General features: G+C 41.8%; 3 protein-coding genes, 2 long non-coding RNA genes, 1 other non-coding gene and 3 pseudogenes across 12 annotated transcripts, besides 30 other annotated features; 4 read left to right on the top strand and 5 right to left on the bottom strand.

Moving 5' to 3' along the window:
• Window positions 1–12,535: 12,535 nt before the first annotated feature.
• On the top strand, window positions 12,536–41,109 carry CTB-1I21.1 (uncharacterized). 4 transcript variants are annotated; one of them, NR_188339.1, is made up of 4 exons: window positions 12,536–12,610; window positions 31,420–31,581; window positions 31,965–33,041; window positions 40,547–41,109. It is a non-coding gene; the product is annotated as an uncharacterized CTB-1I21.1 (long non-coding RNA). The 4 variants fall into 4 exon arrangements; NR_188338.1 differs by lacking the exon at window positions 40,547–41,109 and having other exon boundaries at window positions 31,965–33,762; NR_188336.1 differs by lacking the exon at window positions 40,547–41,109 and having other exon boundaries at window positions 31,420–31,577; window positions 31,965–33,762.
• Window positions 47,815–47,904: an enhancer, noted in NCBI's record as "active region_23181". NCBI's record gives its function as "activates an Ori minimal core promoter by ATAC-STARR-seq in GM12878 lymphoblastoid cells {active_cell/tissue: GM12878}" and the evidence as "EXISTENCE:reporter gene assay evidence [ECO:0000049][PMID:35858748]".
• On the top strand, window positions 135,100–136,146 carry ANKRD49P3 (ANKRD49 pseudogene 3; annotated as a pseudogene).
• Window positions 230,609–231,525: an enhancer, noted in NCBI's record as "H3K27ac-H3K4me1 hESC enhancer chr5:136288693-136289609 (GRCh37/hg19 assembly coordinates)". NCBI's record gives its function as "activates a minimal SCP1, AML or CMV promoter by ChIP-STARR-seq in naive H9 embryonic stem cells {active_cell/tissue: H9 hESC(naive)}" and the evidence as "EXISTENCE:reporter gene assay evidence [ECO:0000049][PMID:30033119]".
• On the bottom strand, window positions 246,805–246,911 carry RNA5SP193 (RNA, 5S ribosomal pseudogene 193; annotated as a pseudogene).
• SPOCK1 (SPARC (osteonectin), cwcv and kazal like domains proteoglycan 1) lies at window positions 252,903–776,931 on the bottom strand. The gene is made up of 11 exons (NM_004598.4): window positions 776,784–776,931; window positions 775,978–776,163; window positions 544,615–544,660; window positions 418,185–418,299; window positions 390,040–390,166; window positions 345,320–345,434; window positions 270,089–270,205; window positions 266,027–266,248; window positions 262,745–262,807; window positions 256,937–257,074; window positions 252,903–256,449 (listed from the first exon to the last, which is right to left on the bottom strand). Exons 2-11 carry the CDS (start codon window positions 776,161–776,163, stop codon window positions 256,259–256,261), a joined length of 1,320 nt encoding a protein of 439 aa, NP_004589.1. The 5' UTR covers window positions 776,784–776,931; the 3' UTR covers window positions 252,903–256,258.
• Window positions 314,016–314,878: an enhancer, noted in NCBI's record as "OCT4-NANOG hESC enhancer chr5:136372100-136372962 (GRCh37/hg19 assembly coordinates)". NCBI's record gives its function as "activates a minimal SCP1, AML or CMV promoter by ChIP-STARR-seq in naive and primed H9 embryonic stem cells {active_cell/tissue: H9 hESC(naive and primed)}" and the evidence as "EXISTENCE:reporter gene assay evidence [ECO:0000049][PMID:30033119]".
• Window positions 327,409–328,037: an enhancer, noted in NCBI's record as "OCT4-NANOG-H3K27ac-H3K4me1 hESC enhancer chr5:136385493-136386121 (GRCh37/hg19 assembly coordinates)". NCBI's record gives its function as "activates a minimal SCP1, AML or CMV promoter by ChIP-STARR-seq in primed H9 embryonic stem cells {active_cell/tissue: H9 hESC(primed)}" and the evidence as "EXISTENCE:reporter gene assay evidence [ECO:0000049][PMID:30033119]".
• On the top strand, window positions 405,802–408,574 carry LOC105379192 (uncharacterized). Its single transcript, NR_134246.1, has 2 exons — window positions 405,802–405,865; window positions 408,295–408,574. It is a non-coding gene; the product is annotated as an uncharacterized LOC105379192 (long non-coding RNA).
• Window positions 423,069–424,268: an enhancer, noted in NCBI's record as "BRD4-independent group 4 enhancer chr5:136481153-136482352 (GRCh37/hg19 assembly coordinates)". NCBI's record gives its function as "activates an origin of replication core promoter dependent on BRD2, P300/CBP, MED14 and CDK7 cofactors, and independent of BRD4, by STARR-seq in HCT116 cells {active_cell/tissue: HCT116}" and the evidence as "EXISTENCE:reporter gene assay evidence [ECO:0000049][PMID:35650434]".
• Window positions 478,390–479,041: an enhancer, noted in NCBI's record as "OCT4-NANOG hESC enhancer chr5:136536474-136537125 (GRCh37/hg19 assembly coordinates)". NCBI's record gives its function as "activates a minimal SCP1, AML or CMV promoter by ChIP-STARR-seq in naive and primed H9 embryonic stem cells {active_cell/tissue: H9 hESC(naive and primed)}" and the evidence as "EXISTENCE:reporter gene assay evidence [ECO:0000049][PMID:30033119]".
• Window positions 498,203–498,352: a silencer, noted in NCBI's record as "silent region_16381". NCBI's record gives its function as "represses an Ori minimal core promoter by ATAC-STARR-seq in GM12878 lymphoblastoid cells {active_cell/tissue: GM12878}" and the evidence as "EXISTENCE:reporter gene assay evidence [ECO:0000049][PMID:35858748]".
• Window positions 512,221–513,420: an enhancer, noted in NCBI's record as "P300/CBP strongly-dependent group 1 enhancer chr5:136570305-136571504 (GRCh37/hg19 assembly coordinates)". NCBI's record gives its function as "activates an origin of replication core promoter dependent on BRD2, BRD4, P300/CBP, MED14 and CDK7 cofactors, with strong dependence on P300/CBP, by STARR-seq in HCT116 cells {active_cell/tissue: HCT116}" and the evidence as "EXISTENCE:reporter gene assay evidence [ECO:0000049][PMID:35650434]".
• Window positions 597,359–597,858: an enhancer, noted in NCBI's record as "H3K4me1 hESC enhancer chr5:136655443-136655942 (GRCh37/hg19 assembly coordinates)". NCBI's record gives its function as "activates a minimal SCP1, AML or CMV promoter by ChIP-STARR-seq in naive H9 embryonic stem cells {active_cell/tissue: H9 hESC(naive)}" and the evidence as "EXISTENCE:reporter gene assay evidence [ECO:0000049][PMID:30033119]".
• Window positions 731,212–731,412: a silencer, noted in NCBI's record as "peak5485 fragment used in MPRA reporter construct". NCBI's record gives its function as "represses an SCP1 promoter by STARR-seq MPRAs in K562 erythroleukemia cells {active_cell/tissue: K562}" and the evidence as "EXISTENCE:reporter gene assay evidence [ECO:0000049][PMID:32103011]".
• Window positions 776,882–777,101: a silencer, noted in NCBI's record as "silent region_16382". NCBI's record gives its function as "represses an Ori minimal core promoter by ATAC-STARR-seq in GM12878 lymphoblastoid cells {active_cell/tissue: GM12878}" and the evidence as "EXISTENCE:reporter gene assay evidence [ECO:0000049][PMID:35858748]".
• Window positions 891,435–891,504: an enhancer, noted in NCBI's record as "active region_23182". NCBI's record gives its function as "activates an Ori minimal core promoter by ATAC-STARR-seq in GM12878 lymphoblastoid cells {active_cell/tissue: GM12878}" and the evidence as "EXISTENCE:reporter gene assay evidence [ECO:0000049][PMID:35858748]".
• KLHL3 (kelch like family member 3) lies at window positions 895,105–1,013,694 on the bottom strand. Of its 3 annotated transcripts, none has more exons than NM_017415.3 (15): window positions 1,013,238–1,013,694; window positions 998,070–998,189; window positions 987,355–987,461; window positions 975,892–976,013; window positions 969,890–970,052; window positions 955,150–955,259; window positions 939,520–939,636; window positions 935,736–935,885; window positions 917,465–917,582; window positions 916,558–916,755; window positions 914,899–915,000; window positions 911,642–911,770; window positions 905,902–906,042; window positions 903,358–903,501; window positions 895,105–899,731 (listed from the first exon to the last, which is right to left on the bottom strand). In NM_017415.3, the coding sequence occupies exons 1-15, from the start codon at window positions 1,013,249–1,013,251 to the stop codon at window positions 899,703–899,705; spliced, it is 1,764 nt and encodes a 587-aa protein (NP_059111.2). In that variant the 5' UTR covers window positions 1,013,252–1,013,694; the 3' UTR covers window positions 895,105–899,702. The 3 variants fall into 3 exon arrangements, with proteins under 3 accessions (NP_059111.2, NP_001244123.1, NP_001244124.1); NM_001257194.1 differs by lacking the exon at window positions 1,013,238–1,013,694 and adding an exon at window positions 998,283–998,915; NM_001257195.2 differs by lacking the exons at window positions 987,355–987,461; window positions 998,070–998,189; window positions 1,013,238–1,013,694 and adding an exon at window positions 983,597–984,041.
• Window positions 900,524–900,573: an enhancer, noted in NCBI's record as "active region_23183". NCBI's record gives its function as "activates an Ori minimal core promoter by ATAC-STARR-seq in GM12878 lymphoblastoid cells {active_cell/tissue: GM12878}" and the evidence as "EXISTENCE:reporter gene assay evidence [ECO:0000049][PMID:35858748]".
• Window positions 907,257–907,426: a silencer, noted in NCBI's record as "silent region_16383". NCBI's record gives its function as "represses an Ori minimal core promoter by ATAC-STARR-seq in GM12878 lymphoblastoid cells {active_cell/tissue: GM12878}" and the evidence as "EXISTENCE:reporter gene assay evidence [ECO:0000049][PMID:35858748]".
• Window positions 907,813–908,563: an enhancer, noted in NCBI's record as "H3K27ac-H3K4me1 hESC enhancer chr5:136965897-136966647 (GRCh37/hg19 assembly coordinates)". NCBI's record gives its function as "activates a minimal SCP1, AML or CMV promoter by ChIP-STARR-seq in primed H9 embryonic stem cells {active_cell/tissue: H9 hESC(primed)}" and the evidence as "EXISTENCE:reporter gene assay evidence [ECO:0000049][PMID:30033119]".
• Window positions 913,205–913,499: a silencer, noted in NCBI's record as "tiled region #15161; K562 Repressive non-DNase unmatched - State 22:ReprW". NCBI's record gives its function as "represses a minimal TATA promoter and a strong SV40 promoter by Sharpr-MPRA in K562 cells {active_cell/tissue: K562}" and the evidence as "EXISTENCE:reporter gene assay evidence [ECO:0000049][PMID:27701403]".
• On the bottom strand, window positions 925,177–925,254 carry MIR874 (microRNA 874). Its single transcript, NR_030588.1, has one exon. It is a non-coding gene; the product is annotated as a microRNA 874 (primary transcript).
• Window positions 956,852–957,052: a silencer, noted in NCBI's record as "peak5486 fragment used in MPRA reporter construct". NCBI's record gives its function as "represses an SCP1 promoter by STARR-seq MPRAs in K562 erythroleukemia cells {active_cell/tissue: K562}" and the evidence as "EXISTENCE:reporter gene assay evidence [ECO:0000049][PMID:32103011]".
• Window positions 962,045–962,290: a silencer, noted in NCBI's record as "fragment chr5:137020129-137020374 (GRCh37/hg19 assembly coordinates)". NCBI's record gives its function as "represses an EF-1alpha promoter that drives an FKBP-Casp9 reporter gene in an ReSE screen in phorbol 12-myristate 13-acetate-treated (for megakaryocytic differentiation) K562 erythroleukemia cells {active_cell/tissue: K562(+PMA)}" and the evidence as "EXISTENCE:reporter gene assay evidence [ECO:0000049][PMID:32094911]".
• Window positions 962,265–962,559: a silencer, noted in NCBI's record as "tiled region #14679; K562 Repressive non-DNase unmatched - State 22:ReprW". NCBI's record gives its function as "represses a minimal TATA promoter and a strong SV40 promoter by Sharpr-MPRA in K562 cells {active_cell/tissue: K562}" and the evidence as "EXISTENCE:reporter gene assay evidence [ECO:0000049][PMID:27701403]".
• Window positions 965,143–965,877: an enhancer, noted in NCBI's record as "NANOG-H3K27ac-H3K4me1 hESC enhancer chr5:137023227-137023961 (GRCh37/hg19 assembly coordinates)". NCBI's record gives its function as "activates a minimal SCP1, AML or CMV promoter by ChIP-STARR-seq in naive H9 embryonic stem cells {active_cell/tissue: H9 hESC(naive)}" and the evidence as "EXISTENCE:reporter gene assay evidence [ECO:0000049][PMID:30033119]".
• Window positions 971,883–974,843: an enhancer, noted in NCBI's record as "VISTA enhancer hs2181". NCBI's record gives its function as "enhancer in: blood vessels[9/9]" and the evidence as "EXISTENCE:transgenic organism evidence [ECO:0001131][PMID:17130149]".
• Window positions 973,071–973,271: a silencer, noted in NCBI's record as "peak5487 fragment used in MPRA reporter construct". NCBI's record gives its function as "represses an SCP1 promoter by STARR-seq MPRAs in K562 erythroleukemia cells {active_cell/tissue: K562}" and the evidence as "EXISTENCE:reporter gene assay evidence [ECO:0000049][PMID:32103011]".
• Window positions 1,011,892–1,011,961: an enhancer, noted in NCBI's record as "active region_23184". NCBI's record gives its function as "activates an Ori minimal core promoter by ATAC-STARR-seq in GM12878 lymphoblastoid cells {active_cell/tissue: GM12878}" and the evidence as "EXISTENCE:reporter gene assay evidence [ECO:0000049][PMID:35858748]".
• Window positions 1,013,293–1,013,961: an enhancer, noted in NCBI's record as "OCT4-NANOG-H3K27ac hESC enhancer chr5:137071377-137072045 (GRCh37/hg19 assembly coordinates)". NCBI's record gives its function as "activates a minimal SCP1, AML or CMV promoter by ChIP-STARR-seq in naive H9 embryonic stem cells {active_cell/tissue: H9 hESC(naive)}" and the evidence as "EXISTENCE:reporter gene assay evidence [ECO:0000049][PMID:30033119]".
• On the bottom strand, window positions 1,023,256–1,031,968 carry HNRNPA0 (heterogeneous nuclear ribonucleoprotein A0). The gene has a single exon (NM_006805.4). It carries the CDS (start codon window positions 1,031,669–1,031,671, stop codon window positions 1,030,754–1,030,756), a length of 918 nt encoding a protein of 305 aa, NP_006796.1. The 5' UTR covers window positions 1,031,672–1,031,968; the 3' UTR covers window positions 1,023,256–1,030,753.
• Window positions 1,030,627–1,031,318: an enhancer, noted in NCBI's record as "NANOG-H3K27ac-H3K4me1 hESC enhancer chr5:137088711-137089402 (GRCh37/hg19 assembly coordinates)". NCBI's record gives its function as "activates a minimal SCP1, AML or CMV promoter by ChIP-STARR-seq in primed H9 embryonic stem cells {active_cell/tissue: H9 hESC(primed)}" and the evidence as "EXISTENCE:reporter gene assay evidence [ECO:0000049][PMID:30033119]".
• Window positions 1,030,728–1,030,887: an enhancer, noted in NCBI's record as "active region_23185". NCBI's record gives its function as "activates an Ori minimal core promoter by ATAC-STARR-seq in GM12878 lymphoblastoid cells {active_cell/tissue: GM12878}" and the evidence as "EXISTENCE:reporter gene assay evidence [ECO:0000049][PMID:35858748]".
• Window positions 1,031,398–1,031,747: an enhancer, noted in NCBI's record as "active region_23186". NCBI's record gives its function as "activates an Ori minimal core promoter by ATAC-STARR-seq in GM12878 lymphoblastoid cells {active_cell/tissue: GM12878}" and the evidence as "EXISTENCE:reporter gene assay evidence [ECO:0000049][PMID:35858748]".
• Window positions 1,032,009–1,032,700: an enhancer, noted in NCBI's record as "H3K27ac hESC enhancer chr5:137090093-137090784 (GRCh37/hg19 assembly coordinates)". NCBI's record gives its function as "activates a minimal SCP1, AML or CMV promoter by ChIP-STARR-seq in naive H9 embryonic stem cells {active_cell/tissue: H9 hESC(naive)}" and the evidence as "EXISTENCE:reporter gene assay evidence [ECO:0000049][PMID:30033119]".
• Window positions 1,032,328–1,032,687: a silencer, noted in NCBI's record as "silent region_16384". NCBI's record gives its function as "represses an Ori minimal core promoter by ATAC-STARR-seq in GM12878 lymphoblastoid cells {active_cell/tissue: GM12878}" and the evidence as "EXISTENCE:reporter gene assay evidence [ECO:0000049][PMID:35858748]".
• Window positions 1,036,165–1,036,284: an enhancer, noted in NCBI's record as "active region_23187". NCBI's record gives its function as "activates an Ori minimal core promoter by ATAC-STARR-seq in GM12878 lymphoblastoid cells {active_cell/tissue: GM12878}" and the evidence as "EXISTENCE:reporter gene assay evidence [ECO:0000049][PMID:35858748]".
• Window positions 1,078,798–1,088,356, top strand: NPY6R (neuropeptide Y receptor Y6 (pseudogene); annotated as a pseudogene). The gene is made up of 2 exons (NR_002713.3): window positions 1,078,798–1,079,057; window positions 1,085,629–1,088,356. The product of NR_002713.3 is annotated as a neuropeptide Y receptor Y6 (pseudogene) (transcript).
• Window positions 1,088,357–1,112,623: the final 24,267 nt, after the last annotated feature.

Below are 1,112,623 nucleotides of genomic sequence, written 5' to 3' on the forward strand. Positions count from 1 at the left end.
CTAATCCTATCATATCAGGGCAAACTCTTAGGACCTCATTTAACCTTAATTTCTTCCTTGTAGCCCTGTCTCCAAATACAGTCACACTAGGGATTAGAGCATCAGCACCTGGATTTTGGGTGGACACAATTCAATCTATAGCAACGGGCATATAAATCTATCAAAACTCATGAATTTGTATGCTTCAAATGAGTGCAGTTTATTATAGATAAAACAGACCTTCATAAAGTTGTTTTAAAAAATAGAACAGGCCAGAAACAGCCAGATCTTGGCCCAGTAGATTTAATAGAGTCTTTTAAAAAAGTCAGGTTAGTCCTTACTCCGGAATTGAGTGACTATGTCACTTGCTACTCAAGAGAAAATTGCAAAAGAAACCACTCCCTTCCTGAAACCTCTCACCCCACTGGGCTTACACTTGTCCCTCTATGACCAGGCTCCAGATGACAAAACTGGACACTGCCTCTGTACCTGCTGAGGCCAAGTGGGTTCACCCTCTTCCCCAGGCAGCTTTGGCCACTGGTACTCCCCTTGGCTTTGGGTGCTCTCAATACCCAAATAGATGACTGGCCTGCCCCTGCTTTTAAGAAGTTAGGTCCATTTTACCACCTACTTTCCAAAGGGCTCTGGGAGCACTGTGTTGTGGATGGAAGGTCTCAGGTGCCCACCTGTTCAATCAGTGCCCCTGCAAGGTGTGCCCTGCTGTACCAGGACTCCTACCAAGTCTGATCCCTTCCCAGGGGGCTTCATGCTCCAACATTTCCTACTCCTACCCCTTTCTTTTTTTTTCTCTTTTTCTTTTCTTTTTTTTTTTTTTTTTTTTTTTTTTTTTTTGAGACAGAGTCTCACTGTGTTGCCAGGCTGGAGTGCAGTGGTGCAATCTTGGCTCACTGCAACCTCTACCTCCTGGGTTCAAGCAATTCTCCTGCCTCAGCCTCCCAAGTAGCTGGGACTACAGGTGCTTGCCACCATGCCCAGCTAATTTTTTGTATTTTTAGTAGAGACACGATTTCACCGTGTTAGCCAGGATGGTCTCGATCTCCTGACCTCACAATCTGCCTGCCTCGGCCTCCCAAAGTGCTGGGATTTATAGGCGTGAGCCACCATGCCTGGCCCCTACCGCTTTCTTGATACCTCATGAAATGTGCTTATGTCTTAGGCTCTACAGACTCTGTTTTCAGATAACGTACTGGTGACTGATAATGACTTGCAACCCAGGGTTGCCTTTTAATTTAACAGAAGCATTTTGGAGACAGCATCTGAATCTCAGGGAATCTTGATGCTTTCAGTCTAACCCCTGCTGAACTATAAGTTTGTCTGGCCTACTATGCCATGGGGATTTTTCTAAAGCTCCAAATGGATCACATCACTTGGCTGATTCTAGTCCTTCATTATTCATTCATTTATTTATTCAAAATGATATATCAAGTTTCTGCTGTTCTTGGCTCTGGGCATAGAGAAATGAATAAGACATAGTTCTTACCCTCTAGGAAAATACTGTCTGGCAGAGGCAGCTAGACCTGCATTTTATGTAAGTAGACAAATGTCACAAAGAGCTGTAGGTACCTTGATGGAAATGATGGGATTTAGGAGAGCCTAAAGGAGAATGATGTCATTTCTTCCTAGAAGGCAAGAGGACATTGTTTAGGCTCAAAAAACAATATCCCAAAATGAAGGCCACAGAAGCAGCCTCAGAAGCCTGTTTTTCTCTGACCTTCTCCTGCCCTCTTGAGTCTTAGTACCATTCTCCCTCAAAACTAGTCCTGTAAACTAGAATCCCGCTTCCCCAAAGCAGATCATAGAAACAAGAACTGCTTTTCTAAAAATCCATCCATAAAACTTAAAATATTCCATGCAAAAACTGGCCATAAAGAAATTATATGACCTACCTTGTTTGACTGCAGGTCATTAGAATCCCATTCCAGAGAGAGGCCTGCCCCATACCCAGAAGGGAGGAATGTGTGCTTAGCAAGGCCAAGAAGAATCTAGACAGACAGGCCTTGCTGGGTTTACTCAGTCTGTTAGATCAGATCATACCTTCCTGTCTATGTTTCTACATGGCTGTCCATACTTGGTTGAACCTAAGTATAAAAATGGATAATTTCCCCTGTATCTTGGGTCTTCATTCTGAAGGCTCCTACGTATACACATTAAATAAATTTGTATGCCTTATCTCCTATTACTCAGTCTGCCTCATGTCCATCATTTTCAGCAAATCTCCAAAGGGCCAAAGGCCTTGGCCCTTACAACATCAAGAAAAGCTTCAAAGAAAAACTGACCCCTGAGCAAGGTCTTGAAAAGAGAGGGTTAAGACATTTCTGGAAGAGGAAGCTACGCTGAATAAAGGCATGAAACAACGTGGACATGTTTATCCACATTTTACTCATAAGAAGTCTGAGGCTCCAACAGGTTAAAAGCTTGCCCGTGACCATATTATTTGTGTTGCTAGTAAGAGCTTCTCCTGTGTGCCAGGTATTATTCTAGGGGTTGGGAATATGACAGGAAACAAATTCAAATTTAAGTACAGGGATATTTTTATTACTCAACACTGCAATCCCATCTTTTCAGTTTAGTAATGCTACAGAGCACACCTACTCTGCTCAAACATTTTGGGGAATACAGAAATGAGTTATACAAAGCTGTCCTCAAACAATATATGTAATATAGTAATATCCCGTAGTTAAATTTAAATTTGTTTCCTGCCATATTCCCAAATAATTGTGTGGTCCTTTCAATTTTGTAATGTTATCTTAAAAATAATCACTGTTTTGTTTTGTTTTGTTCATTTTATTTACCTGATGACAAAGTGCGAACATTACAAGAAAACCAAAGTCTTATTGACCTGGTACTTAGCACTTGACCAGTGTTTTGATTTATATATTTTTGTTTTTTGTTTTGTTTTGCTTTTTGAGACAGAGTCTCACTTTGTCACTAAGCTGGAGTGCAATGGCGCGATCTTGGCTCACTGCAACCTCCGCCTCCCGAATTCAAGCTATCCTCCTGCCTCAGCCTCCCAAGTAGCTGGGACTACAGGCACAAGTCACCACACCCAGCTAAATTTTTATATTTTTAGTAGAGGTGGGGTTTCACCATGTTGGCCAGCATGGTCTTGATCTCTTGATCTCATGATCTGCCTGCCTTGGCCTCCCAAAGTGCTGGGATTACAGGCATGAGCCACCATGCCTGGCCTGATTTATATATTCTTATGAACAAAATTATGTGAATTCTGGCCCAAAGGCAATTGGGGGCTGTTTTATTTGAACTCAGACTGTGTAACATGAATTGTCATCATGAGAGAGGGAAGTCTTTGCAGTTAAGCTGTTGGGGCTGCCATGTAGGTTTCTTGTGCTAAATCCTTGAGGGGGTTCCCAAACCCATAAATGAGAATCCATACTCAATCTACTTTTATGCCTAGAATCTTTTCATATGGGTACCTGAACATCTACCTCTGGCTGTTAGAGGAAACAGCAGTGATGAGATCCAGGTAGATAATGTCAACCTCCCCCTCATGATACTTCTGTGTTAAACAAAGGTGAACTGTGTCATCTTAACTCAAGTCTTTACATCCCCTTAGGTCCTCCTGGCCTGAGCTGGGAGGTATTCAGTGATGTCCTGGATGATGGGACCAGAGACATGAGCATCACTTCCTTTGGGCAGGAAGGAAGGCAGGAAACTGGGAATGACTCTTGAAGCCCACCAAGAGATTCCATTCCTACCCCATCCCCCAAGTAACCAAAGCAACCTCTAGAATCCCCACCTGGAATTTTAGGTCCCAAATTCCAAAGGTAGTCTGTGTGTAAAATTTGGGGCATTAATAACAGGTCCTTTTGGATTTGTTTCATGGCCAAGGAATCTAGAAATACATTCTACTCATGATCCATCCACTTTCCCTACGAGTCCCCAAGAGAAATAAGATGCAGGACAAGTATAAAAGACAGACACACTTCAGTGTTAGTTGAGCCTTTGAACCTAAACCCCAGTATAGAGAGTATCAGTGGGATACACTGTGCCACAAGTAGCACTCCTTTTTCCCACATTAGTTGAGCCCACTCTCCAACCCTGGACCCATGGCAGATACCACTAATCAATTGCAGTACTCTACTGTTGATCCCAGACAGAGCCTCAGACACTTTTTCAATACAGAGCTTTAAGAAGCTACTCCTTATTAATAGGATTAGTACTGTACAAATATAAAGCCTATAAACTATTTTTTTGACCCACGAGATGAGTGAACACTTGCTTGGTTCTGTCCTTGTCTTGCTGCTTCCCGCAGGATTCTTCTGCTATTCTAGGCTTGGCTGCATACCCATAGATTTCAAGCTATTAAGAAAGATGTCACATACTTGGATTTGAGTCACTAAAGCTCTGCCATATAGTTCCTCTCCTTCCTTCCTCTTTTCTTAATCCTTATCATCCAAGTGATGGGAAGGCATTGTGTTTGCTTGATCTTTGTCCATGTGCTTTTTTTCTACCTCTGATTAGAGTCATGCCCTTCTACCTGGGTTATCATTTGTTGGTCTTCTCCCCACCAGCTCATACTCTCTAACAATTTTCAAAAAAGTCAAATTTTCAAAAGTTTAAACAAAGACTAACTGAAACCTTCTCTTTCATTAACAGAGAATCTAATGTGCCAAGTATGCTGACAACTTTGAATTCAATGTCTTTTAATTCATAACTGAAAATGCACCTACTGTCTGAGGGATATTTTATGTTCCACCATCTCATGATGTCTCTGGGATGCTTCTTAAATGATATTCCTGTCACTGAAGCCTCAAACCTTTCTACCTCCTTTAGAAAACTACCTTTCTCTACTTCACCCATATTGCTCCTTGGCTTCCCAGGTTGGGCCCAAATATCCCTCTACTTTCCTTTTATTATGTATTATTACTATTTTTAGAGAAAGAAAGAATCTTACTCTGTTACTCAGCCTGGAGTGCAGTGGCACACTCATAGCACACTGTAACCTTGAACTCCTGGCTCAATCAATCCTTCTACCTGAGTTCCCTGAGTAGCTGGGACTACAGGTGTGCACCACCATGCCCAGCTAATCCTCTTCTGTCCTTGAAGGAAGTCAAAGAAGATGCCAGTGAAGAGGCATAAGTGGCCAATTACTCTTAAGCCCAAAGGCTCTTAGGAATTGACTTCTGCTTCACCAGAGGTGTCCAATATTTTGGCTTCCCTGGGTCACATTGGAAGAAGAAGAATTGTCTTTAGCCCTACATAAAGTACACTAACACTAACAAAAGCTGATGAGCTTAAAAAAAAAAAAAGTTCTGTGTTGGGCCACATTCAAAGCTGTCCTGGGTCTTATCCATGGGCCACAGATTGGACAAGCTTGCTTAGAGGAAGGAATTCAAATCACGATTTCACTCTAACTCTGTTGCTTTCACTCTGATGGAGGTATTAATCTGATGGGTTGGATTTCAGGGCCTCATTTTCCAGTGATTGGGAAGCCCTCAGGACATAAATGGCCTGTGGATAGGCAGACTATGATTTTGATTCCATCCCTCCTGCAGCTGGTGGATGTCTTTCTTACATAATGATAAGGTTCAAAACTTAAATTGGGTGCTGGGAAAGTGGGAGGTAGGGAACAGGCAGACTGTTCTGAGAGCCTCTTTTGTATAAAGCCACTTAGGCTCAACTAAGTCATCACAAATGGTCATGGACAATAGATGTCCTCAATGCCCCTTATCAAGACCCTTAAAATGACTCTTAAAGCTCTAATTATCTAGTCTTGCCTCTGATCTCTCCTATATCCCGAACCATAGTGACTTTATGAAATGTGAAAATCTGATGATATCTCTACTCTTGGAAAGGCAAAACACATTCAGAGCTCTGGGACAAGGATCAGAGAAGTGATCTTGCTTAGGAAAGACAGGCCCCTGCATCCCCATAAGCCATGACTTATTAGAGAATTCATGTTCTTATATAGAGCCACACACACCTCAGCCTGTCCAGTGGGAGCTATCATGATAAGCAGAAAAAGGAGAAGGAACTAGAAAACAATTAAATAAGAAATTGAAAATCTAAGAGTTTGGTCAAATAGGTAGCCTTGTAAGATGCCGTCTTCTGAACCATCAGTAAGTGTCTATGTGGTCTCCCCACAAGCTGAGGATTCTGGGTCTATTTTTGGACAGGATAGCAGGGGTGTGGGCCCCAGGGTGGCAGGCTTGTCTGTTCCCATTTTTAAGCAAGGCCCAAAGCACACTTGGAGGGTTCATCCTGCCCCATCTCTCCTTCCAGGATCCTGGGCCTGATTAAGAAGCAACTCAGATGTAACGCGGTGGGAAGGAGTCTCTCTTCCTTAGCAGTTCAATTGGAAGCAGCCACGGCCAGCTGTCAGCACTGAGGCAGGAAAAGCCAAAAGCAGTTGGAGGCCAGGGCAGGTGTGGTGGGAGTGGGACCGAAGGTCAGATGCAGGAGTGTGAAATGAGGCCAAGCAGGGGCCGGGAGGATGGAGGGGCCTGGAGTCTGAGGCTAGGTCAGCTCTGCAGGAAACATCTAATCTGAGCAGTGTGTGAAAATTGGAGTTTGGGGTCAGAACCAAGGGCAAGCAGAGCTTGTTTGGAAGATGGGGCCAGGTTTCAGGACAGAGCCTTGGTTGGGAGAAAAAAATCACTTCTAGGGGATAGAAGGCCAGAGCATCACCAGAGAGGCCAAGCTTATCTTGGTTCTCCCCTTTCTTCTAAAAATTTTTACCTCCTCTGGTCTTAAAAGTGCAGTCGTCCAAAACTAGTATCTGTTGTAGAGGGAGGTGCTGTTTAGCATTAAATAATCAAAAGACATCAGCAATGTGTGGGAAGCCCAGGAGGGGACAACATCTCAGCTGAGGAGCCCCCTGCATTCATTACCTTCTGGTGCAGCGCTGAGCGGCATAAGCGGGCTGCTTCAACCCTTCTTTGGGTGTAAGGCATATGCATTAACAAGTATCCTTCATTTCAAGAACATTCTATATTTTCTGTGATGAATTTTGAAATAAGTGTTCATCCTGAGGCATCATAAAACCAAATTTGAAAACCACCAGCATGACCAGTATCCAGGTAGCTTTGAGGATAAAAAGAGCAGGAGTGGTTCCTGTACAGCCTCTGTCCTTCCTTCTGTCCTCTGCAAGGACTTATGAGCTCCTTTTCTGGACCAGGATGGCCTTCCCCAATAGATCATACACTTGGAGATGAGCTTCTCAAAACTCTCCAGCATTTTCTTTCCAGTCTCCCGGCTCTCCAAAAGATCTGTAGGGCTGACCAACATTTTATACTCATTTTGTAGGTTAAAACCAAAAGCCACAAAGTTAGCCAGGTGCGGTGGCTCACACCTGCAATCCCAGCCCTTTGGGAGGCTGAGGCAGGAGGATTGCTCGAGGCCAGGAGTTCGAGACCAGCCTGGCCAACATGGTGAAACCCCATCTCTACTAAAAATACAAAAAATTAGCCAAGTGTGAGGCTGGGCGTTTGTAATCCCACCTACTCAGGAGGCTGAGGCAGGAGAATCACTTGAACCTGGGAGGCAGAGGTAGCAGTGAGCCAAGATTACGCCACTGCACCCCAGCCTGGGTGACAGAGCGAGACTCTGTCTCAAAATAAATAAAAGCCACAAAATGGGCTTGTTTAGGGTCAAAACAGTCTTCAAAAAAACAAGATACTCATCATTTGCATGACTCAAGGATGCCAGATAGTTAAGCCAATTGTTTACTTTATGATTATTCTGCTCCATGATGCTGCTTTGCCTAGCGTTCCTTTCATACAATTCTCCAGCTTTAAAATGTTATGTGATTAATAGGAAAAAGAGGTAGGCAGTCTGGCTTCCCACTGAGAGATGTGACTCACCCTCATAACTTTAATGGCCTTAATGTGTAATGCCCTGTGACTGAACTTGAATATCTGTGGAAGGGATTCTCTTATCACTGTGTTTGCAGCCTATTCTCGGAACCATCAGAGGATCATATCAGAAATCTCCCAGTCTCTGATGTGAGTCTGGTGAGGGTATTCATACACAAATACCCTTTCTTCGTTTCATACAAACATTTTTCCTCTCTGAAATATCCTTTCTTAGCCATGTGATAATTATCACCTGCAAGGGACACCATGAAGAGAGGCCCAGGTGCCACCCAGCCTTGCTTTGCTTCTAGTTCTCTGCAAGGGCCCTCAAATGCTTGTTGAGTGTAACCTCTCTTCAGGGCAGCACTAACCTCCTCTGAGTGGCCACCTGCAACCCCATACCACTCATTCATTGCTGGGAGGTAACAGCTACACCGTGGTGAGCAGTCTTTGGTAACAGAATGACTCAGAATCAAATCCACCCCTCACAGGTGAAAGATGTGTGACTTTAGGTACAACATCCGTGTCACTGAATCTGTTGATCTGTTAGAAAGATAAAATGACTAACAGAAAGAATGTCCCAATTGTAAAAATTAATTTGAAAATCGTAAATGTGCTTAAGGATAGCTTCAAGGATAAAATAGGTAGGGCCAGTGTCAGGTGCAACCTCTGAACTTCCTCCTGTCCTGTGACTTACTGAGGACTGCAATGTGCCAGAAGCTGCATTCACTGCTAAGGATAGAGCAATCAACAAGAACAACTGGTCTTTTATCCCAAAGAGCACATATTGGGAGACAAGCATCTCAAAAATTATTCTGCCCTGGCACATGGTAGGCCCTCAGACACAGGTGGTTATTGTTCACTGAATTATTCTACATCCGGAAAACATATTATGTTTTTGCTACACTTCTCTAACCCTGGCTTGGTGTCCTACAGCTAAGGAGAGAGCAAGAACGGTTTTTCTTTTCTCTGCCATTAATACAATGTTCCCAGTAAGAGTTCGATAAAATTTTTGTTATGTAACTAACCACTGTTAGCAAAATTCAACTTCCAGGAGAGATTTTTCAGAACAGCACACAGTGTCAAGAGTGGCATGTGGAAAATCACCTCTTACACTTTAAGCTCTGGTTAGAGACAGAAAAGGAAAATGAACAATGATCCCTGCCCTTCCATAGTCAGCTGGGTAAGGCAGGGTGGAATCAAACAGAATAATCTTAGCAAACTCATGTAAGAAGCCCATCCCCAGTGGTGAGTGAACAGAGGGGAATGCACATGCTAAGAGAAGTCTAGCTTTGCCGGATCTCACTAAGATTTTATGTGTACTTTTCCCATTTTACTACTATGAGAAACAACCCAATGAGGGTGTGTAAGGAAAAAAGGAAAGAAACCCACAAAATGTAATTGTTATGTGCGTGACATAATGTAGGTGATTTTAACAGCAGGTAGAAATAAGCTCCTTCAGTAAATTAATTCAACTGTAGTGGCAAAGCATCCTGAAACCACAGAGGCTGCTCCTGGCAAACCCTCAGTTCCTTGGCAGCAGTGCTTAAACACAACTTTATGTATTAAAATAGGAGAACCTCCTTTCCAGGAGAATGAGCCAGGAAAATCAAATAAAACAGCAACTTCTCAAGTCATTTCAAGTTGAAGAAAATGCTGATCAAGTGGGCCGAATAAAATGAGTTGTGTTTCTAAAATAAGAAAGGTGGGTGTCTCTAAGAGTGGAAGTTGGTTTCATGACCTTTCCTGGTAATAGAAATCTCTTATATCTCTTAGGTCACATATTTCCACCAAGCCCCTCCTCACCACCAAACAAATACAACAAAACCACCTCAGAATCATCCCTCTGTTTGACTGTCAGCAATGTGATCTTCAGTAAAATCTGCAGACCCATCTTGGAAAAACTTCACATGGTTTCTAGCCTAAAGGTGATTTTGTTTTTTGGTGAATCTCACCAATGTGGACATACACATCACAGGATTTATTTCAGATTGAAGCTGGATCTTCTACTCTGATTCAAGTTCTGAAATGTAAAGGTTGTTGAGGAGAAAAAATACCCAGAAACAGTTTCTCACAGTTCATTCAGTTCATTAAAATCGAGTTTTAGGTTATTGAAAATTATTTTCTTCCACATTTTGGAATAATAATTGTCCCTACGAACATTAGGGCAACATTGCTCGTGCAGTTTGGAACACTGATTACTAAGGCAAGAAAACCAGCTGGGGCCGGGCGCAGTGGCTCACGCCTGTAATCCCAGCACTTTGGGAGGACGAGACGGGCAGATCACGAGATCAGGAGATCGAGACCATCCTGGCTAACATGGTGAAACCCCGTCTCTACTAAAAAATACAAAAAATTAGCCGGGCATGGTGGCAGGCGCCTGTAGTCCCAGTTACTCGGGAGGCTGAGGCAGGAGAATGGTGTGAACCTAGGCGGCCGAGTTTGCAGTGAGCCAAGATCGTGCCACTGCACTCAAGCCTGGGTGACAGAGAAACTCCATCTCAAAAAAAAAAAACAACAACAAGAAAACCAGTTGGTATGTCTTAGAAATATTTTCAACCCCGTAAGTTAAAATTAAAAAGGCTCTATGGCTAAAACAGAGTTAAGCAGAAAGTTCAGTTTGGAAAAACATTATATTCACTGATATTTTTGGTTACTCAACATTTTGTTTCATTCTGCATTAGAATGAAAGGTTAATCATTCACTACTTGATGAGATGCTGCCTGGCATAATAGTGTGGGCTGGACAAAAAGCAACTTGGCTTTGTTTGTGTTTTGCTGTAAAGTAGCCTGGTGGCTCAGGGAAATTACTTAACCTCTTGGAGGTTCAGAATGCTCAAATGGATTAAGATATCAAATTGGAGACTTTATAAGACCCTGTAGTTCTAAGTGACTTCCATGTGCTTCCAAGTCATTTACCAGGTACTACAGGTGAAGCCAGAGACACTGGCCATGAGTTATCTTCAAGGTCAACTGTGATCATCTCAATCTCTTCCTAAAAACTGTCAATCATTTCCAAACACCTACTGAACAAAATTCTATGGATACCGTTGAAAGCTTCCTACCAATGAAGATAAAGGAAAAGAAAAAAAGGAATTTTCTCTGCCCCCAGGTGAGAAATGAAATCTCTTTCACCATTGTACTTTCTACCACAGTAATTGTTGCTAAGCAAGTAGCTCGACAGAGTGATGTGAGGTTTTTTTTTTTTTTTTTTTTGAGACGGAGTCTCGCTCTTTCACCCAGGCTGGAGTGCGGTGGGCGCAATCTCAGCTCACTGCAGGCTCTGCCCCCTGGGGTTCAGGCCATTCTCCTGCCTCAGCCTCCCGCGTAGCTGGGACTACAGGCGCCCGCCACCTCGCCTGGCTAACTTTTTGTATTTTTAGTAGAAACGGGGTTTCACGGTGTTAGCCAGGATGGTTCGATCTCCTGACCTCGTGATCCGCCCACCTAGGCCTCCGAGGTTTTAAACAGACATGACAGCCCCTTTCTAGCAACCTCCAGATTCAAGGTTAGTGAGGGTTACATGGACTCTGGGATTCTAGGTATTAGAGGCTGCGGTTACTCAGCAGCTGTTTACCAAGTTAATTGCCCTCTCTTTCTAGAAAAGCAACTAGACTAAGTTTCCTGGCCTCCCTTGCAGGTAATTGTTACTTTGTCGTGGCATTCTGTCCTACAGAATATGGGTGGATGATACCTTTTCCAGGCCTAGCCCATGAAAACCTCTCACCTGGCCTGGAGCGGTGGCTCACGCCTGTAATCCCAGCACTTTGGGAGGCTGAGGTGGGCGGATCACAAGGTCAGGAGATCGAGACCGTGGTGAAACCCCGTCTCTACTAAAAATACAAAAAATTAGCCGGGTGCGGTGGCGGGCGCCTGTAGTCCCAGCTACTCAGGAGGCTGAGGCAGGAGAATGGTGTGAACCCGGGAGGCGGAGCTTGCAGTAAGCCGAGATCGCGCCACTGCACTCCAGGCTGGGTGACAGAGCGAGACTCTGTCTCAAAAAAAAAAAAAATGAAAAAGAAAACCTCTCACCTAATTCTCAATTTCCTGTTGCCACCCATCTGCCAGCTGAATTGAAGATGGCAGCCTGGGTTCCTGAATGACTGTCTTCCACCACAGACTACACTCTGCAAGAGTAAAGAATCAACTTATTTTGTGTTCAACTGCAGAAAATCTGGGTGTTGTTTTTTTTTTTGTTTGTTTGTTTTTGTTTTTGTCACAGCAACTAAATTAGCTGCATATAGAAATGTCTGCCTATATACAAAAAAAAGGTATTTGCACTATTGATTTCTTCAATGGGAGCTTTTAAGCTTTCACCTAATTAAGTCAATAAACCATCCACTATAGTTCTGATACCAGTTCCTGGGGTCTTAATGAAGGAATGAATACTGAATAAATCACTGGATAAAGAAAAAGTAGATAATTAAGTAAATCATTGAATAAATAAATAAACAGGCTTGTCAGTGGTAGGTGCTCCAGAGTGGGGTAAGATGACAAAAACATCTTCTTCCCTGGGCCTTTTTATGTCTGGAACAGCTGAGCACAACCACTGATTTATTCCTCGAGAAGTGTGACATGAATTGTGATGCAGGCCTAGGACTCTGAGACAGTTAACAAGAGGCTCAGAGAGAGATTGGCTGACCCACAGCTACTGCCCTGAGACTGAGTAGTGTAGTGGGGAGGCCAATAGAGGGAGATAAATGAAGTGCCATCTAATTAAGAAACAGGGCAATGGCTCATCCTAGGGCTGAGAAGGAAAGAGAGGCTGCTTCTACCAGGTTCTCCATCCTGCAACACAAGGTATGTCCAATTATAATTTCCAAACAATTAAGAGCGTGACTATGTGTTAAAGATTATTAATTTAATAATGAGGGAGTTGGTAAAATGGTAAAGCTGGTTCAAAGAGCATTTTAAAAAATAAGGGACTCTTACATAATCCAGGAGAGAAGGCATTCTGAAATAAATTTGCCGTTAGACAGAAAATTGGAATATCATACAGGACAATAAAATATAACTTTTAGGATTATCTATTTTAACAGAGAGAAATCTATGTTACATGTAACTTTATTGTATCTAATCCCTTAAAAGCAGATATATCCCCACATATAATTAATCTTTGAATAAGCCTATGAAATAATATTCTAGTATGACATTGAAAGGACATGGTGCTCACTTTTCTGCCTCATTTCTAAGTTTTAAAAGATTTTTTCCTAGCAGTCCCCCTAGTTTGATCATAAATAATCTGCAAAGATTATTCTCTATCACAAAAAAACTGATGGTCTTGAAAGGAGGTGTCAGCTGGGCTTCCTGGGTCAAGTAGGGGCCCAGAAAGCTGTGAAACTCACTCATTTTTTGCATCAGGACTTACTTCGGTCTTGGATGAATAATATTGAAGATATATGCTTAAAATATTCCTAACATCAGAATTTGTGCATGTGTTTTCTTCCCCAAGAAAGCTATAAACAGCAAAAATTTTGTTGTAAGCTTCCCTGTGTCCTCTCTCCCTCTCTCCCTTCCCCCTCCTCTGAAACTAAAAGGAATGTTAAAAGCCCATTTTTCTGTGACCAGCAGACCTTATCTATGCTCCCAGTTACAATTCCTTATAAACACATTTGTAAAATCCTGTGAGATCCTGTCTCCTTTGCCATGCAGCTGCAAGGTTAGAAAGTAGATAAAACTTAAGTTGCAATTCCGGTTTTCCTCAAGATCTGAGACATGTTAATTGTCTTTGTTTCTCGCTCTGGTAACATCTTCCCACTGCACGTATTTCCCGCCTTAAAGAGTTTAAAAGGTGATCAAAAAATCTAATACTGGCTACCCACTCGGGACCCCTTCCACACTGTGGAAGCTTTGTACTGTCACTCTGTTCAATAAAGCCTACAGCTTTTTTTCTCTTGGTCCAATCCGTGTCTGTCTCTCACCACGGGCTGCCGTCACACTAAATCTTTGGCGTAGCTAAGGTAAGAACCTTTGGCGTTACAGTCTCATGGTGTTTTAGCTTGATTATTTACAAAAGTGAAACAAGAGGTATTAATTAACCATAAAAGCCTCCATGAGCATATAGTACTAAGCAACTACTAAGGCCAGATAATTTAACTTCTGTTTGGAAATTTTATTAAGGAATCTCAGGTAGAGCTTTTTAAAAGACTCAATTGTTCTGTCTTCTAGCCTGTGGCTAAAAGCAGGCCCAAGAAACTCCACCACATTTCACATGCAGAACCTCTACATTTTGGTCATTCAGCTTTTAAAACTGTGTTGAGCTAATTAAGAAGTATGCATAAAAGAACTAGCTATTGCTAGCATCCCATTAAATCTTAGAAGATCTCAAAGGATGTCAGGTGTAAAATTTACAAGAGATAAACAACCCCATTAAAAAGTGGGCAAGGGACGTGAACACTTTTCAAAAGAAGACAGACATGTGGCCAACAAGCATATGACAAAAAGCTTAATATTAGTGATCATTAGAGAAATGCACATTAAAACCACAATGAGATATTACCTCATACCAGCCATAATGGCTATTATTAAAAAGCCAAAAAATAATGGATGCTGGCGAGGCTGTGGAGAAAAGGGAATGCTTATAGACTGTTGGTGAGAGTGTAAATTTGTTCAACCATTGTGGAAAGCAGCATGGTGATTTCTCAAAGAGCTAAAAGCAGAACTACCATTCAACCCAGCAATCCCATTACTGGGTATATACCCAGAGGAATGTAATGCATTTTACCATAAAGACGCATGCATGTGAATGTTCATTGCAACACTATTCACAATAGCAAAGATATGGAATCATCCTAAAATCATCAAAATCCATTTTTATGGCTATAAAAATAAGATCATTGTCAGGCTTATGAGCCCAGGCTAAGCCATCATATCCCCTGTAACCTGCACGTATACATCCAGATGGCCTGAAGTAACTGAAGAATCGCAAAAGAAATGAAAACGGCCTGTTCCTGCCTTAGCTGATGACATTACCTTGTGAAATTCCTTCTCCCAGCTCAGAAGCTCTCCCACTGAGCACCTTGTGACCCCCACCCCTGCCCACCAGAGAACAAACCCCCTTTGACTGTAATTTTCCATTACCTACCCAAATCTTATAAAACAGCCCCACCCCTATCTCCCTTTGCCGACTTTCTTTTCGGACTCAGCCCGCCTGCACCCAGGTGAAATAAACAGCCTTGTTGCTCACACAAAGCCTGTTTGGTGGTCTCTTCACATGGGCACAAGTGAAATTTGGTGCTGTGACTCGGATTGGGGGACCTCCCTTGGGAGATCAATCCCCTGTCCTCCTGCTCTTTGCTCTGTGAGAAAAATCCACCTATGACCTCGGGTCCTCAGACCAACCAGCCCAAGGAACATCTCACCAATTTTAAATTGGGTAAGCGGCCTCTTTTTACTCTCTTCTCTAACCTCTCTCACTATCCCTCAACCTCTTTCTCCTTTCAATCTTGGGGCCATCTTTCAATCTCTCCCTTCTCTGAATTTCACTTCCTTTCCTTTTCTGGTAGAGACAGGAGACGCATTTTATCCGTGAACCCAAAACTCCAGCGCCAGTCACAGACTTGGGAAGACAGTCTTCCCTTGGTGTTTAACCATGCGGGGACATCTGCTTGATTATTCACCCACGTTTCAGAGGTGTCTGACCATGCGGGGATGCCTGCCATGGTCCTTCACTCTTAGTGGCAAGTACCGCTTTTCTGGGGGGCAAGAACCCCCCGACCCCTTCTCTCCATGTCTCTACCTCTTTTCCACTTTCCTGGGGAGCAAGTACCGCCCACCCATTCTCTCCGTGTCTCTACCCCTTTTCCACTTTTCTGTGGGGCAAGCACCCCCCACCCCTTCTGTCCGTGTCTCTACCCCTTTTCCGCTTTTCTTGGGAGCAAGCACCCCCCACTCCTTCTCTCCATATCTCTACTCTCTCTTTTCTCTGGGCTTGCCTCCTTCACCATAGGCAACTTTCCACCCTCCATTCCTCCTTCTTCTCCCTTAGCCTGTGTTCTCAAAAACTTAAAACCTCTTCAACTCATACCTGACCTAAAACCTAAATGCTTTATTTTCTTCTGCAACACCACTTGGCTCCAATACAAACTTGACAATGGCTCTTAATGGCCAGAAAATGACACTTTCGATTTCTCCATCCTATAAGACCTAGATAATTTTTGTCAAAAAATGAGCAAATGGTCTGAGGTGCCTTACATCCAGGCATTTTTCACACTTCCTTCCCTCCCTAGTCTCTGTTCCCAATGCAATTCCTCCCAAATCCTCCTCAGTCCCAACCCTAAGCATCACTGAGTCTTTCCAATCTTCCTTTTCTACAGACCCATCTGACCTCTCCCCTCCTCCCCAGGCTGCTCGTCACCAGAGTGAGCCAGGTCTCAATTCTTTCTCAGCCTCCACTCCTCCACCCTATAATCCTTCGGTCACCTCCCCTCCTCACACCTGGTCCAGCTTACAGCTTAGTTCCATGACTAGCTCTCCTCCACCTGCCCAACAATTTCCTCTTAGAGAGGTGGCTGGAGCTGAAGGCATAGTCAGGGTACATGTGCCTTTTTCTCTATCAGACCTCTCTCAGATCAGTCAGCGTTTAGGCTCTTTCTCATCAGACCCCACTAAATATATACAGGAATTCAGATATCTAACTGTGTCCTACAATTTAACCTGGAGTGACTTAAATGTCATCTTAACTTCTACCCTCTCCCCAGATGCACGGGAAAGAGTTTTTTCTCTGGCCCAATCTCATGCTGACAACTGCTGGCTCCATGAGCCAGACCTCCAGGAAGGCATTAGAGCAGTTCCCTGAAAGGATCCCCAATGGAACTATCAGGCAGATTCCCCAGCTATAGCTAGGTGAGATTACATGATTTCCTGCCTAGTTAAAGGGCTTAGTCATCTAGGTTCCCATGTCACCCCTAATCCTGCTTGAAGCAGCCCTGAGAAACATCGCCCATTACCTTTCCACACCACCCCCCAAAATTTTCACCACCCCAACAGTTTACCACTATTTTGCTTTATTTTTCTTATTAATATAAGAAGACAGGAATGTCAGGCCTCTGAGCCCAAGCTAAGCCATCATAGCCCCTGTGACCTGCATGTCCAGATGGCCTGAAGTAACTGAAGAATCACAAAAGAAGTGAAAATGGCCTGTTCCTGCCTTAACTGATGACATTACCTTGTGAAATTCCTTCTCCTGGTTCAGAAGCTCCCCCACTGAGCACCTTGTGACCCCCGCCCCTGCCCACCAGAAAACTACCAGCTTTGACTGTAATTTTCCACTACCTAACCAAATCTTATAAAACAGCCCCACCCCATCTCCCTTCACTGACTCTCTTTTCGGACTCAGCCCGCCTGCAGCCGGGTGAAATAAACAGCCTTGTTGCTCACACAAAGTCTGTTTGGTGGTCTTTTCACACAGACACAAGTGAAAATCATGTCTTATGTGGGAATGTGGATGGAGCTGGAGGCTATTATCCTTAGCAAACTAATGCAGGAACAGAAAACCGAATACCACATGTTCTTACTTACAGGTAGGAGCTAAACGATGACAATTTATGAACACAAAGAAGAAAACAACAGACACTGAGGTGTACTTGAGAGTGGAGGGTGGGAAGAGGGAGAGGAGCAGAGAAGATAACTATTTGGTACTGCACTTAATACCTGGGTGATGAAATAATCTGTACAAGAAACCTCCATGACTTGAGTTTATCTATATAATAAACCTTCACATGTACCACCAAACCTAAACTAAAAGTTAAAAAAAAAGAATATTAGGTGTAAAAAGACATGTTGATTATTTTTCTAAATTATGCTCTGATTTTGGAATGACAAAATCAAGAGTTATGAGAAGATATTTAGGCACTTGATTAAAATAGAAACAATAGCTTGGTTACCTATTAATCAAAGAGACCATATGATATTTTAAATAAACATTGAAAAAGATGACACAAGAATATGGAATCTTGGCTCTTTAGAATCAAAGGCATAATAAAGTCACACAAAGAACAGAAAATTATTCTGGTGAGACTTTGAATTCTTGCTATCCAGACAGATAACACAGGGTGTAGAAAATAACCTTTTTCTTTCCCTCATAAGAGCAGAAATAAATACTCTAAGACAAATCTATCACTTTAAAAGAGAGAAATCATATTCTAGGTTTTCATTAATGTCAGACTTAGCAGTGAAGATTCTCAGGTTCCTCTCACCCCCCTTGTTTAAACTTATGGATGAGCTCATCAACACTATGCAAACTTTTCCAGAATTTGAGGACATTCCTTGGCTTCTTTCAGACTCATCATTTGTAAGTATTATAAATCAATTTCTAAAAACCCTCTACAACTTTCTATATTCAAGTTTTGTCTCCCATTATTCTTTTTCACATGTGGAACAACCAGATACTTTACTTAGGTCAAAACTACCTCTTTGATCCTTGCCATTTTCCTTTCCCATGATCTTGCAAATAGTTGAATTTATTTGCCATAATGCCTGGTATAGTTTTTTGTTTGTTTGTTTGTTTGTTTTGTTGTTGTTGTTTTTAGGTGGAGTCTCACTTTATTGCCCAGGCTGGAGTGCAGTGGTGCAATCTCGGCTCACTGCAACCTCTGCCTCCCAGGTTCAAGAGATTCTCCTGCTTCAGCCTCCGGAGTAACTGGGATTACAGGCTCGCACCACCACACCCAGTTAATTTTTGTATTTTTAGTAGATACAGGGTTTCATCATGTTGTCCAGGATGATCTTGAATTCCGGGGCTCAAGTGATCTGCCTGCCTCAGTCTCCCAAAGTGCTGGGATTACAGGCATGAGCCACCATGCCCAGACCCTGGTATAGTCTTAACCATTTATATTCATTAAAACTTATAAACAAATTCTATTTTAAAAAGAGAACTTGTAAGTAAGTATGTAATTAAGAATTATCTGTCATACACAAGCATTTAGGCAGACCCAAAAGCATAGAGGAACATATAATACAACCTCCTACTGCCATCCACATGCCTTTTACACCTTCTCCAAGTGGCAAAAAGAAACACTTCCACTAACAAGATCCAAAGATACAGTCACTCTATAATATATGCAAATAGGAAGCAAAAGTATACCCATTTAGATGTTAAGATGACACTCAGTAACCGAGATTTCTGTATTCTATTTTACTTAGAAATTACCCAGGTAGTCAAAGATTCTTCATTAATCATTATCCTTTATCAATTTAATATTAGTTTATAGATTCAAAGTTTACTGAGGGTGTTAGAAATTATGTTCAAACAGATATGCTACACATATAATTGCTGTTAATAGAAAAGGTTTGTAAAAACTCTAATTCAATTTATTTGAAAATTTTGTTTTCCCACAATCCTAAATATTATGTAGGGCTAATATTAGCTAATCTAATAAATGAATTAGTGTAAAAAGTTTAGGAAGTTCAGATTAACTAGTATCTTCACATAAAAGAAAATATACCAAACCTTACTTTCAAAAAATCTTATATTTATACCCCACACTGATAAAACCATAGGAAATTACATGTAACTGTTGCTAATCCTAATTATTAAATCAACCTGATTTGGACATGGATTCATCTTGATTACTTGAATTTTGATTCTTATGAAAATGCCTCCTAGCTAGCATTTTCTGTAAGAGAGAATTTTTGTAGGTTAGCCCATTTAAAGTATTAGTTTAGCTTCTTTATTTTGGGGGATGACATGGTTTGGCTCTGTATCGCCACCGAAATCTTATGTTTAATTGTAATTCCCTATGTTGGGGTGGAACTTAGTGGTAGATGATTGAATTATGGGGGTGGATTTCCCCCTGCTGTTCTCATGATAGTTAGTGAATTCTCACAAGATCTGGTTGTTTAAAATTGTGTAGCACTTCCCCTTTTGCTCTCTGTCTCCTGTCACCATGTGAAGATATGCTTGCTTTCCCTTTACTTCCACCATGATTGCAAGTTTCCTGAAGCCTCCCCAGCCATGCCTCTGGTACAGCCTGTGGAACTGTGAGTCAATTAAACCTCTTTTCTTTAAAAACTATCCAGTCTCAGATAGTTCTTTATAGAAATGTGAGAACAAACTAATACAGAAAATTGGTACCAAAGAAGTGGGGCATTGCTATAAAGATACATGAAAATGTAAAAGCAACTTTGGAACTGTGTAATGGGAAGAAGTTGAAACAGTTTGGAGTGTTCAGAAGAAGACAGGAAGATGAGGGAAATTTGGAACTTCCTAGAAACTTGTTGAATGATTTGACCAAAATGCTGATAGTGTTATGAACAGTGATGTCCAAGCTGAGGTGGTCTCATAGGGAGATGAGGAACTTACTGGGAACTGGAATAAAAGATCCCTCTTGCTACACTTTAGCAAAGAGACTGGCAGCATCGTGCCCCTGCTCTAGAGATCTGTGGAACTTTGAACTTGAGAGACATGATTTAGGGTATCTGGTGGAAGAAATTTCTAAGCAGAAAAGTGTTCAAGATATGGCCTGGCTGCATCTAAAAGCTTATGCTCATTTGCATGACCAAAGAAATGACCTAAAACTAGACCTTATATTTAAAAGGGAAGCAGAGCATAAAAGTTTGGAAAACATGCAGTCAGATCATCCAATAAAGAAGAAAAACCCATTTTCTGGGAAAAAAAAATTCAAGGTTACAGAAATTTGCATAAGTAAAGAAGAGCTGAATGTTAATAGCCAAGACAATGGAGAGAATGCCTTCAGGGCATTTCAGAGACCTTAGCAGGAGCCCCTCCCATCACAGGCCTGCAGGCCTAAAAGGGAAAAATTGTTTTGTGGGTCAGACTCAGGGCCCTGCTGCTCTGTGCATCCTTGGGACAAGGCACCCTGCATCCCAATTGCCCCAGCTCCAGCTGTGACTAAAATGGGTCAAAGTACTGCTGGGGTCATTGCTTCAGAGGATGCAAACCCCAAGCCTTGCTGACTTCCAAGTGGTGTTGGGCCTGTGCATGTACAGAAGGCAAGAGTTGAGGTTTGGGGGAATCTGCCTAGATTTCAGAGGATGTTTGGAAATGCCTGAATGTCCAGGCAGAAGCCTGCTGAAAGGATGGAGCCCTCATGGAGACCTTCCACTAGGGCAGTGTGGAGGGGAAATGTGGGGCTGGAGCCCCCACACAGAGTCCCCATTTGGGCACTGCCTAGTGGAGCTGTGAGAAGAGGGCCGCCACTATCCTCCACCTCCCAGAATGGTAGGTCTTTTGACAGCTTGCACTGTGCATATGGAAAAGCCAAAGGCACTCAGTGCCAGCCATGAGGGCTGTACCCTGCAGAGCCACAGAGGCAGAGCTGCCCAAGGCCTTGGGAGCCTACCCCTTGCATCAATGTGGCCTGGATGTGAGACATGGAGTCAAAGGAGATTATTTTGGAGCTTTAAGATTTAAGAACTGCCCTGCTGGGTTTGGGACTTGCATGGGGCCTGTAGATCCCTTTGTTTTGGCCAATTTCTCCCTTTTGGAATGAGAGAATTTACTCAATGCCTATACCCCCATTATATCATAGAAAAACAAACTTGTTTTTGATTTACAGGCTCACAGAGGGAAACAACTTGCCTTGTCTCAGATGAGACTTTGGACTTGAACTTTAGGGTTAATGCTGGAATGAATTAAGACTTTGGAGGGCTGTTGGGAGGGTATGATTGTGTTTTGAAATGTGAGAAGAACATGAGATTTGGGGGGGTCCAGGGGCAGAATGATATGGTTTGACTCTGTGTCCCCACCCAAATCTCATGTCAAATTGTAATTCCCAATGTTAGGGGAGGAACCTGGTGTAAGTTGATTGGATCATGGGGGTGTATTTCTCCCCTGCTGTTCTCCTGATAGTGAGTGAGTTGTCACAAAATCTAATTGTTGTTTGAAAGTGTGTAGTGCTTCCCTTTCACCATCTCTCCCCTGTCACTATATGAAGATGTGTTTGGTTCCCCTTTGCCTTCTGCCATGATTGTAAGTTTTCTGAGGGCTCCCAAGTCATGCTTCCTGTACAGCCTGTGGAATTGTGAATCAATTAAACCTCTTTTCTTTATAAACTACCCAGTCTCAGGTAGTTTTTTTATAGCAATGTGAGAATAAACTAATACTGGGAATTCTGAGAATATTATATCTATGTAATTCCTTAAAGTCCTATGAAGCATTTAATTAATTTAAGAGACATTGTAATCTAATTTATTAATATCCTTCAGGAGAAGGAAAATGTTTCACACTCACAGTGAGAAGTAAAGCTTTTCTTAATTACATACAAACCTACAGAGAGCTTGCAGTTTCAGTTCTGTAAACTAAGTCACAGGTCAAGAACAGATAGAAATACAAACATTCACTTATCCAGATCTCAAAGGATGTGCTTAGTTCCAGGAAGCACAAAATATTTTCTTAGTTACTTGAGCTCACAAATGGTCAAACAAACTGAAAAGACTAACAGAATTATCTCTCATTTCTCACCCAAGAGAGTATATCCCATCGTTCTAGTAAAGATCACCAAATGATCACACTATGCAGCCAGAGTCCCATCATTGCAGTCACCAGTGGCAAATGACTATTGGTCATGCTTAAATCAGAACTATGGCTAAATCTGTCCAAGGGCCAGAAATAAAAAAGAGAAACATGATTAGAAGAGTAAGCAAGTGAAAGTGTGAGAGAGAGAGAGGAAAGACGAAGGTTTATTACCACTTGAGATCCATTGTAGGTGCCAAAATCACTTGCCGGAGCTGCAGCAGCCCAGGTTTGTTTCCCATGCCTCAGAGTTTAATGAAAACTAGCAGGTTAGTCCACTTGACAATCTCAGCAAATCTTCAAAAACCAACAATTATTTCAATTCCCCAAAATTTAAAAACATGCAAATATAGAAACAACATGTATCCAAAATTACTGATTCATCAATAAGGAAATAACTAAGATGGTAAAGTTATTTAAAAGAGCATTTTGATCAAATAAACAATCTAATGCAACTTAAAGAACTAGAAAAGCAAGAGAAAACCAAACCAAAAATCAGTAGAAGAAAAAAAATAATAAAGGTCAGAGCAGAAATAAATGAAATAGAAATGGAAAAACAATACAAACCTCAATGAAACAAAAAAGTTTTTCGGAGTTTAACAAAATTGACAAACCTTTAGCCAGACTAAGAGAAAAAGAGAAAATATTCAAATAAATAAAATCAGAAATTAAAAAGGACATACTACAACTGATACTGCAGAAATTCAAAGGATCACTAGTGACTACTATGAGCAACTATATGCCAGTAAATTGGAAAATTTAGAAAAAATGGACAAATTCCTAGATTCATACAACCTACCAAGATTGAACCAGAAAGAAATTCAAAACCTGAACAGACTGATAACAAGTAACAAGATTGAAATCATAATAATAACAATAATAAAAATCTCCCAGTAAAGAAAAGCCTGGGACCTGATGGCTTTGACTGAGTTCTACTAAACCGAATTCTACTAAATATTTAAATAAGAACAAATACCAATTAGTTCTTCTAATTCTACTATTTAAGGAAGAACTAATATCAATCCTACTCAAACTATTCCCAAAAATAAAGGAGGTTGGAAGACCTCCAAACTCATTCTATGAGGCCAGTATTACCCTGATATCAAAACCAGTCAAAGACACATCAAAAAAAGAAAACTACAGGCCAATATCTCTGATGAATATTGATGCACAAATCCTCAACAAAATACTAGGAAGCTGAATCCAACAACACATTAGAAAGATTATTCATCATGACCAAGTAGGATTTATCCCTGAGATGCAAGGATGATTCAACATATACAAATCAATCAATGTGATATATCATATAAACAGAATGAAGGAGAAAAATCATATGATCATTTCATTGACACTGAAAAAGCATTTGATAAAATTCAACATCCCTTCATGATAAAAACTCTCAAAACCTGGGGATAGAAGGAACATACTTCAACATAATAAAAACAACAGACCCACGCTAATATACTGAATGGGAAAAAACTGAAAGCTTTTCCTCTAAGATAAGGAACACAACAAGGGCGCCTGTTGTCACCACTGTTATTCAACATAGTGCTAGAAGTCTTAGCTAATCAGACTAGAGACATGCAAAGGAATGAAACTAGACCCCCAGCTCTCACCATATAAACAAATAGAGTCAAAATGGATTAAAGACTTAAATCTAAGACCTCAAATTATGAAACTACTATAAGAAAACATTGGGGAAAATCTCCAGGACATTGGTATGGGCAAAAATTTCTTATTACCCCACAAGTACAGGCAACCAAAGCAAAAACGGACAAATAGGATCACATCAACTTAAAAAGTTTCTGCCCAGAAAAGGATGCAATCAACAAAGAGAAGAGACAACCCACAGAATGTGAGAAAATATTTGCAAACTACTCAACTGACAAGTAATTAATAACCAGAATATATAAGAAGCTATAGGAAAAAAAATCAAATAATCTGATCAAAGATGGGCAAAAGATTTGAATAGACATTTCTCAAAAGAAGATATACAAATGGCAAACAGGCCTAGAAAAAGGGGCTCAACATTATCAATCATCAGAGAAATGCAAATCAAAACTATGATGAGATATCATCTCACCCCAGTTAAAATGGCTTATATCCAAAAGACAGGCAATAACAAATGCTGGAAAGGATGTGGGGAAAAGGGGACCCTTGTATACTCTTGGTAGGATGTAAATTAGTACAACTACTATGGGGAACAATTTGGAGATGCCTCAACAAACTAAAAATTGAGCTACCATATAATCCAGCAACTCCACTGCTGGATATATACCCAAAACAAAAGAAATCAGTATATCGACAAGATACGTGGACTCCTAGGTTTGCTGCAGCACTGTTTTCAATAGCTAAGATTTGGAAGCAACCTGAGTGTCCACCAACAGATGAATGGATAAAGAAAATGTGGTACACATATACAATGAAGTACTATTCACCCATAAAAAATAATGAGATTCAGTCATTTGCAACAATATGAACAACATAGATGGAACTGGAGATCAGTACGTTAAGTGAAATAAGCCAAGCACAGAAAGACAAATATTGCATGTTCTCGCTTATTTGTGGGATCTAAAAATCAAAACAATTGAACTCATGGACATAGAGAGCAGGAGGATGTTTACCAGAGGCTGGAAAGGGTAGTAGGAAGGGGCGGGTAAGGTGAGGATCGTTAATGGGTACAAAAAAAATAGAAAAAATAAAAAAGATCTACTATTTGATAGCACAAATAGCAACTATTATTAATAATAACTGCACATTTTTAAATAACTTAAAGAGAGTAATTAGGTTGTTTGCAACTCAATGAATAAATGCTTGAGTGGATGGATACCCCATTCTCCTTGATGTGCTTATTTTACATTGCATGCTTGTATCAAAACATTTCATGTACCCCATAAATATATATACCTACTATGTACCCACAAAAATGAATAAAAATAGATTTTTAAAAAAGACTTACTATGAAACTAAGAAAACTATCTCTTTAAAATATGGTAAGGATGAAAAATAAAACTTATTTTTTACACAAAAAATAAGTAAATAAAAGAGCATTTTGAGGAACATGGACTGTATTTACTATATTGTGGTAGGCTGAAAAAAGATCCCCCAACACTTGTATCCCCAGAACCTGTGAGTATAATATCTTACATGGCAAAAAAGATTTTAAAAATTAATTTAGTCTAAGGATATTTATATGGGAAATAATCCTGGATTATCTGAGTGTGCTCAGTTTAACCACAGAATAAAAATAGAAGAGGAAGGCAGATGGTAGGTCAGAATGATGCTATGTGAGAAGGATCTGCTGTTGCTGGCTTTGAAGTTAGAGGAAGGGGACCATGAGCCAAGAACGTGATGACCTCCACAAGCTGGGAATATCCCTCAACTTATACTTAGCAAGAATATGGATGGGGACCTCAGTCACAAACCTGTAAGGAACTGAATTCTTCCAATAACTCACATGAGCAGGAAACAGATTCTCTCCTGAGAGACTCCAAAAAGGAGCAAAGCATGCACAGACCTTGACTTTAGTCTGGTAAGACTTGTACCAAACTTCTGACATTCAGAAGTATGGAATAATAAATCTGAGTTGTTTTAAGCCACAACATTTGTGGGAATTTGCTATAGCAACAATAGAAAACTAACATACTAGAATGGAGATTTAATTTGTTAAATTCCTACAGGACAATAAAACTGTGACCTTGAAACTTATCTTTTCTGCCACACAGATACCTACATTATGCATTTGATATGTTTAGGTTTTGTGTCACCACCCAAATCTCATCTTGAATTGTAACCCACAGGTGTGGAGAGAGAGACCTGATGGGAAGTGGTTGGATCATGGGGGCAGTTTCCCTGTTGTCATGATAGTGAGTGAATTCTCACGAGATCTGATGGTTTTATAAATGGTAGTTTTTCCTGCACTCTCACATGATCTCTTTCACCTGCTTCCCCTTCTACCATGATTGTAAGTTTCCCAAGGCCTCCCAGCTACGTGGAACTGTGAGTCAATTAAACTTCTTTCCTTTGTAAATTACCCAGTCTTGGGTACTACGTTTACAGCAGTGTGAGAACAGACTAATAAAACATTTAACATCAGAGTATGACTTCATAGTTAATAGTGAATATCAAAATAAAAAACAGGTACATTATTCTAGATATTTAAATTATTGTTTAGTGAATCCATTAAACAATGTCCCAGTATGACATTGAAAGAACATTCTATTCACCTTTTTGCCTTCTTTCCAAGTTTAATTATTTTTTTTTTCTGCCAGGTGAGACTAGATGTCATTTCATTTTATAGACTATAAGTCCCATGATGGCAAACACCGTATCTTTTTCAACTGATATCTTACTTGAGTCTAACACATTGTCTGACATATTGTGGGTGCTAAATAAATGTTGAATGGATAAACAAACCTTTGCAATCTCATGTCTGAATATTTCCTGCTGTGAAATTTATGATTCAACCTCACTGAATTCCTTCCATTCCTTAAATATCAATAAACCATGCTCTCTCTCACTGTGAGACTTTTGCACTTTCTTTTTCTCTGCCTGAAACCCACATCCCCATTTTGCCTGGCTAGTGAGCAATCAATGTTAGAGCTCAGCTCAGATGTCACTTCCTCTGGGAAGCAGTGTCTGGTCACTCTCCCCTTCCCATACATCATTCTCTTTGCTCTCACAGTCTGTGTACTTACCCCTCCATAGCACTTGACGCATTATATTTTTCTGTATGTTCTCTTCTTGATAGACTAATGCAGCAAACAATAATAGTGTTTTTGCTTGTTTGTTTTTAAGGCAGGGTCTCACTCTGTTGCCCAGGCTGGAGTTCAGTGTGCGCCATCGTGGCTCACCACAGCTTCAACCTCCCTGGGCTCAGGTGATCCTCCCATCTCAGCCTCCTGAGTAGCTGGGACCACAGACCTGCACCACCACACCCAGCTATTTATTTATTTTTTTGTATTTTTAGTAAAGACAGCATTTCACCATTTTTCTCAGGCTGGTCTTCAAACTGCTGAGCAACCATAATAGTTTAATCATCAACCCTAGAGTCACACTGCCTGGCTCTACAATTGACTAGCTGTATTAATTTAGGTCATTTAATCCATGACTCCATTTTTCATATCTAAAGTAACAACAATATTAATGCAACTACTGCATAGGGCTGTTGCGAGGACTAAATGTTAAAGACTTAGGACAGAGCCTGGTATACTGCTAGCTCACAGGAAGCTTTTGCTGTTTTGTAAGTTTCCTGAACTCAGAACCACCATCTTATTCACTCTTTTCCTTAGTTTCTGATACAGAACGCCTGCCATAGAGTGAGTGTTCAGTATCCTTTGGTGACTTGAAGAGATTTGTGATCCAGTAAAGAACATCCTTCTGTGGGACCATAATTGGATATAAAAAAGCAATGTCTTTATAGTGAGATAAGCTACCCAGAGAGGCTCAACTTCAAAGGCAAGAGGGATCCTCCAACTCACCCCCACCCCAAATATCTGGAAACCAAAGTACCAGTCCTGGTGCTCCCTGGAGGGGCCTGTTGACTCAAGCCTTCTGGGACATATACCTCATTACATCACAGATGCAAGAAGCCTATTCCCCAAAAGACTGTGGATTCTCAGTAACAGCAGACCCTTTCCATCCCTACCTCCCTAAAACACATAAACGCATGTGCACACACATACACACCACTCCCTCCATCCCACCCCAAGCTTCCTGGATCAGGAAATTCTCCTGTGGTCTTTAGACGCATTATGCTGACCTGAGGAATCAGGCTTTATAATTCCAAGAGCTTGTTCAGGCCCAGGATGACTCGAAGGAGAATAAGAGTTGCCTTTTACTGAAGGAATGCAGTGCCATGTTTTCCCTCTTTGGTTATTGGGGTTCCTAGCTGAGTCATTACACCCTTTTTGGTGCACAGATTGAGAGCTTTCCTCAGCCTTTCCGCCCAGCAGGGTCCGGAAGCACCAGCCCATCCAGGAACAGCACAGAGCTGGCTGATGACTTCATCAAATTCACACTCCTGCAGGCAACTGCCTACAGCCCCCACAGAGTGAAAAGAGAACATAAATTATGTGAAAGGCACAGTCACTTTGCAGAAATTACCCTGAGCCAGCATGGAATTTGTGCATGGATAGAAACTGTGAGATTTGGTATGAATTTTTAAAGGCCCAGTCTTATCACATACTGGACCTGTGTGGGCTGCATTCAAAAGAGCTGTGCAGGAGCCTCACTGGTGATTGTCCACATCCTCCTAGTTTCCATCTGTTATTGAATAAGGTTTTACATTGTTTGCCAATGTATGCTTTTATTTTCCCTATCACTAAAGAGCAGAAAACACCAAACAAACATAAAAAAAAACTAGACAGTACATGCCTGAATTATTATTATTATTTTGCCATTGAGAAAAGCGAGCCAGAAGAGGTTACACAAAATGTGAAAGGCTATATAGCACAATAGGCACAGAGACCAAACTCTTGAGTTCCGGATTTCTAGGGACATTACAGCATATAATCCATACAACAATCTACCAGTTGGATGCTATTAACCCACTAGCAAGGAAGCACTTTTTTTTTTGCCAATTAAACATTTATTTTTTACCTGAAAACTCCACAGCTAATAAAAGAGGTGGGTGAATATTAGAATTTTTGCTTTTTTTTTTTTGGTTTGTCTGTCTTATTTATTATACCTTAAGTTCTAGGGTACATGTGCACAACGTGCAGGTTTGTTACATAGGTATACATGTGCCATGTTGGTTTGCTGCACCCATTAACTCATCATTTACACTAGGTATTTCTTCTAATGCTATCCCTCCCTCTGCCCCCTACCCCAGGACAGGCCCCAGGGTATGATGTTCCCTGCCCTGTGTCCAAGTGTTCTCATTGTTCAATTCCCACCTATGAATGAGAACATGTGGTGTTTGGTTTTCTGTTCTTGTGATGGTTTGCTCAGAATTATGGTTTCCAGCTGCATCCGTGCCCCTGCAAAGGACATGAACTCATCCTTGTTCATGCAATACTGCATAGTATTCCATGGTGTATATGTGCCACATTTCCTTAATCCAGTCTATCATTGATGGACATTTGGGTTGGTTCCAAGTCTTTGCTATTGTGAATAGTGCTGCAATAAACATACGTGTGCATGTATCTTTATAGTAGCATGATTTATAATCCTTTGGGTATATACTCAGTAATGGGGTGGCTGGGTCAAATGGTATTTCTAGTTCTAGATCCTTGAGGAATTGCCACACTGTCTTCCACAGTGGTTGAACCAGTTTACACTCCCACCAATGGTGTAAAAGTGTTCCTATTTCTCCATATCCTCTCCAGCATTCGTTGTTTCCTGACTTTTTAGCGATCACCATTCTAACTGGTGTGAGATGGCATTTCATTGTCGTTTTGATTTGCATTTCTCTGATGACCAGTGACGATGAGCATTTTTTCATGTGTCTTTTGGCTGCATAAATGTCTTCTTTTGAGAAGTGTCTGTTCATAACCTTTGCCCACTTTTTGATGGGTTTTTTTTTCTTGGAAATTTGTTTAAGTTCTTTGTAGATTCCAGATATTAGCCCTTTGTCAGATGGGTAAATTGCAAAAATTTTCTCCCATTCTGTAGGTTGCCTGTTCACTCTGATGGTAGTTTCTTTTGCTGTGCAGAAGCTCCTTAATTTAATTAGATCCCATTTGTCAATTTTGGCTTTTGTTGCCACTGCTTTTTGTGTTTTAGTCATGAAGTCTTTGCCTGAATGGTATTGCCTAGGTTTTCTTCTAGGGTTTTTATGGCTTTAGGTCTAACATTTAAGTCACTAATCCATCTTGAATTAATTTTTGTATAAGGTGTAAGGAAGGGATCCAGTTTCAGCTTTCTACATATGGCTAGCCAGTTTTCCCAGCACCATTTATTAAATAGGGAATCCTTTCCCCATTTCTTGTTTTTGTCAGGTTTGTCAAAGATCAGATGGTTGTAGATGTGTGGTGTTATTTCTGAGGCCTCTGTTCTGTTCCATTGGTCTATATATCTGTTTTTGGTACCAGTTCCATGCTGTTTTGGTTACTGTAGCCTTGTAGTATTGTTTGAAGTCAGGTAGTGTGATGCCTCCAGCTTTGTTCTTTTTGCTTAGGATTGTCTTGGCAATGCAGGCTCTTTTTTGGTTCCATATGAACTTTAAAGTAGTTTTTTCCAATTCTGTGAAGAAAGTCATTGGTAGCTTGATGGGGATGGCATTGAATCTATAAATTGCCTTGGACAGTATGGCCATTTTCATGATGTTGATTCTTCCTATCCATGAACATGGAATGTTCTTCCATTTGTTTGTGTCCTCTTTTATTTTGTTGAGCAGTGGTTTGTAGTTCTCCTTGAAGAGATCCTTCACATCCCTTGTAAGTTGGATTCGTAGGTATTTTATTCTCTTCATCTTGTGAATGGGAATTCACTCACGATTTGGCTCTCTGTTTGTCTATTATTGGTGTATAGGAATGCTTGTGATTTTTGCACATTGATTTTGTGTCCTGAGACTTTGCTGAAGTTGTTTATCAGCTTAAGGAGATTTTGAGCTGAGATGATGGGGTTTTCTAAATATACAACCATGTCATCTGCAAACAGGTACAACTTGACTTCCTCTTTTCCTAATTGAATAGCCTTTATTTATTTCTCTTGCCTGATTGCCCTGGCCAAACTTCCAACACTATGTTGAATAGGAGTGGTGAGAGAGGGCATCCCTGTCTTGTGCCAGTTTTCAAAGGGAATGCCTCCAGTTTTTGCCCATTCAGTGTGTTATTGGCTGTTGGTTTGTCATAAATAGCTCTTATTATTTTGAGATACGTTCCATCAATACCTAGTTTATTGACAGTTTTTAGCATGAAGTGCTGTTGAATTTTGTCAAAGGCCTTTTCTGCATCTATTGAGATAATCATGTGGTTTTTGTCATTGGTTCTGTTTATGTGATGGATTATGTTTATTGATTTGCATATGTTGAAACAGCCTTGCATCCCAGGGATGAAGCCGACTTGATGGTGGTGGATAAGCTTTTCAATGTGCTACTGGATTCGGTTTGCCAGTATTTTATTAAGGATTTTTGCATTGATGTTCATCAGGGATATTGGTCTAAAATTCTCTTTTTTTGTTGTGTCTCTTCCAGGCTTTGGTATCAGGATGCTGCTGGCCTCATCAAATGAGTTAGGGAGGATTCCCTCTTTTTCTATTGATTGGAATAGTTTCAGAAGGAATGGTACCTGCTCCTCTTTATACCTCTGGTAGAATTCGGCTGTGAATCCGTCTGGTCCTGGACTTTTTTTGGTTGGTAGGCTATTAATTATTGTCTCAATTTTAGAGGCTGTTATTGGTCTATTCAGAGATTCAACTTCTTCCTTGTTTAGTCTTGAGAGGGTGTATGTGTCCAGGAATTTATCCATTTTTTCTAGATTTTCTAGTTTATTTGCATAGAGTTGTTTACAGTATTCTCTGATGGTAGTTTGTATTTCTGTGGGAAGCACTCTCTTGAAAGGAATAAGACTGAATTCTGAGAGTAAACATTTGATGAAAAAATATAGTTCAAATCCTGCACACCTGGGTGACTTAGAAAATTTTAACTATAAATAAGGGCATTCAAAATACATAGCAGTATTGGCAAAGGGAGTCCCAAATGCCATGCCCAGACTAATTGTTTTTCTCTCTTCTTTCTAGGACAGCAGTTGGTTGACATTTAAAGGGCTACTGTCCCAGAAGGCTGCTTGCCTGGGCCCATGGCACTGCCAGAAATCACAAGACTAAGCTGAAAAAGCACAAAGAAGTTTCCTTTCATTCCAGGAACCTCTTGGCTTGAATATGAAATAGCCTCTTAGTGACACTACACTGCAATTTCAAATAATAGGTTTTTTATCACCTCTTTGAGAAATATCACCTTGGGTTCATCCCAGAAAAATAATACAAAGTAGAATTTTTTCAAACGTAATCCCCTTGGGTTCCTCTCAGAAAAAAATAGAAAGTAGAATTCTTTCAAACTTAATCCCCTCTTTGTATTTGTCTCCTCTGCATCTCTCCAAAGTAGATGGGTAGGAGAGGGAAACAGTGCTGTAGAAAATGGGACAAGAACACACCCTAATAAAACAAGAAAACATGGTTTGCCAGAGGTCTCCTTTCCCAGGCTCAAGCCTCAAGTTTCTAATTGTCCCTACATTACTCCCACAAATGCCTTTCTGGGAGAGTCTTGTATGCTAGACCTCTGCCATCTTCCCATCCTTTCTCCCTTCCTCCTAACCTTCACTCTTGAGAAAGACTCATCCTGGCTTCTGTGTCCATAGAACCTTGAAGCAGCTTTCTGGTGAGGAGGTGAGCTACTTCCTGCAAAACTACTAGTAGCTGCTATTGATTAATGTATTCTTCCAACCAGGTAATGTATTCCTGTTCCAACAGAAGTCTTCTTGAGACATATCTGAAAGTGACATAGTAACCAGAAGGAAGATTTTTGGAGGGTTCTTGAACTAGCTCTACATAGGAAACTGCCAACAATAACTTCCTGTGGCATTTGTTAAGTTGTGATTCTGCCCCTCACTGCTTGACTTAGTCCTCTTGACAAGGGCCAGGAGGAGAAAACAGGTCTCAAAGAACAGTGTACATCAAAGCCTGGCTTTCCAGCAATGCCTGACCCTGCCAAAGAAGGCAGGGAAGCCCCCACAGAGCCTCTTAGAAACCTCAACTCCCTCAGCCTCTTGTCCCAGAGCATCACTGGCAGGTATAGACCAAGCATATCCACATCCACACGTACGTCTTTTTTGCTTTTATTCATTTTAGTTTATAACAACTATTTATTTAGGACGTGGTTCTGTGAGCTGTTAAATTGTTCTATTGTCAGATCATAGCTGTATACATTTGTGGGGTGTCAAAACGATGTTTTAACATATACATACAATCAGTGTGATTAAATCAAGCTAATTAACACATCCATCACCTTGCTTACCTATCTTTTTTATGGTGAGACATTTGAAATTTACTCTCTTAGTTGTTTTGAAATATACAATGCAGTATTATTGACTATAGTCACCCTGGTATACAATATATCTCAAAATCTATCCCTACTGTCTCTCTGAAACTTTGTACCCTTTGATTAACAACTCCCATTCCCCTTTCAATCTGAAACATTGTACCCTTTCATCAGCAACTCCTCATTCCCTCCCTCCCAGCCCACTCTTAGCCTCTTTCTACTCTCTATTTCTATGAGTTCAACTTTGTTAGATTTTTACATGTAAGTGAGATCATGCAGCATTTGTCTTTCTGTGCCTGGTTTATTTTACTTAGCATAATGTCCTTCAGATTCATCCGTGTTGATGCAAGTGACAGGATTTCTCCCTTTTTAAGGCTGAATAATTTTCTATTGTGTATGTTTCACATTTCCTTTATACACTCATCCATTGATGGATACCTAAGTTGTTTCATGTTTTAGCTATTGTGAATAATGCTGCAATAAACATGCAGAGTACAGATATTCTGTTGACATATTGATTTCAGTTTCTTTATATATTCAGAAGTGCGATTACTAGGTCATACGGTAGTTCTATTTTTAATTTTTTGAGGAACCTCCATGTTAGTTTCCATAATTGATGTATAAATCACATTCTCACCAACAGGGTATGAGTTTTCTTTTTCTGCATCCACTCCAAGATTTGTTATCTTTCTTCTTCTTGATAAAAGCCACATTAACAGATGTGAGGTGATATCTCATTGTGGTTTTAACTTGAATTTCCCTAATGATTAGTGATGCTGGGCATTCTTTAATGTACCTGTTGGCCATTTGCGTGTCTTCCTTTGAGAAACGTCTGCTCAAGTCCTTTGCCCATTATGTTAGATCATTCTTTTGTTGTGAGAAATTAATATCTGAGATTGGGTAAGTTATAAAGAAAATAGGTTTAATTGGCTCACAGTTTGAAGGCTATACAGAAAGCATAGCCCCGGCATCTCCTCAGCTTCTGGAGTGGCCTCAGGGAGCTTTTACTCATGGCAGAAGGCTACTTGGGAGCAGGCACAAAGCATGGTGAAAGCAGGAGCAAGAGAGAGAGGGGAGGTGCCACACTTTACATCAACCGGATCTTGTGAGAACTCACGGTTGTGATGACAGCACTAAGCACGAGTGATTTGCCCCCATGACCCAAACATCTCCCACCAGGCCTCACATCCACAATTGGGGATTAGATTTCAACATGAGATTTGGGTGGGGACAAATATCCAAACTATAACACCCATTTTTAAATCAGGTTTTTGTTTCTTTGCTATTGAGTTGTTAGAGTTGCTTCTATGTTTTGGATATTAACTCCTTGTCAGATGTATGGTTTGCAAATAATTTCTCCCTTTCTATGAGTTGTCTCTTCACTTTGTTAGTAGTGTCCTTTGTTGTGCAGAGGCTTTTTAGTTTAATATAACCCCATTTGTCTATTTTTGCTTTTGTTTCCTGTGCTTTCAGGGTTACGTCCAAAAATATCATTGCTTAGACCACTGTTAGGGAGATTTTCCACTGTTTTCTTCTAGCATTTTTACAGTTTTGGGTCTTATTTTTAAGTCTTTAATCCATTTTGAGTTGATTTTTTAATTGTGTAAGATAAGGATTCAATTAAGCCCTGAATTCTCTAATTCTGAAAGGGTGGTGTGAAGTAACTTTATTCCTACTAGGAAGGTTGTAAGACAAACTTATTTAAAATAACTGTGGATCCAATAAATTCTTACAAATATAAATACAAGAACAAATGTAAATTTCGACATTAAAAACAAAAGGTGGGAGAAAGGCAGTGAAAGTGTAGAGTTTTGTATGCAATTAAAAGCAATTATTGTCAGCTTAAAGTAATCCGTTTTAAGGATAACATGTTTTATGTAAGCCTGATGGTAACCACAAAACAAAAACCTATAGTAGTTGCACAAAATATAAAATAAAAGCTTTCAAACTGTACCCCCACAGAAAATCATCAAACTACAAAGGAAAACAGTAAAAGATGAAGAAAGAAACAAGGGACCTACCAAACTGTCAATAATTACATTGAATGTAGATGAATTAAGTCGTCCAATAAAAAGAGTGGCTCAATAGATGAAAAAAAACAAGAAAAAACTTGCTTTACTGGTAAGGACCCACATAGGCTGAAAGTAAAGGAATGCAAAAAGATATTCCATGCAAATGGAAACTAAAAGGAGCAAGTGTAACTATGCTTATCTCAGACAAAATACACTTTAAGTCAAAAACTATAAAAAGAGACAAACATGATTACATAATAATAAAGAATATACAAATATATATTTGTAACATTGCAAATATATATGCCCCCAATATTGGAGCACCTAAATTTGTAAAGCAATTATTAAATAATCTGAAGGGAGAGATAGAATGAGTTACTATTATAGTATGGTGCCTCAATACCCCACTTTGGACAATGGGCATATTATCTAGACAGAAAATTAATAAACATTGGTCTTGAATTATACTTTAGACCAAATGGACCTGACAGACATATACAGCACATTCCATCCAACAACAAAATACACACTCTTCTGAAGTACACAGGGAACATCTTCCAAGGTAGATCATATTTTAGGCCACAAAACAAATCTCAACACATGTAAGAGGAATGAGGTCATATCACGTATCATTTCAGATCTCAATGGCATAAAACTATAAATCAATAACAGGAGAAATCTTGGAAAATACAGAAATATGTGGCACATATTTCTGTTACAGTTTCAGTACACAGATCTTTTACCTCCTTGATTAAATTTAGACCTAAGTATTTAATTTTTTTGGTTGCTATTGTAAGTGGGATTACTTACTTAATTTGCTATTCAGATAGCTTGTTATTAGTATAAGGAAATGTTCCTAATTTTTGTATGTTGATTTTGTAACCTGAAACTTTACAGAATTTATCAGTTTTAACAGTTTTTTGGTGATGCATTTATGGTTTTCTATACATAAGATCATGTCATCAGCAAATAGACTTGCATTTCCCTAATGATTAGTGATGTGGAGCACACTAATAGGTCACAGAAGAAATAAAAAAGGAAATAAAAAATACCTTGAGACAAACACAAATGAAAACACAACATACCAAAACTTAGGAAAAGCAGCCCTAAGAGGAAAATTTATAGCAACAAATACCTATATATAAAAAAAATTCACAATCTACTGTTATAACTCAATAAATTGGTAAAAGAACAAACTAAGCCCAAAGTGAGCAGAAGAGAGGACATAGCAAAGATCAGAGTAGAAATAACTGAAATAGAGACTAGAAAAACAATAGAAACATTGATAAAACTGAAAGTTAGTTTTTTGAAAAGGTTAAAAAAGAAAAGACAAACCCTTAGCTAGACCAACTAGGAAAAAAAGAATAACTGCTCAAATAAATAACATCACAAATGAAAGAGGAGACATTACAACTGATACCACCAAAATACAATAGATAATAAGAAACTAATATGAACAAGTATATGCCAACAAATTGTAAAACCAAGAACAAATGGATAAATTCCTAGATACATACAACCTACCAAGAATGAAGAATGAAGAAATAGAAAATCTGATTTGACCAGATTTTCTGGTCAAATCATGAGTAAGGGATTGAATCAGTAGTTAAAAAAAAAAAAATCTCTCACCAAAGAAAAGCCCAGAATCAGACAGCTTCACTACTGATTCTTTCCAACACTTAAAGAAGAACTAATACAAATTCTTCACGAATCCTTCCCAAAAAATCATGGTAGAAAGAATACTTCTGAACTTGTTTTACAAGGCTAGCATTACCTTTTTACCAAGGCCAGACAAGGACACTACAAGAAAAGAAAATTACAAGCCAATATCCCTGGTGAACACAGATGTAAAATCCTCAATAAAATATCAGCAAACTAAATTAAAGAGCACATTGAAAGAATAATTTACCATGAACAAGTAGGATTTATCCCTGGGATGCAATGATGCTTCAATATATGCAAATCAATAAATGAAATATACCACATTAATGAAATGAAGGATAAACGTTATATGATCATCTCAACAGATACATAAAAACTATTTGACAAAATTCAACGTTCCTTCATGATTAAGAAAAAACTCTCAACAGATTAGGTATACAGGGAATTATCTGAACAAAACAAAGCCCATACATGACAAACCCGTAGCTAACATCATTCTCGATGAAAATTTGAAAGCTGTTCATCTGCGATCAGGGACAAGACAAGGATGCCACTCTCACCACTTCTTTTCAACATAGTATTGGATGTTCTAGCCAGAGCAATTAAGCATGAGAAAGAAACAAGAGACATTCTAATAGAAAGGGAAGAAGTAAAATTATCTCTATTTGCTGATGACATGATCTTATGTATGGAAAACATAAATGCTTCACTAAAAATCTGTTAAAACTGATAAATTCAGTAAAGTTTCAGATTACAAAATCAACATACAAAAATGAGGAACATTTCCTTATACTAATAACAAGCTATCTGAATATCAAATTAAGTAAGTAATCCCACTTACAATAGCAACCAAAAAAATTAATACTTAGGTCTAAATTTAATCAAGGAGGTAAAAGATCTGTGTACTGAACCTGTAAAACACTGATGAAAGAAATTGAAGAGAACAGAAATAAATGGGAAGATATCGCATGTACATGAATTGGAAGAATTAATGTGAAAATGCCCATACTACCCAAAACAATCTACAGATTCAATGTAATTCCTGTCAAAATTCCAATGTCATTTTTTAAGGAATGGCCAAAACAATCCTTAAATTCATGTGGAGCCACAGAAGACCCCAACAAGTGTCTAATATCCAGAATCTATAAGGAACTTAAATAAATCAACAAGCAATAAACAAACAGCCTCATTTAAAGATGGGCAAATGACATGAGCAGACACTTCTCAAAAGAGACATACACATGGCCAAAAAGTATATTAAAAAATGCTCAGTATCACTAATCATTAGGGAAATGCAAATCTAAACTACAATGAGATGCCACCTCACACTAGTCAGAATAACTATTATTAATAAAATCAATAAACAGCACGTGCTGGCAAGGTTGTGGAGAAAAGGGAATGCTTATATACTACTGGTGGGAATGTAAATTAGTTCAGTCATTAGTTTCAGTCATTAGTAAATTAATTCAGTGGAAAGCAGTCTAGAGATTTCTGAGAGAACTTAGAATTATAATTTGACACAGCAATCCCATTAGTGGGTACATACCCAAAGGAATATAAGTCATTCTATCATAAAGAGACACACACACACATGTTCATCACAGCACTAGTCACAATACCGAAGACATGGAATCAATCTAAATGCCCATCAATAATGGATTGGATAAAGAAAATGTGGTGCATATACACCACAGAATACTATGCAGCCATAAAAATGAAATCATGCTCTTGGCAGCAACATGGATGAAGCTGGAGGTGATTATCTTAAGTGAATTAATACGGGAACATAAAACCAAATACTACATGTTCTCACTTATAAGTGGGAGCTAAACATTGAGTATACGTGGACACAAAGAGGCCTACTTGAGGGTGGAGGGTAGGAGGGGGGTGAGGATTGAAAAACTACCAATTGGGTATTATGCTGATTACCTGAGTGACAAAATCATCTGTCTACAAAGCCCCCACTATACACAATTTACCCATGTAACAAACCTGCACATTCCTTGAACCTAAAATAAAAGTTGGAAAGAAAACTAACTAAACGAACAAAAGTTACTTCCCAAGCTTATGCCATATTCTTTTTATATCTCCTTAATGAGGTCAAATTGTTGTCTTGGGAGGAGGGTTTTAAATGTTGGAAAATAGCCCAAGGTCATTACGAGTTTAGCCTGATGGCTGAGTACCTTGAACTCTACTGTCTCGCCACTCTGCTTGCTCTTCTGCACAATGATGGGATGATAACAAGAATAAATTTCTTGTATAATTTGTAAAATGACCCTGAAGGCCATCTTAAAAGAAGAGTGAGAGTTACTGAATGGCTTGTTTAGAGCAACCAAAGCACCTGTGGAACAGGTGCACAGTCTTCCAGCATGACTACTTAGAAATCAGTAACTCTCACTAGGCCATATAGGTCTGGACAAGATTCATTTATGAGATACAATCAATGTCTCCCTATCAGAGCCACACTGAAAACCAAGTAGTATTTTGCATTGTTACCACCTCTAAAAGCCTGAAAAATGGAAACAATTTCCATAAGCTCCAGAACATTCCAGAAAACCCTTTTCTTTTGCCTCCTACCACATGTATGAGAGACAGCAAGAGAATATGAGAGAACACGGGTTCACATGCATATGAAGGAGAGAAACATAGTGGATTTTTGTTAGGAGGATATAATTTCCAATCAGCCAGACCCTTTTCACTCAATAATTTCCTACACTGCAGAGAAGTTAGGTGTTGGATCACTTCCCTCTATGCTTTTTAGACCAGAAGTGTAAATTCTAGCAATGTGTTAATTTATTATCAAATGTGGTTATAAACCCCCCAATAATTTGTAGCACACACACACACACACACACACACACACACACACACACACAGAGATCAAATTTGTAGGAAAAAATCATGTTTTGGAGAAGCATAGGCCATAGCAGTGAATTTTAGAAGCCAAATGCCAAGAGAATAGAGATGTTGAACACTATAGCCCCTTTGCTCCTAATTAAGCACAAATAAATGTATTTGAATGACTTGATTAGATCTATTAGATTTTATTTTGCATGTAACTAGCATACAGCCAGACCTGGAAGTACTCACTCACCACTAAATTGTCTCCTGATTAGAAGGTTGAGTGTTGTTGGTTGGCATTTGGTTCAGTTAGAAACCTTCCCTTCTGAGTGCCAATCTGAACTGGCCACCTTGCAACAAAAAGAAACAGTGGTGTGTTGGCCATGGGCTGGTTCATACCACGTTGAGGCTGAGGATGTGTGGTTTGATGGAAATCTGAATGCTGGAGCTCCCCATCAGTCTTCCCACATGTGAATGTCTGCAGTGTCTCCTATCTACTATGAGGACAGAACTCATAATCAAGAGCCTTTGGGAAAGCCTGGATTGATAGGCATGTGTCCCATGCCCTGAACAAAGTGTGCTTCCCAAAGCCAGCACTAGTGACCTCTAGCACCCTCCACGAAAACTTAGGTCCACACCAGAGCTGAACTCCCTCTTCACTTCTCTCAAGTATGCTAAGACTAATTTCTGTCTTAGTTCATTTTGTGCAGGTATAACAAAATAACTGAGACTGGGTAATTTATAAAGAACAACCATTTATTTTCTCACAGTTCTGGAGGCTGAGAAGTTCAAGATCAAGGATTCAGGAGGTTTGGTTGTCTGGTGAGGGCTGGTCTCTGCTTCCAAGATGGCACTTTGATGCTGTGTCCTCCAGAGGAGAGAAATGCTGTGATCTCACCTGGTGGATGGCACAAGGCCCAACTGTCACTGAGGAGGGGAAGACCCAGGAAGAAAGGTCAAAAGTCAAGCAAATTGCCTCACTATCCTCTCAAGTCCTTCAGAGCCTCAGGATCCCCTGTGGACCCTGGAAGTTTTCCCCCATCTTACTCAGGTCACTCCTTTCTCCGAGACCTTCTAAACTTTGAGGAAACTAAGAGACCTGGCCCTAAGCATAGATGGGACAGGATGGTGTAAATGTGCAACACAAACCAGCAAGACACAGGTACTCTCCTCTACCTTCCCTGCAGAGCAAACAGTGTTGACAGCAGTGAAGATGATGATAATGATGACAACTGCAGTGTTTTGGAGAGCAAATACCTAGGGCCAGCTATTTTACAGATATCCTTATGTTACTATCCAAAGAAACTTTATAAAGAGACGATGGAAAATCACAGCTTTGAACTAGATGACCTGTGTCTTTATTTGATTTGCCTGCCCTTCCTTCAGAATTTTTTTTTTTGTCTTTCTCTACCTCCCACAAGTTGAATGCCTACCTCATGCTCCTAGGGCTCCTCTCTATCAGAAAATTTGGTCCCCACTGGTACTATGGGTTACCCATGGCTGTCTCCCTTGCTTAGGCTGTGAGCTGTAAGAGGCTGACTTTGTCTCTATAAACCCAACCAATCCAGTACCAAGGACAGAGTATGCCCTTAGCAAATGGGTGTCAGATGGATGGATGGATGGATGGATGGATGGAAAAAAATCTATGTACAACTTGGCTTGGATTAAACAGATATTGAATGTCTCCTGTGTGTCAGGCTCAGTGCTAAGAATTCAATAGTGACCATACAGACATAGTTCCTACCTTTAAGGAGCTTCCAGTCTGGTTTATAAGTTTACAAGCCCCAACCCTTTTCCTTCTCCCTCCCTGGAAAAGTCTACCTAACAGCCTACTTCTCAGTGTTTAGGATACAGCCAGGCTCTCTTGAAGGCAGAGGACAGAGCAGGGGTCTCAGTCATATTCTCAGTTCTATCTGCCACAAGAGTAATGTAAGTGCTGATGGTACTGATGGGAGAGAAGCTCAATCTTCTGTCTTTTGGCTCACAATTCAGAGGCTCCTACTTTCTGTGACAGTCCCTCTCAGGGCCATACTATGGCTTTTCACTTCTTCAGGTGCCTGTACTCCTGCTGACCTCCTCAGTCCTGAGTCAATGCAGCAGATGCCAGAACTTTCCATGTCCCCACATTGAGTGTAAATCACACGGCATTAAATAAAACAGACATCAGCATTGCCTACCCTCTATCTCCTTCCCTTGGCAAAAGGAAATGATAAGTGCATGCTGTCGAGCAGGTGTAGTGTATCAGGCAATTACTTTTCTAAACTCTCAACCAACCTGCAAGATAAGCATCACAGATATGGGAATCAAAGCTCTCAGAAGTTGGGCAGACTTGTTCAAGACCTCACAGGACTTGAATTCAGGTCTTTCTAGGTCCATAGCAGGTGCTTATCCTACTACACAAGACTTTATGGAGCAAAGTGAAGGACTGTGCTTTGAACAACCAAGGGGCAATTTGCTGAATTGGCCAAACATAAATTATTTGGAGTCCTATCAAAGGCTATGTTTTCCTCTGTGGATATGCAATCTTTTATCTCACAACCTAGAGAAAAAAAAATATTTCTAAGTGAAAGAGAGCTGACAGGAAGAAATTTAGACAGGCTTACCAGGGTGACATTAAAATGCCTCTGAACCAGTGAGCTATGGCAAATGCTCCACTCTTGATCAACTTTATAATCCAGCTGGGGCAGCGTATAGCCTGCCATGAAAATGAGATTCCAGAAAGATGGGCTGAGGTCAGGGTAAAATTGGGACTTGTTCTCAAAGGATGTCATGAGTTGACTGTTGGGTTGATGTTGAATCCCCAGGATGTTACGGCTAGTGTCAACCATTCCAACTAATGTGTTTTGGGGGCCAACTCTGGGCCAGGCTCTGGACCAGGCCCTACATTTTCAGTCATGAAAATGGCAATGCACACAGGCTGGAGAAGTGGCAATTAGACAAAGAAATCTCATGCACTGAGAAGTGCTAAAATAGGGGTGGCTCCTGTTCACATCTCTGTGAGTGTGAATAGAAGCCCCTGCCCTCCAGGAACTTATGACTGCTGTGACCTGCGTGAGACAAGGGTGCAAGTATCTGACAACAAATGGTACTCATTCATTCAACAAAACCTGCAGGCCAATGAGAAGACAAGATTAGTGAGACAGCCCTATCTTCTGAATATCATTACACACATTCTACAGAAGAGGGAAAATACCTCCAGACAGCTTGTCAACTTGCCTGGGCTCATGAGCTAGTGTTTGGCAGAACCATATTGGAACACTAGACTGTCTGGGATCACAAGGCCTATATCTTTCCACAACATAACAGAGGCTGAAATGACTCTGAATTGCCCTCTCAATGAATCTCATCTGTAAGTATTCTTTGGAGTCTGAAGAGATTCTTTGATACAAGACTAGCGTCTAGTTCATGTGCTCAATTCAGGCCAGTTGGCTCAGAGGCCTAGAAAGAGCCCAAGCTGTTGCTAACTCTTCTTGGGGACCAGTTTATATCATAGGGGGAGGAACAGTGGGCTTCACTCAAGTAGCCCTCAGCAATTGTATATCGTCCATAGTACACTCAGAGACAAGCCACCCAAATCCCCTTCAAGGAAGGACTTGCTCCCCAGCTGCTGGGGGAATACAGCAGGCACCTCCAGCTGTCAGCTCCTCTTGGATCTGCCTCAGCTGCCAAGAGCCTGGGTCTCACCTTCCTGGGCAGCCTGTATTCAGTGGTATAGGGCCAGCCATTTCAGCTCAGCCCAACACTGATGGGTGATCTTTGCTCCCATGCTCCTTATCAAGTGGGCCAAGGCTTTGTCAGGTATACATTGTATTTTGATTTTTCCCTCTGACCCATCCTCCTGCTTCCTCCCCTTCCTTCCACAGGTGTTCATTCCTAATAGACATCTTGTTTTTTGTTTGTTTGTTTGTTTGTTTGAGAGGGAGTTTCGCTCTTGTTGCCCAGGCTGGAGTGCAATGGCATGATCTCAGATCACCGCAACCTCCACCTCCCGGGTTCAAGTGATTCTCCTGCCTCAGCCTCCTGAGGAACTGGGATTATAGACATCCGCCACCACATCCAGCTAATTTTGTGTTTTTAGTAGAAATGGGGTTTCTCCATGTTGGTCAGGCTGGTCTTGAACACCCGACCTCAGGTGATCCACCCGCCTTGGCCTCCCAAAGTGCTGGGATTACAGGCATGACCTAATAGACAACTTGCATTCCAGTTTGTCTCTGCATTTACTGTCAGAGACTCCAACCTCCAGCAGTGTTGAATGTCTTCAGCAGTGTGTATGTGTGAGGAGTGGAATGAAGAGTGTTGCAAACAGACAGAGCCTTGCTCTTAAGATGTTCATCGTTGGGCATGAAGGGAGAAGTGTGGATGGTTCAGTTCAGACTCCCATCTGCAGAAGAATTCAGAGTCTAAACTCCCTGCATCTGCCTGAGCGCCAGCACAGCAGGCCCTCCTCAGTGCCCAGCCTGGCTGACGGTGAGTCACAGAGGCCTGGGGCCATATGAGGAGTCTGTGACCCTGGGCACCAGCTTCTTTCCAGCTCATCTGCCAATTACTTTGCTCACATTCTTCTCTTCACATCCACTGACCATCCTGATGCAAGCCACCAGCACATTCCCTGAGTTCCATCTCTGGACCCCTGCTTCCAGTCATTCTCCATAATATATCCACAGTAAACTCAAAATGCAAAGCAGATCACATTCTCTACTGCTTAAAACTTCCCAGTGGGGCCAGGCATGATGGCTCACATTTGTAATCTCAGCACTTTGGGAGGCCAAGGCAGGTGTATTGCTTGAGCCTAGGTGTTCAAGGCCAGCCTGGGCAACATGTCAAAACCCTGTCTCTATAAAAAATACAAAAATTAGCCAGGTTTGATGGCACATGCCTGTAGTCCCAGCTACTCAGGAGGCTAAGGTGGGAGGATCGCTTGAGCCCAGGAGGTGGAGGTTGCAGTTGGCCGAGATTGCACCATTGCACTCAGCCTTGGTGACAGAGCAAGACTCTGTCTCAAAAAAACAAAAATAAAAACAAACTTCCCAATGGCTTCTTACTGCTTTTAGAATAAAACCTACAGTGCTTAATACTGTCTATTACATTCTCCATGTTCCACCCCTGTGTATGTTTCTGACCTCCAAAATATTTTGGGGGATCTGCCACATGCCAGGCAGGTGTTGGAGATACAGCAATGAACAGAATGAAGTCCCTACATCCAATGAGCTTCCATCCTAAGGGGAACAGACAACAAACAAACAACTAATGCATCAAAGGGTGATAAATGTCAGGGAGAAAAATAGAAAGTGCTGGCCGGGCGCGGTGGCTCATGCCTGTAATCCCAGGGCTTTGGAAGGCCAAGGCAGGCGGATCACGAGGTCAGGAGATGGAAACCATCCTGGCCAACATGGTGAAACCCCATCTCTACTAAAAATACAAAAATTAGCTGGATGTCATGGTGCGCACCTGTAGTTCCAGCTGCTTGGGAGGCTGAGGCAGGAGAATCGCTTGAACCTTGGAGGCAGAGGTTGCTACTGGGGAGGCTGAGGCAGGAAAATTGCTTGCACCTGGGAGTTGGAGGTTGCAGTGCGCCGAGATCATGCCACTGCACTCCAGCCCGGTGACAGAGAAAGACTCCATCTCAAAAAAAAAAAAAAAGAAAGAAAAAACAAAGAAAGTGCACAGGGTGGGTGATGGAGACATTGAGGAGGAGTAGACAGGTTGGTAAGAAGCCTCCATAATAAGTTGATATTCAAGCAGAGACATAAAAAGCCATGTGGATAAGTGTGTATAAGGGGATGCAACAGGGAGTCCTCCAGCTGAGAGAAGAGTAGGTGCAAAGGCCCTGAGGTAGGGTGTGTGCTTTGCATGTATGAAGAAATCAAGGCTGCTGCTGGAGCAGAGTGGATAGGAGAGGCAGAGTGCATGCCGGGCCTTGTGGGTCACCGTATGCACTTGCGGGTTATGCTCTGAATGAGATGTGAGCTACAGAAGAATTTGAGCAGCACAGTGCTGTCATCTAACTTACATTTTCAAAGGTTCCTTCTGGCTGCTTAGGGGTAGAAATCAGGTACGAGACTCCTGCTCACTCCAGGTGGAGTTGAACTAGGATGGCCATCATGCACAATGAAGCTGACTGGACTTGCTGAGAGAGCGGCTACAGAGTGAGAGAGAGGGTCAAGGATAGCTGCGAAGTTTGGCCCCTGAGCAGTGGAAGAATGGAGATGGGAAAGATAAGAGGAGGGACAGGTTTTGTGGGGAAATGAGTTCAGCTTGGACATGTGAAATTTGGCAGTATTTCATCTCCTATCAACCACTGAATTCACACTGCTCATTCATCAGTTTCTAGAAATGTAAGCTAGTTTTACCTCCTGGCCTTTGCACTTGCTGTACCCTCAGCTAGATGCTCTTCCTGTCTACATGGGCAGTGGGGTGCAGCCGTCTGAGAGACAGACAGGACTCTCACCCTTGGGCACCTTCTTTTTTCAGGTTTCAATATGACTGCCACTTACCTCTGATGTGTTGAAAGTAGATCTCAATCGCATGCACTGTTTGCTTTTTTGTAGCATTTGTCACTACCCGTGACCTTTGTGTTGTGTGTTTCTCTGCTAGTCTAGCTCCATGAGCATTGCTGGCACCTAGCTAGCGCCTGGCACATGGAGGATGCTCAGTTAACATTTATTAAATTGATTTAACAGAGACTAGCAACCACGGTTTTATACTCCAGGGGCTCACGGCCAGAATGAGAAGGATATGTCACTAAAGATTAGTCACAGGTGAGAAAGAGCAAGTGCAGAGAGGACCAAAGGAACACCTAGCAGCCAAGGGACAGGGCAGGGGCAGGGATAGGATCTGTCAGGGAGGGCGTCAGCAAGGCCAGTCAAGGGAAGATGAGCTGGGCAGGAGGGAGAGGGCATAGCCAGCCAGACCTGGGTTAAGTGGGCCAAGCCAGGCAGGGCCAGGATGAGCTGGCCTTCTCTCCACAGAGCTAGCAGACAGAGGGTGCACAGGCCACACCAGGACCAGGGCAGGGAGCACCAGTATAAAAATACCAGCAACGTCTGCCACAAAGCCATTTTGACAGCTCCTTCTCCAGGTGGTGGTGGGAGGCTCAGAGGCCATAAATCAGAATTAACTGCAGCTGTCATGCAAAGGGTGCTTCCCCAGGACGTTCATCCAGACACCAGGGGAAAGAAATCCCACTGGGCCACCCAGGCCAGCGCACCACATGTTCTCACCCCACCAACCACTGCTTTACCTCTGCAACTGCGGCCAAAGCTTCCCTCCAACAAACCATGACCTCAACAACCTTCACCTTGAACACAGGGCAGAGGTAAACCCTCCCACAAGTCCCACGAAGGCCAAGGCCTAAAGGAAATATGGCTGCTGAAAAATAATGAAACCCCTATGCACCCTAGAGCTACTCCTGCCTGAACCTGGGAGGTGTCCCTGAGGCTGTGTGGGTGAGACCAAGGAGGGTGACAATCGCACATCACCAAGGGAAGGAGGTAGTTCTTGTCAGCTCAGAGCAAGGAGCGGGGGCCCATGGTGGGGCAGCAGAGCTAGGCTGGGAGCACCAGCCAGGATAAAGCCCATCTGGCAAATTTCCCCAAATTGATTGGCACTGGCTGCTAAGAAGCTAAGGCTTGTTAGCAGCAGCTTTCAGAGCACAGTGTGGTGGGATCTGTGGATTTCTCCGCTCTGGGGTATTTTTCTTGGCTTCTTGAGGCCACAGAAAGTATGATCTCCCCCCATCCTCCAACCATGATCCTGGTCTGTGCCAGGGTTAATCCGGCTGCCCTGAAGGTCAGGAACCCCCTACATCAGCACTGTGTCTGGTACAGAGGGGACATGCTCCCTTGGAAGAACTCCTCGGCTCTCAGATTTCTGGGCACTCCAGAGGCAGCCCCGGGCCCTTCTGGGATGACTGGAGGCATATTAACAAGCGTGGGACGTTTGAGGGGGCCTGGCTCTGGGCCATTTCCTCTGCTGGGTTTTCGGCCCTCTGACCCTCCTCGGAGAACCTTTCTCTGACTGTGATGCAACAGCCCCTGCTCCCTAAGTCTCTGGCCTGGGCTCCTCATTCAGATGCTCCAGCCCACTCACAGTCTGGTCCTTCATCGCCCCCAAGTGGCTGTCTAGGCTCACTGCTCGCTGAGCTGACATATTTCGTTTTCCTTCAACATGGTAAATAGACACTGCTTTCCTACTATTCACCTGGCACCCTCACTAGACCTGCAAGGGACACAGTGCCTGTCCTAAAAAAAGTATAATCTCCTCAGGAGATGAGGGCACACCCTCAATGGAACACTGAAATCAAATAAGATAATATATGCTTTCAGGGAGAGATAAAGTCGCAGCAGAGAAGGAAAGGCTCAAAAAGACTGAAGCCATAGCATGCCTTTAAGCATGGAGTACATTGTGGTATGTGGAGAGGTTGGGGAAGGACTCCAGGAAGGAGGGATGACATGGGTAAAGACTGGATGAGGAAAGACCTGCAAGGAGTCAGAGAGGAAGGAAATGAAGCAGTATGCATGGCTGGAGCCAAGATCCCAGAAGAGAAGTCGCTTCTCTTCCAATGAAGAGAGCAAGAGAGACCCCAGCCAACTCCTCCCAAGTTATGGAGCACCTTGAAAGGGGCTTTTTCCTTTAAATACCAAAGCTCTCAAAAAAGATGAATCTGACACCCAAGCATGGGGTTGAGTGGACACAACAGGCTCCAGAAGTAACAAGCACAGCGGAGCCACCTAGGGAGCCAGCGGGCCCACCCCAGCCCTTTGAAGGATCCCGTCTATCTGTGGAGAAGAGGAGGCTCTGGCACTCACTAAGCCCCTGCCGTATATCTGATCCATGCAGGTGTCGAATCACCTGCTATCTTATTTAAGCACCACGCGGGCTCCTGTGGGAGGCCTGTTCCCTTTTTCACAAATGGAAAGGCCAGGGCTCAAAGAGGTTAAGCATAAGGTCACATAGGTAGGAAGAAGCCAAGCAGAACTTCAAGCCCATCTGTGATTCCACATCTGTGTTCTTCCCAAAAATCACAGTTTACATTAGTGTGGGGGTATAATCTGTAGACGTGCTTTCATATGCTTTATTTAATTTAATCATCATATTAACCCCAGGAAGCTGGAGGTATTATTTCTATTTTATGGAAGAGAAAATAAAATCTCCAAGAAATAATATGCCCCATGACTCATTATCTAGTAGGTGGCTAGGCTAAGATTTAAAATTCAAACACCAGTGTGTTTGGTAACCTAGACCCTTTCACGACTCCACAGTGATACTGTTTTGTGTCACCTCCTTCCATTAAAGTGTGGAGACTGAGAGTTTTCCCACAAAAACTGTCCTGCTGTCTCCCAGCCCAAGTTCATTCTCACCTAAGTGCCCTACCCATGCCTTGTCACAGGAAGTCAGAAGCACACACACTCCAAGGACCCCGACCACCAGGCACAGTTCCCGCCCCTCATTAGCAGATGTGGTTGATTTGTTAGTTTTGTCACTGCTGCCCTTGAATATCTCCATGCTCAGGTTCTGGGATGGGGCACAGCTAGGAACAAATATCCTTGAGATTGCATGAGTGCCCCTAAATCTAAAGCCATGGTCTGGGGAGCCAGAATGGGTGAAGGGGTGATACAGACATGTTTTGTTAAAGGACTTCCCTGCCATTTCTCCTGAGAACCCTTTTCCTTAGCGATGAAAATGTGTGGGGGACAACCTCTCTCCAACTAGAGGGATTGTCTGGGTGGAAGAAACAGCTCCCAGCAACAGGAATGATGTAGGAAGGCAAGACACACATCCCAAGGTGGGATGGCAATGATTCTCACTACCTGAGTATAGATTATAGGATAAAAAGTAACAGAAGCGCAAGAGAAGCACAAAGGCAGATTCCACAAAGGATCAGAACAAGGGCTCATGTTTATTGGGATTTAGGTGCTAAGGACTTCACTGCTCCATTCCAAATGAGCACCATAACCACCCAGCGAGGCCACAATTCTCATGCTTCCATTTGACAGATGAGAAAATGGAGGCTCTGGAAGCTTAGGTAACTTGCCCAAGGGTTTGTAATCCAGTGAGGCTGATTCCCTCCCCTCTGCCCATAATCACTGTTTGATATAATACTCCCCTGAAGTATTCTATCAAAGGCCTCACCTTCAAGAATTTCTGATTTAAAAGGTCTGGGGTATGGCCTGAAAATCTGTATTTTTAACAAGTTACCAGATGACTCGGAAGCTTTGAAAATGATTATTCTAGAAGTTGGATGGCTAATCAATAATTTACTCAAAATCAACCCAAGTTCAATGGCAACAGGGATGTGTATCATCTTGCATTTGGGGGTGAACTGGGCTGGTGATGCTGATGCATCTTAGCTTTAGCAGTAACCAGCTCTGAGCCAGATCCTCTCCCTCATGTCTGGCTCTTGTGGAGCAGGGCACAGAGGTGGGCACTGCACTGTTAAGCCTTGAAAGAGGCCCCAGGGGGCTAATCCATCACACAAGGACAGCACCACTGTGGGAGGCTCTAGGGACTCTGACAGCCCACAAGTGCTGGAGTCTGAGCCACCAGCCATGAGCCCAGCTGTGCAGCCCAATCCTACTCTCTATTTTGCCCGAACCACAAGCATCTGAAATGTGCATCCCTGGAGGTTTGATTTTAGCATTTCAAGATCAAGAAGCAGACACACTTGCCTTGTCTGCTGCTCCAAGGGCACACAGTCCCCTCCCACCTCTACTCCACACATAGCCCAACCATAGAAGATGGCAACTGGAGGAGAAAAGGGAGGAGGGAAAGACAGTAGCCAGGAGGTGGTGAATAGAGGAGCTCAGAAGACCCTACCCCCTCGTGTCCCGGGACGTGCTGCCCCTGTCAGGGGAGTCCTAGACAAGGTCCAGTTGCAGTTCGTGGCAAGAGATTTAAATTCATAGTAAAAGCATGGTTCTCATGTTTGCCTGTGTGGCTGCATCTCTGCTCTGCTTCAGGTCAGGCTGACCCTAGACTCCTAACATGGACAGACAGTCCAAATGCAGATATACTGTATGTACGATGAGTTGTCCAGCTGGAAAATGCACTTTCTAATGATGCCACACTTTGGATCTTTAGATCTTTGGATCATTAATAGAGCATTTAAAAAGAAGCAGGTAATTTGTAGAAGCTCTAAAAGCCTTTGTTGAAAATTCATTGCTCTGCAGCAATCAGATATTATAGTTCTAGGGCCGCCAGCGTCCTTTGACGAAGAATGTCAAATATAAGCAGAGCAATTATGAGCCGCTGGTGAGTCCCAGGGCAATATTCAAAAGAAAATAATAAATAATTTTTTAAAACATGTTTTAATATTTGATGAACGTAAAAATTAAAAAAGTAAAACATGCCCTTATATGAAACCAGCTATGTAGTTTAGGAAGCAAAAGTGACAGTTCCATTTGTTTTATGTTGGTGTAAAATTCACAAAAATTTAAAAACCAGGTAAATACAAAGCACAAACAAAACAAAACAAAACAAAGAATGCAAAGGAAAAGAAAGAACAGATTCTATAAATCCGGGGTTGCACCACCAGCTGCTCTGATGCTAAGCATAGGGTTTGATTGCCCAGATGAAGGGGAAACACTGGTGTGAACAAGAACAAAGACACAGTTTTAAACCCTGCACGAAGGGTTCGGGTGCAGAGAGGAGAGACATCACCTTACTCAGTAGTCTTCCCTGTCTGGCTTAACTAGTGTCCAAAAGGAAAGTGCATTCTAGATTCCCTAGGCTTGCAAGAGATAGTGAAGAGACAAAAAGATACCACTAATTCATTGCCCTGGCCAGCCTTTTAGATCCGTGGTTCTCAACATAGTCTGAACATCAGAGTTATCTGGGGAACATTTAACATCTTAATGTCAGGTCACTCCTCAGACTAATTAAGTAAGAATTGGTAAGAACCAGGCATCAAAGTTTAAAGTTTTTAAAAAATATTTCAATGGGTCAATGGTCAGGCTGAGAGACACTGCTCTAGAATACTCTGACTTAATGTTGAATTTCCTGGATTTTTTGGCAGATTTTGATAATCTGCTTTATGCCATCATCCACGTGGTCAGTTAAGATCTGGCCACAAATCCACCTCACTGCCCATTCCTGACACTCTGCATCCTTATATCCTTATCTTGCACTGATTACCTCACAATGGGCATGAACCAAAGTCGAGCAATTAATTGATACTTTAAAAAACAACAGAATAAAATTGTGAAAGTGTATCCCAGTCCTCTCCGCATAAAATGTCTTCTAAGAACACAATAACATCCTATCCAATTTCATTAGCCACAAATGCCTTTGCAAAGTAAACTCAATTCTTAAAAAAACGTTAGCAAGCCAAAGGTTTCTTCTCCCATTGTCAATCAGTTCCTTGATTTTATCCTTTGCCTCACAAAACATTTTGTGGAAGATCTGCCACCTACCTCTTCAAATAACTTGTTTTTTTCCTTCAGGTTGTGTGATAATATGGTCATTCTGATTTTTGTCCTAAGAGAAACTTATACCAGACAGACAGGTCTTAGATCATTTTTTCTCCCACTTTACCATCATGCTGTTGTTCAATTTTTTTTTAAAAAAAGTTCTTTTAGAAGTGCCTCTTCCAATCAAAGGAAGGCCATTTATTTCAAGATATATAAATAGCTGTGGATTTTTAAGATTCTTAAGATTTCTAAGATTTTTAAGATTCTTAAGATTTTTAAGAGCTCTGACTCTCTATAGCGTTCATTTTCCTCCCAATTTTCTTATTCCTACACAGCCTGAAAAATATTCCCTGTGGAGAAAGCTATAACAAATGCTTCAAAAAAGGGGGACTGTGCCAATTTATATGTGAAGTTCACATATAAACTTCAACACTACCAATAGCTACACATTCCTAGATGAGTATACATGTCACAATTCTGAGAAAGCATCTGGAGAAGACTATGCTATTAGAAGTTCTAACAGGGGTCATTATCATAAACCAGTAGATAGAAGAATCTAATCTCTACTTTCATCTCTGCTCAGACTCTCTCATGCATCTGGGTGAACACTGCTTGGATTCAAAAACAAAGGGAAAGGATTGAGATTATTTGATGACTTTGGACTTTGTTTATCGATACTTGAGATAATCAGATTATTTTTTATTTTTTAATCTCAATTTGTCTTATACCTATATTAATGTTTTTGTCTGTATTCTATGTTTTAAACCATGCATATTTCATTATGACACAGCCATGGTTTACAAGTTATCAATCACCTAATCTTCAGGAGTAGATAATGACTGTGTAAAAAAATGTTTTTTTCCAGGATTTGAATCAAGGAATAATTTGGTAAGGTGCCTAAAAGAGAATCAACCTCCAGGAATCATGTTCAAATCTCTAGTTGACCCATCTTGTCCCCATACCAAGTCCAGAGTATCTGATCCCATGAGAAGAGGCCTAGATTTTAGAAAGACTTGTGTTTCAGCCTGCTCTCTGCTCTTCCAATGGGTATATTACTTGTTTTAATGTACGAGGATATTCATTGCAGTGGAATTGATTATGAAGAAAAGTTTAAAAGCAACAGAAATGGCCAACAATTTATACTTAGTTGAATTCAGTAAATTTTGATATTGAACATCAATATAATGAAAAATACGCAGTCATTCAAACTGTATTGTAGAGGGATATATGGAGACATGTATTAGGATATAGATTTAGCTACTATTAAGAAGACTCAATTTATAATGAAGCAAAGAAAATGGGAGTTTCTTCCTTATTCACAGTTTGGAGATGGTCAGTCCAGGGCTTGCAGTAGCTCTGCTCCATGAAGTCACTCAGGGCCCCAGTCTTTTTATATTTTGTTCCTCTGTCTTCTATCTTGTTAACAGTCTATTTTGTCATATCAGCCTTCTGTCTCATTATCATTCTATTTTGTTGTCAGTCTATGTATCTTGTTATCAGTCTTCTTCTATCCTATTATCTTGTAGAGCATGATCCAAGACAGTACACACTTTGTCTTCATTCCCTTTAGCTGAAAGTAGCAAGAGTGGGCAACGGAGGGCATATCCCTTTCCTTCAGTGCAGTACTCCCATCCCTTCCACTGGCTAGAACTTGGTCACATGGCCACATCTAGATGGAAAGGAGGCTGGGAAGTAGGGTTTTTAAAAGAATTGTGGACAATCATAAAACATTTTGATGGATTCTGTTACTAAAGAGCAAGTGAGCACAAATAGCAGTCTCTGATTCAGCACAGAAACATTTTTACAACATACTTAGTAGAAAAAAACAGGAAACAAAACAGGACCAGTTTTACATGTCTGTGTGTACTCATACATAGAATTCCTTTTCTATATAAACAGTGGTTATCTTTGCGAGTTGGAATTATGGATGATTCCAATTTCTTCTTCTTGCTTTTATTGTGGAAAAAAGTCCCAATTGTTTTACAAATTAACATTTTTCCCCCAGTAATAAGAAAAACCTCACAATTTGTACATTAAAAAGAAGTAATTTAGGAGAGAAAGCAGTGCCTCTTGTGTGCTTGTAGCTGTCTGCCTTTCTTCTCAGTTGTTCCTCTGCTGGGCCTCTTTTGTTGGTGGATCTCTTGGTTCTCATGCAAAGTAATAACATTGTCCAGGCTGAATGGGTGTATTACTTTTTAAAAGAGGAGTAAGAGAGCTCCGTTTGGAAATTTCATTTTCATTGTGGATAATGGAGTGGTGTGTTAGTTGTTGATGTTCAAATGTCTATTTTGTGTGTTAGTTGACCTGCCTCAGCTTTCCCATGATGACCAATCTCAGGGAAACTAATCGATTTGGAGAGAACACATAAAAGCAGGCACAAGATTCATCTGCCCCCTTTCAGCCAGACTGTTTCACCATGCCAATCTACCAGGAGCACTGTGTTTCCATGCTGAAATTCCTTTCCAGTATTTCTTGGAAAACTTACATCTTTCTGAACACCTCAATTTTGAGAAAAATCAGTCAAGAAATCAGGAAAATGAAAAACAAATAATATAAATCTCCTTTGAGAGTTAAAACTTAACGAGTAACACAAAGACACTCCTGGCTTGAAGTTCAAACAAGAACAGGAAAATTTGGCAAGAAAAATCAAAGGTTAAGGTGGACATTTCTAGGAACCAGACATTAGCCCAAAGACAGTCATAATCTAATTAATGTTTCCTTTGTAGCTATGGACATGTTTATGAGTGTGTGTCCTTGGCCTTCTCTGCTGCTAATAGTGAGTCATTCTTTCAAGTAAAATGAATATTAATAAGCTTATAAATATAGTATGCTTTATACAAATCTTATGAGTGGTGCTTCAAGAAATAGTAAGTTTTGCAAATAAATTACATCCTAAAATGGGCAATTTTGACATGCGATTCTGTGAAGTATCATTTATCTCCCTGGGAGATCTGAATACTACATTATCGCAGTACCATCCAAAAATGTGCCAGCATTTTCCAGTGTTTAAATCTGTAGGCTACAATTCTTCATAAAGTCTCTAAACCTTCCTTTTACTTCTTATTTATTGAAACAACTTTTTCTGCTATCCATAATAATAATTAAGAAATATGAGAAATGTTCAAAGTTTTTTTTTTAAAAGGTATGATTTTGGAAATTCCTGAAAATCCCCAGGATTCCAATTTCCAGTTTCCAAATTCTAAAGACCCTCAGAAGTTTGGAAACACTGCTGTCAACTACAACTCCTAAATTTCTTAGTTTGGTGCCCTTATGTCTGCCTCCAACCTGGGCTGTCATCTGCCTTGGACTGGATTGCTGAACCAGCCTCCTGACAGGATCCTCGCAGTCCACTCTCTATACCAGAGCCAGACAGACCTTATGGAAACACAAATCTATTGGTTTCATCCCTTCACATGAGACATTTTAATGGCTGCCAATATGACAACAAGGTGCTCAACTTCATTAATAACCTGGGAAATTAAAATTAAAATCACAATTAAGGATCAGGGCATACCGATCATATTGGCAAAAATGTAAAGTCCCAGATTCATGAGGGTAGGGACAATATCCATTTTTGCTCACCATTTTATTTGTAAGCTTAGCACAATGCCAGACAACTAGTAGATGCTTAATGTCCATTTGTAGATGAATGAATGGGCAAATGAATGAGATTGATACATGCAAGGGCTCCCATTTTATATTACACAGTGTCACCCCACACATGGAAAAATTGAGTCCCCTAGGCATTGTTCAACCTTATTTTTCTTCTCTTAGGCTGAGATCCAAAGATCCCTTGATTTGTCAAATGCCTTCTCCCATCACAGTGGTGAAATAGATTCTTATGAGCCCAAATTTTCCCATCTTAAACAAAGAGAGACTGTACAACAGGCTTGGTGTTTCCTTTGTTCCGAGAAATTATCAAACGATATTAAATTCTATAAAAATCTATCAAACATAGCCACCGTTATCAACACTATTTCTTCCTGTTTTATGGGATTGCAGTGAGAAAACAAATGAGATAATATACATAAAAGTGCTCCATAAAGCACAAAACGTCATGCAACATTAGAATCCAACATTAGTAAATCGGCATGCCTCCACTTTACAAGCAAACCCCATCTACATACATTTATATCACAGAGCCTGGGCACAGCCTTAAGCCAACCTGGAGAGATCCTCTCTTTATCTGGGAGCACTTTCTTTTCTGATTCTCTTGCCCTGCTTTGGGTGTATTATAATTCAGTACCTGACTTCCACAATCAAGATTTTCCTTCTATCTGGAGAAAAATGCATTTTAGAATCAAACACACCTGGTTTTGAATTTTGACTTTGTGGCTTATAGCTTCTTTGAACACTTAACTAGTCCCTTTCATTTCTGAGACTCATTTTATGCACCTGTTAAATGGGAATAATCATCTCTCCCTAATGAGGGTGTTTTGGGAGATCAAATAAAGCCATATGCTCAAAGTAGCTTCCTCATTATCCGATTCATAATGAATATGAGCTCTATCAATTCCCTTCTATTTCCCTGAGTAATCTCAACGAATTGAAAAGCTTATTTTCACTAATAGGAGAGAGCAAAAAGCAGTTTCTCTTTAGTAAGACAAAAAAGTGGGAATATCAGGCTGGGTAAGATAGTATTTAGCCCCTTAACAAAGCAAAGGGTTAGGACTTGGTCACATAGAAGCCTAACAGCTGCTCTCAATGACCACCAAATTTTCTGGGGTGTTGGAAGAATTCGAATACACAAGAAAAGAAGCTGACCTACTAAGCAAAGACCCTTGTCTGACAATATGTTCTAGGAGTATGATGATTTCCCAGGTCTCAAAATCATAGTCAACCAGAATTGTACTATCCTAGGTTTGACTGTACCATTTTAACACATTCTGGGAACAACACCAACAACAATCTGGATACCAATTGAGGGCCCCAAATTACTTATTCCTTAAACCTAAACTTTCATTCTAAGGAATTATCATCTTAGACCAAGACTTGCAATAGGAATGGCCTTGTCATAGGTTTGCTGTGAGACTTTATGCGAGACCACCCCTCTCTGGGCTCCATATAAACCGATCTACAAACTGAGTAGTCTGGGCTTGGAAAGTCTCAGGGCCCTCCCCAAAGTTGCATCCTGTTGATTAATGATACAAGCCTTTGACTGGCAATTCATGCCTCAGGATCAGGGACTGTTTCCCTTGTTTTGAAATCAAAATCGTGTCAGTTGTATTTGAAGTCTGTTCCTGCACTCCCTGTTCTTTCAACAGAGAGAAAAAGAACTACTCATTGTTCCAAACTCTCAGGACTTCCTCTGTTTTCTGATTTCTTGTTTCATACTTGCACTGAGGTCCCCAGCCTCAGCTCTGTAACCACCAGGGTGATGGCTGACAGCACAATGCAGCACATCAGGTCATCCTGATATCAGCAAAGGATGTTTTTATTCTGTGCCCTCTCCCCATCACCTCGACACAAACAAATATCTGGTGCACAATATGAAAGTTTGCTTATTTCCAATCTGACTCGGTTGGTACATTAGTTGAATCAGAAGGGGTTTTGATCAAATACAAAAAGTTCCTAGCTATAACAATCTCACGACAAGAATTTTGCAGGATAGTCACAATTTCAAATATTACAGGCCTCCTTTCGTATCCATGAGGTATTGGTTCTTAGAACCTTCATGAGCAAATACCAAAATCTGGGGATGCTACATATAACCCATGCACATTCTCTCATATCTTTTAAATCAGTCCTAGATTACTTATGATACCTAATACAATGTAAATGATAGAAATAGTTGTTATACTGTATTGTTTTTATTTATATTACTTTTATTGTTTTTTTATTGTTTTTTTCCCCAAATATTTTAGATCCTTCACTGGTAGAATCTGCAGATGCAGAACCATGGACATAGAGGACTGACTGTACATTGTATTTTCAGATCAAGAGTTCTAAATTTTAACTATGAAAACACTCACTGCAATGAGGATTAAGAGCAGTAAGATGGTTGCAAAATTGACCTATGTCAGAGATGTAAGTGATGAAGAAAATCCATGCCTGGTATTCACAGCAGAATCAACCTGAACAGCAAGAAAGCATGCAACTTAGCAAAAGCCTTTTCACCATGATAAGCCCCAAAGCGTGCATTGTTTCATGTGTGTGGTTTTACTGCCGTCTAGTGTCTCAGAGTGTTAAGGATGTGTTGAACCTGGAAATGCCTTCTTACCACTAATTATAGAGTCACAGTTTCCAAAATATTATCACTTAATGAAAAAAAGAGATAATCTAGTGAACATCAACAACTTTTGTATAGGTGTCTAATTGAAGATGAGAGAGTAAAAGACTTGCTCAGTCAGCCAAAATTAGAAACAGTACAGTAATGATTAATCACCTCATTCATTTCATTGCAAAATATTGGAGAAAACAATTTACATTATTTGTTCCCTAAGTTAGATCCTTTTCTCTGAGGTCCCTCAGGGCAGAAAATTGCACCTCTGACTTCAGAGCCAGGGTTCTTAATTCAAACTTTGTGCCTAAGCTCCTTTATATCCTCCAGGAGAGAGGAAAAACAAGGTCCCTCTTGCTTACAACCGTATTCCAAGTGCTTTGGATAGAGTTTGACACATGTTAGGTGTTAAGTCACTACTTATTGAATAAACCAATCAATGAATAAATAGCAGGGTAATTTGTTGAAATACTAATCATGGGTTTTTTGTTATTGTATATTTATCTCATTGCTATAGGTATGTACACAAGCTGTTGAAAGAGCAGAATTTAGTAGGATGTAGTCACAAAGCAATTCTGTCCCAATTACTGCCCTTTCATACCTGCTTAGTGGGCTAGTTGCTTTTATCCCTCTCCCACACAAGTTTCTCAGAAATTTTGTGGGCATGCGACCATGCCCACAGCAAGAAGCATGTTTTGCAGGGCCCAGGGCACACACTCACATGTGTTCATGAAACAAAAGTTTCTGGAAATAGTGATCTTTACTATGTACCACATGCCCTGATATTTCCAATTCCATTCATTCTCTGTGTTTTTTAAAGCTGGTCATGACATACGAAATGGGTTTTATGACTCACTAAGAAACTATGAACTTCAGTTTGTAAAACCATATACTGAACTGATTTCTGCAGTCCCTCTGAATCTTTTCCTCTTGCCCCTCTGAGATTTCACACATGCCACTCTTTCTGGTAGGATTCACTTTCTCTTCTCCACTCCTCCTTTGGCTACTTCAATTGTGTATTAGGGTTCTCTCGAGGGACAGAACTAATAGGATATACATATATATATGAAGTTTATCAAGTAGTATTCACTCACATGATCAGATGGTCCCACAATAGGCTGTCTGCATGCTGAGGAGCAAGGAAGCCAGTCCGAGTCCCAAAGCTAAGAACTTGGAGTCCAGTGTTCAAGGGGAGGAAGCATCCAGTATGGGAGAAAGATGTAGGCTGGAAGGCTAAGCCAGTCTAGCCTTTTCATGGTTTTCTGCCTGCTTAATATCCTGGCTGCGCTGGCAGCTGATTAGAAGGTGCCCACCCAGATTCAGGGTGGGTCTGTCTTTTCCAGCCCTCTGACTCAAATGTTAATCTTCTTTGGCAACACCCTCACAGACACACCTAGGATCAATATTTTGCATCTTTCAATCCAACCAAGTTGACATTCAGTATTATCCATCACAAGTTGTTTCCTACCTTTCCTGCACATTAGAATCACACAGGATGCCTTAAAAATATACTAGTGCCTGGTCTCCTTCCAACCCATCCCTCAACCCCTACTCTGTGATTCTGATTTAATTGGTCAGGGTGGAGCCCTGACTCCCAGGTGGTTCCTCATGGGCAGCCAGAATTGAGAAGCACTTGGCCTCACTCCTACTCAATCTTCAAAGTTTATCTGCAACATCCCCTCCAGGAAACTTCCTCTCCCACCCCCGACACACACACACACACACGTGCATGCACACATGCACACACACACACAAACACAAACACACGAGTCCACAAGCTCCTAGCTCTCTCTGGTCCAGTCTCTATAACATTCACCACGTTTTATTATATTTGCTCTTCTATCTGTCTTTCCTCTAGGTGGTGAATGGCTTGAAGGCAGGGATGTATCACATCTTATGCCTGTAAACTTAACCTACTTAGCACACAAAATGTGCTCAGTAAATATCTGTTGCATGACCTCTGAGGCAGTTCCTATCATTATCCTATTTTACAAGTGTGAGTTCTTTTTTTTTTATTATACTTTAAGTTTTAGGGTACATGTGCACATTGTGCAGGTTAGTTACATATGTATACATGTGCCATGCTGGTGCGCTGCACCCACTAACTCGTCATCTAGCATTAGGTATATCTCCCAATGCTATCCCTACCCCCCTCCCCCCACCCCACCACAGTCCCCAGAGTGTGATATTCCCCTTCCTGTGTCCATGTGATCTCATTGTTCAATTCCCACCTATGAGTGAGAATATGTGGTGTTTGGTTTTTTGTTCTTGCGATAGTTTACTGAGAATGATGATTTCCAATTTCATCCATGTCCCTACAAAGGACATGAACTCATCATTTTTTATGGCTGCATAGTATTCCATGGTGTATATGTGCCACATTTTCTTAATCCAGTCTATCATTGTTGGACATTTGGGTTGGTTCCAAGTCTTTGCTATTGTGAATAATGCCGCAATAAACGTACGTGTGCATGTGTCTTTATAGCAGCATGATTTATAATCCTTTGGGTATATCCCCAGTAATGGGATGGCTGGGTCAAATGGTATTTCTAGTTCTAGATCCCTGAGGAATCGCCACACTGACTTCCACAATGGTTGAACTAGTATACAGTCCCACCAACAGTGTAAAAGTGTTCCTATTTCTCCACATCCTCTCCAGCACCTGTTGTTTCCTGACTTTTTAATGATTGCCATTCTAACTGGTGTGAGATGGTATCTCACTGTGGTTTTGATTTGCATTTCTCTGATGGCCAGTGATGATGAGCATTTTTTCATGTGTCTTTTGGCTGCATAAATGTCTTCTTTTGAGAAGTGTCTGTTCATGTCCTTCGCCCACTTTTTGATGGGGTTGTTTGTTTTTTTCTTGTAAATTTGTTTGAGTTCATTGTAGATTCTGGATATTAGCCCTTTGTCAGATGAGTAGGTTGCGAAAATTTTCTCCCATTTTGTAGGTTGCCTGTTCACTCTGATGGTAGTTTCTTTTGCTGTGCAGAAGCTCTTTAGTTTAATTAGATCCCATTTGTCAATTTTGTCTTTTGTTGCCATTGCTTTTGCTGTTTCGGACATGAAGTCCTTGCCCATGCCTATGTCCTGAATGGTAATGCCTAGGTTTTCTTCTAGGGTTTTTATGGTTTTAGGTCTAATGTTTAAATCTTTAATCCATCTTGAATTGATTTTTGTATAAGGCGTAAGGAAGGGATCCAGTTTCAGCTTTCTACATATGGCTAGCCAGTTTTCCCAGCACCATTTATTAAATAGGGAATCCTTTCCCCATTGCTTGTTTTTCTCAGGTTTGTCAAAGATCAGATAGTTGTAGATATGTGGCGTTATTTCTGAGAGCTCTGTTCTGTTCCATTGATCTATCTCTGTTTTGGTACCAGTACCATGCTGTTTTGGTTACTGTAGCCTTGTAGTATAGTTTGAAGTCAGGTAGTGTGATGCCTCCAGCTTTGTTCTTTTGGCTTAGGATTGACTTGGTGATGCGGGCTCTTTTTTGGTTCCATATGAACTTTAAAGTAGTTTTTTCCAATTCTGTGAAGAAAGTCATTGGTAGCTTTATGGGGATGGCATTGAATCTGTAAATTACCTTGGGCAGTATGGCCATTTTCACGATATTGATTCTTCCTACCCATGAGCATGGAATGTTCTTCCATTTGTTTGTATCCTCTTTTATTTCCTTGAGCAGTGGTTTGTAGTTCTCCTTGAAGAGGTCCTTCACATCCCTTGTAAGTTGGATTCCTAGGTATTTTATTCTCTTTGAAGCAATTGTGAATGGGAGTTCACTCATGATTTGGCTCTCTGTTTGTCTGTTGTTGGTGTATAAGAATGCTTGTGATTTTTGTACATTGATTTTGTGTCCTGAGACTTTGCTGAAGTTGCTTATCAGCTTAAGGAGATTTTGGGCTGAGACAATGGCGTTTTCTAGATATACAATCATGTCGTCTGCAAACAGGGACAATTTGACTTCCTCTTTTCCTAATTGAATACCCTTTATTTCCTTCTCCTGCCTAATTGCCCTGGCCAGAACTTCCAACACTATGTTGAATAGGAGTGGTGAGAGAGGGCATACCTGTCTTGTGCCAGTTTTCAAAAGGAATGCTTCCAGTTTTTGCCCATTCAGTATGATATTGGCTGTGGGTTTGTCATAGATAGCTCTTATTATTTTGAAATACGTCCCATCAATACCTAATTTATTGAGAGTTTTTAGCATGAAGGGCTGCGGAATTTTGTCAAAGGCCTTTTCTGCATCTATTGAGATAATCATGTGGTTTTTGTCTTTTGTTCTGTTTATATGCTGGATTACATATATTGATTTGTGTATATTGAACCAGCCTTGCATCCCAGGGATGAAGCCCACTTGATCATGCTGGATAAGCTTTTTGATGTGCTGCTGGATTCGTTTTGCCGGTATTTTATTGAGGATTTTTGCATCAATGTTCCTCAAGGATATTGGTCTAAAATTGTCTTTTTTGGTTGTGTCTCTGCCCGGCTTTGGTATCAGAATGATGCTGGCCTCATAAAATGAGTTAGGGAGGATTCCCTCTTTTTCTATTGATTAGAATAGTTTCAGAAGGAATGGTACCAGTTCCTCCTTGTACCTCTGGTAGAATTCAGCTGTGAATCCATCTGGTCCTGGACTCTTTTTGGTTGGTAAACTATTGATTATTGCCACAATTTCAGCTCCTGTTATTGGTCTATTCAGAGATTCAACTTCTTCCTGGTTTAGTCTTGGGAGAGTGTATGTGTCGAGAAATTTATCCATTTCTTCTAGATTTTCTAGTTTATTTGCGTAGAGGTGTTTGTAGTATTCTCTGATGGTAGTTTGTATTTCTGTGGGATCAGTGGTGATATCCCCTTTATCATTTTTTATTGTGTCTATTTGATTCTTCTCTCTTTTTTTCTTTATTAGTCTTGCTAGCGGTCTATCAGTTTTGTTGATCCTTTCAAGAAACCAGCTCCTGGATTCACTGATTTTTTGAAGCGTTTTTTGTGTCTCTATTTCCTTCAGTTCTGCTCTGATTTTAGTTATTTCTTGCCTTCTGCTAGCTTTTGAATGTGTTTGCTCTTGCTTTTCTAGTTCTTTTAATTGTGATGTTAGGGTGTCAATTTTGGATCTTTCCTGCTTTCTCCTGTGGGCATTTAGTGCTATAAATTTCCCTCTACACACTGCTTTGAATGCCTCCCAGAGATTCTGATATGTTGTGTCTTTGTTCTCATTGGTTTCAAAGAACATCTTTATTTCTGCCTTCATTTCGTTATGTACCCAGTAGTCATTCAGGAGCAGGTTGTTCAGTTTCCATGTAGTTGAGCGGCTTTGAGTGAGATTCTTAATCCTGAGTTCTAGTTTGATTGCACTGTGGTCTGAGAGATAGTTTGTTATAATTTCTGTTCTTTTACATTTGCGGAGGAGAGCTTTACTTCCAACTATGTGGTCAATTTTGGAATAGGTGTGGTGTGGTGCTGAAAAAAATGTATATTCTCTTGATTTGGGGTGGAGAGTTCTGTAGATGTCTATTAGGTCCACTTGGTGCAGAGCTGAGTTCAATTCCTGGGTATCCTTGTTGACTTTCTGTCTCGTTGATCTGTCTAATGTTGACAGTGGAGTGTTAAAGTCTCCCATTATTAATGTGTGGGAGTCTAAGTCTCTTTGTAGTTCACTCAGGACTTGCTTTTTGAATCTGGGTGCTCCTGTATTGGGTGCATATATATTTAGGATAGTTAGCTCTTCTTGTTGAATTGATCCCTTTACCATTATGTAGTGGCCTTCTTTGTCTCTTTTGATCTTTGTTGGTTTAAAGTCTGTTTTATCAGAGACTAGGATTGCAACCCCTGCCTTTTTTTGTTTTCCATTTGCTTGGTAGATCTTCCTCCATCCTTTTATTTTGAGCCTATGTGTGTCTCTGCACGTGAGATGGGTTTCCTGAATACAGCACAGTGATGGGTCTTGACTCTTTATCCAATTTGCCAGTCTGTGTCTTTTAATTGGAGAATTTAGTCCATTTACATTTAAAGTTAATATTGTTATGTGTGAATTTGATCCTGTCATTATGATGTTAGCTGGTGATTTTGCTCGTTAGTTGATGCAGTTTCTTCCTAGTCTCAATGATCTTTACATTTTGGCATGATTTTGCAGCGGCTGGTACCGGTTGTTCCTTTCCATGTTTAGCGCTTCCTTCAGGAGCTCTTTTAGGGCAGGCCTGGTGGTGACAAAATCTCTCAGCATTTGCTTGTCTGTGAAGTATTTTATTTCTCCTTCACTTATGAAGCTTAGTTTGGCTGTATATGAAATTCTGGGTTGAAAATTCTTTTCTTTAAGAATGTTGAATATTGGCCCCCACTCTCTTCTGGCTTGTAGGGTTTCTGCCGAGAGATCCGCTGTTAGTCTGATGGGCTTCCCTTTGTGGGTAACCCGACCTTTCTCTCTGGCTGCCTTTAACATCTTTTCCTTCATTTCAACTTTGGTGAATCTGACAATTATGTGTCTTGGAGTTGCTCTTCTCGAGGAGTATCTTTGTGGCATTCTCTGTATTTCCTGAATCTGAACGTTGGCCTGCCTTGCTAGATTGGGGAAGTTCTCCTGGATAATATCCTGCAGAGTGTTTTCCAACTTGGTTCCATTCTCCCCATCACTTTCAGGTACACCAATCAGACGTAGATTTGGTCTTTTCACATAGTCCCATATTTCTTGGAGGCTTTGCTCATTTCTTTTTATTCTTTTTTCTCTAAACTTCCCTTCTCGCTTCATTTCATTCATTTCATCTTCCATTGCTGATACCCTTTCTTCCAGTTGATCGCATCGGCTCCTGAGGCTTCTGCATTCTTCACGTAGTTCTCGAGCTTAGTTTTCAGCTCCATCAGCTCCTTTAAGCACTTCTCTGTATTGGTTATTCTAGTTATACATTCTTCTAAATTTTTTTCAAAGTTTTCAACTTCTTTGCCTTTGGTTTGAATGTCCTCCCGTAGCTCAGAGTAATTTGATCGTCTGAAGCCTTCTTCTCTCAGCTCGTCAAAGTCATTCTCCATCCAGCTTTGTTCCGTTGCTGGTGAGGAACTGCGTTCCTTTGGAGGAGGAGAGGCACTCTGCGTTTTAGAGTTTCCAGTTTTTCTGTTCTGTTTTTCCCCCATCTTTGTGGTTTTATCTACTTTTGGTCTTTGATGATGGTGATGTACAGATGGGTTTTTGGTGTGGATGTCCTTTCTGTTTGTTAGTTTTCCTTCTAACAGACAGGACCCTCAGCTGCAGGTCTGTTGGAATACCCTGCCGTGTGAGGTGTCAGTGTGCCCCTGCTGGGGGGTACCTCCCAGTTAGGCTGCTCAGGGGTCAGGGGTCAGGGACCCACTTGAGGAGGCAGTCTGCCGGTTCTCAGATCTCCAGCTGCGTGCTGGGAGAACCACTGCTCTCTTCAAAGCTGTCAGACAGGGACATTTAAGTCTGCAGAGGTTACTGCTGTCTTTTTGTTTGTCTGTGCCCTGCCCCCAGAGGTGGAGCCTACAGAGGCAGGCAGGCCTCCTTGAGCTGTGGTGGGCTCCACCCACTTAGAGCTTCCCGGCTGCTTTGTTTACCTAAGCAAGCCTGGGCAATGGCAGGCGCCCCTCCCCCAGCCTCACTGCCACCTTGCAGTTTGATCTCAGACTGCTGTGCTAGCAATCAGTGAGATTCCGTGGGCGTAGGACCCTCCGAGCCAGGTGTGGGATATAATCTCATGGTGAGCCGTTTTTTAAGCCGGTCTGAAAAGCGCAATATTTGGGTGGGAGTGACCCGATTTTCCAGGTGCGACCGTCACCCTTTTCTTTGACTCGGAAAGGGAACTCCCTGACCCCTTGTGCTTCCCAAGTGAGGCAATGCCTCGCCCTGCTTCGGCTCGCGCACGGTGTGTGCACCCACTGTCCTGCGCCCACTGTCTGGCACTCCCTAGTGAGATGAACCCGGTACCTCAGATGGAAATGCAGAAATCACCCGTCTTCTGCGTCACTCACGCTGGGAGCTGTAGACTGGAGCTGTTCCTATTCGGCCATCTTGGCTCCTCCCCCCTACAAGTGTGAGTTCTAATCCCATTGTACACTTCCAGCTATATGACACTGGCTAGTTTATTTAACCTTCCAGATATGTTTTCTTTTTAATAGCCAAAAGTTACAAAAAGTACTTGAAAATTAATCTGTCTGAAGGTATCAGAGAGTTATAGAGGTAATGAAAACTTGAGAAACCTAAGATTTCCAGGAGACCAGAAGCCCAGAGATGTAATCACAACATTTGCCAAGGCACCCTCCCTGAAACATTTGGAGACTGGAAAGTAGTGGCAAAGATGAAGAGATGAGCAGAGAGCCAGAGATGAGAAGCTGAGAACCTGAGCAGAGATCTTCATCAGTGTCATGAGATGGGGGGAAAATGTTATTTCAGAGCCTGGCAAGGAGGAGCGACCCTGACAAATACTCCAGAGTTTCAACTGAGATCCCTACCCTCAAGGCCTTACACTAGATTAGTCTAGCTTTTGCCAAGAATGAAGCTCAATCCATAATTGCCCTAGGGTGATGTGCATCTAGGCTATCGGCCTGTCAGAAGTAATAGTAAATCCTCTCTGGAGAAGAACATCATACAGATCTTCGCGTGATATCCAAAGTTTTTGAACACAAGCCTCATACTCAATCAAGATTAACCAGACAAAACAGAATATGAGATATGCCCCAAAAGTTAACCAAACAATAGAAATAGTTCCATGGGAGATTCAGATATTGGAGTTATGAGATAGGGATTTTAACAGAGTCATTATTAATGTATTCAAAGAGTTAAAAGACCAAATGAAGACTTAGAGTACATAACTATAAAACATAAAAAAGAATACAACAGAAATTTTAAAAGTGAAAAATACCCCTCAAAATGTGATATAGTTACAGAGATAGTTAATAAACTGGAGTATAGGTCAAAACATATCCAGACTGAAGCACAGAGAAATAAAATAATGCAAAATAAAGAGCAGAGAAAATATACATACTTTTTGAGTCTGAGAAGTTGAGATGAAAAGGATGGATCAAAAGTAGTATTTGAAGAGTCAATGTCTGCGAATTTTCCAAAATTCATGAAAGGAATTAAGCCACATACACCAGAAGCTCTATAAACCCAAGGTAAGTACAAGGAAAACCACACCTAAGCACATCATCATAAACTTATAAAAATCAATAAAAATGAATGGTATTACATTAACACTATGGAATATTATGCAGCTGTGGGAAAATATTTGCAAACTCTCCATTTGTCAAGGGATTAATAATCAGAATATATAAGGAACTCAAACAACTCAACAGAAAAACCCAAATAATCCAATTTTTAAAATGGGCAAAGAATCGAAATAGGCATTTCTTAAAGGAAGACATATGAATGGCCAACAGGTGTATTAAAAAATATTCAACATTACTAATCATCCAGAAAATGCAAATCAAAACCACAGTGAAGTATTATCTCACCTCAATTAAATTGGCTGTTATCAAAAAGACACACACAGACACAACACCAGATGTCTGTGAAGATTCAGAGAAAGGGGAATTCACACACTGTGGGGATGTAAATTAATACAACCATTATGGAAAACAGTATGGAGGTTCCTCAGAAAACTAAAAATAGAACTAATATATGATCCAACAATCCTACTGCTGGGTATATAGCCAAAAGAAAAGAAACTGGTATATTGAAGAGATATCTATTTGCACTCCCATATTTATTGTAGCACTATTCACAATATCACAGCACCGTTCACAATAGCCAAGATATGGAACCAACCTAAAGTATCCATCAACAGATGAATGCATAAAGAAAATGTGGTATGTACACACAATGAAATACTATTCAACCACAAAAAGAATAAAATCCTGTCATTTACAGCAACATGACAAATGGCCAATATATTTATTTAAAGATTATTAACCTCATTACTTATCAGGGAAATGCAAATTAAAATTACAATGTGGTTTTACTACATACCTACCAGAATGCTTGAAATAAAAATGACTGATTATATCAAATCTTAGCAAGAGCAGGGACCACTGAACTCTCACATGCTGATGGTGGAAGTCTAGATTGGAATGACTCTTTAGAAAAACTCTTCAACATTATCTATAAATTTTTTTTTTGTATATGCAGAAAAAAGGGCAATATCTTCACAAAAAAACATGCAAGAATGTGCATACAGCCACATTATTCTTAAGAGCCAAAAAGCATAAATAACCCACCAACAATGTCTACTAATAATACAATGGATAATATATGGCATTTTGGCATTTTCACACAATGGAATCCAGGCAACTATGAAAATTCATATCAACAATTGTATGCAACACAAGGATGAATCTCAAAAACAAAATACTGAGCAAAAGAAGCCAGGCCTAAAAAAATGCATACTATGTGATTCCAAGTCTATAAAGCAGAAAAACAGGAAAACTTACCTATCACTTTTTTTTTTTTTTTTTTTGAGATAGAATCTTGCTCTGTTGCCCAGGCTAGAGTGCAGTGGCATGATCTCGGCTCACTGCAACCTCCACCTCCCGGGTTCAAGTGATTCTCCTGCCTCAGCCTCCTGAGTAGCTGGGATTACAGGTGCTGGCCACCACGCCAGGCAAATTTTTGTATTTTTAGTAGAGACAGAGTTTCACCATCTTGGCCGGACTGGTGTTGAACTCCTTACCTCGTGATCCACCTGTCTCGGCCTCCCAAAGTGCTGGGATTACAGGCATAACCACCGTGCTCAGCCAAACTTACCTATGTTACCTATGATCTTAGAAGGCAGAATAGTGGTTTTATGCTGGTAGAAGAAGAGGGTAGTGACAGAGGAACATGAGGGGGCTTCTGAGTTGCTGGTGATGTGCTGTCTCCTAATCTGTGTACCTGTTTCGCAGTTGAGTTCACTTTTTGACAAAATGTACATTTAAGATTTGCTCACTTTTTTGCACATATGTTGTACTACAACAAAGCTTTTATTGAAACAATGAGGATGGAGACGATTGGGCATACACTCATGCAATCAGTTTCTGAAGGACATAGTGCTAATCTGCATTAAAACTCATCAACATTTTCATATCGTTTGGCCCAGGAATTCTACTTCCAGCAACTTATCCTAACAAAATACTTAAGAATGTGTAAAAAAGTAGAAAGATTTAGCTACAAAAAAAGTGTTCAAGATAGCATTGTATACAATAGTGAAAACCTGGAAATTGCCTTACTGTCAAACAAAAAACGGTTTGCTAAACTGTGAAATATTAGAAAACAGTATTATAAAATTAAAAAGTAAATATATAGACTTGGAAAGCTATAAACAATTTATTAGGTCAAAAAGTTCAAGTTATTGGCTGAGCACAGTGGCTCATGCCTGTAGTCCCAGCACTTTAGGAGGCTGAGGTGGGCAGGTCACCTGAGGTCAGGAATTCAAGACCAGCCTGGCCAACATGGTGAAACCCCCTGTCTACTAAAAATACAAAAATTAGCCAGTGTGGTGGTGCATGCCTGTAATCCCAGCTACTCGGGAAGTGAAGGAAGGAGAATCGCCTGAACCCGGGAGGCAGAGGCCGCAGTGAGTCAAGATCACACCCCTGCACTCCAGCCTGGGTAACAGAGGGGGATTTAATTAAAAAAAAATTTTTTTAAGTTATCAACAGCATTTCTTTTCAGATTCTAATTATATTAAATAAATTGTTGGATTATATTCAGCAAAATTCTTTTTTTTCTGAGTGGAAAAAATAAGTGATTTTAATTTTTAAGTTTATTATTATCTTAATTTATAACTTTTCTCTAGTAACAACACACTATCTAAGCATATTTGCTGACTCCTAGGCTGGTGGTCTTTTAAGAGCAGGGGCCTGAGGGTCCTTGTAAGTGGCACAGATATGGGGAAAGGGGAGCAGGGATAGGGTGCTACTGTATAGTATCTCCTCTGTTATTTCACATTTAGGTGGCTTGGACAATCTGGTAAGTTATGTAATTCTTCTTCTCTGGCCACTCTAATCTTGTGATTCAAGAGATCTATTGCATCTGGGGACAGGTTGCTGGTATATAGGTATGCAAAGACAGCTTTTCCAAGAAAAATGATTTTCTGGAACAGATTCCCATGAAAAGCAGCAATGAGTGGGAGTATTTGGGGTATCTCAGAGGTGACCAGGTGTAAATCCAATGATGCTTCTGTGGCTCATGTCAAAGTAGCCACTGACTATTTTTAATCACATGAATTCTGAATTTGTAGGTTCACTAATGTGCAAAATATGATAACTACAGCTCTGTCAGAGCTTCTATTTGTTTTTCATTTTCAGAAATATATACCTACCAAATGGAGTAATAGTGTGAAGCGGATTGTGTTTGTACAGGCAGGATGGGAACTTGGAAGATAGGACTCTGTTATGAAGTAATTTGGGAGCCCTTCCTCTGCTGTGGACAATTCTCTCACTAAACATATGCTTATCTGTTCGTTTAATAAAGCTTTACGCTGTTGATATCTAGTCATCAACTTAAATTTTGGAATTTGGACATAATAAAGCTGAATATCTTTTAAGAAATAACTTCTTTGGAGTTGGGGATATGTTGATTCGAGGACACAAAATTTCTGTTAGATAGGAGGAATAAGTTCAAGAGATATATTGTACAACATGGTGACTAGTTAATAACAACATACTGCATTCTTGAAAATTGCTAAGAGAGTAGGTTTTAAGTGTTCTCGTCACAAAAGAATGATAAGTATGTGAGGTAACGCATATGTAAATTAGCTTGATTTAATCTTCCCACAATGTATGCATATTTCAAAACATCACTTTGTACATAATATATACAATTTTTTGTGAATTAAAAGTGAAGGAAAAAAGAAAAAAGTACTTCTGATTGAGTATGTACCTTGATCAAGTACTGGGCTATCTTTTTGCAATCCTTTGAGATCTGTTGTTGCTGATAATCCCATTTACAGGCATCCAAAATTTCTAAATGGTTACATAATTTGCTCAAGTACACGTATGCTAATTACAAGGGTCAGATCAGAATCTACATCTTTCTACACTAAACTAATTTTTCTTTTTCCATTGGCCCATCTCCTCCTTTAGATAATCTTGTTAATTTAGACTGTACTACCTTTCCTTCAGAAAGTGAAGTTCTGTAGCTAGAGTGGATAGACTTGATTTTCATAGCCTGGTAGCCTGAAAGCACTGTTCTCTCTTGGAGTCCAGTAGGACAGGGCCCTGCCCTTCTACACCAGGCCACACTTCCACTGCCTGACCCCTGCTTGCCTCTCAGCCCTCTCTGCAAAGTGCAAGGCTGGTGCTTCCAGGGCACTCTCGCTCTCCAAGTGACTGAAGTAGAAAAGCCCAAAGAAATCAAACTGAGCAGATCTTAGTACTCCTGGTTGTCACCCATTATATTGTTACTTTTTCTGTAGAATTAGAATATTTTTTATGAAAAGGCAGGGAAAGTTCAGCTGCCTTGCAGCACATCCCAAACTTCTCTATTGGGGTGGTCGGTTCTGGAAATTGCCAGCTGTGACTTTGGTGTGATGTTCATTATCTTTCCTGGTGGCAGTCTGCAGAGAGGATGTTGAGGTTGTACACAGTAATCACAGTAATCACCTGACACATAGTAGGTGATCATTAAATGCTTATCACATACATTAATATGCCTTCATCATTCCTTTTTCGAGCACTTTTGAATCTTCCACCTTCACATCTATGGAGTGCCCTGCAAGCCTGTAAACATTATTTGGAATGATAAAGTAGAAATTGTATTATACATCCTCCAGGTGAGGAGCCTGAGGCACTTTGATGCTAAAGCAAAGAGTTATGCAGCAGAAACACGGTAGAGGCAAAGATAGGTCAGTAATTATCAAAAAGAATCCTCCTCTGTGTCCTCTCACTTGGACTCCTTTCCTGTCTCTCTGGCTGGTTCATTTTCTTTCTCTTCTTTCTGATCTTAATATTTCAGAAGTTCCTCTTCTCTTAAACCAGTGCTGAAGTTAATGGCAGCACAGGATCAATAATATAAAAGCCCCTTCATCAACAGAGCAGAGGCAATATTCAAGCATTGTGAACTCCTCTCCCACCTAAACTCTGAGATTGTATCTTAGAAGCCCATGGGCTGAAAGAGAGTGGCTAGTGACATATTTTGTTGCTATAGTTTGTTGGATCATCTATCTCCCCATGGGGTCACTTGGGGACTCCCAGAGAGACAGTGTGGAATCACAAAAACTTCAGACCCTGGAGTCACAGCCCAGCTCATGGGCCTTGGCTTTGCACTCATTCAGTAAATACTGACCACCAGGCACCATGCTGAGACTGGGGACTATCATGGTAACAAAACAAGCATGGTCCCTGCCTTCATGGTGCCACAGGGTCACCTCTGGAAGATGGGCACTTGATGAAGGAGCAGAAGCATGGCTCATATTTATGAGTGCTTGCCATGTGCCAGACACTGTGTTTAACAGGTTGCAAGCATTGTTTGAAGATAAAACATTGGGTGGCAGAGCTAGAGATTCATACCACACCTATATCTGTCTCACTCTAAAGTCCAAACAGGCAAAAAGAGAATGTATAGAAAATACCAAGTCAAACGTATGGCACTTGGTACATGGCATGGTTGAGGGAAATGGGTCTGGATTTGGACTCAAAAGGAGAGGGGTTGAGGCCTGCATCTGCTGCCTCTGACTGTCTGTGATGAGGAAGCACAGGGGTGAGGCCACATCAAGAAAGAGCGAGCTCCAGGTAGCAGGGCCAAGCCAGGCAGGTTCACTGCTTTACCCTTAGCATCTGGCACAAAGAAGGAGCTGGAATTCAATTACATTGACTTGACTTAGAACATCCTGGCAAACCTGCTTTGTTACAAAAACTAAGAAATAGTCTGAAGAGGACATACCTATAGGAGTCAAGTGGCCGATTAACTGATGATATCACTCTCACCACTAATAATAATAGCATACTCCCATGTATGGAGACACTACTCTGTGTACTCTACTACTACCCAATACAGAAGCTATTATTTCTATTTTATAAAAAAGAAAACCATATCTCAGAGAGTGTATTGCTCTTGGCTACACAGCCAGTAAGAGGGAGAGTCTAGACTTGAACCCACGTCCCTAATGTAACTATCCCAGCAGACCCTGCTTCCAGAGACTCCTCCTCAGAAATCATCCTCAGTCCAGGCCATATCCTCATTTGGGTGGACTAAAAGCTGTCATTCGAAGATGAGCTTTGGTGAGATTCAAAGGTCTCCCATATCTGAAGTCTGTGTTTAGTTTGGAAGCAGTTACAATTAAGATAACAGAAAAGTTCTAATCAAATCGAACATTATCTGGGTCAATCAGATCTTCTGCTAATAAGAGTTCCATTCAAATAATAATGCATGCAAAATTGTCTTTCTTGAGTTAAGGAGGAAGACTAGCTTTTATCAAAATATCTAGCCCTAAGCTGTACCAACACTCATCCCAGAAAAGTAGGTGAGTGCATGAGGCTGAGCCTTGTCCTGGGTAGCTCCAATTTCTTCTGAAAACTTGAGTGCTCTTAGGAGACTAACCAGTGGTGTCTGCCCATTGCCCTAAGGCAGGGTTTCTCAACCTGGGTACTACTGACATTTGGGCTAGAAAGTTTCTTGTGGGGGCTGTCCTGTGCATTGCAAGATGGTTAACAGCAGACGGGTGTGGTGGCTCACACCTATAATCTCAGCACTTTGAGAGGCCAAGGCAGGTGGATCACCTGAGGTCAGGAGTTCGAGACCAGCCTGGCCAACATGGCAAAACCCCGTCTATACTAAAAATACAAAAATTAGCCAGGCATGGTGGCACATGCCTGTAATCCCAACTACTAGCAGGGCTGAGGCAGGAGGATCACTCGAACCTGGGAGGTGGAGGTTGCAGTGAGTGGAGATCATGCTACAGCACTCCAGCCTGGGCAACAGAGTGAGACTCCATCTCAAAAAAAAAAAAAAAAAAAAAAGATGGTTAACAACATCTCTGACCTCTATGCACTAGATGCCAGCTGAAGCCCCTCCCCTAGTTGAGACAACAAATAATGTCTCCAGACATTGCCATATACCCTCTTGAGGGGAAAAATTGCCACTGGTAGAGAACCACTACGATAAGAGAACATTTATTTGGGGATGGATTAATTAATTCAGTCACTTTGCCCTCCTTGGTATGCTGGCTTTCTTCTCCTGGCCCCTGCCAGCCTTATGTACTACGGATGCTATAATTAAGGAATGGAACACACAGAATTAAAGAAAGGAGCAATGCCTATCCCTGGCTTGCCTTACTTCTTTGTCTTATTGCATGTGGAAATCACCATGTGCGCTCTGGCAGACATTTGCCGTGCATGACTCAGTAAGGTAAGTGAATGAAGAAATTAAACAAATGTTACTAGCGGGTGGGAAGAACCCTTGCCTCACATAGGCCAATAAAGGTAATTTTTGTGGTTCTAGTTCTTGAAAAATCTAATCTACCTGCAAACTATCTCAGCGGAGGGACTTGGCAGGTGTATTTTGGCTCAGTGTGCCTTGGGAAGTAGTCCCTGACATCTCTCATACTGGGACTCCTCAGCCTGTCCTTGTGGGATGGTGTATCAGAGTCCACTCACAAGTCAGGTAGCTGCCCTGCCACAATGAGAGCAAAGCAGTGGTGCTGTTAGCAGTGGGTTGTAAGGTCACAAGCAGAGGGTAGAGTCAGGCAGTACAGGTGCAGCTTTGTTACATGGATGCATTGTATGACACTGGAGTTTGGGCTTCTACTGAACCAGTCACCTAAATAGTGAACACAGTACCCAATAGGTAGCTTTTCTGCCCTTGCTCCTGTCCTCCCCTGTCTCTCCCCATAGTTCCCAGTGTCAATTATTTCCGTGTTTATGTCCATATGTGCCCATTTTTTAGCTCCCACTTATAAGTTAAAACATGCAGTATTTGATTTTCTGTTTCTGAGTTATTTCACTTAGGATAATGGCTTCTAGCTGCATCCATTGTTTATGCAAGGGACATGATTTCATTCTTTTTTATGGCTGCATAGTATTCCATGGTGTATATGTACCACATTTTCTTTATCCATTCCACCATTGATAGTCACCTATGTTGATTCTATGACTATGCTACTATGAATAGTGCTGTGATAAACATTTGAGTGCAGACGTCTTTTTTGGTAGAATGGTTTCTTTTCCTTTGGGCACATAACCAGTGGTGGGATTGCTGAGTTAAATGTCATTTTCAGTTATTTGATAAATCTCCATACTGCTTTCCACAGGGGCTAAACTACAAACAGTATATAAGCATTCCCTTTTCTCCACATACTTGCTAATGTCTGTTTTTGTTTTTTTACTTTTTAATAATATCCATTCTGGCTGGTGTAAGATGGTACCTCATCGTGTTTTAATTTGTATCTCTCTGATAATTTAGTGATGCTGAGCATTTTTTCATATTTTTTGGCCACATATATGTCTTCATGTGTCTGCTCATGTGTTTTGTCCACTTTTTAATGGGGTTATTTGTTTTTTTCTTGTTGATTTAAGTTTCTTATAGATTCTGTAAATTAGTCCTTTCTTGGATGCATAATTTCCAAATATTTTCTTCCATTCTGTAGACTGTCTGCTTACTCTGTTGATAGTTTCTTTTGCCGTGCAGAAGTCCTTTAGTTTAATTAGTCCCAATTGTCAATTTTTGTTTCTGTTGTGTTTGCTTTTGAGGCCTCAAAATAATGAGAGCCATCTATGACAAATACACAGCCAACGTCATACCAAATGGGCAAAAACTGGAAGCATTCTCCCAAAGAACGGGAACAAGACAAGGATGTCCACTCTCACCACTTCTATTCAACATAGCAGTGGAAGTCCTAACCAGGGCAATCAGGAAAAGGAAACAAATAGAAGACCTCCAAATAGGAAAAAAATGAAGTCAAATAATCTGTTTGCTGATGATATGATACTTTACCTAGAAAACCCTAAAGATTCCTCCAAAAGACTCCTAGACCAGATAAATGACTTGAATAAAGTTTCAGGATATAAAATCAATGTACAAAATTAGTAGCATTTCTATACACCAGTAATGTTCAAGCTGAGAACCAAATCAAGAACTCAATTCCATTTACAAAAGCCACAAAAAAAAACAACCTAGGAATACATCTACTAAGGAGGTGAAAGATCTTTACAAGGAGAACTACAAAACACTCCTTAAAGAAGTCGGAGATCAAACAAACAAATGGAAAAAATATTCCATGCTCATGGATTACAAGAATCAATATCATTAAGATGTCTATATTGCCCAAAACAATATACAGATTCAATGCAATTCCTATCAAATTACCAAGGTCAACCTTCACAGAATTATAAAAAATGAATTCTAAAATTCATATGGAACCATGAGTAGCCAAAGAAATCCTCAGCAAAAAGAAAAAAAGCCAGAGACATCACATTACCCAACTTCAAACTATACTACAAGGCCATAGTAACCCAAACTGCTGGTACAGAAATAGACACTGAGATTAATGGAACAGAATAGAGAACCATAAATAAAGCTACACACCTACAACTAACTGATCTTTGACAAAGTCGACCAAAATAAGCATTGAAAAGGACTCCCTATTCAATGAATGATGTTGAAAAAACCGGCTAGCCATATGCAGATGACTATTTAATCCATCTGCCATATGGATCTATAAGAAACTTAAATCAACAAGAAAAAAACAGATAACCCCATTAAACAGTGGACAAAACACATGAGCAGACACTTGAAGACATACATGTGGCCAAAACACATGAAAAAATGCTCAGCATCACTAAATTATCAGAGAAATACAAACTAAAACATGGTGAGGTACCATCTGCCATATGCAGATGGATTAAAGACTTAAACTTAAAACCTCAAACTATAAATTCCTAGAAGAAAACCCAGGAAAAACTATTCTGGACACTGGCTTAAGCAAATAATTTATTATTAGGACCTCAAATTCAATTTTAGGGTAACTTCATTTACTTGGTTTTTTTTCCTTTTAGACTTCCTTTTTAAATGAACTGTAAAGGTAATATTTATTATAGAGATAGTTAGTAATGACAAAGAAGTACAACAGCACAGAAAATACGGATAATCCTAATGCCAGAAATGGTGAGGCAAAGAATTTTGTCATTTTTGGTCATAATTTGGTCAAGGTTTTTTTTTCTTCTATGATTTTTTTCTTCATTTTGAAATGTATTACTCACAGTCCCAGCAAAAGTACAGGATATACTTAAGTTGAGTAACTTGAAGAGAATTTAGTAAACTTACTATTTATAAGAGAGTGGATGGAATATAAGGAAACCACAAGAGATAGTGCAGCACCTAGGGTTTGGTATTAGTGGGGATGACATTGCCACCTGGAGCTTGAGTGGGAGAAGACAATGGTCAGAACCCAAAACAGAGAGAACTGTGTAGGGACCACCTCCTGACAGCAAGAGGAGGTAGTGCAACATCACTGGGAGGAGAATACATGCCTCAGCCTCACTCTTCCCCTTCCCTACCAGTGGCTTCCTCTGGCCAAATACATCAGAAACCAGCAATCAAGGCTGCAGCCCATTTATGCAGCCTACACCCCTGGGCATAGGACAGGGTCAGGGAGTGTAAAGAGTCCAACTAGAGGGGCAAACAGAAGATATCCAGCCCAAACTGCCCAAACACACTTTGCTTTCATTGTATGATATTCGAACATTAAAGATAAAGCAACCTCTCCCCTACAAAGAGGTAAGCATTGTTTTACGTTTAGTGTATGTCTTCCAGACATTTTCCTAGTTTGTTACCTGTATAATATATGTCCTCATAATAGGTGCAATTTTGTTCTGCCTGTGTGGGCATGTGTTTTGTAAACAGTGTGATACAATACGTATTGTTAAAGAACTTGCTTTTTTACTCAACAATTTGTCTTGGACTCTTTTCACATCAGCATGTAGAGACCTGACATTATTTTAATCCCCTGTGTGGCATTCCACAGTGTGGTTGATAGGAGGGCTGTTCTCCAATGTCCTAGTTCTCTCTCTCTCTCTCTCTCTCTCTCTCTCTCTCTCTCTCTCTGGGCACATAGTAGGATGGGAGCATCCCACTCTACTAAACTCAGGTTGCCAGTATGATTGCCTTTGGTCAAGGAGATATAAACCCATGTCCCATATGTCACTCCCAGGCAAAAGCTTTAAGAGCTGACACATGCTTCATCTTTCTCTTTTCACTTGCTGTTGAGACTAGTGGTGTTCTCGACCAGCACTGCCTAGTAAAAAATATAATCTAAGCTGTTATCTAATTTTAAATATTCCGTAAGTCACATTTAAAAAAAGTTAAACACAGGCAAAATTAATTTTAATAATGTATTTCATTTACCCAGTATACCCAAACTATTATCATTTCAACATGCAATCAACACGAAAAACTATTAAATAAATATTTTACACTTTTATACTCAGCCTTTAAAATCCGGTATATAACTTACACTTACAGTGTTTATCAATTCAGACTAGACACATTTCAAGGGCTCAATAGCTCCATGTGGCTAGTAGCTACCATGTGGGACAGTGCAGTTCTGTCTGCATCTTAAGGATGATGGAGCTGAGCCCCAGCTGAAATGTGTTGAGTTACTTTTACTCACACTACAGTGTGAGAAATTTTTTATTGCTTTTTTTAAGGCATCGTGACTTGGATGTTGTTTGCTCCCACAGAATCACCTGATCTGTCCAAACACACATATCGTAATTCATTTAATCATTTCAATATGGGTGGACAAGCAAGTTGTTTCCAATTTTTCACTGTTATAACAAGATGTTGGTGAATATCTTTATGCACATTTTTGTGCTCAGATGGAACTTTTTATATCATAGGCATTTATATATTTTTTTACTTTAACAAATTTAAAAGGCTGTCCAACGTGTTTCAAATTTTCACTTCTATTAGAAATATGTGAAAGTACCCATTTTCCCCATATCCTTACCATTACCTGATATCATCTAATTTTTTATTTCAAATACTTTTTCTATTTGTTTTTATTTACATCTCTTATAGTTGATATAATATACAGCCCATTCTTCTAACATCGTATTTTTATATAATTAAAATTTTCTTGAAACTTTGTTTTTAAATGGCAGCATCAACATGTGGCATAGATATAGCAAGTCAATTTAACCATTTCCCTAGTTTCTTGGATATTCACATTGAGATTACTTCCAAACTTTATTATACATATCACCATAATGAACATCTTTTGTGCAAACAACATTTTATACATTTCACTTAATTTTCCTATGATAAGTTCTAAAAGTGTAGTTACTGGCTTGAAAGGCCCATACACATTTATAGTTCTTGGTATTTGCTAGCAGATTCTTTTTTCTTGCTAGAAAATTTGTATCGATTACAGTCCTTTAGGGAAATTTCAGGTTTTTATATGACATAAATTGAACATTTGCCATTTACAGATGCTTTTAGATACATTCTTGCATCTAATGCTTACAAGGGTTCCATAAGGTGAGCAAAAGGAAAATGACCTGCCAGGGTCACAGCGTAGGTGAGAAGCAATGCTGACATTTGAACTCAGCTTCAGACAACAAATTCAGGTTTGTTTGTTTGTTTTGCTGAATACTTCAATTGCTTCCTTAACATTGACCATGGAAAAATAGGCTTCTTCTTGATCCCCATTTCAGCCACAACTTGTGGCCCCAAGTAACTCATTAGTTTGGGTCTTCAAGGAGAGAGAACTAATATTACCAATGGCTTATTTCTGTAAAAATCCTCCTCCGTGCTTGAAAATAGGAATGTCACTCTATAATTTCAAGATGCCAGGTGAGGGCACTGCTGGCCCATAATTTGTTTCAGAAACAAAACAGAAATGGTCTCAAGAGGAGGCTAACAATTTTTTATATGGTTTCCCTCAGAGAGACACCTTCCACTGAAGGAATATTAAACTGGTGTCTGGCATAGAGAACTGTTTTCCAGTGGGACTCACTGGGGTTCTCTATTTGGCGGATTTATCCACACAGACCAACTTGTTTCAAAATGAAAAGGGAGCCATAATAAAGTAAGATGTTAAGCTGTTTTAGGTGGAAACCACTGCAGATATTTTCTAGTATAGTTCTCACTACTGCAGACAACAATAAAATGCAAATGGGGAAATAGAGCGAAATGCAAAATTTCCTTTTAGAGTTTAATAGAGTTGAGCCTATCAGAAAAGATTAGAAACAACTTCTCAACATTTTTACATTTTGTTCTTTGGATGATGTTGATATATTATAGTTTTAGCTGAAAGGAGAATGTTTGTGTTCTCTGAAGTCATCTATCCCTTGTTGTGATCTGAGCTTCTTTCTTGTCTGGACCATGGCCATAGTGTTCTGATCAGGGTTCCTTCCCCCATTGTCACATCTCCATACCCAACTCACCCTCACTCTGCATACTACATTCTGTATGAACTTTCTAAGGTAAAAGTTGGATCCTTTCACATCCCTTCTCAAAGCTCACCAGTGGTTCACCACCCTCTAGAAGATAAAAGCCTTCACATACCTTATACTACCTTCAAAATGAAGCTTCTACCCACTTTCCAGCTTCATATTATGCCATGCTTCCTGCATCCCCTCGTAATACTGTGCTCCAGTCACACTGAACTTCTTGCCTTCTGCTGTGGTCTGAATATGTCCCCACAAATTCACATGTAGGAAAATTAATCCCCAATGCAACAGTGTTGGGAGGTGGGACCTAATTGGTGGTGTTTAGATATGAGGGCAGAGCCCTCATGAATAATTAATGCCACCATAAGAAGCTCTTAAAGAAGTAAATTCACTCTCTTTTGATCTTCTGCTATGTGAGAACGCAATGTTCCTCCCCTTCAGCAGACACGGCAACAAGGTATGAGTTTGGTGCAAAAGTAATTGTGGTTTTTGTCCTTTCTTCCAATGGCAAAAACTGCAATCACTTTTGCAGCAACCTAATACCATCTTGGAACCAGAGACTGAACCTGCCAATGGCATGATCTTGGACTTCCTAGTCTCTAGAATTGTAAGAAATATACTTCTGTCATTTATAAAATATCCAGTCTCAAATATTCTGCTATAGCAGCACAAAATGAACTAAGATGCCTTCCCCCAAATGTGCTCTGCTCTTTAATATCACCAAAGTTTTATACCTACTCTTTTTTCTGCATAAGAGTTTATTCATTATTTTACTCAACCTACCAATCCCTCTCACTCTTTAAAACCCAGCTAGCAGGTCACCTTTCTAGGATATTTTTTCCCAAATCTCCAGATATAATCACTTGTATCAGTCAAGGTTCTCCAAAGAAACAGAACCAATAGGACACACACACACACACACACACGCACACACACATGCACACACACAGATACAGATAATAGATATCAATATGTGAGAGGGGGCCAGATGCCATGGCTCACTCTGTAATTCCAGCAGTTTAGGAGGCCGAGGTGGGTTGGATCACTTGAGCTCAGGAGTTTGAGACCAGCATGGGCAACATGGCAAAACCCCATATTTACAAAAACATGCAAAAATTAGGCAGGCATGGTGGCATGTGCCCATAGTCCCAGCTACTTGGGAGGCTGAGGTGGGAGGATCACTTGAACCTGATCCTGTGGAGGTTACAGTAAGCCAAGATGGCACCACTGCACTCCAGCCTAGGCAACAGAGCCAGACCATGTCTCAAAAATTTATATCTATCTATCTATCTATCTATCTATCTATCTATCTATCTATCTATGGGTATTTATTATGGGAATTGGCTTACATAATTTTGGAGGCTAAGCAGTCCCACAGTTTTTGATCTGCAAGCTGGAAAATCAGGGAAGCCAGCAGCCTGGCTCAGTCCAAGTCTGAAGGCCGAAGAACTGGGAGAGCTGAATGTGTAACTCTCAGTTCAAGGCCAAAGGCCTTGGTTGGGGGAGGGATTTGTGCAAGTTGCAGAGTTCAAAGGTGAGATAATCTTGAGTTCTGATATCCAAGGGCAGAAGATGAGTGTCCCAGCTCAAGAAGAGAGAACAAATTCAGTTTTCCTCTGCCTTTTTGTTCTATCTGGTCCCTTAATGGATTGGATGGTGCCTGCTCACACTTGGTGAGGGCAGATCTTTCTTACTCAGTCTACTGATTCAAATGTCAACCTCTCTCAGAAACACCCTCACAGACATACACAGAAATAATGCTTTACCAGCTATCTGAGTATCCCTTAATTCAGTCAAGTTGACACCTAAAATTAACCATCACATGACTCCTCTATTGGTACTCCCATGAGTGATCTTAGGACTACATTATGTTGCTATTTCTTATTTTGAGTGCCTATCAGTACCTCTGTACAGAGAGCTCCTACACGAAAGAGATCATATCTAATTCATCATCGAATTCCAAACCTAAGCTTACACTTGGCACATAATAGACCCTCAATAAACTATTATTATTTACATTTTGGTAGATAAAGAGGTTTTTCATGTCAGTAATCTGGCAGCATGCCATATACACCATTCTAAAATTTTATGGAGGTTCTGAGATATCATTATTCATAACTTTACAATTCATACTTACAAAGATGTTTGTGCTTACTTTTACTTCTATCTTCTTCTGGATTATTTGGTTTGGGCAGAAGGGGAGAGGATATCTGAGGTTAGAATTTGGTCCAATGCCAGCACAGGTTTTTTTTTAAAAAGAGATGGAATTTAAGTAAAGGGAGGAAGATTTCCCAAAGGGTAAGAAGGGAAACCTGCTCTGAGTATTTAACAGAAGAAAGCAGAAAGATTAAAGTGGAGAAGGAAGCAAGAATCCTTGAGAACAGTTTTGCCACATTGTAGGGAAGAGAGATGGGAGAGAACAGGAGTGAATTAGGGAGGAGAGAGAGAAGTGAGTTTAGGCATTTATTCCTCTTCCTACAACTTCTATTTCTGCCCCCAGTGGCAGATATTAGCAGTGGTGAAAGACAATTGCAAAGTTCTACCAACTCGCCATATTCGTTTAGATGGTAATAAACTCTGCATGATCATTACATCTCAAAATGTAGAAAGTCACTAAAGGGAACATTATACATTCAGAGATCTATAAAGCTTGTCACTACAGAGTGTATACTATTTTAATGAGTCTTAAACTCTTTACACAGGCCCTATATCCACACAGAGTCATAACCAATAGCCTATAAAAACACATGCCTGCACGTGTGTGCACACACACAAATATGGCATCTCACACATCTATTATCCCACCTGGGGCATGACTGTATTTTCCTACTGATGGATTGAGCTCTTGGGTTGAGATGAACCATCTGTCTCCCAAATGGATTTCTAGTACTTCAATCACATCTCCAGTAATCACTTTCCCTAAACACATTAGTGGGAAATGATGTAAAAAATAATTAAGCATAACTATCCAGTGCATTAGAAATTGATGGTATCTATGTTGTGTAAATTAGAGACATGTATCTGGTTGATACATGTCTATCTATCTGGTTGAGAAACATATCCAAGAAAATGGAGCAATGGCTCTCAACTACATGGATGTCACTCTTTTTGGCAGAAAAAATATTGCTTCTTACTCCTTTAGTGCACTCTCAATACACACTTTTTTTCAGTAAATTTTACCTTACCCATAGACATAACCCCTGAGAAAACAACTAAACAAGACATATAGGGGAGGGGGGGAGGGGGGCATGTTCTATGAGTATGTCTGTGGGGATGAGGTGGGGGTGGGGGCTACATGCACATAGCACTCAGCATTTTTTTCCACACAGGTTGAGTCCCCAGTGGAAACAAGAAATTGGGCTAGGAACTGTGTGTACCATTTTGCTCTTTGGCTATAAAATACGAGAAAAGTGTTTACCAGAATTCAAAGGCCTCAGTGATTAATAACACATAGCAAACTTTGACTCTGCATAAAGCACATTTATTCAAGCACATGAGAGAAAAAACATTATGGGATCCATTAGAATATTCTACAGGATTGGTGAAAGGCTATTTTATTGCGAAGATGCAGAGGAATAGCAAATCTTTGAAGACAATTTACTACAGAGATCAGAAAAAGAGTTTAGAAAATTGTTTTTATATTTAAGAAGATGCTATGAGGTGTGACCTCTCTGGAACAGAAAGAGAACTCCACAAGGTTAAAATGCAGTTAAAATACTTTAATGCGGTTTCAAAAGTTTCTAGGAAAACCTAAACTGAACAGATAACATAATAAGATGGAAGAAAAAATAAAATGTAGATTTTCTGTAAACCAAAAGTACAGAATTAAATCTATATTGGAGGCATTAAAGATCAGAAGTGGCAGAAAAATTCAATTTAGTGATAGAAACAGCAAACTTTAAAGTATGTTTAATAATTAGAGGAATGGGATAAATATTAAGATGGGAGTGATTATATATAGAGAGAAAACAGAGGCTAAACATTCCACCTAATAATTATATGAATTTCTAAGGAAAAATCCGGAATCATTAATATTGAATCAATACTGGAGAACATAGTTGAAGAACGTTCTGCATAGTTTTTTAAGGAGAATTTTAATAGGAAGATATTAGGGTGAGAAATCTTACTACATTCTCAGATAGAATCAAAGAAAATGACCCAAATTCAGATGTAAGTCTAAAATGGAATATTTTAATTATAAGTAAAAATAAAATTCTATAAGCATCCTTTCAGATGATCCACAAATGACCTGCAAAGAAATATATATCTGTATGATGATACACTTTTCCTCTGTGATACTAAGTTATAGAGAAAAAGAGAGAAATGGTTTTGAGGGGATAACAATAGAATACAATAATTCATATGTGAAAGCAACAGGAAAATACTCTCAGGTACACATGTTAAATAAATGTACCATCCACACGTCTATCTTTAAAATAATACTTGAAGAAATAGCTTCAATTGGCAAAATGACTCATAAGTCAAGAACCAGGATAACTTGTATAAAAGCATGGCAATTTCTTCTTCAATTCAAAGTCTCTGCCTTTAGGAAATAATTTTATATGCTATGATTTGTTATACAAAGATATTAATTGAAGCATTATTTCTTTTAGTTAAATGTTATAAACAAGCAAACTGACCAATATTTTCAAAATGTCCAAATGACAGATTATTCTTCAGTCATTGAAAGTAATATTGAGGAAAAAATTTAAGTATGTGAAAAAACACAAGAAAAAGTTAAATGAAGAAAACATGATAGAAGTTTGTTATGCAAAATAATATTTATTATGTAAAAACACAAAAGAAAATAGATCAGAAGAAAATATATTTGATGTCAACTATGGTGCCTCTAAATAGGAGGATTAGGATTGAGCTTTATGCTTTAATGCAGGTTCAAAAGTTTCTAGGAAAACCTTGAAGATAGGGATGGAGAAAGCAGAAAGAATCAAACTTTTAGAACTAGAAAAGACTTTAGAGATTGTCTAGTATTGTGGCTCCCAACCATGAAGCCATTTCTGGAAGTCTTTAAGCAATGTTTAGTGTTTCAAATAATAACAAGAAGGTACATTTATTACACATTCACTGCAAGCTAGTCACTATGATAACTCCTTTACATATACTCCCTCCAAGTTTAAGAAGAGTCATTCAGGTATTCATCAAAAGGTCTAGAAACCATATTTCAGGTCTTCTAATAACTGGTCCAATAGCCTTTCTAACACCCCACAATTCGCATGACTCTAGGTCTAGAGTGTTCTCATAGTGTTAATTGTTGGGACATTTGGTTTTCACTGGAGTAGATCATACTTTATTCTCAGGAGGAGAATATTTGGAATATTTTTGCAGAAGCACTTATAATGCAAATCTCTTGGAGCCTGATGGAATTGGCTTTCAAATATGACTCAACAACTTAAAAGCTGGATGGTTTTAGGCAAGTCAATTAACCTTTCTGAATCTCTATATCCTCACAGAAGTGTTGTAAGAATTTAATTAGATGACACATATGGAGTGCCTGGCACATTGCCTAGCATGTAAGCCTCCATTGTAACTATTGATTATCACCACCCTTTCACAGAGTCTTCAATATCTGCACTGATGATCCCATTTGACACTCTGACCTTGTAATCTGAAATGGGGAACACTCTATGTCCCATTTTCAAACATAATGGAGCAGCTTTCAATTGCCCTATAACTTGCTCCGAGTGCCCTCTTCTATTACGCTGTTTAATTGAACACTAAGTACTGCAGTTCCTCTTGGCAAGGGTTCTAAGGAGCTTCCTGCTTACTTGCAAATCTGCCTCTGACGCGGCCTATTTTCTTTGCCTCTCACAATGCCAATGGTAGCCTCTGTGGAGACCTCAAGCAAGGCTGGCTAAGCCACAGGTAGCAGGCAGCAGGCAACTTTCTCACATGAAGTAACTCCAGTGCCAGCCTGGCATGAATGTGGGCATTTCTGCTTTACTTACTCCTTTGGTCTAAGTCATGCAACAGACCCAGACCTACTGATGAAAGAAGTAAGTTACAAGACTGACATCTTCTTTCATCTGAATGGACAAGTTCCAGGAAAAAGGCAATGGAGGAAGGTTGGTTCAGAGACACATTTGGCTGCAAACTACCCCTCCAGTCCCCTCCTTTTCTCATCTTCTCACAGCCTGGCACAGACTATCACAATCCCAACAAGATTTCGCCCACTCTGCCCTCCCTTCTGGAACATTTTCCCATCCCCTTTGCAGTTCTTTACATTCTAACTACCCTGTAGACTTCAGTTTCGATCCCATTTTGCCCAAGAAGCATTCTCTTACTGCCCCAGCCTACTCCATTCCCTACCTCCCCTCAATGCCTGTGGCACTAGGTTATCTCCCTTACTCAACTGTGTTTCATAATTAGGACTCTGGAGTCAGAAAAAATGATCCTGAACCTAGCCTCTTCCTCTCATTAATCTTGAGAAAGTGAATTAAGAAAGTGAAAGTGATCTTGTGAGAAAAGTAATCTTGAGAAAGTGACTAATCTTTTTAAAGTAAGACTTCTCATTTGTAAATAGACAAGCTAATAATATATTTCTCATAGGAATGTTATGAAGATCAAATAAAATAATCCATAAAGAAGACTTAGAAAAGTTTCTTGTACATAGTTAACTATTTAATGAACATTTTCTAAGTTACTTAATTTTTTTTACTCTAAGTCCTATAGGGCAAGATTAATCATCTCTCAATCCATCCATTCTTTCATCCATGCACCCATCCAAGCATTTAACACCTGGAATCCCATAGATATATTAAACCCAGTCTTTGCCCTCAAAGAGCTGGCAGTCTTGCCAGAGAGACAGAAATGCAAACAGGTTTATTATGACATGATATATTTGAAAGGCTTAGGGCCCACCAATTGGAACTTGTCAATCTTCCCCAATAATGGGACAGCTAAGACAGACCACTCTCATTTGCCTGCAGTGTCCAACATCCTCATTGCTCTTGGGTCCTCACTGAAGCCTTTTGGTTCCAGAGAAAAAGCTGAAGGCTATGGCTACACAGGGGTCTAGAGGGACTTGTGCTATGTCCTGATTTCAATACCAGAGCAAGCTCCCTTTTGCTATATAGGAAATGGAAAACAACTTTTTAGCACAAGCTGCTGAAGCTTCTAGGACTCTTGCCAGGATTTTAGTTCATCCAAATCAATTATTCTAAGATCAAGGTCAGTGGACCAGCCCTGGACGTGATTCGGGAGTCAGACAGCAAAAGTTGCAGGTCATCTGATGCCTTGTCAACACCTTCCACCCAGCAAGTCAGTCTGAACCATCACCAACAATGAGAAAGTCTTGTCATTGGAAGATTTTCAGAGAAGTGGTTCCACAGGTGCCCTTTCCAATATGAGATTAATCATAAAATCTCTGAATCATCCTACAAAGCTGCAGGAGCACACGAATATAGAAATAGTGTCCAATTAGCTCAGGGGATTATAATAGCCTGTGAGCACAGCCTTAGTCAGGGCTGTGATTCCCATGTAAGCCAGCTGGCCTTTCTCTGATGCCAGCAGACTTAATGCTGATAGGATAACATGTGGCCTTCAAAAACCAAGGCAGAGTGTAGGCAGCTCTGCACCGTCCCCACGACCAAAAGTTATACCCTGAATTGTTGACATGCCTTTGCATATAACGTTCTTTCCAATTGGCATCATTTGCCTACCTGGCAGATCTCAGCTGTTCCACACAGACATTGCCTGTGTCTTCTCGGTTCTGTGAAATTCTCCTAATAGGCAATCAGTTATCTGATGCTTCCAAGGGTTCTATTCAATAGATATTTACGCGGTTCTCTTTTTAATTAGATGTGTACATGTCACTATATTTCTTTACTTTTATGCATGTCTGTATTTTCTGTTAGACTTGAACGACCCAAGGACAAGGGCATGTCTTCTCTATTCCAATGCTCAGCACACAGTTGGTAGCAGAAGATAAGCATAGATAGGATCAGATAAATAAATAAGAAAGTCAGAATTCCATCCACACTAGTGGAGAAGGCATAGCGTTGCCATCAGCAAAGAGCTAAAAGAAATGGAATAGGTTCCAGTGGTCTCTTGGCTCAGGAAAACGGGAAGCTTCTGAGCTGGGATGGGAAAGATATCAACTCAGCCCCTTGTTGGCTGTTTTCCCAGAGTTTAGCAACTCTTTTATCTTCCAAACACTTGGCTTTGCTTTTTTTCTAATTATTTGACTACCTTTTCTATTATCTATTTTCTTAAGGTTATTAACATCTTTTGTATCTGTGTGGTGCACCATCACATACCGTTTTCATTACACAGATACAATAGATGTCAATAATCCTAAGAATATTAGCTAAAATGCAGTCAAATAATTAGGAAGTGATAAGCTTTGAGTTCACATTACCTTTAAAAATATAATTTGTTTCATATTTAATTATATATTTATTTAATTATATACTTATATGATCTAGTTAATTGTAACTTTATATAATTTAATTTGTAACATCACTGTGTTTAACACTCAGCTTGGTGAATTCCTAAAAATAGAACAGTGAGCACTGTGAGCAGGCATGAGTCAGCTCCAGCAGCCCATTGTCAGGATGACTAACCCAGATCATTTTCCCTAACCATCTTTCCAGGACTCTGCACACCAGTGGGGATGCTTTACAGGAGAAGCCACACGCTCAGTACTGGAGACTTGAGCTTCAAACTTGTCCAGACATAAGCAAAAGCAAAGCAGTCTGGCCGGCAGGAGAACTGCCACTCTGCCCATCAGAAAGACTGGGGACTATCACCATCATTCTTCACAGAATTGAAAGAACAATTCTAAAATTCATATAGAACCAAAAAAGAGCCTGCATAGCCAAAGCAAGACTAAGCAGAAAGAACAAATCTGGAGGCATCACACTACCTGATTTCAAACCATACTATAAGGCCATCATCACCAAAACAGCATGATAGTGGTGTAAAAATAGGCACATAGACCAATAGAACAGAATAGAGAACCCAGAAATAAACTCAAGTACTGACAGCCAACTGATCTTCAACAAAGCAAACAAAAACATAAAGTGTGGAAAGGACACTCTTTTCAACAAATAGTGCTGGGATAATTGGCAAGTCACATGTACGAGAATGAAACTGGACCCTCATCTCTTGCCTTAAACAAAAATCAACTCAAGATGAATTAAAGACTTAAATCTAATACCTGAAACTATAAAAATTCTAGAAGATAACATTGGAAAAACCCTTCTAGACATTGGCTTAGGCAAGGGTTTCATGACCAAGAACCCAAAGCAAATGCAATAAAAACAAAGATAAATAGCTGAGACATAATTAAACTAAAGAGCTTTTTTATGGCAAAAGGAACAGTCAGCAGAGTAAACAGACAACCCAAAGACTGGGAAAAAATCTTCACAGTCTATACATCTGACAAAGGACTACTATCCAGAAGCCACAACGAACTCAAATCAGTAAGAAAAAAATAAATAACCCCATGAAAAAGCGGCCTACAGACATGAATAGACAATTCTTAAAAGAAGGCATACAAATGGCCAACAAACATGAAAAAATGTTCAATATCACTAATGATCAGGGAATGCAAATCAAAACCACAATGTGATACCACCTTATTCCTGCAAGAATGGGCCTAATCAAAAAATTTAAAAAAAAAACAGTAGATGTTGGTGTGGATGCAGTGAACAGGGAACACTTCTACACTGTTGGTGGGAGTGTAAACTAGTATAGCCACTATGGAAAACAGTGTGGAGATTCCTTAAAGAACTAAAAGTAGAACTACCATTTGGTCCAGCAATCCCACTACTGGGTATCTACCCATAGGAAAAGAAGTCATTATTCAAAAAATATACTTGCACACACATGTTTATAGCGGCACAATTCACAATAGCAAAATAGTGGAACCAACGCAAATGCCCATCAATCAACAAGTGAATAAAGAAACTATGGTATATATTTACGATAGAATACTACACAGCCATAAAAAGGAATGAATTAACAGCATTTTCAGTGACCTGGATGAGACTGGAGACTATTATTCTAAGAGAAGTAACTCAGAAATGGAAAACCAAACATTGTATGTTCTCACTGATATGTGGGAGCTAAGCTCTGAGGAAGTAAAGACACAAGAATGACACAATGGACTTTGGGGACTTGGGAGGAAGAGTGGGAGGGGAGTGAGGAATAAAAGACTACAAATATGGTGCAGTGTATACTGCTCGGGTGAAGGGTACACCAAAATCTCACAAATCCCCACTAAAGAACTTCCTCATGTGACCAAATATCACCTGTACCCCAATAACTTATGGAAAAATTTAAAAAAATAAAATAAAAAGAAAGACTGGGGACTATGAAGTCTACAAAGCAGGCCCATGCTCTCACCATTTGTTACAGATTAAGTCCTCTGACAAAGTAGTCCTTTGTCAGATGTGGGGGACTCTGTCATGGAGATATGTGTTTATTAGAGAATGTTATTGGGAACAACTGTGAGGGAGTGAAGGCAGCAGGACTGAGCAGGGGGAGATGTTAAACTGAGATGTACCTGAAAAGAGGACCCCAGCTGATCCCAGGGGAGCTCCAAAGCTGAAAGATTTTCCAGAATCATCACACATGGAGGCAAAGAGGCTGGGCCTTTGTGTGCCCACATCACTCAGTCGCTGAGTGTGATGTAGCATCGATCCCTGAGGAGATGTAACACTGGACAAGGAAACCCCTTCTTCCCAGGGCAATGCCTAAGGACAGACTCAGCTGTGAGCCACCTAGAAGTTGAGGCAGCTGGGAAATAAATGCCTTGGTGCTGCAAGGGGGTTGGGGGTGTCTGTCCTACACACACAACATCTCTTACACCTGAGAGGGTCCTGGATCAGCATCAGCTGGGAACTTGTTAGAAATGAATATGTTTAAGTCTTACCCAGGCCTCCTCCATCAGAAACTCTGGAGATGGGACCCAGCAATCTGTTTTGACAGGCTGCCCAGGTGACTCTGATGTATGTTGAAGTTTGAGAATAACTGCCTCATACCAGCAGTTCTCAGATTCTGTGGTCCCAGAACCACTTATCCTCTTCAAACTTACCGGGGATCTCTAAGAATTTTTGTTTATGTGGGTAATAGTTATATTTACCACATTATAAATGAAAGTTTAGAAATTTAAAAAATATTTTATTAATTTATTTAAGATAAGCTCATCTTTTTTATGAAAAATAACTAGATTTTCCAAATTAGGAAAAAAGTTAGTAAGAAAAATAGCATTGTTTCACAGTTTTGCAAACCTCTTCAATATCTAGCTTAATAGAAGTGAGCTGGATTCTCATAACTACTTTTATATTCAATCTGTTTTAACATATGTCATATATATAGCTCATGGAAAACTCCACTGTACACTTGCAAGAAAATGAAAAAGAAAAAGGCAGATAACAACTTAGCATTATTATAAAAATAGTTTGACCTCATGGACCCTGAAAGGGTCCCAGGGACCCCCACTTTGAGAAAAGCTGGCCCTAGCTTCGATAATGAAGCAAGAGGCCCAGGCTTTTAGGTCAGATATTGCTAGTTACTCATTTGTGGTTTGGGATTATGTCTTGGAACTTGTGAACGTTACATTTGGGAGATTGATTATGTTTTATCCGGTCATATCCTGAAGAGTACTTCCTCCCTATCCCCAGAAGATAATGCAATTGATTAAACTCAGACTACAAGCTTTGTCTGTTTGGCAGCGGCCCTAAGCTTTCCTGGAGTCTCTTCTGGGAGCACATGCTGCAGGGCTCATGCAGACTTGGCAGAGCTTATACGCAAAATCTGGGGCCCTCTTTCTCTGGTTCTCTCCATTCAGGGATTGCTCCCTTACTTTTGGGTATGTGTGGTGACCTTAAACTCAGACATCTAGTTTTTTGAATTGGAAAGAATATGGAGTTTGTAGCAGACTTTTAGCCACCCTACAGAATGCAGATTTCAGTTTGCTCTAGAGTCAAAAACCCCATACAAACCGCAGTCTCACACCACACCATTCCTTTGTTCTGAGTGTCATCCCCGCTCCAGAATCTGCCTGATGGTGTTCACTCTCCAGTCTCCTGTGCCTGCAGATCGTCGGTTTTGGATGCTTTGTCCAGTTTAGTTATCTGCAGGAGGATCAGACGGTCATGAGCTCCTCAGCCATAGAGCAAAGGAAGGGCCACAGGTCCTTAGGAAGCCCCATGCTTCCCTCCTGCTCACTCCTCCCGAGAAGGAAGAATGCTAACATGGATTCTAGGCCTCTGTGAGTAGAATCACTATGAGTTAAAGGGTTGGCACACAGCGCAATTCTTTTTTTTCTTTCAGCTTTTATTTTAGGTTCACGGGGCACACGCGCAGGTTTGTTACATGGGTAAATAGTGTGTCGCTGGAGTTTGGAGTACAAATGATCCCGTCACCCAGGGAGTGACCATAGTACCTGAGAGTCAGCTTTTCCGCTTTCTTTTTTTTTTTTTTTTTTTTTTTTTTTTTGAGACGGAGTCTCCCTCTGTCGGCGCGATCTCGGCTCACTGCAAGCTCCGCCTCCCGGGTTCACGCCATTCTCCTGCCTCAGCCTCCCGAGTAGCTGGGACTACAGGCGCCCGCCACCACGCCCGGCTAATTTTTGTATTTTTAGTAGAGGCGGGGTTTCACTGTGTTAGCCAGGATGGTCTCGATCTCCTGATCTCATGATCTGCCCACCTCTGCCTCCCAAAGTGCTGGGATTACAGGCGTGAGCCACCGCGCCCGGCCAGCTTTTCCGCTTTCACCCCTTTCCCCGTCCCCGATTTAGTAGTCTCCAGTGTCTATTGTTCTCATCTTTGTGTCTGCATGTTCCCAATGCTTAGCTCCCACTTATAAATGAGAACATGTGGAATTTGGTTTTCTATTCCTGCATCGATTTTACATCTTCCCTTTTGGTGGCAGAGAGGGAAGCAGACCTATCCAGACAACATCTTTTTCTCTCTGGGTGTCCTCTATTTCTCCTGCTAGATGGGCTAGCCCAGGACATCTGCCTCCCCTGAGGTCCAGGACAGCTCTGAGCTAAGTACTGGAACCCAAGCCCTTTCTTCTGCTACCACTTCTCTCTGGTTACATTCCTCCTGCAGCGGATGGGTTTGCATTGGATCAATCCTCGGTCTGAAGTTCATTAGGCCTAACTAGCTTAAGAAAAACGTGTTTACCAGTTTACTAGAGTTCTCTGCTTTGGGGATGGAGGGAAACACCACAGCTGATAACATATTGTTTTATTTGTTATATTTTATTTTTTCCAGGCATTTTCCCATATTCCTCGCTCCCTCTGGGGCCTCAAAGAAAGGGAGGGTAGAAAGGGCAGGATTAAGGACTTCCAAGTGCTTAGCAAAAATAGTATCTAAGAGTACAGCGAACACACTATTAGTGCCAGCTGGGGACACCATTAAAACTTGTCAGGCATGTGCCTTCTCTCAGGCCAGACCCCAGAATCACAGGATCTATTTGAATGACTGAGGCACAGACTCCAGAGTTTTTTCCCACACACTCTAGAGAAACCTAGATATGGGAGACCTATGTATTAAAGAGAAAGCATGCAGAATCTGAAGCCCACCCCAGCCACATGCCTTCCAGGTTATCTGCCAGGTCGTGGGCAGAGTTCTGGTCTAATGCCTGACATACTATGGTGTGGTCAACCCCTTCCACATCTGCCTCCCCTGCTAGACTAGAGACCCTTAGGCATCTCTGAGCTCATCTCTGTTTCCTTCTACCCTTGCAGGCTCTTGGTACACATTGTCTATTCCTGTTCTCAGGTTAACACGTCCAGAAGCCAGATCAATTTGTTCTACTTTAAATCTTTGGCCATGTAACCCAAAGGGGTCTACAACATCATTCAGCATGAGTACTGCACACTTTTTTAACAAAGGCATGGATTGGGCTTAAAGAAGAAACTAGGGATGGTGCAGTACTCCAGTACTACAAATGGATGTGATGTTAGTGGAACCCAGAGAAAGAGCTCTATGGAGAGTGCCACCTGATGGAAACTGTAGCCTGGGTTCAAGGCACACAGCCAACCCGGAGAACTCAGTAGAGAGGGAGGCAAGGACATAAACACCAGCATAACTCTCCTTTTGTCATCTGGTCTCCTGCAGGTGACTTCCATTGGCTGACCTCAAACAGAAGCCAGCAGGCAAGGGGGCCCATTGAAGCAACACACAGAGATCAAGTTCCTAGGCACAGAACAGAGTGGAAGGTAGGCAGGGAACAATCTACACCAGCAGAGAGAAGCTGATCAAGGGAAAAATCACCTAGCCCTACTTCCATTCCTACTAATTCAGGGAAAAGGAACAGAGGGAAAGGAAAGTAGCCCTAATAGAATGAACTGATGTTTTTGGTTTACTCATACTTACCTGCTGTATGATCTTGAGCATACTATTGAATCTGTATGCATCTCAGTTTTCACCTCTGAAAAATGATGGCAATAATACATAGTTTATGGGGATTTTATGAGACCGTTGTGGTAGACATAAAGCAGTAGGATGTGGTCTGGCACCCAGGAGGCTTCAATAAATGGCAAATATCCTTGCCAGGCCAATCTTTCCTTATATACCCTTAATCATATCAGTAATCCCTCTCTCTTTTGCAGTTTCATTCTCTCCAAGGAATTCTTCCCTACTGTCAGCAAACATGTCTGGACATCCCTTTTCCTAATTCAACTTTAATTTAGTTCACAAAATTAAATGCAGTGGTTGGCATGTTTAGAGCACTGGAAACTCCTGGAGGGCCAAGCCCCTGGTGAGGAGGTAGCCTTGGACTGGCAGCAAGCCTTTCATGTTTGGTCAACCCAGGACTAGGACCAGCTACTAAGTCAGCCTTTACAGCTTAGCCTACAGAAACTCAAGTGAGTATATTAGCAAAGGCAGTGCCAAAACTGGGCAGCCAGTCCACCCAGGTCTGGTTGTGTTGAGTCTTCTGTCAGAGACTGGTTAAAATACAAATCTGGAGAAGACTGCCCATGTTTGGATTTCATTGCATGCTCAGGGTTTATTGGCCTTTTCCAGTTGTGTCTTGAGTGTGAACAATCCTCAGGTCCTAGGAGCCAGGAGATGCCCCTTATTGGTGATGTTATAAGAAAGTCACAACATTTAAGCAGAAGTCAGACTACCATTAGGATTGGCAGCAGGTATAAAACACAAACTACCAATACCCAGATGCCCTTTGTATCAGTTTGCTAGGGCTACTGTAAGAGGATCACAGGCTGGGAGGCTTAAACACAAAAATTTATTATCTCGTAGTTCTAGAGCTAGAAGTCCAAAATCAAGACTTCAGCAGGGTTGGTTCTCCTTGTGGAGCTGTGAGGGAGAATCTGTTCCAGCCCAATCTCCTTGGCTTGTAGATAGCCATCTCTCCCTGTGTCTCTTCACATCATCTTCCCTCTATGCATGTCTCTGTATCCAGGTTTCCCTTTCTTATGATGACACCAATCATATTGGCTTAAATCCTAGCCTAGTTGACCTCGTTTAACTTGATTACCTCTGTAAAGACCCCATCTTCAAGTAAGGTCACATCCTCAGATGCCAGAGATTAGGACTTCAACATTTGAACTTTAGGGGGATAAAATTCAACCCACAACACCTTCTTGATGGCTCTTATGTCAATAAAGTGTCATATAAGTAAATATATATAGAAGAGTCTCAAGTTGGCTATATTCCCATAATTATTTTTCTAATTACTTTTCTGCTAAAGCAAACTTTTTTCCCATTCTCTCTTGTAATTTTTTGGATAGTACCTGGGTATGCCAAATGGATTAAAGAATTCACAGACAGTACTAGGCTATTGACCACACTGGCCTCTTCCCTTTGCACAAATTAGGGCAGGTCCCTGGATAGCCCTGAATGAACTAACTGGCAGAGAACTCAGAGTTTCACACTGAGCCTGTCTGTTTACTTGCATGTGCCTCTGCCTCTGTTACATCTTTTGATAATTCTGCCTGAGAGCCACTATTTGTCGTGTCAACGCAGACCATGAAAAGATGAAAACTGAGCTCTACTAATCCTGACTTTTGTGCATCTTGTCCTATACCTTATGTCCAGAATCCCAGGGTATGCCTGGCACCTACCCTCAGGGCAACATAAAAAAAGGCTTTTCTCTCCAGGGCTTGAAATGTTCAGATTGATTCCACTGGCTCCAGGTTGCTGAGTCTACAGATGTTTTGCTGCAGAAAGCTAATGTTTTCCAGGGCTCAGAGACAAAACCATATCAGAGGCAGGATAGAGACAATGGGCATTTGGCTTGCCACAACCAGCCTTTGAAGAGAACGATGTGCTAGGTGCTGGGCTAGGCACAGGGAAGATGGGTGAATAAGTCACAGCTCTCAAGGGACTTGCAGCCACTGTGAGACATTTATGGACAATGAGGCATTAAGGCTGAGGGGAGTCTGGAAAAGAGTTGGCCTGGGCTCATATGGTCCTGCTGGATTGGACTGTTTGTGTCCCACCTGAAGGATGGATATCACATATTCTTCTTGAAACTCAGTAACCCCAACTCTGGGATCTATTGTTGTTGGTTTCTTATATGATTTTCAGCTTAGTCCCTTAGGGTCAGACTGGTGATGTCATTCCTCCTGGAAGGATTGAAAACATATGCTGTCCATTATCCTGGGCAATAAATGATTTAGAAGGCAGGCTCTAGATCAGGGTAAGGCAAAAATATCCTCCTCTTCCAGGGTCCATCTGGCCTGATTCTGAGACAAGGAGGTATCCTGGTATAAGAGTACCCTGCCACAAGGAAGCCACTCAGTAATGAATAAACAACATAGTGGGATGAACCTTGCCTGACTTTAATCCTATTCCTCTGTATTACACTGTATTATACTTCTTTGTCATAAGTCTTGAAACTTTCAAAGTTAGAGCCTGACCCATGCCCTACTGCAGGTGGTGATGGGAAGGGTGGGTCTCTTTCTCAGGGGAAGTGGACAAGGCTAGAACAGTGTCCTCTGTGACCACATGGTGGCATCAACTGGGGAACCCATAGATGGGGCCATGTCCTGACAGGAGAGCAGGTGAAGCATATGTCCCTGTGATTCAAGTTACACAAATAAACAGCCAATTGGAATTCAGCCTGATCAATCCTGTGTACTAGGTCAGCGCAGGTGCAGAGTAGAACACAAATGCAGCATAGCTGAAGGGTCAGGAGTGTAGGTGTGTGCCTGGGTAGTTAGCGGCTCAGAGTAGGGTTCTGGAACCCGATAGCTGTGATTTGAGGGCTGTCAACACCACTTGCTGACTGTATGATTGTGGGTAGATTAGTTTTGCTAAGCCTCAGTTTCCTCATTTATAAAATGGAGATGATTATAATACTTTGTAAAATTCTTGTAGGATTCAGTGTGATAATCTGTGTAAAGTCCTTAATCTGTGTAAATCACTCATTAATTAATTCATTCATAATTCAGCAGCATGCATAGATCACCTGTATTGCGCCAGGTCCTGTTCTAAGCACCAGGATACATCAGTGGGTAAAAGCAGACAAAAATCCTGCTTCCTACTCCATTACCCCATTCCACCACCACCACCAAATTTATATCCAACAGGTGTTTAGTGCAAGGCCTCAAAAAAATTAACAAGGCTTATTATCCCTCAGGTGGCATTTGGGAAAGGAATCAAAGGGTGAATGAGGAAATGATAATGCAGAAAAAGGTGAGAGAAAGGCTTTCAAGTCAGAACCTTGCACAAGTAAACATGCAGGCTGACATGAAAGCACACACAAATTGTGATTCAAGTGGCCATTTGGGAGGCTCTCCATGCCTCACTATGACCAGCCAAGCCAAGCCACCCCCTGGAGGTGCACAGCACTGGGGTAACTTTGTAGCTCAGAAGTTCTATGTTGGAGCCCAGGGAATGCTGCTATGGGCCTGACTGTGCTCACATGGCCCCTAGGGAAAACACAGTTGCATCAGGGCTGAACTGGAGTGCATTCTACAACTGAGCGAGTCTGCCTTACTTTTGTAATTCTGGTAGCACAATAGAAACCTTCCTGTTATTTTACAGAATCAAATAGGAAAAGCAATTAAAGAATGAGAAAATTATGCAGGATTTCAGCTTGAGAGAGCAAAGAAATTAGCAACTGCATTATTGAAATGGAAACGTGACCAGGAGATTTTGAAAGCAGTGATATCCATACTGAGACAGCCAGTCTGTAGAAGATTCTGGCATCACTGTAATTCAGCTAAAATAAAGGCTCCCACTGCCTTGGAAAATGTGTGGCATTCTATCCCTCTCATCTCAGAGCCTCCTGCCATCTGAGCGACTGGTGTGGATGTGGTATTTGCAGGGCTCATCTGCACAGAATCTCTATTTGTTTCTGGCTTAATAAGTTCTCCATGTGTCCTAAACCAACCACCACCTGTGGTCTGCGAGTGAGCCATTTGCAGTGTTTGCTGTGCAGGAACATTTAATGGGATCCTAACACCTGCCTGGACCTCCGATAGAAAAGGCAAGTGACGGGACGTCAGCACTGCATCATTGCATTCTGGGAGCCAAACGCTGGCACTGTATATTATAGAGAGAAATTCACGGGGCGAGTCCTGTGACCTGTCCAGAGTGATAATTATGGAAGGATAGCTAACATTAATTTACCATTAACCTAAATTTTTACTATGAATAAGGTACTCTCCTAAGCATTCTACACATAGCAAGTTAACTTGGTCTTCACAAAACCTCGGTAAGATAGGTGCAATTATTAATTCTCTTTTGCAGATGAGGACACTGAGACCCTGAGAGCTTAACTAACTTGCCCAAAGTGACTCAGTTGATAAAGGGGGGAGCCAGAGTTTGAATCCGGGCAGTCTCACACTGGGGTCCTTGTTCCTGCACTTCATCTAAAGTTTCTCATCATGGTGGGATGAAGGATTAGGCATATGAGATTGCAGCCTGCTTCACACCAAGGTCTGTGCAGAATCAAACTCCCACCCAATTTTAGGGAGCTTCAATCTAAAGTCATGTCCCCATCTGTGAGGTCTGATTCCTTGCCCTCATTTATGGGATTTATTACTCACTACCTAAAATACAGTTTGGGTGGTCTGGAGATCACTCAAATTCAGCGTTCAACTATTTAAACTCAATTGACTTTTTAAATTTATTTTTTATTTCAATAGTTTTTTGGAGAACAAGCAGCATTTGGTTACATGAATAAGTTCTTTAGTGGTTATTTCTGAGATTTTGGTGCACCCATCACCCAAGCAGTGTACACAGCACCCAATGTGTAGTCTTATCCCTTACATCCCTCCCACCCTTTCCCCAGCATCCCCAAAGTCCAAAGTATCATTCTTATGCCTTTGTGTCCTTATAGCTCAGCTCCCACATGTGAGCAAGAACATACAATGTTTGGTTTTCCATTCCTGAGTTACTTAGCTTAAAATAATCGTCTCCAATTTCATCCAGATAGCTGAAAATGTTATTATTTCATTCCTTTTTATGGCTGAGTCATATTCCACGGTACATGGAATATATATATATTATATATATATATAAGTTATATATAATATCTAATATATAGATATTTTATTTACATATATATAAACGTGAGACATCACATTTTCTTTATCCTCTCATTGATTGATGGGCATTTGGGCTGGTTTTATATTTTTGCAATTGTAAATTGTGCTGCTATAAACTTTCATGTATAAGTATACAAGTATCTTTTTCCTATAATGACTTCTTTTCTTCTGGGTAGATACCTAGTAGTGGGATTTCTGGATCAAATGGTAGATCGAATTTTAGTTCTTTAAGGAATCTCCACACTGTTTTCCATAGGGGTTGTACCAGTATACATTCCCACCAATGGTGTAAAAGTGTTCCCTTTTCATCGCATCCCTGCCAACATCTTTTATTTTTTGATTTTTTTAGGTGAAATAACTATTATTATTATTATTATACTTTAAGTCCTAGGGTACGTGTGCACAACATGCAGGTTTGTTACATATGTATACATGTGCCATGTTGGTTTGCTGCACCCATTAACTCATCATTTACATTAGGCACATCTCCTAGTGCTATCCCTCCCCACTACCCCCACCCCATGATAGGCCCCGGTGTGTGATGTTCCCTTTCCTATGTCCAAGTGTTCTCATAGTTCAATTCCCACCTATGAGTAAGAACATGTGGTGTTTGTTTTTTGTCCTTGAGATAGTTTATTGAGAATGATGGTTTCCAGCTTCATCCATGTTCCTACAAAGGACATGAACTCATCCTTTTTTGTGGCTGCATAGTATTCCATGGTGTATATGTGCCACATTTTCTTAATCCAGTCTATCATTGATGGACATTTGGGTTGGTTCCAAGTTTTTGCTATTGCGAATAGTGCCTCAATAAACATATGTGTGCATGTGTCTTTATAGCAGCATGATTTATAATCCTTTGGGTATATACCCAGTAATGCTATGGCTGGGTCAAATGGTATTTCTAGTTCTAGATCCTTGAGGAATCACCACACTGTCTTCCACAAAGGTTGAACTAGTTTACAGTCCCACCAACAGTGTAAAAGTGTTCCTATTTCTCCACATCCTCTCCAGCACCTGTTGTTTCCTGACTTTTCAATGATCGTCATTCTAACTGGTGTGAGATGGTATCTCATTGTGGTTTTGATTTGCATTTCTCTGATGGCCAGGGATGATGAGCATTTTTTCATGTGTCTTTTGGCTGCATAAATGTATTCTTTTGAGAAGTGTCTGTTCATATCCTTCACCCACTTTTTGATGGGGTTGTTGTTTTCTTCTAAATTTGTTTGGGTTCTTTGTAGATTCTGGATATTAGCCCTTTGTCAGATGAGTAGATTGAAAAAATTTTCTCCCTGTAGGTTGCCTGTTCACTCTGATGGTAGTTTCTCTTGCTGTGCAGAAGCTCTTTAGTTTAATTAGATCCCAATTGTCGATTTTGCCTTTTGTTGCCGTTGCTTTTGGTGTTTTAGACATGAAGTCCTTGCCCATGCCTATGTCCTGAACAGTATTGCCTAGGTTTTCTTCTAGGGTTTTTATGGTTTTAGGTCTAACATTTAAGTCTTTAATCCATCTTGAATTAATTTTTGTATAAGGTGTAAGGAAGGGATCCAGTTTCAGCTTTCTACATATGGCTAGCCAGTTTTCCCAGCACCATTTATTAAATAGGGAATCCTTTCCCCATTTCTTGTTTTTGTCAAGTTTGTCAAAGATCAGATGGTTGTAGATGTGTGGTATTATTTCTGAGGGCTCTGTTCTGTTCCATTGGTCTATATCTCTGTTTTGGTACCAGTATCATGCTGTTTTGGTTACGATAGCCTTGTAGTATAGTTTGAAGTCAGGTAGCATGATGCCTCCAGCTTTGTTCTTTTGGCTTAGGATTGTCTTGGCAATGCAGGCCCTTTTTTGGTTCCATATGAACTTTAAAGTAGTTTTTTCCAATTCTGTGAAGAAAGACATTGGTAGCTTGATGGGGATGGCATTGAATCTATAAATTACCTTGGGCAGTATGGCCATTTTCACAATATTGATTCTTCATATCCATGAGCATGGAATGTTCTTCCATTTGTTTGTGTCCTCTTTTATTTCGTTGAGCAGTGTTTTGTAGTTCTCCTTGAAGAGGTCCTTCACATCCCTTGTAAGTTGGATTCCTAGGTATTTTATTCTCTTTGAAGCAATTGCAAATGGGAGTTCACTCATGATTTGGCTCTCTGTTTGTCCGTTATTGGTGTATAAGAATGCTTGTGATTTTTGCACATTGATTTTGTATCCTGAGACTTTGCTGAAGCTGCTTATCAGCTTAAGGAGATCTTGGGCTGAGACGATGGGGTTTTCTAAATATACAATCATGTCATCTGCAAACAGGGACAATTTGACTTCCTCTTTTCCTAATTGAATACCCTTTATTTCTTTCTCCTGCCTGGTTGCCCTGACCAGAACTTCCAACACTATGTTGAATAGGAGTGATGAGAGAGGGCATCCCTGTCTTGTGCCAGTTTTCAAAGGGAATGCTTCCAGTTTTTGCCCATTCAGTATGATACTGGCTGTGGGTTTGTCATAAATAGCTCTTATTATTTTGAGATACATCCCATCAATACCTAATTTATTGAGAGTTTTTAGCATGAAGGGCTGCGGAATTTTGTCAAAGGCCTTTTCTGCATCTATTGAGATAATCATGTGGTTTTTGTCTTTTGTTCTGTTTATATGCTGGATTATGTTTATTGATTTGTGTATGTTGAACCAGCTTTGCATTCCAGGGATGAAGCCCACTTCATCATTGTGGATAAGCTTTTTGATGTACTGCTGGATTCGGTTTGCCAGTATTTTATTGAGGATTTTTGCATCAATGTTCATCAGGGATATTGGTCTAAAATTCTCTTTTTTTTTTGTTGTGTCTCTGCCCAGCTTTGGTATCAGGATGATGCTGGCCTCATCAAATGAGTTAGGGAGGAGTCCCTCTTTTTCTATTGGTTGGAATAGTTTCAGAAGGAATGTACCAGCTCCTCCTTGTACCTCTGGTAGAATTTGGCTGTGAATCCGTCTGGTCCTGGCCTTTTTTTTTGGTAGGTAGGCTATTAATTATTGCCTCAATTTCAGAGCCTGTTATTGGTCTATTCAGGGATTCACCTTCTTCCTGGTTTAGGCTTGGGAGGGTGTATGTGTCCAGGAATTTATCCATTTCTTCTACATTTTTTAGTTTATTTGCATAGAGGTGTTTATAGTATTCTCTCTCTGAGGGTAGTTTGTATTTCTGTGGGATCGGTGGTGATATCCCCTTTATCATTTTTTATTGTGTCTATTTGATTCTTCTCTCTTTTCTTCTTTATTAGTCTTGCTAGCAGTCTATCAATTTTGTTGATCTTTTCAAAAACCAGCTCCTGGATTCATTGATTTTTTGAAGGGTTTTTGTGTCTCTATTTGCTTCAGTTCTGTTCTGATCTTAGTTATTTCTTGCCTTCTGCTAGCTTTTGAATGTGTTTGCTCTTGTTTCTCTAGTTCTTTTAATTGTGATGTTAGGGTGTCAATTTTAGATCTTACCTGCTTTGTCTTGTGGGCATTTAGTGCTATAAATTTCCCTCTACACACTGCTTTAAATGTGTCCCAGAGATTCTCATATGTTGTGTCTTTGTTCTCATTGGTTTCAAAGAACATCTTTATTTCTGCCTTCATTTTGTTATGTACCCAGTAGTCATTCAAGAGCAGGTTTTTCAGTTTCCATGTAGTTGAGCAGTTTTGAGTGAGTTTCTTAATCCTGAGTTCTAGTTTGATTGCACTGTGGTCTGAGAGATAGTTTGTTATAATTTCTGTTCTTTTACATTTGCTGAGGAGTGTTTTACTTCCAACTATGTGGTCAATTTTGGAATAGGTGCGATGTGGTGCTGAGAAGAATGTATATTCTGTTGATTTGGGGTAGAGAGTTCTGTAGCTGTCTATTAGGTCCACTTGTTGCAGAGCTGAGTTCAATTCCTGGATATCCTTGTTAACTCTCTGTCTCGTTGATCTGTCTAATGTTGACAGTGGAGTGTTAAAATCTCCCATTATTATTGTGTGGGAGGTTAAGTCTCTTTGTAGGTCACTAAGGACTTGCTTTATGAATCTGGGTGCTCCTGTATTGGGTGCATATATATTTAGGATAGTTAGCTCTTCTTGTTGAATTGATCCCTTTACCATTATGTAATGGGCTTCTTTGTCTCTTTTGATCTTTGTTCATTTAAAGTCTGTTTTATCAGAGACTAGGATTTCAACCTCTGCCTTTTTTTTGTTTTCCATTTGCTTGGTAGGTCTTCTTCCATCCCTTTATTTTGAGCCTATGTGTGTCTCTGCATATGAGATGGGTCTCCTGAATACAGCACACTGATGGGTCTTGACTCTTTATCCAATTTACCAGTCTGTGTCTTTAATTGGAGCATTTAGCCCATTTACATTTAAGGTTAATATTGTTATGTGTGAATTTGATCCTGTCATTATGATGTTAGCTGGTTATTTTGCTTGCTAGTTGATGCAGTTTCTTCCTAGCCTGGATGGTCTTTACGATTTGGCCTGTTTTTGCAGTGGCTGGTACGGGTTGTTCCTTTCCGTGTTTAGTGCTTCCTTCAGGAGCTCTTTTAGGGCAGGCCTGGTGGTGACAAAATCTCTCAGCATTTGCTTGTCTGTAAAGGATTTTATTTCTCCTTCACTTATGAGGCTTAGTTTGGCTGGATATGAAATTCTGGGTTGAAAACTCTTTTCTTTCAGAATGTTGAATATTGGTCCCCACTCTCTTCTGACTTGTAGAGTTTCTGCTGAGAGATCCGCTGTTAGTCTGATGGGCTTCCCTTTGTGGGTAACCCGACCTTTCTCTCTGGCTGCCCTTAAAATTTTTTCCTTCATTTCAACTTGGTGAATCTGACAATTATGTGTCTTGGAGTTGCTCTTCTCGAGGAGTATCTTTGTGGCATTCTGTGTATTTCCTGAATTTGAATGCTGGCCTGTCTTGCTAGGTTGGGGAAGTTCTCCTGGATAATATCCTGCAGAGTGTTTTCCAACTTGGTTCCATTCTCCCCATCACTTTCAGGTACACCAATCAGGTGTAGATTTGGTCTTTTCACATAGTCCCATATTTCTTGTAGGCTTTCTTTTTACTCTTTTTTCTCTAAGCTTCTCTTCTCACTTTATTTCATTCATTTGATCTTCAATCACTGATACACTTTCTTCCAGTTGATTGAATCGGCTACTGAAGCTTGTGCATTTGTCACGTAGTTCTCATGCCGTGGTTTTCAACTCCATCAGGTCATTTAAGGACTTCTCTGGATTGGTTATTCTAGTTAGCCATTTATCTAATCTTTTTTCAAGGTTTTTAGCTTCTTTGCAATGGGTTTGAACTTCCTTCTTTAGCTCGGAGAAGTTTGATCATCTGAAGCCTTCTTCTCTCAACTCATCAAAGTCATTCTCCATTCAGCTTTGTTCCGTTGCTGGTAAGGAGCTGCATTCCTTTGGAGGGGGAGAGGTGCTGTGATTTTTAGAATTTTCAGCTTTTCTGCTCTGTTTTTTCTCCATCTTTGTGCTTTTATCTACCTTTGGTCTTTGATGATGGTGACGTACAGATGGGGTTTTGCTGTGGATGTCCTTTCTGTTTGTTAGTTTTCCTTCTAACAGTCAGGACCCTCAGCTGCAGGTCTGTTGGAGCTTGCTGGAGGTCCACTCCAGACCCTGTTTGCCTGGGTATCAGCAGCAGAGGCTGCAGAACAGCGAATATTGCTGATCAGCAAATGTTGCTGCCTGATCATTCCTCTGGAAGCTTCGTCTCAGAGGGGTACCGGGCTGTGTGAGGTATCAGTCTGCCCCTACTGGAGGATGCCTCCCAGTTAGGCCACTCGGGGGTCTGGGACCCACTTCAGGGGCAGTCTGTCCATTTTCAGATCTCAAACTCCATGCTGGGAGAACCACTACTCACTTCAAAGCTGTCAGACAGGGACATTTAAGTCTGCAGAGGTTTCTGCTGCCTTTTGTTTGGATATGCCCTGCCCCCAGAGGTAGAGTGTACAGAGGCAGGCAGGCCTGCTTGAGCTGCGGTGGGCTCCACCCAGTTCAAGCTTCCTGGCCACTTTGTTTACCTACTGAAGCCTCAGCAATGGCAGGTGCCCCTCCACCAGCCTCGCTGCTGCCTTGCAGATAGATCTCTGACTGCTGTGCTAGCAATGAGTGAGGCTCCATGGGTGTGGGACCCTCTGAGCCAGGCACGGGATATAATCTCCTGGTGTGCTGTTTGCTAAGACTGTTGGAAAAGTGCAGTATTAGGGTGGGAGTGACTCCATTTTCCAGGTGCCGTCTGTCACCACTTCCCTTGGCTAGGAAAGGGAATTCCCTGACCCCTTGTGCTTCCCGGGTGAGGCGATGCCTCTCCCTGCTTCGGCTCACACTCGGTGGGCTGCACCCACTGTCCTGCCCCCACTGTCTGACAAGCCCCAGTGAGATGAACCTGGTACCTCTGTTGGAAATGCAGAAATCACCCATCTTCTGCATCGCTCATGCTGGGAGCTGTAGACTGGAGCTGTTCCCATTCGGCCATCTTGGAACTGCCACCCGTATTTTTTGATTTTTTTATAGTGGCCTTTCTTGCTGGAGTGAGGTGTTATTACATTGTGATTTTGATTTGCATTTCCCTGATAGTTAATGATATTGATGATTTTTCCATATGCTTCTTATCCATTTGTATATCTTCTTTTGAGAATTTTCTATTCATATTCTTAGCCCATTTTTTGATGGGATTGTTTATTTTTATCTTGCTGATTTGTTTGAGTTCTTTGTAGGTTCTGGATATTAGCCTTTTGTCAGATGTATAGATTGTGAAGATTCTCTCCCACTCTGTGGGTTGTCTGTTTGGTGATTACTTCTTTTGCTGTGCAGAAGCTTTTTAGTTCAATTATGTTCCAGCTATTTATCTCTATTTTTGCTGCATTTGCTTTTGAGTTCTTGGTCAGGAAGTCTTTGCCTAAGTCAATGTCTAGAAGGGTTTTCTGATATTATCTTCTACACTATTTATGGTTTCAGGTCTTAGATTTAAGTCTTTAATCCATCTTGAGTCGATTTTTGTGTAAGCTGAGAGATGAGAATCCAGTTTCATTCTTTTATATGTGGCTTGACAATTATCCCAGCACCATTTGTTGAAAAGGATGTCCTTTCCCCACTTTAGGTTTCTGTTTGCTTTGTCAAAGATCAGTTGGCTGTAAGTATTTGGCTTTATTTCTGGGTTCTCTATTCTGTTCCATTGGTCTTTGTGCCCATTTTTATGCCAGTACCATGCTGTCTTGGTGACTATGGCCTTATAGTATAGTTTGAAGTCGGTTAATGTGATGCCTCCACATTTATTCTTTTTACTTAGTCTTGTTTTTGTTGTGTGGGCTCTTTCTTGGTTCTATATGAGGAACTGTTCTTCATTCTGTGAAGAATGATGGTGGTATTTTGATAGGAATTGCACTGAATTTGTATATTGCTTTTGGCAGTATGGTCATTTTCATGATATTGATTCTACCCATTCATGAGCATTAGATGTGTTTCCATTTGTTCGTGTCATCTATGATATCTTTCAGCAGTGTTTTACAGTTTTCCTTGTAGAGGTCTTTTACCTCCTTTTTGGGTATTTTCATAAGTATTTTATTTTATTTTATTGCAGCTATTATAAAGGGGTTGAGTTCTTGATTTGATTCTCAGCATGTTTACTGTTGATGTATAGCAGAACTACTTATTTGTGTATATTAATTTTGTATCTGGAAACTTTGCTAGTTAATTTACCAGTTCTAGGAGTTTTTTGGATGAGTCTTTAGGGTTTTCTAGGTATACGGTCATATCTTCAGCAAAAAGCAACAGTTTGACTTCCTCTTTACCCATTTGGATGCCCTTGATTTCTTTCTCTTGTTTGATTGCTCTCGCTAGAACTTCTGATAATGTGTTGAATAGAAATGGTGAAAATGGGCATCCTTGTGTTGTTCCAGTTCTCAGGAGGAATGCTTTCAACTTTTCCCCATTCAGTATAATGTTGGCTGTGGGTTTGTCATAGATGGCTTTTATTACCTTAAGGTATGTCCCTTCTATGCCTATTTTGCTGAGGGTTTTGATCATAAAGGGATGCTAGATTTTGTCAAATGCTTTTCTGCAGCTATTGAGATGATCATATGATTTTTGTTTTTAATTCTGTTTATGTGGTGTATCACATTTATTGACTTGCAGATATTAAACCTTCATTGCATGCCTGGTATGAAACCCACTTGATCATGGTGGATTATCTTTTTGATATGCTGTTGGGTTCAGTTAGCTAGTATTTTGTTGAGGATTTTTGCTTCTAAGTTCATCGGGGTATTGGTCTGCAGTAATATCTCCTTTTTTTTTTTAATTGAACTTATTTGGATCTCCTCTCTTCTTTTCTTGGTTACTCTCACTAATGGTCTATCAGTTTTATTTATCTTTTCAAAGAACCAGCTTTTTGTTTCATTTATCTTTTTTTATTTTCTTGTTTCAATTTCATTTAATTCTGCTCTGATCTTTGTTATTTCTTTTCTTTTGCTGGGTTTGGGTTTGGATTGGTCTTGTTTCTTCAGTTCCAAGAGGTGTGACCTTTGATTGTCTGTTTGTGCTCTTTCACACTTTTTGATGTAGGCATTTAATGCTATGAACTTTGCTCTTAGCACCACTTTTGCTGTATCTCAGAGGTTTGATAGGTTGTGTCACTATTATAGTTCGGTTCAAATAATTTTTAAATTTCCATCTTGATTTCATTGTTGACCCGAAGATCATTCAGGAGCAAGTTATTTAATTTCCATGGTTTTGAGGGTTCCTTTGGGAGTTAATTTCCAATTTTATTCCACTGCACTCTAAGAGAGTACTTGATATAATTTCAATTTTCTTAAATTTACTGAGACTTGTTTTGTGCCTCATTATATGGTCTATCTTGGAGAATGTTCCACGTACTAATGAATAGAATGTATATTCTGCAGTTGTTGGGTAGAATGTTCTGTAAAAATCTGTTAAGTCCATTTGTTCTAGGGTATAGTTTTTTGTTTGTTTGTTTTTGTTTTTGTTTTTTGAGACAGAGTCTCACTGTGTCACCCAGGCTGGAGTTCAGTGGTGCAATCTCGGCTCACTGCAACCTCTGACTCCCAAGCTCAAGCAATTCTCTGCCTCAGCCTCCTGAGTGGCTGGGACTACAGGCGCTCACCACCATGACTGGCTAATTTTTTGTATTTTTAGTAGAGACAGGGTTTCACTATCTTGGCCAGGCTGATCTTGGACTCCTGACCTCGTGATCCACCTGCCTTGGCCTCCTGAAGTGCTGGGATTACAGGTGCAAGCCACCACACCTGGCCTAGTGTATAGTTGAAGTCCATTGTTTCTTTGTTGACTCTCTGTCTTGAAGACCTATCTAGTGCTGTCAATGGAGTATTAAAGTCCTCCACTGTTATTGTGTTGCTGTCTATTTCATTTCTTAGTTAGGTCTAGTAGTAATTGTTTTATAAATTTGGGAGCTCCAGTGTTAGGTGTATATATATTTAAGATTGTGATATTTTCCTGTTGTAATAGTCCTTTTATCATCATATAATATCCCTCTTTGTCTTTTTTAACTGCTATTGATTTAAAGTTTGTTTTTCTGATGTAAGCATAGCTACTCCTGCTCACTTTTGGTGTCCATTTGCATGGAATATCTTTTTCCACCCCTTTACCTTAAGTTTATGTGAGTCCTTATGTGTTAGGTGAGTCTGCTGAAGACAGCAGAAACTTGGTTGATAAGTTCTTATCCAATCTTCCATTATTTGCATTCAATATTAGTATTGAGATGTGAGGCACTATTCTATTGTGCTATTTGTTGCCTGAATACCTCGTTTATTTTTCATTGTTCTATTGCTATATATGTCCTGTGAGATTCATGCTTTAAGGAGGTTCAATTTTAATGTATTTTGAGGATTTGTTTCAACATTTAGAGATCATTTTAGCAGTTCTTGTAGTGCTGGCTTGGTAGTGGCGAATTCTCTTAGCATTTGTTTGTCTGGAAAAGACTGTATCCTTCCTTTGTTTATAAAACTTAGTTTTGCTGTATGCAAAATTCTTGGCCAATAATTGTTTTGTTTAAAGAGGCTAAAAATAGGACCCCAATCCCTTCTAGCTTGTAGGGTTTCTAATGAGAAATCTGCTATTACTCTGATAGGTTTTCCTTTATAGGTCACCTGGTGCTTTTGCCTCACAGCTCCTAAGATTATTTCCTTCATCTTAACTTTAGATAACCTTCTGACTATTTGCCTAGAGAATGATCTTTTTGACATGAATTTCCCTGGTGTTCTTTGAGCTTCTTGTATTTGGAAATCTAGATCTCTAGCAAGGCTGGGGAAGTTTTCCTCAATTATTTCCTCAAGTATGTTTTCCAAGCTTTTAGATTTTTCTTCTTCCTCTGGAACACCAGTTACTCTTAGGTTTGGATGCTTAACATAGTCCTAAACTTCTTGAATCCTTTGTTCACTTTTAAAAATTATTTTTTCTTTGTCTTTGATGGATTGGGTTAATCTGAAAGCCTTGTCTTTGAGCTCTGAAGTTCTTTCTTCTGCTAGTTTGATTCTATTGCTGAGACTTTCCAGTGCAAATTGCATTTTTCTAAATGTGTCCTTGATTTCCAGAAGTTGTGATTGTTTTTTATTTATGCTACTTATTTCACTGGAGAATTTTCCTTTCATACCTTGTATCACGTTTTTAATTTCTTTAAGATGGGGTTCACATTTCTCTGGTGCCTCCTTGATTAGCTTAATAATCAACACTCTGAATTATTTTTCTGGCAATTCAGAGGTTTCATTTTGGTTTGGATCCATTGCTGGTGATCTGGTGTAATCTTCTCGTGGTGTTGAAGAACCTTGTTTTGTCATATTACCAGAATTATTTTTCTGGTTCCTTCTCATTTTGGTAGACTATGTCAGAGGGAAAATCTGGGACTCAAGGGCTGTTGTTCAGATTCTTTTGTCCCATGGGATGCTCCTTTAATGTGGAATTCTCCCCTTTCCCCTTGGGATGAGATTTCTTAAGAGCTGAACTGCAGTGATTGTTTTTGCTCTTCTGGGTCTAGCCACCCAGTGGATCTACTGGGCTCTGGGCTGGTACTGGGGAGTGTGTGCAAAGAGTACTGTGGTGTGATTTGTCTTCAGGTCTTTCAGCTATGGTTACCAGCACCTGCTCCAGTGGAGGTAGCAGGGGAGTAAAGTTGACCCTGTGAGGGTCCTTGGTTGTAATTTTTGTTGAGTGTACTGGTTTTGTGTTGATTGGCCTCCAGCCAGAAGGTGGTGCTTTCAAGAGCGCATCAGCTGTGGTACTATAGGAAGGAAGTAAACTTGCTCTAGGGTTACCTGGTTATGTATTTAGGTTTCTCAGGCAGTGGGCAGGGCCATAGAGCTCCCAAGAGATTATGTCCTTTGTCTTTGGCAACCAGGGCAGGTAGAGAAATACCACCAGGTTGGGGCAGGGATAGGCATGTCTGAGCTCAGCCTCTCTTTGGGGGCTTGCTGCAGATGCTGTGGGGGATGGAGGTGTGGTTCCAGGCCAATGGAGTTATGTTTCCAGGGGGATTACGGCTGTCTCTGCTGAGTCACACAGGTCACCAGGGAAGTGGGGAAAGCTGGCAGTCACAGGCTTCAACCCACTTTCGTGCATCCTGCAGTCCTAAAGGCATGTCTCATTCCCATTATGCACCCCCACCAACAGCACCGAGTCTATTTCCAAGCAGCCAGTGACCAGAGTTGAGAACTTGCTCCATACCCCGAGGCTTCCTGCTGGGAAAACAAGCAGACTCACAGTTTTTGGCATTTGGGGAGCCTGCAGTGGCAATACAGTTCCCTCAAAGGGTCTGCGGATTCTCCTGAAATTATCTTTTATCTCATTAGATTCAGTCATTCCAATCACTTGAAGAATCTGGGTGGGGATATAGTCCAAAAGGCCAAGAGTTATATCCCTCTGACTGTGATGACTTTGTCTTCTCTGTTGTTCACTAGGTGAGCAGTTATGGCTTGTATTGTGGAAGTTGTTCAAGTAGGCAGCACTGTCCTATTACAGAAAAATTATAAATCCCTATTTCCTAGTTATAATATTCTCCATCTTGTTCTGATGGTTAAAGATTTACATATATACATACAGTTTTGTTACAGCATTAGGTTAATATGGGCGAGGGGAGAGTATTATATGTGCATCCCAAAGCTGAACATTGTATAAGATCTGGGAAGGGAATAAATGATGGAAACAAAATCAGATAGGCAACTGTATTAATCCATTTTCATGCTGCTGATAAAGACATACCCGAGAGTGGGTAATTTATATAGAAAAAGAGGTTTAATGGACTCACAGTTCCACATGGCTGGTGATGCCTCACAATCATGGCAGAAGAGCAAAGGACGTCTTACATGGTGGTAGACAAGAGAGAATGAGACCCAAGTGAAAGGGGTTTTCCCTTATAAAAACTATCAGATCTCATGAGACATATATTTCCACAAGAACAGTGTAGGGGAAACTGCCCCCATGATTCAATTATCTTCTACCAGGACCCTCCCACAGTACATGAGAATTATGGGAGCTACAATTCAAGATGAGATTTGGGTGGGGACACAGCTAAACCATATCAGCAACTTAGAAGGAGCCAAAGGCAGATCATGGGAGAGGGCAAGTTCTTACAAATTCCTCTATACCACTTACTCAAAACTAAGTGTTCAAAGGAACTAGATTCAGAGCAAGTTAGCAAATGGGGATAGGAGTACAAGATTTTTATTACCAATTAAGTGTCCATATTTGTGACCCTCATTTGTGACCCTGTGAAGCAGCAGAGATCCTCACAAAGTATTGGGCATGGAAAGATGAAACTGCAAGACTCCAGCAGCAGCTCTTTTTTTCTTGAACAAGTCCCAGAGGCTGTGCGGAAGATGTCATGGTGCCAAGGCTCAACCTAATAGGGTAGCTCTCTCTAGTCTCCACCAGAGGGGAAGCGATTATTTCTATCAGACTCTAAGATGTTACCCTTTCTTTGCGGTAGAGAGCAGAAGGATGCTGAACCCTCAGGCATGATATAATCACTGGAGAGTGCAGACCCAACACATTCCCTTTGGTGAGCCAGGGCTACCCCCTTCTGGTTATAAATTTTATAAGACAGAGAAACTTAAAAAAGAAAGAAAAAAAGAACCATTGACAGAGAAGTGACTAATGTAATTGATCTAACAAAAATCTATGATAAAAATAATTAAAACAGTGTGTTTATTGGTGGAGAAATTAATAAATAGATCATTAGAATAAAACAGAGGATATAGAAACGGTTCCAAGTAGATACAGAAATTTAGCTTAGGGAACAGATTGAATTTCACAGGGAAAGAAAAAGAATGGCCTATTTTCCCTTCAAATGGATAACTAGTAGTCTCAATGTCATTGATTTAATAAAGCTAGATGTGCCCCAACTCTCTGTTCCCAGCATCAAAATATAACTGAGATGGGCTGAAGAATGCTGTATTAAATACAATGATAATATTAGATGAAAATGAACAAGAATATTTTGATGGCTTTGGAGTGAGTTAAGTCTTCCTACGTAGAATACAAAATGTCAGAAGTTTGAAAAAGCTGTTCACAGATGTGTAAAATAAATTTAAACTCTCTGTATACAAAAGGCATAAGAGAAGTTAAAAAAAAATAAGCAACATTTTAAAAAATTGCTGAGTATTTGAAATTTTTCTTAATGAAATTTGGGGAAAAATAAGCAACATACTAAGAGAAAATGTTTATCACAAAAATTATAGGCAGGATTAATATTCAGAATATAAAAAAGCTATAAATGCCAGAAAAATTGAGAAAGAATAGAGATAGGCAATTAACATGAAAAGAAATGCCAACAGACTATAAACATATGAAAAGTTGTTCAACTTGACTAGTAATCAGGGAAATGAAAATTAAATCAACAATTAGCTCACATTTTTTATTCATTAGATTGGAAATAATTAAACATATTGATCATATTCAGTGTTGTTGTTAAGGAAACAGACACTCTCATATACTCTTGTTTGGTGTATTCATTGCAAAGTCATTTTGAGGGTAACTTGGAAGTATTATCAGTGCTTTAAATATGTACATTCCTTAATCCAGAAAATCTGTATCTCATAATTTATTCTCAAGGAAGATGTATTTTCTTCAAGATTCATGGAAAAGCATTGGGAAAAATGTCCATCACTAGAAGAATAGTTCAAAAAAACTGTTGATACACATAACCACTGCCTTCAGAAAGAATATCATAAATCTTTATGTACTGACACAAAAACATTTGCATGGCATTTTTCTTTTATTTAACTTTTATTTTAGGTTTAGGGGTACATGTGCAGGATTGTTAGGCATTTTTCTTTGTCAGTGAGAAAGGCCAGTCAGAAAACAATTCATAGAACATGATTTTCATTATAAGTAGAGAAAGAAAAAATATTTGTTTTACATAGAAAACATGACTGGAAGGATGACAATCACAATGTCTCACCTCTCTCTCACCCAGCAATTCTGGCTTTCTAATATTTTGAACATGCCAGCCTCTCTCTCAACTCACAGAACCTTTTTCTTTTTTAAAACACTTTTCCTTTGACTCTTCAGGAGGCTGCCTCGTTCTCATCCATGAAGCGTCGTTATTCGTATAGTGATCATTAGCCATCCACCTCCACCACATAGTAACAATTTTCTTGCTTCTCTTCCTAAATGGACCACAATTTTCCTTTTCAAGTGGCTTTGATAGGACTAATCCCATGTTCAGTTCCCGGAATGGGTCATAACTAGCTTAAGCCAATCAATGTATTCCATCTTCCTGGCTAAAACTATTGATTTAGGAATGGGCCAGGTCAGTTCAAGTAGAACAATGAAATTTCATTCTATGGTTTGTAGGGTTGATGAGGTAACAGCTAGGAATGAGAAAAGTTACAGTACTAGCTGTTGCTGTAGGATATCTCATGTCAGGGAGAATGGAGCCCAACTGAGAACAGTACCAATGCTGAGGTAGCTAAGCCAATAATTGGAGCAAGCACCCAGTTCTTTGATAATGTCATTTGAATGGCTGAGTCAAACTGTGCCTCTGGATGTTTGGTTAGAGTCCCTAGGCTTTCTGTGACTTGCAAAAGCATTACCACCACCCATACCTGAAGGAACCCTCTCTAGCTCATCTTTTTTCCCTCTCATAAGTGGTCTTTGTACCACTCTAGAAGGTAAGCACTGTAAGGACAGGTATGCATCTGTCATAATTACTGTTATAACTCTATAATTAAAACTCAGTATTTTTGAATGATTAGATAAATGAATGAGTCAAAGTAAAGGATGCTATGGTATGACCTTCATGTTTTGCCGTGTATACTTACGTATCACTTGAATCTTTTACCTAAATGATATACTATGCATTATTTTTAAAATGTTTAGTAAAAGGTTAAAAAAAAGGTTTGAAGAAATATACTTCCAAATGTTTATATTATGTAATTATATTAATAGAAAGTATCTGTGATAGTGAGATTATGGTTGGATTCCTTTCTTCTTCATATTTTTCTGAATTTTCTAAAATTTCTACAATAAACATACATTGCCTTACAATATTTTTAAAAGGAACATTTTAAAAACACTCTGAGGTCAGTAACAGCGGTCCTAAGTTGAGAATTAGACATCCCATTGTGGGCAAACAAGAACAATGTTGGTCAAAGAGAGACAAATTCAGAGTCTACAGGAATTAATCCCTCAGCTACCCAGGGGAAGGGTATTAATGAGTCCCTTAATGAGGAGGAACATAGTAGAGCTATAAAGGGTCATTATAATTTGTTGGTATTGTCTCTATGCAGCAAACCTTCTGTAGTCTTCAGCACAGAATGTGGCAGAGTGCTGTTTTCAATCTCTGTTCTCCTCTTCTTTTTTAGCAATAAAATCCCACATTTTTAACTGCACACATGGTCCTCTAGGGTAAAGACTGGATTTCCCAGCTTCCTTTGCAGTCATGTGGCATGTCACTAAGTTTCAGCCAATGGGATGAGAGCAGAAGTGTAAAGCAAGGTGTTCCTAAAGGGATGGGGCTTCAGCCCATCCTTCTCTTCTTCCTTCCAGCTGCCTGGAGTGTGTGGCCAGGAAGGCTGGAGCTCAAGCATTTGGGGCCATGACCAGGAGTCCACATGCTAAGGATGACGAGGCAAGATGATTAGGAGTCTGGCTGTCTGATGCCATGAAGTGCCATGCTGGCTCTGGACTGCTCACCCCACCCCACCCCACTCTGTACTTTTATATTAGGAATACTCTTCCATCTTGTTCAAGCTGCCAGTATTGGTTCCCCACCCTGCTTTTTTTTTAACCGTAATGCAGGTGAACCTAATCTAATTGATCCACAGTGTGGTCGTTCTCAGTAAATTGTTATGTGTCACTCTCAAGCAACCCTATTATAGTTTTCAGACAATCCCAAGTTGATTAAACCCACTGTACACTATGCTATTTAGATGACTGAACTGAGTAGACACCCCTGAATACATTGAAAAAAATTCTTATGTCCAAAGTAGACAAAATCAAGGAAGTACCTTCCTCCATTTCTCCCTAACCACACACACACTTACACACCACTTAGAGAATTAGGTCCTAATTAGTTTATAAGCTCCTTTCCCTATGGTGTGTTTTCTTAATACCTTGTGCTTCTACTTCTCTCATCTTTATCATAATTATTCTTTCAAACTCTTTTCTCTACTAGCTTCTGGAAGGCAGTGACTATGCATTACATACCAGTGCACCCCTGAGGCCGAACACTGAGCTAGGCCCACAGAGGGCACCCAACAAATATTTGTTGGATAAATAAATAACTCCTTTTTCAAAGGCAACACCAAAAGAAATTAACACATTATTAATTAATAAAATACAAATAAATTAGCATTTTCTATATTAAATGGCTAATTGGAGAATAAGAAGTTTACATGTGACAAAGTGTGGGACTGTTTCACATACGTCCCTTCCCCAAAGGTATTAAATGTATCATTCTATTTTCTCTAAGTTGCAATAAGAAGAGATCAGTGCTTGTTCATATTCTTCATGGATATGAGCACAGACTTCAGCAGGTGCTCTTTCTATACCACTGATAATGGGAAATCTCAATAGAGAAAAGAAAGGGAAGGGAGTGAGAGAAGATTTCTTTTTTAGTTTGTCAAGGTGAACACTGGCACTTCAATTTTATTTTTTTTTTTAAGGAAAAAAATAATCTAGTGAAGATAACTTAGAAGTTGGGTTCCTCAAAAATAGATAAACGATGGAGGAAATGCAGCTCTCCTGTAAACACAGATAATGACCAGAGAAACCCAGTATCTCAGGGGTGGAATGGATCTGAGAGGTTATCCATTCCAGTGAAATTATTTTTGTTGTAACATCTAAGTCTGCAGAAGATATGTTATCACTATGGGTGAGTTTTCAGGGAGGGATAAGACTGCACGTGGGTGTTGGGAGGAAGAATACCATGTGTTGAGGACAGATGGAGCTTGTGGGGAAAACTGGGTAAAATGAACTCTCTTGTCTTTGTCTTCATCTTCAAGCCTGCCTCTGGTCGTGTTTGGCTCTATTTTGAGCAGACACTGCCTCCGTGGGCTCTGTGTAAGCTCTGCGAGAGGAGCAATGTGACATCACCCCACAAATGTATCATATCATGATCACTGCTTGAGTTGGAATTCTCTGTGCACCTGTCTGCTTCACCAGGTCCATGGAAATCTGTTAATTGCCTGGTTCTCCATTACCAGTAAGTAGTAGGCAAATCATAAAAGTTTATTGAATTGATAACATTTTGTGCCTTTTTCTTAACATGGAAATAAGGAGGTGGTTCTTTGTTTGAAAATGATGTATGGCTTCAGGAGATGGCAAAAAAGACAAGAAGTTTGTACGTCTCTTTGGTCTCTGAATTGTTCCTAGAGATTGGGTGTGTGGGTTTTACCTGATTTGATAAATAAGATCAGAGACCTAGAAGTGCAATAGAAAGTCCTAGGCTCATTATTACTCTACTCTTAGATTATTGTAGACCAGAGTTTTTCACTCTGTGTCTCTTGAAAGGAGTTGGGGAGACCAGAAATTTGGAAAACAAACAAGTAGGTCCAAGTGTTTCTGTGGGACATGGTGTATTTTTCTTGATGAGCATGACTGAGTTTTGTGGTAACTGTTCTGCCCATAGCCCTGTTCTCTGGGAATTCTCTCCATTCACCCATAGCCTGTGCAACCATGGGAGGGTGGCACTGCAGCAACCAGCTTGCAATTCAAGTCACTGCTCCACCAGGAAGGAACTGAATTCTCTCTCCTGAGAATTTCAATGCCACAGAGGCCAAATCAGTCTTTTTAGGGCTCTGGAATTGAAAGTCCACATGGAGAGTCAGGGTTAGGCCCAGTGCCCCAAAAACCAAAGCCACACAGCAACCAAAGTGAGAGGAGGAGGCAGGGTCGGCAGAGGTGGCCAGACGGTGGGGAGAGTAGAGCTCATATCAGAGAGGAGCTGGGGAGCTCCATGTGGGAGATGAGGACAAGGACAAAAGGTCCAGACATTCAGAGACAGGGACTCCATGGCTGTATATAGTGCTTCACCAATGGGTGTCTTTGAGATTTGTGTCCTTTCAATAAGTGCCCTTAAATGGGCACTGATGTAGGTGGATATATATCTCTTACTAATAATCTCTGACTAAGACACTTGTTTGATGAAAGTAATCCATCTTTTCATGAATACTCTGGATTTGTGCATGAGTGCTATGAACCTCGGTGTTCTGCTACTAAGTCTATTCAGGCTTCTGTATATTCTCCACCAGAAAAGGCATGTGCCCATTACCAGGTGCCTCTACTTAAGAAACAATTTTGAAATTAAAAACTAGTTCTTTTTTTGAGATGGGGTCTCACTCTGTCACCCAAGCTGGAGGGCAGTGTGATCATGGCTCACTATAACCTTGAATTCCTGTGCTTAAGCAATACTCCCACCTCAGCCTCCTGAGTAGATGGAACTATAGGCACATGCCACCACACCTGGCTAATTTTTGAATTATTATTATTATTATTATTTGTAGAGACAGAGTCTTGCTAGGTTGCCCAGGCTGGTTTTGAACTCCTGACCTCAAGTGATTCTCCCACCTCATCCTCCCAAAGTGCTGGAATTACAGATATGAGTCACCATGCCCAGCCAAGGACTAGTTCTTTAAAAACTGAGTTTCCTAAGTTTGCTGTTAAATATGGCTTACAAATACACAAATTTTTAGGAATGTTATATCTAAAACAAGGTCACTGAACACAAATCTCATTCTCATCTGTGTTTCTCTGGCCAGCTGCATCATTGCTTCTGCCTTTCAGTGTATGTACATGATAAGGGACTTGGATGGTCAGGTACATTCTTCTCCTTTATATATGAAGAAACTGAGGCCCAAGGAAGTCAAGCAACCTACTTACCCAAGGTCGAAAAGTGATCCTGGACAAAGCTATGGATGAACTCAGTGGTCCTCAGTGCCAAGTCCCGCGGCACTCCCCTTTCATTGAGCGATCTTCTTGTCTTGTCAATATTTAATTTATCCGCTGGCTACAATAGGCCCCTCTTGGCCAGCTGAGTATAAGCTTAGGCATACTTTATTTCTTTTCCAGTGAAGTTTTTCCATGTGGTCCTTTATATAATTCGTCCTCAGCTAGGAAAGAAAATGTATGCTGGTGTCAGGGGGTAAGCCCTCCAACAGTTCCAAAGTTAGCTTTCTGCCTGCTGCATTTTTCAGCTGCAGAGCTGAGTAAATCTAGAACAAATGCTCTCACGAATCACTGATGGGGTCTGTAAAGAAGAATGTTTCCAGTCCCTCTGAGGCCTGACTTAAAAAATGCAAGTAGTTTTAGAAAAAGAGAAAGGTGGCTACTTTTCAAACCAATACTTTGTCCACCCTCTGAGTCTCTGACCTGCATGCACATTGGCTCAAACAAACGTGATCCACTTAGCTTCACCTGGCTTGTCATCTCAAATCCCAAATCAGCAGCGCCTCATATTCAAGAAGCAAGGCTGTGTAGAAGCAGCAGGCAAGACTACAAAAGGCCTAGAATAAACAAGCCCAGGAGAAGCCGACGAGTTGAGGGGAGGCAATGCTGCCATGGCCTGGAGCACTGGAGCTACTGGAGAAGTTTAAGAATGTTAGAGAATCTACCTGCCCAGTCCGGTCCCTGCCCATTGCACAGACAGCCCTGTTAGGCATTCCCCATCATGAATGTATGTGGAAGAAGGAACTGAAAGCACTGAAGGAAACTTGTAAATCCTTGGGACAATAGAAGCAAAGCATCAGAGACAGAAGCCAACCAGCCATGTGAGGAACACAGGACTAGCCCTTAAGCCTGTGCTTTGAACCTGTGCTGGGCCCTTATAAGGGAAGCAAGTGCTGCCTGTGGGGGTCATCCCAAACTGCTTCCAGCTCTGCTGCACACTGCTTTGTACAAATAGTAAAAGGCAACACGGATGTGGCATTTATCCTGGCACTGTGCTGGCCACTCTTTACATTCATTAGGCATTCACTGAATCTTCTCCAAAAGCCTGTTAGGTGGGTTTTCAGTATCCTTACTTTCCAAGTGAAGAAGCAGAACTCTGCAAAGTCAAATGACTTTCCAAATTTACACATTTATAAAGGAAAAAGGCCTAGATTTAAACCAAGGTTTTTCTAACCTTAGAATCCAAAGTCTTATCTCTAATTATCTCTTGCAATGTGTTTTTTCTACAAGAAATTGCCAACCTTCTTGGTAATCATGCTTAGATGCTGCCAAAGTTATTCAGAAGACCCAGGCTTTTTAATTCCTCCCTTCTCCTTCTCCCCGTCCCTCTTTTTCTCTTTCCCTTTTCTCTTTCTTGCTTTTATTCTTTTTTTTTCCTTTGTACTTCTTGAGAAACTCTCCCTAACCCCTAACAATATTGTTGAAACCAGTATTTGGCTCCCTGCGTCAAAAGGCTTCCTGTTTAGCAGCAAAGGTCACATTCTTTCCACTTTCCTATAAATGTGAGATCCTTGAAAGAAATTTCTGATAAGAAAAGTGTTGGACCCTTTTCTTATCAGAAATTTCTTTCAAGGGTCTCACATTTACAGGAAAGTATAAATGGTTGATAAGCCTCATAGAAGAGGGTGCCAAGCCTTAGCAATAATAAAATATCCTCAAAGGTGAAGAATCACAGAAGAAATCAGGCACAATGGAGATTAAGTCACCAAGGAAAGGAATCAGTCACCATGAAGAATTGAGGTCACCAACAGGGCCAAGAAGAGGGAGGCTTTTCCATTGGGAATGGAGTTCAAGAGGAGAGATGGCTGGTAGACTGAGCAGGTTAACCTTCTTAGTTGACCTTCAAAGCATCAGTGGGCAATGCTCTTCCTTCTCCCAAGGCTGCCTCCCTGCCGTCTAGCTCAGGAAATGGCCAGGTGGTCTTCTCTCCTTCCCCCTTGCCTTCCTTCTTAACTGGATCCAGGTTCCTGTCACATGTCCCATCCAGCAGCCTGCCTCTTGAGGAAGCCTGGTTCCTCTTGTCCTCTAACATGGCTAATTTATCTAGGCCCTGGGTAGAGTCTTATGGACAACCTACCTTCCCCCTACCCCACAATATTTGCCACCACAATAAAGTACATGGGGAAATCACATCTAGAAAAGAACATGCCCAGAAGTAGTCTCAGAATTGCAATTTCTCATGGCTGGGCTGAACAAGGCAGCTAAAGGAACTGCTGTTCTAAGCCATAGAGTTATAAAGATATCCGGTATCTCTGAGGACCATCTCATGCTATTCCTGTATTTCATTAGCTCAGCACTAATTGACTTAACTAGAACAGACAAAGGCTCATTAAAATATCATGCTGAATGAGATGTAATTTTCAGAATAATGTTAATATCAAAAAGTGATTGGGAAACAGCTTTGCCCACCCCTGCAAGTGAGGAGATATTTTGTAAGGTAAGCACTTTTCTCAACAACGGGGTTTGGAAGCTGGGAAAAGGGAAAATAATATGGATGAAGAGGCTGTTGCTGTGAGGATAGAAATTCCATGTCAACTAAACCCAGCTCTGTCTAGTCAACCCAATATCTGAACATTTGGCTTCTCAAAACGTAATTCTACTTTAACCCTAATCCACTAATTACATCTTCTCTAAATTGACCATTCAGCAATTCTTCCATACAAATTAACCACCAGTCCACTTTTAAGAGAAACTGCCAAATTAAATTTAAAATCAGCCAGTGCTGCTTTTCCCATAGGGATCAGTCAGTTGTGAAGCATCGTGGCAACGATAACGTAGGCAGACGTAGTTAGTTTTGTGTAGTATAAAGAACATGGCCTTGAGTTAGTCCTAACTTACAGTCTTAGCTCAGTCACTGTGGTGGGTTAAATAGTGTACCCCCAAAATTAATGTCCACTCAAAACCTCAAACTGTGAACTTATTTGGATTTAGGATTTATATTTGGAGATAGTAATTAGTTGAGATGAGGTCATAGTGAATTAGGGTGGGTTATACCAGTGACTGATATTCTTATAAGAAGAGGAGAGGCTCACAGAGACACACACAGGGTAGAAGACCATGTGAAGACAAAGGCAGAGATGAGAAAGATGCAGCCATAAGCCATGAGAAGTTAGGAAGAGGCGAGAAAGGAGTCTTCCCCAGAGGCTTCAGAGGGAGCATGGCCCCACCAACACCAACACCTGTTTTGGACTTCCAGCCCCCAGAACTGTGAAAGAATAAGTTTCTGTGGTTTTAATACACCAAGTTTGTGGTCATAATTTGTTATAGCAGCCCTAGAAGAATAAGACAGTCAGTAATCAGCTGAGTAAACTTGAACGAGTTATTTATCCTCTCTGAGCGTCAGTTTCTTTGTCTAGACCAGAGTTTCGGCCTACAACTTAGGATAAATTATATAGGCATTCTATTTGCTTATCTTAAAATGGACAGTAATATTACCTAGCTTTTTAAGTAGAGAGAATTGGAATTAAAATGTGTTGAGCTCCTAATACATCATGAGCATTAATAGGAATCTCATTAAATATTTGCAATAAATTTCTCTACACTGACTTGATCTGAAAAGAAGTTGAGATGGCTTAACAAATTTTTGTCTTAAAGCATGATACACTTGGACAGAACTTGATGCTAGACTTTCCAACATCCAATGCAAAAAGGGAAACATGACATTTTATGTGACTCACATATCCACAGGGTAAATTATCACTATGTTATCCTGGCAATCCTAGGGAAGATACTAATGGGCCAAACTCCGCTCTCCCATGAACCCATTTTCCTATCAATGTTTCCAGATTTGATTTAACCTCATATGTTATTAAATTTCTCTGTGAACAAGGCTTACCATAGCAAAAATAAGGGAAGACCTAATTTCTGTTGAGAAAGAACTTCTTGTCCAGTAGTGAGGTAGGGTTTGGAGGGAAGTTATATAAGCCTACAGGAAACTGATGTAAAGCAGAATAGAATCATGTCATCAATCCTTTGAAGCTCGAAAGGATGGATAAAGGACGGCAATAGGATTCTGAAATAACACAAACCCAAGTTCTATCTCACAGCCATTTTCTCACAAAGCAATGGACACCCCAAATGTTATCTCACCTCCTACCCACAGCCCAGTGCCCAAACGGGACAGTTTAGACGGTTGGGGCTTCTTCTTTTCTGAAAAACTTACCTAAGGATTGGCGTTTCCAAGAAAAGCAAAGTCTAGGAATTGATGCAAGAAATGGTATGTTAAGTTCTAGGAATGTAATAGTGAATAAAAACAGGCAAGATCCCTGCCCTAATAGAAATTACACCAATCATAACCAAATTTGAAGGTAAAAATGTTCTCTGCTATGAGAATAGATAATAAAGATGAGTGTTCTAGTTACAGCAGTCAGGGAGTTGTCCCGTAGAAGTGGTGTTAGAGCTGAGATTCAAAGCATGAGTAAAATGTATCTAGGAGAAAAGATGGTGACACAGCTTTCCAGACAGGATGAACAGCATCTGCAAAGGCACTGAAATGAGCAGAGCTTGACTAGTAGAAAGGACTTAACAAAGGCCAAATTCAGTGCTCTGGGAAGAGCACAGAAAGTCATGGAGGGAAGAAAAAAAGCTGTCGTGTTAGATGGCAATGAAATCATGCAAAGACCTTGTAAGCCATGTTAAGCTGTGTCTGTATCTCAAGAGAAATGTGAAGCCATTTGAGAGTTTAGAAGTTTGTTCTGCAGTGTGGGTCATGGATCAGCAGCATGGGCATCATCAGGGAACATGTTAGAAAAGCCTAACCCCAGGCACAAGCCCATGCCAACCAAAACAGAATCTGTTCCCCAGGTGATTTGTATGCATATTCATGTTTGAGAAGCACTGGAAACTAGAGCATTTTTTGATGGTAGAGGAACCGCCAAATGCAGAATTCAACGCAAAACGTTTATGGTTTTTCTCGAAATCCTACTATCTGTAACAAAATGGATGAACCTGGAGGACATTTGCCAAGTGAAATAAGCCTGTCACTAAAGGGCAAATATGGCATGATTTCATTCATATGAGGTGTCTAAAAGAGTCAAATTCATAGAATCAAAACATATAATAGTGGTTTCCAGTCCCTAGAAGGAGAGAGAAATAGAGAGTTGCTAATTAGCAGTCAGAAAGTTTCAGTCAAGCAAGATGAATAAACACGAGAGATATAATGTGTAACATTGCACCTATAGTCCATAATAATGTAGTGTACATTTTAAAATTTGTTAAGAGGATAGTTAAGTATTAACTCATGTTAAGTGTTCTTACCACAATAAAAAAAATATGAAGTTCTACATGTACTACTTGTACATTTTTCTGTATCTTTCATATACCTCAATATATTTTTTCCTTTTTATTATACTTTAAGTTCTCGGATACATATGCAGAACGTGCAGGTTTGTTACATAACTATACATGTGCCATGGTTGTTTGCTGCAGCTATCAACCCTTCATCTACATTAGGTATTTCTCCTAATGTTATCCCTCTACTTGCCCCCTACCCCCTGACAGGCCCTAGTATGTGATGTTCCCCTCCCTGTGCCCACATGTTCTCATTGTTCAACTCTCACTTATGAGCAAGAACATGCAGTGTTTGGTTTTCTGTTCCTGTGTTAGTTTGCTGAGAATGATGGTTTCCAGCTTCATCCATGTCCCTGCAAAGGACATGAACTCATTATGGCTGCAAAGTATTCCATGGTGTATATGTGCCACATTTTCTTTATCCAGTCTATCATTGATGGGCATTGGGTTAGTTCCAAGTCTTTGCTATTGTGAATAGTGCTGCAATAAACATACATATGCATGTGTCTTTATAGTAGAATGATTTATAATGCTTTGGGTATATACCCAGTAATGGGATTGCTGGGTCAAATGGTATTTCTAGTTCTAGATCCTTAAGGAATCTCCGCACTGTCTTCTACAACAGTTGAACTAATTTACACTCCCACCAACAGTGTAAAAGCCTTCCTATTCTCCACATCCTCTTCAGCATCTGTTGTTTCCCGACTTTTTTTTTTTTTTTTTTTGAGATGGAGCCTCGCGCTATTGCCAGGCTGTAGTGCAGTGGCATGATCTTGGCTCACTGCAACCTCTGCTTCCCAGGTTCAAGCGATTCTCTGGCCTCAGCCTCCTGAGTAGCTGGGACTACAGGCATGTGCCACCACACCCAGCTAATTTTTGTATTTTTTGTAAACACGGGGTTTCACCATGTTGGCCAGGATGGTCTCGATCTCTTGACCTCATGATCCGCCCACCTCACCTTCCCAAAGTGCTGGGATTACAAGCATGAGCCACTGCGCCTGGCCTTTCCTGACTTTCTAATGATTGCCATTCTAACTGGTGTGAGATAGTATCTCATTGTGGTTTTGGTTTGCATTTCTCTAATGACCAGTGATGATTAGCATTTTTTCATGTTTTTTGGTTGCATAAATGTCTTCTTTTGAGAAGTGTCTGTTCATATCCTTCACCCACTTTTTGATGGGGTCATTTTTTTTTTCTTGTAAATTTGTTTAAGTTCCTTGTAGATTCTGGATATTAGCCATTTGTCAGATGGATGGATTGCAAAAATTTTCTCCCATTCTGTAGGTTGCCTGTTCACTCTGATGATAGTTTCTTTTGCTGAGCAGAAGCTCTTTAGTTGAATTAGATCCCATTTTTGAATTTTGGCTTTTATTGCAGTTGCTTTTGGTGTTTTAGTCATGAAGTCTTTGTCCATGCCTATGTCCTGAATGGCACTGCCTAGGTTTTCTTCTAGGGTTTTTATGGTTTTAGGTCTTATGTTTAAATCTTTAACCCATCTTGAGTTAATTTTTGTATAAGGTGTAAAGAAGGGGTCCAGTTTCTGTTTTCTACATATGGCTAGCCAGTTTTCCCAACACCATTTATTAAATAGGGAATCCTTTCCCCATTGCTTGTTGTTGTCAGGTTTGTCAAAGATCAGATGGCTGTAAATGTGTGGTGTTATTTCCGAGGCCTCTATTCTTTTCCATTGGTTTATATATCTGTTTTGGTACCAGTACCATGCTGTTTTTTTTACTGTATCTTTGAAGTATAATTTGAAGTCAGGCAGTGTGAGGCCTCCAGCTTTGTCCTTTTTGCGTAGGATCGTCTTGGCTATATGGACCCTTTTTTGGTTCCATATGAAATTTGAAGTAGTTTTTTTCTAATTCTGTGAAGAATGTCAATGGTAGCTTGATGGGGATAGCATTGAATCTATAAATTATTTTGGGCAGTATGGCCATTTTCACGTTATTGATTCTTCCTATCCATGAGCATGGTATGTTTTTCCATTTGTTTGTGTCCTCTCTTATTTCCTTGAGCAGTGGTTTGTAGTTCTCCTTGAAGAGGTCCCTCATATCCCTAGTAAGTTTTATTCCAAGGTATTTTATTGTCTTTGTAGCAACCTGTGAATGGGAATTCACTCATGATTTGGCTCTCTGTTTGTCTATTATTAGTGTGTAGGAATGCTTGTGATTTTTGCACATTGATTTTGTATCCGGAGACTTTGCTGAAGTTGCTTATCAGCTTAAGGAGATTTTGGGCTGAGACGATGGGATTTTCTAAATATACAATCGTGTCATCTGCAAACAGATAATTGGACTTCCTCTCTTCCTATTTAAATACCCTTTATTTCTTTCTCTTGCCTGATTGCTCTGGCCAGGACTTCCAATACTATGTTGAATAGGAGTGGTGAGAAAGGGCATCCTTTTCTTGTGCCAGTTTTCAAAGGGAATGCTTCCGTTTTTGTCCATTCAGTATGATATTGGCTGTGGGTTTGTCATAAATAGCTCTTATTATTTTGAGATACGTTCCATCAATACCTAGTTAATTGAGAGTTTTTAGCATGAAGTTTTGTTGAATTTTGTCGAAGGCCTTTTCTGCATTTATTGAGATAATCATGTGGTTTTTGTCATTGTTCCTGTTTATGTGATGGTTTACTTTTTTTGATTCACATATGTTGAACCAGCCTTGCATCTCAGGGATGAAGCCAACTTGATAGTGGTGGATAAGCTTTCTTATGTGCTGCTGGATTCAGTTTGCCAGCATTTTACTGAGGATTTTTGCATCAGTGTTCATCAGGGATATTGGCCTGAAATTTTCTTTTTTTGTTGTGTCTCTGCCAGGCTTTGGTATCAGGATGATGCCGGCCTCATAAAATGAGTTAGGGAGGATTTCCTCTTTTTCTATTGTTTGGAATAGTTTTAGAAGGAATGGTGCCAACTCCTCTTTGTACCTCTGGCAGAATTTGGCTGTGAATCTGTCTGGTCCTGGGGTTTTTTTGGTTGGTAGACTATTAATTACTACCTCAGTTTCAGCACTTGTTATTGGTGTATTCAGGGATTCAACTTCTTTCTGGTTTAGTTTTGGGAGAGTGTATGTGTCCAGGAATTATCCATTTCTTCTAGATTTTCTAGTTTATTTGTTTAGAGGTATTTATAGTATTCTCTGATGGTAGTTTGTATTTCTGTGGGATCAGTGGTGCTATCCCCTTTATCATTCTTTATTGAATCTATTTGATTCTTCTCTCTTATCTTCTTTATTAGTCTGGCTAGTGGTCTATCTGTTCTGTTAATTTTTTCAAAAAACCAGTTCCTGGATTCATTGATTTTTTGAAGGGTTTTTCATGTCTCTATCTCTTTCAGTTCAGCTCTAATTCTAGTTATTCCTTGTCTTCTGCTAGCTTTTGAATTTGCTCTTGCTTATCTAGTTCTTTCAATTGTGATGTTAGGGTGTCAATTTTAGATCTTTCCCACTTTCTCCTGTGGGCACTTAGTGCTATAAATTTCCCTCTACACACTGCTTTAGCTGTGTCTCAGAGATTCTGGTATGTTGTGTCTTTGTTCTCATTGGTTTCAAAGAACTTATTTATTTCTGCCTTAGTTTCATTATTTACCCAGTAGTCATTCAGGAGCAGGTTATTCAGTTTCTATGCAGTTGCACGTTTTGAGTGAGTTTCTTAATCCTAAGCTCTAATTTGATTGCACTGTGGTCTGAGAGACTGTTTGTTATGATATCCATTCCTTTACATTTGCTTAGGAGTGTTTAACTTCCAATTATGTGGTAAATTTTAGAATAAGTGCAATGTGGTGCTGAGAAGGATGTATGTTCTGTTGATTTGGGGTGGAGAGTTCTGTTCATGTCTATTAGTTCTGTTTTGTCCAGAACTGAGTTAAAGTCCTGAATATCATTGTTAATTTTCTGTCCCATTCATCTGTCTAATATTGACAGTGGAGTGTTAAAGTCTCCCACTATTATTGTGTGGGAGTCTAAGTCTCTTTGTAGGTCTCTAAGAACTTGCTTTATAAAACTGGGTGCTCCTGTATTGGGTGCATATATATTTAGGATAGTTAGCTCTTCTTGTTGCATTGATCCCTTTACCATTATGTAATGCCCTTCTTTGTCTTTTTTGATCTTTGTTCATTTAAAATCTATTTTGTCAGAGACTAGGATTGCAACCCCTGCTTTTTTTGTTGTTTTTGTTTTTTGTTGTTTTTTGTTGTTTTTTTGTTTTGTTTTGCTTTCCATTTGCTTCGTAAATCTTCCTCCATCCCTTTATTTTGAGCCTATGTGTGTCTTTATATGGGAGATGGGTCTCCTGAATACAGCACACCAATGAGTCTTGACTCTTTATCCAATTTGCCAGTCTGTGTCTTTATATTAGGGCATTTAGTCCATTTACATTTAAGGTTAAATATTGTTATGTGTGAATTTGATCCTGTCGTTATGATATTAGCTGGTTATTTTGCCCACTAGTTGATGCTGTTTCTTCATAGTGTCAATTATCTTTACATTTTGGTGTGTTTTTGCAATGGCTGGTACTGGCTTTTTCTTTCTATATTTAGTGCTTCCTTCAGGAGCTCTTGTAAGGCAGGCCTCATGGTAACAAAATCACTCAGCATTTGCTTGTCTGTAAAGGATTTTATTTCTCCTTCACTTACGAAGCTTAGTTTGGCTGGATATGAAATTCTGGGTTGAAAATTCTTTTCTTTAAGAACGTTGAATATTGACCCCCATCTCTTCTGGCTTGTAGGGTTTCTGCAGAGAGAGTTGCTGTTAGTCTAATGGGCTTCCCTTTGTGGGTAACCTGACCTTTCTCTCAGGCTGCCCTTAACATTTTTCCTTCATTTCAACCTTGGTGAACCTGACAATTTTGTGTCTTGGGGTTGCTCTTCTTGAGAAGTATGTTTGTGGTTTTCTCTGTATTTCCCAAATTTGAATGTTGGCCTGCCTTGCTAGATTGGGGAAGTTCTCCTGGATAATATACTGAAGTGTGTTTTTCAATTTAGTTCCATTCTCCCCTTCACTTTCAGGTGTACCAATCAAACATAGGTTTGGTCTTTTCACATAGTCCCATATTTCTTGGAGGCTTTTTTCATTCATTTTTGTTCTTTTTTCTCTAATGTTGTCTTTACACTTTATTTCATTAAGTTGATCTTCAATCTCTGATATCCTTTCTTCCACTTGATCAATTCGGCTATTGATACTTGTCTATGCTTCACGAAGCTCTTGTGGTATGTTTTTCAGCTCCCTCAGGTCATTTATATTCTTCTCTAAAGTGGTTATTCTAGTTAGCAGCTCCTGTAACCTTTTATCAAGGTTCTTAGCTGCCTTGCATTGGCTTAGAACATGCCCTGTTAGCTCAGAGGAGTTTGTTATTACCCACCTTCTGAAGCCTACTTCTGTTAATTTGTCAAACTCATTCTCCATCCAGTTTTGTTCCCTTGCTGCCAAGGAGTTGTCATCCTTTGGAGGAGAAGAGACGTTCTGGTTTTGGGAATTTTCAGCCTTCTTGTGCTGGTTTTTCCTCATCTTCATGGATTTTTCTATCTTTGGTCTTTAATGTTGGTGACCTTCAGATAGGGTTTTTGCGTGGTCGTACTTTTTGTTGATGTTGATGCTATTGCTTTCTGTTTGTTAGTTCTCCTTCTAACAGGCCCCTCTTCTGCAGGTCTGCTGGAGTTTGCTGGAGGTCCACTCCATACCCTGTTTGCCTGGGTATCACCAGCAGAGGCGGCAGAACAGCAAAGATTGCTGCCCACTCTTTCCTCTGGAAGGTTTATCCCAGAGGGGCACCCACCAGATGCTCGTCGGAGCTCTCCCGTATGAGGGGTCTGTTGACTCCTGCTGGGAGGTGTTTCTCCATCGGGAGGCATGGGGGTCAGGGACACACTTGAGGAGACAGTCTGTCCCTTAATGGTGCTCCAACACTATGCTGGGAGATCCGCTGCTCTCTTCAGAGCTGGCAGGCAGGAACGTTTAAGTCTGCTGAAGTTGCACCCACAGCTACCCCTTCCCCTAGGTGCTCTGTCCCAGGGAGATGGGAGTTTTATCTATAAGCCCCTAACTGGGACTGCTGCCTTTCTTTCAAAGATGCCCTGCCCAGAGAGGAGGAATCTACAGTGGCAGTCTGGCTACAGCAACTTTGTGGCACTGCAGATGGGCTCCGCCCAGTCCAAACTTCCCACCAGCTTTGTTTACACTGTGACCAGAAAACCACCTACTTAAGCCTCAGTAATGGTGGATGCCCCTTCATTTATGTTTTTAAGTATGTGAGTATGCATTCATGTGTTAAGAAGGGACGATGATAAATTTCAACACAGAGCCATGCCCAATAATACTACATACCACCCTATTCCATGTACACTCTTTTTGAGAGCAATAACTACATTTTCTACTATGTCAGAGCTCCTCCATGCACTTGGAACAGTATTAGGTATGTATAGAATGCTCCATATTTGTTGCATGCCCTTTGTTGACAACTCTGAGGCACTCAAACCTGGTACCTCTGTGGGGTGGCTCCCACTCTGGAGAGATATCTCTTAACAATCAGGCTCTCTTTTTACTCAACACCAGAGATAAGACATGACCTGAGAGTCTCTCCACACAGTTCTCCTGTGCATACTAATTGATCTGAATTGACACACAAATGAAATCAATTTGCCACCCCCAATTTCTTTGAACAAGACATGGAAACAAATCTCAGCAACAATCAAAACTTCTGAACCTTCTGCATTTGCTCAGGGGCCTTCTGGCTTGCAAGCCTAATTTCTGGGAAAACCTTTCCAAGAGGGAAGCAAAATCACACCGTGTTGGAGGTTGGCCAGGGGAAACAGTGATGGTTACACAGCAGGCTCCCCACCCAGAAGGGGAGGAATGGATACTAGCTCTGAGAGCTTGCTTCTTGCAGAAACACCAATATTTGAAGAAGGAATAGCAGAGACATCATTGGGCCACACAATGATTAGGATGCATGCTAAATATGGTCAGCAGTATCCCAAGTATACAGATTAGCTCTGGTGGGTTAGAAAATGCAGTTATTGCTCTCAAGCAGTGCTTCCTCCTGGGGGAAGAAATTGTTTGTTCTTTTTGAACCACCAGAGCTGCCTCTGGGTCTGCAAAGAAGGATGACTGGAAGCTGTTCAAAAAGACAACTTAACCTTCCTCCCACTGGGCAACTTCAGTTACCACAAGCTTAGACAGAGATGTATAAGCTGTCAAACACCACAAAACTAATTCTAAATCTCTGAACCAAGCAAGATTCCAAGCATAAATAGCCAGCCTCATTTTGCTTTCAAACTCTTTATAAAAGGACAGACAAATCTTTCTTTCCCCCTATTCACGCATAGAGGAGAAAGATAAAACTGGATTTGCCACCAACTGTGCCAAATCCAACATTTGGTCAATTCTTTCAAGCACAAGCATTTTTCTGGACACTCAGCTCTGGGAGTGTAATCAAATGAAATTGATTTTGCTTCTGAATGAATCAACTTTATTTTGTGGGGGTTAAGTGGACTTGGCCTAGGTCAGCTTTTAGGTTGTATCCATTGGTAGATTTAAAGGGACCACCAAGTACATCCATATGTCAGTGTCCTTGGAGTCCTAATGTAAGAGGAAAAGGCAAGAAATGCAGGACATGGCTCCATCCTCAAAACCATTGCCACATAATTAAGTGATATTTTAACATTTTATTTATCCATATACTATCAGGAGAGGCAAATATATGGCAGACTCTAATAAACAGACATAGTGAATAACATCAAACAACCAAACAGAAGGTTTTGTGTCATGAGGAAAAGCCAACAATATCAATGAGGGCTACAGGCTCAGAGGAAAGGGGAAACTTGGGATCCATGTGGAATTGAAAGAGAAAAAACAGGAAGTTGGGCTTTTGAACAAGTCACCCAACAGATATATGTGTGCCTTCATTGAGCACATTTGGAATGTCTTAGCTGATGCTGTACCCTTTACATTTACACCTACCATACTCTTCCCAAGGAGAGAGTCAGGGATAGGACAGATTGCCAAATCCTGAAAGAAACATCATCCAAATGGGTAAATACATCTTTCCAAACGTAGAAAGTCCCAAATCACTTCTCTGCAATGTTCAGAAAGATTTACTCCGGAACACAAAAAGGTAGCAACTAATTCCAGCTTTCATATCTGAGTACTATAATTTCTGTATTCCCCTGGGAGTTATTCTATCACCATTTTATTTTATTGCTATGTTTGTTTTTACGCTGGGCATGAAAACCTAAGACTTCATGACACCAGATTCCATGGTGCTGATTCACTATTTTATACCTCAGCTAGCCCCTCTGAGAAAAGTACTATTGAGATATATTCCTGTTTGAGAGAGCTATCATTTTACTAATCAACACAAAGCCCATTGCTGAAAAAAAGACATGTATTTGACTGTGTTTATTATGCATCCTTGGCATAAGTGTAAGGCTTTGTATACAATGAGGACTAAGAAAAGTGTTAGTTCATTCAGAAAGTCAGTCAAAAGCAGCTGTTGATTTCAAACAGTGAGAACAACTGAATGAGGTAGGGAATTTAAATGCATTGTTTGAAATTTCATTAATGAGGTGCATTTAATGACAGTGGGAACATGCATAAAGGAGACTTAATTATATTTAGCTCACCTTCTTGAAATGGAGGTCTAAAACCAGAATGATATGATATATATTTTAAGCAGTAGGTAAAAGGAAATATAATTTTAAAAATGATATTATGCTTAATTCTGATTGGAATACAACGGGGAAAACATATTTAGATCTAGGTTCCTCATTTTAACAAACATAAATATTCATAGGAAAGTGTCTAGGGTAGTGAAGTATTCAGAAACTGCACCACATGAAGAATGGGGAGGGCATTTACCGAATTTTAACCCTGGGAGGACGGCTTCACAAAAGTAGTATCCTTGAATGACTGAAGAACTGCTTCGTGGCTGCAAACTCCTTCTATGTTGTTCTACAATGGCAGAAACCATGAAGAAGTGAGCACGATGATAGGGTTTCCAAGCTGCTAGAACTGCCCAGTGATGGAATCAGTGTGGCAGAAGCAGAACAAGATGGGACAAGAAAGGGAAATAGTTCAAAGAGTAAGAAACTGAATGAGGAATCATATTGTAGACAAGACCCAAATCTCTACATAAAAGGAATCAAAACCAGGGGAACTTTTTTTCCCAATAGAGTTTATTTTTTCAGAACAGTTATAGGTGTACAGAAAAATTAAGACCATATACAGAGTTCTGGTATACCCCACACCCAGTTTCCCTTATTATTAACCACTTACATTTGTTACAGTTAATGAACCAACATTCATACCGTATTTTTAATAACTGAAAGTTCATAGTTACTCAGATTTGCTTAGTTTTTCCTTATGTCCTTTTGCTGTCCCAGGATCCTATCCAGGATACTACCATACACGCACATCATGTATCCTTTAGGATCCTCTTAGCTGTGAAAACTTCTCTTGATTTTCTCATTTTTGATGACTTTGACAGTTTTGAGTACTGGTCAGATATTTTGTAGGATGCCTCTCACATAGGATTTGTCTGTTATCTTTCCTCACAATTAGACTGAGACTGTGGGCTTTGGGGGGAAAACCACAGAGATAAACTGCCATTTTCATCACATTATATCAACATGGTTTCTCACTGCTGATGTTGGCCCTGATCGCCTGGCCATGGGTGTTTTCTGGGTTTCTTCACTGTAAAGTTACTGTTTCCCTCCTTCCTTTCCATGCTGTACTCTTTGAAAGGAAGTCACTATGAGAAGCCTGCAATTAAAGAGTAGAGATTTATGCTCTCTTTCTTAAGAATGGAGTAAGGAAACCATCATTCTCAGCAAACTAACACAAGAACAGAAAACCAAACACTTCATGTTTGGTTTTCACTCATAAGTGGAAGTTGAACAATGAGAACACATGGGCACAGGGAGGGGAACATCACACACTGGGGCCTGTTGCGGGGTGGGAGGCAAGGGGAGGGAGAGCATTAGGAGAAATACCTAATGTGGATCACGGGTTGATGGGTACAGCAAACCACCATGGCACATGTATGCCTATGTAACAAACCTGCACGTTCTGCACATGTACCCCAGAACTTAAAGTATAATAATAAAAAAATTGTAAAAAATGTTACCGGAAGTGAGATGCATGTTGGCTATTTTCCCTTCTGTCAGATCTTGATGAATAAAGCAATCATAATTCATCTCTAGAAAGATTATTTATACCCTGGCATTTGAAATGCTTTTTATTTAGAATAGTAGTAAAAATGGAAAAAGAAAAAGGAAATGATGATGGAATACCAGACCAAGGGAATTTCTTGGATTTTTCCGAACACTTTAACCAACTTGAATTTTTGGAAACACATGGACACCTTATTCCTACTGGTGCTCAAAGTCTTTGGGTAGGCAATTCTGAAGAAGACGAAGAGCAAGATGAAAAAAATGAAGAGTGGTATCAATTGCAAGAAAAAACAATGGAAAAAGACCCAAGCAAATTGCTTCTTTGGGCTGCTGAAAAAAATCGGCTTACTACAGTACAGAGACTACTTTCTGAAAAGGCTGCTCATGTGAACACTAGGGATGAAGATGAGTATACCCCTCTTCATCGTGCAGCCTACAGTGGACACGTAGATATTGTCTAGGAGATCATTTCACAGGGGGCAGATGCTCATGCAGTGACTGTGGATGGCTGGACGCCCCTGCACAGTGCTTGCAAGTAGAATAATATGAGTGGTTTCTTTCTTACTGCAGCATGATGCAGATATCAATGCCCAAACAAAAGGCCTCTTGGCCCCCTTGCATCTTGCTGCTGGGAACAGAGACAGCAAGGATACCCTAGAACTCCTCCTGGTGAACTGTTACATCAAGCCAGGGCTGAAAAACAACTTGGAAGAAACTGCATTTGATATTGCCAGGAGGACAAGTGTCTATCACTACCTCTTTGAAATTGTGGAAGGCTGTGCAAATTCTTCACCTCAGTCTTAACAGTTCTGGAAATTTTCTTAAGTTTCTAAGTACCAGTGCCTCCTTTGTGTGAGATGTAAAGTATTCCCATAATCAAAGTTGACATTGAACATCTTACTACAAAAATTCAGTGGTATTCATTATAATGTTCTTCCAAGTGAATTGACTGACTTTGATGTCAAAATGTATTTGAAAGTTGTTTGCATACATATTTAATGATTAAAAAAAGAAGGGAGTATCTACATGATTTACTTGGAATTCTTTTGAAAGGGTCATTTGTTTCTTCTCCATCATTTATTTAGTCATTTTCAGTATAGACTTACAGATATTTATGTTACACTTTGGGTTATAATCCAATACTGCTATATTTTGTTGTTCAAATTGTTCCAGCTTTGTCCATTGGAAATTCTTTCAGTTGGGCTCTGTGTCCCTCTGTTCCTCTGACATAATCCCATCATTGTAAGTTTCTTTTAATTTTTAAGCACTTCCTTACTTTCTGATATTACAAGATGCTTGAGGCTTGTCTTGTTTGTTTCCTGCCCCAAAACTATAATCAGCCATTTCTCCAAGGAATCCTGGTTCTTTGTAATGGTTCCTATACTTGTATTATAGACCAAGATCTGGATTCTAGGTGTGTTCATTGCTGCTGGGGTGCTGTTCTTTCTAGCCCCCCTCAGCTAACAGAACGAGGAAATACGTATGTATATACTAAATTATGAATATACATTTATCCATAAGTATTTCTGTATCTGTATTAAACTAAATATAAATTCACACTGATGTCTCCAACTGTAATGAATTACTACATGGACCATTCCATGCTTATCTATAGCTCCTTGCTTATCTGTAACCTCCCACTTTAATAGTGAGGAAACTGGCTCCCACACTTCTACTGCACATTTACTTAATTGTTCAGTTGCAGCATACATGTGTAGCAGTATCTGGATTATTAATCTGTTCCCCATAAGAAACAACTTTATCAAATAGCGTACAGTGCTTATTTGAGTCTCTTTTGACTTTAGTCTTATAGACTTTACTTCTAGACTAAAGTTACATAGGTCAGCACCTATCCTACCCCCTTCAGTGGTGTAGTTTTGTATATTTGCAATATAATCAGAATCTCTTATCACAGTCTGAATTCCTTCCTGGGATTCTTGGAGCTCCTAATTTTTTGTTTGTTTGTTTGTCTACATTAAGGTTCTCTCTTTGTGCTATAAAATTCTATAAACTTTGAAAATAATGTCATGTATCTAACATTATAGTATCGTGAAGAATAGTTGTATTATCCTAAAGATCGATTGTGCTTCACCTGTTTAACCCTCTACGCCTCCCCCAAGCCACGAATCTGTTTACTACCTTTACAGTTTGTCTTTTCAGAATGTCATATAATTTGAATCATATGGTATGTGGTCTTTTCAGACTGAATTCTTTCACTTAGCAATATGCATTTAAAGTCTATCGGTAGCCTTTTGTGGCTTGATAGCTCATCTCTTTTTAATCAGTGAATAAATATCTATTCACCTGTTGAATGACCTCTTTGTGGCTTCCAGTTTTTGTCAATTATGAATAAAGCTGCAGTAAACACTTGCTTGCAAGATTTTCTGTGGAAATAAGTCTTTAAATAGGAAGATGATGGCTGAATTATATGGTAAGACTATATTTAGCTTTGTAAAACATTGACAAACTGTTTTCCAAGATGACATTTTTTATCCCCATCAGCAATGAATGAGAACTCTCCCTGCTTTCCCAGGATTTCTTTTTGGGTTTGTTTGTTTGTTTGCCATTTAAGTAGGTATGTGTTAGTATCTCATTGGTTTAACATAAAGTTCCTTGATGACAAATAATTTTGAAATTTTTTTCGCATGGTTATTTTTTATCTGAATATCTTCTTTGATGATGTGTCTATTCAGATCTTTTGCCCATTTTTAAATTGTTTGTTTGTTTTCCCATTGTTGAGCTTCAAGTGTATTTGCATTTTGGATATAAGTCCTTTATCACATATGTGTTTTGTAAATGTTTTCTCCCAGTCTGTTGCTATATTTTCATTGGTTTTTTCTGTTGTTGTTGGTTTTTTTTGTCTTTTTTTTTGACATGGAGTCTCACTCTGTCACCCAGGCTGGAGTGCAGTGGCACGATCTCAGCTCACTTCAACCTCTGCCTCCCAGGTTCAAGCAATTCTCCTGCCTCAGCCTCTGGAGTAGCTGGGACTACAGGTGCACCACCATGCCCAGTTAATTTTTTTTTTTTTTTTTTTCAGTAGAGACAGGGTTTTACCATGTTGGCCAGGTTGGTCTTAATCTCCTGACCTTGTGATCCGCCCACCTTGGCCTCCCAAACTGCTGGGATTACAGGTGTGAGCCACCATGCCCAGCCTTCAGTCTTTTAATAGTGTGTTTCACAGAGTAAAAGATTTTAACTTTAATGAAGTACAACTTATCACATTTTTTTCTTTCATGGGTCATGCTTTTTTATTACCTCTAATCACCAAACCCAAGGTCACCTAGATTTTCTTCTGTATTTTCCTCTAGAAGCTGTATAATTTTGCAATTTATATTTAGGTCTACAGTTCATTTATTTAAGTGATCATTTCTAGATATTTTTTTGAATTTTGACATTCAATTGTTCCAGTACCATTTGTTGAAACGGCTATTTTTTCTCCATTGAATTTCTGCATTTTATATTTGCATATTCCTTCTTGTACAATGAGAATGAATAGTCTATAAATAGGCATAATGAGAACTGTGGTTCTCAGTATCAATGTAGTTACTCATTGCTCAAATCTACAATACAATGATTAGTGGTTTCAAAGTTACTACACCAATACCACTACCAAAACAAATCTCCTAAATAGAGTTCAAGGTTTCTTTGTTGTTCCTTTTGGTCTTTAAAATAAATCTCAACAATTGTATCTAGTGATATATTCAAAAGTTACTTGAACAAATCCTGGTTTTCTTTTGTATGATTTTGATAGCTATTTGATATTAACATAGGATCAATAGTCTGTGTTTAAATTTCATTTTAGCTTTCCTCCATCTTTATTAATTTATTTTGATTATTTAGCATATGTAAAACATTAATATGGAATCAAAGGAAAACTATAAAAAGATATACTCAGAAAGACTCCAATTTCTTCCATCACTCCTATACTGTATTCCTACCCATTCTTGTACATTACTAATTACTTGTTATAGTAAGGTTTATTTGACCCCTCCAAATCTCATGTTGAAATTTGATTCTCAATGTTGGTGGTGGGCTTAATGGGAAGTGTTTGGGTCATGGGAATAGATCGCTCATGAATAGATTAATGCCCTCCCTGGGTGGTGGGAGTGAGGGAGTTCTCACCCTATTAGTTTCCTCAAGAGCTGATTGTTGAAAAGAGACTGGTATCTTTCCCTGCTCTTTCTTGCTTCCTCTTTCACCATGTGATCCCTACACGTTCTGGCTCCCATTCACCTTCCACCATGGGTAGAGGGAGTCTGAGGACCTCAACAGAAGCAGATGCTGGCACCATGCTTCTTATATAGCCTGGAGAACCATGAGCCAAACAAATGTCTTTTCTTTATAAATTTCCCAGCCTAGGTATTCCTTCACAGCAGCACAAATGGACTAAGACATTAAGTAACTAATTTTATTGGTTTCTGGTTTATTCTTCCTATGTTTCTTTTTGCAAAATAACACACACACACACACACACATGTGTGCGCGCACACACATTATTTTTTTAAATTCTCTGTTTGGATTATTTAAAAGTCTTTAATTGTTTAGAGCAGTTTTGGGTTCACAGCAAAATTGAGGGAATGATACAATGATACAGAGATTTCCCACATATCCACTGCCCCTACACATGCAGCATCCCTCAGTATCAACATCCTCATCAGAGTGGTTTATTTCTTAAAATTGGTGAACACATTATAATCACTCAAGGTCTATAGTTTGCATTAGGGTCTGCTCTTGGTGTTTTACTTTCTATGGTTTTGGACAAGTGTATAATATGTACCCACCATTATAGTATCTTATGGAGTATTTTCACTGCTCTAACACTTTTACATGCTCTGCCTATTCATCCCCTCCACCTCCAACTCCTGGAAAACACTAATCTTTCTACCGTCTTCATAGTTTTGTCTTTTCCAGAATACCATGTAGTTGGAATCATAAAATATGTAACCTTTTCAGATTGGTTTCTTTAATTAATATTACACAATTAAGTTTCCTCTGTGTCTTTTCATGGCTTGATGCTTGTTTTTTTTTTTTAACACTTAATAATATTCCATTGTCTGAATGTACCATAGTTGACTTACCCATTAGCCAACTGAAGGACATCTAGGTTCTTTCTAAATTTTGGCAATTATAAATAAACCTGCTTTAAACATCCATTTGCAAGTTCTTGTATGGATGTAAGTTTTCAACTCCTTTGGGCAAACACCAAGGAAATTTATTTTAATATAAACGGTAAAATACTATATATAATTTTGTGCATTGTGCTTCTTTTCACTTAAAGATACATATTCTGGAAACTATGCCAGATCATTTCACAAATATCATCCTTATTTATTTCTACAGATGCATACCATTTCACCGTATGAAAATACCACCAGTATTTTATGACTAGACATTTTGTTCATTCTAATATTTTGCTACAATAAATAACTCTTCAGCGAATAATATTGCTCATCTGAGTGGTTTTGATATTATTGAGAATCAATCTTCAGGGTAAATCCTTACAAGTGAGATTGCTAAATCAAAGTGTTTCTCAGCCATTTTCCTCCCTTGACTTGAATGCTTAGATTCAATTTTGAAAGCAGGGCTTTTTGTTTGTTTGTTTGTTTTGCTTTGCCTTTGTATTGTGGAGGGGTGGGGAAGAATATAAGAATATTTTGTCTATGCAAAATTGTCAAGGCTGAAGCAATGGAGAACTAAACTCTTAAGTGTATTAACTTATCTCCGTATATAACAGCATCAACAGGCAGGCCCCAAACTGGAAGTAAGAGGAAATTTGACTTATTCTTATTCTGGATCTAAGGAAAAACACAAACAAAAACGAAGATATAAATACCAGCAGGGCTGCCACACTGGCAACTCCATAAGGTGCTATTCATATGTTATAAAATGTTAATCGTGTCCCCCAGGAGTTACAGAACATGACAGCTCTGGGAACTTGGACTCTAGAAGGGAAAGGCCTGTTCAGACCTTTGATATTTGGGCACTAAAGGGAAGGTGAACCTGCAGATATCAGGACCATCTGGACAACAACAACAGCAAAAGTTTGTTTGTGAGCAATTGGATGGATTTAACACAATTTAACTTTCATTTGGTGCATACTTTACACAGGGTTTTTCAGGATACAAGCAAGCACTCAGTACTTGCTACATGCCATAGTCTGTAATGTTAATTACTTCGGCTAGTATTAACAAGTTTGTAAGTTAGGTGATATTCATATCCCCATTATCAAGATGGGGAAACTGAGATTCAAGGTGTTTCGTGTATGGCAGAACAACCAAAGTGCAGTTCAGCTACTTCTGCGCTATATAGCCTCGGGTAATTTAGTTAACCTGAGACTCAGTCTCCTCAGTTGTAATAAAGGAGATTATTAGAACATTAGAACACAGTCTAGAGCAGTCTCAAAAAGCAGCATCAACATCACCTAGGAACTTTTTAGAAATGCATATTCTCAGGCCCAGCTACAGAATCAGAACTGGGCATGGTGGAGGAGGGGGTGGTTAGGACCCAGTAATTTATGTTTCCATGAGCCTTCCAGGTGGTTCCAAAGCATGCTCAATTTGGAAGACTGGTGGTGTAGAGTAAGGATGTGGATTCTGGAGTCTGAGTCCATGGTTTTGAACCCCGGCATTGTTTCATTGTTATACTTATTGGTGGTGTTACTTTGCTTACTAAATCTCTAGTTACTTAATCCATCTGAATCCAAATTCACTCATCTATAAAATGGAAATAATAGCTATATCTGCTTTGTTGAGATTGTTATACGGATTAAGTTGTGAATGTACATAAAACACGTGTCTGGCACATACTGAGTGTTGTAGTGAGTACTTTATAGCTGTTTGTTAAACAGAATAAATAAAAATGAGGTTTGTTGGGGGAATTTGGGTAATGTATGTAAATTGTGCTTGGCACATAGTAAGTGCTCAACAAATGTTAACAATTATTGTCATTAGTAGCCATAATGTTCTAATAACTTGTTCTAAAGTCCCACAGCCTCTAAGGGACAGGAGTGAGCTTGGTGCGTTTTATACCCTCAACATACATACAGTGTAATCCACATGAACACAGTCTCTGTTTTCAAGGGGAGGTGAAAATAAAAAGTCCAAACTAAGCAGATAGGCATCAGAGTAGAACTAAACCCAGGAGCCCTGGGCAGTTGCAGATATTGCTGCAAGAAACTCGATGTTGGTCTCAGAGGGATGACATCAGTATGGGGGAAACAGTGGAGGGAGGAGGCTGATGGCTGCTGGGTCAAAATTGAAAGGAACACACCATTTCAGCTGGAAACACTCAAAACATCATTATTTCAAAATTGCGGAGCAAATTTAATGGCTGGTATTGCTGTGCTAATGCGTTAATAATAATTCTGCAGTTAGAGACAAGCCTGGGCTGTTAGCGTTCAAGGCCACTTAAATTTTAAAGAGTCATTTTATGGAAAGTTTTAATTAGCTCTGGATTGTAACTAACATTCTCTTTAAAACTGTTGTGGGTGTTTGATGAGGTCTGAGTTCCAGTGGATGGAAATGAGAGCTGGATTTTACTCATTGCTCTCACAGTCTGTCCAAGGCAGTTCATGTTTTCGGGGCCTTGGCATGAGTGCTGTGTAGCCAGGCATTACGCCCACCAGAGATTTCAGGCCTGCATGTCCTGTCATTCTCTGCGCAAAAGGAAAAGGGAGCTGGGCCCTTCAAGGGGGAAGGTATTTCTGATCCTAGACTGCAACCCCTGCTTCCCTCCTGCTGCAGCTTACATCTCTTCTTCCGAAGCCCAAATGCCCTGCCTATCCCTCAGGACAGTCTCCTGAGCACAGCTACACACTTCAGCTTCATGCTGTCCCCTCCTGTCTCCCTTCTAAACTCCTACCCAGCAGGCCCAGCCGTTCATCTTTCTTCTTTGCAGCATAGTGCAGTGGGACTAACAGCAGGATTCTGGTGGACTTAGGTTTGAAAACTGGCTTTGCCACACATAAGCTATATACCTTAGGCTTATTAATTCTCGGACTCAGTTTTTTCATCTATAAAATGGGGAAAAACACCTAACAATGTTACTGTGATGATACTCAGTAGCAAGTATTCAAGGAGAATTTTATCATCATCTAATCACTTCCAACCATTCTAACATTTACTTCGGTTCTGCCTGTGTCCTTCTTAAATTATTCCATCATGTCCTCCCTTTAACCCCTGAGAAGAAGGATCTGGATGACTTCTTTGAATACTCTCCTACTGCTCCCCCCACCTAGTTCCCTGCACACGAATCCAATTTCCCTGGTGACTGGCAGACATGTGCACAGGACATGAGCACCCTTGCTCATGGTGGAATTGGAGGATTATAAAATGACTCCAATGGTGTAGCACTTAAGCAGAAAGAGATCTAGAACTCTTTCAAATTTGAGATCTAGAACTTCACGATCCATGCTGATTCTGGTGATGGAGGAAGCCCAGGTGTGAGAAATGATTTGTGCCACTTCTGCTGCTGTTTATGTTACTTGAGGGTCAGAGAGTCTCACAGGAAGTCAAGGGATTTGGAGGAAGTAAAATGGATCTCACCCACACCTACGATTGAGCAGGGGGAAGCAGAGAGCCTAATAAAGAAGTGAGTAAATGGAAATCAACCAGTAGGGAATGTTGTGGCCTCTGACAGCTGTCCTGAATGAGATCCTGAGGCTTTGGCTGGCAGAGCAGAAAGAAGGGAAAACCTGGATGAGGACAGAAAAAGACAGGCAGCATTAAAACTCACTCCTGGTTGGTATCTTTGAAGGAACTCGCTGGGCTGTGTGTGTGCAGTGACTATCCTTGAGCTTCTTCCCTGCAGTGGACCACCTCCCACCTTGTGACTGGCTGCCCATTTCTGGCCATTTCCTGTTTTAAATGCAGTCTTTTTTCCTACTGGGCTGTGAGTTCCTTGGGACCAAGAGCTCTGATTTTTTTTAGGTTTTGAATTCTGGGTGTCTACTCTGTGGCTGGGCCATAATGAGGAAACTCTAAATGGAAATATAAAAACAATATTATCTTTGGAATTAACCAGACCTCAGTTTCAATTCAGCTCCAGCATCTATCTGCTTGTCTAGTTATATTGGACAAGTCACTTTGCCTCTTTGCTCTTTCTTATCTGTAAAATGGCCAAAATGAGGCTTATCTTTCAGCTGTGAGATTTCCCTCTTGAGGCACGTGTAACATATTACCTGCTCATGAATGGCAGTTATTTGGTGCTCAATCACATTGGTGGCTCAGGTAAGGTCTTGGCCTAGAACATCCAGTGATTTCAAGGGATGACAACTAAACCCAAATGACAAAAGCTCTTCAATTTGACAGCTAATTTAGTCCAACCATATTTAGCTAATTCAATCAGTTCTCATTCACCAATGGATAAATTGTGCTCATCATAGGCTTAACCACACAACTAATATGGTTTTGAGATAGATTGATTAACAAAGCCCTAATTGAGGCTAAATAAATGAGATAAATCTGTAAGTCTGTAATATCAACCAGCAATTCAGAAACAACCAGTGGCAATATTCAGTCACCTGCTTTATTTAGCAATATTTCAACAAATACTTATCGTGTGTCTACTCTGTGCATGCCAGGGATAAGACTATATCCTGTGTCAAAGCTGGATATTAAGAGAATATTAACTCAGCTGTGGTCAGTCTGAGTAGAATATAACTAAGAAGGATGATCACTGTGGGATCAGAGTTAGAGCAGAAAGTGTAAGGCCAGAGACAGAACCAAGCTGAGAGAGGGACCAAAAGCCAAGGCCAAGAAGCCAATATTGCTGCAAGAAACTCGATGTTGGTCTCAGAGGGATGATATCAGTATGTGGGAAGCCATGTGCGGAGGAGGCTGATGGCTGCTGGGTCAGAATTTTCCCAGACACACTGGGAGTCAAGAGGATCTCAAACAGCTAACAGAAGTGAGGATAGAGCAGGAAGGGACAAACAGAGATCTAAGAGTGATCAGTCTGAGACCAGCATCTGTGTGTGGTGGGGAGGAAGGACAGGAATCAGAAGGGGAAGACTGAACACACAGGCTTCTTTTATAGGCTGGCTGCATTCTTGTATGTCTGAGTGAACTAACATAATTTATGAGGACCAAATAGATGTAGGTTTGTTAGAATCACCACAAAATGCTACATTCTTGAGCCAAATATGACCTGTTGACTTTACAGCTCTGAGCCTATCTGTCCTTCCTGCAGAGAGTGGGAAACTGCACAGACAAGCAAATATGTGCCTATTTTCTTTCATTTTAACTGTGGCCTCAGCACTACGCCCATGTTGTCTAAATTTACTGCACATACTATTTTCTGAGCAGGGCCATCTCGCATACTTGCTTTGTTCCTCAAATTGGATTTCCTGACATTGGCCCTGTTTCTTTTCCAACTTGCACAAAAATTCAATGTCCACTTTATTGTCCAATTCAAATTGGGCTTATCATCTTTTCCCTAATAAAAGTTTTTATCAGTCTTCACCCAAAACATGACACCTCTGTCCCCTCTGGCAACTATGGCTAAAAACAGAGATGCGGCATGTGATGGCTAATTTTATGTGTCAACTTGTCTGGGCTAACAGGTGCCCAGATGGCTGGCAAACATTATTTCTGGATATGTCTATGTGGGTGTTTCCAGAAAAGATGAGTGTTTGAATCAATAGACTGAGTAAAGAAGATCTGCTTTCACTGTGGGTGTGAGCATCATCCAATCCACTGAGGGCCAGCATAGAACAAAAAGGCAGAGGACGGGCATATCTGTCTTTCTGCCTGAGCTGAGCCATCCTTCTTCTTCTGCCCTTGGACATTAGCACTCCTCATTCTCAGGCCTCCAGACTCAGACCAAGCTTTACATCTTTGGCTCCTGGTTCTCAGGCCTTTGGGTTGGGCTTGGGCTGGAGCTACATCACTGGCTTTTCTGGGTCATCAGCTTGCAGATAGTAGATCATGAGACTTCTTGGCCTCTTTAATTGCATGAGCCAAAACCTTCATAATAAATCTCTTTGTATTAATATATAAATCATATAACTTTTTATTAATATACTTATATTAATATATAAATCTTATTGATTCTGTTTTTCTGGAGAAGCCTGACTAATACAGAGCAGAAGACTCTGCATCTTCCCCCGATGGTTTTAAATGAGTTTTAATCATCCCTCTCCACCCTCATGCAAACATAGCTCAGGCAAGGAGTTTGAACCTGCAATGCATTTTTTTCTCCCTTTATGTAATCCATTGATATTTTCCTATTTCAGCCCTTGGGTAGATTTGCTTCACTCATTAGCTAACAGAGCTTATTTTACCTACCTAGGATCTGTACATCTCAGGTTCTTAGTCTTGCCCAGAAGGATGTCTGCTATTTAAAGGAAATAGTGTGTTGTATGATCCCAAATTGCTGTCTTCAGTTCTGGAAACTAAGATTTGGGAAGGGCTGTCAGTTTAGGATGGTTCCAATAAAAGTTCCATGAGAAAATAAAAGTATGCTCCAATGATATGTCTTGGAATTCAGTTGGCTTCTGAATACATCCTAAATTTCTTTTGATGTGTGACTTGGTTATACTTAGTTGAGAATGTTGTTGACCGGAAATTATATTCCACTATTGAAATGCTGATGGCACTCAGGGAACTGGTGAGATCCTAGGAAAAGGTTGAGAGAAGGCCTAGAACTCTCTAATTCTTCACACTTTTTTTGAGCTTTTGTTTTCTTCTATAAAAAAGGAGTAACTTCCCTTCTTGAGTCCCATTTTAGAAATGCCACCTATAAAAGAAAGTTTTTCTAATAGCAGATCGGTTTCCCAATTAATTGTGTTTACATCAGAATCAAAGTGAAAGTAAGGGCAGAAAGAGATCATTAGTTTGCAAGGAAGTCAGTGTCTTCCTCATCCGGCTTCAGCTCTGAAGGCTATACCAGCCCCAGAAGCAGCTGACTCATAGAGGGACACTTGTATAGCATCATAGATGTTAGGTATCAGCCATTAATGCCACCTATTTAACAAGAATGAACTTGCTCTTCTAAGTCATCTGTCATGGAGAGTTTGAAGAATAGAAAAACTCACAGCAAAACATTTTCTTAGTGTGTCTACCTAGTGGATGGGCATTTGGAATCCTCTCACATTCACCTTAACCCCTTTGCTTTGAGTTATAAGGCAACTCCTTGAACAAAAGATTTGTCGGTATCTTTTTTTAAGCTAATTATTGAAGTTGTCCCCATACTGTTCCCTCTCAACTGCTGAAAACCATTCTAACAATACTGTCTCTCAGCTCATATACTTCTAATCTAAACTCAGAATAAATTTTTAGAACAATATGTTTAGAAGCAGGTTTTTGACATTTTCAATTAGAATTTGGAACATTTTTTCTGTATCAAATGCACAATGGCAGAATGTACCCCTAATCTCAAGAAGACTCATTAAAAACTTCCATCTTGATACATAATTATCAAGAGTCAAAATGGTCATGATTAGTCAAGCTTCAAAATTAAAATCCTCTCTTTGATGAACTTTTGAAATAAAATGCCATTATCATCTAAAACCTCTATCATCTATGATAATGAAGCTCTCAATTAATTCTTTTGTTATTCACAAAAAGATTAATAATGCTAGTTCATAGTTTTTTTAAGTATCCACATCTGCAAGAGGCATACCATATAAACCATATGTAACTAATCTCTTCCAAGGGAAACAAGAAACAGATCTGAGCATGTTTTATGGACAGCTAGTATTCCCCTACAATAATGGCTCATGCTAATTATTTTTCTTAAATTGATTATGCTTGCAATAAATTATTAACTTTATGACTATTTCTAGTTTTAGGAAAGTGTTCATGAAATAAATGGTGATTAGTCTAAATGACCTTGCACAGACTTAGTGTTTCAGATAAATGCCACATTAAGTGGATAATTGTTGTGAGCTGATCCTAACTCTTCTAACAGCTTCTTCTGGTCCAGCTGTTGCTTTAGAAATCTTCAGCACCAAACTGAATCCTACAAGTATTAAGACTCTATTGGAACCTATTGATTGGAAAAGTCCTTACATTTGTGTGGAATATTGTCCTGGGCATTGTAATAACAACTTTGACTTAGGTGGCCAAGTGTGATCACATTGATGGCTTTTACCTATTTCAAGGTGGCAATCCACCATGGAAGCCAAAAAATGACTTACACCTCACTTGCCTGTTAGATCCCTAGCTAAAAACAATATTTGGTCATCTTCCTATGAAAATTCTCTTAAAGTTCATAAGACACTTGGTCAAGAAAATCTGCCTTTATAATTTAAACTTATTTTGTATCATGTTTTATCCTAGTTGCAAAAATAACTAGGAACTAGGTGCTCAAACTCTATTAATCGTTGCTAGACACATCATTGAGAGAGAAACTATTTATAGAGAAGTAAGATTACATAGCTAACAGTAGATATGTATTATCTATTGCATACAGGAGGCTTCTGAAGGGTCAGCTCAGCAGTCTCTTTTGTTGTGGTTGGGGAAACATCTCATGAAGTATTCAAGTTCAAATGAAATATAAGCTAAATATCTGAATCTAGCCTCAGTGAAATGAGCTTAGGATCCTAATATTTATTATGTCTTCCTTTTTATCTCTGATATACCACAGTGTTCAAAAAATATACGAGGCTTTCATTATGCTGGACCCTACAGGAGAGTTGTGAATTAGACAGCCATCTCACCTGAGCAGTCTACTGAGGGATATCAAGTAGAGAATGACTATACAAGGCTATGGTGTTGTTATGGTGTTGAAGGTATATGGGGCTGCATAATCAGAGAGGTGCCCCTAAACCAGGTGGGAGTTATGGAAGGCTGCCTGGTAGGAGTGACATCCAGGTAGAATTCTGAGAGGTGAACAGAAGTCAAGAGAATGCAAGGCAACCTGGGTGAGGTCTGAGAAGGCATATAGAGACTTTCTTCTAGGTTCTAGGCAATAGGTACACATATATAACCTTCCAACGGCCAAGAAGACTACAGTACACTTTGAGAAGAGTAGTAGCTAAGCCTGGGGAGGGAAAAAGATTGCATTTTATACAGAAAGTAGAGAAGAGCCATAATAGGGTATTAGGAGGGGAACAATGTTATCAGATGTGCTTTTGAGAAAACACTCTGACAGCAATATGGACTATGGATTGAAGGAGGGTAGGGGAGACCCATAAATATGCTGGAAATAGAGCCTAGCACTAAGAATGGGGCTCACTTCAATCAGTCTCATTTTTCCATGTTCTCTGCAAGTAAAATCCACTTTGGGAACCAACTCAACAATTCAAGGGTGTTTTCAATTATTCTTTGTAATAACATAATCTACTTCATATGAGAAAAATCCTGTTTGCCATAGTTGAAAAATGCTCAGTTGGTAGTTCTCTGGGAGAAACTACTCAGTTTCCTAAAATTTAAATACCCACAGAGTAAAAACAAAGGCTGCTAATAAGAAATGTGTCATTGAAATTGAACAGAAGCTAGAGAAGTCCCATTTCTTGTTCTTTTTATCTTTGCAAAAGCATAGTTCCACAGCAATTTGCCCATGATATCATTCATCCTTTGTATCATTAGCATTTGGGAAAATGCCTGAAACTGTCACCATGAGACAAGCAACATGTAGAAACTAGAAATGCAGTTTGGGGAAATTAGAAAATAAAACTCCTAAAGAGGAGGATTGAATGTTTCATTAAGCATAAACATGATGCAAAAAAAAATCCTTTCTGACTTCAACTGTTGTTGGCTACTAAAATGTCATCACCAATTAGGCCTTTTTGCATGCTCTGTGGTGCAAAACCAATTATCCTGACTGTCCCTGTCCTCAAAACACCAAGATCACTGATGTGGGCAGACAGAAAAAGAGCCAACTTTGATACAAACACATATTAAAGCAGGTACCAATTTTTAAAAGAAAGTCATAGGTAATCATTCATTCATTCATGTATTCATGCCAGTATACACCATGCAAGGCAAGGGATAGGGGAAGAGGGATAGGTGCTGAAACTGGATTAGGGTCATGCCCATAGTAGGCTTAGTTATAGTCTGGTAGGTATGTCACATCATATAATTAAGTGACAGAAAGAAATGAAAGTGGAAAGTAGTAAGTATCAATACAGACTGTGTTTCAGTAAAAATAGATGAGGAAAATGTTGGAGAGTGGTAGAAAGTAAAAAGTAGAGGGAGGAGGAAAATTACAATAGTTCACATTTTACTGAACCAAGCACTGTATTTGTGTATTTATATCTTAGATTTCATGTGATAGGGACTATAATTACTCATATTTTAACATCAGGGAACTAAGACTTAGAAAGATTAAATAGTTTACTGATTCTTGGATATGGGTAGCACTGGGGATCACCATTGTGCCTGGTGTTGGACTTCAAAGCAAGCGCATCAATTTATTTCTAGCCTACTCTGGAGTTGAGGTTTCAGAGGGAAGAAGACATTATGAGTTTGGTTCAGGATTTTGCAGACTTTACTAGATCAAGGAGCCATGATCACATGCATTTTTGAGAATTCCATATATACGATTCAAACAGTAAGACAGAGGGCAGGAAGCATGGAACTTATGAGGTACAGAGTCTCTTCTACTGTGGTACCAAGATAAGCAATTTGGATGATGAGGACTCTGGAATTTCAGGATTGAGATCTCATCCTGCCAAGGAAGGTTTCCTAGAAGAGGTGGGGCATAAGCTGGGCCTTTGAAAGTAGGACATGAGCAAAAGGAAGTACAAGGAAACCCTCCGAGATTTCAGTGAGCTGTGATCACACCACTACACTGCAGCCTGGGCAAAAGAATGAGACCCTGTCTCGGCCAGGCGTGGTAGCTCACGCCTGTAATCCCAGCACTTTGGGAGGCCAAGGTAAGCAGATCACAAGGTCAGGAGTGGGCCTGAGAAAATGAAATCGATTCTGCATTCACTGAAAGGTAATTTGATTCCAGTTAAGGTGTCTGACCAGTGTCCGACCAAGAAGTGATACTCTGACGATTGCACACCAGAGTGTTCTGCACTGTGCGGGTTGGGGAGATATGATTTCAGAAGCAGCCAGTGGTATAAAATGAAAGGCTGAGCTGCTCCTTTAGTCTCCACTTGCCTCTCTCCATCCTTGGATGTGCACAGGGAACATTTTCTTAGTTTTGACAAATGTAGCTTTAGACCTCCCTCTTACCCCTCCCCACCTTCCAATCAGATTATATAGATATGGCCCCCTGGGAGCCATCCCCTCAGAAAAGGGTAAGTTAAAAGAAGAGGGTTGGAGATACTAGAGTATATCATTTATTCTCTGGCTGTCACCATCTCCTCCTACATTTTAAATTTATATACCTGGTTTGTAATTTTCCTCCCATCACTGATGGAACATACCAATAAATACATTCAATGCCAGAGAACTCAAGCCTGTATGCACATGGCATTCTCCAGTGAAGGTTATAGCAGTGGGATGGAGGGTTGAAGGTAGATCATAGGATTCAGGAATCTTGGATATATTCTGGACATAGCTTTGATATAAGAACTAACTTGTTTTTATGAGAACTGAGGTAGTAAGCAGTTCCTCTTGTTCTTCACCTTATTTAAAGGAAAAGAGGTTGGGGGCAGAGTTGCAGGGGAATGTCTTACACAAATCAGAGAAGTGTTATTAGGAGGACAGAGTTAGATTTTCTAAATAGCTCTCTACTCCTCCACCTGAAGTTTGAGTGTATGATACATGGCTTGGATGTCATTGGCAGATGACTGATAAATACAGTGACTTCTAGCAGGCTTAGCTCTGTCTGTAATAGTGGTTGCTCAGTTGAAATCGCCCCAGTGTTCACAGATGAAGTTACCTGTTGAGGTAGAAGACCCAACGACATATACAGTTTAGAGATGTAAAATGAAGTCAATGTAAAATGAAGGAAAATGCATAGCTTTAAATTTGCCTTTGAAAAGACCTTGGGGAAGCAAGACATTTCTCTGGTTGTTCCTCTCAAATCTGGATTGGTGAGGAGACTAACTTGGTTTTGAGTGAGTTTCTACAGAGAAGGTAGGAACCCATACTTTCTTTTACTATCACCTTTTGACATCTCAGATGTCTTCTTGGTCAATACAGCGCCTTTTTGAGATACCTTTTCTGTCTAAGTAGCTTTCCTTCAGCCTTGCTGTCATTCAGCCCACCATGCCAATTTTATATCTCCTATATAAGAGGAGTCTGATTCCATTTGTGACAAGAGGAGCTGCTATCTGGGCAATCTTCTTCAAGCACTCTCTCGATTAAGCTGGTACTCTATATATTGTAAGGATACAAAGTTCCAGTTGAATTAAACAGAATATTGCCACAGGAAACAGGGACAAAGAAAGTAAAAATAAATTCTCTCATGTTAAACACTTGGGTGGATTCATGCTTTCCATATTCCAACATCATAAAATATTTACCTATAACCAAGACATCGTGCAAAATAAATCAATGGTACCATTCTGTTTTTGAAGAACCAATCATCTCTACAAAGTCAGTGTTTTTACATAGGGCTATATATTGATGTGTTAGAAAAAAAATCAACACTACTAGCAAAAGTGCCCAGCTTCGTCTTGCTATTTTAGCCATTATGCTATTCCTGTTTCATTCTCCTTGATTAAATCAGTGGAGGCTTAAGACAAAGCTAGAAATATAAAGGTGATTAGGAGAGAAATGAAGGAAAAGAAAATAAAGTACCCATAAAGGTTGGGTGGTAATTACTACTTAGGGAGTAGGAAGGATTAATTAACATTATTCTGTCTAGTGTAAACCCTCCTCCCTACCACTGTGAACTAGGAAGTCCAATAAAATGTAAGTGAATAAAGTATAATCAAATCTACTTCTTTGAAATGTACTTTAAACAGAATTTTTACAAATTCTTAAACATTTCTTTGTTGCAAGGAATCTACCTATGTAGTAATACTTTAGTTCAAGTGGCTATTAATTTTTAAGCTAATTTTATGCCTAATGCTATACATCAAAATAATTTCCAGATGAGCTAAAAGTTTATATATAAACATCTATATGATAAAATTACTTAAAGAAATTATAATGCATTATAAAATTGAAACAAAGCTGATATTTCCAAGTGTGACTCCAAAAAATGAACCTATCAAAAAGGTGGGGAGGGAATAGGTGAAACTATCAGCATTAAATTATTTCTAAAGTTTCTCCATAAAAATATATTGTAGATAAAGCTAAAAGGGAAGTTTGTAAAACTGAAAAAAAAATTACAACATATGACAAAGGACAAATAGGGGGATAAATAATTTTTAAAAGAAATTAAAATAGCCTATAAGTGTACACAAAGTATTCAACTCCCCTAGTGATGATGTCAAAGACATAGCAAAATGGCAAAGATTTTAAAATCAACAATGATAAGGGAAATAGATATTTACATTCAGTCATGGGTGTTTGGAAACAATATTTCTAGGTCAAACTTTGGCATCACATTTCAAATTTGACTATACCTTTTGATCCAGAAATTTCATACTTAGGAATCTACCCTATGAAATACAGGTTGAACACCCTTAACACAAAAATCTGAAATTCAAAGTGTTCCAAAATTTGAAACTTTTTGAGTACCGACATGATACTCATGGGAAATGCTCATTGGATTATTTCAGATTTTGGATTTTTTAGATAAGGAATGTTTAGCTGGTATATAGTCTTCAAATATTCCAAAATCCAAAAAAATCAAATCTAATATTTCTCTGGTCCAAAGCATTTCAGATAAGAGGTATTATAATAACAAAAATTAAATTATAAAATAGCTAATTTCCACTCCATATTTATTACGTGAAAGGATCTGTGTCAAGTAATTTAAGTACTTCATCTCATTTAATATTTCCAATAATTTTATGAGATGGGGGCTGTTATGTTCTTTTATGAAAAAAATGAAATAACTTAAAAGTCTAAGAAAGGAATTTGTTAAGTTATGCCACAGTTATACAATGGAATTCAGCCGTCCTGACATTAAAAAATGGTATCAAATATTTTTTGACATACAGAGATGCCTATGATGTATTAAGTGCAAAAAAGCAGATTACAGGAGAGTATGTACAGTATCATCTCATTTTATTTTAAAAGTATCTACATATTTTTCCTGTGTACATACCAGATACATTTTTATTTGTCTCAAAGTGTATGCATCAAAATATTAATGGTATTTATGTCTATAGTGCATTAATTTTCTTTTTTGTTGATTGCTTCTTTTATCTCTCTACATTGAATGTATTTTATTTGTTTAATATAAAAGGTGACAAAGAAAAAGAAGCAAACAATTTATAACCCAACTAGGAAACAATTAACAATATGACAGAAACAAAACCTCACATATCAATATTAACCTTGAACATTAATGGTCTGTGTGTGCTCCACTTAAAAGATATAGACTGGTGGAATCAATAACAAAACACATTCCAACTGTATGGTTCTTACAAGAAACTAATCTTAGCTGTAAAGACATATAGACTGAAAGTAAAGGGGTGAAAAAAGATATTCCATGCAAATGGAACCCATAAGTGATCAAGAGTAGCTATGCTTATATCTTTATGCTTTAAACTTTAAATCAAAAATAGCCAAAAAAATGAAGAAAGTAATCAAATAATAATGGGATAAATTCAACAAGGAGATATAACAATTCTAAATATATATATGCATCCACCACTGGAGCACTCACACTCATAAAAACAAATATTACTAGACCTAAAGAAAGAGACCAACAGTAATATAGTAATAGTGGGGGTTTCAAAACCGCAGTCACAGCATTAGATTTTCAAGATAAAAACAAAATCAACAAAGAAATATTGGACTTCAATTAGACTTAAAGCCAAATGGATCTTAAAGACATTTACAGAAAATTTTATGTAAACAACTGCAGGATATACATTCTTTGCATCAGCACGAAGTACATTCTCCAAGACAGACTATATGTTACACCAAAAAACAAGTCTCAACAAACTTTTAAAAAATAGAAATCATATCAGGTATATTCTCAGACCACAGTAGAATAAAACCATATATCAATACCACAACAATGTCAGAAACTATACAAATACATGGAAATTGAACATGCTCCTGATCATGAATGATCACTGAGTCAATGAAGAAATTAAGATGGAAATTTTAAAAAAATTGAAATAAATGAAAATGGAAACACAACATACCAAAACCTGTGGGATACAGCAAAAGCAGTGTGAAGAGAGACTTTTATAACAATAAATTAAAAAGTGGAAAGAATGCAAATTAACAACCTAACATCAAACCTAAATAAACTAGAAAAGCAAGAATAAGCCAAATCCAAAATTAGCAGAAGGAAGAAATAACAAAAATCAAAGCAGAACTAATGAAATAGAGGGCAAAAACACAATACAAAGGACTGACAAAACAAAAATCTGCTTCTTCAAAAAGATTTTAAAAATTCATTAACTTCTGGCTAGGCTAACCAAGGAAGAGTGAAGATCCAAATAAAACAAGAATGAAAAAGGAGACATTACAATTGATACCACAGAAACACAAAACATCATCACAGACTATTATGAACAACTGTATACTCGCAAACTAGAAAACCTAGAGGAAATAATAAATTCCTGGAAATATACAACCTCCCAAGATTGAACCAGGAAGAAATGGAAAACCTGAACAAACCAATAATGAGTAGCAATATCGAGTCAGTAATAATAGAAAAATCTCCCAAAAAAGAAAAGCCCAGGATCAGATGGATTCACAGCCAAATTCTATCAAACATACAAAAAACTAATACCAATCTTCCTGAAACTGTTCCAAAAAATTCAGGAGTAAAGAATTCACCCCAACTCATTCTATGAGGTTAGTATTATCTTGATACCAAAACCAGACAAGGACAAAACAAGAAAACTACAGACCAATATCCTTGATGAACATCGACCAAAAATCCTCAAAAACAAAAAAGGAAAAGAAAAAGAAAAAAGAAAAGAAAAGAAGAAACTAGCAAATCAAATCCAACAGCACATCAAAGTGATAATACACCATGATCAAGTATGTTTTATACCAGGGATGCAAGGACGGTTCAACATATGCAAATAAAAAAATGTGATACATCACATAAACAGATTTAAGGACGAAAATCATATAATCATCTCAGTAGACGCAGAAAAAGCATTTGATAAAATTCAGCATCCCTTCATAATAAAAGAGCTTAAAAAACTAGGCACAGAAGGAACATACCTCAAAATAATAACAGCCATATATGACAAAACCACTGCCAACATCCTGCCAAATGGGGAAAAGTTGAAAGTATACCCTCTAAGAATTGGAAGAGGACAAGAATGCCCACCCTCACCACTCCTATTCAACATAGAGCTAGAAGTTCCAGCCAGAGGAATCAAGCAAGAGAAAGAAATAAAAGGCATCAAAATTGGAAAAAAGGAAGTCAGATTATCCCTGTTCACTGAAGATATGATCTTATAGCCAGAAAAAGCTAAAGACTCCACCCCCAAAAATCTCTTAGACTTGATAAATCAATCTGGTAAAGGTTTAAGATACAAAAAACAATGTACACGAATCAGTAGCTTTTTTTTTGAGACAGAGTCTCTTTCAGTCGCCCAGGCTGGTGTGCAGTGGTGCAGTCTCTGCTCACTGCAACCTCTGCTTAGTCCAAGCAATTCTCCTACCTCAGCCTCCCAAGCAGCTGGGACTACAGGCACAGACCACTGCACCCAGCTAATTTTTGTATTTTTTTTTTAGAGACAGGGTTTCACCATGTTGGTCAGGCTTGTCTCGAACTCCTGACCTCGTGATCCACCCCACCCCCCTCAGCCTCCCAAAGTGTTGGGATTATAGGAGTGAGCCACCGCACTCGGCCCAAGAATCAGTAGCATTTCTATACACCAATAATGACCTAGCTGAGAATTAAATCTAGAAGCCAATCCCAGTTACAATAGCTACAAAAAATAAAAAATAAAATAAAATACTTTGGAATATATTTAACCAAGGCAGTGAAAGATCTCTACAAATAAAACTACAAAACACTGATGAAAGAAATAATAGATGACACAAGCAAATAGAAAAACATCCCATGAATATGAATCAGAAGAATTGACATCATTAACATGCACATACTGCCCAAAGTAATCTACAGATACAATGCAACTCCTATCAAAATACCAAAGTCATTTTCCACAGAATTAGAAAAACAATCCTAAAATTAGTAGGGAACCAAAAAAGAGCCTAAATTGACAAAGCAATCTTAAGCAAAAGGAACAAAGCTGGAGGCATCACATTGTCTGACTTCAAATTGCATACTACGAGGCTATAATAACCCAAACAGCACGGTGCTGGTTTAAAAATAGACACATAGATCAATGAAACAAAAGAGAGAATCCAGGAATAAAGCCACATATTTACAGCCAGCTAATCTTTGATAAAGTTGACAAGAACATACATGGGGGAAAGGGCACTTTTCTATAAATGGTGCTGGGAAAAATAGATTTCCATATGCAAAAGAGTGAAACTGGATCCCTGTCTCCCACTATATGCAAAAATCAACTCAAGATGGTTAAAAGACTTCAATGTAAGACTTAAAACTATAAAAATAAAAGAAAAAAATGGAGAAAAACTCTTCTGTACATTGGTCTAGGCAAAGAATTTATGATTAAAACCTTTAAGGCAACAAAAACAAAAATAGACAAATGGGACGTAATTATACTAAAATGCTTCTGCACAGCAAAAGAAATAATCAACAGAGTGAACAGGCAGCCTTCAGAATGAGAGAATATATTTGTAAACTATGAATCCAACAGGGGACTAATATTCAGAATTCACAAGGAACTCAACTCAATGAAAAACCACAAATAATCCCATTTTTTAAGTGGGCAAATGACATGAATAGACATTTTTCAAAAGAAGACATATAAATGACCAACAGGCATATAAAAATGTTCAACATCACTAATCCTCAGAGAAGTACAAATTAAAACTACAATGAGATATCATCTTACACCAGTCATAATGACTATTACTAAAAAGACAAAAACCACTAGATGTTGATGAAGATGTGGAGAAGAGAGAACTCATACACTGGTAGAAGTATAAATTTGTACAACCTCAATGGAAAACAGTAAGGAGATTTCTCAAAGAGCTAAAATAGAACTACCATTGGATCCAGCAATCTCACTACTGTGTATCTACCAAAAGGAAAATAAATCAATATATCAAAAAGATACATATACTCATATGTTTATTGCAGTAGTATTCTCAATAGCAAAGATATGAAATCAACCTTAACATATGTTGATGTTAAGTGTCCATCAACATATGGCTGAATAAAGTGGTATATATACATATATAATATACATATATATACACAATGGAATACTATTTAGCCATAAAAATAATGATATAATGTCTTTTGCAGCAAAATGAATGGAACTGGGGGTCATTATCTTAAGTGAAATGAATCAGATACAAGAAGACAAATATTGCATGTTCTTGCTTATAAGTGGGAACTAAATGTGTACATATGAACATAGAGTATGGAATAATAAACAGTAGAGACTTGGAAGGGTGAGGGGGTGAGAAGAGGGTGGATGATGAGAAATTATTTAATGCCTGTAACATACATTATTCAGGTGTTGGGTACCCTGAAAGCCCTGACTTCATCACTATGCAATCTATGCATGTAACAAAATTGCACTTGTACCCCATAAATTTATAGAAATAAAAATACCAATTAAATTAAAAAATAAAAAATGACAAAAATAAAAGCAAAACAAAGTCGGTTAATTGTTGTTAATTTTTTATATCAAGTAGAAAGTAGATCTTTGTTTAATTGTACTTAGTAGACAATTAAACAAAGCAGCCTCAAAAGAAACTGGTTTCAATGGGACTTTCTAAAGATTTTCTTAAATACCAGTGAGTAAAAATTAAAGTGCACAGCAGAGATAGACTGGAGGGTTATGTGTCTTTATAAAAAAACAAAAAGGAGTCTCTCTGAAGTTGAATTGCTGGGTCACTTATCCAAGTACCTTTATCTAGAACTGATTCTAAACTTGGGGACCAGAAACAACAGGACACCAGTTGGTTTTGCTTGGTTCAGGAGCTGCAAATTGGTGGCCCTTGGATGAGTTTCATTCAGCCTCCCCCGTGTTTTTAAAAATGTGTGTTTGAATGCCTTCAGTTAGACTTGCATGCTCAAACTTTCCACAATTGCCATGGTCCCTTCTTGCTGCTCAGTACTCCTTTTTAGTTTACTTGCCTGGCATCCTAGAAGATCCATGGACAGAATTAAGGCTGCCCATGATCTTGGGTGGAGGGAAATTACATCTTTATTTTCACTAAGATCTAGCTACAAATTAAATTTTCCTTCAGTTATAAATGTAGGTAGTAAACCATCATTTGCAGCACATGTGACTTTGCCACCAATAGAAAGCCCATATGGTTTCATATTATAAGATATTACTACTTATGTTTATTATTTCTTTAAAATTATGGTAGTTATTAGCTCTGCAAATATGCTTTTGTCCTAATTATTTAATGCAATAATAAAGAAGCACCTATACTCTCATATACTCTTTAAGTTTCTTTTTTAATATTTTGCAAAAAAAATCTCAATATCATTGGTTTCCTTTGGACTTTTATGTATCTTAATTTTATGTGTTTAAAAATAATGACTCAAAAAAAAAACCTGAGTTTAGGATAAAATATCTTCAGCCTCGCTCCCTTGAAGAACACAGACTTAACATTGCAGCATCTGAATACCGAATAACGAAGGTTTGGTTTCTTCACCCGAAAATATTTTTATCAGTTAAATCCAGGCCCATGTGTTTTTCTGGCTAACTCAGTTCACTCAAGTCCATTTGTTCCCTCTTCTAGAGCTGTGCTGTCCAACATAGTAACCACATGCTATACATGGCTATTGAGCCCCTGAAATGTGGCTAGTATGAATTGTGATGTGCTATAAGAATAAAATACACTTTGGCTTTTGAATATTTAGCAGAAAAAATATAAAGTATTTCATTAATGATTTTGTTGCATTAACTAGTGTCACAGTGCTGGTGACAGAAGTGTGAGCAAAATGGCTGCTGCACAGCGAGCATTTTTATGTATGTCTATCTTTTCTCTTCTCCTTTCCTTACCTGCCTCTGAGTGGCTAGTGGCTATCCCTGACTACAAGCCTACTAAACAATAAGAAGTTATTAACTAGCTATTTTTTACATGCCCATATATCTAACTCTACTGAATGGGGGCTATTTTCCAACTGAAGTATGTGTAAACAAAGTCACCATTCAAACCTCTGCTGAGTACACATCAGGTACAATGCCCACAGTGTGATCTTTGGAGACACACAAACTGCTAGCTTCTTGTCCTCAAGGAGAGTTCTAGCTGATGGGACACAAAGGAGGTGCATGCAAACCATTTTCACAGAAGGTGGATGGTAGAAGGAGCATTTGAGCTTGATTTCGGGGTTTAGTTGCACACTTGTTTCTGGGATCTTGGCACTTGCCTATTTGTTTTCTTTGTAGAAGTTTGGCTTCTTTTTGTGATGTTCTTATGAAAAAACAGCATTAACAAAAACATACTAATCATCCTTTCTCATCTCTTTTTTGAGTTTGCTTTTCTGTCCCTTTAGCTGTTACATCCATTGCTTACCATTGAGCAATACATAGTAGGTGCTCAATTGCTATTTTTCTGGTGGATGAATGTAGCTAGCTTACAAAACACTTTGACATCTGTTGACTTACCAGTGCTTCTTAAAGTGTGATCCAAGAAACATCTCACGATATTGTTGAAAGTAGGACTAGGACTGATTTTAATCTGCTGAGTCAGAATCTCTGAAATGAGGCCTCAGAAATCTGAATTTCTAAGTTATTTCTCTTCCCTTTCTGGCCCATTTCCCCAGTGATTTTTGTTCACATGAAAATTTGAGAATTACTATTTTACATGATCTTCACAAAAATCCTATAAATTAGGTAGGCTGAAAACCATCAGTTCATTCTAGAAATTAGGAAAATGAACGTAAGTGATTTTGTTTAAAATGATACATTTATAACATGGCAGCTGATAAGAGTATTATTCATAGAGATAGAGCTAGGCAGAGAGGGAGAAATGTAAGAAGAATTCCTGTCGGCCAGAACCTTGAATTCAGTCACAGACAATGGGGAGTATAAGATGGGCATGGAAAGTGGGAGGCTGGGGGAGAAAGATAGTTCAGGAGAGTTGCTGCAGTAAATTTAGGCAAAGGGAAGCCAAGGCTTCAGTGAGGACAAGTGTATCAGGTAAGAGAAGGAAAATGCATAGTTGATTCTCATTATTCACAGATTCCATATTTGCCAATTCACCTACTGGTTACAATTTATTTATAACCTCAAAATCAATACTCAGGGTGTTTTCACTGCTGTTTACAGGCGTGTGCAGAGGATCAGAAAATTTGAGTTGCCCAATACTCACACTTCCAGCTGAGCTGGAGCAAAATGACACTCTGTGATACAGTTTGGCTGTGACCCCACCCAAAATCTCATGTTGGATTATAATTCTCATAATCCCCATAATCCCCACGTGTCAAGGGAGAGACCAGGTAGAGGTAATTCAATCATAGGGGCAATTTCCCCTATGCTGTTCTCATGATAGTGAGTGAATTCTCACGAGATCTGATGATTTTACAAGTGTTTTGTAGCTCCTCCTGCATTCATTCTTCCTCCAGTTACCTTGTATAGAAGGTACCTGCTTCCCCTTTGCCTTCCATCAGGATTGTAGGTTTCCTGAGGCCTCCCCAGCCATGCACAACTGTGAGTCAATTAAACCTCTTTCCTTTCTAAATTACCCAGTCTCAGGCAGTTTTTTATAGCAGTGTGAAAATGGACTAATACACTCTGCCTTACTGTTTCAGCTCTCATGCCGTAAACAAGCGTCCTTTTTGTGGTCTAATAGTGCCATTTTTTTGCATTTTTGTGCATTTTATTGGTGATTTAACTGTTTAAAATGACCCCAAGCATAATACTCAAATGATGTCTAGTTTTCTTAAGTGCAAAAAGGCTCTGATGTGCCTTATGGAGAAAATATGTGTGTTAGATAAGCTTCATTCAAGCACAAATTATAATGTTCTTGGATACAAGTCCAATGTCCATGAATTAGTGAAGTATATTAAGTGTCTTTAAATAGAAACACACATAAAACAAAGTTACATAATGATTGTTCAATGATAATGTTGTGATCATATGTTTATAGGAACCTAGCCCTGTATTTCCCTAGAACCAATGGTTCAATATTCACTAATTTAGTGTCTGTGGCAACTTTATAGAACATAACCACTGTGAATAACAAGAATCAACTGTAATGATTATAGCAAGAACAACTAAAAGTAGCTGGGTGTGGTGGCTCACACCTGTAATCCCAGCACTCTAGGAGGCTGAGGCGAGAGGATTGCTTGAGCCCAGGAGTTAGAGACCACCCTGGGCAACATAGGGAGACCCCACCTCTACAGAACAAAACAAAATGAACAACTCAAAGTATCTACTCAAAGTAATAAAGTACCAGTCTCTCGGTGCTTTAATAGCAGGGCTATCAACCCTTAACAACACCTGCCCTGCATCTGTCATGATCTACACTGCAAGGGTTAGGAAACTGAGGCTCAGGATGGTTGAGTTTATCCTAAGTCACTTCTGAAAGAACTGCCAAGTGCTGGTTTGTGATAGATATTTCACAGTCAGAACCAACAGGGCTCACTTACTGTTAGGATGGAAGGGAAGGGAAGAAGGGAGTGGCTTAAAAATAATCCCAAGATATCAAGCCCTGTCACTCAGGAAGGTAGTAATGCCACTAGAAAAAAGAACAGACTGAGAATCAAATGTGTGCACTTGGCATGGTGGAATTTAATTAGAAAGGCAGGACTTGATTTTACTATAGATTTGGAACTCGTCCACAAAGATGCATTTATAGTCAGAAAAGAGGATGAGACACAATCCCCACCACCACCACCACCACCAGAAGAAAGTAGAACTTGAAAATGCTTGTATTTAAGGGAGTGAGGGTGCAAGGGAAAGCAAAGAAAGGGAACAAAAACCACATCCAAAACCAAGGAGAGAAGAAAGAAATTGCAGGATAACGGAAGCAAAAATGAATTTTCCATAAAAGACAGAAGAGACGGTCCATAGTATGAGACACTCAGAAAGGGCAAGCAGCATGAAGACTCAGAAAAGGTCACCACATTTGCTGATAGAATGTCATTAGTGACCTTTGGGAAAGCAGTTTCTGTCAATGATAGGGACTGAAGACAGAGAAAGAAATAGTGACTAGGAAATGGAGGCTGCAGATGTGGACTGCTCTTCGCTCTTCTCCCATCTGCAAATTCCAGAGGGACGAAATGGAATGATCACCTTAAAAGGAGAGTGGAACAGTCTTGGAGACCAGAAAACGGAGACCACAAAAACTGGAACAGCAAGAAATGTGGTTTCAAAACACAGGAGAGACTGAAAAAGGAGGAACAAGCAAATCTCTCCCATGGAAAGAGAAGTCATTTCTTCTTTTTGAGACAGTGTGCAGCTTACATCTGCTGATCTGTAGAAACAGAAATCTAAAGTTCTCAGCTAAGTTCTAAACTGATAAACATGGTCATCTGAAAAATGAATAAACTGCAAGAAAGATTTGGACACTTGGTGTTTTCAGTCTCAGAGATAATATGTCAGGACATCCTCAATGCTGATGGGAGCATATCTAGTCATTTAAGGAAATAACATTGTTGGAGAAATAGACTACAGTTTTAAAGCAGGAATAGTTACTTGGCTACTTCTAAAAAGTTATGACCTAGAAATCTTGCTGAATCTGCTTTTGCCATTAATAATAACTAGGAGCCGGCATTTTCAGGCAGACACCATGCTAAAGTTCTTTACAAATAAAACAACAACAACAAAAAAAAACACTTAAATCCCTCAAGTAGGTTAAATGTTTCCTATCCTTACTTGTCTGTTTTCCTTGTTTATCAAGAAATGTGGCAAATTTTTTATATACAGATGTTGCAGAAGCAAACTTCAGCCAAGCTTATGCTTAATTGTCACAAAACTCCAAATGAATAAGACCTGACTGCCTAACTCCACACCCTGGCTATACCTGAATACCCTTAATTTCCCTGCCCATGGGCATGGGAAAGTGGGCTAGGCAATTTGAATGCATCTTGGTTAAGTCTCCTCAATGATAAAATGCTTCCAGACATAAGATGTTCCAAACAACCTGTTCCAGGGAAATACCGTGTAGAAGCTGATGAGTAATAGCAGCTTGCTCAGCTAAGCCCAGCCATGAGAATTGAGTTATTAAAATTTGATATGCTAGGGAAGCTATTCTAACCCTGGGTCCAGCTCACAGCTGTCACTGAGTACAGCGGAAATTGCTCACCACCACCTGATACTCCTGTATAGAGGCCTCGTGCTGGACCTCTTGGTAACTGGAAGCCCTCTAGCTGTATCCCTACCCCCAGGGATTATGTAGTTGGCCTGACCTGGGTTCAGACCCCAACTATGTCAGGAAAGTGTGGTGCAAATTCAGGCAACTTAGCATTTCTGAGCCTGTAAAATGGGAGCATAAGGCTTTTGTAAGATGCAAGCAAGAATGTATATGAAGCACTTAGCAGTGGATATGATACATAATAGGCTACAAAGACGATGCTTTCTATTACCCCTTAGTACTATTTGCTACTTTATATGCTAAGCAATTTAATGTTTCTATGGTTTTATTCTTTTTAAGTGAGATTCCAGTAATCTGTGTGCATCGTGGCAACTCAAATGACACAGAGGGGTGCAAAGAAAACCTTAATTTTCTCTTCCTCCTTTCCAGTACATCCTCCACTCTCCCTGAGGTATCCAATGGTCAGTTTCATAGGGATCCCTCACACCTTTCTCTTTCCTCACAGGAATACATACGTAATCATCAGAGATTGTTTTCCCTAAGTTCATATGTATTGTTTTTGTTGTTGTTTTATCAAAATGAAATCATAATGTCCTTAAAGTTACTCTTTCTACTTTCACAAATATCTCTCTTGGGTCAATATTATAAATCAACTTATTCTTTTGAAGAGCCACATGTTATCCAAAACAGCCTGTTAATATAATGAGTACATAGTATAATGCTACTGTAATTGACTCAACCAACCTCCTACTGATGGAAAGTTAGGCTACTTATAGCTTTGTTTATCTAGCAGAAATATTGTCATTAGTAATAGTAGTAATGTTCCATTATGGTCATAAGATTGGGCCACCAGAAATATCCCTGTTTTGGTGAGAAAACCAGAATTTATAGTTAAATCCTATATTCTGCATTGTTTTTTCTTCCTCAACTCCCCTTTCTCTCTCACATACCCCTCTATCTTCCCCTCCATCACCCTCCCTCTTTCTTCCTCTTTCCCTTCCCCACTTCCCTCCCTTTCTCTTTCCTCTGCAGAAAAACCTGGAAACAAGGGGACATTGAAGGTTTGTTTTCATTTCTGTAGTTTATTGGATCTGGCCATCGGGGATCCTATAGTTATTTTTGTGACAAAGTATTAGTTGTAAGAGGACTTTGCAATCCCTAAGCAAGAGGTCTTACAGAAATGAATTACCAGGTTGTACTCTCCCTGCTCAGTGGACACGCTGTCCCATCCCTGATCAGCTCATTCTATTCTATTAGTACCCTCAGGAAAACCAGAAATACAAGCATTCTCTTAAGCAGAGGAGAGTTCTTATTTCACTCTGGAGAAGAAACGTTGGAATTTTTTTTTACAATTTATGTTGTAAACTGCATCTTTGAGTCTGCAGGCTCAGAGGCATAAACTGTTTCCTAGAGTGTTGTTTGCTCTCTTCTTTCCATAGCTTCTGCTTCTGGCACATGCCAGGATTAAGTTGATTGTAAGGACAGAGACCCAAAGTCTTACTCTCCCGTGGTGGTTCCCACAGTTGGCTAGTGCTGGACCCATGGTGGCAGTGACAAGGGCTGGAGAAGGAGGATAGGGCTGGGCTCAGTGGGATAAGTGCTGGCTTCCAGGGCAGGGAAGAGCTGGCTCAGACAAGCCCTCATCCCTCTGCCTGGCAAGGAGAAAATTAAATTTAGTCTAACACACTATATTCAGTTCAATTTACAGTGTTTTGGTCACTTTTAGTTTAAAAGTCTCTCCCAGGTATTAAGTCCAATTTACATCCTGTCAGTATTTGGGAACTACCCACCATTCAGAGTTTTCTCTCCAGGGCTCCCACAGATGCACACACACTTACTGATTCCAGGTATCTTGAGGTCTCACTCCAAGCAGAAAGGGTAGGTAGGTGGAGGGAGACTGTCTTTTTATTGGTGCCTCTCCAAATACCCCTTCTCTATCCTCCTGGAACTGGAGGCATGGAAGATTCCACCTGCCTTCATTAGCCTCTCTGCCTTGGCCTTTGTTCTGCAAGGTGTACTCAGTGTGTACCTTGTCATAGGACAGCGAGCTTCTCCCTGGTCCAGGCCCACAGGAGTCTGCCATGCTAGCTCAAGTTTGCAGGGATTCAGTAAGCTTTGCCATCTGCTTTCTCCCTCTGCCACCCTACCACCTCTGCTGCTCTGTCCAGCTCCCTAAGGGTTTCTGCTTAGGAAACTCCCATCAAAAAGTGGGTACTGGACCTTGTATTAATAGTCACTCCAAAACTGTCGAGAACATTCTCTGGAGATCACTTCTTGACTTTCTCCAAAGTTCCTCTCCTCTCTTTCCCAGTCCTTTTATTCCTTCTGTCTTGGTGGCAAATAACCACCGCCCCCCATCCCCCCCACCCCCACTAAACCAGTTATGCTTTATTTTCTACTTGGTATTGACTGGGAGAATCTGCCCCCAGGAAATACATTTCTTATCATTTAGAAGATGAAGGACACAAACTCTCTGGCTGTCAACTGTGAGCTTGCCTTCTATAATTGGGCACTGATGGGGGTAGGGACAGGCAAACAACCAGTTGGAGCAGGGAAGGCATCTTTTTGTGACATTTTACATCACCTTGTGCCATAATTATATAATTAATTTTGTGACCAGTTGCTTTACATCAGCTTCTCATTTGCTGGAGGAGGCAGCCCGTCTCATGGTGACAACATCCATGTTTTTGTTCACTGTTATAGCTCTAACACTGCATGTGACCTGCCATGTAATAGGTGCTCAGTTAATGTTCGCTGGGTGAATAAAGGAGCCATCAAACCAGTGCCCAGGGTCAGAACCTGACCACCTACAAAGGCGAGTTCTGTCAACTTCACAAGGGCTGACTGATGCTCCTTTAAGTCCTCATCCAAAGACCAGAGTTAATAATACCTGTGGCCAGGATAGCCAGATTGAGCAATTGGTAGAAGAGAGGCAAGGATTTGGGGAACCAGGTAGGACCTAACAAAAGCAGATGGCTATCTGCTAACTACAAGTCTCCTAGTCTGAAATGCAAGTGTTTATGTCTAAATATGAAGAACAAGACTCTTTGTCTGCCAGTGCAAGGTTCCAGCTGTCATCCACAGTCATTTTCTATACCTTACTTGGGTTGAATTCCAAAGGAAAGAGAGAAAAGAATCTAAATCCCATCCACTTTGCTCTTTTATTTGAAAGGGTTTTGTCTGTGTGCCTGGGTGCACGTGATTAAAATCCACAAGTGTGGAGCTCTCTCTTCATTTTTATAGACATTTGTTATTCCCAATTTTATGTGGGAGGCAGTGTAATATAATGTAAAAGGTTGAAATCCAAATTCAGCTACTTGTTAGTTGTATGGCCTGTTACTAAATTTTCGAAGCATCAGTTTCCTTATCAGCAAAACAAGGGAATGGGCTTGTAATAAATACTAAATAAATGTTAGCATATGTAACAGGCAGAAAGAAAACACACCTCACACTCTTGCCACTCCTTGTCAATTAGTCTCATGAATGCCATGTAAACCCAATTGCATTCATTTCTTTATAAACTCACTCATTTGACAAACCCTTCTTGAGCCACCACAATACAGTTGCTAAGACCACAAGCTCTGGAGCTCTACTATCTAGATTTGAATTCTTAATATTTATGTACTGGCTGGGTCACCTTGGGCAAGTTATTTAACCTCTCCATTCCTCCAAACCCCCATCTGCAAAGCAAGTATACCAATAGCATTTATTTCATGGATGATTATGAGGATTAATTAGGTTCATGCATGAAGAAGTTGGCAAGTACCCAAACAAATGTTAGCCACTTTTATGACTATGAGCCAGGCACCATGCTAGGGGTGGGATACAGTGTTAAGTAAAAATAGATGCAAACTCTGACCTAACAAAGCTTACAACCCAGCAGGAAATGTGGCTTACAAATAATTACACAATATTCTTATAATTATAATCATGCTAAGTGCTAGGAAAGCAATGTAAAGAGGTCAATGGGCAGATGGACCAGAAACTTGATCTGGAATATGTGGAAAAGGGGCCTCCCAGTGAAGTGACAGTAAAGCTGTGCTTTGAGAATTAGAGAGATTTGGTCAGGCAAAAGGCAGAGGAAATGGCAGGTGCAAAGGTCCTGTGGTGGACAGAACCACAGCAAGCTAGAAAAACTGAGACTTATCTGGTGTTGTTGGGGGGAAACAAAGGGTGACCAGGCTGGAGGCACGGGCAGGCACCAGATGGTGCGGGCCTTTGGAAGCAAAGTGAAGATTTCAGACTTGCTCCAAAGAGTATCAGAAACCATCAAGGGGTTTTAAGCAGGGAAGTGATATGGCAACTTTCTCACTGTCTTTTTCTATCTTTAGAGCTACAAGATGAGATTAGGACATGGCCCTTTGGCTACTGAGGCATCCTAATGCTTTCTTTCTTCACAGCTTCGTTAGGTAATTCATCTCAGCAGTCTAAAAGCTAGGGACAAATCTGGGAAAACTCTAGGGCCTGAAAAACTTGATTCTTCAACCATTGCTGTCTAGCATTCCCCACTAGAGGATGCAATTCTAGAGGAAAATGGTAACACATATTTTTCTTTTCCAATTACACCCTCAGTGCTTACCATACCATAAGGTGTGATATAAATTGATCCATGCATAAATGGTGGCTGTTCAGAACCATCACCAATACTGACATCATTAGGAGCTCAAGAACACCAACCCCAGGTTCCTTTTCACTCTGGTCTTTATGATTTTGGTGGGTGGGACAGGGGCCTCAACAACGGCTTCCTCCTTTGAAGCCCTGGTGCGGCGTGAGTCAGTTATTTCTGATTTTAGGCAGCTCTGAGGTTCACAGGGACAAGATGTTGTGACACTGCTTTGCTTTATTTCTATAGTTTTCTTTGAGCAGCCATTTGTTCCCTCCTCTTGTACCTCTTTGAAAAGCTCCCGATTCCCCATGAAGGATTGAATTCATTTGCATTACAATACATTGTGTTCTGAGCCAGAGTGTCTGTGCTGGTGAAACCTTCCCTTGATCAAACTCCACGACTTCTGTAGAGTGTTTGGAGAGGCACAATGCTTTTTTTGCTATGCCTGAGGAGTATGTTTTGAGAAGAAAACATTGCATTCTCTGTGTAACAAATCATACCTGTCAGGTAGGCTGTCCATCTTAGAGACAATTAAGCACAAGCCCAAACTCTCTGCAGTTTTCCCTGGACCATAGCTGATTTCTCAAGGACTGATTAAACAGCAAATGCAAAGTCTCTACAGACAAATATAGGTCATCTTCCCCTTCAATGGCTGAATTCTATCTGCAGCCAGAGCTCCTGCATGTCAGACCCCAACAAGGTTTTGTTTTACATTGCAAACACAAGCAGGCTCATAGAACCCTCTGCCCCGCCGACAGACTCCAGACCTCAGCTCCCCCTGCACAAACGCAAGGCTGTCCCTCCTGCCAAAATCCCAGGACTTGAACCAAATGTAAAAACAGTAGAATTCAATTCAGGTTCAGTTTAGGGAATATTTTTATTTTCTGGTTGAATAATTCTAGAAAAGATATAGGTTTAGTCCTGAGTCCAGCTGGCTTATTGGATTTATGTATTTAAAAACAACTTTGATTTGCTTCCTAGCTTGCTTTAAAATAACCTGGGCTCAATCTGATTCTGGGAATGAGAATGACCCATTCCCGCTTCTGCTTAGTGCTCAGTTCAAGACCCTGTGCCCTACATAGAAAGCTAAATGAAGCTCAGTTCTGAAAAATAAATCTTCCTAGTCTGACTGTGCTTGGGACCCAAGGACAATTGAAAAAGCCCCAAAGTTCCTTTTAAACAAAGAGTTGGTCTATAGATAATTTTAATAAAAACATTTTTACTTTTTGGCAATGACCATAGATCAGCCTTCCGTAGGGCAAGGGAAGCCTGGGGGGTGGTGGTTGTTGCTAGCAACTATCCTGGAAACTTGGCAGCTGATCTAAGTTATTCTAAGAAATAAAAAATTGACTTTTGTCCAATTCTAATCATGGGATTTGAGGGATCAGAGAGAAGCATTTAGCCCATCAGGGGAACTAAGGTGTCTCCCCTTTTCTCAATCCTTCATTGTCTACATGTTCGTGATTCCTCTTGCTATACCTGGAACCAAGCATTGGGCCAAATATATAATAGGTGTTTTCTAGGTGTAAGTTGCATTAATTCCAACTCTTACCTTGTAGAAGTTAGGATTAGATTGGCTGCAAGAAACATAAATTCCCAAGAGTGACTTAAATGAGATTGAAACTGGTTTCTCTGTAGTGTAGAAGCAGTTCAGAGGTACATGGTCCAGGGCTGACTTGGCATCACCGTGATGGTCTAGAACCCAGTTTTCCCTCTGCCATTCATACTGAGTAAACCTGTTTCTCCACCAAGGAAGTAAGAAAGAAGGATGTTCCCCTCACTCTTTTTAAGTTACTCATTGTGAAATGTAACAGACATATAGAAAAACATAAAAATACATTATCATAAAACAAACACATAACCAATACCCAGGTCAGAAAATAGAATATTGGCAGCAGCCCAGAAGTTCCCCTCTAGGTTTTTGCCTAACCTTTCCCCTTACCACCATCACTCCCAAAAAGAAAACTACTAGGCTGACTTTAATAGTTGACAGTCCTTACTTTTCTTTATAGTTTTATCAGTTAAGTTTTATCCCCATAGGCTACAGCTTAGAATTGCCTGTACTTAAGATCTTTATAAGTGGAATCATGCAGTGTGTATAATTGTTTGTCTGATTTCTTTTGCTCAATATTATGTTCATGAGATTCATCCATATTGTTGTGTGTAGAAATGGTTTTCACTGTTGTGTGCAATTCTAGTAAATGAACAGTAGTATCTCATTGTGCTTTTTATTTGTGCTTTCCTGATTACTAATGTAGTTGAGCACTTTTTTTGTGGCTTTTAGTCATTTGGATAACTTCTTTTGTGAATTACCTGCTTAAATCTCTCATCTATATTTTAATTAGCATTTTCTGTTTTATTTATTTATAAGAACTCTGCATATTCTGGATACAGTTTGTCAGTTATTGGGATATAAATATCTTCTCACACTTTGTGGCTTTGCCTTTTCATTCCCATAAGAGTGTATTCTGATGGTAAAAGTCCCTACTTTTAATGTAGTCAAAATTATCCATTTTTTTCTTTGTGGTTAGCAGTTTTGGTTTCTGGTTAAGAAATCTTTCTATGCCCTGAGGCCATAAGAAAATTTTCCTATGTTATTTTCTACAAGCTTTACTATTTTGCCTTTCGCATTTTCGGTCTACCATCCTCCCAAGATTGACTTTTATATATGTGTGAGACGAGGTCAAATATTCCCCCAACTAGATAGCCAGTAGTTCTAGTACCATTTGTTAAAAAAGTCATTCATTTCCTACTCCTCTGCAGTGTCACCTTTTCCATTAGTCACATCACATGTTCATATACGCACGGTTCTGTTTCTGAGCTTTCTATTCTAGTCCATTGATTTATTTGTCTCTCCTAGGTTTCAATCCTGCATTGTAAAAATTACAATGTAGCTTTATAGTAGATCTTAATATCCAGTAGAGCCTGTTTTTTTCATTTTCTTCTCCAAAGATATCTTGACTTTTCTTGGCCCCTTGTATTTCTCTCTGTTTCAGGATCAGTTTGTCGAATTACCCATGCACACAGATACGACGTAAATCTGGTGGACTCTTGATTGGAATTTCTTTAAATTTATAGATCAAATCTAGGGAGAGATGACATCTATATAGTCCATAGTTTTCAAACCTGTGAATGTGGCACATTCCTCTTTTTAATTAGATCTTCTTTAATTTCTGTAAATAATATTTTACAATTTTCTGTGTGAAGTTCTTTCACATAGGTTATTCCAAGGTATTTGATTATTTTAAGGTTATTGTAACCATACCTTTAAATTTCATTTTCTAACGGGCATATAGAAATGTAATAAATGCTCATATTCTGATCTTGTACTGACAATTTTTTCGAAGCTTAGTTGTTAATTCTAATGATTCTTCTATAGATTACTGTGAGTCTTTTACAAATATAATTATCTCTATAATTAATGGCAGTTTTATTAATGAAAGTTTTCTACCTTTTCAATCCTTATACCTTTGTGTTTATTTTAAATTTCTTTCACTGTATTTGCTAAGACTTCCACTGCAAGGTTGATTAGAAGTGACAATAGTGAGCATCCATTCTAGTTTGTGATCTCACAGGGAAATTTTTTAATATTTCACCACTAAGTTGATTGTTTGCTCTAAGTTATCTGTAAATATCACATTTCAGGTTAATAGACTTCTTCTATTCTAAATTTCCTAAGATATTTTAAAAATCATAAATGGATATTGAATTTAATTAACTGCTTTCACTGTATCTACTGAGACGATCATATAATGATCTTTTTTGTTGTTGTTAATGTAGGAAATCACATTGATTTTTTTTTTTTCTAATGTAAAACCCAGCCGACATTCCAGGAATCAACCCAACTGGTTCATGAAATATAGAAAGTAGATTGGTAGTTACAAAAGGCTGGGAAGATACAGAGGAGGGAAAATTAAAAGAGGTATATAAATGGGTATAAATATACAGTTTGATGGAGGAAATAAGACCTACTGTTTGATAGATCAGTAGGATGACAATAATTTACAATAATCTCTTTTGTGTTTCAAAATAGCTGCGAGATAATAATTTGAATTTTTGTAGCATATAGAAAAGCCACAAATTTAAGGTGATGGATATCCCAATTTTACTGATTTGATTTTTTCAAATTATGTAAATGTATTATCACATGTATCCTGAAAATATGTACATCTTTTTTTGTTTGTTTGCTTGTTTTTGAGACAGAGTCTCACTCTGTTGCCCAGGCTGGAGTCCAGTGGTGCAATCTGAGCTCACTGCAATCTCCACCTCCTAGGTTCAAATGATTCTCCTGTCTCAGCCTCCTTGGTAGCTGGGATTGCAGGTGCCTGCCACCACGTCTGGCTAATTTTTTTTTTTTTTTTTTTTTTGTATTTTTGTATTTTTAGTAGAGATGGGGTTTCACTGTGTTGGCAAGGCTGATCTCGAACTCCTGACCTCAGGTGATCCACCCACCTCAGCCTCCCAAAAGTGCTGGGATTACAGGCTGTGTACATCTATTTGGTATCACTTTAAAAAAATTTAAAAGAGAAATAGCCTTTCAAACATATTACTGAAGTTGGTTTGCTAATATTTCACTTATAACTTTTGTGTCTATGTTCATGAATGATATTGGCTTCAATTAAATAATATTCTATTCTTAAGGTTCTTTCATGTTTTGATTGTATAGTTATCCTGGGCTCATAAAAATATTTGGAAAGTTATTTTTTTTTCCAGTGGCTGAAGCAATTTCTGTAAGATTAATGATATTTCTTCCTTAAATATTTGGTAGAATTCTCAAAGAGGCTTCTTTGTAGTAAGGTCTTATAGATTCAATTTCTTTAATGAATATAAGCTATTCAAATTTCCCACTTCTCATGTTAGTTTTAGGGTGTATTTTCTAATAATTTCTCATTTCATCTAAATTTTAGCTTACTAAAAATTAAAAAATAATTCATAATAATATAACTTATCTTTTTAACATCTGCAGGACGTATACTGATATGTATCTCCTTTAGCCCTGCCCTTTATTAGGCAATTTTAAAACATGATCTCACAAGAAACTTGTCAATTTTATTAATTTTGTTAAAAAGCCAACATTCAACTTTGAGCCTATTTTGTCATGTAACATTTCAGGTTTTCTATTATTTTTATGTACTTCCTTTTTTTTTTCTTTTAAAAAATCTTTTGGGTTTTAATACCTAAGTTTTTTCCTAACATTTTTAGATGGGTTTTAACTTATTGATTTTTCCCAGACTTTTAAATTTTCCAATAAACACACAAAGCTCTAAATTTTCTTTTCAGCATGGCTTTCATTCCATGGGTTTTTGTATATAATATTTCTATATGTAATATTTTCTTATAATCCCATTAAAATATTTTCTAATATCAATTGCAGATTGACTCATGGAGTTTTTTAGAGATGTATTTATTAATTTCCAAATAATTAGGGACTTTGGAGTTTTCATTTTGTTATCAATTTCTAACTTAATTTCATTATGGACAGAGAATGTATTTTATATGATTTCAATATTTGGAATTTTTTGTTTTGTTTTTTGTTGTTGTTTTTATATAGTTACAGGGTCTTGCTCTGTCACCGAGGCTGTTGTGCTGTGGCCCAATCATAGCTCACTGCAGCCTTGAACTCCTGAGCTTAAGTAATCCTCTCACCTCAACCTCCCCAATAGCTAGGGCTAAGGCTGATACCACCATGCCCAGTTAATTTGTTGTCATTGTTGTTGAGATGGGGTCTCACTATGTTGCCCAGGTTCACTATGTTTCCTGGTCTCGAGCTATGCTTCTGCCTCAGTCTCCCAAAATGCTGGGATTACAGGTATGAGCCACTGTGCCAGGCCCAATCTTTGGAATTTGTTGAGACTACTTCTTGGCCCAGGATATGGTCAACTTCTGTCAATCCATATATGCAATGCTTTTATATGTCCAATAAGTCAGGTTGAATAACCTGTTATTCAAATATTTATCACATATTAAAATTATGACTTTATATAATTGTGAATTTGACTATTTCTCCAGATTATTTTTTGCTTATTTTAAAAAATGAAACTATAATACTAGATATAGTCAGATTTAAAACTGTCACATATTCTTAGTAAATTGAACTATAATTATATTTAAATTAAAATCACTTCTTTATCTCCAATAAGACTTTTTGCCTTAAAGTCTACTTTGATGTTAGTATAATTATATTAACTTGTCTTGGTTAGTGTTTTCATGGGATATCATATCCCATCACTTTATTTTTCAACCTGTCTATGTCTTTATGTTTTATGTGGATCTTTTGTAAATAGGGTATAGTTTGATTTTTTTCCTTCCTAATCCACTATGTCAATCTTTCTCTGTTAATTGAATATTTAAATCCATTTGTAATTAAGAAAATTCCTATTACATTTGTGTTTTAATATTTTCTGTTTATCCTGACAGTTCTACATTTTTTCTTTTTTCTCTTTTCTTGATTTCTTTTGGGTTATGTATTTTTGTTATTTCCTATTTTATTTTGTACAATTTTTCAATTAAGCTACCTTTCATTATTTATTCATGTTTTAGTTATTCACCTAGAGATTATAACATGCATCCAGATCTAACATTACAACTTCTTTAACTATTCAAGGGCCATATAAACTCTAATTCTCTTATCTTGCATTTTTATTTATATATATTTTAACACGTAAAATCTATTTTTTTTTATTTTACTTTACGTTCCGGGACACATGTGCAGCACGTGTCAGTTTGTTAGATAGGTATATGTGTGCCATGGTGGTTTGCTGCACCTATTGACCTGTCCTCTAGGTTCCCTCCCCTCACTCCCACCCCGCAACAGGCCTGGTGTGTGTTGTTCCCCTCCCTGTGTCGATGTGCTCTCATTTTTCAACTCCCACTTATGAGTGAGAACGTGAAGTGTTTTGTTTTCTCTTCCTGTGTTAGTTTGCTGATGATAATGGCTTCCAGCTTCATCCATGTCCCTGCAAAGGACATGATCTTATTCCTTTTTATGGCTGCATAGTATTCCATGGTGTATGCATACCACATTTTCTTTATCCAGTCTATCATTGATGGGGATTTGGGTTGGTTCCATGTCTTTGTATGGTAAATAGTGCTGTAATATACATACATGTGTATATGTCTTTATAGTAGAAAGATTTATAATCATTTGGGTATATACCTAGTAACAGGATTATTGGGTCAAATGGTATTTCTGGTTCTAGACTCTTGAGGAATTGTCATACTGTCTTCCACAATGGTTGAACTAATTTACATTCCCACCAACAGTGTAAAAGCATTTCTTCACAGCCTCACCAGCATCTATTGTTTCTTGACTTTTTAATATCACCATTCTGACTTGTGTGAGATGGTATCTCATTCTGGTTTTGATTTGCATTTCTCTAATGATCAGTGATGTTGAGCTTTTTTTCATATGTTTGTTGGCCACGTAAATGTCTTCTTTTGAGAAGTGTCCGTTCATATCCTTTGCCCACTTTTTGATGGGGTTGTTTGATTTTTTCTTGTAAATTTGTTTTGGTTCCTAGAAAATTCTAGATATTAGACCTTTGTTCAAATGGGTAGATTGCAAAACTTTTTTCCCATTCTGTAGGTTGCCTGTTCACTCTTATGATAGTTTCTTTTGCTGTGCAGAGGCTCTTTAGTTTAGTTAGATTTCATTTGTCAATTTTGGCTTTTGTTGAAATTGCTTTTGGTGTTTTAGTCATGAAATCTTGTCCCATGCCTATGTCTTGAATGGTATTGCCTTGGTTTTCTTCTAGGGTTTTCATGGTTTTGGGTTTCACATTTAAGTCTTTAATCCATCTTGAGTTAATTTTTGTATAAGGTGTAAAGAAGGGGTCCAGTTTCAGTTTTCTGCATATGGCTAGGCAGTTTTCCCAGCACCATTTATTGAATAGGAGATTCTTTCCCCATTGCTTGTTTTTGTCAGGTTTGTCGAAGACCAGATGATTGTAGATGCGTGGTATTATTTCTGAGGTCTCTGTTCTGTTCCATTGGTCTATATGTCTGTTTTGGTACAGGCACCATGCTGTTTTGGTTACTGTAGCCTTGTAGTATAGTTTGAAGTCAGGTAGCATGATGCCTCCAACTTTGCTCTTTTTGCTTAGGATCGTCTTGGCTATACGGGGTCTTCTTTGATTCCATGTGAAATTTAAAGTAGTTTTTTTCTAATTCTGTGAAGAATGTCAATGCAGTTTGATAGGAATAGCATTGAAACTATAAATTACTTGGGCAGTATGGCCATTTTCATGATATTAATTCTTTCTATCCATAAGGATAGAATGTTTTTCCATTTGTTTGTGTCATCTCTTATTTCCTTTAGCAGTGGTTTGTAGTTCTTGAAGAGGTCCTTCACGTCCCTTGTTAGATGTATTCCTAGGTATTTTATTCTCTTTGTAGCAATTGTGAATGAGAGTTCATTCATGATTTGGCTCTTTGCTTGTCTATGGTTGGTGTAAAGGAATGCTTGTGATTGTTGTACATTGATTTTGTATCCTGAGACTTTGCTGAAATTGCTTATCAGCTTAAGGAGTTTTTGGGCTGAGATGACAGGGTTTTCTAAATATATAATTATGTCATCTGTAAACAGAGATAATTTGACTTCCTGTCTTCCTATTTGAATACCATTTATTTCTTTCTTTTGTCTGATTGCCCTGGCCAGAACTTCCAATACTATGTTGAATAGGAGTGGTGAGAGAGGGCATCCTTGTCTTGTACTGGTTTTCAAAGGGAATGCTTCCAGCTTTTGCCCATTCAATATTATATTGGCTATGGATTTGTCATAAATAGCTCTTATTATTTTGAGATATGTTCCATCAATCCCTAGTTTATTGAGACTTTTTTAACAGAAAGGGATGTTGGATTTTATCAAAGGCCTTTTCTGCATCTATTGAGATAACCATGTGGTTTTTGGTTCTGTTTCTGTGATGGATTATATTTATTGATTTGCATGTGTTGAACCAGCCTTGCAACCCAGGGATGAAGCAGAATTCATTACGGCGGATAAGCTTTTTGATGTGCTGCTGGATTTGGTTTGTCAGTATTTTATTGAGGATTTTCGCATCGATGTTGATTGGAATATTGGCCTGAGTTTTCTTTTTTTGTTGTGTCTCTGCCAGGTTTTGGTATCAGGATAATGCTGTCTTCATAAAATGAGCTCGGGAGGAGTCCCTCCTTTTCAACTGTTTGGAATCGTTGCAGAAGGAATGGTACCAGCTCCTCTTTGTACCTCTGGTAGAATTCGTCTGTGAATCCATCTGGTCCTGGGCTTTTCTTTGGTTGGTAAGCTATTAATTACTGCCTCAATTTCAGAACTTGTCATTGGTCTATTCAGGGATTTGGCTTTTTCCTGGTTTAGTGTTGGGAGCGTGTATGTATCCAGAAATTTATCCATTTCTTCTAGATTTTCTAGTTTATTCACTTAAAGGTGTTTATAGTATTCTCTGATAGTAGTTTGTATTTCTGTGGGGTCAGTGGTGATATTCTCTATCATTTTTTATTGTGTCTATTTGATTCTTCTCTCTTTTCTTCTTTATTAGTCTAGCTAGCAGTCTATCTATTTTGTTAATTTTTTCAAAAAAATGGCTCCTAGATTCGTTGATTTTTTGGAGGGTTTTTTGGGTCTCTATTTCAATTCTGCTCTGATCTTAGTTATTTCTTGTCTTCTAGTTTTTTGATTAGTTTGCTCTTGCTTCTCTACCTCTTTTGATTGTGATGTTAGGGTGTTGATTTAAGATCTTTATAGCTTTCTGATGTGGGCACTTAGTGCTATAAATTTCCCTCTTAACGCTGCTTTAACTGTGTCCCAGAGATTCTGGTACATTGTCTCTTTGTTCTCCCTGGTTTCAAAGAACTTCTTTACTTCTGCCTTAGTTTCATTATTTACCCAGAAGTCATTCAGGAGCAGGTTGTTCAATTTCTGTGTAATTGTGTGGTTTTGAGTGAGTTTCTTAATCATGAGTTCTAATTTGATTGCACTATGGTCCAAAAGACTGTTCATTATGATTTCGGTTCTTTTGCATTTGCTGACGAGTGGTTTACTTCTAATTCTGCGGTTGATTTTAGAGTAAGTGCCTTGTGCTACTGAGAAGAATGTATATTCTATTGATTTAGGGTGGAGAGTGCTGTAGATGTCTATTAGGTCTGCTTGGTTCAGAGCTGAGTTCAAGTTCTGGATATCCTTGTTCAATTTCTGTCTCATTAATCTCTCTAATATTGACAGTGGGGTGTTAAAATCTCCCAATATTATTGAGTGGGAGCATAAGTCTCTTTGTAAGTCTCCAAGAACTTGTTTTATGTATCTGAGAGCTCCCGTATTGGGTGCACATATATTTAGGCTAGTTAGCTCTAGCTCTTCTTGTTGAATTGATCCCTTTACCATTATGTAATGCTGTTCTTTTTCTTTTTTGATCTTTGTTGTTTTAAAGTCTGTTTTGTCAGAGACTAGGATTGTAACCTCTACTCTTTTTTTGCTGTAAAAGCTATTTTTATTGCACTTAATATTTATTATGTTTATACATATGTTTATCATTTTCATTTGCTCTGTATTCCTTTTGGTGTCTGGAAACTACTGCTTCAGTTATTTTCTTCTTTCTTTTTTTTGTTGTTAAAGTCAGCTCTCAGTCTAATTGTTGCTCCTATAAAGGTTAATGTTTTTTTTTGTTTTTAATTCTGGCTGCTTTTTAGACTTTTCTCTTTTTTCTCAGAAGTTTTACTAGTGTGCGTGTATGTATGGATTTCAGTTTATCATGATTGAGGCTCATAGTGCCTTTTGAATCTAAGTTTCAATGTCTCATTGGCTTTGGAAAAAGAATTCTCAGTCATTTTCTCTTCAAATATTGCTTCTGTTCCACTTGTCTCTCCTTTTATTTAGGAACTTCAATTGCATGTATGTTAGACCATCTAACTGTCTTTTTTTGTCTCTTTCTCTCTTTTCTGTGTCTTCCACCTTTATGTCTCTTAGGGTTTTATTACTGATATATTATTTTATCCTAAATCCTAGCACACTAATTCTCTCTTTAAATATGTCTAATTTTTTAAACACATCCATTTGAATTCTTAAATTCAGCTTCTTCAGTTCTATAATTTTTACATGATTCTTTTGAAAATATATTATGTTACTTTTTTTAGTTTCTAATTCTCTGTAAGAATTCACATACTTTTTTTTAAATCCTCAAGTGTAGTAAGCATAATCATTTTAAAATTTGCTATGTGGAGCTTCTCTGGATGTCTCTGTATTGTCTGTTATTTCTATATGCTCTTATTCATTTTCTCATGAGCCTGGTAATTTTTTTACTGGATGTCAGTAATTGCATACACAAAAAGTGTAGAGATAATGTGAAAGCTAAGATGATATCTTCCTACAGAAAGAATTGATTTTTGTCTCTGCCAGCTTTCTAGTGATGCTGGTAATGCAGAGCCTTTTAAACCAATTTTTGGGACTGAAATATTTGAAGCTGAGCTGAAGTTCTGTGACAGCTTGTCTAGGTCTCATTTATCACTATTCCTAGGGTAGAACCCTTTAGAAGTCTAACCTTAAGCACAGAAGATTTATCAAGGAGGATCCACTTCCTTGGCAGACCTTGGACAAAACTTTTGTCTCCCAGTTCCAATGAGGCTATCAAAAGTACTGCTCGGCCTCTTAGCAGTCTGTAAAGTTTTCTTCATACCTAATCATGTCTGCAAATAAGAGTTTTACTTCTTCCTCTTCAATCTGCCATTTACCTAATTATCTTGCTGTATTGCACTGGCTTGGACCTTCAGTACAGTATTAAATAGAATTGGTGACACAATATCTTTGCCTTGTTTATTATTTTAAGAAGGTATTATTGAGCCCTGCATTATTGTCTATAGGTTTACATAGATGCCCTTGATTAGCTTTAGACAATTCTCTTTTGCTCCCTGTTTTTGGAAAACTTTTACCATAAAAGAATATTAAATTAAGGGGTGGGAGCTATCTGCGTCTATTGAAATAATTTTGGGGTTTTTTTTCTCTTTTGTACTAATATAATAAATTGCACTAATTGATTTTTTAATCAATTAACTTGATTGGTATTCCTCCTCCTCTGATTTTCCAGAGAGATTAATATTCTTTCTTCCTTAAATATTGGATAGAATTCACCAACAAAACAATTAGGGCCAGGAGTTTTTTGTCTTCAGAAAAATTTTACATTACAAAATTCAATTTTCTTAAGTGAGCTAAATCTGTTAAAGTTTTCTATTTCTTCTTGGGTCAGTTTTGGAAATTTGTGTCTTTCAGGAAATTTTTCCATTGTTGTCTAGATTGCAAAATTTGTTGTCATAAAGTTACTCATAATATTATCTTATTATCTGCTTAATATTTGAAGGCTCTGTAGTGATATCTCCCTTTTTACTCTTCTACTTTATTTCTTGATAATTCTGGCTAGAAATTTTATCAGTTTTATTGATATCAAAAAACAAGCTTTGATTTCTTTTTTTCTTTATGGTTATTTTATTTTCTATTTTATTAACTGTTCTTGTCTTTATCTCATTTTGTCTGATTGCTTTATATTTAATTTGCTTTTCTTTTTCTAGATTTTTAAGATAGAAGTTAAATCATCAATTTAAGTTCTTTCTTTTTTAATGTAGCCTTATGAACTTACAACATTCCCTCTAAGCATTGCCTTCAACTCAAAATTTTTGATATCATATTTTTATTATCACTCAGTCCAAATATTTTCCAATTTCTCATGTGATTTCTTTTTTCAGAAGATTATTTAGAACTGTATTGTTTAATATCTATATACCAGAGATTTTATTTGTAATTTTATCATTGTTATTATTGACTTTAAATATTTTCTCTGCATTCTTACTCTCTCTTCTCCTATGGCATTTCAAATACATGTATGTTTACTGTTTGATATAATATTATCTAACAGATCCATAGATTTTGTTTATTTTGTTTTTAATATTTCTTCTTTCTCTTTCACCTTGTATAATTTCTGTTCCTTTATCTTTGAGTTTACTTTTTTCTCCATTATGTCGATTTGGCTATTAAGTCCATCCTATGAATTTTTATTTTAATTTTTGAGATTATATATTTCAGTTCTCTAATCTTCATTGCTTTATTATCTCTATTTCTCTGCTGAGATTTTCCTTTATTGAAAATATGTTTGGGTTTACTTTTTAAGAATAGTTAAAATGTTTGTATGTTACTTTAAAATCCTTTTATGTTACTTACAACATTTGGTTCATTTCAGGCTAGGACTCAATTACTATTTTCTCTTGAGAATGTGCTCCATCCTCTTTGTTTGTTTGTTTGTTTGTTTTTGTTTTTGTTTTTTGAAACAGGGTCTCACGCTGTCTTCCAGGCTGGAGTGCAATGGTACAATCATAGCTCACAGTAGCCTCAAACTCCTAGACTCAAGCCATCCTCCTGCTTCAGCTAAGCATGGCTTCCTGAGTAGCTGGGAATATAAATTGGTACCATCACACCTGACTGATTTGACCTAATTCCTTCCTTCCTTCCTTCCTTCCTTCCTTCCTTCCTTCCTTCCTTCCTTCCTTCCTTCCTTCTTCCTTCTTCCTCCTTTCTCCTTTCTCCTTCCTTCTCTTCTTTCTTCTTCCTCTTCCTCCTCCTCCTCTTCTTCTCCTTCTTTTTCCCTTTCCCCTTCATCTTTCTCTTCCTCCTCCTCCTCCTCCTCCTTCTTCTTCTTCCTCTTTTTTTTTTAAGTAGACACAATGTCTCTCAATATGTTGCCCAGTCTGATCTCAAACTCCTAGCCTCAAGTGATCCTCCTGCCTCCACCTCCCTGAGTGCTGCAATTACAGGCATGAGCCACCAAACCCAGCCAATCTTTTTAATTCTTTGAATGTCAGATAATTTCAGATTATATCCTGAACATTATGAATGTTAAGTTAGTAGGATTTGGGAATCTTGGGTTTTGGGGGTTTGTCTGCTTGTTTTTAACCCAATGGTTGTTGCTTCCTTGGTCCTTTGTTTCAGCAGATAATTTTTCTTGGCTGGGCTTGAATTTGCAAATTCTATTTCTCAGGCAGCAGCTTTGGTCTTAAAGAAGACATTTTGTCTTCAGCTTAGCTGCTCTAAATCTGTTCCATGCCTGAATAGTTTAGGGATTATACAGAGATGTGGGTAGGCAGAGTTTGGGGATCTCCTATCTGGCTTTTCTTCTCTTTTGAGGGTCTCTCACTCTTCTCTTCAGCACCCAGCTCAATTGCCCAGCTTCACTTCTCTGGTTCCCCAGGCTGGAAAGATTTCAGGTTTTTTTCATGCAACCCTGTCTGCCTCTGTGTATTCAGCTTAGCCTTAGGCTAAAAGCCTCAGAGGTGGAAACTTATTTATACAGCTCCCTGGCTCCCTCATCTAAACTATGCACTCACCACCAGTCTGTCTGCTTTTGTTTACTTTCCAGGATCTTTAGGCACTTGGGTTTTGTATCATATCCAGGATTAGTACTGGTTTTCTCTAGGTGAGGGAGGTTGTCTTGTCTTATTCCATCATGCCTAGAAGTGGAAGTTCTCTTTTAGGATTCCATCAGGGAGATAAGGAGAGGTGGAATCCAATGGCAGTGGGTCAGGATCCAGACTGCTCTACTGCTCCACTTGATATAAATATTTCATCAATAAATTTTCTTATTTCTGACATTAGGATACAGGCAACACGATCAAACTGCCTCTCATTCTAACCAGAGTTCCCAGATACATTGGCCTTCTGAGCTGGTGCCACAAAGTGGGCCCAAGATGTATACCTACACTGACTATTTGGAAAGTTATTGAGTTTCAGGTATACTCAATAGGGCATGAGTCAAGCCTAGTAATTAGAACCTCCTGTCCCATAAGGGGGAACCCTTCCAGACCCTTGTCACCAATGTTCCCCAGTAAGAACAGTATATATGGTCTTATAGAAATCAGACATAGGAGAATTAATCAGGAAGGTATAGAATTTAGAGGAAGATAGGAAGAACCCACCGTGAAATTCACACTGAGAAATAAAAACATAAAAAGCACTGGAGTTTATTAAGAAGTGACTTACTGAGCCATCTGGGAAATAGTCAGGAGCAAAATGTGGGCAGACAAGGGGCTGCTCAGTGGGTCCAACTGGGCATGATTACCACAGGGCAGGAACAACTAAATATTGAGTGCCCACCATCTTCTGCCAGGGCTGCCTGAGGGCCTCTGTTGGACAGAGAAGGAGGTAAACCTCAGACAGCTTTTACTACTTGCTCAAGGTTTCACAGCTAGTAAGGATGTGAATCATGGTCTGCTTGGCCTCAGAACAGGTAGATAATCAAGCTACGAGGTGCTGTGGTTTGGACATTTGTCTTCTCCAAACCTCATGTTGAAATTTGATCCCCAGTGTTGGAGGTAGAACCTGACAGAAGGTGTTTGGGTCATGGGGGCAGATCACTCATGAATCACTTAATGCCCTCCCTATTAGTTCCTAGAAGAGCTGGTTTTTAAAAAGAGCCTGGCCCCTCCCCCACTCTCTCTTGCCTCCTCTCTGGCCATGTGATCTCTGCACACACCAGCTCCCCTTCACCTTCCATCATGTGGCAGCAGCCTGAGGCCCTCCCCAGATACAGATGCCCAATTCTGAACTTTTCGAGCCATCAAAATCATGAGCCAAATAAACCTTGTTTTCTTTATAAATGACCCAGCCCAGGTATTCCTTTATAGCAACACAAAATGGACTAAGACAGGAGAGAACTTCACATTGTTCTCTGCATCAGAAGTTCTCAGCCTTTTCCAGGCCTCAAGTATACAGTATAGATAAGACAGATAGTGGAACTTTATCACCTACTCAAGAAAGCAAATTAAAAGATAGATGAGCAAGACATTGTTAAAACTTAACCAGGAATTTCAATTTATTTCAGAAAAAATTATTCGCACAGTTCAGTGCCTTGATTATTATACACAACAAATTACATGAGCCACCATGTCATAATTTATCCTGACCTATCAGGGTGAAAGCACTCAAGGCCTGGGGAATGTTATTCTGGAGAAAGGGAAATATTTGGATGCAGGGACTCAGCAGGAAAGAAGCTGAATCTGTTTCCTCAGGGGCTTTGCAGCACAGCAGCAAGAAGCAACCAACCAGAAACCCAGCTTCTCCCTATCTACTCCCATCCCCTCTCCACCTCCTTGCTCACTCCTTGCCTGCGATCAATCTGGCCTCTTAGAGCTATTGACCGGGCTGCCTGAAAGTCATTGCCCAAATTCCATCTCCTCTCAAATCCATTTTCCCTGCCTCAGAGAGAGCCAGTTGGATTTCTCAATTATCAAATTGTACAGTCGTGAGCTTATATACTTCTAAGAGGTAATACAGTGTAAGTTTCTTTTCTGTGGAAATGTCATATTAGCTCCTTTGGGAAGTGAATGGAATATTTAAAATACTCTTTCAGTCTCTATGGCCCATTAAGAGGAATGCCAAGATGGAATGTGACTTTGCTAAGGCTGCAGTAGAAACGTATGTTCTTTAAGAAGCTTGGAGGCAGTTTGCTTTACTGATAACACCACTGCCTAATCTTATATTATCTTTCTCTCTCTTCTCTTCTACCTGGATTTAAAAGTACATAAATGGGCAAATAAAATTTATCCCTTAATACATACCTGTAACACACATAAGCCAGTTTTGGCAATGTATTTAGCACCTTTAAGGCTAATTAAATCAACACTGCTTGTTTATTTTTTAAAATAATAAAAGCAACTACCATTTGTTTGATCTGTATTTTGTGCTAGATAATATTAAGGCATTTAAAAATGCTATTTAATTGTAAAAATTAATGTTTGTTTATACATATAATATATGCATACATTCTCCTTAAAAATTTCAAATAATTTAAATAATACTAACTCAGTTTGATCTCAATCCTTGTTCTCACTCAAGGCTCTGCTATTCTACTCAAAAGTAGCACATTTTCAATTTGGTGTGTCCTTCCAGAATTTGCTATGCACTTACATACATATGTTTCTGTAAAAGAGATATAGTACCATGAATCTCTGTGTGTGTGTTTGTTTTATAAATACAACCATCAATATGTTTTATGCTGCAATTTGCTTTTCACACTCAACAATATGCCCTGGGTATTTCCCCATGTTGGTAAGAGAGTTCTGGCTCATTCTTTCAAATTCCTGTTTCATTTTCCATAACAGTATAGCAGTAAACTTTATTTAGCTATTTCCCTTTTAAAGCACAATTAGGTTTTCTTTTTGCTTTTCTTTTTCCTTTTGTGGTTACACACAGGGTGAATTTCCACAGTCTCCATCTTATTTGATGATTGTTAGCTTTCTTATTGCCAGTGAGAGGGTGCTGCAAATGCAAAGTCGGCCACAGCCTAGTGTGTAGGGTTACACAGACAAGATTCCAGAGCCTCAATTCCAGTATCCAATCATAGACAGGATTATCTGCATTTTATTTTGAGGGTGGTGATAAGGAGAAAGAAAAAAGCTAAAAATGTAAACAATAGCTGTTGAGATATCACCTCTGGGATATTACATATTTTTCAGACAACATGAAGGACTACCAAACAATAGGAGACAGTCATTGTTTTCATCTTGATTTCTTGGTGTTTTTAACTGGAAACTATCAGAAATCTCCTGCAGATATGAGAAAAACAAACTCTTAATTAAGAAGAGTGTACGAGGCATGTGAAGAACCCTTTCTTTCCAGACATTACATGTAAATGCGACTTCCTGTACATCCCCATAGGCTTGCACACACCATCTTGTGGCTAAAGCTCTGATCAGTGCTGCTACCCTCTCATGGTCCTGGATCTCAGACAGCTGCACTTCTATCCTGCAGCCTTCAGAAGAACAAAACACAAATGTTCACATTTGTTTATCTTTTCTGAAGTAGTAGGTTTGTTTAGTGACAGAGTTATTATAAACATGATTTATACTCATACTAGATATTCAAGCATTATGGAAATGTATAAAGAAGAAAGTAAAAATAAAATCTCCCCCAGTTTCCCTATCCTGATGTGAATTAACATTTTGATAAACATGCTTTCTCTCTCTCTAAAAATTGAAATTTCTATACTTGGCTATAACTAGTTTTTTTTTAAGAACTAGCTTTTTTCACTCAACAGATGTTCTATAATATATTTCCTTAACAATGCTAATAGATATGATTTATCCTAGACACTGACTAAATCATAATCAGGCACATAGTGGTATGGTACACTTGTTCATTCATTTATTCATCTATCTATTCATCCATTTGTCCTCCAATCTTCGTTTTGTGGCTTGCTACATGTCAGGCAGTGTACTAAGCACTGGGCACACAATGGGGAGCAAGACAGGCACAGCATGAGGCCCATAGATTATAGTTCTAGCAGAGGAAACAGATAAGCGATAACAATATGCGGCAAATCTTACTATACCCAGTTTAGGGATGTGATTAGGAGAGGCTTCGTGGAAGAACAAATGACTATGCTCAGAAGTCGCAGATGATGAGGGGGGAGTTTGCCAGGCAACAGGGAAGGGGCAGGGGAGGTGTTTAAGTCAGGGGGAATAGCCCTTGCAAAGACCTGGAAATGAGAGAGATATTCACCATTCTGCTGAATATATTGTATCTAGCTGGAGTACATTGTTTTCGGGGGTATGGAAACAGATGAAGCTGGAGATTAGGCAATAGCATTAGCCTTGCTCAGTGACCCTCTAAACTGAATCAGCAGTTATTTTCCAAGCATGAACATATTACATCCCTAAGTCACCTAGTTAAATTCAGACCTGGGCATGACTCAAATAAAAAGGAAAATCAAAAGTTAGTTTCCTCTATTTTGATATATTGTAAAAAATTGTAAATATGACCAGGGACTTTCATAAAGACATTTAAAAGGAGGCTGAAGACTTTGGCCGTGAGAGACCATGGATTGGCTCTTTTGCTGCTACATAATATTGTTGAGTGGGACGTAAAAAGAAGAAATTGAATAGGCACAGGAATAATTGCCCAAATACCTGTTTTGCTATTGTCCAGGTCTGGCTGATTTTATGAAGGGTGGGTGGGTAGTAAGACAAATATCATGAAGAATATTATAGTATTAATATTCTAGAAACACTTGAGCACAGAACAAACTTTTATCATTCTGGGGCCCAATGAAGCGAACAAAAGCAGGCAGCCAGGCCCTGCTGGCTTAAGCACAATGAGACCCCCAAGACAGTTGTAAGCCAGATGTCTGTCCCATGTGCTTCAGGAGCATATGCAGGTTAGGAATTATGAGTAAGGTAAGTGGCCAACATGGAAGATTTGGGACATCAGAAGCAAGAACACTGATCTCTGCCAGAGGACAGGACTCCTCTCCCATCAAATCACCTGCAGCAGAGAGAGGGAAAGTAGCCACAGAGAAGGCGCTGACCCTGCACCTCCAGTGCTCTGCCTGGGCAGAGCGCCAAGAGGCTCCCACCAGCCCAGGTCTGCTCAGGGGCAGAGCAAACCTCCTGGGGAGTGAGGAGCCCCTAAGTATGCATCAGTGCCAGAAGTACTGGCCAAGGGTTAATTAACAAGGTTATGATCTCAAAGATGGGGATACAAGGGCCAATATAGGGAACTGAAAACTAAACAGTAACTTACAATTTTGACATTTAAAGGTAGCCTCCGCTGGGCATGGAGGCTCACACCTGTAATCCCAGCACTTTGGGAGGCCGAGGCGGGTGGATCACCTGAGGTCAGGAGTTCGAGACTAGCCTGGCCAACATGGTGAAACCCTGTCTCTACTAAAAATAAAAAATTAGCAGGGTGTGGTGGCAGGCACCTGTAATCCCAGCTACTTGGGAAGCTGAGGCAGGAGAATCGCTTGAACCCGGGAGGTGGAGGTTGCAGTGATCTGAGATCGCACCACTGCACTCCAGTCTGAGTGACAAGAGCGAAACTCCGTCTCAAAAGAAAAAAAGAAAGTAGCCTCATTTCCTAAGAGTGGTTTTAAATGGACATTTTTATATTCTCCACTAAGGGAAATTCTGGAAAATGAAGATAGAGCCATGGTTCTGCTTGCTTTTTAAATTCTGTGGTTCTCTGAGCTTTCTGGTGAAACTATTTGGTTTTTTTTTTTCCTCTATGTTGAGTAAGTGTTTTGAGTACCTGGCAGGACACTGAGGTACACTGGGCACTGTCCGAAGTATAAAAGGAGAAAATATATTTTATCACATTTGGACCCCAATTGTCAGGTTAGAAGCAAATAATTACAAGACAGTGGGAAAGGATTCGCAAATGAAGTAAATTCCAACGAGTGATACCACAGGTGGCTTGTACATTAGAGGAAAATGTTTATTGACTATATATTACACTGAGAAATAGAAAAGATAAATATTTGTGCTTCCATTGAGACACATTTAAAATTCCCAAACACCCATTGCATAATCTGCTAAGCAATTTGCCCAACTGTTTTGCATTTTTTTCCTGAACAGGTGATTACACTGATATTTATTCTAGTCTGTGTGGATTTGTTTTTGGTGATTATTTGTAGTTGTTATTTATCTGTTGTTGAATTTTTTTTGAGGGGAAGGTAGCAACTTAATATAAATTTTATATAAGGTATTATAACAAATCTCTGATTTTTAAAATCACAATCAATTTTGTTTTTCCATTGGCAAAATATACAAATCTACAATCTTAAGCATTGTTTATGGAACAAAAATATTAATTAAGTAGGATAAACTCAGTTTTTAAAGTCATGGAATGGGGTTTCCAGGTTAATCAAATATACTAGTTAATAAAGAGCTACCACACATGTGATACACCTAGAATATAATAAAATGTATATCACTAAATTAAGATGAAACAGATATCTTTTTTGGATGTTAAGGAGGTGTCTCATGGCTGGGTACAATGGCTCACACCTGTAATCCCGACGTTTTGGGAGGCTGAGGTAGGCAGATCACTTGAGGCCAGGAGTTTGAGACCAGCCTAGCCAACATGGCGAAACCCCATTTCTACTAAAAACACAAAAATTAGCCGGGCATGGTGTTAGGCATCTATAATTCCAGCTACTCGGGAGGCTGAGGCAAGAGAATCGCTTGAACCCAGTAAGTGAAGCTTGCAGTGAGCCGAGATTGCGCCACTGCACTCCAGCCTGGTCAATGAAGCAAGCAAGACCCTGTCTATTTTTTTCTTTTTTTTACTTTTTTTTTATTATTATTATACTTTAAGTTTTAGGGTACATGTGCACAATGTGCCGATTAGTTACATATGTATACATGTGCCATGCTGGTGTGCTGCACCCATTAACTCGTCGTTTAGCATTAGGTATATCTCCTAATGCTATCCCTCCCCCCTCCCCCTACCCCACAACTGTCCCCATAGTGTGATGTTCCCCTTCCTGTGTCCATGTGTTCTCATTGTTCAATTCCCATCTATGAGTGAGAACATGTGGTGTTTGGTTTTTTGTCCTTGTGATAGTTTACTGAGAATGATGATTTCCAATTTCATCCATGTCCCTACAAAGGACATGAACTCATCATTTTTTATGGCTGCATAGTATTCCATGGTGTATATGTGCCACATTTTCTTAATCCAGTCTATCATTGTTGGACATTTGGGTTGGTTCCAAGTCTTTGCTATTGTGAATCGTGCTGCAATAAACATACGTGTGCATGTGTCTTTATAGCAGCATGATTTATAATCCTTTGGGTATATCCCCAGTAATGGGATGGCTGGGTCAAATGGTATTTCTAGTTCTAGATCCCTGAGGAATCGCCACACTGACTTCCACAATGGTTGAACTAGTATACAGTCCCACCAACAGTGTAAAAGTGTTCCTATTTCTCCACATCCTCTCCAGCACCTGTTGTTTCCTGACTTTTTAATGATTGCCATTCTAACTGGTGTGAGATGGTATCTCATTGTGGTTTTGATTTGCATTTCTCTGATGGCCAGTGATGAGGACCATTTTTTCATGTGTCTTTTGGCTGCATAAATGTCTTCTTTTGAGAAGTGTCTGTTCATATCCTTTGGCCACTTTTTAATGGGGTTGTTTTTTTTTTTTTTTTTTTTTTTTTTTGAGACGGAGTCTCGCTCTGTCACCCAGGCTGGAGTGCAGTGGCGGGATCTCGGCTCACTGCAAGCTTTGCCTCCCGGGTTCACACCATTCTCCTGCCTCAGCCTCCCAAGTAGCTAGGACTACAGGCGCCCGCCACTACACCCGGCTATTTTTTGTATTTTTAGTAGAGACGGGGTTTCACCGTTTTAACCGGGATGGCCTCGATCTCCTGACCTCATGATCCACCCGCCTCGGCCTCCCAAAGTGCTGGGATTACAGGCGTGAGCCACCACGCCTGGCCTGTTTGTTTTTTTTCTTGTAAATTTCTTTAAGTTCTTTGTAGCTTCTGGATATTAGCCCTTTGTCAGATGAGTACGTTGTGAAAATTTTCTCCCATTTTGTAGGTTGCCTGTTCACTCTGATGGTAGTTTCTTTTGCTGTGCAGAAGCTCTTTAGTTTAATTAGATCCCATTTGTCGATTTGGGCTTCTGTTTCCATTGCTTTTGGTGTTTTAGACATGAAGTCCTTGCCCATGCCTATGTCCTGAATGATAATGCCTAGGTTTTCTTCTAGGGTTTTTATGGTTTTAGGACTAACGTTTAAGTCTTTAATCCATCTTGAATTAATTTTTGTATAAGGTGTAAGGAAGGGATCCAGTTTCAGCTTTCTACATATGGCTAGCCAGTTTTCCCAGCAACATTTATTAAATAGGGAATCCTTTCCCCATTGCCTGTTTTTCTCAGGGTTGTCAAAGATCAGATAGTTGTAGATATGCGGCGTTATTTCTGAGAGCTCTGTTCTGTTCCATTGATCTATATCTCTGTTTTGGTACCACTACCATGCTGTTTTGGTTACTGTAGCCTTGTAGTATAGTTTGAAGTCAGGTAGCGTGATGCCTCCAGATTTGTTCTTTTGGCTTAGGATTGACTTGGCAATGAGGGCTCTTTTTTGGTTCCATACGAACTTTAAAGTAGTTTTTTCCAATTCTGTGAAGAAAGTCGTTGGTAGCTTGATGGGGATGGCATTGAATCTATAAATTACCTTGGGCAGTATGGCCATTTTCATGATATTGATTCTTCCTACCCATCAGCATGGAATGTTCTTCCATTTGTTTGTATCCTCTTTTATTTCATTGAGCAGTGGTTTGTAGTTCTCCTTGAAGAGGTCCTTCACGTCCCTTGTAAGTTGGATTCCTAAGTATTTTATTCTCTTTGAAGCAATTGTGAATGGGAGTTCACTCATGATTTGGCTCTCCTGTTATTGGTGTATAAGAATGCTTGTGATTTTTGTACATTGGTTTTGTATCCTGAGACTTTGCTGAAGTTGCTTATCAGCTTAAGGAGATTTTGGGCTGAGACAATGGCGTTTTCTAGATATACAATCATGTCGTCTGCAAACAGGGACAATTTGACTTCCTCTTTTCCTAATTGAATACCCTTTATTTCTTTCTCCTGCCTCATTGCCCTGGCCAAACTTCCAACACTATGTTGAATAGGAGTGGTGAGAGAGGGCATACCTGTCTTGTGCCAGTTTTCAAAGGGAATGCTTCCAGTTTTTGTCCATTCAGTATGATATTGGCTGTGGGTTTGTCATAGATAGCTCTTATTATTTTGAGATACGTCCTATCAATACCTAATTTATTGAGAGTTTTTAGCATGAAGGGTTGTTGAATTTTGTCAAAGGCCTTTTCTGCATCTATTGAGATAATCATGTGGTTTTTGTCTTTGGTTCTGTTTATATGCTGGATTACATTTATTGATTTGCATATATTGAACCAGCCTTGCATCCCAGGGATGAAGCCCACTTGATCATGGTGGATAAGCTTTTTGATGTGCTGCTGGATTCGGTTTGCCAGTATTTTATTGAGGATTTTTGCATCAATGTTCATCAAGGATATTGGTCTAAAATTCTCTTTTTTTGTTGTGTCTCTGCCAGACTTTGGTATTAGGATGATGCTGGCCTCATAAAATGAGTTAGGGAGGATTCCCTCTTTTTCTATTGATTGGAATAGTTTCAGAATGAGTGGTACCGGTTTCTCCTTGTATCTCTAGTAGAATTCGGCTGTGAATCCATCTGATCCTGGACTCTTTTTGGTTGGTAAGCTATTGATTATTGCCACAATTTCAGATCCTGTTATTGGTCTATTCAGAGATTCAACTTCTTCCTAGTTTAGTCTTGGGAGAGTGTATGTATCGAGGAATTTATCCATTTCTTCTCGATTTTCTAGTTTATTTGCATAGAGGTGTTTGTAGTATTCTCTGATGGTAGTTTGTATTTCTGTGGGATCGGTAGTGATAGCCCCTTTATCATTTTTTATTGTGTCTATTTGTTTCTTCTTTCTTTTTTTTCTTTATTAGTCTTGCTAGCAGTCTATCAATTTTGTTGATCCTTTCAAAAAACCAGCTCCTGGATTCATTAATTTTTTGAAGGGTTTTTTTTTGTCTCTATTTCCTTCAGTTCTGCTCTGATTTTAGTTATTTCTTGCCTTCTGCTAGCTTTTGAATGTGTTTGCTCTTGCTTTTCTAGTTCTTTTAATTGTGATGTTAGGGTGTCAATTTTTGATCTTTTCTGCTTTCTCTTGTGGGCATTTAGTGCTATAAATTTCCCTCTACACACTGCTTTGAATGTGTCCCAGAGATTCTGGTATGTTGTGTCTTTGTTCTCGTTGGTTTCAAAGAGCATCTTTATTTCTGCCTTCATTTCGTTATGTACCCAGTAGTCATTCAGGAGCAGGTTGTTCAGTTTCCATGTAGTTGATCGGTTTTGAGTGAATTTCTTAATCCCGAGTTCTAGTTTGATTTCACTGTGGTCTGAGAGACAGGTTGTTATAATTTCTGTTCTTTTACATTTGCTGAGGAGAGCTTTACTTCCAAGTATGTGGTCAATTTTAGAATAGGTCTGGTGTGGTGCTGGAAAAAATGTATATTCTGTTGATTTGGGGTGGAGAGTTCTGTAGATGTGTATTAGGTCCTCTTGGTGCAGAGCTGAGTTCAATTCCTGGGTATCCTTGTTAACTTTCTGTCTTGTTGATCTGTCTAATGTTGACAGTGGGGTGTTAAAGTCTCCCATTATTATTGTGTGAGAGTCTAAGTCTCTTTGTAGGTCACTTAGGACTTGCTTTATGAATGTGGCTGCTCCTGTATTGGGTGCATATATATTTAGGATAGTTAGCTCTTCTTGTTGAATTGATCTCTTTACCATTATGTAATGGCCTTCTTTGTCTCTTTTGATCTTTGTTGGTTTAAAGTCTGTTTTATCCTAGACTAGGATTGCAACCCCTGCCTTTTTTTGTTTTCACTCTGCAGGATATTATCCAGGAGAACTTCCCCAATCTAGCAAGGCAGGCCAACATTCAGATTCAGGAAATACAGAGAACGCAACAAAGATACTCCTCAAGAAGAGCAACTCCGAGACACGTAATTGTCAGATTCACCAAAGTTGAAATGAAGGAAAAAATGTTAAGGGCAGCCAGAGAGAAAGGTCGGGTTACCCACAAAGGGAAGCCCATCAGACTAACAGCTGATCTCTCAGCAGAAACTCTACAAGCCAGAAGAGAGTGGGGGCCAATATTTAACATTCTTAAAGAAAAGAATTTTCAACCCAGAATTTCATATCCAGCCAAACTAAGCTTCATAAGTGAAGGAGAAATAAAATCCTTTACAGACAAGCAAATGCTGAGAGATTTTGTCACCACCAGGCCTGCCCTAAAAGAGCTCCTGAAGGAAGCACTAAACATGTAAAGGTACAACCGGTACCAGCCGCTGCAAAATCATGCCAGAATATAAAGACCATCGAGATTAGGAAGAAACTGCATCAACTAACAAGCAAAATAACCAGCTAACATCATAATGACAGGATCAAATTCACACATAACAATATTAACTTTAAATGTAAATGGACTAAATGCTCCAATTAAAAGACACAGACTGGCAAATTGGATAAAGAGTCAAGACCCATCAGTGTGCTGTATTCAGGAAACCCATCTCATGTGCAGAGACACACATAGGCTCAAAATAAAAGGATGGAGGAAGATATTTTTTTTTTTAAAAAAAGAAGTGTCTCCGGGTCTTAGAATGTCCGGGGGTGGGGCCACCATTCATCATGTGTCATTGTGTAGAAGATCTGTGGAAATGTCACAGGGAGGAGGGCTCTGATTAGCCAGATACCAGATAGCACAGCTTGCCATGCATTTTCTTCATTTGCCATCTTCATATTCAGAGACTGATCATTCAGGAGACTAAATGGAATAAAGTATGTTAGGCGTATTTGCCTAGCAAGTGCATGTATGATAGACTGGATTAAGAAGAAATGGTAGATGTAAAGACCAGTTATGGGGTTCTAGGATAAATCCAGAGAGGAAGTAAAAGGAAAGGATAAATTTCCCCAAGAAAGAGCCAAACAGTAAGGACAATGAGCCAAGAATGCCTAAGGCAGCAGGAACACTTGGGTTGTGGGGGAAATAAGTAAATATATTACTTATATAGCAAGTGTGACATCCAAGGGACTCCATGCTTTTCTGGGTCATATTGGCACTCTTCATTTCTGAGAGCCTTGTGGGTAGAATGTGGTTGATCATGGAACTTTCCCTCTGTATTATAATTGTCTTTTGCCTTCCTCCTTCCCTAGACCATGAGCTCTTTGATAGCAGGGACTTGGTCTTTCATCTTTGAATTCCAAAGCACCTAGCACCATGCCAGGCACATAATAGATACTTATTAAATGTTTGAAAAAGGAAGAACGTGGTCAGGAAACTGAAGGAAGTGAGAGGTTAAGTTGAGAAGGGCACTGGCATGTGTCATTGATATTCATGTTAAAATTGAATAACTGAAAGGAAAAAATTCTTGAGTAATATCTTTAGTTTATGGAATGGTAAACTGAGGCACATAGGTAAAGATGGCAACTTGTCCAATCCAGCTCAAAATCAAGGAGCTACAGGCAGAGACAGGGCCAGAAAGTAGGTTTATTCTGTTCACTGTTCTATCCCCATCTGATGAGCAATCCTGCCTCCTTCCAGGGAGAGCAGTACTTTTTTTACTTCTCTCAAAGTAAACAAGGTTTGGGACACAAGAAAGCATAAAAAAATATGAAAAATGTCTTTTAATAAACAGAGAGTGGGGCATGATAACTCTATCAAGACTAGGTTTAATCCCACAAGGCTGACCACAGAACACATTGATTGACTCTAGAAAATTAAATTTTAAAATTATTACTTGACTAACTTTTGATAAGAGTTCAATTGCATGATTTGAAACTTTAAAAAGGCATAAAATATTTAAAAAGGTATAAATATTTTATTTTTGATACAGTGTCTTACTCTGTCACCCAGGCTGTAGTGCAATGGTAAAATCATGACTCACTACAGTCTTGACCTCCTGGGTTCAAGCAATCCTCCCACCTCAGCCTCCTGAGTAGCTAGAACTACACATGCACACCACCATGCCCAGCTAGTTTATATTTTCTTTAATTTTTTGTAGAGATGAGATTTCACTATGTTGCCCCTGGTCTCAAACTCTTGAGCTCAAGCAATCCCACCTGGGCCTCCTAAAGTGTGGGGATTACAGGTTTGAACCACTGCACCCAGTCTTAAAATTTCTTTATGGTTATTCAAGAAAAATATGAATAGATATTCATGTTTACTTCCTTTTTATTACACAAAATGTAGCATACGGAAAAAAACACATATTGATCTGCATCTTTATTTTATAATTTAAAATATATCTTGGAGAACTCTCATATGAACACAAAAAGAACTATCTTTATTCAGATACAAAGTATTTTATTAGAGGGATGAAACATAATTTAATTAAATGGCCTCATTGATAGACATGGGAGTTATTTCTAGTCTTTTGATTTTAGAAAAATTTTCTTTAGTGACTAACATTGTCCGTAGTCCAAGGGTTTGTGCATTTGTAATTTTGACATATTGCCAATTACCCCTGTAGTGGTTATACCAATTTACATTCAAGTCAGCAGTCTGAGAGGACCTGATTCTTCACAGCCTGTACATCCGAGTGTGTTATCCAACTTTAGGATGTTAGCCAATATGGTGGGTGAAAAATGGTATTTAAGGGTAGTTTATTTTGCATTTATCTTAGGAATGAGGTTGAGCATCTTCAAAATACTAGAAAATGGAAGTATAGAATGAAACTAAAACAGCATTTTCTTCTCTTATCAAGACCAAAAACCTGCACACAGCGGGCCCCAGAGAAGGAAATCTCAGCTTCCTCTGAGAGGCATTTGGGAACAGACCACCTCTCAGTACAAGTACTTCACATGAATTAACCCATTCAAATTCACACGTCCTTGAATTATAGGCACTTTTATATCATTTTACAGATGAGAAAACTGAGGTTGAGAGAGCATAACCTTCCCAAGATCTGTTAAATGACAGAGCAGGGGCTTAATCCTAGGTCTGGAGGACTTCAGGACCCTGGTTATCAACCACTAGCCTGTACCATTTAGGAGGCTGTATTTATGCATGGAGTTTGAATTAGGCCATTTGTATGCTGTTCTTCTCCCATCGGATTTATGCTCTTCTCACTGGCCTAGCCATCTTCCAACTCTGCGCCTGGTTTGGAAGGATATATTTTTTCTTTAATGTAGCTCTGGTTCATTGCTTTTCCGGGTAGAGTTTTGAGATGCAGCAAGTTCATTCTCAGGCAGTCTCTACCTCTCTGTACTTTACCCTTTTCTGCCTGTGTCTTGATAGAAGCCACTGTGTTTGTAGCAAATTATAAATATTGATCTGTTTTCTCTCTCACCTTCATATAAATATGGGAGTTGGAGCATTGGGCTGTGTAGTGATCATTTTTTAAAAAGCAATTGGGGAAAATTCATTTCTTGATTATATATGAGGGATTAACTCAACGTAATCATGTGAGCACAAAATAATGTAAGACTAGTTGATTTATAATTCCTTATTAAACACAACTGAACTTTCCAAAATTACTTAGGAAAGGCAAATTCCTCCCAAGTAGAGCTATTACATTGAAAATAATGGGCCGGGTGCGGTGGCTCACGCCTGTAATCCCAGCACTTTGGGAGGCCGAGGCGGGCGGATCATGAGGTCAGGAGATCGAGATCATCCCGGCTAACACGGTGAAACCCCATCTCTACTAAAAATACAAAAAAATTAGCCGGGCGTGGTGGCAGGCACCTGTAGTCCCAGCTACTCGGGAGGCTGAGGCAGAAGAATGGCGTGAACCCACGAGGCGGAGCTTGCAGTGTGCCCAGATCACGCCACTGCACTCCAGCCTGGGCGACAGAGCAAGACTCCATCTCAAAAAAAAAAAAAAAAAAAAAAGAAAGAAAAAGAAAAAGAATGGAGAATTTAAAAGTTAGTTCTCTAGCTATATAGCAGTTGTGTCTATACCATCATAGCCAGAGTGAATTATTAGTCTTCCACTGAAGTGGTGTGTACTTCATTAGAATGGATTGGGAGCCCTATCAGCAACAGCTGTCCATCAAGGAAGCCTTCAGTAGGTTATAAAATAACTAACCTGTATTCACGACTGCTTGCAAACCCTTCCAGGTTCCTTTGATTTCATGGTTGCATCTAGGCATTCTCATTCCCAGCAACCACCTTCAGAAACTTCTCTCTGGTAACCCAGGACAGCACTTCTACAGCTGCTTCTGCCTTGCCTGTCTAGCTCTCTTTCCTCCTCCTAGCCTGAAACCTCAGCACGGCTGCTGTAGGAAAGCAAGTTTTTTAAAGCTGGGTCCCCTTCCCATGAAACCTGCACCAGCAACATCTAGTTTCACAATCTTGGGTCATAGATGTCCTGGAAACCAAGGACCAGGTTAAGGCTGTTTAGAATAAAAAATCACCTAGGCAAATCAAATCACTTGAAAATTGCTATTACTATTATTAAAAAGTCAAAAAATAACAGATGCTGGCAAGACTGCAAAGAGAAGGGAATGTTTATTCACTGTTGATGGGAATGTAAATTAGTTCGGCCACTGTGGAAAGCAGTTTGGAGATTTCTCACAGAACTTAAAACAGAGCTACCATCTGACCCAGCAATACCATTACTGGGTATATACATAAAGGAGAACAAATTGTTCTACCAAAAAGGCACATATATTCATCGCCATGCTATTTACAATAGCGAAGACATGGAATCAACCTAGGTGCACATCAACAGTGGATTGGATAAAGAACATGTGGTACATATACAACGTGGAATATTATGCAGCCATAAAAACGATGAAATCATGTCCTTTGCAGCAACATGGATGCAGCTGGAGGCCATTATCCTAAGAAAATTAAAACAGAAACAGAAAACCAAATACCACGCATTCTTACATATAGGTGATAACTAAGCATTGGGAAACACATGGATGTAAAGATGGGAACAATAGATGCTGGGGACTACTACGAGAGGGAGAGAGGGAAAGGAGGAAGGGCTAAAAAACTACCTATTGGGTACTGTATTTACTACCTAGGTGACAGAATTACTTGTACTCCAAGCCTCAGTATCTCACCTTATACCCATGTAACAAACCTGCACATGCATTCCCTGAATCTAAAATAAAAGTTGAAATTAGAAAAGAAAAAAAAAAAGAAAAGACAATTGCCCTTAACGTGTATCTCATGTCCCTGCCATACAATTCAGTTGAACAATGAGGGAATTTAAGGAATTGCCACCCCATGCGCTGCCTTTTACCCCATCCCAAGGGCTCATCTCAAAGGTGTCTTTTTCTGTCCTGGGTAGAGGTAGGTCTGGAAGAAGACTTTGGCAGGAAAAGAAGGAAGGGGAAACAAGATGCAGGTGCCTCTATTTTTCTTCTCTCTGCTTCCATTGTGAACAACTTCCTTTTACATGGTGGTTCCCCGCCCCCTTGGCTACATATTGGAACTACCTGGAAAGTTTTAAAAATACTGATGCCTGGGTCTCATTGTATTTGGATGGTCTAGGGTGCAACCTGAGTTGTTTAAAGACCCCCACATGTACACACATGTTTATAGCAGTATCATTAACAATAGCCAAGAGGTGGAAGCAACCTCAGTGTCCACTGATGGATGAGTAGAAAAACAAAATGTGGTGTATGTATATAATAGAATACTATTCATTCCTAAAAAGGAAGGGAATTCTGATATATATTACAACATGGATGAACCTGGAGAAAACTCATGCTTGAGTCTGATAAGTGGACTAAAAGACAAATACTGCATGATTCCACTTGGTAGAGGTAGACTGCTAGAGTAGTCACGGACTTTTGGCTCCTATCATACATATGAGCAGTTCTCACATGGCAGTTTCCAGATTTGCTCTGCAAGAACCTCCTGGGGTCTCTAATTTTCATCCTACAATTATAGAATCTGAATTTCAATGGTTGGAGCCTGGGAATATAAACTTCAATCATCCCCCCAAGTCATTCTGATGAGCTGTAAGTGCTGGAAGTCACTAGATGTCCTAAAATCCAAACTCTCTGATCTCACCTGAGGTCTTAGGCACTCTGGCTCTAGCACATTTTTCCAGCCTTACTTCCTATCTTCCCTGTGCCCTTTAGAGAGGGCATTGTGTCCTTCGTCTCCTCTGCACTTACACCATGCCCTGGTTCAGAATTTTCTTCCTGCCTAGAGTGCCTTCTACTCCTTTGCACTTTGCCCTTCTCCTCAACCTTTGAGGCTTGGACCAACTTCTGCCTCTTCCATGGAACTTCCCTGGATTCCTTTCCCCATACTCATTTTTTCTCTCTCCTCTCCCCACCACTGGTCACAATTTGTTGTGAGCTGTAGGGCCCTTTCCATTGTAGTGTGTGCATATCTCACTTTTGACATATTCAGGATATGGTCTCATGCTTGGTTCTAATTCTCTCTGGGCAAGATGAGGAAGTTCCCTGGTACCAGCATGATGCTTGGCTGAGAGTAAATATTCAATATTTGTTGCACTAAAATGAATTTAACTTTCCAGCTCAGACCTTCTTTACTTCTAAAGTCCAGATAAATATATCCAGAGGTCTACAAGATGTCTCAAGCTATTCAAACAAAACACAGTCAAAATGAAGTCTTGATATTTCCATACAGTTCTCCCTTTCCTAGTGTCCCTGTCTCAACAATGGCATCTCTAGCACGCAATTACTTGCTCAAGTGAGAATGCTGGACATCACCTTTTATACCTCCGTGTTTCTCTCCTCCCATATCCAATCAGACACCAGGAACTGGCAATTTCATTCCCAAAATTAATTACAAACCCTCCCTTTTCTCTCCATCTTTATTTCTCACCACCTGGTATTGTCATCTCTCTCTAAAGTGAAATATGACCTTGTCTCAAACACCCACCTTGCCCCTTCCAGCTTATTCTCCTTACTGCAGAGAATGTGGTTCTGGCCTCATTCTGGCCATGTCACTCCATTGCTCAAACCCTGTCATTGGGTGCCCATGACATCTGGCCATGTCACTCCATTGCTCAAACCCTGTCATTGGGTGCCCATGACATCTGGCCATGTCACTCCATTGCTCAAACCCTGTCATTGGATGCCCACTGCTGTTGATAGTTACGGTCGTCTGTAGGATCTGGAAGGCTCTGAGTGATCCAGCCTTTGCCAGTGCCTCCTGCCTCGCACCCTGCTTTTACTCCTGCTACAGCAACACCATCTCCACCACTGTGCTTTATTTTGGCCTCACTTCTTTCCTTCTCCAGAGAATTTGCCCATAATGATCTCTCTGCACAGAGTTCTGGTACTATCTACCCTGTGAGTAACAACTACCCATTACTCTTTTTTCAAGCTTTAGTGTATATGTCACTAATTTAAAGTGAGATCTGTCCTCAGCCCAAGTGTAGAAGGCGGCCAGATTCCCTCCACAGAGCACTCTTGATTTTTCCATCTTAGCCCCTGTTATAAGTGTACTTATTAAAAATAATAATTTCTTGGATATTCCCACTCTACTGAGTTTCATCCCTGATTGCATCCCCATCTTTAAGCATATAGTAATTGCTCAATAAATAATTGCTGCATGAATCAACTCCATCCAACCTGCCTGCACAGACCATCCTCATTTTGCAAGCCCCTCTCCTTTTCAACCCCAAGGTAGAAAAAAAATCGTTAATGTATCTGCCACAGAATTGCTCTTTTCTTGAGCTGGCCCAAGCTAATCACTGATATGCAAGATGGGGAGGGCTGTCTTAGGAGGGAGAAATGCAGGAGTGGGCTTCTGGTCACCATTGTGCTAAAAACCCAAGTCCTCCACCCCTTCTCCACTGAGCACCCACCATGACTGGAACACAGTTCTGTAGCCTCTGGCCCCTACCTGCCAGGCTCTGGACCTGGGACTGGAAGTTGGGAGGGAGGGAGGGAAGCCCCAGCCTTTTCTCTTTGCCTTTCAGGGCACATTGTCATGAACAAAGGCAGGAGAAGGCGGATTCTTTTCTTGTGATGAATGCTGCATTTTAAATGAAGTTCCTTAGGCATTTAAACAATCATATTTATTCTACATGCAACAGTAGTTTCATTATATATAGTGAAAATCCTTCTAAATGTTAATGTAACATTGGACCAAGGAACCTCACATTTGGAATGAATAAACCAAGACGTGGCCTCACATTAGTGAAAATATACTGAGCTTAGTTCTCTGCTGCAACTTGTTTTAGGAAGAAAACAATTTCTCATAGTTGTAAAGAACACAGGCTTTGAAGCCTCTGAAAGACCTGGGTTTAAATCCTAGCTTACTAACCTGGTGGCTTCAGGTAAATTATTTGAGGTTAGTGAACCTTCTTTATAGGGCTTTTTGAAGGGATTACACTGAAGAACATATATCAACTTATTAGTATACAGTGCTTTCAGTATATAGTATGCAAATGGCCCTCCATACCCATGGGTTCTGCATCTGTGGATTCAACCAAGCACAGATCAAAAATACTTGGGAAAAGAAATTCATAAAGTCCCAAAAAGAAAAAACTTGAATTTGTTGCACATCAACTGCTGTGTCAAACCCGAGTGAGGTGATGTGTAGGCATTGTATTAGGTATTATAAGTATTAAAATTGTTAGTAGTATTATAAATTCCTTATATTCTATTAATAGCACAGTGATAGAGCTTATCTTGAGTCAAGTTGAATCTTACCTAACATCCACCATTCATTCCATAATTATTTCTTGAGCTCCTACTTTGGTTCAGGCAGTATGCTAGGTACTGGGTAATATTTTGGTGAGTGAAATGAACAAGGGTTTGCCCTTATGAAACATAAAGTCAATGAGGGACAGAAAAACAGGTAAACAAACCAATTAGTATATAGCTATTAAAACAAAATGTGACTTGTGCTGCAGGGGAATGAGCTGTGTGCTGTGAGAGGAGATGATAGGGAGGAACTGCACAGATGAGGTCATCAGAGACGTGCAAACCCACGAGTGCAACTGAGAAGATCAGGCCCTTGGCTGACTCCTGTTCCCACCCGCACAACACAGGACCATCAGAGACTGTCAAAAACTGTGTTCATTCATCGTGGTACTCTTCAAATTTCCTGACATTTTACAAAGCTAGCCTCACTCTGATGCTTTCCCTAATCTGACCAAAAACTGGTGATTGTACAACACACACCCAACCTTCAGATCGGTAAATTAAAAAGAAAAACTCTTAAATAAAATGTTAGCAAACGTAATCCAGCAGCATTTAGAAAGAATAATTCACCACAACCAACTGGATTTATTCCCAGAATATACAGGTACATTGATATAAATTAATCTGCTAATATAATTTATCCTATCAGTCCCTCAAAGAAGTAAAACTGTATCCTCATCTCCTACAGATGGAAAAATTCTTTCATTGTATTCAACATTCAGAATAAAGTTTTTCCTTACTACTCATTGCTGTGGTTATTTTACCTGAAGTTCTAAGGCTTTTGATTACCAAGCATGATGACTAACGTAAGCAAACATCAAGGTTAGAACAAAAATATTGTGTGTATCTGTGTGTGTGTGTGTGGAGTAGGGGTAAACTGGCCATTTCTACCAGGTTCGTTTAGATTATATCAATATCCATAAGACTTCAAAACCAATATAAGCACCATTTCAGCACAGTTCATGACTTGTACTTAGCCTAGGAACTGAAACAGAAGTAACAGGAAAAAATCCCCAAAGGCTATGGCCACTCAAAAGTGGGATGGTTTATGCTAAGGTATAACTGACTGACAGCCTCTGCTTCTGAAATTAATTACGTTTCTTCTGGAGTTAAATTTGCTGATGATGCTTCTCACAAAAATATGAGATCTTTACATAGCAAATGCTCTAATTAAATAAGAATAAAGGCAGAAAACTTCAAGACCTAAATGAGATACATTTATTCCGTGCATGTGGTTGAATCTTTAATAATTTGAAATGTAACAGCCTCTTCCCTCCTGGGATAGCGATGATATCTTGCTCTTTCCTGAATTTGCATCTATCTCCCGTCTGATGTTTATTTATGACTGTGGTAAAGAGGAGAGATGCATTCACTTTGTTCTTTCCCTGCCACCCCCTGCCCAAGCTCTCAATCTGCCGTGCTGTGTACGGAATGGTGTCTTCCCCAAATTCATATGTTGAAGCCCTAACCCCCAATATGACTGTATTTGGAGATAGGGCTCTTAGGAAATAATTAAGGTTAAATATGGTCATAAGGGCATAGGATCCTATCAGATCCTAATCTGATAGGATTGGTGGCCTTATAAAATCTCTCTCTCTTTCTTTTCTCTGCACCTACAACAGAAAGGCTCCATGTGAGCACACAGCAAGAAGGTGGCCACTTGCAAGCTGGGAAAAGAGCCCTCACTAGAACCTGACCACACTGGCTCCCTGATCATGAACTTCCAACCTCCAGAACTGTGAGAAAATCAATTTCTGTTCTTTATGCCACCCAGTATATGTTATTTTGTTATGACAGCCCAAACAGATTGTGATACCCAGAGGGGAGAAAAAGGAATAGCTATGAGTATAGGGAAAACAAAGAGATCCAGCTTTTTCTTCATTCTTCTGTTTAAACATTCTTTCCTGCTTTCAACACTTGGCCCACTCAGGGAAAAATGCTGGGTTACTTGTGCCTTTGAACTAGTTTCCAAGAGACTAAGAATTGGTATACACTTCCCTGCCGAGGGACTACAGACATCATTGTTGTCTCAGAATCAACCTCTCTTTTCAGCATCCCTCCTCCACTGTAGGTCAGAACACAGTAAAGATGTATGGCAGGGGCAGTGGCACCACTATGTGCCAGATGCTGGGCTGGGCACTGCAGCCAGAGACCAGTCATTTTAATCCTCATATGGGCTGCATCAGAAATACAACAAAGGAGCCTCAGGCTATAAGTCATAGAACTTAGGCATATCTGGCTTTGAGACTAGTCCTCTTGGCACAGTTCTCTGCTCAGATCATGATGCTTCCAAGAGCTAATTATCCCAGGAGCCACAGCTGGCCAAGAACATGTGTAATGCAGACATCAGGTGGATTTCCAAACTAGTGAGTATTCTCAAAAGGATGCTCAACTTCTACTCTCCCACTTCTCCCCCATTCCCCTTCACCCTAGAATTGGATCCATTAGGCAAAGAAGATAGACAAGTCCCAGGTGCTCCATGCCCTCAAAGTTCCCAAAGGTTGCTCTTTTAAGTATTTGGGGGGAGGAGAAAGGAGCAAAAGAAAGAGAATATGTTAAATGAGAATCTTTCAGTGGCAAGCTAGCTTGGGTAGGGATGAGGAGAGATTTAATGAATGACAAGGGGCAGTTCACAGAACCCAAGAGCAGAAAAGTGCTGGGCCCTAGGAAGAGTTACTAGAGTTAGGAACTGGAAACTGGACAGGATGCCCTGCAACTCTTGTTCTCTGTCCATCCTGCTTAACTGGTTTATCCTCCTCTCTGTTCATGTAACAACAGCTTATTATTATTATTATTATACTTTAAGTTTGGGTACATGTAAAGAATGTGCAGGTTTGTTACATAGGTATACATGTGCCATGGTGGTTTGCTGCATCCATCAACTTACATCATCTACATTAGGTATTTCTCCTAATGCTATCCCTCCCCTAGCCCCCCATCTCCCAACAGGCTCTGGTGTGTGATGTTTCCCTCCCCATGTGCATGTGTTCTCATTGTTAAATTCCCACTTATGAGTGAGAACATGTGGTGTTTGGTTTTCAGTTTCTGTGTTAGTATGCTGAGAATGATAGTTTCCAGCTTCATCTATGTCTCTGCAAAGGACATGAACTCATCCTTTTTTATGGCTACATAGTATTCCATGGTGTATATGAGCCACATTTTCTTTATCCAGTCTATCATTGATGGGCATTTGGGTTGGTTCCAAGTCTTTGCTATTGTGAATAGTGCCACAATAAACATATGTGTGCCTGTGTGTTTATAGTAGAATGATTTATAATCCTTTGGGTATATACCCAATAATGGGATTGCTGGTCAAATGGCATTTCTAGTTCTAGTTCCTTGAGGAATCACCACACTGTCTTCCACGATGATTGAACTAATTTACACTCCCACCAACATTGTAAAAGTGTTCCTATTTTTCCACATCCTCTACAGCATCTGCTGTTTCCTGACTTTTTAATGATCGCTATTCTAACTGGCATGAGATGGTATCTCATTGTGGTTTGGATTTGCATTTTTCTAATGACCAGTGATTATGGGCTTTTTTTCATATGTTCATTGGCTGCATAAATGTCTTCTTTTGAGAAGTGTCTGTTCATATCCTTCACCCACTCTTTGATGGGGTTTTTTCTTGTAAATTTGTTTATTTGTAGATTCTCAATATTAGCCCTTTGTCAGATGAATAGATTGCAAAAATTTTCTCCCATTCTGTAGGTTGCCTCTTCACACTGATGATAGTTTCTTTTTCTGTGCAGAAGCTCTTTAGTTTAGTTAGATCCCATTTGTCAATATTGGCTTTTGTTGCCATTGTTTTTGGTGTTTTAGTCATGAAGTCTTTGCCTATACCTATGTCCTGAATGGTATTGCCTAAGTTTTCTTCTAGGATTTGTATGGTTTTAGGTGTTACATTTAAATCTTTAATCCATCTTGAGTTAATTTTTGTATAACTTTTTTTGTATAATTTTTTGTAAATTTTTGTATAATTTTTTGTAAGGAAGGGGTCCAGTTTCAGTGTTCCACATATGGCTAGCCAGTTTTCCCAGCACCATTTATTAAATAGGGAATCATTTCCCCATTGCTTGTTTTTGTCAGGTTTGTCAAAGACCAGTTGGTTGTAGATGTGTAGTGTTATTTCTGAGGCCTCTGTTCTGTTCCATTGGTCTCTAAATCTGTTTTGGTACCAGTACCATGCTGTTTCGGTTACTGTTGCCTTGTAGTGTAGTTTGAAGTCAGGTAGCATGATGCCTCCAGCTTTGTTCTTTTTGCTAAGAATTGTCTTGACTATGTGGGCTCTTTTTTGGTTCCATATGCAATTTAAAGTAGTTTTTTCCAATTCTGTGAGGAAAGTCAATGGTAGCTTGATGAGAATAGCATTGAAACTATAAATTACTTTGGGCAGTATGGCTATTTTCACTATATTGATTCTTTCTATCAATGAGCATGGAATGTTTTTCCATTTGTTTATATCCTCTCTTATTTTCTTGAGCAGTGGTTTGTAGTTCTCCTTGAAGAGGCCCTTCATATCCCTTGTAAGTTGTATTCCAAGGTATTTTATTCTCTTTTTAGCAACTGGGAATGGGAGTTCACTCATGATTCAGCTCTCTGTTTGTTTGATATTGGTGTATAGAAATGCCTGTGATTTTTGCACGTTGATTTTCTATCCTCAGACTTTGCTGAAGTTGCTTATCAGCTTAAGGAGATTTTGGGCTGAGATGATGGGGTTTTTTAATATACAATCTTGTCATCTGCAAACAGAGACAGTTTGACTTCTTCTTTTCCTAGCTGAATACACTTTATTTCTTTCTCTTGCCTGATTGCTCTGACCAGAACTTCCAATACTATGTTGAATAGGAGTGGTGAGAAAGGGCATCCTTGTCTTGTGCTGGTTTTCAAAGGGAATGCTTCCTGTTTTTGCCCATTCAGTATGATATTGGCTGTGGGTTTGTCATAAATAGCTTTTATTATTTTGAGGTACATTCCATCAATACCTAGTTTATTGAGAGTTTTTAGCATGAAGCGCGTTGAATTTTGTCAAGGGCCTTTTCGGCATCTATTGAGATAATCATGTGGTTTTTGTCATTGCTCCTGTTTATGTGATGGATTATGTTTATTGATTTGTGTATGTTGAACCAGCCTTGCATCCCAGGGATGAAGCCAACTTGATCGTCGTGGATAAGCTTTTTGATGTGCTGCTGGATTCGGTTTGCCAGTATTTTCTTGAGGATTTTCACATGGAGGTTCATCAGGGATATTGGTCTGAAATTTTCTTTCTTTGTTGTTGTTGTTGTTGTTGTTGTTGTTGTTGTTGTGTCTCTGCCAGGTTTTGGTATCAGAATTATGCTGGCCTCATAAAATGGGTTAGGGAGGGTTCCCTCTTTTTCTATTGTTTGGAATAGTTTCAAAAGGAATGATACCAGCTCCCCTTCGTACCTCTGGTAGAATTAGGCCATGAATTGTCTGGTCCTGGACTTTTTTTAGTTGGTAGGCTATTAATTATTGCCTCAGTTTCAGAACTCGTTATTGGTCTATTCAGGCATTTGACTTCTTCCTGGTTTAGTCTTGGGAGGGTTTATGTGTCTAGGAATTTATTTCTTCCATATTTTCCAGTTTATTTGCATAGAGGTACTTATAGAATTCTCTGATAGTAGTTTGTGTTTCTGTGGGATCAGCGGTGATATCCCCTTTATCATTTTTTATTGTATCTATTCGATTCTTCTCTCTTTTCTTCTTTATTAGTCTGGCTAGTGGTCTATCTATTTTGTTGATCTTTTAAAAAAACCAGCTCCTGGATTCATTGATTTTTTTGAAGGGTTTTTCATGTCTCTAACTCTTTCGGTTCCGCTCTGATCTTAGTTATTTCTTGTCTTCTGCTAGCTTTTGAATTTGTTTGCTCTTGCTTCTCTAGCTCTTTTAATTGTGATGTTAGGGTGTCGATTTTAGATCTTTTCTGCTTTCTTTTGTGGGAATTTAGTGCTACCAATTGCCCTCTAAACACTGCTTTAGCTGTTTCCCAGATATTCTGGTACATTGTGTCTTTGTTCTCATTGGTTTCAAAGAACATCTTTATTTCTACCTAATTACGTTATTTACCCAGTAGTCATTCAGGAGCAGGTTGTTCAGTCTCCAAGTAGTTCTGCAGTTTTGAGTGACTTTCTTAATCCTGAGTTCTAATTTGATTGCACTGTGGTCTGAGAGACTGTTATGATTTCCATTCTTTTGCATTTGCTGAGGAGTGTTTTGACTTCCAATTATGTGGTCAATTTTAGAATAAGTGTGACATGGTGCTGAGAAGAATGTATATTCTGTTGATTTGAGATGGAGAGTTCTGTAGATGTCTATTAGGTCTGCTTGTTCCAGAGCTGAGTTCAAGTCCTAGATATGCTTGTTAATTTTCTGTCTCATTGATCTGTCTAATATTGACAGTGGGGTGTTAAAGTCTCCCACTATTATTGTGTGGGAGTCTAAGTCTCTTTCTAGGTCTCTAAAGACTTGCTTTATGAATCTGGGTGCTCCTTTATTGGGTGCATATATATTTAGGATAGTTAGTTCTTCTTGTTGCATTGATCCCTTTACCATTATGTAATGCCCTTCTTTGTCTCTTTTGATCCTTGTTGATTTAATGTCTGTTTTATCAGGGACTAGGATTGCAACCACTTCTTTTTTTTTTTTTTTTTTTTTTTTTGGTTTCCATTTTCTTGGTAAATCTTCCTCCATCTCTTTATTTTGAGCCTATGTGTGTCTTTGCAGGTGACATCGGTCTCCTGAATACAGCACACTGATGGGTCTTGACATCCACTCAGAGACCCCATCAGAAGGTCACCAACATCAAAGACCAAAAGTAGATAAATTCACAAAGATGGGGAGAAACCAGTGCACAAAAGCTGAAAATTTCAAAAACGAGAATGCCTCTTCTCCTCCAAAGGATTACAACTCCTCCCCAGCAAGAAAATAAAACTGGATGGAGAACGAGTTTGACGAATTGACAGAAGTAGGCTTCAGAACATGAGTAATAACAACCTCTTTCAAGCTAACAGAACTTTTTCTAACCCAATGCAAGGAAGCTAAGAACTTTGAAAAAAGGTTAGAGGAATTGCTAACTAGAATAACCAGTTTAGAGAAGAACATAAATGACCTGACGGAGCTGAAAAACACAGCATGAGAACTTCATGAAGCATACACAAGTATCAATAGCTGAATCTATCAAGTGGAAGAAAGGATATCAGAGATTGCAGATCAACTTAATGAAATAAAGCAAGAAGACAAGGTTAGGGAAAAATAGTGAAAAGAAATGAACAAAGCCTCCAAGAAATATGGGACTATGTGAAAAGACCAAAACATTTGATTGGTTTACCTGAAAGTGATGGAGAAAATGGAACCAAGTTGGAAAACACACTTCAGGATATTATCCAGGAAAACTTCCCCAATCTATCAAGGCAGGCCAACATTCAAATTCAGGAAATACAGACAACACCACAAAGATACTTCTCGAGAAGAGCAACCCCAAGACATAATCGTCAGATTCACCAAGGTTGAAATGAAGGAAAAAATGTTAAGGGCAGCCAGAGAGAAAGGTCGGGTTACCCACAAAGGGAAGTGCATCAGACTAACAGCAGATCTCTTGGCAGAAACCCTACATGACAGAAGAGAGTGGGGGCCAATCTTCAACATTCTTAAAGAAAAAAAATTTTCAACGCAGAATTTCATATCCAGCCAAGCTAAGCTTCATAAGTGAAGGAGAAATAAAATCCTTTACAGACAAGCAAATGCTGAGAGATTTTGTCACCAGCAGGCCTGCCTTACAAGAGCTCCTGAAGGAAGCACTAAACATAGAGAGGAACAACTGGTACCAGGCACTGCAAAAACATACCAAATTGTAAAGACCATTGACACTATGAAGAAACTGCTCAACTAACAGGCAAAATAATCAGCTAGCATCATAATGAGAGGATCAAATCACACATAACAATATTAACCTTAAATGTAAATGGGCTAAATACCCCAATTAAAAGACACAGACTGGCAAATTGGGTAACAGCAGCTTTGACTCTCCAGTCTGCAGGGTGAAATGTGGGTGCCCCACTTGGGCAAGCTTCCATGTTTTTGCATCAGCTATCTAGAGACTTCTGGGTTATCTCTTATTTATACATCCCTAGGAGACGTATAATGAACATGGGTGAATGTTCTACCCTTGGTCCAGTTTGCTGTGGCCAAGACAGACAGAGTCATGAAGTAAGAAAGGCAATGAGGTGAGAACAAAAATACATCCCTCACAAAAGCAATGCACCACAAAAAAAAAAAAAAGGAGAGAAGAAAGCCCAAAGGAGGAGAAAGCTGGCTGGATAACTTTTATTGACTATCTCCCAGGTGTCTTACTATGTTCTAGATGTTAGAATGAACGCAAGGTGTGATGCTTAGTATTAGGTGTCAACTTGACTGAACTGAGAAATGGCCAGATGGCTAGTAAAGTATTGTTTCTGGATGTGTCTGGGTATATACCCAGAAAAGTTGTTGCTAGAGGAGATTGACGTTTGAGTCAGTGGACTGGGAGAGGAAGACTCACACTCATTGTTAGTGGGCACCATCCAATCACCTGCCAGTACAAGAACAAAGCAGACAGAAAAAGGGCGATAGGGTTGCTTTTAGAGTCTCCGGGCTTTCTCTCCTCCTGCCCTTGGACATCAGATTCAAGGTTAGTTGGCCTTTCAACTCTGGGTCTTACACCAGCAGCCTCCTGGGGGTTCTTGTGCTTTAGGCCTCAGACTGATGGCTGCACTGTCAGCTTCCATGGTTTTGAGGCTTTTGGACTTTGAGCCATGCTACTGGCTTCTTGCTTTTCCCAGCTTGCAGATGGCCTATCCTGGGGCTTCATCTTGTAATCATGTCAACCAATTCTCCCGATAAACTCCCTTTTATATGTACATATATCTTATTAGCTCTGTCCCTCTGGAGAATGCTGGCTAATGCATAAGGGACAAATAAAGCATGACCTTCTAAGGACCTAGTTGGGGAGACCAGAGAGACATGGAAGAGACAATTCCTGGTCAATATGCAGCAGCATTTACCCATGAGCTGAACTGTGAGGCCAAGATGCTGTGCCTCAGGTTGCAGAAGGAGTAGGGTCTGTGGCAGTGAGAAGGAAATTCGAGTTTACTGTGCCAAGCATCTGCTAGCATGTTCTTATCTGACTCCAGCCTCTCAACAATTTATCTATAAGATAAATGCTACCTGAGAAAACTTCCTGGAAGATAGAGGGAAAGGGCATGTTAGTGGAGATAATAGCATGGTCAAAGTCTTGGTGGTCAAGAAGACCATGGTTTGTGCAGGGGAGATTCAGGTAACCAGTCTAAATGCTTTAAACTCTCCAGTCTGCAGGGTGAAATGTGGATGCCCCTCCTGGGCAAGCTTCCATGTTTTTGCCTCACCTATCCAGAGACTCTGGTGTAAGACCCAGAGTTCAAATCCTTTGAAGTAGGAAATGCTTTGAAAGGGTGGAATTTGTAGGAAGGAAGTTTAATAAGAGCTCAAATGAATGAAACCAATATTCGTTTATTCAACTTACTTCTTGATCCCTACTATGTTGTATGCCAGGCTCTGGGTGTGTCCCTGCTATGGTGCGCCAGTCAGGTATTAGGGACAAAGAGATAAATAAGATACAGCACAAACTTTGAGAAGTCCACACTCTAGTGGGCAGAAGAATACATGTTGGAAACAACAGGCACATGCTTCACACATTTCAGAGACTGAAATGTCACCCATAGATTCTGGTTTCTCGGTATATCAGCCATGTTTTTCCATGGCAAATAAGTAAGGCAGAGTATTAAACCCAGAACATCAGTAGTGCAGGCTTTATGTGTCTCTACCATTTAAAAAAGCATCTAAGGAGATTTTTAAAAGAGATTTAACAATCTAATAGTCAAGTCTTTGGGGATTTTAGGGTGACCTGGTACCCAAAGCAACAGCATGCTGAAGACACTAATCTACAGTACCAACTCTGAATAATACTCTAAAAAAGTTGATGCCATACCATTGGGCAGTCACTTTGTAATGCTGTTCATATAGAATAAATCTCATTTTTAACAAAAATGTATCTTTAAGATATATACAACGATTACCCTAGAAATAGATTGGGCTGTCTATTATATTGATAAATACGCAATCTTGGAAATTTGTCTCTAGTGCCTGGTTTACTATACACCAACAGAATTTAGAGCTGCATTAAAATACTTTATAGCATTCAGGCAGCCATGTTCCTATTTCTTATGCGGATACATTGGAAACATGGTTGGGGCTGTCATTCATCCCTGGCACCTAAATGTTTTTCACAAATAGTTGTTGCCTTAAGAAAGTATCACCAAATAAAATGTTTTTATTTGGTTCTTTGGTGATATGTCAATAGACATTAAAATAAAAACTTCCTGTACTTAGGTGCAATAGTCCCCTTCAAAGTGTTTTCAAGAGGAGCTGGAGGGTCTCTAAGGACCCATCAGTGGGAATGAGGAGGCAGAGCTGAGGGATTATTACCTCTTAAAAGGATAGATCTTTCTATTGGCCACTTCACCTTTATTGGGAAGGAGGGAGCATAATAGAATTTTATATGTACTATCACACATCCAGAGGAGGATCATTGATATACTGTGTGCCTCGTGCATCTGCCAGCATGGGAGCAGGGCACACATGGGCCTTGTCTCTAGACACCAACAAAATGCAGTTGTCCATTTCTTCAATGAACTCAGTTCGTGGTAATATCTTTGGATATTAATAATAATGTCTTTGGATATTACCATGAACTGAGTTCATTGGAGAAACGAGATATTACCATGAACCGAGTTCATTGAAGAAATGGACACCTGGATGTGGTTCAGGAGGAGGATAATATGCAGGCCTTACACAATGATTTATTTATAATCTATTTAAATAAGGAGGCCTCATAAAACAATGAAAATAGATTTTTTTTCTTCCATAAATTAGACTTACCTTCCCAACTGTATTGCCTGGGGTTTTATATATATATGTATATATGTGTATATATACACATATATACATATATAAATATATATGTATATATGTGTATATATACACATATATATAAAATATATATGTATATCATATATATGGAAATTTGATTCATTCCAGTCATATAAAAATAGTATTACTAAAAATAGCAACAGCACTCCCTTAGCCCCTTCATTGCTTTAGTTTTCTCCATAGCACATATTGCCTGATATACTATTTATTTTATTATTTCTGTATGATTTTCCTCCCTCCACTAGAATGTAAATGCCATATGGGCAAAGATTTTGACTTCTTTCTCCTCCCCCACCCTCTGCATCTATCCCCAGAGCCTAGAACATGTCTAGCTCAAAGCATGTGCTCAAAAAATATTTTGTAAACAAATGAAAAAGCTATCCCTTAGTAAGTCTTGATTGCATACTTTACCTCATTTAATTAATACAATACTATGAGTAATATTATTTCCATATTTTTAAGAAAATACATGAATTATTTTTCATATAAAGAGCTAAAATGTGGCCGGCATGGTGGCTCATACCTGTAATCCCAGCATTTTGGGAGGCCGAGGCAAGTGGAGCACTTGAGGTCAGGAGTTCGAGACCAGCCTGACCAACATGGTGAAACCCCATCTCTACTAACAATACAAAAATTTGCTGGCCATCATGGCTGTAATCCCAGTTACTTGGGAGGCTGAGGCAGGAGAATCGCTTGAACCTGGGAGGCAGAGGTTGTAGTGAGCTGAGATTGCGCCACTACACTCCAGCCTTGGTGACAGAGCTAGACTCTATCTCAAACAAACAAAAAGTTAAAATACTACTAGAGGCAGATTATAGTCTTTAAATACCATTTTCTAGTAAAATGAACAAAGGCTTCCTAGAGAAATGACTGATTCTAGATCTAGTGTGGGAAATACATAGAATGAGACTAGAACATCCTGTTATGCAGAAAGCAAAGAAGCTATCAAAGACTACTTGAGTTGTGGCAAAGATTTAAAAGACCAGTTTAAAGGGACTCCCACTGTCCAAAGCTGGGGCAATAATGATTTTAAAAAGAATAACTGCAACAGATTGAAAACCTTAAAATGTTAAAATCCATTAGTTCATAATAGTACTGCCAAAAAAACAAACAAAAAAAACCACCTGATTGGTCACCTTTGCAAGATACTAGGGAACACCCTCTTCATTCTGGAAGTGGTAAATAAGAGAATCAAGACTCAGTTTCATCTCAGAGATACAAAGAGTAGAAAGCAGTATTGTTCCCACACTTACAGCATGAAAAAAGCTTAAAAAATGCAAATAAGCAACTTTTCTTGAACTTTCAGAGAACTGAGGTCACAGGGCAAATAACTAACCTGAAATCTAGTGTTGAAGACAGAATGCACAAGACAATTAAGGAGATGATTATATTTAGACTATTGTAATAGAAGAACACCTTGGATTCAAAGATCAGAGTATCTCAGCAATGTGGTTTCATCCCGGACTTTTTAAGGAGAAGTAGATAAGTTACAGCTGGGGTGATTTACAGATGGTATCATTTTGCAATTAGGGGAAGTCTCAGTCATGTTGCTGAACTAGAGATGTTTATTTCTACCTCTGCCTGGTTTCGGGGAAACAAACAGTTCTAGCTTTAGCTACTCATTCCTAATGCTAGGGGTGAAAGGGAAAGGATCTATATCTGGCTTATCAACAGGTTCAAGCAAAAGGGGAAAAAAAAGATCTGTGTTTGACCTTGTCTCAGGTAAACACAAAAGTCTTATGCCAGTCATGACAAAGAGTGGACAGCAAGTTTTAGCTGAGTCATATTGGGAAGGGTGGTTCTTTGTGATGTCCTTTCCTGAAACACCAAATAATCGGAGAACTTCTTAACTATTGCTGTCTGCTGGGAGCACAAGACTCAGTAAATTTCAGCATTGTTCCTGGAGAGAGACAGGTGCCTACAGAGAGAAACAGGACCAGGACAGCTGCCTATCTGATGCAGAATACCAAACACCATGTAAGTGCATAAGAAGGTTCATATATAAACTTTTAAGGAATTCCTAAAGTCTGGATATGGGCTATAAGAGTGTTAATTTCTTGGGAGCCACAGAAACAGAGGTTTGCAAACTCTTACAGGTGTAATGTCTCTCAGGTGTTCAGCTTACTTTAGCTTTAGCCCCTGCTGAAACTTCAAGGAGACCCATCACCCCTTTCAAATAAAAGCGTTCATCTTCAGAAGGAAGCACAATAAAAACTGTAGCCTTAAGAAGCTGGAAGCAATTCATTGCAGCTGGGCCCGGAGAAAAGGAAAACATTTTCTATCCCTGAGAGAAAGGCAGGAACAGTACCAAGCCCAGCACGAGTCTGCAGGAGGGTAAGACCACACCCCCTTGAGACAGGTGCTCAGGGATTGTCCACGACTGAGGCTCAACCAGAAGATCAGAGAACATCGCCCTGCTTTGCACCAAGTGTTAAGAAAAAATAACAGTGGAATAAGATACGAGAAGCACAGGAAGTGGATTTTCTTTGGGGAGCAGGGCAAAGGGAAGACCCAGTGCCAAGCCAATATATCCAAAGCCAACGGGGGAGCAGACATTGAGAAAAACACTACAGCAGATTATCCTACATCCTGAAACAAGGTAGGCCTCTCCATGAGTAAAGTCATTTTTTCTTTAATCCTTATAAAATCTATTTTATTTATTTTTTGCCTTCTATTCTGCTTCATCATATAGCAATTAGCTTTCTTGTTATTACTTGCCTCATGTGTGCATTTCCATCCCTTTACTTCCAACTTTCCTATGTCACTTTATTTCAGATGTGCTTCTTGTAAAAGTACATCACTGTTTTTGATGTTTGTTGTGTTGCAATTTTATAATGGCCATTTTGAATCCCTTGATCAGAAATGTATCCTTGGAAGGTTTAGAGAGGATCATAACCTTGGCTAAAGCCACTTGCCCAGCGGCATGATGACCTGCTGCTACATTGCCTTTAACTTCCATACTGTCTTTTTACCTGGACTTCAATTTGATAAAAGCCACCTCTCTAGGAAGTAGGAATGCAACTAAATGTCTCTTAACTTGCTGTCCACTTTTGATGGAAGTTACAGGGAGGTGAGAGACGCTTTTTCTTTCCAAAGCATCCGAAAGTCACGTACTACTCTAGAGTAACCCTGCTATCTGTATATAAGTCTATTCTCTGGTCTTTGGCTAGTTGAAAAACTCTAGAAGGTGCAATAAATTCTGCCACCTGGGATGCCTTTTCCTCAGACAGAGGACTGTATTCTAAAGGAGAGCTGGGATTAGTGATGGAATATCTTGCTCGATAACCTCCAGATTCAGTTTTTGTTACAGTAAGTAGCTAGTCAGGTATAAGCAGGGCATAAAAGAGCTCCCCACCACCCAACACATACTCCAGTAGTGTCAGGTGACCATCCAGTGATGGTCAGGCAGTGTTAACTGTCTCTCTAAGGAAATAATTGATCCCAGCTGGCACTAGGGAAAGACAGTCTCATATTAGATAGAAAATACCTGAAACTGGTGATTTGCAGCTTCCCAATAAGATCTGAGGAGTTGAGAGAAGTGACACAAGACCCGGAAGTATGCCAACATATGAAACCCCAAGTCAAAAAGGTCAAACTGTGCACTTGTCTTTCAAGTTGGCCACTTGGCTCTCTTCCAAGTGTACTTTCCTTCCTTTCATTCCTGTTCTAAGGTTTTTAAATAAATGTTCTCTCCTGCTCTAAAACTTTCCCCAGTCTCTCCTTCTGCCTTAAGCCCCGAAGTCAAATACTTTCTTCTGAGGAGGCAAGAACTGAGGTTGCTGCAGACCAGTACCTATTTGCCACTATTAACATATTTTGGTGCCTTGTGACTCGGATACCTTCCACTACTAACATTTTGAGGTATGATCCATAACAAAGATTATGAGGTCGTGGTTCTCAATATGAGTCTCAGATAAATCTGATTGTGGTACCGAGGGTTCCCTAATTAAGAAAAGATAATTCTGAGGTTCAGCTCCCCATCTTCTTGCAGGGCAGGAGAGTGACAGTGTTTAGGTTTTGTTGTGGTGAATAACCCATGTGAGAGGCAGGGAGTAATAGCATCTCATAGGAGGTTAATCAGATGGCTGAGAAGTGCTGTGTGTCCTCAGTAATGTCTGCACTGTGTGAGGAACCTGAGGTCAAGTAGGGAGCCAAAACCAGTTCAGCAGAAACATCACCAAGTTTGCAGTAGCGGCTGTGGTTCTCAGACAAGGAGATGAACCTTTGCCCCTGGGTCTGCTGATGATGCACTTAAAACCCAAAGGGCTTGTCCCAATCACTCATATGCAAACAGATGAAATGTTTTTTGGTTTTTGTTGTTGGTGGTGGTGGTGTTTTAGTTAGAGATACCTAGATAAGGAGGCAATTGAAAAACCTTCAGGTTCCAGAAGTCCTGCTCCCATTTGGACTTTCAGAGCAGAAGTCTGTTCCTGAGGATTTATTCGTAAAAAGGTTTTGCAATCTCAGAAAAACTTAGAACCCATTGTCTGCAATATCCTCTTAAACCTACAGATCCTTTCTATTGTAGTTTGTAAGAGTTCTAGGGCATGTTTGAATAGCCTTCAGTCTAACAGTTTTTTCCCTCTTGTGCCCTATTCGATAAACTATTCAGGAAAAATTGTAATTTGTCTTTGGAACTTTAAGTCCATTTTCTAAGACTGAGAGCAAGTAAATGGAATCTTTTTAATAGTCTTGTTCTCAAAAAAGAGTAGGAGATCAACTACATAGCATATTAGAACTGAATCACAAGATAAATTTAGATCTTTTTTATTTTTTAATTTTTAAAATTATACTTGAAATTCTGGGATATATGTTTCAGAATGTACAGGTTTGTTACATAGATATACACGTGCCATGGTGCTTTGCGGCACCCATCAACCCATCATCTACATTAGGTATCTCTCCTAATGCTGTACCTCCCCCACCCCATGACAGGCCCTGGTGTGTGATGTTCTCCTCCGTGGATCCGTGTGTTCTCATTGTTTAACTCCCACTTATGAGTGAGAACATGTGGTGTTTGATTTTCTGTTCCTGTGTCAGTTTGCTGAGACTGATGATTTCCAGCTATATCCATGTCCCCGCAAAGGACATAAACTTGTCCTTTTTTATGGCTGCATAGTATTCCATTGTGTATATGTGCCACATTTTTCTTTTTTTTTAAATTACACTTTAAGTTTTAGCGTACAGGTGCACAACGTGCAGGTTTGTTACATATGTATACATGTGCCATGTTGGTGTGCTGCATCCATTAACTCATCATTTAGCATTAGGTATATCTCCTAATGCTATCCCTCCCCTCTCCCCCTACCCCACAACAGGCCCCGGTGTGTGATGTTCCCCTTCCTGTGTCCATGTGTTCCCATTGTTCAATTCCCACCTGTGAGTGAGAACATGTGGTGTTTGGTTTTTTGTCCTTGCGATAGTTTGCTGAGAATGATGGTTTCCAGCTTCATCCATGTCCCTACAGAGGACATGAACTCATCATTTTTTATGGCTGCATAGTATTCCATGGTGTATATGTGCCACATTTTCTTAATCCAGTCTATCATTGTTGGACATTTGGGTTGGTTCCAAGTCTTTGCTATTGTGAATAGTGCCGCAATAAACATATGTGTGCATGTGTCTTTATAGCAGCATGATTTATAATCCTTTGGGTATATACCCAGTAAAGGGATGGCTGGGTCAAATGGTATTACTAGTTCTAGATCCCTGAGGAATCGCCACACTGACTTCCACAATGGTCGAACTAGTTTACAGTCCCACCAACAGTGTAAAAGTGTTCCTATTTCTCCACATCCTCTCCAGCACCTGTTGTTTCCTGACTTTTTAATGATTGCCATTCTAACTGGTGTGAGATGGTATCTCATTGTGGTTTTGATTTGCATTTCTCTGATGGCCAGTGATGAGGAGCATTTTTTCATGTGTCTGTTGGCTGCATAAATGTATTCTTTTGAGAAGTGTCTGTTCATATCTTTCACGTTTTAGACATGAAGTCCTTGCCCATGCCTATGTCCTGAATGGTATTGCCTAGGTTTTCTTCTAGGGTTTTTATGGTTTTAGGTCTAACATTTAAGTCTTTAATCCATCTTGAATTAATTTTTGTATAAAGTGTAAGGAAGGGATCCAGTTTCAGCTTTCTACATATGGCTAGCCAGTTCTCCCAGCACCATTTATTAAATAGGGAATCCTTTCCCCATTGCTTGTTTTTGTCAAGTTTGTCAAAGATCAGATGGTTGTAGATGTGTGGTATTATTTCTGAGGGCTCTGTTCTGTTCCATTGATCTATATCTCTGTTTAGGTACCAGTACCATTCTGTTTTGGTTACTGTAGCCTTGTAGTATAGTTTGAAGTCAGGTAGCATGATGCCTCCAGCTTTGTTCTTTTGAGTTAGGATTGACTTGGCAATGCAGGCTCTTTTTTGGTTCCATATGAATTTTAAAGTAGTTTTTTCCAATTCTGTGAAGAAAGTCATTGGTAACTTGATGGGGATGGCATTGAATCTATAAATTACCTTGGGCAATATGGCCATTTTCATGATATTGATTCTTCCTACCTATGAGCATGGAATGCTCTTCCATTTGTTTGAATCCTCTTTTATTTCAATGAGAAGTGGTATGTAGTTCTCCTTGAAGAGGTCCTTCACGTCCCTTGTAAGTTGGATTCCTAGGTATTTTATTCTCTTTGAAGCAATTGTGAATGGGAGTTCACTCATGATTTGGCTCTCTGTTTGTCTATTATTGGTGTATAAGAATGCTTGTGATTTTTGTACGTTGATTTTGTATCCTGAGACTGCTGAAGTTGACTAGCAGCTTAAGGAGATTTTGGGCTGAGACAATGGGGTTTTCTAGATAGACAATCATGTCATCTGCAAACAGGGACAATTTGACTTCCTCTTTTCCTAATCGAATGCCCTTTATTTCCTTCTCCTGCCTGATTGCCCTGGCCAGAACTTCCAACACTATGTTGAATAGGAGTGGTGAGAGAGGGCATCCCTGTCTTGTGCCAGTTTTCAAAGGGAATGCTTCCAGTTTTTGCCCATTCAGTATGATATTGGCTGTGGGTTTGTCATAGATAGCTCTTATTATTTTGAGATACGTCCCATCAATACCTAATTTATTGAGAGTTTTTAGCATGAAGGGTTGTTGAATTTTGTCAAAGGCCTTTTCTGCATTATTGAGATAATCATGTGGTTTTTGTCGTTGGTTCTGTTTATATGCTGGATTATGTGTATTGATTTGTGTATATTGAACCAGCCTTGCATCCCAGGGATGAAGCCCACTTGATCATCGTGGATAAGCTTTTTGATGTGCTGCTGGATTCAGTGTGCCAGTATTCTATTGAGGATTTTTGCATTGATGTTCATCAGGGATATTGGTCTAAAATTCTCTTTTTTTGTTGTGTCTCTGCCAGGCTTTGGTATCAGGATGATGCTGGCTTCATCAAATGAGTTAGGAAGGATTCCCTCTTTTTCTATTGATTGGAATAGTTTCAGAAGGAATGGTACCAGCTCCTCCTTGTACCTCTGGTAGAATTTGGCTGTAAATCCATCTGGTCCTGGACTTTTTTTGGTTGGTAAGCTATTAATTATTGCCTCAATTTCAGATCCTGTTATTGGTCTATTCAGAGATTCAACTTCTTCCTGGTTTAGTCTTGGGAGGAGGGTGTGAGTGTCGAGGAATTTATCCGTTTCTTCTAGATTTTCTAGTTTATTTGTGTAGAGGTGTTTATAGTATTTTCTGATGGTAGTTTGTATTTCTGTGGGATCAGTGGTGATATCCTCTTTATCATTTTTTATTGCATCTATTTGATTCTTCTCTCTTTTCATCTCTTTTCTTCTTTATTGGTCTTGCTAGCGGTCTATCGATTTTGTTGATCATTTCAAAAAACCAGCTCCTGGATTCATTGATTTTTTGAAGGTTTTTTGTGTCTCTATCTCTTTCAGTTCTGCTCTGATCTTAGTTATTTCTTGCCTTCTGCTAGCTTTTGAATGTGTTTGCTCTTGCTTCTCTAGTTCTTTTAATTGTGATGTTAGGGTGTCAATTTTAGATCTTTCCTGCTTTCTTTTGTGGGCATTTAGTGCTATAAATTTCCCTCTACACACTGCTTTGAATGCGTCCCAGAGATTCTGGTATGTTGTGTCTTTGTTCTCATTGGTTTCAAAGAACCTCTTTATTTCTGCCTTCATTTTGTTATGTACCCAGTAGGCACTCAGGAGCAGGTTGTTCCTTTTCCACGTAGTTGAGCGGTTTTGAGTGAGTTTCTTAATCCGGAGTTCTAGTTTGATTTCACTGTGGTCTGAGAGACAGGTTGTTATAATTTCTGTTCTTTTACATTTCCTGAGGAGTGCTTTACTTCCAACTATGTGGTCAATTTTGGAATAGGTGTGGTGTGGTGCTGAAAAGAATGTATATTCTGTTGATTTGGGGTGGAGAGTTCTGTAGATGTGTATTAGGTCCTCTTGGTGCAGAGCTGAGTTCAATTCCTGGATATCCTTGTTAACTTTCTGTCTCGTTGATCTGTCTAATGTTGACAGTGGGGTGTTAAAGTCTCCCATTATTATTGTGTAGGAGCCTAAGTCTCTTTGTAAGTCTCTAAGGACTTGCTTTATGAATGTGGCTGCTCCTGTATTGGGTGCATATATATTTAGGATAGTTAGCTCTTCTTGTTGAATTGATCCCTTTACCATTATGTAATGGCCTTCTTTGTCTCTTTTGATCTTTGTTGGTTTAAAGTCTGTTTTATCAGAGACTAGGATTGCAACCTCTGCTTTTTTTTGTTTTCCATTTGTTTGGTAGATCTTCCTCCATCCCTTTATTTTGAGCCTATGTGTGTCTCTGCTCATGAGATGGATTTCCTAAATAGAGCACACTGATGGGTCTTGACTCTTTATCCAATTTGCCAGTCTGTGTCTTTTAATTGGAGCATTTAGCCCATTTACATTTAAGGTTAATATTGTTATGTGTGAATTTGATCCTGTTATTATGATGTTAGCTGGTTATTTTCCTCATTAGTTGATGCAGTTTCTTCCTAGCCTTGATGGTCTTTACAATTTGGCATGTTTTTGCAGTGTCTGGTATGGGTCGTTCCTTTCCATGTTTAGTGCTTCCTTCAGGAGCTCTTTTAGGGCAGGCCTGGTGGTGACAAAATCTCTCAGCATTTGCTTGTCTGTAAAGGATTTTATTTTTCCTTCACTTATGAAGCTTAGTTTGGCTGGATATGAAATTCTGGGTTGAAAATTCTTTTCTTTAAAAATGTTGAATATTGGCCCCCATTCTCTTCTGGCTTGTAGAGTTTCTGCCAAGAGATCCGCTGTTAGTCTGATGGGCTTCCCTTTGTCGGTAACCCGACCTTTCTCTCTGGCTGCCCTTAACATTTTTTCCTTCATTTCAACCTTGGTGAATCTGACAATTGTGTCTTAGAGTTGCTCTTCTCAGGGAGTATTTTTGTGGTGTTCTCTGTATTTCCTGAATTTGAATGTTGGCCTGCCTTGCTAGATTGGGGAAGTTCTCCTGGATAATATCCTGCAGAGTGTTTTCCAACTTGGTTCCATTCTCCATGTCACTTTCAGGTACACCAGTCAGACGTAGATTTGGTCTTTTCACATAGTCCCATATTTCTTGGAGGCTTTGTTCATTACTTTTTATTCTTTTTTCTCTGAACTTCTCTTCTCGCTTCATTTCATTCATTTGATCTTCCATCATTGATACCCTTTCTTCCAGTTGATCGTATCGGTTACTGAGGCTTGTGCATTTGTCACGTAGTTCTCGTGCCATGGTTTTCAGCTCCATCATGTCCTTTAAGGACTTCTCTGCATTGGTTATTCTAGTTAGCCATTCATCTAATTTTTTTTTCAAGGTTTTTAACTTCTTTGCCATGGGTTGGAACTTCCTCCTTTAGCTTGGAGTCATTTGATCGTCTGAAGCCTTCTTCTCTCAACTGGTCAAAGTCATTCTCCATCCAGCTTTGCTCCGTTGCTGGTGAGGAGCTGTGTTCCTTTGGAGGAGGAGAGGTGCTCTGCTTTTTAGAGTTTCCAGTTTTTGTTTTTTCCCCAGCTTTGTGGTTTTATCTACCTTTGGTCTTTGATTATGGTGATGAACAGATGGGTTTTTGGTGTGGATGTCCTTTCTGTTTGTTAGTTTTCCTTCTAACAGTCAGGACCCTCAGCTGCAGGTCTGTTGGAGTTTGCTGGAGGTCCACTCCAGACCCTGTTTGCCTGGGTATCAGTAGAGGAGGCTGCAGAACAGCGGATATTGGTGAACAGCACGTTACTGCCTGATCGTTCCTCTGGAAGTTTTGTCTCAGAGGAGTACATAGCCATGTGAGGTGTCAGTCTGCCCCTACTGGGGGGTGCCTCCCAGTTAGGCTACTTGGGTGTCAGGGACCCACTTGAGGAGGCAGTCTGTCCGTTCTCAGATCTCTCGTTGCATGCTGGGAGAACCACTACTCTCTTCAAAGCTGTCAGACAGGGACAGACAGGGACAGAGGTTTCTGCTGCTTTAGTTTGGCTATGCCCTGCCCCCAGAAGTGGAGTCTACAGGGGCAGGCAGGCCTCCTTGAGCTGCGGTGGGTTCCACCCAGTTCGAGCTTCCCAGCCGCTTTGTTTACCTACTGAAACCTAGGCAATGGCGGGCGCCCCTCCCCCAGCCTCACTGCCGCCTTGCAGTTTGATCTCAGACTGCTGTGCTACCAATGAGTGAGGCTCTGTGGGCATAGGACCCTCTGAGCAAGGCACGGGATATAATCTCCTGGTGTGCTGTTTGCTAAGACCGTTGGAAGAGTGCAGTATTAGGGTGGGAGTGACCTGATTTTCCAGGTGCTGTGTGTCACCCCTTTCTTTGACTAGGAAAGGGAATTCCCTGATCCCTTGCACTTCCCAGGTGAGGCGATGCCTCGCCATGCTTCAGCTCACACTGGGTGCACTGCACCCACTCTCCTACACCCACTGTCCCGCACTCCCCTGTGAGATGAACCTGGTACCTCATTTGGAAATGCAGAAATCACCCGTCTTCTGCATTGCTGACACTGGAAGCTGTAGACTGGAGCTGTTCCTATTTGGCCATCTTGGCTCCACCCCCCACATTTTCTTTATCCTATCTATCATTGATTGGCATTTGGATTGGTTCCAAGTCTTTGATATTGTGAATAGTGTGGGAATAAACATACATGTGCATGTATCTTTATAGTAGAATGATTTATAATGCTTTGGGTATATACCCAGTAATGGGATTGCTGGGTCAAATGGCATTTCTGGTTCTGGATCCTTGAGGAATCGCCACACTGTCTTCCACAATGGTTGAACTAATTTACACTCCCACCAATTATGTAAAAGCATTCCTATTACTCCACATCCTCTCCAGCATCTGTTGTTTCCTGACTTTTTAATGTTCACCATTTTAACTGGCATGAGAGGCTATCTCATTATGGTTTTGATTTGCATTTCTCTAGTGACCAGTGATGATGAGCTGTTTTTCATGTTTGTTGTTCACATAAATGTTGTCTTCTGAGAAGTTGTCTCTTCACATCCTTCACACACTTTTTGATGGGGTTGTTTTTTTCTTGTAAATTTGCTTAAGTTTTTTGTAGGTTCTGGATGTTAGCTGTTTGTCAAATGGATAGATTGCAAAAATTTTCTCCCATTCTGTAGGTTGCCTCTTCATGATGATGATAGTTTATTTTGCTGTGCAGAAGCTCTTTAGTTTAATTAGATCCCATTTGTCAATTTTGGCTTTTGTTGCAATTGCTTTTGGTGTTTTAGTCATGAAGTCTTTGCCCATGCCTATGTCTTGAATGGTATTGCCTAGGTTTTCTTCTAGGGTTTTTATGGTTTTAGGTCTTACATTTAAGTCTTTAATCCATCTTGAGTTAATTTTTGTATAAGGTGTAAGGAAGGGGTCCAGTTTTAGTGTTCTGCGTATGGCTAGCCAGTTTTCCCAACACTATTTATTAAATAGGGCATCCTTCCCTAATGTTTGTTTTTATTAGATTTGTCAAAGATCAGATGGTTGTAGATGTGTGGTGTTATCTCTGAGGCCTCTGTTCTGTGGTCTGTATATCTGTTTTGGTACCAGTAACATGCTGTTTTGATTACTGTAGGCTTGTAATATAGTTTGAAGTCAGGTAGCTTGATGCTTCCAGCTTTGTTCTTTTTGCTTAGGATTTTCTTGGCTATGTGGGCTCTTTTTTGGTTCCATGTGAAATTTAAAGTAGTTTTTTCTAATTCTGTGAAGAAAGTCAATGGTAGATGGATGGGAATAGCATTGAATCTATAAATTACTTCGGGCAGTATGGCCATTTTCATGATATTGATTCTTCCCATTCATGAGGATGGAATGTTTTTCCATTTGTTTGTGTCCTCTCTTATTTCGTTGAGCAGTGGTTTGTAGTTCTCCTTGAAGAGGTCCTTCACATCCCTTGTAAGTTGTATTCCTAGGTATTTTATTCTCTTTGTAGCAATTGTGAATGGGAGTTCACTCATGATTCGGCTGTTTGTCTATTACTGGTGTATAGAAATGCTTGTGATTTTTGCACATTGATTTTGTATCCTGAGACTTTGCTGAAGTTGCTTATCACCTTAAGGAGATCTGGGGCTGAGACAATGGGGTTTTCTAAATATACAATCACGTCATCTGCAAACAGACAATTTGACTTCCTCTCTTCCTATCTGAATACATTTTATTTCTTTCTCTTCCCTGATTGCCTGGCCAGAGCTTCCAATACTATATTGAATAGGAGTGGTGAGAGAGGGCATCCCTGTCTTGTGCCAGTGTTCAAAAGGAATGTTTCCAGTTTTTGCCCATTCTGTATGATATTGGCTGTGGGTTTGTCATAAATAGCTCTTATTATTTTGAGATCTGTTCTATCAATACCTAGTTTATTGAGAGGTTTTAGCATGAAGGGTGTTAAATTTTATCAAAGGTCTTTTCTGCATCTATTAAGATAATCATGTGGTTTTTGTCACTGGGTCTGTTTATGTGATGGATTACATTTATTAATTTGCATATGTTGAACCAGCCTTGCATCCCATGGATGAAGCCAACTTGATCATGGTGGATAAGCTCTTTGATGTGCTGCTGGATTCGGTTTGCCATTATTTTATTGAGGATTTTCACATCAATGTTCATTAAGGATATTGGCCTGAAATTTTCTTTTTTGGTTTGTCTCTGCCAGGTTTTGGTATCAGGATGATGCTGTCCTCATAAAATGAGTTAGGAAGGAGTCCCTCTTTTTCTATTGTTTGGAATAGTTTTAGAAGAAATGATACAAGCTCCTCTTTGTGCCTCTGGTAGAATTCAACTGTGAATCATCTGGTTCTGGACTTTTTTTGGTTGGTAGGCTATTAATTACTGCCTCAATTTCAGAACTTCTTTTTGTTATTCATGGATTCGACTTCCTCTTGGTTTAGACTTGGGAGGATGTATGTTTCCAGGAATTTATCATTTCTTCTAGATTTTCTAGTTTATTTGCATAGACGTGCTTATAGTATTCCCTGATGGTAGTTTGTATTTCTGTGGGATCAGTGGTAATATCCCCTTTATTATTTTTTGTTGCATCTATTTGATTCTTCTCTTTCTTCTTCTTTATTAGTCTGGCTAGCAGTCTATCTATTTTGTTGATCCTTCCAAAAAACCAGCTCCTGGATTCATTGTTTTTTTTTTTTTTTTTGAAGGGTTTTTGGTGTATTTATTTCCTTCAGTTCTGCTCTGGTCTTAGTTATTTCTTGTCTTCTGCTAGCTTTTGAATTTGTTTGCTCTTGCTTCTCTAATTCTTTGAATTGTGATGCTAGCATATCGATTTTAGAACTTTCTTGATTTGTCTTGTGGGAATTTAATGCTATAAATTTCCCTCTACATACTGCTTTAGCTATGTCCCAGAGATTCTGGTATATTGTGTCTTTGTTCTCATTGGTTTCAAACAACTTATTTATTTCTGCCTTAATTTCGTTATTTACCCAGTAGTTATTCAGAAGCAGGTTGTTCAGTTTCCATGTATTTGTGCAGTTTCTTAATCTTGAATTTTAATTTGATTGCACTGTGGTCTAAGAGACTGTTATGATTTCCGTTCTTTTGCATTTGCTGAGGAGTGTTTTACTTCCAATTATCTGGTCAATTTTAGAGTAAATGTGATGTAGTGCTGAGAAGAATGTATATTCTTTTGATTTGGGGTGGAGAGTTCTGTAGATGTCTAGTAGGTCTGCTTGTTCCAGAGCTGAGTTCAAGTCCTGGATATCCTTGTTAATTTTCTCATTGATCTGTCTAATATTGACAGTGGGGTATTAAAGTCTCCCACTATTATTGTGTGGGAGTCTAAGTCTCTTTGTAGGTCTCTAAGAACTTGCTTTATGAATCTGGTTCCTTCTGTATTGGGTGCATATATATTTAGGATAGTTAGTTCTTCTTGTTGCATTGATCCCTTTACCATTATGTAATGCCCTTCTTTGTCTCTTTTGATGTTTGTTGATTTAAAGTCTGTTTTATCAGAGACTAGGATAGCAACCTCTGCTTTTTTTTTTTTCTTTCCGTTTGCTCGGTAAATCTTCCTCTTTATTTTGACCCTATGTGTGTCTTTGCATGTGAAATGGGTCTCCTGAATACAGCACACCAATGGGTCTTGATTCTTTATCCAATTTGCCTGTCTGTGTCTTTTAGTTGGGGCATTAGCCCATTTACATTTAAGCCTAATATTGTTATGTGTGAATTTGATCCTATCATTATATGCTAGCTGGTTATTTTGCCCATTATTTCATGCAGTTTCTTCATAGTGTCAATGGTCTTTACAATTTTATATGTTTTTGCAGTTGCTGGTACCAATTGTTTCTTTCCATGTTTATTGCTTCTTGTAAGACAGGCCTGGTGGTGACAAAATCTCTCAGCATTTGCTTGTCTGTAAAGGATTTTATTTTTTCTTCACTTATGAAGCTTAGTTTGGCTGGATATGAAATTCTGGGTTGATTTGCATTTCTCTGATGGCCAGTGATGATAACCATTTTTTCATGTGTTTTTTGGCTGCATAAATGTCTTCTTTTGAGAAGTGTCTGTTCATATCCTTTGCCCACTTTTTGATTGGGTTGTTTGTTTTCTTCTTGTAATGCAAATCAAAACCACAATGAGACACCATCTCACACCAGTTAGAATGGCAATCATTAAAAAGTTAGGAAACAACAGGTGCTGGAGAGGATGTGGAGAAATAGGAACACTTTTACACTGTTGGTGGGACTGTAAACTAGTTCAACCATTGTGGAAGTCGGTGTGGCGATTCCTCAGGGATCTAGAACTAGTAATACCATTTGACCCAGCCATCCCTTTACTGGGTATATACCCAAAGGATTATAAATCATGCTGCTATAAAGACACATGCACACATATGTTTATTGCGGCACTATTCACAATAGCAAAGACTTGGAACCAACCCAAATGTCCAACAATGATAGACTGGATTAAGAAAATATGGCACATATGCACCATGGAATACTATGCAGCCATAAAAATGATGAGTTCATGTCCTCTGTAGGGACATGGATGAAGCTGGAAACCATCGTTCTCAGCAAACTATCACAAGGACAAAAAACCAAACACCGCATATTCTCACTCATACGTGGGAATTGAACAATGAGAACACATGGACACAGGAAGGGGAACATCACACCCTGGGGCCTGTTGTGGGGTGGGGGGAGGGGGGAGGGATAGCATTAAGAGATATACGTAATGCTAAATGATGAGTTAATGGGTGCAGCACACCAACATGGCACATGTATACATATGTAACAAACCTGCACGTTGTGCACATGTACCCTAAAACTTAAAATATAATAATAATAAAATTTAAAAAAAATTCTGGGTTGGAAATTCTTCTCTTTAAGAATGTTGAAGATTGGCCCCCACTCTCTTCTGGCATGTAGGGTTTCTGCAGAGAGATCCACCATTAGTCTGGTGGGCTTCCCTTTGTGGTTAACCTGACCTTTCTCTCTGGCTTCCCTTAACATTGTTTCCTTCATTTCATCCTCGGTGAATCTGACAATTATGTGTCTCTGGGTTGCTCTTCTTGAGGAGGATCTTTGTGGTGTTCTCTGTATTTCCTGAGTTTGAATGTTGGCCTGTCTTGATAGGTTGGGGAAGTTCTCCTGAATAATATCCTGAAGAGTGTTTTCCTCCTTGGTTCCATTCTTCTTGTCACTTTCAGGTACAACAATCAAATATAGGTTTGGTCTTTTCACATAGTCCCATATTTCTTGGAGGCTTTGTTCCTTCCTTTTCACTATTTTTTCTCTAATCTTGTCGTTATGCTTTATTTCATTAAGTTGATCTGCAATCTCTGATATTCTTTCTTCTGCTTGATTAATTCAGCTATTGATACTTGTGTATGCTTCGTGAGGTTCTTCTGCTGTGTTTTTCAGCTCCATCGGGTCATTAATGTTCTTCTCTAAACTGGTTATTCTAGTTAGCAATTCCTCTAACCTTTTTTCAAGGTTCTTAGCTTCCTTGCATTGGGTTAGAAGATGCTCCTTTAGCTGGGAGGAGTTTGTTATTATCCACCTTCTGAAGCCTACTTCTGTCAATTCATCAAACTCATTCTCTGTCCAGTTTTTTCCCTTGCTGGTGAGGAGTTGTGATCCTTTGGAGGAGAAGAGGTGTTCTGTGTTTTGCAATTTTCAGTCTTTTTGCACTGGTTTCTCCCCATCTTCGTGGATTTATGTACCTTTGGTGTTTGATGTTGGTGACCTTCAGATGGGGTTTTGGTGTGGACATCGTTTTTGTTGATGTTGATACTATTCCTTTCTGTTTGTTAGTTTTCCTTCTAATAGGCCCCTCTGCTGCAGGTCTGCTGCAGTTTGCCAGATGTCCACTCCAGACCCTGTTTGCCTAGGTATCACCAGTGGAGGCTGCAGAACAGCAAAGATTGCTGCCTGTTCCTTCCCCTGGAAGGTTCATTCCTGGGGAGCACCCGCTAGATGCCAGCTGGAGCACTCCTGCATGAGGTGTCTGTCAACCCCTGCTGTGTCTCCCAGTTGGGAGGCACGGGGGTCAGGGACCCACTTGAGGAGGCAGTCTGTCCGTGAGCAGAACTCCAGCACTGTGCCGGGAGATCTGCCACTCTCCTCAGAGCTGGCAGACAGGAGTATTTAATTCTGCTGAAGCTGCACCTATAGCCGCCCCTGCCCCCAGGTGCTCTGTCCCAGGGAGATGGGAGTTTTATCTATAAGCCCCTGACTGGGGCTGCTGCCTTTCTTTCAGCGATTCCCTGCCCCAAGAAGAGGAATCTAGAGAGGCAGTCTGGCTATAGCAGCTTTGCCAAGCTGCAGTGGGCTCCGCCCAGTTGGAACTTCCTTAAAGCTTTGTTTACACTGAGGGGAAAACCCCCTACTCAAGCCTCAGTAATGCCAGATGCCCCTCCCCTCACCAAGGTGGAGCATTCCAGGTCGACTTCAGACTGCTGTGCTAGCAGCAAGAATTACAAGCCAGTGGATCTTAGCTTGCTGGGCTCTGTGGGGGTGGGATCCACTGAGCTAGACCACTTGGCTCTCTGGCTTCAGCTCCCTTTCCAGGGGAGTGAATGGTTCTGTCTCACTGGCTTTCCAGTCACCACTGGGGTGTGAAAAGAAAATCCTGCACCTAGCTCAGTGTCTGCCCAAACGGCTGCCCAGTTCTGTGCTTTAAAACCAGTGCCCTTGTGGTGTAGGCACCGGAGGGAATCTCCTGGTCTGTGGGTTGCAAAGACCATAGGAAAAGCGTAGTATCTAGGCCAGAGTGCACTGTTCCTCATAGCACAGTCCCTCACAGCTTCCCTTGGCTAGGGGAGGGAGTTCTTCAACTGTTTGTGCTTCCTGGGTGAGGCAATGCCCCACCCTGCTTCTGCTCACCCTCCGTGGGCTGCACCCACTGTCTAACCAGTCCCAATGAGATGTGCCAGGTACTCCAGTTGGAAGTGCAGAAATCACCCGCCTTCTGCGTTGATCTTGCTGGGAGCTGCAGAGCAGAGCTTTTCCTATTTGGCCATCTTGCCAGCCACTCCCAGATCTTTTAAGTCTTGTTTGAGGACTTGGGAAAAGTAGGAAAGGGCTTCAGTAACCCTCTGAGGCATGACTTTCTAGATAGAATGTTGTCCTTCTCAGGAAAAAGCAAAAAGGTATTGACTCTTCTAGTCTAGAGGCACACTGAAAAAGGTAGAGCAAAGGCTCACTGCAGGTAAGCAAGTGGCTTCTGGAGGAGTTGTGTGGGTTGAGGTATTTCTGGAAAGTGAGGAATAACAATTTTGCCAATGGCCTTGAAGTCTTAAGCAAATTGACACTGTCATCTGTTTGGGTTCTTTACTCACAGGACAGAAGTGTTACAGGGCTAATGCAGGGTATGAGAAGACCTTGGGATACAAGGCTTGCAACTATAGGTTTGATCCCTTACCTGTGTCTGAGTTCAAGGAATATTAGGGAAGTTTATGTAATGGTTTGATAGACTCTATCTGTATTTTTTATAGGTTCTGCTCTGATTATTTTGCCTACATCAGTAAAATTTTTGCCCATATAGTGTCACTTTTCTGTGGTATGCATTAAATGTAATGGGAGAAGCAATGGCATATCTAGAGCAGACACATCTTGACCATGAACAGAGGAGTTCTCTGGAACCTCAAGAAATAGTCCTCCTGGCATGCTTTTAATCATTGCAGTTCCATTTGCAAAGTAACCATTCTATTAAATTTGCAGGGGTGGTATCACAGAGCAGGAAGGAATGTTTTTCAGTCAAAGACACAAGGGTTAGGTTAAGAATTGGGAGATGGGGAAAACCTGAGGGTTATGAAATACCTTCCACATATGTTGTAAGTTTACTCTGAGGAAGAAGTTAAGAAAGATAACAAGGTATAATGCACAAAAAGTGGCACACATGTCTTTTTTCGTATGAGTTGAACTAGGAATTGATTAGCATGACTGTATTCATAGTTAATTTACTGTGAGTGTTTGAGGGTATGGCAAGATATTGAATGCTTTTTCATTCCTTGGAATGCCTTCATTGATCCAAATTGAGGGATGTTTCTTTGTCTTGGTTTTTCTTTTATAAGATGGGTTCATCTATTTCCAGTGTTCCTTCTGTTAACAATTTCTACAAGTGTCCTTGTCAGCAGGTGGTTGGTTGGGGAATGGACTACCTAGCTGTTTAATCTATAGTCCCATCAATTTACTTTAGAGCTTTCTCACTTTTGTCCTAAAGCCCTGGCAAAATGTTCTGTCAGGTATTAGAGTTTAGCTAGTGGGGCTGTTTCCCATTCTAATGTCTACTTTCACATTAGGACTTTAACGTCAGGTTTAACTCCATCGACAAAGTGAGATGAAAGGGCTGCTATCACAACAGCACCTTCTTTATTCCCAAGAGATGTCAGAAAGTATTTCCTACTCTATCTTGAGCAATCTATAGTTTCATCTTTTGTGCCTATTTGCATGATTGAATTGTGGTCCTATCAATTTTTACTGTGAATGTTTCAGGAATGGCTTTTTATGAGACGTTGACCTAATTTTCTGGCCTGTTTTTGACCCTCAGGTTTGTTATGGAAAGAAGGATCCTATAGATTGCTTTCTGGGTCAGCCCAATTATCTTTTGCCATTTAGGATTTAGTATCTGAGGTTTGGACCAATGTGTGTACAGGCTGATATAGGTCAGGTAACCCTAGGTCATATGTACCCAAAATAATTCTAAATTCTTCTATGAATATTTGCTGGTCTTGTTTGAGTTTAGGGAAATCTTTAGTTGCAGCTCTTGAATGAGCTCAGGTCCAAGGCTTCAGTTCGACAGTTGCCTGCAGGACAGGCTCATGAGAGGAATGGGTCCTTATAGGCAACTGGCATTGGGGGGTTTTAGGAAAGTTGTTGGGAAAGGTAGGGAGGCTGGACAAAGGGAAGAAGAGGTAGGAGGTGCAGAGGGAGAAAGATCAGCAGCATAAGAGGAAGACTTTGAGGTCCCTTGAACTGTCTAACCCCCCTGACCTGAGGTTCTTATTGATTATCCTGGACCTAATTATTGTGCTGTCCCTAGCACCCAGTAGGTGCTTTGGAGAATTCATTTGGTCATAAGCTTGGGCGATGGGAAGGGAGGCAGTTTCTAGAAGAGCTAGCAATGGAGGATAAGGACTGGGGGGAGGATTTACTAGGGGAATAAGTCTAGTTCTTGCTTTAACTTTGTCAGGTTGCCCTTTAGCTTTAGCTGGAGGCTTTTTTAGTGATGCAATTTTTAATTCAGTTTTGTTTGGAGGTCCCTGAATACCAATCAAGAAATGCTACCCTTGCAGTAAGCCGAGATCGTGCCACTGCACTCCAGCCTGGGTGACAGAGCGAGACTGTCTCCAAAAAAAAAAGAAAGAAAGAAATGCTAACCATGGAGCTTGTAGAATCTTATTCCCTTTCTTTTCTTAGGTGCCTCTCCAACTATTTTATTCAAATTCAGTGTTCCCCAGAGTGGCACTGAAGACCTAAGTCATCTTCTGAAGTTATGCCATTTAGAGAGTGAGGCACAAGAATTAGGACTGTAATCAGATTACATATAAGAAGCAGGGATTTTTCCAGATACAGGAGAGAATTTAGACTTAGAGGACCCCATACGAGCTGGTGATAGTTGGTAGGAATGTAATGCTGTGCACTTCGTGTCTCAGGTCCACAACCTGACAGTTGGCGGCCTCCGAACATAGACCCAATAGTCTGTGCCCCTGGCAGGTGGAAAACCAGAAATAACATTGCCTCTGGGTCAAAGCCAAGCTCTCAGGAGCCAAATTCAGGATGGAAGAAGAACCTCATCTGGTTTCATTGGTGACCCACAGCAAAGTTTGTCCAATGGACACCAGTCCAACAAGATCTGAAAACTTCCCCGCCTGTGAGGCCAGCTTGAACAACAGGCCAATAAGGCCTTTGCCCATGTTCTGCCCTAGGATTCTCCTTCTTTTGACAAGTAACACTTTTAGACAGCACAACACAAAACAGTAGCACAAAAAATAGAAAAAAAAATAATGTGGGGAGGGATGAAAAGAGATGGCCTGATTCAAACAAGGGCGCCAAACAAATAGGAACCAATAACAAAGCCAGTGACTCACCTGAGAATAAATAGCCAAGAAACTCAACACAAAGAGAGTAGAGTTCATGCCCAGGGTGTGGCATCATAGGATTCATAAGCTATGAGTAGCAAGGCAAGAGGGGCCTTCGTGAATAGTGCACCTGTGTGAAGGCTGGAGTCTGTGCAGTGCACAGTGCAGATAGGGGCTCTGTGGAGCCTCCACAATAACTATGGAAATGAATGAAGACCAACCAGATGAGAATAACCAGGCATGGTTTATTCAGAGCCTGCCATAGCAAGGGAGTCAGCCACCATTATTTGTGCTTGGCAGAAGCTCAATGGCAGGCAGAGGAATGGTAAAGCTTTGTAGTGAAAAAAGGGAAGTCTTCAGGTATGCCCTATTGGAGGCTATTGGCATGGAGAAGCTGCAGGCAGGCTAACGAGAAACAGAGCATTCTATGTCGTTGGTTAGTGGTAAGTATTTGACTTTACCTAATTGGTCCTCTGTTGTACAAAAGTAGGTACAAAATTAGGAAAGCTGTCAGTTATTAATAAAGTCCTGCTTGGGGGTAATTATCACAGGTATTATTGTTTAGCTTCCTGGATTTTTGTTAGAAGTAGAGATCTGACACCCTACAAGTCTGACTTAGAAATAGCAGACTGGTTTCCTGGGCTGTTTACCACAGATTATGGGTTGACTTCCTGAGCTGGTTGCTGCAGATTGTGGGTCAGAGTTCTATTTTTATATATGGCCTGGCCATTCTCTGTTTGTATATCTAGTCTCTTGCATCAATCTGATTTATTCATGTGTAACTATTATGAGTTTCCAGCATATTTTAGAGTTTTACATGTATCGTTGACATTATCTTGCTTGACACTTAATGGTCTCTTAAACTGAAGACTTGTGCCCATCTTTAGTTCTTGGCTATTCTTTCTTCTCTCATTGCTATTCCTTCATTATCAATTCTCACTCACTCCAGAACTTCCGTTACAAACTTGTTAGTTTTTAGATCTCTCCTTTACATTTATTAACTTACTTTCTTTCTTTTCACCTGATTACTCCTTTGGCTGTATTTTGGAAAAATTCTTTACTCAATTTTCCAGCTAATTAATTTTTTCCTTTTAAGTGTTTATTTGATGTTTCAGTACATCTATTGAGAATTTTTCCCCTCTAAGTTATATTTTTCATTCTACGAAGGTAATATATTTTAAAGATTTTCTAAGTATGTAAATTATCTTTTTTAAAAATCATATTCTTATTTCTATTGCTAATTCTTTGTCTTTGGATATAAATTCTGCCATTGGTTGAGTTTGCTTCTTCCATGGTGTCAAATTTCCCCCTATATTTGATGATTTTTATATTGTGTGTTCACCTTGGTGCTTGAAATTTCCTGTTAAATTTTCCACTATCCAGTATTTCTACACTATGAGACCTTAGCAGTGTTACTATTTTGGATGAAATGTGTCTGGTGAGAATGGGCAAGGGTGGATTGAATGAGTTGAGTAGTAGCTGGCATTTGGTGCTTGAGCTCCCTATGTTTCTGCTGGCCCTGGAAGCAATGTCCTGCCTCTTTGATTTCAGCTCCCACCTGCAGAAACCAACCCTCCATCCCTACCCCCACCCCTATGGCTGCAGCCTGGGCCCTGAGGAGTGATACACAAGATTTTATCTCTCTAGAGTATCTCAACTTAGCACCCTATTTGTTGCTTCTGGATCACCTTCAGGTTCTGACATCCACCACCTCAATGCATGGGACTTTTAAAAATGAGATTTTTTCAATTGTTTATGATAGAATTCTCCTTCAAGGAATTTCCCTGTCCCCTGATGCACACATACCTAGTTTTCTTTTCTTTATGGGGGGTGGGGGAGGCAGGGTCTTACTCTGTTGCCTAAGTTGGAGTGTAGTGGCATGATCATGACTGACTGCAGCCTCAACCTCCTGGCCTCAAGTCGTCTTCTGCCTCATTCCTCCTAAAGTGCTGGGATTACAGGTATAAGCTACTGCATTCAGCCTATACTGAATTTTTTTTTGGTACAGCCATACATTTTTATTTTAATGTATTTTCTGTAACTTGTCTCAGTTTGGCGTAGGATGTAGAAGATTGGTACACATGTTTAGTTTGCAGTCTTGTAACTGGAAACTTTTTAGTGTAGTAATTGTTAAAGTGTGATCCAAGGACCCCTGGAGGCCGCAAAGACTCTTTTAGAGAGTCTAAAAGATTCTTCCTTCTTCAGCCTCACATCTATGTGAAGTTGAATTCTCTTTATATACTTCAACCAACACAACATATTGCAGCAGATTGAATGTACACATATGACAATCCAGCTGTCTTCTATTAAGTCGGACATAAAAGAGATTTGCACAAGTATAGAACATTGCTATTCTTCTCATTGTTTATTGTTTTGAAATATATACTTATTTTTATAAAGTATTACTGATATTAACATGTAATAGATATCTTATTTAATGAATTAAATATTAAAAGAAAAAATAAAGGTTCATATTTATTAAAATAAGTAAAGATTTTCTATTATCTTATTTTTTTATTTTCACAAATTCCTTTGGACTATTCTTTTCCTCTCATTCCATACATTCCCCTTAACTAATTTGGTGTTATACATTGTTACCATTGTTATAGTGAATGAAGTGAAATTTTTAATATTTACAATTTCATGAGTCTAAATGTAATAAATGTATTGTTTTTTCTCACACAAAATAAGAATCTGTTTTAAATCTGATCATTCCAATATTGATGTGTATGCTTTTGTATGCTACAGTGTTCATTCTAAATTAATTTTTACAGCCCTCCAGATTAGAAAGTAATGTTTTTGTTTTCCATAATTAATATTGGTTTAAATTTACCATTTTGCTTCCCTATTTCTTTTTCCATCTTGAATCTTCCTTCTGAAATAATTTTTCTTCCTCCTGAAGGACATATTCTTGAAGTTATTTCAGTGAAAGTCTTTTTTAAACTCTCAATTTTTGTCCAACAATATCTTTATTTTGCACATGTTCTTGAAAGATAGTTTGTTTTCCCATGTATCAATTCTAGATTGGCAGTGACATTTTTCACTTGGTACTTTACAGATAATGTCTTTTGTCATTCTAATGTCTTTCGTTTTCCAATATTGCTCTTTATAATGCAAATATCACTCTAATTCAGTGATTTTCAAAAGTGGTTCTTAGACCAGCAGCCTCAGTATCACTTTGGAGCTTTTTCAAAATGCAACTTTTAAAAATCTTATTCCAGATTTACTGAACCCAAACTTTGTAGTTGGGGTTCAGAAATGTGTTTTTAAAAGTCCTCCAAGTGATTCTACTGCCCACTTAAGTTTGAGAGCCAGCTATCTAATTGTTATTTCTGTAAAGGGTAAAGGTAATTCATCTTCTATTTCTGGCTGCTTTTAAGGATTTTTGTCTTTAATGTTCTACAGACTCTGATAGGTCTATAAATAAATTTACTTTTATTTATTTTAGTTGGAATTTATTGGGCTTCCTGGGTCTAAGGATTGGTGGCTTTCATTAATTCTGGAAAACTGTAACCCATTAGCTCTTTAAATATTGATTTTACCCTACTTCCTATATTCTTCGGAAACTTCAATTATACTTATATTGGAGCTTCTCACTTTACATTTCATATTTTAAAATTATTTCCTCATGTTTTCTATATCTTATGTTTACTATATTTGGGATCAGGTTTTCAGCTATTCCCCAGAGAAGATTTGTGTTTACTTCTGCTAGGGACACATTAAATTCAATTTTCTTCTTGGGTTTTTGGACCACATAGGTAATATAAATTCTTCCCTCAAACCCATATGAATGCAGATTGTGTTAAAAATTCTCATGGGTAATGTTTTTTCTTTATTTTTATTCTATTTTATATGGCACCAAGGCCAAGATCAGCATATCTACTCCTCTACCCCAATTTTCCTGTTTTTAAAAAAATTCATTCACTGAGGTCATTGCCTTTTGAAGGTCCTGGCTTTCCTGAAGTTTCTGAGCTTACCTGTATACTTACTTCCATGGCCTAGGCTTTGTCTACTATCTCCTGAACCCACAAACTATTAAAACAAAGACAGAAACCACCAAAAGATTAGCAGATACTCTGGGGCAAAAGCTAGCTCTAGAATTAGCTTAACCTTGTGGATTTTTGCTTGCTTGTTGTTTTTTTCCCTCTACTAATTGGGACATTTATATCTATATCTTGGTGGTTGAGCTATCAGTGAAGTGCATTAATTTTATTCAATATTTTGAAACATACTGAGCTTCTTGTCAGTTCTGTTACCAAACATTGAGGTCACTTGAATTATCTAACCCCCATGACCTCAGGTTCTTATCACTACCCATACTCCTCATTGAATATCCTGGACCTAGTGATTGTGCTGGCCCTAGCACCCAGTAGGTGCTTTGGAGAACTCACTTGGTCATAAGCTTGGGTGATGAGAAGGGAGGCAGGTTCAAATTCCCTGGGGAACCCACGGGAGTTTTGTCCATAAGAGTTTAGGCCTTATTCTGGCTCACTGGGAGTTTTCTGGCCTGAGATAACCTGAGAGCAACTTGGAGAGGGTGGGGTTTTGGAAGTCATGCCCCCCTTTTCCTTCAGTCTCAGCTCAGAAGGGGCAGGCCCAAGAGCCATCAGAGAACCTCAAAGGAGACAGGCTGCAGATCAGAACAATGAAGTAAAAGCAGCAATCCTGGTTTCCTGGATCTAGCAACTGCAGTACCCTCAGATGTGGACCCAGAATTGGGAAATTCTCTCTATTATGAATGTCACAGGTTGTAGGATGGGGGGAAACCCCATCAATGGATACAGTAAAGATAGGGGCAAAACAAATATTTGTTGAGTGGATGAGTTCACAGGAATTTTTCTGAGGCTTGGAATATTATTGGAGGTTCTAGTCCATGATTGATCCTGGGCTATTTCAGTTCTTTTCATTAAAAAAGAATTTTTATTGAGCATCCAAACCAGCCAAAAGGCCCAGGCTATGCTTTTGTGGGGTGTAGAGAAGTGGCCTTTTTCGATGATTGAGGGGGCCATATGGGATAGCTAACATATCACCTGGGAGATATCAGTGCTGATGCAAATGCTTCCACCAAGCACATGGCTTGAGATGGGGAAATAGAGGAGACATTCCAGAAACAGAGAAACGAATGTAGGATAAAAGTGAAGCAGATTGAGAAAAAATATTAACATGGAAAAGGAGGTCAAGGGTGATGGAGGTAGGCTTTGCATACACAGAGAAATTGTAGAGGGAGTTTATGTGTTATTTATGTGGCAAAAAGCCATGGGCTTTTGACCAAAAATGGGCCAGGATATTTCATGCTAACAAAGGCAGTCGACTGAATCCATAGACAGGCTGAGATTTTATGTTGGGGCAAGAGACTACAGGATATCCTTAGAGTTCTCTAGGAGTGATTGTTGTGGTTGGTTTCTAGGGCAGGTGGTGCTGTCTGGTGTCAATAATGACTGTCTCCTGTGGCCAGCTGGGTGTGACATTATGTATCCTTACATTAAATGTGATTCTGGAAAGTGGCTTCATTTCTATTGGTTAACGTTAGCCAGCTCCTAAATCCTAGTTTAATGCTCATCCAAAGTGCTAAGTTCCTTTGTTCATGAACTATTTGTTAAAGTATAAAATAACTTGGGAATTATTCTGCACGAAATGTCAAGCGGCAGAACAAATAACTATTCCCCTCATTAATCCCTATGGGCAGCATCTGTTTGAGAGCTTTGCTTTTCCATAATGAAAATATGTCAGCCCTGAATATATGTTTGTGCTATTGAGACTGAACAGTGAAATGAAATGAATTCTCCACTCAGCCACAGGTGAAATATGGCAGTTTGTGGTGAATGAGGCACTGAGCGCTGTAGGAAGTTGAGACTCGAACTTTGAGAAACCTTAGGGAGGCTAAAATCAGCGAGAGAGGGGAGGGCAGTGTGTGATTAAAGTGTAAAGCAATTCCCCAAACTAAATTCATCTTAATTCATTCTCATTTATAAGAGAAAGCTACTCCACATAGTACAGCTGGGTGTTTAAGAAATATGTGGGGCTTCGTTGTCCTCGAAGTCATGGAAATCAGGGGAAGCCCAGGGGTGAGGGTTTGATGTGCAGAAACGGTGTCATACAGAAAGGAAAGAGCACAGACTGTCAGTGAGCACAGAATCATAGGACCTCAGGGACAGCCCATCCATCTCACAGGTGAGGAATGTGAGGCCCAGAAAGGGAAGGAAATTGTCTAAGGAATCAGAGCCAGTGAAATTCTTACCCAACAGGGCCTATAATCAGACTAGCCTATTCACTCAACACTGTGTGCAGGATGCCTAGCTCTCTGTCCTCTGCTCTCTCCAGTGCAGAAATCAGTAATTCTTTAAGGGCAGGGTCTGATTTCTTCCTCAAATAGTGCTGGGTACCTGGTAAATGATAAATGTTGTGAATTGATATATTACTGGATTTTTCCTCGAGGTCCAGAGTGGTATGCTTTGTGTACAGATGGGTGGAGGGATGTGTATACGTAGTTAGCTTCTTTTTATTTATCTATATTTTATTTTTTTAATTATACTTTAAGTTCTTGGATACATGTGCGGAACGTGCAGGTTTGTTACATAGTTATACACATGCCATTGTGGTTTGCTTTTATTTTTTAAGTCAGATCACATAGCCCCACAACATAGCAGTTAAGAATGTCAGCTTTGGTGATTGCCCATGCAAGGTTCAAATCCTCACTCTGCCATTTATTAGCTGTGTGACTTTAGACAAGTTGCATAACTTATCTGTAAAGTGGAATGAGACATTGTATCTACCTATAGAACTGTGGTGAGACTTCTACAAGATAATGTAGTTGTAGGTAAGTAGTCCTGGCCTCTAATGATGGTTATAATGTTATTTCCCTTTCATCCTAACTCACTCCTGCACCAGTTCCCCCATGACAAACTCTATGCAGAGGCTGAACTACATCCACTTGTGACACAGTATTCTCATAGCATAGCTCTACATTAAGGCGTTGTTGCTTTTCCTAGCTTGCAAAGCTGCCTCCAATCAGTGTTCTTCTCCTTGGGAGAATAGTGTGAACCGCTAAATAGACTGTTAATGTTGATGTCTTCATTTGTTTTTGAAAATGGTCACAGATGATCAGGAGGTGAGTGAAAGCTGCCTTGAGCCTCCAATCTACAAGACATGGAAACAGCATTACCAAGGTCCCTATTTTAAGAACTGGCCAGAATTTTCATAAAAATTAGACTTGGTTTTAATGAGTCTCATTGTTTTGCCAGAATGTGATTAGCTTTTTAAAATTAAGCTTCGATTTATAGGAATAGAGGTCAAATTTGAGAAAAATAAGTAGGAAGAAAATATTCTTGTTATGTATAATCAAATGGTCTCTAAGTCCTTTAAAAAAAAACAAAAACAAAAAGGAGCCCGGGTGCAGTGCCTCATGCCTGTAATCCCAGCACTTTGGGAGGCCGAGGCAGGAAGATCACGAGGTCAGGAGATCGAGACCATCCTGGCTAACATGGTAAAACCCTGTCTCTACTAAAAACACAAAAAATTAGCTGGGCGTGGTGGTGGGCGCCTGTAGTCCCAGCTACTTCGGAGGCTGACGCAGGAGAATGGCATGAGCCCGGGAGGCGGAGCTTGCAGTGAGCTGAGATAGCACCACTGCACTCCAGCCTGGGCAACAGAGCAAGACTCCGTCTCAAAACAAACAAACAAACAAAAACAAAAAAAAGAAACATTGAATAGTAAAACTAAGAATAGTGGAATAAAATAGTAAAAACAACTGGAATGTCAGGAAAAGAGAACCGCCCTCTGATTTGGAGAGCATGTGCTGTCAGTCGTTTAGAGTCTCAAGACCCATTGCTGAAAACCTTTGCAAATCATTATATGGCACCAGGATTACCATTCAAATTTGTGATATTTGAACTTTTGGACAGTAGAAGCTTGACATTGTAGATTTGTCATCGTGGATCTACATGAAGCCCACATGTAGTATGATTCTATTTTATGAAATGTTCAAAAAAGGGAAATCCATAGAGACAGAAAATAGTTTGACGGTTACCTGGGGCTCAGCATGGGAAAGGGAAAGGACTGGATAGCTGGGCATGAGGTTTCATTCTGGAGTAATGGAAATATTCTAACATTAGATGTGCTGTGGTTAACAACTCAGTAAATTTCAAAAAGGTCACACCTCAAATGGGTGGGCTTTATAGTAAATAAATTATTCCTCAGTAAAACTATTTATAAATTCAACTTGTGTGAACGATGAACAATTCAATCTGTGTAAAAGTATTGATCAAATGTCATTGTTTCTATGAAGTTTCTTTTTAAAAATATATCCAGGCAGAACTAATTGGTCAGTTTTCCTTGTTCCTGTTGCTATTTGCTATGTTCATTATTCACTCAACAGACAGTAATTGCTCATCTACCATGTGTTGAACACTGAGGAATAAGAGCAGGATTTTTTTTTTTTTTTTTTACTGTGGTAAAATATATTTAACAAAATTTTCTATTTTTATCATTTTAAATGTATGGTTCAGTGGGATTAAGTACATTCACATTTTTGTGCAACCATCACTGCTATCTTTCCCCTTATTATTCCAGATGGAATCTCTGTATCCATTAAATACTAACTCCCCATCTTCTGTTTTCCCCAACCCCTGGCAACTACTATTCTACTTTCTATCTCTGTGAATTTGACTACTCCAGTTACCTCATATAAGTGGAATCATACAGTATTTGTCCTTTGATGTTGGCTGATTTCATTTAGCATAATGTGTTCAAGCTTCATCTATGTTGTAGCCTATAACAGAATTTTCTTTTGAAGGCTGAAAAATATTTCATTGTACATACTGACCACATTTTCTTTATCCATTCACCCATTGATGAACATTTGGGTTACTATTTCTTGGCTACTGTGCATAATATTGCTAGGAATATTGGTGTACAAAATATTGCTATGAATATTGGTGCACAAGTATCTGTTCAAGTCTGTTTCCAGTTTCTCTGGATGAATAAGTAGGAGTGAAATTACTCAATCATGTGGAGATTTTACATTTACTTTTTTGAGGAACTGCTGTTCAGTCTTCTGCAATGGCTGTCCTGTTTTACATTCCTACCAGCAATCCACAAGATTTCCAGTTTCTCCACATCCTTGTTATTTATTTATTTGGAAATAGCCATCCTAAATGGTGTAAAGTGGTATCCCATCGTCGTTTGGATTTGTATTTCCCTAATGATTAGTGATGTTGAGGGTTTTTTGTGTGTGCTTAATGATCATTCATATATATTCTTTGGAAAAATGTCTATTCAAGCAAGTCTTTTGCCCATTTTAAAAATCAGGTTGCTTTTTTGTTGAGTTATAAGAGTTTTTAAAATATATTATTGATATTAATTCCTTACTAGATACAGTATTTGCATATATTTTTCCTCTTCTATGATTTGCATTTTCATTCTGTTCATAGTTTCTTTTGCACAAAAGTGTTTAATTTTCATTAAGTTCAATTTATCAATTTTTTTCTGTTGCCTGTGCTTTTTGATGTCAAATAGAAATCATTGCCAAATCCAATGTCTTGAAGTTTTTTTTTTTTCTCTTAAGAGTTTTATAGTTTTAGCTCTTACATTTAGGTCTTTGATCCTTTTTGGAGTTAATTTGTATATAGTATAAGGTAAGGGTCCAATTTCATTATTTTGCAAAGGATATCCAGTTTTTCCAAAACAATTAGTTTAAAAGACTATTCTTTCCTCATTGCATGGTCTTGGAACCCTCACTGAAAATCATCTGACCATATATATGAGAGTTCATTTCTTGGCTCTTTATTCCATTTATCTATATGTCTGTCTTTATGCCGTTACCACCCTTTTGATTACCATAGTTTTGTAGTAGGTTTTGAAATCAGGAAGTGTAAGGTCTTCAACTTTGTTCTTCTTTTCCAAGATAGTTTTGGCTATTCAGGGCCTCTTTAGATTCCATATGAATTTTGGGATGGTTTTTCTATTTCTGCAAATAATAAAAAATCATTGGAATATTTATAGGGATTTGTTTTGAAACTGTAAATCACTTTCAGAAACATCTTAATACTATGAAGTCTTCTATGAACACTGGATGTTTTTCCATTTATCTATGTCTTTAATTACTTTCAGCAATACTTCATAGTTTTCACTGTAAAAGTCTTTTGCTGCCTTTATTAAGTTTCTTCCTAAATATTTTGCTCTTTTTGTTGCTATAGTAAATGGAATTGTTTTCTTAATTCCATTTTTGGAGTTTCATCGTTCTTTAGAAATACAGCTGACTTTTGTCTGTCAATTTTGTATCCTGAAACTTTGCTGAATTCGTTTATTCTAAGTTTTTGTGTGTGTGAAATATTTAGGCTTTTATATATGTGAGATTATGCCATCTGCAAACAGAGTTAATTTTACTTTTTCCTTTCTAATATGGATGCTTTTATTTTTCTTGCCTAATTGCTCTGTCTAGAACTTCAAATACTATATTGAATAAGAGTAGTAAGAGCAGAATGCTTGTCTTGTTTTTATGATCATAAAAGAGAAGATTTCAGTCTTTTGAGTACGATGTTAGCTAAACGCTTTTCACACATAGCCTTTATTAAATAGTTTTCTTCTATTTCTAGAGTATTTTTGTCATGAAAAGGTGTCGAATTTGTCTAATCAGTTGAGATAATCATGTGTTATTGTTTATTCTTCACTGTAATTCCAGGTATGTTATACTATTGAGCTTTGTATGTTGAACAACCTGACATTCTGGGAATACATTCCACTTTGGCATGGTTTATAATTTTTTTAATATACTGCTGAATTTAGCTTGGTAGTATTGAAGATTTTTACAAGAATATTATTGATACTGGTCTGTAGTTTTCTTGTAGCATCTTTGGCTTTGGTTTCAGGGTAATATTGGCCTTATAAAATTACGTAGGAAGTATTCTGTGAAGAATTTGAGAAGGACTGGTGTTATTTCTTCTTTAATTGTTTGTTTGAATTCACTAGTGAAGCTTTCTGGTCTATAGAGTTTGTTTCTTGGAAAGTTTTTAACTACTGATTGCGTCTCCTTATTAGTTAGGAGTCTATTTTGATTTTCTGTTTCTTCATGATTCAGTCTTGGTAGGTTGTGTGTTTCTAGAAATTTTTTTCATTTTGTCTATTTACCTAGACTATCCAACTTGTTGGCATACAACTTTTCATAGCATTCTCTTATAATCCTTCTTATTTATATATAATCAGTAGCAATACCTCCCACTTTCTGTTTTGAGTAATGTAAGTCATCTCTTTTTTCTTAGTCAATTAATTAAAGCTTTGTCAATTTTGTGCATTTTTTCAAAAAATAAACTTTTGGTTTTGCTTATTTTTCTGTATTATTTCTCTATTCTCTATTTTATTTGTCTCTACATTAATCTATGTAATTTTCTTCCTTATGTTAGCTTTGGCTTTATTTTGTCCTTCTTTTTCTAGTTCCTTATGGTTTAAAGTTAGGTTGTTGATTTGAGATTGTTCTTCTTTTTCAATGTAAACATTCAGAGCTATAAGTTCCTCTCTCCTAGTACTGGTATTGCTGCACCCCACAAGTTTTGGTTTATTTATTTTCATTTTATTTATGTCAAGACATTCCCTAGTTTCCTTTGTGATTTCTTTTTTCACCTACCGGTTGTTTAGGAGTGTATTGTTTAATTTTCCCACACTTGTAAGTTTCCTCATCCAAGTACTAACTAGGCTCAACCCTGTTCAGCTTTGGAGATCAGATGAGATTTGGTGTGTTCAGGGTGGTATGGCTATAGGTTCACACATTTGTACATTTTCTAGTTTCCCTTTTGTTATTGATTTCTAATTTCATTCAACTGTGTTTAGAAAAAAATACTTTGTGTGATTTCTGTCTTTTTAAATATATACAATTTAACATCTTAATAAGACTTGTTTCATGACATAACATGTGGTCTATCTTAGAAAATGTTTCATAAACACTTGAGAAAAATGTATCTTCTACTATTGTTGAGAGAAGTGTTCTGTATATGTCTATTAGGTCCAATTGGTTTATAGTGTTGTTCAAGTCCTCTATTTCCTCACTGATCTTCTGTCTGGAAGTGGGGTTGAAGTCTCCAACTATTATTGTAGAGCTGTCTATTTCTCCATTCAAGTCTGTTTGTTTTGTGTGTTTTGGAGCTATGATTTTGGGTGCATGTATGTCTATAATTGTTATGTCTTCTTGGTGAATTGACCCTTTTAACATTATACAATGTCCTTCCTTGTCTCTTGTAATCATTTTTAATGTAAACTTCATTTTGTATAATAGTATATCCATCCCTGTTCTCTTTTGGTTAATAATAATATTTACATGGAATATCTTTTTCCATTCTTTCATCTTCAACCATTTGTGTCCTTAGATATAAAGCAGAGCTTCTTGTTGAGGGCATAGAGTTAGATCATATTTTATTTATCCATTCTACCAATCTATACCTTTTGACTAAAAAGTTTAGTCTATTTAAACTAATTATTAATAGGAAAAAATTTACTCTTGCCATCTTGTTATTTCTGTGTGCCTTACAGTTTTTTCCCCCCTCATTTCCTCCATTACTGCCTTCCTTTGGATGTGTGTGTGTGTGTGTGTGTGTGTGTGTGTGTGTGTGTGTGTGTGTGTTTGTGTTTTGGTCAGAGTCTTGCTATTGCCCAGGCTGGAGTGCAGTGGCAAGATCCCAGTTCACTGCAATATCCACCCCCTGGGTTCAAGCGATTCTCCTGCCTCAGCCTCCTGAGTAGCTGGGATTACAGGCATACACCACCATGCCCAGCTAATTTTTGTAATTTTAGTAGAGACTGGTTTCACCATGTTGGCCCTCCTGACCTCAGGGGATCCACCCATCTCAGCTTCCCAAAGTGCTGGGATTACAGGTGTGAGCCACCATGCCTGGCCAGATTTAGTTGATTTTTTTTGTAGTCACATGTCTTGATTCTCTTCTCATTTCCATTTGTGTATATTCTATAGATATTTTATTTGTGGTTACTATGAAAATTACTTCTTAAAGTTATAACAATCTATTTTAAATTGGTAATAACTTCAATTGCATACAAAAACTCTACTCCTTTACAGCTCCACCCCCTTCAAGTTTGTTATTGTTACAAATTACATATTTATATATTGTGTACACATTAACCTACATTTATAATTATTTTTTATTTATTTGTCTTTTAAATCTCACAGAAGCTGAAAACTGTTATGAACCAAAATTACAATAATATTGGTTTTTATATTTGACTATGTATTTACCTTTACCTTTAAGGAACTTATATCTTTGTATGGCTCTGAGTTCAGCATCCTTTCATTTCAACTCGAAGGACTCCATTTAGCATTTTTTATAGGGCAGGTCTAGTGGTACAGAAATCCATTAGCTTTTGTTTACCTAGGAATGTATTAATTTCTCCCTCATTTTTGAAGTACATTTGTACTGGGTAGAGTATTCTTGGCAGACAGATTTTTTTTTTTCTTTCAGCACTTCAAATATCATTTCATTCCTTTCTGGTCTCCAAGGTTTCTACTGAGAAATCAGCCTATAATTTATTGAGGATTCTTTGTATTTGATGAGTCACTTCTCCCTTGCTGCTTTCAAGATTCTCTCTTTGGCTTTGACTTTCAACAGTTTAATTATAATATGTTTTGGTGTGGCTCTCTTTGGGTTTATCTCACTTAAAGTTCACTGAGCTGTTTGGATTTGTAATGTTAGGTCTCTCCTCAAACTCGAGACATTTCCAGCTTTAATTTTTCACAAGTAATCCCTCTACACCCTTATCTCTTCTTCTTCTGGAATCTTCTTTTAATGTGCATATTGGTCCATCTTATGGTGTACCAGAAGTTCCTTAAGTTCTACTTGCTTTTCTTCTTTTTTCTTTCTGTTTCTTAGACCTGTTAATTTCTAGTGTCCTATCTACAAGTTTTCTGATTCTTTCCTCTACCTGCTCAAATATACTGTTAAACTCTTTTTGTGAATTCATAATTTCCGTTATTGTATTTTTCAGCTCCAGAATGTCTAATACTTCCTCTTTTTTTTTTTTTTTTTTTTTTTTGAGATGGAGTCTTGCACTTGTCACCCAGGCTGGAGTGCAGTGGTTCAATCTTGGCTCAGTGCAAACTCTGCCTCCCGGATTCAAGCAATTCTCCTGCCTCAGCCTCCTGAGTAGCTGGGATTACAAGAGTGCACCACCACACTCGGCTAATTTTATATTTTTAGTAGAGTTGGGGCTTCACCATGTTGGCCAGGCTGGTCTCGAACTCCTGACCTCAGGTAATCCACCCACCTTGGCCTCCCAAAGTGCTGGGATTACAGGCGTGAGCCACCGCACCTGGCCTACTTCCTTTTTGTAATTTACATCTCTTTGTTCATATTTTTATTTTATTCATATATCATTTTTCTTATTTCCTTGAGTTTTTGGTCCATGTTTTCCTCTAGCTTTTTTTTTTTTTTTTTTTTTTTTTGAGAAAAGGTCTCATTTTCACCCAGGCTGGAGAGCAGTGGTGATCAGGGCTCACTGCAGTTTCAAACTCCTGAGCTCAAGCAGTCCTCCCACCTCAGCCTCCCAAGTAGCTGAGAGTATAGGCATGTGCCTTCGTGCCTGGCTCCTTTAGCTCTTTGAGTGTGTATATATATACATGTACATATACATACATACATACATACGCACACATATATTAGACCCTAATCCTCTATCTCTTTTATGTCACCTATATATTTTTTAGTCTCTTGTTTATGTTATTAATTTTGATGGAGGCAAATTTTTTCATCTTCTCCATTTGGCTCATGTGTGCTAAGACTTAAGAAAAGCCTTGCTGACTCCTACTGTCATAAGTATATTTCTTATATACTTCATTCTGTCATTTGGATTTTTTAAAATTTGCAGTTGAGGTGTCAGTGAAAAATTCAAGTAGAATTATCTAAATGGCAGGGATTGTTTCAGAATGGAGCAGAAATCAAAACCTACACTTGACATACAGATTGAGGGCATCTCAAAATGGAGACTTTAAAACCGTAGACATAGATAAGACTGTCCAGAGAAAACATGTAAAGTTAGAAGTGGGACAGGGATGCAGATCTGAGGTACACTCATACTAACAGAACTGGTTGAACAAAACAATATACAGGAAACCTAAAAGGAATGTCCAGAGAGGCAGGAGGAAAGCCAGGGAATGATGGATAAAAAGAACCAAGTAAGGCAAGCTTTAACAAGGGTTGAGTAGCTACTGCCCTTGACATCAACCCGTTATGATTATGACAACTTCAACCCTTTTTTTTTTTTTTAGACAGGATCTCACTCTGTCACCCAGGCGGGAGTGCAGTGGTGCGATCATGGCTCAGTGCAGCCTTGACCTCCCAGGCTGAAGTGGTCCTTCCACCCCAGCTTCTGAGGTAGCTGGGACTACAGGCACGTGCCACTGCGCTCAGCTAGTTTTGTTTGGTTTTTGTTTTTTGTTTGTTTTGAGACAGAGTTTCACTCTGTTGCCCAGGCTGGAGTTCAGTGGCGTGATCCTGGCTCACTGCAACCTATGCCCCCTGGGTTTGAGCAATTTTTCTGCCTTGGCCTCCCAAGTAGCTGGGATTACAGGCGCCCACCACCACACCCAGCTAATTTTCATGTTTTTAGTGGAGATGGGGTTTCACCATGTTGCCCAGGCTGGTCTCAAACTCCTGAGCTTAAGAGATCTGCCCTCCCCAGCCTCCCAAAGTGCTGGGGTTACAGGTGTGAGCCACCACATCCAGCCTCAACCTATTTTTTAAAAAGAGGTATTGGCCAGGTGTGGTGGCTCACACCTGTAATCCCAGCACTTTGGGAGGCCGAGGCAGGCGGATCACAAGGTCAGGAGATCAAGACCATCCTGGCCAACATGGTGAAACCCCGTCTCTATTAAAAGTACAAAAATTAGCTAGGCGTAGTGGCACACGCAGGAGAATTGCTTGAACCCAGGAGGCAAAGGTTGCAGTGAGCCAGGATTGTGCCACTGCACTACAGTGTGGCGACAGAGCAAGACTCCATCTAAAAAAAAATGAATTATTTACGTTTGTCTTGTTCAAGGTGGTAATAACTTTTTCAAGCAGGTACCAGATCTTACTCACTTTCATATTCCTAGAACTGAATATGTTTCCTGCCCATGGTGCCATCCATCCATCCAACAGAGTGAAATCTATAAATCTACTAATTAACCTATAAAGGTTTGTTGAATGAATATTTTTTAAATCTTTCTTTCTTTAAGTCAATATATCAAAGCAAATCTTACCACTAAGAACTTTGAGAAAGTACTGTGACCTTTATGGCCAGCTCTATAACTAAAGCTGGAGAATTGGCTTCCAGTTCTTCCATTAGTCTTGGCCTTTAACATACTAACATGGCATCCATGAAGGTGCAACTTTAGGAGAAACGTGGGGTTTTACCTGCTGATTTGAGAAGAATTGGAAGTATGTTCGCAAACACCAACAACTCTTTAATGTACCCTTTAACTACCTTGGAGACTTTACATTGGTCCTTGTTCTCCTGACATTACTTATTTTGTGGATTTATTAAGCACCTTTTCTTGAACTGTCAATCTGTAAATTGTCTGTAAAATTTAGTCCAGAGGGTAAAGGAATGGAATTATTCATAAGATAGTTTCTACCTCAGCTCATGGCGAAATTACTCACTCAGGGTATAATTAAGTCGTAGACACACTGGCCCAAAAGTGGATAGAAGGGAAACGGAAATAATTCCTGTTCCAATTTGGGTGCTTTCTGATGTTTGACAAGTATCTAGTGTATTCTCAAAGATAGGGGACCCTAGGGTCCCCATAAAGGGAAGAGAGGTGAGTTGTGTTTTTTTGTTTTGTTTTGTTTTTTCAGAGAATTGGAGAATAACTGGCTGGGGAGGGGAGGGAAGGGATAAGCAGAGTTTAAAAACCTTAGGGTTGTAAACAGGATGACAAGAGTGAAATCTGATAGGTAAGGTGTAAAGTTGGAGCCTGAGCGAGGCAAAGGCAGCCAAAAGAAGGGCTCAGGTGAGTGGTTCTAGAGCAGTGGTCCCCAACCTTTTTGGCACCAGGGACGGGTTTCGTGGAAGACAATTTTTCCATGGATATAGGGGTGAGGGAGATGGTTTCAGGATGATTCAAGTGCATTACACTTATTGTGCACTTCATTTCTATTGTTATTACATTGTAATATATAATGAAATCATTATATAACTCACCATATTGTAGAATCAGTGGAAGCCCTGAGCTTGTTTTCCTGCAACTAGATAGTCCCATCTGGGGGTGATGGAAGACAGTGACACGTCATCAGGCATTAGATTCTCATAAGGAGCATGCAACCTATATATCTAGCATGTGCAGTTCACAATAGGGTTCTTACTCCTATGAGAATCTAATGCCACTGCTGATCTGACAGGAGGTAGAGCTCAGACGGTAATGCAAGTGATGGAGAGTGGCTGTAAATACAGGTGAAGCTTCACTCACTCACCCACTGCTCACCTCCTGCTATGCAGCCAGGTTCCTAAGAGGCCACAGACTGGTATTGGTCTGTGGCCCAGGGTTTGGGGACCCCTGTTCTAGACTGAGCAGGCACAGGGCATGCATGTGCCAGGGGTGCTGCAGGTGCCAGGCCAGACCACCGGCAGGCAGACCTCCCCACCACAATCAGAAGTCCTGACAGAGCTTTATTGGCTATCCCCTTTGTCTGCTCATACTATTCTGTAGTGATTGTGTGCGGGACATGGCCTGCTGAATGTACATTCCACCCAATGAAATACAAACACTCAGATATTGCAGACAAAGTAAAATTTATTGAGACAGACAGAAATGCACCTACTCAGGACTACAGTTAAGCATTTACTATTAACCAAAGAGTTGTGTTCACATTCCAGATAAGTCTACGTGGAAAAGCATTCAGAATTTACTAGGTTTTTGCTACATCACTATTTCATCTACAATAGGGACAACAAACTGACACTCAGGATTTGATGGGCTCTCATTACAATGCTATACATTTAACAGGAACAAACATCAGTGACTTTGAGAAAAAGTTATAAAAAGACCAAAACCACCCACTGTAGAATGGGCTCTTGGATGTTACTGTACAGCGTGGTCAAGGTAACAAGAAGAAAAAAATGTGAGTGGCATCCTGGGATGAGCAGGGGGACAGACCTGGACAGACACGTTGTCATTTGCTGCTGTGGGTAGGAAAATGGGCGTAAAGGAGGAGAAACAGATACAAAATCTCCAACTCAGTATTAAGGTATTCTCATGCCTAGAATATTGGTAGAAACAAGAATACATTCATATGGCAAATAACTAACCATGGTGGAACAAAATTCTGGGATTTAAGTTGGATACCAAGGAAATTGTATTAAAAGAGCTGTTCATGGAATAAGAATAAAACTGTTCATTAAGAACTTTTCAAAAGTGAATTAGTGAGGATTCAGCTTAATACCTGTATCAAATGAGGAAGTGGTTTATTACAATATTTTTATAATCAGTATTTTATGTGTACTTGGTCACTATACAAGTGACTTCTTGTCACTGGTACAAGTGGACTTTTTGGAGGACTATTTCCAAGAAGAAGAAAGCAAACATTCTACTTCTAAGGATAAGGTAACTCATTACAATCTTTAGTACTCATGGAAAGTATTAAAGATCTTTAAAAAAATCGAATGCTGTCATGTCAAAGTGAGGCATGAAAAGTATTATTAATGTGGCTCCATCGATTTGGGGGTTCCAATCTGAGGAGGGCTTTTTATTTAATGTTTTAATGAATCAAAATATCTTCTTAGAATGTCTCTGAAAATGGCATCTCATTACCTTACTGGGAACTGTCTATTGAGCACTCTTCTCCATCATTAAGTTAATGCTAAGGATCTTTAAGTGTCATCTTAATTTGATACTTGTCATAAGATAATTAGGCAAATTAAAATCAGTGGTTCACCCTGTTCCTAGAAGTTTTTCTAAGTGAAATCAATTTTTCAATTTTAATTTGTTCTCTTGTACATTTTCCTAAGCTCAAAGGAGATAGTAACAATGGTTTTCTTTGATGATCTAAAGTGAGATTTTACAATGTCGTGATTTTTAATATACTTCATAGTAATTTTATTGCAATTAAGCACCTGTTTTCTAAATTATCTCAGTTTTGTTCAAGAGAGAAAAAAAATATTGAAACAAAGGTGATGGAGTTGAGATCCCAAAACAGAGTTTGCCTATGGTCTGTCTTCCTATGGGGAAAGTAAGTACAAAACCTCAGGGTTATTTACGAAGCCAAAGGACTTTGCTATATCAAGTAGTTCATTTCTTATCTAAGACCAACTATAGGTATGATGCTACTGTATTCAGGCAATGCCGACTGGATTGGAACATGCTAATTTAAGGTGAGTTGGTACATCTAAATGGTCAATTTGGGATGGGGGATTGGTCAGCTGCCACTATAATCATGTTTTGGCTGAACATATTTCTTGCTTGAGTTTATGTGGCTTTTGTGTGGACAGGCTGAAGTTCATGGGGGAAGGCAAGAGATAGATATGTGGGCCAGAGAGGCTTGCTTGGGTGGCTGATTCTGATTAGGACACCCTGATAAATGAAAATCAGTGGCGGACAGTAGCTTATAGACTGGTACTGAAGGAAATGGGGGAACTTCAGAGACTACTGTTTGGTACTTGTATCTGGGCCAGCTTGATAGGGAGAGAAATCCTAAGGAATGTAGAGATGATGACCCTACCAAATTTGGAACTAGACTCCAATGAGTTTAGTTAAAACAAACACTATGGTGAAGAACTTTCTTCATTAGTATCTTGTCACTTGGGGGAGTGAGGGGGGGACAGAATTTGCTCTTAAAAACCCAGGGTTTGCTTCCATGTGTTATTACGATGTTCTTTGTAGGCCTCCATTTGGGATTGAGTGGTTAAAAAAAAAAATCTGTACAGCTTTTGTGCCCTTATCATGATTTGTCAGTAGAAAGGGAGTAAAAGCAAAACATTGAGTTCAGAATTAGAAATTTTCTTCTTTTAAGGAACACCATGGTACTCTCAGAGAACAGGAGATATGTGTGCATGCCTTAGAAAAAGCCCTTGAGTAGGTAAGGAAGGAAGAAACCTATGGCAGACAGGATTGCTGCAGCCAAGGGGCTTCAAGCAGAAATGAAAGAGATGGCTTGTGAAGCTGCCCGTGTCGTGTGGGAGTCGCATGGCTTCTGCGAGAAAAGTGATTTAGGCAGACGGAGGTTTTTTCTCAATCAGAGGCTTTCAGTAACTCTGCTGATGCACAGAGAAGAGACTTCCTCAGCCTGCAGGCTACAAGAGCCAACTGTTAGTGCAAAAAAGGACTTTAATACAAATTTCTTATTCCAGAAATTTTGTTCCAGGTCTGGACAAGCTGAGAAATTTATCATTGTTTTTCGAGTTTTTAAGATACCCAAACACTTTTTCTGAGAGGTATGGGTGTGTGTGCAAGGCACACACATACAGTCTTTCTGTACATGCATGCATATTTATGCATGTACAGGGAAGTATCCAGACACCAATTTTTAATAAAATGAATTCCCCAAAGGGAGTCTTGACTGAATTAAGGCTGTTGTTTATAGGAAGCCAGATATAATGATGTGAAAAAAACTAATTTTTAATAATAATCACCGGCAGTAACGGGGGCAGGGGGAAAAAGTACAGTGTGGTGTATTTTTTGTTTTTTTCTTTTTCACAACATCTACAGGACACAAGAGAAGCACTTAGACACTGTAAGGCTGGGAACCATGCTGTAATAACCACCAGTGTGGGTAATCAAAAAGGGTCTTTGACATTTAAGAGGGTTGGGGCTCCCTGCACTGTCAGAATTCCACGTAAATCACATGCTTGTTGGAAAAATCTCACAGAAAGGAAGGAGGCTCTAATTAAGCCAATGACTTCCCTATCCAAAAAATAAACAACAACAAAAAAAAAACACAACACCCTTTCTCCCATACAAACATATGCAAAATCAGAATCCTCTGGGAACAAGCAGTTGTCTTCCAAACCTTAGGTCGGGTATAGAGAGCAACAATGGAGAAGAGACCTTGGTGCCTTGGAGTCTTAGATACAAATGCAGGAATAGGAAGTGACTTGCAATTTTGTGCAAAACTTGTGTCCTCTTTCTTGTGGGCACTACCATATGTACCCGACCTCATCCTCTTTGTCATCATCCTCATCCTCATCATCCTCTGTCACGGCTCGGGTGTGCACCCTCAGCTTCCCCTCTTTGTCCTTTGGTCCCAGCTCCCGTTCATATTCTAGGTCATCCAGCAGGACCACGGACCCACCACTGCCAAAATCCCCTGAGGTTTCCTGCTCCTCTTCTGAAAGATTAAAAAAAGCATTGAGGTTAGTTTCCACTTATACCTCATGACCCACGTCAGGGGTTCCTTTGCCTGAATTGTAGGGTAAAACCAAGCAGTTTACTTTCTGAAAACAGAAACATCCCTGCCCCACTGAGGTGAGTCTTCAGGGCATACATTACAAACTTTGTTCTCGTAAGAGCCCTAGAATTCTTGAGATGCTCCTACCTTCCCAGGAGGTTTACAACCCTAAATGAGAAGTGAAGGCAGCCTAAGTCACCCTTTGTCTGCAGCAGTTCTGTCTCTCTTCTCTGGTCATAGTGAGTTCCTGCCACTTGCCAAGCTAGCTACACGGGAGCTCATGTGATTTCAGGGTTACTATGCCTCTATTATAAACTTAATGTATACTGGAGTTACCTCTCAACATTCTTCTGCAGAGATCCTTATGCAGTGAGGAACCACAGGCCACCCAGGTCATTGTGGGGCTCATGCAGGAGGCCTTACTCACCACAGCTCACAGCACCCTGTTTCCTGGAGCCAGCCAACTCATTCCCATATTTGTCCACACACCAGCACTGCCCCGTGCTGCCGTGGCACTGTGTGGCTTTGTAATAGCCCTCCTCATTACACCGAGGTATGAAGGCCCCTGGGGGAACAAAAGGTGCAACTTTAATCAGAGACATGCAGATGATACTCGGGGTTAATGCCCGTCAACACAGGGAAGAGGGCTCACATGTCAGAATATCTGCTGCAGGGTCAGCAGCAGAGGATGGGGATGGTTGGCTATTAGTCAAAATTACAGGGCCCTTAACCTTTAGAGGCCCAAACGCGATGAGCTCTAAGGATGTCAGTGTTTAAACGGGAATGATAATAGCTATCATGTATTGAATACTTCTATTCTGGGCACTGACCTAAATCGTGCTTACATATGTATGTGTATATATACATACATTTGCAGAATCTCTTATTCCCACAACTCTAAGAGATACATACCATCATTACCTTTTAATATGAAACTGATGTCTAGGAAAATTAAGTAATCTTCCCAAGGCATCTGCTAGTAAATATCAAGTCCAGCATTACCAATACTTTGCCCAACCACATAAAGTGACTCCGTGAAATTGTTATAAAACTTTCTATACGCATTAACTACTGCACTTGGTTCTGACTAGTAACAAATGTTCTATGAACAACACCAGTCTGTGGATCATATGGTTCCAAGCTATTCCTTGTCACTGTCTTCCAGCCTCTAAGAAAGAGGTAATTAATAATAGCTAAGTGCTTTACTTGCATTATTTCATCAAGCCATGCCAATATCACCATAAGGTGTTGCTATTACTATCTCCCTGTTTGCAGGCAAAAAAAAAAAAAAAAAGTGATAAACTGGAGTTAATTTGCCCAATGTTAAGCAAAATTCCTTCTTTGATTAGTTCTAATTTTTCACTTTAAATCTTGAATGGGTACTACTGATATTACATTTTTAATGTGAGAAAATCATATGGTTTTTATGCTTTATATACTTTTAACAAGATGGATTACTAGTGGCACAAATTTACAAGTATGTTACTAAGTGATTGATATGGTTTGGCTGTGTCCCCACCCAAATCTCATCTTGAATTGTAGCTCTCATAATTCCCACGTGTTGTGGGAGGGACCCTGTGGGAGGTAATTGAACAGGAGGTAATTGAATCATGGGGGCGAGTTTTTCCCATGCTGTTCTTATGATAGTGAATAAGTCTCACAAGATCTGATAGTTTTGTAAAGGGCAGTTCCTCTGCACACGCTCTCTTGCCTTCCGCCATGATTGTGAGGCCTCCCCAGCCATGTGGAACTGTGAGTCCATTAAACCTCTTTTTCTTTACCCAGTCTCAGGTCTATTTCTTCATAGCAGTGTGAAAATGGACTAATACAGTGATTGAGGCATATAATTTTGTTTTGGTGTTTTCTGCATTGTTTCTTTTGAAGTTCCTAATTCATAAAATGATTCAGATATGCTCTAGAGATTTTTTTATAAAATGAGAATCTCTTTTTTGAAGAATTTGCCCATAAAAATATCTTGAGCCTGGTGCTCATTTTGAGGGATGAAAGTAGCATTTTGATTAATTTCCTGGTTTTGATTTTGGTTTTGATTTACCTGGGTCTTCTGTTATCAAAATTTGGTAACTGATAGTATCCATTTCAACTAGGTTTTCATAATTGTTATAAATTGACTTATAGCAGTGGTTCTCAAAGTGAGGTTCCAGGACAAGCAGCAGTGGCACCACATGGAAAACCCTTAGAAATGCAAGTTCTTGGGCCCCACCTGAGACTTAGAGAGTGGGGCTGAGCAGTCTGTTCATTTATTTAATCCTCCAGCTAATTCTGGTATATACTAAAGTTTGAGAACCACAAGTTTACAGTATTCTTCTATAACTGAGCTTATATCCCACTTTTAAATTCATGACACTATTTGAGCCTTTTTACTTCTTCATATTGTCAAAGGTTTGTCTATTTCATTTGTTCAGAAAACTATCTCTGATATGGTATTTTAATATTTTTACTTCACTGTTGTCTGCTTTCATCTTATTCACTTTGTGTTGTTCCTATAGTTTAAGTTACATCTAGTTAATTTTATTTTGATCCTTTTTTATAAATGCATTTGACGCTATGAAGTTTCACTTAGTTGCTTCCCATGTATTTGGTACACCATGCTTTCATTTTCTTTCATTTCTAGATATTTTGTAGATTTTTCTTTCTTCATCTTTGATCAATTTTTATTCATGAAACCAAATGTATGGGGGTTTAGTAATCTCATATTTTACTTCTATTGGTATTGTGTTGTGGCCGGTAAGTTTGATCTGTGATCATTTATTTGAAATTTGTTTTCTTCTGTGGTACGGTCTGTGGCAGATGTTTGAAAGACTACATTCAATGCCTAGATTCAGGAATACATATATAAGCATGAATGCTAACAAATCTTAGTCTACTTGAACTGTAGGTTTCAGGAAGTGGTATGTCAAAGTTTCTGAAAACCACTGTGGCTATAATTCGCCCTTACAGTTCTATTCCATTTTAAGTTATGAGTATAGTCATGTGCCACATAATGATGTTTTAGTCAACAATAGACTGTATATGTGACAATGGTTCCATAACATTATAACACCATATTTTCACTAGCCTTTTCTATGTTTAGATATAAAAATAATTCCCATTGTGTTACAATTGCCTGTAGTATTCAGTACGATAAAATGGTGTACAGGTTTATACCTAGGAGCAATAGGCTATACCATCTAGGTCTGTGTGAGTATACTCTATGATGTTTACACAATGACAAAGTCACCTAATGACACATTTCTCAGAACCTATCCCTGTCATTAAGCAAGGCATGTCTATAGAGCAACTGATGGCATAATATGGTAAAAGGGATATTTCAGCGAGATGATTGCATTATAAAAAACAGATTTGCTTTGTCAGATATTAATGTTGTTTAAAAAAGAGTATTTACCCTCATTTAATTTCAACTTTCTGTGGAATTATTTTTGTATAACTCTCCTTTAAAATACTAATCAATAATAATAAATGTGTTTGACCTGTTCACATTTATTGTGATTACAGATATTGTGATTACAGAAATGCTTACTCTTATTTCTGCCACCATATCTGTTTCCTACTTACTAAGTTTTCTTTATACCTTGTCTTTTTTCCATAGGTTTAAAACATATATTCTAATATTCTTGTGGTTACTCATATTTTCCACAGGGGAACATAGTTTTTCCTAGTAAAATCTACAGTTAATCTATACAGATTTTTTTTTTCATGAACAAACTAGAAGCTTAACACATTCTTACCACCTTTTTCTCACTTCCCCCAATTGTCTGGAATTTTAATTCCAGGTTGCCATATAACTATTTTTATTGGTCTTAGCAGAATTGTCATTTCTTTTTCATTATTGCATCTGAATAGTTCTTTCTGGGATCATTTGTTTGGTAGAATAAATCCTTTAGTGATATTTAAGTGAGTCTGGGGTTAGTAAGCTGACTGAATCTTAGATGGTTTCAGAGTACCAGAGTACCTCTGTCATCACACTTGAATGATCACTGGGATAAATTTTAAATTGTAGGTTCATAATTATTTCCCCTTGGCACTTTGAAGATACTGATTCTCATTGTACTGTGGGTAATCTTTATTTATAATAGTTTTTAGTTTTGGTTTTCCTTACAGGGTAGGTGTGTTTCTTGATAGTGTGCATCTTCTATGGAAGAATTCTTCCTCTTTGTGTAACCTGGGTGGTAACACCATCTACATCAGCCTCCTGAAAACAGAGGTTCCTGCCTTCCACTGTAGCTTTCTATGCCCTAATTTAATTTCTGATTTTGTGAGCGTGCTTACATTTTCAAATTTGCCTTTTATTTAGTGGAACAATCCCAGAATAAAAGTGTGGCATGGGAGGGACAGATTTCTCCTATTTTGAACCAAGACTTCAACCCAGACCCAGGTGACTCTAGGGTCTAGTCTAGAACATGCTACTCACCAGGCTATACCAAGATGATCATATTCTCAGAGATTAAATGAGACCATGGAACACCATGTCTATCACTTAGGAAAGGCTGCTGATGCCACAGTTAGAAGCTTAGTGGTATCCACCCTCTCATTAAGGAGTGTACGCCATTGCATGCTATCAGTTTTCAAAGAACAGTAGATAGAAAAGAAGGAAAATGTAGATGCGGTCAGTAGCCCAAAAAGAGATTTGTGAACAGATTCTCAATCAAGGACTGCAGAGAAAGTGAACATGTAGAGAGCTGGCTCCTCCTTGGACCAAAAAAAAAAAAAAAATGGGCTGAGGCCCTGGGTTGGTAAGAAGCAGGTGCTGCTCTAAAACTACAATGCAATAATTATAGCTGATAATAATTTGTTGATTGTTTTATTTATTTGACTCTGTATACCCCTGACTACATAAAGAATTTGTAAGCAAATGGCATTTTTTCTGAGTCAGCTGGAGTAATCTCCATATGTGGGAAATGTGATAAAGCAAGCTTTAAAACAAAATGGGATTTATTTTAACAGAAAGGTAGGCATTTCATTCATGTGCACTGGGGTAAATGAGACATCTTATCACAGGTGACCCTTACCAATGAGGCAATGTATGTTTTAATAAACAGCAATGTACTAATTCTACAACTACCTGCAGATCATAGGTACGTCACTCAAAATAATATCCCACATGGAGAAATGAGATCAATAAACAAACACAAGTCTTTGCACTAGAAAATCCTATGGAGGAGGGATCCAGCCACTTTGCCTTCAGACCAGAAATATATCTTTATGTCCTTTTACTCAGCAGAAGAATGTAGGCCTAAAGAGTTCGAAATCCTGACAACTTTGGGGAAGTCTACATGCATTTTGAAATAACTCAAAAAATCCTAAGAGAAGAAAATCACCGGAATTCATAGACTGCCTACATTTGACAATCTGCAAGAAAACTTGCCCATTTCCTTCTCTATTCATTTCCTTCAAATGAATAGAGAAACTTCTGAAATGGCAGGCTGCTTGGGGAATGCATCTGCCTCTGAATGCTTCACGGGAATAATTCTGTATTACTGTGTTGCAGCTGACACCTCTTTTTTTAAAAGCAAGGAAAGCAAAGCAGGCTCCTCCTTTCTTCAGCAAACCAATGAGAATGGCCAGTGTTTCTATGACAAATGCCAGGACTTCCTCCACGTGCTGGAGAAAGGCAGGCTTGGAGCTAAAGGGGACACTTTGAGAGGACTGCAAGTTGTGCATGTTAGGGGAACACACATTCACTCAACCCACTTGCTTCCGTGGTGTCCAAACAGCCTGCATACTTTCCTGGAGGGATTAGGTGAAGGTAGAAATAGGCTTAAGCACATACATGTCGTTCAACCCTGTTTGATAAATTCTGAAGAGAGTACAGCCCATCTGCCTCCTTCAACAGACAATCCTATCCGGGGAATGGAGGAAATGCTATAATTTTTAGACCTTATAGTTTGAGCACTTGAGAGCACCATTCAATGATCTTACTTAGAAAAAGCCAAGATTTGTTTTAGCCTAAGATCAGGGAGGAGTTAGCAGTGGGGAAGGTGCTGGACTTCGGCCCTGGCTGACCTCTCTTCCTGCCGAAGGAACACACAGCAGTTTTCAACCAGCCAGTCCTCTGTTTATGTCCAGCTGCCTGGAAGAGCTCTGCCTGGGGTTAAAACAAGGCATTTCTTTCATGAAACACTAGCCCTAATTGAATAACCATTGCCATGCTGATCATTACAAGGGACATGGCTGGCTTAATTAGTTGTTTAAATGAGTGGCAAGAAATTGTACTTACCCAACAGGCTTTTCCCCTTACTCAGCTTCTGAATTCTGTTCATTTCATTCTGGCAAGGGAGACCTAAAAAATAATTTCTGAAAGTCAGCTTCCAGATGGTATGGAGTATAATCGCTAATGATTGACTTCACTCTTGATGTGAAATGTAGACAATGACACACCTGGGAGTGGAATTGTTCCATATGCTGTTACTATGCAAGAAAACAAATTCGGGCCATTAGTGTTACTAGTTAAAAAACAAACCTCATACCACAATGCACTTAAAATAGTATTTGGGGGCCACTTGCATTGCATAGAAATTTTTCTTTCTAGTACCAACTCAAGCAAATACCAAGTATCTAATAGGTGGTGTAATGGACTTTTTCCTTTCTATCAGGAAGCAAGTAATCAGCCAAGGCTTATTAGTGGGGAAGTGTTCTGAATCCACAGACGAACTAACCAGAGGTGACAAATACTTATATAGCCTAGGTTTTCCTGTAGGAAAGGATGGATAGGAATGGTTACTTCAGACCTCACCACCCCCAGGAAAGTAAAATAGGCTTTGAGGGACAACTATGAAGATACAGAAGAGATCTGGAGAAGCACTGATGAGACTTTGTATCTAGGCTCTGCCACCTCCTAGCTGAATTCACCTGTCCCAGCCTCTGGGTCCTCAGCGGCAAAATGCATGTCATAGAAAAGAAGTTAGTTTCATTCTAAGCAAAATGAAAAGTGACCTCATTCATTCTTCAGAGTTTTACCATGATTTGCCTTTGCAGACCTTGTGGCTCTGGGAGTTCTGCTATTTGTTCATGGTTCATCCTGTCCTTGGCAGAGGAGTTCTGGTTCTCTGAGTTCTTATCTTTGGCTGATACTGCCTCTTTCTGCAGGCCCCACACTTGCATATAAAGTATCTAAGCAACCATTTACAACTCTTACCCTGTAGACTGCACAATGCTACCTGGTCTTGCTGCTTGTTCCATGAGAGAAACTGCTTGTAAAATACATTTTGTTGACTTCTTGTTTTAAGATGCTTTCAGAGTAAAGGAGAAACAAATTTCATCTGGATTATAAAAGGTAGCATTTCCTGGATGCTGTGCCACAGGAAGGGGTTCTGGCTTTCAGCAACTGCAAGAGTAAGGGCAGTCTATCCAGAGATGTCCCATGTGGCCAGGTGACCAGCTCTGGCACTGTTACCTCCAGGCAAGCATTAACACATAGGCTCTGTGTTGTAAGGAAACCATGCTAAAAATCACATGTTACAATACGAACTCAAACCTAAAACTATCACTAGTCTTAATGCTGAGAATCACTACAAGTATTTACACTACTAAAATTTTTAAATGGCTATTATCTTAACATTGATTTTAGGTACTAACAGATGTAATTAGAAAAGAAAAATGAGGTATAAAAATTGAAAATGAAGAGAAAAATTATCACTATTTGCAGATGATATGATTGCACACCCGAAAAATCTAAGCAAACCAACCAGAATAACTTAGAAACAAAGCAAGATTTTAGTAAGGTGGTTGAGAACAAAATTAATGTTGAAACCACCAGGGAGGGAATATAGTGCAAAAAAACACCTATTTCAGTTACAATGGTAGCAATAATAAATACAAGGGAAGTATAATAATTGTTAGAACAAAATTTCAAAATTAACACCATGGGTTGATAGATCCTGTTCTAAAACAAAATGATTCCATATTATACAGCTATTGATTTTTATTTGATTAATTTTTCCTGATACTTAAAAATTACCAATAGGAATTGTTTTTAATTGGATAAACTGATGCTAAAGTTCACACAGGGAAAGAAACATACTAATATCCAGGAAAATTCTAGAAAAACAGTAATGGCAGCAAAGGACAGTTCTACCAGGTAGTAAAACATATTGTAAAACAACTGTGATTTAAAAGTCTAAAACTGATTTATTTTATATATATATATATAGCAACTGGATGACCATCTCCAGGGAGGCTGGGAGCCTACTTGACTGTGTAATACACAATCTAGACTGATACAGAATTTAAGTGAACAGCAAAAAAGATAAAGTGAGAAATACCTTTCTAAGCTTTATGGCTTCTTAGAAGCCATAAAATACAGAGAAGCTTGGCTATCTTAAAATTTCTCCCTAACAAAAATGCATGAACTGTAATTTGGGAAAAAATATTTACAATACCTATGACCAGAAAAGTTCCAATTTCCTTAAAAAACAAACACACAAGAACCTGATAGAAAAAATATACAAAGAACATATAGACATTTCCAGAATGTTTCATTTGTACAGATGTTCAACCTAACTCATAAATCAAGAAGCTTGGTAACGCCATAGAGAATAGGTATTCTCATATATCTTTGGTGAAAGTAAAAATTGTTACCACCTCTTTGGAGGTGAGGTCAATTGCTCAAATTTTAAAAGGCACATGCCTTTTGACTAGTAATTTTAAGAACATATCTTGAAATCCCATACACACATACTTACCTTTCACTGAATACCCACGTTTTTTGTTGTGTGTGTATTGTCTATGCATACATAACTTAAATACTTTCATATTAGCAGCCATCCTCCTTTCCTGGCGGTGGGATATACCAGCTATGCCTGTAGTTGTATGTTCTCCCGATGTGGGCCTGTCTCTTCTGGTCCCATTAACTGTGACTGCCATACTCAGGTGCACCCCCCAGACAGAGGGAGGTAAAGTCAGGGCACCTGCCACTGGCTTCCTGTCCTTAATCTGAATCCCCCAGCAGGCCAACCTGTCTGACTTTGGGTTATATGAAATATCCTGGTATCTTTTCTTCTATTCCCCAAATCTTGCCTCTTTTTTTCATTAGCTGGAGTTTATTTATAACCAAAATATTCTTGTCTAGGACACTTAGTATAAATCTGAACTTATCCTAGAGAAACTGACAAGTGACTTTCTCAATGAGAATGATTTTCATTGTCTCTTACATTTTTAAGGTATTTTTTACATTGAGAGCTCACAGTGACCTTTGGATTATGTCATGAAGGTTTCTATACCCATTGTATAGATGAAAATACGGACAGTTGAGAGACTTCCCCAAAGGGAGGAACAGACAGAAGTAACTGACTACTTGATTTATACTCTTGGTTTTTCTAGTATACCACATTAAAAGCAGAAATAAACTGGAAGAAATGAGACTTTGGGCCTGGCATTAAATGGAATGAATTATTTATTCTCTGGCTGTGGCTCTCTGCCCAATTCATAGTCATACGCAGTCCTCCTCTGCTCCAGCAAGGCTGCCCTGGGCTAGGGACCCCAACCCTCCATCCCACCTTACCTCCAGGCTTCTGGAAGCAGTAGCACCACTCATTGTTAGAAAGCTTGCCATCCTTGAAGGAGTCACACGAGTTGAAAAGAGGCTTGATACAGGGCTCGTACTTATCCAGGTAGATGGCATTGATCTCTGAAGGGTCAAGCAGGAGGTCATAGTTCATGTCCAACTTGTTGAACATCCAGCCCAGGGAGTCCTTGCAGATGGGCAGGATGCTAGTGTCAAACCCTGCCAAACAAAAGGCATATCTCAGCTGCCACCAAGCCTGATGCTTTCCTCCCTGCTCACTCCCCAGCTTTCTGCCCCAAGAAGATGCCAAGGCCCACCTGACTCCCTTCCTGAGGCTGTTTCCTTCCCAGCATACAGATTTAGTGGTTCTCTAGAATATTTTGTGTTTTTTTGTTTTGTTTTTAAGTGAAATGGTTTAAAAGTCATCATTTGAGGAAAATATGTTCTAAAGGGGAAAAATCCCCAATGTTAACATATCTGTGATATAAATATGTGTTTTCATTTGCTTAAAATGGGGTGTGCCTGAAAGAAATAATAGAAACATGGTGAGTGAGAGGTATAGCTTATGGTACCAAAAACTATGCTTTCGTATTTCAAAAAATACTGGAAAACCAAAATAAAATATTTTTAAAAGGATAGCAGTGAAATGAAACAACATAGCATAATCCAGAAGCACCGCTTGCATCCCAGAGGACCTTTAAATCCAAGCAGTCTGAATGTTAATGGCAAAACAAGCCAGGTGCCTGCCTCTGTTCCCCACTCTTCTCTTCTGCAATCCCCTAAGGAGATCCATGAGATGGAATCCAAATCAACTCAGACAATAATTTCTTTCTTATTTCCCTGGGGGAGAAGAAGTTGTTTTCTTAAAGAATTATTTGTTTCCACAATGGAAAGTGTATGCACTAAAATAATAACACTTAGCTCAACACTCGGGATATTGAGTCTACTGTAGACATGTCCCAGATTTAAAACTCAACTTTTTTCAGAATCAAAGGTCCCGTGCAATCTCAGGTTATTCCATAAACTGGATTTCTAGGGCTAGTTGTATTTTTCTGGAATACCCCAATGATAAAAGTGAACGTCTGTTGCTATATAGAAAGCATGCTTCTAAGCACTTTGTACTTAATTTTCTCACTGAATCCTTGTAACAGTCCTATGAAATGGTGCTATATCATTCCCACTGTACAGATGAAAAAATAAGGCTCAAGGTCATACAATTGTAGAATGGAGATTCAGACCCCGGCAAGCTTAATCCAGAATCTACATATTCTCAATGACACCTCTGCTAGCCTTCTGCCTGACTTGATCTTCCTGTCCTGAGGCCATCCAGTTGGCCTAGAGTGTCACGTTTAGGGATGGGCAGTGCAAGGGGGGGCCTGATGGGGTCAGTTGCCCATCATTAAGCATTAATGACAGCCTGGTCATTAAGTTTCTATGTGAATCACTAGGAACCCTTTCTTAGTGAAATGTAGAATACAGCAAAATGTACCCACTCTTTTTTTTTGAGACAGAGTCTCACCCTGTTGCCCAAGCTGGAGTGCAGTGGCACCATCTCGGCTCACTGCAAGCTCTGCCTCCCGGGTTCGCACCATTCTCCTGCCTAGCCTCCTGAGTGGCTGGGACTACAGGTGCCCGCCACCATGCCCAGCTAATTTTTTTGTATTTTTAGTAGAGACAGGGTTTCACCGTGTTAGCCAGGATGGTCTCGATCTCCTGACCTCGTGATCCACCTGTCTTGGCCTCCCAAAGTACTGGGATTACAAGCTTGAGCCACCGCCCTCGGCCCTGTACCCACTCTTTAAAGCAGCATCTTTGCAGAAAAGTCTTCACTGTCTAGAAGCCAGTAAAATAAGTACAGCATCTCCTCCTCTGAGCTCTCTTATAACCCTATGCTTCCCCTCATTGTCCATGCTTGTTAATCAAACTATAGGCTCCCTGAGGGAAAAGACTGTCTTGTCCCCTTCAGCAGCCTCAGGCATGACAGGAATATAGTGCTCAATTAAAAAAAAAAAAAAATGTTGGGAGACGTTTTCTAGCTATTGTAAACTCTATTGCTTTAAAACATAAAATCTTTCCATTTTTAAATTTATTCAATATCTTAGAACACATTTTAAAATACCCACCCCCCTCTTTTTTTTTTTCCAGAAGAGAGGCTACGGGACATAACGTGGCCCCTTCTTTGATCGAATGTCATGATTGTCAATAGTCTTTGATGATGCTGTCCCTCAGGGGCTGCTGAATGAGAGATAATTTACTTTGGCACTACACAGCTCTATGCTTTTGTAAACAATATTTTACATACATCAATTTTATAGGATATCGATATTTTAATGCATAAGGCAAGAGGAGTTTACTGCTGACTGGTCGGCAAAAAGAAGTGCCAATCTGGTTGGGCAGTAGTCAAAAAGTCAAGCGCAGCCCACCCTACCACTACTAGAAAAGGAGTGCCTGCATCTTGACATCTGTGGTTGCCTGTCATGCAGGAGAAAGGAGAGCAGCCCTTCTAGTTGGCCCCAAGAGTGCAGGGACCAAGCAGGGTTCCAGGGCTTCCCCTTCAGAACTCCTAGACTCAAATGCCGCTCACTCCTCTGGCCTTCTGGGCTAACCAACATCATGCTTTAACATTCCCTTCACTCCAGTTGCTTCAGGATATCAAACCTAAAAGCCTCTTAGGGGACTCAATTTGCTTTTGGGCAAAGGCAGGTCTTCTGGAGAAATCTCCAGAGACTGGAGGCTGCAAGCAGCTGCTCTCCTCACATCAATCTGCTTTTGTTGATAGGTTGTTCAGAAAACCCAAGGGTCAGGCTGCTCCTAGAGGATCCAGGGGAAAAAAAATCTTATTTTGCTTTTCCAACAGACCCAACCACCAAGAACCCCACCAAGAACCACTTTGGAGACACTTAAATGCTATTTTTTTCTTAAGGTAAAAGATCCCAACTACTAAAATAATTGTCCCCTGGATTGATGTTCTCCACTGATATCTCTAGAAGGCTATGAGCAGCCAAAAATAACTAAAAATTAAGAAGATCATTTTTGTTTTGGCTGAAAACCAGATGCTAGTCAAACTCGGGATCTCAACAGTTGCTACTCTAACTAACTTCTTACCTACTGCATTCAATCCAGGAGCATTACTTTCAGAAATTCCAAACAAGCAGGGGATCAGGTGAAATGCTGTTTTAAATGATGTGTTTTTATATTTTGACCAAATAATATCAGAATGGCTACATAGAGAAGGCTGTGGCCAAACTACATATATCAAATAATTGTGTTTAGTAATCTATTCTGTGCTCATTGGCCACAGTGTGGAGAAGCCTATACCTAACTGCCTTTGAATTAAAGGCATCAAAGAGACTCCATTGATGTGCAAATGTGAGGACCCACTCTGAGTGTTCTCTGCAGCTTATGACAAAACTGAGTATGGTCTCTGCCAACTCAGCACCTGATGCTGGCGGGAGGCTCCTTGAGCAATCTGCATGTTATGGATGGGGAGAGGGGACACCTGTCTGGGAGTTTCTGTGGAAGACAATATGCAGTCTGACTATTGTACAAAAAGACATAGCACCAAAGATGTTTGCTACAGTGTTACTTCTATTAGCCTAACATTGGCAACAACCTCAATGTCCCAAAATAAAGATCAAATTAAGTAAACTGTTATCTCCATAAACTGGGATTCTGTGTAGCTATCAGAAAGCAGAATACTATTCACAACATGAAAAGATAGTCACATTTCTACATGGTAAAAGATCATAAAACAGTCTGGAAAGTATGATCCAAACTTTGTAATTATACACACACACGCTGTTTCATATATGACACCAGAAAAAACCTTAAAGTATGTACCACAGCATGCTTACGGTCATTAAAATGGTGAGATCATATATTTTTTTCAAAATGCCTATACTAAACATTTTTTAATCCAACTTTTTTTTGAGATTGGGACATATTTAAAGTCAAAGTATATATTTAATGTAATGGGTGTTTTTCACCCCCAAATGATATTGCTAACCCTAAATCAATGTCTAATAAATTGAGGAAATGTGATATTTAAAATGGTCTTACTGCCTTGGGCTGTGTTGGAGCTGGTGGGCTTGATGACTCTGTTCGCATCCTCGTGGAGAGCTCCAAACCAATCCTTCAGCCGGGAGGCAAGGTTCCGCAACTCCTTGTCTGTGCAGGCTAGAGAAAAGCAAACAGAACAGACAATGGGGCTGGGGGCTTTCTGCCTTCTGTGTGCAGGGCTACTGGCAAAGCCACGTTCAAAGCAAACCTTTCTATCCAACCACGATATAACTGTTACCTCACGTGGAAAACACCCCAAAGATGCTGTTAGTACAAACAAAGAGTGGGACAAAAAGAGAGCCTAGACCCCCAGGGCAAGCAGCCTTTGTTCAGAACTTGAATTTGGATGGCCTCTGTGCTGTGAAAGCAAGCTGCAGTGGTCTCACCGTTGTGTAGCATCCTCAGAAGACAGACAATCACAGATCACTTTTGCTAACCGCATAAAGCTTGCTCTTGCAGTTTTGCCAGAGGAGATTACATTTTCCACTAAACTCATGCCAAGAGATTAACACCCAGGCACAGCTAATGCTCTTAGAGAGAGGCTGCCTAGGACACCAAAAGATCCTATTAATAGCAGACTCCTAATTTTGTCTTAGCCCAAGGTTTGGATTTGGGGATTGGGCCTATTTTGCTAGCCTTCCAGTGGTCTCATTCTTGACTTTCCACTGTAAACAGATGGATGCCTTCTCCATGAAACAGTCCTTTCAGCCCATCTATAACTATTTAGTCATTTCTTAGGGTAAGACAGAATCACTGGGGCAGACAGATACTCCTGAGAACAAGAAAATCCAGACAGATGGATGGGTGGGCAGGTGAGTAGGTAGGTGCAAGCTATTTGAAGGTCTTGTAGAGTGCTAAAACTTGAGGAAAGAAATCCCAAAGGAATAAAAATGGTGCAGAGAAGGGAGTTGACTTTCCCTAGCCCCTCCCTCTTCCCTCAGGGCATACGCTAATTCTTGGTACTGAGAAAACCTGCAAAGGGTCCAAGCAGTAGGCTGCTACCAAGACCTAGAGAACCCAGCAATGCATTTGGGGTCTTTAGTATCTGGAGAGACAGAAATGAAAGATCTGAGGAGTCAAAATTCCAATGAGTAAAAGGGGGCAAAGAACAGAGCCCCACATCTGTAACTTCTCCCATATTCTAAAGCTACAGGAGCACACTGCTAAGGAGTTAAGCAGAAATGCTGTTACAAGGCACAGCCAAGTTCTGAATATCTCATGGTGCTGAAGAGACACAGATTAGGGCTCAGAACCTACCAGTGCAGAGGGAGCCTGGGGGAATCCCTGGGGTCTTCACTGGAAGCCATAGGGACAGTGATGAAAAAGGAGTAGACACAGCCTCACCAAAACTCCAAGCTAGCCTTCAACCAACGCAGGACCTGATTGAATTAAGGTGATCAGCCCCCATCGGCCTGCCTTGCAAAAGACTAGGTGAAACTTCTCCAGAAGAAAATACCATGCAGATCCTCTCCTCATTTTTATCATCCACATATGCTTATCAGGCAAGCCCATTTCTCACCCTAAGGCTTGATGGAGAACCGAGCTTCCCAGAGCTCAGGCAGAAAAGGTCTTTCCCCACCCTCCATATTAGAGGAGAGGTGACCAGGCCCTGACTGGGTCTCTGCAACCTGGGGACTCTCATTTACGACGCTGCCTTCTGTCCAGGTAGGATCCAGACTCTACACTCTGCAAAGCATGGAATGAATGCATGTCCAGTGTTTATACCCCAGTTTTTAATGACCTTAAAACACTGCCTTGCTTTTAATAATCAGGGTTTGGCTGTATTTTAAAACACCAGCCAGGAAACAACACTGAGAAATGTCTCGACAGGGAGCAAAGAATAACTTCTCAGGAGTCGCGCTGGCTGGAATGAATCCCAGCTTTGCCACTCACTGGCTGGGTGACCTGAGACAAGTCAGCCTCCAGCACCTCGGCTTCCTTATCTGTAAAACTTCGGATAATATGGTTATATAAGTATAAATCAGACAATGTATATAAAGTTCTTAGCAAAGTACATGATATATGGTAATTACTTAGTATGTGCCACCTATGATTTTGATTATTATTACTATTGCTATTTTTAAACTGAACATTTATAGGTAACATTAGGGCTAGCATCACAGCATTCAGAAAGCCAACAACAAATCCACCTACACACAACTGGCTTTAGCCACATAAAATAGTTGCTTGTGTTATCTAGTAAGCTGCAATTAGCCATATATGGCTATTTACATTAATTAAAATTTAGGCCAGGTGCGGTGGTTCACGCCTGTAATCCCAGCACTTTGAGAGGCAGTGGATCACCTGAGGTCAGAAGGTTGAGACCAGCCTGGCCAACATGGTGAAAACTTGTCTCTGCTCAAAATACAAAATTAGCCAGTCATGGTGGTGCATGCCTGTGATCCCAACTACTTGGAAGGCTGACACAGGAGAATCGCTTGAACCTGGGAGGCGGAGGTTGCGGTGAGCTGAGATTGTGCCAGTACACTCCAGCCTGGGCAAAAAGAGCAGAAACTCAGTCTCAAAAATCAAAATTTAAAAAATCTAATAGATAGTTCCTCAGTTGCACCACTGCATTCAACAGCCCCACACAGCTAGTGACCTCCACACTGGACAGCACAGACGCAGAATCTTCCCACCGCAGCAGGGTGTCGTGCTGGGCAGCACTGAATCAGGTTAGCGATCATTTTGGGCTAACTTTCTGGAGCATCATCATGATATTCTGCCATCCAAGTTTGTTCCCGTACTTCTCCCCTTCAACTGTTTAAGATGAGCTGAGAAAGAAGATAAGCCCCCACAAGCCAGGAACCAGCATCTCTTGCTAAGCCATGCTCCCAAATAGCAGGGAAGGTAGTTGTTTAGTTGTTATGAAGGTGGAGAATCCTGGCTTAGCCCAGGTGCCAAGGCAGATCCTCAGGAGCAGGCCCTCCCAACACACTTATTGGATCCAACTCAGAACCTCGGGGCCCTAGGTTTTCACTTTTCTGACACTGCCCTGCTCTAAGCAGGAGAGAATGTGGCCTGTTTTTCTGAGGAAAATAGGTTGTGCATTCCGTAGTCAATTTCACATTTGAAAATGGGAAACTAATAGCCTCTATTTTTTCTCTATTGCCATGCGCACCATCTATTCTAAATGTTCTCTGAACAGAGAAAATTGCCAAGTCAACATGCAGAGGAAATCTCATGCTTCAAGATGAATTAGTCAGTCGTGTTTAACTAAACCCTGACAGATGTGCAGGTAATCTGTATCTTTACAAGACTGCTAGATTTTCCACAGGCTCCCCAAAGTACACAAGTCTTGGATGTCTGATCGGATCAGGCACTGAAATCCTGAAAGAATGAATCTGTCACTCAGGGACAAGTCCACTAGCAGGGAGCCACTGGTGTGGGTCGAGAGAGATCAGAAACCCGAAATGGAAAGAGGAGGCTCTCAGTTACTGGGCCCTGTTCACTCACAAGGTCTTCAACCGAATGGTCTGTATGAGAAGAAAGTCAGGCACAGGTTGCCTGGAGCTTGATACATCCCAAAGAAGGAAATAATCAAAGGCAACAGCCTGCAGAGGGCTATTTGTTCAAATTTGGTATTCTAGCCACAACACACAGGCTGGTGATGGGAGAAAAGTGCCTGCCTTTTAAGGTGCTCATCATCGCCCCCAATAAAGGTGTGAACAGGGGACTGAAGCTTTCAGAAGTGGGGACCCAGAGGATACATCCCACACACTTAGTACATTCCTAGGGAAAAGTAATGTTCGTGGGGTGAAAAATATAGTCATATATCCCCCTACTATTCTGGTGCCATTCTGGCATTCTACCCTGTGGCAATCCCGGCAATTTCTGGAGAGGGGTCCTGGCGAGAGGAGCAGGGCACTTGGGCTACCAGCATCAGACTCTTCAGAGGAAAAGACGGTGCTTTCTTGGGAGAGGATTTGGATTAATCACGAAGACCAAGACCTGCTTTCTTGTGCTCTCCTCACCCTCCTGGATGGACACGTGCCAGCTAGCCCTCTAATTCTCCCATTTTCAATTACATTCCCTCCCGCCCTCCATCCTGGTTTCAGCTTGCTTTTCATTGCTCTTGTGCTCCCAGTTTTCTTCTCAGCATCCTACTGAGAGGTGAAGCCAGCTAGACTTCCTGGGTCGAGTGGGGACTCAGAGAACTTTTCTGTCTTACAAGAGGATTATAAAATGCACCAATCAGTGCTCTGTAAAAATGTACCAATCAGCACTCTGTAGCTAGCAAGAGGACTGTAAAATTACCAATTGGCAGGATCCTAAAAGTAGCCAATCACAGGGAGGATTGAAAAAAGGACACTCTGATAGGACAGAAATGGAACATGGGAGGGGACAAATAAAGGAATAAAAGCTGGCCACCCCAGCCAGCAGCGGCAACCCTCTCGGTTCCCCTTCCACACTGTGGAAACTTCGTTCTTTTGCTCTTAACAATAAATCTTGCTACCTCTTACTCTTTGGGTCTGTGCCATCTTTAAGAGCAGTAACACTCACTGCAAAGGTCCACGGCTTCATTCTTGAAGTCAGTGAGACCATGAGCCCACTGGAAAGAACCAACTCCAGACACACTACTTCTCAATGATGTTTCCCCATTTACCCTACTGTTTCTACACGTTATGACGTATCATTTTTACACAATCTCCATCTGCTCCAATGGGCTGGTGTGTGAGCCACGTCTCTGGGATCCACTCCCCAGCCTCATATCTGCTTCTTCCCATAGTCAGAAAATGGTACCAGCAAATACTCATATATTCTCAGGGCAAACACTTGGGAATTGTCCTGGTTCACAGTGAAAAAGTTCACTGCTTCTTATCTCCACTGCCTCTATTCTAGTCTCCAATGCCACCACTACCTCCCACCAGGACAACTGGAACAGGCTCCTAATTGGTCTCCCATCTTGCCCCCTCCCTCCCCCGCCATGTTCCCTTCTCCATCCAGCAGCCAAAGTGATATTTCCAAAACGGACATTTGATCAAGTCACTCTCCTGTTTGAGACACTTCAGAGGCTCCCAGTTATTCTGTAGGTTAAGTCTAAACTCCATAATGTGAGCTAAATGGCCTGCAGGACACACTCACTGAAAAACCAAATCTCTCTTCTGTATCTGCTCCTCCTCAACCTTCACGCTCTGGCCTTACTGCCCCTCCGACATGCTCTTCTATTGGGAAACAAACACCTCTTCCCACTGCCTTGCTAATGCCAATTCCTCCATCAGATCTTGGCTTTAAAGTGACATTTTCTTAGAGGACTTCCCTAATCCTCAAACTTGAGATTTCTCTTTTCTATGCTCCCAATGCCTTGTTTCTCTGATAGCATTCATAACACCCATCTCGTTCAGTGCCCATTTCTCCCCTAGATCATAGCAACATAAAACATGCCCTGACTCTGCCCAGCACTGGGGACCCAGCATCTAACCCAGTCAGTTCCTGGCATGAAGAAAGTTCTCAATACACACCTACTGACTGAATAGAATCACCCTTTTACTGCCTTTTGTAAACTTCAATTTTTCCATCTGCAAAATGGTGTAATAAAGCTTAGCTCATAGCATCACTACATGGAATAAGATGAGACAATATTAGTAAAACATAGCTCACAGCTACTGGCATATAGCAGGAACTCAATAAATTTATGTTCCCCTTCTCATATCCCAACTGTCTGCATAATATGTTAGAATTGTATTGTTGTGCGTTTTTTAAGCCTGAGGAGATGCTTGTGATATAAAGAATAACATCTCTCCTTATTTTATACATGGGTCAGTAGAAGTCCAAGAAATACAGGTTGCAATATCTGTCTGCTGTGGATAAGTTCCAGGATTGGGAGATTGGTCTGACTTCCCCACACCCGTATTCTTAGCACTTGCTCTAAGGTACTATGTAGTAGTTGTTCAAAAATATATTTATCACTAAGTATATTTTAAATGAATGAACAATAGATCACAGACTCCCAATGTCAAACAGCTATTAAGTGGAAGAGACAGGATTTGAATCAGGCTGTCATCCTGCTGGGCCATCCCCACGTGCAGGACTTACTTCCTGGATATATTGGTCTTGTGGGCAGCCAATACTAACCTAACAATTAATATACTTGGTCCATACTCTGGGTTGAAAAAAATCAAAATATCAGGCCTTGCCTTGCGTAGGAAACTCTGCCAATGATGCAGGTGAGGTAGCTAGCTGAGCAATATAGGATGGAGGGAGAGCAAGTAGGCTCTCACCTTTGTTAGCTTTGGTGTGAGAACAATGGTCTTTTGGAAGAACTGCGAACAGCCTGCTGCCTGTGTCACATGTGTGGCCACTGGGGCTTCATTAGAGAAAGGTATAGTGCCATTGCACATTACTCCAAAATGTGGAAAAAGACAGCTCTCTCCCCCAGGAAAGCACAGCACTCAGGCAGAGAAGGGCCCAGGTAATTTGGTGCTCTCCCAGTGGACTTTTCCTTTCTGTTTGGAAAATATGAACAAAATGCAAAGAGCAAGTGTAAATAAGGCACGTTCAGTCTCCATGGAAAGTACATAGCCCTGGGAAGAAAACGTGATCGCTCTCCACCTGGCCACCTTTGCCCCCTCCACCCAAGGCATGGAGCTTTATAGGGCTTTAAGCTAGACTGGATTTGAATGCAGACAGTGTTCAAACATAGCTTGGAGTGCAGCATGAGGAACGCAGCTGATGGGAGGGAGAAGGAGGCATTGTTGTCAATACTGTAGGACAGAGAAGCTGCTCCAGGGTTACCGCAGCCTTGGTGGGGTTGTAAGGGGGAAGGGGAGCTCTAAGTTATTAGTATTTGCTTATGTGGCAGTTAGACTCCCCGGGCAGTAGTCTTTGGAGGAAAGAAGGGTTGCTTCTTACCTAGATGAGTGTCAGTAGTCTGGCTCTGCCTGTACCCCGGGACCCCATTGTCCCCTTCTCCCTGGCCCCTGTGTCCTCCCTCAGACAAAACCAGGGGCTAGTGAAGAGCTGGTGAGGAAGTTTCAAAACAGGTAATGGTTTTGAAAGTGGAGAGGTAGGAGCTAGGAAATCCAAGCGTCTTTGAAAAATGCTCCCAAAGGCTATAACTGGTGTTCCACGCTGGTCTCAGCTCATTGATGACTTCAAGGGCTGAATGACAGTCTGAAAAGCCCTTTCTGAGGATTTGACAAAAACGGGGAAGAAAAGGAAACAATCAGTGGGATAAAAAACATTTGGGAGATGAGATAAAAAATGGAAAGGGAGACAGAGGATAGAAATCCTTTATTCAAAGCTATAGTGTTACTATCTAATAGAGTAAGAAGTGGCGAGCAAGTGTGAGTGAGCGTGTCTCTGTTAGAAATCCTAACTGAAGCCACATTTGAACACCCAATTGGGGATGTCCGAAAATGGCAAATCTGACACACAGGCATCACAGGATAGCTGTAAACCTCTGTTGGGGAACCAATTACTGGTATATTCTTGTAATGCATGAAATCTTTCAGCTAAAGAACCAAAGGATAAAAATAACCCTACCCTACTCCTCCCCTTCTGTCACAGGACCAGCCCCCCTCTCTCAGGCAAACCTCACCAATGCGATCTCAGGGCTCTAGCAGAAGCAAATATGAAAACAATCAGAATTTAGTTTAAACTTTAGTGCCTCCGAAGGTGATTAAGGAGTTGGGCGAGACTCAAGTTCTCTTTGGGAGCAAGCTCGGAGGCCTCTCAGAAATGGAGACCTGATGCTGATTCTTTCAAACTAATCTCCTTCAGCCCTCCTAGGTGCTGTTGTGAATAATTACTTAATCAGAGCAGCCCTGGATCAACGTGCTCAGAGTGTTTGCAATTAGTAGCTCCTGTAGAAGGTCCAGCTGAGCCTTCCTTAGAGCAGTGATGAGTTGAGATGAAATAACACTTTCCAGAGTCTGGGTTCAAGCAAACACAAGGGTGCCTTCCTGAACTGCCTTGCCTGGGTTGGGTCTCTTCCCTCCATCATGGCATTCTCAGGCTGCTGGAAGCCTTCAGCAGCAAGTGTCTGTCTCCCAGTACAGCATGGTAGGCTCCTCCTCACCAACAGGGACCATGTCCCTCCTGTCATTCAATATCTAAGCAAACAGAAGGTGCCCCAGTGCTGGAAAAATGTGTAGGAACACCAAGGAGAGGATGCTACATGCCATGGGAGCATGAATGTGGAGAAGGAGTGAGTCTACAATTCCCTTAGGAATGTGGAACCCAATAAACTTGAATGCAAACAGGTGAAGATTGATTCTGCTTAGCACAGTCATTCTGCCTTAAAAGCTTAAAAACAGGAGAGAGAAAGTAGGCTCTGGGCTGGGCATGGTGGCTCATGCCTGTAATCCCAGCATTTTGGGAGGCCAACTCACCTGAGGTCAGGAGTTTGAGACTAACCTGGCCAACATGGTGAAACCCCATCTCTACTAAAAATACAAAAATTATCTGGGCTTGGTGGCATGTGCCTGTAATCCCAGCTACTCTGGAGGCTGAGGTTCCAGTGAGCCGAGATCACGCCACTGCACTCTAGCCTAGAAGACAGAGTGAAACTCCGTCTCAAAAAATAAATAAATAAAAAATAAAAACAAAAAATAGGCTCTGGAGTCAGGGCTGAACGCAGATCCCAGTGGTGCCATCCTCGCTGAGACTACGGACAGGTTACTTTTTAATCTTCAGTTTCCTCATCTCTAGAATGAAGGTGATAACAGAACTAGTATTAGGACCACGAGGAGAATGAAACTATAATAGAATGCACTTAAGCACTCAGCTCCAGGCTTGCCATGTGGTAGCACCAGGCCACACTCAGTAGCTGTCGGCTGTGATCTGATTTGTGTTTGTGGACACAGAGCAGCATGGTGATCCACCAAATAGAAAAGTATAGGAATCAAGGTCATGCATGTGATGTTTTCACAGGAAATGACCACAGGAAGCCATCCAGCAAGATAGGAATCTCTTCTATTGCTTTTCAGAGAAGGTGGATGATATCTCCCAGGTCCTACGGATGGTAAACGGCAAAACTGAATTCAAGCCCAGCTCTCTCAACTAGAGTTTCACTCATCTGCTCATCTATGACAACCCCATTCTCCCCAAGAAAATACCTCCTCCACAAGATACAGACCATGCACTTGAGTGCAAGGTTGGGACCCACACTCCCTCAGACTTCCAGCTCTCACAACCCTCAGTGTACAAGTTGTTGCTCTTCACGCAAGCCCTTGCTCTTCTCTGATCCCCTGCTTTTTCATCTGTAAAATGGGAATAATGTTTGTGGTGAGGATTTTGCTTTCAAATACTGACAGGCAGCCACTATTTCTTCTCTTCCAAGGAGCTTCAGGGGCTGGGAGCACTTACCCTTGAGAGGCTAATAGATAATAAGCTCCTTGCCATAAGCAGTTTTGTAATAGAAAACACAATAGGAGCTTACTGAAGGGATTTAAAAAACATATACAAGGTGAATTGCCTTTCTAATTGGAGATCATCTAACAGAGATCTTTGAGCCAGGTTATGCCTGCTCAAATTAAATTGCATTATATGTAATTCCAGCTTTTACTTTTCACTGCCTAAAACATCAATATATATGCGTGTTCTCTTATCCTTAGAGAATGCGTCATTTTATGTAAAAACAGGCATGAGCAAAGGAATTAGGTGCCATTATTCAGGAACTTGCTAATAAAGTCTTTAAAAAGCAATCTTTGGAAGAGTTTAAAATACTGACATTAAACTTGGAATAAGATGAGTTATACTAATTAATGGTACAATCTACAAGCAAAGATGGATAAATTTCCCTATTAAACCCATTAAGACTATTCTAGGTAAGCTGATTTGAGGAGACTTTAATGTTTCCCTTGATTCTAATGATAATCTTTCATCTGGAAAAAGAAACATTTAGAACTTGCATAATAACATCTGTAAATGTGCATTAGTGGAGTAACGCTTATTTTTTTTTTCTCCCTGAATAATCTAGATCAGGGAAGTTAGCTAGATGAAATAAGCTTTTAAAGCTTCTGATAAAATCCACAGCCACTTTCACACTCTGGGGCCAAAAAAAAAAAAAATTATTGGATATGCAAAATATTGGTTTAAAATGCCAAGTCTGGCTTTAGCTGTGCTCCCTAGCCAGTGGGTCAGCATTTCCCTACATGGGAGACTTGAAATCGATTAGCAGCATCATACCCAGCAGTTTTACTGAAGGATTTCATGGCCAACCAGACTTTTTAGGCCCTCAACTAATAAAGACTAAGCTGCAGAAATGACAACTGCTGTTCTCACCTAAAATCAGCAATGGCAAATGCTCTGAGATGAGGGTGTAAAACAGGCTCAACCTGGACTACTGAGAGAGCCATGGGGGAAGGGGAAGGACAGAGTCCTGGGAAAGGGGCTAGGTGATAATGCCTAATTCCTTCATGGGCCATCCCACTGTGGAGAGCCAGACTGAGTGTCTGAGAGTCATTTTGCCTTTTGTTAATGTATGAGCTCAACTGGCCAACAGCAGTCAGTGAAGGCTTCCTGGAGGAGGCAAGAATTGAACTGAGGCTCATACGCAGGGAGGACTTAGAGACATTCTAGGCAGGCCTTAGAAATAATGAGGAGCCCACTTTGAATAAAGTGATTTATTTTTAATGCTCTGCTCAAATTATATATACCATTTCTAAATCATAAATGTATATAAAATCATAAGTTGGGGCCAGGTGCAGTGGCTCATGCCTGTAGTCCCAGCACTTTAGAAGGCCCAGGAGGGTGGATCACCTGAGGCCAGGAGTTCATATTAGCCTGGTCAACACGGTGAAACTGTCTCAAAATACAAAAAATTAGCCGGGCATGGTGGCACACGCCTGTAATCCCAGCTACTCAGGAGGCTGAGGCAGGAGAATCACTTGAACCTGGGAGGTGAAGGTTGCAGTGAGCCAAGGAGGCACCACTGCACTCCAGCCTGGGTGACAGAATGAGACTCTGTCTCATAAATAAATAAATCATAAGTTGTATAAATATGTATATTTGTTCTGCATATCTGTTTAATCTATTCCACTATATTACATAATATATATGCATATATACATCTCAAGGGATGACTTCTGACAAAGGTAGCACCGCTTGTTCCAGGGCCAATATATGAACTTTTATATCTGTAAGAGGTTGTTGACAGAAGATGTCTTTTTAGGGTATGTACAAGTCTCTATTTCTAATGAGCAATTTGTGTCCAGTTTGACCTGCTCAGATTCAACATCCAAATCTAGGTATTATTGAACAATTTTAATTTCTATATTTTTTCCATCCCAGAAGCATCAAAATATGCATGTATGTTTTTACACTTAAACATGAGGTAAACTTAAATTGTTATTTAATGGAGCAGAAAGCCACAAAGAATTGGTGGAGGACCAAGCCTGGGATTTGAGATCAGATCCTGAAGGTGATAGGAAGCTTAGGAGGTGTCCAGAACCTGGGAATGGCTCTTTTATTTGGGAGTGGGAGGAGAACACTGGTACACTTTCATTCACAGATTACATGGGGAGGATCAGGCATAGACTTAAAATGAATGCAGAGAACCATGAGCTCCTTTTAATTCCCCCCACTACTCCACCATTGCCCTGGTTTAGAGTGGATGGTGCCATGGGGATATGGGTTGATGGAAGGGTGGTAGCATTGACTCTTTCTTGCAACAAAGGTCCAGCAGCATCTCCAGGGGTGCCAGAGTCTAAGGTAAGATGGTGGACATCGAGCTGGAGTTGAAAATTCCCACTTGGAATTGAGGCCAGAACAGAATAATCCTGGAGATGCCTGGACCAGATGCAGCAGGACACCTGCATTATCATGCTTCCAGTGAACAAGCTGATGAAGGAGGAAGATAGATAAATGAGGGTCTAGAGACAAACTGCCTCCTGAAACCATAAAGGTGTTTTAGGCTATTCCAAATCCTGCTTGCTTGGGTGTACGACTTACTACTCTTCTCACTCTTCAGGTCATGCAAGTCTCTCAATCATCTCCCCTTCTCCTGAGGGCATGATTAGGTATAGTGACTTGGCATGAAAAGTAGCTGGCATTCAAGCCTCAAGTGACCTCCTCTGGGCTCAGAGAGGATCGTGTGACTGGCACAGTGATAAAATGTTTGCTATTATTATTATCTCTATTTCTAGTAAAACTGCTATATTTGATCTACATTTCCTATTTAGAGATCCAGTATCTAACAACACAGCATGACATAGCTAGTAATTTCTCTCTTCCCCTCCTGAATGTCATATATAAACAACAATGTACCCAGGAAAAAAAACCTAAATTTTATTTTCAGTAAAACTAGGAGATATATCCCCAGGCTTGAACAGTACAACAGAAGCCACCCAGATGGAAGTTAAAAGGTCCAGGTGGACCAATAAAAACACAATGACCCAGCAAAAATAGACTTCCTACAGGCAAAGAGCTCCTTCTGAAGTGATAGACTTCTTGTTCAGCAAGAACTAAGGGATCTGGAAGAAGGGAGAGTGCACAGATTAAACAGAAGCTGCACAGGAAAGTAAAATAAGGGAAGGAAGAAAAGAGCAAAATGGCCTAGAGGCAGCAGATCTCAGAGAGCATCTACAAAATTATTCTTCTTGTAGGCAAGAGGCTTGCCATAAAGTACCACTTGGGTCTGGCAAGAAAATTAGAGACAGAGTGAGCACAGCTGATAAGAGAAACCCTCTTAGACCTGATCTGTTTCATAGAAACAGAAAAGATAGGACCATACAGAGGAGCCATTTTTATAGGAGGCCATCTGTCACTGGTAAATCCCTGAAGCAAGTGCCTTTGGAGTGTGAATCTATAAAGATAGCCTGGTTCTTCCCCTTCCATCCACAAGGCTTCCTTTTGAATAGGTAGGCCAGTAACATCTAACTTATTCCAATAATAGCTTTTTTTTTTAAAGGGGCTGGCAAGTTGATTTTTAAAGTGAGTTACAAAAGAGCAGCATTGCATCTATGTTCTAGGTTTTGAAAAAAAAAGGAAAAGAGCAAAACTTACCACAGAACACTTAGCAGAAAGATGGAAAAGACGAACATGTAGACCAAGTATAAAACCATGGATTAAAATGAAACAATCACCTTTGTAAAGAAAGACAACAAAGCAGTATTCAAGAACTCAGGGGAGAGATAAGGAGTCAATGAGGAAATGGTATGGAAGCATTTAGAACCCAGGGGAAAATGAAGCCAAAGTGGAGAAGCACAAGGGAGAACAGCACAAGGGGAAAAATACAAGAGAGAAGGATGCCAGAAATGAGAAGAGTGAACAACATGAAGAGGAAATAAAGAAGGAATTACAGAAGGTTACAGAGTAACATATAGCTATAGAGAAGAGACAAAGGAAACCCTATATATGGATAACTGAAGCCTCTGAAGAAACAAAAGACAACAATGGAACATGACATAATTTAAAATACAATTCATTAAACCACTCCAGAAATAAGGGTGGAATTTACATGTTTAAAAGGCACAGCATAAGCTAGGAAAAAGGGACCGAGAACGGTCAATACTAAGATCTACCTAAATAAAGTTACTGGGTTTTAAAAGTAAAGAAATATCTGGTTTGTCAAAGATCAGATGGTTGTAGATGTGTGGTGTTATTTCTGAAGCCTCTGTTCTGTTCCATTGGTCTACATGTCTGTTCTGGTACCAGTAACATGCTGTTTTGGTTACTGAAGCCTTGTAGTATAGTTTGAAGTCAGGTAGCATGATGCTCCCAGCTTCGTTCTTTTTGCTTAGGATTGTCTTGGCTATACGGGCTCTTTTTTGGTACCATATGAAATTTAAAGTAGTTTTTTCTAATTCTGTGAAGAAAGTCAATGATAGCTTGATGGGAATAGCATTGAATCTATAAATTACTTTGGGCGGTATGGCCATTTTCACCATACTGATTCTTCCTATCCATGAGCATGGAATGTTTTCCCATTTGTTTGTGTCCTCTCTTATTTCCTTGAGCAGTGGTTTATAGTTCTCCTTGAAGAGATCCTTCACATCCCTTATAAGTTGTATTCCTAGGTATTTTATTCTCTTTGTAGCAATTGTGAATGGGAGTTTGCTCATGATTTGGTTCTCTATTATTGGTGTATATGAATGCTTGTGATTTTTGCACATTGATTTTGTATCCTGAGACTTTGCTGAAGTTGCTTATCAGCTTAAGGAGTTTTGGGGCTGAGATGATGGGGTTTTCTAAATATGCAGTCATGTCATCTACAAACAGAGATAATTTGACTTCTTCTCTTCCTATTTGAATACCTTTTATTTCTTTCTCTTGCCTAATTGCCCTGGCCAGAATTTCCAATACTATGTTGAATAGTAGTGGTGAGATAGGGCATCCTTGTCTTGTGCCAGTTTTCAAAGGGAATGCTTCCAGCTTTGCCCATTCAGTATGATATTTGCTGTGGGATTGTCATAAATACCTCTTATTATTTTGAGATATGTTCCATCAATACCTAGTTTATTGAGTGCTTTTAGCATGAAGCATTGTTGAATTTTGCCGAAGGCCTTTTTGGCGTCTATTGAGAAATCGTGGTTTTTGTCACTGGTTCTGTTTATGTGATGGATTATGTTTATTGATTTGCATATGTTGAACCACCAAAAACAAGCAGTGGGGAAAGGATTCCCTATTTAATAAATGGTGTTGGGAAAACTGGCTAGCCATATGCAGAAAACTGAAACTGGACCCCTTCCTTACACCTCATACAAAAATTAACTCGAAATGAATTAAAGATTTAAACATAAGACCTAAAACCATAAAAACCCTAGAATAAAACCTAGGCAATACCATTCAGGACATAGGCATAGGCAAAGACTTCATGACTAAAACACCAAAAGCAATTGCAACAAAAGCCAAAATTGACAAATGGGATGTAATTAAACTAAAGAGCTTCTGCTCAGCAAAGAAAAAAAAAACCTATCATCAGAGTGAACAGGAAATCTACAGAATGGGAGAAAATTTTTGCAATCATCAATCTGACAAAGGGCTAATATCCAGCAACTACAAGAAACTTAAATTTATGAGAAAAAAACAACCCCATTAAAAAGTTGGCAAAGGATATGAACAGACAGTTTTCAAAGGAAGACATTTATGTCGCCAAGCAACATATGAAAAAAGCTCATCATCACTGGTCATTAGAGAAATGCAAATCAAAACCACAATGAGATACCATCTCAGGCCAGTTAGAATGGCGCTCATTAAAAAGTCAGGAAACAAAAGATGCTGGAGAGGATGTGGAGAAATAGGAACACTTTTACACTGTGGGTGGGAGTGTAAATTAATTCAATGATTGTAGAAGACAATGTGGCGATTCCTCAAGGATTTAGAACTAGAAATACCATTTGACCCAGCAATCTCATTACTGAGTATATACCCAAAGGATTATAAATCATTCTACTATAAAGACACAGGCACACGTATGCTTATTGTGGCACTATTCACAATAGCAAAGACTTGGAACCAACCCAAATGCCCATCAATGATAGACTGGAAAAGAAAATGTGGCTCATATACACCACAGAATACTATGCAGCCATAAAAAAAGGATGAGTTCACGTCCTTTGCAGGGACATGGATGAAGCTGGAAACCATCATTCTCAGCAAACTAACACAGGAACAGAAAACCAAACACCGTATGTTCTCACTCATAAGTGGGAGTTGAAAAACGAGAACGTATGGGCACAGGGAGGGCAAAATCACACACTGGGGCCTGTCGGGGGGTGGGGGGCAAGGGGAAGAATAGCATTAGGAGAAATACCTAATGTAGACGACAGGTTGATGGGTGCAGCAAACCACCATGGCACATGTATACCTGTGTGACAAAACTGCATGTTCTGCATATGTATCCCAGAACTTAAAGTATAATAATAAATACACACACACACACACACACACACACACACACACAATCAACACAGTAGCAGAAAAGATACCCAAGTAACTTAGGAGAGGTAAAAGGAATAAGTCTGCCCTCAGATTTCAGCACGGCAATATTCAAAAGAGGAAGTCAATACAACAATATCCTTAAAACAGCCAAGAAAAGAAAGTTGAACCAAGGATTTTACATCAAACTGTGCTATCAATAATAAATACTTCAGGAAACCAGTTCTATACAGTTAACCAGGAACTACTGTTCTCATGAGCCCTTCCAAAGGAAATACTAGAGAATTGTAGACAACTGTGGTGACTGGAGTGACAGATAAGAAGGCAAATGCTACATACCCTGTCAATGAAGAAATGATACAAACAACAACAAAGAGGGGAAGGGAGGAAGAAGATGCAAAGTACAACAAGTTTACTGATGGCCTTAAACATAATAGTTGGAGTCAGATGACAGAATTAAAAGCTGAGTAATATAATATTGAACATATTTCACTGAACAAAGATTAAACCCTAAGAGGATAATTGTATCAACTATGATCAAGTGTCAGGAGAAATGAAGGGGAGGCTAAACTGGGGGAGAAGGGAAGAGAGAGAAGAATCATATTAATTTTATCACTGTTTTAAGTGAGAACATTCCTGAATATCAGAAGAATGATACACACACATGCCCTGCCACACAATATTAAAAAACGTAAAGGAAAATATGGAAAAATAACAGAGATGATAGTACTAAACATAACTTTTTACTTCGATAAGTCTAAATGAGTTAAAATTCACCTCTCAAAAGAATAAGATTTTATTTTCAGACCAGGTCACAAAGAGAAGCCTAACTCCATATTGATTTTTACAAGAAATATAACAATGGCAAAGTGATTCAGAGAGGTTGCTAGATATTTTGACCCCAAAATTTCACTTTGGGACTAACACCTACAGATAAGCATATAAATACATTTGAAGTAGCATGTATAAGGCTATCTATAACAGCATTATTTGAAATAGCAAAAGGCTGGAAACATTCAAATGTCCATGGTTAAATCAATTATAGTATATCCACCAATGGAAAAACTATAAAGCTACTCATATGAGATGCAAAGATCTCCAAGAGAGGTCAAATGAAAGTGCAGAATAGTGTATATTCTATACTATATATGTGTTAAAAGGTAGAGAGATAATCTGTATTTGCATTTGTTTCTATGTGCATCAAGAGCCTCTTCAAGCATACACAATATAAATACATATAAATGAGTGAGCAAAGGCAGTGCAGGGTAGTAGCCCTGAGGTGGGAGAAAGCTTGAGTGATATGAACATAAGAGACTTGTTAGCTATAACCCAAGACAGTTTGCACCAATCCATCTGTTCTCATGCTACACACTAACATTTTTCTTTTAAACCAAAAGGGAGAAAATAATTCCTAAATGCAGGATTTTTTAATCAACACAATCTGTGTGCTGTTCTCCATTCTGCCCTGTGACCTTGGGCAGGTCTAAATTCAATTCCAGCACTCCCTAAATCAGACACTCTGGGGGATACAAAGATGATTAAGACATAGCCCTTGCCTGGTGCTTGGTCTCCCCTCTCCTAATTTGTAAAAGGAGAATGCTTTCCCTCCACTGAGTTGGTGGAATTTTAACAAGGAAGACACAGACCCTCTCTCTCTCAGAATCCTCCTTCCTGAAGAATCAAGGTTTGCTTCAAATATGTGTTCACCTGGGGAATCTTCTCCCAACACCCATCCAAGAAGAGTCTACCTCCCCCTCCTTGGGGTGTCCCCAGGGCCCTATTCATGCAGTTCTACTTTTCCATGCCATATCACAACCTGCTGTCTCTTTTGGACTCTGAGGTCAGATGCAGTAAGAATTCTGCAGTAGTCACATCTATACTCGCCCGAGTTCCCTGCAGAGTGCCTGGCCAAAAGTCGGCATCAATATATGTTTACAGGAGGTGCAAAGGGAAGAATGTGAATACTTAAGTGAAAACGCTGCTCCAATTACCATAACAGCACCAAGAATAAACATGCCAAACAGGTCATGGCCAGCATGTACGTTTGAGGATGTTGTGGAGAGATAGAGCCACCATGGAGAGGGATAACTTCCAGCCAAACAGAAAATGGACTTGCGAGGAAGGGAGGGGCAGGGAGAAATGCATGTGTGTGGGACACTATGATGTAGCACAGATAAAAAGACACATATTGTCTCAGTGAAGCCTCAGGATGTCCTGGGAGGGTGACACTATCATCTCTACTACATACCTGAGAATACCAAGGTCCCTAAACAGGCTAGGGGGCTTGCTCACTCCAGCCTCCAGTTCCCTCACCAGCACACACATAAAGGCCAAAGTGAACATTTGACACCAGGACAAAATAACTCAAATCTGTGCTCTTAACTTCACCCATGCTGACTAATTTATGAAAAATATGGCCTAATTCTTCTACCACAGATATCACGCCAACATCCCTTGCCTGAGAACAGGAATTACCAGGTACCTACCACATGCCGAAATTGGGTCTCTGGGTTTATAGATTGTTGCTATCCCACCCTGATAACACCTCAGACCTTAGCTTAGCCTGGTAGCAGCCTGAGGTCCCTGGAATGTCATTTTCATGTTTCTTCGCATATTGTATTGAGGGATGCTAGAACGATTGTACACCTAGCTTGTTTTGCACTGGCTTCTCATTCCTGTCTGGATAGTTACCACTAAGTAATTTAGTTTATCTGTGTCTCCACAAGCTTATTTGAAAACCATGGAACGCTGCTTACAGAAAATTAAGCTTCATTTTCTTTAAGCATCCAGCCAATAGCGCAGGCAGGAGATGGTGATTTGGAGGTAACTGGCTTATGCATATGTAAACATGATGCATTTAGCAAATTATATAGACTTCGCACTTCAGAGCATTGAAGAAAACAAAGGTACCTTCCAAAGAAACTTTAGTGCAATTGAGTCATTCTGAAAGGAATACAGAATTACTGGTTTGTGAGAATAGTTGAGCTCAGATATGAATGGAAAATAATGGTGTGGAGCACAGGCATAGACAAGAATTTGAACAGGGTTAATTTTAGGTGGTATTACGGCATCTCTAAGGACTCCCAGGAATTATACCCCATAACGTGCCTTGAGATTGAATTCATGGTGTAATGAGGTTGTATGTTTCAGACTCAATTCCACTGTGACTCTTCATGCTTTCCACAATTTCCCAGCATGTTTTTCTCCCTAAGCCCAGAGACAGAATTCTAGACATGCCTTGTGTTCACAAAGGATTGCAATGGTTAAAACATCCCTGAAATTTATTACATACCTTTTCCATTCTCCACCAGGTCCTTTTGCCTCAGTCCCATCTACCACATCAGCAATAAATTGCACTGATAATGTAATTAAAAATATCACCCCAGAAGAGCAACCTTATAAGCCACTGTTATGGACTTTAGAACTCCTGGACAAGTCAAATTAGAGTACTTGGGTGTAAGTAGTTTCCAATTTGTAGCCCAAAGTCAAGATGGTTCATTTGTCTGCAGGTGCTGCACCTAAGGGGTCCACTAGCTTGCAGTGCTCAAACTGCCAACAGTTGACTGCAAGGGTCCAAGTGGCACCAGTGCAGTTCAACTTGTCATGTTCATCAACATCAACACCAGGAGTCCCGAGAGTTGCCATATATTAAACACCTACTCTTGCCAATACCCATGTTAGCACTTTGCCTTCATTTATTTCTTTTTTCATTTAATCCTGGAGAAAATCCACTGAAATTATTATTTCAAGTGACTTTTATCCAGCTGCCACTGACTGCTTGTTGTAGGACAGGCACTCTACACCCAAATGTGATCTCATTGACTCAGCACACGAACGTTCTGTGAGGCGAGGATTTTAATTCATATCCTTTTTCCAGACTGTGAACCTGAAGAAGTTACAAAACATGTCTAAGTCAAGGAGCTAATAAGTGGCAGAACTGGGAGTCACATTCAGGTCATGGCCACAGTCATGTCTGTCCTGTTGTATCCTGCATTCTCACCATTTAAAAAGAGGTTCTAATTGCCAGAAAATGAGGACGAGCTGGAGAAAGAAGCACTTTGGGCATGCAGAGGTTATGTTGGTCTCTGGTACATAATTCTTCCCTTTCTTCTCCCTGCCATCCTCCCACACACACACACATGCAATTCCAAGTGATAGATTCATTAATTCTCACAACTCTTTGAGGCAGGCACTATTTATCATTCCCATTTTACAGCTGTGGAGACTGAGGCTTGGGGAAGTGACATAACCAGTGAAATATATAATAGGGTCAAAGTTTGCCCCAAGGCTGTCTGATTCCAGGTCCCAAACTCTCAGCCAGAAGGTTCTATAATAGTTAATCTAATAATTAGAGGCATGTTTCTGATGGTCCAAGAGCTAATTCTAATTAGGGTTCTGCCTCAAGATGAGGGGCAAACACTGAAAATTATGACCTGTTAGATTTTCTGTAATACTTAAGTCGAAAAAGCACAGGTGGGTGCAAAGATGATGTTGTACTCTTACAACTATAAGGCTTATCATAGAAAAAATAACCTAGAAATAATGTCTAATATTAGGGGTTAAGTTGTGGTTCACAAATACGTTGGAAAACTGCGAAGGCATTAAAAATTTGCCAAAGAAGAATATTATGACATGGAAAATGTTTATGATACATTAAGTGAAAAAAAGCAGCTTACAAAAGCATCTATGATTTGACCCCACTTTTGTAACATGAAATGAATAATGTGGATGTGTGGAGTGAGTTGGAGGGAGAAAGAGAGACACAGAGAGAGAGACAGGGGAAGGTATATAATAAAAGGTTAACAGTGGTCTCTGACATGAGAAGAGCATGGTTCTTTTTCTCCTATTGCCTATAGATGTTTTCTAATTTTCTACAATTAACATTGTATCCATCATTTTGTGATTTCTTTTTAGGTTTTGTTTTGTTTTGTTTTGTTTTTTGGCCTAAGAACTTGAATGTATGTGGTATAAGACAAAAACACTCCGATGAGACTCAGAAAAGATTGCTGGAGATCAGAACAGACTATCTCAGAGTCTTGAGTTTGTGGATATTTCCTGAAAAGTCTTTCATGATAACATTCACTTGGCAAACTTTCTTTGTTGACTTGGACTGCAGCCTCGTGTTAAAGAGAGTTTATTTAAATTTGCTTAACCTGGAGGTTCCCCAATTTATATGACCACACAACATTTTTTATGTGCAGTATATAATTGGTATCTTGCAGCTCTGAGGAACCCAGTCTGGGAATCATTTGCCTAGAGAACATTTTTTATTCATATCTATGATCTATGTGTAGTCCGAATGCCAACCTCTCCCTCCAGAAATTCTCATTCTCTAACACCTGTAAAACTAATGAATTTTTCCTCTCTGCATCCCCCATAAATACTTTCAGAATTTAACTAAATGAAGCAGAAATATTTGTACTCCCTCTAGACATGGGATACCTGGATCTGTAGACATAAATTCCAGTCAAAATACTTTGTGAAATATGAGACACTTCTCTTTTTCACTGCATCTACTGCTAATATTGCTAAGAGTGTTATAAACAGGAGTTACAGTTTTTTTTAAGAGCTTGCCTTGGGAGCCGGGTCAGCAGAGATCTGCAGGTAGTGGAGACAGTGGGGGCGCATCGGGGTAGTAAAGATGGCTCTGACTATCTCCTTCCTTGTTGATATAGTTTGGATATTTGTCCTTGCCCAAATCTATGTTGAATTGCAATCCCCAGTGCTGACAATGGGGTCTGCTGGGAGGTGTTTGGATCATGGAGGTGGATCCCTCATGGCTTGGTGCTGTCTTCATGATATTGACTTCTTGCAAGATCTGGTCATTTAAAAGTGTGTGGCACCTCTCTTCTTCCTCCCCCTATGCCCCCACTTCTCTTGCTTTGTTCTGTTTTTGCCATGGGATATGCTTGATCCCACTTCACCTTCCTTCATGAGTAAAATGCTTTCTGAGGTCTCCCCAGAAGCACTTGCCAGCACTATGCTTCCTGTTCAGCCTGCAGAATCGTGAGCCAACTCAACCTCTTTCCTTATAAATTACCCAGTCTCAGAGGTATTTCTTTACAGCAATGCAAAAATGGCCTAAGACACTCACTGAGTCCATTTTCCTTGGCCATGTGGTCCCAAGTAGGGGTGTGGTCTAAAGACATTCAGGTTCACACATATATCCTTGCTAGTCCAAGAGTGGAAATCTTTCGGCATCAAGATTTGGAGTTTTATTCAAAAAGTGCCCTTAGACATAATTTACAAGCTAGTTAAGCCTGCTATGCCCAGATTGTAAGTATCCAGGATAGAGGAAGAAGAGAGAGACCCTCTTGGGTCTCTCAGATCTATCCACAAGAGGGACTTTCTGTGTCAATATACCTGAGCTTATCACCCATAATGGAATATGTACATAGCTAAGACTCATTAATCCAATTTTCTATCTCAAGGGATATTAGAATCCTGACAAGAACAAATTCCTGAGAGGGTCAGAATATCTTTTATTTAGTTTGTTTTGCTTTTTTAATCTTGTGTAATGATGTGAAAACCGCCAAGGACTCCAGCAGAAACCACCCATTTATCTGACAGTTATTCTGTACACGGTGGGGGTCTTGCTGAGAAAACTTGGCAGGGTGAACAGACAAAGGTCAAGCCCATTTGGAGGTGACTTCTCCAGAACAGATAGATTCTCTCCTGTGAAATTAAGCTGGAGCTAATTCAAAAAGTGTCTTTGGGTAAAAGCGAATTCTGAAACCTCATTTTTCTACTTTTGCCAAGAGGTGGCTTAAGTAGCTGTGGAGAAGAATTTGTAGCATGGTTATCACAGTAGTCTTGGGAAAGTAAAATTGGTCTGCTTTTTAAAGAACAGAGCAGGCCAGGCACGGTGGCCCATGCCTGTAATCCCAGGACTTTGGGAGGCCGAGGTGGGCAGATCACGAGGTCAGGAGATCGAGACCATCCTGGCTAACACAGTGAAACCCCATCTCTACTAAAAATACAAAAAAAAAAAAAAATTAGCCAGGCATGGTAGTGGGCACCTGTAGTCCCAGCTACTTGGGAGGCTGAGGCAGGAGAATGGCATGAACCTGGGAGGCAGAGCTTGCAGTGAGAAGAGATTGCGCCACTGCACTCTAGCCTGGACGACAGAGCAAGACTCTGTCTCAGAGAGATAGATAGCAAAGCAGAGATTCAGACACTAGTGCTGGTACCATTCACATTCACACTCACATTCAGGGCACATTTTCCCACAAGGTTCTCCTTCCCCAAATAGGAGCCTGAAGGAATCTGGGAAGCACAGTCAGAGCCCTAAAAGGTCCTGCTTTGGATGTTGTCACCCTTTGACAGTTCTCAGCATGGGAGAAAATGGGGTCTGTTTGTGTGCACACATGCATATGTAATAGACTGTAATAGACTACAGAGGGGGAAATCCCATCCTGCCCTTCTGCATGCAAATCCTCTCAAGGTGACAGATTTGTTCTGAGACATGTCTGTGGCCTGCCCCTCTGGAGGCATGGAGCAGATCCCAGGAAGTGGCCACAGAATGGGACTGCTTTTAACATCCCCCAAGTCAGGATACCATTTTAAAAGGCTCTAGCACCTAAGCACGTGACAATGAGCCCAGTGACAGATGGCTTTTAAGGGAACCTAGCCAGCGTAGAGAAGTGTGGAGGAAAGGAGGAGAGAAATCATTCCATATTGTGGTTCCAAGATTTGGAGTCTGAAGGATACTCCTACTGAAATGGCTAGAGTTAGGCAGGTCAACTTCACTGCAGAAGAAGGAGAAGGCCTAGGGGAGATAAGGGTGATGGAATCAGGGTGTCAATACCCCACTGGAAAAAAGGCCGCTTTTCATCGCAAAATCAGACCACTAACAAACCCCCGCACGTTCCTACCTCTGGACCTTTACAAACATGAACATCCCTCCCAAACTGCTATGCTCTCCTTGTGAGCTCTGAGATTTCACTCATGTGAATACTGGTAAAAATAATATTCCCACCTCACACATTGTCAGGCAGAATAAATGAAGGTCATGCAATACCGCAAGCACGAGCACAGCAGAAAGTGGGTATTTAACAAGCCGGACATCCATAGAACACTCATTCTCTGTCTTACGTACTTAGAACTCTTTGCAAGTGAGGAGCTGAATAGATAATACGTTCATAAGTTGAAATTCAAATGGCATTTCCCAAATAAGAAGACCTAGAAAATAAATCCTATACCAAACAATAAATTTTCTGTGGGAAACAGGCTTGTACTAAAAAACCCAGATTATAAGAACTTGGAAAAATCAAACAGGTCATCTTAACACCAACTGGTGTCTAACAGTGAAAACATGAAGAAGTCATCTAGTTCTTGCACAATTTTTATCACAGGGACGGGGTATATTTTTCTAGACTTCCGGAAGGAAACAAACAACCCAACTTAGAGTTTGAGTTAGGGTAGAGAAAGGCTGCCCAGGCATCAAATGAGGCTGTCTAGGACCAAAACTATTTGCTGTATTTTAAGAGAGCAAAACAATCAAAAACAGCAGCCTACTATGGCCTCACGTTCACAATGCTGTGAGATGGCCCTGCAGGTGGTCCAAGAAGTGGAACCTAGTGGGGAGTAAAGGAGAAACCAGGAACAATGGGGCTTTGTTTTGGGTACAGGTGTTGGGCCACTCCTATGTGCTCAAGCACATGTGGAGGCTGGAGCGCTGAGGCTCCTCCTTCTGACTGGGAAGTACTCGAGGCCCTGCAGCATGCTGTGGCCCCCACAGTTCTCCTCCCCTGTTCTTCTAGCTGGCCTCACACGACCTGCTGAGGCAGGAGCTCTCAAGGCTGCCTGCTGCTTATGTGAAGGGAGGACCTCAGCTACCACAGAGCGAGGAATTAAATAGTCAACTCAGCCACAGGAGGCAGCACATGTGGCTTCTGGATTTGAGTCTGCCTCCCTACAAGGCTTTGGCAACTACAGACAGCATTACATTTCTGTCTCTCTTATGGCAGTACCTTGATGTGGTAGGAGCTTCATACACAGTTGCTATTGGCTACCAATTAAGAAGCTGAGGCTGGTGTTCTTGCTTCTTTTCTGAGCCAAATTCCAAGGGGAAATTTAAATGACTTAAAAAGTCATAAAAGAAAACAAGAATAATAATTTTGGAATTACATTATTCTCAACACCTAGCTATGTATATATGTAAACAAATAATATGTAAGTAGGGTCTTTGCTCTAATAATTAAAAACTATAATATTGCAAGATTCTTTAGACAGAACCACAAAACAATATATGACGCTGAAAAGGTAATAACACAATGAATGTCTTAAAGGACATCATAATAGAATTATCCAACCAGTGGCATCATTATATTTGTTATTTTAAAAGAAAAAAGTTGCAAAAAGTTAAAACTCCACCTCACAAAACACATCATTGTAAGTTTTACAGGGATTAAAGGATTAGGCTAAAAACAATTAACAGTACCAATTATTAAAAGATGAATAAAGAGGGGGTCTGTATATATCAAAGCCATAAAGGAAAAATTTTAAAAAATTCTAAAATCGAGTATAAAAATGAAAGGTTTATGTTCATTAAAAGACTCACTATAGCCCCACACCGTGGAAGACAGCCTATGGGCAACCAGCCACAATTACATCCAAGCAAATCAAGCCAGAAAATTCTCCAAATTACAATTCAATCTAAAAGTCCCCAAAGCTTAGAAGGAAACATCTAGCATTAATTGCCCTGTGTCAGCTTCAGCCTGGAACAGTGGTTCTCAACCAGGGCTAGTTTTGCCCCCGAGGGGACATTTGGTAATGTGTGGAGACACTTTTGTCCTTCATAACTGGAACAGTGCTACCAGCATCTTGTGGGTAGAGGCCAGGGATGTTGTTAACATCTTATAATGCACAGATCAGCCCCCAGCACAGAAAAATCATCCCACCCAAAACGGCAACAGTGCCCAGGTTGAAAAACCCTAGTGTAGAAGAGAAAAGGGGTTTATTCTGTGGAAGATATGACTAAGTGGGGACCAGTCAGGTGACCTGGAGGAAGAAGTGGACACAGGTCTAAACCTCAGGACTCTGGTCAACGTGGAACCATCACTGGGTTAATTCCTACTATAATACGTATAAATCATTACCCTGCATATATTAATAGTTGTAATTTGCTGAAGCCTTCCTTTCCCCTCACCTTGTCCCCTCCCTCAGGTATCTCATATAGTGACAATGAAGTGTTATAACCCTCAGGAGGTACATGATAACCATTGAAGATACTGATACGAAAGTATGGATATGTACATCCACAGAGGAATGACTGATGAGGCAAATCACCCCTTCCCCCCATTAGTTAAAAACTCTAGAAGAATGCTCTGCCCCTCTCCTTCTTAGAGGCGTATTTTATTTGCTTTTTCTCTCCTTATTATACAAATGCATATTAGGATTTTTTTTGAGTATATATTTTACCTTGCCTGTAATTATTCCTCTCTCTTTTTTCAAAATGTATACCTGAATCATTTTTAAAATTTTAAAAAAAGAAATAACTAAGTTACTATAAATGATGTTACAAGACAAGCTGGAAAACAGTTTGGAAAAAGGCAGAGTCAATATTCTTCATATATAAAAAGTTCTTTCAAATCAATAGCAAGACCATTAAGAATGTAATTGAAAAATCAACAAAGGCAACGAGCAAATGCTCTAGAGTGAGAAGAAATACAAATAGCCAATAAATACACACACATACACAAAAGTGTTTCACTTCAATAGTAATAAAAAAGTAAATGGAAATAATAAAATACTATAGTATGCTTACAAAATTGGCAGACATTAAAAATATAACTGCTACTTATACACTGCTGGGGTCAGATGTGAATGTAAATAATCCAATCTTCCTTAAAATCATTTTGATTATGGGAAATTTACAAAATAAATTACTGGTTTCTAATTATAAATGCTATACTTGCTTGTGCAGAAAGTTTATAAAATATCAAAAAGTATAAAAATGAAAATCAAATCACCTATCACTTCAACACCTGAGAAATAATTTTAACGTTTTGCTATACTTTTCCTAGTTTTATCTCAAGGTGTTTATGGGTATGTGTGTATCATGTTATACATACAGTTTAGTGCCTTGCTCTTTTTCACTTAGGATTGTATTGTGAGTGTATTCCTATACTATCACATTACCTTTTAAAACATAATTTATGGTTGTAAAATATGATGTCATATTTGTATAGCTAACCACTCCCCTATTGTCAAATATGTAGGTTTTTCACTGTGCTTTTGTTTTTGTCTTTCATAAACAATGCGGTAAACATCATCGTTGTGCCTCAATCTTTTCTGAATTTTCAATGATTGCTATTTGCCAAGATTTTACTTAGAATGACAGGAAAATGAAGACAGTGTGAGACAAACAAAAAATAGATATTTTGCAACAAACAGACCCTCATTACAGGAATTTCCATTAAAATATACTGTACTTCAGACAGAAGAAAAGTGCCCACAGACAGGACTTCTGAAGTGCAAAAAGGAATGATAGACAAAGGAAAAGGAAAATATGTAGGTAAAACCAAGCAAAACATAAACTATATAAAATAATAATATCTTGGAAGTTAGAAAATGTAACACACAAACCCATATCAATAATGCCATATAAGTTAGAGCTAAAGTATCCTAAACTTCTTCCTTGTATTGTCTGGGAGGAACACAGAGATACTGATTAAGTTTAGGCTCTGACAAGTAAAGTATGCATGCCAAAATCTCTGGATTACAAACTAAGAGAATAGAATAGGGTGGTTATCTTTAAGACTAATGAGCATAAAAAAATAGGAAAAAGAATCCAAAATTAGAAAAAAAGGAGAGATAAAAAGCAGAAAATATTAATAAGAGAGTAGAATTTCCATAACTCTATGTAGGTTAAATTATAACAGAATGAAAAAAAAACCCCATCTGATTGCTGTTACCAGACAACCAAGACAAAAAGGATAAAGAAATATTTAATATAAAAGGATAAAATTTTAAAAAGATATTCTAGGTACATACTAAGAGAGTGGCAGTAGCTATATTATCAGACTTTTAATATCAGAATTCTTAATTATCAAAATTCAAAAAAGACTACTGAAAACAGAATCAAAACACAATAAGAGGTTCACATCACCAGAAATGCAGTCTCCCTAAAATGTATGCACTTAATAATATAAAAGATATTCAGAAGAAAATAGAATATGTTTATGACTTCAAGGTCGGGAAGGATTTTCAAGTAAGGTAGGAAAGGATTTTTAAAGAAGGACCCAAAAGACTGCAAAATTGGATGGTATAAAATTAACAATTTCTTTGTATTAAAAGACACTACAAAGAGTAAAAAGAAGCAGCCCACAAACTGGGAGAGGATATTTGGAACACACAACTGAAAAAAGGTTAGTATCCAGAATAGAAGAATAATTCTATAAATAAATTTTTTAAAAGACAACCCAATACAAAAATCAAGAAGAGACATGAACAGGAACTTAATAAATGAGAAAGCCAGAATGACCAATAAATATAAGAAAAGATGCCCATAAATGCCAAAGAAAACCACGAAGATCCTATTTCATACACACCAGGTTGGCAAAAGTTAAAAACAACCTAAAAAAATAGAAAAGAAGTGTTGGTGAGGATGTGAAATAACCAGAACTTTCATGCACTCATGGTAGAAGCATCAGTGGAACAATGACTGTGGAATACTATTTGCCATTTCTTATAAAGTTGAAAATAAGCATTTATTATTCCTCAATAATTTCATTCCTAGGTATATGCCCTGCATAAAATCATTTGTACACATACACCCAGAGAAGTGTAAGAATGTTAATATCAGCATTGTTTATGATAGGGAAAACTGGAAAAAAGAAATGCCCATCAAAAGTATATGTTCTTGTTTACAATGTTGAATGCTACATAACAGCAAATGTGATTGAAATTTAGCTACATGCAGCAGCATAGATAAATTTTGGGAATGCAGCATTGAGTGAAGAATACGATATGATTCCATCTACAAAAATATTCTAAAGCAAGCAAAACTGAACAAAATATCATTAAGGGATGCAAATATGTGCCAAACTATAAAGAAAATTAATGTAGCAATAAACACAGAAGTCAATATGATAGTTAGCACGAAATAAGGAGGAGAGAGGATGGGGTTAGGAGGTGACACAAGGTAACTTGGAAATTAATGGCAATAATAAAGTTACTGGTGTTCTTTCTTTGTATTGTTACCGTTTATCCCTTACACACATTTCATAGATTTAAAAAATTACCTATTTTATATTAAATAAAATTCTAACAAATTAAAAATGAATATACTAGCTGTGTTTCATTAAGGTAGTTCTGAGCCTAACTGTATTCACAATAATCTGGCAGCCATGAGAGAACATCTTTCTGCGAACTAGAAAACTCCAAAATGGAATGCAGTTATTCTACAAATTATTCTGGTTGTTCAACATCCTTGGAACTACTCTAAATTATGCTTTGCTTGGGAAGAAGATGACAATATTTTCCATTGATTGGTACTGCTCAAGATGCAGTTGATTTTTTTAATACCCATATGTTTCACTGAGAAAAGAGATGATATCAATAATGAGTTTAAAGAGAAAGATCTATGCTGACAAAAATGTTTGCTTGATGCAGAAGTTTTAGCTCTAAAAGAAAACAAATTTTTGGAAAAAAACTGTGGCAGTTTATATTTTCAAAATATGCTCTTCTTTATAATGCGACCTTGGCACACTTGCTTAGAGAGATGGCATCTCTCTGTCCCCTCCTTTTACTTGGACAGAGCTTTGTGACCGACCTACAGAGTATGGAAGGACTGATGCATGATGACTTGCCAGCCTAGGTCATTAAAGGTGACAGAGCTTCCCCTCAACCCCACCTTCTCCCTTCCATACCACATTGCTAGCTCTGCCTGTCTCTGGACACTTGCCCTGGGAATCTAGCTGCCAAGTTCTGAGGAAGCCCAAGAGACCACAAGTGGGTGTTCCAGCCAACAGCCCCAATTCATGTACTAGCTGACAGCCAGTTTCAATGCCAAACATGGAAGAATGCTTTTAATACGACTCCAGTCCCAGGCACTATCTGCCTGCAACCACATAAGAGACCCCAAGTGCAAACCACCCCAGTTGACCTGAAGAACCACCATAGATACTGACGATCAGTAATTTGTTATTATCTTGTCACCAAGATCGGGGCAGTTTGTTACAGGGCAAGAAATAACTGAAACAAACTATGATTTTAAGCTCCTTTAAGGCAAGTAGAGGAAAGAGGATATAGAATATTACACTCATGCAAGACGCCCAGGATGTACAATGAAGCCCTGCTACTAAGTAGCTGCGTGCCTGGTTAAGCTCTGTGAGCTTCAATTTCCCTAAGCGAAAAAAAGTGTCGATTTATATCAATTTACATGTCTCAAGGTTTTTTAAGCATAGGATATATTGCATGAAAGTCAGATCATATACAGTAAACAACAAAGGGCAGCTATTGACATTAGTATTACTGTTGTTAGGGCTGGTATTTGGGTGGCCAGCGTTCTCTTCCAGACCTCTTCCATTCCTATATGGGCCATAGATAGAATTCTCCACTGCTCATTGGCTGAGAACACATCAATTGTGTCTGCAGCTCACACGAGGGACCAGTTAGTTTCACTTTTCTCTGAGTTTGCTCTTTCTTTCCTATTCCTTAATCTTGGTTCTGATTCCCAGGCAGCAAAGCCTAGCAAATAAGAGAGGCAGCACAGTGTAGTGGATACAGGCATAAATGCTGGAGCTGACTGCCTGAGTTTGGATCCTGGCTCTGCTTCTTGCTGTCTTTGTTACCTGGGACAACTTGTATGCTTTCTTTGCCTCAATGTCTTCATCTTAAGAATGGGACTAAGAATACTATCTATCTTACAGGGCTTTTAAGAGGATTCAAATAAATGAATTAACATATATAGTTCTTAGAACTTTGATATATAGTAAATTTCTTAGTAAGCATTGAGAGCACTTGTTCACTAAGTTGGATAAAGTGACTTATTTTGGTAATGTGAAAAATAGACCTCAATAGAAACAGAAGGGCTGGCTTCACTTCCAACCAGCTCCCCAGTAGAGAGTAGGGACTGGGTTTTGACTAGGGGATTGGGTACCCCTACAGTGACATCTTGAAGACACATTCTGGTAGCCATTGCTTGACAGGCACTAGGGACAGATTTGAAGGCAGGGTGTGATAGGCTAACTATTGCTGTACTTCTAAAATCTGAAACACATAAAACATGCTCCGAGAAAAGTGACATGAAAAGTGTGACTTATATACCAGACTGGGGCTAGAAGAATAGATGAGGAAATGAGAATCAAATTGTGCTACCGATGGACAGAAGGTGCCATGAGGAAGGCATCATTTCATCTGCAATGCGATGCCCAGACATGTTCGATACCCTAATTATCACGAGAGGAAATGCCAATTCTTTGTCAGCCTAAGTGATTTTCTTCCTCTGTCCCTTCCTTTATGCTCTCACAGAAATGAAGGAGAACCAAGCTGATTTGTCTCTTTCAAAAGACTGCTCCCACCAAAGACATTGAGTATCATTAGCAAGAACTGCTTCTATAGCACAATGCAAATAAAGGTAGTAAAATTCACATAACCATAGCAGACTACATGGTGAAATTGGATCTAATTAGCAAGTGTCAATATAGTATTTTTTTTTTTTTTTTTTGCTAACTTTAACACTTGCATCCTTTGCTATTTCAGGAAGTCTGCAGAAGATCTTCTTAGGCATGCAACCTAGAAGCTTGTACTTCCTGTTAAGTTACTTTATATTAATAAGGTAGCTTCTCTCTGAAATTCTAGTGCTAGGCAGTTCCTTAAATGACACAGAAGAAAACTTTGGCTTTTGAACAGCAAACCCAGCAGCACAGGTACTGCTACTCTGATAAGGTTAGCACAGAATGAGAGAGTGCGGCCGAGGGTGACGGGTGTAATTAAAATTATGTTCGGCTGCTGATCTGCCAGACAGATAAATTCCATAAGCACTAAATTGCACCAGTTTGAAGGGGGGGGGGTAGTTACAACTGACTGCTCATGTTTTGTTAAATACAACACTGATGTAAAGCTGGGATCCTTAAACTTTGCTGTGATTAATTAACATCTCACCAGGTTTTCAGAATAAAAGGAGCACCAACCTTTGACCTATTGAAATATTTAAAGTAATAATGCAGAACATGGGAGAAAATGACCTGCTTACTGCTATCTACCCCTCTGTGGCTCTAACATTTGAACATCTCAATCATTAAAAATAATTTCCTGCTGTATAGAGCAATTACTAGGAAGGGAGCCATCTGACATGTAAAAAAAAAAAAAAAGTAGAAGAACCACAAAGCTAGAAGGGGAAAATAAAAAAAATTGAATATCCACTGATCTCATGATATGTCAGTCATCTCTACCATGTAGTTAAGACTGGAGGCATCCACTATATGCTCCAGCAATTCCACTTCTGGGTATTTATCCAAAGGAACAGAAATCAGGATCTCAAAGAGACAACACTCCCATGTTCACTGCAGCACTGTTCACAAGATCCAAGATGTGGAAATAACCTAAATGCCCATGAAGAGATGAATGGAAAAATAAAATGTGGTATGTACATATAATGGATTATTATTCAGCCTTAAAAAGAAGGAAAACTCATAATGCAGCAATGTGGATGAATCTTGAGGACATTATGCGAAGGGATGTAAACCAGTCACAGAAGGATACATACTGCATGATTCCACTTATATGAGGTATCAAAAACTGTCAGTCAAATGGATATCATCAAAGAGTGGAACAGCAGTTGCCAGGGGGAAGAGAAAATGGGGCATTACTAATCAAAGGGCATGAAGTTTCAATTAAGTTAAGATGAATAAGCACTGGAGATCCATTGTACAACATTGTAATTATAGTCAACGATAATGTATTGAATACTTAAAAAGAAGGTAGACCTCATGTTAAGGTAGATCCCTTTTCCAGGCCTTATCTCACCTGTGATGCTGCCAGAGCACAATGAAATTTTTTCAAAAAAGACTGGCAGCATCACAGGTGAGATAAGTCCTGGAAATGGGACATTAACAGCAAGCCAGCAACAGTGGGAAATAATCCTACACTTGAAGCACCTGCTACATACATTACCTCTGCCCATATCACTCCCTTCTAATAAATTCATTTAACATTTAATAGACAGATATTTCATGAGCATCCACTGTATTCTAGCTATTCTATTTACACAATGGTAAATAAAACATAATTCCTGTCCTCAAAAACAAAGAAGCAGCTGGGTGTAGTGGCTCATGCCTGTAGTCCTAGGTACCGGGGAGCTGAAGTGGTTGAGGTGGGAGGATCACTTGATCTAGCTAACACAGCAGAACCTGTTTCTAAAAGCAAAACAAAACAAGGAAGGACAAAGAGATCAGGAGAAAAATCTAAAACTGAATGAAAAGTGATACAAAGGGTACCATGAAATAAACTAGCATACCATTTTACAGATGAGATAGGTGAGATTCTGAGAGGTCAGCCAGCAATAAAACCGAGGTTAAAATCTAAATCTGAGTCCAAACCTGTGATATTTCCAGTCCATCATGAGCCTCCTTCTAGCTGCAGGAAGGAGAAGAAACTAGTCAAGGCAGCTAGGGAGGTATTAACCCCACTCAGGAATACATTGCGAAGGAAAATTGGGCTTAAGGACTCATACAAACAAGTGAGGAGGCTGGCTTTGAGGAATGATGAAAACTATCATTAAATAGAAGGAAGGCATACAGAGAAACATGCCTGCAAGAGGCGAGATTCTATATACCTGAGGTCATCTAGCTCTCCATAGGGATGGAGGAGGACCAGGCTAGAGAAAGAACCAGACAAATAAAAACATTGGCTCAGTGTGGTCAGGAAATGGGTCTCCTTCAGTTGCAACTCATCACCACCAAGGGTAGGTAAAACAAGAATACCAGAGCAGTTAATTTTATGTGTCAATGTGGCTAGGCCACAGTATCCAGATGGTAAGTCAAACATTATTCTAGATGTTTCTCTGAAGGTATTTTTGTAGATGAGATTAACATTTAAGTCAGTAGACTGAGTAAAGCAGATGACTCTCCATAATGTCACTGGGCCTCATCCAATTACTCGAAGGCTTTAAAAGACTGACCTCCCCTGAAAAAGAGGGGGAATTCTGCCAGCAGATTGTCTTTGGGCTTGAAGTGCAGCATCAATTCTTCCCTGGGTCTCCAGCCTGCCAGCTCACCCTGCAGATGTTGGACTTTCCAGCTGCTATAACTGCATCAGCCAATTCCTTCAATACAATTTCCCTCTCCCTCTCCCTCTCCCTTTTTCTGTCCACACACACACCCTCTATTGGTTCTGTTTCTCTGGAGAACACTAACACAACCACATTAAAATACAGAACCGGCTTCAATATCCAGAAGAATCCAACCAAGCCTGGAGCACAGTCAATCCAAAGCTGCCTCCCAGGTGCTGGTCTGAGTTGCTGGGCCAAGGACCTCCACAACATTCACAGGAAACAAAAAGGAACAGCAGGCTGGATGGCTTGGTGGACTTGTTCTAGGGTGAGTAATTTATTCATTCGTTTGATAAATATTTATTGAATATCTATTATGTTCCAGGCCCTGTGTCAGGTGCTGGTGAATCTAGGCTCTGATTCACCTGAATCCTGGCACAGAGTAGTCATTCAGTAAATATCCTTTAAATGAATGAATAAAATCTTCATTCTAAAATAATTAAACTCATGTATTTTTATGATTGTTTTATTTTCTGAAAAACTCCACTGCTGATGACTAAATCAGGAACTTGGGTCAAAATACCTAGAGGACAAACATCACCTAAAGGACCAGGTGACAGTGGCAAGAATTCCTGTGAGAGACTGAGAGTTCTGGGACCCTGCTTCACAGGCCTGAGACTTTCTCAAGCTCTTTCCATGTTTTGAACTTGATTTTTTGTTAGGGGGAAGGAGAGATGACACACAGATAGTGCCTTCAGAGAAAAGTAGGCCCCAATTTATACAAATAATATAGCCATCATAAGCTGTTAGGTCAGTTTTATATGAATTCAATGCTTATAAAAATCTAGTGTTAATGGAATCCCAAAGTGGCTTCTTTTGTAGAGCCAGTAATCCCCTGCCCTGTCCCAGAGCAGTGCTATCCAATATAACTTTGGTGATGATAGAAATGCCCTATATCATAGTGTCTGATGTGGCAGCCATTAATCATGTGTGGGCTATTGAGTACTTGAAATGCGGCTAGTGTGACCAAGGAATTGAGCTTTTAGTTTTATTTAATTTTAATTCATTTTAATAGCCATAAACACTCAATATCCATATGTAGCTAGTAGCAGATACAGACTAACTGAAGGGTGTGGTAAAAGGGTGTTTTAACAGAGTAGGTCTCTCCAGGCATGGGGAGGCTTCTTCCATCAACCCCCTTGCAGAGCTTATCAGCAGTCAGTATGGCTGTAGTCCATCCTCCTGCCCCCATACACACCACCCCTTTTGCACCCCTCATTCTCTCTTGCACAAAAGCAGGCAGGAAGCCAAATCTCAGTAGAGACCTTGTAGCTGCACTGCTGAAAAGCCTGCTGGGCAAGGAACTGATGAGAACCACGGGGTGAACCATAAGGTGGGCAGCAGGGAGAGTGAGTGTCTATGAGGCTCTGTGGTCAGAATAAACTTACCACCCCCAAACTGCTGTGCCCTTCAGATTTCAGGAAGCCAACCTCTCCCATCCCCCCTCCAAACTGGTATAACTAAGAGGGAGGGCATTTTCCACCTTGGGGTACCCACACCTCTTGTGCTCCACTCTTTAAGTCAGGTGACTCTGACACACCAAAGCATCCAGCTGTCAGAGTGGTGAATCTCCTCTGTGGGAGGCAAGCTGCTTCCCCAGGGACACAGGTGAAGGGCTGAAGGAGTAGAAATTACAGTATGAGGACACATGCTCTCTGGCCACATGAAACAGAGTAGAAAAGTCACCTCAGCCAGGCTCTTACTGGGCAAAATGCTGTGTCCCAGAGGAAATGTAATTCATAGGACTACCACTTGCAGACTCTAAATGACAGAATACAGGATCTGGCAGAGAAGGTTCACTGGAAAAAGGTATTATCCAGCACAGCAACACAGGGCCAGTGGCTTTGAGCATGTTTACCAATATGTTCAGTGGCCTCTTGGAGCAGCAGGAGTTCCTTGAGCTTGCTGCCAGCATCCCAGAGACACTGAGAGAGAATGTATGTGTTGTTGGGGATGTTATCCCTGGGGGTGGGCTTCATATTCCAGATCACTGCTTAAGGTAGGAAGTTTACAGATGGGTCCTGGGGTAGAGAGATCAGTGAGGTCCAAACCTCCTACCTACCTACTCTAGGACTCTCTGGAAATGAGACTGCCTCAGAGAAGTGAATGACAGAACCAATGGGCAAGTGAACACATGTGAAATCTCTCCCCGAGACTCGACCCCAGAATGAGAGTGAGGCTTGGTGGGAACTAAGCCAGTTTCAAGACATTGACACATCCAGACAATGTGTCAAATAGGAAAAAAGAAAAAAGTGGTCATTATAGAACCAAGAAGAAAATGAGAGCTTGAGAGGCAAGCACTGGAAGCACCCTTTGAAGACCTCTCCCAAGGGGCTGGGACCTCAGTCCATGGATGGTCATGTGAGCAAGACTAAACCTAAAAGCAGCCAAGGTCATCAAGCTATTTTAGCCAGGGTGGTGGTGGGGGGCTGCCTGCTTATGGTCAACTGAGTCCCCTTGCTCTAATTCCCAGCTCACCTAACAAGCACGAATTATAATCTGGCTCTCAGAGAGCCATACCCAGAGAGTAAAACTGGCCCAGGATGTGAGTATTTTGGTCTCCATCTATTTAACAACTGTCCAGACTTGATAAGCTATCTTGGTTTTGGTTTATAGAACAGTCTTTTGAGAACTTGCTTCATGTGACCTCATCCCTGAGAGACTGAGCCACTCTCAATGTAAAACTAAAATCAAGTTTCAGATCTGTAAAACTAAGATCCAGACAGATCCAGGCTATAATAAATATGTCAAAGAAAAGGCCACCTTCTACAATCTTTTGTCATAACCAGCTAGACTTCCTTAATGATAAACTTATATGACTTGGTTAATAACAATAATTTAAATAATCATCTTGACTGATCCTTACAAAAACCCTTGTGCGGCAATTTATTTATCCATTTTAAATAATAGGGAACTGAGACCTAGAGAAGTTAAGTAAGGCACCCAAGACTTTTTAGTGGAAGAGCTGGGATTAGGCCCTGGGTCGGCTTGGCCTTAAAGTCCTCACACGTGCAACTCCAACAGTGATTATCAAACTTGGTTTGGCAAGGAAGCCAGAGATCATGCTAGGGTCATGGCAAAAGCCAAGAGGAAACCAAATTTATTAGCTTCTACAGAAAGGGTACTAGAGGGCTAGGTATGGTGGCTCATGCCTATAATCCCAGCCCTTTGTGGGGCTGAGGCAGAAGGATAGTTTAAGGCCAAGAGTTCATGACCAGCCTGGGTAACATAGTGAGATCCCTTCTGTATTTAACAATAATATGAAGAAGAAAGGGTACTAGAGGAGGTTCCGTTTTGTTTACTACAAACTGGATTTGATCATCTGTTTGTTGCTCAAATTTGCCTCCCCAAGGAAGCATGCAAGGAGAAAAGAGACACATGCCTTAGAAATCATGTGGGCTGGGAGGCTTCTGCTATTTCATGAAAGCATGAGCACTTTCTGTGGGTCAAAAATGTCCCCTCTTGGACTACTGTTCAAAAGGATTTCCTTTCATGAGTTCACACACTGTATTATAAACTCTTCTTTAGACCAGCATTCTTGAGAGCAGGAACTAAAGCCTAATACACAGCCTGGCACACTTAAAAATATATACCGGGTAGAGTGATGGATGAAGTAATGTCCTGCCACTCCTGGGGATAACAGCCATTAGCTCTTGGCCCTACGGCCATCCAAGTTACTGCTTTATGATTCATTTAGCATTTATCCAACAAACATTTATTTTTGGACAAATGAGCGGTTTAAAGGTCTGATCCAGGAGGACATAACACAGCTTAATGAACCATTAGTGACTACGCCATGGCAATTCGATGCAAGAGCAGAGGTATTAAACAAGGCCTCTAAGTACAAAGGACGCAAATGGCAATTTACAAAGGAAGGACTGCAGCTTGCCAAACAAAAAAGAAAAAATGTTCAACCTCACAAGTAATCAAAGCAATACAAATTAAAATAGGAATCAATTCTGGGGGGAGGTCTAGCAACTAAGAAACACTTAAAAAATTCTGTGTCTTTTTAACTAACAACTCAGGATTAGAAAAGATGTTGGCAAATGACCAGACCATGGGAGTATGAGTTGGTAGGGCACTTTTGGGCAGATATGTTGGTAGCATGGATGGATTAAAACACCTAAAGTTATCTATACTTTTGATGTGTAATTTCATTTTAGCCATTTATCCTATCAAAGATGTGGACAAACGCCTATCTGTAATAATGCTAACAAAATATTTTGAATAGCAAAAAAAAGTCAACTTAAACCTGGCAACTAGTTAAACACATCCTATGACAGAATGCTATGCAGCCCTTTAAAATCAATTCCTCAAAAAACTGATTCGAGGGGAGTTTGTGATATATCTTAAAGTCAGAAAAGTAGGTTCCAAGGCACTACCTATAAAATCATTCCTGTTTTGTTTTAAAAAGCCATAGTTTCTGTATTTTTCTTTTCTCTACATTAAAATAATTAATATTTCCCACATGTTCAATAATACATATTTTGTAATTTTTTTAAATAGCATTTAAGTCTCACAAATAAAACTAACAATAACCACTCAAATTTGCGTGGGACTCTGTACCATTTCCTAACTCTTTTTATTCCCCACATTATCCCTGACTTGGAAAGAGAAGAAACAATACATCCGATGCTTTCTACTTATTAAATACCACCTCACACCCAGGTCCCTCATTTCATTTCAAAGGCAGAATTCTTTCCATTAAACTAAAGTTAGGTCTGCCCTGAACCAGTGTCAATTTCCAAAATTCACCGGCTCTCATGTTGAATTTCTCTGAGTTAACATAATCCAGTGGACTTCAAAAACAGCAAATGTAATTATGCCATTTCTCTAGATGTAAATATCCCCCAATGGGAAAACCTAGCAGCTACTATATGTTTGTAATTCTAATTCTTCCCAAAGAGTTTTAAAAATTATAATATGTACAGTAAGGATGAGTTTTGTAAGTGTTTTCCCCCAGAATTATGAAAGCACATTCTTCCTTGTAAATTATACGTGGCATAACTACAGCAAGATGGGCCATGTTTTGGGTCTTGTTTCAAAGATATTCCATTTTAACACATTCCTTCTAACAAATACAAAACACTCACAGCCTGCACTGTGCAACTAACAGGAATTATCAGACCCTGTTTTTTAACGGTAGACACCATCCAGGGAATTAATACCAAGTCCTCAAAGCCTAAGCTTTATCTCAGAAAAACTCTTTTTATCATAATCAAGAATTAAGTGGGTGGCGAAAATGACAGTGGCAAGAATGATTAACAAATGTATGGTGTACATACAGTTCTAGCTTGTGGGTGAACTATCAAAGAGGAGTTTACAATATAGATACATACACACACATACATACATATGTGTGTGTATATTATATATATGCATGTGTGTGTATATATACACACACGCATATACATAATATATAATAAAAAGAAATATATATATATTCCCCATATATATATAATATATAATAAAAATAAATATATAATATATACATATTCCCCAGCCAGGAATGCCATTTCTTTTTTGGCATTCTCTACATCTGTCCATCTCCTCAAACTCACTAGAAACTTCTGAACAGCAAGCTACATGTCAGGAGCTCAGTACACGTTTGCTGACTCACTGGGAGTACCAATGAGAAAGATCCTCCCCACAAACAAACAGATAAACATGTCTCATCCCAGAGGAGGAATCCCAGTAGGTTAGCGTGGCTTCATGAGTTGACAAAGAAAAGAGGATTCTCAGGTTTGGGAACAGCATAGGCAAAAGTCTAATCATTTTCACAGGACAATGAGAATGAGCCTGGTTATACCAAAAGGGAAGAATGACTATTCCATTAATCTTTTAAAAGATTAATTTGGGGCTGGGGAACAGGGGAGTGGGAAGGAGAAAAGAACAGGCAAGAAAGCTTGTGAGCAGGCAGTGCAGCGGGGAAGCTGAGAGATGATGGTGCCAGAAAAAGGCACGAGGTAGCGTAAGTGAATAGAAGTGTGGGCTCCTGCAATGTGGAAAATGACGGTACTCACGAGAAAACCAAGGGTGAGGAAGCCCAGCAATCAGCTAAGGCAAAAGGAGAAGAGTTTGCGGAAGGAAGGAGGTGGTCAACATCCCCAAAATCTATGGAGAGAAAGTAGCTGAGGATTTAGCCATCAGGGTTGCTGTGGTGGGGGCAGGTGATGAGAAAAGGGAGGCAGTCGGTATGTTCTTCACGATGAACTCAGAAGCATGGTGGTAACGAGGTGTTCAAGACAGGAGAGACCCTAATGGACTTGAAGGCTGAGGATGGAACAGGCAGAGAAGGAGGGGGCAACAGGAAAAAGGAAGGTGGTTCACCAGGTGTAAAGGGATTCTTCTGTTCCTGTTCCTGAGAAGAAGAGATGCACAAGAACTCGGCCCTCACAGCCTCAGTGCAGCTAAATCAGGAAGAAGTGGGCCCGCTAAATGGCTGGGGATGGGCAGAGAGGCAGGTCTAGGTCTGGACTTGGCAGGGCTGCTTCAGGGTCAGGAAGTGAGCTCAGCTCGGCTATGATGCAGCTGAATGAGAGCCCAGTGGGGGTCAGGGGAGATGAACTCCCTCGTGGCGGCCGAAGGCCTGGGTGAGGGTGGAGCAGCTGGCGATCTGCAAGAGGAGACTGGAGTCCCGGTGTGCTGCAGCCTGCAGTGTGGGAAGCATGGAAGCCTGGATGCTATGGAGCCACAATGTCAGTAAGGGCTGAACTCCACAGGAGAGGACAATGGTCTCTGAACATGCTACGTGCCTTCGAATTTGCATGCCTTTGCATTTGCTGACAAGCCTGCCTCCCTACCAAACCCCTATTCCTTTTTTCCTTTCTATTGAAATGCCCCACGTCTGTGAAGCCCAGCCCCCAAGGAAATGCAGGGCTGTTTCCTCACTGCTCTTCCTGCATGTTCATGCCATCCTTCCCTTGTCCCCGGGACTCACCTTGCACGCTATCTGAAAGCCACTCAAATGCATGAAGGGGTCTCCCCACTGGTAGCTCTGTCTACCCCTCTCCCTCACCTCATTCACACTTACAAATCCTTCCAGCCTCAGATCAGGTGTCATTTCCTAATGGAAGCCCTTCTTCCCTGCTCCCACCCAAATGAGGTCAACTTCAACCACTCTTCTCTTTCATGGTACCTTGTACTTGTTCTTCAGGGCTTCTCTATGTTGTTATTAATTTTCATTTATTTTTTATTTTTTGTAGAGATGAGGGTCTCACTTTGTTGCCCAGGCTGGTCTTGAACTCCTGGCTTCAAGTGATCCTCTTGCTTGGCCTCCCAAAGTGCTGAGATTACAGGCATGAGCCACTGCTCCCCACCAGGGCTACTCCTAACACACTTAGCATATTCCTAATCACACACTGTGTTTTATAATAGTATCATCACAGTCCATGTCTCCCACTAAACTGTAAGCTCCATGAGAGCAGAACCCTTTTCTTTTTTACCATTACACTCTACCTTGTAGCACAGTGGCTGACCTCGAGTAGGCACTCAGGAAGTCCCTGTCAAATAACCAGCAGGTGAATGACTTGGACTCCAATAGCCATGTGCTGCATTCTCTCCTGCCCTGGAGGACAGGCTGCTCAGGGTCTACCATGCAGTAAGTCCCTGCCCTCAAGGAGCCCTTGACCTAGGGAGAGAGACAAATGAAACCAAGCTTTTCAACAGAGAGTGAAGAATGCTGTGCGAGTACCATGTACAGTGCCGAGGGGAAATCTCCACCCACTTATTGGTGGGGTCCTACCAGGTGCCAAAGTTGCTGGAGACACTTCACCAAGATGACCTCATGCAGCTCCTCATAATACCCCTACAGTGAGCCAAGGGATGGCATTCTCCGAGGCAGAGCTGTAAATCCCTACAGGCAGCTGTTGGTGGTGAGAACCCCTTGCACCCATTGCTGTGATGATGGCAGATGGCATGACGGTGCACTCACTGTATTCCAAGCCCTATATAAAATATTTCACAGACATCATCTCCTGGCTTTGTCACACTCCATGGGCTCAGCATTATCAATAAGCCTGTTTTATAGCACAGAAAACTCGGGTTGTCTCAGAGAGGTTAAATGATTTGTCCATCCTGAGGCTAGGAGGTAGCAGAACTAGGAATGAAACCTAGGTGTGCGGAGTTCCAGAGTGAACTATGAGGCTGTGGTTAAGGAAATATTCAGTCCAAACAGGAGCCATGTGGTGATGACAGATCCACAGTTGAGAAAGGGCACTAGGATGTGGCACTGGGGCCAGGCTGGTGTGGACAGTGGCACGGATTACAGCAGCTGCATTTTCCAACTGACAAAGCGTGTCTAGGAGGAAAATTGGAGAACACAAAAGGGCACATGCGGGCGGCCCAGAGGGGTCCAGGTGTAGGCCTGCCCAGCCTTGGTGGGGGTGGGAGGGGGCATTGGCTACCTCCAGAGTGGGTTCTACTGCTGGGGTTGGCTGTGGCTGAGTTCTTCCATCAGATGCATGCCTTCCCTGTGAGTGAGGCCACAAGCAACTCCTCAGGCCCTGAGCCTGACATTCACAGGACTGCCACAAGTTAGCACCTGAATTTAAATCAGGCCAAATTAGTGCTATTTCTACAGGTGTCTGTGCTGCTTCTTTTTTCTCTCCCTCTGCCTGAAGGAGGAGAGGGAGAAAGCAGGCAGCCAAGGAGCACAGCCAGCCGTATCAGGACCGGAGTGGTGGCTGTCAGCCCCTGCGGCTCCCCCAGCGGATGGCAGCTGTCAGTCTGAATCACAGAACCCCTGGGGAAGATACAGGGTCTTCACTGCTTTCAGGAAGCCATTTCTGGGCAGAGACTCCGATTTGCAAGGCAAAGGCACAGACACTGTACCTCTCTGCAAGGTGGCTATTTTTCCAAAGGAAGGGTAGATGGAAAGAAGGACGGCAAAGCTGGAAGAGGGTGAATTAGGAAGGGAGAGGAGGAGATGCAAGCTATAACCAGGGGGAATGCTCACCTGGGGCTGCTGGCTGCTGCCCTTCAAGGATGGCCTGTCTGCCAGACCATCCCTCAGGGTGGGGCTTCCAGTCTGAGACTCCTTGGAGAAGAAGCATGATCCTGAGGTCACTGTGTGCTCATGCCCTCCCCCTTGTCACAAGAATGAATCATAGCCAGCCTTTGCTGGGACTGTGCCTAACCCAAGCTGGAGCTGTGGTGGGGAGCATGTGTCTGCTAGCAAGTCCTCACCCCACGGTGCCCAGGAGACTACTCAACTTGCCTTCTCTCTTAGCTAAGCTGAACAAAGGCAGTGGGGAAAGGAGAGACCAATGCCAAGATAGGAGCAGGGTTGCATTGTCTCTCTGTTCAGACTCCTTCTATGTGTCAGCCCAGTGCTCCATGCTGGGGATTAACCAGGGATTGAGGCAGAGATGGAGCTGCCCTCATGGAGCTCCCCACAAGGATGAGAGTGAGGAGAGGGAGACTAGCAGAAAAGGGGAGGTGTCCTCAGAACAACTGCAGGGGAGGCAGGAGAGAGCTGGGCTTGCATAGGAAATCATATGTCCCTGACAGCAAAAAAGGACTAAGCAACACTCAAGGATGGTGGGTTAAAGGGTAGTGCATCTGTTTTCTTGAAGAGGAAAGAAGCTAATACCTGCTGGGTACCAGCTCTGGCAAATATTAATTATTTTTCTAATTAACCCTTATCCATCTAGTAACTCTGAGCAGGGAGGTTGATCACATAGTTCTGGATTTCTCTGCCTTGCCCATTTTTTTTTTTCTTTAACAATCAGCAGCTCTTGGAGAAGGTTTGCAGGTAAGGAATAGTCAATGGCAAGACATATGAAGACTTCTCTTCCATCCAGGAAGCCCTCTCTGATGATCCCATCTGCTCCTGTGTCCTCCTCCCTAAGCTCTCTCTACTTTCCTTCCTTCTTGTTGTACAATATAAAACTATCAACCTGTTTGTTTATCTGCCCTGCAAACAGGAAGCTGAGGGCAGGGATGGCATGTCCAGCACTGAACACAGGGCTCAGAATTTGTGTCATGGAATAAATGAGTAAATCAATGAATGAATGAGTGATTGCCATTCTCTCAGACCCTCACAAGCATGCCGACTAATTTCCAGTTCAAAGAGCCCAGGCACTGAGGCAGTCATTTTACAGGACGGTAAGGCCGGAATGTGATGGGAGGGAGGCCCCTCCACCTCTGAGGCTTTTCCTGCTCCAGGCAGTTCCTGCTGCCCTGAGCACTGCCCCCAGGCTAAGCCCTTGGGAACCTGCTTCATAAACACTTACTTAGCAAGACATTTAAAGTGCTATTGATTTCTCTCCTCAGAAGGAAAGGTGAGACAGTGATAGACACGGTGAGCAGTTAGCAACAATGAGTCCCATTCACCCCCCAACCAGAAGTCATTTCCCTCTCAGATTACCAGCCCGGCAGCCCTGGGAGAGAGAGAGAGTGGCTGCACGCTAATGTAGGCAGTGCTAGAACCAGCAGGTGCTCTCGCTCCGATAGTGGCAATTAGAGCTTAAGCTCCTTTTTCTATGAGACAATGAAAAATAAAGCTAATTTCAGATGGCATATTCTGTATACCTGAATCCAAGGCACCCTTCTCCCCTACTTAGGAAGAAAGACAGGAGCCCATGCCTCCCCAAGAACCAGAAGGAGATGCCTCTGATCCAAGTCATGGTATCGTCAACAATATTTTCAAGCACTTACTAGATGCTAGACAGAGATCTTACTAGACGGGAATAGGTACTGGGAAATGGAGGCACATAACAATGTAGCCCTCATCCCCTGTGCCTAGCCTATGATGGACAGAACACATGTGTACCACACATACTAGATAGATGGATTAAGTGCTGCCCTGCAATTCTAGCTCCATGAGAGCAAACCTTCCTCTGTAGTCCACCTTGTTAGGCTCCCAAATTTCCAGAACACTTGTCTCATAGCAGGTGCTCAACAAACACTGTTTGAATTCATTTTGTATTTTGTTAAGGTAACAGCAGCTGCTATAATAAATGCCTAACATCTAAGTGGTTTAGGATAAGAAAGTGTATAATCACCACTGTCCTCTCCAACTAAGATCAGGGAGGAGCAAGATCAGCATACATATACTCCCTTAGCCTCACTTGCAGATTTCTCTGGGGTGAGCTGTATTCCTTGAACTCATGGGAGTCGCTAACCTAAAAAAAAGTTTCCTGATACATAAATACGCGTTGGGAATAACAGACCTAGAAATGAAGTTTCAGAAACTCCAGTTGCTTACCCCTGATGTTTGAGGCTGTGGCACAGCTGAGCAGGGAGAGGTGACCCAGGGGTGCTGGTCTCATTCACGTGGGTGGAATGCAGCCAGTAGCTGCATTTACATACTTTAATGATCACATAAATGGGAGTTGGTGGCAGAGGCCATATCAGATTTGTCATAGAATAGAAAAATCCCTTTGGGAAACTAGGTATTAGGGAACAACAACAGACCTTTCTACCTAACTGCAAGAGGGGTTGAGATGTATGCCCTTGCCTGAGGGTGGAGCTGTCTCTCCCGTAAGTCTGTTGTGGGGGAACATGAAGCAAAAGCCTCATGGATTGAAGAAAGAAATGCCACTGAATGATTCCTCTCCTCTGCTGACATAGAGGGCAAGACAGTTTAAGAAGCTATGTAGATCCATGCTTTTGTCACCAAAGTCTGAGACTCATGAAAGACCTTACTGGATGTCAAATTACTCTGTCTTAGGGGAAACCAGACCTCTGAGCACTCCCTCTACCCCTTCACCCCAGTGAAGCTTCCCTGCATACAGGATGCTGGTATCTGGCAGGTAAGGAGCAGGTACCTGACAATGCCCAGAACCAGGCCTGGGAAGGGATGAAGATCCCAGTAGACATCTTCTGCCCCTTTCCTCTTCCTCCTGTAGAAATATTTTAAGTGCCAAGGTTTCAACTGACTGAGTGGTTTGAAAGTGAAGAAGAGAGGTATGGAATGGAGGGATTTAAGAGAGAAAAGGAAGAAGGCAGGGAAGGGCAAAGGGAATAACTACTTAATGCCAGAACAACAACAAAAAATTGGTGAGGAGCTTTGCAGTGGCTTTAATTTACTTTCCTGTCCTCTCTGGCTCTCATTACTTTTTATAGAAATATATTTTTTGTGTCACAGATTGACAATGACATGAGCCAAGGAAAGAACTTATGGGTCAGGGCTGTTTGAAATCAGATGGATGCCATTACTTGGTTTTCTAAGCAATTAATAATCACAAATTGCATTGCTTATTTTTATATTTATTAATGAAATTTAATAAATTTATCAAGTTTCACCCCTAGAAGGTATAAGCTCTATGAGAGCAGAAACTGCGTATGCATGTCTGTATTCATCAGTATGTCCTACTATATGTCCGGCATATAGTAGGAAACAAAAACGGTTCTCTGACTTTTATTTAATGCAGAGAGCTGATGACAGAGGGTGGAAAGAATGTTGTTACACAGACCTTCCTATTGCTAATAACAGTGTAGATGATGATGATCGTGGTGGTGGTAATAATGTCACTTATTATAAGCTGGATCCCATTCCAAGTGCTTTATTTTGATCATTTCATTAAAACCTCAAAACAACTCCACGAGGAGGTATTGTTATTCTTATTTCCATTCTTCCAATGAAGGCATGAATTCAACAGGTAAAGGATTTGTTAAAAGTGATTTAACTAGTAGATGCTGAATCTAGAAAGACTTTATCACTCTGCCTTTCTGCCTGCCACACTTTTTTTTTTTTTTTTTTTTTTTTTTTTGTTGTTGCAACGGGGACATTCTGCCTATACCCGGAGCCCTAGGAGAACAGAGGTGAACTTGAGACGTGTAGACAAAATAAATTATGGATCTTGATCCTTGAGGACCTCAATGCCCATGTTCATGCTAATGATCCATTGAGTACTTGAATTTCAGTTACTACTTTTCCTCAGTATTATTCCACCCTGTATGCTGACCTTTGCAGAAGACTCAAGTTGGAAGATGCAAATTCAGATTACAAGCTACCTCACCTGCTACCTGCCACCTCTCTGGCTCTCCTACAAACCAGATCATCCATGCAACAGGTCCCACGCCCCCATGGGCAGGGCCCACACCATCAGTAGGAAAGGCTTTGCTAATGATGGCCTAGAGGGAGGAGTAGCCCTGGCATCAGAGCCCTGTGTATGATTTAGCCTATAAACCCAAAGCTGTTATTAGCTTCTACTAAGCCACCACATTGGGCAGGTCCTGAAAGAGAAGAACAGAGCAGCCCCATCAAAGGGAACCTTCTATGCACCCAGAGCAATGCTGGGTATTCACAGGTATACAGGTGCCTGGCTCTTCACCTGAACAACAGCTTCCCTCCATGGTAGCTTTCCTAAGGTTAGGTTATGACCAAATATCCCTGCAGGCAACCCATTCATTGCTCCTATACTTTGAATAATAACAGAACCGGCTGCTGGCTGGAGTCTGCCAAGGTTACCTCCCAGGAGAGCTTCTCTGAAGGTTAATGCGGAGCTGTCATGCACAGCCAGATTTTCACTTAGGCCTTTGTTGTTCCTCCTGCACTTGCTTCCCTGCTCTGGCTGTGTCCAGCAGCTTCCCAGTGCCCACTAGGTGGTGATGCCCGCAGAGACTGGGCTCTGAGCCTGGAGCAAAAGGACCATCAGTATGAATTAGTTTCCAGCTGAAGTGGGCCCACCCAGCAATCCGAAGAGGTGGGAAGGATGGTGTTAACAGCAAGCTAGCACTTCATGAGGGCTTGGATTACTGTTCAATGCATTCTGATGAGCACCATCTGCTGCCAATCCACACTGGGCATATGTCTTTTCGCCCAAGCACTGCACTGTGGCTACAAATTCATCACAAAGCATGCATAGGCCTTGCAGAGAAGAGATAAGTGCTGGAGACAATCTCCAAACATATCTGGGAGCAAGGGAAGACAGGTGGAAAAACACTGTAAATACAGGCCCACAAAATACATAAGGGACAAATACTGCCTGAGACGTTTAGCAATACCCAATTTGCCATATGACAGACCATAGAAGTGACCAGAGAAGTTTCTGCACCAGCTGAAGCCTTAGCTAAATCTGTTGCTTAAACTGCTTCTTTTGTTTCTGTATGGTATGTTTGATGTTCTAATTCCCATTCAACTATGAGATCCAGTTCATCCTAAAACTTTTTTGTTGTTGTTGTTAAAAACAATCAATTTCACATCTCTCTGTATTAATCATCAGCACTAGGAATCAGTTTTCTTTTGGGAACCATAAGTGTCTGTCACCCCATGAGAGATGATGAGGCATAATGGCTCATCAAGATGGTCATGCCCAACCATCTGCTGAACTCACTGGCCAAGGAAATTGTTCCTACTGTCCTTCTAAGCAGTCAGCAAGTGATAAAGGAGGGCCTACTGTGTACTTGGCCAGCACTAGATTGCCCAGACAATGTACATGTATCAGGCAAAAAGGCTAGGAACCATACATATTTCTTTAAAAAAATTTTTAATTACATTTTTTTAAAAAGAGCATTGTAATACTGAAGAAGAGAAACAAAGTATGAAGTCTCATATTACTAGATTTCACGACTTACTATAAGGTTACAATAATAAAGGCAGCATGGTTGTGGTGGAAAAAAAATAAACAGATTAATGGAACAGAAGAGAGGAATGAGATATAGCCAACTGATTTTTTTTAAAGGCACAAAAGCAAGGAAAGGATAGTCATTTCAATAAACTGTGCTGGAATAATTAGATATTCAAATGCAAAAGAATGAACCTAGTCAGAGACCTTCTACCTTACAGAAAAATTAACTCAAAATGGATGATAGGTCTAACTGTAAATTACTAAACTATAAAACATCTAGAAGAAAACATGGGGAAAAAAATCTATGTGATCTTGAGTTTGGTGCTGAACCAAAATCACAACCTATAAAAGAAAAAATAGATAAGTTGGACTTTATTAAAATTAAAAACTTATACTCTGTGAATGACACTGTTAAGAGAACCAAAAAGCAAGCCACAACCTCAATAAAAATATTTGCAAAACACATAGCTGATAAAAGACTTGTATCCAAAATACAAACGCTCTTAAAATTCAACAAGAACATAAACAACCCAACTTTAAAAGTGTACAAAACATGGGAACAAACACTTTGCCATATGTGATAGAAAATAACCATATGAAAAGCTTATGAACATCATTTTTCATAGGGAAATACAAATTCAAACAATAATACCATATCACCATGTACCTATTATAGTGTCTAAAATCCAAAACAACTCACAATACCAATTGCTGGCAATCATGCAAAGCAACAGAAACTTTCATTTATTGCTGCTGGAAATGCAAAATGCTGCAGTCACTTTGCAAGACAGTTTTTCCATTTCTTATAAAACTAAATATCTTATAAACAAGTTAGTAACAGCACTCCTAAGTATTTACCCAACTGATTTGAAAAATTATGGTAACACAAAAAGTTGAACTCAAATGTTTATATCACCTTTATTCATAAACACCAAAACTGGAAGCAACCAAGATGCCCTTCAATATGTGAATGGATAAACAAACTATGAAACATCCATACAATGGACTACTATTCAGTGATAAAAAAATAAATGAGCTATCAAACTACAAAAAGACCTAGATGAATCTTAAATGAATATTGTCAAGTGAAAGAAGCCAGCATAAAAAGGCTATGTAATGCACAGTTCCATTTATATGACATTCTGGAAAAGGCAAAACTGTAGAGCAGGTAAACAGATCAGTGGTTCCCAGGGTTTTGAGGTAGGGAAAAAGGAGTAGTTGAAAAGATGAAGCACAGAGAATATTTTTAGAGTAATAAAACTATTTGTTATGATACAATAAGGGCAGATACATGACATTAGGAATTAGTGAGAACCTACAGAACTTTACAGCGTAGAGTGAACCTTAATGTATGCAAATTTTTAAAAAATCATTTAGGAGGCCAGGGGATCCTAGGATGTAATGCAGAATGTGACACAGTAATCTGAATGTATTATAAAGGTGCTGACCTGTGTAGTTTTGGAAATGAGTGGAGATTATAAGCAAACAGCCTATACATAAGCACTCTACTCTAGTTGATAAAGTTGTTTCCCATGGAAATAGAGGCTAATAATTTTGATACTGGGATTAAAGAATTAAGTAAATGGATAGTGGATGGTGGGAGCCAAGTTTCCTACTGTTGGAGTGGAGAATTACAGATAAGCAAGGGGAGGAAGCTATAACGACATGGTAATGAGTTGGATACATTAGCATAAACTTGTATTTAGCTTAATATAGATACATATAGAATAATTTATAAATGTATGTACATACATTTATATACACACACATGCACACACACATATGGATTAGTATACACATATATATTCCCTTGCTGTCAAATGAGAGTGCAGAACAACAACATTCCCGAAGTAGTGAGCACAATGAGTGCTAGGATCTTGGTTTCTAATTCCATTCTACAATAAAAAGAACCAGGTCTGTTTGTGGAAGTTGCTGATTCTATGGCTGGGATACTAAATACACAAGATGAGCCTGGATATTTTATTTCTGCCAGAAATTACAGAAGTGTTCAAGAGTAGGTAAATAAAATACACCACAGTGGGGGTATGTCAAAGGGACACAAGACCAACAGAAGGAGTGCCAAATGACCAAAGCTGGAACAATTTGAAATGTAAAATCTTAGTATTGGATTAATAGTTAGTATTGGATTATAACCTCAAGCACAAAATATATATCCATGAGTCCACATTATATAAATATTAATACATGCTTTAAGAAACAAATAAATGGGGTAAAAGAGATAAATCTCTCATGTAAAATATTTCAAATAATTTATGTAGACACTCTACCCTGAAGCATCTACATAAGGAGATGGAACATTAAATACCTACTCTTTAAGTGTAGGCTATGCGTAGTAACTTCTTCCAAAGAGTATGGTGTAGAAATGGGGTAAAATGAGTACCTTTGCAGTAGAGAAGCCTGACAAACACTACCTCAGCCAGGTGATCAAGGTTTGCATCAATGGTGATAAGTCATATAGATAAGCATGTAATTATGACTTCATAGGATGACAATGACACTTGTGCTGATTCCTCTGTGGATCTTGGGGGTTCTTCCCCAAAACTCATAACCCTACTCTAATCATTAGACCAACATGGAACAAATCCTAATTGAGGGACATTTTAGAAAATACCTGACCAGTACTCAGAACTTTCAAGGTCATCCAAAATGAGGAAAATGTTAGCAAAGCCTAAGAAGACCTGATGACTAAATGCAATGTGGTATCCTGGATGAGATCCTGGAACAGAAAAACGAAATTAGGTAAAAGCTAAGGAAATATGAATTAAAACATGGACTTTAGCTGATTATAATGTATTGATATTTGTTAATTGTGACAAATGTACCATGCCAATGTAAGACAATAATAGAGAAACATGGGTGCAGGGTATCTGGGAACTCTCTACTATCTTTGCAATATTTCTATAAATCTAAAAATTTTCTAAAATAAAGAGTTTATGTGAAAAAATTAACATTAAATTAATGACTTTGGGATATAGTAGAGCTTTATTGGACACCAGTTGCTGAACAGAAGGGGAACACAGTGTTCTAAGCATAAAGAATGACCAAGAATTGATCAAGCCAAGAAAGTGAGGAGAGTTGTCTCTAAGTGACGCATCAGGAGTTCACCAGACCAATCTTAGAAGGATGGTGTGTGCAAAGGCCTTCACAGCCTTGATTCCCATTTATGCCCCAGCAACATCGGAAATTACCATAGCAGGGACTTCTTAGCAAAGTATTATTCACTTTATCGTGAAAGTTTTAACCAAAGCATTAAGACACACACACAAAAGAAATGTAACATACATATAGAAAATAGAATGAAGTACTTAAACGCCCAGGTGGAAGAGTAAGAATAATCTGAGTTCAAATCTTGGCTCTGCCATTTGCCAGATGGAAGAATTTGAATTTTAAAAGGCGTATTTTTTTGTATTTAAGATGGAGATCATAGTCCCTCCCAACACTGGGCTTTCAGGACTATTACATGGAAACATACATAAGGTACAGAGTGTTTAGCAACAGTGAGACATAAATAAATGACTATTTCTTTTTTTTTTATTATTATACTTTAAGTTTTAGGGTACATGTGCACATTGTGCAGGTTAGTTACATATGTATACATGTGCCATGCTGGTGCGCTGCGCCCACTAACTCGTCATCTAGCATTAGGTATATCTCCCAATGCTATCCCTCCCCCCTCCCCCGACCCCACCACAGTCCCCAGAGTGTGATATTCCCCTTCCTGTGTCCATGTGATCTCATTGTTCAATTCCCGCCTATGAGTGAGAATATGCGGTGTTTGGTTTTTTGTTCTTGCGATAGTTTACTGAGAATGATGGTTTCCAATTTCATCCATGTCCCTACAAAGGACATGAACTCATCATTTTTTATGGCTGCATAGTATTCCATGGTGTATATGTGCCACATTTTCTTAATCCAGTCTATCATTGTTGGACATTTGGGTTGGTTCCAAGTCTTTGCTATTGTGAATAATGCCGCAATAAACATACGTGTGCATGTGTCTTTATAGCAGCATGATTTATAATCTTTTAGGTATATACCCAGTAATGGGATGGCTGGGTCAAATGGTATTTCTAGTTCTAGATCCCTGAGGAATCGCCACACTGACTTCCACAATGGTTGAACTAGTTTACAGTCCCACCAACAGTGTAAAAGTGTTCCTATTTCTCCACATCCTCTCCAGCACCTGTTGTTTCCTGACTTTTTAATGATTGCCATTCTAACTGGTGTGAGATGATATCTCATAGTGGTTTTGATTTGCATTTCTCTGATGGCCAGTGATGATGAGCATTTTTTCATGTGTTTTTTGGCTGCATAAATGTCTTCTTTTGAGAAGTGTCTGTTCATGTCCTTCGCCCACTTTTTGATGGGGTTGTTTGTTTTTTTCTTGTAAATTTGTTTGAGTTCATTGTAGATTCTGGATATTAGCCCTTTGTCAGATGAGTAGGTTGCGAAAATTTTCTCCCATGTTGTAGGTTGCCTGTTCACTCTGATGGTAGTTTCTTTTGCTGTGCAGAAGCTCTTTAGTTTAATTAGATCCCATTTGTCAATTTTGGCTTTCGTTGCCATTGCTTTTGGTGTTTTGGACATGAAGTCCTTGCCCACGCCTATGTCCTGAATGGTAATGCCTAGGTTTTCTTCTAGGGTTTTTATGGTTTTAGGTCTAACGTTTAAATCTTTAATCCATCTTGAATTGATTTTTGTATAAGGTGTAAGGAAGGGATCCAGTTTCAGCTTTCTACATATGGCTAGCCAGTTTTCCCAGCACCATTTATTAAATAGGGAATCCTTTCCCCATTGCTTGTTTTTCTCAGGTTTGTCAAAGATCAGATAGTTGTAGATATGCGGCATTATTTCTGAGGGCTCTGTTCTGTTCCATTGATCTATATCTCTGTTTTGGTACCAGTACCATGCTGTTTTGGTTACTGTAGCCTTGTAGTATAGTTTGAAGTCAGGTAGTGTGATGCCTCCAGCTTTGTTCTTTTGGCTTAGGATTGACTTGGCGATGCGGGCTCTTTTTTGGTTCCATATGAACTTTAAAGTAGTTTTTTCCAATTCTGTGAAGAAAGTCATTGGTAGCTTGATGGGGATGGCATTGAATCTGTAAATTACGTTGGGCAGTATGGCCATTTTCACGATATTGATTCTTCCTACCCATGAGCATGGAATGTTCTTCCATTTGTTTGTGTCCTCTTTTATTTCCTTGAGCAGTGGTTTGTAGTTCTCCTTGAAGAGGTCCTTCACATCCCTTGTAAGTTGGATTCCTAAGTATTTTATTCTCTTTGAAGCAATTGTGAATGGGAGTTCACTCATGATTTGGCTCTCCTGTTATTGGTGTATAAGAATGCTTGTGATTTTTGTACATTGGTTTTGTATCCTGAGACTTTGCTGAAGTTGCTTATCAGCTTAAGGAGATTTTGGGCTGAGACAATGGGGTTTTCTAGATAAACAATCATGTCGTCTGCAAACAGGGACAATTTGACTTCCTCTTTTCCTAATTGAATACCCTTTATTTCCTTCTCCTGCCTGATTGCCCTGGCCAGAACTTCCAACACTATGTTGAATAGGAGTGGTGAGAGAGGGCATCCCTGTCTTGTGCCAGTTTTCAAAGGGAATGCTTCCAGTTTTTGCCCATTCAGTATGATATTGGCTGTGGGTTTGTCATAGATAGCTCTTATTATTTTGAAATACGTCCCATCAATACCTAATTTATTGACAGTTTTTAGCATGAAGCGTTGTTGAATTTTGTCAAAGGCTTTTTCTGCATCTATTGAGATAATCATGTGGTTTTTGTCTTTGGCTCTGTTTATATGCTGGATTACATTTATTGATTTGCATATATTGAACCAGCCTTGCATCCCAGGGATGAAGCCCACTTGATCATGGTGGATAAGCTTTTTGATGTGCTGCTGGATTCGGTTTGCCAGTATTTTATTGAGGATTTTTGCATCAATGTTCATCAAGGATATTGGTCTAAAATTCCCTTTTTTGGTTGTGTCTCTGCCTGGCTTTGGTATCAGAATGATGCTGGCCTCATAAAATGAGTTAGGGAGGATTCCCTCTTTTTCTATTGATTGGAATAGTTTCAGAAGGAATGGTACCAGTTCCTCCTTGTACCTCTGGTAGAATTCGGCTGTGAATCCATCTGGTCCTGGACTCTTTTTGGTTGGTAAACTATTGATTATTGCCACAATTTCAGAGCCTGTTATTGGTCTATTCAGAGATTCAACTTCTTCCTGGTTTAGTCTTGGGAGAGTGTATGTGTTGAGGAATTTATCCATTTCTTCTAGATTTTCTAGTTTATTTGCGTAGAGGTGTTTGTAGTATTCTCTGATGGTAGTTTGTATTTCTGTGGGATCGGTGGTGATATCCCCTTTATCATTTTTTATTGTGTCTATTTGATTCTTCTCTCTTTTTTTCTTTATTAGTCTTGCTAGCGGTCTATCAATTTTGTTGATCCTTTCAAAAAACCAGCTCCTGGATTCATTGATTTTTTGAAGGGTTTTTTGTGTCTCTATTTCCTTCAGTTCTGCTCTGATTTTAGTTATTTCTTGCCTTCTGCTAGCTTTTGAATGTGTTTGCTCTTGCTTTTCTAGTTCTTTTAATTGTGATGTTAGGGTGTCAATTTTGGATCTTTCCTGCTTTCTCTTGTAGGCATTTAGTGCTATAAATTTCCCTCTACACACTGCTTTGAATGCGTCCCAGAGATTCTGGTATGTGGTGTCTTTGTTCTCGTTGGTTTCAAAGAACATCTTTATTTCTGCCTTCATTTTGTTATGTACCCAGTAGTCATTCAGGAGCAGGTTGTTCAGTTTCCATGTAGTTGAGCAGCTTTGAGTGAGATTCTTAATCCTGAGTTCTAGTTTGATTGCACTGTGGTCTGAGAGATAGTTTGTTATAATTTCTGTTCTTTTACATTTGCTGAGGAGAGCTTTACTTCCAACTATGTGGTCAATTTTGGAATAGGTGTGGTGTGGTGCTGAAAAAAATGTATATTCTGTTGATTTGGGGTGGAGAGTTCTGTAGATGTCTATTAGGTCCGCTTGGTGCAGAGCTGAGTTCAATTCCTGGGTATCCTTGTTGACTTTCTGTCTCATGGATCTGTCTAATGTTGACAGTGGGGTGTTAAAGTCTCCCATTATTAATGTGTGGGAGTCTAAGTCTCTTTGTAGGTCACTCAGGACTTGCTTTATGAATCTGGCTGCTCCTGTATTGGGTGCATAAATATTTAGGATAGTTAGCTCCTCTTGTTGAATTGATCCCTTTACCATTATGTAATGGCCTTCTTTGTCTCTTTTGATCTTTGTTGGTTTAAAGTCTGTTTTATCAGAGACTAGGATTGCAACCCCTGCCTTTTTTTGTTTTCCATTTGCTTGGTAGATCTTCCTCCATCCTTTTATTTTGAGCCTATGTGTGTCTCTGCACGTGAGATGGGTTTCCTGAATACAGCACACTGATGGGTCTTGACTCTTTATCCAACTTGCCAGTCTGTGTCTTTTAATTGCAGAATTTAGTCCATTTATATTTAAAGTTAATATTGTTATGTGTGAATTTGATCCTGTCATTATGATGTTAGCTGGTGATTTTGCTCGTTAGTTGATGCAGTTTCTTCCTAGTCTCGATGGTCTTTACATTTTGGCATGATTTTGCAGCGGCTGGTATCGGTTGTTCCTTTCCATGTTTAGCGCTTCCTTCAGGAGCTCTTTTAGGGCAGGCCTGGTGGTGACAAAATCTCTCAGCATTTGCTTGTCTATAAAGTATTTTATTTCTCCTTCACTTATGAAGCTTAGTTTGGCTGGATATGAAATTCTGGGTTGAAAATTCTTTTCTTTAAGAATGTTGAATATTGGCCCCCATTCTCTTCTGGCTTGTAGGGTTTCTGCCGAGAGATCCGCTGTTAGTCTGATGGGCTTTCCTTTGAGGGTAACCCGACCTTTCTCTCTGGCTGCCCTTAACATTTTTTCCTTCGTTTCAACTTTGGTGAATCTGACAATTATGTGTCTTGGAGTTGCTCTTCTCGAGGAGTATCTTTGTGGCGTTCTCTGTATTTCCTGAATCTGAACGTTGGCCTGCCTTGCTAGATTGGGAAAGTTCTCCTGGATAATATCCTGCAGAGTGTTTTCCAACTTGGTTCCATTCTCCACATCACTTTCAGGTACACCAGTCAGACGTAGATTTGGTCTTTTCACATAGTCCCATATTTCTTGGAGGCTTTGCTCATTTCTTTTTATTCTGTTTTCTCTAAACTTCCCTTCTCGCTTCATTTCATTCATTTCATCTTCCATTGCTGATACCCTTTCTTCCAGTTGATCGCATCGGCTCCTGAGGCTTCTGCATTCTTCACGTAGTTCTCAAGCCTTGGTTTTCAGCTCCATCAGCTCCTTTAAGCACTTCTCTGTATTGGTTATTCTAGTTATACATTCTTCTAAATTTTTTTCAAAGTTTTCAACTTCTTTGCCTTTGGTTTGAATGTCCTCCCGTAGCTCAGAGTAATTTGATCGTCTGAAGCCTTCTTCTCTCAGCTCGTCAAAATCATTCTCTATCCAGCTTTGTTCCGTTGCTGGTGAGGAACTGCGTTCCTTTGGAGGAGGAGAGGCGCTCTGCGTTTTAGAGTTTCCAGTTTTTCTGTTCTGTTTTTTCCCCATCTTTGTGGTTTTATCTACTTTTGGTCTTTGATGATGGTGATGTACAGATGGGTTTTCGGTGTAGATGTCCTTTCTGGTTGTTAGTTTTCCTTCTAACAGACAGGACCCTCAGCTGCAGGTCTGTTGGAATACCCTGCCGTGTGAGGTGTCAGTGTGCCCCTGCTGGGGGGTGCCTCCCAGTTAGGCTGCTCGGGGGTCAGGGGTCAGGGACCCACTTGAGGAGGCAGTCTGCCCGTTCTCAGATCTCCAGCTGCGTGCTGGGAGAACCACTGCTCTCTTCAAAGCTGTCAGACAGGGACACTTAAGTCTGCAGAGGTTACTGCTGTCTTTTTGTTTGTCTGTGCCCTGCCCCCAGAGGTGGAGCCTACAGAGGCAGGCAGGCCTCCTTGAGCTGTGGTGGGCTCCACCCAGTTCGAGCTTCCCGGCTGCTTTGTTTACCTAAGCAAGCCTGGGCAATGGCGGGCGCCCCTCCCCCAGCCTCGTTGCTGCCTTGCAGTTTGATCTCAGACTGCTGTGCTAGCAATCAGCGAGATTCCGTGGGCGTAGGACCCTCTGAGCCAGGTGTGGGATATAGTCTCGTGGTGCGCCGTTTTTTAAGCCGGTCTGAAAAGCGCAATATTCGGGTGGGAGTGACCCGATTTTCCAGGTGCGTCCGTCACCCCTTTCTTTGACTCGGAAAGGGAACTCCCTGACCCCTTGGGCTTCCCAGGTGAGGCAATGCCTCGCCCTGCTTCGGCTCGCGCACGGTGCGCGCACCCACTGGCCTGCGCCCACTGTCTGGCACTCCCTAGTGAGATGAACCCGGTACCTCAGATGGAAATGCAGAAATCACCCGTCTTCTGCGTCGCTCACGCTGGGAGCTGTAGACCGGAGCTGTTCCTATTCGGCCATCTTGATAAATGACTATTTCTTAAAATTTACTTTAGAGAGGAAGATAAAAATGCCCATTATCTGCAGATGATATCATTTTCTAAAGAAAATCCAAAATGATAAACTAAAAACTGTCAGAATCAAGATTTCCTATTTGAAAGAAATAGTCATTTTAACAAAAATGGAAAACAGATTTCATTCACAAAAAGCAATCTCAAACATTGACTCTCTAGTCATAAATGTAATGAGAAATACTCCCGTATTCTGAAAGAAAACTGCAGACGTTTTCCAAGGAGGCTTGGAGAGATGTGTGCCACATTTCCAGATGGAACAACAACTTAACTCTAAAGTTATCAATTCTTCTCCAATTACTTTGTAAATCCAATCTAAATATCATTTCTTTAAAGTTTTCAAAATGATTTTGAATATCGTCGGAGAGAATAGATAAGAATACCCATGAAAAAATATGAAAAAGCGGATAACTTGTTAGGTGAAAAATGAATTATTGAGTAAAAGTCATTTTTTGAACTGGCTATTTAAAACACACACACAAAATACAGTTTCAGTTTTCCTATTATACCCCAAAAAGTATGAGACTGATTATTAGTAGTACTTTTCCAACTACGAGTTGCAATCTACGAATGGGTCCTCAAAAAATCTTTCCCAAACATGAGGTATGATAGCAGAGAAAAGAAAACAGGGCATGTCTTACAGAGTAAGGGCGCTGCCTGGTGAAAGCTTTGGGTATTGGCTTACTGTAGAAATGATTTCTTCCTGTTTGAATGCCACTGGCCTTATGCATCAAACATGAAAAATTCAAGCCATGACAGAACAAAATAGAAACATAGGTGAAATTTTATCTGGTCTCAGAGTAAGACAGAGATTTATAAACACATATCAATGCCAGAAATTCTAAACAAAAAGAATGATGGACCTGACTGGATAAAAACCTCAAAATCTTAGTTCATCAGAAACCACTGTTAAAAACAAATGACATATTGGGGGAAAAGTGAACTACATATGAAGAATTCATATCAAATTAAGGATATAAAAGAATAACCTGAGAAACTATTGAGAAAAAAAATCAGCATCCTAAAAGGGAAATCATAAAGGATATAGGGCATTTTAAAAATAATTACAAATAGCATACACGCACACATACACACCTTTAACCTCCAGTATGATCAAAGAAGTAAGAAATCAAAATGTGTAGGAGTCAGATAATTGTCTCCCAAGACCCATTCTTCTGCCTAGTAATGAGAACCTTGATTTTCTGCTGGCTTACTGCTTTTGACCTGAAAACTCTGTACTCCCCAGCATCTAGGTAGGACCATGCGTGACTGTACTCAGACTAAATTCAGACTGAGATGGCCATTGAGATGTAAGCAGAACTGTATCCAAATTCACAGAGGTCTGCTCAAAAGAAAGGGGTGCCCTTCTTTGCTCTTCAATTTTTCCCACTGACTGGACTAAAGCTGGAATGGCTGGAGCTCTAGCAGACATCTTGGACCATGAGGCAGACTTGTTTGAGCAACAAGAGTGGAGCCTGGTTCCCTTATGATTGAGGTTGCCTCATACAAGCCCTGGACTTCCTACCACTTGACTCATTTTATGTGAAAATGAAATACACCCTCTTTTGTTTAAACCACTGTTATTTAGGTTCAGGAGTGTCAGTCACCTACCGTTAAACTAAATCCCTGCTAAGAAAGCTACCTTTTTCTTAACCCACAAAGTGGAAAAATTCTTTTAAAAATTATAGTATCCAAAAATGACAGTGGTCCTCTGACTAGGCATTCCTACACATCACTTGTGGCACATCTTTTCTGAAAGAATTTCTGCTAGTATGTAACAGAAGACTTACAGTATACAAGCCATTTTACCCAGAAATTCTACTTCTAAAAATGCATCCTATGAAAATAATTAAGGTGTGTGCAAAATTAATATACATTGTTGTTCATAAAATCAGTATTTATAACTATAAATTAGAGAAGCTAAATGTTCAATAATAAAGGACTAGTTACAATAATTATAGTACTTTTATAGAATTGAACACCATGCAGCCATTAAAAATCAGTTTTTAAAAGAATAATTGATGATATGGGAATATAATTAAGTATTATTAAGCTAATAGTAAAGATTTTTAAATAGTATTTTATTATATTCAGTTTGGGAGGCTGGGTAATTTTAAAAATTTATTCTTTGTATTTTGCAGTATTTTTAAGTGTTCTATAATAAATATGTATAACTCCTATTTTTTTTTAATGCTCATTTTAAATGAGCCTATGTCTCCTGTCTTCCATCACATAACTGTCTTCTCCAGTTAGGTGGTTTCTTCTGTCCAACTGCAGGCACAGGGTGTTCTGGTCCAGCATGCCTTGTTGGCTGGTACCATGGGACAATTTTTCTGCTCCCTTTTCTGTCTTTCCAAGGCATGAGGAACACATGATTTATAACCATAGGTCAAATATTCCCTCTCCAGGACATTCTAAGCCCTTTAGCTAATTCTAGGAACTACATGCTCCTGAGACAAGAAGCATGACCTCTGAGCCACACTGTGATGTCCCTTAGCTGCTGCTCAGGGACAAGGAGGCAACAAACCAAGGTGCACAGGGCGCCAGAGGGCAAAGTAGTCAGTTGTGGTTATCACAGAAAGCCAATAAGGAAAGCCACCCAGAGAGTGTAGAGGCCAACTTGCATCAGAAGTCTTGGAGTAAACCAGAGATGGCTCCTGAGGCCATCTCTGGTCTCCTCCTCCCCTAGATACCAAGTTGCCATTGTTCCTGGCACCTTGACAACTTCTGACCTTGCACCAATATTGCCTGTAAAAAGGATGTGCTCTATCTCCATTAGAAAATGTGTTTAGCTGCAAATAAGAAAGCTTAGTTAACAGTGGCATAAATTCATGGGGATTTACTTTGTGACACAAGAAATCAGAAGAAAGGCAGTCACAATGTTGCTTCAGCTACTCCATAGTGCCACTGGGGACCCAGGTTCTTTCTGGGCTTCGGCTCAGTCATCCTTAATGGGTGGGGGGTGGGTCTGAAGCTTTAGGCTTGGCATCTTGTGGCTACAAAAGGGCTGCTGCAGCTCCACTCACACCTCTGCAAGGATAAAACACAGCACAAGCTCTGCCTGTCCCTGTTTGTTATAAAAGCAAAAGCTTTCTTAGAAATCTCTAGAAGACTTTACTTGCATTTCACGGGCCAGAACTGAATCACAGGGCCACATCCTCAGCTGGAAGAGACTGGGAAAATAAGAATGCAGGTGAGCTTATTCTTCCTCAAAGAAAACCAGAATCAAATGGCTATGGGCTAGACAACTAACAGTGTCTCTGCTACATGTCTACAAGACTAATTCTAGAATTCCAAGGTCTTTTGGAAGGCTGGTATTGTCAAATTGTACAAAGAGCAGATCCATGTCTGTGTGTATGTGTGTGTGCATGCGCATGCACACACATTAAAAAAGGAAGGAAAATGGTATACATTGAGCACCTTTTAGAACCAGCCACTTTCATAATTATCTCAATTAATTTGTTTCATTCTAATAACCTCACAAGATAGGCCTATCTATCTGTTTTTACAGATGAGAAAACTGAGACTCAGAGAAGTTAAGTAGCTTGCCCAAAGCCACATAGCTAGCAAGTTCTGGGGCTAGAATTCAACTTTACAATTGCCTGGTTCCACAGGCAATGCATTTTCTAGTGTATAAGACTCCCTCTCAACAAGTCTTATCATATATAATTGAAGGCAAATAATAGACAAGTGCAAACAAGTTTGCCTAAACCTTGAAGATACAGAGTTAGGCTCATGGAAGGTCAGGGGGACAGGAGTCTTCCTGTACAAGACAGAAAGCAAAGGCAGCACATGTGGCAGAGGCCACACTGTGATGTCCCTTAGCTGCTGCTCATGGGACAAGGAGGCAACAAACCAGGTGCACAGGGCCCCAGAGGACAAAGGAGTCAGTGTGGTTATCACAGAACGCCAACAAGGAAAGCCACCCAGAGAATTTAGAGGCCAACTTGAATCAGAAGTCTTGGAGTAAACCAAGAAGGAGGTCAGTCTCTGCCATATGGAGAATAAACAACTCATAATAGGAAGCAGAAATGCACTAATTTAATCTAGATATTTATTAAGTATTGCTCTAATTAAATTTGTAACAGACATATTACAAATTAATATTTACACTTAGTGGTGACCATACATTCGACAGATCCTATGCTGGGGATATAAAGATAAATTAGACATAATCCCTGCTTTCTAGAAGGTCACAATCTAATGAGTTTACAGTGCCAGTACATAAGGTCCAAAATGTAATAGAATCACTTGTATTTTTAAATAGGTTTCCTTGTTTCAACCACATGAAATGAAACCTAGTTCTTCTGACCACAGAGACCACAATGGTAGTATGTCAAAATTATAGAAACGTACTCAGCAATAAAAATTATTGGAGTCCTGGACTTATAAACTCTGCTCTATAAAGACATGGAAAACAGCTCAGCTCGACACAATTATTACCCTGAGACATAAGTGAGCTCCATATGCAGACCCATGAGCAACACACTGTGGTTGTATCTGGTCCTAAGAGTTCTTGTTATCCCACTTAAGGGAGAAAGAGCATAGGACCTGGGCACAGAACAGGCACTTAATAAATGCCAGCTGGCTGGATGGACAGCTGAATGGATGAAGATACATTACTCATTACCAACAGACCCAGTCACTGTCCTCAATTTTAGGGCAAAAAAAACCCTCTGGGGGTATTGTTTTAAGCTTTAAATTTTAAATATAGCTCAGAGGCCTTGAGAAGCAAGGTACACGAAGTAACAGATCTGTGTTATTTTAACTCACTATGCTTTCCCCAAGTAGGCAAGTTTCCTCTTGGGCACAATGGTAATCAGATATTAAGCCAACTATTTCACAACACAGAACTATGTATAATTCTTATAACAGGAGCTCTTCACTCAAAAGAGAACAAATGCTTGTAATCTCCAGATACTCCCTCCTCTGGCTATAAATGTTCTGTGTTCTCACAAGGGCACAAGGAAACACTAAACAGAATGTTCTATACCACAGGATGCTACACCTCTGTCATCAAGGCAAAAATACTTGCTTCTTGAGACACCTTGAGCCCTTCTCTCTAGTCAGGGAGGTGGGCTGTAGGGAAAGAACAGACTGCCTGAGCTTGCTTCTGATGATGGCATCTTCCCAGTGCAGAGGAGCCAGAAACGCACAGCAGTTACCTGTTAGCCTGAGGTCGTGCCCCAGAATGACCCATGTAGGGAAGTACATAGACAAGTACCTTCAGGTGGAGGAACCTGCCTCTTTGACTTCGGGACCTAAGTCACCTACAAAACCCAACTTTTCCAAGGGCTGGGACCACCAAAATCTCAAGTACATAAATGTGCCTGGAAAACAGTAAGACCCTATACATTTCCTCAGTTACTTCATTCCACAAATGATTGAAGTCAGTCTAATCTGTGCCATGCACTGTCCTGGGCATGGTACACACAGCAGCCAACAGGCTGTAGGAAAAGCTGGAGCTGAAGACCCTGGTGGACAAGACAGGCTGGCAGGTGTGAATCACAGACAGAAGTCTGGCAGGTGAGGGGACGCTGTTGCAGCTACACAACCATGTGGGGGTGGGGGACAGGGGGTCTATGGGAAGTACAGATGCCAGATCCTGGAGGCTGGGGAGAACCAGCAGTATCCTACCCTAAAGGAACCAGGTCATAGACTGAGATCTGGATTTAGATGAGGTCAAGGGAGTAAGGGGACATGATGCCGTCCACTCCAAGCTACTGTCCTGGAGTGCAAAAACTCCCTGGTGACTGGCCTGGCTTAGGATATAATATCCTAAATTCTAAGATTTTGGGAGATACAGGGAGAGAGATTTAGGCCTCTTCAGCCTCTGTAATACTTCTCAGGGGTAGTTCCATAGGATTAGTAGCCCTCATAAAAAAGGACTTTTATTTTTTTTTTTAACTTAGTTTTTTTGCAAGTCATTTTCCGGAGTATTTCTTGGCTGCGGCTATGATCACATCTGTTTTTGAGTGAAGCCCAGGAGATCTACTTGGTTGACAGCCTCACTCCACTTCCACACATGACTTGGTGGCAACAGCCATTTAGCAGACTCAAGCTTGGACCAAACATAGTAAGGCCAAGGAGTCCAGAGTAAATTGGTGCTCTCTTGGCTAGGATGAGAGGAGACAGGCACATGTAACTACCTTCTTGAGACCCTCCCCCCACCACCGACTGCTATGCAACAGGTGGGCTAGGTTTGTTCATTCAAGATCCTTCTACATGGTAAAATTTACGCAAGTATGAAGGACCTGCCTCCAGGAAGACCTGCTACTACATCACTGGGAAACTTGAAAGCAGGGCTTCCCACATTATGCAGACCCTATGGTCTCCTCTCTACTAATATCACTGTTCCTCACCCTCCCAGTACTTCCCCTAAATTGTTCTGAAGTTATTGCTGCTTTAAGCTCATTCTAAGCCTTGAAATAATAAGATTCATAACCAGATCTCCTACTGTGTCAGCAGGTCTTTTCTCTTGCCATAGAGCGCTGCTCACTCTTTTCAAGCAGGAGGGCCTTAGAGGTGACCTTTCTGGGACTAGGAGAGGAACACAGGGTTTTACTCTAATTACTTCTTTGTGATTTGAACACATCTCAGTTCCCTCTTTTACTTCAGTCTCTTCAGAATAAGGAGAGAGCTGGATGGTTGTTTGTGTTTTGGTTGCAGCTCTAACCAACCTGAACATCTATCACTATACATTCAACCAACTATTGATTCTGAGCTTTATCTGGCATCATTATATATTCCTCAAGTTAAATTATCAAAGTGACATTCCTGCTTTATATGTAATTGCCACTTTGGGTTTTCAAACAGAGAATCATCATCATTGATATGACAATGATGATAAAAGTTATATTTTGTGAACTGTAACTCTACTTTTATAGCTAAAATTGAGCTCATTTGATTCTTACTACACCTGTTGGACTGGGGCCACACCTTTCTTTGCTCTCTGCCCTGTCAAAGGCCTAGCTCCCAATACACCACTTGGATCTAGGAAAGAGGCCTACCAACATTTCACTAAGCAGTCTGCTTTGTGGGGTGGAAGCCACTTACTTTCGTCTGGTGATAATTTCAATTTATTTTTTATTGTAATGCTGTCTTTTCTTTTCACAGTAATGGATAGCAGGGCAATGGAAGAACAGTCAACCTCAGGACAGATTACAAATGAATTTTTATCTTTAAGAGCTAGGTTGGAAACTTGTAGCTATCAGAAAAGCATAATATGGTGATGAACAATGAGCCCATGCCAGTGTTTTGATAAACTTCAGAGAGCTAAGCCTGCTTGAGAAAAAGACAGGAGAAAATGTGTGAGGACATTAATTCTTTCACTTTGGAAAAATCCCATCAGTGAAGGCTGTGATCTCGTAAAGGGCTATATTCTCTGAGTACCGAAAGCATGGGAAAATTTAGCTTAAAGTGTGCGGATGGACACGTGTGGAAGAGTGGGGTGTGCACTTTTTCTTTTTTCAAAGGAAGCCCGACCTTTCAGTGGACATTGAATTTAGGTTAAGAACACAGTATAATGTAAGGGTAAGAGCACAAGTTCCAGAAAAGGTTTCAGATCCCTGTTCTGTCATCTATTATCTGTGTGGCCTTAGGCAAGGTACTGAACAGATCCAAATCTCAAATTTTCTCACCAGCAAAGGAGATAACATTATTTGGCTGTTAGGGGGATTAAACATATGTATAAAGTGCTTAGCACAATTCACAAATTAAGCACTTTATACAGACTATCTTGTGCCATAAATCATCTGTTTACTATTTTAAACATTGTATATTATGGTACATATGTACAATGGACAACATTTTAAAAAGAATGAAGTAGATTCATTTGACATTTGTCAGTCATTGAAAATCTAGACAAAAAGACTTCCTGTAACTTCCATTCTACTTGGGCAAGATAGACAATAAAGAAAAAAGGTAAGCAAACGAATATATTAGAAGGTGATAAATGATACAGAGAAAAATAAATAGGAGAAGGTAGGTAGGAAGTTCAGGGGAAGGTTTCCTGAGAAGGTGACATTTGTGCAAAGATTTAAAGAGGTGGTTGACGGAGTGGCCCCATGGATGTCTGGGGAAGAGGGTCCTGGCCTAGGAGATGGTCAGTGCCAAGCCCTGAGGCAGTGGTGAGAAGGGCACATTTGAGGAGCTCCAGGGAGACCTGTGTGCCTGGAGCTGAGCACACAAGGATCAGAGCAGCAAAAGATGGGGACAGACACGTAACAGAGGACCAGAGCATGTTGCCTTGCAGGTCACTGAAAGGACTTTAACTTTTCCTCTTAATCTTAACAAGATGGAGTGTCTTGAACAGGGGACTACATAATCTGATTTACATTTTACAGAATCAGCTGGACTACCATGTGCAAAAAAAAGAAGGTAAGGACCAGGAGATCAATTAGGAAGCTATTATAATACAAGACAAGGATGTCTTAAAGTTTGATTTTAGACATTAAGCTTGATATGCCTAGGGGCATCCAAGTGGAAATGCTAAGTAGTCATTACATATTTAAGTCTGGAGTTCAAGGAAGCAGGCAGGTTAGCTGGTGACAGACAGGCAAATACACACATATCTAGATAGGTCTACATGTACTTACGTGAAAATATATGTATGATATATAAAAGGCAGGGTGCAAAACATTATGTAGAATATAATCCCAATTATGGATGAGTAAAGTTAAAAAATTATTATATGCATATAGAAATAATTGAAGGTAAATGCAAAATAAATAAATAACCAAACTGGGATGATGGATTAAAGACTTAAATGCGAAACCTAAAACTATAAAACCTCTTCAAGAAAACCTAGGAAATGCCATTCTAGACATAGACCTTGGCAAAGATTTTATGACAAAGATGCCAAAAGCAATTGCAACAAAAACAAAAATTGACAAATGGGACCTCATTAAACTAAAGAGCTTCTGCATAGCAAAAGAGAGTAAATAGACATCAACAGAGTAAATACACAACCCACAGAATGGGAGAAAATATTTGCAAATTATGCATCTGACAAAGGTCTGATAGCCAGAATCTATAAGGAACTTAAATTAACAAGTAAAAAACAAACAACTCCCTTAAAAAGTGGGCAAGGGACATGAACATTTTTCAAAAGAAAACATATACATGGCCAACAAGCATATGAAAAAATGCTCAACATCACTAATCATTAGAGAAACATATCAAAACGACAATGAAATAGCATCTCACATGATTCAGAATGGCTATTATTAAAAAGTCAAAAAATAACAGATGCTGGCAAGGCTGCAGAGAAAAGGGAACACTTATATACTGCTGATGGGACTGTAAATTAGTTCAGCCACTGTGGAAAGCTATTTGGCAATTTCTCAAAGGATTTAAAAGAGAACTACCATTTGACCCAACAATCCCATTATTGGGTATTTACCCAAAGGAATATAAATTGTTCTACCATAAAGACACCTGCATACGTCTGTTCATCACAGCACTATTCACAATAGCAAAGACATGCAATCAACCTAAAAGCCCATCAGTGGTAAACTGCATAAATAAAATGTGGTACACATGTACCATAGAATACTACATAGCCATAAAAAAGAGTGAGATCATATCCTTTGCAGCAACATGGATGGAGCTGGAGGCCATTATCCTAAGCAAACTCATGCAAGAACAGAAAACCAAACACTGCATCATCCTACTTATAAATGGGAGCTAAACACTGAGTATACATGGACACAAAGAAGGGAACACTAGATACCAGGGCCTACCTGAGGGTTGAGTGTGGGAGGAGGGTGAGGATCAAAAAATTACCGATTGGGTATGCTTATTATCTGGGAAATGAAATAATCTGTACACCAAACCCTCATGACATGCAATTTATCTATAGAACCAACCTGCACTTATACCCCTAAAACTAAAAGTTAAAATAAAAAGAATGTATGTTAATTTTGTACATAAAAAAAAAAACAGTAAGTGCAGGATAAGAGTGCTGTCTGGGCAAACTATCAAAGCCATTAATTTCTAGCACAAACCTCTATCCCGTTCACTGAACTCTGGTTCCGACCGCAGCTACCCTTTGCCTCAGCTTATCCTTCTTTCTCTGTTCACCTTTAGCTTTCCCCAATCACTTGCTATCAAATAGACTTCAGAGGACCAGGAAAACCTGTGGTGCACTTTCCCAGAGTTGAACTCACAGAAGAGGAAGAATCTGAGATCAAAGTCAAAGTCAGCAGTTACCTCAGAGTCCTGACAAATGAATTTTTCTTCTTTGATGCAGTTGCCAATTTAATTCTCAAGCATTTTTTTAAGGTCATGACATTTAGAATAACAAGGCCCTAAAAAATATTCCTTTATGTGCTTAATTTCTGACCCAAATGTAGTACTGAATGACAAGTGAATGAAGCTGAATATGTATCGAAAGGTTAGTATAAACTGCTTTTAAATTCCAAGTTTGCAAGCCCAAGGCTTTCACTCTCTTACACAACGGGCATTAAACAAAAATGTTCTTTCCTGGATGCAAAGATAAATCTCTATTTTTCTAGGAGCCTCTGCAGCAGGATTCTTTCAGGAATTTTCCATTGAGACATTACAGCTAGGAGGAACTCCTTACCCCATTCCCTTTTTCACCGCCTCCTGTTCCCTTTTATCCACGTTTCCAGCTCCACTTGTGATAAGTAATGGAATTGGACAACCGTCTGTCAACCCAAGACAGTTTCCCCCAGAATCTAGCCCTCGGGTTGAAAACACCGTTTGAGAAAAGAAAATCACTGTAGACTATTTTTCTACTGTTCTAAATAGCTCAGCTGGAGGGAAGTTGTTATTTCCTCTTTAGCATGCCCTGTTGGAAAAACTTGCAGTTCTCTTTCCTCCCCTCCTGCACCAAACCTGCCCCCATCCTGCTCCTACCTCCCAGCTCATGTCAGGCCAGGAAGTGGGTAACAGTTCCACAGCCTTCTCCATAATTTCTTAGGCTGGAGCCACATCCCTTCTGATCTAATCTGTGCCAACAGAAGAAAAGAAGGAGCTGTCCTTGGAGAATGTTCTGTTTCCTCTTCTAGAGATAGAGTGGAGGGGGCGGGTGGGAGGGCGTCTGTAGGATGCCATTCTAAACCTTGCTGGTTTGGGAGTGTGGTGACATTCTCTGCCTGATGGTTAATACTGTAAGATGTGGGCAAGTGACTTCAGACCCAGGAGAAATTAAATTTAACTCCCATCATACAGACCTGCCACCATCTTCAGGCTAAAGATGCTGCTGACTGTGACTGAGGATGTACCCACACGTGATAGGAACAAACTCACTAGACCCAGGGTCAGGTGAGCTGTCAGCTGATGGCACGCAAGGATCTTTTCTCAGTGAGCCTCCAGGGTTCTCTTCTGGTGAATGTGGACTGAATAAAGACCAGTGGTGGTCAAACTCTTCCCACAGGTGTAATCTAAGTGGTAACGTGTAAGAATGGAGTCACTCTGGAGGAGATCTGAGGCCCCACCCATTTGGCCTTCCCCTGGTCCGTATGGGGAAAGCTGTGGCACCTTGGAGGAACAGAGAAGACTCCTCAACATGGTGTGGATAAGTGAGACTCTTCTTGATCCAAAATCCTACAACCCTGCCAAGTCCTCACCTCGGGGAAGGGGAAGCTCCAAATCCCTTCTCAGATGAGGTGCAGGGAATGGGGCTGCTATGCTCAGGCCAGAAGGGAGTGGTTTATGTCCCTGAAACAGGGGAAGTAGGGCAGAGCAGGCAGATGCTCAGGTTCAGAAGGGGTGGAGTATGGGCTAGCTGAAAAATCTACCTTAAAGCCTCCACTTTTGAGAGACCTCTATTTCCTCTTGAGATTTTCAAGCATTATAAATAATAATAATAATAATAATAATAATAATAATAAAGACAGCACCTCAGACTTTCCTCATGGTTTTCACCGAGTACTGAAGAAAAAGCATCAGCAATGCCCTGGAGCTGAAGAATTCAGGTCAGAGCTAAAAAGTGACTTTGCTGACGGGGCTGACTGTTGGGTCCTAAAAAATACCAAGAGAAACTGGGAGAGACCTTTCCTGAAAAAAACAAAAAAATGCACAGAACCCCAGCCCAACGCAGAGATTTCAATTTCATCTCCCTCTTTTTAACTGTGTTTTCCTTTATTTGTTTTTTGTTTTTGTGGATAACCATTGCTTCATACTCTTGAGGCTGGACTGGCTTTATGGAGATGAGAGAGATAAGGCAATGAAGTCACCTGCCCTTGTCAGGAGGTAATTTAGAGATGTAGTAAGAAATATTCAGGGCCGGGCGCGGTGGCTCACGCCTGTAATCCCAGCACTTTGGGAGGCCGAGGCGGGTGGATCATGAGGTCAGGAGATCGAGACCATCCTGGCTAACAAGGTGAAACCCGTCTCTACTAAAAATACAAAAAATTAGCCGGGCGCGGTGGCGGGCGCCTGTAGTCCCAGCTACTCGGGAGGCTGAGGCAGGAGAATGGCGTGAACCCGGGAAGCGGAGCTTGCAGTGAGCCGAGATTGCGCCACTGCAGTCCGCAGTCCGGCCTGGGCGACAGAGCGAGACTCCATCTCAAAAAAAAAAAAAAAAAAGAAAGAAATATTCGGAAATTTTAAAAGATGGTCCCACCTTCCACCATCTCTTCAGGTTCCACCATCTCTTCAGGGGACATGCCAAAGGAGAGATGCCAGATAAACAAAGAGAACAACAACAACAAAAAAATCTTGGCTTTGACTTCTGAAAAAAAAAAAAAACAGATGAAACTTAAAGGTGAGACAAGAGAGTTCTGATTTGCCAGAGCTGAAGATGTTATAACTCAAAAGACCAAAGGCTGGAAGAGGCAGAGAAGCAGAGCACACTAGGAGATTGGAAGAGAGTGAGTTAGACCTGCCTCATACATCCTCCACACTGACATCCAGTGTTGACCAAAGTGGGGCTATAAGAAGTAAACCTCTGAAAAGGAGAAGACCATGCAGGTGAGTGTTGGATTCTCCTCTCCATAATTCTCCCCATCTCTCACCCAGTTCTGGACCCTAGGTTGGGAAGAGGTGATTCTGAAACCTGAGACAGGTGGGGAGCCCTGGCAGTAAAGAGGACCTGTGTTTGGCTACCAGCTTGAAAGCCAATTTGAGGCAAGCCTCATAAAACTGTACTCTGCATTGAATAGAAACGGTTGCCAGGCACCTCTAAAAGAACCTAATGCATATCTTGGTCTAACAGAACAGATCCATGAAGAGAAGGCTTGGGATAGCAACCTCACTACAGTCTTTTTTGATGCCAGAAAACCACGGAAGGGCCTCCTCAAGTTTTCTGTGCCCCTGAACAGGGCCAAGAAGAAGCTGAGAGGGCTAGTAAACCCAGAGAAATCTAACAGAGAAGAAAGAGGATTCACCGTGACCTTAGTGGACAAGGTGAGTACAGGTCTCTCGGTAGATGCAGTGAGAATGAACACCACTGGCCTAACTGAAGATGTTAAGAACTCCATCCAAGGGGATGGATCCCAAAGAAAAAGAAAACACCAGGAAAAGCCTCCCACCAATACTGTAGCTCATAAGCCCTCAGCCCACTTCTACTTCCTGGAATTCAGGTACAGCCCTGCATTAACAGAATTGACCTGGGAGTGACTTTATGTTTCACCTCAGAAATGAGGTTCAGAATAGAGGTAAGGTTGAAAATAAAATATCACCACAACAGTTTGTGTGTGTGTATGTGTGCGTGTGTGTGCGTGTGTGTATTGCCACAGTTTTTACAGACCTGCATTTATAAGACTGTAAACTCTCATTTCTGCAATAGGCACAGAAATAAGACAGCTCCTCCTACGGTCCAGAGCCACAATGTGTCTCAGAGGCCAGGACTGCCTGTGGACACCATGCCCACTGCCTGCAGCTTCTGGAAGGGGCTGCTGACAGGTAAGGGGAGGTGGACTGCATGCTCAGCTCTTCTTCCTCCCTCTGTCCACGGCTAAGTTGCCAACTCAAAGTTTCCTTTTATTTCACCTCTGACCTCTCCCTTGTACCCATGCCCTCCTCTTCATTTGAACTGCCACCACCTCAGGTCAGCCCTGTTGCCTGTCATAAATTATTGTGAGAGCTGCATGGAAAGAGGTGTCAAATCAAAGGAAAAGGTCAGCCTTCTCTTGCTCAATTTTGTCCAGGTAAAGCATTATTACTTAAATGTTTCATTTCAAAGAATGACTCTGGGGATTTATCAATGCCCTCACTCCCCCAAATGTGTTCTTATCCTGTAGGAAAACACTGATCAAATCCATATTAGATAGTTTGGCCAGGCCTAGTAGCTCACATCTGTAATCCCAGCACTTTGGGAGGCCGAGGCAGGAGGACTGCTTGAGGCCAGGAGTTCAAGACCAGCCTGAGCAACATGGCGAAACCTTGTCTCTACTAAAAATACAAAAATCAGCTAGGCGTGGTGGTGCACGCCTCTACTCCCAGCTACTAGGGAGGATGAGGCAGGGGAATTGCTTGAACCCAGGAGGCAGAGGTTGCAGTGAGCTGAGATCGCACCACTGCACTCCAGCACGGGTGACAGAGCGAGATTTCATCTCAAAAAAAAAAAAAAAAAGAATCCATATTAGATAGTTAAACATGTACCCTAATAGGTGATTATTTTCTCCTGCATTAGGATACTGTTGGTACTGTCATAAATTAACTACCACCAACAGGTAGCTTCTGCTTCCCCTCATGCTTACGTGAAAACTTTGCTGTAAGTCAGAGCCTAGAAATGAGGTCTTTAACAATGAAGGACAGTCTTAGAACCTCATGGAAAGAATCGTACCAAGTTTGAACTACTGACACTTCAATTAACAGACTCATTGGTGCAGGCTTCCAAGGTGGTATTTCTTAGATAATTTCCAAAGGGTGTTCATAAAAGCAAACTGTTGACCCAAGATCTGGTGGAGCAAAAATAATTATATTGGACTAAAGGAACTGATGAGGAAATAGAATTTTAGTTGTTTTATAATATTGTTGGTATTATTTTTAATGTTCTATTTTCTGATATCACAGAGTGTTTTCTGTTTTTTCCTGATCTCTCACCATTAACTTAGTAGTCTGTGCTTTTGTAAACATTTTGAAATGAAAGATTTTTAAATGGTAATCTTGTTCTCACTGGCCTTTCAGAATTCAGGAACAACACTTTGTCTGAGTCTCTTTACTTTTAATGGCAATGGGGTTACTTGTATAGATTCAGTAAGAATCTGTTCTCATTTTTACTCGTAAATAATTGAACAAATAGATGGCACAGTCAAGGCCACACCTGGAGTGTCAGTCTCATCTGCTTAAATATGAAGCCCATCATTAAGAAACAAGGGTTGTTTTTTATTTGCAAAATCATGAGGCCCTCCCAGAAACCTGGACTGTTACCTTATAATGGCAGACTTGGAGGCCATCTCTCTTAAGGAGAGATGCATTCACCCTCATTTGTAGATGCTACAGGCAAAATAGTGGCAATGACTTTATTTTATTTTTTATTTTTGAGATGGAGTCTCACTCTATTGCTCAGGTTGAAGTACAGTGGCGCAATCTTGACTCACTGCAACCTCCACCTCCCGAGTTCAAGCAATTCTCCTGCCTCAGCCCCCTGAGTAGCTGGGATTACAGGCACCAGCCACCACACCTGACTGATTTTTGTATTTTTGGTAGAGATGGGTTTTCGTCATGTTGGCCAGGCTGGCCTTGAACTCCTGACCTCCAGCTATCCACTCACCTTGGTCTCCCAAAGTGCTGGGATTACAGGTGTGAGCCACCACACCCGGCTGGCAACATGGCAATGTCTAGCCTCAGAATAAAAGCAATAAACAATATACCTAGAATAAGAGAGGCTTCTGAAATTTCCTAAGATTTTTAAGAAATCTCCAGACAGAAGTTAATTTTCTGGGCTACGTAGTTGCTTAACACCACATGGCTTTAGATTTTCTGACCAGACTACAAAGAGGCTTATGTATATTAGTTAACTTTTCTTACTGCATTTATAACTAAATGAATCAGGCCTAACTGCAATGAGATTAGCTTTTTAGAAATCAAGAATAATAACTGGAGATTATTTGTAATCACAGTGTTTCATGGTTTACAACGTCCTTCCACATCCTGACTTAAACCTCCTAAAGAGCCTTTAAACACAATATTCCTGAAGTCACCATGATCACATTTAGATTTGAAATCTTCATCATTTATTTGCCCTGGAAAAGACAACATAGCTTATAAAGAGCCAGATAGATAAACGCTCATACCCCATTCATTCCACTCCATTACAAATCACTCCTAGATTTTAAAACATAAGCATACACACACACACACACACACACACAGAGAGAGAGAGAGAGAGAGAGAAATGCAACAATTTCCAAGAAAAGCCAACTACAGCTGAGAAAGCTGAATTCCACAGAAGGCAAATTCAAACGTCTATCTTGGGTCTCACCAAGGAAGGCTCAAAAAGAGGCTGAGACCAGTGGGACAACATTACTTTCTCCATCATGAAAACATCCAAATGAGCCCAAGCTTTCCTGGCCCTCTCAGCCACAGAAGAGAAACAGTTACCCTTAGGGAGGTATTCTCTTTCATCTGTCCCCTGGCTCTGTGCTGCCTTACAAGCAGAATATATTAATAAAGAAATACTTTAGGGGAGAACTCTCTCCACTGTTGTGACATCTCTGCAGTCTCTGTTTTGATATTTGGCCTTGAGAAGTTCAAAGGATTCAAAAGATTAGAGTTCAAGAAAGACTAAGATGTACCCCAGGGCAGGTCCGGTCTTAGATGCTGAAAAACAGCTCCTCCCACACCATAGCGAATATGACCTCTAAAAGAACCTAGTGGATATCCTGGTCTAACAGGATTATTTTCAAAGGCTCTTGTTCATCTTTTTAATGGTAGTTGAAGGCAATTCGGTTTAGGGTCCCTAAATCTGGAGTACTTACCTGTCATGTCTGCTCATTTCTCCAGTTTGTTCCTAGTGCCTGGGACAGAGCTCGGCCACATCAACCCTCTGTGACCCCCCATTCCTGCCCACGAATTCTCTGAAGGAAACCCTCACTCACCACTCCTTTCTGCCTTGTGCTTTGGTGGCTCAGGCTCTGGGAGACAGGGACAGGGCCCATCACAGAGGGTGGCGAGGCTTTTGCCAGTAGAACAAGCATGGAACTCCAATTTGCACTGCAAAAGAGAGACACAACAGGTCTTAAGAATGCAGCCATAACAGACCCCTACCCCGCCTCCTAAGAAACAGCAGTGCCCTTTGCTTCACAAAAGCAAAGACAAAGCAGGGAGAGGTCGACCTCAGGTAGAGGTCTCAATTACAGAATACTAAATAAGAAATGGCCTTTTATATTTTACCAAATGCAGAGGATAACTTCTAAAAACACTGTGGAAGCCCTAGAAGACTTCCTTTAATGATGGTAAACCCTACTGTCACTATTTCTAAAATAAAATTATTAATATGAAACTTAACATCTGTAGAGTCCTATCTGGTCCAGGAACCCCCTCCATTCACTTTGAGGCATCTTCTCCACACTCCTCCCGTGTGGAGGTAACACCGCTGGAATACCACTCCTGGTCCCTCTCAGCCTGCTCACATGCTCTTCCTGGGAGGGAAGAGTAACAATCCCTTTAGTAAGTCTGTATGGTAATCTGAGGCTCAGCCCCTTCCCCTTGGGAGCAATGAAGAATGAATGCTCTTGCTTCCGTTGTCCAAAACCTAAGTTTACACGGGTCTTCCCCCATCAGAGGATGCCTGTGGTCTAACTAGCTTGTGACTCCGTGGAAATGTTTACCTAATTCTAGGATTAAATATTAGAAGCCCATAATCCACATCCTCTTGTCAACCCTTTATCAGTAGCAATGGTAATATTTTAGTCATTTTTCTGTCAGCTCTTTACTCTAAAGTCTCAATGAATTCTCAGAACACAGGCAGGAGAGAGGAATGTTATTAATAGGTGCAAAAGACCACAACAATTATCAGCATTTGTATTATTCTTGCATTATGGAAGAGGAAATTAAGACTCAGGTTAAGTAACTTGCAAAAGATCACAAAGCTCAGGGCCAAGCACTTAATGCATTCCACAACACTGTGTATATGGGGCTTCGGAATACAGACATCCCATACTGAACTGTGTGTGGCTAATTATGCAACTTTGCTATTGGCCTGGATCTGTGTTGTCTGAGACTTTACTCCTTTTTTGTCTGTAAATTTCTCAAGATCAAGACCGGTGTGTAATCAGTCCTCTGCAAAGACCCACGGGCCCAGGACCACATGCATATCTGGTGGAGGTTCAAAGGAAGAAGAGATAGGTGAAATTTAACAAGCACCCACTGTGCATGCAGCTCTTATCAGGTGCCATGGGGAATCTTTTAAATGAAAGAAAAGAGGAGATACAGTCCTTGCCCTTGGAAAACACAAATGCATACCTTTGAAAAAAGTCCACTAGCATTTGCAAAGCCACACACGAGTGCAGATAAATACTGGCTCATTGTAAGAGGACAAGCTATTCAGTCCCTATACCGATTAGAAACGGAGGGAAAGAATACTTTAAACCTGGTTCTAATGTACTGAAGTCACTCCTGTGTCACTCCAATGATCACCCATACAGTCACCGGCTGCCCATTCAGGGAGAGGGCAACAGAGCAAACCTACAGAATGCTGGCTCCCTCTTGATACAAAACTTCCTCTTGTGCATATTTGTTCAGTGCCTAGTACGTGCCCAGCATGGCAGCAGGCATTGTGGGGGCTACACAAAAATAAGCCATTGCCCACGTCTCACACATCAACTGAGCTGATGAAGCAAAAAAGAGTGTGTCCTTGTAAAGCCATGTGGATGTGACTATGAGGTGAGGCAGGACACATGTCTCCATAGGGATGGGGCACGAAAGAGGACCTCAGGTATGGGATGTGCTACAGAGAGCACGTGGACTGAAGGTGAGCCGAGTGGAACGCCGGGAAGGCAGCAGGCAGGTCACTAGCATGAGGAGCTTCCTTTCATTCAGCACAGCGTGTGTGCACGTGCCCAGAGCCGGACACAGCTGCCATGACCGGGCTGCCTCCTCCGCCTCTTCTGGGCTAGTTCTCTGGAACAATCCTCTGTTTCAGACTAGTGGTTCTCTGGCTTATTAAAAGAATCCTTAAAGCTAATTTAGGGGAACAAATATATTTTTATGTGTCCATTTGTTTCATAAAGTCAAAATTATTACCTTTGTTTATCATAAAGCCTTATCATGCTATTGCTGTTACTGCCCGATTGTATCTGTGATAGACTGTGAGACTCCCCCTCTCCAACCCATTCTCTTCTCTCTCTGAGAGAGGAATCCACACTTCTGCTCCAGGCCCCATGTCTTGCAGCAGCACCTCCCTGTAGGAGGGTCAACTTTCCCACCAGGTCTAGCCACATGCTCACTCCAACCAGTGGTGGTTAGTAGGAGGGATGCAAGCCAGGTTTGAGCAGACATGTCAAGAATCACTGGTTTCATCACCTCTGTTGCTCTTCTCTACCATGAAAATGATGTGCCAGATAAGGGCTGTTCCCTTCTGCCCAGGACCCAGAAGGCAGAGAACATGGAACAGAGCTGAAGTGTTCTGAACAGAGCCACAGCTAACGCACAATGTGAACACGGAAATAGGGTTTATCATAATAAGCCAATGATGTTTGGGGATTATTTGTTATTACAGCATAACTTAGCAAAAGCTGACCAACAGAATGACTTCCTTCCTGCTAGACCATGAAGGCCTTAACAGCAAGAAAAGGTTTTAGTTAGTGTTTTATCCCTGGCATGATATGACATACACAGAGCCCTGGCATAGAGTAGGTGTTCAATAAACAGCTGCTGAATGACAAAGGCAGAAAGAAGGGAGCCACAATTCACTTTGCTGCTCTGGACCTCTGTTCCAGTCCCTGGGTGCTTACCAATCTGCCTGCACAAGGAAGGAAGTGCTGGAGCTCAGTACTCACCACATTCATCCTAAACCATCCTTTACCCATGTCTACTCCCTGAGACGCCTCTTTGAGCTCCACATTGAGTACTCTGCCCCTCAGCCTGCCTGCTCACCCCAGCCTATCATTGGAGTATGAGCCTCTCTGGGTGGCCTTGCCATGACTGTGGGCCCTGTGGACTGTAATTCCTGGAATCCACTTTCTCGGCTGGCCTGCAGCATCCCCTCTCCTGTCCAGCCCTGGTGGCCATCTCTGCAGGCAGCTCAGTCTCCTCCCTAGCTACAGAAAGACACCACCAGAGAAAACAGTACTTATCTCTTATCTGTATCAGTGAAAATCCAAGTTCAAGGGCACAGATCTGTTTTTTTACCTTTCAGGACAATATGTGGCATTTCATATATGTAGCTCAAAAGGCCAATTTCTTTTTTTTTTTTTTTTTTAAAGAGACAGGGTCTCACTCTGTCACCCTGGCTAGAGTGCAGTGGCATAATCATAGCTCACTGCAGTCTTGAACTCCTGAGCTCAAGCAATTCTCCTGCCTCAGCCTCATGAGTAGCTGGGACTACAGACATGTTTTGTAGAGATAGGGTCTCACTACATTGCCCAGGCTGGTCTCAAACTCCTGGGCTCAAGCCATCCTCCCACCCCAGCCTCCCGAAATGCTAGAATTACAGGCAAGAGCCATCATATCCAGCCATAATTCCATTTTTTATAAAGCTTAAAACAGGCTATTTAGAGATACAGATACATGTGGTAAAAGCTCCTTTAAAAACTGGCAGGGGAGGGGACCATGACAAATACCAGGAAGATAGGGGTCACCTCCCCAGGGAAGGCAGCAGGACTGGTCAGACAGGAGCCCAAGGGAAGCGTCACAAACATTGATGATGTTTTATTTTATAAAGTAAGCATTAGATTCTGAGGCTTTTGTTCTGTTACTAAGCTTGACAACTTCTATAAATAATATATACATTTTTATGTATCAAAGACTTTATGATAAAATATAAAACAATGTTTATAGGCTCCTATGGAGGTGACAACGAAGCTAGAACCACACCTCCCAGAAAACTCCATGAGCAAGTGCGGGTAGAGCCCTCCAGGAAGGGTTGAGAGTGTGAAGCTCTGCTCCTGAGCCCACGGCCTCCCACAGATGTTCTCTTCCCACAACACTTCTCTAATTCTCACCCTTGAAGTTACCCTCCCAATCACTTTCCCTCATCCTCCCTCCTCCCTTCTCCCAGGTTCTTTCTAGGGAAGAACAGATACAGAAGCCAAAACCTGATCACCATTCCAGCTTTACACTAAGGACTCTATGTAAAGACTATAAATCTCTGTTGTTGAAGCACCCAGTTAGTGGCGCTTTGTTACAGTAGCACTAACAAATTAATATTCTTTCCATCCAGATTTTTTAAAAAGAGAGAGACTCTAAGGAATGAAGACACTTTGTCTTAGGTTTATAAAGCACAGATCTTTGTGCCAAGATGGCTCAGCTCTGCTGGAAAGAAACAAAACAAAAACTATGAAACAGCAGCCTCAGGATATGAGCAGTTGGACCTAAAGAACTTGGCCAAGTTGTATCAGTTGTGACGCATGCCCAGAAAAGAGGAAATATTAAAAATTCAAACCTTTATATTGATTTTATGATGAAGCAGTCAAATAAATAATTAACTCTAACTCTCTAAAGGAGGAGAGTTGAGAAACTAGGAAATAAGTTAAGGACTTTTAAACATTATACTAGAACCCATACTCATACACAACATATTATTATAAATACAAACCCCTGGGGATTCTAGACCCTCGACCTGCTAAAACAGAGATGCCTGCCTGCCCTTATCACTGCAGACAGAAAAAGAAGCAAGAGCCAATGACGACATGAACAGGCAGATACACTCAAAATGTTGACCTACTTAAAAATAAATGTGCTAGCAGATTTCCCAACCAATCTTTCCTTCCATTTTGCATAACACTCTAATACATTGGTTGGAATGAGTGAATATTTTCCGTAAATGGTCAGTAAATCTTTCTCTTTTATGATTTGTAAAGCACAGCTAACAACCTCTTTCTGGTTCATTGCTCACACAGGTCTCAACCGAGTACATTTCTCTACCACACCACACTCTGCTTTGCCTCTCATGCTTTGGGTATTATTTTTAACATTTTATTCAAATTGCTTTCTCCACTGTATTTCATCAACCTATCATCCATTTTTTAAGCCAGACTGTTGACAGTTCACAGTTGACAATTTTGTTCACAGTTGATGAATTCTGATTTGTTTTTATTCACCCAAAATCATGTCACAGTAGGTGGAGGGGAGCAATCCTGAGGCTTTGCCGGCTTTAATAATTGGGCAGGAAGTGAGCGGCTGCTGACTGCACCAGTCAGATGCCAACATGCTGTTCCTGGCTGACGGGAGAATAACCACCCATTTCTGCACAGAGCTTGAGTGGCTCAGTGTTCATCTGGAAGAAGCTATGCACAGAAACAAGGGAAGGTCTTTGGTCTCATTTAGAACCTTATTGAACATCCATAAATACATGTGTTCCTTTCTGCATTTAACACATATTCACTGAGCATCTACTATGGGCCAGACCCTGGTCTAGGTGTAGAACCAATGGGACAAAGGCCTGTTTCCATGAAGTTCACATGGCAGGCATTGATGGGAGTCAGGGAATTAAGCAAGAGAGAGAAAGAGACAGAGAATAAAGGAGAGGGAATGATGTATGGTGTGATCAGTAAATCTTCTGGAAAGATGACATCTGAGCAGAGAACAGAATAAAGTGAGTCATGCAGCTCTCTGGGGAAGGAGGGTCAAGGAAAAAGGAAGCACAAAGGCCCAGGGTAGAAGATTTTGACTACACTTGAGAAACAGTGAGGAAGCTAGAGAGGGATGAGGAGAGCGGGAAGGACCATCTTAGTGGAACCGATGGTTGGCCTGTGTGTGACCCACGGCACAGTCTTTTATTCTCCCTCTCTCCCTCTGTGTGGTACACACACATTTCTATGAGTTAAGGCTTCCAAATAAGTCAGAGCCTTAAACTTCTTGAAGACCAAGCTGTTAAAAATGTAAAAGAGGAAAATGCTTTTTTTTTTTACAAGAGAATAGCAGCTACAAAATTTAAAAGAAAGGCTAGAGTTAGAAAGTCACCATTTTGAAACTCCTCATGTAATTAATTGAGTCAGAAAAGGACCATTTAATATTTGCTAAAAATTTTGGGTGAAAGTTATTAGAGAATGAAACATTCACACAGTCTTAAAATGTCTCCTTATAGTGTTATTATTACACAAAGAAGAAAATGCACACTTTCAATAAAACAAACGGCAGTCACCCCTTAACAAAGGGACCAAGGGTCCAAGCTAATACCACTGGCGGCGGGACAGGCTGGCATGTGCCTCCTAATATGCAACAAAAGAAAATACACAGTAGCACCTGTGAGGCACTGTATTAAAAAGGTTGAACCCGACTCTATGCATTAGGAAACAGACAAATCCAAAATTGAGGACATTTTATAACAGTCTGAACTCTAAAAGCAAACCAAACAAACCTGGGGCAGGTGGATTATCATACTAGAGTAATCATTTCTAATTAAAATAAATTAAAAATCGGAAACAAATGAAATGAGTGAAAGTTAACAGAACCTTGACTAATAATTATTATACAAAACACATTATTATACAAACATTTGGGGAAGAATTTCTGTGATGTTAATGTGAACTATATGCTAGGTGATATTATGGAATGTTCTTACAGGCATAATACCTACTAAGGTTAAGGTGGTTATATAAGAGAACACCCCTTTTCTTAGGGGTGAGGTGTCACAATGCTGCAAATTACTTCTAACTAGTTCAGGGGAAAGTACGTATGTATATACAGAAAGCAAGAGTACACAAATGTGCCAAAATACTAACGACTGCCAAATCTTTTTGTTTTGTTTGTGTTTTGAGACTGAGTTTCGCTCTTATTGCCCAGGCTGGAGTGCAGTGACATGATTTCAGCTCACTGCAACCTCCGCCTCCCAGGTTCAAGCAATTCTCCTGCCTCAGCCTCCCTAGTAGCTGGGATTACAGGCACCTGCCACCATGCCCTGCTAATTTTTGTATTTTGTTGTTGTTGTTGTTGTTGTTGTTGTTGAGATGGAGTCTCGCTCTGTCACCCAGGCTGGAGTGCAGTGGCGCAAACTCGGCTCACTGCAAGCTCCACCTCCCAGGTTCAGGCCATTCTCCTTTCTCAGCCTCCCGAGTAGCTGGGACTACAGGCACCCGCCACCACGCCCGACTAATTTTTGTATTTTTAGTAGAGACGGGGTTTCACCGTGTTAGCCAGGATGGTCTCGATCTCCTGACCTCGTGATCAGCCCACCTCGGCCTCCCAAAGTGCTGGGATTACAGGCGTGAGTCACCGCGCCCGACCTAATTTTTGTATTTTTAGTACAGACCGGGTTTCACCATGTTGGCCAGGCTGTTTTCGAACTCCTGACCTCAATAGATCTGCCCGCCTCATCCTCCCAAAGTGCTGGGATTACAGGTGTGAGCCACTGCAACAACTGTCAAATCTTAATGACGGGTATACAGCATTCATTGCATTATTCTTTAAATGCTCTGTACATTGAATAATTATTAAACTAATAGCCAGGGGAAGAAAATTTAACTTGCTTTGCCCAGTGGTGCTAGGAGAACTCTTCCCAGAAACCACTCCTCTTTTCCCTCCCTAAGCTCCTCCCTCCCCAGTGGCTTGCCACTCTCAGGTGTTGCAGTTACTGTCCCTCCTGCAGCTCCCGCTAGAGGGCGGCTCTCGGGGCAGGGACTGGATCCTATTTCCTGCTGTATCCAGGCTGGCTTACACCTGGTAAAGAGCTGACCTTCAGTAAGGATTTGTTAAAGGGCCAAGTGATCCAGGTTTTCCAGAAGCACAAAATTCTCTTGATTGATATCAGCAATTAGCTTTGCTCATTTTCTTACCTTGTTTATCTTGTCAGTGATTTAGCACACCCTTTTCTAGTGAGTGAGGAGGTAAGTTTCAGTCCAGTTCATGTACAGATTGTCACAGGCTTGGTTTTAGAGGCAAGGCTGAATAGTTTCTCTAAACTGTGTGACGAAACCAGTGGAGAGTCTTGCTGTCCTCCAGGCAATGCAACCAAGAGTGGCCGGCACCGTGGAGAGGAGTGCAGCCCTGACCTGCACGTGCAGGCCCACCCCCAGCAGGCTCCTGGCCCCTGCTTTAAGCTCCCAAACTGCACACAAGGGGAACTGCCTTGGCTCACCTCCACTGTTCTCACTTCTGGACATTTTCCCTGTTATCTCCTCTGCCTGGGATTTTGTTAGGACTGGACACTATTTTGACATTTTAAATTTCTGTGGGATTTTTTACTTAACTGGGATTTCGGAGAATAGTGCAGATGAGGAAGGACTTGAAGTTCCTGGGCCTGTCATCCTCTCTAGGAGATGGCTGGCCCCATGGAGGGAGGACAACCTGCTGTACATCAGAGAGGTGGGACCATGCACAGCCTCACCATGCAAGGCCTGGATGCAGCAGAGAGCCCAGACCCGAAGGGCTCTCAGTGAAGGCCCACAGTTGGGCCAGCTGCAGCCCTCCCCTCTTCCGAACGGGGCTCCAGTGCCTTTCCTCCAGGAAAGCTTTTCTGAGGCTCCTGCCTCTGTGCCCCAGGACAATTCTCTCATTGCACTCACCACTGGACAGTGCTTATCTGTTTACATATCTACTTCTTGAAGGAAATAGTATCTTTGACTAGAGCCTAGCATATCACAAGTACAGGTGCTCCTGAACTTACTATGGGGTTACATTTCAATAAACCCATCTTAAGGTAAAAATAATCAGAGATTGAAAGTGCATTTAATATGTCTAACCAACAAACATCATAGCTTAGCCTAGCCTACCTTCAGTGTACTCAGAACACTCACATTAGTCTACAGTGGGGCAAAATTATCTAAGATAAAGCCTATTTAATAATAAAAAGTAGGATATCTCATGTAATTTATTGAATACTGGACTGAAAGTAAAAAAAAAAAAAAAAAAAAAGAATGGTTGACGGGTAGCCAAAGTACAGTTTCTAGTAAATTCATATCTCCTTTGCACCATCTTAAAGTCATACCATTTTCAGTTGAACCATTGTAAGTCAGGGACCATCTGTGTCTTATACATTTTTTGTTTATTTATGGGATATATCTTATGTAACCCTATGTGAGAGCAGGTGTTAATACATTCATTCTATAGATTAAGAGCAGGTGTTAATACATTCATTCTATAGATGAAGAAACTGAAACTAGAGAAAGCAAATAACTGCCTCGGGGACACAAGGTGAGTAAGTAGCAGATTTAAAATTTTTTTTTTTGAGACAGAGTCTCGCTCTGTTGCCCAGGCTGGAGTGCAGTGGCATGATCTCAGCTCACTGCAAGCTCCGCCTCCTGGGTTCATGCCATTCTCCTGCCTCACCCTCCTAAGTAGCTGGGACTACAGGCGCCCACCACCACGCCTGGCTAATTTTTTTGTATTTTTAGTAGAGACGGGGTTTCACCGTGTTAGCCAGGATGGTCTCGATCTCCTGACCTCGTGATCCACCCGCCTCGTCCTCCCAAAGTGCTGGGATTACAGGCGTGAGCCACCGCGCCCGGCCCCCGCAGATTTAATTTTTAATTCAACCCCTTCACTTCTCCCTAGTCCAGTGCTATGTGTAATGACTCACAGACTTCTACAACAGTGAGGGGTTTGGCAAAGCCTTTACAGGAATCCTAGGAGGACAGAGAGGAGACAGAAATTATGCCAGAGCTCGGGAAAGGGAGAGAGAACAGGAGGTGCCCTGCTGGCGGCTGTGTGGTGCTGACCGGCAGGGAAGAAATGGAGTCAGCCAAATACAACCCTTGCTTGTCAACTGTGACTTGTCACTAGTGATAGTGATGTTAGTCAAAGCCACTTTAACATGTTGCAATTAGCTAAGCCAACTTACAGAAGTGAAGCTGATCAGCTCACAGACCTGAATCAGGTGATGTGGCCACCTTCTGTGTTCCAGAAGCTGACAGCAGCCAGACTTAGCCTCTCCTGGAGGCATAAAGGCCTGCAGCTATTCCTAGCTAACAGATTAACTGTGAAGTGTGATCATCAGAGCTCTCCCAAGCAGTCCAGAGCGGCCCAGCCAGGGCCTCAGAAGACAGTTCTGTTCATAGGATCTGGTCTCCGAACTTGACTCCCACCTGATGCAAGCTCCTAGAGAGAGCTGTCCATGCTCATACACCCTAGGGCCACATATAAGCTGTACCTTGAAAGTGGACAGGAAGAGGTTGCTGAAATAAATTCATCATCTTCCCAGAAACTCTAGGAAGTTGGAGACTATCACTTTCATTTTACAGATGAGAAGGAAAAGGGTAAGAAAGGAAAGAACACAAATAAGAATGAAAGAAGGAGAGAGCAAGAAAAGAAAGCTGTAGAGGAGGCATGGCAGAGGAGAGGAGGGAAGAAAAGAGAGAAGAAATACAAGGAGGAGAACAGAGGAGATGCTTCAAGTATAGAAAAAAGCACAAAACATCCCAGAGAGACTTGGGAGATGCAAGAGGCAATGTGGGAGCAGAGACCTCGTTCACATGTCTCTCGCCCAGCCTGGATATGTGGGCTCAGGCAGCGCTAGGAGAAAGGAAGAGGATGTTCTGAGGTGCTGGCACCTGCTTAAAATTAAAATGTCTCTGCAGCTATAAATGCCCTCGAGATGCCTGTCTCTCCAGCTGTCCTGGTTTCCTTGCAGGGGACCCAGCCCACACTAAGCCTCCTCTCCATGCTGCCTGTTCCCCACTGGCTCGGGCAGTTTACTCCACAGACAGAATTCACCGGAGGTGGAGGGCAAGTTGAGGTGGCACCTGATTCTATCATGACTCACACCTCTCCAGCTGTGATGGTGGGTAGGGAGAAACTCTCTGCCCAGGATCTGTCTGCATCTCTCATTACAAACCTAGTAGGGAATCTGACACCCAGGGCGCCACTGCTTACTGGGGTTAAAGGCAGGTCAATTTACATAACCTGTCCAAGTCTTCATTTCCTCCTCACTAAAGATAATCCCTACTTCCTGCAGCCATCCTGGAAGTAGAAAGGATAACTAATGATCTCTAGATCTCTAGTGCCTGGCAGCATTCCTGGCACATGGTAGACAATTAATCTTTGCTCCTTCCTCCATACCCCAAAGCCCACATTCATTCTCTTCTTCCTCCAATAGCTTCTCCATGCCGGACTGATCTCTGTAAAATGCAAATGTGTTTGTGACACCCTACCCCAGCTTACAACCATTCCTTGTATCCTGCTATCCTCAGACAAAAAGTAAAGACTTTTAGCCCAGCAGAAAAGGTCCCCAGAGATCTGTACCCCACATATCTCTCCACTCACATCTCTTATGTCTCTCCAAACACATGCTTACTGTGACCCAGCTTGCAGACCACGCTTACTCCCCCTCGGTCTCCTCGGCCATGTCCCTTGAGGCTTCCTCTTGGATGCTTTGCTTTGTCTACAGCTCCCCCAGGAGCCTGCAGTAGGCATCCCTAGGTACTTCTAGCACCTGCCCACCTCTAACACTCTGTCTCTTGCCCTGTACTTCAATGACAGCTTTCTTGCCTGTCTCTCTTATGAGTTCCATGAGGACTAGGTTTTAATTCACTTGGTTAGCCCCAGTGCCTGGAAAAGAATCTAAAAAAGAGTATGTACTAAATAAATGTTGGACAGCTATATAGATGCATGGGCAGGAGGATGGAGGGACAGCCCCACCCATCTAACCACCTGCTGAACAATCGACACAGCTCTGTTGTCATCTCCAATGCACTTGGCCAAATGAAGTCATCTCTATCCATCTCCAGGCTTTGATACTCCTTAGGTCCATGAATGGTATCTGGACTGTCACAGTCCAACAGATGGAAAGCTTTGACTGTCTCTCCTACCATCCCATCTGATTCCCCCCCCCCCCGACTTAGTGAAATGTCGTACCAAAGATCCCAAACTAACATTTTGCTCTCAAGCCCTGATCAAAACTCAAGTCCTCCCTTTTGATGCTGGTCACCATCTGGTACTGATGCTGCTTCTTCAACAACACTGCTCTGACTCTTCAACAACATGCAACAATTCCTTAATAGCTGTCTTCTTCCTCCTCCCCGTCCCTGCTTCACTCTGATGTTGCCTCATCTGAATACCTCTTTCTTTTCCCATCCCAAACCTTCCCCACCCAGGCGTGTCCTCCTCTGGACATGACCCTGACCACTCCTACTCCTGCAGACCCCCCTTAGCTCCAGTGACATTTCCAGCCCACCCCACTCAACAACACACCGTCCCATGCCTGCTCTTCTGGTTTCCTCTTACCCTCTAATATTTTATAATTTAGCTGCTAGACTTCAGGATATTTGTGTCATATGTCTATGTATTCTTCATAATACAGATACGAGCACTAAGTATATTTCTATTCTTCACAGTGCTGGTAGAAATGGCTTCTAATTCTTCATAATGTATACAAGGTTTAATATAACTAATCATGAACCTGGCATTGTGCTAAAAGTTTTACCTATATTTTCTCCTTTAATTTTCACCCCAGCCCCTATATGATAAAAATGATAACAACATACATCTTACACATGAAGAAATGGAGGCTCACAGATGTCGTTTGGCCAATGAAAGCCAGCTCTAACCTTGCGAAGCCTGAGTCCAAATCCAGGCTATCTGATTCTAAAGTCTGTGCTCTTAAGAGGTTAATTATGTGGTCTCAAGTCAAAATGTTTTCTGATGTTTGCTCAGGTCACATGTTTTCACAGTGTTCAGGGCTGTGCTGACAATGGTCTTCTCTGTCAGTTCATGGTACCTGCAGGAACCATTATCTTCCAAACAAAGCCAAGTCACACAAATGGTAAGGAATTCTCTGAGAACTGTACCAAGGTAGTGCACACTCAGAGTTACAGTGTCCCTCCCGGATGTCTCTATAGAACCCCTGCCATGATCTCACTGAAACAAGGGCTCCACCAGGGGTGGAGATCTTGGTCTTTTCATTCCCAGATGTATCCCAGGCACACAGAACACAGCCAGCACACAGTAGGTGTCCTTTAATTATTCCTTGAGTAAAAGAATGAATGAATGAATGAGATAGAAAGCAAGCCCCACAAAGCCCTGCCACAACTATCACCAAAGAAAGAACAAGTTTCTTGGTGAAATGAGTGAAGAAAACTACAGAAAATCTAAGTGGCTGTATCAGAGAGAGCACTTCACAGCCACCAGAAGGCACGGGTGAGATGACCACGTCACTAATAAAAAGGAAGGTCAGAGCGAACAGAGGTCTACATCAGATCTATAACTGCTACAAAGCAGCCCAGTAATGGCCTCTTTTGCAACTTCAAACCAATTCTGAACTGATTCTGAACTCCCGAGGGTGCAGGCTTCATAAGTACTTTATCATTCAGAGTTCAGACAATCAACAGCTCCTCTGTTCTGATCCCTCAGCAGGGGGGCTGTGCCTCCTGTCCCTGGACATCTCTGCAGATCAGCCTTCTGAGGGGCATTCCAGGCCTGGGGTCTGCCCTCCTCATGCTGTCTGTGTTTCTTTGTCATAACTAACACACTGTAGAGGGCAGGCTCCTGAGCCTTAGTTTCTGAAGCAGTGACCTCTCTTAGACTCTCTGCATAAAAACACCTCTCCTCGCTTACCTACAGAGACTTCACAGATCAGGGAGAAGAAATGCAGACGGAGAAAGAATAACAGCAGATTTTTAAAGTGATAGAGAGGCAGTATTCCATCCCTGGTTGCCCCCAGTGTACTCTGAAAATGGAAAAACAGATACTAGCTAAGCACATCCACCAATTTCTGTCCAAAGCTGACACTGTCCAAGGTCAAAAAAAGCCATTAAGATCTCACCTTGGGCTGACATAAGACACCCATCACCAACCATTCAGCCTGCTTTACTTCTGCACTTCAGCCCAATTTCTTCCTTTCTCCCCTATCACTTGCTCTAGAAAATAAACCCCAAATATCTTTCTGAATAAAGCCTGCGTATGTCCATAAGAGCCAACAGAAACGAAACCACAGATAAAGGTGACCAAAAATGCCAAAGCAGACTTTTAACCAAATGCAACAAGATTAAAGTGATATTTTTTAAATGAAACAGTAACTTAAACTTTGAATTACTGCCTGATTTTACTGCTTAGAGATGAAAGATGCTGTAGTGCTGAACGAAAAAGCCATATAACTCAAAGAGGATTTTCTTTGCTTGGCATCACCTCTGTGAAAAATACGTTTAAGTAACAAAATGCCCTTGCAAGAGTCGATTCTCTGATGATGGAGCTGAGGTGTGAAAATGGTCAAGGGCTGGACAAAGACTGTCATTTTTCCTTTCTTTTGATTACACAGTTTTTCTGCAACATGTCTGATCTCATTTCTCCCAGAGCCTGATGAAAGGAGAGCTGGCTAGGCCAGGTGCCCCAACAGGCCTGCCTTGGTGACCATTCTGCCCTGCGAGGCAAGTTGTGTGCTGATTGCTCCCACCACTTGCTCCATGGCCAGAAACGCCCAAGTCACATGGTCCATGCAGACCCCACTCTCCTTTTCTATTTACTTTTGAGGCCAGAACTACAGCCCCAGTGATCCTGAGATAGTCATGATTTGAGCAGACAAACTCACAAGGCTAGGTGGGATGCAGACATCTGATGTGGGAAGGCAAATATCTGGGTAACTTCTTGGTGTGCACAGAAAGAAGCAGATCTAGAACCAGGAGGCCAGCCCATGGGGACAAAGGGAGGAGAGACATGTCAGCTACTTGCAACAAGCTATTGGGATAAGATGCCACAAGCCTAACCAGGTGGGTGGGGATGCTTATGGAGAAAGATCCACAGAGAAGCAGGTGGCATGGGTGCAGTCAAGAGGGGTGAGAACACAAACCCTGTGATACAGACGCAGGCATTCAGGGACAAGACACCTCTGGAAGTCCTTGTGAAGATTTCAGGGAATGGTGACATTGGATGAGGATGCATAACAAGCATCCAGGTTTTTAGGAAAAGAGATACAAGAGAAGCAGTTGGCACAACTTTTGAGGGTCAATCAGCCTTAGATTTCCATCCTGGCTGTATGCTTGGGCATGGAACAGAGCCAAGAAAGCCCCAGAGTCTGAGCTGGGCCTCGGCCCACAGAGGCCTAAGCAAAGTGGGGCAGCTTCAAAGACCCAAGAGCTCATTACATATTCAGTCCTCAGTTCCAAGCTTTGTACGAGCCTTCTCTTCCGCTGATTTCAAAGTTAGAAAGTTCAAACTAGTCTCCTCCCCCTCCTACTAAGTTTCCACTTGCATATTTTGATGTCAGTCCGAATCCTGTGTTAATCAGGCCAAAATTCATTAACGAAGGCCAACTGTGATCTCCAGGAAGCTAGCTGCTCTCCATCTAACATAATCTGTGTTTCATACAGCTAAGTGGTTTCTCAAACACTCTAACACCAAGCTCTGAGGGGGGACCCTGTGAACAAAATAGAACGGCTCCTGTCTCATGGTGCCTGTTGCAATATGTGTGCTCCCGTTTTGGGGAATTCTGCACTGCAAAGTAATAACGAGCAGTCACATTGTGGCGCCCTCATCATGTCATTGCCACAGATAATTAAGCTTATCAATTATCTCCTTTCCTTCACTGCCTTAAGAGGATGTCACTGTGAGCTCACAGGGAAGCCAATACATCAGCTACTCAAATCCTCGGGAGCCACATTGCTGACTCCCCAGAGCAGCAGAGTGGCGGAAGCAGAGGCTCTAAACAAATGAACCTGGGTTCAAATCTTCCCTGGCTCCAGCCTTACAAGCTCTGAGGAACTTAATTAACCCTCCTGTGCCTTAGCTTTCTGATTTGTAAAATGGGGGAAACCATGATGCCTCCCTCAATGGGCAGCGGCACTCCATTTATTCAACTGATATTTGTTGACCACCTATTATGGGCTAGGCAGTGCTCTGGTTGCTAGGGATACGATGGTAAACAAAACAGGCAAGGCTGCTGTCAGCTTGGGGCTTACATTCTAGTGATGAAAGCCAGGTATTAGAAAAAAATTAAATAAAACAATGTGTGTGAAGTACTTAACACAATGCCAGACACTGAATACTTGCTATGGGAGAGCCGAAAACTGAATACTTGCTATGTGAGAGCTATGTTACATTTGGGACACACATCGCCCCCAATACCCAGCCTATGGAGGGAATGGGCATTCCTAAAGCCTTGAGCTTGGGGAAGTTTGCCAGGCTCCTGTCCCTCCAGTGTGACAGGAGTGAGCTACAATGCAGTAAGAATCCTCCTGGGCTCTGGAGCAAGACAATATCACCGAGAGGAAAGAATCTGGAGGCAGACAAACCTGCTCTCAAATCCCAGCTCTTGCTTGCCCACTCCATGACCTTCAGCCTGTCACTTACAGCTTTGAGACTTAGTTTTTACATCTGTAAAATGGGGATAATAAAGGCACCTGCCTCTTTGTGTTACCAGGATTAGCCAGGATTATGATGAGAGTTCAGCTCAGTGCCCAGTGCAGAGTAAGTGCTCATCCCCCTCTGCCAGCCCCACCTCCACCCCATGCAGACTCAGGAAGCTATGGCTGTTATGTTGCCTCCATCCCACTTCTGAAACTGTGCCCAGAGTACCTCAGTCATTTCACTTATTGCCCACAAAGATGCAGTAAATTCCATCCCCACAAGCTGGCCCTGCCTCCTTCTGCTTGCTAAGGGTATCCCTGAGCAGCAGGACACACCTCAGAAGCTGCAGAGTGGTGTGGGAATTGCAAGGCCAGGGCAGTGCACTGCCTATAACTTCCCATTCAACCTGGGGCCATGGCATGGATAACGTCTTTCTTCTCCCCTGCCAGACTGAGCTCCAGGAGGGCAGAGACTCGAGCACCAGTGCCAGCCAGGGGCATTTCTAGGGCACAGGAAACACACAAGGGATGGAAATGAGGCCAAGTAGAATCAGTGTGGCAGGGGCACTGGGAAACCCCTATTAGAGAGGGATGCATCTAATACTCTTTGATTCCCTCACCAAAAGTCCTAAGGCACATTAGTGAAAAAGGAATGCTCTGTTAAAGATTTCATAGAGCCACAGAGGAGAAGGTTAAACCACAGCGCCTTACCAAGCCTAAAAAAACCCAAAAAACAAAAAACAGAAAAGAAAAGAGAAGAGAAAAGAAACTCTATTAGATCCTTTAATCTCCACTGAAAGTCCTCTCAGCTGCCACTGACCCAGGGCTGCCTTTACCTTTCCATGCCAACCTCACTACACCACTCCAAATGCTTTTCCTCGGGGTCCTTACACCCATATCCCTCTAAGGAAGCAAAGCACTTGCTTTGGGATCCATCCTCATCAGAAGGCAAGAGATTTATACAAAGCAAAAAAAAAAAAAAAAAAGAATTGCACCATCACACACATTGTTTGGGTTTATAATCAGAACAAAGCAATAAAACATGTTAAAATTGAAAAAGAAAAATGTCCCATGTATCTAGAAGACAACTAAATACGTGATTCTAAAGGAAAGAACCTTCAGTGCTGAGAGTAACAAGCCACATGAGGAGGTGGCAAGGCACCTCAGGGTCGGAGGGTTCCCTAAGTGGCACTACTGGGGCTGTCTGGAGATGCCCCACCTGGCCCACCCTACGCTCACAGGGCCAGTGACAAGGACAGCACAGCATGAAGCAGGCGTGAGGGTAGCGGTCAGAAAGGACCTCTATGTTACTAGAAAGGAAAAGCCATGATTTAAATTTAGGGCCATCACCAACCACAGCTCTGAGGCATTTGTGAGGCAAGAGCAGAAAGTGACATTTCCCCAAGCAGCAGCTCAGCCCCAGTGAGATGATCCCACTCACCATCTGCACAGAGAGCTTCTGGCCATGCCTCTTCCAGAAGGAAGCGGGGACTGATAGAGAGGCCTGTGGGGAGATGGCTTTAGAGAAAGAGACCAGTGTCCTGGAAAACACAGAACAGTTTGGGTCTCCACACTGGGGAGGAAGAACACTCACCTTTTGCAAGGGAATGAAGGAAGATCAAGCCAGGTCTACACCCATAACAAAGGAAAAGCCCAGCTCCACTCCCGGTCAGTCATTCCTGAAGTGAATGCCTAACGGTGATGACGATGACAGAAACTGAGTAATAAGTACTAAAGTTGAGCTTTGCATCCATTAGCTCATCTGATCTTCTTGATAAACCTCTAAGGTAAGCATGCTTGGTTCTTAAACTACTTGCCAGTTTGATGGGTGGAAAGCTGTATCTCACCATTGTTTGTTTACCTCCTCACCCAAGGCAAAAAGCCCTTCCTCCCTGCCCCAATAGTGTTATTCCAGGCTGGAGTCATGGGCTCTGCAGTGACAGAGTGACAGACCTACAGTGTTTTCTGCAACATCATAGTTGAGTCCTCGTTCTCCCATCTATAGACTAGAGGTAATAGTACCTATTTCAAATGCTGTTTTAAGGCAAATGAAATTTAAAATGCTCATAGAGTATTTAGCGCAGGGACTCCCCATCTGACCCATCTCCCTTTTCTCACTGGGTTAATTTGATGCTTGGAGGCAAAGCACACCTGACCCTCACTAAGGAGCCAGACCTTCTGCCTGAGCTCTGGGGCTCCTTCCTTCTACCCCTCCCTGCATCTCTCACTGCATCTCACACTGCTCAGTTACCAAATTTCACTTAGGGACAAAGTTAGCCACCCCACAGGCTACAAGATATAAAGGGCTTACCTTCCACGTTCCAGTTCCCAGCTAGATGGGGCTAGAAACTGGACAAGGACAGTAGCAGCATCTCTGCTGGGAAGACACCGCACCCAGGCCACAAAGGCAGCCCAGGGCTGAGCAGCACTCAGCAGCCCTCAGGGAGGAGGTCACAAAAGAAAGTCTCAAACATGAGGGCACAGGCTCTTTGTTTACTCTGAGTGTGGGCAAAATCATCCTCTAGGAGGCAGAGCATCGTGTACAGAACCCAAATTGAATAAAGGCCTTCTCGGGAGGTGGCTGGCTGGGGTTCTGTATGCCGGGTTGGAATGACCATGCATAAGGCATTCACTCCCTCCACCATTCCTGCATCCACTGAGTAGGTCATGCAAGCAATGTCTGTGCAGCCCCTGTCACGTGCCTGATGTCACTAGTCACTGAAGCTACCAGCTGAGCAGGATTATGGCAGACCTAATTCCTGATCCCAGAAAGTTTAAATTTTAATGGGCATGTTTCGAGTTAATAATAGGGAAAAGAAACACTTAGCTTTCTACTACACCTTATTCTTAGTAAAGTGCCCTCCCTTCTACTAAGTTTTTTACTGTGCAGCAAGTTTTTAAGGGACCTAGGAAGCCAGCTGCGTCTGATGGATGGAGAAACTGAGACTCACAGAAGTCACAGGATTTGCCCAAGGTCACCGGGATAATACAAGATAGAGCTGAGACTTGACTAATGTTTTCTGAGTTCCAATCAACTGCTCTTGTTATGTAACAAGCTGTCATTTCCCCAGCAACTAGAGAAATCCTTGTAGATATTTGCTGAAATTAATCAAATCGATACAACAAAAAGCCACCAGAAAAGCTTCCTACCGGGAATGGTGAAGGGAGCCAGGCACAGTCTTTTTTTCTTTCCCTCCCATCTGATGAACTGCAGCAGGGAGGTGTCACTAGGTGGGCTCCCTTCCTCTCTCAAGGTGAAAGCCACATGTGCAGCTGCATCTGGAAGGGCTGACTGCTGGAGGAATAGGTCTGGGCATGGGCTCAGCTGCATGAACTCAAACAAGGCAGTATATCTCTCTGCGCTTCAACATCTTGCTCTAAAGAGAGAACTAGTACCACTGACATCTTTGGGGTTGTACTAAGTGAGATCACAGAAGTAAAGTGCTTAGCACTGGGCAGCACTCAATATACAGAAGCCATTTTATTGCTATTATCACCATCATTAATACTGTTATTCTTGTCATCAAGTTCTTCACTAAAAGAGCTACCTCCACGAGGTCTCTCACTCTCAAAAATCCTGCAACCTGGGGCCTCTGCATGGCAGGGAGGGCTGGAGACTTGGCCTCTCTGTGAAGCAGCCGCTGGCAGCACCTCTTCCAGTGAATACTGCCATGTGTGTCCCAGGGCAGGGCCCTGGAGAGCACCAGGACCTTGGTGTGCAGGATACACTGAGGTAAGGGGCCCAGCCTCCGCTGGATCTTTCAGAGGTTTTAGGAAAGGTTTTCCAAGCCCCACGAGAGGGAGAACATTGAGAAGGTTCAGAAAGGAGGTCAGGAAGCAGGGAGGAAGAAACAGAAAAAAGTGTGTAAACCAAGGGAAACACAGGGGTGGGCTGTATCTAGGAGCCTCCCACCCAGGATTTCTGCAACAAAGAGCTGACGACACTACATGCTTTCTCTAAGCCTGTTGGTGCCCAGAAGCATCTACCACTTTCTCGTGTAAAGCTCTTAGGTGGAAGTGGGGAGACTTTGGTTGCAGTCTGTGCTTAGACAATAACCCAGCTTGTCAGGTCTAGATTCCATGTGTGTGAAGATTGCTGGGGGTCAGGGAGTAGGGACCACAGGAGGCTGGACTAGATGAGCTCTAGGCTCCCCTCCAGACCTTCATCAGCCACCAGAACATCCTGCCTCAAGGACTAATCTGGGTCCCTCTCCAGGGAGAGGTTACAGCTTCTGTTCCTACAAACCTCTCACAGAATGTGACTGAAGTCTCAGAGCAGTGTCATGGACTTGAAGTCACATCCTTCTCCTGCATATTTGTCGGGTAAACCTGAACTTCGTAACCACATTGGTTTTATCAATGTGAGCTGGTTGTATGTTTTCCTTTGCTCAGCAATTTCTCACATACTTGAAAGACGAACGATGTCTATCTCCCATATGGGTTTGTTTCTACTTTTGGATACAAATCACCTGATCGGCCTGCTTCCAGGCACTTGTAAAGAAAGATAAAAAAGAACATTATCAGGATGCCAAATCTATCAATCTCTGAGAGAAAGTTTGCTAATCCTCCTGCCCCTCGTCTCACCCACCTTCACCCCCAGTCCTCCAGATATCATTAGCTTTTCATGCCAGTCATCTTTGTGTTGCAGGAGTAGGTATTTTGAGAAATACACAAAAAAGGTAGTAAGGTCAGAGTCCCTGCCCTTAAAGAGATTTGAGGTAGATCAACAAATGGATCAATTAGCATATGATACCACATCGGTCACAATCCCATGGTGAACCATGGCAAGGGAACTTAAGTACCATGGGGGTTGAAAGATGGAAAGCCATTGTAGGGAGAATCTTCCAGGTGGATGTGCAACTTGGTGCAAGATTCTGAAAAATTTGGAAAGAATGATGTATGGGGGAGATCAGGAGCAAAAAGGTTAAGAAACAGGTTTAGAATCTAATTTGGTGTCTGGTCTTGTGAGAAGCAAGAAGCTTCTACTGTGGGTTCTCAAGCAAAGGAGAAGCATAGTCAACATGCCGAGAGAGGAGGCCAGGAGAGCACTGGGACTATTGCAAGGGGGCTGAGCAGGAGAATGGAGGAGGGACTAGAACGGGGAGCTAGCACAGACATGCAGGTGCAAGGGGAGGAGGAGGGGGCTTGTGCCTGGTGGGGCCTACACAGTGCCACCTTCCTGGCTTCCCATCCCCCTCTTTGTCCCTGCTCATGAGTGTCAAAGTCTTTGACACTGCCTGTGAATTAAACTGAAACAAAACAAAACGACAACAACAACAAAACTTCAGAAGCCACTGTGTCTCAACAGCATTTTCTAATTTTCTGGTTAGTCCTTCTAGGGAAGGTGCTCCCAGACTCAAAATTGTGGTGACAGCTCCCATCTCATATGGAATATAGCAGCTGTCATGGCCAACATACTAACTCACAGGAAGTGGCCACCCTCCTCCTCCTCCCACACCAGCTACAACATGATAGCAGAGGGCCTTGGAGCCAGTGACCTGAGGGCAGTGGGGCACCAGCAAGCTCTTCTCTGTACCTAGGACCTGGGGAACTGTGCTGCTGCCCCTCAGCATCTCCTCAGTGACCTAGTGCAGCCACACCTGCCAGTGCCTGAGGTCATCAAGAGGCTGCTGTTCAGAAGCCACATAAAGCAGATGAAACTTTAATAAACTTTAATGTCTCTACTAAAATCATAGGTCCCCTCAACTCCAAAGTCCCATCAGATGCATCATCTCATGATGAAACAGAAACGCCAAATCTACACTGATTTTGAGTAACAAAATTGGAAATGTATTCTCAATTGAGAATACATTTTTAGAAATTCACATTTCTAAACACATTTTGTGAAGCCCTAGGTTAGAGGCCTTTATAACTATCAAAGATAACTGCACAGTTTGACCTGGAATAAAGAAAAGGGCCTCTTCTGAAATACACCAGGAGATGAGCCAGGAAGGCCACAGAGGCCACTGGCAGGCTACAGCATTTCCCTCCTCAAATAACCATGCCAGGTGTAAGCACTAGGATCTAACACTAGATACTTGGCATTTTTGCTTGCTGATTTGGTTGGGACTACATGGAGATACGGAATCAACTTGGAGATGGCCCATCACTTAGAACAACAGAAATGGAAGCAATACTTTCTCTAACAAAAAGCAAATCCCACGCAAGGCAAGCTGCTAGTTTAAGGTTGTATTTCAATGAAGAAGGGTTGAGCCTGCCTCAGGAACAAACAAGTAATTTTTAGCAAAACAGCAACTTGGAGTTCATCCTTTTGTCAACAAAACTGCTACGTAATTTCTAAACTTCCCACCAAGAGGCAATCAGCCAACAGACACATCTGTGAATACCAGAACACCTCTCTTTTGTTGTGTAAGACAGAATTTTACCCTGGGCTCTGCCTCTGGCCATATCCAGGCCTTCCTCCCTCTGCAGATCACAGGCATCTGGCACACAAGCATAGACTGTTCAGGGAACAACCAACCTTCCACTGGAGTGGTGCTCACTGCCCAGCCAGCATAAGTTAAGAGATAGCTAGGATTGTCAACTCCTTGAGGACAAGGCTATGTCCAGCCATCTCCACACCCCTCACCTCACAGCCAGGCATGGGGACCCAGCAGGCACCTTTGCTGGCTGAAGTTAATGGAAGGGCAGAATTCGGTCGAGCTTGATTGTGATGTAAAGTTGTATCCCTGAAGTATGAAATACCTCTCAAATATCCCACAATCCCAAGCTTCAGGAGGAAAAAGGGTCATGGCACAAACAGAATGGGCAGATTCTGTAAAAGGAAAATCTCTTTGTTCCCCTGGGTTTTTCAAGCAAGGGGCTTTGACAAGATACAACTTGATTCTCCTGAGACGCTCAGGCACCTGCAGTCATGAAGTGTTTTCTCTTTCTTTCAGTATTCTCTGGCTCAGTTTCAAATTCCAGTCTAAAGCCCTCTCCTCCCCACCCCCATCTCTTTACATACTAATTCAGCCATGGAACTGAGCCAGGACCCAGGAAAAAAAGGTAGCACAAGAGAAATGAAAATGGGGCCACAGGATCCTCTGTGTTCAATGGCCAGGAGGCAAAGGGGAGCTGAGGAGGATGAAGACACGAGCATAGGAGAGTTGGCTAAAGAGGGTGCAAAGATGTGTGTCACAAATCAGCCAGTTTCTGCACAAGCATGGGGACTCTGCTTTCAATCTGGGCAGCCAGTAGGTCATTTCTCCTATCCTCCCAAGGACTATCTCTTCCCTGCTCCATCCCACCCTTCCACCAACATTTACTGAGCACCTACTAGCTGCTAAGCACAGTAGTAGGTGCTGTGAATATAAAGTAAAGGCTCTAGCAAAACACACCCAAGCCAGGATAAGAAGACAACCCCAAGGGTTATGCTAGCCAAATAAAACCCTCGCTGTAGATGAAGCTGAGACACTATCCTTCATCATGATATCAATGCCAGGCAGCATTCCCTGGGATGTATTTGGAGAAGGCCTGTGTTCATGTCTACTGAGAGTGGTGCCCACTGGCAGCCTTTACATTTATGTTTTGGTTTCTAGGTAAGGACAAATAAAAATAACAGTTCCCTTGACAGCCACATTTAATTTAATTGCCACTCCCCTTGGCTCTCAGGCTCTCAGAGCCTCCCACAGCTTCAGCAGTTCAAATTTCCTCACTGTCAGTCTGTTGGAGGATCACAGACTGGCCCTCCCCTTCAAACAGAGAGCGCCTCCAGGCAGGGGAGCTTGAATTATTCATCTCAGGCATTCCCAGAGCTGGGCACAAAGCCTGGAACCAAGGTACACAGAGGACACTGGATGGTGAATTGAAGTTTATTAGCCCCTCTTTCCAGGACTGAAAACTCTTTGCATATGGGAGCTCATCTGCTCTTACAGATTCTTTATAATATTTACTCATGAAGCTATTTCATCCACCAAGACTAGAAAGAATCCCCAAAGTGCTCAATTATGTCAGTTCCTTATAAACACGATAAACTCACATTTCCATTATTTTCCCGTCAAGTCCCTCAGTGGGCGACAGAGACCTTCCTGATCTGGCCCCTGCTCACCTCTCCAGCCCTATCTACCCCCATACTCCCTGCCACTCCATCCACCTTCCAATACCCAAGTGTCCATTAAGTAATTTCTCTGTGTCAGGCATTGTACAAGATTCTGAGGATAAAGCAGTAAGCCACAAACAAACATGGTTTGTATTCCATGTTCATAGTTTACTGGAGTATACAGACATTAAATAATCTTACAAATACAAAATTAATCTATAACTATGGCAAATGCTAAGAAAAAAAAGATACATGGTGCTGTTGAGATGTGTAACGAGAGGCCCTGAGCTGGTTCGCCCTCAGGGAAGGCATTCCTGAGGAAGCGACCGAGGGGCTGAGATTTACAGGAGGAAGAGTGTGCCACAAGTGTGTGAAGGGGAGGGCAGGGTGTCCAAGGCTGGCCCCACTTGGCGCTTCTGCCAGAGGCCCTTCTTGACACTTCTCTTATGTAACTCTGTCATTACCTCCTCAAGAGGCCCTCCCTGATACCCAGGTGAGGTCAGACGTTCTCTTACTGTGTGCCCACCTGATACACACCCACTTTTCTCAAACCATTCAATACATCTCCCCTTCTGAACTGGGAATTCCATGAGGACAGAGACGTTGCCTAGTACATTTTTGTATATCCTGTGCCTAGAGAGGAACAAGCACCCAGTCCTTTCCTGATGAATAGGAGAAAAGATCAATCGATGAATGGATGGATGGATGAGCACAGTGCCTCTTTCCAGCACTCACACTTGCACACATCAGTGTTTGGGCAACTGTAGTAGTCCATTTGCTGTTGCTGAAACTGGGTAATTTATAAAGGAAAGGAATTTACTTCTCACAGTCACGGAGGCTGAGAAGTCCTGGGTTGAGGGGGCTTATCTGCTGTGAGCCTTTTTGCCGGTGGGGGCTCTGTCTAGGGTATCGCATGGCCAAGGGCCTGAGCACATTAATGGGTCAGCTCAAGTCTCTCTTCCTCTTCTTATAAAGCCACTAGTTCCCCTCCCATGATGACTCATTAATCCATTAACCCATTAAAACATTAACCCATTAAAATATTCATTAGGGCAGAGTCTTGATGATCCAGTCACCTCTTAAAGGCCCCACCTCTCAATATCTGCCACATTGGGGATTAAGTTTCAATATGTGTTTTAGAGGGGACATTCAAATCATAGCAGCAGTTATCAGGATTTCTGTATTAACCATCATGATCCTGTGCTCTCTTTGTCTCCCTGAGATCCTGAAAGAGCAATTAGAAGAGGCTAGCATCCTCACTGGGGGCTGAAGAAGGGCAGGGTCTCTCTCAGCCCTGGAGAGATTCTGGACTAAAATAAATCCAATGGTCCATCCAGCAGCTTTCCTGGCACATTATGAGAACTATAGCACTTTAATCATTTAATTTTTTATTCACAGTGTTTACTGAGAATCTACCATATGCTAGGCCCCATTCTAGAAATTCAGACGGAAATAAGATAGACATGGACTCTGCCTTTATGGAGCATACAGTCTTGAGTAGCAAGTGAAATAAGAGATTTCAGATGCAGGTAATTGGTATGAAGAAAGCAGAGCAATAGGCCAGAAAGTAATGAGGGGAAGACAGCTCTGTTGTGTGGTGGTCAGAGAGGGTCTCTCTGAGGAGATAACCTTCCAGCTAAGATGGGGATGCGGAGAAGGAGCCAGTCCCATGACAGTCTAGGGAAACAGCATGCAGGCAGAGGGAACGGGATGTTCAAAACGCTGATATGAAACGAGCTCAGCACATTGGAAGCAGAAAAGCCACCCAAGTGACTGGAGCAGAGTCATGATGAGAAAAACATGGTAAGACAGAGGTCAGATCATAGAGAACCTGGGGGAGCAGGGTGAGGACACCACTTGTAAGTGAGGGGAAAGGAATAGGCTGTTTCAATGATCACTCAGCTGCTCTGTGAAGAACAGACTACAGGCAAACACTGATGGAAACAGAGACCAGTAATGAGACCATGCAATGTCCCTGGGGCTCTCACCAGTGTTTAAGGAGTAGCAATGGGGATAAGTGGCCAAAATCAGGATATAGTTTAGAGTGAAGAAGACAAGGCTTGCTAAGGATTGGTTGAACAAAATGAGAGAAAATCAACAAAGATGACTCCAGAGATTTGGCCTGAGTCACTGGGCACAGAATAGAGTCATTAGCAGATTGGGGGAAACACTGGGGCCCAAGGAAAATCAGGAGCTCTGTTTTGGACACATTGAATGTGAGATGCCAACCAGACATCAGGGTGGATGGTTCAAGTAGGCCACTCAAAAGCTACTCTACATATGCACCATGCTATTCCTATTCACCACTATTAAACCAGGAGAGTTTAGTACTTCATAAAATTCAAGTACAGGCAAACTTCAGAAGTATTGTGGGTTCATTCCCAGACAACCACAATAAAGCAAATATTACAATAAAGTGAGTTACTCAAATTTTTTGGCTTCCTGGTACATATAAAAGTTATGTTTATACTATAGTATAGTCTATTAAGGATGCAATAGCACTAGGTCTAAAAATAATGTACATGCCTTGATTTAAAAATATTTTACTACTAAAAAATGCTAACCATCACCTGAGCCTTCAGAAAGTCATGACCTTTTTGCTGGTGGAGGGTCTTGCCCTGATATTGATGACTGCTGACTGATAAGGGTGGTGGCTGCTGAAGATTAAGGTGGCTGTAATTCCTGAAAATAAGACAATAAAGTTTGCTGAATTGATGGACTCTTCCTTTCACAAAAATTTCTCAGTAGCAATGTGATGCTACTTGATAGCATTTTAATTTCCTCCAATAACTTTTCATTTGCACTTACAACTTGGCTTGGCACAAGAGGCCTGGCTTTGGCCTATCTCATCTTTCAATATGCCTTTGTCGCTAAGCACGATCATTTCTAACTTTTGATTTAAAGTGACAGACATGTCACTCTTCCTTTCGCCTGAACACTTAGAGGCCACTACAGTGTTATTAATTAGCTTAATTTCAATATTGTTGTGTCATAAGGAACAGGGATGCCCATGGAGAGGGAGAGAGACAAGGGAACGGCTGGTTAGTGGAGCAGTCAGAACACATACCAGATTTATCAATTAATTTCATCATCTTATGTTGGAGTGGTTTATGATGCCCCAGAACAATTTCAATAACAACATAAAAAATCAGTGATCCCAGATCACCATAACAAATATAATAATAATTTGTAAAGTTTGAAATATTGCAAGAATTACCAAAATGTGACACAGGGACATGAAGTGAGCACCCATTGTTGAAAAATTGGTACCAACAGACTTGTTTAATGTGGGTCTGCCACAAACCTCCAATTTGTAAAAAAAACCTTAGTATCTGCAAAGCACAATAAAAGAACATTCATTAAAATGACGTATGCCTTTATTAACCAAAGACCAAAACTGTTTGGGCTCAGCTAAGTCTAGGTTCAGATTCTATTTCTGTCATTGATGGTTGTGTTATCTTAGGCAAGGAACAACCTTTTTGTGAGTGTTGGTTACCTCTTCTGTAAAAATGAAAACAGAATTGTGCATCCCAAGGTGGCTGTGAGGACCAGATATAATGGTGAGCAGCAAACTCCCAGAGTAGCACCTGGCACAGAGTACACACTGCACACAGGCCCACCAGCACTGCTCCTATGACAGCCAGGCTGGCAAGCAGCTCAGTAAAGCCAGCTGTGGTTCTCCATTCTTATCATTAGCCAGTATTATCCCTAGGTTGATGGAAACCTTAGGAAGGAAAAAAGTCTTAGAAATTCCAAAGCAATAAAGTAATACTGTTCTGAGTGACTGAAATAGCAGGTCAAAAATATGACAGCTACAGGGATAAAAATGTGGATCTACAAAACATGCAATCAAGAAAACCTGTGAGCTGTGAAAACCAAGTAACCTCAGGAACCCTCATTCCCTCCCCACAGCACCAGCTTCTAATAGCACAGAAGAATCTGGGTAGATGGGTGGGTGGGCAGGGGGAAGGAGGGAGCCTCCCTCATTGATGGGGTGGGGTCATCAAGGAGAATAGATTTTGGGAGACTGACAGCACTGAAGGCGAGTGACAGAAGCACTTTGTTTGTAGGATATGATAATGGGGTGGTATACACAGTGGCCTCCCTGAGAGATGCCATGTGGTTCACCCCATCCTCAGCCCCCCAAGTATAGCATACTGCTGGAGCCATCTCTGAAATTGCTCAGCAGTATGCTATACTCATCTGCCATAGCTGGGCACTCCACTCTTTCCAGGTAGTTGTAATAAAACAGTGACCCTTCCCAAGACAAAAAAGAAAAAAAAAAAAGAACCCAAATGGGTTTCCATGACAACCACTTCTGAGTGAGGTACTTGGGAGATGGTACCATGCAGAGAGGCAGCACCAATGGGGTCAGTTATGGTCTATGGAGCCCAGCCCTCCACCTCATCCCACCAACACTTAGACCCCTCTGCTCAGTGAAATGCCATCCTGGGCTGGGCTTGTGATCATAAAATCAGGAGTTTGGGAAAGAAACGGTCCACTCAAAGGGAGAAATTAACGCAGGCATAACTGCAATAGGAACATCTCAACTACTCAGGAAAAGAGGCTGCTTGTGATACTTGAAAATGAATCATCACAGCACATAGTTGTATCCAAGAAATCGATGAGCCAACCCAAGCCATCGTTTGCACTCATTTGCCAAGGCAGTATTAACAGACCCTCAGTCTGTAGTCATAGTATCTTTTTAAAAAAATTTTTTAAAGAATTATGTAAACATATTTAAAATCCAGTCTTCTTACCATTGTTAACTGAACCCAACCCCTCCCAGGTTAGTGTGAATTGGTGTAGTTCTGTCATAGTGGCTTTTGCAGTGTGGAGGACGCTTGGCTGTCTGGACTCTATGAGTCAGGGTGATGTGTTGAAGCCTGGCTCCTCCACCTATGGGCCAAGGGAGCACAGGAGCATTAATAATAACTGAGTCTCCCTCTCTGCATTATCTGAAGAAGAGGTTTTTCAGTAGCACCCATCTTTCGAGACTGGCATGAGAATTATGTAATGTCATGTTATGTGCATAGTATGGCAGGTGGCACACAGCAGACAGTAATGTAGTACTAGTACTAGTGTTCACGCAAATCACACCTACTTACACACAGGGAGGAGCTGGAGTATGATGCCCAGGTCAAGGGAAGTGAAGCTGGCCACTGGGGGGTAGACTCTGGTCTCTGGCCTTGTGAATAGAGGGGCTGCTTTTGCTTAATTTATTAGGGAGGGGGACTTGCCCAGCAAAAGCAGTTCTAAGCCCAGTTTTCTGACTCCCTTGCACATTTGGCAGACCTGAGAAGGTTCCAGTACAGTCATCCCAGCAACCAAAGTTGCTGCTCGCTTAGTCTTCCAACATAACCCTGTCTCAGAGAGATGTGAGCCGTGGCTTAGAAATTCGAGCAAAGCCTGATAACTATTCCCAAGCTCTAGCAAATGCAGCCAGCTCAATTCACCTGCCTCAGCATCCTGTACACAGACTGAGCATGTCAGAGGAGCTGAGCAAGCATTGGACAAATGGATATATGGTGGAATGGGGATAAGGGGATGTCATAGAGAGCCAGGAGAACAACTGAGTGTGCAAAAACATTCCCCCTTGCAATGCTGGGCAGGCTTTTATTCACTTCCTATTGGAGCCTCACAGTCTATGTAAGAGTCTTCTGATTTCACTAACAAAAACTAACCCGAACCTGCTGTGGCCTAATGCTCACTACATGTTGGCAAAATGAATGAAAACGGACCCAAATACCACTGCATCTGCCACATTGGGTGCTGCCACGGGATTAATAATGAGTAAGAAAAGCCAGGCCCCAGCCAGTGCCTGCTAAAGAGTCTGCCCTCAACCAGAGGTGCCTGCTGCCGTTACCACCACCATCGGGCAGAACATGGTGCAATCCCACCTACCCGAGAGCAGAAGGCAGAGAAGGCTTTCTGAAGCAAATGGAAGGTGTAATGTAAAAGCTGGGCCAATGGAGCTAGGGGGAGGACTGGTGTGCTACAAAAGATCCTTCAGACTTCCTTGGGGAGGGGGTAATTAGTAATAAATGAGTACTGATAGATGGCTTATCAATGTGACACATACTGTTCGATGAATTTAATATGTAATAACTCAATTCTCACAAAAACTCTTCCAGACAAGTGTTATTATGTCCATTTCATGGACAAGGAAACTGGAGAGCATAGGAAGATTAGGTAATTTGCTCAAGGTCACATACCTAACAAGCCAAGGACAAGCTCTTAACTCGGACACTGCTGCACCCAGCCCTCCTCTTCCCCACAGTACCTCACCCTGGCTCTACTTCCAGCACTCCCCTCACCTGGCTGACCTGTGAAACTATCTACATTTACATATGTGTCTTCCTCAGAACCAGGCAGCAACCTGAGCTCAGGACCAGTGGCCCAGCAGGGGCCTGGCAAAGGGTGGGTGTGTTAGATGACTTTAAAGAGACCACCCTGGAAGAGGATCCCAAAGCAGGTGCCAGAAAAGTCTGTGACCTCATCCAACTCTATGGACTAAAGGTCTGAGCATGGAATTAGTGGATGGAGCCTGAACACCTGCAGTCAGAAGACAAAGTGGCCCCTCCCAACACATAACTTTCACAGGTACAACCTCTCTTGTTCCCATCACCTACATGGCTGAAAGCTTTGTCACATCAGTCTCAGAGGCCATGTCAAGAACACATTGCTCTTCCCTCACCTGCACTGACCATCAATTTTTGCCTCCCAGATACTTAGAGACTTTGCATCGTTTATTCTTGCCATACCATGAGCCTTAACTCTCCCTCCCACCAAAGCAGATTTTCTCTGAAATGCCACCGGGTCCACAGGCTCCACGGGCCACCTCAGGAGACCTGCTCTGCAACCTCAGCCACCTCCTGGTTGGCTCCTCCGGCTGCTGCTCAGTCCCCCAAGACCTCTTCTCAAAGAGGGGGAAGAAGGGCAACACCAACAAATGAGAGCAGGCTTTGTTCCCAAAGGGATGTTAAAATCCAGGACATGCTTCAAGTACAGACTTTCTTCAGGAAAGGAGAGTCCAGAGTGATTGAGTGTTCGGGGTGCCCACACCTTTTTTATCTTTCAATTTTTCACTGGAAAAACATTTGAAAAGTGTCACCTCCATTTTCTGACATTCCTCAGCCTAGATGAGAGAGCAAAGCAGGATCTTTCTCAGTGAGGGAGGGTACCAGCATCAAAAATGAGAAACACAGAAACAAACGTGGGTGACTGGAAGAATGTGCTGATCTCTGGACACCCTCCACAGGTCTCATTTTTAACATACATACTTTTTAAACGGCTCTATTGAGGTATAATGGGTTGGGGCAAAAGTAATTGCAGTTTTTGCCACTACTTTTTCTGATTGGTTTATGTCTGTGTCCTATATATGTCTTTAAATATTTTGTGTAAAACCTTTGCCCTGAATGAATGCACGTTCTCTGTTATAAAAGTTTCACCAGGGATCTTTTCTCTCTCTAACCAGAGTCCAAGCTGAAACAGGCAAGTGTTCTTTTGCCCTGTTTTACTAACAGATTTAAAAAAATATATATGTGTGTGTATATATATATATATGTACACATATATATACACACACATATGTATATATATGTATATGTACATGTGTGTGTATGTGTATGTATATGTACATGTGTATATATATATCTCCCACCCTTTAACTCAGGGTGAACCCACTGAAGGTCTTGGATTTATGTTTGTGGTTTCAGCTCCAACTTCTCACTATGTTAGGACTTAAGGCATTGTATCCAGTCAACGGAAAGGAGCCAGTCAAGCTAATCAAGAGGTTTTGGGGCAACAGCTGCATATTATTGCATTGAAGCATGCAGCTGTTACCTTAAAATCTCTTGAGCTTCCCTACCTCCCCACCCCCCGGAGTCATGGTCAGGATTCTGTCTGGATTTCAGTGCTCCTCTCTCCCTACAACCAGGGATTTCCCTTACATCTTGCAAGCTCAACTATTAAAATAATGTCTGCATTATAACTAGGAGTTCGGTATCAGAGAGTTTTCAGGGACTCTAGTCTATCATACGGCTGGATTTCCACGTGTACAACAACATTTCCAATGTGATGGAATCAGTGCTCCAACAGGGGAGTTTACAGGAAAGAAATGGTCTAGTTTGGCACAAAGGGCTCAGGAGGGTTCACTGAGGAGATGGTGCTTATGATAAGCCTTACAGTTAAAATCCCAGGAAAATGGTTCCTCCTTTTTTGTAGGGCTAGATGTGGGTGAGGGATCATCACAGTGCATTAAATTGCCAAAAACAATTGATGCATTCTCTCCATTCCACCTCTCCTTGTCCCTTGTTTGGTGCCAGGGAGTTGGGTTGTGCATTGGTTTATTATAAAGAGAAGCCAGGTGGCTGGACTAGATAGCTTCCAGCAGAAAATGGTAGAAGACAACGTGCATGATGTAGTGAATCTTGATTAGAGACACCTTTGGGGCATCCCACCCTCACTGATACATATCATCTTTTGGCCTCTCCACTGGAGAAGAGAAAGCAAAGAAATACTTCTAATGAGCTCAATCTGACCAAACTGTTTGGGGTCACCAGCTTCCTATAGCATCCAAGTTTCTTACCTGCCTGCCATTGTACAGCCTGACTTTGGGGAGGTTTGGATTCAAAAGCTGTCCTTACTGCTTTTGGATGAGAACTTGGGAAAACTCGCTTATTTGGACACAGGGCCTTTCCTGCTACTGGAGGTTTGCTGTTCTGAGCACCTTCCTGGACAGAATCTAGCAGCTCAAGAAGGACACCCTTGTTCAGAGGAAGAAGCATTTCTGTTCTGTTCATGGTATACAAAGATTCCCAAATGTTTCATTTGTTTCCGAAAGGGGAAAAAAAAAAAAAGAAAACTTGCTTTGGTAAAAATAAGAGCATCATTAAAGCCCATTTCCTTCAATACACAATTATGGCAACAACTCATGGTAAGTCCCAACCCAGTTAATATTCCTTAATTTCCCCATATAACACACAGGTCTCAGCCTAGGGCTTATAAAGTAAGATCAGCTTCACTGAGCCCTACCTACATCTTGGCGCTGAAATGTTCTCTTGAAAAATATGAAGAAGTCTGACCATACTCATTAGAGCAGAATGTCAGCAAGGGAATATTCTGTTTGTCTCCTTTAAAGAAAAACAAAAGCGACATGATCATGAACTTCATTAAAGTTGTTTGCAGTGATTTAATTAGGCTTATAGCACTGTGTCTATTCATTCTGGCCAGGGACCTTTCTGTCTTTTAAAGGATTGGTAGGCAGAGATATCATGTGCTGTGCAATTTTACCTAATCCTTAATTTCATCTCCTGATGAAGTGAGGCCAAGCATCTTCGTGTTCAGGTAATTGCTTTATCAAATGGCTTAATTGTGCATTCAACAGAACTGACAACAAGAAGGTATTCTTCCTAATGTGTTTTTAACAAAAGCACTAACTAATTACATGGCATTCTACTCAGGGCATTTGAGAAGAAGAAATGAAAACCTATTCTTCAAATCTTGGTTAAATGCATGTTTGCATACAGAACATAGAAATAAGTGGTAAAATAATTAGTTGAATTGCTTCCTTCTGCTCTAACTTCATGACTAATCTGCATGCTTAAGTAGTCTGTGTAAATTCTGTGGATGTATTTTCACAATGGACGATGTCTGAACATCTGTGCTTTCTGAAAATGTCACAATAACCATTTTGCCTGAAAGTTTATCTTCAGGAGCCAAAAAGACTGTGTTATCTTGGCATGTTCTAAGAAGAAATAAATGCTGGGAGAACTAAGGACAGATGTGTCCCACGATCAGAAGAAAGTATTAAAGCATTAAGCCAAATGGTTTAAAAACATCCTGAATTAAAATGACACTAGATCACATTCCCATAGATGAACTTCCTCTTCAGCTAAACAACATGTCTGGGATAAAAACTTGCCTTGCATGCCCCTCTATGCCCATCATTCCTAGAAACACAATATGCCTTAATACATTCTTACCAGCTCAAACCAGGCTCATGCGGCCATAGCATTTAATGAGGCTAACATAGTTAATATTTTAAAATGTGACTGGGTGGTATACTACTTATTAAATTTTATTCATGCAGTATAAACTCTTTTCCTCCCACTTCTTCTGCTGAAAAAAAATCTTAACTCTTATTCATAGCGAAGGTTGGGATGAAGAGGTTCATGTGACCAGAGCAGGCCAACCATAGGGCCATATCAGCCTGGATATAAGATTTCATTAAGGGAAGGGCACATGATTCAAAATGAGCTAGTTGGAATCTTTTGCCAGGATTAAAACATGAGTAAATTTGTTTGGTGTTTCTAGGCTGGGAGCAAGTGAATCTGGGGCTATTAAAATCCCTATTCTCTGCTGAGGGAAGAAAGCCTCTTTGCAGAATAAATACAAGTAGAAGCAAACAAAGACGAGAGATGGAAAGAAACGGAGTGGTGGCAACACTGAAGGTTTCCTTCTTTCTCTAAGGCCTGGCTACCCCAATATGCTTTCTAGTCTTTTATGCCAGTAACTGTCCTTTTTTGGGTTGAGTCATGTTTCTGTCATTAAAATCAAAAGCATTCTGATATTACAACTAGTATTTTACATTACTTTTCAGATGGTTTTTCACTCGTGGAAGTAAAAATTGCAGCTCTTGAGTCAGACAGACCAGGGTTCAAATATCTACTCTGCTACTTACTAGCGATATTGACCTGAAAAAAGTTGTATAGCTTCAGTTTTCTCATTTTCAATTTAGGACTGACAATAGTACCTACCTTACAGGTTTACTGTGAGAGCTAGATGAAATAATACAGAAAGTAAAATAAAGAATACTGCAGCACTTAGCACAATGTGATAGTGCTTAATATGCTCAATAATTACTGTTTTTCTGTCGTTATTATTATTTATTATTTAAATATCACTGTGGTAGTGATTGCTGGATAACCCCAATATCTACTCTGCTTTTTGGGTTTTTTTTGTTTTGTTTTGTTTTTTAAAGATAGAATCTTGCTCTGTTGCCCAGGCTAGAGTGCAATGGTGTGATCTCCACTCACTGCAACCTCTGCCTCCCAGGTTCAAGAGATTCTCCTGCCTCAGCCTCCAGAGTAGCTGAGATTACAGGTGCCTACCACCACGCCCGGCTGACTTTTGTATTTTTAGTAGAGACAGAGTTGCACCATGTTGAGCAGACTCAAATTCCTGACCTCAGGTTATCCACCCACCTTGGCCTCCCAAAGTGCTGGGATTACAAGTATGAGCCACCACGCCGGCTTTGTTCTTCTTTTAATAATGTAACTTTCCTATTTTGGCTGGATACATTGCTGCCTGTAATAAAAACGACATTCCCCAGCCTCCCTTGAAGCTTGCAGTGGCCTTATGATTAAGTTCTGGCAAGTGGGATGTAAACAGAAGTAACACTAGTGGCTTCGCAATTGTGCCCCCTTTCTTTTCCTCTATCCTACTGGCTGGATGTAGCAGCCATCCTGGACCCAGAGACAGAAGCTCAGCAATTCTAATCACTGAGAATGACAGCAGACTAAAAGGATCCTGGTCATTGCCAGTCTGGAGGCTGCACATCAGCCTTGGGCTGCTTACCTTGGTAAATGTTTACAGGAGCAAGAGATAAAATGTAATCCCGTTATAAGCCTCTGTTTAATTTGGGTTTTTGTTATAGCAGCTACAACCTATATCCTAACTAACACACAATTAATATTTTAAATATTATTCTGACTTTCTCCTTCCAAAAGCCCTGAAAATCAGAAAAGAGGATAATTCTAACAAAACTAGTACATGAACTCTATTTAAACTAATAGTTGAGGATTTTCACATAATGTAAACTAGCTCTTTTTATTAAATGATATTTGGCTAAGGAAAGAAGGTTGAAAATGAGCAAGGACTGGGTGGAAAAGGCAAAATTCAGTCATCTGACACTGAGTGTTTGTCCCCAACCTTCAAACTGTTGAATGTATACAGCAAAATCACGTGGAGTTGGTTAGATGCCACTGAGTACTTCTCCAAACACATACAACTTCATTTGTTGGCTTTTTCTAAGCAGCAGTGATATGGTTTGGATCTGTGTTCCCACCCAAATCTCCTGTTGAATTGTAATCCCCAGTGTTGGAGGTGGGGCTGGTGGGAGGTAATTGGACCATAGGGGCTGATCCCCACTTTGGTGCCATTTTCGTGATAAGAGTTCTCAGGAGATCTGTTTGTTCAAAAGTGTGTGGCATCTTCCTCATCTCTCTCTCTTCCTCCTGCTCCTGCCATGTAAGATGGGCCTGCTTCCACTTCAACTTCCACCATGATTATAAATTTCCTGAGGCCTCCCCAGAAGCAGAAGCTTGTACAGCCTACAGAACCATAAGTCAATTAAACCTCTTTTTTAAAAATAAATTACCCAGTCTCAGGTATTTCTTTATAGCAGTGAGATAATGGACTAATACAAACAAAATCAAAATAATAAAATCTACCACCCAAATGCCTTATCGCAGGGTCCCCATCCCCAAGGCCATGGACTGCTACTGGTCTGTGGTCTGTTAGGAACCGGCCCACAGCAGGAAATAAGCAGTGGGCAAGCGAGCATTACTGCCTGAGCTCCGCTTCGTGTCACATCAGCGGTGGCATTAGATTCTCATAGGAGTGCGAATCCTACTGTGAACTACACATGCAAGGGATCTAGGTTGCATGCTCTTTATGAGAATCTAATGCCTGATGATCTGTCACTATCTCCCATCATCCCCATCTAGTTGTAGGAAAACAAGCTCGGGGCTCCCGCTGATGCTACACTATGGTGAGTTGTATAATTATTTCATTACAACAAAATAATTATACAACATTGTGTATTATTATGTAATAATAATAGAAATAAAGTGCACAATAAATGTGATGTGTTTGAATCATCCAAAAACTATCCCTGACATGGCCCAGGGAAAAAATGTCTTCCACAAAACTGGTCCCTGTGCCAAAAAAGTTGGGGACCGCTGCCTTATTGGACTGTTGGTGTCCACTGTGGTCTATCTGCACAAGACTCTTTTCCCCACTACCATCCAAGAGTAGGCATGGATGAAATCAGAATTTTAACTTCTCATCTCCCCTCAGTGCTGCACAGATGGGAACATCCAGTGACTTGCCTAATTGCTGCTGCTGCTGCTCTCATCCTTAACGCCATTGCTATTGCCATTGTGTTCCAGCCTGTGGATGCACAACATGTGCAAGTGCCATCTTCTGCCTTCAGTTTCCAATAATTTTATTTTCTGCTTAGTCAGAAGCAAGGCCCTCACCAATAAGCCATTTGCAAGTAAAGCCAATTTTCAACCCACGGGTCTGGTGGGAGCAGGACTATCCAAAAAATACTCCTGAAAACACCAACAGTCTCAACTCTGCTTAAAAGAAAAGTAGCCACACATAAAAACCTCCTATGCCTGACATGGTCACAAGGTCATAAAAGCCTTGGGAGACAGAGAAGTCATGCTGAGCTTAAAGCCATCTTGAGAAGTCTTACACATGCACAACCCTGATTTGCTCCGACCCTGAGAATAGCCTGTTGTTAGGCAATGTCGGCCAATACAGACTCTACTTGCCAAGAACTTCAAACATGACCTTTACAAGGTAGCAATTGTTGGAAACTATTAAGATGCCTCTGAAAAAATAATATAATCTGCAGCGACAATATGCTGAAAGAAATGCCAACCCTGTAAAGCAAGTGCTCTCTCGCCTCCCTCACACGTGCTCAGGCAGAAGGGAAGAGAAACATTTTCCTCCACAGCAGTTCTTAACTCTGCGTCTCTCTTCTGTGTCGAGACATAATTGAGCCATTTGCTAATTGTTTAACAGCAATTAAGGAAGAGAATGTCAGGGGGAGGGGAGTGACAGCAGACGGGTGTTTGCCTGCTTGGTCGCCGATTACCAGCAGCCAAGCTGATGCCAGTGAACAGTGCTGGCTCTCAAGACTCACAGTGGTGGCGCTTAGTGGGCCCTCTCCTCAAAGACAAGGCCCAGTGCTGGGAAGTGAGCAGTCAGCCCTGACATCTGAGCTTCAGTCAGGTGGGCCCAGATGACTGAAGTCCATAAAGTCCTATCAAAGGAGGCCTGGCAATTAGACACCCCCACCCCCCACCACAACCAGAGCCAGGACCTGGAGCAGTAGCAACCTCCTCCTCTGCTCCTTTCTGAGCTCCCAGGAGCCCAGTTCCTCACCAGATCTCCTCCCATTTTCTAAAGCAGCTCTCTCCTCCAGAGTGAGAAAGCCTGAGACTGCCCACTTGGGTGAAGCCTGGGCTGCCCAGGGTCCAGTCAGCAGCATCAGTGCTTCTCTTCCAGCAGACAGAATTAAAAGCTGGCAATCAGGCCCCCAGCAAGCTTTACTCTTTCTATGCTGATAACAGAAAAGAAAGGAAAGGATTCCAGAAGTGCTGGGCTCCCAGATGGTCCAGGACAAAACCACAAAGCGGCAGGCAGGAGGACTTGCAAGTCCCGCCAAGCTGAAGACGGTGAAGAAGTCCTCCTGGGCTCGGAGCTGTAATGACTCTATATCTGAAATTCGAATCATTGCTAAGACCAGCTGTAGCTTCCCAAATACCTTTTTAGATGGTTTTCTATCCATCCCTGCACCCTCTCTGCAAATCCAGGCCTCCCTCACACCAGGCCCAGATGATTCCAGGAGGCTTCTCACAGTCACCCTGCCTCCAATCCTGCCCCAACCATGCCCACCCTGCAGCCAGTGTAAGCATACTCAAAAATATAAACCTTTGGTAGGTTCCCCAATACTCTTCAGGCAAAGTCCAAACCCCTTCATGTGGCCCCTGCAAAATGTGGCCCTTGGTGACTTTTCTAGCCTCATTTCTACAGCTAGTGAACCCCTTTCCCTACCTCACATGTGACCCAGCCACACTGACAGTCACCAGTTCCTTCAAGGTGCCATGCTTTCTCTCACCTCTTCGACCCCCTCCTCCCTGACTGAATGAGCTCCTGTGCCCCCAGCTCTTACTCTGGTTGACTCTTTCCAGCCTTAAGATCTCACCTGAACCATCGCTTCCCCAAGAAGACTGCTTACACCTCCAAACTGGTTGAGGTGGCCTTGCTCTGTGTTCCTGCAGCTTCCCAAATGTCCCTTATCTAAACATCTATTCTAACGAAAGGAGACTGCTTTTCAATTTGTCTACCTTCCTTGTAAGTTCCATGAAAACTGGGGCTTTGTCTATTTTGTCTTTTGCCATATCCCTAGTATTTAACACAGTGTATGGTACAGAGTAGGAAATAACTCAATACATATTTATTGAATTTCTGAATTCAATAAAGTCAGAAATTTACTTCAGTCTTCCTTGCCATAAAAATGCAGTATCAAGAGTAGTTAAGAAATTACTACGGCGATCCTTACTGCCTGGAAGCCAAGCGAAGGGTCAGAGTCTATATCACACTCTCAAACCAGCTGCACTGTTGGCCTTCCATTTGTCAATTCCCTGTAGTACCCTTCTGTTCCTTATCTTTTATGGATTATGCTTTATAGTGTCTGAATAAACATTTATTGCCATGTAACATCTTACATCCCTTCATCTCAAGACTCTGTGCCTTTCTGTGCACTTTATCTTTGATCCTGGGGGAGTCACACAGCTCTGAGTGGTGTCCCTGGTATCAGGGCATTAGAAGAGGCCTGCTGTAGACAAAGACTCCACAATGCATCCACCACTTCTAGGAACCTCTGACTATTGGGGGCCCGGAAGCAGAAGGAAAGCTTGTTTGATGAAACCCAAGGACAGATACCAGCATCAAGAACAGGAAGATGCTCAGGTTTCTTCTTCCAGCTGCCCCGGTGATGCTCACACAGCCATGGAACCCATCTTGAAGGAGTAAACAATTCACCTGGAAAAATGTGATTATGTATTATGGAGTGTGGGTTTCCCTGATGATGATGGGACAGGGACAGTAATATATTTTTGCCAAAACTAATTTTTATGATTTTGACTTAATGACATTGAATCACCTCCAACTACACATGCGTCATGGTCTCATCTGTCCTTTGTTTCCTGACACCGATGATCCAAAAAAGGTTCTAACTCCATGGGATGGGAAGTCATTTGCTCCTTTACAGTTAACTAATTCACTCTTACTAATTGAGCATCTACTGGTGGTCTCCAACAGGTTTGTCTCTGAGACTAAATCATCTTTTTGAACCTCAATAAATAAGTGGCCAGGTATTTAGGAGCAATGTCTAAAACACTCCAGTAGTAAATCCAACCAGACTGAAATAGCCCCCTTGGAAGGAAGCCTCATAGAATGCCACAGGGGTCTAGAATTGTCCTCTGCTTCAGAAGTCTTCAGCAATCAAAACACAGCTTCAGATTAAGTAATATTTGCCCCACTATGTTAAGAAAGAGAAAACACAAACTTCTAGATGTTCACATAAGACAGAAGACTAGCACACTAATGCCAAGAACCAACACCCATGCCATTTCCCACTGCAGCAGTGCCCCTCCCACCACTCTTTTCCCTTTATCTTCCAATAGAAGTGAACAGATCACAGATACCCAGGCAGGAGACCATGGGCGTAAAACTCCCACTATCCTTGTCTTTTGGGGCTTCGGTATATCCTACACGGAATATGGGAGAAGAATATTACAACCTTTGGTAAGATGGCTTTAGACATCTTCTTCTGCCCCAGGAAAAGGGTTAAGCAGGTCTGGGAAACTGAGAAGCTGGTCAGGCTGGTGCAGGAATTCAAAGACACTAAAGGAATATCAGGATGCTGTTTGGGAAGGTCTGAGGGCCAGGCCCAGCAGTATGTATATGCCACTCCTCTTATGAAGAATCCGAAGTCATTGCAAAGGGGTCTCCCCAATCCTTCTCAAACCAGCTATTAAGTACTTCTAAGCAGGCAACCTTCCCATATCCAAAAAGTCAACTTTCCTGCCCAAACTACCAAGAGGCTTTGACCAGCAAACATTTCCAGAGCTATTTCCCGGGCAACTGACAGCATTTCAGCCATGTCTGACAGGTTACCACTGCTCTTTGCAGCTCAAGGTTCACAGGGAGCTGGCATTTTAAGCTCCTCCTGCGAATGAGTGGCAGAGGTGAGTGAGCAGGTTTTTGCTGGGGTTTGATGTACAATACGCCACTTGCCCAAACAGTCCTGAGTACTCAGACATCTCATGGCTCATCTCCAGTCTCAGGCTGAGGATCAGACAGTTTGCTCCAGAGCTGGAAGGAATAATTAGAACAGCACAAACAGGATCTTCACAAAGAGAGAAACATTGCAAGGAGCTGCTAAGTCTCTGCCAGAGCCCCAGGTTGGGTGTTCAGCTAAGCAGCTTGGCCCAGGATAGGGATGGCTTGTTTTTTTCTATTGCAAAGCTCTCTGCACCCCATTGACTCAAATCCAAGTTGAGTTATGCGGACTGGAATCTCCCCACTCCTTCTCAGCTAGACTCTTTTTTGGCTCCTCTCTTGGTAATGATGTTTTCTGAGCAGCCACTATCTACTACACCCCATGCCTGAGCAGCCACTATAAACGGTCTCTGCCTCTGGGATCTCACATTCTTAAGGCAATTATAATACCGAGTATCCCTCCAGCCTGGAATTGCCAGATCATCTTCTCACCTTCCAAGCTGGCTAAGTGTCCCTGCTTAGACGGTTTCAATATCCTCCCTCTCCTTCTTATCTCATGTTTCTCCACAGGGGCATCCTCATGGTTCTTCAAACACCTCACACTGACTTACTGCACTGGCCCATGCTATTTTCTCTATCTGGAACATTCTACTCCTCCACTCTCAGTTTAAAGGACACCCCCTCAGAGACACCTTCCCGGATCACCATTCCCTATAAAACAAGTCTCTCTCCAACCCTCTCTTTCAGAACTATGCTTCATAGTACTTACTAAAATTTGAAATTACATATTTATATGCTTGGTTACCTGTTTATTTCTGTGTTCCCTACCAGATGGTAACTTCCAAGTGAGTAGGAATGGTGCCTGTCTTATTTGCCACCGCCCTCACCCCATGTTTTGCACAGTGCATACAACAACTGCAAGTGTTCAATAAGAGCTGCTGAACAAATGAATGAAAGATTCTTTCTACGGTGAGTGACCTGGAGCAAAAGGGGGCAGGCTCTGGAGGGCCCCATTAGTAACGATAGTGGCAAGGGAGAGCTAGCTGAGCATTTTTAGCAGAGGAGACACACAGACTTTTATTACAAAAATTCTCCTTCTTCGGATATGTGGAAATTGACTTTGGGGTAGCAGAAGGGGCAGACTGGAGGCAGGGAGACCTATTAGAAGGGTTCTATAAACACTGATATCCTTGCTACTAAAAGTGTGGTCTGTGGACCAGCAGCTTGGTCATCACCTGGGAAACTGCTAGAAGTACAGAATGTCAGACCTGTCATCTCAGAATCTGCATTTTAACAGCATCTCCAGATGATTGTTTACACACCTAGGATCTGGGCCTTAAGTGAAAGACAATGATGGCCTGATCTGCCTTTGGGAATGGGGGATAGAAATGACTCATCAGTGTCCCCTTTAAATCCACCACTCCAGACATGGCTAGGGTGTCAAAAGCAAGTCCTGTTACTATAAACTATCAAAAATGTTGAATCTATTAGGGGCTAAAAAGAGTAAGGGGATGGGGAAGTGTGGGTTTAGTTGAGCTGAGATGGGCTATGGCTATTGAGAAAGGCTATAATCTTGGACAAAGAATTTCTAACTCACAGAACAGGTCTGGAGTTAGAGTTAAGGATTCCTGAGTCTGGCCATGAAGAAGAGCCAACTCTTTTATTCCCATTATGTTATAAATTTTCCCAGCACCTAGCACAGTGCCTGGCACTAGAAATGGATCAAATGATAACCTGTTGAATGAACCAAGGAACCAATCAAGCAATGATATGCTATTGAATCCTAAAGCAGATCCCATGGGTCTGAGTACAAGCCAGACATATGTACCTTTCCACTTTCCTGTTTGTAAGAAGCACATTTTTCTTCTCCTTTGTTAGAAAAATGTGAACATCTGGGAGGATAAAACTCAACTATTAGTGGACAAAATCATAAGGATATATGACCCGTGCATCACAAAATCGATAGGGAAAAGTGGTCACAGCCTCTAAATAACCCTGATAAGTCTCTGAGGACAGCAAGCAGTGAGGATCATCGTGAGCCTGTGACATCTCCATGGTGTGAGGGTCAAGGTGGTGAGGGGATCACAGAGAACAGAAGTGGCCAATTGTCTGTGCAGTGGGAGCATGACAAGAAGGAGGTCCCAGCAGAAAGGCCCAAGAACCATGCAGCAGTGTGGCCAGGAGTCACCAAGATGTCCCCTACAGCAACTCTTTAGTCATGGGCTCCACTCTGCAAGTTAAACCTTACACAGAAAAACAGGAAGACAGATGAAAATGGTGTAGCTCTGGCTGGAGGAGATGGGGAGGGCAAGAGCTCTACTCCCACCCACCATGTCTTACAGAAAACCCTGACACACGCACCCATACACTGGCTCCTTTGTGTCTAGCAATGTTAGTCTAGCAATGTTAGATCCTCAGGGGATGGTTGTCGGATATGAAAATGAAGAAGCAAACTCCTATCAATTCTATGATTTCCCTTTAGTTCATTATCCTGGTGAAACGTACCCATTCTCAATCACAAATGGCCATACTTCACCCAAGGAGAGTTCCAAGAACAAATTATCACCTCCTTTCTCTACTTCCATAACCCCTGCCTCCCTGCCTGTAAATCCTATTATTAGAGCTTAGGTGAAATGCCCCTCTAGAAGAGGCTTTTCCTCATCTTTCCAATAGAAATAAAGCCTTCCCTCATCCCTCCAATAAATATAAATAGACATATTTTATCCCAGCCCCTTTTTCTGTGAAACAATTTTCTTGTTGTTGGTTTGAGTTAAAATGACCTGTCACACACTTGTCCCTACCCCCATTCATCTGTGAATCCCTGAGGCACCCCCAGAAAAGAACAGTGCCTTATTTGGGGCCTGTGCAGGGCCAGATGCATTCTAGATGTGCAGTAAGTGTGAATTAGGTGTGCACTGATGTCACACCCCTTCCTTCCACTGCACTGGCACAAGGCAGCATCACGACCCCCCCTTACTGGTTTGCTCCCCATCAGTTGAGCTATATGACTTGCCTCTTTTGAACAGCTGGCTATCCCACCTTCTCCAGGAAGCTTGTCTAGATTAACTTCAGGATCACATGCCATTCTCAGAACCATCCCTTCTTCTTCCCCTCCAACCAGCCCAGTTACACAGGATAGAATATTTTTATTTTGCTTGTCTCCATGGCCAGAGAACATCTCTGAGTCTGCTAATGCAGCAGCTTCTCAAGGGCAAGGCCTGGAGCCCACCACGCTTCCCAAGCCCCAGTTTTGGCATAGAGAAGTGTTAGAACAAGCCGACATGAAGTATTTTTGATAACATAAAAAGACAAGAAAACCAACCTTGGATGTGTAGGAGTGGCCATCTGAGCCGCAGACCATGGCTGACTGTGCCACGGGACAGGGCTTGCACTTGACCAAATTCGAAGGTCCAACCCAGTGTTTCTGGGCCACGTTCCCCTTCTTTTGCCTAAAGATGAGAAAAAAGGGGATAAATTAGTTGAAGCTCCAGACCCTATGAGTCTTTCCTCTAAGTTCCCAGAATAAAAGGCCAAATAAATAAAGGACTATCCAACCAGGCCAAGGGATCCTGAGGGCCTTAGCCAGCACTTCCATTTGCTCCAACTCATTGATAGGAAGCAGAGGATTTTGTCCCAGAAGCATAGATTCAACAAACCAGATGGACTGAGGAAAACAATGTAGCCATTGAAAACATGACTACTGACATGGGAAGATTTTTACAACACACAGAAAAAAAAAGAAAAAAAACGGTGAGGGAATATGGCTTAATCAGCCCCAATACCGTATGTGGCATATCACGGGTGCCCAGAGAACAGCACCCCAAAGTCTGAGACTCTCCTGGGACTCACAGGCAGCCTTTTGTGTGGAGGACGCACGGGCAACTCAATGAGCGCTTTAGACAAAAGCACACCTCTGAACACAACTGAAAGACTTTATCACAGCTGTAGAAAACTATCTCTGGATATATTTTAAAGTAATTTCAGTCCAGCTTCCAATCTGCCATTTGATAGAGGCTCTGAGGTGATGTCACTTTCAACTGTTAAAATAATCAGAATTCTACTCTTTCATTCCAGCTCAAGTTTTTCCCCATTCTAACCTTTGTCATAATGATAAATGTCGCTATTAGGATGACTTACGTCCACGGAAGGAACCCCATCACTATATCATAAACCACTGAAATAAAGGCCTGCAGTTACTGCCACCCTTCCTCTCTTAGCCAAAGCTGTTCTCCAAGCAAACCGCTTGGAGCGACTCCCAGGGCCCTGGGGCTGAGTTCTGGTTGAAGGCTACCCGTCTCTGGATAGCCCATCAATCAGGCAATTACTGTGCCTTTGAAATGTTTGGCACTGGCCTTCCTGCATGATGATTAGTGCTTGGGCTCTGGAGTCAGAAAGTACAAGTTCAAATCTCAGCTCTGTCATTCACTCACAGTGCGACCTTGGCAAGGTATTTAATGGTACAAATCTCAGTTTCTTCATTAGTAAAATGGAGGAAAATAGAATTGACTTCAAGTGGATATTATGAAGATTAAATGAGCGGATGTATCTGAAGTACTCAGCAGAGTGCCTGCAAAATAGGAAGCAGTAAAAATGGTAGCCATTATTACAATTATTACTTGCCCCCACAGGTGGGGGTATGGAGGATGAAATTACCATAACCATAGAAATGTGATTAATCCTCAGTCCCCAGGCTTGGAATGGCATTTAATTTTCAAAATAATTCATGGAAGCAGAAGACGGAAATATTTTCTACCAGGTGTGGAATGAATCTCCAGTCCTCAGGAATTCAGGTTTGGTATCTAGGGTAACCTACCCTCTTCCAAATGAAGGAAAGTGAGCAAGAAAGAAAGATGCATAAAGCCAAGAGGACCGTTAATTTGGTTCTTATTCTACCTCAAACCTACTCTAGCAATTTGGGGGAGGTGGTAGGAGGAAAAAGGTCTGTTTGGGGAACAACCTTTGAGGGTGACATCAGAGAGGATCAACAGGTACCCACAGCACAGCACATGGGGCCCTCAGAGATCCTAGGCTGGGCAGGCCACAGGGCTGAGCCTGTCTAACCACAGAACCAGAGAAGAAAGTCTTATGAGTGTCCCCTGAAATCACCTTGCTTGTTCAACTTGCTTGTCTTACTAGCGGGGAAAACTGAAACTCAATGAGAGCCAGAGTCTTACCTAAAGTCGTGGAGCTGATCAGTAACTAGATTTCAGATGGCATGCACACAGCTGTAGAGAGTGTCCAGGGATGTGTCTCTCTTCTTTAGCCCATCTCAGCCCAACCTAGATTACCAGCTTGAAAATTCTTTGAGGGCACCCATATGTGTGTCATTTGGGGTCTTCTCTCCAACACTTCACTGCTTTCATAGCTGCTGCTCACCTTGGCTTTGCCCTCTGGATTTTTTAAAGTCTATTATTTGCATTTATAAATTACATGGGCATGAGGCCTCCTATTATCCTTCATCAAACATACGGTACTCTTTCAGGATTTGTTCTAGGATACTGATAAAGGGATGGTGGGTGGGACTCCTTGTGGTGAAAGAGGGGGCTGTCAGCATGGGGTTAATCTTAGGGTACGTGATTCCTTCAGCAGAACACTAGACTTAATCATCATTTACACAGCAGATTGTCTGACACTGATAATGAATCAGCAAATGCAGGAAGTAGTTCTGGCATTTAGCAGCCCTGCTCCTGGGTCAGTCCCCAGTCTGCATATCTACAGCTGAAGCAATTCTTGTTATGAGTTCCCAGAAAGGGGCTATAAAGTCCAAAGAGTGGGCAGCTTTGCTGGAGCAGACATAACCATGTAAAATGATGACCTAGAGGAAAAAAGCCTAAGGGAGCTTAGCCAAAGTCAAGGGAGGGAGACGTAAGCACTGAACCAATGGCTTTGAAGAAAAGATGGAATCAGCTATCAATCACCAGTTAATGACAAATCATCTCTATCACTGGACCTGAACTTCACCATTAAAGTAAGTTCATTAAAGGGAAGCAACGAGGTGAGGCTGACTGGTGCCTATCAGAGGGCCTGGTGCATCCTGGACGCTAAAGATATCCCTGTAGGGTGGCGGGGTCGGTGGGGGGAGTCCCTATGTGCTGACCACTGCAGTGGTATCTCAGCAGTTAATCACAAAATCACAGAATGTCAGAACGAGAAAACACCTTAAAACTACTCTACTTCAATAACTTTATTTTCTAGGTGAGAAACTAGAGACACAGAGAGGAAGTGACTTTCCCAGTGTCACCGAGAAATATGGCAAAGTTACATCATCTAAAATTGTTGAACGGAAGTTGTTCAGGAAACCAGCATCAATCTGGGACTATTTTCATCCCCTGTTTTGGCATATGTACTTTCATTACCAACCTTCAGTTTTATAAATAATAGTCTTCTGAAACATTGTTCCTGGCTCTATACCTGCAGAGCAGCAAGCTGGACATACTTGATATCAGGTGGTTATGAATTATGCTCAGGTAAAATCACCTTTGACTTCTCCTAGGACACGTTGGGGGCTCTGGGCACAAAGGGCAAGCCATTCTGAATGCTCTCAATTCTAATGAAACAAGAATACCTGTTAGATGGGGGCAAACTCAGCTGTTGCTTACCTCCACAAGGTAGGACTCTAGTGGAGATAGCACATGATTCTGAAGTCTCTTTCCAGAGGCCAAGTATGTAAAGTTATGTACAAGTATATGTGAGCCCAGGGAAGCATAACTTCCCTGGCTATTGTATATTTTAATCTCCACAATTCAGTGCAAATCATAAAAAAATAACTAACCCAGTCAAGGCAAGGGACTAAAATTTTTAATCAAGATATTTCTTCATTTCTCTTGAGTCAATGAAGAGTGAAATCCAATGAAGGTATCTTGATGGGATTGTTATGCCCAATGTCACAGATATTTGTCAACTGGGGTGACACAACAATTTAGTCTGAGAGCAGGTTCTGTCAGCCTTCTCTCATTGGCCAGCGAGCCCTAAATCCACCCCAGCCCAGCTGGTGCCAAGGGGCAGCCACATCTCCTGCAGGCTGATGGCACCACACACAAAATCCCAACCCTCAAGCCATCCACGATGGCAAGAAGACAGATAATCAACAGATCACTGGCATTTCCTATTCCTTTTTGTTCAACTGTATATTCTCCATCTTTTTTTAAAAAGTATAATCAAATTCCCAGCATTATGTTTGTGAAGCAAAGGAATGATTTTTAGGTGCAAATCCGATCATGTGATTCTCCTGCTTAAAACCTCTATCTTCAGCTGGGTGCTGTGGCTCAACGCCTAAAATCCCAGCACTTTGGGAGGCTGAGGCGGGTGGATCACCTGAGGTCAGGAGTTCGAGACCAGCCTGGCCAACATAGCGAAACCCCGTCTCTACTAAAAATACAAAAAATTAGCTGGCTGTGGTGGCGGGCACCTGTAATCCCAGCTACTTGGGAGGCTGAGGCAGGAGAATCACTTGAACACGGCAGGCGGAGGTTACAGTGAGCCGAGATCATACCACTGCACTCCAGCCTGGGCAACAAAAACAAAACTCTGTCTAAAAAAAAAAAACTTCTATCTTCTCCCTACCTCCTAGGGCATAGTCTATACTCCAAGCTTGAGAATTAAACTGTCCCAGCCTACCTTCACAGGCTCCCTGTCTACCTGCTCCCCTCCCCAACACACACATGCACACTGACCACGACCAACATCAATTTTTGCTCCAGCCACTCTCAGCCGTTTCCCAGAGCCAGCTCTTTCCCATGTGCCATCATGTGGGTTTTCCTTGACCCACATTTCTCCCCTCCATCCACCTTTCTCTGTGGCCTGGCTAAAATATCAGTTCCCCAGGAAGCCTCCTAGGTCCCTCCAAAGGCAGTCAGGCTGCACTCCCACTCCACCATAGCCTAGTGACCACTTCTGGTTGGGTTCTCTGACTAATTTCCAAGCAAGCACCTTGATTTAACTTGACAAAAGGTTAAGAGGTTATTATTCCAACAGGACATGGGGCACACCCAGGCTAAAAGCCTGGGAAGCCCATGCTGGACACCTCCATCTTCCTGCTCATACCAGTTTTCCCTGCCATGCAGTCCTATTAAGTTCTATCTCCAGCCAGCCATATCTACCACTTAAGTGTCTCTTCCACGTGTCATGCAAATTCAAGTCTATAGGACTGGACAATTATTTTCCATCTGCATAACAATGTCTATTCCTTGTTCAAGCTTCAAATCCATTGCTTTCTGTGAAGTCTTGCTGACCCTGTAAACTTCATCCCAAGTAGTTAACCATGACATTGTTTATTCAAGCATTATAACCTGTTCAGTCCCAACTGTGGCATTCACTACAATGTGAAAGTTCTTTTTGTGTCTATCTTCCTCAATATACTATGTACTCCTTAAGAGAGGTGACTGGGCCTTAATCATGTTTGTGCTTCTGGTACTTAGAAATAGGGGAACACTTGGCACATGATCCTACTCAGTCCATAAGTGAACATATTAATTTGGACCTTTAGAATTTTCTCCTTTTATTTCTGGAAAATGTTAGCACTATGGTGAAGACAAAAATGGTGTGTTGTTTTAAGCAACAAGAATTCAACAGGCTCTTGTTTCCAGAAATCCTAATTCAGACTATGAAAAAAAAAAACCATTTAGCAAAAAATCCCACAAAACTCTAGAAACAACTGAGAAGTGGGTGGAGGGAGCTCCCCTGTGCATCAGCGGGCTAAGGATTCCCATACTCTAGAAGTCAGACAGTTTCCAAAGCTGCATGAGGGCCTCTGATGATGTGGTTCCAAACTGTCAGCAGATATTAATCTTCAGGATTCAGGAATGATAAATCAGAATGCTGAAATAATGTTTTTCTATATTTATCACAATATTTTATGTGTTTTTTTAAATAAGCAAGAAATATTAAGTTTAGTAGTATTTATAAAGACATGCAGCCTAGAGCAAAAATTCAAACACTGTGAACTGTCATCCAACATTATTGGGTAGTACTCAATTAACATAACATTTGGATCTTCTAACAAGTTAACAGTACTGCCCAGAATCACATGTTGATATTATCAAATTGAAGACTTACTTTGCTATAAAACAATTCTTTGGAACCCCACTCAGAGGATTTTTATAAAATATAGTATTGAAACAAATCTATTCACATTCATCTTATTTACAAGAACAACTCTCCATGAGTGGCTGACAGGACTATAAGCACAATCTTTTAAGATGGCAACAGCTACAAGCAAGATGGACTGCCCAGGTCATAACCCCTCTCTTCAAGGTGCTCCTGTCCTGGTTCCTGGGAATGTCAACCTTAACCTTCAACTCCGCACGTCAGTGTTTCCCACTCTTGCTTTAGACAGGACCCCACTAAGATATCCCCACCCTCACCAACCCATACCCTGTGACCTCCCCCACAGGGGACACCAAGGGAGTCCTTGAAGACATCAATGTGACCCAGCATTTCACTTGACCATGGCATAATGGGGCCATAGCCAGGGCCGACAGCAAGCAGGTGGCAAGACAGAGTAATTTTATTTTAGCAATAAATACATGTACAGGTGTAAATTTCCTGACATAATCCTGCTGAATGAAATTCAACAATCTGTGTCAAAAATATTTTAATAATGGGGAAAGTAGCTGCTAAAAACGTGTAGAATTGCTGACTTTTTCTTTCAGTCACTGAAGGAGGGCCATTCATTTTACTCAGTACACTCTGCCATCTACCATGTTTGTATAACTTTAGATAAAACTGTTTTCGCTCTGCATATGAACAGCTGCTGAAGGAGTAAAGCAATTCCAGATAATGAAGACCAGCAGCAGCAGTCAACTTGTTTCGTGTGGCTACTACATGCCGGTCTAATTGCCCTGAACGCATCTCCCTGATTCCTCACACATAGCAACTACTCTGAGGGTAAATGCTATTAATAAACCCATTTTACAGATCGAAAAAATAAGGCATACATAACCAGTCCTAGTAACTGGACCTTCTTTTCTGTCCTGTCTTTGTTCTCTTATCACATCTCTAAGACAGAGACCTGTCAGCTCAAAGGGATGAAGAATCCACCAGAGAATGATCCCTCTCCAATAATAAGAGTCTTTGTTTCCTGGCACAGAAGGATTACATGCATTTTACTTTCATGTTACTATCAAATCGCCTATTCAAAAATAATGAATTTGTTTGCCAAATCAAAACTAATTGCTTCTAAAGCAGATAGTTAACATAGTGGCTATTTTGAACCAGAGACAAAATAATGAATGTTAATTGAAATGAAAAACATGTTAACCATTGAAATAATCTGTCATGTAAAACGATGCTATAATTCCTCTGTTGTTAGGGTTATTTGAGTCATTATACTAAGTCATAAAATTACACAGGAAGAGCATAATGGCCTGTGTCATTTACAAAAGCAGCTCTGATGAAAGAGACTCCCACGAGAGAGATTTTCCATCGTGGGGTATGTGGGCTCACGTGTCTCCCTCCTGTTCCAAATGAAGAAGATCCCAGACGTGAAAGCATGTCCAAAGAGTCCAGTTTTCCTAACAAGGCAAAGAGAACTGAAGAGAGTGACTCCTGTGTGCCTGAGGGTGTCCCAAGCACTACTGGGCACGCAATGGTGCAAAAGACTTGCTGTTTACAGAAGCTGAAATTTAAAAGGACAAATATGTAATAATAACAATAACAGCAGCTAAACATTTACTGAGCTGCCTTATAAGCGGCCTTATTATGCCACTGCTGCTACTACTGCTGTTACTACTACCCATAATAGCTCACATGTGTCCAGCTCCTTTAACATACCAGGCATTGTTTCAAGCCCTTTATTTGATCTGTCCATCTCCTCCTCTCAACATTCCCAAGAGGAAGAAAAGTCAAGGAAGAGCAAGAGAATCTGTTAGGGAGGTGGTGAGTTGGGGAGATTTCATGGGAAAGCAGACGTGGGGCAATGGGAAGGACCCATACCCACAAGATAAGCCCTCAGCATCAGGGTGGAGGGCATCCATTGATTCAAGCTGGGAGGTCAACCACAGGAATACCAGCACCTTTATGTGCTTCACCCCGTCTTGCTTGGCCCAGATAACGAGAGCCAGGGTCACCACACATCCAGGTCAAGACTTGCTCATATCAGGAGAGACAAGCAGGCCCCAGAAGAAGTAGAGAGCCATCATCCCAGGGCATGCTTTCCAAACCAGCCCCAAGCCAGGTTTCTTAAGCACCTTCAAAACTCCTAGGAAAAGTGCATATTTAAAAAGTCTTAGAGCATAATCAGGCCCACCAGAAGGATATGTGTCTGGTATGCATGCAATTCCAAAAGCATGAACATCTCTCTGGTGTACCCGAATGTTGAACTCTAGACTGTGGTTCATTTCAACTTGGGACTCCACGATGTACCTCTCACCTGGACTGCACAATGGCCAAGGCAGCTGAGGAGAATCTATTCTTCATAGATGAGAGGATTGAACAGCCTCAAATGAGAATTTCCAAAAACACTGCATGAGTAGGTGCAAATAAATTGAAAATGAGTAAAGAGGCACACACCAAATGTGTAACACACCCTCAAGAAAAGTAGGATTGAGGACATGAAACAGAACTGCTGCTTTGTTACTCTATATGCCTTTCTATTGCTCAATTCTCTTGCGACCATGTATCACTGATCTAAATTGTTCAAAATCTAAAAAGGAAATGCATTTTCAAAATTTCTAAAGAAATACATGCTGCTGGACTCACACCTGCCCGCCAGTCTCGCATTTCTACAGCAATGCTTAAAGAAACCAAAGTTGTCACAGTCAGAGAAAGATCTCCCAAGTGCAGGAAGGAGGCTGAAGAAAGGAGTTACCTAGATAAAATCTTCCTGACCAGTCCTCAAAAGTTCAGTGGAGATGAAGAGGTGAGATCAATCCTATCTGAATTAAATTTCCACCTTAATATTTTGAGGGCCTGTTTAAGCTAAGCTATCAAAGCTGAAGGTATAAACATTCCAAATGTGTTAGGATTCTACAGTCTTTACTTTTTCAACAAACACTTATTAATTACCTAGAATGAGCCAGAAATTGAGCAACAAATTCAAAGATACTGCTAGCACTGCATTAAATGTACGTCCCATAACATACATTAAATGGGATGATTATTAAACATAATGATCATATTTAATTTCTCTGAACAGCTAAATTTATTCAGAAAAGATGTTACCTTAACTGTTTTTGCTCTTATTCTTATTTTGAGACATTAAAGATCCACAGACTGATAACTTTTCCAACAAAATATTTATGTGGCAAGACATTTGCTATTAATTTCAGGAATCCCATGAGCCAGGCTATATTTAAATATGCCAGGAGCAAATTATGTGGCCAATGGGAAAACAGTAAGAAGAAAATGAACTTGCCAGATCACAATCCATATCTCTGGTGATTCACACACTTTGGAACATTACTTGAATCAACGTTTCCCTGTAAGTGAAACCAAATTTATATATAATATATTTAAATATATAATTTGTATTATTATATATTATATATAATATATTCTATATTACATAGAACATTATTCTTTATTACATATAGTGACATTAATTATATATAATATATAAAATTATATATTATATATTTGGTTTCCATATATATTTATAAAACAGGGATACCAGTATTCCTGGACATCATATAAGTGTGTGTGTATGTATTTTATATACATATATAAAATAGGGATACTAATATCCTTATTATCCCTATTAGTAGTATCCTTATTATCCCTATTATTATATTTTATAAATATTTGGTTTTAAATATATAATATATAATTATATATAATTATTAGTATATGTTATTATATGTCATAAATAATACTGTTATTATATAACAGTATTATATATGATTATATATATATATATGATGTCCAAGGATACTAGTCAAACCTACTTCCAGCATTAAACTCACAATATCCTCCATGTTTCCTGACCAGATCATGAAGACTAATAGGATGACGTGACCACGTAAAGTCTACTAACTGGTATGAGACTGCAGTCTGCACTTTCCATTAAGAGAGTGACAGAGCACACCCAGTAACACTAAGGGTATCTGTGAGGCAGACACCAGTGGGGTTTTACCTCAAAGTTCAGTTGTTGAACAAGCAAGGCCCCTGAGGCCTGCATGCAAAAGCAGTTATACACACACACACACACGCACACACACACACACACACACACAGAGGCACTCTCAGGCTCTGACTAAAATTCTGCTTTGCCAAGGAAAAGTGCCAAGCAGCAGTGTAATTGCAAGCTATTAGGGAAATGTAAACGAACAGTTGAGCTTTTTTTATTCCCTTAGGATAATAGTTAGTGATGCGCTCTGTTTTAAAAATCCATTTCTTACTAACAAGGGTCAGAAAAGAAATTGTTCCTTTTGTCCACTGACCTTTGGCATTTTGGTTTGATTTATTGTTTTGCTACTTTACTTTTTTCATTGGCCCATTAAAGAGAGGTCCATCTCTATCCCTGAGACCTTAGAGGAAATCTTTAGCAATGGACACACCAATTGGAAAAAAGCAAATACTCATCAAGCAAACCCACGGCTGAGAACTTCATTTGGTATCTCCTGCCTGAGCATTCATAATCCTCCTTCTTCACAGGAGGGGCCAGAGCAGCTGGGAAAGCACAGATTCCAGCTAATTGTAGGCTCAGGTGTGCATACAAAGGTTGGCACAAGCACATGTCATTCCACCATCAGCTTCGCTGTTCTAATCTTGGAAAACACTTGCTTACATTCCTTGAGGGCAATTAATTATCATGGGATGTGCCCATGGGAAAGAAAACACCTGTAATTGTTTTCTGGTCACCAGCAGCAAAGCCCCCTGTTCTGGGAGGGCTGGGTGTGATTGCCATTAAGAAGGAGCAAGTCAGTAAAATGAAGCAGAAGTGGCTTCAGGGACATGATGCCAGGACAGACACAGAGACAGGCTAGATCCTGATTGAGACATGGCATGTGAGGAGCTTAGGCTGAACACCATTCCCCATAAGACATTAGTGGTGGGTCATTCACAAAAGCGCTACAGGAGGCTGGTACAGCCAGATCCGCACCATTACTTATCCCCTGCTCAAGAAGTTTCTTCACAGTCAGTGTTGGAGGAGAGGAGACGGAGCCCCAGAGAAGCTCCTTCTCTCCTATGTGGCCCTGACTGGTAGGACATTTTCTGGATTGGTAGTCAAGAACTCTGGCTAGCTCCCCAGGCCTTGTGTTTTCTCCAGCACTTGTCTTCTGCTGGTATGCCCCATCCGTTCCCAAAGGTGAGCTCAAGTAGCAGCCCTCTCTGAGAAGGTCTCAGATAGCCTCCACCTCCACACACATTTGCCCCGTGTTCCCAGCCACTCAAACATAGCTGTTTATCACTGGCCACTTTGGGCAATACAGTTGGTACTCAACTGCCCCTCTTGTACAGACAAGATGCTCAAAATTGTGTCAGCACAGGGAGTAGTAAGCCAATGTGTCCCAATGCTATTCCACAGCAGAACCAGACAGAACCTATTCTACCTAGACCGTGTTGAAGTTATCAAGAAAAAGCCTTTTGACTCAACCTAAGGAAGATAACCCAAACATGACATAAGAGCTGTCCACACAGGAAAGCTACCTCAGAAAGTTGGTAGGCAGGCTCGCAATACTGCAAGAGTTCAAGCAGAAATCACCTAGAGGAAGGGGATGTTTCCATTTATTTAACCTTGTCATCACTGAACATCCTGAATCACACTGAACATCCCTGTATATAAACCTGTATGTGAATGTCTATTTACTTCCATGAGATAGATCCACAAAAATGGAATCAAAGAATCAAGGGGGTCAAAATACCCACCAGAAATGTTGCACCAATTTGTACCCCCAATGCCAGCACCCTGAAGGAGCACAACTTCATCACCCCAAGCCTCTGCTCTGCCTATTTCTACCAGGTATTGCTCTGAGAACCGCTCTGATGCAAAGGATTTGGAACCACCACCGAAGAACTGTAGGTAATCACAGAGCCATAAAGAACAACAAGCCAACTTTCCACGTACCACAAGACGAAGAAAATGGTGCAAGGAGAAACTGCTCAAGTTGGAGACCAGGTAGACTGGCAGGAAATCACATATTTCAATTAGTTTGCAGCATATTTCAATTAGTTTGCAGGTGTATCCTGGGCTCCCACATGGCAGAGAGCAGCAGCTGCAGGCCTGAGCCCCTCTCAGGGTTGAGCAGCTCACCACCCAGCCCCTCTTCTCTGTGCTTCTCCCCAGGACATAAAGCGAACCCCTGAGGATGCTGCCTGCTGCCTCCCCAGGCTTATTTCTGGCTGAGTGCGCAACACAGGCCTCAGGCAGCCCTGTTGCCTCCTATTCTGAAGGGCAACATGGGTGAATCCTGTGGACCAAGGGGAGAGGAATCAGACCTTAGAGAGAAGAGATTCTGGAGCCTACAAGCCTCATGGCTGAGGCAGTCCTTAAGGATAAACCTAGGCCAGGCATGGAAGAGCCTCAGGGCTCAGGACCAGTGAAGAGCCATGCAGGCCCTCATCGAGACAGTCAGCAGTGTGCACACTCAATACCTGTCTCTCTCCTTTTTTACTTCCTTAAGGCAGATCCAAGGCCATTCTGCAGCACTCTGAAGAACACAGAACTGCAGGTCTGAGAGACTCCTGGGGCCACTGGGATGGATGACATCCTCTCACCACCAAGGCCAAGCCTGCAGCTGCAGAGGAGAGCTGACTTTAGATGTGTGTAGTCACTTTGCACAAAGAGAGGAAGACAAAGAGAGAAGGCCCTAAATAAGCAGGCTACCAGGTCGGGCAGGGTGCAGAGTCTAGTTATGTTGCTCTTTCTCAAGAACAGGGCCACTTTCACAGCAGATTGACACATTACCTCCAGTTTCCCTGGGGAGTTTCATAGACACATTCTGAGTATTTTCTGTGTATCCAGGAATGTGGTAGGTTCTATGCAGCAAACAAAAGGAAATGGAATATACTCACTTCCCTCATGGTATTAATAGCACTAACTCTTACTGTAAGCATCACTTTGCAACTCGGCTGACCTAACACAGCTTCCATTAAGTGCACCAGCTTGGCCCTGTACCCCCAGCTCCTTTCTTGATTTAACTGATTCATTCATCCATTAAACGTGCCATGAACACCTGCAGTGTGCCAAGGCCTGAGCTAGGCACAAGGGATACAAGAGTGAACTAGTCATGCCCGCCTATGGCTGACACTCCAGAGGGAATCTGGGCATTGCAAGTGAGTGGTAAGAGCAAAACAAGCAGTGGAGTGTTCATTCAGCCAGTAGAGAAAGCAACAACTGCTGTAGATCAAATGTCTGTGTCTCCCCAAAAATCCATATATCAAAATCTTAACCTCTAAGATGATGGTATTAGGAGGTGGGGCCTTTGGCAGGGGTAATTAGGTCATTAACTCACCTCTCAAAGGGATTAGTGCCCTTATAAAAGAGACCACAGAGAGCTGGCTAGCTGTTCCCACAATGTGAGGACACAATGAAAAAATGTCCTAGTGAAAAGGGACTCTCACCAGACAGAGTCTGCCAGTGCCTTGACCTGGAACTTCCTAGCCTTCAGAACTATGAGAAATACATTTCTGTTGTTTATCAGGCAGTTTATGGTATTTTTGCATAGCAGCCCCAAACACGATAAGATGGAAAATTGGTACTGAGAAGTGGGGTGCTGCAGTGACAAGTACCTAAAAATGTAAAAGCAGCTTTGAAACAGGGCAATGGACAGAGGCTGGACGAGTCTGAATGTGCATGCTGGCAAGAGCCTAGATTGTCATGAAAGGATCTTTATGGCTATTCTGGTGAGCACCCAGAAAGAAAAGGAGAGAGCTATAGAGAAAGCTTTGATCGCCTTAGAGAATACCTAAGTAATCCTGAACACAATATTGGTAGAAATTGGATAGTAATATAGTTGGAATATCTGTCCCCTCCAAATCTCAAGTTTGATCCCCAGTGTTGCAGGTGGAGCCTAATGTAAGCTGTTTGGGTCATGGAGCAAATCCCTCATGAATGGCTGGCTGGGTGCCATTCTCACTGTAATAATTGAGTGTTGAGTTCTTGCTCTTTTCATGTCCATGAGAAATAATTGTTAAAAAGAGCCTGGGACCTCCCTCCTCTTTCTCTCTTGCTTTCACCCTTGCCATGTGATGCTGCTCCTCTTTGCCTTCCACCATGAGTGGATGCTTCCTGAAGTCCTCATCAGAAGCAGATGCTGCACCATGCTTCTTGTACAGCCTGCAGAACCATGAGCCAAATATATATCTTTTCTTTATAAATTACCCAGCCTCAGGTGTTCCTTCATAGCAACACAAACATATTAAGATAGCAAAGGCCATTCTGATGAGGACTCAGACATAAATGAGGAATATATTATTAGAAACTACAGGAGATCAGGCACAGTTGCTCACACCTATAATCCCAGCACTTTGGGAGGCCAAAGCGGGTGGATCACCTGAGGTCAGGAGTTCGAGACCAGCCTGTACAACATGGAGAAACTCCATCTCTACTAAAAATACAAAATTAGCCAGGCATGGTGGTGCATGCCTGTAATCCAAGCTACTCGGGAGGCTGAGGCAGGGGAATCACTTGAACCCAGGAGGCGGAGGCTGCAGTGAGCTGAGATCACACCAGTCTGGGCAACAAGAACGAAACTCCATCTCAAAAAATAAAGAAACTAGAGGAAAGGCCACTTTTGTTAGAAAGTTGTAAGAAAGAAACTTGGCTGAATTGTGTTCATGTCCTAGTGTCTGTGGAAGGTAGAACTTGCAAACAACTAAACTGGATATTTGGCTGAGGAAATATCAAAGCACAGTGTTCAAGAAGTGGCCTGGCTCCTCCTGATTGCTTACAGTAAAATGACTCAAAGATGAGATTGTTCATCAACAGGGAGGCAGAACTTAAGGATTTAGAAAGTTCTCAGCCTATTCATATTGTAAAGAATGAGAAAACATGATCTAGAGAGAATGCCAAGGGTGTGGTAAAGTGACAATGTATAAAGGAGATTAGTATGGGTCAGCCATCGCAACAGAAGCCAGGTGCTATTCAAGACAATGGTGAGATTAGTCAGTGACCTAAACAAAAGCCAAGAGCTATCATCAAAGACAAGGAAAGAGCAATTCAGAAATCATCAGGGCTGCTCTACCCATCACAGGCCCAGAGTACAAGAGCCACAGTGAGTACTATGAGGCCACCACAGAAAGACCACATTAGGGCAATGCCCACCTACTCCAGCAGCTCCATACCAGCAGAGCTACCAGTGTATGATTCCAGCCCAAGAGAGCTATGGTTGCAAGAACCAGAGACACTGTAGGGGGACAGGGCTGCCTGGAGCCATCAGGGGCCCAAACCCTGCTAGGCAAAGCCGTGGGGGCAACACAGCCATCTCAATGGGTCCAGAAGGTGAGACTCTCACTCCAGTGGGTCTGGCAGGCAGTACCCCTACCCCAGTGGGTCTGGAAGGGAGTAGCTCTGCCCAGTGGGCCTGAAGGGCAGAATATAAAGTCACAAAAGATTATTCTTGAATGTTAAAGTTTACTACTATTTGCCGTTTTGAAGTTTTGACTTACTTGGGGCCTGTTATCCCTTTCTTCTTTCCTATTTCTCTCTTTTGGGATGGGAATCCTATACCTATCCCACAATTATATTTTGGAACCACATAACATGTTGGTTTCACAGGTTCACAGCTGGAGAGCAATTTGCCTCAGGATGAACAGTATCTTGAATCTCATTCCTACTGGATTTAGATGATATTTAGATGAGAGTTTGGACTTAAGACTTTAAAGTTGATGTTGGAATGAATTAAGACGTTTATGGCTATTGAGATAGAATGAGTGTATTTTGCATATGAAAAGGACATGAATTTAATGGGCGTCAGAGGAAGAATGCTATGGACAATGTTTGTGTCTCCCCAAAATTACTATGTTGAAACCTAATCCCCAATGTGAGGGTATTTGGAGGTGAAGCCTTTGGACAGTAATTAGGTCATGAAAGTGGAGACCTCATGAATGGAATTGGTGACCTCATAAAAGAAGGCCCGTAGATATTCCTGGCTGCTTCTGCCATGTGAAAACACAGCAAAAAGACAGCTGTCTATGAAACAGGAAGTAGGTCCTCACCAGACACAGAATCTGCCAGTACCCTGACCTTGGATTTTCGAGCCTCCAGAACTGTAAGAAATAAATTTGTTTATAAGCTGCCCAGTCTATAGTATCGTCTTATAGCAACCCAAATGGACTAAGATAACAACTGACATTAAACCCAGAACATTAAAAATAGCAGGACGCTTTGCACATATGATCCTGAAAACCTCTGTGAGATTAGCAAGGATTGTTCCCCCATCTGATTGTTCCCTGAGGAACTAGAGGCTCAGATGAAAGACTAAATTTATTGAGTGCCTACTATGTACTGGTACTAAGCTCACTGCTTTCCTTATAAAAATACCATAATGTGGGGTTTAAAGTAATCATTTTAGAAGGAAATGGAGATTCGGTGCAGGAAGCAGCTTGAGGGCAGAGTGGCTCTTACACAGAAGATGGGTTTGGGGCAGCACTGCCCTGGTCCCCCAGCTGTGCCATTTAACAGGTGTCAACATTAAGCATGTCCCAATGGGTCTGAGCCAGTGTCCTCATATGCTCTTAAACACTAGTAAATACTAATAAACACTACTAAGTAATGCTCCTTATCTGAGTTCAACCCTCCCCCAACCCCAACTGTAGCTGGAAGTGCTTTCTTCCTTCTTAGAGCTTCCACTTTATTTCATGGGATTTTCTATCTTCTAGATTAGATTATACACATTCACATTCTTAACCTCCTCTACTAGTCTACAAGCTCAATGAGGATATCGTTAGGATTTCTAATGCACACAGAACCCTCTAGATTCTCTCAAGTGGTACAAAAGTCTGCTTTAAAGAACAAGAATTTAAGGAAATACAGTCCACCCTAAACCACACAATTCTATCACTCTCCAACTGAAAGCCACACAAAACATCCCATCATACCTGGTCTGAGAGCTGCGCATGTCCTCATGGTCTTCAGGGTGTTGCAGAATCTAGCCCTGCCTTTCTTTCCAGCCTCATGTATCCATACTCCTTCTTTCCTGAAGCACAGGCCTCCCCTTTCTCATTTTCTTTTGGACACCGAGCTCCTTCTCTTCTTCCCCGACATAGGGCCTTTGCAGAGGCTGTTCCCTCCACTGAGAACACTTCCTCTCCTCTCTGCCTTGCTGGTACCTACACCTTTGTAATTGCCTGATAGGTTCTTCTTGCCCGCTACACAGAGAAAACCAATTCACCAAGACTGTGATATTATAGTAGAAAAAGAGTTTAATGCGGAGCTAGCCAAGTGGTCAGACAGGAGTTTTCTTGCTCAAATCAGCCTCCCTGAGAATTCAGAGGCTAGGGATTTTATGGATAATTGGGTGGTCAGGGGCCTAAGGAATGGGTGCCACTGATTGGTGGGGGATAAAATCATAGGGCTGTGAAAAAGGGTCCTCATGTACTCAGTCCTCCTCTGGGTAGGGGCCACAGGACTGGTTGAGTTGTGAGTCCCAGGTCCAAGTGGAGTCAGTCAGGGGCTTGATGTGCAGGTCTGAAGATATCTCAAAAGATCAATCTTAGGTTCTACAATAGTGATGTTATCTATAGGAGCAATAGATAGAATAGGGAAAGTCACAAATCTTGTTACCTCTGGTCACATGACTCCTGAGCAGCAAGGAATCAGAGAAAGGCAAGCTGGTAGACAATGGCTGGTTATTGTTTAGCTACACCTACATTTTAGCCGAATTCAGACCCCTCCCATAATCCTAATCTTGTGGCTTTTCATTAGACTCACAAAGGTGGTTTTGGTCCCTGAGCAAGGAAAGGGATCATTTTAAAGAGGGAACTTCCCCTCCTTTCTTCCCCCCTCATCCTTCTTTCAAAGTTTAACTATAAACTAAGTTCTTCCCGTAGTTGGTTTGACCTGGGTCCAGGAATGAGTGAAGACAGCCAGCCTGTGAAGCTAGAGGCAAGATGGAGTCACCCATGCTAGACTTCCCTCGCTGTCATAACCTTTACAAAGGTGGTTTTACCTTTGCCCCCTGCAAAGGCCTTCACTGTTCAACCAATCTAAAGTGATTCTTAAACCACTCCACTCTTATCCTTCTTAATCTTACCACAGTTTATTAGATACTTATTTTTTTTCATCTGTCTCTTTCAATAGACTTTAATCTCCACAAGGGTAGACTATGCCCACTCATCATAAAACTCCAAACATATAACACAGTGTCTGGCAAATGGAAGGCACCCATAAGTATTTGTTGAATAAAGAAATTATCACAAACTCCAACTTAGTGGGATCTGAATTAATGATCCATAACCCACAATCACCAAAGCATGCACATGAGCAGTTTTCTGAGCTAGTCCTGCTGAAGCAACTACAGGAAGGACTCAAGCTCTAAAGCATTTCATCACTGTCACCATATTCAGAGATGGCCTCCCTGGTGCCTGCCAAGAGAAGGTATCTAGCTCCAGGCCACAGGGCCCCTTGTCACTTTGCTGTCTACTTGGGAATTCCTCACAGTGATGGAAAGTTTGAGCTGGGTCTCCTCCTTTCCTTCAGGTCAATGTCACTGTTCCGAAGCTAGACTTGCAGTTCACTGGGAAGCATGACACCACAGCACCTCCAGCTGTGGACGCATCATGGACAAGCCAGGCTGAGAGGAGAACTTCTCATTACTTGCAGCACAGCAACATTGGGTTCAATGTATGCCCATGAAAAACCTCATTTAAGAGAATGCCTTGGAAAGGTGCCAAGGTCCCCAAACTAATTAACTTTCATCTCTCCTGGCCCTCTGCACCCTCTCTCCATGAGGAACATTAAACATAGAACATCAGCTTGAGAACACTCTATTTAAAGCAAAAGTCCTTCTAAAGATAGCCTTGAACGTCCATCTAAATCATCCTAAGTCCATTTTCTGGCCCAGAATCCACAAGGCCAGCGCCCCCGATGGGCCCTACTATGGTGGCTTATATCCATAAAGAATGTCTTTCACGGTTCATTGGTTGGATTAATCTGATATAAAGTGTCTAAACTGAAAACCTCTGGGTTCGGATCTTGATGAGTTTTGGCAGAACAGCAAGTAAGTGACAGTAGATTTATTAAATAACAAAGGAAAAGGAAAGTGATTAAAGAAAAATTAAAATGAAGTAAAAGTGGGAAAGTTCAATCTCATAACTTTTATAAAAGAAGATTATATCGGCCAGGCGTGGCGGCTCACGCCTGTAATCCCAGCACTGTGGGAGGCTGAGATGGGCAGATCACAAGGTCAGGAGATTGAGACCATCCTGGCTAACATGGTGAAACCTTGCTTCTGCTAAGAATACAAAAATTAGCCAGGCATGGTGGCACATGCCTGTAGTTCCAGCTACTCAGGAGGCTGAGGCAGGAGAATCGCTTGAACCCGGGAGGTGGAAGTTGCAGTGAGCAGAGATCATGCCACTGCACTCCAGCCTGGGCAACAGAGTGAGACTCCATCTCAAAAAAATAAAAAAAAGATGACGACATCTTTGTGAGGAGGCCACACAGGCTCTGGTCTACCTGAATACTAAAAAATATCTCCCCCCCGGGTGTGGTAGCTCACGCCTGTAATCCCAGTACTTTGGGAGGCCAAGATGGGCGGATCACGAGGTCAAGAGATCGAGACCATCCTGGCTAACAGGGTGAAACCCCGTCTCTACTAAAAATACAAAAAATTAGCCGGGTGTAGGGGCGGGCGCCTGTAGTCCCAGCTACTCGGGAGGCTGAGGCAGGAGAATGGCGTGAACCCGGGAGGCGGAGCTTGCAGTGAGCCGAGATCGCGCCACTGCACTCCAGCCTGGGCGACAGAGCGAGACTCCGTCTCAAAAAAAAAAAAAAAAAAATATATATATATATATATATATATATATATAAAAAATTAGCTGGGCATGGTGGCAAGTGCCTGTAGTCCCAGCTACTCAGGAGGCTGAGGCAGGAAAATGGCGTGAACCAGGGAGGTGGAGCTCGCAGTGAGCAGATATAGTGCCACTGCACTCCAGCCTGGGCAACAGAACAAGACTCTGTCTCAAAAAAAAAAAAAAAAAAAAAATCTCCAGAACTTGCTAGGAATTTTGTACTCAAGATGGGCAATTTAACATCTTCAGTGAATTGCAGGGGGGCTCAGGTTTGTCATTTTCTCAATGTTTAGGGAGAGATGTGCTCTAGCAATTCACACCTGAGTGCTGCCCAGCAAGATCTGATCCCTAATGGAAATCACACCTAGTAATTATCTATTCAAAATAGGCACACCTACCTCAACCTCCTCTTTCTAATCCACTGAAATCCGATGTAGGAAATATACCAATATGTACATTCCTTAATAAGCAAGGATACCAATAAATACAGCAACTGCAGCCCCATTATTCTGGGCAGAACTGCAGAGAAGGGCAGTACACTTAATGCCATTTTACTGGAAATGGAAGCAGGAAATCGGAGGGCATTGCTAATCAATCCCTGGCCCTACCATTCCCAGCTTCGCAGACGCTTGACTTATTAGCATCTGAGCATGTGCACATCCTGGGAATTCAACCATAAAACATTCTCCATCTCCTACAGATAAAACATGGCTCAAAAAAAAGATGGTGATCCAGTGCTTTGGGGTCAATGGAAAATATGAACTGCCCCCTCTGGAAGCGCTTTTTTTGTTGTTTTTTGTTGTTGTTGTTGTTTTTCTTCAGCAAGTGCAGCCTGGAGGGGAGATGCCAAGCTCCCAGGGCAGAGGCTCTGGTTCTTGAGGGCACATCTAGAAACTACCAGGCCAGGCAGGAGGTAGGAGTCTCACTGGTTGACCTTGCCAGGTAAACCTGCCCCACTCACCCCCATCTTCAGATGGTACTGAAAGCAAGGCTTAAATGAAAAATGGGAAAACAAGGCAGAACAAGATGAGTGTGACACATTTTACTGGCAGTCTTCTTTTGTTATTTTTAAAAATGTATTCGTAGGCCAGGTGTGGTGGCTCACACTTGTAATCCCAGCACTTTAGGAGGCTGAGGCAGGCAGATCACAAGGTCAGGTGATACAGACCATCCTGGCTAACACAGCGAAACCCCACCTCTACTAAAAATACAAAAAAATTAGCTAGGCATGGTGGCATGCACCTGTAGTCCCAGCTACTCGGGAGGCTGAGGCAGAAAAATTGCTCAAACCCAGGAGGCGGAGGTTGCAGTGAGCCAAGATTGCACCACTGCACTCCAGCCTGGGTGACAGAGTGAGACTCCATCTCAAAAAAAAAAAAAAAAATTGTATTTGTAAAGGGGGACCCCCAGCCTAGCGAATTTGCCTGACAATGTGCAATATCTGCCTCTCATTCTGTTCCTTAATCCAAGGGACTAAAAATTCCACATAATTATTCACATCTCCATTATGAATTGCTTTTTACTCTCTGCTGCTTGTCATCAAGGTCATCTAATCAATAGTCTTCGTTTCAGAGAGAAAAACAAAGGAACAGAGGAGTTAAGTGGCTTGAGAGTTATAAAACCTTGTTCAGTGAAGGCTCCACAAACAGCTAGGTCCTTAACCTGAGCACAGCCATAAAGTGATTCTGCTGTTTAAAAAAAAGAGAGAGGCGATTGTGGGTTTAAAGTAATTAAATATCTCTATGTTTAAGTGACATGTGGTTTGAATGATTACTTTCAGAAAAGCCAAGAAGGGGAAAAATGAACTCAGAATTATTGCTTTGGGCACAGAAAGAAGAAATAGGTTTAATACCAGGGCATGGACTAGTTGCTTTGCGAGGGGCAAGGATTAGGAGAAAAGGTCCCAGGCATCTGTACAGCAGCACCTCTAGGGCCAGGAGCAGATGGGCTGGGGGTGGGGGGGGTAGCGGGGGGTGGCAGTTATCACTAAGGGAAATGTACATCAGGCCCCTGGGAGCTTGCCCCATGACTCCACAGCAGAGGAGGCTGTGCAGCATAGGCAACAGGCATGGACTCTGGAAGTGCAGTGACCTCCACTGTGGTTCTAATCTTCCCCTTACTGGCAGTGTCCAATTAGGACAGTTATTTACACAACCTCAACAATCCCATCTGTAAAATGGGTATTATAATACTGACCTAGCAGACTGTTGTGAGAAGTCAGTAAGATTTCTCCTGCAAAGTGTGCCTAACACAAGATAGGTGGTCAGTAAGCAGCAACCTTGAGCCAGCCACTTTCCTTCTCATCTTCTTTACTGTCCAGTGGTATTTATTTGCAGAACAGTAGACCACAGTGATGATGTTTCTGTTTACAAAGATGACTACTCTGAAGAGGGAAACCCAAAACTCCATGCATTAATTCCACAATCAGTGTAGGAATATAGCACCAAGCTCTCACTGGCACCCTATCCAGACCCAGAACACAGTAAATGAAGATCCTCTGAGCTTAATGGAGAACCCCAAAGCAATGCATGAGCCACTTGGAGAAGGGGCATAAGCTACATAAATATAAAATCATAGTAATGAATGTGGGCACAATCACTCTTTGGTCACTGGCAATGCCTTGACTTGTGAAGTGCCAGAAAGCCAACCAGACACCCAGGAATTACCCACCTCCTGCATGGCCACGTGTCTTCCAAACCTCGACAGCTATGTGTATGTGTAATCAACCAGTTCAAAGCCCCTGTAGCAGGAGGCAGTGCTTTGTTGTAAAACAAAACTGAGATGAAATAACCGTCATCCTTTCAAATCTCCTCTGAGAGTTTGGTATTTGAGGCACATTCTGTGATGTACTTCTCTCTGACCTCGAACACTTTGATTCTTTTTCTCAAGTTCACATAAAAGACTGAAAACTCTCAGATCGGTCTACTGTATCGAGAGCCTCGACTGGATCTGAATTCTTTGCTGGTGTGGAGAATTAGTTGTTATTCCAGATAGTTAAGAAGTGGAGATAAAGGGCCATTACATTAGAGAGGCCCAGCCCATTGGGAAGTCGGGCCATGTCTGCTCCTTATTTAAAAACAGATTAGTTCCCACTGCTCCCCAGAGGCTTCGAAGGGTACACTTAGATATTGTAAGTTCCATCCTGACATCCCTCCCTCCCATTCACAATACACTTGCAGAATTTGAGAATGTGGCTTGTCTGGAAGGCTTAAAACAAATGCTTCAATTTTCCATTCTCCAAATGAAAATCAATGGCAACAGAGAGGTAAAATCAATGTTCAGCACTCTGTAGGGAAACCTCCACCCTCTGCCCCACGATCTCCCACCCCACAGAACAATAAATCAGAACCAGCCATGCAGACTAGCAGAAAATCCCTGAGGGCAGAGCCCTCTGCATGCTTAAAGACTTTCTGTTTGTCCCCCTGTCCCCTAAGAGAACATTTTTCTTAAGAATGCCTATGAGAATGTTGCTAAAACCTAAGTCAGGAAGAATAGCACAAGGTTGTAATAAAAACCCTTCTTCCGCAAACAAACCCATTTACCAATGGGATCCTGGGCATCTAAGACCAGAGTGTGACTTAACTGTCTCCCAAAGGGTCTACTTTATGATCGAGGCTTACAGAATGCTTAGGCACTCAATGATCACTACTCTGAGGACAAATAACCTGCTTTCTGTCATCACAGATTGGTCTGTATTCTCTACAATTTCAAGTAAATGGAAATTGTATAGTATCTCCCCCTTTTTGTGGGAGGTTTGTCTTCTTTCACCCTGCCTAATTATTATCAGATTCATCCATTATGTTGGATGTATCAATAGCCTATTTCTTTTTATTGCTGAATAGTAATCCATTATGAGATAGACCACAATCTGTCTACTCATTCATCTCTTGTTGACATTTGGGTTGTTTCACAGTTTTTATCCATCACACATAAAGCTGATATGAACATGCAGGAGGGAGTCTTTAAATGCACATATGCTTTCATTATATTTTACAATCAAATCTTTTGTTGTACATGTTTTGCAAATATTTTCACTCAGAGTGACTTGTCTTTTTCATTTTTGTAAAAGTGCCTTTAGAAGACCAGTGATGAAGTCTAATTTGTTGCTTTTCTTTTTGCATTACAGTTCAGGCTTTTTGTGTCCTACTTAAGAAATCTTAGTCAAACTCAAGGTCATAACTCCTATGTTTTCTTCGAAGCCTTCTTCCAAGACTTCTAAAAAAGCCTAAGCTCTTATATTTAGGTCTACGACTCATTTCAAGTTATTTTTTGTATAGTATGTTATATAATGATTAAAATGTATAACTATATTGCTTGAGCCCAGGAGTTCAAGGTTACAGTGAGCTATGATCGCTCCACTGCCCTTCACCCAGATGATGGAGACTGTCTCAAAAAAAAATTATATCTATAAATAATTTGTAGTATCATTAAAATACTCACTTATAAAAATTAACTAAAGAGGATGTAATAGAAATTTTTATATGCAATATAGGAACCACTTGATCAGTTTTGACAAAAACACACCAATAGACAAAACCCATGATTTGAAAAAAGAATGGAAGAAAATATTCCACAATATTTTAATTACTGTTTTTAGAGAGTGTGACCATTGCCTATTTCTTGTTTCTTTTTTTCTCTACTTTTAATGTTTTCTATAACAAGCATCAACTATCATTACACCAAACTAAATTAAAAATTATTTTAAAGTAGCTTAAGAGAAGGCTTCCTGACTCCCAGCTGTCTTCACACTGCTCTTTTGTGCATAACTGGCCCTTTTAGAGAACTTGAAAGATGAACATACTACAAAAATCTGTCCCTTGCAACCCCACTCTACATTGTTTAACAGCAGGAAGGTGTGAAACAAAGAATTTCCAAAGAGAATTCTCCAAAGAGAATATGAGTTTACCTGAAACCAAATACAAATGCCACCCTAATCAAGGAGAAGAATTCCAGCAGGGGAGGGCTGGCTGCCTTGCTTGGCCCCCCACTGAAATTGCTTGCCTGCCGGCCCTGACACACTGCAGTCACAGATGTGTGTGTCAAACAGCTTCTCTGCTCACTCAATCTCCACAGACAAAGAAAGCTAATGAAATTCTCTCACTGACGTGCTCACTGTCCTTCTGTCTTGATCTGCTTGCAAAGATAGCCTAAGTCTGGAGCCTCATAATCAGCTAAAGCCTGGCCTGGCTAACTCTCTGTGTGCACTCATGACTGTCTGGCAGGTGAGATTTGCCTCTTAAGCTGCTGCAGAGGCCAACTTGGCTGGCAAGAGTGCCTACAGATGTTTCACAGAGAGAAAGATTACTTCCCTGATTGATGAATAAATAGAGTTGTCAACATGGTCTCCCTGGTCAGAGGGGACTCCTGGAGTATAATGTGGAAGGACAGATGTTTCTTCTGGGAAGGTGTCCAAGACCCTTCAAAGAGGTATGCACTCAACTGATATCGTGGACTGAGTAATTCAGCCTCTAAGAGGAAGACAAGGAAGGCTGGACATAACAACCACAACAAACACACTCAGGGACTTCCTGGACCAGGCCACCTCCCAGATCTTGATAAAGGAGTGGGCACACCATCTCAGCCAGTGCCTCCTCCTTGGGCTTTTTCCATTGAACCAGTGGGCCCAATTATCAGAAATCCCATCATCTTCTTAGTCTACACCTGCTGTGAATTGCAAAGGGGGCAGCAGAAATGACACTGTCATCCTCACGCTAAACCTCAAAGGCTTCCTCTTGCAGAAACTGCAGACGCAGGTGCAATCAAACTGGGTAGGGACCAAGGCACCTGTAGTGAATTACTTTTTAGTCAGTAACTTGCAACTTTGGAGATTTCTGGCTGACCTTCCGAAATGAAGTAGATAATAATAACTATTATCATAATTGTCTCAGTAATTGTACGAACAGCTGCTATTATTTGACAATAGACTATGTACTTTACACACCATCATTTTATTGAACACTCAAACACACACACACACACAAAATACTCTGCAAGGATTCATAAAATTTATCATCCATAAACCCTCCCTGTAAGAATTACTAGAGGATGTGTTCCAGCAAATGAAAAAGAGGAATGGTAGAAGCACTGTCATTAAACCTATTTAACAGATAAGGAAGCACAAATTCAGAAAGATAAAATAACTTGCCAAGGCCACTTGGAAAAGGAAATAGCCAACCTGGGAATTGAGCCCAGATGGGTCTCCTTCCCAAATCCATGCTCTCACCCACTGTAATTTTATGGTCACCAGGAGATGTGGGAGATGAGGATTACAATTTTCAACACAAGCAAAAGTGTTGGTGCTTCCAACACAGAAACACGGCATGCCCAGAAAAACACCATTTACACCTGGATATGCCTGAATATCAATGAGGCTGCTGAATAGGTCTCAAACCGATTTGAGTTTAAAACCAAAAATGTCTTGTCTAACACTTCCAGAAAGGGCTATATCCTGCATTGTAGGAGGAAACATGCAATGGACTCTCCATCTTACACACACAAACATACACACACACACACACACACACACCACACACACATGGCTAAACAACCTAGAGCACCATCCCAAAGGGTATTTGGGTATTTTTAATTCATATGGCCACATCTTCCCTCCATCCGAGAAGAAAGACATTGCATGTAGCAGGAGATTCTAGGCTAGTTTTCTCAGATAATATATACCTTAAAAGGAACTTCAAATAATAACCCCCCCCCCCCAAAAAAAAGTGGTATTTTTTTACATACCACTCCCCAATGAACTTGACTTTCCTTGAGGGTAGGAATAGGGTCTCTTGTTTACCTCTGTAGCCTTAGTGCCTAAGGCCTCAATACCTTTTCGTTGAATGTCAATGAATGGATGAGCAGACAATGACAGGTAGAATGAAGACATCAACATATTGTAGTAGTGAAAACCATAAGCTTTGGAGGCAGACAATCCTGGGTTTGAATCATGCTGCTGCTTGCAAACAAATTACTAATGCCTCACTAGCTTCAGTCCTCTCATTTGTAAAGCAGAGACAAAATAAATACCAAATTTACAAAATGGCTGAAAGAACTCAAGGAAACAGGTGCTGAGCACAATGCTTGCACAGGCTGAAGTATTCCAGGGATGCAATCTAGCTTTACTACCAGGAAAACAGTTCAGTCTGGGGACAGAGAAAAGCACATTATGATACCTTGCATCTTGCTCTTGTAGAGACAAAGTCTGATTATTTTAAAAACAACCTTGACAGTGACCTCAGAGCAAGATGACCCTGGATGCTAGGTCTATTGTTGCAGGTGCCAGGCTTAGAGAGGCCAGAGGGGTATGGGGTGGGGGCTGCTCTAGATGCTCACCTCATGCCAGGAGCACCATTTCTCTGCCAGACCATGATTTCAGAGGGCAGGAGCTCCCTAGGCACATTCAGAGGAAACCATTTACAGGATTGAGGGAAATTAAAACATACCCCCAGAGGAACAGCCAAGGGGACCAGCATTGCTTGGACTTCAGGAACAGAGGGAAGGGATAGGACCCATTCTGCATGGTCCCAGCTCAAGCTGGAGATATAAAGCAAAAGTTCTCGGTGGGGAGCCGATTTAAGTGGGAATCTTTATTTATCTAAATTCAGAAAGGTTGCTTTATTTGTCTGAGGTCATGGTACAGTGCCGGTGAGCAGCAAAGCATACTACCCACTTGGGAACTGGACATGGGCAACTCCAAAGCCCCACTGCGACACCTCTCAATTGTACAGGCAGCACAGGGAGAAGTGCAGAATATGCACTGAAATTGCCTTCCTCTCATCCCTGCCCCATCTGACTCCCTTCTTAAAGAAAGCCCGTTTGCATGTGTATGTTTGTTTGCTTTCATGCTTCAGGTATTTTTGCAGGACCAAAGGCAGAAGCAGTCTGAATTGAAAGCCTGTATCCATCATTTGTGAAAGCCTAAATCCACTGGATAGATGATGCTGGGAGTGGAATTAGGGGTAAAAGCAATGGCTTTAAGGACCCTGAAGAAGATGGGGGATACTTCCCCCTGGGCTGGGGAAAAGAGGATATCAGGGGCTGTACCCTGAGGAAATAGCATGTTCCCAGAAGGAATGGTGGTGTGGTGGTCCTGAGAAGGCAGGACCCAAAAACCAAGGATGGCAAAGATGCTACATCCAATGGGGACATGGAAGCAGAGAGCCCTTGGGCCTCAATGGACCTCGAAGAATCATCACAGTGAGGTTGTTAGTGCAACCAGGAGACTAAACACTTGGCCCCTGCTTTCTTAGTTGTAAGTTTCCTGGGTCGTGGCATCACTCTGGGAGGAGAAAATTCTCAATCATGACCAAGAAGGAATTTTCTGCTCATCTGTTCAGATCAGGACTCAGAGTCAAAATGAAGTAGATTTAAAGGAAATAAAGATGGACATTCTTTGTAAACCTGTGTTTGAGAACTGAGATTCCTATCATAGTCAGAGTACAGGCACCAAACACCATACAAATGGCGACCCTAACACTATGCTCTCCCCTCCCCATATCCCCACGTCAAAGACTGGAAACCCTCAGATCTGCCAGCTGCAGAATGCCTCCCAGCCCCCAGCCCCCGGCCTTCCTGCCTTACCTGGGGAGCAGGTGCTTGCGGCTGACACACAGGGCGGTCTGGTAGTCCTGGGTCACACACACTTTGTGAGGGCTGCATTTTACCTTCAGGCAGGGGTCCTTGGATGGGTCCAGGGCTGAGGCAAAAACAAGAAGGAGGGCAGGGTTTAGGACCTCCAGGGAAATTTAATTTTTTTTTTTTTTTTTTTTTTTTTTGTTGAGACGGACTCTCGCTGTGTTGCCCAGACTGGTGTGCGGTGGCGCGATCTCAGCTCACTGCAACCTCCCCATCCTGGGTTCAAGTGATTTTCCTGCCTCAGCCTCCCAAAGTAGCTGGGACTAAAGGTGCACGCCACCATACCCGGCTAATTTTTGTATTTTTAATAGAGATGGGGTTTCACCATGTTGGCCAGGCTGGTCTCAAACTCCCGACTTCAGATGATCCACCTGCCTCGACCTCCCAAAGTGCTGGGATTACAGGCCTGAGCCACTGCACCGGGCCTTAATTTCTATTTCTACTTAAATAAACAGATAGGAAGTAAACCAACCATGTGTTTGCCCTCGGTGCTGTTCTCTGAGGCTGGAGGGGAACAGAATGAAAGCCCAAGCCAGGGGAAATTCTGTGTCTATCACACATTCTTCCTCAACATCAGGGGAGCAATTCCTTTGTGCTTTGGGAGTTTCAGCATCTTCAGCTCAGGCAGGAATTACTTTTAAAAAATCCTTTAGAATCTCACATGATCCAAGAAACAAGAGCTACTTTTCCCTCTTTGGTTATGAATCTGGTGTTGCTTTTTATGACTTCATTCATGCCTAAGTTTACTTATTTCCTATGAAAAGTCCTTGAGGACAGAGTTTTTTGCTTCCATTCAATAAACACTATGTGCATAAACAACCTATTTTAAGTTTTTGAAGAACTTCAGGATATGTAAGACAGTTTTGTGCCGCACAAAGTTACAACGTAACAGGGAGGGGGAAAAGCTTACACATAAATATTTATTGTGCAAGGCAGAATTAGATAAGGACCATGACGGGCATATAAAATGATAACAGAGCCCAAGAGAAAAATGGAGATCAATTTCTAGGGCAAGGATTGGTGAAGCATTAATATGTGAATTGGATCTTGAAGGATGGGCAGGATTTTGAAAAGCAAAGATAGAAAATGCAATCCAGTCAGAGTGAACCGGCACAGAGAGTGTAGGGAGGCATGTTCAGGCAATCATAAGATACTCAATCTGACTATTAAGTGTGGTTTGTAGGGAGGCAGTAATGAGACAAGAGGGGGTGAGGGGAGTTGATTCCAACAAAGTAACTCCAGAAAGGGTCTCCAAAGACAGCAGTTCATATATTGCAACATTTCCTGGAATAGGCTGAGCAGCAGGTCCTCAGCTAATCAGCGCTCTGCGTGCTGAGGTGCACATGCTCATCATTGGCACAGAAGAGGCCTCGGGGAATTCTCTGCAAAACAAAAGCAATTGTGCCATCTTCAAGCTCTGGGGCCTAAAGCCTATTAAGCAGTAAATCTTTCATAACTGCTCTCCACAGTCAGGGGAGGTGATGTCTCCCCATGTCCTCCCCATGCAAACATTTGGTTAAACAAATTGGCATCCTGAGCAGGTATAGCAAAACTTCTACAAGAAATGACATGGTCAAAAAACCAAACCAAAACAAACACAAAGAAATGTCACAGTGCCCTCAACCACTGGACTCTTAGCCATCCTGACTCCTCAGCATGTAGAGGACATCACTGTTCCTCTCCTCCTGCCCAGGCCCAGAATCTGCACACTACTTTCTTCAAATGCCTGCTGCGAATTTCTCAAGGGTCCTGAACACACAACATCCAAAAGCATTTCTGCTACTTGAACAGCTTAACTGGCTCCCTCCACTGCCGCAGCTTCAGCAGCTGTAAACAGAAGCCAGGCTGCATTCTCAGGCCCATCTGGAAAGTAATAAGACCCAGGGCCCGGTCCTAGGGGAGTCACCTGGTAGAGTCTACTCCCCAAGGGATGTGACTCTGATACTTGGAGCTTAGCAGAAAGAAACAGGCTGTGAGATAAAAGAGAGGCTGATTTGAGCCCCAGGGACAGAGTGTTCATTCACTCAGAGCTCTTAAGCTGAAGGCAACCTCTGCAAGGCAGGTGGCAGGGCCCTGTGTCTGCCTTCAGAGTCTTCCAAGGCTGGGGCTTCCAGAAACTTGCAGCAAGAGCTTCCTGGTCCTAAGTGGAACTCTTTTGGTTCCTGGGGATGTCTGCATAAGAAGCCAGGAGACTGGTGCAGTCTCAGCCCAGTGCACTGCCGCCCACGCCAACCCTGGGGCTGCAGCTCAGCCAACTTTGACTCACTCTCCAAGAATCATTCAAAATTGAGTCAACAATTAAGAATGATTACCAGATGACCACTAATGATGAAAGTTTCTCAAGGGTTCTGAACACACAACATCCAATGGCGTTTCTGCTGCTTGAACAGCTTAGCAGGACATGTCAGTCCTTCATTGCCCCTTCTCACACTTCCACACACCACAGGATGAAGACATTTATAGATCTCAAGAAACCTGGGGACTAGACCACAGGCAGCCCCAGTCATAGTTATCAGCTGAGGCATTTTCCCCAACAGATGCCAAGTGCTGCAGCAGAGAACTTGAGATTTTCACTTGAGTGGATGTCAGAGACAGAGAAAAACAGGTTGGCCTAGGGTGATGGGTGTCAAAATCTGCAGTACTACATGACAAGCTTTGTGGCAGAATTTGAGCTTATTTTTGCCTCTGTATCCAACTTTGTTAACATGCCACACTGTCCTCCGGGTGGTCTCAACGGACAGTGCAATCACAAGGATCATGAATCAGCTGAGCAGATCCGGGAACAGCACAGACTCCAAGGCAGAGTAGCTTCTGGAACAGCACGGACTCCAAGGCAGAGTAGCTTCTGGGACTGAACCCTGCCTCTGCTGCTTGCTAACCTTGCTATACCTCACTTTCCTCTCCTGTAAAAATGGGGATAATAACAGCACCTGCTATTGCTTGGTGGTTGTCATGAACATTTAATGAGTTAATATCTGTAAGTACTTAGACCTGGAACATGCTAAGCACCTCATATGTGTTTATTAAGTTTTTTGTGTTTGTCTTTTTTCCCAGAGTAAATAATCAGTTTTCATAATAACAAAGAACCATAGTTAACACTCACTGAGTGCTTTTGACATACAGGCAGTGAACTCTGATTGGATTACCACATTTAATTTTCATAGCCACCAAAGGAGGTAGCTGCTATTAATGTGCAAGTCTTAAAAATAAATTGCTAATGAGAGATGCAGGACAAACCTGGTCTGTGACTCCAGAACCCAAACTCTTCACCAGTGTATGCTTGAAGCATGAGAATCTCCTACTATCTTCTTTAAAAAGCTGATTGCGGGGCTCACCTCATGCCAAGGGCCCAAGTGCACCATATTCTTAAGAGGCTTTGGGGGCAGAATGAGACTTACTGGGTAAAAGGAGGGGGCAGCCAGATTACCCAGTGCTGCAGAGGATGGTCCACGATTCCCTCTCAGTACACCCCACAGGATGAGGTCACCAGCCCTGATCTTTCCCCAGAGGCTGGGGTGCCCAGCTCTGGACACCTGAGCCCTCAGCCTACCCCCTCTGAATGCAGCCATCCCCCAACTGAGTCAAAGGAACCATGGTCTGGTCAATTTTGTTCCTGTAGTTTTGCCATCTGTCACCCTACCTTAGGCTAACTCCTGTAGACCACCCTCCACTTCTGGAAGCTAACATTTCTTTAAAAACAAAAAACCTCCAACCCAAAATACTAATAAATAAAAACTGTTCGTTATTAAACTCCCTACATACTTAACAATTTGCATACAGAAATCAAGTCTGCTAAAAATCAATTACTGGGGTCTGAATACTTCAAACATGTATGCAAATTATTTAGAGTAAATGAACTTCACAGAGCAACAAAACAGTAACAAATCAAGCTGTCAGCATTTGTTTAATCACCTCGCCGCATTTTGTTTTTGAGAAACAGCAACACTGGGATTGAAAGGGGATGAGGAGTGTGTCATTTCCATTTAAACTCAGGCCTCCCAAATACGTTTTACCTAGCAGCCTCAAGGCTCAGGGTGATGGATGCTCCTGAAAGGCACCCAGCACCAGTACTGGAAAGGACTGTGGCTGCACTTTGAAAAGGGAAGGATAAGAGATCCGAATAATAAGTGGCATTTGAGAGGCCTTTTAATAAGTAGGGGAAACTGTAGGTGAGAAGGTAGGAGAGGCAGCTGAGCGTGACAGCCCTGAGCAGAGTTCAAAGTTTCCTTGTCATGGTGCTATTGATTTCCTGGGGACTTGCTCCAAGTTTCAATCTCTCTCCGCATACAAGGAGTGAGAGGATGCAGACATCCCCAGAGGATGACAAAGCCCTGTGTCTTCTCTACCTCTTCTATCACCAAACCTGCAGGACTCCTGTGGACCCAAACAGGACAGCATCCCTAGCACAGAGCAGGCGCCCACCAAAGGTTAATTTTATCTTTCCCACCTATATGCAGAACTATTCAAGAGTCAACTGGCACCCAGCACAAATCCAATTATTTTTTTCAAAATGACTTTTTACAGAAACCTTTCTCAAGGAACAAACCAAGAATGAATTAATTTAAAGAGATTTGTTAAGCTGTAAAGCATTGAATTCAAAAGCCAGTTAATTACTGGTTCCATGTAACTTTTTTTGATTAATTTTATTTTTAAGCTCACTACTTGGTCTCAATTAAGGTGGTGATATTTTAATTATCTTAATTGTTTCTGAACTTGTTTTTCAGTTCAACGAGTTATTTTTTAATTAGCTACATTGATTTTAAAATCCTGAATCAAGCCTTTGCACTCTTCTTGAGCACATCCTATAGGCTAATTGGCAAAGGGTCATGACACCTAGCACAGCAGAGCTTGATACCACCTCAGAGATGCTCAGATGAGAAGAAGGTTCCATTTTGTGGGGTGGCCCAAAGGGTTCCTCACCTGGGGGAAATCACACACATTTGTGTTTATTCAATTAATATTTACAGAGTATCATTCAGCGTGAAGAATCTTTCTGCAGGCTAAAGGTGAATACAAAGAGGTGAGCAAAAAGATGTTCTTCCAGCTCTCCAGGGGTTCACCGTTGAACATAGGAGACAGGTGAGACAGGTAAGGTACCTAATTCAGCCTTTCAGGGGGTCAGGTGAGACTTCCTGGACAGACTGACATCTATGGAAAAGTAGGTTTAAACCAGATAATAGGATGAGGAAGAACACTCCAGATAACAGGAAGTTGTCTTTCCAGGGGTAAGAAAGTTTGTGGCAGGCTTAAGGAATTCAAGTGTTTCATGAGGCTGGCAGCAGTTGGAGCAAGCCGGTGAGTAAAAAGGCTGGAGAAGAGGCTGAGCCTGGTCCTGAAGGGCCTTGGAGCCACAGGGACCATGCTGGGGAGCCAGGGCCTTTGAGTTCCACAGTGCCTTCAACCCAGCATGCAAGAACCTGTGACCAGACTAAAGTCGGGGGAGAGGGGCAGGAAGAGGGAACCCTAAATATGCATTTTATGTAGAAAGTGGCACTTAGTAAGAACAGACACACTACATATATTCTCGTCCGCCAAATGACAGAGGACATCAGGGCTGAAAGGCCCAGTGGTCAACTCTTAGAACCCCTTTTCTCCTGCCAGGAACCTCCTTCCTCCCTCTCCCCAGGAACACCAAGCCACACAGGATTCCGGGAGGCACAAGATACCTGTTGAGACCAGTAAGCAAAAGATTAATCTAAAACAGCAGCTTGAACTCCTGGCCCACTCTGGTGAGTTCCAGAATCTTCCTCAGGCCAGAGGCCACTCGATTTGCAAAAAGTCCACCAGTTAAAGATGCCTTGTTGTCTCGCTGTTGCTTTTAAGACTGCTCTCTGCCTGAGTCATGCGATCCCAAGGTTCACGTGAAGAGCAGACACTCCCAGTGATTCATTAGGAGTGACTTAATGGACGACTGACAAAGAAATTACACCAAACTGTGAAAACCTCGTCAAGCTATGAGCAGGAACATTTATTGCAGCTTGTCTGTCCCCATGGTAACCCGTGCATGCATCTTGCCTCCCTTGTCTCCAGAGAGGCTTGTTCACCAGCTGACGACAGAGCCTCTCAGAATATAAAATAGAAGATTCTGCCCATAGGATTTTTGCTGTAACCAGAGAAGAATGGCAGCTTGGAAAGCCTCCTCACAATTCTTTCCTTTCATATTCAAGGGGCTGGCCAAGTTCTCCGAGGCCAAACAAAGGGCCTATTAGACATGTGCCTGGATAGGGCAGAGAGCAGAGTGGCATAAAGGTTGGACTCATGCATTTAAGGATTGGGGAATTGGTGGGGAGGGACACAGGACAGACAGAGACAAAGAGGCAGAGGAGAGAAAGATGAGTCTGACCAAAGATAGCCCTCCTGGGAAGAGACCTTTTCTTTCCCCTTTAAACTGAGGTCCTGGGGACTTCTTTCTGTGTCAAAGATAAAAGCATCTTCTCTGTTACATTATTTGTGTATGTGTGTGTGTGAGGTGGGGGAGAGGGTTATAAATTGATAACAGCCTTTTTTGGGGGTCAATTTTTTGGTTGTGCCCTTAAATGATAACAATTGTTAAATGTAGGTAGATGGGTGTATAGCAGTTTATAGTATCCTCTCAACATTTTGGTATACATAAAAATTATAACAAGAGAAAAGGGAAAAAAGAAACATCCTATGACCCAGCAAGTGAACATATTAGGCAAAAATGTTCATCTTAATAATCTGTAATAAGGGAAAATTATAACACTTTGAATGTCCATCTGTGTTAGTCTGCTCGGGCAGCCATAATGAAAGTACCACAGACTGGTGGCTTAAACAACAGAAATTTATTTTCTCACAGTGCTGGGGACTAGAAGTCTGAGATCAGGGTGCCAGTAAGGTGAGGTTCTAGGAGGGCCCTCTTCCTGGCTTGCAGCCAGCCAGCTTTTTGCTACGTCCTTACATGGTCTTTCCTCGATGCAAGCACTTGGAGAGACAGAGAGCCAGCCCTCTCTCGTGTCTCTTCTTATAGGACACTTATCCTATCAGCTCAGGGCTCCACTCTTTGGACCTCTTTTAACCTTAATTACTTTCTTAGAGGCCCCCTCTCCAAATACAGACATCCTAGGAATTGGAGCTTCAACGTGGGAATTTGAGGGGGATAAAAACATTCAATCCAGAACACCAACTGTAGGGAAATGGTTTAGTTAATAACATAATACATTTTTTAAACATCATGCAACTATTTTACAGAAACTAGTAGATCTATATTTGGTAACATAGGTAGATATTTATGATAAATTAAGTGAAAAGGCAAGTTGAAGATGAGAAAACCAATTTGAAACGGTAAAGTAACTTCCCAGCACCATAAAGCCTTAATGGCAAAGCCAGTACTCAGAACCAGACCTGCCTTCTTCCAAAAGAAGCGCCTTTCCCTTCCCTACCCTTCCTCTCCGGACAGCCACAGCCTCTGCCCCACTCACAGACCAGGGCCCTCAGTTTCTCCTGATTGCCCTCTATCTCATATCCTGTCTGCAGCAAGGAGACAATGACAAGCCATGACCATGGCCAGGGTCCAGAGCAGGTGTCCAGCCCTGGGTGATCTTGGCATGTGTCTCTGAGATGAAGGAGTTAAGGACTACCCACTACTGAGAGTGTCTGGGAATTGCTTGGCCCCTCTGCTCACATGCAAAGCAAGACATTATGAGCAACCACTGATAAGCCCAACATGGTAATTTACATGTCCTGATCATTAGAAAAGAAGGCGTTAAGAGGGGTCTGCCAGAGCAGCTGTGGAAATGTGTGTCATAAAATCAACAACCACAAAATTTTATTAGCCTGGGCAGCCAAGCCTCCCTTCTCAAAGCTATCATCTCACATTTTCCCTGCTCCCCAGCTGCTCTGACAAGGACCCTCACTCAGCATTTCCATCAAGAAATTGATTTCCCTTTGAAAGTGTGATGGGAGTGGAAAGAGGAAGTAGAAGGAAAGGGGGAATTAAATAGAAAGGAAGGGGAGGGAGAACATTACATACTCTGTCACCCAATTAGGGGGCTGACATGGAGACAATGACAACGACCAACTATAGAATAATGTACTATTATCCTAATTCAACAATAAAGAAACTGATACAGAGATCAGATCATTCTTAATTTACCAACTGGTAACTGACAGAGAAATGTTAAGCCTGTTTGTGGTCACACAGCCAGTGAGCCTGGATTTTAATCTTGGCGAGTCTCACACCAAGGCTGATACTTGAAGCCACTAAGCCACTAATGAAAATAACTTCTGATGGGGATAAAGGTGATGATTAAAGTGTCAAGCAGCAATGTATCACACCCCTCTGTCCACCTTCCCCAAGATTCATGTTACCCAGAAGACCTCATAAAAAAAGACTTCCTGTGAAAAAAAAAGATTGAGCTATCAGAAATCAAAGCCAAATTGCTGGCTATCTTAATAAGCTTGTATTACTTTTATAATGAATACAAAAGTGCGAGCTGCTTTTAAAGGCAATGCTGCTGTCCTGTGAACTTAACTCCCTCTGACTTAAGAAACAATAGTGACCAGGTGAACTGACTGTGGTTCCTTCCGTGAGGGGTTTCTGTGAAGTGTGCGTATGTTCCACACTGCTAATGGGGAGATGCATGAAGCCCAGCGCAGCATGGGACAGGGCAGTGTAGGCAACAGGAGCTGAGAATGGCCTGGCCTCTAAGTAGAGAAAAAGATATCATCCACAGAGAAGTCTTCACCTTCTCATCCATCACAATGGCCAGAATTTATTAAAATGCTATAATAGTAAAGGTATTTGGGTTCTATTTCATTATAATTGACATAAATTATTCATAAGACATTTATGAACAAAGGAGAGAGATTTACTCAAAATACAAAAGAACCAATTCTATAACCTAAGAGAATAAGAGGGCATAAAAAGCATAGTAAAAATCAAATATTTCCTGGAAAAAAGTGTACTTAAAAGATCACTGTGGCTCACACAGTCTATCTTTTGTACCTGTGCTTCACTTTAATGCAATTAAAATTTCTATAAAAACATGGAGCTTTTCCCAGGCCAAAGACATCCAGAGAATTAACTCTTTTGGTGCTGATTATTCTGACATTATTCAGCAGCCATGGTTGTTGATCATGTAAGGATTGGGAAACTCAGCAACTCCAAGAATTTCTGCCAAATTTTTAGTGTACCTAGAAGATAAGAACCCAAAGCATTTGGCTCGGAGAGATGTAAGTTTGAGAGGAGAGAGGCAGCTTTGCCACTTCTTGCCTATGAGGTATCTTGATGGGTTACTCAACTCTTTAGGATTCAGTTGCAGGCAAACAGATCCACTTTACTGAGATGTTGTGAGGATCTGATGGGATAACACATGAAGGTTTTCTAGCACAGGGCCTGGCGCACAGTTCATGCTCATTTATTATCCTCATGGCTTTTACCAGCTCTTTTTAGCTTGCTCCTAAAATACAGAAAATGGATGTCCACCAAGGGCAAGGGACCCTGGACACTTCAGAAACACAAGATCCTGGAGCCATAATTCTGTTCAGTCTTTCCAATCTCAAAATGGTAAACTCTATAAGAAGAAACATTAAAGCTTTTCAACATCAAGCATGGGGTCCACTTTGTCCCGAAAACTTCTGCTGACTAACCACATCCACACCACTGATGAAGCCACCCTACAACAAACAAGTAGCTCATGCCTCTCTAGTAGAGCTGTACTCTGCCTTGTCTCTACCCACAGATAGTAAGGGCTGGGAATAAAGGATGAAAATCCTCTTCCTCTCCTAAGTTTTGGGCACTAGGTTCACACAACAGAGCCTTGTACACAAACCTACGCTCATGCTCTTTTTGTTTTAGGAGAAGCTCTGTGGGCTTTGAAATGTCACTATTGAAGAGTCACAGAGCTTAATTGTTAAGGTATCTTAAGGGCCCACATTCAAGCACTGTTGGTAAGAGGCTAGAAAAAAAGAAGAGCTTGGTTAGGGAAACAGAATCTGGCAAATATTGTTGATCCAAGCAGACAAGGAGTCCAGGGAATTTGGTGGCAAGGGGTATGTTGGGGACAAATGGGCAGGCAGGGCTCAGCAAGGCAGGTGTGGTGTATAAGGTTGGGGCTTTCTGATCCTCAGCCCATGAATGTCTTCTGCCCTCTCCTACAGAGCCTGGCAGTGACAGGTGTTAATTGAACAGGAAAGTCTGTAGGGAAAGCCTACCCCAGATTAGAAACAGGGATCTCAAATCACCTCTCAGAGCCTCAGATGAAGAGGTCACTTCTGCAGTATGGCAGCCTATGGAACACAGCTTCAGTGGAGCACTCTGGTGAGGTCATCTCTCAACAAGTCTAAAAATCAACTAAAGGAAGGGAAACAGGTAGGCCTACACCATATGCATCTAGCACAGCCTGGCCACTTCTTTCTCTTGTGTTCCCATAATCCAATCTAATCCTTGCTTCTCAGACTATATGGTAGGCCAAGGAGAATGCAAATCTATATTGAATCTCCCTGCAGCATCTATTTTACCAGATGGTAGTAGGTAATCTAAAATTTATATTTTGTATTTTGTAATTTTTTTTTTGTTGCTGTAGAGACAGGATCTGTCTATGTTGCCCAGGCTGGTCTCAAACTCCTGGCCTCAAGCAGTCCACCTATCTCAGTCTCCTGAAGTGCTGGAATTACAGGCTTGAGCCACCAAGCCTGGCTAGAACTTATTTATATTAAGGTAATCAATGATCTATTATGGAATAGAATGCAAAATGTATATAAACTTGTATAGAAGAGACTTCAAGAACGTACGTCTCACAGTGGATTCTGCCCCCGAACCTCAAAATAGGTATTTGCTCTTACTTGTCATTAGGAGCTCTTTGGTAGAAAAGTTTGAGCAGTGCTGAAAGTATGGAACAAGTTTAAAGGGTCCTAGAATGAAGTGGTAAGCTCTCCAGGGTACTGTTACATAAGATGGAAAATCAATACCAGTAAATGTACACACAAAGAACTCTCATAAGCAAATTCCTTATTCTTGCAGGACCAGAAAGCAGTTCCCATTAAATCTGACTAATCAAAAATATATCCCATGCCCCCTGAAACAGATTTCCATACCATCTCTTCCCTTGAATCTCAATCCCACAGGTGAAAGGTCCTAGAGTTTTTCAGAGAACTGACTCTGCAAAGTTCAAAGCTTGTTTGAGAGCCTTGTAAGTGCCAAGCACTGGGTGAGGTATTTAAATGAGCTACAAAGCATTTGCAGTTCCCCAGATATATTAAAATTAAAGCTGTTACTACTTTCATCCCTCTCACTGTTAATTTTTCAGAAACATTTGGCTGTGGGTTTATAAATGGATATTTGAAGACTATTCATTTCCAAGCCCTTTCTTTCTCCAATTAGAGCGGGTTCATTTCTGCTTCTTTAGGATGGTTCCCAAGGTTATTAAATTTCATTCCTCAACTGATAACATTGAAGCCATCATGACAAAGTTAATGTTGATTGGAGCTGAAGTTTCTTGGGGCATCTACTATTAGAAACCACCTCAAGCTGAGAGAAAAATGGTTGCATCCCCCACTATAGGAACTGGTAAGTGCCGTATAACTTAAGTCTTATGTATTCTTGCTGTTTTTACGTTTTGTGTGTGTGTTCTGTGCTATTCAGTCATGACTAAAATACTTCATCAATGCATCTAAATAAGCTAAATAATTCGCAGTTCCTGCCTTGCTCACAACCAGCTCTTTCCCACCTATCTCTCCACCAATGTGCCACTCAATGGCTAATTACTTCCCTTACATTAGCTAAGATAAGGGCTATCATGCTAATATAAAACATAAATCAGGGCTTAACTGCACATGGAAGACAGTTGCAACAATAAATAATGGAAAAGGACCTATGGGGTTTCCTAAGACAAGCATAAAACAAACACAAGGGGCAAAATCTTTCTTTTTTTGTTCTATAGCAATAAATACTGATCACCTAACAGGTAAGACACAGCAGAAAGAAAGTCATCTTTGGTTACTATAATGGCAGCAAAATTCTTTCCACCGGAGGGGTTGTTGACATTCTAGTTTTTGTTAAATTTAAGGATTCTAATTTTTTTCTTTTAAAGGAGCCTCATGACTCTGTCTTCTACAGTCTGGCTTGAAACTTCCCTTCCAGAATGTGGTTCCCATTTCCTGCCAATATTCTCCTTATCATCCAATATTTACCCTGCCTTAATTTATACGGACAACCCACAAACCCTCAAACATCTGAGGTGCTTTCATGTCTCTTGAGCCTTGACTGCACTGCTCAATACAAAATACCATTCCATTCTTACACCACCCTGTGAGGCCAAAAGAAAGAATTAGAATTTGCCGGAGATAATCCAACTAGTAAGTAGCCAATCTGGGATGTAACTGTAAGTCTGCTAAATCCAGTTGAAGCTCCAAGAGACTAAAGACAGTGTCTATCCTCTTCACTGCCACATGCCACCTCTCACCCAACACAGTGTCTGGAATATCTTGGGGGTTCAATAACTATTGCTGAGCCCAGGTCCATGGGCTTAACCACTACTCTAGCCTGCTCTGTGAGGCCAGGGGCCAAGTTTTGCTCACTATTTCTGAATCCCAAGTCCCCTGACATGTGTCTGCTGTAAAGGACATGTTCAGTTAATGCTGAAAAACTCTGTGCAAGGGGCATCTCTGGATGGATCTAATAACTTAAGATTTCCAGGTCACAAAAATTCAGAGCTGTGAGAATCCCTGGAGTATTTCCAGACCAACACACTCATTTTTCTTTTATTGTTTTGTTTCACAGAATAAAAACACTCATTTTTAATGTAGGGGAGACTTCAATTTGTCAATTCAACAAACATTTATGAAACTCATTTTATATGTCAAGTACTATTATAACCATTGAGAATTTAGAGATGCTTAAGACAGAGAAAGTCCTAGCTCTTAAGGAACTCATGACCTAGTAGAGATGTGATAAGAAAGAAAAGAGGGGAAGAGAAAGAGGCCAGGCACGGTGGCTCATACCTGTAATCCCAGCACCTTGTGAGACTAAAGAGGGAAGATTGCTTGAGCCCAGGAGTTCAAGACCAGCCTGGGCAACATAGCAAAACCCTGTCTCTACAAAATTTTTTGAAAAAAATTAGCCAGGCATGGTGGCACGCACCTGTAGTCTCAGCTACTCAGGAGGCTGAGGTGGGAGGATCCCTTGAGCCCAGGAGGTCAAGGCTGCAGTGACTCATGATCACACCACTGCACTCCAGCCTGGGTGACAGAGCAAGATTCTGTCTCAAAAAAACAAAAAAACAAAAAAAGAAGAAGAAGAAGAAAAGAAAGAAGGCAGGGAGAGGAAAGAAGAAATAGATAAGGAAGAGAGGTAAGGGGAAAACATGAGATAATGATAAGACCTAAGCAGCACATTTTAAGAGTGATATAATAAGGCCGGGCATGGTGGCTCATGCCTGTAATCCCAGCACTTTGGGAGGCCGAGGTGGGCAGATCATCTGAGGTTGGGAGTTCAAGACCACCCTGACCAATATGGAGAAACCCCATCTCTACTAAAAATACAAAATTAGCCAGGCATGTTGGCACATGCCTTTAATCCCAGCTACTCAGGAGACTGAGGCAGGAGAATCACTTGAACCCAGGAGGCGGAGGTTGCAGTGAGCCAAGATGGCGCCGTTGCACTCCAGCCTGGGCAACAAGAGCAAAACTCCATCTCAAAAAAAAAGAGTGATATAATAGAGAAGCTCCTAGGTGGTCACTCTAGATTAAGTGGTCAGGGAAGACCTCTCTAAGGAGGTGACATTTAAGCCACAATCTGACAAGACAGAGCCAGTGTTTTGAAGATCTGCTGAGGAACAGTGCAATCCCAGGAGAGGGATTGCAAGGGCCCCAGGATGGGAAATGGCCTTGGAGTGATGGATAAAGAAAATATAGCAATAGATCTCATGACTTTTCCAAGAACACACTATTGGACCAGGACCAGGAAGTATCTTTAGAATGATGGGTTCTCACATCAACATGTGCATCCTTGGTGCAATTAGTCTCCAGATATCTGTTGAACATGTTGAAGTCTAACTGAGGTTCATCAGCACCAATGGGCTGGCCTTGCTCCAGATCTGTACTCAGCTTTATGATCATCATAATGCCCTCACAGACCCATGGGGCTGCTTCAACACAGGGTTCTTAAGTGACCATTGCTCAGAGTGCCAAAGCTAAAGGCGAACAATCTGCACAGAAACCAGATCACCAACTTCCTGGTCACAGTCTTTGCTCCTATAAGCAAATCACCAACACGTGTGATAGAAATTATGTAGGAAGGGCCGAAGGAGAATGAACTGTGGGCTTCATTCAAAGGAGAATGAACTGTGGAACTGACACAGCCAGTTCCAAATCTGAGCTCAGCTCCTTGCACACTGTGTGACCTTGGGCAAGTTACATAGCTTCTCTGAGCTTTAAAGAGGAGTGGTAACATCTCCCTGATATGGTGGTCAGGAGGACTGGGTGAGACAATGTGTCAAATGCTTAACATTGATCTTTGCAAGTCCTCGGTAAGTGTTAGTTTCAACTCTTTCCCACATGATCCGTTTTAAGCATTCCTTTCAGTTGTAGCAGCCCAAACTGGGCCCCTTTTCCTCTCCAGATTTCTCCACCAGGTCATCTTTAAGCCAAATTACAGTCCTGAAATTGTGTTGCCTCTAATGTCTATTTCCCAGGAGACCTCCTGTGAGCTGCCCTTGGTGCCAGAATGGCCCTGCTATCCATAGCAGTCCCCCGTCCCCTGCTGGTGAGTCCCCTTCTCAATGGGCCTGTACTCTACTCTTGCAACTCCAGAAATCAGAAGGCTGATCACCTCACTTGGCCTCTATTGTTGCCCAGTTAGCCAGTGTGGGGAAAGGTGAAAGGATGGTTTAACACCCTCCACTCAGTGAGGTCACGCTGGAAACTGATACATGGCACTCCATCAACAGCAGAAAGGAGATGAAATACGGGGATACCCTTTCTCCAAATACTCCTTCCCCATGCAAATGTGTAACAGAGATTTTTGGCACCAGATCCCACTGGCTGGGACTAAAACAGCCATCAGGCTTTTTGTGATCCTGAAAAAGCTAATGAGAAGATGTGTCTCTGTGTAATTCAAACAGTATCCATTTCATGGACAATCGTTTTTTAAATGGGCAACAAATCTCCCTGGCATGTTCCTTTCTCTGACAAACAAAGGCTCTGTCTGGTCTCTTTGTGGGCTGTGTCCAATCAACAAGGGCAAGAGGCCCTTGATGCCTGTTCAAAGCCCTGTTAGAGGGCAGACCCACTGGGCGGCCTTGCTCCCTCCTGAAAAGTTTCTCTCATTGGAAGCCAAGTCAACATCTAGAATTTTCAACTTGGACTGATGAAGCAGGCCACTGATTTCAACTGACTCTAAACGGCAAGTTGAAAACTTTTCAGACTACGTTTACTCCTGTTTCAGGCAGTAGCATTAAGGGATGGAGTAAGACAAAACCACATAGCATCACCAGATAGGGTAGCACCACAATGTAAGGGGCCCCTGGGGTGCATTCCTGGCTCCTCAGGTCCTGGGGGAGCAGGGTAAGTGCCTCTGAACCCTGAGAGTGGGGAGGGCCCATAGCAATATAATACTTTTGCACCAAGTATTGCTGCAAAAATGAGGTGACATGTGAACGTGGTCTGCCCTGTGAAGCTGGCCTCTGCTGTCCTGGCTTCCAAGGGTCATGAATAAAATAAACAACCACACTGCTTAAATTCCAAAAACTCTTCAAACCATCCCTCTCTATCTCAGCAGAGTTTGCGCATTCTTATCCTGGAGCAAAATTCCTCATGAGAACACATCGCCATAGCAACCCCTCACCTTTTGACCTCAAAAGGGAAATTAATAGGAGAATAGAGTTTACTCTGAAGTAGTTTGACAACCAATAATTCATGTGTGTGTGAAGCAGTGACCTTCACTGAGCACCTACTACATGCAGAGAGTTTCGCTGAGCACCTACTACTACATCATTTGGGGTGGTGAATATACATGTTGAAAAGGGAGGGCCTATACCTGTGCTCAGGTAATTGCAGGCCTGTGAAAGGTATCTGGTAGGTGCCTGGTATATATGACCTCAAGGAATCCGTACAGCAAAACCATGAGCCAGGTGTTCCCTTCATCCTCATTCTATAGCCAAGGTAACAGAGAAACTTGTTGAGAGAAGAACCAGAATTTGCTCAAGCACCTACAGCTAGAAGGGATGAGCAAGAATTCATACATAAGTGGATCCAGAGCCCTCCTGCACCAGAGGCCATGAAGAGTGGATCCACTGAGCCCACAGGTGTGTGGTGACCAGCCCATATAATGCTTTTAAAATAAGGTGTTAGCAGTAAGAAATTAAGGAATATCACACAAAAATCTATCATAAATTTTTAGGTTATTTTTAATAGAAAGATATGGCCACACTTGGGCTTGCACTCCCCCATGGCTGCCTCCATCCTGTTATTATTTCCTTCTCCCCCTTTACACTCTGCTGCCCCGGTCCCTTCCTCCCTCCTGCACTCTTACATGAATTGCCCACTTGGTCCCACCGGCACTGGTGTTTGCACTACCTAGAGCTCCATAAGAACACATCTTTTCTTCATAAAATAAACAACCACACTGCTCAAATTCCAAAGACTCCCAAGACAATTTGGATGGGAATGCTCCAGGAGGATTAGTTTTCTTCAGTTTAAAAGCAGTTCCCAGTCCCTGGTACTTCACTGTGTGGCAAACAACATGATAACTTCTTTTTTAGCTTAACAGGCTGTGTCATTATTCTTCCTTTGAATTTTTGCATCTGAGTAATTAATTTAGCAATCCTCTGTCCTGGAGAATTTTCCCCCTCCTACTAGGTTGGACCCTGCTTTTTTCTTTCAGTCTTAAGTGTGCCGTCTAAATGCTGTTGGATTCCAGAGGTGACTCCCAGAGCAAGAAAGGGACCTCTTCCTCCCAGTGCTTTTGCTGGGCTGGGTCTTTAGCACCATGTATCCAAAAGCTGGCAAGTGAGGAAGGCTTCTACATGGTTTCTCTCTCCATAGAGTTTTCTGTTAATCACTTGGTCCCAATCCCATTCCCCAGGCACTAACCTCTGAAATGATATGAATGAGCAGAAACTATGGATGAAAGGTTGGTCACTAGGATTCTGGGAACAGTTTTTAGATGGTTTAAAACTTGCATATGGGGCCAGGCACAGTGGCTTACACCTGCAATCCCAGCACTTCGGGAGACCGAGGCAGGCAGATCACCTGAGGTCAGGAGATCAAGACCAGTCTGGTTAACATGGTGAAACCCCGTCTTTACTAAAAATACCAAAAAATTGGCTGGGTGTGGTGGCGCTTGCCTGCAATGCCACTTACTTGGGAGGCTGAGGCCGGAGAATCACTTGAACCTGTGAGGCAGAGGTTGCAGTGAGCAGAGATTGTGCCATTGCACTCCAGCCTAGGCAGCAAGAGGGAGACTCCATCCCCCCAAAAAAAAGAAAACTTGCCACAAAACTTTATGGGCATTTTTGTGATGTGGGGTCCCAAATGCCCAATCCCCAGTAAAAAGACAGATGTGCCAGCTGATCCTGCCTCTCCCCATCCTGGTGATTCCATCCCAGTGACTGTCCAGAGACTCTGAAATGTGAAGGAGGAGCCCCAGGGCAGAGGGGACACTGGCAATGATTAGACTGGGGTTCCTGCTGTCTAGCCTTTTGGCCTCCCCTTAGTCCTTTCACATTTCCAACCTGGGGTTTTCCAGCCTCTCGCAGGCTCTGGGAGCTTTGGATAACCTTCCTGTGACAATTGAGTCACGTTCTGTTGCTAACGTCCAAAGAACTCCTTGGCAATATAGCCTCACACTTTGTAGAGAACTTCAAAAGGGTCTCTGGTTAGAAACCAGTTTTGGGACATGGAACATGTCAATTGAAATGCAGCCAACACCTGGGCAAGTTATCACACTGAACCTTAATACTGTGAAGGCTCTGAGTGATTGGGGTGAGCCGATTCTCCTCAACACCACAGCCCACAGAAAGCTGCTCCCTGGAGATGAAAAATACTATGTATATCACTGGAATGGGTGTCATGAAATTTACACAGAACACTCCACAAAGTGCAGCTGGAAAGGGGGCAGTGGCTGTGCCACAGAAGGGAAGGAGTCTCGGGGGCACCATAACAAGGGAGGGACCATGGAGAAAGGACAGGTTGGGGGTGTGAGAAGACCCCCAAGCAAACCTCATCCACTTCACAGGGATGAGGTGAATGACCTGGTCCACAGAGGATGGGATCTCCTAAAGAGATGGCAAATTGCCAACTTCTCATGTGGCTTCTCCAGGCTCCACAGGGGAAATATGGCTGCCCATGGCTCCCAGCTCCAGTAACAGGAAGAGACTGACATGCTCTTATTCCTAAATCCAAATTCTCAGTCTAAATGATCACGTATACCTGACTGGTCCTGCAGGAATCAGATGCTCCCCTTGACCAAATCAGCTATGGCCCAGGGAGGGGAGGCTGGTCTCAGGAAGCAAACACAGCTACAAAGAGCCCACCCATAGGTCTTTCTTCTTCTTCCTTTCTTTGATGGAGATACAATATTCCTAGAGAATGGGTAATTTGGAGGCGGGAAAATACTTCAAAGAACATGAACATCAGAAGGAGTTACATGAGGCAAGAAAATACAGACTTCTTAAAATGGGATCACTTCTACTTTAAATATTCTAGGCCATAGAATAAATACCTTAGAGTTGACAATGTCAAGTATATGTTGTCTCACAAGTCTCCAAGTAAAGCTAATTAGGATCATTTAAAAACCTAACGTTTTCTGGGATTTTGGTACACCCATCACCTGAGTAGCATACACTGTACCCAATATGTAGTTTTTTATCCTTCACCCCCACCAACCAGCCCCACCCCCGCCAGCCTCCCACTTCTGAGTCTCCAAAGTCCAACATATCACTCTTTATGCTTTTGCATACCCATAGCTTAGCTCCCACTTATGAGTTAGAACATGCAGTATTTGGTTTTCTGTTCCTAAGTTATTTCACTTAGAATAATGGCCTCCAGCTCCAACAACATTGCTGCAAAAGGCACAATTTTATTCTTTTTTTATGGCTGAGTAGTATTCTACGGTGTATATATACCACATTTTCTTTACCTACTCATTGGTCAATGGGCACTTAGGTTGGTTCCATATCTTTGCAATTATGAACTGTCCACTTTTAATTCTAGTTCTCTTTCTCTTTCTACCACATCTGCAATTACTTCCTCCACTGAAGTCTTGAGTCCCTTGAAGTCATTTATTTTTACTTTAATTTTTTTGCCAATCCATGTCTATATTTTATTGGAAATCTGGCATCTTTTCTTTACCTTGGTGAACATAAGGAGGCAAATAAGTCTTTTTTTCCATAAGTTATTGAGGGACTGGTGGTGTATGGTAACATGAGTAAGTTCTTTAGTGGGGATTTGTGAGATTTTGGTGTACCCTTCACCCAAGCAGTGTACACTGCACCATATTTGTAGTCTTTTATCCCTCACGCCCTTCCCACTCTTCCCAAGTCCCCAAAGTCCATTGTATCATTCTTATGCCTTTGTGTCCTCATAGCTTAGCTCCCACATATCAGTGAGAACATACGATGTTTGGTTTTCCATTCCTGAGTACTTCACTTAGAATAACAGTCTCCAATCTCATCCAGGTCACTGCAAATGCTGTTAATTCATTCCTTTTTATGGCTGCATAGTATTCCATAATATATATATTATATATATTATATTATATTATATAAATATATAAATATATAAAATATTTAAAACATAAATATATATAAATATATGAAATATATATATAATATAATATATATATTATATGTTGTATATATATATGGGACATAGAACATGTCAGTTGAAATGCAGCCAACACCTGGGCTATATATATATACACATATATATATAATATATAAAAATATATAATATATATAATATATATTATATATTATATATTATATAATATATATAATATATAATATATTATATATAATATATAATATATATTTTATATAATATATAATATATATTTTATATAATATACAATATATAATATATAATATATGTTATATATATATGGCCATAATCAAAAAATCAAGAAAACAGTAGATGTTGGTGTGGATGCAGTGAACAGGGAACACTTCTACACTGCTGGTGGGAATGTAAACTAGTACAGTCACTATGGAAAACAGTGTACAGATTCCTAAAAGAGCTAAAAATGTAACTACCATTTGATCCATCAATCCCACTACTGAGTATCTACCCAGAGGAAAAGAAGTCATTATTCGAAAAAGATACTCACACACACATGTTTATAGTGGCACAATTCATAATAGCAAAATCTTGGAACCAATCCAAATGCCCATCAATCAATGAATGAAGAAACTGTGAGATATATATATATATATATATATTACATATATTTTATATATATCTCTCTAATATATTATATATCTCTAATATATATTACATATTATATAATATATATATCTAATATATAATATATATAATATTCCTAGAGTATATATATCTCTAATATATAATATATACGCTATTCCTAGAGAATGGATAATTTGGAGGTGGGAAAATACTTCAAAGAATATCAACATCAGAAGTAGTTACATGAGGCAAGAAAATACAGACTTCTTAAAATGGGATCACTTCTACTTTAAATATTCCAGGCCATATATATATATGGGATATGGGGCATGGAACATGTCAGTTGAAATGCAGCAGTAAACCTAATGCTTTACACAAACTATACTCAGGGCATCCCATGTTGCCCAGGAGCCTCTAAACTCTCTCTCCAGGTAAGGCTGACTACCTTGCCTGCCAACATGACCCCACACTTGGGTTTCTTTGGGCTCCAACGGAAGTAATTGCTTAGGCTATAAAATCATCATTGCTTTCATCTACACATTTTTTATGATTTATATTTTGTGTCATGCTTCCCCTGGTTTTTGTCTTACTTGTAACAAAATTGTGAGCTCCTATTTTATATAAATATTTTTACTTCACTCAGAGCAGCCAGTACCATACTTTTGCTGACGAAATGTTATTAACAAGTTCATAATAAATGCATGCTTGATAACATCCTGGCTGCACTGAAAATGTTGTCCTCTCCAAACTGTTTTTGTATTAAAAAAAAATCCAGGATTTGCCTGTATCTAAGATGTGAGCAAGATGGAAGATTTTTAAAACGTATCTTTTTCATCAAGTATTCAATGCTACAGCTATCCAATTTCCATTACGTAAGAATAAGATCCAATAGCTGTCATATTCTGGGTAAGATCTAAGAGTTGTCACTCCCTATTCTCATCTTTGGTGATATATTGTGCATAGAATTATCTCAGTGTGAATTCAGATCCCCAGCAAAATATTTGGGCTAGCTTTATATCTTTACTTTCAAGCTGGTAAGAAAGTTGTTTTTCTTTCTTTCTTTTCCTCCCTCCCTAGGGGTAAAAGATGCCCCTTATCAATGTACCATTCCCATTTGTTCTAGTCTCTAATGCTTTCTTTTTTTTTTTTTTTTTCCTCTTGAGATGGAGTCTTGGCTCTATTGCCCAGGCTGGAGTACAATGGTGGGATCTCGGCTCACTGCAACCTCCACCTCCAGGATTCAAGCAATTCTCCTGCCTCATTCTCCCGACTAGCTGGGGCTACAGGCATGCACCACCACGCCGGGCTAATTTTTTGTATTTTTAGTAGAGACAGGGTTTCACCATGTTAGCCAAGCTGGTCTCGAACTCCTGACCTCAGGTGATTCTCCTGCCTTGGCCTCCTGAAGTGCTGGGATTACAGGTGTGAGCCACTGCACCTGGCCTTATAATGCTTTCTGAAATAAGACTATGAAAGAATGTGTGCCTAAATCAGAGATGATTTTTCCCTTTCCCTGCCTCGGTAGTCATTTAGCAACCTCTAAAAACATTTTTGCTTGTCACAACTGTGTGCAGAGGTGGGGGTGATGCTACTGGTATCTAGTGGGTTGAGGCCAGAGTGGTGCTAAACATTCTACAATGTACAAGACAGCTTCCTCCCCTACAACAAAGAATTATGTGGCCCAAATGTCTGTAGTTATAAAGTCGACAAACTCTAGCTTAGATACACAAGATGTGCTGGGAGAAGCTATTGTTTAAAAACTTCTCTGGGGCTACAGTGATTTCTGTATGGGAGACAAGAAGGAAATAAATGAACCTGGCAGTTGTTGGAGGCATAAGAAAAGAGGACAGGAAACTGAGACATGTCCCTAAAGAATCTCCTGAGAGCCTACTTATTCCACATCAGCGTTGGAAGGGTCTTTAAGAAATTACATAAACCAATTTCCTTGTGACGCTATTTGGGAATGGAGAAGCAGAAAGGGAAGGCTGACTTTTCCAAGGTTCTTTAGCAAGTTAGCTGCAGAGCTGAAACTAGAACTCTGGCCTCATACCCCTAGCCCAGTGTTCTGCCTACTGTATCATGCTGATCCTAATGAAAACAGAAAAGGAAACATTGCTCCAAAAACTACCATTGGCCTTTAAATTAATTAAGAGAGATGGGAAGTGAGAAGCCAGTAAATTTATTCAACAACAAATATGTATTTAGCACCTACTATATACCAAGCACTGGTTTTGGTGCTGGAAATATAGCAGTAAATGGAAAAGAAAAATCCCCTGCTGCCACAGGACTCTTTCTAGTGATATAGGCAAGAGAGGTGGCGTGGCTGCCAGGGAAAGGCAGCAAAGATAAACAGAAGTCTAAGATACATCTGGTACCCTCCAGGGCTCAAAGACCTCAGTGGGCAAATTCCCTAAGTACCTTTATACAAGATATTTTAGGATGATGTGACATTTGACTTCAGGCTCTAAAAATTCCATAGGTCACTAACTAGTTCATTACTAGGCAATGAAAGAAGAGTAATAATAACATCAGCCAACACTTCCTGGATACAAATGTATGTGCAGGATGCTATCTTACCATCTCACTAAATCCTCATAATAATCTTTTGAAGTAGACATCATTATCCCAGTTTATAGATGCAAAAACTTGGGTTTGATGACATAAAATAATTAGTCCAAGTTAGCGGAACTCACCCTCAGGTCTGTCAGCCTTCAAGGCCTATTCTCTTAGTGACCAGGCTAGATCGCGCAAAGATTTTCTAAGCTTTTGGAGCTAAGATCAATCACTCAGTATGGCAGCTACTTCAGGACAACATGTGACTCTCAATTTCCCTGTTCCTTTACCAAGGCACAGCTACAGTTTCTCTATAAGATCTCATATCATACAAACACCTATCTTAATTATATATATTGCTCATATTTCTTTCTGTTTAAAGTAGCTTCTCAAAAAATTTAAATTGTTAGCAGACCACATATTTCACACACTGGAGTAAGGGCCACCTTGTTTGAAATGTAAATGCTTATATGCTGTTAAACTCTGAAAGCAGAGAGGTATATGAAGAGTTCATTTGCACTTTTGAGCACTACCAGGCAAGACTGATTGCTTGCTGCCCCATAAATTCTCTCCACTAGATTAAATTTTGTTAATGGGACCAAGAATATTCAAAATAACCCATTTTTCTATGTGAATACTTGATCTAAGTCATTACTTCTCTACCAGATTAAGTTTGTCTTTTTTTTTTCTTATCCCTACCAAGAATCTCATCAAGCTCAGCCACACACCGGTCAGTGGGGAGGCTCCAATTCCAGGCTGTAGCTCTTGGACGACACTTCTAGACACACCATGGGACAGAAGGAAACCCAGTGTCTTGAGGGGAAGGACCCAGTCCTGGAAAGATCCAACACCTGCTGAATATAGAGCCCTTGGATCCTGAATCACCAGCAGTGATAGCCAGGTAGCTCACTATGGGCCTTAGGTGAGGCTCTAAGATGTGCTGGCTTCAGGAGAGACCCAGTACATTCCCAGCTGTGGTGGCTACAGTGAGAGACTCAGGGAGGCTTTCTTTTGTACCTTAGGTACCAACTTGGCCACAGTGAGATAGAGTACCAAGCAAGCTCTTGGAATCCCTGCTTCCAGGTCATGGCTCTTGGACAGCATTTCTGGACCTGCCCTGGGCCAAAGGAGAGCCCATTGCCCTGAAGGATGAGTCCCAGGCCTGGCAGCCTTCACCACAAACTGACTAAAGATCCCTTAGGCCTTAAGGGAACATCAACGGTAGCCTGGCAGTACTCCCTGTGAGCCTGTGATGGTGGTGGCAATGGGGTGAGGCTGTTCTACCTTTGGAAAGGGGAGGGAAGAGTGAGAAGGACTGTACCTTGTGGTCTGACTGCCAACTCAGATGCAGTAAAATAGAACACTAGGTAAATGTCTAAGGTTTTTGACTGTAGTCCCTGGCTCCCAGATGGCACCTCTGGACCTGCCCAGGTCCTGGGGGAACTCGCCACCCTAAAGGGAAGGACACAGACCTGGCTGGCTTTGCTATCTGCTGATTGGGGAGCCCCAGGACTTTGAGCAAACATAAGCCATAGCCAGGAAGTGGTTACAGTAGGCCTTGGGCAAGAACCAGTACTGTGCTGGCTTCACATCTGACCCAGTGTGGTCCTAGGGGTGGTGGCCACAAGGATGTTTGTGTCACTCCACCCCCACCTCCACATGGCTCAGAACAGAAAGAAAGACTTTGTTTGTTTGGGAGAAAGCAAGGAAAGAGACCAAGAGTCTCTGCCTGCTAATCCAGAGAATTCTGGGTCTTGTCCAAGACCATCAAGGTGGTACTTCTATCAGTCTACAAAACCAGAGCATGACTGAGCTTAAGGTGTCCCCCTAAAGGATATACAGTTTATCACAACACCCAAGTCTTTGCAAATATCTGAAAAGCCTTCCCAAGAAGGATGGGCACAAACAAGCCCAGACTGCAAAGACTGCAGTAAATACCTAATTCTTCAATGCCCAGACACAGATGGACATCTACAATTATCATGATGATCCAGGAAAACACGACCTTACCAAATGAACTAAATAAGGCACCAGGGACCAATCCTGGAGAAACAGAAATATGTGACCTTTCAGACAGAGAATTCAAAATGTTAAGGAAACTCAAAGAAATTCAGGATAACACAGAGAAGGAATTCAGAATTCTATCTGATAAATTTAACAAAGAGATTGAAATAATTTAAAAGAATCAAGCAGGAATTCTGACTTGAAAAACGCAATTGGCATACTAAAGAATGCATCAGAGTCTTTTAATAGCAGAATTGATCAAACAGAAGAATTAGTGAGCTTGAAGGCAGGCCATTTGAAAACACACAGTGAAAACACATAAGAAAAAAAATTAAAAACAATAAAGCTCACATAAAAGATCTAAAAAAAATAGCCTCGAAAGGGCACATCTAAGAGTTATTGGCCTTAAAGAGGACGTAGAGAAAGAGATAGGGGTAGAAAGTTCATTCAAAGTGATAATAACAGAGAACTTCCCAAACCTACAGAAAAATATCAATATCTAAGTACAAGAAGGTTATATAACACCAAGCAGATTAAATCCAAAGAAGACTACCTCAGGACATCTAATAATAAAACTCCCAAAGGCCAAGGATAAAGAGATGATCCTAAAAGCAGCAAGAGAAAATAAACAAATAACATACAATGGAGTTCCAATGTGTCTGGCAGCAAACTTTTCAGTGGAAACCTTATAGGCCAGGAGAGAATGGCATGACATATTTAAAGAGCTGAAGGAAAAAATTTTTACCCTAGAAAAGTGTATCTGGTGAAACTATCCTTCAAATACAAAAATGAAATAAAGACATTCCCAGACAGACAAAAGCTGAGGGATTTCATCAACACCAGACCTTTCCTACAAGAAATGCTAAAGGGAGTACTTCAATTAGAAAAAAAAAAAGACATTAATGAGCAATAAGACACCATCTGAAGGTACAAAATTCACTGGCAATGGTAAATATACAGAAAAACACAGAATATTATAGTGCTGAAACTGTGGTATGTAAACTACTTATCTTAAATAGAAAGACTAAAAGGTTAATGAATCAGAAATAATAACTACAACAACTTTTCAAGACACAGACAATACAATAAGATATAAATAAAAACAAAAAAAGCTGGGGGACAAAGTTATAGTGTAGAGTCTTAGTTTTGTTTTTGTTTATTTGTTTGCTTATGCAAGCAGTAAGTTGTTATCAGCTTAAAATGATGGGTTATAAGATAGTACTTGCAAGCCTCATTGCAACCTCAAATAAAAAACATATGATGAATACACAAAAAACAAAAGGCAAGAAATTATATCACCAGAGAAAATCACCTTCACTTAAAGGAAGACAGAAAGGAAGGAAAGAAGGGAAAGAAGGCTGGCCACAAAACAACCAGGAGGCAAATAGCAAAACGGCAAGAGGAAGTCTTTATTTATCAATAATAACATTGAAAGTAAGTGGACTAAACTCTCCAATGAAAAGTCATAGAGTGGCTGAATGGATTTAAAAAAACACTGAAAGATCTGTTGCCTATAGGAAACACACTTCACCTATAAAGACACACATAGACTGAAAATAAAGGGATGGAAAGAGATATTTCATGCCATGGAAGCCATAAAAGAGCAGGAGTAGCAATTCCTACATTAGGTGAAATAGATTTTTAAGATAAAAACTATAAGAATAGACCAAGAAGGTCATTATATAATGTTAAAAGGGTCAATTCAACAAGAGGATATAACAATTATAAATCTATTTGCACCCAAAACTGGAGCACCCAGATATATAAAGTAAATATTTGATCTAAAGAAAGAGACAGACCCAATACAATAATAGCTGGGGACTTCAACACCCCAGTTTCAGCACTGGACAGATCTTCCAGACAGAAAATTAACAAAAAAAAACATAGGACTTAATCTGCACTATAGACCAAATGAATCTAGTAGATATTTACAGAACATTTCATCCAATGGCTGCAGAATACACATTATTTTTTTCAGCACCTAGATCATTCTCAAGGATGGACCTTTTTTGTTAGGTCACAAAACAAAACTTGAAACATTCAGAAAAATTGGAATAGTATCAAGCATCTTCTCTGACCACAATGGAATAAAACTTGAAATTAATAACAAGAATTTTGGAAACTATACAAACACATGGAAATTAAACAATACGCTCCTGAATGACCAGTGGATCAGTGAAGAAATTAAGAAGAAAACTGAAAAATTTCTTGAAACAAATAAGGGAAATGCAACATACCTATACCTATGAGTATAGCCATGGGATACAGCAAAAGCAATACTAAGAGGGAATTTTACAGCTTTAATGGCCTATATCAAAAAAGAAGAAAAATGTCAAAAAACAACCTAACAATGCATCTTAAAGAATTACAAAAGCAAGAGCAAACCAAACCCAAACTTACTAGAAGAAAAGAAATAGTAAAGATCAGAGCATAAATAAATGAAATTGAAACAAAGAAAACAAAAGATCAATGACACAAAATATTGGTTTTTCTGAAAAGATAAACAAAATTGACAAACCTTTAGCCAGACTGACAAAGAAAAAAGAGAGAAGACATACATTGGGGAAAAGATAGTCTCTTCAATACATGGCACTGAGAAAACTGGATATCCATATGCAGAAGAATGAAACTAGACACCTATCTCTCACCATATCAAATCAAAATTGATTAAAGGCTTAAATCTAATACCACAAACTATGAAACTACTAGGAGAAAACATTGGTGGAAAGTCTCCAGGACATTGGACTGAGCAAAACTTTCTTGAGTAAGCACAGGCAACCAAAGCAAAAATGGAAAAATGGGATCACACGAAGTTAAAAAGCTTCTGAACAGCAAAGAAAACTATCAACAAAGTGAAGAGACAACCCACAGAATGGGAGAAAATATTTGCAAACTACCCATGTGATAAAGGGATTAATAACCAAAATATATAAGGAGGTCAAACAACTCTAGAGGAAAAAAATCTAATAATCTGATTGAAAAATAGGCAAAAGATCTGAATAAACATTTCTCAAAAGAAGACTATACAAATGGCAAGCAGGTATATAAAAAGGTGCTCAACATCACTGATCATCAGCGAAATGCAAATCAAAACTACAATGAGATACCACCTCACTCTAGTTAAGATGGCTTTTTTCCATAAGACAGGCAATAAATGCTGGCGAGGATGTGAAGAAAAGGAAACCCTAGTATACTGTTGGTAGGAATGTGAATTAGTGCAATCACTATGGATAACAGTTTGGAGGTTCCTCAAGAAACTAAAAATAGAGCTACACTATTATCCAGCAATTCTACTTCTAGGTATATAAAGGAGGAAATCAGTTAACTGAAGAGATATGTGCACTCTCATGTTTATTGCAGCATTATACACAATAGCCAGGATTTGAAAGCAACCTAAGTGTCTATCGACAGATGAATGAACAAAGAAAACATGGTACATATACACAATGGAGTACTATTCAGCCATAAAAAGGAATGAGATCTTGTCATTTGCAACAACAAGGATGGTCATTACGTTAAGGGAAGTGGCTGGGCACAGAAAGACAAACTGCATGTTCTTGTTTGTGGGAGCTAAACATTAAAACAATTGAATGTATGGATATAGAGAATAGAAGGATGGTTACCAAAGGCTGGAAAGTGTTGTGAGGGGTTGGGGGGAAGTGGGGATGGTAAATAGGCACAAAAAAATGTTAGAAAGAATGAATAAGACCTAATATTTGCTAGAGCAAAAAGGTGACTATTGTCAAAAAAATTAATTGTACATTTAAAATAACTAAAAGAGCATAATTGGATTGTAACACAAAGGATAAGTGCTTAAGATGATAGATACCCCATTTGTCCCCATGTGATTATTACACATTGCATGCCTGTATCAAAATATCTCATGTACCCAACAAATATATATACCTACTACACACCCACAAAATTAAAAATTAATTTTAAGAAATTTCACTAAATGCCTATCTGCCCAGGCACACACACCCACTGGATCTAGATGCCCACATCAAGGGCAGGAGAGTCAGAGCAACATAGGAGTTAAGACTACAAGTTAATTAACTGTGCCAAATCAATGAATACTTTACCGGTAAACCTCATCCCACCAACATTTAGAGAACATCAACTATGTATCAGAAAATACAGGTGGTTTCACATGGATTATCTCATTTAGTCCTCATCAGAAGTCTGGGAAGTAAGATGTGTTGTTCTCATTTTACCAATATGAAAAGCTGAGGTTCAGAGTTTTGACCACTGCCCCAGAGCATGTGGCTAGGACACAGCCAGGCCAAGATTCAAAGCTACAATTCTGAATCCAAAATCTCTTGTCTTTCTCCTTTCACCCACATCTTCACTGTAGCATTCATTTCTGGCAGAAAGCCACAAATAAAATACAGGCCTCACTTAAGTATCTCAAAATTTTACAGGGAAAAGAGATATACCCATGCAACTACAGAAGTTAACATTCACAGAGTAATGTTGTCCTTCAGTATCCATGAGGAATTTGTTCCAGGACCCTTGCAGATCCCAAAATCTACAGATGGTCAAGTCCCTGATATAATAAAATGATGTAGTGTTTGCATATAACCTCCATAATCCACCTGTTTGCTTTAAATCATCTCTAAATTACTTATGATACAATGTAAATGCCATGTAAATAGTTGTTATATTGTTTTTATTTGTATTTTAACCATTGTACTTTTATTTTTGTTTTCTCTTTTAATATTTTTGATTCATGGTTGGTTGAATTGGGAATGCAGAACCCTTGGACCCACAGGCCTGACTGTACCTATGGTGTTCCAGGCACTGGACCAAGCACTCCACAAGCATTATCTAAAAGCAACCAAATGAAGCAGGTACTGCTATGGACTGAATTCTGTCCCTCCCAAAATGTGTATGTTGAAGTCACTGGCCCCTAATGTGATGATATTTGGAGATGGGGACTTTGGGCTATCAGGGTTAGATGACGTCATGAAGTAGAGCTACCATGATCACATCAGTGCTCTTATAAGAATAGGAGAGACACGAATGAGCCTGTTATTTCTCTCTCTCTCTCTCTCTCTCTCTCTCTCTCTCTGTGGACACTAACAGAAGGCCATGTGTAAACACTGTAAGAAGGCAAGTTGCCTGCAAGCCAGGAAGAGGCGCTCACCAGGAGCTAATTATGCTGCCTCCCTGATCTCAAGACTTTCAGCCTCCAGAACTATGAGAAAATAAATTTCTGTTATTTAAGCCACTCATTATATGGTATTTTGTTGTGGCAGCGCAAGATGACTAATGCAGGTGCTACCACTGTTATCATTTTAAAGATAAGGAAACTAAAGCTCAAAGAGGCTGTGAGACTCACCTGAGTGCACAGAATCATAGGCTGTGACTTGGGGCCTCCTGTGGGTGACTGCAAAGCCCTTATCCTTAATCACTGTGCTGTGAGACTATGCCCACAGTTAACCAGGTGAGAGACTGTCCCCATAGCAGGGATATAAATACACATGTTCTAGGGGTTCCCAGTGGGGACAGTGTCCTATGGAGTGAACGGGAAGAGCCTCCAATGGAACTCAAACATAAGCAAGCCTTTGGAGACAGCAAGCATCCTCAATGCACCCGAGACTACATGCTCATCACTGGACTGTGTCCTGACAATCTGCTCTTCTCCCATCACGCTCGCCTCTGAACTCACGCTCTTGTCTTGACAGCCTCCTATGACCCATATTCAATTCTACACACATGGAAAGGCACATGGTCCTCTCTGCCACTCTTGCATATCTTTCTCCCTGATGGTGAGCTCCTTGGGGACCGAAAGGGGATCTTGCTCATATCTATGCCCCCACTGACTTCCATGGGCCTGATACAGAGCTGGCACTTGATCAACTTTTGCTGAGTTTAACTGAGAAGCGACCTTCTTGAAGCCACCACATGAAAGGGCCAGCCACGCTACCAATGTGGAGGATCAGGACCCAGCTGGTATTGTGGGCTCTGTAAATGTCTGCTGGATCAAGGAAATTCCACCCACCAGTTTTAAGCAACTAAAAACCATTTATATGTAGATATCTTCAATTTATTCTCAGACCCAAGTAGTTGTTGGGAAAAAAAATTACAAATGACCAAAAGTAAAAATAATAATAATAAAGACAAGAGAGGAAAACCTCACGCTGGCACACGGTATGCATTCAATGACCGTTTTTTGACCTGCAGAACTCGTTTCCTATGAACAGATCCCACAACTAACAATTCCTACAAAGAGAAACTGATGCTAGTGTGAATTGCCATTCATATCTGAGAGGGCAACATCAGTATCCTCGTACCTTTCTAATAAACATATGTTATATGTGTGCCTACAATATAAAGGTTACTGTGACTTAAAATTCCATTGAGAGTACCAGAGCAGCTGCTCCTGTCCTGTTCATCTTACATACGAAACCACCATGAACAATTTGCCTCTGTGGCCAGTGAATGGCCTGAGCACCTGGCCTTTGAATGCAGGTTGTCATACTTCACTTGAGTGAAATAGCTTTCTCAAGAAAGTCAACGATTATTTCATTTAAACCCCTTCCACCAAACAATGCAGCCCTGGCCCTCAACACCCAACTCACAACATTTCTAAATCTTCCAGACAGACAAATAACAAAATAAGATTCTACCAAGTTTTAAAAAGATGGTCAGAATGGTTCTCAAGCTTAACCCACAGAAAGTGCCTGATCCTGCAAGCTGGTTTATATGAAAACGCCAGTACTTTCCTGAGCCCCTCCATTCATTTTGATACCTCAGTGATGGCAGGATAATGAGGATTTGGAAAACAAGAATCACTTGGGTCTATCTCTCCATTAATAGACAGGGCTTGATATGGTGAGCGAAAGAGTCACAATGTTTCCAATCTATCTCAGTTGCCATGTAGAAAAACCAATTATCCAGAGGCCCCTCTCCCCTGCAGGAAGATGAGCTCTCTGTGCATCAATATTTCATGCACTGTCATCTGTGCATTATTTAATAAAGCAATTGAAGGGATGAGTCTATTTTATTTTTCCACCTTCCCACCAGAGACACTAGGCCTACAGTGCACACAGTGCTAGAAGTTGGTGGGCAATCCTAGAGATATATTTGCTGATTTTTTTGAGGCCAAGGTGCTGTTTCTAGTCTTAACTACACACTCCCAATGTCTAATACACTCCTTACCCCAGGGACACCCAATCTGTGTCTGTGCTAATGGAGGTGAGCTCACTTCAGAATCCAGTAAGTGGGATGCAACTGATCACCAGGCATTTACTGAGTGCCATACTTGGGGGTACAAAGCTTATAACCCAGGGTCCCTGCCTCCTGGAACCTAAAGGCTGTCTGCAAAGACAAGATGAAAATTCATGGACAGGCAAAAGACAGACTACAAACCAGCTAAGCACATGGTTGACCAGGACACAAGTGATGCACAGGGCCTGGCATGTCAAGGGCACAGAAGATATCCATCTTTTTTATCCCCTACCCAATATCTAACTCCCTTTCTTCTTGCCCCCAATCTCCCATTGTGTATGGTGTTAGTGGGAATGCAGCTTCCATGATGCTTGCCTCTCATCTCATAAGTGAAGGTACCAGATATTTCTTTTACCTGAGTCCTGGTATTGCTGTGGGCAGGTACATGGTCTGAACTCAACACGAGACCTCTTTCTTGGACCTCCAAGTCTTCAAGGAGTGACTCAAAGAAAATCTCAAGATCAAATTCACTACAGCCAAGAAGGTAGCCCTTAGAGTTGACCTTTTCCAATGTATGGCCTTCAGCAGGGCCCTCAGATTCTGCTCATTGTCCTAGCCCCCTGGTAGTTCTGTGAACCTGTCATCGTAATAAATCAACTTTTTCTTAACCAGAGTTGGCTTCTGTTTCTTGCCACCAAGATGCTGACTGATCAAGCAATAAAGAATTGTTTGTTGAAATAGAGATTGAAGCTGTGATCCAATTGCTATTCCATTTCATCACCAGCAGCCTGAACATGTGCTTAGGGTACCAAAAATATTTTTCTAAGACTGTGATATTTCAAAAACAAAAACTAAACACCACCAAGCTGTGGACTAGAATGATGATAAACATCAGATACAATACAAATCGGTATTTCTTGAATTTATTTTGTAGTTCAGTATTGTTTTTAGTTTGAATGGCATATGAGGTCAGAACTTAAGGATCCTAAAAATTTCAGCCTATCTCTGCTCAGTGTACAAATATCTTTGCATTTATCAAATCTCCTTAACCAGGGTAATGACTCCTTCAGGGAAAAGTCTGAGCAACACTTATCCTCCTAAATGTCTAGCTTCTATATACCTGGCACCATCCATGCCTTAAACAGTTACTAAAATCTGTGTATCCTTGTTATCATTTAATCCTTGCAACAATGCCACGAAGTATGTGTAATTACCATTTTATAATAAAAGGGATAGAGGTCCAGAAAGGAAAACTAGCGCTAACTTATGCAACTGATGAAAGGCAGAGCTGAGATCTGAACCTGCTTTAAGAAATTCACAAGCATCTGTGTCTAACCTAACCAAGTGATGTCACATCATGCTTACTCTCACATACATTATTGTGGTACTTCTCACATTTAAATCAAGTGAGCAAGCCCAGGGAACAAGAGGAAGTTTAAGACATATCTAAGACAGCTCCCTGTTTCTGCCTAAGCTTTCCTTCTGGAAAGAGGGACTCTTTCTGCAACTTCAATGCAAGCACTTTTGTTGCTCATGCCAGCAGGTAACAATTGCACATCTAGCTGAAATCATTCCTTTCCAAGCTTAAACATACTTCTGTCCCCTCCACGGGGAAGAGACAAGCTGACCTAACTCAGTGGTAAAATTGGCTTTCATATGCTTCAAGACAATTACTAGATCTCCCTGCAGGCTTCTTTCCCTGAGGCTACAATTCCTAATTATTTTTCATACATGCCCTAATTTCCAGCTCCACAACCAAATCTGTTGCCCTCCTTTATACCATGTCCGAGCTGTCCTTTGCAGTCAGCGGTCCTGACACATGAGCAGTGCACCCCAGTGCCTGGGCTTGTCCATCCTCTCATTCTGGACTCAGGTGTCTGCATCCGTGGGGCAGAGATAAAAAGGATCATCCCAGAATGTGCAGGACAGTCCCCATTCCAAAAGGGAGCATTTGTCTTGATCAGATATTTTGTTCCAAAGCCAGTTCACTGGCAGGCCCAAGAACCCACAGGTTGGTATTGATCAGGGAAGAAACACTATTATGGTTTGGTGTCAGGGAAGTCCTGGCCCTTCACCAGACCCAGTGTTCTCTAATGAATGACTGAGACAGAAAAGAGGGGTCCAGAACCCATGGGAAAGAGCGATGGCATAAAGGCACCATATGCCCCATGGAGCACCCCTCACTCTAGAAATAAAACCTTGCTAGAGGCCAAGGCCACCACCACCTTCTTGATGTTCTGTGTAGCATTACAGGCCCAAACCCATGTACCCGACCACCACACATCTTTGCAGAACCACTCTCACTCATTCTGTAAAAATCTACAGTTCAGTCCTGCCCTCAAGGAGTTCACACAACTATAAAAAGAAAGGTGCCAAATGTCACAAGACAGAAAAATGACAAATTACTATGGAAATGAGTTATGAAGAGGGAGAAATTACTACCTGCACCAGGCATGAAGCCTTGTGGAAAAGAGGGTGTTAGGAGTGGGCCTTGGAAAATGGGTAGTACAAGACATGTAGAAACTGTGGGTAGTAAAACCATGTGATCAAAGGACCAGAGGCCACCATTGAAGCACTGGTGGGTTGGATAGGTAGGAGGCCAGTGAGGCTTTTGAGTAAAATTGTGATATGATTAGAGCTGATTCAACCCCTTGATAAGTACAAAAGTTGTAGTCTATAATTAGCATTTAAGCTGCTTAGGGGCAAAGCATACAGTTGTGCCAGGGAATGGTACAGTAGGAGACTAATACATGTTGGTTATGATTTGATCTGCCAGTTCCTGGAATTGCTGGATTGTTCTATTAAGTGTTATTGTCAGTCAATATAGCTTACTAGTTAAAAGCTCAGGCTTTGGGTTCTAATCCCAGCTTTACCATTTACTAGCTTTTTAACCTTGGATAAGTTACTTGGCTTTACTTGACCTCAGTTTATCTTTGAAGTAGAAAAATAATTATAGCTATCTCGCTTCTCACTAGGTTGTCAAATAACAAAGCAACCAATCCATGTAAAGTGTTTTGCAGAGCACCTGGCATATAGAATGTACTCAGAAAAGCTCCTAAACCATCCCATCCAGCCCCACCAATCTCCACCACCATCCATTTAGACCTGTGCATGTGGGTACACCTCAGCACATGCAAATACATCTTTATGGCAAGCAACAGGCAGCGACTTCTTGGGGAAAATGCATAATTTGTTCAAATTTCACAATAAAAATTTATCTGCAATAATAGTAAAGGCAGGAGGCTTGCACTGCCCACATGTATTTTTGGCTATACTTATGCTAACTCTAATGCTACAGAAAGAAACTTCTAGACCTGGATATCAAACCCAGAGGAATGCCAACAATATAAACTTTTACTTTATCTTCCTAATGACTGAATTAATCTAAGGCAACAACCATTAAAACTACCAACCCTCTTGCTTACAAAAGCTCCTAAGATGAAAAGCACTGAGCAAATCCCACAGTGATGTTTTATTTGTCTTTAAGTAAGAAAGACCGTGTTCCTTAATCACACAAATGGCCGGTATATCCTCAACCCCCTTCAGCATTTGCCATCAAGGTCATCTTGAACAGGCTCACAGGTAGGCATTCTCTTGGCAGTGAACACAATAGCAAGGGGGTGGTGCCATGAGTTGGCAGATCCCCTAGAAGCAGGGAAGACTCTTGGATGTCCTGGAGGATATTTAGACCTTGCTAAAATAGACTTGAGATGTTCTAATGGAGAGACTCAGGATCCTGACAGGCTTCTAATGCTTACAAAAATCTCCCCCACCACAATGTGTGTGTGTGTGTGTGTGTGTGTGTAGGTACATGTGTATATACACACGTATGTATATTTACCTTACTAGAAAGGTACATTTTATTCATCGGTAATTAAAAATGACTCTAAGAACCCGTCATACCTGTTAAGTCCTCAGAAAGATGAACCCTTCATCAGAAAAGGCAACAACTCAAATTGATGTTCTCATCAATACAAATCAACTGTAGGGGCCAGACAGGCTGAAGGCTGGCATGGATAGAAAAGAAAAATGATGCTAATAAACTGCATATGGAGCTAATAAGCGGTATCTAGTTGATGAAATGCAGCATCAATTGATGCCAAAAGAATCCTAAAGCCCTGGTTTCTCTTCTTATAATATTCTCCTAATTGGCATTTGTGGTGGTGGAGGTCTGGTCAGGGCAGGCAGAAGGGCAGTGACTAGGTCTGAGTACATAACAGTACAACTGTAATCCACTAATCCATTTGCTTTCTTTTTTTGAAAGTTCAGATCATGTCCTCCTCTGCCAGAAAAATTTCAGTAGCACCCAAAAACTGGGACTGTGCCTTACAGACAGGAGTAAATCCCTAGACACGAAAGGAATTAATTAACAGAAAATGGGATACAGTATGCTCAGGGAAAAGAGATGAATGAATGGCCTCACAGAGCAGCATCTCCCCCTCAATAATGAATGCTGGGTGTACTTTTTTCTTAGTAGCTGCAGAAATTCCTCCCAGAGAAAATCTACCACGTGAAGTTAAAGACAACATTTGCTTTCTTTGAAATCAGGGCAACTTCAGCCAGTGGGCAAATAGGTGTCCTGCAGTACAGGTCTGCTGGGGGCCATCCCCAGGTTATCAAAGGCATCTTCAAAGGAGTCTGGGGTTGGAGGAGACCAGAGGCCCCTTCACTTAGAAAACAGCCCTTGGCAACAGCTGGGTTAAAGAGCTCAGGGAGTCCAGCTTGGGGACAGAGAAAGTGAGGGCAAGGGAAAACCAGAGAGGAAAGTACAAAAAAGAAGAGGTGGGAATCATGCAGTCGTGGCAAAGAGAAGATCAGATCAGAATACATGCTTCAGGAAAGGGGCTTCAGGAGGTTGGGGGGTGCTTGGAAAGGAGGAAAAAGAAAATGGAATTTTCTAAGACAACAAAGTTTAAAACTCCCTTTAACATTAACGCACATTAAAAAAAGTATTCCTCCGCAAAAATGCTGTTGGACTCAAAGATAAGAAGAAGGGGAGCCCCAAGCATTCACTTTGAAGAGTCTTTTTAAGAAGAAATGTCTTTGGTGTGATCCAGTCGAGAGAAATGAGGAGTGGGAGGGAAAGGAGATCTCTAGGGGAGAGGGGGTGGGGAAAGAGGGAATCAACCAAAAAGCTTTCCAAGTAGGGACTGAGAAATAAAGCTGGGGAAGTCCATGCCCTCCTGTCCTAAATAGAGGCAGTATAGCTAGGAAAAGGTGAGGACAAGGGAAATGGAAGGACCTCAAGGACCACATGTTGAGAGGAAAATGTGCCTGACACCGGCTTCCTTCAGGAAATCTCCTCCAAAGCCCTGGCAGGTGAGCAGAGAAAAGATGAATCTCTGAGGCAATTTCACCCCTAGCCCATCTCACCATCCAGATCAATGCAAGTGACACTTCCTCCAAGAAGCCTCCCAGATCATCCTGTTGCTTCACCAAGACACTGCCCTAAAATTGGCCAATACATTTGTTTGGTTATTTCACATTGATTCTCCTGCTAGAATGTGAGTTCCATGAGTGAGGGAAATTTGTCTGTTTAGCTCTCAATCCCCTGTGCTTGGCACATGGTAAACACATACTTTGTGGAACAAGGGATAGAATTTCCCAACAATTCCAGTTCTCAGTTACATGAGTAGCACTGTTGGGGCAGCACCTTCTTAGCGGGCAAAAAGAGAAAGCCTCACATTTTTGATGTCTGGTAGGCACCGGGCATGCGATTGCAATCCATTCTTACAACTTCCCATGAGGAAGCATCTTTATCCACACCTTGCTTTTAAGGAGACCGAGGCTCAGAGAGGCCAAGTGACTTGACATTTCACATGACTGAATACCAGAGCAAGAAGTGAACTCAAATGCTGAAGTTTCTTTCTCTACAGAGTCTGCGGGGGAAGAAGGGAAAACAAATGACAGAGTCTAGTACCAGCCCAACCAACTCCCCTTCCTCTGGGGCCACCCTCACACCAGTCCTGCACCCTCAAGTGAGAAGGGGGCAGAAATAAGAAATGAAGATTTGTTCAGACTAAGACTGCCAGTGACCTGCATCTGGGCTGGCCCACCAGAGACACTTTGTTTATATGGCCCAGTAGAAGGCACATCCACAAGAGCAGTGATCTTTTCTACCGTGTAAACCACTATATCCCCTGGGATAGGCTTAAGATAGTAGTACAGCATAACCTTAATAAATGGCTAAGAATCCCTCCACATCCCCAAGGACTAGCACAGTGCCTGGCCCAGAAGAGCAGGTACTTGGATAACAATGGTGTGTTGGGTAGGGAATGGTGACTTCCTCCGTTTCCAACCTGGCTAATACATGACTGACTACAGAGTATTTCTAAGGCCATTCAGCCTATTTAAACTCTGATGTTATTTTTCCTCCGACATCAAAAACAAGTTTTTATTACAAAAATAGGACTGTGCAAAAAGGCAGAATCCATCCCCAGTCTGCTAAGAACCACATCTATAGTGGTTTAATAAAAATAAAGGGACTGGTTTCTACCCATATCCAGTGAAAAACAACAAAATATCTGTCCCCTTCTCCCAATTTGATCTAAAAATAAAGGCACCAGCTCTGAATTCCTCTGAGGGCATTTGATTTCAGGTCTGATTTTGTCTCACAAAAGGCACAGCCATTTGCTCTCCCTTAATAGGACATAATGCTACCAATTAGTTAACTTACACATTTAAGCTGTCACACAGGGTGAATTACAGGCTCCCAGGGCTGGCAGACCTTCAGAGGTCATCCAATTTCCCCTCTGCTTTATCAGACCACCCTAGGCACTTGGAAACCACTCTTTTCTTAGGGGAGGGGGTCCCATCACCCACTTACGACACCTTTTTGTTTAACCACCTTTTTGACCAAAAATTCCCCCCGGTAGCAGCCTCAATACTGCCTAGCATGACAACAGATTGTTTGCCTTGCTCTATCTCCAGCAGAGATTGAGGGGAACTCATTCCTGAGGTTGGGTAGCCAAGAGTATGAGGTATAAGACCTGCTCCAAGCCCCACCTAATGACTTGCCAGTCATGAGACTTGGGGCAGTCCCCTGACTTCACTTAAAACAAAAATGGGGGGATTAATAAGACTGTCCCTACTACTTCCTGGGGCTTTTCTGAGGATTAAATGTAGATGAGGTCTTCTACCCCCTTGTGTCATGTGCTCCTTGAAGACCAGGCCCCAACCCCTCCTACCTTGCCACTGCACACATCACTGTGCCCTCACTGATGCCAGGCAACAGAGCGCCACAGGAGGTATCTCCTTTCATCCTCAGAATAACACTACAATGTGACTGCTAGCATCTCAACCTTATAGTGAAAAGACTCAGAAAGGTTAAGCCACTTGCCTAAGGTCACACAGCCATTGAGTAGCTGAATGGGAATCTACCTGGATCTGGCAGAGGCAAGCATCCGGTTCTCCACCCCTCTAGCACCTGCCTCCTAATCATCTCTGTACCTACCTGCACGGCATGGCTGGCCAGGAGCACCAGGCACACAGCACATGCAAGCACTTGTTGAGCCAAGTGTAACATGTTTTGTACAGCAAAAAGATGCACATGTAAGATGCTAGTATTAATATTATGTTTTGTAAAATAATGTTTGTAACTCTACCCTCAGTGGGTTTAGATAAGGGGGTCATGACTGGGGTGGGGGTGGGTAGGTGACAAAGAAGAGATACTTGACTCTCTGAAGCATCAGACACATCACCTGAATTATCTTATTCCTCAATGGCTCTGAGCTATACATTAGTATCCCATTTCACAGGAGGGAACATGAAATTCAAAGAAATTTCCAGCTTCCTAAACTGAAACCAGTGAGTTCTAGTCCTCAAAGACCCTGCTACTAAGAGACTCAGGACTGACAATGACCTGTACCAGGGGGTCGTTTGATTCCTTGGGACAGTTCCGTTCACCACCCCAAGGACATCTCAGCTATGGCCAAGAACCCCCACTGTTTAGTTAAAAGAAAACCAGGTGAGCCAATTCTAGAATATTCAGGTCAGAGCTGTGAGGAGGCCTCATTTCCCCTCTTCAGTGTTTTCCTTCCCAGTCTCTGACAAACAGTCTCAAAATAGAAGCCCCCAGGGTTTAGGCATTGGGATAGTGGAACAACACAGAAAGGCCATGAAGGAGCTGTTCATTCACCTGGTCCTCACAATGAAAAAATGAAATGATGGGTGATAAGTGGATGGCTTGGCCAGCTTTGTCTTGGAATCGAATCCAATCTTACACACATATCATGAGCTGCCTGTGAGGTTTTGGGCTGGGCACCAGGCAGAAAGATGGGGAATAAAGGTGACACCAAGATCATCAGTTCAAGGGCCTTCTAGTCTGGAGTTCCAATCTCACAAATGACTCTAACACCGGTCCTAAAACACCAAATGGGAAACAAGGATGCAGACTAACAGAAGTGAAAACGCTCGATGGAAGGAATAGTATCAAGTTGGGCACCGAAGAACATACAAGATTTCCAACAGGTAGCAATGAGAAGCAGCAGCATGGGCAAACAGAGGCAGGAGAGGAAGGTGGAGGGGTGGTGTACAAGGGTCTAGTCTGCAGATAGAACATGAAGCACTGGGCTATTAAGTTTGGACTTTATTCCATAATCAGTGAGAGCTACTGTTAGTTTCTGAGGCAGGTAGTGACACAAAGGTATCTGCTTTAGGGTCCTTCATTCTATCAGCAATGAGGACTAGGATGGACTAGAAGCACCAATCAACAGGGGGCTGTGGTTCTGCTCACAAAATGAGGCTCTCTCAAATTTCTGCCTCAGAAATGAAAACTCTAGGCTGAATTCAGGGAATGGGAGAAACAGTCACAGGGCTGGACTTGGAGGGGCCCCACGGCCAGTTTCCCAAACCCAGAAGTCTGCAGCTTGCCATCAGCTCTGCCCCTCTCATTTGCTGTATTTGAATTAAACATTAAACAGAGCTGGAAACAGGGTCCCCACGGGCGCTAGAAACTTTGGAGCATTAGCTGACAAACAGGCTTACTGCTGTGTAAACTCCCAGGGCAAATGCAAAGTGTAAGCTAATCTTGCCACCATCACCAGTTCTCTGAGCTGAGGATAATGTATGATAATCTAAATCGGGCTGGGCAGATGCCTGCCTGGGAAATCTGATTAGGATTTGCTTGATGATTCCCTTTCATCCCCCAGGAGACTGCAGGGCATGGTAGACAGGACCTGGCCATGAAGTTGACATGCTCCCAGTGGTCCAGGCCCCAAGGCACTCCTCTGCTGAACCTCCACTGGTAGCAAAAAGGGACATGAAGACAACAATCTGCAAATAGTTTTGCAGCAGTGGGCCTAAAGGAGCAGATCCCCAGGTTGATCAATGCACAGCTAAAGAGATCAAGGCCTCTTTCTTATAGAGACTGTGTAAAGTGTGTAGGCTCAATCGTGCCACTTTTTTGCCCTGCATCCTTCAATGGATACCATCAATTCTGGAATAAAGTTTAAATTGCTCAGTAGGACCCATCTCTCTGGCCTTCATCAGCTGTGATTTTCCTCACCTAAAACTTAATGTCCAGATAATAAATGAACTGCCAGTAGCTTCCCTCATCTACCTCACACACCACCGGGTCTTTGCTCCTGCAGTGCCCTCCATCTGAAACGCCCTTCCCCAGGCTGAATCTTAACTCATTCTTCAAAACAAAACTCAGACATTTCCTTTTCTGGGAAACTTTTCCTAAACAATGTCTCAGCTCTTGGTTATTCAACAAATATTTGCCAGTGTTTCCTATTGGTATACACCAAGTACCTACTATTATAATCCCTTCTTTACAATGAGGGAGACCAGAGAGCTTAACTGGCTGGAGTTCACATAGAGACAGCCTGGATTCACCCCACATTCCTGACTGGATTTCGGAGCCCTTGTCTGAGTGACCTCCCTCCTCACACTAAACCTCTGGGTCAGCAGTTCTGCTTCTGGGTTTGCCTGCCAGACTGTGAACTCCTTGAGGGCAGAGATGGTCTGACCCATCCCTCTGGCCAGCATGGGGTGTTGGCCTGCTGCAGGTGCTCAGTCAAGAGTCCCTGAGCTAAAGGTCTTCACTTGCTCAATAGAAGTGGCCACAGTACCATCAGGCTAAGCTCCTAAGCTGAAACTCTCCTCCCCTCTAGACCCACATGCCCGCAGCTCTGGCCACCTGCCTTTCAGTTCCAGGTCACCAATCTCCATGGAGGCCTGGTAAAGGAGCGTGGATGGGTTAGTGCAGAGCCACACCCACAATTTGAAAAACAACTCCTAGTGTGTTCATTAGGTACAAGGCACCTGCACTGGTGTTCTCTATCTGAATGGCAATAACTGAAGCATGAGAACCTCATGTACATCCCCTATAGTCTCTACCGGGAAGGAACAGGTAACTCCACATGCAAACACAGGCCATTTTGTTACATGTAAATATATCCTTCCAAGCATCCATCAATCTCATTAATCTTTATGGTATACTCACTATGTGGCAGACACTATGAATAAAAAGACTAAAAAGTACTCATCCCCAGTCACATTTGGCAAAGAAGAATGAGCAGGCACTAAGGTCCGCACATGGTATGAAGCAACATGCATGGGGTCACAGAAAGATGAATGGCTAATTCAACAAAGAAAAAAGTCAGGAAAAAAGTCTATAAAAGGGGCATGGAAGACATCCTGGCCTGAAAACCATGGTTCCCTGTTTAGAAAGTTATTGGCCTTAAAGAGGATGAAGAGAGATCAGGGTAGAAAGTTTATTCAAGGAAATAACAGTGTAAGTGTCTGGGTCAGTGGTTCTCAAATCCAACTTCACAACAAAATATTGATTCCTATATCTCACCTTCTGAAATTAGAATCTTGGTGGTTGTGACCAAGATTCTGTACTTTTAAGTTCTCCAGAGGACTTTTGCAGCCTGTTTGGCACTGGTCTAGGGGTGGGACCTGGTAGCCACTGCTGTGGGTCATCAGCTACCTGGAGAACACTAGAGGCAGCCCAGGGAAGGCTGAGAGAGCCTCAATCTCTCGAAAGGCTAGCTGTGAGTCCAGTTTCCAGCCCTCGCTGGCTGTGTAGACGTTGGCAAGTTGCTTAGCCTCTCAGGAACTCCTCATCAGCAGGCAGGAAGGCACAGAGGTAGAGAATCAGACTGCCTGGATTAAAATTCCAGCTCCATTCTTTCCCAGGAGGATGACTTGCTTAAAGTCACCCATCCCCCTCTATGCTTTAGCTCCCTTTATTTGTAACACAGAACTGTGACTATTATCTATCGCATAGGAGACAATCCAGCCAACACACTTAGCACAGTGGCTGATGCCCGACATTATTGACTGCTTCTGTGCTATTATGATTGTCAGCAACAATTGCTAAGGTGTGGCCTTAGGATTTAGTCCAGTGACCACAAGCAGGAGGATTCTCCAGGACAAGAACAAATTTTACCAATTTTTAAGTGTAGTTTTGCTTTCCTCAATGACCATGTAAAGTAGGCTTTTGCAGTGAGCATCTGAGCTTCAGCTTTCTCCCAAGGGCATACGGCTCTGTTTAAGAGGCTAGCCAAATAAGCACACAGTAGACATGATTCTGATAACCAGAGTCAGAGGAAACCAATGAGGCACAAGCCTGGTTCAGGGGCATCTCAGCTCCTCTCATGGACAGATCCTAGCATCCAGCCACAGGAAGCCTTCTCTCCCCTGGGCCCACACATGTTACTCCTGACCCAGATTGTTGGGTCTGTCCTCGCCCCAGAATGTCCCATCAGCTCCTGGAATCTGCTGCCCAGCACGGGCAAAGCTTTTCCATTTGGGAGAAGGTAAAGACCACCCTCCCTAAGCTGCTGGGCAAGTAGCAGAGGTTCTGGCCAGAGCTCTGCAGAGTTTCAAGTAAAATAAATACCCATGTCCATGAGTCGATGAAATCACAAGGGGCATCTGGACCTTCACAGCCCAGTGCAGAGAATATTGGGGCAGCCACATCACAACCCAGCTCAAGGAATGAGGATGGAAGGCACAGAGCACAAGACAACGGACTTCTTCATGAGGATCAGAAACAGGTGCATGCATCCCAGCCTCTCTCCAACTCCTCCATCACCCCCTCCTGTTCCCCACCCTCAATGCCCCCTCTCCCTCCTGACCCTTGCTCTCAATGCCTCTCTAGGAGGCCCTGGAATTGCAGCTCCCTCTGAGCCCTGCCCCTCAAATGTTCTCAAGCTTGGCTCCTTCTCATCCACATGTCCCCGCCTCAGAGATGCCACTCCTCACCACACTGTCCCTGTCATTCTCCATCACTGACACCTGCTGATTCCCTGTGCAGAACTTAACTACGCTTGAGACTATCTTGTCTGTCTTGTTGACCACTGTATCCAGCACCTAGCACAGCAAATGGGGCAGAGAGAATGAATGAAATGACAAACAAAAGGAGGAACAGGGTGAAGTCAGGGCAGAGAGAGGAAAAAATGGAAAGGGTCAGTTGGGAGAGGGGGAGGGAAGAAGAGTTGGAGAAGGTGAAACAGAAAAGAAACTGCCTCTTTTATATCCTGGGTGGCCAGAGACTTTTTTATTTCTTATTCTCTTTCCTTTGGAGGCCTATGAAGGGATTACACAGGTTACACTCCATTCATTTCAAATTTACTTGCTCCAAGACTGAGGCCAGAAGAACCTGCCACCAGAAGATAGCCACCAGCTGCCCCTCACCACCTGTCACCAGAGCTGAGCTGCAGGTCATGAGCTGAGGCAGGACCCTGGAACTCCTCTCACAGATGGCTTGGTTCTAGCACCAAAGGAGTCTCAGCAATTAGTTTAATTTGTTGCATTTCTCTTTTTAATTCAGGAAATAGAAACGGACGAATTAGCTACACTTGTATGACTTTAATACCTGACAGCTTTGTAGCCATCACTTTTCCATCTAGGGCCTTCTGAGGCTCCTAAGTCTTAATAAAATAAAGAAATAAATAAAATCTTCAGAAGGAATGCAGAGAACATGGTGGGATGGGCATGAGATTAGGTGATGGACTACCGTGGTGCCAGGGTGCCGAGAGGAGGCTGTCTCACCAAGGGGCAGAAAACAGATGTGAGCCAGGCTGGCATCTAAGGAGGCCCCTGCAGGACCACAGAGAAATACTGCACAGGGAAGATGCAAGCTGTGTCTCTGCTAGATAAGGCCTTTCAAAGTACATCTTGGTAATTGAAAACAAAATGAATGTGGTATTGCTACAAGACAGGCAGTAACAAAATACAGTGCTCCATCCTGATAAGCCATGAGAAACGAAGTCTTCTAAAGGGGCAGAAGCGGGAAAGGCAGCGTATCGAAACAAATTCCCTTTGAGACCAAATTTATCTGTGCCACAGAATAGAGATGGTTATTGGGAATCCAAAAAAATTCCTGTCCTCACAAGCACAAAGCCTTCTGAAAATCCTGATCTGGAGGTGGGACAGCTGAATAGACTTGAGTCACCCCGTCTTTAACAACTCTCAGTCCCATATCCCCCTTCAGATATTTTCCTCTCTCATTGTCCTTTCACAGCCAACCTTCTTGAAGGAGTTGGTGGAGAAGTAGTACTGCTGATCATTGAGATAATGTACATGATCAGTACATGATCACAGAGATATGCTAAGTTGAGCAGAACACTTTTATGAGCCACCCTTCCCTTTGCATAGGCCCGTTTGGGGTATAGGGGGATTGCATCAATGGCTAGACAGTGACATAAGGGCTAGGACTGCTCCTGCTCAGCCATCTGTTTTGGATTTCATCCACTGTCACCAGCATTGTCTTGGAAGGACTCAATTCCACTCAAAGAAAACATCTTCAAAGCCCTGGACCAAACTGGACAAGATAACATCAGTAACTTTCCTCTAGCTTCACAAGGCAATGGGAAGGGGACAGAAGACATGGGGCTTAGGAGGACATAACAGTTATTGTGTCTTTATGAAATTTCATTTGCTGGGTTGGATTTATATAAGGGCTATCTGACCCAAGTGGAGCCAAGACTTCCAGTCTGTGAGCCAGGTGTTCTCTGCACTCCTTTCAATTATCTCAGGATTCCCAAACGTCCAGCCTGGGAGGCACAAGGCAGTGAGCTAGGTGCTGGTCTCCATCCAGTGTATAGCTACTGTCTTCACTGCCTCGCTTCCTCCCCTTGGCTTCCCTCCCTGTCACTCCACTTCACAAAACTGTTCTCACCAGAGGACCAATGACCTCCAGGCCATTAACTCCAAAGGCCACATCAACATCTTCATCTGGCCTGGCTCTCAGAGCCCCTTGGCCCCTGATCATGTCTCCCTCCCTCCTGAATGTGTTACTCCCTGTAGTTTCTGTGATATTGTGACATTGCCCCATCCAGTCCACGTCCCACCTCTCTGGCAGCTCCTTGGTCTCTTTGTAAACTCTCATCCCTCTTGTTATTCCTTATGCTTTGCTGTTCCTTGGGGTCCTGCCCTAGGTTATCCCTCTGTCCCACTCCCTGAAAGGATAATGCAGCATGCCGCCCACTCCATGGCTACAAATACCAGCCTCATGCTGACGACTCCCAGACATTTCTCTAGGCCCGACCTCAACCCTGAGCTCCAGGCTCATCTGTCAGCAGCCTGCTTCTCCTCCTCCCCAGGGTGATTCACTGGAAACAGAGCAGCAAGCTGGGGCCAGTGTTTACCTCATGCTTTCTCTTTCTGTGTTCATGTCTTCTTTCTACATTCCTTATCTAGTTAACAAAGCCAGAAACTTAGTCATTTAGAGTGTTGTCCTTTCTCTCCCCACATCTCAATTCACCCTTCTACCCTCTAGTTACCACTCCAATCAGACCCCTTCTCCAGCAACCTATCATAATTTCTCATCTATAGCAAATACCTCCTTACTGAGGTGTTCCTGGGTTCAAGCTTAATCTCCCTCCCATTTGCCATTGTTATCTACCCCCAACGCAACTGTAACTCATACATGTATGGAGTACCCAGCGTGTACCAGGCACTGTGCTGGGCACTATGGACACAACGGTACGCTCACTCTAGGCATGCTCCTGGTGGCTGTCACTGCTAAACAAGACAGGAACCATTAAAATTCAATATGTTAATAGGAGAAATCTGTGTATAGTTATGTGGGAGCCTAAAAAAGAGAATGATAAAGCTGTTCAGGTCACTTCCCCTCAGCAACTCTCAGTGATTTCCCTGCAGATGCCCTCAAAAAGCTACCAGTAGTGGTGTTCTGACACATGGAAGGGTTATGATCCATTATGAGATAGCCAAGTAATTAGTTAGCATAAATTAGTGGAAGTAACAATGGCTCAAGAACGGGAGTTTTTAGAAGGTTATCCTTCCACCCCTTGGAGCAAATATAAGGTTGTCTGATAAGAACACATCTCTTGCTTAGCAGCAGTGTAGAGAAGAGGAGTTACAATCCTATTAGGTGAGCATCAGCCCAGGCAAGTCCACAGGACATCCTGAGTCAGGTGAATCATGGCAGAAGAAAGGTTGGGAGCTCTTACTATGCTATCCAAGATCCCACGTATGTGGCCCCATTCTTCCCTATCTTACACCTGCCCCCAACTTGCCGCTTGCTCCAGCCACACGTGGCCACCACTTTCTGCCTATACAGCATATCTTATCTTATGGCGCTTTGCTTATTGAACTTCTCAGATCTTGCATTTTTTACTCATTGAAGGTTTGTGGCAACCTGAGTTGAGCAAGTCTATTGGCATCATTTTTCAAACAGCATGTGCTCACTTTGTGTCTCTGTGTCACATCTTGGTAATTCTTGAAATATTTTAAACTTTGTCATTATCATTATATGTATTAGGGTGCTCTGTGATCAGTGATCTTTGATGTTACTATTGTATTTGTCTTGGGGCACTATGAACCACATGTATATGAGATGGTGAACTTCATCAACAAATGTTTTATGTGTTCTGACTGGTCCGTTGACTGGCTCCTCCCCCATCTGTTTTCCTCTCCTCAGGCCTCCCTATTCTCTAAGATAAAACAATATTGAAATTCGGCCAATTAATAACACTACAATGGGCTGTAAGTGTTCAAGTGAAAGGAAAAGTCCAACATCTCTCACTTTAAATCAAAAGCTATAAATGATTAAACTTGGTGAAGAAAGCATGTCGAAAGCCGAGACAGGCTAAAAGCTAGGCATCTTGTGCCAAACATTTAGCCAAGTTGTGAATACAAAGGAAAAATGATTGAAGGAAATTAAAAGTGCTACTCCAGTGAACACACAAATTACAGAAAACCGAAACAGCCTTATTGCTGGTATAGAGAAAGTTTCAGTGCTCTAGATAGAAAATCAAACCAGTCAAAACCTTCCTTAAGCCAAAACCTAGTCCAGAGCAAGGCCCTAATTCTCTTCAATTCTTTGAAGGCTGAGAAAGATGAGGACATTTCAAAAGAAAAGTTTGAAGCTAGCAGATATTGGTTCATGAAGTTTAAAGAAAGAAGCCATCTCCATAACACAAAAGTGCAAGGTGAAGCAACAAGTGGTGATGGAGAAGCTGCAAGTTATCCAGAAGATCTAGCTAAGAGAATTGGTGAAGGTGGCTACACTCAACAGCAGATTTTCAATGCAGGCAAAACAACTTTCTATTGGAAGAAGAAGCCATGTTGGACTTTCATAGCTAGAAAGGAGAAGTCAATGCCTGGCTTCCAAGCTTCAAAGGACAGGCTGACCCTCTCATTAGGAGCCAATGCAGCTGGTAACTTTAAGTTGAAGCCAGTGCTCATTTACCATTCCAGAAATCATAGGGCCTTTAGGAATGACACTAAAGCTACTCTGCCTGTACTCTAAAAATGGAACAACGAAGCTCAGATGACAGCACATCTGTTTACAGCATGGTTTACTATGTATATTAAACTCACGGTTACGATACCTACCACTCAGAAAAAAAGATCCCTTTGAAATAATACTGCTCATTCACAATGCATCTGGTCATTCAAGAGCTCTGATGAAAATATATAGGAGATTAATGTTGTGTTCAGGTCTGCTAATACAACACCCTTTTTGTAGGCCACGGATCAAGAGGTAATTTGACTTTCAAGCCTTATTATTTAAGAAATATATTTCATAAGGCTATAGTTACCATAGATATTGATTCTCCTGATGGATCTGGGCAAAGTAAATTGAAAACCTTCCGAAAATGATTCATAAGTCTATATGCCATTAAATACATTAGTGATTTACGGGAGGAAGTAAAAATACCAACATTAACAGATATTTGGAAGAAGTTGACTCTAATGCTCATGGGCGACTTTGAGGGGTACAAGACTTCATAATAGGAAGTAACTACAGATGTGGAGGAAATAGCAAGAGAACTAGAAGTGCAGCCTGAAGATGTGGCTGAATTACTATAATTTCTTAATAAAACTTGAACAGATGAGGAGTTGCTTCCTATGGATGAGAAAAGAAAGTGGTTTATTGAGATGGAATCTACTGCTGGTGAAGAGGCTGTGAGCATTGTTGAAATGATCACGAAGAATTTAGAATATTCCATAAACTTAGTTGATTAAACAATAGCAGAGTTTGAGAGGATTGACTAATTTTGAAAGAAGTTCTACTGTGGGTAAAACGCCATGAAACAGCACAGCATGCTACAGAGAATTCTTTTGTGAAAGAGTCAATCAATGTAGCAAACTTCATTGTTGTATTATTTTTAAAATCTGCCACAGCCACCCCAACATTTAGCAACCACCAATCTGATCAGTCAGCAGCCATCAACACTGAAGCAAGACCCTCCACTAGCAAAAAGACAATGACTCTCTGAAGGTTCAGATGATGGTTAGCATTTTTTAGCAATAAAATATTTTTAAATTAAGGTATGTACATTGATTTTTAAGATATAATCCTACTGCTTGGAATAGTGTAAATATAACTTTTATATGCACTGGGAAGTAAAAAATGTGTGTGACTCACTTTATTGCAATATTCACTTTAGTGGAATGGTTTGGAACCAAACCCACAGTATCTCTAAGGTATGCCTGTACTCTGTGCTCCCTAAACTTTGGAATCTTTGTCATACTGTTCTCCCTCTCCTGAAATCCTTTTCCCACCCTGTCTACCAGCCTTCAGGTCCTTCAGGTCACATGTCACATTTCAGGAAAGCTTGACAAACCACTTGCCTCCCCAGAGCTCCTTTTCATCTGCAGCCTTCCTTCCCATTCCTCCAAGAGACTGAGGTCAAGATGGAGCAGGGCTGCTGTCTAATCCAGACACTGGCAATGAATACAGGTCTATGTATATTTTCTGAGCAAACCAAGGAGAACTCATTTTGAGGTCCACCTGTTTCAGAGCCTTAGGAAATAAGCCTGTCCCAGACAAGGAGAAGCAAGCCTTGAAAGACCTTCCTGTCAGTGTCTACCCTTTGTATCTGGGGATACAGAATGTTCCTGGCTGTCTTCTATTCTCTTCTCCATTAATTCTTCTGTCTTATTTTCCCAGCTAGAAGCTACAGAGGGCCAGAAACAACAGGATATGGGAGAAAGAAGATTCTAACTCTTCTTGGCTGGGATCTTGAGCAAGTTACTTAACCTCTCTGAGTGTTTCCTCTTCTGAAAAATGAGAAACATAAAACATCCCCTCACATGGGTTTTATGAAGAATAAATAAGTTAACACACAGCTTTCAAAGCCCAGAGTAAGTCCTTAGTTAATATGTATCTAACTAATCTTCTCCATTCTCTTTTTTCATAATCTTTGCTAAGCAAACCACAGGATCTCATACCACTGGTTTCCAGAGAAGGCCTGCTGTATGATGGAAATTCTGTATCAGTAGACTCTAAGACACAAACCGTACTCTAGGGTTTAGCTAAGAAGTCTAATGTACTTGGACTTTGAACATAAAAACTTTTGTTTGAAATAAAGTAGATTTCATCCAGTACCTCAAAACCTTCGCATGAATCATAAATTTCTTTTTCAAAACTGCAGTATGTGACCTGTAGTATCAATAGATCAATCATACTTTCCAAATTACAGACAATATCAGTGGCCCATCAGGTAAAACAGGCTTGGAGCTATTTTTTCATAATAGAAAATGGCACATTCTATGTGCCATGTACACCACTGATGACCTTCACTGCCTTTGGCCAAGGTCACTGGAGACGTTAATGTGTGGGGAATAATTTGAAACAATACCTAAAGTCTACTAGTCTTAAAACTAAGGTGCTCAGCTCCAGAAAATTCCCAATGTCTGCATTCTACTTTCCAACAAACTCACCATCTGTCCTTGCGGAAAAGATACAGGAAACAAATAATGAAAAAGTAAGCAGTATGAAAAACAAGCGGCCAGGCGCAGTGGCCGGGTGCAGTGGCTCACACCTGTAATCCTAACACTTTGGGAGGCTGAGGTACGTGGATTGCCTAAGCTCAGGAGTTCAAGACCAGCCTAGTCAACACAGTGAAACCTCGTATCTACTAAAATACAAAAAAAAATTAGCTGGGCGTGGCGGCGTGCACCTGTAGTCCCAGCTACTCGGGAGGCTGAGGCAGGAGAATTGCTTGAACCCGGGAGGTGGAGGTTGAGCCGAGATCACACCACTGCACTCCAGCCTGGGTGACAGAGCAAGACTCTGTCTCAAAAAAAAAAAAAAAAAAAAAAAGAAAAGGAAAACAAGCTCAGAGAGTCTCCTTCCCAGGGCTGTGTGCTGCATGGAGAGACGGAGGGAGGAATGAGTTGTGCAGGAGAGCCTCACACACATGAAAGCCTGGCAAATACCCAGCTCCCAAGACCTGAAGTTCAACACGGCAGAGTCGTGTTATTTGTTAGTCACACACCAAATCCCAGCCACTGCTAGGTGGGAATAAGGAAAGGCATGGAGTTAGCTTACATTAGAAGGATTTTTCCCACTCCTGAGACTGCCTCCCTGGCATCTGCCTGTGTGGGCTGTGCAGTCCCTAGCATGGGCAGGGGCAAACAAGGCCACACTTCCTGCACAGCCTCCTAACCAGGGCACTGAAGGGTTGTAAACAAAGGAGAAACATGATGTGATTCATACTTTGCAAAGATGACACACTATCTATCAACAGAAAGATGGACAAATAAATCATTCTGTACACAATAGACTATGGCCCAGCAGCTAAAGTGAATGAGCTAGAACTGCATGAACCAACAACACGGAAAAACCTCAAGACTATGTCAAGGAAAAAAACAGTGTGATACCATTTGTACGGGGTTTAATATGTGCAAAATAATAGTATGTAATGTTTACTTACAGATCATAGTAAAAACATACACATGGGCATGAAAAATACCAAATTCAGAATTGTAATTACTTCTAGGGAGGCAAGGAGAGAACGAGATCTGGGAAAGATATACTAGGGTCCTCACTGACAAATCTCTGATGTTTTGTTTTTGTAAGTAAAAGCTCTGAAGCTGATAGGGCTGTATTAATGCTGGTAGGTAGATACAAAGTTGCATTTTTAAACAGAGAAGAAAGTATCACCCTGATGTTTGTGTGGCAAAGACTCTGGAGGGGAAGGGGAAAGACTGGAAGAAGTATACCAATTAGGAGACTGCTGCAACTAGGAGGTTTAAGAGGGTCATGTTAAACTAGGAGATCCTAAGAGGTAGAGGAAGGGGTAGACCAATTAGGAGGTTGCTGCAATTAGGAGGTCCAGGCAAGAGACAGTGAGAAGTGAAGAAACCTGGGATATGCCTGGGAGGTGACCCAAAGCCTTGGGGATTGACTGGGACGTTAAGGGGAGGTAGAAAGTGATGGAAGGGGAGAAGGAATTTTGATGTCCAGTTTTCTAGCTATAGTAACTGGGTGATGGAGGCCCTGGAGCAGGCAGAAAGCAGTGGAGAAGAAACATACAGACATTCCAGGGATAGATCAGAACCAACCACCCCCAGCACCATTCTCTAGCAAATTAAGTGAGATACAGAAATCTCCACAGACTCATAATGGGCAGTCACCATAGAATATCACGAGAATTATAAGTCATGCTTGGTGTCCGCCTCTGATGAAATAACCTAATTAAAGAAGGGATGGAAAGGGTAGAGCTGAAGCCCCAAGTAAAGCAGCCAGCCCTTGCTTCATTCTGCCCTCAAACCTTTGGGTACAACTAGCAGAGAAAAATGAGAGGTCTGAATGGTGTCCATGAATACTTGATAGCTCAATATAGCTTTGGGGGTGCAAATGGCTAAGAAACATGAACAGCGTCTGGCTGCCCCAGAGAAGTTACATTAGCGGTAATAACATGGAGGGCTATAGGTACAGGGTGCCGGTAATTTATTTCCCCTTTAAGGATATGTTAGGAAAGGCAGATTTAATAGTGTGGAAATTAGAATGGGTGAGAGATGACGTGGCAATCATGTAGGTAACCTATCAGGCTACCCTAGCCCCAAAATGGCTGGGGTCAGCTCTCCTCCCCTAGAGGCAGCTCTGAAGCCCTCTGAACAGCTTCTTCCCTTCGCCCTAAGAAAAAATATTGCACACCTCACTCTGTTGGGCAGAATGGCGAAGCATTTAATTGCTTATTTAATTCCTGGGCTGCTGGCAGAAGGCAGGGAGAGCCTGGGCCAGCCACTCCAAACAGTATCACCCACAGGTGGAAAAAGAGATGGCTACAATAGCAACTTTTCTTCCTTCATGCTTTGCAGATTCAATAGCTCATCATGAGGGGACAGAGTAGCATGGTGGTCTTGATCACTTTTGTTAATGAGGTATTGACTGTGCTGGGGCCAGGGCATTAGTCAAAGAAGTGAAAGAGCGTTTCAGGGAAAGGGAACAGCTCGTACAAGGGCGCAGGAGTGAGAGAACATGCAGCCTGTTAGCTGAACTGCAGCAATTCAGTTTCCTCAAAGCAGAGTGGCGGGTGGAAAGTGCCAAGAGCTGAGGGTGGGGGGCCAGGCAAGAGCACTGGTCTTTGCTTTCTCAGGACTCGGCCCTGTGCCACGCTATGCTGGGCAGATAGAAGGACGACATGGAAAGCCCTGCCCTCTAGGAGCTGACAGAGCACAGCCAAGTCTTCCTCCCCTCCTCCAACATCCTCCTCTTTCCCGGGCACCAGACTCCTGCTTCCCATACCAGGCCCCACCTGATTTCCTTCTAGGAGGGCAGTGATCACCCCGTGGCTCCACCCTCTACCCCAGAGCATTCAGTGAGCACTCTCCTCTCCAGGTCCACGAAGACTCAGTGAAAGCTCCCATCTGAGCCTCCCATAAGCACCAGCCCTGAGCCGGCAGCTACAAGCCCATTTCTGGTCAGAGCCTTCAGATAAAGGATGCCATCACCATGCACAGTACCACAAAGGACCCTGGTCCTGTCTGGTCAGGCTCCACAGGTTTAACCACAATGAAAACAACGTGCTGAGAGCAGCCACTCTCTCTCTTCAATGTGGTTCTGATTCCCTCCACATCCAACACGTGAGTGAGGGAGAAAGACCAACCAGGCCCCCAATCCCTAATTAAATTCACCACACGGCAAAGGGGTCATCCATCACTTCTTTTGTTTTCTTCTCACTCTAACAATGTAAAATGACCCTCTTAAACCAAACTAAATAAGCTCGTTTGGCCTGTCCTTTTAATGCCCCTTCATTGAAAGCATAGCCAACATATGTAGACAGGTTTCCAACTCCCTCTACTCGCTTCCACTTTGTTTCTCTTTCCAACTTTTAGGAGCCTCTGCCTATTTAGTGGTTTGGCTTCCAGGAAGGCCTCTCTCACAGATACTCACCTGCCACTTTGCCTTGATGGGCAGTGGGCAGTTCACCAGAATCTCATAGACATTTACGAAGATAATTTTAGGGCTGTGGTTTTGCTTAACATTAATTGTTTTTTGAAGATATCTTAACAAAGCATGCAGGCAGCCATAAAATGAGTTCTGAGTTCCAGCGCTGACATCATTACTGCCTCACTAAGCAGAGGAAGATGTGGGAGCTGGGGCAGTGGATGAAGGATGGGGCTTAGGCATGACGGCCACCCTATTTGGCCACAGGCTACAGTAGGCCAGCCTTGAGCTTGGACTGCTGCCAATGTGCATGGCATGATGTGAGGGTGGCCCACAGCTCCAGATTTGGAAACTTTATGTCAGTCATCACCCAGACTACCTACTCCAAGGCAGGTGACTCAGCCCAGGCAGGCTCCTGCAGCAGGAAATGCAAAGATAGGTATGAGTACATGACTGGTTGGCAGCACCAGGGAAACATCCCTCCAGGATGGCTGGAATAGGCTGGGCCAAGCCAGGGATGCAGATGCCAGCCCTCTGGGTAGTAGTAAATATGCAGAATTGTGTGCACCCCACAAGTCTCTTAGAGCTACTGTCACAAAGTATGGCCCCCAGAGTCACTAAGATACCTCATCCTGGGCATGTGGAAGACTGAAAGAGAAGAGAATAACTCTCTCAGGCCACCCAAGAGCACCAGTCAATCAAATTAGCATCTACCATGTGCCCAGGGCAATGCGAAATGCTGTGAAGGATCTCAAGAAATAGAAGACCCACTTTTGCTACCCATTACCTCATAGATCATTGCCTCAGGCCCTCTGACACCCCTCACCTATTCTGAGTCCATCTACGTGCCACCATCTCCAGCACCAGCTCCTTTCTAGTGCAACCTAAGACTAATGTACAGCAACAGTCTCCCAACTGCAGACTCCAAACCCCAGCTCTCCCTGCCCAAACCATTCCCCACATGGCAGCCAGAGAGCACTTTTCATAACATAAATCTGTCGCCTAGCCCTCTGCATCTGCCTGAAAACCTTTCGGTGGGTTCCCATTGCTGCTAGGATGAGGACAGTACTCCACAAGGTGCATGGCCCTGGGCCATCTGGCTTCAGCTGGTCCCTCTGTGGCATCTCACCAGGCTTTCCTTACTCTCTGCAAGTGGTCTTCTTTGACCCCCTCCCATCCACTGCCTTCCATCACAGAGTATTTAAACATGTGATGCCACTGGCTGCAATGCTATTCCTTCTCTGCTTTAACCTATTTAGCTCCTTCAAGTCTCAGCTCGAATGCCACTTCCTCAAGGAAGCATTCCCTGACTGCCTCCAACTATATCAGATCTTGCTTTTATAAACTTCTGGAGCACTGTGTGCCTCTACTTGACACATATCACTGTTTAAAATTTACATTTATTTATGTGATCATTTGGTTAATGTTTCCCACTGAACTATAAGCTCCTGGAGGGCAAGAATTGTGCTTGTCTTTATCATCATGTGACCAGTACTCTTCAGGGTGCCCCCTGCACAATATGAGCTTAGTAAATATTTGTTGAATCAGAAAATCCTGGCATCAAAGGGCTTGCAATAGCTGGTCTAGTTTCATGAGAGGATCCATATCTAGCTTCAATTAAATTGACATTCAGCAAAGAAAATAACCTAGTCACCCCGGAGCTGTTGAAGAAATCCAGGCAAAGAGGTTGACCAAAGTCCCCTATGTGCCAGGATACCCACCTGAGGACCATCACCTTAATCTTGACAACACGATCAGGATCTTACACTCTTTGGATGACTGTGGAGGCTCACTGATTCTGCGAAGACTCCAGAATTCATTTAGACATGAATCTCTGCATTCATACAACCAAAACCTGCTCTGGAACTCATATGTCCAGGAGCTTCAGGGCCCTCTCACATCAGAACAAATGACTGTCCTGAGTAAGCTGCTGGCACCTGCTTGTTTTGCACCATTAAAAAGATGTGGCTGAGGAAGATCGAGATACTCTGGGAGATGAGGGATGAGGGAGCAGAACTATGAATTCTGCTTTGAAAGGAAGCAGAACTATGAATTCCAGCTCTGCAGTGCACTGGCTATGTGACCGTGGACAAGTCACTGTGCCACTCTGGGCCAGTTTTCCCATGCACAACAAGGTCAGGTTAAGAATCACAATATCTACCTGCCAAGGCTGCATGAGGATTAAATAAGATAATGTGTGTGACATGCCTGCCACAGGAAATTCAAATTCTAGTTTCCATTAGAAGAGAAAAATCTTCATACTAAGAATAAAATTTGGTAACACATTGTATTCCTTTAAAAATTTTTTTAAGTTTCTTTTTTTCTGATTCATCACAGTAATACATTTTAATTGAGACGTAATGTGGAATAGGAGATAAGAAGCCATTAAATGGGTTCAAATCTAGTTCCACTTCCTAACAGCTGTTTGACCATGGGCAAGTTACTTACCTACCAGAGTTCAGTCTCTACATTTACTAAATGGCTATGATAGTATTTCCCAATTTATATCCTAGTTGTAGAAATTAAACAAGACAATCTATATAAAGTACCTGATACAGTGCCTGACACACTGTGAGGACTAAGTAAATATTACAATCATCCTCCTCACTGCTACTGGTAAAACTTCTTAAAGTCAGAATTGTACAAAAATAAGAAAGGCAAATAATTTGTAATACCACCCCCCTATAGACATAATAGAGTGTTTTTTTCGTTATATTGACATCAGTATTTTTCTGTTATGAAATTGGGGTCATGTGATATAAACTTTGTCATATTCTGACCTTTTCACTTTTTTATGTCATAATTGTTGTTTAAAAACAAATGTAAAAAAGTTTCACATATTCTATTCTATAAAAGTATCAAAATTAATCCATCATAACAGTTCACCAACAAATGTTTCATTAAATGTTGGTTTTATAAATAATGCTGCAATGAATGCATTTCTGCATATGTCCTTGTCCTAATTTCATTTCCTTAGAAGAGACTCTGAAAGGATAAATTACTGTTTAACAAAACATATGTATTTTTTAAAATTCTCAATATATGGCTAACTGCTTTCCAGAATTTATACCTCCATGCTTTCTAGCATAGTGCTTGCCATATTGACGGGCTGGATAAACAGCTATCAAAGGGAGAAAGGAAAGTAAGCACTATCTTTTCAAAAAATACTGGCTAATAACAGAAAGATTGTTTCTTGTTGCATTTTTCACTTCTTTGAATGCTAATGAAGTTAAACTTTTTCATGCTAATTGTTTATCTACAGTCTACGAAATTTTTTGCTCATCTCTGTCTATTTACTAGTAAGACTTTAATACTTTTATTAATTTGTAAATGCTTTTTATATAGTATGGCTAGCATCTCCTTGACTTATTTGTGGCAACGTTTTTCTTAATTTGATTGGCGTGTTGTTTGATTTTTGACAGGTTTTAATTTTAGTGTATCCAAACTTGTTTTAAGATTATTGTCTTTATGGTTAGATGAAAACTCAACCATGTCTTCTATTACGTGTTCTAAATTTTTATACATAACTCTTCTGAATAAATACTAAACGACTGAATAAATGTATTTTGGTGGGTAGCATGGAATGCTACGTTAAAGCATTTGCAAAATCTACCTTAAAGTATCTGCAAAATCTCCCAGCACCATCAAGAGAACAATCCTTTATGTGATGCTGCCATAACCGTTTGTCAAAGACCTACCAATGACTATCAGGATTTATTTATGACTTGTGGATTCTAGTTCACTGTTCTGTCCATTAACTTTTTCACTGTTTACTGAGCTTTTAAGGAGGAAAAATTCATCTTCCTCAGAGTCTGAGTCAGTGGATTCTGTCACATTGTGACCCAGGAGAACACAGGGTGCTGCCACCTTATTGCGATGACAGCCACCTGTCTTAGAACCAGCCCACACGTTGACACAATGAACCCTGTGTTCAGAAGAACATGGCATCAGTCTGACACATGCCTCCAATATCATCAATACCACTCAGGCCAGCAATGACCCTCCTTCACCTCATGGATTCCCATCTCAGCTGTGGTTTTTGTTCTCTGCGTAGTTTCTCTTAAGTTCGGGCTGGTTAGAAAAGAGCCTCCTGGGTTGCATGAGTCACAACAGACCTAGTTTTGAGCACAAAGTTGACGAGGATGGTGCTCACCTCTCTGTGGCCGCTACTGAAACCTCATGAGCTCTGAGTCCTTGCTTTACCTGACCCATCAGCTGCATTAAACCCCAATGATCTCCTCCTCCTCCTTGAACATTTATTTTGCTTCTAGGACACCACATTCTCATGAGTTTCCTCCCCCTTTCGAGCAATTTCCTCTCAGCCTCTTCTTCTACTGTCTTCTCATTTTTCCAACTTCAGAATGTCAGAGAACCCAGTTTTTAGTCATTAGGCCCCTGCTTCTCTGCCTAGGTGATGCATCTCATGGTGCTAAATACCAACTACAAGCTGATGACTCCCAAAGCTTTTACATGCCCAACCTGGGTCCCTCCCCTGACATTCAGACCACTAGACTCAACCATCAACACAGAAGCCTCTAACGCATCCTGATATGAACACCCATCCTTCCCTGAAAATCAGCACTTCCTGCTGCCAGCCCCCTCTAGACTCCAGCAGCAAACTCACCAAAACATAGCCAGAACTCAGCAGCATCTTCTCGCCTCTGGCATCACCACTCTGGCCCAAGCCCCTAGTGCCCTGAGCCTGCGCTAGAGCAGCAGCCTCTAAGTGGTCTCCCTGCTTCTTCCATTTAGTCTGTGATCCCATGATATCACTCAAAGTGAAGAGTCCTTCTGTATTAGTCATGGCCCCATGGCTTCTCTGTTTTCATTGTCAAATATTTTCCACCCCCTCCACCCTCCACCAGATGTCCCTGTGATTCCTCAGACAGGCCAGATGCACCCTTTTGGGCCTCCGAACCTGCTGCTTCCCTCTCCCCAATGTCCCTGCCTCCTCACTTCATTCTAGTCTTTGCTCATTGGCAGCTTCTCAGTGAGGCCTTTCCCTGGCCCCATCTGAAATATCAAACCTCCTAAAATGAATAAAAAATAAAATGTCAACTCCTCACTTTATACCCCCACTTCCCTGCCTTACTTTTTCTCCTTGACACTTACACTACCAGACTCTGTGTTTTACTGATTTAGCCTGATTGCTGGCTGTCTCCCTCACCAGCATCTATGCTCCAGAAAGGCAGGCATTCCTGTCGGTTTACTGTTGCTAGAACAGTGTTTGGCACATAATAGGTAGGTACTTACTATTCATTCAGTGAATGGGAGTAAATGGATGAATTTACAAATTTGAATCCCTCTTTTTTTCAATTTTAATTTTTTTATTTCCATTTTTTATTTTAAGTTCTGTGATACATGTGCTGAATGTGCAGGTTACATAGGTATACATGTGCCATGGTGGTTTGCTGCACCTATTAACCCACCATCTAGTTTTAAGCCCCTCATGCATTAGGTATTTGTTGGAATCCCTCTTCTATAAACAAGGAAACTGAGGCTTTGAGTAGTTTAAAAACCTCCTGAGGTTGGAATTGGAACCCAGAGCCGATTCTAGAATAAGTCTTCTGTTAATGACACTGTGAGTATGAATTGAAAAGTTGGGCCAGTGACACTGTGAATAGACCCTGATGTACTTAGCAAGCCCCACTCTGTTTTACAACACAGCCGGGGATTTGTCCACTGGCATCTTTAGAATGTGGTTTTCTTGGGGAAAGAAAATAACAACAAAAAGGAAACAATACAGACATCAAGGCAACTGTCCTGTTGAGTTGTCCCAGGAAGGGAAAGGCATCAGCAAGACAATGTCTCACATTGAGTGAAGGATCTGATTGACAGAAAAGGAGAGGAATTAATTCATCAGAACAAAAGAGACCAGAAGGACTGGACCAGCAGAGAAGCATGCTGCCCATCTAGGGGCTCCATGGATGGAATGTTGATTACAAAACAAAACAGTCCTAATAAGATTACAGCTGATAATGAATCCACTACAAAACTCTGGAACGATGTTAGGATTTTAATAAGCATCCCCCAAAGACCATTCAGTCAATTTCACAAATACCCATTCTCATCACTTAATTCTAGTGGGGGAGAAGGACTGCTCTACCTACCTGTTTCCAAATTAATAATGTGCTTCATTCCTGTTATGCTTCAGAAACAAAGCCACCGTAACATTTCCAGCTGTTTGGGGAAGAATTTTAATATTCTCAATGCTAATATAAACAGAACCTTATTAACTAAGTCCCAGAGATGCCCCGTTTGGGATGTAATCCAAGCCCTGGTACCAATGCCAACGTTAACATTTGAAAATACCTCATGTGCATACTTCATTTGAACAATTACAGCAATATAAGCTTTCCTCTAGAAAAATGGAAAGAAAAAGCAAAGATAATGCTGCACCACACTGAGAAAGACTGCTTAATCCCAACTTGGATAATGGCTACAGTAAACGGTACACACTGTCTCTTCTTCATCATTTTCATACCAATACTCTATCAACTCTGAGGGGCCTATACTAAAAATACACCCAGCTCTATTCCATGCAGGGGAAAATAAAATGAGAAAACAAAACCCATGAGACTTAAATGCACATTGAAACTGCACCCCAGCAAGCCACACAACTCTCAGTCCAACCGAGGCCCAGATGTGGCACTGGTACCAAGTCTCCCAGCCCACTAGCTTTGCAGCCTGTGCCTGAACATTCCAACCTACAGGGGTGCTCAAGCCTGCTAAGGAACAATACGTGGCCAACCATCTGAGCAGAGCATGGGCTTTGCATCATTGGATGCAATCATTTCCCAATCATACTGATCCCATTCTTATGACTCGGCCTCTAGGGACATCCCAGACTCATGTAGCTGTAGCAAATCCTCACCACTTCCAATCCCAACACAGGAAAGGCTATGAATAGAATGATGAAAAGGAAAAACTGAAAGAAAGAAGTCATGGGGGAAGGTATGGTTTGTCTACTTGTTCAAAATCTGGACAAAACACTTGCTTGTGAATATACTGCTAATACACAATTTTTTGAATGTTTTTCTTGTGTTGGAAATAGAAACCCAGAAGGTTTCATGCAACATGACAAACCAGAAAAGCCAGACTAATGCCCAGGACAAGCTGGTATTCCACTCCATTTGAGACCTGGTTTTATCCATCCTGATATAGTTGTATGCAGGAATGTACATACACAAATGTACATGATATCAATTTTTGGTGTTCCCAGCATGTATAAATGCCTCCAGGAGAACCAATGAGTAAAAATTGTGTTGAACAGCCCTTAGAGGCTTTCAGTTCAAAAGTCATTTCCTCAGTTTGTAAATGAATTAGTTAGGTGTTCACAGGCTGAAACAGCTCCTTCACTTGAGGAACTCTGATTTGAAAAGGAAAATAACAGCAAAGCATTCTTTTCCTGGAATTAAAAATCAGGTCACAGTAAACTCAAAAATAACTTTGTAAAGGCTAAGGATGGGAATAGAAGAGTTCTTCTATAAATAATCACTAGCATCCATATTCATTGTAAGCCTTTTAAACTCGCTGGACAAGTAGCTTCAGAAAATCTGTGGCTGATCTGAATATGTTACTTTAAGAACATCATACATATTCACGTCCTTGTTGCATTCTAATCAACAAATCAAAGCACTCGACTAATTAAATGTTGATTGCTTGTTGCACAAAGGTGAAAGTCAACCTTCTTAGCCAAGGTTTGGGTTATTCTAACAAATGATGATAGTTCAGCTTTTTCAAGCCATTTTGTGCTTAATGAGTACATTACCCTTAATGAAACTTCATTTAGGCTAATGATTACCTTGGTTTACCAAGTAACTAACTGATGACAGCCTGTCTTTTAATGCTCTAAATGTGGTAACTGACACCATGGACATGAGTAATAGATTTCAAATACTTTTCTGTGCTTGGCCATTGGCAGTCAACAGATGATCTAGTGTGTCCCAGCGCCCAGGTGATGAGCTCAGCCTCATCATCGAGGGAAAAAGTGGCACCTGATATGAGATCTTCACTGATAAGGTTCACGAGAGCTTCAGCATCACCACCCAGGTGTGATGAGAACATTTCCCCAAATTAGGGTGGCAAGGTTAAAGACATGTCACTCATCTCATGAAGTGAAAAAGGCGATGAATGGCTCCAGGCCTAAGCAGCTTATCATTAACTCCCTGGGGAAGTCCCAGGGAGCTGCTTCTAATTACCAATGTTCACTATATGATTTCCTTATCATTACTGCTATTTACACTTTTTTTCTTAGGATGACATTACCATGTTTACCTGAAGGGTAATGTGTGCTTTAGCTAAATGAGAAAATCATCTTCTCTCTATAATCCTCGAGAACTTGGCATACGGGGCCACGTAAATGAATTTAAAGTATCTCACCAAGTCATCAACAGAAGTTATTTGCTTTATCCGGCTTACAACTTTTTGATTTATAGGGTGCTTTCTAACGTTGCACATGTAAACAAGAAACTACTTAGATCAGGAGCAATGTCACTCTTGCATAACTGTCTCTACTTCATCAATTAATCAAGCTGATTGGAGGACATTATGGAAAATCCCTCTTAAGTAATGTGGATTAGCAATGTAGATGTGCCACCACTTCCAAAGGGAGGGGAAAAGTTGAATTCTCCCTAAACGTGGAATGTTGGCAACACACAGAGTAACTCTGGATAGTGGATATGCGCTGGGGCTCTGGATTCTGACAGATCTGGATTTGTCCTGTACTCTGCATTTGCTTGGTGGCCTTGGGCTGGTTATCCAACCAGCTCTAGCCTTGTTTTACTCCTCTGTAACGTGGAAATAACTACTCCTAACTCTTGGTCTGTTATGAGGCATCAATCAATATCATGCCTACAAAGTCTTTAGCCCTGGCTTAATAAATGTTAGATGCTAATATTATTTTTTTATTTTGTTCAGAATATTTGTAGTGATATTAAGCCAGTAGCAAAACAGCTTAAAAATAGAAGACAGTTTTGTAAACCTGATGGAACAAAACCTAAAATGCTTCATGCATCCCCACTCTGTGTCTGGGAGAGCGCACTGTCTCAGCAGAAATGACTCAGCTCTGATGGAAAACTGAGGCAGCAGATTGGAAAGAGGGAAACATATCAGTTGGTTTCTAGGACCCTTCAATAAATGGCACCCTCCCCCACCTAATAGTAAAGGTAGAAATCTAAGAGCCAACCTTAAATTCACCTCATTTCTCTCATTCCCTTTGTTCAGCCCATCACCCTGTACCATAGATTCTACCTCTAAAACATACTCCCAAGACTCCCCCTCCTCTCTTGCACTTCTAGCACTTACCCCTAGGGCAAGCTGCAATATTACAAGCAGCTTGTAACTGACCTTCCCACTTCCAACCCCACCAAATGCAGTCTCCATCCAACAGCCAGACTTGTCTGCTTCAAACCCTTGAGCAGCTTCATCCTGCCTTTGGAATAAGGTCCATATCCGAATTGACCTCCACTGACCCCTGCAATCTCATATCCCGCTCTTTTCCCCTCACTGTATATACCCTAGAAGCACTCGCCTCTGCTTCTCGAGCATGCTTAGCTTGTTCCCACCTCAAGGCCATGTGCAAGTTGTTTCGTCTGCATGAAAGGCCAACTCCACCACCCTTTGCTTGGCTGGCTCCCTCTTTGTCAAGATCCAGCTAAAAGATTTTCTCCTAAGAAGTGATAATCCCAATGACTCCAAAGAAGATGATTTATTCCCTATCACCGTACGCCATTTGTTTCTTTACAAGTTTGCTGAAGTTGATGCTCCTTTTGCTTGTTTACCAGTTGATCTCCCCACTAGACTATAGGCTTCACAAGAGCAAGTTCATTCACTGCCATGTTGTCACTGTGTAGCACAGAATTTGGCATGGTACTTGGTAAGAATGAATTATTCAAGCGCTGTCAAGGAGTAAAGTGAGATGTGGATGTTTCTCTACATGGTTTCAGAATGAAAAGAAAAGCCATGAATGGGAAATATGAGGCAGCCTATTGCACGTCAGTGAAAGGAAGCTGTCGTGCTCTCTAAAGAGCTGTGTGCCCTGTGGGTAGTGAGTTTCCTAGGCCTGAGAATGTTCAAGCAGGGACAAGTCAACAGTTTACAGGAAATGAATAATTGGACTACACAACCTGGTAGGTGGCTTTCACCCTATGACTCCATGAGATGAAAAAGGCTCTGCTCTTGGCAGTGATGAATTGTCTGAGTCGGGTGGCAGGAAAGGAGACAGTGGAACTATGCACTTGGGATGCAGTGGCTCTCCCAGCTGCTGCTGTGATTGCAGATGTCCCTGTGACCTCGGATCCTGAAACATGCCTCTTGGACTCAGTTTTAGAGAAGATGCATGATCAAGTCACAGCCACCACTGAAGGTCAAACAACATTTCTTACTTGTTACAAACAGACTGAAGAGCATCTCTGTGCCATAATAGCCTGAGCTGGTCACTGGGGAGAGAAACAGTGGAATTAAAGAAAAAAGGAACATCTAACTGAGTTTTGCATAGCACTTACATGTACTCGGCACAGTTCCAAGCACTCTGTATAAATTAATTCATCTAGTCCTCACCAAAGCCCTATGAGAAAGACCCTATCATTGCCACCACTGAACGGATGAGAACATTTAGACACAAAGAGAGGTCAACATATAATGCCCAAGGTCAAATATCTACAATGGCAAAGCCAGGGTGAGAAGCCAGGCAGGCAGATCAGAAAACACACTGGTAACCCTCACACTATCCTGCAGCACAACGACTCAAAAGCAAGATTCAATATGTATCATTCTTTACAATTCCTCTACAAGAACCATTAGCTGTGCTCAAAAACCTACTTAACATCCTTGTTAAGGCTGCCACACTGGGCTGGATTCCAAGAAGCCAATAATAACCCCTAAGTGGAAGCATACTTAAGTTTAGGTTAAAGAAAAGGGCTTCTGAGAGTGCAAACACAAAGCCACAGAGTGGCCTGAGAATTCCCTCCAAGCCTCTGGAGCTTCATGCCCCCAAGGCCATGCCGGCCTCCTAGGCCACCCACGCTGGGTTCACCTGCCTATCTCTACCCAGCTTTCAAGTTATAGGAGCCTGCCAAACACGGAAAGAGAAACAAGAGTCCTTAGCATATGAAAAAGCCAACAAGGTGAAATTATTTTAGAAGCGTACATGACTGAATGGGAGAAGCCAGGGCCATGACTCAGTGGAATTTTTCACCCTGCAATTTACTAGCAGAGGCACAAGAAGCAAGAGACTTGCCCCACCGTGTGTCTGTTTCTTCACTTATATCAACCAACTGCTCCTTAGGGCTCCTGTGAGGTATCAGTAGATGTATTTAGGAAATGCTAATTGTAATTCTACAAATTAAAGTTGCTTTTAATATGTTACAACCAGCATATTTAATTCAAACAGGAGAAACTTCACATAAATATCATCATAGCTGACATTTATTAAGCATTATCTATGTTCCAGGCAACATCTTATGCGATGTATTTGGGCTGTTTGATTTAATCCTCAAATGCTCCATAAAGACAGGACAAGTATCAAGTCCATTTTACAGTCAAGGAAACTGAGAACCAGAGAGATTTAAAGACTTGTCAAAGGGACACGATGATGATGAAGTGGCAGACCCCAGATTTGAAATCAGCCAGGTGATTCCAGAGGCCACATGCTGAACCACAGAGGCACCAGCCTGTGAAGAATATGAGAGTAAGGCATGCTTGCCCCTGGAATGTGTACATAAATATACCTATATATAAAAGTGCAGTCCTTGGCCCTGAGTAACAGATTTTCCCAGCTCCAGTCTCAGGTCTCCAGAATGTCCTCTTGCCCAGGTCCTCTGGTATCCAGGTACAGAACCCCGAGCAGCCTGTCTGATGAGTTCCTTCCACGCCTGTCACCAGCCGGCACTGCTATCACTCTGCCAAGGTCACTGACAACCCCAGCTGCCCAGAATGAGCACCTGCAGGCCTGGAACAGGCCCACCAGCAGGGAGCCTTTTCAGTGGGGGGCTGTTCTAAGTTGGAACCAACACACAAGCACCTGCATTCTCTTGATTTAGTATTATGTAGTAGAAGGGATGGTGAATAAATGATTTACAGGTGCACATATATTTCCTCCATGAATTTTTTCAATCAAACTTTTTCTAACTGCAGGAAGAGGTATAGGCTTCAGTTGCAACACTGCCCTGGGTTTCCATATGCTTTACCTGCAGGTAACAATAGGTCCCCTGGGTTGCCTCCTCTGCCAGTGTGAGATGGTAAATGGAGACACCACTGTGGGTGGACTTAATAGAGCCCTGTAGCAGGAACAGAGACAGTGGAGGAGGTGGCAATATGACTCAGGGACAAAAGACAGGGGTCAGGAACCAATATTTACCGAGCACATGTGATGTGCTGGGCCCTGTGCTAGATGCTTCTGGGGTGCTGGAGGGTTAAATAAGAGGATGCATGTAAAGTCTCAGCCCCGAGCCTGCTCTGCTCATGCTCCACAAATGCTACTTGTGGTTCCTGTGATTTACTATTGCCATTGGTTATTATTTTTAATTAGTATCATACCCTATGAGTCCACAATCCTACACGGTTTACAATCAGAGCACAGCTCATTCATTTATCAACTTAAAAAATCAGAAATTTCATCCTTTACTCTCCCTGGAAGGCATTTTAAAAGGTTCTAAACATACAATCCCCAGCAACATTAATCAAAATCCCTCCCTCTCCCATTCATCTCCCTCACACCCACAAAAGAGCCAGCCTCACTATGAGCACTCCCAAAATAATCCCAATTTAAATGTCTTTTTCTCTTTGCCCCCAATTATTTTGACTGGCTTAACCTCTCTCCCAACCAGAAAAACATTATTTTTTTCTATTTACGAGTAGAAGGAGAGAAAAACAAAAAAAGGCTGGCAATTACAGGATTCTCTTTGTTGGATGGCAGAGCAGGGAGCTCTGTGGATATGCTCATATCAATAACTTTTGCCCCAGAATTATTATAATATGGATGACTGTGTGAACTGGAGGATGTTGTCCTTGTTTTTAGAGATGAGGAGATGAAGCCTGAGAGGTGTTAAGAAAGGCCACACAACTCATAGATGGGAGAAAGACTGAATTCTGCTTCCCTAAAGAGACCACGCCATCCAAAACACCATTTCATATCTGAAATTCAGTGGATTGGATAAAGAAAATGTGGTACATATACACCATGAAATACTATGCAGCTCTTAAAAAGAATGAAATCACATATTTTGCAGCAACATGGATGCAGCTGGAGGCCACTATCCTAAGCAAATTAATGCAGGAAGAGAAAACCAAATACTGCATGTTCTCACTTATAAGTGGGGGCTAAACAGTGGGTACTCATGGATGCAAAGATGGCAACAATAGACAGTGGAGACAGCTACAGGTGGGAGGGAGGAAATGGGGCAAGGACCCATAAATGAACTATTGGATACTATACTCAGTACCTGGGTGATGGGATCAGGTGTACCCCAAACCTCAGCATCACACAGTATACCCAGGTAACAAACCTGCACATGTACCCCCTGAATCTAAAATAAAAGTTGAAATTATTTTAAAAAAATAAAACTAAGCAGAATTCTAGTTTTATGGAGTAAAGGAAGGAACACAGAATGTGGAGTTAGCTCTGTCTGACTGTAAAACCCAGTTTCATTCCTTCTTGATGAAACAATCACCAATCAGCAAGTCTCCTAGCCCCTTTTGACCTCCATTTCCTCATTTGTAGAACTGGGATAATTAAGTGCTTGTTTTATAGGAGTGTTGTAAGAATTCAAAGAACACACTCAACAAATGTTATTTCCACCCTTCAACCTAATGAGACATCTTTTTAAAAAATTTCTGTATGTAGCCTCTTGAATGTGGCAGCAACAATCTTTCTCCCTTTCAATATCAAATCCCACACCATGGTAGGAATTACCCACAAAGACTGTTTTTACTATCTCCTATCTCCAAAATATATTTTCTGTTGGGTAATTCGAAGCTATTAAGGCTGCCAAAACCCTAAATAACCAGGCCATGTCAGAGCCAGCATCGCATGACCTGCATGCTATAAATGAATTGCTTGTAAGCGCAAGTAGATGTGGAGGTAGTTTGATTTTGCTCTGATATGACTCAAACTAATAGAAACACCGTAAATATCCTTCCCAAAGTTGGAAGCAGGCAGCATTACCATTGGCAGTAAATGTGAAACCATTTTCATAATAATTTGTTGAGCCAAGAACCTCGAGAGTGGCTTCTGTGACAGATGAGAAGTCACTGGGTTTGACTAAATCAGACTAACCACATATTACTAGACAGTACTCTGCCTCCATTATGGCCCTCCTGAGAATTCGGTCTCAGCGTCAGTCAAATCAGGACAAAACAAGAACCCAACCCTTTCGCCTAACAATGGCCAGGAAAGTTACATTATATTAGAAGGTAGAAAATTGATTCATACAGTCAATTAGCATGTGGTTACTGCGATCAAGTTTTAAAAGAGGCACACAATATGCTTGGTATACAAATATAAAACCACAGGAAGTGCAGAGAAAAATAAACTTTCTCAAACACCAAAGGTAATAAATCCATATTTATGCTCTTGGGCATTAAGACTCAAGTACTTTCAGTGCTCTCAATGTTCCACCATAGTCTTTTCAAACTTGTGTATTTGCCAACACAACTAGATTTGATATTGATTTTTTGTTACAAAGCCAGAACTGCAAGATCTTGGGACCAAATGTAAGATCCAGAGTGGTCCCTTCTTCTCCTTGCATTTCCAATTCTATAAAATTTCAGGGTGACACTTCACCCTGTTATACATAGGACAATTGAGCAAAGTGATGAGGAGATGTCAGTTGTATAATATCAGCTAAATGAGTTTCAATTTCATTCCATGCTCTGTCAGCTTCCCTTCTTCTTGCACACCCTCCCTCTTCTATAGAACAGGAAAAAGAAACTGGGCCAAGTTTTACGTGAATTCATCTCAAAGAAACACTGAAAATGCCACCTAAAGAAGCAGAGAACTTCCTTGCTTTCTTAATATTTTCCAGGCTAGAACTGGATACATTATTTATCTAGGGAACCCTTAAGGCAATATCACATCTTAGTCTTTGGAGAACTAAGAATGAATACACAAAAACATGTGCACTTGTTTTTGAAATGCTTTAGAATAATCGGTTTTATTTCAGAGTCATTTCATTCCATTATTTAAAAGCCTCCTACCAATCCTTTTTATTAACTCAAGAAGGTTCAGGAGAGACATAATAAAAGGCACATTTGTAATACAGGTCAGATACACGGTCTGGGACTAGGGGGCATCTGGAGAGGTGAAGGTGAGCCTTTTCCAGTAAGTCATCATTGTGAGTCCCAGAGCTGTCATTCTCTAGATAACCCAGTCACCAGGCAAGGCACACAGGGGCAGCTGGGATGGAGGTGAAGGTTTGCCCAGTGCTCCACTGCACAGCTCTCATCTTCTAATTCTGTTATTTGTATTCTCCCTAGTCCGGCTTTATGCCAGTTAGGGAAGAGAGATATCTAGACCCAAAATTGTCAGTAAACTTGGCCGCATGACATCACTGGAGTCCAGGGGCTCAATTCTAAGGTTGTTCATTCCCCCAGTACTCTGTCCAAAAGCCAATCAGCTATAATTCTCTGTAATGAGCCAAAACAATATGGAAACACAGTTGTCATTCTCAGCAGCCAACACACCAGCAGCAGAGAGACAAGCTGGGGTCATAACTCAGCCCTTCGTATACCTGATGCCCAAAGAGAAAGAAGACTGAGAATGATAGTTCTAAGAGAAACCTCCGAAGCCCCCATCTAATGCTATTTCTTTGAAGATGAAGAAACAGAGGTCCAGGGAGGTAAAGAAACACAGTTCCACAGTCTAGCTCCTACTATCCTGGATCCCATTGGTGCATAGGAGTTAAGAGCAGGATCTTCAGAGTCAAATAGATCTCAGATTTCTACCACAGCTACCCACTAGCTGTGTGACCTTGAGCAAGTCTTTAAGTACCTGTGAGGCTTAGGTCCTACAACTACAAAATACAGGGCACCTACCTCAATAGGGATGTTACTGTGATATTGTGAAAGAAGAAGTACATATTTGGTCTCGGCCCCTGGTTTCTGAGACAAAGCTCCTAAAACTCTTATGGATAAGGGTATAGAAAGATTCTATAGATACAGAATGTTTTGTTCTACTATTTGGTCTTTGACCCTGGCTTCTAGCAGGCAGTTCCTAAAACCCTTGGAATCTCTGGAGTGATGAGTGTCTTTTGTACGCTAATGAGTTGACTGGCAGTTGGGGGCCCCAAGATAGCTTCAAGATGGGGACTGGTCACCAGAAAGACCAAGGAATGAATAGAGGGTTGGGACTTTCAGTCCCACCCCAACCTCTCGGCTGGAGAGAAGGGCTGCAGGTTGAGTTGATCACCAATGGCCAATGATGTGATCAATCACGCCTATGTAATGGAGCTTCCATAAAACCCACAAAAGCAGGGTTCAGAGAACTTTTGGATTGTTGAACACAATCCAAAAGGGTGGTGCACCCCAAGAGGACATGGAAGCCCCGCCCCCTGCCACACACCTTGTCCTATGCATCTCCTTACCTGGCTGTTCATCTGTACCCTTTGTAATATCCTGTATAATAAATGGGTAAATGAGAGTAAAGTGGTTCCCTGAGTTCCATGAGCAGGTTTAGCAAATTAATCAAAGCTGAGAAGAGGGTTATGGGAACCCCAATTTATAGCCAATCAGTCAGAAGCACAGATCACAGCCTGGGGCTTATGACTGGCATCCGAAGGGGGGTCCATCTTGTGAGAGTGAGCCCTTAACCTGTGGGATCCAATGGCAACTCCAGGTAGACAGTGACAGAATTAAGTTAAACTGTAGGACATCCAGTTAGTGTCTGCTGGAGAATCAGGTGTTGGTGGGGAGAAATCCTCACATATTGTGGTGACTAAAGGTGAGTTATTCTGTATTGAGTGTGTTGAGTGTGTTGAGAGTAGAGAGAAAAAACAGGGCTTTTTTTTTAATGCTTCAGACTAAAAATCAGGGACAATCAAAGTGTTTCACCCAGTGTCTGGCAAATAATAAGTTTGCAATATATTGCAACTAATACGTGAATGATGGTGCAATTTCTTAGAATCCCTTTAAACCATAATTCTTTCCAGATTAGTTTTATTAATTCAACAAACATAAGCTGAATATGTACTATGTGTCAGGCACTGTGGATTCTTCTGGACAGAAGCAGACAGCAGGAATTGTGCATCAACTTTGGCCTGATTTGCCTGCATAGTGCCTGATTAACAATCTTATCTTGGTCAGGTGAGAAGCCCATATGGTTACTTTTTTAGTCCATGACTGACCTAGAGGCCCTGGGCCAAAGGCAAGGAGACTTAGTCCTTTCAAAATGCATTTCCAGAATTTCCTAAATTTGTATTTTGTGTGTTGCCAGATTGCTTTACCCTGAAGCTGAGCTTCCTTGCAGTAGACAATGTCAGAGGCTCACTTCTTGCACGTGGATAACAGCCTCAAGCGGTTGGCTGGACAAAGACGCTGCACAGTCTATTGAAATAGAAAACTGGGGAGAGTAGGGTAAACATAACCCCAAGCTTAGCCTCTGACCTCCCAGACTCAAGCTGCTGCTGACCAGGGGGCAGGTGCTCAGCCAGGTCTAGGGGAGGTCAAGGCCATGAGTCTTGGTTTCAATGCACTGCAGAGGCCTCTGCAAATCACTGTGGATCCTTTCAGGAAGGAGAAAGCCCAATGCAGCAGCTGGAGACCATAAAAGGTGATAATCTGGGGCATAGTCATGGGTTTCATTCTTGATGAGGGGGAAAAGAGTGGAGAAATCAAGTGAAATCATCCACCCCAGCACCACTGTAGTCATATCTACCCTTTACTGAGCACTTGCTTTCAGAGTGCACATGTTCATTACAACTATCCCCATTTACTCAGGAGGAATCTGAGGCTTAGAGAGGATAAGCAACTAACCCGAGGTCACATAACAAGTAAGTGCAGAAACAGACTTCACACCCAGGAAGTCTCATAGATTCTGCACACTGACTATACTGACAACAACACTATCAAGAACTCATATTTTTAGACTTGATGAGCCAAGCTCTGTGCAGAGCAATTATATTCTCTCATTTTACGCCATCAAACCTCTATCAAGCAAGTGCCATTGTTATCCCCATTTTACAGAAGAAGAAACAAACTCAAGTCACATTACACAAGTGGGTGACAAGGCCAGGGTCTACCTCTAACCACCACGCTCGCAAGAGCACTAGATTAGGAATCAGGAGACCTGGTTCTAGTACTGTCTTCACCACTCAATGACCACATGCTCCAAACTAATTCAGTATGTTGATGAGCCTCTAGTTCCCCATCTGTAAAATAGGGGAACAATACCTCCTTCTTGGAGTTTGAGTGAGACTCCAATAGAAGGGTGCAGCACACACACACCTGGGAGAATGGTTATTACTGTGATGATAATGACCTTCCTCCCATCTGGGGTTGCTGTTGTATACAGCAAGGCCCTGGAACCAAATCTTGCCCTGGTCTCATCATTTTAATTCATTGTACTCTTGAAGCAAGAACAGTGTCAACAGAAGTACTGCCAACAACAACAACAAAACCAATGTGCATCTGTTCGTGTCTGCATTTAATTTATACCAACACTAGGAAACTTAGACCAAAGAAAACTGCAACCAAAACTCAAGTGCAACGGCCTTTGTCATTATAATATTCCTTAATACTTAGCATTATACCTAGCCCAGGGTCGAACACATAATAAGAGTGAAAATATTTCCAAATGACAGTAAATAGTTAACAAAATTACTATTACTTACTGCTATGAACCAGACATTGTATTATCTCAACTTATCTCCCCAACCTATAAAAAAGAGATTATTTTTATTTCTATTTTACAAAGGAAAAAAACTGAAGCTTGGAGGGGAGATATATGTTGGCCAAAGTCACAGAGCTGGCAAGTGGTGCAGCCAGAATTGAAACCCAAGTTTGTCTGAATCAAATACAGAGCCCACCTCCCTAGAGTACCAATGCCAAGGCACAATAAAAAACATCCAGACACCAGAAAGTGATGTCACTTCTACAAGGCTGAATCCCCCCTTACAGAAGCATGTGGCTCCATCATTCATTTAGAAAGAAAGGATCATGTTTATCTGCTTCACCAGTATTTCTCTACAGCCAAGCAGACTTGTGGCACATTGCAATCACTCAACAACAACGATGTCAGATGACTGATTGAATAAGCATGTATCAGTAGCTGTGGTCTATACCTTCAAACCAATTGGGATAAATAATAAGACAAAGGCATGAAAAGATAAACAGAAACAATACCTCACATACCAAGTGCTAGTGTCAGGATACAAATGAGAAGAGATAAGGGGGAATGAGCAAGAGATAGTGGGGCCTGACGTGGTCAGGAAACTATATTTGAGCTGAATTTTAAAGAAAGTACCTGAATGAGTAGAGATGACATGAGGCAGAATTTATAGTATATCAAATCATGATCAGTTTGCTGTAGAAATATTCCACTCCTATGCATATTTTTTAATTCACAAGTCCTACCCCCAATTTTTTAAAGTAAAAGCTCAATGTAACCATTACAAGGGAAAAGTTAATATTTACTCCTTAATTGGGTGCAGACCAAAGGCATACCATGTCCTAAGCATACACACACACACTGTGACTCAATAAATGAAAGATAAAGTCTTGCCCACAAAAGATACTGGATAAATATTGGCTAGTGTGGGTGGGTAGGTGGCAGGGTCTGTAATTTCAATGGGAGAAAACAATATTTCTGAACACTTACTATGTGCCAAGAACCAAACTTTCTATAGGTTTTCACATCTAAGACATATGAGAAGGATGTTTTTACCTCTATAGAAAACAGGTATATTCCTTCCAAATTAATGTTAAGAACCTGGTTTTCACCCAGGCAATGAGGTGAAATGTCTTCCAGGCAGCCTCACCCACTTGGTGAAATCACCCTGTATACAGGTCTGGCCTTCAGACCAGGAAAGGAAGAACTGTGCTCTGCAGGGTCCCTATGGTCAGATTTTTCCCTCCCACCTAGAGAAGACTTACATCAACTAAGCTTTGAGGGACAAGAGGAAAAGCCACAGCACCAAAATGTCTCGTCTTCAATGAGAATTAGAACAGTTGTGATGACAGTACCTTCCTGGAATGTAAATTTTACTGGATGATAATTTTACACATTTTTTATACCAAAATAAACACAGATATGTTAAGAAGTAGAATTCCAAATGTGTATGAGTTTTTAAGATGAAACCTAAGACTTCAAAGAAATTTAAGGTTTATGAAAGATTGCTTCAGGCCATACTCCCAAACCTCCCAGCAATAGGGTTCATGTTCCCCTACCATGAGCAGTTTGTGGTAGAAAGTTTTGGTGAAGCTCTGAGTTTGTCAATTTTTGTAGATTCAGGAACCACAAGGTATCCTCAGGATAACTGCACATTTTTGATCTGATGCATAACGGTTCATTTCAGAGGTTAATCCTCAGATTCTATGCCAGTTAAAGTTCTTAGGAACACATAACTACCTATTCTAGAGACAAAGAAACTAGTGTTTAAAGAGATCAGTGGCTGGCCCAAGGTCAAACTGTGGCAGAACTGCGGTTCAATCCAGGTTCAAAGTCAAAGCCTGGCCCCTCTTTTACAGAAGCAAATGATCCAGGGGGCATACCAAATGTCCAATGAAAGGATGGCTCATCATGTAATGCTCCCTATGACATGAGTTCTGAAGAGAGTAAGGATGATCAGGCAATCCATGGCATGGCAGGGAAAGGGGGCACTGAGGTAGACCCTAAATGACAGGAGGGACTCAGACAGAATGGGTGACACATTCAGCAGGTGAAGGCTGTCTTGAGGAGGGGTCTCAAGATAATCAAATGAGATGCTTGTATATGGCCCTGCAGAGCTTTGGGCACAAAGAAAGCATGCAAGAAACATTAGCTGTTATGGCTCATTCAGTTCAACATCCAGACATTTATAAAATACTCACCCAGGGCAGCCATTATGCTAGTGATAGCAAATACAAATTGTATAATATAGCAATGTTTCTTTCAAGGATCATAACAGTAAGGCCGGGTGCAGTGGCTCATGCCTGTAATCCCGGCACTTTCGGAGGCCAAGGCGGGTGGATCACTTGAGGTCAGGAGTTCAAGACCAGCCTGGCCAATGTTGTAAAACCCCATCTCTACTGAAAATACAAAAATTAGCCAGGTGTGGTGGTGCATGCCTGGAGTCCCAGATACTCAGGAGCCTGAGGTAGGGGAATCACTCAAACCAGGGAGGCAGAGACTGCAGTGAGCCAAGATCACACCACTGCACTGCAGCCTGGGTGATAGAGGAAGACTTCGTCTAAAAAAAAAGGGCTCATGCAATATGTTAGTAAAATAAGCAAGTATGAAATAAGAGCAAGGGAGATTAAAACACCACCCAACTCTACCTGGAGGAATCAGGGGTCGGGGGTGTGTTGTGAAACCATCACTCGGAAAGGCATAAAAGAGGTGATCTTTTGGCTGACTTTCAGGATAAGTAGGAAATCACAATGGAAAGAAGTGGCCAAAAGGCAAGGTTTTAAAATAGGCATAAGGCAGGAATTAGGAGGCTTGAGGACAAGGAGAGGAGCCCAGAGGCAGGAGGTGGGTTAGGAGGCAAGTTTCTGAAGGCCTAGGTTGGGAGAAGGGAGTGGAGAGCTCAGACTTGACACTGGGAACAGAGAACAAGACAGGGAGGCCCATGAGAAGCCACAAGGAATCAAGATAAACCAACAAAGACAACAAAACTCAGTTGACTGAAGAATTTCATTCATGTACTGGAGTCTCTTTTCAAACATAATGAATAAATAAACATGCTCCCAGTGACAAAGCAGCACTTTGCTTCTATCTAAATCACTCCCCAGAGCCCGTGGTTGTAGGAGCACTGAGAGAGCACCATCTCATCCAGCATTAACTCCTCTTCTTGCAGAGGCCCCTGTGCTGGGCAGCACTAAGCCAAGGGGAAAGAGACAGAGTTCAAGAATGTGCTGGAGTCTGAGAACAGGCCCCACTTTGCCTTGCCTCCACCCAGGGACACTGGACTAGAGCCTCCCCCACCACAGCCTCCGTTTCCCATCTGTAAAACATGGACTCTGCGATTGCTTCCAGCTCAAATGCTCTGATTCTAAAGATGGGATTTCCTCTTCAGGGATGGGATGTAACACGCCTCTGTGCTGCTTAGAGGTTGTCATCTACATCCAAATGTCGGTATCACACTGTGGTTTGAAATAAAAAACTGCTTGGCAAAGTCAGCCACTGTTACTGAAGTAAGTACTCACTGTACTTCTTATATTAGTAAGAACAGCTTGATAACATTTTTACTGATCATCTACTATGCAAAGTACTTAAAACGCCTGACTCAGTCATAGCAATCTTTTGTGGTAAGGACTACAACACTCTCCTTTTACTGATGAGGAAATTACAGCTCCGAGAAGCTAAGTAATGTATCCAAGGTATCGTGGTTAATAAGTGACAAGCGGGAATAGAAATCAGGCTGTGTGGCTCCAACCCTACTCCTATCCATTATACTGCACTATCTTACTTACCCAACCTTACCGCATCTATATTTCTACATAGGTATAGATGGTTAGAAGGAGAAGGAGAAGGAGATTTGGCAAGACCCAGCTCAGGATTGCCAACACTCACCCTTTCCTCCCCTAAGGCAGACATGGCTAATCAATTACAGAATTCTTCCCCACTGACTTGTGACCACAAATCCATTTCTGACTAATCAGAGTTCAAGATGAAGCTCGATCCTTTATCTTCATCTCTGGGATAATGGAATCCCATCAGAGGGGTGTAATTTGTTTAAGGAAGCACAGCTTGTTAGTGACAGGGTTGGAAGTAGAATCTTGGTCTCTTGACTTTCGGTCTAATGGGTTGATGGTAAGATCTCCCTATGCAAAGGACAGTGCCTTTTCTAACTGACCAGAGAGAAATAATAGAAGGTATACCAAAGATGACCACATCATCAGGTGCCAGAGGAGACTGCTCTAAATACAGCCCTAACACATGGTTCTTGGACATTGCAAGTTATCCAATTAATGACAACTGTAAAACAGCATTCCTGCTTTGTTCTGATTGAAATGAACAATTTGTAAAGCTGAGAAATTAACTTCCTTTCAAGGTAACAAATATTTGAAGTTGGAATCCCAGAAAACTTGTGAATTAAGCAAAAGAACAACAATGCCACTTATTTAATCCTTCTGGAAAGACTAGATTTTATTCACGCTTTGCTGGGAAAATTGACAAGTTGTATGACTCAGCTACATCAAACAAATGAGCCACTGGTCTCATTCCTGAGACACAGCAGAAGCAAGCTGCCAGAATTGAGTCCTATAGTAGCTAGTCAGATTCTTCCCCTACATTTAAGGTGTACAACAAGCACAGGTGGTCCCAAACCTGCCCAAGGAGGAGCTCCTTCTCATCAGACCACCATACCAGACAATACCACCAAAGGTAACTAGCTGCCAGGTACCTGGGCAGAGGCGGCATGGTGATATGAAAGAAAATCATCAACAAGGAAAAAAGCAGTGCCCAGGCTGGCTCCAAGCAGGCTGAAGTGGGACAGACAAAATGCAGGGTCCCCACCAAGGCACTCCTTTGTTGTAAGACCTGCAAGGGGGAACCTTAAGGAGGCATATGAGAAGAAACCTGTTTTATACAAAGCTCTCTTCCCTAGGATCTCACCTGGAATCTCTCCAAATAGATGACGGCTGCCAAATCTGCACACAGGAAATGCTAGCATCACCCTCTTAATTTGTCTAGTAGCCTTTTACACAAATACACTGTGTTCTTTGTGTGAACCTGAATTAATGATGCTAAGATGACAAAAATCACTCATTTAAAATTATTTGCAGAGTGGTAAGTAAGCAGGATTCTGGCAGTGGGTGTCAAAAGATCCTTTCATTAAATGTTAACTCTTCCTTGTGAGAGGTGGAGTTCAGTGGAGGCAGAGGGATTGGAAAAAGTAAGAGTATCCCAACACTTAGCAGGTCCTGCCCTGGGGAAAGCCAGACATCTCCGCTGCTAGAATGGGCCTAATGAGCCAGGAATTGGCATTGCTGCAAATATGTTTCTTTATAAAAGGGGATTCATTATTCCAGGACTCGCATTTCTGAATTCATGAAGGTAAAATTACAGCAATTAAGAATCATGCCTTTTTTTCTCCAAATGAATAGAAGCTCAAAATACCACCAAACAAAACTCCAGGTCAAATTTCATGAGAAAGTATACCTTATTGCCAGAAAACACACAGATGTGTGAAGAAACAATAACTGGCATAGTGCCTTTGCCCAATGTTCTAGAGCTCATCATGATCAAAGTATTCACTGAACATATGTCTGTCCAGGCTGTGTTGAGTGCTTAGGAAGCTGAGGTCTTGGCCCTGGCTGGGCCCCTAGTCTACTTCACTGAAGATAACCTAGGTGGCTATTTTTCCTGGAGAGACATGATGATTTTATAGGGCCTCCATGGTGTCTTTTAGAGCTGCTTTGCCTCCTTAGAGTGAGCAGGTCCTGAAGAAGTAATTAGAAAATGTGAACCTTTCTAGAGCCATGGCCTTCAGGATTCTCTTGATCTAGTCTCTAAGCCCTGGGCAACCCATCCAGTACTCCATCTGCCCCAGAAGTAGATTCTGAAAGAATAGCCCAGGGTATCTAGACACCATGCCCTCCATCTAGTGGGGGTCAGTTGCATCTCCTGACCCAGGAGGGTGGTGTTTCTAGATAGAGCAACAAGAACCCATGTTTCAGAGGGAGGAAGATGGGGAGCACAGAGACAGAGCAGTGCAGAACAAAATCAAATGACCTCAAAATCATGTCCTCCACATCCCATATTGACAACTCCTCATTTCCAAAAGCACCATTTTGGTTAAATCTGTGGAAAAAGAAAACAACCTTCTCTCATTTTGGGGGGCATGTACATAACTAATCCTTTCACTTGAGTCGCCCTGCCTGGCAGTGCCCCCCAGGATGCATTTTGAGTCACTCTCTATAGCACCTGGCTGTGAAGCCATGAATGGATCATCATTTTCTAAGTATTATCACACGCAAGGAACTGTACTTTACATGGATTTAGATTACTTAATCCTCAAAGAGCCCTGTGAGGTTGTTTGTATTTTACCCCACTTTATAGAGGAACAAACCACATCACATAGGATGTAATAATTTGGCCCACATCACCCAGGTCTGACTCCTGAGTCTAGTCTCCTAACCACTATGAACTCCACTGCCCTCTAGTGTAATTGTTGGGTTTCTCTAAACAGTGAGGACACTAAGGACAAGGACTGAGTCACAGTCATCTGTTTCGTCAGCACCTTAGATAGGAATCACTGCTCAGCAGGCACTGAGCAAATGGTCACTAAGAGGCTGTGTCAGCGAATAGGTAGGTGAGTGAGTGAATAAGTGAAGGTTGCTAGTCTCCATACTGAATCCTCAGCCTTTCTCGGGCACACACATGGTTCCAGAGCAGAAAATGTTAACATTCTAAAGAAAGTCTAGTGAAAAAGTCCCCCAACTTTTATTAAGATGTGTGACTTTATATCCATGTTTTCAAAGCATCTTTGCAATTATTCTTAGAATCACTCATTTAACACTCCAGCACAGTAAGCCAACAGCCACAGAAACGTGGCCAGCAGAAATATATCTGCTTAAATAGGTGTGTCTCACTTTGAGAAAAACTGGAATATAAAAACCCAAATATCTATGTAGAAACATAAATGGGGGAGGCATTCCAATTTTAAAAGGATTCACAAGTTTCCTCTAAATAGCCTGTTGCCTTGGAAATTTCCATTTTAAATGTCTGATTTTGGCACCTTCCAAAAATTCCATCTTTTAAATGTCTGTCCATCCTAAGGTAAATGACCAATGAGTTATAGTTACTAAGAAAAGCACATGGCTTCATGTTATAAAAGTCCAGGCCCATTTCAGAAACTGCCATGTGCATCCAGCTGCAAAAAAGCACTCGAAGAGACAGCACTCCTAACCCCCCTAAAATGAAAATTATTACAAGGCAATATATATGACACACAGAGGTCTTGTTTCAAGGAATCTGTCCCAACAAAGCAAATAAAAAATTCAACAGATCTATATGTTATGAGGGTGGTTGCCTCATCTCCGGGTGTCGAAAACAGCATGAAATTCCTAATAACCGAGACCTTTACACAACATCTTCGATGAGATATTTTCAGTTTCAGTCAATGACTGAGATGACAATAGATTCCAATTTTAGGAACTTAACTGTATTATTACAGCCATGAGGGTCCAAATATCAGAACCATTCATTATGATATGTGTTTAGACTGTAACTAAGTTCATTTTCTTGGCATGAATATTCATTATTTTTCTTTAATTGTTAAAATAAAAGTAAGTGTGAATGTCAATCTTCTCTTCCAAGAAAATTAGCATCTGAAATATTTCTGTGGAGAAACAAGGCAATAATGAAAATGATGAATGAATACTTCTCCTTCTGGGAATGTACACAACCAGTTATTCCTCCCACAGCATCTCAGGGAAGCAGCGCCCACCCTCCACAGGGCTCAGGCACTGGGTTTGTTTCTGTCTGATGAGAAAGCCTTGATCAGACTCCATCTGAAAAGGTCTTCCTGGTATCTGGCTTCTTTAACACACCAATTGTCATGCTTTTATTACTATTCCCATCACAGAGGACAGCATGAAGCCTCGAGTTTTCTTGTTTTATTTAAGGTACTCAAAACTCTGGCTTTTATCATGTCACATACATACGCCATCAGGAGAGAGGACAAAGCAGCTGCAGAGTATCAAGGGATCTAAAAACACACAGGCTGCCTGGGCAAATCCAGAGTACACTAAGAAGATCTGTTTAAGTGCTTCTATTTGATTCCCGCCCCCACTTCAGAGTAGGTGGGGGGAACCTCTCTTTGGGTAAGGCCAAGCAAAATACTCTCAGGGGCTCTGTCACCAAACAGTTCAGTTTCAGTATCAGAGCTTAAGTGGGAACAAAGGCTAACACCAGTAGCTAATAAGAGCATTTAGTAAATTTGTACATTTGCTTTCTGTGTATACATAGATCATCAGGGATAATTATCTATAGGTTTAAATAAGACCCTCAATTAAAGCATTACCTCTCCTGGATAATCAGACTCTTAAAAGAAGAGCACAGATTTAATACAACTATAAGAGGGAGACCCCCTTCACATATCTGTCAAGTGGTTAGCCAACATTTGTTTGGCCTCTACTGAAAAAGAAAAAAAGACAATGAAATTCTAAAAACAGGTGCTTGAAAACAGCAAGCACATCATTTATGTGTGGGTTTAATCACTTTCATGAAGACAGACATCCTAGGTAAGTCAAATTCATTCAACACAAATTAATTGAGCACCTACTGTGCTCCATGTACTCCTTTTGACACTAGGTCTGGAATGTGCTTTCTCAAAGGGGGCCACACTGTCCCTCAAGGGAGTGAAAACTGGTTTTTGAGGGATGAAAACAAAATCTTACACTTCTTTTTACATATAAAGCACAGATAGACAAATAGCATCTAAACAGATACACAGTATATTGGTGGCTTTAAATTTCAGAAAGGGGAGAGGCAATTAGGAAAAAAAAATTTAAGTCTTCTTAGGGAAGTGATAATGAAAAAAACTGTTGAGACACGCTGATCTAGAATGGCAAAACTCCCTACTCTTACGGAGCTAATAGTCTACCAGTGACATACAGATGATAAACAAGTATCCATGCTATGGCAAAAATAAAGCAGGGAAAGGAGATAACAACTGGGCAGGAAGAGACTGAGGATGGAGACAGGAACAGACCACCATTTCCATCAATTAATTTGTCACTTTTCTCCCAATCATGATATGAGAAAAATGAACTTTTGATGACAAATTAAAGGGGTAGCCCCTATAATCCAAGGCAGCCCTGTACATAATGTGCTATAACATGAAAAAAAAAAAAAGTAAAAAGCATGACAATGAAACAACAGGTGTAGCTATGGGGGATTGTCTGTTCTCTACGTATTAAAAACAGCATGAAATTCCTAATAACTCAGCTTTTGAAATATCATCTTAGATGACACATTTTCAGCACTTCATTTGTGCCCTTTATTTTCCTCTTTCCTCACAATTGACTACGTAGTTGGCTGTCTTAATTCCAGGGACCATCCATCTGAGACTAATGATTCACCATTTGGGGCCTGCTTAATGACTCCCAATGTTATCTCCACATTTGTGAGACCCAGGTTTCAACACATATTTTCAACAATGAGATGAAATTATTCTCATTTTATCACATGTTGATAAAATAATGAGCAAAAACATGTTCTAAATGTTCAAAAAATTGCTCAAACATGTAAGGTTGTACAAGCAAAGGTGATGGTCTTGCCAAAAACATGAACCGTTAGCTGACATGCCCTGCCAGAGTTCAGAATGTCTGCCTACTCAGGAACATCTGAAAAAAAAATATAAAGCTAGTGGACAAAAGGGTCATTTGTGGGCATCAGTTCATAATGTACAAAATAAAGTTTATGAAAAAGTTAAATCTGAAAAAGTTGGAATCACCTTAGTGCACGCACCTACTAAATAATAAGAGAATGGTTAAGAGTCATTTCTTGAAGTTTATTCCTGAGGTCTTTTTCCCCTAACTAATGATGCCAGAGAGATTCCAATTTCCTGCAACACTCTAACATTATAACAGATGCTAAACAAACTTACTCTCCAAGGGAGAGGCTGGTTCTTTGGAAAGAGGAACAGCATAGCTCAGCACTGTTTGTTAAGTTCAGTCTCCCTGTAGCTTTGCCACAACTTTTCTACAGGGAAATTAACAAGAAAAGCTCTCAGCTTAATATATTATTGGAACTTGGCTACAAGCTTATTAGGAAAGAGAAATCATAGGGAAATGCAGTCCATCACTGGATGTCTCCAATATAAATCTGGAAAATGGTGAGATGCTGAACAGACAGAGGACTGCTTGCCATGTAGGCAGGGTATACACATACATTGTGACTTAATTTACATTTATTCCTTGGAGTAAGTGACATGCTTTCAAGGTACAGACTCCAAAGTTGGGGTCCATAAGGAGAAAACAGCCAAACAGAAATCCTTAAAGAATGTTAGCTGGGAAAGGAAACGGGTGTAAAATCAAAATGGCAGTTCATACCTAATTCCCAAAGTACCTACCTACATGCAGCTTTCAGAACCAGGGAGAAACTTGAAAAAGCATCACCGATCAACCTGAAAGTAGCAAGCTGAAGTTCAGAAGCTGACTCTATTGAGCTTAATAAAACAGAAACCTCATACACACGGCTTCATGAAGGTGTCTAAGCCTCTGCCAGATTCATCTTCCCAGTTAAATAAAATTGTTACTTCTAACTGTTTAATAACAAGAAGAAACTCCCCAGGGAGACCCGCAGGCAGCATGGGAGCCTTGTCCTTCTCACAGGCTGCTGCAATGACCTGGGAAGACAATTAGCCAGGCTCCTCCCACACTCCAGGTCTATGTTTTAATGGCTTCAATCACAGGGGGCTGGAAGCACAGGCCCGGCCCAATTTAATAGGCAGTCATTCACTTGTGGTACATTTCAAGTGTAAAATAGCTCACTTCATTTTCTTGGTTCCTGTTTATGCTTCTAAAGTTACTCTTGGAGAGAAGATTAAGTACCGTTCTCCCCAAAAGCATGAAAGCCCTTCATGTTCAATCTCTTTGCAGGGCTGTATATTGAAACACGTCCACCAAGCCAGCCCAAGAGCCGCACACAGGAAACCCAGGTGATCCTGAAATCGGCCATCCCCAGAAAAGCCAGTATACAAGCAGAGAATGACAAGAATTAGACTTCAGTGGCCAAGTGCAGAACTGGGCTCAGTTTCCATCTCTACCATTTTCTGGTTGGATGATCTTGAGAGAGTTAGTTAACTGCTCTGAGCCTCACTTTTATTATAAAATGGAGACAGTAAATGCAACTACCTCATAGAGGTTACTGTAGAAATAAAATAGGATAATGTCTACAATGCTTGGCAAAGTGACTGTCACACAGTACCCACACAAAATTGTTAGCTATTGTCATAAACATCTTCATTAGGTACTAACGAGTATTAAAGAACTTTCAAGTTTCACTCAGCCCCTACTCAGGTGTTACCTACAACTATTTCCCTGCACAGAACCTTCCCTAAATGGATCAAACATGTTCACCCATACTCAAACACAAACTTAGACCTTCCGCACTCTCAAATGCTAGGGCATGCCACACGATGCCTCGACATACACACTTGATGTAGCAGTGGTTCTCCACTTGAGCATCCTTTAGAATCACCTGGAAGGCTTGGGAAAACACAGGTTTCTGGCTCTATCATCAGAAGTACTGATTCAGCATGTCTAAGGTGGAGCTGCAAAATTTGCATGTCTAATACTGCTGGTACAGGGATCACATTTTGAGGACAACTGTGCCAAAGAAAGGAGAAAGACAAGCCAACTTCAAGAACTGAGAAAGGAATATGTGGAAACAAAAGCCTTTTGTGAGAAGCTCAGAACCAAAAGAAGTCTAGCCCTCAAGGACACTAGGTCTCCCCCCAGAGAGCACCAGAAATGGTGCGGGCAGCCTTCTTCCCACTTGGAGCACGCCTCACCAGGCTCCTGGATCTTGGACTGTTGGGCTGACCCAAGGCCACAGCTCAACAGGGACATCCAGACCCAACCTAAATCCTGAAAAGAGATGGGGTTTTTGACACAAGACTATCAGTGGGCTGCACACCATCCTGCTCAATTATCATCTCTTCCTCCTCTGTGTTAAAGCAATTCTGCAGCACAGTGATTCTTCACAGGGAGATTGATGGGCATCTTTCATGCTAATTCATTCCTGGAGTTGGGAAGCCTTTATTTTCCTCATGACATGAAGAAAACGATGGCAGACATTTCCAGTAGAAATGCCACTGCATTCTTTATAATGTCATTCAGCTGCTGCCAGAATTAAACTATTGACCAAACTAATCTGTTTAACACCCACGTTGTGGCTTGATCTCCTTGCCCCGAGGGGTGAAGCATCATGCTGCAAAGGCATCCACATTTATTCTCAGTAAGTGATGCTGGATTGCAAAGTGCCATGCATACAGGCTGGGTTTTTAATGCCATGGAAGCCCCACAGAGGCCACCTCATCCTCCACTGTGCTTTACCCACTTCAAACCATCCCCTACCTCCTTGAGGGTTAGATCCAAACCCCTCAATATGGCTGATGAGGCCCATATGACCAGACTTTCATTTTCACAGCTTCCAGTCTCCTCTGGTCTCACTCTCTACACCCTAGGGAACCCCTACCCGTAGGCTCAGGACTTGCCCATCTCTGGGCCTTTGCATAGGTTGTTCCCTCTGCGTGGAAGATGGCCCTCCCCTGCTTTCTCTAGATGTTTAATTTCTACTTGTCCTTTATCCAGTTTAAGTATAACTACCGTGTGCCCTGTAGTATCTTATACCTCACATGTTATAGTAATCATGTTGCTGATAATTATTTGTATTCAGATTATAAGCTTTGTGAGGCCAAGATCCATATCTAATAAAGTACCTAATAAAAAATGTGATGTAACAGGTGCTCAAGAAATATTTATAAATGAATGCATGGATAGCTAGCTCTGACAACTCCCTCTTTCAAAGCCTTCCTCTGTTATCCATCTGCAAAATGAGGAATTTTGACTGAGGATTTCTAACAAGGGATTTGTGACAAGGGGACAAAACAGGGGTTCCAGAGAAGCTGCAAGAAATGAAGTTCAAAGCATGCAGGGAATCAGAAGACCCTACTCCAGGACCTTTCTGTCTTTTGTGAACTACAGTACTTTTCCCTTAGCTTCAAGGCAGTGGAGAAGGATGCTTAATGGCAATACTCCTCAAAGCATGGACCCTGAAATCCTGGGGTTCCAAGAAAGTGCCTCAACATCTATTGTAGAAAGCAAGGAGTAGGCCAGTCTTAGAAACTGTACCTTAATCCATTTGAGGTACTACGTTCTAGGTGAGAGTTCATTTGCAAGAAAAGTAGACTTTGCTGCTTACAAAAAAGAAATTTGAAAGCAAGAGCAGAATTGGTCACTGACTTAGGATTTAAAGTACATCATCATCAGAGGGTCATGAAATCCTGACAATCCTCTGGCTCTGGTATGCTCGAAACAGATAAGAGTCTTTGAGCATTTGGCATCTCTTGCCCAACTCACTACCAGGCATTGAGAATTGCAAAGGAGCCTAAAAGCCTTCTACTCTGGTGAAAAGAACAAAGCTTCCTACACAGCAAGGTCTATAGAGTAAGGAAACAGGGAATAACCCAAACTCAATAACTCTCTTAGAAGAAAGGTCACAGCTTCAGATCAGACCCTGGGGCTTTGCAAACAAAGATGAGGGCAAGTTATCGTAGGAGCAAAGGGAACAGCCAACAGTGCCAATAACTCCAGATACAGACCACCAATGCAGATTTGTGCCATAAGCTTGTACCTCTTAGACCCTTCCCTCCTCTGAATCTTTCTTGTCCTATTTCTTGGGGCCTCATGTGAGGCAGATACATCTATGAAGAGGAACCACAAAACTCTGTGATCTGGACATTTCCTCATCCATATCCAATGCAGAAAAAGTATAAATACCCTTTCTTTAATAAAGCTAATCAGCCCAAATATGCAACAATGAGTAAACCAAACCTGTTTTCTTTTCTTTGCATTTTCTCCTCTTCATTTATCTGCAAACAGGAATACAGGGCTTTCTGACCAATGCCAGTTGATCTGAGCATCCCTGAATGACTTAAGCCCCAGGACTCATACATGATACATGGCTGGTACAACTGCAGAGATGGCTTCAGCCAACATGAATGACCAAGGAGGCTGTCATTGTACACAGTTTGTAAAGATGGCTCCCAGGCCACAGGGCAAGCCTTAACCATCCAAGTGAGACTTCAGACTGAACACAGAAGTGAATCACAAAACGACTTCTTTCCAGGACCCACCCAATATGAGACTTAAAAAACTAATCATCAGCCAGATGCAGCAGCTCATGCCTGTAATGCTAGCACTTTGGGAGGCTGAGGTGGGTGGATCACTTGAGGCCAGGAATTCGAGACCAGCCTGGCCAACATGGTGAAACTCCATCTCTACTAAAAATACAAAAAATTTAGCTGGGTGTGGTGGTGTGCACCTGTAGTCCCAGTTACTTGCGAGGCTGAGGCATGAGAATCACTTGAACCCAGAAGGCCAAGGTTGCAGTGAGCAGAGATTGGGCCACTGCACACTAGCCTGGGTGACAGAGAATCTGTCTCAAAACAAAAATAAAAACAAAAGAAAACAAAAAAAACCTAATCATCTTCTCAAAATATTGCTTGAATGTTACTCAGGTGGAATTGCAGTACAAAAGTGCAAAATTTTAAAAATCACCTCCAAGAATATTTTAAATATGTTTTGCTGAGGGGCAGAAAGCATGTACAAATATAATATTTTCAGTTTAATTACTACATAGTAGCTCTTACCCAGATAATGGATTTACCTCGGAGCAATGTCAGAATTTAGGAACAATCTAAATATACTTCTGCAATCCCGCATTGGTCTTGATTCATGAATTTGTTAGAACTTACCCTGGGTGGCTTCCAGTAACCAGCCGAGCTCACGCACTGCAAATACAGGCACTGGGAGCAACCTGGGCTGCCCAGTCCAGGCCTTCTTAAATTCTGATTAGGGGAATTTGTGGTCAGACTGCAGCTGCTCCTGGAAAAGCATCATCCCCAGTAGACATACAATGGGAATCTTCAACCTATCTTGACTGGGATACAGCAGGAAACTTACAGACAGAATAAAATGATGAACTTATTTTTGCCTTTCCATTTATAGTTAAGAACAGTAAGATAAAGGGGAGAAAAAAAGAAAATAATGTATATTGATCTTGGCAAAAGTATGAATTGGGACATGTGAATGCATGTGAAGGAAACTCAATGTGAACTAGCTCAGCCAAGGAATACACCTCCCTAGCTCATAAAAACAAACAGCTAAAAGGGGGGCTGGTCTCGAGGATGACTGGTACCAGAGGCTAGTCTAGTACCAGGTCCTAGAGACACCTCTGGTAGCTCTCAGGCCCCCAGTCACTCCTTTTGATCAGGAGACAGACCCTATGGGAAGATGACACTCTCACTTGAATCACAAGATTAGGCAAGAGGAGAGACCCATCTGCTAGAAAGGTGGATGGCTAATGTCTGGTCAGACCAAACAACAGATGTCCATAACAGGGGGCTCAGACGAGAGATGTATTAAGCTAGGAGCAGCCTTGTCACTGTGCTGTAGAGCAGCAGTCCCCAGCCTTTTTGGCACCAGGGACCAGTTCGTGGAAGCAAATTTTTCCACAGACCAGGAGGTGGGGTTGGGGGAAGGGGGTGCACAGAGATGGTTTCAGGATGAAACTGTTCCACCTCAAATCATCAGGCATTAGATTCTCATAAGGAGTGCACAACCTAGGTCCCTCACATGTACAGCTCACAATAGGGTTCGTACTCCTATGAGAATCTAATACCGCAACTGATCTGACAGGAGGCAGAGCTCAGGCAGTAAGGCTCACTCACCCTGCCGCTCACCTCCTGCTGTGCAGCCCATGGGTAGGGGACCCCTGCTGTAGAGTAGTGACAATGAAGGCAGCCTTTGGCCAATGAAGGAAAGGCAATGCAAGACTCGCCCATGCTCCACTCTTAACAAAAGGGGCCAGTCAGAGACAAGATTGGATACTCTGGAAACTAAGCTTGCCCCATCTTTCTTTATATGCAAACATCTTTTGGCAACAACCTAACATAAACTCAGAGCCACTGAGTGCACGTAAGATGCATGCTTGGTTGTAGTCTCTTGGGTAGCTAACTTCTTAAACTTTGTGCAAGAGCCTTGTCTCAAACCAATAGCATCCCTGCAGAAAGACAGACCCAGCCAGTCAGAAAAAGACATTCACACCCAAGGACTTGGGGATTCTCCTTGGAAAGAAAAATCGCCCCATCAGCTTCCTGCAAAATGAATGTTAGAAGGAAACAGCGAGAGCAAAACAAAACACCACAGCCTGGGCTGTCTATTAAAAAGCAAACACTCATAGGTAATGTTTATTTTATTCCTTGTGTTTATTTGGAAATTTTAAACATAAAGAGTCTTTACTACTTCTGTAAGAAGAAAAGTAAAACTTCATTTTAAAAAATATATAGCATCAGAATTAAACTGATATGTATTAAATTATTTCCTATTTATCTATCAACTTTGGGGATAGGAATTTCAGATGTCACATTGTTTAGTCCTTTTCTATATCCTTTTCTGAAAATATTATAATAGGACCTGTTTGATCATTTTGAATACTTTCAAAATATATTAAACCTGATCACATCACATCATATCTTTTTATTGAATTTTTTTGTTGAGATCATTGTGGATTCATATGCAGTTGTAAGAAATAATCCAGAGACATTCCATTTTCCTTTACCCAACCTCCCCAGAAAGTGACTTCTTACAAAACATTCCATTTTCCTTTACCCAACCTCCCCAGAAAGTGACTTCTTACAAAACTAAGTATAACTGTATTTGCACTATTTGTGTATGTGTGTGTATGTATGCCTAGTTCCACAAAATTCCATCACATGTATACCTTCCTGTATCCACTACCATGGTCAAATACAAAACAGTTCCATCACCACAAGGATCCCTGGTGTTACCCCCTTTTTTTTTTTTGAGATGGAGTTTCACTCTTGTCCCCCAGGCTGGAGTATAATGGCATGATCTTGGCTCACTGTAACCTCCACCTTCCCGGGTTCAAGTGATCCTCCTGCCTCAGCCTCCTGAGTAGCTGAGATTATAGGCATGCGCCACCACAACCAGCTAATTTTTGTATTTTTAGTAGAGGCAGGGTTTCACCATGTTGGCCAGGCTGGTCTCGAACTCCTGTCCTCAGGTGATGGAGACCCACTTCAGCCTCCCAAAGTGCTGGGATTATAGGCGTGAGCCACCGCACCCGGCTGGTGTCACCCTTTTATAACCCACCCACCTTCCTGCTGACCCTGCCCCCTTGTTCCCCTACTATCCCTAACCCCTGGCAACTATCAATCTTTTCTCCATTTCTAAAATGTGGGCATTTCAAAAATATTATATAATTATACAGTCTAACATTTTGGGGACTGACTTTTTTCACTCAGCAAAATTTCCTGAAGATTCACCCAGGATGTTGCATGTATCAGCAGTGCATTCCTTTATTATTGCAAAGTACTATTCCATGGTATGGATATGCTACAGCTGGTTTAACCACTCACTCACTGAAGGCCCTCTGGCCTGATTCCAGATTGTAGCTATTGTAAATAAAGCTGCTAATAAACACTCATGTGCAGGTTCTTACATGAACATACATTTTCATTTCTCTGGGATAAATGCTCAAGAGTGCAATTGCTGCCCTGTATGGTACTAGCATTCCACAGTGACTATGTCACTTTACATTCCCACCAGGAACACAGGAGTTATTCAGTTTCTCCACAACCTTGCCAGCATTGGGTGTTGCCACTATTTTTCACTTTAGCCATTCTGTTAGGTGTCTAGTGATATCCCACTGTTACACTTTAACTTGCATTTCCCTGATGATGGTGAACATCATTTCATGTTCTTACATGCCATCTGTATATATTCTCCTTGGTGAATGTCTCTTCATATCTTTTACTCATTTCAGATTGGCTTGTTTTTTCACTCTTGAGTTTTAAGAGTTCTTTACATATTCTCAACACTTGCCACCTGTAAGATATGTGATTTGCAAATATTTTCCAGTCTAGTTTGTCTTTTCACTTCTTAACAGAGTTTTTCACCCTTTTTTAAAAATTTTTTAATAAGCCCAGTTTACCAAACTTTCCTCTTATGAATCAGGTTTTTGGTGTCAAGTCTGAATTCTTTGTCTAGGCCTAAATCCTGAAGATTTTTAATGTTTTTTTCCTAAAAGTTGTATAGTTTTAAATTTTACATTTAAGTTCATGATGCATTTTGAGTGAATTTCTGTCTATGGATGAGGCTTCGGTCCAGATTCGTTTCTTTGCCTATGAATGTCCAGCTGCTCCCGCATCACTTATTGGAAAGGCTGTCTTTTCTCCCTTGAATTGCACCTTTGTCAAAAAGCAGTTGAGTATATTTGCCTGGCTCTCTTTCTGGGTTATCTATTCTGTTTCACGGATCCATGTGTCTATCCCCCTGCCAGTACCACACTGTCTTGATTACTGTAGCTATACAGTAAGCCTTAAAATCAGGTAGAGTGATTCCTCCTACTTTATTCTTCTTTGTCAAAATCACTTTAGCTATTCTAGGGCCTGTGCCTTTCCATATAAATTTTCAGAATAACCTTATCCATGTTTACCAAAAAACCTTGCTGCAATTTTGATAGGAATTTCATTGAACCTGTATAGCAATTTGGAGAAAATGAACATCTTTACCATGTTAAGTCTCCAAATCCATTAACGAGATATGTCTTTCTGTTCATTCAGGTCTTCTTTGATTTCTATCATCAGTGTTTTTTACACTGTAAATATAATACAATTTGTATTTGTCAGTTGAAATAGATGTGTTATTCCGCACTATCATGGATGGAGGGAAGATCTTTGTTTCAGGCTACATGGAACATACTGTGGTTAATCCCAGTCCTGCTCATTGTATTTGCCTACTTGGACTCCTTTCTAGACCTGCATCACCATTTGACAATATTCAGAATACCGATCCTAAATATCAGCAGTCCTCACCCTTTTTGGCACCAGGGACTTGTTTCATAGAAGACAGTTTTTCCATGGACCAGGGGAGGGGCAGGCAGGGATGGTTTCAGGATGATTCAAGTACATTATATTTATTGTGTACTTTATTTCTATTATTACATACATATGAAATAATTATACAACTCACCATAACATAGAATCAGTGGGAGCCCTGAGCTTATTTTCCTGAATCTAAATGGTTCCATCTGGGGATGATGAGAGACAGTGACAGATCATCAGGCATTAGATTCTCATAAGAAGAGCACAACCTAGACCCCTAACATGTGCAGTTCACAACAGGGTTCATGTGCCTATGAGAATCTAATGCTGCTGCTGATCTGACAGGAGGTGGAGCTCAGGCAGTGATGCAAGCAATGGGGAGTGACTGTAAATACAGATAAAGCTCTGCTTGCTCACCTGTCGCTCACCTCCTGCTGTGTGACCCTGTTCCTAACAGGCCATGGACCAGTACTAGTCCATGGCCTGGGGACTGGGGACCCCTGCTATACATGTCTTAAGTGTATATCTAAATATTTCTTTTTCTTTGGAGTAATTATACATGATATTAACTTCAATTTTCACATATTCATTGTTAGTATGAGGATATGCACTTTTTTTTTTTTTTTTTTTTTTTTTGGTTATTGATCTTGTATCCTGTGACTTTGCCGATCTCACTTACTGATTCTAGGAGGCTGTATTTCCTTTAAAAAAAATTTCTTGGGATTTACTACACAACTATGTGATCTGCCAATAGGCACAGCTTTATTTCTTCCAGTGCCCTTTATTTATTTTTCTTGCCTCACTGCAGTGACCACAATTTCCAGTACTAGGATGAATAAGAGTGGTGAGAGCAGACATTCTTGCCTTGTTCTTCAAGGCAAAGGGTTTCCTCAGACCAGGCCATCTAGTGTCACCTGGCTGGAAAGGACAGTCTGAGGTCCATGAGGATGAGAAGACATCCTGAGTGCCCTCTGCCAGTGTCCCCAGCTGCCCAGGTGTCTCTGGGTAGGGAAAAGGAGTTTTGAGCTCACAGGGATAAAGAGGCTTCCCATACCAGGCCACTTATTGTGGGGCCTGTTCTGCTGATGGCCCCCAGACACTGTGGCCTCTCTCAGTAGAGGACAGGATTCTCAGGACCAGCAGGGAGGCCAGTATTTCCCTTAGCCTCTTACCCTGGGGCTGGGTTCAGCCTCTTACCCTGCTGGGGCTGCTTTCTTCTGCTGGGTGGTGGGTCAGGAAACACCATGCCTGGGCCACCTTCTCCTGTTGGGCAAGGGGAGGATGTAGATGCCCTGCTGCTGCATCGCCTTTCCAGCACTGGACTCCCAAACCAGCTCACCTTCTTACCACTTTCATCATTCTCTTTTGGTTGCCTCTTGTGCTATTTCCAGCGTTTATTATCATATTTAACAGAGAAGAGCAGAAAGAAACAAGTCTATACGATCTTGTCCAGGCCATAAATCATATCATATCCCATTGTATCTTTTTAAAAGTTAGGGTGAGTGAGATATTTCTTTCAATACAATTCTAAATAATATATGTAGACGCTGGTCCCTACAGGAAACAGACCTTAATTCCTCCCCTCCTCCCCTTGAGGGTGGGCTAGGGTTAGTGACTTGCCTCCAAAGAAGAGTAGGGAAAGGGGAAATCATGGCTTTACAGAGAGGCAGCCTGAAAAACACCATGTTCACCAACTGATCGAAGTCTGGAGTTTAGTTAATTAGTGATGTACTAATGTGTTTCTTAGGTTTGACAAGTATATTACTAAATACCAAACATTCTTCCAATAAAAATTGCTCATCAGAGAGATGAACATCTTACAACACTGACATTAAAGGGTTTTTGCCTAAATATTGCTGACCTGGAAGTGCCTCACTGAGCACATATTATTTCATCTCAGAGACAGTACTGCTACGGAAGTGACAAAACCAAGTGCATGCTTTGTGTCTGCTCCTTCTAGTAGGCAGTGACCTGGGGACCAGACATTTGGGGCTGAATCATTGGCAAAGTGGGAGCTGAGGCTCCCAGGAAGATCTAGCGTCACTTTGTCTTTCCTGCATGGTTTCTTTGATGTAGGATGTTGTAAGGAATGCTGAATACTGTCCTAAAATATCCAGGTCAGGGAGCCATGGCCAAGTCCTCTGACCTGTTGGATGGCAAGTGTAAACCTTCAGAGGGAGTGTGTCACCTAGAGAGACAAGGTAAAAGGGTGTTTATGTTCAGATTACCTTATGGTCATCAGGAAAAACAATGTGGCCGGTATTCATTATTCACTCATGAGTCATAAGTAGAACCTCTGTAAAATAACTGCACGCAAAACCTTAACGCCTTATTTCAACCACTAGTTTCAACCTGAGTCCTGGTAATACCAATGATCACAAGTGCTGACAAGAAAAACATGCCCAGATAAAGTGTGGCTACATGTTAGAGAAATGAGTATGGGCAGAAAGATGCCTACGTTTGGAGGTATGTATACAAGTGAAATGTTGGTGGGTATACACACATGTGTGAGCAGGTAGATGCACGTGTCTGTGTGAAAACACTGCTCTGTGTGAAGATTTGCAACAGGGGTCTGGGTATGAATGCCACAGTGTGGCAGACAAGTGAGAACTACAAAGAGTGTGTGTTTATACATAAGAGTAGTACAGATATGACCACTAGGAGTATAGGAGTCTGTTAGTGTGTAAGGATGGAATGTGTGAGTACAAGAGGCAGGCAGCTCACATAGGTGGTTCGGCTTCTGATCATCCGTACATGTTAATGTCTGTGGGGGGTGTATACATGAACATGAAAGTCTGTGTTTAAAGCCTCTCCTTTGATGGAGGCCCCGGATAAATGAAACTATGCTAACATTTTGCAAGTCCAGCATCATGCTCAGACACAGGCAGGGAGAGCCTCCACTCTGTGCCTGATCTGACTGCGTCCCTCCCAGGGCGGTGGGGCTTCTGTAGGGCTTAGAAAAAAATGACCAGCCAGAGCTCATGCTTTGCCTTTCCAGCCCATGTCCTTGGTCCCTGAGATCCCAGAATTTTCTGCCCAAATGGCCCTGAGCCACCTTCCATGACTATCTGGCCTGTCCTCCAGGTCTATCCTTTTGAGGTGGCCTAAGCTGCCAGTGAGGGCCCTCTAGGCCCAGGAGAGGCCATGGGGCAGTGGTTTGCAGTGACGAGGGGGTTACAATCAGCACCTTGCTGGCTGTCTGCCGGCATGCACACCAGGCCCTTCATGGAGTAGGATGAAGCCAATGGTGGTCAGTGAATGGGAGCTCTTTTCACACAGCCACACCCCAAGCATTATCAGGGTTAAGCTGCCAAGGAAGGAGGACAGAACACATGTTATTGTTTAACAGTGGGTTAGCCTGATTTATGATTTAGTTATTTAGACAGGAGGTATGTGAACCTCTGCTTAAACTCTCCCTGTAGGCCCCACAAATGTTAGAGGCAGGCTGTGCATAGATGTACATAAGAGCATGCTTGCCCAGGTTTCTTTGAGCTCTACCAAACCTAGTCTCCAGCCCTTAGGTCCTGAGGTATAGAGATGTAGACTGGGGCTATGGTCATATCTGACCTGGATTGGGGAGGGAATGGTTTAGAATCAGCTCATACAAGTACACACTCTGCAGACCCTAAAAACTGGTTCCTTTCCCTTATCAATTCCCCACTGGTCACACATATAGATGCACAGCAGGAAAACATCTACTGAGCACAGAAATATGTCAGGCCTGGGAGCTTCCTGAACTGGACAAGATACCTGAATATAATGAAGAGCTCATTTCAGCAAACTATACTTGGTCACTGGTAAACCCATAGCACCCTCACAGCCCCCAACCAATACCATTCAGATCTAATTACTCTGGGGTGAGGACCAACGCAGGGATGAGAGGCCTGTTATCGAAAACCACTTTAGCACTGCTCCAGCTCACAGCCACACTGTCCTCTATAATGACTTCACCCAATTAGCTTGCTAGCAGTCTGCCTTTTGTAAATCAGCGATGCCAATGGAATGAATTCTGCACCGAAAGGGAAGGGCAAGCAACTGGTAATTGCATGGAAATCATTAATTGCCTTTCAGGTTAAGTGAATTATCATTATTTCCTCCATTTGGTGGCACTGTGTGCAGATGAGGTCAAGCGGGCAGCCCACCATGAGCTCCCATTCCCAGCATTCACTCATTCAGTGAATGGAAGAGTGGCAGTGTGTGCCTCTCTGAGAGGCAGAGGACTAAGAGTGCTGGGCCCTCCCCTGAGAGCCCCCCATCTACTTAGTCCCAGGAAGGAACATCCCACAGACAGGCCATATATGGAAAATGTACACATCTATGAACTGCTTTCACTCCTAAAATGAAGCCTAACCAGTTTGTTTAAGACCTCTGCCTGGACTGAGGCTCTGAGTAAATGATGCTTTACTGACGTCTCACAAGAATGTTTAATTCTCACAAGTTTCACAGGGAGCTAAGCTGAGCAAATACTCCATTTTGTAAACAAGACATGTGGTGTTAAACAAATAATTAGCCTTTATTTCTGGAAAGAAGAAAGAATATTTTGCCCTTATTCAAAGAGTCAACGTGTTAATAACTCCTACAATTCAGACAGCAGAAGGGAAGAAGAGGATGCAGTCTCTAAGGCACTGGTTCTTGAGCTTTAGTGTATGTGAGGATCACCTGCAGGGCTTATTAAAACACAGATGTTGGGCCTCATTCCCTGAGTTCCTGCTGCAGCAGATATGGTTGGAGTGTGGGACTCTAACAAGGTTCCAGGGGTTGCAGATGCTGCTGGTCTGGGGGCTACACTTGAAGGCACTGCTTCAGGAAATAGGTTTTTTTAACCTCAAATTACCTACAAAAACTCAAACTTATTTTAAAAGCAATACATCATGGTGGTTGAGAATATGGACACCGGGATGAAGGAGATCTAGATTTAAAGTGTGATTCCTCCCTTTACAGCTGTGTGATCTTGGGCAAGACTGGTTCACCTCTTCAAAATAAGCTTTCTCTTCTATAAGTTGAAATCAATTCCTCACAGGGCTGTAGAGAGAATTAAAATGAACTAATATATGTAAACCCAAGCTACTTATATTACACTAAACAATTACTTCAGTTAACTAATGACTGTTATCAGTAGGTCTTATTAGTACTAATGAAGTGTTAACAAATTATTTTGCATAATATGCCTCCCCAAAGAGACAAACCCTATTTTCAGTACTGGCTGAAATTTGCACTCACATACACACTGCAGTCCTTGAAACCACTTGTTCCTTTATGCTAAACATGCTCCTTACAATCTTGCTCACAATGTGAAATTATTTAGAAAACACTCTTTCACAGAAAAACTAAATGTAAGTTCTTTAAAATAAGTGCTACACATAAAAGGCAACTCAAAATGAATCTCATTTATGAAGAGCAAAGCAAAAAAAATTACCACATAAAGAAGCACAATAAAAGAATAGTATGTCATGACCAAATAGAGTTTACACAAGAAAGGCAAATATTGCACAAAATCAGTAAATCCATCAAACCAGTGAATATTAATAGAGCTCACGTAAAATCATGTAATCATTCCAAAGACACTGAAGAGGTACTGAGCAAAATTCACCCAGTCTTGGTAACAACAAAAATACTCAATAAAATAGGAACAAATATATACTTCCTTAACACGATAAAATATATTTTTCTCTATTACAAAGCTAAGATCACACTTAATGGGGGCAACACTAAAATACATGTGTGATAGTGAGATATACACTTGATCTTAGCCAAAAGGCTAAAAAGTGATTGATAGTGAGATATAGTAAGAAATATACATTTGGTCTTCATTCCTGATTTGTGGCACAGAGCTCCTAAAACCCTTAGAATGTGAGTGATACATGGGAGAGAAGCATCTTTTGGTATTCACAGTAAGATCCTTTTAACCCCATATGAGTTTATGCTAATGAAATGACTCCTGAAGGATGGGGGCTGGTTTCCAGAGGAGCCAACCATGTGATTAAAAGATTTTAACTTGCAGCACTAATCCCCAATTTCCAGGGAGAGGAGAGGGGCTAGAGATTGACCTAATCACCAATGACCATTAATTTGGTCAACCATGCCAACAAAACAAAGCCTCTATAAAAACCCTAAACAATAGGATTTGACAAGGTTCTGAGGTGGTGAATGCATCCACATGCTAGGAAGGTGATGCACCCCAACTCCACAGGGAAACTCCTGCACTTGGGATCATTCTAGACCCTTGCCCTATGTATCTCTTCATCCGGACTTTCATTTATATCATTTATAACAAACCAGTAATAAATAAGCAAAGTATTTACCTGTGTTTTAAGTATTTACCTGGCACCGTGACCCATTATAGCAACATATTGAACATGAGACGGGAGGTGTGGGAACTCCTGAATGTATAGCCAGTCATCAGAGGTATGGGATTTGTGACTGGCATCTGAAGTGGGGGGCAGTCTTGTAGGATTGAGTCCTTTAATTTGTGGGATCTGACACCAACTCCAAGTGGATAGTGTCAGAATTGAACTGAATTGGAGGACACCAGTTAATGTCCACAGAGAATCAAAGGATTGCTTGGTGTGGAAAAAAAAAATTCAGACATTTTGTATTAAAAGTGTTATGTCTATAGAGAAAAAGTTTTTCCCTTTAACAGACAAGAAAAATCAAGATCAAAATAAGACAAGGGAATTCACTACCATCATTGTTAACTTACATTGAATAAGGGAAACTAGGAAAAGCCTAAAAAGGTATAAAAATGGTAAGAAGCACTTAAATCTAGGACTTTTTAAAAACAAGTTGATTATATACTTAGAAAGTCTAAAAGAATAAGCTAAAAAAACTATAATAAACCCAACACAGCTCAGAAAGCTAGCAAAATACAAAATTGACTTGCAAATATCCATAGCTTCCTTATATGCAAACTTCCATTAAGTAGTAGACCTATGTGAAGAGAAAATTCCATGTAAAATAGTACATATGAAATAAAATACCAAGGAATTGACTAAATAAGAAATACACCAGAGCTATAAGAATAAAACTTTAAAACTCTTCTGAAGGACACAAAAGAAAATTTGAACAAATCAGAAGACATACCATGTTCTTGGACAGTGTATTAAACCATTCTTGCATTGCTATAAAGAAATATCTGAGACTGTGGTAATTTATAAGAAAAGAGATTGGATTCTCTCAAGGTTCTACAGGCTATCTCAGAAGCACAGTGGCATCTGCTTCTGGGGAGGCTTCAGGAAGCTTCCAATCATGATAGAAAGCAAAGGGAAGCAGGCATATGACATGGCAAGAACGGAGCAAGGTGGGAGGAGATGCCACATATTTTTAAATGACCAGATCTTGCCAGAACTCAGAGTGAGAGCTCACTTATCATCAAGGGGATGGGCTAAGCCATTCATGAGGGCTACACCCCAGTGATCCCGACACCTCCCACCAGATGCCACCTCCAACACTGAGGATTACAATTCAACATGAGATCTGGGTGGGGATATCTATTTAAACTATATCACACAGGAAGACAAACTCACAGAGCTGTCAACTCTCCTTAAGGAAATTTGTAAATGTAATGCTCTCCTAATGATAACCTTGTTTTTAGGTTGGAGATTATACAAGTTTATCCTTAAATACATTTAGAAAAATATAGGACTATAAAAAAAAAGAGAGACTCTGAAAGAGAAAAGTCATGAGGAAGGACAAGCATATCAGACAGTATAACATTATCGAACAATGATTAAAATAGTGTGGGACTGGTACTGGAATGTGACTATAAGACAAACAAATAGATCTAAATACAAAGTCCAGAAACTAATCCAAATACAAATGGAAATACTTCAGTGTAAGTGAAGATGGCATCTCAAATCAGTGGACAAAAAAATGTATATTCAACTAGTGACACAAGGACAACTGGATAGCATCTAAAGAATAAAGTTGGTTCTATATCCTACATCACGTACCAAAATAAATTCCAAATGGATAATGAGATTGATAGGAAAATCCTATTAAATTGAGGGGTGGTGGGAGCAAAGTTAAATTTAAAAAATAATGGGAGAAAAACTAGAAAAATCTCTTATTAACCTCAAAGTGGAAAAGGCCTTTAAGACATGCCTGAAAATCCAGAAGCCATAAAATTCGAGGTTAATAAATACAAACACATAACAATGAAACTTTTACTTAGTAGTACACATAAGCAAAGTCAAAAGACAAACACCACCACAGGAAACTGATTCAAACTATAGGTAAAAGGCTAATATCTCTCTATATAAAGAGCTTCCAGAAGTTAACAAATGAAAGACCAAGGACCCATCTGAAAGATGGGCAAAGGACATGAATAGACATACTTACTGCCAAGGCTGGTTGGAAACAATTATTCCCAAATACTGACTGCTATGGTTTGGATGTGTCCCCTAAAAATCATGTATTGGAAATTTAATCCCCAATGCAACAGTGTTGGGAGGTGGAGCCCAGTGGAAGATGCTTATGTCATGAGAGCTCCACCCTCATGAATGATGAATGTCAATTATAAAAGGATTCCAGTCTTTAAGTTTTATCTCTTGCTCTCTGTCACCCCTTTTGCCCTTCAGCCATGGGATGGCACAGCAAGAAGGCCTCACTAGATGCTAACCCCCTGATCTTGAACTTCCCTGCCTATAGAACCATGAGCCAATAAATTTCTCTTCATTATATATTACCCAGTCTGTTGTATTCTGTTATAATAGCACAAAGAGACTAAGACATTGACCATTATGGAATGGGGACAATTTCCCAATAGCCATCAAAATTAAGAATGCATACATCTTCTGACCCAGCAGCTCCTCTTCTGGGAATTCAGCATATTGAAGAACTGGCACAGGTATATGAAATGACATACATACAAAATTATTCATTCCAGAACTGCTTATGATAGTAAAATACTGGGAACAATTCAAAGACTCATTAACAGAGGATAGGTTGAATAAGTTATGGTCTATTTAACACTAAAAAACCATACAGGCCAGCATGGTGGCTCCCACCTGTAATCCCAGCACTTCAGGAGTCCGAGGCAGGCAGACCTCTTGAGCTCCTGAGTTCAAGACCAGTCTGGTGGATATGGCAAAACCCCATTGATATGGTTTGGCTGTATCCTCACCCAAATCTCATCTTGAATTGTAGCTCCCATAATCCCCAGGTCATGGGAGGGACCCGGTCGGAGGTAATTGAATCATGAGGGTGGGGTTTTTGCTGTGCTGTTCTCATGATGGTGAATAAGTCTCATGAGATCTGATGGTTTTATAAAGGGTAGTTCCCTAGCACACACTCTGGTGCCTGCCACCATGTAAGACTTGCCTTTCTTCCTCCTTCGCCTTCTGCCATGATGGTGAGGCTTCACTAGCCATGTGGAACTGTGAGTCCATTAAACCTCTTTTTCTTTATAAATTACCTAGTCTCAGGCATTTCTTCATAGCAGTATGAAAATGGACTAATACACTTGTCTCTACCAAAAAAATACAAAAATTAGCTAGACATGGTGATGTACGCCTGTAGTCCCAGCTACACAGGAGGCTGAGGTGGGAGAATCACCTGAGCCCAGGAGGTCGAGGCTGTAGTGAGCTGTGATTTCGCCACTGCATTCCAGCCTGGGTGACAGGGTGAAACCCTGTACCCCCAACCCCCAAAAAAACCATACAGTTGTAGAAGAATAAAAAAGTTAACAATTATCTCTATGCACAAACACAAAAAAAAGACATATTATTTGCAAAAAGCAGGGCGGAGAACATTGTGTATAACATGTTCATATGTCTTGGAGAAAGAGAATATATATACAAATGCTAACTAATGTGTGTATTAAAATTCCTCTGGAAGAATACAAAGAAACTAATAACAGTGGTGACAGGGTGAGAAAATTGAGCACAAAGAGACTTTTTACTGTACTTCTTTCTATTTTCATTCCTGAACCAACTGAATTTATTCCTTATTTAAAAACTATATTCAATAAAAAAATAAAAAACCAAAAGGAATGTGATCTTTTCTGGGATTATTTTTTAGAAAATGTTATCCAAACGTGTCCTGGGAAGTGCCTTGTCCCACCTACAACTGAGCCGCTGATTTTTCCTTGGCTCGTTCTTGAGCCCCATGTTTCCTTTCTCTTAACAGCTAATACCTGGGGAAAAGCACGCTGAGGCCTTAAGATGCCCATAATCGGCGGCTATTTTTTAATCTCTTAAAATTACAATGAAACTCACCCAAACGTTTCAAAGGCAGGCTAGTATTTTATATTTTAAATTCAGTATCAGAGCCTTTCTATTTTTATGTGTTTTCAGTCTCACTTTCCTAAGACCAAAGACATCATCGAGAAGATAATTTTCTGAAATTGATAGAAAAAAAGGTGAGTATTTAAATGGGAACTGCTGTATTCACATATGGGTACCATCCAGAACAAACTGATTTAAAGTTTCTAAGATAATGGAAGACTTATTCATGTAAAAAACCTCCTACCTCTCTGTGTTACCAAAAGACCCTAAATTAATCAACGTAAGAAATGATTCTGTCCAAATCTACTATTACATTTCACAGGAATTCTGCAGGAAAAATGCCATAATTTAAGACACTGATGGTGCTGCTGATTCAATTTTCTGCTTGCATAAATATCTGCTAAATCCCTTATTATGACTGAACATGGCTAGCTGCAGGTATGAGACCTCCAGTTCTAATCACTGCAGCCACCAGAACTAATGATTCCATAACGACTCGAAACTGATAAACTAGCAGGCCAGCCTCACCCACCACACTGTTCCGCGGACTTGCATTAACAGCACTAGCAGGGAGAGTCAGGATCTATGGGCAATGAACAGGGATTAAAGGATTATTTAACCAGATAAAAGCAATGAGGATGAAACTATTTCTAATAAGGTGGCAATGGCCCTCTTTCCCAACAGTGGTGGCAGTCTCAGTAAATATTCCAGAGAAGAGTGTTGCAGCTTAGGTTATTATTGATGAAAGATATAACTCTAATAAAAATTCAGTGAGTATAAAAAATGTCAGAGATGGTTTTGTATCATGTGTAATAAAGAAAGGCACATAAAAATAACATGTTGCCTATAAAGAGACTATATTACATTCAATAGAGGTACTCAAAAACACAAAGTCAGGGACTTAAAGAGTCTGCTAGTGGCACAGGGATCCACAAAAAACAAACCTCCAAAATTCAACGTGTAGAAAATTCAGATTTATGCTGGGACTTGGAGAGACTGCTCTGGGAAACCCACTGTCTTTAAGGTAACTGTGAGCCTGTTGCTTCCACTATGCGATTTTCAAAATGAAGATATTTAGGAAGAAAACACATAACAGAATTTGAAGGGGGAAAAAACCATTTTTGAGGCAACTAAAAAGAAACTGTATATATTGAAGCTGAATTCTAGATGCTTCCAAAAAGCCATAATACCAAAGTGGAAAAATTAATTTCTGACAGAACTATAAAACACAGTAATCAATTTTGAATTTGAAGTCAGGAGAATGTGAAATCTGTGGGCCTTAATTTAGTAGTATCCCACCAGACGACAGAGTCCCACTTGACACTGACCAACAAGATTTTGTTCTACCCTCAATGGAAAGTGCTCACACCCAGAAAAAAAGGAACTGGGGCTACCAAACATATTTATGACTGCAAATAACTCCACAAGGCAAGGTGCTGGGCACCTGCTGGTACCTGGGTGCCCTTTTTCCCACCCGATGCTCTCTGCCATGCCAGTTTCTGTCACCTTGGCCTAGTGCCCTCCAACATAAGAACCAAAGATCCAACCCCCTACAGGGTGGGGAGGGCAGACTCTTTCAAAGATCTTTGCTGGTTTTTAAATACTAATTTTATTACTTACCAATGTCCAGGACAAAGTTTACCTCTACCTAATAAGAGAAAATTGCTCATAGAAATGGTTGAAAATTTTAAAGGTTGATTTTAAACTCTGAGTAATTCAAAATAATCCTCTACAGATTTGAATAAAAAAGATAATGACTCTCTCCCTCCCACCCCTATCCTCCGCAAAATTAACAAGGTATTAGTGAACATGACCACGTGTCCCACTAAAAGGAGAAAATAAATATTATTGGCATTAAGCTTCCAGGTGAGAGCTAACATAATTAATAGTAAACACATCATATTTCACTAGGATTCTCCTTGATGCCAGTATTAAAAAAATCAATCATCTTTTCAACTTAATAGCCAATCTGAAAAGTAATTTGAGAAAAATAATTGGTTTTAGAAACACATGGATGTAAGTGTATCTTTCTATGACTTTCTGGAACTTTACAAGGCCATTCCTAGTACTCATATAACATTTATAAGAAATAATTATACCTCAAATGATTATTATGCCAATTGTTGGTTCTAATCAATAGTTAAGGACATAGCAGAGGAGGGAATTCATTAAATATTCAATATTCCTCCTTAAAAATGAAAGCAAAATTGAGGGCAATAAAAGCATCAAAAACTTAGCAGAGTCAGAAAAGCACAAGGTCCAGATGAAAGTGCCCAGGCATGGAGGGCTTCCGCTTTGCAAAGGTGCACAGAGCATTCTGGAATTGAATCACAGAGACATCCACAACCTCAAGTCTCAAGGGATGTACGGTTAGATGGCCCAATCATGAATTCTCTGCAGCATGAATTTTCTCACAGCTGCATTTGTTAAAAAAACAAAACAAAACAAAACAAAAAAAAAACAAAAAAAAAAACTGTCTTGAGATATTCTTTAAGCATGGGATCCATGATTAAATAAGTTTGGGAATCACTGTATATACTGCCTGTCTATTAACATATAAAAGGCTTTGAGAAGTCCAGCAAGAAAGATATCTACCTAATGTTTAAACTAATGTTGTCCCAGCTTCTCTGACCAACATGCATGCCTATAATAACTATAACACCTATTAACAGGACAAGGACCATCTTTAGGAAAGGTTTCTCTCTGGATTTCTTAGTTGTCCTCTATGTCCTACTTGAACAGTTAGTGATGGGATGTCAATCCCCCTACAAGCAGCCCATCATTATAGTCAACTCTATCTACTGAGAGGAAACAGCAGAATGGACACACTTCAGGTTTTAAAGTGAATCTGACCAATATTTGAATTCTCACTATCCACTTAATCACTGTGTACCCTTAGCAACATTTTTAATTACCTCTGAGATTCAGTTCCATCATCTGTAAAGCTGGGGTAATAGTAACCATTTACTATGATGCTGTAAATCTTAGAGACACTATCTATAAAGTGACCAGTAAACTGTCTGCCATCTATTACTATTGTCATTAGGATATGACATTTCCTTCTATCAAGATAAAGTTGACCTCCCTATAACCTACATCCATTGAGACTAGTTCTACCTCCTGGAATCAAACATAACATATTTTCTCCCACTCCCACTTATTACATTGGCTTTTCCCAAATTAAACATCCTCATTTCAACTTTCCATCAAGGCTTCCAGAGCTTCCACTGCCATCTCCACATTTCACTGCTTCTCATATCTCCAATTTTGCTATTCGCTTTGTAATGATAGACTCTAAATTTGATGGCCCTGACAGGGGTAAGGACAGTGTGGCCTGAGGGGTCTTCACCCTTGGAATCTGCCATGAATGACCACTCCCACCCACTACTCTAGATCTCATTCTGTCACACATTCAGCCTAAAATTGTCCAAGCAACCTTGCCCAACATGTGGCCGTGGCACATGAGGGGTAGAAGCAAGAACCCCAAAACAAGCTGAAAATCACAGAGTGAGTTTCTGACAGCTGCAATGAGTCACATGCCTGGAGCTTCTGCTACACTGGTTCTTCAGGTAGGTCTTTAGATTACCTAAATCCGAAGCCCCATCCCAGACCTGCTGAATCTAATCTCCGCGGGTGGAGCCCAGGATCAGCATTACAGCACATACCCTCACATGTCTTCAGGACACTTCTGTACCACAACCCTGCAGTTTGGAGGACATCTAAAGTTGAAGTTCACTCAACCTGCAAAACTGTCTGAAGGATGAAGAGACATCAACCAGGGTAAAGAAGAAACCACGGAGGGAAGGCAGAACATGGCAGGCAGAGGCTATGAACAAGGCATGGATAAAAGGCCCATGTGCCAGAGTGAGGAAAGGGCAGAGGAGGGCACTGTGGAGGGGAGCTGGAGATGAAAATGGGTGCCTGGCCCAGGGCCTGGCAAGCAGCAAGCTCAGTTCTTGCACCGAGAGCTGGAGGAGCTCTTCCAGGTCACTCAGTTCTGGTGCAGGTCAGTGGCAAACATGCCAGGTTTAGACTCCCCCTTGATTCAGATGCCACCAGCCATGCAGAAATTATGGCCTTGCTATGGTGAGTACCCATATCATCCTATGATTATGGAATTAATGCAAATTGTGTGATTTCTTTGCAATCTGTCTTCTGCTTATGTATCCATAATCAACCATAGTGCAGAAAACATAACATATATCTCTTCTGGACCCCAGCTATACAACCGATTATCACCAAATAGATTTGCAGAGCACTTTAAAAAAAACTGCTTATCTTGTCGTCCATTTTGTGTTGCTATGAAAGAATACCTGAGACTGGGTAATTTATAAAGCAAAGAAGTTTATTTAGCTCAAGGTTCTACAGACTCAGTTCAAGGGCATGGCCCTGGAGTCTGGTGAGGGCTTTCCTGCTGCATCATGACATGGCAGAGGGGGTCTAAGGGGAAGACAGGAAAACCTGAGGGGGTGGCCTGGCTTCATAACAACCCGCTGTTGCAGGAACTAATCCATTTCCACGAGAACTAATCAGTCTCACAAGAACTCACTACCTGGGTAAAAGCACCAAGATATTCACGAGGGATCTGCCCCCCAAAAACCCAAACACCTCTCATTAGGCCCCACCTCCTAACATCGAAACATTGGGGATCAAATTTCAACATGAGCTTTGGCTGCGACAAACAAACTTATCTAAAATATAGCAGTTTTAGATAAAAGTTTAGATGCAAAAGGCTTTGGGTTAACTGTTCTTACCTATTTCCCTACACATAACTTAGAGGTGAAGGATTAGCTACCAACAAACTTTTAACATTAAAAATAAAATTAACTATTCTTTTGATCTCATTACTAAGTGAGGAAATATAGAGAAGAATATACTTTCTAAGCCCTCTTTTCCCTTAAAAATCTATAGCATCTTAATCTTTACACCCTACTACTTAGCCCCTGATATTATAAAGCCTTAATATATCTTCTATTTTATGTGTATGTATCAAATTCATTCATTGATCTGTTCAGTTAGTCAACATTTGTTGAGCACCTTTCTGCACTTGGGTCATATAGGTGTAAGTGACCCACCATCCTGTCCTCGAAACCCACAGTCTGGCAGAAACACCTGTTTCTATGTCTAGCTGTGAAGCAGAAGGCAGAAGCAACAGCTACTTCTGTGGCTCCCTCAGAACCATTCATTGATCTCTATCATGCAGTAAATTAATACTTACAAAATTTTGAGATGACTGGTGATCAAAAACAGTTTTGAAGTCAACTCTGTGTTCAAAGCCTAGCCCTACCATTTCCTCGTTCTCTGACCCTGGGCCTCTCTGAACCTCAGTTTCCGCATCCGCACAGATAGAGATGAGTGAGAATAGTCCCAGTCTTACATGTTCATCATGCATATTCAAAGAGATGATTCATATAAAGGGCTTAGTAAAGAAGCTGGAATATAGCCAGTGGTCAAAATCAGTAGACATCAATTAATGTATAAGCTATTAACAATTCTCCCTTAGGCTTTGAGGAACATTTACAGAGATTATGGTTTTCACAAAGCATTGTTCCTTTCCCATCTGAGAATCTTGGCCAAGGAGGCCCAGAAAACATTTCTTATGTTATCAAAGATAAGTTGACTTTTCCTTTAAACAGATGTCAAAGATCATGATGAGATCTGGAGCCCAAAACCTTAGTGTCACCGTGTATTAATTCTCTACAAACTATTTTGAAGATGAAACACAATCTATTTTCTCAGCAAACAGAAAACAACAGACAACTGGAAGCGTTAAAGGAGGCAGGAAGGAGTCAATTTTCCCATCAGCAATGCTATTCTTTGTGGACATTCATGGCTCAGGCAAATAACTTGCTTGAGAGTTAATGTAAGTAAAACATTAATTATCAAAAATGCACATTTCCTTTGATGTAGTGGTTTCACTTCTAGGAACTTATCTCACAGAATTATTTATAGATGCATGATAGATTTAATTACAGCATATTGAATGAACTATTTTTGGTAATAACCAAAAACTAGAAATAAATCCAACAATGGAATCATGGTTAAATAAATAACAGTATTTCAGAAGTACACGACACAGAATACTATGCTATAAAAATTATGTATCAATAGACAAATTTTTATGGAGCACTAAGATGTATTACATGAAAAGGCAAGTATGCAGTTAAAAATGAATATGCATACATACATACTGATATATTTACATAGCCAACTTCTAGAAGGATGCAAAAAGGCTATTAAGAATAGTTATCTATGGGAAGAATTATTAGAGATAAAAAGCAACAAGAGAAAGAGTTTTACTTTGCCTTTTATGTACTTTTGAAGTATTTGAATTTTTATGCTATGTGCATGTTTATTTTACCTAAAAAAACTTTACAATTCCAAGCTGTCAGTTCAAAAGCCAAAATGCCTTCCCAAATTATAAGTAACACTGAGCTAAAAAGAAACACATCCAGAGGAAATTACAATTAGACATTCCTTGAAAAATTTGACAATCTTCAAGATAAAGGCAAGTAGTATTTTTAGTACAGATTTTTTTTTTAAGAAATAAACAGTTGACAATCAGCTACTCTTCTTATTATGTGCGGCATAGTATAGCAGAGATTAAAACCTGGTTGAGGAGACACACTTGGATTGGAAACTTGATTCCAGGTGACTGTAAATCAGGGGTCAATAATCTATGGCCCACAGCCAAATCTGGCCTGCCACCTGTTTTATATAACCCATGAGTTAAGACTTCTTTTTACATTTTAAAGTAGGTGAAAAACTTAAAACAATATTTCATAACACATGAAAATTTTATGAAATTCAAATTTCAGTTTCCACAGATAAAATTTTATTAAAATGCAGCCACACCCACTCATTTGCATACTGTAATGGCAGCTTCCCTCTACAAGGCCAAATTGGGTTGTTGCAGCACATATGGACCCCAAAGGCCAAAAATATTTATTATCTGACCTTTCACAAAAATAAATTTGCTGATTCCTGCCCTATAAACTGACTTAATTGAGCCTCCATTTCCTTTCCTGTAAGATAGGTACAATAATAGATAGCCTCAACTCCACAGAGCAGTTATGAAGCTTGAAAGTAATGATGTATGAAATGCTCAGCACGTACTAGTTTTTTAATATTACTTCTCACATTTTAACATTGAAATCAGGATTTTTTTTAACAGTCAATGGCATGTCTGAGTCCGTTCATAGAAGTGGGGGAAGCCCCACTGCACAGCCTCCCTGAATGCTCCCTCAGCTACATCCTCCCCACTGCCTGCCAACACGAGCTGCTTGCCCCTGTGTGCAGAGGCTTGGGAAGCTGAATCTTTCCAAGAGAGCCTCAAGAGGACACACGGATGGCTTCAGTATTCAGGAACAGGCTGTATTATGCTACGGAGAAAGGAAGTAAATGAAAGTAGCCTCAAAGGCACATCATAAGAGGGAGTACCAGGGATATTTACTAGTCCACGAAGATCAGAGCAAACAAATGTTCCAAGCTGGATTACTTGGGCTAAAACTGTACAAATCACACTTGCCTGTATTAGCTCACTGATTCTTCCACCAATTCAGCAAGTTAGGTAGCAACACTCCTATTCTACAGACCCAGAGAAGTCTGGGACATACCCTACACACCAGCTGATGGCATAGCAACACCAGAAAGCGGAGTCTCAGCTTCTTTCCACCTTACCAGCATTTTCTTAAACTTGAGCTTGCATCAGAATCAACCAGAGGGCTTGTTTCAACATAGATTGCTGGCCCCCACACCCAAAGTCTCTAATGCAGCAGGGTCTGAGGTGAGGATGGAGAATTTGCATTTCTAACAAGTTCTCAGGTAAAGACCACACAGCTGTCTGAGGGCCACGCACTGCAAACCAATGAATTATATCACTAAGCCACTGAAAACGTAAAGTCCTCACCCCTCCTCATCTTTCACACCTCCTATTCCTCAAAGTGAATCCCAACCAACCTCACCCACACAATAAACTATTTTCTTGTTGTGTTGCCTGTTTGTTTTCAGGAAAGCAATCATACTTGTCTTCCCATTGTTGTCTTGATGGGACTCACTGCAAGACTAGGAGCCAGGAGACTGCAGACTAGTCCTGATCGGCCAGTAACTAGCTGGGGGGTTTTTGGCAAGTGACTTCTCTCTAGCCTTGGTTCCCCCTGTGTGAAGTGAGAAAGCCACATCAGATTATTTCCAAGAGCTTCCTTATAGAACACAAGGCTGATGCTCCGATTTGACAGAGCAGCCTCCCTGCCTGAGTGGTCACCTTCAATCCATGAAACTCATAGATGGGTTCCCCTCAGTAATGAATGAACTAAAGAAAACTACTGGGTGAGACCTGTTTATGTAGGCACCAGCAAAATGGTGCCACAGATGGGCTTTTAGATGCCTGCATGAGAGAGCTCACAGTAAAATGTTTAGATAGACAGCATAAAAAAATTATAAAGCAAAAAGTAAATTCCTCATACCCCTCTCAGCCCATTCCTCAGAGATAATACATTACAATTTGGTACTGATTCAGGTATTTTATATGCAAATACAAGCATTTGTCAGATACATACTCTGACATAATTAGGATCGTATTCGACATATTATTTGCTTTTTTATTTTTCTTCGAGACAGAGTCTTGCTCTGTTGCCCAGGCTGGAGTGCAGTGGTGCAATCTCAAGCTCAGCTCACTGCAACCTCCACCTCCCAGGTTCAAGCAATTCTCCTGCCTCAGCCTCCTGAGTAGCTGGGATTACAGGCACCTGCCACCATGTCCAACTAATTTTTGTATTTTTAATAGAGATGGGGTTTCACCATGTTGTCCAGGCTGGTCTCAAACTCCTGACTTCAGGTGATCCACCCGCCTCGGCCTCCCAAAGTGCTGGGATTACAAGCATGAGCCACTGTGCCCAGCCTAATTCACTTTCTTAATTACAATTCTCCCATCTCCCCCCATGCTATCTGGAAATTTATACCAGCAGGATAATTTTCCATTTGGTACATTTGAAGAATCAAACTCATAGAGGAGAGCATGGTTCTAAGAAAAATGGTACACATATAGAGCAATACAGAGCAACGGAGAAAAACGTGGATGGCAGTCATGATCACACAGCAGCCACTGAGAATATTGTATGCAAAAGTTCCTAGAATATTGTATGCAAAAGTTCCTACAGCATGAGTTACTTAATGTCAGGCATTATCTTTCCTGACTGATCCCTGCCCTGTCATACTTCAGCCTGAACATCCCTGCAGACAGAAACAGTTCTTCCTCTTTCTCTTCCAGGGCAGGCCAGCTCATTGTTGACCAGATATAAACACTAGGCACATAGTTTCCAAACACATAATAATGCCTCTTCATCTGAGAGTGGTAGGGCCTTTTCTTTGGTGTCTGAGATAGCATGATGTTCTAAAAATGTAAGAAGTTGTTACTTGATACACTAACAAAACTACAATTAATCTGGCATGCACTTCAATTTTCAAACAACATGAGCTAAGTCAGAAGACAGGAATCCCTAAGAGCATGCCCTTTGGGGCTGTGGCATGGATCTGTGGATACGGCTCCACACTTCGAAGCTGGACAACAGCACACTGGTAGGGACACGCATAGGAACTTGTAGGGATCTAACCTACCCCTCCAGGTCCTCGGTGGTTACTCTGTAAAGACAATGACTTCCTATGCCATTCTTTATTCACCCGCTACTTGCCTCCCCAAGCACCTGAATGTCAGGCAAAAGCACTTCCTTTTCTAGAGGACAAAAATCCCTCTACATGAGCCTCACAGTGAGAAGTCACACTGCATTTGGAAACGTATGTCCGCATCTACAGCTCTGGATAGACAAAAGAGGGCACCAACATCATTTATTCCCCTGCTTTTCTTACCAAAGACAATAGAATTCACTCAGAGCAATAGGTTAGTTCTAAATTCATGAAACTGAAGCTCTACAATGAGTGGGTAGGTTGCTTTTCTTTACTAGGAACACCCAGTAATTCTGCCATTTTTCTTTCTTACTCCCTTGTATTTGCAATGAATGAGGCTTTGATTGTAAAAGATTGACCTAATTTACTTATTAGATATTCTTGCAAAGCTGCATAGACATAACTTTGGTAAACTGAATCTACCTCAGACATACCAATTAGGCAGGCTGTTTGAGGAAATTCTATGGGGAGTCATTGTATAAAACAAATTATCACCTCTCAACAGTCCTGCCTTATCACAGAACTGCCTAAACTCAAGGTCAGAAACAATCTCAATAGTATCTCTGTCCTCATCCAGTGTTCAATTTCCCCGACATCAAACCAGCCATGTGGCTGTCTACTCTTACATGTACACATCCCAGGAGCGGTGTCTCAGTCTCCTCCATGGCAGCCTACCCCATCCTCACACAGCTTGGGATATGAAAATGCCATACTTGGATTGAGCCAAAAGCCATCCCTTTGCAACTCCCACCCTCTAATTCTAGGGCTACCCTATGGAACCAAATAGAATCCTCAACTCCCTGTGAGCAACCTACAAATATCCAGGTATGGCTATTATGTCTGAAGGAGTTCAAATGTCCACACACTGCACCAGCTTATGTTGAGGCTGCCCCCAGTTCTAGGTGTCCCACCATGCTACCCCTGCTTTTAAAACTATTCATAAAGCATTCGAAACCATTTCTGGGTGAAGGAATCTGTGCCTTGCTATGAGAACAGAATGATGAATGCTCACTCTTAATCTGACAGTATAATTTTATCATTACAAACTGGGAATTTCTCCTCCTGCCTAATCACTGGTAGAAAGAACAACTCAGGATTGACCTCGCTAAAAGCAAAAATCATAATTATTAGCAGATGCCTGACAACATTTACATGGCTTATATCCAAAAATTATATTTTTCCCAAGGGTATATTTTTCTCCTACAAATAATTTTATCTTAGCAGGGTCACCGCAAAGAGATGTGGCTTAAAATTAGGCATTCTGTGGATTTCTATTGGTATTTTTTATGGCTGTTTCATAATACCTGCTTGAAAACATTACAAAATGAAACTCCTGTATGTACGCACTGTGGTAACGTGCCCAAATTCTTCCACCATGAGAAACCCTTTCCACTGTCAAAAAAAAATTTATAAACTCCACCTCCCCTTGACCTCTCCAAAGATAGCTATCATACTAATCATTCTGTTAGTTGCTGAGAATTTTATAATGACAAGATCTAATATGGATTTGCTAATGTCTTTAAATAAGATGTGGATTTTATTGAGCACATCAGCATCCATACGCGTTTGAGAAACATATGTAAATATGTACGTATGTGTGCAAGGAAAGCATTTCCCACCCGTGTAAAGCCCACACTACACTGTGAAGCTCCACATAACACTGCCCTTGGCTCTGGTGGCCTATAGGGAAGAATACTGACATTCTTAATCCATCATTTGCCTGTGGGGTCGAACTAATCTACAGTGTTAGCATGGAGGAAGGTAACTATGCAGTCAGGCATCAAAGCTCTAGTTTGGATTCTGAATGTCTAACCAACAAGACTGGCTCTGCCTGCCACTTGGCTGAAGAGAGAAGAACCATATGCTTCCATTAATTGAAAGCACAGATCATCTGAACTCCTTGTTCCTGCCAGGAAAAGCCCAGAACTCTCTGTTCCCAATGCTAATCAGTTACCAGCAACAAAACAATCAGAGTATTCCCTGATGGAGATGCAGGCCAACCATTCTTCCTGATATTGTCAATTTCGTCCATGTATCAAGCCAGGCCTTTAGAAGACAGTGCATTCTGAATTATTGAGTTAACTTATAGAACTGTACTTTGGCACTAAGCATCATTGTATACTGAAAGATCTTGGATGAAGTAATCATAAAAGCTTACTGGGGTATTCACTGCTAGATACTGGCGGGAACACGGGCCACCCTGACAAACCCCCTTCTGAGAACCCACAGGAGGAAAGCATCTCTGGCCTCACTACTATGAATACCTGTATTTCTCCTGAATACCAGCCTCGTTTACACATCATGGGAACATAGTGCTCTGTGTGTCCTTCTCTGCTTTGTTAGGAAGCTCTGAGCCCAGTTACAGAAGTATACAGAAACTCACTGCGCATGTGATGGAGTAACAACATACATAGCATGGCTTTGCTATGCCTTTAATTTACTTATACTCAAATGTTTTTTCTTATACTCAAATGTTTTCATCTATTCGTGTTATCACTTGACACTTACATATGCCTACAAGTTGTTTTTTGGTGAATGAGGCAAAGACAAAAACAAAAAAAGACATATCGGGTTATCATGTATTTGGTTACAGATTCAAGGACCACTGAGTGACAGTTCAAGTAAGTTCCTGCAGGGAAAGTGAGCATTCATGGACGTGAAGTGAAGGCAGGAGGAGAACTCAAGTGCATTGATTACCATATATTGAAGTTAGGAAGGGAAAGGGGGAGCTAGAGCAGAGTTCAGGGCAAGGGCCTGAGAGTGACACAACCCTGGGCAAATTTAGGACCTGAATGTCACAGTGGCTCCAGTGGGCTCAGAGGATAATTTTTCACCTAATTAGGGATTGTCTTGCCTTGGCAATGACTGCAACTAACATTTTCCACCTTCTCTAGCCCTTTCTACCATGAATTTTGGAGCCAAAGAAGAAGATGAGCAGTGCAGGGCCATCTACTGTACACAGCACCCATCCTCTGCTAAGCGGTTCCTCCTGGCCAGGCTGCCAGTGCCCATGGAATTACCCACACCCTCCTGGCAGCAAGGAAACTCAGCACCTCACATCATCACTCTTGAGATCACATGGGTTCCACTTTTGTTCTTTGGGAAGTGGCATATGTTTCTAAATCCTGGTGGCACCATATTCTGTATGGATTTTTGAGTATGAGACTTGTGCATGTGTGCATGTATGAGGGCATGGGCTGTGTTTCCCTCTTTTAAAGGCTAAACCACTCCATCTCCAGGTGATGGAGGCCACACAGAAATAGCAATTCAGGCTCTTAGGCTTATTACAAGTGGCTTTAGGCCTTGTACTGGTCCACTGTGTGCTGCTGTAATAGAGTATCATAGACTGGGTAATTTATAACAAACAGAAATGTATTTGGCTTATGGTTCTGGAGTCTGAGAAGTCCAAGATCAAGGGGCTGCATCTGGTGAGGGCCTTCTTGTTGTCTCAGGACATGGGGGCAGGCATCACATGGTGACAGAGGGCAAGAGGTCAGACTCACAGCCTCAAGTCCTTTTACAATAGGTAGGCATGGCTCCATTCGTGAGGGTGAAGCCCTCATGACCTAAACAGCTCCCCTACGCCCCACCTCTCAACATTATTGCATTGGGGATTATGTTTCCAACACATGCTTGTGGGGGGAACACATTCAAACCACTGCAGGCTCCTGTGGTCTCTGAGCACAGTCCCAACAAAGACAACTTCTGCTCAGGCAGTCTGTCCCCAACTCTGCGAGGCACTGCCTCCACCCCAAGGGCTACGCAGCTGCACCAAGTCAGAGGGACCCCAAGGACGCATCAACCTCCAGCGCACGCGTGCCACAAGCAAAAGACAAGAAGAGAAGCCACAAACAGCCCAAAGGCACATTTACCGTCTTGCTGTATTTTTTTAATAATTGATTTTCCAGCATTGAAGAATTAAGTTTCACACACAAAAACAAATGTTCATTTCCAGCTGCTTTTGAGCAATCCGTAGTCCTTACAATGCTGACCCAAGCCCTCATAACCATCGTCAGCTAGAGTTGGGTCAGGGCTGCTCTCTGCCAGTGGCATGGGTGTTAGTTTGTCCCAGTCCCACCACTCCCAGTGTTACTGCATCAGGCCCATCTTGCTATCTGCAATCCTGCTCTGGGTGTTTCAAGGTGCCTAGCAGAATGAGACTTGAGAGACAAAGGGAAAAAGTGAAACAGCCTACTAAAGTAATGACTGACATTTCCTTCATATCTCTTAACAAAAGTATTTTTAAAAGAAGCATCCCATCTGCATTGAACTGAATGTTTGTGTCCCCCCCCAAAATTTATGTGTTGAAATCCTTTCTCCAATGTGGTGGCATTAGAGGTAGGGCCTTTGGGTGGTGATTAGGTCATGAGGGTGAACCCTCTTGGATGTGATTAGTGCCATTATCAAAGGAACCTCAGAGAGTTCTCGAGCTCTCTTTCCCCCAACATGAGGACACAAGGAGATGGCCATCCACAACCTGGAAGAGGGCCCTCACCAGCACCCAGTTATGCTGGCACCCTCATCTCCAACTTCTGGCCTCCAGAACTGTAAGAAATAAATTTCTACTGTTTGTAGGCCACCCGGTCTATGGTGTTAGAACAGAAGCCCCAAAGGACTAAAGCATGATCAGATTTCACTTCTGCAGCACTGAGCGATAAGCTATCAAAAAACATTTCTCCCCACCAGATGCTCCCCTTCCTCTCTACCTCCAAACATCTGCCCATCTTCAGAAAGGCCCCAGGTCACCTCTTCTAGGATCCTTTTCCTGACCTTCAACCAGGAAGGGCTAATTCCTGGCCTGAGCCCCAACTCTGCCAGCTTCTGTCAGGGCACCTCAAACACATCCTTTGAGTGATTTTATTTCGTGTGTGTCTCTTGGCTCTGTAGACCACAAGCCCCCTGAGGAGAGCACTGTCACACTCCCCTCCACAGTCCTCACCAAGTCTGTGAGTTCTTGATTCAATGATTAACTGATCAATGAGCTCACACCCTTGTGGAATAGGCAGAGACATCAAAAACCACTAAGATCCTTCCCAATATGAAACACCAGAAGAAGACAGCAGTACTCTATCTCCTGCCAAAGCTTTCTTGCCTTTTTCATGTGCATTCTGAGATTGAATCAGGAGTTTTACCCCTCATGCCACATGTGTAATAAATGTCATAATTTCTATGTTACAGATAAGAAAACTGAGGTACCCACTTAGGTACACACAGCTATTAGAGGGAAGAGCTAGAAAATGAACCCATTCTCTGAGACTGCAAAGCCCCAGGGCCTTTCCACTATACCGCATTGCCTTTCATCAGGCATGGTTTCTGGGGCAGAATGAACATTTAACAGGTTTCCAGCAGTTAATTGCTACACAGTACAATTGAGGAGCTTAACAAAACAAAACCCCCATCTCAGGCCTGAAAGTTGTAGAGGACGCAGGTGATGCCTGCAGGTTTTTCTCCAAGCAGCCATTTCCTGATTGGGAAAATGCAATAATCCATTCTACATTCTCAAATGAGAAAAATTTAACAGCATTATTGATTGATTTTAAAATTCAGCTGACATTTTTTTCCCTATTGAGAATTTTCCCAAACCAAGGCTGGTTCATTAGGACTCAACAAGTACAATATAATTAATTCAGGGACTGTTGTTCTAGCAGGTGGATTAACAGGAAGGTTTTTTCCCTCCTTTTATACAACTAACACCACATTTTATGAGTTTGGGGAAAGGTAATAAACATGTCTTTAAAATGGATTCGTTCGTGCTGAAAGAACCTCTTAAACACAGTATTAGAAAGCTGCAGTGCCCCATAATTGTAGGGAGAATTTTACCACCCTTCATCATTCACTACGATTCCCTCCAAAGGGTGGAGCACAACCCAGAATGGCTTTTGCTCCTTGGTTCTAGGGGCACAGAGTCCTGAGAGCCCTTTGTGAAGTCAGGGTGAAGCCAGAACACAAACTCATAGCCGACCCCAGCACTCAGTGAGGAAATGGAACCTACACAGTTCCTGACAGAACTGACTGAGCAGGAAGAAACGCTCTTTGTAGAGAACATACCACATACCTACTCCTTGGCCCTTTGCAAACATGATCTCTCCACAAATGGCCTACAAGACAGCTGTGATTAGACCCACTCTACAGATAAGAAAACAAAGGCTTATAAATCATTCTACTATAAAGACACATGCAAACATATGTTTACTGCGACACTGTTCACAATAGCAAAGACGTGGAACCAACCCAAATGCTCATTAATGATAGACTGGATAAAGAAAATGTGGCACATATACACCATGGAATACTATACAGCCATAAAAAAGGATGAGTTCATGTCCTTTGCAGGGACCTGGATGAAGCTGGAAACCATCATTCTCAGCAAACTAACACAAGAACAGAAAACCAAACACTGCATGTTCTCACTCATAAGTGGGAGTTGAACAATGAGAACATGTGAACACAGGGAAGGGAGCATCACATACTGGGGCCTGTTGGGGGATGGGGAACTAGGGGAGGGATAGCATTAGGAGAAACACCTAATGTAGATGACGGGTTGATGTTTGCAGCAAACCATCATGGCACATGTATACCTATGTAACAACCCTGCACATTCTGCACATGTGCCCCAGAACTTAAAGTATAATAATAATAAAAAAACACTGAAAACAGATGAAAAGTAAAGACACATGAAAGTAAAAAAAAAAAAAAAAGAAAACAAAGGCTAGATAAGTCAAATGACTCAAATGTATACAATAAGCTTATGGGAGAGGCAAGATTTGATTTGAGCACTTTCAACTCTTGCTCTTTCCTCTACAGCTCACAGTGTCCCATAGGATTCTGTAGGAAGAGACTTCTTTGGCCTTTTTTCTTTTTATTCTGAGCCCTCTCCACCCTCGATAGTTAAAAGGCCCATTTAATTCCATTGGTTTTATTTCAGTTACAATATATTCATAACTCATTAGCCAAACTGTAACCTTTGAAATAAGAGCATCATGCTTCAAATTTTTCATTTTTCCTTTATGAGAAAACATATATGGAAAACTATTCTGCCTGAACTTAACTACCACAGCTCCCAAGGACTTCAGCAACTATCTCATCTACCCTTTTTATTTCAGAGATGGGTGAACTAAAGTCCAGAAAGGACATGTGATTTGCCCAAAGTTGCACATTTTAACAGTGGCAGAGCCATGTCCCACCTCAGCCCTCCTCCTGGCATCCCGCACTCTTCAGGCCAAGCAGTTTACATTTAAAAATACTAAGAAAAAGCAGCCCCAATAGCAAAACAGATGGAGTCAAGAGAAACATCCATCAGTGGGGGAATAATTGAATTAATTGTGATATATTAATACAATAGAATAGCACAATATAAAATAATTCATTAGATCTACAACTATCAAAAAAGTTACCTCAAAAGCAATGTTAAGTGGAATAAACAGATTAGAGAGGGAAACATTAATTTCTATTGTAAAATATATAATGTAACATTGCCTGTATACATATACATGACATAAAAACATAAGGACATGAACAGAAAAGCAAATTAATGATATGGTCACCTTTAGAGAAAAGAAAATGGGAAAGAAGAAGGGGCACCCATGAGATTCAAATTTTATAGCTGATGTTTTATTCTCTAAAATAAGCAAACAGGCAAAGGCAGACAAAGACAAAAGAGAAAACATTCAATTTGATCAAACATCAAGGCAGAGAGACTGAGTTAAAGTAGGAGCATACTAATATTTGAATTAATAGCTTTCTGTTTCTTCCCTGGAGTACTGAATTAGAATGTTTAAAAATCAATACTCCAAACTTTTTTTAAATAGGACTATCTTATTGTCACAATGAAGAAACAGAAGAAAAGATGGCAGTGGGAACAGGCTAATTAGGCTGGAGCCGAGTGTGCGTGTCTGGGGCAGAGAGCAGGTTAATGTGAATAAGATGAGTAGTTGCTGTTGGGGAAAGCATATTCCTAATTATGTGGAAAAGGCAAAGGTGAGAGGGAGAAACCAACCAGACCAAACATGAGCGAGCCAGGAGAAAAGTATTAAGATGCTTCCCACAAACGAGGCCAGCTGCCTCTGAAAATCCACAGCTCCAGGGATCAGATAAGGTGAACAAATTCTTAAAAAAACTGAAAAACTTTCAAGGCCCTATAAATGCTAATCAGAGGTTCTTTTAGGGTGAGGCTAAACTCCACATTATGAAGAAAGCTATGGGGACTTAAGATTTCTATTAAGCCTATTATGTAAATTTTCAGATTAATCTAGAGAAGGAAAACTCCCCTTCTATGGAAGATTTTTAGAAATAAGCAATCTTGACTCCCCAGACACCCTTTAAGACCTTGGCAAAACACAAATGCTGTGATAATCCACTGGGCTGGTGGTTCCAGAAACACAGCTGGAACATGAAAAGAACTCCCTCCTTTTGAGTTTTAGAATTTTTGCCTCAAAATAGTTCAGGGCTTTGGTCAGGATTTGAGTTTGTCAGGATCTTGGTATAATAGACTGGAAGTCAAAGGGTGAGGTCTTTCTTTTCTTCTATTCACGAGAACAGCATGAGTGAAAGGGGCCCCTGACTCTTTGAGTTTTATTTTTATCTGGAGATCAATTTCTACAAGTTCACATGCTGCTTTGAAGATCACCAGCAACATCTGAGGTTTATCTACAGCCAGTCTGCTCTGGAAGAATGATTAGTATTCACTCCAGAATAAAAAGCATCATCTTTAAAACCAATGTCTATACACTTTATCTAAAGCGTTCATTGATTCCACTTTAAAGGAACCCACTTGTCTCAGGAAAGTCCCATGCTAAATCTCTCCAGCCATTAGTCCTACAGTGGCTTGTCTCCTCTAGTGGAACTTCATAGCCAAATAAATTGGGGAGGTTCTTTCCTGAGTGCACCCTGGCTCCAGCAGAGAACCTGTTAGTGTTCCATCACTTTGAGACAACTTCATGTAATCAGAATTTTATTCTAAAGTAGTATAGTGGTTATATACATAAATTACCTTCCAAACCCTCCAGTGCACAAAAAATCCTTTTGTTCAGCAAAAGTACTATAAATAAGTTTCCATTTTCTTCTTCTAAAAGAACTAGTCAGGAAGCTTTGAAACACCTTGTTAGAATTCACTTTGCTGTATATTCATCCCCTATTCAATGAATCCCCAAAGCATTACCTTTATTTTATTTTTACAACAGCTTTGTGGTTCAATAAATTCTATCTTTCATTCCCCTCCAGACCCTCATCAAGTCATCTCACTTAAAGGCAAAAGATACAATCTTTGTGACAATACCTTTATTATTTGCATTGAAGGTAATTGTTACCAGCAAGTGTTGGTTGTACAGCATCAGGGAGCCTGGTCCACATACCAAAGGCACAGACTGCATAAGGCCAAGGCATAGCAAAAAACATCACCTCAACTAAAACTGACCTGTCACCTGTATAAACACTTGACATATTAAGGATTTCCCTGTTACCCAGACCAACTCTACTCACTTCCCTACCCCCCAGTAGGACCTTGGATGGATGTCTCTGAGGACTGATAACTGGGAGTGTCCCCCAAGAGACGTCTTCCTTAGTGTTGTCCCTATTATCCAGTTCAGTGCATTTAAACATCAGGCATTTGGTAACTGCTTATGGAATGAAGGAAGGAATGAACACATTAAGAGCCTGAACCTCTTCAGCTCCAATAATGGGGATCTGGAGTGTACCAGTACGATGCCCCAACACTAGTTAAGACAAGCCCGTGTCAGTGTAGCTCCGAGAGCTTCAGAGCATCACAACTTGGAAGGCCACCAGAAAGGAACAAAAGGAGAAGGGAATAAAACCAGAGTGGAATGGGAAGAAAGACACCAGGAGAGGCTGCTAAATAGGAAGAGAATGAAAACAATCAATGACTTGCTGATCACTTGTCAAGCACTTCCTATATGCCAGGCATATTAATTCACTTCATCTTCTCAGTGCTATTGTTGAAAGTACTTATCATTATTGCCATTTTCAGATAGGAAGATTTAGAATCAGAGAAGTTAAGCTACTTTCCCAGGATCACACAGCTAGTAACTGACAGAGTCAAATTCTAAACTTGGAGAATCTGACTCCAAACCCTAAGACCCCAGACTGCACTTACCAAAGTGTATCATGCCAAATACATTACCTCCTCTGAGTATCTGATAGGTGTGTAGTGGAAAAAAATTGAAAATATGGTCACAGGCAAATTTGGAAAATGATAGGTTAAATGGGTTTCTTTACTGAAAGACGCCTCAGAGTTTTTTAAGTTGATAATGAGCATGTGAATCTTCAAGAGATGAGGGTATATGTGTGTCCCTTATTTGACCATCAATGGTTTTCTTGGGGAAGCATCTTGCTGACCCAGATCCCCACTGAGAAGCACTAACCTCATATGCGCTCCTGAGTTTGTCAGGCGCCAGTTAAGGGAAGGTGCTGGCAAGGCAAAGTGGCAGAGGCAACCAAAAGCTCTGGAATCACCCCAGAGCTCTGCAGCCTCAGCCAGCCCTCTGAAGGTCCATCCGGGGGCCTTCATTTCTCCTGACTATGCAAGATAAGAAACCCATTTGCATTGGCCCATGGCTCTCTCAAACTGTGCAGTCTGCCCAACTCTCTCTGCACAGTGTCTTTCTTTGTGGACTTCACAAGCGAAATTTCTCACCTGAGTTAATCATTGCCTTCAATTCTGAACTCCTGTCCATCCTTTCTGTGAGGAGATTTGGCATTAAATCATTACAAGACAAAAGGATATACTACTTATGCCACTTTACCCTAATCTCAGGAAGAATTCTTAGAAAAGTCTGAAGTTGATGGCCATTATACTCCACTGACAGAAACATTAAAGATTCACTTAAAGATAACAAGTTAAAGACATTCTGAGTCTCATCATTGGAGAGCACCAGGTGAGATACTTTTCTTCTAACTGCCTTAGAGTCAATTACATGATGATAGCACTCGCTCCATGAAGCCCTGTTGTTCAAAGTTCAGTAAATATCTTTAAGCAGAGAAGCAATTACAGCTAAGTAACTATTTCTTGAATACTTTGAGTCTTCTAACTATTCACCACACCAACACGACAATCAGAAGCTGCATGGGCATTTCAGAGGTCAAGCTGGAGAGCTGAATTGATAAGTCTGACCACCGGTGACAGCCAGAGCCCAGGGCTCCAAGGCAATGAATGATGCCATGAAGAAGTTACCCAAGAGTCCTAGAGGAGTGACATCATTTAGCAAGTATGTTTTTGGGTTCCTAATTATAGCTGTTGTCACCAAACCAAATTCTCTAAAATACTGCCCTCATCATGTCACTCGCCTGCTCAAAGACTTTCTATGGCACCCCACTGCCAAGAAAACAAAGTTCAAATTTGGCTGATTGGTATGGAATGTCCCCTCAACCCATTTCAAATCCACCTTTCTGACTACACTATTACCAGAATTCTCTATGCTGGGCCTTCCTTCCCCTCCTCTCCCTCTATATTCCAAGCCTACTCCACACCCACCTCCATCATGAAGCCCCTTCCATCCCCATCCTAAACCATATTTGTCATCTGAAACTCTGAAGACACTCTTCAACAAGTTCCATTTCTACAAACTAAAACTTTTCCCTAACCACAAACCCATTTTAACTATGTTTGATTCTTTTTTCAGCTGAGGAGAGGAAATGACTCCTCTCTTTGGCTGTCATCTTCCACTGGAGTTCAGTAATTCTCCTAGTTTCTGGAAGATGAAACGCTCTACATCTTCCATGCCTGTGGTTTATATTTCACCAAGTGGTGTCAGCGCTGACAGAGTAACCTCCCATTTTTATTGAGCCGCACACAATGTAATTGATGACATCTGCTGGGGCTGATATTTTAAGTGAAGGCTATTCTCAGCTCTGCCTGTGCTCCTCATGGTTCTGTATATAAATAGCCAACGGCAGCTACCCCTGAGGTACAAAGTGGGGATACTCAGCTAAGGTCCTTAATTATATCCCATAAAGTCATAAGGTTTTCTGGGAGGGTTAATCTGAGCAGACCCAGTTTTCAAGCCTGCAGAGCTAGAAAAAGAGAACAGGATGGGGCTCTGCTGAATATAGCTGCCATCATTCCTAGGAGAGAAAAATCCTCGTTTGAACTGTTTACCTGCTCAGGTTTAAAGACGGTGATTTTGTGGTTCCCAAAATTTCTGTGTTAACTCCCAAACCAAGGGAAGCTATCATTTATATCCCAAGTGGCAAATGACACCTACCTTGATGTATTCCTTCTCCAATATGCATTAGTAAAAGTAAAAATGTCTTCCCTCGGGAGAGTGTATTCATTTGCAAGCTTTGGCAAAGAGTAATTTTTGACAGTTATTTAGGCAACATTTGATCCTTATAGCACAAGAACCTATTTCTAGTTCTTAGCTAAAAAGAATCAGTTCACAGTGACTGTCAATTGAGTTACCTTTGCAAGCAAAAGCCTGGTAGGGTTGTTTGCAGAAGGGCTTGTTTATCAGGCACAGACAGGGAATTTGTTGCTCTTTAACTACCAGTATTCTTCATAGATAAAGTTTTATCCTATTAAAAAGTTTTAAAATTTTTGATCACTTTTAATAAAACATTTCTAAACTAAGTTACAAATGCCTTCATATGCTTTTGAGTGAATCATTGTGATGATTCAGTCATTGTTAGGATTGTAGAAGAATAATTCCGTTACCACTCTAAGGCTGCTAAGATATGTATAGTCCAGATAGAGCCTCCAAAGGAAGGTTTTGCTGGACACCTTGCCCTTTACAAAAACATATACAGTTCTCCATCTGTAGATTCACATGCTTCCCTGAACACACCTGCATCACAGCCATTAACAGATCCCACCACAATTATTGACTGATTTATTTCCCTACTCCCCACTCTGAGCTCCTGTAGGGTAGGCACCACAGCATTTTTCTCTATCCCCAGTACCTGGCTTGGTGCTTGTGCATACAGCGAAAGCTCAATAAATGTTTGAGAATGCTAGCATGCATGAATGAAAAAATTGTTACACTACTTCAAAGCCTATGATAAATGTATATATGGCAATTTTAATACCATTTTTGCTTACGAGAAAACCAGAGTCCAGAGGTAGTGACCCATTAAACTGACCAAGCAGAGGGCAGAAAGGAGCACCTTCCTCCATGTCACATGTCAATGCCTCCCTCGATTTCTTCGTATCAAGTTGACCATCATGATCACATCGAATACTCACATTACAGAACTGAAGCTGATTCTCAGAAGAATGAACACTTTGAGATGTGGTAGGTAATACTGTTTCATTGTGTTTTGGCATTAATTCCATATGAACATATGAAGTGCAATCTACCATCATTTTCAACAGCACCACACATGGAACAACGGGGGAAGGGATGTGATTCATGGCAGGTCCTCACTGTGTCTTAAATAACTCACAGGAGGACACTGTTAGTGATTTACAACAGCTATCATGAGAGACTGGTTTGATGCTTGCTGGGGGAATGGGGGTGGAGAAAGCCTTCTGTGGGCCATGCTTAAACCCAAGTAGTCATCGAGCTAACTCTGAAACAGGCTTCTATTTAGAAACCATGAAGAAGTTATTTAACAAATAAAATCGCAGTACCCTTGACAGTCTCCCAGGATTAACCTTTTTCTAGAAAGAAAGTTTCATTGTTATGGCTCATGTGAATTAGGGAAGCATCTCCAGGCATAGTCTGTTCCATGAATGAAAGCACTGCATTCAGCCCCACAATTCACCATGTTAATTTGATAATCAAATTTCACTTTTTTTTTAAAACAAAACGAATCAATGATTATATTGGTCAAGCCAATTAAAAGAAATTGTTTAAATCAGCCCTAGATATAACCTCAGACAAATAACCAATTTGATAAAATAATTTCTATCACCCCAGTCAATTCAGTCCCCAAAGTCAATAAAATAACACCGCTAGCTGGCCCTTGTGGGAACATTAACTCAGCATGCAAGGAAGGAAAAATGAGACCACATTTACCACAGACTATACAGCAAGAAATATTGCATCCATTACCTTGGTCAAAGGGCTTGTTGGGATTCCAGTTTCTGAAATAATCATCCTATATAAGGAAAAAATAGAAAACAAAGGTCAGAGTTCAAAAAGCTTCTCACATAACTGCATAAAAACCTGCCTTCCTTTTCACCTCCCAAAACACAAAGGAAAACACTGAAAGCTTAGAAATTTTTCCCAAAACAGGCATTAATGTGTAATAAAAAAATATCAATTTCCTTTTCAAATTCCTGTCTTTCAAACCGTATGTATTCAATACTGGGAATAGTAAAAACATTTCAGCCCAGTATAGAAACAGCGCTGCTCTTCTTAGTTTGACATATAAACCCAGACACCTTCTAGGTGCAAGGTGTATTTGCTATCAATTATACTGTAGGTGATGCCTTGCTGCTCTCAGTTATGATTAAGCCTCTGTGTTTGTAACAGCTGATAATTCAACTGTCAACATTTCTTTTACATACAGACACGCATCTTGTGGTGCACAGTTCCAGTTTTTCAATACTCACAAAACCTAAAAAGAGACAGCCTTCCAAATGTTAGAATTAACCAAAGGCGTACATTTAGCTTAATACCATTTGTTCTGGGTATGGAAAGATGAAAAAACAAAGGCTGGCCAGTCTGGTCTCTTCATAACCATGTCTTTCCTGCATTTGGGTTGCATCAATTTATGCTCTGAGGCTAGGCAATTCATTACTTTAAAATTGCAAGGATCTCAATCACTCAATTCTTCACAGCTATGTTAACTTCTTCCCCACTCCTAATAACCCTTTCCTTCCTAACAGCCACCATGTACTCCCTTTATTCTCCCCATCAGCACTTTGACCCCATTGTTTCCTGGCACACCCACTGTATCAGCAAAACTGAACAGTTTGCAAGTTGAAGAGGTGTCACCCATGCACATTATCCTCATAGCATCTTTAAGGATTTGTCCCTTTGTAGTTAATATTCAATTGCTTTGCTATATGTGTTTTTGGCAGGCAGTCTGCATGCTGCAGTTTTAGAAAGCTGCCCAAAATGAAGCCTCAATATCTCTTCTGGTAAAGCTAATTTACATCAAAGCGCACAATTAGTTTAAATTATTGTCCATGCTGTGTTCTGATGCAGTTTATCTCTGACACGATCTCCTGTGAATTTTATCAGCCTCAGTGTCATTCAATTATGTAGCTTTATTATATCCTTGTTGAGTTCACCTAGGCCCTTAAATAGATTTTAGGAAACTAGCTTTAGAGTAAAATCAGAACATATTGTTTCTTGGCCAGTGATTCCATCTTCCAAGGCATTAGGAAATAAACAGCTTCCTCTGGATCCAGAGGATTCAGCACTAAATTATTTTTAGTTTCAAAGAATTGCCCACTTTGCTCCAGCTTTAGTTTTATAGAATAACTGGCCTTCTCACCCATCTGGTTAGGGAGTCTTTGAGCTCTTTACCATGAAATATCACTAAGGAAATTTAAAACAGTCTCTCTGCAATATCTTTCCCCATTTATAAGTTTAAATACAATCCCAAACTTTTGGAATTGTGCTGTCAGAAACTCGGCAGCCACTGTTAAATGATATTAAGTTAAAAGTTGGATGGCAGATAGGAAATTTAGCACCCAATTTCTAGGTTTGATGACCAAAGTGTTCTTAGCCTTAGACAACCATGTTACCAACATTTTCTGCTATTCTCAAGGGCAGAAGAGATAACCCAAGATGAACTCATTCTCACAAGTGGAGAAAAAAAGGATCAACCGTTCATCCTTCCAACTGTGGTTTATCAATGCTCTCTCCACATACAGAGGATGGCATCACATATAATGGCAATGTGAAATCTTGTGAAATATTTTCTACTTGAACATGCTGTTCTAATAAAGCCCTTGGAAGCTCAGGCTGTGTGTCCAACAGGGAAGGGCTGGAACCAAAGACAAGTTCCTTTAACTTTAATTTCACAGGCCACATTCTCTTTGATGTCAAAGAAAGGTTTGAGCAAGTCTCAAGAACTGGATATTCCCTAATGATTTCAACATATTTTATAACTTGGATGGAATTTGAAGCATTCTTCTGGACCTTGCCACTTTTTCAGGTTAACTATAATTACCATTTTTACCTATTTCTTAGGGAAAAATCACAGTTTTAAGTATAAGGCCTCCAAAAGTAGCTATCTGCATTAGAATATTTAAAGCTCATTGCAAATGTAACAATACTGCCTAATTGCTGCCAAAATGTGAAAGTACACCTTGAGTGAAAACTCATTATGCAAAATGAGTCCTTCAAACAACCCCTTGCCCAGCCAGGCCAAGCAGGGAAGAAAAATGATTCTCTGCATCTGATTGCTTTTGCCCTGCCTCAGGAAAGTGGACTGCCAAAGCAAAAACCAATGAGCCAGAGCTGATAAACCTTTGTGTATCACTGCTTTGGCTGCAGCTGAGAGAGGAAACCTCACATCAGGGGCCAAGATCATGAACACATGTGAAGGACTCCAGGCACCAGAGCCCACTTGGGGGATGGTCACTGAGCATGGGGGAGGGGTCTCTTAGCAGCCACTGCTGCAGTCTATGTCAGGAAATAAGTGCTGGAGTATACGTGATCACTCCTGCACACTGTCCTAGCTAGGTTCAAGGGCTTCCACACACGGTGAGTATAAGCAGGCTGGGCTGCATCAATTAAGTCACTCTGTGTCTGGGAGAATTCTGGTGAGGCACAGTCAAAACTCAAGTGGAGAAAGCCAAAGATAAAAGACAAAAGAAAAAAGAATGGCTCCTCTAGAGCTTCACCTCCTGAAAATTTGTTCATCCCTGAGACCCACTTAACGATTGGGGTGCTCAAAGGACATAAGGATAGTTGTCAGTGGTCCTGAACCAACACCCTACCAATACCAAGGCTGGGCATTTCACCAGGGCCTAAGACTCAGGTGGCAGAGCCAGGCTTTTAAAAAAAAAAATCTTATTTTCTATCTAAATAAAAACATATTGTATCTATTTTACATTGTCCTGAAATGAACAGACCCCATGACTTGCTATGCTGTCAATAATTCTATCACTTCTACCCTGGGAAGTAGTGTGTCTGCCCCGGCACGATCCCAGTGCTGTGTGGGCCCCACACTTAAGCCCTGAAGCTGACAAAGTGCAGGACATTAACAGCCCTTGCCTCTGACCTTCCCTCTGGCCCAATAAAGTTATGGCTTGTTAAAATTCAAACTGTGGTGAAAGACATATTGGATAGATCAAACTTGTCAGGCAAGGCATATCTATCTGAGTTAGCCTTTTGAGTGGCAATTTTATCATCTAATGATAAAGCTTTTTTAAAGACTTGCAAGGAGCCCAGCAACAGTTAATTTTTAAACATAAACCCAAATAGAAAGATGCATATCTAAATATAGTCATTTAAGTTCAATAGCTCCCATTAATGCATTCCACAGGTTGAGGAATGAAGGATGGCAGTGTTACTACATGTCTATTTTATGGGTTACACTGAAGAATATAATTATGTCAGGCATCTTCTGGACAGGACAGAGAACGGTCTTGCTGTAAATTCTAACTAACCCATATGAGGAAAGACTGAATCCATTTCACTATAGCATTTCATAAATGAATATTATTCAACCCTTTTTTAGAGATTGTTAAAACCTGAAAGACCCTGTAAATGTAAACAGAGGCCCAAACTTAAGCATACTGACTTAGGTCTAGAATCACATAGTATTCCAAGGCAGCAGGAACTCTCATGAAAAGTTGACATGGCCAGGCCCAGTGGCTCACACCTGTAATCCCAACACTTTGGGAGGCTGAGGTGGGTGGATCACCTGACGTCAGGAGTTTGTGACCAGCCTGGCCAACATGGTGAAACCATATCTCTACTAACAATACAAAAGTAGCTAGGTGTGGTGGCACATGCCTGTAGTCCCAGCTACCCGAGAGGCTGAGACAGGAGAGTCGCCTGAACCCGGGAAGCAGAGGCTGCAGTGAGCCAAGATCGCACCATTGCACTCCAGCCTGGACAAGACGGAGCAAGACTCTGTCTCAAAATTAATTAATTAATTAATTAATTAATTTTTAAAAAGTCACCATAAAGATCATGGTAAGAAAGTGACAAACCATCCATGTCCAGGATGAAGGAGGAGGGTTGGTGTTAGTGGGAGAGGAAGAAACAGAGACTGGTAGCAAATAAGACTCCAGTTATTGTTTTATTTTCTACAGCTGATCAACAAAGATAAAACTATATTTCTCCATTTATCTCACTTATTAAATATTCCACTAAGATAGTACTGAAACCTGTGAAATTATTGGCACTCGATGGCTGGTGCAAAGGAATTTAACTATTAATGCTTTAGAGATATTCTGTTCAGATAAGCATCAATGAAAAAGAAAATATGTTTTACATATACATATATACACATTTTATATATAATATATATTATTAAAGATATATTTATTATATATTACTATATGTTTTTCATACACATAAATATGCCAAGACCACTCCACTCTATAATGCATCTTCCAATGAAATAATTAAGTCTGCTTAACATGAAATGACAAAATATTCTTGCTATAATTTGGGTGATTAAGTCTCTTCATCACAGATGATCATAGCCAACAGCCCATTTTGAATAAGAACCTGAATTTTCTTTTACTATACCATAGCCCCAAAATGACTGATGCAATTTAGCTCAAATATTCACCAGGGATTTGCCTTTCAAGAGGTGCCTATTTAATCTCCAAGGAATGTCAAAGCTGACTCTGAGGAAAAGATGGGGTGGCAGAACCAAATGAAAACCCAATTGCCTTGGCACCCAATTATGAAGATGATAATGTAATTGTATCAGCTTCAGATGCTACAGATCAAACACATTTAGTTCTCATGAAACCGATCGTTTCTCCTTCATACATATTTTAGCTAAGCTGTTTGAACCCTGCCGTTTCATCTGATGATTACCTGAGATAATATTAATACAAATTACCAGCCTAGAAAATAAATGGGAGCCTCATTTGTCTTGACCAGGAGGGAGCAATAGAGACATAAACTGAAGGAAGCAAATTAAAAGGAGGGCAGGTAGTCATTTTGGAGTTGTCTGTGGGCTGATTGCAGATACACACAAAATGGAGAAGCACTTCCCTGCAAGGCTAAGTAGATCAGAACTGAGTTTGTAGATCCCAGATGGAGGCACACTCCACTTTACCAAAACTGCAACCTTTAGAAAGAGATCAATGAAGGGACTGTAGCCAAACTGCTCTCAAGAGAATTCAGTGCAAACTGGTTCTATTTATCTTCACACTACTTGACTGGGGGGAATAGGAAGAAGATCTGGTTGGTGGGTGGGAGAAATGTCCCCGAAATGATAATAGAAGTCACCAGAAAAGTGAGATTTCCAGACCATTATGTAAATGCTTCTGTTATATAATGTGACATTTGCCTGTAATTTTGTGTGCAATGGAAATCTCTGCTAATCAAACTATTATAAGGTACAAAACACTCCATTTATTAAGAAAGGAGCTAGCATCACACACAACTACCCTACCTCTGAGCTGTTTTCATTCACATCTCTGGGCAAATAATTTGCTGTTTGTCTCCTCCCCATCTCTGGTGAGGAGCCTCAGTGAGAATCCTTCTGAATGAAGTGACCCAGCTTGGGCAGTGACTTGAGGCTTCTCAGCCTTCCATCCAAAGCTACCACTCGTGAGAACCCTGTACAACAGAGCCTGGGAGTTGTCTGCATTAATACATTTCTGTGTGCACAAATCACCCACCCCCACCCCCCCACCCCCCAACACACACACGGGCCTAGGCCGCTTCTGAGCAGGGATGGGTCTTACTCACCTGCACATCCCCTAAGGCATCACTCAACAGCACACAGTAAATCCTTGCTAAATCACATCAAATATAAGTAAGCAATTCCAGTTTGTAAGCAATTCCATCTCTGTATCCCTGTGAAATTCCCATAACTATTACTAGTGTGTGTAAGTACAGGTGGTTGTATGTTTATACACACACTCTAAATCACCTTCACCCTGAATAGAGCAATTCTTTGATAAATTGGTCTGACATTTGGTTTAAAGTCCTCCAGGTCTTAGACAAAATGATTCAGAAAATAACAATGTCAGTTGCTCTGCTCTTTCAATAAATAACCCACCAGTAAAACACAGATAATAACTGACAATCATACTTGTACTGTAACTAATGAGAAAAGATAAAGCAGCAAATGGACTGTTTATATGCATTTGATAAATTGCATCCCTTGGATATACCAATGAAAAATAAATGTGTGTGGTACTGGTTCACTGAACTAAAACAAATATTTACTACTGAGATTTCAGATTTAGAATGAAATTTACATTTTATTTGGCAACTACTTTAATGCTATGTCTACATACAGTTGAAAAATCAAAAACCTACCTCAACTTCCTGAGTACGAAAGCATTATAAATGAGAAAAAAATAAAAGAATCACATCAAACAATAGGAAGAAATGTATACATTTTTGATAATTGCATCAAATTTTCAAATTATCATAACATTAGAAAGGTCATCCAGATATGCTCTCTTAATTCACCTACCATCATTCCTTTGAAAAGGTCCCAACAATTCACTAAGTTCATGGGAAAGGACATGAGGTTATGGGGTAGAATAACTGAAGTGGGATGAAATCTGAGTGTGGTCTAGTGATCTATATCATTGCTGCCGAACAGCTAGCAAAATCATGATTAAATCCCAACACTCAGCCATGATTACCATCCACAAGAATTTCAAATGAGTAATTGCCTGTGACATTGGTCCAAAGGGTGAAATTCAGTAAAAACCCCAAGATGACATCCAAGACCAAGAGTAGTATACCTTCTACATTTCTGCAAAGAAATTCCTTTGCCTTGCAGTTTCAAAATAGCTTGAGGGGTCCTCAAACCTGAGAAAGATATGGATTTATGTTCCTAGGAAATATGTAAAATGAATAGCATTGTCATTGCTCCTCTAGCTGATTCAAGGATCATCACCAACACAAAGAGCTCCCTCTTCTTAGGGACTTTCTGTCTGTCCTGGTCAGTCCATCCAAGCTGGGGTGGAGAGAAGTAACCCACTGGCTTGTTCTTTTCCCAAGGGAAAGAACTGAGTCTGAGGTTTATTCCCCAAAATATGCCCTGTGTTTGGGCTTTTCTTCTGGGGATATGAATGGGCATATGATGCTCCATTTGTACTCTGGCCAAGACATGTGTTGTCTCCTCAGACTCAAAACCATCCACAACCTTGACTTTATTAGCAAAATTATCAAATTGAGCTGGCCAAGAGCAGCCTTCTTAATATCTAGGAAGGAAAGAATAGGTCAGCACCAAGGAGTTAAAGTCAGAGAAGATACTGTAAACATGGCAGGCTTTGAAGCAGATGTGGGTTCAAATTCTGGCTCTAGCACTCACCAGCTATGTGGCCTTGCACAATCTACTCAGCTTCTCCGAGTCAATTTCTTTATCCATAAAACAAGACCACTTGCACCTACCTTGAAGGATGGTTGCAATGACTTGCAATAATGATGCAAAGTGCTTGGTATGATATCTGGCATACAGAATTAATAAATAAAAGGTACACAATTTCATGTCCATTTCCTGAGGTTTACAGTAGGGGGATGTCCCAGGAACACTGAGAGAAACATTAGACTTTGTGGATATGTTTTAAATTTCAATAATGCAATTCTTGCATATTTGAATCTTGTCAATTAGGCCCAAGTGAAGGGAGACCAATTGCAACTGGAAAAAATAATTATGAAATACTTAAATGCATGTAGTTTTATTAGTCTCATGTATGAAGAGAGATTTTTAAAAAATCAATGAAATTTGAAAACTTGAGCTACAGGCATATTTTGCGTAAAGGGCAGACACGTACTATCTAAGATTCGGTCACACCTCTCTATTAAATAGACCCCATCTATTAAAAAAGACAATACTTACACCAGTGGGCCTATTTGTGCATTGAGTGTGGCATTTTAAACCACTGAAAGGTATTACCTATCATGTAATTGTAAACAAATTAATTAAAGTTTCAATTATGATTAACTATATCCTGATAAGGGACCTGAACCTGCTCTGAACAGGCAAAATTTCTGTGTAATCATTAATTTACATGTAGAAAACAGATGGAGGAACCCTGAAAGGGTATGTCTCCTTGGCACACCAAACAAAGCCATTGCCATCTTATAGCTTATAGCACGTAAACCTTCATTTCAGAGAAAGTACAAATTATACTGGCCTGAGGCCCAGCCTTGTCCGAGTATCACAAATCCCAAATTAATTAGGTCCAGCCATCTTTCTGAGAATGCCTGCTCCCTTCCCCCACCATAGCTGGCAGGCCTCCATGAACATCCAGATGCTACCTTGTAGAGAATAAAACACCAGCTATTAACTACCACCTCACCATCCCTCCCCACTTATCCTCTCACCAAACACAGGGATTGGCAGAAGCAGTGGTTTCCACCTTGGCTGATGGCTGGGGATGCTGTGGGGCTTTTCAAACTCTGATGCCTGGCCCAGGGCAGGAGGTGCTGATTCAGTGGCTGGAGTGTAGCCTCCACACTGGGATGTTTTAAAAGCTCTCCAGGTGATTCTAATGTGCAGCCTCCATAGGAAGTCACACACTAAATCACAGTGACTGAGGTGACTGAGGGAAGGCCAGGCCCACCATGGAGAGCAAACCAGGTACAGAACATCAGGGGCCTTCTCCCCCAGCTTCTGGAGCTTTCCAGAGTTGTATCCACCTACCACTTTCAGGGTCTGCTGCTCTAAGAGTCTCCAGCTCATTAGACAGCACCTCTGTCCACCTGCTGCTGAGGCAAGAACCCAGGCCACAGGCTGGACTCCTCCCTCTTCCTTCCCTCTGCCGTTCAGGCAACAACGAAGTCATCTTCACTTGCACTCCTGGGTCTCTTTCACAACTCCCCTCTCCTCTGCCTTGGGTCAGGCCTCCACAATTTCTCCTCACAACATGGCCACGTGCCCTAACCAGCCTCCCTGCCTCCCCTGAGCCCTGCCCAGGCTGTTCACACTGCCTCAATAGTGACCTTCTAAAGGGATGTTCTGGTCACATCACCCTCCTGCTTAAAATGCTGGAGGGACTCCCAGGTCAAGGCCAAGCCCATCAGCCCAGCTCACAGGACTTCTGTGCCCCAGCACCTGCTGAGCCTTGCAGTCACCTTATGGCCACACTAGCTTACATGGTCGAGCCACCAATGAACTACGTTTTAATCCTGCAGCAGCCTATGCTCTCTTCGTTCCCCAAAACTCTGTCCATGCTATTCCTTCTGTGCCTGAAACACTCCTCCTTACCCTTCTTTTGTTAACATTTACTCCTCTATCAAATCCCAGTTTAGACACTTCTTCTCGTGGAAAGCCTTCCTTGTCCCCAGTCCCTCTGCACTCGAGACACCCCTGCTGTGTGATCTGCAGCCCCCTGGGCTGCCTGAACAGAGCACTGAACTGCTCACACTGTAGAAGCTGGCTACTCCTCTGCAACTCAGCCACACAGACGGCAGTCCCTAGGGCCAGGGGCTGGGTGGCCTCACTGCCGAACCTCAGCACAGCATTCATTTGGCACCAGGTACTCTAACATCTACTGAATGAATAAGATAACAATCCAACCTCGGCTGGTTTTTTATGCCAGTATCTTGGACTGCAGCTCCACAACTTCTTCCCCTTTGTCTCAAAACTGATGGTTCTATGACCTGGAGGTTTCTGAGGAAGGTGAAATAGATAACTCCCTTTTAGTGACTAACTGGGGCAGTAACAGGAAACTGGAAACCAATGGGGATGACACTGGAAGGTCTCAGAGGGATCAACCAGGCTCCATAGGAGGAGGACAGGTAGATTTCTGCCCAATGGCCCCACCCCACATCTACTAATGCCCTGAGTCTCCTCAGGGACCAAGAGGACTTCATGATTTGGAACACCACAGCTGAGCCAAAATCTGATACAAGATTTAGGACTTGCATCAAATCAAAGCCCAAATCAAAACATCAAAGTAATAGTAATATTAATAGTAATCATCGTAATAATAGCAGCTACCACATTTTTTTTTTAATAGACAGGGTCTTGCCATCACTCAGGCTGAAGTGCAGTGGCACAATTGTAGGTCACTGTAACCTGGAACTCCTGAGCTCAAGTGATCCTCCTGCCTCATCCTCCCAAGTAGTTAAGACTACAGGTGTACACCACCATGCCCAGCTAATTTTTAAATTTTTTGTAGAGATGGGGTCTTGCTATATTGCCCTGGCTGGTCTCAAACTCCTAGCCTCATGTGATCCTCCTGCCTCAGCCTCCTAAAGTGCTGGGATTACAGGCATGAGCTACTTTTGCAATAATCATCTGAGACAAGCATCTCAGTGTTATAGTTGTGGAAATTGAAGCTTAGAGAGATAAAATTACTATACAAGTTCACACAGCTAGTGAGAAGCAGAACCAGGATTTGAACTCCATTTTTGCCTGACTTCGAAGATCATGCTGTAACCACTACATACTACTGCTTCAATGGCATCAATGTGAACACCAGAGACCCTGGAGAGAAGGCATGGGGCTGCCTGCCCTGTGGAGATGCACCATGATACAGGAGATACCAAGAAATGGGAGGTGACAGCACAGATGACGGGCCTCTCAAGAGATTCTCACTACCACTACCAGGACTCTCATTATATCTGAAGCCTCAGCTTTCCTATCTGTGAAATAGGGGATGAAAACACCTGCTTCACAAGGTCTCTAAGTAAGTGGACAGCCGGTCTATCTGTCATGTGTCTGCCCCAAGAAAGCAGGCAGGACACCCTGGATTCCTGATCCACCCCTACCCTCAGGCCCAGCCTCACTAAGATGGTTTTCTGGGAAGAATCATGGCCTTTGGCCCCAAAGAGAGCAGCCCCAAGAGCAGGCCGGCAGGAGATGCACAGGAGTCTCCTGCCTTTGTGTGCCCTGAACTGAGCACTCACACCTGTTTACCACCAGCACTCCTGGTGGCCCTGTGCAAAGTGAAACATCCAACACCAACATCCAAGCACCATGCTGAGGATGTAGTGGCTTTAGCATGAATCATCTCTCTGGAAAACTATGGCTGCAGGCTTGGCATGAAGTTTTCTTTAGCTGCAAAGTGAGGGATGCTATGGCTCCTCCTAGCCCTGCCATTCAGCAGCTTCTCTTCCAAGGAACATCTGGGAAAGAAAGCAATAAAACTCCTTTCACTGTGTCCCTAAGACTGTCCTAGCTGCCACCTTGCAGCCCTGTATCCTGAGGCTCCAGCCTTTGGATCCACTTACACAGCAGACGCTCCTCACCAAAGCCCCAGAAATAAATTGAGTCCAAGACTTTGTCCACTCCAAGCCTGTGCTGTCTTGATCTGATAATTCTCCTTTGAAATTTGCAATTTTGGAAGTGACATTTTCCCCACGGTAAGAGGTAACCAGAGTAGGCAAGCCTACCACAAATGGACCCACATTCCTGAGCCACAGTTTTCCTGTACAATCACCAACAAGGCTTCCATGGAGAAGAGTGGGCATCCCCTCTCTGAGCAACAGCCACTGCTAACAGCAGGGCCCACCACATGGGTAGAACAGTCCTCTGAGATTGACTGAAGGCTCTCCACAGAACCCACACTCCCAAAGGCTGCGGGGTCAAGGAGTCCTGAGCTACCCTGCCTGTTACCCAACAGGCACTGACGCAACTCTGTAATTGTTGTAACACAATTTCTCCTCCCCAGCACTGACAGAAAGATGCCTGATAGAAACAAATGACCACGAGGCACTTCAGCCAGGCTCCACTCTTCATAACTTGCTCAGCTGACCCCTTGGACAGAGAGATGACGTACTGATGTCATGTGGACAAGACGGATGGTCCAGAGAACCTACAAGAGAATTGTCTTTAGAACAAGAGCAATGCACATGAGTCCCCAGATAGTAGTCCTAACCCCACTATTGAGGACCAATGTACTAGTCTATGCCATGAACAACTGGCTGTCCTACTTCCCCCCAGGGGGAATGCTATTATCTGGTCCCGCTTATTTAGGGCCTGGGCACCCACAGAGACAGAGTGAGGCTAAGACTAGGAAAGAAATGGAGATCAAAGGCTCTAGGACCTCAATGCCCGATGACACATCCAGATCTAACCTATAAGCACTGGGGAGCCCCTGGAGGGCTTATTTGGAGGGTGACTCCACCAAACTGGTATTTTCTAAAGCATACTGCACTCTCTCTGTGTGGGACAAATTAGATGGAGCCCAACTGAAACCAAGGACACCAGCGAAGACTAACAACTACCCTTACCCTCTTGAAACCCATGGTCTAGCCAGAGGAGAAGTAACAAGAAAGGTAACCAGATTAAGCATAACATGACCTGGTAACTATCACTTAGAAAAATTAGCTATGGGTACACAGAGGAAGAAGTCACAAATTATTCCATAGAACCAGGGAAGATTCTACTGAGGAAGTACCACTGAAGCTAGTTCTTGAAGGACAGTTTTCCAGAGGATGGACACACAGTGGAGCGAGAGAGGACATTGCATTCAGGGGATCTGGCAGGTGCACGATCATGCAGTCTTTGCCGCAGCAGCTTTAATCTATGACAAAAGGCCGTGAAGCATGAGCCCAGGTGCAACAACAGAGAAGAGACAATGGGAGATGCTGGCAGCTCTACTCAGTGTCTCCTGCACCTCTCAGTCTGCCCTTTGCTCTGTGACTAGGAAACTCTGTAGCTACTGCAGCTGGCTGCCGGAGATAATGCATATGACAATTACAATCCCTCCACTTTAGCTGGAAGGCTAAGCCATGACACTGTATCTATGCCACCCAAGGGACAAGAAGCAAGCTCACACCCTGGCCCTTCCAATCCAGCAGCAAGTTTTGCCATGCCACCTGTTATGGACATGTGTGAATCATTATGAAGCATAATTAAAACCAACTAGTCTTCTGCCTGCCCTCTTTCCCTCCTAAAGAGACATGCTGAGAGCTTGCTGTACCTTTCCTTTGTTAAATAAGTAAACATCTTTCCCTCTGAAGGTGAGCTCATAGGGCCATGCCATGTGCCCATGAAACCAGGACCCTGGAGGTCCCCCGCACAGCCAGTGATCATGATTCATGGCCTCTGGCTCTCACTCGGCCTTTGAAAGGTCACACTCTAGTTTGCAGGGGACTAGAGAAGCGGAAGAGGAACAACCAGGGTTCCTAAGTCCCATCTTTTAAAATAAAAACTCTCCAGGGTAAAATTATCAGGTAAGATCATTTATATGATAAAAAAAATACACATCAATAAGGACATATTTATTTCTTGTAAGGAGCACCCAGCTGACAGAAATCATATAATACTTCTATGTTTTCATTTATTATTTGGGGAAACAATAGGAATGTTAATAACATTGCAAGTCCCTTCCAGTCCTAACATTGTATGATTCTAAACATGTCAAATGATAAATCAAATATGCCTAAAAGCTCTGTGTAAATAAAGTAGGAGCAATTTTCAGACTAGCAAGGACTGGAATGCACTGAAAGAATACAAGGCAGACTAAAGCAATAAGCTGCTTTTGCTTTTCTTTTTATTTTTGCTTCCAAATTTTAAGGACCTAACATGAACACAAACAGTAATTATGTCCTAGATCTTTAAAAATCCCTTTCCTGTTAAATAACTTATGAATATTAAAGAAAGATTCCAGTTGGATTTTTCTCATGATGCCCAGAACTACTAAAACAGAATCTCTTGAACAAATTACCAAGACCAAATCCTTTGGCAAAATTACATTCTCTTGCAAGTCGAAGACTCTAGGGGAAAGTTACATAGGAAGACATGAGAAGAAAACAGAAAAACAATATGAAAGAAGACTAAAGATGCCACAGTGATTACTTCATCCACCTTGTAAACACAGCCCCGGTGCACCAATCCCCTCCTCCCAGCGCTCAGAGGCCTGCAAAGGAAGGACAGACACCTCCACCAATGTGCTGGAAGCCTCAACCATCCTTACATAGTGCCCATGACCCACTGTAAGAAGAAGAGAAGGGAATACAGAAAAGGATTAGAGAAAAATCAAAATGGTAAAGATAGTTATGGGAATATGAAGGGTTTCTTCCTGTTTCTACTTTACTACTTTTCAATTAAAAAAAAAACATGGATTACTTCTTAAATTCATATATTATCTATATATTCATTCATTTATTTATTCATTCAATCATTGACTCATTCATTTAAAGCCCTCTGGGGTAGGTATAAGGAAGACAGCATCACCCTAACATTATAATCTGGGAAACTACAGCCCAGAAAAGTAAAATCATTTTTACATGAATTCACATAGCACTAAAATCTACAGTATAAGGTCCACGTACACCAGTGGCATAGACTCTGAGAAAAGTATCTACATCCCAGACATGAGAAGTAAAAATGAAGAGCTTCTTGGGCCATGATCATGGCTAAAGTCCAGGAATGTTTCCAGGCAGCTGAATGGAACCACAAACCCTTATAATTAGCCTGTTTCTGGGATGGCAAATAGTGTCACCCATTCATTTATTTCTTTTGTCCTGGCATTTCTGTACCCTATTAAGAAATGAAAGATCTGAAATAAGCAAGGAGTGACCCTCAGCTCACCCACCAACACATAGCCCATGGCCCATGCCAGAAATATGCAGGAGAAAGCCCCAGAAATCACGTTTACCCACAAGGCGGTGACAGCTCCTGCAAAAGATCCAAATTGTGGCTCGATTTGTTCAAGCATTCGGGGCTCAGCTATCTCATCTAATTTACCAGCGAGACACACAAGTCACAGCTAGAACTGAAGGCACCCTGTCAGGGCTGCCTGCTGGAATTATTTGGGAACAATACCGTGTGGGTTATTGTCGAGCTGCCCATCACAGCCTCGGATGTCCGTTTCTCACACCTCTCTTCACAAAACTCAGCTCTTAGCCCAGCTTGGAGCTAAAATTAACGGTTCTGTTTCCTGGTCTAAAACATGAAATATATGAACAGCTATGGCAGTTTTTTAACTGGTAACTTTTCTTGATGTTTCTATTGCCATTGCCTAAGTGACTCTGGACAAGCATTTAACCTTCCTAGGCTTCAGTTTCCTCATCTGAAAATGAGGGCAATGGTGCCTACTCTATCGGGTTAACGGGAGGATTATTTGAGACTTACATGCCAAACACCCAGCGCATAGGATGCACCAAGAAATGGTAACTATATTTTGTAGTTGACCCCAGTATATCCTCTGCCTTACGCTGATAACAGAGTTTTAAAAATATACCGCTACTTTCCTCTGGATTAGTATATTTGTGATGCTGCCATTCTGACTCTGAGGAGATTTTTAAAAATCAAATCTGGGTGATAGCTGCATTGGAAAAGCGGCAGCCGCTGCTCTGTGCAAAAGTGTAAATAAAATGCCACTTAAGTAATCACATTACTCACAGCTTAAGGTATGCAGCTCAGAGCTGCAAGCAAACACGCATGTGTGATGGATTTCTCATTATCTGTTGACTGCCACTGCAGTCCATCCAGCTGTCTGCAGGCGTCCTGCCTAGGAACGTCTACATCAAATCCTGATGGGCCCACACTCCTGCTATCAGTGGGAACAGACCCAGCAGGAAGGAGGTGATGCCTTCATAATAAGGTGATAAAGCAAACAGAAATGTTTGTTTGGAGAAAAGCTGCCAGGTTCAAAGTCAGCCATTAAAGGTCCCTTCCTTAGCTTCCAAATGATGCTGGGACTCTCCAACATCATTTGGGCCAGAGAAAATCTCCAGTTTCTTCCTCCCGGTCCCTGCCATGAAGAGACTTGGCCTCCTCAGAAGCTATGGTATCATCTACTTTTGACTCAGCAGTGCCCAGTGCCAGACCAGGCACCAAAGGAGAAAACCCAGAAATACTGCACTAGACTCTAGCTCCTCTCTGAAGTGGGGCTCTGAAATCCCAGGGGTTCCCATTTGACTAAAGCTGCCCAGAAAAGTGCCAAGAACTGACTGCAGATGCATTAGGTGCTTAGACCTTTTACACTCTGGATAGATACAGAACTTGTGGAGAAGCCACTTCACAATCCAACTGCAAGTGTGCAGTGCAGATGTGGGCATCTACAGGGGCACAGGCTGGAAAGTCCTCAGGTAAGGATGCGAGGCTCAGTTCCTCGTGTTAAATCTGATCCTCTGAGGCACCTGCCACCTTTCCTTGGGGACGGAGCTGCCTCCAAGTGGGTATCTTTGATTGGGGTAAGGTTTATCCTTGGAGACTCTACCCCTTTTGCCTCTACCTCCCAGTGGAGCTTCTGTGCCCTCATGATCTTCCTCCCTACCTTTGCTCCTCAACACTTGCTCCTGGATCCTTCCTCAGCTCCCAGTTCACTCACATGTTATAAGTGATCCAAGCCTGAAGTGACAAACTTCTACTAGGGTGTCTGCCTCCTGAATTTATGGCATGCCTGTCGGCCTCAGTCAGAAAAGGATGGAAAGTGAGGACACTTAAGAACTAGCAGAGACCAGGCGCAGTGGCTCAGGCCTGTAATCCCAGCACTATGGGAGGCCGAGGTGGGCAGATCACTTGAGGCCAGGAGTTCGAGACCAGCCTGGCCAACACAGTGAAACCCCATCTCTACCAAAAAATACAAAAATTAGCCAGGTGTGGTGATGTGCACCTGCAGTCCCAGCTACCTGGGAGGATGAGACAGGAGAATCACTTGAACCCAGGAGGTGGAGGTTGAAGTGAGCCAAGATCATGCCACTGCACTCCAGCCTGGGTGACAGAGCAAAACCCTATCTCAAAAACAAGATGAAACAAACAAAAAAAAAAACTAGTGTAGAGGTAAAAGGGAATGAAAATATTCTGCAAATAGCATTCAAGGAAGAGACAGTGACCAAGAAAATGAGCATAGTCGATGTGAAAACATTTTCTACTACAGACCTGAAATAGGCCCAGTAGGCAGCAGAGCAAGGACCCAGGTCCTAGAGGAGGTAATGGTACCTTGCCATTTTCTAAGCAGAAACCAAGAAACTGTAACTTGAGCCTGTGTTCACCTACAACAGGAAGCAAATGAATGTTTACTGAACATCCATGGCCTGCCAAGCACCGCACTCTGTGCTTTATGTAGATTATTCCACAATATCAGCACAATGACTTTGCAAGGATGATGGTGGCCTCTACATTTTGTAGCTGAGGAAACTATGGCTCAGAGAAGTTAAGTAACCTGTTCCAGGTGACACCAGGCAGGAAACACAAGAGCCAGCAGTCACATCTGGTTCTGTCCAACTGCTCCTTCTGTGCACCACGATAGCCTACTGCCCCAAATTGGCTACAGATTCCACCAAGTTCTAGACCATCATCTCCCAAAGGGTGAACTCTGCTGCACCCGACTCAGACCCATACAACCAGCAGGGACTCAGAACAGGTATTGGTTGAATCAAAGCTGCTACATGGAGAAATTATGACTCCTCTTGGCAACTAACAATTCTTTTGAAGGAAAAAGACAACCCTTGATAAAGCCCAGGGAAACTGAGCTTTCTGTGCTAAAACATGAGTGAACACAGGATTTAGAAGGAGAGGGGAGAAGAACTGAAATCCTAAGAGACATCTGGAAGGAAGCGGACGGAAGGACGAGGAAGGTGCTGGGCCTGGCTCTGCACTAGAGTAAGGTCAGGAGAAAGCCAGTCCATGGGAAGGGCCCTCGGGTGGCAGAGTGACCTCATGAAAGGAGAAAATACATGTTTAATTACAAATTTTGAGACTGTCTGTTGTGGAGTGTGTGAGGTAAGACCCATCCTTAGTCTCCCACACAAAATCTTTAGTGAATTCCACTGGGCGCACTAACACCTGTGTGCAAATGACTCCTCTTTGGGAAAGGAGGGGTGGGTTCAAAGAGGTGGCAAGTTCTGTGACTGTGAGGGAAGCTCTGGGAACTACAAGATGAGGGAACAGCTGGTCCCAAACCAACCTTGCTATGACACTGGACCTCTGCATGGCTCCTGGGTAGAGATGGGCAGCGGGCAGAGGATAAAGCAGAAGTCTCGCTCATACAGCTTTTGTTTACACAAGTTCTGGGGAGGGCCAGTTCTCAATGTATGGAGAACAACTCGCTAATGTGCATCAGCCCACAGTTCGATATGTGAATTGCCCCAGACTAATGTGCCTCTGTCCCCAGCAGCAGCGCAAGCACAGATTGGGCCCAACAGCCAAGCGGGTTGCTCGCAGACACACACACGTTAAGAAACCTGGGGCCCGTCTCACTAAAATTAGATGCAAATTTGATTTTGGTCATTGCTTGTCTTCCTGCTGGTCCTTGCATTCTTCTTCCACACAATGATTATACCTGATGACAGAACTGGAGAAAATATTAAATAAATTATGAACACATGCTCAACCACAGCAGCACAGATCTTTTGTGTTATTAACATTGTCTCTCTGCTCTTTAGAGGACCACATTATTCTTGAATCTTTCACAGCTAAAATCTACCTGGAAACATAAATTTCCCTCACTGTAATGTGAACAAGTCCCTTAACAACAGCAGCAGTTCATTACCAAACCATTTTGGGTTAGATTTCTCCAAGAAAATAAATAACCAGTTTAAAGACCGTCAGAAAAATGGCCCACTCATATTCAGCTTAAACATGGTTATTTATTAGAAATCATCAAGAGCCACTCACACCTGTGGTAACTATTAGCACAGAAGGTCCTCAGTGAGGTTTCTACTTAAAGACAGGAAAAAGACATGAAACATGGAGCTGCCATGGCATTCCATTTTGAATAGATCCGCATTTCAGCCTCGCCTTGGCCTTTGTGTCTGCTCTTGGTAATGGAAGCCTTTTGCACCAATTGTTCAGGCATGGAAGAGCCCTAGGGAGATATTTGTAAGAGGGGAGAATACCACATGTAGAGCCACTACTCTGTGCCAGGCAGGGCTCACCCTCCAAAGTGGAAGTCAGCACAATTGTTTTTTTTTTCTGTAAAGGGCCAAATAGTAAATAGTTTAGGTTTTGTAGGCCATATACAGACTCTGTCACACATTCATCTTCTTTTTAACCCCTCCTTTAAAAATCATTCTAAACTAGCTGGCCTCAGCTGGAGCAGGCCTGTAGGCTGAGTTTGTCCATCCTGCTCTAAACAGACTACATCTCTTAATGTTCTTCACCACCCTAGGTGGTCAATGCTGTTTTTACCATTTTAAAGATAAAGGGAATGAGGTGCTGAGATGTTAGGGAACCTGCTTGAGTTCACACACTTGGCTAAGTGTCAAAGCACAAAGCCAGACAGGATCTAAATCTAGGTCCATTCGTTTTTAAAGGTCAGACACTTCCCACTATATCACATGGCCTCAAAAACATTCTAAATTTGGCAACTCTCTTCTCAGAAAAGAGTGAATTTATACTATGAGTAAGAAGGGATGTAGGGAACTAATGTTTCTTGAACATCTATGTGTTGCCCTGGCCACGAGAGTCCACAGGGCTGCCATGGATGGTTGTATAGGTCACTCGCTGAACAAGAATGCCAGGTCAGGAAACTAACGCAGGCTGAAATCCCATCTGCACTGCACACAGTAACCAAGCACCCTGGAGCAGGTCTGCACTCACCCAGAAGGGCCCCTCCTTCTATTTCTTACTAGGCCCATGGTGGCTGCAGCAGCCCTGCTAGTGTACCTCCCAGGGAGGCAGAATGAGGGAGGACCAGCCTCACCAAAATCCAGGGGAGACTGCAGCCTAGAACAGCAAAGGGAGATAGAATAGAGTCTGAGTGTGTCAAATCACAGAGCAGGAGGGTGGTAGGTGAAGCCAGTGACAGGGACCCAGGTACCAAGTCTCGGCCACAAGGAGAACAAAGTTCCCCCAACAACCTTAGGATAGAATTTTGCAGTAAGAAGACAAATAGACCACTGTTTCACACACAGTATGAATTAACCTACATCATTATCTCAAAAGGTAACAGTGGAAAACAGGTACTTTAAAGGAAGAGTTACACAAATTCTATTCAGTTCAACAATTATTAGCTCTCTTAGTGATCACTTTACAAGAGCTTATTAAAAGGCAACAGGAGGTGCTGGAGAATTTCCCTAATATCTTGATGTTTATATTCTACAGGTGCCATCCTTAACAAAAACACACTGTTAACCTGGAAGAAAAATAGGTGGCACCCAGGGTCACACTGCTTTTCAGTTGGTCCTGCAAGCTCCCAGGCCACAGTTCTTCAGACCATTGCCTCCAAAGTCATCAGCCAAGCATTATGGGGACATACAAGTCCCCACTTGGCTGCCATGGTGCAAACTGTTTCTGCCCTAAAGCTCCCTGTCAGAAGACAGCCGGGGTCCAGTCCCAAGACTGACTGTATGTCCTGCTCATCATGCCCCTCCTCCTAGACTCAGACCTTCTGGTCATAACTTGCAGGAGGCAAACTAAACCAAACACCACCAGAAGCGCCTCCACACAGAGGCATGCTCCTGCCTCAGGGCTCGACGAGACTTCCTTGCAGTGACAATGCTGGCAAAGGGTCCTTAAGCACCCTTGAGGCTTCTGTTCTCCCCCATCCTACCCAACTGGAAAAAATATACTCAGAATCGTCTCCCTGAGATTGCAGAGGGCAAAAATTTAGTGAAATTGATAGGCACTGGTTAACAAATGGAAGAAACTACACTTTCCATTTTTAATCTCCAACTTTAAGGACAAGATTTTTCTCAGATGCCTCTAACAGTTTCTGCAATTGTCTCTAGATAGACACTAGTGAAGAGAGAAAGCAAATTGCTCCCTGCAATTACTAAGCTCTGAACTCCTAAACAGCCAATTTTTATGCTGTCATTGTAGTTGTGTCTATGGACAGCTGGTTCAGGCTAGGGCAATCATTCCCAGAGCCCTTCACTACTGCTAAATGCAATGTGGAAAATTACCCAGAAAACAGCTGTTTGTGCTTTAGGCGGTACCTACATGGGGAGAGAAGCAATGGGCGGGTAGAAGTCACAAGCCATAAAATTGAGAAAATACTATTTTCAAGTTAAATGCAAAGGGAAGTCCCATTACAAGAGGTAATCAATAATCAAGAAGAAGGACAATAAGAAAAGACCCTCTGGTTAAAGAGAGAAGGGAAGCAGCAAGAGTCCCCTCCAAATGACAAATAAGTGAGCTGTAACAGTTCCAGAGAGACTTAACTTCACCACTGTTATGGTCCCAAGAGCATTGATGGTGCTCACTCAGCAACAGGGAGCCAGGCACAGTCCTCAGCTTCTGTGTGATTTTCTCCTTCAATGCACACAACTCCACAATGTAGAGGCAGCTTCTATCTCAATTTTGGTAAAGTTCCGTGGCTCAATGCACACTGCTACTGACTTTTGAAAGAACAAGTAATGGCAGCATACCTATTCTCCTTTCCAACCATAAGCCAAGAATCTAAGAGACTTAGAACCCTTGGACATACCCAATCCTAACTCTGTCCCAGGTCTTGACAATAAGCTGCCCACAACATAGAAAGACCAGCACAGTGTCCTGAATCCTACACAATGCTTCCCCTTCTAAAGGCTCTATCTTCCCAGGCACAGCCAATTCTCACTCTCTACTTTGAATCCCTCTTACTTGTGAACAATTGGCCAGTGGGGTATAAAGCAAGGGTCTTTAATCAGTGAATACAGAGAGGGTCCAGAAGCAGCCAGAGAATCAAATCGCTAGCCTCTCCTAGGTTCCTGAGACCTGGCAGTCATTTGCTGCCAAGCCTGGACACCAGGCTACATTTAGATGGAAAATCTGGACTCACAAAGATTTTTACATACAGAATTCTAAGCAAGGTTATTGAAGTCCCTCACGGTTTATCCAGAACCTCCAGGCTCTCCTAACTGTACCAGGGGAACAGGACACAATGCCATCTGGAATGATGTTTTAGTAAACAACTTTAAAAGCCACTAAGGTGACTGTTGACTTCATTGATTTATTTCTGTGATGGAGAACTGGGGAAGGAAAAGCTACCCAATTTTTCCTCAGTACTGAACTATTCATAGCAGAAAGCTCGAAATGTGGTTTGATTAGCTTAATGCAAACTGCAAAAAGCAAGGATACATCCTCACCAGCAGAGCAGTGCAGTAGAGTACTGAGCTATGGGGTCCAACAGAACCCAGCTTGAGTCTTGGCTTCAACAAGATTATTGACTACGTAACCTTAGAAATGAACTGAACCTCACTTATCCAATCTATGAAATGAGGTTATTAATGAAGCAAGCTTCATAGAGTTTACCAAGTCAAAATGAGTTAATCCATGTAATGTGCTTAGCTAAAGGACTGATGAATGCTCATTATAAGTAATACTCTTGTTTAATAAATGATTATAAATTATATGTATTTTAACCCTTACCTCCTTTTTTTCTTTCCAAGGCCTGCTCATCATATAACTATTTTAAGGGAAAATGGTTAAAGGAAATACTTGATTGGCTTGTTGCTTTTCTTTAAAACACGGCACATTCTGGTTCCATGGTCTAAAATATGATCCAAAGAGTCAGTGACTCTTTGGATTTTACCCAGTGGAAATGAGTCCTTTAAAAAGAGGTCTAACATGTAAGCCAGAGGCAAAGGTGGGAGAAAGTGGTACTTTTTTATCATAAAGAAGCAGCAATTCAGGGGAGAAAGACAACAAGTTTCCCAGCTAGAGATGTGTTGGTTGAAGCTAGAACAAAGCCATTAGAGCTGTATATCCTGCTCAACAAGAGGAGGAAAACCACATTTTCCCAGATCTTGCTTTAAAATGCATACGGGAATGAGCATGCAAAGAATAAAATTCATAAAGCATCTCCCACCTCAAAAAAACACCAAAAAGAGAGTGAAAAGCCAAGCCACATAGTGAGAGAGAAGATACTTGCATCACTTAAAACCAACAAATGGCTTGCATATAGAACTTATACCAATCAATAAGAAAAAGACAGATAATCCAATTAAAAATAAGACACAGAAAGTATGAATAGGCACTTTACAAAATAGGATACCCATAGGCCAAAATATACCAGAATGCCTAAAAACTAAAAGATAATGGCCATACCGAGCATAAGAAAAGATGTGGAGCAACTGGAACTCCTGCACACTGCTGGCAGGAGGGCAGCATTAAAGTGCTACAGCTGCTTCAGAAAACTGTTTGGCAATAGGAACTGAAGATAAGCACATGAACCTCACAGCCCAGCAACTCCAACCCTAGGATTTTACCCAATGGAAATGAGTACAGGAATACAAAAAGATCTCAACAGAAATGTTCATAAGCAGAAATACTCAAAATTACCCTCATTTGAAAAAACTCAAATATCCACCAGGAATATTAATCAAATGGACATTGTGTTATGTTCACACAACTGAATTTTACACATAAAAAAAAATTGCTATGCATTACCAGAGATGATATTACCTACATAACAGTGACTGACAAAAGGCCAGACATAGAAGAATATAAACTGTGTGAGTCCATCTATCCATCTATATAAAGTTCAAAAAAGGGCAAAACTAACATATGATGAAAAGTTAGAACAGCAGTATCCTTTGGAAACAAGGGAGGTGAAAGGAGTCAGGAGGAGAATACAATTAGGGGAGCATGAGCGAGGCTTTTGGAGTAACAGTAATATTCTGTTTCTTGATCTCAGGGATGGTTACATGGGTGTGCTCACTTTGTGGTAAGTCCATTCTATTCATGTACTTTGCACACATGCGTATCACATTTTAATAAAGGTTTGAGAAATAAGTGAAACAGAAACAGGCTATTCTGATGTCTTGATATGATTGACATGGGCCACTGCTTAGTTGTAAATAAAGAAATACTCTGAGCCAGAAAAAGGTATTTCCAGGGAAACCTTCATATGGCAGAACGGACAGGTTTCCTAATACCAGGTGAACTGCTGAAGGCGTACATCCCACAGTTAGGGAGAAGCGGGGCCCTTGTCTAGTCTCAACCCTGACAGGTCTGGAAAGCCAGAAAGGCACAAGGGAAGCCTAGTACTGGCACAAGTAGTAATTAACATATTGATCGCTTACTAAGTGCTGGTATCTTTCCAAGTGCATAAAACATCTCAATTGATGTAATCCTCATTACTCTCTCTTTTATTTTTCAAGTGAAGTAACTAAGCACAGAGGAATTTGGGGGTTGGCCTGAGGACACACAGCTGGTAAAAGCCAGAGCCTAGATTCACCTGGTAGTCTTGATCCAGAACCCACATGCTTAACAGCACAATTGACCACCTCCCTGAACTACCTGGTGATCTATAGAATAGGAAATCCATCCATCTGCCTCAGCAGAAGCATGCATGCCAGCCCAGAAAAGAGCAGACAGACACTGGAGGAGCAGAGCCACCAGGGATGGGCACCAACCACATGACAGGCAACAGGCTAAGCAAGCTCTCTGTCCCAAATTTGATTTAATTCTCACAACAGTCCTCTAATCTAGCTATGATTACTGGCCCTATTTGAAAGATGAAAAACGTGAGGCTCAAAAGAGTTAACTTTACACAGCCAGGGAGGGGCACAGGCAGGTTGCAAGTGTGTAATTCCTTCACCTGAAAGGTCAGTAAGATCTCCCAGGTCCTACAAACCAGAATCAGAACAGGCCCTGACATCATGGTGTTTCCATGGCAACTCCAGGAGGCCACCACAACTGAGGTCAGGTATGGGCAAAGGAGTTCACACCTATAAGACTGCTTTATATGTCCAGGCTAGAACCAAATGCAGCAAATAACGGAGCTCCCTTGAGCAAGGAGAGGGGTAAGCTGAGCTATGAGAACTCCATGCAAATGAAAGCTGATGGGAGGCTTGGACATGCCCTGCCTGGAGTGGTGGAGAGGACCTCTGTTTTATCTGTCCCACAGGCTTCCCCCTTCTTCCAAGCAAACCATTTACGTAAGGTCCAGGCATGGCTGACCACACCCCCAGCCAGGCTGGCCACTGTGAGCTCACACTCCTTGCCACAGCAATGCATCAAGGAATGGATGCATGACCTTCACAGCTTGGTAAAAACCCTTCCTGTTTGCATGTGGATGCCAGAGAGAAAGGGTTCTCTCTCCACATGGCCCTATTAGGAAGAGGCTGGCTTGGAACTGCCAGAGAAGATCTTCCCAGTCATGTGATAAAAGCATCTCTGAGAATAAATCCAATGTGCCAAAGGAGCTGCAGCCAAGAGAGAGGAGAAAGCGAGTGCAAGCCTGGATGCAGCCATGCCTGAAGTCCAACAAAGAACTTTCAAATTACAGGGAACAATAACTCGGCTTTGTATGTAAGCCAGCCTGAACTAAATTTCATTCATGTGTAACCATGAGAATCCTAACACAGTAGAGGTCTCTGGATGAGGGATGAGGAAGGAATATTTTCCAAAGCAAGAAACTGCAGACTAAAGGGGGTGAAGCTGAACAGTCTTAATTACCCCTGAGGAGAGTTTCGAATGGGAACTACCCTAAGCTAAACCCCTAAAAGTGTTGCTCAGCATCCAGAAAAGGAAGGAGCTTGGTTTCATAGGAAAACCCTATGCTGTCCATTCACTGGTGTAGTTAAAAAAAAAAAAAAAAAAAAAAAAAAAAAAAAAAAAAAAAAAAAAGTTGGAGGAGCCAGACCAAAATGCTGGGGCAGCTACCATGGGTGTGGATGTGATCTGAAAAGATGGAGTCACCCATCACCTTCCAGAGAAAACAATTGTTAGAACGAAGCCCTTCCCAGGACAGAACTAGTGCATAGCCAGCTAGTCTTCTGCACATGAATCTCTACAGCGTAATGCACTGACGCATCTTTAAGATTTTCCTTTGATTTTCATTCCATACAGGATTCAGCCACTGAGAAAGAACAAAATGGTATTTTACTACCTGTAGATACACATCCTAACTTTTAAATTCGTATATTCAGATAGGAAGGGAGTTGGCAATAAGAGGTAATTAAACCCATAAATCCACTGATTTATCACTGGACAAACACGAAACTGGCACCATGACAGTAAACTCTTTGCAGGCCACATTTCCCTCAGAGTCGCTGCTGCAAACACGGCGGAAAATCCTGATTTGGAGTAAGAAATAATTTCATTTTAATCTTGTTTATCTTCTTGTAATCTTGTTTATTACTAGGGTCACTAGTAATCCCCTGTGACCAGTACCCATCTGGCACATTCTTTTAAGAAAACTGTGGCCACTGCTGTTTCATTCAATTCTGCAGTTGGTTTGTTGAATTTTTTTTTTTTTTTTTTTTTTTTTTTTTTTTGATGCACATTGTAGGCCATTGGGTATTGGGCTTATTTCTTTAAATAAATCTAATAAACGAACACACAGCACCATTTATTTCAGGAATATTTTGAAAGCACAAATAAGACTTTGGCAGCTTTTATTAGAGCACATGAAATGCTGTCTCCAGGGGAGTTCACAGAGCCCAACAAATTAGTTTAATCTCAAGTGGACCATGATGAAGGAAAGTGATCCACCAAAGCAATATGCAATTAGTACTAATATTCTGCAATTCTGTAGCTTGCATCATCTGAGCATTTTAGGATGGACTACATGCTTTAATAAATTCTGACAATGCCCTCTAGAGCTTCAAATCTCAAACTTTAGCCTGCATCAGAATCACAGAGGAAGTGAAAAAAAAGAGGCAGATCCCTGGGACTTACCCACAGAAATTCTGATTCAGGAAACCTGTCATGGGGCTCTGAAATCCCACCTTGCCCCTCCCCAGTGTGAGTGTGCTCCTGGTATGAATCATGAATACTACCATAAAGAAAGGTAATACCACTTTCCCTATACACAGACAAGAGCTCGGAATAAGCAGAAGCTTGACACTTGCTGTAGGGCAGCGCCATCCAATAAAACTTTCAACGATGCACCGGGCGTGGTGGCTCACGCCTGTAATCCCAGCACTTTGGGAGGCCGAGGCGGGTGGATCATGAGGTCAGGAGATCGAGACCATCCTCGCTAACACGGTGAAACCCCGTCTCTACTAAAAATACAAAAAAATTAGCCGGGCGTGGTGGCATGCGCCTGTAGTCCCAGCTACTCGGGAGGCTGAGGCAGGAGAATGGCATGAACCCGGGAGGCGGAGCTTGCAGTGAGCCGAGATAGCACTGCACTCCAGCCTGGGTGACAGAGCGACACTCCATCTCAAAAAGTGGTGCTGGAAATGGTCCCTATTCTGCACTGCCCAAAACAGTAGCCACTGGGCTAATGACCTCTTGAAATATCACTAGTATGACTGAGGAATTGAGCATTTAATCTTATTTAATTTCAATGAATTTAAATTTAAATGGCCACATATGTCTTTTGGCTTCTTTATCGAACCATATGGTACTAGATGAAACAGCAGCATCTAAGAAAAAATAATTGAGAGTTAGCTGTACTAGATCATATTTATTTCCATCATGAGAAAAACTACAGCAATTTCCTATATTAATAGATACAGGCAAAATGGCTTGGATTGAGTACATACTGTGCATTATAAGTCTCTCAAAAACCCTGTATTAGTTACGTTTTATAGGTGAAGAGACTGAGATCCAAGAAGCTAAGTGATCTGCCCAAGGATGCAGGGCTGGCCAGGACACAGTCAAGAGTTGAACACAAGTCCTACAATTCCAACACCCATGCTGTCTCCATCACAACACACTGCCTCCATGTAGATGAGCTCAACTGAAAACACAAAGGCCAAGGCCGTGGAAGTTGTCACCTCCCTTATCTCAAACTGACATTTTCCATTATTTTCCACATATCAGCTGGCATTCCTACCCAGGGTTCTATACATAAATAAAGACAGCATCCCACAGAGAAGGGAAGATGTTCCAGGACCAGGATTTGACCCTATTGCTTCTCCTACTTTCCATCTCTCCCCTCTGGTTCACTCTGCTCCAGTCACTCTGATCTGCTGCTGCAGCAACGTTTCAGGCACATTCTTGCCTCAGGGCCTTTGCACTTGCTGTTTTCTTATCTGAAATATTTTTCCTTCAGATATCCACATAGCTTACTACCTCTTTCTTGAGATCTCTGCCCAGCTGCCCTTTACAAATGAATCCTTCCTTCACTAGCTATTAAAAGAAGACCAAACTCCTCTTTCCACCCCCATGATCTCCTACTTCTGGCACTGCCCTTCTCCCTTTATTTTTCTCTGTAGGATTCATCACTCATTTATTGCCTGTCTTCCTCTACTCCCTCTAGGACATCAGCTGCATGAGGGCAGGTATTTCATTCTGGTCACTGATGCATCCCAGCACTTGACCCACGGGAGATACTGCACAAATACCCTGAATAAATACCTAGATATACAACCAAAGTTCACCTGCATGGCTGCAATACAGCTGTTTTTTGTTCTTTATGCTTTTCTGTACTTCCCCAACATTCTACAATAAACTATGTCCCCTGCAGTCACAAATCGACATGCCTTTCACATAATGCTACTCAGTGGTCACTGTGTTGCTCTAAATGTCACTGCCTCCATGAAAGCTCACTTTATATCTACCCTACTTGCCACTGTTCCTCCTTAGAGCTCTACCACCAGCAGCACAGAGCTAATATTCCCTGGAAACAGAGATGAGCATGTCTATGTTTCATCAAAACTGTTGGATCGAAGAGCTCACCACAGGGCCAGCCAATGAACAATTCTCCACTTATTTCATTTAAGAAAAATACAACTTTATCACTTCTGACAATTTTACAATTGCAATGAAGGCTGAGAATTAAAGGACCCAGTATTTGCTAAAGTAGCCACGTGACTTTTTCCCCCAGTACAGGCCAACTACAGACACTGTTTATAATGCTGGCATCAGGGAGTTAAGGGTACACTCACTTCACTGACCAAGCAAGTTTAGTTAATACATTTTTACTGAAAAAAAAAAAATACATATTATTGGGTGTGGTTTCTGATTTATGTGAATCAAATATGAGTGGAGTTATATATTAAAATAATAAATACACATGGCATACTACTTCATTTTACAGTGTTTTTCCTCATTTATCACCTTCCTGAATCTTCTGAACAACTCAGTAGGGGGTGGTTTACTCTTATTCCTGTTAAGAAGTTGCTATGGGCTGAATGTTTGTGTCTCCCCCAGATTTTTTGTTGATACCTAACCCCCAATGTGAGGTGTCAGGAGGTAGAGTCTTCAGGAGGTGATTAGGTTGTGAGGGCACAGCCCTCATGAATGGGATTAGTGCCCTCATAAAAGAGACCCTGAAGAGACCCCGCATTCCTTCTGCCACATGAGGACACAGTGAGAAAACAGCATCTATGAGGAATGGGCCCTCTTCAGATGATGAATCTGCCAGTGCCTGGATCTTGGACTTCCCAGCTTCCAGACAGTGAGAAATAAGTATCTGTTGTTTACAAGCCACCCAACATATGGTATTGTTGTTACCGTGGCCTGAACAGACTAAGTCAGAAGCTGAGGAAACAAAAGCACAGAAAGGCAATATGCATGCCTTTCTCAAATATCACCAAGTCACGCAAGGGGAGCCCGCATTCAAACTCAGGACTCAGGTTGCATTAAAGGACGTCATTTCTAGTCACGAGTGATGAGCAAAGCAGCAAGGCTGGGCGTCCAAGTAATGGAGAGGCTGGGATGGGTGACTGCAAAGCATGGCATGGCCGACTGAACGCGAACTAAAGGAGCATCCAGGCTGTGAAATTGTGCTCCCGGCTCTGTCTGTGAACATTACTGTTGGACAAGTGCTGCCCAGTGAATCAGGGGATGAAAAGGCTTTCCCACTGACCTGGCACTAATGCAGGCCTCATAAGTAAATAGCACTCATCTGTGACAAGCACCGATAAATCACAGTTTAGGGCTTTCCTCTGGAAGGACTGGTGGAGATGTCCGGACTAGCATAATTCATCATCCCAGAGAGACAGGTTAAAAGGTACATTCAATGCTATGCAGAATCTTGACACAGGCTCACACAGGTGGGAGACTGGGGACTTGGGATTTGAAGAAGCCCATGTATGGAATAGCAGAGACCTAACAGCAGGCTTCCTGAGACCAGGCTACCCAAGCCCTCCTGCAAAACGGGGAGATAGGCACAGCTAATCCCAATGAACTGCAATGTACTTTGCTTAAAGAATTTTAGCTGGAGTGCACCTCAAGAAGGACAGACAAGAGTATCTATGTGTGTATATATGTACAAACACACAATACATACATACACATGCAATAGATACATATGTGTATATGTATATAAACATAATATGTATGTATATTTTCTTTTTGCCTTTTCTTGAAGTTAAGCTTCAATTAAAGAGGGATGTATATACACACACATACATGTATGTATGCATATCTTTATGTGTGTGAATACACACATACATGTATATTTTTATACAAATAAGTGTGTATGTGTCTACTTATCTCCCTTTAATTAAGACTGTCCTCAGAATGCGTCTCCTTTGGAATTACTGAGTAAACTATGATTCATTCACTCCACAGCATATCATGATACATTAGAAAAGATGCTTCCAAAGAATCTGAAATAATGAGAATATTTTATGAAATTATAACTGAAAAAATTGGGATTTTTGTTAAGCATGCACAACAAAAACACAGTGGAAGCAAATATAAAAAAAACTTAAGGGTAGCTACCTCTTAGTGATAAGAGACATTTCTTCCTTTATGCCTTTCTATAGCAGGCATGAATTGTTTTAACAACGATAAGTATCAGACTATGTTTTAAGGAGACTATGAGGTGTGTCTCTCTTTTGTGAGGGGAGGGGTCCCTTCTGGCCTAGTAGAGGGCCTGGCCTGCAGTGAGCATTCAAATCCTCGAGGAACAGGGTGGGGAGGTGGGACAAAGGCAGGAAGAAAGTAACGGAGAGCCTGGGGAGACATGGTAGGGCACAAACATGAGCAGACCAAGGATTGTCAGAAGTTATCTCACTAAGATCTAGGAGGTCAGTGAATGTCTTCAATCGAGGTGCACAGGGCAGACTTCTGGCACACTTAATTTTAACAGAAGGAGGAAAATGATAGGAGAAAGTACAAATCGGGTAGGAATGGACATATTTTCATCAGAAAAGAGCGTGGTACAATTTCAAAATCTCATCAAGACAGGAAATGTGACCATACAAACATGATTCAAAGGCGGTATTTTACTGTGGCCCAGAGAAGTCTGTCTCTGGAATCAGACAGACGTGGCCCCAACCTCAGCTCACCCACCCACTAGCTGTGAAACTGTGGGCAAGTCACTCAAACTTTCTGAGCCTCATTCTTCTCACCTCTAAAACAGGAATAGTTGTATGAAGATTACGTTTAAGGTACTTTTAACAGTGCTATGTGTGCAGTGAGGACCCAGTGAATGCCAGGTGCCTTTTCCTCTCACTGTGATGGGCTGACCATACCCCACCCTGAGGGCAGGTTCTCTTGCTTTGGATACCAGAATGGGGTCTCCTGAGAGCATGTTTAATTTCCATTTATTTAGGATTTTGTTGATATTGTATTGATACTAATTTCTAATTCAATTCCAGTGTGGTCAGAGAACAAACTTCATAACATTTCAATGGTTTGAAATGTGGGTCTTATTTATGACACTGAATGGTTTCTCTTGGCAAATGTTCCACAAGCACTTATTAAAAATAAGTACATTCTTCTTTTGGGTGAACTGTTCCACAAAAATCAATTAGGTCAAGATGGTTGATTGCATTTTTAAGATCTTCTGTATTCTTACTAATTTTTAATCTGATTGTCCATCAATTGCTGAGAGAGGAGTGTTGAAATCTCCAGCTACAAGAGAGAATCTGTTTATTTCTTCCTATACTTGTCTGGTTTTGTTCAAATAATTTGAAGTTCTGTTACTAGGTACATACATATTGATGACTGTTAGGTTTTCTGGGTGAACTGACTCTTTTATTCTTATGAAGTACCTCTCTTTATCTGTGTTAATATGCCTTCTTTTAAGGTCTATTATCTGATATTACTATTGTCACTCAAGTTTTCTTATTTTTATAGTTTGCATGGTATATATTTCTCCACCTTTTAATTTTCAACCTACCCATTTCTCTATATTTCAAGTAAGCCTCTTGTAGACAACATTTAGGTGTCCTCCCTTTCAATCCAGTCTGACAATTTCTGATTTTTACATGAATGTTTATTTACATCTAATATAATCATTGAGATGGTTGTATTCAGGTCTGACATATTCCTATTTGTTTTCTATTTGTTCCATCTGTTCTAATTCTCATCTCCTTTCTTCATTTAATCGAATATTTTTAGCATACCATTTTAATTCTTATACTGTCTATTTTGGCTACATCTTTTACTATTTTTAGTAACTGATATGATGATCACAATATGTATCCTTAATTAAAACAGTCTAGGCAGAGTTCCTGTTGTACTACTTAATGTAGGAAACACAATCATTCTATTTATCCCCTCCCCACATCCTGTTCCTACAGGCTATTGCTGATGTTCATATATATGAATACACTTGCACATATTACATAATATATGTTGGGTTTATACGCTATACCCCTTACAAATCCAATAAAGTTTTTTAAGTTTTTGATCCAAATTACTGTCTTTTAAATAAACTGAGAAGAAAAATATATACATATATAGTCCTGTATACATTTATATTTATATATAAATTTATGTTTACATATAAAATACATATATTTCATTCATTCCTGTAGATTCATGTTGCCATCTGGTACAACTGTCTTTTAGCCTGAAGAACTTCCTTTAGCATATCATACAGTATAGTTTTGCTGGTGAAAAATTTTCTGCTTTTATCTGAAAATATTTTACCTTCATTTTTGATGAATATTTTTGCATAATGCAGATTTAAGAGTTGACAGGTTTTAATGTTCTAAATAAATTTAAATTTAAAATATTTTGTTCCATTGTTATCTGGTCTCCATTATTTCTAATAAAGAGTCAGGTTTTTAAAATATCATTATTCTCACTATAAATAATGTATCTTTCTGCCCTCTCTGGCTGCTTTAAAACTTTCTCTTTCTTTTGGTTCTTAGCATTTTGGCTATAATATACCTAAGTGCAGATTTCTTTGTATATATCCTTCTTTGAGTTTGCTGAGCTTGCTGTATCTATAAATTAATGTTCTCGCCAGTTTTAGGAAATGTTAGGCCATTATTTCTTCAAATATTTTTCCTGTCCGACTTTCCTCTTCTTTCTCTGGGATTCCTATTACACATATATTAGACCACTTTATATTGTCCTGGAGGACCCTGATACTCTGTTGACTTTTTTCCTACTTTTTTCTCTTTTTCAGATTGGGTAAGTTTTTATTGATGTAAGTCTAGATTCAGTGACTTTTTCTTCTGCCATTTCCAAACTACTCTGGACTCCATCTGATAAAATTTTCATTTCAGATAGAATTTTCATTTTTAAAATAGTTTCCATTTTTCTGCTCAGAATCCCCAATTTGCGTATTATGTCTCCATTTCCTTTAGGTCTCTGAACATATTTATAACATGGTTTTGAAGTACTTGTCTCCTAATTCTCACATCTGGATCATTTCAGGGTCAGTTTCATCTAATTGTCTAATAACCATGACCTAGACACTCCTGTTTCTTCACATGCCTAGCGATTTGTATTGTATAGAACATACTGTTGGCCACAAAGAGTCTCTAGGTTCTTTTATCTTTCTTTTAAAATAATTTTTATTTTTATGTTCCAATAGGCAGTTAATGTGGCTAGACTCCAAGTCCAAACTGTCTCCCCTGCAATGAGTCACAGCTGAAACTGCTCAGTTCTTCCAGACTTTTCCTGTTGCTTTTTGCTGGAAACCTTGGAGTCTCACCCATTCATGTGAGTTCAGAGGGCCGCCAATAACTTGGGTAGAGTTTACAATGATTTTAGTGCTCCCCTTCTGTGGTTCCGTCCTTTCTGAAATGTCTTCCCTCCCTTTCCAGTTGTTCTAGCAGTTCTTAACTGCCTCCTCCAATTCTGAAACCCAGTTGTAACACAGCTCTCAGCTGTGACCTCCAGCAGCTCCGTGCCACAGTGAATGGAGGTCACCCTCACACAGAAAGCCCCATGAACACAGATTGTACCAAGTGCAGCTCTCTTCTCACAAGGGTCCATTCCCTCCCAGGTTCTGGTGGCCACTGGGTTTTTTTCCTCAAAGAGAAGAGGCTTCTTTAGGAGTCTAGTCTAAGACCATGTGGTCTTAATAAAGGAAGAGGCTCATCCTTAGCCAAACAGGGAAGAAACAGAGACATCCCTGGGAATCTTCTAGTCTCTTAACTGACCCCTTAGTCTCTTTGTCTATGCCTCCATTGGAATTAAGAATTCTTTTACAGCCTTGGAGCTCCCAGTAGGAATGCCCAGGACCTATAGAGGGACCTCCTCCACCTTCCCAGGAAAGGGGGAATGCCTCTGCTATACTCACACCTGCAGGATCTTCTCCTCCAGCCTGGACAAAGAGCAGATCCCAGTAGATGCCTGTGGCTGTCCTGGACCTATTTGTCACTGATATTACTCAAAGCAGCTTACCAACTGAGAGGCATCATGACAATAATATTTGTGAAACTGGGGAAGCCACAGGGAAACTATTTTTGGGCAGGATGCAGGTAGTACCATATTCTGCCAACACCAGTTGTGAACTCCTTCAGAAGCATGAACAGCTCCATATAAACCTTCCTTCCAACTCCACCAACAGTTCCCCTTGGCCTACTCTAGAACAGTCAGTCAATACTAAAGCAGTATCTTTGCATCTCCTGTTTCTAGGGTATGAACTCCGGTTGTGATCTTCAGGAACTACCAGCAAACATACTCATTAAGCATTTCGTCTCCTTTTTTTTTTTTTTTTTTTGAGTATGTTCTCATTTTGGGCAAGGACTACTCAGGGCGCAGAAGGAAGAACAATGACACAGTTTACTCAACTAATATTGGCAAGGTGATTCCATGCCTTACAAAATTTCCTGTACACAAGCAGAGACAATTTACAGAATAATGAAAAGCAAGCTGATTTCAGGTTTTCTATTTTAACAACTCCAGATACACAAATTTTCTCTAAACAGTACTGCTTCAGAGTCATCAATGAATAATTTAAATACTGGGAGGATGGCAAGAGCTGTGAGTATGATGACTGACATCCACGAGCCCACTCCAGGTGGCCCATAATGCTGAGGGTCATGGCGCTTCTAAAACAATGTGCTTTCAACCATTATAAAATGAAATTGGTTCTTGAAGAGGCATCTTATAAACAGCCTGAACTTACTGCCAAATAATATTGCAGAACCTATAAACAGTTGTCCAGAAATTCAGGCTGGTCCACTCCACAGAAACGAGACGTTTTAGAATCAGAATGTAAAGGGAAAGAGAAAATCAAATTAGATATTAAATAGTTTTGAATGATAAATTGTAGGAGAACATGCATATTGTAGGAGATTCCTTTGCTTTACATGAGGAATTAACATTGAAGCTCCTTTAAATCAGTTTATAGGCTGGGCGCGGTGGCTCACGCCTGTAATCCCAGCACTTTGGGAGGCCAAGGCGGGCAGATCACAAGGTCAGGAGATTGAGACCATCCTGGCCAACACAGTGAAACCCCGTCTCTACTAAAAATACAAAAAAAAAAAAAATTAGCCAGGTGTGGTGGCACGCACCTGTAGTCCCAGCTACTCGGGAGGCTGAGGCAGGAGAATGGCATGAACCTGGGAGGCAGAGCTTGCAGTGAGGGGAGATTGTGCCATTGCACTCCAGCCTGGGCAACAGAGTGAGACTCCATCTCAAAAAATAAATAAATAAATAAATAAATAAATAAATAAATAAATAAATAAATCAGTTTTAGATGCCATTAAAAGCCTAACCCAACTATATTTCTTCTCCCATGGAAATAAACATATATACACATACATATACGTTATAAATAATTTCAGGAGTAAGGTACACCTTCTAAAACGTCCTTGAACTCTGCATCCACGAGGACTTCCGGACTCAACGTTAAGAAACTCAAAATAGTACATCTTTTGCTTCCCACTGCTGTCTCAGTCTTTGGGGAGTTATAAGGCTGGGGTTGTTCCATTCATTTCCACAATAGTATTTTCAGATGTGGAACAGGTACAGGGCTGGCACAAAGTAGGGACTCAATACATACTAGCAGTATATTTTATTATTTAATCTTCATGAGAATCCTTCTGAGGAAGGTAATATCATTTCCATCTTACAAAACCAGCTCAGAGAGGTTTAGTACTTGGCTGAGACACACAGCTAGTGAGGAGTGCAAACTGAATTGGAAGAATCACGGGACTCTGATTTTAAAGTGTGCACTTTTTTAAGGCTTTTTGTGCCTCTGGGGTTATTGTACAAAGAGGCAAGCATTTTTGAGTGGGGGTTCCTTTGTGACTAGATTAATGATGTATATGTAGAAAAAAGAGACATTAAGTAACAATGATTTACAGAATGCCTATGACATGTGATATGTCAGACCCTCTTGGGAAAGCGAGACCTATAAGATGTGGGGAGGGGTTCCCACTGTTCAAGCACCTGCTACTTGGGAGGCAAGATACTAGATGCCTCACATACATTTTCTTATTGAATGCTTATGATTATTCTATGTGATAAGTCTCTGTAGCCTTAACTCAGAGCTCAGTGAAGATAAGTAATCTTCACACATAGACACACAGATTTTAAGTGGCAGAACCAGGATTTGGACTCATTTTTGCGTTTGCTATTAACAAGTAATTACAGCGATTGAGAATCAGGTCATAGCATGGTCAACCGATGACAGAGGATCAATGTATTCAGCAGACACATAGGCTGTGTTTAGTACTTGTCCCAAGAGGAAAGGAGCAGGCACTGGGTGGAGAACAACAATGCCTGGTTGAGAAGGCAGGCAAGGCTTCAGGAGGAGGGGAGGTTTGGTTTGGTTCCTAGGGAACCTAGGAGTGGGCTCCTGAAGCAGGTGGTGAGGACAAAGGCCTGGAGACCAGGCTGGGGCAGCCAGGAGGGGCCCACAGAGAAGGCGTGTGACGCCTGGGACCCTGAGCAGGAATTCCAGCAACTCTTTGCCCTTCTCCTTTCTTTGTACACACTCCCTTTTCCTGTGGGCTCCCTGCTGTCCTTCTCCTTGTGCCAGGAACCGGTTTGGAAAGCCATCCCCCTTAGGAGTCTCTCAGTGTTGCAGAGAAGAAAGAAAGATGGTGATGACGTAGGCATCCTTCACTTCACACTGAAAATCTATCTACTTTTAGATGACTTTTTCCCCAAAATGCAATGGGTTTTTTTTTTTTTTTTTGGTTCTGTTATAAAAGCAATTCCTACTCATTACAGAAGAATCAAATTCTTTAGAAAAGCACAAAGAAGGGGGAAAAAATCCACCACCTCATCACCTGGAGAAAACCACAGTCAAAATTTTACATCCATAAGAAACGAGGTTTTGATGTTCAAAGGCTTGAACCCACATGTAATACTCAAGGTAGGGAAAGGAGCAATGTTCTGTTTATCTCTGCATTCCCACAGCACCTGACCGAGGCCCTGGAACACACAGGCTTGCCAATAAACCTGTGTAAACAGCAGCTCACAAGCCCTGCCCCAGCTGCTTTTCCTCTCAGGCTTCCAGAAGGCCCTCAAATGAAGGGCATATGCTTTGCCAAGTTTATCAGTTTGAAGTGTGCCAGCTGAAATGTAAGCTGAGTTGTGCGGGGCGGGGGGACAGGAACTGCAGAGTGTGTGGGGCAGTCAGGAATAGGATTTTTATGGGAAGAGGAAATTAAGAATGTGCCACAGAAGGTGCCCTGGTGAGGTCTGCAACATGGGAAACCAGCAGGTTTGGTAAGGGAGGCAGCTTCCCCCCACTGGGTGAGCAAAGCAGATTGTCTTTTCAATTGAGGAGCAAGACCCCCTGCTGCTCTGGACCAGTGGCCCATGTACCATGTGAATACCACCAGAAGGGCCTCTCTACAGAGAGGAGAGTGGATGCACTGCCCAGGCTCTACCGTGAGTGGCTGTGTGACATCAACAAGTCACTTAATCTGTGTCTCAGCTTCCTCTTCTGCCAGTGGGGGCTGTGACTGCACCTACTTTGTATGTTCGGCAGGGGAGAGTGCATCAGCTTCCTAGGGTGGCTTTAACAAAGTACCATAAACTGGGGGCTTAAACCGCACAAACTTAGTCTCTCAGTTTCGGAGGCTGGAAATCCAAAACCAAAGCGTTGGCAGAGCCACATTCCCTCTGAAAGCTGTAGGGGAGAACCCTCCCCTGCCCCTTCCTAGCTTCAACTATTAATTTACCCATAGCTTCAATTACACTCATCATTCCAATTTTATTAACCACCCTCGAATTTGCTGTAGCCCTTATTCAGGCTTATGTCTTTACACTGTTAGTAAACTCTCTCCTTACATAACACATAATGACCCACCAAACTCATGCTTATCCCATGATAAGCATCTAGTGGTTGTCGGCCACCCTGGGTGTTTGCCTGAAGGCAGTACTTCACCCTCTGCCTTGAACAGCACTCTCACCCCGTGTGTCTGTGCCCCGTGTCTCTTCTCCCTGCATAAGGATGTCTGCCATATAGGATTCAGCCCCATCCTGCTTATCTTATCCTAACTTGATTACATCTGTAAAGACCTCATTTCCAAAGGTGGTCACATTCATAGATGCCAGAGGTTAAGACTTATTCAATGCATGGCCTAGAGACTCCCTGAGATAGGGCTGGAGAAACTCACCTGGCCACCGGAAGTGCTCCATGGGATGTCAGCCACTCTGCTGTAATCAACAACACCGACAGGTTTCGGGATGGCCATTCTTAACATTTAATCTACACCATCTCCTTGTCCTCACAGCTTAACGGCCATTTAATTATGATCTCCGCTGTAAAAACACGCCTTCTCATTTAGGCTGCACCCAGTCCTACTGCCTTCACACCCAGCTCAACTCCAGTTCCTCCGTGCAAACTTCTTCACTCAAGGCAGCCAGAGTTCCCCTGAACTAGAGGCAGCCATGCTGTGAGGTTAAGAGAGCCTCAGGTCTCCTTCTTGTGCATGCTCTTTCCAAGATCTCGGAGCAGGCCCTAGCAATGCATTCACATGGATATATGTTTGCATACGATGTGCAAAAGTAAGATCTTTTAACAACAATTAGTTAAGACCTCTCTCTTTCTATCTCACCTTGTTCCAGGTAGCACTGGAATCCAGCTAAGAGGTGGGGATGTATTCAAGGAGGATTCAGTAGGGTGGACTGTGTAGTTGGTGGTCACTTCTGTGTATAGTTAGAATTACTGCTAGTCACCATGGCGTGGAAATGGCTTTCAGGAACTCACAGTAACACTTAAGAATGGGGCGAGAAGTCATGTGACAAGAGGAACACGTCATACAGTGCACAGCACTGGAAGTCCAGGAAGGTGGAGGAGAAACAAGTTCTGAAACCTATAAAGCCAGAATCTAACCTGTGGCACAACCTGCCAGTTATCAGACACATAAAACCACCATGGGGGTTTGGTGCTCGTTGCTGCCTGTTTAAAATGGAAGTTCTCATCCAATAGGAGTGTCCCCGATAACGCAGCATGTACAATCACAAATGCTCATGCTTTGTTCCTCTATCTCTGGGTGGGAGTCACATGACACAGAATTAATTAGATTCCCTGTGCTTGAGGGGAGCAGTATGACAAGCGGTGAGCAGGGGACATCTGTGTAGGAAGTTGTGTGCTTTCTTCGTCCAATTATCAAAAATAAAAAGCAAATTTCCTCAGCCATGCTAGAGGAAAGACTGAATTATCTTTTCAATCTCTCAGTAGAGAAAGATTACAAAATTGATGTCATATAAAGAGACAACCAAAAAGTATACAGCAAAAAACATAACATATGGGGAAATTTTATTATAAAGCTGTGTTGGGCAGTTAATTCACAATGTAAATCTGTTTTCTTTTTTTTTTCAGACCCGACCATGTTTGTAATGTGCATAGCTTTTTAAAGTTTATAATTTTGTGATTATTTATTTTCTCAGCCTAAACAACACATAATTTTACTCCTAAGCGTGTATATATAATTCTGTGGGGATTTTTTATAAAGAAGGCCACTATGTCATACAAGCTTTAGGCCCCACAAAATCTGGGTGCACCCATGTTTGAACAACTGCAATCTCTGAGTTTACTGCTCTCTCTGGAAAATCCAGTGGTCTCAGAATGCACTAAGCACACACAGAACCCTCCGGTAGGCCCATCCTGATGTCAGACTCCACCCTTACCCAACTCTAGTCCTTGCTAGTTGCTAGTTGTTTATCTAACCTATTTGAGCCTCAATGCTCTTGCCTGTAAAATGAGGATTGTTTATATGGTAGTGTACATATCCAACGCCCAGTAAATATTTGTTAAGTTTCCACACACTAGGAGATAAAGATACAATTATGTACAAAAGCAAGACATGATCCTTATTCTCACAGGACAAAGCTGGAGGCAGGCCTTTGCTGATGGAAGAGCCCAGCCACTTAACTGCCGTCTCCAAAATCATTTCTAACTACCAAACATACATACCCATAAGCCACAATGGCACAGTTTTGATTTACCTACTTTTCTCCAAGAACTGTTTATGCTCTCAGCCAGGGAGAAAAAACACGGCCCCACCATACAGCTAAAGCTCTCAGCCAACATGTTCTGCCACACCATCATGAGCCAATTCAATTCTGCTGCACTATGCTGAAGCTTCTCTTCTCACCATTTTTTTTGTGTTCTGGTCCATGGTTTTTACCCATTGTGGGTAACACTCATAATGGTTTGCAAAAGTTGTCTAGCAAAGGAAGAATCTGGCACATGATGCTAAAATGCCAATTTCCCAGATAAAAACCTACAGAACACAGAGCAAAGGCCAGCAGGCTTTTAGTCATTGGTGACCACTTCGGTGACTTAGAGAGCACATCATAAAAACTGCTGCAGCCTGGATGGACTGCCCTGCAGTTGTCAGAAATTGAGAGTATAATAGGCAAAGATGGATGCCTGACATGGCCTTGAGGACTTTGCCTGGAAGGGTGACTGCCAACATCTGAAGACTAGAACGCTGTGCTGCAGGGGCTCAAGTGTCATGACCTTGCATAGTGCTGACTCAGTGAGCACTTTCATTTCCAGGAACACATCCTGCACTAAACCAGGTATGCATTTCCATAATGACAAAACAAGGTAAATGTCCAAAAGAAATGAATGTGATGCCATGAGCCATGAAGATTAAAATGATGATATACACAAAGGGCTGAGCACAGTGCCTGGCAGTTAGTAAATGCTCAACAAACAGCAGGTGCTGTTAGCCTTCCTATTATCTCCCCTATTGAACTTTACTACAGAGCAGGAGCAATGTCCTATAGTTCTTTGTATTCCCAACTGGACTTCAGCCAGTGCAGGGCATGCAAAAGTACTAAAAAGATATCATCTCATTAATTCTACCAAGATTTTTCAGACACACAAAGCCTTTGGACTAAGTTGACTGATTCTCATCCTTACCAGTCATCTGCCTATTTGATCTCAGAACAATTCCTGGCTCTGCCTCTCCTCTGCTCTGCTCTGTATCAGAGAGAAAAGCATTTCTCATTCTCCTTTGACCTCTGGCTGCAGCAAGGCAGCTTTGTCCAGTGGGAGGCCCAGATGGAATGTTGGAAGGTAGAAAACCAGAAGCCAGGGCATTTCTCCCCAGCTTCCCCTGCTTTGAGGGGCACCTCAGCAGTGAGAGAGCAGTGCCATGCATCTCTTCCAGGGCCCCGGTTCCAAAGGACAGCATATCTGCGGTTCCAGCTCCTACCAGAAGGCCCTGGCTCCTGGCCTCTGGTATCATCACTGCCTCCTCCCGTGTGACCCCTAGCCCAGGGGTGGTAGCAATTTCTTGCTCCTCTCAGCTCTTTCATCTCCTGTGTAACCAATTCCCTGTATAAAATATTTTCCATTTAAAACACCTATTATGGGTCTGTTTTCCTGATTGGACCCTGACAGATACACCATCTAAAGAAGAATTTTTATACAACCATCCTATGGAGTACTCAGCAGCCATTAGAAACAATGATACATATCTAAACATACTGATGTATAAAGATGACTGAGGGTTATGGTGAAGAGAACCAGAAGACAGTGAAACAGTGTTATACCCAGAGAGCAGACGTTGAGAAGTATGCACATTTACACACTTAAAAAAAATGACTGGAGAAATATACATAACATTTTGACTGTGGTTATCTCCAGGTGGTGAGATGCTGGATTTTTTCCCCCTTCTTTGTGCTTTTCTAAAGAATTTGATTATTCTGTAATGAGTAGGAATTGCTTTAATATCAGAACAAAAAAAAATTTCCCATTGCATTTTGGGGAAAAAGTCATCTAAAAGTAGATAGATCTTCAGTGTGAAGTGAAGGATGCATACATCATTGCCATCTTTCTTTCTCCTCTGTAACACTGAGAGACTCCCAAGGGGAACAGCTTTCCAAACTGGTTCCTGGCACAAGGAGAGGGGCAGCAGAGAGCCCATAAGAAAACTGTATGGATAAGGAGAAGGGCAAAGAGTTCCTGGAATTCCTGCTCAGGGTCCCAGGTGCCAGGCACCTCCTCTGTGGGCTCCTCTTGGCCGCCCCAGCCTGGTCTCCAGGCCTTTGTCCTCACCACCTGTTTCAGGAGCCCACTCCAGCTCCCTAGGAACCAAACCAAACCTCCCCTCCTCCTGAAGCCTTGCCCACTTTCTCAGCCAGGCATTGTTATTCTCCACCCAGTGCCTGCTCCTTTCCTCTTGGGACATGCACTAAACACATCCTATGTGTCTGATGAGTACATTGATCCTCTGTCATGGGTTGAGTGCGCTATAACCTGATTCTCACTCACTGTAATTATCTGTTAATAACAAACTCAAAAATGAGCCCAAATCCTGGTCCTGCCACTTAAAATCTGTGTTTCTATGTGTGCAGATTACTTATCTTCGCTGAGCTCTAAGTTAAGGCTACAGAGACTTATCACATAGAATGATCCTGAGGATTAAATAAGAAAATGCATGTGAAGCATCTAGTATCATGCCTCCCAAGTAGGAGGTGCTCAAACAGTGAGTACCCCCCATTCAATTTATAGTTTCTACTTTTCCAAGAGGGTCTGACATATCACATGTCATAGGCATTCTATAAATAGTTGTTACTTAATGTCTCTTTTTCCACATATACATCATTAATCTAGTTACCGAGGAACCTTCACTCAAAATTGCTTGCCTCTTTGTACAATAACCCCAGAGGCACAAAAGCCTAAAGAGAGCATAGACTTTCAAGCCAGGATCCTGTGATTCTTCCAATTCAGGTGGCACCACTCACTAGCTGTGTGTCTCAGCCAAGTTACTGAACCTCTCTGAGCCAGTTCTGTAGAATGGAAAAGACATTACCTTCTTCAAAAGGAGTCTTAAAAGGATTAAATGAGAAAACGTAGGCGCAAAGTGCTTAACACAGCTCCCAGCATGGGCAGTCTCTATAAATAGAAGTTCCTGTCTCTCCCATTTAAATGAATGGCACCAAGCTTTTCTGAGCTCAGGAAAAAAGTAAGCAGACCTCGCTGTAATTATAAACACCACAGCATAATGGCATCCAGGTGGAACCATGCTAGTGTCATCCTCATTTAAGAATTTTATATCGTCTACTGAGTTATTAGCTATAAGAAGCCATTCCCCAGAGGAGACTACAGTTGAAATAATTGTTTTGAAGAAAGTAGGGTGGATCAACATGCCAGAATCATTAATCATCAAAACAGCAACATATACTTGATGAGCTGGCCTCTGTGGAACTTGCTTTCTGTGACGAAAGGAGAATTTGCACAAAAATCTCCAGCCCTGTCATCCAACAACTCTTTGGCATTTTTCCTATATCTGCCCTGTTCCACTCAAACAAAGTGGGAATCTGCATCTGAAAATGACAGTTCCAATGGAGGATGGACCTCATCATTAATTGCTGCAAAGCTGCAAGGGTTTAATGGGTTTATTAATGAATTAATAATTTGGAGAACACTTACTGGCTATTTTCTACTGAATAACATCCATGTAAAACTGCAAAAGCCACCCAGGAAATGAGAAACTATGATGCTGAACAGAAGAAAAAGCTACCTCCCCCAGATGCAGGTAACACACAGCTTTAAAATCAATTTGACCCTCATGACAAAGGAACAGAAGGACTGCTCAATTCCCTAACACAGGCACCCTCTGTGAGGGAACAGGCCTTGGGGAACCCTTCTCTCATTCAAGAGCAAACCTCCGGAAGGCCAGTCTGAAAATCTATGTGTTTTCCTCTTAAAAAGCACATTTCCAAATGGGTACTAGGATCTCAGGCCACAAGGTAGAGCCTCTGAGTGTTGGTTTAACAAACAGAGATAATCCAAAAGGGATAAATTCAAAGTCATCTCTTTTCCCCATTGGCTTCAGAATGTCATGGTTTAATTTTAACCAGAACAAAAGCACTGATCCCAGAAAAAAAAAGATGAATCTTCTGGATACCTACTATGTGCTAAGCACCTCCCTACATTCTCTTGTTGAGGGGTGGGAAGGAGGGTGACTGCAAATTTCTGTCTGTTCCTGAGCCACCATGCTAATGTTTGGTTTTCAATCTGGACCGCATATTAAAACCACCTGGGGAGTATTAAAACATACCACTGTCTTGGATACCTTACAAATGTTCTTCTTCCATAAATAATTACAACAAGCATATATAACAGATAAGGATATTCCCACTCTGTTAAACCTCAGTTTCTTCATCTGCAAGCATAAGTAATGTGTCCAACATAATTTTAAATAATTTCAAACTATCTACTCCGCTCTTTTCCTTCAGTCTAATCTTTACACACACATAAGCACATGTGTACACTTTTATTGACTTTTCTCCTTTTGATAAATATCATGTATACTCTGAAAAATATATAAATATGTAAAAATTTTAAAATAATCACCTGAAAGCAGAACTCCCAGGAAGAATCACTGTTAACATTTTGATGTCTGCCTAGTCAGTCTTTTTGTATACTGTTTTTTAATTATGAAAGAATAGGATAAGTCTGTACCCAGTCTTTTGTAACCTGCTTTTTACACTTAATAAAGCATGAACTTTGCTTCATATCATTAAATATTCTACAGCATCATTTTAGTGGCTGCCTAGCATCGCAGTGTATGCCTGTGCCCTAATTTACTTAGCTCGCCTGAATTAATTAGGCTTTACTGTCTGACAAAAGTTAGTCTTCCATTTCTATCCCCAAACTAGAAAAATCAGGTACCCAGGTATTTGAAAATGTGGAGACACTTTCATTGCTTGGCACGTAGCTCCATTAATATGCCAATTCTTTCGGGTACTTCTTTTTCAAAGAGATCCTAGTCACATCTCATTTCAATAAATGCCTGGAAACCCCCTAGGGGATGGCTCAATATTCAAACTCAACTCCCTTAAATCCCTAGCAGCAGAGCTGGCCTGAAAGAGCTTACCATGCCTGGTCCCAGGCAGCCTGCTGTCAGGAGAGGTGGAGAGGGAAGGAATGTCACAGGTTCCAGACTCCAGGGTCTGGCCTAGTCTTGGGACCTCAGAGGGTCATGGATCTGCTTGATCTCATCCCCACAGCACTCAAATGAGAGAGACCTCCTCCAGGAGGGTTGGAGAATAAAGCAAAAAATTGCTGAGGCCTTCAGGAAAACCATGCCATAAACAGTCAAAACCCTTTGTCACCACACTGGTGAGGAAGGACCAGAATTTTGGTTGTTTTTTTTAAATTTTTTGTTGTTGTTGTTTTCTCTTAATTTAAATTCAGATGCTGGGTTACGAATTATATTATTCCAAGAAGTGCCAATGCAGGAGCCCACAGCTGTCAGGAATCTGGGGTGGTTTAGGTTGGAATGTGTGCTCTTTCAGGAGCAGCAGGCCCATCCTTCAAGCACACAGCGAGTAGGGTACAGTGGATAGGGTACAGTGGACAGGAAAGCACCCACAGGGGCTGTGTATAGAGGTTCTGAAAAGAGATGCTCTCTCTGCCCCAAAATCCTACTTCTATCTCTCTCCCATCATCCCCATCCAGTAAATTGTCCACTTGCAGGAGATTCCTTTGTGTTAGGAGGACTTCTCTGAAGACTAAATGCTACTGGAGGAGGAATGCCCACTTCTGTGTAGATCTGAAGGATGACAGCTACCATCAGGCCACAGTCAACCAGGGACAGGCCCATTTTCCTACTGGCAGGTAAACATGAATCCCAACCAGGAGTATCCTGGGTTGCTGTCTTCCCCGTGCAGCTCCTACAGTAAAAGAAAGGCTAGACCCAGGAGAACACAATGCCACCTACTTGGGGTAACAGAGGGTGGGGTTAAGTTACCTGGACCAAAATGTGTCCCTACCATCCATTCCCAAAAGTGCCTGAAATTCCCACAGTTAGAGTCTCTCCTAAAAGCCCAGTGGAGATGTGTGTGTTTTAATAAACATAAAGCATTATACTTTTGGAGCAACACATAAGCCAGTCCCTGCTATACTCATTAATTCTATTAGCCTTATTGATAGGACACTACAATCATTTAGTTGGAAGTAGGGATGAGGTATGGGCACACAGAAGAGCCAGACATTGACAGGACAAAAAGATTAAAGAGAAGAAAAGTAAAGCCCAGCATTTTGCTTCAGAAAGTGTCTTACCTGCTGCAAGGGGTGGTCTCAGGAAATCATCAGGGCACAGGCCGGGCACCTGTGACACCCACCCAAAACAAGGACACCAGCAGCCTCAGAAGGGATCCATAGGAGAGTCACAGGCTCCAGCCTGCCTCCTACCTCCTCTTAAAATGAACCTGACCCCATTCTTCTAAGCTCCCAGAACATATTGCTACTTTGCACAAATATAGATGCTCTGGGGAAAACAATCATCCAAGTCTATCCAAGCTACAACCCACTGCTTGGCCAGGAGGCCACCCTACCCTACCCAGCTGCTGCCTATAGTTCTTCCAGAGCTCCTTGGACCAAGGGCATTTACAAAAGGGTTGCATTCATGCATGACAGGAAAAGGAACCATTTTCCTACCTAGCTCTTTCTGATCATATACTGCAAGGCTCCACATCCTGGGGGAAATGAAGAACCCCTTTATAAATGCTTCCCACAGAAGAGAGCAGCAGCAGAACTGACATACGCTCACAACAGGGAGATAAGGAGACTCTGGCTAGAGCCTGCTTTTTGTGTTCCCAGATGGTCCTGCACCACACCCACCTGCAGACATCCAAGCTCTCCTCCCATCGTCCTCTCAGAGCTCCTTGTCTCTAGATCATCTCAATTCAGTTTGGCCTCAAGCTCTGAGCTCTACCCCTTAGGCTTTCCTGCCCAGGGGCTTTATCCCAGTTAACCCTCCATTTCTCCCCAGCCCCTCCCCAGCCTGACAGTCTCTGAGGACAAGCAGTGCCCATCTCATTTCCTTTTCTTGGCTCATTTTAATTAACAAGGCAACCAGGCACATCACTGCTCATCAGTGAATAAGGACCAGAAAACATCATTCTCTCACATGATACTGGGACAATTCTTACTTTCTAATACCAGTTCAAAGGCCTCCAAACTCCAGCCTCACAAACGCTACCATCTCTGCACTCTAGTATCTCCACCAGCTTCTGTGGGCTTGATTTAGAAGTGACACATGATTCCACAGAAGGAAGACAGGACTTGGCACATAACAAACCTGTACTGCAACCCCAGTTCTTCCAATGACAAGCTTTCTGAGTCTCATTTTCCTCACCTGTACAACAGAGATAATAAAACCTGCTTTGGGGATTTTCAAAAAATTAATTAGAAATGCCATCTATAAAGCACCCAGCAGAGTGCCAGGAACACACACTCTGTTCTCTATGAAAAGTAGCCAGTATCAGTATTTGTCACCTGTCTATTGTTTATCCACAGCTACAGTCCTTAGCTATCGGTTTACTGCCTGGCTCTATTTAAAAGGACATATGGGATCCTGCCATATTTAAAGGTTTTAGAGTGCATGGACCACGTTTTCCATGTTCTCTTTACTCCTCCACTGCCTCTCATCCTGAGCTCAGCACCAGCACCAAGCAGGTGCTCCATAAATTAGGCTCTCAGGACAACCCCAGCCAGTTCCATGTCTTTAATTGGCTTTACTGAGATAGTAGTGTTTAAAACTGTCTGTCCACCTACATGCACCAGCTCAGTCTCAATACCCAGCAGAAATGAGTTGTCTTCAGGAACATTTGAAAGAGTGGCTGTATGCACCAAAGTCAGCTTCAGTATGCACCAAATCCTGTAGCTTCTCTAAAATAGGAACCCTCACCTGTCTGCTTACCCCTGCCAATCCCGACAGGTCCCTACTCTTCTCTGATAGGGAAAAAAAATGGCAAAAGCTAGAACTAGAACTATGTCAAGGAATAGTTTCACTGTCTTAGCTAAAAATCCATCTCCTTCCACTAGGAAGCCTTCCAAGGTTCACCATGGACAGAATTCAACACTAATCCTCAGTGACTCTCTGTATTTCATATTCCATGGGGCTGTACTCCATGGAACTGTAATTCTCTCTCCATCTCATCTGTCATTCTCATGAGGCTATGAGTTCCAAGGATCTGTCTTCAACTCTGAACCACGTATGGCGATGGATAGAGAATACAGGTTCAGCAAACTTTTGATGAATAACTTAGCAGCCTTGTGAAGCAGATATGGCATCCCACAACCCCCCCACCATCTCCACTTTGATACATGAGAAGCAGTAGCTAGGAGCAACTGAGCACTTTACCTTCAATGCCTCTGTTTTACACAGGAGAGAAAGGAGACCTCCATGCCAGGACATGCCACCAGAGCACATCGAGTGGCCTCCTGCTGCACTGATGGCTCAAGGCTCTCACAAACACCCCTTTGAGGTCATTTCATGATCATTATTTGCCATCTTCTCCTCTGGACAGTTAGCTTCCTGAGACTAGGCACAGTGTCTGTCTCCTCCCACTGTGTCCAGCACTAGCAAGGCAGGCAGGCTGTAGGTTCCCATGAAGATCTGCTGAAATGATACAGACAACTTATCCGTCCCTCTCTGCTTCTCAGACTTCATGGTGCCTATGAATCCCCAGGAGATCTTATTAAAATGCAGATTTTGACTCAGTAGGTCCTAGGGGAGTTGGGGGCAGGGTGCTGGAGAGTCAGCCTTTCTGATAGCTCCCAGGTTATGCCAAGGCCACTGGAAAGCAGACTGCCTTCTGAGAGGTGAGCCGCTAGTTGTTGAAGGCTTGGCTGGTCGTTCACTTGTGCTATGACAAAATACCTGAGACTTGGGTCATTTATAAAGGACAGAAACTCATTTCTCACAGTTCTGGAAGCCGGGAAATCCAAGATTGAAGTGATAGCATCTGGCATCCAAGGAGGGATGTACCGTCCAAAGGGGAGGAACACTGTGTGCTCACATGGTGGAAGGACGAGAGCCAAATGCTACTGTGTGAAGCCTCTTTTATAAGAGTCATAATCCCACTCATGAAGGACATGCCCTCAAATCATCTCTCAAAGGACCCACCTCTGAATGCTATCAAATGAGCAACACCTGAATTTGGGAAGTGATGCATTCAAATCACAGCGGCTAGCTAGAAAAAATCCTTTTATGTTCTAAAAAGAAGTTTGTCTTTCCTGAGCACTTGGGGTTGTCCTTTCTTTCAGCTATGATGTGAGCCCTCCCTCCTGGTCCTTGATATCATGTGATTCAAGGAATTCGAGCAAAGTTTCAGCCCTGAAGAGCTAAAGGCTGAGAGCTGGAGAACCTGCCAGTTGAATCCCCTCTCTGCTAGCTTCCAGGCCCACAACCAGGACTTGTGACTCACAGTTTATTATTGACAACCTGGCCTTGGCAGCAGGAGTATTTTTGGATGCCTTTACTCTTAAATCCCTGGAATTCAGAACTGTACAAGTTAAACCTTATTCTAACTACTTTTTTCCTTGCAGTTTTCATCTCTAGCTCCTCTGCCCTCTGAATATTTCATTCATGCCCAAGACAGAGTCTTAAATTGCAGGAAACCAGAATTCTGCAGATCAATTAGCCTAACTCACAACATGTAATTTTTCTTATTTAACAGTTAGAATAACACCATTTCTGTGTTCAGCGTGGGCCCGCTCTGTGCCCACTGGAAAACAAATCTACCTGCCTTTGGAGGAGATCCATTTAAGAACCAAAGCCCCCATGGTGCCTCATCATCTAAGAAGGGTGACACTGTGAATCCTTCTGAGGATTACTCTTTTTTCCAAGCTGATAAGAGCTCTGAATGGCCACTCAGCTAGGAAGATCAAGCAGCCCACCTTCTTCCAAGGGCCTCTGGGCACAACATGGATGGTCCTTGATTTTACTGCTTGGCTGAGGCAGAGGGGCATGTCTTTTGGCAGAGGTGAGTGCGGGTATCCTGGGGGAGAGTCTCTGGTCACCAACTACAGCCCTTGTCTCCCTCCCAGTTTTCACTACAGCTAGATAAGCACAGAGGGCTTTGTAAGAAATGTTCAGTCAAGAAGCAGAAAGAGCCTCTGCTTTTAGGTCCTACAGTGAAATTGCTGGAAGCCTTTTCTTCCTTGTTCCTTCCATCTCCTGGCCATGGAGTAAGGGTAGTGAGATCTGGTGGTCTCCAACCTTCAGGGACTTCAGGGGATTCGTCCCTGACCTATATTACTGCCGTTTTGGTGCAATGCAGGACACTGGAGAGGACATGGGCTTCAGCAGATCAGGAATAGGTGAGTTTCAGGAATGGATGGAGGGAAGCTCCAGTCAGATGGGAATGTTTAAAAACAAAACTGAAATTCTAACGGTGTACACAGCATAGTTAAAACATCCTTGTCAAAAAAGCCTCTTGGACACACGTTTCAGGAAATGAAGGCTCAGCTCCACAGGTATTGTTCTTCACCATGTCTGACACGTCAACCCTACAAGTCAACAGGTTGAAGAAAAGTCTGGCATTCACAGAAATAAAACATTACTGCAAGGCCACCTCCTTCCTCCAGAATGTGAAGCATTCATGACAAAAGAGAGAATTCACTAACCATAATCTACAAATAAAACTAGTCACGATGGGCATATTTTCTCTTATTTTACTCCATCAGATGAAACTAGTTTCCAAGATCCGCATAGCTATCAATTTCCCCCCTCAATTCATATTTTTATTCTTCTCAGTAGACACTTTATTTTTGTAAGCTGTACCCAGTTTTGTTTTGATAGCTCACCAGAACCTGGAGTAACAAATACTTTTAATTTGATTATTTAAAAAGTCTCATTAATTTTTCAAGCCACACAACATACACAAGCACAAATGAATTCACCAGACACCTGCAACCAGTGAAGGTTAATAGTCATTTAATGTAACTGCATACGTTACAAGCAATCTTCCTGTCCCACTGCATTTTCAAAGACCACATAAATATGTAATCCATTCCTCTTTTTTCCTATCGTAACATTCCACTGGGGCGATTCTGATGAGCTGTCCCCCCGCTGCCTCCACAGTAAAGTGCTGCGCAGTGGCTGATGGATAGATACTGGGTTTGAGTAAAGAGGATTTCTGCAGCCATCCATAAACCCAGCTCATTTAAATTGGTAGCTGTCGACTACCTGAGAAGAAAGAAAAGGCTGTCCTTAAATAATAAAAAAAGCATGGCTCTATTGTCTAGAATGTCAAGCAGAATTCCTATTTCCAGGTAGCAGCACTGAGGGACCACCTGATTATAATGAGGGGTTTGTCTGTCTTCTCAGCCCAGTCTCCTGGGAATCCCTCTCAGTACCTTGAGAAGAGGTAAGAGTGCTCGAGATTCCTCTCCCTGTAACTAGGGTTCTGGTGGATGGTGAGCCAGATAATTGTTTAGATGGCCAAGTGGGTTTGAAGTGGAAATAGAAACAAATCCAGGATGTTACTAGGAGACTACCCTTTGATTAATGGGAATTCAAAGATGAAACAAGTATTGCCTATTGTTTAATTTTCCCTTCTTTGAAAGTAAAGTGTTTGGGGAGAAAGCTAAGACTCTAAAAACCAGAGCATATATGAGACAGCACAGAGCAGGCCCTCCTTAAACTTTTCTCTTGGTCAAGATAAAATTTTTCCTAATCCCAAGACATGCTGCTGAGGGCAGAGACACTCAATAATGTGGATTTACTGACCGATTCACCTGCTTCTCTGTAGGAAATCAAAGTTCATTCATTCACAGACTTGCTCAGTGACAGAAGACGTTTAATAGATGTCATTCTATCCAGGGCATACAATTCATGCTTTAGCCCCTAAAATTTGCCAAGCAGTGCAGTTGAAAGCTAAAAAACATAAGTCACTTTCTCTATATCAGCAGTTCAAGTTTGTCCAATCTCTGCCCTCAGAGAAAAGAGGAGGCACACACAAATTCCAAGACTATATATCATGAAGGTTATGGAGCCTGTTTGAGACATCACAGAAACTACCCAGCTGAATTTTAAGCTGCCTCTCATCAGAGAACTGAGGATTCACAGATTTCCAGGGAAATTGCATTTTGAGGGAAATTCTTCTAGGTAAAAACCCATATAATTCAATGATGAATATTTCCTTTGGCCTTTAATTGATTTACAAGCAATGCTCCATGGCTAGCTTTAGGTGAAAGATCTATTAATTTAAAACCATTCATTACCCCTTTCTTTCATCTAACACATTTTTCCAATATGCTTATTGTTCACTATAAGTAACAGATTGACATCTCTCCAAGAGCAAGTCCTTTTAATACTTGTAAATGGTTTCTTGGAAGGCATCAATGATAAAACTAGTTATGTTTTCAGTAGAGTGATGCTAGGATACACTTTTATGCAATGCCATAAAACTATCCTTCTTATTTAAGTAGCATCAGCAAGACAGTAGAATAGGAAACCCGAGAGCTCACTTCACAACAGAAACACCAGCTTTAACAACAACACATGAGGCCGGGCGCGGTGGCTCACGCCTGTAATCCCAGCACTTTGGGAGGCCGAGGCGGGTGGATCATGAGGTCAGGAGATCGAGACCATCCTGGCTAACAAGGTGAAACCCCGTCTCTACTAAAAATACAAAAAATTAGCCAGGCGCGGTGGCGGGCGCCTGTAGTCCCAGCTACTCGGGAGGCTGAGGCAGGAGAATGGCGTGAACCCGGGAAGCGGAGCTTGCAGTGAGCCGAGATTGCGCCACTGCAGTCCGCAGTCCGGCCTGGGCGACAGAGCGAGACTCCGTCTCAAAAAAAAAAAAAAAAAAAAAACAACACATGATCCAAAAAGCCTTTATGAGAACTCCAGAATTCAGTTAGGAAGTCACAGTACCCCAGGCAACTCAAAATCAAGAACAGCTACATTGAAATGGGTAACAAAAAGCTATTTTATTCCAACTGCATCAATCCTTCTCCCAAGCCAGCACAGCTCATGATCAAAAAGAAGAGTCCAACTTGTGGATTCTCCCTTGGGAGGGAAATTGAAGAAATTGAAACACTTCCAATGTTCCAGCTTTTCAGGAAACTGCCCAAGGGACTGGTTTCTGTCCTGCCTGATTCAGAGTGCTGATGGGAAACTGACATACCTTGGATGCCTGGTATCCACAGAGAACAAAAGAGAGCTCAGAAGCTTGTGGCAGCACCAGAGAACTTGTAGTATCACACAGAGACACCAGCACAGCTTGCCACAATTTTCAGAAAGCACCCAACTCATGGCTTCTCCACTGGGAGGGAAAGGAAGGGTGGAATGTATATATTGTGTTCTGGCTTTTCAAGGGCTGCTAGAAGGAGTGGTTTCTGTTTTGCCTGACTTAGAGTGCTGACAGACTTAGAAAACTTTGGATACCTGGGAGCCAGAGAACAGAAAAGAGCTCAATGCCAGAAAAAGCGCCAGAAAACCTGAAATACCTCATACAGACACCAGAGGGAGCAAGAGGCTACAAGCGCCTGAAAAAGAGACCAGCAAATCTCTCTAAATGGGAAATTACACACACAAGCCTAGAAAAGATTTCTCTCCCCAAAAGGTTAAGAGACGCTTGGAATCTCTAGCTGGGCTGATTGCTGAAGGTCTTTCCCTATAAGAAAAACCATAAGGACTGGGGAAAGTGGTTGTGTTTTCAAATGTGCAAATCCCAACACAAAATTATAAGGCTCACAAAGTAATGGGGAAACACAGCCCAGTCAAAGTTACAAAATAAATATCCAGAAATTGGTCCTAAAGAAAAAGAGTTATATGAATTATCTCATAAACAATTCAAAATAGCCACCATAAAGATGCTTAACAAGCTCAGGAAAATTGTGTATAAACAAATGAGAGTGTCTGTAAAATGAAAAAGAGTATTTTTTAACCAAAGAAATTTGTGACCTGAAGAACACAAAAACTGAGTTGGAAATTTCACTAGAATAATTCAAGAGCAGAACTGTTTAAGCAACACAGAATCAGCACACTCAGAGACAGGTCATTGGAAATTATTCAGTCATAGAAACACCAACCAGAAAAAAAAAAAAAAAGTGAAGAAAGCCTAAAGGACCTACTATGGGACACCACAGAGACCAATAGGTATATTATAGGTATTCCAGAAGAAGGAAAGACAGACAAAGGGGCAGAAAGCTTGTATGAAATAATAATGGCTCTGGTAAAGGAAATGAACATCCAAATCCAAGAAGCCAAATAGATCTCAATCAGAACATACCCAAAAAAGTCCACACTGAGATACATTATAATCAAGCTGTCAAAGGTTAGACAAAGAGAGAATTTTGAAAGCAAGAAAAAAGTAACTCATCACATACAAAGGAGTCTCCATGAGACTATCAGTGTATATATCAGCAGAAACTTTGCAGGCCAAAACAGAGTAGGATGATATATTCAAAGTGATTAAAAAAGAAAAAAAAGGGCCAGGGCGGTGGTTCACGCCTGTAATCCCAGCACTTTGGGAGGCCGAGGCAGGTGGATCACGAGGTCAGGAGTTCAAGACGAGCTTATCCAAGATGGTGAAATCCTATCTCTACTAAAAAAATACAACAAAATTAGCCAGGCATGGTAGCAGGTGACTGTAATCCCAGCTACTCAGGAGGGTCAGGCAGGAGAATTGCTTGAACCCCAGTGGCAGAGGTTGCAGTGAGCCAACATCATGCCCTAGCCTGGGCAACAAAGTGAGACTCTGTCAAAAAGAAAAAAAAAAGAAAAAGAAAACTGTCAATCCAGATTTGTGTGTCTGTGTTTTTCAAAAATTAAGAAAAATTAAAGGCTTTCCTAGATAAACAAAAGCTGATAAAATTTATCACCACTAGACCCGCCTTATAAGAAAAGCTAAATGGAGTCCTTCAAGTTGAAAAGAAAGAATGCTAAAAAACACTGGTCAGCAACATAAAAGCATATATAAGTATTAAGCTCATTGGCTGAGGCAGGCAGTGAACCCAGGAGTTCGAGACCAGCCTGGGCAACATAGCAAAACCCCATTCTTACTAAAAAATACAAAAATTAGCCAGGCATGTTGGCACAAAACCTGTAGTCCCAGCTACTCAGGAGACTGAGGTAAGAGAATAACCTGAGCCCAAGAAGTCGAGGCTGCAGTCAGCCATGATTGTGCCACTGCACTCCAGCCTGGGCATCAGAGTGAGATGCTGTCTCAAGGAAAAAAAAAAAAACACACACACACACAAAACTCACTGGTAAAGGTAAATATATAAATATTACAAATACAGAATATTGTAATACTCTAACAATGGTAGGTAAATCACTTAATTCTGGCATAGAAGTTAAAAGACAAAAATACAAAAATAACTATAAAGGTATGTTAATGGATACACAATACAAAAGATGTAATTTGTGACAATAACAAAACAGAGGGGAGAAGTCAAAGAGTAGAATTTTTGTATGTGACTGAAGCTAAGCTGATATCAGCTTAAAATAGATATTACAACTGTAAAATAAGCCCCATGTAACCACAAAAAACCTACATAAGATACATAAATGAAAATGAGAAAGGAATCAAAGCATATCCTTACCAAAAAAAAAATCAAAAGAGGAAAAAAGGAACAAAAACACTAAGAGACAGGCAGAAAACAAAGTGCATTTTAGTCCATTTTAGTATCACAGGAAACCTGAGACTGGACAATTTATAATAAACAGGAATTTATTTTCTCACAGTTCTGGAGGCTGGCAAGTCCAACACTGAGGGGCCAGCATCTAGTAAGGACCTTCTTGCTATGTCATAACGTGGTAAAAGGAATCATGGTGAAAGGAATCACATGGTAGAAGAGCAAGAGAGAGAGAGTAAAAGGAAGATGAACTCTCCCTTTTATAACAAACCCACTCGTGCAATAACTGTTATTTCATTCACTCCATTCTCATGGCCTAATCACCTCTCATTAGGCCCCACCTCCAAACACTGCTGCACTGGGGATTAAGTTTTTAACATGTGCATTTTGGGGAACATATTCAAGCCATAGCAAAAAGTCAATAGTAAGTCCTTCCCTATTGGTAATTATTTTCAATGAAATTGAATTACATTCCCCAATCAAAAGACATAGGGTAGTTTAATGGATTTTTTTTAAAAGAAAATGAGACTATTTGCTTATTTTAGATTTTAGGACACACACAGGATGGAAGTGAAAGGGTGGAAAAAGATATTCCATGCAAAAAGTAACCAAAGGAGAACAGGGTGGTCATATGTATTCATACAAAATAGACTTTAAGTCAAAAACTGTCATAAGAGACAAATAAGAACATCACATATTGATAAAAGGGCCAATTCACCAGGAAGACATACCAATTATAATTATATTTGCACCTAACATTAGAGGAGCCAAATATATGAAACAAACATTGACATGACATGGGCTCAACAGAAGGGGAAAAAAAAAATAACAAGCCATACTTTAGAAGGGATTAATATCCAAAATATATCAAGAACTCAAATAACAGCAAGAAAACAACCCAATTTTTAAAATGGGTATTTTAAAAAACTGAAATAGACCTTTCTCAAAGAAGACATACAAATGGCCAACATGTATGGGAAAAAAAATACTCAACATCACTAATAAGCAGGGAAATGCAAGTTAAAACCACAATACGATATTACCTCAACCTGCTGGAATGACTATCACCAAAAACACAAAAGATAAGTGTCGGCAAGGGTGTGGGGCAAAGGAATCTCTCACATATTATCAGATAGTGTAAATTAGTACAGCCATTACGGAAAACAGCATAGAGGGTCCTCAAAAAATTAAAAAGAGAACTACCACATGATGCAGCCATCCCACTTCCAAGTATCTACCCAAAATAATTAAAATCAAGATCTCAAAGAGATATTTGCATTCCCATGTCCAATGCAGCATGATCTATAAAAGCCAAGAGGTGGAAACCACACAAGTGTTCATCTATGGATGAATGGATAAGTAAGATGTGGTGTACAAATACACAAGAATATTAGCCAACCTTAAAAAAAGAGAAAATTTTGGCCAGGCACAGTGGCTCACACCTGTAATTCCAGCAATTTGGGAGGCAGAGGTGGGTGGATCACTTGAGATCAGGAGTTCAAGAACAGCCTGGCCAACATAGTGAAACCCCATCTCTACTAAAAATACAAAAATTAGCCAGGTGTGGGGATGAGTGCCAATAATCCTGTCTACTTAGGAGGCTGAGGCAGGAGAGTCGCTTGAACCCGGGAGGCAGAGTTTGCAGTGAGCCAAGATCACACCACTGCACTCCAGCCTGAGTGACAGAAGGAGACTCCATCTCAAAAATAAGAGAGAGAGAAAATCTTACAAATGGATGAACCTGGAAGACGTTGTGTTAAATAATACAAGCCAGTCACAAAAGAGGAGATACTGCATCATTCTACTTACATGGGATATCTAAAGTAGTTAAACTTTAAAAACAAAAAGTAGAATGGTGGTTTCCAGGGGCTGCAGAATGAAGCAGAAGAAAAATGGAGCTGCTATTCAATGAGTACAAAGTTTCAGTCATGCAAGATGAAAAAGTTCTTCAGCCATACAACAATATGCATATAATAACACTGAATGGTACAATTAAAATTTCATTAAGGAGGTAGCTTTCATGTTATTTGTTTTTTTAACCACAATTAGGAAAAAAAAAAAGCTATACTTCCTGTACAAGCTGGAAATCTCCAAAGAATCTGAACACAACCCATTTTGCAAGCAGGTTTCCCCACCCCAAAATTTCGTTTCCAAAGGGACAGAGAGAGCAGACCATCACCAACACTAAGCTGTGCAGACAAGCTTGACGGCTCAATCCTGAAAAAAAAAAAAATGAGGGGTTTGCACTTACCAAGGAAGCTAAATTGTCAATACACCTGCAGATCTTGAGTTTGATATATGTGTGTATAAACAAACAAAAATATGTCTGGAAATAGATATGGCAAACTAACAGCTCTGTCTTTCCGAGAGGAAAGGTTTTTGGGATGGGGGACAACTGGGCTAAGAGTTTGTCAAAATAATGGCTTAATTATGTAATTCAAAATAGTGAAAATAAAAGTTTTTGATTGAAAAAACTATTTACCAATCAGCTATGGTATTATCTCTCAATATATGTCCTTGATATTTAAAAACATACCAGCCCTCCCTTGCATGACACCCCTTCTCAAATCGGGAAAATTTCATCTTTCTCTCATCAGGAAGCCACATGGTTTCTGGCCACTGAGTTCATTGCCCTTTGTGCTTTGGGGCCAGAACAAAGTACCCCAACACCCTCCTCATCAAGAGAGCCAGATCTTGTATACAAACACTTCTCTTAAGTCACTGATGCCTTTGCTAAGAAGAATTCTGCGTACATGCTTCCTAAAAACTAACAGCCCAGCTCTCTGAAGTTGTCTGCCAAAACAGAACTTCAAGGCAGTAACTTTTAATTATATCACTCAATGATTTATGAATCACCCACTCTGTGCTGGACATAGCACTGCTCTCAGTGCTGGGTACACAGAAAGGAGCAAATCAAAGGCCCCTGCCCTCTCAGACCTCTCATTTGTGGGGGAGATGGACAGACAAACTCACACATGCATATGTTAATACCAGGAAATATTAAGAGCTACGGAGAAAACAGTGGCATAAGCAATCCACAGAGTGATGGGCAGTGGTAGTTTACACGGGGCAACCAGCTATGACTTCTCTAAGTCATATTTGGGCCAAGGGCTAAAATAAAGAGAAAGCCACACAGACATGTGGGAGTAACACATTCCAGGCAAAGGAAACAGCGAGTGCAAAGGCCCTGAGGCCTTTTGGTTCTGATTGATATCAACAGGTCAACCTCTAAAAGGGCTGCACCAATTCCCACTCATCAGCAGCATCTGGGAGTACCTATTTCCCTACATTTTTACCAGCACTTCTTACCGTATTCCCTTTATTTCCATAAAAGATAATTACTATTGTGTCATATCTTGTGTAATATCCATAGATGGACTCAAAGCACTGATGATAGGAGAAGAGGAAATGAAAAAAAGGCAGCTCCCATTCAGTACTCCCCGTACCATACACTGCACCCCTCCCAATTGACAGATGTTTCAATTTATCCTAACATCAACCCTTTAAGGGAGGCATGAGGTACCTACTTCTGCATCCAAAAAAAAAAAAAATCTAGATCCTGCAGACTTTAAGAAATCAGGCCAAAGGCATTCGATTCTTAGGCTATAACCAGAATTGACCTCAGGTGAGCCTACCTTCAGAACCTGAGCTCTTTCTATTCCACCAGGTTGCTCCCTAGTCCAGGGGCACAGAAGAGATTGCTTGGCAATCCCATATGAAGGACAAGCTCCAGCCTGAGAGGAGCTGGTTGCCCTGGGTAATTTCTTGCATATGCATTTGATTTTTCTTTCACTGGATCTTTTTAACAGCAAAAGCCAATCTTCCCCAATGTGCCAGGAATTTATCTACAGCTGAAGGAAGTTACTGTCAGGAAGATGTGGATATGAATAATTAAGGCCCTATTAAACATGCACACATCTTGTAATAAATCTCAAATTAGAATGTGCCAAGATCTTGTTAAACCTGCCAACACATATTCTCAAATAAGGTGGGAATATAATTTGGAGCTTATCAGGAGATTCAACCTTTCACAGAAAAATACTATTTGACTGTTCGGAATTTTAATCTGGAGATTACCTGAATTTGTCTCATCTATCATTCCGCTGTGTTTATGCCCATTGTGAAAAATCAAACAAGTAATTTCTCTCAGGATGTCCTCAAGTGGTGTGTATTTTGATACATACTGTACTAAACCTCATTATTTCTGACATCATCCAAAAGAGCCTCACTCTGAATACACTTCTCTTAAATTCTAAAACAAACAAACAAACAAACAAAAATGTTCATTCATCAGTGACTTAAACAGAACTTTTTGAAAAGCCCAGGAGTTATGCTTCCTGATGTGGATAGGGAGAGAGTACTGTGGTTAAGAGCACACACTCCGAGTCCGATTGATTTCCTGTCCCACCTCTACCACTTACCTATTGTCAAATGGGAACAGCAGGAGTGTCTGCTGCACAGGGTAGCTTTGAAGACCTGATGAGTTAATCACCTAAAATGCTGCCTTCCCCATAGTAAGTGCCAGCTGTAGTTATTATCATTGGGTATATCCCAATAATGAAAACTGATGTTACCAAAAACTAACAGTTTTTAGTAACTTTTAATTTTTCTGATATAAAAAATACAGGTTTATTTTTATAATCTTATAAACAACTCACATGAACAAATAAGAAAATAGATTCTAGAGTATAACATAACGAAGTGTTAAATATCCCTGTGGCACTGGCAGAAACCAATACAACTATATCTATTTTGCCATCAGGGAAACTGAGATACCAGTGGTTGAGACTTTCGGTTTTAATCTTCCAGAAAAGAGGAAGCTCCCCAGCCTTTCATGAGTCTTTCAATGGTGTCTTGCTGCTTCCTGTTCCAATAGGCCAGTACATTCTTGAAACATAGACTTAATTTTTACACACAAGCTGTGTAACCTCAGACAAAGCAAATAACCAGGCTGTGCCTCTGTTTCCTCATCTGCAAGGTAGAAAATAATAAAAACACATAGCTCTTAGAGTCGCGGTGAAGAAAATGAACCAAAATCATAGACGAGTCCTGCCACACACATGCATGAGCTGCTGGAAAGGCATGCCCATTTGTCTGTTCTAGAGTGGGCCTTCCTAACATGGGAAATAATCCAGATCCTCAAGCCAAAGAAACAGTGGAAAAAAGCCACAGCAAGGGGAAAAAATGAATACACTGTTCCTACAGAGACCCCTCAGATTCTTAAGATCACACTGCGGAATTAACCATCCATGGTCCACGCCCACCTGTGAAGCCATTTAAGGTGGAAACAGCAGCAGCTCATCACAGCCTTTGCTGCTGCCTGACATCCCACTGAGAGCTGAACTCTTTGCCAGTAATTGGAGAACAAATTGTGCAAAATGATTGGACTGACCAATAAATCTGTGCCAGTAAACCACTGGAAGGGCAACCATGTGATTCTGTAGAATCTGTACATCTCACCCAGATAGATGGCAAACTTACTGAAGTCCCTGGGTCAGGGGCCTCAAGTTCCCGGGCCATATGCCCATCCTCATCTGTACTCTGAGGACAGAGATGGCGGGAAGAGGATGGACTGGGAAGAGTGAAAGTTTGCAAGGATGACCTATGCCCTCCCCAAGAAATAAATCTCTCATTTAAATGACAAAAGAAAAAACCCAGAAGAGAAAATATGATCCATGTGGTCTTCAGGGGAGAGAGCAAGTCAGATACTAAGACCTGAACCTAGCTCCTGAGCAGGCAGGCCAGAAGGGAGTTCACACAGACAAAGCATTTAACGCCGTGCCAGGCCGACAGTGTTCACTTAATACTGACGCTAGTCACTGCTCTCCTTCTCAATGCAGAACACAGCTCTAACAGCAGCCAGTGTGCTACAGGCCAAGGCACAATGGTAAGTGTTTTATATGAATTATTTAATTTTCTCCTCAAAACAATCCTAAGGAGCAGGTGCTATTCTCATTCGCACTTTCCTGCTGAGATAGCTGAAGCTTAGAGAGGCTAGGAGACATGCCAGGATCACACAATCAGTACGCGGCAGAACCACACCACCAACCCAAGCCATCTGCATCACTACTTCTAAACGACATCGTCTCTGTATACCATGGGATCTTTTAAAAACTGTTTTTGCTACCTGCAATTCTTTTGGGAATTGGAAATGGTATATAAAGTCAGAAACAGCTGGCACACTTTCACCACCCCGCCCCAGCCTTTGGATGCTGTGATGGTTAATTTTATGTGTCAACTTGACTGGGTCATGGGGTGCCCAGACATTCTATGAAACATGATTCTGGCTGTGTCTGTGAAGGTGTATCTGGATGAGATTCACATTTGAATCAGTGGACTGAGTAAAGTGGACTGGCCCTCTCCAATGTGGGTGGGCTGCATCCAGTCCATTGAAAACGTGAATAGAACAAAAAGGCTAGGGAAGAGGGAGCTCCTCTTGCGTAACTGTGAGCTGGGGCATTGGTCTTTTCCTGCCTTCAGACTGGAACTGAAAAATAGGCTCTTTTTGGGCCTTGAGCCTACCAAATCTTAGACTGGGATTTACACCATCGGTTCTCCTGGGTCTCCTGCTTGCTCAATCTCCATAGTCACATGAGCCACTTCCTTATAATAAATCTATTTATATATATATACACCTATATATACACATACACATCTATCTGTCTATATCTCCTAATATCTCCTTTTGGTTCTTTTTCTCTGGAGAACCCTAATACAGATGCCTTGCATCACAGAAATCCAACTGAAGCCTTCATTAACAGTAGAGATTTTTTTATGGGTCATTTGGACACTAAGCATGCAATAAGCCAGTGTTTAAAACTAAATTTTAGAGGAATGTCCAACCTAAAAAAGCACTGCTGTGAAAATAAAATGGGAACTGATGCAAAGCGTGGGATGTAGTGGGGAGGGAGAAGGGAACACAGAGGAGCGGTGTGCCCTCATGCCCCTGCAGAACCTTTCTGCATTATTGTTTTGTTGGCTCCTCTAATGCACCACATCCCTTTGCGCACACACGCTATCCCACAGTGCAAGCTCGAGAAGCCATCTGCATGGCTCACTCAGCATATCACCCACAGGTCTCCTCACCTAAATGAATCTAGGTAAGGATCTGAAAGAGACTGAACAAATGGTAGAAGGAAATGCTATTTTGGGGTCAGAACCTTCTTTGTAGTTCCTGTCTCTCATTTACAAGACAGGCTCCCCTGGCCCTCAAACTAGGCTCAGTGGGAATTAACTGTCATGAGCTGGATCCAGATCAGCCATTATTATATGTCCCATGGGAAGCAGACCTGAGACCTCACTCTGCTCTGCCAGGCCTCCCACCAGGCCACTGCTCCTGAAAATTAGCTATTTCATCATGACGAGCTGCCCAAAGCACAGGAGCTAAGGGATGACCTATGGGCCCAATTCATAATATTTATGTTCCTGCCACTTTGCTGCCCTGTATCTCCACTCAGTACCTTTGGCTGGCTGAATCAGAGACCCCCCAGACACTGTGGGGATGGAAACTATAATTGCAATTGTCAGTGGCGAGCGGCTTTTATGGTGAGGGCTACATACCTACAATCCTCCTGCATTTCCCAGCTCCTTCCACCAGCTTCGGCCAAAATGCAGACTGACACTACCTCTTTAGATTAGGATAAGGCCAGTTTAATTCACTCCTTAAATGCATCAGCATTTATTTTAAAGCCACATATCTCTCAGATCACAAGACACGAACCTGCTCCAAACCTATCACCAGATGCATTGTAAAAATTCACACAGAAAGCTAGAAGCAAAAATTAAAAGTGAATGTGAATGCAAGGCTGATACTTAGGTATGTAACTTGCTTTAAGTTCTTGATAGTAAAAATATCCACTCATGCAACTCAACAAATACATATTGACAAACTACTATGTGCCAGACATAGACTGAGATGAAGAGATGAGGCCATGCCTACATGAGCTCAATGTTCTAATGCACTCCACCAAACCTCTCTCAGTTTGCCAGGAAGGAGTTGTGTGAATCTTTGCAAAGATCTTCCCAGTCCCACATTCACCTTGATAATTATAGCTTTCATCTAAGGAAGTCACACAAGCCAAGCACTATTCAGCCATAGGTATTTTCAGCATTCCATTTATTGAATACCTATTATATCAGGTAACTGTGATAAGTACTATGCACATTATACGATTTAATCCACCTGACATCTCTGCAAGGTATGTATTTGTACTATTATTTTACAGGAGAAGGCCGGAGAGATGTTAAATGACTTTCCAAAAGCCATGTAATCAGCAAATGGTGGTGGAGCTAGGATTCAAATTCCTAGCCTAACTGAACTTCCTGGGCATCCACTGTGATTCCCAAGAGATTCAAAGGAGGCCTGCTCTTCACTCAGCTGTACAGCAGTGTTCATGCTACCCTGTCTAAGGCCAAGGGACTGTTTGTTCCTCTGGGTGAGAAAAAGGAGCACCAATGTAACTGGCAAGGCTGCAGCCATAGGTCCCAGCCTTCCCTAAGTCTGCCTTGTCATCTCTCAAATAAGGAAGGTGAACAAAGGGATCCATAAGACGTCTTCCAACTCCAGAGTCTTCTGAACCCCTGCAACTGGAAGACTTGCCAAAGTGTGGCCAAGAAGACCTAACTCATTCCCAGGGCATGCAGCACCACAATCAGACCCTCACTAGGGCCCACAAGAGAGAAGATGACTCCAAAAGACCTGCGCATTGGGCCATTCTTGCATTGCTATAAACACCTGAGGCTGGATAATTTATGAAGAAAAGAAGTTTAATTGGCTCGTAGTTCTGCAGGCTGTATAAGCATGGTGCCGGCGTCTGCTCAGCTTCTGATGAGCCCTCTGGGGGCTTTTATTCATGAAGGAAGATGAGGCAGGAATAGGCATGTCACATGGTGAGAGGGGAAGCAAGACAGAAAGAAAGGAGAGGTCCCAGACGCTTCTAAACAACCAGGTCTTGGTGAACTAACAGAACTCACTCATCACCGAGGGGATGGTGCTAAGCCACTGGGGAGGGATCCGCTCCCACGATCCAATCACCTCCCACCAGGCCCCATCTCCAACCCTGGGAATCACATTTCAACATGAGATTTGGAGGGGACAACAATCCAAAACATATCAACCTGCCGCAGCACATCCCAGGCAAACAGAACACTCCCCAGACCCATCATTGACCTTCAAGTTCCACCCTGATTTCATCTGACTTGTTGAAATAGAGCCATTATTTACAGATTCAAGTTCTACTAACCCAGATCACATCGCTCCCCCACATTCAAAGTAACACACACACCTGAAAGCCAGTGATAGAAACTCCTCAGCAAGGCCTGCAAGGCCCCAGGTGGTCAGTGTGGCTTCTTTTCCCCTCTCTGGCCCTGCCTAGGCTCCCACGTCCCAGCTCTCCACTCCAACCTCCCCAGGCACCCAGCTTTTCATGCTCTTTTCCTCCTGGGATCCCCACCCTTCCCTCTGTCTCGACACTCCCCCCCAGCCCTCTTCACAAGACTGTGCCCCTCCCTTTGACCTGAGCTCACAAGTTCCCTCTTGTGAGAGGGCTTCCTGCCCATTATTTAAGACTCCAGCCCTGTTTGGTGCCTCACAGTAATATCACAATTAGTAATTTTCCTGCTTAGGTTCATCGCTCATCTTCTCCCACCCCGAGAACTCTGTGTGCTTCATCCACCATCTGCGCTCTGCACCCAGCCCCCAACAGAGCACCTAGCACAAAACCAGCCGTCAGTAACACTTGCCTAATGCTTGAAAGAAACTGCTTTGCTTATCTCAACAGGCCCTGTATGATTACCACAGCGACTGGCTGGCCAGCACCATGGATGCTTCTCCACTTCTATGGGCTGGAGGAGGGGGATGTGCCACGTTTTGTGCAGATAGCAAAGGTTCTGCTCTGCAGGAGCTAAGGAATACATACAAAAGTGTTTTCAGATGATACAGTGTCATGCAAATAGAAAGCACTTTCATATATATGTATGTGTGTAGATACTACACTTGATCTTATCCAAAAGGCCGAGAAGCAACTGTGTGTGTGTAGAGAGGCAGACAGACAGATGTCTGCTGAAAAAATGCATATATAACAAACGTTGAAATCATGGTCCAAGGCAAAATAGGCTAAGTGCAAAGTGAGTATCACAAATAATGAGTGCCGCAAAAATGAGGGAGAGTCCAAGAGGGAGAGATGAGGTTACCCAGGGAAAATGGACTTCAGTCAAACTCTAAAAAGTGGCACAGATTGATAGATGTCAAAAGCCAGAGCAGCATAAGTGTGGCCCCAACCCACTTCCATCAGTATCACCTGGGGTGTTGGTCAACTCCCTGCCTACTAGCAGAGCCCCAGAAGTTGGGCCTGGGAGTCTGTGGTTTTTATCACATGCTCAGGTGATTCTGATGCACATTAAAGAAAAGTCATCACTGAGCCCACCAGGCAAAAGGGCCTAAGTGTACAAAGCTGTGTAGGACAATAATTTGAGAGGACTAGGAAGCAACAGCTAGAAATACATGTTAAGGCTCGAGAGCTAGGTCTGGATTCTATAGGTAAAGGGAAGACACTGAAGGCTTTTGGATAAAGGAGTGACTTAGTGAACATGATGTCCTAGAAAGCTTGGGAAAAAGCTCAGGAGGGACTGGGAAAAGAGTTGAGGAGGAGGGAGCCAAGTCAGGAGGCCACAAGACCTCCAGCAGACACTGGGGCCCTCCCCAGGTTGAGACCCCCATGTTGGCCACCACTAGGGACCAATCGGGGACATGAAGTAGCCTCCCTGGTCTCATCCATGGACATCTGCTCTGGTCTTCCTGATAAGTCCGGGCCTGAGGATGTTTTGATAAAAAAGAAACACACAGGATCTCAAGGCACAAGTGAGAAACTCTTATCTGCAGGCCAAGACAGTAAGAGATCCTTCAGAATTCAAGTGCTCAGGCACTGGTACTTGGCAAGGATGTGCTGTATGCCCGGCACCCAAGTTGCTGGAAACAAATAGTAACTGTAATCTGGTCAAAGCCGAGAATTTACATTTCTCAGGAACACTGAAATATGCACATTAAATCTATAAATACATAAAGATTTCTGGGAGCACTAAATAGAAGTGTGAGATTTTTCCAAACAGATGTGTCTGTTTGTTGGGAGATGAATCTCAATGACCTCTACTACTACTTAACAAAAAAAAGAAAGACAAAAACAATCATGAGTTGGAGGCTATATAAACATCATGTCCAATGCATCACTGTGAACATGAAGCAGGTTGGGTAGTTTCCATCTTGACAAGGGAGTTTAAAGGGTGCCCCGTCAGATCCCCATGGAGTCCTATTCTCTAGGGGTCTCTGCCAATGGAGGCATTCCTCTCTCCCTCCCTGTTTCTGCCTGGCTCTTGTGCTGTGAGCTGTACAAAATTCGCTGTCTTCACAAGAGTACACAGATTGCATGAGACAGACTTGCCTCAAAACAATGCAGATACATAACTTGAACTCCAGCTGACAAAGTGTATGAGGGTCCAAACAAGTTTCTTTTCTGCTGAGATTAATAGAAGAGGTGACTTTTCGAAAGCTTTCCTCTTTCAAATATATGAACAGGGTTCCAGCCAAAAGGAACTATATCATTTCCACCTGTCTGAAGGCAGACAGGCTGTAAACATTCCAACAAGATGTTTGGGGAGTCCTTTAAGCTCCGTGCAAGAAAGTAAATGGTTTGAGAAAGGTCTCTCTAATTAGCTAGTGCAAACGGAGAGCAAAAATGTTTCAATTCCAGGAGTGTGGGAGGGTTTGGTCGCAGAACGCGTTCCCTGTGCTTCTTGCTCTGGTGCTCCACATTCTCTCCAAAGCAGACAATGTTTTTCTGGCCTTGTGGTTTCAAAAGATAACCTTCATGGTAAAAATCAATAGCTGTAACACAGTCTTCGGTTCAGAATGAAGCAATAACCCAGGCTCTAAGATGAGGTCCCCTGTTGAGGTCAGAGAGATGCTGACACAGATGCCTCATTTTCTCCTCACAGTCCTGCTAACATTTGTAATCGCTGCCCTCTTGCCCGAGGAGAAACACCTTTGCTGTTTTGCCTTTCTCTGACAGGAGAGATGCTCACAGCCTTCAGACTGTGGTTCCCAATGCAATGAAAACAGGTGGTACTGACCGATGGTATGATATTTGCACTTTGGTGTTGCACCCAAGGGCGTACCCGTCACTAAGGGGGATACCACTAGTGATGCTCAGAAAAAGAAGCCAAATGCCAAAAACTACCTGTGGAGAGATTTCACCCCTATGACATGTCCACAGACGGCACATTTACAGAGACAGAAGGCGGACCAGCAGTTGCCTGGGGTTAGGGTACAAGTGAGATCTCAGGAAATTTGGGAAGACAATGGAAATGTTCCCAAACTGGATTGTGGTATAGTTGCAAAACTTGTAATTTTATTAAAATTCATCAACTGTATACTTAAAATGGGCTAATACTATGAAATTAAATTACACATCAATAAAACTGTAAAAGAGATGCATTCATTGAGTAGTTAATGATATGGGGAAATACAGGTTAAAAAACACAGAATACCAGGTATTAAATCATATGCTCCTGTTTTTTAAAAAATATGCATCAGCACACATTGGCTTCAGAGGAATAAGAGAAGGCAATATGCCAAAATGTTTATAGTAATTGTTCTTTATGTAGTGGAATGACAGGTGCTTTTCACTTTCTTCTCTATACTTCCTGTGTATTCCAAATTTTTATCATGAATATGCACTTGCTTTCATCATCAAAAATTGATGCTGTAATTTAGTAATGCACCTATGAAATAATTGGCCAAGAGTACATAACTGAAGAGTTAATAGCCAAGTTTGAGACGACACTGCTTACGGCCTCTGCAATTGAGCAGACACTTAATGGCTATTATGAAACTCAGGGATCTGAAAGATTTAAGGCCTCCCTCTTCAAGTAAGCACACCTCCCTCCCCTCATCAGGCCCACTGTATGTGTCCCCAGAAAGGGTCAGGCCTTGCACAGGGAAAGCAAACGTTAATTAACTTGCATATTGCATGTGCACACACACCAGTCCCCTGTTAACACACTGGAACAAATTTCAGCATGTTCAAGTCAATCAAATACAGGTGACAGGAACTGAACTACATTATAAAGCATGAGCCCTGCGGTGCCCATCGCCAATCTAGAACACAGCCTATCTGTACAAATGCTTCTTTTTTTCCCCTGTGAGAAAGGCTCTTTATTTTCTTGGAATACACAGTCTTACCGTAACAGAGGACTCACAGACCCTAATGATTTTCTCTCCTTCAAAATTAATATCACACACTGGCTCTCTAGGTACTTTACAGTACTTACAGAATTTTCTAAAATAATGAATACTCTGTACCATGCTAACACAGGAGTTTCTCCATCCTTGGTGTTAAGATTGAGGACAAGGGTCAGCTGAGGCCAATCCTGCAGTTTGCTGGTTTGGAGAAGGATCCTAAACTGAGCAGACGGCAAGTTTCCTTGATTGCCTCAAGAGGAAAGCTTGAGGGTGGTATCCTTAGCTCATCAGCATTTTTCTACCATTGACCTGTGTCTATCATAGGGACAGGCCCTGCAGCCTGGTTTGCATTCCAGAACCCACCATCCCCTTTCAGATCACAGCTGCTGGAGCTGTGGGCAGCACAGCTGACCCAATTATTCTCTCCTCTGACCTCAGGAATGGGAATTTACAGTACTATTGCTCTCCACTGTTAATCTTAAATAAGGCTCTATAAATTCCAGAGCTGTGGGACAGACATTTGCTGCCAATGTACCTGGTAAAGCAGGTAAATCCAGGCTCAGGAAAGAGCAGTGCAGAGCAGAAAGCAGAGAACAGAGAGAGAAGAGGCCAAGAGTTGCTTTCTTGGCCCCCTTAATTCTCTAGCTCCTGGTAACAGTCTCTGTGAGGTCAGCAATCAGGCTGCACAAACTACCCTCTCTGCCTCCTGATTACTGCTCCTTCTAGCCTGAATGAGTTTTTGTGACTTACATCCAAAGGAGGCTTGGATAAAGAACCTACAAAATAAATTCCTCTCTGAAAATAGGAAATACTTCCCTGGGCTCTCTGCCTGGAGGCATTAGCAAAATGACAGCCAGAGGAATTAAACATTTTTTTCAGGATTGGAGCCCAAGAGAGTTTCAAGTGCAAGTTTCAAAGAAAAGGGCTCCTAGGGCAGGTGTCCAGGCTGGAGACCCAGCAGAGCCTCCAGAGTGAATGATTCACCCAGTGGAGGTCAGAATGAGAGCTCCCCCAGGGCAAAGACCAGTGACACTGTCTCCCTTACTAACCACTGTATCCCAAGCACCTAGAACAGTGCCTGGCACACAGTGGGATCTCAACTAGTACCTGCTGAATTAACTCATGGGTGTATAAATACTTGATGGGTAGCTACCTTTTGCAAAAAGTAATTCTAGGCACAGGCTCAAGAAGTTACATAAACCAAGGCAGAAGCAAAAAAGTACAGTGTATCTCCAGGGAGCAGGTAACGACCCCATTTGGCAGATACATCAAGCCTATTTGCAGAGCTATAGGATGGGACTATGAGGGAGAAAGCTTTGCGTATCAGGCTAAAGAAGTAGTTTTGTCTGCAAGGGTGAACATCCTGCAGCTAACATTTCCAATGACCAAAACACATTTCCACTGGAGTTCCTTAAACACATACTTCCTATGCGGCCTTCTCACTCCACCTCCTAGGTATCCCTACTGACCCAGGAGACTTGATGGCATCTTCCTTTCTGTATCATGTACCATGAAAATAATAAGTCTACTGAAGCTGTGGTCTACAGACTTCACAACATCCTCCACTTCCGGACATTCTGACTAAAGACACCTAATAACTCAAGTTACAGGATCAGAGAGGCAGCATCAGCTTCAGCATCCATCGAGCTAAAGGCAAGGAGCAAGTATCAATTCACACTAAGACCAGAGATTCAACTCTCTCCATTTTTATAACAGCACGTATACAAGTGTATATATTCACATACACACAGAGAGAATTCAGTTTACAACTGCATCAAGCTCTGACCCTCCTAAACAAAGACGTTTTTGAGTTTCTCCTTGTCATTGAAGAAGCATTCATAAACATCTGATTCTCTTTCAAACAAGTATGTCCACAGGAGTGGGAGAGTGATTTGGTAGCAAGAATACACTCTGGCCACTAGACCTGAATGAGTTCTCATCGTGGCCTCTCCACTAATTAACAATATGATCTCGAAGGCATTTTACCTCCCTGAGTCTGTTTCTCTATCTGCAGATTGGGACTAGTGACACTCCTCTGTATTATTTTTTTATTATTATTATTATACTTTAAGTTTTAGGGTACATGTGCACAACGTGCAGGTTACATATGTATACATGTGCCATGTTGGTGTGCTGCACCCAATAACTCGTCATTTAGCATTAGGTATATCTCCTAATGCTATCCCTTCCCCCACCCCCACCCCACAACAGTCCCCAGCGTGTGATGTTCCCCTTCCTGTGACCATGTGTTCTCATTGTTCAATTCCCACCTATGAGTGAGAACATGCAGTGTTTGGTTTGTTGTCCTTGCGATAGTTTGCTGAGAATGATGGTTTCCAGCTTCATCCATGTCCCTACAAAGGACAGGAACTCATCCTTTTTTATGGCTGCATAGTATTCCATGGTGTATATGTGCCACATTTTCTTAATCCAGTCTATCATTGATGGACATTTGGGTTGGTTCCAAGTCTTTGCTATTGTGAATAGTGCCGCAATAAACACACGTGTACATGTGTCTTTATAGCAGCATGATTTATAATCCTTTGGGTATATACTCAGTAATGGGATGGCTGGGTCAAATGGTATTTCTAGTTCTAGATCCCTGAGGAATCGCCACACTGACTTCCACAATGGTTGAACTAGTTTACAGTCCCACCAACAGTGTAAAAGTGTTCCTATTTCTCCACATCCTCTCCAGCACCTGTTGTTTCCTGACTTTTTAATGATCGCCATTCTAACTGGTGTGAGATGGTATCTCATTGTGGTTTTGATTTGCATTTCTCTGATGGCCAGTGATGATGAGCATTTTTTCATGTGTTTTTTGGCCGCATAAATGTCTTCTTTTGAGAAGTGTCTGTTCATATCCTTCGCCCACTTTTTGATGGGGTTGTTTGTTTTTTTCTAATGAACTGTACTGTTATTTCAAAGATTAAGTCAAGGAATGTGCATCAAAGGGACTGTCAATGCCTGACATGTGGGAGGGACTCAATGAATGGTAACTATAATATTGCCACTGACTTAAGTTGTCACATCAGCATTAGCACATGGCCAGGGCACACATACCTGTCTGCTTTGTAATATAGTCAGAAGTGTACACCAGATTCTCCCCACACAGCACACATAACCCCAGCATACAGCCAGTGACCAGAGGACCAAAGAGATCTAAGGGAAGTAACAAGTTTTATATCACAGCCACCAGCATCCATCTCCCTTTCTATAGGTTCCTTTGGGAAACCAGCTGTCCCCTACATTTAGTCCCTGGCTTTGTGACTCTACCCCAGTTCCAGGATGGAGCATGTGACCCAAACCTAAGTCAACTAATGCACTGCATTTTCCTGGCCAAGGTGATTGGTCCATGGATGGGCACATTTTCCTTGGACAGGGAAATGTAATGAGATACTTGCCAGAATGGCCGAAAGACATTTTCTACTAAATGTATATATAAAGGCCTTTAAGACTGGCCCTGCTGCAGCCAGCTCACCCCATGAGGACAGCCTGCCCAAGAACAGACCTAATGCACAGAGAACAGAGCTCAGAGATGGGAAGGGGGAACCCAGCTTCCAATGGCATTTATGAGCCTCCGCATCAAGCTAAACCTAAAACCAGAACTATCTCTTGAGTTCTTGGTAGTGTCTTAAAGCTCCTTTTTTTTTCAATCAGTTTTTTTTCAATCAGTATTCTGTCTCATTACACTGGAAGAGTCCAGACGGGTACACATAGCAAGGGTGTTCATGGCTGATGAGAGGTTTTGGGGGAGCAAGCAGAGACACCCAGATAATGCTTGGTGAACCATGATTCTACTTCTAAGCCAGGAGCCCTGATTCACTGTAGACTATAGAAAAGATGCTCTGAAGAAGTGGCTGGGCCTGAAAGCAAATTGGAAGCCCCTGGGATGAGTGCTGCTAACCTGGGGACAGCACCCTCTAAGCCTGAGAGCCTGAGGTCTGCCCACGGGGTCCAGCTCAGGTGTGATGTGTGCTCCTGCACATGCCAGCTTCTGACTTCCTAGTCTTCTCATCCTTCCAGGTAGGTGGGAATGTGATATTTACAAGGGCCATGTTCTCTAGAGCACGCTGTGGAAGTGCCTCATAAATTCTACTTTACTATTTCAAAGAAAAAAAAAACACTTGATTAAAACACACACCAGAAAAGGTAGACAGTTAGGGGCCTTTCAGTCTCCAGCTGTCATCACTGAAGGAGATCTTGATCCCGGTTTGTTTCAAGAAAGGGGAACTGGAACAGTTGGATGACACGCCCTCTTCCACTGCACAGGTGCAATGCATCATTACCTGACACTGGCCGCCTGAACTTTTCTACTGAGCCCTTCCTTCTGACCCCTTCCTGGAACTCCCCAATAAACAGGTCTTCACTGAGAGAGAATGCTGGATAATAATTAGTGCCACACTCTGAGGCTTCAGAACATCCAGGGCTGGCTGGATTCCTGACCCACCCTGCCACTTCCTAACTATGACCTAAAACAAGACATTTTACCTATCTGAGCCTTCAGTTCTGCACCTGTGAAATAAGAATAACTGTAGTACCCCTCACCAGGTTGTAAGAATTAAGTGAGGAAGTCAGGGATGCAGTAGATCTTACTTCAGTTTTACTTGTAAGAAGGCTAAAGCTAGGCACGGTGGCTCACGCCTGTAATCCCAGCACTTTGGGAGGCCGAGGTGGGTGGATCACTTGAGGTCAGGAGTTCAAGACCAGCCTGGCCAACATGGCAAAAACTCGTCTCTACTAAAAATACAAAAATTAGCTGGGCGTGGTGGTGTATGTCTGTAATCCCTGTTACTCAGGGGGCTGAGCCAGGAAAATCACTTGAACTTGGGAGGCAGAGGTTGCAGTGAGCTGAGATCACACTAATGCACTCCAGCCTGGGTGACACAGTGAGATTCCATCTCAAAAAAAAAAAAAAAAGGAAGAAGATTGAGGCCCACAGTGGCTGTCTGACTTGCCCAAAATCCTAGAGCTAATAACTGCAGCATCTGGGACTCACATCCTGGCCTGACATCAGAGCCCTCATACTCTGCCCACCCCTCCACGGGACCATAGGCCTGATCCCTCTGGCACTCCACAACTCTGAAGTCAACATGCACATCTGTGATGCTGTCTTCACTGTCTCTATTCATGTACTCGCTGCACCATCCAGGCCACAGTCTCCCCAAGGGGGAACAACTTCAAGCATTATGTTCTGCACGCGCTTGGCAGACACTTTATGCTCTGCAAGGCAAGGTCTCAGAGACAAAAGACAAGTTCTATCCTCTCCTAATGTGCATGTTTGCTCAGAGTGCCTTGCAGGCACAGTATAAATGTAGTTATATTTTAAGATCTGCTCAGAATAAACAAAACCTATTCCCAGAGACTTTACTCTTCATAAGTGTCAAGAAAATCCAGCAAATCGAACAGGTGTCTCACTGTACAAAGAGAATCAGGACGCTGCCAAGGAAGATGGCTTAGGCCTCACGGATGCAGTCATGTCTCAGGTTTGAAAAAATGATAGCAAAAAATAAAAGCAAAATGAAATATGTCACTTGGCTTTTGAGATTGTGCCTACTAGCACAGAAGGACGTGTGTGAACTAAGAGTTTTACAGGCTGATTACATATTTTAAACAAAAATTATCTTACTCACTCATTTGTTCCATGAGTTTTTACTGAGCTTCTGTGTGTCAGGCACTGTGGTAGACCCTCAGGCTATACCCCTGAATAGGACAGATACAGCCCTGGCCCTCTTGCTGAGAGTAGAGACGACACTTCCCAGCATCCCCTGCCAGTCACTCAAATAGGTTTGCAAAAACTCCATGTTTACAACGATGTGGGTAACAGCTAATCCCAGGAGAAAATCATTTCATACAGCAACATCTCTAAAAACTTGTTCCTTCTAATAATGTGTCACGGGAAGAAAACAAAAAGCTTTTGTAGCCAAATTACCTGAGAATGAGTGGTTTTAAAGCTGGCAAACTGTTTTCTCTACTGCAGGACTTCTCTGATCCTTTACCATGTGACTGTGCTCGGTGACTTGCCAGAGAGCGCCAGGGCTGCGGTGTGTGGGTACACAGGCCTGCCCAACTCCAGGAAATGAGCAAAGCCTTGCAAACATGTATGTGATCAGACATACTCTCAGCAAAGAGCGTTTTGATGGACGGTGTTCCACAGAAAGCACTTCAGAAAGACACCTCCGCGGAGGATAGTGTCTGAGTTAGACCTACTGTGGAGATGAAATCCCAGCCTCACCTTGGCCCTCCTTGCTAGGTATGCCATTGCCCTGATGCACCAATACAGAACTGCCAGGTTTCCTTCAGAACAAGAATCTCTTTCAATGGAAGAAAATAAAATTAAAAATCTGAAAGGTATTTTATTCTTTATGTCACTAAAAAAAAAATCTTGTCTTGGGCATTTCTTTCAGCTCACCCCATGGAATCGGTCACTATGAATAATTGAAAATATAAATAAAAAATTCATTTGGTAGCCCAGCCAATCTCTGCTGTGTCCGTGGAGGGTGGTAAGACTTGTTGTCTCAAGAGGAATTTCCATGACCTCTTTCCTACCCATTCAGGAGCAAATAAAGTCGATTTCCACTAGAAGAATGTCAGGCAGAAGTGTGAACAATAGTGGTGTTGAATGACAGAGACAGTAGGTTCCTGGAAGAAAATGAGGGTCTTCACAGGTTATTTAAAATAAAGAAATCTGGCTAGAGTTTCAGACTAGAAGAGAAGAGCAGGCTGAAATGGAAGATGCTCAGTTATTCACAGAAAATTACCTGTGGTTGAGGAAGGAGTCAGAGAACCTTGCCCTTTGGCAACACCGGAGAGTAGAAACTTATTTTGTCTGTTCTGGTCTCCAAGTTCGGTGCCCTTTTTGTTCCTCCTGGCTCTTTGTTCCACTCTTTGTTCTTACCTGACCCTTTCAGAAGTACAATATCTATATTCTCCTTTCCCAGTGAAATCTGATCTCAGGAAATGAGCTGAACCTCATTCACACCAAAATGTAATGACTAATGCTAGATAAATGATCTGATGCCAGATCAAGTGTTAAACCAAAAGAACTGTATTCCCAAAGCAGGCTTTCAGGCATCAGAAGGCTGCTGGGTGACTGTCTTTGAGCAGAAGGCCTTCAATCAAGTGCAAGTACATCCCGACACTTATCCACTCCCACAGGTGTCAGAGTAAGCCACAGGGGCCTCAGTCACAAAGGGGAGGTCTGGGAGGGTTTGGCTGTCCCCTCTCCAGTGTTCATGCTGATGCAGAGACTAGCTAGACCTGCAGACCTTCAGGAGGGGACAATGAGTTAGACTGAGGTCAAAAACCATATATCATTTCCTTTCCTTCCCTACTGAGGACCCTCTTGTCTAGGCTCACCCAGAGCAGAAGAGGTGCATAGGCCAGCTCTTCTCCCCACAAGGTCCATCCACACAGTGATGCCACTTTCAGTGCCCTGGAGATGTCCAAGCTCAACACTCCCATTCAACAGTGGAAGAAGGGCCCCAAGAAGGGCAGACGCTTCCCCAGGGCTGTACAGAGGACCTGTGGAAGAGCCTTGCAGAAATCAAGCACCTCACTGCTTCCAACCCACTCAGCTGCCTCAACTCTAGCAACCATCACAGCCACCTGTGAAGCTCAGCCTCTCAGCCCCGTTGTATGAAATCCCAGATCCAACAGGAAGCATATTCACACAGTTCCTCCTTAGGGTCAATCCCAACCCTCTACTTTTAGGGAACAAGAAGTCAATCCCTTCTACAATACCCAAGGATTCATCCTGCAACATGTTCCCTGGTGTTTGGCTATTCCTGTGTGGGGCACTCTGTTTCAGCATGAGAATATCAGAAAGCCTGTAAGGTGCTGGGGGCTACTGACATTCCCCCAGTTAACTGACTTCCAGTGGAAGTGTTAAGTCCAAGAGGTCACCTCTGGGAAACCCATACCAGGTGCCATACAGGAGACTTCAGCTCCCCATCATAGAACAGGATCAGCAAGTTTCATTTAACCAGGCTAGGGTCCACAGGAATGCCCAGTGAACTCTTTTCCCCACAGTGAGTATTGTCTATAACCTTTTGGGAATAAGTTTTCTGTACAAAAATATAATTGACACAATAAACAGCCCCTTCCCACAATGGAAAAACCTAATAGAATTTAATTATCGCAAAGAGATTCTGGGAGAAAAGAAGTTACACTTCTCTCTCTTGATCCCTCCCAAGAGGCTCCCATGCACCAGGAGTCTGAGCCAAAATAGCTGCCTGAGAAAGGCACAGCATGGCCCATGCTCAAGTGTGGGGAGTCCTTAATTAAAGTCCATCCTGTATGACTTTCCCTGATGACTATTTAAAAATCAAAACAAAGGTCATAAAGCCAGAACGTTTTATTCTACTTACAAGTCCGAAGTCATTTCACATTTGCGTGAATAACCTTCTGTGAAGACAGGTGTCACATCTTAACTTTTAGTGACCCTGTGGCACTTGCTGTCATTGAAGTGGGCTAGATGTTCACAGCACACCTCAGGGCAGCAGTTCTTAAGCAAAAGTGATTTTGCCCCCTAGGGGACATTTGCCAATGTCTGGAGATAATTCTGATGTTCACAAATGGGGAGGGGGCGGTGCCACTGACATTTAGTGGGTAGAGGTCAGGGATGCTGTTAACCAACCTATACTGTGCAGGACAACTGCCTGCAACAGGGAATTTTCCAGTCCAAAAGCCAATACTACCAAGGTTGAGAAACCCTGCTGTCAAGCAATGGTTTTAAACAACATTGGGCATAAGGTTTCACATAAAGTATTTAGTATAAACGCAGGTTTCTGGATTCTACCGACAGAGATTGTTTCAGTTGGTCTGAAATGGGAATTTGCCATTTTTTAAAAAAACAAAGACTGTTCCCCATTCCCCAAGGGATTTTGATGCAAGTGTTTCCTGTATTTCCAAAATGATGGGCTTGCAATTCCAAAAGCTACCACCAGGCAGCAGTGCTGTTAGCTTGGGTAACAAAAGCTTTATAGAAGGTTCTTAGGCAGAGTCTCAAAGAACCACACACGCTCTACTTCTCCACGAAAATACAATCACAGGTAAGTAGAAACATGGACTAAATATAGAAAGTGAATAAACTCACACAATATAGATCAATATTTAAAAAGAATGCAAACACCAGACGTTAGGGGCACCCTTCTAACAAATATTCATCTCTGCCTAATGTAACTTGTATGGAATTGTTTGGAGCCAAGTGATTTCAGAGCTGGAAGGACTAAAGTCATCCAGTCCCATAGCCTCATTTTAGCAAAGAATATGACTGCCTTTAAACGACCAGTTTCTAGAATTTGAGACCTTGCAATGCTGTGCCCACTCAGTCCCAATAGTGAGCACTTCAGAATCCCTTCCCTGATGAGCTCTTCCTGTTTATGGGGTGAGCCTGTGTCTGCCTCTGAAACATATCCCCAGCTGCTTGCACCTCTTGCAGTAAATACTCCTCCTGCAGAGATGGGCATTACCTGGATTCCATACTTCAGTGTTAACCAAATTTGCTCTATCCAAGAATCACCTAGGGCTTGGTCAAAATACAGGCTTTCCCTCTGAAGAGTCCCACACAGTTGTTCTGGAGCAGGGCTGACCATCTGTATTTTTAGCAAACACCCTGGTCTAAGTGGCTCTTTAGCTCTGGCTCTATTCCAAAACTTTCCCAAAATGTGGTCCCTATAAAAAATCAACTGGGAGCCATTCCAGACCAATCACTCTCTCTAGGGGCTGAGCCCAGGAATGTGTAACAAACTGCAGGTTGAGTATTTTACACATTAAGGTTGAGGCCCCTAACACTCTATATAGAAATTACTTACAGCATGATGCCCTCCCAGATCTTAAGGAAGCCTCATCTCTAAAAAGGCAGGGAAGAGAAGGCTACCAGATAGACACACATGTCTCAGCATTACTGCAGGCACTCCAGCAGACACTGCAGGCACCAAAGAGCACTGATCTCTGCCTCATCTGGGCCTCAGACACCTGTGTGACAGGGCTCATCACTGCCATCTTATCAGACAAAATAGATTCGGAAAAGCGAAGCAGCTGCCCAAGGCCATGGGGCTGAGTAGCTGAGTCAGGGTTCAAACTCAGGTCTGTCCCACCCAAAGCCCCTGTCTTCCTTTGCACAGGCTCCCTCTCAAGAGGCAATTCTGTTAAGGCCTCAACTCTCCTTTCTCCTGCATCAGATGCCCTTTGGCTTCCTCTCCCAGCACACAACAGAATAGACCCCAAAGAATGAGAAGCCCAGGAAGACCGGGAAGTTGCATTTCCTTGTGGGCCCCTCCTGCCCTCATGAGCTGGGCACCTGGAAGCTGGGGTCACAGAACAGGAGTTTGCTCCCCCTCCTTCCCTGCACCCCTCCTCCACCCATCCTTTATCCTGAATGGCTAATTTAAATGGATAGGATTTATTTGACTCAACTCTGCATTGTCTGACCCCAACCTGCTTCCAGCTATAACTCCCAAGTCAAAAGGCAGGAAGTCAGAACAGGGAGGAGAAAAAGACCGAGATAATCAGCCCTTGATTAACATTGAGCTGTGAATGCACAGCCTTTTCTAAAGCTGCACAGAGGGTGAACAGGAGGAATGCAAATGAGGTGGCAGTTACGAAAATGATGCCTGAACTGTAAAGCGCCATATAAACAGGAGGTACATTCAAATTTAAAAGAAACAAACAGGGAAACATGGTTTTCCAGACAATTCTCCTCCGAGGCTTGCCTCCTTCTACCAACGTTCTCCCAAAAAGGAGTTTGCAGCTCAGAAAGACAACTCCTGATAGCACTGTGTGCCAGGCCCAGTGTTAGACACTTTAAGTCAAACAAAAACGTGCAATACGTGAGCCCTGTCTTCAAAAAACTGATGATCTGATAAAGAAGGGAACTGAGAAATACCCCAAATCTACATGGTGTATGCCTAGTGGGGCAGACTCCAGAATGTGAGAGTCAGAAAAAGTTACTCAGACCTCCTGCAGGATACCAGCCAACGGCACCTCCTAATGGGCCTCTCCCTTCTCTGTTACCTCCAGGGTCCTTCCAGTTCTGCCTCCTAAACATGTCTCAAAGGCACCACTTACCTCCCCTGCAGCGTCATTACCTTGGTCCAGGCCTGTCCTCTGTATCCTGGGTAGCCCTCCACCCTCCCTTGCACCAAGCCATCACCCACATCGTAGCTGAAGTGATTTTTCTTCAATCCAATCATGTTTTCAAATCAAATAATGTTTAAATGCCTCAGTGGCTCCTTGTGACCACCTGGGGAAAGTTCAAACTTCTTGTTTTGGGACCTGAAGCCCCTCTCTGCCGCCCATGTTGCCCCCAGTGCTCTGAGCTCAAAGATTGTAATTCCTCTAACAGGGTGTAATTTCTCACGCGTCAGAGTTTAAGCACACTGCCTGGAATGTGAGATCTCACACAACCACCAGTCTCCACCTGGTTCATGCTTCTTTGTCCTTCCAGTATCAACTAAAACAGCCTCTTAGGCCGGACATGGTGGCTCATGCCTGTAATCCCAGCACTTTGGGAGGCAGATCACCTGAGGTCAGGAGTTCAAGACCAGCCTGGCCAACATGGTGAAACCCCATCTCCACTAAAAATACAAAAAATTAGCCGGGTGTGGTGGCACGGGCCTGTTAGCTACTTGGGAGGCTGAGGCAAGAGGATCACTTAGAACCTAGGAGGTGAAGGTTGCAGTGAGCCAAGATGGCACTGCTGCACTCCAGTCTGGGCAACAGGGCAAGACTCCATCTCAAAACAAAAAACAAAAAACAAATCAAACAAACAAACAAAAAAAAACCAGTCTCTTGCTTCGAAGCCTCCCCAGAGCACCCAGAGCCACGCCTCCTCTGGCACAGGCGTAACGTGATGGCTCCTCTTAGAATGCCCTACACGTGCCCTTCCTGAGCATTTTCACACTATATTTGAATAACCTGTTGAATATGTATGTCCTCTTGTATAGGAATAGGAATCACCTGGCCATCTTGTTAAAATGCACATTCTGATTCAGTAGGTCAGCAGCAGGGCCTGGCTTGCTGCGTTTCTATCCAGCTCTCAGGTGATGCTGCTGCTGCTGGGCTGTGGGCCACACCTGGTGTACACAGACTGGACTTTGCTGCCCAGAGACAGCAGGGCCAAGTTTGTCTTGTTCACCGAGTATCCCTAGCACCAAGCCCAAGCCTGGTACATGTTGGCACTAAGTAAGTTCGTATAGAATGAACAAATGAAGAAGGTAAACAGGTTAGAGGTGGACATTCAGTAATATGGGGTTCAAGTAATAGTTTCATCAGGGCCACAGGGGATAATAACAATGACAATGTCTGCAAAATCAGCACCATCCCTTACAAATCAGACCTGACTGACAAATATTTATCCATTTATAAAGTTGATTATTGGCCTAAATCAAATCCATACAGCAAGTGCATGACCAAAATGGAACATCTGAACTTGGTGATTTTGTACCCTTTACCAAAGCTAAACAAATTGCTACTTGCTGCAATCCCAGAGGGGTGGGGGTGGGGGTGCGGCAGGGGCATAGCGCCTGTGCTTAACTGTGAGTTATTAATGTGAAAGATTTGCATGTGCTTTTTATGATTATAGCTGACTTTGATGTCTTTGTGCCCTGCTCAGGGCTTCAACATACAACTATAATTTATTTGCAAAAAAAAAACAATGTGCATAGACCAAGTATCAGAAATATGTTGAAGTAGTTATAATATAAAATAAAACTGCAACAATTACATTGCTCCTGTGTTGCCAAGGGTAGTCCAGAGGCTCTGAAAGGATGGAGCACACGGACTTGTTCAAATCACTGTCTAGAGAAAAATAGCACAACATCTCTTTGGAAACCTGACTCTTAATTCTGCAAACTGGTGATTTCAATATCACTGAATGGGAAAAATAGAGGTAAGCATTTGCAACAACTTCAATAACCCACTGCAGATCAATACAGCTCTAACACTGCCCTCCTTGCCCTAAGCCGTCCAACAAGCTCAGCCAAACCTCCGAGATTGGTTACAAAGATCACATTGTTTGACTCAACACACTGGTGCTGCTCTTACACAATGTTGGAGAAACTGGTCAAAAGAGAACTTTTAGGTAACTCTCCCAACTCAAGATCGATAGTTCTCTGAAGAATTGAAAGGCAGGCAAGCTGCTGAGTCCTTATTTACATACATGTGGCTCTCAATAGATGCCTTCCCCATGGCTGCAAGAACAAATCAATAGTTTCTCTCAGGAAACCTCAAGTACAGAGGGATGGGATGGATATAAAAGATGTTTGGGGTTTGCATCTCTCTTTAATTCCAATTCTGCATATCCTCAGGGTAGTAACTATAATTGCCAAAAGACCTGCAATATTTGAAAGCATCTATTTAAATAGTCAATATTATTGAGTTCCTAACTTCAAGCCAGCCCAATTCTTGGGACTGAAGATTCAGGTTTCCAGCTTGATCAAGTGGAGAAATTGGGGAATGACTTGCTGAGACCAGGACTAGAGGCGGAAGATCAAGCTTACAGCATAGATGGTATAGGGGAATATCTTTGTTTCCTAGAGTAGTCACACAAATGACCAAAAACTGAGTGGCTTAGCACAGAAATTATTGTCTCACAGATTTGAAAGCTAGAAGCCCAAGATGGAGGTTGGCAGGGCTGGTTCGTTCTGAGGCCAGGAGGGAGAATCTGTTCCATGCCACTCTCCTGGCTTCTAGTGGTTTGCTCATCTTTGGCATTCCTTGACTTGTAGATGCATCACCTTGATCTCTGCCTTCATCTTCACATGGTGTTCTCTCTGTGTCTTCACACTCTTCTCTCTCTGCATGTCTGTCTCTGTGTCCAAATTTCCCCTTTTCATAAGGACACCAGTCGTACTGGATTAAGGGCCCACCCTAATGACCTCAGAGTAACCTGATTACCTCTCTAAAGACTCTATTTCCAAATTCTGAGGTACTGGGGATGAGGACTTCAACATCTCTTTTTGGGAGGATACAATTCAAGCCATAGCGTGGAGGGAAGGGGGATGTTAAGCCCCATTCTCAGCATGTTGAGAGTGAGCTATCTATGAATGCCTGGGTGCTAAGATCAGAAGAAAAATTTGCCCAAGAGATATAGAGCTAAGAGACATGTTCCTCTAGCAGTTCAAACAGAAACAGATGCTTGAGAGTCAGGTGCTGGTGTGGATGGCATTGCTGAAGCCACAGACAGGAATGAGACTGCCCCCCAGAGAAGTTACAGTGCTATGGACAGAAGGAGAGCTGAGAAGAGGAGCTGCCAATGAGGTGGAGAAAACCCAGGAGGGCAATCTCAGTGAAGCCAAGGGAAAAGAAGGTCTGAAGGGAAACATCACTGGTCTAATTACACTGTCCCAGTTATCTATTACTGTGTAACTAACTACCCCAAAATTTAGTGACTTACAACAACTGCCACTTATTATCTCTCACAATTCTGTGGCAAGGCTTGGCTGAGCAAGGCTTCTGCACCACGTGGCGTCAACTGAGGTAGCTTGGAGGAGGTTCATCTGGGAGAGGGATGAACTCATCTGGAGGGTACAACACTGCTTCACTCCCATGTCTGGCACCTGTAGGAGTGAGTGCAGGGGAAATGTCTAGAAGGCTGGACTCAGCTGCAATCATCCAAAAGAGTGCACACACATGGCTTCTCCTGCTTGTTGGTCTCAAGGGCAGGGCTGAGGGCAGGACTCTTTCTAGTTCATGATTCCTCATCCTCTTGTTTTCAGTGGAAGCAATCCTCAGCTGCAAGATGAATTTGTGGGGCCTAACACAAAATGAAAGTGTGGGAGCCCTTCTTCAAAAAGCAGGAAGGAATCATATAGGGTTGTGTGTGTGTGTGTGTGTGTGTCCACGCACGTGTGCGTGTGTGTGTAATGTAGCATCAAAGTGGGCATGGAAGTACTACTATGCTAAGATCAAGTCTGATCAGTTTTCAAGGGACATGAGTTTCTATTTTATCAACATACATGCTTCCCATGTGTTTCACATGAAGGACATATTTCATTCATGATTCTACATGACTCAGCGGAATGTAGGTAGTCACAATGTCCAACTAGGGCTCAGTGGCAGGTTCGGCAAATTCCACATCTGTTTCAGAGAACAGTTATAAAAACAATCCTGACCCACCAAGGACCATAAGCACTTGAGATAGCCCAACAGCCAGAAGAATCTGGACGAAGAAAAGAGCATCAGAGAAGCAGCATGCTGGGTTGGAAAGGTAGACCTTCTGCACTGGATCCCCACCTCCCACCAGAGCAGATGGTCCTTTAGAAAGAGCTCAGGCACATCCGCTGACAATGCCACTCACTGGCTGTGTGCAGCTGCCCAAAGTGCTTGGCCACTCAGGCTCCTCGTTGATGAAATGGAAACAAAATGCCCTCTTCTTGCTAGGTGGTTGTATCATCTACAGCTGATTAGCGGGAAGCACCCTCTAAAGGAGATATTCTCATCATTCTGCTGATTCCAAGGGTCCTCCTGAAAACCACAATCCGCTTGTTGTCCATCTCCTCCTGACAAGGAGGGGAATGGAAGGTGAGACAGAACCCAAGGAGTATTGCATTCTCCATTCCCAGAGTGGGAGAAAACGCCTAGATTTTACTCTCCAGGCCCTCCCAGTTCTGTTTCACAGCCCACCAGCCATCTTGCAAAGGGGCCTGACATCCAGTGCTGTAAATTTGTAGCCAAGATAGTTGTATGTTTTGGCCACATCCAAGGGCAGTACATTGCCACAATCATATGGTAACTAAACATTTCAAATGTCACCACCTTTCATGCATCCTTTAAGATAGCACCCTTTAAAACACAAAAAGGACACATAATGTTGTCATATAGATCAGAATAGCCACATAATCATGATGGGAGTAGGGCCCATGTAAACTAAAATTAAAGGATGGGCATGTAGGAGCATGAATCCCAGCTCAGCCTCTCATCAGCCTTGCTCTAGATGGCACAGTGGAGAACCTACATGAGAAGCTACTTTTCTGGAGGCTCTAAAAGATGTTAAGGCCATTCTGTAAGCAAGGATATGGACAGAGACTCAAAGGGCTCCAGCTCTGGAATCAGACAGGATAAGGTTGGAATCCTCTCTACAATATATTGGCTGTGTGACCTGGAGCAAGTGTCTTAACTTCTCTTCCCCCTCATGAGTAAAATCCAGACTTGCCAGCCTGTTTAGAAGGCTTGAGAAAATTGTAGAGAAATATCTAGAATAAGAGCTGATATACTGCAGGCCGCCAACCAGCTGCAGTTACTATCATTGTTATTACCATGCCAGTAAATATTTTAATAGACTAGATGTTCTTCCTCAAGGCACAGAACTAAATTTCACCCACAAAGGCATCTCTGTTAATCACTCTTTAAATATTTAGCAAGCCCTTTAAACAGTCAACTATTGTGGGGGCAGAAAAACAAATAAGGCACACCGTGCCTCACCTCAAGGTGGTTATAACGCGGTGACTGCTGAGGATGCCGCATTCTTGGACATATGATTGCTAAAGAATTTTCTATCTTTTTCACCAAGTTGTTATCAATCTTTTTTGCATATGACTGTCCTTCCCTGGAAGGATTAAACCACATCTGTTACAGAGCTAGTAGAGTGCCTGGCACAGCTCGTATAACAGCTCAGCAAGAAGCCATGGTGGAAAGACGCAGGAGGAGGAAAAGACGAGGAAGAAGGAGGGAGGAGTGGAGGGAGAAGAAAGGTGGGGAAGAGGAAGGGGTGGAGGAGAAGGAGGCATTTAAGTCAGAAATAACCTGAAAAGGCAGCCAGAACCATGCAGTCATAGACCTTGATAAGCTATAGCTAAGGAGAATTTGTCATCTCTTGTAAATGCTAGTGAAATAACTTCTCTAGTTCAAAACAAAGATAGGCAAAGAGTGGGTGATGTTTCATGTGTGGTTGCAGAAGGTGGACACTGCAGTGACCCGTCTCCATATTCTTTTCTCTCTCAGACACATACAATTATTTTCTATATTTCCAAAAACACACAAAGTCCTTTTGATGGCTATCATCTTTGCAGTTCTGGATTTACCAAGTACCACTGCAGTACTGGTCAAGTCAGAGCTGACAAACTGAAAGAAGACAGAGATGAAAAACCTTTCAGAACCCTTTCCTAAAAGTGACACAGGAGCCAGGTGTGGTGGCTCACTCCTGTAATCTCAGCACTTTGGAAAGCTGAGGTGGGCGGATCGATAGAGCCCAAAAGTTAGAGACCAGCATGGGCAATATGGCAAAACTCCATCTCTGCAAAAAAATACAAAAATTAGCTGGGTGCGGTGATGTACGCCTGTAGTCCCAACTACTCAAGAGGCTGAGGTGGGAGGATGGCTTTAGCCCATGAATTCGAGGCTGCAGTGAGCAGAGATCACATAACTGCACTCCAGCCTGGATGACAGAGCAAAACCCTGATTCAATCAATCAATCAATAAATAAAAATATAAATAAATTGTGACACAGGCTAAGGGAACCCACTGCCGCCTTCTTGATGAATCAGACACACAGCCCAATCACAAAGCCTCTGCTGACCCCACACCTGCCACCACACACCTCGGGATGGGTTATCTTTACACATCAGAAACAAATGTCTCTGCTCAGATAACAGAGACCTCCCCATCAGTTAAAGTGGCACCTTCAACAGAGACTAATTACTCAGTCCATTCAAATTCTGTAGCTGCTGCCAGCTCCCTCCAGGAAACTAACTTTACACTCTGACCAATAGGGACTGCAGTGATATACAAACAAATCAAGAGTCTCAGAACACAGCTAGCACACATTCATGACCTAGAACTCCTTCCTAGATGGGAGGTTCAGCAGGGGCAAGCCGAGGTGTCCCCTCTTCAATTTTCTGTCCCCAGTCTCTCCCTGGCAGACCCATCCACTTCCAGAAGGGTAACACCTAAGTTTCCATTCCTTACCCATACCCTCCCTCTACAGATACTTGCTGGCCTCCCCAGCACCACATGACAAAGCTAAACACCACATCTTCCCTCCTCAACGGCATCACCAGCTTAATTTCCTGATGTCTGCCGAAAGTGGGAAACTCTCACATTTGCCCTTTCCTTTCCACTGCCACCATTTTCACTCACGTTCTGACCCTCAGAAGCTCTGAAATCACATCTCCCTGACTCCAACATCTTTCCACTTACTACCGCTATCCCCACACTCATCCCGAAAGGTGTTTCTTAATCCACTGCTGCGGGAAACCCAGTGGTGGTTCCCCAGCCCTCGCCACACTAAGCACCAATCGCTGCTCCTGGCTTCTCCCTTCCTAGTCTCCTGCATTCCTATACTTACATCCTTCAATGCAGCCAAATCTTATCAGAATAGTGGATGTGGATTTCTGCCCTTGCGAGGCCCTGCCCTCATTGGTCCTCACCCCACTCCTCAAGAACACCTCAAACCTGGCTCCCACTGAGGCTTCTCCAAGACTCCCCAGGATGACGTTGCACCCTCCCTTGACCCCCCCAGGCAGCCTCCTCAGTCCCTCCCTGGGGACACACCCTGTCCTGCGTCACCTGCATACTCGACTTCTCTCTGCCACCCCCAACTGTGAGCTCCTTGAACTCAGGACTGAGGGTATCTGCCTCCAAGCACATCTCTCATGGTGCAGTTTTACACACCATAGGCTTTCTATCAATATTTGCAGAACAGACTGTCTAATCAATCCACAGAGCATAAAGTTTAGGAGCAAGGGCCCGGCCATCAACTGCAGGTGTCAGGTACTTTGTTTGTTGACTGTTTTGTGTCTCAGCCACCAAAATGTAACCTTCCTGAGGACAGAGCTGTGTTCCTCATTCCCTGCTGTATCCCAGCACCCAGGAAAGGATTGGCCCGTAGGAGGTATTGAGTGAATATTTCATTAATTGAAAAACCTGCTTTCAGGTATCACTTATTGACTGTATCACCTTAGGTAAGTGACTCACTCTAAGTTTTGTTTTTTTTTGTTTTTTGAAAAGGCATCTCTCTCTCTGTCTCCCAGGCTGAAGTGCAGTGGCACAATCTCAGCTCACTGCAACCTCCGCCTCCTGGGTTCAAGTGATTCTCGTGCCTCAGCCTCCTGAGTAGACGGGACTACAGGCAAGCACCACCATGCCTGGCTAATTTTTTGTATTTTAGTAGAGATGGGGTTTCACCATGTTGCCCAGGCTGGTCTTGAACTCCTAAACTCGCAATCCACCCACCTCAGCCTCCCAAAGTTCAAGGATTACAGGTGTAAGCCACTGTATCTGGCCTGTTTTTAAGAGTTTTGGTCTCACTCTTGTCATCCAGGCTGAAGTGCAGTGGCACTACCATGGCTCATGGCAACCTCAAACTCTTGGGCTCAAGTGATCCTCCTGCCTCAGCCTCCAGAGTAGCTGGGACTACAGGTGTGTGCCACTACACCCAGCTAATTTATTTTTTGTAGAGGCAGGGTCTCACTATGTTACCCAAGCTGGTCTTGAACACTTGGCCTCAAGTGATCCTCCCACCTCAGCTTTCCAAAGTGCTGGGATTACAGGAATGAGCCACCACACCCAGTCCTGACTCTAAGTTTTAGTTCTCACCTCTGAAATGGGAGAACAGGATAGTATCATCTCAAAGAGCAATCACAAGGAGTTGAAGTAATCCAGGATGAGGGCTTGGTATGGGGCTGGGCACCATGAGTGTTTGCAGTGACCATCCTGGAGAGGTGCTGGACTGTCTCAGCATTCCCACCACACCTTTTTCACTCAGTTTGCATCAAGGACCTGAGCCGTTCCAGATGTTTTCCACAACACCCCCCCACACCACTCTTCTCTGATAGCTTTTCTTGCCCTCATGCCTCCCCCTCTCCTTCTCTGGCTCAGATCATAGCCCAGCCCCCAGGTGGAGTCCTGCATGCCTCCCTCACAGTGTCAAGAAGGCTCAGGCAGCAGCTGCTGAACACCGCAGGCCCAGTGGAGCAGACTCCAGCCTGGTAGCTCAGCCACCTTGGACACATCCTGCTGGAGGAGAACCCGCTCCTCCTGGGAAGCCACAGACTCGGGGAGAGGCTCAGTTCTTCCAGCCGTCACTTCCACTACCCTCCTGTTGGAAGGAACCTATGTACTTCTGAGAGAATAACAGATGCCTGAACAGCCCTGCCCTGAGCTCACCCTCAGAGGGTGGGCTCAACTGAGTCAAAGCACACCAAGCTCTGCGACCTCCTTACACCTGCTCTGCCTCATCAGTGCAGGTTGGATTAGGCTGACCATGCCATTTCCATTTGCCTAACTCTAACTCGGCCCCAGCCTAGCCTATCAAGCCCACCACCAAAAAGCCCACTTATTACTAAGTTGACTGCCAAGTGAGGTCAATTTGTAATTTAAATCTGTGCTGCATAATGCATAAGAGATCTTGGTATAAATTATTCACCCGCAAATTGCCATCTGGACATTTAGGAAACTTAGTGGGAAATCTAAAAGGGAAGTGGGCATTTGCCCAGCATCACCTTAGTAAGCAGAGAGTGCTCTTTTGTTGCTGTTGTCATTTTATTTGCCAGGAACCCAAGCAGATGGATACCATTTACCTCCATTTTAGAGGCAGGGTGCGGTGGTTCAGGCTTGTAATCCCAGCACTTTGGGAGTCCCAGGTGGATGTATCACTTGGGGGCCAAGAGTTTGAGACCAGCCTGGCCAACATGGCAAAACCCCTGTCTCTACTAAAATACAAAAAATAGCCAAGCATGGTGGCACATGCCTGTAATCCCAGCTACTTAGGAGGCTGAGGCACGAGAATCACTTGAACCCATGGAGCAGAGGTTGCAGTGAGCTGAGATCATGCCACTGCACTCCATTCTGGGCAATAGAGCAAGACTGTCTCAAAAAAAATAATATATATATATATATATATATATATATATATATATATATAGAGAGAGAGAGAGAGAGAGAGAGAGAGAGAGAGAGAGTATGCAGACCAACCAGGGGGCCAGCTACTTACTATGTTTCCTCTCCCAGCCCCAGATCCTAGAGCCAAGCTCCAGCTTAATATAGCTATAGGGCACCTTCTTTACAGGAGCTTCTCCTGTCTCCCAGGAACACAAAGGGAAGTTGGCCTACTGCTGACCTGGCCATTAGCAAAGACTCCCTTCCCTTTCTCTCATGTCTATACAAAGAACTGGTTTCTGCTCTCCCATGGCTCCATCTTCCCTATAGAAACTCCCCTGAACAGGGTATCAGAGCTTACAACAGAATCCAACAAGAGGACCACTCATGGAGTTTGCTATCTTACACTAGTCCATCCTCTTCTTAGGCCACCGTGCTAACTCCATCCATTCAGCTAATCATAATTGAACATCTATAATTATGATTCAGGCACTAAGGACAAAGGGGTGAGTAGAACATGTTCTCTGTTGTTAGGGAGTTCACAGACCAGAAGGGTAGGTGCTCATGCAAACAAACCACTACAAAACAAATTAGCCCTGATGCACACTTTGTTCTAGGCACAGGGTGAGGCATTGGGGGATGTGGGAATGAGAAGTGGAATAAATACATGTTCAAGGTCAGTGGGAATATAAAGGAGCTCATGATCAGCTCTGCTTGTGGAAGGAGAGGGTCAGGGAAGGCTACGCAGAGAAAGAGATGCCTGACTGGGTCTATAAGAACGAGTAGGAGTTGCCAGGCAGACATGTTACACCCACATGCACATATGGGGAACGGCAAGCAGGTGAGTGTACACAAATGCTTTAAGGATCATGATGCAACCCAGCTTGTACTGCTGGGACAAGCTGAATATAGACTACATATTTCCTTTAAAGAGATCAGTGTGTTTCCATTTGTGACAAATGATTCTCATACAATCTTTGTGAAGTTGGAAGGAAATGGAACTTCTCTCATTCTGTCACAGCAGAATAATTGGAACCCTTATAATTCCCTCTTCTTACCTTCTGTTAATAATCCACCTTTCATCAGAATAAAATATCATTACCCTAAGGTACCATTCCATTTAAACCTTATGGATCTTCCTAGGAATCAAGAAATCATTGCCAGGCTCACTTCACCCTGAGACACAAATGAGAAAAAAAAAGACCAGAAATTTGCCTTCTGACAAGGACTTCTGGAGTCCCATTTCCTTCCTGAGGACTGTACCAGTCACTGCAAATCCTGAAGGTTTTTCTATGCAGAAGTCAGAAAGCACCAAGTGATGCAACTAGCCTGCTTAGGGAGGAGGAGTAGAGTAAAGGTGTTTTGTGGCTGCTATGTGTCCATGAGACACATCACTGAGCAATGACTGAACAAATCAGTCACTTTCCCAAGGCCAAAAAATCACTCCACCATCCTTCATACCTGCCAAGCATCCCCAACAGGTGATGTTCATCCAACACCACTGCCCAACTCCCAGAAGAGGACACAGCCTTGACCCAGGGCATCTCTTACCCCTGATCTGTACAACACGTTTGGCTCTTATTACCTTCATGACGGAAAGGAAGGAAGGAAGGAAGGAAGGAAGGAAGGAGGAAAGAAAGAAAGGAGGGAGGGAGGGAGGGAAGGGGAGGGGAGGGGAGGGGAGGGGAGGATGGAAGGAGGGAAAGGAGAGACAGAAGGGAGGAGGTGGAGGAGTGGGGGAAGGAAGAGGGGAAGGTGGAGGGGAAGGGGAAGAGGAAGGGGAAGGGGGAGATAAACTTCCTCCCTCTGTAATATCTCCCCAGACAGCCGTATCTTTCCACCAACCATGACAAGAAATTGAACCTATCCAACAGGTCTTCAGCAGTTTCCTGCAAACCTGGAATGTTCCAGGTGGCTGTGCATCTAAGAGACATTTTCTGTTGGTTTTTGAAAACTGTTTATATCAGAGTTTGATATTCTTTGGCTAACCCCTAAGACTCTGTCCAAACAGATTAAACACTCAAAACTTTGAAGGGTTTTTCTATGCCTCCTGGACAAAATTTCAAGACTTACATGATCAAGTCAAGACTCTAGGTACCCTGAACTCCAATTTAATAGGCACTTTTGGATGGTACTGAAAGTATGAACTCATCACAAAGCCTGCAGTATAGAACAGAGCACAGCTTCTTAAGGCATCATTTCTGGGATGAAGGCTAAAAATTGTCTATCACAGCCAGTTAGCCTCAAAGGGAGTCTAAATAAATCGAGCCCACTGGGGAGTCTGTGAAATAAGACCTATATTAGGAGCAATCTTTTGAGCATCATGTCCATATGAAGTAAGAATTCTCCCTCTAACTGGGGCACAAGACCCTCTTAAGAATAAAACTTTGGATCATTTCACAGTAATATGACTGTATCTTAGAAAGCAATCTAGGGATTGAACTAGAAATTTGCATGATACTCTCATTTGGTTATAAGACCCCTCTCTGGCTGTTCGTCACTAGGAAAGCAATTGCCCACGGGAAGGTGAGCAAGATACAAGGCATTCTCATTATCACCTCCCTCTCTGATTAAACACCAAAATATGTTTGATCCAGAGCATACAAAATCAATTAAGAGAGTTAACACATGTAAAGCATGTTGAATCCTGAATCAAAATTAGCTATTATATCAATAAAAATAATAGCTTCCATTTATTGAGTATCTACGACAGGGCAGACAGTAGGTTAGCACATGTGCTCTCTAATTTAATCCTAACAGCCAACCCTGCAGGATAGTGCTAACTCTCACATTTTACAAAGGTAAAGAAATGCAAATTGTGTTAGTTTCTGCCTTGCTTGCAGGCCTTTGCTAATGAAAAGTCATTTTTACTTTTTTATAAAGCACTGCAGTCCATACTAAGGAGCAAATGCAGTCAGCATTTGTATATGCTTGCCCAAATTGGATAAAGATAAAAAGTCAAGAAGAAATACATAGGCAGATACATTTCCTGAACTGGATTTTTTTTCCTCTAGGATGGACATAATATAGCGTGGAGCTTTCTCTACATCACTTGCACATCTATGTGGGTTACCTATCCACTGCTGGGAGATGGCTGTGGTCCACAGATTTGTCCTGAAGCAACTTCAGAGACCCTCGTGGTGACAAATGTACTACTAAATCCCCACAAGGGTGTCCCTGACCAATTCCATCTCCTGATCACCCAAGTAATTAAGAGGGCCAACTTCTATTTCAACCACTCAGAGAGGATTTAAGACCAAGAGCAATTGGTGCCATTAGTCTCTTGTTGCAGATGCACAAGTCTAAGCCCAGGTCAGCTGTCAAACATAAACATGCAAGATCCAACATGCAATCAGTTTGCCACACCAGCCATCTCTCCCTGTGTCATTCCTCATGGGAAACACATAAAAACAAACACACAGGTAACAAGGCAAAAGGAAGAAGGCAGGCATTGTGTGCTCAGAACTTGGGAAGAGTGTTGGTTTGAGTTTTGCCCTTGCTAAAATGTTGTGTCACCTCACATCTTACAAAGGCACACAGTCTTGTCCACATTAATCCAACAGTCATCTGGACCCACATGGACCTTGAGCATCCCTAAAGTCGCCAGAAGGCAGACAGGATCCGGGATCTCACAACAGTGCTGCTGAACCTTCAAAAGGCAAGAGTACTTCCAAATATACCCTTCCTAGGATGCACCCTTAAGTCAATGGAGGTGATTCTCTCTGGAACATTGCCTCCTATTTCAGGAATAAGTCCAGCATTTCCAAATGAGTCTGCGCACTTTGATCTCTGCAGTGCCTCACTTTATTTCTAAAGGGCTTTATTTTAGGAAGATAGTCTTGATAATAATACAGCACAGTGATATTTGGGGTTCCACCACTCACAGTAACTACTAATTTCTTTTCCTTCCATCTCATTTAGGTGCACATTTCTCAGAAGACTGTCTACCATCCCAAAGAAAGCTGGTAGATCAGGGTTTCTCAAACTTCCTCCAAAGAGATGACTCAGAGACTGGGACTGGCTTCCTCTGGGAAGCCTTCACTCAACACTTCAAGTGAATTGATGGGTCCCTTCTGTACATGTTTCTACATATCCTCTACTTCCCATTAGGGCATTATCATATGATGTCTGTTATGGATTGAATGTTTGGGTTCCCTCCTAAATTCACATGTTGAAAAAGAACCCTAGCCCCCAGTGTGATGATATTTGGAGGTGAAGTGTTCGGGAGGTAATTAGGTTTAGATGAGGTCATGAGGGTGCTGCCCCATTAAGGGATTTGTGTCCTTATAAGAGGAAGAGACCCCAGAGTCTCCTCTCTTCTCTACGTGAGGATACAGAGAGAAGTTAGCCATCTGCAAGTCAGCAAGTGGGCCTCACCAAGAACTGAATCTGCCAGCACCTTGACCTTGAACCTTCTAGCCTCCAGAACTGTGAGAAATAAGTGTCTTTTGTTTAAGCCACCCAGTCTATGGTATTTTGTTATAGCAGCCTGAGCTATGACAATGTTATAATGATTAATTATCTCTCTATATGCCCTACTAGACTGTGAGCTCTGTAATGGGAGAGATAAGGTCTAATTTACTCACCACTGTATCAGAGTCACCTAACAGGGTCTGGGATATAAGAGGCACTAAGGAAATATCTGTTGAGTGAGTGGATGCATGGGTGGGTGGAAGCATGTGTACGTGCATAGATAAAAATTATGGTTTTAAAGAATATCAGACACTAGAGGAAATGCTTTATGGCATAAGTAAAAATGCAGGAAATAAAATTATTTAAACAATGTGATTTCAATTATGTAAACATTTACACACGATTAGGAATCTGGAAGGAAATATGCTAAAAAATGCTAATAGTGGTCATCTGGGTGGTAAGATTTGGATGACTTGTTGCCGTTGTCTTCATTTCCCATGTTTCCACAAATTGCGTATATTACATTTATGATTCAGAAATAAGATTACATTTTTAAAAAGCAAATTACTGAGAAAAAAACTTGTCCTCACATTTTAGGAGGTTTTCACCTATAAAAACAGGGCAGAGAGACTCGGGAAAGAAGTCAAGACTCTGGGTGAGTTCATGTTCCCAGAGTTTAGGAGCTCCTGCCTCTCCCAATTTCCCAGAAGCATGAGGGACCCTCAAACACAATGATTTTACAGCGAGCTTCCCCCTTAAGTGTTCCTCTCAGCCCCAGCCACTCAGTAAGGCGAGCTGTTCAGAGATGGAGGTGGAAGAAATGCCACCTTTTGAGGACAGATCCAAAACTACGAGGGATCAAGAGACCAGAAGAAAAAGGCTGGGAAGGAATTCCACCCAAATCTTCAGAGCCATCAAGACCAAAACCAAGAGAAGCACAAACATGTTCATCAAGCATTGAGAAGTTCCTCCCAAAACTCAAAAGTACAGAAGAAGGTCACTGCTTTAAAAGTGACTTATTTAAGGGTTAGAAGGGGGGTGGTGAAATTATAGATAATGACAATAATTGTAATAACCACTGCAGTTTACCATTTATTAAGGACTTAACACAGACGTCAGCAACCTTTTTTTTTTTTTTTTTGAGACAGAGTCTCGCTCTGTTGCCCAGGCTGGAGTGCAGTGGCATGATCTCCACTCACGGCAAGCTCCTCCTCCCAGGTTCACACCATTCTCCTGCCTCAGCCTCCCAAGTAGCTGGAACTACAGGCGCCCGCCACCACGCCCGGCTAATTTCTTTTTTTTTAGTAGAGACAGGGTTTCACCATGTTAGCCAGGATGGTCTCGATCTCCTGACCTTGCAATCCACCCACCTCAGCCTCCCAAAGCGCTGAGATTATAGGCATGAGCCACCGCGCCCGGCCAGCAAACTTTTAATGTAAAGGGCCAGGTAGTAAATATTCTCCACTTTGTGAGCCATATGACCTCTCCTCAACTCTGCCATTGTAGTGCAAAGACAGCTATAGATAATACATGAAAGAATGAGCATGGTTGCCTTCAAATAAACCTCTATAAAAACAGACAGACAGGGCAGATTTGGCCTGAGGGCCACAGTTTGCAACCCGTGGCTTAACATGGGCAGGCATTGTACTAAGCTCCTGACTTAGCACTAATTTAATTCCCACAACCCTCAAGTGGGGAAACTGAGACTCAGGAAGATTAAATCACTTGCCAGGCTATACTGTCAAAAGGTGGCAAGGCTCAACTCAACCCTAGGTTAGTTTGACTCCAAAGGGGACACACTTTTTCATGAGGTTATTCAGCCTCAGAGGCCCTCATGACAGTAATCAATCCTCCTTCACCACATGAACACGTACGGAGCACATCTTTGTGCCAGTATCAGGCTGAGTATGGGAGATCAAGGATGAATAAGATCCAGACCTTGCCTTCCAAAGTTCATAATTTGAGATGGGCATCTGCCCTGTAAGTACCTACCTAGCTCTCCCTCCCCAATACAAGTATGTCCCCAACAGAATAAAATAGGTCCAGGGATACCAAAAACTCACACCACAGACATGCATTAAATGCACCTCATTTCTTTACAAAAGGATTTTATGCTCTACACAAGACACTGCTAAGAAGTGACCCCACTCAGAACTTGTAAATATTGGCTTACACATCCATAAGTCCGGAGTGCGGAGGCCAAGAAACAAACTGCAGCCTGAGAAGCTCTACCAGAAATTTACTGTACTGAGTCACAGTTCAGCTTGATGGTTAAGGGCATAGAACCTGAAGACAGACCTGGACTGGAATCACAGCTCTGCATCACCTTGGGTAAATGACCAACCTGCTCTAAAAGCTTCAGCTACCTCACCTGTATACAAAAGTTAAGAATCCTTACTGTCCTAGAGCTGTCAGGAGACAATGTAGGGTTGGAGGACGGGGACTAGATTTGTCTTATCCATCATCATATCCTCAGCACGAGGCAGATACCAGGTGCAAAATAAATACAGGGGGATAAATAGAAATGGAGACTTTTTGAAATAACTTCAGTGAAAGGAAAATAGGACTTACTTTGCAAAGAACCTCCCAATTAAAGAAGTCTAGCACTGGAAGCAAGGTGCAGGTGTCCTGCAGAACCAGCCTGGGCAAGCCAGTCACTGGGGACAGGCTTGAGATGCACAAATCCATGCTCAGAATGGGCCTGGTAGGCCCTTCTCTGCAGGAAGCAGGGTGGATGGCAGTAAAAGTGAGCAGTGAGGTTCAGGTGCATCTTCTGTTTACCCATCTCTACATAAACAGCCTGAGATCCCAGGGCCCTGCACCTGCCCCAGCCCAGCCCAGCCCTGCTGCTCATTTCCCCCTAGAAGCTCATCTCCTGCTTCTGATTCTAAATAAACTCTGATCTTATTAACCTCCATCACATGGGGGAGTGAATACCCAGCCTGCCCCTTCACAGGCCTTTCTGACTGAGGCTGCCTCACTGGAGAAGGACAGAGGTTAAATACCGAGATTTGCAAGCAGTTTTCCCTAATACCTAAGCACCATCTGCCCACCTGTGGCTGCTTCATCAACCTCAAAGCTAGAGGCAATGATGTTGGGGAGCGGGGTGACGTTTTTTGCAGCTGTCATGTGCCAGGCACCATGGGGCTTAACACTCAAATTACGAGTGATTTATCTGCCAGTGGAAAGCTAAGTGACCTGATAGAAGAATCTGCACAAAGCCAAAGAAAAATGGAGTCATTTTTACACAGCCTTTGGATGGGGTAGATAAGCACAAGGCTGCAGAACAAAGAGCTTTTTGCATGAGGGTCCCACAGCCCTGGTGATACCTGAATCCAGGTGACAGGAGCACCTATAGTTCTGCTTTGCCTCCACCTATAGCTTCCCCACCTAAGACAAGGGCAATTTGCCCATTTCCCTAACAAACAACTACAGTGGGACTGTATGAAAAGGGCAAAATCTGAACCTGCCCCCCCGAGCCTATATTGTGGGACAGTGCCCAATACTCACTGCTTACAACACCACAGCATTAGCTATCATTTTATACCAAGGATAGAGCAGGATTTAAGAGCCAAGACTTGGAATTAGCCAAAGCTGTGTCCTAGCTGAGGCTCTGTCACTTATTACCATGTGGCCTAAAGGTTCCTCATTTGTAAAATGGGGCTAATAATAGTGCCTCCCTCAAAGAGGTGCTATTAGGATCAGGTGACTTAGTTGCATGCAAACTGCTCCTTCATACTCACTGCAGGACACTGTCATCTCCTCATTTGTTGTCCCAGATGGAATGTGAGCTCCTCACAGGGAGGATTCATGTCCAAGTGCCCAGCATAGGTGCTGGCACACAATAGGGCCTCAGGTCATACTTCTGGTGAGGATACCAACCCAAGCTTGTGGGATGCATCTGCAGAACACCCAGCTTTCCACAGCTGCTCCCCTGCTCAGTCATCCCCTCTCCTCCCAGGCTGCAGTTCTCAGTCCAGGGATCTCCACTAAGACCTTCCTGAAAGCAGTGCTGTGGCCAGTAAACAAGTGAGGAGAGCCCCAGCCATTCTGTCCATCCACACGGGAATCTCTGACCAACTTGAATTAAGTTGGTTTCTTCCCAGCTGTCTGGCACATGCCCAGGATTCAAAGGTTCACCTTCCAAGGGGCAGTTCTGGCTTTCTCAAGCCTTTCTAATTGAGTCAGGTTTGGGAGGAATTCTAGAGTCTACTCCAGAACTGACAGAAGCAGGTAGCCTCTCTTCCCTAGAAGTAAGTTTCTCTCTTTAAATAGAGGACTCTGAGAAATTGCCCCTAAAAGGAACACCAATGCTGGGGCAAACCCTCTCTTTGGAGGGTCTTGGTTAGTCAGCTAAAATTCTCCCTTTTGAAAAAACAATTGTGAAGCAATCTGCCTCCTAATCCATTCATAAATCAGACACTCAAGTCTTAGAATAATTTCCCCATAATTCATGTTAATCATTCCACTCTCGTAATATGAATCATCTGTTTAATGGAAAACTTTCACCAAGACGGGCAAGAGCCACTGGATCTTGCTTTAAAAATCTCTTCAGAGCTCAGAAGGTTTTCTATTATTGATAGAAAAGTTACTATATTTTTAACAGGCACTTTAAATATTACTCATGCAATCAAAGCTGTTTTTGTAACTCAACTTACACAGTTTTCAAACATGTATTATGTTTGACCTTATTAAATATTCTGTAGTACCGCTTACACACAACGACGCACAAAAGTACAGTACCAAAACTTCTGGCAGCACTGGAAAAAAGCAAATCCTCATGAATTGCCCAAAAGGGTGCAGCAAAAGCTCTGAGCATGGCATGGACTCCCAACCAGTGCCATGGGAGGCAGGGACAGGGGACAGGTTCCCAGAAGAGCTCTTTGCCCTGAAGTTCAGTGAGCAGGAAACAGACAAAAATCTGGGATTTTTGCACTTTAGTCAAGAATTTCACTGAATCTTCTCCAAGAATACTCCCCCAGTGCTCCAAGAATAAGACAGCACTGTTCAACCTTATTAAGATCCAGGATGTCACATAGGAAACAAGACAATTTTGATGTTTTCAAAATAGAAAATTTGGAGCTGTCTTATCAAAATCTATAAAATAGACAATAATACCAAAAATAGCTACCATTTACTGAACACTCAGTACCAGGCATTGTGCTAACTAATGTAAAGATAGAAGATCTTGTTTAATCCCCACAAAAACCCTAGGAGGCAAGTGTTATCTTCATTTTTCCGACAAGAAAAGACAAACTTGCCTGTGACCACCCCACCAAAAAGTGACAGAGCAGGCTGGGAGCAGGGGCCTGTTGGACTCCAATATCTGTGCCCTAAATCCTTCCACCAAACTTGCCTAGGAGGTCAAAGCTGGAGTCCTGCCCCACCCCACCCACTATGGTGTAGGACTACATTCAGGTGAAGTGAGTTAATGCCATTTAACACTAACCAACTGCTTGTCAGAATAGCTTAGCTGCTTCGAATGGGAAGGGCTTTGAGTCCTGCCAAGATATAAGTGATTAAGTAGGAGTTTAGTCAAAACAGATGCGGCAAGGGAGTCTCTCACCGGCCTTGTGAAAGTCAGAACCAGAGGGAAAAGCATGTGGCTCTAAGAGAAGGTGAGAGAAAGAGAACAGGGGATGGATGCTCCAGCTAAGTGTGGACCAGTTGTCAGCAAAACAAGAAAAGTATCAGACCAAGTAACTGAGAAGAATAACAAACAACTATGGTTGCAATTTTTAAATACAAGGCCTTAGACTGCTTCAATTGCTGAGCCAGAGATGAGGAGACAGAGTGCACTGTGACAACTGAGTCAAATGGCAGTGATTCCAGTGTTTTTGTTTTGTCAATTCACATGTTCACATATCTTAAAGTACGTGAAGTATCTGGATTACACTTGCTTTAGATAAGCCCTGGATTCAGGGAACTGAGTGCCTATAGTTCTGCTTTGCCTCCATCAATGGCTTTCCTGCCTAAGCTGATGCCCTTCCTTTGCTACTTGAAGTGAAACACTGACAATCACCAGGTGGCAACAACTGGTACAAAATGCATGATTGACAAGAAGAGCCCTGGTCTGGACTCTCCGTAAGCCTTTACCATCCCTGAACAGTCACACCCACCCCTGCAGTCAACATGCCGCAAGAAGCAGCGCTGTTGAGCACTGTGCACGGAAGAATATGAAGTTCAGGTTTACAGAAACCAAGTCACTGAGTATTTCTAGAGCAGCTCCAGGGGTTCAAGGCCCCAGACAAGGCACCTGGGGGACACTTTCCTGTAAGAAGTTTACAACTTAATGAAAAAAATATAAATAACTCAATTTGAGACATGCCTCAGGAACATTAAATTTGAAAGCAGGCATGCAGTGAATAAAGCAAAAGTGCCAACACACATGATCTATATTCCCCATGGCTATCCCATGTTGAGCCCCTTCTAGCTCCCTGTTTTTCTTTGCCCACACTCTTTAATGCTGACCCACATAAACCACACATCCCAACAAAGCAGCTCAGGCTAAACAGTTTGGAAATCCCCTGATGCCTCTTCTCTTTCACGTTGGAACCAACACCATTTAGGCACCAACTACCTGCTGATAACTGGGCCAAGTTCTTGGGATGCTAACATAAAATGGGCATCCCTGCCCCCAAAGTCAGAGGAGCTATTGCTTTGGATGCAGAAAAAGGGCTGTAGCCAAGGCGAGGGCAAAGGGGGCTCAGGTCCACCTCTAGTTAGGAAACTGCAGTGGAAATATCAGCCCATATGCTCTCCACACCAGGCTTCCTCACCCCACTTATACTATCCAACCGCCCCCAAAAGGCAGTTTCACTATCACATGACCCTCTCTTCAAAGCAGTTTCCATTAGATTAACCCTGATCCTAGAAGACACACTCACTAGCCCAAATTAATCCAACCACATTCCCCCTCAAACATCTGTACCTAACAGTCACAAAGATTGTGGTCAGCTAATTATGGCTTTTGAACCAGATGATGTTGAGCCAGAGCTGGGAGAGTTGTTTCCAGGCATGAACATATGAAAAAACAGCCAGGGAAATCCAGTTTACTTAGTGAAGCAGAATAACCCAAGTGGACAAAAGACATGGGGAGGAGGGTTACAAGTTAAGGTACAATGACAACTGGACCATGCCACACAGAAAGGGAGCACAGGGTCCTGAGAGGGAACAATGGGCACCTGTGACCTGCTTTGGGGGTCTGGAAAGGTTTCCACAAGCAAGTGAGACCTGGAGGCAGAATGGGAGCTAACTAGGCAGCAATGGGAGAGGCTGATCCAGGTAGGGAGGAGGGCATATGCAAAGGCCCTGTGCAGCCCCAAATACAGCCAGCTAGGCTAGAGGACAGTGTGCATGGGGGACACACGCAGCATTTCACACACAGCTTCAAGGCATCTTCAGATTGCTAGAAACCTATCCTGGATCCAGGTTTAGAACCCCTGTCATTATGCGGCCCTTCCTCCCAGGAAGTGTCTTGGGCTGGCTTTTGTCTGGGGCTGCTGGCCCTGTGCCTCCCTCTCCCTTCCCCACAGCCCTGTCCCCACTGCTTCCACATCTCCCATGTGTCTCCCTTCACCACTGCACACAGGACTGTGTGTTCCAGAGGAACATGTGGTCCGCTCCCTTATTAATCTTGCTGTATCTTATTAAAATGGCCTCATGCCTGCCTGGTATTAATCTGCACAGAGCAGCGGGGTTCGTGCAGCAAGCTGCAGCTAGGCAAGCTGTATTTCATTTCTTTTGTGTTGAAGGAATGACCTAGATGCTGCTCTGTACAACAGACTCATACTTGCAGGCTTTAACTCGTTCTTTCCCATCCGGCCTGGTGCTCAGATGGAAGCAGAGGTTTGGACTCCTACCATGGTGGTGTCAGTTGAGCTGACAAGTAGGCTGAGTTGGACCCATGTGGGAAAGAACAGCTTGAGACCCTTCAGAGCTGCTCCTGATGACAAAGGCAATGCTCCTTGATGGGTGGGTGGGTGTCTGGACAGCAGAGGAAACTTCTCTGGGAATCCTTATTTATGCAAATTCATACACAAGACATGAGTGAAAGGAGAAGTTGAGTGACTTGTGGCTTCCTCCATCTATCTACCTCTTTCCTTGGTTGGTTTCCATCCCGGGCTGTCATATTCATTCATTCACTGTGCTGTTATCTATTCAATGTCTACTCTACACATGGCTTTGCAAGGGACCCAAAAATAATGACAGGGCTGTAAGAGATCCTCCTGAGGAGAACATATATAAGCAAAACCCCAACAGGCAATATCCACACAGGGGTCGAGAAGTGCCAGGGAGACAAGCTGTTATCCCCAGATTGACCTGGGTGTGCCACTTACTAACTGGGAGCTTATATAAGCTTCCCAAAGTTGTGAACTAGAACTAGGACCACTGTCTTAGCTCGGGTTTCCGTAACAAAATACATTAGAGTGAGTGGCCTAAACAACAGGAATTTACTTCTCACAGTTCTAGAGGCTGCAAGTCTAAGATCAAGGTGCTGGCCAATTCAGTTCCGTGGTGAAGGCCCTCTTCCTGGCTTGCAGATGGCTGCCTCCTGGCTGTACCCTCATATGGCCGAGAGAGAGAGGAAGCAAGGTCTCTGATGTCTCTGCTTATAAGGACACTAATCCCATCATGAAGTCTACACCCCCATGACCTAATCAAAACCTAATCACCTCCCAAAGGCCCCATCTCCAAATACCATCACACTGGGGGTCAGAGCTTCAACAAAGGAACTTCGGAGGAACACAATTCTATCCATAGCAACCACCAACCCCACAGGATGAGTGCCGTGATTTACTGGGATCCCACAGGTACACCTCCTTATAAGAATAAGCCTAGCTGGCCCGCTTATTCTGGTAGCGAGTGATGCAAGGATGGTGCCTAGGGTGAATGTAGGTAGAATTCGTCTCCTAGGACCTAGGCTGCCTCTCAGCACACTCAGGACCAACCGATTCTGCACCCTTCTCACCCGCTGCCTACCTCTGCCGAGCCAGAGCATGACTCGGAATTGAACTTTTTCCCTCCAGGGGTATGAAAGGAAACTGAAAACACAAGAGATGTGATTACATGCTGAGCTGGTCATCATGCCACGATCAGACAGTCACACGCCGACCGAGTCCGGTGATTTTCCACCTCTTAATCACGTCCCTGCCAGATTTAAAATGCAATGAACATCAATGAGAATAAATGCTAATAAGGCTCTAACAGGCATTGGATGTCAAGAGGTGAGGAATAAACCTTGCATATTTTGACTGAAAGGGGGTCAAAGAGGAAATAACTGGATACTAAATAGAATTCTTCTATTCAAGAGAAAGGCTCCTTGAAAGGCAGCTGCTCCAATGAGTGACACTCGCTCATTAAAGAATGCATCATTCAATGTCCTGCGGCAACAGAAACACCCAACCCAGTGACACATATCTTTCCTGGAATTTAGCTAATGTGGTAAAGTCACCAGCAAATTTATATCAGGCCTAAATGAAAAAGAAGATCCTTTTCTGACACATGCAATCATTAGAGTTTTAGCTGTACTGAGATTTCTCTAAGAAAACACTGTGGCTTTGGAAATGTTATATCACATGCCTCCTTTAAGCAGCGTTGGCAAAGTTAATGCATTTGTCAAGCATCTCTGCCTCTCCAGGGTCTTGGGAAAGCCTCTGGGGTGAATGGGCCTCAGGTCCATGAATGCATCGTATAAAATCTGCCTGTCTGACACAAAGGGACAGCCTGAGACCAGGGCTGTGCTGCTCTCACAGCTGGTCACAGTAGCTGGCCATGCCTGTCAATGGCCACCATGTACTGCACTCTGGTTCCAGAACCCAGTTCAGCCCTGGCCTGAGGACTCAGCCATTTTCTGGGCTTATGCCTTCAGGCTTACACCCTCTCCAGTGTCTCAGACATTCTGAAATACCCAGTGTGCTGCATAAGGTTTCCTGATTAAAAGAGACTCACTTTTTGAGTTCTAAGGAGGCAGAATGAATAGTGCCACAACTTGAGAATCAGACTGACCTAGATTCAAGGCTCAGCTCCCTCACGTCCTGGCTGCAAGATGTTACTTATGCTAAGTTCTGCTTCCCTCCACTTAAACTGGTGGGGCCAGCACTTGCCTTGGAGGGCTACTGTGAGCATTAAATAAAGAAATACATGAGAAGCACTTAGCATAGTGCTAGGCATATGGTAAGCACTTCCCAAAGGTTAGCTATTTATAACTGGCTTCATGAAAACCTGATTTTTCACTCCATTGCAAGAGTCAAAGTAGCTTGGTAAATAAATAAGCCTCTGGGGATTCTACAAAGCAGTTTGCAGTGAGCAGCCATCCCTTTAGGTAACAGGATTTACCATGAACTGCATACACAGCCTTCCATTACCAATACAAATGAGGAGCCAAGGGGATGAGGATTACTTATAACACCAGAGAGCCCCAAATCATAAACAACCTCCTAAGAAGTTGATAAGTTTACCTCAAACCACAATCCAGATGTCTCCACCCCCAACTTTCTCCTCTTAGCTTAGGTTTCCACCCTGGATGATAAGATGATGATGACGATAATGTCAATGATGATCATCTGAGGCTTTGTAAATACTTACTATATGCCGAGTACCAAACTAAACACCATTCATCTATTCACCCATTTAACCCTCACAGCAACCCATGAAGAAGGAAGGGGCTGTTACTATCCTCAGGTGAGATCAGCACTATCCAATAGAAATATAACGTCAACCACAAATGTGAACCACATATATAATTTGAATTTCTGGCGGTCACACTAAAAAGCAAAAACAGGGAACATTCATTCTAATATTTTATTTAACCCAACATATCCAAACTATCATTTCAACATGCCATCAATATTTTAAAATATTAATGATCTTTCATCCTAAGGCATTGAAATCTTGGTGTTTTATACTCCCAGCACGTCCCACTGTGAGCTAGCCTAGTTTCAGCTGCTGAGTAGCCACATGAGCCTGGTGGTTACTGTACTGGACTGTGTAGGTCTAAAGAATGATAAAACAGGAAGAAACTTCATCAGTTCCTCATGTGGACCCAAACAGTCTGTGTCCACAGCCAAGCTCCTAACTACTGTGCTCTTCAGTGTCTCATTTGCTGAATCCACTGAACCCCACATTCTGCCAACCAATACCCTCCCTGAGCAATAGAAGCTTGATCTTTCCTTATAAGGATTGGATGCAAACCCCTTCCTGCATGCTGAGGGAAAGTGTAAGGAGACACCTGCACTGTAACTTTTAAAGAAAATATCTTGACAAGGCACCATCACTAAAACTTGCTAAAAACGACCCCAGGGTAAGAAACAGCTAAGAGGAGACAAGCACTTTTTCAACAGCACCCAACTGATGTCAGAGGGTAATTCCAAAACTGTCACACACAAAAAATGGTCTAGCACTGTGTCAGAAATTCCAAGAAAGGGTAAAGAGAGTGTTAAAGAGATTAGATACAATTAGGTAAGGATTCCAGTGTAAAATACCAGAAGATGACAATGCTAAGCACAGAAAAATATGGAATAGAAGAGGAGCTAATACATACTTAAGTGGGAATGGGTACACACACTTAATGGAGATAAAGAAAGGACAAGCACCAGGCAAAAAAAGCCTGGAGGTGAGCGGCCACTCTCCGCCTGCATCTCATCTCATAAATCTTCAGTTCTTCCTCCAAGGATGTAGAAATGATAGCAGAGAGGAACTCTTTGCAGCTACAGTTTGTGGTATGATGACATTGCTATGGTTTGAATGTGTCCACCCTCATGAATGGATTAATGCCAATTCTAAAAAGGCTTGAGGCTGTGAGTTCCCTCTCTTGTTCTCTCTGTGTATGCTCTCTTGCCCTTCCACCTTCCACCATGTGATGATGCAGCAGGAAGTCCCTCACCACATTTAGGCCCCTGGATCTTGGACTTCCCAACCTTCAGAACTTTGAGCCATATGAGTTTCTATTCATTGTAAATTACCCAGTCTCAAGTATTCTGTTATAGCAGCACAAAACATACTAAGACAGGCCTAATGCTAATTACCTGCTACCAACTGTACTGTGAGTAAAAGTGCATTTAAAAATCAAAATGGCTTGAAAAGCCTCCATAAGATTAACATGATCAACAGGGAGTTTCCTACTGAGAATACCTAGAGTTTAAAAAGAAGATGAAAATCCCCAAGCATGAACCATCATTGCCCTAAGCACAGGACTGATTCAAGACCTCTGTCAGACAAGGGTGGGTTTCACCTCCTGCCCCACCAATTCCCCTGCAGCATCCCTGTAGAAGGATCCAGGACAGGAATATCTGCCCAATGCCTGCAGAATCCTGGTGAAGGGCCAAGATGGAAGTCCATCGCCAAGTCCTCTGCCCTGCCAGACTGGGGGCAGCCAAGACCTGGACCTATGCAGGTGAGGGTCCTGAATGACCCCACCTGGACGGCAGGTGGCACATCCCATGTGTACTCGGCAGCATGCTGGGCTCATTATCACAGGTACATATAAACACTGAGCTCAAGGTAAAATCCCTCTCTCTCATCCCATCCTTTCAGGAAGGGTCTCCCCTCCAACTCTTGTACAGGAGGACAGTTACCAGCAGGAGCTCAGAATCAAACAGACCTGGCTCAGCGTCTTACTAGCAGTGTGATGTTGGGTGGGTCATTTAACTGGTCTGAGCCCCAAATTCTTCTTCTTTAATAGAAAGAATCATTCATTCATTTTACACATTTATGGAGCCCACACTGTTTTAGCTTCTGGGGATACAACAGTTAAGAAAAGAAAAGAAAATCTCTGCCTCATGGAATTTAATTCTAGTTAAAATGGGGAGATGCCCAGTGGGCAGATCAACACATGTAACTGTACCTATCTCATAGGACTGTCGGGAAGATTAAATAACACATCTAATGGAGATTGCATGCACTAAATAATTGTCACCTATTGTTATTACAAACAGTTATAATAGTAATAACTAATCCTTCCAGCAACACATGGGCCTGGGTCTGGGCCTGGCTCCAAAAGACCAATTTGGCTGGAAGCCAGGGTAGAATAAAAGCCTGAAAGTAGCTCCATTCTTCACATCATAACCTCTTTCTGGATTCACGCCACAAGGACATCCTGTCACAAAGATGAAGCCCCAGGCAGTCTTTATTTAGCAGACTCAATAATCCCAACAAGCCCAGGTACATAGTGAAAAATGGGTATGAGAACTAGAGCTCTAGGAGGTCCAGTTCCACTCGTCAAGAGAGTGTCAGCCTTCTGCCATTCCCATGATGAGCGATGCACCTGCTGACCACAGGTTCCTGCACTAGCAGGGAGGAGGGCCTCAGAGGCACTCCAACACGCTGTGGCATGTCACATCTTCACGGACTGGAGGGACAGTGAGGGCTGTGATTCTGCTACTGCCATGAATCCATGGCTTTCTGATGGTGCCCCAGGGAGTGCTAGGGCTCTGCAGAAAATGACACTGACTACAGTGATGACAGCGGCGCTCACCACACCATTTATGACACCCTTGCTGAGGGGAACACAGCATGCAGTGCTTTCCTTGCACTGCATTTCTTAATGCTTTCTAGAACCCTGCAATGTAAGGATTTTTTTTTCTTTTTTTAAAATCTCCATCTCACAGATAAGGAAAGTGAGGTTAAGTAATTTTTCCAAGAATGTACAGCAAGGAGAAATTAGGCAGGCAGGCAATCCAACTCCAGAAGCCAGGTCTGAACCAACAAGCTAAACTGCTTCACCTAATGGCCATCCTATAGGGATAAGAGAAAGCAAAGAGGCTGGGGGCTCCAAGCCACTCTCCCCCATCTCAGTTGCAGCCGTTCACATTTTATCTGTTTCCTATGAATGGACTCTATATGAAATTTCCTTTGGAAAAAAAGAAAGATCCACTGCTAATTTTTAAAAAAATCATTGGAATAAACGATGGCCAACATCAAAAGATGGTTTTTGATAAGCCAAGCTTTAAAAAAAAGTCAAGAAGTAACAAGAAGTAAAATATCCAATCAACAGAACAGATAAACTGTAGTAATAAACTCACAAAAAGGAATAAAACACAGCAATGACAAACAACGACTTCTAGACACAACACCATGGTAATCCCATAGACATAATGAGTGAAAGAAGGCAGATACAGAAGAATATATACTGGATGAATTCACTTTATATCAAATTCAAAAACAGGCAAAATGAACAGTTGGTGATAAGTTAGAACTGTCATTACCCTTGGGAAGGGAGCACTGTCTGGGAAGGGCACTAGAGGGCCTTTGGAAGTGCTGGAAGTGCTTTATATCTTCATCTGGATAAGGTGATAAGGTTACAAATGAGTATTTAGAGGTAAACATTTACTGAGATGTAAAATTAAGATCTGTGCACTTTTTCTGTACGTGTATTATACCTCAATAGAAATGTAAAATAAAAACTCAAAAATATCTCAGTAAATTATTTAATCCAGGATTCTACTGTTAGGTAAGAATAAGGCCAGACTCATTTAAGAAAGAGCAATTGTGTCTCCTCCTTGTAAAAAACTAAAAATAAGAATTTTTTTAACTCCAAAACAGAAATTCAGCATCAACAATAAAACACTTGAGCAACAGAACCGGCTAATGGGAGCTTTGTGCTCCAAGTCTGCACAGGCTATGCGTGACCTCCAGCTACCCCAGTCCACCCTGCTGGGGAGATCCACAGCTTGATTCTCAGAAGATGTGTCTGCAGAGAACAAAGTCCACGCCTGCCACTTCAAAGGGGCTTAGAAGAATGCTCCCTTCCTCTGCGCCTAGGAGCATCAGGCCTTTTAAGAAGGCACCATGAGAAACTCAAAAGCACTGAATGCAATAAAACTGTTGCTGGCTATCTCAACAACCAAGTACATGAAGTAAAATGGGCATACATGACAAAAGGAAGCCAACAGCCCACCAGGCTTTCACCACACAGTAGACAACCGCAGGCATGCTTGCCTCTAATTATTTCCAGGTCTGGGGACAGGTAGGGCCTAGAATAAAAGCCCCGGGATCCGCCCAGTTACACTCCCAGAAAGCAACCCAGAGCCCTGGGTCTTTCTAGTTCCAAGAAGAGAGCAGCACAAGCACCTCTTGCCACCTACCACCCTCCTCCTGCAGACAGCACCGGCTGCCCCGCCCTCTTGTGCTACCCTGCCTATTAAAAGGGAAGCCGGCCTGCCAAGAATCACAGGCTAAGTGTGCTGGGCTTTGCTCAGTGTCAATGTGAGTGGTTTTGATGCAAGAGGCAAAGGAGTAATGAGAGTCACTTGGTTTGATCACAATTGCACTCTGATTTGAAATGCAGTTCAGCAATTACAAGGTCCTCAGCCGTAGAGCTCCCCAGGGATGGGGGCAGAGGGGGGCCTTTTAAAAGGGAAATTATATCCACCATACAAAGGTTTCACTTTTTAGCTCCTTGTAGAAGATTCTTTTTCATGAAAAACCCCTTCTGGAGCTGAGGGAAAAGAATAAGCCTTATGGGAAAAGTAACTCCTGGACTTATCTTATTTTCAGGCTCTTGTTTTTTTTCTCTTCATGCCAGTTTCTTCTTTAAATACTGCTGTATACTGACTCTCTGCAAGCTGTCTCCAACCTTTGTCTATATAGATGCATAGAAAAAAAGATTAGAAGGTCAACAACAAAATATTAACAGCTGTTAAGTATGAGTGGAAGGACCATGGGTGACTTGTGCCTTCTTTTTGTGTACCAATATGTTAAAATAGTACATTAAGAATTTTACTGGTATCTTCTGTTCGTCTGTTTTTGCTGCAATATGGCACTTCGCTTCCTAACTCATGAAGGAAAGACCAGCTTTGAACTTCCTAAGGTCTGGGCTCTCATTGCTCCACAAAAGAGTAAACATTATTATTTGTGGGTTTCCAAATGTGAGGGAGGAACCGACGGGCAGTGGATAAGCCCTCCTCCAATTTTTTGTCTTCAGTTTGTTGGCCCAATGAGGCAAATTAATTGTACCAGCACTTCCAAATAGGAGAGATGAAGGTATGCGCTTCAAGCACTGTATCAGGAAATGGCCCCACACAGGTTACTGGGCAAGGCAGTGATGACTGAGCTTATGGGGCCTCCCCTGGGAGAATCTGATGCCTCTGCAACACAGGACTCTGACAGGGTAGAAATTTGTGTGGGGAAAGACAGGGAGGTACCACTGAGACAGGAGCACTCAGTGCTGGAAGCTGCAGAGCCTTCTGGCCATCTCCTCTTCCTCCTGAGTCTTATAAATTCCTCCTCTCAAGGGAAGAAGCCTTGAGGAACACCTGATACTGGGCTTCTTGTCTATCTCAGCAAATTATGCTTAAAGTTGATTTAACTTTAGAAAAATATTTTAATGTGTGATGTCTTACTCCCCAAGTATCAAGGAACAATTTGTTCCTGTTATTTTTTTTAATCTACAAGGAACATGTACTACTTGTGGAATAATAAATTAAGTTTTTGGAAGAATGCAAGACATAAGCAATTCAATAAGCTGACAGATAAATCGTGGGAGGGGGCCACTTCTTATGCTCCTGCATGACCATCAGCTGTAGAAGGATTCCGGATTCTCTTACCAGGTGTTCAGAAGAAACCCCTTGACATTCTCTACAATGGACAGGTTCCAAGATCAACAAATGAATCAAATCAGTCCTGAATGGAATTTCTTGTCCTAAAGAGAAATCAGACAAGGTCTAAAAGAAATCAGGCAAGCCTAAATGCAAAGCAGGAGACAGAGCTGGCAGAAATGCAATACAATCACTTCTTCCTTTTTTTTTTTTTTTTTTTTTTGAGACAGTTTGCTCTTGTAGCCCAGGCTGGAGTGTAATGGTGCAATGTTGGCTCACCGCAACCTCCGCCTACTGGGTTCAAGTGATTCTCCTGCCTCAGTCTCCTGAGTAGCTGGGATTACAGGCATGCACCACCACATCCGGCTACTTTTGTATTTTTAGTAGAAATGGGGTTTCTCCATGTTGGTCAGGCTGGTCTCGAACTCCCAACCTCAGGTGATCCGCCTGCCTTGGCCTCCCAAAGTGCTGGGATTACAGGCATGAGCCACCGCACCTGGCCTTCCCTTCCATTTCTTAGCTTTGTTCTGCATGAGAATTGCTATGTGAGGGAGACTCAGATGCTTGAGTTCTCACAGCTTTACAGCTAGAAGAAGAATGAAGAGAACAGGTCTAGTAGGAGGTAAGAAAGAAGTGGCATTGGGGATACAGGTAGGACAGGCATAACAACTCCAGCTCCATACACTGTGGACATGCCAGTTGATATTGAAAAACCACCTTGAAGGTTGAGCTAAATGGCGGTAACTTGTCTCACACATGGATGGCTGCAGTCTCTGAGCTAGATACGCTAATGAACCCAAAGACCCTTCATGGGAATGAGGTTGGAAACCCCACCTGAGCCAGAGAGGAGCCTAAGATGATGCAAAGAGCTACACACTGACAGTTTTCTTTTTGAGCAAATCAGCTGGACAGAGTTCCATGGCCATAGGTCAGCATGCTTGGTACCAGGCAAACATGCCTGGCCTAAACTAGCCAGACCAGGGCTTGGCGCCTGAGGCAAAGGCTGTTTTATATAGACTAGCTAGCAACAGGATCACTTACAGCAACTCAGTTTCCTTGTGGGGAGTTTGAAGTGGGGCTTGAAGAAATGTGTCAGTAGCTAGAGAGAGAGAAGAAAGCAGCATCAGAGGGGTAAAAAGGCACCAGAAAGGCAAACTGCTAGGCTTGGAGATAGCCATGGAGCCAGACGTAGGAAATCACTGCTGTACCCTGAGCCACTTCCCAGGGCTCCACGGGGTTGGCTGTTTGAAAGGCTTGCCTTTCATACAACTAAGACTATATCTTGAGCCTCTTCATCTCCCCTGGGAGCCCTGCAGTGCAACCCAAGCCACACTCTTCTCCAAGAGCCTAAACACTCTCCCATCACCAGCTAACCTCCAAGGCATGTCTACAGGGATGGGGGGATGCTGTAAACTACTGTGGGCCAAGGAGCACTTGCCACCCTGCCCCCACCCCACAATCCCCCAAGCAACCCCCTCCTTGGCCCTGCATGGAACTAATAATGTCAGGATCATGTTTTGAAGCCACCAGAATGAAAACTTATTCTAGCTTTCCATCACAGAAAAGACAGAATAACCATTTGAAAAGAGTTTCATCATAATGATTCTATTTTAATCTCCTTCAAACACGAGAGATCAAACATATACAGATTTATTTTTACCGAAAAGAAAAAAAAGTCCTGGGTAATATGCGAATGCATTTCTGAGACATCCTGTGGCTTTAACAAAAAAGGAAGGTTTAATGTTCAAAAAGATACTGCTCAAGTAACAAGATCTCTTAATACCCACCCCCCCACCCCACCACCACCACTCCTAAACACCCTGCAAATGCTCCTGAGCAACATCCATTGCTGACCAGAGGGATTTGGGAGCTACTTAAAAATCACACAAGACAAGTCAATGATTTCAAACTTTACTATTGTCTTTGACTTAACAGCCATAAATCACACATGAAATCAGCATCTGACTTGAATGTGAGATTTTGCTCTGATGAGCCAAGACATGCTTGGCAGTGCCACCACACCAGTCACCAGCCAGGGCTTGATGTGACAATAGAAGCTGTAAGGTGAGTGGGGCTTAAAACTATCTTCTCTTTCCAAAGTCCAAATAAACTCATCTCTCAAGTCATTCAGACCTTAGGGGTGCATTAATTCATGAGCCCCCGTGGTGATAGCACTAAAACCAATTCCCCTGCACAGACTGAATCATCAAACTAAATATTGCCACTTTAACACTTAGTGAGTAAGAATTAGAATGTCAGGGAAGAGCTTTCCAAGCATTCATCATTCTCCTTTTTTCCCTCTAAGATATTCATACAGCAACTCCCTAAGACCCACACCTAATAAACTCCAGACCGACAGCTTGGTGGAGCAAATGCTGTGTGTGTGAATCACGCTCCATCTATGGCATAATATATCTGCCTGCCACCAAAAGGACTCACTAAGGGCACAGGCAGGAGTAGAGATGGTGGCGGCCGGGGGAAAGGTGATGTGACAGGTTAGACAACATCCAAAGCTAAAAATGAATGCAATGCAACAGAAAACTCATTAATGCAATTGCTTTATTGGTGTAGTCACCACAATAGCTTCTGGGTACATTTTCCTATGCAATATAAAGGAGACAGAAGGTAATAAAATGATCTGTGTGTATCTAATGTATGAGTGTGAGCTTCTGAAAAAGTCTCTTGCTTAGGAAGAGGAATGCTGTATCAGTCCATTTTCACACTGCTATGAAGAATTACCTGAGATTGGGTGATTTATGAAGACAAGAGGTTTAATTGACTGACAATTCCATGGGCTTAACAGGAAACATGACTAGGAAGCATCAGGAAACTTAACAATCATGGCAGAAGATGAAGGGAAACCATCTTCACATGGTGGCAGAGGAGAGAGCAAGGGGGGAAGTGCCAAACACTTTTAAACCATCAGATCTCATGAGAATTTACTCACTAATTCGAGAATGGCAGGAAGGAAACCCGCCCCTACAATCTGATCACCTCCCACCTGGCCCCTCCTGCAATTCAACATGAGATTTGGGCAGAGACAAAAATCCAAACCATATTATTCCATCCCTGGCCCCTTCCAAATCTCATGTCCTTTCTTGAGCCTCTTCAGCTCCCCTGGGAGCCCTGCAATACAACCCAAGCTACATTGCAAAATACAATTATCCCTTCTAAACAGTCCCCCAGTCTTAACTCATTTCAGCATTAACTAAAAAGTCCAAAGGATCATCTCCCACTAAGAGCCTGTAAAATCACACACAAGTTATGTACTTCCAAGATATAATGGGAGTACAGGCATTGGGTAAATGCTCCCATTCCAAATGGGAGAAATTGGCCAAAAAAAAAAGTGGTTACAGGCCTCACGCAAGTCCAAAACTGAGCAGGGCAGTAATTACATCTTAAAGCTCCAAAATAATCTCCTTTTGACTCCATGTCTCACATCCAGGCCACACTGATTCAAAGGGTGGGTTCCCAGGGCCTTGGGCAGCTCTGCAGGGTACAGTCCCCATGGCTGTTTCATGGGCTGGCATTGAGTGCCTGTGACTTTTCCAGGAGCAAAGTGCAAGCTGTTCATGAATCTACCATTCTGGGGTCTGGTAGACGGTAGCCCTCTTTTCATAGCTCCACTAGGCAGCGCCCCAGTGGGGATTCTGTGTGGGGGCTTCAACTCTATGTTTCCCCTCTGTACTCCCCTAGTAGAGGTTCTCCATGAGGGCTCCACCCCTGCAGCACACTTCTGCCTAAACATCCAGGCAAGTCCATACATCCTCTGAAATCTAGACAGAGTTTCTCAAACCTCAACTCTTGTCTTCTGCACACCCACAAGCCCAACACCACATGGAAGCCACCAGTGCTTAGGGATTGCACCCTCTGGAGCAATGGTCTGAGCTGTACCTTGGTCCCTTTTAGCCATGGCCAGAGCTGGAGTGGCTGGGATGTAGGGCGCCATGTCCCAAGGCTGCACAGAACAGCTGGGCCCTGGGCCTGGCCCACAAAATCATTTTTTCCTCCTTGGCCTCTGGGCCTGTAATGGGAGAGGCTGCCACAAAGGTATCTGAAATGCCTTTGAGGCATTTTCTGCATTGTCTTGGCTATTAACATTTAGCTCCTCTTTACTTATGCAAATTTCTGCAGCAGACTTGAATTTCTCCACCAAAAATGGGTTTTTTGTTTCTACCACATGACTGGGTTGCAAATTTTCCAAACTTTTATGTTCTGCTTCCCTTTTAAATATTAGTTCCAGTTTCAGATAATCTCTTTCTTCACACATACGAGCATATACATTTAGAAACAACCAGGTCACATCTTGAATGCTTTGCTGCTTAGAAATTTCCTCTTCCAGATACTCTAAATCATCTCTCTTGAGTTCCACAGATCTCTAGGGTAGGGGCAAAATGCCACCAGTCTCTTTGCTAAAGCATAGCAAGAATGACCTTTGCTCCAGTTCCCAGTAGGTTCCTCATCTCCATCTGAGACCATCTCAGCCTGGACATCACTGTCCATATCACTATTTGCATTTTGGGCAAAGCCATTCAACAAGTCTCTAGGAAGTTCCAAACTTTCCCACATCTTTCTGTCTTCTTCTGAGCTCTCCAAACTCTTCCAACCTCTGCCTGTTACCCAGTTACAAAGATGCTTCCACATTTTCAGGTATCTTTATAGCAGTGCCCCACTCTCCTGGTACCAATTTTATGTATTAGTCCATTTTCACACTGATATAAAGAACTACCTGAGACTAGGTAATTAATGAAGAAAAGAGGTCTAATTGACTCACAGTTCTATAGGCTTAACAGGAAGCATGACTGGGAGGCCTCAGGAAACTTACAATCATGGCAGAAGGTGAAGGGGAAGCAAGGACCTTCTTCACATGGTAGCAGGAGAGACAGAGTAAGGGGGGAAGTGCCACACACTTTTAAACTATCAGATCTTATGAGAACTCATTCACTATCATGAGAACAGCATGGGGGAAATCCACCCCCATAAGCCAATCACCTCTGACCAGGCTCCTCTTCCAATTTGACATGAGATTTCGGAGGGGACACAAATCCAAAACATATCACATGCCCAGGAGGACAGAGCATACAACATTACCCAGCTTAAACATATTCACCTTAAAAAGAAAGCCTGTGATGTGACAAGTTCTCAGAAATTTGATTAGTTGCTGGGCCAGGACTGGTTAAAATGATGAAATAAGTAAAAAATGGCCTTTTTGTTTTTCCAGTCCCTTTCCACAATCTCCACGTAGAAGAGCCAGCACCAAGCAGCCCCCTGAGGGCCCTGCCTGGTCTGTACCTCGTGCCTCAGAAGTAGTAGGTAAGGGCGTGGCCTTTGGAGTCAGAAAGACTCCAGGTTCAAATCCCATCACTGTCATTTACTGTGAGTCCTTAGATTAGTCACTTAAGAGTTAAGCCCTCAAACCCTTTTTCCTACCTATAAAATGGAGACAGGAAAATTTATCTCAAAGAGCTGCTGTGATACTTAAGTTTAAGAAAATCAGGGAAAAAAAAATCTTAAAGTCTTAGCATACTGCCTGGTACTTGGCAGGGCTCAACAAATGGCAGCTCCATTTGCCCTTCCCCTCCCCACATCCTGACCTACCCAGCCCTTAGTATCTACTGCTGGCCTGAAGAGTTGGTCTTTCCAACCACACTAGCAGCTAACTGGCTAGCTGAGTTTCAACTATGTCTGTTCCCCATGAAGACGGGATGGAAACAGATTTGTGGGGAAACTTTAGAAGCTAATAATGATCCTTACCCCCAAGAATGCAGCCAGCCTGTGTGAAAGGCTGACCTTGCAAGGTGACCTAGTCAGGGTAACTTCCTCCTTCCCTCTAGCTAGTTAAGATGGAGCTGCAGTGAGATAAACCAAGGCAGTCTAAGAATGAAGAGGGCAGTGGCACAGGCTTTGGCCAAATAGATGCAGCCACTGATTGAGATGGAAATGATTGATGGGGGAAGTCCAAGAAACAGTTAACTGCGAGGTCCCTGTAGGCCCAGACCATCCTTGCATTGACAGTCTTTCCACAGCTGCAGCTCTCAGGACACACTTTCACTCTTTCAGGCATTGGAGTCTATTCCACCTCTTTTTCCCCCTTGGGGAGTCCTGAATCATTTGCAATTTAAAATGAAGCTCCCGGTAAAACTCAGCACTGGCTCCCACCTCATCAGCCCAACCAAGGTCACTGTTCTTTCAAGGACCACAAAAGGCACACACTGTTTTCCCTACCCCCTAGACCAAGCATGGAGGCCTCTGCTTCCTGCTATGTCCACAGCCTGTGCCTCAAATGCCCAGTCCAGCTCCAAGCCACATTTTCCAAGGCTGCCCTCTGAGTCCCCAGCTGGCATAAACCACATGGGCTCTGTTCCAGGCACAAGGACTGTCAGCACAGCATGGACATATGACCCAGCAAGCTCCCTATGGGGATTCCACCTGGGCCTCTGTATACAGGAGGCAGATGGGTGCTTGCCCTTTGTGGCGGGAACAAGGCCTCTGAGGAATAAGCACAAATGCTCACTTAGAATTGACAAGCAGAGCTGCCCAGTGGGACTCTGCCCAAAACATTTTGTTAATCAGGTTCCACCATATCTGGAACCCAAACCCTGCTCTACCAGTCTAAAGTAGACTACCCTATCAAAGCTCTAGCTTCAATTCAAAGCTCTAGCACTCACCAGGTATGCCACCATGGACAACTAATGAAACTTCCCTGGGTAAGGTAATAATTGTTTTCTGCAGCTGCCATCACAAATTCACACAGACTTGGTGGCATATACATACATACATGCATGCATGCATATGTATATATACACACATATACATACATACATATATATATATATATGTATGTATTTTTTTTTCCCCCTGGAGGCCAGAAGCTCACAATTAATGTGCCCAGCAGAGTCCCTCTGAAGTTTCTAGGGAATTCTTTCTTACCTCTTCCAGTTTCTAGTGGCACCTGACATTCCTTGGTTGCGGCAGTAAAACTCCAATCTCTCCCTCCAACTGCACATGGCCTTCCCCTCTTTGTCTCTGTGTGTCAAATAACCCTTTCCTTTCTCTTTTAAGGACAACTAATCATTGGATTTAGTGTCCACCCTAAACCTAGGATGAAATCATCTCAAAATTTCCAACTTAATTACATCTGCGAAGACCCTCTTTCTAAATAAAGTCACATTCACAGGTACTGGGGATTATGACTTGACCATAACTACTGTAGGATGGGGGGGGCGGTGCATAATTCAGTCCTGCAGTGTCTATCACATAATCACATGGAGTTATTTAGATTAAAAGAGATAATGTCTGCAGCATGCTTTGCACAGTATCAGGCACATTGTAAATAATAAACATTACATGTTGCTTTTATCACAGTCATAATCTTCACCTCCCTCTCCAGGAAGCCTTCCTAATACCTCATTCCAAAAAGAATTTGAGGCAATTCAGACTGCCACTCTAGATCACAATCACCTTAAGAGCAGGAACCATGCTTGTTGATATCCACTTCCTCTGTATTACTAAGAGTGTGTGGTACATATAAAGGTCCGTGGTCTCAGTGTCAAGATCATGGGCTCCTGTATCAGATAGACCCATGCTTGGAAACTGGCTCTTCTGCATTGTAATGATGTGATGTCAGATGTGTGAATCAATGTCTAAGCCTCACCATTACCATCTGTAAAACAGGAATATGACCAGCTTTGTAGGAATGTTAAACACACTTCAGACTTTGCATACATAGCACCAAAGAGTAACCAGCAAATAGTACATGGTCCAAAACTAGAATAATGATTCATTATTGTGCTTGGGAATTGTTTTGTTAAATAAATGTCTAATAACTAAATAAATGAACACCAACAGCCACTCCTCCTCACAGTCCAACAGAGGTGTCAGATCACCATCCACACTCCTGCACAGACTTCTGGTCCTCAGAGGTAGTGCTGAGATTGAGCCCACAACTTTACCTCCTCCACATCTCCTAGGAGTGAACACCCCACCTGCAGATTAATAAACCAACCCATTCATCCATTCTACGGCATTCACTGAACACATACTCTGCCAGGTTCCTACCATCTGCTAAATGCCTTCTGAATGTTCTTGAGCAGGGATCAGAAAACTTTTTCTGTCAAGGGCCAGATAGTAAATATTTTAGGCTTTCTGGGCCATATGGTCTCTGTTGCAACTACTCAACTCTTCTGCATGAAAACTGCCACAGACGACATGTAAACAAATGAGAATGGCCATACTCCAGTGCAATTTTATTTACAAAAGCAGGTGGTGGCTAATAAGCAATTACAGCAAGGTGGCAGGATACAAGGTTAATATACAAAAGTCAATTGCTTTCCTATTTGCCAACAGTGAACAAGTGGAATTTGAAATTAAAAGCACAATATCATTTATATTAGCACCCAAATAAATGAAATACTCAAGTATAAATCTTAAAAAAGTACAAGATCTATATGAGGAAAACTACAAAACTCTGATGAAAGAAATCAAAGAATTAAATTGAGAGATATTCCATGTTCATGGATAGGAAGACTCAATATTATCAAGATGTCAGTATTTCCCAACTTGATCTGGAGATTTAATGCAATCCTAATCAAACTCCCACAGGTTATTTTGTGGATATTGACACACTGATTCTAAAGTTTACATGAAGAGGCCAAAGACTGAATAGATAATGCAATATTGAAGAACACAGTCAGAGGACTGACATTACTCAACTTTGAGACTTATTATAAAGTTTCCATAATCAAGACAGCACATAATAGAGAACTAGAAATAGACCCACATAGATGTAGTCAACTGATCTTTGACAGGGAAGCAAATGGGTAAAAGGTAGTCTTTTCAACAAATAGTGCTAGAAAAATTGGACATCTACAAGCAAAGAAAAAATCACAGACTTTACACCCTTTAAAAAAATTAACTCAAAATGGATCACAGACCTATGTGTAAAATACAAAACTATAAAACCCCTAGAAGATAACACAGGAGAAAATCTAGATGGCCTTGGGTTTGATGGTGACTTTTTAGATATGGCACCAAAGACAGAATCCATGAAAGAAAGAATCGATAAGCTGGACCTCATTAAACTTAAAAATTTCTGCTGTACAAAAGACAATGTCAAGAAAATTAAAAGACAAGCCACAGACTGGGGGAAAAATATGTGCAAGACATATCTGACAAAGCACTGTAATTCAAAATATATAAAGAACTCTTAAAACTCAACAATAAGAAAATAGACAACTTGATTTAAAAAAATAAGTCAAAGACCTTAACAGACAGTTTACAGAAGACATACAGGTGGCAAATAAGCCTATGAAAAGATGCTTCACATCATGTCATTAAATTTGTTTTAATACAAATAAAACAACAATGAGATCCCATACACACCTATTAGAATGGCCAAAATCCAGAACACTGACACCACCAAATGCTGATAGGAACTCTCATGCATTGCTGGTGGAACTGCAAAATGGTGCAGCCACTTTGGAAGACAATTTGGTGGTTTCTTATATAAGTAAACACACTCTCACCACACAATCTAGCACAAGTGCTTTCTCCTTGGTATCTTTCCAAAGGAATTGAAAATGTATATCTACACAAAAACCAGCACATGGATGTTTACAGCAGCTTTATTCATAATTGCCAAAACTTGGAAGCAACCAAGATATCTTTCAGTAGGTGATAAACTGTGATATATCCAGACAATGGGATATTTTTCAACACTAAAAAGAAATGAGCTGTCAAGCCATGAAAAGACATGGAGGAACTTCAAATGCATATTTCTAAATGAAAGAAGCCAGTGTGCAAAGGCTTACAATACTGTATGAGCACAGGGGATTTTTAGGGCAGTGAAACTAGTCTGTAGGACACTATTAATATAATGATGTATACATGTCAGTATGCACATGTCCAAACCCATAAAATGCACAACACCAAGAGTGACTGTAGTAATGTAAACTATAGTCTTTGGATGATAATGATGTGTCAGTGTAGGTTCATCAACTGTAACGAATGTGTGACTTGCAGGGATGTTGATAATAGCTCAGGCTGTGTAGGTGTTACAGCACGGGCTATATGGGAAATCTCTGTACTTTCCTCTCATTTTTGCTGTAAATTTAAAACTGCTAAAAAAAAAAATAAAGTATATTTAACAAATAAAAGGCAGTGAGCTATATACAGTTTGTAACCCCTGCTTTTGAGGATACACAAATGAGTAAGATGCAGTCTCCATACAGTGATAAGAAAAAGTCACAGAGAGAAGGGACAGTGCTGAGAATAGAATCCAGGTTTCCCATTCCCATAAAAGCTATTGAACTAAGTCCTACCTTGTCCACCTAGGGTCAATTAAAAGTGCATTTAAAGGGAAAAATAGGAACAGTTATACCAAAACAATTTGTCAGATGGCACAGAGGAAATATTTATAATACAAAATCCAATCAACAGATATGAAGAGTCTGTTCACACACACATTTAACTAGTATTTACTGAGTGGATGAGAGTTTCATCTCCTGGGTAACAGCATTGTGCTAGATGCTAACTGAAAGCACGCAAACTATATAAGCACATGGCAGACCAAGAAACCCCACTGAAAACAGATACTCTTTCAAAAATTGTGCCAAGTTCTTGTGTTCTCTGATGGCATCTCCAGGGTAAGGGGTATGTGGCGGGAGGGAGGGGGGGAAATGATGTTGAATTTACAAGACATTGTATAACAAAAGCAAGGTCACAAAACTATGCTCTATTTTTCCTGATATGCAGCCAGATGTCTAGAGTGTACAGGTCTATGATGACCCGTACCATCTCCTGCCCTTGAAGGACTTCAACCTCTCATTGAAGTCCACATGGTATGATGGCATGTAGGGCCCCAACCCCAGAGGCACCCCTCCAGTTCAGCTCAACAGCATGGATGGACACTCTCACCTTCCAGCTCTCCACAGATGTGGACCCAGTTTCTGGATGTGGCATTCACACATCACACCGAACTAGAAGCTTTTAGCGCCTCTGCCAGGGCTCCAGATTCTGTTCTGCAAAACACCGCAACTGCTCAGCAACCTCTTCAAAACAGTCAAAATTAATTTTAGACAAACATTTAAGAGGAAAAGAAAATCTATCTGAGGGATCTTGCCAACACTCACAGCTGTGACACTGACAAGAAAAGGGCTGCAGAAGAGAGAATTTGCCACAGACCATTCACTTGTCATCATATACAGCATTTTGCACAAACTGGCATAATTTAGGTAGGCAAGAAAATAGGCCAACTACAGCAAAACACCTAAGGCTCATTCCAAAGACCAATCAAGACAGGATGAGAGAGGTACAAATAAAGCACACTGCCACACACTTCCTGGGAGATGGTTTTTATCACAGGCTTACAAATGATAATCCAAATAAGACACATAAGTTCCAAGTATAACAACCCTCTTTAAAATAGCACAGAAGCATCTCCAATTCCTCACAAGCTCTGGTGTTGCACAAGACTACCAGAAGGGCCAAGAGCTTTCTAGGCTTCCAAGAACACCTTGTCCTGGTCCTGTCTGTCCCCTCAGGAGCTGATATGCCCTGTCCTCTGTTGAGGACTGCCTGCCTTTGTGGATCCCAAATGTTTGAATCCCCACTGTCTAATACTACTCGGATTTGTATTAAGTTTTTGACAATACAGTGCATCACTGCACAAAACATCCTTCATCAGGGTTCAAGATGTCATTGCTGAAGTGAACCAGAAGCAGGAGGGACCCCTGACTTTGTGGATTTGACACATGGTCCCAACACTTGATGAAGTGATGAGCAATCCAAAGCTGGTAGTGATGGCAAGAGCCACTGTTCCTGACTACCATCATGTGCTGAGCTTCCACAGAGCACTTGCAGGTCTGTCCTCAGCACAGTGACATCCTCATCTCACAGACTAAGAGCCACAAAGCTGCAAGAGGCAGAGCTGGTGTTCACAACCAGGTCTCCAAGATGCTGAGGAACAGATCTGAATCAAGTCCCTCATGGTTGGAGTGTGGAAGAAAAACCAGTTGGCCACAACATCTCGAGTTCCATGCAGCTTAGCTGTGTTGTCTCTTTAAGGTTCTGATGGGTACATACAGGTTTCAGACATGCTTGATGGCATTTTATGGGGAAAATCCTAGGCTACTAACAATATTAACCAATTCTGTGATGTGAGTCTGTCAAGGGCATATTCAGCATGCAGGGATACCACCCCCGCCCCATCCTACTCCACCCACAGTGTCCTGTCCACTCTGGTCCATGTATGTGGGTGAGGGAGGATCTCTACCTCCACCCAGGTTCAAGCAGAACTTCACATTCTTTCTTGCTCTGACATAAAAATTCCCATGTCTTTGTCCTATGTTCCCTACTAAAGGAAATCCTGTCTCCTCTTCTCTCTAAAAGGGACTCTGCAACCTGGGGGTACTTGGGGATTTTCTATTTAATAAAAAGGGCAAAATACAAGACAACTTGGCAGTCAAAAATCCCCTATGGTCTGAAACAAGGTCATGGAGAAGTCAATCTGGGGAAATCATGCTTGCCTGGAAGCCGTATGTATCTATAAGCAAATAAAGGACATTTGTTCCGTGGCTGCTAATGCAATGACCCCTGGGACCTGAACAGCCTCCCAGCCTAACTCATATATATTTTTAATGAAAAATTGCAAATTAGATTAGCTTAATTTGACCACATCTGCCTTTTTAAATAAAGGAAATTACCATTTTAATAGGAACACCATCTATTTGTCTTGAGGAAGAAGGTCCTTGTGAGGTCTGCTTTGCCCGTTCTATTTCCGTTTTTAATATGAGAAAAGGGGACTGAGGACAGCTGCTCAGGCTTGAAAAACACACAGTGGTTCTCCTGGTGAGCATACAAAGAGATTGAGAGAAACACCAGAGAAATCTCCACCTTCATAGATGTTCTCAACTACCAGAGGCAAAAAGGGTTTCCCTCTGCACATTAACATGGCCTGTCTCAATTGCCTTCAGAAAATCTGTTCTGAGCCCCTACTGCCAGCAAGGCATGGTGTCAGGGCCAGCACTTCCAGAGGAGTTCAGGAAAGAAGCCAGAGGTCAACTGTCTGAACCAAGGCCTGCAGTTAGGGAGTAGCTGGTGGGGGGGTGTGGCAAATGGAACAGAGCTGGCGGGAGTGTGTATAAATATATGTATACACACACATACATACTTTAAGTTCTGGGATACATGTGCAGAACGTGCAGGTTTGTTACATAGGTATACATGTGCCAAGGTGGTTTGCTGCACCCATCAACCCGTCATGTAGGTTTTAAGCCCTGCATGCATTAGGTATTTGTCCTAATGCCCTCCCTCCCCTTGCCCCCAACCCCCCAAGAGAACTGGGTGTGTGATGTCGCCCTCCCTGACGTTTCTCATTGTTCTATTCCCACTTATGAGCGAGAACACGCAGTGTCTGGTGTTTTGTTCCTGTGTTAGTTTGCTGAGAATGATGGTTTCCAGCTTTATACATGTCCCTGCAAAAGACGTGAACTCATCCTTTTTATGGCTGCATAGTATTCCATTATGCATATGTGCCACATTTTCTTTATCCAGTCTATCACTGATGGACATTTGGGTTGGTTCCAAGTTTTGCTATTGTGAATAGTGCTGCAATAAGTATACGTGTGCTGGTGAATATTGAGGGAGGGAGTGGCTGGATGAGGCTAAGGAAACGCCAGGAACCCCAACATGAAGGGCACCCAGCAATACAGGCTACCTTAAGGAGAACAGACTTCAATCCTGAGGGCAAGGGAGATCAAGAATCGTTTTATTTTCAGAATACCCTCTGGCTCCTGTGTAAGAAGCTGTAACTGCAAATACAGCAATGGTGACTACCCCATGACAGAATGGGGCTTATCCTTTTCTCCCAGCCCCACCAAACCCCCGATTCACTCGGTGCCTCCCCAGGTCCTTCCACACGTCTCTCCCCGCTCCCCTCCATGGTCAATTCCTCCTCCTCAGCTGGTTCCTGGTCTGCATTTTTCACATGTCCCCTGGGATCTGCTCCTGCAATTAGGCCTCTCTCTCAAGCATCCTAAATCATCTCCAACTGCTTCCTCTTGAGCTCCCAGTCTCTACAGCACAGCCTTCTCCCCTAGCCCTGCTGCCCAAAACAAAGGTCCTGGGCTTGGCTGCCAATCTCCCTGAGTGCAGGCTCTAAATCTGACACTCACATACTGCCCTCCAGGTAGCTATGCAACCTGCCTTCTATTGCCACAGCTCCCTGAAACTGCCCTCTCCAACACCTTCACACTGACCTCCACACTGCCAAATCCTAGAACTCTTCTCAGTTTTCTTCCTTGTGGCTTTTCCCACACTTGACCATACCCTATTCCTCCAACTTGAAACTCTTCTCCTTTAGTCTAAATTAATTCTATCCACAATATCCACCTACCTTTCAGGTCACTCCTTCACTGGCTCAACTCTCTGTTTCTAAGTGTACACTGGCCTCAAAGCTCCATTACCAGCCCTCCCTGCTGTTTATATTTCCCAGATCCCCCAAGTCCACGGCTTTACCACTGCTTGCACCCACAGTCCATAGACATCCAACCGCCCAATGCATATCCAACCTCAGCAACTTTACAATCCCCAACGCCAGCCCACAACTTGACTTTTATCTACCTTTCCTAATTCTGTCCAAAGTATGACTCCTATGACTGGAATGTTCAGTTATTTCTATAACTTATCTCTGTCCCTCTTTTCTTCCATCGACAATTACCAAGTCTTAGCAAATCTCACTCAATGGTATGTGCTGCTCCCAGGGGTGATCTCTGGAGTTACAGTGAAGGGTTCAGGCTCTGGAGACTGACTGCATGGGTTCACACCCAGCATAGACATGAGGTGTCTGTGTGACCTTAGACAAGCTGTTTAATTGCTATGCCTCTGTTTTCTTATCTGTAAAAGGGGATAATACGAGTACTGTTCTGAGGATTACAGGTAAACACAATGAGTTTGGCATAGTGCCCAGCATACAGTAAGAACTCCATTAATGAAAGCTGCAATTATTAATCTGATTGCTTTTGTCCATCCCTTCCTTTCCATTTCCTTCTACCCCAGGCCTATACTTGAATTATTCCAATACATAGTGACTTGGTTCCCTTTCTCCAGCCTCTATTCACCCAAATGTGTGCCAAATATCATTTTTACATTTACTTTTTGAGGCCCTACCCTTATTGTATCATCCAGCATTACTGACAAGATAAAGTCCAGCCTCTTTCTCCTAACACATGATGCCCTGTGACTCTCCTCTGCTCATAGAAAATGGGCAGACCCAGCCCCAACATCCAGTGCTTTCTCCACATCTTTTCCAATACATACCCTTTGTCTTAAAATTCCTCTGCCCACCCCCTGCATCTATAGACACATGATAGAATTTTGTGCAGCAAGCAAGAAGGGCAATGAGGATGTATATTACAGTAGATCAATTGCATTAGGGGTCCCAATTCTTCACCCCTTCCTGTATGTACACTCTTGGCCATGTCACCTTGCAGAGGGCTTACACTCTGCCATTGAGCCCATCCATGTGACTTGTCAACAGATAGGACACAAGCAGAAGCTTGAAAAAACACTAGAGTGTTTCAGCTACTGCTCCTTTGCCTCAGCCATCACCATGAGAACATGCCTGAGCTAGCTTCTAGGAGATGAGACACATGGAGTTGACCCAGCCAAGGCCATCCTGCATCAGCTGACAGCCAGTGGATGCACAGGCATGCCAGGAGACCAGCCAAGGTGAGTCAACCCTAGCTAACTACAGACATAAATGCTTATTGTTGTGTGTTTCAGTGGCTGGTCGATTTGCAACAGATAGCTGGTATATACATCAAATGACATCAAGAAAAGTTCACAGCACATTAGAAAGGGAAGATCACAGACAGCAGAGCAATAACATGGTCCCAACTGTGTATGTGTGCTTATGTTCATAGGAGGTGACACAGCTGCAATTACATATTTCTAATAATTGTTCAACTAATGCTAGGCTGTTTCCCAGCCTAGCTGACAATGTTCTTAAGAAACAGTATCTGCTTTGTTTACCATAATAAACTTAAGTGCCTAACTCAAGGCCAGGAACATTGTATACACATAATAAACACTATTAAGTGAATGAATGTCCATGAAAGTGCATGCATCCACAGATCTAGAGGGTTCACACCAAATGGTAAAAAGTGGTTATCTCCAGATGTTCAAATGATGAGTTATGTTTTAGGGTTTTTTTTTCAATAAGTATTTTCTATTTTTCTACAGTTAACATGGATGACTTATATAATAAAGTAATAAGAGTAAAGTAATAAATCCTTCAAAATGAAGGTTCCTGGATTCCAGGCAGAGGCTTTCTCAGTCAGCCAAACCCCAGGCAATGCTTCCTTCTCTGAATCCTTGGTGTGCATTGTCATTCATTCTTGCATTTTTATTTACTTTTTTAGTGTCATTCATTCTTACATTCTTATTTACTTTTTTAGATAAAAACTCCTGATATTAAGAGTTGTACAGTTTACTGGTGGATCTTTATCTCCACCGGTAGACTGTAAAACTCTTTATTAAGACTTTTACACACTACACACTACACAGTCCCGTAGTACTTAATGTCAACTTTTAAAAATTAATTCACTAGCATCTCTGAATTTTATGACAATTCTGAAACAGAGAAAGTCCTAAAATTGTTGTACATTTGAAGAAACTGAGGCACAGTGAGTTGCTTAGTATCACAAAGGACAGCATTATAATTCATCACAAGGCTGGAATCAGGTCTCAAACCTTGACCTTTTCTCCAATGTTGCTGCCACCACGCCTTATAGCCTTCATCAGCATTAGTGCTGGTGACCACATGTGAAGCCTCCCACAGGCTATACCCTTTAAAGGCTGGGTATGAATCTCATTCATCTTTGCAACTCTCCCATCTGAACCAGAGCCTTACATGCAATAAGTGCTCAATAAATATTCCCTGAGCTGAACCAGGAGGCAGAGACCACAAGAATGAGAAAGCCAGCTCCAAGAGCCAGCTCTTGTTTCTTCCATGGGAGAAGTGTTATAAAGTGTAATAGGGTTTTAAGATAGTCTCCAGAGCAGAGTGAGTCTGTAAGGCTCATTAAATCTGGGGGTCCTTAACCCAAGACCCATGGATGGACTTCACAGGGTCCATCAAGTCCTGGAACTGTGTGAAAAATACTTTTTGGATATGTACAATGTTACTCAGGGAAAGGGTAAAGCTTTGATCAGAATTGGAGTCCATAACTCAGCAAAGCTGAGGTCCAGCAAGACCAAGTTACTTCTGCCCATTGGTGCATGGTGGCCAATGGGCAGACCTGGGGCCAAACCCAGACCTCCTCATTTCTACCCTGGGGTCTTCTCTTCCTTGTAGGCTGCCCAGCATGTGGCATGTGTACACCAATGACATGGTCCCAGAACACTGCATTTCTGCAGCTTGGAAGGATGGTCAGCTTTGTAGCTTTACTGGATTTTGTTGCCCGCAGACCACAATGTTTTGTAAGGGTAAAAAATTTCTGACGTGATCTGGATACATTCCTCTAATTCATCAGGAATTCATACAAATGTCAGGTGTGCCAAAGTAATTTTCTTTAAAATGATTTATCAGCCATACGAACACAAGCCATCCCACCTGATCTTTGGAATTAAAACCACATTTCTCTTCAGAAGGGAATAAAAGTGCAGTCTTGACAAACAGGACACATTTTCACTGGTCTGGGATGAGCTGGTCTCCATCAGGGAGCAAAGTGGTAAACAGGAGGACATTTTATCAGGCCTGTGAATCTTCCCCACATCTCATCCACACCAGATCTGGCACTTGATACCTGGTGACTCATTCCCAACTGACTGTGTTTAATAACTAACATAATCACCCAGCTACCAGCCAAACTGCAGGCAGCTGCTACATTATGTGTGCCCTGGAATAAAGGAGAAGGCAGGGCTATGGTGAGGTGAGGTGGTTGATGGAGCAGAAATAATGTTCCTGCAATGCAGCTTGGAAGAGATACAAGTCAGTTCCTGCAAGGCGTGGAGCTGTATTCTTGAGAGGTGAGGAGGTAAGCTCAGCGGGCCAATCCAAAGCATGCTGTTTATCCTGGGTGGGATTCTATCCTGCATGTGCACTTACCCTCTGAGAAAAGCCTAGATGGGAATAGCTAACCAAGGTCATTCACTTAGTTTCCTCCCAGAAAGATCCCAATCCCCCCCAATACAAATAGAAAGGCTACAACTGCCTACTAATGGCACCCATTCGTAACTCTGAATCTCTCTCCAACATAAGTTACGTTTCCTTGCAGCCAATAACATTACTCAATATTTTGCAGCTTTTTGAAGGACTGCCTCAGTTGAGGCTCTTGGGTTCCACTATCTAGAGACAGATGGAGATTTTAAGCCTCAGAACCCAGACACCAAACTGGATTTGGGGTTCCTCACTGAAATTCAGCCAGTTCTGTTCCTCAAATTTCCTGGGATAAAAAATTCCCTCCACTAACCTATCTCCAAAATTCCTTGAGTATTTCTTAACGAGAAGTAACATAGAAAACACCACCAGCAAGCATGACAAGTAGCTCAAAGGCATTTGACTAGCACAGTGTTTTTCAAAGTATGATACAACTAAGGATTTTGGAAAATATACATATATTTTTATTTAAGTAATTTACATGAAGGTGTATTAAACCTGTGGCTTCAAATGGATTATCCTTTAAAACTAAGTTAGGGGTAAAGAGGAATTGATTTTTTAAATATTTCTACATTAATTCCGGTGTCTGATAATGTGGCAGGAATCAGGACTGTGGTACCCACAAATCTAGGAAGCACTGGATTAGGTATGAGACTGGAGACGCCTGCCTAGTGCACCTGCTGCACCTGCAGCTACCTATGAGCACACATCTAGGTTGTGATTAGGGGAAGGCAATGAACATTCTCTGGTTATCTACTCTGTTTCAGAAGCCATTTATGCACTGTCTCACTTAATTTTCCTAATAACCCTATGAGGTAAAACTCAGCCTCCTCATTTTATAGCCAGGAGAAAAAACCCAGATACATTAAGTAGTTGTCCAAAGTAGTATACTTATTAATCTCATGTGCATTGAGTGACTTATCTGGCCTTGACATGTGGCTGAACCAATTCACTGCCACCCAAGAGAGGGTGTCTCAGGGGCCATCTATCCCCCTTAAAAAATATAACACTAAGAACTCGCTCTCCAAAGAGCCTTACGCGTTTATACTTTGAATGCTTAAAAAAACTTTTGCAACCATCAACACCTGTGTACCTTGTGGTATTACTTGAAACAGGGCCCAGAGATGTTGAGCAAGTTGCCCAAGGTCACTCAGTAAGTGAGCAATTGAGGCAGGATCAGAACTGAGACTTCCAGATTCTTGGTCCAAAAGCTCAACACCCTGCTCCATGATCCCACCATGATGTCAGGCCAAAGAGTCAGAGCCTTACCAAAGAACTCATCCAGAAGTGGGATGCAGGGAGCTCCATGGATGACCCTCTAGAACAGCAATGGCATCCCACCTAGCAAGGGCTGGTCCAAGAAGTGAGTGGAGCCACGCACACTCCTCCTCGATGTTTGAGGACTGGGTATGTGTGGATGCCAGTGGTGATGGACCGCTTGCTGTCATCTCCTAGAGATCAACATCTGGGCTGTACATGTGATCGTAGTTTTTATTTCTATCAAACAGAGCTTTCCAGCTTTACCTTCCTAACTGGATCATAAACTCCTTAAAAATCTTAAGGACAGAGATCAAGTCTGTCCTTCTCTTCACCATAAGCTCCTCTCCTCTCATAGAGGCAGCCCTGGATGTCAGGTTTATTCATTGTCCTCTCGCTCCTCACAACTGTCTCCTTTTCCTTGCCAACACTGGGTCAAATTGTGGACTTTACCTGTCTGTCCTCTGCTAAAGAACAGTGGTTGAGCATGGGAGCTCTGAAGAGAAACTTCCTAAGTTCACTTACTAGCTCTTGACCTTGAGCAAGTCACTTACCCTCTCTGAGATTCATGTCCTTCTCCATCAAGTGAGAATAACACTAATACAGACTACTCAGGGCTGCAAGGGGCTTAAGTCATTTCAGCTGGCTCTCACATATTCAAGATTCAGCTCAAACATCGCTCCCCCAGGAAGCCTTCTTGGACACACCCACCCTCCTGTCCACAGAGGCCAGCACTACACTCAGCATATACTTGATGCTTAGTAAATATTTATCAAGTGAATGTTTGAAGAAAATTTCCCAAAGAAAAGAGAATCATCAGAACCTAAAAGAAGGAAGATGAACTACTAGGATGGCGATGGTAGGGTCAATCCTCGGTAGCCTGGAGAGACTACCCAGGACACCGTCTGGGCCATACCAGCCAGCCACACCATACAGGAGGCTGCCAACACCACCGACACCTGAGCCCATTCCACTGGCCCACAACACTTCCATGAGGCCTGCCAGCCAGCCTGCCTGCCATTTCTGAGCATCTGCAAACCTTAGTGAGGAAGCCTCATTAGCTGATGGGTTGCAATGAGGTGGCACCATGACAATAATTTGTGACTTTGAAATAATTGGTGCCTAGAGACTAAGTGTTCAGTCCAAGATAAAGCGGCATGAGGCAGAGGCAGATCCCCATCACCCTGGGAGATGGGCCAGAGAAACCTGAACTGCAATCCATCCTCAGCTTCCCCAGGAAAAGCAGAATGTAATGTGATTGTATCTGGCATTAAGCAATGTATCTGGCCTTGGATCATTAACTTATATGGTTCACGAAAATATAGTAACAAGTTTGAAATATTTGCTTAATTTATCTCTGACTCAATCCCTTCAAGCAGCTTCTGATAGGATATGCAGAACACATTCTTCTCTCAGGAAGAGAGAAACAAATCTTTGGGGGAATTATGAGAGTAAATAAAGCAGGAGACACCCAGAGACCACAGCTAAACAAATACTCAACAAATCTAATTGATTCTCTAATTTGAAAATTTGGCAGATTAACAGGGTTTTATGGTGATTTTATGGATAATATTTCCATAATTTCTTCCTAGTTAAGTGATCGATAAAATCTAATACTATAACACTTGTTTATTCCTGCAAATGAACAAGCTGCATGAAAAATACTTTATGGAAGATGCCAAATGCACCAGCCTACCATAATCTGCAGCCCACAAAACAGGGCAGAGAGACTAACCCAATAGGTATACAGCATGCACCACGCCAATTGGATTTTCCAAAAACCTGACACTGCAAGCAACTAGGGAGAACTGAAGAGGGCCAAATGAATTGGAGTGAGGAGGACCATCTGTATACAAATGACACCATCCTAAAGCTTATGCAATGAAAGGCAAGGAGATAGTGCATGCCACCCAAAAGATAGGCACTTCACATTTATATTATAATAAGCCTTTTATTTTTCCTGAAAGTTCTACTTTTCGAGTCACAGTAGCCTATGTAGCGTGCCAAAAGTAATGCCAGAAAAGTTTTGAAATATGTCAGCAGTGGGGACATTAAGGAAACCTAGTAACCTTAATAACTAATACTGAGGACTAGGCATTGCACGTGGCAAGTTTTTGCAGGCATGAGCTCATTTAATTCTAATAAACCTACTAGGGGATATCCAGGGCACAGCTTCTTCACTACTGGGCTATATTGCCTCTTTATTGTTTGTTGTTGTTGTTGTTGTTGTTGTTGTTGTTGTAATTGCTTTATTGAGGTATGACTGACATACAAAAATCTGTCAGCGTTTAATCTATATGACTTGGTGAGTTTGCAGATAAGTATATACTCATGAAACTATCACCACATTGCCTCTTTAAGTATTAAAAAAAAAAACAACCTGTGACTTTGTCTCCATCATCGAAAACATTTATTCCATGCAGAGATTGACCACCACCACCACAGCTCCCAGCCAAGAGATATGGGTGAACCCCAAAGACCAGTGTAGACCAGACGTTTGCACGTAAAGAGAGACCTCACCAACACAGAAGAAAGCTTTGTGCAGTGATTAAAAGTTGACCTTTTCAAACTATATATTTTTTAAATTGATTGCTTTTAATTGTAAAAATTATTTTTTAAAAAAAAACTAGTAAGTAAACTTAGGAAGTCTCTCTTCAGAGCCCTCCTGTTCAACCACTATACCTTAACAGAAGACAGACAGGCAGACTCCACTATTTGACAGCGTTGGCAGGGAAAAGTGGGAGACATTTGTGGGAATAAAGAAACCACTAGGCTTGTTAACTCTGGGAGAGTTAAACTTCTTTTCTGGACTTGCTATCTCTGAGGTCAACATTTCCTGAAAATAAACAGAATTGCTATTTAATCTCAAAGTTTTCTACCCTAAAGCAGGTCTCATCCACCAAACTGCAGAGAAGCTGATTCATCTGCAAAAGCCTGGCTTGCACACATGGGCGTTAAGTTAACTGGGATATTCTTGCCCCTCTGCAGTCAGTGTGTGCATCATAAGGTTGCGATCACTGTAGCTTCTGGCCAGCTCGAGTGATCACCAGACCATAGTGTGGAAGAGGACAGTATTCCAAGTACAGCCTCATACAGGCTGATTCTTGTAGCCTGTCACCACAAACAGAGACTGTACCAAGCCAGCCTATGCAGACTCTGCAGCTCCCCAGGACAAATGCAAATGACTTAAAGAAAGACTATAGGAGTCTTCGCAGAGAAGGGGCTCAAGCCATCTCTGTATGGGAACATCCACAGGTAGATAGGAGACCACTGAAGTCTTCCAGGAGACTACGTAGAGTCTCTACCCACATGTACACCTGAGAGAGGTCTCATCTCTCCCTGTTCACCCCACCCAGTCAGCACAGCAAATCTGCAAGCTATGCTGTATTTCCTAGAAAAAAAGTGCCTTGGATCATAATATATTACTCCTGCTTTGAGGAACCAAGTGGAAGAACTCTCCGCCTAACTAGTCTTCAGGGTTTTATGGAGTACTGTGGCAGTGTGGTCAGCACAGTTGCCATCAAATGGTCCTTGCAGGGCCCTCAGCACACACAGCACTCAGAACTTTAGCGGGCCCTTGAGAAGACTTAAGTGCTTCTCCCAGCCAAGGAGCTCAATGCTGCATGGGCAAACACCCAAACACAGATGGTCCAAAGAACAGCTGGCAAGGAGGGAGGAAAAGTGCGGATCAGAGAAAAGAAAAGGCCAAGCTACAGACAAATCAGGGGTGGTTCCCACTACCCAGAGGGCAGCTCTTCCACAGCCACTTTCAGTTTTACCCAGCAGAGCACCCGCTGGAAACCCCTCTCCCGCCCACCCCTTCATGTGCTGCCTTTGCCAGAGCCAGAGTCAGTGGACAAGCATGGGGCCAGTGCACAGAGAGGGCCTGTCTCTCAACAGGGGCTATCAAGCATCCTTGTACCAAATCCAACATACAACCAGAGGCGAGAAACCAGGGGTCATCCCTGATGGTTCCAGCAGGTCGAGTAATAATGGACTAAGTCATCAAGAGAGGTGTACACCAGGTCCCACTCATGGAAACACTTCAACTGGAGGAAAAGTAATAGTGCTTAAGGAGTTTATCTTTCCATCATTCCAACAGGGACAAGAAAGAGTCTTGTGGGGGGCAGGGGGAAACTTAGCAAAATGATAGCTAATAAAAGCTAAAATTTACTAAGTGCTTATCATGTGCTAGTTTTATATGCATCATCTTATTTAGTCCTCAGGTTGACCCTATGCAGCAGGCACTATTAACATTCTCATCTTAAAGCTGGGTATGGTGTATGGTGGGTGTGGTGTCTCATGCCTGTAACCCCAGCACTTTGGGAGGTTGAAGCAGGAGGATCAGTTGAGGCCAGGAGTTTGAGACCAGCCTGGGCAATATAGCAAGACCTCATCTCTACAAAAAAAAAAAAAAAAAAAAATGTAAGTTTAAAAAAATTCACTGGGCACGGTGGCACACATCTCTAGTCTCAACTACTTGGAAGGATGAAGCAAGAGGATCACTTGAGTCCAGGAGTTTGAGGTTACAGTGAGCATGATCTCACCACTGCATTCCACCCTGGGTGACACAGTGAGACCCTGACTCAAAAAGAAAGGTTGGGAAATGGAGGGTCAAAGAGGTTATATAATTTTCTCAAGGTCACACAGCTTGCACCAAGGAAAATCTGCTCATGATACACATATGCGTGATGTGCACAAACTCCCCACACCTTCTCTCTCACCCACCTCTCCTTGGGTCCCTGCATCTCTTTCTTTTAGGGGAAAGCTAAAGGTGTTTTTACTCAAGAAAGCCTTCTATTTTGTCTAAGATATCAGGATTTTAGTCTCATGTTTCTCTGTAAGGAAAGGGGCACTTTGAAATGATGCATTTATTAGTGTTATCTCAGAGGCATTCTATCTCCCTCTCAAGGAGCAACAAGGAGCCCCATCTGTTCATGCAGATTTCACCTTCAGGCCAGCACCAAAAAGCCAGGGAAGACAGGTTACAAGTGCAAACCTGTCGTGTCTTGAAGAAAATAGGCCCATTTATTTCAGTTCCCCTGAGTCAGAGGAGTTTTCATTTGCTTCAGTAGAAGCTGTTAGGTTTCTCTTGGAAAAGCTTTCAGGAAAAGATACAACCATTGTAGATACTCTAGTTCATCGGAGGTTAATATGCTTATGGCATTATAACAAAATAGACTTGCACATCTTCCCAAAAATGAATTTAAATTATGGAAGAAAGCATTTCACAGACTTTAATTTAGTCAGCATTTTTAAATGTCATTTCTTATTGACAACCATTTGGAGTGGGAATGAGATGTGTTTTGTGTCACTTGGCTGAGGCAATAGTTGGCCTATATCATTTCATCTTTGACTGAAATTAATTCCTTTTAGTAAGAATGGCAGTGAAAATCTCAACAACTCCATTAATTACACATGACGGTGTGAATGCTGGGGTTGCAAAAGCAGCCCCCGGGGGTTAGACCTCAACCTGCTCCCCGCCTTCCCAGAAGGGATATGAAAACCACAGCCCAGTAAAACAGCTCTTTGAAATCACGTCATATTTCACTGAGTGAGGGGAAAATATCTGAACCCAAAATGGAGTTTCTAATGAAATCTGAAAATAAGAAAAAATATGTTTTTAATAGCATTGATTTAGATTTAGGAAATAATTATGGATCCTACACAGTGCAGATGAGAGGCACAAATAATTTTACTTAAAGTTTCTCCTGCTAAATGTGAAATACAGTCAGTGTGGGTCAGGACCTTCTTAGAACTATTGATGGCTTACAGAGTTGTGAGAAACCTCAGAGAATTCTCCAAAACAACAGGCTCATCTCATAGATGGTAAAACTGATGCTCAGAAATGTGCCAAAGGTCACACAGCTGATGACTTCAGAACTGGAACCATCTAAACTTGTCCCTTCACCTTCCTTCCTTCCTTCTCCATTTACTCCTTGCTTTATTTGACAGATACACTGGCACCTTAATTCCCATTTACAGAGAAAGAGATAAAAGAGCTAGGAGACCACTACGGAAGATGATCAAGGAAAACTGCTAGGATTCCGGCCCTCACACCTCCAGTTGAGAGCAGTCACGCTGCACTGCCTCTGCTGAGCTTCCCTGCTGGGCAGTATGCACCCAGATAGAAAGACAACCTCCAATTCCCATCATTTTAAGGGTTAAGCACCTGGAAACACTCAGAAAACGGGAACATCCAACAACACATATTTATTAATAGCCACTCTGTGCCAGGCATGTCTCAAGATGCTTAGGATAAAATGGTAAACAAACAAACAAAAAAATCCTTGCCATCATCAAATTCACATTCTAGCAGACAGAAGTGGAAAATAAGAGACATGATAAAGAAAGCATCTAATGTGTTATTAGGGAATAAATGCTATGGGAAAATGAAACTGTACAGCAGGCTGAAGGGCTGAAAAATGCAGGCGGTAGGGTGTGGCCAGGTTGTAGTAATAAATGGGATGGTGAGGGAGGCCTCCTTGGTGAGGAAGTGAGAGAATTGGCCAAGCAGATATCTAGAGGGCATCCAGGCAGCACGGGCACAGGAACTAAGGTCTGGCTTGTTCAAAAAACAGCAAGGGGGACGGTATGGCTGGAACAGAGCGAGTGAGGCAGAGAGGAGGAGGAGGAGATCAGCTTGGAGGGGTAACAGGAGGCCTGTCATGACAGCCTGCGAGACGGGGTGGGTACTTTGGCTTTTCCTCTGAGGGAAATGGGGGCCCATAGCAAGGTTTGGAGCAGAGGAGTGATACGCTCTGACTTAAATTTTCAAAGGCGCAGTCTGACTTCTGTGCTGAGCATTGACTCAGGCTGGGAGGAACAGGGAAGATGCAAAGGTGAGACAGACAGGCCTGCTGGTAGATGTTTGTGTCAATCCCGACCAGAGATGTTAGCTCAGGCCAGGATGGTGCAGCAGAGTTGACAGGCAATAACTCACTGAGCGTATCCACACTCACTGCTCTGATCCTGGAGTCACCAACTCAAATGCGCATATGTGGCCAAACTGATAAATTAAATAAACAAAGAAGATCAGGTAGAAACAGAAAAAAGCTGCACGGCAAGTGCACACCAGCCCCGTCAGAAGGGGCAGCTGCTACGACAGCCAACTGTCTCCAAAAGGGATCATGGGCTGGTGTGCTCAAGTCTGAGGATTTTCCCAAAGAATCAGGCAATCCAGATGTATGGATTTTTAGATGTTTTTAGATGTCATCTTCTATTTTTTAAATGTTAACAACTAATTCAAAATGACTTTTTTTTTTTTTTTTTGAGACAGAGTCTTGCACTGTCGCCCAGGCTGGAGTGCAATGGCGCGATCTTGGCTCACTGCAAACTCTGTCTCCTGGGTTCAAGCTATTCTCCTGCCTCAGCCTCCCCAGTAGCTCGGATTACAGGCCCTGCCACCACACCCAGCTAATTTTTTTTTTTTTTTTGTATTTTTAGTAGAGATGGGGTTTCACTATGCTGGCTAGGCTGGTCTCGAACTCCTGACCTTGTGATACACCTGCTTCAGCCTCCCAAAGTGCTGAAATTACAGGGGGAGCCACCGCACCTGGCCTAAAATAACATTTTAAATATCGTTGGTACAGGCCAAACAAACCACATCAAGCCAGAGTTAACCCATGGGTTTGTCACCTCTGGTGCTCCCATGCTAATTAGTTTGATGAATCACTGAAAAACTAGCCTACTGATATATAAAGAAATACACTGCATCAGCACCACCCACAAAGTTACGTTTCCAGGTGCTTATTAGTTTTTATGTTTAAAAATACTCCATCCTTCCATTCAAATCTGGCTGCCAATGCAGCAAACATTCATACCAGGAGCCAGCAGGCTGAAGTCCTCCCAGGTGATGCTCTTAATAAATATTTAACAATTAGGAAAATAAAGACAACACAACCGTATCAAAGATGCACGAAGTCTTTGGTCACCTATAGCGCCAGAAAATTTCCTGAGAAACCCCACCTAAGACAAGCTTGTTACAAAGCAATAGGTGCAGAGATCAGAAGTTATTCTGAACTAAAAGAAGCTAATGTCTAAATTCATCACTGTTTAGGTCAAGAAAGTGAAATCAACCTGAAATGATTTTGCAAGCATCAAAGGGAAGGAACAGGGAATCCCCTCATCAATTCATATAATTACTGACAGCTCACATAATGAGCTTATCTTAGTCCCATAAATCGGCTGAACTGCAAGTTATTAAGTCTCTGAAGGGAGAGAGCTTGGGGTGCACTTCCTGGGAGAAGGGCCAGAGGCAGGAGGTAAAGCTGGCTGCCCGTTTCTCCTGTGTCCTATTTTCCAGTCAGAAACGAGGGTCCTCCTGCGGGTAGCCCAGGGCTGAATGCCAGGCACCAACTTCACCGTCCCACCTCTGTCACCGTGAATAAGCCAAGAACGGGCAGACAGATCCCTACTGGGCCATAGAGGGCTCTTCCTGTTTCTCCTTCCCGAGTCCATCTGAGCTCCAGATCGCCCCCAGCTACACAAGTGAGAGGTACCAAGAAGAACAAACCCACCGACAACATCGAAATTGCAGAGGGCAAGGGAAAGAGAAAAGGTTGGCTAATTCCTTTCCCAGTCTAGCCAAATATTTCCATTCCTAATTTAAGAGGATATTCCTTGTGGTTAGAAAAGTAAGCAAGGGACCTCAGAGCTGTGCTGTGGATCAACAGTACATCTTCGCCACACCATCCGGGAACTCAGACCAGGCAAACAGAACCATCCCACAGGCTTCCTGCAATGGCCGAGTCTCCACCTCTCCTCTGTTCACCCATTTGGCCCACGAACTGAGGGGAAAGAGAAAACAGAAGACTGTGGCTGGAAGGCAGCCTGGCTCTGTCACACCTTGATTCAGAGTCCCCAGGCAAGCTGTGGCTCTCCAGGTTGCTGTGACAGTCCAGCTGAGAGGACATCCCAATTTCTAGGGAGTCAAAACAAGAAGCTGTAGGCTCCCTGCTAGAGAAGCCCAGCCTCCTACAGAGGCTCACCACTAACAGATACTTATAGCCCAGGAGCCAGGCATCCAGACAGGGGCAGCCTCTCACCAGGACAGTCATACCTAGGGACACATAAAAGTGGTGTCAGCCCCTAGTGCTTGACGCCAGTGCCAAATGCTGTAGGTGCCAAAGTCATCGGAAGGAAGAGATTAATTCTAGGACTGAGGTGTGTATCAATGAGCAAGGACTCCCACAGGAGCAGTAAGGCCAGGCAGGAGTAGATGCATGCCCACGACATTGAAGGCAACCAATGGGCCTGGGGGTCTGGGCAGAACACCAATTTTCAGACAGCCTTACCTTGTCAACATCTAATGGCTTGACATGCAGTCTATCCCGAGCACTGGATGCCAAAGAACTGTCACCATCAGCAGAAAGCCCATTTGGATTCAAAGCTTCTGCCCTTCTACTTAGAAGTCTTTCAAGAGGGCAACCCTTCAGAACTAGAGAAGAATACTGACTACATGCCAGGCACTGTAATAAGTGCAATGCACACATTTTTCCATTTAAGTCTCACAGCGGCCCTCAGAGGGAGGTTCTATGGATAGCTCTAGTTAGGGGCCAAGAACACACACTCTGGCTTTAAATCCCAGCTCCTCTACTTTCTAGGTAAGTGGCATTGGGCTAGTAAATGAACCTCACCCCAGTGTTCACACCTGTAAAATGGAAATAATAATAGCATTTGCCATGTAGGACTGTTAAGAGGACTCAATGAATTATTCAAGCAAGTGCTTCAATAGACTAATATGAATGTTCACTTCCATTAGCTTCTACCATTATAATTTTATATTGAGGACACTGATGCTCGCAGGAGAAAGAAATCTGCCTAAGGCCAAAAAGTAAGTGAGTGGCCAAGCTGGGTCTTGAACTAAGGTCTTGCCCTTAACCACTGTGAGGCATTAACAGCATCCTGGAATGCTGCTAAAACATGGCTGAAATAAACTCAGAAAGAATTAAGAGCTTAATTATATCAGTGAAATATGTACTGCAGCAGGACATAATTTCATGGTCTGGAAAAAATAGATATAAGATTTTTACTTCAACTCCATAGCTGTCACTTTAAACCACTGCTGTCCGAGGAGAATGGGCAATTTTAGAGCAATTGATCTTTTTTCTCTAGGGAAATGTGACAACGCTGTGCTCTTTAAGCTGCACTTCACAGCTGGGGAGAAACTTGGGAAGAGACAAGAGGCAGAGAAAGAGCAGCACTAACAGGCTTAACCCAGAGGGCAGGATGTTATGATAAAAATCAAACCTTCCTGAGACACAGGAACCCAGGGTTCTTGCAGTCACTCACCAGCTTGGTGTACCTGAGAGGGGGGAGTGGTGATCAGATTAGGAAACTATTCCATGGTAGCATTCGGTAGTGACCCAGGAATGCTTAAATCCTGCCTGAGCCCATATTCCCTTCCTCAAGGTCCCTGTAAAAAATATATATAAGACAAAAGCAGCACAAAACACCACATTCTTGAGTCCAAACCCCAACATAAAATGCCAGTGATTCAGGCTAGACCATAGAGAGAACTCCGATCACCCAGGCTCACATAAAGAATCTCATTCTCCCCCCAACACAAAACAGAACCTCAAGTCTTTCTGCTCTGTAAGAAAACACAAGCCACTGCGCACCTATCAGCAGAGCCATAGAGACAGAGAACATCTGAAACCTATGTCAGGTCACATCATTTCCTAGATTAAAACCCATTGGTGCTTTCCCCTATGCCTAGATTGACATCCCAGTCCTGCTTCCAAGCCACAGGGCCCTGCAGGGTCTATGCTTGCTGGCTGCCTCTCCCGCCCCCACCCCCACTGCTCACTTGGCTCCAGGCACAAGGGCCTCCTTGCAGCCCCTGCAACAGACCAAGCTCTGCACTACCTGGGACTCTTTGTAGATGATATTTCATCTCCCTGGAAGATTTTTTTCACTGCATCTTGACTTATTTCCTTCACAACACTTATCATTAACTGAAAATAGATGATTTATTTGTTTTCTGGCTTAATGTCTGTCTGTTAGTTCTACTAGCCCACAAGGCCCATGAGAACAAAGACCTTGGCTGTGGTATTCAGTGCTGTGTTCCTGACACTCCCCATATATTATAGAAGACAGAAGAGGCTAGGTGTCCCTCAACCCCACCATGGATGGTGAGTGGTATGGTCTTACCATCAGATAGTCAGGAGTGGGGATGTGGAGGGGAGAGAGACAGACAGGGACATGTTTCCTCTCATATAGGCCCAACCATGATGCCCAGCAGACTGAGGCTGAAGAAGAAACACCACAGCCCTTTGCTGTGATCATTCCTGCCTTGCCAGTGCCACCTCTAGCATGCAATACCTCCTAAGTGCCCTTGAAACACATCAGTTCTTGCCCTCCTTCTCAGGGATAAAAAGCTTATCTTTGTCTCTAATCCAAACCCATTCTTGAGAAAAAGTAAGGGGAAAGGGGAACAGCTTAAGCTCCTAGCTGTGGCCAACGTGAAAGGAACATGTTTACCCTCTCTGGACCCCATTTACTTTATTTTTTTTAACTGCATAACTCTTAAGGCTACCTGCAGCTCATTTTCTAATGTTATGTCATGGTAAAGGACACCAGCCTCCACCAACAGCCAATTCCCCCTGGAAATCAGAATAAGATGTCAAGGAAAGAACATGAGACAGACCAGGAGCAGCCCAGCTCCACCACTTACTAGCTGCATGGCCTTGCCCATGCTTCTTAGCCTCTGGGAGCCTCAATTTCCTCAACCAAAAAAATGGGAGGATAACTCCACTTTCCTCACTGGGTGAGTGGGAAGACAGCCCTCAGCACTGTGCCTAGTGCTCAATTTATGTTTCACGAAGGTCAGTCCCATCTCCCTCCCAAACCCCTTCCCCAAACACACATTTTAGAGCACAGCCTATCAGACTCCTGGGAAAGAAATCCAAGTCTGAAGGAATCCAGGCCACCTCCAGTCCCCCATACAATCTCCAAAGTGTCATGACCACCCACCCCTGACTCCATCCAGGAAGCACAAGATATGGTCCCCACCTCCCCATCCTCAAAGGGGGTTTTCCCTTTCTTTATGAAAAGCCTGGAAGGAGGCAATACTGTTAGAGGCATTGAAAGTGTCTGTACCAATCCTATTTGTTATACCCTTCATAGGAGACATAAGCTTCATAACCCTAGGCAGGCAGGCTGAACCAAAGCCATGGGTTTGGGGAATCGCAGATCCATAGGCAGCATGCAGGTGGAGAGGGAGGCTGCCATGGGATAAGGCTGAAGAGTGCTGGGCTAAAGGAAATCTGGAGGAGGAAGTCTGGCCTAGCATCTCAGAGCACAGGATCTAGAGTCAGACAGCCTGGGCTCATATCTCAAATCTGCCATGTGCTAGCTGTGTGTCACTTTCTGTAAAATGGCATAATGATAGTACCCATCTCCTAGGGTTGCCCATAAGGATTAAATAAAATTAGCCTTAGCAGCATTTTAACACATGATAAATTAGCAATACTTGGCACATGATGAATATTACATGGGTAAGAGGCACATGGCAGCTGCCATGGGAGACTAGCTATTGTGCCCACAATGATTGGGTTGAGAAAGTTAATTTTGTTTTTTGGTTTTGACTTTCCTATGTTTCTGTTAGGTTAGAAGGATATACATACCAGAACTCCATTCCTTCCATCATTTGACAGCTATTATATGCTAGGCTCACTAATAAGTGCTGAGCAAAATAGACATCTAGCCCTTAGGGAACCTATGGTTGAATGGAAATTCAGTTTAGCTTGGTTTAGCATTTACCAGCTACCTCCTATGCTTCAGGCCAGGGCTGAGTACTGTGGTGGTGGGAAGGAATGCCCAGGCACATCAGATATGGTCTAGCAATGGCCACCATGAGCCACCTCCCACTGCCACCACATAGCTGGCCTGGGTCCCAGCTGTCTCCTCAAGCTGTGAAAACTTCACATTCTCCCTTAGCTTCACCACTTCCCAAATCATCACACCACAGACCTTATTATCTTTGCAAGCCTTCCCATTTTATGCCTTTATTATCATGCTCCTGATATTCGGCATTCACAGGCACTTAATCAAGGTGCTCTGCTGGTTTATTACAACATCTTTCAGCTGATCTATTTTCCCTTATCTAGACACTCCACCACTGCCTGTTAGTGTTTAAAAGGATCTTCCTGAGGTATCATTTGACTTGTTCCTGATGATAATTAATTTTAAGAACTGATCAAGATGTTAAGGGGAACCAGCCCTTGGAAACTGATGACCATGTAGGTTTATCATGACAACAGAGCCTTTTTAAGATGTTATGAGCAGGCTGGCTGCAGGAAGCCAGGGAAAGGCTGTTTGTTGATAATCATCTCATTGGCTGCATGGATCACGGCTGTCAGGTTCTGTTATTGGTTTCATTATTCCAAACAAGTTCCGTTCTGTGCCCTTTGGATAATTGGCCCAGAAGATATCCCTGCATTTTAATAAAGTCAACAAGTATTAAATAGGGACTGCACCCCACGCCACTGGACAGCTCTCTTTGCCTATGGCATATCACAAAGATTAGGCAAGCAAGATTCACACCTGTGAGCATGAGCTCGAGTTCAGAAGGGAGTGTGCCACACCAGCTCTCCAATGGACACCACCCAATGCACAGTCAGAGACATCCCATGCACAAAGGAGACCTGCTTTCCCTCCAAGGAGGCCCAGATGGAGAGACAGGCAGCAATGCACTGGGAGGGAGGAGGGGATGCAAGCCACAGAAAAGGCAGAAATACCACCTTGAGAAGAGCACCAAGCCTTGCAGATGAGCACATCAAGTTTGGGGACCTCAGGAAAGTTTGTTTCCTAGTGTCCTGCTTTAGATAAACTCCAGAAGCAAGTGACAAATGCCCATGCTTCTCAGGACCAGTGGCATCATGGGTTCCAGCCAGAAGGTCTTTACTTGGCACCCTCTTACGGACCGGGCACTGTACTGGGCCCCAATGAAAATACAGTGGGGAAAAGGACAGGTGCAGTCCCTGCCCTCACAATCCTATCACAATACAATGGAGTAGGGTGCAGTGTGAGCAGCTGGAACAGACAACTATTTAACCCAGTCTGAGATCTAGCCAAGACTTCCCAGATAAAGGGAGCTCTGAGCTAAGGCCTATAGGATGGGACCTAATTATCCACAGAATGAGGACGGGTAGAGAGATGAGCAGTTACAAGCAGGAGGCAAGATGGAGGGTGTTCTATAGGATCACAGCAAACACCTGAAGAAGGGGAGAGCACCAGTGATGAGGATGGAGGGAGAGGCAGGGCCAAATCACCAAGGACCTTGTTGGGCATGTTGAGTTTGGGCATCACTCTGAAGTTAACAAGGAGCCCCAAAAGATTTCAAGAACAGTAAAGACATAATACTATTGGCATTTGAAGACAATCCCTCTGAGTAACCAATGTGATGTTCTGGAATGCACCTTGGACTGGAAGCAAAGAGACCCCAGGCTTCTTTCCACTCTGCCACTTCCCAGCTGTGTGTTTTTGGATGTGCCACCTCCCCTCATGGGCCTCACTTTATCTTCTGTAAAATGGGGTTAACAACTTCTGGGTCTGTTTATCTCACCAGGGCCTTGTGAGGCTCCCATCCTGCAAATGAGAGCATGGCAAAGTGCAGGAAGTTAAATAAATGCAATGGATAATGACAGCTCTCCCAAATACCAAACTTTCACTTCATCCCATAGCTTCAACCTTCTCCAAAAAATTTAAAAATCTATTTAGACCTTGAAAAGGAAAATGTTGACTGTTTTTCCACTGCATTTCCTAGCCCTCACCTACGCAGTAAAGAAAAGGTCCGCGTGGCTATCACAGCAGCCAAGGCGAAAGAAGAATGAGGGGAGAGAGACACTCTAGGACTCTGATGCAGAGCCCTCGGACTCCAGATAAACAATCCACCCACAATGTGAAGAGTTGAGGGGAAGAGCCACCTGTCATGGAGATGGACTGCACGAGCCCAATGCAACAGTGTCCTCATGTATTACTTCTCTCACCAGACAATCATTTTCCAGGCCCACAAGCCCCACTCCACTCAGACAAAATCTCTAATTTGTCAGAGCACAGGTTTGCACTCTGCAGGCCCATTCTACCTCACTGACAAGGGGCAGGTATAGAGCTCCTGTTGGCACCCAATTTCTGCCAGCTGGAGTGCCTTATGCCAAAATGAACATCTGGCAAGCCTATGGAAGTTGAGCCACAGTGAAACATTAGCTGAACTTCCCTTCTACAGCTGACAGGCCTGAAAAAGGCAATTCATGGGAGATGGCTAAGTATGGGTAGATGTTTTCCAAGTAAAATGTGTCACCTTGAAATGTCAGTGAATGAGAAAACAACTGCATAGCTGTCCACTTTGGTTTAGGGAGGGACACAATGGAAGCGCAGGGTCACTGTCTGGGAAACATCATTCCTAGGCCAAATGAAAGGAACCAGGTTGACCCACTCAGAGCTCCTGAAGCTCAGAAAGAGAAGCAGTCCCTCAGACAGAAAGAGAACAGTATTGACTCCAATTCCCACCTCAGAAGAAGCCTTGGAACTTCAGTGGAGTCTTCACCTGGGCCTGTGATCCAAGGCAGGGACTGTGTTGCCCTTCACAGGCCTCAAGAACAAGTGACAGAGATGTTATTCTTCAAAGCTAATAAATAAATAAAGCAAAATAAATGTGCAGGAATGTTCTCTACTGCACTGTGAGAGAAGACAAGTGCAGAGGACCTAAATTTCCTTCAACAGAAGACTTGGAAGATAAATGAGAGTCCAAGTGTACTCTGATTATCTGACTAGATCACTATGTTCTAACAGAGAAAGCTGTCCCAAATCTAGTGTTAAGTGGAAAAAAAAAAAGGTACCTTTAAAAACAACATGTAGCATCTAATGCTATTTTTATAAAATCTTAAAAGTAATTTTTGGAGGTGCTGTATCAAAAACTTACAGTCATAACCTTATTTAGTTCTCTATGAGGTAAAGGCCACTATTACCTCATTTTAGAAATGAGGACAGTAGCTCAAAATTCTTTTCTTCTCAGTCAACTCTGCTGAATGAAGAGCTATACTTTGCTTCTCATTGACTCTTCGTCTATTTTGGGTTTTTTTTCCCCAGAATTATACTGCATTTAAATATAAACTCATGGAATAAAATATAGAAATACACAAACACTAATTCTCTTTCACTGATGACAAGCAAAATTTTTAAAATCATGAGCAAAAACAAAAAACCACACATGCACCATAATCTGTGATTTTACCAACTTCTCTTATTTCAAAATTGGCTTTGGTATTAAACTGTTTTAATAATAATAATAAGCAGATAATTAACAGCTGAGTGGATAGATGAATGGGATTTCTATTCACTTACTAGGGTAGTTTCCCCCTGATCTTGTCCTGCCTTCCTGGAAGATCTCAGCCACATCTATTCCTTCACAGCTCCTGGCATGAACTCCATCCCACCTGAGCATAAATCACAGCCCTCAAACCAAGACCTGAGCTACACTCCTGGCTTCTCTGAAGGCACGACCTTTGGAGGGAGCAGTACCATGCCCTATGTCACATCAGGGTATAATGTGATGTCACAACTCTATTTGGAAGGCTTCTGCCTCTATACAAACTTCAGTCCCAAATACCTGATTAAACATTTATCTCACATAATCAAGAAGTACCAAACTGTTCATAATGAGCCCCTACCTGTTCCCATCAACAACTAGTTTGTCTATCACAAGGGTTCTACCAGGTATATTCATGACAAGAATCTGAATTTCCTCAGCCCCACACGCACTTTTTTAAAACAGAAATTACCCTCCCTCCACCCACCTGTTCTCCTGAAACAAATATATGTGCACTTACAGGTCAAATAACCTGTCTCCCAACTATTGGTTCAAGAAAATATCATCTATAGACAAACCGTGATTGGTAAATGATTCCAAATGGAAACAAAACACACACAAGAAAATGTTTTGTCCTGCTTATAACCATATGAACAACTTTAATACAGAAGAGCAAAAATATAATTCTTAGGGATCAGACAGATTCTGCTTACTTCCTATTCCTCCTCTATCCTTCACTACAGTGTCTGCAATCACAAAGCTTCCCCTCCAAGCAAGTACACTGGCTGGGTGAGAGGGGTGAGCAGGCCAGTATTTCTGAGTGGCAAAAGAGAGTGACCAGACATGCCTGTCCTTTGTCACTAACCACCTTTCAAGCTTCCCCTTCTGCTGAGCCATCTGCAGGAAAATGTCAACATGTGCTGCAGGGAAAAAATGTATTTGTTAATTTATGTGCTGGGTAAATTCACTTATTCAGTAGAATAATAAAAATGTGACTGCTTACCACCTTTCCCTTCTAGAGTAAAGACATCTTTATTAATGATTTTAAAGCCTGAAGAAACAGGAATGCTTGCTCTGTTTACATTTCCCCATATTAAATGGAAGACATTCACTTGCTGGGGGCGAAACATTGAAAATACCCTTCTGGTCATGATTTATTGCTGGAGAAATTTTACTAAATTGGGATGTGACCATGTATCCACCTATTAATAACATTGCTGGGAAAATAAAATAACAGAGATTTACATTTTCAGTAATTCCTGAAATAAGCACTCTGTGTTTCTGGAAGGTATTAAAAAATATTTTCCAAGACTTTATATTTTAGCACCTAAGATCTGGAGTTTCAAAAGCTGCATACTCTGAAGCCAAAAAAGTCATAGATAATCCCAAGTATGTCCCCGCCCACCCCCCTTACTAACTGGAGGATATTACATCTTGTCCCTTAGGTGCTATATCTTTGCTGATCAAAGCTTTTTCCATCAAAGACCTCCCTGAATCTGAATTTGGCCTGAATCCACAAATGAACATTCAATTAGGACTAGGGAAGCATTCCAATTTAGGAACTAGCACAGTTACAAGTAAGCCAGAAGAGGAGATACAAGATAGTATTTCTAAGTCCTACTTAAAGGATACAAGCCATTTGGGGGATTAAATTTAAAATTGATGAGAAAAATGTATTTCAGAATAAATGTGTAAATAGAGATTTATGAATAGTTCCTCAATTAGGGAGGAAGGTGAGATAAATAGAGAAGAACCCATATAGTTTGAGATTCCGATCACAAAAGGCAATCCCTTTCTATTACAAGCACACAAATATTTGTGAGCTAAATCAGTGCTACTGGTAATTCTCTGGGCTGACTGTTTAAATAGGATTTGTGAGGGAGGAGGAGAAACACAAGCCATATGTTTGTGTGACTAATGAAGGCCAGTGGTTAAGAAGCATACTGTGAGCTACAGAGGCCCAAGGTTGAGGGACATGCACCCAAAGGTGGTAGGAAGGGTCCTCTAGGATGAGGTCAAGATGACAGCCAGGTCCTTCCCTCTCCCTCCATTGTGAAGAAGAATGAAAACTGCTTGGATCCCCATTATGGGGTAAACAGGCAGTTCCCTGGTTCAGAGGAATTCTTCAGCACATTCCAGAAGCGTGATTCCAATAAGCACTGAGCCAAAAAGCCACAAATGGGAAATCTCTACCTGGTCAACTGCCCAGATGAATAAAAATTTAAATGAAGGTCCTTATTTTCTTAACCAAGAGTCTGGTGGCAAGCTCACTTAAGGTTTCTGGGAAAAAAAGAGAAACTTTTGCTGATCTATATCCACTTACTTACCTGCTAACTTAATTGAATGAAAATACATTAGCTGTCACTGTTATCTTGGCAACCCTGAGAAATCATATCTTCCTAAATATCCCAAAAGCTCAAGTCACCTTGTTAGTTCTTAGAAACCTAAGTAGATAAAAACTGTAAACCCACAGATCCAATAATCTCAATGAACCTCAGTCACAGGAAACAGGAAGAAAAGGATACAAAGGCTCATATCAAATTGCTCCAAACCAGTCATAAAGAGAAGAAGTCATAAAACCTTAAAATCAGCCAGAGGAAAAATAGACATGTTACATACAGAGGACAATAGAAAAGGAAAAGAACACATTTCTTGCTGAAAACAACGCAAGCAAGACAGAAGAGCAACATCTTTAAAGTACTGGAAAAAAAAAACTGTCAACATAAAATTCTATACCAAGCAAAAATGTCTTTCAAAAGTTGCAATAAAGACTTTTTCAGACATACAAAACCTTACAGAATTCATCACCAGCAGATCCTCCCCTCTGAAAAAAAAAAATTAAATGCTTCAAGCAGAATAAATATTATACCAGATGGAAACCTGGATCTACACAAAGATATAAAGAACTCTGGAAATGGTAACTACATGGGTTCTCAGAATCAACATTAGTTATATATATTAGCTGCTTTTCCTACAGTAATTGTCTTTTTAAATATACCTATCGCATTCTTTGATATTACTTTTAGTTAAGCAGAGGAGCAAAAGTGATAGCCTTATATAATCCTCCTCAAAAATAATAACGGAACTTGAGAAAACCTATTGCTCTCCCCAAAGAGCCATAAAACTGGGGGAAATAAAAGATACAGTGGAGGATGTAACTGTAACTGTAACTAAGAAAGAATCAGAAGGCTATCAAAAATAATATTAATAAGAAACTGCCAAACACTTTTCCAAAGCAAGTGTAGCATTTTACACTCTCAGCAACAATCAGTGAGAGTTCCACATCCCCACCAGCACCAAGCATTGCCAGACTTTTAAATGTTAGCCACTATCATGAAGGTGAAATAGTATCTTCTTGTGATTTTAATTTGCATTTCCATAAGTACTAATTTTGAACATTTTTATGTGCCCACTGGCCACTTATAGATGTCTTTTTGTGAAGTTTTTGTTCAAATATTTTGAATATTTGATTATTTTGAATATTTTGTGAAGTTTTTGTTCAAATATTTTGTCCTCTCATTGTGAAGTTGTAATATTTCTTTATGTATTTTGGGTATAAGTCCTTTGTCATACATATACATATCCACATATATAGATATATGTGTACATGAATGTTTATATGCACATGTGTGTATATAAAATATTTTCTCCCAGCAGGTGTCTCATCTTTTCATTTTCTTAATGGGGACTTTCTAAGAGCCCAAGTTCTTAACGTTAATGAAGTTCAGTTTTTTTTCTCATATGAGAATGCTTTTTGAGTCCTATCTAAAAAATCTTTGCCTACTCCAAGGTAATGAAGATTTTCTTTTAGAAGTTTTATAGTTTTACATTTTACTCTGACGTTCAGGTGTGTATAACCCATTTCTTTTTTTTTTTTTTTTTCATTTTTTTAAAAAAATCAATTTTACTGAGGAAAAATTACTGTCAAATGCACACATTTTAAGTTACAGAAGATGACTTTTGACATTCACATACACTGTGTAACCACCACACCAATCAGTCAAGATATTATAGGACATTTCCATTACCCCAAACAGTCCCATCATGCTCCTTTGAGTCAGCCTTTCTCTCAGCTTCCACTCCAGGCACTCACTGATCTCATTTCTGTCACAATTGATAAATGTTACCTGCTCTAGAACTTTACATTAAGAAAACATTAAAGTCTGTACTTTTTGTATCTGGCTATTTTAATTCAACATATTTTAGATACATCTATTACCAATAGTTTGTTCTTATGCATATCTCAAAAATTTATTCCTTTCTAATTGCTGGCTAGTATTTCAGTTTTTTTGGAAAGTTTTTCTATTTTTTTATCTTTATTAGTCAGTTTTTATGTTTTATTTTCTTTTATTATACTTTAAGGTTTAGGGTACATGTGCACAACGTGCAGGTTTGTTACATATGTATACATGTGCCATATTGGTGTGCTGCACCCATTAACTTGTCATTTAACATTAGGTATATCTCCTAATGCTATTCCTCCCCCCTCCCGCTACCCTACAACAGGCCCTGGTGTGTGATGTTCCCCTTCCTGTGTCCATGTGTTCTCATTGTTCAATTCCCACCTATGAGTGAGAACATGTGGTGTTTGATTTGTTGTCCTTGTGATAGTTAGCTGAGAATGACGGCTTCCAGCTTCATCCATGTCCCTACAAAGGACATGAACTCATCATTTTTTATGGCTGCATAGTATTCCATGGTGTATATGTGCCACATTTTCTTAATCCAGTCTATCATTGATGGACATTTGGGTTGGTTCCAAGTCTTTGCTATTGTGAATAGTGCCGCAATAAACACACGTGTACATGTGTCTTTATAGCAGCATGATTTATAATCCTTTGGGTATATACTCAGTAATGGGATGGCTGGGTCAAATGGTATTTCTAGTTCTAGATCCCTGAGGAATCGCCACACTGACTTCCATAATGGTTGAACTAGTTTACAGTCCCACCAACAGTGTAAAAGTGTTCCTATTTCTCCACATCCTCTCCAGCACCTGTTGTTTCCTGACTTTTTAATGATCGCCATTCTAACTGGTGTGAGATGGTATCTCATTGTGGTTTTGATTTGCATTTCTCTGATGGCCACTGATGATGAGCATTTTTTCATGTGTCTTTTGGCTGCATGAATGTCTTTTTTTGAGAAGTGTCTGTTCATATCCTTCACCCACTTTTTGATGGGGTTGTTTTTTTCTTATAAATTTGTTTGAGTTCTTTGTAGATTCTGGATATTAGCCCTTTGTCAGATGAGCAGATTGCAAAAATTTTCTCCCATTCTGTAGGTTGCCTGTTCACTCTGATGGTAGTTAATTTTGCTGTGCAGAAGCTCTCCAGTTTAATTAGATCCCATTTGTCAATTTTGGCTTTTGTTGACATTGCTTTTGGTGTTTTAGACATGAAGTCCTGCCCATGCCTATGTCCTGAATGGTATTGCCAAGGTTTTCTTCTAGGGTTTTTATGGTTTTAGGTCTGACATTTAAGTCTTTAATCCATCTTGAATTAATTTTTGTATAAGGTGTAAGGAAGGGATCCAGTTTCAGCTTTCTACATATGGCTAGCCAGTTTTCCCAGCACCATTTATTAAATAGGGAATCCTTTCCCCATTGCTTGTTTTTGTCAAGTTTGTCAAAGATCAGATGGTTGTAGATATGCAGCATTATTTCTGACGGCTCTGTTCTGTTCCATTGGTCTATATCTCTGTTTTGGTACTAGTACCATGCTGTTTTGGTTACTGTAGCCTTGTAGTATAGTTTGAAGTCAGGTAGGGTAATGCCTCCAGCTTTGTTCTTTTGGCTTAGGATTGACTTGGAAATGCAGGCTCTTTTTTGGTTCCATATGAACTTTAAAGTAGTTTTTTCCAATTCTGTGAAGAAAGTCATTGGTAGCTTGATGGGGATGGCATTGAATCTATAAATTACCTTGGGCAGTATGGCCATTTTCACGATATTGATTCTTCCTACCCATGAGCATGGAATGTTCTTCCATTTGCTTGTATCCTCTTTTATTTCAATGAGCAGTGGTTTGTAGTTCTCCTTGAAGAGGTCCTTCACATCCTTTGTAAGTTGGATTCCTAGATATTTTATTCTCTTTGAAGCCATTGTGAATGGGAGTTCACTCATGATTTGGCTCTCTGTTTGTCTGTTATTGGTGTATAAGAATGCTTGTGATTTTTGCAGACTGATTTTGTATCCTGAGACTTTGCTGAAGTTGCCTATCAGCTTAAGGAGATTTTGGGCTGAGACGATGGGGTTTTCTAGATATACAATCATGTCATCTGCAAACAGGGACAATTTGACTTCCTCTTTTCCTAATTGATTACCCTTTATTTCCTTCTCCTGCCAGTTTTCCCTGGCCAGAACTTCCAACACTATGTTGAATAGGAGTGGTGAGAGAGGGCATCCCTGTCTTGTGCCAGTTTTCAAAGGGAATGTTTCCAGTTTTTGCCCATTCAGTATGATATTGGCTGTGGGTTTGTCATAGATAGCTCTTACTGAGATACGTCCCATCAATACCAAATTTATTAAGAGTTTTTAGCATGAAGTGTGTTGAATTTTGTCAAAGGCCTTTTCTGCATCTATTGAGATAATCATATGGTTTTTGTTGTTGGTTCTGTTTATATGCTGGATTACATTTATCGATTTGCATATGTTGAACCAGCCTTGCATCCCAGGGATGAAGCCCACTTGATCATGGTGGATAAGCTTTTTGATGTGCTGCTGCATTCGGTTTGCCAGTATTTTATTGAGAATTTTTGCATCAATGTTCATCAGGGATATTGGTCTAAAATTCTCTTTTTTTGTTGTGTCTCTGCCAGGCTTTGGTATCAGGATGATGCTGGCCTCATAAAATGAGTTAGGGAGGATTTCCTCTTTTTCTATTGATTGGAATAGTTTCAGAAGGAATGGTACCAGCTCCTCCTTGTACCTCTGGTAGAATTCAGCTGTGAATCCATCTGGTCCTGGACTTTTTTTTGGTTGGTAAGCTATTAATTATTGCCTCAATTTCAGAGCCTGTTATTGGTCTATTCAGAGATTCAACTTCTTCCTGGTTTAGGCTTGGGAGTTTGTATGTGTCTAGGAATTTATCCATTTCTTCTAAATTTTCTAGTTTATTTGCGTAGAGGTGTTATAGTATTCTCTGATGGTAGTTTGTATTTCTGTGGGATCAGTCGTGATATCCCCTTTATCATTTTGTATTGTGTCTATTTGATTCTTCTCTCTTTTCTTCTTTATGAGTCTTGCTAGTGGTCTATCAATTTCGTTGATCTTTTCAAAAAACCAGCTCCTGGGTTCATTGATTTTTTGAAGGGTTTTTTGTGTCTCTATCTCCTTCAGTTCTGCTCTGATCTTAGTTATTTCTTGCCTTCTGCTAGCTTTTGAATGTGTTTGTTCTTGCTTCTCTAGTTCTTTTAATTGTGATGTCAGGTTGTCAATTTTAGATCTTTCCTGCTTTCTCTTGTGGGCATTTAGTGCTATAAATTTCCCTCTACATACTGCTTTGAATGTGTCCCAGAGATTCTGGTATGTTGTGTCTTTGTTCTCATTGGTTTCAAAGAACCTCTTTATTTCTGCCTTCATTTCGTTATGTACCCAGTAGTCATTCAGGAGCAGGTTGTTCAGTTTCCATGTAGTTGAGCGGTTTTGAGTGAGTTTCCTAATCCTGAGTTCTAGTTTGATTGCACTGTGGTCTGAGAGACAGTTTGTTATAATTTCTGTTCTTTTACATTTGCTGAGGAGTGTTTTACTTCCAACTATGTGGTCAATTTTGAAGTAAGTGTGGTATGGTGCTGAGAAGAATGTATATTCTGTTGATTTAGGGTGGAGTGTTCTGTAGATGTCTATTAGGTCCACTTGGTGCAGAGCTGAATTCAATTCCTGGATATCCTTGTTAACTTTCTGTCTCGTTGATCTGTCTAATGTTGACAGTGGGGTGTTAAAGTCTCCCATTATTATTGTGCGGGAGACTAAGTCTCTTTCTAGGTCTCTAAGGACTTGCTTTATGAATCTGGGTGCTCCTGTATTGGGTGCATATATATTTATGGTAGTTAGCTCTTCTTGTTGAATTGATCCCTTTATGATTATGTAATGGCCTTCTTTGTCTCTTTTGATCTTTGTTGGTTTGAAGTCTGTTTTATCAGAGACTAGGATTGCAACCCCTGCCTTTTTATGTTTTCCATTGGCTTGGTAGATCTTCCTCCATCCCTTTATTTTGAGCCTATGTGTGTCTCTGCATATGACATGAGTTTCCTGAATATAGCACACTGATGGGTCTTGACTCTTTATTCAATTTGCCAGTCTGTGTCTTTTCATTGGAGCATTTAGCCCATTTACATTTAAGGTTAATATTGTTATGTGTGAATTTGATCCTGTCGTTATGATGTTAGCTGGTTATTTTGCTCGTTAGTTGATGCAGTTTCTTCCCAGCCTCAATGGTCTTTACAATTTGGCATGTTTTTGCAGTGGCTGGTACCAGTTGTTCCTTTCCATGTTTAGTGCTTCCTTCAGGAGCTCTTGTAGGGCAGGCCTGGTAGTGACAAAATCTCTCAGCATTTGCTTGTCTGTAAAGGATTTTATTTCTCCTTCACTTATGAAGCTCAGTTTGGCTGGATGTGAAATTCTGAGTTGAAAATTCTTTTCTCTAAGGACGTTGAATATTGTCCCCCACTCTCTTCTGGCTTATAGAGTTTCTGCCGAGAGATACGCTGTTAGTCTGATGGGGTAACCCAACCTTTGTCTCTGGCTGCCCTTAACATTTTTTCCTTCATTTCAACTTTGGTGAATCTGACAATTATGTGTCTTGGAGTTGCTCTTCTAGAGGAGTATCTTTGTGGCATTCTCTGTACTTCCTGTATTTGAATGTTGGCCTGCCTTGCTAGATTGGGGAAGTTCTCCTGGATAATACCCTGCAGAGTGTTTTCCAACTTGGTTCCATTCTCCCCATCACTTTCAGGTACACCAATCAGACGTAGATTTGATCTTTTCACATAGCCCCATATTTCTTGGAGGCTTTGTTCATTTCTTTTTATTCTTTTTTCTCTAAACTTCTCTTATCGCATCATTTCATTCATTTGATCTTCCATCACTGATACCCTTTCTTCCAGTTGATCGAATCAGCTACTGAGGCTTGTGCATTCGTCACGTAGTTCCCATGCCTTGGTTTTCAGCTCCATCAGGTCCTTTAAGGACTTCTCTGCATTGGTTATTCTAGTTAGCCATTCGACTAATTTTTTTCCAAGGTTTTTAACTTCTTTGCCATGGCTTTGAACTTCCTCCTTTAGCTTGGAGTAGTTTGATCGTCTGAAGCCTTCTTCTCTCAACTTGTCAAAGTCATTCTCTGTCCAGCTTTGTTCTGTTGCTGGTGAGGAGCTGCATTCCTTTGGAGGAGGAGAGGCACTCTGATTTTCAGAGTTTCCAGTTTTTCTGCTCTGTTTTTTCCCCATCTTTGTGGTTTTATCTACCTTTGGTCTTTGATGATGGTGACGTACAGATGGGGTTTTGGTGTGGATGTCCTTTCTGTTTGTTAGTTTTCCTTCTAACAGTCAGGACCCTCAGCTGCAGGTCTGTTGGAGTTTGCTGGAGGTCCACTCCAGACCCTGTTTGCCTGGGTATCAGCAGCAGAGGCTGCAGAACAGCAAATATTGATGAACAGCAAATGTTGCTGCATGATTGTTCCTCTGGAAGTTTTGTCTCAGAGGAGTACCCAGCTGTGTGAGGTGTCAGTCTGCCCCTACTGGGGGGTGCCTCCCAGTTAGGCTACTTAGGGGTCAGGGACCCACTTGAGGAGGCAGTCTGTCTGTTCTCAGATCTCCAGCTGCATTCTGGGAGAACCACTACTCTCTTCAAAGCTGTCAGACAGGGACATTTAAGTATGCAGAGGATTCTGCTGCCTTTTGTTTTCCATGCCCTGCCCCCAGAGGTGGAGTCTACAGAGGCAGGCAGGCCTCCTTGAGCTGCGGTGGGCTCCACCCAGTTCGAGCTTCCTGGCCACTTTGTTTACCTACTCAAGCCTCGGCAATGGCGGGTGCTTCTCCCCCAGCCTCGCTGCTGCCTTGCAGTTTGATCTCAGACTGCTGTGCTAGCAATGAGCGAGGCTCCATGGCAATGGACCCTCTGAGCCAGGCGCGGGATATAATCTCCTGGGGTGCCGTTTGCTAAGACTGTTGGAAAAGTGCAGTATTAGAGTGGGAGTGACCCGATTTTCCAGGTGCCATCTGTCACCCCTTTCTTTGACTAGGAAAGGGAATTCCCTGACTCCTTGTACTTCCCGGGTAAGGCGATGCCTCGCCCTGCTTCAGCTCATGCTCGGTGTGCTGCACCCACTGTCCTGCACCCACTTTCCAACACTCCCCAGTGAGATGAACCCAGTACCTCAGTTGTAAATGCAGAAATCACCTGTCTTCTGCGTCGCTCACACTGGGAGCTGTAGACTGGAGCTGTTCCTATTCAGCCATCTTCATGTTTTTTTCCATATAACCCATTTCAAGTTTATTTTTGTATATGTTGTGAGGTATGAGTGAAGATTCATTTTTTTTTTCCATACAGATACCTGGTTGTTCCAGCAATATTTGTTGAAAGTCTATCCTTTTCTCCAGTGATTTACACCTTGATATCTTTGTAAAAACAAACAAAATAAGCCAGGCATGGTGGCGCACACCTGTAATCTCAGTCTTTTGGGAGGCCAAGGCAGGAGGATTGCTTTAAGTGAAGGAGCTTCAGAACAGCCTGGGCAACACAGCAAAGGCCTATCTCTAAAAAAAACTTTTAAATTAGCCAGGCACGGTGGCATGCACCTGTGGTCCTAGCTACTCAGGAGGCTGAGGTGGGACGATCACTTGATCCCAGGAGTTTGAGGCTGCAGCAAGTTATGATCATGCCACTGCACTCCAGCCTGGGTGACAGAGCAGGACCTTATTTCTAAAAACAAACAAAAATTCAACTGACCATATATGTGTGGGTCTATTTCTGAACACTCTATTTTGTTCCATTGATCTATAAATATGACCCAGCAATTCCACTCCTAGTTACTTACCCAACAGAAGTTAAAAGCATTCATTGCCATGAATGCTCACGGCAAACAAAAGCTCTGTACATGAATGCTCATGACAACCCTACTCATAATAGTCTCAAGCTGGAAACAATCCAGATGGCCATCAACAGGTGAATGGATAAGCAAGCTATACAATGGAAAGTAGTCAGCAATAACAAAGAATTACTGATATACACAAGAACATGGACAAATCTAAAAAAGATTGTGCTAAGGGAAAGAAGCCAGACACTAAAGATTAAATACTGTATGATTCCACTTATACATAAAATTTATCTACGGTGACAGAAAGTAGATGAGAGGTCTCCTGGGACTGAGGGACTGAGTATAAAGGGGCATGAGGAAAGTTTGGGTAATAAAAATGTTCTAAATCTTGATGGTGGTGGTATTTACATGCGTGAATACATTTGTTAAATCTCAAACTGTATACTTTAAATGGATGCATTTTATTGCATATAAGTTATTCCTCATTAAAATTGATCTTTTAAAAAGCAGTCTTCCCTGTTATCAATACAAGCTTCCCATTCTAGAACTTTACCAAAGGGTTTGTCTACATTCATAAATATGAACAACACAGTTATAAATATAAATATTTCAGGCTGTCCCTTGTTTCTATTGACTACTTCTAAAGTGCTTTCACAAGGCTAATATTTTAAACCAACACTTAAGATTGGGCTTAGTACAATGGCCTTACCTAGTGGAGATACACTTATTACTAATGTACTTATTGATCTGCTCTGGTTGTTTATTTTCTGGATTCCCATAAAGCATTGGTATGGCAAAAGACTATGATCCTGGAGACATGAGAGAATATTCAACAAAGATATATCCTACTGCACATTATCTCCTGCTCCCATGTGTGGCTTTTCATCTGTGTCACGTCAAACATCCTCCACAACCTGCCCTCCAAAAAAGAATGACCTGAAATCCTGCTGACAAATTCATCTCCAAAAAAAAAAAGAGAATACCACATGCATTTTCTGAAGCAAATGACAACTCTAATAATGTTGCTGAATCACAATATAACACAGCACTACAAAGAACTGAAGCTTGCCCAGATATCTGTGTTTGCACGCCAGTGTCTGGATGCTGATCACACATCTACAACCTCTGGTTTAGCAAACTATATATCAAAGCTTCTCAAGCTGGGACCTGCTTACCTCTATCAGTGCCCTGCATTTTACCAGAGAGTACAGCAAGCCACTAAATAGCATGGTGCATATTTTCTTGAGTGTCAATTTTACATGGAAATTTAGAAAGGATAAAATGAAAATGTTTTCATGGTAAAAGAGTCACACTATATTATAGAATAGAAAGCCATATTCACAAAATTTATTAAGATGTTTAAAAAGACATTTCCTACTGCAGTACATGCTTCTAGTTAAACTCCCCAAACCCTCAAACCCCCTTTGGGGTATGCATTCATCTTCTATATTGTTAAGGGTACATTACAGAAAAAAAAAAAAAAAAAAAAGGTTGCCAGAAGTACACCAACTCATTCTAGCTTAGCGTCTATCCAGAAATTAGGTACTACACCCAACAGCTGGGCTCCAACCCTGGCTTGGCCACATCTCTACAATATGACCTTTGAAGGATTGCTATAGTTTTTGCATCCATAAAATAGACATGACAAGAGTACCTGGCTTATAAAGTACTGCACAGTTCATATGCCTGGCCAACAGTAAATGATCAATTAGTGTTAGCTGCCTATCATCATTGCTGTTATTTGACTGTTGCTTTTAATCTATATATACCATGGCATAACTTTTTTACATATCAACTGCAGTCCATTTGGTGATAAGATTATCAACTGCTTACTCCCCAATGCAGAGGGAGGCAATGAGAATTCTGGACACCCAATGTGAACGCACACCTTTTCAGGAACTCTTACTCAGGTACGGTATACTCTTTGGATACCAACTGACATCAACAAAAGAAATGAGGGCTTTTCAGGGCTGAGCTTTGACAAATTACCTGAAGCAATCTTGATGTTCGACATATTTCTAACAAGGGCAGCCTGGTGAGTTATTCTCCTACATTTGTAGGATATTTCTATGGAACGAATGTGGATCATCTCCCCTAGAAAAACTCTGGAAAATTCTTATTACATGTGACCTGAGTTTCCTCAAACATCATATACCTATAGGCCTTGCTCTAACCTATGGGTGACTGCCTAAACATGATGTAAGAACTCCTGCTACCAGAAGTGCCACCCAGTTATTTCTGGGAGTCCCCAGAAGCAAAAACAAGAGTTCACAAGGAATCCTTCCCAGTCTGGCACCCCCATTGCTCAGTCCTACCCGCACAACACCCTGAGAGTGCTGACATCTCTGCCAGGGGTCACAGATGCCAACGGACTTCCATAAGGTGCACCACAATATTGCTGTATGTGGCACAGAGTGAGTGGTCCACCAACCATTCACATTCTCCTTCCAGAGTAGATGCACTGCTGGGAAGCAGCTTCCAAGCCAAGGACTTCATTTCCCAGACCCCTCTGCATGTAGGTGGGACCATGTGACTAATTCTTCCTAATGAAGTGACTAGAAATAATGTGTGTCACTTCCAGGTCGAACGGTTAAGAGAGTGGGTATGCCTTCTCATATTCTTTCCCCATTTGCCAGTGGATTCAGAGAGAGCAGCTGCCCCCAGTAGCCTAGGTCCCTGAATGATGCCAAGAAGCAGAACCCTCCCCCAACCCACTGAGGTGCTGGGATTTCTCTCCTATAGCAGCTAGTATTATCTTTACTAAAAGCACTGTGTTCACTGCTGAAGTGGAGAGAAGCCTTTCTCCACAACACTGGTTGATACTTTTATGCTTGGGCCCAAAAGCAGTGTGGGCTGTGCTCATGTATCTCACCAATGTCCCCATAAAAACACAGTTTTTTTCATTTACTCTGGAAGAAGCAGCTAAGCAGGGCCAGGGTTAGGAAGAAGCCAAGGGCATGGGCAAGGGCTGAGCTCTATGTGGTCTCCCTTGTTTTCTCACAAAGGTGCATCCAGAATCCCCCATGGAGTAAGATGCCTACCAGGCCAAAGATCTCAGAACTATGATCTCCCTACTACTCCACTCTGGGTTGGAACCCAGAAACAACTTGTCTTACCGTAAAAGGCAGTAACTGGCTGGGCACGATGGCTCACACCTGTAATCCCAGCACTTTGGGAGGCTGAGGCGGGTGGATCACAAGGTCAGGAGATCGAGAACATCCTGGCTAACGTGGTGAAACCCCACCTCTACCAAAAATACAAAAAATTAGCCGGGTGCTGTGGTGGGTGGCTGTAGTCCCAGCTACTCGGTAGGCTGAGGCAGGAGAATGGTGTGAACCCAGGAGGCGGAGCTTGCAGTGAGCCGAGATCGCGCCACTGCACTCCAGCCTGGGTGACAGAGCAAGACTCCGTCTAAAAAAAAAAAAAAAAAAAAGGCAGAAACTTTGGCTACTCAGCAAGTCATTGTTACCCTGGCCAAGTCCTGTTTCCATGCTCAAAGGTACTGCTGTGCCAGGAGTAAGCTCCCTTTACTTGTACCTGCACTGTAGAACCCAGAAGTTTTCCATTTCTGTCCACTTCAGGACTTTCTATGGATAAGCCAAGCCATGACCCAGCACAAGTCACTCCCTGGGGCCACTGTAGACATACCAATCTCTTTGTAACCTGGCTGGACTCAGGTTAAAAACAAGTTAGAATGTGTGAAGGAAGGAGAAAGTGGAGAGGACAGTAGTAGGAGAGAGACTGAGAGGGTAGACTGTATCCTTTATACAACAAAGAACCTTCATTCAGCCTTTTAACCTCTTAAGCAAGAGGTTTCTGAGACACAGTCACATCACTAGGAGAGTCATGTAGGGAAAATGGAAAGGCAGGGAAGCCCAGTTCAGAGGCAATCACAGCCAACCAACCAGGCGAGATGGCCATGGGAGAGCCAGTCCCCAACCTGTCCTTCAAGGCAACTCCACCGACTCTTCCTGGAGTTACTCATGGTTTGCTGGACCTCATGGAATCTAACTTCCTTTCACTGTTTGTGTCAACCATTTTCATTCTGCATCTTTCCCTGGAAAATTTGTAGACTCTGTCTACTCACTGAATGGAAATGTTGCGTTCTCCCTCAGATAAGCTTTCCAGAAGCACTAGTTCATCCCTGTTAGGCATTAAGTTCTCCCTCAATGTCCTGCTGCCAAACTGTGGGTCCCCTCTGGCTCTCCTCACTGGCCTCTAGCCCACCCACCCGCAAAGACAGACAACCAGAATTATGGGAGTTGTCCTAACACCTCCCTCTTCCTAATTCCTCCACCTTAAAGTAAAACACTAAATCCTATCCATTCTGCCTCCTGAGTTTCTCTCAAGCCCTTCAGCTTCTCTCCATCTCCACTGCTGCCATCATCCAAGCCAATAACAGCTCTCTCGCATGGACTGATGGAACTCCCTCCAACCTGAGTGCCCTTGTTCTTCCCCAACCTGTTTTCATCCTGCAAGAAGAATGATCTTTTACAGACTTACATCTGATGATGGTACTCTCGCCCTACCTTGAGTGGTTTCCCTTTATTCTTTGGATAAATACCAAAATTTCCACATGGTTTTCATGATGCTGTGAGGATCTGGGCCCTGCCTACTTTTCCAGCAGTCTTTGCTTTTCTCCTATTCACTCATTGTTTTCCCACAGATTGGTCTCCTTTCAGTTCCTGAAATGCAGCAGGATTCTGCTTTCTCAGGCTGCTGTGTCTCTGGAAATAGACGTGACTCTGCCCCTTGGGATCACATATCCCGCAAAACATAATCCCACAGAAAACTTACATGTACCCTTCATCTCTGTTTAAGGCAGAACTTTCTCTGTGAAATGTTTCCAGCTCACCCCCACCCCCATTATATCAGGTCTCTCATTACATAATACATTATATTATACTTTCCTTTACAGCACTTACCACCACTGTAATTACTACTTACTTGGATAAGTATTTGTTTAATGGCTGTCACATTTGCTGAATGTAAGCTCCATGAAGGCAGAAACAAGTTCAACATGCTCAGTACAACGGCCTCAGAGCCAGTGCATTCCCTAGCTCATAGTAGGCAATCAGTAAGTATGATTTGGCTTAGCACATTCAGCATGCCCACATGAACTGAGAAGAATAAACTGAGGCCTAGAAAAGGAAAGGGGATTTCCCAAAGCCTTGTCTTCTTTGGCAGAGCTGTGGTTTATTAAACCCTGGACTCTTAATCCACAGTTCAATCCTTAGCCCATACTGATACTGAAGTCACTGTAGACCCAAGAGATCAATCCATCTATAACCCAAAAGAGAGGAGAAAAACTAAACTGTGGAGACCAGAGATCTCTATTCAAATCCTGGATGGACTGACCACTTAAATCTTACAACACTATGGCAGAAATTAAGCAAGCTGATGTGTACACTATGATTGGTGTAGAATCTGGCCTGAGTGGTCTCTCCAGAGACGTGGCTGTTCTAGGACACCTTGTGAAGTGTGTCTTCAATTCCTGTGTGTCCACCTCAATCCAGGCCAGAATAGCAAGTACTTGGGAAGGCAGGAGAGCATTTCATATTGAGCAGTTGCTGCTCCCCCAGGCAGCTGGTAAACAGCGTTTGATGAGGATGATAAACACATGATACTAATCTTACTACACAGAGGTGTGTTCAACATTCTAGCACACAGAGCCACATGGCAGGTGATCCATCTTAAAAAGATGACATTGCTGGCTGATTTCTGCCACAGTGTATTTACTTGGAATTTAAATTTAGATTTAAACCTACCTATAGCATTATTATAGAATATACCAAAGGCTCTATTCACAGGTGGGCAAAAAGACTATCCATCACCCCAGCTCATACTCCGCAATTCACAGACAGCTTCTTCCTTCATCCAGGACAGCTGGGTGTCCTGGAAGCTTTTCTACCACTGGCATATTAAAATGATGCTTCAGCCAATTCTGTAATCACCTATTTATTTTGCCCATGATGTTTCAGGCCCTGTGCTAGACCCTGGGGATTCAGCAATGATGAGACACAGCCTCTGCCCCAGGAAGCTCCCAGCCTAGCAAAACTACATTTGCATAGTCCTTTACAATCTACTAAGTGATTGGACTTAAACCTTTTATCCACCTCTCCTGGTATTTTCATTATCTTTGTATATGTCTTCCTTGGTTGGAGAAGATTTTGACATAAAATTTGTTTCCAGTTAAAATGCGGCAGAGGAACTTAATCACTCTCATTTTGGCTTTAGAATTCTAATTAAGGAAAAATAAACCCTGGATTCCTCCAGAAATGTATACCGTAACTGACTGTTGAGTGGCTGCCCAAAAGCCACGGCAAACACCTTTTCCCTTGCTGCCTTTCACTGCAGAGATGGCAGAGTCACCCATCCACTTGCCTTCTTTACACTGAGGGGTCATCACATGATCTAGTTCTGGCCACAGCGATGTCTGTAGAAATCTGTTCAGAGGCTTCTATGAAAGCTTTTGCTTTAATTTTTTATAAAGACAGTCCAAGCTAGTTTGGCCCTTATTTCTTCTCCCCATCTTCATCCTAGGTGTAATGTTTGGGGCTGTAACAGCCACCCCACAAACAGGAAGCAATGAGGGAGCCATACGGGAAAGACCCAGAGAATCAGATGTTAGCTCTGATGTTGTTGAGCTAATGAGGCAAGGACAGCAGCTATAGCCCTTCAGACTAGTTATTAAGTAAGAAAAACAAACTCCTCATTCTTTAAATCAGTGTAGGAGAGGTTTTCTGTTACCTACAGCCAAACAGTCTTGGAATGCATGGTTCAGGAGATGATTAAGCACACAGCCTTTGAACTAGACACACTTGGGTTTGTGTACCAGCTCAGTCACCCACTGGCTGCGTGGGGCTGGACAAGTTATTTAACTGCTCAGAGTTCTGTTTCCATCTTCCATGAAATGAACATACTATAACTGCCTTTTTCACAGGCTTGCTGTTAGGAATAAGTGAGATGGTATATGCCATGATTTGGATATGGTTTGTTTGTCCCCACCAAAACTCATGTCTAAATTTGATCCCCGGTGTGGTGGTGTTGGGAGGTGGGACCCAGTGGGGAGTGTTTGGGTCATGAGGGTCTCACCCTGGTGGGTGGCTTGGTGCCATTCTGGAGGTAGTGAGTGAGTTCTTCCTCTGGCAAGACTGGATTATTTCTCAAGGAAAATGTACTAGTTCCTGCAAGAGTGGATAGTTACAAAGCCAGGATGTCCCTTGTGTTTTGTCTCTTTGCATGTGTCCACTTCCCCTTTGACCTTCTCACTATGTTATGATGCAACTTAAAAGCTCTCACCAGAAACCAAGGCCATGCCATTGAACTTCCCAGCCTGAAGAACTATGAGCTAAATAAGCCTCTTTTCTTTATAAATTGCCCCGTCTTTGGTATTCTATCACAGCAACACAAAATGGACTAAGACAGTGCATGTAAAGAGTTTTTGTGCAATGTCTAGATAAATAACTACTCAAATGATAAACTGCAGCCAATAAGCACATGAAAAGATAATAACCATAATCATTAAGTAAATGCAAATCAAAACCACAATGAGATACCACTTCACACCCCTTAGGATGGTTATTACATAAAACAAAAACGAACCCAGAAAATAACAAGTGTTGGTATGAGGATATGGAAAAATTGTGCACCACTGATGGGAGAGTAAAATGATGCAGCTGCTATGGAAAAACAGCACTGAGGTTCCTCAAAAAGATAAACATAGAATTACCATATAACTCAGCAATTCCACTTCTGGATATACACCCAAAAGAACTGAAAGCAGGGACTGGAGAAGATATCTGTATACCCATGCTCATGGCAGGATTATTCACAATAACCAAAAGGTAGAAACAACCCAAGTGTCCACTGACCAGTGAAAAGATTTTTTAAATGTAGTATATAATACAACGAAATATTATTCAGCCATAAAAAAAGGAAATTCTGACATATGACACACCATGAATGAATCCTAAAGACATTATGCTAAGTGAAATAAGCCAGACACACAAAGACAGATGCTGTTAGGATTCCTGCCTGACTTATGTGAGGCACCTAGAGTAGTCAAACTATTCACAGAGACAGCAAGTAGAATGGTGGTTGCCTGGGGCTGGGAGAAAAGGAGAACAGTGCTTCCATTATGCAAGACGAAAAAAATTCTGGAGCTAGACAGTGGTGATGGTTGCACTACAATGTGAATATACTTAATGCCACAGAAGTTCACAGATTAAAATAGTGAATTTTATGTTATATTTTATTGCATTTTTAAATAAATTTTTAAAATAAAAATGAAATAAAATGATGACCTGCATTACTGATCCTAATACTGATATTATCATCTTACTGAGTTTTCAGTAACTCGGTAAGTTGTCAGACAATACCACTGGCTGGGTACAACCCTGGGTCAAATGCTGAAATGCTTGCCCCCATTGCATATTTGTCCTAGATGAACATATCTAAAAGGCATTTCATCCATGCAGCAAACAAGCATATTTACTTCTTTCTCTAGGAAACCAAAGGTAAGTCAAATGGTTTCCTGCCCTGTGGAAGGCAAAAAGATGTTCACAAATAGCCACACTACAAGGTAAGATGTAGCACCTGCCTTGAAGACAAATGCAGAATCTTCAGAGAGCAAAGCCACTGCTTCTGGCTTTGGGGTTTGAGGAAAGTTCCAAAGAAGAGACGGAAATGGAGCTGGACTTGAAAAACCAGAACCTTTATTGCTGAAACAGAAGGAGTGTTACAGATGATTCCAGGTAGAAATAGCAGCAATGTGAGCAGAGACAGCAGAGCATCTTGTTTGGTTAGAGGGAACTGTACATTAGGGTGAACAGAAAAGACAATAGCCAGTTCACTAGGCAGAGAAGCCATGTCTTTATTTCATGGAGGAGGGCAGGAGATAAAGATGTGTTTGCATCCACAGCACCTAGGACTCTCTTAGCACACATCAAGTTGTCAAAATTGTCAATTCAATCATTGACCAGCAGATAGGAAGATCTGTAGAATCCTCCAGATGTCTAGCATTGATGCTCAGGAGAGGCAGGCCCCATTTGGCTGCCAAAACCACCTCTTTCATGTCACTATTGTCTAGGCTACTTCCCAAGAGATGGAGAAGCATAGCAAACGGGCGAACATCTCAGAAGGCCTTTGGTTATTGATGGACACCACAGGCCAGTCCTAACCTCCCAAAAACCTTTATCATGCATGCTCCCAGATGGAATCCAACCAACTAGAACAAAGCTTCCCTTCCAAAGGAACACTGAGACTACCCTCCCAGGACAACTTGAACTCTGGGCATTGTGCCCTTTGAAAGCATTTTCCATGTCCTTATCTAAATGGAAGGCAAGTACACTAGCACAAATAATTGAGGGGAAAAAAATGGACAAGGAGACCCAATCAAAAAAAAGTATTCAATTGAGTACCATTTTAAGGAATTATTTCAAAGTTCTAATCACTATAAGTGATGAAACAATTCATGACAAAAATTGCAATTACCAAAGAAATAATCTGTTCTGCAACAGCAATTTTAGTGACATTTATAACACACAAGAAATCATGAAGCTTAATTATTTGAATTTATTGAGGCTACAGATGCCATGTTTAAATCTAATTAAACAGATCCACCAAAACTGACCATCTGAAGAAATGGCAAAGTTGCTGAACCGAACACTGGTTTTTAAAAGCAGTTCGTGAACAGCCTCCAAATAGGCAGTGAGTAATGATCTATCTTTCTTCCTCAGCTGTCATTTGGGGAAAAAAGAGACATTTCTTTATTGATCTTCAGTCCTTCACAATAGAATTTACCTCAACTCCTAAAAAACATCCCCCATTCCAATGATCTTTGATAGATCTGCAGGATAAATGGGGACTCTCCTACTATTACCTTTCAGGTCTCACACTCAAACTATATTAGATCTCAAGGAAGTAGGTACAAATCCTTAAAAGTGATTGAGAAAAAGATTTCCCTTCTCCATTTCTTTTTTTTCTTTTTTTTTTTTTTTTTTTTTTTTTTTTTTGAGATGGAGTCTCGCTCTGTCACACAGGCTGCAGTGCATGGTGCGATGGTGCGATCTCGGCTCACTGCAAGCTCCGCCTCCTGGGTTCACGTCATTCTCCTGCCTCAGCCTCCCTAGTAGCTGAGATTACAGGCGCCCGCCACCACGCCCAGCTAATTTTTTTTTTATTTTTAGTAGAGACTGGGTTTCACCGTGTTACCCAGGATGGTCTCAATCTCCTGACCTCGTGATCTGCCCGCCTCGGCCTCCCAAAGTGCTGGGATTACAGGCGTGAGCCACCACGCCCGGCCTCCATTTCTTAAGAATGTTAACTGGTAAATATCAGTAGCCTACAGAATTTGTATAATTCCTGAAATATCAATGAATTGTTTGCTTAAATAATAAGTATTCTATGAAGCAAGATTCTGATTATAAAAGTAATAAATGTTCAAAGAAGAAAATATGGAAAACATGAAGAAACAAAAAGAATTAAAATTTCCAACAATCCCACTAACCACATATGATCACAATTAACATTTTGCACTTACTTCCAATGTCATTTCTAAGCTTACATACTTTTATCACAATGCGAACATGTTATATTTATAATCTTACATCTTGTTCTACCATTAAACATGATATCAAGTACATTTAATTTCTTTAAGTAACCTCTCATTGCTGGATTTATAGCTTGTTCCCAATTTTTAAACTTTCATCAATAAACTGACTTACATTCACATAGATAAACCTATGGTTGCATCTCTAATTAATTCCTTAAGAGAATTCTCAAAAATAAACTCTTGGGATGGCATTCATTGACTCGTTAAAGTTCTAATAAGACCTGCCAAATTGATTTATCTAAAAGTTATACCAATCTACATTTCTACCAATGGTATAATAAATAGCTCAAATTTAAAACTCTTTTCTTTCCTTTCCAACAGCATTACTTAACTTTCAGTGAATTTCTTACCAATTTTTTTGTATGTTTCTCTGTTTTACAGATTTTTGATACACTATTTTGTCTCCTGTTGTTTCCACTTCATATTAAACTCATTTCCTTAGGATATTAAGAGTTCTTTGAAAACATGATTTTCTTAAGGGGCACATATAAGCCATCCTATAAAATGTATTTCTTTAAGTAAAGTGGGAGGCATTGAAAGGCTTAAGATTTTTTTCGTGTTTATTAGCTATTTGTATTTATTCTGTTAATTGCCATCTTACTGCCTTCACCAATTTTCCCACTAAGGTTTTAGTGTTGTTCTTATTTCTATATTAACAAAATTAATGCTTTGTTGCATGTGTTTTTCTTAGATTTTTTTTTTTACCAGCATCTTAATTTTAATTTCTTGGGGGAGTTTTTTTACTTATTAAAACACTAATTTTAGCTGGGCGCGGTGGCTCACACCTGTAATCCCAGCACTTGGGATGCTGAGGCAGGCAGACCACCTGAGGTCAGGAGTTCAAGACCAGCCTGGGCAACGTGGCAAAACCCAGTCTCTACTAAAACATGTAAAAATTAGCCGAGTGTTGGTGGCACATGCCTGTAAATCCCAGCTACTCAGGAGGCTGAGGCAGGGAAAATTGCTTGAACCCAGGAGGTGGAGGTTGCGGTGAGCCAGAATTACACCACTGCACTCCATCCTGGGTGACAGAGTGAGATTCTGTCTCAAAAAACTATATATATATTAATTCTGTATGGAGAAATGAGTCATTTTCCTCCAGTGATATTTTGTTTCTGTTGACTTCCCTAATGTCAGAGTTAACCACAATTTTTCCTACTTTTCATTTTTTATTATTAAAATTTTTGCATCAAATCAAAATTTATTTTGGTATATAGGGTGAGGAAAGGCTCTAATCCCATTTTTTCCAAATAGTTAACTTAGAATATATTAAATAATTCATCCTTTCCCTCCATCATGTACTAAACCCTCTTTCACATTAGGCTCTGTTTCTAGACTATTCTGTTCCACTTACTGGCATGTTCCTGCAATAATAACCACGTGGTCTTAATTAGCATCATTTGAGTACATTTTATATCTGGAAATGTAAATCTCCTCTATTATGCATCATTTCCAAAAATTTTTTGGCAATTCCAGCTAGCATATTCATATTTGAGAATAATTTGACACAATCCAAAAAAAGAAAGAAAGAAAGAAAACCCCAGCTGAGATGCTGATTGGAATGGGGTGAAATGATACATTACTTTGGAAAGAACTGACATCTTTATCACACAGAGAGAAACTGGCAGCACATATCTCCCTTTATTGAAGTCTCCTTTTATGTCATTCAGTAAATTTTTGTGATTTTCCTCATAAGGATTCTGTAACATTTCCTGTTATGCTATTCCTGTGTGTTTTATACATTTTTACTCCTAAGTAAACTACACCAAGCAAAGAAAGTCTGAGATTGTATGCCTGAATTTCAACATCACATCATGAAATATGTGCCTGTCTCTCTTTAGGGTCTGACAGAGAGGGCCCAACATTTCCGGAATGAATGAGTGACGAATGGGTCCGAAAGCCCTAGTATCAGGACAGAACTGGGTGGGCTACACTGTGTAGCAGACTCACAATTGTTCTTTCATGCTCAGTGCCAATTTTATATTTTCAAAGAATAAAAAATCATCTTAAAATAATCACACAACTACCTCTGATAGTTCTGCCATCATGGTACACTTTCCCGCCACTCCTCATCCTCCATCTCATCCCAAGAGGTGGGTACAACCAAACCAAAGTCCTTCTAGGGAACTTCAGTTTGGGACAGAAATGACTAGCCTTTGGAGCTGAGCCAAGACAGAGATATCTCTTCATGAAAACCATCTCTGAATCCCTGTAGAGGAGCACAGAGGAAACAGAGGTCAGCCCTGATGGATATTATAAAGCAGGTTTGCAATAAAAGAGATTAAGTTTTTTAACAATTTTATTGAGATCATCATCCGTATACCATACAATTCACCCAATTAAAGTGCACAATGGGTTTTAGTAGAGTTGTGCAACTATCACCACAATGGATTTTAGAACATTTTTATCACCTCTAAAAGAAATCCTGTAGTTTTTTTAAATTGTGGTAAAATATACATTAACTTTCCCATCTTAACCTTTTTAAAACAATTTTTAATTGATGTATAATAAATGTACAAAGCTATGGAATACATGTGATAATTTAACACATTCATATAATTTGTAAAGATCAAATCAGTGTACTTGGGATATCTAGTACCTTATATACTTGTCATTTACATATGCTAGAAACATTCAAATTATTCTCTTCTAGCTCTTTTGAAATGTACAGATTATTGTAAACTATAGTAACCACTTCTAAGTCTACAGTTTGGTAGTGTTAAGTCGATTCCCTGAAGCCAATCTCCAGAACTTTTTCATCTTGAGAAACTGAAATTTATACCCATCAAACAGTAACTCCCCATTCCCTCTCCCCACCCAGTTCCTGGCAACTGCCACCTTAATTTCTGTTTCTGTGATTCTGACTACTCTAAGTATCTCATATAAGTAGAATCATAACAGTATTTGTCTGTTTGTGACTGGCTCATTTCACTTAGCATAATGGCCCCAAGGTTTATCCATGTTTTAGCATATGTCAGAATTTCTTTCCTTTTTTAGGCTGAATACATTATGAGCTTTTTTAAAGAGAAGAGAAGGGAGGGAGAGGTAAGGGGGCAGTGAGGGAAGAAGTAGGGAGCAGGGAGGGAGACCAGAAACTGGGGGCTCCTGCACAGGTCCAGGCAGGAGATGATGGCGGTCTGCCCTCAAGGAGAGATGGGAAACTGGATGGGAGTAGATGAGTTCAAGATATATTTGGATTAATATAATGAAAGATAAAATGAGAGGACTTGCAGATGAATGGGATATGGGAAAGGGAGAGGAATGCCCAAGGGTGACACCTTGCCTAATAGAAGGAAGACTACAGGGAGCAGAGAAAACCCAAACCAGGCAGCTCCTGGGTACACCTCCTAAATAACCCAAAGGAGAAATGCAAGTCCTCAAAGTAGTGAATGCAGTTCTGCCCTGGAAGGGAATATCTACAGCCAATTCCCCTCTTAGAATCTGCCCTGGAAGGGAATATCTACAGCCCAATCTATCACCACTGTGTGCCTTTGTAAGAAAACTTCATTTCTAAAATTTCATTTGGAGATATTTGCATATGCACACACACACACACACACAGAAGCCACCAAGCTGAACCTGATGACCTGTTTGTCTGAATTCCCACCCATAGGTTCCAAAAGGAAGGTAGCATCTCTTCTCAGCCAAAATGAACTGGCAGGCAGGCTGCTGAATTGCAGAGAGAGCAGTAGGAGGTAGACTAGACAGACTCCCCAATCACAAGGAAAATAACCATTACTTAAGTTTTCCAAGTCAAGTCAGCTGTAAAAGTCCATGATAAAAGTAAGTAAAGTTTTCAGATCATTTGGGTTCGTTAGGCAGGGCTCAACAACTCAACACGTGACTTAAGAGGGTGCAATGCATCAGTAAAGCACACACTTTGGAGTCAGATGCTGGTTCTACCACCAAATAGCTCTGTGGCCACAAGCAAATTATACCATCTGAGTTTCAGTTTCCTTATTTGTAAAATCAAGATAATCAAGCCTAATTCATAGGATTAGTGTAGCAGTCACACGAAACAGACAAGGGGAGGACAGGAGATGAAGAGACAGAGGATGGGGATGTTGCATGTGGGTGTGGCTGTGACACAGTGCTGAAGTACACAGGATAGTTTCAATGCTGGATGAAGAGTCAAAAGACCCAGTTTCTATGCCAGCTTCTGCCCTAACTAGTTCTATAAGGACAGACAAGCCACTTCCCTTCTCTTGCCCTAGGCTTCCTCACTCATTAAAGTCTCAGCTGACCTGAGGACACCAAAGTGTAAACTAGCACAGGGAGAGCTAAGGACCAATCCATTTAACACTATAAGTCCCAAAAGGCTGAAAAGCTCATGCTATTATTAATAGATTCCTCCAGAGGTAGGGGGTGAGGGGGCTAAAGTAAAAAGAATTGATTGCAATTGTGATCAACAAGCAGTCAGGCCCCTAGACTTCCTCTGCCACTCTGCACAACAGAGCTGCCTGCTCCTTCTCTACCATGGCAAAATACAGGAGGTTTAATAACTGGTACCTCACAGGGTCTGTTAATTGAGGGCATAGGTTTAAGGCTGGGGTACCTCATTTAAAGTAGGAGTATTAAACAAAGGGAGATGCCAAGACACACACCCCACCACACACAAACACAACCCTCTCATCTTCGCTGGCTCCCAGTAAAAATGGCAGCTGGCCATTCACTCTACAGGTGGCAGATGATAAGCATCTTCTCTGAAGTCTGAGAAGCCTAAGAGGAAAGACCTGAAGATACCAACACTGATTCTTAATCAAACAGCCCAGCCAGATCACCCTACAGTGAAGCTCAGTGTCAACTAGCCCCACCCACACATCAAAGCGTCCAAACAGCTTTGTAGTCCCTCTTACAGATGAACAACAACTGAATATTATCAGAGATTGGAGGAAAGCCTTTCACGGGAAAATGGAGATCAAAACAGAGGGGAAAAGAAAGTAAAAAGCCTGGAGAAAAAAAGACTCTGCAGGGAGGGGGAAAAATCTTTAAAATGATTACCATGAATATCTTTAGAGAGATAAGAAATGATAGTAACCATGAAATAGTAATTATAGACAAAATAAAAGAACATCTGGAAAGAAAAGAAAAAAGGCCTGGAAAGTTACATTTATGTATTTGTGTATATTCACAGACATGGAAAAGTTAATAGAGAGTTGAAAGATAAACTTGAGAAAAGCTCCTAGAAAATAGAGAAGAAAGGAAGGAAAGAGAAAAGACAAAGACAAAGGAAGAAGACAGAAAGGGAAGGAAGAAATAAGTTTGCATGGCCCAAGAATGTAATGGTAGGGAAGAGTATGTACAGTTAGCTTTGGAGGGATGTTCATTAAAGAGCAAAGCCAAGAGCTACAGGAATGATTACACAACAAACTCTCATAAGTGAAATCTGATTATGTCAAGGGTTAACCCCTGCCACTTGCTGTTCACGATCTTTTTAAAATGATCTCTCCAACTTAAGCACCATCCAGTGGGTATAACTGTACCTTTGCTACGAGCAATCATCTTACAGAACTCAGAATCAAATTTTGAGTCTAAACCACATTATGGTGAAGTGTTGATATAAATGGAAATTGTGTCGTGATTTGGTTCCCTGGAAGTTATATTTTATTTTTTATATCTAAATTTGATTTAAGCTTTTATTCTTATAATCTGCCAGTTTTATTTTTTCCCCAAAGCCTACTGCTTCAAAAGCAAGTTCCAGAAAAAATAAGCCTGTCTAATATGAGTAAAGAAAGATGAATGTCTTATGAAAATAATGTCTATTGACCCAGATCCTGCTGAGAGAGCAAGCAAATCCTTAGGTGCAAATGAGGCACTTATTGCTGCCATTCAGCTTCAGGAGGCTTCACTTATTACATGACTGTTGGAGGGCAGTAATAGTTCTTTAATAACCTGAAGAGTAAAGGAGTTTTCTCATAATGACAACTAATGCTCGTTCACTTGTCTGCAGGTGATTGAACATCCGTCACAACTCTTCCTGTGATTCTGGATAGAAATAGGTGAGTCACAATCAGACGTTCAACATCAGAGTGGCTGAGAAGAAACTCACCAACAGCCACTGGAAAACTGATGAGGTTTCTCCAATCTCTTTATAAACTTCTTTTCCAATTTTCTCAGGCAATAGGACCAGCCTTGGAAGCATTTGCCATGGAGACATCTGAAGTGGTAGCAGAGAAAAATCACCAGGGTATGAGGCAGAGGGCCACTGCCTCAGCTGTCACCTCAGAGTCTCCTCAAGACCTAGCCAAGGAAATCACCACCTTTCTCCAGCCTTGGTGTTCTCCTTTGGGACTGGACCAAGGTTCCTTTCAGCTTTAAGTCTATGATTCCAACTTTTATCAAATCATACTATTTAGTAAGATAAATCAAATCAGCCATCTTAGCCACCCGCCAGGCTGAAACCACTGCTCACCACAGGCAAATGAGCAAATGTGTATTTGCAGGGCTCCCTGGCATGTAGGAAGGGAATGGAAAAGTGGCTGATGGCAGAGCTTTGTAATCACTTTGGAGGCTCTGACCCTTGGGTCCCAGTCACACAAGGCTGGCAGCTGTGTCTTATGCTGCACGGATGGCAACACCAATCCATTGAGCATGGGCCATTGACTCCTGGGTAATTCATTAGCAAAAGAGCACAGACCCACTCTGGTAACAAAAGAAAATCCATAAGCAAGAGATCTCAAACAAAGGGAATGTTTCTGTCTATGTAGTAAGACATTGGCTTTTAAAAGGACACTCACTCCAGCTCTCTGAGGATGAGCAGTTACCTACTCACAACTAGGCAGGTGCAGAACCCCCAACAGAGCCAGAAAGCATGTCCCCTGCAAGAATAAATGGTCCCAGAGCCACCCCTAAAGGCCACAGGGTGTTTGATAGCATCACAATTTCTTGAGTCTCAGAAACAACCTCCTTCCACTTCTAAAGAGGCAAAAAGAACAAAGTCTGTCAGTGACAGGCCTGGAGTGTTCACTTACTGATGACATTCTGGCAGATCTTGATCCATTCCTCCTGGGACTTCAGCTAACGCTAATCCCAAGACCTCAGCTAGTCCAGCTGCAGACTAAGGCCTCTATATGGGTTGTTTGAAATGTTTTGGGTCATTCAACCAGTTACTTTTTAAACAGTCATGCTAGCCCTTACGAGTCTTCAAGAACAATCATAGTTCGGGGACGGGGGAGCGGGGGGAAGATGCAGGCAAGGAGGCTCTGACTTGGATAAAACACCAGCCCAGAGAAGATGTAGAGAGTAACTGGGAAGGCCAGGGAGAATTGGGTTCAAATCTCCAATTTGCCATTTATCAGCCATGGGATCTTGTACAAATTGCTAACTTCCTTTAGTATTGTTTCTGCACTGGTGAAATGACAATGATATTACCTAACTCACATGGTTGTGCCAAGAATTAAATAAGATAGTGCGTGTACAACACTGAAGCCCACTACCTTGCACACAGAGTAGGTGCTCCATAAATGTCAGATTCAGGTGTGTGCCCACACTCACACTAACCGAGGATCCCACAAACTCTTTACAATGTAGCTAAACAATTCTAACACCACTACCTTAGATAAAAACTGATCCACCATGTGCACTCAAGGAAGGAAATATTAAACAGGGAGGCATGTGCCAACAAGGAAAACAACAGAAATAATTATAGTAGATCCTCTGTGCCTTGTGCCCAACAGAAAATGAGTTTGTTGCTAGGTTCCTTTTCTGGCCACAATTCACGGTGCAATTAAATTCCTGGCATTGTTTTTCATGTTCCATTTTAAACAGCCTTCTTGTCCAGGTCCCTGTCATGTGACCTGCTCAGTGGGGCCAACAGAGAAATGAGCCCAGTGGGCCTCCCTCTCATTGGCACCTGTAATGCTCAAGTTCCTCCAATTTGACATCTGCCCAAGTTACTGAGGTCCCCTAAAGGAGGAGGTTTTCTGGACTCTGGAGCCTCCATCTCTGCTACCACCACCATTCCCATGGGGTGGAAAAGAACATGGGCTTTGGGGAAAAAGAAAACACAGATCTGCCACTTTGGCTGGACAGCTAAACTTGGACATGTTATTTAAACTCGGAGCCCCTAAGTCATGGCTAATTCCACCCACCTGCAAGACTGTTGCAGATTTACAAAGTGAGGGACCTGGAGTTCTCAGCATAGTATGTGAATCATAGCAGACCTCCAATTCATGGTAACAGCTATTCCTGCCATGCCCTTAGGTCTCCTCCTCCCTCTTTCTTTGGTCCTTCTCAGTGTCCTTTGTGTGCACTCATTTCTCCTTGCCTTTTCCTTAAACACTTGTATCCCTAAACAAAGGCTTAGTCTTTCATTTTCTCTTCTTCTGTGACACCACTCCCCCTGAACAGTAGCATCCACACTGATGGATCCAGTTCTCACCCACAACCGAATGACTTGCAGATGGCTGTCCCAGGCCAGTCTTCTCTCCTGGGCCCCAGACCACTACTTTCAGGTCCACACTTGACTCCTTGTCCGGCTTCCCCATGACCCCAAACCATAGACCTAAAACAAACTTCAACTGCACCCCTGCCAAAGCCTGCCCTTATTCAGCTATCCTCACTAGCCCCTCTCCAGACAGCCATGGGTTCACCAACGGCTGTGGTCTGTACCTCCTTGCTAGCTTTCACATGAGCACTATCTTACCCCGTTGTATTACCACTGCTTTGCTCAGGCCTTTCTCTCTAAGCTGGCCTCCAGGCATGCTCCTGTCCCTCTATCCTCTCCCCTGCCTCCTGAATCATCTCCCTAACTTGAAATCTCACCCTGTCCCTTCGTTGTTTAAAATCCTTCAGTAGGTCCCATCATCTAAAAGTAGGACAAAGATATTTCTTATTAAACCTGGGCACTTTTGAGAGTGAAAGAGGGACACCGTTCATCATTGTACCAGGATAACAGGCATAAACAGGCATAAAGCGTGACACAGTGAGATGTACAGTCATCCTACCCATGAAGAGCGAGCCTCAGCCAGGCTCCCAAGGCACTTTGTGACCTAGCTTCCACCTGTGAGGGCAACCACACCTCCCTTTCTCTCTCAAATGCAATCTGCTCTGGACTTCTCCCTGCATCCCCTGTGTCATGCTCTTCCCCACCTGACACATCCTTCTACCTCTGCCTAGATGCTCCCCCTGTCCACCAGGCAGTTGCCTACATCCAACCCTACATCACCTTCCCTGTGATGTCTTTCTGCTCCCTGGAGCACCCTGGCTCCTCCACTCCCACCCTCTCAAGTGCCTGAGCATGCATCATATAGGCTCTGCCTGGTGTCACAATAGGGTTGGGTGCAGAATGCAGTGTAGGTGTCCAAGGTTTACCAGATAAATACATAAGCTTCCAACCAATGATCCCCTCTCTCAGGTGCTGAACTCAGAATGGCCAGATGTGCTAAGTCACAGCAGAGACAACATACTGACCCAGGCACACTAGGACCAAGCAAGCCACTAGACCTGGCCTCCAAGGAGATCAAAACCAAACCTCAGCAACAAGCTCCTGAGATACAGCCGGACTCACTCTGCTTCCTGAGACTCCCTTTATTCTTAACACTCTTAGAAGCAAGTAATAGAGCCATCTTCACTTCTCCCCAGAGGAGATTGGGGACCTGCGGAGAATCTATGCTGCAGCCACAAGAATATTGACATGAGTGTGCACGCAGGGCTATAGCCAGGCCCTACAACCAGGCAAGGCCCTAAGGACTGGAAAATCACCCTCTGCTGACCATTCTCTTCCCCTTGTTCAGCCTCCTGGCAGATACCAGGTTGTCCACCTCCCAGCTCCCAAGCTCACATGACACAAACCCAGCTACCTAAGTTCCTCTCCCAGCTCCTAGTCCAAATACCCAGGAAAGAGGCTCTGATCTTGGGTTAGGGGCTTGTCCCTAGCTCAATCAACTGTAGGTATCTGGCAGGATGCTTCCAGACAGAATGGCCATGGAGGAGCCCACTACTACAAATGGTGGAGAACGAGGCAGAGCATCAGGGCTCACATGAGCCAGGTAAACACTCCAAAAGGAAAGTCCACTGCCCACCTCCACCCTAGACATTGCGTTTTCTCCTCCCCTCCCCCTTCTCTATATTTCCTTCTTCCTGGGTATGCTATTTTTCCTCTACTATAATTATCTTCACAAATTCTCTGCCCATTCTTCAGAACTGAGACCAAATTTCACCTCCCCATGAAACTGGGTGTGGCTAATTCTAACTGGTTACAAAATGCTATTCACATTGCATTAGGAAGCTGCATTTTATTTGTGATCATACTTTTCCTTCAACCCTATGAATGGTCTACTTAAATTCAGTACAGCCAGATTGAGAAGAGAAAAAAAATTTTAAAACTCCCTTCCATGTGCTGGGCACTCAGAGGCAACAGGGAGGCTTGGGAAGCTTACAATCTCACAAGAAGTAATGTACAAGGTCCCTGAAGAGTATCATACAAGTGTAAATGAGGAAAGGGAAGAGGGAGTCAAAGTTGAATGCAAACATTATTTCCCAAGAAAGGTTAATTCAAGGATGATTTTTGTCATGTTATAGAAGAACTCTTCCATTTTCAAAATGATTTAATCCAGCAATCCTCTAATAGCCAGCTCCTTGGAAGCATTAAGTTCAGAAGTTGACTTTGGCACAGAAGCACTTATCTGGGGTAAAGAGAAGGCAACTGACATAGGACTTCAGACATGGTCTGAAGAATTTATAAACGGTATAGCCACTTCTCACTGCTAGCAGACTGGACATACAATCACTTCAAGCTAATAGATATATTATGCTCTAAAATGAATGGTATTCAGATCCCTGGAACTAGATATAGTTTTCTAAATTCCAAGGGGGTGCATCAAGAAATAGAGCACAAAATACAAACTGTGACCTAAGACTGATTCCAGCTTTGCCATTAAACACTTTCCTAATCAGGGCCCCAAATTCCTCCCCTATAAAAAAAGGAAGTTGAAATTAAAGCTCTCAGAAATCCCTTCCAGCACTAAAATTCTATGCTCTACATTAAATTATATATATGCAGGCTCCACAATATCCCTTTGGACTTAAATGTCACACCAAAAAACAGTGCCAGGCATTTATTAACAATAAAAATTCAAATGATATGGAAAAATAATTACATTTTATCTTTTGGGGAGACAGAAGCACCCAAAGACTTTTTTCCTGCTGTACCTTGTAAAAATCGTTAACAGCAGAGTCACTGCAATTAAACCAAACCTAATGATGCAACTAATCAATGCAGCTGCAGAAAATGACAGAGTTTGGATCTCCAGAGAGCTGTTGGGCCAGGAAGAAACAGATTATAGATGCTAAGAGACAGGAAGAGTAGACACCCACCACAGCAGTGGCCCAGAGGCAAAGGCAGTCTTCCCTTTGGTCTCAGCAGGATCCCACAGGTGAGAGATCCCAGAACAAGTCTAACCTGGATTCTGAGGAATTCCCATAGGAGGAAGGTATGTGAGATGCACAGTATGAGAAAATTGGGAAGGTGCCCGCACCATGGAAAAGACAAGACGGGCACAAGTCAACATGGCTTAGAAACTAGAAACGCGATGATTCTTTTTATTGTGATTTTTAAAACAGAACAAAAAATTTACCATTGTAAATTTTTAAGTTTACAGTTCACTACTGTTAAGTATATTCACATTGTTGTGCAACCAATCACCAGAAATTTTTCATCTTGCAAAACTGAAACCCTATACTCATTAAACTATACCCCATTTCCCTTCCCTGCAGCTCTTGGCAACGACCATCCTACTTTCTGTTTCTATGCGTTTGACTACTTTAGATACTGCATAAAGTGGAATTATACTGTAGTTGTCTTTTTGTGACTGGATTATTTCATTTAGCTTTATGTCTTCAACTTCCATCCATGTTGTAACATGTGATAGAATGTCCTTGCCTTTAAAGCTGAAAAGGATTCCACTTGTATGTATACACCACATTTTCTTTACCCATTAATCCATCAGTGCACTCTTGGATTGTTTCCACTTCTTGGCTGTTGTTGTTAATGCTGCTATGAATATGGGTGTACAGATATGGAGATAATTCTTATAAGTAGATTCTCATAAGCAGAAATGTCTGTTTTGAACAACAGGTCAGCCTAATGTTTTTCATTGTTTCCTAATATAAATTATTGCTCCTTCTTGCCTAACGTGGAGAAAAGGAGGGCAACAGCTGACAAAGCCCTTCACCAGCAGAGGAGAAGAGTGTCCACACTAAAGGACTGTCGTGTGTGCTACATAACGAATGCCCCTGAATACACAGAGGAGACCATGACCTAGTCACAGGGATGTAGCTGTTCCCCAAACCAGTGGTCCTCTACTAGTTCTGTTTCTGTCTGAGGAGACTTTCTCAAATATCTAGAAAAATCTTAATTAAAATAGGTACACTGTGACAAAAAGCTACTGGCAAATCAGAAGTGTTTTGAAATAAATCGGTATTATATTACACTCAATCACACACAAGTAAAAAGCAAAGCTTGGCAAACACATGGATTTACCAACTTGAAATCATTCCCCCCCCCAATATATGACCCACACCACCACCATACCTACCACCTCTCCCAGGGGTCTGAGAGCCAGAAGTGGGGAACGCCTCCCTAAACCATCCCTACTCACCTGTTCAGGCATCTGTAAACCTATCACCATACCTATAAGAGAAATGACTAGGATTCAATCTATGCCTGCAAGAAAATCCCTAAATAAATTTAATCCACCTCTATAAAGCCAGCCAAAAACATCAGCAACCTCGAGGTAGGTGATATAATCCGGCTATATTCAAAAGCCCAGGGGCTTGATGCCTGGCTTTCCATAATATTACCATTCAGTCTCTAACATCAAATAGGCATTAAGCATTGGTATTAAAAAATAAATACAGCCAGGCACAGTGGTTCATGCCTGTAATCCCAGCACTTTGGGAGGCCAAGGTGGACAGATTGCCTGAGGTCAGCAGTTCGAGACCAGACTGGCCACCATGGTGAAACCCCATCTCTACTAAAAATACAAAAATTAGCCGGGCTTGGTGGCAGGCACCTGTAATCCCAGCTACTCAGGAGGCTAAAGCAGGAGAATCGCTTGAACCCTAGAGGCAGAGGTTGCAGTGAGCCAAGATCGTGCCATTGCACTCCAGCCTGGGTGACAAGAACAAGACTTCATCTCAAAAAAAATTTTTTTAATTAAAATTAAATACATACCCACTCGCTGTTATCTCAGTAAGAACCACACCTCACCTCATGTTTGTACTAGAGAGGGCACACAATCTGAGAGCAAGTTAGGGTCCATCCTCCTTCTACCAAACATCATCTGATTAGAAACCTGGTGGTTTCTTTGGGGCTCTTAGACTAGGGAGGACTGGACAGAATTCTACTGTGAAGTGCAACCCCAGAGATCCCCAAACACCTACAGATGCCACCTGACTCCCTGTGTGCCTGGGCTACAGCGGCCAGGACTCAATGATTTCTTTTCATTAGGTATAGCCACTAAATGGAATTCAAATACAGGTAAGAATGTATGAGTGACAAATAATCAGATTTTTTTAACTTTACAGTAAAATTTCCTTGAACTTGCATTTGCAAACAGCAGCATATCAAAGACATTTTTCCCCATCAATCAATTTGAATCATTCATTCAGAATTAATTCAATGATGATTTCAAACTCCAAACATCAGGTTCTCCGTTGTTTCATCTTTCTCAGAGTTAGCAGACACTTTGTACAGAGACATCCTGCACTTGGCACCTGCTCCACTTTCTGTGCCCTCCCAACTTTCCTCCTCCCGTGGGGCAGGGCCCTATCAGAAAAGCCCTGCCTGAGAGAAGAAGGTCTGCCCTTCAGTAGGAATCTGGCCTGACACCTGATTTCCACGGAGTTGTCAGTGGGGTGCCAGGGAAGTGAGACAGCACTCTTCGTTCAGGTGTCACTTCTCTTCCACAATCTTCCAGTGATCTCCCTACCCTCAGGCCCTGCTTCAAGGCATCAGAACTGCTAAGAAGCCAGGAAGGAGATGCTTGGCTTCAGCCCCCAGGACAGTTGCAGGACCAGGTGCCCTGGCACTCTTTCCAGCCTGCTGGCTGGTCACAATCGCAAAGTAGAAAATGATTTCTTCTCAACTGACCCAAGGGCCCAATACCTTCTGCCCAGTGCAACAAAAAGAGAGATAGTCTCCTTGACCAGACACAGGCAATCCTGGACCATGTGTCAGGAACATGTACCACCTACACAATAACTTTGACTCAAAAACATCCTCTGCTCTACCCCACCTCTCTCCTCTCAGCCTAAATAAAATAACCAGTTAGTTTCCTCAGAAAGTAGTTTTAACATTAGCTCTGCTACAACTGTGTTTTTTCAGTCTTAAGCAGTTCTGATTGTCTGTGTTTCCATGGCCAGCAAAGAGAGGCAGCATCACAGAGATGGGCTCTGCCAAGTAGATACTGTCAAATTTTAGAGCCTCTTGCCTCTCTAAGTCCCAGTTTCCTTATCTGTAAAATGAGGCAAAACCCATGTCTAAGATTAAACAAGGAGCCTGGCACAGTGGCTCATACCTGTAATCCCTGTACTTACGGAGGCCGAAGTAGGAGGATGGCTTGAGCCCAGGAGTTCCAGATCAGTCTAGGTATCACAGTGGAACCCCATCTCTATGAAAAATAAAATAAAATAAAATAGCCAGGTGTAGTGGCAGATGCCTGTAGTCCCAGCTACTAAGGAGGCTGAGGTAGGAGGATCACTTGAGCCCAGGCTGTAGTGAGCTATGATCATAGCCACTGCACTCTGGCCTGGGCAACAAAGTGAGATGCTGTCTCAAAAAAAAAAAAAAAAAAAAAAAAAAAAAAAGAAAGAAAGAAAAAGAAAGAAAGGAAACAAAATAAAAGGTAAATAAGAAACAAATGAAATAATTTTTTAAAATTAAACAAGGTGGCATTCATAAAAAAAAACTCTATAGAAGAGTGTGTCCAAACACACATGGTAGATACCTCCCAAAAAGGGCAGGATCTTCTTTCCTCAATGCAAAAAAGCCCAGGGAATCTTCAAGCTATAGCCTTGGGGGAGTGAGATGTTGAGGTGGGGAAGGGCAAGAAGATTGAGGACCTTTCTTCTCAACTTTAATAGTTTTCACTCAAATTGCAATTGATGACAACCATCAGAGGACTTGTGTCTCCACACCTGTTCTAGGGAATTTATCACCTTTGGTAATGATAGGTGTTAACCCACTGGGATAGAGTGGGTTCAGTTCCACTCAAAGACTGCTGTGATTCTTGTCCTTTTCAGCCCTGGTCACCACTCTGTGGCATCCTGCACCAGTGCATGCAAATCTGCTCTGAGTTTTCACTTGAGCATTCCAAAAATGGGGGCAGGTGCATCTCCCCAGGAAAGGTGTGGGGTGTACATGCATCTCAGCACCTCCAGCTCAATCAGGGCTGACTTCATGGGTGTGTGACCTGCGCATTCACATAGGGCCCATGCTTAGAAGGGCCATGCTCTGCTATTGCCATCTTGAAATTCTTAGTAATTTTTTAACAAGAGGCCTCATATTTTACTTTTCTCCAGGCCCTGAAAATTATGTAGACAGTCCTTAGCTCCGAACTTCACAACAATATTCAGCTTCTTTCAAAACTGTTCTCCCTCTTTTTTCCTGATAATGGCACCATTATCTCTCCTATTACCTGGGCTTGAAGTCATAGGCTCTCTCCCCTCACTAGCCCTCTGCATCTGAAAGCTGCTAGATGCTGCCAATTCTATCTCCATGCTGCATCCGTGTCATCCCATCCATTCTCACTGTGGCTGCTCCACCTCTCTCACCCAAACTATTAAAATACCCTCCCGACCAGTGTTCCCTCTTCCAAACTCCTCCACAGCTCATCTTCCCTGCCCACCCATGCCAGGCAAATTTCACCAAGGCAAGAGCAATCATGGCATTCTCCTGCTCAAAGCTCCTCAGTCTCTCTCAGTGTAGCAGTTCAGTTGCTCTGAAGCCACTGATAATCCCCGCACCTGGCCCAGTCTAGGAACAGACCCACCCTACCCAGGACTCAAACTTTTCAGGTAAGCCACAGGCCACAGGGTAGATCACCTCTCCCTCCTTGATCCTTAGTCTAAAACAGAACAGTTTTCCCCTTCTTAGGTAATGCCATTCTTATTATACTCCATGCTCCCGGCAGCCAGGAGCCATGCTTGATCATTCCATCTCTGCTTACCCCCAAACACTCCTGCACAACGCAGAATGTTTTTCAAAGTGACTGTCACAATACACAGTTTCTCCCAATGTTGCCCCAAGCTCACGTTTCAGCCTTAGCAGGGATGAACTCAATGCAATCACAGTGCTATTTACAATGTATTCAATTTTGCAGGACACCTGTCACTTCCTTTTCTTCTTTTTTTAGTGACAATAAACACCAACAGAAGAATTACATTAAGCATAAACAGACTCTTGAAATCTACCTCAAAGTAATATGAAAGATCTGCACTAATCCAGCTAATGTGCTTTCCCTGCAACACCACGTAAACCCAGCTCTCATTTGAATATTTAACAAGCAACATCTTGGTAAATCTCATTCCCTTGATCTATGTAGAAATAAAAAATGGATTTAGCCCATTCAGATTGTGTTTGGTCCTGCACATACATTTTATGCCTCCACTTGAAATCTTAATCCTATTGCAGCACACTAATTCTGGCTTGTATAAGATGCTGCCAGCAGAATCCATTGATTTGCTTCACCCATTTACATTTGTATCCTTCAGCCAGTCCTGTAACGTTTTAGCTCAGTAAGTAAGCATGTATATTTTTGAGTTCTACAAATTAGGGTAATTTTAGACCCTAAAGGTTGAGTTTCCCTTATCTAAAATGCTTGGGACCAGTAGTGTTTTAGATTTTGGATTTTTTCCATATTTTGCAATACATGCATTATATACTGACCTTGGTTAAACATCTCAAATTTGAAAATCCAAAATGCCCCAATGAGCATTTCCTTTGAGCATCAGGTTGATGGCCAAAAAGTTTTGGATTTTCCAGTGTTTCAGATTTTGGATTTGGGATGTTCAATCTGTATAACAACTACATACTTTAGACCACTAACCATGTAGAAAACCTTGAAAGTATGTTTTGTAAAACAAGCCAAAATTTAACTATTTACATTCGTGGTATATAACTTCACCATCACATGCCGTGTGTTTTGTATCAAAATGATATGATTAGATGAGCTTTTTTGCCAATGAAATGTATTTTTATACCAATTCTGCTGGCTTGTTGCTGTACATACTAAGAAAATATGAAAATGGAGTGTTTTGCCAAGTCATTATGAAGCCGTCATTTTGAAAGGGCGGGGCTTACTGAATCCCAAATTATTTAGTTATCTTTTTCCCCATTTGCATTGACTATTACCTACTGCCACCTGGTAAAAGAAAAAAAGTGAATCTGATTCAAGGTTTATAACATAGTAGTTTTGAAAGAACTCATCTTTTTAATTTGAATGTGTCTAACAGACATCCTAAAAATTGAGATTGTAATGTGCATAGGTGACATGTCTCATCTAATACCTCATGTAATAATTCTTGTGAGAAAATAAACAACAAAAACAAATCCCAAAGCATAGTTATGACTACAATGGTACTTGTATTTTTATTACTTGCATTTCAAATGCAAAAGCTATAGTTTCCCTTTTGCTTATGTGGCATCCTTGGCACATGGGCAGTTATCTATCCTATGTCTGTTTCCTCCACTGCTCTATCAGCTCTATGAGGGCCCAGATGTAAATTCTCAAGAAATATACATTAAATCCAATATCGCTTTTGGTCCTGGTGCTAGTATCAAAGCGGCAGAGCTACCTGGGTGGAGAAAAAAGCACTCTCTTGTTTCCTAAGAATTTTCTAGGGCACTAGCACCCTAAGAATCCAGGACACCTTCAAGTCCATGAATCTGAGTTTTAGAAAAAGAGAAGATGAATGTTACTTGACTTTTAAGTCTTTTTCCACTTTATCATGTTCTTCACCTCATTCAAACCAAAGGCAAATATTAGAGAGCTGTGTTTTCTCCAAATGTCACAACTAGTAGGTTTGCTTAGAAAAAATAAGGCACGCTTCTGAAATAAAACTAAAAACCAGAGCCCACTTGGTCCTTCCAGAAAGTGATTATGAAATTCGCTGTCAATGCTAATGGTACCAGAAGTACATCTCAAACTCCCTGATTCCACTAAAAAGCAGTGCAGGAAATTCAGAGTAAGAAGCTGCTTCATATACACCTCTCATTAAAAATAATTGTCAATTCCCTGTGTGCTCTCTGTGATACTCTTGGGTAGCTACAGGAAAGAAAAAATGAAAACACGAGCTTTATCTACCAAAAACAGCCCAGTAGTAAGAAATTCTTCCAATGTCTAAGACCAAGAAAACTTGGGCCCAAAATATCAAGGCACTGAAAGCTAAAACCATTATTTTGGCTCAATCTAGTGAAACAATTGTCCGCAATTTTCTATTTCATTCAGTATGGCAAAGCCCAGCCACGGGAATCTAGAGCGCTAATTTCAGGGAGCAAAAGGTTTCATTCCATCCAAGGCTGCACTCTTGTTCAAGAATAGTTTTCTTAATAAGCCTATCAGCACCACGGACAGTTCCAATTAGCATTGCTGAGATACATATTACCACTGCCCCATAGGTATCTATGCCACAATAGTGATGCAATTTAAGGGGTAGAGCGAGACATGATCAAGGTGTCCTTGTGTGTTTCTTATTGCCCTGTTCTGTGGGGGTACAGGGGGTGCAGAAAATTAAAAGTAAATGAAAAATCAAGGTCTTAGAGGTCTAATGTGATTGTAGTGGAGTCCCCTTATTCCCTGGGTTTCACTTCTCCAAACTAAATTTAGCTGTTTGTGCATGGATAAATGCAAATGCATGCCATGCTCCCTAAGGACAAACATTATGATGTACAAGGATGTCACTATCAAGAATAAAAGACGGATACTACTTGGGATCAGGAAAAAAAAAAGAAAAGTAAGATTTCAGAGTCCATATATTGTATTCAAGAATAGCATTGGTGAGAATAGTGAAGATAAATCTCTACAGGATAAAATAGAATTGTTGTCTCTGTTAGTGTAGCCCAGCTCATATAACTTAAGGTGGCTCATCTAACTAGCAAAACCTGGGCCTAGATGGGTATTAATGAGCTCAACAACAGACAGAAAGCCAGACTTAAGAGGACAGCCACCCCTACACCAACTCTGGCAACCACAGGGTGGGTTATAAGTCAACTGCAAGGATCTCCCCCAAAATACCTAGAAGAATGGGAAACACATTCGGAGGATCACTGAGCTCCTGCTTAAGGTGGCTCAATAACATTCACATGAAAGAGCATTTAAAATCTCTTTTACATAACCAAAAGACCCTAAAGGAAAGGCCATATTCCTATAAATCCATACAAGTCCCTCAAAATCTGCTGAGGCTGGAGGGGAGGGGGGAACAATGAGATATAACTTGCTAAGGTAATGAAGTGAGTCCCCTAGAAGAATTCAAAATTATTTATTCCAGCAATGTTTGAGAGAGGCTCACAGTGATTTGTATTCTCATTCAAAAATAGATATTGATTCCTCTATGGAAGGATAAATAAACATTAAAGTTACATGATTGGCATGATGAGAATGTTTTCCCTTAATTTTGTTTTGGCAAAGGACAATGAAACCCCTTGAACAATTAATCACAATTGTTGAATCACAGCAATAAATGACAGCTCTTATACAATCCAAGACCAAGAATGCTGTCAAATCATATATATGCAAAAGGGGAGTTGCTTTTAGATGCCAGCTTTTTGGAAAGCTGTCATGCATAATTTGGAACATTTGAATATGAAGCATATATCTATCTATCTGTTCCATTGTTTTTTACCAAGAAAAAATAATACATGAGAAAATGGTCTCTCTTTTCCAAAGTAAATGTATCACCAAATAAGACCTCCATTGTCTTAATGGGTAAGTTTCTCCAGATACATGTTCAATTCTCAAACCTTTGGGTTATCAGTTCACTTAGCTAGGAACTGTGGAGAAATGGTGCCACATTTTGAGGCTGTAACAAGACTTTGTACCTTACACAAGAGAATGCACCCATTTATCATTGGGATAATATTACTTCACTTTCATCTTCATGAGCATGTTTCCTTGATGGATCTGGGTCTATTCACAAATACCACCTTATCTTAAGGACAATAAAGTTATCTGAGGCCAGAAAAGGTGGAGGGACTTGCCCGGAGTCCCACAGTAACTCATCAAGAAGGAAAGATCCTTCTTTACAGACGGTTTTGTTTCCAGGGCACACTGTAGGCACCAGGCTGCCTGAATCAAACTAAGATAGTTTCTCTCAGAATATCGAGCATGTCTCCTAGGAGACAGGGCCCAGGCTGGCCTAACAGGGTATATGAGAAGAATAGCTGCTTCTTGGAGCCTAAATAAAGACAATTCTAAAGAGACAGCAGCCAGTCAAAGTCATAGCCCTGAGATGGCCTGGAATAATAGCAACCATTTACCATGGGAATCTGTGCTGATGTGGTCTATAGTAACAGGTTGCTTCTTGTCTCTAATACCTGCAGCACTGGGGATCTGACACACTTAGAGGATCTTCTCTTAAAATGGAATCATTCCTTCCTGTCAGCCACCAGCTTTCTTCATGGCTTAAGATTCAGAGACTTCCTGGGCACAGTGGCTCACACCTGTAATCCCAGCACTTTGAGAGGTCGAGGTGGGAGGATCGCTTGAGCCCAAAAGTTCTAGACCAGCCTAGGCAACATAACAAAACTCCACCTCTGCAAAAAGTAGAAATAAAAAAAAATTAGCTGGGTGTAGTGGTGCACACCTAGCTACACGGGAGGTGAAGCAGAAGGATCACTTGAGCCCAAGGATCCAAGGGTACAGTGAGCTATGATCACACCACTGCACTCCAGCTTGGGCAACAGAGTAAGACCCTATCTCTAAAATGGAGGAGGAAGAAGAAAAAAGGAGGAGAAGGAAGAAAGAAGAAAAAGCAGGAGGAGGAGGAAAAGAATTCAGAGACTAATTTCTTTTCCCAGTCCAATTTAATAAGTGAGACTGCTCATATGAGGGTCCACAGCCTGAATCTGAGAAACTTCTGTAGCTGTCCACAGTGTTTAATTATCACCGCCCCTCAGTTGCTTCTCCTATTTCTCAGGAGATTCCTGCTCGATCCAGTGCTCACAGCTTTCCTTTGGACAGGAGGAGAAACAGGATTCTGTATTATTACAAAACTAACATAACCAATAACTCATGTGTCATAATTCATGGAGCTGTTTGTACATACTTTTAATACTTATAAATACAATGATTTCTTCTCTCCTCTTGGCAAACTGAGAAGAAATGTGCCCTTTATAACTTCTAATTCTCTAACTATATTAAATGCTAAAGAATCTTGGTAATTCCTGATCCCAGATTGTATATTTATATCCAACGACCCAAGGGTGTTTTTGACCCATCAGCTTAATTAGAATTTTTGATGTATTTATTCAGTCAATGAACACTTACTAAACGATATTATGTTCTGTCACAATTATCACCACTGGGAATGTATATGAAAGGAGAAAGTCTTTGTCCTCAAGGAGGTAATAATGAATGATGAAGGAAAGAACCCATAACCAGTAAAATGATTGTCTATAGGGACTATGACAGAAGTCTGTAATGGATACCGTGGTAGACTGAAACAATAACTAGTCACCTAGAACCAATGGGAAATTTATATAAATTTTATCTATGAAACTATAATCATGATACCAAACAGACTACTTCAATACAAGATAGCTTGACACCTACAGAAGAAATTCATTGTTAATACACACTACCAACTACTATACCTCTGCTAGTGGGTATATTAACCTTTGTTTCAAGAAACTATTCAGTAAATCTGAAGTAAGTCTGCAAGTTGTTTGGCCAACTCATGTTTTCCAATAGTTATCCTACTTAATGGTCTGGGGCTCTCAGTTTAGCTTGATATTCAGTAGAGAATAAATTGAAATTTGAAAGCAACTCATCAGATAGATAAATCACTAGCTAAGATGAGGCTTCACTATCAAGAAGAAGGAGTTTCACATATGGCTGGTTTTGAGCAGAAACCCACACATACACAGATACCTGCAGAGGTCCTTATAAATTTTTCAGAGGAAGATCAAAGAGAAAATAGACACGAATGGGTTGGATCAGAATGATATAAAGTGGAAGCAGTGCCAGTATGGATTAGAATTTAGATAAAGTCTATCCATGCAGGATGAGTCTGAGCAGAATACAATATTCCTAGGCTTGAGGAGACTGATGAATAATATCAGTGTGGGGCAGTGGGAGAGCATGAGCAGCTTTCAGACTCAACGTCACTTTTCGAGATTTTTGTTTTCACCACGCCAAGAATCATGGAGCCTTTCAAATCTCATACTCTGGATTGACTATTCCTTCTAGACAAGGCTGCTACATTAGGCTGCACAAGCAGGACAGTACTTGTGCAAAGATGCCCCTGGAGGTATGCAGTGTGGCAGTCCTCTTTCAATGAGATAAGCTAATAAGGATGTGTTGGGGTTTTAAATCAGTAATTCAACTAGCCTTGTTTGAGTACCAACTATGTGCCAAATAGCGTGAAAGACATTGGAGATGCAAAGATTAAAAAGCACTGAGCCTACCTTCACAGAATTACTACATTCCTTTTATTTCAACAAGAACATATTGGCTTGTCTAATCATCCCAGAGGGGAAAAAAGGGGAATTTGTTCCTCGAACAAGGTAACTCTCCTTCAGTTTTAAACAAAGTGGGAGCTGCATATGGGGGATAAACCAAAGGATACAAAATGAGAAAACCCACAGAAATGACTCAATTCTGTTTTGTGGTTATTAAAAATAAAGAAAACAGTGGCAGCCAGTGCACTGCTAGGAAATACAAGCAGGGACTTAAAGGAATGTTGAGGTGTCTTTTAAAGAGAGGTGGTTTCTTTATGGACGACAACATCATCATTCCAGTAAGCTCTCGTTCTAGGTTAGGCTGGACTCTTCTTGGTAAGTCAGAAAAGCACATTTCAGAAGGAACAGGCTATGGGAGAGACGACCTGGTGAAGAACCCACATAAATAGACACCAGTGTCACTTTCTTGTGACATATGTTTAAGACATAGGACTGGCCAGCAAATGCTCCTGAAGACATCACAAGCTTTGCTCATCATTTCCAAACCTGGGTCCATAATCAGGTTCTCTTGACCAGCTAGGAAGGGTCTTAGAAACAAAACAAAACAAAAGAAAAAGCCAAGAGTTGACACTATTTTCTAAATTTTCTACAATAAACATATGTTACTATTGTTTTTGTAATAAGAGAAACAAATTTTTAAAATACAGAAAGTATTAAATACTGCCTGGGGCAACATCTTTAGCCCCTAGATGCCTTAACTTTGCAAAATAATTCACTCTTCCTGAGAAAGTCAGTGAATCTTGACCTTCACTCAAGCTTTTATGGTAAGATATGGTAAAAACTCATGTGCTACTAAATTTAAGAAACATTACTGTTCAATTATCCCATTTTGCTCCAACGAAATTTCTCCTAGAGTAAGGGTTCCATTTCTTGTTTGTTCGTTTTTTTTAGCTTTTACCAATAAAGGCAAGAAAACATCTAACATTCTTGGGTGTATCACATTGTCCCTTTGAGAAAACACATGTGCTCTGTGGGCAAAAGGGAAGCACTTGAGCATCAAATGACAATACACAGATTAGACCCTCAGCTAAAATAAAATACTATAGAAATACTCATGTCAAAATAAATACTAGAAGCAACTGTTCTGGGGTGGTTTTATCATCTTCTAAGCCCATAAAGATGGGCCACCAATTTGGATGTGCTAAGTTGGAATGATTTTACCAACAGGGAAACAGAGAATATACACAAGAAGGAAAGTCTGTCTGTATCTTACCATTTCCCAGTGAAGGTGCACACACAATTCCATGTGGTCAGGTGGTCCAGTGAGTGAGGCTGGCAGCCCAAGTCCAATGCCCTATATCGAGTGAGTGTGTTGGTGACTACATGTTGAACCAGACAGGGCCTGCTCTTGCTCAAACTGAGTGGGTGAGGATGTACGTGTCGTGTAGTCTTCTGCGAGCTAAAAACAAGACCTATTATTGAATTCAAGAGCAGGGGAAGCATCCTCAAGTCTGAGACAAAGAACATTTATCAAATCAATGCCAGAAGCAACAAAGCAGTCCCTGTGACCAGGTCCACCTATCTCCAGAGCTGACCTTCCCCCTCAAACAAAAATAGGCAACTCCCAACTCCAAGCCTTAGGGGAACTTTCCCATCAATGAAGAGGTGGTTCCAAGAGCAGAATGTCCTTGCCTTCTACAAACAGAGAGAGGCTAATGAAAGGCTTTTTTTTTTTTTTAATTCATTGCTCACAGCTGGAGTTGCGGGGAATTATTTCAGCCAGGGACTTCTTTTGGAAACTATCTGAAGAGCTGACCGGAACACCAAGAAATTTAAGCAATGCTACTCCATCTTTCCGGACTATTTCATGGGGAATATACTCCCACCCTGACCTGAAGGAGGTGCATGTGGTTTCCAGCTTGTTCACAGATTCTCACCATCTCTGAGGCTTTTCTCGACACCATCAATAAACCAAGTGCCCTGCGCTCCAGGAGCTGACGGTACACTGGAGGAGATAAAAAGGTAAAATAACTACATGGTGAGGCCATTACAGACAAAGACTGTAAGCACTAGAGCCATTCAGAGGTATATGAAAGATACTCATGAATTAAAGCAACTGGGGAAGGCTGCCCAGAGGGGCAGGTTTGGAACTGGAAATTGAAGGTGTTCCTGGAGTGCTAGGATAATGGAAAAGGTATGCTAGGAGAAGGGGCTTGGCATGTACAGATGCAGACAGGATAGTGGCATTTACACATTGTGGGTAAACATGTACAGTATGGGAAAGAATCTGTGTAGGAGAAGTATGAGCGAGAAGGATGGGGCAGTAAGTAGGACTAAATGGTAAAGGGCCTTGAAATCCAAGCTAAGAGGTGTGGATTCAATTCACTGAATTGAATTAGTTTTTAAAGCATCTGAGCAGGTACATTTAAGGAAAATATGACAAATATGAATCAGGCAGTGGGATGGTCAGAGTGGTGTAGGCCTGTGCTGGAGAATGAGCAATGGCTCAAGAAGTCTGGGAGATCTGGCTTCTACATCTGCAAGGTGAGGAGTCTACTGACCAGGACTCCTCTGAAAATCTCCGCCCCTGTATGCTTAACAATCTTCACTGCAGGGGAGTAAGCCCTTAGGATATGACGCCTCCAGGGAGACTCTTCCAGGTCAAGGTACGGGATAAGGACCAGCCTGTTTAATGCACTTAGGGAACACAGAAGAGCCAAGGAGTAAAGCTCAGCAGCCGCTCCCTGCCCTCCTCCTCTGCCCCAACCCTACAGGAGACATTGAAGTAAGCTGGTCCAGCAGCCAGCAGATGCAGGCCAGGCTCCAGGATGAATATTGGACAGACAGAGAGGACAATGGTGACTGTCTCTAGCAGAGAGGCAAGTAACATGAAGTTGCAAAGACTCTCCAAGCAAATTCACTCTGAGTTTCTACTTGTTAAACTTGATGAGTAGAGAAGGTGATCTCTAACATCAAATAGAATCCAATTCCTTACACTGATCTACATGGCCCTGTATGATCTACAAAGCTCTACATATCAATTCTACCACACTGCTGCCCATTGAATGTACTCCACACATCCTTCTTTTATTCCTCAAACACACCATATTCATTCCCACCTCTGGGCCTCTGCGTTGCTGCTCCCTCAACCAGAATGCCTCTTCCCAGATCTTAAACCAGCTGCCTCCACTCAACTTTCTACAAGGCCTTCCTGGCTGCTCTTATTTAACTTTTGTGCCCCCAAGGAGGCATATCACATGTATCACATCTCCCTGTCAGGTCTTCCTCTCTGGACGTAGCTCTATCAGAAATTCTAATATATGTACGTGGTTGGTTTGTTGTCTGTGGCCCTATTAGAATATAAAACCCAGGAGAGCGGGGACCTCTTCCGTCTTGCTCAAGTCTGTCTCTCCAGGATCTATAAATGTGCCTGGCACATATTAGTGCTCAATACATTTTTGTTAAATAAATGGAATAATTAATCAGTCCGTGTCTTGGGAGATCCACGAAACTTTACCTCCCTGGGTAGAAAATCTGTTTAAGGGTATGTGATGCTCAAGCAGATCTTAAAGAGACTGCAGCTACAGAGTTTCTAGTTTCTTTTAAACCATCTGCATCCAAGACACTGGCAGCTGGGTATTGTGTATGCTCACATCAAATGGAGGAAAAACCATGGGGAACCAGCTGAACACACAGTCAGTGAGAAAGGATACTTCCAGAAATGTCTTCATTAATGAAGCAGCTTTTGGGGGCAGCCCCTTGAAATGCTGTCAGTGTTGCTAATAAAACTCCCATAACCACGGACTTAAGGGCGGGAGAGACAAGGGTAAGATCACTGGCATTCCACTGTGATTGAAATAAGAGTCTCCTGGAAAGCTTAGGCTGCAAGTCACAGTGTGCTCCAGGGCCTGCATTTTTGTTCTGCCCGTCTCTGGGCTCTAATGAGGCTTTATGAAAAGCAGAGCTGCCTTTTAAGAAAATTTCATCCTAACCTAGAAACAGCAAAATGCAGCCAAGTCTCACTTACTGGTACTAACGAGATAGAGAGACAATAACTGAAACTCAGATAAATCAGAAGTATCTTCCAGCAACCCTCTCTATGATCTAATAATAAAAACTACCCCCATTTCTGTAGCATTTGATTACTCACAAAGCACTTTCACATCCCATTATCTCTTGTGATCCTCAAACTCCCCATGAAGCCAGTGTTAACATCACCAGATGAAGAAACTGAAGCTCAGGAAAACAAGGAGACTCATCCAGAGCCCCAGATAAAAGGCCAAATGAGGACTCAAGCCATGACCCTCTGACTATGCTGAAGGGGTTAACGCCCAACCTGTGCCTGCACCTGCTGGCAGTTAAAGCCTTAAGCGAGAGGAAGTGGGAAGGTCCTGATGGCCCCCTGTGCTTAGCCTCTGGAGGCCACCAGGAGGCCACATCTGGGCAAACCCCACACCCTTACAGCCACTTTATTTTCTTTTATTTTTCACTGATAGAATTTCCCATTGTTTCTAGCATGCACATTTCTCCTTGACAGCCAGGATCCAGAAAGACCCCAAAGGCAGGAACCACATCTGCTTTTCCTCTGGCAGCAGCCAGAGCCTGGAGCTTCCATCCATTCAGGCATTCAGCCCAAAGTTTCACTGCAGCTGGATACAGACAAGGCCATGGCTCACACTCCGAGGTGAGAAAGGTTTCCAAGGTCAGACTAATTCCTGCAAGCCACAGACACTGGGCAGCTGGATCGTGCACTGGCTAAGGGGCAGGTTCGTGGTCAGACTGCCAGGCTTGGAACCCCAGCTCCGCCACTTCTCATCTGTATGACCCAGGGCAAGTTATCTTGCCTGTGCGTTGTTTTCCTTATCTGAAAAAAATGAGGATTATAGTGGTATTGATGACATGGAGCTACTGTGAGTATTAAATGCAAAGCACTTAGAATGGTGTCTAGCATATTAAGCAGGGGCTTAATAAATGTAAGCTATTGTCACTAATTGCTCTTATTTCAGATATAATGCCCTTAAAAGGTTAAGAGAGTCTGCAAAGAAAGGGATGGGGAGAAACATGTCCATGTGTCAGAATGTAGCATGCTGAATAGTATCTCAGAGAGATGAACAAAGAGCCAAATACAAAACCAAAAATTCACTAGAAGGAACAGGGAGGGCTTCACTGAGAACAGCAAGTTCATTCTAGCTTCAACAAGTGCTGATAGTTTCGGTACCATTCAGGGAGTGGAAAAGGATGAGGCTGAAGAGATGAGCAGGAGCCAAATCATTCAGGGGCTTCATGGGCCACAGTAAAAATTTGGAATTAGTCCTGAGGACAACGAGGAGTCATCACTGAAGCATGTTAAGCAGGAATGTAATAAGATCAGATTTAGGTTTCAGAAATATGGAGCTCAAAGCCAGGTCCATATGGAAGGTGGCTTAAAGATGATGTGCTCCACTACTGGGTATATACCCAAAAGAAAGGAAATCAGCATTTTAAAGAGATTCTACACTCCCATGTTTGTTGCAGCACTGTTCACAATAGCCTAGATTTGGAAGCAAACTAAGTGTCCATCAACATGTGGTACATATACACAATGGAGTCCTATTCAGCCATACAAAAGAATGAGATTCTGTCATTTGCAACAACATGGATGGAACTGGAGATCGTTATGTTAAGTGAAATAAGCCAGGCACAGAAAACAAAGACAAACATCACATGTTCTCACTTATTTGTGGGATCTAAAAATCAAAACCATTGAACTAATGGAGATAGAGAGTCGAAAGATAGTTGCCAGAGGCTGGCAAGGGTAGTGGGGGGGTGTTGGGAGGAGGGAGGTGGGGTGGTTACTGGGTGCAAAAAAAAATAGAATAAATAAGACCTAGTATTTGATAGTATAGCAGGGGGACTATAGCCAATAATAAGTTAATTGTACATTTAAAAATAACTAAAAGAGGCCGGGCGTGGTTGCTCATGCCTGTAATCCCAGCACTTTGAGAGGCCAAGGTGGGTGGATCACAAGGTCAGGAGTTTAAGACCAGCTTGGCCAACATGGCAAAACCCCATCTCTACTAAAAATAGAAAAATTAGCTGGACACAGTGGCGTGCACCTGTAGTCCCAGCTACTCCGGAGACTGAGGCAAGAGAATCACTTGAACTCGGGATGCAGAGGTTGGAGCAAGCCAAGATTACACCGCTGCACTCCAGCCTGGGCAACAGAGCAAGATTCCATCTCAAAAAATAAAAAAATAACTAAAAGAATGTAACTGGATTGTTTGTAACACAAAGGATAAATGCTTGAGAGGGCCAGGCATGGCGGCTCATGCCTGTAATCCCAGCACTTTGGGAGGCCAAGGAGGGCAGATCACTTGATCCCAGGAGTTTAAGACTAGCCTGGGAAACATGGCAAAATTCCATCTCTTAAATAAAAATACAAAAATTACCCAAGTATGATGGTGCAGGCCCGTAGTCCCAGCTACTTGTGGGGGCTGAGGCAAGAGAATCACTTGAGCCCAGGAGGTTGAGGCTGCAGTGAGCCATGATCATGCCACTGTACTCCAGCCTTAGTGACAGAGCAAGATCTTGTCTCAAATAAATAAATAAACAAACAAACAAAGGCTTGAAGGGATGGATACTCAATTTTTTGTGATGTGATGATTAAACATTGCATTCCTGTATTAACATATTTCATGTACCCCACAAACATATACACCTACTATATACCCAAAAAATTAAAAATTATAATTTAAAAAAAATTAAGAATATGGAAAAGATAGTGTGGCAAGAAATGGTATGGGCCTAAATTAAGAGACTGACAAGAAGCCAGTGAAGATGGGTTGAGAGCAACTGAGGAGGTCAAATGGACAGGCCTGGGTGGGGTGGGGTGGGGTGGTAGATAGCAACAGCCTGCCAGTCTAGGTGACAGGATGAATGGCAATGCCACTCACCACAATGAGAAGCAAGAGGAAAAGGAGCAGGTCTAGGACAAAGAGGAACTCAGGTCTGCACATGCTGACTGTGGGGTGACAAGGTGGAGGGGCCATCCAAGTGGAGAGGTCGCTGGGCAAAGGAACGAGTGTGTCTTGAACCTAGGAGAATAACCTGGACTGGAGACACGTATTGGAGTGTGAGCATATATGTGGTAGCAGAAACATTCCTAGTGAATTAAATTATCCAGGAGAGATTAGTAAGGTGAAAAGAGGTCTGAGGACAGAACCCTAGAGAATCACCAATATTTAAAGGTTGAGAGAAAGAATATGACTCAGACAAAAAGACAAAGCCAGAGATATCAGAGAGAACGTGCAGAAAACCTTGAGAGAACAACGCTATAGAAGCCACTGGAGAGGAAGGGAGTGCCAGATAACACCAGAGTCCAGGATTCACGACTGAATGAGAAGTAATCAACAAGCACCCACGGCCATCAATTTTGGTTATATTCATAAAATACCTCCACAAGGAAGATATAAGATCGCCAAATAAGTGAACACATTTCTCCAAATTTAGGTTGTTGAAGAGACTACCAAATCAAACACACTTACCAAATCAAACACACTTGTGATCTCACTGAGGTTAGAAAACAACTCTAACATCAGAAAGCTGCCAAAATCATGACAGCTTTAAAAAAATTAAAATCATGACAGCTGAACACCATGGGCAAAGCAAAGCCTTGGAATATAAAATCCAAGTTCCATTCAAATTCCTTCTCATAACAACATTAAGACTAATATATAAGCTTATAATTTCTAAAAATTGTAAACTCGTCTTTTACTGAGAGCCTCAACTTGATTCTTGTTTAGCTGGAAAAGTTCTATTGAACTGTCAGGGATTTTTGCTACTAGATACACAGGCACATCTCTGCAATACAAAGTCTGATCTGAAGCAACATTTCAAATAGTCACACACTCAAGACACATTTCATATCCAACACTTATTTGCAATCTGTGTCTGTATATGCCAGGTTATTTGGCAATCACTCAAAATTAATCTATTTAGGTAAGCAATTATCATGCAACCCTACAGTACTTAAGAAGTTGCCAAAAATCAATTCTGAGGCAAGAGATATAGAATCACACCAAAGAATAGAAAAACAGACAACAAGAGTCTTGGTCTTCCAAGATTTCTAACAAAGAACATATATTCCAGAATCCAGGGCTCAGAATCACAATGCATACAAAATTACAGCACAAGGTCTTAGAACCTCATAACCTAAAACCATAGTGATCATACACAACATTTATCTCTTCCCCCAAACATCTTACATTCTTCTGTTCATTACATTTTAAGATCTACAAATAAATGAGATAAAATGGAACATAAGCTTAAAGACTTTATTACTGGTTTAAATATTCACAATGCCACAATCTGCCTCAGACAAATCAGAGTCATGTGGTTAAATGTGCAAACAATTACTCGATTTAATTTCATCTTGCAGAAGTTGAAAACAAGCTGTAATCACAGTGGATGCTGCTCATTTTATTCCAAAAGCCACCATCTTTTGTGTTCCTGATTGGATTTTATTCTTGGACACAAGTGGAGTGACTGACCAGAATTTCTTCCTGGGTTTCCACACTAAGCATGCTAATTCATAGGGTATTAAGAGGGTCATGCCTAAATAAAACAACAGCTGGATCTCTCCTAAAGGGGCTTATTTCAGCTCCTTAAAGAGACAGGGTCCAAGCTGAGGCACTGCCCAAATCTTCATACTGAACAGTTGGACAACTTACTTGCATTGAGTCCTGGAAGCTCATAAAGTCAGGAGCCCTGGTCTTTAGGTGAGGACAGAGCCCAAAGCAATTCCAACTCATAGTCTACCTTCAGATTGATGGGTAAAAGCAGACTCCAGGATCACACTCCCAGTGCTCTGCCAAGGCCTTAGACAAGTTATTCAATCTCTCTTTGCCTCATTTTTCTCATCTGTAAAATTGACATAATGGAACTTACATGGAGTTAATGTGAGGAATACATAAGAGTGTGCATCTTAAGTGTTTAGCACAAGACCTTGCCTGTATTAAGTTCCCATGAGCATCATTTGTAGCTAAAAACCTAACAGGGAAAAATCTGTGTATGAGTTATCTATGGCTTTATAACAAATTACCCCCAAAATTAGTAGCTTAAAATAGTGAGCATTAATGATCTCAGATTCTCTGGGTCGGGAATATGAGCACAGTTTTGCTCAGTGCCTCTGCCTCAAGGTTTCTCACAGGCTGCAATCAAGGGATCTGCCAAGGTTTCACGGGAAGCTTGGATGGAGGGAGGAGCCACTTCACAGTCCACTCACATGGTTGTTGGCAGGATTCAGATCCTCAGGAACTACTGGGCTGAGAGCCTCAGCTCCTCGCTGGCTGGCAACTAGAAGTTTCCTTTGGTTCCTTGCCACATGGCCTAGGCCTCTGGTAGGGTAACTTACAGCATGGCCACTGGCCTCCATCAGGGCAGGCAAAGAAGGGAGTGAGAGAGGGCACACAAGCTGGAAGTCACGTTCTCTGTAACCTAATTTCAGAAGTGACATCCTATAATTTTGCAATATTCTACTGGCTAGAGATGAGTCACTAGGTCCAGCCCATACTCAAGGAGAGGGGACTACACAAGGGCATGAATGTCAGGTGAGAATATTTGGGGATGTTCTTAAAGGTGTACCTATTGCAATCTGAAAAGCCAAAGTCTTCACGATGAGCTTCCAACTCTTCCTTTCCTTCTTTCAACAACTATTTGAGTACCTACTTGGTGCCAAGCTATGTGCAAGAGCTTGAAAACATATTAAAGAAAATAGACATACCTCTGCTCTCATGAAGCATATAACATAGAAGAGGAAACAGATATTAAAGAAATAAAACAAATCATCATTGACTTAAAGGTGTGACAAGGGCAATGAAGAAAAAGTACATCTGATAACACCACAGGAAGAATGTGATCTGCTTGGGATTCAAGTAAGGCTTCCCTAAAGAAGAGAGCCAGGCTGAGACCAAAAGGATGAGAAATAGTTAACCAGGTAAAGGGCAGGGCCGGTAAAGAGACAGCATTTCAGACACAAAGGGAATAGAGTTTATGAAGACTGTGAGGTTGAAGGTATCTTGCACATGGCAGGGGCTCAGCAAATGGAAGGGTGGAGGCAGATATGTGCCCAAGCAACACCAAATAGAAACGTTTCTAATTGGCCCTTGTTCTCAACTAAATTAAATTCAACAATGTACTTCAGGCAAATTGACCCTCCATGGTTTAGGTTGGATCTACAAACAATCCAGATAAACAGAGTTAATAAAATCCACTTTGGTTTCAACCCTCCACACTTTCAGAACCTCCAGTGCCTTCAGGGCTTAGAATTATTTTAATAATTTTTCCATTAAAACAGCTTTATACAATAGGACACACTGTCCCTAATCAAAATGAGATCTCACTCCAATGGATTGCTGCTAACCAAAAGACACTCACTTAGAACAATGAAGACTCCTTCTCATTCCATTTCTTTAAACTCAATCAATTTTTACATGAGTAATGCTACTTAGTGACTCCTGCAGTTAAAGAGAACAGAGGGCTGCCAATACATGGCAGAGATAGACTGAAACACTCAAAATAAAGATGCTTTTCTTTTGATTCCCGTGCTTAAAGGATAAACACAGAAACAGACACAGACCAGTGGGTGTTTAAAGAACTTTCCTGCAAGGCATTTGAATTCTGCCCAGCGCTTTCTCCTGCTTACCAGCAAGCTGCAGGTTCAAGTACCAGCCATAGAATGACACATTTCAATACATCTGAAATCTGATGTATTTGTACAGGAAAAGAAATTAACAGTTGCTCATTATAGCCACATTAACCTGGGCTAATATACTTATGACAAATGGCCAACATTGTAATCCTATTGACGAAGGACCATCTTTTCTATTGATGCTGTGAAACCCCCAAGTACACTGTCAGTAGCCAATACATACATAATAATAATGCAGTGGAAGTTTGGGGGGCCGGTAACACGTTTTTATTATGCTCAAAAATTGAGTGTCAGCTGAAAGTCAGCTTTGGGAAAAGCCCGCCTTCAGCCCCACTTCCAGGATGGAATTCCCAAAGTAAAAGCCACAGGGAGAACGAAGCAGGCATGATCACAGTTACATGCTTTCCTGGGTCAAGAAGCTGTAGTGAGATAAAACTGAGAAAGAAGGGCCGTTCCCCCCAACTCACACACACATGCCGACAACTGTCCCCTCACCCACCTCATCACAATTAAGGCCCATGATAATGGGTGAAGGGGAGTCAGGAATGATGGGCCTACGGAAAACTACTTAATAAAAGAGTTAACCTTTTAAAATAGTTTTGATAAACTGTAGGAAGCTGGAGGGCCCTAAATTTAGAGTTTGTGGGCTGACAAAACAAGCTTCTGGCTGGAAGTTGAAAGAACTGGATTCCAGCATCAACTAATTAACTCTTTGGCCTTTAACAAACATCTTCAATCAGTCAATTAACAAGTCATTATTGAATAGCTATTACATAGTCAGTGCTGAGAAAGCTGTGGGCTTGATACAAAGGATGTTAGGATTTCATTGCTTGCCCTCAAGGAACTTAACATTTTAACTCAGGAAGGAAACACGAATATGTAGTCAGCTTTCCAGAACCCGCCAGGAACAACTCTGTTATTCAGTCCTCCAAGAGTTGGAACCTTTAAATTCAACAGCTTTTTAGCAGTTAAGTGCTTTTACCATAGAAATCTTTCAGAAATATACTATCTCACCATTCCCAAAGTTGTTTTTTTTTTAAGGCACAGACCATGGTTCTTATGAATATTAATAAGAGTTATGCAAAAAAGTAGGGAGATCCCATGGTAAGTTTGGGAAACAATGAGTTGAAAAGTTAAATAGGTTTCTTTAACTATAGAACACCTTGGAGCCCTTTAAAAACTAATGTGTACTGCACATATCTAAAGGGAGTATATTATGTACTTCTCCAGAGAATCATTTATTCTCATTGGATTAAAGTTCAGTGCAACGTACTTTGGAAACACTGTGATATACACACCCCGTTCTCCTTGAGTAAATGCTCCTGATGGCTCAGAACTGTCTTGTCATGGACCTCCATCATGGGGATGGACTGGTGATATGGATGAGCTACTGCATGGAAATGCCTTCATTGGCCACCCCCACCCAAGAGGCTATTTCATGGGTGGAAGCTGTGGACACTACTCAGTCATGCTCCACTATTGACTATGCTGCTATGAGGTGGGCTTTGAGAGCAGCCCAAATTTGACATTCCCATCTGGGACCCAGAGGCTGGCTGTGAAAAGCTTTCAGGACCTAGAACACTCTTCACTCCATGATGCTGCTACTATAAGTTATCTCCTACCCTTGAAGCTCCACCTCCCTTAGAAAGACTCTAGGCCACACTGATCTCCTGCTCCACTGAGACCACAGATGGCCTGCATGATGTTTGTGGCACTCACCTGGGCTCTGCCTTATGGATTTCCATCCACAATGAAATGTATTTGGCCATTTATTGTGGACGGATTTGTGAGTGCATCCTCAGCTAAACAATATGTTCCACAAGAGCAGTGTCTGTGTCTCCCTGTGGCACTGAGAACATACTTTTAAATTTTTGCTGATTGATCAAGAAAAATTTAAAGAGAAATGCAAGGTATTTTTACGAAAAGAGGTCAGTCAAGCTCAGTCAGCCATCCTGGCATTGGCCTTCTGAGATAAGAGTTATGCTGTTTGTCTTATCCACAGGCACAGTGTGGGAGGTGAGGCTGTCCCCACACTGTGGTGATAGTATTAATAAGAAGTCCAAACCCAGACAGAGGTAGAGGAGGCTACAGGGACATCTGGAAAGGCTTCTGAAGGTGTGGCTGCTGAGCATGGTGCCCTCGAGACCCCACCATGCCCTGAAGTGGTCAACCATCTCCAAGTGTAGTCTGGTGGCTCATGCAAGAGCCATGCACTCTGCGGCCCATGGAGACTGCCTTTGTACCAAGCCCACCAAAGCCAGAAAGGAAATCTGCTTTCTTAAAATCACTGGTCACCAGTGAATCACTGTTTTGATTTTGGTGAATCACTGTTCACCAAACAGTAAACAGCAAAAAATTCTGGCTGCCCTCTCTCCAGTACTAAAAGGGAGAATCTGTCTGGAGGATGCTGCCCAGTGTCTGGCAGAATTTCCCCAGCCTCACGGGAAGCAGATCAGCCAGGTCTGAATCATGGCTCTCTAGTGGGTTAGTCATCCAACCTTGGGCAACATGGTTAGTGTCCAGGGCCTCAGTCTTCTCATGTGTAAATGTAAACTGGGGGAAAACAGTTCTTTTTCATAGGGTTGTTGTGAGAGTAATACGAGTTAATTGTAATATGAGTTAACGGTGCAAAGTGCTCAGCCCAGCACGTGGCATGCAGTAAATGCTCACTAAACGTTGGCATTATTGATCAACAGCTCCACCTGCTCTGTGCAGGACTTAGCTCTGTCCAACTCTCCAATCCAAGCTGAGGTCCCCAGAGCCACATAGGGTGATCCTGGGCTGATCTATTCAGATGACATAGGCTCAATAAGTGAAATTTATTTTTTACATAATTAGATTGGCAGATTTTGCTGCCCTCCCCACCAAATCATAATACTCCTCAAAGTTAAATTAGTTGTGTATTTTTATCTTTTTTTGTTTGTTTGTTTGTTTTTGTTTTGCTTTGACACCCAATAGCTGTGAGGATTTGGGCAGCTTCCTTATCTGTAAAAATGGAGATGATGATGGCACCTACTTCATTCAGTTGCTGCAAAGGTTAAATGGAATACAAGTAACATGCTCAGCCCATAGTAAATTCTCAGTCAGTAGTCACCGCTATTCCTATCTGTGCATCTACATTTGCCAGAATCAAGAGAAAGATCCACCACCACTGCTTTTTCTGCCATAGTGTGGCTAACAAACATTGCTGGAGACTTCAGGACCCTGGTGACTATTCTAAAGTAATGTGAAAACCCAGAAGCAGTCCTTTCCTACCCAGCATAGATAATGATGGTTCCTGGAGGCCAGCAGTCAGCAGATCAGACCCACGGCAAAGTGCACCATGCCTAGGAGGGCAAGGTCTCAGCAGCCAGAAAAGGAGCATCTCCCAAGAGCAGGAGGAACCCCATCACTCCCTCCACTTCTCAGCAGGGAAATAAGAGGCTGAGAACAAGGTGATTAGGGAACTCCACAGCCTTGCAATCAGCAAAGAGGTAATCACATGCCCATGGGACCTGAGGGCATGGGAAATAATAGGGCAGAGTGACTTCACTCAGGTAGACTGCGCAGGAGAGGAGAACAGAGCAACTGACAAGGGTGAGCAGAAATAAAAGGGATGAAAACATCCCTCAAGTCACAAACTGTTCTTCCAGAGTCAGACTCTCCCTCCACTAAGAAATTCATCTGGAGGGTGGCTCGCCAAAGACTCACTGCCACGAATTCTTGGGAGGACATGCCCGGGGCCCTGGCCCAGTGCTGCCAGCAGACCCTGTACACACTTGGAGTGGACCTTAGGAACAGGGACACTTGATGAGGGCTTTAGTCTGCGGCTGCAATTCTCCAGAGACAGAGTTTCTGGTCAGACAGGAGCAATCCCCATCACACTATCTTCTCTTCAACTCCCCCATCACCACCTTATCCAGGAAGAAGTGATTCTGCCAGGAAAAAGGGGGCTCAAACCTTAAAAGAATGTATTAGGTGTACAAAAAAAAAAAAGCTCAGTGCAAACTAACATTTCACTGAGATCACATGTTTTTCCTATCAGGACAAAAATCCAAAAGGCAATCACTCAGTCAGTCGGGAGAAAATAGGCACTCACGTGTGCTGCTGGTGGGGGCTTTAACTGGGGCAACCCATGGAAGGGGAGTGTAATTTGGCAACATTCATTAACATAACTAATGTATATGCCCTTGGACCAAACAAATTCGTTTCTGAAATTTAACCTACAAATACAGCTGCACACGAGTGAAATGAGGCTTCCCTAAGATTATTCATTACAGCATTGTTTTTAACAGCGTAACACAGGGAACAACCCCAGTTTCCACCAATAGGAGACAAGGCAAATAAATCAAAGTACATTCAGACAATGGAATATACGCAACTTTCAAAAAGAAAAAGAATTAGAACCCAATAGAAAAATGGGCAAAATTCATAAAATGTCCACACAGAATATTTGAAAAGATGCTCCACTTCACTCATAATGAAAGAAATGCCAATTAAAACTACACTGTGATACCATTCCTCACCTATCCTGCTTGCAAAAGCCCAAATGCTTCATCACATATTCTGTTGGCAAGGCTGTAGGGAGCCAAGCACTGTTCTATGTTGCCGGTTAAAGGGCAAAATGGTTCAGCCCCATGGAGAGGGATTTGGCAATTGCTGACAAACCTGCATATGCTTCTGCTGTGACCCAGCAATTCCCCTTCTAGGAATTTACCCCCAAAGATATACGTCTCTGCAAACATGAAACAATAAATGCACAAGATTATTCACTCACCCTCATGAATATGCCGGAAAATGTTCAAACAACCTAAATGCCCATACATAGGAGACTGGCTGAATAAACTACTATAAATCCACACAATGGAAAAAATTCTGCAGCCCTATGAAAGAGTGCGAAAGATCTTGATAAATTGCTATAAGCTGTTTCCATGTATTGTTAAGTGGAAAACAGCAAGGTACGCAAGTAAACATGTATACATGTATACACATGAGAGAGTAGGAAACAAAAACATACGAATATACATCCTTGTTTTTGTAGAAAGAAACACAGAAATAATAAACTAGCAGCTACTAGAAATGGTTCCCACAGTGGGCAGGATAAACAGGGTGGGAAGGACAGTAGCAGGGAGTAAAATTTCTATTCCTCTCTATATAGTTTTGATTTTGAACATAAATGTTTTATATTTTCAAGAAATTTTAAAGTGATGAACAAAGCATACCCTAAAGTTGAATACAAACAGCAATAAGAAAACCTAATCGTATATTAACATGGAAACAAAATCACTTTAAAAATAAGAATTTGTCCAAGTAATTTTCAAAACACTACTCCTTTAAACCTTTACTGGGATATAGTGTAGGAACAAAAAGAGCTAGCTGTCTACAGCACCCGAATTATTTTCTTCGCACTGTTAGGATAACCTCACTTCAACAATTTTAATAAAGCCAAATGCCCATCAATCAATTAGTGGATAAAGAAACTGTGGTGTATATATACGATGGAATACTATGCAGCCATAAAAAGGAATGAATTAACAGCACTTGCAGTGACCCGTATGAGATTGGAGACTATTATTCTAAGTGAAGTGGCTCAGGAATGGAAAATCAAATATCACATGTTCTCACTGATATGTGGGAGCTAAGCTGTGAGGACACAAAGGCATAAGAATGATACAATGTGACTTTGGAGACTTGGGTGGAAGAGTGGGAGGGGAGCGAGGGATAAAAGACTATGTATACGGTGCAGCGTATGGTGCACCAGGATCTCACAAACCACCACTAAAGAAGTTACATAACCAAATACCACCTATACCCCATATAACTTATGGAAAAATAAAAGAAAAAAGAAAAAAAAAGAAAATTTGAACTTTGGTAGGTTTGTTGTATTATCAGTACGGTAATTCCTAGACTCTTGTATACACCGTAGAATACAATAAATAAGTAAATGTATTGATATTATTTGGAATTAGGTTTCTCACTGTGCGAAAAATAAAGAGCCTATTTTATGGAGTCTAATGGTATGGTGTTTGATTTACACTGAAAGTATCGATAAGAGCTCATAATTTATAGCATTCCTGCCTCTGTGCATTTAAAGTGGCTCAAAGTAATGACAAGTGCTGATAGCGACCTGCACACCCAGCCCCCAGATCTTGGTTTATAAATACCAGTCCTCATTAGAAGGAACCAGGATTCTTTGGATCTGATTCCAGGACTGGGGAAATGCAAGATAAGCCTAGAATATCTTATTATGCCAGAAAGTGAGTGAGTGCTCAAAAGAACAGAAAAGCAAGCTTGAAAGGGCTCCCATCGTCAGATTTGGGACAATTAGTGCATCAATAGGCACAGTGATGTCCATGACAACACACTGAATGGTAATCACTGAACTGAAAGAAAATCCAGGAGTCCACAGTGTTACTAACAAGGTGGGAGAGAGATGAAGCTCTTCTTTACTAAAAAATACTAGCAAAAAAATATGGGTAATATTGGAAAATCATCACTTTGCAATGTAATACTATAGGAAAGGACCATTAATGCATGCTAAAGTATTTGGGTAAAAGGTCTTTTGAGGAACAGGATATTCACATGGTCTCAAACTTCCATCTCACTGATTATTTATTGGATACAAAGGAAACAGGGTGCCTTTACACTGAGCTAGCCGGCAGACACCCCCTTAACCAAGTGATCAAACTAAGGATCCCAAACAGTGAGACAAGGCGGCATGGCATCTTATGTGATACAGTGGGAAGTATAATACAGACCATCACTGCTGTGATCTTCCTGGCAAAGTGTCTGATCAGAGTCCAATCGTGAAGAAGCAACCAGACAAGTACAGATGGGGTGACATTCAACAGGACAACCTGCCTGAACCCTTGAAAAATAACAATATCCAGAAGGACCCCCCTCGCCCCCAAATGGTAGCAGTACTCTTCTCTTTTCTAGACCAAATGTGACATAACAACCAAATTCAATATCTCACAGATCCTGGAATGGAAGAAAAAAACAGTTACATACAATGTTTTTGGAAAGTAAGAGGAAATGTTTTTCAACAAGGTTCTAGCTAAAGTAAGAAATTTTAATGCAAACTTGATATCATTATTATATTAATGTTAAATTTCTTAGGTCTGATCATTTTGTTACTGAAAACATGAGATAATTAATGTATCACCTAAAGTATCTTTATTTATTTATTTATTTATTTATTTATTTTGAGACAAGGTTTCACTCTGTTGCCCAGGCTGGAGGGCTGTGGCACAACCATGGCTCACTGCAGCCTTGAACTCCTGGGCTCAAGCCATTCTCCTGCCTCAACCTCATGAGTAGCTGGGACTACAAGCACACCATGCTGGCTAATTTTGTTTTTTGTAAAGATGGGGGTCTCATTATGTGGCCCAGGCTGGTCTTGAACTCCTGGCCTCAAACAATCTTCCTGCCTTAACATCCCAAAGTGCTGGGATTATAGTATGAGCCACCAAACTCGGCCTAAAGGGTATTTGAACATAAAAAAAGATGAAGATGTTGTCTCTGTTCTGATTATTTTTAAAGTTTCTTCATTATATTTTATGTTTAAAAAGGCAAGCTAGAGAACACTGTGTATAGACTTCTACCTTGGGGTAAAATGTTGGGGAGGGGGCAAATTATAGGTTTTTTTTTTTTTAACTTTTAAGTTCAAGGGTACATGTACAGGTTTGTCATATAGGTAAACTCATGTCATGGGGGTTTTTTGTACACATTATTTCATCATCCAGGTATTAAGCCTAGTATCCAACAGTTATTTTTCCTGATTCTCTCCTTCCTCCCACCCTCCACTCTCTGGTAGGGCCCAAATTATACAGTTGCTTATATGCACATACACAATTTCTGGAAGAATATGTAAGAAATTAAAAAAGATGGTGACCTGTGGCAGGTAGAAAAGAGAAGCAGAGAACAAAACAGAGCAGATAAGAAACACAGGTGGGAGCAAGCACATCAGCTGTACCCTTTTCGAAATATTTTGAACCATGCATAGGTACTATGTACTAAAAAAAGAAAAAGTCAGCATTGTGTTTTAGAAGAGAAAAGTGAATATCTAGAAGGTGGAAGGAATAGGTCAGTGAAAGAACTAAGAACTTTGAGACCTTAAGGGAGGGGACCTTAACATTTTCTAGGGGTGTCAGTGATGTCCTTGGTATCATGAAACATGACCTTCTCAGGCTGAGTGGGGCAGGGCAGGTGTGCAGCTCAGCAAAACACATCAGAAGTCTTACATTTTTGGCTGGACACGGTGGCTCACGCCTGTAATGCCAGCGCTTTGGCAGGCCGAGGCAAGTGGATCACTTGAGGTCAGAAGTTCAACACCAGCCTGGCCAATATGGTGAAACACCATCTCTACTAAAAATACAAAAATCAGCCAGGCATGGAGGCAGGTGTCTGTAATCCCAGCTACTTGGAAGGCTGAGGTGGAAGGATCGCTTGAACCTGGGAGGTGGAGGTTGCTGTGAGCTGGGATTGTGGCACTGCACTCCAGCCTGGACAACAGAATGAGACTCTGTCTCAAAAAAAAAAGTCTTATGTATTCTTATTTTGCAGCAATTCAGCAATTCTTTTACTAAAAATATATGCCAAGGAAATAATAAAGATGAACAAAGATTTAATCACCGAAAATGTTCATCACAACATTGTTATAATAGGGAAAAACTAAAAACAGTCCAAATGTTTTTAAAAGCCTTATTTAAATAAATTATTGGACTATCCACCCAAAGAAATACTAGGCAGTCATGCTCAAAGTATATGCCATGACCCAGAAAGATGTTTATGTAGCATTTTAAAACGAAGGGGGCATATACAGCTCATGATTTCATTTAAAATTGTGTATGTGTGGATATATAAATGTATAAAGCAATATGGCTATCTTGGGGTGACAGGATTACAGGTTTTTTTTCTTCTGATTAATTTTCTCAAAAAGTGAGGCTTTATTTTATGTTTTGTTTTTTGTTTGTGTTTTTTTTAAGTAGTGAATTTATTGTTGTAAGTGGGACTGGGAAGGCGGTTGCAGAGAATTCTGGAGAGGCACAATCCAGATGCCCTTCTCATCAGCTTCAAGGTTGGGAAGACACTTGCAGACCACTCAGTTTGGGTATAGCCAACTTGCACCTCTAGCTTCTGAAGCATTTCTCAGTATAACTTGCAGGGAAGCAGAGGGGGCCAGCCTTCTGGCTAAGATATCAAAGCAAACCTGTCAACCTACTGACAACCCCTAAGAGCAGCTAGAGTAGGTCAATGTCCACTGGACTGTGACGCTTCCCCACTTACTCTCCAGGGAATGATCACATTTGAGGGGGAAAACAGAGCTGCATTTTAACAGAGCACCCCTTGCTAAGCTCCACATGTCAGCTCAGACAGCACCTGAAGCTAAGGACCACTGTAAAAAGCTGACAAAAGCAGCTCCCACACATCAGCATACCCTGCTGACTCTGGAAAGAGGGACGCTTGGCTTCATGTAAGGAAGCTGAAAAAGTCCTGGTTTCTGTCAACTTGCTGGCTGCTGAGCCAGTGAACAGAATGAAGTGGACTTCATTCAGCAACACAGCATGCTGGAGAATGCAGGTTTGGGGTCAAACCCAGATTTGAAGTTCCCCTTCTTTTCCTTAGCTCCTCTACTTGGGCAAGTCACCTCCTCACCCTATGTTTCAGGTTCCTCAGGTATATAACGGAGGTAATGGGATTTTCTAGCAGAACCAGGAAGATTAAACGGGCTATGTGTAAGGCTTGGATAGAAGTCCAGTACATGTGTAGGTGTACACATGCATGGGAGGATGGATAAACACGAGGAAAATGGTGACAAGGCCATCTTAGAATAGCACCTGGCACAGACTAAGTCATAATAAATGCCAGCTGTTATTATTGCTAGAGCAAAGATTAGTGAGCTGGAGTCACCCACCAACAGATCAGATAACCAAGCATGAGGGCCTGAGACACAATCTCTTGTAGCAAGATTCAAAGTCTCCAGGAGACAAGCCTGGCATTGGTATCCCAAAAAGGTGAGAAATTACTGGATTTAAAGTAAAAATCACATCTGAGTCCCACATGTCAGAGACATTCAGATTTGAAATAATCACTGGTTTTACTTTAAATGCAACATAAACTAAATGACCCAATAAAATGTTTGTTTTTAGAAATTAAACAAGCTTTCCCCCCAGCCCCTAGTACATTTGAACAGAAAAAGAAATTTGTGTTCAGTAAAAGTTCCACCAAAATAAGCTAGGCCACAAATCTAAAGGATTTTAAAATTGGTATATATTAGTAAGATTTCCTATTTATCAATAAACTACTACGTTTCCAAGCAGAGAGTTAGGTCTCTTATACCAGACTCTATTGTTTAAATGGGACTTTGTATTCACCACCACCCCCAACCCAAATTTGACTAAGACCAAAGTTCAACACCAAATTCCTGACTATTCTAAAAATAATAATAATAAGGAAGATAGGGGTAGGGGGGCAGGCAACAAGCTTTCAGATGTGAAACAATAATTCTTACCCAGAGAGCTTCATAAAAGGGGTAGAAAGAACTAATCTCTACCATTACTCCACACCAGGCCTCCCTGCTCCCCCAGTCTGTATAAGAAGAAAACCAAAGGGAGAAGGCGGTGGTCACCAGCCTTTGGGGTCATGCAAGGTTCACCAGGTTTTCCCACCGAGGTGTGTTCCCATTCAAGTGCCGTGTAAGGGTATACTAGATAGGAGAACTGCTCAAAAACTGGAGCACCTGCAAGAAGAGAAGATTTGTTTCTCCACTTGGGCCTTTTCTCAGGCAGCGAGCTTGTTTATCTGTCCCGTGACTAACGGAACAGAGAAAAGGAAATTCAAGAAGTCTAGCCAAATTGAGAGAAGATGCAGCATTAGGGAAGTCTCTGTCCCCATGGGTTAGTAGAGCAAGGAATGAGAGTTTAGGGAGCATCATAAACAGTAGCTCAGCTGGAACCACTGCATGCATATCCATCCGTCCATGAGGACCACCTATAGGTGAGAGGACTTTAGCAGCATAACTCTGCAGGATAGATCCCCAGAAGGGGATGCCCTTGGGACAGTATTAATACCACTGGCCAAGCATGTGACTTCTCCACCTCCTAGGCACATGATAGCATCACCTTTAACTGGCCCATTGATGGGGTGTCTGGCCATGTGACCTACCTGGCTCTCAAAAATGGCATCTCCTCTAAGAAGATGCACTGAATTGCTAATGCAAGGCCCCACAGCACACTCTTCCTCCTGCACAGTGATTGTGAATGCACGGAGATGGAGCCTTCATCAGCCTGGTGTCCTGGGACAACGCAGATCAGAGCCCCTACCAATAATCCATGAGAGATGTGTGGCATGAGAAGAAACAAACCTTTGTTGTTTTAAGCAAAAGTGTGATTAACATGGAGTTATTGGTTACCACAGCATAATTTAACCCGTCCTAACTGATAAAAGCGGGATAGGAAGGAAGAGGTTGACCTGGATTCAAACCACTGCATCAAGAAATTATATAGTAGGCAAGTCCCCTGCCTGGCCCTCTAGAGGGCATACCTTGATGGTAAGCCTGGGAGGAAGAGGGTTAAATAATCAATCAGACATTCATCCCCACTCAGACTCCTCAAGCCACAAGTCAAGACTGTGCAGGGGAACAGGAAGAGAAAACCCCAAATCTGATGTAAGATGGAAGTTGTAAACTCAACTGGACTTACTTTTAAGGCTAAAAATGATAGAAAATTATGCAATCTGCCAAGATGTTATTAAGGGAAAGCAGCAATTAAAAATAAACAAAACTGCCTCATGTTTATTTCCCGAACTGAAATTCCTTCAATACGCTGGCTGCCCATACATGTTTGGTAAACAAGGACATGTGTTTATGACTGGTCTTAGAAAGCTGCAGCTGTTCACGTTGCTCTCCTTCACACACACACACACACACACACACACACACACACACACACTCATTCACTTGTATTACTGAAATAATTTCCAAAAGACAATCAATATTGCCCCAAGACAATCAGTTCTAATCGGCTCTACCAACTGTGATATACTAATCCTATTATGTGGCCTTCCTGCTTCTCTTGGACATAGAGTTGTTTTGCTTTGCACAGAGAAGGTACACCCACTGGGAAAGAGAGATTAGGATGTCTGAAAATAATGTGTCCAAGAGAAGTAAGTGGATTAGAGCCCAACTATCATTACTGAGAGGATGGGCACTGAATGGCCAAATGGCCCATGAGTGTGACAGGGAGGAGATTTATTAAGATGTCAAGCTTCCCCAACTTCTCCCCACTCCACGTCACCCACCCCATGCCCTCTAAAGAACCATTGTATCTATTTCTAGCCTGGAAGTCAGGAGGGTAGAAGAGCACCTAAGAAGCCAGGGGAAAGTGGGAAGTATTTAACCAGGAGAGGCAAATACCTCCTGGCTAAGGAGAAGAGTTTTATGCTGCTGTCATAAGAGAGACTCCTGAGCATACAAAGGGACCAAAAGAATGAGGAGAGGGAAGAGGAAGAGGAGAAGGAAGAGGAGGAAAACAGAGCTTTTGAGAACCTTCATTGTGGGTTATGATTTTGAGTATTCTTTAATATTTTTTACTTGAAGTAAAAACTGAAACTTCTCACGAATTCCTTTGGCTGGTGGATGTGCACCTGTGAATGGAACTTTAAGCAAAGCCCTGGCTGTGTGAGGCTCTGAGGTTTATTTGGGTGACAGATTCTTCTGCATCATTCTCCCCCTCGCCCTCTTCCTCTGATACTTCTCCAAAAGGCATTTCACAATTCAGAGCAGATGCCTTCTCTCTCTCTGCAAGCCTCTCTGACCTCTCCACTGGGATTGTATGACCCTCCCTGAGGCTCCCCTGGTGTCCTATGCTTCCCCTCACATCAACTTGTATTACAGCTATTTACCTGTTTATCCAAGTATAGCCTTAGCTCCTTACAGCCAAGATTTAGTCTTGAATTTCACACCCCTGAGCCTGGTACCATGCCTAGCACACAAGTATTCAGCAATTAAGACAGTCTAGCATCTCTCAAACTCAAAATTTTACTAGGTCAAAAATATGGGAAGAAAATGATTATCTGCTTCCCTTGTCCCATAAAACATAAACCACATTTCTTGCCTGTGCATCAACATCTGTGTTATTTCTGCAGAAGCTCAACCATTCTGCTGGTCAGTCTTACATGCATTTCACATAAACACTAACTCTGTAGTGGGGAAGGGAATGGAGGAGAAAGATTTTAAAAACTATAACAAGTATCTTAAAAGGTTACTCCAGAAGATTCCCTGGAGTGTCAAGGTCTCTTGTTGGATGATGGGTCACGGAGTAGCAACGTCAGCTGCAGGTCTGTGTGAGCACCTCAAAGGATGGCGTCCTGCCAAGCTGCGGTAAGTGAGCAGGCTAAGGCTATGACATTACAGGTTTTCTTCCCTGTCTTCCATTCCCCCTAAAGTATGCCAAAGAGCTCAGTAGGCCTTTAAACTTTAACTCAAGACTGGAAAGGAGAAAGATACACTTTAGCTTAGAATTGCTCAGGAGTTACATTGGCAGGAAGTTAATATTTAAAGGGAAAGGGGCCTTTCAGACTGGACCCAAAAGACTTTTCTCCCATACTCCTACCCATGCCTAAGACATCTGACCTTTACCTGGCAAGTGACTGGCCAGGGCAGAGATAGCAACCCATGCTGGATGTCGGGGATAGAAATTGGGAGGATTTGAGGAGGGATACAGAATAAAAAGTAGGGGAGGGAAGGGGAAACTGCAGAAAATGCCCAAAGGAACTCTCTCTGCCAGCCATGGCATGGGCCACATGGTACACCACATAATGCTGGACTAAGACTTCACATCCATGAGCAGCAGCTGTAGAAACATCCAAATAGAGCAGAGGCATTTGTTCCCCATCTCCACTATCCTATGGACTTGATGTAGACTCACAGATGACTTGAACCAGAAGTAAAGACGTGATCAGACATCCTCTGAGAGGCTGGTGGGCTTGATCACTTTGTTATGGACCATGTCCCCTTTCCCACCCCAAGGCAGAGATATTAGAATTATACAGGGAAAGAGAAGATGCTCCCCCAGCACAGCCTCAAATGTATATTGACCATCTAGAGAGGCTTCTAGATGCCACAATACAGGAGCCAAGGCCTGGAACACAGGAGTTCACAATCCAAGTGTGCCTCAAACCGACCAAACGGGAACCAGGGTGAGGAACATGCTCCCCAATACCCAGCCATGTGGTACTGGCTGTCACTGCTACAGAATTCAGGGGACCGGGTCATTAAAATTTGCCATGCAGCAGATGAAAAAGAAGCAAGCTGTGAACAAGGATCATCGCGTTGGAAATAACAGATACTACCCAAGATGTGCAGAGAAACAAGAATCAAGGGAGAATACCCAGCCCATCCATCTGGAGACTGTCAGTTCTCTTGGGGAAAAGCAATATTTTTATGCTGCATTTTCCTACTCCTCAGGGTAACAAAATCAAACAGGCTCTCTGATTCACAGTGCAGCCAATTTACTGTAACTCATAGGTAAATAAACAACATCTCCCAGTGGCCATTTATCTTGGCAAAAATAATAAAAATCATACAGTCTTTATTATACCTGATTGGATGTAATAATCTGTCAAACTTCCTTGAGATATAAAAAGTAATGTATTTAGGCTGGGCATGGTGGCTCACGCCTGTAATCCCAGCACTTTGGAAGGCCGAGGCGGGTGGATCACCTGAGGTCAGGAGTTTGACACCAGCCTGGCTAACATGGTGAAACTCTGTCTCCACTACAAATACAAAAATTAGTCAGGCGTAGTGGTAGGCACCTGTAATCCCAGCTACTCAGGAGGCTGGGATAGAAGAATCACTTGAACCTGGAAGGCGGAGGTTGCAGTGAGCCAAGATCACGCCATTGCACTCCAGGCTGGACAAGAGTGAGACTCCATCCCAGAAATAAAAATAAAAAATAAAAAGTAATGTATTTGTTCAGTTAGCCCTCCCTTCTCTTGGCTCTGGAAAAGTCAAACGTCACAAACAAGAGGAGCCATATGCCCTAGAATGTAAGCTCCATAAGGGCAGGGAATGTTGTCTGTTTTGTTCAGAGCTGTGTCCCAGAGCCTAGGAGAGTACCTGGCACATGTATTTCTCAAATGAACAACACTCTTACCTTCATCCAGCTGGACTATATCTTACATTAAAAAATAATTATAAAAGGAGCAACTGTATCTCTAGGCCAGCATTTCTCAACCTTGACCCTAGTGACAATTTATTTTGGGGTTGGAGGGAGGCTGCCCTGTTCATTGTAGGCTGTTTAGCAGCACCCATGGCTTCTACTCACTAGATGCCAGTAGCACACTCTCCAACCAGTATGGCACCAAAAATGTCTCCAGACAGGGCCAAAAGTCTTCTGGGGCAAAATCTCCTGGCTGGGAATCACTGCTCTAGGCCTGCAGAGAACTCCCAAAGAGCTGACACAGACCAAGAGAACTGTTGTGTTTTCTGTCTCGTTCATGATGCTGAGACAGCACCCGGGGAAGCCCTTCTGCCTGCCTGCTCTCTGAGGTGAGTGCACCAGACAAGCCTGCGGTGGGAGGAAACATTGGGTAATGAAAATCAAGTAGATGTCTTGAACACAAATGAAGACTGAGATGCGGGCCCAAGCCTTGTCTGTATTCGACAGGAAAAACCACTTTACCGCTGTGGTGGGAATGGACTTGGTTTTCAATGATCCCCTCTCAACCTCCTCCACCACAAGGGCATTAAAACATCTATACATTGCACCAGGAGCAGGGCATCCATCAGCAGCAATTTCACTTAAAATCCAGCTTGGAGCATCTGCTCCTGCTCCTAATTAGGAACAAGGCTGAGATTCATTAATATCCCCACAACCAGTTCAAAGGGCTCTTCAGAGAACAGGCCCTGCAAAGCATTCCCAAGGCCAGGCACTAGCATGAGGAAGGGCAGCAGCTTCTGCTCCCCAGCTCTGGGTGAGCTGTGGGCTCTCACACCTGTTTCCCTGACAAAACTCAAGTGGGATCAGGAAAACATTCCTCCCAATCGGGACTCTGATGATCATGCATCACCTTACCTGTGCTGGTGCTGATTTAGTACTTGCACATAACCTGGCATGCCATGTTTCCCTCAAATTCTTCTTCTTTACCAAAATTCACTGATACCCGTGGCTGGAAAAGTTGCAGTAAAACACATATTCTACAGTTCCAAGGGTAGAATCAGTACCACGTGACAACAAACATCAATGCCCTTTAAAATACATGTGCTGGCACACCAAGCATTGCTACTTCTGGAAATATATCAAAAGGAAATCATTGTAAATGTAGAAAGACTCATATAACCAAAAATATTCGTCACACAATTATTTAGAATAGGGAAAAAATAGAAACAACCAATTGCCTACCATCAGATACCTTAGTTTGGTATACTGTAGCATATACACTCACTGGATTCAAAAACACCATTAAAATGTCATTTACAAAGAATAGCACCTTACTAAAATGTTTATGTTGTGTTGTTACATGAAAAAAGACGCGCCAAATCATATAAACAGCATGATAATATGCTGTTTATAATGATAAACAGCAATGATAATAAAACCACGAAAATAAAAATTTTAGTATTCAAAAGTCTACTGGAGGCAAATAGATCCTTCCCAAAAAGTGTTCAAGGTGAGTGCATTTTGGAGGGAATAATTTATTTCACTCTTCTGTATCTTCTAACTTCTTTTTTAAAAATTATCTATTTCTTCAAATTCGGAAAAGAACAATGTAAAGTCAAAAGAATAGTGGAAGACCCACCATTACAGCATAAATATATCCCCTCTATATTCCCTCTATACTAGGGTATCTTTGTCCCTAGCACTTAAAACCAACCATTGTATCTTTAACCGTGTTGCTTTTCTCCTTCAACTGGAACATAATTTTCATAAGGGTAGGCAAATGTCTGACACGTAATTGATACACTTTTGTTGAATTGGATGTATGAGCTAGATTATAGGATTTCTCTTTTTAATTTCTCAATCAGTGAATCAAAAAACATTGCTCCCAGTGAACCTTCATATATGAATGAAAGAGTAATTGGCACAACCACTTTGGAAAACTAGTTAACTGCATCTCTTTAAGTTAAACACTCACCTGTCTTACAGTGACCAGTGGATTGCCACACCTAGGTGTGTACCTGAGAAAAATGTGTACATGGGTTTACCAAAAGACATGCCTCAGAGAGTGCTATTATGTAATAAACAAAAACTGGAAACTAACTGCCCTTCAACAATATAACAGGTAAATAAATTGTGGAATATTTATACTGCAATGAAAATTTTAAAAACACACACACAAAAAAAAGTACAACAAATTTAATGTTGAAAAAAAAAGAAGCCAGACATTTAAAAGTACATACTTATTCCATTTATACAAGTAAGAAAATGGGCAAAACACACCTATGGTGTTAGAAGTCAGTGACTGCCAGGGGCATGAGATGGTCTTCAAAGATGCTGGTAATATTCTATCTCCTGATCTGGCTGTTTGGGTGTGTTCACTTTGAGAAACTGCATCAAGTGGGACATTTATAATGTGCACCTTCGATCTCTGTATGCTATGCTCCAATGAAACACACTCCCTACCAATCCAGGGCTGCTAAGGGCAGGGTATGTTTTCCATAATTATTCCTCCATTTACTACAGCCCTCGACCAACAGCCCTGACAAGGCTAAACTCACCATACTTCAGCATTTATGCACACACAAGTTCTGTCTTGTCTGAACTCTCCACCTTGATTGTACAGGCCAGCACCTTCCTGTTGGCCTGTTGGCAGTGTCTGTACCCATAAAATTGGGTAAAACGACAGAAGTTGCCCATGTATGCCAGGAAGAGTTGAGGCAAACTGAAGTGACCTGACCACCAGAAAGATTCAGAGACATGGCCCTGGATCACAAGAAGGACAATGCCTCTGGAAGCCCAGCTCGCCAGAACTGCTCTGGGCCATTTGCAGAGTAGGCCCTTTTCTTTGCAGAAAAATCCCCAACAGGTTTCCCTGACCTCCAAGCACCTCTTTCTCTTCACTTTGTCGCAAATAGAAAGCCTGCAGCCTGACCAGGGGACAGGAATCATGTTTGTTTCCCCTCTGCTACATCCTAAGTGCATAGCACGGTGCCTGGTACATGGTAGCCTGGTCAGTAAGTATCTTTGGTATGAACACACGAATAAACAAAACCTACTGAATCAGTGCACCAGGATCTGGTTTCTAAAAAGGCAAAGATCTAGGACCTGGATGGCCATGCAAAGAAACAAAATATTCCAAAAAACACATGAAAAGGTCTTTCTGGCATAGGAATTTTTAAACCAACAATTCTGGCATGTAAAAATCTCACAATTTCTCTAACAACAGTAAACACAGTATTATTTTATCTTTACTGTGGATAGAATTTGACCGTCTTAGTCATTGGAAGTGATGCAGGCCTCATTCCAGGTGGCTGGACAAAGGCTCCAGACCAGGTCCAGAGTCATGACAAGGCTGGCTGACTCAGATGGGAAGTGAGGCCTTGGCCAGATGAAAGTACTGACACAAGCCAACCACGTCCACAGAAGTCACAGGGAATCATCATGTCCAATAAGCATGGAAAGATCCAGAAATTCCCCATATTCCCCTAACAGTGGAACAATGGAAAGACCTCCAAATAGCCACAACAGTCTGTCCAACAGACTTAACTATTTTCTTCCTCTTGGCAATTTTTTTTAATCAATTTTAGGTGCCATGAATTTACCATTAATTAAAGGAAATTCAAGCAGCTGGGGAAAAGAACATTTGAGAGTTTGTTCAGTGGGAATAGAATGACTTCAGAATGAGGAATACTGCCAAGTCTGGTTGATGCTCATAAATTTTCTAAACTTTGATGAGTCCTTTTTTAGGGGGCAGGGGAGTGGATGCCTTCTGATCTTTCAAAAAAAAAAAAAAAAAAAAACCTCTGGCCAACCAAGAAAAGAACTGACTACACCAAAAAGAGAGTATCAGGTAATGTCACCATCTAGCCCCTGTGTCTCAGACTCCCTCTGTGGTTCCGACTATCAGTATCTGCATCTCAGTGCCCAAGAGTAAACATTCTTTATTACATCCACCATTCCTTGTTTGTTCCATACCCTTAACACCACTTCAGTTTCAATATTCTTTTCACTATAAACTAAAGCCAACGTCAGAGTCAATTTCCTTCATTTCGTCTGTGCAGAAAACATATCAGTTGGGTTAGATACAAAGTCAGGCCAGAGTTAGCTAGAATCAAGCCTTTTGGAGACAAATATGCTGAGATGATCCCCTGGAATTTCATCATGTAGAAGGTCCCACATCAATTCCACTGTGCTCATGTGTGCAAGCATCCCTGGGCCCTGGCAGCCAATCAAGACCCAAATGTTATTCCATTCCAGGAAAACCTCATGACAATAGCTGTTGCTGAGGCCTATGTTGAGTCACACATTGGAAAACAAGACCATTTTTTCTGATGTGAATGGTAGCCCTGTTGGCATAAGGGGAAAATACTGCACTCATATTAATTTATTGCAAGTCTTCAAAATAAAATGCTCATTTTGTCTAAAATGTTATTATTCATTGCAGCTAAATGGTGTTGGCTATTTGGGATGGATAACAATTCTCTAGGATTTTCCTAAAAATACAGTCTGAGAACTACCTACATCAGAATCACCTGGATTGGGCTGAGCACAGTGGCTCACACCTGTAACCCCAGCACTTTAAGAGGCCAAGGTGGGCGGATCACTTGAGGTCAGGAGTTTGAGACCAGCCTGGCCAATGCGGCGAAACCCCATCTCTACTAAAAATACAAAAATTAGCTGGGCGTGGTGGCGCATGACTGTAGTCCCAGCTACTCGGGAGGCTGAGGCAGGAGAATCACTTGAACCCAAGCGGCAGAGGTTGCAGTGAGCTGAGATCGCGCCACTGCACTCCAGCCTGGGCGACAGAGCAAGACTCTGTCTTCAAAAAAAAAAGAATCACCTGGACTGCTCATTTAAAATGCAGGTTCCTGGGTGCCACCTTTGACCTGCTAAAGCCTATGCTCTGGACTAGCAGGATGAAATCTGCATTTTAAATAAACCCTGACAGTGATTTCTCAAGACTGTAAAGATATTAGTCTGAGAATGCCACTCTAACAGACCGCTCTGGGCATCTTTTCTCTTTGTCTTGGCCAGGCCTCTCAGAATTGAGTTAGAGCGTGACTCCATTTGCACGGCGGGACAGACGAGTACAGCTGAAATAAAAAGTAGAGGCCTCTGCTCTCTGCATGTTTGTTTTCTCCATGTTTTATTTGGGCAAAGATTGCCTGGAACACCTGCAGTAAGTTCCACTTCCCTGCTCCAATCACAGGCGCCGACGGACTTTGCATAAATGCCTGCTCACCTACCACATAATTCTGCTGGGGAATGTTGACGGTGCCCTCTGGAGTGTGATGTGTCCCAGATCACACAGGAAGGGTTTCAGAAGCATTACAAATCCTTGTATAATATGTCCGCCCTTCCTCCCTTTCCCCAAAGAAAAGTTTGTTTTTGAGAATGAAGTGAGAGGGTCTCTGGGGGGTATATTTTCATAAAACCATGAGAAAAGCTACCAAATCAAATTAACTTGGATCTTAGCATTATCCTTCTAAAGGGATCCCCAATAATTCACATCACCAGTCTGTGAATGCATCTTTCATCTTCCCCAAAAAGAAACCATTATCCCCATGTCTGTCATAGGAACAATGGGCAGACTCAGACCCAAGGGCAAGAAGGTGCACATGCTATCCACACACTCCCCATGTGGTGCTGAAGTAAGTGCATGCGTGTCTATCTCTGCCGCTAAGCTGATCCCTTAGATGAATGTCTTGCTTTTCATCTTTAGCCTCAAAGTGACAGTGGAAGGGGAAAAGGTAAGGGGAGGAGCTGAAGGAGCAACCCCATGTATACTAGTCTCATTTTTAAAATATAAACTCCACAGATCACCACTCTGACCAAGAAACACTATGATCCTCTTATTTCTAAACAGCAGTAGGAACTGTAGGAGCTCTAAAGCCCAGGACATTTGACCACAGAGGGAAGGAGAAACTTCCAGACCATGGACACCAGAGGAGTAGGAAGGATTAAGTGGGGGACCAGAGTGAGGGATGTTTATACAATAGAGATGGCTGCAGAAGATGGCACAGAGAGGCACAAAGAGGAGAGGAAAAGAACAGGCCATCCTTCCAAGTACTTGGGCCATCTGTGTGCCTCACTTTTTGCAGTTGACTCATTCCCCTGCCCCCAAATGTGTGTTAAGTTGAAAATGTGTGAAGTGTGCTTTAAAATACACTAGGAGAGAGCTTGCTACTTAAGGGAACACTAGGGCAAACACATCTGATGGAAACACATCAAGGTCTTTCCCACTTCAAGACCTTTGGACCCACTCTTCCCATGGCCTCTCCTCACCTGGTTCACTGCAGTCCTCCTGCAGGGCTCAGCTTCAATGCCCTTCCCAGGGAAGCAGTCCCCAGCCAAAAAGGTTAATGGGTTCCTCCTCCCTCTTCCCATGACATATTCTGAGAGCATCGGTGCCTCTGCCTTGTAGTACTTTTCTCAAAGGAACATAAATGATTATTCCGTGATTGTTTGTCTACCATACTAGACCATAAATGCCAGGAAGGTACAAATGTGTCTATCTTCTTCACCCGACACCTAGCAGAGGCCTGGCACATAGCTGGCATTTGAAGAACATTTGTGTGACAACACATTACCCTACCTGCATTAACTATTTGTTATTGCTGGGTTTCTCCTAAGCCACAACCAACCTGCTTGGGCTGTAGTGAATGACAGGCCCTCTGACGACCCATAATGATCTGGAACTGAAGAACTGGGTCTTTGGAGAGAAGGATCAAAGGTCTGGCTAATCCCTACTAGTATTCTCCTTTGGTTCTAAAGCCAAATCTGGAGCTTGGGGACTGCCTGAGTGCCAAGAAGCAGGTGCTAGCCCCTGCAAGAACTTCCCCAAGTATAGTGATGCCAACATGATGCAAAATCAAGACCAAATTATGGGCACCAGACATACAGAGCGTGCTGAGAACGCCGCAGTAATACACAGGCCGGTTGGATCATTTGTCTCAAAATGGATCCCATCCCCTGGTGCCCATAAAGCCTGCCTGAGACCTCTCTGGCAGGACAAGATGAAGTTTCTACCTCTTGAGGTGAGCTGGAGGCAACTGGATCAGAGCTTAACATTAAAGTGACACCAAGTAGTGCTTAGTTGCATAACGGGGCTCCCAAGAGCAACCTTCGCATAACTTGGATTTCAGACACAGTTGCATACAAACCCCCTCCCAGTTACGTCATGATGAGAGTTGCCAGTTTTGGGGGAGGAGGTCCAGCAAGAATATAAAATATGATGGCAAGGTCTTCTGTGCCAGGAGCTACAACTGGAAAATAACAAAGAATGGGCCATATGGAACCTCACACAGCCTTCCAGACTGGCAAGAAATGGAGTGAAGACAGGCTCATGATCATGGAACTGACTCCCCCAACATGTTTCTAAGAGACAGAAAGCAGCATCTATAGCTGAGTGCCAACAACTCACACTCACAAGCCAGACAAGAAGCTCCCTTAAATTAAATGATTATAGATCATTACGAATTAAAATAGATATACCAGCCACTCAAAGATCACAAGTACCTACTCTGTGCCACGTGCTTACTCAGTCCTCCCCCAGAGCCCCACAATGCAAGTATCACCATTCCAGTTTTACAGAAGAAACTGATGCTCTAGCCAAACACCTAAGCTTAGCTTTGGCAAGACTGGAACGTGACCTCAGGTTAATAGTGGGCACTTACACCATGACATGACTCAGCCTCAAAGAGCTTTTCACGGAATCAGAGATTGTGCTGGAATTGCGAGGGGGGTTGCATTTCCCTGCTGGGTTCCCTCTGCCTCTCAACAGCACTGCATTTGTTATTATCCATCATCATTTTCAATTACTAATAGAGTGAGACATACACATTCGAAGCTAGTATGACTCACTCTGCCATGACAGCCCTCTGCAGTGAACCCCTCCACTTGCCACAGGTGTGGAAAGTTCTGGCCTGGGACAGTGCACTCAGCCATTCATTCATTCCAACATTCAATGAGCAGCTTTCTGAGTGGGGCTCTGTGGTAAAGGTCTGAGGACACCAAGCTATATACAATGGTGTATCTTAAAAGGAATTACAAAGGGGTGAGGTCCTGGCTTAGAGATAGGAGTTAGACTAAAAAACAGTTTTTCGATATGTGTGACCCTGAGAATTTCCACCTCTCAGAGACTATAAACACATGTGCCTAGTATGCTTCTAAAAGCTTTCCTTCCTCAGATTCATCCAAGAGGTTTGCTCAGGAGGCAATTCAAGTCAACAAAATGCTTATTGGCCACCTGCTGTGTGTGAGGCATGACAAGACTTAGGTTCTTCAGGAGGCATCCAACTATTAAATAAGCTAAAATGTAGATATATACAACTATAAATCAAGGAATACTGCATAACAGTGCTATAGGAATTGTTGATATTAATAAAAAGAATAGCCTCCACTTGCTATCTATGATGCCAGGCATTGTGCTAAGAGCTTCACCTGCATTAACCAACTTACTCTTCATGCTAAACCCATAAGCTTGGTCAACACAGTGGACATCTGTTGACATCTGCCCATCAGGCATCCATTTCCCCTTGAGAAATTACCCTTCTACCATCCATCAACAGTGGGATCCAATGAAACCCCTCCACCACTCTAGCCCTAGGCCCCAGCCCTGGGCACATAACCCAGACTTGGACACATAACCCAGACTTGGACAATCAGCACACTCTACCAACTTAGCCAAAGTGATTGACGGAGGAATGGGTGCCTAACGCCGGGAAATCTGACAAGTCTCAGTTCTGGGACTTCTGTTGGCACTATCGAGAACATGAAAACTATGATGATGCAGATTTGCAGTTGCCATGAGCCACTACATGGAACCAAACAACCTGAGCACAAAACCAACATAGGAGCAGGGAGACAGAATGAGACACACACAAACCCCTAGTCCTATGATGTAACTTGACCCCTGGATCCAGCCTTACATAAAACCACAGCTTCTTAGAATTTTTTAGTTATACAAGCGAGTATGTTTTCTCTTCCATTTAAGCCAGCTTGGACCACATTTCAGTCACTTGCAATCTAAAGTTTCACCAAAGGAATATTATTATCATTTCTTAACAAATGAGTCAGTGGCCCAGAGATGATAAATAATCTGAGATTGCTTTAAGTTAAATGAACTGTGTAAGTTTTTTATGGGGGGAGGGCACAATGAGAGTGTGCATGTAGACCAGAAACCTGCGAGAGTGCCAGACTGCTCAGTTGCTTGGACCATGTCTTTTCTCTCCATCCACCAATGGAAGGTGGAGACAGGCAAGTAGCCTTGCTGCAGCCCCTTCCCTTCATGGTGAGTTCATTTCTTGTTTACCTCTACACAGTGTAGCCCTTTGGAATTCCAGCTTTATCCAGAGGTCTATTAAACTCTTCACACTGGGCACTGTCTTACTCCTTGACGGTTCATTAAAATGGTGCATCTTACCATTGGTGGCATCTCACACCGAATGAAACATGATGGACAAATACTTATAACCTTAAGTGAATTACATAATCTCTTACAGGAAATTTATTTTGTTTGTAACTATCTCACCTGGAGAGATAAGACCAAGTATAATCTGGGTCTTATGAATTTTCCAAGGACCACAGGCAGTCACCTCACCACAGGAAAGGTAAAATGAGTCATCCTGAATGTGCTTGTGTTTAGTTATTGTGTTTGGTTTGAAACACATTATATTGAGTAAATCAATAAGAAATGATGATACATTATTTAATTACTAACATTATTTTGCCTCCTCAAGTAACAAAGTGATTGAGCGAATGATGAGGTCCCACTCCTCTAGGCAAGTATTACGGGTCCATTATCCATTTGGAGCCACTTCTTGGTTTTGAAACTGGCCTCATCAGAATATAGGAGAGCACTTATCCTCCCAGTGATACAGTTCTGCTGAAGTATCATGGAGAGGCCTGGGAAGGCCAACTGGGGCAAGGAGCTCTGCCATCTGAGAAGACTTAGCTTTTCTCTGGCAAGGGCACATTGAAGGTAAGGACAGAGAAGACAAGAAGGCTCTTAGGCCTATCAACTTTTAAACTGTCCCTTTATAATGATCCCTGTGAAATAATTATTTCTATCAATGGTCAGCTAGTACAGGGGATTTAAGATAGTGGGTTCATTAAAGAGAGTCAGGATCACAAACTCATTTAAGTCTCCTTGAACCTGTTTAATCAAAATGATTTTCTGCTACTCTCGATTACGGGCTGAGTTTCCGTGATGACAGATTAATGACTGATCCACTAAGCCATACCACCTCTTTTGTCACCAGCCCCACTGACTGGGCCAGCCACTATTTTATCAATAGGCTCCACTTGCCCTTGAAACTCATTATAGCTGATATGTTAGATCAAATGAGCAGATCAGATGCTCGCTGCCACCCCAGCTCTGCTACAAAGACCACCAAATCCCACAGAGCATGTGCCAGAAGGAAAAAGAACAGAAGTTGGTCCTTGTGCTCTTATTAGAATTACACACTCAGGTCACTCCACAGTAAGATAAATTCCAGCCAAGGCAGCACTTCTGATTCTTCAGGCCCGCTAAAGGTAATTATCCTAAAGTTAAATGTCAGGGTTTCATGTGTGCAAAAGAAAGAAAATGTCATGTTTGGTGTAAGCAACAATATTATTTTAATCAAATCAGAAGCTCATTATTAGAAGATAAGCCCTGACATGACCCCCACAATACACTGTGTCCAGCTGACTTCCCATCCCACTCTGTCTTAACCTAAGGCTGTTCACGGGTTGCCCTCATTCATAAAGCAGGAAAAACTTGCAATGTGCTATCAGTGGAGGCTTGCACCCCAAATCCACTCAGCCCCTGATTGGCTGTGGTACAGAGGGAGCCTAGAGTCAGATGGCATAGTTCCAGCCCCAGCTCCTCCACATCTCAGCTCTAATTTTGATCAAAAGACTTAACCTCCCAGGGTTAAGTACTTCTCTCATAGGATTGTTATGAATATTAAGTGAGATAATACATGGAAAGTACCTTAAACAGTGTCTGGCACACTCGATGCTCCATAAATGTTAGCTATTACCTATTTCTGCAATGTTTTAATCTTTTAGTTACAACCAGACTGTATTATGTTTCTAGAAAAAATATTTTTTAAAAGAAAACAGAATAAGTAGTCTATGACAGCATAAGTTAAAGAATTTCCTCTAGCAGACAAGAGGTTACATGAAAGAAGAGATTACATGTATTTATCTTGTTCACTCTTATAACCCAATGCCTAGTCAATGGTAGATAAATATTTGTTGGAATGAATGAAGGTACAAATGAACAGAGGAAAATTTCCTTATGGTAATGGTTATGGAAAGCCAAAGCCAAATCAGATGCAGAAAAATTAGGAGAATGGTTGTGGCATCTTGATCCCTCAACCTCAAGCCATGGAGGAGTTAAATGCATGTCAGCTAAAGATGGAAAATTATTGAACAACTTAATACAAAGATCTGCTTCTTCATCGCCTCCTTAACATTGTGTACAAAAGTCCAGGCCTCCATCTGGCCAAAACTTCCCAATTGCTAGTGTTTATAAAAGAAGAATGACAAAACTAACAGACCACAAATACATTTAGGAGCAATCATCTGAGCATTGTTCTATTTGTCCTGGATCTGTAACTCCAGGGAATAAGCCATGGAGTTGTTCTAAAGGCTTTACTTCTAAAAAGAAGGGGATAGGAAGTATTTATACATCTAGAGCAATAGGACACTTTTCAAAATGATAAGTAGAGGTTGCCAGGTCACCTCTGGCAATGTCACAGCACACCCAGTAGTCAAGGGATATGGAACACGCACCCCACTGTCATATTCATTTCAAAGTTGACCCTGTAACAACACCCAAGGGCTACAATCAACTCTCTAAGAGCAGCCCTTAGTTTTCAGTTTCCAAGTTTCAAAAATCACATCTGAATCTCTCCCCCAAGTCCAACAAAGAGACAAGTCAGGAGGAAGGCAAGAAGTTTTCTTTCACAATGAGTTCCAAAAATTGACATGCATCATAACAATAATTGTGGGACACAGCCTTTCAAAGTTATCAGTAGCTTCAACAAAACAAAGAAACAGCAAAGAAGCTGAGGCTTTGTCAACCTCAAGCAAGGCTTGGCTCAATGAAAATGATTAGGCTGGCTGAGCAACTGCAAGATTAGCTGAGGCTTTATCGATTGTCCACTGAATAGTAGGTTTCTGTAGAAAGCAAATTCTTACCCTCTGTTCCCAGGCTCAGGCTTTGTGATTATTCCAGGGACTTGCCCTAAAAGAGTGTCTGGTCTGAGTTCCACAACACTTTAAAGAGGTTAATGACATTAAATTATGTCTGAGCCACTGTTAGTGTCAGGTGACTCCATACAGCACATAAAATGGGTGATGAATGAAGAAGTTTGGGATTTTTTTGAACATTTTTAGATGTTTTAATGGCATGCTGGATTAAATTATCATTTTTTAAATATATGCTGCTAAAAATATTAGTTTAATGTCTAAAACCGCTCCAAAAACAAAAACAAAAAAAAATAGTGTATTGGGACATAAAAGCTTTTCTTTTTGTTATGTCTTGGACATTTTTATACTATCTAAAGGCAGTATTTCCTAAACATTAGAATAACCTAGTATGTTTGCTTAAAATATGGATTCCCTGCACTCACCCCAGAAATGTAAAGTCAGATTCTCCAGGGTAGGACCATGGATGCTATAATTTAACAAGCACTTCAGGTGAGCTTCATCCTCAGTCAGGTTTGGAAACACACTGTTCCAAAGATCTAAAAATGTCACCACCATCCATAATAAAGATGGGAAATGAACAGAAGCCCAATTTTAAAAAATTTAAAGCTAAGCAGGAATTCAGAATATCATGCTTATGATACACTGAGACTAGAAAATCTTGAACAGGCATGAAAGCACAGTAAACCTTTCCATAACCCAAAGATCCAAAAAAGCACAAGTGTTTTCAACTCAATCCAGCTGCCAGGAGCACCAAGGCATCTATCTCCAGAGGTGGCCCTTCACTTCTAATCCTGGCTCAATTCTTCCACCTCTAGCAAAGTCAAGCAACTGCCCTGCTCTTCAACTCTATCTAAAAGATAGCCATAGAAAAGTAAAAACAAAACAAAACAAAAAGCAAAATTATCTCTGCCCCAGGTGAATCCTTCATGGTTTGGGCACATTTTTCAGCCATAGGGAAAGGTAATCAATGAAGGATTCTCAGATCTAAGCAGTTAACAGAGCAGGTCAGGAATGGGGCAATGAATGGCAGGAATCTCACTGGGGTAGGGGAGGAAAGTGAGGGGCATATCTACTGCAAAAGACCCTAGTAGTTATTATGTATCAATTAAAAATTTTAATGAAATTACAATTTCGATAAAAGGCCCCAAATAGCTGTGGCTATTCATTGAAAGTGTTTGAAATCCCCTTTCCAAGAGAAGCAGTCCAACATCAACTAGAAAAAAGAAGAGGAGGAACAGAGAGGAGAGTGATAAACCCCCACACAAAGCTATGAGTGCATCTCCTCTGGACAGGGATCTGGAGAGGGTGCTCTTTAAAAAGTGTATGGAAACATCTGGGATTCATTCAATGTCTCAAATTCCCTCTCCCTGCAAGGCCTGCAGATACTGAGAGCAGAGCTTAGAGGAGTCCAGTGGAGGAAGCTGATCCCCATACATATCCCACCTCAAAGAGTCTGTAAACCATGCCCGGGGACATTAACAAAGGGGGTCTGTGGTATAGGTCAAATTATCATATTTAAAAAATACATGCTGCTAAAAATATTAGTTTAACACCTAAAACTGATCAGAAACAAACAAAAAGAAACAGTGCCTTTGAACATTAAAGCTTTTCTCTTTTTTACTGTTATGCCTTGGGCACTTTTACAATATTTAAGGCTTCTCAGAAACAGGAATTCCTAATGTTAAGTACCATAAAACATGGTACTCCCAAGTCCCCTAGAAGGGCATGGCCCTGGCCAGCTGGGGCAGTCCTTGAAGAAGCTGGCAGACGCTCCCACAGAACAGAGGAGATGCCATCTGCTGGAAAGACTGCACCAGATGCCTCTTGCCCCACATCCCTGGGGCACACCTGGGGAGTGGCAGCCAGCCTTGAGGCAGAAACAGGCCGCAAGTGTGTTTCTGCGTGTCCGGGAGTAACTTTCTCCACTCCCAGGGCTCCCACGGAGGAGCAATGCTCTGCCACCCAGGGTCCCTTTCAGGGCAGGGGACCAACTGCACGGGCTAGTTGTTCCTGTTTCAAGATTCCGAGGGTCAAACCACCCCACCTCCCCTGTATTTTATCAGGCCCATTGCCATGACCGCCTCCCTCAACACACACACACACACACATGCAACACCTGACTCCCATAAATAGCTCCCCCATAAATAGCTTGGACCACTCCCAGACCCAACCTCTCCAGTAGGGATTCTCCTGACACACCCCAGAGATGGTCCACGCCACCGCTGCCCCGGGGAGGTTTTCTCCGGAGCTAGGGAAAGTCTACCATCACGGTTAGGAGAAGTCGGAAGCTCAGAGAACCTCTTTCTCCACAGCTACTGGTGATCTGTGCTGTATTTTAGTGCAGTCACCTCCCGCAGCCCTACGAATACACACACCTGGGCCACAGGTAACAGGCAAGCGCATGGAGCCTTCGAAGTTCTCTTTAAAGTTCCTTTCAGGCAAGACCGCACCCAGGAAGCTGGGACCGACCAGCCCCCGCGGGAGATGCCCACCTGTCCCCCTCCCAACCACACACACACACACACACACACACACACACACACCCCAACCCCGCTTCAGGGGTCCCCTCCGAGAGGCTCCGCGCCCCCCAGGGCCGGGTGGCGCCGGTACTCACGTCTCGAAAGCGGTTCCAGTACTTGTCCCGGTCGTACTGGGAGACGGTGCTCAGCCACTGGTCATTGTCTAGGAAATTGCCGTGGTTGGGGCCCGCGCCTCCGGCGAGCGCGTCCAGGTGCCGGCTCTCGACTTGGAGGAAGCACCACGCCGCGGCGGCCGCCGCCAACACCGCGATCGCCGGCATCTGCGGGGCAGGGCGCGCAGGGCGATGAGCGAAGAGGGCGGGCGGCCGCGAGCCCCGGGCACCCAGGCGTCCCAGCGCCCCAGCCCGGAGGCGGGGACCCCGCGGCGGGCACGGGCAGCGCTCGCGCACCTGGGGCGCCTGTCGCGCCTCTAGACCCAGGGACCCCTCTCACGAATGGGGGACTCATCTACGAACGAGGAGGCTGCGTCACGAATCCGAGGCTGCCGTCCAACTACAGGGGACCCGTCTCGTCTATTCTCCGAGTGCCCCACAGATGCCGCCCTCCTATCAGGGGCTTGGTACCCCTCCCCAGAAGCGGGGAGCCCGGGTCCGCACGCCGCACTCCCACAGACGGTGCGGTGCACACGGCTTTGGGGCAGGAGAGGGGAGAACAGGGCTCCAGCAGCACCCGAGCTCCGGCAAGCGGGGTGGGGGCTGCCAGCAGCTGGGGGTCCCCGGCGACAGCTAAGGGAAAGGTCTCCCTTGAGCGCCCTGAGGTCTCGGGGGTAAGAAAGGCGCGCGGAGGTAACCCCAGGCCCTGACCCTGCCAGCCCCCTAGGCGGCCGCGGGGAGGTCCCAACTACTCCAAGTTGGGGCGCGGGGTTCCTCTGGGCACGTACCTTGGGGGCCGGCCCGGGTCCCCTAGTCCGAGTTGCTCGAGCTCCCGCGGCACGGTCGCCGGGAAGGCTGATCGCCGGCTCGCGCCCCTGCGCTCCTGCCACACGCCGCCGCCGAGCGTCTGGCCGCTTTGTGAGCCCGCAGCGATGTGCTCTGCTCGCTCGCTGGCTCGGGCGCGGCGTCCGCGGGCGGAGGAGGCCGAGCGCGCGAGCCAAGGCTCTGGCGCCCCCTGGTGGCCGCGCGCTGCCTGCCCGACAGCCCGGCCGCCCCAGCCCGGAACGTGGTCATTCACATCTTTTTTTTTTTTTTTTTTTTTTTTAATTTACTTCTATTTTTTTTTTTAATTATACTTTAAGTTTTAGGGTACATGTGCACATTGTGCAGGTTAGTTACATATGTATACATGTGCCATGCTGGTGCGCTGCACCCACTAACTCGTCATCTAGCATTAGGTATATCTCCCAATGCTATCCCTCCCCACTCCCCCCACCCCACCACAGTCCCCAGAGTGTGATATTCCCCTTCCTGTGTCCATGTGATCTCATTGTTCAATTCCCACCTATGAGTGAGAATATGCGGTGTTTGGTTTTTTGTTCTTGCGATAGTTTACTGAGAATGATGGTTTCCAATTTCATCCACGTCCCTACAAAGGACATGAACTCATCCTTTTTTATGGCTGCATAGTATTCCATGGTGTATATGTGCCACATTTTCTTAATCCAGTCTATCATTGATGGACATTTGGGTTGGTTCCAAGTCTTTGCTATTGTGAATAATGCCGCAATACACATACGTGTGCATGTGGCTTTATAGCAGCATGATTTATAGTCCTTTGGGTATATACCCAGTAATGGGATGGCTGGGTCAAATGGTATTTCTAGTTCTAGATCCCTGAGGAATCGCCACACTGACTTCCACAATGGTTGAACTAGTTTACAGTCCCACCAACAGTGTAAAAGTGTTCCTATTTCTCCACATCCTCTCCAGCACCTGTTGTTTCCTGACTTTTTAATGATTGCCATTCTAACTGGTGTGAGATGATATCTCATAGTGGTTTTGATTTGCATTGCTCTGATGGCCAGTGATGATGAGCATTTTTTCATGTATTTTTTGGCTGCATAAATGTCTTCTTTTGAGAAGTGTCTGTTCATGTCCTTCGCCCACTTTTTGATGGGGTTGTTTGTTTTTTTCTTGTAAATTTGTTTGAGTTCATTGTAGATTCTGGATATTAGCCCTTTGTCAGATGAGTAGGTTGCGAAAATTTTCTCCCATGTTGTAGGTTGCCTGTTCACTCTGATGGTAGTTTCTTTTGCTGTGCAGAAGCTCTTTAGTTTAATTAGATCCCATTTGTCAATTTTGGCTTTTGTTGCCATTGCTTTTGGTGTTTTGGACATGAAGTCCTTGCCCACGCCTATGTCCTGGGTCATTCACATCTTAATGCAGGGCTAAAATCAGCTTTCAGGCCCAGGCTGGTGCGAGACAGAAGAGGGGACTGAGGATATGAGGCCAAGACGCAGGCCAGCATGGAGGCATTCTCAAAAGGAAGGCCGTCGGGTTATCTAGATCAAAATCACCTGGGTGGAGAGAGAAGCGAACTTCCTAAAAATGATTCCTGCCCCACCGCCCCACTTGCTGAGTCAGCATTCCTTAGGAAAGCTTCCAAGTCTGCACTTTTAATGAGCTCCCGAGGCGTTTTTTATGCATGGCAAAGTTTGATAACCACCGTCCTGCCATTCCCTGGATAAGTGAATATCTGCACTGCCCATCCCAAGTCATGCACCCACCTGCATCTCTGCACTCCCATGCCCTATGCCATGCTTACCACTGTCCTGCCCCTTGAGAACCGGCCCCAGCACTAACCTGTTGAGTTCCCCTAGATGGGAGGGAGGGGAGAGAGGAAAAACAGATCAGGCTACAGGGACAGAACACTGAGAAGCAGAAGTCTGGTCCTGCCCCATCCCCCACCCCGTTTCCAAATACCAGCAATGTTTGGTGAAATAGGGCTGGAAGGGACTTAATGTCTTCCCCTGCCTGTATACAAGTGATACTGGCCTGTCACCTTTCTCTGTACAACTACACCCCATTCCCCAGACACCTGAGCGCTCTTTCAGAACAAGTCTGACCATCCCATCACCCCTCTCCCCTCAACACAAAATTCTTCACAATGCTTTCCTGATAAAGACCAATCTCCTGGCTGGAGCCCCCAGGCCCCGCACATCTGGACCCCGCCTCTCACCCCACTCTCTCCTCCTCTGACCTTCTGGACGGGCTGGCCCTGACCCCAGTGGAAATGGGCTCCCTCCACTCCTGGGTATTCACTTCTGCCTGGGCTGCTGTCCATACCCAGTCCCAGCACAAGTCTCATTAATTCTGCTCTCTGCTTATTCATCCTCACTTCTTCAGAGACTCTTGCTACACCTGTGGACCAGGCCAGCACCTGCAGTGATGCTGTCTTTGAGAACACAGTGCTTCTCTGGCTGTAAGCTCAACTGATATCACTTACTCTATGTCTGCCTCCCCACCTGGCTAGAGCTCCTGAGGGCAGAGGCTATCTTTGTCTTGTTCACCACTTCTCCCAGTGCCCAGAGTTGACACATTGTTAGTGCTCAAAAAAATTTGATAAATGAATGAATGATTTAATGAATGAATGCCACCCAACCATGTCTGGAACAACAACACATCTCAGCCAGCATGCCAACAATAATGTATGGTGTGATCAATAATAAGTTGCGCTACAAATAATTTGGTTACATATAATAGTTGAATGTGTGGAAGTCAGCAGATCTGTGGTTTTCCCAACATTACTCTGCCTGATTTGCATTCCTAGAAACTTTCTCAAAAGGGAGAAAAAGGAATGGAGTCACAGCTACTATGTTGGGGACTGCACATCATCCACGGTTTATTTTATCATGGAATGCTGTGGGTGGGTGCATCAGAGTGGGAGAGAGGTTTAGAAATGATGAAGAGACTGTTTCTTATGTTCATAGAAACCCAAGTAAGCAGCACTTCCCCATTTATCTGCCCAGTGTGACAGCAAGATCTCTCCAAGGAGTTGTCCCTAAATGTCACTTTTGCCTCCTCACCTCCAACTCATTCTTCAACCCACTCCAATCTGCCTTTCATCCTCACTAACTGAAATGACTTGTCACCATCAGCAGCCTCCTCCAAGTCACCAGATCCAGTGGGTACCCTCGATCCTCCCCAGTGTGGCCTCTGAGCAGTTTCTTTTGGCTCCCGTGGCTCCAACCCTCCTGGCTTTCCTGCTCCCCCCATCATTCCTGCTGACATTCCAGTGCTTCTTAGGGCTCAGACCTATCCCTCTTCTCTCCCCCAAAACCCTTTCCCCAGGTGCCCAAGTCCAGTCCTATGCTGAGATCCTCCAGGTACATTTCCAGCCCAGAAATTCCAATGACTTCTGACTGTACCTCCAGCTTCATACTTTACATCTCCTCAATGCCCCACGGGCACGTCAGATCTGTGACCAGGCCAAAACAGAAGTCTGGATGTCCTCCATGCCTCTGTGTTCTCCTTTCATCCCTGTTAGAGTGAATGTATCCGCATCCACATGGCTGCTTAAGTCAGAACCCCACAAGTCATCTCCAGTTCATCCATCTCCTCGCCCCTCACCTCCCATCCATCAGCAAAGGGGGTCCATCCCACTTTCGAACACCCCCTGGAGCCACCCACTTCACCCCACTTCCACAGATACTCCTGAGTCCACAAGACCATCACTTCTCACGTGAAGAACGACGGTGCTTCTTGGCTGGTTTCCTTCTTTCCTTTCCCTTGCAACCCATTATCCACTCAGGTGAGAGCAATCTTTTTTTAAGAGAGCCTTCTCTTTTTAAAATTTTTGTGGGTACATAGTGGGTGTTTGTATTTAGGGGGTACATGAGATGTTTGATACAGGCATGCAATGCATAATGATCACATCACGTAGAATTGGATATCCATCCCCTCAAGTGTTTATCCTTTGTGTTACAAACCATCCAATTACATTCTTTTAGTTATTTTTAAATGTACAATTAACTTATTGACTATAGTCACCCTGTTGTGCTATCAAATACTATGTCTTATTCATTCTTTCTGTTTTTTTTGGACCCATTAACCATCCCCACCCTCCCTGCAACCCTCCACTACCCTTCCTGGCCTCTGGTAACCATCCTTCTACTCTCTATGTCCATAAGTTCAATTATTTTGATTTTTAGATCCCACAAATAAATAAGAACATGTGACATTCGTCTTTCCATACCTGGCTTATTTCACTTGACATAATGATATCCAGTTCCATCCATGTTGTTGCAAATGACAGGATCTCATTCTTTTTATGGCTGAATAGTACTCCATTGTATATATGTAGCAATCTTTTTAAAATAGAAATCACTCCCTTAAATAAAACCTTTCAATAGCTTGCCATGACAGTAAAACAAAAATTCACATTCCCTCCCATGACTCACAAAGCTTTGCACCATCTGGTCCCTTACCTCTGCCCTTCATTCCCTAGGTTCTAGCCAGATTTCTTCTCATGGTTCTGCAAACTTAGCAAGCTTGGGCCCCACAGGTCCTCTCTTCTGGCCAGGCTCTCTGCCCACAGTGTTCCTTTCCCTGCTTTTCACAGGGCAACTCCTTCTTAGCTGTCAGGTCTCACTCAAATGTCACCACCTCATTGAAGCCTTCCCTGACCACACCTTCTAAGATAGACACTTCCCTCCCAGCCACATCAGCATTCTCTCTTGTTGTATCTGGTTGCTCAGTCGTTCAAGAGTGTTTTACTCCTTTGTTTATTATCTCTCTCTTCCTCAATTTGAATATTAATTCCAAGAGGGCAAACACTGTCTTTTTCACTCCTGTATCCCTGAGCTAATCTCAGAACCTGGCATTCAGTGGGCCCTCAACAAATATTTATCCAGTGGTTCAATGAATGAAGCAAATTCCATAACCCTTGATGCATCCTGAAGTATGAAAGCCCTGTCTAGGGCCATTTCCTTTGTCCTCCTTAAATTCCTTGTTCTGCAGATCCAAGTTCCACTTTCCTCGGGGACCTGTCCCCAGTTTAATCAGAGAGCATCTGCTGCTAGCCATGCTCCAATTTCACAACCGGAATCTTCCCCATAACCATCCCCTGCATGGGAAGGGTGACCAAAGGAGCAGGGGCAGGTGTGGCCATGCTGGATCTGGCCTGAGCCAAGGAAGGACATAACCTTGGAGCAGGGGCAAGGAGGCTGGGAGCTGGAGACCTGCCATCAGCTCAGCCAGCACTCGAGGGGAGAAATGGCAGATTTATTCAGCCGCAGGAAGCACCCAGGACCAAAATCAATACTGAGCCTTGGGGCTGTATTTCTGCTTTTCATTGGCTTATGCACAACTATAATAACTCCTTGTTTTAACATAGTTCTTATTTCTACGAGCCCCACATGTTTTATTTTCAGTTTAATGGATCCTCAAACCTGTGCTACTGGTAGTCAGAAGTAGACATAACTATCACCATTTTATGCTGAGGCTAGGGGAGCCCAGAAAGGCAGATAAATTGGTGAAGGTCACAGAGAGAGAAAGAAAGATGGACCTACTTGCAGAAAGTTCTAGGTGTACTCCCTGACCCCTGTTCATGATGCTATGCTGGCAAGAATCAAATCACCCACTAGGTTCCATCCAATAAAAGAGGTGCCTATAATACCTTATCATCAGCACAGATTTATTTTTAGCTGCAAACTCATATATCTACCTGCTACATGGCATCTCCATTGTGCTGTCTCATTGGCACTCTCTGAATTCAGTGTGTCCAAAATTGAACATCTGAGCTGCATCCCCCCTGTTAAACCTACCCTCTTTCCTGTGTCCCCATGTTGGGGAAACCACTTCCCACCCCACCAAGACCCTAGTGTCACTCTGCCCTCCTTCTCAGCCCCCACTTTCAGTGACTCACTCATCTGTCAATCTCTCTTTCACTCCTTTCAGCTCCACCCACTCCCCACTGCTGTACTTCTAGAATCTACTTCCCACCACATGTCACCTGCACACCACAGAGCCCTTATAAGGGTCTCCCTCTCTCAGTTCACCCATGGTTATTCATTATCCACACAGGAGCCAAAGTGGTCCTCTCTGAAGGTAAATATGATCACTTTTCTCTACTTACTTCCCTTCCTGTGCCCTCAGGACAAAGGCCAGGCACTGCACCATGACTCCTGGTACATCCTGCTAAGCCCAGGGGCCTCTAGATCCTTCTGTCCTGGATGTTCCTGCCCCTCCTGCTCTGGTCACCAGCATCCTGCCCCCTCCACTCAGGCCCTTTCCTGCAGGGCTCGCTCCTGCTGAGACGCTCTCCTCCCTGTCCCCTCTTCTCCTGGAGACAGCCCCACTCACCCTTCTGGCCACAGCTTCTGCAAGTCCTCAGAAAAGTCACCCCTGACCCTCACAACTTTGCACTCATCACAACTGCACAATTGCTTGATGTCATTCTCCCACCTGACATTCAGCGGCACAAAGGCAGGGTCCGGGTTTGTGTCTGTCTCATTTGCTGCTGAACCCATAGTGCTGAAAAAAGGGACATAAGTGCACAATAAATATTGAGTGAATTAATAAATACTCATAGCTCAATTGCATTTGTTTCCTTCCCTTCTTTGAAGCAAAGAAGCTCCAAGGTTTATGTTGAATATTTTAACCCCCAAACACCCCTTGGATAGAAAGTAGGGACTGTGAGGGAATGACATGACCTTCCCACTCCCAGGCTCTTCTGCTGTGGTTTGAAGGTGATGTTGGAATAATTCCTTATCCCAAGAAGAGGAGTAATGAAACAGATGCATTTCTTGACACCACTGAAAGCAGCTCACCCAGCAGGGCCTGTAACTTTTGCGAACACGTCGATTTCACCCATTGATTATATGTATTCAGTAGAGCCAGGCTCACTCCATCTCCCTGCGTCCCTCACAGCCGTTTCCCCCACCCGCCCCCACCCCCACCAACACACACACACACACACACACACACACACACACACATGCCTTCTTGCTTTCTTCCCCCTATGCAGAGCCATGGTGTATGGACAACCCACTTTAGGAGGAAATGATTTTAAGCAAATGAATACCTCACAACAATATGAAAGTAAACACCAGAAAACTCTAATGGCAAAGCAACTACTCAGAAACAGAGAAGAGGATGCCCAAGTCCTGACTACAGAGGAAAAAATCATGAGGGCCACAAAACTACCAACAACATGGGCTGACATGCATGAGCACTTACAGCATGTCAGACACCACAGTCCTGTGTGTTATCTGATGTAATCCTCCTGATAATCCCCCATGAAATAGGCGCTGTGAGAAGCCTCATGTTAAAAACAAAAGCCTGAGTCCCAGAGTTGAGAGATCCTTTATCCCAGATCACTCATTGAGTAAATGGAAGAAGAGCCAGGGACTACTTGACGTCAAAGCTCCCACTATGACCCACTACAGCACTCAGGCACAGCGCTGCCACAGCCCATGGAACCCACAGCATTTCCCTTGATGTCCAAGACTTACGCACTTCATAGTCTGATGGAAAATATGTACACACCTGATCTCTGTTGGCTGAATAACAAGCCCTCTGAGACTTGAAGACAATTTTCTTTTCCTTGCTCAGAAAGGCAATCCAGGTTCTTTTTCCTTTTCTTATTAGCTTTGTATTCATTTACAAAGAGAAATGCAACCGCATGTTGGCATCAGGCTCCACGCAGGCTACAAAGCTCTGGGATAGGCTGGCAGGGCCCTCCTTTCCTCTCAGGGTCAGTGCCAGATGGCTGCCTTTAGAAGGACTGCACAGTGTGGGTGCAATGCGGGCTCATGCCTTGGGGAATAGAAGATGGTGACTGCTGAGTCAACAGAGAGTGAGCCCACAGGACGAGGGTCCCGAAAGAGGCTCCAGCTCACCGAGGATCCCAGGACTGGGAGCAAAATGGAGTTCCTTGAGGAACAAGCGCTCCAAACAGCTTTCAAGCTGGGATGGAAACCAGAGAGCAAAACTGGAGCTGGAGGAGTCCCACACATCCAGAAGGGCCCGGGAAACACAACGAAATGAACCCAACTCGTTTGCAGCACCCCCTGAGAAGCCCCATCTTACTGGAACTCAAAAGGAGTTCCAAAACCACCCACTGAGCTAGCATGAACCAAAACCATACTTCCTGTGAGTATTTCCTAACAAAACTTCCAAAATGGAATACAGATGAGTCAGCAAGGTTCTGCACACTAAATTGAACATGCTCAAGCACCCAGAAATGAACAATACTAGAAACGCATCAGTATTATTATCATTATTATTATTATTTATGCTAAAAACTTTTAACGTGAAATGTACTCCCTTAACAGATTTTTAAGTGTAAAATGCTTAAATATGGTCATTTATGGGCCCAATGTTGTACAGATTTCTAGAATTTATTCATCTTGCATAATTGAAATGTTATACCTGTTGATTAGCAACTTCCAACTCCCCCTTCCACCTGCCCCTTTGCAACTGCCATTCCACTCTCTGCTTCCATGAGTTTGACTATTTTAGATAGCTCATATAAGAATCATGCAGTGTTTGTACTTCTGTGACTAGCTCAGTATCCCCCAGGTTCATCCATATTGTCACATATTGCAGGATTTCCTTCTTTTTAAAGGCTGGATAATATTCCATCATATATATATATATATATATATATATATATATATATATATATATATATGTCACATTTTCTTTATCTATTTACTTATCCATGAACATTAGGTTATTTCCACATCTTGTGAATAAAGCTTCAATGAACACAGGAAGGCTAATATCTCTTTGAGATCCTGATTTCAGTTCTCTTGGATAAACACTCAGAAGTGGAATGCTGGATCATATGGTAGTTCTATTTTTAGTTTTCTGAGAAATCTCTATGCTGTTTTCCATAGCGGCTACACCATTTTGCATTCCCACCAACAGTGTACAAGGGTTTCAGTTTCTCCTCATCCTCACCAACGCTTGTCTTTTTTGTTTTTTTATAATAGCCATTTTGACAGGTGTGGGATGATATCTCCTTGTGATTTTCATTTGCATTTCCCTGATGACTGGTGATATTGAGCATCTTTTCATACATCTGTTGGACATTTGTAGGCCTTCTTTAGAGAAATGTCTGTTCAAGCAAAGATATGGAATCAACCTGAGTGTTCACCAATAGACGATTAAAGAAAATGTGGTGCAAACACACACACACAATGGAATACTCTTCAGCCATAAAAAGGAATAAAATCATGTCTTTTGAAGCAACATGGATGGAAATGGAGGCCATGATCTTAAGTGAAACAACTCAAAAGCAGAAAGTCAAGAACTGCATATTCTCACTTACGGTTGGGAGATAAACAGTGTGTACACATGGACATAGAGTGTGGAACAATAGCCACTGGAGATTTAGAAGAGTGGGAGGAGCATAAGGGATGAGAAATTATTTAATGGGTACAAGGTACACTAATCAGGTGACGGTTACACTAAAAGCCCAGACTTCACCACTATACAATATATACATGAAATAAAACTGTACTTGTACCCCTTAAATTGATAGGATTTCATAATTCTATACCATGTAATTTCTCCTTAAAGTCTCACACATGCAGCTCACACAAGCAGGTTAGTTCACCCCTTTATAGACTGAGAAACTGAGGCTCAGAGAAGAAATTTTAACCATTTACACACTCATCTCCACTAGATTTTTCTTAAGGTCAAAGCATTGGAAGAATTCCCCTGGCTGCACACATATTTGCATATAATTTACAGATGCCTCCAACTATGAAAGACATCCTTAGGCAATTTGCAAGTTAAATTTGTATCATTTCACTCAAGGCATGAAGTGAAAAGGGAATTATCAAGCCAGGGGGAACTGCAGGGGAGACAGCAGGGGTCCCCAGAAATTCTCCCAACATCTTCAGTGGGAGTACACTAAATTCAAGAATTTAGCATCTGCTCAACAAAGGAATATTATGCAGGGCATTAAAATGATGGCTATAAAATCCACGAAGCAACATGAAACATAGAGTGAAAGAAAAGCAAGTTACAGAATTGGGTGCACAGAATGACTTTAGCAGCGGGGAAGGGAAGAGGAAAAGAACCGCACCAGGGACAAGCTGTGACTATGTTAGGGCACAACCGTGGGGAATGTTCTTTTCCTTCTTCCAAAGGGTTCCTAGCATAGATGACCTCTACACGTTTTTCACCCTCTCTGTGCCTCAGTTTCCTTTTTTGTAAAGTGGTAGTCATAATAGCACATATCTATCAGGGTTTTGAGAAGATTAGATCATATACACAGAGTGCTTTGCACCAAATATGACATATACTAAGTGCATGATTAATGTTGGATTGGCAGTAGTGTCTGTTATTCTGTCAGCTCTTAGCCCTCACTTCTGACAAAGATGGTGGAGCAAGAACTCTGTTGGGAGTCATGAGGCCTGGCCCAATCAATGCCAGATTTTCCTGGATGTTCCTAGGACTCAGTTTCTTCTCTTGTGAAATGAAGGGACAGGGCCATGGTACTTCTACCCTGTCGTTGCACTCTGTGAAAAGCTGTATGGTGCCCTTTACATCTACAATTGAAAGTTCCCTGTACTTTCAATCAATTACAAAAAAAAAAAAAAAAAAAAAAGGCTCAAAGAAATTAATGAGGGGCCAGGCTCACGCCTGTAATCCCAACACTTTGGGAGGCTGAGGTGTGCAGATCGCATAAGTTCAGGAGTTCAAGAGCAGCCTGGCCAACATGGTGAAACTTTGTCTCTACTAAAAATACAAAAAATTAGCCCATGCCTGTAGTCTCAGCTACTAGGGAGGCTGAGGCAGGAGAGCTGCTTGAACTCAATTGTAGTGAGCCGAGATCACACCACTGCACTCCAGCCTGGGTGACAGAGTGAGACTCTGTCTCAAAAAAAAAAAGAAAAGAAAAGAAAAAGAAATTAATGAGGAAAATACATCAATGGGAAAATGGGCAAAAGTCTTGAATACACAATTCACCAAAGAACTACAAATAACCAAACTGCCAAGTAACCAAAGTAAAACACATTAAGATAATAAGTCACCGATAAAATTTGCAGATACTTCTAAAAATCATTATTCTCTGGGTTGGCAAAAATGAAAAAAAGTTGCTTTCTTTGTGGGATCATAAACTGGTACAGTCCTCTTAGAGGCCAAGGTTCTTGATATTTATGTTAAGAGCCACAAAATGTTTGTGACCAGTGACTTTGTAACTTCACCCATAAGAATTTAACCTGAAAAGATAATTAAGAATGTTTACAAAGGCTTAGCAACAATTATGTTCTTCTCTGAATTATTTATAATAGTGAAAGCTCAGGAATAACCTAAATGTCTAGAATCAGATTGGTTCAATAAACTATATTCACATAATAGAACATCGTGTGGCCATTAGAAATCTTATTATTTGAGAATATTTAAGAGATGGGAAGTATGACATTAATTGAATAAAAATTCCCAATCAGCACCATCTCTCTAGAAGCAGAGCCTGAAACAAGGATTCTTGAGGAAGTGATTGATTGAGAGCACACTCCAAGAAGGAGAGCAAGGGAAGCAGACAAGTTCAGGGGAAGAAAGCCAAGCAAAGGTGTGGTCTCTGCTAGAGACCACTTCCATCGTGTCCCCAGGGAGCTCAGGAACACAGAGTCATACCCCTTCTTGGTGCCCTTTGAGGGGCTGGTCTTTTGTTTCCCCATGGCATTGGCTGTTGGCTGCCTGGGTGGAGGGGTATGAGGATGAGCAGGGGTGCTCTTTCTTCCACCCCTTGATTCTCTGACTCATGTATTCTGTCTACTAGGGACACAGCACCATCTAATGTCTATTGGTTTAAGGTGTCTATTCAGCCTAAAGGATGTTGCCCCATCCTTGCAGAATATCATCTCTAAACTAGTACCTCAGCTATACCTTCAACAGGCTGTTCCAATCCTTAATCAGGCCAGCAACTTCCGTATGGTATAGTTTTTAAAAGGATCAGTGGATCTCATGAATGTTCTCTCTGCCATAACTTCTTTGCCATAAAAGGCAATGTAATGTGGTATCCCATGCCAGTAGATCAGACACTGATTTGGTCCCTAGCATAGTGGTGCTGGCTGAGACACTGTGGGCAGGAAAGGCAAATCTGACCCCTGAATATGTATCAATCCCAGTCAGAATGAAACATTGCCCATTCCAAGTTGGAAGAGGTCTGATACACAAAGGCTCAGCAATGGTCGGTTTCTGGCAGGTGGAACATTGGGCTGTGGCAGTAGCTAAATTAGCCTTAGGGTAAGGAAACCCATATTGTTGGGACCATACATAGTTTTTATCTCTGCAACCATGGCCACTCCTTTCATCAAACCATGGTGCAAGAAATATAGATGGTATATATGTACAGATTAGTAAAATACATATATTTCCTAGCTCTACGGAGAGGGTCTAGAACAAATGCAACCCAGTATCTACGAGCATACCTAGTGCCTAGGTCTTGATTTCAAAGCACTGTTCTATTCTAAGCACTATTCAATTAAAAGAACTAGGGTTCCTTGAAAAGTGCTTGATTTCAGTGCTAGAGCAGGAAAAATATGAGATAAAGCTGGAACACTTTGTGGTGATAGAAAGTCAGAAAATGCTCACAAAGGATGTGGATTTGTCAAAAGAATAAGGTCTAGATAAATAAACTGTGGTATGTCCAAACAATGGAATATTATTCAGTGCTGAAAAGCAATGAACTATCAAGCTGTGAAGAGACATGGAGGAAGCTTAAACGCATATTACTAAGCAAAAGAAGCCAGGCTGAAACAAGGCTACAGACTGCACGACATTTCAACTATATGATACCCTGGAAAAGGCAAATCTACAGAAACAGTAAACAGATCAGTGATGTCCAGGAAATAGGGGGTGGAGAGGTAAGAATAAGCAGAGCACAGAGCATTTTAGGGCAGAGAAACTACTTTGTATGATACTATAATGAGGGATACATGTCATTAGACTTTGTCTAAACCCATAGAATGTACTGCACCCACTGAAACACAATGCCTATGGATTTTAGTTGATGTCAATGTAGATTCATCAATTGTAACAAATGTACCACTCTGGTAGGGGATGTCGATAATAGGGGAGTCTGTGCATGTGGGGGGGACCAGGGAGTAGGTGGGAAGTATCAATGCCTTCTGCTCAATGTTGCTGTTAACCTAAAACTGCTCTAAATAAGTAAAGTCTATTGAATAAATAAATAATAGAGTCCAAGCTGAAGGAGCTCCTAATGGTCAGAGCTAGAAAAATTTTGGAAAAAAAATAATGATAGTATCGGATTTAACCTACAGAATAAATAAACATACAAATAGGGAAGAAAGGACAGTTCCTCCTTACAGTAGACTTCTAATTAATAAACGTAGAAGGAAAAAGGGAAATAGAAAATCATCATTAGGCAAACACTACAGTAATTGTTGCAGACAAGATCTATCAATGGATGGTAAAATTAGCAGGTGACGGTTTGAAGAAACGTAAGATTTGCATGGTCTCAAAGTATTTCCCCCAAGATATTTGTTAATTATAAAAGGAAGGATAGTAACTTTATTGTGAAGAAACCTTGCAGAAACCACCTTAACCAAGGGATGAACATCAAAATCACCAATAATAAGACATGCTGACATCATGAACCTCTTGATACCATTCACAGAGGATACTTCCTTGGCGTTCCTGCCAAAAATGCATAGCTCATTCCAAGCATGAGAAAACATCAGACAAACCCAAACTGGAGGCATTCCGCAAAATAACTGATCAGTATTCTTCAAAAGTGTCAAGATCATAAAAAATAAGACAAACTGAGAAACAGTTGAAAATTGGAGGAGACTAAAGTGAAATAACAACTAAATGTGGGATTATGGAACAGAAAAGGAGCATTGGTAGAAAATGGGTGAAATTCAAATAAAGTCTGTAGTTTATAGTGTCGTACCAGTGTTAGTTTCTGGCTTTGTACTATGGTTATATATGATGTTAACATTAAGCTAAGCTGAGTGAGGGATATAAGGAAACTACACTATTTGTGCAACTATTACATAAGTCTAAAATTAGTTCAAAATGAAAATTTTTTAATCCAAATAATAAAATACACTTCACATTTTGTAAACCAAGGGAAAAAGAAGAAAGAAAGTATAGACCCAGATAATGCAAACTCTTTTTTATGTTTCCTAAGCCCAAGCAAGACAAATAACTCAGGTAGATAAATAAAAAATCATGTCCACTCCCTAAACCAAACAGAAACTGTATTTAGAGTCTCCACATGCTGTGTTCTTCCATTAGCATGGATAATTGGAAATTGACTGCCTTTAGAAATGATGCCGTTTTTCTCTCTGAGTATAACACAAAATAAATTCCCAGGGCAATGGCCTATGTTATTGAATCCAACAGTAATTAAGTTAATGTATCCTATCTTGTGTGTGGAAGTGTAATTCAGGAGGTACAAATCTTTTATTGAACTCAAATTCAATAGTCATATACAATCCCCCTACTTGTGGTGTGTACAAAGGTTGTAGGAAAATTACAAAAGGTGATACATTATATTTTTATTCTTATGAAGACTGGGTTTATTCACCTGACACAAGCCATTCATGGGGCACCCTTTCATTTGCACAAAGGCAAATGTTCAGATGAGTAAATATCAGCACATAATAAATGGAGCAGAGACCTGAGGTTTTTGCCTGCCCAGTATTCTTTACTTTTTCTTCCACTAAACATGCTCTGATTTTCCTGTGAGGAGCCCCCTCCTGCCCTCCCTCAGCCCATATGATGCAGGAAGGCAGGTGCCTCCCAAGCTGGACAAATGACCCCAGCCTGCCCAACAAGCATATGATTCTCCTGGCCACAGTCATTGGTTCAGGATGGGCACATGACCCAAGTCAGGCCAGTGTGGCTCAATTCTAGGGCTTTCATTGGAATTAGTAGGAAATAGGTGTGTTTTCACTGATGATGCTAAGATGACAGCCAGGAGTCAAAGATGGCCATCCTGCCCTCCTTGGAGGAGATGCCAAACAAGGCCAACAGAGAGAAAGATCAGAGCTGAGGGGGAAGGTAAGCAGCCAGGTACATTTGTCAACACATTCCATTTAGTTTGTCTTTGCTTAAGTCAGCTTCAATTGGAGTATATATATACATCTTATTTGCAATCTCAGAACCCAGGTCCATCTCTGAATTCACTCACTCTGTTGTACCATTATAAATAATCCTATCTTTGTCATTGTTTTAATTATCTTCTCTCCCTGTCTCTCATGTGTCTAGTCTTCCCTCTCACCTCAGACCACAACAAGATTTACAAATCACACCTCTTCCCAGAGCAGTCAGGTGTCCCACCAGCCCCCTTCCCCAGGTGTCACACATTTGAAACCTCTAACTCAGACTTTGAATGTTCTCTCGGCTCTAAACTAAATGGCAATTTTTAAAAGAGAAGAGAAAAATACAGGGAGAAAGACTTTCATCGTCCTTCTGGGGTTACACTTGCAGGCTTATTCTACCAGGTGAGGCAGCCAGACTGGAGGTGCCAGGATCTGTGTTTTCAGGCCAGACACCAACCAGCTCAGTCATCTCAGGCAAGGCCCCTGATGGCACCGGCCTCAAGCGCTTGCACCACGAACGCCATGAAATGAAGGGTCAGGCTAGATGGGAAAGAAAGCTTTTTTCACTGATGGTGTTTAAACCAAGTCAGAGTATCCTCTAGAAGGAGAAGTTGCAGGGCCGAAACCTATCTTCCAATGCACAAAGACACTAGACAGGCCTGCATTTCCATGAGACTGAGTGGCAATGTTATCATTCGACCTTAACATTTTACCCACCCTCCCCCATTAACCAGCATCCTGTAGGGCAGAGACCATCTCCCTGCAAAGAAAAATAGCAATAGGGACAGCAGACACTGTCTATGTACCTCTCGTGTGCCAGGCACTATGCTAAACATGCTTCGAATGGAATCTGCCGTCTTCACAGCAACCCTTTCAGGTAGGTCATCTTAGTTTTCGTTGTTAAGCAAGGAAACTGAAGTTGAAAGAGGTTACATAACTTGACTCAGATCCTACAGCTAGGAAACATCAGCACCATTATTCTACCCCAGGTCTGCCTAGCCACAGAGCCTGTTCCCTTTCCTCTATGTCATGTTCCTCCACAGAAAAACTCCTGCCCTTCGTCAGCCTCCACTTCAACCAGAAAAGCCACAAGCAGTAGCATTGTGTCCAGCTGGTGTCATTGGAAGTGGGCCGGGGGTGCTGGGTCGGCCAAGTGGAGAAAGGCCACATGACCACCTCCAAGCCTTTCATCCGGCAAGCCAAATAAAAGACAACATCCCGAACAGTTTATATTTAACAAGGATGAACAAAAAGTACACATTTACAAGGTGTACAAAGGAGCTGGTCACAGCACTATTTATAATGGAAAAAAAAAAAGCCCAGAATCATCTACCTGGGGAATGGCTAAGCCAGGTGCCATAAATCATTAGAATGCAGATCATATAGCCCTAAAAAATGATATTTGCTGTTGTGCACATGAAACAAGATCAAGCAAAAAAACCGCAGAAATCAAAAGAATAACATCAATTACAACAAAACAACTTTTTCTGATCACTTACCATTTGCAGATGTAGCAACTAGCACATTACATAGATTATCTGATTGAATCCTCAGCTATAACTTTATGAGATAGGAGTTATTATTTGTCCCCATTTTTCACATGAGGAAACTGAGGTTTAGCTTAAGCAAAATATTCAAAGTAATTAAACCGGAACCCATTTTAGAAGCTAGGAAATTTGACTCCAGAGCCTTTTAAGAGTTTATCACTACTGTGTGAAATGCAGGTATGAACATGCATTCAAGGACTAGGTAGGAATTCCTAGATACACCAGCCCTTGCTAGGGTTCTGGGATACAGAATGAACAAAACAGGGAAGGGTATATTTCTTACGGCGTTTACCTTGTGGTGGAGACGGGATAAAGGCAAATGTGACTGGTGGAGCTAAGGACTGTGAAGAAAATCGAGCAGGGTTTGAGGATGGGAGCTAGTGGGGACGGTGCTAGTTTAAACTTTTAAATAGGGTGGTCTGGAAAGGTCTATTTGAGAAGGTAATATTTGAACAGAGGAAGGGAAGGAAGTATCCCGCCATGCAGCTGGGGTAGGGGAGAGGGTGGAAGTGAAGGTGCCCCAGGGGAGGAGACATTGAGTGCAAAGATGAGAAAGGACACACCTGGGTGTTCCAGGAGCAGCCAGAACACCAGTGCGACTGCGGGAGAAGCAGGGATGATGGGAGGTGAGTTCAGGAGGAGGGGCAGAGATGATGGGAGGCGAGTTCAGGAGGAGGGGCAGGGGTAATGACAGGCGAGTTCAGGAGGAGGGACAGGGATAATGACAGGCAAGTTCAGGAGGAGGGGCAGGGATAATGACAGGCGAGTTCAGGAGGGGCAGGGATGATGGGAGGCTGGTACAGGAAGGGCAGGGATGATGGAGGCAAGTTCAGGAGGAGGGGCAGGGATAATGACAGTTGAGTTCAGGAGAGGGGGCAGGGATAATGACAGGCAAGTTCAGGAGGGGCAGGGATAATGACAGGCGAGTTCAGGAGGAGGGGCAGGGATAATGACAGGCTAGTTCAGGAGGAGGGGCAGGGATAATGACAGGCAAGTTCAGGAGGAGGGGCAGGGATAATGACAGGCGAGTTCAGGAGGGGCAGGGATAATGACAGGTGAGTTCAGGAGGGGCAGGGATGATGGAGGCAAGTTCAGGAGGGGCAGGGAGGACAGAGGTGAGTTCAGGAGGAGGGGCAGGGATGACAGAGGCAAGTTCAGGAGGAGGGGCAGGGATGATGAGAGGCGAGTTCAGGAGAGGCATAGATGATGGAGGCGAGTTCAGGAGAGTCAGGGATGATGAGAGGCAAGCTCAGGAGGGGCAGGGATGATGGAGGCGAGTTCAGAAGCAGAGGCAGGGATGATGGGAGGCCAGCTCAGGAGGGACAGAGATGATGGAGGCAAATTCAGGAGGAGGGGCAGGGATGATGGAGGCAAATTCAAGAGGAGGGGCAGGGATGATGGGAGGTGAGTTCAGGAGAGGCAGGGATGATGGAGGCCAGTTCAGGAGAGGCAGGGATGATGGGAGGCAAGCTCAGGAAGAGCAGGGATGATGGAGGCGAGTTCAGGAGAGGCAGGGATGATGGAGGCGAGTTCATGACAAGCAGGGATGACAAGAGGCAAGTTCAGGAGAAGCAGGGATGATGGGAGGCTAGTTCAGGAGAGGCAGGGATGATGGAGGCGAGTTCAGGAGAAGGGGCAGGGATGACAAGAGGAGAGTTCAGGGGAGGAAGGGATTATGGAGGCAAGCTCAGGAGAAGCAGGGATGATGGGAGGCAATTTCAGGAGGGGCAGAGATGATGGAGGCAAGTTCAGGAGGAGGGGCAGGAATGATGGAGGTGAGTTCAGGAAAGGCAGGGATGGTAGGAGGCGAGTTCAGGAGGGGCTGGGATGGAAGGGCCACGCAGCCATGGTAAGGCCTTTGGTTTTATGAAATGGGTAAGACCTTAGGAGAATTTCAGGCCGAGGAATGACATGATCTGACAGGTTTTAGAAATACTGTTCCAGCTGCTATGGGGAGAGCAGACTGGCAAGTCAGGCAAGTGGAAATGGTAAGAATTGATGGGATTCTGGATATATTTTGAAGACCAAATTGACAGAATTTCCTCATTCTTTGGATGTTGGATATAGAGGAAAAAAGACAAGTCAAGGATGACTCCAAAGGGAGATCTATTGACAAGGATCCAAAGGAAACACATAAAGAATATTTTAAGGTAAAGGAAAATTTTCTGTAAAATATTTGAATGTATAATGAATTATATATCATTAGAATTTAAATGATAAAAATAATTATACATAGATTCAGTAAAATGGTGGAGCTGCTATGGAAAACAGTATAGCATTTCCTCAAAAAATCAAAAATAGAACTACCATATGATCCAGCAATTCCACTTCCGGATATTTAACCAAAAGAATTGAAATCAGGAACTCAGGGCCAGGGACAGTGGCTCATGTCTGTAATCCCAGCACTTTGGGAGGCCGAGGCAGGCAGATGACTTGAAGCCAGGAGTTCAAGACCAGCCTGGCCAGCGTGGCGAAGCCCCATCTCTACTAAAACCACAAAACTGAGTCAGGCATGGTGGCAGGCACCTGTAGTCCCAGCTACTCGGGAGGCTGAGGCACAACAGTCCCTCAAACTCAGGAAGCAGAGGTTGCAGTGAACTATAATCATGCCACTGCATTCCAGCCTGAGCGACAGAGTGAGAGACTCTGTCAAAAGAGAAAGAAAGGAAGGAAGGAAGGAAGGAAGGAAGGAAGGAAGGAAGGAAGGAAGGAAGGAAGGAAGGAAGGAGGGAAGGGGAGAGAGAGAGAGAAAGAAAGAAAGAGAAAGAAAGGGAAAGAAAAAAGAAAAGAAAGAAAGAGAAAGAAAGAAGAAAGAAAGAAAGAAAGAAAGAAAGAAAGAAAGAAAGAAAGAAAGAAAAGAAAAGAAAAGAAAGAAAGAAAGGAAGGAAGAAAGAAAGAAAGAAAGAGAAAAAAAGAAAAACAGGAACTCAGATACTTGTACTCACATTCAGAGCAGCCTCATTTATTCACAATAACCAAAAGACGAATGCAAACCAAGTATCCACTGACTGAGGAGCTGAGAAACAAAACTAGTCTATACATTGAACAGAACACTGCTCAGCCCTAAAAAAGGAAGAGAATTTTTTTTTTTTTTTTTGAGACAGAGTCTCACTCTGTGGCCCAGGCTGGAATGCAGTGGCATGATCTCGGCTCACTCTAACCTCCGCCTCCCAGGTTCAAGCAATTCTCGTGCCTCAGCCCCCCAAGTAGCTGGGATTACAGGCCTGTGCCACCACGCCCAGCTAATTTTTTGTATTTTTCATAGAGACAGGGTTTCACCATGTTGGCCAGGCTGGTCTCAAACGCCTGACCTCAAGTGAGCTGCCCACCTTGGCCTCCCAAAGTGCTGGAATTACAGGCATGAGCCACTGCGCCCAGCCCAAACAAAAAGGAAATTCTGACACAGGCTATGACATGGATGAACGCTGAGGACATTATGCTGAGTGAAATAAGCCAGTGAAATAAGGACAAATTCCACTCCCAATAGGTACCTAAAGTAGCCAGATTCATAGAGACAGAAAGTAAGATGGTAGTTGCCAGGGAGCTAGGGGAGAGGAAGAAAGGATGAGTTAATGTTTCATGGGCATCCAATTTTGGGTTTGCAAGATAAGAAAGTATGGTAGGTGAATGGTGGTGATGGCTGCACAACAATATAAATATACTTAATCCCACTGAACTATACCTTAAAAGTGGTTAAGATGGTACATATTTTATTATATGTATTTTACCACAAACAATTGCTTAAGTCATCACCAACCTCCCCTCACCACAAAAAAAAATAGAGCCATTGTCCTGTGGAAGAGGGGTAAGCCGTCCTAACATCTATTGTTAACAGTCCCAGAAATGGCCGGGGCATTTGGGTGGGGGAAGGTTGAGCAGGGTAAAGACCTTGGCTTCCTTCTGACTGCTTAGGTATCTCAAAGAGAAACTGTAACAAAGAGTGCTAATATATGGTGTGTTGTTTAAGTGTCTATTAGAAGAACAAATGACGGGTTCTATTCCAATTTAATGAGGCAGAGATCATCAAACACACATTCCAGGCTATAAAACATCCCTTCTCATTGCAAACTCCCCAGGGGAGGTTGCAGAATAGATGGGAGTTAATATCTGAAGATTAAATAACACGATAACAGATTCGGTATGTTTGACCTACTTTTTGAGAAACTAACAAAGACTGTTTTTACTCCTCACCTCGTAATAAACAGCCTAATAGGTCACTGTTAAGTCCACTATCATGAGGATGGTGGTAAGCGGGAAGATAAACATGTGTGCACCCATTTATTACAAGGACCAGGTGGAATGTGGAGTCTCAAAAGCAGCTGAACACCCCCAAAGCAGGCTGGCAAGGACCCCAGTGTGTTCTGTGGTTCTCCCTCCAGGCCACAGGAGGGGAGGAAATGGCTTCCTGTTTTACCATCCCTCAACTCATAAAAAGAGCCAGAAGTCCCCCCAACACACACATCTTGCTTCCCTTGGGCCTAAAAAGAGTGTATATAAGGATGAATTCCATGCTCAAAATATTTGAAGTCTGTGAGGCCTCTCAAGGGCACCTCATCCATGTATAGATAGGCAAATTCATTCCAAAGCTGACTGACCCAAGATCAAACAGACAACATGTGGGAAAGAGCCAGTTCCTTAGACTACCTGTGTGGACTTGGGAAACGGAAGGAAATGAGAAAAGGAAAGGGGTCTCCACATTTCTCATCAAAAGGAATAAGAGACTGTCGGTCCCCTCCGGCACAAGGTCACTGAGGCCTCTGAATCTTAGTGTTTGCATGTAAAATTGGAATAATAGTTACTTCACAGAGGTTCTTCCTTTTTTTGAGATGGAGTCTTGCTTTGTCACCCAGGTTGGCATGGTCTCAGCTCCCTGTAACCTCCGCCTCCCACGTTCAAGCAATTCTCGTGCCTCAGCCTCCCAAGTAGCTGGGGTTACAGGCAGGTGCTTGCCTAATTTTTTTTTTTTTTTTTTTTTTTTTAGTAGAGATAGGGTTTTGCCATGTTGGCCAGGCTGAGCTTCTTCTAAAAAATAAGACATATATGCTTATCTAGGTATGATCATGGATTATTGATTACATTATACTGTGTTCACCCATTTGAGAAATCTTTGCTGGTTCCCGGTTGTCTATGGGATAGAATCTAAAAGACTGTCATCCAGATCTCATCTTAAATATGACCACATACTTCACCCAACCTCTCCTGGCCCATTTCCTTTCAAGGTCTGTAACCCTCACTGCATCCCTAGGCCTTTCTACCACATGTCCCTGTTTTATTCTCTTGATAGTATTACTGATTTTCTTATTTATTCACCTATCTTGCTTACTGCTGTATCCCAGTACTTAAACCATACCTGTTATGTAGTGTTGTCCTCTGCAATTGTGGATGACTTGGCTTGAAATTAAAGACCTTCCACAAGACTCTTTTGGGAACGAAATTATTCCCAAGAGACATTGTGACACCCCCTTTTCTACCTGGAATGGTTTGAATATGATTCTGCCAGGAAGCAAAGAGCTGGAGCAGAAGACTTCTTAAGGCCCATTCTGCCTTTTAGAAACGTTTGACCTCTCCCCATGTCTATTTGCCACTGGGAAAATCTGTCCTTTGCCAGAAGAAACAATGAGACAGCAGCATGTTCCATTTCCCTGCGAAGCCTTAAGCCTGGGCAAAATTGTACAATCTAGTCACGCAGTTGAAACTCAACTCTTGGAAGGGAAGGAAGGAGAGAGCTTTTTATACTCAAGAGCTAAGACTAAAATATATAAAGATAAATAACAATGCTGGCAGTAAGTATAGGCAGCCTCTCTGACAGCAAAATTCAACTTTTAAAAATTAGGCAATTCTTCAAACTGCAGCTAGACTTTAGGAAATTAGGGTTTGTGTTCAAGTGGGCACATTACAATTTCATAAAAATTCCCTTAGCTATTTCTCTGCTGTGGACTTTCAAAGATAAAGATGCACTCAATGTTTCTGATTATGTTGCTGGGCAAATCAGGGATCATGGAATAATTGGAGATGCAGAGGCTGGAAGCCATTTGGAAAGAAATAAATCAGAGGTCAACCTGCAGTGTCCTCGGTTAATAGGCTGGGCCAGGCCTTCACACCATACCCCTGCCCCACTCCTACTTCTTCTACTTTCAGTCAAGATCCCTTCAGTCAAGTTCAACCAAAAACAGCAGAATATCCTAAGTCCATACCTACCAAAATTGTTCTGTTTTGAAACAGGTGATGTTAAAGGGCAAAAACTCCCTGCTGTGTGACAAATGTCGTAATGGGTGAAAACAGCAGGCAGGCCCTTTAAGAGCAAAGGGTCACTGTGCCTTCCAAACCATGATTATTCCAAGTCAAGGATAAGAATGTTTAACAAGAGAATTAGGTTTTGTCTCCTAGCAAGTAGTCTCCACTAGTTTAAGTCCAGAAATGTCTTGCTTTAAGAATACCCAGCATAAGAAAATCAGATCCTACCAACTTAAAAGTAGATAGAAGAAAGCCTAATGTCAACCCTCTCTCATTTCACCCAAAGGAAGCTAAGGCTCCAACACACTGAATTCCATGTCCCAGGGGGTTCACCTGAGCCCAGACGGGATCCAGGATATCTTTACTCCCAATTACAGTGATCAACCATCCTGGTTTCCCCAGAACTGCACCTGTTTTAGTATGGCAAGGCCCTTATCTGACTTCCAGTTTCTGATCTGACATGTAAGGAGTTTGGAAGTCATCACCTTGTCCTAGTAAAAAGCTAAACAAACTGAAAAATCAATAATTCTTTTCAGATCCGTCAGAGAAGGAAGGTTCATGGGGAAAACCACTGCCCCAAAAGTTGGACATATAGACAGGCAGAGACAGAAAATCACAACTCACCAGAGCAGAAGCCCATGAGCAGAAACCTGTGTGGGAACCAGTACTGCAGTAAGATGACCTGAACTGTAATTGATGAATTGCCAGAGGCTCAGGGTGGACAAGCCTGAGAGTTAAAAATTACAGGGGGCCTCAGTTATAGGAAGGCCCTCACACTTCTGTGAGTCTTATCTCTAGAAGCCTACCAGGTTCTCACAGTGAAGGCAGAAGAAAAATCCCCTCCTGCTTACAGCAGAAAGAGGGGGAAAGCAGCCATTTTGAAATACACCAGGGAATTCTGTACTTCTTAACAAGGCTTGCGCGCAAGAAAAATATTTTAACAGAGCTTACCCTGTTGGGGTTATATCAGAGTCCAACTTAACTGGGGGAAGGAAATACCCAACTGCATCCCACTCTGGCCTTCCATGTGGGGGAAGGAGAATACACAACTCGGACCGCCTCTAACCATCCTGTCCTACATAAGGTGGGGGACAGGGAACACTGGGGAACATTATAAAGGTCACAGTCCAGGGGCACAGGCTCACTAAAAGACCACAATCCAATTATAGGGCTATAGAGCACCTCCCCCAGCCAACACCTCACCACCACACATCTAAATGCCCATTTACCAGAGTTCCCTTCATCCAGGTGTGGCTATTAAGAAAAAAATTGCAGGCACACTAAAAGGCCAAAAACACATTTTGAAGAGACTGAACAAGTGTCAGAACTAAAGTCAGGTGTGGCAGGATGGTTGGAACTATCAGACAAGAGTTTAAGACAACTATGATTTATATGATAAGGGTTCTAACGGAAAAAAATAGACAACATGCAAAAACAGATGTGTAACATAAGCAGAGAGATGGAAATTCTAAGAAAGAATTAAACAGAAATGCTAGAAATAAAAAGCATTGTAACTAACAGGCTAGGCACAGGGGCTCACACCTGCAATCCCAGCACTTTGGGATGCCAAAGTGGGAGGATTGCTTGAAGCCAGGAGTTCAAGACCAGCCTGGGCAACACAGTGATACCCTATCTCTATAAAAATGTTTTAAAAATTAGCCAGGCATGGTGGCGTGTGCCAGTAGTCCCAGCTACTTGGGAGGCTAGGCCACAGGACTGCTGCAGCCCAGGAGTTTGAGGCTGCAGTGAGCTATGACTGCGTCACTGCACTCTAGCCTAGGCTACAGAACAAGAACCTACCTCTAAAAATAATAAAAAATAAAATAAAAACCACTGTAACAGACTTGAAGAATACCTTCCATGGGTTCTTTTGTAGACTGGACATGGCTGAGGAAAGAAACTTTGAGCTTGAGCATATGTCAGTAGAAATTTTAAAACTGAAAATCAGAGAGAAAAAAGACTGAAAAAAAGCAATACAGAATATCCAAAAACTGTGGGACAACTACAAATGATGTAGTAACACGCATGTGATGAGAATACCAGAAGAAGAAAGAAAGGAAAACAAGCAATATTTGAAGCAATAATGACTGAGAATTTCCCCAAAATTACTGTCAGACACCAAACCACAGACAACACCAAGCAGGACAAATGCCAAAAAAAAAAAAAAAAAGAAAAACCACACTGGGCATTTAATATTTTTCTTTTATTTTCTTTTTATTTTTTATTTTATTTCATTTATTTTTTTTTGAGGGTCTGTCATCCAGGCTGGGCTGGAGTACATAAGTGTGATCACCACTCACTGTAGCCTTGACCTCCTGGGCTCAAGCAATCCTCCCACCTCAGCCTCTTGAGTAGATGAGAGACAGGCACATGCCACCACACCTGGCTAATTTTTGTCTCGATAACAAAATACAAAAATTAGCCAGAGTTTCACCATGTTGCCCAGGCTAGTCTCAAACTCCTGGGCTCAAGCAATTTTGCCACTTCAGCCTCCCAAAGTGCTGGTATTAAAGGCATGAGCCTTAAATTTAAACTGCAGAAAACCAAAGATGAAAAACTCTTAAGAAACCAAAGGAGAAAAAAAAATCCTTACCTATAGAGGAGCAAAGATATTAATTACATCTGACTCTTCAGAAAACATTCAAACAAGGAGATAATGGGATGAAATATTTAAAATGTTAAGAAAAAGAAAACTCCCCAACCTGGAATTCCATATTCTGTGAAATTATCCTTCAAAAGTAAAGGAGAAATAAAGACTTTCTTAGAAAAGCAAAAATTAAGAAAATTTGTTACCATTACACCTGCCTTGTAAGAAATGCTAAAACCTCTTCAAATAAGAAAATTATAAAGACCAGAAACTCAGATTTACATTTAAAAAGAAAGAACATTAGAGAAGGAAGAATTGAAAGTAAATTAAAATCTCTTATTTTCTCATTCTTAATTGATCTAACAACAGTTTGTTCAAAATAATAATAGCAACAATGTTAACAATGATTACGGCTTATGCATAAGTGAAATGAATAACAGCAATGATGAAAGAGATGGGAGGGAGAATATGAGTATTTTTTTATTATAAGCTACTAGCATTACCCGGGAAGCAATATAGTATTTTTTGAAAATGAACTTGGATTCATCGTAAATGTATATTGCAAACTATATGCCAACCACTTCAAAATGTAAAAGTATACGCTTTTTAGCATTTGATGGATATGCTAAAAAAAAAAAAGACAGTAGAATCACATAAAGTGCTCAATTAAAACCAAAAAAGGTAGAAAAATAATGGAAGACAAATAGGAACAAAGAACAAAAGGAATAAATAGAAAACAGTAACAAAAAATGATATATATTAATCCAACTATATCAACAATTACTTTAAATGTCAATGGTCCAAACACACCAATTAAAAGACATCATGGCTAGGCACAGTGGCTCATGCCTGTAATCCCGGCACTTTGGGAGGCCCAGTGGGGGGTGGATCACTTGAGGCCAGGAGTTCAAGACCAGCCTGGCCAACATAGTGAAGCCCTGTCTCTACTAAAAATACAAAAATTAGCCGGGCACAATGATGAATTCCTGTAATCCCAGCTACAAGGGAGGCTGAGGCATGAGGATAGCTTGAACCTGGGAGGCAAAGGCTGCAGTGAGCCCAGATCACACCACCACTGCACTCTAGCCTGGGCTGGAGTAACCACTTGTATATGTAACCACTTTATTGAGGTCTGATTGGCATACACAAAGCTGTTTGGATATATGGTGGATATGTTAAATTGCTTGAATGTAGGAATCACTTTACTATGTGTGTGTGTGTATCTATCTATCTATCTATCTATCCTGGGATCACTACAGTCATGTGCTGTATAATGGCATTTTGGTCAACAGTGAGCTACATATACAACAGTGGTCCCATAAGATTATAATGGAGCTGAAAACTTCCTATCACCTAGTGAAGTCATAGCTGTCATAATGCCTAGTCTCTGATAAAACAGACTTTAAACCAACAAAGATCAAAAGAGACAAAGAAGGCCATTACATAATGGTAAAGAGATCAATTCAACAAGAAGAGCTAACTATCCTAAATATATATGCACCCAATACAGGAGCACCCAGATTCATAAAGCAAGTCTTTAGAGACCTACAAAGAGACTTAGACTCCCACACAATAATAATGGGAGACTTTAACACCCGACTGTCAACATTAGACAGATCAATGAGACAGAAAGTTAACAAGGATATCCAGGAATTGAACTCAGCTCTGCACCAAGTGGACCTAATAGACAGCTACAGAACTCTCCACTCCAAATCAACAGAATATACATTCTTCTCAACACCACATCACACTTATTCCAAAATTGACCACATAGTTGGAAGTAAAGCACTCCTCAGCAAATGTAAAAGAACAGAAATTATAACGAACTGTCTCTCAGACCACAGTGCAATCAAACTAGAACTCAGGATTAAGAAACTCACTCAAAACCACTCGACTTCATGGAAACTGAAAAACCTGCTCCTGAATGACTACTGGGTACATAAGGAAATGAAGGCAGAAATAAAGATGTTCTTTGAAACCAATGAGAACAAAGACACAAAATACCAGAATCTCTGGTACACATTTAAAGTGGTGTGTAGAGGGAAACTTATAGCACTAAATGCCCACAAGAGAAAGCAGGAAAGATCTAAAATTGACACCCTAACATCACAATTAAAAGAACTAGAGAAGCAAGAGCAAACACATTCAAAAGCTAGCAGAAGGCAAGAAATAACTAAGATCAGAGCAGAAATGAAGGAGATAGAAACACAAAAAACCCTTCAAAAAATCAATGAATCCAGGAGCTGCTTTTTGAAAAGATCAACAAAATTGATAGACCACTAGCAAGACCAATAAAGAGGAAAAGAGAGAAGAATCATATCGATGCAATAAAAAAATGATAAAGGGGATATCACCACCGATCCCACAGAAATACAAACTACCATCAGAGCATACTATAAACACCTCTACGCAAATAAACTAGAAAATCTAGAAGAAATGGATAAATTCCTGGACACATAAACCCTCCCAAGACTAAACCAGGAAGAAGTTGAATCTCTGAATAGACCAATAACAGGCTCTGAAATTGAGGCAATAATTAATAGCCTACCAACCAAAAAAAGTCCAGGACCAGACGGATTCACAGCCGAATTCTACCAGAGGTACAAGGAGGAGCTGGTACCATTCCTTCTGAAACTATTCCAAACAATAGAAAAAGGGAATCCTCCCGAACTCATTTTATGAGGCCAGCATCATCCTGATACGAAAGCCTGGCAGAAACACAACAATAAAAGAGAATTTTAGACAATATCTCTGATGAACATTGATGCAAAAATCCTTAATAAAATACTGGCAAACCGAATCCAGCAGCACATCAAAAAGCTTATCCACCATGATCAAGTGGGCTTCATACCTGGGATGCAAGGCTGGTTCAATATATGCAAATCAATAAATGTAATCCAGCATATAAACAGAACCAAAGACAAAAACCACATGGTTATCTCCATAGATGCAGAAAAAGCCTTTGACGAAATTCAACAGCCCTTCATGCTAAAAACTCTCAATAAGTTCAGTATTGATGGGACGTATCTCAAAATAATAAGAGCTATTTATGAGAAACCCACAGCCAATATCATACTGAATGGGCAAAAACTGGAAGCATTCCCTTTGAAAACTGGCACAAGACAGGGATGCCCTCTCTCACCACTCCTATTCAACATAGTGTTGGAAGTCCGGGTCAGGGCAACCAGGCAGGAGAAAGAAATAAAGGGTATTCAATTAGGAAAAGGGGAAGTCAAATTGTCCCTGTTTGCAGATGACATGATTGTATATTTAGAAAACCCCATTGTCTCAGCCCAAGATCTCCTCAAGCTGATAAGCAACTTCAGCAAAGTCTCAGGATACAAAATCAATGTACAAAAATCACAAGCATTCTTATACACCAATAACAGACAAACAGAGAACCAAATCATGAGTGAATTCCCATTCACGATTGCTTCAAAGAGAATAAAATACCTAGGAATACAACTTACAAGGGACGTGAAGGACCTATTCAAGGAGAACTACAAACCACTGCTCAATGAAATAAAAGAGGACACAAACAAATGGAAGAACATTCCATGCTCATGGATAGGAAGAATCAATATCATGAACGTAGCCATACTGCCCAAGGTAATTTATAGATTCAATGCCATCCCCATCAAGCTACCAATGACTTTCTTCACAGAATTGGAAAAAACTACTTTAAAGTTCATATGGAACCAAAAAAGAGCCTGCATTGCCCAGTTAATCCTAAGCCAAAAGAACAAAGCTGGAGGCATCACGCTACCTGACTTCAAACTATACTACAAGGCTACAGTAACCAAAACAGCATGGTACTGGTACCAAAACAGAAATATAGACCAATGGAACAGAACAGAGCCCTCAGAAATAATACCACACATCTACAACTATCTGATCTTTGACAAACCTGAGAAAAACAAGAAATGGGGAAAGGATTCCCTATTTAATAAATGGTGCTGGGAAAACTGGCTAGCCATATGTAGAAAGCTGAAACTGGACCCCTTCTTTACACCTTATACAAAAATTAATTCAAGATGGATTAAAGACTTAAATGTCAGACCTAAAACCATAAAAACCCTAGAAGAAAACCTAGGCAATACCATTCAGGACATAGGCATGGGCAAGGACTTCATGTCTACAACACCAAAAGCAATGGCAACAAAAGACAAAATTGACAAATGGGATCTAATTAAACTAAAGAGCTTCTGCACAGCAAAAGAAACTACCATCAGAGTGAACAGGCAACCTACAGAATGGGAGAACATTTTTGCAGTGTACTCATCTGACAAAGGGCTAATATCCAGAATCTACAGTGAACTCAAACAAATTTACAAGAAAAAATCAAACAACCCCATCAAGAAGTGGGCGAAGGATATGAACAGACACTTCTCAAAAGAAGACATTTATGCAGCCAAAAGACACATGAAAAAATGCTCATCATCACAGGCCACCAGAGAAATGCAAATCAAAACTACAATGAGATACCATCTCACACCAGTTAGAATGGCAATCATTAAAAAGTCAGGAAACAACAGGTGCTGGAAAGGATGTGGAGAAATAGGAACACTTTTACACTGTTGGGGGGAATGTAAACTAGTTCAACCACTGTGGAAGACAGTGTGATGATTCCTCAGGGATCTAGAACTAGAAATACCATTTGACCCAGCCATCCCATTACTGGGTATATACCCAAAGGATTATAAAGCATGCTGCTATAAAGACACATGCACACATATGTTTATTGCGGCACTATTCACAATAGCAAATACTTGGAACCAACCCAAATGTCCATCAATGATAGACTGGATTAAGAAAATGTGGCACATATACACCATGGAATACTATGCAGCCATAAAAAAGGATGAGCCCATGTCCTTTGTAGGGACATGGATGAAGCTGGAAACCATCATTCTCAGCAAACTATCGCAAGGACAACAAACCAAACACCACATGTTCTCACTCATAGCTGAGAATTGAACAATGAGAACACTTGGACACAGGAAGGGGAACATCGCACACTGAGGCCTGTCGTAGGGTGGTGGGAGTGGGGAGGGATAGCATTAGGAGATATACCTAATGTAAATGATGAGTTTATGGGTGCAGCACACCAACATGGCACATGTATACATACATAACAAACCTGCATGTTGGGCACATGTACCCTAGAACTTCAAGTATAATAATAAAAAAAAATTAACTCAGAACAGATCATACACCTAAGTATAAACTGCAAAACTATAAAACTATTTGAAGATAACAGGAGAAAATCTAGATACTCTTGGGTATGGTAATGACTTTCTGGACACAATACCGAAGGCACGATCTATGAAAGAAATAATTGATGAGCTACACTTCCTTACAATAAAAAAATTCTCTTCTATGAAAGACATGATCAAGAGAATGAGAAGACAAACCACAGATGAGAAAAGTATTTGCAAAAGACATATCTAATAAAGAACTTTTAATCCAAAATTTACAAAGAACTTGTAAAACTCAGCAGTATGAAAAAAATAACCTGATTAAAAAATAAAAAGACCTGAACAGATACTTCACCAAAGATGATACACAGATGGCAAATAAATATATAAAAAGATGCATCAAATGTCACTAGGAAATTGCAAATTAAAACAACAATGAAATACCTCTACACACCTGTTAGAATAGCCAAAATTCCAAGCACTAACAATACCAAATACTGGTGAGGATATGAAGCAACAAGAATTTTAATTCATTGCCAATGGGAATGCAAAATGTTACAGCCACTTTGGAAGACAGTTCGGCAATTTCTTATATCCTGTTAACGCAGGATCCAGCAATCATGCTCATATGTATTTACTCAAATAAGTTGAAAATTTTTGTCTACACAAAAATCTGTACATGGATGTTTATGGCAGCTTTATTCATAATTGCCAAAACTTGGAAGCAAACAAGATATCCTTCAGTAGATGAATGTATAAGTAAGCAGTGCAGTGATACATCCAGACAATGGAATATTATTCAGCACTAAAAAGAAATGAGCTATCAAGCCAGGAAAAGACATGGAGGAAATGCCTATTACTAAGTAAAAGAAGCCAATCTAAAAAGGCTATATACTATACAATTCTAACTATATAACATTCTGGAAAAGGCAAATCCATGGAGACAGTAAAAAGATCACTGTTTGTCAGGGATTTGGGAGAAAGGAGGGCTAAGTGGGTGGCACACAGAGGATTCTTGGAGCACTGAAACTATTCTGTATGATACTATAATGGTGGATGCATGTCATTATACATTTGTCCAAAACCATAGAATATACAACACCAACCCTGATGTAAACTGTGGATTTGGGGTGATAATAACGTGTCAAAGTAGGCTCAATTGATTGTAGCACATGTTCCCTCTGTGGTGGTTGTTGATAGTGGAGGAGGCTGTGCATGTGTTGGGGAAGGAGGTAATATGGGAAGTCTCTGTACTTTCTGTTCATTTATGCTGGGAACCTAAAACTACTCTAAAAGTATTGTTTATTTTTTTAAAGGGCCCTTATCCCAGGAAACCTCTCAGTCACAGGCAGACAGTGACAGTTGGTCACCTTATTCCCAAGCTGAGATAAGTTCTGCTTGTGCCTCACTCAGAAATGAGGGCAAAGTGTCTCTGAAAGGATCACATTAGTTAATGGAGAAATGTGGCTTGGTTTCTAGAAGTTGGCTTTCATGAGAAGTCTTCTGAAATGGGCCTACTATATAAAACAAGACATACCTATTTTCAAAATCCTCATAAAGCAAATATTTGAAAGTGGATTTCTCAAATCATGGGTTAAGATGAATTACATCAGTACCTCTGTCCTCAGGCTGTGAGCCATTCTCCCAGGAGACAGCATCTCCTAAAATTAGTCTATTCACCTACACACACAAGGATTTATAGATTATTTTTGTACAAACCTTACTGAACAGAGGGAAAAAGATAGACTCACCTTCTAAAATACATGTTTTAAGACTTTTAGAGAAATCATATTTTATCTGTTAAAAAAATCTATGCACCTGAGGTGCCCCCCAGATCCTTTAAGGACTGTAAAATTTGTAATTATTGTATCAGGAGGTGGTGAAAGGGGGTTGGAGAAAGAGAATAAATACCACAAGGACTCTTGTGCTGTGAAGACTGGTACTGAGGAGTCAAGCAGTCAACAAGCGAGGATCCCCATTCACCTGCACCTTCACATCTGCCTTCTCCTGAGGCTGATGCACCTTGCTGGACCTCTGGAGACACCTTTTAGATAATGAGGTGCCTGCCCTTTCCTGTAGAATTTTCCCTAATCCTTTGTTTCACTCTAGCAGACATTGTAAATGAGTGTTCCTAGAAAATTTAAATTAAGCCCATCCTGCAAACACTGAAAGTGAGGTGAGTAACTGTACTGATGAAAATGGCACTTCTCAAACTTCCACGTGCCTTGAAAACACCTGGGATCTTGTACTGTGCATGTTCTCATGCTGTGGGTTGGGGTGGGGTCTGAGCTTCTGCATTTCTGACAAGCTGCCCCAAGCTCCCAGGTGATGTCAATGCAGGAGTAGCAAGTCCCAGGAGTAGCAAGGACTAAAGTGTCTCACCCCAGATGAGCCTGGGACTCACCCTTCCCAGACAAATTGGATTCCACACAACTTTCCATATAATTGGATTCTTATTCCTTGAGGTTAAGAAACTTTGTCATGAGGCTTTAAGATACCTTCTCTACACTGACAATTCCCAAATTCACATCTCCAGTCTACATGTCTCCTCTCAGTTTTCAGACTTATAAATCCCACTGCCTGCTTAATAGCTCCACTTGAATGCCTAACACACTTCAAACTTAATATATCCAAAACTGAACTCTGGATCTGCTCCACCAAAAATTAATGTAAACAGTGAATCAATCAAAAACCTGCTCCACCACTGGCCTCCCCCAACCCATAGAAGGAATCCCATCCTTCTAACTTCTCATACTGAAACCTTGGGGTTATCCTTGAATCCTGTCTTTCTCTCACACTCCCCATCCAATCTGTCATTAATCTTTTCAGCTCCCCATCATTTCTCCTGCATTCACTCTGGCCTAAGCCATTATCATCTGCTTGGATTTCTGCAGTAGCCTCCTAACCAATCTCCCTACCACTGACCTTGTCCCCAGTCATAGGTTGTATGCCCCCAAAAAGATACATCCACATCCTAACCCCTGTAACCTGCGAATATGACCGTATTTGCAAAAGACCTTTTTGCAGATATAATTGAGAATCTCAAGATGAGATCATCCTGCATTATCTGAGTGGGCTAAATCCAATGACAAGTGTCCCCCTAGGAGTAAAGTAGAGGGAGATTTGAGAGAGAGAAGGGTTCGTGAAGATGGCAGCAGAGATTGGAATTATGCAGCCATAAACCAAGGAATATCTGGAGCCACTACTTGCTGGAAGAGGCAAAGAACAGGTTCTCTCCTAGAGCCTGTGATGGTTACTTTTATGTGGCAACTTGACTGGGCCAAGGGTGCCCAGGTATTTTGTCAACATTACTCTGTGTGTCTGGTGAGAGTGTTCTGGATGAGAATAACACTTAAATCAGTAGAAGAGTAAAGCAGATTTCTCTCCGTAATGTGAGAGGGTCTCCACCAATCAATTGAAGGCCTCAATAGAACAAAAAGGCTGACCCTCCCCCAGTAAGATAACTCCTCCTGCTTGACTGATTGAGCCAAGACACTGGTCTTTTCCTGCTTTTGGACTTGTGCTGGAGATACACATTGGCTCTTCTGGGTCTCCAGCTTGCCAATTGCAGACCTTGGGACCTCTCAGCCTCCAAAATCATGTGAACCATTTCCTTATAACAAATCTCTGCATACGTGTGTGTGCATGTGTGTGTGTGTCTATGTGTGTGTGTACACATACATACACAGAGGATGGCTCGATTTGAGCAGGGTTATAATCCGATAAACCCATTGTACATGGAAAATATTGTAAGTCAAAAATGCATGTAAGACAACTAACCTACTGAACATCATAGATTAGCCTAGCCTACTTTAAACGTCCTCAGAACATTTACATCAGCCTACAGTTTGGCAAAATCAGCTAACACAAAGACTATTTTATAACAAAGTATTGATTATCTCACGTGATTTATTGAAAAGATCAAAATTCAAAGTAGGTTTCTACTGAATGTGTGTCACTTTCACACCATTGTGAAGTCAAAAAATTATTAAGTCAAACCACTGTAAGTCAGGGACCATCTATGTACATATACATATAAACACATACACACACACACACACCCTATTAGTTCTGTTTCTCTGGAGAATCCTGATTAATACAGCCCCAGAGGGAGTACACCTCTTCCAACACCTTGACCAGATCTCCAGCCTCCAAAACTGTGAGAATAAATTTCTGATGTCTTGAACCATCCCGTTTGTGGTCATTTGTTTTGGCAGCTGCAGAAAACGAATACACATCCCTATCGTCTAATCTCAACTAGCAGGCAGAAGATTCTGTTGAATCAAAAGTCAGATCACTCCCTTGCTCATAATGGAAGCTCCTACAGTGGCTTCCCATTTCATTCAGAGTAAAAGTCAAAGTATGTGCGAAGCCCTGAGGAATCTGCTTCCACTCTCCCCCCATTTCCTCTCTGATTTCCTCCCCTCCTGCTTTCCCTCCTGCTCCTCCACTCCAGCCACACTGGCTTCCTTGCTGTCCCTTGAACACACCAGCAATGACCCCATCTCAGTGCCCTGATCTTCTCCCGAGGTCTGGGTGGCCAATTCCTTCACCTCCTTCTAGTCTGGTTAAATTTCACTTTCTCAATGTGGAGGTTAGGATAGACAGTTATAAATGTCTTTTGCAAATAAGGTCATATTCACAGGTTAGAGGGGTTTGGATGTGGATATATCTTTTGAGGGGCATTCAACAGGCCAGAGTGAATGCAGGAGAAATGGTGGGGAGCTGAAAAGATTAGTGACAGATTAGATGGGGAATGTGAGAGAAAGACAGGATTTAAGGATAACTACAAGGTTTTGGTATGAGAAGTTAGAAGGAGGAGATTCCTTCTATGGGTTGGGGGAGGCCAATGGTGGAGCAGGTTTTTTATTGATTCACTGTTTAAGGTCAGGATAGACCTCCTCATTGAGAAAGTGAAATTTAATCAAAGACTAGAAGCAGGTGAAGGAAACCTGATTTTTTTCTAAACTGTAAACCTCAGTTTCCAAATATTCTTATCCTGCTCTACTTTCTATTTTTCCATAGTACTAATCATCTTCCAACATATTAGATAATTTCCATATTTACTATATTTATTATCTGTCTCCACTGGAAGACTATAAGCTCCCAGGTGAAAGGAATTTTTACTCCTTTGTTCGCTAACATATCATAAGTGCCTTAAATAGTGCCTGACACATAGTAGGTATCCAATACACATTGAATGAATGAATGAATGAATGAATGAATGAAGCTTTTTCAAGATCACAGTAAATGTAGAGTTCAAATTCAAACCTAACACTGGCTCTGGGGGCGGTTCCAAGATGGCCAAATAGGAACAGCTCCAGTCTACAGCTCCCAGCATGAGCAACACAGAAGATGGGTGATTTCTGCATTTCCAACTGAGGTACTGGGTTCATCTCACTGGGGCTTGTCGGATAGTCGGTGCAGGACAGTGGATGCAGCGCACCGAGTGTGAGCCGAAGCACAGTGAGGAGCCGCCTCACCCAGGAAGCACAAGTGGTCAGGGAATTCCCTTTCATAGCCAAGCAAAGCTGTGACAGATGGCACCTGGAAAATTGGGTCACTCCCACCCTAATACTGCACTTTTCCAATGGTCTTAGCAAACGGCACACCAGGAGATTATATCCTGCACCTGGCTCAGAGGGTCCCACACCCACGAAGCCTTGCTCATTGCTAGCACAGCAGTCTGAGATCCAACTGCAAAGTGACAGCAAGGCTGGGGGAGGGGCACCCACCATTGCTGAGGCTTGAGTAGGTAAACAAAGCACCAGGAAGCTCAAACTGGGCGGAACCCACCACTGCTCACAGAGGCCTGCCTGCCTCTGTAGACTCCACCTCTGGGGGCAGGGCAGAGCCAAACAAAAGGCAGCAGAAACCTCTGCAGACATAAATGTCCCTGTCTGACAGCTTTGAAGAGAGTAGTGGTTCTCCCAGCATGGAGTCTGAGATCTCAGAACAGACAGACTGCCTCCTCAAGTGGGTCCCTGACCCCCAAGTAGCCTAAATTGGAGGCACACCCCAGTAGGGATAGATGGACACCTCACACGGCCGGGTACCCCTCTGAGAGGAAACCTCCGGAGGAACAATCAGACAGCAACATTTGCTGTTCAGCAATATTCGCTGTTCTGCAGCCTCCGCTGCTGATACCCAGGCAAACAGGGTCTGGACTAGACCTCCAGCAAACTCCAACAGACCTGCAGCTGAGGGTCCTAACTGTTAGGAGGAAAACTAACAAACAGAAAGGACATCCACACCAAAACCCCATCTGTACGTCACCATCATCAAAGACCAAAGATAGATAAAACCACAATGATGGGGAAAAAACAGAACAGAAAAACTGAAAATTCTAAAAATCAGAGTGCCTCTCCCCCTCCAAAGGAACGCAGCTCCTCACCAGCAATGGAACAAAGCTGGATGGAGAATGACTTTGAGAAGACGTCTTCAGAGAAGAAGACTTCAGACAATCAAATTTCTCCGAGCTAAAGGAGGAAGTTCGAACCCATTGAAAAGAAGTTAAAAACCTTGAAAAAAGATTAGACGAATGGCTGATTAGAATAACCAATGCAGAGAAGTCCCTAAAGGACCTGATGGAACTGAAGACCATGGCACAAGAACTACGTGACGAATGCACAAGCCTCAGTAGCCGATTTGATCAGCAGGAAGAAAGGGTATCAGTGATTGAATATCAGATGAAGAAATGAAGTGAGAAGAGAAGTTTAGAGAAAAAAGAATTTAAAAAAATGAACAAAGCCTCCAAGAAATATGGGACTATGTGAAAAGACCAAATCTACATCTGATTGGTGTACCTGAAAGTGATGGGGAGAGTGGAACCAAGTTGGAAAACACTCTGCAGGATATTATCCAGGAGAACTTCCCCAACCTAGCAAGGCAGGCCAACATTCACATTTAGGAAATGCAGAGAACATCACAAAGATACTCCTCAAGAACAGCAACTCCAAGACACATAATTGTCAGATTCACCAAAGTTGAAATGAAGGAAAAAACGTTAAGGGCAGCCAGAGAAAAAGGTCGGGTTACCCACAAAGGGAAGCCCATCAGACTAACAGCTGATCTCTTGGCAGAAACTCTACAAGCCAGAAGAGAGTGGGGGACAATATTCAACGTCCTTAAAGAAAAGAATTTTCTTTTTTTTTTAATTATTATTATTATTTTTTTTTTTTTATTGATCATTCTTGGGTGTTTCTCGCAGAGGGGGATTTGGCAGGGTCACAGGACAATAGTGGAGGGAAGGTCAGCAGATAAACAAGTGAACAAAGGTCTCTGGTTTTCCTAGGCAGAGGACCCTGCGGCCTTCCGCAGTGTTTGTGTCCCTGGGTACTTGAGATTAGGGAGTGGTGATGACTCTTAAGGAGCATGCTGCCTTCAAGCATCTGTTTAACAAAGCACATCTTGCAGCGCCCTTAATCCATTCAACCCTGAGTGGATACAGCACATGTTTCAGAGAGCACAGGGTTGGGGGTAAGGTCACCGATCAACAGGATCCCAAGGCAGAAGAATTTTTCTTAGTACAGAACAAAATGAAAAGTCTCCCATGTCTACCTCTTTCTACACAGACATGGCAACCATCCGATTTCTCAATCTTTTCCCCACCTTTCCCCCCTTTCTATTCCACAAAACCACCCTTGTCATCATGGCCTGTTCTCAATGAGCTGTTGGGTACACCTCCCAGACGGGGTTGTGGCCAGGCAGAGGGGCTCCTCACTTCCCAGTAGGCGCGGCCGGGCAGAGGCGCCCCTCACCTCCCAGACGGGGCGGCTGGCCGGACGGGGGGCTGACCCCCCCCACCTCCCTCCTGGATGGGGCGGCTGGCCGGGCAGAGGGGCTCCTCACTTCCCGGTAGGGGCGGCCGGGCAGAGGCGCCCCTCACTTCCCGGACGGGGTGGCTGGCCGGGCGGGGGGCTGACCCCGCCACCTCCCTCCCAGACGGGGCGGCTGGCTGGGCAGAGGGGCTCCTCACTTCCCAGTAGGGGCGGCCGGGCAGAGGCGCCCCTCACCTCCCGGACAGGGCGGCTGGCTGGGCGGGGGGCTGACCCCCCCACCTCCCTCCCTCCCGGACGGGGCGGCTGGCCGGGTGGGGGGCTGACCCCCCACCTCCCACCTGGACGGGGCGGCTGGCCGGGCAGAGGGGCTCCTCACTTCCCAGTAGGGGCGGCCGGGCAGAGGCGCCCCTCACCTCCCGGACGGGGCGGCTGGCCAGGCGGGGGGCTGACCCCCCCACCTCCCTCCCAGACGGGGCGGCTGGCTGGGCGGGGAGCTGACGCCCCCACCTCCCTCCCAGACGGGGCGGCTGGCCGGGCGGGGGGCTGACCCCCCCACCTCCCTCCCGGACGGAGCGGCTGGCCGGGCAGAGGGGCTCCTCAGTTCCCAGTAGGGGCGGCCGGGCAGAGGCGCCCCTCACCTGCCGGACAGGGCGGCTGGCCGGGCGGGGGGCTGATCCCCCCACCTCCCTCCTGGACAGGGCGGCTGGCCGGGCGGGGGGCTGACCCCCCCACCTCCCTCCCGGACGAGGTGGCTGCCGGGCGGAGACGCTCCTCACTTCTCAGACGGGGTGGCTGCTGGGCGGAGGGGCTCTTCACTTCTCAGACGGGGCGGCTGCCAGGCAGAGGGTCTCCTCACTTCTCAGACGGGGGCGTCTGGGCAGAGACGCTCCTCACATCCCAGATGTGATGGCGGCCGGGAAGAGGCGCTCCTCACTTCCTAGATGGGATGGCGGCCGGGCAGAGACGCTCCTCACTTTCCAGACTGGGCAGCCAGGCAGAGGGGCTCCTCACATCCCAGACGATGGGCAGCCAGGCGGAGACGCTCCTCACTTCCCAGACGGGGTAGCAGCCGGGCAGAGGCTGCAATCTCGGCACTTTGGGAGGCCAAGGCAGGCTGCTGGGAGGTGGAGGTTGTAGCGAGCCGAGATCACGCCACTGCACTCCAGCCTGGGCGCCATTGAGCACTGAGTGAACGAGACTCCGTCTGCAATCCCGGCACCTCGGAAGGCCGAGGCTGGCGGATCACTCGCGGTTAGGAGCTGGAGACCAGCCCGGCCAACACAGTGAATCCCCGTCTCCACCAAAAAAATACGAAAACCAGTCAGGCGTGGCGGCGCACGCCTGCAATCACAGGCACTCGGCAAGCTGAGGCAGGAGAATGAGGCAGGGAGGTTGCAGTGAGCCGAGATGGCAGCAGTACCGTCCAGTTTCGGCTCGGCATCAGAGGGAGACTGTGGAAAGAGAGGGAGAGGGAGACCGTGGGGAGACGGAGAGGGAGAGGGAGAGGGAGAGGGAGAGCAAGAAAAGAATTTTCAACCCAGAGTTTCATATCCAGCCAAACTAAGCTTCATCAGTGAAGGAGAAATAAAATCCTTTACAGACAAGCAAATGCTGAGAGATTTTGTCACCACCATGCCTGCCCTACAAGGGCTCCTGAAGGAAGCACTAAACATGGAAAGGAAAAACCAGTATCAGCCACTGCAAAAACATGCCAAATTGTAAAGACCATCGATGCTAGGAAGAAACCACATTGACTAATGAGCAAAATAACCAGCTAACATCATAATGACAGGATCAAATTCACACATAACAATATTAACCTTAAATGTAAATGGGCTAAATGCTCCAATTAAAAGACACAGACTGGCAAATTGGATAAAGAGTCAAGACCCATCAGTGTGCTGTATTCAGGAAACCCATCTCACGTGCAGAGACACACATAGGGTCAAAATAAAGGGACGGAAGAAGATCTACCAAGCAAATGGAAAACAAAAAAAGGCAGGGGTTGAAATCCTAGTCTCTGATAAAACAGACTTTAAACCAACAAAGATCAAAAGAGACAAAGAAGGCCATTACATAATGGTAAAGGGATCAATTCAACAAGAAATGCTAACTATCCTAAATATATATGCACCCAATACAGGAGCACCCAGATTCATAAAGCAAGTCCTTAGAGACCTACAAAGAGACTTAGACTCCCACACATTAATAATGGGAGACTTTAACACCTCACTGTCAACATTAGACAGATCAACAAGACAGAAAGTTAACAAGGATATCCAGGAATTGAACTCAGCTCTGCACCAAGTGGACCTAATAGACAGCTACAGAACTCTCCACTCCAAATCAACAGAATATACATTCTTCTCAACACCACATCACACTTATTCCAAAATTGACCACATAGTTGGAAGTAAAGCACTCCTCAGCAAATGTAAAAGAACAGAAATTATAACAAACTGTCTCTCAGACCACAGTGTAATCAAACTAGAACTCAGGATTAAGAAACTCACTCAAAACCACTCGACTACATGGAAACTGAACAACCTGCTCCTGAATGACTACTGGGTACATAACGAAATGAAGGCAGAAATAAAGATGTTCTTTGAAACCAATGAGAACAAAGACACAACATACCAGAATCTCTGGCACACATTTAAAGCCGTGTGTAGAGGGAAATTTATAGCACTAAATGCCCACAAGAGAAAGCAGGAAAGATCTAAAATTGACACCCTAACATCACAATTAAAAGAACTAGAGAAACAAGAGCAAACACATTCAAAAGCTAGCAGAAGGCAAGAAATAACTAAGATCAGAGCAGAACTGAAGGAGATAGAGACACAAAAAACCCTTCAAAAAATCAATGAATCCAGGAGCTGGTTTTTTGAAAAGATCAACAAAATTGATAGACTGCTAGCAAGAATAATAAAGAAGAAAAGAGAGAAGAATCAAATAGACACAATAAAAAATGATAAAGGGGATATCACCACCAATCCCACAGAAATACAAACTACCATCAGAGGATACTATAAACACCTCTACACAAATAAATCAGAAAATCTAGAAGAAATGGATAAATTCCTGGACACATACACCCTCCCAAGACTAAACCAGGAAGAAGTTGAATCTCTGAATAGACCAATAACAGGCTCTGAAATTGAGGCAATAACTAATAGCTTACCAACCAAAAAAAGTCCAGGACCAGACAGATTCACAGCCGAATTCTACCAGAGGTACAAGGAGGAGCTGGTACCATTCCTTCCGAAACTATTCCAAACAATAGAAAAAGAGGGAATCCTCCCGAACTCATTTTATGAGGCCAGCATCATCCTGATACCAAAGTCTGGCAGAGACACAACAATAAAAGAGAATTTTAGACCAATATCCTTGATGAACATTGATGCAAAAATCCTCAATAAAATACCGGCAACCTGAATCCAGCAGCACATCAAAAAGCTTATCCACCATGATCAAGTGGGCTTCATCCCTGGAATGCAACGCTGGTTCAACATATGCAAATCAATAAACATAATCCAGCATATAAACAGAACCAAAGACAAAAACCACATGATTATCTCAAAAGATGCAGAAAAGGCCTTTGATAAAATTCAACAGCCCTTCATGCTAAAAACTCTCAATAAATTTGGTATTGATGGGACATATCTCAAAATAATAAGAGCTATTTATGACAAACCCACAGCCAGTATCATACTGAATGGGCAAAAACTGGAAGCATTCCCTTTGAAAACTGGCACAAGACAAGGATGCCCTCTCTACTCAACATAGTGTTGGAAGTTCTGGCCAGGGCAATCAGGCAGGAGAAAGAAATAAAGGGTATTCAATTAGAAAAAGAGGAAGTCAAATTGTCCCTGTTTGTAGATGACATGTTTGTATATCTAGAAAACCCCATCGTCTCAGCCCAAAATCTCCTTGAGCCAATAAGCAACTTCAGCAAAGTCTCAGGATACAAAATCAATGTGCAAAAATCACAAGCATTCTCATACACCAATAACAGACAAACAAAGAGCCAAATCATGAGTGAATTCCCATTCACAATTGCTTCAAAGAGAATAAAATACCTAGGAATCCAACTTACAAGGGACGTGAAGGACCTTTTCAAGGAGAACTACAAACCACTGCGCAACAAAATAAAAGAGGACACAAACAAATGGAAGAACATTCCATGCTCATGGATAGGAAGAATCAATATCATGAAAATGGCCATACTGCCCAAGGTAATTTATAGATTCAATGCCATCCCCATCAAGCTACCAATGACTTTCTTCACAGAATTGGAAAAAACTACTTTAAAGTTCATATGGAACCAAAAAAGAGCCTGCATTGCCCAGTCAATCCTAAGCCAAAAGAACAAAGCTAGAGGCATCACGCTACCTGACTTCAAACTATACTACAAGGCTACAGTAATCAAAACAGCATGGTACTGGTACCAAAACAGAGATATAGGCCAATGGAACAGAACAGAGCCCTCAGAAATAATACCACACATCTACAACTATCTGATCTTTCACAAACCTGACAAAAACAAGCAATGGGGAAAGGATTCCCTATTTAATAAATGGTGCTGGGATATTGGCTAGCCATATGTAGAAAGCTGAAACTGAATCCCTTCCTTACACCTTATACAAAAATTAATTCAGGATGAATTAAAGACTTAAATGTTAGACCTAAAACTATAAAAACACTAGAAGAAAACCTAGGCAATACCATTCAGGACATAGGCATGGGCAAGGACTTCATGTCTAAAACACTAAAAGCAATGGCAACAAAAGCCAAAATTGACAAATGGGATCTGATTAAACTAAAGAGCTTCTGCACAGCAAAAGAAACTACCATCAGAGTGAACAGGCAACCTACAGAATGGGAGAAAATTTTTGCAATCTACTCATCTGACAAAGGACTAATATCCAGAATCTACAAAGAACTCAAATAAATTTACAAGAAAACAAAAAAAAAATCAAAAAGTGGGTGAAGGATATGAACAGACACTTCTCTAAAGAAGATATTTATGCAGCTAACAGACACATGGAAAAATGCTCATCATCACTGGCCATCAGAGAAATGCAAATCAAAACCACAATGAGATATCAACTCACACCAGTTAGAATGGCAATCATTAAAAAGTCAGGAAACAACAGGTGCTGGAGAGGATGTGGAGAAATAGGAACACTTTTACACTGTTAGTGGGACTGTAAACTAGTTCAACCATTGTGGAAGACAGTGTAGCGATTCCTCAGGGATCTAGAACTAGAAATACCATTTGACCCAGCCATCCCATTACTGGGTATATACCTAAAGGATTATAAATCATGCTGCTATAAAGACACATGCACACGTATGTTTATTGCGGCATTACTCACAATAGCAAAGACTTGGAACCAACCCAAATGTCCATCAATGATAGACTGGATTAAGAAAATGTGGCACATGTACACAATGGAATACTATGCAGCCATAAAAAAGGATGAGTTCATGTCCTTTGTAGGGACATGGATGAAGCTGGAAACTGTCATTCTCAGCAAACTATCACAAGAACAGCAAACCAAACACCGTATGTTCTCACTCATAGGTGGGAACTGAACAATGAGAACACTTGGACACAGGAAGGGGAACATCACACACCGGGGCCTGTCATAGGGTGGGGGGAGTGGGGAGGGATAGCATTAGGAGATATACCTAATGTAAATGATGAGTTAATGGGTGCAGCACACCAACATGGCACATGTATACATATGTAACAAAACTGCACGTTGTGCACATGTACCCTAGAACTTAAATTATAATAAAAAATGTATATATATAAAAAGACTGGCTCTAAGACCTATACTATTTCTAATCCATACCACCTCACTAGATTGTTGTTACAATACTGCCCCTGAAATGCCTGCCTATGGGCATCTTTGTACGTGAAACACTAAGAGGGGACCCTCTTCGAATTCTCTTGTAAACACACTTGAAGAGAGTGCAGGGCAGACTTACCTTAGCCATGGCAGGAGTTACAAATCAGAGTACGATGTTAGCTGTGTGTGTAAGGAGAGGAGGGTAGGGAAGAATAGAGGTGATCATATTTCTTAATCAGAAAATAAACCAAAAGTAACTTAAGTAACTCCACAAGGCAATAAATCAGAAATGCCCAAAATTAGAGAACAGTCAAATGCCACTAAGACAAACACCCACTAATGCTAGAATTGCCTCTAACTCAATCCCACCAAGAAGGTAGCTCAACTCTTACCTTCAATTAATACCTGAAATTTAACTTTTCTTCCTTTTATTGAGTAAAATATACCTTCTTAAAGTATTCACCATCAACTCCTCCAAATCAGACCTTATTCCCATACATTAGACCTGGAGTCAGCACACTTTTCTTTGGAAAGAATCAGAGAGTAAATATTTTAGGTTTTATGGACCATATATTCTCTTTGGCAACTCTAGTATTGCAGCATGAAAGTAGCCACAAGCAATATATAAAATAGCATGGCTGTGCTCCAATAAAACCCTATTTACAAAAGCAGGCAGCAGACCATAGCTTGATGACCCCTGCATTAGACCACCCAGAACAAATCAAATCCCTCTTTCATAGGTCAGTCCTGCAGATACTTTACAATAAACTCAATAGCCCTCAATTATCTGGGTCAAATAAGCTCAATGCCTTCCCCTCTCATTGGTAGGGTCTCCAGTTCCTCCAAGGGCCTGGACCCTCCTCCAACACACTCCAATTTTCTGTGCAGTTCTCACTGGAGGTTCCTGACCTGAGTAGGATGCTCCAGCATGTCCAGGCCACAATAGAAGGGGGCTCTCAGCTCTTCCACTCCAGCCAGACATCTAATGAAGTAGCCAAAGATCACTTTACTTCCCTGCATCCCACATCCCACATCCCACTGTTGACTCAGAATGTACTCACAATCAGCTATAACCCCAAATCACATCCACACAGGCTAAGTCCTTCCTCCCCCACTCCATGTTGGTGCCCTTGTTAGTTTAGGCCTTACCTTTTCCCCCTTAGCTTTTGCCTTGTTGAATTCCAGGCTTCAGCTCTGTCCAGTCAAGATCTCTTTGATCCCTGAACCTGTCATTCAACATACTGGCCATCTCTCCCATCTCTGTTGCTGAGAAGACACTCTCCATCTTCATTCAAGCCTTTGATGAGAAAACTCTAGGAGGACGTGGCCACTCTCTCCCATAGTCCCTGGCACTTCCACTCTCCTGTGTATCCCCTCTGTGATTCAGTGACACCTAGAGCCATGGCTCCCCTGGCTGCTTTCTCTCTCCTTCAGATGCTGCATCACAGGGGTATAAACACCAGACAGGATAGAATGGAATTGTGTAGAACATGTGCCTGTGTGTGTGGCATTCAGAGGAGAGAGGGAAAAAGGGAGAGGGGCCTCTACTGGATTCTGTGGCAAAAGATATGGTCATTAAACTCCAGCACATTTGAAATCCAAAGATCTACCTGTACCCACTTGCTTGGAAAACAACATGATTGCAGTAATTTCACGTGATTATCTCTGATGTGTTATGGAGATGTGTGATATCTCGGATGTGGAGAAAGTCATAACAGTGGCCTTTCTCTCACTACCACTAAGTCATTGAAAATGGAAGTTTTCCCCATTTTCTAGACTGGCTGGACTTTTATGAGATTGGGAATTAGTGTTTTTTCTTATTTTTTAAGTATTTTTAAGTGAAAAACACTTTTTCAATAGCTGCCAATCATTGGCTTCTTTGTTTTTAGGTTTTGAATATTTAAGTCCCAGGAGAAAAGCAATTCAGAAGAAAAGCTAGTCTCTCCCTTGTCAATATTAATCCCAGGTTTCAGGCTGCAAGAGAACCAGACTTTCAAAATCAGGGAGAACATGACACTTGGATTTCAGTCAGGTGTTTCTGGGCAAAGGCAGGACTATGACGGCCTCTATCACTAAAACCCCAAAGTCTCTCAACCTCTAGTTTCCCCAAAGCCTGCTTGGTGTCCTGAAGCTTGTTTATTCCCTCCAGCATCCACCACCTACCCTGATTCTCTGCATTTCCTTCAGCATTGATGTCCTCTACCTGCTCTGATTTCCTGTTTGAATGTAGAATTGAAGAATTCTTTATTGTAGCCCTAAGAAGTGAGGTTTAAAATTCATTAGCCCTGAGCCAAGACGGGTGGTGGCCTTTATTTCTACGTGAATAGACAGAGACAAGCTTAGAGTGTGCGTATGTGCAAGTGTGTGTGTGCTTCCAGCCAGTTACCCAAATAGAATTTGGTATTCATGAGTTTTATATTTGTCTGTTTAAGGATGCTCAGACATAAATGGATCTTTAATTACACAGGTCTAAATATAACCCCATCTCCTTGCACATGAATCCCACCTTTCACCAAATTTGCTGCTACTAACGTTAGCTTTTCCTGAACTTTCAGAGAAAAGCCTAGGGTGAGTCAAGAAGAAACTCTTGTGTGCAAAGGAAAGACCTCTCCCCAGCAGGGAACCCTCCCCCACTTTTCTGTGAGTTTTCCCCTTTCTAAGAAAAGTGGAGTGAGAGGAGCCAGCGACCGCCTAATTATGGCCCACCCATCTGCTATTTGTGAATGTCAGTGTTTTTCAGGCTGAGTAGCTTCGCCTTAAAGGAGGGGTTGTCAGTAAGTGCAGAAAGGCTCCCCTCTGCTGCCTTGCATAGAAAGCATCAAACCCAGATTTGAGGTGGGTGTCTCTGGGCAAAGGCAGAACCATCAGGGCTCCTGTCACTCAGGCCCCAGGAAAGTCTCTCGGCCTCTGGTTTCCCAACAGCCTGCTTGCTGTGCTGAAGCTTGTTTATTTCCTTCAGCATTGATATCCACCAGCTACTCTGATTCCCTGTTTGAATGTAGAGTTGATTCTGGGCTAATGGAAAGCAGGGGAATCTGGCTACAAATGCCCATTAGATTTGTCACTGAGCTTCTTCTGGAGACACCCCCAAGGCTTTTCTTCCTCTTCCTCTGCTCCCTGAGAACATGTGAGCACAAAACTGATCCCAGGTTCTATCCACACCTTTGTATACTTTCAGCCTAGGCCTTTGAACCCTCTCTTTGCAAGCCTGGCTTCCTTTTCTTTCTTTCCTCCTTCAAATCAGCTCAGATCACCCAAGAAAGTGAGACATGATTCCAATTTGTCTCCTTGAGCTTCAAACCTGAGACTTGTTCATTCCTAGAATTGAACACCCTAATAGCTTGAGTGCCATCACAAGCACTCCACACTGCAGCAGAGGCAATCTGTGCTTCAAAAGTAATAGAGAGTAAATTGCAGAAGAAATATTTTATGCAAATTAACCAAACTTAACATTTTGATAAAGGGCTTTTTTTTTTAAATGAACCAAGGAATCCAATACTCCACTGCAAGTTTAACAAAAAGAAAATTTCAAACGCCTGAATTTTTAAAGTATGTGACAGCAAGAGAGATTTCGCCTGGTATGTAACACCAGGAGACATTAACCACCTATAAGATGGAACACAGGAGCCTAAGTGCCTAAAACTATTAGTTCAAAACAACATTTATGTGAACTTATGGATTAAGGTGTTTCAATAATTTAAATAACTCTCTCTCTCCTTTTCAGTGGACTCATCACTAAGCCAAAACATATTTGCTGTGAGATCAATGCTCAATTTGCATGTGAGCTTGGAACCTGCTATCAAATAGAAGAAGGAAGGAGAGAAGAACAAAGATTTGTTGAGCATGAACTATAGCCAGGCCCTGTGCTGGGCAGTTCACATGTTATCTCATTTAAGCAGGCATGCTTCCAGTCCCCTGAGAGAAAATGGCAAAGGAACAAGGAAAAAGCCATATGCTGATTATTCCGGGTAAAGACATTCCCATTTGGAAAGAAAATGAGAAGAGTATAATTAATATCTTTTTCACCCACTCTCAGGACTCTTCAATAAGATGCTCCTTCATAACTGAAAAAGGTAGGTTGGAGACAAAAGTTTTTTAAAGCCTGCTAATACTCCGACTTACACCATATTCAGGCTTCCTGGAAGCCCCAAACCCACATCCCCACAATTCGCAGCTGAAAGTAGTCTAAAGGAAGGGACAGCTTTCAGAAAAGGGAAAATATCTGAGTCTCAGCTCTACCTTGAAAGGTGTGGTTCCCATTGTGGGTTCCCAAACCTGAAAGGCCTTGAAATTATTACAGGGGATCAAGCATCCTCAAGCACACCAAATTTGTAGACAGAATATGTATTTCACACATAGGTACCCCATTTCCCAAAATGTGTATAAGTGCTGTGGTGATTATTACAATGCAAATTCATTTTTTAAATTTTTTTATTTCAATAGATTTTTGGGAAACGGGTAAGTTCTTTAGTGGTGATTTCTGAGATTTTGATGCACCTATCACTACACTGTACTCAGTGTGTCTTCTTTTATCCCTCATCCCACTCCCGCCCTTCCCCATAAGACCCCAAAGTCCACTGTATCCTTCTTATGCCTTTGCATCCTCATAGCTTAGCTCCCACTTATAAGTGAAAACATAGGAAATTTGGTTTCCCATTCCTGAGTTACTTCACTTAGAATAATGGTCTCCAACCTAAGAAAAGACTTAGACTGCCACACAATAATAGTGGGAGACTTTAACACCCCACTGTCAATATTAGACAGATCAATGAGACAGAAAACTAACAAGGATATTCAGGACTTGAACTCAGCTCTGGACCAAGCAGACCTAATAGACATCTACAGAACTCTCCACTCCAAATCAACAGAATATACATTCTTGTCAGCAACACATCACACTTATTCTAAAATTGACCACATAATTGGAAGTAAAACACTCCTCAGCAAATGCAAAATAATAGAAATCATACCAAACAGTCTCTCAGACCACAGTGCAATCAAACTAGAACTCAGGATTAAGGAACTCACTCAAAACTGCACAACTACATGGAAACTGAACAACCTGCTCCTGAATGACTACTGAGTAAATAATGAAATTAAGGCAGGAATAAATAAGTTCTTTGAAACCAATGAGAAGAAACACAACATACCAGAATCTCTGGGACACAGCTAAAGCAGTGTTTAGAGGGAAATTTATAGCACTAAATGCCCACAGGAGAAAGCGGGAAAGATATAAAATCGACACCCTAACATCACAATTAAAAGAACTAGAGAAGCAAGAGCAAACAAATTCAAAACTTAGCAAAAGACAAGAAATAAATAAAATCAGAGCAGAACTGAAGGAGATGGAGACACGAAATACCCTTCAAAAAATCAATGAATCCAGGAGATGGTTTTTGGAAAAGATTAACAAAATAGATAGACCACTAGCCAGATTAATAAAGAAGAAATGAGAGAAGAATCAAATAGACACAATACAAAATGATAAAGGGGATATCACCTCTGATCCCACAGAAATACAAACTACTATCAGAGAATACTATAAACACATCTATGCAAATAAACTAGAAAATCTAGAAGAAATGGATAAATTCCTGGACACCTACACCCTCCCAAGACTAAACCAGAAAGAAGTCGAATCCCTGAATAGACGAATAACAAGTTCTGAAAATGAGGCAGTAATTAATAGCCTACCAACCAAAAAAAGCCCAGCACCAGATGGATTCACAGGCGAATTCTACCAGAGGTACAAAGAGGAGCTGGTACCATTCCTTCTGAAACTATTCCAAACAATAGAAAAAGAGGGAATCCTATTTAATAAATGGTGCTGGAAAACTGGCTAGCCATATGTAGAAAGCTGAAACTGGATCCCTTCCTTACACCTTATACAAAAATTAATTCAAGATGGATTAAAGACTTAAATGTCAGACCTAAAACCACAAAAATGCTAGAAGAAAACCTAGGCAATACCATTCAGGACATAGGCATGGGCAAGGACTTCATGTCTACAACACCAAAAGCAATGGCAACAAAAGCCAAAATTGACAAATGGGATCTAATTAAACTAAAGAGCTCTGCACAGTAGAAGAAACTACCATCAGAGTGAACAGGCAACCTACAGAATGGGAGAAAATTTTTGCAATCTACTCATCTGACAAAGGGCTAATATCCAGAATCTACAAAGAACTTAAACAAATTTACAAGAAAAAATCAAACAACCCCATCAAAAAGTGGGCGAAGGATATGAACAGACACTTCTCAAAAGAAGACATTTATGCAGCCAACAGACACAAGAAAAAATGCTCATCATCACAGGCCATCAGAGAAATGCAAATCAAAACCACAATGAGATACCATTTCACACCAGTTAGAATGGCAATCATTAAAAAGTCAGGAAACAACAGGTGCTGGAGAGGATGTGGAGAAATAGGAACACTTTTACACTGTTGGTGGGACTGTAAACTAGTTCAACCATTGTGGAAGACAGTGTGACGATTCCTCAGGGATCTAGAACTAGAAATACCATTTGACCGAGCCATCCCATTACTGGGGTATATACCCAAAGGATTATAAAGCATGCTGCTATAAAGACACATGCACACATATGTTTATTGCAGCACTATTCACAATAGCAAAGACTTGGAACCAACCCAAATGTCCATCAATGATAGACTGGATTAAGAAAATGTGGCACATATACACCATGGAATACTATGCAGCCATAAAAAAGGATGAGTTCATGTCCTTTGTAGGGACATGGATGAAGCTGGAAACCATCATTCTCAGCAAACTATCGCAAGGACAGAAAACCAAATACTGCATGTTCTCACTCACAGGCAGGAATTGAACAATGAGAACACTTGGACACAGGGTGGGGAACACTACACACGGGGGCCTGTTGTGGGGTGGGGGAAGGAGGAGGGATAGCATTAGGAGATATACGTAATGTAAATGATGAGTTAATGGGTGCAGCACACCAACATGGAACATGTATACATATGTAACAAACCTGCACATTGTGCACATGCACCCTAGAACTTAAAGTATAACCAAAAAAAAAAAAGAAAGAAAAGAAAAGAAAAAGAGGGAATCCTCCCTAACTCATTTTATGAAGCCAGCATCATCCTGATACCAAAACCTGGCAGAGACACAACAAAAAAAAGAAAATTTCAGGCCAATATCCCTGATGAACATCAATGTGAAAATCCTCAGGAAAATACTGGTAAACCAAATCCAGCAGGACCAATGACAAAAACTACATGATTACATGATTATCTCAATAGATGCAGAAAAGGCCTTCGATAAAATTCAACACCCCTTCATGCTAAAAACTCAATAAACCAGGTATTAATGGGACATATCTCAAAATAATAAGAGCTATTTATGACAAACCCACAACCAATATCATACTGAATGGACAAAACCTGGAACCACTCCCTTTGAAAACCAGCACAAGACAAGAATGCCCTCTCTCACCATTCTTATTCAACATAGTGTTGGAAGTTCTGGCCAGGGCAATCAGGCAAGAGAAGGAAATAAAGGGTATTCACATAGGAAGAGAGGAAGTCAAATTGTCTCTGTCTGCAGATGACATGATTGTATATTTAGAAAACCCCATTGTCTCAGCCCAAAATCTCCTTAAGCTGATAAGCAACTTCAGCAAAGTTTCAGGATACAAAATTAATATGCAGAAAGCACAGTCATTCCTATACACCAATAATAGGCAAACAGAGAGCTAAATCATGAGTGAATGCCCATCCACAATTGCTACAAAGTGAATAAAATACCTAGGAATACAACTTACAAGGGATATGAAGGACCTCTTCAAGGAGCACTACAAACCACTGCTCAAGGAAATAAGAGAGGACATAAACAAATGGGAAAACATTCCATGCTCATGGATAGGAAGAATCAATATTGTGAAAATGGCCATACTGCCCAAAGTAATTTATGGATTCAATGCTATCCCCATCAAGCTACCATTGACTTTCTTCACAGAATTGGAAAAAACTACTTTAAATTTCATATGGAACAAAAAAAGAGCCCGTATAGCCAAGACAATTCTAAGCAAAAAGAACAAAGCTGGAAGCATCATGCTACCTGACTTCAAACTATACTACAAGGCTACAGCAACCAAAACAGCATGGTACTGGTACCAAAACAGATACATAGACCAATGGAACAGAACAGAAGCCTCAGATATAACACCACACATCTACAACTATCTGACCTTTAGCAAACCTGACAAAAACAAGCAATGAGGAAAGGATTCCCTATTTAATAAATGGTGTTGGGAAAACTGGCTAGCCATAGGCAGAAAACTGAAACTGGACCCCTTCCTTACACCTTATACAAAAATTAACTCAAGATGGATTAAAAACTTAAACATGAGACCTAAAACTATAAAAATCCTAGAAGAAAACCTAGGCAATGCCATTCAGGACATAGGCATAGGCAAAGACTTCATGACTAAAACACCAAAAGCAATGGCAACAAAAGCCAAAATTGACAATGGGATCTAATTAAACTAAAGAGCTTCTGCACAGCAAAAGAAACTATCATCAGAGTGAACAGGCAACCTACAGAATGGGAGAAAATTTTTGCAATCTACCCATCTGACAAAGAGCTAATATCCAGAATCTACAAGGAACTTAAACAAATTTACAAGGAAAAAACAACCCCATCAAAAAGTGGGCAAAGGATATGAACAGACACTTCTCAAAGGAAGACATTTTTGTGGTCAACAAACATCTGAAAAACAAAGCTCATCATCACTGGTCATTAGAGAAATGCAAATCAAAACCACAATGAGGTACCAGCTCATGCCAGTTAAAATGGCGATCATTAAAAAAGTCAGGAAACAACAGATGCTGGAGAGGACGTGGAGAAATAGGAACACTTTTACACTGTTGGTGGGATTGTAAATTAGTTCAACCATCGTGGAAGACAGTGTAGCGATTCCTTAAGGATCTAGAACCAGAAATGCCTTTTGACCCAGCAACCCCATTACTGGGTATATACCCAAAGGATTATAAATCATTCTACTATAAAGACACATGCACACTTACGTTTATTGCAGCACTATTCATAATAGCAAAGACTTGGAACTAACCCAAATGGCCATCAATGATAGACTGGATAAAGAAAATGTGGCACATATACATTATACACCACAGAATACTATGCAGCCATAAAAAGGATGAGTTAATGTCCTTTGCAGGGAGATGGATGAAGCTGGAAACCATCATTCTTAGCAAACTAATACAGGAACAGAAAACCAAATACTGCATGTTCTCACTCAAAAGTGGGGATTGAACAATGAGAACACATGGACACAGGGAGGGGAACATCACACACTGGGGCCTGTCAGGGGGTGGGGGCTAGGGGAGAGATAGCACTGGGAGAAATACCTAATGTAGGTGACAGGTTGATGGGTACAGCAAACCACCATGGCACGCGTATACCTATTTAACAAACCTGCACGTTCTGCACATGTATCCCAGAACTTAAAGTATAATTTAAAAAAAAGAAAGAAAAGAATAATGGTCTCCAACTCCATCCAGATTGTTGCAAATGCAGCAACAATTATTTTATTCCTTTTTATGGCTGAGTAGTATTCCACGATATGTATATACCACGTTTCCTGTATCCACTCATTGATTGATGGGCATTTGGGCTGGTTCCATATTTTTGCAACTGTGAATTGTGCTGCTATAAACATGAGTGTGCAAATGTCTTTTTCATATAATGACTTCTTTTTCTCTGGGTAGATGACCAGTAGTGGGATTGCTGGATAAAATGGTAAATCTATTTTTAGTTCCTTAAAAAATCTCCATACTGTTTTCCATAGTGGTTGTACTAGTTTATATTCCCACCAGCAGTGTAAAAGTGTTCCCTTTTTACCACATCCACACCAGCATGTATTTTTTTTATTTTTTTAATTATGGCCATTCTTGCAGGAGTGAGGTGGCATTGCATTGTGGTTTTGATTTGTATTTCCCTGATCATTAGTGATGTTGAGAATTTTTTCATATGTTTGCTGGCCATCTGTATATCTTGAGAATCATCTGTTCATGTCCTTAGTCCACTTTTGATTACATTATTTGCTTGTTTATTGCTGATTTCTTTGAGTTCCTTGTAGATTCTGGATATCACTCCTTTGTTAGATGCATAGTTTGTGAAGATTTTCTTCTACTCTGTGAGTTGTCTGTTTACTCTGCTGATTATTTCTTTTGCTGTGCAGAAGCTTTTTAGTTTAATTAAGTCTCACTTATTTATCTTTGTTTTTGTTGCATTTGCTTTTGGGTTCTTGGTCATGAAGCAGTTGACAAAATTCAGCATCCCTTTATGATTAAGACCCTCAGCAAAAATCTGCATAGAAGGGACATACCTTAAGATAATAAAAGCCATCTATGACAAACTCACAGCTAACATTACATTGAACCAGGAAAACTTGAAAGCACTCTCCTTGAGAATGGGAACAAGACAAGGATGCCCATTTTCACCACTTCTATTCAACATAGTACTGAAAGTCCTAGACAGAGCAATCAGACAAGAGAAAGAAATACAGAGCATCCAAATCAGTAAAGAGGAAGTCAAACTGTTGCTGTTTGCTGATGATGTGATTGTATACCTAGAAAGCCCTAAAGACTCCTCCAGAAAGCTCCTAGATCTGATGAATGAATTCAGTAAAGTTTCAGGATACAAAATCAATGTACACAGATCAGTAGCACTCCTATACACCAACAGCAACCAAGCTGAGAATCAAATCAAGAACCCAACCGCTTTTACAATAGTTGCAAAAAAATAAAATACTTAGGAATATACCTAACCAAAGAGGTGAAAGACTTCTAAAGGAAAACTATGAAATACCACTGAAAGAAATCATAAGTGACACAAACAAATGGAAACACATCCCATGCTCAGGGATGGGTAGAATTAATATTATGAAAATGACCATACTGCCAAAAGCAATCTACATTCAATGCAATTCCCGTCAAAATACCATTATCATTCTTCACAGAACTAGAAAAAACAATCCTAAAATTCATATGGAACCAAAAAAGAGCCTGTATAGCCAAAGAAAGACTAAGCAAAAAGAACAAATCTGGAGTCATCACACTACCCGACTTCAAACTATCCTATAAGGCCATAGTCACCAAAACAGCATAGTACTGGTATAAAAATAGGCACACAGACCAATATGTACCCAGAAATAAATAGAGAGCCCAGAAATAAAGCCAAATACTTACAGCCAACTGATCTTTGACAAAGCAAACAAAAACGTAAAGTGGGGAAAGGACATCCTATTCAACAAATGGTGCTGGGATCATCGGCAAGCCACATACAGAAGAAGGAAACTGGATCCTCATATCTCACCTTATACAAAAATCAACTCAAGATAGATCAAAGACTTAAATCTAAGACCTGAAACCATAAAACCACTAGAATAACATCAGAAAAACCCTTCTAGACATTGGCTTAGGCAAATTCATTTTTTAAAGCAACTGAATGTGTAGGAGTTTTGGGTCATTATATATTCTCCATCAACAGACCCTAAAAGTATAATCACTATCATATGGAGCCCTACAATTTTTTAACACTAAAATGGGTACCTCAACACAATAAGCTTAGAAAACAATGATCTTGAAAGGGCTTAAACAGTTGTCACCAAACTCACACATACTACTATGTGGGAAAAAAAATCACAGTTCCACACTGCAGCCTCATTCACTCTTGTTTAAAAAGAAATTTTAAGATACTTGACTAATCCTTTTTCCAAAATTAAAAGTTGTACATTAGGAAGGCAGAAAAACATAAAAGAAATGCTCAATTGATTTAACCTTATAACTTTTTACAATTTCTGTGTATCACAAATTCTCCATAAAAATTAAAACCATAAACTGGAGGAAAGGTATATGAAATAAACATAAGCATAAGGGTTAATAGCCTTAATATGTATATCAGTTTTTTACCTATTTGATTGATCACAGATGCTTAAAAATAATAAAACTTAATAGCATCAATCTGGTGAGAAGGGATTTACACACTCCTGGTTGGAATATTAACTACTACTTTCCTAGAAAACGAATGCCCAAGTGTAACAATATCTTTTTAAGAACTAGCTTTATCAAAATATAATTGGCATATAATAAACTATACATAAGTGTATTATTTGATAAATTCTGATATATATATGTACCCCTATGAAACCATCACCACAATCCAGATAGGAAACATATTCATCACCCAAAATATTCCTTGAGCCCCGTTGTAAACCCTCTCCACCACTTCTTCCCACTCTTCCATCCCTAGACAACGATTGCTATGCTTTCTGTCACTCTAGATTAGTTTGCATTTTTTCAAGCTTTATATAAACGGAATCACACAGTATATTCTCCTTTTTTGTCTGGTTTCTCTCATGCAGCAAAATGATTTTGGAATTCATCTATGTTGTTGCACATAAAAATAGTTGATTGCTCTTTATTGCTGAGTAGTATTCCATTCTATGAATACATTGCAGTTTATTTATCCAATGATGAAATTTGGGTTTCTTCTAATTTTTGTCTATTACAGTAAAGCTGCTATTAGCATTTATGTAAAAGTCTTTCTGTGGACATATATTTCCTCTCTTCTTGTGTTAGTACCTAGGAGTGGGTCATATGGTAAGACGACTTTGGAAGACACTGCCAAACTGTTTTCTAAAGAGGTTATACCATTTTAAACTCTCACAAGCAATGTATGAGAAGAGGAGGGATGCTGCTATCAGCAACAATTGGTATGGTCGATGAAATTGGGCTTAAAAAAAAACAAGCAAAACTCTAGAATGTGATCAATTAATCTCACATCAGAGCATGTATCTTTTAAAAAAATTAAAAATAAGGATAAAATACCCACAAATATTCATCATAAATTTAATTAGTTTTAAAAATTCAAATTGCCTGAATGTTAAATCATGAGAGATGAGGTAAATTAAAATTGTACATCTTATGATAAAACTCTATTCAATCATTTTGTAAAATAGCTCAATAATATGAAATATATATTAATATATATTCAGTATGATTGAATTTTCATACATATGTGTAATGAGGAAGGGAGGAGGGGAGAACTAGATGGAAAAATGCTTATTCTTCATACTTGTTTGTATTTTCTTCTCCATATTTGTTTGTATCTTTCTATTTTCTAGGTAAGTTTGTTTATTACAATCAGAAAAAAAATTTTTTTTTTTTTTGAGATGGAGTTTCTCTCTGTTCCCCAGGCTGGAGTGCAATGGCACGATCTCAGCTCACTGCAACCTCCGCCTCCCAGGTTCAAGCAATTATCTGCCTCAGCCTCCCGAGTAGCTGGGATTACAGGTGCCCACCACCACGCCCGGCTAATTTTTTGTATTTTTAGTAGAGACGGGGTTTCACCATCTTGGTCAGGCTTGAACTCCTGACCTCGTGATACAATCAGAAAATTTTAAACTTTTTTTTTTTTTTTGAGACAGAGTCTCACTCTGTCACCCAGGCTATAGCGCAGTGGTGCGATCTCAGCTCACTGCAACCTCGGCCTCCTGAGTTCAAGAGATTCTCGTGCCTCAGTCCCCCAGGCAGCTGGGACTGCAGGAGTACGCCATCACACCCGGCTAATTTTTGCATTTTTAGTAGAGACAAAGTTTCACCATGTTGGCCAGGCTGGTCTCAAACTCCTGACCTCAAGTGATCTGCCTGCCTCGGCTTCTCAAAGTGCTAGGATTACAGGTGTGAGCCACTGCACTGCACCAACATTTTTTTTTTTTTTTTTTTTTTTTTGAGATGGAGTCTTGCTCTGTCACCCAGGCTGGAGTGCAGTGGAGCAATCTTGGCTCACTGCAAGCTCCGCCTCCTGGGTTCACGCCATTTTCCTGCCTCAGCCTCCCGAGTAGCTGGGACTACAGGCACCCGCCACCACGCCCGGCTAATTTTTTCTTTTTTTTTTTTTTTTTTTTTTTTGGTAGAGACGGGGTTTCACTGTGTTAGCTAGGATGGTCTCGATCTCCTGACCTCGTGATCTGCCCGCCTCAGCCTCCCAAAGTGCTGGGATTACAGGCATGAGCCACCACGCCCAGCCTGCACCAACATTTTTTAAAAGAGTAAAGAAGTAAAAATGAGAGGGCAAGGCATGAGACGTGACTGCCAAATGCAGACTGGCGTGGAAGGAGAGTGAAAATGAGCAGGTGCAGAACTAGAAAAGCCCAGCTCCATGCAACACAAATTTTGAGACGGAGGGAAATACATATATCTTACCACAGGATTAATAAAAATTGTTCCTACTAATATAATCAATACTCTGATCATAAAGGCAAGGAAGTTTATAATACAATCTTAAAATATCTCCATCCAAAAAAAGTTGTTAAAGTAGAAAAGTTTTTTCTGTGAAATAAATAAATTCCTTGACGGCATTAGGTGCATGTAGAACCTATTACCATTAAGTGGTGGCATTTGACACCATAAAGAGGTTTAGGGAAGATGTGGAATCTATTAGGTGTTACAACAGAAGATGGTCATGTGAGCATCCACTGCCACCCAGCAAAGCCCAGGGCCCTGTGGCAATGGGGCATCAGTTCAAAGGTGAGGAGGGTGAGAGCAGGGGGTTCTGCCCAGGAGGACTGGGAGACAGGTGTGAGAGTCCCAGCAGACACTGGGCACCAGGTATGGTGTGACCAAAAAGAGATAGGGGTGGAGATGGCTGATGGATTCAAAAAAAAAAATAGAAAGAATGAATAAGACCTACTATTTGATAGCACAACAGGGTGACTATAGTCAATAATAACTTAATTGCACATTTTTAAATAACCAAAAGAGTATAATTGGATTGTGTGTAACACAAAGGAATGCTTGAGGGGATGGATAGCCCATTCTCCATGATGTGATTATTATGCATTGCATATTTGTATCAAAACATCTTATGTACCCCATAAATATATATACCTAGTATGTACCCGCAAAATTTAAAAATTAAATAATTTTTTTTAAGTTTAAAAAAAAAGAAAACGAAAAGAGAGAGAGAGACTGGGACCTGACAAGCCCATGCCTCATCTCTGGCCTAAAAGTTGAAAAATCTGCCCACCTGGAACCACGTCTTATTCCTTTTTGGGGAAGGTGGGGAGTAATCACAGAAGACAATGGAAAGTGAGAACTAGCCTCATGGGTGGGTGAGAGCAAAAGGTGGATACACTGAGAGAATGAAAGAGGAGACCCAAGAATCTAGCCGCAGGCTCAAAGTTGAGCCCCTGAGTTGTTGGAAATTGGTGACAGTTGTTGAAACAGACTCAGTGGATCTCAGAGTTGACCAGGCGGCTCTGCCCAGGAGGCCTTCTGGAGCTCAAGCATCATGTGGTAGGCTGGGAAATGAACGGCCCCTTCTCAACAGAGGGCTTCTAGACATTTCTATGCACAGAGTCACCTTACAAAGGAACACTCACACCAGAGCAAACTGCGAGGTGATGAGGTCCCAAGAGATGGGTCTTCAGTAGTGGGCTTGAAAAAACTGGAATTCTAATCAAGAACTTTAGTTCTTTTGATTTGCTGGCTTTTCTTTGCTAGGACCCAGCTCTGAGATGCAGATTCTTGCTGGAGAGGGTTGGGGAGGGAGGGAGGGAGGGAGAGAAGGAGGGAGGGGAGAGAGAGAGAGAGAGACAGAGACAGAGAGAGAGACCCAAAGATCTCTCTGATACTGAAAGCTGGGGAAAAAATTATCAGTTGAGTCCACAGACTCTTGAATTGAGTTTCCTTGAATCCAACATTCAGATAGCTACTTTCATTATCCAAAAATTCCCTGGTCTCTCCAGCCTGTAGATGGAAATGAAGGCATGTTGACCTTAAAAACAGATTCCCTACTCTTGCCTTATCCGGTCCTTGGAGATCCTCCATCTCCTAACATTCCCCAAGGAGTGTCTCTTACAGGCTCATAAGTCCATCTATCATCTGTGATCACGATGCAGGATCAGCCATGTCTTCCCTCTGCCTTATCTACATTCTCCCCCACACTCAACAAGAGAGTCTCATTTCTGTTGCTTCTGACAGTACCCATCACAAATACATCAACATATGCCAACATCCACTCCAAAAGTGCCTCTCCTGGTGGGGCACGGTGGCTCACACCAGTAATCTCAGCACTTTGGGAGGCCAAGGTGGTTGGATCATCTGAGGTCAGGAGTTCAAGGCCAGCCTGGCCAACATGGTGAAACCCCATCTCTACTAAAAATACAAAAATTAGCTGGGCATGCTGGCTCACGCCTGTTATCCCAGCTACTCAGGAGGCTGAGGCAGAAGAATCACTTTAACCCAGGAGGTGGAGGTTGCAGTGAGCCGAGATTGTGCCACTGCACTCTAGCCTGGGCAACAGAGTGAGACTCTATCTCAAAAAAAAAAAAAAAAAAAAAAAATGTGCCTCTCCTGACACCTCCAGTGCTTACAGATTCATTCTGCCTTCTATACCCAAGTGAAAAATCCCCTTTCCCTGACTCTGCATCACTCTGTCGTATGGGACAGGGCATCCTTCAGCAACTCCATAACTTATGGGGTCCTTTGCAAAAATGGCAACTTCAGCTTCTCTCCTTAAGCCTTTTCACCATCACATTTAGGGACTGGGCTGGGACACTAGGGCATTCCTTCCATCACCCTTCCTTCTCCCTCTGCTCCAGGTTCTCCCTCTACCAGAAATCTCCTTAAACTAAAACTCATGCAAATAAAGAACTAAAGGGGTTCAAAGTGATTATGTTTCTGAGACCTGTATTTTTGCTAGATTTCCACTAGTCTACCTCTCCTCAAACCCAATAGGAGTAAACTGAATTCTTCCCGCAAACCTCTCCACCACTACCCCCTTTTCTCTTGATCCTCTCTCTCAACTCCACCTCTATTCACCAAGTCCCAACGAGCTTTTCCTCTTTTCTTCTGTCCTCTTCCATCCTCAGCACTGCAAGGCTCACATCGGGACAATGAGACAACCTCTACCTGGGCTCCAATCTTTCTCTCTGTCTCTCTCTGGTCCATGGGACCAACACTCTGTCAGAGCAAGGCTGCTGTCTTAATCCATTTGGGCTGCTGTAGCAAAATACCCTAGACTGAGTAATAGGTAAACAACAGAAATGTATTGCTCACAGTTCCGGAGGCTGGGGAAGTCCAAGATCAAGGTGCCAGCAGATTCGGTGCCTGGTGACGGTTCTTCATTGATGGTATCTTCCATCTGTTCCCACACAGCAGAAAGGGCAACCAAGCTCCCGGCCCTCTTTTATCAGGGCAGTAATTCCATTCATGAGGGCTCCACCCTCATGACTTAATCACCTCCCCAAGGTCTCAGTTCCTAATAACACTACACTGGGAATTAGGTTTCAGCATATGAACTGGGGTGGGGGGCGGGGGGAGGCCACAAACATTTAGACCACAGCAACTGCTAAAGCACATCTCTGGTTGTAGCCCATTACACGCACACACACTCACGCACAGCGATGCTGGACTAGACAGTCACCCATGGAGCAAAGAAAGTCATGCTGCATTACCCCGTAAGCATCAGTAATAGCAGCCATTTCCCATGCCCCTGAATCATGCACTCTAAATATCGTATTTTATCAATCCTCACCCAATTCTGTAAGATAGTAGCTATTGCTCCATTTTATAGATAAGGAAAATGAGGTTCGGGTACTTACTTTGCTTTTCCTTTATAAACAGAGGCTCTAAACATATTTGGAGTCTCAAAACACTGTGAGAATCTAGCAATAGCTATGGACCCTGTGAAGGCCATCTGTGTGCCTCCCACTACTGTGTCCCAGGTTAAGAATCCCAGCTTGACTCTACCTTTCACTGTCCCCAGAAGCAGGCCTCTAGGATGTTAATTTTATTTTCACTTAGTGAGCTTGGAGGTTTTCTTTTCTTTTTACTTTTCAGCACATTCTGCACCCCTGGAATGGGGTCAAGCATCCAGCTCAGAATTCTAAAACATGAGAGAGAGAGAGAGAGAGAGAGAGAGAGGAATAGCCATTATCCCTGACACTGTCCCTCAACTCCCCACAAAAAGCCAATTCCAGTTTCCTGAAATGTGTAAGAGGCATTTTCCCCTGCACAGCCAATGTGCCTTTGAAAGAGATGAGCAGAAGAGAGGCTACAGCTGCATGGAAAGTAACCCACAGGGTCAAGAAACCAAGGACTTCCCTTCAGGAAGATCAGGAATTAATCTGATTGGTGTCAGAAATACTTCCTCATGGCACTAGGATTTAAACTCATGGCACCAAAAGAACAAGGGCCCTCCAGCTATATAATCACCAAAATGCCTCCTGCAGCCCTGGGTTAATAGGCTGTCACTCAGACAGGTTGAGTCAGAAACCATCCACAGCAATGACAAAACAAAGCCTCTTCCTCTCCTTCTCACTCACTCATCCATCCATCTATACATGCAAACATTTATAGGACACCTATTGTATGCCCATGGGTTTAGCTGTGTCCCTGTTTTCAATGAGCTCACAGCATAGAGGGAGAGACAAATGATTAAATGGATAATTATAGTGCCACATGAATGTGGATAAATGTACATTATAAGGGATGGATTAATCATGAAACAGCCACACAATAGTGTCCTATACAGCCATTAAAAAGAATAATATAGTGTCATATTCATATCACATTTCCATTGATATGGAAAGATCTCCACAGTATATTAAATGAGGAAAGAGGGGAGCAGATTGCAAAACAGTATTTACAGTATTTTACTCTCTTTAAAATTGTATTTTATATACACATGAATGCTGGAAAGATGTTCACCAAATTATCTACTGGTTAGCTCTGGGTTGTGGGTTTTTGAGGGACTTTAATTTACTATACTCTTCTTGTCTTTCTGTTTTGTTTATATAATTTAAATTTTTCTAAATGAAATAGCTTTCTATGATAAAAATAAGAGACGTTCACTGCAGAAAATCAATGTGCCAAGTTCAGTAATGCAGACACTTGCAGGTGCACCCTGCCCCCACCCCATCCCAGCACTCACTTGGAGAACAAAATTCTCTAAGTCTCTAAAGGACTGAAAGGTAAATGAAGATGTCTAGAGTTTTCTTCTATTTTCAGTTAGCTGACTATTACGGATTAGAGTTTTCAATGCTAAAGATTTGGGAAAATAAAAAATGATACCAAATGGCCCACAATTACCTTCAATGGCAACAATGTCTTTATTTCTCAGAAGTGAGTTTACCTTGACAACCACAGCAGCTTTCACTGGATTTTTCTTTTTTTTCTTTTTTTTTTTTTGAGATGGAGTCTTGTTCTATGGCCCAGGCTAGCATGCAATGGCACAGTCTAGACTCACTGCAACCTCTGCCTCCTGGGTTCAAGCGATTCTCCTGTGTCAGCCTCCCAAGTAGCTGGGACTACAGGTGCGTGCCACCACACCCGGCTAATTTATGTATTTTTAATAGAGACAGGGTTTCACCATGTTGGCCAGGCTGGTCTCAAATCCCTGACCTCATGATCCGCCCGCCTTGGCCTCCCAAAGTGCTGGGATTACAGGCGTGAACCACCACTCCCAGCCCACTGGATTCTTTAAGAACAGCAAACCACTCACCAGCACTATGCCTGGGCCCTCACGCCATCCCTCCAGACCCTATCTGTAAAACACACAAAAGCGGGTGAAAGAGTGTGAACCTGATTCCAGACTGCTTCTCCTGCTCTCACACTCATACAAGGTTTGGGTGTTAAGTTCATTTATTTACTTAGCAAGTGCCTTGTGAGCACCCCCACCCTTTGTATTTGGCTTATATTAGGAGCGAAGGCACAGGGCGAACAAAACAGCATGCCGCCATCCCTGTCCTTATGGAATTCAGGATCTGGTGGGGATAGGCGACTGAAACAAAGTGACTCTGGAGTCAAACTCTGAGTTCAAGTCCTGGCTCCTGCTTACTAGCTGGGTGGCCTGAGCATGTTAGTTACACTTTCTGGGCTTCTGTTTCCCTGTCTCACAAAGAAGCATAATAAACTCACAAGGCTGTAACAGAGATTCCCTGAGACAATGCATGTGAAATGCTTGGCACAGGGCCTGGCGCAAAGCAGCCCAGCTGAAGGCTAATTAATATTGTCATCAGCACTTACACTTGTAATTAGCTGTTATGAAAGAAGAGAGTCCAGAGGAGGGACTGGGTGCTCACAGCAGGGAAATCATTGAGCATCTCCCAGCACCACTGCCCACCTTTCCCAATAACAGTGGTCCAGTAGGAGGAAAGAACAACTTGATCAGACTTGGCACCGTTCCTCTCTCATTAAAATCATAGCCATCAGGAACCCACAAGACTGATGCAATTTCCTGACTACAGGGTTCGACTTGGGTAATACGGAAAGGCATGCAGAGGCAGAATGCTAACACCTCCCATTCTAGGGAAATATATTGCAGGGACCCCACCATGCTGACCTTTTCCACACAGAGTATTTTGATTAACTGGCCACTGATTCCTCCCCTGCAGGTCTGGAAGACTATAAACAGAAGAAGGGGTGAGTGGTTGACCAGTCAAATTTTTGGTTCACTGAAAAGGTTAAGAGAGTGCAATAAAGCACAGTGACTGGAGGAGAGAGGAACCTCATCCCAAGTCACGAGAGGAGGAAGCCAGAAGGCGAAGCTGCCCCACACATTTGGCGCTGAAAGAGGCTGACATCTTTGCTTCTGGTCCTGAGCCAGGCTCAGCCTTTCTGCAGGCCAATTAATTCTAGACACAATATCTGCCCTAAATTCTTCAATGTAATTAGCACCACATGTTATCAACAGGAAGCTGGTACCCGCGGGCACTTGAGATAATTGTTTCAACACTGGCATTTCTCTGCTTACCGTGAAAGGTCACTGCAGCCGATATATCTCTGCTATCCCCCATTCCTTTCGTTAAATGACAAAAAGCCGTCCCTTGTCGTTACAGTTACGTCAATTCATGGGTGCAGGGCTCAGGACATCCATACAAAGGCTTCTTAGCAGTAAGTATGCTCTAAGAGTTTGCAATAATTACTTCCTGTGACTTCTGACATCAGCAGTGTCACACCCCCCTCATATAGGCCGTATTGCCTGACATTGTTATATTGCCTGACATCTTTGGGCTGCTGGGGCGGCTGGGGAACGTCTGCACAAGGGAGCCGCCTCTTTGCTGCCCCAGTTGCAGGAGGCCTTTACAGATGGAGCACATAGAATGACAAACAATGGCTGTTTAGAGCAGTACTGAATGTTTTGCTCTGTCTTGTTACTTGACCTGTGAGTGCAGTGGGCTGAGAAGTACATCTTAGTTTGCTGTGAATAGGACTTAGTGTGCTCAGGATGACTGCACTGGACAATTGCCACCAAGACTACTCAGGACGCCCCCACACATTCTCCAGGAGAGCAAGGAAAGTGGAAATCTTACAAAGTTTCCTCACCTCACCCTGCACCCATGCTGCAGCCACACTGAATCCCTCTTTACATTTTTTTTTTTTGAGACAGTCTTGCTCTGCCACCCAGGTTGGAATGCAGTGGCATAATCTTGGCTCACTGCAACCTCTGCCTCCCAGGTTCAAGCAATTCTTCTGCCTCAGCCTCCCGAGTAGCTGGGATTACAGGCTCCCGCCACCATGCCCGGCTAATTTTTTTGTATTTTTAATAGAGACAGGGTTTCACCATGTTGGTCAGGCTGGTCTCAAACTACTGACCTCAGATAACCCACCTGCCTTGGCCTCCCAAAGTGCTGGGATTACAGGCGTGAGCCTCCGCACCCAGCCTACCCTCACTCTTGCACAAGCCCCATTCTCTCACCTCTAGAACTGTCTGTTCTTCCTTTTTCTCCGGGCACTCTTCTCTCACCCCTCATTTCACCTGGCTAGTGCATACTCATTATTCACCCTAGATAGCATTTCCTCTGGAAGCCTTCCCTGAAGCCCCCTGAACTAGGTAGGGGCCCAAACCCTTCAACTTTGACAATCTTGTTTCATGGTCTCTCTCCCACTAGCAGAAGAGCTGGGTAAGAGCAGGGATCTTGCCCATCTTGTTCATTCTCCTATCTCCCATGCTTGGCAAGACATTCAATAAATATTTTTGGAATGAAGTTTGAACACATGGAGGGCATTCCATGCTGCACTGGCTGAGTAACATGAAATTCAGGGGGATATTAGTCCTCAGGGAGACACAATCAACACATTCTTGATTCCAGAGCAAACAGGGGCAAGAAAAACCATACTGTGACCTGGCTGCCCCAGTGCTAGTTTCCCAGCAGGCAGGAGCATCCTTCCCGGGAAACAGTACCTCTGCGTGGAAAGCTGACTGTACCCACAGGTCACGTAATAAGACAGAGCAAAACATTCAGTGCTGCTCTAGACAGCCAGTGCTTATTTGTCATCTATGTGCTCCATCTGTAAAGGCATCCTGCAGCTGGGGCAGCAAAAAGGGGGCATCTCTTGTGCAGACATTCCCCAGTCACCCCAGCAGCCCAAAGATGTCAGCCAATGGCCACACCAAGTCATGGCTTAGGGAGGCTTTAGTGCCTCCCCCATAATCTCCATCAGTTCCCTGACAAGCCACCCCAAAATCCAAACAAAAACAGTGCTCTTGCTCTGCCTCCCCTCTCCCTCCAAAGAGAGATTCTGGATATCCCACTACCCCCAGGATAAATGCCAAAATCCTTCCTGTGGCCAAGCCCTGCTGTCTCTCCAGCCTCCCACGCACATCCCCAGCCCTCACTCCCAGGGCTCTGGCCACACAGGCTTCTGTCCACCCACACCTCCTGGCTCTGGCCTCTCCTGGTTGGCTCAGGCCTCTGCATCCTTCAAAGTGTTCCCTCCCTCCAGGACACCCACACAGAGGGGCAGATCCCCCAGAGCGCCACACTCCTCTCCCACACAGGCTTTCTCCTGCCATGACTCTACACTAAGTTTGTGCTTACTTGGTTTATTGCTTGCCTCCCCCACTAGACTGTCAATGTGAGGAGGGCAGACCCAAGACTAGGTCTGCTTTGGCTCATTTATCCCCCAGTACTCAAGTGGCATGCAACAAAATTCTGTGGAGAGAAGAAATGCATGAGCTAACCTAGGTCAACATTACACAAACTGCCTCTTAATGAAATGCCAATGAGAGCTTGTAAGTAAAAGTTTGAAAATACAGTGAACTCTTACCTCACAGTATGCATTCGCGTAAGAAAAAAAAGAACTCACCATCCTGCAAGAAAGAAACCTGTTTAATTTTAATGCGATGTTTCCCAGCTTAGCTGAGTATGAAATCCTGTTCTCCTCTCCTTCAACTTCCTAGAGAGTAGTATGCCTTAGAACAGCAGTTTGGGAAACACTATCCTAAATCATGTTTCTGTGTTTAAATGTTCTATTTAAACAAACTGGTAAAGACGCAGTTCTTCAAGATACTCTGAGCCACAGAGCCTTGTGAGGTGGGGCAGGATCCGAGGTGCTCCTGCTTCCTGCCTGCCCGTCCCTGCTCTGCCTTCTGTGGTCTGTGCCAGGATGGCTTTGGGAAATCATGTTGCTACAGACAGAAAGCCTCACTTCCCTAGGGGTTAGGCCAGAACTAAGAACCAGGCGGGAACTTGGACAGGCATGGAGTAGGCATCTTTTCAAGTTCACAGTTCCTTCCCACCACATGCTGGCCACACAAAACAAGAACAGCAATTGGTATCGGCACTTTTCCAGTCATGGTTACTGATGTGATCCTTTTTGCCTCGAACAAAACCTAGTAGGTAATTCAGATATAATTTTTCTTATTTAAAAGATTAGAGGAATAAGACCCATGAGGTTCAAGAAATTTGCTCAAGGTCACTTGGCCCCGGAAGTTGCAGAACTTGAACAAAAGTACGAGAGCTGAGGCTCTTTCTTCTATGCCACAAGGTTACTCTTTCAAACTAAAACTGTCCCTAAAGAGGCAGCTGCCGGCCAAGCAGGTCTGCAAGCGCCGAGAGAACTCCTTATGCTGGCGGGTAATTTGGGCTTATCGCTGTGTGATAAGTTGCCATAACTGGCCTAATGCATCTATGGCAGAGGCTGCCAACTGGTAGCCTCAGGACTGGATCTGATGAGTGTGTTTTATTCAGCCACATAGTGGGGTTGTTTTTTAGTTACCTACATTTAAAATTCAAGAAATTTCACCTTACAATCTGGATGAAAACTCAGAGGCCTCCCCCTACCCTCAGCTCTGTGTCCTTGTGATGACCGTCAGCTGGAGGTGCAGCAGCTTCCCTTTCCAATATTTGCTTACTTACAGGCCCTATGGCCATTAGAATGTTGCTCCCCTGCTTTGTAGATGATGGGCACTTGTTCCCAAGACCACCAGACACAGAGATGTGGCAGAACAGGACAGAGGGATTATAGAGAAAGAGGGAGAAACACCAAGAAGAACATCTTCTGAAGTCAGGGATAAGAACCTCCGCTAAAAATAAAAGCAAGCTTCTGCAACAGAGGGAAATTGTAAACATAAATTTCCTTTAACCAGCATCCAAACATTTTAATATTTATGCCTAGACTTTCCCAGGCAATTTTAATTCACATTACACTCTTCCTACAGAAAAGAAAAAGGAAGACAGGGGGTACAGAATGTGGAAAAAAATACTTAAAATGCCATCATTTAAGTGGAAATGAATCCTTTTCAAAACACTGTGTCCAGAGGAGCTGTTGCCTCGAGAGGTGGTTTGTCAGTTCTGTGCACCACTCAAAATCCATTGAAAGCTATAAAAAGCACCTGCCGTCTTCCACAAACTCCAGATTCATTTTCTCCGGGGTTGGATTCTAATGTGGCCCCTTTGCAGCAGAAGCAGAGCTGGGGGCGACAGCTGAGGAACTGCTCAGGCCTGTGACAGGCGAACTTGTTATATTACATTTCAAAGCCACACACTGTTTTAAAGAGAGGCAAAGCCATCCAGAGATGCAGCATCTCAAACCCAACTTTGTCAGGCCTGGCTGGCAGCAGGGGGGAGAATACTGATGCAGAAATAGCCAAGCACACTTTTCAAGTTCTTCAGAGTTCAATAGGTCACGTTGGTTCTTTCTTTCAGCAAATTCACCTCATATTGGCTGCGGAGCTGGATGGCTGGGTTTTGTATGGGGGATGGGGATTAAGTTCTCTCCATCCCTCATACAAAACTCCCCAACCCCCACACAAAAACCCTCAAGTCAGCCCACTCTCCAAATGCAGGTTTACCATTTTCTCCCTGCAAGGAGCCGTCCAGCATCTCTCCAACCCTCCCCACCCTTGCTTTCCTCCCAACTGCTGGAGTCTTTGGTCTTTTTTTTTTTTTTTTTTTTTTTGAGACGGAGTCTCACTCTGTCACCAGGCTGGAGTGCAGTGGCGCGACTCAACTCACTGAACCTCCACCTCCTGGGTTCAAGCGATTCTCCTGCCTCAGCCTTCCAAGTAGCTGGGATTATAGACACGCGCCACCATGCCCAGCTAATTTTTGTATTTTTAGTAGAGACGGGGTTTCACCATGTTGGCCAGGATGGTCTTGATCTCCTGACCTCGTGATCTGCCTGCCTCGGCCTCCTAAAGTGCTGGGATTACAGGCATGAGCCACCTCACCTGGCCATCTTTGGTCTTTTTAACACATGATCTACTGCCTGTCCTTTTTACATGTGGAGCTTTGTGACTTGCAGCTACACAGGTTGATCTCTGAGGGCAGGGACAAGGCCTCCTGTTTCTCTTTGTAAACACACATGGTGTAAGTGTGCAGTGGGAATAACCATCCCTACGCAGTAGGCAGACTGGACAGGAGGCTCAAGGCCCTAGTGTGGGAAGAAACAGCAGAACTCGGACCTAGGGGACCATGTGGCTGGAAAGACGGCAGCTCAGTGGCCAATGGCAGAGCCTTCCCAAGCCCTTGGCACTGCCTGAGGAGAGGCAGTACTCAAGAATGACTGAGCCCAAGTTTCTGCCAGCCTGGTAGGATAGGGACTCAGATTTACAGAAAATGAGACACAATACACCTCTGAGTTTATGACCTGAAACTCCTATCAGCCTAAAATCCAGCTGAAAGGATGACAGAGGAAACAAAGAAAGGAAGTGGAGATTTCAGCCTCAGTGCAGAGGAGGGAGGCATTGAGAACACACGGGAAGGAGGCTGTGACATAGGCTGCAGGAGCAAGGAGTGGGGCACAGCTGAGTCCCAGATCTGAGCCTGGTGGTACATGTGCTTACAAAACCACAGTGCCTATTCGGACAGAACTTACGTATTGATTTCAGCATGGACCTGGACCCCTATTGTCAGTCCCCCAGGACAAACCACTAAAACCCATCTGGAAGCCCCAAGGGAAGTAGGGTGCCTTCTGAGCAAAGTCTCAGCCTGTATGAGTTCATTTTCACACTGCTATAAAGAGCTGCCTGAGACTGGGTAATTTATAAAGAAAAGAGATTTAATTGACTCACAGTTCCGCATGTCTAGGGAGGCGTCAGGAAACTTACAATCATGGCGGAAGGGAAAGTAGGCACGTCTTACATGGTGGCAGGTGAGAGAGAGCATGTGATGGAGGAACTGTCAAACACTTATAAAACCATCAGGTCTCATGAGAACTCACTCACTATCGCAAGAACAGCATGGGGGAAACCACCCCCATGATCTAATCACCTACCACCAGGTCCCTCCCTTGACACATGGAGGTTACGGGGATTACAATTTGAGATGAGATTTGGGTGGGGACCCAGAACCAAACCATATCACAGCCCCAGGGGAAGATACTTGGGTACAAAACCATGTGGTGTCACACCGCAAGTGGCTGTCTCCCACAAAAGCTCCAGGACGTGAACCAAGCTTCCTAAACCTCCTTCACCAGCAAGCAGGGTGTTTCACACATGGTTGAATGCAGAATGAATGTGTCAATGCATCAGTGACACCCACATCTACCACCCATTCATTAAAGAAATATTTATTCAGCACCAGTTGCCTCATGCCACATGCACTGCACGTGCACATGTTCCAGCACAAGGGACACAGCAGTGAACGAGGCAGACCTGGACAGACATGGTCCCTGCCTTCATGGAACTCGCCCTCTAGTTGAGGGAAAAGGCCACCAAAAACTAACAAATGGATTATTTCAGGTAGGGGCCAGGGCAATTAAAGAAAATTAAAGCAAGATGAGAGAGAAAAAGTTTGGGAAGAGGCTGGGCATGGTGGCTCACACCTGTGATCCCAACACTTTGGGAAGCTAGGAGGAGTTCCAGACCAGCCTGGGTAACATAGTGTTATCTCATTTCTACAAAAAAAAAAAATTTTTTAATTAACCAGGCATGGTGGCATGTACCCTTAGTCTTAGCTACTGAGGAGGCTGAAGTGAGAAGATTGCTTGAGCCCGGGAGTTTGAGGCTGTAGTGAACCAGGGACACACCACTGCACTCCAGCCTGGGCAACAGAGCAAGACCCTGGCTCAAATTTTAAAAAGTTGGAAGAAAAATGTATCTTGGTGGTCAGAAAAGACCACCTGCAGGAAGGGTGGCATGTGAGCAGAGACATTTGTGAAGATCTGGGGGAGGACTATTCCAAGCAGAGGGAAGAGCAGAAATAAAACCCCTAAGGCAGTGGTGGGTATGGCAGGAACAGCAAGGGGGCCAGGGTGGCCCAGGTGGGGAGGGGCTGTAGGAGGTGGCTCACGGTGGCTGGTGGTGCCACTCACTCACCACAAGTGTCCTCACAGCAGGTGCTGCCTGTTACTCTTCTTTTATCCCCAGAACGTAGCCCAGGAGGGATATGCAGAGGAAGGTTGTAGCTTGACTGCTCCCACCCCTCATCTGAGCCTCTAGCACCACAAAGTCCCCACAAATCCTGCTGATAAGAGACAGCCCACAGAGCACCCATCCTTAAATGAGATAAAATGGAGTGTTTTCCAACCTAGAACTTTCTGAACATCCCCATCAGGGCCCAACATTCATGTTTGATATCAGCTCAAAGGAAATTTTCTCTTAAAGCATTAGTTACATCTGTTCTGCTATTTTTGCATCTAGGGGAGCAGGAAGCCCAAAAAAAAAGCCTTCCTTTAAAGAAAGATTCCGGAGGTTTCTTCCCCTCCTGCTTGAGTCATTGAAGTGATGCTGAACTCCCCAGATGGAGACAGAAAGCGGGTAGAGAGATGAGAGAAAAATGCTACCAAGGTCATGAATGAAGCCCTTGTGATTGGCCGGAGGTACTGTCTGTGCCTTGGCTAGAGACTGAGGGACTAGACACAGAAAGAGCAATAAGGCAAAGACAGGCTGGGCACAGTGGCTCACGCCTGTAATTCCAACACTTTGGGAGGCCAAGGCAGGCGGATCATTTGAGGTCAGGAATTTGAGACCAGCCTGACCAACATGGTGAAACCCCGTCTCTACTAAAAAAATACAAAAATTAGCTGGGTGTGGTGGCAGTCTCCTGTAATCCCAGCTACTCAGGAGGCTGAGGCAGAAGAATCACTTGAACCTGGGAGGCGGAGGTTGCAATAAGCCGAGATCACACCACCACACTCCAGCCTGGGTGACAGAGCAAGTCTCTGTCTCAAAAATAATAATAATAATAATAATGATAATAATAATAATAATAATAATAATAATAATAATGGAAAGATGAGGGCAGAGGTCAAGGTCCATCCATCAGCCCCAGTGTCCTCCTGTTGTGTCCCCTCCACTCCTTCCCTGAGCTGCTGCCAGTCACACCCGATCACCTCCCTTGAGGCCATTGCGCAGCCACAGCCTCTCTTCCCGCTGCAGACTGCACTGCAGGTGAGGGATGGCTCTGAAATGCAGAGGTGACCTTGTTGCTGTCTGTTAAAAACCCTTCAAAGGCTCCACCCTCTCCTAGGGACAGAGCCCAAGTGCCTTTCGCAGCCCAGTCCTCATCACCTCCCCATCACCACCCAACTCCTGCACTCAGTCCAGCTGAGCTGGCATTCCCAGAAGCCTGTGACTGTGCCCAGGGCAAGAGGTACATTTGCAGGGCCCAGGGTACACACCACATGTGTTTGTGAGACAAAAGTTTCTGGAAACAGTGATCTTTACTATGTACTGTGTGCCCTGATATTTTCAATTCCATCCATTCTATTTGTTTTTTAAAGCAGGTCATGACATGGTAAATCAGTTTCATGACTCACTAACAAACTACGAACTCCAGTTTTTAAAACCACATACTAAATGAATTTGTGCAGTCCCTCTGAATCTTTTCCTCTTGCCCCTCTGAGATTTCATACACAACACTTTCTGGTGGGATTCACTTTCTCTTCCCCATTCCCCCTTTGGCTAATTCAGTTGTTTTCCATCTTAGCTGCACATGAGAATCACAAGCATGCCTTAAAATCATACCAATGACCGGACCCTATCCAACCCACCCCTCAACCCCCACTCCGAGATCCTGATTTAATTGGTCAAGGTGGTCAAGGTGGAGCCCTGACTCCCAGGTGGTTCCTTGTGGGCAGCCAAGGTTGAGAAGCATTTGGCCTTACCTTCAAAATTTATCTGCAACATTCCCTCCAGAAAACTTCCTCTCTCACCCCTGATACACACATGTGCACGCACACATGCACACACACACGCACTCTCCCACCCCTGACACACAAATGTGCATGCGCACACGCGCATACACACACACACACACACACACACGAGTCCAGTTTTGATGACCCTCCCACAAGTTCCTAACCCTCCCTGGTCCAGGCTCTGTAGCACCCACCACATTTTATTGTGTTTGGTGTTCTGTCTCTCTCTCCTCTAAGTGGTGAATGGCTTGAAGGCAGAGATGTGTCACATCTTATCTCTGTAAACCCACCATGCTTAAGGCACCAAAGGTGCTCAGTAAATATTAGCTGCAAGACCTATGAGGCAGGTCTTATTTTACAAACAAGAAAATTGACATCCAGAAGGTTAAGTAAGTTAGCCAATGCTGTACAGCTAGAAGTGTACAATGGGATTAGAACTCAGATCTGCCCAGTTCTGGGGTCAGAGCCTACTAACCAGCACGGGAGCCTCCTTTAATACCCTCAACAGACCAGAGTCACAGTGAGTCCACAGACCCAACCCAAGCTGCTCCAGTCCTTAAGGATGAAGGTCCCAAGAAAGCCATCAGCTTGGCCAGCAGAACTGTTTTTCCCCTGGCTCTTTTCTGGCTCTGGGTTCACACAGGCAGCCCCGCCCCCATGCAAAGGACTTGGTCCTCATCCTCTTGCATTTTCACTCTGCTCTCTCCCAACCCAGATGCTCCAACCCAGCTCCCATACTCCTCATGCTGGTTGGACATTCTCTCAAACAATATGATTCATCCCAAACTCAGTCTCTTCCTGCTCTCATTCCCAAATAGTCTCACATATCTCTCTCTCTCTCTCTTTTAATCCTTCCAATTATCCAAGTTCAAAATATCCCAACCCTGACTTTTCTGCCTGGCCCCCTCCTCCTTACTCCCCTGTGCCATCCTTCTAGGCACCTGGGCTCCTCTATTGCTATTCCCCACACCCTACCCATCGACCTTTCAGCCCACGGCCCTCCCATGCCATTCCCAGGCCAGCCTGCTCCCAGTTCATCACCACCACTCCCTGGACTGAACAGCGGTCTCCAGTACATCTCCCTGCTTCCAGGCTCCCCGCACCTATCGACACCCCTAAACAGGATGCCTGACAAATCTTCCAAAGCCCAACTCTGGCCAGGTCCCTCCTTTATTCAAAATCCTCCAGTGAGCCCATACTAACCCACATTGGTAAATAAAACCCAAGTGTCAAAGTCCACTAGTGTGAGCTGGTTGTAAGGGATCTTTCAAGCCATATCCCACCATGGCTCTGTGACATGTGCCTGCACTCCCAGCTGATGGGTCTGTCAGGCATGCCATTTCTCAGACTTGCCTCCTGCTCTACCCTGGTCCAGGCACCAGTGTCATCCAGGAGAAGGGCTCAAGGGAAATAACAACATCAGCAGGACCATCCTCACAAGCCAAATGATACAGGCATTAAGCCATTGCTGCCCATGTTAATTCCATGTCATCAAGTCATAAGTTGGGTTCATTCATGAGCTAACAGCAGGAAAAGATTCTGCGGCCTCCCTTGTCCCCAGGAAGACTCATAACCAGAGCAGAAGTGGGAAGTCACCACCACATTTTCTGATCTACACCAAGTTTCCTAGAGGAAGGACAGGTAGGTAATGGAGTTTCCTACTCCTTTGGGCCCATGGGAGGCCCAAGGGCCATGGTAATACAGAACCCTTGTCATATTAACTGTGAAAAGAAAGTGGGGAAAGGTTTCTAGTGGAGTCTTGGGGAAGGCAGGTGAGGGTAAGGCAGCACAAAATTGTGGGAGTAGGGAAAGCTGGCATCCTTGGAGATGACACCAGGTCATGGTGTCCCTGTGGGCTATAGAGGATGGAGTTTCTGGTCCCTGTTATGCCCTCAAGTGACTTACATTTTCATAAGGGAAGGAAGTTATTCCAGAGTAATTCTGGAGTAATTAAGGCTCAGAAGTCCAGGGGAACATTCATTAGAAGCACCTTCCCTTGAGCAGGGCTTTCTTTCCTCCTTAAACCTGAGAAGGCTGGGGCCTTCCTTCCCTCTACCATCCCACCACACATGAGGAATCCATCCCTAGATGGGCCATCCCATGACCAGACCTCTTCAATTCAATGCTTGGGGGTCCCTAAGTCAACCCCTCCCCACCCCATACCCTGTCCTTGTTTCAAGTCTGATCCTCCCTTGCACATTGAGCTGATTAGGGCTCCTACTTTGGCATTCCAAATGCCTAATTGGGAATAATTACAACTCTTAATTACACTTCAATCATTACATACCAACACCACAGCTGCTTTTAAGTTTTATATTTCATTAAAGCAATGTTTTCAAGAGCCCATTTAAAAAGGTGGAAAAACTACTGAATAATCATTTATAATTTAAAAGTAAATAAGAGCAAATTATGATCATGTTTGTGAAACAAAACACTCTATCCAATCCAGTTAGTTATTAACCTAAAAATCTTTCTGAGTCACCTGGAGCTTTAGGTTCATGTAGTAAGCTCGGTGACTCTGACTCTAAAATTCCAGGCTTCATTTCCAGTGGTAAAATGCTAGAGCCCAAAGCTATAGAGTTTCCAAGAAAGGATGGCAACAACAAAAAAATGTGGTCAGGGCAGAAGGTCAGGTATCCCAAAGCAAGACTCCCGAAGACAATAATAACAATTTCTTGTATCGATACAGCACTTCCCATCTTAGAATGTATATTCAGGTGTATTTGTGCATAGGTCCAAGCCTCATTTTTTTGATGGCTCTTAACCTTTTAAAGGTGTAGTCATGAAAATTATTTTCCCCAGAAAAATGCACATTCATCAACCATACATAAGATTTTTCACATAATTTTAAGAGGTTCACAAATTCTTACACAAGGTCATCCATGAATTTCTTAGGATTTGTGATTTACAAAGTTCTCAATGTTCATTGTTTTTTCTAGTAAATGATGAAAGCATGGAGGCACCTGCAAATTATATGTACTGTGAAATTTCTAGGCGTGATTCTTTACTATTCATTCTATAGACATTGACTGAGTGCCTACTCTGTTCCAGGCATTGGGCTTGTTGCCAGAAGAGAGTAAAGATGTGGTGATGAATCAAACAGGGTCCCTTAGGGAAATCCCTTAAGTGGGAGAGGCAAGGGAAGGATGTGGGTTACGCTGAGGAGGAAGGAAGAGGAAGTACTAGAAGAATTTTGGTCCCTGGGATGCTGCCAAGCTGGGGCTGGCCTCCCTATAAAAGCTGCAGGAGGAATGGAAAGGCAGGGAAGTGTCCTGGCACCAAATACACAACAATGATATTAACAGCAAGACCTGAGTCCCATACAAGTAATTCCAACCCCTTGAAAGCAAGCTCATAAGCTTAACCCAGCAGCCAGGGAATGTGATCCATTCATCCATTAATTTCCAGGGGTGTGCTGAGTGTCTTCTGAAGACCCTACACACTCAGCATAGGAACGAGAATTCGTGACAGAGATATTTGCTGTAAGAAAGGCAAAGACTAAGTGCAAAAGATGTAGCTAATTCCATAGGTGGTGTAATAGTCTGTTCTCATGCTGCTAATAAAAACACACCTGAGACTGAGTAATTTATAAAGAAAAAAAGGTTAATGGATTCACAGTTCAACATGGCTGGGGAGGCCTCACAACCATGGCAGAAGGTAAAGGAGGAGCAAAGGCACGTCTTACATGGTGGCAGGCAAGACAGTGTGTGGAGGGAACTGCCCTTTATAAAACCATCAGATCTCATGAGACTTATTCACTATCACAAGAACAGCAAGGGAAAGACCCACCCCCATGATTCAATCACCTCCCACTGGGTCCCTCCCATGACACATGGGGATTATGGGAGCTACAATTCAAGATGAGATTTGGGTGGGGACTCAGCCTAACTGTATCAGGTGGTTTATTGCAATGACTGCTCCCATGTGACATTCTAGTACCCTAATTCTGAGCTTGGCTTCTGATGTTTACAACCTGTTATTTTGCCAAGCAAACATTTGTTTGTCTACAATATACTAACATCACTATTTTGTGAAAGACATTTCCTTATTATCTAAGAATAAAAATAAAGGACAGTTTCATAATGAAGGCCACTCCTCACCAGAAAAAAAGAGTTGGCATTTCACACCATGTGTGTACCCACAACACACACAAATACACAGTTTACATTTCCTTATTTTTCTAATTTTTCTAAAGACCAGTGAAATTTTATCACAGCTTAGCACCAGTTCACAGAAGGACATTTGGAAACCACCATAAGGATTTGAAAAACAAAGCAAGAGCAAAGTATCTGCAGAGCAATTTGCCTTGCCAGGATCAAAGAGAGAAGGTTTTCAGTGGCAGAACTGTCTGGGCTGGGTGCTGAAGGATGAAAGGAGCTCGAGCTAGTGGGTTGCTGGAGTCCTGCAGACACACTGGAGTGAAGGCAGGTGGGGAGAAGCACAATAGGAAACCTCATTAGTTTTGTCTACTAACAGCCCTTAATGTCCACATCTAACTTTTGTATCTTATACATTGTCATTTCTAATCTGTTCTTTGTTCTCCAAAGGTAGACTTTCCTAACTAATGGACAAAGATTTCAAGTTATTACTGGGTGGCCTTGTTCCCCAAACAGCAGTTCAGTTTTGTTAGCTTTACTATATTTGTGTGTTGTTCCTTATTTTTACAAATTCTTTAATATTAGATTATAGGGGGATAAAACCAAAGACCTATTACTAGAGGAAAAACAGCATATAAGCACTGTACAGTTTAGAAAAAGATGAAGTTTCCTTGATGATACAAAAGCAGAATAGTACTTGCTGGACCTAAGCCAGTCAACTACATGTTTAATTTTGAAAAAGAACAAAAATATTTTTCAAAAATTTGACCACAAGCATTTGTCTCTTCTCCCTCTGAAAATCCCACTAAAATGATAGTAAAATAATTTTTTTTTTTTTTTTGAGACGGAGTTTTGCTCTGTCGCCCAGGCTGGAGTGCGGTAGTGCAATCTCGGCTCACTGCAAGCTCCGCCTCCCAGGTTCACGCCATTCTCCTGCCTCAGCCTCCCGAGTAGCTGGGACTACAGGTGCCCGCCACAACACCCGGCTAATTTTTTTGTATTTTTGGTAAAGACAGGGTTTCACCATGTTAGCCAGGATGGTCTCGATCTCCTGACCTCATGATCCGCCCTCCTCGGACTCCCAAAGTGCTGGGATTACAGACGTCAGCCACCGCACCCGGCCCGAAAGTAAAATAATTTTTAAGTATAAATAACCAAAAGAAAAGAGAGTGAGAAAGGAGATAACAATGAATGAAAAATTTCTACAAGGCCAGACGCATAACGCATTACCACACTATTATCAATAATGTTTAAATGCTTAAATATGTTAAATTTTTGTGATCTTTCCTGTTCTCTGAAAACAGACTCCGTTATAACACATAAGTCTATTGTTCACCTTGGACCTATTTGATTTTCACCTGTACTTTCAGGCACATGTTCTGTACAAAGGCAAGGATTCATCTGTTAACATTTTTCTAGCACTCAGTAGCTAATGGCTCCCCAGCCCTCTGCAGTTCTGAGTCCAGGCTGGCACCTAATAGTTTCACAGTTGGCCCAGCCAGTCTGGCCCACAAGCTCACGACCCATTCATTGTTTCCTATGATAACAGCAGGCTGAGCCATGGTTTTCAACAGCTGGAGCCCTTAGCAGCCCACCAGGTCAGGTCAATACTCCTGTCTCTTCAGGAATCCATCGGGCCTTCAGCAGGACCTGGGAAGTTACTGGTGCCAGCTTGCTCTTCTGGCTTAATGCTGAGGACCAAGTCCTCTACCAATACCTCCTTCCTGTGAAGATAATGAAAGTGGCATTTTTCAAGTAATAATTCCATAATTGTAGTGATTAATAAACTTCCCAAAATGAATGTCATATCTCAACAAAAAGCCAGCAGCAGTTAGACCCCTACAATCTGTGAAGCCTTCTGGGGCTGGGGACCTGAATATCCATGACACCCAGACCCTCTTTCCTGGAGGTATCAGAGGTTCTCCTTCTGTCCGTTGTGGACACCAGTCTGTGTGATATGATCCTGCCATTGAGTAAACGTCAAGAGGGCCAGGCTTGACTTGGACAGTCTCTTCCCAAATCCAATCATGTCATAATCAGATTTAATTGAGATTAATAACCTCTCACAACTGGCTCTAGGTATTTCATCAACAGACACCCTGCTAAGAAAACTGTTTTGCCAGCCTCCAATCTGGCCAAACAAGCTCATCCCTCCTCCCTCCCCATACTGGCTCCCAGCCCATCAGACCAGCAAACCATTCAAAGACAGAAAAAAGTACCAAGGGTACTTCAGGAGTCAAAGGATGAGAGAAGCAAATACAGAACTACTACTGAGTCAGAAGCATTGAGATGCTGGCACGAGCCTCTTTGCTCTGCTCCAATAGCCCCTACTGGGTAAAGGCAGGAAAGTTCTAGAAGCATTGTGGCCATCATTGCTCCTAGGATGGGCCCGACCTAGGCTTGTTTGCACCGTAGCTAATGCTTCCCAGTTCTGGCCGCCTTGGCTGCTACACTGAACTAAGAGTCAACATCTTATTCACTTCCTCAAAGATACATGTTAAGCACCCACTATATGCCAGGCCCTGTACAGGGCACTATAATTTAGTGGCGACTAAGACAGAAGAAGGTGCAGCCCATGTGAGTTTAGAGTCTAGACATGGAGAATGGCTAAGCCAATAATCTCACACATAAATATGGAAGGACACGTTTTAATAATGGATATAAGAGTATGGGGGTTGATGACAGAGAATAGATAGGGAACCTAATGTAGATTAGGGGTCAGAGAAGGCCTCCCCAGGGCCAGCTAAAAGATGACTAGGAATTAACTGGACGTGGAGGAAAAGAACCTCCCAGTCAAAGTAACCATCTGTGCTGTGTTGCTGGAGTGGGATTATGACAAGTGGTTTGTGTAGCTGAAACAGAACAAGAACGGGGACAGCAGAGCCAGATGAAGCCACAGAGTCCACAGAGGCTGGGCCATGGTGAAGAGGCTGGGCTTTATCTGAAGCTCAGTGAGAAGGTGCTTATGTAGGACAGCTCTTTCAAAAGCTTGGAGAAGATGTGTGGGCATAAATCTTATAGCACAGCTCCTATGTTTCCCTTTTGGGAAACACTTTCCTAGAATAAAGTACATTAATTCATTCATCCAGCAAGAGTGTACAAAGGTAATAAGACAAACTCACACACCCTGGGTGGATCAGTTTTACGTGGTCAATGGTGTAAAGTTTGTCCTAAAGAACTAATGGGTGCTTCACTCCACCCAGCAATGTGGAGAAAACACAGGCTCCTGCCCTCTAGGGGCTGGAGGGAAAAGGCAGGTCAACCTGTGGTTTCCACAGAGGAAAAGGCCCTTTCACACTTTTGTTCTAATCCGGTTCTTTTAACCGAGGACTTCAAATGGAAACAAAACAAATTGAAAGGAATTGAACTTGCTCTTTGGAATGAGAATTCTGAAAATGTACCCAAGCAGTCCTTTTCCCATGAACACACACATACATTTCAATCTCGGCCTAGGGCATTCTTTGCTGAGGGGTGATACAGATAGTCAGTGCTGTAAGAGTTAAGAAGAGGGCCAGGCGTGGTGGCTCACGCCTGTAATCCCAGCACTTTAGGAAGCCGAGGTGGGCAGATCACTTGAGGTAAGGAGTTCGAGGCCAGCCTGGCCAACATGGTGAAACCCTGTCTCTACTAAAAATACAAAAATTAGCTGGGCATAGTGATGGGCCCCTGTAATCCCAGCTACTCGGGAAGCTGAGGCAGGAGAATCACTTGAACCCAGGAGGCAGAGGTTGCAGTGAGCCGAGATCGCACCACTGCACTCCAACCTGAGCGACAGAGCAAGACTCCATCTCAAAAAAAAAAAAAAAGAAAAAAGGAAAAAAAGAAAAGAGGAGGTGTGGATCAGTTAAGATTTCAGATGGAAAGGCAAGAAATACCCCACCTAGTTTATCTCAGCCCCATTAACTCATACTCTGCACAGAAGCTATTCAAAGAGGCACTTTATAGAGAATCATAGCTGAACACTTCAAAAAACTTCAACACTGAAGATGCTTTTTGATGGGGTTAGAAGGTAATAGCTTTAGTCCCAAGAGTCTGCATTGGCACCAACAGTTGATACTGAGTCTTTAAGGTGACCCAACTCTTGGGAACAGCTTTTCAAAAAAAATTGGAAATGGGACCCTACCTTATCCATTGCAACATGAATGCTCTGCCTATTACCCAAACTGCCAGGTATGAAAGGAGAGAACATGAGATGGCAGTCCCAGTGAAAGCTGCAATTACCCACGGCTCCAGCTCACCTTTGTGCTTCCAGTCTCGGCTGCTTTTCATCACATGTTTTTCAAAAGCCGCTGAAACTCAAGAGCTGGGCTGGGTTCCTGCCTGTTGCCAGACCTCTCTTTCCTAAGCCTCCTGGGGAGGCCAGAGGCCCCAAATTCTGGTCCTATCTCACTCCTCTTACCGATGAAACTGGGTGGGGAGTCCAAAGCCTCACCAAAGTTTCCTTTGGAAAGTCAGATCCCGGAGCCTCTCTCTTCAGAGTGTGGGGTTAGAGCAGGTAAAGAAGTGTGAACAAAGGGGCTATAATGAAGCTTGTGATTCCAGAGTTCTCAGAAGCTTAAAAATATACACGAGCAAACAATGCAACTCATGATACAAACTCAAATTGTTTCCTCATCTGTTCCCACTGCCTTTGCCTGAATTTAGGGACTCACCTCCTGCCTTCTGAACTTTCCTGGCAGTGTCCCTGCCTCTTGCCTCTTCAATCCAGCTCCCAGATTGAGAGCACACCTCTTTTTTTTTTTTTTTTTTTTTTTGAGACGGAGTCTTTCTCTGTCGCCTAGGCTGGAGTGCAGTGGCGCGATATCAGCTCACTGCAGCCTCTGCCTCCCAGGTTCAAGCAATTTTCCTGGTTCAGCCTCCCAAGTAGCTGGGACTACAGGCATGCGACATGCCTGACTAATTTTTGTATTTTTAGTAGAGACAGGGTTTCGCCATCCTGGCCAAGCTGGCCTTGAACTCCTGACCTCAGATGATCAGCCCACCTCAGCCTCCCACAGTGCTGGGATTACAAGTGTGAGCCACTGTGCCCGGCCTGAGAGCACAATTCTATCAGTGGCTTTTCTCTAACTCAGTCCTGACCTGTCACTCCTACATTTAACACTCTTTGGTGACCACCAACTGCCTGTTAGAGAGAGTCCAAGCAAGCTCCCTAAGTAGCATACATGGCTTTTTGTGATCCGTCGCCTGTAACCGCCACTGCTTCATTTCCTCCCCTCTCTTCTCCTTCCCCAAAATGCACATCCTTCCCACCCAGCAGAAATGCACCACCAGGGACAATCCCCAGAATGTGCCCTAGGGTTTGCATGCCTGTGTCTTTGCACACCCTGTTCTCTCTGCCTGGCATGCTTTCTCCAACTGCATCATCCAGTCATAAAACTTCTCTTGAAAAACTCACTTCATGTTCCCTTCTTTCGGAAGCCTTCTCTGATGACTGACCTCTTCCTCTATTGCCCAATAGGGCTTGTAACACCAAATGGCAATTGTTGATTTACAGGTCTGTCTTCCCCACTAGACTGAGTTCCGTAAAACACAGATTAAAATTTCATCGTTCCCCAGGCCTTACCCGATACCTAGAATGAAAGGATATTTACATAGTCCATAGTTAGGTATAACCATTCCCATTTTATAGATGAGAAAACTGGGGCTTAAAGAGAAAGAGTCACAATGCCAGTTGGCAGTACATTTGGAACTAGAAATGAGTTTTCTCAACTCCTAATTCAGAGTGTTTTATACTAGGACTTCCTTCCCACATGGGTCAGGACACCTATCTCTACAGAAAATCACATTGTCAACTTTTCGTCCTACTCAGCCAGAATTATATGACACAAAGGTCTCTGAGGTCAGGGTGTCAACACCAAAACACAGAACACCTCCTTGGCATGCCATGTAACCTCATTGCCTTTTTCTCCCCTTTCCAGGGGGCTCACAGACTCCCTGGCAGCAGCTTTGCTCCAGAGACCTAAACTCGCCCAGGCTTCTGAGGGTCTATGGAAGACATCACTCTAAGCACTATTTTCCAAGGACTAGAAAGGTACCCTAGTTGGGTTGCCTTGGCCCTCTGTCCAAGGGAGAGGTTCTGCACAGGGGGCTGAGAACGTCTGTATCACTCACATTATCTTAACCTCCCAGAGTCATAAGCAGGGAAGGCCATCAGGAGGAAGCCTTTAATTACCTGCAGATGATCCCAATTAAGCAGCACTGCCTCCCCAATTAGCAGTCCCTTTCATTGAAAATCATTAGGCTTAATTTCATTTCCCAGGAAACACCTTAATCAAGCAAGCTCTGTCCCCAACTCCTGAGGCAGCCAGACTCCCACTGACGTCACCCTGACCCCGTCTGGCCTGGATGACGATGCTAAATTGAGCTCTGGGTCAATTTCCCAATTAAACCCATCCCTTTAGTTACACTGTTTTCTAACATGTAGCCAGACCAATGGTCTGTGTTCCTTAAATTACTTACTAAAGGTAGAGCATGTTCAAAGAAGGCCCATCCCTAAAGGGGATAAATCTGTAAGCACACTCCAAAAAGGTACCTCTTATAAAAAGTAAGTCTGAAACACCATAGCATGACAGCCACAAAGCACAGCCTGTGTTCAAAATGCAAAGCAGGAAAGGTGCTGGTGCCTTCACTGTCAAAGCGGGAAGAGGTCCAGATTTCTTCTGCCCCTTTTTTCCTTCACTATGCCCCAAAAAGGTGAAAATTAAGGGAGAGAATCTTAGCATGCAAACCCTGCACCACCTTCTGGGGATTGTCACTGATGGTGTGTTTCTGTTCGGTGGGAAGAGTTCTTTCCAAGGTGCAGATGCCCATAGGCAGCCATTTACGTTCTCAGCCTTTGAATCCTAAACCTTTCACTCACAAGGTGAGGGAGAGTGACTTCAGGAAGAAGAAAATTCAGAGTTGTGCCACCCGGACCACTGTCAATGGAATTGCAGCCTATTACATGTCAGCACTAAAGCCAACTGCTGACCATCAGATTTAGAATTACTGTAGAGAACCTCCTTCTTGTGTCCAGCTCTCTTATTCCAAATTCAGAGCGCCCATTCAGGGTTCAGGGTAAACCAAGGAGTCCGTTTCCCCTGTCAACAACCAGCCTGAGATCCTTCACACTGCTATGTTCCCAAAGTGGTTTTCCTCCCCATCCCAGCAAGGCTCGCCCTCGGCTGGGCTGGCTCTTTTCTTCCTTTTGCTTGATTCTCAGCAGACTTACACCTCCAGGAAACAGGAAAGGAAGGAAGAAAAGTACAAGATAGAATTGGTTCAGTCACAATTTAGAATCCCTGTAAACTTATCCACTAAAACCCTACAAATACATCTTAATTTTCACACTGAAATAGGCTATGAAGTTCAAATCAAATTCTGTTTCCTTTAACTTTTTTCATATCCATGTTAATCACATTCCTGTGAAACTGAAGAGAGAGAAGTGCCCCTCCCCTTGATACTAAATTTAATATGGAGATGATTAGAAGTGCATTTGTCATTGCTGCCTAGAGAGCTTCATGCATTAGCCCTCCCCAAATGAGATTAACACCTAACCATTCCCTGCTGCTCCCCAAGTCCTCACTGCTATGCCAGGCATCTACAATAATCACCTTCTATTGATTTTTCCCGAACTATTTATTTTTTAAACTTTATAGTCAGCTCACCTTAATTCATTCATATTCAGCTTTTGGTGAAAAACCTCAAACGTTGGGGGACTCTGATCCTGTCCCCTCTGGTTGAGATATATATATCTCATATATATATATATATCTCTTATATATATCTCATATATCTCTCATATATATATATCTCATATATATATCTCATATATATATATCTCATATATATCTCATATATATCTCATATATATAATCTCATATATATATATATATCTCATATATATATATATCTCATATATATGTCTGAAGTCAACTGTTTTCTATTGACTTTTACCATTTCTTCCCTCTCTTTCCCAAAGACAAAACTATTTAGATCTGATCAGGCATCTGGCCTGTTAGATGAGCTGCCCTTTCTCCTTTATAGAAATCCTGATTGAAAATGTGGCTGCTCTGATAGTGGTCTAGAAACATTTCCCAGGAGCAAGCCACAATTTGTCACTGCATTAAGTTTCAAAGCCTGTTGGTTGGGGAAAATAGGATTCTTCAAATTTTCCTTAACAAGTACCAAGTCACTCCTGAGAGTCCAGATAACCAGTGCCCCAAGCCTTGCAACCCACACTGCTTGGGTCTCTGTGCTAGCTTTAGGGAGTAAGCCAGGTAAAAAGCTTAGTGATAATACCAGAGGTGGCCATACTACTACTACCACTACTACTACTAGTAATAGCTAACATTTGAGTCTTTACTGTGTTCCAGAAATGTGAAAATGCTCTCCCTACAATTGTCTCACCTATACAATAGATATTATCCACAATTTACCGAAAAGGAAACTGAAATTTAGAAAAGTCAAGTAATTTCCTCAAGAACACACAGCTAGTGAGTGATTGTGCCCAGGATTAAAACCCAGTTTGTTCTATTGCCAAGTTGTCTAATACCTCAGAGTAGGTAAAGGAAGAATTAATATTGAGCTGAGATTAGCATCTATTATATAATAACCCTCTATTTCTGCTTGGCTTAGATAAGTGCAAATTAATTCAATTTAGATCTGTCCCTGTACTCAGGTTCTGACATCCAGGTGAATTAATTCCCTCTGAGTCTTAGTTTTCTCATCCATGCAATGAAGACATTGGACTGAGTGATACCATGGGAAACTCCCAGCTCTTACAGTGTGGGATTCTAGATAAATGTGATATAGACAGAACTATGGACAGACATTTACAGCTAGAGAAGCCCTGGAGATGATCTAATCTAGGTGCATCAAATGCACAGCATACATGCTGCCTCTTCCCTCTGCTGTGCCCATGGTAGACGTCACTAATGGATCACCATCTTCTTTCTTGACGAATCCAGTCATAACTTCAGAATTCTTTCCAATTCTATGCTAAGTAACTAAATGAGACAACTGCACATAAAATAACCCTAGTTGCCATTCCAATTGTTAACCAACCTGCTCAATTTAAAAATGAGGAAACTGAGACACAGAGAGGGTAAGGGATTCAATAAACATCTACTGAGCGATTGATATGTGCCAGATCTTGTGTTAAATTCTGAGAAAGAGATGAATAATAATAGTCTTACCCTCTAACAACTTTCAGTTTAATGAGCGATGTAGGCTGTTAAATAAGCAGTTACAATACTGTGTAATCAGTATTATTTGACCACCTGGGAAATAATCTAACCTGGACTGATTCAGAGAAAGCTCCCTACAAGGAGTAGCACTTAAGCTGAGACTTGAATGGGAATATAATTTTGTCAAATGAATACAGAGTGAGAAGGTCATTCTAAACAGAGAAAAGAGTCCAACAGCTCAAGAGAGCTCAGACTACTTAAAGAGTTGTAAGTTACTAAGGATGGCTGGAGCCTTAGAGCATAAAATGCAATGAGTTTGTGAATGTTGGGCAGGAAGGAGATCAGCAGGAGCCAGCCCATGAAGGGCCACACATACCATGCTTCAGAGGCCATTCTTCACGCTGAGGGTGGTCAGAAGACATGGCTGGAAATTCCTTGACATTTCTCCCACTGAGAGGTCGTGCCTATATCCCCCTCCTTGAAACTCAGCAGGCTTGTAACTGCTTCAACCAACAGAGTAGTATGGAAATGGTGCTACATGGCTTCTGAGGCTAGGCCATAAAACACCATGCAGCTTATACTTTGTTCCCTAGAGCTCACACCTGTGGAGCCATGAGCCACCATGTAAAAAGACCAACCACCCTAAGACCACCATGCTGCAGGGGCCACATGTATGAGCTCCAGCTGACAGCCCCAGCTGAGGCTAGCCTTCTGACCTTCCCCGCAAAGTGCCATATTTGTGAGTGAAGCCCATTACCAGCTGGATACCACTAACTGACCTCTGTTGATGCCCCATGGAACAGAATAATCACCCAGCTGAGCCTTGCCTGAATTCCTAACCCACAAATTATAAAATATAATAAAATGGTTGTTTTAAGGCACTGGGTTTTAGGGTCTTTTCTTATGTAGCAATAGATAACCAGAAAAGAAAAGGAACATTGAAGGTTTTTAGGAAGGAAGGTGACATGATTAGATTTAGTCTGGAAGGACTACTTAGGTTGCTGTGTGCGGAATGGATTGGGAAGTGGGAAGAATGGAGCAGAACAACTCTTTGGGCTACTGCAGTTGTGCAGATAAGTGATGGCCAGGACAGTGGCAGTAAAGCAAAGAGAAATGTTGACCTGATTAGAGATATATGTAGAGAGTAGAGGCAATAAAATGCAGTGACTGACTGATGGGTATATGAGAGAGGAAAGTCAAGAAAATTCCCAGTTTTCTGGCCCAGGTAATTGGGTGGATGGTGGTACCATGTGCTGAGACGGGCACATGGAGAGGGAGATGAGTTTCTTTTTGATGTGTTAGGTGAGATAGTGCAGGATGGGGTAGGCAACAGCTAGGGAATTCAGGAGGTCCATCTGGGCTGGAGACCCGGGTCTGAGAGCCATCCACTAAGGGATGGTGATCCATGAGAGGATAGAATGACCAGGGATCTCACTGGGAGGAATGAGAAGAGGGAAACAGGGCAGAAAACCATAGGGAGTGGCCAGGCTGAGAATGAGCAGGGAAAGAGCACACTCTGGTCCCTGAAGTTGCTCTTGGGTGATTCACTCCAAATTGCTTACTACCTTCCTTCTTCTGTCTCCTGTACCCTAGAAACTGTGGGGCTTTGAACATGGCAAACACTGAGGCTAAGGAAACTGTGAGACTAGACTGTCTTCCACTGTCACTCATCAGACCTGCATAAGCCACTCCATGCCAATTTCTTTAATTTTTAAATGCACTGTTTTATTCTCCTCTCTCCATTCCCTCCAGCCTGATCGTTTTCTTTTAAAATGTTCGTCATTTCTCTCTCATTTCATTTTCTTTCATCTGCAACCTGCTATTAAGGGTGTTTTCCCCACAGCTATTTTGACACCAAAGCAGCTTAATCTGTTCTCCTAATTAGCTTGTGATACATACACAGAGTCCAACATCTCCTGTACAATAGCATTCTCTCCAGTCGTCTCCGTGGCTCTCCACCTCCCTCTTTCTTCCCTGCTGTTTCATGGGCCCTCCAGCCAGACCTTTCTCTCCATGTTTCCAAAGGCAGAAAAGCAGAGAAACTGCAGGGATGTGTTCTTACCCTCAGAAGTAATATATCTGTTGCAGGTTGCTGATCTGAGGATATACAATGTCACCAAGAACATGAGCTTTAGACTCTAGCAGACTGGAATTAAAACTACTAGTTTAGCTACTTGCCAGCCACATGGCCCTAGGCAAATAATAAACATTTTTGAGCTTCTGTTTTTTCATCTATAAAATGAAGATGATATCAATACATAACTCAAAGGATTAAAAGAGAGAACTGTGTTAAGCTCCCAGCACTGAGTATGGCACAAGGGAAGCACTCAATAGCCAATGGCTATTAATACATTATGCTAAGGAAGCATCTTATTACATTTGAGCTTTGGGGTTTGGTGCAAGGGTTGTTCTTGAGATGAGAGAACCAGATGCTTTCCGAACTGGTACTGGGTAGCTTCCATGACCAGCTGCAATTTCAGGAACCATGTTCACTGCCTGGAAATGTGTTGTGGTGTCTTCAGGCATGCCTTCACCTTCAGATTGCTAAAAGCTGTCAGTGTCCTTCACATAGACCCTTGGTCCACTTTAGGTTCCAAAATTGCCATTTTGTTGTGGTATTTCAGAGATGAGTAGATGAAAATGGGCATCAGCAGCCATCCAGTCCAAAAATCAACCCTTACATGTGGGGAAAATAAATCATTCAGTTCAATGAAACACCCGATCTACCTCATATTCCAGACCAGTTCTTCATCCTAAGTCCCTCCTACTCAGCCTCCAGGATGTCAGTGCATTAAATTGGTCAGCAAATATTTAATGTGCAAGGAAACACGGCAGGCAATGGGAGTAACAATAATCAATCAAGTGGGCAAAAATATCTGATCTTGTGGAACTTACATTCTAGTCTGGAAAGATAGACCATCAGCAAATGAATGAGTGGTATAGAGAAAAATAAAGCAGATTCAGGCAGAGAGGGAGTGAGAGAAAGAGTCTTTCAGTTTATGTAGAGACATCAGAGAAGGCCTTGTTCACAAGGGCTTTGCGCAGAGGCCGGGGGAGCATGAAGGAGTGTTATCTGGGGAAGAGTGTTTCCAGGAAGAGGAAGGCAAAAAAAGAAAGATGCCAGGTGGAGATGCGGTTGCAGACCAGCAAGGAAATTAGAGTGTGCAGTGGTATTATCAAAAGTGAAAGTGTAAAAAAGGTCAGAGACATAGTAGAAGACCAGATCAGGTAGGAACTTGTGAACCATGGCAGCAAGTAGGGCTCTAACTGTGGAAAGATAGGCACTCAGTGTGGGCCATGACTTAAGTTTTTCAAGGACCACTCTGGATGCTCTACTGAAAATGTACTGCACAGGTAGCAGGAAAAAGCAGGGAGGTCAGTTAGAAGCCTCCTACATTATTATTATTCCAGGAGACAGAGGATGGTGACTTGGACCAGGAGACGGCAGGGGAGGTGAGAAAGGGGAAACTCAGACCTCACTTGCTACAGGAAGCCTCATCCTCTCTCCTCCCCTGTGTTTCCACCACCCTAGCACTTTCACCCGTATTTTAAGTGTCTTCTACCTCCACTGATTCTGAGCTCCTTGAAGCAAGAACCATATTTCATGCATTTCTATCACCTCGGAACTTAACCCGCTGCTTAGTGCATGAAACACAGTCCTAATAAAATGAACAAATAATTGTTATCCTCTTAACATGCCAGGTACCATAGGGATGAACATGAGTGGCCTGTGGCCCTAGAGAATGTAGCACTGGAAATTTATGCGATCCAAGAGTGACTCTGAAGTCTATGGTTTGTCATTTTGCTGAGTCACAAATTTGAATTATTTGCTTGAAGACTTGTCCGTAAGGAAAAGAGACCTCCTTGGTGACTGAGCCCCAGTGACTACCCAGAAATACACACCTCAATCCAACTTAGTTTTTCTCTCCTTTATTCTTAGTGGTATTTTGCCAGGGGGTTGTTTAGTGGATTCACATATTTCAAGTTCCACAAAGATCTCCCACCTGAAAACCAAGAATCAATTGCAAGATGCAGTCTCTACCTTCATCAGGCTCATATTTTAGTTGGGAGGCACACACTACAATAAAATATAAGTGGAATAATAAGACGGAAAATATGGAAAGAAGACAAGAAGGATATTTAATATATGGAAATAATTAATGTATTATACCATAACAACAGAATTAAAAAAGAAACACTATATGATTATCTCAATAGATGCAGCAAACGCATTTAGCAACATCCAACAGCCTTTCATGATTAAAATAAAAATGTTCAACAAATTATGAATGGAAGGGAAAATCCTCAAAATGCTAAAGGGCACCTCCAAAAAACCCACAGCTAGCATCCTACTTAAGGGTACAAGAACTGTATGCTTTCTCCCTAAGACCAGAAACAACAAAAGGGTATCCGGTTTTGCCACTTTTATTCAACATTGTATCAGATGTCCTAGACAGAGCAATAAGGAAAGAAAGTGAATTAAAAGACATCCAGATTGTAAAGGAAGAACTAAAACTATATTCGCAGATGATATGATCTTAAATATAGAAAATCCTAAGGAATCCACTAAAAAAATTCTAGAAATGATAAATGAGCTCTGTAAGGTTGCAGAATATAAAATCAATATAAAAAATTAATTGTATTTCTACACATTAGCAATGAACAATCCAAAAGTGAAATTACAAACAAAATTCCATTTAAAATACCATCAAAAAGAATAAAATATTTAGGAATAAATTTAACAAAAGAAGTACAAAACTTATACTCCAAAAACTATAAATCATTGTTGGAAGAAATCAAGATCTAAATAAATGAAAAGACATTCCCAGTTCATAGAACAGGAGACTTTATGTTGTTAAGATGGCAAGACTCTCACAAATTGATCTACAATTTCAGTGCAATTTTTATCAAACTTCCAGATGGCTTCTTTTTAGAAATTGACAACATGATCTTAAAATTCATATATAAGAGACCCAGAATAGTCAAAACCTCTTGAAAAAAAGGAATGAAATTGGAGGACTCACACTTCTTGATTTCAAAACATACTACAAAGCTACAGTAATTGTGATCATGTATTGCTGGCATAAGGATAGACATATATAGATCAATAGAATAGAATTGAGAGTCTAAAAATAAATCCATATGTTTATGATCAATTAGTTTTCAACAAGGATCTGTGACAACTCAATGGGGAAAGAATAATATTTTCAACAAATAGTGTTGGGTCAACCAAATGGCCAATGCAAAAGAATGAATTTGGAGTCTTATATCACATGATATGCAAAAAATAACTCGAAATGGATCAAATATCTAAATGTGAGAGCCAAGACTACAAAATTCTTATAAGAAAACATAGGGGTAAATCTTCATGACATTGGATTAGGCAATGGATTCTTAGATATGACACCAAACATGCAAGAAATAAAAGAAGAAAAGTTAGGCTAAGCACAGTGGCTCATGCCTGTGATCCCAGGACTTTGGAAGGCCAAGGAGGGAGGATCACTTAAACCCAGGAGTTCAAGACCAGCCCAGGCAACATGGTGAGATGCCATCTCTACAAAAAATTTAAAATTTAGCCGGGAATGGTGGTGCATGCCTGTAGTCCCAGCCACTTGGGAGGCTGAGACAGGAAGACTGCTTGAGCCCAGGAGGTCAAGGCTGCAGTGAGCCATGATCGTGCCACTGCACTCCAGCCTGAGCTACAGAGCAAGACCCTGCCTCAAAAAAAAAAAAATAGGCATTGGGCTTCTTCAAACACGTTTTTAATTCAGAGGACACTATCAAGAAAGTGAGAGACAACCCATGGAATAGGAGAAAATATTTGCAAACTGTATCTGATGGGAAACTTATATCCAAAATACATAAAAACACATTTAATAATTTTTAAGAAACCAAGTAACTCAGTCAAAATGGGCAAAAAATTCGGAATAGACATTTCTCCAAAGAAGATGCCAGTTGCACATTTAAAAAGAGGCTCAGCATTGTTAATCATCAGGTAAATGCAAACTGAAATCACCATGGGATATAATTTTATACCCAGTTGAATAGCTATAATCAAAAAGTCAGATAATAACAAGGTTGGTGAGGACGTGAAGAAATAAAAACCCTCATAAGTTTCTGGTGGGAATGTAAGATGGTGCAACCACTATGGAAAACCATCTAGAAGATTTTCAAAAAGTTAAATGTATGGTTACCGATCCAGCAATTCTACTCCTAGGTATACACCCAATAGAAATGAAAACGTGTGTCCATACAAAAACTTTTACATGAATATTTATAGCAGCATGGCCAAATAGTAGGGGGAAAAAAACCTATATGCCCATCAACTGATGAATGGATAAACAAAATGTGGTATATCCTTAAAATGGAATAGTATTCAGTCATTAAAAGGAAGGAAGTACTGATACATCCAAACATGGATGAATCTTAAAGACATTATGCTAAGTGAAAGAAGCTGCTCATAAAACAGCACATATTATATAACTTTATTCATATTAAATGTCCAGAACAGGAAATATATAAAGACGGAAAGTAGACTGGTGGTTGTTTAGGGTTAGGTGAGGTGAGAAATTGGGATATGATAGCTAAAGGGCATGAGGTTTCTTTGTTAGGTGATTAAAAGCTCTAAAATTAATTGCCATGAAGGTTTTACAACTCTGGACATACTAAGAAACCACCTAATTGTATGCTTTAAAAATTGTATGGTATGTGAATTATACCCCAATAAAATCTATTACAAAAACAAGGAGACAAGGGAGTAGAGTGAAAAAAATCCAACATGTTTAACCAGAGTTCCAAAAGTAGGAGAGAAGAGAAAATGAGTCAGAGGCAAAGTTTGGAGAGGATTTTCCAGAACATATAAAAGATACCAATCCATAGATTCAGGAAGCCCAACAAATCCCAAGAAGAATACAATTTTTAAAAAATCGCCTTAAAATGTGATATCGTGAAAGCACAGAACACCAAAGATAAAGGGAAAAAAAACATAAAAGCACTCAGAGAAATATGACAAAGGGGAATGAGTTCAACAGACAGCTGACTTAGCAACAAGGGAAGCCTGAGCATGGTGGAATTACATGTAAAATATTCTGAAATAAAATTCTACCAATCTAGATACGGAACAAATAAAGACAAATGAAAACTGGATAATTCAGTTCTAGTAGAATCAGTTGAGAGGGAGCTTTTTAGAGGAATAGTTACTATAATTTTTGTGTGTAGTGAAAGAAGAGCTTTAGCACTGGAACCGCAGGACCTGGGTTTGCATCCTGCCCATTACTACTGGAGAAAATAAGAGTTGGGCAAGTCACAGAACTTCTTTGTAAATCAGTTTTCTTCATCCGTAACACAGGAATGTCTGTCTACTTACAGAACAGGGCTGGTACAGAGCTTGAATAGAATCACATATCCTAAAAGTCTTTGAAATCTGTAAAGAATGGGGCAACTTGATGTGTACTGATATAAAATTATCTCTAAGACATTTTGTTAATTGAAAAAAAAGTTGCATTATAGTGTATACAGTAGGCTATTACTTGTGTACAAAGAGGGAGAAATATGGTAGTTGTATACTTTTATGTGCATAGCGCATTTTAGGATTCACGAAAAATTTATAACTACAGTTACCTCTGGGTAGGAGAAGTAGATGGCTGCAAACAGGAAAGAGAGAGCTACGTGAAATTTTTCATAATAACATTTAAAAATATAAAACCATAAAAGTGCTAGACAAAGTATATGGCAATACGTATTTTTATAATTTTATGACTTTTATAATCTTAAAGTCAAAGCCTTTTTAAAATGACACAAAACCAAGATATAAAAGAACAAATTTAACAAATTCAAATAGCCAAAATTAAATGTTCCTGCATGACAATAAAAACATCACAACATCTTTTGCACATTTTAAGTTTTATATTATGTAATTGCATGTACCACATACCACAAAATAAACAAAATCATATTTGAATACTTTTGAATCTCTGATGTTACATGAACCTCATAAGATCTCTGTCCCTCTCTACATTACTATTAATTCCAGGACCAGATCCTGTGAGCAGCAAAGGATCTCAACCTTCACTCCTCAACAGAGGGCCTCCCCTAATCGTGGCTATTTGGGAAAATGTGCTCTACCCTATTGAATTATCCCTTACTTCTAGGTGATGTTCCTGATACTTAGATTATTACTCTCCCAGCTCTGTGACATCCTGTAAACTAAATAAGCTAATGACAGCAAAATAGTGGCAGCCAATTTGCATGTCATTTGCATGTCCTTTGATACTCTATTCCTGTGAGAACAAAATGTACCCCAGTTTCTCATCCATAACTCCTATAAATGCCCAGATGTCTCCATCTCAGGCAGGCTGACCAAGACCCCTAGGCAAACCACTCACTAGTCTCCACTGAGGAATACACAGCCCCAACTCTGGCCCCAAAACTTCCAATCAAAGTCAACTCTGGCTTTTTCTTCCTTTTTAATCTTACCAGCTGTCACAAGATCCTCATTCCCTGCTAACAGCTAGCAACTTTCTGACACAAATTTTGTCTGGAGTTGTTAGGCTCCTAGGAATAAAACATTTTCTTTCCTAGAACAACGAGGGACATATTAGTCCACTTTCAGCTCTGTAGCTTCTAAATGAGTATATAAACTTTTTCTACAGGTTTCAATCTTGCCCTAAGGTGATGCCATTAAATGCATTTTAATTAAACAGAACGGTGTATCTGGAGAAGCAAGCATGTATGTGGCACTGTCCATGGTTCTGGTCCTGCTTGCCAACCACTCCTAACCTGAGAGATCAATGACAACTGAGCAACCTCTTCCAAGAATTGTAAATATAAGAGAAAGGCAGTGGCAGGAGAGAAGGAAAGCAGGAAAAGGTGGAGGAGGAGAAAGAGAGAGAGAGAAAAAAAAGGCTATTTCAAAAGCAGAGACCACTGAAAGATCAATTAGCAAAATGAAAAAGAAGGCTTCTGTTTTATTTTTCAAACAACTATAGTTACTGAGAAGCCACAACCAACCACAACTGAAATATGAACTACAAAACTGCTGAAGGAAAGTAAAAAGTTTATCAAGGATACTGAGATTTGTTGGTGTTGATACAAGCAAATGAGTTCCTAGGGCTGGATGAGAACAGCAGGTAGGTCAAGATGATAAGATTGAGTTGTACCAGTGTTTTTATGATTTTTCTTTTATATCTTGCTGCAAATTAGGACTTATGTGTCACAATTGACATAGCTTCTTTCAGGCTCTTGTAAAAGTCCTCTCACACCTCCAACAGCTAAATTATTTTTCTCTTTGAGAGACTGAGGAGCACTCCCTTCCTTGTCCCCTCCTCTGCTCATCCTTTCCTGGGGTCAGCACTGACAGCATACACTGCCCAGAGTCACTCAGTCCTGCAGCTGCTGAACGTTGACAAATTGCCAGTTCTTTTGGCAGATAACAATTCTTCATAGCTTATTTTCAAAACACTTGAACTCTATAATGTATGCTCACTCTGCTACAAAGAATTACAGAAAATTGATACACTCCTCAATCCCAAGAAGCAGAATTATTGTTCTTGGACTGGTTGTTTACGTGCAGTCTGGGCTTCAGGGCACATGAGGAGAAACTGCAAAACTGAGGGCAATGTTCAAGGGGCTTGGAGTGTGAGATGGCTGAGAACTGCTCGGAGCCTGCTAGGAACTTTGCTGCAAAGTAATCACAGGCACTGGCATAGAGGTGTCACTGCTAGAAATCAAGGCCATCTGGAGTGTTCTGCATGGGAGAGAATTCTATTCAGTTCGCTTTAGTGGCCCTTTTTATTCTCAGTAGAATTTCTCAGTATTCCAGAATGTCAGAGCTAAAATAGCACTTAAGTCCATTTTTTCCAAGCATGTTTTCCATTTACAAGCAAACAACAACAAAAACAACCCAAAAACAGACCCTGAAACACAGAGAAGTTGGGTGACTTCCACAGTCACAGAATTAGAAGGAGATAATCGAGGCTGAAATCCAAGTCTCTGCTCCCAATCCAAGGCTTATTCATTACACGATGATCACTCCAGCCCTGCCTCTCACTGTCCATGTGTCCCTGAGTAAGCTAATTGATTACTTCCTCTTTGCCCAGATTCTCTCATCTATTAAAAAGGAACACAATTAGCACCTCTCTTTTTGGGTTCATATGAGGATCAAATGAGGTAATTTATGCAAAGTGCCTAGCGCAGTGTCTGGCTCATAGTATTCAATAAATGTGAATTCTCATTATTATTACTAATGTTGTCACTAATTTCCATCTTACCTGTGAAGAAACTAGGTATTAGAGCTTCAAGAAGACTTGGCAAGAGAACAAGATTCTAAAATAATTGCTTTTGAATTCTAAACCCTGACTTGTTATAGATACTGAGATTAGTTCTCTCAGGAACATGCTTCTTAGGACACACATATATTGAAGCCAGCAAGATTGTACCTCAGACACCCCCAATGCCCCAGGTAGTGAGCTGAAAATGCCCCAACAGTCAGGAAGAAAACTGACCTTGAATTGTTCTTCACTCCCAGGTTCTTGATCCCCAGAACCAATGCTGGGCAATGAAGCCATCAGCAGACTGAAATCCTATATTTTGTAATCTGACCTGGCTGTGGCTTTAATTGCTCAAAATCCAAATTTCTGTTCATCCTCTGACCTTACTGATGAAGCACAACAAATGTTTGAGGATTAATAAACATATTAAGGAGAAAAAAGAAATGAATTTACTAAGGATGCCTGGGAGATAAAAGAATAAATGTCATTAGAGGGAAAATATTAAAAGATGCGATTAACTGTACATGAGAAAGACACAATTACCATTGCTGTTTTCAAAAAAAAAATCTCATCACATGCATCAGATCAAATTGCCCCTTTTTTCCTGTAAATAAACCAGAGATTTGACTCTGTAATGGAATTCAACCCTGAGTCTTGTGAATCAGGATCGGATTGTAATGCTCTCATCCAGTAAGTCTGGGATTATTTCCAGCCAGTTCAGCAGCTGCTCACTCTTGGTTATATAGATCATCACCAGAAGCAACACATAGGAAAGAAGTCCCAGCTCTCACACAAATCAGGAAAAAGGGAAAAGAAAGGGGAAGATAACTTGCAGGTGGGAATCAATTAGACCGGCTCATGGCCTTTACATACTTGCAGACTCACTCAAAGAACCAGATCAAACTCCAACTCATACTCCCATGCACAGCTCAATCCTGAAGACCTCGTTCCTCTAGCAGAAAAATCCATGTTACGGCATGGAAGAGACAACATAGATAAGCAGAAAGGATGGTGCCTTCCACTTTCTGGGCATTTTAGACATTGCAGGCCATTTAGTGTACATGATTTTACCCAAGCTCTGTACCAGCCCTGTGAGGGAAGGGAGCCAATGTTCTCCAGTTAGATGTGGAAGCCGAGTTCCCAAGAAGTCCTGCGATCTGTCCAATTTGAGGATATTTTTCCCCAATAGTACCAAGGCAAGGATTCAAATTTAGGTTTTGTGGTTCCAGGGATAAAGTTGTTCATTATGCACATACAAAAATGATATTGATATAAAAATTAGCCAGGCATGGTGGTGTGTGCCTGTGGTCCCAGCTACCCAGGAGGCTGAGGCAAGAGAATCGCTTGAACCCGGGAAGCAAAGCCTACAATGAGCCAAGATCGCCCCACTGCACTCCAGCCTGGGTGATAGAGCGAGACTCCATCTCAAAAAATAAAATAAAATAAAATAATAATAAAAATAAATTATATTGGAAATCCCTGCAGAAATCTCCCTGTCACCTCAATTCAGTAAGAGAAACCTAGCAGAATGTGGGAGTGGCATGCACAGAGAAAGGGAATGAAATTGCCTGAGCACCTGCTACAAGCCAAGCACTGCATACACCAAATCCTCACACCAGCCTGCAAAGGAGGTGTTCATGTCCCTAGTTTACAGATCAGGAAACTGAGTCACAGCAAAGCAGAATGGCTTGCTTGGGTTTCAGTTTCCTCATGTATGAAATTGCAGGATTGAACTTGATGATCCCTCACATCCCATTTACCTCTAGGAGTCTGTGATTTCAAGAAATGCAAAGAAGCTGCCTCCACCACGCAGTGGAGGAGACCCATGTTCACCTTTACGCCACTCCCACCAGCTCGCTTGCTGTTGTGCGGAGCCAACCCCCGTGTCTGAAGCCCTCCCAGACCAAGGAGAGGTGTCTTCTGAGAAGCAAGAAACCTAATGGAAGTTTCTTTTGTCTCTCTCCAAATAAAATATGCCACAGATCTGAGCACACAGCTCAGACCCACTAGCCCGTGGATTCCCATGGAAATGTGGCTCCCAGCCAAGCGGCCCCATATGCTGAGTGGGAGGCCCCCATACACACAACCAGAACAAACTTCCTGAGAGCCCCACAGGGCCACCAGATTTCTGTGTGCCTCTCCACAGCCCACCTGCCTCAGCCCTCCATTCCTCCCAGCAGGAACCCACAGTACCCACACTGCAGAGAGGATTTATGGAAGTGTCGGCCTGACCAATGTTAATTTCCCTTTCCTGACACTAATAACAGCAGCAGCAGCTACCATCTGTGCACCTTACCACGTGCCAAGCACCGTCCTGAGTGCCTTCTATGGCATGCCTCTTTCAGTCCTCTCCACAACGCCATGCTCTGTGCACTATTATTATCCCTGTTTTACAGATGAGAAAACTGAGGATAAGAGGTTAAATAACTGGCCTAATCTCACGCCGCTAGTAAGTGATGGATTCAGAAGTCGCATCCAGGTTTTTCTGACCTGACAGCTTACGCTCATAACGACTCCCCCCAGGGCCTGGCACTGTGCCTGGTGCTCACCAAGGGCGTGACGAAAAGCCAGTATGTCCACATGGCAGGAGGACATGGAACTCTTCAATGGAAGAGTGGTGGATCACACTGAGCTCCGGGAGGACACTCACACGTGCCTGCGACCATGCTGCAAGAAAAGCAGGGAGGCCTGCACACAACACTGGGAAATGTAGCACGACCCTTGCTGAGGATCAGAAATGAATAGGGATGTGGGGTGGGTAGCAGTCCACTGAGCATCTTCTTTCCTGAGTGTCAATTTACTATACAGTCAAAATTTACAAGGTTCAAAACATACAAGGGAATCATCTCCAGAGAAAGTCCTAGAAGGTAGGCTCAATGTATAGAAAAAAGAGAAACTTCCATTCATTCACTCAGCAAACAATCTTGAGCACCTACTGTACACCAGTCTCTATGCAGGACATTCTCCTGGAGCACACAGTCTGTTGGGGTGAGACCCTGCATAGGGCAACTTCAAAATATATATGTCTTTAATGACTGTGATGGATTCCATGAAGGAAAAGCAAATTGTGAGCGTATTTGATGAAGAAATTTGATGGGGTCATGCCAGACCTAACTGAAGACATTTAAGCAGAAACATGAAAGGTGAGTAGGAGTTCATGGAGCCAAGGGAGAGTGGGAGTGAGAAAGCATCACAGGGCGGAGGAAGAGCATGGGCAAAGCCCTGAAATCTGAGTGCCGGAGGAAGGCTGGGGTGGCAGATGGAAGGTTGTTGCAAGGTGGGTAGGAGGAGATAGGCCTGAGAGACACAGGACCTGAGCACACACAGCTCTGGGGGCTGTGTTTAGGGTGTTTTATTATGTGTCAGGCACCGCGGCAAGTCACTAAGCTGGCGAGAGACAGGAGCAGTTTTCCATTTTGGAAAGACCACACTGGCTGTTGTGCAGGGGATGGATGAGGGCTGTGGGAAGCTGGATGCAGAGAGACGAGTTATGAGGCTAATGCTTTCATCCAGGTGGGAGTGGAGGGTGGCCTGGAGAGGATGGTAGATTGAGGTGGTGGTGAGCTATGCACTAAGTCTGGTGACATTTTTGGTGGGAATTGGGAAGGGGGAGTAGCAAATAGGATAGAGAAGAGCTGGAGCCCAACACCTTCTCATCTAGACCCTGCATAGCTCCAGGGGCAATGACCCAACATTGAGTTCTAGGAATGATGTTCCTGAGATCTCAGCCCCTCCAAACACCACTCCCCTATACTTGGAAAAAGCCAAGGGCAGCTCTGGGTGCCTGCTTCCCCAGCTTTCTCCCCGATGTGGGCTCCTTCCCCACTGACAGCTAAGTGGCTGTCCTCAACCAGAGCTCCCTGGGGCAGGGGGAAGGAGGTGGCACCCCTGAGAGGAAAACAGGTGAAAATAAACCTCCCTCCCTTGGTAGAGGGGAAAAGATATATGTTGTCAAAGTGCTTCACAAAAGGGAGAAACAAGATATCAAGAGACAGGGAAATCCAGCCCAAACCCAGCCCAAATCCCAAACAAATACTTTCTTTCTCTTTTTTTCTTTTTTTTTTTTTCTTGTTGTTCTTTAACTTATACTTTAGAATCAGGGGGTGCATTGCAGGTTTGTTACAAATGCATGATGCTGAGGTTTGGAGTATGAGATTTGGAGTATGAATGAACCCGTCACCCAGACAGTGAGCATAGAACCCAGTGGGTAGTTTTTCCACCCTTGCCCCCCACCCCCTCTCTTGTATTCCCCAGTGTCTATTGTTCCCATCTTTAGGGAGGCATGAAATCAATCCAGGTTTCCATCAGTGGTGGATTGGATAAAGAAAATATATTATATATACACCATGGAATACTATGTGGCCATAAGAAAGAATGAAATCACGTCCTTTGCAGCAACATGGACACAGCTGGAAACCATTATCCTAAGTGAACTAACGCACAAACAAAAAACCAAATACCATATGTTCTCACTTATAAGTGGGAAATAAATGCTTTCTAATTAAATAAAAATCCTGATATTGTCAGAAATATATATCCAGTCATTTCTAAGTGCCATCGTTTATCTCATCTCAAACCGACTTTTCTGGGAGCATCCACAAGCACATTTACCCTTATCAAATGCTTGAATTCAGAAAAGAAGAGGGAGCAATAACTCTACCTATGGGAGGTGTAATGCCCAGTGGAGCCAACAGCTAAGGATGAGCCCTCATGGCAGCCCCCAGCCCTCCATAAGCGCACCTCCGCTCATGCTTCACAGAGCAGCCCCCTGTTATCTCACCCCCACATCCACCCCAGGGCTACTAATGATGATAACAACTATAATTTATTGAGCAGCTATTGAAAGCCAGACCAACATTTCAAATAAGCCTTGTACACCAGATGAAGGATCTAAGACTCAGAAAGGTGAAGCAACTCATGAGTGACTTAGTTAGGACTCGAACCCCAGGTCTGTCTGACTTCTGAGCCACACCCTAGCCACTTGGCTAAGCCTTCTACTGGGCCCCCTGGGCCATCTCTCAGGTACTGTTGGCTACATCAGCTGAAGGGAGTGGAGGGATGAAGGAAGGGCCGACAGTTCCCTCTTCAGCAATGAGAATGAGAATGATGGTCCTTACTTCTATCCCCTCGCAGACAGCAAGCCTTCTGTTGCCTGCTGGGCTGAAAAACAGAGAGAAACAACTGCAGAGCTAAAGGCCAAGGGTTCAGGTCCTGGGCCCCCTGAGGCCATTGGAGTGCAGCTCTCAGAAGGGGAAGACCGTGGGAACCCCAAATCCAGGACTAAGGCTGACGGCTCTCCCTTCCCCTCTCCACCTATCTCTAGGGCTGACTTCATTACCCTCCACTTCAAGCCTTTGGAGGGAAGGGCTACCCTGGCATGGTCTCACTGACCCCTAGGTTCCTCTAAGGCACAGAAAGGCAGTGGAGCACCATGGTTAAGAGCAAGGTCCTGGAGTCAGACCACCAGGATTACAGCCTTAAGAACCTTAAGAAAAGCACTTCCCCTGAGTCTGAGTTTTCCCATCTGCGACGTGGGAATCACTGCATGAGGTTTATGTAGGAGATAATGCATGTAAAACCTGGCACCCGGCAGCCTGTGTCAGCCGGCCTCACACCTTCCACCCTGGAAGATGGTCCATCCATCTGGGAAAACGAAGTTGACAATGTCAGCCCTGCCAAGAGACCTTTCTGGGGGCAGCTGTACCCAAGTCCACATGCAAGATGGGGCTAAGCACCATCCCTCCACCTGACCAGCACAGGAGCCTCAGGCCTTCAGGATCACCCTCTCTATGCAACAGATGTGGAAATAGAGTCTCAGAAAGGTGAAGTGGCTTACCCAAGGCTACACAGTCAGTGAGGACTGCTCCGGGAATCAAGCCCTGATCCAGCACATATGCCATTGTTTCACACCCTCTGTTTGTGTCTTTCTATATGGAGCATGCCAATGAGTACTTTGTCATTCAGTTATGAAGTCCATATCTTGGGCCAGAAACTATACTAGGCTCTGTCCTCAAAGATCTCACAGTCTTCTAGGGATAGATAAGCATGCCATAATGAACAGATGATTGCATTTGAGGGTAGAGGTACCTCACCAAGGGCCTGCACAAGGTCCCTTAGGGACACAAGGGAGGTAGCAATCAGCCCTGCTAGGGAAGGAGGGTCAAAAGCAGAGGCTGCCTGGAAGAGGGGCTGCCTGAGCCACGTAAACAAATGTGTCTGGGAAGGGCATTCCAAACCCAGGAATTTGAGGTCTACAACTGGAGTGACCACCTATGTCTTATGTTCCTGTCTCTATGGGTCTGTGGGGTGCCCTGGTCTACTCTTCTAGGATTCCCCCTAATTAATCCACAGCAGCAGTCCCCAGCTCTTTCCTCAGGCCACCTAATACTCACCTGACCAGGAGGCACAAGTTTCCACAAAGTGCCTACCCTCCAAGAGGCCACAAAGGTCTCGGATTGCTCGGCTCCTGATACTGGCTCTAGAAGCCAATGAGGCTCAAGCAGCCTTGGCCTCAGCCTCATTTGGAACCCTCCCTCACCTTGTATTCCCCTCCAGGGCTGCTTCTGGGCTGGGAGCTGGGGACCATGGTGCCACCTGTCCTGGTGATATCAGATTGAGCCCTACCACTTACCCCTAAGGGGCCTTCTTCTCCAGATGCCAGCTTATCTGGCTACTTCACTATTATCAACAACTACTATGATGATTTTGTAATGCTTCCTAGATTCCAGGCCACAGCAAAATTAAAATGAATATTCTGCCCAGGATCTGCATCTCACAGTAACACATTACCCCAGAAAGATGGTGGAGTCAATCTCCTTCCTAACCTTCCTTGACGGAAATCTTCAGCTCTTCCTAGGCTGTTAATATTTTCCTTTGGAGAAATAAAAGATCCTAAATGCTTCTACTCTGGAAAGCACAGATATTTCAGGATTATTTCAGGGACCAAATGTCTCTGTGGTAACAAGAGACTTTCTTCCCCTTCAAATGTGGGCCTGTGATAATGATTAAAACGATAGACAGGCTAGCTACTTTCCAGCAATCTGCGAAGACTGCAGCAATATACCCCAAAGTGTCTCCAGAGAAAAAAGAGTGAGATTAAATAATTTGAAGATAATTTCTTCTGTGAAAAGAATAATGTTGCCATCAAAATGAAAACTCTTGTAATAAAACCAAATTATGCTGAGACTTTGGGAGCACTCTGTCTCTCTCCTACCATTTCGAGGCAGCGCTTCTACAAAAACAGTGCTGGAATTGTCAGCACAGGGTTTGTACGAGAGGCAGATAGTAAGGCAGATGCCCCCGCTGCCAGTCCCATAGACAGTGTGCTCCAACGGGATGGAACACATGGGCCCAGGTCTAATATTACATGCTAATCAAGCCAGCAAGAAAAAAACAGCAATTTGCTCCAGGGCCTAGGTCTAATATTATGTGCTAATATTAAGTCCCAAGGTCTAACATTAACAGAAAGAGCCTGGTCAACACCTAAGAAGTCAAAACCAACCTCTCTCAGGGGCCTCAAGGGAATCAGATCACCAGGATCATGAGAAACAACAGCACTTATTTCTCTTCCCCAGTAGGGTCCAGTTAGGTGGGGTGAAGCTTTCCCATTTGGTTTGGTGTCTGCACATGGAATAGACCCAGAGGCAAATCTATGTGTGTTGGATCCCAGAGGGCTGAAGGCAGAGAAAGGCAGGAGGTGGAACTTGCAGGGGAAGGAGAGAGACAGCTGACAGGATGCCTCCAGAACCAAATTCTGCCAGGCCAGGGATTTGGGCAAATCATCACCAAGGTTCCTCCAAAGAAAATTACATTTCTGTCCCAGCACAACATGCGAAAAGGCTGGAGATATTTTTTCTTTATATTTAAGGATATATTTGAGATAGTCCGACCTAAAACACAGGGACATATCACAGTGATTTTGGGAGCAACATGAGGTGATGCCTCTTCGTCCAAAGCAGTTGAAACCAAAGTACAGCTATTGGCACCCAAGGGCCAGACCCTCAGGTAAAATGTTTCCATGAATAGTAAGACACTGCAGACACAGAAAACAAACAGGAGTGCTCAGTGTGGGTTCTAAACCAAAAATCAGGAACACAGACTCCCTGGCTTGCAGGATTTGGGTTGTGATGGGCAGCTTCTAACCAGGCAGTGAGTAGCACTTACTACCTGATATTTAATAATTTATCTGAGCCTCAAAAGGGATAGGGGAAGGGGGTGTTGGTCTTTGCAACTAGCCAAACAGAGAGCAGTGAGAAAAGATGCAGAGTATGACCTGAAGCTTCAGTATGACCCGGCACCAAAAGGATGCAGCCCCAAAGAGAAGTCTCTTTCCTCACATGCCAGCTCCGCACTCTCCAGCAGCTGCAGGCTTCCGTGTGTACCTGACTTTCTCCCCACTCTGCATGTGACTCCTAGAGGCAGGTCTTAGTCGTCAAGGGATACCCAGAGCCCGGTGGGTAAACAATGAATAAATCTCTCAGTCTAAGGCCTGAAGCTGGTGAGGTTAGTGACTTTGCAGATCCCAGCTCTCCCATGCCCATTCCTCCCCTGCTCTGCTGAGCTCCCTGCCTCTTTCAAATTCTGCTCTCCAGAAGGGACATTTGCTTACTTCTCAGGCAAATTTATCTGCTCCACGACTCCTGCGTTTTAAGCTGCGTGCCTGGGATGAAATATGTTGTTCCTACCTAAGACATGCCTAGCCTTTGCAGACTAGCAGAGGCGGGCAGCAGGTGGGGGGCGTGGAGGGTGCTGAAGAGAGATTGGGATTGAGATGGAAAAGCATTTGATTTAGTGCAAGTAAAACATAGGGAGAAAGCAGGAAAAAGGCAGAGGAGCCTATAAGCCCCAAAACAAAGAGCATCACATCCCCTGAGGGAGAGACCAAGGAGAGGATTAATCAAGGTTTTGATGCCACACAGACCTGGATTCCAATCCTACCTCCGTTTTTTACTAGCATGCAATTTTGGGCAAGTTACTTGACCATTCTGAGCCATTTCATCATGAGCACTATGGGGATGCTAATGCCAGGTGCTCAGGACTGTTATGAAGAGTAAGTGAGCTGGTGCAGATAAATTATTCAGGGGAGTGCCTGGCACACGGAAGAAATTCGAGAGCTGGTAGCTGTTAAGCTATTTGTACTTCTAAATCAAACAGGGGCCTCTGGTGTGCAAGTAAGGTATTTTCCTGTGCTACAGGGCAGAACTGACTGTGAAAATCTTTGAGATCCTCTTCACAGGAAGGCAAAAAAGCTTCTAGTATGTCCCTAAGATCTGGAAATAAAGGAGGAAGACAGCTCGAGGGGCACAGATGGCTTAATGTTAAGTCTGCTCACATAACACTACACGGGGTATTTCTTTTTTAATTTCCAACTTGAAAAAAATTGCAAATTTTACACTGTTACAGGGATGGGGGTTGGAGGAAAGAGCCATAACTTGTTTCTGTTGCATGTAGTCAATTTCTACACTTTTAACAGTTGCAGCATATTCCTAGTATATAAAACTTCAAACCTCAGCCTCCGACATCTGGAACATCAGTACAATATATCGTATTTGCACTAGACAGAAAAACCCAAGGGCAAGTGCTTAAAACTGAAAGGGCAAATAAGTTTCATCCCTGGTGCCAACTCCAACTGACTGGCAGGGGCAGCCTGGTGCCTTGTCTTGCAGGGGTCAGTAAGCCAGTGCCATCGCTGATTAGTGAGTGATGTGTGCCTTAGGCTCGGAATAGGGTACCAGAGGCTTCTTGATACATTTTTTTATATCAGTAGAGTCTATGCCAGTTCTCCAGACACTTAGGAAAACCAGTAATAATGACCACATTCTGCTTAACAGTTGTGACAGCAAAGAGGGTGGCCTGAGGAGAAACACTGCAGTCAGGAGGAGGATGGCCCAATGCTTAGAGCCAATCAGGAGGAGATGGAAAACAGAGTTTGGACAATTGGAATATGATGAAAGTCATCTTAACAAATAGCCACTTTGATCAAGGCAGTCCTTAGAAGAAAAAACTTTTTTTTTTTTTTGAGACAGAGTCTTACTCTGTTGCCCAGGATGGAGTGCAGTGGTGCAATCTCAGCTCACCACAACATCTGCCTCCCCTGTTCAAGCGAAAAAAATGTTTTTAATCAGCAAATGTGGCAACGGGTTTTGCCTGAGAGAATAAAGAACCATTATCTGACAAATTTCCTAACTCTTTGCCATCCTTGTGAAAAAATTAAGACCAGATGGGGATAAGGAAAAGTGAAGACAGGTCCCTGTCACCCTCCCCAAACCTTCATGAGGACTTTGGTTTAATTTCCAAATATTTGTGTTTTTTTTTCCAGATATACTGTTGCTATTGATTTCCAGTTTAATTCCACTGTGGTCAGAGAAAGCATTCAGCATGACTTCAGCTTTTTTAAATTTATTGAGACTTATTTGATGGCCCCAAATATGGTCTGTCTTGTTGTACACATATATTGTGGTAGATGGTTAAGATGGCCATTAATTCTTTACCTCCCAATGAAAGATGGAGTCTTTTTCTCCATACCTTGAGTCTGGGCTGGCCATGTGGCTTGCTTCAGCCAATGGGACAGTAGCAAATGCAACATAAACAAAGGCTCTAAAAGTGTTTGCACATTGGGACTTGACCCCAAGACTGCCATGTGAAAAAGCCTGAGCGAACCTGCTGGAAGATGAGATGATACCCTCTCCAATAACCGGCCCACCACCAGATATTTGAGTGATCCTACATCATCCAGCCGTTAGCTGACCTGCTGGCTGAATACAGATGCATGAGCAAGCCCAGCAGAGATCAACCGAGCCACATCAGACCAAGAGAACTGCCCAGTCAATCCTCAGAATAGTGAGAAATAATCAATAGTGATTGCTTCAAGCCAGTAAGTTTTGGAGCACTTTGTTATACCACAAAAACTAACAGATATGTGAGTATATATGCATGTTATACAATACACATACACACAGACCTCAATTCCCCTTTCTCTCCTTTTTTCTACTTTGCATAGTATATACTGTGGTTGTATACTGTGGTTATGCATAGTATACACTGTGGTTGTTAATTTCACATTTAGGCTTCAGGTTATATGATATTAAGGAAGAATTGTCTCTAAACTAGAGGAGGGATAATGCCACCTAGAGATGCAGTGACTGATGACATTTGAAGCTTTCCCATCGTGGAAGAAGGGTAAGCACGTTTTAATTTTCACAGAGGATAGCTGTAACAGGTTAGAAAGGAGCCAGTTCTTGCCATGGTTGTTTAGGCGCATGGGAAGAAGGGTGTGTACGGAAGTTGAGCAGCCACATGGGAGGAATGTGGCAAACAACGAGGACGGATAGTTCCACAAGCATTCTACCCCGCTTCTATTACCAAGAAGCTAGAAAGCTAAAAACCACATTTCCAGACACATTTGCAGCGAGGGTTTCTGACTGCACTTTAGCTTCTGCTACTCAGATGCATTGAAGCGAAACAGAGTGGGCACTGAGGATTTGTGGAGTGCCCGTGTTCCTGGTGTAGACTGTGGCAAAGGTGGGGACAGGAGCTGTTTCCAGTTCTGCAGGTCCCTGCCTGGGGCAGAGGCAGCACACCGCTGGCACCCTAACTTGGCAGTATAGCTTTGAGAGCCATGGCAGCCTAGAGTGTGTTTCTTTGCCTCCCCAACAAATTCATAAGCCATTAAATATTCTGCTATATGTCCCTCTTTCTGCAACTGAACCCTGACTAGGCAAGAACCAAGTCTACATTTACCAGATTAGACTAAAATTGAAAAGTTTCTCTTCCCACAAGCCAATAAGTGGGAAACTTGTGAGACAAATTAGAACTTTATTAGAGACTGCATTTTTCTCTGCTCATATGACTATATTTTCATGTATGCCTGCCAAATACATATTATCTCATTTAATCCTTCCAACAACCCAACAAGTTAAGAACTATTGTTACCTCCATTTGAAAGATGAGGTAGCAAACTCAGAGAGACTGTGTCCAGGGTTACGCTCAGAGCCAGGCTCATAACTAGACAGTGCACCCCCAGAGCCCTCTTCACCACTTTGCTCTTTCGCCCCCGATTTTCCCCTCCCTGCTCTCTTGACCACCACTCAAGTCCTCAGAGCCCTTTGCTTCCCCCACTGTGGAAATGTGCTTGGGCATTCACACTGAGATGGGAATAACCACTGTGACTGTAACTTGGGCAGCAGGGGTGTTTTCATTTCACTAGCATCAACATCCTCCGTGGCAGTGAAATTGTATCTCCATCAGCCCTGACTTCAATGATTGAAATCCATAACTCTCCCCAGATCATCAACAGAATGTGTTTAGGTATGGGAACATCTGACAGGAAACTGAAATATTGATGAAGATAAGTTTATAATATTTTTGACAAATAAGATGCCTTCTGATACTAGATTTTAGTAGAAACAAGTTGTCAAAGGATAACCAAAAATTTGCATCAAAAAAAGATTAAAAATGAGGAAATGCTGTTTCTTCCGTTAATTTTTTCCTGTGGCTTGGGAGAATACTAGCGCCGAATGTTCACAGTGGAACAGCATCTGTAGTAGATGCCAATTAATCTTTCAGGGGAAACAAATCTGTGAATGAGAGAACATGAAATAGCTCAGAATCATAAGGAACGTGGCCTTCAACCTGAGATAGACACGAGTTCACATTCCTGTCCAAATCGTAGCTAGTTGCCGAGCCCCTGTGCAAGCTGTTTAACCTCTTGGAGCTTTGGTTCACTCATTTAAAGCGGGGGATAATAATGCCTGCCTCTTAGGATTGTCATGGGGATCACATGCTAAAGCGACAATCTGACTGTGGATTGTGGTGGTGTGTAACCCACATCCCCAAAGGCACTCACTCCTCTGGCCTGCTTAGAGTGTCATCTGCTAATACTCACAGCTGAGCTCCTCTCCAGAAACTGCCCTCTGCCAAAGGGAGCTGCCTCACCCAGTTATATGACCTGTGGGGTTTCAGGGTGGGGGGATGCACATTCAGTGACTGTTTTTTACTTGAGTCATCATTTCCATGCCATAAAAAAGCACCCTTTAAAATTACAATTCAGTGAGTTTGGGTATATTCACAAAGTTGTGCAACAACTGTCATCACTATCTCCAGAACATTTTCATCACCCCAAAAAGATATCCCAGATACCCCAAGCCCATTAGCAGCCATCCCCTATCCCCTCGCCCTCAGCCCCTGGCAACCTCTAATCTACTTGCTATCTCTATGGATTTACCTATTCTGGATTTTCATATAAATGGATGCATGAACCATGTGGCCTTCTGTGTATGACTTCTTTTACTGAGCATGTTTTCAAGGTTCCCCCATATGGCAGCATGTATCACAACTTCATTCCTTTTCACGCTAAATAATATTCCACTCTGTAAATACATGACATTTCATTCATCCATTCATCAGCTGATGAATATGTAGGGGTGTTTTTTCACTTTGGGGCTATGATGGATAATGCTGCTATGAAAAGTCATATACAAGTTTCTGTGTGGTCATGTTTTCAATTTTCTTGGGTATATACTTAGCAGTGGAATTGCTGGGTTGTATGGTAACTCTACATTTAACTTTTTGCAGAACTGCCAGTCCATGTTCCAAAGAAGGTACACCATATTATTTTCCCACTAGCAATGTATGAGGATTACAATTTCTCCATATCCTTGCCAATATTTGTTATTGTCTTTTTTATTACAGCCATCCTAGGGGGTATGAAGTGCTATCTCACTGTAGTTTTTATTTGCATTTCCCTGATGTCTAATGATGTTGAGCATCTTTTCATGTGCTTATTGGCCACTTGTATATCTTCCTTGGAAATTAAATCCTTTGCCTATTTTAATTGGGTTATTTATCTTTTAACTGTTGCATTGTAAGAATTATTTATATTTATGGATACTACACCCTTATCAGATATATGATTTGCAAATATTTTCTCCCATTCTGTGGGTTTTCTTTCTACTTTATTGATGGTATCATTTGAAGCACTGAATTTTTTAATTTTGATGAAGTCTAATTTACCTATTTTTTCTTTAGCTGCCTGGACTTTTGGTGTCAATCACTAATTTTGCAAAGATACAAAGGGTTGTCTCCCTTGTGTCAACTCAGAACAACACTGAAAGGCCATCCAATTCCAGAGCTCCCCATGGAATTTTCTGAGGCCTCCGCTGCAGCTTCTTCACCCTCTGCCCTCTCCTGCTTCCCTCATCCCTTCATGGGTGTTATTGCCAAAAGCACTAACCAGTAATATTCTGCATGAAAATCTCAGCATCTCAGTCTGTTTCTTGGGGTACCCAACCTTAGACACTTTTGATGTTCCCTCACGGACCTCAAGACAGAGGGTCACCTCCTCACCATGGTTTCAAGTCCTTTTGTGACATGGCCCCTGCCCACTCTCTGGCCGCATCTCTCTCCACACGTTCTCCTCATTCACTATGATTCAGCCACACTGAACTGTTTGTGCTTTCCCATAAAGGCCATCTCTCTAGCCACCAGGCCTCTGCACTTGGAATTCCTTCCTCCTTCCTCCCTAACACCTACATCTATCCCCTCACCTGGTTGACACCCAACGTCCATCCAAAATTATGACTCAGTTTGTCATCATTTCCACCAGGACACTTGCCCTGACTCTCTCAGTGCTTCCACAGGCCCCTTCACTCCCCAACCCTTATGCTTACCATACCATATTATAATTCCTTGTTTATGACTTTGTCTCCACAATTTGACATGAACCCCAGGAGGACAGGGATCCTCTCATTTACATCCTATCTCTAGAGCTGGCACAGAGCCTGACACTCATGAAGCACTCAAAAATATGCAGTGAATGCATGACACATGCAAAGTACAGAAGCAGCTCAGAGAAGGTGGCAACTAGCTAGGGGCTGCTTCGTGAAGGGGGTAGCCCCTGCCCAGGGCTTCACAGTGGACAGGAGTCCCCCAGGCTGGCAGTGGGAGGGCTCCATGACACCACCCCAGAGTTCTGGAGCTCCCTTTGGCACCCCCGTGATGTATAGCCGGCATTACAGCAAAGCCTAATTCTCTCATTCACCCCACCCATCTCCACCTGGGCCTCCCGGAGTCCACCTGGGGCTGGCCTGCCTGCATTCACAGGCTCCTGGTGCCTAGCAGTTTCCCAGATCCAGATAGAAAATTTCTGCTAGAAGCTGCTAGAAATCAAACTACCCTTTCTAGGACATGCATAAAGCCTCATCTGGCTGCCTAGAGATGGTTTTTTGGGCGTCCTTATCTGGACTCTGCAGCAGTTGCCGGCATCAGGACAGACAGTTCCTTAGTTAATCATTCAAATAGGAGGTCTGAGTTACATTAAAATGATGGGATCTGTAGCTGGAAAATACATTTGGAATGCCCTATGAAGCCTCAGCCTTCCCCTGCACACTCTCACCTCAGATCCAGGCTGCTGCTTGCAGGTGGAGGTGAGGCCCAGAACGAGGGAAAGGCCCGCAGGGGGCTGTTAGCTCCCCTAGAGTGCGGGCTTCCTCACCCTTGGAGTGCGCTGCCTGTGCGGACCTGTTTGTCCTGGGAGGGCCTTTTATCACCAGTGTCACACTACTAGTAATTCACAGGCAGAGATTCAAATCCACGCTGTCCGATGCAGAGCCCGTGCCCTTAACCATTATGCTCTATTGTCAAATGATGTTTTGAGACTAGATCTTCCTGTTCTCACTCTACCCTTTCCATGCTGCTTCACATCCTCCTTATGAGATGGAGGGCAAGGCCCAACCCCCTCCAGCCCAGATATTCCTCCCTCCCTACTCCATGCCAAGGCTAGAGTCAGGCCCACACCTGGGGGGCACAGACCTGGGACAGCCCCTTGGCAGCAAGACTGTTCACATCAGTTCTGTGACCTCCTTCAGCTCAGCTCAGCTGAGGACACCACTGGATGGGCTGTCATTAAATCTGAGGACATGCTGGCGGGCAAGAGGACAAGGTTGTTGGAAAAATTGCCTCCAAGAGGCCAACACCAAATCTCACCCACCTCCACCTCCCAGTTTGTGGCTCAGAAAGATTTATGGTGCTGCACAGATGGGTCATTCTTGAGATAAAGTTCATAGATCTTGCAGCTGACAGGTCTTTTCAATCAGTGCTTCAGGAAAACTTCCACAGCTGATAAATGAGCCGTCACTAAAGCCTCAGCAATGGGCTCCTAAATGTCTCCATGGCTTAGGATTTCTCATTTATCCTGTAATAGGGACATCCACTGTTGATGCCAAATAGAGCAAGGAAGAAGGCTGGAGTGCAGTTGTGAGAGGAAGCCTTCCCTGCCCAGCCCTATTCTGGGACCCCACTCTGCATCCCCTCAGTAGATGCCAAGTGCACAGGGAGCATCCTTAGCACTCACTGACAAGAAGCCCTGCATACAGTCAGTACCCAGCCAAAATAACCTGCAGGGCAGATGCTAGAGGATGGACCAAAAAGACCTGGACTTTTGGATCCAAGAAAGCAAAGTCCAAGCTGAGTGGTGGAGAGGAGGCCACATGGCATTTGGAGACATAAGGCTACAGGGACTCTCCACTATGGCCTCATTGGTAGTTGACCAGCTAATGTCCTTCTTTCTCCCAAGGCAAACTCTGAGTTTGTTTGGAGCAGCAGCATGCCCAAGTAAAAGTATTCATCTGCCCCAACTCACTTGCAGCTGGGGCACTATGAGAATGTAAAGGGTGCTGTATTAGGGATTTCTGAAAAGGTTTTGCTTTCCTGTCACAGGCACTCTCTTCCACCTTCCCCTCCCCTTCTTTTTCATCCTGTTGTGCAAATGTCAGAATACCTATGGAGCACCTATCTCACAACATGCTAAGGATGGAAGAACAAGAAGACAGCAGGACTTGGGCACTGGGGAGCTGCTGTGCCAGCCCTGGAAAGCCAGCCTCTGGACCTGTGGTTATGTGAGCGAAGTAGCCCACTCTTTGGTTAAGCCACTGCAGTCATTTTGCTGTCACCTGGAACCAAATACAATCCTGGGTGATAGAATCCAAGCCTGGAGAATTTCATTGACCTCCTTAACCTCTCTTGAGCTTCAGCTTCCTTATCTATATAAAGGGAATAAGATGATAATATTCGTTCCCCCCAGTAAACTACCCACTATGCACAGTCACCATGCAGAGTGTTTAGCCTGTGCCACCCATGAATTGAGAAAGTGACAACAGGCAGAGACAGTGCACACAATAATACCTGCCAAGGCTACCCCACAGGACTTCTGAATCAGATGAGACCACATGGGAGATTCCTTAGTCATGTCCACACTTACACACATGCCTACCAAAGCCCACGTTCTCTGGTGTGCACAGAGTTGAAACCAAGAAGAGGCCCTACTCTAAAAGCAGGAAGTAAGCTCCTGCAACTCATGCCTTCCACCCCCTCAGAGGAAGAAGGAAAGAAAAAGGGATTTCATCACACTGTGCCAAATAGAGAGCAGCCAAGTGGCCACAGGTGAAACCAGGCCCTGCCAGATGGCTCCACTTGGGGCAACCTTCCGAAATAAGATTCTGCTTATCAAAGATCTAATGTTTTTTGAAAAAGAAAAGAGGTCCTAGGTGTATCTCCTGGCCCAGACAAGACCCTGGGACAGAGAGCTCGTCCTTTGTTGGTGCACCTTCCGTCCACACACACTCCAGCCCCTCGAGCATGCACGCAATCAGCACATCTCCAGCACCAGCACCCACCACCAGAGACTCAGAGTGCCTCATGCTGGAGGCCACTTCTGCCAGGCTGTGCCTGACTCCTGGGGCCTGAAGTGGCTGCCTTCTATGTTTTAGGGCCTTTTCATGTTCATCTCCACAAGCTCACAGACGTGGTGCATCATCCATATTTTATAGATCAGGGCCCTGGCTCTGAGAGGGGAGGAGACTCCTCAAACCCACCTGATCACCCTGCCTGAGCTCAGGCTTGAAGTCTCCTGACTCTAAAACTTCCCATCTGAACCGCCATGCTGACCCGTCCTCTGCCAGAAATGACTCTTGCTCTCTCTGTCTTACGCTCTCGCCCTCTCATTCTCTCTCTCTGGGTCTCTGCCTCTGTTTCTATATGGATGATATCTCTTCTTCCCTGGCCATGTGTGTGTCTTTTTTATGCTTCTGCCTCCCTGTGTTTCTGTGTGTGTCCATCTCTCACATTACGTCTCTTGCTCTGTGTGAGTCTCCCCCCGTTTCCACCGGTCTCTGTGTGTCTCTGTCTTTCCTGTTGCTCCCAGTGACTCTCGCTTGGGGGCATGTGTTTCCCCTCCTCACCCACCCCTGCGCCCGCAGCAGACCAGACTGTACCTGTGTCTTTACCTGATCATGTTCTTTAGAAACTCAAACTTCCATGTCCACAGGGACCACCTGTTCTGTTAGCAGTTGCATCTCAAGTTCCCAGCAACACACAACATAGATGATGGATATATTCTTGTTGAAGGAGTAACTGTTGAACACACTGAAAAGGGAGAATGAAAGACTCCCAACACTGGGAAGGACACTGGGGTCTTTCCCAGAGGCAGCTGGGAACTAGGAATGGGAAGGAAAGAAAAACCGAGGAAAGGAAACAGGTCTAAAGCCAAACTTTCCAGCCTTTAGCTTACAATTAGGAGATTCATCAAAACATTTTCATCATGTTCACTGGCAGGGTCCAGGGGTCTAATAGATTAACAACACGTGCAGCATAGCAGTCAAAAACTACTACCACGGAAGATATGGGTTCAAATCCTTATTCCCCTCATCTCTCAGCCTCTCTGAGCCCCATCTCCTCGCCAGTCACATAGGAGCAAGAACAGGGCCTGGTGAGTGCAGTAAATGCTCATAAGGACACACATTCCTTTATTTGACAGACAAGGAACCAGAGAGGGAAAAGGATGTGCTGCAGGTCACACAGCCAAGAACAAGGCCTCCTTCCACCCTAGGCCAATAGATGCCCTGACACCTGCTAAGGAGAGTTGCAGCCTCCAGCAACCCTGGGAGCCTGGAGCAACCTTTGAAGCTGGAGTGGCCACAGGGTGGGAATCTCAGAGAGACCAGCCCTGCCATGATGGGGGCCACCCCTCCTCTCTGTTCCACCCCGAGGGTCATGGCCCTCAGGCCTGCAGTCGCTGCCTTTCCTCAGCCCCAGAGCCCCCCGCCCCCCCTCCCCAGAGGCAGGTAGGCAGGCATAGGCCCTGGAGCCTCCACTGGACTGATGGGAAACCTGGCTCGGCCTCAGGCACTAGTGGGCAGCTTTGGAGCTGCAAGTAGTCTAGAGAGAAAGCCACATCAAAACTACCTAAGGACAAGAGCCAGGTGCCTCTCTACAGCTCCAAGCCCCAGTCTCCCAACGTGCAAATACATGGGCTGCACCTGACAATGTCTAAAATCCCAGTCAGGGGCCCCTTCCCATGGGCACTGACCCTGGAGCAGTAGGAGAAGCTGTCTGAGCAGAAAGGGATAGACAATGGGGAATGCAGACTCCTATGTGAAAATGCAAACAGAACAGAATATATTTTTATTAAAGTAAAATAGCTTATTAGGGTCAAAAGACACTATTTGTAAACTATAGAAACATAAGTTGGTAGTAAAACCACCAAATATTAAATTACTCTGAAACTTCTCCTGTAAGGAGAAACCAGGCCAACAGCATAGTGGGGGAAATATGTGCGCCCTGAGACAAAGTCCTCACTAGCCATCAAGCCCTCACTAGCCATCAGCCCCTCACCGGGCCTCTCCAAGGCCGGGCGAGGCCCAGAGCATATTGGCCCCAGGGGGGTCTCCAGCCTAGCTCTGGGATCTGCTTCCCTGCCCACCCTTGAGGGCCAGACGTTGGTGACCTCCTAGCTGCAGAATGCAGTCACAGGGTATGGTCTCTGGGATTTGAAGATGACACAACTCAGCAAGCAGCTTCAGCAGGAGGAGGGGGCCTGCACCTCTTCTCAAGGGTCTGTTAATTAACTCCAGTAATCCTGTGAATTAGGCAGAGCGCCATGTGGTCATTTGCCTCCATGAGGTGTTATGGAGATTAACTGGAATTAAAGCATTCAGCACAGGGCCTGGCACACATCAAATGCAAAATAAATGCTGGCTGCTATGATTATTGAAACAACCGCAGCCTGAACCCTCTTCTCAGGCTGATGCTCAAATTCAATTATGGGTGAAAAGAGTTAGTAGGTTTCATCCAGGTGTGCTCCGCCTGCTCACAACACACCCTCAGATAAATGAATTCACCTTTGTGGGCCTCCTCTGTCCAGGGGCACAAATTCCTGCCCACCTGCTCGGGGTTTGTGGGGCTCAAAGAGGCCTGACCTCATTCTTCTGAACAGTCTAACTGCTCAACAGGAGCAGAGGATGAGTGGTGAGAGATGGGAGAACAGAGGCTCCAGCGGAGGCCAGCCCAGGAGAGGGGAGAGGAGTTGGAGGAAGGAAAGATACTGCCACCCGAGCCCTACTCACATGCCTTTCTTTGCTCTCCCATCAATTGTTCCTGAGTGCCAGGCACCAGGAGTGCACAGTAAGTCAAGCAGGCTGTGCCCTCTTGGAGCTCAAAATTTACTTTCCCAAATATGGGGAGGAATCTGGCTAAGGGTTCCCACTGGTCCCTTGAGTTTCTCCAGCTTGAAGATAAGTCCAACACCTCTGTGCTGTCCATCTGTCACCTGGTACAGGCCAGAGCTACTGACATCCCAAAAGGGCCTGGGACTGGTTTGTTAACTAGAGAGGGAGCTAAGGTCTCTGAGCAGGAGGCTTTGAGAAGTTACAGCTGAGCCAGGCATCCACCCCCTCCCACTTCATACAAGGCTTCCCTCCCAAATGGTGATGCCCAGCTGAGCTAGCCATCTTCCCCACCAACCCTGACTCTCAGTGGTTCCCAGTGATTATCTGGCAGTTGTGCACACCACTTAATACCCCCTGGAGGGACTGTCCTCTCTTGGCCTCATTGAAGGTCTTTGTGGGTCTGGCACTCTGCTAGGGTGAGTGATGGAAACCAAGGAACCCAGATATTGTCCAGTAGATCTTAAAATTTTTTTTAATCCAAAGACATACAGGAATAAGTCTGTCCTTTTCATGTTTGAGACATAGCAGAGAGACTGGACTATAGAAATGAAATACTGAGAAAAGTTCACACAGTTCAGCTTTTATTAAAATTAAAGGATGGGAAATTAGAACATGATTCCTGTTAAAATAATACATTTGAGGAAATGTTTCTTCAGCTATTGCTGTAACTGATCAAGCATGTGACAAGTGTTCTTTTACAAGATATACAGTCCCTAACAGCCACGCAGAGAACACCAGATCGAGGATCTTACCTATGCAATATGTTGTACGGGGTGTCAGTGATCAAGTCTGACTGGCTATGACAACCACAGGGACAGAGCACCCACACAGACATACACATTCAGTGTCTTCAGTTTTCTTTCAACGAAAGCATTTTACACATAATATGCAAATTAAACAAGAAGTACAACAAGGGTCCTCTATTGCCACTGAAAATGAGGGGAGGGGAGGATGGGGGAGCGAATAATTTACAATCTCATAACCAAACATGGCACTAGGGTGATTTGATGCTGCAAATGCCACAGTCCTGTGCATTCCTGCCATGGCTGATGCTATATCCATGAGTCACTGAGTCCCATGACGAAGGCTGCACAGGGGCTATGAGGCTGTAATTATCCACTACAGAAGAAATCTCTTCCATTCCCAAATGCTGGAAGTGCTGCTGGCTCTCCTGCTTGGTCAGTAGAAACACAGCACAGCTGAACATGAGGGGCTTAGGACTCTAAATAGTGCAAACGCTTAAAAAAATTACATTCTAACCTCCTTGCTTCTCCAGGCAAACAGAGCCTTTAAAAACTCCAACTAACTGGAATATGAGTTTGCTCAGCCTCCCAACTTGATCCAGCTAGGTGCAAATGGGGAGCATGGAGGCAATTTAAATGGCACCTGTCCCAACAATAATAATAATAATAATAAATTTTAAAAACCATGATGCAAATGGCAGATAAATACACAAAACAGAGCCTGGAGTAGAGACATAGCTCAAGAAGCAAGTTGTAAGTGTAGTGTGAGCACCTGCAAAGCATATGCTTAACACACAGGGATCATGAGGATTGACCCCTCTTTTAAAGGTTAGAGACAAGATGCTCCCAAAAAGGGCATCATCCAGCAGCAAAGGCCTCAAGCTATTGGAAGCTTCAGATCAACAAGGAGATAGAAGAGAATAAGGAATGGTCGGCTGGACCTAGGACACTATGGGAGTATGTGCTGGGGGGGCAGGCCTTTCCCTGAGGCTTCTCCATGCCACAGGGTACCAGGCTCAGTGCCCGTCAGTGGGAGCCACCACGAGACAGCCCGGCCTCACCCCCACAGAAAGCAGACTCCAAAAAAAAAAAAAAAGACACAATCAATACAGACGGGCAAGTGCTGAGTCGAACATAACATCAGTCCCTAGCAATTCAAGAAACACCAGTGACTGCGTTTTAAAATTCAGCAGACTCCCTTGAATATGGTATTTTTAAAAAAAAAAAAAAGGCTCATCTACCTGGAGCTACTGAAAAATATGTTTCTGAAGGGTGAGAAACAAAAGGAAGAGAGCTACAGGCATGAACTACGTTTGAGAGTGAATGATGCAAAGAACACAACATTTCATTATCATGGACAATAAAAAGCGATTCAAACTCTTGAAAAAAATATCTTATAAAAATATCTACGTTAAAATTTTAGCCTAAAAGCTATAGCTTCAATTTTATAAAAAGGCAATCTTTGAAAGGATCTGGCTCAGAAATATACAAACATTACACAACAGATATCAAAGTAAGACAGCTCAAAAAGCATCTTAGGGGATATTGCAACTGGCTTGTCGGGAACTAGAATTAAGTATTCTTATTGCATAGCAGAAAATGAGGTCAGTTTTATTTGCATAATACTGCAACTTTGTAGATGGAGAGATGCCATTGGGTACTTATGAGAAATAACTTTGGAATTCAGAATCTGACTTCTACATTGTTCAAATCAGTATCCAAGTGGCGTCTCGGCTGCTTCTAACCTTGGGCCTCAATTCCATTTCACCACCGCAATCAGATGACAGATATGCCACTGGCAAAGCTGCATTCACAAGCAGCCGTGGCCACCCTAAGTGGGGCAGTAAGAGGCTTCATCTACCACGTGACCAGCACAAACTAGAAAATAGCCTGCTGTGTCCACTGTGGAAAGAGAATCGTACCTGGTGATGAAGAGATAGCAGGTTTTGGTGGCATCTGTGGGCAGCTAGAGCAGATTGGCTTTGGTGATGACGTACCAGTGTTCTGGTCCCCGTGAAAAAGGATACATGAGGATGGAGTGCACATGGCCTTGGCAGCACGCCCAGTAGAGGCAGTGCTTTGTAGGGAGGGAGACATGAGGTGAAACCAATTGCAAAAATCCAAAAACAGAAAACATGACTGGCTAGCTTTCAGTGGAGGGACCCTTCCCCGGAAGACGACACATAAAAGTAGCCTCTCCCGCATGAAAGTCTAGCTTCTCAGTGGTGGGGGAGGGGCAGGGAATTCACCTATCATCTGAAATTGAGAGCTTCTGTGAATGGCATACATCAGATCCCAACCCCAGCCTCATCCCCATCACACAGACACACCGAAACAAGTCTCAAAATTTCCTCAGAGAAGGAGAAAGGACATTTCTCATTCCATCAGCTTCCAACCCACAGCCAGGTAGAGTTATGAAGCCACAGTCATCCCCACTTCATAGTGAGACCAGAGCACTCAACTAAAACATGCCTTGCTTCCTTTGGAGACATTTCTTCCAGGTCCCCCAAAGCTGGATATTTTAGCCTCTTCTGAAGGCTTCTAAAAATTCTGGGTACCTTGTTGTTCTCCAAGCATCTTGTTGAAGTAACATGTGCTTAACATCAGAAAGAGAAGTTTTGTCTTTAGGAGAGTTGCACATTTAGGGCACAATAAATATACAGTAAATACACAAAGTGGCTCACTGGCTGGGAAGACTTCGGGGTTTCTAACTGCAGGGGCTGGGGGATGCCAATCTCCTGCAGCACCTGCTTGGAAGTAGCCCAGTCGTATCAGAAGTCCAACATCAGGATTTATAAAGTTCCTTGGCTTCCTGTAGGTGGATTCTCAAAGTAGGGAGGGTGTCCCAGACTGCAAGGTATGAGACTATTCTCCAGACACAAGACTTCCCCTGCTTATGCCAGAAATTTCAGCATGAGCAATTTGCTAGTTTAGGAACAGCACAACTTTAAGGTTTTTTAAATACAAATTACTCCATGCCCCCTCAAATGCCCGCTCCTCAAGATGCTTGAAGTTCTATTGTTAATAATTTTTACCTGTGAATTAGCAAAGCTCTCACCAAGCTCCCTTTTTAAAATGCAAGCACATCTTAGGAAGCCTCAAATCCAAGGCCCACTGATATCTCCTACCTCACAGGGAAAGCAGTAGTGGGGTTCTTGGGGGTTGGGGAGAGGGTGCACACCCTGGAATAGGGGGAAAGCACAAGAAAAAGAAGACAAGGACATTAGACAGACTTGACCACTGTCACAAAGTGCCAAGGGCCAGCTCTAGTGGTATATTCCTTTGAAGCCATCCAATGTCCATCTGAATCACACACGACCCCATCCAACACAGGCACAAATCTATCTTTGGGTCTGGAGGAGGGTGACCTCTTATTTATCCTCCAGACCAGAACACTTCTGAGTAAAATGGGGTGCTGTGAATAATTAAACTGGGATAATAAGTATAAATGGGGACTGTCCTGTCCTGGGAAAACCTAAAAGTAGGACCCTCTCTGAGACCATTATAGGCAGGAACTGAATCCTTACCACTTTGGTTTTTTGTTTTTTTCCTGTTTTTGTTTTGTTTTGTTTTGTTTTTCAGTGTTACCCGAGGCTTCTCTGAAGAGCTAGTTTTCCCAGCTGAAGAGACATAACACCTCCCAGGCCTGGAATCTATGACATCAAAGACCAATGGCCTAAACCTGAAGACTGGGCAGTTCTCATCTGCTTCCTGTAGGAGAACTCAAGGAAAAACAGTGAGCTGAGAAGCACAGGGAACCCATTTGTCCCTTATTCTAGCACACAGAGGACACGGTGCAGCTTCGAGAATTTTCCAGCTCTTCTGCAGACAAAGTCACAGTAGTTAAAGTACATAAGTGGGTGTGGCCAGAGAACTGCCCCTCTCACTGGTTATTTCTGGACATTCCCAGACTGTCCAACTGGACCTTCAGAAGAAAGCAGCTTTAGTAGTCTCAGGGTCCCCATGGGACAAATCCAGAAGAGAGGTCTCTGTGACTTGATTTTTAACACAGCGAAAGGATCAGTAGTAAAGAAATCCAGTAGACTGTCACACACGCTCACCCCCCAACTTAGAGAAACATAGAGAAACACCATGGTCTACACACACACACACACACACACACACTCCAGGGTCTGTATTGTCCCTGTAGAAACACCAAAACAAAGCCCAAAGGTGCTGCCTGGGGATGTCAAGACCCCCCTTGCTCAGGGCATAGGCCAGAGCACCTCAGGGGAACGGGGGTGGGTAATGGTGTCCACACTGCGATGAACAACACCAGTCTGCCAAGTCAGAGGAGAGCGGTTCTCACAGCAGCACAGACCCTCCCAAGCAAGTTGAATCCAGTCACCAAGGTCCTGCTGTTCAGAGTCACAGGCAGCACCTGCTCCTTCCTCCACCTCCTGGCAGTAGGAGTTTGGGTCACAAGGACTTGTGAATCACGGCAACACCTAATAAGAAAGGGGGAGAAAGTTATCATCTTAGCTTCTCCAAAATTACTCAGAGTCCCAGTGAGTTCATGAATCCAAGATATCCTGAGTCACAGCCAAGGGAAATGTGTGCAATTTTTATCCTAATATTGAAGTGGACTCAGGCTGCTAGCAGCTGGCTGTTCCCCACTCCAACAGCCAAGTCCTGGCAAGACACTTGAACCTACGAGCACAGTCCCTCAAACACCACTGACTAGTGGCCTCACCCTGTGTCATCACATGGACTCACTGTGGTGACTCCCATCCCCAGCCCTAGCACCCAGCCCAACAATGCTCAGCGCCCAGGGGCAGCTATGCAGTTCTAAATTTGAATCACTGTAAGAGAAGCAATGGGTGATTCATCTCTACTTTTAGAAGACACTGGAATGAAGCGGAAAGTACAGCAGGCTGCCTTCATGGGAGCAAGAAAGACTGAATTCCATTCCTAGCTCTGCCACCAGTCAACCTGCACTATGGCCTTTGGCAAGTTCTTTGACCTCTTTAGGCTCAGTTCCCACACAAATGTCATCTAAGAGACCCTGCCAGTGTGACAATCTCGACTTTGATAAATGCTCCAGACATGTATGCTATGTTACTGTTTTAGTCCGAGTGAACCATGCTCAGCACCTAACTATAAATCCACGCATGACCCAAAATCTCACTGTAAGGGACTGAGGCTACATGGCAGATATTACAGGTTGATTCCGTCAACATCCTTCCTACTTGCTATCCTCGACTACAGCCACCAGCAAGTTGCAAGCTCAGGTTCCCAGACTGCCTGGCAGCTAGATGTGCCACGTGACCCAGTGCTGGCCACTAAGACTGTAAAGGCAAGTGTGCCAGTGTTGCAACGCTGGCTTTGTTCTTGTTGTGACTGGAATGCTCACGCAAGGCCAAGGGGAGGCAGCAGCCCTTGATAAAGCTGGCAGAATAGAAAAGAGAAGAGAAACCTGGTTCTGTCAGTCTGAGCCCCCAGGCCAACCTTGGATTTCTTTCTACTTGAGACAAATACACTCACTTCCTTATTTAGGAAAGTATCTGTCAGGGTTTCTGGTGCCTGTTGCTAAATGAAATCCTAACTTACAGGTGTTTACAGGCAGGATATTACTGCAGCCTTATTTTAACATAGTCCCACAACTATGAAATGTTCTGATTGAAGATGAGATTGAGAGAACATGGCTAAAATCAAGCCAGGATACCCCACTGGAGATATTCTGCTAAGACATCTATTTCCTGTTTATTCCTGGCTAAAGGTGCAGACACAGAAGCTTCAAGGCAGGCAGAACCTGAGTCCAGGTGCCTGGTCTTGACAGCATCTTACTTGAATCTCAGACATCTCTTTCAGAAGGTAGCTTTTTTTTCTTGAAAGCAGGCTCCTGTGTTGCTTTTTCATATAACCTTTATCTTAATAATAAAAGTAATATATTCTCATTATGGGAAATCTGGAAAATGCAGAACACAAAGAAAAAATCTTTAATCCCTTCACACAAAGAAAACCACCACTGTCTTTTTGGAATACTTTCTAGCATCTAACAATAATCACAATCATTTACTGCATGGTGTCTAATGCCAGGCAGGCATTGTGCTTAGCTCTTCACAAGTATTACTGCATTTCATTCTCACAGCACCCTAAAAGGCTTAGTCTAATTTTATTCCCATTTTACAAATAAGACAACAGGGGTTCAGTATGATAGAATACCTGGCCCGGAGACCCAGGGCTAGTGGCAGAGCTGGGATTCAAATTCATATCTGACTCCAATATCCATCTGTAGAAGAAGCAGCAGCTATTCAACCCCCACTCCCACTACCACCAATACAGGACTATATGCGTGAGTTCACAAGGTTCATACAACTTTGCATCCTTTTTTAACCTAACAGGCTATTACAAATGTTTTCTCATAACATTAAAAATCCATAAACTATATAAATATCCCATAGATTATTAGCTATTTCCCTCATGTCAGACATTAAGTAATTCTCAGTTTTTTGCTATTACAAGTAAGGCCCCAATAAATTTGTCCATAAATCTTTGTATTTTGGAGCATTTCCTTAGACTTTAAGATAATAGACTCAGTAAGTGGGTTTGAACATAAAATTGCAGGTTTGCTTGTCTCCTTCCTACCTACTTCTGGAGAGGGCAGACAATGAAGAAAGGGACATGAAATATTCAGCATATATATGAAATTCTAACCACCCACACTTAACTCTTCCCCTCTCATTAAGGCACACATGGAGTCAAGGGAAGATTCCTCACTTGTCTCACTCATCCCAGAACAGAATTACTCCAGGACCAAACTTCTTCTAAAATGTTTTATACTTAGCCAAGAAAAGTATTACAAGGTGAAAAAAACTCTAAAGGAAGAAAAAAGTTAAAGTTCATTACAACAGAAGTCTTATGTTGAAAGAATGTGCTGCAAACTCCTTCAAATTTGCACAGCACAATCTTCCTCTGCAGTCAAACAAGATGGAATGACTGACCTTTATAATGCAAAATGGGAATCGGAAGAATATTCCTGGAGTCGTGGTATGGATTAAAAGAGATAATGACTATAAAATACTTTGGATAATGCCTGGTATGTTCTGTGCATGCTGGATCAATAATGTTATCTCTATTCCAGGTTCTGGAAAACCAGATACAAGGAACTGAACTACACCATGGATATATATTTGCTCATCTCCCCATGGACCCAACCTTAGTAGTACCAACTCTGATGCCACCCCTGCCCCTGCTACTCACCAAACCCCTCACACACACTCCCCAAGAAGCTTCCACACCCGCCTGGTGCCTTACTCTAAGGCTTACCCTGAGCTGGGGTAGCACAAAGGGCATGGACTTAGAACTCTGGGTTTGAACTCTGACTTTGCCATTTATTAGCTGTGTGGCCTTCAGCAAGTTACTTAAACTCTCCAAACCTGTTATATCATCCATAAAATAGACGGATAGAGTCCCATTCAGCCCAAGGGTTGTTGAAAAGATGAGAACAAATGCACACTCTGTTCCTAACACACTGCCCCATGGCACGGGGCCAGCCACGCAGTAAAGGACAGCTATTTGTGTGATTGTGATCCACCCTCAAAGTTTAATTGAGCCTATCTCCTCCAGGAAGGGTTCCCTGGCTTTGCCAGTTCTCACCAGTCTTTCATGTGCTAAAACCTGTCTAGCGTATGTCATTTAGAACTTGTATATGCATCATCTTGTCTTCCCAGTTGTCCAATTCGACCCTGGACAACAACAATCGCATCTTATGCCATCTAGGAGCCTGGCACAAAGTAAACCAGGAATGGCAATGAAATTCTAAAATCACTTGTGACAACTCAGTTCAGTTGGAAGTGGTTCGATGGAATGAATGTTATAAATTCTGAGGCTATCTTCAGGTTCACAGGGTTCGGGCAGGGGCAGGGGTTAATAAGTGCTAATTATCAATATCTGTCATGAGTGCAGAATGAAGGAGTGGTGGCCATGTAACAATTACCTGTCATCCCTGGAGGAGGCACTCAGGCCCAAGTTAAGCAAGCTCACATCCCCTCATCCCACTGGCCCACCCAACCCTCATTCCCCCAGTGTGTTGGAGGCCTCTCGGATGGGCATGGAGATGGCACACACTGACCTGCATAGCTCCGCCCCGTGCTCATGTTCGTTGGAAGCAGCGTCCATTTGTCAGTGACAGGATTGTAGTACTCCACCGAAGCCAAGTTGCAGGATCCATCATCCCCTCCAACCACATACAGGAGCCCATTTACTGCACAGACCCCTGTGAGTCAAACAAAAGCCATGGGAGACATCACAGCAGGTGCACTAAGAGATCAGAATTGATCAAGAGACAAATCTGGATAGCCTGGGAGGCTCTTTTCCTCCCTTCATGGCAATACAACAGAGATTTGGCTCCACAGGTTTGAGTTTGCTAAGTGAAAGAAAATATTGACAACAGCCACTGGGCTCCAAGGATCCTTCTTCCTAACAGGATCATTTCTCTGACCAGGGAGTTTTGATTACTTATAACGTGTATGCCCCCCGCCACACACATACCTATACTATAAGTATGTAGAGCATATGGGCACAGACCCCTCTTTAATGGAAAGGTGTATACAGACCTCCTGTGCCAGGCCTGAGCTAGGGAATAAGACAATTCAGGGGACTTCATGCATGCTACTCCTTCTCTGCTGCTAAGTTTTTCCCTGATAAGCCCTATGTTATATTCACACTGTGTGATGCTGATGGTTATGTCTCTAATCCCTTTACAAGACTGGGTCTACATTCACACACAACTCCCAGGGATGCAGAACAGCTCCTACTCTGATCTCAAAGGGAGATGGATTTTGGGCAAGGTCTCATACAGCAGGGTCTAAGGCATAGGAAAATGTAATGAATTATTGCTCATTAAGACTTTCAAAGGCCACAGTCCAATATGTTGTGTATTTTTTCAAAATTAGATTAAGGGATTGGTGATACTCTAAAAAGTAGTAATTATCAGTGTTGCTGAAGGTACTCTCAAATACTGGTGAGACGAAAAAATGGACACCCTCCTGGATGGCGTCTAAAATACATGTGCTTCCTCTGATTAAAAAATTCTACTTCTGGCCAGGCACAGTGGCTCACACCTGTAATCCCAGCACTTTGGGAGGCCAAGGCAGATGGATCACTTGAGCCCAGGAGTTCAAGACCAACCTGGGCAACATGGTGAAACCCTGTCTCTACAAAAAATACAGAAATTAGCCAGGCGTGATGGCGCATAACTGTGGTCCCACCTACTCAGGAGGCTGAGGTGGGAGGATCTCTTGAGCCCAGGAGGCAGAGTTGCAGAGCCAAGATTATGCCACTACAATCTAGCCTGAGAGAGCGAGATCCTGTCTCAAAAAAAAAAAAATCCATTTCTGGCCTTTTATTCTAAAGAAATAATTTTAAATGTGTGTACTAATTTAGCTATAAAGACCATTTATAATCACTCAAGTATTACTTATAGGATAGAAAAGATGGAAATAACCTGTGTCCAATAGTAGATTGGTTGTTTAAATTATGATATAGTCATTTAAAATAATATCATATAAATAAGTTTAGTGTTGTAATAAGACGTTCATGAGAGATTGTAAAGTGAGTTTTTTTAAAAAACAGGTTATAAAATAGTGTTATAGTGTAATTCCATTTTTGTTATTAAAAAATAGAAATATCTATGTATGAATTTTATACAAACACACATTTACATCTAAACTGAATTCCCAGGTTCTAGATAGACTAGCTGCCTTAAGGGTCCTGTAATTCTTTGCTCATGTGGCTTAAAGCCAAATGAGAACTTGGCAGCAGGCTTAGGCAATGAGTAAATTAGTAAATATCACCACCCCCCCCCCCGGTTTACACTTCCAAGTCAGCCACGAATGGGCTTAGCAAACAGGTAATATGAGAATAATGAAAATGGATCTGCCTGAAAGTCACCTGTGTGTCCTTCCAGCCTGGGAAGTTGGGCTAAGCCAACACTTTCCTAAAGCAAAGAGGCATAAAGGATATACTGACACAGTACACGACCCACAAGGCAAAGCTCAAAAAGGAAATAGCTTAAAAGGGGCCTCATGCTCCAAGAAATATAAACCTAAATACACTACAGTAAATCTTTCCTACAGGAAGGCATAGGAGACAAGAAGGAAAGCAAAGACAGGAATACAAAGAAAGCAATAAGGAAAGGAGAACTCATCAAGGGTCCAACTGTCCCTGCAAGGAAGGAGACTGCTTTCAAGTAGGAAGTGAGAAGTTCTCCTAGCCAGGCACTGGCAAAGAAAAGATAGAACCAAGTGCCATTGTCTGGCCCTTGTCCACAGAGCCCTGTCCTTAGCTACCTACTAAAGCTGTTGGGCAGCGGGCACTGATGGCAACCAGAGGACTTTCCCAGGTCTGTGCTCATCTGTGTGCGGTAAAAGTCATCACCCTTCACTGCGGGGAAAGGGGATCCTCTGCATCTAGGTTGCAGGATCTGCAGCTAGCTTTTGGGGTCTCAATTTCTCCCCTCCTCTAATCAAGAGCCCACCTGGCAAATGCACACTCCCTGTTCAGGATATACGCTCAGCTCCAGACCCTGGGAAATCTCCCTGCTGTTTAGAGCCAGTGTCTTCAGGGAGAAAAGGCACACAACCCCCAAAGGGGAGATGGAGAGAGCAGTCATTACCTGCGTTGCGCCGGCACATGTTCATGTCTGCCACTTGCTTCCAGGTATTTGTTCCAGGATCGTAAACCTCAACGCTCTTCCTCACCAAAGGCCCATCATGCCCACCTGTGGCGTACAGCTGTCCGCTAAGCACTCCAACCCCTGAAAGGCAGAGCACAGCATCCCAGCCTCATGCTGACTACAGTAACCAGAAATCAGGAGGCCTGGCATCCAGTCCTGGACAGCCCTGACCAGTGAGGGGACTTGGGGAGTGCCATTTTGTCTCCCTGGACCTCAGTGTCCTCATCTGTAAAACAAATATAATGACACCCTACCTGCCTCCTCATAAGACTAGCAACCTCAAAACTTTGAAATATAATGCAAATGTGACCCAAATTCTGTTTTTAAAAAACATTAAAAAATATATATATATATATACACACACACAGACAGACAGACATACATACATACATACATACATACATACATACATACATACGGGAGAGGATGTTCATAAGCAAAGAAAAAAAGACAAAAAATACTGAAATAAATCCATTAAAATATTAAGAATAATTATTTCTGAGTGGTAAATTACATTCATTTTCCTTTTTTGCCTATCTATATTGCCTAGTTTTCCTACAATGCTGTATTACTTACTCATCCTTATATTAGTTGAGTAAAAAGAGTTAAAAATTGAAACTAGCCACACAGCAAAAGTGCTGAAATTATCATCAGGGAGGCCTCCCTGCTGGTCGTGTAAGCAGAAGCTGACCTTTCTGCCCACTTCTCTCCTCCTGTACTGCAGAGGGCATTATCAGATCACTCACCGTGTTGATCAGCCTGAGCTGAGTGCTAGAATTGCTTCGTTTACAAGTTTTAGTATAATCTTTTAAAATCCTTTTATACAACAAGAAGATGAAAGCCATAAAGAAGGAAGACAGCACAGTATCTAGAAAGTGCAACTGACCTGGTAGCTAGGACACCTGTGTTCTGGACCTGTCTCTCTGACTTGCTCACTGGGTGACCCTTCCCCTTTCTGGGCCTCAGTTTCCCTATTTGTAAAGGGAAAGAGTTGTACTAGATCAGTAGTTCACATGGACCACAGACTTCTCCACTCCATGGGCAGGCTGCATCTCAATCGACTGGGAAGCTTTTTGAAAGACAGATTCCACACTGGTCAGGAGTCAGAAAAAGTTCCTCAGGTGACTGGGATGTGCAGAAAGTTCCTCAGGTGACTGGGATGTGCAGTCAGGTTTCAGACCCAAGAACCAGACTTGTAGACTATAACTCCATATGGATGAGGACTGTTTTTACCTTGTCCTCGTCTGCTTCCCTGTGCTCCACAGCAGTAGGTTCTCAAGAGATATTGCTTGAATAACAAAAATATAAATTAATAAAATCCCTCCCAGCAATTATGCAGGTATGCTAGTAGCTCCTAGCAGTTGCTCTAAACTAACAGCAGATGGTGCTGTTGTACCAACAATGGCTCTCTCTAACTGACAGGTTTAATAAAATTTGTTGAGTTCCAAAGCTGCCTCACCTTCCTTTCCTCCATGCTCAGCAGGAACACGCATTCCCTGAGAGATGGCCTCTTTTTTCCCCTAACCATCTGGTGGCATTGCCCACACCCTGCTGAGGAAGCGAGCTGCGTTCCAGGCACTCAGGCAACTCTGCCTCTGCCCTAGTGCAGCCTCATCCATAAACATTCATGCAGCCGTTTCCTGGACCTAGAGCCACAGGGGCTCCTGGCACCTCAAAGGGCCTCAGGCAGCCAAAGGCCAGGGCCTTTGGTCTCTGGGTCTTCAGCCAAAAACACCCACCTCGACATGCATGTGGGTTCCCAACTCCAGAGGTGAGACTTGCCCAAATCTTACGAAAGTGAAGCACTGAAGAAAGGCTGACCTGGGAGCCTGAGGCCAGGGCTCTGACAGTAACCTCAGGAAAAAGGCTTGGTTTTGATTTCCTAAATCAAGGTCAGTGTGCCTCCCAGGGACACTGGACTCCCAGGCAATAGAGGTGTCACCCTCCAGGTCCTCCAGTGTAGGTAAGAGACAGGACTAGGGCCAGGTGATGTCCACCCAGCAATAACCATTTCAGCAGCGTGGCAGAGACAAAGCAGCTGTAGTCTCCAAAGGCGGCTCCCTCCACAGAGACAAGCCTGAGCTTCCTAAGGCAGGTCTGCCCTCCAACTTCGTGCCTGGCTGCCTCCCCAGGCTTTCGGCCCTAGGAGCAGTCACACATCTCAGGGTGTGCTGCCCCAGGCATGCTGAGCTCTCACCCTTACGTCACAACAGAGGATTTCTAGGGAGTACGAAGACTCTACCAAAACTTTAGAAACCAAAATGTCTGAAAGAGGTTTATGACGGGAAAAGAATCATGGGATTTGTGGATCGACTTGGTTCTTAGGGAACACCTACTACAACCCTACAACCCACTCATTTCACATATAAGGAATTAGAGGCCAGAATAAGGGAAGGGATTTGCCCAAGGAAGGTCATATGGCAAATGACAGCAGACCCAGCACCAAGTCCCGGGCCTCCTGACTTCCAGGCAATGGCCCCACGTTCAGGAAGGGCCAACCTGTCAGAATCAGCAGAGACAAAAATTCTCTAAAAATAGCACTCCAAACACAAACACTTCTTAAATGGAATCATGCAGATTTTATTTTTGAAACCAGTGAGCACACAAAGGCTCTTTAAAAATATTAAAATAGCATACTTTTTAAAGAATGATGAGGAAGTGGTCATATGTTTGGTACTATAAAACGAGATCACAACTCAATCTCCAAAAATACAAAAAAAAAAAAAAAAAAAAAGAGAGAGAGAGAGAGAAAGGAATAACATTGCGGGAATGTGGCTTCCCTTCTCAGAAGTCACACAGTCTTCCCGCCAGGATCAGATTGGTAATCAGTCACCACTGACCACAGGAACCAGCAGTAAAGAGCCAGTGGACTGATGCCTCTGTCTGCCCTCAGACCCTTCCCTTTGGGCCTCTAAGACAATGGATGGGAAGACAAAGCAGGGGAGAAGGGGCTGTTGCTCTGCTTCCTGAAAAATCCCAAAGGATCATAGAGCTTCTGGTTTTCTGACAAAAAGTAGAAGTGGAAAACCTTTTGAAAAGTCATTTTCTTCACATGTTGGGGAATAGGTTGAAGTGAGGAAAAGTGGGAGTGGGGGACATAAGTTATCTCCAGACATGAACACTAATAGCTTGGCTTTCAATTCCAGACAGGCAAGCTCAGCTTTGTCAACTGAAGACTTGTCCTACTACTTCAGAGGAATAAGACTGATAATTTAGGGATTTAAAAAGCTAACTCTGGAGTCAGCATTACTAATTATATGACCTTGGGCAAATTACTCAACCACTGGCAGACCTCCTTTCTAAATCTGATAAGTGCAATTCATATTGTATCCACCTCGTAGGGCTGCAGTGAGGATTAAATGGATTGAGGCATAAAAAGTACTTGTTAGGACAGTGCCTGGCACATAGTAAGCCTTAACTTTCAAAAGATATAAACACCTTCATAGAAACATAAGGTATGATGAGGAGGAGCGTATTATCTCATCCATTCTCTAGTGATCCCCCAGGAAAGGTTAACTTATAAAGTACTGTGTCTAGCTGCAAAGGTGCTAGTAGGATTATATACAGCAAAATGAAAGGAGGAGGAGGAGGTAAAATAAAATGTTAAGTTGTTGAACCAATACCCACTCATGACTGATTAAAGAAATCACAGATTACACAAACTGGAAAAACATCCCATATTCATGGATTGGAAGAATCAATATCATTAAAATGACCATATTCCCTGAAGGAATCTACAGATTCAACACAATTCCTATCAAACTATCAACATCATTCCTCATAGAATTAGAAAAAACAATCCTAAAGTTTATACAGAACCAAAAAAGAGCCCGAATAGCCAAAGCCAATCTTAACCAAAAAGAACAAAGTCAGAAGTATCACATTACCTGACTTCAAATTATATTACAAGGCTATAGTAACTAAAACAGCATGGTGCTGGTACCAAAAATAGACACAGAGAACAATGGAACAGAATAGAGAACCCAGAAACAAAGCCACATACCTATAACAAGCTGATCTTCAAAAAAGTCGACAAAAATAAAACAATGGGGAAAAGACTCTCTATTCAATAAATGGTGTTGTATGTGGCTAGCCACATACAGAAAAATGAAACTAGACCTCTATCTCTTACCATATACAAAAATTAACTGAAGATGGATTAAAGACTTAAATATAAGACCTGAAACTATAAAAGTCCTAGAAGAAAACCTAGAAAAAACTCTTCTGGGCATTGGCCTAGGCAAACAATTTATGACTAAGATGCCAAACGGAAAGTGCAACAAAAACAAAAATAGACAAATGGGACTTAATTAAACAAACAAAAAAAGCTTCTCCACAACATAAGAAATAATCAACAAACAGTCAACCTACAGAATGGGAGAAAATATTTGCAAATTATGCCCCCCAACAAAGGATTAATGTTCAGAATATACAAGGAACTCCAACAACTCAACAAGGAAAAAACAACCCCATTAAAAAGCAGGCAAAGGATATACATACAGACATTTCTCAAAATAAGGCATGCCAGTGTGGCCAATAATCATATGAAAAAATGCTTAACATCGTAATCATCAGAAAAATGAAGATTAAAACCACAGTGAGATATCATCTTACAGATGGCTATTACTAAAAAGTCAAAAAAGGCCGGGTGCAGTGGCTCATGCCTGCAATCCCAGCACTTTGAGAGGCCGAGGCAGGTGGATCATGAGGTCAGGAGATTGAGACCATCCTGGCTAACAGGGTGAAACCCCAACTCTACTACAAATACAAAAAATTTGCCGGGCATGGTGGTGGGTGCCTGTAGTCCCAGCTACTCGGGAGGCTGAGGCAGGAGAATGGCGGAACCCGGGAGGCGGAGCTTGCAGTGAGCCGAGATAGCGCCACTGCACTCTAGCCTGGGCAACAGAGTGAGACTTCATCTCAAAAAAAAAAAAAAAAAAAAAAAAGTTTAAAAAAAAAAAGACTTTAGCATGGTTGCAGAGAAAAGGGTATGCTTATACACTGTTGTGGAAATATAAATTAATACAACCTCTATGGAAAAACAGTATGGGGATTTCTCAAAGAACTCAAAATATAACTACCATTTGACCCAGCAATCCCACTACTGGGTATCTATGCAAAGGAAAAGAAATCATTATATTAAAAAGACATGTACAGTTATTATGTTTAAAGCAGCACTACTGACTACCACAAAGTCATATAATCAATCTAAGTATCCATCAATGGCTGATTAAAGAAAATATAGTATGTATACACCATGGAATCTTATGCAACCAAAAAAAGAGTGAAATCATGTCCTTTGCAGCAACATGGATGGAGCTGGAGGCCATAATCCTATGTGAGATAACCCAGAAACAAAAAATCAAATACTGCATGTTCTCACTTATATGTACAGGCTAAATAATGGGTATACATGGACATAAAGATGAGAACAATAGACACTGGGGATTCCAAAAGGGATAAGTCTGGGAGGAGGGTGAAAGTTGAAAAATTACCCATTGGGTTCAATGGTCACTATTTGCGTGATGGGTACACTAGAAGCCCAAACTCGACCATTATGCAATATATCCATGTAACAAACCTGCACATGTACCCTCTAAATCTAAAATAAAACAAAAAAATTTAAGGACCCACTTGTGAGCAAATCAGACACAGCCAGCACCCCGAGGTTCTCCCATACCTGCGCCACTGCGGCGGGTGCTCATGTCCGCCACGTATATCCATTCATTGGTCGCTGGGTTGTACTGCTCCACAGTGCTCAGACACTGGCGGGAAGCTCCATCATAACCCCCAACAGCATATAGCTTCCCTGCAATAGACAAAGTGGCTGAGTGTGGTGCCAGGGATACTGGCATGAAACCAGAGCTCAGCTGAAACCCTATCTGCAACCAACTGGGGCACCCTTACCTCAGAATTCTGTTCCCTCTTTCTCCAGGGGACCACCAACTTACTCCTCAACCAAGCAAAGCATCCTTCACATTTCTTCACATATTCTACTTGCTCTTAAGCCATGAGCTCCTTAGAAGCAAACACTTAACGTCTTTCTAAATAAGTACCCGCAAATACCCAGCACAAAGCTATGGCCTGGCACCACTGGGGCTCAACATAATCTTGCTGATGAATTAGGTTAAATTTTCTCTAGAACAAGACACCAGCACCAGATAGATGGAAAGCTAGAAGGCCCCCAGCTATAGGCAGGCAGACCATCTTTCTGGCTAAAGGCTTGACATAGCAGATGAAGTAAATATGGAAAATTATTATTCAATGAGAACCCAAAACCTGTCTTAGCCATTGTCTCTACCCCTTCCACAACCTTGGCAGGTAGAGTGTGTGAATGGAGTGTTCTTTGTACATTGTGGGCCAGGGTGGCTGGAATTTTTCTGCAGACTACCCTGTGATCTCTGAGCCATGCACAAGAGCCCTGAGGTGCCGTCATTTACTTTTAAATTAAAATACCATTAAGCTGCTACCCAAGAGCATCATTTCTGCCTGGGGCTGGGGGCTGAGGGCTGAGAGTGAGGTTGGACACAGGAGGAAAAATTTGGCATTTGAGCTATCCCAAAGCAGAAATTCAAACATTTTGGGTTTAAAATTTAGTCTTAAAATGCAATGGGATGGTCTCTTCTGTGGGAACAGGGGGAGGAGTCACACTAGCTGTAGACTAAATAAATATCACCAAATGCAAATCTATTTAACAGGATTACTTACTCAGTAGATTTTTTGGTCACATGTGCTTTCTTGATGGACAGACACCAAGAATACTACTAGTATTTGAAAATCTGCAATTATTTTAAGTTAGAAAGATTCTCAGGCTCAAACCTATACTCTGCTACCAGAACTACTGCTGTATTATCAAATATAAAAATGTTTTTCTTCTATCATCATCGAGCCTGGCTTTGTTTTCTGCCCCAGGGTCCTCTCAATTGACCCATCTAAAAGAAAGAAACACATCGTCCTCAGTTCTGCACTCACCAAAGTCAAAATTTTTTAAAAACCTGACTAAGCAGCTCTTCTAGGGTCCAGGCTACTTGCATGGTATGTGCTGGTTCAGATGCGAAATATCCATAGCACACTCTCTGCTCTCTTAGGAGCTTCTGCCTACACTCCAATCCACAGAGTCTTTTCCTAAATAGGTATTCTTCGAGGCAGCCAGTAGCAAATTATTGTGATTTCCTCCATTTTTTTGTTCAGTGTCATTCAAACTGTATAGCCATGGTAATGAGATGATGAGAGGGAGGAGAGGAAGCCAGACAGTGTGGAGAGCTGTCTCTTCAAGGCCACAGTGAAGAAGACAGAGTCCACTTAAGTCCCTCCCTCAACATTCTCACCACAGCTGTAAATTGAACTCTGCTGCCCCAGGGTGCCCACAGCTGAAAGAGCTTCAGATTCAGGAAGGGCAGAAGAAACAAATTCCCAGCCTGTCTTCCACGTCAACAGGGCATGCTACAAGACAGCACTTCTTCCACATACAGAACATGCTCACAAAAGCCTTTGTCAAGGGGAGTATTTTAAATTACCACCATTATGGCACCTCCTCTAACCCCCATCAACCATTCCATCTGCATCAGCTGAAAAAATATGCACTCAAGGTTCCTCCTTGAGTCTATTAACAGGGATTTGCTATTTTTAACCCCTACTCTATTGTTTGATATTCCTGGCTAAGGAACAAGAGAAGAAATGAGAAGGTGGCTAGACAAAGCACTTACACTTGGCAGACAAATCAATTTCTCTTCCACCAAGAGAATGAGATTGCAAGATACAATTTACCTTGGTAGGAGGACAAAATCCTTGCCCTCACATAGATGACTTATTTAGTATGTTAGAATAGTACACCTTTAAATGAAAACTTAAATTACACAATACCAGTGCAGACTGAGAAATACAGTGTGAGAAAAGAATCTTTCTATTAATGTCTAACTCGCTGGATGTTACACTCACCCCAGGGCACATTTGTGTTTGCATGTGTATTTCTGAGTGTGTACATGAGAGATGGAATGTCTGCATACACGTCTGAATGAACAGATATTCCATCTAAATTCCCACATTACTACAAGTTGATGAATCAGTGTTGTCCTGCAAATGACAACATTTTAGTTCAAGTAATATTCTATGCTTTGGTACATTGAATTCACACATATTTACAGAACTCCTACCTACTGGCATTTGTCAGCATTTTGAAGGAGCATAGCACAGTGGAAAGAACACCGGCTTAGGAGTCAGAAGACCTGGGTTCAAGGACAGGCTGTGTTATTTACTGTCATTGGAATGTGGGACATCTGGAGGATGGAGAGAATCTGAGGCCTGCCTATCTCCTTCACAAGGGTTTTGCAAACAAAACAAGAGACTAGAAATGAGAGGTTTTTTTACAAACAAAAGTGTACCATCTGACCAGGCCCTAGACCTCACCACTCCCTCCTACCTTACCCTACACAGCTTTCCTGACTAGAACTGGACTCAATCACCAGCCTGCCCTGCAGAGAGTCATCAGACCTAAGAAGAGGTGCCTACCTCACTCACAGTTCTGTTAATGTTCAACATATGAATATGAGGACAAAATTAATTAAGCACATTTAACTCTCACTCTACTACATTATCCTCCTGGGTTATATGCTGAATATGGATTCCCTACTCCCTTCCCTTCCCCAACTTCTAGCAGAGCTATTGACACAGGGCCAAACCACAGGCCGGCATTTCCCCTCTAGGCTCCTTCTACTCCCCCAGCCCAGCTCCAACATTTAGCAGCCTTGGGCCAGGAGCTCCACCACCTCTCTGAGTCTCAACTTTCCTCATCCGCTAAATCAGGATAATAGTACCTAACCCAGAGGAGTGATCTCAGGAAAAAAAACACGGTAGAGGAAGCACCAAGCATGATGCTGGACCCAGGACAAGGCCCGTGGGCCAGGTAGGCCTGGCCACTGGCCACTGCCGCCTCCTTACCCTCCACAACGCCCACACCCACACTGCTCCGCCGCGTGTTCATCGGGGCCACAAAGAACCACTCGTTGGTCTTGTAGCTGTAGGCTTCCACCGATGCTAGGCCTGGGAGACAAGAGACTCATGAGACTTCCGTGGCACCAGGCCTCACCCTGCTGTGTGAGAAGCAGTGAGGATGGGGGAGGAGTCCAAATGCATGGGCTGGAAACCTAAATGTATGGCTCAGTACCACCTCTGCATCACCATGCGGCCTGTGGCAACTCCCTGAAACACATCTGCAGTGTCTGCCTGCAGGGACTATTAAGACTTGACTCAGAGAGTGGGCTGTGAAAGGACAAGGGGTGTGTCTGAAATGCATGGCAAATGTAGATCATAAAAACCGCAGAGTGGGATACTTTGATTCCAAGTAGTCACCTGAGGTAGCCTCACTGAACACCTATTCCAATCCCCTTTCCCCCAGCTTCCTCTATCTTAGCAGTGGAAAGCTAAACACTTGCTTCCCAAGACTCCCTTGCAGCTAGGCGTGACCAAGTCAATGAGACCTAAGCAGAAGTCTACGGGGATTTCAGAAACAGCCTTTGCTTTTCTAATATAGATACCATTCCCCTTTTTGATTCTTGCTACCTGGAACACAAATGTGTTGGCTGGAGGTATAACAGCCATCTCACGATCATGAGAAAAAGGCCAAGAGAATCTTAAAGAATGTGGCCTCAATGTCCATGAGTTACTGGACCAACTCAGCAACTGCTAACCTCTAGGCTTCTTGTTTCATGAGTAAAGCAAAATCCCTCGTGTTTTAAGGCAGAGTATAATCAGGTTCTCTACTTATAGCCAAAAGTAATTCCCAAAAGAAACAATGCACCACTACCCTTTCCTTCTCTTTGTTCCACTCACTAAAGGCAGCCTCCAGAGGGGCTAAAGACCCTGGAATTATATGAGTGAGGCAAAGAGAAGGCTGAGAAAGGTCCCCAGATTGTGAAGACACAAATAAAAATTCAGCGAAGTAAAAAATACTGCTTTTTACCTCCCTGGGGGCCAAAGAATATCATATTAGTTTAATAGAGCTACTGTCTGCAGAGACATCTACCTGGCAGTATAAGCAGAGATGAGATCACCTCTCTGAGTTTATGTCAACTAACAGTTTTGGGTTGAAATTTTGAAGCTAGATAGAGTCCAGAGGCAAGGAGGCTCACCTATGGTGAAAAAGCCTGGCAAAGCTTCAGTAGGGTAGTAGAAAGGGCAACAGAAAAAATGGGCAGCCTGGCCCACTGCATGACCTGAGCCAGGTCTCTTCCAAGTGCTGGACTCAGCTCCCTCATCTGTCTAGCAAAGGGTTCAAACTGGAGACCTGAGGCACCCCCTAGCTAAGCATGCTCTCCTTCTAAGTCTCATCTTCTGAGTAAATAGGTTCCCAGACACTGGAAAGTAGGAAAGGGACTCTTCTGAGTCCTAGAAAGCCTAGTACATGGGTAGTTACATATTCTGTCTGGAAGAAGGCCTGGCTCTTCACCCAAAAGCTGGATGAGGAAGAAGAGTGGATATGTCCCTGGGGCAGTAGCTACAAATGGACAGAAAGTTGGTCCAGAACTGGCTGAATAAAACAGGGTTGCATGGAGGATGTGTCCCAGGCTAGGAGGGGTTGGGAACACACCCTAAACCTACCAGTACTGCCATCAAAGCCTCCCACTGCGTAGAGCAAGTCATTGAGCACCGCTGCGCCCAGTGTGCTCCGGCGCTCCTGCATGCTGGCAATGGACGTCCACTGGTCCTTCACGCCGTCATACACATCCACTGTCCGCACCCGCAGTGAGCCATTAAACCCTCCCACGGCATACACGTGGCCAGCCATGAACACCACACCTGAGGCACAGGAAACCAAGACATCAAGGTCAGGTCAGGCGCATGACTGCTCATGTTGATGGATGGCAATGGAGGAGCAAGACAGACACAGGAAAAGTCGCCACCGAAGATACTTTAGGTATTTGGCAGTCATTATGGGATTCACTGGATTTCTTTCCTACTTGCTTTTCTAATTTTGTCTGATTCAAGTAAATATTTGAATCAGCTTTAACTCCCCAAGCTCATAAGAACTGACCCCAAAAGAGCCAAAAACTGTGCAAGTGGCCGGGCATGGTAGCTCACGCCTGTAATTCCAGTACCTTGGGAAGCCAAGGCAGGTGGATCACCTGAGGTCAGGAGTTCAAGACCAGCTTGGCCAAAATGGTGAAACCCGTCTCTACTAAAAATGCAAAAATTAGCTGGGCATGGTGGTGCACGCCTGTAATCCCAGCTACTTGGAAGGCTGAGGTGAGAGAATCACTTGAACCCAGGAGGCAGACGTTGCAGTGAGCCGAGATCATGACACTGCACTCCAACCTGGGTGACAGAGAAAGACTCTGTCTTAAAACAACGACAACAACCAAAAAAAAAAAAAAAGTGTGCAGGAGGGAAACGAATGGGAGCCTGAAATGCACAGATGCTTGAGGAAACAAGGAGTAGCTCACGACTTCTGGCACGGAGTGGGGACCAGCAGGGGAAAAACAGCTTGCAGAACTGGGAGGCTGCTCACCTGCTCTGCATCTTCTGGAAGGAAGCTCAGCAATCTGATCCCACCGGTCCTCCTCGAAATCATAGCACTCCACACTGCGGATTGCCTTGGGTGCCTGGCCGCCAACCACAATCATGACCTCCGGAGAGACAAGTGGACGTTAGCGGGGTCACCCCAAAATCTGGATTTATGGTATCCCTGGTACTTCCACATGGCTTATCGCCCAGGGTGTGTGGATGATCTGAGATGCCAGTTTACAGAGCTACATACATGGGGATGCTGCTCCTGGTCACCAACAGGTATGAGTATTCAAGAAAAGTCTAACAAGCATCTTCCCACAGAAACACAGTCATAAGTTCTGTTTCCCAAATGCCCCACTCGGGGCTATCTTGTGGGTATGTGAAGCCGCACAGGGCATCATCTGTAATCTCAGTGCCCTCAGATTGGGAATGGGGGGTGCTAAATCTTATATCAAAACAAACTTGAATATACTTTGAAAAAGAGTTCAGAATTTGGACGTATGTTTTAAAGTATTACTCAAAAGCATTTCTGAATGCCTAGAATGTAGGGTGCACTTATGCACTGCAGTATAGAAAAAAATTGAAAAACTCCTGTGAGATGTTTATTACAAAAGTTATTAAACTGATGATGTTCTGGAAACTAGTGCTAGCAGTCCTATTTCCACAAGTAAGGTAGTAGCTACCACTGCTAGGTACCATGTGAAATGTGTTGTCATTTACTTGTCACCACAACTGTGAGGTAGATATCATCATCCACATTGACAGATAGCAAAGTAAAGCTCAGAGAACACATGTAAGTGGCCCAAGGTCACACAGCTAAGAGTGTAGGCAGAGACTGAAACCCAAGTCTACCTGACAGAGGGTGAGGCCAGCCACCCCCCCCAACTCCTGCTCTAGAGACAGGATCCAAGCAAACACAGCTTGCTGCATCTATGTTTGTCAAAACACAGGTCGCTTTCCATTAGTAGGTCATGAAATCAATTTAATGGATTATGACCAGCACATATATTTTTAAAAGCACAGAAAATATGATAAGAATATTATTTCATGAAATATTGGTTTTGGCTATACACACTTACATGTGTCTTCTGGATAGCAATTTAAATGCATTTTGTATTGCAAGGGCATGGTCAAACACAATGAAAACTACTGCTCTGGTTAGGTTAATAGAACTGCAGTACTTAATTATGGTATCACTGCTGTGTCTTTGGTCACATGTTATTAATAAATAAAAAATTAAAGTACCAGTTACCTATAGTTTACATATTTTAATAAACATGTACAAATTCATAGCTGTCCCCACAATGATGTCACTCTCACTCAACGGCATTCCAATATGCTTTCTTGAGTGGAGAGAAAGGGTGGAAGTCACAACCAGCAAATTCATTTGATCATTACCTGTAGCTTGTCTTATTTACCCAGTGGTTCTCAAACTTGAGCATACATCAGAATCACCTAGAGGACTTGTGAAAACACAAGCTGCTGGGCCCTATCCCCAGAGTGTGATTCAGTGGATCTGGAGTGGAGCCCAGAGGCTGCCTTTCTAACAAGTTCCCAGGTGCTGCTGCTGCTGCCACTCTAGGGTTCATACTTTGAGAACCACCTTTTTAATCCATGCTCTGTATGGATTTCCTGATGATATGCCATGAACAACTTTTGCCATTATGAATTATCATAGTGCTTTTTACTTCCCCATGATGTATTTTTGGGGAGAGAAGTGCCCATCAAAATCTGTGTGAACTCGCAAAGGCACATCCCTCAAGTGAACACTTCCCACCATACGGGAGGCAAAACCAGAGCTCACCACCATTACTACAGATCAACCATTTATTCCCCAATATTCCAGAACAGGCTCACCCACTGCCATGTGGGTGGTCACTGGTCATCAGACTTAGTCCATAGCTGTCTGTCACCAAAAGTGGGTAACCAGTGTTCAAAAATTCAGAAATCAGTTCTGACTTCTAAAGCATTCCAAAGGAACCCAGGACACAAAACCCAGCCTCGAGCTGCTGCTGCTGCTGCTTCCAGACAGAAACTTGACTTTCCTGGGTGCCTCAGCTCAGAGGGTCCACTGCTCTGTGTCAAGAGTAGCCTTTTTCAGAGTAAACATGAATTCTACATTACTTCCCATTTGTAATTCTTTGCTTAGACAGGCATCCATGAACAGTTCAAGGGGGATGTTAATGAACACAGCCCCTTGGCAAACACCAGATAATGCCTAACCTACTCTTCAAGGGCAGAATGACATGTTCGTAAATATGCCCAGAACTTGCATTGTCTTTCCGGTTTTGAGTTGGTAAAGCTAAACTGAAGGAAAATACTGCAAGGATTTTCTTTGAAATCTGATTTCTGAAGCTGAGTGAGAATAAAAGCAGTTTTAAGTTTTCTTTCTGCAAGGACTTCAGGCACCCCACACCCTCCCACATGCTGTTCCCTGACTCGAAACCTTCCCATCTCTGAGCACTCTGCCTTAACACCTGCTTATCTTTCAGGTCTCAGTTTAAATGTTATTTCCTACAAATGGACTTCCCTGGCCTCCAGGTCAGAACTACATATCCGTCCTCTGAGATTTCACCTGCCCTGTGTGTTCTGCATTGTGCTGGACCATCAGTGTCTTGTCTTTTGCACCTCTAGACAGTGAGCCCTGCCCAGGCAGAAAACGTATCTGCCTCAGTCACCAAGATAACTCCATATACTTATGTTGCCAGGTAAAAGTGAGGGCTCAAGTGTTTATTTGGAATAAAGAATACATGAATAAAAAGTAAATAGCACATGCAAGGAGTTAAACAAACAATACAGAGTTTTTAAAAATGAAAAAAGAAACTAAACTAGAACGTCATTTTCTTTAGTTAAAATATGTTGGAACACCAGGTTAAAATTCTGGAGACAGTGAGGAAAAAGCAAGCAAAATAAAAAGAGAAAGTGAGAGCTTTTCCCATCTTTTGACTCAACCACCAAAAGAAAGTTTGCTTATACTTGGCATAAGCTATCCAGCTTCTTTTGTAAATTAAAAAAAAAAAAAGGCAAAGTTTTCAGGAACCCTCACCATGCCCCAGAAACTATCTCCCACCAGGGAAGTAGAGGGTACATGCATATTGGAGAAAATCTACCACTCATCTCTGAGAATTTTCACAGAAACAGTATTACAGAAATGCAAATTTTTTAATGTTAAAGTAAAGCCTGAGTAGAAATACAAAAATGATACACGACAGCTAGGTGCAGTGGCTCATGCCTGTAATCCCAGTACTTTAGGTGGCAGAGGCGGGTGGATCTCTTGAGTCCAGGAGCTCAAGACCAGCCTGGGCAACATGGTGAAACCCCGTCTCTACAAAAAATACAAAAAACTAGCTGGGTGTGGTGGTGAATGCCTGTAGTCCCAGCTACTTGGAAGGCTGAGGTGGCAGAATCACCTGAGCCCAGGAATTTGAGGCTGCAGTGAGTTGTGATTGCAGCACCACTGCACTCCAGTCTGGGCAACAGAGTGAGACCCTGTCTCAAAAAAAAAAAAAAAAATAGAATACAAGATAAGGTTTTCAAAACAAACTTGGCTTTGAGCTCATAAAACCACTGGTAAGAGATAACTTTAAACAAACAAAACTTGTACAACTATCTGGGAAAATGAATTATGAGGTTTTGTGGGATAGGACCATCAGTTTCAGAGGTAGCTCAAGGCAGCAGGAAGAGCAGGTATACATCTGCTTCTCTCATAGGCATAGGAAACTCAATTTTTTTGTTTTATTTTTAGTTGGCACATAATAGGTACACATATTTATGGGGTACAGTGTGATGTTTGGATACATGCATACATTGGGTGATGATCAAATCAGGGTAATCAGCATACCCACCATCTCAAACACTTATTATTTCTTTGTGGTGAGAACATTCAAAATCCTCTCTTCTAGCTATTTTGAAATATACAATACATTATTGTTAACTATAGTCACCCTACTGTGTAATAGAACTCCAGAAGGTATTCCTCCTCTCTAACTGTAACACAGTATCCATTGATCACCCCCATCTCCCCTCCCTCCTCCCTTCCCCAGCCTCTGATAACCACTATTCAGCTCTCTACTTCTACGAGTTTGTCTGTTTTAGATTTCATATATAAGTGAAATCATGTGGTGTTTGTCTTTCTATGCCTGGGTTATTTCATTTAACATAATGTTCTCCAGGTTCATCCACGTTGTCACAAATGACAGGATTTCACCTTTTTATTTATTTAATTTTTTAGACAGAGTCTCGCTCTGTCACCAAGGCTGAAGTGCAATGGCACAATCTTGGTTCACTGCAACCTCCACCCCCCGGGTTCAAGCAATTCTCCTGCCTCAGCCTCCCATGTAGCTGAGATTACAGGTGCCCACCACCACACCCGGCTAATTTTTTGTATTTTTAATAAAGATGGGGTTTCACCATGTTGGTCAGTCTGGTCTTGAACTCCTGACCTAAGGTGATCCACTCGCCTCGGCCTCCCAAAGTGCTGGGATTACAAGCATGAGCCACTGTGCCCGGCCTTTTTATAGTTGAATAGTATATATACCTCATTTTAAAATCCATTCATCTGTTGATGGGCACTTAGGTTGATGCTGTTTTTTGGCTATTGTGAATACTGCTGAAATAAACATGAGAGTACAGATATCTCTTCAACATGCTGATTTAATTTCCTTTGGATGCATACCCAGTATGGGATTGCAGGGTCATATGGTAGTTCTACTTTTAATTTTTCCTGGACACATACAACCAACCAATATAGAATCATGAAGAAACAGAAAACCCAAACAGACCAATAACAAGCAACAAGATTGAATCACTAATAAAAAGTCTGCTATCAAAGAAAAGCCCAGAACCTGATAGTTTCACTGCTGAATTCTAACAAACATTTAAAGCAGAACTAATACCAGTTATTCTCAAACTATTCTAAAATATTGAAAGGGAGGGAATACTTCCAGATTTATTCTTTGAAGCCAGGACTACTCTAATACCAAACTAGACAAGGGCATGACAAAAAAGAAAACTATAGACCAATATCCATGATGAACACAGATACAAAAATCCATAACAAAATACTAGCAAATGAAATTCAACAGCACATTGAAAAGATCATTTACCGTGATCAAATAGATTCATCCTAGGGATGCAAGGATGGTTCAATATAACACAAATCAATAAAAACGATACGTCACATTAACAGAATCAAAGACAAAAACCACATAATCATTTCAATAGATGCAGAAAAAGCATTTGATAAAACTCAACATCCCTTCATAATAAAAACTCTCAACAAATTAGAAATAGAAGGAATGTAACTCAACATAATAGAGGCCATATATGACAAACCCGCAGCTAACATCATACTAGAAAGGGGAAAGTTGAAAGCTTTTCCTCTAAGAATTGGAACAAGACAAGGATGCCCACTTTCTCCACTTCTATCCAACATAGTACTGGAAGTCCTAGCCAGAGCAATCAGGCAAGAGAAAGAAATGAAGTACATTCAAATTGAAAGGAGAAAGTCAAACTGCTTGCAGAGAATATGATCTTATATATTAAAAAGCCTAAAGACGCCACCAAAAAACTATTAGAATGAATAAATGAATTGGCAAAGTGGCAGGATACAAAATCAACATACAAAACTTAGTGGTGTTCCTATACACTAATAGTGAACTATCTGAAAAAGAAATAAAGAAAAAAACTCATTAACAATAGCTACAAAAAAAAATAAAATAACTAGGAATAAATTTAACCACAGAGGTAAAAGATCTCTACAATGAAAACTATAAAACATTGACGAAAGAAATTGAAGAGGACACAAATAAATGGAAAGATATTCCATGATCATGGAAAGAATTAATAATGTTAAAATGCTCATACTACCTAAAGCAATCTAAAGATTCAATGTAATCCTTATCAAACTACCAATGACATTCTTCACAAAAATAAGAAAAAAAAAAATCTAAAACTCATATGGGAATAGCCAAACAATCTAGAGCAAAAGGAACAAAGCTGGGGGCATCATGCTACCTGACTTCAAAATATACAGCAAAGCTAGAGTAACTAAAACAGCATGGTACTGGCATAAAAACAGACACATAGACCAATGGAATCTAAAATTAGAGAACCTAGAAATAAATCCACACATTTACAGCCAACTGATTTTCGACAAACATGCCAAAAGCACACATTTGACAAGGTGTTAATACCCAGAATATATAAGGAACTCAAACAACTAAATAACAGAAAAACAGATAATCTGATTCAAAAATGGGCAAAAAGATCTAAACAGGTATTTCTCTAAAAAAGATATATGAATGACCAACAAGTATATGAAAAAAAATGCTCAACATCACTATTTATCTGGGAAATGCAAATGAAAATCACAACGAGATATCACCTCACCCCAATTAGAAGGTCTACTGCAGAAAAGACAAAAGATAACTGCTGGCAAGGATGTGGAGAAAGAGGAACTCTTATACCCTGCTGGTGGGAAAGTAAATTAGTACAGCCCAGTATGGTCAAAAGAAATCCAATTTTTATGGTAGGTGTTGCAAGAAGCACTCATACATGGAGCACTACACCCACTACTGTGTTGATCATGCAGAGTAAAAAGAATAAATTTCCTATCATGAGTGCTAATGGATAGTTGTTTCCATGGATACCTGATGTTAGCAAGCAGTTAGGCAAATACGAGTATTTCCCACAGTCTACATGTATCACATCTCTGAAATCACAAACTTCTAGCTACTTAAGAAGACCACAAGATGTTAGAGGAAGAGACTTGAACCATTCTCTCCTATATGCCCTCATTTTATATTCCAGAAACACCCAGGCCCAGGGAGTTCAACAAGCATGTTTCTTTCTTTCCCCAACACTCCTAAACCCCAATATACTTAAGATTAATATGCCTTTATTAGAAATTACTCAATCAAATCAGCTTATTTAATGATCACTATTTTTAACATTTATCTTTCAAGGTAACCCTGAGTAAGAACTATCAGTCACGTAGGAATCACAAACTAAAGAACTGGCTCTAGGTGAACAATTATGCTAGACTGAACATAATTTAATCACTCTCGTGAACTGCAGCATACTTAGGAGTTTGGCAGGGTGCCTCAAAGTTCTGATCCCAAGTCTCAACTGTCACTGTGTTGAAGGCTGCAGAAGTTCTGGTGAATGGAGGTTCTCTGGTTGACAGAATATGAGTGAGCTGAACTCCACTGTAGCAGAGATGGTTATTAGATACCTCCCAAGGAAAACACTGTCATTTTGAAAAGTCAAATAGCCATTTATTTTAGGAAGATTAGTGAGCCCAAGCAAAAGACTACCTGATTCCTTAGGAAGGAAATTTTACTCCCAGCATAACATTTTTAAAAATAAATATATAATGCTCTCTTGTTTACATAGATGATTCTGATTCTACCAGCGTGACTGTGGGATTGAAGGCATGTTGGTCCCTCCTCACCGAAATCACAACCACCCTGTGTCTGAGAGCCATTAGGTGCCAGGGACTAGCCAGGGAAAGGGACAATCCATGAAGAGAATAGAGATTTCCAGCCTACGTGTAGATCAAGACCCTAGCCCTGGCCTCAGGACTACATAGGTCATTCAAATTTCTACTCAGGTGAGAGGAACAATCTGGGCTCTACACACTTTTTTCATCGGGCAAGAGTAGAATGCATGTCCAAACTCTCTTCTGTGACCGGTGAGCTGGGCAGAAGGCAGGCCCAGCCAGTCGGTCCCTCGGGCCAGGGCAGGAAGCGAGAGTCTCTCTTACCCTGGTGCGTGGGGCCGCAGGGCTAACACCAACAATTCATCCGATGGAGCATGTCGAGGTCGAGCCAGAAGACTTGTCCAAGCAGGTTCCTGAGCAACAGTTGCTCTAGGCAAGTACTGATAGCAAGGTGCAGAGAAAATGGGGGTCTGAGAACCAGGTAATATGAGGGCAAGGCCCGGGGGGAGAGAAGAGGAGTGGAAAAAATGGGCTTTGGAATCAGACACATCTGGGCCCAAATATAGTATCAGCCCAGTCACTATATAGCTGTGTGGCTATGAGCAAGACATTGAACCTTGCTAAGCCTCATTTTCATAACTTGTAATATCAGGATAATAGGATGCTTCCCATATGGGTGTCAGGAGGCTTAAATGATATGAAGCACTTAGCACAATGCTTGATAAATAGTAAACACTAAATGTTATCTGATTAACACTAGTGTCATTATTAGCTTCTAAGGCAGGTGCTAAAAAACAGATTCCCAATGAAAGGTAGAAAAGGATACTATGAACCTGTGAGGGAGGGTAAGTACCACTAATTCTAGGGGTGATTATGGGGCTTTTTCAGGACCCCAGGGTGCTTGTCAGGGTGTGGACCAAGGTGGAAGGGGGCAGTGCCCATCCAGGGGCCTGGGCCAAATGAGAGGTCATCCCATCCACCCTGTCAACAGCTTCTTCAAATACCATCTACTGAAAGCAGGACAGCCCAACTCAGGAGCAAGCCACCCACTTCCAGCCCAAATGGCGTTTCAGTAGCATTTTTAAAGAGCTGAATAGAGATGCCAACTGAACTGGAATGACAGTGAAAAGTGCCAGGTTCAGTACATTTCCAAAAGGTTCATTTGCATCTTCCTGAAACCTCATTTCCTTGCTGCCATCTGTGGAACAGGGTAACGTAGGAGACTTCTGAGTGGCTGGGAGACAGCCTCGGGTTGTCCATGGCAACCCAGCCTCAGGAAAAGTGCTGGGCGGTGAATGTGTGGGAGCCAAGATGATGCTGTTAGCTGTTCCGGCTGGGATGTGTCAGTATGCTCTGTGCATATATGGCTCAGGAAAAACACCTTTATTAGCCTCTGCAGCTATCTCAAGGCAGAGTCCTGTTCCTCTCAGGGAAAGGACTTGGCTGGCAAACAGAGTTACTGCTGAGAATTACTGAATATAGTGCAGGTCTCTCTCCACCATGTTGTTTTTCAAAGTTTGCTCTGCCAGAAAGCCTATCTGGACTGAATTTATGAAAGCACAAACCAGCCTGCCCTTGGAATTCCTATGCCTGCTTCTCCAACTAGTCCAATTATCTCCTGATTTTTCTTCTTTCTCTACTTATTTGGTTGTTCATATATGTCTATCTTACTTTCTCAGAGAGACTTCTTAAAATTAAAAGTCCCCAAAGGGCAGGAATCAGGTTTCTTTCAACACAGCATTCGGCTATAATGCTTTTGTGACATTTGGAAGCAATATAATAAAACAGTTCAGAGCACAGGGCCTCGGGCCAGTCATCCTAGGCTTAAACCTCAACTCAGCCATTTACTAATTGTGCTTTAAAGATGGGTCACAAATTCTGTGATACTACTACACTCAGACGTGGAACTTAATACCTCTCCCCTTAAGTGTGGGCTAGACTTAGTGACTTGTATCTAGCAAATAAAAGACAGAAGTGATGGGACATGGATTTTGACATTAGGTTATAAAAACACTACAGCTTCTGTGTTAGATGTGTGCTCTCATTTTCTTGCTCTAGAATCACCCTCTCTGGAAGAAAGCCAGCATGTCATGAGGACACTCAAGCAGCTTATGGAGAGGCCCACATGGCAAGAAACAGGCCTGCCAGCAACCACATGAGTGAGCTTAGAATCAGATCCTCCCCAAACAAGCCTGAAATAACTGCACCCCGACCAACAGCTTGACTGTATGAGAGACCCTGGGTCAAAAGGACCCAGCTAAGCCACTCCAGGATTCCTGCCCACAGAAACTGTGAGATGATAGATGTTTATTGTGTTAAGCCATCGTAGGGTAATTTGTAATGCAGAAATAGATAACTAATGCATAATAAGTGGGTGACATAACCCAAGGTCCAACTTCCTCATCTGCAAAATGGGGATAATTACAGTTATGAAAATCCTATGAGATAACAAATATAAGTCACTTAGCCCAGTGGCTGGCACATGATAAGTGCTCAGTAATTGATATCTGCTGTTATCATTATTGTGGGTACTAGTATCATGTAGTGATTAAAAGCCCAGGCTTTGAGTCAGCCAGACTTGGATTCAAGTCCTCACACTGCCACTTAAGCGCTGTAAAACCCTGGGCAAATCACTCAGTCTTACTCAATCTCACCGATTCTCAGTTGTCTCCAACATTAAAGCCTCCAGAGTTGTAATAAAGACAAAATAAGATAATGGGCATTACATACTTAGGCTAATAATGCAAAGAAGCTGCTCAGTAATTAGTATTTAAACAATACTACTTGTATCATCATCAATACCTTTGGTGATGATGACCAGGACAATGACCCAGGGAAGAAGATGCAAAGTACAAATTATTCTAAGTGGTCACCAGAGGGTGTAAACCAGTTTTCTCCTGCAGTCACCTGAACCAGTTTCTGGATGTTCACTCTCACAGACAATTTGCGTTTTACCTTGGAGACACAGCTCCTGTCAGCTCCTGCAGAAAGCTTTCCTTAACTCCTTACCCCTCTCTGTGCTCCCAGAGTGTTTTTCCTGTACCCCTATGAGGGCATTTACTCACTCCATTGCAATTGTCCTTTCACAACTGTTTCCCCTCCTCCTGGTCTGGGAGTCCCCTGGGGAAGAGACCAGTTCATATCAGCCTTCGTGAATCCAGTACTTACCCCAGTGCCTGGCAATTAGTGGTTTCTCTATGGAAGTATGTTGGATGAGTGAATTAAAAAGTAATGAATTGGCAAGGCACGGTGGCTCATGCCTGTAATCCCAGCACTTTGGGAGGCTGAGGAAGGTGGATCACCAGAGGTCAGGAGTTCGAGACCAGCCTGACCAACATGGTGAAACCCCATCTCTACTAAAAATACAAAAAACGTAGCCGGGCATGGTGGCAGGCGCCTGTAATCCCAGCTACTTGGGTGGCTGAGGCAGGAGAATCGCTTGAACCCAGGAATCAGAGGTTGCAGTGAGCCAAGATCGTGCCATTGCACTCCAGCCTGGGCAACAGGAGCAAAACTCCATCTAAAAAAAAAAAAAAAAAGTAATGAATTAATGCATACATGATTGTTGATAGCTGGATTTCAGATTTAAAAAAAAGAAAGAAAGAAAGAAAAGAAACAAAGAACCTTACAACCCTTCTAACCCCCAGGAACGACAACTGGATTCATTCAAATTTGGACTTGTAGGCTTGAATCAAACATTCTAGGGTCAACCTACATTAGTGGTCAAAGGAGGATATAAAGTAGGATATAAATCCTCACTAAAGCCATGTGAAAACGCAGGTATGAATGCTGATAAGCCCATCAGGAAAAAATGAGGGGTGATATAAATGGTCAGTATTAAGTCTCTATGAGGTTATTTCTTCTTTAAAAATGTATTTCTTTAATTGAGGCCGTGTGCCAAGGACACAGATGAGTAATGCCTGCTGCCATGGAACCTACAGTTGCGTAGAGGAGCTAACACTCTAGAAGAGAGCCCTAAATGCCTGCCTGAGGCATCAGCCTGGGCTACTCAGTAATCTTCTGAAACTACTGTCCTTGTTGTTCAAAAAGCAATGAAGCCATCACCAACCTGACCTCTCCCCCATTAAATAACCTTTCTCATCAATCACATTTCTACCTATCAGCAATAAACAATTAGAAATTGGAATTTCAAAAGAAAACATTTACAATAGCATCTAAAACAATAAAATACCCAGGGATAGATCTAACAAAAGACATGTAAGACCCATAAACTGAAAACTATAAAACACTGATGAGAGAAATTAAAGAAGACCTGCATAAATGGAGTTATGCTGTGTTCATGGATCTAAAGATTTAATATTATTAAGATGGCAGTTCCCCCATTTGATCTAGAGATTCAATACCATTCCAAGCAGAACCCCTACAAGCTTTTTTGTAGATAGACAAGTTGATTCTGAAATTTAATGGAAATGCAAAGGACCTAGACTCACAAAAACAACTTTGAAGAACAAAACTGGAGGACTCATATTGCCTAATTTTAAGACTTACTAGAAAGCTAGTAATCGAGGCAACATAGTATTGGTGTAAAGGTAGACAGATAAAATGGAACAGAAGAGAGTCCAGAAATAGACGAACACATATACAGTCAATTATTTATAACAAAAGTGACAGGGTAATTCAATGGAGAACAGAGAATCTTCCCAATAAATAGTGTGGAACAACTGGACATTCATATGCAAAACAAATGAGCCTTAGACTCTCACCTCATGCACCATATTAAGAACAACAACAAAAAAAAACTTCTCAAAATGGATCCATAGGCCTAAGTGTAAAACCTAAAACTTCTAGAAGAAAGTATAGGAGAAAATCTGTGACTTCAAATTAGGCAAAGATTTTTTATATAGAGCACAAAATAAACCATAACAGAAAAAAATTGAAAAATTAAAAACTTATGCACTTCCAAATACAGTACAGCCACCATGGAAAACAGTGTGGAACTTGCTCAAAAAAATAAAAATAGAACTACCATATAATCCAGCAATCCCACTATTGGGTATATATCCAAAGGAAATGAAATCAGTATGTCAGAGAGATATCTACTCTTGTGTTCACTGCAGCATTAGTTGCAAGAGCCAAGATGTGGAATCAAGCTACATGTCCATCAACAGATGAATGCATAAAGAAACTGTGGTATACATATTTAGTAGAATACTATTTAGCCTTAAAAAAGAAGGAAATCCTGTCATCTGTGACAATATGGATGAACCTGGAGGACATTACGTTAAGTGAAATAAGCAGGGCACAAAAGGACAAATAACATACAATCTCACTCATACGCGGAATCTAAAAAAGTTAAACTCATAGAAGTAGAGAATAGAATGGTGGTTACCAAGGGATAGGGGAAGGGGTTGGCTGGGAAGATGTTGACCAAAGGATATGAAATTTCAGTGAGATGGGAGAAATACCTTCAAGAGATTTATAGTACAACGTGGTGACTATAGTTAATAACAATGTATTATATTCTTGAAAATAGTTAAGAGAATGGATTTTAAGTGTTCTTACCACAAAAAAATAAGTATATGATGTAATACATATGTTAATTAGCTAAATTTAGCCATTCCACAATGTATCTATATTTCAAAACCTCATGTTGTACATGATAAATGCATATAACTTTTGTCAATTAAAAAATTAATTAGTGGCCGGGCGCGGTGGCTCACGTCTGTAATCCCAGCACTTTGGGAGGCTGAGGCAGGCGGATCACGAGGTCAGGAGATTGAGACCATCCTGGCTAACACGGTAAAACCCCGTCTCTACTAAAAATACAAAAAAAAAAAAAATTAGCCGGGCGTGGTGGCAGGCACCTGTAGTCCCAGCTACTCGGGAGGCTGAGGCAGGAGAATGGCATGAACCCGGGAGGCAGAACTTGCAGTGAGCCGTGATTGTGCCACTGCACTCCGGCCTGGGCAACAGAGTAAGACTCCGTCTCAAAAAAAAAATAATAATTAATTAGTTAAAAAACTATCTTCCAAAGATACTGCTAAAAAAATGAAAATATAAGGCACAGGTTGGGAGAAAATATTTGCACAATATATATCTTATTAAAGACTTGTATCCAGAATACATAAAGAATGTTTACAACTCAATAAGAAAACAATAACCCAATTTTTCAAATGGGCAAAATATTTTAATAGACACTTCACCAAAGAAGAAATATGGGTGGCAAATAGGCACATGAGAAAATCTCAACAGCACAGTGATTAGAGAGATGCATATTAAAACCATAGTGAGATACTACCACAGACCTACTAGAATGGCTACAATTTTTAAAAATAGATAATGTCAAGTAGTAGCAGGACTGCAGAATAACTGAAACTCATATATTGCTGGTGGAAATGCATAATAGTATAGCCATTTTAAAAAACAGTTTAGCAATTTCTTATAAAGTTAAACATATACTTACCATACAACCCAGCAATCCTACTCCTAGGTATTTACCCAAGAGAAATTAAAACATATGTCCACACAAAGATCTGTAAGTGAAATCACAGCAGCTTTATTTGTAACAGCCAAAAACTGGATACCCAAATGTCCACCAACTCGTGAATGAATAAACTATGGTCCATCCATACAATGGAATGTTACTTAGTGATAAAAAGGAATGAGCTCCTGATACATGCAACAACGGGGATGAATCTCAAATGCATTATGGTAAGAAAAACAAGCCAAGCTCAAAGGACTACATACAGCATGATTCCATTTATATGACACTCTAGAAAAGGCAAAACCATAGGGACAGAAATCAGATCAGTAGTTGTCAGAGGCTGGGGGTAGAAGAAGAGGATTGACTACAAAGCAGCACATGGAAACTTTTTGTAGTGATTAAAATATTCTATGTTTTGATTGGGATGGTGGTTACATGACTGTGCACTTGTAAAAACTTATCACATTGTATCTCTAAAAAGTGTGAATTTTACTGCATATAAATTATTATACCTCTACTAATCTAAAAGAAAATAATCTCTTTAAACCGCTAACAAAACCTGAAAGCTGTTTCTCAGGAAGCAGTTCGGTGTAAAAGGAAAAGCATGGACTTTGGAGTGAGACAGACCGAACCCCAGCTCTGCACTTAGCCAGTACTTAACTGGGCAAATTTCTTAACCTCTCTGAGTAATCTAAGTAGGGATATGAATAGGACAGACCTATTGCTGTGATGATTTATTAAGACAGTACACGATCTGATAATCCCTAAGTGATCATTTCCCTCAGCATACCCTATTCATTCTTCAAGCCTTCAGTGGGGATCCCCTCACTAATTTAAGTGCTTAAACAATGGTGATGAGAGTATAGTTTAAGAAGCACGTTAGACAACATAACCTTAAATCATTCAAGGATTAAATACAGGAGAACAATGAGACAAAGAGTAGTGATGTCTTCTTTCTTTCTTTCTTTAACAGATTCTAAGGAAGTCATGGTTCCAGTTGCCTGCAGAAGGCCCAGGAATCTAAATGTTTTCATTCAGAAAATAAATGTTTCTTAAGGAGTAGGGATGACAGAAGGATGGCTTTGACCTCCTGAAACAAGGGGTAGACTCTTCTTTCTCAACTATAGATTAAATCCCTGGGATGGAACAGGGGTGATGGTGGAGCAGCTCTCAGCATGCTTAGTCCAGGCTCAGGCACAAACTGGGCTTTAATTTTAAAACTATCTTTTTATGGGTATATGAGGTAAGAGCTAACATGGAGTCCAAAAAAGGAGAGGTCACTAGGTATGGTTTCTACACAAAAAAGCTGGGCCAGTGCTGAACCATTCCCTTAGCTCCAAGCTACACTCCTCAGGCAAAGATGTCATTCTTCTGATATCATAGAGGATGAGAACCAATTTCCAAAGGGAAATGTCACAGACAGAAGACCAGCTGAAAACCCAGGGAAGTAAAAAGGCTAAATAAAAAGCAGCACACTTAGAATCAACATTCTCAAGACATGCAGCTTGTGGAAATTTAGATCATAATAAAGATAGTATTCAAACCAATGGGGGAAGAGGGGAATTAATGAATAAAATAACCTTGAGACAATTGGCTCATCATTTGCAATACCAATAAAACTGAATCCCTGCCCTCACTCCTTACACACAAAAAATAATTCTAAGTGCATCAAAGATTCAAATGTAAAACAAAAATTATAAAGGTACTTGAAGAAAACATGGGGACATTATTTAAATAATTTCAGAGTAAAGAAAATATTTCTAAACATGACACAAAACCCAAGCTATAAAGCAAAAGATAGATCAATTTGACTCCTTAAAAACTGGGGCTTTTTTGGACCAAAAAATTACTATAAACAAGAGGCAAATTGCAAACTAAGAAAAAACATATTTGAAATACATACATTCAAAGGCCTAACCTCTTTCATGTACAAAGAGCCTTTAGAAACTACAAATAAGGCCAGGCACAGTGGCTCACACCTACAATCCCAGCATTTTGGGAGGCCAAGGTGGGTGGACTGCTTGAGCTCAGGAGTTCGAGACCAGCCTAGGCAATAGGCAAAAACCTGTCTCTACAAAAAAATTAAAAGAAAAAAAATTAGCTGGGTGTGTTGGCACACACCTGCAGTCCCAGCTACTTGGGAGGCTGAGGTGGGAGGATCACTTGAGCTTGGAAGATGGAAGCTGAAGTGAGCTGAGATCACTCCACTGCACTCCGGCCTGGGTAGAAGAACAAGACTCTGCCTCAAGAAAAAAAAAAAAAAAAAGGAATAAAAAATATTAATTAAAAAATACAGTCTAATAGAAAAATGAGCCAGGGACATGAACAGAGAATTCTCCAAAATAGAAATACAAATGCCGATAATCATATGAAATCAAGATTAATCTCACTCCCAATGAAAGAAATACGAACTCAAACAATATGCCACCTTTTAAAGGATACTTGACACAGAAATGTTTACATTACAAAAAAAAAAGGAAATTACTGCAAAGCCCATCAGTAGAGGACTGTCCATAATATGCACATAATAGTGCATAAATACAATTAAACACCATGTACCATTACAATTTAAATGCTGATTTCACCTATACTGATAATATTAAAAGCAGTCTGTACCACATGGCTGCATGGGGGGAAAAATAGTTCAATCTGTATAGCAATACACTGTACATTTGTATCTATCTGTGAAAAAGTGCAGAGAGACATGTCTGAAAGAAAATTTTCCAAATAATAGCAGATTTTTTATCCTAGGAGACATTTCAAGTGACTTTTATTTAATTTCAAAATTGTAGTATCCTTTTAATAATCCACAATAAGCACATATGTCTATAATTAAAGAAAGCTAAGTTATTTTCACTTTGAAAAATATGAAGAAGTTTCAATGCAATATTTCAACCAAACAAAACAAAAGGCATCAACCTGCAGTAAGACCAATGTCCAGCCAGACCAAGGCCTTGCCTTGCGGCTGTGCCTTCTTCTAACCTGCACTAGGCAACGTGAGGCCAACAGGCAAGTATGCACTCTCAGGTTTACAAAGGTGAAGCCAGGTGCAGGATGGTATGAGTTCAGAGAACAGGTTTGGAGAGTGATAAAGACTCAGTTCAAATGCTGGTTCTACCACATTAGCTGTGTTGACCTTGGGCAAGTAAATTAACTTCTCTGAAACTCAGTTTCCTCCTTTATAAAACTAGGATAACTATCTCTACCTTGTAGTGTTGTTGAAAAGATTAAGTAAGATATTCAAGTGATAACCTCAGCACTCAATAAAGGTTAGCTGCTTGTATTATTATCTGGGACACTGAGACATTTGTTCACATTGCAACCAATATATTCCCCATGATCCAAGGTCAAGGAGCAGAGGGGAAAGAAGGTCCTGCAAACCTCAGAGAATTCCAACACCTGGTCTTGGAAAACAACATGCCTCTAGCCACTGTGAAACCTTCCTGGAAGAAGCAGGCAGGGAGGATGGCAGCCAGCTGGAAAGAGGAGGAGGAGGACAAAGCAAGGGCCTAAATAATTTCCTGGTGCTGCCTACTGTGTCATCAATGAGACAACACGACCCACTCCTCTCCTCCCACCTTTCCTCCTGGGTTGACTGATTCCTTCCCCCAGACATCAGCATGTTAGACTCCTAAAACGACTACTTTGGTGCCACACCAGACAGGACTTTAGGGATCGAGTGGAGCATCCCTCATTCTATAGATAAGGAGCCTGAGGGTCAGAGAGGAAAGAAGACTCGCAGGGAACCAAAGCAGCCAGCACACACCATAAACTCTAGGTCTCTAGATCATGGGGTCCCCTCCTGTGTCTTCCTTCCCTTTCCCTGGCTGCTCCCTCACAAATTCTCATTTCTCCCATTTCCTTCCTCTGCTTCGTGACCTGTCAAACTCCTCAATTTGACAGGGTCCCTTTTCTTAGAACCCCTTTTCTTCTCTGGGGCAGCCCTAATTGTCCTTTATGTCCTTCCCTGAGTGGGGAAAAGAAACAGACTAGGACTATTCTGACTCAAAGAATGGCCTAGAAAGAGGACTACTATGGCCATCACTAAGTGAAACCAACATAGCCATTCCTCTGCTTCCAACAGAAATAGAGCACAAGCCATGGTGTGAAATGAGAAGTCAGGGTGGGGGTGAGAGGGAGCTCTGAGTTATTCTCAAACCTCCCTGATGACATTGGAGGTTACCTTGAAACTCTTAGGAAAGGAAGACCCCAGAAGAGAGAGGTACCAGCAGATTCAAGAGGAACCAGCAGACTCCATCTCCTAGGTTGTAAATGCAACCAAGATGCAGGGCAGCCATGGGTGAGGAAAGACTTGGAGGCAGGAGTGGAAGGCCACTTTCCCAGGGCACAGTCCTGACTCTTGGTGGTGATTGGGCTGGGGCTTACCTTGGGAAGGCTGACTGGAGTCCTGGGCTTGGTCCTTGGGTTCTTAATCAATAGTCTCTGATCCAGAGGGAGGAGATGGTATTTCATGGCCTCAATGAGGAAGTCTTTACAGGTGTTGTTATTCTTTATCAAAGCTTCTTCTTCAACCGTCTAGAGGTAATAATCCACAGATGATCCTGGAGCACAGCTCAGCCACATTTCCCAAGCTTTCACCCTGGGCTCAGTCATTCCTGCACTCCCACACTCATTCATTCCTTCACCACATCATCTCAGACCCAAAGAGTTACAACTTACTGCTCACCTCCTGCATTTTAAGAGCACAGTGGGATAAGGGATCAAGCTCTGGCATTAGACCAGATCCACTACTTAACGTCTCTGATCCTCAGTTTCCTCATCTGTAAAATGGGCATATTAAAGGTATCTACAACCTCACTAGTTTTGTTTGTTTTGAGGCTTAAATGAGTTTATGCAAAACAAAAGACAAGTAGCCATCCTGAAAGCCTCTAACCACATTTCTCCTGATTTGAATGCATTATAATGCTTAGGGCAAACAGACATCTGAGAGGAGGAGTGAGGGGAAAGAGGAAAGGGTGTGGGAGCCATCAGCCAACCTTTGGAGGCATTGAGTAAAATAAGCTTGTCAAGGAGAAAGATTCATATTCGTTGTCTTATAGTGAAGGTCTCAGGGCAGAAAATCGGCCAGTGAGGCTCCTTCTAACAGAGTAACAACATCAGAGCAGAAAAATTACCCTGCACAAAGTCCCACCTATTGACCTCACCTAGGACTCCATCTAAGCTGGGGCTCTGGCTTCTTTATCTCTTATTCCAGAGCTTAGGACCTAAGCAGGTGCTCAGCACATGTAAGCCTAAAGGTTTCATGAGCAAGACCAAGCATGAAGCCATTCTGGTGCTCTAACTCTCCAATCCCCACCTTTTGGCCCAGGTCAGATCACTGTGTGGCATATCTGGAATGGGTAATGTGGTCTTCTGGGGCTGCTTTGTGTTAGGAAAGATCAATTCCATTCAACAGCTAACACTGATTGAATGTCTCCTGGTTGGGCAGCCCTGTGCTGGTCCCCAGGAAGAAAATGATGAACAAGACAAAATTTCTGACCCTGAAGAATTCAAGTCCAGTCAGAGAATGAGAAGGGCCTCCCACCTCAATTATCTCAGCCCTCAAGTCAGTGATGCACAAGGCATGACTGAGCCTCTCCTGGGTCCCCATCTGTCACTAGGAATGAAAGCATGGCCAGGGCCATCATCTGCTGGGCAGCATTGGAGCTGGCAGGGAAAAAAGGATTGGCAAGAGAAGGCCTCTGTGTACCTCTGACCACCTCCCTCCCCAGAGACAGTCCCCAAGAACTGTTTTCCTTGGAAGGTTTTTTTTTCCCCTCCCAGTAAGGAACTGAGCCAGCTTGAGACAAATCATAAACTTCTAGGGTCAATTACAAAATAAAAAGGGTGGGAGAGGATGCCTGAAAAAGCTTGGAAGGAAGGAGAAATGCATGAGCAGCTATTTCTCCAGAAGAACTTACTCAGCTTGAATTAAAAGTTCTCCTGGAAAGTTAGTGCTTCATGGGTACAAGAGTTTCAACTTTGGGGGTGATGACAAAGTTTTGGAAATCTTTATAGTAATGGTTGTACTGAATTTGAATGTAATGAATGCCTCTAAATTGTACACTTAAAATGGTTAAAATAACAAAGTTTATGTAATAAACATTTTATCACAACATATTATACATTTAGTACAATATTTTTAAATGCTGAGTAAAAGCCTAATAAATGCTACCTTTTGTGAAAGAAAAAAAAACCTCCCCCAGAAGTCAGGCAGTGTTGGTGGAGGTCTGCCCAGGGCTTTCCCTTCCTTCTCCTCCTCCTCCTCCACCACCATCAGCCATCCCAGCAATTATACTCATTTGAAGTTTCAAAGTCAAATGAATGTAATGAAACATCCTATTCCAGAGGTGTTCACTCTGAGAGGCCTGATAAAAGGCCTTTCTGCAAAAAGGGCAAAGGGAGGAGTCCCACACAACAGTTCTCATGCCCATTGCCTCTGACCCCCTTCTTTTCCAGATCTAAATTCTGCTTTGGCATAATAACCCAGGAGCCATTTCCTAATGGTGACGTTTGTTAAGCTTCAGTTGTGGATGCCTGATGAAGTTTGTGACCAACGGTCTCTAAGGCCACTTTAGCTTTCTCTGGAACCCAGGTCCCCAGGTTGCCAACCCTCCCTGTGGAAGCGAGACTATACTGGAGTCCAGGTGCCTCCTCCACCTCCAGCCAGCTTCCCACAGGACAGTGGGAGGTTTGACTGACACTGGATGCTCAGGCAAGTTCACTTCCTCCGCTTAGGGGACCTTTTCTACAGGAAAGATATGCTGCCACCAGGTGGCAGTGGTATCACCCAAAGTAGCATGCATGCCCCATTTAAGAGCTTGCAAGCATATCCCTCAGCACCTGAGAAGGCTGAAGTACGGCGATTCAGGGAACATTTCACTGACCCCTCATATCTGCAATCTACAAGTGTTACCAGCAGACGAGTTTACAAGTGCTCGTGAGGATACTGTGTCACCTGCTACTAAGAATCACAGCAGTGGTCACAAAGACTACAGAGTAAGATCAGTAACATTCACTGAACACTGTATTATAGGCCTACATGGATTATCTCATTTTATTGTTTATCCCCAAACAATCCTATAAAGGCAAGTGCCATTTTTTCCCGGTAAGAAAACTGAGGTTTAAAAAGGTTAAGCATGTACCCAGTATTATATGGCTGGAAAGTAACAAGAGCTGGGCTGCTGGGCTGCTAGGCTGCTAAACCTCCTCTTTATCCTTGCATCATATCTTCCCTTCCTTCCAGAGACTCCTTGGAGACAGCTGAGGGCTAACCTGCTGTCTCGATGTTTTGTTTTGTTCATATATTTTAAGGTTTATTCTCTGCTTATAAAAGTGTCTAATGCCATTTACTGTATAAAATAAGTCACGTAATGGGTATGCAGAAAAGAGCGTATCAATGGTGGCAGCTAGCTTAGCGGAAGAACTATGCACTGCAGAGCCAGAATGACATGGATTTGAATCCTGAGCCTCTCTAAGGCTAGTGACCCCGATAAATCCCAACCTCCATAAGCCTCAAGGCCTACATGTGTAAAAAAAGGAGTTACAATCTTTGCCCCTCTGGGTTATTATAAGGATTAAACGAGAAAACATATGGCACCATAAGGAAACCCCATAATTCTTAATTTTTCTTTCCTTTTCAGAGGAAGTGGAAGTACTCTGTATTCTAGGCACCGTTTTTACAGTCTTGAATTTGGCTTCAAGTTGCCTAAAACTAAGACATAAAGGGAACATAGAAACATTGTGGACATGACCCTTCTTGCTTCAGTCCTCTTCAACAAAGACAGCTAACTTTCATGGAACATTTGTTACCCCAGGCTCCACACGAAGCAGCTGACTTGCATACTCTACTCCTTTAGTCCTCACAACAACCCTGCTGGGCTCTACTATAATATCTGTTCTATGGAAGAAAAACTGAGGCTTGAAGAGGTTAAATAAAAATCCAAAACTAATAAGCAGCAGAGCAGAGACTGAAACCTAAGTGTCCTATTTTCAAGCCTATGCTCTTAAACTTTACAACACCTAACACTTAACCCAGTGGGCTGGTTCCCTCAGCACATACAGAAGACCCACTAAACCCTCAACTACTCCATCCAACCAGGATTGCCCATTGCTATTCCTACAGGTCTGGGTGAACACAGAAGTGCTTGGCTCTTCATACAACACTCACTTGGACTAGGTAGTCCCTAGGTAAGAGAGGAAGTCGGACATGTTCCATCAGCTTTGCCATGTGCTCTAAACGGGTTTCTTTCTCATAATTGATCCATGAGATCACAGCTTCAAACACCTATAAAGAAAAGCAACATGGGCAACTTCAGTAAAGAGACAAAAGCTTTCAAACAACCCTCAATCTGTAAAAAAAAAAAAAAAAGAGAGAGAGAAAAAGTTATGAGTCATCCACAAAGGTGTTTAATTAATCTGAGACTCATATTTAAAATAAAAACAGAAAGGGTTTGTTTACTTGCTGGCCTCAGAGAGTGATCACACACACACTCTACACACACACACACACACACACACACACACACACACACACACACAAGGACAAACCTGCTATCCCAAATGTAGAATCATCATGGTTCATTCTAAAATAAAAACCAGTTCCAATAGTTTTTTAAGGGTAAAAATACAGAGCAGTAACTGTGAACCAAATTTATAGAGGCTGCTCAGGAAGATCAGACCCTGGGGGCAATGTCGTCATCTCCCCATGCCCCCGTTTCCTCACTTATGTCCCGTGTAAAGTTAATGTAGAATAAAAACAGTAAGAATGCCCTCTGCCCAAAGCTGGCTGTGATGGTCAATGTGACACTGAATGACAAGGAATGGCAAACATTTCTCCTTGAGGAGAGATTTCATTTCTATGCAAATCAAAACTGGAGGGCTTAGAACCAAAAAGGCAGACCTATACTTTGGATGTTCACTCTACTCAAGGATAAGTCCAAATTCAAACCCTGTGCCACCACATACACATAGGCAGATAAAATTCAACGTTGGAGGGGCAATGGGGAAACCAGCAGTGTCTGTAAAAATTTCATTAATAATGATTTTTAAGAGGGGAGGGAAGTATTGGCAATATCGATCAAAATTTTAAATGTGCATTCTCGTTGACTTTAAAAATACCACTTCTAGAGCTCTAGCTTATACTCACATCAGTGTAAGAGAACAGAATATGTGCTCCAATATCTTTGCTGCAGCATGGTTGTAAAGGGATAAAAAAATGAAACAACCTAAAGTCCACTAATAGAGAAATTATTAAAGGAGTATCCATACCATTAGATACAGTTATCCCTCAGTATCCTTGAGCACTCGTTCTTTTTTTTTTTTTTTTTTTTTTTTTGGTTCTTACTCTGTCGCATAGGCTGGAGTGCAGTGGCACGATCTTGGCTCACTGCAACCTCCACCTCCCGGGTTAAGTGATTCTCCCGTCTCAGCCTCCCTAGTAGCTGGGATTACAGGTGTACACCACTACACCCGGCTAATTTTTGTATTTTTAGTAGAGACGGGGTTTCACCATATTGGCCAGGCTGGTCTCAAACTCCTGACCTCAAGTGATCCGCCTGCCTTAGCCTCCCAAAGTGCTGGGATTACAAGCGTGAGCCACCAGCCCCAGCCCCAGGGCACTGGTTCTATGACCACCCACAGATACCAACATCTGCCAATGCTCAAGTCCCTTATATAAAATGGCATAGTATTTGCACATAACCTCCGCACATCCTCCCATATACTTTAAATCATCCTCCCATATACTTTAAATACTTTAAATATATATATTTAAAGTATGTTAATAATAAATATACTTTAAATAATTATATAAGATTGCTTATAATACCTAATATAATACCCATACATCACTTCATGCAAGTGGATATGATGTAGTACTTGGTGTTGCAGCAAATTCAAATTTTGCTTTTCGCAACTTTATGGAATTTTTTTCTTCTGAATATTTCCTTAGTTGAATCCCTGGATATGGAACTCACGGATACAGAGTGCCAACTCTATTTTCGCTATTAAAAAGAATAAAGCAAACATCTTATACGTGATTAAAGAAGACATGTCAAAAAGAGCCAGCTGGATGGGGCTTTCAATGCCAATATTTGGGACAATTTAAATATCAGTGAGAATAATGAAGAAATCACATCAGTGCTGCCTCTTTGAGGGGAAGGAGGGTCAGGGAATGGCTGAAAAAGGTTCAAAGGAAACCTTTTGTGGTTTAGGGTGGGCATTACATGGGCATATACATGTGTCAAAACTAACCAAATTGTGTATTTAATATCCATATACCTCAATATAAAATATTCTTAATTTTTTTTTAAAAATTATAATATGGCCAGGTATGGTGGCTCACACCTATAATCCCAACATTTTGGGAGGCCAAGGCAGGCAGATTGCTTGAGCCCAGGAGTTCAAGACCAGCCTGGGCAACATGGCAAAACCCTATCTCTACAAGATACAAAAATCAGCCAGGCATGGTGGTGCATGCCTATAGTCCCAGCTACTAGTGAGGTTGAGGTGGGAGAACTGCTTGAGCCTGGGAGGTCGAGCCTACAGTGTGCCATGAGTGTACCACTGTACTCCAATCTGGGAGACGAAGTGAGACCCTGTCTCAAAAAAAAAAATTAAAAAAAATAATTCATGCGCCCATATGGATACTAAAAAAGTGTAAGAAGGTCTCTTATATCCAAAAAAAAATGCCTGTAAAAGGAATGACGGAATTAGAAAAACACCATTTCTGCAATACCACCAATGTAATAACTGATTGAACAAAGATCACCAATGGATGCTAAAATCGAAAGTTGTTAAAGGCCAGGTGCAGTGGCTTACACTGGTAATCCCAGCCCTTTGGGAGGCCAAGGTGGGAGCCCAGGAGTTTGAGACCAGCCTGAGAAACTTAGCAAGACCCCATCTCTACTACAAAAAAAAAAAATCAGTCAGGCATGGTGGCACGTGTCTGTAGTCCCAGCTGCTTGAGAGGCTGAGGCAGGAGGATCACTTGGTCCCAGGAGGTGGAAGCTGCAGTGAGCTGTAACCATGCCACTGCACTCCAGCCCGGGCAACACAGCAAGAGCCTATCTTTAAAAAAATAATAATAATAAAGTTGTTGGATGGGGAAAGAGTCACAATTCTCAAAGAATCACCCAACAGATTACATACTATTTACATGGAGGGAAAATATCCTCAAATAGAGAGATCTGATAGACAACACCTTAAACAAGGGACCAAATTTACCACCACCCATAAGAGGACAAACTTATATTCCTGATTGTGATTTAATTGAAAAGACACAGTATCTCCTAAGTACAATTCTTCCTAAAATATTAATATATAACCTGAATCTTACGGTGAGGAAACGATCAGACAACTCTATGTTTGCAACATTCTATAGGACGGCTGGCCTGGATTTTCAAAATTGTTAATATTATGGAAGACAAAAAAAGGTAGGGAGACAGTTCTAGATTAGAGAGATTTATAGACAAGGCAACTAAATGCCGTGCATAAACCATAATTAGATTATGGCTCTAAAAGAAATAGCCATAAATGACTTTTGGGGGACTAGTAAGAAAATATGACTATCCACTATATGTTAGATAATATTCCTAGATCAATATTAAATTTCATTGGTATGATAATTGGTTTTATGGCTAGAAAAGAGAATTTCCTCGTTCTTAAGAGATACATGCTAAAATATTTAGGGGTGAAGTGTCATAATGTCTGCAATTTACTGTCAAATGATTAAGCAAAATGAAAGATTAAGTCTAGAGAGATAAAGTAAATGAAGCAAAATGTTAATGGTGAGTTTAGGTAAAGACTACATGAATGTTCATTCTTTCAAACCTACAGTAGGTTTTTAATTTTTCAGAATAAGCAGTGTAAGAGAGAAGAAAAGAAATTCTAAGGAAAAAAACTACAACAAAATTTATAGGATGGCAGAAAGTTGAAATGAAAGCTTTATCTGCCAGGAGGAAAAAAGGACTCCAATTTTTCTTAACCTAAGTACATTTTTTTTGTGCAAATATGTTAATGTGCTTTTCCCCTAAAACACTTGGCCCTGTTTTCTAATTATATACTTAAGTCAGGCTGGACATAACTTGAATTTGGCAAGGAAAGGAAAGGGAAGGGGAAAGGGGAAGGGAAAGGGAAAGGAAGGGAAGGGAGCAGAAAAGGAAAGGAGTAGTATGTATGTATAGTTTGCTCCTATTTCTATATCAAATAACCTATATGTGTACAAACATAAGCACATACACCATAGAAATCCCTGTCTAGTTCATTTTTTATTAGGAACTCTTATCGAGCTATGTCCCTCATCCTCACAGCATTGTTTGAACGACTATGTTTCTTCCACTAGCCCTTAAGATCCATGAGAGACCTTGTCTTATTTGCTGGCACATAACACAAACTCAAATATTTTTTAAGTGAATGAATGGAAAATGAGTTCAGAATAAGCATGGAAGGAGATGTGTGGAAGCTGCCCAGGCTGGAGCAGAGAGCAGGGCTGGGGAACAAGGGGTTGGAATCTTAGTGGGTAAGGCAGAGTCAAAGGCAGATAGTCTGCCTTTGCCAGGTTAGGTGATGGGCAGCCACAACCCCATTCTGCCTTGTATGTGGTTGGTTAGCCACACCTCTTTCTACTTCCCTTTATAGACTGTGAGCCTATGCAGAGTGAGAAGTGTACCAGCTCTGTCTCTGCACGCCATCTCCCAATGCTGCCTAGCACAACACAAGGTAACTGATTGGCAAAGCTTAGCTGAAGAATGAACTACAAGTCCTTAAGCGGGTAGCATTTATTGATCACATTCTTCCCCATCAACCAGCTTAATTTTTGTTATAAAAACAAAAAAGCAAGCTGAATCTACCAAAGTCGATATTTAACCTTATCTTTATTTTTGGCTTCACTTGTGTAACTAGTTCCACTTAGTCACACTGTTTATCTACTCAGCTATGAAAGCCACAGCATTCGGCAACAACAGTGACCTTCTCAGCAGCTAGAGAAGGCCACATATTTTTTTCATTCAGACTTCATGCTTGAAAAATAAACAAGCAAATAAACTTCCAACTTGCTTTAGCTTTCAATGTACCCAAAATGGTTCCCAATAACCCTTCCCACCAAGGGACTCTCCATAAACATCGCCTCCCCAAATTCTCAAGATAACCCAATGATTAAATACTCTTAAGCCTTATTAAATGACTTGCCCAAGTCCCAGAACTAAAAAGAAGCAGAGCCAGCTCTGCTTGGTTACATACAAAACCAACTTCAGTGCTTATGCTCTAAATCCATTATTCTTAGCTGACTCTCAAATGTCTAATAGGTCTAATAGCAGGGGGGTTGCAAACTGCTGCCCACAGGCCAAATCCAGCCTGCCACCTGTTTTGGTAAATAAAATTATGTTGGAAGGCAGCCACACTCATCGTTTACATATTGTCTATGGCTGCTTTCACATTACAGTAGCAGAGTTGAGAAGCCACGACAACATAAAGCCTAAAATATTTACTATCTGGCCCTTCCTAGAAAAAGTTTGTCAACCCCTGGTCTATAAAATCTAAGCAGAGACTATAGATTCAATCATAGGATAGGGTGATATCTACTTAGCTACTACTTTTTGTGATGAAATAATCAGCTGCTCATAGGTACACTTAGGGTTTCACTTTTTAAACAAAGAAATAGCCCCATTTCCTCACTGATTAATGTCCTAGAACCAATTTCTTGCATGCTACAAGACTGTCAAGTGGAAAGGAGTTGGAGAAAATCAGATTCCATAGCTCCCAGCTCACCACACTTCAGATGTAAGCACAGGTCTTGGCCAGAGAATACCAGATGAATCCAGACCTTCCACTCCAACACTCTGGACAGACAGGCAGCCAAGCTAGGCTGGACTTGCACACCCCAAGGAAAATGAGGAGTCCTGGGGTACTTTCCCTGCTTTCAAAATGTGTTTTGAAGATCAAGAAGCACTCCAGTTAAAAAGGCAGGGCACTGACTTGGCAAGGGGAGAAGTTCAATTGGGAGCAATTCTCAGCAAAACATAGGAAGAAGAGAAAGACGCTAATTTTGACAATATCAGGGAAAAAAAACTAGGTTCCTATACATGGACCTGAATTGTTACTCAATCTGAGAAGGACTAACTTTATTAATAACAACAAGCACAGTGCTAGGCATTTTACACATATGATCTCATTTAATCCACCAACAATCTCTGTGAAGTAGGTGTCACTGCTCACATTTTACAGATGAGGAAACAGCCTGAGAGAGGTTAGCAAGCTGTACAAGGTCACACTGCCAGGAAGAATAGATCTGATGTGAATTCACCTCTAACTCCAAAAACCCATGCTCAAACATTATGCAATTTGCATCTCAGAGACACAATTAATTTTAAAAACCTAGGCCAGGCAAGGTGGCTCACACCTGTAATCCCAGTACTGTGGGAGGCCGAGGAGGCCAAGGTGGGCGGATCACGAAGTCAAGAGATTGAGACCATCCTGGCCAACACAGCGAAACTCCATCTCTACTAAAAACACAAAAATTAGCTGGGCGTGGTGGCGCACACCTGTGGTCCCCAGCTACTCAGAAGGCTGAGGCAGGAAAATCGCTTGAACCCAGGAGGCGGACGTTGCAGTGAGCCGAGATTGCACCGCTGCACTCCAGCCTGGTGACAGAGAGAGACTCTGTCTCAAAACAAACAAACAAAAAAAACCCTGGGCAGACTGTTGAGTTGGGGAACTAACTTCCTAAACCTATAATCCTAATTACAATCCTCCACGCCCTCCTGGGACACCTCCCCTAGGTCTCCTATTCCTTTCCCAGGGATTGAGGCAATACCATTTACCAAATCTCCTGCCATGCTTTTAAATCAAGAAGATAGTGCTTCTAGACAAAAGAATGATTCTGTTGGATTCCTGTTTTTGTTTCTTAAATGAAAGCTTAACAAGACTTGTGTTAAGCATACTCTCACCTCATTGCCACACACAACTCCAGGGACAACTGGGAGCAGTGGTGTGCGGCAATTGGAGCTCACTGTGCACGTCTCTTCCTAACTCCACGTTTAGTGACATTACACTGGTAGTTGAAGTCAGCCTTGATGAAAATATTTACACCATGGAAATCAGCAAATGAATCAACAGATGAATCAGGGCTTTTAGAATGTTTTTTAGCGAGCCAGTTGTTAAACATTTACCAGCACACCACTGGCTGAGCGATGTCCTGGTCTGAAGTCTCCCTAGAAACCTACCCAGTTGAATTCTTCTTTCTGACCATACCATCACCATTTCACACAACACTTAAAAGCTCTTTCTTGTAGTTGCTTCATTTCAGATTCACAAGGACCCTGTGAAACTGCTAGTCATTTGCAAAAGGAGAAAGTAAGGCAGAGAGAGACGAAGTCATTTGCCTGACATTACCCAACAAATTAGTGAGAAGACAGCAATTAGAACCACTGATTTCAATCCACACTTTCACAGCACACTGCACATTTCATTCATACCACATCTCTCATTTTATAGCTATATATTTGTGCATATATTTGATAAAATATCTCTCCTCTATGTGAATATAAGTTCTGCAAAGGCAGGTATCTTGTTTTGATCTGTTTGCCAATGTCTCTCCTGTGACTAATACGCTACCTGCCACACAGAGAAATATTTCTTAATAGGATGAATAAATTAATAAAAGCATGAATGAATGTATGTATGGTTCTCTTCCTACAGCAGCACACTGCCAGATATCTGACTTCAGATAACCAAAAATGATGAAAAAATTAAAACGGTAACATCACTTGGCCTGGAAATTGTTCTTCAGCTTTCTATTACTACCTACAGCCAGTAAAAAAGACTTTCACTATGAGTCCACAAAGAATAAGAAAAGGACTGAAGCACAATGGTTTGATAGAAACGTCTACAAGCTGAGAGACGTCAGTGGTACTAATCCTAACCATGAGTGCAGGATGACATACGGATGGAGAATGTCTGCCAGTCAATATGGTAGACTGAGCTGCTCTGGAAGGAATCTTTCCCTGTAGCTCCAAACACGTGAGCATGATGTATTACAGAAAAAATAAAGATTTGAGCCATACGCAAAAGCAAGAAGAAAATGCCTGAGTGTTTTAAATAAGAAGGAATTCAATCCGGGCAGCTGAGTGGAAATTGAAGCCAAAATGGCTCACAGAGACAATTCAGATATGGGCTTTAATTGAGGACTGGTGTCCCATTGGGTAGGGTGCCTAGGCCACAGGCTCCTGTGGACAGATTTGCCCCAGCTGTAAAACTAAGACTAGATGAACTCTGCCCATGTGCTATGAGTAAGGGGAAGGAAGCTCGCCATCTCCTGTGGGCTGAGGAACGCAGTGGCGTGGGAGGCAAGGGAGAAGGGAAAGACAGGGAGTAAAATCTACATCTTCAAGAAACCCAAACCCTAGACTCATGCCACATAAAAATTGAGAGTTTGAACTGACATCACCCAGGTGGTATGGGAAATATCTAAGACAATATCTAATACAAAAACTGTTTCCTAAACCAGTAAACCTGCCCTACAGGGTCCACAGCCCAGGGCAACCTAGATTCCCAGGATATGACATCCTCTGAACATGAAGTCACAATCAAAAATTATAATTCATTTTGGAAATGAATTACCAAAAGACATATCAAAGATGCAAAAAATAGTAGAATATCTGGGACAACCAATGAAAGGTGGCTTAAAGACTCTACTCTATAATGTGTTCCTAAGGATACTAGATGCAGGAGATATTCTGTAGTAAAGGGGCTCAGGGGCCAAATGAGCCTAAGAAACACATCATACTGTATCCTCAAATATCCCTTAAAGGTTCACAAAGCTCATTACCATATAAAAGCTCTGACAACTCCTGTAGTAAAGAAACCTGGTTACTTTGTTCAGCCAGTGTCTCCTAAATGTATCTGACCTGAGAATGCTTAAAACAAACAAACAAACAAAAAAACCTGGCCAAGTGCTGTGGCTCACGCCTGTAATCCCAGCACTTTGCGAGGCTGAGGCAGGCGGATCATGAGGTCAGGAGTTCAAGACTAGCCTGACCAATATGATGAAACCCCGTCTCTACTAAAAATACAAAAAAAAAAATAGCCGTAAGTGGTGGCGGGCACCTGTAATCCCAGCTACTGAGGAGGCTGAGGCAGGAGAAACGCTTGAACCTGGGAAGCGGAGGTTGCAGTGAGCCGAGATCGTGCCACTGCACTCCAGCCTGGGCAAAGAGCGAGACTCCACCTCAAAAAAAAAAAAAAACAACAACAAAAAAGCCCCAAACACCTATAAACATCTTGTAATACTGTGTCTTTATGGGATACAGTTAAGCAAATACTGACCTGAAGAAGAAAGCTCTCACTCCTTAAATCTCTTCACAGACTCCTACCCCACTCCCAGCCTCATTTCCCACCATTCTCCACGGTCCTTGATTCTTATCACAGAGTTTACTTTTCTCCCCAGGTACGAGCTATTCCAAACTTCCAAGTCTTTAGTAGGAATAGTCCTACTATTCCTCCAACCTAAATGGCTTTCCAAAATTCTACCCTCATTCACCAAAGTTTAACTCAAAGACTCTCTTTTCCATGATGTCTTTCCTATACAACAACCTGGAATAAAATATTCCAGGTACTTTCCTTGAACTATAATTATAAGCAATTATTTCTCTTGGCCACGTACTATGGACACATGTTTTCAGTCCGTCTGCCCACCAGTCTATGAGCCCCTGAATAGAAATGACTACCTGTCACTCATCTCTGTACCCCTCATCAGGGTGGGGGTGCATTCATAAAGAGTGGGGCTTGGGAGGCAGACACACACAGCTTCACATCATGGAGCTATCTACGGTTAATGAGCTGTGTCACCTCTCTGAACCTTAGTTTCTTCGTCTGCAAAATGAAGACAATAATCTCTGCCTTGCAACTTGTTGTGAGGATTAGAAATGATGTTCTCTGAATGTCATGCTGGACAGGAAAAAATCAGACACAAAAGCACACACGCACCACTGTTCAATTTATATAAGCTTCCAAAATGGGTAAAACTCACCTAAGGTGTGAGAAGCCAAGAAGGTAGGTGCCCTTCCCAGGGTAGGGAGTAGTAACTGGAAGGGGGTTCTGGGGTTTGTTTCTTGACCTGGGTGCTAGTTATGTGGGTGTTTTACTTCGTAAAAAGTTTAGTTGTATACTTGATTTGTTTACTTCTCCATGAACTTACTTCAATACAAACTTCCTGTTTAAAAAAAAAATGATGAGTGAAACATACCTGGAGAACACTGGTTGGTCATGGTAGATTTGGGGGCACGGTGCTGTCATATTCTGTGCATGGGTAGTTATTGAATTCCACCATCCAAAGGAGAACAGTAAAAAGAGTAACGCCAAGGTAGGGCGTTAACAGATCACTGTTGTTGGCAAGCTGAGAAGCTGGCAACTCTGATAACCTCAGAGTAAGGCAGGGCTGCCAACAGCTCGGCCTAGGCAGCAGGGTACACCTGCTCAGTCACCTGGCAATGCCTCGGCAGCAATCATGCAAGCCCAGCCCACCGGCCAAGGCTCTCCAGCCTGCCTCCCACAGCCTGCCTCCCACAACCACCTTGCTGGAAAGGCAAGGAATTCAGACAGAAGGGCATGGAACACCAATGATCCTGGGAGACAAGGGCCCAGTCCCTCCCAAGAAATAAGATATCAAAATTTGGTCTCTAAAATGCAGTTTAAGGAGACAACAGCGCATTTTAAAATGTGATAATGCAAAGAGAAGTAACCTATAGTTCTTATTCCAGAACATACTTAACACTAATTTTTTAAAAAGACTTAATAAATTTCTTCCTGACCGGTATCTAAAATGCAGGCCATTTCCCTGTTAAGACTCACTCAGAGGTGTCTCTGAAAAGCCTCAATAGTGTTTCATAAGAAGGCAAGAGATCTTGAGATGGAGACATATATTTACCAGCTAGGAAAGCCAAAATTCAAAGAAGTCCAGTAACTTGCTAGGTCCCACAGCAATTCAACAGCAAAACTGCACTCGAACTCAGGAGTCATATCTCTTTCCTTAGAGTGGGTTTGTCCCAGAAGGTTGTTTATTCTGCCCCTGGGTCACTGGGTCACTGAGGATGTTCATGGCCAGAGCTGAACTTTGTGTCTCAAGGGGAAATACAATAAACATGCCGTCAGCTCACAGGCTTAGCCCTAACCCCTCAACACCCACCATGTGGAAGAATCAGATGCCTGGCTTTAATCTTCTTGTCTCTATCCTCAGGGTAGTGGAGTGTATGATAGATGCACCTGACAGCAATAACTTAAGCATACCCTGAGAATGACTCTACGGTCTAAGAAGAATGTGTGTTCAGTGTTCCACGCTAAGGAATCAAGAACCTGGAGATTCATTCCTTATCTATGAGGAACATCTGAACCCCAGCCCATCCTGGGAAATGCAGGCCATATAGGGGATTGAGGCCCTTTGTTTTGTGTTAAATGAAGGTTGCCAGGTGAAGGTCACCAGCAGGAGGGTGTTAAGTGAAAATGCTATATAAACTGCATGCATTTTACAAGCAGTTGCAATTTCCTGTCCAGCCTGCCACCACTGGACAGCCCTGTACGTAAGTGCCCTCAATAAACCCTATGTCTTGTTCGCTGCCTCCGGGCCTCTTCTTCAACCTCTTGAACATGATGCCATCCCTATTGAAGTTAATAGGGGTCTGGCATGACATGAGGAAGGGGAAGGTCCTACACAATGAACTAGTGATTTTGTGTGACTCCCATCACATCCATTTGACCTCTCTCAATAACAAGAATTCTAAAATAAAAACCACATGAAGGAAAAACAAGAGCAAAAATGGCAAGGATTCATGCCCTCCCCTACCCTCTAATTCCCCTATCTGTCCTTACTCTCTAGAAAACTGTTAAAATTATTCCCATAACCTCAGCTGGCTCAGTGCAAACTCCAGCCCCAGTGTACCTCAATCCCTTGGGGGACATCTGCTGAGTCCTTCCGTGGCACCTCCTGGGGCACTGAGTCAGGTACTGCATGTGATACAAAGATGACTAAGGTACCCTCACAGCCCTCAAGGCATCTGAGGGCAGTAGAGGAGATAAGGAATGGGCAAAAGCAAGTGATGCTGGAAGAACAGTCTCTGAGCTCTGGGAGGGGCCCAGGCAGGGCTGGGGACACTGGGGAGCATGAGGTCACAACCACTCTCTGACCCTGCTAGGCACTGGGGCCCCAGGTCATGCCAACAACCCAGACCAACATGGGCACTGGGAAGACTCCCCCTTAGGAAAGGCTCCAGTCAACAGTTATGACTACTACTAGGAGCAGTACTAGTAGTAATAACCATAATAATAGCAGCAATAACAACAGTATCTTACAGTAATGAACACTTCTTATATTCTAAGCTTTTTTCATATATCATCCCATTTAATCCTCATAGCAACCTTACAAGGTAGATACTATACTACCATTACTCACCTTTTACAGATGAGAAAACTGAGCCATAGGGAGGTTCTTTTATTCGTCCTTTCAACAGCTATTTTTTTAGTGTCTACCATGAACCTGATACCACTCCAGCAGCGACAAGCAGACAGACAAAATTCCTGTCTATCTACTTGTATACGGTACATACATTCTTGTGGGAGATAAATAACTTGCCCAGGGTTCTCAGCTTGTTTAAGTAGGGAAGTCAAAATTCAAACTGAGCCCCTCTGACTGTAGAAGTTATACTTGCAAACTTACAAGATGAAAGCTGCCTGTTACTTACACTCATCATTAATAGTAAAATATTACATTTCCTCTATTTTAAGGCGTATGTGTTTTTTACATGTTAATGTCTGAAATCTGGCTTCATTTTATAATATATGTTCAAAGAAATCTGTGGGCTGCATGCAGAGTAAGTCATAATTGCCGTTATGCTGTTAAGTGTGGATTTAGTGGAACACCAGTTACTTGATTACCAACCCAGTTGGGTTTTCTGCAACTGTTAACATTATATGCAGTTGAATTTTAACTTAAGATCCCTAATATTACTTCAAATACATTTTAAAATTCCACTATAAAACAGTATTGAAAGGAAAGGTTATTATGCATGCAAGAGATTGCTTATCACACACAATGTAATTAAAGGGCGTAGAAATCACTAAATCTCCTGGAGCAGACACAGAATTTTCAAAGCCTAAAGGACTAGCATTAAAATGAAAAACATCTAATTGTCAGAAGCTTCCAGCTATTTAACTTCCAGCAAGACATGATCAATTATGGAGAAATAAAACTATGAGGTTAGCCAAAGAGAAAATGTAGACCAAGCCCCACTATTCTTTAATAAACCTCAAAATTACACTGCCAACCTTAAAGGTACTAAAGGGATCAAGATCATGAGTAATCTGCTTTATGAAAAGCAGCACATAATTCTGAAGTTACATATAAGTTCCAAGAAGCAAATATGAAATAGAACTTCGTTAATGTGAAAAATACCTATACTCCAAACTCTGGCTATACAGAAAGAGCAACTCATATGTAAGTATATGAATTATTGAGCAACACTGCAAACAATTTTTAAGTGTATACATTTTAAGTGTATACATTAAGTGAAAAAAGTCATGTTTGTTTCTGGAAAGATATAATTAACTCAATGGCATATTTTACCATTATCAATGGCAAAATTGGTGCCATTATCATTATTAATGGTGCTTAAAAACAGATGATTGTGACAATTACAATGACAACTGCCATTTATTGAGTGCCTGCCAAACACTATATTTGGCGTTTTATATCCATTATCTCTAAGCCTCATGACAACTCTATAGAGGAGGGACTCAGAATTCCCATTTTAAATTTAAGGAAACTAAGGTTCAAAGAGACTAGTGACTTCTCAAGGTCATACAGCCAGAAAGCAGAGACTAGAACCAGGTTTGCCTGCGTCCAGAGCCCAAGTGGTTTCCAGGGCACTATAATGCCTCTCCCTATTAACAATCCACCCCTACTCCCCGCCAGACACAGCAAGCACAGATTAGCCTTCACATGCAGAAAACTTTCTATGATCTCAAGAGCAAGATGGGCCAGCATGAATTCAAAGTAACAGAGTCCCCCAACTCTCAACCCACATATCCCAAGATTATTCAAATCCTGCTGTTTATATGAGTGCTTCCATTTTCTCACTCTACACTTAGAACATGCTCAGGGGGGCCCCAAATTGACCAACTGTCTCAACATTCACATAGCCAATCAACTGACTGGTTCATCCCTTCCAATTGTGCCAATTTGACAGCATAATCCAGAACAGACAGTAAACGTGCTTGGTAAGAAGGAAGGGCATCCTCTCAGTTTCTGACTTTAAGGCAGGAAGGGTCCTATGCACACACACGCATTCAAGGAAGCCAAGGCCTCCCTGAGCCTAAGGGAGAGTCCAGTATATTGTGCCAGTCACCTTCTGGGAATCCATTGCTAATTTCAGGGAAGCCCACAGTTTTAACAAATGACTTTTTTATTTTAAGAAATGTTTTTCTTCTTGATCAAACTTTTCCAGGATGGCAGGCAGGGGTTTGTGAATTTTACCCCATTCTCTGGACGTGTGAATACAATTTCATCTCAGATATAAAATCCTTTTCAATGTTTGTCCTGAAGTATTCCCTCAAGGAAGAGCCTCAAGCTTGGATGCAAAGAGTGAACTAAGACATTCAAAAAACATTTATTGAGCATCTCTGAAGATACAGAAAGGAATAAGATGTAGTCCCTAACATCAAGGAACTCAGCTGAATGTGGGAGGAGGATCAGCTCAGAACTAAATATGTACAATGAAAAGGAGAACAAGGTGAGTGTTATCCTGAAACACAGAGAAGGAAGGGATTAATTCCAGGTGCAGGGTAAATAATAAACTGGGCTAATACTGATTGAACACCTACTAGGTACCAAGGACTATACCATGCATTTTACATATATTATCCCAATTAATTGCCCTATGGAATATGTTCTAATACTATTATCCTCACTTTACAAAATGAGGAAACACAGGAGAGGCAAAGTACCTCACCCAAGGTCACATAACTAATTTGTAAATACTGGAGCTGAGATTTGGACCTGCTGGCCAACACTGAAGCTTATGCTATTTTCACTATAGTAGACTACATCTACTGGCATAAAGAAATTTTTACTGGTAGAAGAGGAATCTGAATTTGCTTCCTCTTCTGTAATGCAGGGACAATAGTAATGTCTGCTTCACAGGGGTATGGTAGAGGTGGAATGAGCCCAAGAACATAAAGCACTTAGCATAGTGTTTGGCAAACTGTAAGTGTTCAGTAAATAGTGGCAGCTTTGTCATCATGATCATCACTGTTATTTCTTCTCTAAAGAGTCTAGAATGTAGCAGTCATGAGCCAGAAAGCCTTTTTATAATTTTTATTTTTAAAGGGATTAAAAAAAAAAGCTGTTGTTTTTCTCTGAAAGAAAAGAAAAGATTGGCCAAGCATGGTGGCTCACACCTGTCATCCCAGCATTTTGGGAGGCTGAGGCGGGCGGATTGCCTGAGGTCAGGAGTTCAAGACCAGTCTGGTCAACATGGTGAAACCCTGTCTCTACTGAAAATACAAAAAATTAGCTGGGCATGGTGGCGGGTGCCTATAATCCCAGCTACTCAGGAGGCTGAGGCAGGGGAATCACTTGAACCTGGGAGGCGGAGGTTGCAGTGAGCCGAGATCACACCATCGCACTCCAGCCTGGCCGACAGAGCAAGACTCCATCTCAAAAAAAAAGAAAAGAAAAGATCTCACCAAACCACAAGTCCTTCCCATGACCACCTGACGAGTGAGGTTCCCGTTTCCCCAGTGAGCCATGTCATACCTTCTCTTCTGAAGAAACGGTCAGCTTGTCGCTGGATATCAAGCTGCACACCTGGTCCAGACTCAGGCTAAGAAATTCTTCTCCTAGCATCACCTCTGGAAAGTGCTGCTCTGTTCCAAAAAAAAAAAAAAGAAGTTAAGAAAACAAAGTTGTAACACACTTCTGCCCTTCCATGACAATCTGTGGGATTCACAGTAGAGTCCTGGAGCAGGCCAGGGGGACCATGGAGGGAAAGGGAGTGAAACAAAGACAGAGACATCATGGCTGGAGGGAAATTTGCCTTTTAATTCAGCAGTGATGGCATCACCCACTATGATCCTCTGTCCTGAACATCAACACAGATGAAAATGGGGCAGACAGATCTGAGTTTGTATTTTTTCCATGCTCCATGAGATTAATAATAGCACTGCAGAAAAGCCTCACTGGGACCTGCCTCCATAATTGAGCTTATTTCCCCTCAGAGTGCAAGCTGGTAGAGTTGCAGACAGTGCACCCTGAAGCTCAGCCAAACAAAAATGGGTCAGAACTGCTGTGTGTCTGAGAGGTCTCTGGGGGTTCTTATAGGAAGTCAACATTAGAAGGTCAGTAGATGGGATCATCCTTTCTTGCCCAAAGTCAAGCCTACTATTGTGAGTCTCTGGTTCATGAGGAGGCCCAACTAAGCATTCATCCAGGTATAGTGGCAACAAGGTGACCCTACTACCCCTAGGAACAGTCCACAGAGCCAGGCCTATGGAACTGTTCAAGACAGAGGGAAATTTGGTGACAACTAGAATAAGATAAAACCCACAGGCCTAAGATCCACAAAAGGGAAATACCAGGGACAATTCCTACCCTGACATTTTTCCAGGCCATCATCCTGCTATTAGAGAATTATATTCACTGAAATGTCATCTACTTCAGAAAGAAGGAGCCTAGGTTCAAATCCTGGCTTTGCCATTTATGATTATGTTTTTGGGCCAATGGCATCACTGCTATGTTGCCCAGGCTGGTCGTGATCTCCTAGGCTCAAGTGATCCTCCTGCCTCGGCCTCCTGAATAGCTGGGACTATAGACACAAGCCACTGCACCTGACTTCATCAACTTCATAAAAATCAAACAAAGAATTTAAGATTTAAATCATTTCTTGTGAAAATCATTTTTAACTTTTTATATTGAAATAATTTCAGACCCAAATAATTCTCATACAAATTTCTACCTTCATCCAGATTCCCTAAACGTTAACAGTTTACTCTCAAATATTGAGTTATAAACAATATTTTCCATCTTCCACTGGACAAAAAGGGCTCCCCACTTGCTCTACACCAGCCTATTGATATTACTATGGTCACAACTAAAGGTTGTCCATCTTGAAACTCAGGAATATTTACACATAACAAGACAAATCTGAAAGTCAGTTTTTTTACGAAGGAAACCAACTGTCAACATCAACATGGTAAGAAGCTGGTCTTTGCTTCTCTGTATATCAAAACAAAAAAAGCCTTTAGTTTTTAAGTTAAACATTCAAAAAACCTTCCTAACTATGGAAATATTTAAGACTAGATAGTACTATTTTTTAAGTGTTCATTGCTAAAGATCTTAAAATAAAAGCAAGAGAGCAATCTTCTTTGGATGGTAAGAATTTATTCTTGGGCTGGAAGCTGGGAAAGTACTGGATTCTCCCTCCATTCCCTTTCTGATCCCAGAAGTCTTTGGACCACAGTCCCCTGTCAATTGGTAACACCCAAGAAACAGCAGATAGAAAAAGCAGTCACCACACAAGCCACCACACCATGAGCAAGCACAGGACATTGAGGCTCTCTGGACCAGCCACAGCTGAGCTCAGCAGGACCACACGGTTCTCAGGAGAGTCCTGCAAACCAGCACCAACATCTCTGGCCCAGAGCCACATCTGGCCTTCCCACATGTATCGTTGGCTGACCAAAAAGCTGACAGCCGGAGAAGGGAAAAGAACAAGAGGAGGTAAGAAAGTAAAATTCTATGCTGTGAAATAAAAATTTCCTTAGAGCTCGTAAGACTGTAGATAGGCTTAGATTTTGAAAGGGAAGATAAAGGAAGTGCAGTAATATACATTCTAGGTGATGTGGGGAACAAATTAGAAATCCTTAGAGATAAATCAAGACAAAAAGTAGTCAGCACCCCACCTCCATCTCTCTGTCCCTCCCCTACTGCAGGGTTTGAATCTAAACCCCTTCTTTCTGAAGTGGGCTGCTTCTCTGCCCATCTGGAACCTTCCACTGAAATCCCATTCAGAAATCCTCCCAGGAAGCAGTATCTGGTGGGGAAGGGGCAACAAGAGAAATAGCAGGCAGCAGCTTCTCACCCAGGGCTGGCACCCAGGGATCTGTGAGGTTTGTAGGGCATAAGCAGAAAGAGACAAAGAAAGCAATCAAAGAGGAAAATGCCTTCCCGTTTCCATTTAGTCTGAGGAGACAGGGGTAACCCCCAAAGTCTTTGAACTAGGGTCCCCTCTCTGTTACCAACACTCAAGAAACAACAGGATAGAAAAGACAGGAACAGGATGCTCCAGCTAACTCCATTTCCTGGGAAATAGGATTTCCCCAGAAGACTTTGTATTCCAGTCAGCCCTCTCCACAGCTGCTTCCTGGAAAGAACCCACTTTGCTCCCAGAAGATACCTTCCTGAATCATCTTCTATTTTGAACAATTATTTGGGGTTTTTTGTTTTGTTTTGTTTTGCTTTTAATGTATTAATGGAGAATGTAGTAAAGAGCCTTGGCTAAGGGTCAGAAGACCTGGGTTCATGTCTTATAGTCACTTCTTCCCAGGCTTCGCCATCCATTTTATGGATGGCATGCTCATCCATAAAAGGCAATCATAATACCTGACATAGGTCTCAAGATTGTTTTGCAGCCCAAAGATAATAATATATATTAATTCATTTTGACAGCTTTAAGAAACTCTTTAGAAATGAAGGATAAATATTACCAGCCTGTGTTCCCACTTTCCAAAGTCCAGTTCTGTGAGCAGCAACACTTTTTCTTTTTTTTTTTTTTTGAGACAGAGTTTCGCTATTTGCCCAGGGTGGAGTGCAATGGCGCGATCTCAGCTCACTGCAACCTCTGCCTCCCGGGTTCAAGTGATTCTCCTGCCTCAGTCTCCCAAGTAGCTGAGATTACAGGCGTCCACTACCACGCCCAGCTTATCTTTTGTATTTTTAGTAGAGACGGGGTTTCACCATGTTGGTCAGGCTGGTCTCGAACTCCTGACCTCAGATGATCCACCCGCCTCAGTCTCCCAAAATGCTGGGATTACAGGTGTGAGCCACTGCGGCCGGCAGCACCACTCTTTAACAGAGAAGATTTTCTATATCAAGATATCCCTTGGGACCAGGCACAGTGGCTCATACCTATAATCCTAACAGTTTAGAAGGCTGCGCAGGAAGATCATTTGAGGTCAGGGGTTCAAGACTAGCCTGGTCAATAAAGTGAGGCCCCTCTCTATTTAAAAAAAAAAATGTTAAGACATCCTTTGGGACTGCAGATCCTATGGGCAAGGCTGTGGACCTGCAAGATCTTAGAGAACAAATTTAATTCTATCGAATTCAACAAACTGTCCAGTGGTATAGGTTATTCAGTTCCTTGAGGCTGCAGGTTTCCCATATATTAAATGGAAATAATAATAGTACATAAGGTGATATGGGCATTAAATAAAGAAATAGATGTGACTCACATTTACTGAGTCCATTGCAGGTGCTAGATAACTCTTAACGTATGATGTATCAAATGCAGCATTTCTTCAAAAATGAAGAAACCAGAACTGATGTCTACAAGGACCCTACTGCCTCACAAGCAAGATAAGACAAGGCATCAATAACTCCATCCCAAAGTCCACCTCTCACATGACTGAGAGAGGTACTTTCAGTACAAACAAAGGCAGGGAACAGGAAAATTCAGAGCATATGTAAAGAACAGTAATAGTGAAGTCTAGCTAGAACCTAGGTGATGTCTTCATTCATCCAACAAAGGTTTGCTGAGCACTCCCTAAGTATGAGGAGCTCTGCAGGCTCTTGGAGATGCAATGGAGAGGCAGACAAGGCTAGATCCTGGGGGAGGGATGCATGTGCCGGGGGCATAGTACCTTTTAACCATGGGTTAAAAGAGAGTTATTATTGGAGAGTTAGCCCTTGAAGGGTAACTCTCCAATAATAACTAACTTTTCTTATCGTTTCGCTTCTTTTTCTTTAAGAGGGGTGGACACAGAGAAAAATAAGTCAGTTAATTAAGAGTTCTGGTTAAGAGTCCTAATTAGCCAGGTTTTACTATAAGTAACAAATATTGTTTAAGTTCCATGTCCTGATTGGTAAAACACAATGAGTATGTTCCTGTCCATATGGATGGGAAATTATGGAGAAGAGGAAGAGGCACCATATAACTTTCAGTCTTTTCCCCATCAAGCAACACAAACATATCTTCCCAATGTTAAAAGGATAATAAAATTTGGGTGATATATTCCCAGGCAAGGGCTTTCTCTGGGGGTACAGTTGGGTCTCGGAGACAGTTGAGGCCATTTCCTAATACTAGCTAACACCATTCTAAGCATTTTACATATATTATGTCTCTCAATCCCCGCAAAAGCCCTACTAAAGTGAGTATCAACATCCCCATTTTACAGATGGAGAAACAGAAGCCCAGAAACTCTAAGACAGGTGCTTAGGTTTACAGAATAGTAAACCTGGTAGAGCCAGGTTTTGAACCAAGACTGCCCAATTATAATAACAAATATTCTGATGAGTATCTTAGGTACCAAGATAAACACCTATCCTGAGCAGTCCACTGGGGTAAAATTCAACACAGACATCAGAAAACCTTAAGAATCCCTCTCAGGGGTGCTGGACATAGAGAGAGAGAGAGAGAGAGAGAGAGAGAGAGGCATAGACAGAGGATATGCATCTAAAAACCTTTCTTTGGGGAAAAAAGAGAATAATCTTAGTCCCTAAATTCCTAACTTCTTGGCATTTTGGAGTCAGTTCTAGGTTCAAATCTCAGACCTAACCCCAGAATTAAGATATTTCCCTAATCCCCCCATCCACTAGGCTAGAGGAAGTGATAGTCTTTGGGGTTCCCAAAGCCCCCCAAACAAGATATAACAATCATATCCCTAATCACCCTGCTTTATTACATGAATCTTTCTATTCTATTCGGACTGGGAGCCCCATGAGGTCAGGGATCAAGTCTGTGTTATTTGAAGCTGAATCCTCAGTCTCCAGCATAATATCTGTATATACCGAGCTCTAAAATTATTACTGCACTTTCCTGACTGTTCTTCAAGACTGCCTAGGGTTCAGGCAACCTCTCAAGCTAGCCCCAGGACTATTCTTCTCTCTTCACGGAATGAAATAAACCTAAACCTTTGATCTGGTTCATCTAACCTACAAGCTCAGAACAAATGGAATGATGACCCATCTGTGACTTCCTTGACTTTGCGGGGATTGAGAGACATAATATATGTAAAATGCTTAGAATGGTGTTAGCTAGTATTAGGAAATGGCCTCAACTTTCTCTGAGACCCAACTGTACCCCCAGAGAAAGCCCTTGCCTGGGAATGTATCACCCAAATTTTATCATCCTTTTAACATTGGGAAGATATGTTTGTGTTGCTTGGTGGGAAAAGACTGAAAGTTATATGGTGCCTCTTCCTCTTCTCCATAATTTCCCATCCACATGGACGGGAACATACTCATTGTGTTTTACCAATCAGAGATGAAATAAACCCCATAAGCCCCATAATTCCCAGGGCCAGCAGCCCCAGGGAACAGGTGTGAGTGCCTCTGAACTGAACCACAGGTCACACCCTCAGGAGACACTGGCTGACACAGGTGGACACACAAACAAAATGGAAACATTTTGGCAGGGTGAAAAAACAAAACCACAGAACTGCCTTAAAACTCTCTCTTCTGCCCCTTATTACTCTATTTTTAGAGGCCAGAGGCAAGCTTCCTTGAATCAATATTTAGCTTTCCAGGCTCACAGTTTCTCTGCTCTAGGGAAAAGGCTCAGTTCCCACAGGGAAGTAACAGAGACCCACCTTGACCTCTTCTCAGAAGGGTCATGACCACCAGCCCTCAGACTCTAAATATTACTACCTCCACACTCCCTGGGAAGGCAGGAAATAAGCTCTCTTTCCATGTTGCCTTACTCCAGAAATATTATGTGTTGTCCTCTCCCTCTCTTTCTCTCTCTCTCTCTCTCTAGCTCTCTTTCTCTCTCTCTCTCTCTCTCACACACACACATGCACGCGCACACACACACACACACATACACACAGCCAAGGGCCATAATAGTGCTATTGATTCAACAGTGAGGTTCCCCATAACCCAGAAAATGGAACAAGTGAAGTTTCCTAAAATCCTAACAAAGAGCAAGCAACGAAACCTATCTGTGTCTGCACGACTGCCTCATTTGCCAACTTCAAATTAGATGCAGAAAATCCAAGAGAGGCAGGAGTGAGGCAACCATCATAGAAAATAGGCTAGGCTGGTCTGGGTGGGTGGGAAATAAGTAGCGGGGCTTAGGACACAGACCTCTGCAGTCAGCTGGCCTCACTCTGGCACTGCCACTTATAAGCTGTTAATATATGATCTTGGACAAGTTACTAAACTTCTCTGGGGTTACAGTTTCTTCACCTATAAGCTGAGAAAATAATAACTCTTATACTTAAATGAACAAAATGAGGCCATGCCTATGAATCATGTAGCACCATTCCTGGCACCTAGCAAGTATTCAAAAATGATAGAAATGCCCATCATTATGATCATCATTATTTCATGGTGACAAGTTAGGAGCAGCAATTTTAGAAGAGGACTCTCACTGAGTCAGAGATTTATGTTTTTTAATGATTTTCCAAATTTTTCTGCTGCCTTAATTACTTCATTCCATGATCTCAAATGACTCAATCAATCAAAAAAAGGCCATTTCTCTCCATAAGCACGTGAAATCCAATGGCTTTTCCATCCCATGGCTGGAGGTTTTTGCTTAGCTTTGGCAGACTGATGTAAACAACATGTCCAAAGAATTTTAATTGCTATTTCATTAATGAAGTCCCATTAACATCCCTCCCAAACAGCTCTGCTGATGGCCCAGTGTATGGCTGTCCAATTACCAAACAACAAAGTCCCCATAACCCTAGGCCCTGGCCTCTGAGGTTAAAGATTAAGCAGTCCCTGGAAACAACAATAATGAGGTATAAGAAACAGGCTGTGAAAGACACTGGGGTCCATTTCCCAGCTACTAGTTGCCCAGGAAGACTGTGATGCCACTAGCTAAGGCAAGAGTCTGAGCAGTCAGCTTCTAAATGCGGGACCTACCCTCCCTACCCCAGAATAACATATATCATAGCAAAGATCTGGGGAACTTCCCTGAGGGGGAAACTGAATCCAGAGGAAGCAGGAGGGACTGCCACAGCAGGAAGAGACAGGGCCCTTCCAAACAGGAAACCAAATAGGCAGCTGGACATAGAGATGATGCTTCAGCCCCCACAAAGTTGTGCTCTCGCTGGAAAAGCCGAGGACCTATCAGAAGGCAAGACTGGCTTTAAAATAAAGTCACATTTGTTTAGACAGCAAGTTGGCAAAATCTATCAAACAACTTTTTAATGTACATTCTCTTTGATCCAACAACTATGCTACTAAGATTGTACCCTACAGGTATACTAGCAAGTGTACTCCAAAATATTATGTACAAGAATTCTCATGGAAGCATTTTAAATAAAAAAACTGGAAACATTAATGTCCATCAACAGAAGACTGGTTAAATAAATTATACTCCATCCATGAGATGCAGCAGACTAAAAGAATAAGATATAGCCATACACAAGGGTGTGGAAATAATTGCAAGATTTGTATTGTCAAACAAAAGTACAACGAGTACAGAGTGCTTTCTGTTGTGTAAGTTAAAAAGCATAATATATAAATTCTGTAAGGATACCAAGGATCTCCCCACTTCAGAGAGACAGGCTGGGAGAAGACTGGCTTTGCATTTTATACCTCTATGTACTGCTTGCATTTTTTGGTCATGAGTATAAATTGCTTTTATTGAATATATTACCTAAATGTTTCAAACAATGGTCTAGAAATGTATCTGCTAACATGGAAAGAAATTCAGAATATACTGCTAAGAATGTTTTTTTAAGAGATGGGGTGTCTTGTTATGTTACCCAGGCTGGATTCAAATTCCGTGGCTCAAGCTACACATGAATGCTTGAGCTATCAACCTCAACCTCCCAAGTAGCTGGGACTATAGGCACCTGCTACTGTACCTGGCTAAAATGTTTTTTAAGCTGGAAAGCATACATATACAATGAAAAAGATTTGGAAGGATATACATCAAGGTGCTGCCAGCAGTTCTCTCTGGGTAGGATTGTGGTATAATTCTTTCCACCCATGTGCTTTTTCTGTAATAGTCAGGGATGAGTTTTTATTAAAATAGCAATAATAACAACAACAACAATAACAACAGAAAAAGAAAGCTTTTTAGAGAAGGAAAAGAAACAGAATTCAGCAGCTAAACTGGAATCTACAGACAAGTGAAGGCAAAGCAAAGCTAGCCAGAAACTGGGAAGAGTAGGGGAGGCTGGACAGGACATACCTGCCTGCACTATACATCTAGATAAAGAGAAAACAAAACCAGAAGTCCTGGAAATCCTTCCTCCCCAAAAGTGCATGTGGTCTGCAGCAGCAGTGACCTGAGGATTCCTGTGTCTCCTGCCTGGACCCAACTGTGAAGCTCCCTCACTGCAGATGATGAGGCTGGCAGGGAGGCTCCACAGCACAGCGCCTGTGGTGTCTACTTCCATAGAATGCTCTCCTCCCCATTCCCCCTGTTCCCCAGATCATCCTGGAAACAGGATAGGATGCGCTACTCCCATGATAGAGAGAAGAAAATAGGCTCAGGATTACTCAGCTCCAAAGTGTTAGCTGGTCTGATTCCTAGTTCTGATCTGGAAGGTCTCCTTGTAGTTTGTTGGCATGAAATACCTTCTAACTCAAGGCCTGGGTCCAGGGAGACCTGTGACCACAGAGACCAATGCTTTCCCTTGTGTGTGACCCTAGTGGGTGCCTGCACCCCTGCACTTACAGTAGAGTGAGGTCACAGGTCTGTCTCAAGAGGCAGCAATGGTAGAGAACCCCAGGCTCCATCTAAAGTCAGGGGTACAAGGAAAAAAGCAGGCCCACGTCAGTGGGTGGGTTCAAGGGAGTAAGCATGGATAATCATTTTCTACTTCTCCTCTAAATACTGCACAATCTAACCTTCATTCCCTTCTTCTAACATCTTTGCATCATGGCCTTATCTTCTGCATTATACTACTTTAAAAATATTACCTCCCTGAGGGGCGCCTCTGCCCGGCCGCCCCTACTGGGAAGTGAGGAGCCCCTCTGCCCGGCCAGCCGCCCCGTCCGGGAGGGAGGTGGGGGGGTCAGCCCCCCGCCCGGCCAGCCGCCCCATCCGGGAGGGAGGTGGGGGGGTCAGCCCCCCGCCCGGCCAGCCGCCCCGTCCGGGAGGGAGGTGGGGGGGGTCAGCCCCCCGCCCGGCCAGCCGCCCCGTCCGGGAGGGAGGTGGGGGGATCAGCCCCCCGCCTGGCCAGCCGCCCCGTCCGGGAGGTGAGGGGCGCCTCTGCCCGGCTGCCCCTACTGGGAAGTGAGGAGCCCCTCTGCCCGGCCAGCCGCCCCGTCCGGGAGGGAGGCGCGGGGGGGGGTCGGCCAGCCGCCCTGTCCGGGAGGGAGGTGGGGGGGTCAGCCCCCCGCCCGGCTGGCTGCCCCGTCCGGGAGGTGAGGGGCGCCTCTGCCCAGCCGCCCCTACTGGGAAGTGAGGAGCCCCTCTGCCTGGCGAGCCGCCCCGTCCGGGAGGGTGGTGGGGGGGTCAGCCCCCCGCCCGGCCAGCCGCCCTATCCAGGAGGTGAGGGGCGCCTCTGCCCGGCCGCCCCTACTGGGAAGTGAGGAGCCCCTCTGCCTGGCCAGCCGCCCCGTCCGGGAGGGTGGGGGGGGGGTCAGCCCCCCGCCCGGCCAGCCGCCCCATCCGGGAGGTGAGGGGCGCTTCTGCCCGGCCGCCCCTACTGGGAAGTGAGGAGCCCCTCTGCCCGGCCACGACCCCGTCTGGGAGGTGTGCCCAGCGGCTCATTGGGGATGGGCCATGATGACAATGGCGGTTTTGTGGAATAGAAAGGCGGGAAGGGTGGGGGAAAAATTGAGAAATCGGATGGTTGCCAGGTCTGTGTGGATAGAAGTAGACATGGGAGACTTTTCATTTTGTTCTGTACTAAGAAAAATTCTTCTGCCTTGGGATCCTGTTGATCTGTGACCTTATCCCCAACCCTGTGCTCTCTGAAACATGTGCTGTGTCCACTCAGGGTTAAATGGATTAAGGGCGGTGCAAGATGTGCTTTGTTAAACAGATGCTTGAAGGCAGCATGCTCGTTAAGAGTCATCACCACTCCCTAATCTTAAGTACCCAGGGACACAAACACTTCGGAAGGCCGCAGGGACCTCTGCCTAGGAAAACCAGAGACCTTTGTTCACTTGTTTATCTGCTGACCTTCCCTCCACTATTGTCCTATGACCCTGCCAAATCCCCCTCTGCGAGAAACACCCAAGAATGATCAATAAAAAAAAATAAAATAAAATAAAATAAAATAAAATAAAATATTACCTCCCTAGTGTGCAGAGCATAGTGGGCTGCTGAGAAAGCCACCCAGGAGAGGATCACAGGCACCACAGAAGGCCTGCATAACAGGGAGGAGACTCTCAGCCTGAAGATCATGCTGACCCAGCCAGGAAAAGTAGGAGGGCCTGCTCACTCATTCAGTGAGGGAACAGGCTCCATGTGTCTGGGAGGAAGTCACCCGACAGGGAAGAGAAGAAGACACCCACATGGCGCTTCCTCTATCCCAAGATGATGACATACCCTGTGTCTAGCGGACAGCTGGATGTCTGTCTACACTGTCTGGTTGTTGGGATTTGGTGACTACATTGCACAGGCTTCCAGGAACATGCTTTCAATGGAAAATGCCAACTCTAGCCACATGCACTCCTCAGTTACTGATTCACAGGGCATCCTTATGTCCAAACTGGGCCTAGAAGCTGTAGAATGTAATAAACACTGGCTCTGGAGTCAGCACCGTCTGGGCTTGAATCCTGCCTTCTGTCCCTTCTGTCACTATGTGACCTCAACAAATTACTTCACCTCTCTGTGCCCTGGTTTCCTCAGCTATCATATGCATTAAACGGGATGTTGCCAATAAAATGCTTAGCATAGGGTATGACCCAAAGGGAGAGCTCAATAAACACTAGCTAAGAATAATTCATCAGGATGTCTGCATACACAGACCCATAATGCAGACAGAACTCAATCACTATAACAGCAACAGGACCAAGGAGCACCAGAAAGATGGATGTGTTCCCAGCTGCATCTGCTGCACTCTCCCACAGATGAGTCTCATCATCAGATAGTGAAAGGGGCAAAGGAGAAAACACAGACGTTGAAAGTTGGGAAAAGCCAGGCCAGAAGAGCCTGGGAGCCCTAATAAAGGTGGGGATTCACATTAGAGAAATGCACATCAAAACTACCAAGTGATACCATCTCATACCAGTCAGGATGGCTATTATTAAAAAGTCAAAAAACAACAGATGCTGGCAAGGTTGCAGAGAAAAGGGAATGCTTATATACTGCTGGTGGGAATGTAAATTAATTCAGCTACTGTGGAAAACAGTCTGGAGATTTCTCAAAGAACTAAAAATAGAACCACCATTTGACCCAGCAACCCCATTACTGGGTATATACCCAAAGGAGAATAAATTGTTCTACCAAAAGACACATGCACACATATGTTCATTAAGCACTATTCACAATAGCAAAGACATGCAATCAATCTAGGTGCCCATCCACAATGGATTGGATAAAGAAAATGTGGTACACCATGGAATACTACGCAGCCATAAAAAAGAACAAAATCATGTCCTTTGCAGTAACATGGACACAGCTGGAAGCCATTATCCTAAGTTAATTAACACAGAAACAGAACACCAAATATCACGTGTTTTCACTTGTAAGTGGGCTAAACCCTGGGTGCCTATGGACATAAAGATGGGAAAAACAGACACTGGGGACTCCAAAGGGAGTGGGGGCAAGGGCTGATAAATTTCCTATTGGGTACTATGTTCACCATCTGAGTAATGGGATCAACAGAAGCCAAAACTCAGCATCACACAATATACAAACATAACAAACCTGCATATGTACCTCTTGAATCTAGAATGTAATTTTAAATTTTAAAAAAGGTGGGGATTCAGTATACTCCCCAAACCTCAGACAACTGTATCAGCCAATTAGGGTGGGATATGTGCTAGGTGTACACACACATGCATCACACACTATGTGGAAGGAGAGGGCTGGTAAGAGGAGACACAGAAGAAGGAGACAGAATTTCTGACATCTAAGCACTCTCCCTTTGCCACTGCACTAGCAAACGTTTGTGAAAAGAATCTGCAGGCCAGGCACAGTGGCTTACGCCTGTAATCCCAGCACTTTGGGAGGCTGAGGCAGGCGGATCACAAGGTCAGTAGATCGAGACCATCTTGGCTAACACGGTGAAACCCCATCTCTACTAAAAATACAAAAAATTAGCCTGGCGTGGTGGCAGGCGCCTGTAGTCCCAGCTACTCGGGAGGCTGAGGCAGGAGAATGGCGTGAACCCAGGAGGCGGAGCTTGCAGTGAGCCGAGATTGCACCACTGCACTCCAGCCCAGGCGACAGAGCGAGACTCCATCTCAAAAAAAAAAAAAAAAATCTGCAGAGAAAATGCTTGCCTTAGCACACCCATCCATCTAGAAAGTGACCTCTTCAAAGGCTTCACTGGGAGCCCTCCCCAGGAAGAGAAAGGGCTCCCTAAGTGAAGGTGGAAAGGCAGTGGAGAATATGCAGGGAAAAGAGAGCACAGGAACGGCAGAGAAGCAGAAGGGTCAAGGTTCAGAGCCAGAAAGAATCAGCAGGACTCAGAATTGAGGCTACTGGGTAATGTCCTTCACAAAAATCATCATATCAAGACTATCTTTACAAGTCTTCAGAAAGAAGACTTGTTTGTGCCTTCAGAAACAGGCTGCAGGGAGACATGAGAGTCTCTGCAGGCTCCTGGGGTCAGGGACTTAATCAGAGAGAAAAAGCATGCCAAGAAATGGAGCAAATGCTTGTTGCTTTGTTGACCAAGAGGCTAACACAGCACAGGTAGCTAGCTGGCAGGTGGGCAGCCAGTAGGTCCTCAGCTAATTTCCAGACACTGGCCAAACAGGAGACACGGAACAGAATAGCAGCCATGACAGTGCTTGAGCAGGGGTAAGAAGGAGGTGTTTTATTGCAAGGGAAGAAGGTGGCCATGACTGAATTTATCAAGTTAAATGATCAGACCTATTTCCTAGTCATTCACCATCTTTCTTCAGGCTGGAACAAGTGGCAATGAAGATTTCTTTCCAGCTAGCTAAATAAACATAATGGACTGAATATAAATGTTCATTTCTACTCCCTCCCAAAACCCCATTAAAATAATAGAATGACAAGCTCTAGTGCAGAGAATGTCTCCAAGAAAAATAAGTGAACCAACAGATTATCTGATGTATTGAGGACTGTTCTAACAAGAATTAGTGGTAGAACCATACACTATGCAAGAGAAAAAGACAATTATTAACTGCCCTTCTTATTAAAGTTTTCTGATTTAAAAAAACACTATAATTATAATAGATGGCTTAGTTCAGTTGTGGAAATGGTATTTGGACAATAAAGAGGGGGGTGGCTGCATGTGTATAAAGGGAAAGTCTGCAAAAGCTCAATCTTATTCTTCTGGAGAAGTCAACAAATAATATCTAAAACTAATCAAAAAATAGCAGTTGCACATATTATTTTGATAAATGGAAGTGAGTAGCAGATGAAGTAGCTTTTAGCTGGATCAGAACCTGCATTTTAATTCCTTAAGGATTGAAAATGAGTGGCTCTGGAGCACAAGACTCAGTGTGGAAAGGTGGAGCAGGGCACTCCTCATCGTTATAAGCCCTGCAATAGTACGTGACTTTTTTTTTTTTTTTAGATGGAGTCTCGCTCTGTCACCCAGGCTGGAGTGCAGTGGCGAAATCTCGGCTCACTGCAAGCTCCGCCTCCCGGATTCACACCATTCTCCTGCCTCAGCCTCCCAAGTAGCTGGGACTACAGGCGCCCGCCACCAAGCCCCGCTAATTTTTTTTTTTTTGTATTTTTAATAGAGACGGGGGTTTCACCGTGTTAGCCAGGATAGTCTCGATCTCCTGACCTCATGACCCGCCTGCCTCAGCCTCCCAAAGTGCTGGGATTACAGGCGTGAGCCACTGCGCCCAGCCAGTACGTGACTTTTAAAAGAATGTTTATGGAACGCTCAGATAAAAACAAAGCTTTTCTTAACAATAACAAGACGTAGCTCAAGACCTAGCTCAGTTTGCTCTCCCCACTCCCCAAATCTTCTTGGATCTCCTTCCTCTACTCTAGTGAAAATTACTGTCTGTACCATCCCCTTGGCAATTAATCATTTTCCACTTGGCAATGAGCTAAACTGTCCTATCATTAATTATCTTTCCACCTGTATCCCTAACTAAATCATAGCTGCTTCACAGCAGAGACCACTTCTCATAATCTTTGAGGAGTCTGCAGAAGACCAGGTGATTAGATCCACAAACTCGGAGGAGGTGCAGCAGTCCGGCTCCCCCTTACCTGCGTAGGCATTGGCCTGCTGCAGAAGGTCAGTGCAGGTGTGTACATCTGCAAATGCACGGATGCCCAGGCAATTGGTGGGATGCAACTGAGACTGCAGGAAGTCACAGCAGTTCTGCCGAACATCCATGAGCTGCAGCAAGCTGGCTGCCGGGAGCAGCACCTGCAAGAGAAGGTGACATTCTCAGATATTGGATCCCACTGGCAGAGACTCATCTGCCTTTTCCTATCATATCACTCCCATGCTCAAGATCTTTTCATGGCTCTCCACTGCCCGCCAGTAAGTCCAAACTTCCTAGCCTGCTTTCCAGCCTTATTTCCCACTACTCTGCCCTTCACGGACCCTAAACACCAGCAGATTCTCTGTATCCCTACAGCCATGCTTCCCAGTCTTTAATCCCTGGGGATCTTATTAAAATGCAGATTCTAATTCATTAGGTCTAGGATGGGATCTGAGAGCCTGCATTTCTAATAAGAACTCAAGTGATGCTTGCAGTTGCTGGTCCACAAACCACACTTTGAGTAACAAAACTCTACACACACACACACACACACACACACACACACACAATGGTTCTCATACTGGGCTGCACACTGGTATTACCTTAAGAGTTTTAAAACTACTGATGTCTAGGTCTTGCCCTAAAAGAATCTAACTCAATAGGTATGGAGTGTGGCCTGGACATTAAGATGTTTTTTAAAGCTCCCCAGGTGCTTCTAATGTACAGCCACGTTTGAGAGCCACTGTCCCACAACCTTCAGTGTACTGTCCTCATTCAGAAAGGTACTTAATGAATGATTAATTACTGAACATCTATGTGCCAGGCACTAGTTTAGGCTCTGGGATTCAGGGGTAAGCAAGAGAAACCAGATCCTGTTCTCCTGGAGCTTAGAGTCTACTGGAACAAGATTCATTCCAAATCCCTCAGGACTCAGGCAACGACACTTTATTCTCCCATCAAACAGATACAAAGCAAAGAACATCTTTAGGTACATTCTTAGAGAAAGGAGAGCTAAGTTTCCATTTAAAAGGTCACAGGACACATGACTATTTATACTATATCCTGAAAGACAGAAATAGTTCTTGCTCAGGTGTATATGCATGTGTTTTTCCTAAGGGTCAGGGAAGACTGGCTTGAGCAGGCCCGCTGGGTGCTCAGACAGCCAACCTCTATCAATTTTCCCTAGGACTTTCCCTCAGCTGCTGAAGCCTGCCTCTAGATCAAACATACAGGACAAAAGGCCAAAGTCCTGTCCCACTCCAGCTCTGCTACCCTGCCCTTCACCTATGGAAGCAGCAGGTAGTCTGAGAATGATTTTCCAAAAAGAAATTTAGAAAAAAAATCACACTACAGAATAGCTTGATTTAAGGCTGCTTATCTTGGGGACCCTGGCATCCACTTCACCCCAAAATAATCCCCTTGCCCCAGGCCTTTGCTCTCAGCTGCTGCCCTGGCTCTGAGAGAGTGACTGAGCCAGCTACACTCTAGCTGTTCCCAGCCACAAGGGCTTGCCCAGGAAGATATGGGCTGCAGATGCATTTGTTTTCTTGATTCAGGACACTTGAAAAAGACTTCTTTTTTTTTTTTTTAAGTGCTTTAAATTCTGGACTCTTTCTCCCAAGACAGCTCTGAGTCCTCAGCTCTGACTCTCATCACTTTTATGTACTCAGGCCAAAAACTCTGCCCCACTGCCCATTTGGGGGCTTTGTCCCTCCACTGGGTTTACCAACAGTCCTAGTTTTTCCAGGACTGGGGGTTTCCCAGGACTTTCAGGGCTAAAAATGGGACAGTCGGTCACCCTTCATTATCCCTGCCCACAGACAATAACCACCAAGAGCCACCACTATCAGTGCTCGAACTCCTGAGCCAAATGCCTACGCTCAACAAGGAAAGCTGCTCCTACCCACAGGCTTACACTTCTCTCTCACGACAGCTGAGTTCTAGAAAACGTGCTCCTTTTCCCTTCCTCCATCCTCTCTTCCACTATCCTATATCCCCAGCAGGAAAACAGTAAATTAACACCATGTCTGTGATATTTTCTGAACCACTAATACATTCCTGAGAAAGAAAAAGATAAAATCACCCTCTTCTGAAAGTTTTGGACTATAAATGAACACAGCCAGGATCCAAATCTAACCACCTGAACTCTCTCCCCACTAAGCAGCCATCATCTCCTCTAAGCAGCCATAAACTGGGAAACTCAATTAACCTGTGAGCTTGCTCAGCCCGGCCGAACAGATTCCAGGACCAGATTAGTCTCTGCCTGCTAGTCAAATGGGGATCCATTAACCATTCTTGCTGAATGCACACCAGGAATAAAAAGCTCTGCTCCCAGTCTCCAAATGACCTCCATGACACCCCCTGGCCAGTATCAGCTAGAGTTAAGACTGGTGTCAAGGCCATAGGTTGACCAATCATGCTGATTTACCTGGGACTTTGCCATTTTTACCACTGAAAGTCCCCCTCTCAGAAGGCCCCTCGCTTCTGGGCAAAATAGGATAGGTGTTCATCCTAGGGAGGAGTAACCTCTAACCAGTGACCCTCAGAAGCCCTGAGGGAGAGGAAGCCATCAAATGTTGGCCAGCACAAACCCTACTCAGAGGTGTGGTAAACTCCAAAAGGGCCAGATGTGAGAAGAGGCAGGAATTCAACAGCAACCCTCTCCCCACCACCCACCATCCAAGAGGATTTCTGAGAGTCCAATCTGCCCTCAGACTGCATTCCAGCGAGCTCCCCAACCCCATACGCATATACAAGATCATGCCAGTGACACACAGTCCCTTCCCCCTTCCCCTCTTCCAAGGAGACAGCAGCACAGTGTGGTGCTTAAATTCTCAAGCTCATGACAACCAGCCAGAGAAATGAAATAATAAATATTTCCTGAATATACTCCTTAGGTTACACTTTCCATTTTTAAAACCTCCCTGGATAGAGCTACCCACATGGCTTTCAACTTCCCTACTGTTCACAATACCCACTTAGTAGGCAAAAATTATAAGGCTTTCTACCTCTCCACACCCCTTATCCTGTTTGAGTCCACTCCTACCCAAAAGCCTTCCCAAACCGACTTCCTAAAATGAATGGGCCTTCTGGTTTCTCTAGTTGCTCTTTCCCTCTCTTTGACTCTGAGACTAGCTTAGAGTCAAAGGCCATTTTCTTCCTTCTACTTGCTTCATACAGAAAAGTGTGGGAAAAAAAAGTCAAGGAAATCAGAATGCTGAAGGGAAGGCTTGGAGGCTGGAAGATGTATCACTGCTCAGACTCTGGGTCTCAGGGATAAATTAGGGCCCCATCCAATGGGGTTCTGGGATCTAGACACAAGTACAAAATACATTCCCAGAGGCCCTGAAAGAAAAAAGAGCAATACATCCATGAAATGACTGTCTTCAGTTCCCTCTCCCCACATCAACAGGGCTTTGAGAGGACTTCCTCTTCTCTTATCTTGCCTGAAACTCTACTTCTTCAAAGCAGCAGCAGTGACAAGATTATGAACAAAAGGCCAAGTGCAGGTCCTCAGCTCTGAAGCAAGACCATCCTCATAGAATAACTAAGGCAGTACTGCCTGGTCCCTGGAGGGAGGAGGCTGAGATCAGAGGAGTAGTTGGCCAAATCCACCCATCAGGATGGAAGATTACCGTAAGTCAAAAATCTTCTAGCTTGCCTTCTGCCACCTCAGCATTACAGTTCTTGGAAAACAGGCCCTGAAATGGCCCCCAGCAAGAGTCTACAGGTTACCCTTCAGCTTGCAATGGCTTCCCCTCCATTTTTCATGTGCAGGCCCCGTTTTGTTTTTTTTTCTTCCTCAGATAACATGAAAACACAGCAGAGGATATCCTGCCACAGAGTTTGCTTCCTCTAGCAAAAACAAAAGGAAATGCCCTGCCTCAGAAAGCACCTTCTCCTGGAATTGCAGGGAGGCAGGGCCATGCACAGAGGGAGGGCATCAGCCAGGGGGCGCAGGTGTTGGGGCCACCCAGGGTCTCTGCCCCAATCACACAGTGGGTCTGGCACAGAATCAGTGCCACATAAAGAAAGAAAGGAAAAGAGGTGGGGGGGTATATAGATGAACAGGAAAGCTGGCAGAACAGCACTGTGATTAAGCGTCATTTTGAATTTTGACTCCTCCACTTACCAGCCATGCAACTGAGGACAAATTACTTAACCTCTCAATGCCTCTGTCTCCTCAAAAATAAAATGAGGACAATAAGGTTTGTTATGAGGATCAAATGAGAAAAATTTAAAGCAGTTAGCACAGTGCTTGGTACATAGGAAGTGCTCAGTTGATGTTAGTTTTTATTATTGTAAATAATTATGAGCCAAAGTCAAGGTTCTGATCATTCATTTCATGAGAAACTAGAATTCATCATAGCCACAGAGCACAGTGAGTCAGAGGGGGCTGGCTTCAGCTTCCAACTCTACCACTTACTCTCTATGTGACCGTGGCAGTTTATTTAACCCCTTTGAGCACCAGTTTCTTCAGCTGTAAAGGAGGAATCATATTGGTATGGTCCAATGGGTGATTATAAAAATTGAATGGAATAATGCATGTGAATTGATGGGCACATGCTTGCTTATAAAAGTATGACTGCTGGTACCTCCACCACGGAACAGGAACTCAGGGTCCCTCCAAGGTACGTGTGCCTGGGAAGGGACTCCAGGTGTAGCTCTCACAGCCATTTAACCAAGCCCCAGATCTCTGACCCTTGTTTCTAAGGCTTTCAGGAAAGCCCCAGTGCCTCCATGCTCATCTCCTCGGTGCACCAAATCCTCAATACCTCCTGTCTTCACAGACAACCTGTGAGCAACCGCCTCAGCAGATACATAACAGCATGAAGAAGAATCCATGTTTTTATCCAAACTCTCTTCTTCCCAATCTTTTTTTTTTTTTCTTTTTGGAGACAGAGTCTCGCTCTGTCATCCAGATTGGAGTGCAGTGGTGCAGTCTCAGCTCACAGCAACCTCCGCCTCCTGGGTTCAAGTGATTCTCCTGCCTCGGCCTCCCAAGTAGATGGAATTAAAGGCACCTGCCACCACGCCCAGCTAATTTTTGTCTTTTCAGTAGAGACAGGGTTTCACTGTGTTGGCCAGGCTGGTTTCGAACTCCTTACCTCAGGTGATCTGCCTGCCTCAGCTTCCAAAAGCGCTGGGATTATAGGTGTGAGCCACCATGCCCAGCCCCTTGCCAATCTTTCTTGTTTTTTCTCCAACATCACCCTTGACCTAACCACAGTTTAAAGTGAAGAGATTAAAAGTCCCCAAACAATGAGGTTCAGAGAATTTTCAGTTTGGTGAATGCATCCACATGCTGGGAGGGTGACATAACCCAACCTCATAAGACAGAAGCTTCTGGACTCAGGACCACCAAACAGTGAACATTATGTCCACATAAACTGTACCTTGCTTTATGTACCTCTTAATCCTAACCAGGCAATAAGGATCCAGAGTAGAATATCTTCTAATTATCCAAGTTTGTAAACACTTTGTATTTTACAGGAAAAAAAAGTTATTAAATAAATACATGATGAAAAGAGCAAAGAGAGCTGGTTCCAATTATAGACTTCTACTACCTCCCCTCTACTCATTTTATGCCAAATTACTTTGCACTTACTGTTAGTACCCAAAAGTTATTCACCTGTTTGAATTCTGAGATGAGACGATGACCTGGGGAGAATAGGAGTCACCTAAGCTCCCAGCTTTTCCTTCACAAGATTTTGAAGACATGAGTTAAAGATCTTCTACTCCCGGGGCCCAGGCTCATTCAGGGATATCATGGCCTAGTGGCTAAAAGCATGGGTGCCCAAGCCAGGAAGGCATGAGTTTGAGGACCAGCTCGACCACCTCCTGGCCATGTGGCCCAGGGCAGGTCACCTGACCTCTCTGGAGCTTTAGTTTCCTCTTCAGTAACCAACTGAATTGTTGTGAGGGTTAAATAAAATAACGCTGTAAAATGGTGGGTCCTGAGTGTGCAATACACTGAGCTATTAGTGAGCCTGAGTTTACCTGGACATTCTCTTCAGTCACCTCGATTTCAGCAGTATAGATGTAGTCAATCAGCTTACTCAGCGTCTGCCCATCCACGTCCTTGATTTCTATCTTTTTGGCTTTACTCTCAGACATGTCACCTAGAGTTTACAACAAAAACAAAATGACATAAATGTGGTACCTGGGATATGTTTACCTTCCAGATGGTCTCCTGCCCTGTCTTGGAAACATAAAAGCACTTCCTGGGCTCCAGGAGGCAGCAGAAGGGATTCAGGCACAGAAGAGGATAAACCAGGTAACATCAAGGTCACATCAGCTTTGGGTCTGTGATCACCTACAAACCCAGCCTTAAGCATTCCTTACTCTATCTATTGCCCACTTCCATTGTGAAGGCAAATCTGTGTGCAATCACTCATTTAACCAACATTTACTGTAAACTTCCATATACAAGGCCAGAAAAAGTGAACAAGATATGCACCTGTCCTTAAGGAACACAAGTCTAGTAAGGCAGATATACAAAAGTGTTTATAAACAGAGGTGATAAGAGCTTAGTAGACAGTTATACACAAAGTATTGTGATAACAACAATAATAAGTAACATTTCTTGAGAGCTAACTATGGCCACACACTTAAGCACTTTAAAGTCTTTTAATCCTCACAACAACCTTGAGGTTTATTAATATTATTGCCATTTTACAGATGAAGAAACTGAGCACAGGAGGGTAGGTAATTCATTTTGCCCACAGTCACACACCTAGGAAAGGCCAAGTTGGGTTGAAACCCAGGGAGTCTGACTCTAGAGTCCATATTTGTAACCACTACGCTATACTAAATCCCAAGAACACAGAGGAGGGAGCAACAAATCTCTCCTGGGAACTCCAGTCAGGCATCCTATTAAGAGGTCACATTTGAGAGAGGTATTAGAGGATGAGGACGAGTTCTACAGGCAGCAAAGGTGAGGAAGGATGAGCTGAATCTGGGATCCATTCGTGCAAAGAGAAGAAAGTACCAAAAGAATAAATTTTGGTGAAATGGCGAGAGGTTGGTGTGGCTGGTACATGGAGTAACAGTGAGAAGAAGGAAGCTGGAGAGGTAGATGGGGCCAGGGCTTGACAAGCCCTGTAAGTCAAGCTGGGACTTTATCCCAGGTGTAGCACCATTGAGAGGTTTTCAACAGGGAAATGACATCAACAGATGGGCATTTTTGAACGAAATTTTGGATGCAGGGTGGAAGCTAGATCACATGCAGGGAGAACAGCTGGAGGCCCTGATAATAATCCAAAAAAGAGAGAAGGCAGGGCTGTAAATAACGGCAATAGCAGCACCACATTTCCACGGTCCTGAGGCCCCTTGCCTTCAGCCTGCACTCTATATACAACACACGGGTTTATCGAAAGCCAGGCCCATTCAACAAGGGCTGCTGATTTCAGGAAAGACAGGCAACACATGTCTTTGTAGACTGAAATAAAGGGCAACCTAACTGCAAGAAACAAGAGATCCAGAAGCCTCAATGTGAGTGTGAAAACAGAGCCTGGGCAGTTGTTTTCTCTCTGTGGAATTCATACACCAGAGCCAAGAAAATAAAGTACAGTACAGCATGTGGGCTGCAGACACCCACCTCCAAGCTGCACGGACTGCACATGATTCCTCCACCAATCCAAAGTCCCATCCTGACACAGTTCTAGAGCTGAATGACTGGAACGGAGAGAAAAGTAGCGGGGGAGACATTCCAAACCCCGCCTGCTCCCTTAACTGCCAGATCAGGTGGACCTGAGACCCTCCACCCTGTTCTCTCTTCTCTGACTGCCAGTGAAAGCCTGTGAAAGGCCTCAGCACAGTGCCCTGGGGCAGAATGAACAGGTAAAGAAACAAGGGAAAAACAGTATATTACTCCTCCACCCATAAGACAGGATCCACAATCTCTCTCTTGAGTTTATTGAGACACACAAACAAAAACATGCATACACAAGGAAATCAGAAGTTAAGCTATTAAAAAGTTCATTGATGAGGGTCCAGTTGGTAATTACACTGCAAAAGATAATCAAAGATAGCCAATTCTTTGTTTAAGGAGTTAGCCCTCAAAAAATAAGACTTAAAAAATAGAGCAGCCGGACTGTAAGAACCAAGAGATTCAGAAGCCCTCACAGCAGTGTAAATCAGAGCCTGGGCTGACTGTTTTCTGCCTGTGGAATTTGTGGTTGAAAGTCAGGTTAGGGTTTTGTAACTTTGGGGTAAATAAATGGAAACGCCTGGAATTGTAAGAAAATATTTTTATATATGTGCAAAAGTTCACTTTTTCTAGGGGGATGACAGGTCATTTTTATCAGATTCTTACAGGCGTCTATGATTCAGAAAAGGTTAAGACACAGTTTTCTAGACAGTAGGTCTTTAGGAGACTTCTCCTTGCTCCTTTACATGACCCTCAAATTTCTAATTTTCTATATTAAGTACTTAAAACTTAAACAAGCAAGAAAAAAATGATGTGAAAGAAAAACTAAGGGCTCAAAGACACCACTTATTTTCTGAGAAAGCTTGTAGAATCCAATCTTATTATCTCTTATGAACCAGCAAAAATGACTACACCAAACTAAGACTTTAGTTTAAATGGGCCCTAAAAATAGTCATACTAATAGTCACTACTGTATACCTGACCTTCTGCTAAGGTACACTAATGTGTATCTGACCCACATTATTTCATTTAACCCTTGAAACAAGTCCAGGAGGTAGACAGTATTATTTCCATTTTACAAATTATAAAACTGGCATTTCTTTTTTTTTTTCGAGATGGAGTTTTGCTCTTGTTGCCCAGGCTGGAGTGCAATGGCATGATCTCAGCTCACCGCAACCTCTGCCTCCCGTGTTCAAGTGATTCTCCTACCTCAGCCTCCCGAGTAGCTGAGATTACAGGCATGCGCCAGCATGCCTGGCTAATTTGTTTTTTGTTTTGTTTTGTTTTTTAAGTAGAGATGGGGTTTCTCCATGTTGGTCAGGCTGGTCTTGAACTCCCGACCTCAGACGATCTGTCCTCCTTGGCCTCCCAAAGTGCTGGGATTACAGGCATGAGCCACCGTGCCCGGCCAAAATTGGCATTTCAAGAGGGATTTACACATAGATACTAAGAGGCAGGACTGAGATTTGAACTTTGGCCTAACTCTAGACCCTGTGTCATTTCTAATACATCCCTCAATAAAATCTCACCCTAACTAATAACCTTAATAAAAGTATTCCCAAACTCAAGGCATTGGTCCAAATTCTGAGGACAAGTTAGTACTTAATACCTAGCAAAGAACCAAGCGGCTTATCCTCAACACGTAACAAAGTGCTTGGCATAAAACAAGCATTGAAAAAGTATTTATTGGAGTAGAAAATTTAAAAAAAAGAAGGGAGGTTCTCTTGACATCTCATAATTCCATGGGCTTCAGTAATTCTGGAGGAGGAAAACCATCAAGGACTTGGTCACTCTTGCTCCTTCACTCATCTCTAATAGTTTGAGAAAATATTTCCAGAAAACAGAAGATGAGCCCTGTAAGCCCTTCCATGTTTGTGGTCAACCCAAGTGCTCTCTTCTGCTAGCTCTTCCCAAGAGGCCCAGACAGCCACCTCAGACTCTGAACTTTCAGAGAATGTCTGTCAACTGCATATCTTGTTAGCCCTTTCCATCTTCCACTTACATCTGCTAACATGCATGTCCTGTTTCTCCAAAGAGAACATGATTCTCTCTAGGGCAGATATTTGCTCATTTATTCAATTCACCAAACACATATCAGATGTGTCCTCATGTGTCAAGCACTGTGCTAGGCCCAGAGAATACAGTGGTTAACAAGTCACAGCCCTGCCCTCATGGAGCTCAGTCTGGTGGAGAGAGAGACAAGAAAACCAACAACTGCAAAAGATGTCAAATGTTAGAAAAGGGGATGTAGCTTTAAAGGTTCTTAAGCCAGGGATTCCTGCACCCTAAAGCTGCATGCAAAATGATGAGCACACAAGAGCACCAGGTTTGCTCTTCCAGAGATAGAGTCCATTGTTTTCATCAGATTGATGCATAATGGTTAAGAGTCACTGATCTGGAGGAGTCATAGTTATTCAGAAGAGAAGTGAGAATGAGGGAAGAGTATCCCAGACAGACAGAATAGTATATACAAAGGTCTGGAGGTAACAAAGGGTGTGACCTGTCTGGGAACCATAACAAGTTCAGTCTGGCTGGAGCACATTAGGGAAGAATGATGAGACAAGGCTGTAGATGAAAGCAGGAGCTGGACCATTTGAGGGACTTACAGGCCACGCTAAGGAGTTTAGACTTCATCCTAAGGGCAACAGGGAGCCCCTGATAGATTTTAAGCAGGTAAGGGATACATCAGATTTTTATATTGGGAAAATCACTGTAGCCACAGTGTGGAGAATGGGTGGGGAATGGGAAAACAAAACAGGTGGCAGATTGACCAATGAGAAGACTGCTGCAGAATATCAGGTAAAAGATGATGTTGGCCTGACTGTGTCTTGAACTTCTTTAAATACGTAGACCATTAGGGCCTTGCACTTAGCAGCCTCTGAGAACCACGGAGGGCCCAGAAGAGCAAGCAATCCCAGAAGCCTATTAGGTAAAAGCATCCAAGTCTTCATTCTAGATCCTAACAAGCACACTATGTGCACAGCTGAGACCTTTTTAGGTGGAAGACTGCCAAAGAAGAGCAAGAGGGAGAAGGATGGACTGGAGGAGGGAAAGGAAAATCTTTCATTATCACAGAAGACTCAAGATGTCCAGAAAAATCACTAGCTCATCTTCCAGGTTATTAAGTAAATAAAGCCTTGAGAATGAAAATGGAATAGATTGGTTGGCAGGTCTCTCTGACGAACACCACAGCTAAACCACCGACCACCCCTACATAGTTATATGTCCTTAAAGACAAGAAAAGGGAGTGTTCAAGAGTCCTTATGTCACAGAATACCTTCTTGCTCCTAACTTGAATTAGTACTGTAATTTAGTCTCATGTTCTGGGTAGAGAGAACAAAGGAAAATCCTTACCCTTTGCGCAATGATTCTTCATGGGCACTAAGATGGTTATGGAACTTTCTTCCCCCCAACCCTCATCTAAGTCCTAAAATCTGGGCTGCCAACTCATTTGGCTAGAGCTGAGCACTAAGGCCAAAGACATTAACCTCACAGGAGAAAAAGAAATACTCTGCCATCTCCTTGAATCCTGACCAACCCTGTTGCAGGTGAGTGGTCTGGGCCATTTGACTGCAGATCAGGGAATGTCCTTAGTTCACAGGTCCTTATGTCACATTGGGAGTGAACAGCAGTCTGTATTCCTAAGTGCCACACAGTCCTCTGTTGAAGCACAGGTCACCCTATATCACCTGTGAAATAAGGACATTCTCTGTTCTGCCTTTATCCCAAGGTTGTGTGAGAATCAAAGGAGACAATGAGATTGTGAAAGGTGGGACAGCAGGATCCAGCAGAACCACAGTGATAGACACCGCCTCATCACCCGCCCTCCCTGGAATCTCATCCCTCCTCCACCTGGAAATATCTTTCTGCTCAACTAGAAGCACGAGAAGCACAAAGTCAGGAAAAAAATGCCTCTGTGTCATTACATAGTGACTACAAAAAAAAAAAAAATCAACCCTAATCACCTCCACCCCCGACATCCACAAGAATTTTAAAAACTATGACGTGCTCTACAATAATAAAAGTAGACTTTATTAACTATCTACACAGTGCTGAGTGCCTTATACCCGTTACCTATATTTGTTCCCTACTTATTGTTATTATTCCAGTCCCTTCAATAAGAAAGCTGAGGATCAGAGAGGAAAGTGAATTCTCCACGCACCTATGCAGTTAAGATTGGAATACAGCCTGTAATCCCAGCACTTTGGGAGGCCGAGGCGGGTGGATCATGAGGTCAGGAGATCGAGACCATCCTGGCTAACAAGGTGAAACCCCGTCTCTACTAAAAATACAAAAAATTAGCCGGGCGCGGTGGCGGGCGCCTGTAGTCCCAGCTACTGGGGAGGCTGAGGCAGGAGAATGGTGTGAACCCGGGAAGCGGAGCTTGCAGTGAGCCGAGATTGCGCCACTGCAGTCCGCAGTCCGGCCTGGGCGACAGAGCAAGACTCCGTCTCAAAAAAAAAAAAAGATTGGAATACAGGTCATTATTACTCCAAAGCCCTTTCCAAGATACCACACCATCTCCCAGTGCAAGGCGGCATTACCACACTTGTGTTTAATCCTTAGTAAAGAGGCCCCCACATCACCAACTCCAAACCTCTTCTATGAACATTCATAAAATATTCCTTACCAATAGTTTATCTCCAATGGTGGTCTCAATTTTAAGGCTGAGCTACTCTAAACCCAAACAAGTCTACCTCAGACCATCTTGGTCAAACCAGTTGCACCTTAATGGAGAAACCACTGGAAGTGAATAGCAGTCTCTATTCCTGAGCACCACACAGTCCTCTGTTGAACCACAAGCCAAATTCCTGCTCAAGAAACTTGCCATTTCTGCATCAAGGGTAACATTATTAGACAGGACTACTGGCTCCCTCACCTTCAAATCTGGGTATCTGGGTCTCTTGAGCCAGAAAAAGATGCCTGACTTTATTGTGGTATGATAGGGACAGGAAGAAGAAGCCCTATGTCACTGTCACTTAGCCCAAAAGTGACTAACTCTAGAAGATAGCCACGTGGAAGGTGAAGCCATTGCTCCTTCATCCCAGGCAGCCTCTGACACCGCCATCCCTTTTTCTCTGAACTATTCTACCTAATCCCTGACTCCTCAGGGGCAAAACTCTCAGAAACCAGACCCTATCTACTACCACTATTACTCTGCAACCTCCCTGAAGGCCCACTTTGTCTAAGAAAAGAATTCTATTCCCTAGTTCTCCTTCTCTCATTGTCCATTGCCTTGTATTCAGTTTTGCTGAGCTGCATGTTATGCAGAGCTCTTCAAAGGCATCAATATACCACACAAACACTAGAACACAGACACAGCCACAGGCCAGGGCCTGGTAGAGTCTGGCTTGCAGCAAGGGTGAAACAACAGTTCTGTGGAAGGAACTTCATGCCTGGGAAGTGAATAAGACAGCCAGGCCCTCATGGTTCTGCCTTGTGGATGATTCCTGCCTACTCCAAGTCTAAGCCCCTTGTCTCTCACCCCCAGCACATTCCTGAACTCTCCTCTCTATTTCTACTTACCATATATTCAAAGATACCAAACATCAGCCTAAATCTAATAAAAACTGGACAGTAACTCCTCTTTAAAAAACAAAAACCAATCTAAATCAGCCACTACATACAGTACAATATGACCAGATGAGTGGGACAGATCACTCCCAGGGCTTCATTTGGGATGGAAGCCCAAGTGTCTTTTAGCCATGATTATGGGCATAAGACCCTGAGCCCATATATTCTGTAGACCTCAGTTCCTTTAACACCATAAAATAGGGGCTGTATCTGGATGACATGTAGGCAGGGACCCATATGGAGTACAAATACTACAGTATACAGAAGCCATGGTAAAGGGCATGATAAAGAGAGAAACACTGATGAGGAGATTTTGGGAAAATTGCTTCCCTTGGGATGGAGGTGCTGGATGGGGAGGATGGGGAATGAGTCCTAGACATTTCATCTTTATAGGAAAAAGATGGGCAGAACACAGCACTACTGGCCTCCCCACTCAAGTTATGCTGAAAGCAGTAAAGGGCAAATAGGTTGACTGCTCACCCCAGATCTTCTTATAGACTGGTTGGATTGGGACACTCTCTGATGGGCACTCAGACTTCAGTTTCACATTTATTCCAAGTTATTGTCCACAGGACAATGGTCAAGAAGTGTGGGATTGGTATTTGGAACCACCTCAGGACATTTGGGCAACATGAACTCGGAAGACAAAAAAATAAAAACATTTAAGCTTGAGTAAAAGACCATAATCACACAACTCAAGTCAGAAGAAAGCCATGTGTATTTTACTTTCCTTTTGGCTTTAAACACACTGATAGAAATGGATCTAACGAGAGTCAGCCTCTTACTCTCAGTACACAATGCATTTTACACGTTTTGAAGCTGAACCTGATAATTAGAACAAAATTTTGCAATGTTACTGGAGATTTTTAGTATCTGTTTACCAAGGTTTAGGCAAAGCCAATGGGCCTTAAAAATATATAAATCTTAGATATCTTGCTGATGGGAGCATAAGCTGGTACAACTGTTCTTTAGATCAATGCGGCACATGTCTCAAAAGTCTTCAAAGTGTGCATACCTTTTAATCGAGTACTTCTTATTCTAGGAATCTATTCTAGTAAAATAATCAGGAATGTACATAAAGATTAAGATGCAAGGATGCCCATTATATCATTATTTATAATAACAAAATATTACATAAAACTATAATTTCCAACGAAGGAAATGAATTTTCAATTAGAGTATATATAATGGAATCTTATGAAGGCATTAAAATTAGGTTGTAACTGCAATTTCATTGACATGGAAAGATATTCATTATATATTGCTAAGCTCAATTAAACAAATTTTTATTGATCACCTGCTATATGGAAGACCATGCTAGGCAGCAGGGACATGGTGGTGAATTTTAAAGGTATAGTTCTTACCCTTATAAAGAGTATGATTGGCCAGGGAAATCAAACATTGAGGAAGTAATAAGATGAGTAGTAATACTAAAGAGAAGTATAAAGTACCATGGGAGTAAGTAGCAAAGGAATTTAACCTAAGCCAAAGAGGTCATAAAAGGCCTTCCTGAGGAAGTGATGCTTAAGCAGTAATGAAGGATGAACGGGAGTCAGACAGGCCAAAAGATGGAGGAGAGAACATTCCAGGAAGATGAATAGCAATTTAAAAAAAAATACATACATCAAAAAAGGCTATTTAGGCTGGGAGCAGTGGCTCATGCCTGTAATCCCAACACTTTGGGAGCCGAAGCAGGTGGATCACTTGAGGCCAGGAGTTCAAGATTGCCTTGCCAACATGGCAAAACCCACTCTCTACTAAAAATACAAAAATTAGCCAGGCATGGTGGCACACACCTGTAGTCCCAGCTACTCAGGAGGCTGAGGCACAAGAATCACTTGAACCCAGGAGGCGAAGGTGGCAGTGAGTTGAGGCTGCACCACTATACTCCAGCCTGAGCAAAAGGGCGAGACTCTGTCTCAAAAAAAAAAGACTATTCAACTGTACACATTAAATGAACTTATGTTAAAATATATATTTTGTATATGTATACATTTATAAATATAAAATCTAAAAAGATATAAACCATACTCTTACCTAGATGTTGTAGTACACGTAATTTTTTACTTTTTGCTTGCCCACAGTTTCTGGTTTTTACCTGTAATAAACACATGTGAACAGTATTTGGATGGACGGGTGAATGGATGGGTGGAAGGATGGATGGTAACCAGGTTTAATGGAAGGCTTGGGCTGGGCATTGCATTACACTGCTTTCTTCTCTTGATTCTCCCGTCCCTTCCATTCCTAGAATCTAAGAATGCCCCAGAAGCACTTTTTCTTCCAATTTGTAAAATCACTTTGGTTTTGCTATGACACTTCCGCTACTTCAGAGGCAAGTTCGTTAACAAAAAGTGGAGCCAGCATGACAATTCATTGCAATTCCAAACAGATTCCTCTCTCAACACTGAACTTTCCAAACTCCACACACAAAGAATAACTGGCAGAGCTATTTATTGAAGTTACAGCTAAATAACTATTACAGACAAGATGAACTATTTTAAAATAGAGATTGATGAAGGAAAGGGGGAAAAAAGGAAATAAAGGCCTTGCAGCTAGGGTTTAGGACAACTCAAAAGGGAATGCAGCTCAAAATTTCCAGATACTGAACTTAGCTAGTTTTCTGGGCTACAGTGTGAAATTCCTGGCCCAAGGCTGAAAGTAAGGTAAGAGTAGCCTGGTCCACTTAGCAGAGGCACCACTCCAAGTTGAGACCAGTTCCTTCACATGACAAGCCAAGGGGGACACACATGTGACAAACTCTCAGTGCACAAGTGCCAAGTCTCTCCCAACAAAACCAGTCTTGCCCAGCTGTGTACCATATTAGGAAAAGGGTCACAGCCCATTCAGCAAAAATGTGCCTGCACTCACCCCTCCTTAGCAAGCTTGTGTTCATTCTTCAGACATTCACTTATTCACCGCCTCCTGTGGTGGGCATGGAGGATTCCACAGCAACAAGACATGTTCCCCAAGTGCCCAAAGCTCACAGTCAGGTGCAGGAGATACTTCACTCACTCATTTAAAAAATATTTGTGTCCTACCATGTACCAGGTGCTCAGTATATGGTAACAAACAAGCCCACCAAGGTCCCTGTCCTCATGGGGCTTATATTCTAGTGAGGAGAGACAGGTAAAAAACACATAACAACAAACCAAGACGATTTTCAGATGGTGATAAATGTTATGAAAAGATGAAGTCAAGTTATAGGATAGAGAGAGGCCTGGTGTGGAACTATGGCCAGAGTGGTGAGAGGGGGCCTGCCTGAGGAGACATTTGCAGGATAAAAAGCAGTCAGTTACATGAGATACAGGGCATGGGCATTATAGATTCCAGGAAACAGACAAGAATGCAGGGTGACAGTCGCCATACTCAGAGCAGGCACAAGCACTTGGAAAGCATGTAGAAGGGACACCTGACCCAGTCTGGAGGTCTCACCAAGCCCAGATGGCCTCCTTCTGTCGGCAGTGATTTATAGAGCACTGAAAGTACCTGGTTCAGGGGAAGTGCTGAGAGAAACTACAGACAGGAAGCTCAGCCTGTGGGTTTCAGGTAATTCAATCTCAGAACTAACAGATGGGAAATATTTGGACAAGACTATTGGGCATGCCCAGTAAACAGGGACCCTGGAAAGTTGGCAAAGGTGCTGAAACTGAATGCCAGATATTGATTATACCTATTTCTCATCCCCCTCAAAACCCACCATCATTTTTCCAAATCTCCTCCACTCCTGTAAAGACTAGCGGAGGTCCAGGGCCCCTGTCTGGAATGAAGGTCTAGGGAAGGACAATAGGTAGGCCAGCTAGTAAAGCACTGGGCCAGGTGCCAGGAAGCCAAGTCCCACTCATTCACTGTGACCTTGGGCAGGTCTCTTCCCTTGTCTCAGCCTCAGTGTCCTCCATCTGCAAAGTGAGAGATCAGAAGACCTGGCCATGTGCCCAGGAGTCTACATTGTTAACAAGCTCCCCCACATGATTATGGTGCAGGGTGAGTTTTGAGAACTAATGGGCTATGTGAGTCTACCTTTTTTCCTCATGGTGGACAAGGGCTACATGCCCAACTGGCCTGGACCTGGTTCCATCAAGTCCTCCATGGCACAAAGCACACTATCTGGCGTAGAGAAGCCCCTCATAGTGGGCTAATGGCTTTCTCTTTCCTCCCTCCCCTCATGTCACCACCCCCAACATTCTCCCAGTGGGGCTGCAGCCCCATAACCATGGGTTAATGGTGGCCACTCACCATACCTGTGAACATCGCACAGAAGTAGGGGCTGCAGGCTGCCAGGACCACACGGTGGGCTTCTATCTCGACATCTTCTGCCACAATCATCACGTCACACAACAGCTGTTTACTGTAAGACACCAGTGAGAGGACAGGATGGGTTGCAGCAAGGACACCTACCCTCATCTTACAAGGGTATTTTTTTCTCCCACCCAGATTTCACACTATCACTATACAAAGCTGTCACAGGGACTTGCTCTATCTTGAGTTAGGGAGGGGGGTGGATTCATTGACTTTTCCAAGTCCCTGATAAACCTGACATTCATGCTTTCCTAAGGTCCATGGAGAGATCCAACTACTCTGTGGCTGTAAATTCCAGGCTGCTTCATTTGTCTTCACCTCTCTGTTCCCCAATTCTATCAGTTCAGATTGAGAAGTAGGGGTTTTGCGGCTCAGGGAACAGTGGCAAAAGCTTGGGGCTGTCATTCGAGTGACTGAATGAATGCTGAGGAACATGAGCATACCAGTGAAGTGTGTCACCAGCAAGACCAAGTACTAACAATTCCCCCAAGGGACCCACTGTATATGCAACACCAGTAAGAGGCAAGCCGGCCTTAGGTATTTCTCTTTCGACCCAGATTTAACGCTTTCAACAAGAAGACTCTGCCTGCAAACACAGTGCTCCCTAAAGACCCTGTGCAAACTCCAATCACTGTAATTATTAAAAATACTGTAATTACCTTTCTGTTTGTCACCCCAACTCAGAAAGGGACTTGTCTTATTTAATGTTGTATCCTAGACACCTGGCTGCATACCTAGCACATAGTAGACCCTAAATTTTTACTGAATAAATAAATTAATGAATGAAATGTGATCAATCCACATTCATAGACAGAATAGGGATCTGACTACTTTAGAGATTGATAGGGTGCCACAAGCTCCCATCAACCCAAGAATTTTTCCTTCATCATTCTTCTAAGCTCTTATCATGCCTGTTATCAATATAATAGTTAATATTTATTGAGTTATATGTGCCAGGCACTGTTCTAAGCACTTTTTTACACATATTACTTCATCCTCTCTACCACCCCATGAGATAGGGCTAATTGTTATGCCTATATTGAAAATGAAGAAACTGAGGTCCAGAGAAGTAATTTTCCCAAGGTCACACAGAAAAGGAACAGTGGAAACAGGATTTAAATGAAGGCAGCTGAAGCCCAGAACCCATGCTCTTCATTGGTATCCTGATCACCACTCATCCCTCCTTGAGATTAAAGCACTAGAGAGAGTAGGAAAGACAAGGAGGACAAACACACTTCAACTGTGAGCCAATGGTAGTGGTTACTTGGCACACTACCCTGGTTTGAGAAGGCTGAGGTCATGACTAGATTCTGTGTGAGAATGTTGAGGCCAATTAATGAGTCTGCCATGGTTGACGGATGGAAGAAAAGCTACATATTTGCTATCTCTGGTGTAGCACACTAAGTCACTGTCAACTACTAAGATATTTGTTTAGGTTCACATATCAGAGAAATAGAATCATAAGGCCTGAAAAGGCTGGAGCTGCAAATGCTACTAGAGATCATCTGGTCTATGAAACTCAGAGAGGTGAAAAGATGCCCAAAGCCACAGAAGTCTAAGTCTTGAATCCAGTTCTCCTTACTCCAGACACAGTGACTTTTCCATGGTATCACAATGCCTCATGATTGGCTGACATTCAGAATGAGAAAAGACAGAAGACAGGTTAGCCCCAACAGGGAGAAGTGGACAGGAAGTAGAATAAAGTATCGTTAAGGAGGCTTCCTGGAAGGGTGAGACCTTTGGACAGCAAGAGGCAAAACCGGGGGATTGAGACCTTACCCTGCAGTGGACAGCAGACCTTAATCACCAACTGTATCAGGATAAACCAGTGCAACCAGGAACAGAACTGGCTCTTCCCCTAACTGGCTATGAGACCATGGGCAAATAAGCTCACCCCATTTTTCTCACCTGTTTTAGCTGCCTTTGGGACATATATCATGGGGGCCAAATGGGATTACAGGTGCCATCTGAAAATGGCCTTTAGTCTCATTAAATTTTATTCTAAAATTGTATTTCCAACATGAATAGACTCATCTTGGACATTTTTACTTACATTTAGGAAGAAAATTGAGTTATCACTGCTATTTAAGAATAACCACACTTTGGGAGGCTGAGGAAGGCAGATCACTTCAGGCCAGGAGTTTGAGACCAGCCTTGCCAACATGGTGAGACCCCTTCTCTACTAAAAATACAAAAAAAAAAAAGCCCGGTGTGGTGGCAGATGCCTGTAATCCCAGCTACTAGGGAGGCTGAGGCATGAGAATCGCTTGAAACCCAGGAGGCAGAGGTTGCTGTGGGCCAAGATCATGCCACTACACTCCAGCCTGGGTGACAGAGCAAGATTCTGTCAAAAAAAAAAAAAAAAAAAAAAAAAAGAGTAACCGGTTATATTTTTTGGTAACTAATAAGAAAATTGTTGGCAGAGAAGAGTCAGAAATGCTGAACAAATGTTCAGTGCTAGGAGCTGAACAAACAAATGTCAGGGTGTGTTATCTTGCACAAACCCAGGGAGCCTGACAATTTTTGAACAAATGGGAAAGAAACACAAGGGAATGAAGAATAAAGATGGAGAATCCAGTTAAGCAAATAAATGACAGCAGTTCTGATGGGTGGAAAGTGTATCTTAAGGCCAGAGAAACACTAACCTGGGAAATTGGCCAAAAGAAACTTGCCAAATAGTTAAGATGGGCTTTCCCTGGGGGTGGGGAAGCCTGTCTGCACACTGGAGACATCTTTATGTATCCATGCTACATGGAAGAGGGAAGTAGTAGCTCTAAAGCACTGCATGGCTCACAAGCACTCCTATTCAATTTACCTGGGATCCTATGGGATCCTTTTTTCCGAGCTATCACACTACTCCATCTTGAGGGGAGAAAAGTAGGACTAGACACTTTGCCATTTGTGGAAAAGTACAATGTAGCTGTTAGGAAGGAGCTCAGGCTCTCAAATCAAACTCACCTGAGTTCAAGCCTCTCAAACCTCTGTCCCACCACTCTCTAGTGTAGACAAGTACACAACGTCCCCAGAGTGTCACAGAATTGACATGTGCTGTAAATCAGATAATGCATAGTGCTAATAGTAAATATTTAGCAAATGTTAACTTTTCATATTTTGAAAAAAAATTTTAAAAAAATGGTTTTTTTTCAATTGTCTGCTTCACTTTTCCTCCATATCTTCTTTTTTCCAAATAATATTTCATTTAAGATTAGAGGTTAAGTTTTGAACATGTTAAGTTTGAGCTGCCCACTGGACACATAAGTAAGGTTACCAAGCAGGCAAGTGGTTACATGGTCCTGGAATTCAGACATGGGAGATGGTTAAGAGGTTGAGGGGAGGAATAACCAGCAAAAAAAAAAAAAAAAAAAAAAAGTGTGTAGCTGGGTGCAGCAGTACATGCCTATAATCCTAGATGCTCAGGAGGCTGCAGCAGGAGGATTGCTTGAGCCCAGGAGTTCACGACCAGCCTGGACAACATAATGAAACCCTATCTCAAAAAATATGACAGTGTGGTACTAGTATAAGGATAGCTATATAGATCAATAAAATAAAATTGAGAGTCCAGAAATAAACCTTTGTATGTTCAATTGATTTTTGACAAGGTAGCAAGATCATTCAACTGGGAAAAAAACAGTCTTTTCAACAAATGGTGCTGGGACAACTGGATATCCATATGCAAAATAATGAAGTTGGATCCCTACCTCACACCATATACAAAAATTTACTTAAAATGGCTCAAAGATCTAAAAGCAAGAGCTAAAACTATAAAAACTCTTAGAAGAAAACATAGGGGTAAATCTTCATGACTCCAAATAAGGCAATGGTTTCTTAGATATGACACCAAAAGCACAAACAATAAAAGAAACAATGATAAATTAGTTATCAAAATTTAAAACATTTGTGCTTCAAAGGATGCCATCAGGATAATGAAAAGACAATCCATAGAATGAGAAATAATTTTTTGCAAATCATCTACCTGATAATGAGCTTGTATCTAGAATATGTGAAGAACTCAAACTGTTACAACTCAATAATAAACAGAAAAATAACCTAATTAAAAATGAACAAGAGATTTTTTTTATTATTATACATTAAGTTTTAGGGTACATGTGCACAACGTGCAGGTTTGTTACATATGTACACATGTGCCATGTTGGTGTGCTGCACCCATTAACTCGTCATTTAGCATTAGGTATATCTCCTAATGCTATCCCTCCCCCCTCCCCCAACCCCACATATTTCTCCAAACAAGATATAGAAATAGCCAAAGAGCTCATGAAAAGATGCTCGACATCATTAACAATCAGAGAAATGCAAATCAAAACCACAACAAGATACCACCTTACACTCACTAGAATGGCTATAATCAAAAGCACAAACAATAAGAAGTGTTAGAGAAGATGTGGAGAAAGTAGAAGCTTTGCTGTTGATGGAAATGTAAAATGGTGGCAGCTGCTCTGAAAACAGTTTGGCAGTTCCTCCAAAGATTAAAGTTGCCATATGACCCAATAATCCCACTCCCAGACATATACCTAAGAGAAATAAAAACATACATCCACACAAAAACTTGTACATGAATGTTCATAGCAACATTATTTATAATAGCCAGAAGTCAAATGTGGTATATCTATACAATGAAATATTATTCTGCAATAAAAAGGAATGGTGTACTGAGACATGCTACAACATGAATGAACCTTAAATGCATTATGCTAAATGAAAGAAGCCAGATACAAAAGGCTACCTATTGTATGATTTTAAAACAGGCAAATCTATAGAGACATAAAGTAGACTAGTGGTTGCCTAGGGCTGATGGGGAGTGGTGGTAAGGATGGGGTAAACTATGGAGGGGATGACTGCTAAAGAATACAGCGTTTCTATTTAGGGTGATGAAAATATTCTAAGATTGTGGTTGCACAACTCTGTGAATAAACTAAAAGCCATTAAATTGTAACTTTAAACGGGTAAATTGTATGGCATCTGAATTATGTCTTGATAAAACTGTTACCAAAAGAAAAACAGAAAGCAATATGCTAAGATGGTTCATAACAATAATAAAAGCATAGTGACAGACCATCAAAAAAAAAGATGAGAGCAGAGAACTGTTTGCAATGGTGAAATGGGAGATTAAAATTGTCAAAATGAGAAAAGAAAGACTGCATGTGGATTCTACTCATTGGTTGTTCCATTCTCTCTGCCCCTTCTTTTCAGGCCTGGTTAGGATGTGCTATTCTAAGAAGGCCCACAGCCCCATTTGCTTGCTGGATGGTAAGTCAGGAGTAAGAGTCACTAGAGCTCTGCCATCCAGAAGCAGCAGCTGTGGTCTGGCCACAGCAGAGCAACAAAGTGCAAAAGGAGGAAGAAGGCTTGGCAGTGACTATGCCAACAGCCATTCTCTACCATGGAGGTAAAAAGAATAGGAAACTCATGAATTGTGTGATTCATAAATTGCAAAGAACATGTGTGCTTGAACTAAAATAGCTTAAAATTAAGGGAAGGGAATGTGAAAGCAATGCAAGAAATAATCCCAAATCCCTGGAATATCATGTAACATTTCATTAGCTTAACCCCTGGATGGCAAGATGCTTTAGCCCAGGCCTCCATAAGTATACCCAGCCTCTCTCTAGTTCCCATTAAACTCACTCAGATCAATAAAGTATCAATGCAGACCCCCTTCCTCCCTGCCTCCCCTTTCCACTCTATTTTTCATAAGTTAGCCATTTAAATACCTTGGAATTTGATGTAGCCTTTCAATAACATGCGAATACAAGCTTCACTAAGGGCAAGATTTTAGTCCTCTTATCTCCTGCCATGTTCCTGAACCTAGCACAGTGCTTAGCACATCATCATCATCATCATCATCATAGCTAATGCTTACAGAATATTCATTATGTGCCAGGATCTCACAACAATATCTAAGGCATAGTTATTATTATTATTCTACAGGCTGTTCAAATCAGCAATTCTACTTCTCTTCTATACAAATAATCATGAATGTGTACAAGTATTCAACAACAGTAATATATGTGTTGTCACTGTTTTAAGCACTTCATTCATTAATCTTCTTAACAAGCCAGCAAGACTGGTACTCTTATTAGCCTCATTTTATGGTTGACAAAAGTGAGATCAGAGAGATTAATTAACTTGTCTAGGGTCACACAATAAGTACTAGAGCCAAGATTTGAAGTCAGAGTCTATGTTTGTAATCACTATGTTATATGGCTACAAAGATAACCATAGCAGGGGTTATTTATATGAGGAACTGGGAAAACCTAGACATCCAACAACAGGGAACTGTCTTTAAAAAATAACTCAAAAATAGAATATCATTGATCCACTTAATATTGTAGAACAGTTAATGACATAGAAAAATGTGTTCAATATAGTGTTAAGTTAGGTTGAGACGTAAATTTCTTTTTTTTTTTTTAATGAGATGGGTCTCACTATGTTGCCCAGGCTGGCCTCAGATTTCTGGGCTCAAGTGATCCTCCTGCAAAGCTGGGATTACAGTCACAAACTCCAATGCCCAACTAAGGCATATGTTTGTTTGTTTGTTTGTTTGTTTGTTTGTTCATTTGTTTGTTTAAAACAAGAGGAAACTTTATTTCTTATAAAGGTTACAGCCTGCAGGGTGGCTATTCTGACAGGCTGGGAAGCACAGCCTCCAGCCAGAAGCCAGAAACAAGATACTTTGAGAGAGGGGCAAAGGAAACAGGAATTTATGCTGAGCAAGGCGGCCAAATACACATATTCAATAAGCTATAGAAGGAGCCATGAATATTTATGAAAGGAGAAACATGCACATGTGCAATTGAGGTTCTTGCTCTCCAAGTTCAAAAACTGAGGTGATCAGAGGGCGGAGTTTTCAGTCCTCTGCCATTAAAAAGTGAAGCAGAGGCCATGAAACCCCTTACTGCGCAATCTCAAAAAAGACTAGCCAGAACCACTCCTGTGGTCAGTGGTCTCTTATTAGGCAAAAAAGTAAGGGCAGTGTCAGAAAATTTGTTGATATCAGTGGTGGGGTCTTTTGAAAGGGCTGGCTTTTGTTAGAACCTTAGGGAGGAAAGCTTAGTCACGGTTACCAAGAGAGGGGGTCTAACCAACCCCCCTTCCCATCATGGCTGAGAACTCCATTTTCAAAGTTAATCAAGGGTCCCCTTGGCCAAAAGATGGTCTGTTCAGTCCCTGCGGGGCTTAGAATTTTATTTTTAATTTACGTTCTCACCCTTTTAGACAAGATCTGCCAGGGGCAGCACTGATGGCCAAACTTTCATTTTGTCCTATCTCTGCCAGGGCAGTGTGCCTGCCTGCCCCAGGTCCATCTTGTCCCTTGGTGAGACCCCTATGGCCAAGGACTTAGAGCCAAAAGACTTACAGCCAATTTAAACATTCCCAGTCAGATGGGAATGGAGGTGGGCCAGCACCCATCAAAACCCACAAAACCTTTTAAGCAACATAGACAAAAACCAAAGCCAAAATGCAAAGTTACAAAATCTGTAAGTTCTATACATTGAGCTACTGTAATCTTGGTCTTAGCTACAGACTTGTCGCCATTAGCTATAAAAAACATAAACATTTGGCTGGGCATGGTGGCAGGTGCCTATAATCCCAACTACTTGGGAGGCTGAGGGAGGAGAATTGCTTGAACCCGGGAGGTGGAGGTTGCAATGAGCCGAGATCACACCACTGCATTCCGGCCTGGGCCACACGAGTGAAACTCTGCCTCAAAAAAATAAAAATAAATAAATAAATATTTTGCTAAAATGATTTAAGCTAAGGAATGTAGAGACTTTTATTGTGCCACAATGTCTTTTGCAATGAGACATATATTCTAAAGAAGAGAGGTATACTGTCCAAAGTATTACAATGGTTACCACTATGTAATAAAATTATAGATGACTTGTTGCTCATTTGTATATTCTAAATGTTCTATAATAAATATATTCCTTTTACAAAAGAAAAATTAAAAGAAAAATGATAGGAAAATCTATGCCTAAACCTGAATTAAAATTTTCCTAGCCAGTCAAATATATATAGATTGTGGTCCATTTGAAAAAAAACAAAAAGAGGGAGAATAAGATTATTCACTTAAATTTCAGCAAAGGACTATGTCTGGTATTAGAAAAGTGTTTCCCAAAACAAATTTCACAAAACACTTGGTCTATATGCAACAACCACCAAAGGCGGCTCTATAGTCAAATATGTGTGGAAAACCTTTGGTCAGACAAGTTTAGTGCAGGACTTCTCACAGCGTTTAATATGCCAGTATGCATTATGAACCTCAGAGAGGGGTACAGTATATAGCATTCTTCAAACTCATTGGGGCACAGAGCTCTTTTTTCTCACAGAGCATCTTAAGGGAACTAGCATTTCTCAGAACAGAGTTTGACAAATGCTGAATTATACAAAAGAGAAGAAGAAGCAGGACTGTTAGAGATGGCTAAATCTAAGTCAATGCTTTTGGGGAAAGAGAAAAACCTAGTAACTTGTAACAGAAGTAATGAGAACTCAGGATGTCTTTTTAAAAAATTATTTAAAGAAAAGGGGGCTGGGCATGGTGGCTCATGGCCATAATCCCAACATTTTGGGAGGCCACGGTGGGAGGACTGCTTGAACTCAGGTGTTCAAGGTCACAGTGAGCTGTGACTGGGACATTGCACTCCAGCCTAAGTGACAGACCAAGACTCTGTCTCTTTAAAAAAATAAACAAACAAAGAAAAGAGGTTAGTAATAGAAAGTAAGGGTGCAGGGAATCTTGTGTACATATCTATTCCTAAGTTCTCCCTTTCAGGCATCACTGGAGTTGACTATAATACCAGGCAAAATAAGGCCTGGTGAAAGACTCCTAAATCAGACAAAGGGCACAAGCCATACCCAAAAGAACTAAATGAGGAATTTCAATAGTGTCTAGGAAAGACAAGACAAATTCTTCAGTTAACAAGAGAACCATGCCCATAAGCATGGACATCAGCACAGCCTGATGCCTAAGACAGCTATGGGCAGAGCTTCCAGGAAATCTGGCAGGAGGCCTGATAAAAATTGAGCAGTGGAGCATAAGACAAATTTAATTTAACTTGGTTATTAATGCCAAAGACTAGGCCCTGTAGAAAGGAGACATAAGAAAACAAACATAGAATCAGGTAGAACTTTTGTTGAAAAGTAGTTCAACTCCCCACTCAACACACACTTCTTTGGCTATGTGCCATTTTCTCTGCCTGGAAGGCTTCTCCCTATCCCCACTACCCTTCATTTCTCTAACTCTTATTTGTCCTTCAAAATTCAGCTCAAGCATCAACCCTCTTCTCCAAAGTTCCCACCTGTCATACTTGCTTCTGTAGCCCTCTTTAAGAAACAAATAATTATTGCGTACCTACCACCTGTCAGGCACTGGATGCATTCCTCCATCATAATACCTATTTGTACTATAGAAAGATTATTTTCATTGATCTATTTATATTTTTTACTTTGTACCCCAATGACCCATTCCAGGGCCTAGCCAGTGCCTCTGGGCATCTTTGGTGAATCAATAGAAGCTCCTATGAAGTGCCAGGTGCTAGAGATAAAAATTACTCAAAAGTTGCCTCTGCCTTCAGAGAGTTCATGAGCTACAGAAAAAAGATGAAATAAACAATTACACCTCACAACAGGATGAAGTAGGCAGTAAATAACTGCATGGGCAAAGGAAGCTTCTGAGCTCTCTGGTAAAGAAGAGATCGTGTCCACAGGCTTTGTACAAAAAAACATGTACAGAAACACATGTTCAGAGCCCCGAACCTGCCTTGCAACAAGCTTGTCAAACATGCACATTGGCCTTACAAATAGCCTGTGTACCCCTCACTATTAGCTCAGAGAGGATGAGTATATTCACATTTCATTTCTCTCTTTACATTTAAGGAGCCAGGTATTCTTCCACCGATGTGGCTGTCTTGCCAACCTAAGTTCAGACCAGTGAAAGAGAGAGTGAAAAACCAGAAGAAAATACATGACATCCAGTCTTTAATCTGCAATTGTGTGTGGGTGTTGCAATCATTCTATTATTGGTTTTCAAGCAGCTCGTTCTGTTGGAAATCAAGTTTATGAATAGACTTGCTGTAACCATAAAGGATTTTTCCCCTGTGATTAATCATTAAAATGATAGGTGTTAAATACATACAAAGGAAAGACAGTTTTCTGGCAAAGTCATTCTGTCTCAAGCAGAGTTCGAAAGGGGAAACCTGCCGGGCGCGGTGGCTCACGCCTGTAATCCCAGCACTTTGGGAGGCTGAGGCAGGCAGATCACAAGGTCAGGAGTTCAAGACCAGCCTGACCAACATGGTGAAACCCCGTCTCTACTAAAAATACAAAAATTAGCTGGGCGTGGTGGCATGCGCCTGTAATCCCAGCTACTCGGGAGGCTGAGGCAGGGGAATCACTTGAACCCGGGAGGTGGAGGTTGCAGTGAGCCAAGATCATGCCACCTGCATTCCAGCCTGGATGACAGAGCAAGATTCCGTCTCAAAAAAAAAAAAAGAGAGAAAGAAAGGGGAACTCAAGTGACTAAGAATGGATGGAAAGAGTCAGAATTCCCTAGGTGGTCATGTTCTGACTTCTGTTCTCAGTCCTTGATGAAGCTCATGGACAAGTTCCTTCTGCAAGGGCACGGACAAGATAGAAAAAGTACCTCCGCAGTTCATTCATAACCTTGAATGCTTTCCCCATGTGGGCAGGGTTGACAGTGATCGTCCTCTGGTTCTTCTCATCATCCCCAGCCTGTATCAGAGTCTGGGAGCTCAGCTTGACACTGTGAACAGGAAGGAAGAGGGAGGGAAAGAGAATCACTCATTGGTAAACCCATTCATCCAACTGCCAAAAGCCCATGCATTTACCCACCTACCAGAGGCATCTATCAGCCTGTTCTCACACAGACCCAATAGGAAAGACAATGTACTGGGAATTTCTTCATATCTTCCAAAGCAAAGTGCATTCCTCTGAAGGAAGGCAGGTCATAGCTCAGCTTCTTCCACCAAGTACTGTGTGATTTTGTGTGAGGTCCTTATTCTCCATCTCTCCATCCTGAAAACTGAAGGGGACTAAGCACTCTATCACTCACTTCACAGGTTTGTTTGTTCATTAAACAAGCATTTACTGGAGGCTACTATGTGCCAGGCACTGCGTTTAGATTTAAGGGAAACAAAACAATAGGCAAAGCCACCATCACTACCCTCACAAAGCTTAGAGTTCAGTAGAGGAGAATGCCAAGTAAACATTTAAACATCACATTTCAACTATTATGATTTCATAGGAGCTACAGAAGCACAGGGGATGGCCAACTCGTCCCAGTGATAGCAGGTTGATGGAAAGCTTCCTAGAATCTGAGACTTGAAGTAAGAGCAGAAACGAGTCAGGTAAAGAGAAAGAAGAGTATTCCAGGCAGAGGAAACAGTATGCACAAAGACCTGGAGGAGAAAAAGCACAAAGTGTGTTCAAAGTACTGGCAGTTCAGTAAAACTAGAGGAGAGCACAAGAGGGAATATCAAGAGAAAAAACTAGAAGACCAAGCAGCCTTTTAAGTGTCATGTAAGCAAAGCTAAGAAGTTTGGATTTCTTTCTGAAATAATGAGAAGCCATCAAAGGGTTTTAAACAAAGTAGGACAGAAAGCAGGTAAACAAATCTGTGTTTTAGAAAAATCACATTGGCTACACTCCAGGAAGCAGTCGAACAACAGCGAAAGCTTTTGGGAAACTGTAATCCCATAGAAAGACAAAGGATTATAAGTATTATGGAAAGAAAGGCTATCTATGTAGACTAACTGAGTAAGTAGAAACTAGCAAGAGTCAACCATAATCTCAATGCCTTCTGTACTGAAATCAAGAGACAAGGGTATGGTGGCTCATGCCTGTAGTCCCAGCTACTCAGGAGGTTGAAGCAGGAGGACTGCTTGTGCCCAGGGGTTTCATGCCATTGCACCCCAGCCTGGGCAACAGAGCAAAACTCTGTCTCTTGAAAAAGTGAAAGAGAAAGACAAAATACTCAAATCCCTGTGGGGTGCCAGCTAGTTACCCAACAACTCCTGAGCAACATCTTTCAACTTTATGGAAGGTGGAAATAAGGAATCAAAAGAATGAGCAAGGAAAGGTGTTTCTCCCCAAATTGGTGAAACTATTCAGCTCCCAGGAGTAGTGTGAGACCTTGGAGTTACCGGTTTGATCTAGGCTAAGCTTTGCTTTGCTACTAGGAAAACAGAACCTTCTCCACTTGTATAGATTTGAGGACCCATAGTTCACTCCAACTCTAGGACAATGAGGGTACTCTCCTTTGATTTTCCCTAGTGAGCCTCTATCCATGCTACCACTTAACTTTGCAAACTGGCTAGAGAAAGAGGCTTCTATGCTTTAGAGTATATTTCAGAGGCCTGAGAATCACTATAGATCTCACACTGGAATTCGTAACTATTGGAACATTCAAATACGACCAGCGTGGCAGACCCACAGCTTGTCTGACCGTAACAGACTCCTCTTTTGGCTCCCTTCCCCACCATCAGTTCATCATGCAAACGTAAGCCACAAATAACTGAACTTTGGGGCTGTTTGGATTCTGTGCACAAGGAAGTTAGCTGAGCAGAGGAAGATATGCACAAAGGAAGATGCTTAGAGTTGTGTGTTTAAAGCAGGTAAAGAAAGTCTCAAGCCAGAAAATGTGGCTTGAGACTTGAATCAGAGAGGGGAAGCAACCAGCAAAGATGAAAATTTTCTTCAAAAGATGAGCTATTCCATAAGCATAATTTATTTTATGGTGTCTTTCTTTACTATAAAGCTAGAAAAATGTTAACTTCTATGTTCTACTAAAGGTTTAACATTTTTGCTTTTGGTATTTAAGCCCTTATTTCATCTGATACTTATTTTTTCTCTTTTTTTGAGATAGTTTCACTCTGTCATCCAGGCTGGAGTGCAGATCTTGGCTCAACCTCCGCCTCCTGGGTTCAAGTGATTCTCGTGCCTTAGCCTCTCAAGTAGCTGGGATTACAGGCGTGCACCACCACAACCGGCTAATTTTTGTATTTTTAGTAGAAATGGGGAGTTTCACCATGTTGGTCAGGCTGTTCTCGAACTCCTGGCCTCAAGTGATCTGCTCACTCCGGCCTCCCAAAGTGCTGCGATTACTGGCGTGAGCCACTGTGCCAGGCCCTGATACTGATATTTATGTCAGGATATGAAATAGGGATCTAATTTTCTCCATAAGTTTGATGTATTTAAAACTTTTTATTTTTCTCATGCATCTGTCATGCCATCTTAGGTCACATATTAAAGTTCCAGATACAAAGAGATTTCTTTCTTGACTTACTAACTTATTCCACTGGTCAGTTTGTCTGTCTCTGTAACAGTACCACATGATTTCTGTAGCTTTATAATAAGGTCTGATATCTGACAGGGAAAGTCCCCAGTCCTATTATTATTTTTGAGAAGTGTCTTCACTAGCTTGTCAAATTCCATAAAGAACTCGAATGGGATTTTGATTAAAAAACTGCATTGAATTTATAGATCAATTTGGATAGAACCATCATTTTTCTGATACTATGCCCTCCTATCCATGAACATAGGATATCTCTCCATTTAAGTCCTCTTTAATATCACTCAGACTTTTAGATTTTTCTGTATGAAGACCTTACACGTTTGATTAGATTTATTCCTAAGTACTTTATGGTTTTTATTGCTCTTTTGTAATAGAAATGATGTATTTTTAAATTATGTTTTCTGATTGTTATAGTTTATAAAATGTAGTTTTTGCAAATTCACCATATATCCAGCCATTGCCAATGTTCCTATTATTCCTAACTATTTGAACATAAATTAGGTGTCCTATGTAGACAGTCATATTATCTGCATATAATGCCAGAGATTTTTCTTCTATCAAATTCTTAGGCCTCTAATTTCTTTTTTGAAAAAAGTTTGCACTGGCTAGGATGGCCACACAATGTCAAACAGAAAGGATGCTAATGAATAGTATTGTCATATTCCTGCTTTCAAAGATGTTTCTAATGTTCCCCCATTATGTATGTTTGTTACAGGATTTTTGTAAATGATTTTTGTCAGATTAAGAAAATTCCCTTCTATTTTTATTAAGAGTTTTTAAGTCATAAAGTAATGCTAAATTTTATCAAATGTCTTTGTGTATCTAATGAGATGTTCATATGGGTTTTTTCCTTTAATCTTGCCTGTGCATCAAGGGTGGAAAGGGCTCTGGATGGATTTGGGGAAAGCGATGTCTTTCCTTTAATCTTGTAATGTGATGAATGACACATATATTTTCTAATACTAAACCATACTTGCATCCTTCGGATAAATCTATAAACTGTAAAATACTCTACAAGTATTCATTATAAATATTGTCTTCAAACTGTGGAGAGACTTAAAAGCCAGAATGAGAAAGCATAATTTGGTATAGATCAGGAAACCACTGAAGGTTCTTGACAGGGAACTAGTAAGATTAAAGCACGGAAAAGCCTAGTGAACAGATATTATTAGCTTCACTTCAAAGATATATAAACTAAAAAGAGCCATTTTAGAAGCACTGACACAATCTCCAGTGTGGCTAGTGAACAGGAAAGCTCACTCTTCTGGTGTGTTGCTCTTTGCACTTTCCAGAATGGTCCAATAATGATGTATCCCCTGTTGTGTTTACCAATGTTGTGTTTACCAAAAGGTCTCAAACACAGATTGCCTATTATCAGAGGATCAATGTTCAACAAAATATAATTCACACTAGAGCCTCCGTAAAAGAGCAAGTGACTTGCTGATGACCATAGGGCTGGCTAGGGAAAGACATCAGTTTCCCCAAATCCATCCAGAGCCCTTTCCACTCTTGATGCACAGGCAAGGCTTGACATCTGAAGGAAGCCAAGGTTCCTTTCTTCCCCTGCTCCTCCATGAAAAGACACAGGAAGTTTGGAGGAGACTCTGAGTCCCTGGTCTCTGGAAGGTACACGCTTCTTGGCAACTCTAACCTTCCAGAGAACAAGAAATTAAGAAAAGAACATCTGAGGGCCCAGAGAAGTTCAAAAATTCTTCACAAGACTGTACAAATAATAAGTGGTAGAGATGGGATCTGAGTTTAGGTATCCTGTACTTGAAGCTCACAACCTATACCCTCCAGCAATATAGTGCATGCATGTACATAAATGCACACACATATACATATGTCTCAACCTAAGGTCACATGCCCAGGCACAGAGTTGCTAGATCTTACCATTTCATCCCCTAAACCTTTTTCCCTCCATTCATTCCAGATCTTAACTACTTAAACCTCAATAGATTGCCCCATCCCCACCCTATCAAGTCCCAATCCCAAGCATTCTCAGTTCTTATTTCCAAATAAGGCTAGTGGATCCCCTCTCCTCGCCTGTGAAACAGACCACACTAAGGTATATTCCCACTATCTTGTTCAAGTCTAACACCATACTTTTCACCCTACCCAGACCCAGCCAAAATCACACACACACACACGTGCACGCACACAAATTTTCCAGGCAGACTCAGCCATGAGATGTTTTCTGTTGAAAAGCATTTCACAGTAAATGCCCTTACTCTAAGCATAAAATGGTTGATTTCTCCAAGAGCAAAAACTGGCCCCAGATTCTACTAAAAACTATAGTCAGTGTTAATTCATATGTGCCCCTCCCACCAGACCTGCAGCTCAAGCTACTACACAAAGGAACCTTCATCTGTATCCCAGTGTCCAGGGTTCCAGCAACATTCAAGTTGAGCAGCCATATTTAAGATTCAAATGGGTCAACAATTGTAGATGTAGTGAGAAAGTATGGGCCAGGCAGAATCTCTGCTCTTTGCTATAGAAATATACAGAAATGATCATCTAAGCCATTTTCTAAATAAACTCTAGCAGAATCAGAACACATGAATCTAGTCAACTTTGTCAAAGCACCAGATATCTGGCTCAATACTTTAATTAATTTCCACACTGGCCTGTTACTAGTAAACTTGCTTATATGAACCACTACTGGTGCCATGATGAACCCACTGCAGTGGATGGTTCAACAGCCCACAGAAAGGGTGTTGCAAATTGGTTCTGACTTATCTCACACTCACAGATACCCACTGACCCCATTCAGGAAGACATACATGTGAGACAGTCAAGCTTCATAGCCATAAGGATAGACATAGTTGGCCCTTCTTTTCTGGGCTTTCAGCTTCTCTTTTCCCCTGACTTAGACTATTACAGTGGCCTCCCACCTGCTGTTCCCCACTCTAGATACTCTCCCTCCAAGTATTTCCTGCACACCATCGCCAAACTGATCCTTCTAAAATGTCATCTGACCATGACTTTCAGATCCTCACTGCACACAGGTCTCTTCGGGGCTGTGAGGTTTATGAGCTGAAGCTTCAGTCACAGCCCTCTGCCTCCATTTGTTCTATATGTTGAGGGTCCACATAAAATTTCCTTTCAAAGGACTCTATAGCTAAAAAGCTGAAAAATCATCAGTCTACAGGATAAAGTCATGATTCTTGACTAGTATTCAAGGACCTCCTTGACCTGGACTGAACCTAAATGCCAGCCTTACCTCTCTCACTTACTCAAATATTTACTAAGTACCTATTATGTGCCAAGCAGATGAACCGTTCACTGCAGACACCTATATTTCCCTTCTCTTTCCCTGTATCATAATCTAAATACCTGTTCTTTGAGGACCAATTAAACTTTACCTCCTCCATGAAACCCTCGGGATACATCAGTTCTAAGTGAGCTCTTCCTTCTCTGAATTCCTGTAGTATTTCTGGCCTGTAACTCAACTGGCACATAGAATTCTGCCTTGTGCCTGATTACTTTTTCAGGGTACAAATCCAACCACCTACCTGCCTCACACTAGATTCAACATACCCAGAGGGCAAGGAACATGTGTCTGAGGACTCTGTATAGCTTAGCCTGCCCAGCATGAGGTCATGCCCACAGTAGGTCCTCATGACATATTTGTCATCTGAACTCTACCTGAAGACCCTTCACTTGTCTTTACAAGCGTTAGATGGTAGAGTAGAAGGGGATAGTCTGACCAACACTTTTATTTTTTAATGAAAGCAGAGTTGGCCTTCAGAGTTAAATTATAAATAAAATATACATAAAATAGTAATTATAAAAGTTATAAATAAAAATATATAAGCTCTAAAAATTAGGCCCTCTTTTAGCACAGCACCTTCCAAAGCCTTCTTTCTTGCCCTCCTCTATCCTCTAAATTACAGATCCACATATCCAATGTCTTATTTGACTCCCCTAATTAGATTTTACACAGGTAATTCATACTTATTCAAAATTTATGTTCCCCACCCTCCCTTAAGCCTGCTACTCTTTCTGTATTCTCTATCTCAGAGGCATAACCAACCACCCAATCACCTATCCAAGCCAAAAACTGGGGTGTTATCCTTGATATCTTCCTCCCTCTCTCTCTCTCTCACTCCTCACATACAGCCATAAATCGAATCAATCCTATGTCCATTAATATCCCTGCACCCCATTTCCTTCTCACTTTCGCTACCATTACAACCCCATTCCAGGTCATCATTGTCTCTTGCCAGGATTATTATAATAACCTCCTCCCAGACTCCAGAGGGACTTTTCCAAAATGTCAATGTGTTCCAGGCATGTTCTACATGAAGCCTCACTGATTCCTCACTGCATTCAGAATAAATCTCAGGGACCTAGCCTGGCCCTTAATCCCATCGTTGCCCTGAAGACTTCTTATTACCGTAATACTAAAATACTTGCAATAGCCAAAATACACTAGGCTCTCTGCCTTGTGAAGTTTTGTCTCACTAGAAAACTGTTCTATCTTATTCCCCACTCATTCTCCCGTGTCTAGCTAGTTCCTACCAGCCTTCAAGCCTCTTCCCTGAAGCCTTCCCTCTCATTCTCCACTACTCACTAGATTAGTTAAAATCTAGTGGGAAACTAGGTTAGTTTCCCCAGTTCTGTATTCCCACAGTACTGTGCTTCCTTCTGTATTGTATTCTAATTACCTCTTACTTATCTGTCTGCCCCACACAGTGTGTGCTGGTAAATGTTTAACAGTTGATTGGGAGGAAAGGAGCCCTGATTTGTAACATTTGCCAATTTCCAGACTGTAAATACTCCCACCATGGCAGATTTTAAGCTACCAACATGATGCCACCGAACATGAGATTTGGGAAGAGATGTGCAACAGCACACCATCATATCACTGTATAGTATTTCTACACCAAGACACAATAGACATAACCTCAAAGCCCTAGAAGATTACAGTAAAAAATAATTAGAAAGTGATGAGTTTGGGGTATTTATTACATTCATTTTTAATATAATTTATAAGTTACATAATTTGTTAATAATGGCTATATTTAATAACTGGCTCCGAAAATTCCTGAAAATTTAACAAACAGCTTTTCCAAGTGGGTGAGTGCTGACTCCAGCACACTGCTGCCCCCTCTAGATTGTGAGCTCTCCATGAGAACCAAGACAGTTATCTTAGTTGCCTCTGAATTCTTAGCTTCTGTCACATGACAGGTGCTCAATGAATGATTACTGAGTAAATTAATAGGTAGATAAGTAAATTAGGTTTAACTACTGACCACTGTAGCTTTCCTCACTCCCCTTCATTAAAATACTGATGGCTTTGTCCCCCTCAACTTTCTCTCCATGACCCCTCCACCTCACGTTCAGAGAGGAGTACTTTCTTAGGCAGCCCAGTCCCCTGCATTGATGACACAGAATCAGGAGGATGGGAGTGAGAGAAAGCCAGCAACAACTAGAGAAGAGGGAAGAAAGTGAGATAGGTTACTGCTTACTGTGTCAGTTCTTAGACTCTTTCTATTGCTGAGGAAAATGGAGGCAGTGAATGGAAAGGAAAGGATACTAAAAAACATGCTAGAAAGGCAGGGGATAGAAGAGTCTCCAAGCAGGCTGATTGTGCAGCAATGTTTGGGGGAATCCAACAAATGAGGAGCTCCAAGTGATGAGAACTCACGGACACAAAGAAGGGAACAACAGACACTAGGGCCTACTTGAGGATGGAGGGTGGGTGGAGGAAGAGGAGCAGAAAAAATAACTATTGGCTACCTGGGTGATGACAGGTACTAATCTGTACAACAAACCTCTGTGACACAAGTTTACCTATATAACAAACCAGCACGTGTACCCCTGAACCTAAAATAAAAGTTAAAAAAAAAAAAAAGAAAAGAAAAAACAAATGAGGAGTTCCAGAACATCTTGGGTGTGCGAGAATGTAGAGGGAAGGAAAGTGGAGTCTGAGAAATGCTGTTAAAGGTTATGATCTGTTTCACCTCTAAAGGTCTCCAAGAGATGCAAATAAAATTCAGAAGTCATGAGCTGATACTGGCCACATACAAGAGGCCCAAGCACATTATGTTCAAGCTAGAGATGAGATGGAATAAAGAGGCAAAACCACTCAATGAAGGCAAAACAACTGTGAGCCAGGGCAAAGCTGTGCTGAATGCATTAAAAACTCTCAACAAAGAAAGTGTCATTTAGAAAGGAATAACCAAAAACTAAGAATCAGACAGAGAAGAAAGCCCTCGGTCCAACCCATCACACTCTGTCTAGGAAAGTGATTTAATCATCAGATATCGTCAGCTGGTTCAGCCTCAGGTCAGATCCTCATGGTGGAGTTTGAAGTCTGTAAATACTCCAATGCCATAACTCAGTCCCTAGTTTACTCTGCAGCCTTTTGACCAGTTTGGCCTCCCCCGTGGTTGTCCTTCAGAGAGGTAGAATGTGGTTGCAGGCCCTCAGGAATATCTTGCCAGTAATATTTTACTGCAAATCAATAAACTGATGACATGTTGACTATTGTATTTTAGGTTCTCATGAGGTCATTGGCATGACTCTGCTTCTCCAACTCTGGACAGCAATGGGACCCTATATAGATAGGATTTCTGAGCCCCTGGCACTCTGGTCAAACTGCAGATCTAGTAAGTATCCCAATCCTAAAGTTCAAGACCAAAATGATCAAACTTAGATTTCTACTTCTGGATTAATGAAGAACCTGACTCTTGAAGATGTCCAGCCAGCAGGATTCAGGACTTGGTGGTGCAGTCCTGCTATCACAAAGTACCATTTACACACAGGTTACCAGAGAGCCCCATACTCTTCATCCTCTTTCAGCAGTGCCACCTCAGTTCATAGAATTAGGCTGAATCGCTATAATAGCCCACATGGACACGTAGAACACATGCATTAGTAAGGTACAGATCGAGTTAACATTTCCTGAAAGTTGAGGGTATGTTAAAGCACCTTACCTCCATTTTATCTTCAGAACAACCCTAGGAAGTAGGTAGCATTATCTCTTAAGGTACAGACATAAAGTCTTCCCAAAAGTCCCACATAACTAGTAAGTGCAGAACTGGCACTGAAACCCAGGTCTATCTGACTCCAAGGCCTGGGCTTTTAATAACAATGTCCACTGACTCGGGATAATGTCCATAGCCCATCAGGCCAAGTGAGGCACAACCCTTCATGTCCCACTCTCTGACGTTCTTCCTTGTGCAACCAAACCAGGCCAAATGAAAAAAGACCAAATCTCCTAGGACCTGTGATATAGCACTACTTCACTTCTGATTATGGGAAATTGCAGTGTGTACTGGAGTCAGTGTTATTAATTGTATTGAACTTGGAGTTTCCACACTGGGGCCTTCACACAAGCCAATCATGATTCACCAAAGATGACCAGCAGATGCTGTCATTCTTGTAACATGCTCCTTCATAAACAAGCTCAAGAACAGGTATGTTACTAATCACATTCCTAAAACCCCAAGTCACAAACTGCTTTCTTTAAAACTCAAGGGGAAAACTCTTAAGTGGGCTGTGTAAAAATGTAAAACATTTTACACAGACAGATAGAATTAGACAAGAAGAGAGAAAGACTAAAAGAAAACATGCTCCTCATTATGTGGCATTTTGGAAGCCAAGCTTATGTTTGGTTTGAATAGGAGAGCTGAGCCCTTGTATGTGTGTGGTTTTGATAGTGGCTATGATATACTTTCATAAGTGAAAATGAAAAGTCCAGGAAAGTTGTGCTAAGACTCTGAAAATCCTCATAAATGATAAAAAGTTAGATCTCTGACCTGAGAGGCATTGAACTTATTTAACAGAAAAAAAAATCTACCAACACATGTTCAAGCTATTTTTTACATGGTTTATTAGTGCTCTATTCCGTTTAACCTAGTTTGAACATTCATCCAGAAATTGAAAAAAAAAAATAGGTCAGTTTGATGATGGCAAATTTCATCAAATAAAGCACTTGCTTTAGGAAAACTTACACAAAAATTATCTTGTCCAGATCTGTTTTACCAGTTCAAAACTTAGCAAGCAAAATCCTAAAAATCCAAATCTGGGTGCAGGGATATCAAGAGGTTTCTTTCCCTGACTTTGTTTTTGCAGTTGAAAACCTTACTTTGTCAAAAAGTATTTCCAAAATGGAAAAATTTGGTTTCAATTATCATGGTTGAAATGCGTGCACATCTGCTTCAGGCAGCAGTGATGCCCAAAACTTTTTACAGAATTTTCTATCCCTGACTTCTAAGGTTGGGGGAGGACTAAGTGACTTGCCGCTGGGAACAGAAAAAAGGCTAGGTTGCTCAACACTTGCTCTTCCCTGGGTCTTGCCAGCATTCAACCTGACATTACAAAACTCAACATTTAAAGTGTACTGGCTTTCTAAGTCTTGTCTCCTCAGAAAATATTCTCTATCTGTCGTTCCTGGATCAAGGGTAAATAGATGAGCTCCTTTTGCTCAGAAGTTCCCTGAGGTCCAAAAACAGACTCTCCTTCATAAAAACCAGCCATTAAGAACCATCCTCTGAGGACACCTCACACAAAATCACAGCATAGTGCCCGGTACATGGTGCCCCTCTCAAGCAGGGGCATCTCTGTGCTTCTGATGAAGAAAATAATCACAATTTTAAGAAAAATAGACAATTAACTTCCCCTTTTTATGATGCTTCTTCCAAAGTTGTGGTGCTCTGTAACTCTTGCAGATCTGCCACAGTCTGGGCCTGAATGTTTTTTATTGTGGTAAAATAGATGTAACATAAAATGTATAATTTTAACCGTTTTTAAGTACAGTCATACTGTTGTACAACCATCACCACCACCCATCTCCAGAATTATTTCATCTTCCCAAACTGAAACTCTCTATCCATTAAACAATAACTTCCCCACTCCTCCCTCCCTCCAGCTCCTGGTAACCATTTTACTTTCTGTCTCTATGAATCTGACTAACCATTTATTTTGAAATTTTATTTTAAGCTATCCACAAGGCTGATTTCCAGAACTGAAATAAAATCCCAATTGCAAGGGCAACTGCCATTTCTGATATCTATCTTCTCTACATTCACACTCACACAGAAACAATTTATCATTGTAATAGCTAACAGCCAGAGACCCTTTCCCTTTGCAAAACAGAAGACAAAATCACCTTCCTCTGACTGTTCAAGCCACAGTGATTCTCCCATGGAGGGAACTGGGGAAGACTTAGCATCATAAGGTCCAGGAGAGACCTGGAAATCTAGAAAGATACAGCAAAGGCTAGTGCAAATTCACAAGTTCTTCTTAAGAGATTTTGGCCTGAACAAACATGCATCCAGCCCATGGTTCCAACCACTGAGGCAACTAGATGCCACAGGTTGTCTATAAAAAGAAAGATTAAGGTAGATCTTGGTGAAACCTAAAAGAAGAAATGCCAAGCCCTATGGGGTAACTTACTATAAGGAGATAGTTTTAGATAAGAAGCAAGATGACGGCCTGATAAGCTCCCTCATTTCCTCATGGAAATGGTTCTACATAATCTGCTTTGGATGATAAAAAAAGAGAGGTCCTAAAATATGCCTTGGTTAGTAACCCAGCAGCAAAGTATAGGGTACAACATAGCAATAGGTGGATACCAATGATAATAGCAACTACCATCTACTGAGTACTCACTCTGTGCCTAAAAAACTTTACTAGGTACCTTACACATATTGTACCATTTAATCTTCACAACAGCTCTATGAAGTGTAAGTACTGTTATTATTCCCTTTACACAGAAGAGAAAAATTAGTTCTGAAAAAAATGTGACACACTCAAGGTCACACTGTTTGTAAAGCAGATTCACCGCTAGGTCTATGTTACTCCAAAGTCCATGCTTTTAATTAATAGCCTTTCAAGGTAGAAAGTATTTTCATACCCTCATGGCAAAGAAAAAAAAAATTGTTCATTAGCAATCCCTTGGTTGAAATTTTGTAATGCTTAAAAACAGCCCCGATTAAGATTCAGCAGGTTAAGTGTGGAATGAGCACCAGATTGAGGATCCCTCCAGTCTCTGGAGGTTGGACATGTGATCCTAGGCGAGTCACTCAGCTTCTCTGGACCTCAATTTCCCAGGGAACTTGTAAAACAAGGCTACTTCCCTCTGTTCTCCCCCTACCTCAAAGCATTCCTTGAAGTCAGTTACCCGTGCTAAGATAATAAGGCTGATATCCAAAGATGAGGCTATTGGCCAAAGGCTTCAGTCTCTTCTTTCACCAACTTTCTTTTTAGTTATCAGAGCCTCACACAAAAGTTATTAGCTAATCAGCTAATAACTATTCAGCACCTGCTATTTGTGTACCCATGCAGTAGTCAATGGGGGTATTTAGAAGTACAAGGCACCAGCCTTGCCCTTGAGGACCTGTCTCCAAGTCTGGGGACTGCTAAGATATATGAAATAAAAGCACTGAAAGATCTGGTGGGCCTATTATTCAGTGTCCAACTATGAGATACAAACCAGAGGTATTAGAATTCCGAAGAACATCAGCCAGGACTAGAAAAGCTGAGTTTCCAAGATAAAGTAGAATTTTAGAATAACCTTGATAGATAGATAACTTTTGCAAAATTGGAAGGGAAAGACATCCAGCAAAAGAAACTCTGGGAGCTAAGGATATGAGGCTAGATGGAGTAATGTATAGGATGGGTGATCATGAAAGAGATCAACAGAATTCTCAGTAGGTATATGAGTGAGCAGTGGAAATGGGAACAGGAGTTAGAGTTCAGAAGACTTGAACGCGTGGCATGGTAAGCTGGACTTGGAGCAGGAACAAAAGGTATGACCTGGGTGACCTGGTGAACATTGGAAGCTGCTCGGTTTGGATTTCTTGTCTACCATCTGCCTTCAGCAGAGGAAAAGTACAAGAACATGTGCAACCTGGTGTTCTAAAGCCATAGACATCAGCCATCCCAGCTGAGAGGCCCCAGGACAGGGGCAAGGACTCACTATATTTCTGAACACAGAACTGGGAACACAGTGCCCAAAACTGTTTGATCCGCTGCTGGTAGTCTCACACTGACCTCTCAACCCCAGTTACACCACAGGTCAAGCAAATAGGCATGGCCCAGAATCTCTAAACCTTCATCGCATCAACCCCATTCTCTGCCACCTACCAGATCAATGGGACACTGTTTTGGGGACCAAAGACACTGCTCACCTCTGCCCCACACTTAGGAAATAGGCCTTCATATTCTGCTGCTCAGCAGGCCTCACAGAGTTCAACACTAAACTCCTGTTGCAAAGAGCACCCAGAAAGAGAATGCACCAGCAGCACAGTCAGTCCCAGGCTCTTCCTGTGGGAGTCATCAAGAAACACAGTTCCCAGGGCCTCTACAGACAAAAGAATGACACCCAATCATCATGCTAGTTCTAATAGGGTCTAGAGATGTTTAATGGCATCACTGTGCCCCGTGAGACACAGAAGTCACAACAACTCATGAAAAGGAAAGTGTTCATTGAGATACTCTCTAGTGTTGACTTAGTTGAGCCTATTATTGTTAACCAGATGGTTACTGTCTGCATCAAACTGGCAATCTGGAGCAGCAGGCTTCCCCTCAGTGGTGCACTGCCATGGCCGGACCCCTCCCTGCAGTCTTCTCTCCTCAGATAAAATGGCAAGCCTCGTACTCTACCAACTGCAGACCAAAGAATGAAGAGGTTGGCACTCAAGAGATATTTTACTTCATAGACAGAGGAATGTCACCTCTGCACTGCGCTGAGCACCTTCACAATGAAAGATTCAGATCTTCAGATAACAATTTAAAAATTTAGATGTGTGTGCCTGCCAGGATCTAACTGCCTCGCTAGTTAGATCCAGCTCAACAAAAGTACTTAAAATCTTTTCTGCTGGTTCCTATTTCAAAAGAAATCCCTGATGGAGGAAGCACAGACCTTCCAGTATCACTCATAAACTTTTCAATACAAATATGAAACTCAGTTCAGAGCAAGTATCATCTGACTGGGTTTCTCTCCTTCATCCCTGAATGTGTGTGTATACAGGCATACACGGCGTGCACGCGCGCACACACACAGCCATCAGCATGGCATGCTTGCTGAAGATTCAAGCACTCCTGCGTGAAAATGCAAGTACACTATGTCAGGTCAGCCCCACTATGACATCAAAAACCCCCCACCAAAGAAAAAACACCCCGGGAAAGGAGCCAGGAAAGGGAAACGCCTCCTTGAAACAGCCTGAGAAAGGCAATCTGATTCAGCCTGTGCTGAAACTATTCCCGAACACCAGCCAGGAAGTCCCTTCTTTCAGGGTGCTCCGCTGCCTAGCAAACCCAGACCTGCCTTTGCGGAAGCCAGATCTCTGGAGATTCAAGCCCTGGAACGGGTGATTTGGAAAGCGGCTTTCCTGCTCTTGTTCTGGCGCCCTTTAAGATCCATCAGTGGCCAGGTCTTCCAACTCTGCCTAGCCAATGCAAACACAAAAGCTGGTGGCTGCACCGCAAGCACACATACACTTACATACACACACAACACAGCACACACTTATACATACATACCTTTCACCCTCCATTGTGTGAGGCCCAGCCAGGGTGGTAGCTGCTGAACTGTGTATGCACTCGGGGATCCTAGTTCTGTTCTTGATTCTCCCAGCAGACCAGTGGGAAATCTGATCAGCAACAGTGATTCAGCATGGCTGCAAGTGAAGCCTCCTCCCTTCTCAATCCTCCTTCCTCTGACTTACTCGCAGCAGCTTCTACCGCAAAAGCAGCAGCAACAGAAAATGTCTTACCCAGAGCTCCCTGCAGCCCTTTCAGCTGCTAAAAGCAGCAACCCACTTGCTCCCCCTCCCCCGCAGGCTTGCTGCTCCTTGGTCTCCTAGGAACGGCGGCAGCTCCAGCGACCCAGGTGCACTGCCACCTTTCCAGCTTCCTCTGCATCTGCCCAGGCATCCCCAGCCCAGGCGATTAGCCCGCCCCTGGGGCTCCTGCCTCCTCTGTCTAGGCTGCAAAGAATCAGGCAGTTCGTCACTAGCCCGAGAAATACTGGCCCCTACACCCTCCCCTGCTCCCATAGGCTATGAGTCTGTCAGCCTGGCCAGATTGCTGGAATGAGGAGGCCCCTCTGTGGCCTGCAGTGGAGTTTATCATCCACCTGGGGAAATTCACTTGTAGGTCACAGTTTATGTTCCAAATCCTCCTCCCAAATTCTGTAGTAGCTCTGAGTGTCTGATAGATGGGGAGAAGTTAAGGGAAAAGCACCTGACAGAAGTGAGAAAAACACAGAGAGAAATTAAGAGAATACAGAGAGAAATTGGAAAACTAGTCGAAAAAGAGAGGTAGTACAAATAGGTGAAACTGAAACAAACCCTATTTTACTGCAAGAGGCCAAAGACTACTGCAGTAAAGCTATCACAATGAATACTAAAATATCTTAGCACAATCCTAAAATATCTTCCTAAAATCTGTCATATTGGAATTTAACTTAAGCAGTGGCTCCAACTAGTAAGTCTCCCACTGAACCCCCATATCCAGCCAAAGATCTTTCACATCCTGTAATCTCCAGCTGCTGAGCTTCAATTTAGACTAATTTAACTCTCCCTGCCTGAAATGCCTTCTCCAATCCCAGTCCTTTAGTCTTTCTGGGAGTCCAGTCAAATCCCATGTCTTCATAAAACCTTCCCTAATCACACCAATGACAGTCAATCACCACCAAAATACACAAACTATACTTTCCTGTATCGTCATCTCACACCTAATATACAGTCTTGGCTAATTCATTATTTATAAATCTTCTTTCCCAAACTAAAACATAATCTTGTGGAAGGCATGAGGCCAGTCTGTATATCCTAGCCACAGAGGCTTAGAGGTAACTGGGACAATTAGCTGCAAAAAGTGGTGCAGAAGCTATCCTAATGCCTCAGAAAAAAATCAGCTATGAGCATCTCTCTTCTGGGACACCTCATGGCACCCCTGGGCTTTTCCGAATCCACACCAGCACTCACTGGGTGAGTGACTTTCCTGAGTAGTGTTCTCCACACTCTGGACCTCATGCTCAGCTACTCATTCACAATATAGGGTCAGACCAGACAATCTTTAGAGTCCCTTTCAGCTCCAAGATCACAGGATTCTAAAAATGTTTTAAATGGTCCGTTTTTCTTCTCAGAGTAATCCGTGTGATTGTTTAAGAAGAAATACTAGGCTCCAATGTGTTGTAGGGGGCTTCAAGGAGGATAACATGATGTAGGTGAAAGTACGAAGAGACGCTCAGTAAATCTATCATCCTTATCATTTTAACCTGTTAAATTTCTTCACTACTACAAAGCCCTAAAACCACAGAAGGAAGAGAGGAACACTGAGGTGACAGAAAGTAAAAGTAACTAAAACTTTATATAGCCTCCTGAACTCAAACTGGCTACAGGGTTATTCTCAAAGATTACCTCCCCTGGCACCTCAGTGTTCTCTTAGACAAGGCCATTACTCACACTCACTCTTTCTCAAGTGAGAAGAGGCCTGGATAATTTCATTTACACCCCACAGGGCTGTATCTTCACTTCTTCCTTGCACAACAATACCCCTCATATCTTGTTCCCTCTATGTCCCTTCCTCCTCTAATCAGCCTTGTGGCCCTGCTCCAGATATTTCCTCTTGAGGCCAATCACAGGGACCACAAAAAGCTGAACATCACAAATAAGGAAACTGAATCTCGGAATCCGTGCCAGAGTTCAGACATCCACCAGGAACACAACTGGGTGATTCATAAAAGGGACATAAGAAAGAGATGACTCCTCCTTTGCACATACCCACGTTTACATATTCGCCATACAGGAAGGTGTGGAAATGCCACATCTAACAAACCAGACAAAGAAAAAAGATCAGAAAAGGAAATATGTAAGGGTTGTATGTATTCAAGTTTCAAAATATAACTATTAAGAGCCAGTATAAAACCCTGCTAAATTTCCCTGCAAAACCATACGACTACACCTTCATACTTTATTCACCACTCATGATTCACAGGAGGTAGACAGAATAGAGAACACTCAGAAGAGGCCATTTAGAAAAGAAAGGTCATCTTAAGCAAAAAGAACAAAACTGGAGGCACCACATTAACTGACTTCAAACTATACTACAAGGCTACAGTAACCAAAACAGTATGGTATTGGTACAAAAACAGACACATAGACCAATGGAACAGAAAAGAGAACCCAGAAATAAAGCTGTTCACCTACAACCAACTGATTTTCGACAAAGTCAACAAAAATAAGCAATGGGGAAAGGACTTCAATAAATGATGCTGGGATAACTGGCTATCCATATGCAGAAGAAACTGGACCCTATCACCATATATAAAAATTAACTCAGGCACAGTGGCTCATACCTGTAATCCCAACACTTTGGGAGGCCAAGGCGGGCAGATCACCTGAGGTCAAGAGTTTGAGACCAGCCTGGCCAACCTGGTAAAACCCCATCTTTACTAAAAATACTACAATTAGCCAGGTGTGGTGGCATGTGCCTGTAGTCTCAGCTACTTGGGAGCCCGAGGCAGGAGGATCACTTGAACCTGGGAGGCAGAGGTTATAGTGAGCCAAGACTGCACCACTGCACTCCAGCCTGGGTGACAGAGCAAGACTCTGTCTCAAAAAATAAAATAAAATAAACCCAAGATGGAGTAAACAATTAAATGTAAGACCTAAAACTATTTAAAAAAGGAAAAAAACCTAGGAAATACCCTTCTAGCAATGCAGCAAAAGCAAAAATTGACAAGTAAGACCTAATTAAACTAAAGAGCTTCGTATAGCAAAAGAAACTATCAACAGAGTAAACAGACAATGTACGGAATAGGAGAAAATATTCATAAACTGCATCTGACAAAGGTCTAATATGCAGAATCTATAAGGAATTTAATTCAACAAGCAAAAAACATGTAAACCCATTTTTAAAAGTGGGCAATGGACATGAACAGACGTTTCTCAAAAGAAGACATACAAACAGCCAACAAACATGAAAAAATGCTCATCGTCACTACTCACCAGAGAAATGCAAATCAAAACCACAATGAGATACCATCTCACACCAGTCAAAATGACCATTATTAAAAAGTCTAAAAATAACAGATGTTGTCAAGGCTGTGGAGGAAAGGGAATGCTTATACACTGCTGGTGAATGTAAATTAGTTCAGCTACTATGGAAGGCAGTCTGGAGATTTCTCAAAGAACTAAAAATAGAACCACCATTCGACCCAGCAATCCCATTACTAGGTATATGCTCAAAAGAAAATAAACCATTCTGCCAAAAAGGCACATGCACTTGTATGTTCATCGCAGCACTATTCAAAATAGCAAAGACAAAAAATCAAGTTAGGTGCCCATCAATGGTGGACTGAATAAAGAATGTGTGGTATATATATACCAAGGAATACTACACAGTCATAAAAAAAGAATAAAATCATGTCCTCTGTGGCAACATGAAAGCAGCGAGAGGCCATTATCCTATGTGAATTAGTGCAGAAATAGAAAACCAAATGTCACACATTCTCAGTTATAAGTGGGAGCTAAACATTGGGTACATATGGACATGAAGATGGGAACAATAGATACTGGGGACTACTAGAGGATGGAGGGAGGGAAAAGGGGTTATATGATTTGGATGTTGGTAGCCTCCAAATCTCATGCTGGAATGTAATCCTCAGTGTTAGAGTTGGAGATAGGGCCTAGTGGGAGGTGCTTGGGTCATAGGGGCAGATCACTCATAATAGTTTCACACTGTCCCCATAATAAAGAGTTTTCACTCTGAGTTCACTCGAGATCTGGTTGTTTAAAAGTGTGTGGCACCTTCCTCCTCACTCTCTTGCCTCTGCTCTCATCACGTGATATACCAGCTCCCCCTTTGCCTTCCACCACAATTGTAAGCTTCCTGAGGCCTCCCCGGAAGCAGATGCCAGCACGCTTCCTGTACAGCCTGCAGAGCCATGAGGCAATTAAACCTCTTTTCTTTATAAATTACCAAGCCTCAGGTATTTCTTTATAACAACACAATAACCACCTAATACAAGGAGCAAGCCTAAAAAGGTAGTTGAAAAGCTACCTATTGGGTACCATGCTCATTACCTAGGTGACAGGATCATTCATACCCCAAACCTCAGCATCATGCAAGATACCCATGTAACAAACCTGTACATGTACCCCTCGATCTAAAATTAAAGATGAAATTTAGGAAAAAAAAAAAAAAGGAAGAAAGGTTATCTAGCAAAACCAGGGGCAGAGCTGAGTCAAGAAGCAAAGTCTCCAGACTCCTGGCACAAAGTTCCTACCCCCAATATTTTCCAGTTTCAGAAACACATTTTACATTTTCTACCTTATTATCCAAATGTTCTCTGGACCACAGTCTGAACCTGTTTGCTCTATGCTAATTTTCCTGACTGGACTTCAGATTAAGGACAGTTGCTATTGGAGTCCTGCAGTAGAGGAGAGTCAAAATAATCAATGTGGTATCTGTCTGGAGAAAAAGGTCCCATCCTCAGATTGCTCAGCAATAATAGTGTCTTAGTCCAGCAGGCCCCAACCTTTTTGGCACCAGGGACCAGTTTCATGGAAGGCAACTTTTCCAAGGATGGGGGTGGGGGGTCAGGGGGGATGATGGTTTCAGGATGAAACTGTTCCACCTCAGATCATCAGGCATTAGATAGCTTCTCAAGGAGCGCACAACCTAGATCCCTTGCACACACAGTTCACAATAGGGTTCATGCTCCTAGGAGAATCTAATGCCACTGCTGAGCTGACAGGAGACAGAGGTCAGGTGGTCATGCTCGCTTGCCGGCTGCTCACCTCCTGCTGTGCATCCCAATTCTTAACAGGCCATGGACCAGTACCAGTCTGTGACCTAGGGACCACTGTCTTAGCCCAGTCCTTCCCACACCCCAGCCTTCTTCTACAGCTTATCAAAAGTCCCTAGTGGCCCCAGATCTCTACCCCAAAGCAATGTATTCAGCCATCTACACCAACTTTGTTTAGAATCATTCAGCTCTTATGTGGCTTAGGAAGAAACCATGTTGGGAGGAGAAACTTTTTTAAGCTAGGTTTTATCTAGAAAGTTCTCTCTTCCATACTCTATCTCTGTACAGGGAGCCAGTTAAATTTATCTGAAGACAGCTAAGCCAATCATTCTTCCTTGTAAATGCTCTTTTTCTTTTCTTGCCTTTACCCTCCTTCTCCAGGACATCAGTTCCTCACATTTGCAGGCACCATAACACAGTACAATGGTCCCACACCTAGCTGTGCATCAGAACCATCTGCCCAGCTGGTTAAAATGGTAGGTGTCAGATCAATAGGCATGAAGAAAAGTTTTTAGGGTTATAGAAATGTTCCGTATCTTGACTGTGGTAATACCTACACAACTGTATACAAGTACTGCATTTCATTAAACTATACACTTAAAATGGGTTTATTTATGCAAATTATACCTCAATAAATCTGGAAAAATGAAAAAACACTACAGGGTCCGGCTCTTCCTCACACCCATAGAATCAGGGCCTGAGGAACAGGAATTTTTTTAATTTTTTTCCTTTAGTTTTAGAGACGGGGTCTCTCTATGTTGCCCAGGCTGGTCTCGAACTCCTTGGGCTCAAGCAGTGCTCCCGCCTCAGCCTCCCAAAACGCTGGGATGGACAGGTGTGAGCTATCGCACCCACTAGGAACGGGAATTTTAATGAACTTCGTAGGTGACTCTAATGCACAGCTAGATGCAAACATCACCTGAACAATGAAAAGAGCCCAGACCATTAAAATCAGACAGGGCAAGGTCCAAATGTACTTACCAGAAACATGACCCTAGGCAAGTTACAAGCTTCGATTTTTCTCATTCGAAAAAAGGTGAGAACAATAGTACCTACTTCACAGCATTGTTAGGTTAGAATGTAAAGCACTTAGCTGAGAGCCTGGCCTATAATAAGCACTCAGCAACCATTAGTAGCTATGATTTTCATTGTCTGTGCCAATGCTACCGAACCTGAGCACTCGGTCCTAGGTTCAAGAAGAAAATTAACCAGGGTAGGGCCTCTCCTGGAGCTATTTTCACATCTCCACTGGTTACTATTACCAACAGGTCAGCAAGGAGTAGACAAGACCAAAGCTAAATTAAGGTCCACCCACACCTGTATCACCAAAATGCCCTCTCATATTCAGGAGCACTTGCCAAGTGCCCTCAGACAGCCAGGCAGAAACTGAAAAGGAACTTGAGACCCCAAAAAGTCAAAAGAGAAACAAAACAGCACCTTATCCAGAGGAATAAGGACTCTTCCTCTGAAGGTAAAAGAATTCACGCCAAGTAGATTCCAGAGTATAATCACTCATGCCATTTGTGTTGCATTTTTAAGCTTACAAAGTGCTTCATATCCATCATCTCCTTTGACTTAAGACAACATCCCCTGAATGGTAATAATAGCTCCCATTCCTTGAATATTTACTCTGGGCCAGACCCTGTATTCCACACTTCACATGTACCCTTGTCATTTAATTCTCACAACCCTGTAGGACTATTATTTCTCTTTTAAACATGAGAGAATCGAGGTTCTGAGAGTTAAATAACTTGAACCAAGGCCCCACAGTTAGTAAATGGCAAAGCTGGAATTTGAACCCAGGTCTGCCTGACCTAAGAGACCACTATTAGCTATACACAGAATGTACTACCCCTATCTTACTGTCTCCATTTTAGAGATAAGCTAATTGAGACAGAGAGAAAAGGTAACTGGCTCAAAACTACTTAGAGAGCCAACCTCAGTGCAGAACCAGACCCTCAGATGCCTGGCCTAATGCCTTTTTCACCTTACCTCTGGATGAGGAAAAACAGCTTTGAACCCCTAAAGATATTACATACAAGCTGGCATCCAAGGCTTCCAAACAGCTACTATAATAAAGTCCTTCCACCTGGATTCATCTGGGCACCTAGCTTATTAACCAGGACTAGCCAAAGAATGCTCTTGGGGAAAGCTGGAAGAGTACCACTGGAACCCAAGGGAATTAAAAAAAAAAAAAAAAAAAAGGCGGGTGGGTGGGGGGCAGACCAACTAAAGCAACAAGCAGAGTGCTTCACACAGACCAGCACACTGGTCTCTGAGTCTTCCCATGAATCTGCAACCTACAACTGGTGCCCTCTGCTGGCAAAAGTATACATCTCTTCATAACAAAAGTAAAACCTAATTACTACAACTGGGGCTTAAGAAGGAAAAAAATATATGCTTCCTTCACAGACATTCTATTCAGGAATGAACATTATTTCTTACTTACAACTTTCCAATAGGCATATGCAACTTTAAATTGACTGCAATGATCCTCTCCTCTATCTGCTGCCCCTGCCTCACGCCTGCAGTTCTTTCCTTTCGGGATCCAAAGAAAATTGGGCTGTTTTACATAAAAAGGTAAAATATAAATGAATGATGCAAAGCCCTAAAGTCAAGAATACAGTGATGTGTATGTGGGTGAGATCAGGTCTGCACATCTAGCAAGTACAGAGAATTGAGGCAGGCACACACTTGAAGTGATATAAAACCCATGGGCACGTATGCTCAAACATTTTGGTAAATCTCTACCTTCGTAAAATAGCATGCTTATGATTCAGTCAACTAAGTCTCACTGAATATCTACTATGCAGGCTGTACCAGAGACTGACAACATAAATCCTATATTAATATAATTCCAAAGAGCACACAAGCTGTTTGAGAAAATTAGACATAGGCATATACAATGGTAAAAAGTATGAGAGTCAAGTACAGAAAGGGTATCATGGAAACTTGGTGGGAGAAGAGGCAACTTCCAGTTGGGGAGAGGGTGGATGACATGAGAATAGAAATAAATTGAGAACTTAATAATTCTATGGAGTTTTTAAAAGGTATTCATAATTGTAAATATTTGCAAATAGGTAATTTCAACGTCCCATGATTTCATTTAAAAAATTTTTTTGGCCGGGCATGGTGGCTCACACCTGTAATCCCAGCACTTTGGGAGGACAAGGAGAGAGGACCGCTTGAGCACAGTAGTTTTGAGACCAGCCTGGGGAACATGGTAAGACCTCATCTCTACAAAAAAAATTTTAAAACTTAACCAGGCATAGTGGTGTGCACCTGTAGTCCTAGCTACTTGGAAGGCATGGGCAGAGGGATCACCTGAGCCCAGGAGTTTGAGGCTGCAGTGAGCCATGATTGCACCACCACTGTGCTACAGCCTGGGCAACAGGGCAAGCCCTTGTCTTTAAAAAAATATTTAAAAGATACAATTTTTTCATCCCACTACTTTAATATACTTACATATTTATTATGTTAAATAATATATTTTTTCATTACAATTTCTATTGTGGTAAAATATACATTAAATTTGCCATTTTAGGCCAGGTGTGGTGGCTCACACTTGTAATCCCAGGATTTTGGTAGGCTGAGGTGGGAGGATCACTTGAGCCCAGGAGTTCAATACTAGCCTGGGCAATATAGCAAGACTCCATCTCTACAAAAAGATTTTTTAAATTAGCTAGCTGTGGTGGCGCGTGCCTGTAGTCAGTTCTAGCTACGGGGGAGGCTGAGGTGGGAGGATCACTTGAGCCCACAGTTCGAAGCTCCAGTGAGCTATGATCATGCCACTGCACTCCAGCCTGGGCACCAGAGTAAGACCCGGCCTCCAAAAAAAAGAAAAAAAGCCATTTTAACCATTTTTAAATATACGATTCATCAGCATTAAGTACATTCATAATGTTGTATAACAATCACCACTATCCATTTTCAGAACTTTCTCAACATCTGAAAAGAAATTCTGTATCCCTTAAACAGTAATTTCCCATTTCTATCTCTCTGAATTTGCCTACTCTGGGTACCTCATTTAAGTGCAATCATAGTATGTCCTTTTGTGCAGGCTTATTTCACTTGGCATGTTTTCATTCATCTTGTAGCATATACCAGAAATTTATTCTTTCTTATGGCTGAATATTCCATTGTATGTATATACCACATCTTGTTAATTCATTCACCTGATAACACTGAGTTAATATTTCACCTTTTGACAGACCACAGTTAACATTTCCCTAATATTTGACATTTAGTTTCCAATTTTTTGCTACGTCATAATTTTTATGCAAAGACTGTTTTCCTTTCAATAAATTTTTCAATAAACTGTTCTGTTAAGGTTAAATTCCTAGTAATGGTGTCCCAGAGCATATGAATACTTTAATAGTTCTTAATAAATAAATCCATAATTTTACTCTCCTCATTTGCCATTTTTCATAACCTGATGGACAAATTCCGGTCAGCAGTTTGTTACAAATGTATAAAGTGTGACAAAACCAAATGGAGGGAAGCTTTTGGAGAAAGAAAAGGAATTAACAAAGCAGAAACAGCTCAGAAGAGCTCTCCACTAGACAGAGCTGGCTGACTTCTGTGACAGGTTGCCCAACTGCTCCTTCTATCCATAACCTGATGTTTTCCAATTAACTTGGTGACTCTTTGAAAAAAAAAAAAAAAATCTGCCTGTGTCAGGGATCCCCCGGACCAAGCCCATATTGAGATTTGATAGAAGGGTTCACAAAACTCAGCACTGCTAAGTATCGTACTCATGGCTAAAGTTTATTACAGTGACACAGTAAGTGTACACAGTTGGATCATACAGGAAAAAGACATAAGCAGAATCTGGAGGAATCCATGTGCAGGCTTCTTTAGGATCTCTCCCTCCCATGAAGATTCACACAGAGCACATTTTTATACGAGGGATGTTTCTGCCTAGGGACTCAGTATGCAAGGTTTTCATTGGGAGTTTGGTCATATAGACATCCTTTACCTGGCATGTACCAAAATTCCATACTCCCAGAAGGAAAGCAGGTGTTTAGCATAAATCATCTTGTTTGAACAGTCTAGGTACAGTGAACCACCTTTATTAGTGAACAGTGAGAATACCCCTAAATCCACGTGTTCAGATAAGGGCCAACCATGCAAGTAGGCCACTCTAAAAGATACCAGCCTCAGGCCAGATATAACTTTTTCTGCACACCCCCAATTCAAGATTCATTTTGGCCAAAAAGCAGCATCTCTCAACATATATATGTAGATACCTATGGTAGAGTTGAAAAGATTGTGGATCACTTATACCTTATCCAAGTAGTTCTGATTGCTTTCCTTATAAACCTTCATTGAAAGCAGCTGTATGAAAGGAATAGGAATTTTGGGAAACACATCTTTTAAAATTCAAATCAGATCATGGAACTCCTCTGCTCAAAACTGAAATGGTTCACCATTCATTTAGTGAAAACCAAAATCCTTACAACAACCTACAAATCCCTACATGATCTGGCCCCTCTGGCCTCATTATTCCTTTCCTCCTCTTCCTTCAGGTCCAACAACCCTGAACAATTTGCATTTCTTCAGAGGCCAGACACAGTCCTGCTTCAGGGCTTTTGCTCTTCCTAATCCTCTACCTAGAATGCTCTTCCCATACCTATATTGCTCACTCCCACATTTCCTTCAAGTCTTTGCTCAAATGTCACTTTCTGAGAGACCTACCCATACCACCTATTTTAAAGTATGCTATCCTCACAAACATCCCTTGCAACAATCGCCATTCCTCACCCTAATTTTTTCTATACTTCTCATCTTCTAACATACCATATAATTGATTATGTCTTATTGCCTGTCTCTCCCCAGTAAAATATAAGCTCTTTGAGGGCAGGGATTTTTGTCTTTTTCTTCTGTATTTCCAGCACAATCACCCAGCAGAAGAGTAACAAATTTTAACTTGACATACTAAGAAACAGGGAGGCACTGAATTTAGGGATAGTAACCTAGTGCAAATAGCTAGATCTTCACGTTTGGTGGTGTGGGAAGATCAAGTCATAAGAAAATGTGAAAGAAGTTTTTTTTTTTAATTTCACTGAAGAGATGACCACAGTATATTCAGTTATTGAAGAGTTTTAATAAAAGGAACTATTTACAAGGGTATGGGCACAGTTAAGGCAAATCAACAAGGTTTGAACCTTCTTGGGACTAGAGAATCTAGCAATAGGAGACAGTTACGAGAAGCCAGAAAAGACCTAGAGCTATAAGAGGGCCACTGGAGCAGAGCTGTGGCCACTCACAATCTCTTGCTAAGTATATGAGAAAGAGAAGGAGCAAATATTTCAGCCTCACTTTTCTATCACTGTCCAAACCCACCATGAATAAAGCCAGAAAAGAGAGTATGCAGTTCTTTATTTGTCAGCCTCCCAGGAACACAGAACAAGAGAGATAAAGATGGAAAATAGATCAGGAAGGGCAAAAAGAATATCCAGCACAATGGCCATTTTGTAAAGCTATATGCGCAAGACACAATGCTTCAATGTGCTACCAGCATCTTCAACTATGTCCAAATCTTCCCTCTAAATCTTCTCTTCCTATTACCAGTGGCATCACCATCCTCTCACACAGTAATTTTGATTAATCTACTCTCTCTTCCTCATTCTTCATATATCCAAATATTTGTCAATTATGCTTTCACAACTTACCTCAACTTCTTTGTCAGTCTATTTCCATTGCTCTTTGTTCATGCTCTCATTCTCTTACCTGGTTAACATCAGTTGTCTTAGCAAACTTGCCACTTTGAAACATCCCCCACTGCCATTTATGTTACTCAGTGCTACTGGACTAATCTTTGTGAATTAGTTTCACTACCATTATTGTTGCTCAAAAACCTTTAATGACTTTTACTGCCTACCCTAAGTCCAAACTCCTTAGCCTACTACTCAAAGACCTCAGTAACCTGGTTCCAACTTCATTTTCTCAATTTATTTCTCACAACTCTCTTTTATCTTAGTACAAATTAGACATTTGTTAGCTGGAAGTCAATGAAGCTTAGTAGAAGGAGCGAAACAACTAGAATTGGTCAAACTTGGATTCAACTCTCAGTTCTACCATGTCACCAGCTGGGGGTCCTTGGGAGTTACTTTTCTGGCATGAGATTTAGCAACCTTATCTGTGAAGGTTACTGAATGATGCAATGAGAACATTTGTAAATGTACCTAGTGTTTGGCATCCAATATGCATACTTCTCCAAATACGCTCCATGTTTCTGCCTATCTGTCCTCCACCTAAAATGCCCTCTTTCTCCTCCCACCTTCTCTATAAGACCTATCTTTTAAGGTTAAATGTTATATGCTCCACAATGCCTCTCTTGATCCTTCTTCCTACCTGAAGTCACCTCTCCTCAACACTCACATTATTTATACCTTCCTAATATTAACAAATACTTAAAACATTACAGATGGCTAGCAGAATTCATCTCTCTCCTACTAGAGTTGAAGCAGCAGTGATTTAGAGAACTACCACATGGAAGCTCACCCAGCAAGTAAAGAGCAAAGCCTAAAGACCATGCATATCTCGGGTACTAAGATATAAAAGTATGCCTTTTGCTAGTCTGTCCCACCTCTTCATTAGGGGCCATATAGTAAAATTACTGTGTACCAGAGACTACAGTAAGCCCTTCTTTATATGCATTCTTTCACTGAATCTGCCCAACAATCCTATGTAGCAGGTATTACCATAGCCTATTTTTTTACAAATAAGGCAAGTGAGGCTCGGGCCAGTTTGTCCAAGGTCGCAGTGCTAGAAAGTGACTGTGTCAGGAACAGAATTTGGTCTATTGGATGCCCAAATTTACGTCCTTAAGGGCTATGAAATATTAAATCAGATACCCACTATGAAGCAAATTACATTTGCAACGTAAGCATCAAAGACAAAATACACCTTTGATTTCTAAAAAGTAATCAATTAAGGAGAAAAGAGTCTTAATTTTCATCAGAGAATGTACATTCAATGACAATGGAGCTAACTCCAATTTTGATGGTGTGAACAATATGAGATTGTGACACAATGCTGTAAAGGAAAAGATGCATCATCTCAAAATAAATTGAATTCCCATTTCAAAATAAATTGAATTCCAACCAGAACGCAAGGTATATGAAGACAGCAACCATGTTTGTCTCACTGCTGTGTACCTCCACATTATAGAACTGTCTTACACAAAGGTGCCTAACACCCAATGAAATTGACGGTAAACACTGGGAAATAAGCACACTGTTTAAATGGCAAAAGTTTACACTTGAGAACTTTATAGCAGGAAATGATAGCTATTTCAGATAGATTTTTTAAGTAAACCATACAAAGTGGTAAAAGAATTAAAGAGACAAAGAAAGCCTGCCTGAATAGAGAAGGAAACAGTTAAGAATAACTACCAAAGGTGTCTTCCTGAATCCTTTCCCTCTCTGAAGGTTCAAATCATCTGGCTTCAAATCAAAGTAAAAAAAATAGGTGGAAAATAGAGAATTGCCCTTCTAGTCTTCCTACTTTGGAATTCCTTTTTAAATAGCAGCTTTCAAATATCTTTTTATAATAAATGTTTTACCTTGTAACATTTAAATTCTCATTCAAGGCAAATATGAAGTTCACTCAAAAGCAGGACAGCTAAGGAGTTATTTGACTAGGCAGTCTTTGTTGCTGTTTCAAAAGGCCAAAATAAGGCTGAGGAGGAAAATTTCCCCAATGATCACTCTTAAAGTGATTCAATAAATTGGTTACGATGGAGAAAGACACTTAGCCTAAGTGCAAGTGCTGTCTTTTTGGGTAAAATCCGTGTAGTCTAGATGCAGTTCTGCTCCAAATCCAACATCCAAATGCCTATCTGCAATCAGCAGACGCGGGCAGACAAAATTTAACCTAAAATGCAAACTCTCAAAACTTAAGCACACTTAAAAGGTAAACTAAGTTTACAAATCCAATAACTGATACCATCACTTCTGGTTTTGAAGGAAATCATAAATGCAAATTTCTCAAGTATCCTCAATCTTTTAGGTTTACTTAAAAATTATGAAAATTAGATTTGAATATGAAACGTTCCAAATCACTAAGTTAAAAATGGATGAATGGGTACAATCAGTATAGTCATTCTGATTTGATAGTTATCACTGTGAACCTTAACCACTTGCAGGCTTTTTTTTGGATACAGTAAATCAGTACCAATGAGAGCTTTTTAAATGACCTGAAAAACACTACAGATATTCCAATCAAAAAATCTAAAATGCTCCAAAATCCGAAATTTTTTGAGTGCAGACATGACATTCAAAGGAAATGCTCATTGAAGCAGTTTGGATTTTACATTTTTGTATGAGAGCTGCTCAGCTGGTAAACATAATGGAAATATTCAAAAATTGAAAAAAATCTAAAACTCAAAACACTTCTGGGCCCAAGAATTTCAGATAAGGAATACTCAACCTGTATCATCTCTAACAGCCTTTCAAACCACTTTCAACTAATGACTACTGAATTTATACTTTTAAAAGAATGTAAATGCCAAAGATCTTCACATTAAGATGAAAAATAGGAGGTTCACTTTTATTTTGCTAATCCGTCAAAATACATTCAAGCATGGCACAAAAATTATATTCAACACTAGGTTCTGTACCACCTGCTCCCATGAACTCTTAAATCTGAATAATGTTCAGATAATTTTCATAGGTGGAAGTGGTCAAAACATACAACCAATTGTCCCTCCTCCCCAAGTCCCACATGCCAAAATGTTTGCATATAAACTGACAAGAGGAACCCAGAAGTGACTAAATACCACTATGCTTTTTTCTTCACTACAAATAGCAATTTTAAGGGTAGACACATGACAATGAAGTGTTAATATACCATGAACAGAACAGGTTGCCTTCCTAATACACAGAAAATCCTTTTACATAATTCATTTGCAAACTTTAGAAGCCACTATATTCCCATGTTGGGAATAATATGACAACCTTATTAAACTGAAAACCCTGAGAAAGGTGTACTATTCCAATTGACCCAGATCTTCCCACCAAAACTGAGTAAGTCAAGCAGAGTAGTATTTAACAATTACAACGAAAAATTTCAGAGAATCATTTTCTGTATCCTAGAGGCCACTCTACAGCCACCAAAAAGCTGGACCAAATTACCAAATGAAGTAGCCCACATGTAATTTGTGTATCACTAGAATTAAAAAATAAGACAGAAATGTATGGAAAGTGTACAACTATTTGAGAGCAAAGGATTTGACTATGTATTACCTCAATGTGTAAAAACATCCACCCCGTTTGTCATAGAGGATATAACACTATTTGTACCAACCATCCGCTACCCTTTGTCAAAATGACTACTGAGCAGCTATAACCTAGCCTAATAATCTTAACCTTTCTTCTTACTTCTTTAAAAGCCCTGCCAATCAGGAAAAAAAAAAAAAAAACTGGCAAGAACTAGACCTTAGGAATTGAACAGTGACAAGAAGTTAAAAAATGGTTCAATATTAAAATATTATTTTATTTTAAAGCCCAATCTTTCAGAAAGCTTCTTAGTATAGCTTTGAGCCTTCAACGTCAACATGTAAGTCAAATATTTAAGTTAAATATTAACATCAAGTTAAGCATACTAGATTAAAAGGTACTCTGAACCCACCCACCAGGTTATACATACTCTCACTCAATCATGTAAAGAATTGAATTCTTTATTTGTGATATCCATAAACGTTGCTATTCTCTATTTCTATCCAGAAAGGCAATTTTCACCTATTATCACTTTTGTTCTTCTCTTATAAACAACAACTTGAATGCTATTGCAGGAAAGGGCTACAAATATACATTTGTTAACCAAGCAGAATACACAGATATTTTGCTTTACAACTTGCACCTAAAATACCAGTATACGTAGCTGGTTCATTAGTTGTCATAGCAATTTAGGGCTATTGCCCAAGCTATGCATAGCAGTTTACATTTTCAAACCTCATATAGAAAGGGCTATTGTGATATGAACTGGCAACTACATTCCTGTGAAGCCCATCTCAGTTACAAGCAAATGTGTTAACTTCCAATTCTGCAAAGAATTTTGATGGCAAAACTTCCAAATCTGATGCAATTGTCTTAAGCAAGTTTTTAAACAAATTGTTTCGCAGCTACTCTGCCATTCTGCCAGTAGATGGTGCTACAAAGATCGGGAAAGGGATTTCCATGAGGCCAACAGTTCGGATATAGGAAAAAAAAAAAAAAAACGTTTAAACCTGCTCTGAAAGTACAAAAACGCATTTGAGGGTAAAATATAACCCTTATTTTTAACCATTCATTACAGACAAACCAGTAAGAGGGATGAAACTAGGCCATCTGAAAAATTTTAAACAGTTTATATGAATGACATGCTTAACACAAACTATATAGAACTACACAGTACACAGTTTGAAGTAAATTGTCATAGAAATGACCAACCATGTCAAGATGATAAACAATTCGCTTAGTACAAGAGATGGATGCACAGAAACTTAAGAGTTTAAAAAGCCACATCCACCACTTCAAAAGTTTTGCCTGTAAGGGATATAATTCAACACGCAACTAGCAGGGCAACAGGAGAGGGGAAAAAAACCACAGGACCTCTTAAGTTTCTCTAAGTACACATCAAGAATAAAGAATTAACACGTAAAGTCTTAAACAAATATCCCTTAAAAAACGGTACGGAATGGATCCTAGAAAAAAAATGTTAGACATGTACGGTCAAACACAATGATTTATTAAAAATAAAACGTAAAAATGATTTTTGTACATATGCTTCCAAATTTCAGGCATGGGATCCAAGTAGATTTCATAGAAAACGCTGTAGCCAGGTTATCAAGTCCTTACAACAAAGTAAACTACCCCCCACCCCAACCCCCACCCAGGTTTTGCTACAGAATCAGCAAGTTCACTCCCTCCCTCCCCCCAAAAAACACAAATTAAAACAAGACATTTTGCTAGTATAAAAACGACCAAGGTCCAAGTAATAATAAAAAAATAGAGTCCATCAATGACTGTAACACAAAAATGTGTATGTGGGGCCGAGTCCATCTTCAGAGGGAGAGACAAGAGAGGTGGCAGGCAAATAGAGGAACACCCCCAAGGGTAAGCAGCCTTAGAAGTGGCTCCCCCAAGGGCAAAACAGGGAAGGCGGTGTGTGTGAGGGGGTGGGGCTTAGGAGTTGACCCCACTTGGGCTGTTGGAAAGAGCTACCCCTATAGCCACTCCCAGGCATTTTAAATTTTCTTTTAGAAGGAGCTGCCTCCATAGCCACCCCCACCGCCATAGCCGCCTCTGTAAGGTCCACTATTACTGCGACCGCCCCAGCTACTGCCTCCACCGCCGCCGCCGCCGCCGCTCTTCATGGGCCCATAGGAGGACTGATGCTGGCTGTAGCTGCCGAAGCCGCCGAAGCCGTTACCGTAGTCGCTCCCACCGTAGGACGAACCGCCGCCGCCGCCTCCGTAGGCATTGTAGCCGCCGCCTCCGCCGCCGCCGTAACCACCGTAGCTGTTGTAACCGCCGCCGCCGCCCTTGGAAAGGCCGTTCTGGTCTCGACCACCGCCGCGCCCCCGGCCGCCTCGGCCGCCCCGGGAGGATCGGGAGCCGCCTCCACCCCCACCGGAGTAGATATCCTCCTTGGGGACTGCTTTCTTCACCTCCACGCGATGGCCCTGAATCGGATGGAACTTGACCACCGCGGCCTTGTCTGCCGCGTCGTGATTCTGGAAATACACGAAGCCGAATCCACGCTTCTTGCCGGACTGCTTGTCGGCAATAATCTCGGCCTTTTCCACGGTGCCAAACTGCGAGAAGTGCTCGATCAGGTCGCCCTCAGCCACGTCTCCTTTAAGGCCTCCGACAAAGAGCTTCTTAACCTTGGCGTGGGCACCGGGCCGCGCCGAATCCTCCCGGGACACCGCCCGCTTCAGCTCCACAGTGTTGCCGTCCACGGCATGGGGCGAGGCGGCCATGGCGGCGTCCGCCTCCTCCACATTGGAGTAGGTCACGAAGCCAAAGCAACGGGAGCGCTTGGTCTGGGGATTCACCACCACCACGCAGTCCGTCAGAGTCCCAAAGGCCTCAAAGTGGCCGCGCAGGCCCGACTCACTCGTCTGCACATTGAGGCCGCCGATGAACAGCTTACACAACTGAGAATTCTCCATCTCCAAGGCCCGGGCCTTGCCCCCGCCCTGCGAGCTCCGAGGTTTCGCCGTCGCCGCCGTTATCGTTGGTTAAGGCCTCTACACAGCTTGGGCCCAGCCGTTGCTGGAGCCACCCCCGCCGCTCACCGACGGGGAAGGGAAAAAGGGAAGGGGAGGGAAGGAAGGAAGAGAGGAAGGGGGAGGGAAGGGGAGCGGTGCCGGCTAAAGGGCGAGCCGAGGAGACTGGAAGACAACCAAGGCCACCGCTACCGCCGCCGCCGCCACCTCCGCTCCCCTATCTGGGCACCACACAAAGAGGCCGCTGAACGCGCGCGCACCCTCCCCGAGGCGTGCGTCACCGCCGACGTACGGCAGCCTAGGGCTACCAGCCAATCCCCGCCTCGCTCCCCTTAATCCCGCCTACCGCGCCGCAGCGCCGCTCTAGATCACGGACTCCCCGCCCTCCGCGGTCTATTCAAGCCCGCGGCCTGTGCCGCTCCCGCTTCCGCTTCTGCCAGCCCACTTTCATTCCCGAGCGCCCCACTGTCCCTTGACATGGGTCCCTCCCTGCCCTCCGCGCACCACCGCGATTCATTTCCTCCTAGCACCGCGGCTGTTCCCAGTGTTTCTCCCCCTCCCCTTTACTCATCCCCTCGCCCAACTCCGCAGTGGCGTTCGCGCCAGCCCCTTGAGAGACATCTGAGTTCAGCCAATCACCGTGATCCCCTCGCACCCACTTCCGTTTTCGGCAGCTGTTGGACGGGCGCGCTCCCCGGTGCGCGCTTGCCCCGGCGCCCCCGGCGTGCAGAGCCGGCCTACCACCCCCGCGCCTTCTCCCGCCCAGGGCTTTGCCGGGGAGAGAGCAGGGGGCGCGCTGGGGGCCATTCCCAACGGATGCGGTCTGGGGCGCCACGCGCGGGCTTTTTGAAAACTTGACTGTTGGGGTTGGGGGCCCGGATCTACCCGCCGCCTCTCCGCTTGTCCGCTACACCTGGCGTCCCCGCCCCACCTCCCGCCCGCACAAAGATGGAGGGCAGAGGCCTGGTCCACGAAGGCGGTTATTAACCGTTTACAGTGGGCCCGACGTGCGGTTAAACTAAAACTTTGCCACGTGGCCCTGCGCAAAAGCGAGCCCGAGGCGGCGGTGTGAAAGACAACAGGGAACCAAAAGAACTTCAGACATTAGGAACCAGACGAGGCGCGACATCCCTGCCTCCCTGCCACCCTCCCGCCCTCCTTGAAGCCCTCCCACGATGCCCTCTCAGAGGAGGCCCTTTCAGGTCCCCTTGGCACACTCCAGCAGACATTTTCATTTAACCTCAGTGAATGGTTTTTTATGTGTAATTTACATCATCTATGTGTTGCTTTCTTTGAACTAGAATGTTAGCTTTTTTGTTGTTGTTGAGATGGAGTTTCACTCTTGTTGCCCAGGCTGTAGTGCACTGGCGCAATCTCGGCTCAGCAACCTCCGCCTCCTGGGTTCAAGCTGTTCTCCTGCCTCAGCCTCCTGAGTAGCTGAGATTACAGGCGCCCACCACCACACCCGGCTAATTTTTGTATTTTAGCAGAGATGGGGTTTCACCATGTTGGTCAGACTGGTCTCAAACTCCTGACCTTAGGTGATCCATCTGCCTCGGCCTCCCAAAGTGCTGGGTTACAGGCGTGAGCCACCGCGCCTGGCCTAGAATGTTAACTTTGCTTTTTTTTTTTTTTTTTTGAGACGGAGTCTTGCCTAAGCTGGAATGCAATGGCACGATCTTGGTTCACTGCAACCTCCACCTCCCGGGTTCAAGCGATTCTCCTGCCTCAGCCTCCCAAGTAGCTGGGACTACAGGCGGGCACCACCACACCTGGCTAATGTTTGTATTTTTAGTGGAGACGGGATTTCACCATGTTGGTCAGGATGGTCTCAAACTCGTGACCTAGTGATCTGCCCGCCTCGGCCTCCCAAAAGTAGAATGTTAGCTTTTTAAAGATGTTGGGTTAGACGAATGTTTTACAGAGAGAGAGATCATATACCCCTAAGTTACTGCTTTTAGTGCCCTCACTCAGATGGGAATGGAAGAAAATTACAATGGCTTCCATTTATTGAGCCTTTGTGTGCCAAGCAAGATAAATGGGGTGGGACATAGTTAATATGAGGCATTACGTGACCAAAAGCCTCCAAAACCATATGGTAAACGCTGAAGAAGTTAAGAGGAATTCCTCACTGTATCCTCAAGTATTCAGGAAAGATTTAGGAAAGAATTGGAAGTTGCACTGAACCTCAGAGCCAAAGACTAGTTAGTATCCTAAGCAAATTAAGGCTGGAACAGAAAACCAAATACCACAAGTTCTCACTTATAAGTGGGAGCTACACATTGAGTACACATGGACACAAAAGAAGGGAACATTAGACATCAGGTCTTTTTTAAGGATGGAGGGTGGGAGGAGGGTGAGGACTAAAAAGCTACCTATCAGGTATTATGCTGATGACTTGGGTGACAAAATTATCTATACACCAAACCCCCAAGACTAACAATTTACCCACATAACAAACCTCCACGCGTATCCCTTGAACCTAAAATAAAAGTTGGAAAGGAAAAAAAAAAAGATTTCTGTAGGGAGTTTATTTGAGCAAAATCCAGAGGGAACATAAGCTTCAAGAGACAGGGAGTGGGCCAGTTAGTTTGAGAGAAGCAGGCAGTTTTAGATAGAAAATAGTGAGAGGTAAGATAGGTTGAGGGTCTTTGGTACTATGAAATGATACTATGGAATGTGCTGAATCTTAGGTTAAGTAGTTTGGATACTGTAACAAAGGTAAATAGATGGGCTAAGGTTTGAGGGTAAACTAGTCTGATCTATCACTTACCCTGTAACCATTCAGTTATGTGACTTTGGCTAAGTTACTTAACCTTTTAAAAAAATGTAATCAGTTTTATTATCTTAAAATGGGAATAATAAAACATCTTTCTGTTGTAGTGAAAATTAAATAAGATTCTACATGTAAACATGTATACATGCCTGGTACACAGTAAGTGCTCAGTTTATCCAATTATATGAATCCTATGCCTGGTGCTGGCAATATGGCTGTAAACAACAGACAAAAACCTCTGCCCTCATGATGCTTACATTCTAGTGGGAAGAAGCAGACAATAAACAAATAAGAGTGGTATATGGCATGTTAGATAGTGATAAATGACATTAAAAAAATGAAAGAGGACAGTAGAAAGCTATTAACCTTGTTATTACAAAAAAAATTCAAATGTCAGGATTTGCCTATTGATAATAAAGAAAGGGGAAAATGGGCTGGGCACAGTGGCTCGTGCCTGTAATCCCTGCACTGTGGGGGGGCTGAGGCAGGCGGATCACTTGAGGTCAGGAGCTCAAGACCAGCATGGCTAACAAATTGAAACCCCGTGTGTGGTGGCGCATGCCTGTAGTCCCAGCTACTTGGGAGGCTGAAGCAGGAGAATTGCTTGAACCCAGAAGGCAGATGCTGCTGTTGTTAGCTGAGATGGCACCACTGTTTCAGAGTCATCCAAATCTTAAAACAGTAAAAGATGAACTCCTGAAGGAATAAAGACCATAACTTATGAAAACTGTTACTTTAGGAATTTACAATTTTGGTAGATAGTTTTTGCCTACATTGTTTTTAAATAATAGTTTACCAGCAGTGCCCAACTTTTCTGGCACAAGAGACCTATTTTGTGAAAAACAATTTTTCCACAGACCAGGATGTAGTTTCAGGATGATTCAAGTGCATTACATTTAATGTGCACTTTATTTCTATTATTATTGCATCATAATATTCAATGAAATATAATAATTATACAACTCACCGTAACGTAGAATCAGTGGAAGGCTTGAGCTTGTTTTCCCGCAACTAGCCGGTTCCCATCTGGGGGTGATGGGAGACAGTGACACCCGAAGTGTGTTGCTTATGTCCAGTTTACTCCATAATCTAGTTTTGGTTGCTGTCACTGCAGAAAACCCTGCTTCACAAATATAGGATGCTGGAAATGGAAGCAGGCTTTTCAGTGCTTTTGTGGCAATCTCAGGATATTCCATCCAGAATGTATGGAGATTTGAAGTTGTCTCAAACATACAAGGCTGCCGTCACTTGCAATCTCAAGCAGTTGATCCTCTTCTAGTATCGACAAAGTCAATTCTTCTGGCTTATTCACAAATGGGTGGTGGATCCATTCCTTCCCAGCTCAGGGATTTTTTTGTGGTTGGCAAGTAAAGCTCAAACTCTTTTGAAAGCTGAGCTAGGTGATCATGCAGCAGCTGGGAGAAAGAAGGCGTTGGCTCAGTCACTTTCAAAATCTCTGCTAATGTTTGAAACATGTCAGAAATCCCAATGTTCACTCATCGCCCCCATAACTCCAGTTTGGTTTTCAATGCAGCCCCTTTATCTGCTGATTTGAACACAGTTGTCATTCTCCCCTGAAGTGACAGATTGAATTCACTGAGCAGGTTGAATGTGTCACACAAGTAAACAAGTTTTGCCACCCATTCTATGTCACTGAAATGTGCTGCTAGTGGTGACTGTTTTTGTAAAAGAAATCTCTGGAGTGGCTCTCATAACTCAAAAATTCTGGCCAGTTATCTACCTTTAGAAAGCCATCTCATTTCTTATACACATCTCACAGAGTTGCGCAAACAGACATTGAGTTAAGGGCATGCACTTTAATGTCATTGATAATTTTAATCACATCCTGTAAAACCTTAAGTTCGGGTGACAATTTTCGGCTACCCGGCATTTCTCTGTAGATGACACAGTGCATAGACTCACATTCAGAAGTGACCTCTTTGACCTGAGTAGTGAAACCAGAAAGCCATCCAGTCATATCAGCCACTCTGTCTGTGCATATACTGACACAAAATGACCAATTCCGTTTTTCTGATATGTAATCAAAGTCTTGAATAGTTCTGCACCTGTGGTGTTGGTTGGCAACAAAAGTGCACATAACATATTCCCCTGCACATCCTCCTGAAAAAGATATGGCACAAAAACAAGCATTGTTGTCTTGTCAACATCAGTAGACTCATTAACCTGGATTGCATACCATGGTGACTCATTAATCCTAACAATTGTGCCCCAATATCCTCTGTATTTCATCACTTTGTCTAGTTATGGTACTAGCCGAAAAAGGAACATGTGTCACCTTTTGAACTTCAGCCTCTCCTAAAAGTTCATGATAAATGTCCTTAGCAGCAGGCAGGAACAATTCTTCACCAACGGTAAAGGGCTTCTTAGCTTTAGCAATGCAGTTAGCCACTAAGAATGATGCTCTCAGTGCAGATACATTTGATGAAGTGGTGGCCTTCAATAATTGCTTCTGGTTTTTTGTTTGCTTGTTTTTGAGACAGGGTCTTTCTCTTTCACCCAGGCTGGAGTGCAGTGGTGCAATCTTGGCTCACTGCAACCTCTGCCTCCTGGGTTCAAGTGATTCTCATGCCTCAGCCTCCCGAGTAGCTGGGACTACAGGTGCGTACCACCACACCCAGCTAATTTTTGTATTTTCAGTAGAGACGGAGTTTCACCATATTGACCAGGCTGGTCTCAAACTCTTGGCCTCAAGCAATCCACCCACCTCAGCCTCCCAAAGTGCTGGGATTACAGGTGTGAGCCACCATGCCTGGCCAGTTGCTTCTGTTCTTTGTGTTCATTTGAAAAACTCAAAAGCCTTGTGTTTTAATGCAAGGTGCTAGGTTTCCATGTGGAGAAGCAGTTTTGAAGGTTTCATGGCTTTGTTGGATAGCCGGTTGCCACATGTTATACAAAGTGGGCTTGTAGAATGTTAATCACTTGTTGCAATGAGCCTGTAATTTAAGTAGGACTCTTGGTATTTTCTTTTAAATGCAGCTTTGTTTTTGATGGAAGTCTTAATGTCTTCTGATGTCTCATCATTCAGTCTGTCCCCCTTGACAAAGAAGCTCTCCAGTGACATTTGTTTTTTACTCATTTTGGCTAGGGTTAGCTTGTGGGCTTACCAAAACTATGACTGAGACAAGTGCATAGCATGGGAAAGAGGCACGGATGGAAGTGGTAAATAAAATAATGGGCAGGCCATGCTCAGACTAAAGTTAAGTGTCAGATTCTGACAGCCTGCCACCAGATGTAGCTGTACAATTGAAGTACATCAATTCACTTGCCACTATAAAGCCTACTGCCAGCCACGGCTTAATTGTCACTTGCCACTCACTGATAGGGTTTTGATATGAGTCTGCGACTTATTATGGTCTCTGTGCAGTCAGACCTCCCTGCTAATGTTAATCTGTATTTGCAGCCACTCCCCCACATTAGCATTACCACCTCAGCTCCACCTCAGATCATCAGGCATTAGATTCTCATAAGAAGTGCACAACCTAGATACCTCACATGTTCAGTTCACAATAGGGTTCATGCCCTATGAGAATCTAATCCCGCTGCTGCTGTGACAGTAGACGGAGCTCAGGTGGTAATGTGAGCCATGGGGAGCAGCTGTAAATACAAATGAAGCTTCACTCGCTCACCCACCGCTCACCTCCTGCTGTGCAGCCCAGTTCCTAACAGGCCATAGACTGATACCAGTCCATGGCCCAGGAGGTGGGAACCCCTGATCTATGCCACCTAAATGGGGATCCATTAGGGTTTTCATTTCTATTGGCTAATAAAGCTTCACAGAGGTAAATGTCAGGTCTAGACACCTTACATACAGTAGGGTATAGGGATGATCAGAGACAATACAAGAATGTTGTAGAGACATTAAGAAAGCCAGGATATATGCAGTATGACTGGAATGTTAAGTTTTTTTGTGTTTGTTTGTTTTTTTGAGACAAGAGTCTGACGCCCAGGCTGGAATGCAGTGGTGCAATCTCAGCTCAGTGCAATCTCCGCCTCCAGGGTTCAAGCGATTCTCCTGCCTCAGCCTCCTGAGTAGCTGGAATTACAGGCATGTGCCACCACTCTCAGCTAATTTTTGTATATTTATTAGAGACAGAGTTTCACCGTGTTGACCAGGCTGGTCTTGAACTCCTGACCTCAGGTGATCCATCTGCCTCTGGCTCCCAAAGTACTGGGATTACAGGCATGAGTCACCACACCAGGCCAGAATGTTAGATTCTTTTTGGAGATTAGATCAGTAAAGGTAGGGACAGTCAATAAAAGGAGTATTATGTAAACACTTAAATGATGCAGTCAATTTCCTACTCTACGTCATTAAGGAGGAAAAACTATTTTTTTCTACTTTGCCTTTTAGATCACTGCCTGAGTTTACTTTGTTTCTTTAACTCGCTTACAGGTGTCTAAGCCTTCCAAAATAAAACACTTAAAAATAAAACTGAAATTTAGACTGCCTTTGGCTTCCATCCCTCCTGCAAGCTTGATTACAAAAAGCTAATGGAATGTGATGGTTACACAAGTCATAGAACCACACACTAAAAAGAGTGTGTTTTAATATTAAATTATACGTAGACAGAGAAAGAATGAACTGAGAAAGAAAGGAAAGACTATGGCCAGCTATATTTCCAGAAAGCAGCAACTGTGATTTTTTAAAATTAGCTTTTTATTGGATCCATGTTTGTTTTACAGTTAGGATTCTGCTATGGACTAAATTGTGCACCCCTGGTCCCCACGCTCAAATTCATATATTCAAGCCATAACTCCCAGTACCTCCAAATGTAACCATAATTGAAGATAAGGTTTCGAAAGAGGTGATTACATTAAAATGATGTCATTAGGGTGGGGCCCTACTTCAATATGTCTGGTGTCATAAGAAAGACAACAGGAGCACAAGTGCATAAAGGGACGACCATCTGCAAGCCAAGGAGGAGAGGCCTCAGAAGAACCCCAGACTGCCAGCACTTCATCTTTGACCTCCAGCCTCCAGAACTAGGAGAAAATAAATTTCTATTGTTTAAGCCACTCATTCTGTAATATTTTGTTATGGCAGCACTAGCAAACTAGTACAGGTTCCATTTTTATTTATTCAAGGTGAACATTTCAAAAGGGCATTCTTTGCCACTTGTGGTGAAAGTATATTTTTTCTAGTGGACCCTAACAACTCATATCAAAAGCTTTTAAATTTGGCCCATTCTTTTGAACCAGCAATTACACTTCCAGAAATTTATCACAGCGAAATAATTCAGGACCTATACAAGGATTTAGCTATAAAGATATTTATTTTAATTTGTTTATACTAGAAAAAAAGTTGGAAATGACCTAATTGTCCCAAAATAGCTGTCTAATAAATAGAGAATCAATTAAGTGCTCCAGGTAAGAATACTATATTATGAAGTACTTAAATTGATATTACAGAGGAAAAAGTCATGACTTGCATTTAGATATAAATCTCATAACATCAAGATGATGTATAAAAAGTCACACTATTTATTTTATCAAATCAAATTAAGTCTGACTTAATTTGAACCCCATACTTGTCAGAATGGCAAAAATGTCAACATTACTGGGGTTCCTTCCACCTTTTTTCATGCAAAGGCACTTGCCTCTCTCTCTTTAATAAAATGCTTTTTGTGGAGAAAAAAAAAAAACCCAAGAGGAAGATTGTCTTTAAAAGGGTCTCTCCTGAGGTGAGAAAATGAACAGACCTATTCATTTTGTAGTGATGTTAATTGTACCTTGTTCTTCTCCTGTATATTCCCTTGCCTCAAGAGCAAAATCTAGGCTTTTAGAAGAGGGAATTGTATTTGTCTCCTCCAGATGGAAGGAAATGTTGAAGGAGGGCCAGGCGCAGTGGCTCACGCCTGTAATCCCAGTACTTTGGGAGGCCGAGGCGGGCAGATCACAAGGTCAAGAGATCGAGACCATCCTGGCTAACATGGTGAAACCCCGTCTCTACTGAAAAATACAAAAAATTAGCCAGTCGTGGGGCAGGCACCTGTAGTCCCAGCTACTCGGGAGGCTGAGGCAGGAGAATGGCGTGAACCCGGGAGGTGGAGCTTGCAGTGAGCCGAGGTCACGCCACTGCACTCCAGCCTGGGTGACAAAGTGAGACTCCGTCTCAAAAAACAAAAAAACGTTGAAGGAGGAGGGCTTAGTGTGAATAAAAGATAGCTTCCCAAGTCTAGAAGTGACAAGAAGCTTCTGAGTTTTCCCCACTGGAGGAAGCCAGTATACAGCCCCCACCACCCCCAACTCCACCCCATCCCCCACATCATTGATAACACTGAAGGCTAAACATTAATTATCTTGAAAGTAAGGTAACCACCTTGGTGTTGGAACCAGATCCACATTCCTAGACCCACGTAAACCTGGAACTTTTTATACACAACTCCAGTAATAACAGGGTTTGAATTACCAGCCAGATGGGTAGGAGGTTGAGGCAGATTATCAGAATTAGAGGACTAAACAAATTTAAACATTTCTCAGAATATCTGTTCCCTAAAACACACACCCCAGCACATACCCATGCACAGACTCATACACAGAATATGTACCTTCTAAATTAAAAGTATTTCGAGCTTTCTATTGTCATTTATTTATCATTTCATTTCATTCATTCATGGGCTAGGTGTTGTGAATAAAGAAAAGTCTCTGGCCTCTAGGAGCTCACAGTTTTGGGAGAAAGAGAAAATCAATTATAATACACTTGACAAGTAGTATAACAGAAGTTGTAAACACAGTGTGTTAGGATAGAAATGAAGAAACCCAGAGTTCAGTAAATTCTTCAAATAAAAGCTGACTTCAGAAGTACGTATAATAATTAAGCCTACAAGAAGGTACAGGAAACAGTGTGTGTACATGCTGTGTTTGGAATTGAAAAGTAACTATCAAAAATGTGATGGTATATGTTAGTTTCCTATTGCTGCTGTAACAAATTACCAGAAATTTAGTGGCTAAAAAAAACACACAAATATATTATCTTACAGTTCTGTAGGTCAGAATCAAGGTGTTGGTAGGGCTGTGTTTCTTTTTGGAGGCTCTAGGAGAGAATCTCATTCCCTGCCTTTTCCAGCTTCAAATGTCAGCCTCATATTCCTTGGCCTGTGGCCCATTTCCATATTCAAAGCCAACAATAAGCCAGTTGAGACCTTCTCACTTTGCATCACTCTGACACTAACTCTTCTGTCTCCCAGATAATCCTGGTGTAATGGACTGAATGTTTGTGCCCCCCCAAAATTAATATGTTGAAACCCTAATCCCATTGTGACAGTATTTGGAGGTGGGACCTTGGGGAGGTAATTAGGTCATAAAAGTGAAGCCCTCATGAATGGGATTAGTGCCCTTATAAGAAGAGCCCAGAGGGCTAGCTAGCTCTCTTTCTACCATGTGAGGATACAATGAATGAGAAGTAGGCAGACTGCAAGATGGGGCCCTCACCAGAACCCAACCATGCTGGCACTCTGATCTTGGAGTTGTAGCCTCCAGAACTGTGAGAAATAAATTTTTGTTGTTTATAAGCCATCCAGGATATGGTACTTGTTACAGCAGCCCAAACTAAGACACCAGAATAATCCCTTTATTATAAAGTCAGCTGATTAGCAACCTTAGTTCCTCTTTGTCATGTAACATAACACATTCTCAGGTCCCAAGGATTAAAATGTGGACATGTTTGCAAGACCATTATTCTGTCTACCTAAGGTGGGAACAAGAAAACTAGCATGATGAATAGAACAGTACCTCACATCTCAATACTAACACTGAATGTAAATAACCTAAATGCTCCACTTAAAAGATACAGAATGACAGAATGAATAAAAATCCACCAACCAAGTATCTACTGTCTTCAAGAGATTTGCCTGATACATAAGGACTCACATAAACTTGAGGTAAAGAGGTGGAAAAAGATATTCCATGCAAATGGACACGAAAAGCAAGCAGGAATAGCTATTCTTGTATAAATAAAACAGACTTTAAAGTAATAATAGTTAAAAAAGACAAAGAGGGACATTATATAATGATAAAAGGATTAGCCCAACAGGAAAATATCACAACCCTAAATATATATGCACCTAACACTGGAGCTCCCAAATTTATAAAACAATTACTATTAGACCTAAGAAATGAGATAGATGGCAACACCATAATAGTGGGGGACTTCAATACTCTGCTGACAGCACTAGACAGGTCATCAAGACAGAAAGTCAACATAGAAACAATGGATTTAAACTGTACCCTAGAAAAAATAGACTTAACAGATATTTACAGAACATTCTACCCAACAACCACAGAATATACACTATTTTCATCAGCACGTTGAACATTCTCCAAGATAGACCATGTGATAGGCCACAGAACAAGTCTTCATAAGTTTAAGAAAATCAAAATTATATCAAGTACTTTCGCAGACCAAAGTAAAATAAAATTGGATATTAACTCCAAAAGGAACCCTCGAAATTATACAAATACATGGAAATTGGAAAATAAGTAATCTGCTCCTGAATGACCTTTGGATCAACAATGAAATCAATATGGAAATTAGAAAATTATTTGAATGAACAATAATAGTGACACATCCAACCAAAACCTCTGAGATACAGCAAAAGCAGTGCTAAGAGGAAGGTTCACAGCACTAAATCCCAACATCAAAAAGTCTAAAAGATCACAAATAGACAATAAGGTCACACCTCAAGAAACTACAGAAACAAGAACAAACCAAACCCAAACCCAGCAAAAGGAAAGAAATAACAAAGATCAGAGCAGAACAAAATAAAATTGAAACAAAAAAATACAAAAGATAAATGAAACAAAAAGCTAGTTCTTTGAAAAGATAAACAAAATTGATAGATCATTAACAAGATTAACCAAGAAAAGAAAACAAAAGGTCCAAATAAGCGCAATTAGAAATCAAATGGGAGATATTACAACCAACGCCACAGAAATACAAAAGATCATTCAAGGCTACTAGGAACACCTTTATGCACAAAAACTAAAAAACCTAGAGGAGATGGATACATTCCTGGAAATATACAACCCTCCTAGATTAAACCAGGAGGAAATAGAACAGACCAATAACAAGTAGCGATATTGAAACAGTAATAAAAAAAATTGCCAACAAAAAAAAGTCCAGGAGCAGATGGATTCACACTGAATTCTATCAGACATTTAGAGAAGAATTGGTACCAATCTTACTGAAATTATTTCAAAAGATAAAGAGGGAATCCTCCCTAAATCATTCTATGAAGCCAGTATTACTCTAATACCAAAACCAAGAAAGGACATAAAAAAACAAAACTACAGACCAATATCCCTGATGAACATAGATGCAAAAATCCTCAACAAAATATTAGCTAACCAAATCCAACAGCATATCAAAAAGACAATACACCATGATCAAGTGGGTTTCATACCAGGGATGCAGGGTTACTTTAAAATATGCAAGTCAACAACTGTGATACGTAAACAGAATTGAAAACAAAAATCGGCCAGGCACAGTGGCTCATGCCTGTAATCCCAGCACTTTGAGAGGCCAAGGTGGGTGGATCACCTGAGGTCAGGAGTTCGAGACCAGCCCAGCCAACAGAACCCCGTCTCTACTAATAATACAAAAATTAGTCAGGTATGGTGGCACATGCCTGTAATCCCAGCTACTCAGGAAGCTGAGGCGGGAGAGTGGCTTGAACCTGGGAGGTAGAAGTTGCAGTAAGCCAAGATTGCACCACTTCATTACAGCCTGGGCAACAAAAGCGAAACTCCATAAAAAAAAAAAAATAGAAGGAAGGGAGGGAGGGAGAGACAGAGAGAGAGGGAGAGGGAGAGAGAGAGAAAGAGAAAGAAAGAGGAAAGAAAGGAAGAAGAAGGAGAAGAAGAAAGAAAAATAAAACAAAAATCATATGACCATCTCAATAGACACAGAATAACACTTGACAAAATTCAGCATCCCTTTATGATTAAAACCCTCAGTGTGATGATTATTGACTTTTTGTGTTACTCCATTGTAGTTAGAGAAGATGCTTGGTATATTTTCCATTTTTTTTTAATGTTTTAAGACTTGTTTTTGTGACCTAACATATGGTCTGTCCTTGAGAATAATCCATATGTTGATGAGAAGAATGTAAATTCTGCAGCCATTGGATGAAATGTTCCATAAATATTTCTTAGGTCCATTTGGTCTGTAGTGCAGATTAAGTCTGCATTCAAAAAAATTGAAATAATACCAAGCATCTTCTCTGACTACAGTGGAATAATACTAAAAGTCAATAACAAGAGGCATTTGGAAACTAGACAAACACATGGAAATTAAACAATATGCTCCTGAATGACCAGTGGTCAGTGAAGAAAGTTAGAAAAAAAAATTGAAAAATTTCTTGAAACAAATGATAATGGAAACACAATATACCAAAACCTATGGGTGACAGTGAAAGCAGTACTAAGAGGGAATTTTATGGCTACAAGTGTCTGTATTGAAGAAGAAGAAAAACTTCAAATAAATAACCTAACAATGTGTACCTCAATGTAATAAAACCCACATACAATAGACTAACAGCTAATATCATACCTAATGGGGAAAAACTGAAAATCTTTCCTCTAAGATCTGGAACACAACAAGGATGCTCACTACTATACTGAATACTGTTGCGGGAAGTCAGGGACCCCGAACGGAGGGACTGGCTGAAGCCATGGCAGAAGAACATAAATTGTGAAGATTTCATGGACATTTATTAGTTCCCCAAATTAATACTTTTATAATTTCTTACGCCTGTCCTTATGCAATCTCTGAACATAAATTGTGATGATTTCATGGACATTTATCACTTCCCCAATCAATACTCTCATGATTTCCTATGCCTGTCTTTACTTTAATCTCTTAATCCCGTCATCTTCGTAAACTGAGGATGTATGTCGCCTCAGGACCCTCTGACGACTGCATTAACTGCATAAATTGTTCGTAAAGCATGTGTGTTTAAACAATATGAAATCTGGGTACCTTGAAAAAAGAACAAGATAACAGCAATGTTCAGGGAACAAGGGAGATAACCATTAGGTCTGGCTGCCTGAGAGCCGGGTGGAACAGAGCCATATTTCTCTTCTTTCAAAAGCGAATAGGAGAAATATCACTGAATTCTTTTTCTCAGCAAGGAACAGCCCTGAGAAAGAGAATGTGTTCCTAGGGGGAGGTCTCTGAAATGGCCACTCGGGGAATGTCTGGCTTATACAGTTGTAGATAAGGGATGAAATAAGCCCCAGTCTCCCATAGCACTCCCAGGCCTATTAGGATGAGGAAATTCCCGCCTAATAAATTTTGGTCAGACTGGTTGTCTGCTCTCAAACCCTGTCTCCTGATGTTATCAATGACAATGCTTGCCCAGTGGGACATGAAACTTCATTAGCATTTTTAATTTTGCCCTGGTCCTGTGATCTCGCCCTGCCTCCATTTGCCTTTTGATATTTTATTACCTTGTGAAGCATGTGATCTCTGTGACCTACACCCTATTCGTACACTCCCTTCCCTTTGAAAATCACTAATAAAAAGTTGCTGGTTTTGCAGCTTGGGGACATCACGGAACCTGCCAACATGTGATGTCTTCCCCGGATACCCAGCTTTAAAATTTCTCTTTTGTACTCTTTCCCTTTATTTCCCAGACCAGCTGACACTTAGGGAAATAGAAAAGAATGTACATGAAATAATGTTGAATTATCGGGGGCGGGTTCCCCCAATAGAATACTATACTGTTGAATACTATATTGTTATTCAATATAGTACTGGAAGTCCTAACTAGAGAGATCAGACAAAAGAAAGAAATAAAGGGCATCTAAATTGTAAACGAAGAAGTCAGATTATCCTTGTTTGCAGATGACATGATCTTATATTTGGAAAAATCTAAAGACTCCACCAAAAAAGCTGTTAGAACTGATAAAATAATTCAGTAAAGTTGCAGGATACAAAATCAAAATAAAAAAATCAGTAGCATTTCTATATGCCAACAGCAAACAATCTGAAAAAGGAATCAATAAAGTTATCCCATTTATAATAGCTACAAATAAAATTAAATACCTAGGAATTAACCAAAGAAGTGAAAGATCTCTGCAATGAATACTATAAAACAATGATGCAAGAAATTGAAGAGGACACACACAAAAAATGGAAAGACAGTCCATGTTCATGGATTGGATGAATCAATATTTTTAAAATATCCATACTACCCAAAGCAATCTATACAGTCAATGCAATTCCTATCAAAATACAATGACATTCCTCACAGAAACAGGAAATACAAACCTAAAATTTAAATGGAACCACAAAAAAACCAGAATAGCCAAAACTATTCTCAGCAAAAAGAACAAAACTGGAGGAATTGCATTACCTGACTTCAAATTATACTACAGAGTCAAAGTAACCAAAACAGCATGGTACTGGCATAAAAACAGACACATAGACCAATGGAGCAGAAAAAAGAAGCCAAAAACAAATCCATACATCTACAGTGAATTCATTGCGACAAAGATACCAGGAACACACAGTGGGGAAAGGACAGAGTATTCAACAAATGGTGCTGGGAAAACTGGATATCCATATGCAGTTTTCTAGAATGAAACTAGACCCTATCTCTCACCATATACAAAAATCAAATCAAAATGGATTAAAGATTTAAATCTAAGACTTCAAACTATGAAACTACTGAAAGAAAACATTGTGAAAACCCTCCAGGACATTGAAGTGGGCAAAGATTTCTTGAGTAATACCCCACAAGCAGAGGTGAACAAAGTGAAAATGGTCAAATGGAATCACATCAAGTTAAAAAGCTTCTGCACAGCAAGGGAAACAATCAACAAAGTGAAGAGACAACACAGAGAATGGGAAAAAATATTTACAAACTACTCATCTGACAAGAGATTAATAACTAGAATATATAAGGAGATCAAACAGCTCTATACGAAAAAATCTAATAATCCAATTAATAAATGGACAAAAGATCTGAATAGACATTTCTCAAAAGAAGACATAAAAATGACAAACAGGTATATGAAAAGGTGCTCAACATCTGTGATCATCAGAGAATGCAAATCAAAACTACAATGAGATAACTCACCCCATTTAAGATGGCTTTTATCCAAAAGATAGGCAATAACAAATGTTGGCAAGGATGTGGAGTAAAGGGAACCCTCGTACACTGTGGGTAGAAATGTAAATTAGTACGACCACTATGGAGGTTCTTCAAAAAACTAAAAATAAAGCTACTATACGATCCAGCAATATCACTATTAGGTATAAACCGAAAGAAAGAAAATCAGTATATCAAAGAGACATCTGGACTATCATGTTTATTACAGCACTCTCCACAATAGCCAAGACGTGGAAGCAACCTAAGTGTCCATCGACCGATGAATGGATATAGAAAATTCATCCTTAAAAAAGAATGAGATCCTGTCATTTGCAATAACATGGATCGAACTGGAGGTCATTATGTTAAGTGAAATAAGCCAGACATAGAAAGACAAACTTTGGATGTTCTCACTTATTTGTAGGAGCTAAAAATTAAAACATTTGAATTCATGGAGATAGAGAGTAAACGAATGGTTACCAGAGCCTGAGAAAGGTACTGGCGGGGAGGCAGTAAAGATGGCTAAAGGGGCCGGGCATGGTGGCTCATGCCTGTAATCCCAGCACTTTGGGAAGCCAAGGAGGGCAGATCGCCTGAGGTCAGTAATTCGAGACCAACCTGACCAACATGGTGAAACCCATCTGTACTAAAAATACAAAAATTATCTGGGTGTGGTGGCAGGTGCCTGTAATCCCAGCTGCTTGGGAGGCTGAGGCATGAGAATTGCTTCAACCCGGGAGGCAGGGGTTGCAAGCAGTTAAGCAAGTCTGGAGCCGAGATTGCACCACTGCACTCCAGCCTGCACAAACAGAGCAAGACTCTGTCTAAAAAATAAATAAGATGGCTAATGGGTACAAAAAGAGTTAGAATAAGTAAAAGCTAGTATTTGATAGCATAACAGGGTGACTATAGTCAGTAATAATTTAATTATACATTTTAAAATAACTAAAAAAGTGTAATTGGATTGTTTCTAACACAATGGATAAATGCTTGAGGTGACAGACACCCCATTTACCCTGAGGTGATTATTATCCATTGCATGCTTGTATCAATATATCTCATGTATCCCACAAATATATACACCTATGTACCCATAAAAAATAAAAATTAAAAAAAAATCAGCAGAGATTTAAAAAAGAACATTGAACAACACAGGGTATTAACAGAAAAATCTACACACACACCTCCATACACATACACACACGCGCGCACACACACACACACACAAGATAAGGCAAATATGGCAAAGTATATATAATTATTGACTCTAGGAGGAAGGCATATGGGTACTCATTGTATTTACCTTTTAACTTTTGTATGTTTGAAAATCTTCATAACAAAGAAACACATTATATAGCACTGTCAGAAAATATGCCATAATGGTTCAGGGATTCTATCCAGGTGGTAGATTTATGGATGACTGTTGTTGCAAATTTTCTTCTTTTACTTTGATGCATTTTCTATAATGGACATATATTATTTTTATTATCAACAATTAAAGCCATATTCTATTGAGCATTAAACAATTGTCCTATCACATGTATCTACTGTAATGTGTCCTTTTTGCTAAATTACTTGATAGTATAATAGACACAACAGAGGCCAGCCACCTTTTCTATCACTCTTCACATTTCTGAGTTCTCCCTCTTAGAGGCACAAGTTTAGGGCAATTTGTGTTTGAACTCTGAGGTCAGGAAGCATCTTGGGAAAAGTTTCTAGACAAATGGTTGCTTTACTAGTTAGGGTACACCCTCACTAATGTTGTGCTATCAGTTTTAGAGCCATAAAACTGAATTATCAGTGTGACCCCCTAGATCAGTGAATGGCACCACTATCCAGCTGAGGTTGCTAGATGTCTTTTCCCTTGACAACCACCCCACCACCAATTCCACTTTCCAGACATGCTTAACTGATTGCAATTCTCCTAAAAGACATGCTCTCTGAGCTCCAGGCCTTTGCACATATGGTGCCCTTTGTCTAAATTAATGTTCCACAGCCTTTTTAATGTCATGGTGCACACAGAAAAAAAATTTATATAATACACAGGTGTAAAGTGGAAAGAATGTGGTGTTATCTGCAAGGGCCTTGCTAAAAAAAATTCAATACGGAAGATATTTAATATTTAAGATAACAAATATTATTTATATTTAAGATATTTAGATGTACTTAAAATATTTAATAAGATATTTTAATGAAAACCTTTAGCTTACTAATTTAAAAATTGTTTTTTCTTTGTAATTTGAAATAATTCCAAACTTACAATAGAGTTGCAACAATAATAATGCAAATAACATTTTTCCTGAAACAGTAAAGAGTAAATTGCCAACATGATGCCCCAGTACCCACCACTAAGACTTTAGTGTATAATTGCTGTGAACAAGGACATTCTCCTATGTAACCACAATATAACCATCACAATTAGGAAATTAACATTGATCCATCACTACCAACTAACCCACAATCCCCATTCAAGTTTTGACAATTGTCCGAATAATGTGAATGGATCTAGTCCAGAATCACACTCTGCTTTTGGTTGTTATGCCTCTTAAGTCTCCTTGACTTTGACTCTCTTGAAGACTTTGACTCTCTTGAAGACTTTGACTCTCTTGAAGACTTTGACTCTTTGACTCCTGACTCTTTTGAAGATTGCAGACTTATAGACTAGTTACTTTGCATAATGTACCTCAATTTGAATTTGTCTAATATTTCCTCATAATTAGACTAAGATTACATATTTTGACAGGAACGTCACAGAAGTGATAAGGCAACCTATCAGGTAGTAAATGATTTATTTTTGTCCCATTACTGTTAATTTTAATCACTCAATTAAGGCAGTGTCTGCCAGATTTTCCACTCTGAAGTTGCTTTTCTTCCGATTTGTAAGTACTAAATTTGTGTGGAGGTATTTTGAAACTACATAATATCCCTTTCCTTAGCAAACTTCCATCCACTAATTTTTAATATTCATGATGATTCTTGGCTGAATCTATGATCATTTATAAATCTATGATCATTTATAAATGGTGATTTTCCTACTCAAGCATTACATCTACACTTACTAGATCTCTTCTCCCCAATTATTTATTCATTTATTTATATTCACATGGACTTATGAATTCTTGTTTTTATTCCATGGATTGTAATCTTCTACTACTATTATTTACTTTGGTACCCAAAGTATGTCAGATTTGGCCACTGGGAATTCATTCAAACTGACTTCTGTGTTCTTTTGACATGTCCCCATAATTCTTTGAGCACGTTTTACTTTCTGGCCTGACAAGATATTTTAGGCTCATCTTGGACTTTTCCTGCCCTATCCTGGAATCAGCGATTTCAAGAAATCTTGTTTCCTTTTAGTGGAGAATGGTACTTAGAAATCAAGATATTGGCACTAGATATGGCACATTGCTGTTGGGGGGTTGCTGCCCGAAGACAGAGCTAGGGGATATATGTATATATACATACCCATGGCACATTATGTATACACATACATTAATGTATGTAATTCACACATTTACATCTATATTTATTTCTACATCAATCTATCTAACCATGAGTTCACACCAGTACCTCAACTCCAATCCAATACCACAAAGTTTATTCCAGTTTTTTTTTCTTTTGCATATTTATAACTCTCTGAAAGTGGAAAACTTGGCTCCCATTTTCCTCAATATATTTACTTATTGGCTCAATCTTGCCTATGTATAATCAATTTCCCTTCCTGCTGCCACCCCTTCACGAAGATGGCCTACTTGCCCTGCTCAGACTCTCATACACTGCGCTGGCCCATCACTGCTGTCACAGGCCTCTCCTATGTAGGTGCCTTCCCCACCTTACTGGGCCTCAATGCCCCATGCCAGGCCACCACCATCCCTCTGCAGAGATTCCCTCTCTGCCCCAATCAAGCTCTGACACATGGTGCCAAGCCAGCAAGTATCTTCCTCACCCCACTTAGGCTCTAACATTTATCACTGAGCTATGAAATCCACCCCAAAATCTAGGTGCCTTCCTCACCTCATTCAAGCCCTAACACCCTGTGCCAGGTTTCTGCTGTCACCACCCTCCTAGGTAGAAAACCTCCTCACCTCTCTCAAGTTCCAACCACCACATGGGCTGTTACAACCCTCCCCCTCACAGACCCGTTCCCACTCCACATGGGTTCTGATACCCCATGCCAGGCTGCCCCCAGCACCATCCAATGCATACGTCTATCTTGCTCAGCCCTACCTAATGGGTTTTTGATTGAATTATTTAGAAAAAAGGAAAGTAGGAAAGAAAAGAAGGGAAAAGAAAGAAAAGAACACGTTTTATACTTGAAATGGCCACACACAATTCCTGATCAAGACTTTTTAATGATAGTCTTTTCCACTTTTTAATTCACCATCCACAAGAAGCTTTATTCATGATAAGTGGTTGAAAATTTAAGTTTTTATAACCATTTTAAAACGAGCCACAACTGAAGTTTCATTTAAAGAATCTAATACCTCTTCCTTTCCTTTCATTGGAAAATGAAAGCATTTCCAATGATGTGATGTCTTAAAATTTAAAAGATGACTGGCTGCTATATGAATTCTGGACTGTAGAATAGAGAGCAGGGGAATCAGTAGGAGTCTACCACGGCAGTTCAAGGAGGAGATAATGATGGCTGGGACTAGGCTGGTAGTAGAAAACAGAAAAAGAAGTGAATGAATTCAAATACACTGGAGGCCGGGTGTGGTGGCTCATACCTGTAATCCCAGCACTTTGGGAGGCCAAGGCAGGCGGATCACATGAGGTCAGGAGTTCGAGACCAGCCTGGCTGGCCAACATGGTGAAACAAAAATACAAAAATTAGCCAGGTGTGGTGGCACGTGCCTGTAGTCCCAGCTACTCAGGAGGCTAAAGCAGGAATCACTTGAACCCAGGACATGGAGGTTGCAGTGAGCCAAGATCACACGACTGCACTCCAGCCTGGGTGACAGAGTGAAACTCTGAAAGACATTAGGGTAGCAGGGTCAAAAGATATTTCCTGATGGACTTGATATAGGGCATAAGAGAAAAAGTAATCGAGAATGGCTCACAGGCTTCTCACTTGTGCAACTGAGTATATAGCAATTCCATTTACCAAAATTTGGAAGACGGAGAGGAGGCAGGTCCGTGGTTGAAAACCATGAATTCTGTTTTGGATATGTTAAATCTGAAATCCCTACTAGACGATCTAGGTAGAGTTGTTAAGTAAACAGATGGATATCAGGGTTCGGGCTAAAAATACGAATTTGGAAGTAATTTTCATGTAGTATTTAAAGACACGAGATAAGATCACATAGTAAGAGTGTGTAGATAGAAAGATGTTTCCAGACAGAATCCTGGGGCACTCCGACATTTAGAAGTTTGGTGGAAGAAAATAAGAATGAGGAGGAGAAAGAAGAGGAAGATGAGGTAAATATACAGATAAGAGTGAGAAAAAGCAGCCAGTGAGGTAGGAGAAAAACCAGGCAAATGTAACATTTTGGAAGCCAAGGCAAGAAAGTATTTCAGTAATGAGGGAGAGGATGGCCATAATAAAAAAGGTAGACAGTAACAAGTGTTAGTGAAGATGTGGGGAAACTGGAACACTCATACATTGCTTGGTGAAAATGTAAAAATGGTATGGCCACTTGGGGTTTTTGTTTTTTTGTTTTTACTTTTTCCACTTTTATTTTAGGTTCAAGGTGTAGATGCAGGTTTGTTACATGGGTAAACTGCCTGTCACTGAGGTAGAGTGTACAAATAATTTCATCACCCAGCTAAGTGAGCACAGTACCAGATAGCTGGTTTTCAACCCTCACCCTCCTTCCACTCTCCTCACTCAAGTAGGCCCCATCTTTGTGTTCATTCATACCTAAAGTTTAGGTCCCACTTGTAAGGGAGAACATACACTATTTGGTTTTCTGTATCTGCCTAATTTGCTTAGGATAATGGCCTACAGCTGCATCCATGTTGTTGCAAAGGACATGATTTTGTTCTTTTTTTTACGGCTGCGTAGTATTTCATGGTGTATATACACCACATTTTCTTTATCCAGTCCACCACTGATGGGCATCTAGGTCGATTCCATGTCTTTGCTATTGTGAATAGTTGTGCGGCCACTGTGGAAAAGTTTGGTAGTTCCTCAAACATTCAGTTACCATATGAGCTAGCAACCTCACTCCTAGATATATAGCCAAGAAAAATGAAAACACATGTTCCCACACAAATATGTAAGCAAATGTTCATAGCAACATTATTCATAATAGCCAAAAAGTGGAAATAACCCAAATGCCTATCAACTAATAGATATGGAATATCATTTGGCAATAAAAAGGAATAAAGTATTAATACATGGTACAGCATGGGTGAACCTTGAATACATCATGCTAACTGAAAGAAGCTAGTCACAAAAGATCACATATTGTATGATTCCATTTACATGTAATGTCCAGAATAGGCAAATCAATGGAAACAGAAAGTAGATTAATGGTTTCATGGGGCTAGGGGAAGAAAAGGAGGGAGAAATGAGGAGTGATGGTTAATGGGCACAGAGTTCCACTTAGGGAGGACAAAAATGTTCTAAAATTAGATTGTAGTGATGGTTGCACAATCCTGTGAATAAACTAAAAACATTGAACTATACAGTTTAAACAGGTGAATTGTATGGTATGTAAATTATCTCAATAAAGCTGTTTAAAAAAAATAAGGGAAGGATCACCTAGAACACATACTGCTGAGAGATGAGCTGATTAGAATAGAGACCACTAGATTGGGTAGCATAGAGGTCATTAGTGACCTTGACAAACAAATGTTTAGTGCAGTGATGGAGAAAGGTAATTAGGGTAGGCTAAGAGGGAATGAGAACTGAGGAAGTGGAATCAAAGTTCTGTTATAATTGCAGAGAAATGGGGTACTGATTACAGAGGCATAAGGAATAAATAGTTTGTTTTTCTAAGATGGGATGAGAATGAATCAATACAGATGGATAAATTGATAACGCTAGAGAGAAAATGTTTTTGTTACTTCTCTGTTTTCCCCACTAAATGATAACTTGTGGGGAAACAAACTTTATTTAATGTTTGTTGTTATTTGTCCCCACTAAATTATTAATCTTTCCATGTAAGGGACCATGAATAACCCTGTATGTGATAGGCATTCAATCAATATTTGTAAAATAATCACAAACTCCTGCATTTAGGCAAGGAAAAATGGAGGGAAAATGTGAAAAAGGCAGCTACGTAACCTAGAAAAAAAGGAGGGTAAAATAATAGGGTAGTTGGGCCTTGATGGTCACAATATAACCTGGAAAGAAGAAATATTAAATTTGCCAAAGAAACCCGTTTATTATGTCTCTACCTCAAGTTCCCTAAGTTTGCCACTAGCCCAAACTCAAGCTAGCTCTGCACTTCTCCCAGTGGAGGTTCCAGACTCATCAACACAAGGTGGAGCTTTGTATCAGTTTTCTGTCATTGCCATAACAAATCATCACAAAAATGGTAAATTAAAACAAGATTATTTATTATTTTACAGTTCTATAGGTCAGAAGTCTGACACAGGCTTCAGTGGGTAAAAATTAAAATTTCAGCAGGGCTGCATTCCCTTCTGAAGGCTCTCGGGGAGAATCTGTGTCTTTCTAGAGGCCACCCACCTTCCTTGGCTCATGGCCCCCTTTCTCGATCTTCAAAGTCAACAATGGTTCCTTTCATACTTCAGATTTCTTTTGCTTTTCTTCCATGCGTCTCTGTCTGTCTCTCTCTCTCTCTTCTTTTCCCCCTCCCCCTCCTTTCCTCCTTCTATCCCTCCCTTCTTCCATCCCTCTCTCCTCCTGCCATCCTTCTCTCCCCACCCCCAACCCCCCTCTACAACCAGGAGAGAGATTATATGTTTATATTGTCCCCACTCAGATAATCCCAAATATTCTCTCCATTCAAGGTCCCTAACCTTAATCACATCTACAAAGTACTTTTTGCCATGTAAGGTAACATATTCATAGGTTCTGGAGATTAGGACACCAACATCTTTGAGAGCTAAAGAAGACCACACATTCGTAAAAGGTCATAAAATCAACACTGATTTAAGTAAAAGAAGTGCTGAGGGATGAATTTTTTTTTTTTTTTTTTGAAACAGAGTCTCCCTCTGTTCTCCAGGTTAGAGTGCAGTGGTACGATCTCGGCACTGCAAGCTCCGCCTCCCGGGTTCACGCCATTCTCCTGCCTCAGCCTCCCAAGTAGCTGGGACTACAGGCGCACACCATCACACCTGGCTAATTTTTTGTATTTTTAGTAAAGACGGGGTTTCACCATGTTAGCCAAGATGGTCTCGATCTCCTGACCTCATGATCCGCCTGCCTGGCCCTCCCAAAGTGCCGAAGGACGATTTTAACTTTGATGACTCAGCTTACTTAGCCCTATATATAAGGTTAGAAATGCCAGATGGGGCTGGGCATGGTGGCTCACCCCTGTAATCCCAGCACTTTGGGAGGCCGAGGTGGGCAGATCACCTGAGGTCAGGAGTTCGAGACCAGCCTGGTCAACATGGTGAAACCCTGTCTCTACCAAAAAAAAAAAAATTAGCCAGTCGTGGTGTTGTGCGCCTCTAATCCCAGCTACTCGGGCAGCTGAGGCATGAGAATCACTTGAACCCTGGAGGCAGAGGTTGCAGTGAGCCAAGGTCGCACTGCTGCACTCCAGCCTGGACAACAAAGCGAGACTCTATCAAAAAAAAAAAAGAAAAGAAATACCAGATGGTAAGGCAGGGCAATGAAGGTAAGAGAAGAGTGAGTAAAGAATAAAGAAAATACCACAATTTCTGTGCCCTAAAACTACTGCTGTGATTTGATGGTTTCAAAGTTTGGATTCACAAACACACACAACCATATGTTGCTTCTCTTCATCAAGTTACATATTTTAAAATAGCTCGAATTTCTATTGGAGAGTACAAAATGTGGGAAGGTGAAAGGGGGGTGAGGGTTGAAAAATTACCTGTTTGGTACAATGTTTACTATGCCGGTGATGGGTGCACTAAATGCCTGGATTTCACCACTATGCAATATGTGCATATTTAAAAATCTGCACTTGTCCCCCCTAAATAAATAAATAAATTATAATAAAAAGCTCAAATTCCCTCTTTTCCTTCCAAATGCAGTGTTCCATTCATCTGCCACCAGATGGCAGAGAAGAGCAGAGAATAAATTCCTAAATATCAAAAGAAAGACTGACACCTGGAGAAGTCCAGCCCTCTTGAAGGAAGGCAAACCTAAATCTTTTAAAATAGAAAAGCATCTTATTTTTAAAGGCTTCCAGAGACATCAAGTTCACAATTTTCCCCTAACTTACTGTTGGGAAACCTGTTAAAAATATACTTCACTAAAGCACAGCCTAATGGAGCTCAGAATTGTTAGGCAAATTCATAAATCCAGAAAGAGCTAAGAATCACTTTAGCTCAAAAAGGTACAAAAAATGGTTTTAAAAAGAAAACTTGCTGCCCTAGTTCCAAGAGGAAACTTAATGGCTGTCCCTCAAGCACCTCAAATTCAACCTGTCCCAAACATAACTCAGTATCTTCCTTCCACACTTTCTCTTTTTCCTGTTCCCAAATCAATTATGAATAGTATCCCCACTTGGTTGCTAAATCCAGAAAACCTAACATCCTCCTTGTTGTGTCCCTAATTCTCAACTTGTAAAGAATGAGTATTTTATCATCTCTTTTCCTTCATCTATTGGTTTTGAAATAATATACTGTTTTTATTCTTTTAGTAGTTATATTAGGAATTACCACATGCATATTTATCAAAACTGAAATTACTAAACATCTTTATCCTGATCCTAGATGACGCGAGGATCATTTAAAATCCATTTATCCCCCTCTTGGATTATATTGTTGTTGTGCTGTGCATTTTAATTTTTTACACCTACCAGGACATTATTGTCACTGTTTTATACAATAGGTCTTTGTTTAGGTTTGCCCATATGTTTTCCACTTTCTCTGCTCTTCTTTCCTTCTTGGATCTCAGGTCTTGCCTCTGGGATCACTTTCCTTCTGTCTGAAGTATGCATCCTTTAGAATTTCCTGTAATGAGCTAGAGATGAATTCTCTCAGCTTTTGTTTTTCTGAAAAATGTCTCTTTTGCCCTCATTCTTGAAAGATACTTTTTGTTTAGTATAAGTTCTAGATTGGCAGCTATTTTGTCAGCCCTTTTAAGGTACCAGTCCATGTCACCTGGCTTCTATTTTTGCTGTTAAGCAGCCAAGTGATAGTACAACTGTTGCTCTTTTGAAAGTAATCTACTTTTACCCTCTGGTGTTTCTAATATTTTTCTCTTTGCCTGTTATTTGCTGCAGTTTCTAGAATGTATCTTGGATAGATTTCTTCTTATTTATCCTATTTGGGGTTATTGGGCTTCTTTAATTCATTCTGAAATATTTGCAACCATTTCATCTTCAAATACTGCCTCTGCCCCATTCTTGCTCTCCTTTCCTTATGTAACTCCAACTAAATGAATGATAAATTCTCTTAGTTTTTCCTTCATATATCTAATTTCTCTTCCATAGTTTCCATCCTTTTGTCTCTTTTCAAAGCATTCTGGATAATATCTTCTGAGCTATCCTCTAGTTCTCTAATTCTCCCTTTAGCTCTGCTCAATTTTCTGTCAGATTCTGTACCCTCTCACATACAAATATACTTACCTCCTCCCCAAGGAAAAAAACTTTTAAAGTTCCATAAAGTCACTGACTTGAGCTCTAAGTCGAAGATCTAATACCTTAATCTCTACATCAGGTCCAGATGAGGTTGATTTTCACCTAGACACCTATGAATTTATAACAACAGTTATTTGTTCCACCCACCCCAATACATATACAATATACAATAGTGAAACAGGGTCAGAATAATTCCAATAAACCCTCCCATTTGGAAAAGAGAAGGATGGAAAATGCAATTCTAAAATCTCACTGGGCAGATGATTACAAGGAGTTCCTACTCTGGGGAGGGGGAATATTTCTTGAATAGCCCTTGATTTCGCTAATACTAATGGGCTCCTCAACCCATTGTTCACCCTGGCCCTTGGTCTTCTCTCTGGCAGGATGTCATTCCTTTTCAATTATCCTCCTTGGTCGTGCTGAAGAAGGCACTGGAAAATATGTCTTTCTTAGGAACTGAGCAGCTTTCTTTTTATGCTTCCTTCCTATAGAAATTGGGGGCCAACAGTCATAGACGATTTTAGTCCAGGCTGTGGTATTTTTGAAGTAAAGTTCTTTTTCAAAAACATACTTGACTTTTTATTTATTTTGGTTTAGTCCGCTGCCTGTAGTAATAGCCATACCTACAATTCTTTTGAAAACAATTCTCCCTCATTTAAGTTAGTTCAGATACTTAAACCTATCAGGTTTGATAGCATTCTTATTTTCTTTTACTTGACCATTTTGTCAAGCTAAAAGGACTTAATAAACACTACTTTAACTCATCCAGAGGTTTTTAACAATGACTGTATGGTCACATCCTCAAGGGATCCTTGCTTAAGCAGCTAAGCATTTTTAATCAGACTTTAATATTCAAAGGCCTTCTCAGTTTTCTCTTTTACCATCTGGAAATGAGAATCACTTGTATCTTCCAAACCTGCAAGTACTGAATTTCTGTGCTCTCTTAATTTCCTTTCAAATTAAATAATTAAATTCCTTTTCTACTTGCAAATAAGCCAATTCTTTTTTGAGCTCATCTCTTTATTGCTGTAAATTACCAAATGAAGCCAATAGTAACTAATTCACCCTACAAGCATTCAGTTTTTCCCAAAAATCTTCCCAAAAGGAAAACTATAGGCCCAGACTCTACCAGCAAGTTCTATGAACATTCAAGGGAGAAATGAGACCAATAATACAAACCCTTTCAGAAAACAGAAAAAGGGAGTATTTTCTCTAACTCGTTCGATGATGCTATCATAACTCTGATATCAAAATCCACTAAGGAGGCCCGGTGTGGTGGCTCACACCAGTAATCCCAGCACTTTGGGAGTCACTTGGGGCCAGGGTTCGAGATCAGCCTGGCCAACATGGCGAGACCCTGTCTCTACTAAAAATACAAAAATTAGCCAGGCATGGTAAGGCACACCTGTAATCCCAGCTACTCACGAGGCTGAGGCAGGAGAATAACTTGAATTCAGAAGGCAGAGGTTGCAGTAAGCCGAGATCACACCACTGCACTCCAGCCTGGGTGACAGAGCAAGACTCCATCTCAAAAAAAAAAAAAAAAAACTCCACTAAGGACAGTAAGAAAAAGGGAACTTACAGGTAAGCTGACTAAAAATCATAAATGCAAATTTCCTAAACAAAATATTAGCACACAGAAAATAGCAATATAGAAAAAGGATAAAAAGGGATAATATTTAAAAAGGATAAAACATGGGTTTGTCTAAATAATACAAAGTTGATTTAGGAGAAGAAAATCAATTAATACTGTTACCTACAATAACAGAATAGAAGAAGAAACATGAACAACCTAATAATGATTGAAAGTGTATTTGATAAAAACAAATATTCAATATTTTTTAAAGACTCTTAATGAACTGGGAAAAAAAAGATAATTTTCTTAGTCTGAAACACTATAAATAAATATTCATGCACAATGCCTGACAACAGGAACTATCACAAAAGACTCTGAAAAAACCACAACCTTGCACAAAGGCCATCAAAATCTTATACAAACAAAAATACTTCTGTGAGGACATTAAGTGTAATATTTACTACAAGTACAGTGAGATGTTTAAAGCTTTGCCTTTAAATAATGCCTGTTAACACCACTTTTATTTAACAGTGTACTAGAGGGCCTAGCCAGCCTAGTAAGGCAAGTATATGAAAAAAAAACAAAACAAGAATAGGAATTGGAAAGAGAAACAAAACTATCATTATTTGTAGATGATAGGATCACGAATGTGAAAAATTTAAGAGTATCTAAGGATAAATTACTAAATTACTGAGACATTTTAGCAAGATGACACAAATTTGCAAAATCAGTTGTATTTCTACACATTAGAATCAAAAAATAAAAAAACTCAAAAATACCAACTATGCTAGCATAACATACATGAAGTACCCAAGAACTGTGAAAGTTGTCAGAATCAAATGAAGTCACATGTGTTAAAGCCTCTGTCAAGAGCCAGGGAAGCCCATGAAAAGAGGGTTCTCACGCACAGTGCCTGATAACAAGAACTATTACAAAAGACCCTGAAAAAAACCACAACTTTGCACAAAGGCCATCACAAACTTATACACAAAAAAATACTTTTGTGAGGACATCTGCCCAGCAACTGCCTGTGCAACCTTTGACTAGTACCACTCTTGTTATTGATCCTTGTAGCCAAGAACAATTGTCTCAGGCAGCTCAGCAAGGCCACTGTGGCCCGACTGCCAGATTTCTCCTCTCTGAGCAGGGCATCTCTGAAAAAAAGGCAGCATCCCAAGTCAGGGACTTATAGATAAAACCAGCGTCTCCCTGGGACAGAGCACCTGGGGGAAGAGGTGGCTGTGGGCGCAGCCTCAGCAAACTTAAACATCCCTGCCTGATGGCTCTGAAGAGAGCAGCAGACCTCCCAGCACAGCGTTCGAGCTCTGCTAAGGGTCAGACTGCCTCCTCAAGTGGGTCCCTGACACCCGTGTATCCTGACTGGGAGATACCTCCCAGTAGGAGCTGACAGACACCTCATACAGGAGAGCTCTGGCTGGCAACTGGCAGGTGCCCCTCTGGGACGAAGCTTCCAGAGGAAAGAACAGGCAGCAATCTTTGCTGTTCTGCAGCCTCTGCTGGTGATAGCCAGGCAAACAAGGTCTGGAGTGGACTTCCAGCAAACTCTAGCAGAACTGCAACAGAGGGGCCTGACTGTTAGAAGAAAAATTAACAAACGGAAAGGAAGAGCACGTCCACTCAGAGACCCCATCCAAAGGTCACCAACATCAAAGACCAAAGTTAGATAAATCCACAAAGATGGGGAAAAAACAGCACAAAAAGGCTGAAAATTCCAAAAACCAGAACAACTCTTTTCCTCCAAAGGATCACAACTCCTCACCAGCAAGGGAAGAAAACTGGACAGAGAAAAGAGTTCGACGAATTCACAGAAGTAGGCTTCAGAAAGTGGGTAATAACAAACTCCTCTGAGCTAAAGGAGCATGTTCTAACCCAGTGCAAGGAAGCTAAGAACCTTGAAAAAAGGTTAGAGGAATTGCTAACTAGAATAAACAGCTTAGAGAAGAACATAAATTACCTGACGTAGCTGAAAAACACAGCCCGAGAACTTCGTGAAGCCTACACAAGTATCAACAGCCCAATCAATCAAGGAAGAAAGGATATCGGAGATTAAAGATCAACTTAATGAAATAAAGTGAGAAGACAAGATTAGAGAAAAAAGAATAAAAAGGAACAAACAAAGCCTCCAAGAAACATGGGACTACGTGAAAAGACCAAATCTACATTTGATTGGTGTACCTGAAAGTGACAGGGAGAATGGAACCAAGTTGGAAAACACTCTGCAGGATATTATCCAGGAGAATTTCCCCAACCTAGCAAGATAGGCCAGCATTCAAATTCAGGAAATAGAGAGAATACCACAAAGATACTCCTCGAGAAGAGCAACCCCAAGACACATAATCATCAGATTCACCAAGGTTGAAATGAAGGAAAAAATGTTAAGGGCAGCCAGAGAGAAAGGTCGGTTTACCCACAAAGGGAAGCCCATCAGACTAACAGCGGATCTCTCTACAGAAACCCTATAAGCCGGAAGAGAGTGGAGGCCAATATTCAACATTCTTGAAGAAAAGAAATTTCAACCCAGAATTTCATATTCAGCCAAACTAAGCTTTGTAAGCAAAGGAGAAATGAAATCCTTTACAGACAAGCAAATGCTGAGAGATTTTGTCACCACCAGGCCTGCCTTACAAGAGCTCCTGAAGGAAGCACTAAACACGGAAAGGAACAACTGGTACCAGCCACTGCAAAAACATACCAAATCGTAAAGACCATCAACACTATGAAGAAACTGCATCAACTAACGGGCAAAATAACCAGCTAGCATGATAATGACCAGATCAAATTTACACATAACAATATTAACCTTAAATGTAAACATGCTAAATGACCCAATTAAAAGACACAGACTGGCAAACTGGATAAAGAGTCAAGACCCATTCGTGTGCTGTATTCAGGAGACTCATCTAACATGCAAAGACACACATAGGCTCAAAATAAAGGGATGGAGGAATATTTATCAAGCAAATGGAAAGAAAAAAAAGCAGGAGTTGCAATTCTAATCTCTGATAAAACAGACTTTAAACCAACAAAGATCGAAAGAGACAAAGAAGGGCATTACATAACGGTAAAGGGATCAATGCAACAAGAAGAGCTAACTATCCTAAATATATATGCACCCAATACAGGAGCACCCAGATTCACAAAGCAAGTTCTTAGAGTCCTACAAAGAGATTTGGACTCCCACACAATAATGGTGGGAGACTGTAAGACCCCACTGTCAATATTAGACAGATCAACGAGACAGAAAATTAACAAGGATATTCAGGACTTGAACTCAGCTCTGGACCAAGCAGACCTAATAGACATCTACAGAACTCTCTACCCCAAATCAACAGAAAATACATTCTTCTCAGCACCTCACTGCACTTATTCTAAAATTGACCACATAATTGGAAGTAAAATACTCCTCAGCAAATGCAAAATAACAGAAATCATAACGAACAGTCTCTCAGACCACAGTGCAATCAAATTAGAACTCAGGATTAAGAAACTCACTCAAAACCGCACAGCCACATGGAAACTGAACACCCTGCTCCTGAATGACTACTGGCTAAATAACAAAATGAAGGAAGAAATAAAGATGTTCTTTGAAATCAATAAGAACAAAGACACAACGTCCCAGAATCTCTGGGACACATTTAAAGCAGTGTGTAGAGGGAAATTTACAGCACTATATGCCCACAAGAGAAAGCAGGAAAGGTCTAAAATCAACACCCTAACATCAAAATTAAAAGAACTAGAGAAGTAAGAGCAAACACATTCAAAAGCTAGCAGAAGACAAGAAATAACTAAGATCAGAGCTGAACTAAAGGAGATAGAGACATGAAAAACCCTTCAAAAAATCAATGAATCCAGGGGCTGGATTTTTGAAAAGATTAGCAAAATAGACTGCTAGCCAGACTAATAAAGAAGAAAAGAGAGAGGAATCAAATAGACACAATAAAAAATGATATAGGCAATATCACTACTGATCCCACAGAAATACAAACTACCATCAGTGAATACTATAAACACCTCTACACAAATAAACTAGAAAATCTAGAAGAAATGGATAAATTTCCGGACACATACACCCTCCCAAGTCTAAACCAGGAAAAAGTCGAATCCCTGAATAGACCAATAACAAGTTCTGAAATTGAGGCAGTAATTAATAGCCTACCAACCAAAAAAAAGTCCAGGACCAAACGGATTCACAGCCGAATTCTACCAGAGGAACAAAGAGGAGCTGGTACCATTCCTTCTGAAACTATTCCAAACAACAGAAAAAGAGGCAATCTTCCCCCTAACTCATTTTATGTGGCCAGCATCACCCTGATACAAAAACCTGGCAGAGACACAACAAAAAAAGAAAATTTCAGGCCAATATCCCTGATGAACATCGACACGAAAAATCCTCAATAAAATACTGGCAAACCAAATCCAAGAGCACATCAAAAAGCTTATCCACCACAATCCAGTCAGCTTCATACCTGGGATGCAAGGCTGGTTCAACATACACAAATCAGTGAACGTAATCCATCACATAAACAGAATCAGTGACAAAAACCACATGATTATCTCAATAGATGCAGAAAAAGCCTTTGACAAAATTCAACACCCCTTCATGCTAAAAACTCTCAATATGAAACTAGGTATCAATGGAACGTATCTCAAAATAATAAGAGCTATTTATGACAAACCCACAGCCAATATCATACTGAATGGGCAAAAACTGGAAGCATTCCCTTTGAAAACTGGCACAAGACATGGATGCCCTCTCTCACCACTCCTATTCAACATAGTATTGGAAGTTCTGGCCAGGGCAATCAGGCAAGAGAAAGAAATAAAGAGTACTTAAATAGGAAAAGAGGAAGTCAAATTGTCTCTGCTTGCAGATGACATGATTGTATATTTAGAAAACCCCATCGTCTCAGCCCAAAATCTCCTTAAGCTGATAAGCAACTTCAGCAAAGTCTCCGGATACAAAATCAATGTGCAAAAATCACAAGCATTCCTATACACTAATAATAGACAAACAGAGAGCCAAATCATGAGTGAACTCCCATTCACAATTGCTACTAAGAGAATAAAATACCTAAGAATACAACTTACGAGGGATGTGAAGGACCTCTTCAAGGAGAACTACAAACCACTGCTCAAGGAAATAAGAGAGGACACAAACAAATGGAAAAACATTCCATGCTCATGGATAGGAAGAATCAATATTGTGGAAATGGCCATACTGCCCAAAGTAATTTACAGATTCAATGCTATCCCCATCAAGCTACCACTGACTTTCTTCACAGAATTGGAAAAAACTACTTTAAACTTCATATGGAACTAAAGGAGAGCCTGCATAGCCAAGACTATCCTAAGCAAAAAGAACAAAGCTGGAGGAATCACGCTACCTGACTTCAAACTATACTACAAGGCTACAGTAACCAAAACAGCATAGTGCTGGTACCAAAACAGATATACAGACCAATGGAACACAACAGAGGCCCCAGAAGTAACACCACACATCTACAACTATCTGACCTTTAGCAAACCTGACAAAAACAAGCAATGGGGAAAGGATTCCCTATTTAATAAGTGGTGTTGGGAAAACTGGCCAGCCATATGCAGAAAACTGAAACTGGACCCCTTCCTTACATCTTATACAAAAATTAACTCAAGATGGATTAAAGACTTAAATGTAAGACCTAAAACCATAAAAACCCTAGAAGAAAACCTAGGCAATACCATTCAGGACACAGGCATGGGCAAAGACTTCATGTCTAAAGCACCAAAAGCAGTGGCAACAAAAGCCAAAATAGACAAATGGGATCTAATTAAACTAAAGAGCTTCTGCACAGCAAAAGAAACTATCATCAGAGTGAACAGGCAACCTACAGAATGGGAGAAAATTTTTGCAATCTATCCATCTGAAAAAGGGCTAATATCTGGAATCTACAAAGAACTTAAACAAATTTACAAGAAAAAAACAACCCCATCAAAAAGTGGGCAAATGATATGAACATGCACTTCTCAAAAGAAGACATTTATGCAGCCAACAAACATATGAAAAAATGCTCATCATCACTCGCCATTAGAGAAATGCAAATCAAAACCACAATGATTTACCATATCACGTCAGTTAGAACGGCAATCATTAAAAAGTCAGGAAACCACAGATGCTGGAGAGGATGCAGAGAAATAGGAATGTTTTCACATTGTTGGTGGGAGTGTAAATTAGTTCAACCATTGTGGAAGGCAGTGTGGGGATTCCTCAAGGATCTAGAACTAGAAATCCCATTTGACCCAACAATCCCATTACTGGGTATATACCCAAAGGATTAGAAATCATGCTACTATATAGACACCTACATGCACACCTATGTTTATTGTGGCACTATTCACAATAGCAAAGACTTGGAACCAACCCAAATGTCCATCAATGATAGACTGGATTAAGAAAAAGTGACACATATACACCGTGGAATACTATGCAGCCATAAAAAAGGATGAATTCATGTTCTTTGCAGGGACATGGATGAAGCTGGAAACCATCATTCTCAGCAAACTATCACAAGGACAGAAAACCAAACACCACATGTTCTCACTCATAGGTGGGAACTGAACAACGAGAACACTTAGACACAGGGTGGAGAACATCCACACACTGGGGCCTGTCAGGGGGTGGTGGGCTGGGGGAGGGATAGCATTAGGAGGAATACCTAATGTAAATGATGAGTTGATGCGTGCAGCAAACCAACATAGCACATGTAACAAACCTGCACGTTGTGCACATGTACCCTAGAACTTAAAGTATAATTTTAAAAAATTTTAAAATCACATTGAGTACACCCCCGTGACATAAAAAAATGAACAATTATCTCAAAACAATTATGTAATCTTCCTCATTTTTCCTTTAAAAACCTTTATCTTCCTTTACCTCCCTGAATATGCACAGTTTACTGTGAGACACGTATTCCCATTGCTACACCTATTCCCAAATAAACATTTTTCTTTTAGATAATCCCCCTCTGTTTGTTATTTAGGTTGACAAAATAAATCTTTTAAAACTACAGACATGCCGATCTTTATATATAAATTATAAACTTTATTGAGAGAATTTAGAGAGGACCTAACTACATGGAGAGATATACTATATCTGCGGAATTTGGACAACTCAACATTGGAAACATTTCGGCTCTCCTAAAGTGAGTGTCAGAGTCAATGCAATCCCAATAAAAATCATTAGCCATTTATTTGTAGAACTTGAGAAGCTGATTCTAAAATTTATAAGGAAATGCAAAGGATTGAGAGTAGCTATGACATTTGTAGTAGTCTGTCTTCTGTTGCTTATAACAGAATACCTGAAACTAGGCAATTTGTAATGAAAGGGAATTTATTTATCAGAGTTATAGAGGCTGAGAAGTCCAAGGCTGAGAGGTCACATCTGGTGAGAGCCTTATTGCTGGTGGGGACCGTGTGCAGAGTCCCAAGGTGGCACAGGGTTATCACAAGGTGAGGGGACTCAGCATGCTAATACGCTACCATGCTAGTTCAGGTCTCTTCTCCTCTTCTTATAAAGTCACCAGTTCCCATCCCATGATAACTCATTATTCCATTAATCCATGAATGGATTAACTCATTCATGAAGGCAAATCCCTCATGATCCAATAACTTCTTAAAGGTCTCATCTCCCAATGTTGCCTCATTTGGGGTTAAATTTCAACCTGTGTTTTGAAGGGGACAAATATTCAAACCATAGCACTTGGTTTTTCTTGGAGAAGAAAAACAAGCTAGGAAGACTTAGTCTATGATATCAAGGTTAATAAAGTATATTAATTATTATAGTGAGATACTGATGCAAGGGTGGGCAAAAAGACAAGCAGAACAAAACAGCCAGCCAGAAATAGACTTATACACATTGTTTTAGTCAGTTCAGATGGCTGTAACAAAGTACCACAGGCTGGGTGGCTTATAAACAATAGAAATGTACTTCATACAGTTTTGGAGGCTGGAAATTTAAAATCAGAGTGCCGGCTTGGTGAGGCACTCTTCCAGGTGAGGGCCTCTCCTGGTGAGGGCTCTCTTGCAGGTTGCAGTCCACCAGCTTCTCACACAAGGAAAGACAGCTCTCTAGCTCTCTGGCCCCTTCTTTATTTTTTATTATTATTTTTATTTTTTTGTAGAGACAGGATCTTGCTATGTTGCCTAGGCTTGTCTAGAACTCTTGGCTCACTGGAGCCAAGTGATCCTCCCACCTCAACCTCCCAAAGCACTAAGATTATACAGGCATGAGCCACCATGCCCAGCCTTGGCCTCTTCTTACAAGGGCACTAATCCCATTCATTGATGAGGGCTTCACGCCCATGACCTAATTACTTTCCAAAGGCCACGTCTCCAAATACCATCACCTGGGAATAGGGTTTCAACACAGGAGTTTTGAGGGAATACAAACATTCAGTCCACTGCACATACACAGATGCTTGATAAATGACAGAGATGGCATGGTGAAGTAGTAGGGGCAAGGACTGTCTTTTTGATAAATGGTAGTAGGACAATCAAATATCTGTGAGAATGAAATGAAGTTATATTTCTAGCTGGTACTAAACCAAAAAGTCAACTTCAAATAGATTATAAACCTAAATGTAAGAATAAAAACTGAAAGCTTTTAGAGGATTATATAAGAGAAAATCTCATGATCTCAGGATAAAGAATTTCCTAAGAAGCAGAAAGCACTACATTAATGTTTGTTGAAGATAATGAACTGAGTCACAAAATGTCACTGAAGTAAAAGGTTAGAGGTGCACACCCAAATGGAATGAAATTCCACAAAGTAGAAAAGAAGTCATCAAAATGGCAAGAGAAAGCCAGAAATAAAGACAATTATTGTCATTTACAGTAGTTGTCTCTATAAAACTGTCATGAACACTGCACTAGCAAATACTGAAGCTCTGATCCTAGGGGAAATATAGGGCTAGGTTCCTGGTAAGCCTCTGGTCACATGTTCATCAACCAATCAATACATAACTTGTTTTATAAGTGTTTCTGCTTAATGATATTTTATTTAATATACTCATGGCAACAGCACTATAACTCATGATTGAACAAAGTTTATCTAACACATATGTTTTCTCAATAAGATACATCACAGCCTTCTTCCATTTAAGAACACTAGAAAGCACTTCAGTACTACACTTGGGGGCCATTTAAACAGTGAAATCACCAACAAAAAGCACAAACAGGTTAAAAAAAAAAAGCACTAAATCAACCACAAAAAGACAATTGTTTATAGTGTGAGAACTGAAGTAAGAAGACAATGTTGCCTTGTTCAGCCTCAATTGGGAACGAGTCATCAGGTGACTTAAATTTTGAACCACTCTGCACATGTCCACAAATGACCATGCAAGTCCTGAGTACTGATTTTGGAGTTACAAATAAATTTTAGTGAGTAGGTGAATTTGTAAATACAGAATCCTTGAATGAGGCTCAACTGAATAGATATACAGAAGTCCCTCGCTCTGGGGTTTTGCTTTCCATGATTTCAGTTACCTGGGATCAGCCATGGTACAAAAATGTTAAACAGAAAATCTAAGAAATATACCATTTGTAAGTTTTAAATTGTCATTCCAAGTAGCATAATGAAATTTCTCACCATCGTGCTCTGTCCCGCCTAGGGTATGAATCACCGCTTTGTCCAGTATATCCATGCTGCATATGCAACCCATCCATTATGGTCCAGAAAAAAAACACTGTGTACACAGGCTTCAGCACTATCCACAATTTCAGGCATCCACTGGGGATCTTGGAACGTATCCCTCAATGATAAGGGAGGACTACTATATTCAGTCCTGTGAGGCCTGGACTGTGAGAGAAGGTACATTTTCAGTTAAGTCAGCAAAGGAATCAGGGTCCTCAGAGAAGGACCATGTGATGCTCTGAACAAAATGGGCAAGAGGGTACTGGAGGGGAACAGTGCCTGAATGGGCTTACATTTTGAGGAACAGCCAAAGATGACAGGGATGAAGGAACTTGATACAATCAACTGACCTCAACATTCCAAATGAAATCCTAGCAAAAGTTATTTCAATGGTTTTTATGCTTTGACTTATTTGTCTGCCATGGCATCATAGCATACTGATCAGGTCTGGATATGAAGATGTGTCAGGCATGCTCAAACATCAGTACACCCCAGACTGTTACTTCCTTAAGAAATGAGTGTGGGCTAATATTTAACAGTGTACCCCTGACTGTTACTTCCTAGAAATGAGTGTCGGCTAATATTTAACCACAAAAGTCATTGTTTATAATGTGGTATTTACAATGGGACTGGAGAACTAGAAACAATCTATGTCCATCAGTGGGAAACTTGTTAAACTATGTTCTACCAAAAAAAATGGATTTTTATGATAAAAGCAGTAGCATTTTTGAAATATCTTCTAATTTATGTTGCCAATTCCCACCCCTACCTCTACCTTACCCCTTTAAACTTAACCAGCCATCATCAAAGAGCGTTAAGAGAAGGTGGGGTCCTATAATAACATAGATATAAAAGTAAGCACTGTCAAAAATAAAGTATTTATTTTAGCTGCCATTTAACAATCAAGCTACAGAGTTCTTCCTGTCTTCTATTAAAACTTCTCCTTAAAACTAACATTGGGAAGGACTTAATAGATGTGGGGAAGGGGAGAGATATGACAGAAAACTGGAGAGGCAGATATCATATAAGACTTCATAAGGAATAGTAGATAATTTGGATTTTACCACAACTGCAATTAGATACTGTCAACAAGCTTTAGGTGAAGAAAAAGCAACATGATCTCATTTATTTTTTTTTTTCAAAATCTACTCTGACGCAGTGTGGAGAAATGATTGGAAGGAGGTAAAAGAAAACGTGGAGAGACAAGTAACTACACCATTGCTTTAGTCCAGGTAAGAAATGATGGTGGCTTAAACTAGGATGACTAGAATGGCAATGGAGTTTGAAAAAGGATGAACTTAAGACACATTTTAAAGCAGATAATCCTTTAAAATGCTAAAATTCAGGTATTACAGTGACAATATTATTTTTCCCCTCATGGTATTTCCCAACTTTTTGTTAAACAATAGTACTTACATCTAAAATTTTTAAAACATCACTTACTTTAAAATAATTCAACTCTAAAGCAAACAAATAAGATACTTGTAAGCAAATCCAGGCCTAATATTTGCAAGGTCCACAGCCAGAGTATAAATGAAAGCCCATAGTATATCTCTAAAAATGAAAAAGTTATAAAACAATCTGTTAAATAAAATGTTTAATTCATGTGCCTTGATGAAAATTTTAAAATATGTATAAAAGCATGATTTTTTTTTTTTTTTTTTTTTTTTTGAGACAGGGTCTCACTGTCACCCAGGCTGGAGTGCAGTGGTACAATCATGGCTCACTGTGGCCTTGACTTCCTGGACTCAAGGGATCCTCCCACCTCAGCCTCCTGAGTAGCTGAGACTACAGGCACATGCCAATCATGCCTGGCTAAGTTTTTGTGGTTGGTTTTTGTTTGTTTGTTTGTTTTTTGTAGAGACAGAATTTTGTTATGCTGCCCATGCTTGAACTCCTGGCCTCAAGCCATCCTCCTACCTTGTCCTCCCAAAGTGCTGGGATTATAGGTGTGAGCCACCATGCCTAACCTAGTTGTGATTTTTGTATGACTAAAAGTTGACAGAATATCCAAGACAACTGAATTTAAGCAGTATTGTACATGTCTGGATATAATGTTGATGAGCTGGCAGTGTCTAGATAAAAATAAGATAAAGACATACATAATTTTTAAATTACAATATAGTCCATACAATTTATCTTTCTACCTTAATTTTATCAAATCACTAATCAGGTTTTCTCATAATTTGTGTCATATTGCCAGTAAGTATCCAAAGGATTAAAAATAAATTCAATTTATTTAGAGCATAAAAAGTGTTTAATAATAACATATTGATACTTGAAAATTGCCAAGACAGTAGATTTTAAAAGTTCTCATCACAAAAAGATGATAAGGATGTAAGGTGATGGATATGTTAATTAGCTTGATTTAATCATTCCACATGTATACATATATCAAAACGTCATAGTGTACACTATAAATACATATAATTTTCATGTCAATTAAAAAATAAACATTGATATAAGAAAAAAGTGTTTAAAATTTAAAGTTCACCAAAATTTATATTAAATGTGAAAAATTAAAAATTTCATACTGGTTTTCAAATGTTATCTTCTTTTTTCTATTTTGAGACAGAGTCTCACTCTGTTGCCCAGGCTGCAGTGGTGCAATCTCAGCTCACTGCAACCTCTGCCTCCCAGGTTCAAGCGATTCTCATGCATCAGCCTCCCAAGTAGCTGGGACTACAGGCAGCACCACCACACACCAGCTAAATACAAAAATTTGTATTTTTTGTAGAGACAAGGTTTCACCATGTTGGCCAGACTGGTCTTGAACTCCTGGGCTCTGCCTCAGCCTTCTTTTTTTTTTTTTGAGAAAAGATTGATGTAATTTTTTCCTTTTTGAGTTCCAACCCCAAAAATATTCCAGGAAAAGACGGGGAGACTGGACTGGTTCTTCTTCAATGGGCTTTTGCCATCAAGGAGGACAGTGGACTTGCCCCACATCCAGGCTACCCCCAGCCCACTTCTCCCCTGCTTAGCCAGGGGACAGGGGGGTGGGGTGAGGATGTGGGCGGGGGGGAGGGGCGGGGGGCGGGGCGGGGAGACAGTAGAGGTGGCAGGGGTAGCCGGGAGGGAGGGGCCAGGGCAGTGATGCTTTCAGGTAAGAATTTGGGCTGAGGCTGGGGGGATGGAGGAAGAGCTGCCCATGTGCAGTCACCATTGCTCAGTGACAGAGCCTCAAAGCTTGGCCAGGGCTGAAGGTACCACATGGGTGTGGGTGAGGCAGGCTAAGTTGGATGGCTGCAGTGCCCAGCTATCATATGTTATCTTTTTTCTAAAATATTCAAAATTATGTATAAAAATTCAAAGACAAAATACAAATTATAATTAGCAATTACCAAATTTTAAGTAAATTTATTATAATAAAGTTTAAACTTTAATGTGATTTTTAAAAAAACTAAGTCCTATTATGTATTTTTACAAAAACAGAACTACTCACAATTCTAGAGTTCAAGGCTCATCCACGGCCAATGTCCAGAATATCAGGACCTTCATATATAAAATTTAAGAGTAATATGAGTTGTTTAACATTGCAAAATATTCCTCAACTGCCATGAGCCACTGTTACAAATATCATCCTAATTTATATCTCCAGAACTACATACTGGAATACAAAGAGAAACAAGAAAATGGATGCTCAGCAGCCCTGGGAAATGATACCTCAGTGTGCAAGAATCTACTCCATTTGTGCTAATTAATTTGTCTTTTCCCTCACCTAAGAACTTCTGTCACTCAAATCCTCCCCATACTCCAAAGCAGTGTCCATAACCAGCATCAACAGCCCATAACCTTCACGGCATTCACACAGAATCACTTTTTGCTTCAATGGCAGACGGGAAGAGATGGAGGAAAGTGTTATCTGGAGCCTGAATGGTGTTAGTCACTACAGTGGACATTTGGATTACAAATCGTACTATGCCACTTAGTGCTGGATCTTAAATGACACTTATGTTTTAAACATTTGTGATATGTGCATCCTTTAAGTATAAGATCCAAAGTAGGGGGCCCTGTCACCCAGGTCTTAAGGTGATACTCTAAACTTTAGGGAATATTTCATCCAGGATCTACTGAAATCTAAGAAAAAAAAATTTGAGCAGATTGATAACAGCTTTTCTTTTTTAAATGTATATAATGAGAGAGCTGTTAACAAAGTCAAAAGAGTTATTGACAGAAGTAAAGATGGCTGTAGTGGGGGAGAAAAAAAAACAGGAAACCTTTCTCTACCAAGTTTCTGCAATAATTGACTAATTATAACATGGATGACTGGGAGTTTAGAACCTACTACTCGTATTTTTCAATCTTAACTTTCCCTAATATGGTAAAAACATGGCTTCAGAAAATCATCTCATGTCTTAATTCATGCTTACAAAGGTATATCAGATTAAAGGCAATAAAACGTATTTTATAACTAAAAATAAAACACACGATATAATGAGAGAGCAGAAATCAATGGTACAAGGGCTCTGGAGAGATAAGAAAAGTCAGATGCTCAGTTCTTTCTTTGGATACTTTTATCAACCAAACTGCCTGCTGTATAAGATTACTGGCCTATAAATTAACTTTTGCAATTAAAGCAGTGAATTTTAACTTGAGGCAAACAGAACCCTATTGTTCACTAAGTTTTATCACCAACGATTACAGGACAGAGAGATCTATATCTCCAACACTGTATGCTTAAAAAGAAACAAAACTTGTTTTTCAATTATGAAAGTAATATATGTTCATTATAAAAAACTTGAAAAACTACAAAAATATAAAACAGTATAAAGTATGAAAGTCACCCATAATCCTAACCCTAAACTATTAACATTGTTATATTTCCCTTATTGTGTATACTGCTCTGCATATTTGAGATCATACTGTGAATCATGATTTTATACCATCCATTTTTCATTTAACTTTATATCATAAACATTTCTCATATTTTATTATTTCTAAATATCATTTGCAAGGGCTGCATAAGTCATGTGCAGACTTAGAGTACCCTCTAATTTGCTTAACCATTCCCCTAATGTTGGAGGTTTAGGATGATCTTTGGTTTCTTACTACTATAATCACACTGTGATGAATATCTTTATTTATAAATCTTTATCTGCATTTCCTAGTATTTCCTTAGGGTACAGCTAGACTATGGAAACCAAGGAAATAAGTATTTTTTAAATATCTTGAATGTTTGTCCCCAGTTTTTTCTAATAAGGTATTCTACATTATATGTCCACCAATAATGTATAAGGTGCCCTTTTCACCCTCCATTATCAATATATCAGGTATTCATGACTTTTTTCCAGTATTTGATTAACTGATAAATGAAAATAATTCATTGCTGTTTTGTTTTCTATTTCTCTGACTACTAGTGAAACAGAACCTTTTTTTGCAAATATTTGTTAGTCTTTATTTGCCCTTCTGTTAATTGTCCATACATACTAACAGATACTAATCTATTTTCTTGGTGATTCATATATATGCTTCATAAAGAAAAATACTGTCTTTTGCATCATATTTCTTATAATTATTTCCATTTTTGTGTCTTAACTTATATATTGATTTTTTTCAAGAAAGTTTAAAAATTTTTAAATAGGCATCTCAACTTTTCCCCTTGTATTTTATTTTGAGTTTAAGCTTATTCATTTATTCATTCATTCAACAAATATTCACCAAAGACTTGCTATGTGCCAGAAACTATGCAGGAACACTAAAGATACAGCAGTAAATAAGACGTATTTTTAGCCTTCAAAGAGTTTCCATTTGGCCAGGCAAGATGGCTCATACACCTGTAATGCCAGTGCCTCAGGAGGCCAATTCGGGAGGACTGCTTGAGACCAAGAGTTTGAGACCAGCCTGGCCAACATGGCAAGAACCTCCCTCCACAAATAAAAATTTAAAAATGAAATAGGCAAGGTGGTGCATGCCAGTAGTCCCAGCTACTCAGGAGGCTGAGGCAGGAGGATCACTTGACCCCAAAAGTGCAGTGGCGTGATCTTGGCTCACTGCAACCTCCGCCTCCCGAGTTCAAGCAATTCTCCTGCCTCAGCCTCCTGAGTAGCTGGGAGTATAGGCACATACCACTATACCTGGTTAATTTTTGTATTTTTTGTAGAGATGAAGTTTTACCATGTTGGCCAGGTTGGTCTCAAACTTGGGACCTCAGGTGATCCGCCCTCCTCAGCCTCCCAAAGTGCTGGGATTACAGGTGTGAGCCACCTATTTTCTGTATTTTCTTATATTGTCTACTAATATTTTTTTGAGTCTGTTTTCTCAAATTCTTTCACCTGGGATTTATTCTAGTGTATAGTACGAAACTAAATTAATATTTTTTCTAAGCAGCTAGTTAACTATTCCAGCAACAGTTACTTAATAATTCTTTCCTTCCCTAGAAATCCTTACTGCTGGCTGGGAACGGTGGCTCACGCCTGTAATCCCAGCATTTTGGGAGGCAGAAGTGGGCAGATCACTTGAGGCCAGGAGTTCGAGACCAGCCTGGGCAGCATGGAAAAACCCCATCTCTACAAAAAATACAAAAATTAGCTGGGTGTGGTGGCACATATCTGTAGTCCCAGCTACTCAGGAGGCTGAGGCAGGAGAACTGCTTGAACCCAGGAGGCAGAGGTTGCAGTGAGCTGAGATCACACCACTGCACTCCAGCCTCAGTGACAGAGTGAGACCCCATCTCAAAAAAAAAAAAAAAGCAATCCTTACTGCTTTCACTGTCATATATTAACACGTTATATATACCAGGGTCTATTTCTGTCTATTCCATTCCTTGATCTGTCTGCTAATTCTTGGCCCAGCATTACGTTGATTTAATTATTCACACTTTATAATATTTTAAAATATTTGGTGTTGTTAATCATGCTTTTCATTTTAATTATTCCATTTTTCAAAGCTATTTTCACTTACAAATACTTTATAAGTAATTTTTTATAACCTCTCTTGGGATTTTCATTGAAATTGAATTATATCTACAATTTAACTTGGGAAGAAACAAAATCTTTATAATATTCGGTCTTTCCATCCAAACATTCCTTTTTCCCATTTAATCTTTCTTGAAGGCATTAATGTATTTCCTGGTGATTCTGGAGAAAACAGAAGTATTAATCAGTAGGCTTCCCTTTATATATATACCTTAATTCCTAAGCACACCCAACCTTGATGACAAAGAAGTGTCTTTGAAAAGGAAAAAAAATAAATGGACATTGTGTGTTAGCTCCTCATCGTTTGTTTACATCAGATTATAATAGCTCTCTATGTGTACCTAGGTGAGCAAAAATGTTAACAACAGTGGACCCCTCACCTCAGAACACAGATTTACACCAAACATCCCCTTAAAAGTTTTTTTAAAAATGACTCTGGTTTTGTCATTTCTCAATTTCCCACACTCATTACAGACTTCCTTTAGAATAATAAACAATAAACTCTGTTATTAACTCAAATTTTATGTTTCTACTAAGCGAAATTCTAAACAACAGCAACAGTAATAACTACTATCTATTGAATATCTACTATGTTCTATCATTAATCTTCAAAATAATCCTGCAGGATAGGTGGCTATATTCACCTTATAGGAAAGGAATCAAAAGCTTAGAGAGCAGAGGAGCAAATCCTTCCCTGCTCCGCGTTCAGCCACCCCAGCGATGCTTTATGCTTGTTTTTATTATTTGTAACACTTTGGGAAGTTATTAAAGGAAGATCTATTGCTTCCTCCTTTTGGGGTAGAACTGGATGGCAAAAAATAAAATAAAATAAAAATAAAAGCTTAGAGAGAAGCTCAAGATCACCCAGCTAGGTAATGCTGGAGAATCCAAATTCAGACCTAGCTCTCTCCCACTCAAGCTGACTCTCAAAATCATCATGATCACAGATAACTAAAATGATCTCTTAATATCCACCAAACCTGTGGCACCACTAGCTTTTGCCAATACTCTATATATGGAAAAGGTACTTTCCAATAGCCCTACAATCTTCCAAAGTTTGCTACTCTCTGTATTTTAAATACAAACAGGTAAATAAGTAATGGGACATTGCTAAAAGTTGACTGGGGAAAGAAATACAAGCCACTGAACTGCTTTGATAGTATCTGCTCTTCAGGTTCTTACAGAGGAGGAGATTGGCTTCACGTCCATAGTACACATCCCACTCCTACTCTACCTGCAAGTCCCCCCAGCCAGTGACCCAGCAGGATTCTATAAAACACAGACACACAATGTCAATGTTGTTGACTGCCTGGAAATTTTGAGTTTCTTTAGGGTAGTTTGATGTATTTGGGTAGGGAAACAGGATTGAATCACACAGCCTGGCCCTAAAATGTAGGGTTCTATCACTGAGTCCTTGGCTTAGGAAATGTAGTATTTGAAAATGTTGTGTGCTCATCCACTAGACCATGCCACAAATATTTTCAACCATACTCAATCTTCTACAACCTTGTTTTCTAAAGTCTTCAAACACTCACTATAAGGAAATATTTCTTATATTTAATATAAATCTTACTTTTTGAGTCTTTTATAAATGAGAAGTAGGCCCCTTCTTGTAATAATTTTTCAAATACAGGAAAAGCGCTTTTTAGTCCCCACTTTCATCTATAGTCTATAAGCAGCTCAGCTGTTGTCAGCTCCAAAGTAGTTGATAAAAATCTTATATTTATAATACATACTTGCTCAGAAACTTGGCATTAATTTCAATTTCAAAAGTATCTTCATTAATCTTATAAATTACTGCAAAATCTGGAATAGCACCATCTCTTTTTTTAAACTTTTAAGTTCAGGGGTGCAAGTGCAGGTTTGTTACATAGGTAAACTGGTGTCATGGGCGTTTTTTGTACAGATTATTTCATCACCCAGATATTAAGCCTAGTACCCATTAGTTATTTTTCCTGATCCTGTCCCTCCTCCTACCCACTACCCTCTGAAAGGCCCCAGTGTGTGCTGCTGCCCTCTATGTGTCCATCTCTTAACTAACAGTAAATGCTCTAAGAACAACCATTAATGTTTACTAATAATTTTCCAGGAATATTTAAGTTAAATGTCTGATTTTGGCCGTGCTAATTTAAAAAAAAAATATATATATATATATATACATATATATATGCCAGAAAATGCCACAGATTTTCAAGAGGCACTCTTATTATCATCTCTACAAGATGACTGAAAGTGACATTTTGAAAATATCTTTTAAACAGCTCCACCTCATGTCACTGCTGCTGAGATTTCTGACTCCTCCCTTCCGGCTCTTCAGTGACCTTCAGTGCCCACTGGATTCCAAAGCTCAATCCTCTGTGCAATGATTCCAACTCCAGGGATCAGTGTCTGAAGTGAAGCTACAGATTGTCTGGTGGATAAATAATCCAAGAAGGAACGGGGGATGTTATGACTTTTTGAGAGAAGGCTAACATGTCATCCTTGACAGATAAACTTTAAAAAATTATAATAATGGAAATGAAGAAAGAAAACAACAGAAGATGAGAATAGCAAAAGAGCTAGACATTTCCGACAGGTAAGAAAATGGGAAACAAACCTCTAAAATGCTTAAGAAAAATATTGCAAATGTGTTTATCCAATGTGTATTTCATGTTAGAATAATCCAGTTTTAAAAAGTAAATGAAGATCATTAAAAATTGGAAATATAGTGCTTTTAGGCTAAATTGTACTAGATGCCTTTTTACATATATGATTTGAAAAACAACCCTACAGTTTCAGAATGCACTACTGTAAGAAAATTATAAAAAGAAACCACCAAAAGCTAGTATTGGCACAATGGGGTTTTAATTACTTTATCTTTTAGTAAATAATCTTAAAAATCTGGTATACTTATTTTCATTGGCAGAGTTGAGATCTCCTTTCTTAATGCACTCAATGTTTTATTATTTTAAAGAACTGAAAACCCCCACATTCCTAAAATGATAAGTTCGGTTATTAACCTTCAAAGAAAATAAAAGTCAATTCAGACAAGCTGTGTTGGCTTGTTTTTAAAACAGTAGCTTTGAGAAGCATATATATTTTCCACTACCACTTTATATGGATTCAGGCAATGGTCAAATTCAAGGAAAGAAAACATATAAACCATTTTCAGCAGAGAAAAATCAAAGTACATGTAATAAAAGAATGGTTGGGTCAAATGTAATCCTCAAGTCTTAAAAGACAGCACACACTTCTGCAACAGATAGATATGAAATTTGATTTTTGGAATGGGTGAACAGTTGAATAACTTAAGGAGGTTTGCATGATGTTGAATAACCAGGCCAATTATACTTTTTTAATAACGCTGTAAGAGATTAGGCATTTGTTTCTTGATGCTTAGTGCAGTTACTTAATGTAGTACTTTGTTCTTAGGGTAAGCTCTAAGATGTACCTTTACAGAGATTCTAGTCTATTTGTTTTCATGGAACACAAATGATTTATTTGACTGATCTTTTAAAAAATGAAATGACCAAATAAACTAGAAATATTGCCTTGTATACGATTTAGGAAGTAGACGTCTGTTCCTGGCTCTGCAGCTAACTACACAACCATGAGTCAGTCACTGGATCTTAGTTTCCATGTTTGTAAATCAGAAATAAAGTATCATTCCTATCTAGAGTACAGGGCTGCTGTAGAGATCAAGTAAGATAGCAAGCCTTGTCAGCACATGAATTATTGATGAATTAATTAATGAACAATGCAGTACTTTAAAAATCATTAAGCCCTGAAGACTATGAGACGTTATCTGCATCAGCACAACCATAGAATCTGTACTCTTAGAGATTTAAGAAAAAGGAGAGAGAATTCTATGGGAGATGCTCACAGTGTGGTCCTACCCCATTTTGGGCTCCTCACATATATACTTGGGGGTTGGGAGATGTACAAACTCTCTGAAGCCACAACTCTCTGAAGTTACATAACAGAATTTTGTTCATATAGAACGAATAGAAAATATTCTACTTCTTTGCTTTTAAAATTAACGACAGGAAATACAGAACTTGATATAAGAAATATAAAACAGGAGGCAATAGAAAATTGTGGAAAGAACACGGAACTCTCTGGAAGCCAGAAGACTTGGGCTCTGGTCCCTGTTCTGCTAATATTTAACTGCAATGCTGCAATATCTGTCAAATGAAAGGAATATATTAGAGGACCTTTATAGTCTCTTTCAGATCAAAGCACCATAGCCCCAAATGAAATAGAACAAATAATGTAAAATATAATTTTTCTATGCCATGGACAATTAAGGGAAAGGGGTAAAACAAGAGTAAAGAATAAGACAGATGGACAGAAAGAGAGGAAGAGAGTAAATGGTAAGGAAAAAAACAGACAGACCAAAAGGCAGACACACACAAACTCTACCCCCAGCTCTCTCCCCCTCAAAAAAAGAATTTTATGAATAAAGAGACAGAAGAAAGATACACACTAACAAAATGACATTCAGATGCAGAAATAAACATGTACATAAAAACTTTGGTGGAATTATGCTCTTATTTTGTTCATCTTGAAACTTTTAAACACAAAACTACCCAAAAAATTTAACATACTGTTGTACTTTTATGTTAAAAGGCATAAACTGAATCAGTTCAAGGCAGGTGCCTCATGAGCTAGATACAATCAAGTTGAAGGTTTAGGATTAACTGCTGCCATATGCTACTGATATTTTTTAGTAAAATGTCACTTGATAATTTGAGATCTCACTTCCATGGGTCAATTCCAACCAAACAAGCCAAAGATGAACTCTCCTAAAATAGAAATGAATCCCAAGAATTTTTTTATGAACAGGGCTTAGTATTATTTTGCTTCCAGATAGGCAGGATTTAAATATTTTAACTTAATAGTTACCAGTTACATAAAGTGTAAATCCCACATTGCCATTTAAAGCCCAAATTTGGCCATTTTCCTATTTAATCTTCTCTGTATTGTGTAGAGGGTACTAGATAATGTAACTCCAGCACTCTCCTTTGATTCCCTCCTAAGATGAGGCCCTTCAGATCTATAGGCTTTTCTGAGCTCCAAGCTGAGATAGGAATTTATAGACTGGGGAGCTAATTTGTACTTTGCTACTAATCAGAATACAGGAGAGCAGAAGAATTGCCACCCAGTTTCAAGCCTGCTGTTGCAGGATTTTGAGTAATCCCCATTCACTATGAAGTCAGCCCAGATTGACAAGAATAGGCAACACAAGAGCTCTCGATGTTTATTCTCATCTTTATCTGCTAGGAACCCTGCAAAATTATATGAGTTTTCACATCTGTAAAGAGAAAACCTGCAGGATTCATAGGAAGCTTTTCTTTCTTGTAAATAATAAGAGCTTGGAAGAAAAAACACACAAGACTTTTCTGGTTTTGTTTGGTTTTAGCTAACTCCTTGGACTTTTCTGTACTTTGGTTTTTTCCTCTATGAAATGGAACTATAACAATCCCACTCCTCCCTAACACAACTGGTGATGGAAAAATAAATAGCATAGCAGATATGAAAGCACTCATAGCTCTTTGGAGGATGAGGATTAGATCAGTTCAGTCCAAGTGTCTGAGACATGCAACAAGAATAACAACAACAATAATGAGCACTTGGGTTTGAACAGTGTTTAACAGTTTATACAATTTTTTTTAATTTTTAAAAAACTTTTAAGTTCAGGGGCACATGTGCAGGTTTGTTATATAGGTAACTTGCATGTTGGTTGGGCACGGTGGCTCACGGCTATACTCCCAGCACTTTGGGAGTCCAAGGTGGGCAGATCACGAGGTCAGGAGATCGAGACCATCCTGGCCAACATGGTGAAACCCCTGTCTCTACTAAAATACAAAAAAAAATCAGCCAGGTGTGGTGGTGTGTGCCTGTAGTCCCAGCTACGCAGGAGGCTGAGGCAGGGGAATCACTTGAACCCAGGAGGCAGAGGTTGCAGTGAGCCAAGATTGCACCACTGCACTCCAGCCTGGCGACAGAGCAAGACGCCGTCTCAGAAAAAAGAAAAAAAAAGTAAATTGCATGTCATGGGGGTTTGGTGTATGGATTATTTCATCACCCAGGTAACAAGGATACTACCCGATAGGTCGTTTTTCAATCCTCTTAAAATGTTTTAAATATATTATTTCATTGGCCTTTATAACAAGGTATGAAGTAGGGAGGCTATTTTTTATTTCATTTGACAGATAAAGAAATTGAGGCCAAGAGGAGAGTGCCTTGCCCCAGATCAAACAGCTAGTAAACAACAGGACATGTCTCCTGACACAAAATCTAGTGCTCATTCTAGTTTACTCAACTACATATGCAGTTAATGCCTATTTCCTTTCATTCCTATCCTCCTTTAAGTGAGGCTTGCTTGGTAGGAGGCCTCTAATTAGCAATCAAAGCTTTCTGTCTCTCATGTATAGTTCTAATCTATCAACTGTATAGAGAGCTTAAATTTTACTTGAAATTCTCCTTCAGCCAATATCTGTGAACTCTGGGTCTCATGAGTCATCCAGGCCTTAAACTTTCCTTTTGAATACCATTATTTATAAATTTTGCTATTTCTCTTATTACCACATAGCACGTGTTAAAGCAAACTAAATATAGCCTGAGAAGGACTCTGTACTTCTACATTTGAGTCCCTGTGGATGAACTGTAACCTAGCTTAATAGGCAGACAAGATTGAAAACCTAACCTAGGAGTATGCACCTGTAACAATAGCTGAGTCTTAGCCAATCCCAGCGGCCATACTTCAACCACTCATAGACTGCTAAGCATTCAAACTATGTTCAAAGAAGGTAAACGTCAACCTGTAATCAATCTAGCTGTTTCTGTACCTCACCTCCAATTTCTGGACATCACTTCCCTTTTTTTGATCTATAAATTTGTTCTGACCACGAGGCATCCCTGGAGTCTCTCTGAATCTGCTGTAATTCTGGAGGCTGCCTGATTCACAAATCGTTCATTGCTCAATTAAACTCCTTCAAATTTAATTCAGCTTAAGTTTTTCTTTTAACACGTCTAAGCCACAGATCAGTTCCTTGGATCCTCCCTCCTCGGCCTCCCGAGTAGCTAGGACTACAGGTGTACACCACCACGCCCAGTTCATCTGTGGTATTTTTATGCTGTTCCTCATTGTGTTATCCATTGTTGAAACCATGACAGACCTAACTATTCTTAAGGTGATTTCTTTCCAGTAAGAAACTGCTAAGCCTTAGATCTCAGAAAGAACGTGAGAAGAGGCCATCATAATTTCAAACAGCAAACAAAATTGCATTCCCTTTCATTCCTATTGCTCAGTTCCCTTTATCAATGTTATTTATGTTGTTTTCTTCAAACTACTAAAGAATAAACCAAGATGAGGAGTACCCCCCCACCTCCGCCTTTGCTGTCTTTCAATGTTTTCTCTTTGGGCCAGAAATCCCAGCACTTTGAATGGCAGGGAATCCTTCAAGCCTGTTGTACATCCCGGTATGAATAATTCTACTGAATATAACCACCCTAAACTATGCTGAGCCATAGAACCAGAGCCTGCCTTTCCTCTAGAAGTTAGAAGAAGAAAGCATCTGGAGGAAGGAAGAATTGGAGGAATGCTTTTTAAATGAAGTTAATTCTGGGTAATAGCTCACTAGACGCTGGCTGCCTTCCTTGCCTTAATCTCCAAAATCCGCAATGTACCCCGAAACTGCCTATGGCTTCAATCCCAGAGAGTGGAAGAAGTGAAAAGAGGAGAAGGCACATGCTATTCCATAGCAGATATGTTCTGTAATTCTGGCCCCCAAACTAAAGGCTGTAGACTGGCTCTGGGCAGTAGAGCTGACAAATTTTATTCAACATACATATACTGAGTACCTACTATGTGCTCTATGTTGGGGCTGAGGGACAAATTTAGATGTGTGTTCTCACTTAATCTTCACAACTACTCAGATAGATAGAGATTATTTATCCCCATTTTACAGATAAGAAAACAGAGGAGGAAGGGTAACTGACCTACAACAAAGTCAGACAAATACCAAGAAGTGATGCTCCAACTGGAACCTGTCTTAGTCCATGTGTGATGCTTTAACAAAATAACACAGACAAAATATCACAAGGTTATAAACAATAGAAATTTATTTCTCACAGTTTTGGAGGCTAGGAAGTCCAAGATCAAGGCACCAAAAGGTTCAGTGTCTGGTAAGGGCTCTTCTCTTCCAGAATGGCACCTTGTTGCTGTATACTCGCACAGCAGAAGGGACAGAAGAGGCAAACTCACTTAGGGTCTCCTTATAAAAGGAATGAGTTTGCCCTTACAAAGCCCTTTTATGAGGCCCTAATCCATTCATGAGGGCAGAGCCCTCATGGCCTAGTCACCTCCTAAAAGCCCTACCTCTTAATACTGTTGCATTGGGGATTAAGTTTCAACATGAATTTTGGAGGGAACACAAACATTCAAACAAACCATAACAGAACCCAACTTCAAACACAGTACTCAGGCCTCCAAAGCACAATCCCTATCCTCCTGACTTTTTATAGTCCATTGAAGCAAGTGTGTGCATACTCAGGTGACCCTAAAAAAATACAGAAGTTGGCCGGGCATGGTGGCTCACGCCTGTAATCCCAGCACTTTGGGAGGCCGAGGTGGGCAGATCACGAGGTCAGGAGATCGAGACCATCCTGGCTAACATGGTGAAACCCCGTCTCTACTACAGATACAAAAAATACAAAAAATTAGCTGGGCATAGTGGCACACACCTGTAGTCCCAGTCTCCTGCAGTCCCTGTCTCCTGCCTCGGGAGGCTAAGGCAGGAGAACCGCTTGAACCTGGGAGGTGGAAGTTGCAGTGAGCAGAGATCACACCACTGCACTCTAGCCTGGGTGACAGAGCGAGACTCCATCTCAAAAAAAAAAAAAAAGCAGAAGTTGATAGGGATAGAAACACATTTGGCTGCTTCTATAGTTAACAAGATGCTGTTACATTCCTTGCCTCACTAGCTCTGAAGACTATACTAGCGGGACAAAGAAAGCACCTGAGATGAGCTGAGAGGAGGGTAAAGGTACACAGAGATCCCCTGGATATTTGTTCTATGTCCTCTCAGGGGCTTTGCTACCACTAGAGAATTATCCATATTAAGAACTTGCATTGATATTCTGGGTTCTGTTTCATTTTTTAGGGTCTCAAGAGCACGCTCAAGTCATTCACATGTTTCCATCAAATACAGACACAGATCAGGGAAGATTAAACCCTACTAATTTCTCGTCGGATGCCTCACAACAAGGTGCCTTCCAAGAACTAATGGCCAAAATATCCACCCACAACACAAATAAGCTTAGAAAATCTCTTCTTACAATCCTGACACAATGGAAGTTTCCCTAAACCACCCAGCATCTAATACAACCAGCACAAAGAACAACAACTCGGCATTTTTTTACTTTGAGTCCTGTCAACCCCCTTCTCCAGCTTTACTCCTATTATGCATAGCCTATACTGTGGTCTTAATTGTGGGCCTTTTTGGAAACCTCTCTCTCATCATCATCATCTTTAAGAAGCAGAGAAAAGCTCAGAATTTCACCAGCATACTGATTGCCAATCTCTCCCTCTCTGATACCTTGGTGTGTGTCATGTGCATCCATTTTACTATCATCTACACTCTGATGGACCACTGGATATTTGGGGATACCATGTGCAGACTCACATCCTATGTGCAGAGTGTCTCAATCTCTGTGTCCATATTCTCACTTGTATTCACTGCTGTCGAAAGATATCAGCTAATTGTGAACCCCCGTGGCTGGAAGCCCAGTGTGACTCATGCCTACTGGGGCATCACACTGATTTGGCTGTTTTCCCTTCTGCTGTCTATTCCCTTCTTCCTGTCCTACCACCTCACTGATGAGCCCTTCCGCAACCTCTCTCTCCCCACTGACCTCTACACCCACCAGGTGGCCTGTGTGGAGAACTGGCCCTCCAAAAAGGACCGGCTGCTCTTCACCACCTCCCTTTTTCTGCTGCAGTATTTTGTTCCTCTAGGCTTCATCCTCATCTGCTACTTGAAGATTGTTATCTGCCTCCGCAGGAGAAATGCAAAGGTAGATAAGAAGAAGGAAAATGAGGGCCGGCTCAATGAGAACAAGAGGATCAACACAATGTTGATTTCCATCGTGGTGACCTTTGGAGCCTGCTGGCTGCCCCGAATATCTTCAATGTCATCTTTGACTGGTATCATGAGGTGCTGATGAGCTGCCACCACGACCTGGTATTTGTAGTTTGCCACTTGGTTGCTATGGTTTCCACATGTATAAACCCTCTCTTTTATGGCTTTCTCAACAAAAATTTCCAAAAGGACCTGGTAGTGCTTATTCACCACTGCTGGTGCTTCACACCTCAGGAAAGATGTGAAAATATTGCCATCTCCACTATGCACACAGACTCCAAGAGGTCTTTAAGATTGGCTCGTATAACAACAGGTATATGAAAATTGATAATGCTGAAGCTCTTCTTGAATGGGAGCTGGACAGGTAATGGTGGGAATAGGGCAAGATGCAGAAAGAAGAAACCAGAACCAAAAATAGCAACTTTATACCCACTTTTCCTTTAGGCTAAGACTGCCTGTCTCATATGTCTATCCAACACACCCTCCAACATACACGAACACACATACCACCCCTTTTCTCTTAAGAAAATAACTCTAATAATTCAAACAACCTGCCCGCCATCATTTGTGGCAAAGAATGAGAATGAGAAAGCAGAGAGAGAGGCAAACAGCAGTGATGGCTGGGGAACAATGTTCACAGATACTTTTATTCAATGGAATATCTACAAAAGTTATGACTAATGATATGCCTAGTAAAAACACTGCTATACCTCCTTAGCACTGAAGCAAGTCTATTCTCAGATATGAAAACTGTAACTTTCAATCATATAACTATTCAATTAATTAGCCAAGTCAGAAAATCCCCCCTTAAAATTCATTAATTAATTAACAAACTAAGTTTGGACTAAAGTTGAAGGGCTGGTTTTAACTTAACATTTAAACGAAGTGTTGTAATTACAATTAATTCCCATGCTTGAATCATATCTCCAGTTTATGATAACAGTACATTTTATTCACTAACAATGCTATTAGAACTGGCCACAAATTCTTTAGCATAGCAATTATGCTAGAAATTGCTCTAACAAACTTATTAATGGCCAATGTAGATACAGCTTTCCTCACAAAGTGGCTTTTAATCCCTAATTCTTTATGTATATTAAAAAGAGGTCATTATGACTCTATTACTGGATCTCAGAGACTTTGTCAGTAGCATTTTTATAATTAGCGCCAGATTTTTAAAACCTTCTCATATATCTTGTGGCTTAAACATTTTTAAAAGAGCCCTCATCCCCACAGAGTTGCTTACACAGGGGAATCAACTAGACTGTTCTCAAAAGACACTAAGCTACTGTTCAAATTGCTATTAACTGAAGTCACTTTTATTAAATTGTGACCAGCTTTACCACTTCTTAGAACAAACCTCCCCTATATCTATCAAAGTTGAACTGCAGCTTATTTGTATGTTAAAAATGTAACTGTAGGCTGGACTCAGCAACTTACACCTGTAATCCCAGCCCTTTGGGAGGCCAAGGTGGAGGATCACTTTTGCCCAGGAGTTGAAGACCAGCCTGAGCAACACAGTGAGACTCCATCTCTACTAAAAATACAAAAAATTAGCCAGGTGTGGTCATGCATACCTGCAGTCCCAGCTACTTAGATGAGAGGAAGGATCACCTGAGCCTGGGAGATCAAGTGAGTCATGATCACACCACTGCACTCCAACCTGGATGAAAGAGTGAGACCCTGTCTCAAAAAAAAATTTTAAAAGTAACTATATTTTCTTTTGAATAAAAAGTAATGTTTCTGGAAACATCTGTGATTTTTCTATTGTGCTTTTTCTTGCACATTAGCTTTCACATTTTCCTCTCCTGAAAATCTCTTTCTCTCTTCCTCTTTCCCTCCTTCCCTTATTCTCTCTTTATTCATTCTCTTTAGGGTTTCTATTCTCTGTTTTATCATTTTGGAATAAATGAACAACAAAAGCACTGCAGAACACACAAACGAAACAAAATCTAACCATCTCATGGCAGTAGCTGTAAATGTCACTTTACTTACTTGGTAAAGAAATACCGATTCTAGGCCAGGCATGGTGGCTCACGCCTGTAATCCCAGCACTTTGGGAGGCCAAGGTGGGCAGATCCCTTGAGGTCAGGAGTTCGAGACCAGCCTGGCCAAAATGGTGAAACCCCATCTCTACTAAAAATACAAAAATTAGCCAGGTATGGTGGTGAGCACCTGTAATCCCAACTACTCAGGAGGCTGAGGCAGAAGAATCTCTTGAACTGAGGAGGCAGAGGTTGCAGTGAGTGGAGATCATGCCACTGAACTCCAGCCTGGGCAACAGAGAGAGATTCCATCTCAAAAACAAAAAGAAAAGAAAAGAAATATGATGCTAGTTGTCATTACTAAAATGATTCTGATCAAACAATTTGATGTGGTTTAGATGTGTGTCTCCTCCAAATCTCATGTTGGAAAGTGATACCCAGTGTTGAAGGTGGGGCCTGATGGGAGGTGTTGGATCATGGGGGCAGATCCCTTATGAATGGCTTAGTGCCACTGCCTTGGTGATGAGTGAGTTCTTGCTCTGTTAGTTCAGGTGAACTGGTTGTTTAAGGAGTCTGGCACCTCCTCCTCTCTCTTGCTTCCTCTCTTGCCATGTCATATGCCAGCTCCCCCTTCACCTTCCACTATGACTGTAAGCTTCTTGAGGCCTCACCAGAAGCTGAGCAGATGCTGGTGCTATGCCTATACAGCCTGTAGAACCATGGGCCAAATAAACCTCTTTTCTTTAAAAATTACCCAGCTTCAGGTATTCCTTTATAGCAACTCAGAACAAACTAACACACCACCAAAAGCAGGAAAGGGCATCAAATTCTAATATTCCTCCTTCCTCTCACCCACATACATATACCCAATCTCCTCTAATTCCGACTTCCACCCTGAACATGCAGAAGAGATCTCCTGTATATGACTAAATAGTATGGCATTCTTTCCTTGATAAGAGCAATTTCCTTCCATAAAGATGTTTTGTTTTTTCTTTTCAACTTTTCTTGAGCAAATGGTATAACTATCAATAATAGTCTTTCTTGTGTTTATTTTTACCTCAAAAAAGTAGTGAATTAAATGTATTTTTAATGCATGCCTTCACCTTTAAGGGGCTTACATTCTGACAGGTAGGCAAACACAAGTCTATAAGTAGCTACTTCGAGAAGAAGGTATAATGGAAACATAAACCAAGTATTGTGGGTAAAAGTCTTTTATATGAGAGGAAACATGGAAAGACTTCAGAAAATCAGCCTTTATTTCCTCTATTTTTGCAGTGTTTGTGGATAATTCATATCAATTTGGTCTATTGTTGAACAAGCTGGTATATGAAATAAGGTCTTACCTCCCTCTCTCCAGTTGCCAGATGAGCCTTTTAGGAGACTGGACTTTCTTTTTTTTTTTTTTTTTAATTATTATACTTTAAGTTTTAGGGTACATGTGCACATTGTGCAGGTTAGTTACATATGTATGTATACATGTGCCATGCTGGTGCGCTGCACCCACTAACTCGTCATCTAGCGAGCATTGGGAAGGGTATATCTCCCAATGCTATCCCTTCCCCCTCCCCCCACCCCACAGCAGTCCCCAGAGTGTGATGTTCCCCTTCCTGTGTCCATGTGATCTCACTGTTCAATTCCCACCTATGAGTGAGAATATGCGGTGTTTGGTTTTTTGTTCTTGCGATAGTTTACTGAGAATGATGATTTCCAATTTCATCCATGTCCCTACAAAGGACATGAACTCATCATTTTTTATGGCTGCATAGTATTCCATGGTGTATATGTGCCACATTTTCTTAATCCAGTCTATCATTGTTGGACATTTGGGTCGGTTCCAAGTCTTTGCTATTGTGAATAATGCCGCAATAAACATACGTGTGCATGTGTCTTTATAGCAGCATGATTTATAGTCCTTTGGGTGGAGACTGGACTTTCATGTTTGCCAGATAGTCCTGGAAACAGGTTCCCCTAACCAGCACTCCAAAAACCTCCTATCCCCCAACCTCAAATCATTTTGGATTGAGAATAATTTCTCATATCTTTAAAAGCTTCTAGAAAAGAAGACTATTAGTGGAATGAATAAGTGTTTATGCCCTAAAAGAATTAGTAAACTATCCTGAATATGTCTGTCCAGTAAACCAGAGCTGAATGAGAAAATGCTAAAACATTCTTGCAACAAGTCCCCTAAGTTTCTTCTCTGCCTGAACAGCATAGTTCATCAGCCTAATAAACAGAGTCAATCTCTCTTCCTGTAAGCTTTGTTTTTTGTAGAATAATAAATCAAGAAAAATATATTAAGCCCTTACTATATACTTAGCTCTGCATTTGGAATAGAAAAAGTACAAGACACAGCTTTAAAGAATTTACAACCAAGCTGAGGCTTTAAAGCATTTACAATATACCAGGGGAGTAATTCAATGTGTTGGTTTTGAAGTCTTTCCTTCTTTTTTTAATTTACTTTTTTAAATTACAGTATAGGTGACAAAAATTATATATATTTACAGTGAACAATGTGTTTTGATATATGGATAATGTTATGAAATGGTTAAATCAAGCTAATTAACATATCCATCATCTCACATACTTATCACTTTCTGTTGTGAGAACATTTAAGATCTACTCTCTTAGCAATTTTCAAGAATCCAATACATTGCTATTAACTGCAGTCACCATGATAGACAATAGATCTCTTGTACTCATTTCTTCTGTCTGAAATTTGGAAACTTTGACCAGTATCTCCCCAGTTCCACAACCACCCCTCAGCTCCTGGTAACCACCATTCTACTCTCTGTTTCTATGAGTTCGACTTTTTAAGATTCCACATAAAACTAAGATCATGTAGCATTTGTCTTTCTGTGCCCGGCTTATTTCACTTAGCATAATGTCCTCCAGGTTCATCTATACTGTTGCAAATGACAGGATTTCCTTCTTTTTAAAAGCCAAATAGTATACCATTGTATATATATCTGTGTATGTGTCTGTATGTGTGTCACATTTTTTCATTATCCATTCATCCATTGATGGACATTTAGGTTGATTCCATATCTTGGCTATTATGAATAATGCTGCAACGTACATGAGAGTACAGATATCTCCCTGATATGCTGATTTCAATTCCTTTGGATATATACCCACGAATGGTATTGCTGGAGCATATGGTAGTTCTAATTTTAATTTTTTGAGGAACCTCCATACTGTTTTCCATAATGGCTGTACTAATTTACATTCCCATCAACATGTACACAGGGGTTCCAAAGGCTTCTCTTCAGGCTAGGTTGAAAGCTGACTAAAGGAAAGTTAAGGGTAACTGAAGGCAGAGTTAATATCAAAGGAGGACTCAACTTACCTTTATACCCATAAGTGAGAATATATTGAGAGAAGAGGAAGCATCCTAGATGAAGGAAGAAGAGGGGAGTATTTCAAGACTGATTATTTCCAGGAATCCCTAAAATCCTTCCTGAAGCCACCCATGCAATAAATGTGATCATGCAATAAATTGAAGACAGAAGAAGAAGAATACTTCCGGTTGGATAAGGGAGGCAAGGCAGGTCTCTTTCTCCTGTTTCTGTGCCCAAATCAAGCTCCTTGTTGAGGCTGGGATAGTGTTTCCCCTGAGGGAATGAAAAGATGTGTGATGTTAGTGACAGAAGTATATCTGTTGTATCTGGTCATTGACTGTTTCCTGCTATTCTCTATTTTAGGTAGATAAACCTGTTCTCAGCTAGACTGTGAACTTTCAAAGACCTGTCCTAGGCATGGAAAAAGAATTTAATACATATAGATCTTGAAAGTTACTTCTTTAAAAACCAAGTTAGGGCCAGGCACAGTGGCTCACACCTGTAATCCCAGCACTCTGGGAGGCCAAGGCAGGAGGATCCCTTGAACCAGGAGTTTGAGATCAGCCTGGACAACACAGCAAGACCCTATCTCCACAAAAACAATTTAAAAATTAGCCAGGCATGGTGGCATGCACCTAGCTAACCAGGAGGCTGAGGCAGGAGGATCACTTAAGCCCAGGAGTTCGAGATTACAGTGAGCTATGATCATGCCACTGCACTCCAGCCTGGGCAACAGAGCGACCCTGCCTCTAAAAAAAAAAAAAAAAAAAAAAAAACAAGTCAGGCAGTAATTATTTACTTATTAAATGCCAGAATGTTTTCAAACCTATGTTCTATTAATTATCCAATGAGAACATAAAGACATAATCCTAATTACACAGGGATTATAGTACTGTCAATAAGTCATGAAATTCTGAGTCTTGAAGATTCCACTTAAACATTTCTCAACAACATTCTCTAATTCCCCAGGGCTATTAGGATCCCCTAGTCACTGCTCCCACACCCTGTGTATACCTACCATGCAGTACCAGGAAGACCTGTTTACATGTGTGCCTTCAAGGAACATGCATTCCTCAAAGGCCGGGCTTGTACCTTATTCACTGTAGTAGCTCCAGTGCCAAGTATGGCATCTGACACAAAGTAGGGGAACTCAACAGATATTTGTAAACTGTAGGTGTAGAATAACATCTGGGATGACAAATCTTTGCTTGAAAGTGGTGTGTGGATCTGAACAGTAAATGAGGACTATATCCTCTAGATTTAGCATCTGAAGAAGCAGAAAGCTAAATTTCCATCTGAAATATAAGAGCTTAGGATACCTGCACTGGCAGGAAGACAAATAAAAACACACATTGGTCACAAGGAGCTCAAGGGCAAGGTGAACTTTTATAGCTCAAATGTCATTTGCCAAGAAGAGCTGTGCCAATAAGAGAGCTGAGCAAGTCCTGGGACTCGAAGAAAATGCTCTATTAACTTTTAATTAATTGCCTTGACAGGTTCTTGGAACAGCTTTTAGAAACGAAAGGCCTTCCAGGGCAACCAGCCTCCAGGAGAGCAGGCCCCATTATGATTCTATTAGAGGAACCAGATTCTCTCTTAAAGGCCAATGCAGGGCAGAACTTTATCTTTTTCAGTGAGCCAAATCCTTCTCTAATAAGGCAACATACAGCCTAAAAGTAAAAGCTATTGAGTTATTGATTTGGAGGCCATTTTCTACATCCTGGGGTCTCCAAAGATGCTTTCTGCTTTTCCACAGCAGCAGTGTCCCTTTCTTCTGGACACTGTCACTAGATAACCTGGTTTCCTAATAATTCCAGTTATCAACCCTTCCTATTTTCTATGACATTTCTCAACTTAACAACAAAGACAAATATTTTAATTTATGTGTGTGTGCACACGCATGCATGTGTGCATAACACTCAGGAAAATGTCTGAAAGAAAGTATCCCATAACATTAATAGTGTTTATTCCCAGGTGATGTGACAAGACTTTTGGGTAATGTGTCTTTATTTCTTTCCTACTTGTTCCATCTTGCTGCCTTTTTTTTTTTAAGGTAAAACTTCATCAATACTATTTCTTTTCTAATTATTTGTTGATGGTATATTAAAATACCAGGAATTTTTACGTTGACTTGTATTCTGAGCTCTTGCTAAATTCATTTACTAATTCTAATGATTCACCTGTAGCTTCTTTTGAATTATCTGTGGACATAATCATGCTGGGTTGTTTTTTGTTTTTTGGTTTTTTTTTTTTTGAGACACGGTCTCACTCTGTCACCCAGGCTGGAGTGCAGTGGTGCAATCACAGCTCACTGAAGCCTCAACCTTCCTGGGCTCTGGTGATCCTTCCACCTCAGCATCTGGAGTAGCTGGGACTACAAATGTGTGCCACCATGCCCAGCTAATTTTTGAATTTTTGTAGAAATGAGGTTTCACCATGTTGCCCAGGCTGGTCTCAAACTCCTGGGCTCAAGTGATCTGTCCACCTCGGCCTCCCAAAGTGCTGGGATTACAGGTGTGAGCCGCTGTGCTCGGCCTTGTTTTTGAATAATGACAACTTTATATTCCTTTCCTATACATATAACTTTTTATTTATTATTATTATCTCATTGTCTAGTAGGGGTAAACAAGCAACTTCTTTGTCTAAAAATAAGTGTGTGTTTTTTATTTTAACTTTGACCTTTAAAGAATATTTTCACCAGATATAGAATTACAGATTGGCAGTTATTTATTTCATTATTTGAAAGGTGTTATTCCATTGTCTTCCATAATTTCAGTTGGGAAACCAACTGTCTTATTTTTTTCATTCCTTTTAAGATAATGTGGCTTTTATTCACTAGCTTTAAGATTTTCTTAATATCTTTGCATCATGGCGAGGCACAGTGGCTCATGTCTGTAATCCCAGCACTTTGGGAGGCCGAGGCAGGTGGATCACCTGAGGTCAAGAGTTTGAGACCAGCCTGGCCAACATGGCAAAACCCCATCTCTACTAAAAATACAAAAAAATTAGTCAGGTGTGGTGGTGGGCACCTGTAATCTCAGCTACTCGGGAGGCTGAGGCAGAATTGCTTGAACCCAGGAGGCTGAGGTTGCAGTGAGCCGAGATTGTGCCATTGCACTCCAGCCTGGGCAACAAGAGCAAACACCGTCTCAAAAAAAAAAAAAAAAATTTTGCACCGTGCCTTCTAAACTCCTTCCCTCTTTCTTTCTTTCTTTCTGTCTCTTTGCTTAACTGTATTTCCCAAATATTCTACTAAGAACATATAATGCTTATATAATTTTTCTTAATGAAGGAGAAAAAGACAAAAACTTTTTTAAAAAACCTGAGAATCCAAAGTGCCTGTCTATGAGGCAGTTGTGCTGCAAGGAGTCAAGAGATGTGGAGTCTAGCTTCTGCTTTGGGCAAATTACCTATCCTTCCTAAGCCCCTGCTTCATTCAATCAATAAATATTTAATAAATGTCTACTATGTGCTTAAATACTATAGTGAGCAAGACTGATATAATCCCTGCCCTCATGGAGTTTACAGTCTAACAGAGATAATACTTTAAAAGAACTGTGATAAGGCCAGCCGTGGTGGTTCATGCCTGTAATCCCAGCAGTTTGGGAGGCTGAGGCAGGCGGATCACCTGAGGTCAGGAGTTCAAGACCAGCCTGGCCAACATGGTAAAACCCCATCTCTACTAAAAATACAAAAAAAAAAAAAATTAGCTGGGCGTGGCAGTGGCCACCTGTAATCCCAGCTACTCTGGAGGCTGAGGCAGGAGAATCACTTGAACCCAGAAGGCAGAGGTTGTGGTAAGCTGAGATCACACCATTGCACTCCAGCCTGGGTAACGAGTGAAACTCCGTCTCAAAAAAAAAAAAAAGAACTGTGACAAGTGCTGTAACAGAGAAAATATAACATGATGAAGGAGGAATTAACCTACTCAGGGGACAATGGAGACAGGAAGTAGATAAGAAAAACTTCTTGGAAGAAATAATTTTTAAACTGAGATCCAAAGGATTAGGACTTAGCCAGGCAGAAATTAGGCTAGTTTTCTCTTAGTTGCTTTGTAATTCTGTGATTCTATGTTCCAATCTTTGTTATGTTACTGAATCAGAATCCAAAGGAACATCACTTATCAGGCCCCTCCATTCATTAACTTAATCCTAAAAACACTCTTGTAAGTAAGTAATGCTATTCCAATTTACAAATTTTAAAACTGTTAATTAAGCAAGTTGCCTGAGGTCACACAGTGGTAAATTCTGATCTGTCTGGCTTCAGATTCCATCCTCTTTCATTCATTGTTCAACTATCATTTACTGAGTACCCGCCAAGTTATCTGCCTGACACTGGGGATAAAGAGAACAGTAAGATTGGATCCCTGCTCTTGACGAATGCACTTTCTGAGGGGGCAGTGTCAGTAATCCAGACAATTACAACATGGTTAGGTATTTAGAAAGAGGCAGAGTAGGACTATGGCTTTTCATCAGAATCTAATTCCCTAGCTTCTCCAAGAAACCAAGGAGCTAGGTACATGATCACTGAGAAAGACTACCCAGATTGGTAAATTTGCAAAGCTATAGCTGAAGTCCAGCATCCCTGACTGGCCTTGACCAACAGTTCTGTCTGCTATCTACCATACAATTAAGCCAGTCTCTTTAGGTGAGGATCTTCCAGAGGAATGGGTATCCAGATGGCATGCATTCATCTTATTATACAGAATAAACAGGCTTTCAGCCTTCCCAAACTGATGAGGAACTTCAACATTCACCTCATGGACTCTTAGAAAGACATATATAAGCTAATCATGCCTGCCATAACCTTGGAACATTTCATGGACATTTTCAGATAAAGCCCCTCCTCACCCATATGGCTTCAAAAAATGCCCTCTGTCTCTGATTAAAGGGACTTGAGAGAAGTATGAAACCAGGATTTCCGAGTTGTTCCTGGAAGAGCTTCAGCCAGGAGCTTTCAGTAGCAGATGTTAAATCTGATTTTAGAGCCTAACGAAAATGCTGGGCTTCTAGCTTCGTGGAATGAGTCTGAGGTATAGTTTCTAAGTCAATAACTCAGTGGAAACTTGACCTATGGTATTATGTGAAGGTTCCTCAATTCTTCTATAAGCAACTAGTGGGAAACAGCTCATATGCTTAAGCATCCTTCTGAGAGGCCACGAGGAGCATCCACTTACTCATACATTTAGAGCTATAACAAAACTGCCTCCGGTGTTGGAGGGATGGGGACTATCAATGTCTCTGGAAGCCGGGAGTCCAGGGACTCTCATCCCAACTCTTCCATGGTCTCACTGTGCTGCCCTAAGCATGCCACTTAAACCCTCTGTGTCTCAGCTCTGCCACACTGTCCCTCCAGTCCTTGGGTCCCCTCAGTGCATGTATACAAAGTCTATTCCTGTTGCCCAGCCTTTCTCTAATTCTACATATACCACTCTGCTTCCTGGCTACAAACTTGTTGCTAACAAAACTGTGAGCATCTCACCAGAAGATTCAGGACTTTATATCTTTTGACTCTTTCTAAGTGTCCACCAAGGGGCCAAATCTACTTGCTGAGTAAAGAAAAGATTCCCTGAGACTTCCTATTGGTGAGAGAAGATTCAACCTTTAAAAATTACTCAAATTTCCCAACTCCTAATACATAAAAGGACTGAGAATCCCTTTGTCCTATTCACCTTGCTGGAATGAGGAAATAAAAGATTAATATACAAGAAAGAAAAAGAAAGTATCTATTACTTATCTTCTCATGACTTCACATACATACAGTATGTTTTCTTACAAAGTTCTAAACAGCATCACCGTTTACAATTACTAAGACCTCCATAAAAATTCATCAAGTAGATATACCATGTTTTACTAACCATTCCTTGGTCAGATGTTTAGAGTGCCTTAAAACTTTTCCAAATTATAATATAAATAACACTGTGATGAACATCTTTATCCATAAAACTGTGACTGTATTTTGGATTATTTCCTGAGGTTAGATATCCAAAAGTGGATCTGCCAGATCATTGGTAATGAACATTTTTATTATGCCTCATATGTATTATAAATTTTATGATTAATTCTTAAATATATTTCAGCCACAAGACATAATTCTATTGCTAAAATATGGGATCGTCTTAGTCCAAACGTTTTGTTAAGTAGGCAGGATAGTATAAAAGAAAACAGCCTCTAGAATCACACTGTCTGGGTTCAAATCCCAGTTCTATCATTTGGTAGATGAATGGACTTAAACAAGTTACTAAATTCTCCTAAGACAATATACATAAAGCACAGGGTCTGGCATATAGAAAGGGGTCAATAAATGTTAACCATTATTATTGCCTTTAGATTACAAAAAAAAAAGATAGATCCGTATTTTAAAAAGCCAAGAATATCTTCAAATAATGGAGTAAGAATAAACATAAAACAAAAGACAAAATAATACTCCCGTACTTACATCATAAGCAGGCTCGTTTATGGTAAATACTATTTACATCACTGTGGTTATTAGTTACATATAAATACCACTTTATTGAGTGTCTGCTGTCTTTAAAACCTTTACATACACTGTCTCATTTAATCCTCATAACAACCCTCTATGGTGATGATAATAATACCAAAAACAACAGCAAATGTTTACCAAGTGCTTATTATATGTCATGCATAGTTCTAGGAAACAACCTATTAATCATTATAAAATCCTATGAAGTAGGACTTTCCATTTAATTATTACCTTCATTATACAGACATAATTGAGTTACACAGAGGCTAAATAGCTTGTCAAAGGTTACATAGCTAACAAGGTAGGTCTTATTACTCCCATTTTATAAGAAAACTGGAACCTATGAAAATTGCCTGTAAAAGCAAGTAACTGGGGCAGGCTTTGAACCAGCATCTGTTGGACTCTCAAGTCCATATGCTTTTATTTCTGTTACTCTGCCACCTTATGTGGATTATCAATAGCAAATGGTTAAGGTTGGCTTCCCTCATTCTCACCTTCCTTTGCCATAAGCCAGAGTGTACTGAGAATAGTCTCGTTTGAACATTTGCCTCTGAGGAGAATATAAACAGGAAGGCAAGTCTGATGCAAAACTCCATATTCTGAAATGCATCCCTTAAAACAATGCACCAAGGATCCTCTCTCCCGAGGTGTCTGTCGCACTCCATCTAGCATACATATCTGAGAGTTTCTAAGGCTTGCCTTTCAGATACTTGGTGGTTCCTAATAAGGTGCCCTAATCAGTTTCTTAATCAAGGCAACACTTCAAAAGATTTTCAAATGAATGCTACAGACAGGTTTCCTATTTCCCTCTGTCTCAGAAGGCCCTCAAAATCCCCTCCACTGAAAGAAACAAAGCCGCTTCAAGCCTCCCAAAACATCTTGAAAATACTCACATTTTCAAAAGGACTGCACTCATAGGAAGAAACCTAAACTGAAGTCTTATTTCTCGAATGAACTAATTATTTAATATTGGACAAATTATCTCCCTTCTTTGTGCCTCTTCAAAAGTGGAGAAAGTGTCCTGAGATTCTAGTTTAAAAATGGGGCTCCTGGTAGGGCGCGGTGGCTCACGCCTGTAATCCCAGCACTTGGGGAGGCCGAGGCAGGCAGATCACAAGGTCAGGAGATCGAGACCATCCTGGCTAACATGGTGAAACCCCATCTCTACTAAAAATACAAAAAATTAGCCGGGTGTGGTGGCGGGCGCCTGTAGTCCCAGCTACTCGGGAGGCTGAGGCAGGAGAATGGCGTGAACCCGGGAGGCGGAGTTTACAGTGAGCCGAGATCGCGCCACTGGACTCCAGCCTGGGCGACAGAGTGAGACTCCGTCTCAAAAAAAAAAAGTGGGGGGGGGGGTCCTTTGAGGAATTATTTAATATTAACCAGGGGGATTTGGTGGAGTGAGAAATGTAGACAATGGTAAAGAAATAAATCCTCTTCACCTTTGTAGGATAGAGCAAAGCAGCATCCAAAGGCCTTTCCTATCTTCTCCTGGCTTTATCCTCCACTAAAGACGAGGGAAGATAGGATCCTGCTGCCACCTCGTGGCACTTTAGGCAGCACAAAAAGAAGGGCTTACTCAATAGGGTCATACAACCCAAATGCCCCTCAGGAAACCACATCCTCCTCCTCCTCCCTTACAATTAACTGCACAGAGCTTGACCATTCACAAAACACTTTCAACCCTATTATCTCATTTCACTCTTCCAACAACTATAGGATGGGGAAGGGGAAGGCGGGGGCGGGGGGCGGAGGGAGCAGAGGGGGCAGGGTGTCAGGACTGGCTGGAGGCATAACTCCAACTCTGTTGAAAAAGCCAAAGCTCAGAGAGACTATGTGACTTGCCTAAGGTCAAACAGTGAGTAGCTGACCGTACCTGAACCCACATCCCTTGATTCTAAATCAGGTGATTCATTATCTGCTGTATAGGGAAAAGGGTAAAACTGAGGTTTAGGTATGCTCCAGGTCTAGGAATTTGAGGGAAGGAGGCTTAAGAAGAGAAAAGGCTCAATTTCTTCTGCAGACACAACTGACTGGCCACAGGCCACAACCAGGCTGCTTGGAAAAAGGTCTACGCAGTCAACCTATCCACAGAAAAAGGTATGCAGATAGCCTGGGTTCCCGTCTTCCTTCTTGGTTTGCACATTCTCAGTTAACATCTCTAGGTATCTCCAGCTGCTCTCCCTCCCTCTACTTTCCAGCCCCAGCCTACCCATAGGACACAAGACTGATTTATGGCTAAGTGCTAAACACCAAACGGATCCCAGGCAAGGGAGCCACAACATCTAGAAATCAGCAAAAACTGCAGGGAGAGCTGCTATGTCCCTGGGTTAGAGCTCATAATATTTGTGGCTCAGCCCAGATTTTCCTGTAAGTTTTGGCAGAAAGCTCAGTTGGCTTGTCCCATATTGATGTCATGCACACTGAAACCCAGGAGGCAATGCTGGAGTTATGACTTACCAACTAGCATATAGGGATGGCCTAAGAATCTGAGAGTTTCCAATTTCTCCAAGGCAACCACAACTTCTTAAAGAATTGCAGCTGGGCACAGTGGCTCACACCTGTAATCCTAGCACTTTGGGAGGCCGAGGTGGAAGGATTGCTTGAGTCAAGAGTTCAAGACCAGCCTGGGCCACAGAGTGAGATTCCGTTTCTACAAAATAGAGAAAATTAGCCAGGTGTGGTGGCATACATCTGTAGTTCCAGCTACAGGGGAGGCTGAGAGTGGGGAGGATCACTTGAGCCCAGTAGGTCAAGGATGCAGTGAGCTGTGATCTCACCATTGCACTCGGCCTGGGCAACAGTGAGACCCTGTCTCAAAAATAAATAAATAAAAGAAATGCAAAGCCCAGGTGCCTAAACTTTCTACAACCACAGGTCTCCTTCCCTCTCTCCCTCCCTCCCTCCTTCCTTCCTTCCTTGTGAGTAGAGCATTCACTAAATGAGTGGAGTATTGTACGGGATAAAGATGACGAATAAGAAATAATTCCTTTGCGGAATCAGGATCTTGAAGAGATACCTGCATTCCTGTGTTCACTGCAGCATTATTCACAAGGACCAAGATACGGAAACGACTTACATGTCCATTGACAGATGAATGCATAAAGAAAATGTGGTATACATGTACAATGGAATATTATTCAGCCTTTAAAAAGAATAAAATCCTGCCATTTGTGACAATATGAATGAACCTGGAGAACATTATGCTAAGTGAAATAGGCCAAACATAGAAAGATAAATACTCTATGATGTCACTTATATGTGGAATCTAATATAGTTAAATTCATAGAATTCACCATGGGCTGAAGGAAGGAGGATATGAAAAGATGTTGGTCAAAAGGCAGAAACTTTCAGTTATGCAAGATGAATAAGTTCTGGAGAGTTAATGTATGGCATGGTGACTATCAGTAACAATGTTACACTATATACTTAAAATTTGTTGTTGATCCTAAGTATTCTCACACAAAAGGTATTCTCACACACACACAAAAGGTAACTATGATGGATATGTTAATTACCTTGATTGTGGTGATTATTTCACAATATGTATATCAAATCAAGTTGTATAATTTAAATATATATAAATTTTATTTTTTTTTCTTTTATTATCTTTTTTAAGAGACATAGTCTCACTCTGTTCACCCAGGCTGGAGTGCAGTGGCACAATAATAGCTCACTGCAGCCTCGAACTCCTGGGCTCAAGTGATCCTCCCACCTCTACCTCCTGAGTGGGTGGAACTACAGGCACACGTCACCATGCCTGGTTTATACAATTTTTCAAAAAAGAAATAATTCCTTTGATTAAAACTGTGTTGCCTAATGGTAAATGGGGAAATGGGAAAAAAACAAAAGTTATAAATGGATGTGAGATATAAACATTAAGTGCTTGGGGGTTAAGAGGGAAAAATAAGATTCCTTCTGGCTTGGGAGTTAGGGGACCAAAATGGATTTTAAAAAAGCTATTTCATGGATGTATAACATATAAAACCCTTCAGAAGTCTGGCCTTTACAAACCTTCCCTGCCTTCTCTCCTACTACTACCTTGCCCTCACCCTACCATATTCTGAACACAAGTTTTCTTTAGTAAGTTAAGGATTAAGAATATATGTTTTGCAATCAGATAGATCTTGGTTCCAATCCTACTTCTGCCATATTAGACAACCTTGAGTAACTTTCAGAACGTCCCCTCAAGCCTCAGTTTCCAGATCTGTAAAGTACATATTATAAAAACAGCTATTTAAAAAGGTGTTTGTGAGAGTCAAGTGAGAGAATGTATGCAAAGCTTTGTGCATGAACCACAGGAAAGACTTAGCAAATAGCAATTGACATTTTTCATTATCTCTGTGTCTCTGATGATGTTTTCTTTGCCCAATATTCTCTTTACATTCTCAGACTGTTCCACTCCTGTTTCTCCAACAGGCACCTTACAAAAGTCTTTCTTCTTGAGTGCTCTAGGACCTGCTAACTGTTCCCCCACTGAGTGCTCAGAACCTTTGTTCACACCTCCTTTACTGTATTTATATGATAACAACTTGTATTTGTTTGTAAGTCTGTCTTTCAGGAATGTGAGGCTCCAGAGAGCAAGAGCTAGGTCTTATTCATCTAGCACAGTATGTGACTCACGGTACCACTAGAGAAGTGATTGTTGAATAAATAAGATTGTATTTGAGCTAGGCCTTAAATAAATAGGAATTACAGCAAATCTCTGGATGGCCTTTTAAATATGAATGTTAACCTGTTAGTGTTATACATTAACCCATCAGAAATCTCTAGAATTAATTATCAAGGATTAGCCTTTAAGATGAGCTGACAGGCAGGACCAAAGTGAGTCAAAATTTCATTAGGGAAAGCTGGAGGTGGATGCATGGATGAATGAAAGGACCCTGGAGCCCAGGCAAGCAGCTCAGGAAACAGGTACAGGGCTTCCTTAGGTTAGCCAGGAGCACTTGGTGGTATGATGGTGAGGGAAGGGAATCACTTTAAGAGTAAATAAGAGATTCAAGGATAGACAAAAAAGTAAAATAAAAAGACCAGTATCACAAATTTTCCAGATGGTCCTAAGGGGAAAGCAACACACATGTAACACAGAAGGTCACTATGTAGTCTAAAAGGGTTAGTTTATTGATTATAGCTTTCTGCCTGCTCATCATGAAACTGTTCTCTTTATCTACAGAGAAGCAATCCTGCCTTTCATTACAACAGAAAAAGAGGTCTCCAGGTCCTGCTAGGGCACCTGAAAATTTCTCAGCCATTATTTCTTCAAATACTTTTCTGGTATCCCTGCCCTTCTCCAACTGGAGTTACATGTATATTAGATTATCTGATATTGTTCCACAGCTCACTGATGCCCTGTTCATTTTTTTCATCTTTTTTCTCTGTGCTTTGAGTACTTCCTATTATTATGCCTTCAAATGTACTAATTTTTTATTCTACTGTGTCTAGTCTGCTGTTAATCCCATCCAATGTACTTCTCATTTCAAATATTGTATTTTTCATCTCTAGAAATTTGACTTGGGTGTTTTTCTTATATCTTGCATTTCTCTCCTTGTTATGCTTGTGTTTTCCTCTACTTCTTGAACATGTAAAGCATTTTTATCATAGCTTTTTAATATCCTTGTCTCCTAATTTTATATATGTGTCATTTCTGTTTCTATTAATTAAATTGTATCTATGTTATGGGTTATATTATCTCATTTCTTTGCACATCCAGTAATTTTTCACTGGATGCCAGACATTACTTCTCTTTCTTCAAGAATCACAGTCCTATTATGCCTATTGTCCAATGTCTGAAAACCATTGTTTCATATATCTTGTTGGGTTTTTTAGTTAAGTTGAAAGGGTAAATTCTATTCCTGATATTCCATCATGGCAGTAAATGGAAGGCCTTGGAATCTCTAATAAATTACTGTACCTAGGCATTAAAAATCAGTGATTGCTAGGCCAGGAACGGTGGCTCATGCCTGTAATCCTAGCACTTTGGGAAGCCAAAGTGGGTGGATCACTTGAGGTCAGGAGTTCAAGACCAGCCTGGCCAACATGGTGAAACCCCATCTCTACTAAAAATACAAAAATCAGACAGGCATGGTGGCGCGCTCCTATAATCACAGCTACTTGGGAGGTTGAGGCAGGAGAATTGCTTAAACCTAGGAGGCGGAGGTTGCAGGTGAGCCAAGATCATGCCACTGCACTCCAGCAAAAAAGTGAGACCCTATTTCAAAAAATAATAATAATAATCAATGATTGCTACTATAAAATCACAAAAAGAAGAGATAACCAGACACTTTGTGCCTCCTGATAGAGAAACACAACCCAACATCACCTGTGAAGTTGTCTTTCAAAATAAAAAATCAAACCTGAATCTGATCAAGCCTCTAGATCCAACAATCAATTTATAGGAAATACAGAAGACAGAAGAGAAGAACATCTTAAACTACACCACAGGGATACAATCAACAAAATCAAAACTGCAGGAAACTCTACAGGACAAACAACTAGTTTTTTCAACAATCACAAGAATATAAAAATGCTGGAGGGAAAGCTATAGATTGAAAGAGACTAGAAGATACATCTATTGTAATGTGTGAACCTTATTTGGATCCTGATTCAAGCAAGCCAACTGCAAGAAAAAACTGTGACATTTAGGAGACAACTGGAAATCTGAACGCAGACTAGATCATTGATGGTATTTAGGAGTTATTACTAATTTTTAGGTGTGATTATGGTATTATATTTTTCACAAAAATCACCTCTTAGAGAAATATTTTGATTATATTATAGACAAAATATTTTGCTATTTGCTTCAAAATAATATGGTAGGGGGCAAGACAGTAGGGGTACAGATGAAATAAGATTGATCATGAATACATGATTGTAGGAACTAGGTGATATATATAGACATATAGATATACATATATTTGAAATTTTCTGTTATAAATAAGTTTTAAAAATTTAAAGAGTCATAAAATTGAGACATGGGTTCTAAAGCTGGCTCTAACATCATTTTCCTCCATGCCTATGGACTAATCACTTCTCTCTAGGCCTCAGTTTTCTCCATAAATTATGAAACATAAAACGCATTCCAATATTAATTACACTTTCCACCATATCCACTCATTAGCTATGTGACATGGGAAAGTTACTTAATCTTTTTAAGCTTCAGTTTCCTTATTTGTAAAAGGTGATGAAAATAGTAGCTAATTTTTAGGACTGCTGGTGGGTTAAACTGGATGCTGCATGTTAGAGCTCTCATCACAGTGCCTGGCACTAAGCACTTAATAAATAATATCTATCATTATTATCTCTTGCTGCACTAAGAAATAACAATAAAGAATTCTATACTTTTTTTAAAAAAAAATGAGAGGCCTCTATAGTTTAGCCCTTCCTTCCTCCATATCTCCTTTCTTTGGGACAAAAGCAAGAAAATCTGAAACTTCCCCTCTAAAAGTCTGTGGAACAACATGCCCAATAGCACAAGACAGGGTAGGGTTTGGCTCTCCTTCCTAGTGAGAGTCATTGCTGCGGGTCTGGAAAAAACGGAGGTGCTACTTTAGTCATTTTCAGAATATAGTATGCAGCTGTTCTCCTGGAATGCCACACATCCTGAAGTTGCTCCAAGGGCTAAAAACAGAGCTTAGGCGATCAGCCCAATGCAGCCAAGCTCATTCTTTTCAAGGTGGCCCCATTTCAAATAAAATGGGCACTCTGTATGTAACTCCTTTTCTAACTAAGAGTTGGTCTTCCTCACCAGACTGTGAGCCCTTTGAGGGCAAAGCTAGTTGATCTTTCTAGCTTATGCTCCCTAGCAAAGCACCTGGGACAGAGCAGGTACTCAATGCATGCTAGTTGAATGAAGGAATTAATGGCCTATTCTTTTATTTTATTTGGGTTGGAGTAGGAGTGGAAAAAGAACAATGATAACGAAGAACCAATATTGGAGGGATCTCTCTAACAATTTTTTCAGGGAGTGCAACTTGTTCACAACTTTCCCAAATACACCCTGAATATTTTTCCTTCTGAGCCTATACTCATACTCATTCCCTCCACCTGTTAATATCTTTCTCTTACTCTCCTTCTCTCACTTCACTCTTGCTGTCACTCTTTCACTCTTAATATCTACATCCTTCAAGACTTGGTTCCTCTTCCATGAAACTTTTCTCAACAACTGTTGCTGAAAGGACTCTCTTCATCTTGATTTCCTATAACACTTTATCTTTAGCTTTAGACACTCATAATGTTCTGTCATATGCAGTGGTCAGTTTTATGTTTCATAATTTTTGTGGGATTGAAGGCAAGGTCCTCTCTCAATTTCTGAGGCACTCAGCATAGCACTTTGTATAAATCAGACATGTGGTAAGAGTTCAGTGCATGTACTGTCTAAACTTGGAAGAGTAAGAAATATAATCATTCAACCCAATTTAAAGTAGAAAACAACTGAGCCTTAAAAAGTATGTTTCATCCCTAAGATCTTTTTTTCTAAAAAAGTTAACACAGGAGCCAGGCATGGTGGCACATGCCTGTAGTCCCAGCTACTCAGGAGGCTGAGGCAGGAGGACTGCTTAATTAAGTCCAGGAGTTCAAGGCTGTAGTATGCTGTGATTATACCCATGAATAGCCACTGCCACTGCACTCCAGCCTGGGCAACATAGTGAGACCCTGTCTCGAAAAAAAAAAAAGTTAACACATTGTTTTGGAAGTTTTGCTACCCTATTATTCTGTTTGATTAGGCAATATCCTCTTCTGGAAACCTAAGGGAAAACTGTTGTTAGGCATATATATCCTCTAACCAAGTGAATTTAAAAGAAAAATCAAAACATTAAAAATAATAATTTATATTTTCTTCAAATTTGGAGATAAGACAGGCTGGGCATCAAAAAACTAAGACTGAGAATCACTAGATAATTGTAGAACTGTATCTAAGCCCTTGGCTTTTCCCAACACTATCCTCCCCAAACTACCTCTCAGCATAGTTGTAGGTACAAATGAGAGGAAAGCATTGAGAAACTATAAAATATTATGTAATTTTAGGGTATAATACTCCTCAAAGGAAAGGGTCAGGATAGAAGTAAATCTTATTTCTTGAAATTAAGGATGAACTGAGGCTTCCTTGTTACTGAGATAATTGCTTTATTTTCTCTTCTAGATGATATATTCTACAACTGCCATCATATAATGACCACTTTGTTGCCTCTTCTCTTTTTTCATTCCCTAGAGATTAAAAATTAAATATATATAAACCAAGATACCCCTACTACCCCTACCCCCAGCAAGCAAGTTCACTGAGCCTTATCAGTGTTATTTCTTCATGTTACCATATTTTATTGCTGGAGCATATTTATATCATCTAGTCCAACTTTTCCATTTTATAACTAAGGAGTCCAAATCATAGAGAGAGCATATCATTTGTACGAGGTCATCCAGCTAGTGTCAGACCCCATAACATAATCTTGTTCTCTTAACTACCAGTTCTCAATATTACACCCAACAAGTATTTGAACACACATTATTTATTGGCCATAAATAAATATTTGTTAAACTAAAATGAATTTAATTGTTTCTTCTTTGTTTCACAAAATAGCTGGACACCCTGTAGTACCTGCAAGGAAGAAGTAAAAGTGCTGTTCTGAACTCTATGGCTTAAAGCCAATATGATACAGACTCTGGAGCAGGCTGCCTGAGTTCTGATCTGGATTCCACGACTGCCTATCTGTAAGACCTTGGGAAAATTGTTTTACATTTCTTAGCCTCAGCTTCCTCATTTGTAAAATGAAGATAATCACAATAACTACCTCAAAGGGTTGTTTAGTCATCCAATAACATTTATTGAACATTTGCTCTGTGGCAGGACTCTTTTAGATGCTCAGGATACCACAATGGACACAGAAAAAAATACTATTTATCCTTAGGGGCTGACATCCTTCTGGGATTAAAGGAGATAATCTATGTAAAACACCCAGTAGAGAGTCTGGCACCAAATAAATGTTCAATAAATGTTAGTTATGGTGGCTGTTGTTATATTTATTTTAAAACGTACCATGTGTTGGGCTAGGGCGCAGTGGTTCATGCCTGTAATCCCAGCACTTTGGGAGGCCAGGGCAAGAGGATAGGTTAAGTCCAGGAGTTCAAAACCAGCCTAGGTAACATAGTGAGACCCTGTCTCTACAAAAAATATATACAAATTAACTGGGCATGGTGGTGTGCACCTATAGTCCTAGCTACTCGGGAGGCAGAGGTGGGAGGATCGCTTGAGCCTGGGAGGTTGAGGCTTCAATGAGCCATGATCGCGCCACTGCACTTTAGCCTGGGTGGCAGAATGAGACCCTGTCTCAAAAAAATAAATCAACTATATATCTCCACTAAAAAAGCAAATCAACAAATAAATCTTACAAAGAGCTCCAAGCAAGATTTTACGGCATAAAACAGCTCACATAGCTGTGTTTCACAAGGACAAATATTATCACCATAGCAACATTTTTCTGAGTTCTTTAATAGCAGTTGCTTGATATTGCAGAAGATTTAGGAATGGTCTTTGAAAATACCGTATAAAGAGTGTCATGTAGGAGTGAAGATAATCCTCTCCAGCTTGTCTCCAAAAAAGATAAATTTTTTATAGGAATCACTTTAATAAAAATTAATATATAAAATCTTACATCAAGAAACACAAATCAGGGGATGATTACTTGTATTATGTGGGAATCATAAATATTTCTTTTTGAAAGCCAGCCTCCCTGGTATATTCAAAATATTCCCAAGTATATCCAAAATATGATGCAATGTTCAAAATTCTATGATTAACAAGTGCATGAAAAGATGCTGAACATCATTAGTCGTTAATGAAATGCAAATAAAACCACAATGCAGTACCGCTTCACACTCACTAGATGGACATAATTTTTAAAATGGAAAATAACAAGGGTTGGCGAGGATGTGGAAAAACTGGAACCCTCATACACTGCTGACAGGAATGTAAAATAGTTCAGCCTCTGTGGAAACAGTCTGGCAGTTCCTCAAAAAATTAAACAGAATTACCCTATGATGCTGCAATTCCATTCCTAGGTTATACACCCCAAATAAGTGAATCAAGTCCTCAAAAAAGTACATTACATGCATGTTCATGCCAGCACTATTTATAATAACCAAAATGTAGGAACAGCCCAGATGTCCATCAATGGATGAATGGATAAACAAATTGTGGTACAGACATACAATGGAATTTTATTCACCCATAGAAAAATGAAGCACTGATCTATAACATGGATAGACCTCCAAACCACTATTACAAGTGAAAGCAGCCAGGCACAAAATGTCACATATTGTATGATTCCATTTATATAAAATATCTAGAACAGAAAATTCCATAGAAACAGAATACAGATTGGTGGTTGCTAGGGTATATGGGGAAGAGGCATGGGGAGAAACTTCTTAATGGATAAGAGGTTTTATTCAGAAGTGATGGGAATGTTTCAGAACTAGATGGAAGTGTGGTTGCAACACATTATGCATGTACTAAATGCCACTGAATCATTCACTTTAAAATGGTTAATTTTATGTTACATGAAATTCACCCTCAATAAAATATTTTTTAAGAAGATGTCACCCACATGACCAATAAACACATAAAAATGTGAGAGAAAATTACAACTGATTGTCTAGCCATTTCAGAAACCCATGTAAATGGTGCTTCTACCTATTCACAGTGAATGAAGTGTTAAATAAAATTTATAGGAGTTCACTGTTTTGGACTAAGCTCCCATACTAGGCCCCAAAAGACCAAACTAAAATGAAGTCACTCATGCTAAGTATCACAAAGTCAAACTGAAACATTAAGAAAGCAGGTAAAATCCCAAACAGATCAAGTTTTCTTGAAAACAGGAGAATCCCAGTAACCAATCAAAAGAGGCCCAGTTAACCGGAGCTGGCATGATAGGGAAGTCTCCTCTGCTTAACCCTTATAAGAAAAGTAACTTGAAGTAACTTGATATTAGTCAATCTGCTTTTTCAATTTTTATTTCCTTGTTCCCACCTTCATAAACCAATTGTTCTGACATGCCCTGCGAAGCATCTATTCTATTTTATAGAATGAGATGTTGCTCCAATTTATGAATTGCTAATAAAAGCCGATTGGACATTTACACTACGTTTGTGGACATGTTGTTTATTTAACAAAAGGAACAGAGAATGCTTACTAAAATCTTAGTTTCTTCCTGTTAAAAGATAATTTTTAAGGCAAAATTATGATTGCCATACAAATATAAAATGAACACATGTTAAAGGTTTCATTTAACTCATTAAAAACAGATCCAGTAAAATGTTAAAAACTGGTACAAGAGGCAGCCAGAAAATGCTGAAATGAATGTGTTAGTAAACGCAAACCCAGCTTCATGTGTGTGAGGAGTAGTAACAATTGCACCTTTGCAAGACAAAATTCATTTGCATTTCTACAGATAAGAATAATTTGTATTACCCTCAGTTTTCTATAATTTTAAAGGATTTAAAATAGTTCAAAGAAATGAAAGGTGTAGAGCACTATAGAATCAGATAACCTAGAAGGGTTTACTAGTCAATGCCTAGCATTCTGAAGGACATTTGGTAATTTTTTTTTCCAAATTTCACAATTTCTCCTGATATTTCTCTGGCAATAACACACTACCATGGCAAATGGCCTCTCTTCTCTGGACTTCAGGTCCTCATTTGTTTTTTAAAAAAAAAAAAAAAAAAAACTGAGGAGTTGGATGACCTGAAGCTCACCTTGAGCTTTGACAGTCTGCTAAGAACCTGCTTCCAGAGGCCAGATGCTGAGTCACAGATTCCTACAGATTACAAGCCCTTTAAGTCAACAGCACTCATGATCACATCACATAAATTACTTCTCTAATGATAGAACATGCCATCCTTTGATGAGGGAGGCCATGTTTCTAATGAATCATCCTTAAACGATTTGCCTTTTTTTGCACTACTACTGGAAATGGGATAATACTGAGTTTTCCCAGCTTCTGTCATACACAACAAGCATTATTTAGTTTTTAAACAATTGGCTGAAACTAGAAAGAAGTAGTCTGGGGCTAAAAAACAAAACAAAATAAAGTAGGTAGCCTACATGAGATGCTCAAAAAATACTGAGTTGAATGGCTTTTGAAATGTTTACACCATGTTCTACACACTTAATTTACTATAAATGTAGTAGGATGTTTTTTTTTTTTTCCCTTTTGTTTGATCTGTTACTCTCCAGCTGCTCAGTACCGGGCAGTACAAGAGACCCTCAATCAAAGCCTGCTATTTAATTCTATAATTTATAATAGAGAGTGGAAGTGTATTCTTGTCAAAAAAATTTTTCAGCTTATGCATGGTAAGATGAAGTTTCTCTATACTGGCTGAGCATGCCTAATCCAAAAATCCAAAATCTTCAATGCTCCAAAATCCAAAATTTTTTCAGCACTGACATGATGCTCAAAGGACCATTTAAGTATCAGCAAATATTCCAAAATCTGAAGAAAAAACAAATCTCAAACCTGAAACACTTCTGGTCCCAAGCATTTTGGATAAGAGATATTCTTCGGCTTCTATGCTGGACCTAAATTCTTTTTATTGTATTTTAAATGTATAGATCGATTCAGCACAATCAAAAGCACATCCACCAACAGTGTATATAAAAGTCTTACATGTCTAAGAAAAAAATTTCACAATTTAAAATACCTCTCCATAAAGATCTACAACATTGGACAGATTCTCCACTAAAGCCAATGCTAAGATTAATATTAGATTTCCAAAATCAGTAAAATTGTAATTGTGACCCAAACAACTGTGAGCTATCTGGATTGAAGGGAAGGGCAGCTTGAATTTCCATTAAATGCCAATACCAACATTCTTTACATTCCAGCTAAAAATGCTTTCCTTACCATGAGACTTTGGCTTTACCCTGCCTTTTATCTCCTCATTCCCATTTAGATTTGATGTACAATTATTAGTGGTTAATTCGGGGTCACATATTTTCTGTCCTGTTGGGAAGATGAGCACTTCTCAAGTGTGATAAATTGAAAGCTGGAACTGCATCAACTAGAGTAGAATAGGAAGACTCTTCCCCATCCTTTCCAATTTATACACTAGCCTATTTGCACACAGCTGTCATTCCAGTTTATGCTCCTTCTTGCCAGAGAGCAGCGACCCGCCTCAAACACAGCCTTGAGGGGCTCTTTCTTTGGGGACAACAGGAGCAGA

The sequence above is a fragment of the Homo sapiens genome, chromosome 5, assembly GCF_000001405.40.
Source record: "Homo sapiens chromosome 5, GRCh38.p14 Primary Assembly".
Classification (NCBI taxonomy): Eukaryota; Metazoa; Chordata; class Mammalia; order Primates; family Hominidae; genus Homo; species Homo sapiens.

Excerpts from the sequence above, each read along its gene's own strand:
- SPOCK1 (NM_004598.4), bottom strand. The coding sequence starts at position 776,163 with ATGCCGGCGATCGCGGTGTTGGCGGCGGCCGCCGCGGCGTGGTGCTTC. Across the intron at positions 270,206-345,319 it reads GCACAAGGCAGAAAGGAGTG|CCTGCACAGACAAGGAGTTG; the intron begins GTGAGTGAGGGT and ends GCTTTTCTCTAG. Across the intron at positions 256,450-256,936 it reads ACAGGGTGCTGTGAGCTGTG|AAGAGGAGCAGGAAACCTCA; the intron begins GTGAGTAAGGCC and ends TTAATCTTTCAG.
- KLHL3 (NM_017415.3), bottom strand. Across the intron at positions 976,014-987,354 it reads CTTCTGTGCGATGTTCACAG|GTGACATGTCTGAGAGTAAA; the intron begins GTATGGTGAGTG and ends TGTAAACTCTAG. Across the intron at positions 916,756-917,464 it reads TTCCAGAAGATGCAGAGCAG|GTGTGGTGTTCATGGCTGGC; the intron begins GTGAGCAGCCTC and ends CCTGTGCCTCAG.
- HNRNPA0 (NM_006805.4), bottom strand. The coding sequence starts at position 1,031,671 with ATGGAGAATTCTCAGTTGTGTAAGCTGTTCATCGGCGGCCTCAATGTG.